Raw genomic sequence first — 1,153,433 nt, 5'->3', positions numbered from 1 at the left:
TAGTCAGGACAAAGTTTGGGTTGAAGGTCTTATGGGTGTGTTGGTGTCTCCCTCCCTCCACTGGAAGTCCCACCTAGCTACAGGAAGTGATGACTGACTTCAGGCTCCATATCCCCCCCCACCCGCCTGCTGCTGGGAGTCTCAAGTAGGGTCACCTCCATAGACTCCTGGGAGCCTCCCCTGAACCAGAGATGTTCCCTGCCCCACCAATTTCTGCTCTCTCACCCAGTCCTACCCCACCCCCTCTCCACACCTCTGGTGCCCATCCCAGTTCTCCTTCCCACCCAGATCCCTCCCTGCATCGACTTCAGATGTCAGCAGCCGATGGAAACAGACGCACAGACCACCAGCCAAGCCATGGGTGTCGCTTGGCTGGTCTTGTGCAGAAGTGGGAGGAAGGACTGAGGGAGCAGGAGGGGTCAAGGACACTACAAAAAGACCTATAAAATAAACTAACCTGGGCCCAAGAGGGCTCACAGAGACTGAACCACACCAACCAAAGATTATACATGGGCTGGACCTGTACCTCCTAACATGTATGTAGCCGATGTGCAGCTTAGTCATCATGTAGGAGTATAAACTGTCTCTGACTCGGTTGCCTGCCATTGGATCCCTTTCTCCCACCTGGGTGCCTTGTCAGGCTTCAGTGGGAGAGGATGTGCTTATTTCTGTTGTGCTGGGGTTGGTGGACACCCATGGGGGTCTCCACTTCTCTGAGAAGAAAGGGAGAGGAGAAGGTGAGAGAGGCATGGGAGGGTGGGACAGGGAGGAGAGGAGGGCAGAGGCTGTGATCAGGCTGTAAAATCTATAGCCACTCCACCATACACACAGTCAATAATAATGAATAAACATTATAAAATAGTATTCTGAAACCAAGACGATGGGCTGTTAGGTGCCTCCTGCTCACTGAGATGACATTATCGCCTTTCTCAATGGAGACATGCAGCAAACACACAAATGCACACTAATCCATGTATGCACACACATACATATTTGTATGTATAAATATACCTACATATATCATACATAAACATATGTACATGTTCTGTGTGTGTGTGTCTGTTTATAGAAATATTCAGGTGAATGCAGCCTCCTGTGGAGGACAGAGGCATCAGATCTCCTGGAGCTGAAGTTACAGAAGGCTGTAAGAAACCAGCCGGATATGGGTGTTGGGAGCCAAACTCTGGTCCTCTGGCCCTTAACTACTAAACCACCTCTTGTTCCTGTCTTCATAGATTTCCTCCTATCTGTAAATCTTCTTTAGCAATGATTTTTTGTCCACATATTTTGCCCATGTTTAATTATATTGTCTCTTTTCTAATTGTTGCTTTAGTGTTCTTTATATATTCTTGGTACAGCCTTTTAGGCTGTGTGTGGTTTACTAGTACCATTTCTTAGTCTCTGTCTTAGCTGTAATATTCCTGTTGTGAGTTTACAAGAGCAAAATTTTGAGCTGTTATTAAAAATTCCAAAATATCTTCTTTTTCTGTGGCACAGGGTCTTACTATGTTTGTAGTGCTAGCTTCCTTGGAACTCGCTACATAGACCAGACTGGATTTGGAATTGTAGCCATCCTCATGCCTCTACCTCAGGATTATAGGTTTGCGTCACACCCAAGTTGTGTGTGTGTGTGTGTGTGTGTGTGTGTGTGTGTGTGTGTGTGTATGAGTAAAGGTGATCATGGGGAGTTTGGGGGACAGTTTTGTTAGTCCTTGCCATTTACTTTGTTGAGGCAGGCTCTCTCTGTTGTTTTTTCACTGAGTTGTGTTTTCCGTGTCAACTAGCCTTCAAGCTTCTGGTCTCTACCTTCTATCTTCCATTATGAGTGTTGAGACTACAGATCTGTACCACCAAATTTGGCTTCAAGTGGCTTCAGGTCATAAGTCGTGGCTGTCCTCCAAATACTTTCATGGGCTGAGCCCTGTAACTGGCCTACTTGCTTCCCAAGACAGGGTCTTACATAGCCCAGGCTGGCCTTGCCTTTGCTATGTAGCTAAGGCTTAAACTGCAGCTTCTTCTGTGTGTCCATCCGTTGTACTGGGATTGCAGGAGTCTGCCACCATGCCTACCCCCATTAGTTCGCTGACTCTACCCTTTCTTCGGTGCCACACTCTATTAAAGAGTATCACCTTTCATTAAGTCTGGAAATCATTTTCAGTGATTATTCTGTTGCCTGGGAATGTGGCAGGGTGTGTTTTTTCCTTCCTGTCTTGCCTCTTCATATGTTTCAAGTGCTTTTGTTAAAAGCTGTACTTGCTATGACACTAAATGAGCAGAATCCCGAACGGCTTGGGGACCTGGCACTTAGTGTTCCTTTTATGCCCTCTTACCAGAACGTGAATGAATCTCCTTAATAACAGGATCGCCTTGGTGATTTCTTTTCCTGTTGCTACAGTTACCCTCAGTGCAGCACAGGTTTCAATATTCCTGTACATGGGTGTTTCTTGGGTGGTGGCTGGAATTACATGAGAGCAATACTTGCTTAAAGGTTTTGATCTCTCCCTGGAGCTGTGCTTTAAAGAGGTTTCCCAGCATGCTGGTGTGCTCATGTCTTTCTTGCCATTGCTGCTAGTTATGCAAAGGTTCCTGGCATCACAGGAGAGTGGGAGATCTGTACAGTCTCTGGTGTTCTCATTAACGCTCTGTATTAGGTATGTGTGTGGTCTTTTCCGTTCTTCAAGCTGTGGGCTCAGCACCGAATCCTGCTTTTCTTTCCAGGAAGATTCTTTTCCTTCTGCCTTGTTTTCTGCTCTCGGCTTTGATGAGTGATCACCTATAAAATAAAGCCTGCAGTTTTTGCTTGTTTCCCCTGATGGCTTAACAGTTTTGTTTTTCTAAGTAGGTATCTTATTATCCACTTGATGCTACTATTCCTCCTCCTTCCTCTAAGGCTGTATGGCTCTCGGAGCTCTCTGAGAACTCAGAGGAGTTCGCAGAAGCAGAACCTGTCAGAGGAAGCCTTGAAATGTTGTGGTCTTCAAGGATTTCTACATTGACCCACTAGCCTACCTTCTGCTGTCTTCAATATTCCACTTGGCTAAATTGTTCTTCCTGGCATCCAATTGCATGTCCTGCTGGGAGGCTTGCATTCAGATGTCCTCTGTCCCCAAGGTTGCAGTCTCTCCTTAGATTTGGGGCCATGCATTTCTTTTCTAATCTCAGGTCCCCAGTGAATTTGGCTACTCGTGTGTTTGAACTTGTATACTCCTTCTCCCTCTTCCAGTTCTGTGTCTACCATGGTGGAGGCCAAAATGCATTGAGTCAATTTTGTTATTTAAATGTTTGTGTAGAAGAGTAGATTGAAGTTAAAAAGTTATTTTTTTTTGTTGTCCATGTAGAATATGGATATATTACAAAGTATTCTTAATAGGATCGTATTATTATGTTAGTTCAAGGAAATAGCTTTTGACACACATTCCATGTGCGTCAGCAAACATTCTATAAAGTTTTTATTTATACAACCTATTCACTATTCTACCTAAGTCTTATTTGCTATGCTATCTTAAATTTTTTTTTGTATTAAGGAAAGTTTCTCAGTCAGATATGCAGAGAGATGAAGGTGTAGTGTGTGAGGCATGAGAAATTGCACAGAAAATCTCTAAAGTAAAGTACTTGGCATGTTGAGAACACATAAGTGAACCCATGTGGCTTCTATACAGCTTTAATAGGTAGCATAAAATAAGCTTGTAGAAGCTGGTTCCTAAGGCGCTGCATTGTAATAGCTGAATCTATTTGTTTTGTTTATCAAGAATCTTTTTTTTTCCCAATGAACTCCTTTTCCTACTGTTATTCCCAACTAGACCCTGTGGTTCCAAGCGGGTCTAATAGCTCCTAAACCTTCTATATCCCTCATTCAAGAGATTTGAAACTTTCATTAGGATTCAGACATTCAGGGTTGATTACAGTGGACTTTTTGTGTTCAGTGAAGTCACAAAGGTATTAATATAAAGCAAGGCTATAGAGAAATAGGTCCAGCAGAGGATCTAGGAAGAAAACACAGGCTTACATCTTGTGCTATAACAGGCATTGACAAGCAATGGCTCCTGATGGTCTGGCTTCTTCTTCAGTGTTTAGTTCTGTGAATCATTACATCCTCTTTCTCAATCAAGGCTGTTTTTATCATTTCTAAATAAGAGCCACAGCTGCTATCTAGAGTGGATAAGGTGGTCTTTGGGCTTGAGATGCTGCCTGTCCTGATTTGTGAGGGTGGATCCCCTCTGTGTAATGTTAGCACTGTAGTAGGAGCCACTGGTATCATTTACTGTAACCATACTGGGAGCCACCAGGAGTTTAAGACTCCCATTGATTATTTGCAAAAGAGATGTTTGGAAAGACTATTCTGACAGGGGAAAATAGGATGCATTGGAAGAGATGACATAGACAACTCAGACAAAGTGTGGGAGTCCAGATGGAATGGGGATGTGTGTTAGATTCAAGGACAGTTCATCTTTCTGGAAAAGCCATAGCGGGAGGAATGTCATCCCTCGGCATTTGGTCATGAGTAATGGATTGAGACTGCTCTCTTTTTCCAAGTATTTAATACAAAATAAATCTTCCGTTTCCTGGGGTTTTATGAGTCTTTCCCCCGAGGGAAATCCAGCTCATCTTTTGAGACACAAAGGCTTAAGCCATATTTCTACAAATTGTTCTAACTAAAACAAAAATGGCTTCCAATTTGACAGTTCTACTTCAGTTTTTGGGTTTTTATGATTCACAAACTTCTGACAAACAGAGGTTACAAGGGGGATGATAATATATAAAATCTGCATCATTCTCATGGAGCCACAAGTCTTTAAGAGATAGTGTGAGGTCATCTGCCCATACCTCCCCCATTGGCCTATCCATTCTAAAGCTGTCCTGCAGAATTGTGAGTTTTATTAAATAGCTGTGATGTCGTCTTCCTTCACAAACACATGCAAAGTTTCACTTGGAGTCAGCAGAGCTATCTGCAATCATAGTTTCCATTCTGAAACTGAGACTGGACAAAGGTTCTCTTCCTAGTAGAAATATTCACTCTTATAGGCATTTTAGAGCAGGCATTGGGGTAGTGAGAGCCTCCACAATGCACTACCCTCATTCCCACACCTCATGGTCAGAATCTCAGTGGCTCCTAAGAATCACGTGGGATGTGGGATGTTTGTTAAAAATCCATATGCCTGGGACTCGTACAAGCTAATTTTGGTTGCATGGATCAGAGGGAGAGGTGCTGGATTCCTATCAAACAACTTAAGGAAACAGTTCCTGTCTTTACATTCAGTCATATTAACTAAGACTCCTATTTAACTCTGGGCATCTGAAAACAAAGGTAGAAATCAAGTCACCCCTATCTGGGCGCACACATGATCCACACTTGAATATCTGACTGATCAGGGTCACTTTTTAATGCTGGGCCTGTTTTTTTTTTTTTTTTTTTTTTTTTTTTAACTCTCGCCTATTTAGGTTTCTAGAAAGCAACATCACATGAAGTTAAAAACCTGGATATCACTTGCTCATCTTCTACTTACTTGCTATTGCTCCCCCCATTGACCTTGGTACCCACGGTAAATGTCATTTATTGAGAGCTAACAAGGAGCACAGCCTTACACTTAAGATCATTACAGACATCATCTCATTAAATCCCAATGTTTCAATTATCTTACTCTTTCTGACCTCCACTACTCATTTATTTTACCACCATCATTTTATTAAATCTTAACAGCCTCAGCAGCAGACTGCTGTGATATCCAACACCATTTATTGGGATCCCTACTGCTACCCACTGCTTGGACAGGCCACAAGGTGCACCTGATCTTACACCTCCAGATAGCTGAGCACCGAGTACTACACCAAACATCACTCTGGTTTTAAGCCAAGGAAATCAGACATCACTTCGGAAGTGGAGCTACATCAGTAAGCAGGGAAGAAAAAGTGACAAATATCAGAATCAGAACCCCACAATCTCCAAGTCTGGTATGAGTCGCTTTAAGTAGAAAACTCAAACTGTTATTTGTGGGGGTGTTGGGGAGTTGTGGGTCAGATTTTTCCTCTTCAAGCAGGAGAGTATGCCACCTTGGATGGCATAGAGAAGCATTTTTCTGTAAGCTCTTACATCATAGAAAAGAAACAGGATTTGTTTACTACTAAAGGGAGAAACGAATACCACCCCAGGGCTTCCAGAAGAAATACTATTCTGTAAAAAGCCAAAGCACTGAAGATGGTACTGGGAATAACACAAAACCTAAGACTAGCTGGCTGCCACTTTGGGTGTGGCTGGCACTATATTATTTCCAAAGAATTTGTAAATAAACTCTATTGACTAAGCCACATTTTAAAAATAGGGAATGTCATAATAAAGTGTCTCAAAAAATAAAGTCTAGCACGGCCTGGCAATACAAAGAAAATAAGTAAAAGGAAATGGCTTGGAATGAGACATAGCAGTTTTTTTCCTCCTGAATAATTGTATCTTTGAGTCACTTGCTTTGGGGCTTAGGGTGCATGTCTGTGTGACAGAGAGACAAAGCCACAGAAGCTTAGTTGGACAACCTCTGTGAGTTTCTACCACTGTATTTTGTGTAGTAAACTGTTCTTATAAATCTGCTTCCTTTTCAAGAGATGAATGTATGAAGGGAAGGTAGCTGGCCGTCTCATGGGATAAATTAGAGGACATCATTGGGGGCATTCTGCGAGCTGACCATGGTTGTTACTTGGTTCCTACTTGCAATCACATCTCCATAAAAGGGAAGCAAAGCAAGAGAGGGGAGGAGAGAGGGGGTTCCAGGAAGTATCCAGAGGTGTCCTCTGCCTCCTGGGCTCCACACTCACTTAAGTCTCCTCAGAGAAGGCACATAACTTCCTGGAGCTCCGAAGTGTACCTTAGAAGTACAGTTTGGAGACTCTGTAGTAAACACGTCACCAAGCAGTATCAGCCACAACACTAAGATTCCCTCTTCCCAGGTACAGCAAAGGTTGTGAGTATTTTCAGTACAGGAAGACTCTCCAGAGACAAAACTCAGAACTAACAACATTCGGGTGAACAAGGAAGTGCATTCAGAAGACCGTTCACCAAGTGTTCAGTCACTTACCATCACTCACGCTGCCCCTTGGTAAATGTTTTAATAAGAACCATTTCAACAGGAAATAATTTAAGGACAACAGGAAGTACCATTCACAAAGCATCTCTCAGGTGTTATACTTTCTTCTCTACGTTCATCTCAATAGCTTTACACAATGGACATTGATATTGTCAGTACTTCCAGCTTAGGATAATGAGTTATAACCCAAAGAGTGTAAGTTACATGCCACCACTTAATAGCAAGTAGGAAATCCTTATTCAAAACACCTGATAATAGCCAGACCTAGTGGCACACACCTGTAGTCCTAAGGAGCTTGGGGTAGAAGAATTAAAACTCCAAGGCTAGCCTGGGCTACAAAGTGAGTTCACTACCAGCCTGGGAAACTTAGTGAGTCCATGTGTTAAAAAATAGAAAGGAAACCCAGGATATAGCTTAGTGGTGGAGGATGACATACTCTGTACTCTAGGTTCAAATTCCAGCTCCTGCCCCCCTAAATCTCTGTTGTTTTGTTCTATCACAATGGCCCCAAATCACAAGTCATTCCACATGCAAACAATGGCCATTCGGATAGAGCATTTAATGTCTTTTTGCCCTAGTGTTGACAGGAAATGAATTTTGTCAATAGATAAATTCTCTATTACATCAAACCCCCTAACCTGATTATACCCCTGAAAATTGTTCCCTTCCTAATATACCTGATCCAGTTAGAGGCACCACTAAGTACCTCTTATTTCTTCATGTCAGACCCTAAAACCCAGGACTAGCTTTGATTTTCTTCCTAAGACTTCCTGTATTCTACCCTCTTCATTCCCAAGGCAGCTGCTAAGCAGACTCTGGGGTAGGCTTTAGTCTCAGGAGCCTGAGTGAGTCCAGTTTCCTGGCTGATCTGTTTGTCTCCAGATTTGCTTCCTTCAGTCCTCCATGTACACAACTATGGGACTGATAATTTTAAAACATTCCAGTAATTATCACCGATGTGTTTTTCCAACCAGCTAAGTATATGAATCTGATTTCTCTGTATATTAAGGTCCTCCCTGGCATTACACTTCCTTGGCTTACAGTCAAAGAAGCCAGAAAACCCACTTCAATTTCAAATGGTCTTAAGACTATGGAATATATATTACAAAGGGCAGATAAGTAAGGGTAATACACACATAACCTGCACTATAGCTTGGTTTATTCTTGTTAATTATAATATATTTGCTTTTACTATTATAACCATGTCTTTTATCTTGACTGGCAAGGATCACATGTCTTTCTCCAAATTATTATGTGTATCAACATAAAATCTAATCTTCAGCTAACTGTTAATTTTCATTCTTACCACAGCTTTCTTAAGTTATTTCTGGGAAGGCACTGTATTAATTTCTTGCTGAAACAAATTATCACGGACAGTGGCTTAGACAGGAAAGTCAGGATCTTTTAAATTTTATAGTTCTAAAGATCAGAATCCTCAGGTGAACCTCAGTGGGCTGTGATGAAGATGTCGGCAAGGCCAAGGCCACTGGAGAGTTCCTGGGAGAGTATGTAGTTGCTAACCTTCTTCCTGACAGCTAGAGTCCATTTTATGTCCCCAAAGCCTAAAACATCAGCCCAAGTCCTCACGCTGCCATGTCTCTGATTCTCCTATTTCTGCCTTCCTCTTCCAGGCGTAATCACTCATGTCACTACCCTTGGAATGACTTAGAGAAGGCACACTAATTTAACAGTCTCACTCCATCTGTAATGTTATTTTGCTTTCGCCACAATGAGGCAATATGTTTGGAGTCCCAGAAACTAGGACGATGTCATCTTGGATTTGAAGTAGATACGTTTCTGCCTACTGCAGGCAAAAATCAACTAAGTTGACACATGTTTATTTAATAATTACCCAACATTTTATTGACGATCCTTTCCTCAGTGACTTTCACCTGAATTGTCTTGAATCCTCTAGTCCTTTTCTATCTATCTTAATTATATAGTATAGAATCATCTGGAGTAGTTTGTAAATGTCTCAGTCCTATTCTAAAGGTGTGAATTAAATTAATCTGAAATATATAACTTGAACAATCGATATTTTTCAAAGATACCCCTCAATGATTCTCTTATGCAACCAAGATTGAGAATCATACATCTCAACATATTGCTCTAATATATCTTTATAATATTATCTGTCACTTTAGAGAGTGGGTACACCACAATGATTAAATGGGGGGAGTCTTCTTTCTCAACTTATCCCAGTTTCTGATATGAGTGCTGGCTGGGTCTTAAATGGGGGTATGCAATCACTTGATTCTTATTTGCTCGTTGGTTAAGTTTCTGAGGGTAAGAGTGTTTAGCACCACACGTGGCTCAGGGTCTGTTTCAACAAGCATGATTTTTAAAAGTATTTCTTGGCCATTCATCCTGTCTTCAAAGGCACCTAGACATAACCAACTCTTTTATTTCTGTGGTTCTCAGAACACACTTGTTATTTGATGAATAGAACACAAGCAAAGTGTAGCCAAGCCACAAAATTGCAACCCTTCAAGCCAGATATCACATTTACTTTATTTTTAGAGTAGTTTTTCTCTTTTCTTCCCAAGTGTATCCAACATGAATGCACAATAGAATTGCTTGATACTTTAAAAAAATATCCACCTGCCACAAGGATATTCACTGAGCTGGCACACAGAGACACAGTTAGGCTCTTCAGGTAACTGCAATACACAGGAAGGCAAAAGCAGACCCAGACCAAAGAGGTACAACTGTTCACAGTTCTAACACTTCCAATGAAGCTAATGACATGCTTGAGGAAGCTTATGCATACAATGAAATAGGTGGAGAGGAAAAGAAGTGAAGGGATAGCAAGGACAAGAACAGACCAAAGACAGAGAAAAGCACAGAAAGATGGTGAGGTGTGGCTACATGTTAAGTCTTGACTGTACATTGGCATTCATGTCATATATGCATTATGCTTCTGCATCCTAACTAGGTCTCTCAGGAAGATGGCAATTGTTGAATAGAGTCTCATTCAAGAAGTGTAATTATGTGCTCTTCTCAGAGTATGTACTCAAAATATATTCCAGAACATTTGAATCAAATATTTGTTCTGTTACTATTTAGGAAGGTGACTTTAGACAAAGGCTCACGGTTATTTCTTAAACATCATTTTTTTTTCACATTATGGGTAGCCATGGATACCAATGTGGACTACAAGAAACACAGTTCAGAACAGCCCATTACTCAGCAATGTTGCACAATACCCTTCCACCTAGTGGTGAAAAGAGGCTCTTAATAGCCTAAAGGTGTCTCTCAGACTCCTAAAACCAGCATTAACAGACTTATGTCGGTAGTTCTAGTATAAAGAATCTCTCTCTCCATTGTGCAAGAATTACAAAAGGCATCATAACTTGCATCTCTTCTCCTTTCTGATTTGTGAAGTATTTTCTACCTCACTTATTACCTGATGTTTTTGTGGTATACTCCACAAGTAACAATAACTGAATCTAGGGTCTTACAATTGCCAGGCAAGTAAAACAATACTGCTGAATTCCAAGCCTTATTTTTTTTCCCTTAGAAAAATAAAATGAAACGTTTATAAAATTCACAGGTCACATATTTACCCAAAGCTTGAGTTAAGAAAATTAAGTTTAAACCCAAAGATGAAAACTAAATTGGGATGGAAGGACAGGGTAGAAGAAAGCATGAGAAAAGATAACTAATACTAACGACTATTTGAAAAAGCCACACAGAAATGTAGTAATATAAAAATTCATAAGATACGTGCATATATAAAAAAGAGGCTTAATGGAATTTCACTACATTGGGGAACAACAGTCTAATTGGACCTCCCATGCTAACAAATAAGCCTTGTAAGCTATAAAAATAACTGATCTGACAACACAGGCCCTTTGGTACAATGATGGCATTGCTGCTATGGGAGTAACCAACCACTTTTGATTGGATCATAAGTCTGTTTCATGAGATGAAAACTGTATTTGACATTGTTAATGATGCCAAAAACTTGTGACTGGTCATAGGAGAACCCAATAGCATTATTCTGCTAAATCAATATCTTATTAAAGTGTCTCTGAATGACTTATTATACTCATATATCAGACCATGTTGTTTGTTTGTTTGGTTTGGTTTGTTTGTTTGTTTTAATGATGTGACTTCTGGCAGGCTGATCAAACACAAGATCAGAATCCAATCCTAATAGGCAACACAAATTGGACTCAGTGATGAAAAGTAATCTCAAATTCAGATTTCACTTATCATATGCCACCTTGATAGAAAGTCAGGCATTTTTCCTTATAATTACTATTGATGGTTAAAATATCTAACTATCAAAACAATTCAAGATATTTTTATGTGCACTAATTATTTAATCTTAATAACTTCCCTACGACAGAGCTCAGGATTACAAGATGTTTTGTGCCCATGGAAAAGGTTATTGAGGCCAGTGCCAAGGGCCTACAGTTGGTGGATGGCAGAGCCATGATTCAGACCCAGGATTCTCTGACTCCAGAACCCATGGTTTTTCCACTGCTCTCTTCCAACCCCTCAGAGCCCGTAATTAAGCAAAATAATATGCTCTTCACAAATGAAAGTTCCCCTGCACTAAGGCTATGAGATGGCTCGCAGAAGATGACTTCCAAAGAGGAGGCATGATCCTTTTTCTGGAAACCGCATTTGGCGTGAAGACACTAGAGTCCAGACAGCTTCAATGACGCACAGCTCAAGGTCTCCCGGATGTTGTTCTTGATTCTGAAATAGCTCTAAGAACTCCTGCCGTGACATCAAGCTTGTGTCCTGCCTTAGGTAAGTCCGTTGTACCCACATACTTGCAAACGGGGGAGGGTTTGATTGCTCATGGGGCTTGGAACAGGTACGTTGTAACCTTTTCCATCCCAGTGACTATTTCCATCGGCTTCACGCTCTCAGAGCTTTCCTCAGTTCTGTAGGGCTTTGCCTTTGCTTTGCTTCCAGCTTTGAAAAGAATTCTTAACGTTTTGAAATCTTCTGAAAAATTACCTGCTGGCACTTAGAGCATCCCGGAGGGTTGCTAGAAGAACGGTATTCTGAGAGGGGATGTTTGCTTCTAGATTTTGAGTATGATCTGGCTTTTCATAACAGCCAATTTTGTGGTGGTTCTCCCTGTGGTTCTCCCTGAATGCCTCCATTTCCTAAACCACATGTTTTATTCTTCTTTTTGTTAGTCAGCAATATATAGAGCATGGCATATCACACCTGGATCATCTTACTTGAATATCTAAGGAGCTAGATGATTTCTCTAACTTTTCCTTGTTTCCAGGTTTTGTCTTTCTTGAGATTGTGTCTTTTAGTTTCTATCAAAAGGAAGAAAGACAAAGTGTCGCAAAAGAACATTGACATTAAGACTCAAAACAAAACAAAACAAAAACCTAAGCCAAAACTTAATTTCCCCTTTCTTTTTTGATAGGGACTATAGATAAATCTCATGACTGCCTCATCTTACATACAAAGTGGAGAATCCCATTAGTACTTGCTATATTTATTTGGTTGACCTATGTTGGAATCAGAGAAACTGAATGAATGGATAGTTCATAAAATGTAAAATAGGAAAACATATTAATTTATTTACTGGCATGACCAGAAGAAGCTGTTTTAGATATTGAACATTATGATAAATAACATAGAGATATCCTTTCTAAAATAGCATAGCTCTCACATCTTAACAAGAGGAGGAAGGTTATAATGTTCAAAGGCTAACAGTAATATCCAAAGTGCCATGTAAAGCTTTGAGGAGGGATACTGACTAGGTACGGTGTGTCATTCAGGTTCCAAGAAAACATTCACAGAACAAGTTCAGATTTTAGGTGCACACTAAGATATCTGGGCATGGTCCAAGGAAATAAAGAAGGGAAATCCGTCATAAAACCAAAGACCAAGGACAGACATGGAAAGCTTTTTAAGTTAATTAGAATTTTTGGCCCATAAATGCCAGGGACCAACAGTTAACTTTAGGACATAAAAAATAAAAGCATGTTTGAAGTGCTTTGAATTAGAATGGCCTTCATAGGCTCACCTATTTGAACACTTAGTCATAAATTAGTTGACCTTTTGGTAAAGCTTAAGAGGTGAGCCCTTGTTGGGGGAAGGGTGGGGTGGGCTTGAAGGCTTCAAAAGCCAGCAGACCTAGGCCCCCTCCCTGTGTGTGTGTGTGTGTGTGTGTGTGTGTGTGTGTGTGTGTGTGTGTATGTGTGTGTGTGTGTGTCTGCTGAATGTTGATTAGAATATTAAGTGCTACTGTTGCAGCACTATGCCTATCTACTTCCCTCCAGGATAATGATGGACTAAACCTCTGAAACCGTAAGCCAGCCCCCAATGACATGTGTTCTTTCATAGGTGTTGCCTTAGTCATGGTGTTTCTTCACATCTTGCAGTTGGACTTGAGAGGCAGTGGGGTAATTAACAGAATGAATTCATTAGTTAACATCACTACAGCAGTTGAGTTGAAGCCTGTCTGGACTGATAGGGTGTTCAGATGTACTGTCCCCTGTCCAAAGGAAACAGTGACTTCTTTGGAGATGGAAGACAAGTGACTGTCCCATTGACCCAGGGAATACCTAAACAGAATGTTCATTCAAAGCATCAGAGCATCTCAGCATCTCTGAAAAGAAGCTGGTGCCATAGAAGGAAATGAGCCCAGAACAGCAGTCTCATGTTTGACTCTAGAGCCAGAGAAGTTTATATAAGTTCAAGGGCACTTGACTTTCTTGTGAGGAAGACACCTCCTGACAGTAAGTCCTATAGAGAGGATAAGAGCCCTTCAAGAGGGACCCCAGAGGCACATTTGAGGCTATTATGTCTGAATGTATCCATGCTAAGCAGCAGTTGCACTTCTGAATTCAATTCCTTCTTATTATCCCTCAACTGCCTGCCATGTTATGTTTCACTCAGCTGTGCTGCAGGGAAATTAAAGTGAAGTTTGCTCATGGTGGTACAGAAAAGCAGTGTATAGTAGTTAACATTCACTGGGCATTTTCTTTCTTTTTCTTTTTCTTTTCTTTTTTAATTTTCATCACTTTCTTTTTTCCCTTTTTATTATTTATTAATATTACATCTCAATTGTTATCCTATCCCTTGTATCCTCCCATGCTTCCCTCTCTCCCACTTTCACCATATTCCCCTCCCCTATGACTGTGACTGAGGGGGGCCTCCTCCCCCTGTATATGATCATGGGGTATAAAACCTGCTATCCTTCCCCAGTGGCTGGACAGGTCAGAGAAGATAGAGCAAATATCACTGGGCATTTTCTATGTGCCACAAACTTAAATGGATTGCCTTCTTTTCCCAACAGCGTTGCAATGAGAACACACTAATAATTCTCATTTTACAGGTAAGATGGAAAGGATGGATGGTCACACCACATGGGAAGTGGGTGCATAGAGGATGGCACCGTTGGAGAGGTACTTTATGAGGATGGAGCAGCTACGTGGTTCCTTCGCTGAGTGATGGAGAAGTCAGAGCTGGAACCCACACCAGCATCATGAATGAAGGGAAAGCTCAGGGAGCCTCACAATGAAGACCAAACACTATTCAAAGTAACGAGTAGTATTAACCCACGAACTTGACCCCAAACAATGTCGCTATCTATTTCTCCAAGCTGATGTTGTCCAAGAAATATTGAAACTGCCATTATGTGGTAAACAACTACACGAAGGAGAAAACTACAAAACTACAAAGATATCACAACCTGTCTCATCATCATATTTCAACCTTGAAAATGCCTGCCAAAAAAAAAAAAAAAAAGACTATTCAACATGGTCCAAAACAAACCACACACTGATAGCATGCTGGGCTTACAGTTCTCTGACTATCTGAAGTTCTAGTATATTCTGGGCTATTTCTAGTGGGTCTTCTGGCAGTGCTCAATACTTGGACATTCAAGAAAGAAACGTGGACAATAGTTTCAGAAATTCTCTTAAAGGCAAATAATATGTCTTTCCATGGGGCATTTAAAAATGTGCTTTGGCATTCAAAGCCATTCTTCAAGGAGCTGTATGTATACAGCCAAGTAGACATATCTCCCAGTGAAGCTTGTCCACCTCAAAAATCTCTGAAGATGGCTTCACAGTTCATAAACAACCACAGGACTGGAATTTTCCTAAAGTAGGCAGAAAAAAATGTAAGGATCCTTGCCATGTGGAAAAGGAAATCCAATTCATCAGCAGGATCTGCAACAGCTGGAACCTCCTTAAAGTTCCAGGATCTCAAGCTCTGCCTACAATTTGTAAATTAGAATATCTACTGTGATTTGTGTGCTAAAAAATTAAGAAGCATAGTTTAGAATTTTTTTTTAGTCACAACATTGGCTATAGGATCCATACCACAGGGTTTAAATAAGGTTTATTCCCTATGAAAACTTAGGTTGAAATTTAACTTTGATTATGAGATATTAAGAAAGCATGACCAGATGAGAATGCAAAGAGGTGATTAGTGCTCTACTCTTATGAAAGGATTACATCTTTGATTCAACTAATAGGTTAAACAGTTCTCTGGAAAGAGGATCTGTAATGCAAACCCATTTTGTTAGGCACCTTGTGATCTCTGTCTCTTGCCATGTGAGCTCTGTCTACTACCTTAGGGATCCTGGCAGCAAGGCCTTCATCACATACAGCCCTTCACCCTTGGACATTAACTGTGAGGCCAAATAAATCTCTTTTCTTCTTACCTCACTCACTCTGTGGGCTTACTAGCAACAAAGAATGGACTGAGGATATGACATTAATTCAGGTATGGGTTTGCTTCTCTTAATCAACTGATGAATTCATTAACTAACTATTGACTTCTTAGCATAGGTTCCTGCTCTGCCAAGCTTGTTGGTGAAAATTAACAGGCAAAATAAATATAATAGTCAAGACATAATTTGCTGCAGAAAAGAGAACTGGATTGTATTTCTTTTAAAATGTATCATCATCATCATCATCATCATCATCATCATCATCATCAATAGTAGTCATAGTAGTAGTAGTAGTAGTAGTACTGCAACAACTGCTATTACTACTATTGCTACTACAATGTGTGTGTGTGTGTGTGTGTGTGTGTGTGTGTGTGTGGTTGTTTTGCCTGCATGTGTATCTGTACACCATGTATTAACACAGTTTCCATGGAGGCCCCTGGAACTGGAGTTATAGAAAGTTGTAAGCTGCCATGTTGGTGTTGGGAACTGAACCCTGGACCCTTAAGTGCTGAGCCATCTCACCAACCCCTGATGCTTATATTTCTATTGCAGGAAGAAACTGCATATAGACTCAGAATGACATTTCAGGAGAGGAAACTAGGAACTGTCCATGCTGTCCATAAAACCATTAGACCTTATTTACAACCAACAATTTCTATCTCTAGATGGATACAACTTATTTCTTCCAGCATCCTAGCACTGAACTCAGTGATATCTGGCCATCTCTGTTTAATAGAGACAGAGAAGAGAGCGGAAGCTGTATATTTGAAGTAAAGAGAGAGATTTCTTATGTGTTTATGTTTTCCCTCACCCCATATTCCCTATTCCCAACATACTCCCCACAATGCCACATTATGCTTTACCTTTCCTGGAGATATAGAAGGAGACTATACCTAGACCCAGCTGGAGTCCCCCAACTGAGGCCTACCCTCTCAGTTCTGTGACGTCAGACCCTTGCTGATGCCTTGCCCATCCAACTTAGACCCATGGTCCATATGAATAAATGAACGACCAAGATTTAGTTGATGGAAATGAGGGTAACCACACTCTTCAGTAGTGGAGTTTACAGAGAAAATCTCCACAGATCTCATGAAAAAGAAGTTGGCACTGAACAGGTTGAGATGAACAGAGTTTGGAGACCACTGGGATCCTTTGATGTCAGTGATGATGGGATTTCCAACAGTGGACCTGTGTGCTATGCAAAAGAACTTTCCTGTAGCGAGTGATCAAGGCAGTACATTCTTCTAACTCTGTCATGGAATTACTAATCTGTGGTTGACCATGAAAAGGGAGACCATGAAAAACACATTTACCGAGTTTCTATTTTGTGTCTGGCGCCTTCTCATGCTACTACTGCCACTTTAATAGAGATGAGTTTTAAAGTATGAAGGTTTAAATGACTCTTACAACTTGTGCTTTTCCTTTGCTTAAGCTGTACCGGCTTTAGATGCTGCAGTAGAAAATGAATGCCTTGTGTTAGATTATTTCTCAGGAACTCTTATTTCTAAAATCAATGGGTTTGTCTCTGCAGTATGGCTTTCTCAACCTAAAGCAAGTTGTCTGTTCCTTTGTGCATTGCTAGACACCGTTCAATATTCGCTTGCTGAATATAAGAATTGAATTTAACCACCAAGGCAGCTGTGGGGAAGCAAACAGTATAATATTTTGCTTTGGTTAAAAATATTTGCTCAGAGTTCCTGGATAAACCTTATATGTTTTTTTTCTTCATGTTAAAACCCCATGATTGGTTCCACCGTTATTAAAATTCTTCTCTCCTAATGTTCAGCTCAATTGCCCACCTCTAAGCAGCCGTATTTGGCTGACAATGAAGTAATAGCTATGAAAAGCAGAATTGGTTAATTTAGTTGGCTAGAGGGTGGAGGCAGGACATCTAAACCTCTGGTGGTTGTCTAAGGAAGGAAAAGTAGAACGGATATGAGAGGCAGCATCAATGTTTAATGTAGGCCTTGATGCGAGGATTAAAGAAAGAACAGTTGCAGAATTATTCTTCTCTAAAAGCACCGACCTTCGAAAAACCCAACCAGTGTCTTCAAAATACAATGATTACCTCTACCTTTAAACTCCACCCTGCCTCTAGCTTTTCAGATTCTTCATTGATTTTTCATAACCAGCCTGTGCTTGGCTGTTACATATCATTAAACCTGAACGTCCATGGCCTCATCTTCCTGGAAGCTCTCCTTCGGCCTGGGATAATAATGGAGGATTACTGAACCGAAATATTCATTATACTTTGCCCTGAAGAGACCTTGTAAAGAGGCAGGCCACTGTCCATCACTGTTTCAGGAAGAGACCTACCTGCTTGATGTTTAACATGTCTTCTTTCTAGTCCATGTGGCATTTTCTTTGCAAAACTGGGTGGATCACCATTATGAAACCACCATAGCAAAGTCAAACTGCTTACACCTATGGACACATACATATTATAGGGCCTGATGTTCAAAAGGTGGCTGAGAAACACATGAACCCATCTGGATTACTACAGGCTGATGGTTGTCATCTGAGAGCTATAATTTATTCCTAACAATGACCCAAAGGCCAGATGAGTTGTTCAGCAGATATTTTGTTGACTGAATCGAACAATAAATGGTTTGCTTTCAATTTCTGTTTTTCTACCTTAGTATGACTGAAAATATGTCATCAATATAATAAGGACATTAATTTCAACATGAGGAATCTGAGTCATAAGCTAGGATAAATTTCTGTCCCAGTGATTTGCTAATATTTCTGGAGGAATACTGACAAGTAATTTGTTTTTATCGACTTTGTCTCCCACTAGCCATGTGGGCTCAAGGGAGGTGACTGAGTCTGTGTGTCACCAATATGATGACTAATGTGTGGCACTAACACTACTTCATTGCTTAGTAAGTGAGTGAGTAAACAATGTTCTTGAAATTACTGCTGGGCCTTCACTGATTCCTTATTCCTTCTTGTTCACACTACTGTCTTAGTCACTGCTGGCTGCTGTAACAGTGTTCCACTGACCACATGGCTCATAAACAGCAGACATTTACTTCTCCAAGTCCTACTGTATAAAAGAACAAGACCATGGTGCCAAAAAAAGTTGAATCTGATGAGGGACCTCTCTAGGTTGCATAGCACTAACTCTCCATCCAATGGCAGAAAGAAGGGGTTCTTCATGGCATCCACTTTATGCAGCCCTAGCTTCTTCCTCATGAGCTGATTTACCCACCCAAGGCTCACTACCCCCTGTTGTCATGACATTAAACCAGTTAGGATAATAACATTTCAATTTTAAGGGGACATAAATGCTCATCCCATGACATCTATTTTGCTTCTCTGTTGTATTTCAACAGAGAATTTTTGGAAAGAATCAAGGCAAATCCTTTTACCAACTCAGAGTATACAGATGTAATCTTTAAAAAGTGTTTTAGGCTGAAATTGCAGTGCATGCAAGAACTCCACTCATCATTCAAATACAAATTTGAAAAAATCTACTTGGAAGTAATATAAGATTGGTACGATACCTTTATGTACAATGTGTCCTGTGTGCTAAGCTGTAAAGAAAGCTACAGGGAAAGGATATGAATGATCACTACACAGGTAAAGTTGAATGAGTCAGTATATGTAAAAGTTTCCATTAAAGTGTCAAAAGAGATTGGGAAAGTAGGACAGTTTTCCTTCTCTGTTGACAGAGTGCAGACGGATTATGTCATTTGAGGCAAGTCAACGCCATATTTTATTCATCTTCCCAGTGAATATGTCACTTGTACAATTTCACACTCTTTACAATTAGACTGCCATATTGAAAGCTCATATCATATTGCCTGTAAAATAATGCTTCCAAGAAACCAATAATGGCTTCAGTTGAATTAGCCTATTGGCATCAGCCAACCAGAACTGGACAAATTGTCTTGGGAAAACAAATAACACTAATACCACAAATCATCTCTACCACAGAGCAATGGAGTAAAACCTGAAGGACTTCCATTGTTTGGTTTTTATGTTTTTATTTTATTGGCTTTGATTTAATTTTTCTAAACTGACTTTGATTCATAGTGACAATTGAAAACCAATGCAATTATCAAATCTGGTAAATTACATCAAAGCACAGAAATTCTGCTCAAGAATAAATAGATTTTGCCTCTATCTTCTTTAAGAAAATCTTATTTCTAATGGAATCTAACAGGTATTTTTAAAGGAAAAAAACACATTTATCCAAGAGTATTAGTTGGTTTTTGTTTGTTTGTTTGTTTGTTTTTCAAGACAGGGTTTCTCCGTGTGTGTTTCTGGCTGGTCTGGAACTCGCTGTTCAGAATGGGCTCGCCACAAACTCATATAGATCCACCTGCCTCTGTCCCCTGAGTTCTGGGACTAAAGGCACGTACCATCCCTGCCTGGCATTGTCGGTTTTCTTATTTGAAATTGGTCCATGTTATTTCATGGATATCATGATATCACCAGAAGTGAAATTCTAAAAACAACTGCCTGCCTATTTGCAAAAACAATTGCAGTGCATTTATTGTATATTAATAGTTAAATAGCAGCTGTGTTAAATATATAGCTATAGAACAAAGAATTGTCTGGTCATGGGAAAAATATCCCTCAGCTGTTGGTATAGAACAAACTCTATATATTGTTTGACTTAAAAACACGGTACAGGACAGGAATAATTATATGTTATCACTTAGGCACTAATGTAGTCTCTAGATGGGTTTAAAATAATTTACACTTGGGAATTTTTGGAGTGGAAAAGTGTATAGAAGTGAAAACAATTATTTTTAGGCTGTTTCTCATTTGAATTTTCAAACAGGTTATGTATTACCTGCTCAAAATAATGAGTAATACTATACACTTGAGTATGTTCCTCACTTCAGTGTTCATAATTACAAACACAAATCAACACAAATGCTCTTTTTAATAGGAAAAGGTTAATTGTTAACAGCTCAAATGACAGCTTATTCTGTAGCGATGTTAAGGCAGACACACAAGCCATATAAAACCACAAATGCAGCGTCCTGTTATTCCGTCCCAAGTCATCAGGAATGGTGCAGTTGAAAGCACTATTTATTTCCTTCAGTTCCCCAAATCACAATTATCTGTTGGATCTTCTGCGCTGGGTCTAATCCCAACATCAGCTGGATCCACTTCTTATCCCAGAACTCTGCCTACTTTAGTGGAATGTACATATGATTAAAGACAGAGATGAGGATGGCCATTAAACACATACAAACAGCTCCATTGCTCTAGTAGGAGAACTGCACGTGTGGCCAGTTTTCATGTCTGCCAGGAAAACTTGCACTTTACAGTGAATTGTCTAGAGTATAGACAGCTTGTCCCTAACATTACTCAACCTTACATAAATATGCGACATACTGCAAAGTGTACAGACCACAGTAAGAATTAGGTAAACATGCGTGTGCTTAGATTATGAAGGAGTGTACAATATTTATCATAGGATTATAAGAGAATTTGTGGTTAAATTTCCTCGATTTTAAGTTTTTAAGTAAGGTGACTATTTTCTTGTATTGTTAAAATATTTAAATATGATGAAGAGACACATTCTACAATTTTCTTTTAACTATTAAACAAAGACATGGGAAGGTTTATTTTAAGGTCTTTATATCAATATTATTTGCTCATACTGTTGAGATTGGGGCATATTTTCCCCCAAACCCTTGTCCTTCATGAACTGTGTTGTCCAGTATCTTGTTGGAAAACTCCAAGCATGCAAGAATGATATATTCATGGCATTCTTGTTACTAGGTGTAAATTGGTTTTTTTCCAATTAATTTATAATGAAGTAAATTTAACAATTCTATGGAATGCAAAGTATTTCATATTCTTACAGGGTCTTAATCCTAGAACTGTTCAAGAGAATCTCTGACATCTGTTAAGGATCCAAGTCCTCTCTCTCTCTCTTCCTTTGCAAAATGCAGCAGCAGCAGTATGTACCATACAACAGATGCTGTTGATACCATCCTGTAGATGTTCAACACTGGTGCTAGGTCCAACTGATAGCACTTTTGGCTGATTGCCTGAAACTTTTATCCAGTCGAAAGAAACCTCTTTCATGATAACCAGAAGTCCTTTGGAGAATGAATAGCACACTCCTCCCTCCTCAGGTCTCACTCAGTGACTAACGAGAGAGTGGATGGGTAATTGTCATTATACTCAGTCTTCCGGTCAAACCAACAGAGGTGCATGTTCTATATGGAAACTGGTTTTCCTCAGCATGGTTAAATTCCATGTACTATCAAGAGTAATTCACTTAATAATATGTTCCGAAGAAATGTATGAAAAGGACTGACATAGACCTGCCCTTCTAACAGTTGAGATTTTAAGTATAGGGTACACTATTGCTAACTACAGGTTCAGGCTTACGTACCAGGATCCTAGCAGTAACCTGCCTTGCCCAGCTGAAACTCCATGTCCTCTATTGCATCTCTACTCACCCTGTCCTAGCTCCCAGCTTCTGGTAATCAGTGTTCTCAACCTGTGCACTGGGATCCTTTCAGAGTCAAGCTTTCATTTCACAGGGATCCCCTCAGACCATTGGAACACACATTAATATTACAATTCATAATGGTAGCACAATTTCAGTTATGAAGTAGCAGTGAAAATAGTTTTATGGTTGGGGGTCACCACAACGTGAGGAACTGTATTAAAGTGTTACAGCATTAGGAAGGTTGAGGACCACTGCACTAACCACACTTTGCTTTCAGTGTGGCTATTAAAAAACTTTGCACATACTGAATCCTATGAAATTTGTTCTTCTATCACCTTCAGATTTCACATTTCTGGGTTATCCAAACTGTTGTGTGTGGAAAGACTTCTTTCTTCTACAATGCTGTATACTGTCTCTATACATCTATGGTGGCATTTAGATTGTGTATACATCTCAGTACTTTGGATAGTATTCAATGAAAATATGAGGGCTAATATCAGGTAAGGTCCTGTGTCAATTCCTTGTATAAATGCCCCAACATAGGCTTGTTTGATTACATGCTAGTCCTACTTTTAATCTTTTGAGGATCATTCATACTATTATTGTTTCTAAGGTTGTACTGTATCTCTCAGGTGTGTGTGTGTGTGTGTGTGTGTGTGTGTGTGTGTGTGTTGGGGATGTGTCATGTAAACCAGTCTATCCTTAAACATGTTATGTGACTGAGGACGACCTAGAACTTCTGATCCTCCTTCCTTAACCTTCCAGGTTCTGGAAGTATCTGAGCTGTCCTCATCTGGTCGATGAAGTGATGAAGATCCAAGCCAGGGCTTTGCACATGCCAGGCAAGCTGTCTATCATCTAAACTACATCCCCAGTCTGCAGGGGATTTTTATGTAATTAACTTTCCTAATAAGTGCGAAGTGATATGTCATTGTGATTTTTAATTTGCATTTTTCTGATTATTAGTGGTACTGAGTGCTTTTATGGTTTGAATCTTAAGTGCTCCCTGAAGGCCATGTGTTGAAGGCTTGGCTAGCTACCAGCCTGTGGCACTGCTGCCTGCTAGGAGAAGCTCCAGGAGGTAGGGTCCAGAGGAAGATAAATCACTACTGGCATGCCTCTGAACTCTCCCTCCCTCCTATGCGCTCACTTACTCTCTCTCCCTCCCCACCCCCTCTCTGTGTCTCTCTATCTCCCTCTCTCTGTCTTTGTCTCCTCCCTCTCTATGTGTGTATCTCTCCCCTCTCTTTCTCTCTCTCCTTCACTTTCTTCTTTCTCTTCACCCCTTTTCCTTCCTTACCTTACTGCCTGTTGTGAGGTGAATAGACCTCTTCAATCTTCAGCTATACACTAGCTCACACTGCAGTTACAAGGACAAGCAACCATGGCTGGAGGACTCTGAAACAGAGACATAATAAGTCTTCTCTCCTTTCAGAGTGTTTCAGGTATTCTGAAAATCAACCAATACAATTACCCTTTCATAGGTGTTTTTTGGCCATTTTTGTCTCCTCTTTGGAGAAATATCTACTGCAGTGTTTAGACAAAATTTAATTGGATTTAAAATGTATTTTCATTTTGCTACATAGATGTAAATGTTCCTTATATATTATGTAAGATAACCATGTATCTCATACATTGTTGAAAATGCTTTTTCCATTCTTTTTCTTTTCCCAATCCCTTCCTTCCATGTACTTCTTTGCTCTATTTCAAATTCCTGGCTTTTGTCTTTAATTGCTTGTGTGTATATCTGTGTGTCTGTATATGTCTCTGTGTGTGTGTCTGTGTGTCAGTGTGTCTGTCTGTGTTTTTCATTCTAAGATTCTTCATTAAATCTCCATCATGGAAATGGAAATTTTGGGAACACAAATTAAGAATTATTATGTTGACTAATATTGATGATAAAGGGAAATATTAAATGTAGTACAGGTATCAGCAGAGGCCGGCTACTTTCACTGTTATCATATTACAAACAAAAATATATCTAAATGTCAAAAGAGTTTAGTGTAAAATAAGTATTAAAACCTGTCCCTCGTCTGGCATTTGATCATCATCTTCTCCAGTGTTTGGACTAAGGCAATGTTATTAGCAATTGGGGTCCAGTCTTTCTGCTTCCATATCCTAGTCACAATTTTAGTATTTATTGGTGCTTTGATCAAAAGTAAACTCAACCAACATTGAGGTAGAGTAAGCCCAAATAGGACTTTAAACAAAGGTCTGAGAAGTATCTAATACGACTGTTTATCTATTGCTGGCTGGCAAATACCAGGCACTAGGCAGGTTAGATGCACCTGCATCTTCTCTCTCTTGAATTCTGTGGGCCAGGAATGCAGGCACAACTTAGGCAGGCTTTATGCATCCAAGGCTCTCATGGACTACATTCCTAGACTTGACCAGTGCCTAATCTCATTCGAAGCCTTGAATGAGAAAAGATCTGCTTCCAACCCCATGGGCTTATGGTCAAATGTTGTTTGTCAAAGGCTTTCTATTGATAAGAAAGATGCCTCCATTCATTGCCACATGGAACTTTCCAGCATGGCAGTCTGGTTCACCAGTGTCTAAAAACAGAGAGCCATGGAAAGGATCTAATAAGACAGAAGCTGTGTTCTTGCATACACTAATCACTAAAGAGGCACCCCCATTTCTTTTCTTAACTTTAGTGGCTGGAAGCAAGTCACCAGACAACCCTACATTCAGTGGCAAAAGAAAATCATAGTAGACGGTGAATACCATAGGTCAAGAGTCATGAAAAGGTGAGTCAAACTACTCCACCACACAGTCAATTTTTTATTTTCAATTTGTTCACTTGACATCTTGATTGTAGCCCCCTCCTTTGTCCCCTCCTGGTCCCACGCTCCCTCCCTCATCCCCCTAGTCCTCAAAAAGATGCTAGTCCTTCCCTATCATCTGACCCGAGCCTATCAAGTCTCATCTGGACTGCCTGCATCCTCTTCCTCTGTGGCCTGACAAGAAAGCCTGGCTAAACTGCGAGCGTCATTCTCTAGTTTCTTTGATCGTCTCTCGGAAATGTAATAGGAGATTTACAACTTGAAATTAGCTTTGATTTAAACAAATATATTCAAAAAATGTAAGGCTTTAAATCCTCCTGGATAACAGCAGGACAAAAGGAAATTGGCATTATCCATGACTAGCTGAATTGCATAGCTGCATAAAATTGAGATTACATTAAATGTACACAGACCAATCTAAGTAACAGATCTTGACACACTTAATTCAACATATATGCATCAATATACTGTGTTTCATATGGTAGGGGCATAACGCCTCTTTGAAAATGAACCATATAGAATTAGATTTAAATGTGTAGATTTCAATTATCCTTGCAAGGTTCTGTTCATGCTCTTAACTTTTACCAAAGGCCGTTCTGCTGCTGCTTACAAATGTAATGAAGAATTTATTCCTGAAAAGTAGAAGTGAAATTGACTGTAAAAAGTCAGCACCCATGCTGTTATTACTCACCACTAACAGAATTTTGCTCATAAGTGGCCAAGAACTGCTTTCTTTTTAATCTGAGAGGATGTTCCAAGCCAACAAATGGAAAATAAAGCTATACTCGGTTGCAGCCATGGACCTAGGACACTAGGACTAAAACTGTGCCTCACTGGTTGTCTGACAGGGATGGCTGAGTTTATTGAAAGTAATGCCTAAAAAGTCACAGCTAAGAGAGTCACAGGCTGGGTTAGAAAGGTTATGCCTTTTGACGAGGACCACGACCCACATCTGTTACAGTGAATTACAACTGGATGTTATTCAAAAGGCAAATTCTCTTGCCAGTATAGAAGAAAAAAATAAAAGAAAGAAATAATTGAACACTGCATTATTCATTGTTCCAGGATAAATGAAAATATGATGGACTTAGAATAGAAAATGACTTTTCAGCAAAATTGAGGTTTCTATATGATCAGGTTCTCAGCTACAAAGCCTGAGCCCAAAGCAACACAAATGCATGTCACAAATGAACAAATATTTAATTCCCAAATCACTTTTCCACAGCATAAATAAGACAACTGGTTTTTTTTCCTTGTTATATCTGTCATTCTATGTACTATTAACCAAGCCATTGTGGGTATAAAATTAAACAATCCTATCTGTACATTTTGATAGGTTTCATTATACAGCATATGGCAGTGTGTTGTACTTCCTGATATGTTTCCTTTATGCTTGAGAATTTCACAATATATACAACGAAGAATGAAAATATCTACCTCTATTATAATCCATATCCCTCTATGTCCCTCCCGACACATCCCCCTTCCAAATCCATATTTTTGATAACCTAGTACGTTCGATTAGTGCTGTTCATTTGTCCGTGCATATAGGGCACCCACTGGAATATGCCAAACCTACTAGTAGCAACACTCTAAAACCTAATTCTCCTCCTCAGCAGCCACTGCCTGCAGTCTTAGGGTAGCTCTTGCTATGAAAAGACACCACGAGCACTGCAACTCTTATAAAGGAAAAGTGTTCGATTGCTTAGTCCGTTATCATCGCGAGGGCAAGCATGGTGGCATGCAGGGAGACACACGGTACTGGAGAGGCGCTGGGAGTTCTACATCTGGATCAGCAGGCAGCAGGAAGAAAAGGCGGGCCTGCTTTGAGCATCTGAGACCCAGTGACAGACTTCCTCCAACAGTGAGACGCCTATTCCAAGAAGGACATACCTCCTAATAGTTCCACTCCCAGCGGGCCTATGACGGTCATTCACCTTCACACTTCCATGCCGGACTGTAATAGCTCCTCAGTAAGGGGTAGGGCCTGGAGAGTACCTCTCTTGTGTTTGCCAGAATTTTGGCTGGCTTGATCTTACTCAGCACAGCATGTCTAGAAGACAACATTTTGTGGTGCTCCTTCCTCTTCCCCTACTCTTCTGCTCTGTTCACTTCCCCTTCCTCCATGTGTCTTTGTCCCTGGCAGGGTGGAAAAATGGCTGGTAAAGACGTTTGATTAAGGCTTAAGAACTCAGTTTCTCATTTTCCGCACTTTGCTATGATATGTGTCTCTGCATTGGTTACATTACTGTACCAGTGGGCGCACCGTACCTGGCAGAGCACTATGGAAGTTAGCCAACAAGGAGGGAATCTTCTGGCTGGTTAGAGGTTGATTTCTCTATGTCCCGCAGCCAAAGTATGTGGTACCTTCAGCAAAATACCACCTATGGTTACGCCTCTCCTGGCAAAGTGAGGAGTCATGATAGATTTTGAGTTAAGAATGTAATTATTCATGTATATAGTGTGTTTTCTACACACGTCTTTACATACAAGTATCAGTGAATCTCCCAAACCTTATCAGAGAAACTTTTTTTCAGTATATGACTGTTAATATAAGCGTACAGACACTAAGTGACAGTGGAGTGCTAAGCACCAAATCAGACAGCTACACAGCCATTTTTAGTTTTAAGAATCTAAGGGAGCCTCTACAGAGACCCACAGCCAAAGAGTAGACCCAACTTGGAGAGTTCTGTGGAAAAGTGGGAGGAAGGGTAGAGGGCACCAGAGGGCTCAAGGACACCACAAGAAAACCTACAGAGGCAACTAACTTAGGTCCAATGGGACTCACTGAGACTGAACCACCAACTAAAGACGATGTTTGGATTGTACCTAGACCCCTACACACACACACACACACACACACACACACACACACACACACACACGTCTTTGTTTTCTTTTTAATTTAAATAGCTCACTATTTGTTGCTGTATCATAAAAAAAAAAGTATGAATGATTGCCTGAGCATATCAAGCAACAAGGTACCAAGCAAGTCTTTTTTAAAATTACTATTAATTTATTTATTCACTTTTCATCCTGGTTGTAGCCCCCTCCCTCCTCTCCTCCCAGTCCCACCCTCCCACCATTTTCCCCAATCCCTCTTCCCTGATTCCTCAGAAAAAGGGAACTCCAGCCACCCACCCACCCCAGCTCATCAAGTTGTATCGGGATTGAGCCTGTCCTTTTCCCCTGTGACCTGGCAAGACAGTCCCTCCAGAGTCCATGTCAGAGACAGCCCCACTCCCCTTACTAGAGGACCCACATGAAGCCTGAGCTGCCTATCAGCTACATCTGTGTAGGAGGCCTAGGTCCAGTCCATGCATGGTCCTTGGTTGGTGCTTCAGACTCCATAGGCCCCTCTGGGTCCTGGTGAGTTGGCTCTGTTGGTCTTCTTGGGGAGCTCCTGTCACCTCCAGGTGTTTTCGTCCTTTCCCCCTCTTATTACTTTTTTTCTACTGTGATGGTCACATGATGTCTCCAGAATGTCTCAAGCTGTAGATTTGAGTTGATTGGCAATTATCCAGGATTCAGTCTAGCAGACCAGTAGCCAACTTTGCCCCATCACGGCTCAAGTCACTGACAGGCCCTCTTACTCAGGATGTTCTCTTTGGATCTTTCCAATGCTGTCCCCTCGTTCCTCCACTACAGCACACAAATTGAATGTGGAATGTGGAATTTGCCTTGGCTCACTTGAATGGCTACAGATGCAGAGCTTAGGGAGCTCCAGATGAGGCAGCTGAGTTTAAGGCAGACTCCCAGTCACCATAATCAGCCTGCAATCTCCACAAGGCTACTTGATATGCCAAAGTTTCAGTTTCTTACGTGTAAAATGGGGTTGACAGGCATACCTACCTCTGAATTATTGTAGGAACATTAGCTAGATGACATAGAAAGCACATGAGGTGCAGCTCCTGACATGTCACCTTTTATATATCAAATATGAGGATGAAAATGCCTTTCTATTTGGCTGTTCGGATTTTGTATACTTATAAATTAAAATTCAGAAGCAGAAATCCTTATTTTCTCAGTAAGATAGCATTGTGTAGCCCAGATAGGAGAGCAGGGATACCTATGGATTGGCACATCTTCAGCTCTTGTGCTTTTCCTGACAGAATCAGATGTTCTGGGTGATGATTTGTATCATGTGCCCACTTCAAAGGGTTGGTGTAAGTGAGGAGATCAGGGGAGGGTCATGATTAGCTTCATCTAGGCCAAAGAGAGACTGGAAGAAGAGAATATGATGAAGGAAGATTTGTGCGGTGCTGTGAACCTCTAAGTGACTAGACTGACACTGGAGAATGACTGTAGAATAACATTCTTAGCCAGAAGGGAAATTTTTAAATTTCAAATGCTTGTTTTCTTCTATTTCAAATCAAATTGTAGAGGGAAAAACCAGACAGAGCAACTAAAGGCGTATCCCTATTTCATCTAATAGAAGCAACAAAGAAATAATTAGCGCCCGAAAAGCCGCAGAGCTAAACAATGCTAGTGACATGAACAAAGGCAGATATCTAATTAGGTTAATCAAGGTTTCCCATAATACATAACCAGGCCAGCCATGAAGCTCTCTGTAAGATTCTTTCTACCCTCTGTCATAAATTACTCAAATGCTTACTTCAGACTTCCTACTTTTTCTATAAATAAACAGCTTTGAAAAACATTACTCATTCCTATTGGAAACATGTAAATGACAGGACAGAAGTTATTCAACTACAGAAATATTTTCCTAAGCCTGTTTTCATATATATATATTTGAATAAGACCTCATGATTTCTCTTGTTTCAGGAACAAATGGGTAACAGTAACAAAATTTAGAAAGACATTGATTGCCAGTGCACGCCATTTCAGTTTTGTTGCAAAGCTTTTATTTAAAGATAAATTTTCTTATTTTTTTTTCAAACAATGTTTTTATATCATGTTTTGCCCATCCCCTAATTCCTCACCTAGCTACTTACCCAACTTTATGTTCTCTCTCTCTTTTATACACACACACACACACACACACACACACACACACACACACACACGACAATCAAAAGAAACAAACAGAAAACCAGTAAGACAAAACATGTCAAAACAAAAATACCCACAAATAAAACATCATCTTGTTTTGTGTTAGCCAGTTACCTCTGGACATTATAAGCTAATGATTAAAAATGCATTATGAGAAAATAGTGTTAAGAGCATTAGAAAAGAACATGAAATATGATTTTTTCTTTACCATCAGGTATGAGCTGCAAATAACTTCCTGGTTGGGGATGAGAGACTGTGTGCACAGCCTCCTCTCACTGGCTGGGATTCTATCTGGATTGATCCAGTTCAGGTCTTGTGTAGGTTGCCACATCTCTGTGGGTTCATATGTGCATTAATCCTGTTGGGTCTGAAAGATATGGTGTCCTTTGAGTCATCCATCCCCTCTGCTTTTTCCACCTCTTCTTCCCCTGATCTTATTTGCAAGAGTAGAGGTAAATTCTTTTAAAAATCAAGCTCTAGTTATAGTTTTAATCAGGCCATATTATCATACTCATGTATCAAGTGTGTGGGAGGGAAGAAATAGGGAGAAAGGGAAGGAAGGAGGGAGGAGAAAGAGGAAGGGAGGCCAAGAATTCCTTTGTCTTTTCCTCTACATTTCTCTTCATAAGAGATTTCTTCTCTGTGACTATATAAAGGCCAAACCATCAAAAGTGAGGCATAAATATGAAACTTAGGCAGTACAACTGTGTTCTCCAAGTTGAATGTCACACGTACAAGCAAGTTTTAAAATGTTCACATGAAGAGAAAGAACAAGGAAGTGCAGATGGTAACCATGGAAGTCACAGGAAGTATCCTTTCCCTGCTCTTCTTTTCAAATGTAACACATTTTAAACTAAGGATGAAAAACGAGTCATGAGAAGGCATTGGTAAGACCATTAGAAGAGAACGTGAAATATGACCATTTCAAATAATAAATTAGGAACATAATTAAATAATTGACTACTCACTTCCTCAACCTTTAAGACAAGTGCCATAGTCTGGCATTTAAAATTAATAAGGAAACGAAAGAAACAGATACTGAAGAATACTTCCAAAGAAACCTTGCTTCGTTTCATCGTAATCTTAAAATGTGGATATCAGAGTAGGCAGTGAATCAGATAAGTACTCTGAAACATGACTTTAATTTATAACCAGCCAGAAGTAAATAAGCTCTGAAGGAGTATATTACAAGAAATTGAAAGCTGGAACCAATTAGAAATGTTCCTAGCTCAAGGTTACCCAAGTCCCCTAGAGGACCTATAAACCAAATGGCAACATTGTGTTCCACAATGTGTCAAATCAAAATGAAAATATAACCGGATATTGTGGAACACCTTTGGAAAAATGCTTTATGAAAACACACCTCAATGACAGGCCAAATCCAATAGTAAGCAAAATCTATTTGTATCTTTCAACAACTGCTTGACTCATATTTACAGATTGCTTCCTGGGTCCAAATACAAACCTACCACCATGAGTGTAGCGCAAGAAAGGCTTTTCTCCAGGGATAAAAGGTCCCTGCTTGTATTCGAAAAAGCAGGGGCCTTTGGGGGAGACCTGGTGGCAATCAGAGGAAGGACAGCAGGTTACCAAGAAGAGACTTGATACCCTATGAACATATACAGGGGGAGGAAATCACCCTCAGGAACAGTCATAGGGGAGGGGAATAAGGGGAAAATGGGAGAGAGGGAAGAATGAGAGGATACAAGGGATGGGATAACCATTGAGATGTAACAAGAACAAATTAATAGAGGAGAAAAAAAAAAGGCCCCTGCTTCCTTAATGTCTGATCTTACTCCATTCTTAGAGCTTCATTTACATATAATTGTTTTTGCTAGAAATAGATAGCATGAAGATACCTGTAAATATTCTATATTCATATGAGTATATGTGTGTGTGTGTGCACTGGTTTGTATACATGTTTTTGCATGATAGAAGGGATAAAATGAGGGGGGAAAGCACAATAGGATTGAAACTTAGCTTCCACGTTGCCGTTGAGATGCAACTCCGGGTCCTGGAGTAGACGCTATCCTCAATCCCTGCTTGCATGATTCTACTCAGCTTGATTTATATACCTTATACTGCTCAAGAACTCTTGCCTAGAGAAATGGCGCCACCCACAATGTGCTGGGTCTTCCTTAAGAATCAGGATAATCCTCTACAAACATGGCCATGGACCACTTAACCTGGATCGTTTCTGATTAGTAATCTCTTCCCAAGTGATTCTCCATTGTGTTGACCATTACAAGTAACCAGCACATCTGTCACCTATCACTGAACTGGGGAACCTATCTCCTAGCTGCTGTGAGCTTGGCTGCTAATAGTCCACACTTGCCTTTCTCAGAGAATTGTCTTTGGGCAACAACAGCCTGAGAATGACTAGGAGGAAAGCATTCTTCAATGAGCAGTTGATTTCCAGGCATGGAGGCCTAGACACTCCACTGAAGACGGTAAGAGCTGCAATGCTGCTCACATTCCACAACTTCCCCTGGAGATAAAACGCGGGTTAGATTGAGCCGAATTCACACTTTTGTTTAGTTTCTTCGACCCTAATCTGCTCCCTCTACATGCGTCTCTTTAAGAATTCTTCATCCTCAAATCTGGTGGGCCAAATCTTCCAATTCAGGCTGTGCTTCTAAGACTTTTGATCTCAGACGTACTTCTAAGCCCGCTGATTTCTTTTTGACATGTTTGAATTCTCTCATGAAACTATGAATAGATAAGAATAGAGTGAAAGCACCCAACCCTTCACAGTTAATATTAAGTTTAGTTCCAGATTTGATAGCAGACAACCAAAAGTAATTGGAAAGGTGAGTGAGTGTGTAAGACCATTGCCTGGCCCCCTTTTGTCACACTTCTTGTCACTCTTCTTGCTCTTGGTGGATAAATGCTTGAAGAAAGAAGAATTGCTATGGGGATTACTGTTATCCTTATCACCTAACGCCACCCTCCTCCAAGACCAATGAACCACAATTTCTTGGTTGAAGTCATAAAATCAGAAGGGGCAGTGAAGAGGCACCTCCCCACCTCAATCATGCAATGATGCTGATAATGAACCAGCAGCTCATCTTTGAAGGAAGAGTTCTTCTAACAGTCATTGGAAGCTGATGACTGTCTCACAAAACTTGATTTCCTCCCTTCTCCCTCTCTACATTTTAGCTTTCCATGACAACATTTTCCATTCCTCTCTTTCCTTCTACACCCATAGTAAATCAGCATTAGGCTGGTGAATAGCAAGCCAACTCTAGGAAATAAAGATGGGACATTTTCCTAGTTGTAGCAGTTTATCACCAGAGATTAAAACAAATGTGAGTCTCAGATCTCCATTGTATCCCTTGCAAATGATCCTATTTCTCTTCTTTAAGGAAGATCTATGCATATCAGATTCCACCAAATGAATTAACAGATTCATCTGGAGGGACAAGGACACTTACATTATTCAAAAGCATGTGATATATCTAAATTAATCTAAAAGCACAAGTTTTTTTTTTAATCTTCTTTTTTATCTCTGCATCTGCTCAGAAGTTTCAGGACTTTCATGATGTAAAGAATAAAACGATTCTCTTACTGCTCTGATTATATTTCACATTAATGAATGATCACTCTAAAGTTGGGCCAAGAATGCATAAAGACAAACAACTCTTCACAAGCATATTGTGTTTTTGGATAGAGATATCCTTTTGATGAGAAAAGGCTCATTAGGTTTCTATTACTTGAACTGTGTCAAATGAGCAAGATCCACTCTTAACAAAAGAACATCACTCAACCACTGTTTTTTTTAACAAGATTAAATATTTAAGGAGTGTTCATATTTGATCATCTCTTCTGGTATCATGCATGCATCAATTGAATCTCAATTACAAGGCTAGAAGAATCACTAATATGCCAGAGAGTTGACAATGGGCAATGGAGCAGGGAGTACAAAGAAAATTGGTGTCTAATATTAGATTTCTTTTCCATTTAATCCAAGTTGGGTAATAAGAATGTTGAATAATCTCAATATATGGCCTGCTTGTTCAGCTTGCTACAACAAAGTACTGTATCCTGCACATCTCTGATGCTTAGTGCTAACTGTCACCTTGACACAGTCTAGAACCACCTAGGAAGGGAATCTCAATCAAAATTTGTCTAGCTCAAACTGGCCTGTGGTCATATCTATGGGAAATTATATTGATTACTTTAATTGATGTGGGAAGATGCTTCCCACTGTGGCTCACTGTGCTTTGAGCAAAGGATTCTGGATCATTTAAGAGTGAAGAAAGCAACCTGAACAGTAACATGCATGCACTCAATCACTGCTCTCTGCTCCTGCCCGGGGATGTGATCGATATCACTACCTCTTTCATGTTCTTGCCACATTGAATTCCATGCAGTGGTGGACTGTTACCTGAAATTGTGAATCAGATAAACCCTTCCTCCTTTAAGTTGCATTTGTCAGGATACTTTGTCATAGCAATAGCAATCAAAACTAAGACAGCATTTTTTTTAATTTCTTAACTTTACATCCCAAATGTAACCCCCTCCCTCGTCTCCTCCCAGTCCCACCCTCCCTCTCTCATCCCTCCCCACCCTAGTCCTCAGAAATAGAGAGCCCTCCTGCCCCATCATCTGACCCCAGCCTATCACTAAGACAGCATCTTTAACAGGAAACATTTATTGCTGATGACTCTGGAGACTGGAATGTCCAACAACAAAGCTCTACCACTTGGAAAGAGATCTGTTCCTTCTCATCATATCTTCACATAACGTCCAGGAATCCAGAAAGCAGTTGCTTATCTTTTGCTTCTCTTTATCATAATGTTAATCCCATATTCTGAGACTCCCATCTCCATAACCCACATGCCCATTTCTAATTACTATTACATGCTGGGATTGGGGTTTCATCACAATTTGGTGGGAATTTCTGACATTATTTAGTCTATTACATTTCTCTCAAACTTATAAGTAGTGTTTTTTAATGTTTCTCTACACATAGCAAAATTTGTTGTTGTTGTTGTTGTTGTTTTCAGTATCACGTAAATACCAGTTCCATGGCTACTAAAATAGTGAAGTAAAATTCACCATGAGGACCATAAAATACAAATGATACCAACTTTCTACTCCAGTACTGCATCAGATTAGATACTATTTACTAAGGGTCTGGTTTTTCTAATACAAGATATAAAGGTGGTGTGTTGTTTGTTTGTTTGCTTTCTTGGTTCATTTTTTTTTTAATTTTACATTCCTTGCTGTGGTTTGTGTTCTTCAGACTTTCTGCATTGGTGAGTCACATTCCCAGCCCATTCTCAATGCAAAAAGAGTCGAGAGGTAGAATGTTTAGGAAATAACTGGGTGGTAGAATAAAGCTTCATTCAAAGGACAGAGGGTTCTTCATTACATGAGCTTAGCTTCCATTCTCCCAATCTCTTTGGCTCTCACCTTCACTTTTGAAGTTCCACCCTTGAACGATGCAGCAGGAATGCATACAACAGGTCAAGCTCTTAGACTTGATAGTCTCTAGAACAGGAAGTCAAAAATTTTTTGCTCTTAACAAACTATATCTCAGATATTCTATTCCAGCATCGCAGTAGGATCTAAGTACTTTTTACATTATATTTTTCAATTCAGAGCTCAGAGGTTATGAGCACTGTCTGTTCTTCCTGAAGTCCTGAGTTCAATTCCCAGCAACCACATAGTGGCTCATAACCATCCATAATGAGATCTAGTGCCCTTTTCTGGCAGGCTGGCACACATGCAAACAGAATACTCCATACATAATAAATAAATAAATCTTTTTTAAAAAATCTATAAATCTTTTTTTGCAATCCCATTTTTCTAATATGTTTCTCATTAACTAATAGCTAATAAAAGAGTTGTCTAAAATGGAATCTGTACCCAAGGACAAGTGCCATGTTAAATTTATATTAAATATATTTTGAAGTTAATGTTAGTAAAATATAGTCGATGTATTGAAGGTGTGCTAAAGCTTTGGAGAGAATCAACAAATAAAAGCATTTGGGCTTAAGTAAACTACCTGGCAGTCTCAATGATGCAGCAAAATGCCCCAAGCCAACCTAGTCCAATGAGGGAAGTTTAAACGTTACTGTGTGGTCCCCTGAGTACAGGGGAAAGAAAAGCTGAGTTCCACTGCCCACAGAAGTGAGTGAGGGTTGAGCCAGTGTTCTGTTTTCTGAGTCTCAGTCATAAGAAATAGTGAAAGATATGAAATGAAGATATGGAAACATACAGGGAGTTTTAAAAGTTAAAATGGAATTGGATCAACTTTCCTGTGAAAAATAATTCATAGGTGATTGGATTATTAGAACTCCTGCCTCGTCAGGCTAAGTAACTCAAGTCACTGTGGTGTCTCATGCTCGTAATTCAAGCAACTGGGAGGCAGAGGCAGGAAGACTGACATGTCTGAGGCCATTGTGTGAAACAGAGGGAAACTATTAGAAAGAATAAAGGAAGTTGTGAAGGAGGGCAGGAAGAAATGAAATCTGTCTCCTCCTCTCCTCCTCAGTATTTGGCACCTAGTAGGTACTCAGCAAAAAAGGATGAAATGAACAACCTCATAGTGGGAGTATCTACAATAAAATTTGGGGACCAAATTAAATTCTATCAATAGGATTGGAAAGGAATTACTAACAACTCACATCTTCTTCCATAGCACCTAAAATCTCTCTTTGACCTTTCTTCACCTGGAGGGGCTTCTATCAAGGCCAGAGAAAGTCATCCCACTTTCACACCAATAACTGCCCATCAGCTTTGTACTGTTTTGCAGAAAACTCTAGTACTATAGCATATTTTAGGCAGGAGCAAGATGGGAAGTTAAAGGAAGTCACTAGCCAAGTACACCGTGGTACTAAATTTGAGACCAAATTAAATTTTATCAATAGAATTTTAGGGCTTGGGGATCTACCTTCTCCTTGGGCCCTCATCCTATCAACCCTTCATGAGGAGGCTGTTTTTGGCTCCTTCCTCTGTCATGGGTAAGCAGAGAGAATGTGAACAAACAATGTGGTGTGTTGGTCAGGTTGAAACTTTCAACTTTAGTATGAAAATCTTCACACTGGAGCCACAGTTTAGTCCAAAGAATTACTAAATCTGTATGAAATAATTTTATAAAGAAAAAGTGATTACTAATGACATGACTTTCCATATTTTTTCAAAGCTGAACCACAGCAAATTGCTTCCATGTTAAACAGTAAATTCATTTTCCAGTACGCACTCAATGTCTCAGTAATCCATTTGAGATTTGGGGGACAATACAGATCTGTCTACATTTGCAAAATGAAAGACACAGTTGCAATATAAATTAAGAAAAAGCAAGCACTGCATTTCAGAAGAACATGGAAAAACCATTAAACCGGAATTCATTTTAAACAAGTCACTGCTGGACAGTGTGGGTTGAGTGAGATTACTAGTTTAGGGAATCTATCATGAAACAGATAAATTAAAACATCACCTTGGAAAATTGATACATTGAGGTGAATTCATTTATCTATTGAATGGCAAATAGAATCAATTTTAGTAAAGAGTTGGTATATCTGAGTGGAAAACTTTCCCAAGGAACACCCGTGTGAACAGCATTAAAAAGTATTCTATTAGGAATATGAAACACACATTCAGAATGTTGTAGGCAAAGGGAGTGTCTATTTTGCTCAATTGGAGAAATGTTTACCAGTTCTTTCCCTGCATTGTTCTTGCTCAACATGAAACAGCCACATTCTTTTTGCATTCAGAAGTTCAAAGCAGACAGCGAGGCTCCCTGCAGGTTTGCACACATGGCTGGTTATTTTTGGCTCCCCATGTTGGGGTAGCATCCACTCCCACAGCCTGAGAGTCATCCATCATTGCTGGCTCTAGTGCTAGGTACAAATTTCACTTGGTGATGAATGGTACTAGGTCCCCCTGCAGGATATCCCACAATCAGTGCAGAAAGCAGTGGGAGACTGCTATGGATTTTTATCCTGCCTTCATAAGCTCCAAGCAGCCTTGAAGGGCCTATTTGTTCTGGCTTCAGAACATTTGACAGCCATCCATCTCAGCATCCTGTGGGCTTCTGTCCCTGCCACAAGAGCCAGAGGGATCAACCTTACATAATAGTGTAGCCTCCTCCCAAAACTGTTTAAGTCCAAGAATCTCAGTAAATGCCTCAGTATACTAATACATATATTAAAGTTTGGGTTTCTCTGATCAACCCTGGACTGAAACACTGAGTGAGTATCAGAGTAGTATAAAAAGTGGAAACCCATTCAGAAAAAGGTTTTCTTTCATAAAAAAAAAACAAACATAAAATAATGTATTTAAAGTGACTTACATCGCAGCATAATTCCACAACAGTCAATGAAAGGCCTTATCTGTCCTATTTAAGAATTGTAGGATTGTGCTAAGGATAAGTCAATTTTCTGATTATTTCTGAGAGTTTTGTTATCTTTTTGTAGTTTTATCCATAACTTTTAAGTCACTAGTCATGCTTAAAATAAAATGTAACGGTTGAGAACCCACCGTATGTTTTTGCCTAACATTTCAATGTATTCAGTGCCATGTTGTCTGGGTGGCATCAACATTCTCAGTGTTCTTACTCCACATTTAAAGGTTTGCTTTCTATACAAGTTTTGATGCTCATTTTTCATTTCTGTCCCCATATTTTTCTTCTCAAAAAAAAAAAAATCAAGGATCAGAAAAGAATAGTGGCTAGGGATTGATTTATTAGTGACTTCACTCGTTGCTCTCACCAGATAAATGCCTTACAAAAGCAACCTAAAGAGGGAGGGGCTTATGTTGACTCACATAGCAGAACATGGGTGTGAAAGCGTGTGGTAGCCTGAGAATGCAGTGTTCTTCATACTGTATCTGGAGTCCAGAGGCAGGGGAGGTGAGTATTGAAACTCTGCTTGCTTTCTGATTTGTATTCAGTCTAAGAATCCTAGCCATAGAGCAATCTTGTCCATATGCAGGGTGGACTCTGCCACCTCAGTTAAGCCTTTCTGAAAATGCCCAGCACTTCTTTCTGCTGTGATTCTAAATCCAATGTAATTGGCAGAGGCTTTGAACACCAACCACCAGGGTTGGCAGATATGGAAGAGATAGACCTTATCACAACAGTGCTTCCTATTTGTAGGAGGCTCTCTTGGCTGCTCTATGCTTTTTATTTTACTGTAAAATTGGGGAAGTAGAGATTCAATGAAGTTAAATTCAATACCTTACCCTGAATGAGCCAAGCAGCAGCTGTCTACTGCTTCTCTAGGACAAGGCAAGTTAGCAGTCCAGAAGGCTTGGTAGCCACACTTCGAGATTTTATCCCTTATTTTGCTTCCACATTGAAAAGGAAGCCTCCTTTTATTTTGAAGAAAGTCCTGGAGGACATTCTTGACCAAGATTTTAGCAAGGCATTGTTGCCTATGTTGGCCTCCTTGTGAATTTCTCTTCTATTTTTGGTAACCAGATCTCACTATATTTATTTGATGCCACACCTTGACCTTATCCTTAAGATAAATTGAAAACCTGTCTTGTTATTCATTCGATAAGGCATTGAGAGCCCAAATGGGCCAGAGGTAATATTAAACATTAGGGTTAATGAATAATACATGGAACCTGTCCACAAGGAGGTGAGATTTCTAGTACAAGAGGTAGTCATGTAAAATAAAATTGCACCTAGGTACACTACTAATATAATTTGAGAATGTACAAGGACAGTGGGGACCAACTCTACCGGGAGAAAAAAAAAAATAAGACAAGTTCCATAAAAGCAGAACCACTGCAGTTAAGACTTGAAGGACAAGAAAAAAATTTTCAAGGTGAAAGTCTTGTAGTAGAAGTAAGGCTAATGCGCAAGAAGATGTTGAAGTGGAGCGGATTCACGGCTTGTTAACACAGCAGTGTGGCACGGTATATTGGGATACAGAGAAGGGGAGGTGAAGTGGACAATGGCAGAAAAATTCTTTAGATTTTCATCAGGAGGGCACTGGAAGTTACCATAATATTTAAGTAGAGGAAAGCATACTTCAAACGTGTCAGTTTGACATTCATGTGTGAAGCATTAATTTGGAATGAGAGTCAAAACTGACCCAGAGTGGCTCATGACTGCCCCACACTAGTCCTTCGCTGGTACTGAACTCGTACCAGTTCAGGAACCCCGAGACCCCCCACAGCATCAGGATTCCACCCCCGCCCTCCCCCCCCCCCCCCCGACCTTCATGCTTCCTTGGAGGCCTCTATCTAATGTACCCTGCATGAAATCAATGTCCTGATGTACTAAATTCTCGATTTTTACATTCTGAATCAAATCCTTGCTTGTAGTCTTTACTCTTTTGAAAAATGAGTATGTATTGTGTGAGTCAGTATTGTATGCTTTGGTTTTTTTTTTCTCTCATGAAATCTTTTTGATTTCTTAATACCAAGCATTATTCATTACGTCCATATAATTTCTCTAAGCCAAAGTTATGTTAGCTAGAGTCAGGCAAAGGTTTTTCTCCACTAATTTTGGACTCTTGGTGACTAATTAACAGTAACCTTGGCTAATTTCACTTATGTATGCATGTATACACATATATCCCTATATAGCAGGGCTTACAATTTCATACACACATATGAACCCATATATCTATGTATACATATACACATACAGTTATATGAAATTGTATATATACAAATACGAAGTTGTATATGTATAAATTATAAGCATTAAATTGTGTGTATAAAATTTCCATATGTAGAAATTTGTGTGCATACACATACGTACTCGCATACAGACAGACAGACATGCGATACTAAAGCAGTGGAAGATGTTACTTAGAATCTGAGTTGGCCTAGAGAAAGGAAGTACTCCTGCATCAGTATTCAAATGCTTCAAATGGTAGAAAGGAGTCCTTTCTAGGCCAAGGAGAGCAGTACATATATAATAGGTCGTTGTAATTCTGAATATTGTATTGGTCTTCGTATTTTTACATCTGGTGCAGTCATTAAGAACAAAAAGTAATTGGATCCAATTAAAGTTATCTTAATCCCGTATATCAGTTAACCACCAGTTCTCTACAGTTAAAGAAAATCTTTAGCTAGATGCCACCCTGTTTCTTCAAGTTAGTCCTTTAAAATGTATGAAGCTATAAATGAATACAGAGTAAAACCATAGCAACTTTAGAAACAGGAAATGTTAAGAGGTATCATACGCTAAGGAGGAGAAAAAAAAGGCAGCTCGAGCCGTACGATATGGCTCCTGAGATCTGGGCAGCTGCAACCCAAAACAAAGGTGAAAGTTTTTATCTCTTAATAATATGTACTTTTTGAGTAATAAACTTTTTATAGTATCATTCGTGTAGCTGAAAGGTGAAACCTTTTAAACATGTCAGAGTAAATAAGGTGGGGGGAAAAAATCAAAAGAATGAATCAAATACAAGGTCACAAAACTTCCAAGTACCATCCGAGCACCAGAGAGGAAGTATGGTACTTTGATGCAAAAAGTCCCAAAGTTACAATACCTAGAATTTTCATTTCAGCAATTATAGCTTCAATATGAAGACCCTTTGTCTGTTCAAGGGCGTCATCACAGGTAGAATCCTACCTGAAATCCCCTCAAGTTTCCAGTTCTCCTGGGCACTTCCTCTTTAAGGTACTAACTGTTGCTAATCAATGGCACCTCATTATAGCTTCAGTGTAAGTCTGAACAAAGGATCCATTTCCCAATGGGCTGTAAAAATTAATGAAACATGAAACAAAGTTCCACTTCATGTAATGGGAAAACCTCAGAATTTTTGTGACTCTCAGAAGTGAGTCCCTATCTTTTGCAAACAAGTCAACCAGGAAGCGGAGATGTTATATCGTAATAACTCAGATCAAAACCGTCCCTGTTTCATGGAGGCCTTAAGCTTAGAGAATTTTGAAAGCCATCTTTGAGCATAACATGAAGGTATATGCAGGATTGTCGGCTAGTTAAAGCGAGGAATTAGGAGTCTACACGCCATAGTTGGGTGGGGTAAAAGCCAACCTGAGCACGTGCGAGACAAGTCAGTGTTGTTCAGTGCACTAGTAGAAGAAAGAGAGCACCAGGCACCTATGAAACCAGAAACATGGCTTTCCGTATTATCACTTCTGACTTTGGCTGAAGGTCTACAAATTGTGTGTCATAATGCCCAGGTGGGGCAAAGATTCTCCTGGCTCAGTTGTTGTCTGGGAGGCTTACTTCCTCCTTCTACTAACCTAGGCCTCGTCCTGGAAGCTTCTAGCCTCTGTGCAATCTAACCTAGTCCTAGGATGTTTTTAGCCTCTGAGACTTATGCCTTAATGAGCTCACCCTTACTTGTTTTTTTCTGAGCTCTAATCAGGCTGGTTAAACTCAGCTGTTCTGAATCAAACTCTTCTCCCGGCTGACTTATTTAATCTGGCTTCTTCCTTGGCCTGGAATTGCGCTACTTGGCCTCAAACTGACTCAGCAATCTACACTAATCTTCCGGCTTCTCGTTTTCTGGCTTGTTCTATCTTCACCTGCAACCTACATCTCTATTACAGTGATGGTTTAAACAAACAAACAAACAAAAAAACCAAACTCCCCCTCTCTCTGAAAAACTGCTCCTTTTTTTTTTTTTTTAATTTATTTTATGTATGAGTGCTCTGCCTGCATGTACACCTACATGGCAGAAGAGGGCATCAGATCACATTATAGATGGTTGTGAGCCACTGTGTGGTTCCTGGGAATTGAACTCAGGACCTCTGGAGGAGCAGTCCGTGCCATCTCTCCAGCTCCAAAAAAGCTGCTTCTCAAGTAGCTTCCCTTTCCACTCTCTTCTCATGAGTATTGGGCATAACCTATTCTGTCAAATCTTCTCTGACTTGTCACCTTTTCTGCCACTCAATTAGACATCACTTTCAAACATGGGTGCTTCCTTAAACAAACTAACTTTACCTTTGTGTGCGATTAAAGGCATGTACTAACACTCCTGGAACTAAACTTTTCTTTACTTGCTCGATACTTGCTCTTTACCAGGCTGGCCTTGAACTCAGATCTGTTTGCCTGTCTCCTGGATTAAAGGTGTGTTGGTATTCTAGCCGGATTACACAGATGTAAAAAGTCTTGGGATACAATCTCTTGCCAGAACAGCCATGGTTTGAGTTAACATTCTTCTACACTCCCTGGGACAAATCAAGTACTTTGGATGGTGCAGCACAGTTCTGTGTTAATATTGCTAGAGGGTCAAAGACTTAAAGAGTAGCCAGGGAACAGATGCTTGCACGTAGCACGGAAAATGGAATCTATCCAGAAGTATTGAACAAAAAAAACATGACGTAGGAATTTACTCCATGCTGAACAAGACAGTGGTGGGTGGCTCAAGGCCTTAAATTGAAAGACCCCTTTTCAGTAGGAAGTGTTTCTTTTAAGCCTGATAGCAGGTGATACACATTTTTATTTTCCTGGCTCAGCATTTCTGTCTTCCTGCCACAGAAAACTAACAAAATACAAAAGTAAAAACACGATCAAACAAAATAATATTAAATTATTCCAATTCAAAAGCCATTTAAAGTTCTTCTATAAGATTGTTATGAGCACAGATTCTCATTAATGATCTATTAACTGAAAATCTAGGACATTTAGATTAGCCACGTGTTATATATTAATTTGTTCCAGAGATTGTCATTTTTGGGTGCTATTCTGATTTAGGTATTTATTCTCATACTAGATCTGCATCAAACAGGCTACACCTTTAGATGCATTTATTATGTAATGCCTTAATGTGTAAATAGCATTACTACAAGCTATCACTTTATCAAAGCCACATTTCCTAAGAAGAAGCAGTATATTGCTAATAGTTCAGGCCAGAAAGTTCCTGCAGTAGGAAGTTACTATTGATTTGCATTTCCTACCTAAGTAATTCACAATTGATTTATAATTCCTCACCCTAAACAAAGTGCTTCAGTCATTAGGAGAATTAAAATAAGACGAATTGAAGAGGGGGAATTTTGACTGACCACATAATAACAGGAATAAACGCCTACGATTTCCTTTTTCCTCTTTGCACTCTATTTGGCAGTGGTCTTTCTTTTACTTTATTACTTAAACGAGAATGTTCTCATTATTCCAGATTGGTTCTGGAAAGTCTTCCTTCCCCAGTTGGAAGAGACTCCTGGAAATAATTTACATAGTCCGTAGACTACACACTGTGAAGCTGAAGAAGGGGGAAAATAAACTTCGGAGTTTCCTAATGGATTTCAGTTTCAGCCATCTCCTGTTCTAAGCACTTGTCTGGATTGTGTCCTGCCTCCCAGCCTGTTGGGGCATGACCATGGCTGCACTCACTTACATGCAGGAAGTAAGGGCTGACATCTCCAACAGAAGTGACATTGTAACTCTAAACATCTAAAACTCCAAAGAGGGTCTTCAGCTACCACGTGGAAATGAAGGCACTGGGTCTTCTAAAGGAGTAAAAATAAAACATAGACAGTTAACCCTCACTTTCAGTTTCCTTCCCATGAATCAAATCCTCCTGCGCACATGCCTAGCGTGGTCTCCTTACAGAGAAGGCGAGGCATCCCACACAGGAGAATAAAACAGATGATGGCAGAAATCTCTTCTCTTCTACAGAGAGACACAGTAAACAAGGTGGCCAAAGAAATGTAGGGCCCCATGGGCTCCTCAGGTCACCCAGAGCTGAACTCAAATCAGTTCGGTGATTCTATTGCTATGAAGATGCAGAATAAAAGTCAAAGTAGAAAGCGGTTGGCAAGGTTTGCATGTTCTAAAATTAAACGTAGTCACCCTCCAAAGATTCCTGATCACATTTGAATATTTTGTTTACTTATTTATTTTATTTATTTATTTAAGAAATATATTTTATTAATTTATTCATATTAATTCTCAATGGCTAGCCCATCCCTTGTATCCTCCCATTCCTCCCTCCTGCTCATTTTCCCCTTACTCCCCTCCCCTATGACTGTGAATGAGGGGAACCCCTTCCCCCTATATATGCTCATTTGATAATTCACCTACTCCCACGACCACACTGCCTTGGGGATAGCCCCCTTTTAATGCAAGCCGTTTTCCTTATTTCACAACGGTATGCCATTTGTCGCCTTGAATGTATTTTTACCTCTGCTTCTTGATTCCCCCCCCCCCATTTTCATACTGATATTTTGACATGAATATAATTTAAAGTAATGTTTTAGCTCTACTCACTAAAGCAGGAAGACATCACCTGCCTTTCACCTCCTTTATCCTCTGCACATCTAGTGTCAACCTGTGTCCAGGAAGAATGACTTCCACTACCTTCTAGGTCTAACTAGCTAGCAAGAAACACCAACTGGGATCAGATAACTACATGAAATAGAGGCAAGAGTAATGTTAATTCTGTCCTCCAACTAGGTGACACTTTCTGGGGATGTTTGTATAGTAGGAGTGACTAGATGACCCTATTCTTTTTTTTTTCCTTTATTAATTTATTCTTGTTACATCTCAATGGTTATCCCATCCCTTGTATCCTCCCATTCTTCCCTCCCTCCCATTTTCCCCTTATTCCCCTCCCCTATGACTGTGACTGAGGGGGACTTCCTCCCCCTGTATATGTTCAGAGGGTATCAAGTCTCTTCTTGGTAACCTGCTGTCCTTCCTCTGAGTGCCACCAGGTCTCCCCCTCCAGGGGACATGGTCAAAGGTGAGGCACCAGAGTATGTGAGAAAGTCATATCCCACCCTCCACAATACTGTGGAGAATGTTCTGCCCATTGGCTAGATCCAGCTCACCCCAGAGTTGAGAAGTAGCCTACCTGCCTTGCCCATGTTGACCTAGTACCGGTGGTATCTTCTTGATGCTAAGACTCTCAGAAGTCAACTCTTTGAAATCTTGAACCCCAAATATGAATTAATAAAGAATCTCTTTATATTAGCCTAAATAACTCACATGTGTTTATCTCTTTTCCTAGTAGGACTGTGACTCATCAAATTGAAAAGGAAATATCATTTATTGTATTACCGTATTTGAGGAGCCACATACTTTTTACCACGGTGCCAATTCAAACTACAAAAGTGGCAGTCTTTTACGCAAACAAGTGGATTGATAGAAAGTAGTGTGACACAATGGATTTTCCTGTGGCCACTGATATTGACGTTCAAATGTTGTTTCTTCCTCATTTTGTATGTGTGAACATAAGGCAAGTTACACTTCTCAAAATCTCATTAACTTATTTGTTTGGTATCTGTGTATGTGAGTGTGTGTGTGTGTGTGTGTGTGTGTGTGTGTGTGTGTGTGTGTGTAAAACACTTGTTTACAGGTGATTAAACAGGTCAGAAAAGAACATCAGATCCCCTGGCATTGGAGCTACAGGAGTCTGTGATGTGCCTAGTGTTGGGTCTTGGAATTGAAATGTGGTCCTCGGCAAAAACAACAGTTACTCTTAGCTATGAGCTGAACAAGGAACAAGGATAACAATAGACATACTGAACTGGACAGGGGAGGGCCCATGAGGCCTCAACCCTACACAAAGAACTATAGGCAATCAAAGAATGTTGAGAGGAGGAGAAACAGTTTTCCCCAGGTAAGAGTATACCATTTAGTTACCCAATACCAAGTACTCTGCCCTGAAAACATATAAAAGAGTAACAGCATAAGTAATATAATACAGACAGGGAAGGTTGTATCTGTGTATTTAGGAATATGTATGTGTCTATGTGTATATGTATATATGTATCTGAATGTAACAGCAATTAATAAAAAAAGAGACTATGAATTCGAAAGAGAACAAGGAGGGGTATATGGGAAGATTTGAAGGAGAAGGAGGAGGAGAAAGAGAATTATACATCAATTGTATAGTTGAAGTAACGATACAATGATCTCAAAAAGCAAGCAAGTAAATAAATAAATAAATACCCAACATGTGACATCTAATTCTAGCAGCAGTGTTGAAATGATGTTCCAAAGGTTGAAACCTCAAATGAGAATTTGACACTAAGAAATTCCACAGCTGCTTTACTCAGTTTATGAACAAACACTACATTCTTGTAACTATCCAAGAATCATGACTAACATCCTGAATTACTTTTGTCTTTTGATTTATTAATTAGCTGTACATCCTCGTCATAGTCTCCTCCCTCTTCGCCTCCCAGTCATACCCTCCCACCCTCCGTTCCTCTCACCATCTCCTTCCCCTCTTCCTCAGAAAAGGGGAACCCCCTGCCCCTTGCTCATCCACCCCAGATCATCAAGACCTATCAGGACTGAGTGTGCCTGGCAAGGGAGCCCCGCCAGGGGAAGTAATTGAAAATCTGGCAAGAGAGTCCATGTCAGAGACAGCCCCCCTTGCTCCCCTTACTAAGGGTTTCATATGAATCCAGAGCTGTGAATCAGCTACATCTTAGTAGGGGCCTAGTCCACTCAAGGTCCTTGGTTGGTGCTTTAGTGTCAGTAGGCCCCTCTGTGCCCTCGTTAGGTAGCTCTGTTGGTCTTCTTGTGGAGTTCCTGTCCCCTCTAGGTCCTTTACTCCCTCCCCTGACTCTTCCACAAGGCTTTCTATGACTCATCCAATGTTTGGCTGTGAGTCTCAGCATCTGTTTAAAGGCGCTGTGGGGTGGAGCCTCTCAGAGGACAACTCTGCTTGACTTCTGTGTGCAAGGATAGCAGAATATCCTTATAATAGTGTCAAGGGTTGGTTCTCTCACGTGGGGTGGGTCTTGGCTTGGGACAGACATTGGTTGGACTTTCTTTTGCTCTCTGCTCTATCTTCTCTATATATTGTATGCATATCTAGTATGCAGGAAGAATTTTGAGTCGATTTTGTGGGTGGGTTGGTGCTCCCCACCCTCTTAGTAGAAGACGTGTCTAAGTAGAGGGTGCCCTCTTCAATCTCTTTGGTCCCTGTTACTAAGAGTCTCTGCTAGAGTCCCCCTCATATTTCCCTGGAAGCCCACAGAGACTTAAGTCTCCAGCTTGTCACAGATATGGCCCCTACCCACAGTTTCTCTTTTCTCCATAGGCCTTTTGTCCTTCTGCCCCCAGCTCATTCCAGGTCTGATCTCCACCCTTTTTTTCTCTGTTTCTCCTCTCTTACTTTGTTTCCTCTCTTCAACCGCTACCTCAAGTCTATTCTAGTTCCCATTCTGAGTGAGATTTAAGCATCTTTTATTAGTTGGTCTCAGGACTTGTGAGTTTCCCAGCTTTGGAAGTTTCCTCTCTTCAAGAGATAGTTTGGAGGTTAAAATAATGAAGAACCACATGCTAATGACGATGATGATGACAGTGATGATGGTGGTGATAGTGGTGCTTTACCAAGAATAACTCTGTGCCAGCATTGATCTTAGCATGCTCTATATGTTGAATATTTAACATTCAAGACAATGATGTACTGTATTATATTATTAATGTCCCATTTTACCGATAGGGAAATTGAGGCAACAGTTATGTAACAAATTATGGGTATATCTAAGTGAAAATTCAGCTTTAGAATCCAGATCCTAACAACCATGTACCAAGACATCATATCCTGCTAATTTATATCCTATTTTTGTATACCATAGGCATTCTGTGTTCCTGCCTTAAAATTCAAATGTCTTATTTAAAATAATAATACCAGCAAAAACATTCAAGTAAGTACTTCTCAGAGTGAATATCATTAGGCCATTTTAATTTATTATTGAATATTCTATTCAGCACAGTTAGATGCTTGCTTTTTATGTTTATTTTATTGAAATTACATTCATCAGGATTTTTTTTCTCTAAACTGTGGACTGAATATTGGACTTGCTGCTTAGTCCTTCTGTCTATACAAAATGTGATGATGTGTAACTCAAACCATAAGCCTTTTCTGTCATGGTTATTGTGATAGAGTTTAATTTACCTGAATGCAATCAGGTTGACTAAACATGAAAATAAACCCAAGGCTTTCAGTTGTCTCTCGCATCCATCTCCAAGAGATTTCCAGATATTAAAATGCTTTATGCCTGATGAATCAAGACCTGGGTAGCGATTCCTCTAAGAAGAAATTAAGGAATTAATGGGGGAGGGGTGTTAATGGGAAGCACATTGTTAACCTAATCCCAAAATATCTCTACATAAGTTGTCATCATAAATATCCCAATTTTTTTTTGTAACTGTGGCACAATTAAGCAGTGTTAGCCAAAAGATGGCTCATTTCATTCAAGTTGACTTACACACACACAAACAAAAAAACAGCTTTAAAGAAGGACACAAGGTCACTCATTTGACAACCCAAATGATACATTCTTAGTCTGAGTTACATTAAAAAGAAATATCAGGTGTGGTGTAATCTATAGGACAACTGGCTTCCAGGCTTCCAAGCCATCACAATAAGGAAAGCAGCAATCCACTAAGAAGCTGACTTAAATAAAAGGGAAAAGACAGCAGTAACTAAGAGCAACTCGTCATCCTGGACCAGCATCTCTACTGGGTGATAGCTGGCGAGCCAGTAATATAGCTACTTCTTTCTAGAACCTAAAAGAGGAATCTCAGTTTGATAACTAGACTGTGCCTAGGTAAGAAAATACGCTTAAGAAATACACACTGAAGTATTAAGTAAAAAGATATGCAATCTATACTTAAATTATTCAGAAAAAGGATTTTTTGTGTGTTTGTGTGTGTGTGGGTGTGGGTGTGTGTTTATCTTTTAAAGAAAATGAGATACGGTTTGTTTGTATTTTTTAACATAGTCATGAGATTTCTTCAGTCTGGCTCTACTTCATGATCACAATTTTTACAAGAGTATGGCTGAAAAGCCTTAGAGAAACCGAGCAAAATTGGGAGAATTGCTAAAATCTAATGTAGAAATAATGATAATGTTATAGCCAGCAATTTGGAATTTCCACAAAATCGTAGAAGTGTTGCAAAACCCTCCAATTATTTACTTGCTGATTACAGTCTTTGTATAGAATTGCATGCTGTGTGTATTATCAAGTTATGCACATTACTGTACAGAGGAATCTACTAAGTACCTTATACACTGTATTTATGGGCAATTTAGGGATTTTCCATGGTAATTCTGGCTATGAACAATTTTCAACTTATTTAAGATCTTAAATCCAGCTTTTAAATATCACTGCAGTGTACTTCTAGAAAAATCCAGGTTATTTTTGTGTTTTGTTTTAGGCTTAATTTCAAAGATCTAAATTTTGTAAAATGCAGCCTCCACTATGTTGAAGTATGTTGATTTGTTTTTAATGATCATAATTTAATGGCTGTAATAGAGCTCTCACAACTGTGGTCTCTAGGTGGAAACAGGCAAAGGCGGGACACGGTGGAGACGTGAGGGAAGAAGTGAGATTATTTCAGAGCCCACCTCAGCACCAGAAAAGACATGATTGTGTTCCTTTGTGGCAGCAACATCTCCTGGGTGGCCTTACACTTACTGGCCTCTCCTAGTTCCTTGTAACGACGTTTTCAAATTCTGCCTCTAGAAAAAGCTATTAGAATAATATACTAAGATGGAAAAGCCAGACTTGTTTCTAGCATAAATATAATCACTGAGTGGTGATTAATCTTCCTTGTCACAAGGCTGGATTGACAAATGTCTCAGGTCATGGAGGCAAGCCTCTGAAGGTGTGCCTATGATGGTCATTTTTGAAATGGAGATCTGAGAAAGTAGCCCTACCCTGAGAGTAGGCAATGTCATCCAGTAGGAGAAGTCCTGGGATAAATAAAAGAGGAAAAAAGAAGAAAGTAGATGAGCCAAGACAATGGCATTTCCCTTTATCTTTTCTCTGAACCTTACAGATATGACACAGGCCCCTTGTGATCCTCCCACCACAGCCATGAGTGGCTCCTGCCGCCTTGCCTTCTCCATCATGACCAACTGTCTGTACTTTTAAACTGTGAACCACATTAAATTCTTCCTCCTTTTAAGTGGCTTCTTGGCAGGTATTTTTCCACAACAGCAATTTTTTAAAAGCTTAAAAAAGAAAAGAAACTAATAAACTACACTGCTGAGTTGTTCCCCCCCCCCCCAAGTCCCTCAGTGGAAGGACAGCAGTAAGGCTTTTGGGTGGATGCAGACAGGGATCTTTAAACGAGCTAAAAACTGAACAATTGCTTGGTTACTTTGATTGCATCATCAGTTATCCTGGGAAGATGATACATATTCTAGTAATAATAACTTAGGTGGTAGGTTTTGGGGATGAATGGGCTTGAAGAATGTTTTAAAGCAAGCAATGAAGTATTTGAAGCCTCACTTCCCTAGCAAGGGCTGTCTGAAATAGCAGCCATGGATGCAGTGTGTGTGGGTGGTTTCTGTTCCCAGCATCCATGTTTAGGTCTAGAGATGGTAAAAGCTCCTCTTTTAAGCTCCAGAGTGCTTCACCATCTGTAGTTGGTTTTCTATAACTCTGTCTCACCCGCCTGTAGATAAACTCTTTATTAAACTCTTCAGTTATTCCATGTGACTGTGCCATCTGTTTTCTTAGTTGGAACCTAACCAAAAAAAGATATTTATGAGCTCAAAAAACACGTGTTCACTTGTACATATTTATTGTACATGTCTATTGTTAAAAAACAGCATCTTGAGAGTGTGATCCGTCATCACTGTGCATAATAAAGTCATGGAATCTGCAATAAGAGGAGAACCACACAGTGACTTTACACCTGTATTTATTTGCCATGAAATGGCTCAGTTTTAGTCTCTTGTGAGGGCCCTGGCAGAGGGTGGTGGTGCTGTGTTCTGGAAAACACAGTACAGTCGAGGCCTAGCTCTGCTCTTTAGCTCTTGGACGCTAGTTATGCAAGCTGTAGTTCTTCGGTTTCTCTAAGAATCTCCATTGCCATAATAAGAATTGGCCTAGGGACTCAAAATGGTTTTATTTTATTTATTTCTACTTGTCCCAGCTGTCAAGAACTGGAGAATTGACCATAAATCCTTGCCAAGTGCAAGGGCAGCTGGGATATGACTGGTTGTCTGTTGTGGCCATCTCTACATTTCTAGCATGACTCTAATCTTGTGCCCTCTAGCCACATCCTACTGTGAACATGTGCAAGTCTTTGTGTCTAGATGAGAGAGAGACAGAGACAGAGACAGAGAGACAGAGAGAGGCAGAGAGACAGTGTGTGTGTGTGTGTGTGTATGCTTTCATGGGCACCTGTATATATGTGAGTGTGTGCGTGTTATATGTGTATGTTGTGTGAGAATGTATATGTTGTGGATGAATGTGTGTGATTGTGTGTATATGAATGTATATATATATGTGTGTGTGCATGTATGTATGTGTATGTGTATGTGTATGTGTGTGAGTATGTATGTAATGTGTATGTGTGTATGACTGTGTGTGTGTGCCTGTGTGTGTGTGTGTGTGTGTGTGTGTGTGTGTGAGAGAGAGAGAGAGAGAGAGAGAGAGAGAGAGAGAGAGATTTCTTGGGCACCAGTGTGTTTGTGTGTGTGTGTGTGTGTGTGTGTGTGTGTGTGTGTGTGTGTATGTGTGTGTGTGTTGAACCTCCAGGTCCAGTGTTTGCTCACATTAACTCCTGTCAGGTAAACCCAGCGGGGTGATATCTGTCTCCCAAGAATTGGGTAGAAAATGAAAATTATGTCATCTGCCACACACACCCTCTATAATATACTCACAAAGAAAAGCTTAGAAGTAACTTTAGTATGAACAAAAGAAAGAAACCATTTACTTGAAGTCTAGCCTATAGCACAGTGGGAAGAGAGCTTGCCTCACATGCACAAACCTCTGGCGTATGCCTAAAGAAAGAAAGGAAGAGGAAGATGAGGAGAAACAGGAGGAGAGGGAGGAATGAAGGAAGAAAGACATAGCTAAATATTTTAAGAGAAAGCTAGCAAGAAAATAAGTAAGTGCAGTTCTAAATGATTTTTAAAAATGTTCCTCTAGACTTTTGCCTCCTTACAGAGACACCATCATCTTTTCCTATGTGTATTGTGAAAACATCCACCAAGTACTGTATTGAATTATTTTGTATGACTTAGCAGGGCTGCTTGCTCTCTGTTAAGCCTGTTTGCAAATTAAATATAGGAAAAGACACAAGGCAGACATGCAGGGGCACAATTAGAAGCCAGTCACACTGGGTTCCATCCATCACTGGCTCGCATGGCCAGGGACCATTTCAGTTTAGTTATAAGACATATATTTCAACTGAATACAAAAACCCATATAACACATATCCTGATATGTTCAGGGATGAAAGTGAATGCAAAGCCTGTGTCACACATGAGTGTTCCAGCACTTTAAAAAAAAAAAAAAAAAGACTGTTTTTCTACAGGACCTGTTGTGAATAGCCAACACAGCGACAGGAAGTTCTCAATCCTGGGGCTTCTTATCAGGCTCCACCGGAAACTGCTGAGTAACAAAGAAAGGAATGAAAGGACTGACTTCAGCGACTCCCCTGGCTTCTCACAGGGCGCGTGACAGATGCTCAGACTTCCTGCTCGGAACGCACAGTTGCTTCTTATTTAACAAATTACACACTCTGTTGTATCAGAAATAGTGACTAAAAGCCTTGGAGTCCAACTTAGACAAACCTGGCTGTGAATGCCAGCTCCTAGCCTGGAAATGAATTCATTTCATTGAAACTAGGCTATCTCAGTAAAAAAAAAAAAAAAAGAATAGTGCAAACATGTACCCAAAATTAGTAAATGAAATAATGCATGGAACACACAAAACATGTCGTCTTGTGTGTGCAGAGTTCCCAGCACTGTTTTGCCTTTTGAAATTGCTATTGTCACAGGGGCACTGGAATATGCCAGCTTTTCCATTTGATCTTATTATCTTTCTTCAGAGGAGATCAAAGTAACTGTCCCTCCAAACCCTTTGTCCTGGCATTTGGCCATATTCAACAGCTCACAAGGGATTTTCTTGTGGAATTCCCATCAGCACATTCGCTTTGATGTGTGTGACCAGCTCATCAGCTACCTCAAAGGTGTTTTCCTTACTCACTACCGTGGAGCCAGCAAACCTCCCACCTTCACAAGGGCAGCTAGAATTATGACTCTAATTTTTTTTAAACAAAGAAACTGCAGACACAATCAATGTATAATTAATACATTGTTTTTCTACATGTATCCATATAAATATTTATATTCATTACATATGTATATAAATATTTTTATAAATAAAAATTCATATATATTATCATATTATAAAAATAGATAAGTCTGGCCACCACTGATGTTCACCCTATAGTTCATGATTACAACTCTTCTAACACGTGAAAAGCAGTCAGTGTACAGTTTTGCAAAAGGTAGATCCAGGTTTAGACCAAACTTTTTGAGCTTTGACTATTTATATTTAACACCCTTCTTAAACTTCTTGACAGTTACGCAGTTATTAAAATGAACTAACATTTATCATGTAAAATGAGTTCCAAAATTCAAAACCCGTGATGGTGCTACATGAAGACAAAGTTGAAGGCAGGCGGACAAGGTCCCAAGTGACGTCTTTAAGCACCGTGACAAAGCCAGACCATTTTTCTCCTTGGCTGCAGCAACATCCCAGACAGCTAACATCTGCCTAGCTCTAGCTTCTACTGCACAGCAATCCCCAGTCTCAGACATTCTTCTCCACTTTCCTTCAGAGCACGTAGCTCAGTTGGTAGGCTTTCTGCCTAGTTTGTTCTTAGTTCTAGGTTGAGCTTCTCGCATCATAACCAGGCCAGGTGGTCCATGCCTGTAATCCCAGCCCTGAGGAGGTAGAGGAGCAGGGATTAGGACTTTGCGTCACGTTCAGCTACACAGTGAGCTCAAGGCCATCCTCTGATACATAAGACCTTATCTTGGGAAAGACATAATAATAATGTAAGCAACAATGACGACAACAACAACAACAAAAAGCTCACAGAGGATGAGAGTAGAAGAGGAGTCTCAGGAGACATCCTCTTCCCATGCTTTCTGCTTTAGCCTCTCACCAAACCTGTGTCCGGGTTAAGCTCTTCCACTGCCTACCGTTGTGTTGTGAGACAGAACACTTAGGTCGCTATTTTCTTCTCTCTGCAAAGTTAAGTTACTCGTTCGGATGCTATTTTTAGACTGCTGTTTGCCAGAAACACCAGCAAATATGTGTTCAACTGCGTTTGTCACTTTTCCTGGAAGGTGACATGTCAACACTATTCCTAAGTCAGTTCATGTCTCCAGCCTGTGCCAGGTACCATGAAACACCCACAAAAGGAAAACACTGAGTCCTTGACCATGTTGGAAATCAGAACCTTGTTTAGGTAGAGAATGCAACTCCACAAACAGTGTCAGAATCTGCAGTCCTTACACATAAACCAGAGGTCACAGTGAGTCTACCATGCCTTCTTCTGTGATAATTTCCAGTACTGCCTAGAAGTCCATTGATATCTGAGTGGGCTTTAGGTATCGCAGAATTAATCAGAAGCATCAGCCTTCACAGCCCCTTCTAGGACACGTATCTTTATGGACCTTTGCATAAAAGTACTTTTCTCGTCTTGTCAAAAAAAACAAAACAAAACAGATAGCCTGCTTATTCTTTTTCTGAGTTCTACCAGGCCTCCCCACCATGGAGGGAAGAATAAGCAGGCTACCAAGACAAGACTTGACAGCCTATAACCATTTAGTCGGGGAGCAGGTCCCCCTCGGTCACAGACATAGGGCAGGGGAATAGGGTGAAAGCAGGAGGGAGGGAGGAATGGGAGGATATAAGGGATGGGATAACAAATGAGATGTAATCTGAATAAACTAATTAAAAAACAAAACAAAACAAAAAACCTATAAAAATTAGGAATCTGCAATATTAGTACATCTAGAGCTGCTCAGCAAGGTGAGGAAATGGTGTGTTCTGGAGTTCACTGAGAGAACCTGACCCACCTCAATTTCCCCCAGACTGAGACAAAGCCTTTATTACACTGTCCTGTTCGGTAACTTCTTTGAAGCAAAGACAGTATGCCCGTTGAAAGTCTTCATTAGAATTCAAGGAAGCTGCTTAGAAGAAAGAATCCATTAACCAATTCACTCAAACCATGCGCTAATGGTATATAATCTGTTACTTTGATACCAAAGACAAAGGCTTTAAGAAAACATTAATATGAAAGGGTTGTAATGTATGGAGAACCTACAGAAAAAGAATCCAGAATCAAAGACCTACAGTTGTTCATGGACAATGAGAACATACATCTAAGGTGAACTTTTTTTCAGAGGCACCAAGGGAAGAAAATCAGAAAGCTCACAGAAATGATTCTACTGTGCCCCGCTTTTCTGGGCAAGACTTATATTCTGAAATGAGACCAGACTGGAAAGGGTCTTGGAGACTCATCTCAAGTCTTTGGCTTCAGAATGTGGAAGTGCCCTCCCTTCTCAGCAGCACTCAGCAGATCCGGTGACAGAACAGAGGTTAAAATGCTAGCTTCTCAACTTTCCACCTGACTTGTTGAGTTGTGTAAAAAAAAAAAAAAAAAAAAAGAAAAAAAGAAAAAGAAAAAAAAAGAAAAGAAAAGAAAAGTGCATGCATTATCCTTGGTTGGTGCATCAGTTTGTGCAGGCCCCCCTGGGTCCAGGTTCACCAGCCTTGATGGTCTCTTTGTGGGAGCTCCTGACTGCTCCAGGTCTGTCTATGCCTCCACTCTTCCAGAAGACTCTCAGTGCTCCATGGTGGGGGAGAAGCTCCTCCCTGCCACCTTGTCAGGGGAATAGGGCAGTGGTGGAGGGGATGGGAGGATTGGAAGCTCTGAGTGAGGGCTTTTTAATTTTAAAAGGTGTGTGGGAGTGCAGAAAGGAATGTGTTTGCTCTCAAGATTCCTTAGATAAGAATTTTCTGGATTCTATCTTTGAGACAGTTGTCTATGATGAGTGCTTGCTTAATAAAAGGCTTTTCAACAAGGATCAAATTGGAATTTAAATGCAAAGAAACTCTGACAAAGCATGTGTTAAAATTCAAAACTGGAAACATCCTGGTGGATCAGAGGTTGGTATACTGCAGAGACACATTTCCTCTTTTCTTCCCACACTCTCATCTTAAAAATAATACCAGACAGTAGGAGACATCAAAGCCAAGCCGCAGAGACAGGAGGAAGTGACTGTGGAAGCAGGAAGGCTTTCAGCAAGGTGGGTCCCTAACAAATAAGCAAGGTGACAAAGGGGACAAAGCCACCAGTGAACAGATCCGTGTCTCAAAGCAAAACAGAAGTGTGGATCCAGTCTCAGACAACATGGAAAGTTTCCCTGATAATGTTGGTTAACTCAGAAAATTATCCAATGTCAACAGCTAAAACTTTTACATATTTCTTTTCTTTTTCTTTCTTTTTTAAAAAAGCTCATGGAACACAAAGGAAAAGGAATGGCATTTGAGTCATGTAGATCTTTTTTTATTCTCACAGAAAGGAGTCATTATCAAAAAGAGAACGATGAAAGGGCAGGATACAAATTTTGTGTGTTCTATATATTTATCTACTATTCGTCTTTCAGAGAAAGTGTGTCCTTGCTTAAAGAGCTAAGTAGATGTGGGTTCTAAACAGATTTTTCTCTGTTTTGGCTCTATGACTGTGGACAAGCTATTACCTTTGCCTCTCTTGAAATAGTTGCAATAAGAAATGACTTACAGGTTAGTCTCAAGGATTAATTACAGAAACCAAACAGATGGAAAACACCCAATATGACGGCCAGCACACAGCAAGCATTCAACTAAAATATATTCCTGTTCTTTCAAGCGCCCACCCAGAAAAATCTGTTTCCTGTATACAATGTTTAGGAAGGCCCACTTCCTTAGCCTTCTAAACATAGCTTCAATAACTTCAAATTTGAATGATTCCCACCTTAAAAATCTTCTTCTGTGACTGGAGAGGTACCTCAGTAATAGGAGACTGTCTACATTGCCCAAGACCCTAACCTTTATTTCCAATACCACATTCAAAAAGGGAAAATATAAGAAATAGTACTTAGCCCTTGACAGTATCACTGAAGCATCTTTAAAATGATTTGTTTGTGATGTGTGTGCACATTTATGTGTGTGTGTTAGTGTGTGTTCATGTGTATTCCTGTGTACAGGTCGGAGAACATCTTGTGAGAGTTGCTTTCCTCTTTCTAACATATGAGTCCCAGATACTGGTCTTAGGTTTCACGTGATCAGTATTGAAACCAAATGCCTTTACCATCACAGCCGTAGCATATGACCGTTGCAACATTAAACCATATTTTAAAATGTCATTCAATTTGAAAGTGACGGGAATAGTGAGATAGAAACATGAAATTCTTACCACAAGGACACAGGCTATTGACAGCAAGAAGGTATTTGCAACAAAGTGGTTGACAGTCCTGTTTTATTTTAGATCAGCACAAAAATCTATAAGCATCAATAGAACATTGGAAACAACAGCAACCAAAAAATGAGCAAGTTACTTCTAAGATCTGTATATACAGTCACTAAGTATATAAAATGATGTTCAAGTCTGTTAGTATCAAAAGAAAAACACAGGAAGCAAAGGGGATAGTTTGCCCATCAGATGGACAAGGAGAAATGAATACATTGATAATATTGAGAGTATTAAGCTTAAGAAACAAAGGTCAGCCATTTCTTTGGAGAAGCTATGGTATTTTCTTCATGAGTTTAAATGCTTGTATTCTGTGACATGTAAATACAACTACAAAAGAGCTAGGTACACTTCTCATGATAATATATGTGTATAATGATATTTATTATAATATTATTTGAAATATTAACATCATTGAAAATTACTTAAATATGAGTATACTAGAATTCTTTAATCGGTAATGAAAAAATTAAAATGACTGAAAATTAGGAAATGTTAAAAATTCCATGAGAAAAATATCTTGAGAGTTAATTCATTTATTGGACTTATGAGTCATAAAGAATAACAATTGCTGCGATATTCTTTCTCTGGGTGGCATGCAAACTTCATTTCCTCAGTGATTTCATTCATCAATGTATGATATCCCAAATCTAAGCTTTCCAAAGATGTTGAGCAAAACAAATATTAAAGGCATATTTTTATAGCAAACAGAAATATTCCTTGAAGATACTTTTATTAAAATCATAGGAAACACATATTTAAGGCAAATCCAAGCAAGAGAAACAGGTTTTTGTTTTGTTTTGTTTTGTTTTTGTTTTTTTGGTTTTTGGTTTTTCAGTTTGTGAAAGAAAATGACCTTGTAGCAGTAAATGAGTTTGTCTTAACATACTGGAAAGCTATCTAAAAGGAATAATGTGAGTAGACACGATCCTGAAATACCTGATGCATTCATTGAAAACTAAAGCAGATTCTCAGTTACCTCTGATGAGTGAAACTTAAGGATAAGAATCTGGAGGGTGGGGTCTGACTTTCACACGAACTCTGGTGCCCCATATTTGACCATGTCCCCTGCGTGGGGAGACCTGGTGGCACTCAGAGGAAGGATAGCAGGCTGCCAAGAAGATACTTGATACCCTATGAGCACATACAGGGGGAGGAGGTCCCCCTCAGTCACAGTCATAGGGGAGGGGAGTAAGGAGCAAATGGGAGGGAGGGAGGAATGGAAGGATACAAGGGATGGGATAACAACTGAGATGTAATATGAATAAATTAATAAAATATATTTTAAAAAAGGAATCCACAAGAAGTTGTGCTATGAGAATAAACAGTCCCTCAACTTCAGAAGCTTCATGTAACTATGATTTTGCTACTCTCCTTTAGCCAGAAAAACTACATTGTTCCTCTGTGTACCTTATGGGAGCTAGGGGAGCATACAACTTTATCACAGGGGATCTGTCAATGGTGACTGTTACATCTTATTTCATACCATGGTGCTTTTCATGTAAATTATTGTAATTTTAATTTAAATATTCACAAATGGGGGCTGAACAGAGGCCTCAGTGGTTCAGAGCATCTGCTGGTCTTCCAGAGGACCAGGTTCTGGTTCTCAGTTCCCACATTGGCAGCACACTACAATCTGCAACTCCAGTTCCAGGGCATCTTATGCCCCCCGCTGGTCTCAGCTGTCACCAGGCATATTCACACAGTGCACATATACACATGTGTGGGAAACCCCCTCATACACATGAAATAACATAAAGGTTAATATGTACATTCAAAGGAGAAAAATCAGCCTCTGATTTTGCTTGGCAAGATATTTGATCATTCTCCAACCTTACTTTCGTCTTTAAAATCCTCTTCTTTAGCTCTTAGGCCCTTGGAGACTTTGAAACAGAAGAAAAACCTCCCTGGCGAAGTGTATAATTTACAGGATCACTGAGATTTCTGTTCTATCAAGAACTTAGAATTCGGGTAGTGAAGAGTCAGGGCGCTCTAATTAGAAGTCTTAAGAACACATTAATACATGTGGGAAATGCCCAACTACTTTGTTTAGTGCTGTTGTTTATACCAACTTTTACTTTTGAAAAATTATGGCTTTAAAAACCACAAATGAATCTTGTAGCTGAATAGATTTTGTAACCAATTCCTATTATATAATCCAATGGCTTAAAGGACTTTTTCAATGTTTTAACACCACAAGCGCTACATAGTTTACAGGATTTTTCCCTCCCCCTAAATGGAAACCCCGAACTCATTAAGTAATCACTCTGTGTGTTTCTTCCCTCATGCCATGGCAGCCAAGAACCTGTTTTCTGTCTCTACCAGGTGTCCTGGCCTGGATATGTCATATCAAGGAAATAATATTACATGCAGTCTCTTGTGTCTGGCTTCACAGATCATTTAACTTGAGTCTATTAAGCAGCTGTATGCTACTTTATCTGAAACGAGTTGTTTTCAGAAAAAGGACTTTCAAAACAATTTTTCCTCCATGCAAAGAATAACAATCTGCATGACATTTAAAATTGGTAAACATGTAAATAGACTTTTTTTTTGTAATAGCACAGAGCAAATGCAATGATAGATGCTTGCTTGGAGCATGTTGGGATTATGGGGAAATGTAATTATCTTAAACTCAGCTGCCTGAGAGGGATTCAATTGAGGCAATAGAGGTCTTTATAATTGTGGTTAATTCTCATCATCATCTTGAGAGAATCTACAATCACCATGGAAACAAATCTCTGGGCCTGTCTGTAAGGAAATATTTTTTAAATTAAATTAGCTGAAGTAGGAAGAGCCAGCCTAACCATGATGGCAGCATCCCATGGGCTGGGGTCCTAGGCTGAAGAAAAAGAAACAGAAGCTAAGTTACAGCATTCATCTCCCTCTGTTTCAGGCCTTTTTTTGGCCGCCTCAGGACTTCCCTGCCACAGTGCCAGTCCCCTCAACTCCTGAGAGAGAGTAAGTACTTCTTTCCCCACATCGCTTTTGTTAGCTATTTTGTCAATATGTCTGACAATGGGAAAGGAAACTGATGGAACACTGATGGATTCTGGCATCTTAATGAAGCAAAGTGGCCTTGGAAAAGAGAAAGGAAGTCCTTCGGAGATGGAAAACATACATTGAAAAGGATGCCTTGAGAGGCACTATGCAAATGGGTGCATCAACAGCCCAATATATGAATTGGAATGCACACAGAACCGCAGAATAAAAGGGACTAGACACAAGGGTGGCCCAACGGAAGAATTCAGTGAGCTGCTCTGGCATGGATGGTGTTGTCAAATCCCAACTTTTTCAAAAACTTTGGTCACAACTAAGTCGTACACATTTTAAGACTTGAGGATATTATGGCCCATAATCCTCTTTATTTGTAGTTGCCATAATCACAAGGCATTATTGTCTCCTTTAAAGCATACACATATGTAAGATGTTGCATGAAATCATAAAAAAAATGTCGCTATCCCTCACAGACAAATAGAACAAGTACATCAAGGAGATAGATTGTGAGGTGGGAATCTGTTTATTAAATGATACAATAGGTCACAGGCATGAATGAATATGGAGACGAAACATGACATTAAGCCATGGTGGCCCATGCTCTGGATTGAGTGGTTTCTTGTCTCCGGGATTTCTTCTTTCTTTGCTGACTTTAACGTGTTTCTACATCCTTCAGTGTCTGCCCTTGCTTACCCTGTGGACTGAGAGCTCCCATATTCTCAAGACCTAAGCCTGGCTATCTGCAGTGAAGAACAGCTTCTTTCAGTGATCACCTTGGAAACAGCTTAGCATCCTCGTGGAGTTCTCCAGGGAAGTGAGAGCAGCTGGTTCATTCGGGAACACATACAATCCCCATTGCTTACCAAGATCCTAGGTTACATTTAGATTTATGGAGAACATCTGAGATTGTGTCTGATGCTACAGAAAGGGGTACAGCAGCCTCCAGCTCCCAGTATCTCATCACAGACCTTAGACAAAAACCCAAATCTAGGTTTACCTCACCCCATGATATTAATCCTACTAGTGCTTTCTCTAGTAAAGTCTGGAAAAAAATCTGTATCTAGTGAAAAAAAAAAGGACAGAGAGAGAGAGAGAGAGAGAGAGAGAGAGAGAGAGAGAGAGAGATTGAGAAAGAGAGGGAGAGAGGGAAAGAGAGAGAAGTGTCATCGTCATATGTACCCACTGATGAACCTGGGTCATTTTTACTACTCTACACATGAAAACCCTGGAATAGCTATCTTTTAAAAAGAACTGATAGTTGTACACACCACAAACACAATACCCAGCTACACCTTGATGGCTTTTAAGATGAATGGATTAGAGAAAGAAATATGGACATTTTCCTGGAGAACAAAGAAATCATTGAAGTGGAAAAACAGATTTTAGGAATGTGAATTCTTACCACATTCAGGTCTTATAATAGATTTAGGTAGTTCCAGAATAATATTTTCTTTAAAAACACTCATTATATTTGCCTAGAGAGCTGAAAAAGTACTTCTCTTTGGCCAAAGAAAGCAGAAGAGGAATGTTGGGTTTCATCTGCATCCATTTCCCTATGTATATAATGTTAGATTAAAAAGCCAAACAAACATTTAAACTATCTTTCACTTGTTACAGCCTCAGAGAATACAATGTACACCAAATAACCATCTCCCAGTAGTCTGTGTCAGGAGAGGATATAAGATGAGACATCTGGATTTTATTCTGCTATCAGGAGGATGAAAGAAGAAGTCTGTGCCAGTGGTGTTCCTGTCACTCCTAGTTCCCACAGCAAGATGACCACCTGTTGGGCACTTTGACAGGTAGGAGTTTATGCTTCACACGAAGCAGCTAAGGCTGAAGCTCAGAGCAAGCAAATGCAGAACCGCTGCTCCAAACCAATGCCAAGCAAGTTTTCCATGACCATAAGGTTCCCTTTCTCATTTGTAAAAGGAAATGTATAGAGCTCTTCCTATTGGCTATAGGTTCTTCCACTATTGTTTTCAATTACTTTTATGAGAACAAGTACTTCATTAGTATATACTGGTTAAATAAGACACGTGTGTGCAATGCCTTGCACACAGACATCAAATACACGGCTTTAGTTATGACTATCATGTCTTAGTCGAATTGGTCAAGCTGAAGATCTGAATAAGCTCAGGGAATATTTTCTTTGTGTTTTTCTTGCTAGTAATCAAAAGACAGTTTTATTTATCTTTGTTTGTCTTTGTCCCTTCATATATTGTAAATACTATGACTCTCTAGAATTCCATGGTAAGCTATGAAATCATCTTGTATTATAATACCAGGAGTGACCCACATCTCAAATGTCTCTAAGCATCCTCTGCCACCATCCCTGAGCCACTAGACAGTGAAAAATGAAGGGCAGAAGAGAGAGCCGGCCTGGGTGAAACTTACAGAGATACTGTTTGTTGAGCACAAAGAAAACTTCAGAGCATTGAAAGTGTAGATGAGGCTGGACAAATTCTACAGGCTCTTGGGCTGAGGGCGGCTTCAGAGGGTGTTTCACAGCTGCCCACTGAGAGCTGAGTTCTTTCTGTATCAATGTCATTTCTCCCTCCATAACATCACACTGGTCCCTGTTGAAGACTTTCAAGGACTGGAAACTCACTCAGTCCCCAAGGATGGTGTCTCATTTGAGAAAGCATCCCATGAGGGGAAGCTGTTTTTTTATTAGAAGCCAGAGCACAGACCTTCATATCCTGTTGTCTGTGTATACTCTCCATTGCAATTTCAGCTCCTGTTCAAAACTGTGCAACCATGCCCCTGTCACCGCCCTTCCAAACACTGGAGACGAGTCATCTCACTTAATATAGTCTCCTGTTCCGTTTCCTAATTTTTACAGATGTACATTTACATGAGAGTGAGTGTGTATAAACTCCACGAAACTAGAAAGGATCCCATGTGAGGAAAAAAGAAGAGGTTTTTTTGTTTTTTGTTTTTTGTTTTTTGTTTTTTTAAGGGTGTAGGGGGAAGGGAGTAGGACTCATGTAACATCAAAGTGAAAGAGGGACTATGAAGGAGAAGAAAATCCTAAGCCCAGCAGAGAGCAGGTGCGTGGGGGAACAGGATAAGCAGAGGGTCAACCAAAACGGATGATCTATGAAAAAAAAAACCTTGAGGCAATGTAATTGGGTAAGCTGACTGAAAGCATAGGCTTTGAGCAAAATCTCTGCTGTCAACGTTAACCCATATCAAAATGTTCCCATCTACCGGTCATAGTATTGTTACTTACGGCTTTATGCTTCTCCTGTGTGGCTATCATTCTATGAACCCTGTGAACAGGCACCATGACCAATTCAATTTACAGGCAAGGAAACTGAGCCTCAGAGATGGCAGGTGATGTTCAATATCACACTACTAGTTAGGCTGCGAGGAGAGGTAACGCTAGAACTCAGAAGATAAAAACTAAAGGTTTTGTTTGGTTCTGCTCCTTGCTCATGGGAGACAGATGTCTCCCAGTTAGATAAGCAGCTTTTTTTTGCTTCTAATTTTGAGAGGTGATCTCTAGGTTTCCCAGGCTTGGTTGTGAACTCATTTCTGTAGCCCAGGTTGAACTTAGATATGCAATACTCAGTCCTCAGCTGCCTGAGTAACTGGGATTGTAGGTCTGCGCCACAGGTCCAGTTAAAAACCGGAGCGTATTGCAGTTCCTTCCGCTCTGATTCCGTGACTCTTCCTAGGGAAGCACAAAGACATGGGCAACATCTTCCCCACCCCACCCCCCTGAGGTTCATGAAAGAGCTGCACAAATATTCCCTTTTTCATTCTAAATACCATGTTCCTGTGGCTCTGATAATACTGCTCTCAATTTTACTACGAGGCTCATTTTAACTGCAGTAAAATTTTAAGTTACCTTTCTTCTTAACAGTTGCATTTAATATCGATCGTTAGCCTTCTTACTGATCAATATAAGTTTGCTTCATCCCTAAGGTATATAGTACGGATATGTGGGTGCACATATTTGGGTACAGGACTACAATAATTATTCAGTTTGACTGCCCTTTTAACCCACAAGGCAGAGATATTCAAAGCTTTACTTTACTCTGTCTTAATCGTTAGTCTTTGCCTATGTAGCTTTTCCATCCCCTAAGATAATGTATAGTCTATGAGATATGTAATGAGAAATCAAAACTACCCTCTAATCACCAATGTTTACTCAAAATTGAATAACACCTCCTAAACATGCTAGCATTGTCAAAGAGAAAGTAACTAGAGAATGCCTTGAGGAAAGACTTCAGAGAGCCCCCAAGATGGCTCCACACCTTGTCTTGTTGACGCCTCACTCACCCACTGCATGATCTTCCCCTGGGGCCAATTGTGGGATAGATGAAATAGAACGCAATAGAATATAAATCCTGAGAGAACATGTTATCTTTTTCAAGACTGATTACAAAAAGTCTCTGATTTCCATCTTGCTCCTCCCCACCCCACCCGCATCTCTCTTTTCTGTTTTCTGTCTCCTCACTTGGTTATTATAATGAAGCCAATGACCCTGGAGTTACCTTTCCTTGTGGAAGATTCATGTAGCACTGAGGTAAGATATGTTCCCGAGGCCAGTCTTTGGCCAAAACCCAGCAAAGAAGGGAAACTCTTCTCTCCAACATCCTGCTGAGAAATGAACCCTGTCAAAAGCCATGCGAGTTCACTTAGAAAGGACCTTCTCCTCCACTACGCCTTGATCTGACAAGAGCCCCTGTCACTTAAGTTCAGCCTTGTTAGACTTCAGGTGGAAGTCTAAACTATATCTTGATTCTTTGGCTCTGAGAGTCAGTGAGACACGAAATGATTAGTAAGTTCGTTAAGCAGCTTTGCTTCTGAGTCATTTCTTCTTACCCAACAATGAGTGACTAACTTTATAAGCGTTTTTATTCTTAGCAAAAAAAAAAATGAGCCTTAGAAGTGAAAAAGGGGATTTCTTTCTGCTGTGGTGATAAAGTTGTTTTGGAACAGACTAAACAATGCTTCCACAGGATCAAGAATATATTAAATGTCACTGAGCCATTAATGTTAAAGTGGTCAAATTTTATGTTTTGTTAATTTTACCTCAGTATCTTTTTAATCGAGTAGCATAATACATAAACAAAAGGTGTGTGTGTGTGTGTGTGTGTGTGTGTGTGTGTGTGTGTGTGTGTGAATAAAACAACCTTCAGGAAAGCATTCAGCCTGACAAGCATGCTATTCAATGTACTGTGTCTTTTACTTCATACAAATGAGGCAAAGTAGGAGTCTCCACCCCACCCAACACTGGTGGTTAAAGCAAGAGGGCTGAACGACTGACACAAAAGTAGCATCACTCAGTGCAGCAAAACCGAGGGGGATGAAGTAGGATGGGAGATACGAAGGCTCTCCCCATTTTTAAGTAATTCTAGAAGAATTCAATTTTGGAAACCTTTAACTGATGTGAAGACATAACTTGATTCAATAGTAACTCCTGAACACCCCCCAAGAAAGCAATGAAAATATTTTTAATATTTTTATGGGCCTCCTGAGTGGTCCTCTGACTCTTTAGCCTGCTCTTGAGACTTTTCCTCTTGTTAGCTTGCCAGGTCCAACTTCAAAGTGTGAGGTTTTGCTTCATCTTATTATATCTTATTTAGTCACGTTCGGTTGTTATCTCTCACACTTATTTTTCTAATAAAAGGAAGGGAGAGTGGATCTTGAGGAGAGAGAAGGGAAGGAGAGGAGGAACTGGGAGAAGCGCAGGAAGTGGAAGCTATAATCAGGGTATATTGTATGAGAAGTGGATCAATTTTCAATAAAAAATAGAAAATAAACCCCCAACCAACCACATGCAAAAGAGCTACTAGTTCAGAGTGTAGCTGTTTTTTGTCTATGACAAAAGCTCTTAGGAAAGAAACTGAACCCTAAGGTATTATGCCTTAAACACATGCACATGTGGGCTATACTAGTTAGAACACACAGACACAGACACTCACATACAGACACACACATACACACACACATACACACATACACACACACACACACACACACACACACACACACACACACACACACACTCGTCAGTGCCTCTAAAATGTGGACTTTCCTAAGTAATATTATGTGATTGTCTATGGTTTGGCATTCCTGGTTGGATGTTAGCCTTGGGACATAATTTTAGCCAATAAAAACTCTCAAAAATTTCACACAAATAAGTCACCAAAGTCACCTTCTTCCATAATACTTGGATGATGAATGGCTTTTGTAAAGAATACTTCTGCCAAGACTTCAGAGCTTTAAGCTGATTAGGAATAGAATAAGCAATGATCCCACAGCATCAAGAATACACTAAATATCACTGAGTTGTAAATGTTAAAGTGGCCAATTTTTATGTTTTGTGAATTTTAACCTCAATATCTTTTAAAGGAAATGATGAATAAAATAACCTTCAGGAAAGCATAAAGCCTGATGACCAAGTTACTCAATTTAATGTTTTATTTTCCCTTCCCTCATTCCAGGCAAAGACAGTGGTTTATATGGCATTCAGTAGAAACTGAAAGAAACATTTCTTCTTTTTACATTTCCGGATAGTTGGAATGTATTAGTATTCTCTCTTTGTACAGGTTCTTTCTAGTCTATCTCCACCAACCGAGAACTGATTCTAAAGACGGAGGCTTTTTGTTTTTTAGCTTCTGGTTTTGTTTTCATGGTAGACGGCATATTGTAACAAGTTAAGAGTTGATGTGTGTTTAGAGTTTTGATTTTCATTTTTCTAATAAACATAACCATACTAATTGTGGAGGCCACTGAAGAAAGAACTAACTTAAAGTAAAGGCAACTGAACTTACCTCATATTAAATTCAATTGAAAATAAAAGTACCTTCAAGTAAGATTCTCTCTCTCTCTCCTTCTCTAGCTCTCTCTCTCTCTCTCTCTCTCTCTCTCTCTCTCTCTCTCTCACACACACACACACACACACACACACACACACACACACACACACACACAAAATATGTCTCATCACAGTCTAAAATCTATTTGTTAATAAATGGTAGGCAAGGCACATTCACTTGATGAATGCTTCCCTGACAAGTCACAAGCTTGTGTCTTAGGCTGGGTGTCTATTCAGTTAGAAAGAAACTCCACTGACCCTGGTGACTAGGTATTATTTGGAGGCAATTCTGGGCATGGCATTATTAAACATAGATCTTGTGCTAGCTTTTATTTTAGGTTCTTGGAGGCAGACCCACTCTGAAGTTGCCTTCTCTGGCTGTGGAATCAATTAGCCTTTCACTATTGTGACAGAATACCCCAGGAAAGGACATGGAGGGAAGAAAGGTGTTTTGTCATCATTGTTTTTGTTTGTTTGTTTGCTTGCTTTTGTTCACAGTTTTACAGTTCCCAGTCCATGGTCAGCTGGCTCAGTTGCTGTGTCTGAGGTAAGGTTGAGTGTCATGAAGCCAAGCAGCTCACCTTATGGGAGACAGGAAGCAGATAGGGTCAGAGCCAGGAAGAGGCAGTGGAACTAAATTCATCATTCAGAAGTATGGCTGTGAGTAATCTTCATCCTTTAATAAGTCACCAACTTCCAGGAATGTCTATGTATTATGAATCCATCAAGGGACGAATTCATTCAGTACATTAGTGTGCCAAGAATCTAACTGGTTTTCTGAAGCCCACCAACCAGTATCGAAACATATGACAGGTAAACCTTTTGGGGAGCACTTTGTTTTTTTTTTTAATCAATGTAATTTTATTTTATTTTTAATTTTGTTAATTTATTCGGATTACAACTCAATTGTTATCCCATCACTTGTATCCTCCCATTCCTCCCTCCCTCCCGCTTTCACCCTATTCCCCTCTCCTACGTCTTAGATTGAAAGGGACCTCGTTTGGGGAGCACTTTGTATTCAAATCATAGCACCTTGGTTCCTCTCTAGCCTCTCCAGATAATTATCCACATCCCTACCTCTCCTCCTACACAAGATCCTTACATAATAAACCTTACTAATGGCTTAGGAAAGCAGATCAATCTTTCAGTAAGAGCCTAAACTACTTCAGGGTTATTATATGTTTAATTGTGCCCTCCCTAAGGTTCAACTGTTCAAGCCCTAGCATCCCAGAACATAACCGGCATTGGATACAGGGTCTTTACAGTGACAATCACACTGAAATGGAAACCCTGATCCTTACAAAGCTAACACTGGTACAGCTAGATGAACACAGAGAGAAGGCAGTTTTAATTGACTTAAAAGAGGGCTGTGTGCAAGCTTCAGGGAGAGGCTGGAAACAGATCCTATGGTCCCTCCAAGGAGGAACTGACCCTTTGGGTTTGGACATTTATATTAGACCTACACAAAGGTAAATCTGTGCTAGTTCAAACTGTGGTAATCTTAGCACTTCCCCCATGAAGGCAACAGAGTGTGTGGCCTCATCCAGTGAGAGAGCTCTCATTTAGAACAATAACTTCCAGATTATGATATAATTGCACATCACTCAAATTAAGCCAAATAATTAATTAGAATGCAAGGAAGAAATATTAATTTCTTTCTCAGAAAAGTCATGTTTTAAGTATGAAAAGAGGTCACTCTGGTAGAACATGAGTTATATAAAAACTTTCTGGAATTTCCTAACTGGGAATAGCTTCTAATTTTCAGAATACCATCCAATTATTACAGACTCTTAACTGCAGCCATTAGGCACTGACTGGACGGTTTTCAGAGAAGCCAGATGAAGGCCCTGGTTCCCTAGGAGGGAAGAGAGACTGCAGGCTGAGTTCAGACACCAGTGGCCAGTGACATAACCATTATACATAAAAACACACCAAGGAATGACGTTCCAAGAGTTTTCTAATCGGAAATGGCTTTGAGGTGCTAAGTGGGTGACATGAACGTGCTGGGCTCTACTGACCTTCATCTCTTCCATTTAATTTCTCCTGAGGTATATCCTTCATTAAAAAACAAAAAGACAGACAGACACAAAGACAGGAGGGAGAGAGAGAAGGGGGGAGGGATGGAGGGAGGGAGAGAGAGAGAAAGAGAGAGAGAGAAAACGAAAGAAAGAAAGAAAGAAAGAAAGAAAGAAAGAAAGAAAGAAAGAAAGAAAGAGATGTCTTTGAGGATTGGTTGGGTGTGCCTGGCTGCAGCTGGGATACAGAAAGATATAGACCCTTTGGCTGTCAACTGTGGCAAGGGACTAAAGTTCCAGGCAGCAAACCTTGAAGGAGAAGTTCAGGATAGAAGGGCAAGAGGACTCCACAAGAAGACCTACAGAATCAACTACTCTGATGCCATGGGGGCTCATAGAGACTGAACCACAGACTAAAGATTATGCATGGACAGGTCCTTGTCCCCTGCATATATGTAGCAGATGTGCAGCTTGGCTTGGTCTTCATGTGACTCCCCGAACAGCTAAAGTGGGGGCTGTCTATGACTCTAATGCCTGCCTTTGGATCCCATTCCCCTAACTGGCTGCCTTGTCTGGCCTCAGTGGGAGAGAATGGCCCCTAGCTCTGCAGCAACTTAATGTGCCAGGGTAGATTGGTACACAGGGGGAACCTCTCCTTTCTCTGAGGAGGAGAGGGGAGAACTGGGGAGGGGTGTGTATGAGGGAGACTGGGAAGAGAGGAGGAAGGTGCTGTGATCAGGATGTAAAGTGAATAAATAATTAAATGGGGGGGGGGGAAGTTAATGGTAAGGAAAGATTTGTATGTGATTTGTGAGTTTTTTAATAAGAATTCTAAACCTAGGGTAAGGAGTTGCAGGGACCCGCAAATCTGCAGCCACATCAGACCAAATGCAGAGAGTCTGTGGATACTGAACTTTAAATTGGTATGTGTGTTACTGAGCTCATAAAGTTAGGTATCTGAGGCTCCACTGGAAAGTAAGTGTGAAAATAGAACTGAATTACTGCATATCCAGTCAGCACTTAGAAAACCAGAAAATGACAAACCCAAACATGAAAAATCCTATAATCTGTATAATTCATTCATTTATTCATTCGGTCTGTCTGTCTGTAAGGAACTGTTATTTTATAGAAGGCTTTGGTAATGGATCTATAACTAAATAGCATGGCAAAGAAGAGACAATTGCTTCCTTGAGAGCTTGAGGCCAGAATCCCCAGATGTCATCTGCAGTACCTATACCACCTCCTAGAAAAGCAGCTTGCTCTTCCCAGAAGCCTCTGCCTGGGCCTCAGCTGCACGCAGACAGAAAGAGTAGGAGAACAGGAAGGAAACTAGCCTTGGCCTCCACTCCCGCCAGCCCTCCCTTATTTCTACCTCCTACTCCTGTTCTTCAAGGTCCTTTGCCCTCCTTTTGGACAAGAAATAAAGGTAGAGTGAGATAAAAATTACTAGCTCGAGGCCACAGCAATTTTCAAGCCACCACAGTTCTCACTTCCAGGGCAATTCATTTCCGTGGGCCAAGCCAATTTCCTTTCCCCTCTTCCATATGCTTCTCCCACGCAAGCACCCTACCCCACCCACACACTCACAGAAACATAAACACCACTTCTGCCTTCTCTGCTTCTCTTACTATCCTCCATTCCTTGCACCTGCTGAGTGAATGAATTTGTAAGTTGGTTCTTCAGTTTTCCCTGGACTCCGCATTGCAGGTTGGGGCAGGTGGAGAACTTCTGAGCCAGGACTGAAGACGCCTGCAGGTATGTATTAAACTCCCCTATTGGTATCACCAGAGGTGTCCTTGCATTACTGGGTCCCTTTGTGTAAGAATGTGGATTTTTAAATTTTAATTTATTCAGATTACATCTCAATTGTTATCCCCTCACTTGTATCCTCCTGTTTCTCCCTCCCTCCCTCTTTCACCCTATTCCCCTCTCCTAGGCCTGTGACAGAAGCAGACCTCCTCCCCCACTATATGGTCACAGCCTATCAAGTCTCATCCTGGTAGCCTGCTTATCCTTTCTCTGTGTGCCACCAGGCCTCCCCACCAAGAGAAAATGGTCAAATATGGGGCACCAGAGTTCATGTCAGAGTCAGTCCCCACTCTCCACACAGTTGTGGAGAATGTCCTGTTCATTGGCTAGATATGAATAGGGGTTCACTGTTTACTGCATTCATTGCTCTTGGTTGGTGCAGTAGTTTGAGCAGACCGCCCCCCCCACCCCCCGCCCAGTCCAGATCTGCCCATCATGATGTTCTTCTTGTAGGTTTCTAGCACTCTCTGGATCCTTCTATTTCCTCATTCTCCCATACTTCTCTCACCTAGAGTCCCAATAGGAAGTGCCCATCATCTATCCTAATCTCCTGGTAAGGGAAGAATTTCATGGGGGCATCCTTTTTGGGCTAGTGTCCAATTATAAGTGAGTATATACCATGTGAGTCTTTCTGGGTCTGGGTTAACTCACTCAGTATGATCATTTCTACAGTATGACCCATTTGCCCACAAATTTCAGGATTTCCTTGTTTTTAATAGCTGTACATAGTGTGAATGTACCACAGTTTCTTTATCCATTCTTTGACTGAGGGACATTTAGGTTGTTTCCATATTCTGGCTATTATGAATAAAGCTGCTATGAACATGGTTGAACATACGTCCTTGTTGTTGGGTGGAGCATCTTCTGGGTATTCTCCAAAGAATGGAATAGTTGGGTCTTGAGGTAGCCCTATTCTGAGTTTTCTGAAAAAGTGACAGATTGTTTCCAAAGTGGTTGTACAAGTTTGCACTCCCACCAGCAATGAAGGAGTGTTCCCCTTTCTCTACATCCTTGCCAGCATGTGCTGTCACTTGAGTGTTTGATCTTAGCCATTCTGATGGTGTAAGATGGAATCTCAGAGTTGTTTTGATTTGCATGTCTCTGATGACTAAAGGTCTTGAGCAAAAAGTGTGGATCTTAACCAAAGGAGTGGGTATGTGCATGGTGTAATCTGATTACCAAGAAGGCTGGAGCTCCCACATAATAAGCATACGTAAAATCATGAAGCCTTGGCCACCTTATAACCTTCATCTCTACTAAAAAGGCAGTTGGACTCTTTTTATCATTACAGTATTTTAATGTATTATGGTTTATAAACTTAATGTTATATCTGAATGGAGTAAATTCCACAGGCAAGAATGCTGGAGTACTCCAGACTCACCTTTCCTTACATGCAGGGCTGGATAACATTAGAGAGTAGAGTGGTGACCTACTCAGACACCTTGGAAAAGGCTTATTCTTTGTCTATCTTTAGTTATCCTTCCTAAACTTTAATGTACAAACTAGTTTGTAGGTATGCATGCCAAAAATCACTTGCCACATTGTTTGTAAGTAACAAAGGACTTTTAAGATGACCTCATTTATTGAGTTATAACTCGGTTTTTAATAAATGTTTGTTGCTATAATAAAATGCATGGTATTCAATATAAATATGTACTAGATGATGTGAATTCAATGTTTTCCAGTTTCTGGAGTGATATATTCTTGTTATATGAAAAGAGAGGTCTATGAAATATCATACCAGTAGATCTTTTGGCTACCACTGTGTTCATTAACATGCACAACACACACACACACACACACACACACACACACACACAGAGGTTTGCATGTCCTTTCATTTCATTGGCACTAACATTTACACCTTTGTACATAGGACTTTCCATAAAATAGTATCATATGTAATATGCACATGTGTTTTATTTCCAATGTAAGGCAAGAAAATATCTTTAATATAGATAGTTTAGGTTCATTATTAAGGATTTTAAAGTAACAGACTAGCAAGACAACAACATGCAAGTTCAGTTAATATACATTTTGTGTAGCATGAGAACCTTCTTAAGGACATCTGGAGCCAAAGAACAAGTAAACCCCCAAATATCATAAAAAGTTTGATGAAGAGTGAATAGCCTCCTGTTCAGATCTAGCTAATGGACAATTCATTCTCCACGGTTCTGGGGAGAGTAGGGACTGCCTCTGACATGAACTCTGGTGCCTCTTATTTGATTGCTTCCCTTTGGTGGCGAGGCCTGGTGGACACGCAGAGAAAGGGGAAGCAGATTATCCAGATGAGACCTGACAGGCTGTGATCATATGGCGAGGGAGGAGGTCCTCTTCTGTAAGAGGTCTGGGGGAGAGCAATATGATGGAAGAAGGAGGGAAGATGGGAATGGGCAGATATAAGTGAGGAGGTAACAATCAAGATGTGATCTGAATAATTATAATAAATAAATTTTTTTAAAAGGTTGAATAATCCATGGAGAAATTTGGTAGTGTAGTTAGGTATGATCATATAGTAATAAAAGGGAGAATTTATCAATGTCTGACTGTTCTAATTCTTTTTTATGTCTACCCTTTTAAAAATTCCCTCCCCCCCCTCTCTCTCTGTGTGTGTGTGTGTGTGTGTGCAAGCACACATTATTGTGATGCCTGTGACACTGCATGCATTAGGGATGTCAGAAGACAATGTCACATGTTTGTCCTTAAATTTCATTGTATTTGAGACATTTTGTTATTGTGTCTTTAGATTTGTTAGTCTGTGAGCAAATAGTGATTCTCTTGTCTCTTCTGCTCATCTTCTTGTGGGAGTGCTGAGAGTACAGATATTTGCTACTGGATCTTGGGTAATAGAGGTTCTGGGAATCCAAACTCAATTAACTCTGTTTTCTTGTCAAAAAAAAAAAAGTACCCACTGAATCACACCTCCAGCTCCATGTCTCTTCATTTTCAGAGAAGTATAACCCTTTCCTCCTGAACGTTTGGAGGACTGTATGAATATGGTGGGAGGAACGGCAGAAAGAGGGTACCTTACATATGAGGGTCTTATGACCTGTTCCACAGGAGGGTCAAAAAATCATTTCTAGATTTTATAACCTACAGAGATGAATGGCGAGAGACAGTTAAGTGATCTTCTTGCTTTTCTTGATTTCTTAAATGTATTTTGGAGATTTACCTGACACCCATAATCAGCAGTAATAGAACCTATCCCCTTATGACTTATAAGTAAGATACAGGGGGTTATTTCAGTTTTCTTGTATCTATTGAGACTTGCTTTTAACCAACTGTATTGTCAACTTGGGGGAAGGTTCCATAAGATACTGAGAAGAAGGTATATGCTTTTGTGTCTGGGTGAAATGGTCTTTAAATATCCACTTGATTCATAATGTCTGCTAGTTTCATTTTTTTTCTGCTCAGTTTCTGTCTGGATGACCTGTTATTGGTTAGAGTAAGGTATTAAAATCTCTCACTATTAATGTATAGTGTTCAATGTGTGATTTAAGCTTTAGTAGTATTTCTTTTACAAATGTGGATGCTACATTTAGGGCATAGATATTCTGAACTGAGCTATCATCTTGGTGGATGAGAATAAAGTGTCCTTCGCCATCTCTTTTGATTACTTTTGCTTGAAAGTCTATTTTATTATATATTAGAATGGCTACTCTAGCAGAATAGTGGATCCTGTTTTCTTAGTTAAATCAGGTAAACAAATGACAAACAACCAGTGACAGACCCTCTTTCAAAAGAAAAGATGTAAGGCAACAAAGGGCATCTGGGTTCCATGCACACAAAATGCACATACACAGGCATATGTATGCACCTCTCTGTGTTTCTGTCTCTTTGTATCTCTTGCTCTGTCTCTGTCACTATGTGTCTCTCTCTGTCTCTCTCTGTCTTTGTCTCTCTGTCTCTGTGTCTCTGTCTCTGTCTGTCTGTCTGTCTGTCTGTCTGTCTGTCTGTCTGTCTCTCTCTCTCTCTCTCTCTCTCTCTCTCTCTCTCTCTCTCTCTCTCTCACACACACACACACACACACACACACACACACACACACACACACAAGATCCTTCATGAAAAATCTAAGAACATTCTTTACACTTGTGGTTAGAATTTATATTCTTTTGTGAGAACTAATGATTTTACTTATCAAAAATATCATCTAAGACTGCTTAAGACTATGGTATGTATAGCTGTTGAATATCCATTTATATTTTTCAATAAGAACTTATTTGTATAAGTTCATCATCAAATGTCATGTCCCTGAAGGAACCCCTTCTGTTCCCACAAGTCTTGCCAAATCAAAGAGACAAAAAAGCAGTCTATGAGTAGAATGCTCAACTCCTCACCATCCTAGGGTCACCCAACTCTCTTTTATGCATCCTGGGAAGTGGAGGAAAACTCATTTTGTCTGGAATAGAATCTGTGCTTTCCACCCTGTATGGCTACTATTCATTGAAAGGCTGATCACTCAAAGACATAGCAGCTAATCTATAGCGTCACTATGTAGGTGATGTAACATTTAAACCCCCTCTCCCCATGGTACTTGGGCACAGTACAGGTTCCAGTAAACTTTACCTCCTGTACACAAATTATAGCTGTTGTCTTCGATCTCTGTGTAACCTCCTCTAGTATCTGGGTGTACCAGGAATGTGGAGGCTATATTGTTGTTTTTTATATGCTTCCTGTTAAACTTTTCTATGAACTTGTTTCTATTTTTTCTTCAAAACTTATTCCTAAGTACCTCATAGCTATGTCACGACCCTGAACAGAATATATTTCTATTATATTTCTACATACTATCAGTATAGAGGAAATCTATGGCTATATCTATATCTATATCTATATATATGTATATATATATGAGAGAGAGTTATTTTGTCATCTTTATATTCTTTTTAATGTGTCATAGTCATATTTACTTTCAGTTGTGCAGTTTTGTTTCCAGAAAAATGAAATACTTCATATCAAATTCTCCAGTCTTTTAAGCATTCGTTTTAGTTGATATGTCTCTAATATTTGGTGAAGTTCAAACAACTTGTCAACTTTTAAAATTTATAAAAGACCCTGTCTTAAAATTCCAAAACTAATACAGAAAAATTATAAAGAATACCTTGCCTGAAAGGTTCTCCATTACAACAATACAGCAAAATATTTTAATGATAGGATCACCTAATCACCATATTAGTTCATGCAAGAACAGAGGTTGAAAGACCAAGTTAGGTAAAAGCCAGCTTCGAAGGCGTTAGGTGATGAATAAGGCTTTTCCCAACAGGTTTATGAACAAAAGTCGTTTTTTTTTTTAAACTTTAAAACAGGAACTGTTGAAAGTTTCAGCTTTCAATAAAACTAAGAAGAAATAGTTTTTCTTTCTAAATAGAAAAGGAAACAGAAAGATGAGAGTCAAAATTTCAATTTGAAGCCTTCTGACACCAAAGTACAGCCACAGAATGTAGAAAGTCCACACAAGTTACTGTAGCAATTTCCCAAACACAAGCAGCATTTTTTTTTTTTTTACTTCAGTAGCAATTAGAGATGCCCTACCTTGTATCCAAGTGCATTCTGGAGAATTTAAATACCTCCAGTACACACAGCTGTTTATTCAGCATAGGTGAAATGGCTTGGCCCTTTGGCCTCAGGCAAGATGATATAGACCTTTCTGAGAGTAAGCAAACTCCCAGAATCAGCAGAAGAATTGAAGGGTTGGAGCTGATTGAGCCGTAATATGTGACCTTTGTCAGGGTCACAGATGTTGAACCAACTATAGAGACCTGTCTCTGGGTGTTAGAAGATACATAGAGGCCACCACTGATCATATCCTAGGGAAACTGAATGTCACCAGTATTTAAAACTTATATGACCTGACAGGGAAATAAACTAAAATGTAAAGTGATAAAGACAGTGTGAACCCTTGATCTGTGTTAAACATATATACATAGTTGGCCAGCAGCATCTGGTGTGGTTAGCATTATTAACCCATATATTTCTGCAACATACATATCTATTAGTTTCAAAGCTTAAAATATTTTATTTAACACATTTTACCTTCTAAGGACCATTTTATTTCCACAGCCAAACTGAGTGGAAAGGACACTGTTCCCATCTATCCTGCTCCCGTGATATGCCATTGCATTTGTTTTTTTTTTAAACCCTTCATTTTCAAAAATAATATTGATTATCTTCTTTAAATTTCATTTGGCATGCTTGTAGTTATTCTGGGTTGGGAAAGGTAACCATAGTATTTGTGACACTGGAACAGGGAGAAATGAGTTGAGATTTGACCTCAGTCCTGGCTTCATAATTGACCCATCCAGATGTCATGTTAGCCTCTCAACACAGCAATAAGTAGGTCAGCTGTGCACTATAGACTTTAGTTGAATAGATGATTCTTTTATCTATCTATTTATTTATTTATTTATTTTTTATTTTTATTTATTTTTTTTTCCAGACAGGGTTTCTCTGTGTAGCCTTGCCTTTCCTGGACTCGCTTTGTAGACCAGGCTGGCCTGGAACTCACAGCAATTCACCTGCCTCTGCCTCCTGAGTGCTGGGATTGGTTCTAAATGTGTCAATTAGTATCAAGTAAACGTAGATGGAGGTGTGTTCTGCCACAGAAGGAGTGACTAGCCAGAGCTTGTGAACTAAGTTAGCCCTGCTTATTTCTCCTGCTGGGAGCATTTCTCTCAGCTTAGAGCCCAATGAGATTAACATGCTACAAGTAGAAGTTGAGTTACCAGGCAGACCCCATGATGTCATGTCCTCCCTGGCTTTCTAGCCACTGTCAGAGTGTACTGATCATAAACCATTCTTTTGGCTCTAAAAAAAAAAAAAAAAGGAGCTCGTCTACCTTAACTTTCAATCCTCAGGACTAATTTCTTCAAACAGAGCTTTGATTTTTCACTTTATTCTGAGATTTTTTTGTTCGGCCTGATTGACAGGACGGCTTAGGCTTTAGTGATTCTCTTTGGAGCTTTAAAATCATGGATAAAGTAGTTATTGCTTGGCAAACTCCCAACAGCTGCCTCCTTACAGTTTGTAAAGGGTGGCAGCAGCTGTAGAAATGTGAAGATGGCCCAAACACCCTCTCAATCTCTATTTGTGTCTCAAATCCTCTGGATTTCTGAAGCCACTTATTCACAATCCCCAGAAGTGCCATCGAAAGTGGACTTGTGTTTTATTGTTGAGAACTTTAATGTCTGTCTCCCTCCTTTTCATATCTAGATGTATGGTCCTGCTGGTTTGATTGTGAGCAGTTAGCTGTTGGCCACCCGGGGAACCACTGGTCTGATTTCCTGGCTTCTCGGCTTCTCTAAAAGCAAAGAGAAACTTTGGTAGAGGGGGGAGGACAACTTATGAGTGACAGAAAACAGACAGGTCTGTAGCCTTGCTGCCTTTTGGACAGCAGGGGTCCATGCCCTGTTGTAGAGGCTACCAGGGAAAAATGATGCCTACTGGCCAGGAATGAACACTGAGGATGAAGGACAGCAGCAGACAGAGAATTCATTGTAGTAGTTCCCTTCATCAGCCTCCGTCAGCCTATCGAGCTCAGGTTCACCTCCTCCTCCCCTTCATACTGTAGCCAGTCTTCAACTAGAGAGCCCTGTATTCTGTTAGCAAGGCCTAGATATGCCCTGTCTGAAGACAATTTTCTCTGTTCTGATATCTTCTTCTGCGTCCCTCATAAAAGAATGAAAGTTTGCAGAGAAGACATCATTTATCTGGGGTCTGGAAACTTTCACTTCTTGGCTTGAGGCTGATGATCACTAAATAGTATTGTGGAGCAAGTGGTCCCAAAGGCCATCAGCTGCGGAGTCCTTGTTCTCACATGGGCTCAGATGCCCAATGGTCCTATGTGGAATACCAGCAATCGCACCTGACTCACTTCCGCATTAACCATGCAAATTGACATATTAATATAGCCTATAGATATAACCATAGGCCCGTTAACCTATGCCAAAGCCTGCCCAACCTCATCTAACCTATCCTTAGCACTGCCACTGTAGATACCTATAACCCTTGTTTTTGAATTCTTCAAGTAATTATTTCTATAGTCTTATATATTTATATTTATTCAAATGTATCTGAATCTTATTTTTCTTGTTGAGATAATAAGCCCCTTAAATTAAGAACAGAATTTTGCATTATGTGTAAGAAGGGACAACTACTTGTACCAATCTGGGTGAGTGGTGTCTTACCTATTACCATAGCTCATATTTTGCTTGGATCATTATGTCACCCAAGGGTAGAAAACACCTCTCATCCACCTCTTGGCTCTTTCTTCTCTCTTCTAAAGCAATGAGATATGAAATTTCAATTTTGTCTCAATCAACAGGAAATTTTTACCTAGATTTAATTTTATTTAAGAAAAGAGCACACATCCCTTATGTTCAAATGTTAAACTGAATTCTTAAAAGGAAGTGAATAAATGTTCATATCACTTATCACATGAGTTGGATAGATCACTCAGGATACCTTAGAAAACTTACAATGCTTTAAATATGGTACAGAAAAAATTCACCGTCCACCTAGCCCCCACCAGGCTCTGAACTGGCTGAAGCAGGACAGAATGAGAAAATAGCTTAGGTAAGTCTCTAAAACCCTGATGTTGATGCAAGATTTCTTGGGCTTGCATGTAGACTGACAGACTCCTTCCTGGAGAGTCCCTCAGGTGAATGGTCCACCCACTGCTACTGGTGTTTGGTCTCCCCCATCCCCACACTATCACATTTCGTAACATCTTGCTCTCAGCCTAGGCAGTGATGCTCAACACTCAAATATATAAGCCTTTCATGGCCTGTAGGGGTGGTGGAAATACAGCGTGTACTTCCTGTTCCTCCCTGAAGTCACTAAGGTCCTGAGTCATTTTTCTAGGGTGGGAAAGTATACACACAAGGTACGGTCTCCTCTTCCCCTAACCCAGTCCCAATCTTCTTGCAAAGACTTGTCAAGAAAGTACTGCTCTCCATCAGCCTGCAGCCCCCGTTAGTCTCCACCGGGGTAAGGAATAAGGCAGGAAGGCAGGCAAATAAAGAAGGTTGGATAAACTTTTCTTGAATCTTTTGAAAATGGGAGAAGGAGGGAGGAAAGTAGAGTAGGAAGAGGGTGGGAAAGAAAAGGAGAAGCTGAATGAGGGAAGCAGACAGGGGGCAATGGAGTAGGAAGGTATATCCCTGCTTCTCTGTCCTAGTCTAATGCCACATCGTGGATGATATCTTTCTGAACTTATCTATTCATTTCTTTTGTCTCTAACACTGTGCATTTGCCAAAGCAGTGGCCACCTTTTGAGAAAGGAAGAGCAGGTAAGATGGAGAAGATCTGAGTAAAGTCATGCACGCAAGTCATTGGGATGTTTTCCACTAATACCGCTTATATCAACAACTTCTTAATTTACATTCATCAAGACCTTTTCCATGTATGCCTAGTATTTAATCTATAATTTTTAGAGGTTTCTAACCTGTTGGAGATTGCCAAGTGTGCAGAAGAGTCATAGCTTAGAATACAAGAAGAACAAGCTGTTTTAGGCTGTAGAAGCATTATTAGGTTAGTCTGTCTCACTGATGATTCTTTCATTATTACAGGGCACAATATCGAAAGTCATCCAATCAGTATATACAACTTCAGTCTCGCTATTTTAACCCTGCTGAGCATTGAGGAATCTAAAAATTACTGTGCTTGGCCTTCCTGGTCATTTATGTGTCAACAAAAATATTAAATTAGCAAAAACCTGAATATTCAATTCGAATGGCTATTCTGAAATTTCTGCACTGAGCTGTCATTTCTGATGTTTAGGTTGATTGGTATTGCTGAAGCATACTGAAAATGGGCAGGAAATGGTTTTCATGTTATATGTATGTATATATTTATATACATGTATCAATTAAAGAGAATTTTCTAGAATGAAAATTGTCATATGATGTATGACATGCACTTTAGTCAAGTGCTTATGCTTCCTCCTCCTCCTCCTCCTCTTCATCTTCTTCTGCTTCTTCTTGTTTTCATAGCAAAGAAATTTTATCCAAAACAAAACACTAATAAAAAGACTGGAATGGAATGTCAGAGTGGCCAAGAACATCACAAGAAAACCCATAGAATCAACTAACTACCTTGGGCTGATAGGGACTCACAAAGACTGAACAGCTAAACAGGGTGCCTGCATGGGTGTGACCTAGGCCCTCTGCACATCTGATAGTTGTGTAGCTTGGTCTTCTGTGGGACTCATAACCGAGGAGCAGGGGCTATTGCTGACTCTGTTGCCTGCTTTTTGGACCCTTTCTTCCTTCTGGTTTGCTGCTTCCAGCCTTTAATAGGGGTACCTAGTCTTATTGTAACTTGATATGCCATAGTTTGTTGATATCCACAGATGCCAGCCCTTTTCCTAAAAGTAACTGAGGAGGAGTGGATGGAGTGGGGGACTAGGAGGAGAGGAGTGAGGGGAAACTGTAGTTAGGATATTAAAGAAATAGATAATGGAAGGTGCTGCATTGGAGCAATGGCCACATGAAGGAAGGGACTAAAGAGCTGCTTCTGAAGTTTTATCTCAGTAAAACAACAGTATAGATGTAGAAGGGGCGTGTGTAATTACTTGTACCACAGCACTAATATAACCATTTTAACTTATAGGAGATTGGTTAAATATTGTATATATAAACATAGGCTGTGTATTAAAGGAGTAGCAATCTCTTTAGTGTCTGAAAAACTGTCTCTCTCATGCTATGTATATGTGGTGGTCTGTTCTGCCATGGCATGAGCTCAGCGGTAACTATCCTATGCTAACATGGTAGAAATTGATGATCTTATGGGTCTTTCAATATGGCTTGTCCTTTGGGCTGAGACAATGTCAGTCATTGTCTGAAGGCTACTCCGGGATGTGGAGGTGGGCAGCAATTGGAGGTTGGTCTGATGTATTCTGATGCTAATTACTGCTTGCTGTCTCTGCCCCTCCTGTACCTTGCCTAAGAGCCTAACCTATTTGTCCAATAAAAGGCCATCATACCTGCGCAGGGTAAATGCGATAGGCATGACTAGGGTTCCCAGGCTTTGGGGGAGATAGAGAATCTTGGGAGAGAAAGAGACTAGAGGAGAGGAGATGAAGAAGGAAGCTGTGCCATGCTGGATTAGGTGGAGGAGAAGCATATGGCCAGTGTGGATGGAGGATTTGGCCCAGATGAAGAACAGAAGCAAGTCTTTGGGATTATGGATGGGAGGTATCTTGATAAAAATTATTAAAAGCAGATGGCATGGGGTTGGGACAGTTATCCATACCTGCCCAACTACTGGAAAGGGAAGTAGTTTAGGGGATTAATATCTGCCCTGCCCCAGGTTAACTAAGGCTATTTTAAAATATAACAGGTGGCTGCATCTTGATTGATTGCTAGCGGGTTAGAAAATACTGTCATAAAATAAGTATAGTCCTAATAATAAACATTATATAACTGGTAAATTAGCCACAACAGGCGGCACCTTCTGAGCCATTCTCACAACAGCTGAGTACGTACAATGGACCAATAACAGGAACCTCAGCAGAAACCAGGAATGTTTCCAAGTGCTTCAGAAAGTCACGAACAAGGCTATTAAAAATGATTTTATATCTAGCTACATCCTTTAAGTGCAGTACTTATCTATAATTTAAATCCAAGCTCTACCTGAATTTAAATCTTTGGCTCTGATGCTAGGAATCAATAGATAGTATCTAACGTTGATCTATAAAGCAGAAATTATTATTCAGGGAGATTAAACTAGGCCTTAAAAATAAACACTCAGGAGTAGAAAATACAAATTTCGCACAATTAAGTAGGGGTTTAAAAAAGATGAACACTGAAGGTGGACAAAGGACAATAGGAAATATCAAACTGAGGGTTTAACACACTATATTACTTTCAAGGAGAAGATTCCAGAAATAGGAAAAAAAATCTTTGGTTTCAATCTCTAAAGACCATACTTCAGTCAGAAGATAAATATTTTACTGAGCTTTTAGAACTCTTATCTGCATCTCCTACTGGCACTTTTCTGTTAAAAATATCAAATCCCTCTTTGAAATCATAATGAATCAATAGGGCTCCCAAGGAGCTGCTCAGCAGTTGGTAAAGGAAATGAACATCTGGCTTCTGGTACTAACCTTCTTACCAAATTAAAGTGAAATTAACCTTTTCCCCCACTGAAAACTTTTAGCCTAATAGGAGGAGTCCTAACAACGAGGCATCTCAGAAGGAAGATAAATCCAGATTTATTTCTTGCAGTCTTACTGTTTTCTTTCTTTCTTGATTGATTGATTGTTTTTCTACTGTTCTCGAGTCCAAGTAAATGGTTAATCTGGCTTCAGTGCTTTCAGAAACTACAGTGAATCCACAATTTCCAGCACTCCTTATTCCCTTATATAGTGCATACGTCATTTACCCAGTCATATTGAAAGCACTAGGGAACAAAGCAGCACTGTTGCCTGATGAAAGCACACTGGGAGAGCGGAAAGCCATTACACAGGTACTCAGAGATCAGTCCTGAGGCTGCATGTCCATGTGATACTGACAGCCTTAAAAGATGCCTTTCCTGCTCCATAGCCTTAGAATATCCTCAGGGCTCAATCTGAAACCCAGAACGAATGAATACCATTTTTCCTACTGACCAAAAGTATGCTGAAAGAACGGGAGTATAAACCAGGGCCCCAGAAAAAGGTACAGCCCTTTAATCCCCAACTTTGAGGATCCAGACATCAGAAGATTCTTGGTGATTGCTGGCCAAACAGTCTAGCTTCGTTGATGCGTTCAGGCCAATAAGTGATGCTGTCTCAAAGGAGGTACGCAACATTCATGAGATGACAAGTAAGGTTGTCCTTGGGCCTACACACACACACACACACACACACACACACACTACTGAAATAATAAATCATTGTGTAGAATCTTATTGCGTATAGTAGTATGTTTATTTTCCCATCATTATATATTCTCACACTTACACAGAAATCATTTGTTTTCTAGATATTAACATGTGATTTTTAAAAAGTAAATTCTGATTTTTGAACAGTTTTAGATTAATAGAAAAATTGAGGAGGAAGCACAAGGAGTTTCCCATCTACCCTGTGCCTAGTTGGCTGTTGTTTACAGCCTATATTACCCTAGTGGTACTAGATTTTATTAGAATTAATAGGTATTAAGTATTTTAGCATTAACTAGAGTTCATAGTTCACTCCTTACTTTTATCTCTTTGTGTTTATTTTCTTTACTTTTTGCTTTCTTTTTTTTTTTTTTTTTTTTTTTTCTGTTCCAAGGTTGCCACCAGGGCACAGCATTGCATTTAGTTCTAACAGCTCATTAGGCACTGAATGACAGACAGTAAGAATTCTCTGACCTGCCTTGTGTCTGGTGACCTTGAGAGTTGTAAAGAGTCCTGCTGAGGATCTCTGGGTTATGGACTGTGAACACTGGGTGCGGATGGCTATCACTGAGATAAACTTCCTTTTCATCCCATGCCACCAAGGACACATGCTGTCAAGGGGCTATTACTAATGACACTGATCTTGATCACTTGTCTGAGGTCAGGTTTATGAAAGTTCTCCCCTGTAACGTTCAACATTTTCACCCTGCCCATACTGTACTCTTTAGAAGGGAATCACTGGGAACAGACAAGATCCAATGAGGTAGAGATGCCTTTCCCCTCCCTCAAGGGTGTGAGAGATGCACGAGTTATCTAATGCTTTTTCATGCTGCAGACTTGGATATTCTCTCTATTTACTCATTAATCTACTCTCTACCCACTTATGGGATTATAGCTACTATTTTATGCTTTGGGTTATAAACCAATATGTAATCTAATATAATGCAAATGCATATTTTCACTTGAACTATTCCTGCTTTGGATACCAAAGCTTATTCCACTGGTTCTTCTGCCACTCTGATGGGTTTCTATGTACCTGGGCTGTTCATAAGCTTTTATAAGTCTGCGCAGAATGTTGAGCTCTGCTATATCTTAACCAAAGAGAGCCAACACTTTCACTCAGTGATTTGATGGGTTCTAAGTCTGAGCTGTAAAAATCACAGAAATTCCATTGATTGAGAAGCAAATAACCTCACCTTTAAAATCCCCAAAGAATTACTGTGTCCCACCCTTTTAACTCCTTATGTCTAATAGTTTTTATGCTTACATATTCTGTTTTGTGACTACTTAGGAATAGAAAATATAAACTTCTTTATAGAATTCCTCCATATTTCATTATTCTGAATGGCTTGCTACTTATCATAAGGAATAGAACATTTTTTTTTGCATTTCAGCCTGTTAACCCTTCCTATAAGGCTTTCTGCAAACCCACATAATTTTTCTCAGATCTCACCCTATGTAGGGGATTCAGTGCTGTTAGAAATTTTCCCTTTTTATAACTCTTACTCATAAATCACCTATGGTTACTTATCTCTGGGTAATATAAATCAGATTATTACACTATATCATTGCATAATTTTCCCTAAGCAAATCAATGTATTTCTTACAAACACAATCTCCCTAACCAGTTGGAATTTTACACACCAAAATGTGAGAGCATAAAAATCTATCTAGGCACGGACAAATAGTTCTGTGAAGATACTGGCTAAATTTTACATCATCAGGCCACAAGGCATAATTCTATGGGAAATACAAAACGATTTTTTTCTACTCTATCACTCTCAAGACATACGATTTTCATATTATTTCACAGAGGAGATACAGTTGCCTTGTGTCTCCTTAGAAATGACTTCATACCAAGTTAATATTTTCATTGCATCTATGCATTGCAGTTTTTTCTATCTCTTCTGAGCCCTTGACTCCTGAACCTGATTATATATCAACTTGAACAACATTCATCCATTTGAGACATGCAGTAAAGAGAAAGGCAAGAGCAGCAGGCATGTATACAGACGAGGCTTTGTATCCTCTCACAGGACCAGCCTTGGGGAACGACACAACTCAAAGTGCCAGTGCCATCAAGGTTGAGAAAAATCTAGCCTAGGATTCTATTATTCCTTCTTATTCTTGTATTTCTAATATGACATTTATTAAACAATCCCAAGTAGAGAATTTTCACCTCTCCTTTGAGTGCAGGCAGCTCTGTATTGTTATTCTCCAGTTCCAAATTCTTGGTCCTCACTAATTCAGGGATCACTGTTGGCAAGATGAAAAACTGAGCTGAGAAAGAGAAAGCATCCACCTTTAACTCCATTCCTTACAGGAAAATGAAGAAAGACCAGTTAGAATAGTTAGGTCTTGAAGTAGGCGTGCTTGAGCACACAGTGAGGAGAGGATATCAGGATGAGCACTAGAAAATCATGAGGGTGAAAAGCTTTGTCTCCATGCAACTCCTAGTGACCCCAATTTCCTTTAGCCATGATGCTTCCTGATCCTGATGTCTCAAGTCCTTAGTAGTCCCACCAGGCTCATTCCCCCTGTAAAGGCTATCCTTCAAAGGCGTACTAGTTTACTTCTGTATAATACTTAGAAGGTGCCTCTTGTGGAAAGGGATAGAAAATGAGAAGAGAACATTTCTACTAACCTTAAGCTATGTGTTTCCCACTAACAACAAAACTTGAAATCGAGACTCTCAGTCCTTTTCCATAGGTGAAGTGTCTGGAACTCAACCCAGAGCTAAGAAATTGTCGTGTCCAGCTGGCAGCACACACTAGACTAGCAAAGCTAAATTCACATTATGTCTTTCTGTCCCCAAACCATGTCCTTTCCACCTGGGAGATAGCACAGCCTCCCAGGTTACATTTTACCCTCTGTCTATTTAGTGATGCATGCATCCAGAAATTCCCTCAGGCCTCACCATTACCAGCAGTAATCTGAGACATCCATCTAGTTCATTATGACACATCCTTCAGATGAGGAGGTCCATCACTGCCCATTAATCAGAGCAAGCAGGCATGACACTCAGTCCACCTATGCAGAATGTCGTGCCAAGGAGGGCTTTAAAATATTAGGCAAGGAGACAGATATTACTAAGACCAAGTGTCGATAAATCTATTCACATTGAGGCACTGTAATCAGAAACTGAAGCTTGACTTGTTTTAATATGTCCAGCAGCATAACACATCGATTTCCTACACATCTTCTTTGACCCCGAGTCATAGGTTCCTTGACTTCATAAATTCAGTGGGTCATATGCTATAAAATCTTACCTTCTGTGGCATCAGAGGTGAGATTATCTTTCTGTGATCAAAGGGGAATACCCAGAAGGCATGCAAATCTCTAAAATATCTCCTTGATGCATTCCAAATCCATAAATGTGCTTTAAATGTCCACATTTTCAAATTCTCATATACATATACATTTTCTTCATATACTTGGGGCATGCTTTCTTTAAATTTCCCAGGTTAATTATGATTTCTGAGCTTAGAAATCTCATTCCTCTATACTACATGCTTGTACCATACTTGCACCATAATCCCTACATCTATTGCACTCCCGTGCATCCCAGCGTGAAGGATTTACTTCTTTAATACTGCCTTCAGGTAGTAGTAATTGAAAATGGAAGGTGGGCTAAGATCTCTAACCCTTTACCACAATGTCTAGAGGTCCTAGAGATGTCAGTTTCACCAAGAGGCCAGCATTGAGTGCAGAGAATAATTAGCATATTAATCATCGCATTTTGAGTTGAGTGACACAGAGGCAATGTATCTTTTCTCAAGATATATTTGGAATACCTGTAGGAATTCATAAAAGTAGGCAATCCAAGCCCTCTATGTGCCTTCTGGCAGCTATTTTCACTAGCAATTGTCACATTCTAGCCTGCAGAACCTTAAAGTTGAAAGAGACATTTAAGAAAACAACATCCTATCCATAACAGAAATTTGACTGTAATATTACTTGCTTGGAGAAAGTCATTCTACCTACATCAGGACCCTCCAGTGACAAGGTTTTGATTAACTTTTGAGGCAGCCTGCTCCAGGATTAGCAAGGATTGTGTTCACAGACCTTCTTTTTTTTTTTTTCCCCAAGTTAAACTATAGATACTATTTAGTTTCTTTGATTTAGCAAAATGACTGAACACCAATGCTTGTCAGAGGTCCTATGGCAGGTCCTAAAGGGACAGTGCCCTCTGCAATAGTCACTATCCATAACCTTTTCCAGATGGCACATCTAGTTTAGCCTTTTTCCTAAAGAGAGTCACACTGAGTGGGTAGCCTCTTGTGGAAGACAGGTTTGGCACTGGGATAACCACTCTCTCGGGTATCTGGAATGCCTCTCCGAAGTGCTTCATTAACCTGACACCCATGCTTTGAACAGAGCAGGGGATGCAATTCTGTGGTAGAGCCTTGCATGTGTGACACCCAAGGCTTAATCTCCAGTATTGGGAGAGGGGGGGAAAAAAAGGAATGAAAACAACAACAGTAACAACAACAAAGGCTTTGACTAAGACTGGAGCCACAACATAGGTGTCTGATGGTGTGGAAGATGGTGAGAAACTACCTTAGTTTTCCAAACATTTTACCACATGAAGCAGAACCTGGTGTTTACCTGCACTAGTGCTGCGGTTCTTGATGACTGTGCTGTTGGGTCACCACTGCAGGAGTAACACCACTGCTTCTGAGATAAGATGCCCTATTCGGGGTGGACAGTCCCAAGTTCCAGACTCTGGACTTATTCACAAACACACACCCTTTGCTCACATCTTCCACCTACTTCACTCCCTGCAACATTAATGCTGAAAGACTCACACTTCCTGAGTGGAGAGAAAAAAAGGAACAAAAGAGATGCATGACAAATTGTCTTATTTCCTGTGGTTGTCTGGTGTAAGGTAGATACCTAAATGGATCTGTGTTGAAATCAGATTAACACAGTTGAGTTCTAGAGCTGAGTGGCTCTTCAAAACTCTCTGTCCTCTAGAAAGCCTGGAAGGCATTTGTCAGTCATTGGACGTAGGCTGGCCTTTGGTGTGGGTGTGTCCTTGAACATGGCCATTGTCAATAGCTGGAGATGAGTCTTAGTAGCTGACAATTGAGAATTGAATTGTACATCTAAGGATAGTGAACCACAACATCCTCTACAGCTCTCATGTGACTACATAGCTACCTATCTGCCCCGTATCTATCTATTATAACTTATCTACCTCCACATAGAAAAGAGCTCTGGTCTACTTCCACAAGCCACGCATGAGTATAATCTTTCTCCATCTTCCTCTTTGTCTGTCTGCCACTCTATCCATATCTGTGTGTACATGTTTAATTCTAATGTTTCATAGCTACTTGGTGTCCTGCAACATGCCTAGGCAAGACTGCCACACCTGTAAAACATATTAAATAACATTGTTGAAATATTTAAGAATAAATATGAAGCTGGTTATGTGATGGGACATTTTTATCTCCTTAGATGCCTATATTTTTCTGTTCCCTATAGAGACTGACCCTAGAAAATTGCTTTCGTTTGTGGTATTGACTCTGCAGTCTCCATTTGTGGTTCTCAAAGTGAATTCCATGCATAGCAGTACAAGATCATATGGGAACTTGTCAGAAATGCAAATTCTCATGTACATCCCAGATCAATGAGAAACTCTGGCCGTAAGAATAAGAAATGTGTTCTTTAGTGGCCCTCTCATGTGATACTGGTTCATTTGATTGTTTCTGACTCACTCCCTTCTTTAAATCCATACAAAACAGCTGATGTTAAAGCCAGAGCTACAGACTAATTGAGTGGCATTCTGCTTATAGGCTACTATACTGTCTTTTATATTTCTTCCATGGAAGGTTACCTTTTATGGTGTGTGAATAAATATGTCTCTTTTCACAGAATTGACCTTCTCCAGGGCAAGCGTTAGGGAATTGTTATTTTTTCCTGTTACTGACACATATAGATAGTCACCAAACTTATTCCGTTAGTAAATACTTATTTAGGACCTATTATTTGCTATGAATTTTTCTAAGTGTCTCCAAGAGCTCCTATCTGTCAAGGAAAAAGACAGATAACCTTAAAGGAAGTGCAATAAAGTGATGCAGATGCCATCGGCAAACTAATATTAGTGATGATGTACTGTGAGCCTGGAAGTTTTCTAAGAGGTTTGCATGTGTTAATTCATTTAGTTCTTTCAGTTATCCCATGAGGCATGGCTCTAGGAAGGAAACAAAATCCATCCTAAGGAAGAATTGCTCATTTGGTAAGCCATCATTATTAATGATATTTCTATCTGTAAAAGACAGGACAATAGCCCCCTGTGGGTTGGGAAAGATGAAACAAAGCTAGCCAAAACCAAAAAGGATGTAAACATCTGGCCTCCTACAGGCTAAGGTTTGGCCATTGAAGTATTGATTTTTGTTTGTTTGTTTGTTTGTTTGTTTTTCATTTCATGTGAAGGGAGGGAAGACATAAACTGACAGGTTAAAGTTTTAGCTAAAAAGAGATTCTTTAAGGGTAGAATTTACGTTCTGAGACTAGGAGGTGGGAGAGTGGTCCAAGGGGCCTTTGAATCCTGATACCTAATGCTGACTTTAATGCCCTCTTGTTATGCTCCAAGTCTCTGCTAAGCATTTTATTTTTCATATGGTGGTTCAAGCAAAAAAAACAAAGAAGTTCCTTATAGAGTCTGAAAGATTAGGCAAAACAAAACAAAACAAAACAGGATTTCTGCTGTCTGAACCCAATACCCACAGAATGCATTTTGGTAAGGGGCAAGGTGGGAGAGGGTTTGCCATTCTTCATTGCTTAGTGTTGCACGCCCGCCCGTAATTCTTTTCTTAGGGAGAGACACTGGGAAAGGATTGACAAATTGATGTATTAACCTGAGTGTTTTAGTGTTGACAAGCATCGGAGTCTCAATGTGCTCATACACATTTCTAGTTTTTAGTAAGTGTGGGGCTTATGGAGGGAAAATAAGCAGTTAAATTATGATTTATGAAAGGCCCACAATAAAAAATATATGAATATACTTCTTTAAAAACAAGATTTTAATATTCATAACCCATGAGAGTGTCTCTGTGGTTCCTGTTCCCAAATTTAACTTTCAATCGATTCATGCCTTGTATTTGAATTATTTGGTGTACTTTGCATTCAGCACCACTCTTCAACGTGCCTGACCTCCTCTGAAAGGCCATATTGCAGGAAAGGGAAAAATCTATACTATTGGGCAATCTAAATGATTTTGTCATTAGCATGACATGGTTTTGTATAATGCTACATTAACTATGAGCAAGAAAAAAGATTAGGGACAAATTGGAGCTCAACGGTATTAAGTAGATTCCATTTTAGCATAAATGAAATGCACCAGGTAGCAATATCCATCACAGTACTTATATCAAAACGCTCATTCCCATGAAAGATAGGGGGCTAGAAATCTGAAGGTCATGCTGATGATCCAGCCCTTCATGTCTTTTTCCATGCCTCCTAACACTATGTTAGTTCATAGTACCTCTCATAAAAGAGACAGGGCACAGTCCCTTTCTGAGCTTGAGCTTATTCATATAGCTTATTGGGTGAACAGAATGAAGCATAGCACAGCAACCATGTGAATCCAGAGTCTGGAGCAGTGAGAAGCTTTTTTGGTTTGTTTTATTGGTCCTCTTGATGTCATTTATATCTCAGTGGTAAGAACATGGTCAGGTTATAGACAAGAGATTCCCAAGCCAGTACCACTGTAAGTAGTTGCTCTAGTCAAGTTTTTCCAAGTGAATCAAACTCCGAATGCTGGAGACTCAGGTGTGGTGTGAGAAATAAATACTAATGTTGGATACCATGACCATGTTGTGCTATTCTGTACCATTACTGCAGCCATGGTTGAGGGATACAAATAAGCATCCATTCTTCATTCGAAGATGACCTCAAATGCAAGCTTCACAGTTGTCCAATGACAATCAATTTATATCTACTTTGAAATGTTCCTCAAATAGGAAAGCTGGAAATATGGGGACCGGGGGCGGGGGTGAAGCCAGAAAAATAAATGGCTCCTTGAATTAGCTTTTATTCCTAAGATAAAAACAGTATTTGGTCGTCTTTGACACTCAGGGACTGCAGCTTGACACTTTTAATTAAAAAGACATTAAAAAATTAACTCAGAACTCTTTTCACTTTGCTCCAGGGCAGCTCATGAATGATGGCTGCTTTGCTATTGGAATGCCTAATATCTGTGTCTAGGCTCCTCTGTTCTCCCTCCTCCCAGGGAGGCTGTGAATGTCAGTGACTCTGCTGAGCAGCTGTCCTGTACGGGCTTAATTTCCTTAGCGCCGATAACATAAAACTGTTCCAGCAAAGCAAATTAGTGCATGAATCCAAAGCCCACCGTTCTGATCTTCTGCCGCATATCTGACAGAATGCATAAGGCTCAATACTGTTTCACCACCAGGAATATAAAGAAATGGATTTGAAATGGCACAGTTTTCTTTCAACCATCAAAGACAATGTATATGGGGTCCTAAGGAGGCATGCCACTCAGGTGGAGTTTCTGAGATGCAGGGGTGGGGTTGGGTCTCGGGGAGCTGGACTTCTGAGCAGTTCCTGTATAGGATGCAGCAGCTGCTGCCTCTGAGACCTCTGGGGGCTGAACTTTGTGAATGGTTGCTGTTAAGACCCTCACAACTTGAGGAGAGATGTCAATATCAAAACAGCCAAATGCAATAGAAAGAGCTGACTTCAGAAAAGACTGGGTCTCTCAATGGAGTATTTTAAATCTTGTTAATCCTTGGGCTCCTTAGTCTATTACACCTCACCCACAACTCTTGATCTGATAATGATGTTGCATAGCCACTGTTGCATAGTTAAGCTGGATGTCATTTCACTGCCTGGTCGTGAACCAATTAAGTAAACCCCCATCCCTCCCATCTTTTAATTTGGTGAAATGTTAAGTAATTGTAGTCCTTTCCCCTCCTCTAATTTATTGACCTATTATATATTTGGAAGACAAATTATCACTTCCTTAGTTTTGGTTGTTATTTGGGGGCCCAATATTTTAGTCATGAAAACATATAGAAAGGAGACCTTACAAGACATCTTGGGTGTTTAAGTGCTAGTCATTCAAGAGTATTTCACTTAGAGCACATACTTAGCTATAATTCTGTAAAGAGTTTTAAAATATTCAGATACAAGCATTGGCCTCCCTAAAGAAGCTGAAGTGTGGAAAGTTCTGATCTCATTTTGTCTGGATGGTATTACTTTCCAGTTTAATCTCTTTAGTTAGGACTTTTGAGAATTACGGAACTGAACACATTTCAAGAGACACTGAATTTTGTGGAGTCAAGGACTTTTCATAGATACATATTTTAGCAGCTGTCTCAAGCAAGTTTTCTGCTGTCTAAAAGAGATTATGTAAATTTAACACAGTCAAAAATTAGACTATTTTATACTGAAGCAATGATATAAGTAAGTCACTGGTAGAATATTTTGAAATTAATAAGAAAATAAAGACAAATGATGTGTCTATATTCTTCATACTAGAGTGTTGGGATGGAAGGAAACTGTTGAAAGGCTGGGTGCTTGGAAGGAACTTCTTAATTCTTGAACTTTTGGAAAGTAATTCATAACACGGAGCCACAGAGTCATCAGTTTTCTAATGGTATTAAACAGTTAGTGGAGGGGGCTGAAGAGTTGAGTCAGCAGTAGAGAGCACTGTTGCTCATGCAGAGGACCTGGATTCAGTTTCTAGTACCTACATGGTGGCTTATAACTATCCTTAACTCTGCATTCAGTGCCCCTCTCTCACCTCTTCAGGGACTAAGGAGGCATGCAGTGCACCTACAGACAAAACACAAGACACATAAAATAAAATTAATAAAACTAAACCATAATATTAAGATAACCAATGTAATGTGCCTGATATAATTTGGGAAGAACATAATAAGTATTCAATGCTTGATGGGAGTCCCTTGTTATCCCTTGATCAGTTTTCCTTACCATTTTCAAATAATATACCAAAGACCTTAAGCCAATTGAAATGACTTTGTGTCTTGAAGCTGTATTAAGTTCAATCATTATTTTAGAATTTTACTACACTGCATTTTATACACACACACACACACACACACACACACACAGAGAGAGAGAGAGAGAGAGAGAGAGAGAGAGAGAGAGCACTTACATCCTGGGTGAGCTGTTTACTTTGATGGTACAAAGTATCTTGTCCCATGGAATTAGAAGGCATCTCTCTCCTTCTCTTTTGGTCCTAACTACGAATCATCAATCACCTGTGCCAACAGCTGCCTGAACTAGTGATCAGCCAGACAGGATCCTTCGATGACACTGAAGCCTGAGGCTATGAAAACACACACACATGAAAAGCTTCTAGGGAAATCAACTGCAAGCACTGGATTCAAACCCAGGGCACAGTTTTACTTTTTATCTTTGAATACGAGCTCTAAGCTCCTCAAAGGTGGCAGGGTTTGTATAACTATAAACATTCCTATTATACTAATCACAAAATTGCAACTGAAGAAAAAAAATTATCTAGTTTATACATAACTCCTAACCTCGGTGAAGAGGTCAAAGAAAATGTGAGAATAAGAGAACTCATATTTTATGAGTTACTTTGATCTGCAGTCCAATTCTATAAAGTGGGACCCAAGCCCTCTTCAACTATTTCTGTCAGTCTCCAAGATTCGTTTTCTCTTATCTCTTCCAACCTCACCATTCTCATATCCAAGTGTGCTACACTCAGGGCAAATGTGAGTGTAAAACACATTCTCTTCCCTGTTTAGCTGCTTGCCCTAAGTATATTTCCATGTATTAGCATTTATGTGCTTTCGATGAAATTTAAGTTTTGAGGTTAAAGGACAGGGTCCCTTTGCAAATCATGTAACAGCAACATTGCTACCTCCTCTTTCTCTCTCCCTTTTCTCTATCCTTCCTCAAATAAGTATTAAGAAAATAAGTTTCCTTACACAGCACAGAACAGAGTAAAGCTTCTATTTAAAACCAGGTGGGGCCAGCCTTCCACTCTAAGTGCTTTCTGCAAGAAATATAGCTGTTTTTCTCTATAGTAGTTTGATGAATCAAATGATCTCCACAGTGACATGAATTACTCATGTAATAAGGGACGTGCCTGTGGTCTTACTAAGCCCATACGTAACATGGTAACACGGCAGACAAAGAGTGTCTTCATTTTCCAGGCTTCCTCAGAAGTAGATGCTGAATTATATGTATATGTAAAAGGGAGAGTGAAATTATCCATTTTTAGCTGCTGATCTAATAGTATGCAATTTCACATTCATAATATGGCTTTCTGCATAAATGATCTGAGAAGATTAATTTAATGATTTTTAGAAAGCTTTAGATAATTAAAAGCAAGGCAAAGACAAGGGATTGAGTCTCTCAACTCTAGTGCCCAGTGTGCTTTCTGCCACATATAACATTACGCCCAGTGTCCTTGCTCAAGTAAATAATAACTATGGACCTCTGATTAAAGATCAGGAAGTATGCTTCTTCTTGATGGAGGTTGACTTCAAAGTTCTAACTCATTTATTTCTATTTTTGTTCTTCCAGAAAAAAACAAAAACAAAACAAAGCCATGCTTTTCTTTTAAAATGATGCAGTGCTTGGAAACATCCCCAAGAAAATTCCTTTCTTTTCTCAAAAAATAAATTGCAAGGTCTGGCTTAGTTTGTTTGCTTCCTTGTTTTGGGCGAGGTCATTCTTCAAAAAGACGCAGTGCACATTGGCCGTACAGCCATCTGCCACTACATGCTCAAGTATTGTGGTTAAAAAAAAAAGCTGGCCACCCTTCCTTTGATATAAAAGAACCACATGGGTTGAGTCATACACTGTGGAGAGAACACAGCTAATTATGGGATGTGCTGGGTCCAGAGAAGATGTTAGCTGCTCCATAATTACAACTGCAGGCCAAGGGAAGAGAGTCATGGAAAGCCAGTTCATACAAGGGAGAGAGCGCAGCACCGCCGCATCCCGGCCCCCGAGCTACTGCAAAGTGGTCATGTTCTCACACTTTTGCCCCATGAGCTTTCATGCACAAGATCTGGTTAGTCTTGAAGAACGCCTCTGATCCTGAGCCACTTTGAAGTAAAGTGTTGTCTTAATGATGCTAGGGTTTGATATTTTGGATGTTTGGAGGAAGAGAAAGCCCTGTTTGAATCACAGAAGGTTGGACAGAGCTGTCTAGGAAGAATTGGTCAAGAGACTGAATTTCTCCTCATGGGAGGTAGGAAAGCTATTGATCATCAAGTTCATGTCACAAAAGTCCTTGTAACTTGAAATGTTTCCTCTCCCCTTCTGTTTAAAATGATATCAAGTCCTTCATTCGGTGTATTGTTATACGCAAACTATTGTATCTAGTACAGAAAAGATGATTAAACATAGTACACAGCCTATTTCATAAAGGATTACACATTCTCAAAATATCCTATAATTTTGAAGGGCCATGCTACTGTCATTGCCCTGTAGCCAACTGACAATTTTCTTATGTTTTATTTAGGTTCCAATTCAAATTCTGGTCAATGTAAATAACTTCCCATGATGAATGGACACAGATGAAAATAGCCATGTAGCTTTTACTGGTCATATCTCATGGTCCCAAGCAGTGATGCGGACAGTGACTGTGTAGTAGGACATAGAGCAACTGGCTGACCTGGAACAGAAGAGAACAAGACCATAAAAGGATATTAACACTCACTGTGAGAAAACACAGCACATGTGTGTGGCCCATTTTCTTGAAGGTGAGTGTCATGGTACCCTATCTCTATGAGAAGCAGGTTCATCTATGAGTCAGTGTTTGTAACCGAAAGTTCTAATTTAAATTGAAATTCTTCACTTCCTCAACAAAAACTTTATTGTGACATGATTTATAAACCATGTACTTACACTTTAAAAGTGTACAACTGAACAAGCTTGGTGACACACACCTTCAACACCAGCACCCAGGGGAGGAAGTAAGCCCACCTCTGGTGAACTGAGGCTAGCTTAGTCTACGTAGAATAGCAAGTTCCAGGCTAGCCAAGGCTACCTAGGGAAACCATACCTAAATAAATTTTTGAAAATTGTCTAACTAAGTGATTTTTAAAGGATATTTGGAAAGTTTTGCAACCATCACCACTATCTAATTTCAGCGCATTTCATCCCCACCCTGCAAAGTCCTTGGGATTATTAGCAACTATACCCAATTCTTCCTTTCCTCTAGCCTTTGGCAGCCACAAATTTGGTTTCTGAAGTTGTAGATTTGCCTGTTCTGCATCTCTCACAGTACATGGAGCCTTACATGACTGGCTTCTTTTGCTTAGCATGTGTTCAACATCATTTTATTGCAGCATGCATCAATATTCCATTACCATCCATGCCTGAGTACTATTTTATTGTATAGCTATACCATACTTTGTATATTTACCGCCTACAGATATTGGCATGATTTCCTCATTTCAGCCGGTTGTGACTAGCACGTCTACAAACATCCATGCACAGGCTTTTATGAAGAATGTTCGATGTAATGGCATGAAGTGATAAAGACATATAACTCAACAGAACTGGGTCAATATGTACAATAACACAAATCATGTGATCCACTAAAGATGCTTATTTTTGTATTATACATGCAAACACAGACTTACTTATAGAGACATAAAAATAACCACTAAAATTTGAACCCCCAAAGCATAAGATAATAACACTACCTTACATATATTTTATATTATTTGAAATTCTTACAAGAATCATTTATTAGTTTTACAATGAAAAACAAAAATATTAGCGTTTGAAAAATGAAATTTGTGGTTTGTTAAGGACCTCACTTCTTGCAGAAGTCCTTTCTCATCATCTTAGACCCTTGTGAGCTGACTGTAACTGAGAAAAGACAAGGTTCTTTCTACTCAAACATTGTCTACGGATACATTTCAGCACTGGCATCACCATCACAAATATCCCTTAAACTATGACTACATGCTAGCCACAGAATTCATCATGTATGTCTCCTCATTACATCTTCAGAATGTTTGTCTGAAGTACAAGTTTCCTCTGCTTTACAGAGCGAAGACAAAGGCAGGGAGACTTGCCTGATTTGCTCCCTCACTGTCATGGTGGAAAATCCAACCAGCGATTCTTTCTTCAATTCCAATTTTTTCTATTTAAACTAAAGAGAGTTTTCTGAATCAAGGCCACACCTTCCATATTTATGTGTGTGTGTGTGTGTGTCTCTAAGAGTGTATGCCCTGTGTGGTTGGGTATCTGTAGAGGTCAGAAAAGGGTTTGGATCCTCTATAGCAGGGTCCACAGATGTCTGTGAGCTGCCTGATTTGAGTGCTGGGAACTAAACTTAGGTTCTCAGAAGAAGCGCAATTGCTCCAGGCTAGAGGGCCATCCCTTCAAGCACCTGTTTTTCTTTTGTACATTGATTTATAAAGTTGGAAAACTGAATTTCATGGACTCATGAGAGAACTCCCTTCACTCTAGCCAAGGAGATACATTTATCCAGTACATGTTGTCTCAATTTAATGTCAAGCATCTATTTTTAAAGTTGAAGTGATAATAAAAACAGCTCCAAGATGGGACTTTTTTTGACATGCTGAAGGAGGTTGTCTTGTAGCTCACTGCTTGTGTTTTACTGAGCTATGAAAATAGCAAAAGCAATCGATTTTGCAAAATAAATCTCTTTTAAAAAGGAGTGTGGTGTTTATGCTTTAGGGCAGAATTGGACATTTCCAGTGGTTTGGAGAATGAACTGAACTTGTCTGTGAACTATAAGACAGTTTGCCACATAAAGTTAGATATAATATATCTGTGAGAGAATGAAATAAAATTCAATTGAGATACAATATAGAGATTTAGAAAATGGCACCTCTCAAAAAGAAGCTCACTTTACATTTTCACTATTTGTTCTTTTTGTATGTTTTTGTTTTTGCCTTTGTGGAGGCCAATTCTTTCATTATAATAGTCATGTATACCTAGATACTCATTGTGTAGCTAAAAATAGCTTCAAACTTGTAGCAATATTTCTGCCTCAGCCTCCTAAAAAACAGAATTACAAGAGTGAGCCACTAAACCTGGATCTATTAGTTTTCAAAGGATACTCAAGGGCACATTCCAGCTCAGTGTTCAAACTATTCTGACTTTGGTATCATAATTTAAAATTTTAACTATATTTATGTGTACTTTCATAATAAGATTGTTGTCAAAACTGACTATTTTATCATGATAATCTCTGTCTCTGATGCATTAAGCTGAAGAATAAATGCATACATCAGAAGGCAAATATGACCAAGAAAAGTAAGCCTGGATGTGATTTCTAATATTGCGTTTGTTAACAACTAGTGGCATGGTCTTAGAAAATTGATTTAAAATTTTAACCCTATAATTCTTCTTTGGTAAAATAGAATAATACTATTTAACTCATCAACTAAAATTTCTAACAGGCCAGGAGATATCATTGTTGGATTTTTATGGTGTGTGATACAACTAACTTCGTTTAGGGAAGTTTTTGTTTGTTTGTTTTGCTTTTTGTTTTGTTTTGTTTTTACCCTGGCCCAGTGTAGTCACACAAGACTTTCAAACCAATAGCTTTTTTCATCTGAAAGGTACATGAGGAAAACAAGTATAAAAATGTTTGACACTCCACTCCCAGCTTAAAGGTGGAAGTATTCACAAGACAGAAGTGCAAGCTGCCCAGAAACCTTGACATCAGCCCCTTGGCTCACAGCCAGCTAAGAAAAAAAGCCTCACTCCTACAACCAAACCATCTACACTGTGATAACAACTTGAGTAAATGTAGCAGTGTATTCTTCCCAAGGTCCACAAGAGCCAGGTGTGGACAGTAATCAACAACTTGGCTTTAGCCTTGAAGACACTAAGCTGAAGATGGGATCAAGCCTCCAAGACCCATAAGCTACATAAGCTACAGCTATGATAAGCATGTGTTGGTTTGAATCACAGAGCCTATATTAGCAAACATAAACACCACACAGCTGCTAATGATAAAGGAGTATACTTAAAAGCTAAGAAATAATGCAATTCAAACGTGCCATCTAAACAACAACAACAATATATAAATATATATATAGTCTAAATATAATAAAAGAATCTAAAATGATACGTAATACTTCGTTTATGATAGCTACTTCTGAACAAACAAGTGGGAATAGAAGTTAAGAAAAAAGAGAAAGTTTTCATTTCTTTATATGATTCTATACTGTCTGTTAAGTAATCAATGGACGTTAATTTTGTAGCAGAAACCCTTTAAAAGTAAAGTATAAGGTTTCTCACCTTGATAGGTCATTGTGTACCAAGGTTTGAATAACATTTATGAATGGGATTCTTCTATTTAACACTAATCTCAGATCTGTTTCTCATTTTAATAACCTCTCAGGCTTCATATCTATAAACCATACTTACTTGCATAACACAGACCAGCTACTGAAAATATACAAAATGATTGACAGCATGACTAAAGGGTGAAGAAGAGGGCAAACATACCCTGCATAAACCAACCTAGAGTAAACTCTCTACAACTCACTTGACTGAAGACATCAGGGAAAATACAAGAAAAAAAAGGGGGCCACATGTGCTCAAGGATATGGCCCCACTTTTTTGAAAAACAGACCCAAATCCTACATATTGATGACTCAGAGTGAGGCTTCTGTTTTGAACCTGAATTTATGTTTTCTTCACATGTGAGATGACAGAAATACTTTCGAAATGAAGCATAAAATATTCTCATTGGGACCTCCTCATTCTGATGGTGAAAGCCAATATTAACATCATCTTCAACTGGATAGACACTGTCAGCACTGCACACAGACTTCTTGAAATATAAGGATCTGTCAGTCGTCAAGAAAACATTTCTCCTTTGGTCAGATTCATGTACTTCCCAATGGATGACTATAATATTCTTTTCTCTACCCTTGCCAAGGTTCATGAAGTTCTAACTTTGTCAACCATCTTTATCTGCATAATTACATAGTGCAACCTGTGTTTGGAAAGCAGTTCCATTTTATAATAGTTTCCCACAAACAAAACAAAACTATCTGCTTGAACTTAACCCCTGCGCAAAAATGATTATTGTTTTCTTGTCCAGTTAATGCCAATGTTGGTTTTGGACATGATCATGATGAGAAAGATGCCTTCTCTCACACACACAGTAAGAGCATCTTAGGTTCCCAAAATGCCACCATTCCCCTTTCAAAATGAGATCATTAGTAACACACTCTGTGTCTTGGATCACTGAGAAGCTGGCATCTCCAGTTCTTATCACTATACATGTACTGCAGCCCAACACTTACAGTCATTGAAGCCTATCTTTTTCTCCTCCCCCCAAATCAAAGAACCACCTTTTCTTTTGCTTTCTGTTTGGCTAGCATCCCACAAGGGCCCCCATATTCCTCACATGATCACCTCAGATTCCTCAGATCACCTATATCAGGAAGTCAAAGGTATCCAGAAGCATAAGGAACCAGGTTACAAATGTAATCCTATACCAGCCATGCGTGTGTCCCTGAACATAAACAGGCACTAGACTCTTTATCCATAAGACAGCAATTGTAAGGTTGTTACAACATTGTCATGATCATGAAATTGACTATTATATTTGTTTGGCGCATAGACAGTACAATAAGGTTATATCTGGCTACTAGTATTATTCGCAACAACAGAGCATGTCCACATTCGCCAAGCAGATTACACATATCTATGAGGCCTGGGTAATACTTGTAGGTTTTCTCCAAGCTCTGCAAAGGAATATGACATTGAAGAAAAATCTCATTAACAGGAAGTAAACTGGAGAAACCCCAGCATAAATCTTAGCCGTTCCTGTTCCTTCCTCTTTTACTATACCTAGATAATAAAAGCATACATTTCTAAGCCACCATATGTGCACCTCCCCTCTAAAATCAGGTAGTACATATTCTTCGTCATATTCTTGTGTGTTCCTTCCTACATTGTAAACTTGAAGTAGGTACAAGATCTCCTTCCTCTTTTTATCTGTTTGGTGAATTGGCCTTGTTCTATACCTAGAAGAGAGTTAGTGCTAAATACATAAAGAATGAAGGCATGAATGGAAGCAATATTCATAAGCAAGTCAATTGCGGCATGTTCAGTTAAAAGAATATTTGCCTTGTGTTATTGGCTACCTTATTTGTGAATCCTTTGTACATATGTATAAATAATATTCTTCCCCTGGGTTATCAATGTCCTGTGCCAGGTCTTAGCTTTCCTCTACCTGTAAGATGCCCCCTACTGCTCCATATATTTGTATCATAACCCCTTTATTTCCCTCTCCTTCCCTATATCCCCCACACTTCTTCCCTGTAGCTATGAATATATTTGTTAGCCAAATATAGCCAATAAATCAATATTACTGGAACCTGAATGCAGGAAAAAGTCATTCTGCAAATAACCTGATGTGCATTCTCTATTGTGGGGCAATATCAAACTCTATCACAAGCTAAAGAAAGTTCCCAGCTCAGCCGGGCGGTGGTGGCGCACGCCTTTAATCCCAGCACTCGGGAGGCAGAGGCAGGCGGATCGCTGTAAGTTCAAGGCCAGCCTGGTCTACAAAGTTAGTCCAGGACAGCCAGGGCTACACAGAGAAACCCTGTCTTGAAAAACCAAAAAAAAAAAAAAAAAAACAAAGAAAGTTCCCAGCTCAGTCTTCCCCCTTGGACTATTAATGGTAAGTGTCTTTAGAGAAATGCCACTGTACACAGACAATGTGAATCACTGTGGCCCGTTGGGTCATTTCCTGCTATGATAATTCCATCTTCTGTCCCTGGCTCTCTCCAGGCCACCAAAGAAAGGGTAAAAATGTATACAGAAGGCATGCTGCAATGTTTGCAGAACTCTATCAGAGAAACTACAGGAAGCAGAGGGGTTACAACAGTTCCTCTCCAGGGGCCAGCCTCAGTGTTGTCCTAAATACCATCAAATGTTTGCTTTCTTGGGATTACAACATGTAACTCCTATAGAACTCCAGTGAGTGAGTAAACACAGCCAACTGCTTGTACTTTCTCTCCACTGACACTGCCTGCTAAGTGAATCATAGTAGTGGTGTGAGCAAATAAGGGGGAAACTCACCAATTCGAGAGACTTCCTAGTGTAACTGAGGAAGTAATCAGAAAAAGTGAAGCAGAAAGCCTAACGAATTGTCTTTCAGATAGTACTTCTCATGTGACCCGAATGGCTGGAGTTCCTTAGCTTGGAGTGAGTTGACTTTATTCAGAGTGTAGATGCCCAGGGATAAACTCTCACCTGAAAGAGCTGTGACCATGGACTGGTTGAAGCTAGTGAAAGTTCAGGTTCAGTCTTGTTTCTTATACCTATACAACCTGGGGCTGATTCTTTCATCATTTTAGGCTTATTTTTTATTTATTTATTTATTTATTTATTTATTTATTTATTATTTTTGTGGAATGAGGATGCTAACTCCCTCATCTGCTGTGAGGCAGGGTCATGAAACTCAGACTAGCTGATAGTGTCCCTGATCTCCTAGTTATCTTGTTTCTGGGGATTACAGGGGTGTGCTTCCATGCCTGGTTTTTATGTGGTGCTTTAGATGAGACCCTGAGCTTCATCTGTGCTAGCAAAGTACTATACCAACTCAACCACATCTCCAGCTCCAGGATGCTAATGTTTTCCATCCTAAAGAGCTATTTCTGGCATTGCTTGTGTCAAATCACCCATCTACAAGCTTGTGAGCAGGACCAAGTGCATCAGTACTACTCAGTCATTACCAATTGATGCTGCTGAGCTTTGCTGCCCTCCAAACACAGTGCCCACTTCTCTTAAGATTATCAAGGTGTCTACAATTTAAATTAGTTCCAGTGTGACTTCCTGGAGCTTCTCTTTTGATGTATAAATTACATGCCCTAAAATAACTGTGTCATCCTATTATCTTAATTCTAATTACCTCATCAAGTAATTCTGTTGGATTCATTTAGCAACATTCTATAACATGATATAGAACCTGGAGGGGGATAATAGGAGCCTAAGATATGTCAAGGGAATTATTTCTTTGTTCAGCAAATGCATGAAAGCACATACAATTGTCTTGACATTGTGGAAACATTCAGAACATGACACAAAGGTAAAATTCTAATGTTTCTATTAACGACAACAGCTTTTCCCCCCACTCACCACAGATCAGGCATTGTTAATCTTTTTACATATATTGATTCATTTTCATACACACATATACACACAGCAGCAATATGTTTATTAAATTCATTTTAGAAAGAAGGAAATAATACTTTCTTCCTGTTTTTCAGCTATACTTTTCAAGAGTCCTAATACCTATGCATGCCATGCATGGACACACAGAGGCACACACTGAGTAGCCAAATTTTTTTGAAGTTTCTATTTAATAGATTTTATTAAAATAAAATACTACAATCTTTGTGTTTAAGAAACATAGTTTTATGCTTCCAGTACAGAGCAGTAATGGCACTTATTCTACACTTGATGGAATAGCATTAAAAATAATGACACATACTAAAAAGTCATTAAACTAAGTATTCAAATGTTATTTCATTCTTTAAGATATGTAAATAATTTATAGTGTTTACTGACCACATGGCTACATGATAAATAAAGGAAGACCATAAAAGAAACTGCACATTAAAAAAAGGCAGTTGACAGCTGTTGATGTGCCACCTTTAGATTCAGGCATAGCCCATTAAAGTGGACAATGCCGAGGGGTTACATGTTGCACTCAAATTGAAGAGCAACCAGAAGTTCACCACATTCTCTTGGGCTGGGCACTCAGTCATTTGTTGCTTCCACATCTCAACTTTATACCATAGAATAAAGTCATTTGATCAATGAGATGAGACGTACAAAAATAAACATGGGAATATTATTGTAGCAAGAGTAGCCAATTCTTAAGCAAGCACACTTTCGTCATCTCTTGTCTTATCGACTTATTCCATAAGGCAAAAATATTCACAAATCAAACTCAATCACTTACATAACTAATCAAAGTAAATATTTATGGTGAAAGCAGTGCATTATAAGATGTGGGTTAAAAAAGTTAGAGGGAGTAAAGGAGTGAGAGGAGAAAGAGAGAGACAAAGAGAGAGGGGGAGGGAATGAAGAGAGAGGGACAGAAGAAGGGAGGGAGGGAGGGAGGCAGGGAAGGAGGGAGAGAGGGAGGGAGGGGGCAGGGGAGGGAGGGAAAGAAGGAGGGAGGGAGAGATCAGTAAGCAGCACAGGTATATTTAGAGAAACGTTAGACAATGCCCATCCTAGACATCAGTACCCAGAACGAGCAGAGAAATTCAGAGGACATGAGACCTTTGGCACTGCTTCCCCAGATCCACAGATGGCAGCTTTAGCCCTGCAACTGCAGCAGAGCCCACCACTCCTGTTGCCTGAACTACCCACCCACGTCATCCCTCCCTTGTTCTGAGGGCAGAGGCCGCTGCCAGAATTACATCCCAGTTGCTTCTGAAGTTTTTTTTATGGCCACAGCAAAAGGCAAGTGGGAAGATAAAACAAACTAATTCGTCCATTCTTACTCATAGGCTTCCCATCAAGGAAGGGTTTTATCTTTATTTAGAATCAATACTAAGTAAAGAAAGTATAAATATACCAATTGAGAAGCTCTTGCCGTGGAGGCCTTGGCAGCCACAGTAAATTGCCTGAGGTTTAGAGATGCCATGCATTTTCCCTACGACTTATTCTGCACCTTCCCGTGTAAACCCCAATCATTTCTGGGGACCCTTGTTATAATATCATCCAGAATCTGGTAATAAACTTTTTCTGTCTTGTAGTTTAGTCCTGGAATAGAGCTAAATCCAAAACAGACAGGTGGAATTTCCAACGTTTATTTTGACTATTTCTCCGGGAGAGATGACTATAGCTCTTTTGCTTCTGTGTTTGTTTTTGAGACAGTGTCTCACACTGTAGCTTGGCTGATGTGGAACTCACTAGGCAGTCCAAGCTGACCTCAAGTTAATAGTAGCGTTCTTGTCTCTGCCTCTCCCTGCCTAGGAGATGCATCAGAATAGTGAAATGGTTGAACATAGTGAATGGGTCTCCATGAAAGGAGTGGATTTCCTGTAGGCATTTCCCAAGAGTTAAACTGATGTCACTCAAGGAAATTACAGTTTTCTACGGAACTCTGTCTGCCACCGCAAGAAGTGTCATTGACTCTGTATAAGGCAGCTTTAATTGCTTGTTGTCAGTCACTTTAACCAGCACTGAAGCCCCAGAGAAAGCCAAACCCCATGAAAGTTCTGAGTCTTCACCTTTAAAGTGGGAGAACTGTACTAATATGTCACTTCAGGATCTTGGCTACCCTGTGAAGAGAAAGGCCATGCCCATTAGCAATGCAATCATAAAGTTCATAGGCAGCCTTAACAAAAGCTGTAGTTTCTGGTCAATGCGTCTCAATTGAGTTCGATTTGTTGAGGACAGTGGGGAAATTTTATTCTCATCAAAAGTGAAGCAAAAATAGCTTTGGGTGTGGAGTCCAGGTTCCGGTGCAATCTCCAGTGAGTTTTCTACTATATTATGTTGCCTTTATCCTTGAAAACCTGAAAAAGAAAGCATGAAATAAAAAGTATAGACTTTGGAAACGTTAAGCCATTGTTTACAGCCATTCTGCAAACTGGCTTCAGAAGGTGTTTAATATAAAAATACTTTTGGGACTCGGGTAAAGGAGGGGAGCAAAGAAATAGAGTTCTTCCTAAGAGCTTCAAAATTAGCACTAAAAAGACTGGTGAGATGTCTCAGTGGGTAAAGCCCGTGTCGTGCAAGCGTGAGAAACTGAGTTCAGATCTCCAGGGCACACATGAAGAAAGTCACCACAAGTTAGAATCTGTTGTCCTAGCCGTCTCATGGAGAAATGGGAGGCAAAGAGAGTAAAGTTTCCAGAGCTTGCAGGCCAGTTAGCCTCTGCACATGCAGCAACAAACAAGGGACCGTCTTATAGGCATTCGGTTATTGTGTAATTCAAATGCTGATTTCTGTACCCCACCTATCTGGTTGAAGTCCTTGTTCTGAGGATCTCCTCTTTCAATATTATATAAACACTGATATCCAATTGTCCCTTGGTATGCCAATAAAACAGTTGCCATCCCATAGATGAACAGGGGAGAGAATAGGGCTGGACTTCCTGCCAGCCACGGGAGGAGGTATTAAAAAAAAGAGAGATAAGGGATTCAACCACAGGAGAGGTCCTGAAAACAGCAGGAGAAAGGAGCTGGAGCAGGAAAGCTACAAAATGCAAGTATCACTGGGATGCACCCTTGGAAAAAGCCAAATTATCTTAGACGGTTAAGATTCCATCTTTACCAGGAGTTAAGACACGGTAAGCAAGTCCCCAAAAGTTCCTTCCTCACAAATATGTCTGTCCGATGTACTGGGCCAGAAAGCTGAAGATGATGCTCCAACGTTATAGAGAGCTTTGGGTGACTGTTCAGGCAGCAAATTGTCTCTGTCATTTCTTTTTTTTTCTTTTTTTTTTTTCCCAGTTTGGAAGCTGTTAACCTGCACTCAGCTAATTATTTTTATTCCTTATCAAGTCTCTGATGGGGTTGAAGACCAGATAGTTTAGTTTTACAATTAGCTTAGTTGTTTAGAGAATAAGATGTTTTTAGGTCTATATAGATGTTTTAAGTTAATAAATATGAGGTATGATAGATGTTGATTTACATTCAGAATTGTAGACTCACCAAGATAGGAAAGATGTTTTCTTCAAGGCTGCCAAATATAAACAGCCAGAATATTATGACTGTAACATTAATATAATTCCTGACTGTTTCATGGCTCTTCTTGTTATATGTAGTTTATTTTATATGTGTGTAATAATAATGTAAATGTATATATAATTTAAAAAAATATTACCTGTTACACTTATCAGAATGGCTAAGATCCATAACACAAGTGACAGCTCATGCTGGTGAGAATGTGGAATAAGGGGAACATTCCTCCACTGCTGGTGTGAGGGCAAACTTGTATAATCACTATGGAAATCACTATAGCCATTCCTCAGAAAGTTGGAAATCGATCTACTCCAAGATCCACCTATAGCACTCCTGGGCATATACCTAAATGATGCTTCATTCTCACACTAGGACATTTGCTCAATGATGTGCATTGCTGTTCTATTCATAATAGCCAGAAACTGACAACAACTTATGTGTTTCTAAACCAAAAAAAATGGATAAAGAAATGTCGTACATTCACACAATGGAGACTTACTCAGCTGCATAAAATGTGGAGGCAAACAGATGCAAGTAGGAAAAAAAAATCATCCTGAGTGAGATAACACAGACACAGAAAGATAAATATGGTATGTATTTGCTTATATACGGATATTAGCCTTTAAGTAAATCATAACCAAACTATAATTTGTAGTCCCAGAGAGGTCAGATGTAAAGGAAGGCAGTAGAGGAGACACGTGCATCTCCCTGAGAGGGGGAAATAGAATAGATTTTATGGATGAAGTGGGGATGGGTGCTGGGGAGTGGGAATGAGAAAATAATGTGGAAATGGACAAGGTAGATGGGCCTGAGGGAAGGAATTGGGGGAGAGCAAGCTAGAAATGAGGGGTACTTGAGGGTGGTGTGAAAACCTAGTCCAGTGGAAACTTTATAAAATATATGAAAGTGATTTAATGACGTCACTAAATAATGAGAGACAGAGTCCTAACTGGTCATCTTTTGTCACCAAAGAGCTTCCAGTACAGGGACTGGGTTATATCTAATTGAGTTGTTGGTCAAAGAGATCCCATGGAAATTCCCCCAAAGCCCAGAGTTGTGAAGTTTAAAGGTTGCTCTCTGTAAACAGAATATGAAGCTCAATTGTTGAGAACAATACACACAACTCATTGAACATGGAGAGGTGGAGCTGGCGCCCCCATAGAGCCTTCACTCACATCTAGTATCTTCTCTATAGGAAGACACTCTGCATGCTGCAAAAAGAGAAGCATACACATCACAAAACCTTCAATTTACAACTTGTCATACCTGCAAAAGATTCTAGGTCAATGATGGCACAAAACTTGTGGGAATAACCAACAAATGTCTGATTTGACTTAAGGCCCACTCCACTTTATGGCACCCATACCCAATACCTTTTAAGTGAATAAGAACCAGAGAGTAGATAGCCCAGAGACCTAGGGTTAAACCAAATACTACTGGTCTAAATATAATATTTATTTATTTATTCCTGATATATATAAATATATAATATATAAATATCATATTATATAGAGAGAATAATGACTGCTAATGATATTCTGCTATCTTCATAGTTTAGTGCCTTAATCAGCCATCATTAGGAAAGCTTCCTACTAGAGCAGATGGGAACAAATACAGAGACCCACAGCCAGATATCACAGAGAGAGAGAGAGAGAAAGGAGAGAGAGAGAGAGAGAGAGAGAGAGGGGGGGGGGGGGAGGGAGAGAGAGAGAGAGAGAGAGAGAGAGAGAGAGAGAGAGAGAGAGAGAGAGAGAGAGAAAGAACTTGAAACACGCAGTGTTAAATGAGATGTCTCCATCAAATCTCTCACCTCAGAGCTCAGGGAGCCCCATGGAAGAAGACTTAGAAAGAATGTAAGATCCAGAGGAGGCAGAGGATAGCAGGAGAGCAAGGTCTTCTAAAATAACTGAACAAAGCTCATATGAATCCACAGAGACTGAGCCAGTATGCACAGGGCCAACATGAGTCTTCACCAAGTCTTTTGTATACATATTATAGCTTTCAGTTTAGTATGTTTATAGGACTCCTAAAATGTTTGTCTCTGTTTGAAATTGCTAGTTCATAGACTACCTTAACAGTATTTTTAGTTCACTTTTTCTTCCCCTTTTCATTACTCAATAATATTGTGTCTTCTTCTTCTTCTTCTTCTTCTTCTTCTTCTTCTTCTTCTTCTTCTTCTTCTTCTTCTTCTTCTCCTCCTTCTTCTCCTTCTCCTCCCCTTCCTCCTCCTCCTCCGTTTTTCTCCCCCTCCTCTTACCTCCTCCTCCTCCTCCTTCTTCCTTCCCTTCCTCCTCCTTGTTCTTCCATTTCTCCTTTCCATCTTTTCACCCTCACTTGTATTCTTATATGTCTGGTCAACCACAGTGGCCTTTCAAATTCCTACTTCTCTCTATATGGGAAAGAAATGCTGGGAAAGGGTGGAGGCAGTTTACCCTTCAAGATATGCTTGTTAGATTGTGGTCATTGTAGCTAAGGAGGGTGACAAGTTCTGGTGTCACACATCTCAAGATTTGGGGAACACTGGGATAAACTTCCTTAATCTACTATAAAATTACCATAATGAAGCCTGACCACTCTCCCTTTCAACTCACATACATTCCACTAGAGTCACTGTGTTCTTCACTAAACTGCCTGCAGTTATAATGAGAGTAATACAAACCATAATACCAAGGTGGCTGTCAGGCTACTGCCCAAGATAAACGAGCTCCTTTTTTGTAGCCACAAATTATTTACTTAACAAGTACTTCCCAGAAATCAAATATATCTTAGCTATTAATTTGTAAAAATAAGAAAAAGTAGTTATTTGGCAGACATTTCTAGTGGTTCTCCAATAGGATATGCACACATAAACATCTCTCTAGCAGATACTTGTAATATTTAAGTAGTCTTCTAAAATATGTATAAAATTTATACAGAAAAAATACACAAATTACAATCTTAATGTTTGAATAATTTTTATAAAGTGAGATAGCTATATATCATAACTATGACAATAATTAGAGTGTTTTAGGCACACTGATATAGCCCCACCATCCCTGCCTCCCCTTACCACTGCCCCAAGGATAGCGTATACAGGCTTCTATCGTCATTTAGCATCCTTCTTCTAAACTCGCTTAAATAGAATTAATCTGTCTGATCCCCTGTACATGACTCTTGCTCAACATTTTATCCTTTCATCCCTGCAGCAGTGGGAGTTCAGCTGTTTTCATGGATAAAATTCAGTCTCCATCAGCTGATATCAAATCTACCATGCTTCTGAAAACTTATAAATATATATATATTTATATATATGTACACACACACGTGTATATGAAACTAGATCAGGGTTCGTTTAAGTTTTATATTGCCCTATTATTTTTTTTCTCATACAACCCAAGTCCAGCCATGAAAATGTGCATTCAGAAACTGGGGGTGTATCTCAGTTGTTAGAATCTTTGCATAGCAAGGAATAAACCCCCTGCATCAGATTACATAGTTTAGTATGTAAAGCCAGATGTGGTGATGCATGGCTATAATCCCAGAATTCAAAGGCAGATGCAGAAACTTTAGATCATCTCAGGTACACAGTAAGTTCAAGGTCAGGAGGGGATACATGAGGAATCACTTTACAAAGAGAAGAAAGGGAATGAAGGAAGAAAGGAGGTGGAAATGAGAAAGAATATGAATTTCTAATATACTCCAGGTTGTCCTCTCCTTCAGGTTGTACTCAGGAAACACCTGTAAATGCCCCCATCTCCCTGCCCCCCCACCCACCTCTGCAACCACCCACTGTCTGCAATAAGAGCAACATCAGAGTTTAAGGTATAATATATTTCCCCTTCTCTGCTATATGAGAAGGGCTACCTGCATAAACAGAATATATAGGATAATTATTCAATCTTTGGTTGGTCTTCACACTAAAGACATATTGTTTCATTTGGTGTTTTGTTTTGATTTTTGTTTCTAAAAACAGGGTCTCCCTGTGAAGCCTTGCTGGCCTCAAGCTTGTGATCTGCATCAATGTCCGAAATACAGAGATTGTAGGTGTGTACCACAAACCCCAGCAATTATTTTTGCATTAGATATGCCACAGATGGTTACACGGTCATGTACAGGAGCCATCATTTGTTCTCAAAAACTCTTTTTGTAATGAATTTTCATTAAGGCCAATGCTTGCCCCCATCAAACAAAATAGGTGGAGAGAAATGAAATTCGACCATGTGAACTGCAGTTAGGACCAATACTACCTCAAAGCCATTGGATGCTGAGATGCAACATGTATGCAATAGGTTTGGCTATAGAAAAAGGCCCAGAATGTGAAACAAAGACAGGCATGCTAAAAATGGAAGAAAAGAGGCATGCCAAGCTGAGCTGTTGCTCTCCCGAGGTCATGCCTGCCCACCCCAAAGGGGCATAAATAAAAATATCCTGGGAGTATCAAGACTGATATTTAACCCCAAGGTCAAGACTAATAACATGATATTTGTTTTACTAACTTAGGTTGCAAGTGCCTTGGGCGGACCCTGTACCTTCTTCTATATCTCACTCAGCGCCAAGAACACTGCTCGCCATCAACAAACCATAATAGAACTGAGCCTCTTCCAGAGTCCAATGAAAACACACACTGAGCTAATGGAGACATTTACAGGCAAAAGATTCCAGTTTCCTTTCGGAAAATGCCACCAACGCAGCCTAACTAATTAAGTAGCGGTAAGTGACATTGACTGGGTGGAACGGCTCACCTGGCTTTGTGTGCTCATCGGGCCCGTTCTAGTTGTTTGGGATTTCCTGTTTGTTTTTGCCCTCCTAGCAATAAGTTAAAGAGGCTATTTCTGAAAATTCAAAAGACTTTCTGTGAGACCTATACTATGAATTAAGATATATCAAGAAAAATGGGAATACAGTAATGAAGGAAAATACTACATTTATCTATTTGTTGTTAAGACGTTTCTTTCCCACCCCTACTACCTTCTGTTTGGCGAAACCTAGAAATAGAATTTTGTTCATGCAACCTCTGAATGCAATGGCAATTCCAGGAATAACATTTAGACATTTCTTGCAAATTGTGTTAGCACTTGACCCAGCTGAGACATAGTCATCGTTTCCCCAGTATTTCCAATATGGGAGCTATTCTGATGGTGTCACTGAATCCCTGTTTGTGGTTATGAAAAATAACCCAAGTGAGTAGAGCACAACATTGCCAACAGGGGACACTAAGGTCATGCAGTTTCAAAGACCATTAGGTCGCCACATGAACCAGATGGACTGAACAGAAAGAGCCCCAAGGATAAATAGTAATCACTGGAAAACTCAACAATAATTGAAGGAAGCCAAGTATGGTAGTGCATGCTCATTATCCTAGAACTTGGGAGATGAAGACGGGAGGACTAGGAGTCTAAAGTCATCACCAACTCTATAGTGAATTCCATAGGAACCTGGACTATGTGAGACTGTGTCTCAAAAAAAAGAAATGAATAAAAGAAGAATGAAGGGGATTTATGAATGACTAGAACACATATTCTCCTGTCCCTTTTGTTGTCTTTCTCTAAAATACTAGCAGAAAATGATTGCTGTGAATAACAGTCTTTGTCTACCAAATAGAAATAAACCCAAATCTTTGAAGGAGCCAAAGCAAGCCATTGGAGGCTAACATATAACACAAGGAGGTGAGAGAGAGGATGTAGACTCTGTGGACAGACAGATGAACCTAGCTGCGAATTCTAATTCCACTTCTGTTACCATCACAACTGTCAAAATCTCTCTCAGCTTCTTTTCCTCTCCTGTATAATTGAGATTACACTTAGATTTATTTAGAACTCTTTCAACTGAATGTCAAAACTTTAATCAGGATTTGCAAAAGCAGAAGCAAACAAGTGCTCAATAATAATAGAAATGTATTAACACTGTATCAGAAAACCCTGGAAGCTTCTAGCTTGAGTAAGCCAAGAATTCTGGTGCTCAATATTATCAGAACCTAATATTGCAATATTTCAGATATCTTGTAAGGTGGCTTCACTTTCAAAGATGTTTTGCCCTCAAATAGAGTTCAAGAAATCAAAGATAATGCCTGACAATCACAAGTCTACTGGGCTGCCAAAAGGCCCATTAAGAGTTTTGGAACTTAATGCACTTACTCCGGCCAGTTGTATATTGACAGCCAGAGAGGTAGGATGAGAAAGAATACCAAGCTGGATAAAGTGGATGGTTGCTGAAAAGGCAAGAGTGGGATCTGGGAGGTTGCTCAGTGCAATGAAGCAATGAGATCCTGAGTTCTCTAGAAACTGTGTTATGCCTGAAACTATAGAAGCAGAAGTGTGTGTCTGCAATCACAACACTCTTATGATGAGAGAAGAGACAGAGAAGTCCCAGATGTTCACAGGCAAGCTATCCTGGTGTCCACAGCAGCAAGCAATGAAAGACCACATCTCAAATAAAGTGAAAGGTCAGAACTGACAAGGCTATCCTCCGACCTCCATGTACACACTATAAAATGCATGTACACAAAACATTTTTTGGTTTTGTTTGCTTTTATTTGTTTTTATTTAAATGAAAGGCAAGAAGAGCCAATATTCTCTACGAAACTTGGGAATTAAAAAACACATCTCAAGGAAGACAAGTAATAAATTATGTTAATTCTTAGAGATGAATGGACCTTTGACATCTGGATGATATTTGCCTGTGTGAACCCCAGTTAGATCAAATTTGATCTCTGGCAAAATGATAGGGGGTAATTAGGAATGCTTGCATGATGATGAAGAATTTAGGATACAAGTAGGGGTTTCATGAGACAGATGTGGCTGGACAAAATGCAGAGAGAGAGAGAGAGAGAGAGAGAGAGAGAGAGAGAGAGGAGAGAGGGAGAGAAAGACAGAGAAACAGAGGGAGAGAGAGAAGAGAAGAGAAGAGAAGAGAAGAGAAGAGAAGAGAAGAGAAGGGGAGAGATAGATGGAGAGAGAGAGAGAGAGAGAGAGAGAGAGAGAGAGAGAGAGAGAGAGAGAGAGAGAGAGATCTCCAAGGGATGGGGGTTATGGAAGTTGTAAGATGACCATCTTTACCATTACAAAATGACACAGGATAAGGCAAATCTGTAAGGACTATGAGGAAGAGTTTGCACACCTTTAGCAAAGATTGTATTTACAGAATTAAGTTGTCTAACAAGTCATTGTGGAGGAAAAGTTTGTGGAGCCCTTCAAGTTCAGTTCTTTGAAAAGAAAGCTGTAGACCCTGGTGTGCTTGCTCTTAATGGGGCACTCTGTGTGCAACTGTATATTTGACAAATTAAGTTTAGAAATTTTCATTATAAGACACACTTAGCTTGCTTTACTGCAAATAATTTTTATTTGTTTAAGCATTTTAATAAAAGCCTATTCTGAGCTGATAAATAAAAAGTAGTTTTGAATGAGAAAAAGTCATTAATATATAGGGTGTGGGCCCTAACTGCAAGCAGCATGAAAGCTGTTTCCTGAATTTCAGAGAAATCTCTGTCCAACAGTAATCTTATTTTTGAGCATTTCAGAGGTAGACTTCAAATCATTTTTGAAAAGCAAGACAAAAACATAGACTCTAAATGGAGAAGGGCTTTGAAAATACACTGTGGTTGCCAATCATGAATGATCTTTGCAACTGATGCTAAGCCAAGCTTACTGTCCTTTTGGCAATGTACCTACTTCAGGCATCAAAAGTTTCTCCTTTTGACTTGGGTGAATTCAAATAAGTTGATGCCAGTCTCAGGAAACTATCTCCAGCAGGTTCTACTGGCTGCCAAATACAGTAGTCTCTCAGAACAGAAAACCCTGTCACTGCAGTCTAATAGCTCCTTATTGATAATCTTGGGGGAATTTACAGGTCTTTATGGGAATGAATTGTTTCCAAGATTTGAGGAAATGTATTCTGTATTTCAGACAGTGAACATATTATCATTTTTACATGCTTTAAATAAATAGAAGTGGTTCTTTCTGCAAGGCCCTATGAGCTGTTGCTTAAAATCTGTCATATGTTTATAGCAAAGTGAAAACAAATGGATATAATTAGCCAGTGTTTTGATAAAAGCAACACATATTAAAGCCATAATGATCAAACATGCAATTCTTCAGTACAATGACTCATGTCGTTGGTTTTCATTAGTATGAAGTTGTTTGCAATTGAGAACACATGTAGGAGTGCATATGCCCTGTGTTCAATGAAATGGTGTATACTCCATGCTTCTGCAGCCTGAGGAAAATGTTTTGTTATGTGTTAATTTTGTTTTGTTTTGTGACAGGGTCTCACAATGTACCTCTGGCTGTCCTGTCACTGTGGAGACCAGGCTGGTCTTGAACTCACAAGATCTCCTTGAATTTGCTTCCCAAATGTTTGGATTGAAGGCATGCGCCACAGTGCCTGACTAACCTTGGGAAAGAGATAGCTAGGTAAATGCGGGGCTGAGGGAGACCCTCTGTGCGCGTGACTAACAGCTATTTGTAGAAGCCTTCCCTGAAGAACTGAGAAATGTGCTACCGAAAGAAAGAGCAGAGAACATACTGAGGAGGAGGGGGGTGGCGTTGGAGTTAGATGTTGAATCAGGGACAAGATCACATAGTATCTTGTGATTCAGGGTCAAGGTCTGAGTTTTATTCTGAGAGCAATGGACATGGCCTGGGACCTCCACCTCCAGTACACACATGAATAACAAAAGCCCTGGGGATGTGTCTAAATCACCATAAAAACTTACATAGGTGATACATCCAGATTCTGGTTACTTTTATCTCCCTCCCTCCCTCTGCCCGCCCCCTCTCCTTTTTTTTTTTTTTTACCATTTTTATTATCATCATAAACCAAGCCACTAGTAACTCCTCATGGAGGACTGGGCTCATCTCCTTGCTGGCATTGCTACTTCTCCCGACATCTCAGCCTCTTCTTCCATTTTCCTCACTTCATATCTGCTTTAGCTTTTTTCCCCCCCACATGACGTCGTATATCTTCTTGGCTCAGAAGTTTCTTTCCTGCTTCCTTCACTGGAAAGGGGAGAAAGAATCTGATTTTCTTCGATTCCATATCACTTACATTTAGAAGATGGCACCCTTGATAAACTCTTTCTTCTTTACAACTCGCATTTGCTTCCTCTATTCAAAGCCCCTCGCTGGCTCACAGGACTCTGTAGGATCAGGTTTCTCATACTCTCTCTTCCCAGGCTCCCCCTTGCTCTAAGCCAGAGGCGCACTGGCCTCCCACGCCCTGGCAATAGCAGCCAATAGCACCCAAGGACTGCTTTCCTCTTTCCTCTTTCCTCTTCCAAATGCATTCTTGCTCCACACATGTGACTTTTTACTTAGCTCAAATCTACCCAAATGCCATCTCCTCATGATGGCCATTCTCTGAAAGTCCTCTTCTGCCACAAGAGTTACTTTGATTTTGCCTGAAAGGGAGGTATTTGTTTGGTTGCTTTGTTCATTTGGTGAACAGTAGAGGAAAAAACATCAGAAATTACTACTGACCTATTGTATACTTGCTTTGGATGTCACCCTAACACACAAAGTCAACTCTGTGAAGGTAAAAGTTTCTCTGATTTTGTTGTTGTTGTTGGAACATTTAATGTAAGAAGTGTTAACTTATTCTACAGTTGTTAACCAGGTACTTGAAAGGCTAAGAATCGAATGCCTCAAGTATCTCAGAAATAGAAACCCAGGATCAAGTTGTTTCTTCTTTTGCTAGAGAAACAAGGAAGATGGAATTAGCTACATTTTAGAAAACTAGAGGAGGGCCCATGATAGACAAAACTCATATTTTAAACATGAAGCTCTCAGCACTGCTGTCTCGGAGCTCAGAGAAATGACCCATGGCTTTGAAGAGACTCTGTCCATGGGATGGGGCAGGTGAGATGGTGAGTGATGCAATGGACTGTTGATGCTTGAAGAAGTGATGGACACAGAATCTAACTGTTGGTATAGGAAGAAACTACTACTGCTGGCTGGAGGAGCCTTACTTGTGCAGTATTGCTGGGAGCAGAAGGCATAAAGGAAGTCCATGATCTCCTAAAGAATGTTCCTTAAGACTTTCATTTTCTGTCCATCAACACTTAATGGCAGCCCAATGGCCAAGTCAAATTGAGCTTTGCATCAATCCAGTTCAAATACCTCAGACCTGAGTATAGAAAGTGAAGGCTAAAGCAAAGGAGCAATTGTTCAACTACTGCGTCGTGCTCAGGTAGCTTTTTACAGGAATAAGGTATTGAAATGTGGAGCTTGCTCTTAATTGTTTAAAAACTAAACACACTGTTCTAGAAAACAAAGCACAGGAAACAACAAAGTCATCCAAAGAATAGAGAGACACTTGAGACTTATCTGAGAATTAGAGTCAAGCATAACAATCAATTCCTTACACCAGCAGCAAATGGTGCTGTTTCCTGGCAGCTGAGGCAAAAATGGAAATATGCCATGTATTAAAAATTAATCCTAACAGTGCAGGAGGGCGGTGGCAGGAAGGTGTAAAGGTTTCTTTTAGAGCACAACTTTGATCTGTCTCAAGCATGTGTATTTGTCTGAAACCCCACATTAGCAGCAGGAAATGTGAAATAAACAGAGATGTGGGATTGCATGAGTTTTATCTCATAGGTGGGGGGGGAGGGGCTCTAAGACAGAGAGACACAAAAAGAGTAAAAGGAGACAGAGACAGAGAGACTGAAACAAAGAGATACACAGACAGAAGATACACACACACACACACACACACACACACACACACACACACACACACACACACACACCACAGAAGCCAGATACTATTTTTCACTTACAGAAATACTAATACATAGCTAGCTAGCAAACACCTCACTTTAAGAACTACATCCTGAGCATCTATCAGGATGAATTAAGAGCAAAGCCTATACCTAAGTGGCAGAATAAAAGCACTGTGAGCAGAGAGTGACTGGTCCCCATGAAAGACCGAGTAAATTGGCTTATTGCCTGAGGATATTCAAGATTAAATTTCTGCCAAATACTGGAATTGTTTTGTTCTGTTTTGTTTTGCTTTGCAGAAATTTCCAGCTGCGTTGTCCCTTATGAAAGTCAGATGATAGACCCACACTGCTTTATAAATTTGCTCTGAGACAAGGCAAAACGTTTATCAACATAATCAAAGACATTTTTATTTCCCTTTCTCACAGCAGGATAAGATGAATTCAATGCTTACCACACTCATACCAAGTTGGTAAAGGCTAAAAAGTTGGGTTCATGAACTTGGTCTTATTTGAAATCACCTTGAACTACACTACACTTCATGACATTAATTCAGATTACTCTAATTTTGTCAAATAGCTTGAATAAAAGTCCCAGTAATAGCTGAGGTAACTGTCTGGGTTACATGGAGGATTAGATAGATAGAAAATTGTGTATAGAATTAAAGTTGGGTAAAAGAGTGAACACGCAGTTTACACACGATACAGTTGAGAGAAAGCCTTATATTTGAGGCATATCACAGTCACAGTGCTGATGCTACTTATTGTATACAAATCTTTGCCTCTATTTAAAAAACATGATTTAGAAAGTCAATAACAAGAGACCAAGGAAAATACCACTTACCCAAGATATGACATGAACAAAATAACTGAAAATAATAAAAAATCAAAAGTTGTGCAAAATCCCTGAACAGATATCTGGAAAGAATCTTATCATATTAGATTATCACATCTGATCACATTAGAGAATTGTGCATTAAAATAGCAAGAAGATACCATTGCACATATTAACGAAGACCAAAGTTCTTACCCTAATAACCTCAAACAGTGGTGGAGCTACAGAGCAATAGTGGCTGGAAGTCAAATAGCACAAGTCATTTAGATAGAAAGTTTGACAGGATTATATAAAACTGGGGCTACCGTTACCACGCAGTGCAGCAACCATGCTCCTTAGTATTCTCTGCAAATGAACTAAAACCTTATGTTCATACAAAACCCCAATAATCAATGCTTTGGGCATTTGATTCATTATTTCCAACATTTGGAATGAGCCAAGATGCCATTCAGTAGATGAGAAGATAAGCTCTATTGCTACCACTACTACTGCTGCTGCTGCTGCTGCTGCTGCTGCTGCTGCTGCTGCTGCTACTGCTGCTGCTACTATTTCTCCTTCTTCTTCTTCTTCTTCTTCTTCTTCTTCTTCTTCTTCTTCTTCTTCTTCTTCTTCTTCTTCTTCTTCTACTGCTACTCCTACTGCTACTGCTACTACTTCTATAAGCTGTCTATCTAGACAATAGATGCATTCAGTGCTTTAAAAGAAATGAGCTACAAAACTATAAAATGACACGAAGAAGACGTGGATGCATATTATGTAAGGCAAGGATGAACGGCAATACTGTGAATTGAATCTAGAGACTCATACTTTCTAGGTACATGCTCGACCACTGACGTATGGACCAAACCTTATTTTAACAAATCAACCATTGTAGTATAGATAATGGGTAGATTTCATACACGTATTGTGTCAGAAGAACTTTGTAGTTTTGCTGGATCTTTCTATAAAGCTAAAGTTTTAATTAAGTTCACTAATTTAAAAAGTATTGATTGCTGACATTATGTAAAATCTTGTATTTTATCACTACTTGCCTTCTTCTTTTATTTACCTGAAGAGTGAAGATTACTTAAATTGGTACCTTGAAGACAAAATAGTGAGAACTTTTAAAGTAACAACCATACCACATCAGCCTTGTTCATCATTTCCTCCTGTAGACTCCACACAGCCATGATTTACTTGCTTGTTGATGATGAGAATATTTCTTGCAGGCCATTTGCAGTGTGCTTTTCCCCAGGCTTGCTTACAAGGCATGCTCACATTCCCCAGGAGATCTGGCCTTTTCTGTCTTTTATCTTTATTACAGAGTGCTCAGAAATGTTCTGAGGTCTTTTAGTCAGATCCTATTAGCCTGCATTAGATATAAGACAAACTCCAAAGCAGTCGTTGGTTTTAAAAAATAGAATGAGCTTGTTTTCATTATATTATGGATATTTTACATCCTCAAGTACTTGGAAGCTATTTGGACAAACTTGTGGTACAATAAGTCCAAATAGAACCTCATCTGAAAAAATGCACAAAAGAAAAACAAAAATAAAAGAGGAAGAAGATTGGAAGGAAGAGAAAAATGATGTGAAGAAAAATAGCAATGACTTTGTACAGGTAGTCATCAGTGTTCACTACTATCATATGTGCATCCAACTCTTATCAAAGCTGAGATAGATAGGCAAGAAGTAGAAGCATTAAACATAAATGAGTTTTTAAAAAGAATTTTGATGTAAAGGAGAGAAGACATATACAATTATCATGGAAAGATTATCAAGTCAATGTAGATTTAGGATAGTTTTCATTTAATTTTTATGATAAATGATGTCATTTTTGTTTGCCAATATAGTTAATCTTAAAAAGAGGAAGAAATAGGTATGGAAATTTGTCAGCTATAGAAGCCAACTCCTTGAGAAAATGAAATACCCAGGATCTTAAACCATGGTAAAAAGGGTTTATTTTTAGCAACTGAAGTAGGTCTGCCCTGTTACAGATGGGTAAGTCATCAGTCAAATACATATACTAAAAGACTCATTGAACTGATAGCAGGATAGCTAAGTCAAACACATCCAGTCGTGTCTGTTTTCTATCTAAAAAGCTTCATTGGTATGATCGGGGAGTCTGTAGATACAATGGAGATGTGTAAAAGGTAGGCAAATGAAAAGCATGTTTATCTCTGAAGAGAGGCTATTTTCCAGAAATAGATTATAAGGCAAATTAGTGGAATCCAGATTTTCAGCAATATTTTTACTGTTACATTATTGACATATAATGAGTAGATATTTTAGTTTGTCTGAGTTTAGAATGTTAGGATAATGGAAAAAGAATGGAGAGGAGAGCTAAATAGCATCTTTAGGCGACTGTTATAGGACTAACCTATAAATAATTTAGGTTGAGAGGAAAGAGAGGAAGAAGTGAATCTTGTCTAGGTGATACATAATGAAATAGAGTTAAATCATGGGTTTAAAGTTTGGATGAAGTGAGAGAATGCAGGTTCTGTGAACCTAATGTAAGTAAACTAAAAGAAAACGAGTAAAGGATAATCAAAGAGCAAAGTCTAAAATGTAAAATTGGAAGGGTCTGTGACTGCTTTTGGTGACGCAGTGGCTAAACCTAGAGTGTCATAAAAGATAAGGAAGGCTAAAGTTGATGAGGCATTGACAAGCCAAGATACAGTATGAACTCTCTGCTGCCTCATCTATTCACTTGTTGATGGCCTTAAACAAGGAACTTTACATTTATAATCCCCCCTCTGTCTCTGTCTCTGTCTCTCTCTGTCTCTCTCTGTCTCTCTGTCTCTCGTCTATCTGTGTTAGCCAAGGGAAGCTAATAATATAATCCAATCTATGGGACCGTCCTGAAACCTGAGTAAATCTACTTTTATATTTTCTTTTTTTATTTTTATTTAAGTAATTTTTCAGATCACATCTCAACTGTTATCCCTTCCTTTATATCTTCCCATTCCTCCTCCCTCCATCTTTCATCCTAATCCCCACCTCTCTCTTCTAGTCCACTCTCCCTCCCTTTTCCTTCCACTCTCCCTACTGCTCAGAAAAGGAAAGCACCAGCACCACCACAAACCTACCCCAGCACATTAAGTCCCATCAGGACTGAGCACATCCTCTTCCACTGAAACTAGGCAAGGCAGCCCTGTCAGGAGTTCAGTTCTGAAAGCAAGCAACAGAGTCCATGTCAGAGACAGCCCTCACTCCACTTACTAGGGAACCCACATGAAGACTAAGGTACCCATCAGCTACATATGAGTAGGGAGCCTATGTCCAGTCCATGAATGGTCCTTGGTTGGTGTTTCAATCTCTGTAAGCCCCCGTGAGCCTAGGTTAGTTGGTTCTGTTGGTCTTCTTGTGGAGTTCTTGTCCCCTCCTGGTCCTTTTAACCTTCACCTTCCTCTTCCCCAAGGCTCTGCTTAATGCTTGGCTGTGTGTCTCAGCATCTGTTTCAATCCTTTGTTGGATGGAGCCTCTCAAAAGACAGCTATGCTAGACTCCTGTCTAAAGCCTAGCAGAGTAACATTAAAAGTGTTGAGGTTTGGTTCTCTTCCATAGAGTGGGTCTCAGATTGAGCCAGGCATTGGTTGGATATTCCCTTAACCTCTGCTCCATCTTTATCCCTGCACATTGTATAGGCAGGGTAAATTTGGGGTCAAAGTTTTTGTGGGTGGGTTGGTGTTTCCCTCCCTCCACTAGAAGTCCTGTATGGCTAAGAAGTGGCCTTTTTCAGTCTCCATGACACCTGCTAGTACAAGTCTTAGCTAGAGTCACCCCCAAATCCTCCAAGGAGTCTACCCTCTCATAGGTCTCCAATTTATCTCAGAGATGGCCTCGTGCTAGGTTTCTCTTCTCCTTCCAAGTCCTCTTGTCTCTAGTGCCTGCTCTCCCCACATCTGATGGCCATTGCCTTTTCCCTCCCCACCCCCTCTCTTACCTTGCTCCCTCTCTTCATCCATTTCTGCTGTCTATTCTGTTTCCCTTTCTGAGTGAGAATTAGGCATCTTCCCTTGAGAACTTCTTGTTACTTAGCTGCTTTGGGTCTCTGAGTTGTTGTGTGGTTATCCTGTACTATATGGTTAGTATCCATTTACGAATGCAATGTGACAAGATATCCTCATGCACCTGCCATCCTCCCTTGCCTTCCTATTACCAGGTGTTTACCAGGTATGATAGTTTGAATAGGTATGCTCCCGCCCCCCCCCCATAGACTCACATATTTAAATGCTTGGCCAATAGGGAGTGGCACTATTAGGAAGTGTGGCCTTTTTTGGAAAAAAATTGTCACTGTAAGGGTAGGCTTTGAGGTCTCATATTCTCAAGCGATGCCCAGTGTGATTCACAGTCTTCTTCTGCCACCTGTGTTCAAGATGTAAAACTCCCAGCTCCTTCTCAGCCCCATGTCTGCCTGCCTGCCACCATGTTTCCTACCACGATGATAATGGACAACGCTCTGAAACTGTGAGACAGACTCAACTTAATGTTGCCATGGTCATAGTGTTTCTTCACAGCAATAAAACACTAAGACACATACACAGTATTCTCCTCTATGGTATATCTTCTTTCTTGGAAACTGTGAGGCAAAATAAAAGATTTCTCACTTCTTTGATCTTATCAGAGTATTTTATCATAGCAACATGAACATAAGACAAAATGATTCCGCATTCTCGGTGGTTAACCACTTTGCTAGGCAGGGATGACAAGAAAATAGGTGAGGTCAGGTGGTAAAGGCACAAACAATGAGGATAAGACACAGAAGTAAATAGGGAACAAGGAAGGAAGCGGTGACAGAGCCCATGGTGTGCAGTTTAAGGCCTTTGGGTTTCTGAGGGAGGAAGGAGGCGGAGGGGGGGGTGGAATCTGGAAACCAGTGGGGAGCAAGTCTTACAATGCACAGAAGCAGCTCAAGCATTTCCGACCAAAGACATCAAAACACAGCTTCCAATGCGGGTATCCAGTGCACTTGGCAGTTCCTTGGGATTCTGACCCTGTCATAGTATTTTTATCCCAAAGGGAGGAAGTTTTTGTTCAGCCTTTGTCCTCTAGCCCAGTCTTGCAAAGTCAAACTCGGTCAAGTTAAGTAAGAGGATATTAAGATTTATGGGGTTTTTTATATTCTCTCTCTCTCTCTCTCTCTCTCTCTCTCTCTCTCTCTCTCTCTCTCTCTCTCTCTCTCCTCCCTTCCTCCCTCCCTCCCTCCTTCCTTCCTTCCTTCCTTCCACGTTTCTTTTTTACTTTACTCCTGAGACCAATTCTCACATTACTGTATTACCTCAAAACAAAGGAAGAGTCTCAAATGTTCTAATATTGAGACTTTTCAGGGATGTTCTGTGATGCAAATAAATACAGTTTTTCCATGAAAGGTTTAAAATAGGCTAATTGATAGATATAAAATAAACAAATAAATTGAATTATTTTCTTAAATTCCACAAATGTAGATAATAAACTAGTCTAAACAAACCAACACAATAAATTCAGTGTGTTATCTGTCTTGGCAAGGCCCCAAATTTATATTTTTCAGCAACCTTATATGCAGTGTAGAAACAATTCAGTCTAAATGAAATAACTGAAAATTCTTCATATTTAGCATTAGAGATAGTACTTGCAATGTATTTTGATAATAAATAATGCAATCAAACTCTAATTGAGTAAAATAAATAATTCCATTCTTATCATTCTGTCATAAAAATAATTTATTGTTACTATATTTTGAATACCATTAGTAAAAATTAGTTTTTCTCTTGTTATTTAACCAATAATATAATATTCTCAGTTTGCTCTCCTAAGAAGCATGAAATAGTTAGCATTGAGTCCCTTACAGAAAACAATATGGCAACTTATATTACAGTAAATATAATTATGTAAATACTCTGAATACAACAAGTGGATTTCTGTGTTTGTCATTCAGTCACATCTTTATTCAGCATACAGACATTTCTTGATTACTGATGATATGGCAAAACTCTTTTTGATAAAGATACAAGTTGATAATGCACGATTATTGCTTTTTATGAAAAATCTAGCTAGTTATTTTACTATGATGGTAATTTTGTTTGAAATTAAGGAGAACAAAGAATTTTTGCAGAATTTTCATGTAAATATTGTCTTTCTTATTCACTCAGTTGGCAGCCATTGTTCGTTTTTGAGTTTCATTTAATTGTCTTCAAATGGTTGATATACCTACTAATGCCAATTTTCAGATAAAAAATTTGAATTCACAAATCTGTATCTCTCTCTTCAACCTTTAAATCATGTTTTATGACCACTGAAGCACATGGTCACCCTACTATAACTCTTAATTTGTTGAGATCCTGGTGCATTGCTTAGGTAAAGTCATCCAGGGCCTGTGCCTTCACCAAGCTATACTGAACTGTCTTCTACCATGGCCATGGTGTTGCTAATCTGCAGAATGAAAGCCCAAGGCACTTTACATAATTTCAGTAGCCAACATTTAGCTTTCTCTTTTTAAATTGCCTGTGACATTAATTTCTCTGCAGGATCTCAGTGTGGGTTTGGGGGGGAATTGAACAGCCAATGAACACAGAGCATTCTTATAGCATGCAATCACAGCTTATATTTAGCTTTCATAACAGAATCTTATCCAAAACCATTTCATGGTTGCCAAAACCAATCTAAAACCACTTCCTAGGCCATTGGATGACAAGTGGGTATGTTCCTTCTCCCACATGATGACGGCCACTACCTAGCAAGATGCCTGATGCCTTTATGATGAAAGGACTTGTTTGTCCAGAAATCTTACATTAAAATATTGCAAGATTCACAGCTCATATGCTTTTCTTATTGGCTGAATCTATTCTTTGGCACCTTTGATGTATTTTTGTAAGTCTCACTTCCATCTTCTCTTATCCTTGCCCAACTTTCATCCATCCTTTCTCCTCCCTGAACTTTCCCACAATCTTGTCTTTTGTTTTGTTTTGTGACTTGGTGGTTTCATCTAGGGCCATCTCGTGATCATGACTTTGAAACTTTCCAAGGGAGCATGGTGGATTCACCACTGGGTATGTTACTAAAAACAGGGACTGTGTCCCTGTAATATATCAGTAGCCAATATTTGAACAGGAAGGAATATGGCTCCATAAGCTCCTCCCCTATCCCTGGTCTGTATTGCTTATTAGAACTGCTTTTATCCACTTTCATTGTTATTACTTTGTACTGCTGGCAAAAGCCTATTGCTATCATCCTTCACACATGTGGCAACAAAACAATTCTCTCTCACTGGAATAAACAACTTGAGAATTTAATGTTTTCTATCATAATACCACAGGCCTGAAAAGGAGAGACAGAGACAGTGACAGAGAGAGACAGAGAGATACAGAGAGAGAGAGAGAGAGAGAGAGAGAGAGAGACACACACACACACACACACACACACACACACACACACACACACACATATATATATATATATATATATATATATATATATATAGAGAGAGAGAGAGAGAGAGAGAGAGAGAGAGAGAGATTGAAAATGAGAACCTGTGCGTCGTACTGAGTGTAAAAAGGAACCAAGAAACACAGAGCCAGGTTTTTGGTTGGTTGGGGTGTTTTTACATCATAAAAGGTTGTTTTTTTTAATTTCCCAAATAGCTTGCTTTCATAAGCTGTAAACATTGTTGACAAATGTGCCTAGGAAATTACAAGGATCTGGGAATTCTTACGTGGTTCTGGAATCATTGTTACGAATGTCTCCTATTCCAGCAACAGCGAGTCTGTGATTCCTGAGGCCCTAGATGGGAAATGTTTATTGTATTGCATTTAGATTACAAACACGCAAAGCAGAGATCCCATGTGCTATATCCAGGGAACATGGTACAGAGAGTTTTATATTGCTGGAACTGTACCTTAAAAGGCGGTAGTTTAAAAATCAATGGGAAAGAACGAAGCAGGAAGAGTTGCAGGAAAATCTAAGAATGCAGGGACGGCAGAGTTCATATATGAACCAGTGACCGGAAGCCAGTTAGACATTTTGTCCAGGCAGTTTCACGTCCTGCTGGACCTTGCTTCACAGTCATGATAAAACACATTTCTTTTGCCTATTTATCATTGAGTGTCTCTAAATCTGCTAGAATTATCAACACTCATTCACAATGTGCTAGAAGAGACATATATTTCATTGTAATGGGACCAATTAGATGCCATTTTTGCAAAGAATACATAAATAATAACAAACAAATAAAACTTGAATTTTGTTAAAAAAAATTTGTCTATACTCATCGCTATTAAAATAAGAGTTATCAAATCTACACATTCTAACTTTCATCATCATCCTTAAAGGCTGTCTAGATTTCTTTTGCTCCCTTGTCATCTGCTCAGATATCGACAGAAGCTATTTCCCGAAGACCCAACGTTTGTTTCTTCAGTAACTTGTTTTCAGATATGCTTCCTCCTCGCTCTCCATAACACTACTGCTCCATCTAGGCTTTTCCACTGGTCCTTTGGATTTCTGACAAGAACATAGGCGTCTTGTTCCATGACTCTACTTAAAAGACAGACTTTCTTAAATTTAACACCTGTCCTGTCATCTTCTTACATGCCACAAAACACTCCCCTACCAACACAACCCTCCAACAAAGTCCAACAGATCTCACAGACTCATAAACGTTCCATGCTCTGATGTAGAGGTCTTTCTCCCAGGGTTATAATACTGTTTCCTGCCTCGGTGCCTTTTAGTGATATCGAATGTTCTTGCCTACCAGACGTATTAAACTGTGTGCTCTGTAAGTATAGACACCATGCCCTGGTTATCGCTGAAGCCACAGCAAACAAGTGAGTGCTGGCAACCAGGAGCAGGAAACAAAAACTGGTGCCTTTCAAAGCACTTTGTCCATTCCCGATGAAAGGACTGTTTGTTAGTAGGATACAAACAGGAAAATGATGATTGTGGAGATACAGCTGATCATCGCAAAAATACTCGATGTCTCAGTTTGGGGATAGAAGAAAGGGCTAGGGTGACTTGGAGGTGGCCAGCAGAGAAAGAGAAAAGAACAAAAGAACAGCTCGCTTTATAACTTCATAAAGGGTAGGGGTCAAAAAACCCTCCTGTTGAACACAGAAGTGAGGAACACCAATTACTTTTCTCGTTAAGTGGGGCCAGACCCAAATAGCAAGCCAAAACAGATGGGCACTGCATTCCTGACAGAAAGCTAATGCTCCTGCTGCCATCAGCCTGGTTGACAAAGGAGACACGATGCAGGAGCCACCCGTCCTAAGGCTGGTACACCACAGCCAGGCATGCTTCTTGGAAAAGACCTCTGGCAATTAGAAATTCAAGCTTAGCCTCAGTTTTTCAGATGACGCCTTCTAATTTTCCTTTCCCCTCCTCTAAGCTTCTTCCAGGAAACCTGCCTTGTCCTCTGCTGTGGTTGGGAAGATCAAATGAGTCTTTTACCGAAAGAGCAGGGCTTTCCTCTCCTCCCTGTTCCTTCTCCTGTACCCACAAGTTATGGCTCATACAAGAACACAGCTGGAGCCTGACATGGGGCCACCTCCTTTCTCAGGCAGTGACCCATTGTGTGGAATGAGAGCACGTGAGGTCAAAGTTGAAAACCAGACCTCCTAGGCCTGGACCTTAACTGAGGACAGCCTGATCTCACCATGGAAACTACCATTTTCAGTAGAATTCTTTGTGACATCTTTCCCGCTTAGAAGATGTTTGGATGCTTTTGTGACATTCTTTCAGAATCATTTCTGCTAGCTAATTTGTGCCACAAAAGGAAAAAAAACCTTTATGAGAAAAACTAGATAAAAATCAGAAAGAAACAAAACAAAACACAATGCCTTGCCTTCCAGTAGGAATAAAAACTATTTGTTGAAACAGGAAAGATCAAATTCCATCTTGATAAGCAATGTTTTCTCTACTATTGAAATATGATCTGCAAACGTATCCAAAGAATCTCTTGCGTTCTTTCCATGGATGGACAACATGACTTCCCCACACAATGTTTCTGTCCCCACATTTCTATTTTGCACCTGCATGCCAGTGTGTAAACCACTACAGCACACAATTTCTCCTCCTACACATGAGTCTCTCTTATCAGCTTATGACCTTCTGGACCACAAGGATTTATCTCAATTGACAACATTAAGCCATTATTTCCTTCCAAATAAGAATTCTTCTGCCTGAGTTGCACTGAGTTCACTGTGGGCAGAGGCCATGCCCTACTCTCAACAAGACTTAGAGGCCAATAAATAAATATAGTCCCAATTTGAACCAAATACTGGTGGGTCACGTATTACCATGTCCCAAATGTTGTATTCCAGGACAAACTTGACTATTTCTGAAATTCATTGTCTTTCATTACACTGAACTTTGCAAATGAAAGGATTTCTTAGTCTCTTAAGTTTAGACCATGAAAAGGCCATGAAAATGCTGATGTCATCACCAGCAAATATGAATGGAACCAGACAAAGTGGTAGCAATGGGGTTTATGTATTTTTTCACTCAGAATATTTGCATTAAAAACATCAACAGAAGCTGGGCATAGTGGTTCATGCTTGTGGTCCCAGCACTTGGGGATGCAGGTCGAGGACAGCCTAGTCTACAAAGTGAGTGCAGGACAGCCAAGGGTACACAGTGAAACCATGTCTTGAAAAAAAAAAACTAGGCTGAGAAACACTTAAAGAAATGCTCAACATCCTTAGTCATCAGGGAAATGCAAATCAAAACAACTCTGAGATTCCATCTTACACCCATCAGAATGGCTAAGATCAAAAATTCAAGCGACACCACATGCTGGCAAGAATGTGGAGAGAGAGGAACACTCCTTCATTGCTGGTGGGAATGCAAACTAGTACAGCCACTTTGGAAATCTATCTGGTGCTATCTCAGAAAACTGGGAACAGGGCTTCCTCAAGACCCAGCTATTCCACTCCTTGGAATATACCCAGAAGATGCTCCAGCACGCGACAAGAAAATTTGCTCAACCATGTTCATAGCAGCCTTATTCATAATAGCCAGAACATGGAAACAGCCTAAGTGTCCCTCAGTAGAAGAATGGATAAAGAAACTGTGGTACATTTACACTATGGAATACTACTCAGCTATTAAAAACAAGGAATTCCCAAAATTTGTGGACAAATGGATTGAACTAGAAATGATCATAATGAGTGAGTTAACCCAGAAGCAGAAAGAGTTAAATGGTATTTACTCACTTATATCTGCATACTAGCCCAAGGGGCATGTCCTAAGAAAGTCTTCACTAACCAGGAAACTGGGACAGAGGAGAGGACATCCTATTGGGACTCTAGATGAGAGAAGCTTGGGAGAATGGCAAAGTTGAAGGATCCAGAGGATCCTAGAAACCTACAAGAAGAACATTATGATAGGCAGATTTGGGCCCAGGGGTCCCGATCAAACTATGGCACCAGCCAAGGACAATACTTCAAACCCCTACCCAGATCTAGCCAATGGACAGGACATTTTCCACAGCTGAGTGGAGAGTGGGGTATGACTTTCACACGTACTCTGGTGCCTCATATTGGACCACGTCCCCTGAATGGGGAGACCTAGTGGCACTCAGAGGAAGGATAGTAGGCTACCAAGAAGAGACTTGATACCCTATGAGCATATACAGGGGGAGGAAGTCCCCCTCAGTCACAGTCATAGGGGAGGGGAGTAAGGGGAAAATGGGAGGGAGGGAGGAATGGGAGGATACAAGGGAGGGGATAACCATTGAGAGGTAATATGAATAAATTAATAAAATAAAATTTAAAAAAATAAATAAAAAAAACAAAAAAAGAAAAACAAAGCTAAACTAAACTAAAAACAAACAAAACATCAATAGAGCTACAACCCTAGATCCTAGATCCAATGAAGAAAAGGAGGAAAGAAAGAAAGAAAGAAGGAAAGAAAGGAAGAAAGAAAGAAAAAGTTTGTGTACTCCAGGGCATGGAGAAATCATGGAGCTAAGAACCAGTTTGGAAGGAGACTTGCATATTTTGTAAATCACAAGACTTCTGGATCAAGGAAAGCTCAGTTCCCTTGAGGTTGTCACAGTGGTTTAAACCATTGATTATTCTCCTATCTAATAGTAATACCCCTGGTGCCTCCCTCTTTTGTCCCTTCCTGCTGTGCTATGGTATGCTGCTAACAATTGCTAAGTCGCTACCAGCTACCATATTTACTTGTGTATCTATTGTCTGTGGCCCCCACAGCCCTTCTGTTTCTTCACATTTCGGGAGCAACTGAGCAACCTTTGTTTAAAAGGAAAAGGGAAAGCAAAATCTGGTTTTTCGTAAATGTATATGTTCCACTTTATTTCTACACCATTTCCAACCCTTCTAGATGAGCAGGCAGGCATCTTAGCGCCTTTTGGGGTCGTTTTCAGTTCACCACAGTGACACCTGTGTTTTGTTTTTTCAGTTTTATTTCTAAGAAAACAGACAGAATGCCATCTGGTGATACCCAGTAAAGGTAGAATTTGAACCTAAGTTAGCGACAGTCCAATTTTTTCCATTTTTTTTCCTCTTTGTTTATTCACTTTACATCCTGGTCATAACCCTATCCCTCCTCTCCTCCCAGTTCCACTCTCCCTCCTTCTTCCCTCTCCTCTCCCCTATTATGCAGAAAAGAGGAGCCTCCCTTCCTCAGCTTATCAAGTTGGATCAGGACTGCGCATGCTCCCTCTTCTCCTGTGGCCTGACAAAGCAGTCTTGCCAGGGGGAAGTGATCAAAACGCTGGGAACAAAGTCCCTCTCAAAGACAGCCCCCCATCAGTAGAGGTCCCACATAAAGCCTGAGCTGCTCATTGGCTACATCTGTATAGGGGACCTAGGTCCATCCTATTCATAGTCCTTAGTTGCTGCTTCAGACTCCACAGGCGCCTCTGGGCCCTGGTTAGCTGGCTCTGTTGATCTTCTTGTGGAATGCCTGTCTCCTCCAGGCCCTTTTCTCCCTCCCCTGAATTTTCCAACAACTCCCTATGCATTGCCCAATGTTTGGCTGTGAGTCTCAGCATCTGTTTCAAAGTGTTGCTGGGTGGAGCCTTTCACAGCACAACTCTGCTAGGCCCCTGTCTGCATGCATAACAGAGCACCATTAATAGTGTCAGGGGCTGGCTCTCTTCCATGGGGTGGGACTTCAATTGGAACAGGTATTGGTTGGGTTGGTCCAATTTTTAAGTATTAATTGCTAATCTATGCCTGTGATGTCCATTTCTTTTCCTACTTCTGGCATTGTTTATCAACTTCACAGGAGTGCCTTGCCTAGCACTGTGGGGTGTTACACATAATTTATAGTGTTTTGAACCTTAGATGTGCTGTTACTCAAACTGAAAGACTTCAGCAACTTATGTAAGCTGTGGAAGCTCCTCTCTGCCTCCTCAATTCCACAGGAGCGTCTTAGTGTCCTCTTCTTGCTCTCTCATCCTTGGCATGACACCGGGTACCTTACATTTGACTCAGACTTTTTGATGCACAGTATTTCTTTCTTTCTTTTTTTTTCCTTACTCAAGTTGTTCTAATCTGGCAATGAGAAATGAAATATCTCAGAGGGAGATGCACAAATATATCATTTGACTCAATTAGGCACATACCAGACACATTAAACCTGTTGGATACTTAAAACATTTTGACTATGAATGATGATTATACAAATGCAGGATGTTAACTCATATGTTATCACTTTGTAAGTAATTCGTTAGCTGCTGGTCTAAATACAAGGAAAGCCAATATTCGGGAAGCTTCAAATTAGATATATTTCTTTTGTATGATCTCCAATTTCCCTCTATCCTGGCCATGCCTTCTCTCATTTATCTTCTTTCCTGCTCATCCATCTTCTGCCCATCGTCTGTCACTGACGTGACTTCCTAAGCATGAACTATGCCATCTTTGCTCTTTTTTTGTCCCATCACATGTTCTTTCTTTTCCTCCCATGAGTCCTGTAAGCTAGATCACCACATTCAAGATCTTTGAGATTCAATTGTTCTGTCCTATTTTCTCCCTTTCCATCTTTTTTCCTGCTGAAAGTACATTTGGCTTTTTTAGTGTTTGCCTAAATCACTCCTTGAAGAAGAATTGCACCCTAATAGATGATTGCTCTTATCTGGGGTCTTTCTATTGCCTCTTTTCTATGACTTCTATGTGATCACTTAGCTACCAATATACAGTTCCTTCTTATCCTGCTTTCTCTTTTTTTTTTTCCACTGTTCTGTTTTTAGTTGAGTTTATATTTTTAAAGGACTCTTCATTAATTATTTGATTTTTTTAGTAACAACTGTATAGGGTAGTACTCAATGGAGTTAAATTTACATCAGGCATAGATTAAAAGATGGGTTTAAATTTCCCAAATTATAGCTACGGGTCTAAGAAAAGGAGATGCAAGTCTAGGATATTAGGTGCTCCTCAGGTGGCTTTGTAGCATGGATTCAAGCCAACTGAAACCCAAGGTGGGTGAGATTTGTGTTTGGCATATAACCTTTGACTTTAAGCCTACAGATTCCATCTAAGTCCCTTGAAATCAATGGAGTGACTTGTTATTGTCCATATACTTTAGGGTTGGCATGGGTAAAGATGGGTAGAGAGGCCAATCTTATGTTGTTTTTTTTTGTTGTTGGTTTTTTTTTTTTTTTTGTGATCTGGGATAGAAATACATCTAAGCATCCTTCAAAGACATCTCTTCCAGAGTTGGGTCTGAGAGTCTCCTGTGCATCACTATTTAACAAAAACACTGCCATTTTAGCTCCATCTAAATGCACTGGTTCATCCTTACTGTTACACTTCTCTTTTTAAAAACAATTTTATTTAATTACAGTTTATTCACATTACATCCTGGTTGTTATCCCTTTGCTCTTATCTTTCTGTCCCCATCTTCCCTCTTCTGCCCTATTCCCCTCCCCTAGACCTCTGACAGGTGTGGGCTTCTTCCCCAACCCTCTGACCACAGCCTATAAGGATAGACTGCATCCCCTTTCTCTGTATTCCCACAGGACTTCTCCATCAAGGAGTAATGATCAAATCTTGGGTACCAGAGTTCATGTCAGAGGCAGTCTCCCAATCTCCCCCCACCATTCCCAACACGGAGAATGAGCTGTCCATTGGCTATATATGAACAAGGGGTCCAGGTTCTCTGCTTGCAATGTTCTTGGTTGGTGCATCAGTTTGTGCAGGCCTCCCTGGGTCCAGATCTGTCAGCCTTGATAGTCTCCTTGTGGAGCTCCTGGCACCCCCTCCCCATCCTTCCATCTCCCAACTCTTCCATACAACCTGCAGCACTTCTCTTTTAATGGTTTATTTACTCTTTTCTCTTAAACTGCCTTAGATCCTGCTAACTTTTGGGCAGGTTCAGCCACACATGACACTATGAGCAACATACTACCAAAAATCCTTGGGTCTTGAGTGCCTCGTAGAGGAGTATAAACAGAATGGAACTTCATATCTATTCTTGTTGAGCAATAAAAGTGGTTGGAGACTCTTGCCTTTGAGTTTGAGAAACACTGCACACCTTCCACTCACCTGCCATTTACTTCTTGGTTTACTTCTTGGTGCCTTAATGGGCTTACTCTCCACACAGCTCTAAAGAACCTGCTCAGAACAAAGCCCCACATGTCTTCCATAGGATCAATTTATGCAACAAAGTCTTCAAATTTCCTCCTTAGGACATTTAGTCAGTGTAAGTCTGTGGATATTTATCTCTCTTGGTGTACACAGTGATCTATTATCTGGCTTTCCTCAATATAACTCTTCTTTTTCTTGTTGCTGTCGTTTTTGTCTCAAACATGGTTTTCTTATTCTCCCTAATTGCTTTTAAGTTCTAATATTTTTCAGGGTTCTAAATCACGATCTGTCCTTTTTATGGAATACTCTATAGCCATAGGATAAAATAATATTTATAGTGTCTTAATTCATAAAGCTCAAACTCTAGACCTGAATCCTTCTTCCTTGTCCAAGTTATGCTTATAATTAATCAAAACAAAACTCTATCTCTCTCTTCTATAAATAAACGTGCTATTTCTTCATATTCTCTATATACCACAGCTACTCATCTAGTACTCACAAATTTAAAACCCCTCTCCTAAGTATTTCTTTCTTTCTACTGGCCCCATTGTGGCAGCAGTCATTGGTGGAGGTTTTATTGGGATAAGCTTACATTCCATCTGCAGGAAGACCACAGAATCATGGCTGTGATCCCCACCTCTGGCTCATAATGCTGGCAGACCACCTTACTCACCTCTATTTTCATGTGAGTATCAGTATGTTTTAGACCAAGAGATGAGTAATTATGCAATATTCCCAATCATCAGCAGGCTACCCATGAGCAGGTAGATATATGAAGAGAAAACAAATAAGCATCTTCATCAGTAATTCACCAATTCTACTTTACTGGGTTTCCCAAGCCTTTGCCAAGAAGTTCCAAAGTTACAGTTAAGGTGTGGTTAAATGGTACATAAGTGTATTACTTGCTTGCCCTGAGTTTAAACACATAAAACGTCCCAGCTGAATATGAACAAAATAAAAATCAATTCATATATACAGCAGAAACCATCAGCCCACATGCTGACTTTAAAAGAAAAAGGTCATTGTCTATAATTAATACTCGTGGATAGGATAGGACAATGTTATGTGATTTAAATATGATAGGTATTTTGCCATAGATTTTTAAGGATACCTGTTTCCTATGAACTAGCTAATGACAGAAACTTGAAGAATGTTTTCAATTCTCAAGAAGGAAAAAAAGGCTACCATCTAGCTACAAAATCACCAAGACTCATAATCACAATATCTGATTCTTTGCTTTTTTAGAATTTTTATTTATTCTTTCATATATTTCATCCTGATTGCAGTTTCTACTCCCTCCACTCCACAAGGTCTCTCCAACTCTACCTCCTCTCTCTCTCTCTCTCTCTCTCTCTCTCTCTCTCTCTCTCTCTCTGTCTCTCTCAGATCCACTCCTCTTCTGTTTCCCTTCAGAAAAGAGCAGGCTTCCCAAGGATATCAACTGAACACAGCATAACAAATTACGATAAGGCTATACACAAACGCTCATATCAGGGTTGGATGAGAAAATCCAGTAGGAGGAAAAGGGTCTCAAGAGCAGGCAAAAGAATCAGAGACAGCACCCATTTCCACTGTTAAGAGTTCCCCAACAACAACAAACTACATAACCATAACATATATACAGAGGACTTTCTTCTGACCCATAGGGGTTCATGGTTGTCACTTAAGTCTCTGCAACCTCCTATGAGTCCTGCTTAGTTAGTTCTGTAGGTGGTGTCTTCATGGTGTCTTCTACCTTTCTGGTTCATACAACCCTTTATCCCTTTTCTCTGGGGTTCCTCCAGTTCCATCTAATGTTTGGCTGTGGGTCTCTGCCTCTGCTCCCATCAGTCGCTGGATGAAATGTGGGAGGACTGTAGAGCCAACAATGAAGCCTCTCTGTTGATGCTTGTGCTGGGCACTGATCTATGAGTATAGGAGAATCTGATTCCTTTAAAAAAAAAACTCTTTTACTTTTCACATGTAGGGCATGTCTAGGGTAGCACAAAGAAAATAAAATGTGTGTTCCTTCCCACTGGGCCAGAAGAGAAGCAGAAACGAGCCCTTCAGAACATAGTTCTCTTATAAATCTCAATTCATTCTTTAATAGTCACTAGGTTCAAATACTCTTGATATCTGAAACTCTGATTGTTATTGTACCCATTCAAAAACAATAGATCTAGTCATTCTTAACTTTGTATGAAAAAAATACTGTATTTCAGATAAACATAGAATAACTTATTCATGGGCAAAAACCTGAAGTTGTGGTCTCAGACAAAATTTTTTTTCTCTTTCAATGCAGAAATTTATCAATCTGGGATCTGATTGCTGGGAGTTAAATTCAATTACTTCTCTTAAGACAGGAAAGATACTCTATCCTTTTCAAATGAAATGAAAACATGGGTTTTACTTCTGAGCTATTTTACAAAGTTGATAAAAACACAAAGCAAATCCTTGGCCGCCATCTACCCCCATTAAATCAGATAAACAGCAACAACAACCAAAAAGAAAAAAAAAAAGACAAATAGACAGACGAGGAATTTGAGTGGTCTTAAATCCATGACATAAACAAAGGTGCTAATCTACAAATTCAAGGGCACTGTTCCTAAAAGGCTAGGTGCTGTTCTCAAAGATCTTAGTAGAATCCTTGGCCTGAGGATCACCAGCGGAACTTGGCCAGTGACGTTCCCATCATTGTGATGAGCTCCTTGACATTAGTGATTTAAAGGAGGAAGAATTCAAGTTGGCTTATAGTTTCAAAGGTTTAGGTCCATGTTTGTCTGGCCCCATTACTTGGGGGAAAACATCATGATGGTAGCTAAATGTAGTAGACAAGGAAGCAGAAAGGGGCAGTCAAAAGAGTCATGGTCAAAATACCATCAAGAGCTTGAAGCCACTCTCCTACTTCTTCCCCCTCCTAAGGTTTCCACTCTTCTGACAACAGTGACAACAGATGATAAACAAGCAGTCAGAACAAGCAGGCTCTGGGCAGGTCCTACTCAAGCCACAACACTGGAGAATTCAAAGTGCTATTGTCTACGTTCTAGGGATTTATTTTATGTGCTGTGTCTTACGCTGTTAATATGATGTGCAAAAATCTAGAGAATGTCTTAAATAAAATCACAACTTTGAAATATGACAGTATTAGAAGGTTCCTTCACCTAAAGAAGCATCTTCTGTGTGAGGGCTCAACACTGTCAGACCGTGTGAACCCATATTTTTGCCCTTCTTCCTGAATATTCTACCACCAACCATGTGCCCTTTTACTTCTCTTATTACTGCTTGCCTACTTTAGTTTGTCATCTGGCTGGTTCAGGACAGCAAATATTTCTTTCTCACAGTCTTGGAAATCGCAAGGTTCAAGTTAAGTAACCAGCAGATGCTAAGTAAGTTAGCATCTGAAGAGGGCTCATATTCATTGATGATACCGTCTTGCTCTATTCTCTGTCTATGGAAGAAAAAGCAAGGTCTCTCTGGGACTTCTTTTTTTCAAATGTCTATGTATTCTTTATTTACTTATTGGAGGAACATGTGTGCAAAAGCAGGAGTTGGAGGGGGGCAGAGGACAACTTTCAGGAGTCATTTTTGCCTCCCATCCTGGTGAGGCTGGGTCTCTTCTGAGGCCTCTCTCATGAGAACATGAATCTCAATTGTAAAAGACACTATCATGAATTAATCATCTCACCCAAGTTTCACAGCTCTCTGCAAACTGGTAAAATGTATGTTTAGGAAACTGAGAGTAAGACATCAATCCATATGTTTCAAGAAGTTAGAAGAACAAATTGAATTCTAAATTTAAAAAATTAAAGGTAAATAGAATCAGAATGGCAAACACCCTTGTAAAGACAATAAAAATCCTAAATTTAGTTCTTTGAAAAGGTTGATTAAATTTCTAATCCAGTTATAGAAATTATTCAAGAAAAAAATTGATAAAACTTACAAGTAACTAAAGTTTTGATATAAAAGGACAGTTGTCACTCCCTCAGACATCCAAGACATAAAGAATGGACTATAAATAATATATAAAATAAAGCACATTTAAATTATAATTAGTTGAAACAATTTTAATGTTTCAGACATTACATTTATATCAAAATAATTTTATTTTTGTTAAAGATGTTGAAACCATGATTAAAAATATGCTCTGGTCAAACTAAAAATATCTCAAGTCTATAACAAAATGACAGCATCCAGACAGCATCATGGAACATTACAGAAAAAGCTTAAGTAAGACATTGTACTCATCTTACATGAGAACTTTACAGGAGAGGAGATTGGCCTTACACTCATCAGTGTACTTTACTCATCATTTTTGTGATGAGGCAAAAATGAACATTATAAAAAATTAAATTGGCCAATGTTACTTATTAAAGTGATATGGAAGGTGTATGGTCTATGATGAACAGCATTTCAATATTGGGTTTATTCTAGGAACGAAAGTGGAGTTTAGCAGTTTGAAATGACTATATTCTGCTATAGAATAAAGGAAAGGTGGGGTTTGACATAGGAATATGTAGGAATTGTGTCCACACAAGGTTTTTTGACCCCTGCTTTGTTCTCAGACATGTGGGCAATTGATAGCCACCATGCAAGGGATGAAAAGTACTTATCATAAATAAATTACCATTTTCAGACTTACTTTCATTACAGCTGAGCATAATTACAAGTAAATAGCAACTTGGATTCTGAAATAACTGTGGTGTGTCTACATTTCTTAGGGAGCAAGGTTTACACTTTTGGAATCATGGCAGTGTATTAAGATAGGTCTATTTTGGCTGGAGCCAACATTATTAAAAATGTAATCCTATGTCTCCCCTGCAGTAGGCTGGGTTATAAACCTCTTAATATTGGTGACCTCATCAGAAAGTAGCACCATGAAAATGAGCAATGAATTAGATAGAGCAGGCCACAGGGTAGTTGGTTCTGCCTTAGTGAGAAAGTTCTAGAGAAGCAACAGCTAATGTAGTCATTTTGCCCTATAAAAAAAAAAAAAGACAGGTTTCCATCCTCTATGCATAATATAGAGTCTAGATTGGCCTCTTTCAGTCACTGAAGATAAACCAAACCAGCAACTATGCTGGAATGCTGCTGTTCCCATTGGATGCCTTCCAAGGAGGAGAATCTTGACAGGACATAAATGCCCAGGCTTGTTATCTAATGTGGAGCATCTTGGAGACGGCCTTGCACCAATTTGACTTGATTGCCTTTGGTAGGAGCTGAGCCTACCTTGGGGTAGGATAAATAATCAGGAAAAATTTTTACATTTATCTGTAGATACAGAACACGTGTCTCTTTCTCTGTTTTCAATGCATTTGTTTCTCTGTAATTTTTGTAGCGTGAGGGGTCCTTCCTTCTGGTGAGTATAGAAGATTTCATTATTCCTAGCAGGGAATATTAAAAGAGGAAGTTCGTATCAAGAATGATGTGAAAAGCACGTGGGTATATGAGTGTGTAAGATAAGTAGAAGCTTAAAGAGGAGTTAAGCTGAACCTAGAGATTATTAGCAGGTGTAGCAGGCGTTCACGCTACAGCTTAAGCTTTGATCTCTCTGAACAGCACTCTGAGTTCGAAACACTGGCATGGTCTGACTTCGCTTGTGTAGTGCCTTTTTGCTTCTGGTAATCAGAGCCTAGGTATTGCACAAAGGTATTCAGTGGTCCTGGGAACAGCAGAGAGGAAGAAAGGAAATGTTGGACTTCATGCGAAAACTAGTTAATTGTTTCTTCTGTCCATTCTTACTCCCGCCACAGCAGCGGGACATTTGGAGACAGAACAAGATACGGAGACGATGCTTAAAGGCTACCACAATAGCAGGGAGTTTTGAGAAAGTAGCCTGACTACCACTGACGCGACAAGGACACAGCTGGGCAAAGAGTCCCCAAATTGTCCCTTCCTCACCTCACTTTCAAGACCGGATTTCCAGGTCTTCTTTGCAGTTAGTACTGTAGGTTGGATTTGTCCAATCCTACCCATGCAACTGCCATGCCTTCTTACATGCTCCACTTTCTGTCTTCTATGTGGAGCTGGATGTATTGGGGCAACTTTGAACCAGTGACATGATGTGGGGTCAAGGCAGTAAGTCTCAGAGTTTCTAATTGCTGAATCACTTGACTTCCAATCAGGAATGTCCGTACTTGACATGGTGTCACTAACCCACCGTGGTCAGTAAATGTGCCAAAGGAACAGCATCATCTACCTGCCCTGATTGATAGATGAAAAGACACTTTTTAAATTGCCTTTAGTTTTTATTTTAGTTTACATGTATGACAGAGCGTTTTGCCTGCATGTGTGCCTGTGTACCACATGGAAGACTGGTGCCCTTGGAGGCCAGAAGAGGGCATCAGATAGATTCCCGGTCACTGGGGCCACCATGTGAGTGCTGGGCATCAAACCCAAGTCCCCCAGAGAAGCAACCATTGCTCTTAACTTCTAAACCACGTCATGAGTCACTGGAGTACTGTTTTAATAATACTTTCTCAACCTGAGAAAATTATTCAATTACTTCTATGACAAGAAAAGAAAATTCAGTAATTATTTAAAGTAGACCTAATCATTTTATAGAGCTTTTGTTTAGGTTTTACATGTATTTATTTATTTTAGTGTGTGTGTGTGTGTGTGTGTGTGTGTGTGTGTGTGTGTGTGTGCTGTGCACCTGTGTGCACCGGTGTATGTGGATGCCTGAAGTCAGTACCAGGCATCTTCCTCCCTCATTTCTACATCTCATTTTTTGATACAGCCTTTTTACTGAACCTGGACCTAATTTACAGGTTTGACTAGCGGTCATCAAACCCAGGGATCCTCCTGTCTCCACATCCCCAGCACTGAGATTGCAGGTTCACAGTGCTGTGCCAGGGTTCTATATGGCTGCTGGAAACTCTACCCTATTTTTTATGGTTGCACAGCAAGAACTTTATCAATTGGCCATCTCCTCAACTCTTTTTTAGGTAATTTTTATAAACAGCGCCTTGTTTTACTTAAAAATGAAATAACTATAAATATAAGGAGACGTAATTAGTTAATTGCTATATTACATTAATGTAGTTTTTAGAGGGAGAGAAAACATACCCACACACTGATCTATTATAATAATAAATAAAGGTGTAGTTTCCATTTTGACTTCAACTTTATACACATTCCGAATATTTTGTCAAAATTAATTTTCTTCACAAATTTATGTTCAGCAAACAACATAGGATTTTATTTTGTCCATCTGTTCTGTGGTATTTTGCTGAAGAAAAAAATTTTTCGACTCTGATGTCACAAAATATCTTTTATAGTAAACAAGATGTGTACAAACTGTGGGGGAAAATGCAAACTGAAGTCCAAAACTGGTACAATTTTATTAAAAGTACATTTTGCAATAGATTCTAAAAAAAACCATATGGGTTTTTACCTCTTCATTTCTATTTTATTTTATTTTATTTCATGGGTATTAATTCTAGTCGCTTCCAAATATTTCCAGAGTAAAATAGTTCCTTGACAACACTTGTACCAGAAACCCCACCATACGTTCCTATAGCATTAGCTTGTGCTTGCAAACCACTGTGAAGATCTGGGAGAAGCTGGCCAGTGTGCTCAAGCACCCTGCTCTCACTCCTCACAGCATAAACCCGGCATCTTGGTTATTTCTCTAGGTATTTTCCTTTTCTGTGTAGCTGTCCGGCGCCTTTCACCTTACACGGTTAGTAAGCTTCGCCGCTGTGCTCAGGCGGCAATCTTTAGTTGTTTGTTTATTACAAGTTTAAGTGTTTTTCTGCTGTATCATGAACTCACTCCTGGGGGTTTGCAAGTGGTTTTCCTCCTGCTTTCCCTTGGCTGTACCCGTATACCAAAACCAAAACAAAAACAAAACATGATCAAATAATTGTAATGCAGAAAACAGAACTCACGTAGAGCTTTCTTGCCTGAACGCAGAGCTACACGGCAACCTGGGAGTGGGAGCTATGCATTGAACTGAGTGAGCTTGAGGGATTCTAAGCCAGAAACAACGTCCTCTTGCAGCGAAGCAATCGCTCTGCGTTTGGGAGTTTCCTCGGTTAATACCCACGAAGAACCCTCTCTTCACAGAATAATGGCTACGCGTGCCAACATGAAGCTCCCTCCGTTTTCTTGAAACTCAGGTGAAATCGCAGCAAAAGCACAGAGAAATAGGGTTTTGTTTTGTTTTTTTATTTAATAGTTTTAGAACAGAAAAGTAGTTTTCTCGTTGTTAATACATGAATTTCTGGGCATAGTAACAATTTAAAGGCTGATTAACTTTCATTCATTTTCATTAGGATCTTTAATTCGCTGTGGATGTTAGCACCCGCTTGCTGTCCAGGTCAGTGAGGACCGATATATTCCACCTTTTCTCAGTTCGGCTGGAAGAGCATCTACCACAAGCTCCCTGAAGTAAGTCTTGCACCCTTCACAAGCTCAGGGCGAGCATACGGCTCAAGGAGGCTGCTAACACTTTTATTTATGCTTTTATGATTTAATCAATAGTTTTATCAAAATTCTGTCACTGTGTCATTCCCCAACAATCCTAGCTTCAGTATTTCCCTGAGAAAAATAACATTTTCCTAAATCCTGTTTTTATGGCACATATAACATCTAACAAGGGATGTCGGCTGTTTCCCATAAACCAAGCCCTGTTCCCACACAGCTGCTGGTCTCAAAAGCCTAACCCAGACACAGTAGAGATAAAACTTCCCTCCCTGCTCAGATACGGAGAACACACTTCAGACCGAGAAACAAGAGCTGCCATCTTGATTTCCTTCCAGCGTTTCTCAACCTTCCTAACGCTCTGACCCTTTGCTACAGTTCCTAGTATAGTGGTGACCCTGCCCCCCCCCCCCCGCCCCTAGCCACCACTTCGTTTCTTCATAACTGTAACTTCGCTACTGTTGTGAGTCGTAATGTACATATCTGTGTTTTCCTATGGACTTAGGTGACCCGACCCGTGTAAAAGGGTCCTATGGCCTTCAAAGGGGTCGGGACCCACATGCTGAGAAACGCTGACTTAGACCCTAAGCCAACATGTCTTCAAGGAAAAGAAAATCAGAAACGTACGTAGTTGGGTTGGGAGAGTGGCCCAGCAAGATGAGCTGTGGTGGGGAGACTTGGCTGGGGGTGGGCTCTGGGTCGAAGTTGTCGCGGGGTTGGGGGGTGAGGTGGGGACACATGACGACAAGGTGAAGTAGAAGCTAAAATGCAGGTTCGACTGTGTGGTGGGAGTTGAACTCTTGTCCCATAGAATCCCTTTGGAAATATTGTTCTGAAGAAGATAGTAAAAAAAAAAATTATATATATATAACAACAACAACAACAACAAAAAACCTCTCCTGACTTGTAATTTCACTTTTAGTTTCTTCTGTTTCCAAAAACCCCACCCAGGCACTACCAGCCTCAGTTAATCTCCTGAAAATAAAATACTTTGTCAGTTGTTTCCAGCCTTGCTCTTTCGACCGTCAGGTTTGCTTGCCAGCTCCTTAACTATGATTATATTGATCCATGAATCAACGCTCAGCATAGGCCCTAGACCTTGAGCTGTTCACCTCATAGCTCATTTTGACAGATTTATTTAAGGAGGCGTTTTGTTGTGTTTCGTTTTAAGCCAGCTTTGCTGCCTTTTCCAGTTAAGAATATCTTCAGCTTCAAGGCCAAACTCATAGGCTTCTATAGTGGCCTCCTGGAATTGATCTCCATGTAAATCAGCCCTAGTGCCAAGGCAAAGCCAATCTCCTGGTGAAAGAGCCTACTGCCAAAACGCAGTGTGGTGTGACTGCCATCTGCTGGCAGGGCCCTGGCATTACAGGATGGGCTACCATACACTTTGTGGCCCACTAATACAAAACTTAAGCTTTTTTAAAAAAGAGAAATAAAGACCGGGTTTGGTCATAAGCTTTGTCCATATTCAGCACTAAAAGCCCCACGCTTTTTTTTGTGGAAAAGGTACAGAGGGTTAATAGTTAGGTTTTGGTTTGTGGCGGGTTTTCAAACTCTAAAGCCAGTGAAGAGACAGGGTTGTTGACTACTAACCTATTTTCACCACTACCAAGTTCCCTCAACAAAACCTGTCATCATAAGCCGACATGTAATACCAATGCCATGAGCTCCTGCGCTGTGAAGACCGCCAAGAGCTGAAACACTTGGCATCCTTCTTTGTCAACCATCATTCTAAATCTGTTTTCCTTAAGAGAAAAGACTGTGTTTCTTAGAACTCAAATGATAAAACATTAAGCACTGGAATTTAGAAGATGAGAGATTTTTTTTTCTTATTGTACAAGGCACTCCTCCATGCTTAATGGTAAGAAGTAAGCATCACTCTTGCATCTAGTATACTCTTGATATCAGAGCCAAGCACGTGCCCCTTCGTGACTCCTTTTCTTCCAACGTGTATATCTAGGCTTTGTGGGTCCTCGCAGTTGGCAGCCAAGCTCCCAATGACTCTACTTGATGCTTCCACTCATTTCTAAGTCTAAGAATGAGAGCTTTTATTCTTCTGAATAGCGTGCGACAGAGAGGAGTGTTCCCCCGACACACACACACACACACACACACACACACACACACACACACTATGGTAAGATGAAGCCAAACTTCTCGAAAGAGCCTTACCCATACTAGAAGCAGCGAATCCAACCCAGAGTTCCAGTTCCATGAAGAATCACCCAAGGTTTCTGCATTAAAGGACACGGGAACTAAGATCTTATGATCTTAGAAAAATCAAAAGTATGCTTCACATTTTATGAGATCAAACTTATGAAACAAATGACATCATTTCTCCCATCCCCAACATATACCCACAACCTTTGCCATCTTAATAAAGGGCCACACATCTGTTTAGCTAGTCCAGTCCTAGAGACCCAGTTCCTCCTACACACCCAAGCACTTGGCAACCCTGCCTCAAAAATGAAATCTATGCCCTGTCTGCATCTACAGACACCTCCTTAGCCCATGTGCCGTCCATCACTCCTTGTGAACAGTGGCAATGGCCAGCTAAGTGGTCCCTGGATCCATTCTTTTATCCGAGCTTTTAATTCTCAGAATTGTAAATGGAGTAGCCTTTCTAAGTTGAGATCTCTACTAATGACCTGGAGAATAAAACCAAACCTCGAGGCATGGTTTACAAGCCTTTCTATGACCTGACGTCATTTACTTATGTATCTTTGTTTATTGCTTTCAGTGTCTTCCAGCTGCTCAGCCCTTATTCACCAACACTGATAACTAGTGCCCTAGAATTCTGCTCCCATTCAGGAGTCTTTAGGTCTTATTTATCTCCTGGGTACCAGATTTCTGCCGCCAAGCTATTTCCTCCCATTCAGTTCTCAGAGAAAATAACGTCACCTCATCTTGGTGCATCTTCCTTGCTATTCTGTTGAAATCAGCCTCCTTTTTCAACTACCAAAACCAACCAACCAACCAACCAAACAACAACAACAAAACCCTACAAAACTACCATTGGACTTGCCTCATAGCAGACGTATCAGAAATTAACTTGGTACTTATTTTTTTTTAACTCTTTTTTTTTCATTCTGCCATGAGAAGGCAAAAACCAGGAGAAGAGAGACCTTCAACATCATGTTATCCATGGCTACATCAAGCCTGGTACATAATAAATATTTTAGTAGATGGTGAGTAAGTTTATCTGCTTACACACTAAGAATCACAGTACATTTTCTCTTGATCACAGTTTGTTCATATTAAAGAAATGGGGACTGGAGAGATGGCTCAGGGGTTAAGAGCACTGGCTTCTCTTCCAAAGGACCTAGGCTCAATTCCCAGCAACCACCTGGTGGCTCACAACTGTGTACCACTCTGTTTCCATGGCTTCTGACACCCCCACACAGACATACATGTAAGCAAAACACCAGTGTACATAAAATAAAAAAAAATAATGACAATAAAATTATCTTTTAAAAAGACTCCTATATTTTTAAAAAGGTTGAAGGACATCTGGGTGCTTCCAGTTTCTGGCTATAATCTGTTTCCCCTTTTGATTAGGATTTGAGCATCCTCCCTTGGATCTGCCTTGACTCTTAGCTTCTTTGGGTCTGTGAATTGTAGTATGGTTCTCTTGTGCTATACAGCTAATATCTGCTTATAAGTGAGTACACACCCTGTGTGTCTTTCTTGGTCTGGGCTAACTCACCCAGGATGATCTTTTCTAGTTCCACTCATTTGCCTGAAATTTTCCTAGTTTTGATAGCTGAGTAGTATTCCATTGTGTAAATGAGCCACATTTTCTCTATCCGTTCTTCAGTCAGTTGAGGGGCATCTAGGCTGGTTCCAGTTTCTGGCTGTTATGAGTAAAGTTGCAATGAGCACAGTTGAACAAGTGTCCTTGCTGTATGGTGGAGCATCTTTTGAGTGTATCCCTCATGTCGCTGCCTTGCCAGGACGCTGTGAAAAAGGAAGTACACAGTCCTGACGGAACTCAAAATGCTGGGGCGGGTTGCAGGGGGAACAAGGGAGAGACAGAGGTGAGGGACCTGAAAAGGAGAGGAGGGAGGGGGGGCTACAGTTGAGATGTAAAATGAATAACTAAATAAAAAAAAATCTTGATGTTAAAAAAAAAATAAAAAGCTTTGTTTAGTACTCCTCTTTCATTGGATAGCCCATAACATTCTGAGCTTGGCTACCAACAACTGAATGGTTGGCCTATGCAGTGTTAGATCCTCAGAAAGGATTTATATGAAACCAGCCAGTTAAGAATAGTGGTTGAGGAAGAACATTTGGAAAGGAGTATGAAGAAGGCCAGAAAGGCAAAGTGAGACACTAAGCAAGGCTTCAAGAAAACGGCCTGTAGGGGGAGCTCTGGAGTAGAAATTAACCACATCTTCGGAATCTGAGGCTAGGAACGAGGGTTCCATAATCATGGAGGGCTTGGAGAAGAACTACCAGTGGGGTACAAATGCTCAGACTCTGCTTGTCAGCGGGCAACTCTAATAAATCACCTCCATCTTTCCAGAGCATCCTGACGAGTTTATGTAGATCAAGGACAGTAAGCATGAGTGTAAGTGAGTGCCCTTGTAAGTTACTTCTCAGAGAGTTTATGTCCAAGAGGAATTGGGAAATAGATGGTTATTTATTATTCATTTCTTAAAGAAATATATATATATATCACATAGATATATTCAATACCACATGTATATATATGAAAATTTAAAATTAAAAAATATGAAAATTTTCATATATATATATGAAAATTTGAAAACAAAATGGAAAATTTTAAATAGTAAACACTAGGCAATTGATCCAAAAGAACACAGAAAACACACTGGTACCCAGATGACGATAATATGATGCTTGATTTCCACCTGTGAATATGTTTGTAAGTTTGCCTTTGTTGTCTCTTGGGCATTGGGCTAGTCACAGAAAAAACAGCACCACTGAGTCCTGACCCCCCCTCGTGTGGGAGGCCCAAACAGTTTTAATCTCATTGAGAATAAGGAAAACAAGTTCTGCTACCATACTAATAAATGGGTTCAGTTGTCTAAAATATTTCCCTTTCCATTGAGGAAGTCTACAAAGAGCTATGGGGATTGCTTTGTGTTTGTCAGCATGCTTTGTCAGAAAAATTTCCTATTAGAGAGAAAAAATGGAGCTTGGTTAGTGTAAAGCAGTGGTTCTTAACCTTCCTGATGCTGAAACCCTTTAACACAGTTCCTCGTGCTGTGGTGACCCCCCAACCATAAAATTACTTCCATGGCTACTTCATAACTGTAATTTTTGCTCCTGTTATGAATCATAATGTAAATACCTGTGTCTTCTGATGGCCTCGGACAACTGCTCTGAATGGGTTGTTTGACCAGCTGGAGCTAATTCTGATGTCTGATTCCGCTTCAGAGAAATGGGAGCAACATCTTCTCCGCTAGGTTTGCACCACTGCTGGTAAGACCTGATTAGGAGGCCAGGACAACCTTTGAGTAAACATGAGAGTTTGGTTGTGGGATAAACCAAGAAACAGGATCAAGCTGCAAACTGCTGGAGGTGGTTGAAGAATGCTGGCCAGTGTGTGTGGTTTTCCCCCTGCAGAGCCTGAGGTAGCTCTTTGTACACATGCACATATGCACACAGTGACCCTACCAGCTCCTTACCGAAGACAGGGTGCCTTAAGATGCGAAGGTGGTCAGTCACCCCCTGCCTAAGACCAGTGCCACAGGTATTTTTGAATACCTGCAAAACATGAAACAGTGTCTGCCATTCAGTAAAAGCCTAATAAATATTATTTGTTTTCCTCCTATTACGTAGCTACTAAAAGGGAGGATTAGAGAGACTTTTAAACATCCCCAAAGTTATAAAAAATAGAGCATTCCAAAGCTAAGATCCAGCCCACAGAGTCTTCTGAGTCTAAAGGTCACGTTCTCACCCATTTTTTTTTCTGATATTAAGTACTTTAAAGTGACCCATACAAGATGCACAAGTGATGGATCAATGACAGAGGATAGAAACACACAGACATAGGCAGAGATTGGCACAGGTAGAATTATTTTTAGTAATTGATTCACAAATTGTGGGGTCTGTAAAATCTAAAATCTATAAGTCAGAACAGCAGCCTTGGAAAATCTGGTAACGCTGACTTGCAGTGTGAGGGCTAAGGCAGTCTGGAGACAGAATTAGTTTGCCTTAGAGAGGCCTCGGACTCTTTGTTCTTAAGGTCTTTACTCTTTCTTCTTAAGGTCTTTAACGGTTCAAGTCCATCTAAATTATGAGGGTAATTTGATTCTCTCAAAGTCTACTGACTTAAGTGTTAGTCATCCTTTTCAATTGATGTTTTTCTATTGTGGTAGAAAATATACATAATAATAATTTACCGTCTAACTGACGTAAGACATAGTTCGGTGTTAAATATATTCAGATTTTTGTGCAATCAGAAATCTTTTCATCTTGAAACATCGAAGCATTAAAAATACCTTCACAACAGCATCTAGGTCCTAACTGCTTAAATCATGGCTCACAACCCCCATAGGAGATGGCAAACTGAATGTGGGGGCTTCGAAATGTGGCAATAATAAAAGGCTTCTGACTACACAGTGATGAAATACTTACTCAACAGCAATATTCAATGAGTCTGAGGTGTTTATAGCAGCCCACAGCTTCACTGAAGCTGTGATTCAAAAAAAATAATAATACAAACACCAGCAGCACACCCTAGAACACCAACAAACACCCGAATTTTCTCAGATTTGAGACTATTTTTATGTTATAAAGTGCAGTGCTTGTACTGTTTCTGCTGTAACAGAAACATATTGGTTTAGTTTTTTTTCTTAATGAGACATTTTTCCTGCCATTATTTGTTAAATTACAAGTACCAGGTTAGTGTTGCTGATATAGATGTTAGAAGCTTGATTTCTACGGTTGTTCTTGGAGTTGTTGACTTGAGTTTCATGAAGGAAGAAGACATTAAATAAATGCTGGCTTGGGATTAGGATACAATTGGCAACAATTTGTGTTATTGCCCTGCATGTACTCCAGCCATTTTGCACTATGCATTTTCATGAAATAGAGTGCTCAGCATTGACAGGTATGAAATAAAGTAAACTCTGGAAAAAATGAAACGTTTTCTATATGCTACAGTGTCTATCAGGATCTAATTTTTATATAAGAATATAAACAACCATATCTGTCTCATTAGCATACAATTTGCTTTCTTTAATAGAGTCATGTGTTTACAAAAAGTTGTTTCAAAGTAAATTTCCTTATAACGTATCACCCTTAGTGTTCAGTCTGTATGCCTATTTTACAGACCTATGTTATCTTGGGTGCAAGGAGATTGCCAAGTAGGTGAAGTTCACAAAACCTGATGTAGGTAACTATGTGACGAAACAATAGGAGACTGTAGGCCACCTAAGTAGACACACAAACAGTTAATCATCATGTGAGACAACGTTCAAAGAAGATACAAAAATGTGCCAACTGCAGTGAGTGAAATAGCTTTACTATAATTACAAAGCATGCCTAATGATGCCAGCATACTGTTCAGTTCATCCAACATTGCCATTCAGAGTTGATGGGCAAGCTGCCAAAGTGGCTTACAGTTTGACTTAACCCATTAACAAAGGAAACCATAGAAAAGTGAAGAAAGAGAAAGTAGGGTTTTAAGAGGAAAAACACAATCCCTGTACATAAGAATTGTTTATAAACTGTTGCGAAGATATCCTGTGCATCTTTAATTGCTATTCATCGATGAGGGTGAATAGGCCCTTATAGCTATCGCAGATACACAAAATCAAATTCTATCACGATCCACCACCATTCTCTTTGTTTTTAACGTAAGCGGTTAAGGTTAAATTCATGAATTTTCTTCCCGCACAATCTTTGGAGATTCCTTTTATACTCTTGTCTGTGACAGAACAAAAGAACAAATTGAATTAGGCAACACCATGCAATTAAGGGTACTGGGTGCCTCACAGTCCCTCGTTTATCTTCTGAGCGTTTGAACATTTTGAGGTTTCGTAAGCTAAAAAGCTGAAAATTGCTTATACGGGAGATTCCAAAGACATCGGAATCTACAGGCTTGGAAACCAAAGGAACAAAACTGCTTTGGAGTGCTCTACTGCCCAGCAGGGCTGACTGCTGCTTCTGATGTTCTCACACCAGTGAAATCTCTCAATCTTGGGGCTACAGAGGTGATGTTTTGCAAAGTCCTCATGAAGCTTAGGGTGTTGGTGGAAGAGAAGAAGCATGTGACACTGACAACCACATCAAGGCGTGAAATTGCCTCAGGCAACATAATAATTTGGCAGCCCTTCAAGCCAGTGTTTCTAAAATAGGTTTAAACATATGTTTGGAAATTCTACACTATGCAGAAAGAAAGGGTGCCATGGTACCAACCAAAGTTCTTTTTTTTTTTAAGGCAATTTTTATTTTTATTTATTTTTTAATATATTTTATTGATTTATTCATATTACATCTCAATTGTTATCCCATCCCTTGTATCCTCTCATTCCTCTCTCCCCCCACCCCCATTTTCCCCTTACTCCCTTCCCCTGTGACTGTGACTGAGGGGGACCTCTTCCCCCTGTATATGCTCATAGGGTATCAAGTCTCTTCTTGGTAACCTGATATCCTTCCTCTGAGTGCCACCAGGCCTCCCCATCCATGGGACATGGTCAAATATGAGGCACCAGAGTATGTGTGAAAGTCAGACTCCACTCTCCACTCAACTGTGGAGAATGTCCTGTCCATTGGGTAGATCTGGGTAGGGGTTCGAAGTTTACTGCATGTTTTGTCCTTGGCTGGTGCCATAGTTTGAGCAAGACCTACGAGCATGCATGCATCCAAAGGAAAGGCAAATGTCCTGAAATGAGCTGGACAAGATCCCTCTTCACTAAAGGAAGTACAAATTATCACCTGTTTTTCAGTTAAATATTCTGCCAAATGGCTTAACAATTGCTCCTCAATTACATTTCTTTCCTTTGTTTTTTTTTTTAGAAGAACTCTGATATATTGCATTTTTCTCCATTTAATTATCTTCCCTTGGTTGATTCATTAACCCAGAATAATCAGGGCTAGATCAAAGGAACATAAGATCTCAGAGACTTATATAATACGTGATCTATAGTCGATATTTAATCTTAAGTGATTGGGGTTTTTTAAAATATAGTGTGGGCTATGACTTTGCAGTTGAAACATTGAGTTTGGGTCTGTTGATTGGGACTGAAAGAGGCTTTGCAGTAGGAGGATATAGCTAAGAATGAACCCTTCAGGGAAAACCATGAGCCTCCCAGAGGATGGGTGAAAACTTCATAATATTCACATTGGGTCAGAGGTGCCAACTTGTTCAATGGGGGACAAATAACTTAGCCACATCCCTCTTTATCAGGCTGTTAAACTCACCCCAACACAAGGAAACCTGGGAAACCAAGACTAGAGTTGCCACAGGCCCTAAATAAAAGTGAGCCAGTGAGTGCAGAGAAAAATGCATGAATTGCACTAAAAGCACTTTCTATCCTCTACCAACCTTCTGGACAGCAAGTGATGCTGCTGATGCTTCACTTCTACCTGCCAGTCTTGTTCGTGGACCTGTTTTTGGCTCACCATGGCCCCTAGTCATACACGGAAGAGAATGCTGGGAGCGGCAATTGCAGATTAGCTAAATGGACTTGATACCAGCTTATCACGTGAATCGGTACTCTTCTTGCCTGAGCTGTCTAATGAGTTCAACTATTAGGAAAATGGGAAACTTGTGGTGTCAGGAAATAAGAGAAAAGATCTGAGAGAAGTCATCACTGAAAATGACCCGAGTCAGCCTTTTGCATTACTTACAAGTGAGAAATATGGGACCGAAACACCTGGAAACTTCCCCTGGTTGGCATAATTTCCTGGTGTCAGTAAAAGAAAGCACAGTAGATCTATCTTCTGATCCACTTTCTGTAAATATAAAAAAGGTCTATGAAACAGACGTTTACAGGCAAAGCTACCTTCGCCTGGTCAGCTCAACATTATATCTTTTTCATGATCATGATCCAAATGAGAATTCATCTGACAGCAACACACAGAATTTTTCTTCTATTTTAATTTGTGTTAAAAGTTTAGCTAACTTTAATCTAAAAATAAACTGCATAAATTTGGAATTTTCTACCAGTCCAATAACAAAGAGGTGCATTGGGGAGTATTAAGAACACAGTCAATTATGAAGTTTGTGATGCTTAATATATTTACAATCACTGTCCTTACATCATGTTCCCCAACTTATTAGATGACTTCATTTTCTTTAAAGTAGAAACCAGTATGTCTTTGGTGCATATACTAAGTACAGTGGGACAACCGTGCTTGGTTTGATAAAAGATAACATTAATATGATCATTGATCACTAGAATTACTTATAGCAACTGATTGCCAAGAATATATCACACCTTTAGAACTGCAGGTTGTGATGCCATATTTATCACAACATTGAGGGAGCTGTTAACACAAATATCAAACAGGACAGTAAGTGTGTATCTTAGTGATTGTTTTGCTTATATCCATTTATTTTCTTTCTATTGTTCAGGTTCCTCTTCAGAATGCCAGAAGAGGAAGGCAGGAGGACCAGTACTTCAAGGTCAACTTCAGCCACACAGTGAGGTCAAGGCCAGCCTGAGCCAGATGAGGTGCTGCTCCCCACTTCCCCACCAAACAAACAAAAAACAACAAACACCACTGGGGGGAAATTTAGGTCATGTGCCTCAAACAGCAGCTTGTCATCAACTGGTCTTGGCCACTGTGCCTGGCCCTTCAACAAAGGAAAAGTTACTTCTGAAGTGGTTGTGTCCTGTCATTGACACTCAGCACACTTTGCATTCATTACACAGATAAAAATCTAGTCTTATGTTTAGAATGGAGCTCATCCAGGTCCTACACATTTTTAAATCCACAGAGTTTTCAGGGTTTCTGGAGATCTCCATCCAGTGTCCTGAACGCCATTGACAAACACCAGTTGCCCTCAGCTTTGGGTCACTCATCTCTTCTCCAGGCTTTGTTACTCTTTTACACTCCCCTCTGTTCTTTCAACAATACTAAACTTTAGAGCTCCATTTAGACCCATATCAGTTTGCTAACCAAAAGGATGAAAGGGTTGTTTTGTTCTGTTGTCTGTCCATTGCATGTGAGATCTCAGCTGATTTCAATCACCAAGGTTGCTAAGGAATGGAGTACACACCATATTGAACATTGTACATTTGTGCTGTGAGCAAAAAGAGCTCCCTTGGCATCTTATAGCAGCATTTAAGTGGTTTACCTAAACATAGCCTAAAGCAGCTGAAATAGGTTTTTCTGACTCACTGGCCAGAGTGGCCATATGCATTATTCAACCACAAAAGAGCCTGGAAGTACACTTTAACCAAAAGAGAAGAAACCAGAGATACATAAGGACATCCCCTGACAGCTAAGACAGAATCCCAGTTTTTCCAAATAGCAGTGTTTTTCTATAATTTAAAAACTATAACCTGTATACTGGCTAGTCTTGAATCAACTTGACACAAGCTAGAATCGTCAGAGGGGAAGGAGCCTGCATTGAGGAAATACCTCCATGAGATCCAGCTGGAAGGCATTTTCTCAATTAGTGATCAATGGGGGAGGGCCCAGGCCTTTTGGGTGGTGCTATAAAAAAAAGCAACTGAGCAAGTCATGGGGCACAAGCCAGTAAGCAGTGTCCCTCCATGGCCTCTGCATCAGCTCCTGCCTCCAGCATCCTGCCCTGTTTGAGTTTCTGTCCTGACTTACTTTGGTGATGAGCAGCAAGGTGGAAATGTAAGCTGAATAAATGTTTTCCTCCTCAGCTTGCTTTTTGTTCCTGATGTTTCATCCCAGCAATAGAAACCCTAACTAAGACACCTTAAAAAGATTGTACCTTATTCTCTGTGAAGAAACTTTGCATTGTAGAGCACAGGACGTAGTCATTATCTGAAATGATCCCAAAATCAGGTAAGCTCATGGCGTATTGATTAAAAACCTTAGCTGTAAGTAAATTTAGCTTTAGGATAGCTTCTTCCTTTTTTCTCACTGCATTATGGATTGAAACCAGAGCTTCATACAGACTTGGCAAGCATTCTCCCACTGAGCCATATCTCCAACCCTACTTTCAGGATGGCCTTGAAATTGTTCTGTAGCCCAATATAAATTTGCAGTCTTCCTGTCTCAGCCTTCTGGGTAGCTGGAATGACACACCAGTACCACCAGGGCCATTTCGAACAGCCAACTGCCATTGTATCTGTCCTAGTTTGCTTGCTATTGTTATAATAAGTACTGTGATCCAAAAGCAACTTGTGGAAGGAAGGGCTTTATGTGGCTTACAGTTTCACATCACTGACCATCACTGAGAAAAATCAGGACAGGCACTCAGGACAGGAACTCAGAGGCAGGAGCTAAAGCACAGATAATACAGAAGACTGCTTAATGGCTTGCTTTCCATGGTTTGCTCTGTGTCCTTTCTTATAGAGCCAAGACCCACTTGACAAGTGATGGTACCATTCCGAGTGGGCTAGGCTCCCCCATATCAATAAGTGACCAAGAAAATACTTCACACACGTGCCCACGGGCCAACCACATAAAGCGGTGCCTCAATGGACATTACCTCTTGCAAAGTAAGTCTAGGTTTGTGTCAAGTTGACAAAAGCTACACCATCCCACATGTGCAATGTTTGCACCCAAACACATCACCTTATGCCGTATCCTTTTCATTTCTTCTCCTTACGATCATATGCTAACACCACAATATAAAACGCGGCCCAATGTTTAAAAATTCCATAGTCTTTAAAAAACTCTTCAACACTTAAGATTTCAGGACCTCCTTTAATATGGAAAGTCTCCTAACTAAGCTCCTATATAATCAGAAACAGGTCACATACTATCTTACTCCAAGGCAGAAGAAGCAAATCACAGTTAGAGTAAAATCAGAGGAAATAACACACAGCAGTATAAATCAAATTCCATGAGCTCAATGTCCTGAATCTGCAATTTACAATCTTCTGGGCTTGGGCAAAATCCTGGAAATTACACTCAGGGTAGACTAACATGCTCACCCCCTTCAAAGTCCTCAGCTTAGCCAAGATCAAAATGAAGACAGTTTGCAATCACAGAGCTCTGTAAGAGGCCAAGAGGGTCAGCAAATTGCCTCTTTGAAAATGTATCTAGATTTGCAAAAATGAGAATTGCCCATCCTACTTAATTTAGGTAGAAGCAAACTGTGTTTTGTTCTTGCAGCATGTTTACTGTCTAAATCTGTACTTATAGCAACCTTTAATCACAAATAAGTTAAACTTAAATAGAGTTGAAACTAAAATTTAAACTTTAGTTCATTATTTATGCTGTCCCCATTTTGGTGTGGGGGTGCACAAACATCCAGCAGCTATTCTATAGACACTGCACAAACCCAAGGTAGAAAGGTTTATCTAGCACTTCTGACTCTATCATCTTTGCTTCTGGAACTAGTTCGGTGAATGTTCACCATTTGCTAAAGTCATAATTTCAGAAAAGCACTCTGACATTCAAGATCTCAAGGAACTAGGTAGAAGTGTATGGCTATAGTAACTTAACATTCTAACTTAAGGGAGGATGTGCTTCAGCATTAGTTGCAGGTTCAAAGTCAAGGCCATCACAGCTAGAAAAGGAAAGAGCAGCATGAGGAATTCACTTCTACGCCCCCTGCCCCATACTCTATAGTTCAGGGATCTATCATTGTTACATGTTTTTTGTCAAACTATTTATTATTATTATTTATTTATTAATAATTTTCTTATTTTTTGAGATTACAATAGAATTATATCATATTACCTTCACCAATCCCTTCAAGGTATCCCTCTTTGTCTTGTTCAATTTAAGGACTCTTTAATTGTCGTTACACACATATATAGTATAAACACATGTGTACAAGCTCTTCAGTTATATTTACTTCAGTATATATAATACTACAGAGAGTCTGGACCAGTTATTATAACTAAACTATGAGAACTTACTCTTACTCTCCGTACCCAAATGTTTCTATAAAATTAGGAGCATTTTAGACCAGTCAATAAAAACAAAGAAGTGGGTTGGTTTGATCTTTGCATGAAAGATGAATTGGTGGGTACTGCTTCCCTTAACAAAATTACATCTTCAGATAGCCATTCTTCAGAATAAGGTCATTTTTACGCATTCCAGGTGTTTATGTCTAGACATGATTCACAAGGCTTTAGTTGACTTCCACTTTTTAAGCTTTCTTAACATTAAGAAAAGTTTTAGGGCCTAGATAAAACGATTCTGTAGGTAACAGAGCATCCTGTTCCTCCAGAGAACAAGAAATTGCTTCCCAGCACCCACAATAAGTAGCTCATAGCTGATTTTGGTACCTGATACTCTCTATTATCCCCTTGGGGCACACACACACACACACACACACACACACACACACACACACACACACACACACACACATACACACACACAGAATGCATGCACGCAAGTGCACAAATAAAAATAGAATCTTTTTCTTTTTTAAAGGAAAACTGAAATTGTCAGGAAATGTTTTTCTTATCAGGAGTACCAAGAAGCCTATACTTATAACTTCCTCTAATTGACACATAGTAAGAAAATTTTGTTCTGCAAATGTGTGTATTCAAGGAGAAGAATAAAATGGGCCAAAATATTGTGCTGTTCTTGAGTAGAATTGTATCACAAATAGTTAACTAGAGTCAGAAAATATGCAGTTCCTGTTCTTAAAAGAAATCGAAGATACCAAATGCTATCCTCACCTTGAAGTATTTGGATTCAGGGCTATTATAATTTAAAATAGTATGAGGATGTCTTCACTCTTATTTTCATGCAGAAAAGACTGTCTAGTTGCCAGATGCATGAGAACAAATTTGTACGGTATACATACTTAATATTCAATAAATGTTCACTATCACAAACATGTATTTACATTCTATAACAAAACACACAGTGGTTCAGAAACAATCTGACAGGCAACATATATCAACATGAGTGTTTAATTTGGTCAATGCAAACCCTAAAGTTAATTGGATACCATGCATTTGTACATTTGTTGGTTTCTTCTGCAATGTCATAATATTACCTATATATAATGTATTCTCTGTGTTGAATACACAATATACACAGTACTGTTCTCTCTCAGTACTCAATGTGCAATAAATATTAGAAAAAATTACAGCTAGAATTGATTTTGTGAAGCAGACTTCCTATACATCCAGGCAGCTTGAACAATACTGATGTGAGGACGTTCTGGAGTATTAACTGCCATAAATGCAAATATCAGGAATATATTTCACTCAGAATGAGACCTCTGCAGTGGGCCATAGGGCACCAGAAACATTTGGCAGCTCCACGGGGCTGTGAACTTACCTCGGGAAACATCTAAAAATAGCCAGGAGGCACCAGAGAAGCCCTTCCAACTCTCTCACTACCTCCCAGCAAGAAACACTATCTCCTCTGGCAATGAAGTATGCAACACGCTCCATTGCATCTTGCTATGCTCCTTTCCATCCCAATTCCAGATGAATATACATTTTCTTACATATTCTTTCTTAATTCTTTACTCACATTTCATTGACGTTTTCATTGGGAATTATTTCTGGAGTACTCAAATCTCAATTAGACTCCAGTAGGTTTTGCTATCTGTAAAGGATTTAAACAGCAAATTGTCTATGTTACTCCTTATATTATTGGGTTTCTGTTTGTTTCATCCTTGTTCCTCAATGAGTGTCAACTCATCATTGCATGCAAACTCTGCCTTATAGCCCTGTGGATATCTTAGTCAGCAATTCTTTGTCCTTTTTGAGGATTGGAGATATATCTAATCCTCCAAAAAAATTAGGGCTACACCAATGGATATGCCAACATGGATGAGGAAAAGCCCAAGAGATCTCAACCTTACACAAAGGGCTATAGGCTGAGGAATGCTGGAGACAGCCATGTAGTCTTCTCCAGTGAAGAGTACATCAATCATTTGTCCAGTGCCAAATAGTTATCGCTGAAAACATACATACAAGTAACATGGGGACTGAGCAGGTTATATTACATATAACCATATAACTTGAATATAAACATATCCTATTTACCTTATATTCATATATATGTACACAAGAAATATTAATGAAAGAAGAGGCTGTGATTTTGAAGGAAAGAATGGAGATGTGTATGGAAGAGTTTTGAGGGAGAAAAGGAAAGGGAGAAATGTTATGTTAAAATATATAAAATAAATATTTAATATTTACAATAAAATACTTAAAATATGGAACAAATAACAATATACGAACGAGACCAGGGGATTATCAAAGCTGTCTGAAGAACTTAGATTATGCCCACAGAGTGATTTATGCCCCATGATGCCTAAGTTTATTGCTCGCTGATCTCTGGCAATAATAAAGTTTCATTGGTAAAGACTGATCTTGTGTGTACAAACCCCTAAGATATCAGTCTACAGGCTCTACATAATTGAAAACAGTGGCATGTTTCCAAATCAGGGTTTAAAACAATTTTCTTCTCATCTTCAAGTACTTCTCATCAATCAAGCAAATGTCAAGAGCTGGTGGGAAGCTACATTAGGAAGTTCTCTTCCCTTAACGTACCATAGAATTCTGTGTTTGGCTCTTTGGGTTCATCGTTGGGGAAAAAAATCTGTCATTGATACATCAGGAAGCAATATTCTAATCAAGAGCAGGGGCGTCTGTTTGGCACCTCTCACCTTCTTATACTTTGGAAGCCTTTGCCAGTGACCGTTAGACTTTTTTTTTAAATGTTGCCTGTCTCAGGATCTATTTAAATGCAACTCTTCTGAACCCCATAATCACCAACTATATTTGTAAACCTTCATTTATATTCCTGTGTCTAAGCCAATGTCCCACTATTTATCTTCACTTCCATTTTAATTTTCATCTAATTAAGACTGCATGTTCACAGCCATCTTGTATTTTTGTTATATTCTTTATTTAAAGACTACTTTTGTTCCTGTTTTTCATTTCTTGGATTCAAAAGGAAATGATAGCCTTTTCTATTGACAATATTTCTCTCAGTTTCTCAGAAACAATATTGCATGAACCTATCCTTTCTGCAGGAATGTCCCTCTTTTCTTGCAAGGGTCTGATTTAACACCGACCTGGTCCAAAAGAGGACAGATGGTGAAAGGGATAGATAACAAAGGAAAAACAGAGGGCAAGCATCACTAGAAAACCATAAGACTATTTTTATTCAAATGATTTCATTTTAGCATGCTCTTCATATTTGAGAATTCTTTTTTCTCAAGTGCTAGAAGAAAGAATCCTAACAATCTGCTTTTTCCATCACTTCCCCAATGAGTACCTCAGATAATCTTCCAAGTACTATAGTTACCTGTGCACAATCATATGACCTTTTGCCCAAATATAGTATACTATAAAACTAGTAAACAGCCTTTGATGTTTAAATTAGGCAAATCTATATCATATAACAATATATTATTATAAAGGAGAATCATTAGGAAACTTTTTTTAGTCAAAAGAAGAGGCATAACAAGCCATAATGTGAATGTACAATTCACAAAAGTCAGGAAATTTTGCCAGTAAATATCAAGTAGTATGAGGAAAAATATGTCAAGGAAATAACTGAACAAAAAATATAAGCCACCATTGATTTTTGTCTGATTTAAATACTACATTGTTTAAGTTAGCATTGGGAAGCTCTGGGTCCACAGTGTGGAAGCATGCTACTCTTGTGCCTGCTGCTGTTGCTGTTTCTCTGAAATATGTTTTCTGAAAAGGAGTGGGTGATGTGTCATTCAAGGATCTGTCAGAATACAAGCCATCCAGCAACAATTCTGGAAAATCGTGCTAAGCCAGCCACCTCAGCTCGGGACTTGAATGGTATGGCTCAGGAAGGCTCTTCTAAAGAAATCAAGAAATTTTAATCTTCCAGTCACAAGAGATTCCTTATCTCCCTGCAGTACCTAAGCAGGTGATGCTCTGGGGAAAAGAGAGCTCAGTGCTTGCAGGGCAAAGTGTTTCGTGCCCTTGATGCTGTCTATGAGCTACGGACCACAGCTAAGCTCACCAGTGTGCAAGCCCTCAATGTTTCCAGAGAACAGTAATTGCTTATCCTCTCTCTCACATGATCTTAGCAGCATATTCTCAATAGAACCTTAAGTCCAGGGATCTGAGGAATTTTCTTTCTTTGGCACCTATGTCATGCGAGAGATCTTAGGAATGTTGAATAAACACCATAGTGCCTGTGTTTTCAATGCATTTTTGATGCATGGCCTCCTGGAACTTAAACCAACAAAGCACTGGTGCCCATGGCTGTAGGTTACTTACAACATCTTTATGTTGCTTACAACAGAAAACAGTAGCAAGAGCTTAGAGAGCCACCGAGAGCAGACCAGTTATGTAAACAATGATGAACTCACATAGGTAAGTTCTTATCTGAGATGCTCACCTCTCATCACTGCTGCATCAGAAACAAAGCCCTCAGCACATGAATAAGTGAAGTACATTTCAGCTCTAAACCACAGCTAATAGGAAGCAGGTATTTGTTTTATGTAGTGAGGAAATAGAAAAACCCAGTGCCATGCTCCAGCAATCTTCCCCAGCTGCAAAGATCAGAGTTCCCCCAGAGAACAGAGCGGGCAGGTAAGCAAGTGGGCACTGGTTCCACCTCCAATGGTGTAAACTGGAAATGACCCTGACTAATTAAGCACACTGAGTCTCAGGAGTTGGTTTTTGCATAACAGCTTCCCCTACCCTGGCTAATATAATGAATTGCCTATAAAAGACTGATCTTTCTGCTTATCAAAGTAGGGAAATGCACACTACATATTCTTTCAAACTTATCATTTTGGAAATGTTACTCTTTCGATGGATATTTTAAGTAAAGAAATGAACAGATGAGGCAGGTTACACATGTATACAGAGTTGAATTCCATTTACCTAAAATTATATGATTGTGCATGACATGCATGCTTGCAATGTAAGGAGAAAAGATAACTTTAAAAATAAGTGTCCGTTAGGATGCCAGCAATTGCTACCTATGCCTGTGTGCTTGAACGTTTGCTTTATTCTGTATATTTTCTGCATGTTGGTTAATTTTCATAGTGTATATGGAGAGGGAGAGAGAAACATGTAAACATACATTAATTCTAATGACCGGAACATAGTGTTAGCTGTCATTAATGTTAATTTATTGCCTATAAACAAAGGCACCTTTGTTAGTGTTCTATTGCTGGGAAGAGACTCCACGACCATACCAAGTCTCTTAAAGGAATATTTTTAACTGGGGCAGGCTTACAGGTTCAGAGGTTTAGTTCATTAGCGTCAAGGCAGGTAGCAACATGGTACACAGGCAGATGTGGTTCTGGAGAGGAGCCAAGAATTCTACATCCGGATTGGCAGGCAGCAAAATGAAAGTAAGACATTGGGCCTGCCTTGAGCATTTGCAACTTCCAAACCCACCTCCCAGTTACACCTTTCCTCCAGCAAGGCTGCAACAAGGACATAGCTTTTAATACTCTCTCTCTCTCTCTCTCTCTCTCTCTGTCTCTCTCTCTCTCCCTCCCTCAGCCTATTGGGGCCATTTTCATTCAAACCACTAAAAATGTAATATTTAAAACAAGCTCCCAGAAATGTTTAAACAAATTCAAATACATGATATACTCACTAAGTTGTAAAGATACAGAGTTATGTGGCAAATGTGAGGAGATTCCTGGATTTATCTCTTAGCTGCGGCCTGGCTTGGCGAGTTTGCCTTCTGAAGATTCAGCTGTGGTTCAGATACTCTCTAGGTTTCTAATAAGTGGATTTGAATTCATTTTTTTCTTCCATTGAGAAGCAATTTGATTTCAAGCAAACAGCTAAATGTGCTAAGCCCCACTTTTATTATTTGTAAGAATAAAGATAACACACACACACATACACAGTCACTGAAGATACTGTATTACATCATTAAATAGAATAATATATATATATATATATATATATATATATTTTACTCTGGGGCCAGATTGTTGAATTTCAGCTCTGCCAGTGACTAGCTGTATGACTCTGGGCAGGCCTTCTCACCTTCTTTATACCTCACCTTCATCACCTGAAAAAAAATCATGCGCCAACAGTGGTATCTCTTCAGGAGGCTTTCACAAAGCATGAAAAGCTAATGTTGCATTTTTAAAGCAATTCTTAGCACAGTTAAGCATTCACGAATAAATATAAGCGAATTCCATCTCAGCTGCGATTGGAAGAGGGGGCTGGCATACAATAAGGTCCCTATAAATTCCCATTACTGCTCATAAATGCAGCCTGGTGCGTGAGATGGACACTGCTGAAGGCGTATGCCTCCGTTAAGCAAAGACGAAGTGCTAAAGAGGACATCTTTATTCATTGAGGATGTCATTTAGAAAGTAGATGTCTCCAATAAATCCTTCTTGTCTCTCAAGTAACACACCGGATCCCATTACAAAGGACACCGGAGGTGACAAGATGTGTATTAGATCGGTCCCTCCTTAGCCATTCTTACAATCTCAGGCCATAATGTCACACCGAATGTGTGTAGATGTGAAGGGATGCTATCAGAAGTGCCCAGAGTAATTGTTTAAATTGTGATCCATGGACCTCCTCCTTGTATCCCCCAGGGCTCCTTCAGGGAGTTCAGCAGCCTTGGCAAGCTATAGGATCCTAAGCGGGAGAGCTAGGAGAACTTCATTTATGCTGCAGCATCTTCACACTTGGTTATCGTGCATAGCGACAGTCCCAGATATGGTGGGATGGTGCTGGATGACCTCACCAAATCCCCCAGGGTTATGCAGGCTTCATCGGGGCTGGCCACAGGAGTGCCTGAGTGAAGGACGTCTGAGACCTAAGCAAAGCTGCATGGTGGCTGCGATGAAACAAAATGTAGATGGGGTGGGTAGAAACCATCCTCTGCTACGGATCAGCAGCCATGCAAGGAGCCGTGGTTAGTTCCACACCTGTATCACACGCAGAGAGCAAGGGAAATGGTGGTGGGAGAGGACACTGCATGAATAATGGCAGGAGCAGGGCCTGGTTGCTTTGGTTTGACAAATATATAAATATGATATTAGCTAAAACCAAGCCTTCCTATAACTAGTGGAATTGTCATTTCTATAAGGCTTTTGGAGGAAATGGTTTCAGTGGTGCAAGAACAGGGTGAGACACTGATGATAGACATCAGCAAGTCCCTGGGCGCACTACCCTATATGCACTCTAGGAATAGTTCAGTTAAAAGACTTTCTTGCCAGGCATGGTGTCACACGCCTTTAATCCCAGTACTTAGGAGGCAGAGGTAGGTGGATCGCTGTGAGTTCAAAGCCAGCCTGTTCTAACAAAAAAGTTAGAGAGAGAGAGAGAGAGAGAGAGACTTTCCATACCTGGGGACCACACACACAGAGCTTTGCTAATGTCACTATGTTCTCAGACCTCTACACTGTGTCTGACCTCTACACTGAGGAAGAGAGGGAAATCCAGACAAATGGGACTGTCGGAGTAGCTGCATCACAAAGGCATTGAGTATTGTACCACTGGGCTAGCTCTGAGGCCACTGAAGGGAAAAACCGTTTCCGTCCTTCATCTCCTACGCACTAAACACTTTTTTGTACATCCTGCCTTTTCAAAATAATGAAACTATACCAGGTATATATAACAAACCTTGGAATTTTACCCTCTGATTATTTCCACCCCAGGGAGGAAATATCATGAAAGTGCTATGTGGAGTAGCAGAAATTGAGGCTCTGTAGGATTTAAAATATTCTAAGAAAAATAAAGAGCTGATGGCACAAGTCTAGAGATAGATAAGCTCTCATTAACACTTTTCTCTGAGAGTTCAGAAAGAAATGTGGAACAAAGTCACTGAAGCAAAGCCAAAAGCCACTCTCATTTTGATACAAGCAACTCCCGCTGCCTTTTTCTCTGTGCAATTTATCATGAAAGTGTGGCTTCTATTCCAGGGCAGAGGGGAAGCCGGAAGTCAATTCCATCCACCTTCTTTGATAAGAGTATCATGAGTGACTGTCAGAATTAAAACAAATCACATCCTCTACCAGGAAAATAATATTCCGCAGCATAAAGGGCATAAGGACCACTGCCATTCATGATCTAGAATTAATGAGAACTCCAGGCAGCTTACAAAGTTCTCATGTGAAGACTCAGTGGTGCATTAAGTACCTCTCTGCATGACAAAAGCAAGGTAGGAATCTCATTTCTCTAACACGTGTGTACTAGAAGAGGTCACTTTTCTGATGACTTCCTCCTCATCAGCAAACTTTTCCCATTTGTGATCTTCCTCCAGGAGCAATCAATGCAGGGTAGAGGGCTAGAATTAGGATGCTAGGGACTGGAGAGATGGCTCAGCAGTTGAGAGTGCTTGCTACTCTTCCAGAAGATGAAGTTTTGCTTCCCAACTCACAAATGGCAAATGGAGCTTACAATGGTCTCTAATTTCAGCTTCAGAGAAGGTGATGCCCTCTTCTCACCTCCCCATGTACCTGCATGTCTCATACACACACACACACACACACACACACACACACACACACACACACACACACAAATAAACAACAAAAATTTTAAAGGAACTAGATTATTTGGGGGTAATATGTCTAAGTAGGAACTTGTGTCATACATATTTCAAATAAAATTTAAGAAGCTTAAATAAAAACCAAGTCTCAGAGATAATATTTGTTGGTTATAGAAACAGAAAGACGTACTATATATTTAATATGAATTTTATGCAAAAATTTGAATTTCCATGTACCACAAAACATTGCTTTTAAAGCTAATAGGCAAATACGTGAGGCAGAAAATATTTGCTATATTTACAATAAGCAAAAGTATGTATTTATTATATGTAATTAGTTCTTAAAAATTAATAAGAATATTATCATCTCTGTTACAGAGATGGCTACATCTTTTTTAGCAGTGTCAGTCTCCTCCCTGAGATATTGTGGTGAAGGTTGGCGTGAAGAGGTCATATCGGGTGCCTGGTTACCAAGGCTGCCTCCAACTCTGGAAAAGTGGATATTGTTGTCACCAGTGACCCACTAACTGACCACTACTACATGCTCTACACGTTCCAGCATGACTTTTACAACACTGCAAGTTCCACAGCACAATTGAGGCTGAAAATGGAAAACTTGTCATCCATGGGAAAACCACTTGCATCTTCCATGAGGAAAACCCCAACATCAAATGGCGCGATTGTCAGCAATGCTTTCTACACCACCAACAGCCAAGGTCATCCATGACAACTTTGGCACTGTGGAAGGACCCATGGCCTTAGGCCATGCCATCCCTGCCACCATGAAGACTGTGGATGGCCCCTCTGCAAAGCTGTGACATGGTAGCCATGGCACTGCCCAGAACATCACCCTGCTTCGACTGGTGCTGCCAAGGCTGTGGGCGTAGTCATTCCAAAACTGAATAGGAAGTTAGCTCACTGCCATGGCCTTCTGAGTACCTGCCCCCAGTGTGGTCATCATGGATCTGACATGCTACCATGGCAAAGCTACCAAGTATAATGGCACCAAGAAGGTGATGAAGCAGATATCATAAGCCCACTAAAAGGGGTTTATGGGCCACACCAAGGACCAGGTTGTCTAACGTGACTTTAATAGTAGCATCCACTCTTCTTTGTTGCTGGAGCAGGCATTGTTTTCAATGACAACTTTGTAAATCTCATTTTATCCTACGACAATGAATACAGCTGCAGGAACAGAGTGAAGGACTTTATGGCCTACATAGCCTTCAAGAAGTAAAAAGCCCTGGACTACCCTTCCCAGCAATAACACAAGAGGAAGAGAGAGGGCCTCACCTACAGATGAGTCTAGGTCCCTACTCAATCCCCAACAATGAATATTCCCTTTATAGTTTCCATCCTAAACCCACAAAAGAAGAGACGGGCTTAGGGAGCCCTGCTTTCTTGAATACTATAAATAATGTTCAGTGCATCCCACCCACCCACCCACTCCAAAAAAATCCCAGTGAAAAAGCAGACCAAGGACATAAGTGTTCAACTCTAAAATGCAAATTTTCACTAAGTGGATAAACAAACTTTACTTTATAAAAACTTGAAATAATGATGGATAGTCTCACCAGATGACAAATTTGTTTTAAATGACGAGCTACATACAGATGGCACTTTTCAAGACCTTGGGAATGCTAGGGATCATTTTCAAATAAATTGGACAACTTCTGGCTTAACAAAAGGCTAGTTATGGTGTTGCCAAACACAAGTTCTGCCGAGTTCATGGAAAACTCAAAGCACAGACTTTGGACCCTCAACCAAACCATCCAGAAACCCCAGCACAACCAGCATGCTACTGGTGAGTACTGACTTGTGTCCTTTTGTAAAAAAAATTTAATTTATTCAGATTACATCTCAATTGTTATCCCATGCCTTGTATTCACCCGTTCCTCCCTCCTTCCCACTTTCACTCTATTCCCCTCCCCTGTGTCAGTAACCTAGGGGGACCCTCCCCCCACTATATGATCATAGGCTATTAAGTCTCCTCTTGGTAGCCTGTCTATCCTTTCTCTGAGTGCCACCAGGCCTCCCCACCAAGGGGAAGTGGTCAAATATGGGGCACCAGAGCTTGTGTCAGAGTCAGTTCCTGCTCTCCACTCAAGTGTGGAGAGTGTCCTGTCCATTGGATAGATCTGAGTAGGGGTTCGCTGTTTACTGCATGCATTGTCCATGGTTGGTACAGTAGTAGTTTGAGCAGAGCCCCTGGGCCCAGTTCCATCTGTCCTGATTTCTTCCTGTAAGTTTCTAGGACTCTTTGGATCCTTCTATTTCTCCACTCTCCCATGCTTCTCTCCTCTGACTCGAGTCCTTAACATAGCTTCTTCCTCAGTCCTTGTGCCATAGCTGAGAACAGCTCTGACCTCACCTATGCCCTGTCCTCTGGGAGGTACACTCTGACTGCCATCTCATATGTCTTCTTGGCACAAAATATGGGTCCACAAAGGTTGGTACAGCAAGCCAGGAAGGCCTGGAGCAATGCATATTTACAAACCTCTATATTCTGGGACTGTGAGATGTGATGTAATTTAAATGGCTGTGCAAACAAAGCATTCTGTCTGAAAACACCCAAGGAAGCATTTCCTTGCATTGGAAGAAAAGTCCCAGAAATAATCTGAGTACTTTATAAATTATGGAAGCCCAAATGATAAAATACTAAGTAAACAAAATTAATATTTTAAGAAGTTTTAAATAATGTGTGAAAGTAGTCAAAACATGTAAAGTAAAAAAAAAAAAGTTAAAATAATATTCTATAATTGTATCTAAAGTTATAAAAAAAAACAAACAGGAAACCCAAAATGCAACAAAATATCAACACTGGTTGCCTTTGGTACAAGAGTTTTGATGCTGTTTATTTATAAAATTATAATAGTAACTAAAATAGTATAATTAAAACTATTAGAGCAGCAGGAGAGATGGCTTATGGGTAAGAGCACTGGCTGTTCTTCCAAGGGACCTAAGCCCAGTTCCCAGAATCTACATGGCATCTCAGGAGTCATCTGTGATTCTAGTTCTAGGGTATCTGGCACCCTCTTCCTATCTACAAGCACATTAGGCCGTCATCTGGTACACAGACAGACAGACAGACAAAGCGCTCACACACACATACGATAAAAGGATCGAACTTGTCAGGAGAACAAATAAGGAAAAGTGAAGCTATCTCACACATTCTGGGATTCTGGTCTCTACCGTTGTCTCTCAGCCCAAGACTGCATTGTGTGTGTAAGCCCTTTTTACTTGGTTTCCTAGATGGGTCTACATTTATTTTTTGTCTTAGAAAATGAAGTTCACTCAGGGGCATGCTCAAAACATATTTCATGTGTTAAAACTTGATTTTTGGTACTTTTTATTTTAGGTATATGCAATTCTACTACTTCCCATTTTCCTTTTGTCCTTTTAACCTCTTCTCTGTGTCTTCCTTCCCTCCAATCTCTCTTATGTCCCCCCTTGCTCTCTCTCAAACTGATGCCCTCCATCTATTTATCATCATTGCATATATATTTATATGTGTCTATACATATACATATATACATATACATAAATAGGTACACACCACCCAATCAGTCCATTCTTCTTGGTTGTGTGTATGTGATTTCAAGGCTGGTCACTTTGCATTGGATAGCCAGATAAAAAACCCATCGCTGGAACAGACTAACTCTCCCCCTCACCATACCCAGACTCCTTTGAAGCGAATGGAAAGCATCATAGGAAACCACAACTGATCATAAGTCAGAGATCAAAGGCTCATGAGAATCCCAGCCCTAACAGATACATCTATAATGGAACTCCTTCACATAAGGCTCAGAGAACATTACCGGAGAGGGGGCAGGAAGACAGTAAGAGCCAAACGTCTGGAGAGTTTGCTATAAAACTGGGTTTTCTACAAATGACAGGGAACCTACACTAGTGACACATGAGCAATATGGTTTCCAAAATAAGACCAGAGCAATGACAGCACCAATAGACAAGCTAACGTGAAACCTCATGGAGCCCCACCTCTAGACAAAGAACCACAGACCAGTGAAACTTGATTTTTTATCATTCAAAAAGATACCAAGGATAGAGCCAACATATATGCATTGTAATCAGATGTTTTTGAGTTACTTTTTTATTACACATGCATAAAACAAACTACATACATCAGGAAGAACCATGTGAAAATCACGAGTAATATAAATGTTACATTCATAGTGATTTGGCTTTTTGTGTTTGTCATACTTAAAGTGAACATCTTTCCTGTCTTGTTGGGTCTAAATGTCTGAATGAAATTCAATATCTATCATATCTAATCTCTATTAACTTAGCTCCTTTATCTTGATCTAAAAAGATCTTATCCCCTAACCAACTAAACTTGGTTGCAAAACTAAACAATCTAATCTTCAACCCCTTAAGAGACTTGAGAAGAAATACAACTTAAATGCGTGCTAGAACAGGTAGTGCATGTTAGCAGCTTCCAAAATGAACAAAATGACTGGGACAGTTTACTGCTTGAACAGTCACCCAACACTCTCTATAATGTTGCAGCCTCATCTTCGGACTTCTAGTACAATTTCTCTGCCAGACTTATTCGCAAAGCAGGAACTATTGAGGACTTGCTTACCCTGTCTTGGCAGAGTTCGGCTGGCGACTCTGCCTGTGTCTAAGCTGCCCATTTTAGGCAGAATTCTGTTTGTGGCAGGAATGAGGACGTTTTGTCCCGTGGCTGGTTTGCCACATTTGAAGCCAACTCCATAAGGAGGTTCTTTGATGTCATCATCTTCTTTGAGGTTGGCTGGGTTTTGTCAAGAGTTAACTTGTCTTGTTTTCAAATAAACTTTAGAATAATAACACTTTTAAATGCCATATTCTGTGGGTCTCTGAGAATTTTGAGGACCTTGTTTAACTATTTTACCTCAGATATCTATAGAATCGAATCTATCTGTTAGATTTAGGATATATGTGTGTGTGTGTGTGTGTGTGTGTGTGTGTGTGTGTGTGTTTTCTTGTGCTAAAATCTGGCTTGTATTTGACACACCCATGTTTTGCATCAATATACAAAATTAAATACCAATGACCTAGAAATAAACTTCATTATGAGTAACAATTAAGGCTTAGAGTTAAGGAGCAGGGCTACTTTTAACATTAGCAAAATTTCTTTATTAAGTAAAAGTTATTTATTAAAATTATTATTTATTAAAACATTTACTAAGTATATTTTAACTGTTTCTACTCTTTTATAATTTCAGTTTTTCAAGAATATTTGACATTCTACAGTGAGACTTTTGGGGTTATGAAAATTATGCATGTTTTTATGGAGGAAAGGAAGGAGCACGTGATTCAAAGCAAATGTTGCTAGCTTCACAGCATGAGTAGGAGGGCCATCTGGAGGGCCTCCCCCCACAGGAATGTGGCTAAGTCTGCCTATAGGCACCGCCCCCCCCCCCCCCACAGGTGCTGAGGAGAACTAGGCTTGCTGCTTAGCTACCTTGTGACTTATCTTGTTTGCCATGAGCCTAGTGCCTTGTTTTCATAAATAATCAAACTAAAATGAACCATTCCCACACAAAAAAGGGAGCCCATGCCCTGATGGAGTAACTCAAAGGAGGCTTTGGAATTCTCTCTAAATTGGGGTTTTTTTCTGTGAATTTCTACAAGTAATGAGGCAACTGTTCTTCCTTGCCCCTTACTGCCATTCTCTTGTAGGGGCACAGCAAGGTAAGTGGTTAATACTTCTTTTAAAAATAAAATTCTTCCACATCTGGAGATAGACAGCTCTGAATTCAAATGCAGGCACTAAGAAGCCAGTTGTTGATATCTAAAATTATAGAGGAAACCACGTCACGGAGAGCTTGGGGAAAGGCTCTACAAGGGTAAGACATAAAGTATAGTTCATACGTGATCCTTTTCCACATGCCATCCCTTCTCTTACAGCCTCATCCTCCATCATCTGAAGAGGGAAGACAAATTGCTTTGAGTAGAATGGTGCAATCCCTCTGGGCCTTGCTGAAGGAAGGGTTTGAGGGGTTGTGGTAAGACAGGTCTCAGTTCAAGTAGTTCAATTCTACCACGCATGGGAAGAGGGTATGAAAAAAATGTATAAATCCCAGGATGAGGAAGATTGCTCTGTGGTTAAGAGCTCTTGATGCTCTTGCAGAGGTCCTGGGTTTAGTTCCAAGCACCTGTGTCCTGTGGCTCTCAACTGCTGTTAACTTCAGCTCAAGGGGATCTGATGCCGTCTTCTGGCCTTCGTGAGCACTTGCAAACATGCATACAAGTACACACAGTGACATAAAGATCTCAAAGTACAACCTCATTTTTAAACTACCCTAATGAGAAGAAAACTGTGAAGTCAATAATGCATAATAAAATTTTTTCAAAAACCACTGGTAACATTTAGGAATATCTGTAGTTTGGGTTTATAAATATCACCTTTCATATCATGCCAACCAAGATTCTCATGAACACACTTGATTCGGAACAAAAAGGAAAAAGCATAAACAAGTGCTAAGTTAGAGCAAAGCCCTAGGAGGCAAAGAGAAAGAAACTCAGGTGTGGGTTTGTATTAAACTGGATGCAGCCTATGGACGTCACTGACAGTAGCATCATATTGTTGTATTGGCTCAGGTTATCACTGTGAAGAAGCAGTTGTAACCACTAGACAAAGGAGACAAAGGGCTATACTTACAGAAAGTTTCTCTCATTGGGCTACAGGCAGACCACAATAAAACGTTCTAAAAAGATGCATGAGGACAAAGGACACTGAGCAACCCTTAAACATCCTGTGTGTGAAGCTCTGAAGGCCAAGCCTGAAAACTGAGCCACTTGGCAACCTGAATTTGACCAACTCGGTCAAGTGTGGGCTTGTGTAGGTGTCTAGGGCCAGGAATTTCTGTATTGGCCACAGCTTGTGTGAAGTTCTGAAAACTTTGGGGAGTTACAAATGGGCATGCAAATATAGATGCTCCCTTTCTATAAGCCCACTCTTATTTTCTTGGAGCTTTCATGACCCTGCACGTGTCTCTGTATCACATTACAGCATACACACAAGTAAGGAAGGTGTGTGTGTGTGTGTGTGTGTGTGTGTGTGTGTGTGTGTAAAACCCTTTACTCTTCACTTTCTCTTTACTTTCTGTTTTCTGCCTTCTAGTGCCTTGCCAAGTGAAGGCCATTTTTTTTCTCTCTGTAATCCAACACACCCCTACAAGCCCCTTAAGGCTAATATTCTTTGAAATACATTGATCTTGTCTATGCTGACTCTATGGCATTCTATTTGAACTTTTGTCTCTTGCCTGGGTTAATTGATTTCTTTCTACACTTTAAGTTCGCCTTTCCTCTTTGGCCATTTTTGCCTTAGGCATAGATTTGAAGCTTTGTGTTTCTCCAGGGAACTCTGACTGAATCATCATTGTTCTCTTCCCGGTGAATCTGCTCATATATGTTGGGTGTCTTCAATAGTATCCATGATGTCCAACACAGAACATACATAGACATAATGGAACCCTGGCCACTATTTTACCCATCTATTGTGACACATGGGACCCAGAGCTGGCATCGATGACCTCTCTTTATTTCAAGATAGCATTGATGTTCCAGCTACTTCTGTGAACACATCAGATAATGCCATTAACTTTGTCTCCATAGCTTTGAGCAAGCAAGAAAAAAGAGAGCACAAAATATAATACTCAGACACTTTAACAAAAGCATACTTCTTGGCCATAATCGCCTCTGGTTCAATTTTATAAAACTTTAAATCTACTTCTAAAACCACGCAACTGACACCATTGGGCATATGTAAAACAGAAACACTGAGGCTCACCTCTAGACCTCTTCTGTCTGTCTGAAAAGGCCTTCTAGAATTCAAACCTTCATTTTTTTTCATGCCCTAGTATGAGTGGAGTATCAACTCAATTTAAGAATCCCTTTATTAAAGGTAAGTCCACACAGGATGTTAAGTAAAACAATTGTGACTTTAGAAAGAAGCAGACATAAACTAAAAGGGCATATTTTGGTGCATTTTGTAGATGCATGATAATAAGCTATGATCAAAATACCAAAAAAGGATACCATCTTAGTCCATTTTTGTCACTATAATAGAATAATGGGATTATCTCAGAAAATAGACATTTACTTTGTTCATGGTTGTAAAGGCTGACAATTCAAGAACAAGGTATTGGCACCTGATTAGAAATTCTCACTGTATCATAATAATAAAGAGAGTACCACAAGGGCAATGTGAACCATGAGCCTCGCTCAAGTCTCTTTTCATCTTCTCATAAAACCATCAACGCCATCATTTCATCTTAAGACAGCATTATCCTATAACACATGAGGGTTAAATTTCCAATTAATGAATTATTGGAAGAAACCTTCTAATTATACCAGATATGTAAAAGTAGGCTATCAGCTGTAAGTGTGGCACGTGCCTTTAATTCCAGTATGTGGGAGGAAGAGGCAGGTAGATCTCTGAATTTGAGGTCAGACAACCTCATCTACATAGTTCCAGGACTACAAAAAGAGACCTCACCTCAAAAAAAAAAAAAAAAAAAAAAAAAGAGGCTTCAGGAAATACAAGTAATTAAGAGCAATCTTCATGAACTACTAGAGGGCAGGTAAGGTAAACTAAATCTCCTATACCACCTCTCATGATCCATATGGAGTCAGTTAAACTGTGCTCGTTATATTTTCACTAAAGAAAATTAGGTAGCTCAAGGATAATATTAAAGGCATCAGTGTGGGTAAGGAAAATGTGGGAGGTAAAAATTTACCAGACAGTGAGAGAGAGAGAGAAAGAGGCAGAATAAGAGAGAGAGAGAGAGAGAGAGAGAGAGAGAGAGAGAGAGAGAGAGAGAGACTTTAGACCATTGAAAAAAAAACTTCAGACCATTGAGAACATGATGATTTTCTGAAGAAAATCCGCCAATATTTGAGCCTGAACTGAAACCTGGCATGGGTAAGCCGAACTGTGACTATGTCTAAATTTACAATCAAACTGCTACTCAGAGGTTACACAAGGTACTTTTTAAGAGTCCTCATGGTCACATTGTGGTGGTTTGAATGAATGGTCCGCATAGACTCATGTGTTTGAATGCTTGACCCGTAGGGAGTGACACTATTAGGAGGTGTGGCATTGTTGAAGTAGGTGTGGTCTTGTTGGAGGAAGTGTGTCATTGTGGGGGCGGGCTTTGAAGTATCCTATGATCAAGCTATACCTAGTGTAGCACACAATCTCTTTCTGCTGCCCGTGGATCAAGATGTAGAACTCTCAACTCCTTCTCTAGCATCATGTCTGCTTGCACACTGTCATGCTCCCCGCCATGATGATAATTGATGAAGCCTCTGAACCTGTGAGCCAGCTCCAGTTCCATGTTTTTCTTTAAAAGAGTTGCCATGGCCATGGTGTCCCTTCACAGCAATAAAACACTAAGACAGCTATTAAGAGAAACTCAATACTGACATATTACTGCCCTACTCTTCAAACGCTAAAGTCTTTCAAAGTCTCAAATTAATAAGTCATTTAACTTCGTTGCTTGACAAATGTCTGTCTTGGATCATACAGTATAGAATATGGAAGAAATCCATAATTGATTGTTATTGATTATTGCCAACTCCAAGTCTGTCTTACTGGTTCAAAATACCTTCTCCCAGGACAAGTTGAACCTTCCAGAGAGAAGACACTCAGGCTCAGCTGAGGAAATGTTCCTTATCTTAGAATCCAGGAAGCAATTCCATCATCCTAACTACCGTAGAAATGATCTCAAGTACTGACTGCCAGTATTACATTTATTTATTTTTGAACTTTCCATCTGTTCTTCATTATGAGAAAGCAACAAGATCTCAAAATAACAAATACCCACATATGAAAATAAATTGACATATTCAAATATCAAAGTATTGCTTGTTTAGTTTTTTTTAAAATAAGAACTCGTTATATAGCCCTGGCTGACCTAGAACTTTATGTAGACCAAGCTAGCATGGTCCTCTCAGAGAAGAATTCACCTCTGCATCCCCAGTGATGGGATTGAAGGCTTATGCCACAGTGCCCAACCAATGCTGTATTTATTTTAAGGCAACATAAAACTGTCTCCTATCAAGGGTGGCTCCCTATTTCCAGTTTATAAGTTCTGGGTTTTGTAGTGAAGGTAACCTTCCTAGTTGATTAAATGTAAGCCACTATTAACAGTAACAACTGTCACTGAAAACATGAGATGTTACAGCATCCTGATCTTAAAAGTCAAGAACCTATGTGTTAGCTGGATAATCTCATCTAGTTTCAAATTAGCCAGATTAAAATAAATTAAATGCTCTTTCCTTTCCACATAGTGAGACATAAAAATGTCATAGTATGTCTCTTGAGAATGGCTGCCCTCATTTGGCTCAGGAGATGATATGGTGTCTTTAATTCTTTTATCAATATTACCAAAGCAACAGATGGAAGATCAGGCCGTTAAGGAGAGGTGAACATGTGCTGTACTTATGATACTTTTTCCCTGATGAAGTTGCTTACTGAGAATTGTTCTGCTCTTATCTGCCAGCTAAGGGTAGGGAGCCAAGAAATGACAAAGAAGAAATTAAAGGACTTTGGAAAATTCTCAATCTGTTAAAGTGACAGGGATAGAAGGCAATTTTACCTCTCTTTTCTTGCACTGTTTCCTTGCTTCAAGTTTTTCATTTATGCAGAGAGGTATCCAGAATTATTGAATGTTTTTATTCTTACTTGTGTAAATTGTGACCTGAATTTTTGGCAATATAATAAGTCAACCAATAAACATTTATTATTTGTTTTTAAATATTTTATCTAACTTGAGGGGGGTGTGAGATTGTGCCATAGCCCCAGGGTGAGGTTAGAGAGAACAACTGTTGGGAGTCTGTCCTCCCCTTCTACAATGTGAACCCCACAGGCTTAAGTCAGGCCATCAGGTTTGTCAACAGGCACTTTCACCTGCTGAGACAGCTTACTAGTTTTAGTAAGAACCCATATCTGCTACACACATAGGTCCTGCTACCCACTTGGAAGCCAGCAAGCTAGCAGGAAGATGGGCATTAAGTGACTTCTGGGGCTGGAGAGATGGGCCAGAGCTTGCTGTTCTTTCAGAGTTCAGTTCCAAGCACCCATATCCAGAGGCTCAACAGCCACCTGGAATTCTAGTCCCAGGGGATCCAAACCCTCTTCTGTCCTCCAGGGACACCAGTACACATACACATCAATTAAAATAAATGAAAAAAAATCCATCAATTATTAAATGGAAAATATGTCTGGGTCACTGATCCTGTAATCCCAGTGCTTGGGACACAGAGGGAGATGGATCGCTGTGAGTTCGAGGCCAGCCTGGTCTACAAAGGAAGTCCAGGATAGCCAAAGCTACACAAAGAGAACCTGTCTCGAAAAACCAAAAAAAGAAAAAAGGAAAGAAAAAAAAAAAAAAAAGAATGAAGCCTCATTCTACCCCCCGTCTGGTGGTGGAACAGAGATATAAATCCAAGACCTGCCACAAAACTTAAAGACCCCCTCATAATTCTGCAGGGACTTCATTGTTTTCAGTATAATCCTGGCACTGGATTAGCCCAATTAAAGCCAGAGGGCAAAGTGGCTGACGTGGACTACGCAGAGCGCAGAGCCAGCCTGAGAAAATGAGAGCCAATTGATAAGGGCGCACCTGCTTTTGCTTTTTTCTAAATCAAATTGTATTTTCTTTGAGTCTCCACCCACTAAAAAGAAATTCAGTTTCCATAAGTATCTGGCTACCAGTTCCTTCCCCAAAGGATGATAGAAGAATCTTAACCACTTGTGGCAGAAACAGTGGGACTTGAGCCTACATTTGTCTTATGCACAGTCAAACAAACAAATAAATAAATAAAATCTGCCTAAAACATCTCATATTTAGACCACTGTTTAGTCAATATGTTAACTCATCTTCCAATTACAGCTGGCAGGGACAAACTCAGCCATGCATTTCATAGACGTGATCCTCCTAAGACTGTATCAACAACCTCCTCTTCTCACCCTCAGGGGCCTCTTACCTGTGACCTTGACAATGCTCTTAGATCCATTGGTCACACTGATAATGCTACTAAATCACCCCATCTTAACACTGGCCTCCTTTTTCCACTGAGGATCCCATGGTTAATCTTTATGGACTCAATCCTTCCAGTCCATTATTATTATTATTATTATTGTTGTTGTTGTTGTTGTTATTATTATTATTATTATTATTATTATTATTATTATTATTAATTCTTCCCACCAGAAAGAATTCAGACATGTAGAGGCACAACATTATTTTTCTGTGGAAGTATGTAAACACACATCACTTCTAAGGTGTGTTCCTTCAAGTAATCCATCCTGTCACTAAATTATATCTGCTATAATGAAACAAGTAATAAAAATTGTCAGAGACAAGAGAAATTCTGCCCTGTACAAAGTAAGAAAGAATAGGCCAAAGGCAGCCTAGAGAAAAATGTGCAGAAGTCACAGTTCCTGAGCTTGGCAGGTATCTCAGCTAATTTTGCAGAACTTCCAAGTTTTCTTGGTACCTGCCTTCTCACTTCTGCTAATGATGATAAACTGTTGCCTCCGGATCCACAGCCCTCCTTTCACACTGCATATGGGCTTATTGCTTTCACCTTCCAACACCAGGCAGCAATTAAGGAAGATGAGTATGTGGTATAATGTAAAAACTCGCAGTTGTTGGTTTGATCCTGCGTGATATTCACATCTAATTAACCTGGTTCCTGGAGGAAGATCTGCTGGAAACTAAGCGTGGTAACAAAGCTATTGATAGTTTTCAAATAAAACAAGGAAAATAATATGTCCGTTTTGGCCATGCACTATTGTGGCCCATTCCATGCTTACTGTATTGGATCAATACAAAAAGAGTTGAACTAATAAAAGCACAGCTTATGGGCAGCTGGGAATCTAATAAAGGCAGTACCTTATAACCACAGAGAGCCCTGCTGCTGCCAATGATATGGCGCTGACACAGAGAAGTGGCAGGGGGGGAAAAAAGTCCCCCAACTCTTTCTTCCTACCATGCACTTATTTCCTCCTTCCTGCTGCCAATGGGCTAAACCTGAGTTGAAGATGGATCCCATTGAGAGTGGGTTATGTAGGACAGGGAATGTCCATGCACAGAGTAGACAAGAAGGAGAGTGGGTGGAGGGGAAATTTTAGGTAACCATATGCCTGTATTTCCTATTTACGAGCCACCCTAGGTCTTGTAAACCTGATAGGGAACAGAAGGGTGGCTAAAAGAGCAGAAAGCAATCATCCTCATGAGTAGACTCTACGAAAGTTGTTACAAGATACAACAACTTTCAAGGTAACTTACAGAATGGCTAGAAGACTGTGATGTGAAGATATTATAGGGAAAATGTGAAATTGACCATGAGACTCATAAAAAAAAGTATTAAAGGCACATTTTATTACAGCTTTACTCCTTTAACCAATAACAATATAGGTCTTGGATATTGGGTTAGTAGTGAATACTTTGTAATAGGATAGCAGAATACCTTTGAAAAAATATCCATAAGCACTCCTTTCAGGCTATGCAGGTGTAGTGACAGACCATTTGAATCTCTATTGGGATTGGAGACTTTAGTCCTTTAGTACCTAAGAGTAGGGGTAGCCAAGCATTCTCAGCTGTTAGCTTCCTCTAAGGATCACCTTGGCTTGGAGAGAGCTGTTGTACAAGGTCAAATATCTACTTCCAGGCTCGAAATGGCTCAAATTCACTCCCTGATTAATATGGGCTGATAAAGGGCCATCTTTATGTCATCTTTACTAATTCCCCAAAGGGCTACCCAAGGCTTCAGCTGAGACTGCAACTCAGACCTGCTGTCCTCTGCCCCGCCCTGTTTCATTTTCTTCCCTTCCCTAGGCTGATCTCAGAAATAAACACACATAGTACAAGTCCCCTCTGCTTATGTACTTCTGACTCTGCCTACCTTGGGCCTAAGCTGCTGTCCAGAGAGTGCCTAATAAATGAGCACTCATATTTCCCTACATTGTTCAGTGTACCTCCTGTTGTAAACTAACATAAAATGCTCATCTTCCTGTCAGTATTTTATCAAATTCTCTCCACCTTTCATCCCTTTCCTGAGCTTTTAGTTTTTACTACTTATATGTATTTGAGACAATTACTAGATCAAGATCTTTAAAAAACAAACAAATAAACAAAAACAGAAAAAGAACTCAAAATACCACTGTACATTGCCAACAAGTAAACCAGAGGCAAGGTCAACAGAGCAACCAAGGGCCAAGTTAAAAAAAAAAACAAAAACAATGGATAAAAGAATGAGAAACTTGTGTTTTTTACATGTACCACAGAAAACATACTTCAAACAGAAGTTTGATGTCTGGCCCCCATGGTCTCCTCTCACAGGAGACATGTTTCTGTCAGAAATTAGAGTCTTCTCTGCTGTATCACTGTATCTCTGCACTAGATGTGTCATCATAAAACGTTGTGTTCTCTGCACATCTCTACACTTCACCTCCGAAGATGTCAAAGCAGAAAAAGTCAGGAGAATGTTGACTTATGACTTAGAAAGGTCAGCCCTGCACTGTGAAAATGAAATCATACCTGAGACACCAGAATAATAGCTAACGTGTGAGATGGGAATGCGCATAGCACAGTGCTGAAAGCTTTAATAGACACTCACTCCAAAAAAATAGGGAAAGCAACTGCTGAAAACTACAAATTACAACCTAGAGCCTGGTCAGTTACTAAGTGGTTATAGATTTTAAAGAAAAGTGTAGATCAAAACTGAGCTACAGTGGTTCTGCACTGCGTTAGCTTGACTGCATTTATCAATCAGTCTGTATTCATGTGAAAGGCTGGACAATCTTACTTTGTGAGCCTTCATTCCCTTTTTGATAAGAATGACAGATCATATGCACAACTAATAAGACTCTAGCTCCAAAAGCCATTCCATACACAGTATCTCAATTAATAATCTTATAAATGTGATCTCTGGGCCCTCATCAGGCAGAATACTAACTTTCAGATTATGGGGTCTAACTGGGTTTGTCATGACATCTAGTTAGAGATTAATTTCCTCCTTTCACTTTTCTTCAGCTTCCCTTACCTAAAATATTGACTGCCACAGTGATTTCCCACAATGTCCAATCAGTACCAAGAGAAGATTTTTCATACTTCCAGGCAGGGTTTTAAAGTGCCAACATTTAAAAGCTCAACTTCTTATCAAGGCAAATGATTATAGTCATTTGTGTAATTCTTGTTGACAGTTTCTTTAACTTTGGTCTCCAAGTCATAAAAATTAATGTCTATAATTTGCTTTATGGCCCCACAGAGAGGGACAGCAAATGAAAGAGGGAAAATACCTACTCCATGCAAGAGTATGGCCAGAATTGATCTTCTGAGTAAAATTCCAGAATAAAATTAATGCGGAGAGGCAAAGAAAAGGAAATGGAAAAAGGAAAAAAAAAGCATTAAACAACTATACCAGGGGAGAAATATAAACCCCACAGAAGACAGGTCTGCTAATAAAAAGATAGAGTACTAAATTCTTATGACTCTAAACTTAGCTAAATGATTGTAGCCATTTTTCAACTCCTGTTTACCAAGTCAAATTAGAAAAATAAACTAGTGCAAGAAGAAGAATGGAGACTTTGCTAAATAAGTATTGGCAAAATGCAGGTGGAGAGTATTTAGAATAAATGTGAGCATAAACATTTCAGTGCAATGATATGCATCCTACCTCCCTAGTAAGAAAATTAACATCAATCTACTGAATTGCTTATAATTGTCTTTAAACAAAGCGCCCACGACGGCAGCTCAAGATTAGAGGAAAACAGATGTGATATCACTCTCCTAGCAGGGGAGAATGAGTGCGGCAGCTATTGTAATTCAGAAACTCTACCTTAACAATAATATAATGAAACAATACAATAAGATGAGAAATCGTTAAGTGGTTAGAAGGCAACGGAATCAAAAGCCAAAGATGAGATGGGCTTACAAAGAAAATATCACATTAGGCTGGAGTCATAGATTTTTTTTTGCCAACAAATTAGAAAATCAATGGCTGAAGGAAATGAAGTAGATGTTTCATAATTGGCCTTTGGTGAAGCTTGTGACAAAGTCTCATAAAATTTTATTTGTTAAATTGCTTTGAATTGGCTTAGAGATGAATAGAGTCACCTGGACTTAAAATTGGCTGCCTCAATGAAGAAATACACCCAAAAGGCTCCAACGAGGATAAGTATTTATGTGCTTCAAAGCTCTCTGATATCTGGTCTTCTACTTAAGCTCTTTATAAAAATGAGGATGGAGTTTCAGATTCAGGTTTTACCCATAGGCAGGCATATAAAGTCCACACACATATTTAGCCAACCACATGGTGGGACATCTATTTGAAGAACGCAGATGCGGAAGGAAATGAAGAAATAGAGTCAAGAAAATATTTTCGATAACATGAGCATGAAATACTCTGTTCCTGGTGGTGCCTGGGTAAGGAAATGGAAGCAGATTTGTGTTTGCTTTTGGTCAGCTTTGGTCTATAAAATGGTAGGTTGAAAAAAAATGGCCTGTAACTTAACCTCCTAAAGAATGAGCTTATTTCTTTTCCTCCGCACACAGTTAATCCTTCCCATCTTCTCACCTGAGAAGTCTTCCTAGTTAGTGGAAAAATGACTTCAAGAGGCTTCTTGAAAAGGTACTTATGTCAAGCGTGCTTGCACATGTCTATAATCCTAGAACCAAGAGGCTGCCAGATGCAAGATAATTGTGAGTTTCACACCGGCCTAGGCTACATGGTAAGCCTCCACCTCAGAAAACCAAAACCAAAACCGAGCAAACAAATAGTACTTTGTGCTTCCATTAAGTAAGAGCTTTCTACATTCATATAACCCAAAGGCAACCAGAGCCTGCTTATTCTTTCTTTGAGTGCTACCAGGCCTTCTCACCAAGGGGAGGGTCATCAAATATGGGGCACGAGAGTTCATGTCCAAGTTAGTCTCCACTCTCCACGTAATTGTGGTGAATGTCCTGTCCACTGGCTAGATCAGAGTAGAGGTTCAATGTTTACTACTTGTATTGTCCTTGGTTAGTGCAATAGTTTGAGCAGACCCTCCTGGGCCCTGATCCACCCATTACGATGTTCTTCTTGTAGGTTTCTAAGACCCTCTGGATCCTTCTATTTCCCTGTCTCCTATATTTCTCTTACCTAGAGTCCCCGTAGGATGTCCTCACATCTATCCCAATCTCCTTGTAAGTGGAGACTTTCATGGGACATGCAACTAGACCCATATTTTTCACCATGCACAAAACTCAGGTCCAAGTGGATTAAAGACCTCAACATAAAACCAGAGACACTAAATCACTTAGAAGAAAAAGTGGGGAAGAGCCTGGGACACATTGGCACAGGAGACAACTTCCTGAACAGAACACCAACAGCCCAGGCATTAAGGTCAACAATTAATAAATGGAACCTCATAAGGCCGAGAAGCTTCTGTAAGGCAGGAAACACTGTCAACAGAACAAAGCGACAGCCTATGGACTGGAAAAAGATCTTCACCAACCCTACATCTGACAAAGGTCTAATATCCAAAATATATAAAGAACTCAAGAAATTAAACACCACCAAACCAAATAACCCAGTTAAGAAATGGGGCTCAGAGCTAAACAGAGAATTCTCAACAGAGAAATATTAAATGGCTGAGAAACACTTAAAGAAATGCTCAACATCTTTAGTCATCAGAGAAATGCAAATCAAAATGACTCTGAGATTTCATCTTATACCCATCAGAATGGCTAAGATGAAAAATTCAAGTGATGTCACATGCTGGAGAGGATGTGGAGAAAGGGAACACTCCTTCATTGCTGGTGGGAATGAAAACTTGAACAACCACTTTGGAAATCTATCTAGTGCTTCCTCAGAAAACTGGGAATAGGGTTTCCACAAGACCCAGCTATTCCACTCCTTGGAATATACCCAGAAGATGCTGCACCACACAACAAGGACATATGCTCCACTGTGTTCATAGCAGCCTTATTCATAATAGCCAGAACTTGGAAACAGCCAAAATGTCCCTCAGTTGAAGAATTGATAAACTGTGGTACATTTACACTATGGAATACTACTCAGCTATAAACAAACAAACAAACAACAACAACAACAACAAAAACAAAACAAAAAAAAAACAAGGAAATCCCGAAATTTGTGGACAAATGGATGGAACTAGAAATGATCGTACTGGGTGACTTAACTCAGAAGCAGACTCACATGGTATATACTCACTTATAATTGGGGACTAGCCCAAAAGGCATGTTCCATAAAAGATAATTTTTTTAAAGACATGGCAGAGCCAGGTGTGGCGGCACTTGCCTAGAATCAAAGCACTTGGGGAGGCAGTGGCAGGCAGATTGGCAGATCTCTGTGAGTTTAAGACCATCGTGGTCTACAAAGCGACTCCAGGGCATCCAAAGCTCAACAGAGAAACCTTGTCCCATGGGAGAAAAAGACACAGAGGTAAGCAGGACCTGAGTCTCAAAGGATAAGCAGCAGACCTTCTGAGATATAGGAGAAACAAGGAAAACTGGTGTCTGTCTCCAATGCTCAAAGAGGGCACAAAACATAGTTTCCTGAGTTCCTAGACACACAATGTGAGAACTTGCTATGTTTGCTCACCATTGGTCCATCCAAAGCTTACTGATACAAATGAAATAAAAATGTTCAACTAGTAAAATAAGCACATGGATTTGGCAGGAATGTGTAGGTTCATATAGTGTGTGTGTGTGTGTGTGTGTGTGTGTGTGTGTGTGTGTGTGTGTCTGTGTCTCTGTGTGTGTGTGTGTTTGTTTGTGTTTGTCTCTGTGTGTGTCAGTGTGTATGTGTCTGTGTGTGTCTGTGTGTCTGTGTCTGTGTGTGTGTTTGTGTGTGTGTCTGTGTCTGTGTGTGTCTGTGTGTGTGTCTGTGTGTGTGTGTGTCTGTATGTGTCTGTGTGTATGTGTTTGATCTACTCCAGCCAGATGAGAGGTTCTCAAGAGAAACTTTCACAGAAGTTAGGACTGTTGATAAGTGCCTCTTCCAGCTCACACCCTGTGTAGCTGCTGGCTTAATAGCAGAAGTAAGCCTCCACCCATGTTACTACACGTAGAGCCTGTGAACTCTGTTTTCATGTATTTATTTGCTTATTATTCATTGGTCAGTTTGTTGTACTCTTTTTGCTTTTCAAAGAGGGCTTCTTACTAAGTTGTCTTTATTGTCTGGAGTTTGCGATGGAGACCTGACTGGCCTCTCATAGAGACCTACTTGTTTTTGCTTCCAGAGTGCTAGGATTAAAGACATGCTCCACTACACCCAGAAAGCCTGTGAGTTCCTAAGAAAGCCTATAAATTGGGTGTGGTGGCACAGGGCTTTAGTCCGAGCATTTCAGAAGCAAAGCAGGCCTGATTCCTGAATTCAAGAATAGCCTTGTTTACAGAGTGAGTTCCAAGACAGGCAGGTCTACACCAAGACAGCAACAAAAGAAAACTTTATATTTCTTGGAGTTGAAGATGGGAATGCAAAGGCCTAAGACTGACTCTTGTGGGGAAATCTGGAAAAGAGGGATTAGCTTGAAAGCTCTTTCAGAACAAAATGATAAAACAAGGCAGAAACACAAAAGTTTTGAATATCTAGAAATTGAAAGATCAAAAGCATATAATATTTATCCAAGTATCTAATAGTTATGATTGAAGTTAGCCTGGCTGCAATTTTATCAAAAGAACTCATCCCGTGGGGCTGCTAATCTACAGGAACCCAGGAGTGGTTATCTGCACAGGAGGTACTGGGTCTTATGGTTCAAACTTGAAAGATCTCTACAGGCTGCCAGCTAATGAGCTTTGGGATCTGGATTAGATCTGGAGGATTGTAATCTTGCCAATTAACTGTTTAATGGATTCCAAGTGTGGCATTATTGGGCAGCAGGGCCTTCTTGGCAGAAGTGGGTCACTGTGGGTACTCCAATATGCTGGAAAGATATGCCTTGTCTGTGGTCCCTTTCTTTTCTATTTATTTCCCAATTACTGTGCTGCTGACTCTTGTTCAGAATGTGACTCTTGCTGGGTGAACTAAAACTTTAAACCTTCCTTCCTCTCTCAAACTGTGTCAGGTGTTTTGTGACAGGCACAAGAAGTCCGATTTTTAAAATGAGATGTTTTCTACCCGGTATGTGTTAAAGGAGAGAAAACGAAGAGCAAGGAGCACAAAGGCCATCTTTTATTTGCTGTATATTTGGGGAGTCACAGAATTTCAATGGGAAGGGAGACTAAAATTTAGGCTGGGATTGGTATGAGCTTCATAATGTCTCAAGACAGGTCTTATTCAATGTCTAGGTGTTATACCAAATTTTTTAAGCAATAAGAAGTAAGCGAAATAAAGTCAGATAGACTAGAAAAAAAGAAACAAATCATTTCTATTTACTCTTGGTATAACTATCTGAGTCAAAAACCCAAGGGATTAAAAAAAATCTCTCATAAAATTATTTAGTTTAAAATTTCAACAAAGGGGTAAGATATAAGATCATATAAAGAAGTCATTCACATTAAAATATTGAAAAAAAACATTGAAAATATAGAAATAGAAACTAAAAACACAAAACCACTTACAGATGCTCCACTGAAATTTTCATATATATGTATCTAATCAAAAGCTATGTGTCCCAAAGCCTATGGATTTCTGGTTAAAGAAATTAGTGGCCTGAGTAGAGGTGCGTTCATAGTGGCTGTGTTCATAGCATGAAAGACCCAGCCTAGGATAGATGTAAGTTTTTCCTAAATTACCCTAAAGGCTGGGGATGCAGCACAGTGATAGAGTACTCACATACCATGGGCAAAGCCCTGGACAAGCCAGTTCAGCCCAAATAAGAATGTGATTCTTTGGATAGATGTGGGGAAATTGCCTTGAGATGAATAACAGTGAGATAAATAATATAAAACAGTGGAGAGAATATTTATATGTTGTGCCTTTATTTTATTTTGCATGGTTCCATAGATTTGTGTGTGTGTGTGTGTATACGTTTGTATGAGTTCAGCTATACAGGGGTGTGTGTGTGTGTGTGTGTGTGTGTGTGTGTGTGTGTGTGTGTGTGTGTGTGTGTGTGTGTGTACTTGCAACAGAAGAGCCAAGAAGAAAAAGTCCTCTATTCTGTTCTATTAGTCACTGGCTTATTACTCTTAGGGTTGCTCACTGAACCTGCAGCTCACTGAGTCAGCTAGGCTGATTGGCCAGTGAGCCCCAGGGATCCTCCTGTTGCTGTTGTACGGACTATGCAAGCACGTTACAAGCTGAAACATGCCCTGGGCTCCTTATGTAATGGTTTGAAATTTAAAAATTAGAAATGTGAAGCAGATTATAGGTCTCCATTGGTTTGGGATGCAGGGTAGGGGCAAAGGGAGTGGTTGATGTTACGGCATTGAAGGTATTTGCAGTGATGAAACTCCTTAGCATCTTAACTATGGCACTGATACCTGTCTTTGTCAGGGTTACTATTGCTGTGATGAAAAACCATGACCACAGCCACATGGGGAAGAAAGGGATTTTTTGGCTTGCACTTCTACAAAACTGTTCATCACTGAAGGAAGTCAGGACAGGAACTCAAGTAGGACAAAATCCTGGGGGCACGAGCTGATATAGAGGTCATGAAGGGGTAATGCTTATTGGCTTCCTTTCCATGGCTTGCTCAACTTACTTTCTTAGAGAACTCAGGACCACCTGCCCAGTGGTGGCCCTACCCACGATGGGCCGGGTGCTCTCACATCAGCCACTAATCTTTAAAATGTCTTACATGGCTGCCTGTAGCCTGATCTTAGGGAGGCATCATCTCTTCTGAGTGAGCCTTTGTCCTCTTCGGTGACACCAGCTTATGTTAAGTTGACATAAAACTAGCCAGCACAGTACATGAAGCTATACATGTGGTAATGTAATATACAATAAATATCCACATGAGTACACAGATACATGAACACACAACTAGAGAAATATTAAAAATAATAGTGGATTTTATTGACATCTACATTGTGATAGTAGTTTTATAAAATGTTTTTTTTTCATAGTGTTTAGGTTTGTTGGTTTTTTGTTTTGTTTTGGTTTGGTTTGGTTTTTTTTGAGTTTCTGTGTGATGCAATAAGATTGGCTCATATGTTTAAATGTTTAGTCTCCAGCTGGTAGAGCTGTTTAAGAAGGAATTGAGAAAGACTTTGAGATATGGTCTTGTTAGGAGATGTATTACTGGTGTTGGCCTTTGAGATTTCAAAAGCCCACACAAGGCACAGTCTCTCCTTGTCCTGTCTTCTTGTCTGTCTGTCTGTCTGTCTGTCTGTCTGTCTGTCTGTCTGTCTTTCCCTCTCTCTTCCTCTCTCCCCGCCTCTCTCTCTCCTTCTACAGCACCATGCCTGTCTCCATGTTTGGTATCACATGCCCCACCATGATAAAAATGGACTAGTCTTATAAAAATACAAACAGGTCCCCCAATAAATACTTTCTTTTGTCAGAGTTGCCTTGGTCATAGTGTCTCTCCAGAGCAATAGAACAGTAACTAAGACACTTTATCACTTGCATAGCTAGAAAGAGATATTTTCACAAACTTATCATTAGTCAAAATAAACCAGGCCACAGGGGAAAAAGATATGTTCAGTACTGATGCAACTTGATGAACTGGGGTGATTTGGAAGTGGGGCTCCCTTTTCCTGAGGAATATGGGAGGGGCATAGGGGAGAGGGAGGGAAGGTGGGACTGGGAATTGAGGAGTGATGAGACTATGACCAGGATGTTAAGTGAATAAATAAATTATGTTAATTTAACATTTTAAAACTGTATATTTTGTATTAAAACATACAATTAATGAATGTATTAAATTAGATCATTTGAAATAACTGTAAAATCTTCTCAAATAATTGGAAACTGATTAATAAACTTCTGAAATGGTACATGGGCCAAAGCAACAGTGAGAAATGTTTTGAACTAAATTAAAATGAAAATTTAAATTACCACAAGTTTTCAGATGCAGAGACAGCAGTTCTTCTAGTAAAATTTATAACATGAAGTATATGTAGTGTAAGGGAAAAAGGACCTAAAGTTAATAACAAAGCCTCCACACTGGAAAATAGAGAAAGAAGAAAAATGCAAGCCCAAAGCAAGCAGAATAAAAGAAACAATAAAGGGTGGCAACAGACGAAATTGAAAGCAGAAAAACAGCAGAGAGTGGCAATAAAACTGAAAATTTGACTTTGAGAGCAATAAGATTTATATACCTCTTGCTAGGTTAACTGGGGAGAAAGGAGACTATGCAGACATACCAGTATTAGGAAAAGTATCATCAGAAGATGTAAAAGGGAGAGTAAAATGTATTAGGACCAACTGCACTATACAAACTTCATAACTTGGCTGAAATGGACCAGTTCATTCAAACATATAAAGTACCAAACCTAAAATAAATAAATAAATAAATTTCATGACGGCATGTCTCCTGTCACACCTAGGGGACACTGTCTATCAATAATTGTCCTTGTCCCATGGCTCCTGAAAATACTTCCACACTTTTCCCCATAAACTTTAGGTATAGGAGTCATGTTAAAGATGTCACAGCCCACATTTTCTTAGTCTTACATTGTGACTAGTTGTGTATCTCTGTAATCATTTTCATCTATTGCAAAAAAGAAAAAAAAAAAGAAGCCTTGATGAAGGGGGAGCACCACACTTATGTGTGTGTATGAAGGTTAAATATTTAGAATATAGTAAGAAATTATATTAGTTTAGGATAATGGTATAGTTAAGCTCTCCGCTACTGCCTACGATCCCTCCAGCCATGGGTAGTTGACTAGGTTTATAGCATTATGAATAAATTTCCCCCTATTGCATGAACGTCAGTTTAATTAGACTACTGTTAATTACCCAGAAGACAACAGTGCTAATATTGCACCCCTGGGGATGGCTTGCTGGTCTAATCATTGCTGTGATTCATAGGCTTTGGATTTTCCTCTCCCTTGGTAGACTGCATATCACCTTCTTCTCCTGTAGGAGCCATGCCAGGTTGGAAGGCTTCTGGTCAGTTCCGGCTTAGATTATCCAAATCCTGTGTCCATGGTGCATGGTGTATTCAGCTATAGGGTCTTTCCTTCATAGTCTCGGAGTTAATTAAGGACAATGGTAATGGATTATGCTGTTTGGGGAGACTCTCATAATTTCTCTGACCAACAACTCAATGGAAGGTTTCCTATGCCTGGCACTAATAATAACAATAGGCATGCGAACATGGACTGGGGAAATGTCTCACATGACCTCATCCCTAGATGAAAGTTTACAGGTGCTCAATGGCTTCTGGGACAGGCAGAATGAGCTCCCACATAGGATATACAGTACTAAATATTTATTCCTGAACACATGTACCTATGAACAATACCAAATGAACATTATATATGTATGTACATATATGACAACAGTTAAAGAAGAGGCAATGAATTTGAGAAGGAGGAACATAGGAGTGTAATGTAGATAGATACGGACCTCATGTATGAAGTTCTCAAAAGGATGTTTTAATGTAAATGTAAAAAGAAATAGTGGAGCCGGGCATGGTGTCTTATGACTTTAACCTCAGGACTCAGGGGTCAGAGACAAGTGAACCTCTGAGTTCAAGAGCAGGCAGGTCTATAGAATAAGTTCCAGGACAGTCAAGGCTCCACAGAGAAGCCCTGTCCCAAGAAAAATAAAAGTCAATCAGTAAATAAATAGAAGTGGAGCTTGATGTTGCTTCTGAGAATCTGACTAAGCTCTTGGAAGAAATCTATGAATATAAAACAAAAATTGCAGTCTTCACTTTGCAGAAGTTCTGGGGACCCAGAGCAAAGGTCATCATTGGTTGGGCCATTTTGAGTTAACTTTTTGAGCTATAGGAAATCATGGAAACAGTTTGAAAGAACTACTTTTCTTCTTAGAACTATTAACAACCAATCTGCATTTAATACCATCTCATAAATCCCCAATACGCATTTCTAAGATAATTTCTGATTTTGAACAACAAACACACACACACACACATGCATGTAGAAACACACACGCACGCGCACACACACACACACGGGAGGGGCACTGAACAGACAATCTATTACACAATTGAATTAATAATTCAGAATCTTCAAAAACTAAAGCACCTGAACAAGACAACCTCACCAATGAATCCTACCAAGTACTTAACGAAGAAATGAAGATGAGTGCTAGTACTACACACCCTTTTTCAGAGAATAAAATATAGAGAACACTGAGCCACTTATTACACAAACCAATATTATATCAGTACCCCAATACAAGAATGAATACCAACCAGGATCTCTTAGTAATAAGGATGCAAAAATCTCAGACTTTATGCTGGCCACATCTTACAATTTGTCAAGAGTGATACAGGAATCAAGTATAAGTGTGTAAGCCTGTAACATTCAAAGACCAATCCTTGCATTCTACCACCACAACACACAAAACCAGACAAGCCATATGAACACATCATATGTGCAGATTAAAAAAAAATTGACAATGTCTTAAATCTCAATCAGGGAAAATGCCCTTAGCAGACCAGCAATAGAGGTGATTTTTCTCATCCTGGAAAAATCTACAAAAAGGCCTATATTTAAAAATCTACTTTCAAGTGTATATAAGCATATGTAAAATTATGTAACTATATTATAAAATTTATATATCTACAAAAAATTATAAGTTGTATCATCTCTGAGAGTGAAAATCTAGGTTTCCTCCTCTTTAGATGGTAAATGGAAGGCTGACATCTTCTCTTAATTTTCTATAAGTTACAGTCTGCGTGTTGGGTGGTATAGGCAAGAAAAAAAAATGACTAATAGTGTGCAGATTTGGGAAATAAAGTTGTCCATTTTCTTCAGAATATATGACTACTCATGTACAGAATCCCAGAGAATGGGCAAAAAAATACTTCTGAAATGACAGCATATTTAGAACCGTCACTCCACCCAAGATTAGTATAGAAAGTCACTTGTTTTTCTGTGTGTTGACAGTGAAGACATTGAACTTTCAGAGACACAAAGAATAAATAAATGCTGTTTACAAAGGTACTCAGAACAAAATTACGCAACTGTAAAATTACCACAATATACATATAGTCTTTTTTCCTTTTTTTCTCCCATTTCTTTATTCCATCACTTTACAGCCTGATCCCAGGCCCTCTCTCCTCTCTTACCAGTCCCACCTTCTCACGCCCCTCTCCAAATTGCCTCTCCTCCCTCTTCTCAGAAAAGGGGAGGATCCCAGTGGTTACCAACTCACCCTGGCACATTAAGTCTCAGCAGGACTAAGCACATTCTCTCCCAGTGAGGCCAGATAAGGCAGCCCAGCTAGGGGAAAAGGATCCAAAAGCAGGGAACAGAGTGAGAAATAAATCCTACTCCCATTGTTAGTGCACCACATGATGATCAAGCTGCACATCTGCTACATGTGTGTAGGTGGTCTAGGTCCAGCCCATGCATGCTATTTGGTTAGTGGTTCCATCTCTGTGAGCCCCCATGGGCCCAGGTTAGTTTACTCTGTAGATCTTCTTGTGGTGTCCTTGACCTCTCCTGCTCCCTCAATCCTTCTTCCCACTGAAGAACAAAACAAAACAAAAAACAAACAAACAAGCAACAACAACCTCCCTGAACTTGGCCTATTATTTGGCTGTGGGTCTATGCATCTGTTTCCATCATTTGTGGATGAAGCCTCTCAGAAGAGAGTTATGCTAGGCTGCTGTCTGCTCATACAGCAGAGTATCATTAATAGTGTCAGAGGCTGGCCCTCTCCCATGGGGCAGGTCTCAAGCTGAGCCAGTCATTGCTCTGCCATTCCCTCAATCTCTGCTCCATCTTTATTCCTACACTTCTCATCTGTAAGACAAATTTTGAGTCAAAGGTTTTATGGGTGTCTTGATGTCCCCTTCCCTCTCCTAGAAGTTTTATCTGGGTACAGGAGGTGGCCACTTCAGGATTCATATTTCTCATTACTAGGAGTCTCTGCTAGGGTTATCCTCATAGACTCCTGGGAGCCTCCATGTCCCAGAGATGCCCCCACACACACCAATTTCCTTTCTATCTTTAGGTCATTCCCCCACCCGACCTATACTCTTCCCACACCTGATCCCCCTCCCTGTTACATTCTCACCCCCCTTCTCACTCAAGTCCCTCCTTCTATCCACTTCAGATGTCTATTTTATTTCCCCTTCTGAGTGAGGTTCAAGCATCCTCCTTTGGGCCCCCATTGGCTTCTTTGGATCTATTGATTTTCACATGGCTATCCTGTTATGGCTAATATCCACTTATAAGTGAGGCTTCTTAACAACACCTCCCCCCACCACTGTGCTGCTAGAAGTCTCAGCTACGTTCACCCCCCATAGACTCCTGGGAGCCTCCCCTGTCCCAGAGATGCGCCCCCCCCCCCCCCCGCCGTTTCCATTCTCCTTCCAAACCCTCCTCCCAACATCCATTTTCAAAGTTTGAAAGATCTAAAAAATATTAAGAAATGGTTAAAGCCTCCTTTTTCTTTATCAGATTTCACCAACTTTAGTTTCTGGAACTCTTCATTGAAAAACAAAAACCATCGCCCCCTCACCAGTGCTTCTGTTTCCACATGAATGGTTACCTGCGTATATCAAGACGTCCCTGGAGTCCTGTCTGTATGCTGAAGTGTGTTGCCCTCCTATCCAGGGCTCTGTGAAAATGTCCTTTAGTGTGATGTTCCCCTCTCTTACAGCTGCTGCATATGAAAAGCCACAACCAGAGGAAAAGGTAACTTTTGTATAATCTTAGCAATTTCCTGCCTTTATTATTATAGATAAATCCTGTTTTATATCTCCTAATGTTATTTTTACCTTAACACTACTTTGATCCTCTCAAGGCCCTCTGCTTTTTATATTTTGTAAGTTCCTATTTTTAAAAATTACTTTAGTTTGTACATAAAATAATGAGTTTTATTATGATATTTTCATATGAATATACAGCGTACTTCCTATTCATCCCCCATTACTCTCCCCAGCTCTGCAGCTCTCACTGATATCCTTTCTCCACACAAGAACTTTTAACCTTTGAAATCACTTAATTTCAGTCATGCATCTTTTCAGAAGTCTTTTCTTTAGTAGTAAATGAAAAAAACTTCCATGTATGTATTCATGTAATCTGTATTTTGGTCTCTGGTCTGCCACATTGCTTTATGACTCTTTTATTGAATATAGAACTTGTTCACTGTGTGGTTTCTTTTTTTATCCCCTTCATCTTTAAGACATATAGTGAAATATGTGATACACCTTCTGACATTTACTTTAGAGTGTCAGATATAAAATGTGTGGTTTTTCAAGAATATGGATAAGATAAACATGACAAGATGCTTTTGGTTATTGAACCTGAGTATTGAGGTTGAGCATAACTTTTATTTTTATGAATGTTTTGTAAAATCTTTGTTTTAAGTGTGTGTTGCTTTTTAAATGTTTATTCTTAAAAGTGAACTTCAAAATTTCATCTGTGACATTAAGTTTGCACACTTTTACATGCTTTTACAATAAGCCAATTTATGGTTCCACGAACGTAGACCTGAAATAATTAAAATGTAAGACCATCATAAAAAGAAGTGTGCTAGTCTCTAAATCAAGTAAAGACCCTCTCTACTGCCTCAGTCTATGCATAAATTATACATAGTGGAAACGAGCATGGCTTCTTTTAAACTTACAAGGAACAATTTTGTCTTTGTGAGAGTTTTATAACTACATCTAACAGCCTATAAAAAGCCTGTCTTGAAGTGGTTCCCATGGTGACAGGATATAATATATGTGTCCATTAAATTTGGAAATTTAATGAAGTGTAATAAAAATCTACTTCAGAAAAATACACTTCTCAGCATATTTTTATTAATTAAAATATTTCATTGAGCATTTTTCATGTCTGCATGCCTGACAGCAAATAAAAGCTTTGCCACAGATTAACTGTGACTTGTGAGTTCTATCCAATATTAATTGGTACAAAATAGGAAAGGCATTTCTGCAGAGAAAATATTTTGACTGGTGGTGCAGAATGATTAATGAGTAAACAGCATCTTTTCTGAACTATGGATATAACATTTTAAATGCCATCAGCAATATAGAGTTTGACATTGTGTCTATAGGGTTAGGAACATATGACAAAGTGGATGCCTTTCATACTTAAGGAAAAAGAAAAGCATTGCTGTGGCTGTGTGACCTTTGTGCCTATGGAGAGCACCTGCTATCACTGTAGCAGTTTAAGAAGACTATAAATTCAGCTAATTGACAGAAACAAAGAAAAACATATCTTAGTACACTACTAGAGAAACAGAAATTACAAAAATAGGGAAAAAAGAAAAAAGAAAAGAAAGAGAGGAAGGAAAAAGAGGAAAGAAGAATGTATAAACAATTAACCAAACATATCTTCCTCCCTCCATCCCGTCTCTCCCCCTCCCTCCTTCCCTCCCTCTCTCTTCCCTCCCTCCTACCCTCCCTCCCTTCTCCCTACCTGCCTGCTCCCTCCCTACCAAATTTCTTCTTCCTCCCTTTCTTTATTCCCAGTGAAGGATTAAATCCCGATCCTAACATACATCAGGTAAATTTTCTAATGCTAAGCTATAACCTTAATAAACATTTGCTTTGGGTGGTTAAAATTTTAAACAGAACAAAGAAAGAATCTTGCTCTCACTATTCGGTTAGTGGTTTTCACATGAAGAACAGGATGCTCTAGTGCCTGTTCCTTGGGCTCTCTTTGCACGTACGTTCTCAGTTCAAATTATCAATATCTGGATGAACCTTACTAATAGAAATTACATAGAACATAGGAAGAGAAAAAGTTTAGTGTCCCCACCCAACCTCAAGATCTATGAAGTCAGGATGTTAATTACACTTCTACTGTTGCTGAGACAATTGCTGAAGGAAAAAAAAAAAAAGCCAAAGAGCAAAGATCAACTTCAGGTTTCAAAGGCTTCAGTTGGTTAACATAAAGAAAGGTGAGACAGAACAGAATCACACCAATGACAACCAGGAAGCAGAGAGAGAAAGACAGACAGACAGACAGACGCAGACAGAGATACAGACATAGAGAAAGAGACAGAGAGACAGAAACACACACACAGAGAGAGAGAGAGAGAGAGAGAGAGAGAGAGAGAGAGAGAGAGAGAGAGAGAGAAACACACACACAAAGAGAGAGAGAGACAGAGAGAGAGAGAGAGGGAGAGGGAGGGGGAGGGGGAGGGGGAGGGAGAGGGAGAGAGAGAGAGAGAGAGAGAGAGAGAGAGAGAGAGAGAGAGAGAGAGAGAGCGCTCCTGCCAGATCTAGTCCTTAGTTCTACAGCCTATGCTACCTACCCTGTAGAGTGAGTCTTCTCCTTTCTTTAGTCCCCTCTTCAAGTGCACTAAAAGTCACACCTAGAGTCACACTTATTGTCTCCTAGGCACCTTGAAATTCAAATTGTCAATCAAAATTCAGCATCCCCACAATGAACTGCCTCTCACCATTAAATTAACCTAAGGATTGTTTCTTTGTGCTTCCTGTGCCAGAGTAATGTGAGAACTACAGGGATCTCCATCATTCTGTTAACTTGTCCATGAAGAACCCTGACCCCTAAAACACACTGAGCTTCTTACTCCACAAAGGAGTAGGGGCTGAGCTCTGTAGTTACAAACCCTACCCCATACTCTTGTAAAAGAGGCAGACATCATGGTGTATGTCTGTAATTCTGATATTCAGGAGGATGAGGCAGAAAGACTGCACGTTTGATGTCACTATGAGACCTTGCCTCAAAACAAAACAAAACCCCTCTAATACTTGATTCTTATTATTTGGCCACATCTCAAACACCTAGTCACGTTTTCACAACTTTTGAAAATATATCAAGGTTTGCTTTCTCCCTTTTTAACATTCAAAAAATGAAAGGAAATACTTATACTCGGCCTACTGCTGAAGGCAAAGCGTGGATGTTTAACTTGCACTGCTGTTCTTTCTTCAGGTACAGAGTCCTGATAAGGAGTGTCTTGGGAAGCTGGGTGTGGTTGCAAAGACCCTTGATCCCAGCACTGGGAGGAAGAATGAGGAGGATCTTTGTGAGTTGTTCAGTCTGGTCTATATATTGAGTTCTAAGAAATCCAGGACTACAGAGAGATACCATGTCTCAACAAACAAACAAACAAACAATTAAAAATAGTAGATGGGGAAAGAGAAAGTTAGAGAAAATAGATACAGAAGATAAAAGCGGGGATTGGAAGGTCTTCAACAAGCTATGTCTTATGCTAAACAAGTTTGTTGAGAAGTATAGCATCTCATATACAGTATCCCTAAGAGGAGAACTGGGACAGTGTCAGAAGACAAAACATAACAAAGCAGTCTACAATGGGACAAAGCTAGCTGGAGGATGAATCAAAGTTACACAAGGGGAACACAGCAACCTCAAAGACATCAGAGACTGAGCACACAGTAGCCTTGTGACTAATAACTGTGGGACTCTGCGGGTTAAGGTTGAAGTCTGACTTCTCTGGATAGCCATTTGTGTTTGGTCTATGTTGGTGGACGCCCTTTTTTCAGTAGTGTTCTTACTCCACCTCATCTGGTAGTCTCAAGTCTTGCAAGAAGCCTCACATAGCCCTCAGGGAAGATTACAAGCCAGGCTCTTTCCTGATAAGGAATATGTTCAAGCACTGGGAATTCCTGAAAGTACTCCACCTTATGCTGAGTACATCCTAGCCTCCAGCAAATGACCTTTAATTGTACTGAGAAGGCAGCTCCCTTCACACATAGGATAATTAAGTACTGCTTTCTCCTTCTTGTGATAGAGCCCCATGTTACTGACTATAAATGAGGCACCCTACCACTGCGTGTAGATTAAGTATCCTGGCACCCTTAGCTCTAGCAAATTAGACACATGTACTCTCAAAATCCCTCCCACTGCCCAAGGTTTATAAATGAAGGCTGGTTGTTTTGCTGGGGGGGTGCTCAGTATCACTCACTCACATGTTTGCCATTCCTCCACCATGACAGTCTGAGACTTCATTTATTCCTGGGGGAGCAGATGCCCAATGGTTAGGAAGCAATGGTGGAACTGCCTTTGAAGTCACTGGGGCCTGCTCCACCACTACCTGCTGCTAGCTGGGTGCTTAACACCCAGGAAGCACCACTGGGCCTGCATCTCACTCCGCCTGCAGGCCAGTGAGTTTCAGACATCTGCCTGCTTCCTCTGATGTGCTTAGCACAGCAGCTCAAACAAGGAGCTGTAACACTTGGTCTCGTCACAGGTTCATGGAGCTTTCTAGTCTCCACTGCCCTTTAAGACCTGCAGTCTCATTTGAAAAAGAACTAAGCCATGACACCCTGTGGAAGACTCGTTTTCCACCTCCCACAAAGAGGCCGGGAACCTGGCCTCGTTCCCAGCCTATGAGCCTCACCCTAAAGTGCTCTAGCAGCTCCTGAGCGAGAAATGGGTCCTGTGATCTCGATGTCCACTCATTCTGATCTGGAAGCAAGCAGCGCCTGGAATGACCCACAGGACGAGGAACCCAGACCTACCCACTGGACACTGAACAACAAATAACCAAGACCCTTAGAGTGGGGGGAAAAATGAGTGGGTCCAAAACCACAGCTCAGTAAATTCTTGGGTTTTGAGAAGGAATTGTGTTCCTCCTTTATATATTAGCATCTCAGGAAAAACTTCAGTTGATAGAGCCTTCCATTGTTCTCCCCTTTTTATTTATTTTTTTAAGAACAGATAAGCTTCTAGTGCCTAAGTGTCCAAGAGCTCCCATGGTCCTTTGAGCCAACAAAGGCTTCCTAGTATTGTTAAAAGAACTGCTAGAGTAAATATTACAAGCATAAGGGATGAACGTTGCAGGATAGTAAAGGAGCTGAATAGTTATAACTTACACACACACACACACACACACACACACACACACAAATCTTTCACCAATTTGGAGGGAGAATTGAAGGCAAGAGGAGCAGTCAAGTCAATTACTAATTACTTGAGCATTAATAAATCCTAACTAACATATTCTCATGATGCCGTATTCCCTGAAAGTAATTTTTTTTTTTACTTTGTCCCTTTTCCATTCAGACTCATTATGGATTAAAGGAGTAACACAGACATAACTAGAGTCATCAAGACACTGTGCAGTTAGCTGATCTTGTATGGTTTGTACTACATTTCCTAAGTGCAACACCACAGTGTTCTAAAGCATTTACCTCACCCTCTACTTTCTTTATCTGTATGTTTTTGTGTTGTCGGAGCTACAGAGGAATTATAAACAAATTTATTGAGGAAATGGGCAGCTTGTACTTTCTGAGTAAGGGCCATTCTTGAAGGAGCTACAGATACTATAACAATCAAGATAGCAGAGATGCTAGTTAAAACAAGACAAGGAGTTTACAAAATTAGGGAGGATACAATTAATACAAGTAATCTTTAAGTGTCCCCCATGTTCTTGAATAGAGAAACTACCAGTCAGTAGCATTTATGGAGGGTTATCTTAAGTAATGAGTCCAGATACAAAGGGATTTCCATGCCATAGTTGTTAATCTTCTCCAAAAATCCCATAGGTAGTCACGTTTTTCAGGGCTGTGGCTAAGAACCAAAGGTACGTTGAACCTTACCATCTGGGGATAATATAAAAGGAGGAAGCCAATAAGGAGATCTGAGGAAGTTATCTTCATCCAGATCATGTGGATACTTCCAGGTTAAGTTGATTAGCATCTCAGGTTATCTACTCAGAGGCACAGAGTTTTTCAGAACTGTGGAAGCATGTCACACAACAGGGGATGCCATTTTAAAACCAGGGCCTGGACCTGGATTCTCTCTCTCTCTCTCTCTCTCTCTCTCTCTCTCTCTCTCTCTCTCTCTCTCTCTCTCTCTCTCACACACACACACACACACACACACACACACACACACGCACACACACACGCACACACACACACACACACACCTATATCCTATACACAGGAAAACATCTAGTTGGAGAGACAGATTGTTTCCAGTGGAGTGGTAATTACTGTGCAGTGTAGGTTTGAATTGTTTTCATTTAACTTTTAGGTGTCTGGGAGACACATGTATATACATTTGTATATAGGTATGCATGCATATGCAGAGGTCAGAGATTGACACCAGGGGTCCTCATTTTTGACATTATACCTTAGCTTTTGAGACAGCTTCTTTCACTAAACCTGGAACTTATCAACTTGAGCTAGACTGTCTGGTCACTCCATCGCTCTACCTTCCCTCTTTCCCAGTACTGAGCTTGTAGACACATGCTTCTGGGCACAGATTTTTTACATAGCCTCTGGAGATCCTAGCACAGTCTTCAAGTCTGAGCAGCAGATATTTTTACCAACTGGAAGCAGATGCAGAAAAATCACTCTGAGTTTGAGGGCAGTGTGCTCTACATAGTGAGTTCCAGAACAGCCAAATCTAGCTAGAAAGATAGCCTTAACAAAAAGTCATTCCTTTGTGATATTTACTTAATTTTTGTATTGTAATCTCTTGGGTATCTTTGATGTCAATTAACTTAGTTTACACAACTTTTATTGATGTCTTGTTAGATGTCGGCTACAGTCTAAACAGACATAGATGGATAATATTACTACAGTATGACAACAAGAGAATGCCTGAGATGTGAAATAAAGAGATAACCAGAATAGCTGTGTGTTTCTGTGGATATTCAAGTCACATCTTTATTCCTAGATAAATGACAAATAGCATGTCTGCTGCATCTCCCAGTCTCAAGGCTAATTTACCATCCCGCATCCTGACTCTCATTCAAGAGTAAACCTTTACCGTTGGCTATACTTTCACATTCTCTACCATTCCACCCACCCCACCCCCTTGTTCTGCATCTCATAGCATCCGTCTCTCCTCCCAGCCAAAGACATGCATCTAATAATGTCTTCCAGATTTTAAAACAGGGAATTCATGACTTACAAAACATACAGCGTCAAAGCAAAGGCATTGAAGTAACTGGCAGGTGATAATGTTCAAGCAAGATCTGTAGCCCCCTATGCTTCCTGTCAACTTGCTCGCTGAAGACAGATGGCCTTAATATGCATTCTATTGCATTAATAAACCCAAACCCAAAGGGAGTAGCCCAGAACAGAATTTCCAGTTGGGCTCAAACAAATATGCGTTTAGTTCAACAGCCACAGAGGTATTAAAATTATCAGTATAAGATTGTGTGACCAGTAAGAGTAAGAATAAGAACGTAGCAGCATATTTCTTGGCATAGTGTGTAGATAAACAATAGAAGCAAAATTTTTCTTTTTAAAACATAGAGGTCAAGAGAACTCTTTCACATCATAAAGCAGCAGGAGCCAACATATGGACCACAGAATGCTAACCTCAGGGGATCCGTAGGTGCTCTACAAATGAGGATACCAGTTAAAAATTCTGGAAAGTGCTAAATTAGATGTTTCTTCCGTTGTCTGAAAGACGACAAAGTGTATTAAATTTCTTGACAAAGATATGTTAATGCCTAAGTTTCCCTGGCCCCAGAGTTTCTTTGTGTAGAATATTTTGTAGGTTTTGAGGTCTATTGTCAGGGAATATATATATATATATATATACATTAGAAGAGAGTTCTAATTTTGGTGACATGGCATTCCAGAAGACCCATTCTCTATTCTGCTGTTCATTAAACCTGAGAAACTTATAAAAACCAATGACAAAGTCATACATATCGCAGGCAAGTCAAATGAGAATTCCTTGTGGCTAGGATTCAGGCATCAGCATTATTTAGAGTACTAAGGATCCATAACAGGTGACCTGATTTAAAGCCATTGTCATTGCTATCAGGTCTCACACCAATTCCTGAAACCTGGGTCTCCTTGATAGTCTTAATGAGAAACTTAGTGGCTCCATGAAAACGCACCAATCAGTCCACTGTGTTTAACATAAGATGAAGTACTTAGTCTCTAAGATTCCGTTTATCTCTGTCATATCTTACATTGCCATCATTGTAGGGCACGTGCTACTTTCCTGCTTCCGTGTAAATTAATGGACAACATTAATTTTTCCTAAGTTGTTTGAGTATGCTCTTCCAGAAAAAAAAATTTACACATAGAAAAATTCTAGTATCAAATATTGAAAAGCAAATACCCAGATAGAAAGTAAAGAATATTAACTGTGACACGTAATATTTAAGGGGAGAAATTTTATTAATATTTATATACCTAATATGTACAATCTAGAAATCTAAATAGCAGAGATGCTTTTTGCATTGCACAGTTAGACCTTGTGGATGTAGCTATGTTCCAAGTCAAAGAATAAGACTGTCTTAGAAGCACACGCTGACATTGGCCCCTTTGTCAACCAAACAGTTTTTCTGGAAACTTAATTGCCTATACTTCTCTCATGTGAAATATTTGGAAACTATGCTGTACAGAGCATCATGGCTTTCATTTAATAGTCAGAATAAAAAGCACTTTCAACTCAGGGATTTACAGGCACACAACCACCCAGTCAAAATCCTGGGACTTGTAATAGCATTGCCGAATCTTTCCAAACCAAACAACATTCCTTAATCTGCTAATGGCCAAGTTCATAATTTCAAGTGATTTGATATGTTGCAGATCATCCTGCTAAAAATCATAATAATTTAAGTGGATTAAACTAAATGTATTTGTTTAATTTACTGATGGATTCTAAGTAGAATCATTAAAGCAAAATGGTGTTTTATTATTAAAATTGGAAGTGCATGTGACAACAGTTGCTTTGTTTATTTGAATTAAAAACTAGAGCCCAACTTCAACCTGACTTTCTAAAAACAGTTATCTGATTTTAGTCACTATTTTCATTATTTGCATTGCTAATGATTGTTTTGACTAAGGAATTAGGAATACAAATGATAATGCTCTATATTTAAGCATGCCGATTTAGAACCTTTTGCCTTTAAATACAGTGTATTGGAAGAAATGAATACTGACATTACATAATTTGTAAAATTACATAATACATTACTTGTAAGTTACATTAGGCAAGAAGCTAAAATTTTAAAGACTGTCTATAATCTAACAGCTACTAGTGCCTAAACATACAAGTAAGTTTTAAAATATTTTTTTAATATCTCCACTTATTGAATTAAGTATAAGTTTTACTATAGCAACCAAACAACACTGAATGGTGAATATATAAGCAATTATCACCGATTTCAACACAGCAATTCACTGAGTTTTATTTCTGCAAAAGAAGTAAACAATACAACTTTTTTTCATATGACAAATGTGTGTCTAATTTAAATGGCATTCCTTACAAAACAGTTGGCTTCTCTAATAACAGAGCAATGCTCTCTGTCACTTCTTATACAGGTGGTCAGGCCTTATGAAACTGGCATAGAGAGACCCTAGGGGAATGGACAGGAGGAAGAGGGATCCAGGCTCTACTGACTCTGGTGATTGCTGGACAATATGAGGAGGGATCCAGGCTCTACTCACTCTGGAGGTTGCTGTCATGTACAAGAGGGCTCAGAATTTCTCTGTTCCCAGGGACTAGAAATCATGAGGGCATGGATGGCTTTTTTGAACAGCATACATATTTTGCAGTGGTCAAAATGATTTCAAGAAGGAAACATCCCCCAAATAAAATACTTTTCTTAATAAGGCCAACAAGGCTGAGTGTTGAAGAAGATACATGGATGAAGAGAGAAAACAAGATTTCTTTTAAAGTTTATTTCTACCTAGAAATTATAGTTTTTCTGAGATTAATGACAACTGATTGAGGCTCATCAGGAGCCACAGAATAGAGTTGAAACAAATCATTTGAGATATCAGAAAGTAGAGATGATCTAAAATAGAACTTGTCGGTCCAGACAGATCTCCTTAGAAAGACAAATTGCTATGACTAAAAAAAAATTCTCTATCAAAATATGTATGAGCATGATCATTTTTACCATTCCACCATGGAATCCAAAATACAAGCTTAACATGTCTAAAGTTATTTTAAAATTATGTTATAAATTGTTTTTCTTTTATGGTGTATGTTTGTTCACATATTTATGCTATTAGATTTGTTTTCATACATGGGCAGAAGAATATTTTGTCAAGTTCATACATCCACAGAATGAGGTTGGAAACTTGGATGTGATAAGTCTTTCAAATTCTCTTTGTTCTCAATTGGAATTCAATCAACTCAATTGGAATTGTAAGAGAAAAAACGTTTCTAAACACCTCATTTACCGTTCTCTGCATTTTTCCTTCGGTTTCTCTGTGAAACATAACCTGTGTAGTCTAACTAGAACACTGCCGCACTGTCCTTTAAAATACACCTTTGTTTTGGTGACTGTTGAAAACGTTATGGTATCATAGCATTATATTTTTACTGATAATTGCTTATGGGTATAGTTTCAATAACTATACTAGTTGTATATGTAGAAAAAGCACTAGGAACTAATTCTAACAGACTGAACATTTTGTCCAGCTTCAGTGTCATGGTCAAAATAAAGGCAATGACCACCACATCATATGAATTTAGGATAAAATCTTACTTACTTTATACCAACATATTAAAACCACACAATAAATTATATGGGGAAATGTCTGTAGTATTTGTTGTGCACCGACCATCCATGTGTATTATTTTAAGTGGTATGACCAAAATTTAAAGCCACTGTGGGAGGCATTAGGGAAGATCCAGAATTCAGATGTTCAAGACTATTAGAAATTTCTATAAATCACTGTGTAAGATAACTAACTTTAAAAATATGCTCTTTGATATTGCAATAAAATTACATTATTTCCCCCTTATTATTCTTCCCTCCAAAGCTTTCCATGAATTCCCCTTCCTTGCTTTCAAAATCATGGCCTCATTTTTCTTAAATGTACACACAGGCGCATGCGTGCATGCGTGCGCACACGCACACACACACACACCACACCACACCACACACCACACACACGCACATGCACACACACACACACCAGTCTGTATAACATTACTTGTATGTGTGTGTTTTCAGGGATGACAATTTGACATTAGCTCTCCAATTCTTGTACTCCTCCCTGATGAGAACAATTTCTCCCGTCCTGAGCATTTCTTAGTTGCCTGCAGTTCTCTGTGTGGGGCTGAGGCTTTTCCTCACCTATATTAGCATGTCTATTGGCGCCATCCCTCTTCAAGTTTAGGAAACCATGTTCATGAGACTTTACAGCAGTAGGTTTTGATATTCCTGGGAAGTGCAATCTCACAGCAAACTCCCCATTCCTCTGGCTCTTTCAATCATTTTGCTCCATCTCCCACAATGACTCCTGAGCCTTAGATGAAGGAGTCGTCCAATGGATTTAGCCATTGGGACCGGGCTCCAGAACTTCGCATTTTGATTAGTTGTGGTTTTCTGTAAAGGTTTCTGTTTGTTGCAAAGAGAGGTTTCCTTGACAAAGGGTGAAGACCTTGCATATCTGTGGCCATAAGGACCCATGTCTAGAGTGCAGTCAGAAATTGTGCTACTTTAGCAGAGTTGTGGTTGTAGGTTCTCCAACAAGGCACATGCCCTCCCTAACCCAGTAACTGACTGGGTTTCCAGTACTTGGCACGGCTGGCTGCCTCTTTATGGGCATACCCAGTTAGTGAGCTGTTGGCTACAGTCAGGCTCTGTGTGAGTACTGTGCTCTTAGCATCGTCGGGCCGTGCTAGTAATTCTTCCGGTTCATAGGCTTCAGAGCTGAGTAGGGTTGTTGCTTACCTCCTTCTTTTGGAAGCTTGCCTGTTCCCTCTGGTACCAGGAGAGCTTCAGGGAGAAGGCTTCCACACAAACTTCAGCTCAGGGATCCTGGGCCCTGTGTCAGAAATGCATTGTGTCTTCAGCAATAGTGACTGACCTTCCAGTCTGTGTGGGCAACAAAAGGCAGCAACAATAGTCTGGAGTGTTTTAGGAGTTCCTACGACAATTCTGAGGAACTCAAGTAAGTCTTCTCATGACTGGTATTGGGACTTTTGTTAAATGGTCTATGACTCTTGGCAGGGAGGGTGTTTGTCAACACAGAGAGGAAAATTTCATTTAAACTATATATGTCTATTTACATATCAACTTACATTTACTATAGGCATTTTAGGTATATACTTAATAATATGACTTTATGACTTTTCCAGATAATTGATGCCTTTAATATGCAAAAGTTTCAGCACGTTATTATTATGTTATTTACAAGAAAATAATTGACCTAATTTCTAAAAGTCAATTGAGAATGCAGTTTTTAAAAAATATGGCAGCAATGGTCCTCGGATATAAAAATGACACAGCCCATGACTATATAGTTCTGTCATTGTAGCTATGTATATCCTTATCGTGAAACATGCTGGATGATGACTGTCACTGCTACTTGCCACAGATCTCTTCCTCATCATGCTACCTGTCCTGTGTTGACTGGCTGGTATAAACAACTCACCATTCTACCTTCTCCTCTATTTTCTATGGAGTTTGCCAGGAGCTATCAGCGGCAGGATGTGGAAAGATAATGAGCTGAGGTCAGAAACACTCTCTCTTCTTGGAGCATCATGGCTCGGCTGCCTCTTAAGCCTGCCATTGTTAACTCTTCTGAAGTTCTCTTCTCTCCATCCTCTTAGCCTCCAAATGTTCCTAATGGAAAAGCTCTTTCTCAGACTCTTTTAGATCTAAGAATGATAACATCTTCCAGTGGTTACTAGGTCACGGGGTATCCTTCCAGTTTCTCAGCATGAGCCCAATATGCTTATACAAGTCTCTCATTAAAAATTATCCAGTTGGACAGTGCCACTTATACCCTACTACAATTAGGACTGATGAAGGGAATCAACCATATATACCTAAGGTTCTATGTGTATGTAAGATTAAATGGCCTTTCTGACAGGGCTCTGATGCCTCTACCTTTCCATGCCCAGGGGCTGAAAGTATAGTCTTGGCTCAAATAACTTGTGTTTAGCTAATCGTTGGCGCTAAACCACTAGAACCCACTGGTTGACTTACACAAAGTTTTGCTTATTTGTTTGAGACAGCAGGTTATGGAGCCCAGGCTAACTCGCAATTGGTCATACAGCTGGTGGTCTTGAAATCCTGAATTCGCTTCCTAAACACCAGAATTACAGGTGTGAGCTACCACACCCAACTGACTTCTACACGTTATGTGTTCCTGTTCTCTTCTTGACCCCGCCTTAGTGTAGTCAGTGCACCTTTACAAACAGATTCGTACAATAAGGGCAGAACCCCTGCCATCGTTTGACTGCACGCCTTTAATAGATATGCCTAGTGACAGCTTCCTCAAGGTCTGACAGTTCTTTCCAATGCAAGGACTTGTTTTCACTCGCTGAATATAGCTCTTCTTAGTCTTTTCATCCTGAAGCATCAGATACTTTGAATCTCAGGCATCTCAGTGTATTTGATGATGGAGAATAGAAACAGCTCAACTATTTCCTTTTCAGCCATTGTGACATCTCTTTTTTCTTTTCATTTATAAAAATGGATGAAACGTACAGCTCCTACCCATGTTGAGCAGTACTGTTTCCTGCATGTTCCCTATGATGTGTCTTCTCTAATATGGGGCACCAGTGGATACCTGAAGAGTCTAATGTCCGTAGACCCCTTTTTCTCAAGCTTCTGGCTTATTAATTATATATTGAGAATGATTTCACATACAAAGCTAGTTTTGGGCCCTTAGCTGGTAGCCGCCATTACCATGCAAAAGAATCCAGAAGCACATTTTGAAAGTGGCAGAAATTGGGAGGTTCGGGCATTTTGAACACACCACTGTGTGGTTGCCCATCTCATAACAGGTAAAGCAGGAGGGCTGGTCTGAATTGTACAGCTTTGTACAAGTTATACCATTTGTTTCACTCTTCTTTAAGACTCTTAGAATTTCAGAAATACGATTTGGATTTTGCTGGGGTGTCACTGAACATTAAGATCTGAAAGCGCAGGCTCTGAAACAACAGCCTCTGAGGTCCCAGGGTAAAAGGGAACTATGGTAGTAGTCATTATTTACCAAGAGGTTTGTGTAAGTGAACCCTGGAAGACAGCAATCACTTACTCTCCTACTAGCGCTGGCCTAAACAGTTTTGATTAACTATGTGCTTATGAATTTCAAATTCAAATCCTCACCCCAGACCTCATCTACAGGTCCCTTCCTCTGCCTAATGTGTCCTCTGCAACATGTCCAAGGCTGAGATGATGGCTCAAGTTCTGAACTCTTTCTTGGCTCACTAATGCTTTTGTCTATCTAACTATACTAAGGAAAGATAGATAGATAGATGATAGATAGATAGATAGATAGATAGATAGATAGATAGATAGATAATAGATAAATATACTGATAGATACATAGATGAATAAATAAAGAAAAAGAAAGAGCTTGGTTTTTCTCACATCCAATGTACTAGCAGATGCTGTCAGCTCTTTCTTCTAAAGATGGAGAGTTTGGCCACCACTTACCACCTCTGCCACTGCAGCTCACGTCTAAACATGTGCGGCCCTGCCTGGACTGGCACAGCCTTCTCTAGTTCTCCTTTTCTACATTTGCTCCCAACATAGACTATACATACAGTGTATGGGATACTCCTTTTAAAAAGTTCTTCAGATCGCATTGCTCCCACATACAAACCTCTGGAGTGCCCCCCGCCCCCGCAATGTATACAGCATTAAAAAAAAAACTTATTTTTTTTTCCATCTCCTCCCCAGGCTCCTTAGTTGTGTTTTATTAGTTTTTAAAGATAGCTCTCAGGTAACAGTTTCCACTATGGTATTTTCATCCACATTTGTCATTGCCGTTTTTTCTTATTAATTCCCCTCCACTCCTGTCAGCCTCCCATCCCCCACTTATTGGCCTTTTGTTTGCTCCCGCAAGTAGTTTCTCCTTCTAATTTCATGTCTTTCCTCCCTTAATATCTTTCTCCTCTCTTAACACACACACACACACACACACACACACACACACACACACACACACACCCCTACATTATTAGTATAATTTTTAAAACTTTAGCATTTTGTCTTGAGGTCTACTTATTTCACATAGCATAATCATTTCTGTTTCCACCAAGTTTTCTGAATAAGTCATGATTTTTTTCTTTTCATAACTAAATAAAGTCTCATTATATATCCCATGTTTTTTTTCTTCACCCATTGTATAGAGTTCATCTCTGATTTTTGCTATTTAACTTGATGTTTACAATGGGGTCTCCTTGCCCAGTCCTCTAGTCTCTATAGCCCAGCTCACAGGCATCTGTGCTCTTCCTGATGTGCATGCCCAGTAATATCTTACTATCTTCCTCCATCACTTCCTGAAGTTCTGTGCTTTGATGGAACCTTACAGAGCCATTTGCTGCTGTTTCTGTATAAAACAATATATCTCATCCACAGCCCACCGTACCCTTTTTCCTGATAGAACTGAGTGTGTGTGTATGTGTGTGTGTGTGTGTGTGTGTGTGTGTGTGTGTGTGTGCACGCAAAAGAGTGAGAGTTAGAGAGAGAGAGACAGAGAGACAGAGAGACAGAGAGACAGACAGAGGAGAAAGAGACAGACAGACAGAGAGAGAGAGACAGAGATACAGAGAGAACACCTTTATTCTCTCAGGACACAGAAGCACCTTGAGGATGAGGAATCTGCATGATCCTGATCCGTGCTTGCTATAGTGCAAGGAATGCCTTTCTACCATAGATTGATTATGTATGATGGATGCTTTAGTTCCCATCTCTCCTTTTACCGGAAGTGTTTGTACATCCTAACATATCATCTAGAACACATTGGACCTTGATCTCGGCACTCACTATATCTCAAGAATGTGAAATGTGGAATTAATCATCCATTACTCTGTTCCTTTTAATGAAAATATTCTTTCCATCACATAATGTATCCTGACTATGGTTTCCCTCCCTCTACTCCCAGCTTTTTCCTACCTCCTCTCCCATCTGGATCCACCATCTTTCTGCCTCTCATTAGAAAACAAACAGGCTTCTACAGAATAATAATGAAATGTAATAAAATAAGACAAAAACTAACACATCAGAATAGGACAAAACAAACAGAAGGAAAAGAGCTCCAGAAGAGATGCAAGAAACCTGTTTATACACTCACGAACCCTGTAAAAACACTAAACTGAAAGCTATGATATGTGTGTGTGTGACTATTGTATGTACTCTTAGGATCATCGCCAGGCTAGCCTTTATTCTGCTTCATAGGTTTCATAGCTGTGTAGTATTTCATTCAACTGATCAACATATCTGTTACTGTGTCAATACGATGCTGTTTTTATTACTATAGCTCTGTAGCACAATTTTAGGACAAGTTTGATTATAGACCAGGCTGGTCTTGAGCTCAGAAATCCACCTGCCTCTGCCTCCCAAGGGATTAAAGGCATGTGCCACCATCACCTGGCAGAAAGCTTGATTTTGTGGTAGATCAAGTCCCATCTTCCTGAGAAAACACCACCCTGATTTCCAAAGTGACTGTACAGTTTTTCCCCATGATGGATGAGTATTCTTTATATATTTTAAATATTAGCCGTCTGTTGAATATGAAGTGGGTAAAGAAGAAAAACTTTTCTCATTCTACAGTCTGCTGTTTTGCCCAATTGGTGGTGTCTTTTGCCTTATAGAGTTTCTGTCCACTTAAATTGATGTTGGCTATGTGCTTGTTGTAAACTGCTTTTATTATGTTGAGGTATGTCCCTTGTATCCCTGATCTATCTAGAACTTTTATCATGAAAGAGTGTTGGCTTTTTTTTCAAGGATATTTTGTGCATCTAATGATATGCCCACGTGTTTTTTGTCTTTCAATAAGTTTATATGGCGGATTATAATTATCAATGTACACACATTGAACCCTCCCTGAAAATCTGGGATAAAACTTATTTGATCATGGCAAATGATCTTTTTTATTTGTTCTTGGATCCCATTTGCAAGTATTTTACTTAGACTTTTACATCTATGTTCATAAAGGGAATTTGATCTGCAGTTCCCTTTCTTTGTTAGCTTCTTTAAGTGGTTTGGGAATCAGGGTAACTATAGACTCAGAAATGAATTGCACAATGCTCTTCCTGTTTCTATTTTGTGAAATAATTTGAGGGATATTGGGATTAACTCTTTGAAAGACTGGTAGAATTCTGAGATAAAACCATTTGGCCCCAGGTTTGTTTGTTTGTTCATTTGTTTATTTGTTTGTTTTGAGGGGGGCTTTTAATGGTTGCCTTCATTTCACTGGGGTAATAGTTCTGGTTTAATAGCTAATCTGATCTCCATTTAACTTTCTTTCCCACAAGTTTGAGTATGTTGTGTTTTCATTTTCAGTGAGTTCAAATTTTTAATTTGGGGGGGGGGGCTGGAGAGATGGCTAGGCTCATAACCAAAATTTAAAATTTTTATCTTAATTTCTGTTTTTTTAATTTTTAAATTTTAATTTATTATAATTTATTCATATTACATCTCGAATGTTATCCCGTCGCTTGTATCTTCCGGTTTTCACCCTCCCTCCCTCTTCCACCCTATTCCCCTCCCCTAGGCCTCTGACAGAAGAGGACCTCCTCTCCCACCATATGACCACAGCATATCAGGTCTCATCCATATAGCCTGCTTCCCCTTCCTCTGTGTGTCGCCGGACTTCTCTATGAAGGGGAAGTAATCAAATAAGAGGCACCAGAGTTTACGTCAGTGGCCGTCTCTGCTCTCCTCCTCTTGCTAATGTGGAGAATGATCTGTGCATGGCTAGATATAAACAGGGGGGCCAGTGTCTAGGTTTTACTGCATGCATTGCCCTTGGTTGGTAAAACAGTTTGTGGAACTCCCCCTGGGTCCAGCTCCCCCTGGCCTTAATGGTTTCCTTGTGAGATCTGAGCTCTCTGGATCCTTCCATTCACCCATTTTTCCATGCCACACTCAGTCCTCCATCTGGAGTCTAGCATCATGTCCCAGCATCTATCCTGATCCCCCACTGGGTGGAGTCTCTCAGAGGGCATCTATGTTGGGCTAATATCCACATATAAGTGAGTATATACCATGCATGTGTTTCTGGGTCTTGGTTACTACCTCAATGATCCTTAGTCACCAGGGAAATGCAAATCAAAACGACTCTGAGATTCCATCCTACTACACCCTTCAGAATGGCTAAGATCAAAAACACATGACAGCACATGCTGGCGAGGATGTGGAGAAGGGGGAACACTCCTCCATTACTGGTGGGAGTGCAAACTTGCACAACCACTTTGGAAATCAATTTGGCACATTCTCAGAAAATTGGGAATAGCGCTACTTAAGACCCAGCTTATACCACTCCTGGGCATATACCCAAAAAATGTTCCACCCTATAACTAGGACATTTGATCAACTATGTTCATAATAGCCAGAATATGGAAACAACCTAGATGTCCCCCAACCAAAGAATGGATAAGGAAACTGTGGTACATTTACATAGTGGAAATACTACTCAACTATTAAAACCATGGAAACCTTGAAATTTGCAGGCAAATGGATGGAACTTAATTTCTGGTTTTACCCATTTTTATTAAGTTGTGAGTTGTTTGGTCCATGTGTTTGTGAGATTTCTGTTGTTGATATTTAGCTTTAATTGTGTCAGTCAGATAGGATGCAGGATGTTATTTAAATTTTATTGTATCTGTTGAGACTTGCTTTGTGTCTAGGTGTGTGGTCAATTTTGAGGAAAATTTCATGAAGTGCTAAGAAGGTATATTCTTCTTTGTTTATGTGAAATGCTCTGTAAATATCTGTTAGGTCCATTTTGTTTAAGATGACAATTAGCTCCACCATCTCTATATTTGGTTTTTTTCTGGATGACCTGTCTTTTGGCCAGAGTGGAGTATTGAGGTCATTCTCTATCACCGTACGAGGATCAACATGTGATTTATGCTGTAATGGCACTTCTTGCATAAGCTCAGGAACCCCTTTGTGTGGTGCACAGATGTTAAGAATTACAGTATCTTCTTGGTGGATCTTTCCTTTGAGTATGTCAGTCCTTCCCTATTTTTTCTGATTAGTTTTGGTTTGAAGCCTGGTTTGCTAGATACTAAAATGGCTTCACTGGCTTTCTTTTTAGGTCTTAGAATATCTTTTTTTTCCATCTTTTGACCCTGACATGATGTCTATTTTGATATTAAAGTATGTTTCTTGGATGCAGCAGCTGTTTGTCTATGTCTTTATACTGGGGAACTGTGACCATTGATGTTGAGAGATAGCAACAAGCAGTGTTTGTTGATTCTTGTTATGTTATTTTGCTGTGGTGGGGTTTTCCTTCCCTCTTTTGACTGGCTGTTCTACTATTAATTATTCCTCTTTTTTTTTCCCTGGGTATAAATATCTTCTTTAAGTTGAAGTTGCCCTTGTACCTTCTATAGTGTTGGATTTGTAGATAGTTCCTGCTTAAATTTGCTTTTAGCATGGAATGTCTTTTTTCCATCTATTGATTGAAAGATAACTGCATACAGTAGTCTGGACTGCCATCTGTGGTCTTTTAACATTATACAACATCTGTCCAGGCCCTTCTGGCTTTTACAGTCTCCATTAAAAAGTCACATAATTTTATTAATAGACCTGACTATTGGTTACTTGGTCTTTTTTCCATGCAGCTTCTAATATTCCATTTTGTTCTGTACATTTCATTTAGTGTTTTGATTAATATGTTTCACTGTAACTTTCTTTTTGGGTCCAGTCTATTTGGTGTTCTGTATGATTATTGTACTTTGATATGCATCTCCATGTTTAGGTTAGGAAAATTTTATCCTTATGATTTTGTTGAAAGTATTTTCTGTGCCTTTGACCTAGATCTCTTCTTCTTCTATTTCTATTATACTTGTTTCATTTTGTTTGTTTGTTTTTTCCTATTATACTTAAAACTTGTCTTTTCAGTGTCCTAGGTTTTCTGGATGCTTTGTGCCTGGATTTTTAAGGTTTTAACATTTTCTTTGGCTAAGGGATTTATTTCTTCTATAGTGTCATCAGTGCCTGAGATTATCTCTTCCATCTCTTCTATTCTGTTGGTGAGCTTGCTTCCAGGTTTCCTGTAAGAGTTTCTAAAATTTCCATTTCCAGATTCCTTTTGGTTTGTATTTTCTAGACTGATTCTATTTCCATTTGCAATTCTTTAGCTATTTTCTTCATTTCAGTCCAATGTTTGTGTCACAGATTTCTTTGGGGGGACTTATTCATTTCCTCTTTAAGGACCTCTATCATATTCATAAATCCTATTTTGAAGTCCTTGTCCTGTGCTTCGGTTGTATTGCAATTCTCATGGCCTACTGAGGTAAAGTTGCTGGGCTCTAGTGGAGACACATTGTCCTGGCTGGTATTGTGTTTTCATACTTGTGTCTAGGCCTTTGAGTTTGGGGTGATTGTAATTCTAGGTGCTGATACTTATCTTTAGTATGTGGATATTTTGCTTTTTTATTTTTGTTGCCCTCTCTGGTTCTTAGGAGGACACGGTGCGTGGGTGTTGACAGATAGGAAAATCTGGGATCCTGATAGGTGTAGTCACTGGGGACTCCATGTAGAATATATTTCTAGGTATTGGCACCTGACATTTAAGAATGAGGATGGGCTAAGAGAGGGCATAATCTGAGGGTGTCTGCAGGAGGGAGAAAATCAGATTGTTTTCACCATATGCTGCTTGTCCCTGGGAAAAGGGAAAAGGTCATAAAACAGGTCATCTCCTACAGAGCTGGCGACAAGATTGAAGAGCTGGATTTGAAGGGAAGGAAGAAGAGTGAAGATGCGAAGCTTGCCTACCTGCTTTGTTGGCCTACTTGCTTTTCTGGCAGACTTGGCTGAAGGTTTCCCAGGAGGTGTCTGCTGGAATTGAGGGCTAGGATAATAGGATGACAGGAGGGAAGGGACTGTTGGAGGAGAAGATACGGGAGATCCAATGGAGAGGTCTGGAGGTGTGTGGGTGGTCTACTACAGAGTTGGGTTAAGACCAGGAAATTGGATTTGTAGGAGAAGGGTGGGAGGTGAAGATCAAAAGTTAGGCTATCTGAAGCCAACTCCATAAGGACGTTCTTTGATACTCATCATCTTCTTTGAGGCAGGGTGAGTGTTGCCAGGAGTTAACTTGTCTTGTTGCCAAAAAATCTTTAGAATAATAAAAAACATCTTTAAATGCCATATTATGTAGGTCTCTGGGGCTTTTGAAGACCTTATTTAACTATTTTACCTTATAACCTATAAAATCATATCTATCTATTAGACCTAGAATATATATTCTTGTGATAAAATTAAGCCAGTTTTTGACATGACCATGATTTGTATCAATATACAAAATTCAATACCATTTAATTAAAAAATAACCTTATTTTGAGTAAAAATTAAGGCCTTGAGATGAGGAATAGATTCAATAATCTACCTTTTGCTCTATCCTCCCTTTATATTTCTATATCCCTTTTTATTTCTCTTCAGCTCCTATCTCCTTACCTACAAAAGAAAGATAAAGGAAAAGAGAGACATGCTTGAGCTAAACCTAGTTACCTCTCTGTAAAAGACCAATAATACTTATAACCAACTCCCAATGAAAAGAAGCATCTGTAGACCAAGAGAGTAAACAGAAACCTTTCAAACCCCCTTTAGAAGAAATACGACATCATTCTCTTAAAGTTTCTTCAGGCTGAGTTAAGGTGAATAATACCTTTGAAGGCCCCCCTCAAAATATTGGGGGAAATGGTTAAATAAGCCAGGGATAGCATTTGTAGACCATTTTCCAAATGTTGCAAAATTCCAGGCTTACTAGGAGTCCTTTGTGGGACAATCTGAAATGCTGTCCTTGTTTCTGCCACAGACAGAATTCTGCCTAAAAATAGGCAGGCAGAGTTAAGAAAGTCCTCGATAGTTCCTGCCTTGCAAACATGTCTGAAAGAAATATTGGGCCAGAAGGCTGAAGATGATGCTTCCACGTTATAGAGAGTGTTGGGTGACTGTTCAGGCAGTAAACTCTCTCAGTCATTTTTTTCATGTTGGAAGCTGCTAACCTGCACTTCTGGTGCACTCAGATATTTAAGTTTTATTACTTCTCAAATCTCTGATGGGGTTGAAGACCAGACAGTTTAGTCTTTCAATTAAGCTTAGTAGGTTAGGGGTTAAGATGTTTTTAGATCAAGATAGATGTTTTAAGTTAATAGAGATGAAATATGATAGGTATTGATCTTCATTCAGAAATGTAGACCCAACAAGATAGGAAAGATGTTTAATTCAAGTTTGCCAAACACAAATAGCCAAATCACTATGAATGTAACATTTATATCATTCCTGATTGTCTCGTGGTTCTTCCTGCTGTATGTAGTTTATTTTATTCATGTGAAATAATATAAATGTATACATTAAAAAATAAACACAATAAAAACAAAACAGGCTATCTGCTTCCCTGGGAAGAGCAGTTTTCTGATTCCTAGGGAATGCCCGATGGAGGTGGGGAATGGGATAACGTGATTAGTGGGGAGAAGAAAGGTTGGAGGGGAAGATCTGTGTAATCAGCTGGAGGTGGGTGCAGGGATGGAGGTAAGGCCACAGCAGATGGCCTGCTACTGACCTGGGGATGAGACTGGGAAATTGCTTTTGGAGAAAAGGAGGGAGAGGTGAGGATCTGCAGCTAGCCGCTCTGCTTCTGTGGCTGGAGTGCTCGTTAATCATCCTTTTCAAGCTGGCATTACCCCACGGGCCATTTTATCATCCTTTATACCAGGACTGCTGGATGAAATCCAGATTTGGCAATTAGAATACTCTCCTAAGGAGCCATTTGATGTTCATAAAACTCTAAAAAAAAATACCATCTAGGGAACAAGGAAGCCGGGGCAGTGTAGAGATGCATTATCTCAGACAGCTTGAGAGGGCTTCCAAGAATAGGCTGTGGCACATAATATCATAATGACCTGTCCATTTCTCATTAGAAGGAAGCAGTGCAACCAGCAGAACAAACGATGTTGAAAGCTCTTTCATGAGCCTGTTTCCTTATATTCTCGCTGTCGGCTTGTGCAAGGAATATGAGATTCTGAAAGAGGATTTCTAATATCAAGGAAAATAATAAAAAATTATCTCATGCCTCCTAATCATAGAATTAGAAAGTGCATTCAAGAAAAAAAATGCAAGAAAGAAATCGCTGCAGAGAATACATCAAGTGAATTTAAAACAAATCTTTACTCTCTCAGACTTAATAGGCTAAAAGATTATACAAAGCATCATATCCCATTTGTTATATGTTACATAACATGGTTGATGCTAAGTAGGAACTCAGAATTCAGTAGTTATTATTTTTCTAATCTCCGTGATGGTGGCTGAGATTGTAGAGCTGATGCCACATATGTGTGAGTTAAGTCCCGGCTACTCATGAGAATAAAGCAGGCACAACCTCTTTGATCTTTCATTCGCCAGTAGAACTAACAGAGTAAATAAATAATGTGTGTAGTGTGCTGTGTAGTGCATAAGCAACAACAGATATAATGCTAATAATAGATAAAGTAGCAGGTATCACAAGAAGACAATATAAAAGGGGGATACTGATATATATGATAATTCATCCATATCTCCAGATATATATTCAATAGTCAATAGCAGATAGTTCAAAAGGTGGCTAACAAAGTGGAAGAATATTGAATCTTTTTTCATGCAATATAGAAGAATTAATTCCCTCTTTCTGCCAAATGATCTTTCCCTAGACTTCACACTAACCTTCTGCGGTTTGATAATGCTACTTTCTCCCAAGAACTCACAATATGCTTGTTAGAACTGAAGTGCCATTTCTCTCATCTTGCCTGTTGTTACCTTGAACTAGATCCCCTCCATCCTTCATCCTCTATCCCTCTGAGCCTTGTTTAGTCCTCCCATGCATCATTTTCTGGTTGCCAAACGCTTCCCTCCCTTTAAAGGAAGAGTTTGGGATACCTCACAGCCTCTGAAACGTGCACTGATGATCTTTCTCTTTGTCTCACACCCAAACTAACTCAGACTTACCCTCAGGATCACCTCCATGCAATGCTTCTGCTGTTCTCCAGAGCCAACCATGGGAAAATGATTTCTGTCCTCTGTTCCTCATCTGTGTCTCACTAAAGTGATACCACACCGTTTAGTCCCTACAGTTGTTTAACTCAGATGCACAGGCTAATGACCACCTAGGCCTCATTTGTCACTGCTCCTGTACTCACATGGCTACCTTGAAGATGTTATTGAATACCCTCCAGTCTCAGTTCCCTTATATGTAAAATGGAAAAAAAATATGAGGAGAATTCTATTAGGTCATGGAAATGAATGTTTTAGTCCATGCCCGTCATATAAGTGTTCTGTATGCACATACCTGGCTCAGAATTCAGTCATCTATTAAAAAATGTTATAAAGCATGTTATTTATAATATGTCAGACAATATTTCAGCAGTCCAGTCAAGAAAAATAAAACCCAGTTCCCACACAGATTACTGTGAAAAGCTGAGAGTTAGGTTGGTACAGAATGACAAACAGGGAAAGCATGGCACTGCGGTAGATACTATGACAGGTAGGATTGAATGAGTCAAATCCACCCATGTCTTGGAAGGTCAGAAAAGCTTCCCAGAGGCTTTGGTATTAGAGGTGATGTCTGAAAGGATAATGAGATTACATAGACAGCAGTGGGGGTGGGGGTAGCAGAGATAGTAGTGATTGTGTATATATATATATATATATATATATATATATATATATATATATATATATATATAGAGAGAGAGAGAGAGAGAGAGAGAGAGAGTTAGTGGGGTAGGACAGTCCTAGCAGAGGCTGAGCATGAAAAATTCAGTGAAGGAAATGAGCAAAGATCTAGAAACAGAAGAGGGCAATCAAACAGCCAAGAGCACTTCAGAGTATCTGGAGACAGCAAAGGCTATTACAAATATTGACTTAAGTAGTTGACTATGCAGAGATTGGTTGGATCTGTTTTCTTAATTTGGCTAAATACTTATGGTATTTTACTAGGATGTTCTACATTTCCTTGAAAATGTGTTTATACACAGTAATAAAAAAATGGTTAAAGCAAATGCTGTAGATGTCTTAAGTTCAAATCCCAGCTTTAAAACTCATTATTGGACCTCACTTATTAACCCTCCAGATTTTTCTGTTGTGAAATAGATATATTTTGAAGATGTTTATGTGGACTTAGTTAAATATTAGAGTAGTTGGCCCAATATATGTTGTTACCATAACAGTTACTCGTCCCTAACTTTTTACTACATGTATTTCTTCCTTCAAGACAAGACTATAATCTCTGTAAGATCAAGGACACCATTGTTTAAATTATTTATTTATCTATTCATCTATTTATTCACTTTACATCCTGGTTTTAGCCCTATCCCACCTCACCTCCCAGTCCCATCCTCCCTCCCTTCCCCTCCATTCTCCTCCTCTATTCCTCACAAAAGGGGAGCCTCCTTCCTATTACCCCAGCTCATCAAGTCCTACCAGGGCTGAGTGTGACCTCTTCTCCTGTGACATGGCAAGGCAGTCCCACCAGGGAGAAGTAATTGAAAATCTGACAAGAGAGTTTTTTTTTTGCCAGAGAAAGCCCTTGCTCCCCTTACTAGGGGACCCATATGATGCCAGAGTTGCCCATCATCTATATCTTTGTAGGGAGCCTTGGTCCAGTTCATGCAAGGTCCTTGGTTGATGCTTCAGTCTCAGTAGGCCCCTCTAGGCCCTGGTTAGTTGGCTCTATGGGTCTTCTTGTGACACTCCTGGAACCTCCAAGTCCTTTTCTCCTTCCTTCCTCCCCACTTTTTCTCAAGACCCTGTACTTCTCACCCAGTGTTTGGCTGTGAGTCTCAGCATCTTCTTGACGCACTGTTGGGTGAAGCCTCCCAGAGGACAACTCTGTTAGGTCCCTATCCGCAAGCATAACAGGATATCATCAATAGTGTCAGGGGTTGGCTCCCTCCAATGGTGTGAGTCTTGGGTTGGGCCAGGCATTGATTGGACATTCCCTCTATCTTTATTCCCTGCCCATTTTGTAGGCAGGGTGAATTTTGAGTCGAAGTTTTTGTGGGTGGGTTGGTGTTCCCTTCCCTCGGAGACTTGTTTAGTTAGAGGGTGTCCTCTTCAGTCTATATGGCTTCTGCTACTAGGAGTCTCCCTTGGAGTCCCTCTCAGATCTGCCTCACTCATGGGGGCATACGCTGACTTAGGTCTCCAGCTTGTCACAGAGATGCTCCTGCCCACAGTTTCTCTTTTCTCTACAGGCTTTTTATCCTCCACCCCCAGCTCTTCCCAGGTCTGATCTCCACCCTCATATCTTTCTGTGATTCCTCTCCTACTTTGTTTCCTCTCTTCAACCACTACCTCTGTCTATTCTATTTCCCCTTCTGAGTAAGATTTAAACCTCCTCCCTTGGGTCTTCCCTGTTATTTATCTTCATTGAGTCTGTGCACTGTAGTATGTTTATCCTGTACTGTATGGCTAAAACCCACTTATAAATGAGTACATACCATGTGTGGAGGATACAATGTAAACATTTTCTTCTATCTGACAGGATGTACCAATATAAAAGTTCAATGATTTTAATAAATGTGTGCCAAGAGTTGCATCAGCTAAGAAAGCTTAGAGTGGTTCACATGATTATAAATTCTGGAGACAAATATGCCCAGGCATGGGTCTATGATGCTGGTGGTGCGTTCTTGGGAAAGATACTCAATCCTGCTATTATCTTAATTTTCTTGTCCATAAATGGTGATGATCAACACAGGGACCTTTTTAGTTTATTGTGCGCATTCAATGGTTTCCCTACATGAAACATTTATATCACAGCTGGCATTTCAGAGCTAGTGCAGTTATTATTATGCTGCTTGTGTTTCTAGCCTTAGAATAGGAAATCAGGACTGAATGAGCTATGCAAGAAGTGTAAAAACAGTCAAGTACAATGTCAGATGCCTGTAGTTCCATCACTCTGGAAGGCAGAAACGGGAGGATAGCTGTGAGTTCGAGGCCAGCTTGGTCTACAAAGTGAGTCTAAGACAGCTAAAGCTACACAGAGAAACCCTGTTTTGAAAAAAAAAAAAGAAGGAGGAGGAGGAGGGAAGAAGGAGGAGGAGGAAGAGGAGGAGGAGGAGGAGGAGGAGACAGTGAAAATGCAGCCAACCTAGAGATACAGTGGCCTAGAAATGAATAATTGTCTTTTATGTATGAAATCACTTGTACTGTGCAAAATGTTTACAGTAAACATATTAAAATAACAGTACCTGGCGTAACTGGTTACGAAGCATTCTCTTGGCCTTGTATCTCACATGGTTTTACTAATTTTAAGTCAATCGCAGTCTTGAATTTTGCAGAACCCAAGTGAGAGTGTGACACGCTTTCTAGAAACAAGGAACTAAACAAAGCCTGTGTTTTACTCTCCTGACACCAAGAAACATCTACAATGACAGCTTCAAAGAGTTAGCAATTGATCATAGGTCCAATCTTAACAGGTTCAATTTGATTTGACCCATCAAAGTTAGTTGTAGAACTAAATCAAAGCCATTTAAGCAACCCTGATCTAGAGCTTTGGGGTTTATTCTTCTAAGAGTCTGTAACCTCACTATGTCTGTAGGGCTAACTGGGTAGGGGAGGAAGATACAGTATGTATACAGAATGCTAAGAACTTAAATGGAGGAATCCCTAATTCCTTAACTAAGTTTCAGGGGTAAGTTTTTCTGTGTGAATAAGATCCAAAACTGTATAAAAAGAATGTCAGATTGATATCTGGTGGCTAAGGCTGAATCACTGCAAGTAACTTCAACTGGAAAAAAAAAAAAGCATGGCTATAGTAGCTGTGACACACACAGAATACTCTGTCGTATAATAAAGAATATCTCTTTTAAAGTCATAAATTAAGATTGCCTCATTTAAAATGAATTACAATGATCATTTTCTTTGTAAAAACGGTGAAGCACTATTCTTGTACCTGTTTTCTATATAAGGCTATGTCCTTAGCCTTACCATGTCGACAGTAAAAATGAGAGGAAACACACCTTCGCTTTCCTACAATCGGTAATTATGATGTTAGCTACCAAGTTGCTTTTACAAAGTTTTAACTCAGTCAGTAATTTCACAAATGCTCATGCCTTGTTTCTCACTTTTTTCTTTTCTTTTCTTTTCTTTCTCTCTCTCTCTCTCTCTCTCTCTCTCTCTCTCTCTCTCTCTCTCTCTCTCTCTCTCTTTTTACTTCTACTGATGATCATTAGGAATTGCAGATAGCAATTATCTAGGCATGTAAACATTCCTGGGATAACCACAGGTAAAGCATATTTAATATTTTTGCAGATTACGAAAAGGGAGTTAGGTTTTTCAAAGCATCGGAAAGTACATTTTCACTAAGAAATTTGGCAATTTGAACTCATAACTCACATATATTCTAAAGGGAGTTTGTAGGTAAAATAAGTGCATTTTGGGAGTCGGGGCTTTCTGACCTGGACTCTTGATGAGAGGATGGAGTGAGCTTCAGAATGCCGCCAGTCAGGTTTCTAACGTTTAGCCTTTGCAAATTGTTTTGCAAGCTCTTGAGATTAATAGTCCGCAAGTTTGGTCCCTGTCACTCCAGATTTGGCTTCGGCTCATGGCAGGATAGTGACTTATTACTGATGTCATCTAACTAAACTTTACCTAAACTCTCTTGTTTCATTACCTCATAGTGAGTTGTGTGCAAATGCAATGCATTTACACACATGCAAAAGTACACAGACCCCCCTCACAGCAATTCTTGTATAGACACATGTATCCTCATGCATGGCACACAAATGTTTATAAAAGTAACTCTAATTAACTAAGTCTTGAAATATGTTTTAATTTCAAAGCTGAGGCTTTTTGAAAGTATTTGAAAGTTATGTTGTATCGTGTGTGTGTGTGTGTGTGTGTGTGTGTGTGTGTGTGTGTGTAGCATTTTTGCCAAACATAAAATCATAAAAATGGTATTCAGTACTTAACTAAATGAAACATAAACATAATTGTTGGTTTTGAAAGTGGGAACATTAAAGCCTAAACTGAACTCCAGCAAATGCTGAGGCTTATCTTGTTTAATTGGATTGAATTGGTTGAGCTGGTCCTTTGGGGCTATAGTGAACACCTGCTGCTTGCATGGAACTTGTGTGAGTTGCTATGATGCTGCTGTGACCAAGCACCTGGCAAACATTTTGAGAAGCAAAGGCATGTTTTGTTGCCCTGGTTTGAAGCGATATATTCCATCGTGGTATAGAATGTCTGGTGGCAGCAGATCCCCCGTGGTGGGAGCAGGCAGCTGTACTCCTCACATTCTCACATCTGCATAGAACAAGAAAAGAGAAAGGAGAATCTGCAGCTTGCCTGGCCTGTTGCTTTCTTCATTTTATTCATTCTGAGGCCCCAAACCATTCCATGATGCCACCTCCGTTCAGGGTGGATCCTCCCCGGTCTGTTGATCCTGCCCATAGACTCTCTCAGACACACCCAATGTGTGTGTCTTCAATAGTTGCTTCTTAATCCAATCAATTTGCCAAACAAAATTATCTATGACAACTGCTTGGTTTTTGTTGCTGTTGTCTTTTTTGTTTGTTTGTTTGTTTGTTTGTTTTAGCAGGAAGCAGAATTTTTGTACATGTATGTGCTCACTTCATTCCTGTTTTACCATTGCCAGAATGATTTTGTTTTATGGGAAAAAAAAAGAAATTGCTTAAGCATTCTGAACTCTGGCATCTGATTATGTGCTGTGCTTTTAAAAATATTCTGACACTCATGTAAATCAGCTAGTTATGAAATGTGACCTATCTGGTCACCCTGTTTCATGAAGTGTTTTTTCAGATGAGACTATTTTCATGGCAGAGGCTATCAACAGCAGATTAATAAAATCAGCACGGTTTGGGCATAAAAGCAGACATGTTGATCAATGGAAGAGAATCCTATGGACATATGATTGCTGACAAAGAAGCCAAAAGTATACGCTGGAGACAAGAATGTCTTCAATAAATAATCCTGGTCAAACTGAATAGCTCCATGTAAATAAAAGAAAATAGATTCATATTTATCACTATACACAAAACTGATGAAAGACCTCCATATAAGGCCAGATACCCTGAATCTAACGGAAGAGTAAGTAGGAACTACTCATGGCACAGGCAAAGACTTTTGAACAGGACCAACACAATGCACAGGCATTAAGATTAACAATCCATAAATGAGACCTCATGGAAAGGAAAAAGCATCTGCACAGAAAAAGACACCATCATTTAAACAAAACAGAACACTTCACAATGAACTAAAAACAATGAACATCCAGAAAACAAAAAAACCTCAAATTGTTAAAATAACATGGGGCACTAGGCTGGCTACTTTTATGTCAACTTGACACAAACTGGAATCATCTGAGGAGAGAACTTCAATACAGAAAATGCTTCCAGGGAGTCAGGCTATAGTAGAGAGCCTATAGAGAATTTTTTTTAAATTAGTAAATTATGTGGGAGGACACAACCCATCATGGGTGGTGCTGTGCCTGGGATGGTGGTCCTGTTCTATGAGAAAGCAGGCTGAGCAATCCATGAGAGCAAGCCAGGAAGCCACATCCCTCCATGGTGTCTGCATCAGCTCCCACCCCCAGATTCCTGCCCCATGTGAGCTCCTACCTTCACTTTTTTCTATGATGAATTGTTATAACACACACACACACACACACACACACACACATATGCACGCATGCACGCACGCACGCATGCACACATGCACACACGCACAAGCACGCACATAAAATCTATTTTCAAGTGCTCTATGAGAATAATGCTTCAACAACTTCTCCTCCCCACCCAGTTATTGTATGACTTTGTCTCATTTAAGTCTCTTTGAAACTCTGAAGTGGTCAGGTACTATTAGATCTTAACATATCAACTTTAAAAATTTAAGGAACAAAAATAATGGTGATGTCCTTTTAGCAAAAGGGCAAAAGGTCTAAGCATGAAAGCAGTGTCTTGCTATGCATGTTCATGAACTCACAAAATCAGGGAGGCAATCTGCACAAGTCTTATACAACATCAAGCTAGCCCACATCCTGGAATAGATGGAGCAGATCATCTCCTGGGCTCTGCTCGGTAGAGAGCTACTGGCCGTGGATGGTTTCTAGAGAGAATCACTCCTTTGTTCAGGACACGGTCACTGCTAGGGTTCTCAAGTTCTAGTGGATAAGCTCACATCCATGCACATAAGGACACTCACCAGACTTAGTGGGCTTTTAAAAAAAATAAAGTCATGGAGCCAGAGATTAGCTCAGTAGTTAAGATAGCTAAGCAGTTACTCTTCTAGAGGACTCAGTGTTGATGTCCTATGCCTACACAGTGGCTAACAACCAACTGTAACTCCAGTCTTAGGGGAAATGATGCCTTCTTCAGGCATTTGAAAGCAGCATATGTACATGGCACACAGACATACACACAGGAAAGACACACATAAAAATAAAAAATTAAAATATATCTATGAAGTTGGAGGGAGGACATGTTGAAGGAGACATGGGAGAACTTAGGGAACGGGTACCAGATATGGTCATATTTTGTTGTGTGTACATATGAAATTCTTTTTTGTTTGTTTGCTTTTATTATATTTCTTTTTAAACATATACATTTATGTCATTACACATAAATAAAACAAACTACATAAGCAGAATGAACCATGAAAAATCAGGAATTATATAAATGTTACATTTATAAAGGTTGGGCTATTTGTGTTTGGCAACCTTGAAGAAAACATCTTTCCTATCTTGATTAGTCTAAAATGCTGAATGTAAATCAATATTTATCATACCTCATCTCTATTAACTTAAAACATCTATCTAGACCTAAAAACATCTGAACCCTAAACAACTAAGCTTAATTGTAAGACTAAACTATCTGTTCGACCCCATCAGAGACTTGAGAAGGAATAAAATTTAATTACCAGAATGAACTGGAAGTGCAGGTTAGCAGCTTTCAAAATGAAAAAATGACAGAGAGAGTTTACTGCCTGAACAGTCACCCAGAACTCTCTAAAATGTTGGAGCATCATCTTCAGCCTTCTGGCCCAATACATCTGACAGACATGTCTGTGAGGAAGGAAATATTGAGAACTTGCTTACCCTGTCTTGGCAGAGTTTGGCCATAGACTATTCCTACATCCATGCTTGCCCATTTTTAGGCTGAATTCTGTTTGTGGCATAAATGAGTACATTTTGCCTACAGGCTTGTTTGCCACATTTGAAGCCATCTCCATAATAAATATTTAGACAGGCAGTGTTAGTGGATGCCTTTAATCCCAACACTCAGGAGGGCAGATCTCCATGAGTTAGAGGCCAGCCTGATCTACAGTTCAAGTTCCAGGACAGCCAGGGATACAGAGTGAAACCCTGTCTTGAAAAACTAAAAAGAAAGAAAAAAAAAAAGAAAAGAATAGAATAAAGATTTAAATCATCTGTGATATTTTTGTAGATGAATGGATTTTATAATAACCTGTTTATTTCATCATTGCTGTCAAGTAACTCATAATCCAAGGTGTAAACTATAACACAGAATGAGAGAAAAATAGGAGTAAAAAGAAAGAAGTAAAGTAGAAAATTAAAAGAAAAAACAGTTCACATCTCAGAAGAGCCAAAAGCACAAGACAGAAAGCATGCCATTTTATTTGAATATTTTATAGTAAATAATAGTTTTTCATATTAGTCCCTGAACTTAAGTTCTCTAAAGCAAGAGTCAATTGCCTCATTGGTGGTTGGGATGTCTTTTTTTTTTTTTTTAAACAAATACATCTGCTCTGGGGCACAGGGAGACTCTAAAGAGAAGATATCTCCCAATTGGTTACCTAATACGAAATGATTGATTATTCCTCGAATAATATACAAAGAATTAACAGCATACAAACCGAGTGGATTGTATTTATATATTTAGGACTCTGACTCTCCCTCCCTCCCTCCCTCCTTCTCTCTCTCTCTCTCTCTCTCTCTCTCTCTCTCTCTCTCTCTCTCTCTCTCTCTCTCTCTCTCTGTGTGTGTGTGTGTGTGTGTGTGTGTGTGTGTGTGTGTGTGTGTACTAACAATTTTTTACAAGGGACATGAATTTGAGAGAGAGAGAGCAAAAGAATTACAGGGAGGAATTGGGGAAAGAAGAGAGAAGAGGACAATTTACATAATTATATCATGACTTTAAAATTAGCTGAATGTTGGTAAGAGCCTTGGGGCTGCTACGTTAACTGTTCACACAGTAGATTCTCCATCAAACTAACCCTCATCATATTGTAAGGTTAATCTAGGTTTAAAGTATAATGCCTTTTTTTTTTTTTTGCCTTACCTCAGACCCAGAATGCCACAATTTATCTGTATCAGTCACCAGAAATTAGGATGGTGTGCTAGTTTGAAAGATAATGACCGCCACAGCCTTATATGCTTGAATACTTGGTTCTAAACTGATGGAACTATTTGGGAAGGATTAGAAGGTATGGTTTTGTTGGAGAAGAGTGGGCTTTGAGGTTTCAAAAGACTAGCATCATTCCCTTGTGTCTATCTCTCTTGATTTCCTTCTTGCAGATCAAGATGTCAGTTTTCTGCTGAGTCTCTGATATGCACTCAGGGGCCCCCAATTTGGTCACTCATCCTTACCTTGGGGGCACACCGAGGAAGGGGATGCAGATTATCCTGATGAGACCTAATAGGCTGTAGACAGACAGTGGGGTAGGAGGGTTCCCCCTATCAGAGGTTTCAGGGAGAGGAATAAAGCAGGAGGGGGGAGGGTAGAAAAAGGGAGATAGGAGTGAGGAGATAACAATGGGGATGTAATATGAATATATTATAATAAATAAAATATTAAAAAAGATGTGGGCTTTCAACTCTGCATGATTCCATACCTTTCCTCTATCACTATGAATTCTAACTCTCTGAAACTATGAGTGTAATTAAAAGCTCTCTCTTGTAACACTGGAGCATCATCTTCAGCCGTCTGGCCCAATATATCTGACAGACATATTTGTGAGGCAGGAACTATTGAGGACTTGCTTACTCTGTCTTGGCAGAGTTTGACTGTTGACTCTGCCTGCATCCAAGCTTGCCCATTTTTAGGCAGAATTTTGTCTGTGGCCAAAATGAGAACATTTTAATCAGTGTCTGGTTTGTCACATTAGAAGCCATCTTCATAAGCAGGTTCACTGAGCTCTTACACATAGCTAGTTAACTTCTCCATGAGAAAAGAACCATTTTCACATCATCAATCACAGCTTTACTTAGGAGGGGTTTCTGCAGGGCGGAGTGGTCATTTGTGAGTCTTTTAAACTGATATATGAGACATTTTTCAGTTCATTGTGTGAGAAAATGGGTAGAAACGAGGACATTTGCCCAGTGGCTGCTTTGCCACATTTGAAGCTATCTCCATAAGGAGGTTCTTTGATGCTCATCATCTTCTTTGAGGTAGGATGGATGTTGCCAAGAGTTAACCTATCTCATTGTCAATGAATCTTTAAAATAACAAAAACAACTTTAAATGTCATATTCTGTTTGTCTCTGAGAGTTTTGGGTGACTTTTCAGGCAGCAAACAGAGACAGAAGACTGTTTCTGTCATCTCATTTGGGAAGTTGCTAACGTGCACTTCCTGTATACTCAGGTAATCAATTTTATCCCTTCTCAAGTCTCTGATGGGATTGAAGACCAGGTAGTTTAGTTTTACAATTAAGCTTAGTTTTTTTTTTTAGGGGTTAAGATGTTTTTTAGGTCTAGATAGATATTTTAAGTTGATTATGATGAGATATGATAGATATTGATTTATATTCAGAATTTTAGATGCAGCAAGATAGGAAAGATCTTTTTTCAAGTTTGCCAAATACAAGTAGCCAAAACATTATGAATGTAAAATCTATATAATTCTTGACTGTTTCATGGTTCTTCTAACTATAGGTAGTTTATTATAAATATGTGGAATAATATAAATGTATATGTAAAAAAAACTCTCTTTTGTAAGCTGCCCTGGTCATGGTGCTTTATTACTGCAAATAAAAGTAAATTAGACAGATGGTGAATAAAGGATAATGGATAATATCCAGTCTTTAATGAGTAAATCCATCTGATTGATAAAAAATATGTAGTTTCTTCAATGACCTTTAAAGAATATAATTTACAAGACTACTTAGTGCTTGCACCTGAGATTTTTTTTTTTACACTAAATCTCCACTATGTCTTTTTTTTTCTTGCTTAATTGGATCCTTCTGTATGGCTTATGAAGCCTTACATTCTCTGTGGAAACTGTGTGCCAGCCCCACAAATGTTAGGATCAGTGATAGCATCTACATAGAAGTAGATCACTAAGAAAAGACAATTTGCTGATTGTATATAAAGATTAATTTTCAAAATGCTACAAAAGGAAAATAAAATTGATAGGTTCAAATTATTTCTTAAAGGGAATAGGAGGACTGATTTCTTTCAGAGAATGTTTAGTCACTAATAGCTGTGTGCATTTGGACAATTAACTTCTCAAATATCAGATTTTTCATCAAGGCAGTAAGAGAGTTGAGCTGTAGGGTCTGAGGAGTCCTCTGTCACTAAAGCCAGCTTCAGATTCCATTGGTTTAAGAATCCTGCTACAGACTACCACGAAGAGACTTGATACCCTATGAGCATATAAAGGGGGAGGAAGTCCCCCTCAGGCACAGGCATAGGGGAGGGGATTAAGGGGAAAATGGGAGGGAGGGAAGAATGGGAGGACACAAGGGATGGGATAGCCATTGAGATGTAACAAGTATAAATTAATAAAAAGAATAAAATAAAATAAAATTTTAAAAAAGAATCTAAAAAAAAAAAAAAAAAGAATCCTGCTACATGTTAAGCCGGGCATGGTGGCACACGCCTTTAATCCCAACACTTTGGTGGCAGAGGCAGGCAGATTGCCGTGAGTTTGAGGCCAGCCTGGTCTACTCACTTTGTAGAGTACAGGACAGCCAAGAAAACACAGAGAAACCCTGTCTCAAAAACAAAAACAAAAACAAACAAACAAAAAGAATCCTGCTATATGCTGTGGTGTTGACACAGTTAAAAAGTCATAATGCTATGGTTTAGGATTCTCTCATCCCCATTGAAATGCAGTGGGGGGACGAGGAACATAAGGAACTTGGAGCCAAGAAGGCATGTCAGCCAAAGAAAGGGGGAGGACTCAAAGAACCTACAAGTAAAGGGTCTTCCAAGTCTTCGCCCTACTCAAGAACTTTTCACAGGTTCACACAGAATGAGTTCCTAGCTCCAGCTGCACTACCAGATCTTGGTTTTTAATAATAAAGTACGCAGCACATTAATTTTTAAAAGCAGGAAATGATAGGGCAAAGACTCCATAAACAGCTGAAATGTTAATCACACAAAAGCTCCCAGAGCAATTTCACTCTGGACGCCTCATGGTTATGCATTACAATGGGAATTTTTCATCAGAGCACTGACCCTAGGACAGGCTGCTGAAGGAGGGATACCTAAGGCAGTCTGAAACTCTAAGCCGGGTCCTGTGGGGGCAGGCAACCAGGAGGAAACGTTCAAGAAGAGCCATTGCTTAGTGGATGTATGGGGCTGGGAGAATGGATCAGAATCTGTACTGAGTAGCTCTAGAAACTCAGCATATAGTACCATAATGAACTGCAATAGCATACAATCCAACCAGCCTAGCAGCATCCTTGCCTCACCAATGAGGAGAGTCTGGTTCAGAAAAAAAAAAAAAGAGGAAATTCCCATGAATTCACACAGTCATAACACTGTATTGCATTGCTGTGGCCATGTTCTTGTTATATAGCACTTTACCACTTTGAAAGAACACAGATTTATTATTTCACAGTGTCTGTGGGTCAGGAGTCTGGGTGGAAGCTCTTTAGACCTTCTGTTCAGGGTCTCACTGGGCTGAGATCCAAGTGTCAGCCAGAACTGTAAATCTTACGAGAGGTTTGCCGTTGAATTTTGCAAGCAGGATGCCTATTCGTAGGATTGATTTCCTTGTGGTTGTATTACTGAGATTTCTCAACAGCTGCCCAGTTGCCGCGCACAGAGTCTTCTCCCCATGAAGGCACAAACAGTCATTGCAATGGGTCTTTCTCAGGCACTTCACTTCACTTCACTGCAATGTTCCCCAGGCCATCTGAGTTCTTGTCTCACCTGTCTCATTTTATTTTGTGGCTACTCATATTAAGTCATGGCCACCCAAAATAATTTCCTGGTTAGCTAGCCCAGAGTCAGAGGCTAAGCACCTTATTATAATAGTAATATTCCACTGTACCTGCAGATCATACTTATGCTCAGTTTGAGAGTATGCAGTGTCAGATAGTGGGGATCATTTTTTAATTATGTTGATCATACCCAGCCAGTGAATTGCACAGACAAAGCATGACTTCAGGTTTCTTCATCTCTTAATACGAGTGCTGCCTTAATATGAGTGCACCTGGTGGAGTCAAAGCAGGACCCTACCAGCACTTCCAATCACGTCAAGTTGTCTAGAGAGATGCATGAAGTCCAAGCTTACCTGGAATTACTCAAGGAGATGTGAGGTGAAAATCTATAGTCTCTTTATTTCATTTGAATAGAATAATTCTTATAAAATAAGCATTCCTATTGTAAAGCCCAGAGCATCATGAAGAATCTGCTGGTTCAGATCCAGAGGCTCCATTTTCTTGAATAGGAGATCATCTTTAGGTTTATGCTTTATTCTGTTTATTCTTTCTGCTATACTTATAGAGTCCTTGTTCTGAGTGCCACAAGGGACACAAAGACAAGACTGTGCTCTAAAAAACTTTAGGTCTTAAGTTGTGAAAACATACAAAATAAATATGTTCTTTCAGGTATATCTCTGTAAATGGAAGACCTTGTATCTGAATAATTCAGAACTGTTACAGAATTCAACCTGATTTTTAAAAAGTTTAATACTTTTATTTTTTAAATTTATAATGTAATTACATTATTTATCCCTTCCTTTTCTTTCTCCTACCTCTCTCATGTACTACACCCCATCCCTGTCTTAAATTCATGCCACTTTGTTTTATTGTTGTGTATATTTCCACAAGTACATAAATACAACCATGTAAGTTGTATGCATATGATTTGAGGGCAGACCACTAAGTATTGATAAGCAATTAGAGGTTTCTTTCATGGGGAAGACAGTTTGTAAGTAATCTGTAAGGATAGATGAGGTTGTTGAGTAAATTGGTGGTGGTGGCATGCCAAGAGGGCTTTAGGACCAATAGGAAAATATCCTTTAAAGGATTTTGTGATGCTCTGATTCTACACTTCTTCACTTTATCTCAGCTGGCAAGTCCTACAAACAGGTACCCACTGGGAACTCACCTGCCATGCTGGCCAGGGAAGCAGGTTGGAAATATTCACTCTCCTCTAAATGTAATCTCTTAGTCTCATACACAGATTTGTAGTATACCACCTGCTGTGGCCTCTCCTTTCTCTTTGCCCCCATTTCATGGGGACTAAGGACGTCCTGGTGGCACATCCTGCCCTTCTTACTGTGGAACCCCTTAGCCCTCAATGCCTCCAGTCTATTCAATTCATAAGCGGCAGCTTCAAATACCAGGAAATACATTCTACATGGAACCCACAGTGGCTACATCTGATAGAATCTCAGAAGCATTTCCTAAAAAGGGAAACTCACAACCACCACACTTTCTTAAGAACCAGAGAAGAAAACAGAAATCAAGGAATAACACACAAGACCAAGTATCAGCAATCATCCCAAATCTAGTTGCCTAGAAACCAGTGTAAAAACACAACCAGTAACAGTCAGCACAGTATCTCTCTTTCCAGCCCAGCATCCCTGCTATGGTGAATTGAAGCACAAGGCAAGCACTTCAAAATCACCATTATGAATATGTTAGAAGTTCTTAAAGAGGATATGTAGAAATTCATTAGTGAAATCTATGAAAACACAAAGGGTGGAATGCAATGAAGAACACAGTTCAAGCCACACTAGTGGAAATGAAACCCATAAAGAAAACGAAACTACAGGAAATCAGGGAATACAAATTTTAGGAACCTGAACAAGAACCTCGGAGGCAAGCATCAGCAACAGAATACAAGAGATAGAAAGGATAATCTCAAGTACTAGAGACAAGATAAAAGAAATAGATAACTTGGTTAAAAAAAAATTAAATCTAAAGTATGAATCCAGGCACAAAAGTTCAGACACAAAACATTCAATAAATCTACACATAATAGTAATAAAAGGAGGAAAAGAAACCCAGGAAAAAGGCACAGAAAATACTTTCAACAAAATTATAGAAGATAATTTCCTTAACCTAAAGAAGAAGGTGCTTATCAAAGTACAAGAAGCATACAGAACACCAAATAGACTGAACAAGAAAAGAAATTTCCCATCTCACATAATAATCATATAGAAGAAAATAACCATGTAGAAGAAAAAAAGAATGTTAAAAGCAGAAAAGAAAATTAATGTATAAAGGAAGGCTTCTTAAAATAACATTTCAATGGAAACACTAAAATCCAGAAGGGAATAGACAGATGTTTTACACTAAGAAACCACAGATACCTGCCCACACTACCCAACATAGAAAGGAACTACATACCAATTGCCCTTATGAACATAGATGCAAAAATTCTTAGTAAATTATTTGCAAACCAAATCCAAGAACAGATAAGTAATAATAATAAAAAAAAGACCATCCACAGTGATTGTGTAGGCTTCATCATAGAGATGCAGTGATGGTTCACCATATGTAATCTGATAATTTTAATCATCATATAAATAGACTTAAAGACAATAACCACATGATTATCTAATTAGATGCAGAAAATGTCTTTGAAAAAACCCTTCATGATAGAAGTTTTCAGAGACTAGAAATATAAGTGGCATGCCTCAGCATAATAAAGACAATTTCCTGCAAGCACACAGCCAATATCAACCTAAATGGAGGGAAACTCAAAGCAATTCCACTAATATCAGGAGCAAGACAAGGTTCTCCACTCTATGGATACTCAACATAGTACATGGAGTTTTCACTAAAGGAAAAAGAGAACTTAAGGAGATCAAGGGTATACACTGAAGGATACAAAAAGAAAGGAAAGAAGAAAAAGTGTTTTTATTCATAGATTACATGACTGTGTGTATGTTACCCTAAAAATTCCACTGAAAAACACTACTACTGATGACTATTTTAAACAAAGTAACAGGATACAAAATTATCACAAAAAAATAAGTAGCATTCTTATACACAAATGACATGCAAACCAAGAAAGAAGTAGGGGAAACAACACCTTTTATATAGCCTCAATAAATATAAAATATCTTGGGATAAATTCTAATCAAGCAAATAAAAGACTTGTATGACAAAACGTTAAGACACTGGAGAAATAAATTAAAGACTATATCATAAGATAGAAAGATCTCCTGTGGAAGTGCCTTGGTAGGATTACAAATGGCCATCATACCAAAGCAATCTACAGATTCAATGTAATACCCATCAAAATTAGAACACTGTTCTTTACATATCTTGAGAGGATAATTTTTAGTTTCATAGGGAAACATAAACATCCAGAATAACTAAAACATTCCAGAATGATCTGCTGGAAATATCACCATCCCTGACCTCAAATTATACTACAGATCTACAGTAATAAAAACAACCTAATATTGGCACAAAATCAGACACTGATCAGTGGACTAGAAATGAAAGTGAAGAAATAATGATATATATATACCTGATATTTTAGAGAAGACAGAAATACATACTGAAAAAAAGACAAAACTTTCTATTAATGATACTGGTCAAATTGGATGGATATATGTAGAAGAATCAAAACTAAACCACCCTGAGCAAAACCCAACTTCAAATGGATCAAAGACCTTGACTAAACCAGTTACACTGAATCTTTTAGAAGAGAACGTGGCAGCATCTTTGAACTCATTTGGTACAAGAAAAGACTTTCTGAACAGAACACTGATAGCGCAGACATTAAGACAACAATTGATAAATGGGACCTCATGAAACTGAAAAGCTTATGTACAGGAAAGGTCACCATTATTAGAATAAAATGGCAGCCTACAGAATGGACAAATTTTTTACCAACTGCACATTCAACAGAGGACTAAATACCCAAATATATAAATACACAAAGAATGCAAAAATCTAGATATCAAGGAAACAAATAACTCAATTTAATAAATGGGGTACAAATCTAAACAGAGAATTTGAAAAGAGAGGAAACTAAAATGCCTGAAAAACACTTGAGCAATGTTCAACATTCTTTGTCATCAGGAAAATGCAAATCAAAACTACTTTGATCTTCTGTCTTACACAAGTCAGAATGTTCAAGTTCAATAAAACAAATAAGAGATCATGCTTGTGGGAATGTGGAGTAAGGGGAGACCTCACTCTTGCTGGTTAAAGTGAACACTTGTACAGCCCCTGTAAAAAAAAATAGTGTGGAAGTTACTCAGGGTGCTGGGAACAGTTCTACCTCATGATCCAGTTATACCACTCTTGGGCATATGACCTAAAGACCCTTTATCCCATCACAGAGAGACTAGCTTAATTCTATTTATCATTGCTTTAGTCATAGTACCCATAAATTAGAAACATTTTAGGCACCCATCAACAAATGAGTTGATAGAGGAAATGTAGAACATTCACACAATGGAATATGCTCTCAAAAAATAAAATCACAAAATTCCTAGGTAAATGGGTGGAGCTAGAAAAATGTTCCTGAGGGAGGTAACAGACTCAGAAAGATAAGTAGGGCATGTAGTCAATTAATGTGGATATCATTTACTAAGTCACTGCTGATCAATCTTAAATATGATAACAACAGAGGCTAGGTATAGAGTATGGGACTGTATGGGAGTAAGTTATCTCCCTAGGGAGGGGAAATAGCATAGTTTGGATGGGGTTACTGGAATGGGAAGGTGGGGAGGAAGAAAGAGGGGAAGAAGAGAGGGAAGGGAAGAGACAGCTAAAATTAACAGCCATTTGGGGGGTAGTATAAAAACCTAATACAGTACTTCCCTCTCTCTATATATATATGCATAAATTTTCTTCAAAATATTCAATATATAAGCATAAAAATTTAAGATAAATATCTTGATACATATATCTTGAATATATATCTTCACATATATTTATTCATATATATTTATTCCACATTTTATTCATCTATATGTATATGTAAACACATATATAATACATATATACATACACACATATATATATATATGAAGATTATACACACACACACACACACACACACACACACACACACACACACACGGGTGAGACAGAACCCCAACTACACCTCTCTTGTCACCAAATAATGAAGTTTCCAGTACCAGAAATGGGGTTACATGTAATCTAGTTGTTGGCCAGTGGTATCTCATGGAAACCCCAAACAACCCAAGTTATTGCCAAAGATATTGGTGGCACTCCACAAACTGATGCACAATTTCTACTGCTGAGAGGACACGTAACTCACTGAACAGTGAGACATTGAGTTGGTGCTTACCTAGATTGTCACCCCTGTGGACTAATGTTCATGGTGCTGGAAGGCATTCTGCATGCTACCAAAGGAGAGAGGTAAACATCAAACCAGTCACAAACTCTGTGATCTATAGTGCTGACTTGCCCGCAACATGTGCTAATGCAATGACTGCACAAAGCTGAGGAAGCAGCCAACTAAGATCTGACTTGACTTAGGAGCCACGCCATGAGATGGAACATATACTCAACATTGCTTGGGTGGCCAAGAACCTGAGACTAGATAGGTCGGGGAGAGACCTAGGGCAAACAAACATACTACTGTTCTGCTAAAAGGATATAGCAATATTCTGCTATGCTTGTCAAATCAGTGCCTTCCTCAGCCATCACCAGAGAAGTTTCTTCCTGCAAAAGATGGGAACAAATACAGAGACCCCCCCACAGGCAGATGGTGTGCAGAGAGTGAGACCTTGGCATGCTCAGCTCTAAATAGGATGTCTGCATCAAATCCTCTCTCTCACCAAGGATGGGGAAACTCTGTAAATAATGAGGCAGGAAAAAAAAATTCAAGAGCTGAGGGATGAAGGAAACAAGTCCTGCTAAACATAGCGTGGCAGGTGCACATGTGAACTCACAGAGACTGTGGCAAAGTGGGCAGGGCTTGCAAAGATCTGTCCCAGATGGGGTCCTAGAAGTGAGAATAAAGGTGATCACATGTTCTCATCGCTAACCCAGAAACTAGCCAACTGACAACCACTTGTAGATGAGAAATTAGTTTGATGTAAGGGAGTCTCACTGGGAAAACAAACCACTCTTCAGGGTAGCTAAATACCAAGCAGGAGACACTCAACTCAGTGGCATCTCTCTATGTTCTTATTATGCTCATAGAGATGAGTCAGGAAGGTTTTTTTTTTTTAATCTTTCAGGTCCTTTGGGTATATTTTATGGCTTCCAGATTTGTGTTGCTGTGGGATTTTTGTGTGTGCAAGCATGTGTGTCTCTATGTGTTTCTTGTCCTTTTTCTTTGGCTCTTTTTCTTCTATTTGTTTTGTCGTGTTTTTGTCTTATTTTTTATCTTCTGTTAATAATAATTTTTAGATACCTGTTTGTTTTCTAAGGAGAATGGGTAGGGTGTCCATCTGGATGGCAGAGGAGAGGTAGAGCTGGGATAAATTGAGGGAAGGGAATCCTAAACCAAACACATTGTATAAAAGAAATCTATTTTCAGTGAAATAAAAAAGTAGTTGCCCCACAGACATGCCCACAGCCTAATCTGATAGAGCTAATTCCTAAATTGAAATTCCTTCTTCCCAAATGACACCAGTTTATGTTAATTTGACAAAACTAACCAACACATCTAATAAAACAAAATATACACATAATTTGAAGTTAGATAAAATATGTACTTCAGCTAATCGTAACAATTAATGTCTCTCTAATGAATATTAAGATAAAATTCAGAATCTTGTGTACAGGGTACAAGTTGCTAGGTGATCTGACTTCTGCCTTCCCACTGATGCCTCTATTCTCTGTGCCATCTGTACTCATCACTAGTCCTTTTCAGGTAAGACTGCCCCTGCTTAGGACACTCCTCACTCACAAACTGCACTTAATGCCCAATACACCAGTCTGTTCCTAGTTGCCTAGTCCTACACACACACACACACACACACACACACACACACACACACACACACACGTGTACCCACACACATATACACACACACAGACGGGGGAGAGAGGAGGTCTCTCTGTGTTAGCTTTGGCTGTCCTGGACTTGCTTTGTAGACCAGGCTGGCCTTGAACTCACAGTGATCTGCCTGCCTCTGCCTCCTGAGTGCTGGGATTAAAGGTGTGCTTCATGTATTGGATTAGATGCTTCCTATAGAAAGTGTCCATCAGCACTACTCTATGTGTTCTCTAACACAGCAGTCATTAGGCTGTTCTCCACTTGGTTTTCTGACATGACTGGAGAAAGGTGTGGTAGACCAACTGCTGCAGGAGACCAGGACTGCTGTGATGTGAAGTTCTTTTGATAGTGCTCAAATGAAGTTAAAGACTAGGAAAATGTTTTGGGGATTCTAATTTTCTGTTGGAATCAGTGTCATAAAATGAGAACTTCTTCCTCTAATTTGGTCATGTACTTGGCCATTCTTTCAGTGTAGGGTATTTTTTGCTGTGGTCACAAATGAAGCCAAAAATTCACATTAACTTAAAACAGACTTAATTCTTGCCATAACATGTGACCATTAATAACTTAAAAAAATTGTTACATCCAGGACAAAGGCTGATGGGACATCCTTTATATTCATATCTATGGTCAACACAACAGAGAAGAGATATGACAAATCTAAACCATTGGTGTTAAATGGCATATGTGCTCTTTTCATTCACATTACCTCTTAAAAAAAAGTGAGACCACATAGCCATTCGTAGGTTCGACAGGACACAGAAACACAACCCCCTTGCAGGAAATGGCTCTTTGAGAATCGAAAGTGAACTTGCGATAAACAGAAACATAACCCATTGTGACTGAGAACTGCAGGCTGCAAGGCTTTGTTCTGGCCATTTGAACTTGCCCTTACTATGTGTCAGGAGCTAGGCTTGTGCAATACTGCTCTGTAGTCATAGAAGAGAAGACAAGTTAGAACTCTAAAGCAAAGAGAAATGAGAAAGCTTTTATTGGAAAGCCACCGGCAGGTCACCAGCTCACCACACTGCATTTCGTAAATAGGGAAACCAACTTTAGAGAATCAAACTGTTTTTTCCCAAGCAAATCTAGCATGGCATATGAAAGCTAAGGTCAGTCTCCCACATCACTGGCCTCAGAATTCAAAACAGTTTTCTACTGCAAACCTCAAGTGAACCTCACTTAATCCTTACTTGTTGATTCAGGGCTTGCCACAGCCTTTGTGCACGCCAGTACTGGAACCCAGTTTGCAGTCTTACTAAGAGAACCTCTGCCCTTGAGGTGCAATGGGACTTTCCAGAACAATTCTCCATGGTCTGCTGAGATGGGCTGCATGACTCTCAGTTTTCATTTGTTTTGAAGCTTAGCATGGACATAGTAAGAGCAGCTGTAATAAAGTTATCTATGGAGTTTTGTGTCCATGTGTATAAATTCACTGTGTGTCCTCTGACAGTGGCTTGTCATGGTGATTTATCAAAATTAGTCCATTTGGGACGCTACCAAAATCTGTTCTATTAGTTTTATCCAAACACAAATATTGTCATGAAGTTTAAAGTAACGCTCGTGTTTTTTTTTCTAAAGGAAAATAACAGCAAACCTCTCTACTCTTCAGTAAATTCTGACCCCCAGAGCCTTTCTCTCCTAACTTGTAGCATGTTCTCTGTTGCTGTTATCACTTTTTCATTCTCAGTTTGTTTTCTGCTCTCAAACTTACCATCAAATTTGACTGCATCATCTGATGACTGCTTTTATTTATTAATGGGATAAATCTCAAGGATGGCAGACAATTCAGTAGAATGCAGAGTAGCCTTAATGACTAAAGATTAGTTCATTTATATTTTTAAATATAAGTCTTTGAAAATATCATGCACTTTAAAATCCATCAGAATTGTATCACGTGCACATACTTCAACGTTCTTGATTGGCCTAGTTTGGATTCTGCCCTCTCCTCATTTGCTGACTCTAGCAAGGGCTACCAGCAGTGCTTTTGTGTAGTTTTCTTCTGCACAGATCCAAGACTAGAACTCTGATAAGTGAGTTCAGCTTCTAATGATTTGTTGCTCTCTGTTCTATACTCACTCCCACACAGCCATACATATAATACCATTTCCTTGAGGGTTTTCTAACATAAATAAGCCAAGTGATGTCAAGTCAGACAGGGGAAATTCTTCAAAAGAAAGCAACTTGGCATGCAGAATTCAGGTATGAGGGAGACTATCTAAACAAATAGACAGACTGTGTGTCTAAAAAGATGTTTCTCTACCAAGCCGGAAGTTGGGAAAGCTTGAGAACCTGATTTCCACAAATCAGAAAGAGGTATTTCTGGCAAGCATCATTGATTACTGGGCTAGGATCAAGGATCTATAATCATGCCTATAGACTTTGGGGATTTAACATGTTGCGGATCTTAGTTGGACCAATAGAGCTTGGTATGATTTCATTCTGACTGTGATATACTATGGCTCTTACTCTTTTCATTGTCATATATATGTGTGATGCTGCGTATGTGTGCACATGTACATATGTGGATGCATGTGCAATCCCAAGAATCGTCCTTGATCTCTCTTCCATCTCATCCAGTGAGACCAGGTCACCCAATTGAACACAGAGCTTCCAAATTTGGCCAGTATTGCTCATTAGCTTATTCTGAGGATCCTCTGTGGAGACTAAGGCTCTGTCTGAGCTGCTGTTACATGTGGGATAATCTACTTGCCAGGCACTTATGGGTTCTAAAGACCCAAGCTCTTCTCCTCTTGTTTGAACTGCAAAGCTTAACCACTGAACCATCTCCTCAGCACCTTTGCCTTTTTTTTTTTCTACAGAAGGATTGGGCATTTGCAAGCCTACTACTCAATACTGTGGTACTACATACAACATTGGTTACTTTTAAACACTTTCTCTACTTATAAAATAACCCACATTTACCAGACTTCCATAACTTTTTGTTATCTTACAGCACATTCTTGGATGGCATGGAAAATGCTGAGAAACTGGCTGCTTAGAAGTATTAGTTGTTTTCAGCCAGGGATACAAGGCTTTTTAAAAACTAATGTACTTTGTACAGTAATCTCATTGAAAGAGGCATTGCTTTTGGGAGGAACAAATGTATAAAAAATAATCAAAAGCAATAAAAATTTTAGCTTGCTCCTTTTCTTCCCATTTCTTTGTCAATAACACTAGCACCTAGAGGAACAAGAAAGAGTTAACATGTAAGAGCAGAAAATACTCAAGTTTAGTTGCAAAGATTTAGACATACCTTTGATATCTGCCAGATGGGCTTTTGAAGTGCAAAACAGGAACAGATCCCTAAGGGAAGGCTGACACACAAGTCCTGACCTGTGAATTAATCAGAGACACCACTGGGTATGAATAGACAGTGTCTCGGTAGGTGTGGCTGATGTAGGCTGGCTTAATGAAGGTGGTCTCTATGGCAAGAGAAAGTGATAATTTAACTGGGACCCAGACAGACAAGTGTAGAGTTCATCACTCCAGAGCATCACTTGGTGCAGGTAAGAGACAAGTTACAAATCACTCACTATGGAAACTCAGAAAGAATGAACATTTATGCTTTCCAAGACTTTCTGCCTTGGAATCTTACAGCTGATCATGTCTTTTGTAGACAGTCGTATAGACATGTTGTAGGATCAAATGAAGACTGTATAGAATCAGAATCTACATTTTGACATTGTTTCCATGTGAATCTTACAAACACTCAACTTTGAAAACTTAAACCCTAAACTCTAAGCTGCACAAAAGCAGACTTTGTGAATTTTGTTCAACATTTTATAGCTAGTGCCTCAAATAGTATCTGGCATTGCTTGTAAGGGTTCAATAAGTATGTTTTATAAATTATTAATGTACTATGATTCACATAATCAAGATAGATTTGAAAAGATGAGGATTGTTTGTATATTATTTTCTGTACTTAACGCAAGTAGCATACAAACTCAGGCACACTCACTGAAATCAGATCATCTTGTTTTCAGGCTTCTAGGGTACTTTATCATAATCTGAACTACTGGCTATGAGATGAATTCCTTATCTGGTGATTGTTAAAGCATCAGAGGTTTGCAAGATAAAAGATCTAAGATTTAGACTAAGTTATTCACAGGGCTGAGAAGATAAGAGGAGAGGGGTCTATCTACACTTCCCATTAATGTCAGGAATTCATGTCCCTCCATGGAAAATATAGAGCAAAATTCAGAAAGGAACATGCTCCCAGGAACCTGAGCCTAAAGGCAATACAGAGATGGTCGCATTAAGAAGCACAGACTACGCCGGGCGTGGTGGCGCACGCCTTTAATCCCAGCACTCGGGAGGTAGAGGCAGGCGGATCGCTGTGAGTTCGAGGCCAGCCTGGACTACAAAGCGAATCTAGGACAGCCAAGACTACACAGAGAAACCCTGTCTTGAAAAACCAAAAAAAAAAAAAAAAAAGAAGCACAGACTTCAAAAAAAATGAGTCAAGCCTTGGCATAAGCAGCATCAATCATTTTTCACTTAAGGTTTAATCATTCCAGATAGCAATCATATCATCCAAATCTTTGAAGATTTGAACACGCCATAAGCTTCCCATATTGTTGTATGTGCCTTGGTGGAGGTTCACTATAATGATTAAGACTACTTTTTCTAGCCTCGTAATATGAACTTATGTGTCCATTTTGGTTTCCTTTAAAGAAGTGTGATATTTTATTTTTCAAAATTCATTTTAAAGTTCAATGTGGAATTTCAAACATGTAGAAAGAGTGAAGAGAGTATATTGAACTCTCGGTATCCATCGTCATGGATGCTTGACGGATACTGAGTACACTTGGTACCCATCATCATCCTTACCAATGATCAATATATCCCTGCTTTTTCTATCTTTTTCCTACTCTCTGCACTATGCTGATCATTTTATTTAGCAGTTTATTCAGGCATAAAATTTAAGTTCTCCCATTATAAGAATATGTGTCAATAGTTTCTAGAAAAATGTATGTATAAATATCACAAAAATATTAAGACATTTTAAATAACACCGAGCTGTTCTTTGTCCATTGGTAGCTAATCTCTATTCCTTCTCTAAACCCAGGCAACAGATCTTCCTTGTCTTTCTTCGGAATTGCCTCTCCTGAATACATTACACGTAGAAAACTGACTAGCGCCCCATCAGTCGTTTCTGGATTTCTTCACATAACAATGTTCTTTAGTTTCCTTCAGGCTGCAGCTACTGAAGAAGTTCAATCCTCTTCATCAAGTGTATTCAGTTCTACGACAACTTGGCATTTTGTTTATGCAATCACTAGATATTGGACATTTAGATTGCTTGGTGATTTCATATTACAGTGCTGATACAGACATCTATCGATGTGTGTTTTCATTTTTCTTGGGTTAGCGCTTACATGTGGGGTTGTTATGTGCTATGCTATGAAAGCTCCCCCACCACCACCACCACCAAAAAAAAAAAAAAAAGAACCTTTTGCACTGGAATTGAATTTACATGCAACAAGTGGGAATATTAGAATTTACAGATTGAGTTGTGCAGGTTCATTAATGGAGTGAGGTTGTGACAAAAGGAAGAGTAGTTTATGAAAGGGCTGTTTACCTCATCCTCCCTCTTTCCTGCTCTCTTGCCATGTGGGACTCCATGTTCTCACCAGATTTAGGCCTTTAGTTCTCAACTTTCTAGCACCCAGGATAATATGTCAAGTAAACTTTGGTATTCATACTTCACTCAGTTTGGGGTATTCTTTGATAATAACAGATGAGGATACAGGGTCACATGGTAACCTATTAGGAAAGTGGAAACCTATTTTCTAAAATCAGTTGTAACATTTTGCATCTGTAATGTGTAAGAAGAATTCTAGCCTCTCTACATCCTCTCTAACCCTTAGTTTTGTTTCTTTTTTATTATAGTCATTCCGGTGCATATAAAGAAATAGCGTGCTTTTAACTTGCATATTGTTAATGAATAATGACATTGAGCATCTGTTGTTCATTTTTATTTGTCATCTCTAGTGAGAATAGTCTAGTTCCCTTCCCCGTTATTGAGTTGTTGGTCTGATAGTCCTGATGAAGTATCAGTGTTCTTAATGCGTTTTAGACCTGAGATATGAGATACATATGTTGTAATAGTTGTCTAAAGCTAGTCCCTTCATTTTCTTGATGCTGACTGGTAAGCCCCATCTGATCTCAGATACTTACCATGTCTGCTTAATTGTTATAGGTAGGGTGCTAGATTTCAGTTCATATGGCTATGATAAATGCTTGGAAAATCAATTTTAACTTTTCTCAAGACTTGACTTGCATCTGAAATAACAGACTGGCCCAGATGATGGGCCATTTTCTTTTGGTAAGTCTTTGGCCTCAGACTACTAAGGCCACAGGACCTAGAATATGCACAGGTGTTGTTGTTGTTGTTGTTTTGGTTCATTGTTTGTTTTATTTTGTTTTTGCAGATGAGGTGGCCTGCTAGATGAAAGCTTTTCCCAAGCACAGAGATGTGTGTGTCCAGAACACCTGCTGGGATTTTGACAGACGCTCACTGGGATCTGAGAATCCATTTTTGGAGATTTAATATCTCCCAATTCATGAACATGAAATTTCTCTCTACATTTTCAGATGTCCTTTTTATTTCTGTCACCGTAGTTTTGTAGTTTGTAGCATTACAAGTCTTGCATTTCTTTTATTAAATTTATCCTTAAATATTCTATTATTTGTGGAGTTGTTCTGAATGGAATTGTTTCCTAAATTTCATTTCCAGACCATTCATTGCTAGTTTATAAAATTACAATTGATTTTAGTGTATTGATCTTGTATCCTATGACCTCACGAATTCATTCATTATTTCCAATAGCTTTTCCTCCCTTAGGATTTTCTGCACAGAAGTGTGAGATGTCTCACTTACGTGTGCTTAGAGATTAAGATTTAGAGCATACTAATTTTAAATTAAACGAATAAAAATATATTCAAGGTCTTTCCAAGAACACGCTCATACCTCTGAGTCTCTGTTCTTTCTTCCATACACCAGAAGTTCAATAACCTTATCCCCATACATACACATAGGGTTGCATCAAGGATTAAAGAAATGTGTTGTAGATGTACAAATGCCTAATGGGAAGACTCTTCTGAGCCAGCTTGGGTATGTCATCACATGGGAGAGGGGGACAACATTTGAGTCATTTACCTAGATAACCAGACATGAAGTTCGCTGGGTTTTGAGACCTTCATAAGCACGGAAATATGAAAAAAAAAAAAAAGAACCAACAACAAATTAAAAAATAGCACACAAGCAAAACAACAGCAAAAACACCTGTGCATATTCTAGCTCATGTGGTCTACACAGTCTGAGTCCAAAGCCTCACAGGAAAAGATGGGTCACATATCTGTATAAAAAGGGCTTGGTCTATTGGGATTTTTCCCCCCACCTATGCATCTGGAAGCTGACAGGCAGTCGCAATGCCTAGCTAGCGCTCTCATCTCTCTTCAAGGGAATGGGAGGCCTTGGGACTTTGTAAAGAAAATATACATATCACATTAGCTGCTGTGCTCCCAATCAGACTTATTTCTTTCTTTATTTTATTTTCTCTCTTGCACTCACTCATTCTCTTTCTTATAACATGTTTACACTATATGGCCTGGGATATTCTGAACATCTACCTGCCTGCTTCACTCTCCGACATGCTGAGATCTATAAGCATGTGCTACCCTACCCACCTCACTTTACAGCCAGCACAGGTCCTGTTGCAGCAGGAAGTACGCTCCTCACTGATGTGGTTCTCCGTCTACTGGTGTGTAAAGCTTGCGGTTGCTGCCTCCAGGAGCACTGCGTGTAGACTCCTCGCTACTTTGAAACTAGAGTCATCTCTCGCTTCCGAGCCGCTGGAGTATGATAGCCCCACCCCCACACATGCACATCAGATTTGAAAAACATGTTGTAGAATACGGCCTATGAGGTCAAAATGCTAAGCAAGTAAAAACCAAAAATACATTGACCCACTAACTCCATGCTGTGATGTCTGAAACACGGCCTAGATGTTCATATTTGGAAGTTAAATTTAGGGTCAGTTTTCTCACTGATATTGTACTGGCAAAAGGTATTTTAAGATGTAAGAATATAGGTTCTGTTTTTTTATAGAATTCTGTAATGTCATTTTCATTTGTATGAAAAAGGCTTGGTCTACCAGGCCTTTGCCATCGCCCCCCTGCCTTTCTCTGTTTCTTTTTTCCTGAGCGTTCCTGTACAAAAAAGGGGTGGTGCTGACTATGGCTCTAATTGGTTTCTTTCTTTCCATCTCACATTCTGTGAGTCCTGCTTCCCACCCTGCCAGCTTGCTCTGGTCTGCAGACAAATCTGAGCCTGATTCCCTTTTCTCCCTAGTGACCTATATCCAATCACTCAAGTCTTATAATTCTGCCTCCTTAGTATCTTTCAAATCCATCCATTTCTCCCCATCCTACCCGACATGTCTCCTTTTTAATCACTGTCATTTCTCACCCGAAACTAATGAGCCAGCCGCCTACACAGACCCTCAGGGGAACCAGTATTGCTTTTTAGATCCCTTTCTCCACATTGTGGCAAGAATGATCTTCCTGACGGGTAAGTTATGTCATGGAACTTCCTGCTGGAACTGTAGTTGTCAGAAAAATCCTAGTCAGATTCCACACTGCTGGGCCTGGCACACCTACCCTTTGAGGTCCACCCTTCAGGGTCAGGCCCCTGGTCACCTTCCTTGCTTTCCCCTTTTCTATTGCTACTTTTATTGCCCTTTTAATGCACTGTGGCCATTCCTAACTCTTCTATGGGCCCCTTCCATTAAAGTTCCTTGTCACCTGTCACTTACACACATTGTCTCCTGTACTGGGAAGATTTTTCTTTTACTGTTCCTCCCTGCTTGCTTCATGAGCCCGGTTCCTAATTACAGCCTCATCACCTTGTCCCCTCTTCTGGAAGCCGTTTTGAGGACTCCTAATCCTAGGCTAGATTCCCCTTGCCATGCTCTCACAGCATATCATAGACTCTCCTTATTTATTTATGCTATATTTTGCTATACTTGTTACTGTGGCTCCTCTAGACCAACATTGCTCCAAGGATATGAATGCATCCTTATTCCTGTTCTATCCCAACAACAAATGCTGCATTGTCACCTTGATTTCTTCTAACATCCATTGGTTGCTAGTGACTCAATGCCATGTCCCGCACTCAGAATTGCCCTAGGTGGCCATAAAAGAGAGCTTACTCCAAGAGGGCGAGCCCCAGTTATTAAGCAACACAGAAACACAAAGGCTTGATTTCTTGGGTTTCTACTAATGCGATAAAACAACATAACAAAAGCAGCTTGGGGTTTATTTTATCTTATAGCTTGTAATCCATCATTCAGGGAATTCAAGGCAGGAAACTGGAGGCAGGAACTGATACAGAGGCCATGGAGGAGTGCTGTTTACTGGCTTGTTCCTCATGGCTTTCTCAGCCTAATTGTTTTATAGCACTCAGAACCACCAGTCTCGGGATGGCTCCACACACAATGAATTTGACCCTCTCACCTCAGTCATTGGTCAAGAATACACACCGCAGACTTGCCCACATGCCAATCTGGTGAAAGAATTTCTCAATTGCGGTTCCCTCTTGCAAAATGACTCAATCTTGGGCCAAATAGACATAAAAATAGCCAGCATGGTGCCCTTGTACATTTAGGACAACTCCAAGCTACAAGGCGTCTGGCCTGATTGGTCTGGGCCTTTTTGCAGCTGTTATACATCACAGTTCTGCCGCCACCATTTCTCAAGAACAGTACTCTGTGATACCTAATCTGTAATTTCCTATCTCCGAGTCTAAATTTCCAGAGGAATCAGCCTAAGACATTCTGAAGACATAATCTCTGGCATGCAGGAAATGCTCAGTAAATATTTGGTTTATAAACACCCAAACATATAATGGGTAAACACCCCTTCAGGCTAAATCAATGCATGAGAAACTTTCAAGGCTTGACTGCCTTCCTTCAAAGGTTCCACACATGTCCTGTTTAGAGAATGAAGGGAACCATCTTCAGAAGGAACACAGCACCTTTCTTTGTCATCTGGCTCAAATTATACAAGCTCAAAGCACTTAAGGAGCTTCACTCTACCCTGTATATTAGTGGAAAAGAAAAATTATAAATCAGTTAGAAACTATTTTATTTTCATTATAGTTTTAATTCTGTGTATTAAAATAATGTCAGAGCAAGCTGTATGCTCTTCAAAGGTGTTTTAAGGTATGTCTTTAGGATAATCTTAAAAAAAAAAAACACAGGACACATAGGGATTTGACAATGCTGTACAAACCAAAGCACCTCAACCCTCTCGTGTGACAGCATTTATGTCTTGAGATCCAAAGGAATTCACTGACTGTCCAAATACAGGACTGATTTGTTCTTCTTCATGGGCATAGACACTCAAACATAAGTACCCACAAACAAACACACATGCGTGCGCGCGCGCGCGCACGCGCACACACACACACACACACACACACACACACACACCTGAGAAATGTATGTTAGATTGTCACCAATGTTTTACATCCTATATTACAACTTCCACTTAGAAACCCTCAGTACTTTGGTGAAGGTTGTTGTTTATGTTTGTTTTGTTTTAACTACATGATATACACATAAACTGACACATTCTGCCATTATGAATCGGTAGTTTTTGTGGAGGCCAGGTGTGGACGAAAAAGAAATAATAAGACCCTAGTAAGGACTGAATCTCTGGACTTGATGTATTAAGGTACATTGCAGTGGGTAGAGAGCTGGTCACCAAATAAGAAGAATAAGGAAAGAGACAGTGATAAGAAAGCTCTTTCATGTGTATAACCCAAGAGAATTTCATGAACTGAAACCTGTGTTTTCTCTTGAAAAAAAAAAAAAAACCTAAGAGGGGATCTGGGTTACTTTTCCCTCTTGAGATGAATCATGCAGCACCTATTAGCATTCCCAAGTCTTCAGCAAATTCTACTGGTAAAGAAAACTTTTAGACTGTTGTCTGAAAAAAAAAGCCCTATCTATTGATAGATACCAATCCTCCTGGAGCCCCTTATATGGAGAATGACAGAGCCAACTGACGGGCTTATTAAAGCAATAGAGTGACATCACTGCGCAAGGCACTCTTGGAGATTTATGTGGCTGTTGGGTACAAGATGATTTAGTGGAAGCTGGCTGGAGACGTGCTAAGCCACTGCTACTATTTTTCAATTTCAGACGTTATCAAATGTAGAATGTGGACGGTGCCTGAGAGATGAGGAAAGGAAAGTCAAGAGAGCAGCTGATGAGGATGGAATGGATGAACGTGGTCACTAACTCTCACTAACTTTTCAAGTGATGAAAAGGCAAGAGAATGGAGGTGCATGTAATCATGATTTCAGAACACAGATGACCTCTGTGAGTATCTGTTTCATGCTTTTCAAGCTCCTATGGGGCTATAAAACCTTCAAACATCAAAATTTCAAGAACAATATGAATTAAAAACAAACAAACAAACAAGAAAACACTGGTACCATGTGTGTGGCCACCTAACAGTGGATAAAAGAACACAAAAAGAATCTGTGTTTCGCACTGGGAATTGTTGGTTAGGAATTTTTTTTTTTTTAGAACATTCTACATTTGCAAGAAGGTTTTGGAAGTATAGACTTCCAGTGTAGTTCCAAACACAAGTTTAGGAAGAGAAATTTCTCACAAAAATAATTCTGGTTAGTGGAAAGACCCATGATGTTAGATGTTAAAAGCTGGATCTTAGAATGGACTACTTGATATAAATTCTTAGCTCTATCAAATTCTCTATGAACTCCTTGTAAAGTTATTATATATAAAATTAAATTAGAGGACTGGTACCATTGACGTCTCATTCTGAAGATTAATAGATGTACCATATAAACTGCTTGACCCAATACAAACGTAGGGTAAGCCATAGTTAATGCGCTAAAGCTGCTGCTGCATACAAAGTACTGTGCTGGTACTTGCGGGGTGCGGGGTGGTGGCCTAGAATAAGATACATAATAAGCAATGTAATGTACTGAGCTTTTAATTTCTACTAGAAAAATCGTAGCCATGCTACCTCTTATGTCGGTGTAAAGCATGTCCATTCTTAGACACTTTAAACACAGTGCGCTCCTCGTCACTTGGGGTTGGGCTGGACTTGCACATTGCTTTTAGCAGGTAGAATTTATGGCTTCCTCTTGATCTTTCCTACTCTTCTTTCAGAGAAGGCAGCCACCATTTCATGAGGTTACCCCACAAATCCCATGGATACATCCATGTGCAAGGTTTTGAGGCTTCCTGCCAACAGCCAGCACTGACTTCAAACTATGAATGGGTCCAGCCTGGATCAGGTCCTCCTCCAGCCCATGTCAAGCCCTCAGATGAATACAGTTCTGACAGACATGCTAATTGCAACCTCACAAAAGACCCAGTGTCAGAACCACACAGCTGATTTGTTCTCTGGCTGTATGTATATATGTGTGTCAGAACCACACAGCTGATTTATTCTCTGATTGCATGGTGTGTGTGTGTGTGTGTGTATGTGTGTGTGTGTGTGTGTGTGTGTGTGTGTGTGTGTGTGTGTTCTCTATTTCTCCTCGATGAGGGCATACATTATATTCAGAGATAGATGTCAGGTCTATCCCTCAGTTGCTCCTCCATCCAGTTCTTTCAGACAGTCTCTCGCTAACCCTGGAACTTATCATGTCAGCTATACAGACTAACCTCCAAGTCTTCAAAATATGTCTGTCTTTGCCTGACCTGTGCTGCCATGCCTGGCTTGTATGTGGGGGTTGGGGATCCAAACTTCCAAATTCACCGTTGTTCCTAGCTCCCATGTGTGACTCATTGAGCCACAGAAATTATGTGAGGTGATAACTATTCACCACTTGAAGTTTTCATATTTTAGGATAGTTGGTTATATCCATAAAGATGGTTTGTCTAAAAACACCCAGTAAAAATGGGCAACTGTTCACAATGCAGGTGAGAAAGTCATAGCCAGAGGTGTTAATTACTTTGTTGCGTTTTGTTTTTGTTTTTGTTTTCTGGCTAGCCCAGAAACATAGATTTTGTGCTCAAATCTGTTTACAAGGTCCAGGGTATTTCTACTTTATTGCTGTGTCCTTAAAAGGAGTCTCTGGTAGAAGTAATAAGGCAGTTCCCATAAGGAGCTAGGGCCTTGGGCAGTCTTTGTGCTAGTGTATATTGTTTTCTTTCTTCCTGAAATGAGACCAGAAAGGAAGAAGAACCCTTAGAAAAGCTGTATGTAGATGCCAGGTGACTTTAGCAAACATGTCCCTGCATCACCTAAGTCACTTAGGGAGTATTATTTTATTAACATTAAAAACTGTGGGGCAAAAATTAGCCCACCATCTCCAAGACACCTAACATCCATAACTCTACTCCACAGAAATACTTTTCAAGTGCTGCATTTTTACTACCGGGTAGCACAGCCTGGAGAAGGTATGTGGGAGGCAATACTTACCGTTGCAGCTGCTGCTTGCCTTGTCTTGCCAGGCACATCTTGGGTGAGCTGTGGGCTGGCTTTCCAAGCTACAGTCTAAATCATAACCTCTGTCTCATTTTTCTTCTCCCCCTTTGCATTTGTGAACATTAAAATAGAGCCCTAGATCATGCCTTCAGATTTATGAAGACAGTAATCAGTCATCCATATTCGAGGAGACTTTTTGCCTACTGCTGACTGATTGAATTCTCCCCGATTTTACTTTCTGACCACTGCTGGACAGATATTTCTCACCTTGCTTCACAGAAGCCCAACTGTTTTTCCTTTCTTTTGCAACAGCATAGTATGTAGGAGGACACACCCACACCGCCCCCCCACACACAGAGAGACAGAGAGAGAGACAGAGAGAGAGAGACAGAGACAGAGACAGAGACAGAGACAGAGACAGAGACAGAGACAGACAGACAGACAGACAGAGAGAGACAGAGAGAGACAGAGAGAGAGAGAGAGAGAGAGAGAGAGAGAGAGAGAGAGAGAGAGAGAGAGAGAGAGAGAAACCACCATGGAGAGCGCAGAGTCAGGGATAAGGAGAGGGCAAAGGAAAAGACAGAGACACAGAGAGATAGAGACACAAAGAGGAAAGTTGGCAGAGGTTAATTTGCTTTGGTTACCCAATCTTCATAAATATAAGCACAGGGACGGATAGCAACAGGCACATACTTATGTGATCCATGTGCTGACGTTAGTCTTTCTCCCTTCAAAACTGAATATAGAAAACCAAGTTATATGAAAATTTAGGGAAAAAAATCATAACGCATGGCTTAGGCTGGCCTCAAAGACCCAGCTCTCCTCTCCAGCCTTCCGTGTGCCAGGGCAATAGATGTGCACCACCACACCTGGCGAATGCTGTTGAGCCTCTCCTTGTAGCCATTCCTCAGTGTTCTCTAGCATACTGGGAAGTTAGTCTTTACTAATGTAAATATAATATCATCCAGCCCCATACTGTAGTAACAATTTGAAACATTTCAAGGAAAAAAACCTGTTCGTTTCTGATTTTCACACTACACTTTTAATCTGGGAATCAGCCACACATGCTCATTCTTCTTTCTTAAATTAGTTATTCAGTTGACACTAATTTACTAGTAACTAGCTTCCTATGTCTCCTGCCTGAAATGCTGTATTTGGTTAAGATGCTGCTTTTTTTTTTCTTCTTCCTCTAAGCTCTGCCAAGTGTCATTCTTTTATAGAATTTCTGCAAGAGAGAACTATGGAGTCAGCCATTGGTTTGGACTACAGTCATTGCCACAAATGTACTAAGCATTGTATAAAGAAATTTGCCAATGTTTTCTCATTGATTTTACCTAGTGTAGCTTATTCCAGACTCACGGGTCAGCCTTGCTTGTTCGCTCATCTTATTCACATTCACAGAAAATGAAAATTCATTAGTGATGTCTTTGGGATGTAAAAACAACACTTTATTGATTTCCCTGGTAAATGAGGTGAGAGGAACCTGAATTATTAATACTTCTGACTGTACTGGTTCACCCACTACATTACTAGCACCTGCCACTTTATGAGTAATTTCCTCCCATTACACTATTCCACAGACTAAATTAGCCTCTCTCTACTCAAGTATTTCTAAGTATTCAGAACACACATGCATTCACACACACACACACACACACACACACACACACACACACACACACACACCACCATAGAGCTTACTTCTGAACCCTTTTTGAGAATGAAGTCTCATATCTAAATATAAGTCATAGTTAAATCTACATATTTGTAAAGCTGTGGTTTTGCTGTCTTCTATTGCAGATCATCTCAAACATTAGCATTAGTTAAAATCATGGACAAGACTTATTTGCATACATTATGAAGTTTCTAAAAAAAAAAAGAAGTAGATCTAATACAGGATTTAAAAGTTTGCACATACAACCAACTTCCAGTAGTCTTGTTCTGCGGTCCCAGGCCTAGCTTTTGAAGACAAATACCATGGCTTCTAAAAGATAGCAAATGAGTCTGGTCTTCTATGAGTTGAATTGTGATCCCCAAGTTGAATATCAAACTTCTAACCTCCAGAATTTGTGAATATGATCTTATTTGCAAATAGGGTTGTTGAGTTTAGGATCGACGTAGGGTCAAAGGACAGAAGCCAGCACTCTTTAAGGATGGGACATCCAGAGATGGAGAATCAGTCATGGCTAATAAGGCTATACAGCAATGAAGCTAGGACAAGGATGGACGTTGCTGAAAGCCAATGTGTTCCAGGGATTGCCAGCCTAGGAGTGCATTTTCTTTTTGCCCAGTTGCTAGCTTGCCACATTAGAAGTCATCTCCTAATGGAGGTTCTTCAATGCTCATCATGTTTTTTTTCAAATGATGTGCTGCCAAGAGCTGACATGTCTCTTGTCAGAGAGACATCCTTTAATTGATGTAAAAAAAAACTTTAAATGCCATATTCTGTAGGTCTCTGAGAGTTTTAAAGACTGTCTATCTATCTATCCATCTATCTATCTTTCTACATTTACATAGTGAATAATCACTGTCTGTCTATCTATACAAAATTTGAAAAGGAAAACAGTATTTGTTTCTAGCTATTCACTATCTGTTTAACCTAGGATGTATATTTTGTAATTGACTAGACTAGTGACTGACATGATCATGAATTTGATTGACTACTAAGTTGCATTGCCTAATTATCCTAAACAATTTGTAATAGAAGCTTTTAAAAGGACTTGAAGTAAACCTTACATTTTTAAGTGAGCTCAAAAGCTTCAATACCTTAAACAAGAGTTGAAACATATAAGCATATTTGTATAAAAAATAATCTTAAATTTGTATCAATATACAAAAATACATACTATTGTAAACAAAATAACTTTAGTTTTATATCAATATATAATAATCTACATCAATGTATCAAAAATATTTGAGAATAATTATAGTCTATAGTTATAGAGCAGATTCAATAATCTATCCTTTTCTTCTATTATTCCTATGTGATATTCCTATATTCCCCCTTTTTTATAAATCCATTTTCTCTTACCAGAGAAAGAGAGAGAGAGAGAGAGAGAGAGAGAGAGAGAGAGAGAGAGAGAGAGAGAAGAGAGAAATCCCTGAGCTTGAGTTTGCATACTTTGTTGGCTTTTACTGATCAAGACCAATAATAACTTGTAACTAACCCCTTTTAATGACAAGCATCTATCATCCAATAGAACAATCAAAACCTTCCACCCTGTCTTTTGGGAAGTGGAACATAGTACTCTTAATATCACTTTGTGTTGAGCTCGGGCAATAGCCTTTTTGGGGTGGGGTCCAAGAACATTGGGATAACGGTTAAGAAAGCTAACTATAACATTTGTTGTCCAGTGTTTAAATGCTGTGGAAATGCAGTCTTAAATGTAGTCCTGTTTGGAACAGTTTGAAAGGCTGGACCAATTGAGATAGCTGCTTTGTACTTGTCTTGAAAGCGAGTTTTGATGAAACAGCAACTGAAGCAGGCTGGGCCTAGGCCATGCAGAATTCTGGAATAAATGTGCTTCAGCACTTCAGCATCCTGGAAGGTAAGTCTTGTCAAGGCCATCTCCATTCTATTTGAATGAATGTGTTTGGTTCTTTCCTTCTGTAAATATATAAACTCTCACAAGTAACATGCAGTTCTGCAATTACATATGCATGGGATGTGCAAGATGCATGGATCAATTAAAGATAATTTCTTTTTGTTTTCTGAAGCAGGGTTTCTCTGTGTAGCCTTAGCTGTCCTGGTCTCACTTTGTAGACCAAGCTGGCCTTAAGCTTACATAGATCCTGCTTCCTCAAGTGCTAGGATTACAGGTGTGCACCACTGAGTCCAGATAATGATGACTTCTTGGTCTTTCTATGATCGGGTGAAAGACATGTTTTTTTCTAGCCTAATCTGGATTGTATACCAAACTGTAATACCAATTTTTAATCTATGCCATTTAAAAGAATGACATGTTAAGTCCTAATGATTTTTATAGCCAACAAGATTTATGGCTATGCATAGACATCGCAGCCAGTATTAGAGTTGTGCCCATAGAGGGACCAACATACATGCTATCTGCTTTGCTCTCAGTTTGTTTCTTCTTGTGTGTGGTCAAGGTCTTCAGAGTGCCTCCCTTGGTCATGTATGATTTTTATTACTTTAGGTAGAATCCAAAGCGTTTTCTTTCACGTTGACATAGACAAAGTCTCTCTTCCAAGATAACATACATTTTGACCTACAGTTTGAAGTCATTATAAGTATAGACTGATTTAATTTAGCACTCCTTCCCACTCGCCTTTTTTAAAAAATTTAAGTCTGCTTCATTTTGACTTTCCTCAAAGAGGATGCATAATATTATCATTATCACTGAACATACAACCATTTTCATGCTGGTAGTCAAAACAAAACTGTATGAGGTCCAAATATCCTCCTCTACAGTGATACTTGCTTATTACTTTTATTAACATAGGGTTATTCTGTGTAGCCCTAGCTCTGCTTCTATTTCCCAAGTGTTAGAATTAAAGATATTTGTTTGTTTATTTTGCCATCCTTTAAGTTAATATCTTATTCTGTATTTAACCTTATTTAAACTCTTTCTCATCTTTATGTGGTTTATTTTTGTAATTTTAATTATTTAATTTTGTCTTTAAGGATTTTTATTTTACCAATTTTAAACTTAATACTTTACCAGTTCAGACACTTGGGAGTTTCTCAGCTCTCGTCTCCTGCTGTCTTGAGCTTGCCATGCCCTTGTCCCTTCGCTCACAGGGAAGGGTATCGCCATCTGACCCTGGCTAAGACTGGATTGCCTTCCTGAAGTTTGCTGATGGGGGGCGGGGCCCAAGTGCCCTACTAGATCCTCCACAGATAGTGCTTTGGGAGAAAACCTCAGAGAAATTGCTGCTGCTAAGCAACTGCTGGTGTGTATACTTCCTCCTTGCATACAGGCCACTTTGCTCTGTGTCTCCTGGGCAGTTGCTGTTAGGGACCAACTAGAGGCAGCAGCAACTAGGCCAGCCAGCCCTGGCTCTGTTAAGTCAGTCCAGTCTGTTCTTCAGGGCTCCAGGCCAGAGCAGGATGTGTTTTGCCTGTGGGCATGCCCAAGATTCTCTCTTAAAGAGATGCCCAGGAGATTGCTTTTCACCCAGGAATTCTCAGTGTTTAAGCTTGGGTTCATAGAGCCCCATAATGACTGCCCTTACGTAGAAGGAGGTATTTCCTCCCTGCCCCAAGCTCCCAGAATTAATGGTTCATGAGACTCAAAATACTATTCACAAGTGCATAGACCATATAGCTAGTCTCTTCTCTGACTACCTCATAACATAAAATAACCAAAATATATTAATTTATGTTCTGCCATCTGGCTGGTCACCTGTTCTCAGGTACCCTGAATTCTTTCTCCTCACATCATTCCAGCTGAGTCTTCTGCCTGGCTCTTTCCCAGAATCCCTTCTGCCTGCAGGATGTCTCACCTTATATTTCCTTCCTTGGGTATAGGCCACAGGTTTGTCAACTGACAGGTGTTGTATTAGCACAATACACAAGGGATTCCTAATACACTTCTGTGTGTTTCTCATCATCTGGTTCAAGCGTCAAGTTCCTGGGAGGGCCTCTGTTATTGTTTGCATCTGAAATGTCTATCACAGGCTCAGCCCTTAAATGGTTGGCACATCTTGGTTCTATTTTAAAGGTTGTAGAGCCTTTAGGAGGTAAAGTCTGGCCAGCAGAAACAGATCCCTGGTGGCAGGCTGGCCTTTAAAGATTACAGTCTTTTCTGATTGTGTCCTTTTCTTTCCGCTTCCTGTCTGTTACACATGAGGGATCTCTGTTCCACAACCTTACCCTCATTCCTTCCCTGCTACGATGGACTAAACACCCTTGAAACCAGGAACCAAAACAAGCTCTTCCTTCATGAAGTTTCTATTGTCTGATGCTTTGTCACAATGATGAGAAAAATTAGCCAATCTTCTTGTCTATACTAGTAATTCATTCACTATGTTATTTTCACTGACTCATGGTTTCCGGGGTTCAGTGATTTCTGTCTTCTTATTTTGGCAATTCTGGTAAGGACAATAATTCTCAACCCTACACCCAGAATCCAGACAGCTCTAACTCTTAAGCACCATTTAAAGTGGCATCTTCTTTAAAGCTTATATTCTCAATACACAAAACGTGGTCCTTCAGTTGATTCAACAATGGCTCAACATAGGCTATTTAATGTCTCAAACTAGTGTTTTTTCCGTGTCTTACTTATCCAAAAAACAGCTAGTAGACACTCCAGTAAGAAAATATTAAAAGCTTAAATGAATTTTAGTTCTATTAAAGAAAAAATGATATTTTTTGCATTAACAAGGATTTCAGTGTTTTTAAAAGTTGACTATCACCCAAGTCATTCAAAGTTTTTAAATGAGTGAATGACTTTAATCTTTTGGAGTGGTGTTTTAAAATGCCCTAAGGTGACACTTAGGTGGCATGTGTTTGTACAGTCATGTGTTAGAACCATTGGCAGTGCCTGTCCTCTGCTTTCTTTTCCATCCATTCACACTAAGGAGAAACTCAGCTCCTGGATAATGTCATGTACATTAAGCCACCAGGAAGAGGATGGATTTCAGTTCTGTTCATATTTTCAATGGTTGGTCTTACATTATATTATAAATTTGTTTTTTCCTGGACTCTGCCTCACTGGAAAGGCGTCTTTCTATCATATCTAGAATGAATGACTTAGGTTTGGTTTGCATACACTTCTGTAGACTCAGAATCAAACTAACATCAATGGCATTTATTGCTTTCTAGGTTTTAAAATAACTGTACACAGTCACATTACCCCACAGGAGGAACTAAGCTTGCCCTTAGTAACCAGGAAAGAAGAACAAAAACAGGGCTGCACAGATGCACTCTGAAACAAAACTGACTTGAGAAAAAGTCTTCCTGGTGCTGAAGATAAAGAAAAGTCAGTGGCGACTGTGCAAGAATCAGAACTTCGGAATTACTTCCTTGGGGGCTCTTTTACAAAGATGCTTAAAAGGAGACAAGAAGAGTGGTGCTGGAACAGAAAAGTTGGGTTCTGCATGGTTTCACCACCACAGGTATATCCGAGCTCAAGAAATCCTTTAAGGTCTTCACTCACTTTGGAGATTCCCAAGACCATTTGCTTATCCCTACTAGCCACAACTGTGTCTGTATTTTTGAACGAAAAAAAACAAAAACAAAAAACAAAAACAAAAAACTGCCGAGCAGTCTAATTTTCATCAATATTTGTTAGGTTTCAGATTCTGCCATATATATGATTCCCCTTTTATTCTTTCTACTTAAAGTGTTACCATCCAGCCCCAGAGGAAGGTCATAGGTTCAGAGGTGGAAAGAACCTGAACTCTGTAAAGTGTTAGTTATAAGGCTCTATCACAGACAGCCAAGGGACTTCCTAGCCAGGAAAGTTGACAGCCTCTCGCTATAGAAGCCGGATGTCCCATGCTCTGATGTCCTCTATTGTAATCCTAACAGCCTCTTTGTGATACTGTCTTTGGGAGATTTTAAAGCCACCCCCTCCTATTAGTATTTAACCCTAAGAACAACCAAGAGGTTGTGAAGTAAGCAATCTCTCCTAGCGGGTTCCCCCACAAATGCAAATATATTTCAGGTTGTATAGGAGCAAGTTTCAACAGCATCCTGTGCAGTAGGTCTCTGGCCCAGGGGAATGGCCACAGACAGGAAAGTCTGGTTTCTTCACCTGGTAAGCTGAGGGACCAGTGGCCTTCCAAGAGAGCACAGCACCTACCTGGTTGCCCCGCCGCCGCCGCCTCCCGCCCGCCCAAAAACCACTAGGTGCCTAAGAGCTTATAAATGACAGCTGAGATCTCAATCACAAGTCCCTCCTCTCAAAGCTAAAAGAAGCCAGGCGCACGGCCGTCTGGGAGATGTAGTCCTTCTAAATGTCATCACTTTTGGGGTTCCCTCCCGAGGTCGCCAGAAGAGACGATAGTCTGACTAGTCTGGTTCCACGGAATGTATATATACAGTCCCACTGTGAGGGCGGAATCGAGCCCTACCGTACTTGTGGGAGGTTTCCTGGGGGCGGCAGGGAGAACGGACTACAACTCCCATGCAGCTTCGCGCGGAGCAGGAGCCGGCAGCTCCCTTTGCGTGACCGCAGCAGGTTGGTCCTGGAGCAGATGAGCGCAGAATATTTAGGCGAAAGCTAGAGGAGGGGGGGCGGGAGCGCGGGGCTGGAGGAGTACCTCGGCCAAGAAAATTATGCATGCGTTAGGCAAGCTCTGAGAGAATGGCTGTGGAAGGTAAGGGACGCTTGGGGCGTTTTAAGCTCCCTCTTAACCCGCGCACCCCAATCTACACACCCCTGAGTAAGCTCGGCTCCTGCGGGGCGGAGAGAAAAGAGGGTGGCGGAGAGCGGGCCCCTTTTCCCTTGTACCACTTGGCACTCACCTGAGCGCTGCAAGGCCAGGAGGCACTTGATTCGCTTGCCTCTGAGAGAAGTCTAGGTGCGCAGGACTTAAGGGTAGGAGGAAAGAGCGCTCCCAGTCTTAAAGGATGTGCTGGAAATGGATGGAAAACCGGGAAATCCAGCAGGAGGGTACAGCCCTGACTTGTTCTTTTCCCTGTCCCCTCCAGCCAGGTTCGACTGGGTGGCCACATTGTTGGGAATGTTCGCTTTGCCACCCACACGTGGGAAAGGACTCTAGTCAGGTGCATCATCCAGAAGCTTGGATCCCTCGCTGTGTGTACCCAGCAGTGGCTGCAGACATGCCCCTAGGATGGTGCTGTCTTTACACCTGTTTCTGTGTAGTCCTGCCCAGGGTTAGTGAAGTTCACAGGATCAAAGTGTAAGCCAGCCACCTAGGCTGGGAAAGTCTTTTCTTTGAAGTCTGCCTTTCCTCTTTCACTGCCTTCCGTGTAATTTTGGACTTTGAATTTGCCATTTTGATTGCACAGCCCTGTCTCTTTTTGAACTCTCGTGGCTAAGAGTTAGGTCAGGCAATTTTTGAGGGATCCGAATTGTTCGTGTCACTTTCACTTACGCACAGGCGTTTTGTTCAGGTTCGTTCCCGTGGGGAACAGGACGCATGGAGCAGAGGGTTTCTGACGCCAAATTAGAAGTCTCGTTGTACCTCCATGATGAGATGAGATGAAATGAACGTGGAAGTCTATGGGGAACCCACCTTCGCTTCCCATTACGTATGGTTCCCGAGTGCATTTAGGGTTAGAGGGGACCTGAAGCAGGAAAAGGAAGGCATGGTTGCCAGCTACAGCAGGCTGCTTGCCTAAGGGAAATGAGCTGGTTCCTTGCAGGCTACAGAGGAGAAAAGCCCACGGGGTTTCTTGCTTCTGCCTCACCTCTCTGCCGCAGGGGTCAGAAAATGAACTATCCGGACCTTTTACTTACTTCAAGTAGCAACAGTGCAGCTCACACATTCATCACCTCTACAAGATGGCCTTTGGGCTAGCTCAGGATTCTAGCTTGTCAGCCCGATGCCTCTACTATCAGCTTTTCCCAACTGTACCAACAAAACCATCCACCCCCCCAACATACATATCTCTATCCTTCTCCTAGGTAGGCAAATATGTAGGTAAGTGGGTAGATAACAGATAGATGATAGATCTATATATGATAGATTGATAGATGATAGATAGATAGATAGATAGATAGATAGATAGATAGATAGATAGATAGACGGACAGGCCAAAGAAACAGAAAGACAACATAAAGCCCATTAGTGAGCTTGAGAACAAAGCCTATCTGTCTTACACCACCCTTCCATCTTGCCCATCAGGTGACATTAATTATGATCTCTCTTTTGTGTCCTCTGAGTGAGGGACCCTCCCTCCTACTTGACAGTCCACAGTGTTCTTAAAGGTAGTTTTCTGTTCGCTCTGAGAAGCATAGAATGGAATTAGTCATACTTCTTGCCTTGGGAGGATGGCAGCAGCAAAGCCAGACCTTACAAAAGCAAGGGCTCTGAGAGTGCATGTAGACATCGAAGAGCTTATTTTATTTTCTAGTGACTTCCTTGACTGAGATGCCTGTGCAGTAAACAGGAGTCCTGAGTTTGAGTCACAATGGGACTGAAGTACACAGGGGAAGGAAGTGTTTTAAACTTTCCCTAGGGGGGGGGGGGAACTTCCTGCCTGTAGTTTTCTGCAGAGAGAGTTTTGTGGTTTTTTTTTTTAAGACTTTAAGATTTTTTTTTTTATGTAGATGAGTATCTGCATGTACACCTGCATGCCAGAAGAGGGCATCAGATCACAGTACAGATGGTTGCAAGCCACTGTGTGGTTGCTGGGAATTGAACTCAGGATCTCTGAAAGAGCAGACAGTGCTCTTAACCACTGAGCCATCTCTCCGGCAAGGAGAGCATGAAGTAGGCCCTTCCTGGTTACTTCCCTGTGGTCCTTCAAGGCTCTAGGAAGTCCTCCCAGAACTTCCAGCTCTTCTGCCTTTACAAGCTGTGGGGACCTCCTGCTCTGGTCTTCCTTATCACCCGTGCTTAAATCTGCCACACACTTTGTACACTTAATATGTCTTACTGGACTCTGTAGCACTGGGGCATAGGAACATACACCCCACTTTCCTAGGCAATAGCATAGAACTTGGCTCATAGCTGGCTCTCAAAAACGGTCTGTGGATTACACAACAAACATTCATGGAACTTTCATAACTGGCTCCATACGGGTAATGGAGGCTTTCTTTGGTGTCCAAATTCTATAGAATATTCCTCATTCTCAGCCCTGGGGTTTGAAGACACAAACACTGGTTTCATTGGCTGCTGAGAATGGCATTGTCCTCCCAGCACTCATTTGAGATTTACAACCTGCCACCGGGTGCAACTATATTAGAATGTTTGCCCTTAGACCATCAGGGTGCTAAATGTCCTATCCTACATGACCATCACATATAGGATCCAGGGTCAGGATGAAAGAATGACCAATTTACAGATGTTCACCGAGAAATAGTGAGTTGGAGAACCAGGAATTTTTATCACAGGGAGGTGAACGGAAATATAGCATATGATAACATCTGGGCTTTCGTCTGTATACCTGGAAGAAAAAAAAATGGAGTTGCTACTGTTTGATTGTTGGGAACAGTGTAGTGGAGGACAGGTTTTATAGAAGCGTGCCTAGAACACAAGTTAATTATAACTGTTACTTACACTCTCTGCCGTTCCTCTCCTTTAAAAAGAAGGCCCTACCGTTTAGCACCTGCTTTACACGCTAACGTTTTACTTATTCATGCCAGCCACGTTCTCTAATTAGGAACAAATTAGAAGGTTTTTATAATGTGTAACCCTCCTCTTAAGTAAACTTGAACTTCTAAAAATGCTAATTGCAAGCAGGGCCCTTACTCATCTTGCTGAATGTGTGCCTTCCTATTTAAAATGGAAAAAGGTGCCTTTTGTTTATGGTTTTATGGCTAGTGTCATACATACATACATACATACATACATACGTATGTATATATGTGTATATCACATTGAATTTCAGAACATCTTATTTGTTCTTAGTCTAATTGCAGCTTTTGGTCTGTTTTGGATTCTTGGGTGCCTGTCCTTTTTATAACTACCTTAGGTGTTTATATCTTGTGTTTAGCCCAGTGTGTATCCTTTGTGAATGGATGGATGGATGAATGGATGGATGGATGGATCGATGAAAGATGGCAAATATCGGGGTGCAATTATGAGTGGCTTTATTTCTGTTCTTGCCCCCCTACAGATGTGCTTTCAAAACATGGGGTCAGACACTATGCTATGGTCTGCATTGTGTTGAGATTGTCATGCTGAATATTCTTAAATGGGAAAGTAGGCCCTGTAGTCACCCATTCTCCACGTATGGAACATGGACGCAGTTCTGTTTATTGATATGATTCTGTCCATCAGAAATGAGTTGTGATATTATAGGGAGAGCGGTAAGTGTAGATCCATTAGAGCTGGTGCTATATTTGTCTCTGAATTCTATGAGCAGTTCCAGGAACTCAGGAGACAACAATTGTTTCATTGATTTCCCCAAAGCTAGAGAGGATTTTTTTCTCCTTCTCCTTACATCCTCTCTATTCCTTTATCCTTAGCATTTTTAACAAAAGTAGGAAGACCGAGCTTCTGCCCTTGGTGATTCTCCGGCAGGTCAAACAGAATAGCTCCTCTTAAATAGCAAGAAAATGGCTTTCAATTTTGAGCACTAGAAGCGCCCCTCCCATCCAGAAAAGTACTTCAAATGGAAAGCTGTGTGCTCTAAATGACATTCGTGATCTGAGTTGTTGTTCTTAGCTGATCACAATAGTTTGTTAAATGACATTTTACCAGCCATTCAGTATTCACATTCTGTAGTTTTTCTGTAATAAGAAGGAAAACACCGCTTATCACTGGGCTCTTGAAAGACTAATTAATAACTGGAAAACAGGGGGAAAAAAAAACCAGACACTTGTAGCAAAGAGAAACAGTTGTTGGATAGTGTTTGGGGAGCTAATAAATGCTGACCCTACCCATCTTAGTTCGAGAACTAAAGCCCTAGAAAGGAACAACAGTATGAGATGACAATGTCACCGTTATCACAAGACAATATGGGTCACCTTTCAGACTCTGGAACATACAGTAAATGGGCATGTTCGCACTACTCTCCCCTTGCAGAGGTACCCTCTGTCCTACTGACAGGCTGAGAGCAGAAAGAACTGATACCCACAGCTGCCAGGTATGCCCCAAAGGAAAGGAAAGGGGGCTGGGCAGCCTGTGCCTTGTGGCTTCCACAGGCATGCACATAAGATTACTATCTTTTTTTTTTTTTTCCCACTACAAGAGGATGGGGAGAGAGACCAGAAACATTCTGATGAAACTCCCTTGTTCCATGTAACGAGGAGATGACTTCCCTGCCATTGTCCTATCCCACCTGGACTTTTAAAACGACTTTTTCATTCCACCTTGTGTTGACCCCGTGTGTACTTTCTGAATGAATGGATGGATGGACGAAAGATGAGTGAGCTGATGGGTGGGATTCTGAGTTGTTGGAGTTCCAGACCAACCAACCACCAGGCTGACAAACTCCCAACGCTGTTCCCCTCTAGAAGCAGTGAGACAGTGAACACACCTCCCAGTGGGTGTCTCAATCCAAATGTTTCCAGCTCTCCCACTAGCATGCCATAAAAGATTCTTCCGCTCCTCCCCCACCCCCCTTTTTTAAATTTTTTTTTGCTTAATTTTGTTTTCTACTCCATCAGATCTGATTTACCTGCCTCACCAGCTCCTCTTGATCACTGTTTTTTTTTTTTTTTTTTTTTTTAAAGAATGGTGACTAGTTACTTACCACTGAAAATTCCTAGGGAGTGACTACTACATGAACAAGAAACGAGGCCTCAGACCCTTGAGAGGAAACTCGCTGTGGCAGCGTTTCCTGCCACTCCCATTGCTCCTGCAGCCTTCATCCAGTCTCAGACAGGGCTTGGCCTAATCCTACAGTTGCCTTGCATAGCCCAGCCCTGACTAATCCCTTTCATTTTACCCTTACTTCCTCAATAGCTTTGCTGTTCCCATATGCCAGAATGAACAAGGGCTGGAATAAAGAAAGGGAGATGGTGGAGACCTTTACCGGTAGAACCAAGTGAAGGGCTGAGTCATAGTGGCTGGTGTCGTGACTTGTCACGGAGAGGCCACTGGGAATCTGAAGCCTATGCATCTGTGCCTTTGATTCATTAGGAGAAAGAGGAGTGGTTGGGAGCTCTCGCTTGTGGTCTTTAGATAGGTTTTTTTTTTTTTTCAAATTTCTGGAAATGAACATTAGAGAGCTGTCCTTGTGCAGAAGAACTATGCCAGATATGGTGGCAGAAGTAATAAGGAAGGGACCTGAGCTTCTCTGTTCCCCTGCCACCTCCTTCCCTACCTAAAACTTGGTGAAAAGAGAGAAGCCAAATAGACTCGGTGCTGCGAGTGCTAAATAAAAATACAAGCAATCATAACGTGGGAGGTCTGAGAACAAACGGGGCATTTAGGGACAGGCTAATGGAGGAGTAGCAGCGTTGAGTGAGCCTTTCATGAGGATTTATGGGTGTGGTAATGGGTAAAGGGCATGGAACATGTATGTGTAATGTGTGCTCCCTCGTGGGGTTTTCCTAAGTGCTAGTAGTGTGGTTGTTTCACCCTGTGGACAAGAAAGTGGAAGAGAAGTCCTCTATGTCTGCTCCAGCATATTCTTTTTCCAAAGGACACTGTCATTGCTTTGCCAAACTTCGGCACTCCCTAACCCATTCGGCTCTTGCATATGGCTCTTTGGAAACCACAGACGCAAGGGAGAGAGAAGCTGCGCTCTTGTAAGTCACGCTGGTCCCTGCCTGATTTTCTGAAGTGGAATGGATCCGCGCCACCCTCTCTGAGCTGGCTCACAAGAGAAAACGTGGCTATATTTAGTCTGGTTTTGCTAAAGTGTGGGTGCAAGAAGCTGCCTGTACTGCTTGCTCTCCTCCCCGAGTGCAGAGAAGGATGGCACAGCTGCCAGTGACAGAGGTGGCCCGCCCCACTGCCTCCCACAGCCAACTTCCCAGATCTCTGAGGCCCCGGAGGAGCAGGTTGTCAAGTCGGATATCTTTTCCCCCTGTTGCGTCTCAGTTGCCTTGCTGCTGGAGAAGGCATTTGTGATGTTCTGGTAAGCACATCCCAGGTCTCAAGTGCTTTGTCACCTCTCTGTGGACTGCTGGATGAGGGTGGTCCTCAGACATCCTTGAAACTGGGGACACAATAGGCTCAGGCCTTCTCTTAGGTCCTTCCCAACCTCCCTGTCTTGTGGTTGTCGCTGTGGGGTCTAAGGCAGGAGAGGTGGTGCCCTTAAATATGTAAGTTGTGTGGCTAGACAAGCTGAACAGCTGTCCAGAGGGGCTGAGGACTCTCAGTGTGTGTGGGAATGGGGGCATAGAGCATTATCTGTGGCTCTTTTCCCCATCAAGCCACTGGGAATACCAATATACATGCCCTCATAGACAAATTAGGAATGTCGCTTTAGTGTCAAGGGCATGTCTAAGACTCAGTCTGGCAGTTGCTCGGTGACTGCTCGTTGTATGTTAAGCAAGATGCTGGAGGTGATGTTGTCTATCTCAACTTAGTTCCCTGCCACACTCAGGGATGTATCTAAACCATGTGACGTAGTATCTGGAAGAATAGTAGGTATTCAAATAGGGGGATGCCAACAAAATGTAATTGATACATTATAAAAAACATCTTCAGGTCAAAACATTGATGTGTTTATAATAAGATGAGTATTTGCAGGGAAACTAACAGATATCCATGTACTGGCTTAATCTTTTCCTGAGGAGACATGAAAGAACATTTATTTACCCCAGGAAGAGCACCAAAGATATGATTGTGCCTTAAGTGAGTTTGGTGAACCCCAAGTTTACTTGGGCTTCCTTTCAAGAGCTTGGGTAATGATTTATCTAAAGGAGCATGATCAACTTAAGGGCAGCTACACTACCAAAGGAAAACCAGAGGGGATGGGCCTAATGAATGGCTTCTGACTCTCTCCTGAGCCTTGTTAGCCCTCTCTCTATTGACAAAGGAAATGACAGTGGGTCTAATCTTGTGACAGGCATGGCAGTAATCTGAAGCTGCTCTGAATTCAATGTGGAAAAGCAAATAACTGGCTGGGGGACAGCAACCCGCAACAAAGAAGCTGTTGTTCCAGAAAGATATTCAGTAGAGTCATCTCTGACCTGAATATTCCTCTCCTAAACTTACTTAAAATCAGTGGTTTTATAAGCCTTCCTCTCTGACCGTCTCCTGCCTCCCCTCTCTCTCCTGTCCACTCAACACCAGATACATGATATAGAGGCAAAAATCAGGGAAATTTCAGATCTTTCAAAGCAGGAAAGATGTTAATGGACTCTGGAAATGACATTGGTCAACTGGTGGGATATCTGTGGCAGAATTAAAAATAAAGCAGAGTTGGGTCAGATAACTCCTTCACAGATGAAAATTTCCAACAATGTTGGCATGGTAAGTGCCCAAGAGAAATATGAGACCTTTCTAAGGCTCAAGCTACACCTTTGGGAACTAGAATATCCTAAAATATTCTGGGGGGGGGGGGAACGATCTTTTTCTAAACTAGACTATGAAAAGTCAAGTGTGAAATAAAAAATCTTGTCCTCCTGGCATAAATCTTGATGGAGAAGTTATATAACAAATAAAAATAGATTTTTTTTCTGTCCTAAGAATTAACACATATTTATAACCATAGCCAAAATGTGTTTGAAGAGGCCATAAAATAAACTTCTTACCTTCTCTTTCCAGATAAAGTATCATTCCAATTTTTTTCAGTGTTGTTTTCAACACACTAGCCTCCATTTGAAGTGTATTCGTATTCCCCATTCTCTCTTTCAGTATAGGTACAGACAGGTATTTCTTGTTTGTTTCTCATTCTGTCTCTTAAGTTTTCATGTTAATATTTTAAAGCTTTAGAAACTTGGATTATTTGTGTGCAGGTTACACATGGTGAAATCTTATAGCTCTCAGAATTTTAGAAAACACACATACTCCTGTAAGCAACAGTATAATGAAGATCTAGAACAATTGGAAGACCTTGGAAGGTTTGTTCATGCCTTTCACCTGTAGTCCTTGATCTAGATTCTGTCCCTGGGCTTTTCCTCTTCTAGAATGTCACATAGTGGTATCATATATCTTGTTGCTTTTCGAGACTGGTGCCTGAGTAATACTCTGTGGAGTGGAAAGACTGACATTTATCCAGGATTCAGGGATTGTCTCTAGTAAGCGGGGGGGGGGGGTGGGGGGGTGGGGGGGGGGTGGTTATTCGGGAACCACTGGAAACAAGTGCTTACGGCTTGTGTGATGTGGTCATTTCTCTTGAGTGGATAAGAGTCGGGGGTTTTAAGTCAAATAAACTGTGTCCTTCAAGCTGTGTCCTTTAGGAGCTAGGAAGATTGCTCAGGTGGGAATGTGCTTGCTGCACAAGTGTTAGCACTTGTGCTCAGATCTCTGCAACGCATGTAAAACCCATGTGTGGAGGCCATGTCTGAAACCTCTGGTGAAGTGTTCACAGCTGTCTGTAAGCCCAAGTCTATGGATCTGATGCTCTCCTCTGGCCTCCTCAGACATTGCTGTCACATGCACAAAATCCTACACACACACACACACACACACACACACACACACACACACACACACCACTCAATTATCAATAAAATAAAAACAAAATCCTTGCAAAAACGAAGTTTAGCTAAAAGGAAGAAACTAACTCGCTGTCTCTGAAAGGAGTGGGTGGTCATTCCTTCTGAGATGAATTAGTTCTGCCTGTAGAATGCTCAGACTCCACCTTGTGGCCCAATGGTTGGCTGTTTTTGCAGTGGATACATTTTGAGGATGGGCCCAGGCTTGTGTTTTGCAATGAGCATTGAGTCTCTCTTCAGTTGTTCACTTATGCGGTAAGACAATAGTTCATTTATCTGCAAAAGCTACGTGTTCTCAGCTAGAAAGTGGGTCTGGCAGGTAGAATTGCATCTGAATTCAGCCACAGCCCCAGGGCCATTGCTGGATTTTCTTAGTTAGGGTTACTAGTGTGATAAAACATCATAACAAAAAGCAAGATGGGGGAGAAAAGGGTTTATTTCACTCACATTTCCGTATACCAGTTGATCAGCCAAAGCACTGAGGGCAGGTACTGAATAAAGCAGGACAGGGACACAGAACCAGGGGCTGAAGCGGAGGCCATGGAGGGTGCTGCTTACCGCCTTGCTCCTCATTGCTTGCTCAGCCTGCTTTCTAATAGCACCTGGCACTGCCATTCCGAGGGTGGCCCCGCCCACATCAACCACTAATTAATAAAATGCCTCACAGGCTTGCGTACAGCCCCATCTTCTGGAGGCATTTCCTCACCTCTCTGATGATTCTACCTTTGTGTCAAGTTGACACAAAACTAGGCCTCACAACTGAGCTTTTGTCACCTTGACACACAAACACATTAATTTTCACTTAGAGCCTTTCTTTTCTTATTTATCCCCAAAATGACATGTTAATGTTAATATGACAATATAAAATATGTAACTTTAAATGTTCCACCTACACTGTAAATAACGCATTGTCCAGAGTCTGGCATACACTCGTGACCTTCTGAGCTTCTCCAAAGGCTTGGCTCACTTCTCTGGCTTCGCCTTTTAAACCCACACTGCCTTAATTTCCAGGCTCCAGCCGGCTTCACTCCACCATTGCTGATCTTCTTAGTGGTCACCACATGGTACTGATGTCTTCCAACTGCTTGGTTCTCTTGTTGCACCTGGGCTGCAGTCTCACAAATAGTATCTCCTGTCCTGCCCCCTCTCTCTTTCTCATTACTGAGAGAATTTGGATCTATAATAAAACATTTTTAAAATTGATCTACACCACCACTTCTCAGCCAAAGTGGTCTTTGTGGGAATATTTGCCCATATCCCAGGGTCACTGCAGTTTCCTCACATTGTGTTGTTTTTATTTTGGCATGTTCCATTTTGGTAATTTGGCTTTAGTTTAATCTTTTAGAAAACTTTGTGATTTATGTCGGGCAGCATAAAAATAATCTTATTAATTGTACGCCACCATATGGCTTTTTTTTTCTAAGTTTTTGGAGCAAATCACCAATAAATTGCCATGATCCTGGATCACTACACCTTTGCATCTTTGTCATATGGAGCACCATGTCTGGCCTTTTATTGCTATAGTTTTCCCACCCTGTGTGTCCAGCCTGTAATCAGTGAAAAGTGCTATTTTTCTTGGGCAATAGATGCATATATGCTTTCTATAAATTGTACCTTGTGAATGGCACCAGGTATGTGAAGGGTATAAAATCTTCTGGGGCTATTGAGTCTTTACTTCCTGGATACTAGCTGAATCAGCGATTTAAGATTCATGCTGTAGCCAAGTATTGTGGTCCTTTGATCCCAGCACCCAGGAGGCAAAGGTATGTGGATATCTGTGTGTTGGAGGCTAACTTGGTCTACATTACCAGGTTCCAGGACAGCCAGAGCTCCATAGTGAGACCTTATCTCAAAACAACAACAATAAGATTCGTGTTTTAGATGTATCCAAAAGAATGGAACCTGGGAAAAGGAGACCATGAGAGCAAACTGCCACCTTTCTTTGTATCAGAGCAAGTCTGTATGCTTGCACAGATGCATCTCACACCACCCTGCTTTGCCTCTAGAGGTCACTGTATGTTCTTGTTTTGTTGTGTAACTACTATGTGGTTGGTCCTAGTATACAAAGACAAAAAGGGAGGGGGCAGGGGTGGGGGGGAGAGAAGAAACTGTGGTAAAGATATTATGGTTTTGAACGAGAAATGTCTCTCATTGTCTCAGGCATTTGAACACTTGGTCCCCAGTTGCCAGTGCTGTTTGGTGAGCTTTAGGCGGTCCAGCCTTGCTGGTGGAAGTATGTCATTTGGGTGCGGGGAATCCTGGAGTTGGCCTGGTGTAGCTCTTGAGATGCATGTGTCATAGGTTTTTCAGGTTGGAGTCCCTGGTTCCTGGGGCACAGTGAGCCTTTTAGTTCCTGAAAGACCAATGCACTTCCCCAGTAGTGGAGTGTTGTGTGACTCTCTGTTCCTTGAAAGTCAATGAAACATACAGAAATTGCACAGGGCAGTTAGTCTTAGGCAACTACTCTTGTGTACCTCGTATAGCTCGCAGACATCATTGTATCCTGTAAACCACCATTATATTCTGCTTCTGATAACGGTATAAAAAGTCTTGATTGCTCGGAACAAATTTGTCCCAGCCTCAGTCTTGCTGAGACCCCTCCAACCCAGCCTGGTTGAGATTCACTTCTCACTGAGCCTGGTTCGGTAAGTAAGCACTGGCATTTACAATTAGCTACTCGTTTTGAGGTTAAATAGCTGCCGCTACTTCCAGTTTGTTTTTTCTGCTTCATGGTTGTAGTAACGGATGTGAGCTTTCAGCTTCTTGTTATTCCTGCTATCTCCTATGGATGCTCCTTGCCCACTTTAACGGGCCCTTCTCCTTCTAGAACTATAAGCCCAAATAAACTCTTTCTTCCCTAAGTTGCTTTGGTCATGATGTTTTATCACACCAACAGAGTAATACCTAAGGTAATAATAGAGTAAGAAAGATGGAGGGGAAGGGAGCAGGAAGCAGCAGCTGTTAGAAATGTTTCTTAGGGGAAAAAGAGCCGGGGTTTGGGATGTTTTCAACTGTAAGGAAGAGCAGATGCATGATTAATCCTAACTCTTCAGGGGCTCTCCACTGACAGTACAGTGGTGTCCAAGTTCCTCAGCTTCAGGGCCCCCCCAAAAAGGCTGTGCCCTCTTTCCAGGATTACGTCCCACTGCTAAGAAATCTTTGTGTTCATCTTCTTAGGATTACAACAGACCTTGAGTTTCTCTTGTCTGCTCATTTTCTCCTCTCCATCAAATGCTTTTCCCCATATGTTCACACATTGTCTTTCTCGCATCCTTCTCCAAACACACTGAAGGCAGGAGAATGTGTGGGCAAGAGCACTAGATGCTGATGTGAGAAGCACATGACTGCAGCATCGCAGAGGAACGAGGAGGGGAATTTTTAGGGGATGGGAAGAAGTACTCCGTGGAGTCCTCTACCAGGTCCAGCGTCAGCCTCTCATGCTGTACAAAATCAAGCAAAGAGTGTGTTATGGGACTTGCCTACCGGGCTTGGCAAGGAGCAAAGTCGAAAGCAGAAGTAAATCTGCAATCATGATAGTTCAAGATGTTGGTAGGCGTCAAGGGAGGAAACAATTATTTTCAGTGCATATGTGTGTTTCTACATGTGTGCATGTATGTGTGGAGGCCAGAGACCAGCTGCAAATCTTGTTCTTCAGGAGACATCTACCTTGTTATTGTGAGAGAATTTCTCTAATTGGCCTGGAGCTTGCCCCATAGGCTAGACTGTCTGGACAGCAAGCCCTGGGGAAGGCGTGTCTCTGCCTTCCTGGTGCTGGGTTTACAAGCACACCACCTCACATGGCTAGTTTTTAATACATGTATTCTAGGGATCAAACTGGGATTCTTTTGTTTGCATGGCCAGCACTTGACTTACTGGGGGGATAGTGTCAGTACGTGGACACTATTCCTGATGCACTTGCATGGAAATGGGAAAAAGAAACTGTGAATGTGGAAAGAGGAGATGCCTAGTTAGAGTGGGCAAGACCAGTGCCACAGGGATCATAAGAATGGCCAGAAACTGGAAGAAGAAAACAAGAGACCGTGCCTGGACTCAAAGCAAATTGAAATGGAGGTTTTTGTTTCGGTAGGAAATGCTTGAAAATATCTTCTAAGAGTGCATGAATTAACTTAACGAAGAAGTAATATTTGAAGATATAAAGAAGAGAGAAGATTAAGAGAAACAATTGTTACTTCTGGAAGGATAGATGGAAGGTGGGATCAGACAAGAAATGTTGTAGTTGGAAACTAAATTCATAGCTATTAAAAAGTTAGTCTCTGAGTGATATGATGTGCACTGTTCTAAATGTCATATATGAACTTGCTGATCTTCATATTGAAGCTGTGAGGTAGGGACCACTATCACCCTCATGTACAAAATGAAAAGAATACAGAACATTAGCTTGTTTGCCCATGGTCCCACAGTAAGCAGTGGAGCTGGTGTTGGAACTAAGAAAATGATTGTTTTCCAGGCAGTGGTGGTGCACGCCTCTAAACCCATCACTCTGGAGGCAGAAGCAGGCAGATGTCTGTGATTTCAAAAGCAGTCTGGTCTACAAAGTGAGTCCAGGACAGCCAGGGCTACATAGAGAAACCCTGCTTCCAAAAAGCAACCCCTTCCCCCCCCCAAAAAAAAAAGAAAAAGAAAGAAAATGATTATTCATTTTTCTACATAAGAATACTTTGGGGGAATACTAGACTAAGATGTAATTACCTACGCAATTTTTTCTTTTAAATTTTCTTTTATTTCTGTGGGTGTTTTGGCTACAAATATGTCTGTGCACCAGATGCATGAAGGTGCCGGAGGATGCATGGTTGGAAGCTTTCCTGTGGGTGTTGGGAATCGAGCCTGGTACTCTGGAAGAGCAGCCAGCAGCGTTAATTCTCTAGCTCCTACATACTTTAAAATATATATATATATATGAATTTTGGAGATTTCTTGTTTTTTTATTCTGCAATGACTAAGAAAAACATGAATGGGACAAGAGGGCTTTTTGTTCTAGGATCCAGGAGGAAAGGACTTCACGGTTTAGTCCCATTTTGTGTGGAGGGGTAAGCTTCCACTACTGTGCCTTAGGAGCAGCCGCGTCAGCCATCAGGACCCACTCTGATCCTACTGTCTGGTGCTGAGTTCAGGAAACAGGGATAGTGATGTAAGGAAAGCTGAAAAGAGGTTGAGAATAAACTCGCTCATGTATACAACGTTGCCGGGATAGGAAGGCAGTCTCTATTTTCTTCTCTCTCTGTGGCACCTTCCTGCACTCAGCTGTATTGAGATTGGGAATTCCAGAGCTTTCAGCCCGGTCCCTGTTTGTATGTTAGGGACGAGATTTTTCCCAACACCGCTAAGTGGCTCTTTGGCACTCGTGACACCCTGTGACTGTAGTTAGCCAGGCCAGTTTCTAAATTGAAACTCAATAGCTGGTAGCTCTGGCACCCACGTGTTTGCTGAGGCTCACCCCAAGACTGTCATTAAAATCCCACCGTCTGGCTTCACAAGGCACGGAGCTTTCCAAAGCACAGCTTCATGTTTGAGCTACGACTGACGAGCTGGCTGCTGGAGCAGAACTCAGGCTGCACGGTTCAAGGTCACATCAGTTAGTGGCAGAGCTGAGATTCAGAACTCGGAGGCCTAGTTCTTTTTAGTGTGGCTTCTGTGGAAAAGGTGCCATCGAGCCCGCTTTGGACGAGTTTGTAAGTGGGATATTAATAGTTGTCTATTGAATTTGTACTGTTATTTCAAAGGGATCTGGAATTTGTTTTAAATTAAGGACAGAGAAGCCAGAACTTGTGATAGTGGAAAGGAACCTAGTTGATGGCTCAATATGATGGCAGGTTAAACTCTCTCTCTCTTTTCTAACTTTAAATTTTTTATTTTATTTATTATTTTTGTTTGTTTGTTTGTTTATTGGGCTCCATTATCAAATCTTCTAAACTAAGTTTAGGTTAAACTTTAAAGGACTTTCCCCCTGAATATTAATATCTTCACAGTACCCATATGGGAAAAAAAAAGCACTACAAAAATGACGAATTAGAAGCTAACAGTAATAACCAGCATTGTAAGAGCTCAGCTTTTAGACACTTGTGATATCAGCAGCTACCTTGCTCTTTAGCCAGTAAGCCCTGACTGATGCCCAGTAGCAATTCTGAGCAATCATATGAAATTTATATTAATATTATTTCCATTTCCTGCATGGAAAAAAGAAGGCCCAGAGACATTAAACATTTCCTCAAGACCACAACAAGGTAGAAAATGATGGTTTACAAATTCTAGCTCCTTTGGATAACCTCAGTGTCTGCTTTGTTGCTATTAAAAATATCTGCTACCCAGACATATGTAGTATCTCATCCAAGGAAAGTTAGCACTCTTTGGGCTTTATATAAGCAACTAACTATACCTAGAGTAGCACATGCTAGTCTAGTAAATCATAACAATTGCTTAAAAAATAATAAAAATACTAATGCATTCCTTTGCATGTTTTTGAGCATACGAGGCTGATTAACCGTATACCGCTTAAGTGTAGCACTTCGTAAGGCCAGTGGAGGCGAGTCTGAAGACAGCAAGTAACACTGTGCAAATTTTGGGAGCAACCACTTTCTGTTTGCTCTGGGCTTTGAGGGGTTGGTGGTCATTGTCCACGGCTTTGAAAAACACGGTGGTCAGAACGTGTTTTCATTATATGGTACGACAGGTCTCTATGAGGCAAGGACAGCGTTCAAGCTAATTGCAGACAGGCTCTGTGACATACTTTCCAGGTGTCCTTAACCACTTTCATCACATGTGCTTACCCACAGTTACTGGGGGATTCTGTTTGTTGTTTGTTTGTTTGTTTTTCTTTGATCTATATCTATATCATCTATCTATCATGATGTTTCACCCGTATTTTCAATGTATTCTTTTTTTTTTTCTAACAAGGCCTTTTACACATCTCACTCTTCCAGGATTTCATTTTCGTCTTCTCCATCCTGTGACCCACCATAGTGTGCCACTGTTGCTTACTTCTATTTTGTGTCTCATGGAGGCTGTTAGGTCATTTTTGTTCTTCGTATTATAGAATCTTTGATTAAGTAACCGTTCAGAAACATTGCACTTTTTAAAGTTGGATTTAAACTGATCTCTTGGGTTAATACTTCTGAGTAAAGCTTTATTTATTTATTTTTTTTAGTGATAAAGCATAATACATATTTTATATACAGGTACAGACAGATATTCTCTATCTGCCAGAGACTGTGAGTTGAAGTCTCGGGGCTGGATTTCCAATTCTAGGGACATGGATTGTGCCTTTTATTCTTCCCTCGGGTTTGGATGAAGCACATCCCTTAGCCTCTTGCACCCTGCTTGCTTAGGTACTTAGGATGCGTGCTTCTGAGGTCTCGCTCATCAGAGAGAGCTTTTATTCTCCCTTTGTGCGTAACTAATAACTTGATTAAATTTTTTAAGTTGGAATTTTTCTCTCCTTACTATTTTGAAGGATCCAATTTTTTTATTTCCAGTCTTGAAAATACAAGAAATCTGAATCTGTTTTCTTTTTTTCTTTCTTTCTTTCTTTCTTTCTTTCTTTCTTTCTTTCTTTTCTTCTTCTTCTTCTTCTTCTTCTTCTTCTTCTTCTTCTTCTTCTTCTTCTTCTTCTTTTTATGAGACAGGGTTTCTCTGTGTAGCCTTGTTTGTTGTGGACTCCCTCTGTAGACCAGGCTGGCCTTGAACTCCCAGAGATCTGCCTGCCTCTGCCTCTCCGAGTGCTGGGATTATAGGCGTGTGTAACTGTGCCCAGCTTCCTTTTCGTTCTTGAACATGTACTTGTATGAAATGTATATTTTTTCTTCTTGAAATTATTAAATGTTCACCATCATCATAATGGCCAGGAATTTCATAAGATGACACAGTGGCACAAGTCAGTCTTCATCTGCTGTGTGGTGTATATTGATCTTTGAAATTGGAAACATGCCATTCACTTCTGAGCTTTTTTTCTTTTTTTAATTATTCATTTGATTTTCTTTTCGTCTTTTTTTCCCTGTCCATTCTCTGTCTCCTGGTCTTTGAAATAATACATTTGTTGTACTGATTTCTATTTTTAAAATTGTTTGATAATTTCCCCTGTATTTAACAGTTTCCTGTTTTTTTTATTTTGATTTCTACAGCATTTAATATTTAGAAAGGTGTCTTAAAAATTCAAGCCATTTTGGATTTTAAAAAATTTTTTAGTACTCTATACTATGAATATAATAGATCTCTCAATATTTCACTTGTATTATTGAGAATAATTTCATATTTTAGTTGAGCTTTATTTCTCTTCTTATGTTTATTTATTTTTTTTTTGCAAAATATCATCCCAAATTGATCATTTTAAATGTTATCTTCTAATACTTGAGGTGTTATATTTTCTATACCTCTTGGAAGAGCCCATTTTAAAAGGTGAAAGAATGGAACCTCTCTCTAGGTGTCAGTGATGTCGTTAATTTTAGTGTACTGAGCAGTTAAATTCCAGGCAAAGGATGGGGTCTTTTTGCATGATAACACATGGGTATATTTTTTTTTCCTCCAGCTGGTTACCTGGAGAAGGTCCAGCATTTGAACTCTGACACCCGGGTTCAGAGTCCATGACTTATTCCTTCCCCTTGTCTCACTTTCAGGTACTTTCATATCAAAACGTGTTCTATTGTGTTGCTTCTCTTATGGCCTAAATGCATATGTTGTGGTTTTCCTTGCTAAAGAGAATGCTTTTAAACGTGTATTTTTTCTACTAAATTTATAATTCATAATTTGTTGTTGTTGCCGTTGATGTTTTAACTGATGTTTTTTTTTTTTTTTAATACACAGAAGAACATCTGGTACCCAGTAGATGAGCTGAAACATAATTGTTGATTCGAGTCAGATCTTGTTAACAGTATCAGGCTTTCTGAACAATATATAATGGGACATAGGATAAGGCCCAAGTTTCATAATTACCTTTCTTGTGCATTTGACAAAAACGAGCATGCTGATAAGACATTCAGCCCCAAAAGTGTTTTCCTGTTCAGGGAACTTTTGGGGACAATCACGTATCTTCTTATAGTTGAGGCTAGGGAATGCGTTTTAGGGAAATCAATCGTAAGTTGACCTGGAGAAGGCATGTTAAAAAAAAAACAAAAAACTGTGCAGTACAGACATGGTGGACTTAGGATCCTTTGTGTACTTGCGCAGGAAGATTGCAGCTTTTTGGATCTTGATTCCAGCATACGATCTGCTGACTGCTCCCAGAGACCTTACCCATCTGTTCCTTTCTGATGACGAGCTCTTTTTAAAGTTAGATTGGAAGGAGTACCCGCCGAGGGCTAGCACACAGCTGCCTCCTTCCCCCTCTCCCCTCTTTCTGCTTCTACCCAACAGTTTACCACTAGATTAGAAATGGGGCTGAGAGCTTGCTGTTGCTGAACTGGCCTCTTCAGGAGAGCCAACTGTCCTACAGGGACTCAGCCATGTGTCTGGTCACGCTATGTAGAAGGTTGCCTCTTGTCATGTGATTGCCTCTTGTCATTCATTGTGACATCTGTACTTCAGCTCTTGGGGAGGCATCTATAGGCTGAGGATTCCCTGAAAAGAGCAAGAGAGAAGCCATGTTGAAAGACGATTTTCCCTACACATTTCAGATTCTGGTAGCAAGATTATCTCACGCCGGCCTTATTTGTCAGTAGATGAGTAAAGAAAAGAGGGTTGTATTTGGAAGAGGAAGGAGAGGAGAGTTTAGTGCCTGGAAATATTTAGACAAAGACAAGCCATTTAATAGTCATGGAGAAAAAAAAATAATGTATTTAGCTTTATGGCTAAATACATTGTATGTTTAGACCAGGAAATACAATTTGTATACATAAAGTTTTTAAAGTTTAATTTAATAAATCCCTGTATAGAACAAGATAATATGCAAAACTAATGAATTTTGAAAAATTATGCACCATAACAGTATTACTCTATTTTAATTTAACATTTAAAAACAATTGTCATTGCACACCTATTTTATATGTCCTTTGGAAAGAAAAAGGAAAAAACTTATCCGTGAGTGTACCTTCAGAAGACAGGCCCTATGAGGATTTGGCATATTTTATTTTAACCTTTTCTCTGGATGATTTTTGGTTTTGCATAGCAGTCGTAAGATGTTTTGATGGATTTTTAGTGCATATCTTTCCTCTTTGGTTGGAGTCGACTGTGGTTGTATTCTGATAATGCATGCCTGTGATGGGTTCTTTTCTTGTCACGAGGCTGGGAAAGCAATGCCTTAGTTCTTGGCTTGAATAAAATCTCTATGATGCTTTTAACATGAAACACTGTTGAGATTAGAAAGCACATAATCCTCAGAGGAAAGGAGGATTCACAAGCATTTAAAAAATATCGTATCTGGAAAAAAAAATAATCAGAAGCACAAAAATGGCTTGGGGGATATGTAAGACACAGATAATACTTTAAGGTTCCTCAACTGGGGAAGAATCTCTCTCTTTCTCTCAGTGGTTGTTGGACACATCGTTGATGTGTGCTAATAATTATTAAATGTGAAGTCATTGTTATATGCAAAGTGAGGATTTCCATGTCAAAAGAAGAGTCACTATACCCAGAGGCAAGAAAAAAAAACTGTACCAAAGCCGCTGCTGAACCCTGCTTGGAAATTCCATCCAGTTTTGCCCATGTCATCTAGGAAAGACCTCTCCAATCACTATCCCCAACAAAATGATGCTATTAGACCATGCAGTTGTCATGAAGTCCTTTATATCCTGACTGACTGTGACTCAATGAATTTATGATACTGGATCACAAAACCTTGTGGGAGAAAAATCCCCCATTTCCCACATCCTGTCAATTTCTACATTTAATACATTTTTTCTTCTGTTAAAGTCAGAGGTCAACAAATGAGGGCTGTATAGAGCTTTATTGTGATATACTTATGCTCATTAGTCTATGTACTGTTGCTTTGGTACCAGAAAGCCAAGTTATGCAGTTCCAATAACTGTTATGATCTACAAAAATCTGTTCTGTCTGTTCCTTCAATAGAAAAGGATTTTTAACCCAAAATTAAATGGATGGCTTGCAAACCCCTTGCCATCACAATTACTTTCTCGTTCCAGCATTGGCCTTCAATCTTTTCACATCTGGAGAATCCAAAAGCCTCTAAACTTAGCTTTTTTCTTTTTTTTTACTTCAGTTTTCTATTCAGCAGATGTGGTATCCATAGAGATAGGGTCAGTTTTTAAGTCTTGTAACACCAGACTTTTTTTTTTCCATTTCAAACCCTGCAGAGGCACCTAGCTCTGCTATTGATAAAAAATCAGGTCCTTATCCAATACAGAAGATGAGACAACTGCCATTCTGTGCCAACATTTGAAGACACTTTGGCCCCAAGAATCGAGATTTTGTATAATGTAATGACTTTGTATATGGATTCTAAGGCTCAGGAAGTATACTCAAACCTACAAGGCTCAGGTGGGAAGAAGCTAGCTGTTGGCTTTCCTTCCTTAGATTTCTTCCTTAGATCCAGGCTTTAAAAGGCTTGATCAGAGTTTCTCATTGTATCTTGTGGAATATGCAGTGCTGATGGGATTTCTTTTCTCCTAAGCTCTCTCCTTGCCTTCAAGCGGCCTTTTGTTCTGTGCTATGTGCATTCCTGGTGTTTCTTTCTTTCTTTCTTTCTTTCTTTCTTTTTTTTTTTTTTTTAGGAAGCCACCTGCCTTATTGGATTAGTGATCCACACTTAGGACCTCATTTAACATTAGTTAACTCTTTTAAGACTTCATGTCCAACATGTTTCTGATGGGTGCCAGGGCATCAGTTGGTTAGGGACCAAGTGCAGTGCCTAACATGGATCACTTGATCCTCTGATGAAAGCTAGTGTTCCTTTGCCCAGATGAATGTAGCGATATGCATTGACAGGAAAGAATATGTGATCATATGTTTGCAGGCTTTAAAATTCTCTGTTTAACAGAGATATCAACAGTAGCCTTGTAGCAGAAGTCAAATACCATAAGGAAGAAGAGATGAAGAGATGAGCACTTGAAAGAAAATGGGCACATCATTCATTCATCCACTCTTCCTTTCAATAATTGTTCACTAGTGCTGTTCAGGAGCCAAGAACGAGTTAGGGTTATAGCACTGCAAGAACCCTGCTCATACAACTCAGGGCTTTTGAAATGGGGAACAGACAGAAAACAAGCATGTATGTCATTAACTGGAGAAATTCCCCAAGGGTTGTGTAGATAACTTAAAAGGCTGAAAGAGTTAGGGCACTGTCAAGAATGCCCTGTTATGGTGCTGGTGTTGAAGAGGATGTATGAGTGACTGGAAGTCAGGTGTGCAAGTGGAAGCATAGGGTTCATTCCTGAGAAAAGGGATTTTGCAGTTTAGTTTAAGGTTGCGCAGAAGAGCCCCTTCCTCTTGGGACAGTATGCTGGTATGGTAAGACTTTGAATTTGCTGTGGTTAGCCATCCGAAGATCATTTTCTTCGAGTCAGGTGTTTTCCCGTGTGATTATCTCGGAAACTCTGAGGTCCTGTGTTCCAAGTCTACTGTCATTTCAAACATGGGTGCCTCTAAGTTCATTGACTACCTATCAGATATTGGTAAATGTTGGCTTAAGCCTTGGCTAGAGCAACCATTGCTTCTGAAGATGGAGAATTGGAGGCAACAAGCTGTATGGCAGATGAAGAAACAAAAATGTCATCAGGCATACTGGTCCCAGAAATAGTGTGGGGTCTGCTCCAGAAGGGTCTAGGGGGGCACCAGACTTCAACTGGTCAGGCTGATGTAGAGGAATTTTAATTCAGAATACAGCTGCTCTGAAAAGAGATCACACCCAAAGAGCTTCTAGGTCTGTGTGATCTGGCTGGAATACAGACACACCTCCAGTCAGGGGAGTTGATTTCATGGCTGTTCAGTTCATGGATTCCACAGGCAGTGTTACCAAGAGAGTTTTACAAAGAGAGGTTGAAGAGAGAACAACCTATACACAGAAAAAAGAAAAAGAAAGAAAGAAAGAAAGAAAGAAAGAAAGAAAGAAAGAAAGAAAGAAAAAAGCCACAGAATGAGAATGAGCCTGAAGATTAGAACAGATAGTTAGAGTTAGTTTGAGGTCAAGCAGAGCAATTCAGTGAGAAACTGAGAGAATCCAGCTTGGAGAGGGGTTTGAGCCAAGACAGCTGAGTTGCGACTGCCAGTCAGAGTTAGAGCTAGAACGGGTGGGCTTATTCAGTAGTAAGTCCCAGAGGCTGAAAACACTTTAAGCCTAAATAGATTGCATGGTAGCTAGAAGCTTCCAGGATGAAGGAGAGAAACCTGTTCCTTAGGATCTCAAGTGTGGGATCAGAACGGTCTAGTGAGAGAACAGGGGATGTTAATTCACTAGAAGAGCAACCACCTAGTGCAGGAGCGTAATTGCTACCAGATGAAAAAGATCCCGTGAACAGACTCTGGGAGGAGCTATATAAATGAGCCCAGAACTGGCGTCGGGGGCATTGAAGGCCTGGGATAAATTAGGCTGTTCATCACTGCCCTTCAAGACGCTCCTAGAGAAAACCGCTTGAAGGAAGGCTTCAGAGCTCCGGCTCCTGCTGAGGCTCTGGGGTCTGGTTACCCTCAGTCCAGTGAAAGAAATCCTGGTGAGTGAAAGCTTTCATGGGACATGCCCCTTGGGCTAGTATGCAGATATAAGTGAGTATATACCATTTAACTCTTTGTGCTTCTGGGTTAACTCACTCATTATGATCATTTCTAGTTCAATCCATTTGTCCACAAATTTTGGGAATTCCTTGTTTTTAATAGCTGAGTAGTATTCCATAGTGTAAATGTACCACAGTTTCTTTATCCATTCTTCTACTGAGGGACACTTAGGCTGTTTCCATGTTCTGGCTATTATGAATAAGGCTGCTATGAACATGGTTGAGCAAATTTTCTTGTTGTGTGCTGGAGCATCTTCTGGGTATATTCCAAGGAGTGGAATAGCTGGGTCTTGCGGAAGCCCTATTCCCAGTTTTCTGAGATAGCACCAGATAGATTTCCAAAGTGGCTGTACTAGGTTGCATTCCCACCAACAATGAAGGAGTGTTTCTCTCTCTCCACATCCTCTCCAGCATGTGGTGTCGCTTGAATTTTTTGTCTTAGCCATTCTGATGGGTGTAAGATGGAATCTCAGAGGAGGACATCCTATTGGGACTCTAGATGAGAGAAGCATGGGGCAATGGCAAAGTTGAAGGATCCAGAGGATCCTAGAAACCTACAAGAAGAAAATTATGATAGGCAGATTTGGGCCCAGGGGTCCCGCTCAAACTATGGCACCAACCCAGGACAATACAGGCCGTAAACTTCAAACCTCTACCTAGATCTAGCCAATGGACAGGACATTCTCCACAGTTGAGTGGAGAGTGGGGCCTAACTTTCACACATACTCTGGTGCCTCATATTTGACCATGTCCCTGGATGGGGAGACCTGGTGGCACTCAGAGGAAGGATAGCAGGCTACCAAGAAGAGACCTGATACCCCATGAGCATATACAGGGGGAGGAGGTCCCCCTCAGTCACAGTCATAGAGGAGGGGAGTAAGGGGAAAATGGGAGGGAGGGAGGAATGGGGAGGATACAAGGGAGGGGATAACCATTGAGATGTAATATGAATAAATTAATAAAATAAAATTAAAAAAAAAAAAAAAGAAATCCTGTGGCTCCTGACCAGAGAATTGTTCCTCGGGACTGATATCCTTCAGGTTTTGTTATTGTGTCAATTAATCCTCATTTCCTACTGTTTTGGTTAACCGGGTTATAATTGACGTAGGTTCAGTCAATAAGTTGTTAGTAAAATATTTTGGTTAAAAAAATTGAGTCTACACCAGGACTAGGCCTAAGTTAGCATACAGAAGGCAGCAAGCTTCCAAGACAACCATTAGGCGAATCAAGGATACTTTCAAGGCTGAGAAGACTAATAGAAGCTGAGTCCAAAGTCCACTGGCTTTGGGATAAAGAGGAAAATCCTACCAGGCTTTCCATTCTTCTTTTGAATGTGTCATGGTCCCTCTACTTTCATTAGTTTTGCAACGATGATTCCATCCACTTGCTGGAGCTTGTCTGCATCGATTCTGGCATGTTCTCAGACAGAATTTTCTGGGCCCTAGACTAGATAGGGTTTTCTTTTCCTTCCCAGGTTCTTCTGCCATCGTATACAAACCTAGTAGTGCTATATGCACCTTTATAAGCTATAGCTCATGAAAGCATTTCTAGTGTTGTTTTGTTTGCATGACTGCCTTCTATGCTAGATTCCTATCTGCTACAAGCACCAATCACATCAGATATACTCACTGGTATGTATATCTACATTAGCTAGGAAAATCCCTGATGCATAGAAAGTGCATTGAAAGAAAGGAACGGAAGGAACAGTAGCTTGCCAGGCGGAGAGAGAAAAGAAAAACAGAGTGGAAGGAGGCAAAAGAGAGTTACAGTCAAGAGAAGGAGTGCGGGAGATCATAGACAGACAGGGGTAAAGACAGTGAGAAAATAGAGTTTCACACACTAAGGGAAAAGTGTGGAGGTTGGTGATCAGCAAAAATGCCTCATGCCCCAGAACATTAGGGTGGCTGAAGGTTAATAGCTTTCATGGGGTCAGCCATTAAGGAGTGTTTAGTGGAGTCAACACAGGAGGAAGAGATTACAATGGATCAAGACCTAGGTGAGGTGGGCATTGGATACACTCTTGGGAGTGAAAGGGTGGAGTGCTAATCAGTCTTGGTTCTGTGTTTGGACCACTGGTTTAGAGACTATGTCTGGCACATGCCGTCTGTGAACTGGAAAGTTACTTAATTTGTCTCAGTTTGCTCATCTATAAAATGGGATCCCAGTGTGTTTACTTCATAGAATTTAAATTGTTATGTGTATTAGCTACTGCTGTGTAAAATCTTATTGAGTCTGGTTAGCTTTTTTCCCCATTATGATCTTGTGGTTATTTGGATGTTTGGCTTTTCCAAGGGAGACATGAACAAATATACAAATGTCTATATTAATCCAAATGGGACTCCATTAAGTGTCTAGAAACAAAGAATGATGCCACCAAGTCTGTTTTGGAAACCATTGAGTTTATTGTGATCACGTGAACAAGAATGGGTATTTTAGGCAGCAGCTGAACCACCAAAAAGAATAATAATAAAAGCCTACTCATTATGGGTGTCAACTCAAAAGCTACATCTCTATAGTGTTCCCTGCACAACCTATAGGCAGCCGTTGCTTACTGTTTAGGTAAGCCTGGGCAGGGCCCCTGTGAGTCTTAAGTTTCTCCTTGAACCTCTTTCCTTCCCCTAGAAGGGAATGTTTCTATTCAGCAGGAGTAGCTACATAGCCCTGGGCTAGCCTCCAGGCTTCTGGTTGGGATTAGTTTTGCTTCGTGTGCTACATTCTGAGGCCAGCATCCCTTGAGCATGGTCTTCCTTGGCCTCTCACAAGTGCCTAAGACACTTTATTTATGGTCTCGACTTTCATCCTGTTTACCTTCAGCCATTGGCCAGATTAACACCCATGGCCAGGGCCAATGTTGTTATAGAAGACCCATAAATTCCATCTACTATAGCATGAGAAGCATTTGGAGTAATGCCCATGTACATCTGTTTCCACCCTAACCCATAGTGATATACTTTAAATGACAGTGGAAGGATAAGAAGGAGCAGTTTGCTCAGGAGTGGATAGGGATGCTAAGGGACATTATCTTATGGGGCAAGAGGTGATGTTAATAGACTTAAGGGACATAGCCAGCTGACTGGTTAAAGATGCAGAGTAGAGCCAAAGATGAGGACTGCGATAGAATAAGAACAAGGACTCTTAAAAGTTGCATGTCCCTTTCATGGCTTTTCATAGCAGCAGCAGCAACAGCAGCAATATCATTAACCATGGAAGCAAATGGTTAAGTTGCTAGAGTTTTTTGGAAATGAGCTGTGTGTTCTTAACTCCCCCTCCCCATGCCTCCATTCTTAAGGAACAAGCTAAGTAGTAACAGTTGGTGTTTACAATGTTGTAATGGCCATCATATTGAAAAGTGACTGGTTGCATCTTTAGAAATAATTTACACCACCATAAAGTAAATTGCTAATCTCCTAGAGTGGATTCTTTAGACTTTTGCTGTTTGCTTTTTTTATATCAGCCAAGAAGACATAGACCAATGAGACAACTGCTAGAACATTTTAGAAACATCATCTGATTTGAAAAACTAAGTGAGAATATAAATCTTTCTTAAACACACCATCATACCCTCTGCTGTTTCCTGGTGGCTTGGTTTCTTTGGTTATCCTGTAGCTCAGTGTGCAGCTGTATGTGTCCACAGGTTGCATACTCAGAGCTCAGGAGTCCGACTGATGGGTGGGAGGGTAAGGGCTACGGGATGCATGTTAACCAGCATCCATTTGCTTCCCTGATGGACTCAGAATACAAAGGGGCACAGTTATTGATGCTCCTTAAAATGAAAGCGTGAGGTTTTGGAAGCCTAGTTTTATGTCTTGGAGAACTACCCTCCAAGTAATGCAGTTGCATGTGAGGAATTGACATCTGGAACACAGTAGGGGAGGTTTGTTATGATTTTATAGTGGAAACAGAGATCTAGCCCAGGGCCTGCTCATGTTCAGCACATGTCCTACCACCAAGCTATACCGTTCAGCTGTAAGCAATGGAATTCTAATATGCATTCTTTATCTTGAAGGGTGCTCACATTGTATCATATTGAACTTGAATATTGTCACTGTGTTTATTCATGCATATTACTGAAACAACATGAATTAAGTTTCCCCCCCCCACACACACACACTTGCAATATTTAATGACTACATAATTGTTCAGGGAGAATGGATTCCGCATTTCTTATGCTAGTGCCCAGGGCCCTACTTGCTCTAAGTAATGGCATCTATATTATTCTTCTGTCAGATTTCCATTACCCATCTCTCAAACTAGAGATAAGCCAGAACCTTGTGCATTCTAGATAAGTTTGTTGATTATTTTGTCAACTTAACATAAACTGGGGTCATTTGGGAAGAGAAAACCTCCATTGAGGAATTGATTTCATCAGATTGGCATACTTGTGGGTCATTTTCTTGATTAATGATTGACGTGGGAGACCCCAGACCATTGTGGGGAGTGCCACCTCTGGATGGGGGGGGTGCCGTTGCATGAAAAAGCAGTCTAAATAAGTCATGAGGAACAGACCAGTTAGCAGTGGTATCTGCTTCACTTTGTACCTTGTGTCTTGGCTTTTCTCAGTAATGGACCATAAATTATAAGCCACATAAACCCTTCCCTCTCAAAATTGCTTTTGATCAGTGTTTTCTCACTGTAACAAACAAGCAAACTATTACATACGTATGCCATCGTAAGCTCCCTACCCCACTCCCTCCATGATTGACTTCTTTATTTTACATCCACCCTCTTTCTTCCTGACTGTTCTGGAACTCACTGTGTAGAAGGGGCAGGCCTTGAACTATCAGACATCCACCTGCTTTTACCCCCCAATTGCTGGGAGTAAAAACATGTGCCACCATACCTGACTTTCCCGCTATAATTTCTATTAATGTACTTTAGATTCCAAGTGACCCGCTTCTCCCTGCAAATGTCCCCTCCCCAGCCTCCTTTTATACTGGCTCTTCTTTTTTGTGGCTTCCTACCGTATATACGTGGAAACCTGATTGTATCTTCAGATTAATCTGAAATACTGGTTCTTGTGTTTGTTTGTTTTTTTTTCTTAGTGTTATTGGGTTTTTTGTTTGTTATTTTTGTTTTGGGGTTTTGGTTTGGTTTAGTCTTTTGTTTTATTTTTGTTTTTTGTTTATTTGTTTGTGTTGTGGCTTAGAAATAATCGTGACACTTCTCAATTTTCCATGCTATCATCATTAGCTTTTCTGTAGTCCTTATTCCTATTGTTACCCTCTTTTTAGCTCTGCCACCCACAGTGTATCTATTGGTTGGCTTGCTTCCCACCCTCCCCCCCAGACAGCATAGCAGTACTCAGACTATTGCTCTTCCAAGGCACTTTCCAAGTGAAAACACGTAAGAGTTTCTATTGTGTTTTTATTTTTTCTTAGAAAGCTTAAAACTCATATGCATAGAAGAGACACTCAACATTTCTAGTCTGACTTCATAAAAGACCCAGTTAATCCTTAAAACATGCAGGAAAGGTGACTTGAGAATCACAGCAGGCCCCCCTGTAGCCTGCTGGTGAGTAGAAGACTCACAGAGCAGATTACTATTCATTTTGCATATGGCAATTACAGCTGCGGCCCATGTTGCTGTCCTGTCTGGATAGGGTTTGGGGGAGCTGCTGTTTCAGGAGACTTGAGCTCTACCTGAGCTGATTTATCTGTGATTTCCAATTTGTCTCTTTCCCTTCAGAGATAATCTTGGGTCTCTAAAAGCTTGTAACAAGGAAATAACTGTGATTTGTGACAGGAGCAACCAGGTTGGGGAATAGATTATTCAAAAACCTGACAGTTGTCTGAAGTAACTAAACAGGAAGTCAGTTGCATCTACAAAGCTATGTCTGAAATGTGAATGAAAGAATAATAAGGCTAGTTACAGAGCCTGTTTACTTTAAAAGGCCTGGATGTTTTATAACATCCCTTGTTAAGGCATGTTAAGAAGAGAAGCTCTCTTCTCTTATCTCTAAGGTGTAGATATGAATGTCAAAATGATTTGAAACAACTCTAAAAACATAATCTTCTAAGATCATTTCTGACCTCATTCTTTCCCTTCACGACTGTCAAAGTTAACGCTTACAGAGTGAACACATTGATTGTAAGACAGAGAAGACACTGGCGATCCTTAAGTTTGGGCAGGCCACTAGCTCCCTGCAATGATGAAGATGGTTGGTAATGTGCACCGTGCAAGTACAGCAGCCACAGGCACAAGGCACTATGGAAGGAAGGAATTGTAAATAGGGTTGAAATGAAACAGAGGCAATTGCTAACTGTTGTCATGGTTCTGGTTTCCTTTCTCCCGTTGACTAGCTCCTGGTGCCCTGGTTCTTTGGTGCTGCCTCCTCTGAATAGCCCTCTCAGCACTAAATATGGCAAGTCCTCCATACATGTAACTTATGCACTGCTTGCTTTCCCCTTCCTAAAGTACCAGGTTCTAGCATATAAAGAGTTCCTATTCTAGGCTCCCATTTAGTTTTTTAATTAATTATCTGAGTTTGATATTGGAGTCACCTTGCCAATAGAACCTATATGAGATATATGGATACTGTTTTCTCATTACTTATAACCCCATTCCTTGACTCCCAGAAATATATGTGTGTGTGTGAAACTGTTCTTTTCCCCTTCTTGCTTCTCAGCTGGATTTCACTTCGATTTTTATTTTTCACTTATGAATGCCCTTTACAAACAAATGGTAAATATCTTTATTTAAGTGTCAATAAAATTGCTAATTCCCAACGCTACCTCATCATGTGAGGAGGGTGACGGAATAAAGATAGTGTATAGACATGAATTCATGTTTGATATCAGCTGCTTCATTAATATCTTGTCTTACCAACACAATAACAATGCAATGGTAAAAAGTAAGATAATATTACAATTACTGTTGCATAGAAAACATGCTAGAACTTGTCTCTATGAGAATGCATGTATTACAAACAGTAGCAGAGTTTATATTCTACTCATTGCTGTGCTGAATAAAGGAGTTGGATAAGTGTGTCAAGTGGATAAGTGTGTCAAAGCCACTTTGTAACTCTATATTTAGAGCACATTTAGTACCTTTATTGTCTTTTATTAACATTAGAAGTCAGTCCACATGCAATAAGAAACATGTATTGAATGTTAATTTTTCAATATTCACAATATTTTATAATTTTATAGACAACAAAACCCACAACATTTTTTGTGTAATTTTATTTTTTTATTAATTTATTCTTGTTACATCTCAATGGTTATCCCATGCCTTGTATCCTCCCATTCTTCCCTCCCTCCCATTTTCCTTCCCCTTACTCCCCTCCCCTATGACTGTGCCTGAGGGAGACTTCCTCCCCCTTTATATGCTCAAACTATGGCACCAGCCAAGGGCAATATAGGCCATAAACTTCAAACCCCTACCCAGATCTAGCCAATGAATAGGACATTCTCCACAGTTGAGTGGAGAGTGGGGTATGACTTTCATACATACTCTGGTACCTCATATTTGACCATGTCCCCTGGAGGAGGAGACCTGGTGGCACTGAGATGAAGGATAGCAGGCTATCAAGAAGAGACTTGATACCCCCAACATTTTGACTCCCACAACAATGACTTTTATACTTTCTCCTTAAACAGACCTTACTTCCCCTGCTCTACTGTTTAGTCTACTCATTAAATCTTTATTTTGGTTATTATATTTCTTTACTTCTCACATTTTAATTTGCTCTTTATGTCATCCCCCTTTTAAAAAACAGCTGTTTTCTACTCCTTCACTGACACTTTCTGTTTTTCCATTTGTGTTGAGAGTAGCTTCCCACTGAGGCATTTTCAGAATGGCTGCTCAAAATACTTATCCAATACTTTCACAGCTCTGTAATCTTGAAGATGACATCTAATAATCATCCTTTTTTATTCTGTTTGAGATCCTGCTGATTCTTGGCCATAGGCAGTTTTGTTTTAATTGAAAGTGGATATTGTTATTTCATGTCATGAGACTCTGAACCTCACTTAGATTATCTGTTTTTATTAGCCTCCTTTAACCTGACTCTGGACAAGGAAAATAATGGGAACAAGGTAGCTACTACAAGGTGGCACTAGAATGTAGACTTCCCATCTTGATGTCATTTGGTACCTGAAGGTAGAGCTCTTCGTGGCAACAGGAGGCTTCTTCTTGACACTATGGGAATAAGGAAACTCAGATCTGGCCTGGTGGCAGGTCAAGTTCACCCTTAATATAACCTCTTTTTTTTTTTAAAGATTTATTTATTATGCATACAGTGCTCTTTTTACATGTACACCTGCAGACCTAAAGATGTCATCAGATCACATTATAGATGGTTGTGAGCCACCATGTGGTTATTGGGAATTGAACTCAGGACCTTTGGAAGAGCAGACAGTGCTCATAACCTCTGAGCCATCTCTCCAGCCCCCTTAATATATCCTCTTAACTGACACTTTATAGGTAAGAGCACAGCTTCGTTACCAGTTCACAGACCTGAACGTTGCCCCTTGTGCTTGCCCTCCTGTGAAAACAACCATCTTCGTATGTTGGGGTAACTTGCTTCAGCCGAGACATGGTGGAATTCACTCTCCCTAGCTTTTGCTAGGATGGATAGGAGGATGGAGAGTTACATTGTTTTCTCTCATGCCAGAGTGGAAGAGTTAAGGCTAAAAAGTTTTCATCTTCCTTGGTTCTCTCTTTCCTCGTCTTTTGGCTGCTGAGCTTTGGTTATGTCTTCTTGCCTGGGCTCCTTCAGCGCTGAGTCTTGTATTTGAGAGGGAAATACAACTCAAGGACCTCATATCCATAACATGTCTTTAGTTGGAAAGTCTTTATATGGACTGCTTTATCTCTCCTCTTCAGTCTTATGTTATCATATTTGTAGTGTTCAGAAGTTTGGGCTTTATTTTATGAGATAACTTTAACAACAACAATAGCAGCAATAGCAAAGCAGAGCAGACCACCTATGATGGAGTATCATTTCATAAGTCAATAATACATTTTAATTGAACTAATTTGGTCTTATCTGTCATCTACCTACCATCTAGTTATCTATCCATCCATCATCTATCTACTGATGGTTCACAGAATAAAATATGTTTCTGGGTCATTGTTAAAAGCACTTTGACTTGAGATGTATGTAGATCCCTTCTATTTCCACATCCCTTCTTGAATGATTTAGACACCTCAGCATCCATCTACCATTGGGTCTGTTTCACAATTGAAAATATTTAGTATGGGTGTACCTCGGGGCTAAATGTTATTTTAATATCTACCACATTTAGATTGTCTAGTCCAAATAGGCTTGGTATAATGGGTGAATATTTGATGTACTCATTACAGTTAGGTAGTCTTTAAAGAATAGCATTGCTTATAAAATATATTCAACAAAGATGAAACTGTCTCTATAGACAAACAGAACAGCCCAAGTATGTATAATGTGCTTCAGAAGGGCACTGTCATCACACAGCTGCATGTGGTATGAACATCTGGCTAGGATGAACAGTGATCTTGGCCCAGCTCCAAAAGCCACATCATTGTTGCCAGGGCTACCATTGGATACATGGGTAATATCTTAGTTAGAGTTTAATATTGCTGTGATAAAACTCCATGACCAAAACAACTTAGGAAGGTTAAGTGTTTATTTGGCTTATACTGGCACATCGTAGTCCATCAGTGAAGCAAGTCAGGATAGAAACTCAAACATGGCAGGAAACTGAAGGCAGGAGTTGATGCAAAGGAGGGGTGCTGCTTACTGGCTTGCTCATCATGGATTGCTCAGGCTGATTTCTTATAGAATGTAGGACTACCATACCATTCCTGAGACAGAACCACCTACAGTGGGCCACCCCGCCTCCCCAATCCCTCATTTAAAAATGATCTTTAGGCATGACTACAGCCTAATCTTTGAATTGAGGCTTCCTTCTCTCCAACACTCTTGCTTCTGTCAAGTTGAAATAAAATTGGCCGGCATAGGTGAGGACAATTGGTATATTTTGTGAGTCTTTATGCTATTCCTTCTCTTTTGTTTTCATTGAGGGAATATCTTCTTTTTTATTGGTCTTCGCTTTCATGGAATAAAAGCCCCACCTATTACTGGTTATTTAAATGCCCAGAGGATGAATACATCCATTGTATTGTGCTGCTGCCTTACTTCTGGTCATCTTGTTTCTTAGCACACTGTTCTAGTACAGAAAAAAAAAAAAAAAGAGTGCTTACAGATTTGAAGCTTCAGCATGTGTGTGGTAAGCCAGATTTAGCTCATTCGGGGGGGGAGGGGTAGTATTGAAAAATCATATTCTGGTTCCTCATATCCTGACCCAAGTGATTAAAATTAGAAACACTTTGAATTACCTGGAGGTGGGGAAGTATGCAATTAATTAGAATGTAGCCTGCAAAGACTGCTGTGCTGTAACTGTGGTTATAGGAATTGAGTTTTTATATCCAGCATTGTTCAGGTTACAGGTATACTCTACCGTAAAGAAGAGTCAACATTTTTGATAAGGGAAGGGTAGTGAATATTTCAGTCTTTAAGACACCGGGTCTCTGTTACAGCTACTCATTTCTGCAATTGTAACACAGAAGCAGATGAATGACATATAAATAAATGAGCATGGCTATGGCTCAGAAAAAGTTTATTTATGGGGATTCAAATTTGAATTTTGTACCACTCTCATGTGTTAAAAAAATCTCCATTTCATCTTTCCCAAAATTTTTGATTTAGTATTTTATGTATGGATAGTTTTTTTAACCTGTGTGTATACATGTATAGTACATCAGAAAAGTGTTTGGTCCTCTGGGACTGGAGTCAACAGTAAGATGTGAACCAGTGTGTGGAATGTTGGGAATTAAACTAGGGTCCTCTGCAAGAGCAGCAATTGCTCTTAGTAGCTGAGCCATCACTGTAGCTCCTACAATCATTTTAAAATCTGAATTATTCTGTGGTCACTGGCCACACAGAAGCAGGCTAGGCTAGACCTGAATGGAGCACCTTGATTTGCTTGTCCCTGTTGTGGTAGATGCCTACTGGGTAGATTCCTTTGCCCAAAGGGATACTATGATCTCCATTAATCAAACAAAGGCATCTTTGCTCCTTTGACAGAGTCATGATATATGGTAGCCTTGATATATTTTCATGTTTAACCCTCAGTATTTAGGTATCTATGAGCATATACCTGCAGATTTGTGAAAAAAAAATCCCATGAATTATCTATGAACTATTGTTGGTGAAACAACATCACAAAGAAGTACTGGTTTTGTTCTCACTTTTTCCACAGTGGATCCTGAGTCTATATCTCTGATAACTTGTTTTTGTTGTTGTTGTTGTTAACTATATTCTTCATATATTTCTTTTTCACTACTACTGTACTTGTCTAGCTTCTTATTCATAATAAGAGTAAAACCTGGACCAGAATATTTTCTTAAGGCCAGTTTTACCTTTTTATTCTCTCCTTTAATAAGAGCTAAGTATCTGTTGTTGGTTAAAACTGGGTAATACATTTTACAAGTCTTATAAAAACTGCGGAAGATTTGACTCACAGTGACATAATAAGCAGGTGATTGTTTTTCTCATGTGCTATGAAGACCAGTGGTTAGCCATTAAGAGCAAGTTTGAGTCCTTCAGAGATGTTCAAACCAACATGACTATTTGTCTCTTGACCGTCTCTCACGTTTGTAGCCCCATGGTCACAAATGTCTGTAGCCATACTAGACTTCCCTTGCACTCAAGAGAAAGAGAAGAGGGGAAAGTGTTATCACAATATGCTCTACTTTATCAGTTCCAGTGTTTTCCCCTTTCCTTAAACTCCTGCTTGTATGCTCTGTGCTAGCATCCGCCCACAGCTTCAAGGGTGGCTGGGACATTGAAGAAGACTTTGAAGCTATATCATTGGGTTGGACAAAAGGGAGAAGGACTGGAAATGTGTCTGTAGTCCAAAGAGAAAAATAAACTGTGTGATAATAGGACTGTTTCTGCTAGAAATTCTCTCCTGAGTTTCAGTCCAGAATGACTGATCCACAGTTATTACTTAAACTAGCCTTTGGAGAGTATTTGTTTTGTGTGTCTCCTATGAGAGGGGTGTGACAGAAGGCCTGTTTCTTCAGGGTCTTCCTCTCCAGCTAGAGACATGCACATGCAATTTTAATCAGGCCACCTCAACTCTAGAAGCTAAGCATGGGGATTGTAATATCTGTATATCCAAGATCATTCATTCACTTAAACAACATTTACTGGGTTCAGCTGTGTACAACTATTTGGACTTTTTTGGAACAAAAAATGAACAATAACATCTCCATTCTGCTGATGATAAGCAAACATATCAAAATAGCTCTGTAGTTTAGTCATTTTTGTGAATTGAACAGGTAGTTTGGAAGCAACCTTTAATTGCTGTTCTGAAAAAAATACACAAGTTATTCAGAAGCCAAGCCCAGTGAGTAGGATTGAATCAAAATCATTCCATTACATCTAACCTTTTCCTTAAACAATGACTGGGAAGCTATTGTTAGATTAGTTATTCAGCCAAGCACTGGGTGTGTAAAGTTCAATGCAATGTAGCCAGTTTCTCCTGGGAACTATTGGTAGTCTATGCAAGCATGTTATAAATATTTGCAATGCTTAGCACATATACACAGAGACACATTCTGATCTTTTAATAAGAAAAAATGTGAATCGTCAGCAATGTTTTGGTAAATACACTGAGAACAAGCTCAGTTAAAGCTTCCTAGTGGAAAGAAGACAACATTAATACTGTGTGAAGGGGTTATCCATGCGAATAATGTAAGAGAAGAGAATACAGTTTAGAGACCAGTCCAGCAAAGGTGGGGAAGCACACAGCATCTCAGGCAGCTGTAGTGGAGCTATTACTAAGCCATTTCACCCTGAGGTTTTATGTGGAATGTTTCTTCGATGTCTCTGTTTAAGAGGAAGATTTGTCATAATAAAATCTATAAACAAAGCTCCAGTTTTTACTTCATGGAGATGTCAGGAGTTTGGAGGATTGGGAAGTTGCATGGCTTTTTTTTTTTTTTTTTTTTTAGCAAAGTAGACTCTAAGTCAATGTAGTGATGTGGTACATACTGTGTACTTCTTAGATCTATGTATATATATACCTATATCTGTCCATCATCTATCTATAACTATACTATCTACTATATCACCTATATCCATATCTATATGTTATTATCATTCATTACATATCATCATGAGGAGACAAAATGAGCCTAGCACTTCCTTGTTTAATACTATCACGTAAGTCACATCAAAATAGTGCATTCAGGCAAGTTTTGTTCTAAGTCCTCATATGATTTTGTCTTTTTACTCCTTCTTTGTTTCCTGAGATGAGATTACAGTTTGTTGTTCAGGCTGACTATGTAGCTGAGGCCTCAAACTCATGAGAATTCTCTGCCTCAGTCTTCCAAGTGCCAACATGTCAGATGTGAGTCACAACACAGAGGTGCGTTTGTCCTTTTGTGACAGTCTTATTTCGTTTAGCATAATTTCCTCAGTGTTCACCCTTGTTATTTAATCTATCAAGAGTTTGTGTTTAAGGCTAACTTATAATTGCTTTGTATTTGCCACACTTTTTTCCAGTCCTTCTTCTATCTATGAACATTTAGAGCGTTTTACTTCTTTATTTACCAATATCACTCTTTTTGTCATTCTCCAGTATCAACCCAGAATTCACTAATTTCCCGCTCTCTGCTCACGCTACTCTATCTTCAGCAGCTTTGTCCCCTTGTTTAGGAAGCTCACCTACTACCATACGTGTCAGCCTGAGCCTCAGCTATCATCCTTTCATTTCACTGCCTCATACAGCTGTTCTCTGGAGCTCAATGCCCAAGAAGTATAGATCTGCCTGCCACATTGATGTGTCTGCCTCCACATCCCACAGCTGCAAATCCTAGGAGGAGAGATACACACCATCACTTAGTATAGTGTATATCAAATGGTCTCCACTCCCAGCTTTCAAGCACAGCATAGAATACACACTTAAGAAAAGAAGCATTCAACTGTAAAATAAATCAGAAATCTCCTCTATTTACACAATCATGCCTTAAATAAGTAAAAGAATTTTTCTCCACTAGTCAAATGTTTGGTGTTCAAAGTATGAGCTAGTCTATAAACAAAGAGGTGCAGTATAGTTTCTTGACTTCCAATACACGTAGCCTTATTCATCACACAAATATTTAAATCTTCCATAGCAATTTCCTCTTTGACTATAAACCTAGCATTGACTTAGGTTTTTGCTCTTGGAGTTGTTTGTTTAAAAATATTTCTGACGAGTTTTGCTTTGTTGTCCCTGACATTTCATGTCCCTGATATTTACAAATCAAGTGATGTTCCAGTGGTCTCTTCTAAGGTGTGACCTTCATCTCTGTTCATCATGTACATGGTGCCCCTTTTGCTTTCTCATTCCTGTCTTCATCACTACCCTTGCTTGTTTTCAATAAAGTTATTTACTCAGTTTGACGGGATGCTCATGGGCCAGCCTTGGCTCCCTTCGTGTTTCTTTGATTTTTCTCAAATAGTCCTCAGCTAAACAGGTTTCTACTTATTGAATCCATATCATAGGAAGTTTGAAGTCTTTACCTGAAGGTTTCCCAGTTATGACTTTTATTTCACTTATTATCATTGAAAATTTCAAAATGAAGAACTAAAATCAAAATGTGTGTTAGAACTTCACTGTTAAGAACCATTAGCATGGGAAACCCTCCTTACCACGCATGCGTATCTATCTAGCATAAGACTTGATACCCTATTAGCATATACAGGGGGAGGAAGTCCCCCTCAGAAACAGCCATAGGGGAAGGGAATAAGGGGAAGATGGGTGGGAGGGAAGAATGGGAGGATACAAGGGATGGAATAACCATTGAGATGTAACAAGAATAAATTAATAAAAAAAAAAGAAGAAAAAGATTCCATTTTGAAGACAACATCTTCTTTCATACGCACCTTCCTCTCAACCAGATGCCAGGTGGATTTCTGGTCGAAATTTCAGGTTCACACACAGGTAGAATAAAACTTCTTTGTAAGGGAGAGACCCACGGGAATCGATGAAGGGAGTGGAGGAGTCTGATTTGGTGGGAGGCCACAGGGTAAGAGAGGCCGAGGTGTTGGATGCTCCCAGCGGTGGTTCAGTGGTATTCCCACGCCTGAATTTAAATGCGGAAAGCAACAGGGGATCATGCTGGAAGAGAAGGATCAAAGCTGGGCATTTTTTCCCTCATTAATGTCTCATTCCATCCCTTGTGAGTCTACTATCTCCCTACCGAAGCACACCTTTTTAGAATAATCACAACTTTACTATATTTAATTGAATATTCATTTTAAGTAGGCTAGTCTTTGGAGATGAGAAGCTGACTGATTTAACAGTAATTAGTTTCATGCTCTCAGTGCTTCTCTTTCCATCCCTGTAACTCGAGCACTGTAGTTTCTTGTCCAATATTTCTTCTACCCTGAGTCTGCTGAGTAGCAGCAGTGGATGGCTGGGACAACGACCTTAGCTGGATTCTTCACTTGGCACAAGTTCACCGTGGGCACCTCAAGGGTTTAGTTCAATAATGAACATGTTATTCATGTTCAGTCAGTAAGAAAGGATTAAAGTGCAGAGGATGACTTGTGAAAAGAACTATGCCTACCTACATTCTCTCTCTTCTTCAAGGTAAACACCTGAAGCATGTAGCTCAAGGGCCTATATGTATAGGACAAAGGGATGCTACCAATAGCAACATGGAGAGATGGGGATGGGGATCAAGGTCCTTTAAAGGACTGTTGAGTTATAAACGCACCTAGCTTGGGACTTGTACTTAGAACTTTCCATTATAAAAGCTTACAAGCTTCCTTTCTATTTAATCTAGCTTGGATGTGCTCATCTCTATCTTAAATTCATGTGCATTCCAAATGATCCTTGATCTTTGCGACCTTCGGCAGACACCTGTGTGACCTTTTGTGACCATAACCCTTTTGAGCCTCATTTCCCTTAACTGAAAAATGAATATCATTATGTCTGGCCAAGTTTTTCATGAATATCATTTGAGGTTCAGAACAAAGCCTGAGGGAAGGCACATGAGCTGATACTTGCTGAGTGCTGAACTTTGTGATATGACTGCTCGTTGCTTTTAGGAAAGCTAGAGATGAGGGGAAGAGAGATCCACTAATGTCTGTATACAATGGCAGGAAATTGCATGCCTGTGGTCTTCCTTTCAACCAGATGGCTTAGATGATTGATATTTATTCCTCGAGGTGCCTTGTATTCTAGAGGAAGGTCACAGGTGCAGGGGTGAAGAAGATGGTTAGAGAAAGATGCATATAAAATAGTCATATTAAAGGCAAAACTGAAAAGCCAAGTGTGAGTTAGGTGAATAATGGAGAACATTTTACAGAGAGAAACAGGCACAGAGTCATCGAGTTGGGAAAGAACTTGGTGAAGAAAATGAAAGGAAGCCGGTGAAGGGAGCATGGTGGTCAAGGGACATTTGGTGTGGACAGAGAAGCTGACAAGATCAAGAGGACAGATAATGGTGGGACTTGTTGGACAAGATGAAGATTTCTGAATTATCTCAGTATAAAATGTGGCCACTAGAAAGTTTCATGCAAAGGAGTCTCATGACATGATATGCACACAGTTATGTGCATGTGTCTTAAAGGAAAAGATAAAACAGATGAACTAGGTTGAAAGTATGAGTGTGTGACGCCTGTCTTGGTCTGTGGTTTTGACAGTGGAGATGGGATGGGAGATACATTTGACCAGTTACTTTAGTGCCAGGTAATGGTTTTGCCAATAATAGGAGGGAATATGGGAATCCTGGGGGCAGTGGAGCCAAGCATGACTCCTCAGCTTTTGGAAAGTCAATGCGCAGATTTTTGTGGTAGGGAAAACTGAAGTTTTGCACATGTTATGACAGAGTGTTTCCTGTTCAAATGCAATGAGAATCAAGAGTACCTGTCGATAAGAAAGTGAAGCGTGGGAAGAGCATGCCTTATGTCACTTCTGTTGAGAAGTGTTCTCTCAAAATAGTCCTCCCTGTGAAATAGTCAACAGTCAGTAAGAGGAGGGGGAACCACAGCCGGAAGTGTAGAGTTGCAGAGGTGACCAGCCAACCAGGAAGAGTAAAAAGGGGGAAAGCAAAAGATGGTGGAATATGGAAGCTTGTCAGTGAATTCGTGTCCTAATAGAGATAAAAGGTGGGGGTGGTTAGAATTTGACTTTGAACCATCTGGGGTCAAAGAGTTGCTTATGAGGATGGGAATTCAAATTTGTGGTTTTGGAGCAAAAATATGCAAAATACTTTGTTATGGCACGCCCTAAAACACAAGCACACATATGCCTTGTGCACACATGCAAATATACAGATACATGTGCAACTGGTGATTTGTGAGGATTGTCTAGGGGGAATATATATGATTCTCATAAAATTCATTGCTGTTTCTTAGATACGGTTGCATACAGAGGAGGAGTTTGTAAACATTTTCGAAATGAATAAATATCCCAAAATATGTGTTCCAGATTTTATTGGTAGAGACACTCATTTTATTTTTTTCCTGAGGACACATTCCATATTTTATTTATATTTTAAGACTAACTTTAATCTCAAAATCACATATCCATACACCTATTTCCTTTTTGTTGACTTCACTTAAAACTTCTAGGCATGTTTTATTAAACAAAGACTGTAAACAAATTATCATGTCTATTACATGTAGCAAACAGGAACAGCTTTTAACAGAAATTCAGCAATACCCCCAAACAATCTTTTTATTATAAATACAGGTATCAAAACAATCCTGAACCTATTTTTGATACTAATAGTAGTCAGCACCCACACTTCAAGAGTTAACACAAATTTGTGACTATCCATTATACCCGCTACTTTAAACAATTCCAACTGCAGCTCTAAGTAGGATGGATAAGCATGCCATTCCTGTTCTTCCTTCTTGAGACAAAGGTTTCCATGGCTGACTGACACTCCTTTGCCATGCTTCTGTCTTGAAAACCTGAATTTAAATTTGAATACTTCAGGTTCATGTTTAAATGACAGTGCTTTAAAAGTAGAGAAAGAAAAAAATGTGCTGCATTTCTCTTGTTACCTGAAAACATAATAGGTGTACATATATTAAATATATTCTTAGATCTGTCTGGGTCATGTTTGCCAGCTGGAATTCTTTTACTTAATGTGTGGGTATTCTGCATGGTGATATTTAATCAAGACATTAACATAAAGAGAAGGTTGTTGATTTAAGACAAGTTTGAGATCCACTATTAGTTGTTGTACGTCTGTCCTTCTGGCAGCTGTGGAAGCTTCATATTTTCTTTGGACATCATTAGACATCTTAGCTCTTGAAGCACAGCTTTAATGCTATAGGAATTTTGCCATTTTGCTAATACTGGTATGCTCCGTGCATCCACCATTCCACTGGAATCATTGATTCCATTCATATTAATTTTTGTTACAAATCTAACTGATGGAGGAGCTTCTGGGTATTTAGATCCACATTCTACTTTTAGGCTATATATTCTGTTTTCATAGTTTGTCCTTGGTAGCCCAATAATCATGCCTGTCCACCTTGTAAGTATCATGTCTTCATCGTCTTCAAGGCCCCAGCTAACCGTACCATCACCTACTCCTTTCTGTCCTTCTTCAAGTTCTTCCAACAAGAGAAAATTACGAGGAACTTTAACTCCTGTGGAGACCGCCATCTTCTCCTGCTCCCAGACGCGGCTGCCGCACGCAGGACCGAGACACTCATTTTAGATGCTATAGAGACTCAGATGAAAAATTAGAAGCTATTAGGCAGAAGTCCCATAACTCCTCCACCTTAGTCTTTCCTTATCTTTCTTATAGCAGTGATAACTCTTAAAAATCATTAGTTCATTTGTCTGCACAGTTCTTAGAATGTTCTGCCTGTGCTATTTAAATCCATGTTCAAAGAGTCTACTGCAGGGACAGTGTATATCCATGCACAATACATATTGGTTGAATCAATGTAAGAGAGTGGGTTGAGTGGGTGAATATTTTCTGACTAGAGCGATGCAGTAGGCTGCAGAGAGTGAACAGGTTCTAGATGAAGGCAGAGTAATAAACCAGACTGTTGGGTTGAACTAGCTAAGTGGGAGGCAGCAATGAAGCTGCCTGATCTGGTGCTCCATTTGTAATGTGGGCATAAGTAATGTGCTCAAAGTAAAAGGCTTTGGAATGGAGGGGTTTTGGGTTTATGCTTCCAAGGTCAAGGTTTCCTTCAATGTCCTGTTCTTTCCTCATCTGTGTTATATCCCTAAGCCATTATGCCACCTCTCAACACACAGACACCTTGTTTTTTTCCCACTTAGGCCTGATGAAATATTTTCTGTCACAGATACTTTCTTTGTATGACTTGTTTCCTGAGCTCTGTTTATTCGTCTTTCCTAGCTCTCCACTGTGGTTTGAATCCACGGGGTATTGATCACCCTGCCCATGCTGAAGGAATTAAACTGCAAATTGAAGGTGAAGGTGTAGAATCTCAATCCATTAAAAACAAAAATTTCCAGAAGGTGTCTGACCAAAACGGAACCCCCAGGAGACTGCAGGGAGAAGCCGAGACAGCAAAGGTGAGCCATTTGACAATTAAGCACTAAGAGGCTGAGGCTGTAAACCTGCTAAGCCTTGGTTCAGCCACAGAAAAGAGCTATTAATGTTCCTGCTATTCGTTGGTGTATCTTTGGTGATAAATGACACCAGATTAGTGTTTTTATGGGACTCCTGAGTGTGTGAGTGAGATTCTTGGGCTATTTTCCTTCTGCTGGTCTGTCTTGTCAAACTTTGATATGATGGGGTTTTTTGTTTTACCTTATAATACTTTGTTTTGTTATATTTTATTATTATCTCTTACAAGCCTGTTCTTTTCTAATGAGAGACAGAAAGGGGGTAGATCTAGATGGAAGGGGAGGAGTAGAGGGAGGGGAAACTCTAATCATGATATATTGTGTGAGAAAATAATCTATTTTCAATAAAAGAAAAAATCACTGTATAGATTCATATGTAAACTCAGTAAAAGTATCCATGCCAAGGGTTGAAGACGTTCATTTTAAGTTTCTCATTAGAAACTGAGAAAATTAATCCTCATAGACATTTGTACCCTGTCTTTATGGACTCCCTACAAGAGAATTTCTATTGATGTGTGTCAGTGTGTGCAACCCTTGAAAAGCAAATATAAGAACACAAGGAAAGTTGGGAGTAGGAAGGTCACCTGGCTGTTGTACTTCTCTCCCAAATCAAGTTTCTAGATTAAAATGTGATTTTTGTTTTTGCTTTGCCTGTAGCTGTGAATAACAACCATTATTCCTCCTTCTCTGGCTAGATAATTAGAAATGGATGACATTACTCATGCGTAACTCTGGGTGTGTTGATGTAAAAATGGCTGAATGATTGGTGAGGAAGATATTGCAAGCACCTTTCACAGAATAGTTTCACACAGAGAAATAGCTCCTTAAAGGGAATTGGTGGATGTTCTGAATTTGGCTCGTGAGCAGAGCTGGTGATAAGTGAGTTTTACCATGACATATAAACTTAATCAATCTTTGGTGCTATACAGGCTTCCTGAAGATATAGGAAAAAAATCCTTAGGGTCCTATTTTACACTGAAGATAAATAGAGCTTGCCTGAGTTAAAGGATGCCTGAAATATTAAGAATCCAACTGGGAAAAAGAGAAAACTAATTCTTGATATTTGTTTTATTTTAATTCACATGTAATTAAATATTTCCAGACTACAACTCTGTTCTTCAAAAATATTTGCAGAAAACCAATTCAGATCTTATGTGGCTTGATTGCTTCTGAATTCATGTTGAATATGCGATGTTGTGTTTCTGTGGAAAAATCCTACAATTCTGTAAAGTGTCCGTCTGCCTTTTCAAAGTGATAGACCACAGTTAGAAACTGTGTTCATTGGAGTTTGTCCAAATCATCTACAATGAAACCGCGAAACAAGGAGATTCTAGGGTTTTCACATTGACTTGCTTAAGGATAAACAGCAGAAATTTCAATCGTGCATGAGCAGAACTTGCCCATCTTTTCATAGAAGGCTGGCAGGTAAAGACGGGAAGATTCGGTGCCAGTGCTGTAAAGTGATGCCTTCAGGTCCAGCGGCATCACACCGTGATGTCTGCCCCACAGGCAGTGATGACTTGTTTTACACACACACAGGCATGCTCACATTTCCCCTTCTGTTGTTTGTAGAGGGCCGGCACAACTGTGGGCCATCTTGTTTTCTCTTATGTAAGGTCTTTGATTCTCTACTAACTTGACCTACTCTCAACTTGCCCACTGAATCTCTGGCCCAAAATATGTGCATGGGAAAGACATTCGGCAGTGCAGATGGGCACAGCTTTTCTCTGGGATCGTTTGATAGTCGTTCCTAATACTTTAAGGGGGTATGATTTGCAGGCCAATGATTTTCTTTCTAGGAACTTGTCCTAAGGAAATCATAAGATATACAAAAGTGGATTCAGGATAGTGGTCACTCCAACACTGCTTATTATATAAAAACATTGAAAATAACTTATTTCCATTGGCTGCACACTGGACAAAGAAGCAATCTGTGTCCATGCAGTGGAAGAGAGCACTTTCTTGTCAGGGTGCAGAGGTGCTATACGTATCAATGTGAAAAGAGACAAGTGATAATATTTTAAATTGGGGGGGTGGTGGAGTGTTATTGCATGGTGTGTAAGGCTGTCACATATGTAAAAATGCCTTTTGAATAGGGGCATCACAATGTGGGGGGGTGTTTAGCCTCCACCTTGAGCAATAGTTCATATTGAAGTTGAGGTGATATGGAACTCTTTTCTGCCCTCGTTTTATTTGAATTGTTTAAAGATAAGCACTATTCTCATTATATGTATTTAAAATGTTCTTCTAGAACCTTTCTTATTTCTAGTTTTATCATGGTTTTTCCTGTTTGTCCATGTTCTTCCTTTTATGCTGCTAAATGTTTTTGTGTGGCTTCTAATCCTGCTAGTATGTTTGTTTGTCAAAGGAGTGAAGCTTCTAATTCTTGGTTGATAACCTTTTTGTTGTTGAAAAGGGGGAGTTTCTCGGTCTTTGCCTTCCTATGGCTTGGACAGCTTCTAATAAAATCCGAATTTAGCAATTGCCTCTACCTGGAGATCCAACCTTCTGACCAGGTAACACCTACCTGGTCATGTTAAAATTTGCCATTCTCATTGTTGGCTGTGGACCTGTTTGGCAAATCAAGTCCTTCCATGTGTATTGTCTAGGCTTTACCCAGGAAAGCCTGTGGTAGCTCCCTGCTGCACCTTCGACCTCTGCCACTTTGAGGCTTTGACATCAAATGGTCATCACTTGACCCAGATACCAAGTGGGTGTTGAGAACTTTGTGCCTTTCACTGACTAGAATTTATCATCTTTAACTTCAAACTTGGCTTTATATAAACTTTAAACACTCATTACTTTTTTAAGATTTATTTTTTAGTCTCTCTCTCTCTCTCTCTCTCTCTCTCTCTCTCTCTCTCTGTGTGTGTGTGTGTGTGTGTGTGTGTGTGTGTGTGTGTGTGTGTGTGTGTGTGTGTGTGTGTAGTAAAAGTGCCACTGGAAGGCAGAAAAAGTTGCCATATTGCCTGGATCTGGAGGTACAGGCAATTGTGACCCACTCTACATCGGCACTGAAAACTGAACTGAATTCCTCTGCAAGAAGGACTTTCAACCACTGAGCCATCTCTCCGGCTCTATCATTAAATAATCTTAACCAATGCTAAATAATGCCTATGTGAGGATTCTGACATGACCTTAATTACATTATATTTGCATTTTTCATCATTTAAAAAATTACAGCTATAGATCCTTCACTTCAGAGCTTAGGGGACCCCACAGAAAAGGAGGCAGAAGAATATAAGAGTAGAGGACATGGAGGGCACCAAGGAAACAAGGCCCTCCAAATCAACATGGGCAAGGCTCATATGAACTCACAGAGACGAGACTGCATTTGGTCCTCTTCATATATTGTAAGGCTTCCAGCTAGTGACTTTATGAGGTTCCCGAGGAAGCAAATGAGTGTATCACTGACTCCTTGGTTTGTCTTGCCCTACTCTGATATATAATAGTCTTTGATTTAATTTATCGTATGTTGTTTTTGTCCCTTAGAGTCTTGCTTGTTTTCTAATGAGAGACAAGAAGGAAGTGGATCCAACATGAGAGGGTAGATGGACAGAACTGGGAAGAGAAGCTGTAGTTACAGTATATTGCGTGAGAAAAAGAATTGTTTCAACTAAAGGGAAAAAACATATCTGTAAAGATGTAGGTGTTTATGCTTAGGGTTTACCTGATTCTGGAACAATTCATTCTTATGGGTTCTCTATCTTAGAAAGCGATGTAAAAACAACTGGTTATAATTGTTTCACCTAAACAAGTAGACAGCAGCAGTATATTGCCTCTAGCTCTTATAAAACAAAGAGAGAATAATAGAGTAACCCAATAGGTCTGAAAACTTATGATTGAGAAGTCTTCATTTTAGGCCACAGAACTGAACACAATTGAAATGTGTCTTTTTGAAAGATTCTTATCAATGGAAGTCCTTGAGATTTTCTCAAGACCCTAGGCATCGGGGCCAACAGTACATACACCACCCTAACAACTATATTTCCAAATTCAAGATCACAAAACAATGCTTTGACTTTCTAATGGAGAATACAAGTCAAGAGATAGAACAGGCCCCACATTTTCATTTCACAGGGAGGTCCAGAAGATTTTCAAAGTCACTGTTCCTCTAACTAAGAGTTTTGAAGACTATAGCTCTCTGACACAGTGAAGGCACAGCATCTTTCCTATCAGTCTTCTGTGTGATTCTAGTCATATAGCCTAGGGGTAAGTCATAGTTTCTGCAGAGTAGGTGACAGTTTCCAAGGGAACAACCCTGTGTGTGGCAGATCCCACAGACTGGATCAGAACTGAGGTCAGTTGGCCTTTTTCCCCCAAAGCACTTGGTAAAAGACTGGTAGGGAGGGTACTTCATTGATCCCACATAGAACTTAACCTGTGCTGTGAAGTATAGGCAAATTCAAGCACACTGCAGTGAGGATGGGTGGTGTCCTTAGTGTTGAGGCCGAAGCATCATGGTCCAGGTATGGCCATAGAGATACTCAGGTGTGTTCAACATTAAGTCTCAGAGTCAGGGTTTGTGTGTGGCAGGCAAGGCTGGATAAATTGGTTGGTGCCAGGAATATGCAACCTGAGTGAAGGACATACATTTATTTTCAACAGGATTGTCCAGTAAAGTAGCCACTAGGAACCTATGGCTATGGAAAATTTAAAGAATAGAATGAAGTGAAAAACAAAACAAAACAAACCTCATTTCTTTGATCAAACATCTATGGTCCAGGCTTGTGATCAGCACCTGTGTCTAGAGGCCCTGTCTTGTCTTGAGTGGGCATCAGATCATGGTCATCATATCAGAAAGTTCTTTTGTGAAAGGCTGCTCCAATATGGGGAGACCCATGGGGTTCCCTGGGTATAGGTGTGAGTTGAAAGACTCACAAAGATTGTCATTCTCTCTGAAACTTGTCCTTAGGCCGAGGCAGATGCATGTTTCAGTCAGACACAAAAAAATATCAATATAAGCAGAAGACTCTTTTGAAAGTGGCCTTTCTCAATGCTCTGATGGCTGAAACTTTGGCGTCATCAGGAGGCAAAGATAAGTAGATCTGAGTTCAAGGCCAGCCTGGTCTACAGAGTGAGTTCCAAGACAGATGAGGCTACACAGAAAAATTCTGTCTCAAAAATGAAAAACATTTTTTAAATGTCAAAAAATGATGATGAAATAGCATCAGTCCAGGGGTAGGCAGGATCCTGGCTATTACCCATCCTGGGATTCTGGTCAGTGTCATCATAAATGACATAAACAACCTTTGAGAAACTAGACAGAGTTAATTTTCTAGATATTTAATGGGAATACCACTTGGTATATCCTTTACTTCTTTAATATAAGTTTTTTGAAGTTAAGAATTTATTCCTTTCCATAATGCTAATCTAGGGGCAAGTCTTTTGCCTGTCTCTTTCATTTACAATTCTGCCTAATACTTATGTTTAGAAAGCTTGCATCTCTGTTTTACAAGTCAGAAACCTGTTCGTTTAAATAGTTCACCAAAATGTAGTTTCTATTTAAGAACTGTGGGAAGAAGGACATGAGATTTCACTCTAATAGCTCTAAACTCAGGGCTTTTGATTTCCTAAACATTAAATGAACAAATGATCTATTTATTTGGGAAGAAAAATACAGTCTGTTGCACTTAGAATCTTGCCAACTTAGGCACAAGAAGAGGTTAAAATGCTGCATGTATGCTTTACTCCTCTGAGAGAAACAGCGATCTTGATTGTTGTATTATATAAGGGAAGAAACAATGCCAGCATCTGAAACAGTGAATAATTGCCTCACTTGGCTTTGGGATACCATTATGCGAATCTTTGGCAGGAGATAGCCTTTTCTCATTAGGCTAATATTAGATTCAGTTTGTATTTCTTTGGCACGGAGTTAAAGGAGTTGGCGTGGAACTTGGTGCTGGAGGCAAGAGAAGAAGAAAGCCTGGTGCTGTGGATAAGCCACAGGCGGAGAGATGAGAATGAACCGTGGGGCAACTGGGAGCCATGTGTAACAATGAGCAGAAGTCATTAATCTGGGATCAAAACAGAAAGCTGAAAGGACTTTGACTCAGATTAAGAAGATAAAGAGTGGGCTGTACTTAACCTTGATCCTATTCCATTGTTCGGCGGTCTCTGAGAAGGTCTGTGGCAGTTTGGGAATGGACTGATGTCATTCTTGGCTACCTGTACATCTTGGCTCAAGGAACTAGAGTGCCTCCACATAAAGCTGCCAACCCAGTATAATGTCACCAATGATAGGAAAGGATCTAATGCATGGGACACATAATGAGTACATGTTTAATGAATTGTCTGAGGGTCAGAGAAAGAGTGAAAAGCAAAAGTGACTTCATGCTATGTGAGGCCCAGGCTCCAGCATTACCACTATCCTCGGGTCTTGGACAGGTCTCAGAAGAAGCCACAGTAAGCTTTCATTCAGGGTTCTGGTTATTACTAATGTGTTAATGTCTGAAATTGCCACCCTAACATGGTACATTTGAACCACTAGTCCATTATACAGTCAACAAGGAAGAACCCCTCAAGAGTATGCCCATCCTATCCACTGGCAAGGGAACTGAGAATCAGAGATTAAGTGGAGCTTCTGCGGACCTTGGGGCTTGGCAGAAGCATGGCATATCTTAAAGCACAGCTCTTCTAAATGCATGCTAACAAAGCAATATACAGCACATTCATACAGTTATTGGCTAGTGGTCCTTTTTCTGGTGGACTAAGACTACCTGGAGTGACACTTGATATTTCAAAATGAAGGAAGAGTGTGAGCATTTAAGAGACGGAGCATCCGATAGTTGGTGGTCCAGAGGGTCCAGTTGTGTTCCATCTATGAAACTGATACAGTTCAGTTAGACCTAAGAAGATAGCATATGAGTGCTGGAGACGGTTGCTGGTACTCTGCAAAAGTGTCATTCTTTTTTCTAGCCTAACATACTGGAGATCCATGCAACACCAATACTTGGAAGTACTACAAAGGCATAAAGAAATTGATTTATGTGTTTCTGATTTGCCTGTCCCTATGTGAAAGTTTAATCTTCGCAGACAAATGCCGGGGACTTTCATGACAGCATTGGGTTCCTGCTTCAGTTAGAATGAAAAGGCTCCCAGTTCCTGACAAGGGGGTGCATATGGAAAGCCTCAAGTTATCAATGGCCTGGGCCAGCCCTTCCAAATGAAGGATTAAGAAGCTGATGAGGCAGAACTAATAGGGTGGATGGGGCCATATAAGGTCGGCATTCAAGCAGAGAAAGAAAGCAGACCACACCTGTAGCAAGAGGGCTGACACCAGTGCCTGGCAGCTGGCAAACACATATCATTCCTAAGGAGATACAGTAATTTATTATCAATTCCATTCATCCTCTCTCCATATTATAATGTATCTTATTCATAACATGCACATTCTTAGTATGGCCTTCTCATTGCTTCTTGTTTTACTTTCTGTGATCTCCCACAGGGTAGTTGCCATTGAGCTATGTCTATTTGAACTCAGGTGATTTTTTTCTTTTTTAGAACAGATTTGCAAACTTTCTTGTAGTGACTCGATGTGGTAGGCATTAATATGCTATATAACTTTGAGGAGGTATCTGTTTCATGGAGATAATAAGGGTATCTTACTTTAGACATGCCTGTGTGTCTTAATGGGGCCACAGCATGTGGACAGAATAACTTATTAGAGATGCCCGGCTTATATGCTGCATGCCTAGTGGTGTCCAGAAGTGTGTGTGTGTGTGTGTGTGTGTGTGTGTAGACGAGGATGTGGAGAAATGAAAGAAGCAGTCTGTTGGCTTTGCCTTAATTTATCAGACTACAATGGTTCATAGCATATATTTTGTTTGAACATAAAGCACAAGAGGTTTATAATTGTTAAGACTAATACCATTACACTAGTCCAAGGGGCATGTCCCATGAACGTCTTCACTTACCAGGAAAATGGGACAGAGGGGAGGACATCCTCTTGGGACTCTAGGTGAGAGAAGCATGGGATAACGAGGAAATAGAAGGATCCAGAGGGTCCTAGAAACCTAAAAGAAGAACATTATGATGGGCAGATCTGGGCCCAGGGGTCCTGCTCAAACTATGGCACCAGCCAAGGACAATATGGGCAGTAAACTTCGAACCCCTACTCAAATCTAGCCAATGGGCAGAACATTCTCCACAGTTGAGTGGAGAGTGGGATATGACTTTCACATGAACTCTGGTGCCCTATATTTGGCCACGTCCCCTTGATGGGGAGGCCTGGTGGCACTCAGAGGAAGGAAAGCAGGCTACCAAGAAGAGACTTGATACCCTATGAGCATATGCAGGGGGAGGAAATCCCCCTCAGTCACAGTCATAGGGGAGGGGAGTAGGGGGAAAGCAGGAGGGAGGGAGGAATGGGAGGATACAAAGGATGGGATAACTATTGAGATGTAATATGAATAAGTTAATAAAATATATATTAAAAGAAGACTGACACCATTATAGTACATAGATATTTTAGAATTTTCCTGTCCGCATTTAGTGCCCTCTCCAATGGATGTATAGTAAGAGCTTATCATCATCACCTAATATTTTGGGAGAGGTTCTAGAAACTCCAGATCATGGTATCTTCCTAGATGCAGCAGGTCACTGTAGAAAGGCTTTTGAATTGTCTTGTCCCTAGCCCCTTCCTGGGTGTCTTATTAGTTCCTTTCTGCCATGAGGTAAACAGCCTCCTACACCACTCACTCATCCTGCCATGGCAGAGGGAAACCTCTGAAACTGTGAACTGAAATAAATCTTCCTTCTCTTAAATATGTCAGGTATTTTATCAAAGTGATGAAAAAACTATACATGGGGACAAAACATTATTATAATAAAACTTAGTCTAAAATTGGATATCATGTTCAAAGTACAAGTGGCATAGGCAGTTGTGTCATATAGAGGCGACTCAATCATCTGCAAATCGCATTTATTGCCCCCAGGACCTCTTCTGAAGTCCACTTCTAGTCATCCTTCATATCACCCACATGGTTCTTCCTCACTGTCTCTTCCCCATGGAACACATCAATAGCATCTTTTCTGGATTCCATTTCCCTCTTGCTCTCTTAGGATCCAGTCCCCATGCAGCTGTCATAAATGGGAAGATTCCACTCACTTCCTTATTGCCCTTAATGTTTTTCCAGAATGTTCCAAATAAAAATCCAAGCTTATATCATGGTTGGTAATACATTTAAAAGCTTTGGCCCTACTTGCCTCCTATGGAGCCCTGGCTGTTCCCTATTAGGTGCTCCTCTGGCAGTCTGGGCTCTCGACAGAATGCCCTCTAGTTTTCGTGAAGATGTTAAGGTAACTCTCTCTGGAGAATATCGGTACTTACCATCTCTTCTGCTGTGATGTTCTTCCTGTTGATCACTGTGCACTTTGCTCTTGGTCTAGATCTCTTTAAAAAGCCCGTGGTGAAACCCTCCTCCACGCCCACATTGGTCCTCCAGTCACTCCCTCTGGTGTCACTCATTTTGGTGACCTCCATGGAAGTTTGGCCTGAAGTCATCTTGTTTATTTTCTGTTCTCCCACAGGAATTCAGACTCCTCGCACTAACATGAATGTCTGCTAATGTGTCCAGCATGTGGTTAGGATTAGATTGTTGATAATTGAAAGATTAAGCCAGTTTTGGTGACACAGAAACCTCCCGTGTTTATCGTTTATTTTGCCTCACAGTTATTTTATTGTCTTTAGTAATCTAAGGATAAACCATGGGTCCTCTCATGGCTGACTGTGTTGGGGGAATGTATGTGTACGCTAGTGGATGTCAGCGGGGCATTGCTCACACGGCACACACGTGATATTTGCATGATGACTCTCGTACTCTTCATTTTCAAAACCATCCTGGTTGTCCCTCAGTCTAGCTAAACACTTGACTGAAGATTGTGGATAACTTTTCAGATCAGATCCTGCTATCTATCGACAACTCCAAGCGCCAGCCAATATTTCAGATGGCAGAAGGCTCCCTGCTTCAGCATAAGGATCTGTGAGTCCCCTGGTTTCACACTTCATCTCCTCAAACTAGTCAGCACTTAAAGAAACAGAGAGCACAGTCTTCTTTAAACGATGGGGATTCTGACTCAAACTGGAAAGTTAGGCCAGCAGGCATGGAGAAAGACCGGCAAGACTATTTCCAGGACAACGTGCATAGTCTGCAAGTGTTATTTTAACAGGTACATACACACACACACACACACACACACACACACACACACACACACACACACACACACACACTGTCTCAGCCAGCTGGAGCTGCTGTTACAAAGTGCTGTATCCCAGGTGGCTTTAAGAGTGGCCAATTTTTTTTTTCTCACATAATTCTCAAGCTGAGGAAGGCTGAGTTCAGTACACCAGTTAATGTGTCCCTGAGAGTGTCCCCTTGACAGACTTCTGTCTGTGTCTACACATGGCAAAGAAAGAGTGGGCTGAGGCCTCCCTTCTTAAAGCAACTCCCATCTTCTATCATAGCCTTATCAAGCTTAATTACCTTCCAGATGACCTCTGCTAAAACTATCAAATCCAGGCATAGGGCTTCAAGGCATGAATTTTCAACACACAAGCATTCAGTCCTTGACATATGCCAACTAAGTGTTTTAGCCAAATGCTAACTGTCTAAGTATTAAATCAGTGTTTGACTGAAATTGAATATGATCATAAAACGAATGTCTGACATGCAATAAAAAATCTGAAATATTAATGCTTATTTATTACAACTTAGTTAAAACTATACCAAACTGTTTTTAAATTTGGAATTATGGAACAACGATAATAGTTTGTTTGAAATGTCACCTACTAGGTTTTTATGTCATATATTCATGACACAGAAAATAAGCTCTTTCAGCTTGGGGTCAGAGGAGGAGTAGAATACACTTCCTTCAGGCCACTGTGGCACTACTTGCAACCGCCATACCATCACCCCTAGATCATTAAGCTTTTCCCCCATGAATGGCCAGCAGTAAGACTTGGAGCCTGGATTTGCCATGTCATTTGATGGCCAGGTTGCAATTTGATTGAAACATTCCCGTAAAGCGAAGCTTGGGCCTATTCTTGATGTTATGTTCTAAAAACTGCCCCTGGGTGGTTTCATTTTGTTACTGTCACTTTATTTTTCTTCTTAAGCAACGCTTTTTACAGATCTGCAGGAAAACCTGATTCTCAGTTCCCCCACCAGGATGATCTTATCAGTGTGCTGTTCGGGCTCACATCTCATCTTTCCTTTATACGTATCCTCCGGGCACTTTCTGTGTCCCTCAGACTGAGAGTCTACGACCTCCCAGCATCCTCTCAGGCCCTATGCACTGTGTCCTCTAGCAAGTCACCCCAGCCATCTGCGACTGCCCTTTTCCCTGGCCTGGCTGCTCCTGCTCTAGTCCAGGCACCTGCCCACCTCAGAGCCTTCATCCTGGCTGCACGGGTGTCCCCTGAGCTGTTCTTCTGAGAGTGAGCTCACGAGGCAGTTTTACGTAAAGGAAGGCAAACTCTTTCCCAAGGCTCTCTGTCATATTATCACCCCATACTCTTATTACTTCCTAAGAGTATATACTTTGTTATTTATTGTGCTTATTATCTTATGCCACCGTCTGCTAGACCATAAACTCAGCGTCAGAGCCCTAAGAAATACTGGAGAAGGCCCAGCTATTTGTTTGAGTGAATTCTTCCCATGACCATTATACATTCAATTTTCGTCTGGCTGGTAGAATTCTCCAATATAAAACAAACCTGGAGATTGCACTTGCTAAATTCTATCTAGAATGTTTGTATCAGAAGGAAAGATTCTATAATGCAATAATAAAGCCAGCAAACATCCTTACTCGAGTTATTGATAGTGGTAGAGTAATTGGCTATATAAATAATCTATATTAGCAAATGCTCATTAGCTGTCCACAAGTTCCAAGAAGATAGCTAAAATGGCATTTGGGTACTTAGCCTGCCAAAACCTAAAAGCTGCAGCCAAATCCTAGCAGCAGATATCTGAACAAATATCACAACCGAAGCTGTGCTTAGTCCTCTTTATCCTCACATAATTCATCTCTTTAGCTCATAAATATACAGGTCCAGTTCACTGACTTGGGTATTATATAGCTAATTTGTTTGAGGGGCAGGACTGTGATTCAGCTTTTTCTCCTATTTTACCAGACAACAATGTTGTCTAGGTGGTAGGAAATTCCTAGGGGTAGACAGTGACAGGTCAGAACTGGAACAAACAGGAAAACACCAATGTTTAAATATCCAGCAGAAAATGTTTGTAGGGGAGATGTGGTTTTAGTAATTTATTTTCAATAACTAGGAAGGAGCAGAGACTCCAGAAGCCTTGGGTGCAACCACTGTTTGTACCCAGCTGTGTCACCTGGGGCCAAGTTCTTGGCCTTCTGGTGTCTGTGTGAATTCATACAGTGGTAATAATGCTGTCTTCCTTACTGAGGTGTCTAGAATCTCTTATGCTTTCAGATCAAATGCTTAGATAGACACCTGGCAGAATCAGCAATAGGAGTTTATTATTGTTATGCTTAATGTTACAGCCATTATCCTCAGGAAACAGTTTGACAAGGTGAATTGAAAATTGCATATATAATGTGCATGCACACACTCATACTCCACATGCATTGGCAAAGAATCCAAATTGGCTGCCTCGGTTGGTTTTGTTTTCCCACATACACTTAGAGTTTAAACAGTTCTTCACCAATGGAAATCCCATAAATGTTTCATTTAAAATGTCAAGAGTTCTTACTTCTGTGGAAAAAACTTTAGTGTCTGGAAACAGGCATCCTAGGTCCATAGCAGCTGGGGTTGTACTGTAGCTGCCCCTGGTAGGTTCCGCTCATGTCTGGTCTGCCTCATTCGTTTTGATTCTTGCTGGGTTTCTATGCATTCTTTAGTTTCTGACTCTTGCTGTACAAGATACAGACACAATACAGATGGGGTAGCTGACCCTCTTTGAATTAGTGAGGATGGCTCTCAGAGCTCTAGAAGTGCTTGCATTCTTTACTCAGCAGTGCATGTGAGGTCCTGTCTCTGGGGATGTTATTGTGTACAATGCAGAAGAGACAACACCTCCATGGAGTGCATCTTCTAGTAGACCAAATGTCAAGTACGTAGTCTTACAGAAAGTCTAATATATGCTTAAAGGAAGCGGAAGTCTAGAAACTGATATAGAAAATTAAGATGGAGTAAGATGTGGGAGAGAGGCAAGGAGGGGGGAAAGAAAAGATTTCTTTTCCTGAGATGGAATATAGATATTGAAAGTAGGAAGAAGAAGCATTCCACAGACATGAATCATGTTTAGGAACAGAAAGAAAGGCATTATGGAGAGATCATGAATTTGTATTGGAGTTTGTCTTTAAATCAAGTGTGTGTGCTTGTGCATGCGCACACACACACAAACACACACACACACACACACACACACACACACACACACACACACACACACCTGAGTCAAATCCACCATAGGTTCCAAGGATGAAATGCGGCTGTCAGGCTTGCATAGCAGGTGCTTTTTTTCCCCTCTCTCTCTCTCTCCCCTGCTGAGCCATTTTTCTGATCCAGGTCTTAGTTTTAAACAGTGTACTGGAGACTCAGTGACGGGCTTCACACAGAGGGAGGGTTTACAGAAAGAAGATTCTAGCTCTTCCTCAGAGTGGATTAGAGGCTGGGAATCACCCAGACAGGGAGACAGGGCCTGGCCTACAGTAGATTTACAGGTCAAAGGTGACGGTGTCTCAGAATAGATCAATAGAAATGAAAAGAAATGAGCAAAAGCCGAGTATATTTTGGAGATAGAACTGGAAGGCTGTGGTTAGCTATAATGCATGAGATATTAATTAGTGATATGTGGAAAAGTGGTTGGAGAGTGAATCTTGGCATAGGGGGAAATCAGAATTTCATTTTAACCTTCTTAATTCTATGATTCCTGAGCAAGAAGGTGCCAAGTACACCATTTAATTTGAATCCAGATGTAAGCAGTCTTCGCCTTCAAAATGAAGATTAGATGTCACTTTGTCATGTTATGTTACTGCAGGATAAGCTATGTTAAGCTTAGGTCATGCTTATTACTGCAGTGAAAGTAAGCCTAACCATACCAATCCAAGAGGTATTGAGAAAGAATTTTATACTGATTGTAGATACATGGTACGTTACTGTCAGATAGGCACCTTGATGACCCTCAGGACCAGATGCAATTGGAGTGTGTGTGTGTGTGTGTGTGTGTGTGTGTGTGTGTGTGTGTGTGTGTGTGCACGCCTATTATAAACTTTGTAGGTGCCGTAGGATCTTCTGATGGTTTTTATCTTTGAAGCATTAGTCCTTCCACTTCGTGCAGGTCTGTTGTTACCGCTCCTTTCACTGCTGTTTTGTTATGTGTCATGGACCATGATGGGTTGACCTTCTCCGCTCCGCTTCTGTTGCAAAGGAAATAACACAGAGTAAAAGCATTTGCATAGCATTAGCTCCTCCCAGATGTCTCTTTTCAGCCTACGTTTGACCACGCCTCTGGTCATGCTACCTGCCAATCACTGCTTCATTCATTTAATTCAGTGGGGAAAATGCTCCTCTGGAGGAAAGGGAAGAAGGATGTGGGTGTTGTGTAGACAATTTGCAGCAACTGAAGCTGATGTTTACCTTAAGGCTTATCCATTTACTGTAGAGAAATTACGGTTGTGGTAAACGTTTGTATTCACCAATATCCACTTCTTCTTTGGGTCTCCCTGAATGACTAGGCGATGGCCTCTGGGAGAAAATGACTTGTTGCAGTAAGCAGCCACAAAAGCATGTGGCTGAGGGTTCTTAATCTTCCTTTAGGCCATTGGGCTGATTGCATAATTAGAGTGACAGGAGTCAAAGACCAGTACTGTCATCCCCAAATTTCTGCATGGAAGTCAGCTGTCCAGGAACTGATTTAGAGGATACTCTCTGTGTCCCAGGATCTAGGGAATGTTTCTTACTACAGCATAATCTTAGCCTAACTAGATCAATTCAATTGGAATCTGCAGAGTATTGTATACTGCCTGCTGTTACATGGTACCTTGCTGTCAGAACCTCAGGGCCAACTGCAATCCCTCACAAAGAGTGGATGCTTAGCAGATACTCCAGAGTCAGTAGCAATCACAAATTTTCTTTTTAACAGAGGAGTCTATCTGTGTTTCCCTCCCCCTATTCATTTTTTTCCCTTAAAACTGAGTTATTGAAATAAAAGTACATTTCCATTGAAAGATTTTTAAGGCTTTTCTCCTGGTACTTGGCGTTTGTTGCCGATATCCAGCCGTTGTGGGGCATGCATTTTCCCAGTGTCCTATTTGCCTCCTACTGATGCTGTGATTTCCTGTCATGTGGTGTATGTCCTCCCAGCCCACCCCATTTATCACTGATTGCTCAACACCTCTAGCAGGTTTCAATTGCTGGGCTTGAGAGTTAAAGATGAATGTTGCTAGAGTCAGTCCCCACTCTCCACACAACTGTGGGGAATGTGCTGATCATTGGCTAGATCTGAATAGGGGTTCTAAGTTGACTGCATGCATTGTCCTCGGCTGGTACAGTAGTTTGAGCATAAACTCTGGTGTCCCCTATTTGACCACTTCCCCTAGGTGGGGAGGCCTGGTGGCACTCAGAGGAATGGTAAGCAGGCTACCAGGATGAGACCTGATAGGCTGTGATCTTATGATGGGGGAGTAGGTCCTCTTCTGTCACAGGCCTAGGAGAGGGGAGTAGAATGAAAGAGGGAGGGAGGAACAGGAGGATACAAGTGAGGGGATAACAATGGAGAAATAATCAGAATACATTGCTTAAATTAAAATAAAGATGAATGTTGCTTTCTGTGATGTGTGTGTGTGTATGTGTGTATCTGTGATGTGGAGTGTGTGTGTGTATGGTATGTATGTTTGTGTTGTGTATGTGTGTGGTGATGGTGAGTGTGTATGTGTGTGTACATGATGTGTATGTATGGTGTATGTGTCTGTGTATGTATTATGGTGTGTATATGACATATGTGTGTATGGGGTGTGGTATGGTGGTTTGTGTGTATACATATGGTGGTGGAATGTAGGAAGGTGTGGTATGGTGTGGTGTGTGTCTGTGTGTGGTGTGAATGTGTAGAGTATGTGTGGTGGTAAGTGTGTATTGTGTGTATACATAGTGTGTGTACATTGTGTATATGTGTATGTAGTGTGCTGTGTGTGTTGTATGTGTGTGTCTACAAGTATGGAGTGTGGTGTAGTGGTGTGTGTATAAGGTGGTGTGTGTCTGTGTAGGTGGTGCAGTATGTGGGTCTATATGTGTGTGTGTGGTGTGGTATGTGTGTATGTCTTTGTGTGTTGTGGTTGGTGCATATGTGATGTGTGTGTATAAGGTGGTGGAGTGGAGGGAATGTGGTGTGTGTATATGTCTGTGTATGTGGTGCAGTATGTGTGCCTATATGAGTGTGTGTGGTGTGTATGTGGTGTGTATAAGGTATGTGTGTGTGTGTGTGGTTGGTGTGTATGTGGTGTGTATATATGGTATGAATGCACAGTGTGTATATGTTGGGTGTGTATGTTGTGTGTGTTTGTATATGTGTGTGATATGTGTGATGGTGGTGAGTGTATATTGTGTATGTATGGTGTATGTGTGTGTTTGTATGTAGTGTGGTGTATGTTTGGTATGTGTGTGTCTGTGAGTATGGGGTGTGGTGTGGTGGTATGTGTATATAAAGTGGTGAAGTGTATGTGTGGGTGTGGTGTAGTCATTTTGGTGTGAAGAGACTGGCCTACTTTCCCCTCATGAATGCTCATCTGGCATGCATCCTTCCTTACTGTTAATATCAGCTTCCTGGGATTTGGAGCTTCTCCTTGAATGACCTCCTTCTCCTCTTGGGCTTACTTGGCTAATATTTATTGGCAACATCTGGAGTTTAGTTATTTACAGCAGTGCTTATTACTGCATGTCTGTGAGTCACGGCAGCTTGTAGCTAGCTCTGCCATTTTGCTGCAGATGGCCCCCTTGGAGTCCCGAGTCTCACAGCCATTTCTCAGAAAGCAGGGGCTGCGCAGGATACTGAAAAATCCCAGATAATCTACGGGAAATGGATGGTTACAATTACAACAGACATTAAAAGTCATCCAATTCAAAGTCTTCTCATTTATTTATGAAAATATTCCTGGGTAAAGAAGGAAAAGGATCGCAAAAACCTGCAATTAATATGATTGCTGTTCATAGTCCACCAAACCTTCCTGGTTTAGAGGTAATACTGCCTTCACAAATCACATCTTAGGTATTTCAGCCACGGCAGAGTGCTATTAATGTGTTTGAGTTAATTACTTTAGCTTAAGGGCTTCTTGACCTTTCTCCTGGAGTTCCTTTAAGAGCTTCTCTGGGTTAGCACTCAGCAGGCTGGAGATTCCTGCTCTGGGTGTGGTTAAGATGGGCTTTGTGAGAACGGGATGGGGAGGGCCAGGCACCTCCCACTGTTGCTCAAAGTGGCTCTTAAAGTCACTCATCAATTTCTACTCACTCTTTGCAAAGCATTTGATATGTGCAACATATACTTGCTTGAAAACTATGCACCAAATTAGGAACACCCTTTACTATCACCAGATTAATATATATGTATATATATATACACACACATATATATATACACATATATACATATACATATGTGTGTGTGTGTGTGTGTGTGTGTGTGTGTATCCTTGATTTTCTTTGATCCCCATGGGACGTGTGGATTGTGAGAGTGGAAAACCAGGATGGAGTTAGAGTGAGGTCAAGACTTGTCCAGATCCCCCAAATCTCAGTCTTCAGACCAGGAGGAATAAGAAACGCTCCCTCCCTGTTCGGTGCCTGCATGCCCTGGTAGGCTTCCGACCCCCGCCCTTGCCAGTCTCAAAATGGTCAAGTAGCCTAGCACCTGGAATTCTTCTTCATGCAAATGATGCATTCCTGGCTCCTCAACCGCAGCCGACGATGTTCATCTACCTCAAGACCCCTATCCATTTCCCCAGTTTATATAGACCTTACGCCCTATCCCCCAGCACCCCCACCCACCCACCCAGTAAAGAGACTGTATTACAGAAACAGCTGCATTGGAGAAGTCTTTCTCCCCGCAGGCATTCACAGCTAGGACTGGGCTCTTGCAAACCCACCCATCCGGCTGAGCTTCATTCCCTGGGGTCCAGCATCTGTAAGCTTCAGTGCCGGGATGCTCCAAGGAGAAGAAGCAAGCCCCCCGGGGCTCAGGACACACAAAGCCCCCCCAAATCCCCCATAACCTTCTGTTATCCCCTTTCAGATCTCTACAGCCAACAAGTTCCCCCCAGTGACTCACCAGTGAAGAAAAGGACACTTACTCCTGCAGCAACCCTTAGTGTCAATAACTTCTTAGGGTGGGGTCTGGCGGGCACCTCCTCTATCGGTGATGGAATGACGAGGACCCAGTCTTCTGCAGAGATCCGGTCATAATTCCAGCATTTGAATGACCTTGCTTTCTAGACAGCAGTACTTATTACACGTGTCTCCATCTTCCAACTCTAACAGTCTTCCTGTTTCCGCTTCTGCAGTGTTCCTTGTGCCTTCATAGAAGAGAGGGAGGGGGGTATAGATGTTCCTTTTAGGGCTGGGTGTTTAGCAATCGCTAATTCTCCCCCACTTGGTCCAGAATATGAGTTTCTGTGTTGTTACCTTCTGCAAAAAGGATTCCTCTTTGACTGGGCTGAGGGTGGGCACTAATTTGTGTATATAACCGTAAATATTTAGGTAAAAGTTTGACAGCCTCTCCACTTAGGGAAACAATGACTGCCAAGGTGGTAGGGTTTTAATTGGGTTTCTAGCATTAGATGTATATTCCTCGTGGTGGAGAGGGCCTCCAGTCCAATTGCAAAGTGGTTAATGAACACAAATAGAGTCCTGCCACGAGTGTTCCAGTGGGCATATCTTGCCTGGAAGCATTGCAGCAAGCATGAGAACACAGATGCGTTTTCTCTGCCAGTAGCCTGCGCTGTGCCTTCCAGCACTGTGAACATTAACCAGCAGGTAGAGAGATTCCGGCTCACTGCTAGCGTGATTTCTTTGTGTCCTGTAAGCAAAGTGTGTGATGGCTTCATTTCTTCATATCCTGTAGCTGAGGTGTGTGGCATCTTCACACACTGTGGGAACTTAACATCTGGTTTGGGTGAGCAAGCCAAGAGCATGCATCTTTTTGTCTTTTATGGTAGATTTATTATTAATTTTTAACTGTTTTTAAGATTTACCTTTTTATTATTTAAGATTTATTTTTATTTTATGTGCATAGTGTTTTGCCTGTATTTTATCTGTGTATATACGTATCTGTGGTGGACGTATACGCAGATGAGTACCAGTCCCAGCAAAGGCCAAAAGACAGCATCAGATCCCCAGAACTGGAGTTACAGGCAGTTCAAAGTCACCCAGAGGGTGTCAGAACAAACTCCATTCCTCGGCCAAGTGTGACATACATTCTCAATGCCACCTCTCCAGACCTTACTAAGCTCATTTTTTTTTTTTGTATTTGTGGGCTGAACAAGAATTTGTTCTCATGTTCATTAGCTTTCTGAACAGTGTTTATTAATCAGGTAGTCTTCTGAACCGTAAAGTTTAAGATTCTTTTTCCTTTAATACACTAATTTCATGTTGAGAGTTACAGTTTAGCATTTAGCTTCTTTTATTGAAGAAGACAGTTTTAAGTCAATGATTAAAAGTTTTGGGCATCTATAAAAGGTTGTAATTCCTATTATAAACCAGTCCTTAGAGAACAGCATAGATACAATATAAAATACAGATGTATTAAAACAATGACAATAACAATAATAACAACAACAAAATATACTCTTACCAGATGGATCAGCCTTTGTTTGCTAATGGTATTAACAGTCTAAATTTTTATAATATCAGCGTCCAGAATTTCATCATTCATTGAACGTTGTACATTGATTTTCCTCTCACATCCTCTATCTGTGTATACTTTTTAGATAGAGATTTTGTGGGATCTGAAGCTTAGACAGGTTTAGGAGTTTGGCTACAAAATTTCAATTGGAATAATATAGGAAGTGTAGTTAGGGAAGTAAAGAAAACTGTGAATCTGAAATAGCTAGCACACATCAAAAGCATTCACAAAAATACAAAAAAAAAAAAAAAAAAGATTTGCCAAATGATTTAGGTCTCTGCATTTTAGCTGCATTTTCCCACTACACGTTGATCCTTTTTTTTATTACAACAGTAACTGTAGAATTTCTGGAATAAGAATAGAAAATTTAGGATTTTTTTTCTAGAGTATCTCACAAAAATTTCTTGGTTTTAATGCTTAGAATCATATAGTTGACTCCTCACTTATATATACTCCTGGTTATTCTAACAGTGTAGGCTTTAGCTCTAAAACAGAATACATACCTCTTCAGTTTCCTACTTTTCCTATAGAAAGGAAAAATGGTGTGCTCGTGTGTGTGTGCGTGCATATGTGTGTGTGTCTGTGTGTGTGTGTATGTCTCTGTTTGTGTGTATGTCTGTGTGTGAGTGTGTGTGATCAATGCTATACCAAACCTGTGTGCTGTGAAGTCTAAGGGTACAAGAGTCTCTTCATTTCTCAAAACTGCAAGAATTTCCCAAAGGCTAGTTCCTACTTTACCACACCCCCAAGCTTGTTTCTTCTACTCCACCGTGCCTCCACTGCCAAATAAATACTATGGTTTCAGGACAGAATGTGGCCAAATGGGTAGGATTATGGTAGAAGTATCCTTGGAAATCAGTCCTATACTGAGAGGAGTAGTTGAAACTTACCTGTATATGGAAATAAATTAAGAATATATTCATATATAGATGGCATTAATGTGATTTTTCCTCAGCTCATCTTTAGCCTGGTTCTTTAGGTATTTGTAGATATTCTAGGAATATCTGACTTAGGAAAGGGTGGCAGAGTGGAGTGAGGCTAGGGATAGTTAGCTGACAATGAAGGAATACCTTATGCTTGAAGATTTCACAAACATTACCAAAATGTTTGAATAGACGAATCCGTCGGGAGCGTTTCTGATCCTGAGAGAATGCAGCGTTCCAACACTTGCATTACATATTTCTCTCTGTTTGCCCGGTGAGTGTTTAGGAATTTTGAAAATATGTTCCTCTCTTTAAAAATTGCATGTGTGTGCCTGTGTGTTAGTATGTACGCGTGAGTTAGGTGGCTGTGGAGACCACGGGTATCAGAGACCTTGAGCCGGAGGCACAGACAGTTGTGAACCACCTGACATAAGTGCCTATGTCCTGTGGAAGATGAGAAAGCACTCTTAACCACTGGGCCTTCCCTCCAGCCCAGGCCTTAGGTTTCTGAATCTGAGCTAAATGAGATCAGTCTGTGATGCAGTTTTAGGCTCAGATTTTAAATGTACTGTGTTCGGATGATCAATATGTATTTATTTCAGATCAACAAATATCACCTCATTGATTTCAAATTCCATCAAACGAACACACTAGGTTTGCTATTCATTTACTTCAGTGTAAAATGCCTGTTTTGTATAGTGACTCTGAAAGAGTGGCATGCTGGGCATCCTATGAGAGTTTGCGAATCTACACATGCCTGTAATGACAGCAGGCACTTGCAGAGCAGCTATCATAAGCCAAGTGCCTTTTCCAGCACCTGTGCCCTATGTCGCCGCACCCGATTCCAGCAGCATTGCACAGTAGGTAGGCTGAAAACCACTCTTTCTCAAACCTCAGGAGACACTGCTTACAACAGGAAGCGTTTCCTAACAAATGCATGTCAGACCTTTCGAGGAAGCGATCCAATCTTGCAGTGCTAGAAACACAAGCAAAACTGAAACGAGGAAGTATAAATGAGGACTTGATGATGTCCTGGACTAAGAGCAGTGTCTTAGTTGGGGTTTCGTTGCTGTGAAGAGACACTATGACCAAAGCAACTCCTATACAGGCCAACATTTAGTTGGCTCTGGCTTACGATTTCAGAGGTTTTAGTCTGTTATCGTCATGCCAGGAAGCATGGCAGCATCCAGGCAGAACTGGTGTTGGACGAGCCAAGAATTCTACATCTTGATCCAAAAACAGCCAGGAGAAGACTGTCTTCCGTACTGGGCGGAGCCTGAGCACAGGAGACCTCAAAGCCCACCCCCGATAGTGACACACTTCCTCCTACAAGGCAGCATATCCTAATAGTGCCACTCCCTGTGGCCAAGCATTCAAACACATGAATCTATGGTGGCCAAACCTATTTGAACCACCATGGGTGGACACTTGGATTTAATGCCACTTGGCCCTTAGAAGTGTCCCCATAAAACCAGAACTTTTTGAAGGCATTGTTCTGTGGAAGAGAACAGATCAAAATCTCTACTCAGTAGCTCAGAAAAGAAAAGTGAGTGTGTCTTAATTTGGTTTCTAACTGTGTACAAACATGTTAGAATACCCTGAATCCAAGTGCCTACCCTCTGGCTGTGAGGTTACGATCTATATATTTTCCAAGTGGCCCAGGAGCTGCTTCATAAAGATACTGGAAATCACCAAGACTGATAATTGTTCCTGAAATGTCATGTTAAGAGTCACATTACTAAGAAGTTACTTGACATACTTGTCAGTGTACCCACTAGCCAGTTTTACACTGTAGGGAGACAAGGCCTTCCTCCTGGCCAGGCTATGTAATAAGCACATAGCATTGTTCCCCTGGGCAAGAGTGTAATGATACAGGAACAGAGCCAGGAACTGCCCTACCTCTCACCCATGCCGGCAGTCGCCAAATTGATGGTGTGTTGGTTTGAAGTGTAGACTAGATCTCTTGAATAGACTTAAATTGTGGTATTAATACTTTATTGAATGCTGGTGTGCTTGTCATCTCAGGCTTTAGCATCTGTCCACCGGTTTCATGCATTAACAAAAGGCTTTGTGTGTGGTGTCTCTGACAGCATGGGAGATGAGCCTCTTGTGTCCAGTAATACAAAGTGAGCTAGGAAAAGCTCCTACGGGCTCCATTGTGCAGGGGTGGATGAGCTGGGGGCGGAATATCGCTGTCTTATGGAAATGAGTTTAGTTTGTTTTCTCTGGCACCCACTCAGGAAGAAAGAAAAATATCAGGAGCAAACTGTGAAACTTGGGTAGGAGTGTTTTCGTTGTTTTATTAGTGGTTTAAACAAAACAAAGAATGCAAAAATCAAGCGTCAAGATAAACAACATCAGGCCCCCGAAGAAGCTTATGTGGAAACTCATTTATAATTAATTGATTTGGGGAAGGACCCTCTGTGTGTCTGGATTTGCTTTCTTCTCGCATTTGTTGTGTTAACAAATAACAGATGAATGTTAACTCTTTGGTGGTTGTTGAATCATCATTTTCCTTCATTTTCTCTCCGGATCTCTCATGGGTCATCTTTAGATGTAAACTTCTCTCCCCAAAATACGGGGAAAGCTGTGCTTTTTTTTTTTTTTTTTTTTTTTGTCATGGAAGAATAAAGGCTGTTAGTAGGGACTCTTCAGAGACGCAGCATAGTGGGATACCATAGTGTAGATCTGTCTGTCTGTGTAGAGCAATGCATGGTCATAGAGCCTGGTGAGCGTGAATGCTGTAGGACAGGCCTACTGTCTGGAAAGCCAGAGGGAGTTATCATTTTTTTTAGTCATGAAGCAAAATTCCTCCTTTAGGATACATGTATTTACATTTAGCTTTCAGCTATTTAGGTAATGTCCAGCCACCTTATGGAGTAAAAACCAAAACAAACCCTTCTTTACTGAATATGAGCATTAAAAACAAAATGAAACAAAAAGCCAACAAACCAAAATCAAAGCTCCTGCCTTTACAGTAATAACTTGACTAGTGTTTGCCCCAATAAGTGGATATCATGCCCTAGACAAGGTGAAACATTACATTACTAGTTTTCCACCTTCCTAATGCTGGAACTGTTTAATAAAGTTCCTCATGTTGTGGTAACCCGCCAAGCACAAAATTATTTAGTTGCTGCTTCATAACTGTCCCTTTACTACTGCTGTGGATCTTAATGTAAATATCTGATATGCAAGATATGCTTTGCCTGTGAAAAGGTTGGACCAGAGAGCATCGTGACCCCCAGGTTGAGTACCATGTATTGGAATCTTTGCTGTGTATGGATAAATTGGGCTTCCACCCCCTCCCCATTACAAAGCTACTTTGGCCACAGCGTAAGTTACCAGGAAGCTGAGAAGGAGAAATTTGAACCTGTTTGATTTTCTTCCAGACATTTCACTAAGTGTGTGTATCTTAAATTATTGTCCCGGTTGTCAGAGAGAAAATATAAAGAGTGGGAGCTTGTGGCTTTGCATGTTTTCCTAATGCCCTCCTCTCACCAGCTTCATCAGTAGAGAAGGATAGAGGAGCCTCCTGGGCTGCCGCATCCAGAGCTGTTGCAAAAAGCCTGCCTCTGATCATCTCTAGTGGGTTTTGCAGCTTGAATATTTTATAAATTGTGGGGTTTTTTCAAGTGAGTTACTTATATACCTCAGAACTATATGCTGGAGATTGGAGGGGGCACACAGATGAACAATGTTTGATATGACAATAGAATGTTTTGTTGTACGTTTGAAGAAATGTAATTAACACATCACACAATGGTATCCTGGCTATTGTTGCCTGGGGCAAGGAAAATATTAACATAGCTAATAATTAAAAACTGTAAGAAAAGGCAGGTTTTAGATTGATAAAGAAAGATACTAGAAATGACCCAGATGTGGCCAATGTCCTGTGATAATGTACAAGCCTCAGTGTGCTCACGTCCTCCCCTCTAAGAATCCATCAAAGACTATAGACTATAACAAGACAGCAGGATGGATGCCTGGCCGTTATATATGTGCTCAGCCTATACTGTGTGCTGAGTATAGGCACAGTATACTCAGTATACATAGTATAGTATAGTATAGTATAGTATAGTATAGTATAGTATAGAGGCACAAGAATGCTTGAGTGAAGTGGTGGGTTTGGTCTTTGGTGGCTTACAGTCTGTAGGGCACCAAAGGTATAAGTGATGAATTAGAAGCCTGCATCAGATCTGCTCTAGTTGATGATGTCTTTGGAGCCATACTTTTGGGATAACATAAAAAAGTCATCAAGCACAGAGGAGCTGGTGCCAATAGTTTCAGCTGAAAGGAAGTACCCAGGGATGATGCTGTTTTTCCTCTGTCTCTGGTTGCAGGTGGCAAGCTCGAGCTATCCTTCCATTCTGGAAATTCCTGCCATGTAACCTCATGCAGTTCTTCATTCCTTAGAGAGTCTCAAGCAAAAGTCCTACACAGCTGTAGATTTTTTTCTTCCCAATCCGCCTTTTGTCAGATGATTTTCGATGATCTTGGATAAGGAACAGCTTTGTATCTGTAAATAAGTGGCCCCGTTTGGTTTTGTGTTTGCTGGGAGCCTCCTGCAAAGCTAACCGATGTGGCCTTCTGTTGTGTTTCCTGGCGCCAAGAGCTGGCTGGGCTGGGTTCCCCACTGGGTCTGTGTAATGTGTTCCTTCTGTCCCTCCCCAAGCAGCAGATCTGCAGGGTTGACGTCATCATCCTGAATAATCAAGAGTCCCCAGAGTTACAAGCAAGCTGCCTGAATGAAGGGATTGGACGGGACTTGAGGAGGTGCAGAGGGTCTCGTCAGGGAGTTCAATCCTGTAGTTTTTATTTCTCAGCTTCAAAAAAGTTCTCTGTAGAAATGTCTTTTGGTAATTAAGAGAGATAATAAATTCACACTTGGAGTTTCTTACAGGACTAATTCGTTGTTTCTCACCCCCAGTCCTGGAAGGAGGTTGGCTCATCTGTTCACTTGACAACAGGCAGGATATGGGTTTGCTTTTACCCCAACTGGCCACATCTGGACTCCCTGGGAACTAGTGTGGATCCTGTGGAGTAAGCCACACTGCCAGGAGTGTTGGATTTGTGTTTTCTCTTAGAGAGCTGTCTTCAGAGTTCCTTTCCTTGCCAGGCCTGGGACCTACAGGAAACTCTCCCCACTGCACCCTCTGCCCTCACAGTTTGACGCTATTTATCACTGACCAGGTTTCTCCGCAGTGTCAGTCCAGAACAGTCTTCTTACTGGATTCTCTGGTGATGCCCCAACCTTCTCTCTCATGATACTTGGGGACACTTGATTTTTTAGCTCCTTTGTTGCACCAAGGGTCATGTGGAAATAGAAACCACATGTGTGGAGGGCTTACTTTTTGTCAGGCATCCTTCTTTGTATTTTGTGTATCATCTACAGGCAAGTGAACATATAGCTAAGGTTAAGTCTCTGTCTTGGAGCTCAACTGCTCATGGGAAATTGGGCAAGTGAAAGCTTTGAGGTTGTGCACAGTCTTACTAGCTGTGCAACTTGGGGTAAGTGTCCTAAGTTGCCAGAGCTAGAAGCAGAGATTCTTGTGTGCTAGGCAGCAGTTCAAAGGTGGGCATTTTTTTTTTGTATTTATGAAATTAGAACTTTTCTTACTGACACTTACATGTCACCCTTTAATTTGCAGTAAGTTTTGGTTTTTGCTTTGACTTTTGTTTTCCCATTCTGGGGAACATTGGGATACATTGAGGTATGGTATACTTCTTCTTTTCTTTCACTTCAAACAAAGAATCTGGGCTTCAGGGGACGTAGTAGACACTCTAATTCAGCAGCTCTAGCCATACCTGAGTGGGATTCGGATTTCTTGGCCTGCTTGTTTATTTAAAAGTCTACGTGTATATAACATCTGTATATGAATGCAAATATATACATGTATGCATATGCACAAATATATTTTGTTGGTTTTGTGTCTCCCCCCAGGCATAATGATCTATCTTTCTATGGCTGAAGTTGGACCATCTGCCTTTTACCACTCACCCTACATAATTCTGTGGCACTGATGAGGGCACTGATGCCTAGGGGCCACTTTGCATGTTCTCAACAAATCTAACTTCTTCCCCTCTTTTGTCCCCTTAATGCTTTCAAAATTAGCAAATAAACAGAAGATGTAGAATTGGATGGCCCAGTTGGAGGATGTGTTGAGGAAGGTGGGCCTTCTCTGAGTTGTCAGCAGACAGGAAGAAGTAAGACTTCCCAGCTTGAGTGGTTTGGGCTGTCTCTGCTTCATGCTGTTCTTCTTCCTTTGGTTCTCAGCAATAAGCATCAAATACCTTATTCTCAGTTTGAGTTGTCAAGACTTAACCTTGGGTGAACTCCCAGGCTCCTTCCTGCCCTCTCTGACTTTGAGCCATCATTTCAATGACCATGTGCCTAGAATACCCAAACTCTAGTAAGCTCTTGTCATTCCTGCTAAAGAGAAGTGTGGCTCTTACTACGGGAGCAGAAACCTTTTTATATTGTACCCCACTCTCAAACTATGGCTATTGGCCTGACAATCTGCCCTTTAGCACCTTTTCTTAGCAAAGATTGGACAGAGGACAGGATTCCCTTTTGTTTCTGCTTCCTCTGACATCATGCATCTGTGATTTCTAACTGGCCTCTTGTCAGATACATCTCTAAACCATAATGCCACTAAAATGTTACACTTAAATTTAGTAGCATATTACAAAAATGAAAGAGTACCTGTTTGGTACCTCCATCCATCATCTAGCATATAAACAATTATTAAATATGTATAGCATTTAGTGAAAATGCAGCTGGAAATGATGGCAATGAATATTGACATTTGGAGAAGTGATGGACTAGCTTGGGCCATGGAGGGCTTTGTCCAGGGAAAAGTAAAGAAAGCAAGTTGGAAGGGATGGTGAAAGACTCGGGGAAACTAGAGCTAAGTTCTTGAACACTGTTCAGTATGCAAGGGCGCTAAGTGGTTTTCTTAATAGAATTACAGAATAAAAGTGATATTCTAGGAAGGTTCACTTAGCCCCAGTGGCTTGGCAAGGGGAGAAGGAGATAGTGGCATAAAAAGTGAATGGGAAGTCTATCCTAGGAATTCATGAATACTGGCAAAAGGAATGAAAAGACAGAAACAGAAATAAAACAGTATATAGGAAGAGTCTTTATTGCTGGTCACTGTACATCGATGTCCTTGCGCTTTTCTTAGTGAACTGTAGCAGAGTGTTAGAGAAAAACTCCAGCTTAAAGTGAAGGTGGTTTTTTTGTTTGTTTGTTCGTTTGATTGCATTGCATTGCACAAAATGATGGTAGTCTTACAAAGGGAAATATCCACTTTTTGATAGTTTGAAATGATGGTGGGACATTGGCAGTGATTAGTAACGTGAAAGTCCTGCCCAATGAAGTAAGCCTGCCATCATGCAGGAGGAAAAAAAATGAATGCTGGCCTTAGTGTGAGACAGCAGGGGCCAAGAAGCAAGTCCACAGGGCCGGAGGATGGAATGGGCTTGTCAAGGGTCATAGCATCCAAAGTAGTGAGCCTCACTGTCATAGCCTCATGTATTTGCATCACCGTGGTTCATTCCAATCATCTGTAGGGCACAAAACTAGGAAGCTGTCATGAGAGGAGAGGAGGAGATGAGAGAGTAGCAGAGCACATGGAGTAGGGAATTATAGAGGGATCTGGGGGACAAAGGGGAGACTCTTGCCTCTTCTTCCTCTTTTAGGGGAGAAGGGTCCAAGCCTACATGAAGGGCGTGCATTTCTTTTATCCTTAGACTGTTTAACTTGAATTTATTTCTTCCTCACTCATATTCCCCTTCGTTTGCACCCCACTCCCGTTTCTCTTTCTTTCTTCCTCTCATATTCTCACCTCTTACGCTTCTCCTTTTCTCTGTCTTCTCTTGGCTTGCTTATACCTGCTGCATTCACTGCCGTTCGTTCCGTAGGTTAGATATAACCTTGTACACAAGATGAGGAGGAGGGCAGAAAGGAAAATGCACGCAGCCTTGGGAAGACCAGCATTGCATTTAGTTATATTATGTAAAGAAGCACTTTGCCCCTCAAAGGCAAATTGATCCTTCTATCAGAAATAAATTCAGTTTGTTAAATGGTGTTTGCAGACAGCCTATCATTACCGAAATGTGCACGGGCTTGGAATTAACTTTCACTTATATCCTGCTATAAGTAATCTCAGAGAAGCAACTGCCATCAAATTGGCTTTCCTTATTCTCTAATCCCCTGGAAGACGTGACAGGTCCTTTGTTTTCCCCTGTAATGCTGCTAAAAGATGAAACCAGTGTTCTATCCTCTCCAAGTGTCCTTAGAGTCATGTTCCTTAGAAACCAGACTTTACAATCTGTATCTGAAATTGGTTTCTCATTTTAACATTTATTTTTCATATATTTCGGTCATGTTTTCTCCTCTGTTAACTCCTCCTAAACCCTCCCCTGCCCACCCAAGTTCATGTTCTTGTTCTTTTATTCTGTCCCTCATCTCTGGTTCTCAAAAAAATTAAACCAAACCAACATAACAAAAAATAATAAGACAAGAAAAATGAAACAAACACACGCACACAAGAACATGGGGTTTATTTGTGTTGGGAAACTACTCCTGGGCATGAGGCCTGCTCTGGAATGTGGGTGATATAGTCAACGACACTTCTCCATTGGAGAAAACTGGTGTATTTCCTTTACTAGCAGGTACTGATTGCAAATAGCTTTTTCTTTAAAGGTGGCATCTTATGTATACTTGCTGCTCTCAGTGCTACAGACCCATCTTGGTTGAACCTGTGCAGACTCTGTGCATGCTGCCACAGTGTCTGTGAGTTCATATGTGCGTCAGTCCTGTTGTGTCTGGAAGTCACTGTTTCATTGCAAGTATCACCTCTGGCCCTTACAATCTCCCTGCCTACTATGCCACATAGATCACTGAGCCCTGAGGGGGGAGGAGTTTCACACATACGTCTCATTTAGGACTGAGTGCCCTATAGTCTCTCACTCTCTAAGACCGTATTCTTTCTTTACGACAATAGTCTGAGTATTTTATGTTAATGTTCTGGGGTCTGCTTAAATTCAACATAAATGCGCTGTAACTCAAACCAGGTCAATGAAGATGACAAAAAATTATTGTAATCAAGCCACTACTAATTGATCAGGGCCACAAAACAGACTCAGGAGCTGAACTAAGGCCCTGAAAGGAGGTTGTACAGCATGCTTAAAGGATAAGCCCATACAATGAGGGGAAGTAGGGTAGGCTGTAGTGTTGTCCAATCATAATTTGACAGAAAGGGTTGAGTGAGGGAGTTTTCCATCAATCAGGATAGGAGTAGGTTCCTGGGTCTGAGAACATGAACGTATTTGACCCTGCCAGCAAGATGGAGAAGTTGTCCTTGAGATGCCTGGACTTAGACAGCTGTCTCCTTTACACATTGTCCCTGAGATGTCTGCATTCAGACAACCGTTTCCTTCTTTCATGTTTGTTTGTTTAGTCACTTTTCATCCCAATTGTGTCCCCTTCCCTTTCCCTCTCCCAGTCCCAATTTCCATCTCTCTTCCCCTTTCCCCTTCTCCCCTACCCATCAGAAAAGGGGAGCCCCCTCCCAGCACAGCAAGTCACATCAGTTCTGAGTGTATTCTCTTCCGTGGTGGTGTGGCAAGGCAGGCCTGCCAGGAGGATGTGATCAAAAAGCATGCAATAGAATTCTTGTCAGAGACAGCCCCTGCTCCCCTTACTAGGGGACCCACATGAAGAATAAGCTGATCCTTCAGTAATCATAAGTAATCATAAGCCCTCCTGGGCCCAAATTAGTTGGCTCTGTTAGTCTTCTTGTGGAGCTCCTGTCCCCTCAAGGTCCTTCCATACCCCAGCCCCCCCAACTCTTCCACAAGCCTCCCTGCACTCCTCCAAGTGTTTGGTTGTGAGTCTCAGCATCTGCTTCCATCCACTGATAGGTGGGACCTCTCAGAGGACAGCTATGTTAGGCTCCCTTCTGCAAGCATAGCACAGTTTTGTTAATAGTTTCAGGCGTTGGCTCTCTCTGGTGGTGTGGATTGGTTGGACCTTCCCTCAGTCTCTGCTCTATCTTTATCCCTGCACATCTTATAGACAGGGTAAATTTTGGGTCAAAGTTTTTGTGGGTGGGTTGGTGTTCCCCTCCCTCCACTAGAGTCCTGTTTGGTTACAGGGTGGCCTCTTCAGTCTCCATGTTTCTTGCTACTAGGAGTATTAGCTAAAGTCACCCTTGTATCCTCCCAGGAGCCTACCCTGTCGTAGGTCTCCAGCTTGTCTCAGAGATGCCCCTGGTCTTGATTTCCCTTCCCTCTGCAAGCCTTCTGTCTACCTTCCCTCCCTGCATATGGTCTCCACCCTCATTTCCCTGAGCACTCCCTCTCCTATCCTGTCCTCTTTCTTCAAGCGCTTCCTCTGTCTACTCTATTTCCCCTTCTTAGTAAGATCCAAGCATATTCCCTGGGCCCTCCTTTTTTCTTAGCTTCTTTGACTCTGTGAATTGTAGTATGGTTTTCCTGTACTATATGGCTAATACTCGCTTATAAGTGAGTACATGCCATGTGTGCCTTTCTGGGTCTGGGTTACCTTACTCAGGATGATATTTTTTAGGATAACTGTTTCCTTACAACAGAAGCTGTTCAGCTATTGAGAACTTCCCAGTTCTCCTAGGGCCTGGGACATTGAATTTAGTTTCTCCCTATGATTAAATGGAATCTGAAAATGAAACGGAAGTACTTAGAATAAGTTTCTTTTGCTCATTCCCAACATTTGTTGCAAATCACTATAGGTATTTAAATGTGTTCCTAAGGTACTTAGCTTTTCATGAAGTGATTTGATTTTTAAAAAACAAATACATGAAAATGAATGGGAATTTTTAGACATGTTTTCCCTTGGAGAGCGAAAACATCCAGTCATATTTAAATATTTCCAAGTATATTTTGGGCCCTCTTGTCTTGCTATTTGAATTTCTTATCCTACTGTTGATTTTATGTATTTTTCTATCCATCTACCTATCCATCTATCTATCCATCTATCTATTTCCCATGCTGCCCATTCCTCGCTAGCCTAGTATGTCTTCCATCCTTACACAGAAGGAGAACGGGCTGCGCTTTTTAGAGAATACATGTCCACTCTCTAAGACCTCCTTTTCACCTCAACTTTCTTTGGCTTGTCCTCCTCACAAACAAATAATACCCCAAATCCCCTGGAATTAGCTCATTTATTACCCTGATTAATTAGTATGTGTACTTTGCTTGCCATTTAATGAAATGATTGTGCATTTCATCATGGGTAAATTAATATTTGTAATAAATGGAGTTTGTCCATATGGAATTTAAACTGGCTGTGTGACAAGTGCATACTATAGCAATCTAGTTCCCCAATGCCAAACCCTGCATCATTCTGCTGCCTGTTTTGTAAGTAAGGTTTTATTGGTACATAGCCATACATACTCATTTACATCTTGTTAAATTATCTTTCCACTACAATGGTAGATCTGAGTAGCCATGACAGAGATCGCTTGTCCCACAAAGCCCCAAATGGCCATTGTCTACTTTGCTTTAAAAATCTTAAATATACATTTCTCAGTGCCCGAGGATTAAAATCTCACAGACAATCTGGGCACAAAGTCCAACAGAATATCTGTGCTTGCTGGAGGAAGGAGGGACCAAAAATCCATAAACATGGATTGAAATCTCTACCCTCTATTTGCTGATGGGATGCCCTCAGACAGAGACTCAAACTCAGAGGCCTAGGCTCATAAGACAGCTGGGCTGAATAACACTGCCCTTCCTTGGACCATAAGTAACACAATACAGTCCCTGGACACACTCCTACATGGCCTTTTTCAGGCTTAGCTTCGTTCTCTCAAAAGCCATGTTCCTGTAAGTATAGGTTTATGCATTTCTGGCAGTTGAGATGAAAATAAATCTTGTTCTCTCCTGTGCATCAATTCAGCTTCCCCCAAATAACCCCAGTTCCCTCTACTCACATTACATGGCCACTCTGGGGCCCATCATGGCCCCACCATGGTCCTGTGACTTTACAGAGTGCTGTTTCCCATCAAAAGGAAATGCAACCAAATAATAACAACAACAACAATAATAATAATGTTACAAACTGTTCTCTACTTTGTTTGATCTCATCTTTTAATTATTAGCACATCTTTGCATCTTCACTTGATATAAAACTTTTCAAGGGCAAAGGTCTGAGGCATTCATGGATACATTTTATAAGGCCCACTATAATAATGGACATGTAAGGAGCAGAATGATTCCTTTATGAAGTATCTATGGTAGCAGCCATAGCTCATTATGTTTCTAGGACATATTTGTAATTCTATAACAGTATCCAAGAACCTTAAGTTCCCATCTTCCTCGATAAAGATGATTTTTTCACAAAGACAACACATAGCTGTATACACACACACACACACACACACACACACACACACACACACACACACACACACCACTCAGAGTTGTGTGCAGTTCCTGCTTGCTGGCCATATCAGGTTCTTCTACATTATGATAATGGATAAGAATGAAAATGTGGCATTCATTATTACAGATGACCTTGAATCTGGAGAGGAAAAATAATCATAAAGCACTCGCCAACTTCATCATTTTATTATAATTAAAAACTACTAATGGCAGACCTCATCACTGATCACAGTACATTGGGGACCTGTGTTATGGTGGTTGAGAATCACTACACAGGAAGAATTTGGGGTCACCTTCAGGTGATAGGAGAGTGGTATAAAATAAATGATTGTTCAGATAGCATAGGTTGAGTACCTGTGCAATAGAACTAGCATCTGTGTCAACTGAAAGGGCATCCCACAGATAGGGAATTCTTTTATTTGTGTACCTGTGTTATCTATTAAGTCTCTGATTCTAAGAAATAGAAAGAAGTCCTACTCGTAGCTTAAGCAAAAATGCAGAACTTATTTTAAGAATTTGGTAGCCTGTTACAGTCCTCAGTCAATGAACTTAGAGCCTGGCACCACATAAACATTTATTGAATAAATACGTGATGCTCAAAATAGTATCAGAATCCTAAATAATATGTAGTCTCTAGTGTTTGCCTCTTCTTCTGTGCATCCTTTTTTCCCATTTCTTCATCTTCTCCCTTGCAGTAGGTATCTATTTCTCAGTCCATGAAACAACAAACAAATACCTTTAAATCTTGAGTTTATCTGGTCTAGAGACTTGACCCTTTGTTCTCATTTGTAGATTTTTGGCGGAGAGATTATCTGATTGACCCAGGGTGAGAGACTGTCTTGTCCAGTCTGAGGAAATCACCTGTGACACAAACAAGGTGGCTGTTTCTAGAATCTGTTTCTAGAATCCTGTGGTTCTATGCTTCAAGTGTCGTAGGACCTTCCCACATAATTATGATACAGGACACCCTGTGTCCATCATTAGATAGAAGATATGAATAAATACCAAAATGATCTCTCAGTGTGTTGTATAGGATTTGCTGAGTACAGGTGGCTGAAGCTGGAGTCAGAATAGTTCAGTCTCTGGTCTTGGGAAGAAACCAACCCTGTTCTTCCTCTATGTTATTGTCTGTAAAGCTCTGGGACACACAAGAGAACTTAGAACTGTCATTTGAGACCGTGTCAATTTGAGACATCCTTATTTTTGTGATAGCAGCTAGTTGGTTCTGAATAATAATGGAATTCTATTCCTGGACTTGTGATTTCATCTGTGAGAAAACGCAGAACAGACCTTGGCAGGTGTATCTATGTGTGATTGGCAATGCCAAGGCAGCTCACACTGCTAAAGCAATGGAGCTGATTTGAGTGACATTTCTGGGCTGTTTGTACTGAGTATAATAATGATTTAATATGGAATGTATCATGCATTACTCTTGAGAGGTTAGACGTGGTGGTTCCAAAGTGTCAGCGGGTTTATAAGCTTTGCTAAACCACTTCCCACCTCAGCAATATGGAGTAAGTTCCTTCACTTTTCAGAGTTTTAACCTTGTCAGTTGCAAAATAGAGACAATGACAAGAGAGTTAGGATAAAGAGAATATAAATACCTTACTTTGTGCAATATACAGATAAATTTCATGTGGGCAACAACTTAATATACTAAAAGAAATCAATTAGTTTCTGTAGGAGTGAAGCTTTTTTTCACCTTTAAAAAATATTTATTTATTCACTTTATAGCCTGGGTGTAGCCACATCCTTCTTCCCTTCCCAATCCTACCCTTTCTCCCTCTCTCCCTTCCCCTCCCCTATCCCTCAGAATATGGGAGCCCCTTTCCCATCCACTCAAGCTCATCAAATTGCATCAGAAGGGAGCCTGTCATCTTCCCCTGTGGCCTGGAAAGGCAATCCCATCAGGGGGAAGTGATCAAAAGGCTGGCAACAGAGTCCATGTCAGACAGTCCCCTCTCCCCTTACTAGAGGACCCACATAAAGCCTGAGCTGCCCATTGGCTACATCTTTTTGTAGGGGGGCTAAGTCCAGTCCATGTGAGGCCCTTGGTTGGCACTTCAGTCTCAGAAAGCACCTCTGGGCCCTGGTTAGTTGGCTCCGTTGGTCTTCTTGTGAAGCTCCTGTCACCTCAAGGTTCTTTCTTCTTCCCACCCCACCCCACTTTGGCACAGGACTCCCTATGCTTCACCCAATGTTTGCCTGTGAGTCTCACCATCTGTTTCAAGGTGCTGCTGGGTGAAGCCTCACAGAGGACAACTCTGCAAGCATAGCTGAGTATCATTCATAGTATCAGGGGTTGGCTCTCTCCCATGGGGTGAGTGTTGGGTTGGACCAGGGATTGGTTGGACATTCCCTCTATCTCTCCTCTATTTGCTCTATCTTTATCCTTGCACATCTTGTAGGCAAGGTGAATTTTGGGTCAAAGTTTTTGTGGGTGGATTTGTGTTCCCCTCCCTCTACTGGGAGACTTGTTAGTTGGAGGGTGTCCTCTTCAGTCTCTATGGTCCCTGCTACTAGGAGTCTCTGCTAGAGTTTTCCTCATTATACTCCAAGAAGTCTTAGGTCTCCAGTGTGTCAGAGATGCCCACGGCCCACAGTTTTTTTTTTCTACAGGCCTTCTGTCCTTCTGCCCCTCTTTCCCTAGGTCTGATCTCCATCCTCCTATCTCTCTGTGCTTCCTCTCCTACCTTGTTTTCTCTCTCTCTCTCTCTCTCTCTCTCTCTCTCTCTCTCTCTCTCTCTCTCTCTCTCTCTCCTATTCTATTCTATTTCTCCTTCTGAGTAGAATTTAAGCATCCTTCCTTAGGTCTTCCTGGTTGCCTATCTTCTTTGGGTATATGCATTGTAGTATGTTATCCCTGTGCTATATGGATAAAAATACACTTAGGTGTATCTTTCCAGATCGAGGTTACCTCACTCAGGATGATATTTCTAGTTCCACCCATTTGCCTGAAAATTTCATGATGTCTTTGTTTTTAATAGTTGAGTAGTATCCTATTGTGTAAATGTACCACAGTTTCTTCATCCATTCATCAGTTTTGGGACATGTAGGTTGTTTCCAGATTCTGACTATTACAAATAAAGCTGCTACTAACATAGTTGAGCAAGTGTCCTTGTTGTATGGTGGACCGTCTTTTGCATGTGTGCTCATGAGTAGTACAGCTGGATCTTGAGGTAGTTATTCCTAATTTTCTGAGAAAGCACCAGACTGATTTCCAAAGTGGTTGTACAAGTTTGTACTACCACCAGCATTGCAGGGGTGTTCCTCTTTCTCCACATCCTCACCAGAATGTGCTGACACTTGAGATTTTGGTCTTAGCCATGCTGATAGGTGTAAGATGGGAACTCAGAGTCATTTTGACTTGCATTTCCCTGATGACTAAGAACATTGAGCATTTCTTTAAGTGCTTCTCGGCCAAGATTCCTATGTTGAGAACTCTCTGTCCATCTCTGTGCCCCATTTTTAAACAGGGTTATTTTGTTTGTTGGTGTTTAATTTCTTGAGATCTTTATATATTTTGGATATTAGCCTTTTGTTAGCTGTATGATTGGTAAAATTCTTTGAAGAAAATCTTCTTCATTGTTGTAGAGTTAAGAGTAGCTGCATGTACAAAGTCACCTGAACACTGTTAAACACAGATCACAACACTGGAAAAAGTATTTGTAATCTAAATAGCAGACATTTAATTTATTGTTATTTATTATTTATGAGTTTTTGGCAAAAATGGTTATATAGATTAATCGAATAAAGGAATAGGCAGTTCAAAAAAGAAATTTTCTTTGATGAAAAGATCAATATATTTAACTTCATTGGTAATCAAATAAACTCACTTTTAAAATAAGTTTCCTTTGCACAAGATCTGAAAAAAGTTTTAAAACATTAAAATATCTGGAACTGACATGTACTGCAAAAACAGTGGGCACTTATAGTTGCTGATAATGAAAATATTCCTGATGAAACGTTATGTTTAATTCATTTTGGCATTAGTTAATATATGTATATGATGTATATGTATATATGATGTATGCCTTTTAATCCAGTAATTCTCCATTGATTATACAGTCGTATACATATAAGAACTCTTATTTCAATTTTATTGTAGAGAAAAAATAGCAGCAGTTTTCATTAGTAGAAAAATACTTAAATTATGATATAGTCACTATAGGGAAAATTGAAATAAACTAGTGTCTATTGGTAAGGGAGTAGCTAAAAAAATTATGGTATGTCCATTCAGTAGTCTATTATGCATATTTAATTGACTTGCAATTAATTTATAAGTTAAACTATGACAAGTGTTTCAAAGTCCATTTTTAAAATAGAAAAGAACCATACAATTGAAATAAAAAATGAGATACTGTTTATAAAATGTATTTACATTTATGTACAATGTTTTAGTATTCAAAAAGATAGTATTGGTCTTTGTAGAAAAACAGATCATGAGTAAGGGATGACATTTGCCACTGCTTGCATTATTAGTAATTTTATGTGAAGCTATATCCATATGTTTCTTCTGACATATAATTTATTTCAAGTGGTATTAATGTGAGGCTAAGGTACTAAATGCACACTGCTTGGTATATAATAGTTTCTTGATATATATTAGTATTTCTTCTTATAATTCTAAACTGTAATGCATACAATTTAATAAAGTTCAGAAACATTCTATTAGTTACCACTATGTATACTGGTAAAAATTGATGTATCTCAGAAGACAGTTAAGTAATATGAGGTATGCATTTATGGAAAAATTATGATGTATATTAAATAAATAATACAAATAAAAGTAATCCTGCAACTGTATGTGTTAGACACTGCACACCTGTTGGCACTGGAGGCAGTGGTCCCTTTCAGAGCTATGCAGGCCTCTCTGCTTAACCACTTGCAAGCAGCTGTCTGACAAAGTTAGGGATGGCCAGCTAGTGGCCTCATAAAAGAACAAGTCTGGAGAAGGTTAGAATATGAATTGAATATTAGGAGTAGAACAAATCTGAATGGCAAGAGAGAATTGGTATAATATTTAGTGTTCATGTTAGGAATGTAAGAGTAAAGATTGGGAAAGCAAAAGTAATAAAGTTAATAAAAGCTTGCTCCATGGCAAATATGCAAGAATTAATGGTATTCTCTCTCAATTTGAATGCTGTCCTAGAACTGGAAGCAAGGAGGCACATTGTATTCAGTGTGTGTGTGTGTGTGTGTGTGTGTGTGTGTGTGTGTGTGCGCGCGCGCGCGCACGCTGTGGGGTAACACTGTGAGATATTAACTTTGACAAATATGGCATGTTTACATGTTGGTGAAAACGCCTTAACGGTTCAGAAGAGACTAGTCATGCCTGCTGTTACTTGAGGGACCGCATTCTGTTATTAGGTTTCTGCAGGAGAAAATGTGGACTCAGTCTACCCTAGGTAGTGAGGATGCAAGTGACAGAAAGGGGAAAGGCTCTAGGACAAATTGAGGTCATAGGGAAAGCTTCATGGTTTACTATTTGGAAAGAGGAAATGGGAAAGTGTTCTAAATGAGTGCCAAGGTCCCATGCTTTTTGGCAGGCATGTGGCAAACATGCTGCTGTCTGGTTGCTAGAATTACAGGAGGATCCAGCTTCCTTGTGCAGCAATGTATGAGGTTTGGACATATCCAGGAAATCAGCTGGCTCTGTGGGGCATCAGTTACTCTTCTGGTTGTTGTGACCAAGTACCTGACAAGAGTGACTTAAGGGGAGGAGTTATTCTGGTCACAGTTTGAGAAGACAGCCTATCATGGCAGGAAAGCATAGGAGCAAGCTGTTCCACAGCAGGGGAAATATGAGGTAACTTGTTTTATCTTAGCGGTACATGATGACAGAATGAAGTAGGAAGCAATATTAGAATATAGATTTTAATGTCTGTATCCTTGTGACCTATTTTCCCCAGTGCCAGACCTCACCTCTAAAGGTTCTGCAACTTCCAAAAGCATCTTTTTGTCAGCTGCTGAACAAGAGATCAACACATGATCCTGTTGGGAGAATTTCACACTAAACAATAGCATTCCAGTGTAGAGCCAAGGGTGGAGAATGCAATAGAAGACATCCTTTGAATGCTTTTTAGTTTATCACGTGCAGTTCCTTGACTAGTATTTATTCCCAAATGCTTTATGTGGGAAATGTTTCAAGCTCTACAGGCCAGGATTTCTCTTCCTTTGTTTGCTTTGCCTTATGCCTAAGAAGATGCATTTATATTGATTATATTAGGGCCTTCTTGGCCTTATTGCCTTTGACCTTGAAAAACATATTCAGGCTCCTGTCCCAGTGTCTTTTCTTGGCACATCACAACTGCTCCCTACCTTGTTTTCATCATCCGTGGAAACATGAGTTTTCTACTTTACCACTGCCAGTATCTTTTTGACCGTCTCTTCTAGTAATCCCATTTGATGTACCATTTCAAGCCTGCTACATCTGGACAGTAAACAGGGCTCTATCCTAGAGGTCAAAAAGAGACTATCTAGAAGTTATAACAAATACTGTAATTTAACAGTTTCTCGGGTGATTCTGGTCTGTACCCACTCTAGACAGGCTTTCCTTCTCTGCTTGTCAGAAAATGGAGTCATGTGAGAATTCTGAGTGCATGAGAAAACTCCTAGAAAACAAGACGAGAGTGACCTTGGTATCTTCAAAAGCGTGGAAGTGTTCTTGGAATGTGCTTTCATGATCTTCCCAGGTGTGGCAGATAGAAATGAGTTTACTTCACTTGTTGATGGTCATATGCCTCTATGGAAAAACATGTTTCCACGTGCAGCTTGTCCTTGTAAGTGTATACTTTGAACCATCAGAGTATCAACTGCCTACTTCTCATACTAATTCCTGAGACTTTAGTCCTCGTCATTTATTGGCTCTGATCTCCCGCCTCCCACTCCCTTTAGAGCAGAAAATATGTGATGACCCTTCTAAGGCTTATTAATACTATGAACCAGACGGCTGAGGTTAAAGAACCCTGCCATTTGCCACTGCATGGTCCTCAGAAAAATTATTTACTTGCCAACATCAGATTCTGTTAATGCAAAGGGAGTTAGCAGTTTCTCCTTCATCTTATCAAGATGCTAAAATAAGGAAACACATGTAAAGGAAAAGAATGCCAATAAGCTTCCAGGAAGTGTTAGTTATTACATAGTGACCATTTCCGTTTACTCTCTACACTAAAAGTTTGCCATCTTAGGACAAGGAGAAGTTTTTACTTATATTGAGTCTTGAGAAGTACAATGAATAAAGGAATTTCAACAAATGCAATTAGATGTTTTATAAATGTTTATAAATGCCTAAATTATTAACTTCATTGAATGACAGAAAACTGATGTGACAAAGTAGATGCAGCTTGGTACTGTTCTCTCAGCTAACGTTTGTATATACAGTCTTGTGAACATAAGAACCAAATAGCTCCTGAACATAACTGCCAAGAGATGTATTCTATGGGTACTTTAGGAACACAAATGAGATGACAGAAGCAGGACGTAGTAGTGGTGCTTGTGAGATGTCACAGACATTTCCAGCTTGTCTACCCATTGAGAAGAAGACAGAAGGCATGTTTCTGTTACAGGAAACACATGTGGTAGCCACAAAATTTGAAAATGTACAGTCTTTCTGTCTTTTTCTCTGCAATGTTCTGTGAGCTTAGAGGCAGAAGTGTTTTGTTTATGTATCCCTGGAGACTGAGTTATACAATTTTGCATTTTGTTGGGTCATGTCTCTCTCTAATCATTTCCCTCTATTGCAAAGAGAAATTTTCTTTGTGTGTGGGTGTGTGAAGACTACACATATCTCTGGGTATAATTACAAATACTTAAGTTATTTTTATGCTGGTTTAGTAAAGTGGTGGTTGTATGCTATCATCCAAAGTCCATGACTTCATTATCCCAGAGTAGTTGGCTATGTTTCTGAGCGTGATTTATCTCCTTTGACTGAGTCTTAAGTCGAATTGGAGAGTTGTTGGTTACTGGCAATATATGCATGCCACTACTGCACTATTAGGGCTGTTGTGTCATGGTGGTTGTTGATGTGGTTCATAGGCATCAGAGCTGGGTAGGATTGATAATTATCTCCCTCTTTTGGAAGCTTGCATGCCTCCTTCTGGTTCTGTAGAAGCTACTATTCAGGAAGGGGGCTTTTGGGCCAGTTCCTGCTCAGGGGCATCAGGGTCCTGTTTATGAAATGCATAATGTCCTCAGCAATTAGAGACATACCTTTTACCTTTTTGGGAAACCAAGGACAATAACAATAGTCTGTATGTTTTGGGAATCCCTTGGAATTCCCTGACCAACAAGTAGGACACTAATAGATTGACAAAGTAGACATGGGAAAACCTAGAAGGCCCTGCCTCTACACAAAACCACTATATGCAGCTAAGGAATGCTGAGAGTGAGAGAAATAGTCTTTTCCAGCGAAGAGCACACTAGCTTGTTGTCCAATACCAAATGGTCATCTCTGAAAACATACATACACATATCATTATATAGATGTGGGTTATACTTAGAACTATATATGTATGTATATATCCGTGTAATGACAATTAACGAGAAATAGGCCATGAATTTGAAAGTGAGCAAGGAGACGTATATGGGAGAGCTTGGAGGGAGTAAAAAGAAAGGAGATGTCATAATTATGTAATAACCTCAAAAATGAAAGAACAGACTGTAGAAATCACTAGATTGGGGGTAGCTGCCTGTGACAAGAGAACACAGAAGGGTCTGATGAACTTGATGATCATTATTTCCCTCAAGCTAATGTTGGTGGGTTCTACTGCGAGTCAGGTATGGACCTTGGTCCTTTCAGCAAGGATGAATGCAATTTTATGTCTGTTGTAATGGCACTTACATTTTTGCAAAAGCCTTCGTCAATAAGCAAATAGGGAAAAGTACAATGCTGTGATGATCACTGTCATGGGAAATTATTACAAAGCAAGGTGAGGGGCAGGCTGGGCAGATGAGAGCAACAGTGAGAGGTCAGGGATGACCTTACCAACAAGCTCACATTTGCTATGAAACTGGAAGGAAATGCAGGTGGGAGCCTACCTTGGGAAACCTAGGCCATCATGGGTAAACTATACAAAACCTGGGAGGCAGAGCTTGCTTGAACAGAAAGTATGGCTTCTGCAAAAAAGATGGCTGGAAGCACATCAGAGAATGGAGAAAGAGTACATTGAATAGTGTAGGGAGCCTCTGTGTACATTTTTGCCTTTTCTCTGAGAGAGCAGCATCAGGCTGTGATATAATCTGAAGCATTTTTGAAGTGTCACTCTGGCTGCTGTGTTGAGAGCAGACCATCAGGGCAAGAGGGAGGCGGAAATGCCACTTAGGAAGCTATTGTGCTCATCTAGGGGAGGGAGAGAGAGAAAGAGGCTGAACAGTAAGGACACGGTGGCAATAGAGAGGAGGATTCAGGCATTTTTATTTTGAAGGTAAGGGAAATGGTATTGGGTTGTGGATGGCTTGTGGAATGCCAGAGATAAGAAACAGTTAAGTCTCAGTGGAGGTTTTTTGATGAGAGCAATGGGAAACCCATAGGAAATATCCTAGTCAAAGGACTATAAGAAGATTAGGCTTGCTGTGTGAGGATATCAACCAGGAATTCTTTTTTCAAAGTTTTCAGGGAAAGATATTGAACAGGCAACTTGATGGATAAGCCTAATGTTCAGAGAAGTCCAACGCTGCAGATACAGATCTAGGAGGCAACAGCAAATAAATGGTTTTCAAACTGGGTGAGTTTCCTTGGGGAGCTGATGCCTACTTAACGCCGGGGCATGCTTAGAAAACAGGGGAATTAGAAGGAAACAGCAAGTACGCAGTTAAGAACAAACAGCAGAATAAGAGGGAAAGTTTGTGAGTTGGCCTTGATGCTAAAACCAGAAAGCATCCCTAGGTGTGATGGTACAAACAAATGTAAGATGAGAACAGGGCCTGAGAGCTGACCCTAGAATTCAGCAGTGTGGATCCGCATTGATGGTGGAAGCTTTGTCTGTGTAAATGGGTTACCTGTTTTGTTTGTTTGTTTTTAACTCTAATGGGTGTGGCCTCAATAAAGAACAGGCCAAGTGCATGTGGAGAACAATAGCAATAAAGGCTTTCTAAGCATCTTACCCTGAAATGGAGCAGGAGGGGGATGGAATGGAGCTGTAGGGTAGAATTGGTTAGAAGAATGAGAGACATAAAATGATAGTTATCATTGAAGAGAACTCTTGAAATTTGTGATAAGGATGCTGAAGTGTACCTCTCCACAACTGTGGGCTTCTAGTGGGTTGCAGGTAGGGGAGAACTAGGTTTTCTTTAAGGGACTGGCTACTGGGAGTTTGACTATGCTCCAGTGTGTATATGGTCAACACAAATTGGATTTGTGATACTGTTGCTCCTGCTGTTGTTGTCCTCCTCCTCCTCCTCCTCCTCCTCTTCCTCCTTCTCCTTTTTCTCCTTTTCTTCTGTTTTGGGGGAGGAGGTTACAAGAATGCCGGGCAGACCTGGAGAGAAAACAAAGTGAGCATGATTGGGGTGCATGATGTGAAATTCCCAAATAATCAATAAAAATACTATGTTGGAAAAAAATGGTGATACTCAGATGGCATGACCACATCAAGGGCAAATAGTTGAGGATGTGGGGAAAATAAGAAACACACATTTGAATTTTTGATTTTAGCCATTCTGATGGGTGTAAGATGGAATCTCAGAGTTGTTTTGATTTGCATTTCCCTGATGATTAAGGAGGTTGAGCATTTCTTTAAGTGTTTCTCAGCCCTTTGATATTCCTGTGTTGAGAATTCTCTGTTTAGTTCCAAGCCCCATTTCTCAATTGGGTTATTTGGTTTGGTGGTGTTTAATTTCTTGAGTTTAATTTATATATTTTGGATATTAGATCTTTGTCAGATGTAGGGTTGGTGAAGATCTTTTCCCAGTCTGTAGGCTGTCGCTGGAATGCAAACTAGTACAGCCACTTTGGAAATCTATCTGGTGCTATCTCAGAAAAATGGGAATAAGGCTTCCTCAAGACCCAGCTATTCCACTCCTTGGAATATATCCAGAAGATGCTCCAGCACACAACAAGAAAATTTGCTCAACCATGTTCATAGTAGCCTTATTCATAATAGCCAGATCATGGAAACAGCCTAAGTGTCCCTCAATAGAAGAATGGATAAAGAAACTGTGGCACATATACACTATGGAATACTACTCAGCTATTAAAAACAAGGAATTCCTGAAATTTGTGGATAAATGGATTGAGCTAGAAATGATCATAATGAGTGAGTTAACCCAGAAGCACAAAGAGTTAAATGGTATATACTCACTTATATCTGCATACTAGCCCAAGGTGCATGTCCCATGAAAGCCTTCACTTACCAGGAAACTGGGACAGAGGGGAGGACATCCCATTGAGACTCTAGATGAGAAAAACATGGGAGAATAGCAAAGTAGAAGGATCCAGAGGGTCCTAGAAACCTACAAGTAGAACATTATGGTAGCAGATTTGGGCCCAGGGGTCCTGCTCAAACTAAGGCACCATCCAAGGACAATACAGGTGGTAAACTTTAAACCCCTACCCAGATCTAGCCAATGGTCAGAACAGTCTCCACAATTGAGTGGAGAGTTGGATATGACTTTCTCACGTACTCTGGTGCCTCACATTTGACCATGTCCCCTGGAGGGGGATATCTGGTGGCACTCAGAGGAAGGACAGCAGGTTACCGAGAAGAGACTTGATACTCTATGAACATATACAGGGGGAGGTAATCCCCCTCAGGAACAGTCATAGGGGAGGGGAATAAGGGGAAAATGGGAGGATACAAGGGATGGGATAACCATTGAGATGTAACAAGAATAAATTAAAAAAAAAAAAAGAAAAAAATAGAAACACACATTGGGCAGATTGACTTGCAGGCATTCACAGTTTTATGAGAAGAGGCAAAAGAAATGATAGTGAAGATAACATGGGCAGCACAGCCAGTGATGTATGTGGCAGGAGGATTATAGCGATCTATCCTATAGCTGGCATAAGAGCTCCCATTCAGAAGTGCAAGTGTTGGAGTATGAATTGAAAGGATGTGAGTGACAGGTTGGGTTAGGGACAACAAGGACACCAAGAAGACTGTGAATGACTGGCCCAAGATTTCTTTTTTCTTTTTTTTAAACATGTATATATGTGTAATAATGTAAATATATAATAAACTGCCTACAGCAAGAAGAACCATGAAACAATCAGGAATTATATAAATGTTACATTCATAGTGTTTTGGCTATTTGTATTTGGCAACCTTGAAGAAAATATCTTTCCTATCTTGGTGAGTCAAAAATTCTGAATATAAATCAATATCAATAATACCTCCTTTTTATCAACATAATAGATTTCGAAGGACACTAGGTGGCCTGATTGTGTGAGCAACCAGAGGCACTGAGTAGAGAAGAGTTAAGCAGATGTGTTCATAACAGGCATGCATGTCGTCAACATTTCAGAAAGGCAACACTTAGACCAAATCAGTTTAGTTTTATTCTCTGGGCACTGGTAAGCACCCATGGTACATTTTTAGAAGGCAAACTCTGACAGCCATGACAGTGTGAGTGGAAGGAAACACTCTACACCGTTATAGTCAGTGATGGGAACCAATTCTGAACTGCCTATGTCTTAGCTTCTCTAACAGTGGTGCCTGCTTTCAAGTTTATGGGTTGCTCTAAATATGGACCTAGCTCAACTCTTGGATATTTTTGTCTAAAAATTAAATAATAATAACTTTTCTTTCCACAAGAAATTGAGAGCAGCTCCTTTCTGTTCCCCTCCTGACAGACAACAATAAAGTATGTGTTAAGTCAGCAGTCTCTGACGGCTTCTCAGAGCGTGATTTAACATTCTGTGTTCCTCAGTACACATATGTTGTGTACCTTTTCAGTTCAACATGTGTGTGTGTGTGTGTGTGTAACACTTTGTAAAGCTCTCTAAATTTGCATTTTCAACTAGAGAAATATCAAATATCAGAATGGCCCCAAGGACCAAAATAGCCAAAAACATTGTGTATCTTATTAAGCAGAGAGATCCAGACAAAATCTACCATGTGGGTGTGTGTAAAATGTCTTTACACCAGCATACTCTTTTACAGTCTTGTCTTGGGATGGCCTTAATGTGCTTATTTGCTGATGTCCTTAGGAACAACATATGCCTTCTTTTTTGTTTGTTTTTAATTTGGATAAATAGAAGAATATTGAAAATGTCTTCTTAGAATCTATTGTTCTGGGTTTGCTCACAATACTTTCGCTTCCTTAAGATAACCGATTAGGGAAGAGGTACTGACATGACTCACATTTAAGTTGGTTATGAAATCTTTAATCTTGTGTTGTCACCAGCAGATAAAAAGTTCACAGCAACTTTGTAAAAAAAAAAAAAGTCCTTTTAAATGTGAAATATTTCTTTCCCATTTCCCTTTTTATGGGCACTTCGTTAAAGGTCATGCTTGCTGATGAAGTATGATTATTTAGTATTGAACTTAACATCTATTATTCTACGTCGGCATTCATTTTTAATTTAATTTGGCACATGGATTGCTGTTACTATAAATCAAACATTGATGCGCTCCAGTCTCCCGCAGTGCTCCCGAGACTCTCTCTTCCGCTCACTACATTATCACCAGAGGCCTCCAAAGCTGGAGAACTAAGTGTGAGTGGGTTGTTGGGTGCATGTTCTCCCTTCTCTTGCTCTCCTTGGCCTCTCCTCTCGTCATCTGCCCTCCCTTATATATGTGCACAGGGAGGAAGGGAGAGAAGGGGAGACAAGGAAGGAGAGAGACACGCAGACGCACACCGACTGACTGACTCTGACCTCGATAACCAATTACCTTTGCTACGCAGTCTCTGCTACCAGACACCGTAAACGATGAGCGGTTATGGGAAAAAAACGGCTTCGTCCCCGAGGGCTCACGATTTTGAGAATATTGGCAAACCATGTGTATCATTTGTCTATTGACCTTGCTAGTTAGCCAGTACTTCCTTGGTAAAAATGCATTTTCTGTTGACAAATATGGTTACCGACTCCCTGTTAAGACTCCCTGTTTAGTAATACAATGTGAATTTGAAAGACTGGGCAAAAACATCCATTCTTCTGCCCATGGAAGGTTTGCATTGCTACTTCTGAATTGGGCTGAATTTTAGCAAAATGAGGCTATACAGGGGTACAGCATCTAATTACCTGGGAAGAAAGAAGCTTAATGAAGTCTTGGCCTTGTCACTTAACATTATTATTATTACTATTAAGGAGAATAAGGGCCTCATTGCGATCAGTGGCACGGGCCAAACAGTCTTGGATGAAGCCCGGATCTGTGTGTTAAGCATAGACAGTGGTGAAGGTCATGCATCATTCACTTCAGCCGTCGTGTGCATATCTGGTCGTATAACACTATCAGCCTCGGCATTGTCAAATATGCAGGCAGCTGGAGGATAAATATGGAAGCAGTGTGAAAGGCAAAAGCAAGAATGGGAAAATAAATGACAGAGAGCACTTATCTCTCAATAAGAGAAATGAATTCAAACGCGCCCTCCTTCAGACCAGCTCTGACAGGTCTCTAATACAAAATCCTCTTGCATCCGCGAGGGAGAGACCCTGTGCTCAGCCACCTCTGCTCAGCAAAGGGATGAGGGAAATGGACATGGCATCTGGTATTAAAGGTGCTTAGCTCAAAGGGAGGATCAAGGCAAATGTGACAGACAGTGAGTGCCGGGCAGAGATAACGGCTGCATGATGGATGTTTAGAACTGTGTGAAGGATTGGCCAGTGCACAAAATAAAGTGGAGAGGGAGAAACACTACAATTTTTAGATCAGCATGCACAGGATTGTTTGTTTGGACTAAAGGGGGGAGAATCTAGAAAGCATTCTTGCAAGCGTAAGTCTATATGGCATGAGGAAAGAAGAATTGATTCATACCCATCATATATATATATATATATATATATATATATATATATATATGCATACATAATACATATATATATTATAAATCTACACAGAGAACAACAGATCTTTAGTGCCTGAACATATAGAGATTGACGAGACTCATAGTGAATCTGTGCTACATAATAGGTTTACCCTTGTCCTAATTATTTTTTATGGATCACTACCTAGAATGGATATAAAAAAGAATGGCTTTAACCTTTCTCTCAGGCTGATTGGAGTTTTACTATCTCTTTGCTCTTCTCCTTCCTAAATCTGAGAAGAAAAAGTTTGTATAAGAAACACCAAATTGAACCACTATGACCTTTTGATATTTGGGTGTAGCCAAAAAAAAAAAAAAAAAAAAAAAGTAAGTGATTGTCTTGAGATGGTTTATTGATGAGTCTTCCAGAAGAGAAACATAAACTTGTCCTTCTGATGTTAAATGTTCTACCACTGAGCTACCCTGCCAACCAGTTGGCTTTCCTAAATCCTTTCTTCCATCACAGTTTAGTACTGTAAGCCTGGATTTTCTCAGTTGGGTTATATTCTTGGAAACATTAATCCATGCACATGCCTTGGAATAAATGCATCAACATTTTGAGTTCACTGAAAATTTGTATTTTAAGTTTTCTTTCTCCTATTCCCTTTATTCTTACTCTAAGAGTGTAGGAATAAAACTGAATTTCAGTGTGCTAAGGGGACCTCCTGTTCTGTGGTAGCAGTAATGGGCGTGTGTTGAAACACCTCACATTTCTGTAGTGTGATCCCTTTTCACTTCTGCCAGTTTAAAATGACAGTCCTGATGTGAGAATATTCAGGTGGGCGTCTAAATGATTTAAATTGACTACATTTTCTGAACAGTCAGCAGGATTTTTGAAGATAGACATTCTTATAACTATTTTTCCTTTGTTGCCAAAAACTCGAGGGATATTTCAGCTTTATGTTTCTCATAAGATAATTAAATTAGTATACCTTAACTTATACCACAAATGAGCTTAGCAGCCTTTTCTCAGCTTCAGTTGAGTCTGTAGTACCTTCCCTGGGGTATTCTCCACTGTGGGGCCACAAAAAGCTCTTTCGTATTGCTGACAATTACCTGAAATTATCAGCAATCATACAGCGGGCAATTATAACTTCTGGAAGCAGCAACATAATTACTACATTTTTTTAACAAAGAACTTAAATGTACCTAATGGCTTGAACACGAATGATGTCGCTATGCCTTATTAGTCAGCTGATCTAAAAGACACAGACTAGCTGTTACATCATGTTGTTTTGTTGCAGCCAGTAAAAGCATGTCCTAATTTTAAGTGTATGCACCACCAGGCAATCTGTGGAAGGTCCTTCCTTTCTTAAGTAACTTGTTCCCATAGGCTGCACCAAGAAGCAAATCACACTCAGGCAGAGCTATATGGAGTTGCATGTGCTGCCTAGGTTATCATTCATCAGCATCCCTCAATGAGAGACACCATCATCACCTCCCACGTTTCATTTGAAAGCAAAGGAACAGCCATTGCACCTGCATATATCATCAAAATGAGTACAACCCTGTTGCGTGTACTTTGCAATAGACATACATTTATTGTACTCTGCTGATTGGTAAAGTGGTCCCAGGGAGCGTTAAAGTTCTGTGAAGGAACATAAGGATGTCAACCAGAGCTGCACTAAATTCTGGGATCAGGCCCACTCTTATGTTTTAACCTCTTATGCTCTTCTTTAATAATGAGTGATACAATTAAAGATGCCAAGTGCTTGGCAAAATGTGTGGTGTCCAGAAGGGGTGTGGTGAATATGTATCTCATCTGCTGTAGCTCCTTTGAGTTTCTTAGAGGATAAATAGGGAGACTTAAGGCAGCGTCTGGGAAACCATGGATCAGAGAAAGGCACCTTTTCACTGAAGATCTTAAAGAAGTGGGCAGTGCTACCCTGAGGTTGAGTTTTTGTCATTCCCCCAGGGACACACTTGCATGAGGTTCTGGGTTTACTGCATGCATTGACCTTGGTTGGTAGAGTAGTTTGAGCTGACTTGCCTGGATCCAGATCAGCCAGCCTTGATGGTCTTCTTGTAGGTTTTTAAGACCTTCTGGATTCTTCTATTTCACCATTCTTCCTTACCTTTCTCACCTAGAGTCCCAATAGGAAGTCCCAGTATCTATCCCAGTCTCCAGCTAAATGAAGATTTTCAGGGGACTTCTTTGTTGGGCTAGTGTCCAATTATAAGTGAGTATATGCCATGTGTATCTTTCAGGATATGGGTTAACTCACTCAGGATGATGATTTCTAGTTCCATCCATTTGCCTGAAAATTTCAGGATTTCCTTGTTTTTAATAGCTGAATAAATGTACCATATATGAGTAAATGTACCATAGCTTCTTTATCCATTCTTCGACTGAGGGACATCTAGGTTGTTTCCAGGTTCTTGCTATTACAAATAAGGCTGATATGAACATGGTTGAACATATTTCCTTGTTTTGTTGTGGAGCATCTCTTGGATATATTCCAAGGAGTGGAATAGCTGGGTCTTGAGGTAGCCTTATTCCCAGATTTCTGAGAAAGCACCAGGTTGATTTCCGAAGTGGTTGTACAAGTTTACACTCCCACCAGCAATGAAAGAGTCTTCCCCTTTCTCCCCATCCTCGCCAGCATGTGCTGTCACTTGAGTTTTTTATTTTAGCCATTCTGATGGGTGTAAAATGGAATGTCAGAGTCATTTTGATTTGCATTTCTCTGATGACTAAGGACTTTGAACACTTCTTTAAGTGTTTTTCAGCCATTTGATATTCCTCTGCTGAGATTCTCTGTTTAGTTCTGAGCCCCATTTTTTAATTGGGTTATTTGGTTTGGTGGTGTTTAATTTCTTGAGATCTTTATATATTTTGGATATTAGACCTTTGCCAGATGTAGGATTGGTGAAGATCTTTTCCCATTCTGTAAGCTGTCACTTTGGTCTGTCAACATAAAACCAGAGACACTAAATCTGTTAGGAGAAAAAGTGAGGAAGAGCCTGGAACTCATTGGCACAGGAGACAACTTCCTGAACAGAATTCCAACAGCCCAGGCTCTAAGGTCAACAATTAATGAAGCTGAGAAACTTATGTAAGGCAGAAGACACTGTCAATAGACCAAAACTTCATCTTCTAATTTATACTGAGGATGGTGTTTCTAGGAAGCTAATTCTTACAAACAAAGATACTCAAAAGCTAAAGCAATTATCACCACATGCTGAACGTTTTATTAACCATCTACACCTCCTCACATGTGTGATATTTTATAAGACTGTCTGTATCCTCCTAACAGGCAGTAACAGTAGACTCCATACAACTCAGAAATCTTACATTCTGTAAATGCTTGTGGAAAATTTATAGAAATTCTTAAAGGTTGCCCTTATGGGACTAATATTCTCCTCTTTGGTGTTTTAGGTATTATCGGGTCACTTACTATGTACCAGGAACTATTGTTAGACATTAACAGTAAATTCACTCTCTGAATAGCCATATGGGGGATGATACAATGACTGTTTCCATCTAAGTCCAGCAGGTGTATGAGACTCCACACACTGATGTAACCACACACAGTGGATGTTGTACTCAAACTAGTTTGACTTGTACATGGATTTACTCTAGACACTCTCTCCCTTCTCTTCACCTAATTGGTTCTCCTTGTACATGAGTGCACTTTGAAACAGGAACCACTATGAATTAAAATGGTTTATTCCTCATCGGTTATTGATGGGAAAAGATACTGACCCATATTAGGGAGACAAGAATCAGCCTAAAAATGAAGACCATACACCTTCTAACTGCCTTGAAAGATGGAATTTATAAAACATAATATCTTTGCGAATACAAGTTAGATCCCAATTGATGGCGCTGAGGAGAGGGCTCAGCCAGTAGAGTCCTTACTATGCAAGCATGAAGACCTAGGTTCTGGATCCTTCCATGCACCTGTGATCCCAAGGCTGGAACAATGGAGACAGGAGGATGCCTGGAGCTTACTCCACAGTCAGTCTGGCCCATGGCTGACGTCCAGCTTTAGTGAGAGACCCAGTCTCAGATATCAGGAGGAGAGCAACTGAGGATGACATCAGTGTCAGTCTCTGATGTCCATACACACAGCATACATATGTGTATTTGCACCCAGGAACACAAATAAATAAATAGGTTTGATTTTTATTTTATTATGGAAAATGCAGGAAAATGTGCTTTTCAGCAACACAGACAAGCCTTGGGATAGATTTAAAGAGAAACAAATGGACAGGAATAGATAATTGGAGCCAAAATATTTAAAATGCAAAGTATGAGAAAGCCCCCATGTGGATAGGGAATCAGAGAAACTATAGGGAATCAAAAATTTCCTGTCTGACTTTATGTCTACCCTCTAGGGTGACAGGCTTGACACTCAATCTCTTTTGAAGAACAGCCAGAATAGGTTTGTTTTGTTGTTGTGTTGTTTTGTTCTGGTTTTTGATACAGGGTTTCTCTGTGTAGCCTTGGCTGTACTAGAACTTGCTCTGTAAACCAGGCTGGCCTCGAATTCAGAGATCCACCTCCCTCTGCCACTTAAGTGCTGGGATTAAAGGCCTGTGCTACCACTGTCAGGCTCAGAATGGGATTTTTTTTAAAAAACTAGCTTTAGAAATTAATGGGACTTGAATGATGGCCAGAGTAGATGGTCAAGATTGTGGTACTGGACCGCTTGAGTCTTAAGCTATTCAAAGCACTGTGCTAGACAGATACATCTGTGACACAGTGAGCAACTGCAGGGTCTGGTGAGGGGGAAAAGATGGTTTTGTCTACCAGAATGTGGGACGTGAGAAAGACTAGGATTAAAGAGGTACTCCTCTGTGAGAAAGGGGTCAAGTGGAGGGCCCCAAATAAATATCGCTACATCTGTATACCTGCCCATGCAATTTTTACTAACACCAGTGGAATATTTCAGACTCTGGAGCTTTCAAATTATTCTCCCTAACATCTTGTTGCTCTGTGCCCTGGTATAAGTACAAGTGACCTCCCCTGTACACAAGTGCAGGCTAATTTAATAATGCTGTCTTCCCAATGTCAATTGTTTTTCACATAAACTTATCTTAAACTTTCTTGTCAACTACTCCTTGTCCATACTGCCATTTAGTTCAAGGCTGGCATCCATTATAATGCATAATTGCCTCTATTTAATTGTCTTGCGTTGACTAAATCCATCTTTCATATTCAAAAGGGGATAAGGACTCGCGGATGCTTTGCAACCTAAACAAATTATGAGCTACTTTAAATACATTATAGACAAAAGGAGCATGAATGACCTTAGACAGCTTGTTAGCCTTCTCCTGTGGCAGTGGAGAGAACTAAAGGCCTGGGAAAGTCTCCCTTATAGATGCTGCTCACTAAGTTCTTGCTTGGAATGATATGTAATGATATGAACCAGTTAACTCCTTTTCCCTTCTTCACATCCTGCTATGAGCTTTCTCTCCAAATTGTGCTGAGGGTAAACTCAGCCTGCACGCAAAAGCAGTCTATAGACATATGACACCCTATAAGTATCCAAACTCCTCACATATCCTCAGTTTATCTTTGGCACCTCTCAGCTCACCTAAGTGAGCATCTAACTGGCAAGCTCAATGCCATTTGACTGGAGAGATTAGCTTCCAGGTCCCACTGTATACAACACGGTCTACACATCCACCAGATAGGTTGACCTGGCCTGCCTATATAGATCTAAATTTCTTGTTTAAGCAAGGTGCCCGAAGTTGATAATAGAAATTCAACTAAATTATGAGTTCTAAGTGTTTCGGGAAAGGTTTACACCTCGCTTCTCCTATAGAAATGATAGGTTAGAATGAAGTTGCCTTGATGTGTTCCTTCTGCATTAGCTATGATACCCATAATAATCTGTCTCCCCCTAAACCAGAAGGGAGTTCTCCTTTGCTATTGATATTTGCGGGCCCTCTCTAAAGCACTCCTCCTCATTTACATTACCTGCTTTGGCCCTGGAGACTGTCAAGTTTGTGACCTCCTCCAGTGGACATTGTAAAGACATGAAATCCCATCTTTACTCAAAGTGGCCCCACTGCTAACTACATCTGAATGATTTGCCTTTGAAGCCTCCCTTGCAGCCTTCTTTTTTTCTTTTAATTTCTCTCTCTACAGCAATCAAACCAAACTCTTTCTTTTTCTATCCATATATATGATCTATATTAGAATTTTCTTGCATATACACAGTATATATTAGAAATACATACACAGAGATGTATAATACGTATTGTACATATGTACATATATTAGAAAGAGTGCTTGGTTTGGTCTAGTTTTTAACAAAAGTGTGTGTGCATTGGTTTTGTTTTTATTTTTATGTTTATTATTTTTTAATTTTTTGAAAGCTCTATGTGGAGAAGCATCCTCTCTAACAGTATAGTTACTGTTTTTCAGACCATTCTGCTCTTTTTCAGATCTACAGCCTTTTATACCGACTTTGATTTTTAATATTTATCACTGTATGCAAACACCTCTTTCTTTAAGACTTTTGACTCCATCCTTTTTTACTGAATTGTTTCGATATTCTATTTCTAAAATATTATCTTCACATTCTTTGTCCTTGAAGCACCTGTATTTAGAATAAATATATTGCTTAATTTTATGGGCTCTTATAAGAGAAAAAAAATCAAGTAATAAATTTATGATTAATATAAATTGAGTATTTAATATTTATTCATCTTTGCCAAGACAGTTCACCAAGACTGGCTGTGGGAAATGAATATTGTTTTTAATCTCAGAATCATCACACTTGAGTAAAGAAGATACACACAGAGGACAAAGTACAAGAAAAAAATTGCAGTGCTTAGCAACATTTAACAACTTGCCAGGCATGGTGGTGCATGCTTCTAATCACAGCACTCGGGCAGGCAGATCTCTGTGAGTTTAAGGCTAACCTGGTCTACAGAGCAAGGTTCAAAACAGCCAGAGACACACCGCAAGACACTGTCTCCAATCAACAACATCAAACAACTTACTGTACAAATCTCAGCAGTGTATCAACTCCTTCGCACATGGATTATTTGACATGAGCAAGAGCTTTGTAGTGGGGAATTGCATATAATTGATGAGATGATTGTGAAAAGCCTCACAGAGGAGACTATAAAACATGAATGTGAAGGGCAGTTTGTACACAAAAGAGTGGAGACAAGTCTAGAGGCTCTCGCCAAACCAAGGAATCGCCCAGAGCAATGCAAGGGGGCATGCTGGAGGGACAACAGTGTGAGTGGATGATAGGAGGCAGAGAATACTGCTCTGCGTCATATCAGTGGACACATTATAGAGAATTCAACTTGCCATGCTAAGTATCTAGGCAGGAAACTATAAAGCTCCATGTTTTGTTTCTAACCATTGGCTGTGACATATTTTCCTGTGCATGGTCTGTTAAAAATTTTAGATATAACCCTGTGTAGTACAATGTGATTCATATTTGAATTTTCCAGAATTTAATCAGTTATAAGGGACATAGAAGTAACACAGAGTACTTTATTCAAGCAACAAACCATAATAGGGTAGGTATTTTGGCTCAAAGACCTGAAAACCCAGATGTCAGGCATGGCTAGATCCATAGGACTGTGAATATCATCTTCTATGTATTTTTTTTTCTTTTTGTCTGTTCTGTTGATTTGATATTTTGTTTTGTTTTGTTTTGTGTCCTTGTGTGACATTTCTGAGCTCAGAATCAAGTAGTATATGTTTACTTTCCAGATGTCCCTACCCAGGTCAAAGGAATCACATAAGTACATTAGTGATAGTTACTCCCCTAGCTGTGGATGAGACGGGGGGGGGGGGGGAGGGGAGGGGGGGGAGAGGGGAGAGAGAGGGAGAGAGAGGGGAAGAGAGGGGGAGGGAGGTGAGAGGGGGTGAGAGGGGATGAGAGAGAGAAGATACAGATATCCTGTCTTCCAATGAAAAAGGAAAGACATACATAGCTGATAGCTGAAAGGAAATACTGATTAGAATGACACACATTTCTGAGCTCAGAATCAATATTTTTCTTTAAAATATTTATTCACCCTTAGTTATTTGTAAGTAGGGGTTTAGATTCCATTGATAATTTTTAAAAATCAAAGTTAATTATCTATGTCCATCATAAAAATTTCAAGCATGTTTGCATAAAGACTCTTTGTTCTCTGTCAATTTGAGTTGAAAATTTTAATTTTGACCAACCTGATACAAACTAGATCACCTGGGAAAGGACAATATTTAATGAATTTATCCTCCTCAGATTAGCCTATGGTATGTCTGTGAAATATTTCTATTGATTGGTAACTGATGTAGAAAGGTGTTGCATACTGTAGAGGTGACACTCTGGGCAGATACTCCAGTGTTGTATAAAAAAAAGCTCTCTGAGCATGAGAGAGAGAGAGAGAGAGAGAGAGAGAGAGAGAGAGAGAGAGAGAGAGAGAGAGAGAGAGAGAGAGAGCGCCAATAAATAGCATTTATTCATGGTTTTTGCTTGTCTCTCCTTGGCTTCCCTCAATGAAGAATTATGACCTATCAGTATAGAACAAATAATCCCTTTCCTCCCCAAGTGTTTTTAGTAATGATGTTTACCACAGCAACATAAAAAGAAGCCAAGACAGAAACTGGTACTGAGTAAGGTTGTCACTTTGACAGAAAGATTTGGGGAGGATCGTGGAAATCTTTGGAAGCTTGGGCTCAAGAAGTCATAGAATGCTTGGAGCTTAGTGGACTGTTCTGTAAAACCTTGGAAGATAAGAATGCTGAGGGAAATACAGATAATGGAGGCCTGGCTACTAATGTTTCAGAGGTGAGTAGGAACCTAATTACTGGACCTGCATCCACTTGTGTGGTATTTAGATTAGTAAGCTATGGGAGTGAAACTATTATTTTACTTGGACAATGGATCCTGGTTTTGAAAAATAGCTGTGATTAATAGAAACCCAGAATCCGTGGAGTGAACATCTCCGGGAAGTATTCCCTTGAGGTCATCACACAGAAAGTGGTTCAGAAGAGCCCAAGACTGCATCTCAAGCTAGAAGCTGAACTCAAAAATGTCTAAGAGTCTCCTACAGTGTAGGACCTACATAGTGCTGGTTTTAAAGGCATGAAGGGGTCATGAAAAGTAGCTTAGCACCATGTGGTAAGGTGAAAATTACACTACACAGAGGTCCTGAGAAGCCACAGGTGATGGTGTAGCATCAGTTGTAGTGAAGACCCCAGCATTAAAAAGGCTCTTAGATAGAAGCTAAAGCTAGACCAACTGTGCCATGCAAGGCTGGGTTCCTTGAACAGAGATCAGGAGAAGCCATTGGTGAAGGTGCTCCCTCTGTTGCTGTGTAGCCCCAGCATATTGGACAGTGGCAGGTGTGAAGTAGAGACCAGCCAAATGTACAAGACAAGTTATGTGTTATGCAGATGGCTGAGTCAGAGGCGTGGGCCTGCCTAAGCCCTTCTTCTCCCAAGGGATCATAAATGAGTCCTAAATGTCTGACATTGAGATACTTGCACTGTTGCATTTTTTTTCCCTTTTACTCTATTATAATTGTTATTGTGCCCTAGTTCTTATTCCTTGAACTAAAAACATAGACATATAGGAGCCCACAGTTAGAGAAACTTTGGAATTTTCTTAAAGAGAATTTTGGACTTTTAAATCACTAGAAAATAAAAAGACTGTGGAATTTTACAGTTGGATTGTGTTTTATATTGGGATGTTAACCTGAGATCTCAGGGACAGGGAATAGTTCTGGTTTAGCAGTGATATGTCCATCTGGTTGACAAAGCACAGCCTCGCAATGCCAACCTTCGCTGTCAGCTGGACACATTTGAGAAGTGGGAATTGCAGAGTTGTCTCTAGGGCATATGCACATGTGTGGGGGACATTTTCCTGACTTCTAGTTGGGGGCCGAATCAGGCAGTTTGGCCTGGGATGTTTTAGAAACGCAGCTGATTGTGAGCCTGGAAGCAAGCTAGTAGGCAGCATTCCTTTGTAGTTTCTTTTCAGTTTCTGTCCCCAGGTTCCTGCCTTGAACTCCTGCCTTACTATCACTTGATGTTTGCTGAAGTCAACTTTTTCCTCTGTAACTTGCTTTACTCATTCATGGTCTTGATCACAGCAACAGAAACCAAAATAAAAGAGAAATAGAACCCTGATGTTTGTTTCCACAAACAAATAAATTTGATTAATGTAAACACAATGGTACATTGTTTAACCAAAATCTGTCTATATGATGTCACTAAATGATCTGTATGTCATTGGGAAGTGTATTACATGGTAGATTTTGTGTTCCGTAGTGTTAGGAAATGTTTGAATTTTTCTACTTTACTTAAGATTGTTGCATAGAAGTTTGAATGTTTGAATTTTAAGAAATAACATGATTCTCCAAACAGAACCTTAGGCTTGCTTGGGCCACACCATGATCATTGGCACAACAGAGACTCAGTAGACATTGCTTTGAATTTTATATTACTAAGTCTACCCAAGTTTTCAATCTACAAAACATTCATTCGTATGTATTCTTTTAAACACTAGGAGATGTCTAAATTTGTCAGTTGACCTGCTAGACACATCATATGGCCTAAAATAGCACAGTAAAGTTAAAAAAAATGATGAATTATCAAATCATCTACAGTTTTTACTAGTTTTTTTTTTTGTGTATGAACATTTCAATTTCAATTGAAGTCAGTTTTTCTAAATAAGAATTGATCTTTTTCTACATTCCAGGCCCATCATTCTGAAAGCTTTACAGGGGAAATAACCAAATCACATTACTTTTTATAGCTTTGAGGTTTTGTATTTACTTATTTATTCTTTGGTAATTTGGTGAGCATTTTATATTAAAATCTCCCTTTTGTTAACAGTTCAGTTTCCTTCTGCCGTTCTAGATGAGTTGTCAATGATAAGCGAAGCAATATTTGAATTCCAGTATATTCTTTGTGAAGAAAAATATAATATCCAAGACTGTCACAGTCATTTTATTTTTAAAATGACACTACCATAATAAAGTTTCACAGGAAACTTCAACTTTTCCTAGCAGTGAAATCTGTAGTGATTATGTCCATTGCTTATTTGATGAAGTGCTTTCTATATGTTGAACGTTGACAGGTATTAGCAACGTTACTTATTGCTCCAGCTCTTTTGATAGAAACACTGTGAGTAATACTAAGTAAAGTAAATGTCTCAACGGTATATACTCACTTATCTCAAAACACTAGTCCGAGGGATACGTCCCATGAAAAACTTTACATACCAAGAAAGTGGGTCAGAGGAGAGGACATCCTATTGAGACTTTAGGCGAGAGTAGCATGGAAGAATGGGGAAATAGTAGGACCCACAGGGTCCTGGAAACCTACAAGAAGAACTTTATGACAGGCAGATCTGGGTCCTGGGGTCCTCCTCAAACTAAGGCACCAGCCAAGGAGAAATAGTCAGTAAACTTCGAACCCCTACCAAGACCTAGCCGACGAACATGATATTCTCCACCGTTGAGTGGAGAGTGAGATCTGACTCTCAAACAAACTCTGGTGCCCCTTTTCTGACCACGTCCCCTGGATGGGGAGGCCTGGCGGCACTCAGAGGAAGGATAGCAAGTTACCAAGAAGAGACTAGATATTCTTAGAGCATATATAGGGGGAGGAGGTCTCCTTCAATCACAGACATAGGGGAGGGGAGAAGGGGGGAAGTGGGAGGGAGGGAAGAATGGGAGGAAACAGGGGAAGGGCTAACAATCAAGATGTAATATGAACAAATAAAAAAAAAGAGATAAAAAAATAAAAAATTTAAAAAAAATTTAAAAAATTAAGAAGCAAAAAAAAAAAAAAAGAAAGAAAGAAAGAAAAGAAAAAAGAAAAAAAAGAAGAAAAAGAAAAAAAAAGAAAATGTCTCCTTTGTCCTAACATTTTAGGAAATGATGATTACACAAGTTCCAGGCGTTGGGTACTTTGTAGAGCTGGGCTACAGTACCCCACAGTATGACCAGTAGGTGCCACTCTCCAATGGATGATGCCTTCTCAAAGGCTGTACAGCATAAACATGTGGATGGGTGTTATTTTCACTCCTGACTTGGTGTTGCAAACACCTCTGCTCAGAGGTCAAGAACAAGTGTTATAAATGAAATTATCTATCTCCTTAAATGGCCGTCATGGAGTATTATAAAAGAATTCTCCTTTCTATGTGTATAGTTCCTACCTCAAAAATGGTTATTGGGAAAGTTGGGAGAAAAAACCCTTTGTTTCTAAGTGGATAATTTGTCACAGAATTATAGGAGATGCTCATCAATAAAAGATCTTGGGAGATCTGGGAGTGCATCTCAGTGGTAGAGTGCTTGCCTGGGAATGTGTGAGTCACTGAAGCAAAAAGAATCCATATGTCCAACCAATACCTACTGTGATAGTCTTGCTTTGTGAAATTGACAAACCTCAGCTCAAGAATTGCCTCCATCAGTTTGGCCTGTTGTCATGGGGGGGTGGGGGGCGGCAGCATTTTCCTGGCTGCTAATAGATGGAGGATCACTCAGAGATGGGCAAGGATTTGAAACAAAGGTAACTGAATGTGAGCCAGGAAGCAAGCCAGTGAGAAGCATTCTTGTGTGTCCTCAGCTTCAGTTCCTGTATCCAGGTTCCTGCTTTGAATTCCTGCTCTGGCTTCCTCTGATAATGAACTGTATAGCCTGTAAGCTAAGAAGTACCCTCTTTCCTCCCCAAGTTGCTTTGGGTCATGGTGTTTAATCACAGTAAGAGAAAGCAGAGTAAAACACACTCTCAGGCAGAAATTAAGGTGGGATCGCAGGAGTCTAAAGCAGCAGAATTCTCAAGCCTCTCAGGAGATTCTTTCACAGATCAACCATCTCTATTTTTAAAATGTTCTACCAACTATAAAGCAGTTGTCTAATACATCTTTAGGAGAGCATCTCTTCAACTTTAGAAAAAAAAAAGAAGTGTGAAAAAACAAAATGCATATGTATATATGTGCTCACATGCATGCCTGTGACTACTACAGACTGCAGAGATAACCCAGCTTGACTATTGCATATCTGTGGATATATTAATTATTATTAAAGTAACTTATTGTATATTAGCTCTAGATAATGCAATGTTTCAGAGTGCAACCATGCATGAGTGCTTAGATATTCTTTTCTCTATTTTATTTTATTTTTAATTTTGAGATATGGCCTCTCTACATAGCCCTGGCTGTCCTAGAGCTAACTATGTAGACCAGATTGGCCTCTTACTAGCAGAGATTCACCTGACTCTATCTCCTGAGTGGTAGTATTAAAGGCGTGCACCATCATGCCTAGCCCTCCCATGAAGATTCATAGTCTAAGATGGATGGTAGTCAGTGGTGGATATGTAAGGCGTGAGGTTAAAGACAACATCAATGAAACTCACATTTTTAAATGTGTTGAAGCAACTAGGAGCTGTTGGTATTGTTCAATTATAAGTCAAAAGGATGAAGTCCTAGCTGGGTGGTGGTGCACGCCTGTGATCCCAGCACTCACGGAGGCAGAGGCAGGTAGATCTCTGTGAGTTTGTGGCCAGCCTGGTCTACAAAGTGAGTCCAGGGTAGCCAAGGCTTCACAGAATAACCCTGTCTTGAAAAACAAAAAACAAAAAAAAGTGCCACAGTCTGAACTGGAAACAAAAGGAGGGTAGGAAGAAGTATTGCTTAATGTTTATTTTTGAGTTTGAGATCATTTTTATAGTCATGATTTTACAGAGGCATACATTTGCACATTTAAGTAGGAGGGCAACTGCGGGGATGGCAACTGGGAAGCTACGTCACGTCTGTCCAAGTCAGGACTAGCTTTTATAAAGACAAGGAGTTCCTGTCCCATGGGAAGGAAAGCCTCAGACGGCTCTCCCCTCCCGGTGCCAACAGGGCAGTCAGTTGGTCTTCTTCATGCCTCCCCACTCTGCCTGGTCTGGCCTATGCAGCCCACTGGAACTGATCTCATGGCTGTTTTGCCCTATATTCTTGATGGTGAAGTATTAGTAAAGTTTGGATGGTTGGTCAAGTCCCTCCACACAAGGTTTTGTAACTTTCATGTAATTATTCAGCACTTAAGGGATACACACATACTGAGACATATCTCACTAGACTTATGATCTTTTCACCTTCTCATTGAAGAGCAATTCAAAATCACCTCCTGAAAGGGATGTTTTTCTTCTGTCAAAATGTTATTTAATCGTATGGGGAAAAGGCTAATATTCTTGGTATTTTTTATCATTCTTTTATCTCTCAAGTGTCAATTCACTGTCAATATTTAGAGCAGAGTTTTATTAAGAATATAAAATGCTATTACAAAGCAGATTCCATATGAAATTTGATCCATCATTTCGGTTGATATCAGACTTTCAATCATGTTGTAACATTAAAGCTCCATTTTAAATGTTGCTTTTCCCTGGATTAATGTTTAAAGTTGAAAAGTAAAATGAGTTTGGAGAAAAAGATTTTATTCATCCTTTTTATACCTCAACCTCTGACATGCTGTGTCTAACTTTCTGATTGCTCTTGGGAATTTTGTTGAAAAGAAAAAACAGTGTGTACTCACTGAGCACTTTCTGTATACCCAAAATTATTTCTGTATTTTGTAATGGTGCAAATAATAAATCCCCTTGCCTAAATAATAAAAATTAGTATAGTAAAAAGTAGGCTATGCTGGTGAGGTTGAGGCCCGAATCTAAGATGATTGCTGAGTTTCCTGCTTTATCTTCAAGATACCTCAGAAACTGGAAGTAAATCAAATCAAAAAGTCCACATTGATTATTGGTTCTGAGAATGGTACTTTACTAGTGGTATTGTAGTTTAAAATTACAAATCTTAATTGTCTGTGGGATACTGTACAAGTTGCCTGGACTTTCTAGGACTCTGTTGTTTTAGTTTACAGAAAAAGAAAAGGAGTGTCTATGAGACATTGATGGTCATGCCACACTTGGTACAAAAGTCTTTGTCGTGTGTTTTTTGATAGATGATATCTGCATGACCAATACTTTCAAGGGCTTTACAGTCTGTTTGTCAATCATGAGTATATAGTTATGTGGGGTATAATGTAATATAAGGTAGCATTCAGAAAATGCACAGACAAACTCCCAGAAGACTGAGAAGATATGTTACTTCATTTGAGCTTTGAATTAAATAAGTAATGTTTGAGTATGTCAGGTGCTTTTCTAGGGACTAATTGCACAAGCAAAGTTAGAATGGTAAAAGTCCACAGCAACCAATAAGGTGCTTAGTGTGCCTACAATGTAGAATGCATGAAATACAACCATGCAACAAAGACCAAGACAAATGAAGCTGGTTCTATTAATATTGCTTATGTAAGATCTGGAGTGACTATATTTCTTAGTTTGGATTTTTACTGTAATCCTTTGGACAGATTTATAACCACCATACCACTGACAGCTGAGAATCCTTCCCACCGAGTAATAATGGTGGATACACAGGATTTGTGGCAACATTACAGCTGAAGTTTCTGACCGGCTCTGGGCTTCTATATTATGCAGCTGGTCACATGTTCCATCATATGAAGGTAGTCGCAAACATTAGAAGTCATTTTTGAGTTGTCTAAATGAAAAAACTAACAGTTTTGAAACCAGCCAGGACTGATGGTTCTATTAGAAGTGTTCATATACGAAGCTCTCAGAAGAATGCCTCTGCCTCTAAGGCTTCTCAGCTTGTGCTAGTAAACATATCAAGTCCACATGAGACATTATATTTTAAAGGATAACCAACTGCTTTTTCTTTTACCCATGTATAGTTCAAAGGCCCAGGCTGAGAGATGGTGCACCCTTTTCTAGTTCTTCTAAACATGGTTGGTACAGCAGCAGGATCTGGTAAAATAACACAGAGTAAGTTCTAAGGTGTTGGGCAAGATGGAGACTCGCCAAGAGGATAGTGGACTCTCTACAATGGTCTTTATTCCAACTTCAGCTTCCAGAGACCATTCTAAGTCATTTCAGATGTCTTAAGTACTCTGGTTCATAAGAATAGTAACTTACTAGGATTAATGGGTAATCAATGAGTTAAAAAAAATAAAGCAAAGGCTTGACTTAGTGTGTATTTCACTAAGAGTATATAATGGATTAGGAACACTAGAAAGTTCTGGGAAAATGAGATGTCAACCTACAACCCAGAGCCTAAATTTTCCTTTGCCAGTGCTTCTGCCGGTCCAATCCTTCTGGTTTAGAGGGACCATGGCTCTGATTTCTGTACCTATCCCATTGAGATGATGGTAGTTATAGGTTCTGAATTCTGTTCATTTCTAAAACAGTAATGAAGAACTATAACTTGAATTTAAAGGCTGTTTTAGGGATAATGATATTTGATGTTAATGAATAATGTAATGGCCAATACATGAAGGAATATCTAAATCCTATTCGGAGGCCCATGGATGATTTTCCAGTAGCTGGAGGGAGATTAATTCATCCTTTTTGGCTACTGTTTCCTTTCAGATTCTGATGTGCAAAGCTCTAGTAATTGAGTTCACAAAGAACAGTCTCTGTTTCTAAGCTGGTGAACATACTAGGATTATATCTGGCTATGAGTTGTAGAAAAACTAATTAAATGGTGGCTTAAGTGCATGGCTGACTTTTCTCACATGGCTCTGAAGCCCAGAGTATGTATTGCATGCCTGGACCCCAGATGTGCAATGTCTCCAATGCCACAGGCTCCTTTTGCCTTTCTCCCCTGCTTTCCTTAGCAGCAGCTTTGCTAGTTGCAAGACTTCAACCTGACTAGGGATATTTGCATGCCAAGTCCAAACAGGTGTGACCCAAGGGACAGAGATGGTCTGTCCTTCTGAAAGCGGTTTTCCTTGGGGATGAAAACTCCTATTTTGAAACCATAACTCAATCACATGTTTAGTTTCAAAGGGTCCTCCAAAAAGAAGGGTGTTTTGTTGTTGTTCTTGTTCTTGTTGTTGTTAGTGCTGCCTTGAAAATTAGGAGTTCTATTGGTGAGAAAAGATGATTATAGAAGCTGATAGCGTCAACTTCCAAAGTTAATGATGTTTTAATAAGTTCCGAACAAGTAGACCCCAAGATTGCTCAGACTCTGCTTCTTTTCACCAAGGTTCAGTTCCAGATTCCATCATAGTGCCCCCCCCCATTCTAACTCTTGTCACATGTGGGGCCAGAAGTCTGAAATCAGTGTGTTATCTCGACTACACCCCTACCAGAGGCTCTAGGGAACCACTTACTTTTTTTTTTTTTTTTTTGCCTTTTCCAGTTCTAACTGCTGGCATCTCATCTTTCTGCCCTGTCTTCATGCTGCCTTCTCTTCTGTCTCAAATACTCTTGCAATGTCTCCTGGGAGTATACTTACCACTGAATTTAACATCCATCTCTCCATTCCAAGGTGATGTCATTATCTCAAGATCATTACATTCGCAATGAATCTGAGAATTAGTGTGTGGCCAGTTTTCATGGCTACCATTCAGTGTATCTCTGCTACACTCTGAGATATTGAGTGCCATGTCACTGTAAGCTTTTCTGAAGAAATAGAAAAGCAAAGGTCAATCTACCAGATGATCTCACAAGGTTGAAAAAGGCTACAGATTGGGTCCTTTTGGTTTGTGGTCAGAACGTCTGGTCCAGGATAAGTAGTCCAGAGTATGTCTCATTGCTGTAGATACAGTGGCTGTTGCTGAAGAGATTTATATAATCTTCCTCCCATTCAACTCTGATATTAGGATGTAGGCAAATAGTGAATATGAACTTTACTAAGTGCTGACTCAAATGAAAAAGAATACTTTTTCCATGGTGGTGTACATCACACTTTTAAACACTATGAAAGCTAGACAGTAGAGATGAAGCTTTCAGGTCATACCCAAGGGAACCATGAAGCTTTTAAAGATAACTGGCCTAAGTTTTTCTGGAGTGTGTGTGTGTGCATGTGTGTGTGTGTGTGTGTGTGTGTGTGTGTGTGTGTGTGTGTGTGTGTGTGTCTTTATGTCTGTCTTTCTGCCTGTGTCTCTGTGTATGAGTTTCTAGTGCTTTTTCTTAGTTTACTTCTTTTTGTTAGTTTGTTCATTTTGTTTGTATTTATTCTTGAAAGAGAGAGAGGGAGAGACATACAGAGCGACAGAGAAACAAAGATGTCATGGAGTTGGAAGGGAAGGGAGGCAGGAAGTCTCTGGGAGGAAATGAGGCAATGGAAACCATAATCAAAATACATTGTATGAAAATCTTTATATTCAATAAAAATTGTGGAAAAGGTAACTGTCATCGCAACACATACACACTCATGCAACAGTGTCATGGGAGTAACCAACCCTTTTTAGATGTGATTCAAACCCCGCTCCATAATGTGAAAAATTCCATACCTGTCACTGTCACCAAGTCAAGACTCTGTGACAAAGAAACAACCTGATATTCTTCTACTAAATGGACACAGTATAAAGCCAACTTCTAATGACTTTTCAGTACTCCCATATATCAATATATGTCTCCACCGTCTCCTAAGAAGCTTCTATTTGAAGTAAATGGCGATTAACATAAAAATTCACAACTGGACAGGTACAGGAAAGAGACCGAAGAGTGCTATATACAGATATAGCATAGCCCATCTCCCAAGGCACAGATGCCAATGTGGAAGAGGGGAAAACAGAGTCTAAGGCTAAAGGTGGTGGATGACTACCAGGAAGTATCTTCTTGGGGAGGCTGCACATAAGACTTCACAGTGATTGTGTTAGTATTCATGAAGCCAGACTAAATCCCAACATGGAGAGGGTAGATGGACATGGAGTTCTACTCTTAGCCATGGAGTTTTGGCCATTGTTAGATGCCAGTAGAGGGGGAAACAGTTTTCTCTAAGAGTGTAGCCCCTTGTAAAACCAGGAATGTTCCAGTGGACGGCCACATGCCAAATATTATGTGAATAGCACAAACTGATCTTAAATGGTATAAAAATGGAAGCTAGAAGCATAAAGTTGTGTGGGTAGAGAAAGAAAGTGGTTATGGGAAGAGTTGGGGAAGGGGATAAACATAATCAAAACATATTGTATAAAACTCTTTCAAAGCTAATAAAGATAAAGATTTAAATGGTAGCAGAGATGGAATTCAGCCAAGGAAAAATATGTGCCATAGGCTATTTTGGGCATAGATTCACTTAGCTTCTCCTTCAGGGTGTGGCTTTTGAGACCGTTAAATAAGGAGGTTTGCAGTCTAATCACCATCTGATATTGGCAGCTTGGAAACTTGGTCTTATTTAAAGATCCTAAAAAGTCACATAAGACAGCCAGTTTGAGGCAGGATTCATTTTTATTTTAGTTCTGGTTAGGCATTATTAGTTGCATGTTACCTTGGGCAGAAAAGAGAACACAGTTATGGAGGATTGACAAGAGAATGTGAAGATGCCCATAGTGGTAATCGTGGGGTTCTCCGTCCTGCCTCTAGGTGGCGCTTGGTCTCTGACTAATGTCCCTTACTTTTCAAAGCATTTTTTTCCTCCAGAGTTCCTCAGAAACTAAGAGAAAACATAGTCTTGAAAACAAGGGGCTGTGTCTCTGTGGGCTTTGTTTCATGATAATGAATTGAAGTTGTTTTCTTGGAAGTTTTCAATAGTTAAGTAAGAGTTGTTATGGGTGGACCATGGAAGTGTTCATGGCTGGGCCACTGTACTTGGTGGCACACACCTGTAATTTTAGCACTGAGGAGGCTCTAGGAGGAGAAATGCTCTACCTTCGTTGCCTAGATATTGAAATGCTATTTCATTGGGGCAGGGTAAAACTACAAGTAAATAATGAATGTAATACTGGCTCCTGAGAAGTGAGCACATGCCAGCATTTCAGAAAGTGTGTTAAATGAATAGACCATCCCAACATTTTCTATCCAAGAACTTTCCTCATTAAAACCTCACTCCCAGTCACAGAAGTAATCACCAAAGTATCTTAATTTCCCCTTATGAGGCAGCATTGAGAGGAGAGCCTATTTTCTAGTATGAAACCAAACTGCAGTGCATGATACATTTCCTTTGACTCTACACAGACAGCATTAATGGATTTATTTTAAATTGTTGTTTGTAAAATGAAAGCAAACTCCAAATAATTATATGAAATTGTTTTTTAATGTTTGCATAATTTTTTCATCATTAAAAGCCACCAGTCTCTTTAATATTGAGGCACAATCAACCATTGGACATAAAAAATCATTACCTTGATGCTTTTAATATCTCTGCTCTGCACATAGATGCCTAGTTATTTATAGTACTTGACACATTGGCACCTTATTATAGAAAATGCATTTTTTGGGCTTGAACTTTAATATGCAGATGGAAGGGATGCAGGAAAATCTTTATTCTGACATTTTCTGGATGCCCACCTCTGCATTGGTCTTACTACAAAGACTGAAAGTTGCTCTCTTCTTAAAATTTGACAGACCTCTGCTATTATAACCTCTTCTTTCCATTTACAAAGTTATCCCATGCATCAACTATAACTCTGTGTTGGACAAGCCTACAGAGTCTATTTACTGGGTTGATTTTAAAGACATCTTTCAGAAGCAAAGAGGTGGCCGAGATGTTCAATAGGTATCTGCTTTGAATTTAATTGTGCATTTTTTATTCACCCCAGATCTGAATGAAAATGTGCCCTTCAGTATCTTTGAGATTTGAATACCATTAGTACTTTAACTTTCCCTGGTTTTGCAACAGTAATGAGAGAGAAAACATTCTTCCTCCCATTTCTGTTTTATTGACACCTAACCTGAGACTGTAAGACAAGCTGCTTCGTAGTTGTAAATGGTTGTTTTCATCTCTGCAAGTCAGGACATTCATCAGCAAAACAATATGCAAAAATAAAACACTAACGCTAATGTGCATTTGTCTCACATTACCCACAATTATGTATTCATCAAACAGTCTCACTGGTCTCATGAAGTGACTGACTTTATAATAAAGAGATGTTATAAATGTGAGCTTATATTTATTTATATATTCAAGGTAATGAAAGATTCTTTGTGGCTGCTCTCATAAAGTCCTTATAAGATAAAGTTTTAAAGTAGTTCTCTAATAAATAAACTAATAAGATAGCTCAAGGTGATCTGCATGCCAACAGCCTAGAAGCTTGTTAGAAATGCATGAGCTTGGTACTCTTGTTCTCTGTGGTCCAGAGAATGATCTACAATAGCCATACTTTCAGTCTCAAGTGAGTTGGTTCGTTAGGTATGTAGCAAAGGAAAATATACAAGAACAAATGACAAGATGCAGATAGAGAGGAAAACACCGTCAAATCAGAAGCTTAAAACATCCATAGAGGATTGGGACAGTCTGATTGAGAAAGCAAACATATGTACCACTATCAGTTTACAACTTCCAGCAGAAGAGCTGAGAGTTGTAGGGAAGAGTGGGGGATGGAAGGTCCAGGAGGGTACAGGAGTCCATCGAGGCCTGTGGATCTGGACACAGGGATGTCTGCACAAACTGATGCACCAGCCAAGGACAATGCATGCAGAGAGCCAAACCCCATGTTCAGATGTAACCAATGGAATGCTGATTCTCCACATGGGAGGGAGGTGGGGACTGCTGCTGAACCTCTGACATGCACTCTGGTGCCCATGATTTGGTCACTGCCCTTTAGCAAGATGGCCTTGTGGGCACACAGAGGAAGAGCATGCAAGCTATCTTGATGAGACCTAATAGTCTGCCACCAGACAGTTGGAGTAAGAGCCCCTCCCCCACCATCAGAGGTCTAGGGAAGGGAAAGGCAGAAGAAGAAGAGAGGGTGGTATTGGGGAGATAAGAGGGTGTAGAAATTATTCATATTAATATGAATAAATTATAATAAATAAAATATACATAAATGAAAAAGAAAGGCAGTAAATGCTTGAGCTCTCAGTTCAAAGTCTTCCTATAATAATCTTATGGCTTTCTATTCCCACTGTAAACAAAAAGCATTTATTTACTAATTTGTTAGTGTGTAAGTGTATATGTGTTTCTGTGTATAAGTGGATGTGCTCATGCACATTCAGATGTGTGCCTTCCATGTTCATGGTGAGCAGAACAAAGTCTCATATGTCTTCCTTCTCTCTCCCTCTGCTTATTCCTTTGAGAAAGTCTCATCCCAAACCTGGGACTCAGGTTTTCTTCACCATGCTTAAAGCCAGAACACCACATTAATCAATCTCTCATGTCTCCAACCTTCCTCTGAACAGTGGCTGCAGGTACATAGTAGATGTAGCCAATGAGCTATCTCTCCAGTCCTCACTGTAGGCATTTTTATATCATGTAATAAATAATAGTAATCTCTGTTGGAAAGGATTTCTCCTGCTGGTTGTTCTCAAGGACACATTATTTTCACTCATGGATGGTTTTGCTGTTCTTTCTCCTTGTCACAGGGATAGAGGCCAGCCCATCTACCACACAAGGGTGTGGTGACACTGATACAAAAATGCTTGGGTGTAAATGGGAGTGTCGTATTTACCTCACTCTCAGGGTTGGCTTTTTAATAAGCCTAAATAGCATGTGACTATTTACAGATATTTTGTATATTACAACTGTCAGCTACTGAATCTGCACAGGCATTTTTAAGAGGCTGCCCAGGTAATCTGTATACATGTTAACTCTGAGAAACATAGGACTGGTCTTTACATATTGCAATAACATTATGAAAGGAAGCCATTATGACACATGAACACTTAAATAAATGTACTTTCCAGGTACCACTCACAAAACTAAGGCCAAGCTGGAGAGGTTCTTGGGCCACATCTAAAGAAATTATTTTAATTAGTCTGCTGAAGACGAGAAATTTGTAATTATTAAAGTTTTTAATTATGATCTATTGAGAAATTAAAATGTGCTATATTTATAGTGAACAATCATTTTGAAGTAGAATCACTGAATTAAGCTAATTAACCTATATAGTTTGATACTTGGAGTTTTGGGGGTGTGATGAGAACACTTAAGATCTACTTAAAGCCTTTCTATATTTTGGAATGCTTCTCAGTTAGTTGTGATGAATGGCTAGTTTTGTAGGAAGCGAGATCTTCGAAGAATTGGACATGAAACAGACAGCTTCAGAAACTGCAGTATAAAGACAGTGGGCCAAGGGAAGTTTCATATTGTACAAAGAATCCAGCAAGACTGGCTGCAAAATACACACTCCTCGTCAGTTGGGAGCTTTGTGAGGAGAGCCATAAGCAATGGGGAAAGGAGGCACTCAGTCCACCCTGCATCTGATTGCAGAAATTGGGTAAAACTGCAATTCTGCTCTGACTGTAGAAGCAGAAAGAATCAGGAATGGGCACCCAGAAAGGAACCCCACTCCTGTATTCTAAATTCTACCTTATCAAATGTAAAAATGATTTCTGTAGGAAGGAAGGAGAGAGGGATGGAGGGAGGGAGGGAGGGATGGAGGGAGAGAGAGAGAGAGGGAGGGAGAGAGAGAGAGAGAGAGAGAGAGAGTCCAATGACAAGCACAGTACTAAAAGGCATGGGATCTTTCTTGGGCTCAGCTCAACATCTACTCTGCTGTGCATAGCAAAGAGAAGCCAGGAAAGGCATCCAGCAAACTGTGGCAAGAGCAGTTTTCTGTGGCCGCTGGCTGCACCTCACCATCTTGTTGATTATCAGGAGAGTCCGAGGTGGAGGAGGTCAAAGCCTTTTAAGTTTTTCATTATTGAAGGAAAGGGTATTTGAAGTTCTTAGATTTCTTCTTGATAGTGAAGAAGGCTTTGGCCAAGATTCACAAATTGTGCTTTGATCCACAGTGATCATTGAGCAGATTCCAACTTTCAACTGTTTTTCTCTGGTGCTTGCAGACAATGTATTACTCCCTGAACACATGCAACTCAGATCCAGCACAACATTTTATAGATGTTCACCTGCCATCGAACCAGGGAAGCTGTAGGACCACTATTGAAAATAGGAGTGAAGCGTACTAGTGTGATTGGCATTTTGATTTGAGAGATTAAGTAACTTGGTGGGCAGGTGGCTAATCTCAGAGCTTGAAATAGACCAATTTCACTTTTCTACTTGTACGTTATAGTAGATCAGTGTGGTAGTCATCGGCTTTGGGTAACAATATTTCACCTCTTTTTCTTCTGGGCTCCTAGAGACTAAACTTTCTGGTCTCCTATTGGCTGGATGATTCTAGCTAATCAGCTGTAGGTGGCGATGATTGCATGATGGTATGCTCCAGCCTTCAGGAGGAGGCTAACTACATCCTTTCTTTGTCAGTGTTAATCACTGACCCTGTATCACAGTGCTGCTTCTCCCGGCATAAGCTCCTGCCTAACTGTAGGCCTGCATTGTGACAAACCTGATAGAGGTGATTTAAAGAAGGAAAAGATTGCTTTGGCTTATAGTTTCAGGAAACACAGTCCACCTTGTCAGGGATGCATGATGTTTGAGCTGTCATTGGCTGCCCAGTGTGTGGTTTATTCACATTGATACTGACCAGAAAGGACAAATAAGACTAGAAGTAGGGCTGGGCTGTACCATCAAACTCTGTCCCTAGCAGCCTGTATCTACTACATCCCAAAAGTTGTACAGCACACTCAAAGAGCACTATCAGCAGTAGATGGCGTGTCTAAGGACATGAGCCTGTGGTGGTCATTTCATTTAAATCACTACAGAATACGTGTTGTAGACATGTACTATGGTTTCCTGTAGGTTTCGACCTTTTCCAAACCTTCTTTATTTGAGGTTCGCTAATGCTTATAACTCCTTTCCAACCCACCTATTCTATGTAGAAGAGAAAAGAGGTTAATGGGAACAGGAGAAATAGACATTATTGGACTCAGTTCCTGGGAGCAATTCCCCTGACATAGTCAGCAGGGTTTCAGCAGACCAGCAATTCAACCAAAGTTGCTGCCAGAACCTGGAACAGCAGCCCGAACCTGGACCCTCGAAGCTTTCTCTAGAACAGTTCTATCTAGGAGCATCTTGAAGTGGAGCGATGAACATCCAAACAATACCAAGACCCAAAAAAGCCCCCGCCTCCTCTTTTGGGCTGATATATATATATATCTCCTCTCAGAGTCTGTACTAAGATGTGTTTCAGCTGGAAAAAAACCAAGCCCCCGCATGAGGTGGTTCATCTACTAGTGGACAAACATCACCTGTTCTCTCACAAGTCTGTTCCCCATCCCACACTTGGGATCAACATAAAAACATGTTTACATCACTACATATCCCACACTTGGGATCAAAACAGAAACATGGCTACATCTATTACAGTCCCCGAATAAAATTATTTCAATACTAAGTCACTAATATCTGGGGCATTGTTACTGCAGTATATTCTAGCATACACTGGTAAGTACATGGTCTTATCTGTCTAAGCACCAGAGAGAGGGTGAAAAAAATAAACCTAACAGGTCATTATGGATCAATGTTATGCACTTCACATGTTCCATGACGTAGGCTCATTGTCATTCTCATCATACACATACTCTCTTTGAGAAATGGTACTGTGTTTATCTCTCACCTTGTAATGTTAACGTATATGCCTAAGAACATTTATGCTTAATAAATAAATAAAATATATAGTTCTATTTTGAAGTGAACTCTGTGGATATATTCCTTTCTATCGTGATGTATTTTAGCAATATCATTTCGATTTCTAGTGTTTTTCATATTTTCTGTGCTTCTCTGTCTTGAGCCAAGGAGTTTTGGGCATAAACAGCAACCCTTTCTAAGGTACAAAGCTTGGGAAATGTATGAGCATGTTACTGTTAAACTGCCAGCATGGGTTTCAGAGGAGAAAGGAAGAGAAGATGCAGTGACATTATTATAAATTCAGTGCAGGAGACCCCCAGTTTGATTTGCTGGCATGCCTGGAGTCATTCACAGACCTTGAGGAGCATTGTAAAGTAATAAATGTTACAGGCATAGCATGCCTATCGAACAGATCTTAAATGTATTAGTGTATACTGTTTTTTTATTGTATATTTCATTGTGAACCCTATGTCATTCTCCTTTCTCTTTGATGTACCATACTAATGAGCCTGTCTTCGTGGAAATAGCATATTGTACTATATACAGGGTCTTTAAATGGAGACTATGTAGTCATTTAAAAGACTAAATGGATTTCAAATACTTTCCTTTAAAGCAAAGGTGCTTTGTCTCAGCTTTACTCATAATCCTGCTGGCCATGAGAAAAAGATATGTGTACATGGTGATATACCCTATCGCATATTCTCTGCCTTGTTCCAGCGCATCAGATTTTGCTTCCTCTTCTTCCGTTTAATTCATCCTGGGATTCTTTTGTTACCTCTCTGTGTGCATATAATATATAATATGTATAATGTATATATGGGTGTATGCCTGTGCATATGGAGGACAGAGGTCAGTCTCAGGTGGCTTCTTCTACTGTTTTCCATCTTATATTTTGAGACAGAGTCTCTCACCAAACTAGATTTGCTGACCAGTGACCTTCTGGAATCCTACCTCAGTGCAGGCCTGGGGGGTTGCAGATGTGAGTGCTGCGATTGGCTTTTACGTCCAGGAAATGTATCTGAATGCAGGTTCTTGTGCTTGCAGGGCAAGGATCGTGTCAACTGAGCCATCCTCTGTTTACTGTTTCCACTTTCTTTCTCTGTTTCGATATCTGGTTTCATCAAATTTTTTCATTATTAACTTTTATGTAAGTTCCACTGCAATCCCCACACTTCAGATCGCATTAGTGTTTTCTACCTGCTTTCTCACATTGACCTCAGCCGTTTTCTTTTTAAGAACTCATATACCATTATTAGATATGTTTATTATCAAAGAAGGGATATTGCAACTACACGTTCCTAAGTGTTTGTGATTGTTAGCATTCTTCTGTGTTCTTTTGGCTAGTAAGAGGAAAATCCGGAGAGGGAGGACCATCTGGTGTGAGCCCTTGAACACACATTTCACAATAAAGCCTCAGAAAATTAATATCAGGAGGAGCTAACATTTAACATCTGTATATGCCATGTCCTTCTGTGATGTTTTGCACACATTATCTCGGTTAATTTTTCCTAGATTCCCCCAAAAGGACATTATTATTGTAAAATGCCTTGTGCAGATCAAGGAACAGACCGGGAGCAGCATTAGGAAGAGGCTGCAGTTTGCCCAAGCCACCAGAACCAGGTCTCCAGTCTCTAAATCACAAACTCAACTGTAAACAGGGCAAAGAGAATAAAAGGCATTGCATAAACACCTGAGCAGAAACACCTGCATATCTTCCAAGACTATCTTCCCACCAGGGTCAGTGTCACCGAATTGCCCATTTTCACCTTGGTCATTAATACATGTTTATTTATTAGTTGACATGACCAAGTGCAAATGACACCCAGATGAATTTAAATGAAGTGCCTGTGTGTATTTGGATCTTTCTAGATGGAGAGTGGAAGAGAATATAAGGATGCCACACATCTTTTAAGGGCCTGACTTGTGCTGTTCTAAATATCCTGTGCTGTGGTTAGTGCCAAGGATCCATGTTGGCCTAGTGTGGTTGGAACAGGAATCTTTCAAGAGTCTGGTGGCTTCAGCCACACAGTGGCTCTTTCCTACCTTGATGCACTATTGCCCAAGCTCACCCTTCGTGATCTCTCATCTTCTACCAAAAACACTGATGACAAAGAGTGCTCACCGAAGACCCACTGTATGGCAGACACTCATATCGTGCTGTCTTGCACACTTTCTTGTGAGAGTCTTGTGACTCCAAAGCACACAGACTATATTGTACTTTGTTCTATGCATAGGGACACTGAGCTTAATGAAGACTTTGTAGCTAATGATAGCACAAGTGGGGCATTACAGAACTGCATAAGCCCTGCATTTGGCAGAACATTTGCCAAACACTCATCACTTATGAGGGTGAGGCCCTGCTGCACACTCGGGGCAACGGTCTGGATTTGACCTTCACAGTCATGTAGAAGAACATTTACCCAGGTATGAGAAAAATGAGTAGGTAAAACATGTTGAAGAAAGATGGCCAGCTCCTTAAAATTAAAAAATCAAAAACCTGGAGACAGAGCCAAGGCCTCTGTTGATTAAGCAGTCATTAGGCAGCTAGGATAAGTTCTCAGAACAGAGGTCACATGTGAGTATAGACTTCAGGTCCTCAGGAGATGAATGCAACAAAGAGTTATGAGTGTGTTCATGAGGACCCAGGGGCTGCCTGCATGGCTCTGGTACGTCCCCAGCTTACATTAAATACAGTACATGGTGCACGTGGTACCACTAAATGTTACTCCTCCATATTGAGACCAATTTACTGGCTTGTGATAAGTGAGCTACTGCCTCATGGTTCTGGAGGTCTGAAGCCCCAAAAGGCAATGAAAGACTAAAACTAAGGTATCGATAGCTTCCTCTAGACTCTGGAGTCTAGAGGGCCTGGGAAAGAGTCTATTTCCTTATCGTCTTCACTTTCTAAAGGACTTCTCCATTCCTCAGTGCATGGGCTCCTTCTAACATTCACAAAGCCAGCTGCATCATCTTTACAAATCTTCCCTACTCTTGCTCTCCTGACTCTCTCTTATAAAGACTCTTAGAGTCCGGCCTTCACCTTCATGATGTTTGTGAAGAGGCACACTTCCTTCTGCTGACCACGCCAGAGTCAGGGGAAGAGACTCCCCCGGGCTTTGTTTAATAGAATCATGGAGATGAACAGAAGCTAAAAGAAGCTACCAAAAGAAAAAGAAGAAAAAATATCTAGAGCAATGGTTCTCCTCTCTGGGTTGCGACCCTCTTGTGGTTGTCCATCAGATATCTTGTTTATCAGATGTTTACAGCATGATTCATAACAGTAGCAAATACTACGGTTATGAAGTAGCAACAAAATACTTTTACGGTGGGAGAGTTACCACAACACAAGGAACTGCATTAAAGGGTTGCAGCATTAGGAAGATTGAGAACCACTTCTCAAAAGATGTTTGATTGTGAGCTGATGAGGTCTTAAAAAAGGAGTACAAGTGTTGCTTTTAATTATATGTATGGCACCACTTGTTGTTTTTAGATTACCAGTATTATTACTATGCCCGGCTAGCAATCAATCAAGACACAGACACCTATTATATTTTAAAATAGCCTTAGTTAACCCGGGGCAGGGCAGACATTAATCCTCTAAACTACTTGCCGTAGTGGGGCAGGTATGGGATACTTGCCCCAATCCCATGCCATCTGTTTCTAATAACTCTATCAAGCTACCTCCCATCCATAATCCCAAATGCTTGCTAATGTTCTTCATCTGGGCCAAGTCCTCCATCCATGCCAGCCATGTGCTTCTCTTCCATCTAATCCATGGTGACCTTCTTCTTTTCCCTCTCTCCTTGGTTTCCCTTCTTCTTCTTCTTCTTCTTCTTCTTCTTCTTCTTCTTCTTCTTCTTCTTCTTCTTCTTCTTCTTCTTCTTCTTCTTCTTCTCTTGTCTTTTTCCTCTTCCCAGGATCCTCTCCCTCTCTCTCTCTAAGCCTGGGAACCTATCTCAGTTGCCCTGCCCAGGTGGGATGGCTTTTTATTAATCAAAAGGTGGGTCACAGAGACAGCAAGCAGTAATTAGCATCAAAATGCGTTAGGCCATCCCCCAACATACAAGTGGGATTAGAAAGAGGTGAGTTGAGAGGAATTAGTATATATAGCAGTTGCCAGTTAGCTGGATAAGTAAAAGAAGGAGAGAGAGAGAAGTTGAGAATGACCTCAGATTCTCATTGTCATCTGGCTAACAAATGTTCTTACTTTCTATGTAAAATAATATTTTGTAAACCTTTAAGTGTTAGCATAAATATTCTCAGCCAGTACAGCATTAACTGCTTTGACTTCTAGCAAATTATTGGTGTTGCTCCCTCCTGCTGCCTATTCACATTTTCTGTTATAGTATCTTTTCTTTCCTCTGTTGTAAGGCACCTGTATCTTCTGCACTAAATTATACTTTAGTGTGGTATTTAAAGCTGGCATATTGAGATTTTGATAAAAAAGGGTTCAGATGTATTCCTTTTGTGGTTTTTGATGCATTTAGGAAAAATAATTTTTATAAGTGCTTTGGGTAAATAAATTGCTTTTTTGTAATATAATTGTAGATTATTAACTTTCATGAAAAAGTTAGAATGCTGGACTTCATTCATGGTATATGAACTATAATTTAAACATACAAGATTATCAAGAACCCATAGAATGGTTTAATCCTTAATATGCCTCAAGTTCCCTTTTTTGGTTTATTATCATAATGTATATCTTTTTCAAGATAAGAAACTTAAGAATATATGCTAATAACACAAGGGAAGCCATTAAAAAGATATTGAAGACATGTTAGTGGTCTGTGAGTAAATATTAAAATAGCAGAAAGCCAGTGAGTCCATTGGAAATGGATGAACCAAGGTTCGTTTAACTTAATAATTCAATTACTTCTGCCCAGTTAAACAACTCCATCCTTTCTAACTTAATTTAAAATATATTTATTAAATGCTTGCTTTTAAGCATTGTTTTCACAGACTGAGAATATGCAATGTATTTATGGGACAGGCTATTTGTATTCAGAATGTATAAATGTGTCATAAAAACCAACAGAACAGACAAGCTACCCGGTGTTGTAAATGGGCAATGACTCGAATAGATACTACAAAAAGGATGTTAATGTTAAGGCCCTTGGGTTAGCCAGGCACAGGGAAAAATAAAATACTAGAATAAGCAGTACATGGATAAAGTTGTGTTTAGCATTTGAAATGGGAAATGTAAATTAGAACCACAGTGAGATGCAGCCTGACATTGAAAATGATGGAAAATATTGAAAACATCAAATAACTGAAAATACCGAGAACATCAATTATTAGTGAGGTCTGAAACAAAGTTCTCATACATCCTCAATGAGAATGAAAAAATAATACAGTTACTTTTGGAAAGCAGTTGGCAAATTTTCAGACACTCCCAGAATACCTAGAGTTAGTGTGAGGCTCCATTGTCAGATTCCTGGTACCACAAAAAAAGGGGGGGGGGAGGGGGGAAGCTAACTACACATTTGCTCAGTGACTCAGCACTTCTACCCCTGCATGTTTCCAAGTACATTCCAAGCTCATAACAACAGGGTTGACTCAGCAGACAGGGGTGAGCATAGTGAGACTAGACCCCAAAGCACATGACTGAACAGAGGATTTAGCTCATGAGTGAGGCCACTAGAGTAAAACAATGTGAAGAAAATCAAAGGGAGTACCAAAGGATAGGAAACCAACCTGAACAAAAATCACTGTAAATGATAGTGTCTGCTGCTTCAAAGAAAAGATGGGGACTTTTCTGTTGCTGTGATAAAGCACCATGACAAAGGCAACTCATAGGAGAAAGGGTTTATTCTTGTTTGCAGTTCCGGAAGGGTAAGTCCATCATGGCTGGGAAGCATGGAAGGACAAGGTGGACATGGCATGGCAATAAGAACATGAAGCTGAGAGCTCACATCTTTAAATCCAAGCACGAAGCAAAGCGAGAGAGCAGGAAGTAGGACAAGACTGTAAACAGTCAGAGCCAGTCTATAAACAGTCAGAGCCAGTCCCCAGTGACCTACTTCCTCTGGCAAGGCTCCACCTCTAAAGATTTCAAAAGATCCCTTAATAGCACCATTGGCGTTATACCACGTGCTCACATATCTGAGCCTATGGGGCACATTCTCATTGAAAGCACCTCAGCCAGTGTAAAGAAACCTTTTAGGAGAATAGAAATGTGCTATATGGATTGGATTGGTCCGTTGGGTACATGAATGAAAACGTTCCTCACTGCTCATCAAATTCCATAAAATTATATTAATGTTACTATAATAATATTTACCTAAAAGAAAAAATATACTTGGCTAAATTCTAAATGGTACCATTGAATGACAGCATTGGACTTTCTACCTTCACGGATTCTTCAGTTGACAAGGACATTTTCTAGAGAATGAGTTTAAATAATAAATTCCTGGCATGTAACCTTATGCTATGGGGGTCACAGGAGCACAAAGCCAATAGATGGTGCCTAAGGGAACTTAGCTGCTCAAGGTAAATGGCATCTGAGCGATGAAGGAGAATGACTCAGATGAAACTGAGGAAGCAGACAGTGAGAAAATTCCACTCTAATCTAAAAAGTATGAAGATATTCACGTATTCAGGGGACTCAGACAGTGTAGTAGAAGAAGGGCATGAGGAAAGGTGATAGTTACTGTTGCATAGGTGTCCACCTTAAATGAGAAGACAGCTTAAAGACAATGTGGCTCAGGGTTATAGTAGTGTCAGTCCATTGTGGGAGGAGTGGTGACAGAGAAGCTCACACATCTAGGCCAGTCAAGGTTACATGCTCCAAGGTCATGTCCCTACAGACCTTTCCCCTCCAGACCGGCTCCCCTTTTCACAGCTCCACTACCTCCTAATGGTTCATTTGAATTGAACCCATCAATATTTTAAACCATTAATTAGGTCATGAGCTTCTCTGTGCTAATCTCCTCTGGAAACCCCCTCACAGGCACACCTAGAGGTAAGCTCTGCTCATCTTCTGGGAATTTCTCAATACAATCCAGTTGATGAGCATGACTAACCATAGCAGAGGACGGGACATTGTGGGCAAGATTGAGCCTGTGAAAGTTAGGTGGAGCCTGCTAAGTGCTTTGATATTTACCCATGGGCAATACAAGATCATATTTGGTTTTTCTTTTTAAAATTACCTAACTGGGATAGCAATGCCTAACCAGGTTTGCCAATGTTATGATCATTATTCTGTTTTCAAAGTCATTAGAAAGGCATCACCAAACCAGTAAGAGTAAAGGCTTCCTGCCCTAGTCTTAGTCTTCCTTGGAAACTTGTGTCAATATGTAACTCAATTCTGTACAACAGGATATAATTGGGTGTGTTGTTTGGTAAAATATGGTCATGATCTCGAGGAAGGAGCTAATATGTTCCCATTCTTTTCTCCTTCCTGGCTTTAGAAAGCCATATGTAATTTTCATCTTTACAGATGGTGGTCACACCCTACTCACAGATTCTGTATATACCGTGGAACATATTTTATGCAGCTTTTAAAGTCCTGAGTTATGAGATGTAAGAAAGTATAATGAGTAGAGAAGGTAATTTAGGACTTTGTTATTTTTCCTAGATAAGCCTATTCACAACCAACACAGTTAGGTTTGATTTTTTTCCAGACCACCTTAGACTCACCATTACTCTTAAACTCAAAAATCCCTTTTCTTTTTTGTGGTATTTTTCCTTCTGTTTCTTTGTCATTTAAGGATGGAGATGATGTAAATGAAGCTTTCTGTCATCAACACAAATAACATTCACATGCTTGTACTTTCAATTTATGTTAATGGCTGCCTTAAGGTATAGGAAAATGACAGGCATGATCCACAATTATAAACTAATTGGCAAATATCAGAATGAAATCTCAATAAATGGGTTCCTGTTCCATCTAGTTTGCAAGAAGCAAGGTTGATTAGCATCTTAAAGAGAAGCTGTGCATGATTCCCATATCTGAGTAGCTGCAAAATGTTAAGATATGATAATGATTTGCTACATCAACAATATCAGTGTTTATATTAAAAATACCCAAATAATAAGTACTTATCCCATTTTACTTAATAAAGATCATTCCTTCTGCCAGAAAGGCTACAGAGAAGTAGTGTGCAAAACAGCATTAATCTGAGTAGTTTAGAGTGCTTCTTGCAAGCCAAGCTTCCTCTTTTTCCTTTCATCTCCCACCATGCTTTCTGGCAGGGCCTCAGTATCCTAACAATAACCAACAATGTGTGCCCTTGTTTTGTACAATTAAAACATGTTGCTTCCTTTCAATAAATTAGGCAAGATGGCAACTAACCACAGCAACACAAATAGCCATTACAGTCACTGGACTTAGAAGGATATTAGGAGTTAAACCTGTTTCAAATTATTTTAATGCCTTTATAAATGCATCATCCAAAAAAAGATTGTAATTTCTAGTCCACGTTTTTAAACACTAGAATGAATTATTGAACAAAGTTCCTCGAGGTGGTTTCTCTTGAGATCTTTACAGGGGAACGGGATCATTTATCTTAGCTTAGAGGAAACTTGGTATGAGTTTAGAGACTAAAGCTGATGCCGTTTGAAAATTCCTTTTGCTAGATTAAGCCTGCATTTAATAGTCAGTGTGGTGCCTTTTCTTCCTGTGCTAACAGTTACCTTTGACAATATTGATCTACCTTGGCCATGCCCACTTACAGATCTTTCCATTTTAATTCAGCTGCATGGTTGACTTCCCTTGGTGTTTTGGGGTAACAATGGGCTGGAGTAAATATAGCCTATTGGTGAGATTAATCAGACTGAAAGGACAGAAAATATTGTGTGGCTGATAAATTTGACAAGGGATGAGCCTATAATCTGGAACCATGTTGGGCCAGTAAGAAATAGACAGAGATATAGGTCTGGAGTGAGAAGAACTGAGATCTAATTCTATCTTATCATAGGGCTCTGAAAAGTCAGTTTCCATCCCTGAGTTTCATTTTTATCTTTCCTAGTGGAGAATTGAAAGTGCTCTTCTCAAGAGGTAATATGGGAAAGGAGATTGAAATAATAGGTTTGAGAGGCTTACCACAGCCTATAATCCTTATTAATCTACATTTTATAAAACTCTGGGAGCCACACAAATCAACCAGGTGTGGATTGTGGATTTATTTATTTATTCCTTCTTCCTTTTCTTTATTCATTCCTTTCCCCCTACTTCTCTCTCTTTCCTTCTTTGCTAAGCAACCACACTATCAGTTTCAGCCCAAGTAGATGAAACCTAGATGCTTTAAACCAATGTGAATAGAGTTCTACAGTGAAAGGATGAATCCTTGAGACACACTCAGATCAGCCTGGGTTATCTTTGGTGTACGCTCATAGGTATTCCGTAGCTCCCCTAGAAGCAGCCTGTACCCGTTTTTGCTGTGATCTCATGCTGCTAACACTAGATTATATAGGCTCCCTTGTCCAATGGCTTCTGTTTGGGAAACACTCATATTTATGCCCAAAGACTAAGAAGATGGACTGTGGATTATCGATTCTTCTACTCTACCACTATTGGGCTCAGATTTGAGAGTGGCTGCATTCTGCTACAAAGACATCAGCTCCTGCTGAGTACCGTCATCTACTTCAGCACTTTACTCTCCTTGTTCTGGAAGCTGAGAAGTGGCATCTGCTTCTCACTGATGTAGGTCCAAAGATGCTTCAATCCCCCTTGTTGGATCTACTTCACTTTTCTTTGGTTTTGTCAATGTCACTTGCTGTGCCTATTTTTAATGTCAATACTGCAATCAACCCTACATTCTATGGCTCTATGCAATGTGTTATTTTACCCTGTTATTTTATATGCAAGAAGTCTGACATGGGTTGAAATCATGTATCAGTAAGGCCACCCTCCCTCCTGGGGTATATGAAGGAAGATCTGTTTCCTCATCATTTCTACCTTCTAGAGATTGTCCAGACTTTTTGACTCATAGGCCCTTTCTCCATCTTCACAGCCACCCAAAGCAGCCTCAGTGTCCTTGTGTTAGTGTTCAGCTACTGACACAAAGTGTTTGAAATAATCAACTTAAAAACCAGAAAGGTTGCCTGCAAAGTGGGTCAAGGCTCTTGTTGTCAATCCCAGAGACTTGAATTTGATGCTGAATCTTGCAGGGTAGAAGGAGAGAACCAACTCTATCAAGTTGTCCTCTGCCCTCCACAATACTTTCCACATCATAGGCCATGATCATACACATAAAACACACACACACACACACACACACACACACACACACACACACACACACACGTACACACATACACACACTAAATAAATAAGGAAAAGGAAGGTTTACATTATTTGTTTGCTTGCTTATGGTGCTGGAGATTAAACCCAGGGCTGTGTTAACCACACACATACACCCCTAGGTTAAAAGGTTTATTGTGAATCATGAGTTGTAGAGGTTTCAGTTAAGGATCATCATGTGGCCAATTGCCATTAGACTTTTGATGAAACACTGCATCATGACAGGAAGCACATGGCAGAGGAGGGCTTTTTCCTCATGGCAAATCAGAAAATGAAAGAAAAAAAAAGACAGGCCAGGGCAGAGGTCTTAATATGTCCTTCATAATCTCATCTGTCACCACCTTATAGTCACAGGCCACTGACCAAATTTGCAACATGTGAGTCTTTGACAAATATTCAAGAAGTAAATGTATGGCAAACCTCATGTCACTTCCTCAGGATCTCCCCAGTCACACCTTTAACATAGACCTTCCCAAACAACTGATGTCAATTTGTTTATCTCAAAGTCCCACAAGAAAACCCACAAAATCAACTGATGTGATCCTATAAGGGCTCACAGAGATTGAACCACCAACCAGAGAGCATCCATGAGATAATTCTAGGCACTGCATACATATGTAACAGATGTAGAGCTTGGCCCTCATGTGAAATCTCTAGCTGCAGGAGCAGGGTCTACCTCTGACTCTGTTGTTTGCCTTAGGATCCCTTTCCCCTAATTGAACAGCCTTTCCTAGGCTCAAAGAAGAAGATGGGTACAGTCCTACTTTATATGCCAAGGGAGTTTGATACCCATGGGAAGTCTCACCTTCTCTGAGAAGAAAGGGGGTGAGGGGAGGAGAGGAGGGAGGGGAACTTCCTCCTGGGATGTAAAGTGAATGAATGAATGAATGAATGAATGAATGAATAACATAATAAAATAAAATCTCCACCAAAAAATCCAAAACTTTTACATTTACCAGTAGCTCAAACCAGCTGTAAATTTCCATAAAGATTATTAGCTTATGATATAATATTAAATTTATAAACAATAAATATCAAATTTATATGCACACATGCACATAATGTACTAGTTCTCTAGAGGACAGACCATCCGCCTAATCAATATTTTGAAAAAGGAAAAGATGAGAAGAAAAGATGAAATCTATACTGAGGACTTTCAATTTAGGAAAGATATCGGAAATAAAATAGGTTCAACTTTGTTCTGGGTCCTTTCTTTGTCCTTTCTATCTTTCTAATCATTTAACTAGCTTATTTACTTTTTTATCTTTCTGCCAACCATCTCTCCCATTTTTGCATTTAATGTTTTGTGACTTTGATATGAGGTGTTTTAATGTACTGCCCATCCCAGGGATAGGAAGACCATGTCCTATGTCCCAGAAGTGTCATAGTCTGACAAGCCAGACCATCTGGTTTACATACTAAAACTTTACATATATCTTTGATTAGTGTCATAACAAATGGACAGTTACTCCAAAAATCTCCTTAATTCTAATCATGTGCTTTGCTAACCAAGGTCACATCAAAATCAGTTAGTGTAAGAGCACAAAAAGGAGGAGGAGTCTAAGCGTAAGTCAGTGCTTGCACCTGCAGCTCATGATAGTAGAAGAGCCAAAAAAGATTTCAAACGAGGACCAGTCATACCCACAAACCTCACTGGGTAGAGTCATGTGACTAAAAACTAGATGGTACCAATGGTCATTGTTTGGATTTCTTCATCTTCATCTTCCCAAAGACAGAAGCAAATCTTCATAAATATTAAGTGAAGGAGTCAAAGACAGATGATCAAGAGATAAAGAAGTGCTAGTTCAGAGTTTGTAACCTCTCCTTCAACACGTTTCTTTGACTGTATTCTGCCTCTTTGACATTGGGGCATGTAAAAGTAGACTGCAGTGTACTGGCAGCTCTAGAAGACCAAGCAAGAATTTATTATCTGTTTGTTTTGTGATTTATACTAGTGTGTGCTAGTTGATGAGGAGACAACGTTTTTATTTTTGTTTGTTTTGCTTTTTATCTTATTCATTTTTTTTGAAGTAATACTGATGGGCAAAAAGTTGTATTTAACACATGCAACTTGATGGGCCTAGGAGTAAGTATAGACCTGTGAAACCTGTTTTCATAAAGGTAACACACACCTCTCAGTGTTTCTTCCTCTATAATTTTTTATTGTTTCTTTTGTTACTTTGAGGACAAAAACACTTAGCATAAAATTTACTCTTAGCAGCATTTTAAGTACATAGTGCGGTATTATTACCTATAGGTGTATGCTGGAGAGCACATCTCTTGAGATTCCCACTGTAATCTGGAGGAGAGTAGCATTTAAGCCATGGAACTATATCCATGACACGTGTATAATTCACTCAGAGTAGACTACTCTAGGAGTCTTTCTTGGCTAACACACTATAATCTTTCTTCAGGTACTTGCATGATTACTTTACACAACTGATGTTATTGACATGATCATAGGTTCTCTTCTCCCATAGGATCTCCCCTCCCCATGTATACCTTTCTCTTTCTTTCCCTTCCCATCCCTTCTCATCCATAAGATAGGCTAAATGTATGTCATCCTGTTATTTTTTACATTAACTAGAAGTAGTGTGGGTCAGCATCTGGCCCTTCGTGATCAGCATCTGGCACTTAGTGGGTCTCAGCATCTGGCCCTTAGTGGGTCGACATCTGGCTCTTAAACAGGCTTGTGGAACATTCCTTATTTTAGTTGTGCATCTCCTCAAGAGTGTAGGCACTTTTATAATATAAAGGCATAAGAGTTTTAGGAAGCATTAATATTGATCACCTAGATATAACTTGCAATGATCATATTTCATCTTAAAGACAGAAAATCAAAAGTTGGCTACTGACCAGTAAATAACATGTTATAATGAAATTCACTAGGTGGCAATCTTGGGCTCAATATGACAAGTGTTAAGTAATTGACAGGAATTCTTATTTGTTAAAGCAAATTGCAAATGACCACCTCTGAGGACACAAGCAGAGCAATAAATGTAGAAAATGATTTAAGAGTAGGTGCGTATAATGTCAGTCCTTCAATTTACAAATCTAAATGGTACGTTTCTTCATAAAATGTGCATGTTAATGCAGAATAGTGTCTCCTTAAAATGTCAAGTGCACTGAATTGCTAAGATGTTGCTGATGGTTTGTGCTTTAACCTCAAACACTCCCTGTTATATTGTCTTGATTGTTACAAAGAGGAGGTGTGCTTTCCCAGATGATTATTACTTTATTAAATAATTTTGGCTAATGCCCTATATGTCTTCCATGTGTCTCCAATAATTTATTCATGAGCCTCATCATATTCTGCATAAAGCTACCATGATTATATTTGCACCTGAAATTTCTTTAGATTGAAATAGATGGCAAAGATCAGATACTTGAAAAATATTTTGCTGCACTGCCCTCTAATTGCCAATTTTACTGAATGTAAAAATGTAGATTTTTTTTCTTACTTGTGGCTTCCCTGGGAATAATTTTCAAAATGCCAAATGAGAACTGCATTCAATACAGAACAGGTAGCTCCTTCTTCTACTTCTTCTGGGGGTGTAAGAGTCAGAGTGTCCTTGTTATAGAGGGAGTGAAGTGACTTCTCTGGACATCCAGAATTGCTGTTCCTTGTACAGCTTTGAAGAAAGCAAACAAAAAAATATTTATAATATTTTCTTACCTTTTATCTGGAAAGCATTCAGTAAAAGTTTCCATTGTGGTTTATAAAATAAACAAATCAGGGCAAGTTAAAATATCTTTTCTCTGAGAGGCACCTATTGTTATGGTGATGGGATTAAAATAAATGTTGCTGCATGCTTTTGGAGTTCAGGTGACTGCTTGTCCAACCAGCTACATTAAAGGATTATTTCACATATGCAATTATGTTATCCCATACCTACTGAATTTAAAATATATACCACTCATCCTCTGGGAGAATGAATGCAAATAATGAAAGTGTGCTTATTTAACAAATGATGTTGGGTACCTTTCACTGAGGCAGAATTGCCTGTGTGCAAACCCCTGCTTAGCCACTATCTGATCTTCCCTAAATCGGCAAAATGGAGATAGTTTCTAATTAACTCATTGGGCTTTTGAGCAATTAAATGAGGTGATACATGTGAAATTAGACTTGAGCCAAGCACTTCTACTTATAACTTCCAAGGCAAACTGCAGGCCCCGCTTCCCCTGTGGCACTGTCTACTTCTTTCCTTTCCAGCTACCTGTGTGATTGATCACCCAAGCCCTATGCTGTGGGCTTTTATTGTTTTTAATGGAACTCTTTGTCGTGCCTCTGCCATTTCCCGCTATTCATAGAAGCCAGTCTCGCCCACACATTTATTAAGATCACTGAGGGTAGGTATTGAGACCAGGTGCTTTCAAATTCCTCCCGTACCCAGTACCACTGCAGGACTATGCCAGTCTTTGACTTCACATCATTGGTGAAAATGGAGCCCTCCTCTACAAGGCCTGTTAGGGTTTTGCTTTTCTACATCTATGGAGAATTTTTTGCTTCCTGCATAGTGTTTATTTATCCCTAACTTTTTTTCTTCTCTTCTACCTGACTGCCCCTCTCCCTTCATTCTTTCCTGTCACTTGTGTGTGATCCAACCTCCTAGCCATCTATTCAAGCAAATACACATCTCTTACCTCCAAGCACATGCAAGAGATGGTGTTAGGTGCTACATATACTGATGGGCTGTCTACTAAAGAGACACTGTGTTTTGTAGACATTCATATGCTGTAAGCAAGACTAACCCTTGATTATTAATGGCTGTGTAAGATATTACAGGAAGAGAGCCTCCATAAGATTTGTAGTTAAGGGAGGAGATGCTGAGAAAGTCATATTTAAAGTGACACTGAAAGAAGCCATTCTGTTATCATAGGTTGGGGGAATATGATGCTAAGAAAAGTCAGGAAGGGTGGAAGGGACTGTGTAGAAGGAGACATGGCAGTCCCTCAGCACTCTGAATGAGATCAATGTCACCAAAGTGCCATTGAAGCCAAGTCTAGAAAGTATCCCTTATGCAATAGGCTGAGATTATCCTGCAAAGCCAGTGAACCTTCACATTAATGTGTACATCAGAACTGCAGTGGGAAACCATTAAAGTGTCTGAAAGGATGAAGTTTCTCATTAGTATGTATATTTTTGTTTGTTTCTGTGGCCACTCTTTGTGGGCATCCAGGTTAATGTAGGAGTCAGTGTTGTAGGCAATTCCTATTACCCCACCTAACACACTGAGAATTTTAATGCTTAACTCCTCCTGCTTGGTTCTCAAGGTCCCAGGTCCAAACAGGACACCTGATACACAATAGAAAGTATTGAGGAGTTAGTAGCTAGGTGGTTTTAAGGGTGCTGTTGGTGCAGTTCCTCGGGTTTGCTGCTCCTGTGTTACCTTCTTGGTCACTTACTGTGCCTGGCTGAGTGCTGCTGTCTCTTACTTAAACAAGTGTTATATACCTGCCCCTTCCACAAATGCCTATGATCAAAGACAGTGCTCTCCCCCAAAATGGAAAGGTGCTTGCTTCTCCTTTTCAAGAGAAGCCTTTAAACAACCTAATATTAAAAGTTGCTGGGGAAAAAAAGTTTCTGAAAGTAAATATCTAATATTGTCTCATTTTCTAAAGGTTTTCTTTTGTTATTATGGCTGTTATTATTTTTCAAGTACCCACTTATTAAATTCAAATATATCCAGAGCGTGATAAATCTGGAAATAGAGATATGCTTCTCTATTTATTGCCTTGTGTGCTCCCTTGTGTGACCACTATGGAGTTGAGACATTGATAGCATCTAGGGATGCAGCAATGAGCACAAGGGACAGAAGTTACAAAGATGATTCTCTAAGCGTGATTTCATAGGATGGGTATGATAAGAAAAGGAAATGACTGACAAGAATGCCTCATTGAGAAAGCAGTGTTGTTGAAAATACTTGAAGAAGAATGAGCTATAATGATGTCATGAAAAAGTATACCAGCTACAAACAAAAACCAGGGCAAAGGCCCCAAGGCACAATGTGCCTGGCACATTAGAGACTGGACAGGAAGACAATGAGTTAGGACATCTGATCAGAGAGACAGAAGGGGAGAGCAGGGAAATACGTTTCAGTGTGTCATCAAAACGTGGCTTTCACCATGGGGGATGCGGGGAGCTGGTGCAGGGTTTTAAAGTGAAATAATTAAAGACATATTGACTGTTAACTGTTCTTCAAATGACAGAAGAAAAACAGCCTACCAAATGCATTTATCTTGAAATTGGTGCCCCAGGTATGGAATAGGAATTTGCTGACACTAGCCTTGAGTAATGATGCCATATTTTTATTGCCTGGGCAGCTTATAATGTCAAATAATGGAGTGTCAGCTCTTCTCTAATGAGTTCCAGGAGCTCCCACCCACTGCTGGGGCAAGTCACTTAGGACCACATGAAGTAGATTAATGCAACAAAGACTGTGATGACAGAAACTGGCCCAGGTAGCCAGTTGTTAGGAAGAGACTTCGATGTAACAAAAGTGGATGGGCAGTCCAAAGGAGTGTTGCATGGTAGGGATTCTTGAACCCTACCCAGTGCTTCCATCTCCAAGTTATAATATTAGGTATGTTAGGTTCCTGTGCCTCACGGGCCCCATGTATGAAATGGCAGTGATGATGGTTATTATGAGTTGTCATTGCAGCATCTTACCATCTGCAAAGAGTTTCCTTTGTTTCAAACAAAATGTTCATCCACATCATGCTTTTCTTTGAGTTTCTACCTGGCCATTCTTTATTTTGTGGATGTGAGGTTGGCCTCCTTAGAGCCCCATTGACCTTTTCCCGATCACCTGCCTCCTCCTTTATGCCTCCATATGGCCAATGGCTCTGCAGTGGAGCCTGAAGAATGATCTAGTCCACTTTTCTGTTCCTTGATGGAAAGAGAACAACAGCTTTCCCTCAGTGGGAACACTGTTGGAGAAGAACATTTTGGCCAAGACATCATGGTCATTATCTAAGACTCAAAGGAATTACATTTCTGGTGGTAGCTGAGCTTACTGCCTTTAAAAAATAGTTTATTCAATTAATATGATGTAAAGGCATTTCTATTTAAGTCGGTGTATGGTTCCCAGAATAAGAAAGAAGGTACATCCTTTTGGAGTACAAGGCTAGCCAGGCTACATTACTGGACATATATTAACTTTTCTTAAGTTCTTTGGATCTTGAAGAATTAACAGCAGTGTAAGACTATTGGTAGAATACTGGTTTATTTTATTCTGTTCTATAATCATGCAATTACAGTCTACATTTTTGTTGACTGTTACTTCTGTTCCAGGAACTTGGAACAAATTTAAAAACAAAACTTATTTCCATATGGCCTGGTAGGTAGTATCATACCTGACTTTCAGTTTGAGCAATCTTAGGCTATGATGTCCTAGAGTTTCACATGGAGGAGCCAGTGTTCATAGCTTCCTTTACCTACTCTTCAAGTTCCTATTCATCCCACTATGCATCCTTTTTGGTAGACAGGTGATAAAATAGTACAAGTGAAAAGGCTCGCTCTGTTCCAGCCTTGTAAGTAATATGAGTGCGTCCTTGTTAGAATTTGATGTGTTTCTATAAGTGTTTCTATAAGTGTTTCCTTTACAATCAGTGATGCTGGGAGATGTTGTAGACCTTTAGGAAGTAGAGCGTATGTGAGGTCCTTAGGTCACTGGGGATGGGATATGCACTTTGAAGAAACTGTTGGGTCTATATACTTCCTAACTCTCCTTCCCCCTCCTCACACTCAAAGTTATAATGTAACTAGGTTTATTTTTACATTCTTCTCCATCATGGTCATTCAGCTGTACCCTCACTAAAGACCCCAAACAGTTGGACAGTGCAATCTTCCTCTGAACCATAAATTAAGTAAACCTTTTCTCTTTATAGGTTGATTACCCTGGGTATTTCATTGTACTGATAGAAAGCCATACCTTCCCAGAGCCAATATCATAAAATTGATTTCAGAATAAGCCTAGTTTTTATCCTCTTCTGATTTCCTTTATGATTTATGGACTTCCAATGGGTATTTATATGAAAGGCACATTTGATCCATCCACATAATGGCAAAACAACAGAAAAGGGAAGCGCCACAAGCTTGAGAGAGTTAAGTGGGAAAGATAATATTTTGAATTTGAGGTCTCTGCATTTAGCAAAGGATCTTGTATCATATGCTAACTCTGTGTAGCTGTGTCTTAGGAAATGATCAGAAGCTGCTGGCCCTTGTGAAGCATCTGTCTGGAAGTGATCACAAATACTTGTGAGCCATGGGATCCATCTTTTGTTTGTTTGTTTGTTTGTTTTTAAGACAGGGTTTCTCTGTGTAGCGTTGGCTGTCCTGGACTCCCTTTGTAGACCAGGCTGGCCTTGAACTCACAGCGATCCGCCTGCCTCTGCCTCCTGAGTGCTGGGATTAAAGGCATGCGCCACCAAGCCTGGCCCCAATAGGATCCATCTTGATGCTACAAGTCATACAGGTTACTAGAGAGACATCCTCAGCGGTGCAGGTACAAGAAGTGGTGAGCCTGGGTTGAGCCCAGGTGGCTTCAGGTTTTCTAGAAGATTTATATTTATAAAATTACCAGCAGTTGGAAAGAGGCATTGAACATTGCTCCCAAACTGGTACATGGCCACGAGAGCTAAAGGAACATATGCCATTTTGTGAAAGCTAAAGTACTAGGGAGGAGTCTTTGATGTTTGGAGATGCCAATATGTGACATAACATGTAAAGATTTCATTATTTTTGGTAGTGGTTATAAAAATATGCCTAGTATTATCACATCTCTAGAGGCACAGATTTGTTGAAATGACAGCAATGCTACTTATCTTTAGTCTCCTCTGTTGCTTCTTAGGCTCGCTGCCTTAACATACCTATTTCTTGTGTGTTCTTGTTATGCATGATAACTGTGTAATTGTTCTGAACTAGCATCTGTGAATTATAAAACAGATGAGAGTTCACAGAATTGAAGATATATCTCAGCTTTCTTGGCTAGATTATAAATGGATTCTTATTTATCACTGTAACATGGATGGTTCACCCATGAAAGTACAGAAACTACCCAGAACAAATATATCACTCCTTTATTTAAAAAATAAAAATACAAAATACAAAACAAAAAATGAGTGCTTAGCACAACCTGGAAATTATTCACCCTGTTCCTTATTTCCATATCAAAATGATAATCTCATATTTTCATGATCCAAGGTGTGAAAACTGCCTGGGACTACCCAGATTTGGAGTAAGATTCTAGAGGACATTCCTGTAGCAAACAGCTAAGACTCCATACCCCAGGGGTAACCATTTCAGTTTGGACCACTGCTAGCAAGGCCAAATTCTCATGTTGCTTTGGGGAAGGATTTAATAGTGAAACTAGACAGAGCTTTTAGGTGCCATTTGGGCTGTCAAGGGACAGATACTATATACTCTTACTTAAAAGCATGATTTCTATGAAGAAGAAGGACTGTGGGAAATTTGCAAGCATTACATTGCCTGCTGCCTAGACTTTGGCATTCAGATCTTAGCAATGCCTTACCTAAGAATGCTGACTAATTTGTTAGTCTGATAATCCCGTCTGCTTCTCATAAGAAGTGGAGAGATGAGAGTTAGGTAAAGCCCACCATTCCCTGCAGTCCCTAGGGAGCCACTTGTCCTTAACCTTGTGCGAGTTACCTACCCTGAAGCCATCTGCAAACCCAAAAGCTCTCCTGAGAAACAGTTTCCACGCTGCCAGCCTGGGACAGTCACCAGTCAGCAGCGCAGTGGAGGGAACCTCAGCCTGGTGGCCCTGGACCCTCCCAGGTCTCCCTCTGCTCAGCCAGATCTGCCCACCTGTGAATCTGAATAAGAGACCTAAATGGTGAAGACAGAGTAGACTGTAGCAAAGGATCCAGATGGGTTGGCCACATGCAGATACATCTACGTAAGAGTTCCTGGAACTGAAAGGCTTGACAGGATTCTAAGATGGCAGTGACAAGGACAGGATGCACAGTGTATGATCTGCAGGGAAGAGACCACAAATGATACCGGGAGCCAAAGACCACCTCGGGAGCTGGAGAGCACTGGGTGAGAGAGATCTGCACAGTACAGACCAGAGGCCCATGGGCGGGCCTGACGTCCAGCCATCCAGCAGCACATGGAAGGCAGACCAGTCCCATAGCCTGGCTGGAGGCTGCCTGTGAGCTGGGAACTGTGGACTTGCTTGGCAGTATGAATTCAGTAAAGGGGACTGAAATCATCCCATCAGTGAAGCGTCAAAGCTTCTGGCCAGAGGAAATCTTAGGTAAATGTGTAAATGTGTCCTCAGACCCCCTCCAACCTACCCCAGAAGCTACCTTCCAACATCAGAGACAGCAAGATGACTAAAGGACACCATAAAAATTTAAACAACAAAAATCAAAACAATATGGCATCTCCAGATCCCAGCTATCCCAAAGAAAGCAACCCAGAGAACTCAAACACAATTGAAATACAAGAAAAAGACCTCAAATCCTTAGTAATGAAGATGAAAATGGAGGAAGAGAATAAAATCTATAATCAAATGCAGGAACATGCAGCCAAACAAACAGGTGGAAGACATAAAAGAGGTCTATAGAGAGGCACTGGAAAATTTTCAGGAAAATACAAACAATCAGATGAAAGATATCAATAAAATAGTTCAAGATCTTAAGGCCTATAAAGAGGCAATGGAAGAAACTCAAGAATATACAAACAACCTGATGAAAGAAACCAATAAAACAGTTCAAGATCTGAACATGAAAATGGATGCAACGATAAAGACACAGAAGAAAATGGAAATGAAAGAGCTTAGAGAGGAAAGCAAGCAAGACAGAGGTGAGCTTTTCTAACAGAATCCAAAAAAAATGGAGGAATGAATCTAGGGACTAGAAGATACAATTGTAGATCTAGAGGCAACCATTAAAGAAAATGCTAAAACTGAAAAATTCCTGGCACAAAACATCCAAGAAATAAGGATATCATGAAGAGAAGAAACCTGAGGATAATAGGCATTGAAGAGAGAGAAGATGCCAGACTCTAAGGCCCAGAAAATATTTTCAACAAAATTATAGAAGAAAACTCCCCCAATTTAAGGAAGGAGATGCTTATAAACATACAAGAGGCCTAAAGAACACCAAATAGAATACACCAGAATAGAAAAACTTCCTGCCACATAGTAATAATAACACAAAATATACAGAACAAAGGAAAATATTAAAAGCAACAAGGGAAAAAGGCCAACTAACTTACAAAGGCAAACCTATCAGAACTACACCTGACTTCTCAGTAAAGACCATAAAAGCCAGAAGGGCCTGGACAGACGTCCTGGAAACCCCAAGAGACCATAGATGCCAGGCCAGACTACTATTCCCAGCAAAACTATCAATAACCATTGGTGGAGAAAACAAGATATTCCATGACAAAACCAAATTCAAATAGTGCCTATCCACAAATCTGGTTTTACAGAAGTTACTAGAGGGAAAACTCCACCCCAAAGAGATAAGCTACAAGCAAAACTACACAGGAAATAGATAACTACAGCATCACAGAAACACAACCGCACAAACTGTCTACAGTAAACAATATCAAAATTAAGGGACTTAACAGTCACTAGTCAACATCAATGATATCAATTATCCAATAAAGAGACACAGACTAAATGAATGGATGAATAAACAAGATCCAACATTCTTCTGCATTCAAGAAACATATCTCAGCCACAGGGTAAAAGGCTGGAAAAAATTATTCCAAGCAAATGGTCACAAAAAGCAAGCTGGTGTAGCCATTTTAATATCTAATAAAATAGACTTTCAACCAAACTTTTAATCAAAAGGGATGAGGAAGGACATTTCATACTCACCAAAGGTAAAGTCAACCAATATGACATCACAATTCTGAGCATCTATGCTCCCAATACAAGGGCACCCACATTTGTAAAACAACTATTAACCAAGCTTAACCCACACAACAATCCCCACACATTAATAGTGGGAGACTTCAATGCTCCACTTTCACTGAAGGATAGGTAAATGAAACAGAAAATAAATTGAGAAAAAATGACATTAACCAACCTCATGAATCAAGTGGATCTAACAGATAGCTATAGAACTTTTCACACAAACACAAAAGATTATACCTTCTTACCACCCCATGGAATGTTCTCAAAAATTGATCACATAGTAGGTAACAAAGCAAGCCTCAATAGATACAAGAAGATTGAAATAATACCTTGTATCCTATCAGATTGCCATGGTCTAAGGCTGGATTTCAACAACAACAGAAAAAGCAAAAAGCCTACACACACATGGAAACTAAACAACTCTTTACTTAATGACACCTGAGTCAGGGAAGAAATAAAGGAAGAAATTAAGGACTTCCTGAAATTCAATCAAAATGAAGGAACAGCATACTCAAATTTGTGGGACACATTGAAAGCAGTGCTGAGGAAAATTCATAGCACTACGTGCCTTTATAAAGAAATTGGAAACATCCCACATAAGCAACTTAATGGCACAGCTGGAAACCCTAGAAAAAAAGCAGAAGCACACAAGAGGAGTGGACATCTGGAAATAATCAAACTCAGAGCTGAAATCAATAATTTAGAAACAAAGAGAACAATTCAAAGAAGTAGCAAAACCAGGAGCTGGTTCTTTGAGAAAATCAATGAGATAGACAAACCATTAGCCAAACCAACTAAAAGGCAGAGAAACACTATCCAAATCAACAAAATCAGAAATGAAAAGAGAGACATAACAACAGATACTGAAGAAATACGAAGAATTATAAGACCCTCCTTCAAAGGCATATATGCTACAAAATTTGAAAATGTAAGGGAAATGGACAATTTTCTTGATCAATTCCACTTGCCAAAATTGAGTCAAGGACAGATAAACAAACTAAATAGTCCCATTTCTGCTACAGAAATAGAAGCAACGATTGATAGTCTCCCAACAAAAAAAAAGGCCAGGGCCAGATGTTTTCAGTGCAGAATTCTACCAGACCTTCAAAAAAGAGCTAATACTGATACTCTTCAAGCTACTCCAAAAGATAGAAATGGATGGAACATTACCAAATTCATTCTATGAGGCCACAGTCACTTTGATACCTAAACCTCACAAAGACCCAATAAAGAAAGAGAATTTCAGACCAATTTCTCTTATGAACATTTATGCAAAAATACTAAATAAAATACTTGCAAAATGAATACAAGAACATATCAATTATATCATTCACCATGACCAGGTAGGCTTCATTCCAGGCATGCAGGGATGGTTTAATATACAGAAATTCATCAATGTAATCCACCATATAAACAAACTAAAAGATATGATCATCTCCGTAGACACAGAAAAAGCATTTGATAAAATCCAACACCCATTCATGTTTAAAGTTTTAGAGCAATCGGGGATACAAGGCACTTTCCTCGACATAATAAAGGCTATATACAGCAACTCAATAGCCAAAATCAAATTAAATGGTGAGATACTCAAGGAAATTCCTCTAAAATCGGGAACAAGGCAAGGCTGCCCACTCTCTCCGTATCTCTTCAATATAGTACTCGAAGTTCTAGCCAGAGCAATAAGACAACAACAACAAAAAAAATCAAGGGTATACAAATGGGAAAGGAGGAAGTCAAATTATCCCTATTTGCAGATGATATGGTAGTGTACATAAGTGACCCTCAAAATTCTACCAGAGAACTCCTACAGCTGATAAACACCTTCAGCAAATTGGCTGGATACAAAATTAACTCAAAAAAGTCTGTAGCCTTCCTATACACAAATGACAAGCTTGCAGAGGAAGAAATTAGGAAAATCACACCCTTCACATTAGCCACAAGCAATATAAAATATTTAGGAGTTACTCTAACTAAGTAAGTAAAGGACTTGTTTGAAAAAAATTTCAAAGCTCTGAAGAAAGAGATTGGAGATGACATGAGAAGATGGAATGCTCATGGATCGGGAGAATTAACATAGTAAAAATGGCCATCTTACCAAATGCAATCTACATATGCAATGCAATCCCTATCAAAATACATACACAATTTTAAAAAGACATTGAAAGTTCAATTCTGAACATCATATGGAAAAACAAAAAAACCCAGAATAGCTAAAACAATCTTGTACAATAAAAGGTGCTCCGGAGGAATCTCCATACCTGATCTCAAACTGTACTATAAAACAATAGTAATTAAAACAGCATGGTACTGGCACAGCAACAGGCTGGTTGATCAGTGGAATCGAATCGAAGACCCAGATATGAATCCACACACATATGGTCACTTGATTTTTGACAAAGAAGCCAAATCCATTCAATGGAAAAAGGGTAGCATCTTCAACAAATGGTGCTGGTCTAACTGGAGGTCTATGTGTAAAAAAATGCAACTGGACCCATATTTGTCACCTTGTATAAAACTCAAATCCAATTGGATCATAGACCTCAACACAAAACCAGAGACACTAAGTCACTTAGAAGAAAAAGTGGGGAAGAGCCTGGAACACATTGGCACAGGAGACAACTTCCTGAACAGAACACCAACAGCCCAGGTATTAATGTCAACAATTAATAAATGGGACCTCATGAGGCTGAGAAGTTTCTGTAAGGCAGGAGACACTGTCAAGAGAACAAAGTGACAGCCTACAGACTGGGAAAAGATCTTCACCAACTCTACATCTGACAGAGGTCTAATATCCAAAATATATAAAGAACTCAAGAAATTAAACACCACCACACCAAATAACCCAATTGAGAAATGGGCCTTGGAACTAAACAGAGAATTCTCAACAGAGGAATATCAAATGGCTGAGAAACACTCAAAGAAATGTTCAACCTCCTTAGTCATCAGGGAAATACAAATCAAAACAACTCTGAGATTCCATCTTACACCCATCAAATGGCTAAGATCAAAAATTCAAGTGACACCACATGCTGGCAAGGATGTGAAGAGAGAGGAACACTCCTTCATTGCTGGTGGGAATGCAAACTAGTACAGCCACTTTGGAAATCTATCTGGTGCTATCTCAGAAAAATGGGAATAGGGCTTCCTCAAGACCCAGCTATTCCACTCCTTGGAATATACCCAGAAGATGTTCCAGCACACAACAAGAAAATTTGCTCAACCATGTTCAAAGCAGCCTTATTCATAATAGCCAGATCATGGAAACAGCCCAAGTGTCCCTCAGTAGAAGAATAGAAAAAAGAAATTATGGTACATTTACACTATGGAATACTACTCAGCTATTAAAAACAAGGAATTCCCAAAATTTGTGGACAAATGGATTGAATTAGGCATGATCATAATGAGTAAGTTAACCCAGAAGCAGAAAGAATCAAATGGCATATACTCACTTATATCTGCATACTAGCCCAAGGGGCATGTCCCATGAAAGTCTTCAATTACCTGGAAAATGGGACAGAGGGTAGGACATCCTATTGGGACTCTAGATGAGAGAAGCCTGAGAGAATGGCAAAGTAGAAGGATCCAGAGGGTCCTAGAAACCTACAAGAAGAACATTATGATAGGCAGATTTGGGCCCAGGGGTCTTGCTCAAACTATGGCACCAGCCGAGGACAATACAGGCTGTAAACTTCAAACCCCTACCCCGATCTAGCCAATGGACAGGGCATTCTCCACAGTTGAGTGGAGAGTGGAGTATGACTTTGACACCTACTCTGGTGCCTCACATTTGACCATGTCCCTGGATGGGGAGACCTGGTGGCACTCAGAGGAAGGACAGCAGGGTACCAAGAGGAGACTTGATACCCTATGAGCATATAAAGGGGGAGGAAGTCCCCCTCAGTCACAGTCATAGGGGAGGGGAGTAAGGGAAAAATGGGAGGGAGGGAGGAATGGGAGGATATAAGGGATCGGATAACCATTGAGATGTAATATGAATAAATTAATAAAAAAACTTATTAACAAGTGAAAAAAATCAAGAAATTAACACCACCAAACCCAATTAAGAAATGGGGCTCAAAACAAAACAGAATTCTCAACAGAGGAATATCAAATGGCTGTGAAACACTTAAAGAAATGCTCAACATCTTTAGTCATCAGAGAAATGCAAATCAAAACGACTCTGAGATTCCATCTTACACCCATCAAAATGGCTAAGATCAAAAACTCAAGTGACAGCACATGCTGGCAAGGATGTGGAGAAAGGGGAGCACTCCTTCATTGCTGGTGGGGGGTGCAAACTTGTACAACCACTTTGGAAATCTATCTAGTGCATTCTCAGAAAACTGAGAATAGGGTTTCCTCAAGACCCAACTATTCCACTCCTTGCAATATACCCAGAAGATGTTCCACCACACAAGGACATATGCTTAACCATGTTCATAGTGGCCTTATTCATAATAGCCAGACCTGGAAACAGCCTAAATTCCCTCAGTCTTAAGAATGGGTAAAGAAACTGTGGTACAATTATACTATGGAATACTACTCCGCTATTAAAAACAAGGAAATCCTGAAATTTGTGGATGAATGGGTGGAAATAGAAATGGTCATACAGAGTGAGTTAACCCAGAAGCAGAAAGACTCACATGGTATATACTCACTTATGATTGTTCATTATCCCAAGAGGCATGCCCCATGAAAGTCTTCACTTACCAGGAGATTGGGATAAATGTGAATACATCCTATTGAAACTCTAGGTGAGAGAAGTATGGGAGAATGGGGAAATAGAAGGATCTAGAGGGTCCTAGAAACCTACTAAAAGAAAATCTTGATGGGCAAATTGGGGCCCAGGGGTTCTGCTCAAACTAGTTTACCAGCCAAAGACCATACATGCAGTAAACATTGAACACCTACTCAGATCTAGCCAATAGACAGGACGTTCTCTACAGTTGAGCAGGGAGCAGGGACTGACTCTGACATGAACTCTGGTGCCCCATATTTGACTACTTCCCCTTGATGGGGAGGCCTGGTGGCATTCATAGAAAGGATAAACAGGCTACCAAGATGAGATTTGATAGCCTATGATCTTATAGTGGGGGTTCAGGCCCCCCCTAGGTCACAGACACATGGGAGGGGAATAGGGTGAAATTGGGAGGGAGGGAGAAAGGGGATGATAAAAGGGATGGGATAACAATTGACATGTAATCTGAGTAAATTAATTAAATAAAAAATTAAATAAAAAATGTTTAAATTAAAGAAGTAGAGAGATGTATGTGAGTTGCTAATGGATCTATAACCCCAAATTGAGATTTTTCTCAACAGTTTCTATAGCCCAATTTAACCCTGTTACTTTCCCAGTACCCAATTTTGTATGTAGTAAGCTTTATTAACATTTTTAAATAATCCATCAAATACTATTTAAGTGCCTTTGAGAAAAACACTCAAGCAATGAGCACAATGACTATAGACCTGGTGCTAAGACTAGCTGGATTCTAGTTTTAATCCTGTAGCTTGTTTTTATATAAGATAATTAATTGCTTAAATGTTCTATACCTCCACATCATCATGTGTAAAATAGGAGTAATAATAGTACTTTCCATACTTGGTTGTTTAAAAAAGTAATATGTGTAAGAGCACTTAAACATTGGTAGATAGTCAGCACTATTTCAGTGCATAATAGATGAAAGAGACAAAGATGATGATTATGACAGCAATATTAATAATCATAGTGATCATTTGGTTGTTGTCAGGTTACAAATGAAAAGTACAGCTGTACCATCAAGTGGCTAATAATCTTGGAGGGGAATATAGCCATTTCAGTGCACTGTTGGGTAAATAAATTCAGGGCTGTGACTATATAGAAGGTCTTTGAAAGCACAGGTAGGCCATATTGACAGTTTTTCAGGGCACTGCTTTCCAGGCTGGGGAAGTAGTATAAACTGTACAGTGAAGTGGAGACTTAGTTCATAATGGTGAGTTGGAGTGTAGAGTTGGGATCAAGCTTCAGTGGAAGCCCACAAAGGCTCTTACATGCCTTAGTGGCTCCTATAGACTGTCTGCATTTTATTGGGAAGTTTTAACACAGATGAACAGCAGACCTGAAGGTGGCATAAAGTCAGTGAAACAAAGACTTAAGAAAGCCATAGTTACTCCTAAGGACCTGGAGTTCTGTCATCCAAAAAAAAAAAACCACATTGGGGACTACAGGCTGTCAGAGCGCCTGAAATGACAAGACCACCAGGGGAAGAGGGGTCAGAGCTTTTGTCCTGGATTTTCTTTAAAGAATGTAGAAAACATATCTTAGGAGACAGCACACTGGACTAGGGCACTAGTAAAATAAATATATAAAAAGAGATGGTTTAGAAGTATGCCCAGGGTTTAGAAATCCAGCAAGGCATAGCAAGGGTTCCTGGGGCTAGCTAGAGAGGGAACCCAAAGGGAGGTTGCACTATGCACAGAAGGATCACAGAAAAGGCAGAAGCCAGAGAAGAGAAACTCAAGGAAAGCAAGAAACAAGATACTCTGTCCTTACCTTTTTTGCATCTCCTACTGGTAGACCTTCCTAGAAACTCACTCTCACTGGAAGGCATGGGGCAGTGAAGAAAGAGCTTAGTCTTCCTGGCTGTAGAGAGATACTAAGACCAGGTCAAATAAAGAACAGCCACCTCTGCTTTATTCATTGATAATTTTGGCATCCTCTTAGTACCACCCAACCCCATCCCCACACTAAAAGTCTGCAGTCTGCAGAAATACAGTAGTTACGAGTAACATTGGAATGTGGAATGTAGTGCTTTCTCAGGTCACCTTTCTGTTCAGAGTCGGAAGCTCCCAGGCTTCTACAGAGCCCCCTTTTGTTTTAATTATAACCAACTCTTTTCTATTAAGGCATTTTAATTAAAAAGACACAGAATAAATACAATTATTCTTCCTCCCTTTTCCCATTTACTGAGAGCCGTCTGTGTGACAAGCTTTTGAGAGTGATTGCCAATACTTACAAATAGGGATTGGTGTCCTATAGATGAGGAAGCAGAGGCAGTGGTCATCCAGACACAGCAGCCGGTGCATAAGGAAACTAGGAGCCCAAATCAGTTTTGGATTTTGTCCACATCCCACTGCTTATATGCAAAAGATGTCCTCTATGTAAATCAATTGCTCTTTTCTGTGGAAGATACTGAGGAATAGGATATAAACTATCACATTAATCACTACTATTGCCCTCATCCTCAACCCTGCCACCAATTCGAGTACCTTTTTACCACCACCACCAGTACCTTCTAGACAGTATTATCACCACTGCTACTGTCACCACCATCACCATCATCACCTCTGGGACAATCATTATCATCAGTGTTCTTACAACCAAAACAAAAAGAACAAATACTTAACTTAAGACCATAAGCAAGGTTTATGGAGACTCAATCCAAACATCTTAAGCAAGAGTTTGTTCCTGGTCAACTCCACTTTTTACTTTGTTAATGAAATGCTTCCGTTCTACCTTTGCAAAGGTATTTTTATAGGTTCTCTGATCCATTCCTCTTGGAAATGTTTTCAGTGGTGACAGATTGGTTATAACTCTGTGTTACGAAGCACTTTAATAGAGTTATTGGTTTAGACACGACTTTAATTCTGTTTTGACAGAGCTAAAATTTCTGCAGCAGGGAATATGATAAAATTGTTCCATGCTCAGGATTATCCATCGCTTCTCACCAAAACACTAGTGGTTCTGAAAAGTCCTTAAACTGCAGACTAGGTAATTGAATAATTTGTATATCAAATTAAGGCCCAAATGATGCTTTTAATAGCATAATTACTCATAATAGGAAAAAGGTCAGCATTCACTAGTAATTATCTATTCTGTATAATTTTTAAAACATGAAAAAAAAACTGCTGTGGCCTGCAGATCCAAAGGCAAAAGGCGCTGTAGAACATCACTGCTATGAGAAAAACACCCTGATTATTAAATTAGTAATTTTGTTTGAAAGACACAATGTATAATTGATAAGCTAATTTGCCTGAAGCCTTTCATTTAAATACTATATCTCAAAGCTTCTCAAATGCATATTTTCATATTTTCAAAACCAGGTATCATATGTTCCACAGTTTATTAAGCAGAGTTCTTTTTTTCAACTTTAGTATCACATAAACTTAATTCATATCTTAAAACCATGGTATCCTACAGGAGACATAATAAAGGATTCAGATCTTTTATTCCCCTGATGAAATGTCTCTTTAAGATTTAAAAAAGCAGCCCTTTGGATGCAACTAATGCTGAAGAATGCTGAAGATTAAATTCACACATTCTAATATTGTCATTCATTTCTCTAATGTGTATTATATGCCTTATCTGTGTGAGACACTATGTTAGTACTTTATGAGAGTAATAATTGTAATTATAAATAATATCGTCTACTGCATTTGGATAGTGTTTTATAATTTATCAGAGGCTATTGCCTGTCTCATCTTATTTATGTGCGGAGTTACCTTGAAATGTTGATGTTGTTCCTCTACTCAGACAAAACATAAGGAAGGCCAATGGCTAGATTAAAGCTAACCGGGTCAGAGGTTTTAGATCCTCAGTCTTGGATCTTTAAGCCCATTCTTTCTACTACAAATAAACAAAACAAAATAAAATAAAACCCAGAGGAAAGTCATAGGTTACTAAGCATTTAAATCTAGCCCAGTGCATACTTGTAGCCTAGTACCAATGTAATTTAGGTTCTTTCTTTTCCCATATTAATTTTTAGTTGAATAAGTAATACATCTCTATGACCCTATACTGAAGAGGGGGAAAATACAGTGCAAAACACAAAGTAGCTCCATACCATTAACTTTTTCAGAGTATTTACTATGTGTCTGTGAATATAAAGAGGTTTTAGCATAAACTGATGAATACTTTCTGTGGTATTTTCTGACTTGACTTTCTCATTTTTACTCTACCTTGGTGATTTATTCATTCATTCAACAAATATTTGCTATTCCCAGCACTGGGAACTCCTTTTAACTTACTAGATCTCTCTGACAGAAAGAATATATATATACACAGACCATAATTTATTAATATATCTTTCAGTCACCGGACACATTTGGCTTGTTCCCAGGGTAATTTCAATTAAATTAATGCCATAATAACAGTATTATGAATTATAGCACCTGCCTGTCTATTCAAATGTATTTAATTGTGGAGTAGCTAGATCCCTAGGTGGCAAGAGGTTAGGCAGGTGTACAGAACTGGTACTTGGTTTGTTTCAGAGTGCACAAAAAGCACTGATGTGACAGAGCAGACACAGCTTATTTATATGGATTCCATTTATAAAATGTAAGTAATAATACTTATCTCACAGAGCTCAAAAATCCTGCAAAATGAAACAGGGCCATTGAAAGGTTTCATCCTTTTCACACGGAAGGTACATCAACTGCAAAGCATAAGGCAAGCAGCCAGTTCTTGGGTGTATCTGCATAGTCTGGGTAGTTCCAACTATTATGAGGAAAACATGAAAGTCTCATCAGATATGTGGAACAGCAGAAGAATAAGATTGACTTGCCAAACTTCAGCCCAGAAATGGGCTAGATCTCTATTGTCATCAGAGAGGCTTCCTCCATCAGCTAATGGGAGGACATGCAGAGACCCGCAGCCAGATATTAAGGTGGAGCTCAGGAAATCCCAGAGAAGATGGGGCAGAAGAATTGTAAGAGTCAGAGGGGTCTGGGACACTAGCAAAACACAGGCCAGAAAGTCAACTAAGCAGAGAGAGACTGAGAAGGCAACCATTGCAGTTGCATGAGTCTACACTAGGCCCTCAGCATCCATCAGTAGGAGTGTAGCTTGGGGTTTTTGTTGGACTCCTAAGAGTGGGGGTGGTGCATCTCTGACTATTTTGCTTACTTGTGAGTCCCTTTTTCCTCCTACTGAGTTTCTTTGTCCAGCCTTGACATGAGGGTTTGTGCCTTGTCCTATTGCATCTTGTTATGCTGTGCTAGATTGATATCCCCGGGAGGCCTACTCTTTTCTGAAGGGAGATGGAGAAACTGTGGATCTGGGGAAGGAGGGGACACTAGCAGGAGGGGAAGGAAGGGATATATTGTATGTGAGAAGAATAAAGAAAAAGAGGTGGGCTAGGCCGTGTCATTCCAGGAAGAACCACAGCATGGACAAAGGCAGAGAGAGCACCCAGTTGTAGTGAGGAATTAGCAGTTCAGATTATGATGGTGCTGTAGCTCCCTGCCACAACTTAAAAGCTGGAATAGGCAGGTACATACAGGAACTCACAATAGCTGTTACTGCATGCATAAGACTACTGCAGCATCCAGCCAGCCATCATAAATCGGGGAGAGATCAGAAAGTCCCACCTCTGTCCAGGGGGCAGTGGCAGTTGATGTGACTGGGAGAAGAAGAGTCGCTTCGGGGATCTGAACCCTGAGGACTACCCATGTACCAGTAGGTGGTTCTGTAAACATACAGGCTGCACTAAATGGATTCAGTGGGTCACAAACACACACACACACACACACACACACACACACACACACACACACAAAAAAAAAACACATGCGCGCGCACACACATGCATACATATACACACATGCAAGCACAGGACACACACAAACACACACATACACATGCACACAGACACACAAACACACACGCATGCACATTCACACACACACAAACACGCACACAGAAGTGGGACACACAGGCAACAGATACAGAAAGAGGGCAAGAGGGCTCACATGATGTAGGAAAGAGAAGTTGGCGTAGGGTAAGGGAGGAATTGAACAACAGGAAATGGGAGAGTGAGTTGGATCTAAGCATGTTACATTTACATGCTAATATTGAATAAAATATTTAACTTAAAAATTTTGTTATAATTGCTGAGCTTCAAATCTCATTATCCGTTCAGAAAATAATTCCCATTGTATTGCCACTTCTACTTGGCTTTTTGTTCCTTATTTGTCTGCACAGTGACAAATCTCTATACCCATGGATAAACTCCTGAAGTCATGCATATATTTGTGTTTGGGAATTGTGTTCATGAAAATATCAGAAATTGAGCAAAAACTGGGATAACGGATGTGCTCTGCTGCCACAGGGAACCTGCTTCAAGTCCAACTTCCTTGACTTGCTCTAGGCCCAGCATCCTGCCGGATACTTCTGTATTGAGGAGAGAAGTGACCAGGAGAGTTAGATGACAAGCCTCCAGGTTAGAAAAAGAATGTTGCTCATATCCACAGGGCTCTGGGAAGGACCGTGTGACTGTTTGCATCTTCCTTTGCAAGGAGATATTTTCTGAAGGCATTTCTGAGCTCATGGAAATACCAGCCGAGTAGATGAAAGACATTTTGGCCTTTTTTTTTTAAACAGAGGATGCTGCTGCCAGGAGCAATGTGTTTTTTCTAAGCATGAGAAGACTGCTATGCAGAGGCAGTTGGCAAAAACCCAGCCCTCCTTGCTAGTTCATGTTACCTCCTGGTGAGTCAGCCAAAGACCCTGATGAGAGACTTTTTGTTCTCTGTTTGTCTATCATTCACAACTACTTCACACTGTTAGGAATCTGGACCTGGTTTGTGTGTGTGTGTACGTGTGTGTGTGTGTGTGTGTGTGTGTGTGTGTGTGTGTGTGTGTTTACACATGCACACGATATAGTTTAACTGACATCTTCATTTTCCCTCTTGACAAGCAAGAGTTTTACAGTATAATAATGAAGTCATTGAAGAAACAAGAAGTTGGGCCTTGTAGCAGGTCTTGATTTTTAGGGGTTTGTATGGTGCTATCTATTCAAATGCTAAATACTGGCCCTCAATATCAGGTTGCTCTCCAGATGAGCACATTCTCATGTCTGATGATCTTGTGTAAACTTTGATCCCCAATATTCTCTGATTGGTTGAAACAAAGAAAGGTTGGCACCTGTAGTTAGGCAGCATTAAGCTTCCGTTCCCAGGCTGGGGCTTTCTGGAGAGAGAGTGTAGACAGAAGAAGATGGAGAATGAGGTCTGGCCTGATGGAACAGAAACAGCCCAGGTAGGAACAATTATTGCATGTAACTTGGGGTATGTAGCTGGCAAATAGCAAATTAGGTTAGAGGGTTGATACCTGCCCAGTGACTGTACCTTAAAGCTGATTAATAAATTGCTAAGTCTCTGTCTTCATTATTGTGGGGGCTAGCTGGATATGGTAAGAGCCCCCAGAAAGATTCTAATAATTATTAACCACACCTGCTCTTCCACTGAATGGGTACCGTGAGCTGCAGTTTGTGTGCACATAGCTCCCCATCCTTATTCCAGTACAGTTCAAAACGCTACGGGCCACATGATGTCAAGACCTTTAGAGTCTAGAATTCAAAAATTATCTTGGTGATTTGAACATGTAGTCTAAGTAGCACTTTGAGTGAGGAATAGACTGACCCTCTCATAAATAGACTGAGAAGCACCTACTCGGCATTTTTACCTCATCCTTTATGATGCAGGAGTCAAACCGATCTTTACCAACTTGCACATTTGGCTTACAGGAGATCACAAACTAGAGCATAAAGCTGCTCTAAGACCTGATATCCTTCCATCTTTAAGGTGAGTGGCTGTACCTGCTGATACCATGTTTCACACTGAGACTTCCTTGCAGCAGATTATGGCAATGTGTGCTCCAGAGGGACCTACCATTGTCCCAGTCACACTTTTTATACACAAGTGAGAACAGTGTGTGAAATGTAAGATGACAAAGTCAGTAATGGAAAATGAAGTTAGGCATTTATAATGTAAGTAGACACTTATAAAAATAAGTAGACATTTCAGAGAATAGATACCAGTCTGAGCACTGTACATGGACGGAACCACTTACCTCATCACTAGCCCTATAGAGTAGATACAGACATTTCCACTAGACACAGAAACAATGACATTCTATGATGATCTGCTGTGGGCCATAGAGTGCAAACACAAGCTCAGGCAGTGTTATTCTGGGCATCCTTTTCTGTAGTGGGTTATGCGGTCTCAAGGAGACCCTGAGAAAGTCATATGGGCAAGGATTTATAGGCAGGAGGCAGAAAATTTTGATGCTCAGTCCATTGCTCCTGAATAGAAGATGCAAGGAAATACAACCCTGTCATTTTCTGCTCCCAACAGCTGGATTTCCTCTTTTGAGAGTTCTACTAGGAATCATTGATTCCTGAAAGCAGTCTGTGAAGCAATCCAATTAATGGAGCCACGAATTACATGTCAAGTGTTACCATCTTTATTTGCTTATGTCAAGTGGAGTCAGAGGCTTTCTGTGATCAGCAAAGCAAGTGGGAAGTGGTTGATTAATTTCCTTTTAAGTTTTGTCAAAATTTGTGGGCAGCGAATCTAATTTGCAGTTTAATTTTCCTTCTTAACACACCCTATTTTTCCCTTTGTCTGTTACCGCGAGCTAGAACCTATCGTTTGTAATTTCTCTCTTGCTGAGTGTAGGATTAGTAACATTAATTGAACTTCTTCCCTCATCTTAGTTTATTTCAAATATTTTGTAAAGGATGATACAGGTATGGGCCCGATTGGATAGATGTCGGCTATTTTATACACTATATATAAAGTCAAATTATGTTAAAGAAATTATCCTTGAAAATACAAGTACTTTGTAGTTAATATTTCTGCATGATTTGTGTGTGCCTACTATGAGCTGGAAATGAAACTTTATAAGAACAAGCAGCTACAACCTCATATCTTCTCATGTATGAAATGAATTTAACACTTTTCACACTGAAATTTCCATCTGATTATATGTAATCCTTTATTTTTAAGCCCAAGTCCAGTTTGAGCTAACCATATATTCTTGGATGTGTGGCCTTCAACGGGACTGTTTTCAACTTGCCAGCGACTATGCTTTTAAAGAAAACTGATGCTCTCTCTCTCTTATGAGGTCTCAATTGCCAATAGCTCATTTGCATCACCTCCCTTCTCCGTGCTGCAGTTTAGCACAACTTGAGCCTGCACAGGACTTGTGCATAGTTTTACAATCACTGTGAGTCCGTATATGCAGCTGTATCTAAAGGGCACTGCTTCTTTGTAGTCATGTACCACATCTGGATCTTGCGTTCTTTCCACTTCCTCTTCTGTAGTGATGCCTCAGCCTTGGGAAAGGGGGTGTGATATCGATGCCCCATTTAGAGCTGAACATTTCAGTCTCCTATTCTCTACATGTTGAATGGGTTTTGAGTTTTTGTGTTCATCATCATCTACTATAAATGTAAGCTTGTCTGATGAGGGTTGAGAGATGCATTTACTCTGTGGATATAATGCTAAGTAGTTGGGCGTTTTTACTATGTACACTTAGGAAACGTGGTGCCAGGTATGGTGCTTATCTTGTGGATAAGAGTGTAAATCCAATCAGAAAGTCGTTGGTTACTCTTACATGATGCCCATGCCATTATTGTATCAGTGGTCACGTCTCACCAGACTAGTTGTTACTGTAGATAGCACGGCTCACAGGTGAGTATGGCGAGTGATTGTTTTTCTACTCCAGGATCATAGATACTGCCTCCTAGTGCTATGAAAATTAGCCAATGAAGATGGATGGTAACCTGTATAAATCAGTCAGGATGAGTTCTATCACATGTTAATTGTAAGCATAAGGTTTCTGAGTTGCCTTGACTGGTGATCATAGGAACTAGAGCAGCCAGATACTCTGGTCTAAGGACTCCTATGGGTCTCTGGGCTCCTGGATGAGGTGTCAGTTGACCGTGTACTCTTAGACATTGCTTTTACCTGAACTGTGACTATTATAATCTTCTGAGAGTTCATCTCTAAAATCACCAAGCAAAAGGTTTATAATAATAATAATAATAATAATAATAATAATAATAATAATAATAATAATACAATGTTTGTTTTCTCATTCTGTGTGCTGAGGGACTGAGATGTGGGATCTGAGACATCTTTAACTCCTTCTCTAATCTTCGTGTGTCCCTTCAGTTACTACAAGGTGATCAATGAAGCCTCTGAGGTAGAGTGGATCAATCTTAGAAACCAGAGGTATAAGCAGTCAGCCAGTTCCCAGATCCATTTGACATTGAACTCCTTGAGCACCAGAATTTTATAAGGGATGTTTTCCAAGGACTGTCTCAGTTTCATAACTGAAGTCCCAGGTTTTGCAAACTTTTATGCCTGACATCCTTGTATGCATGCTTGTATGCCTGGCATCCTTGTATGCTTGCTTGTATGCCTGGCATCCTTGTATGCAAGCTAAGATGGTCATTCCTTACATGGCAGAAGACTGTAGTATTAAAGACTGTGTGGCATACACAATTATATATAATTATTATAAAGAAATAGAAATTAATCATTCCATTTGAGAACAAAATAAGGCAGTTAGGTGGCTTCTCCTGAGCGTAGCATCTAATAAAGGCATGAAAAATCCAGTAATTTTACCTCTACCTTGTATATGTCTGAACCTATGTGTTTTCTTGCTTGTTTAGGTAAACAGAACCTAGAAATTCTATAGGAATGCTTGGAATAACAAGGGGACACTTTAGAAATAAAACACCCATTTATTGATTCAAAGTTAGAGGTGTAACTAGCATGTAGATAGGTGGCCTTAGGTAGGTGGATCATGTTCTTTAAACCACTATAGAAAGCCGTTCTAAAAAATTAAGTAGCCCCAAAATGGTGATTTTGTGATGATGGCATTAGAGCACAGGAAATTGGGTTCCCAAGTTAGAAAACCTTGAGATGAGATGCTGTGAGTTCACTTGCACATCTGAAAGGGTACATCAAGCTAAGAGGTTGGGACCCCAGCTGTGCAAGGAAGTTCCTGTTCCTCTATCTGCCCCATAGGGGTTCTGATTTATTTGATTAAGGGAAGCTCTTAGGCATTACATGAAGAAAACAAAACACAGACAAACAAAATCATGCCTCTAGGTTTTCCTAGTACTCAGACAGCATGGTTGCAGATATGGAGGTCGCTTAGCTTTCTGGCTTGGAGAACTCTCCACTGTGTAGTATCAGGCATACTGACAGCTATTGCCTTTGCTTTAACTCTGTAAAGATAATGCTGCTTTTTAAAAAAAAATCATAATCTAGGTAAGTATAACCCCCTATTATTCCTGTTTGTAATTTCCTAATGACACCCATGTCATCCCAACAGCTGGGAGAAGTTTTCATACAGTTTCTCCTAGTGAAATAAAAAAAATCTTTGAGAGGAAAATGCCCTCCATTTATGAGTGGTTTCTTTTAGCTCGAATTTTAAATAAAAGTATAATGAACCTTGCTCCCAAAGGTTTAGGAGACAGTCCTCTGTCACGGTCTTCTAAAAAGAACTATATTTAACAAAGTATAGAAGCTGAGTAATACTGGATAGGATGGACCCGCGGATCCTGCATTGCACTCTCAGCCTCTCTCTGTGCCTTGTCTTGGCAGACGTTTGGAAAAGGGCTTTTATTCTCAGCTAAATAGCATACTATTGGTCAGAATCCAAGTGCATACGATTTCCCTAGCATAAATAGCCCTCGACATAATCTGATTCTCTCTCTGCTTTTCCCTACAGACAGCCCGAAATACTTTACTTCTGACCCCTTTTCTCGGCAGTGTGCTCTTTGGTGGTTGTGGCCCAGCCTTTCCTGGGCCAGTAGAAATACAAAGTCACCCTGTCCATGCAGTTTCTCATTTACAGGTTTTTATGAAGGTGAATGACTCAGTCATATTACGCTATTTTATACCATAACCAATTTCAGTTCGGCCAAGTTAGCTCCGTCAACGATCATAAATATAAAGCAAGTGCAATTCTTTGCAAGAGTTATTCGAGGGAACTTCTCCTGGCTCTCTTTTATTTACTTAACTTTTTCTCTTTTCCTTTTCTTTTCTTTTTCTTTCTTCCCCCCCCCCCACAGCTGTGGGGTAAAAGGAGGTATACAATTGAAGGGTAAGCTAAAAATCCTAATCCTTTTTAGCAACTCTGTTGCTCTTATGGATTTCTCCTGTAAGGGGCCCCTGAAATACTATTTCATTTTTTACTCATGAAACCTCAGACATCTTCTCACAGAGAGATTAAATGACCTCCCCAAGGACATTCATTGCTAGTCAGAGGTTGATCCAGTAATCTAATTAAGGCCCTATAATTCTAGCAGTCCTGCCAAAACCACAATTTTCCCTTCTCCTCCAGCCAAAGCCAGTAATTGAATATGATGACCTGCTTGGCCCCCGGCCCTAGAAGCCCTCTGATCCCCCAGCTGAAACCATTTGACCACACTTAAAGCTCCTACCACAGGCCAGAAGTATGGGACACTAATCATTAATCAGAGGGAATTTAAAGGACTCTCCGGGGAGAAGTCAGGTCTTGCCACTTGAGCTTCACTGGGCTTGGTCTTTGGAGAAGTGACTCAATCCCATTGTATAGCAGGGTACCCAGACTTCCTTATAGGACCACTTTCCTCGTCTCTTTCATGAGATTTTCCTCTTTCCTCTCAATTCCTACAAGGTGAGGTTGCTCTGCCTGGATATTTGTCCTGCTTTCTCAAAGTCATGTTCTTTTTTGTGAGCCAATGGCAGGCAGGGAGTCCTGCTTTCTTGTGCCCACTCACCACCTGCTCACTTTCTCACATGAGGCTGCCTGTCACCTGTACCATAACTATGATCCCTGAATAAATTCTGACCTTTATTCCAGAATCCCTCATCCGGCAATGCCCTCCCAGGCCACTGCGTGTTCCCATATGCTTAGTGCCTATACTACCTTCTGCCTGCTGGAGTACTCTCATGCCCCAGAGATCCGTCAGCACTACCCTTGTGAGTCAGTCTTGGTTCAAGATTCTAGAGATATCCTGACATATATAGAGCACCAACCTCTTTATCTTAAAAGGAGCCACCAATTGTCGAAGCCATTTGAAGCTTCCAGTTGGACTTAGAAGCTTGCCCACCTTTTGGTTATTTTTTTACAAGAGCTACCCTCTTATCCTAACATTCGAGCATATCCAGATGTTTGACATTCCAAGTGATATTTTATTTTCTCTGCTCCCATTTTTCCTTGTCCCATTTTCAAGCCATTTTGTCAAGTATGGGAATTTCCATTTATTTGTTCATTTGTTTGTTTGATTTTCTACTTTGATTTCATAGAAGATGTTTGATTCAACTCTTGATGTAGCAATGTGTGGTCAGTGGATAGATCCAAAGACATCTGTTGACTTTTTTTTTTTAAGGCAGATAGATGACACTGTGTTCCTTTCCTCTTTTGTGATCTATATTGACTAAAGTTTAAGTATGTGGTGCTGTCTATGAAACTGAGTAGTGAATCCTTGAGTTTTATTACTGTTCCCTTCAGAACTCCCAAAGTATAGTTGGCATTCAACCTGCGCCTGTCATTAGTGAGAAAGCAAAAGCCCTTGTCTTGTTCTCCAGTTTGATGTCAAAATGAAGAAGAAACCTGGACAGCCTTACCAGAATAACTTTGTCCTTCGCTTTGTGTAGGAAGAGAAGCCCGGCAAGGCTATTAGAAGTCTGGAAATAAAAAACTGATCTTGAAGAAAACACATTATTAGATGTACAAATAGTCCTGAATGACAGGTATCTGAAAATATTATAAAAGAGAGAGATTGAAAACCAAGCAGCTTTTGGAAGGACTAGATATGGGATTGAAGTAAAAGACTAATGTCCTACTATGTGCTGAAGGGAATAAAACGATGCAGATATTCTATAACTTATTTTACTCTTATGAGCAAAGTAAGGTGATTTTGAATTTTCACTATTGCAAAAGTACCATAACAATGTACTTGTCTATAGTAAATATTTTATTAAGCACATAAAACAATATTTTGTGGCTTATGTTTTATTTGCCTGCTTCTACATACCTCATCATGACTTCCCCTCATCCTCCAACCCTCTGGTCTTCTATATACCTCCAAATGATCCCTTTCAGCTTTCTTATTCTATATGTGTATATACAGCAATGTATGAATGTATATATATATACATGTATAAAATGTATTTTAAAATCTAAGTCCTACACATTATAAAGAACACATAATATTTGTCTCTTCCTGCCTATTATCCTCATTATCCTCCCTTGGCCTTTTCTCTCTTTTCTTTGGCTCTTTCCTCTACTAAACACCCCACTTACTACTTTCATATCATGTATGTTTAATGTAGATTCTGCAGTGAGGATACATGAAATGCTTGTCCCTTCGAGCTTTCTTTATTTCGTTTAATATGATGGTCTCTGATTCCACCCACTTTTCTGCAAAAGATAACATTTCATTCTTTGTGGCTGAATAAAGTTCCGTTGTGTACATGCCCCACATTTACAAATATGTTTACTTCCTTATGGACAAACATCTAAGCTGGTTCCTTGGTGGTTGTGAATATACTGAAATGTACATGGATGTGCAAGGGTTTCTGCAATGTGCTAAATTAGATTCCTTTGAACAGATGCACTGAAGGGCAAGAGCTGGCTCATATGGTCCATATCTAAGGTCTTTTGGAGCTTCCACACTGAATTCTGTAGAGGCTGAAGAACAGCACACTGTCCTGTTTGATTTCCACCAAGGTGGTTCAAAAGTGTAACCTTAACACTAGATTGTCTAAATCTGGAGGAACACCTGAGGCCAGCATTTGCATCATAAGATGTAATATGAATAAATTAATAAAATCAAATAAAAAAACAGTATTTTATCAAGACTTTTTCACACATAGAAACATCCATGCTATCTTCATGAGAGAAAAGACTTAAACAAAATGCAAACATATAGGGCTAGGGAGATGGTTCAGTAAGTAATGTTACCCAAGCATAACGACCTGAGTTCAAATCCTCAGTACCCACAAAAATGCTGGGGGCTGTGGTGGCAAGAGAGGTTCACCACTCCTGGGAGCTCATTGTCTAGCCAATATAGCAACTAGGTAAGCTCCAAATTCAGGGAGACTCTGTCTCAAAAATAAGATACATTAACTTCCCCCTTTCTGTAAGATTTTGTCTGGCTTAAACTTGTACAAGTGTTATGCATGTTGTCATAATCTCTGAAAATTCTTTGTTTTGATTGTTATTTTTCTGTTTGTTCTTGTTAGAGGGGGGTGAGAACCAACATAAAGTTTTGTGGGGAGGAGTTGGGAGAGAGTGGGAAACTGATAAAAATACATTGCAAGGCAAAGAGTAAATTAAAAAAAAAATAAGGTGCAGAATAAGTGATGAGGAATCTCGGCATTAACCTCTGGCCTCCACATGTGTCCCACGGGTAAGCACACTTGCACATGCACTTGCATACACACATGCACCACATGTGCATACACATATGCATATATGTATAAATAGAAACCCAAATATTTTCTTATATCCTGTAACTTGAGGATTGACTCACTAGCTTAATAATGTGTATAAATCTTCAAATAAAATAATAAAAATAAAAACAATTCCATGTAAGTTCTACATATTAACCCTGCCAGGTATACAGAAAGCAATTCCCCCACTCCCATTCTGCAGCTGTCTCTTCGTTGTGATTGTTGTTTTATCTTCCTCTGCAGTACAAACTTTTCAATTTTATATGCTGCCATTTGTAAATTCTTGAAATTGTTTCTCCGGGTATTGGAATACTTCTCAGAAAGCCTTTGTCTATGCCTATGTATTGAAGTGTTTTCCACTAGCGATTTCAAAGACTCGTGTCTCTCATTAAAGTTTTTTATTCACTCTTAGTTAATTTTTGTGCAGCGTGAGGAATGAGGCTCAAGGGTCATTCTTGTATGTGTGAGTATCCAGTTTTCTAAGCACCATTTGCTAGAGAAGCCGGCTTCCCTTTGGTTCATTTTATAGTTTTGACACCTTCGTAAAAACGTGGGTAGCTGTGGCTGTGTGGATCTATTTGGGCTTTTCTGTTCTATTCTGTTGGTCTCTGTGTCTGCTTTTGTGCCAGTACCATGCCGTTTTGTCACTGTGGCTCTGTAGTATAATTTGAAGTCGGGTATTGTGATTCCTCCATCATTGCTTTTTTCTGATTTTTAAGATTGCTTTGAATATTCAGGGTATTTTGTGCTTCTGTGTGAATTTTAGAATTATTTTTCTTTTCTATTTCTATTTCTTTTCTATTTCTATTTCTGTACAGATCTCCTTGGAATTTTGATGGGGTTTGCAATGAATCTAGAAATAGATGCTGATACATGTACTTTGCATATGTATATTATGTGTCTAGAAGATGGGAGACCCTGAAATGTTTCTTTAACATTTCTGTGAATTTTATTATGGAATATCTTTTCCCCTTTATTAAACATGGCTTCTTTTCTCATACATTACAATCTGATAGAATTTCTCTTTCCTTTATTCCTCCCAGTGCCTCATCACCTCCTCTTCCATACAGATACACTCTGTTTCTCTCTCATTAGAATAAAGGACTTGGGAATGGTTCCTGAAAAAAAGAAAGAAAGAAAGAAAGAAAGAAGAAAAGAAAAGAACAGGCTTCTAAGAGATAACAGCCAAACAAAACAAAATGCAATAAGTTAAAACAAAAACCATAATATTGAAATTGAACAAGACAAAGCAACAGAAAGAAAAAAGCCCCAAGAACAGGCACAAGACTCAGGCCCATTCTTCCACACATTCGTGAGTCTCATAAGAGTACTAAATTGAAAGCTATAGTACAAAAGCAGAGGACCTAGTGCAAACCAGTGTAGGCTCTCCGACTGCTGCCTCAGTCTCTATGAGTTCGTGTGACATTTGCTCAGTTGTTTTAGGGAGCCTTGTTCTCCTGTCCACTATGTTCTCTCCACCCGTTCTACCTCCTCTTCCTCTGGGTTCACTGAGCTCTGAGGAGATAGATTTGATGGAGACATCTCATTTACTCTCTCTCTCTCTCTCTCTCTCTCTCTCTCTCTCTCTCTCTCTCTCTCTCTCTTCATTATGTCTAGCTGTGGGTCTCTGTATTGGTTCTCATCTTCTACAGGGGGAAGCATCTTTGATGATGGCTGAATAAGGCACCAGTCTATGAGTATAGCAAAACTATCATTAGGAGTTGTTTATTGTTACTCTTTAGAGTAGTAGGATTGTCTTCAGTTTGTTTGTATATCTATATTATTTGAATCATAAGGCAGGAATAGAGAGAGAGAGAGAGACTTTCCATAGAACAGTATTTATTTTCTGTCTCAAGTGTGTGAATATTTATTCTATTCCTGTTGTCGTACCATATTTTATAAAAGTAAACCTTTATGTAATAAAAGAATTACTCTGTGGAAGATGCTGCACTGGGTCTCTGAATGGTATGAATGATGACTGGAACCATCAGTACTCCTCTTGAAATGCTCATGGTCCTTAGTGGGAGCAGATATTTATGCAGCTAAGAAAGCCCCGCTGAGAAACGGGCATTTAATGCATGACTCTAGGGGGAAGGCAGGACAGGAATTGAGGAAACCCTCTAATGGTAGTGATGTTTAATTTTTGTCTTGAGAAACATTCAAGAGTACAGTTCTCCAGATAAAGGAAATGGAAGTGACACTAACATATTTTGTGCAAAGGCACACAAGCAGAAAGGAGGAGGCACTCACGTGATGAAAGAAAACTTCTGGAGAAGTGATAAGTGATGAAGCTGGAGATAAATTGGGTAGCAATGGTACCGGACTTGACAATTGGACATCAAAATAGTTCTGTTTTAGCCTCATATCACCAGCACCCAGCTCAGCACAATTTTGGAGAATGCTGGAACATATTCTGTGACACTTCCCTATTGAAGGTGGGAACCACACTTTATAGCTGTTGGCTTTACCATCTTTAGATTTTCTTAATTCTTCCATTGTCCTGTTCACATCCCCATCTTTTCTCAGACCTCCAACCTCTCAGTTCTATGACTTCTCTTCTTTACATTGCTGTTCTCGTGTGCTTCTGTCCTAAAAAAAAAATAGCCTCTCTTCTCTCTACCTGGCTCCATGCCCACACTTAGTCCCGAGGAAGCAACTTGGGCATGCTTCTATGCATGGTCAACTTATCTTCTTCTTGCCTCCATCTTCACATATCTGTTAAATGCTACTTTGCTAAATTGTCTCTGCCTCCAGTGTTTTAAGACAGTTGACTTCAAGCCCTGCTTTTTCCATCTTAGTGTCCCCCAAGTAAGTACATAGTAAGCCCTGAATAAAGAGATTTGAATTAATAATGAATCTTTTATCTCTTTTATGATGATTGGTTATTTGTGTTTTTATATACCCAGTCCATCAAACAGTAACATTGCCATATGTGGTTACATAATATAGTAACTGTGTTATGGTAGTACCATCTGCATTTCATTAATTCATGAAACTGGGTGTAGCTCTACACACTTTTGATCCTAGCTCTCAAGAGGCTGAGGCAGAGGGATTATAATTTTCAGGCACGCCTGCCATTCATAGCAAATTCCTATCTTTAAATATTTTTCCTTATTTTGTAGAAAAGAAAAGATAATGGGGTGGGTCATATTTTATGGTAAGTATCTTTGAACTTAGAGCAGATTGGAAGTTGTATTTGTTATTCCTAAAAACTAAGCAAAAACTGTTTCTACTGAAAAGTAGAGGCTTTGAAACCAGTACTGTAGCACTATTTTGGGTTTTTTCCCCCCATACTGAAGTTTGTAAATATTAATTGTATATAAAAGTTTTTGTTTCATTGACTGGTTTCCCTAGACAGTAATTGTGATCACTTTGTCTGAAGTGGACCCCTCCTCACCGTGCCATTCCCCTTTATTGCAACTCTTGCCTTAGCCAGCTTTATTGTCTTAATGACCCTTACCATTGTTGACTTGTGCTCTCAAGTGCTGCCCTTGATTTCTATTGTTCCTGGTTCACCCAGTGTTTCCTGGTGTGTCATGGACACTTGATTAAATATTTTATACCTCAATAAATCCTTGGGTTAGTCTACAGAAGACAAAAAAAAAAAGCAACCTAGAACCCGTTGCCTTGGACTTAGTATTAACAACTCATATTCCAGTTTCCTTTTAAACTTTTAGAGTCACTTGGGGACAGTTATTTGGCAGATCTGAGCATCTTGGCATGTATCTGACACAAAAATCACCCAAGGTTAATAATGGCTTGTTAGTTTTAAGTGGTTCCTTCATAATTTGAATCTTGATATGCAGAGGCACTTCCCATGTGCTCGCTGCTGCCCTTTGTACCATGGTCCATTCCTTGGAAGTCATCTTGCTTAAAGTGAGGAATACGGAAACACGGAAGAGTGCCACTGAATATGTTAACCTTATCAACAAGAGTGCTTTGCAAATAGGAACTGTAAAGTTAATGTGACAGATTATAAAGTATTGTTTGACTCCCTTCTGGTGGAGCAGATTTCTTAAAGTGATATGCTAATGTTGTAGAAACTGAAGTTATAAACTGAATACAAGCACGCGGGCACAGGCACGTACCCACACAGAGAGACTTAAACTACTATTTGCTTTGAACAATGGAGCAAACAGTGCATGAAATGAAGTATAGGGCACCTTAAATCTACAGATTTTTAAACTTCTTATATGGTCACTTTTCAACAAGCCATAGTAACTTAAAACCCAGTTTGAGTGTAAGAAGAACCGTGGAATAAAATCCATTTGATGAGCACGGATACTGATTGAAAGGCAACCTAAGAGAGAGACTGCTGTCACCATGCTTGCAGTGTGAAAGATTTTTACTGCTTCATAATCAATAATCCCAAATGACTCTGAAGGGCTCTGCTGATGTATGAAAGGTACAGGAAAAATAATGCAATTGAGGACTGGAGAGTCAGTGGGAAATCGGTTTGGAATCCTTTGCAGGAGTTTTCTTTGAGGGTCAGGAAAATATCGTGTACTGGGCTCTCTCTGTTCACCATATCAAATGTTTAGCCCAGATATTTTATTATTAAGGTGGTGTGCTTTCAAGTCAAAGAGGCCAAGAAATGCAGGCGATGCCTTTGAGCCTTCAGCCTCATTTCGCATTTGCTCAGAATGCTAAATAGCTAAAGGACCAGAACATGTCCCCAGAATAGAAATAGATGATAAGGGACATGTAAAGACACAGGGCGGTGGGTTTTAATTTAACAATCTGGCTATATCAAGGAAAGAACGGAAATGGAATACAGAACCTAAGAGAGAAACTTATTTTAAAGGAAGGAACAGAAGAAGTAGAAAGGACAAAAGGGTGCAGAAAGGATTTTGGATCCATGTTTTGTAGAGAGATGTTATTTAGTCAAGTAGAAAAACTGAGTTGTGGTCTGTCTCAGGATGTCATTGTTCATTTGCATGAAGTCGGGTGCTGCCTACCAACTGGGAGAGCTTTTGTTCTTAGGGGTTTTTAAGCCTCTCGATAGGTTCCCAGATTTCACTGCCACAAATAGTATTTATGAGCAAAGTGAACGTTCCCCCATGTGATTCCAGGTTTCTATTTCTGGCCCTAAATGATCCTCCCTAGAGAAGGCAGTCAGCCCTGAAGGCCAGAGAACAAATCACACTGGTGGCAAAGGATGAGCAGTTGACCGTGCTTCCTCTTGGATAAAATGTGCATGCTGACTGGAAGCAAGGATCTGTGTGTAACTGGAGCTCTGTGGCCAGACAGAGAAGACGCTGCAATTTTTCTAATAATAAGGATCCATGATATTCCTAGGTCTCAGAAAGGACCAGGTATGGTCCAGTGTTTCATATCTTTTCACGCTATTATTTTTGAAAAAGAGTTATAAAATGAAAACCATTTTTCCTTCGATTTCCACCTGTCCTATGTAACACAATAGCAAGGATGGCAGTAACGCTACCAGGAGCAGCAGGAGCAAGAATCATGAAATAGCAATAAGAGTCAAGATTTACACTTGAACCACACGGCAAGATTTTTGTTTATGTTGCAACTAAATGCTCATCGCCAGTCTATTCAATAGATACCATATCCATCTTTCCTTTATTGGGCAGCATAGCTGTAGAGAAATGAGATTCCCTCCTTATGACAGCATAGTGAGTAAGTGAGCATGAAAGTGGGAAAACCAAGATGAAACCCTGGGTATGTGAAATCCCCCTGGTGCAGAGTCAGAATGACTTCCAGGGTCAGGCAGCCTTCCTTATTCAGACTCCTTGCAGCTTTTTCTTTTTATATGTGAATGGGGGCCGTATACAGTTAAGGAAAGGCCCACTACTGCCTATGCACTGTTCAATACCCAACACTTAAGACAACGCCAAGCATTAACCATTCCTCAGCACGCAGGGAGGGATGCGAGAGGGGAGAAAGGAGAACCATCACTATCCTCAAATTCCGATTTGCAAGGGCACAGGAAGGCACTGCAGGATGCTTCATTGCTTTGCTTTGTCTCTGTATTATATATAAATATCATTATTTTATCAAACTGGATCAAAAAAAAAACCCAAAGGACTTAAAGGACTATTGTATAGTATAACATGGAGGAAGAATCTGAATAGTGGGAGAGTTACACATTACTTATGGAATATTTACTATGCGCCTACCTGCTAGCTTCAGAGAGTACTGTTGCAAATGGGTATAGGAAACCATTATATATAAGGGCTCTAATGAAAGTACAGTGTATGAAACATATCTTGTTATGTGACCAAGGACAATTCTGACAAACACTTACACTGAGTTCTGAATGGCAAACCCAAACTATCCTTGGGGGAACAGCTGGCTTCAGCTGCCTGTCCCAAAGTCAGGATGGCTTCAGTATACTTAAACAGTCCAAGGGGAGGTAGAATTTCATGGTCTTGGGCCGTTAAGATCGAGACAAAGAGGAGGAGAGGTACAGTGGGAGAGGGCCCTCCAGAGTGCAGGATGGAGTCTGCGTTTTACTCTAAACACCGGGGCAGCCAGTGTAGGTCCTAGTGCTATTCACATACTTCCTTAGGGTTTCTCTCTTCATGTGATAGATGGATTATAAGATGGAAGGCACGGAAATTCAGAAATTAGGACAGGTTTGCTCCTTCCAGGTGAGAAATGTATGATTTGAACAAAGGGAGAGTTTAGGGCATTGACCCAGCTGATGCCTTCCACAGACACTCCACTCTCTTGCATGTGTATATGTACAGGGTTTGAGAAACACTGTGTGATGGCCTAGAGGGAAACAGGCATTAAACATGATGGCCGGTGTGCACCAAGATGTAGAAATATTGACAGAAGAACATATTTGAGAGAAATCATGAATTCTGTTTTGACCGTGTAAAGGTTGAAGCTCCTGATGGGGCTTCTAACTGAGCTAACAAACATTCAACTTACGGGTAAGTCAGAAGTATGGAGGAATAATAATAACTCTTCTCTCTCTCTCTCTCTCTCTCTCTCTCTCTCTCTCTCTCTCTCTCTCTCTTCTCTCTCTCTCTCTCTCTCTCTCTCTCTGTGTGTGTGTGTGTGTGTGTGTGTGTGTGTAAAATTAAGTCTTTTTTGACAGTATTGAAAACCAGGACTTGAAGTTATTCTTAAGAGAGTAAAAGCAGAGGGTAGAAAATTTTTTGACAAAAGCCGACACTATTCCAGGCCATAGTAGAGACAGCAAGTGAAGACGGGAGTAACCACAGATATAGACAAAAAGTATCCAGCTTCAGTCCTTGCTGTGTGGTATCAAACCTCCTTAGCATAAGGAAGGCAAATCTGATATGTGAGAAATGTATGTTTTTATTAAATGTGAATGTTCAGTATCTGGGTCATGTGCCTAAATGAATTGAAAGCAGAACCTCAAAGATATTTGTATACCCGTGACCACTGCAGTATCATTCATAAGGCAAAAGAGGAAAAGCCACCCCTATTCCATCCCTGTAACCAAATTGCTGGTTGACCTACCTACCAATGTATGCACACGAGTGTAGCCTCTACTTGGAAAGCATCTTCTGGATCCATAGATTAAACCTGCAGCTTATCTCAAAACATGAATATTTCCCAACCAGAGGGGAAAAGCCCTCCTGGTCTCTAGCTATCTGGTATCAATCCTCCATACCATATGGAAGGCAAATTGAGAAATTGTCCATAGATCTATGATTGCATAAATAACATGCAAGATGTGCAGGCAGTGGATTGTTTTTCAGCATCAAATAGGAAGGTTAAGAGCTGGAGAGATGGCTCAGCAGTTAACAATAAAGATTGCTGTTCCAGAATATGAAGCTCAGTTCCTGTCACCCACACAGAGGCTCAGAACTATAACTCCAATTCCAGAGTATGCAATGCCCTTTTCTGGCATTCTTGGGCATTGTATGTCCACAGTGCTCACATAGACATGCAAACAAAGTGTCATAAACATAAAATAAAAATCTCAGAGAAAAATAAAGAAAATTTATTCTGATACATGATACAACATCAATGAACTTTGAGGACATTATAACTGGTAAAATAGGACAGCCTTAAAAACCACTCTGGTCATATATGTATAGGAGGTACCTCCACTAGTCAAACTTACTGAAACAGGAAGTGGGATTTTCATTACAGAGGCTTGGGGAGAGGGATCAGGGTGTTTCTGTACAATGGGCATAAAAAGATGGGGTGAGTTCTAGAGATAAAATGTGATAAAATCCTCACAAAGAACATGTACTCCATACTGGTGACCTGTGACATTCATGAGATTAAAATGCTGAACTTCATGCCTTTCACATCAATTAAAAACACTTTTTAAACAACCTGGAAGGTTCTGTATTTAACAGTAGAAGTTGAAGGAAAGGGTAGCAGGTTAAACAACAGAGCATGTATTTTAAAAACAGGAAGTATGAACTATATTTTAAATATATAAAATAAAAATAGTAATGTGGATATCAAGACAGATTAATCTTTAATTCAATGGGATTTGTGAATACCTAGTGAAATCACAAAATGTTGTTTATTTTGATTTCTGTTTTAGTGGAGGATATATGTGTGCTTCATATTTTTGTTATCCATCGTGTGTGTGTATATGTGTGTGTGTGTGTGTGTGTGTGTGTGAGAGAGAGAGAGAGAGAGAGAGAGACAGACAGACAGACAGACAGACAGACAGAGAGACAGAGAGACAGAGAGACAGTGACAGAGACAGAGAGAGACAGAGACAGAGAGAGAATCAAGTTTGGTTGGTTAGGGACATGAGGAAGATCTGTGAGGAATTGGGAGAGGAGAAATGAAAGATCAAAATATATGGTATGAAAACAATTCCACAATGAAAAGGTTTAAAAAACAGAATAAAAGGGAAACCATATAGCTTTCTAGAAATTTAAATAAGCAAACTCACTGAAAGCAATGAGTGTGAAACTACCTTAGCCTTCTCATGGGACTACTTGGTGGTAGAAAAACTTGAGTAATGCTATCAGAATCGTAAGGGAGACTGTTTTTTTAACTTAGAACTATCTGTCTAGTCATTATATTAGCCAAAGTGTGAGGGTAGAGTAAAGCTTTTTTATGACATACAAGGGCTTTTTATAGTGTTTTCTGCTTATGTTCCAGTGCAAACTAAGAAAGAGAAAAAGAAGCATTCAGGCAACATCCACCATCATCCATCCATCCATCCATCCATCCATCCATCCATCCATGCATCCATTGAGCAGGCTAGGACTGCAGCCTAAACTGCAGCCAGGAGGAATTAATAAAGTAGATCTTTGAAAAATGGGGAGAAAAGACTTGATAAATAGAAACATTGATTATAGTGTTTAGAAATAATAATGTTTTTTGTTTGTTTTGTTTTTTATGCATTGTTGTTGTTGTTGGTGGTGTTTTGAAGAGCAAAAAAAAAATTCCTGTTATGGTGCTAGCCTATAATCCCAGAACTTGAGTGGTTAGAGTCAGGAAGTAAAGGTTTGAGTGGCCGGCAATGAAAAAGGAGAGATGCAGTAAAAGAGGAGGAAATTAAACTGTACAAAGAACCAAAACTTTATAAGAGTGTTTCTTCAGAATAAAAAGTAAACTAAACCATAGCATGAATTTCAGCAATAGTTGATATCTTAGTTAGGGTTTTATTGCTATGAAGAGACATCATGACCACAGCAACTTTCATTAAGGAAAACATTTCATTGAGACTGGCTGACAGTTTCAGAGACTTAAACCAGTATCATCATGGCAGGGAACACAGCAGATTGCAGGCAGACATAGGGCTGGAGGAGGAGCATCTTGATTGGCAGACAGCAGGGAGAGACTGTGACACTGGGTGTAGCTTGAGCATAGGAGACATAAAGCCCACCCCACAGTGACACACTTCTGCCAACAAGGCCACACCTACTCCAACAGAGCTCTATGTCTCAATAATGCCACTCCCTATGGGCCAAGTGGTCAAGCACATGAGTCTATGGGGGCTGGAATGTGGGAAATATATTTCCTTTTCCTGCTAGGGAAACTTCTTTAAGATTCTCAAAAGTTATGACTTTGGATTGCTAAGAATGAGGTACAAGAAAAAAAATAATGCAAACTAGGCTAATTGACTCAGCATTTGAACAGAATTTATACAGTCATAATAAAGTAAATGCTACTTATTGATTTTTAAGTTCAGATCAATCTACAGTCATAACATAGCAGAATGGATAGACTGTTATGACTGAATAAATAATGTTGTTAACCTTGATGCCATGATGGCAATACTGCAGATGGAAAAAATGTGAGACTTTAGAACAAAACAAGAAAAAAATTAAGGGAGTCTATGTTTGAAATTCATATAAATATAAGTATATATTTAAGGTTATAAAACAATAAATAGAGCTAAAATTGGAAATTAAACATAGATGAGGGAAGAAAGTATCAATTTGCTAATTGCTAATTTCTTATTATTCTTACTGAAATACTAGTAGATAACTCCTGTAGTCCCATAAACTAAAGAGATCAAAAAGAGAAACCATAAAGACTCTGGTGCTTATGTTACTGGACTTTCCATTGCTGTGAAGATATCTAAGAGAAACAGTTTAAAACAGGAAATAGGTGTTTGACTCACTTCTTTGGAGATCTTGGCCTGTTGGCCTACTCCACTGTCTCTGGGTCTTTAGCAGAACAGAAACATCATGGCGGAAGGGCATGGCTGAGTAAGGCTTCTTATCTCTTGGAGGCCAGGAAACAGAAAGTGGTAACAGGGAGAAGCCAGGAGACATGCACACAATGAGCTGATTCTTTCAGCCAAGCCCCAATTTCCAGGTTCACCACCATCCAACAGTCTGTTCATATCAGTCGATTAGTCCATTGATAAAGGCAGAACCATCTGATGCAATCACTTCCCACAAACCTCTCCCTTTGGATATTGCCTGTTTTGGGTACTATGATTTTATTGGATGATCATTTTTGGTGAATACTTCATATACAAACTATAAATGCCCTGGAAAGTGTAATTGAAGTTGAGAAAAGACATATTTTACTTGACTTATCACCATGTGTAAGTTCTTTGAAGAAAAAAAAAATAGCTGCCAAGCAAAGACATGTGCTTTGCACTTTAATCCATTCTTAAAAGTCTTTTGCACACTTTCTTTGACAGTAGGAAGATTGCAAAGTAAAGAATATGATTATAAAGACAAAGAAATTACTTAGGTTATTATTAATCCAATAAAGATATATAATTATTTGTTCAGAAGAGAATGTGGCTGTAAAGATGTGTACCTGGACATATATTCAGGAAAAACAGTTCATAAAATTAATGTACTATGCTAATGAGCAAGTCCTCAATGATCTTCTTCAATTATACACCAGCTAGTACTTGAAAATCAAGTGCAAATATACAAGAAAATGGGTTTTCTTGACTCTCCTATAATTCATCTTATATTTACTTTACCTTCCTGTTGATTATGCACTGGTAGTGAGATTTTCAAAGCTCTGCAAATCTAAGATTCTTAGGGTGTTCAGTTGGAATTAACCAGTCTCTGGGTTGATTTGGTCCTGTCTGATTTAGCTTGAGAGGCCATGACAAAGAGCCACAGACTGAGTGTCGTAAATGACAGAAGTGTATTTTCTCAGCATTCTGGAGGCTGAAAGTCTCCACTGAAGTCATTCATCATATGCCTCAATGGACCATGTGGACAGACTGTAGGGAGGAGAAGCCATGGAGCTGGAAGCTGAGGTATCCTTTCAGGAGCGTTAAGTTTAAGACTAGAATGCAAAGCTCAGACAAACATTGTGCTTCCAGATTTTGAAACTTGGTTCTCTACCCTCCAGTACAGCTCTTTGGGGTGCTTATGTTTTCTCTTTAGGACTAAGAGTAGGGTGACCCCAAGTTCTTTAAGGTTCATTATTATCCCTTTTCTGTAAAAATATTGAAAATTAGATATTTAGCTATTCTGTTACTTCAGTTTGCCTTCAATATTATATTATATTCAGAGTGAATATTTTTATTGTTCTTTTACTGGTAATACCACTGAAGCAGATAGATTCTCCCTGTCCAACTGCATAGGAAATGTGTCCTCCATTCATAAAGTAAGCAGGAAGGGACAGAGGGGGGCCCAATTAGCTTATCTCTGGCCCTGGGAATTCCAAGACAATGGTACAGCATTCTTTGTCTACATTTATCCTAATTAAATAGTCAAGGAAGCCATGTAGCACCAGCAATATTAATAACATAGTCCATATTCATTGCTTTTATTTTTCCGTTATGTCTACCAAACTAGAGTGGGACTAAGTCTTTGTGGTGTGTAATATTGTTGCACGTATTCCCAATGCATTCCTGAAGCTCCTTAGCAAGGACTTTATATATGCTGCATGACCTCCCTAAAGTCTGTTCCTCTATAAGTCATATGTGGTAGGTGCATTATAAATTGTTGTGAAGATTCAAGATGACTCTTTTAGAGTCAACAAATGTTCCTATATTTTGGGTCACTACATTGTTCCTAATACTATGTTTACAATAACCATAGAGTAGCCTTCTGCCACATTCTCAATCCCTATTTGGTCAGGCTTGACTACGCATGTTCTCACAAAGATTTCAAAAAAGAAAGGAATGTAGAAACCCTTCAAGTTTACTTAAGAACTCATCTCATATATGAACCAACTCTATGCTATGCTCATGGCTTCAGCTTGCCCACCAGGGTCAAGAGAGTGGGGAAAATTTTTACTGAAAACATAGTATTTTACCTGATCCTTTTGTAATGAAAATGTCACTGTTATCAATCCACCCTCCTGTCATTCTAAAGGCATTGTTGTGGCAATGTCCACTGATAATCATCAATGGCTCCATGCTGGTTCATATTTGTTTTCATGTGTGCTTCTGTCATGCTTTTATAGTGCTTTTCTCCACCCATCATTCACTCAAAATCTTGCTAATAGAATATGCATGCCGTGTGTGTATGCTCTGTGTGCTGTACACATCTCTTGTACCCTGTGCTCATCTGTATGGTTGGCTGGTGGGTTTTTCTGCTATATTAAGACAAAACAAACCTCTCTTGAAAAGTTGAGCAATTGAACTAATAGAAAAAGGCAGGCCTTGAAAAAACAGAACCATACAAGTTGCATGCATGCTCTAAATGCAACTTGTGTCTTCTTGATTGTCTGTTTCTTTTATGAGGTTTCATTGCTAGAGACCCTAATGCCAATGGCATGTACTTTGGAGACAGAAGATTTTACCAACCTTCCTTACACGCATCCTTTGCAACACTCTCAAGCAGTAGTTCTACACATCTGGGTATTTCAGCAGATCTTTCTTCACGAATAGCTGTTTGACATATCTGGTGGATCAGAACTGTGTCTTTGGTATGTGATTAGGGTACTTTGTAAGGACTGTCCTTGGAAATAGGGAAGGCTGGCAGAGAGTCATAGGCAGAAACCACTCAGTAACTTTTCACGAATTCCACAAGATCATACTTGGACAGTTCTCAGAATAAATAGGAATATCTGAATAAGAAGTATACCAATGCCTCTCTTCATTTGATATCTTTGTTTCATCACCTCTCCTTTTATTGTATTTTCTCACCTTTATTCCCACATCTACTTTTATCCTCTGTTAGCTAAATCCTACTCCTTCTTTAGTAGCTGTTTTTCTGTTAGTCTTTTCTTTAAGGTTCAATTTTTTTTTATTCTTCTCTCCTGCAATACATCCTAACCATACTTCCCCTCTCTCCACTCCTCCCAGACCCTTCCACAACTCTCAATCCCTCAGATCCACTTAGTGTACCCAACATTATTTTACTGTGCCCACAACTCTAGTCACCTGGCCTCCTAAGAATACCAGTGCCCACTGTACCATGCCAAATCAGGCTTGACAATATAAATGCCATGAAAGATACACTATTATATTGTTTCTGAACACACAGTATGTGTGGGTTCAGGAACTATTTAAATGCCTTGGATGAACAATTTCTAATCTTTTCACAAGCCACAGAGTAAGAATGATCTGTACTATCTTGAGGCGAGAAGCATGTTCAGAATGGTCCAGGGACCATCCCAGCATCCCAGGGATTAGTGATTGACAAAGCTGCCCTTCACTGCAGGCCTGCGTGGCTCCAAATGCCAGACTTCTTTGGTCTCATCATTATCCGTGTCAATCAAAAAAGAAAAAAAAACACAAAGGATTGAAACTCAGAACTGTGAGCTATGCTGCTAAGAACGATGGTGCTAGACAACAACATTTTTTTCCCTGCAACTTCTGCTCATTCAGTACAAGAAAAATCTAACATGAGGAAAGGATGCCTCAACCTGAGAATGTCAAGAACACAGCTGGGACGTGAACCAGTTTTCTGACACTTCGAGGATGTAGGAGCTGTGAGATATGATGACGTTCCCGACAATTCTCCCGCTTGTTCACCAGGATAATCATTGAGAGCCTTGTCCAGGAAACTGTTCTAAAGTTTCGAATTTCTCACAAAATAAGAAAGACCTTATGCAAGGCACAAGGCAACAAGAAGAGTTACGTAATAAACAATAGATAAAGTGAGCAAATTATGTAGAGTGCCGCATGTGCTAGCCACAGAGAAAAAAAGCAGTAGTGAGGTAATGTGGGCCAGAAGTATCCGAGGGAGGGATGTTGAGTTTCTAAACATGGAGACAGAGATTGTAATACTTACTGAGAAGGAGCATTTGAGCAGAGGCTTATGGAGGTAAGGAATAGGCCATGTAAGTACAAGAGCCTTCGAAGCAAAATAACTGGTCTTTGTTGGCACTCTACACAGCATAGGCGGACTATAATAGTGGGAACAAAAAGTATTAGGGGAAGCCTAACCAAAACGACATCGGTGACCTTGGGTAGGGAGATTGTGAGAAGTCTTGTATATCATTTTAAATGTTTAAAATGGTGACAAATAAAAGACAGAATTCTGTTTGTGGACTGAACACTCAGATACAGTTGGCTGGCTAGGTATGGCATGGCATATCTTCCTATTGAATTATGATAGTGTAATAAGAGAGATGGAGTTTGATATAACTGAACTTAGGTCCCTCGGATTTTTCCAGTAGATTCCATGGGAAATATAAGATGAATTTAAATCTCAGCAAAAGGAGAAAATATTAATCAAAGGAGAGTGTACTGTATCGGTTTCTATCAATGTGTTGAGAGTGACAGAGCAGTTGAGAGTGAACGAACGGGGCCTCCATCTTGGAGAAGTTCATGGAATGAATATGGGACTGGACGTGCAAAGGGTCTATTACAGATTGAAGTCTATAGTTTGAAAAAAGATTCGGCTGGAAACACAGCTTGGGGTTCATCAGCCTATATCACGGTATAAAAACAAAATCGTTAGGTTCCTAGAGAGCTCTGATGTGGCATGAAAATGAAAATCAGTGCAGCTGGTGGCAAAGAGATTTGTTTTCCTTTTGATAGAGGATACAACTCAGGAATCAGGGAGGCAGGTGATGGAAGTCCGGCATGAAGGCTGGACCAGTGCTCATTAACAATGAAAGGATAGGGGGATTCCAAGATGGCGCCGACCAATAAGCCGCGTATCTGATCTACTCCGAGAAGACCAGGGACATAAATAGAGAAACAGATTGCTGGACTTTGAGAACTGTAGGTGAGTGGGGCCCCAAAGACTGCAGTCCAAACAGGGGGCCCACCCCCCTCCCCGGGGACAAACATCCCGGAGGTGCAAAACGCACTCCCCAAACTCTAGAACGGAATCCACATGCAAACTACAGCTGCATAGAAAGCACCGACTCGCTGTTTGGGGAGGGATTTTCCGGAGACTCTAGCCAGGAGTCTCAATGAAGAGGGGAAATCTGCCCTAGGATTCCTCCTTCCACACCACCCCAAACTGCAGAGATCACCCGCCTGGGGCGAGTGGAAACGCAGGCGGAGGGTCCCAACAGGTGGAGGGACTGCAGCTCGCTGGCTATCCAGGGCCCAACCTAACACCAATCATAGTGGATTGAGCCTGCAAACAGCGGCAGTGAGAAGTCAGCTTGGAACTGCTTCCACAGACATATCAGGAGACGTGGGTCTTGCCTAGAGCGATAGCTGAGCGTCAGAGCCCGGCGGGAAGACCTGGTTCCAACCCGCGGGTTTCCTCCAGACCTCTGCACCGCGATTGTGCCTACCCAGCCAGTAACAAGGCACTGGCCCTGCACTCCCTGAACTAGAGAGCCGATCCAGGGCCCTTGGCCCGACCAAGGCAGGCACTCTCACATTATCGGGAGTCGAGACTTGGGTGGGTCGTGTTTGCAGTGTCTAATTGCTGACCCAGAGCATTAGTGGAGCATCAGAGCCCGGCGGGAAGACCTGGTTCCGACCCGCGGGTTTCCTCCAGAGCTCTGCACCGCGATTGTGCCTACCCAGCCAGTAACAAGGCACTGGCCCTGCACTCCCTGAACTAGAGAGCCGATCCGGGGCCCTTGGCCCGACCAAGGCAGGCACTCTCACATTATCGGGAGTCGAGACTTGGGTGGGTCGTGTTTGCAGTGTCTAATTGCTGACCCAGAGCATTAGTGGAGCATCAGAGCTCGGCGGGAAGATCTGGTTCCGACCCGCGGGCTTTCTCCAGAGCTCTGCACAGCTTTCCTGCTATTGTGCCTACCCACCCAGTCACAAGGCACTGGTCCTGCACTCCCTGGAATAGAGAGCTTATCAGGGGCTCTTGGCCCAAACAAGGCAGGCAATCTCACAACATCAAGAGAAAAAACGTGGGTCTTGCTTGCAGTATCTAATTGCGGACCAGGAGCGACCTTGGTCCCTCCAGGCATAGAGTTCTGGGAGAAGGTGAACACCTCTACAGGGTATAGAGACAGACCTAAAAGACAGCTACACCTCCAGAAGATCTGATTTACCTGGGATCTTGACTACAAAGCCACAGGAAGGACAGGCAGCAGAGATCAACCTACACAACCAGAACGTCTGTGTGTGGACCTTAATCTAGGTCCCAAAACTGCTGATCTGAATCACAGCAGTAAAATCCAAAGAGAAATCTACTTTGGATGACTCAGCCGGGAGCCCACGGTGCAGAGGAAAATCACCAGAAGGGAAACCAGATCAACTACCTGTTCCACGGAAATACTCCTTGATCCCCACAGGCAAGAGCACCTGACCTATAATCAGTCATCAATTAACCACTCTCAACCAGCGAAGGTCACTACAAAATATCTTCCAACATCAGAGACATCAAAATGACAAGAGGACAACGAAAGAATGCTAACAAAAACCAAAACAGTTTGGCATCTCCAGATCCCAGCATTCCCAATGAAAACAACCTGGAGAACCTAACAGCAATGGATAGTCAAGAAAAGGACCTCAAAGCCCTAGTAAAGACAATGATAAAGGAAGAATCAATTAAAATCTGTAAACAATTGCAGGAGGAGGCAAACAAGAGGGCTGAAGAGTTAAAAGAATCATATAAAGAGGCATTTGAAGAATTTCAGAAAAATATAAATAACCAGATGAAGGAAATCATTAAAACAGTCCAAGACATGAAGATAAAAATGGAAGCTATGATACAGGAACACACAGAAGAAAAACGTGATCAAGAGGCATCAAAGAAGAAAACAAAGATCTCAGAGGTGGCATTATCTAACAGATTGCAAGAGATGGAAGAACGAATATCGGGACTTGAAGATACAATCGCAGAACTGGAATCAACCATCCAGGAAAATGCTAAATCTGAAAAGCTCCTGACACAAAGCATTCATGAAATAAAAGATAACATGAAAAGACGAAACTTGAGAATAATAGGGATAGAGGAAAGAGAAGGCAACCGACTCCACAGTCCAGAAAATATCTTTAATCGAATAATAGAAGAAAATTTCCCCAATTTGAAGAAGGAGATGCATACGAGCATACAAGAGGCCTACAGAACACCAAACAGAATAGACTTGAAAAGAAAATCTTCCCGTCACATAATAATAACAACGCAAAATATACAGAACAAGGAAAAAATATTAAAAGCGGCAAGAGAAAAAGGCCGAGTAACGTATGAAGGCAAACCTATCAGAATTACTCCTGACTTCTCAGCAGAGACCATGAAAGCCAGAAGGGCCTGGACAGGGGTTCTGCAAACCCTAAGAGAACACAGATACCAGGCAAGACTACTATATCCAGCAAAATTATCAATAACCATTGATGGTGAAAACAAGATATTCCATGACAAAAACAAATTCAAACAGTACCTAGCCACAAATCCGACTTTACAGAAGTTACTAGAAGGAAAACTCTACCCCAACTGGTCTACAACCAAAACTACATAGGAAATGGGTAACTATACCATTGCAAAATCACAACCTCACAAAATCTTGACTCTTACAAATACCAAAAATGAAGGGACTTACCAATCACTGGTCATTAATATCTCTCAATGTCAATGGTCTCAATTCTCCAATAAAAAGACACAGACTAATGGAGTGGTTGCATAAACACGACCCAACATTCTTCTGCATTCAAGAAACACATCTCAACCACAAGGACAGACATTGCCTCAGAGTAAAGGGTTGGGGGAAAATATTCCAAGCAAATGGTCACAAGAAACAAGCTGGGGTAGCCATTCTAATATCTAATAAAATAGACTTTCAACCAAAATTAATCAAAAGGGATGAGGATGGACACTTCGTACTCGTCAAAGGTAAAGTCAACCAAGAAGACATCACGATTTTGAACATCTATGCTCCAAATACAAGGGCTCCCACATTTGTAAAAGAGTTATTAACAAAGCTTGCCCCACTTATTGATACCCACACATTAATAGTGGGCGACTTCAATACCCCACTTTCACTCAAGGATAGGTCTTTGATTCAAAAACTAAGCCAGGAAATAACCTCATTAACCAATGTCATGAATCAAATGGATCTAACAGATATCTACAGAACTTTCCACCCAAACGCAAAGGAGTATACCTTTTTCTCAGCACCCCATGGAACATTCTCTAAAATTGATCACATAGTTGGTCACGAAGCAAACCTCAACAGATACAAGAAGATTGAAATAATACCTTGTATCTTATCAGATCACCATGGTCTAAGGCTGGACTTCAACAACAACAGAAATAACAAAAAGCATACTAACACGTGGAAACTAAACAACTTTCTACTTAATGACACATGGGTCATGGAAGAAATAAGGGAAGAAATTAAAGACTTCCTGAAACTCAATGAAAATGATGGAACAACATATTCAAATTTGTGGGACACACTGAAAGCAGTGCTAAGAGGAAAATTCATAGCACTAAGTGCCTTTAAAAAGAAAATGGAATCATCCCACATAAACAACTTAACAACACATCTGGAAGCTCTCGAAAAAAAAGAAGCAGAAACACCCAAGAGGAGTAGACGCCTAGAAATAATCAAACTCAGGGCTGAAATCAATAAATTAGAAACAAAGAGAACAATCCAAAGAATCAACAAAACCAAGAGCTGGTTCTTTGAGAAAATTAACAAGATAGACAAACCGTTAGCCAACCTAACGAAAAGACAGAGAAACACTATCCAAATTAACAAAATCAGAAATGAAAAGGGAGACATAACAACAGATACTGAAGAATTACAAAGAATCGTAAGAACCTACTTTAAAGGCATTTATGCCACAAAATTCAAAAATTTAAGGGAAATGGACAAATTTCTCGACCGATTCCATTTGCCAAAATTGAACCAAGACCAGATAAACAAATTAAATAGCCCTATTTCGCCTATAGAAATAGAAGCAACCATTGATAGTCTTCCAACCAAAAAAAGCCCAGGGCCAGATGGCTTCAGCGCAGAATTCTACCAGTCCTTCAAAGAGGAGTTAATACCGATACTAGTCAAGCTATTCCGAAAGATAGAAATGGACGGAACATTACCAAATTCCTTCTATGAGGCCACAATTACATTGATACCTAAACCTCACAAAGACCCAACAAAAAAAGAGAATTTCAGACCAATTTCTCTTATGAACATTGATGCAAAAATACTCAACAAAATACTCGCAAAGCGATTACAACAGCATATCAAAGACATTATCCACCATGACCAGGTAGGATTCATTCCAGGCATGCAGGGATGGTTTAACATACGGAAATCCATCAATGTAATCCATCATATAAACAAACTGAAAGAGAAAAACCACATGATCATCTCTCTTGATGCAGAAAAAGCATTTGACAAAATCCAACACCCATTTATGTTTAAAGTTCTGGAGAGATCGGGAATACAAGGCACTTATCTAAACATAATAAAGGCTATTTACAGCAAACCAACAGCCAACATTAAATTAAATGGAGAGATACTCAAGGAAATCCCTCTAAAATCGGGAACCAGACAAGGCTGCCCTCTGTCCCCATATCTCTTCAATATAGTTCTTGAAGTTCTAGCCAGAGCAATAAGACATCAAAAGGAGATCATGGGGATCCAAATGGGAAAGGAAGAAGTCAAATTATCCCTATTTGCAGATGATATGATAGTGTACATAAGCGATCCCCAAAATTCCACCAGAGAACTCCTGCAGCTGATAAACACCTTCAGCAAATTGGCAGGATACAAAATAAACTCGAAAAAGTCAGTAGCCTTTCTGTATACAAATGACAAACAGGCAGAGGAAGAAATTAGGAAAACTACTCCCTTCACGATAGCCACAAACAATATAAAATATCTAGGAATAACTTTAACCAAGCAAGTGAAGGACTTATTTGAAAAAAACTTCAAACCTTTGAAGAAAGAGATTGAAAATGACATCAGAAGATGGAGGGATTTACCTTGTTCATGGATCGGGAGAATTAACATAGTAAAAATGGCCATCTTACCAAAAGCAATTTACAAATTCAATGCAATCCCTATCAAAATACCTACAAAATATTTTGAAGATATTGAAAGATTAATTCTCAAATTCATATGGAGAAATAAAAAACCCAGAATAGCAAAAACAATCCTATACAATAAAAGATCCTCCGGAGGAATCTCCATACCTGATCTCAAGCTATACTACAGAGCAACAGTAATTAAAACAGCATGGTACTGGCAAAGTAATAGGCTGGTGGATCAATGGAATCGAATTGAAGACCCGGAGATGAACCCACACACATTTGCTCACTTGATTTTTGACAAAGAAGCCAAATCTATTCAATGGAAAAATGATAGCATCTTCAACAAATGGTGCTGGTCTAACTGGATGTCTACATGTAGAAAAATGCAATTAGACCCTTATTTGTCACCATGCACAAAACTCAAGTCCAAGTGGATTAAAGACCTCAACTTAAAACCAGAGACATTAACTCAGTTAGAGGAAAAAGTGGGGAAGAGCCTGGGACACATAGGCGCAGGAAACAACTTCCTGAACAGTACACCCACAGCCCAGGCCTTAATGTCAACAATTAATAAATGGGACCTTATGAGGCTGAGAAGCTTCTGTAAGGCAGCAGACACTGTCAAGAGAACAAAGCGACAGCCTACTGACTGGGAAAAGATCTTCACCAACCCGTCATCTGACAAAGGTTTAATATCCAAAATATATAAAGAACTCAAGAAATTAAACACCACAAAACCAAACAACCCAATTGCAAAATGGGGCTTAGAACTAAACAGAGAATTCTCAACAGAGGAATATCAAATGGCTGAGAAACACTTAAAGAAATGCTCATCCTCGTTAGGCATCAGAGAAATGCAAATCAAAACGACACTGAGATTCCATCTTACACCCATCAGAATGGCTAAGATCAAAAACTCAAATGACACCACATGTTGGCGAGGATGTGGAGAGAGAGGAACACTCCTTCACTGCTGGTGGGAATGCAAACTAGTACAACCACTTTGGAAAGCTATCTGGCGTTTTCTCAGAAAAATGGGAATAGGGCTTCCTCAAGACCCAGCTATCCCACTCCTTGGAATATACCCAGAAAATGCTCGAACACACAACAGGGACATATGCTCAACCATGTTCATAGCTGCTTTATACACAATAGCCAGAACATGGAAACAGCCTAAGTGTCCCTCAGTAGAAGAATGGACTAAGAAACTATGGTACATTTACACTATGGAGTATTACTCAGCTATTAAAAACGAGGAATTCCCGAAATTTGTGGACAAATGGATTGACCTAGAAATTATCATAATGAGTGAGTTCACCCAGAAGCAAAAAGAGACAAACGGTATATACTCACTTATATCAAAACACTAGTCCAAGGGATACGTCCCATGAAAAACCTTACTTACCAAGAAAGTGGGTCAGAGGAGAGGACATCCTATTGAGACTTTAGGCGAGAGTAGCATGGAAGAATGGGGAAATAACAGGACCCACAGGGTCCTGGAAACCTACAAGAAGAACTTTATGACAGGCAGATCTGGGTCCTGGGGTCCTCCTCAAACTAAGGCACCAGCCAAGGAGAAATAGGCAGTAAACTTCGAACCCCTACCAAGACCTAGCCGACGAACACGATATTCTCCACTGTTGAGTGGAGAGTGAGATCTGATTCTCACGTGAACTCTGGTGCCCCTTTTCTGACCATGTCCCCTGGATGGGGAGGCCTGGTGGCACTCAGAAGAAGGATAGCAAGTTACCAAGAAGAGACTCAATAATCTTAGAGCATACATAGGGGGAAGGAGTCTCCCTCAATCACAGACATAGGGGAGGGGAGAAGGGGGGAAGTGGGAGGGAGGGAGGAATGGGAGGAAACAGGGGAAGGGCTAACAATCAAGATGTAATATGAATAAATTAATAAAAAAAAAAAAAAGAAAAAAAAAAAAGAAAAAAAAAAAAAAGAAAAATAAGCCCAAAATAGACCCAGGATAAAAAACAATACCTTTAATAAATTATGCTGGTTAAACTAAAAAAAAAAAAAAAAAAAAAACAATGAAAGGATAGTTTTGTAGAGATACTAATGAAAGCTGTGGGGTTTTAGGAAGAGCTTTGAATCTGTATCTGTGTTTCTCCAAACCCTGTGTAGCAAGAAAGGAGAGCAGTGAGGTGGACAGGAAGGGGAAAGTGCAGTTATTTCCTTTTTTTTTTTTTTTATCTTTTTCTATTTCTAGTTTTTTCTTTTTAAAAATAATTTAATTAATTTAGATTGCAACTCAGTTGTTATCCCATCACTTGTATCCTCCTGCTCCTCCCTCCCGCTTTCACCCTATTCCCCTCCCCTGTTATTTTCAATGAGGTTAGTGATAGGCGCTTAAAAGAAGTCACTCATGCCTACACACACAAGCACGCGAACATGCATACATGCATGAACACACACCTTAATATATTCATCATATCATATTTATGGTCTTTGAACCGCTATTTTAGATTTCCCAAACTGAACTGGATTCCTGTGTTAGATTTTTAAGCAGGAACTAACTGATGACTGAGATTCCGACAGACTTTCTCTGCATTTAAGGCTGCAGCACTAAGGAGTGAACAAGAGTGGTACTAAGTCCCCATGTGGACAAACAAGAGAAAAGTTTTCTCAAGCCATCCTTATATTCATTTTAATGTATTTTAATATCTCCACCATGATGATATCCTACAGCAGTGGTCCTCATGCTTCTATTCCTCAGCACATTGTTATATATTCTTAAAGGTTATTGAGAGTCTCGAAGAGCTTTTATTTTCTTGGCTGGTAAAATTTTAGGAGGATAACAAACAGAATGGTTAGTGGATGTTTGAGATGATGAATTGAAACCTTAAAAATTGAGTTGGGTTTCAGAAATCTGTCTACAAGATACAGCAGCTCTCGTTTGAATTCAGTTCACTTGAAGAAGACTTAAAAGTTCAGATTTCCTGTAAGTTTCAGCATAAGTCAATGATGTGACTCAGTAATAATGATCAAGATTTTGGCTTGTCAGCAGTAAACATATTTTTATAGTAAAAACCCTGAGGATTCTCCCATGTGAAGAAAAAAAAACAAGTATAAACAAGTTACAGTAGCGAATGGAGAGCAAAAGTTCTCCTGCACATTTACAAAAGTTAAAGAAGCCATATTTTCTATTTGAGATATTACGCATGTCGCTTCCCCATTGCTGCTGTTTACGAGCTGGTAGCGGAGGGCGTCATCGTGGCTGAGAAGTTTCGTTTCATTCTGGTGATGTTAAAGGCATGACTAAAGGTGAAATAACACTTGCATGCATTCCTTCACCCAAGGAGACATATGCTCTGATTTTTTTTTTTTCATGGAAATATTCTGGCAGGGAATTGTCTTCTCTTTGGGAGTCCTATAATGCAAGAGCTTCATCTCTCATAGTATAGTCAGGTCTAAACCAAGAATGGCCTTTAGCAAGTGAACTTCCTTGGCCAGGAAGATGGGTACCATGGTAAACTGCATGAGAACCTGCACTGAATCACTAAACTATTTTTCTTTTAAAAAAGTTGGGCTAGGTAGCAGCCACTTGTGATCTCAGCACTAAGAAAGAAGAGACATGTGGATCTCCCGGACTCAGTGGCAAACCATCCTAGTCTATGTGGTAAGTTCCAGGCCAGTGAATGACCAGTATCAAATACAGAATGGACAGTATGTAAGAAATAGCATCCAACATCGCCCTCTGGCCACCACATATATATGCACCTACACACCTACACACACACACACACACACACACACACACACACACACACACACGCACGCACGCACGCACGCACGTGAAATAATAGTAAAAATAAAATAAGCGAGGTTCATAAGCTGCTGGCAACTGAATATAACAGGTATAGACCTTCTTCACAATTTTCTACACACCTCTTTCCATGAGAGAGGTAAAGTGGGCATTATTTATGTTAAAAAAAATTTTAATTAGTTCAAATGTTTAGTAATTTGTGAACTAACACATTTCTTTTTTTATATATTTAGAGACTCTTTTCTGAATAAGTGAGCATTTAAAGCCTCTAAAATAGACATGGATACTTTATTGTTAATATAAATGTGTGTTTCTTCCTCCTCCTTCTCCCCTCTCCTCTTTCTTCCTCCTGTATTCCTGAGTATGATGGCACAGAGTAGTCAGCAAAAGAGGACAGGGATTAAAGAAAGGGCGGGTAATGGTTTCAGTAAGAATGGCTTCTATAGACTTATATATTCGAATCCTTGGTCACCTGTTGATGGAACTGTTTAGAAAGGATTAGGAGGCATGGTCTTGTTTGAGGAGGTGTGTCACTGGGGAAGGGTTTTAAGATTTCAAATGCCTACACTATTCCCAATGCGCACTCTCTCTCTCTCTCTCTCTTTCTCATGGTCATGCCACAAGATGTAAGCTCTGAGATACTACTCCAGCGCTGTGATACCTGCTTGCTGCATGCTTGCTACCGCCATAGTCACAAACCCACCCTTTGGAACTGTAAACCCAAAATAAACTCATTCTTCTCTAAGTTGCCTTGATCTTGGTGTCTTATCACAGAAATAGAATACTAACCAAGACAGGACATTACAAGAAAATGAAAAAGGGTAGCTCCTACCGCTTGCCAAACTGACTTATAATGAGATGCTGAAGTTATAGTTACCACTTTCTGATAGTTGTCTATGAGTCTCACTTTGTCTTGTCAATGGCTATAAAAGAGCTAAGCACTGTGATTTTTCACAGTCAGCCATTTAGGCTTCATACAAGCTGTAGAGAATTTACACAGTAATTACATACTTGCAATTAGAGTGTTCTCTTATAACTCAAAACTAAGTAAATTAAGAGAGAATTTGTATTGCAAAAAAAGATAAGGAGTAATTAGATTAAAAAATAAAATGTGTCTTTAAAGGCACTTTGCAATATGTTCTTTCCATAGTAAATTTCTCTAAAGCATTTAATTATTTCTTTGCTAAGAGAAAAGCCTCATCTTTACCTTGCAAAGCTTGAAATTTTCATAAGACTACGTTCTGGCTAAACAAATTATAAACTGCTATAAGACATAGCTGAAATTATTGTATGGCTAAATTAAAATAGGAATCGCTTGCAGAAATAATAATATTTTTGCAAACAGCCTTTCCTTCAAGGATATGCCTTGCATAAAGTCTCCCTGTAGAAGAGAAAGTAAAAGTGTCTGAAATGCATTTCCATTTTGTCGATATAAAGACCAGGTCTAGTTCAGAAAGGAAACGTCTGGAATCCTGCTTCATGTCACAGTGCACAGAGGTTAAGATAATAAACTGCCGTGGGCCTGTTTCAGGGCAGCAAAACAAACCAAAATTGTCTCTGAGGTTGTACACCGAGGAATGATGTGGTCGAACCGGACATACAGAAAGAAAACTGGGGTAAATGTTTTTTTAATGTTTGCCTTTGGGCAGGATTTTTTTCTATTAGTTTACTGTTTGTAGCAAATATGAAATGCTTTATCTCAGCTGTTTGGACTATTATTATTTTGGCTTAGGCTCCTACTGTGAAGGAAAAAGAAGGCCTGGCAGCTGTTTTAGAAATGAGAAAACGATCATCTAGTGCTGGATACATCGAGGAGTGTGAACAGTGGAAGGCACAGGGAAGAAGGCAGTGCAAGCATGAGACACCTGTGCATGTCCTGCTCTCACCTCCCAGAGAGGGCAATGTGCTGAATTCATGCATAGGGACAGACTTAGCCTGCTGTTCTAAGTCATCCAGAGAAGTAAAGTGTAAGCTCTTCAAGGGCATCAGGTTATGGTATTTACTCTCAAAACTTGATTGCTGTTGGCATGGAGCCGATGCTGCTGCTACAAGGAGCTATGACTGGGGGCCATCTTGGAGCTATGGCAGAGAAGTGGACGGAGAATGAATCTAAAAGCTAGAGCCGACTGGGGATGGTTGTCATTATGGCTCATTAATGCAACACCTTAACGAGCTAATGTGGAGCAGACTAATGACAATTTCTTAATGCAACCATGGCTAAGAATCCTCTGATAAATAGGGTCATGACTTTTAATCACAATTGGTGAGGGAGATATTAAACAGTGAATTTGAATGGTGAGAACTGAGCTGCACTCCCCAACACTTCGTTTGTCTATGGTTACACTGGGGCATATCACTTACAGTGCACAGAGTCTCAAGCCTGAGTTGACTCCTTTCAAAGTGGGCATCACCGAATTCATAATTAGTTATAATAGAATATATTTTGAAGCAAAAAGGAAGACTCTCCCGAGTATTAACCTTAGAACCATCAAGCTTATAGGTTGAAGGAAGACAGCTAAAAGCACCCGTGGCAGGCTGGTGAGGATGCCTTCTGAGTTGACTGCATGCATTTAGGTAAATCATCCTCTGAAACCCTGCTGATGGGCTCGAGTCCTCGGTTCCTTTGGAAACGAGAACGTTAAAGGATGACCTTTCGGGATAAGGAAGTTTAATGTATTGATGTATAAGCAACTTCATCCTCCTGGCTTCCCCATCCTAATTTACTGTCTTCTCTGACTGGTTTATAGGAGTCTTCAAAAATGTGATTAGCTTTACTTCAAAGGAACTTGCAGGAGTTTCAGGGTAATGATGTGTCAGCTATAAACTCATTCGGCTAATCTGAGGGGAGAATTTTAGAGTAGGGAAGAGCCAGCTGCCGAGGTGCTGACATGGGACAAAGTACATTTCTACCTTAAAGTTCTCAAACCCCAGTGCTTTTGATCATGCAAAGGAAAGAGTGTCATGCTGGGCCAAAGAAAAAGATTAAACAGCAGCATGAAAACAACAGCAGCTATAAAAACATGTGCTCCCTGGAATTCTTCAAACCCAAAGTTCTCCTCTCTCATCAGACTTGGAAAAAGAGGCCATGTGATTTCAAATAGAAGTGGGAAAATGGCTGCATTATTTCTTTTTAATTTTTTAAAATGTTATTTTATTAATTTATTCATACTACATCTCAATGGTAATCCCCTCCCGTGTATCCTCCCATTCCTCCCTCCCTCCCATTTTCCCTTTACTCTCCTCCCCTATGACTGTGACTGAGGGGGACTTCCTCCCCCTGTATATGCTCATAGGGTATCAAGTCTCTTCTTGGTAGCCTGCTATCCTTCCTCTGAGTGCCCCCAGATCTCCCCATTCAGGAGACGTGGTCAAATATGAGGCACCAGAGTACGTGTGAAAGTAAGGCCCCACTCTCCTGTGGAGAATGTCTTGTCCATTTGCAGTTCCAATGGCTGCATTCTTAGATGGGGGCTGAACGGTGGCAAACAGAAGCAGACATGTTTGATTGGGAGCCACGTGAGCTAAGATGAGTTTACCACAGGGAGGAGCAACCGGGACTGGACCGGACCGGAGCCCACTGTGAGTGAGTGAGTCATACATACCTAGGAACAGTGGCTGAATGAAATTATCTCTGTTTCCTAACTTATTCAGTTGCTCTTTTTGCCTGTATATGTCATCATCCAACTTATTACAGTGAGGACACTCAGAGGAGCACAGGAATAGAGATGCTTCTTTGTGTTCTCATTGCTAGAGGTGCACATCAAAACATCACAACGCCTAGTGATGTGTCAAGGATTCATTTGGAACACAAAAAAGCCCAGGCTTTGGCTTTATGGTGTCCCTGGTCCTCAGGCAGAAGATTCAGAGACTTGGGGCTACAATTATCGAGATATTTGTTCATTTGTTTGTTTTGTTTGTTTTATTAGTGGTTGATGGTGGATATCAAAGGAGACCTTTGTTGAGGATTGACTGGAACTCCTCCATAAGATCTCATTACATGGTCTGGATTTCCTCACAGCCTGATAGTTGAGTTCCAAGAGAGAACACTGAACTGGAAGCCAGATAGAAGCTGCATCTTTTATGACCCAGCCTTAGGAATAATGTAGCATGGATTCCACTGTACTCCATTGGTCAGGATGGTCATATGCCTTCCTGAAGTTCATTGTCTGGAAACATTAGCCCTAGTATCAGAAGAAGTCATTTCAGTCACTCTGCATAAGGTACATGCACATGTATGTGAAAATACACATAAATTACATCATTTTAAAAAAACTATAAATAAATTTGATAAGCACAAAAATTATCACATGATGCATTATTAGTTACTTTGCTATTTGCTGTGATAGAACACAAATACCATTGTCAACATATAAAAGAAAATATTTAATTTGACTATGGTTTCAGAGAGTTAGAGCCCATGATGGTGGAAGGAACAACTGAGAGTTCACATCCAGATCCATAACCACAAGACAGAGAGAGACAGAAACAGAGAGAGAGAGAGAGAGAGAGAGAGAGAGAGAGAGAGAGAGAGAGAGCACACTACCACACCTCCTCTAACAAGGCCATGCCTTTTAATCCTTCCCAAATTGTTATACCACCTGGGGACCAAGTATTCAAATGTAGGAGCTTATAGGAACCTTTCCATTTCAAAGCACCACACAGAAAAGTGAATCATAGTTATTTTGTATGTGATGACACAAGGAGTCCTTCAATTAGAAGCATATTAATAAAACATGCTACCTGAGTGTCTGCGTGTTCCCTCCCCCTCCCCCTCTTCTGGGTGAACATGACACTTCCTGTACCATCCTCCATTACTGCTTTTTTTTTTCTTAAAATTGGGACATGGGGGGATTAATTCAAAATTGTTTAAAAACAAGCTAGGTATGAATATAGAAAATACATTTTGTCTCATAATTTCTTTGCCATAAATAAATGTTAATAATAAGCAAACAAAGAACTGCTTCTTTCTGTTGAATGTTCTAAAACTGAAGCAAGCCTTTATCTGTAAAATAAAAATAAAATGTTAGCAAGTGTTTGGAAGCCATAATTCACACTCCTGCCAATTTAAAGCCCTCTTCTTGCCTTAACCTAACAGGTTGATAGAGGAATGAAAGAAAACGACGCCTCACTCTCTGTACCAACGAACATACTTTAAAGAACTATCGATATTTTAGCCCTACTCTATTGGCAAACACTGGTCCAGAATGATAATAGTAAAATTATTGACATAGGAGCTTTCAGCTAACCAAACCCAAATTCCTGGGATCCATGAGGGAGACGACAGACCCACATCTTCTTAATAAATGTATTTGCAATCCACCATTTATCAAACGCTGGGCCCTTCACACTCCGCGTTTTTTATTTTTATTTTTCATGACTTATCATCAGTTCCCCGGGAGATCCAGTGAGCAGGAAAAGGCCTTGACTAGGTGGCTTCTATATAAAGCCTAAGGATGCCCATTATCTTATTACCATTCTCTACATGGTGGCAGAATTGACTCCTTGCTTTCCCACTGTGCCATGACTAATGTTCCCAGGCTTCACAGGACCACCCTGAGTCCAGAGCCCCCAGGCACTCTAGCACTGTTTAGTATGCTGCTATCTAAGTCCTTTAACATTCAGCCCTGCAATAGTTATTCTCACGTGCTGAGTAAGTGCTATTGTAGGCACCAGGGGTATCAGGAGGCGAGATAGACACCTCCAGCTAACAGAGAACGGCACTAGGCAATGGATATTTTACCCCAAAAACTTTTAAGTATCTGATTAACAACCCTAATGTCTTGGTGCTAGAATATTTGAAAGATACTACTTTCTAAGGAGTTTTCCCAGTAGAGATAATCAGTCAAGAACAGATAAAAATTCTCAGTCTTTTGCTATTGCGTGTGTGTGTGTGTGTGTGTGTGTGTGTGTGTGTGTGTGTGTGTGTGTGCATGTGTGCGTGTGTGTGTTTCAGTACTGAGTAAGGTGGCAAGGGTAAGGGAAAATAAGAGCCATATTTATCTTCAGAGAATTCAGGCTATGGCCTTTACCAAGCACACTAGGATCCTGGACATTCGTGCCTTTCTAGGCTTGCGGCCACATTAACAGACACTCTTTCCCTTCTTTCTCCACAGTTAGCTACAGTGAAGCTGTCAAAACCAGTGGCCCTGTGGACCCAGCAGGATGTCTGCAAATGGCTGAAGAAGCACTGTCCAAATCAGTATCAGATCTACAGTGAGTCCTTCAAACAACACGACATAACTGGTAAAGTCTGCAGTGTCCAAAACTCTTCCCCTTCGCCCTCCCTCCCACCATGACAATGGCCTTTTCCAGACCTATATAGCACAACGGTACCCTCCTGTTGAAGTTTCCGGGTGTAAGTTTGGTCCAAGCAGGCGATAAACTCCAAACGGTGTGAGCCCTCATACTGGACAAATTGGGCAGTTAGTAGAGGAGAGAAGGCTGTGAATATCTAATGCAAGGGTATGAGGGTGGGCGGGGCTTGGTGAATCCTAGGGTAAGCAAGGGCAGCACATCAGTCCTAGTGAAAAGAGAAGAGGAAGTCTTTCAAATCAACTTGGTTATAGCATCAGTGGGAGGATCTTGTGAAGATGCAGAGTTTCTACATGGGAGAATCCTCTTCCCCCCCCCCTTCATTAAACCAAGTGTATTGAGTTTTCCGACTGATTAGCTACCTATGTGTAACTAATGATGTAGACGCGTCAATAGTAGAAAGGCACTTTTCCTGTCAAACTAGCCATGTCCTGTCTAACAGTCGCGAGGACCACACTGCTTTTCCCCCACCCAGAGGTTGTCTAAGTTTCTGAAGTGAAGTCATACTTCTTAATTTCACTGAGATGGACACCTTTCTCCCAAGGGTGTTAAAGCCTTCCACTGAGGGGATGACGAAGTATTTGGAAGCTGAGAAGCAGGATGCTAGGGTGTGCTGCAAAGTCACTTCTCTCAGCAGGGGATGGCATGGGTGTGAAAGTGAGTGTACCCACCTTCACACTCATCACTGCACTAGAGGGAACATAGCCAGACTTCACTTGGGCCAAGATTTCACCTGTGTTTCGACAGCTCTCCCTTCTCCCTGTCTTTCAGAGCTGGGCAGGGAAAGGCAGGACTGGGGTGCACTGCTCTATGGGAAGAGGTGCTGAGAACCCTGAGACTCCCCCCACAACCTTTCTTTTCTTCTGATAGAAAACTGAGCCCCTGGTGGAAAAAGTCATTTGCCATGGCATTACCAAGCGCCCTGAACACCAAGCGTTCCCCAAGGTCCACGCTCTCTTTTGAGAATTGGCAATTTTCTCATTCTGGTCACCCCTATTCCTTCATATTTTTTTTTTTGTTTAGAAATCTATTTTTAAATTTTTATTAATTTATTCATATTACAACTAAATTGTTATCCCATCACTTGTATCCTCTCATTTCTTCCTCCCTCCCACTTTCACCCTATTCCCCTCCCCTAAATCTATGACCATGGGGGGGGCCTCCTCCCCCACTATATGGTCATGGGCTATCAAATCTCATCTTGGTATTCTGCTTATTTTTTCTTTGAGTGCCACCAAGCCTCCCTAGCCAATGGGGACCCCTTATCCCTTAAAAGGGGATCATGTTGTGGAGAATGCACTTCTGCTGCCATTCAGTTTCCACCTGCAACTCCCCATTCACTAGATAAAATTTGGCTGGGCGTTCTTAGGGTGCCTTCAGTGGCACCCTTGAGCCCTAGAGAAACACAGAGGAAGTATGTCAGGTTGAGGGGAGTGTGTCACCAAGAGCGTCACCCTTCATGGCTGGCTTTCATCCTTCATTCAGTGAGGAAGGTTATCATGGAAACAGGGTTCTAGCCACTCAAGATTTTTTAAAATGTGTAGCCAGATAACTTTAGAATTTTGCTATTTGAGTAAATGAGTAATTATACGATAAACATGCCTAGGTGTAGCCCAAGCTGATTAACAAAGAGTGAAATTCTAACTCAAGAAGGGTTATTTTTAATATCCCCCAACTACTGCTAATGGCCCTTTTAGAATGATTCCTAGATCCCTAAGGGTAGTAAGGGCACATACTTTGAAGTGTCTAGATTTCACATTCTTGTTCTTTGACTGGAAGTCTCTGTATAAGGAAAGCCCAGTGTGGGTCTGTTGATCCGAGCCAAGAGTGATCAGTCCATTAGTAGTCATTTGCTTGATAACTGTTATCTCCATCTGATAATGGCTGCTTATTGCCCCTTAATTCCTGCGTGATGGTAGCCACAATGCCTTTTGACAATCTTCTTTGAGAGCAGCGGCATCACTAATCGTGGGAATGATGTCATGCCCTCAGACACAGATGAGCATCATAAAGTTTTACATAAGGAAGAGGAACAGTAAGCACCCTCAGAGTGAGCGGCTTCAGTGCCGAGGAAATAACCAAAGAGCTCTGCTAAGTGACCTCGAAAAAAGGAGTGAGAGTGAGATGTGTGTTGTTCACCTGTCAGGATGCTCTCTCTGGGTAGCATTTTTGGTATCCACAAAACACCTGAGGTCTTAGCAAACCACCACAGGGGCCTAAGTTCAAAGTAAAACTACTTATTCTGGCAAGCTATTCAACCTCGCTTCCTTATTTCCAAAATAAGGATAGGACTTAAAATATCAGAGAGTTGTGAAAATTAAATATTAGAGGCCAAACCTTCTACCTGCAAAACTCTGTTCTTATTCATGTCAAGTCTTAGCTGAAATCACAAAAAAAAAAAAAAAAAAAAAAACCTCCCTGACTTCATTCTAAGATCATCCTATTTCCTGGCAGGTAGAGTAAGCAGGGAATTTTTTGGGTACTTGGGGAAGAGAGAGAATGATTTCGGTTAACATTTGGTCCACCTCTTTTTGATAGTCACCTGTTGAAAGCCAGAGACTATCACTCTCTTCCCTTGTTCTCTGACCTCTGCTCCTCTCAGGGTGAATGGATAGCACCTGAATCGCCCCAAGTCCCACATGACCAGAAACTAGAATTTGAACCAGTCTGCAGTATCTGGCCACAATGATGGTGGAAGCTACGGGAGTCCCAGCACCTCTGAAGGCAGTGATGATAATAAGCAGGGAAGACAAGTGCATGGAAAATTAAGATGTGGCTAGCAACATAGCTGGGTTGGAAGGGTGCCTGCCAAGGCTACACAAAACCCTGGGTTTGGTCCCCACCACCAGATAAACCAAATGTGCTGGCACATGCTTTAAGATCTTACCATTTGGAAGGTAGAAGAAATGGGAAAATTAGAGATTCAGAGTTATCTATAACTTTCTAGTGGGTTAAAGGCTAGCCTGGGATACATGAGACCCTTCCCACAAAACAAAATAAAACAAAACAATAACAAAAAACAATTAAAACGCAATGTCATGTCAAACCTCAGTAGCCTGTGGACCCAGTAGAGTGGGCTGGGGAGATAGCAGAAGCTGTTGCAAGGAACAGGTCAAAGCCCAGAGGTGCAGCAATACCGTGTGATTTTTTGCACATTGCTCAGTGAATGCTGGTTAGCTTCACTTTGAGACACGGGAGATACTCCCAATGTCTCCCTCCTGGTTCTACTGGGAAGAATGACCACATCACAGGAAGTAACAACTAACTGTAGGGTGGTGCAGTTTTCCTATGTGCTGTCCTGATTTCTGAGAAAACAGACCACACATATAAGCAGTGCTGAATTCATCTACCTCTATTATCCTGAGCATTGGGAAAGGAGTGCCCGAAGGGGAAACAAAATAGTCTAGGCTGGTACATACCCTGTGCTAATCGGAAAGGCTATGAACAAGAGCATTTCCCTGTTTGCTGAGGGATGCTGTTCACTTGTTTTTTCTTTTTTTGTTTTTTGTTTGTTTGTTTGTTTGTTTTTGGGTTTTTTTGTTTTTGTGTTTGTGTTTGTTTTTGTGTTTCTTTTTTTTCTCTCTCTCCTTTGTTAATTTATTCTTGTTACATCTCAATGGTTATCCCATCCCTTGTATCCTCCTATTCTTCCCTCCCTCCCATTTTCCCCTTATTCCCCTCCCCTATGACTGTTCCTGAGGGGGATTACCTCCCCCTGTATATGTTCATAGGGTCTAAATAAGGATAAATAGTTTCTTGCTCACTGAGGGCGCATGTTCTCTCAATGTAGCCTATAAATGCCCCTTGATTTTGAGGCAACCAGTCCAATGACAGTAAATAAAATTAGTATATGTGAGTTGGACAGAGTGGAGGGGGCAGGTTGGGGAGAGCAGTAGATAGTTTTTTTTTTTAATGGAATGTCTATGATTTACACATCATGCACCAAAATCCCTCTCCATCCCTACCCCCAGGAAAATAAAACAAAGAGACAAATGAAAAATCATGTCACAGAAACTGTAGTGTATCATGCAATATAGCCTTTTGTCCACATATGTTTACTTTCAAATGCTCGTTGCTACGAGTCATGGATCTGGTTGGAGGACTACACTATCGTTACTGGATCCTCACTGGGGCTGCTGTCAGATATCCTGTTGTTGCTGTGTGTCAAGAAGATTCTTAATCTTTGAATTTGCAGGTCTGGCCCCTTCATGTGTTCCAGCAGGTCATGCATGGGGTAGATGTTGGGGTGAGGTTCACTCAGATCCCTGAATCAGGGCCCACTCCCTTGTCCTCAGGGCAGGGCCCACTTTCCTGCTCCTGTGTCATCATGGCAGGGCCAGCTCACCCACTCCCATGTCCTCAAGGCAGGGCTGGCTCACCCACTCCTGTGTCCTCAGGGCAGGACTGGCTCACCCTGCTCCAGGTAGATGGGTTTCTGGAGTCAAATCCTTCTAGGTGTTCACCCCAGCTTAGCTTTAAGACACAGTAGCTATGTGACATCACACAAGCTAGTCCCCATCAGTAACATAAGAATGATGTTTAACTTAAAGGGTTTTGGGGGGAAGAGTAAAGGAGATTATATGTGTGAAAGGCCAAACTTAATGCTGAGAAATAGTAGGCATTCATCCATTTAGCAAGTATTTATGGAGCACTTACCACTCAGTGGGCTTGAGATATCAGTAAATAAGGTAACTAGTGATCCATGAGTGTTAGATGTGTGTATGTGTTCTTCAAATACTGTCATACCATTTGTGTTAGCCAATGCTGGCTGTAGGGAGCTAATTGGCAACCCTGGGTTGTAGATAGCTAACAGTACACTAACCTCCTGCATTGGTCTGCACTTCTGCTTTAATTATTTATTTTAATTACCAATAGTATATTAGGTACTAATGGTCAATGTAGTCTGAATGTATTTAGTGAAAAATTCTGTGTTTTATAGAGATCAAACTCATCTAACTTTTATCGTACTATATTGTTTTGTTGGTTAGTCTTGCCAATCTCCTTTTCCCCAAGTTTATAAGCTTTATCACATCATATACACAGGAAAATGCATGATATAACTTAGGGTTCAGTATGGAAGACCTTGAAATATCATCCCTGAAGAAAAAAACAGACTTTGGTAGAACAAATTGTTTTAGCTATTTACAAGTAAATTATGTTCCACGGAGGTTTGCTTGATTCCTCGGCCTCTATGAAAAAGTGGCCTTGCATTTGCCCACTGATTTTAGCCATCCCAACCTGTAACTGTATCTGCTGTTGGGTTCTCCTTTGAACTGACCATAATACCTTACCAGTGCCTTCAGTCATGAATCAAATAAAAAATCTTAAACACATGTTGATTTTGTATGAGTGAATGATTTAAATTTTTTTTTTTTTAGACAAGGTCTCACCAAGTGGCCCTAGCTTGTCTGAAACTTGCTAAGTAGGTATGCCTGGCCTCAGTCTTATAGTGTCCCTTCTCCCTCAGTCTCTGCATTCTGGAATTATAGGAGTGTGCCATCATACCCACCTTCATTTAAACCTTCTGTTTGAAAATTACACATAACCTTGAAATATTTTTATTTATACTTTTATGATCAATTTTACCATATTAATATTTTTCTTATGCCAGTGTTTCAAGGACATTAAATTCTAACTGGATTTTCAACTCAGTTGTAAAATCTAAGAAAAGATATGCTTTAGCCCACCAGTGCTTCAAAGCATCCTACACATTTTCTATTAGTATTTCTGATAATTCTGTTGTGCTCAGAAAGAGCCCGCTGTGTTGGGACAGACATGTTTGATCAGACAAGACGTTACTTGTGTTAATTCCCTGCAGAAGCATTCATAAAAAGAAGTAAGATGGCGAGGACACTGGAGAGACAGGCATTAGGGTGTATGGACTGGAATCGTCAGATAACATTTGAAGGAAAGAAACTCACCTCTTTTGCTCTGCTTCCAAGATTTTCCCATGGCTTCCTGGAGCCTGGTTTGGAATGCTGATGAAGAGGCTCTGTTGGGACCAGGTGTAAATTCATGGGGGAACTTTTGGATTCTCTTTTATGCACAATTAAGGATCTTTTCAGGTTGGAGGGACCTGGCTGTGCCTAGTATTCCTATGGTAGCTGCTAAGTCACCTCAACTTCTCTGGCTTCAAACCCAGTCTTTGTGAGGGCTCTTTCCCCTGCCAACTTTAAAGGCTTATGTTCATGGGCAAAGTGCTAAGTCATTTCCAGAATATAAGATATTTTTAAAAGCTACCTTGGATGTATGTGCGAAGGGTTTCTGTGGGTCTATTTTATGCAATAACCATGTATGTTCTTTACATGTCTGCAGCAATCTCCTTTGAAGATGTTTCTTATTATTGTTTTCTATTGAAATGGCCTTCCACATAATAGGTGGATGCCTTTAGTCCTTTGGTGGGGGAAGGGGATAGGGAGTGAAAGGAGTTCTATCATTACCTCTCCCTCTGCTTAAGGTATTCCACCAAGGATAAACATTAACACAAAAGCTCAAAACCATTCAAAGTCCAGACAGTAAGCATCACTGGAATGCTCAGCCACAGATGGGACAGCTGCACTACACCCCCATCTCCAAGACTCAGCAACCATCACTGAGAAAGAGGCAGAAAGAACTTAAGAGTCAAAGGTTTTTCTAGCACGACAGGACTGTTTGCCCTGATAGTTCATAGCAGCTGTGGGTGTCTGCATAAGGCCCACGGGAGAAAAGGCTGCTCAACATCCTAGCCTGGAAGAGGAAAAGAAGCCACGCACCCTCACCCCTAACCAAGCTGCTATGGACCGACCGTTGTTGGCTTCCAGAGTCCGTAGAGTCAGTTTTCTTTAAGAGTGCGGCTCCTGGTAGTCATCCACCTTCCACGGGATGGCCTCAAACCCAGTAGAATATGGACAGCACAAATTGGAGTTGATGAGTTGTTGTTGCTGTTGTTGTTGTTGTTGTTGTTGTTGCAGCATTTGGGATGGTGTGGAGGTGAGGACCAGTCTGTAAGAAGTTAACAGAGGGAGTTGCAGATGAATATGATCAGTACAGTATGTAAAATTCTCAAAGAATCAATAAAACATTTTTGAAGTAGGCAAGTGATATTCATGTCCCTACAATTTGGCAGCCTACTATGGAGCAAAGAGAAACCACTTCATATTTTTCAATCCTTTTGTGTGTAGCTCTATGCATTTGCTAGCCTTTTTCTATCCAGTGCAGGTTTTTCTGAGCCCTTCCACCCCTTTATCCTTTGCAATTATCTTCTTTTATTAGGGGCAGTTCCTCATAGGTATATAGTTAACAAATGCCAGAAAAAAAGGGGAATGATAACTTGTGTAATGCACCAATGAGAATTCTCCAGTATAAGCACGCACAATGTAGACATATTTGAGTGCGCCCTCTGCATGTTTCTCATCATCAGTGCCCTTCACTTGGCTTTTATGTCCTACTTTTCTGTACTTCTGTATTTTTTGCTGCTCTGTGCTTTCAGTGGCTTCTCAAGCATTTCTTCATATCCACATAGTAAAGTACCAGACTTTAGGACATGAGTTATCTCTTATCATGTTTCAATTATAACATTTATTTTCAGCCTTAGTTCCTTTCTACAGAAAATTTAACTCTCTACTTACTCACTGGCTTAAAAAAAATTCTAAGCCTTCTTTAACCAAGGGTACTATACTTACTTTTTTTTTATTTGAAAGTTATATAGATATCTAAAGGTTAAAAAAAAAAACACTCAATGCCATCCAAAGTTTGTTGAGCCAATTTAAAAAAAAAACTTTTTTGATGAGACATAAACCCAGAAATTATGAAAACATACATCAAAATATCAACATTCTCCCTGATACATTTTAGTGACTGCCATTTGGTTCTCAGGTAAATGAATTGCTAAGATCTTTTTCCTCAAAATCAGGCATCTTATCACTGCCATTCCGTTCATGGCACAAAAAAAGATTACCTTAAGGCACATGCCAGGACAGAATGTGTTACTGGTCTAAGCACATGCAAGCTAGATGGCAGGAAAATGCCCAGAAGCATTAGTTAGGGTGTCTCTCATCATCAAAGTAGAGATGAATGTCTCTCCAGTAATCCAGGAAGGGGGCTTCCCCCTCCTTCCCACTGTCCATGGGGGATGGCCAACCAGCCTTTGTTTGAACACCTCTGGGTTGCATATTTTGTTGTTTTAAACAGCAGCCTGTTCTTATTCAGAAATTGGAATTTTACAGTAGCTCTGATCATGGTGGCTACAGAATTTGATTTCCATTGTAGCTCTTCCTGGAAGCTACAGACATGATGAACAGCACTGAAGGGTTTCAGGTGTCACATCCACTCTACTGTACTCAAACCTGCATCTCCACCTGGATGATCCGAGTGTCCTTTCTACCTAAGGTTTAGATACCATGTGCAACAGACAACCTTCCTTAGGTCTCATTTGCATTGGATACTGCATCCTGAGGCTCCCAGGATAGACTTTATGGCTAGAACTGTCCAAAAACTGTAAATATTACTACCTTCTTGCTCATATTTAACTGAATCAAACTCATGGTCTCTTTAGAGTTTCTAGGTTAGAAACCCTTTCCTAAAGAAAGCTATGGATGACTGTCTTGCTCATAAATTCTTCTTGATAATTTCCCAACCATGGCTTATCTCCCAATGTTTACTTCTGGGTGGACTGATGATCAGTAATCCCATATGCTTCTTCCCAAGTTCCTTGTCTACCTTTTCTTCAATGTTATTATCAAATATTGACTGTAGGAAACAATAGGTCTTGTTACATTTCATACATGCAAATAATAAACATTGGCCACCTTCAGCCCTCTGTTCTCCTACCCAGCTCCCCTTTCCCTCAGTTCCCTTCCTCTCCCTAGTGTTGCTCACATGTCTGTGCTTTCAGAGATGACCACTTGGAAAGACTGATTCTCCTTCGCTCAGCAGACTCTAATTACCTACAGTCCTTCATCTAAATATGGGCCCTTAGGAGATTTTCCCCACCTGCTAGCCCAGGGTCGGCTTCCGCCCTCAGGTTGTGCAGACACCATAGCTCACTGAGCCTAAGGGGGGCAAGGAACGTGGCTTACCTAGGCTGATGGGATACACAGGACCTTGGTCGGTGTTGGGTGTGAGGAGAAACAGCCTTCTCCAAGATAGTTCTCAGTCAAACAGTTCTCTTAACTGGGGGTAAATAAGGGTTATAAAAGCCTTGGGGAAGTGGGTGGAGGCTTTGGGAGTGAGTGTACATCATTGGCTGGGGCTGAGGTGCTGATAATTTACATAAAGAGGAATTCCAGGTGGTAGCTGCACATGTCCTTTTAAGAAAAATAGGTAGTTTTAACCTGAAACCTGGTCTCCAGGCTACACGACTACCTCCAGGGTGGCAGAGGTGGGGACTGCAAGGCTACGTGCAAGGGAGTAATACAGGCCCAGAACAGAGAGAGTATAGTCCCTACTCCCGCTGATCTCAAGATGAAATTTCCAGGTTTTAGACACATTTCAAGCTCACTCTTGCTTCTAGCCAGCACCCGTCCTGCCCCACCCCCCACCACTCTACCCCCCCCCCCACCCTACCCCCACCCAGTCGCAGAGCTCACCTGCCCACTTCCGTCTGTATTAGCTCTTCGACCTAAAAAGACCAACACAAGTCCTCCCTCATTTGTGGTTCTAAGTTCCAAATCTTTAGTGTCTGGAGTAACCACAGACACTAACCAGGAAAGTCGGAAGAGATGCGGTGGAGGGAGAGGAAGCTCTGGAGAGGGTGATAGCGGGTTGCAGTGCTTTGGCTGTCTGAAGATTTCTCTGAAACTTTTTACTCTCCACCCCATCCGTGTGCTTCATGAAGCGTCTCTGCTTGCAGAGGGCCTGCCTTTCCCTCCCTCTACAAACAAGCTTTTCCGGCTCTGCTTCAGCCGGATATGACGTATATCCTGTAGTTATTGGTTTCCTCGGTATTATTCATTCCCCTGTCCTCAGTCTGGCTCCCCCAGTGCTTCTTCCAGTCCACTCCAGCCTCCCACTCAGCCTTATTTGTATTCATTCCACTTATTTGTTAAATGACATTAGTTAACACACTGCCTTAAAATTTCTAGCACTTCTCATATGCCAGGTAGAGAACTGTACCCAATGGTTGCAGAATACATGTTCTCCCGAAGATTGAGAGAATTGTACAACCCAATATAGAATATGTGAGACCATAGATAAATGAAGGTAAACTTCAGAAATATATATATATATTCTCTGATTGTACTGGGATTAAATTGCAAATTATTAAAAACATATCTGTGGAGCTGGTGAGATGGCTCAGCAGTTAAGAACACTTGCTGTTCAATCAAAGGACCCGAGCTCAGTTCCCAGCACCCACACAGTGCCTTACAAGTTTCTGTAACTCCAGTTGCAGAGGATACAATGTTCTCTTCTGGTCTCTGTAGGCACCAAGCATACATAAGGTATACGTACATCCATACATGCAGGCATAACATTCACACGTGTAGAATAAAATAAATAATTTTAGGTACATAAAAATAAAACAAGTAAATATGTTTAAAGATTAGATTTTTATGACATCAAATAATTTGCAATAATTAGGAACTTAACACATACACATATAGCTATAAAGATGAAGAAGAAACCACAAGATAAACTGGAAACTATTTGAAATTTAATAGTAATAAAAACAATTTCATCAAAAACTCATTTCGTGCAGCTGTGGCAGAACTGAGAGGGAAATTATCTTAGCCATATTAGAAAAAAAAGAAGAAAGACATTTTAAAAAGTTAAATTCCCTGTCACAGACCTAGGGGAGGAGAATAGGGTGAAAGAAGGAGGGAGGGAGGAACTGGAGGATAAAAGTGAGAGGACAACAATTGAGGTGTAATCTAAATAAATTAATAAGAAATAAATATAAAAAATCAAATTCCCATCAAAGAAATTAGGGAAAAAAGGATTAAACTAATGCCAGAGCAGAAGGAAGAAATCGTACATTTAAGAGCCGAAGCTAATGAAGCAGAAAATATATACTCCGTGATAAAATTTACAAAGGTAACTAGTCCTTTGAAAATATAGCAAAATTGAAAAATGCCTAGCTAGTCTGAACAAGATAAAAGGTGATATCAAGAAAGTGGTTTATCACTAAATTTTATATACATTAGAAGATAATTTAATATGGTTATATGATGAAGTAAATGTGCTATTATTACATGATGTTATAAAATATGCTTATTCCAATACCCTCAGTAGCATATGAGAAATGTGAAAACATGCTTATGTCAATACATTTGGTAGCATAGGGGAAATGTACAAAATTCTTAAGTTAAAACTGAATAAAAAATATGTAACCACATATTCCTTAGTGAATTAAACTTATTCTTATAACCGCTCACAAAAAAAAAAAAAAAAAAGTCTAAGGCCAGAAAGTTTTTTTGTAAATCAAAGCAGTTGTTAATACTAAACATTCTCAAATCACTCTAAGAAGTAGAAGGAAAGAGAGTCTCTTCAGTTCTTAGCATAACCATTACCAAAACAAGAAAATGGTACAGGCTATATTAATATATGTAATCATGTAATCAATGTAGATCTAAAAATTCTTGACAAAATGTGAACTCAATCTTGCCTATAGAAAATATCATACATCTGTACATAGAGGACATAGTCTACTGGGAAGAGGGATTTGAAGAAAGAGTCTCAGATTTCTGAGGTTAGTGAAGTAAGGTCACGGGATCAATACTGAAGCTCTACACCTGTAGAAAGAGTAAATACACGGTTTTCCCTCTGTTTTTCCCCTCCTTCATTTCGTTTGGTTGCTGAAGACCTCACAGTGCTTCTCAATATACTTGAATTGCAATAAATGTAGATTTAAATGGATAAAATTCAACACTTATTCATGACAAAATTTCTCAGAGAATAAATAAAATCTTTATGAAAAAGAATATAACAGACCTATAGCTAGCAGGCTATCTGAATGTGACCTGCTGTGGTCATATGGTGGGAAGGAGGTTCCCTTCTGTCAGAGGCCTAAGGGAGGGGAATAGGGCAAAAGAGGGAGAGAGTGTGGGAAAGGGAAGGTACAATTGAGAGGATATCAATTGGGAAGTAATCTGAATAAATTATAATAATAAACAAATAAAAATAAAATTTACCCTGCCTACAAGATGTGCAGGGATAAAGATAGTGCAGAGATTGAGGGAATGTCCAACCTGAGACCCACCCCATGGGTGAGAACCAACCCTTCACACATTAACAATACTCTGCTATGCTTCCAGATAGGAGCCTAGCATACCTACCCTCTCAGAGGCTCCACCCAGCAGCAGATGAAACATGCTGAAACTCACAGCCAAACACTGGGTGAAGCATAGAGAGTCTTGTGGAAAAGTGGGGGTGCAGAATAGAAGGACCTGGAGGGGGGGCCAAGAGCTCCACAAGAAGACCAAAGGAACCAACTAACCAGAGCCCAGAGAGGCTTGTGAAGTCTGAAGCATCAACCAAGGACCATGAATAGACTGGACCTAGGCCCCCTACACAGATGTAGCAGATGGGCAGCTCAGGCTTTATGTGGGTCCCCTAGTAAGGGAAGCGGGGAGGGCATGGGGGGGTCTGACATGCTTACTTTTTTATCACTCTCCCCTGGTGGGGATGCCTCTCCAGGACACGGAGGAAGAGGACACAGTCCTTATGCAACTCTATGAGCTAGAGGCGGGGAGTGCTCTCCTTTTCTGAGAAATAAGGGAGGGGATATGGGGAAGAGGGAGGGAGGGTAGAACCCGGGGGAGAGGAGGGAGGGCTAGAATTGGGATGTAAAATAATAAATAAATAAATTTTTAAAGTCAAAAGGCAAAACAAAATAAATTGGTTACTTTTCTTCTCTAACTCAGAGGGGAAAAAAAAGTACAGTTGCTCTTCCTTTTTACCAAACATATACTAGAGATCATGAATGTGAAATAAAATAAGTAAAAGAATTAAAAGCACAAGGATAATAAAGGAATAAGTAAAACTGCTATTTCACCAATGATACCTTATTTAGAAATACTTAAGAGGTATCAAAACATAAATAACTGAAAGAAAAATCTTATAAGAACTAATAATTTAATTTAGTAAACATAACAAAATATAAGATTAATATATGAAAAATTAACAGAATATACAGGACTATTTGGACAACTACAAAATATTGCCAAGAAAAATTGAAAGTCTGCATAAATGGTGATATATACCGCATTTGTACATTAAATTTCTCAACATTAAAATAATGCCTATTTTCTTCAATATGATATATATCTTCAAGATTATATGTATTATTATATGTTACATAAGATATATATATGTATGGACAGTATCAAATCCATCAGGTGTTTTTAGGAGAAATAAACACAATGATTTTTTAAATGTATGTAGAAATTCAAAGAAACTGGAGTAATGAAAACACCTTAGAAATGGTTTTGAGGATTTGCCCTCTTGCTTTCAAGACTTCCTAAGACAAACTTCTTATTTTGGGCTTGTAGACCAATAGAACAGAATAGAAGTTCTTCAAGTACACTCATATGTGTGGCCAAGTGACTTTCAAAACTGCTACCAGAGAGAGAGCTGGAAAGATGGCTCAGTTAGTAAACTGGGTGCTTATTAGGCTTAAGGGCCTAAGTTTAACTCTCAGAACCCACACATACACCAGTCAAGGTGGCACATACGTGCAGTCCCAGCTCCATGGTAAAGAGACAGGAGGATCCTTGATCCTAGGGACCTGCAAGTCTAGACAAATCAATGAACAGGATTCAGTGACACATCCTGTCTGTATTAGTTACTGTTCTATTGCTGTGATAAAACACTATGGCCAAGGTAACGTATAGAAGGAAGGTTTTATTTGGGCTTAAGCTTCCAAAGGGCCCCTCACCATTACTGCAGGGAAGCAGACTGGTGTGGAGGCTGGAACAGAAGGCGAGGCACTCACACCTTTAAAAAAAATAAAATAAACATCTTTTTGGTTCTTTGTTAACCTCACACTATGTACTCCAGCTCACTCATCTCTCCCTCCCCTCATACCCACTTTCTATCCTTGCAACCTACCCCCCAATAGAGAAATACAAATTGTTATAGTTGAAGCTACAGTGTGTCACAATGTATCGCACTGTATACACTTCTGTCCACACTTCGTTGTTTCCAAACGTTCATTGCAATAACTTCTTGGTCTGGTATGAGGCCTCTGGCTTCTGCTACTCTATCGAACCCTCAATGGGACTCCTCTCAGCTATCCTGTTGTTGCCACATGTCATGGAGATCCTATAGTTTGAGATCTGTAGGACGGGCCCCTTCATGCCCTCCACCTATTTCATCAGTAGGGTAGATGTTGGAGTAGGCCAATTAAAATCTCTGGATTGGGACTGAGAGGTGCCTGAGCTGGTCAGCCCATTGGCTTTTCTGTTTTCCCCCTGCAATGAGGGCCAGCTGTACTCTGCTACCCAGGTGAAGTACAGGGCCTGCTCTCCCAAGGATTGCAGCTAGAGAGGGACATGGCCAGTTCTCCTACTCTCATAACCCAAGGGCCAGCCTTCCTGCCTGCCACATACATGAGCAGGGGAGGAAGGTATCTCTCCTTCATTCATGCCACTGCACAGCAGACAAGAGGCAAGGACAGCTCTCCTCCGCTCATGCCCTTTGTGCCAGCTCCCTTGCAACCACCACATGCAGGTCCAGCTCTACTGTGCTGCTCAGGCAAGGTGCAGAATCTGCTCTCCTGATTGCTTAGGGTCCTGGGAATGGCAAGAGGCTTTGAAACTCCGGAGACAATAGTCTAACAAGGCCATGTCCCTAACCCTGCACCAACTGTACCACCAACTATGGATGAAACATCCAAACCTCTGAGCCTAAGGGGAACATACGCATCCAAGTCACCACACTATCTCAAAACATAAAAGTAGAAAGTAAGAAGATGCCAAAGTCAACCTCTGGCCTCCATATGTATTCACATATGCACACATGCACTAACACATGGAGACACAAACACAGATGATATCAAAGTAAGACTGATTTTTATCAATAAGTGATACTATAAAAAATATAAGTAAACTTCAACCCCTGCCATGATGCCTAAATGGAAAGTCTAAATCTATAAAATTCCTAGAAGAATAATGAGAGAAAAAAAATCTTTATGTCCTTGGAGAGAGATGCAGATTCACTAGCCAGCCCTCCAAAGCATGACTTGAGGTGAAATTGACAAATTTATCAAAGGCCTTCTGTTCTTCTAAGCATTCATCAAGGCAGTGAAAAGGCCAAGTCACACACAGGAAGAAAGTATTTTTTAAAGAGTACTTACAATGCGATTCGTGAGACCTTAAAGCAGAAGGGAATACCATTTGAAGAGAGGAAGTGGACCAGGAGAGGGGACACGGGTAGGAGAGGGCATGGGGAAGAGGGGGAGGGGAGGGGAAAGAACAAAAGTGTGATAACAGATATACAGGAAAAAGTGCCCTAGTGAAACCCTTCCATTTGTGTGCTAAGTTTAAATTTTTACTTTACATGTTTCCTGTCCAGAAAAAAAAAAGTGCTTATAGACAGAACACATAGATGACATTTAAAAATTGAGAAGGCGCATGACCCAATGGCTCTGCACAAAAGATGCCTGCAGAAGTGTGACACTTAAATTGACCGTAAACAACATTCTGAGGGAAATGGAAACATTGCTACACTGAGATGTCACTTTACACCTGGTATAATGAAAAGTTCAGATACCAAGCTAGGGCCAAGGGTTGCCATAGATGTCCTCTAAGTGAACCTTTTGTGCAATTTGTGAGCACACCATAGTACCACATGGCTGGGCAGCTTAGGCTTTTTCTTTCTTTCTTTCTTTTTTTTTGGGGGGGGGGGGTTGGTTTTTTGCTTTGGTTTGATTTGGTTTTGGTTTTGGTTTTTTGAGACAGGGTTTCTCTGTGTAGCCTTGACTCTCCTGGTCTCGCTTTGTAGACCAGGCTGGCCTCAAACTCATAGCAATCTGCCTGTCTCTGCCTCCCAAGTGCTGGGATTAAAGGCGTGTGCCACCACCAGCTGGCTAGCTTTGGCTTTTAGAAAAGTAACCCCATACTTAAAATGATGCGTCAATTCCATTCTTAGATATTTATTCAAAAGAAATAAAAATAATTCCTGATAAATGTTTGAGTTCATTAATATTTGAAAGAGCTTTATTTAGAATAGCCTGGAAGTCCCACCAACACTTATGTCTATCGAGAGGAAACAAGATAAGATGTGGTGTACCCATTGTAGTGCAATTACTCAGAGAGAATAGCAACTGCAAATCAATGTGATGGTTTAAGCACACATTGCATTGAATGTGACGAGATTAACACAAAGGAAGCACATGGCATAGGATTTCTAATTGTATCAAATGCTAGGACAAAAAGATTCACCTATGGGTATAGTAGTCAGGTCAGCAGCTCCTAGAGTAGGAGGTGGATGGGAATAGACTTCAAGAAAGAGCAGTGATGCTTTTCAGAGTGGTGAAAATGTTTTCTGTCATCGTCAGAAGCTTCTGTCCACTGCTTTAAATGCATGGGACTTACTGTTTGTAAAAGTTATGTGTCCATGAAGTTGGGTTTTTAATATTTATTTTGTATTACTCTATGTGCATGATGAGACTTGCTCAACATGTATGATGTGTACCGTGTGCACGCCTAGTGCCTTTGTTGGCCAGAACAGGGCAGCAGATGCCCTGGAACTGGGGTCACTGATGATTGTGAGGCCCCATGTGGGTGCTGGAAACAAACCTGTCGTCTGCAACAGCAGCCAGTGCTCTTTTTGAGCCATCACTCCTGTTTCCTGTGAAGCTGATGTTTAAGAAGTGACATGCTTCACTAAAACCTCAACTGGCTGATTTAGGGGGAAATGACAATATTATCTTATATGCTTCCATCCAGGCTATGGTGTCACTTATAATCAAATTGGGTGGATATGGATTTTAGATTCATCTTTGTGTAATAAAGTTATTTACAGAAAGATTGAATTTGCAAATCCACTTTATGCATTTTCCCCTCTGAAAAGAATCATCTGAAGATACAAAAAACATTCTTATAAAAAAAAAAACCACCCTAATCTTGACACTTGTGGGAAGATAACTGCAGCCAAAGAACGGCTCTGCCTGTCTGTAATTCTGTCCATCTGGACATGCATCAGTGCATCCAAGACTGTGAGATAACAACGGATGAGTTGAATTGAAAAACATATTTTTCTGAAGCACACAATTGTCACTTTTATGTTTTATCTATTATTATTTTTAAATTAAAAATTACTCTCGTGTCATTTTAGAGAGCAGTTTTTGTTTAAAAAACAAAACCCAAGATTTAAAAGTGTAATAAATTTGGCTTTAAGAAAAACACACATCATTTTTATTTCTCCCATTTTCATCCTGGAGCACCACCACTAGCACACAGAAACTGCTGCTCCAAGGGGACACATTGCTTTTCCAAATGCAAGATACATTTATTAGTAGTAACACTACTTGGAAGGTTCCGGTGAAAGACGTCACCCCTTGAGCTGTTTGTTTCTTAAGAACAGAAGGAATGGATGGAGTATGGAATTGTCCTGCTTTAACATTCCTCAGGCATCTCTCATAGCAGTTGTTTCTCGGTGACAGTGTGTGCAGGCTTCTCTGCTGAGCACTGAGAGAAACTTGGGTGCCAGTGCTTTCCACTACTTAGCTCAGTACCTGTAACCCACTGTTCAGTGCAGCGGGGTAAGTAGCTCTTAAAAGCCTTGCCTGTTGTTCCTGGTAAGGAGGAAGGGCTGGTGTTCAATTAGCCACTCAAGGTATGTGGAGGAGCTAGCTGAGCAATCAACTACCATCACACACACACACACACACACACACACACACACACACACACACACACACACACACTAGCTTATTGTGAGGATTGGATGGCTAAAACATGGAAAATGCTGAGCATGGTGTGCCAGGCACATTGTAGGGATGGCAGTAAACATTACAGGGTTTTATAGTTATTCTTTGTTTAATTTTTGAGGCAATGTCTCTCTATGTATCCCTGGCTATCCTAGAACCCGCTATATAGACCACGCTGGCCTCATATTCATAGAGATCTGCTTGCCTCTGCCTCCTGAATGCAAGAATTAAAGGCATGCACCATCGTGGCTGATTCTCATGATTATCATTACTAGTCTGCATTTACTGAACTGTTAGCCATTCAGTGGGCACCCCTGTGCACCAATAGTAGCACTGATGAATATAGGTTCAATTTGTCCCATTAGTAAGAAAGAAAGCAAGGTATCACTAGTTCTGTAGTATCAGTCTCCCATACTCTCTCTGTTTGCACAGGAGTAGTCAGACTCAGGGAGCTGATTGGCAGCAGGACATACAGCATTTCAATTACTAGAATATGTCCAGAGCTAGGTCACATTGCCCAGGGAGATAGGGATAACCCTTCTTATGAAAAGAATTCAACTGTATTCTGTATTTAACTTTTCTCTTGCTGTGATAGAACACCTGACCAAAACCAACACAGGGAAGAAGGGATTCCATTAGACTTATGGCTTCAGAGAGGTAGAGTCCATTCTAGCTTGGAAGATGTGGTGGCAGGAGTAGGAAGCTGGCTGACCACATTTCATTCCCACACAAGAGGTAGAGAGCAAGAACCGTAACTGGGGGCAGGTTGTAAGCCCTCAATACTCTCCTTGGTGATGGACTTCCTCCAGAAAGGCTCCACTTCCTAAAGGTTTCAGAACCTCCACATCAGCTGGGGACCAAGTGTTCAAATGCAGAAGTCGATGGGGACATGTCCTATTCAAACCACCACAGTGACCATCCATTTTTAAAGAGCACTGTGAGGATTTGATGAAGACGGACTTTATTCACTTAGTCTTCTCACAGCACAGCCTGGTTTTCCCACCACTAGGCCAACTCTATGGTCTCCTCTCAGAAGGTCACAGGATATTAATAACACCAAGACTCTGTCCTTTTTTTTTTTTTTAATGCTGAATATTGTGTTTTCTTCCCTCTCTGAGAAATTAAGTACATTTTGCATTAAGTGCCTTCACAGTCTCCACTTGGTTTTTGGCTCATTTCCATTTGATTCTATTTTTTTTTTATACTAGCCATTGTGTTGATTACACTATGGGTTTGGGTTTTATGTGCTTTGGAGAAAGTTCTAGTGTCAGATTGAATCATCGGAAAACTCCAGTGTTGCTCTAATTTCTCTTTGAAAATTGAAATGCCACGTGCTCACCCACACAGAGCCCCAGACTGCATGGCCAGAACTTCTGTAACTAGATCTTACTTGGGTCAGAGATTTGGCATTTAGAGACAGGCAGATAATTGGACCAATGACACTTTTCCTCTGGGTGCCATCATTTGTGGCAATATTCCTTACATGGGTAATTGATGGGAGACACTGAAGCCCACATATGGGTGCTAATTATATTTAACATCCTATGGAATTGCCATAATTATATGCAACTGTCTTCAAAAGGTCCTAGCTAGCAGCATTCTAAGGACATTGTGTTTGAATATCTATGCCTCTCATTGAGATTCTCTTCAAATACCTTATTAGCTTTAGGATAATGTTACTGTTAGAATAAGCTTGACAAGCTTTCTATTTTTGATAGTTCTGAACAACTAGGGGAAGAATTGACTGTGGAAGTTTGCAATTTCACCCACTCTACTGAGTGTTTACTTGATGTGACCTTGACCAAACCTTTCTTAATCTTGCATTTTATTTTCTTGAAAATATGGTTATGGTAATAGTCTCACAAAGTTTGTATATCCTCTTCCTATAGATGATCTGTATTTGTATGAACTCTCTATAAGGTGTTTTGTGAAGCAAATCACCTTTCAAGTAGTAAAGGATGATATAAATACATTATTTGTGTGTACATGCATGCGTTTCTGTATATTTGTGCTATGGTGTGACTATGAAACATCTTCCCAAAAGGCTCACATGGTGGATTCCTGATCCACAGATGCTTGAGCTCCTGAAAGGCGATTATATTGTGAGTGCATTAACTTTTTTAATGTATTGATATATCAAAAAATTCAAGCTGAATGGGCTACTAAAAGAGGGCACCTATGTAGTACTCCCTGAAGAGCTATCCACAGTTAATGATTGTTAAGGTAAGAGAAGTCATATTCCTCAGTGGTGTAGCTATGGATACATTTCTCAATACATAATGCCTCGCCTACCAATATCATGCAAGACAGCCTAACTAAATGCAGTGAGTCTCAGAAAACAGACATGAAAGTAGGAGGAGCATACTTGTTGGAAAGAAAATTATTAGCAAGACTGAGAGATACAGGAGAGCATAACAGGGGAATAAAGAATAAATGTGTAATATGTATTAAGATACCTTAGGAAAAATATGGGGCCTAGTTGGAGGAAGCAAGCAAATGACAGTATGTCTTTAATGTGTGTGCCTTGTTTCTGGCCCTTCTCTGCCTTTTTTCTCTGCCTACTGTCCACTGTGAGGACACACTCCTCACCATATTCAACCACATACATCACAACATAGTAATGTGCCTCACCATGTATGGTCTTGGGAGCAAAGATTCCAAGTAACGATGGTCTTTGATCTGTGAAGCCATGAGGTAAAATAAAATTTCCCTTCTTTGAGTTATTTCCTCAAGCATTTTGTCACAACAATTAAAAGTGAGTATCAGTCCATGTATAATTTGTGTGTGTGTGTATATGTGTATAAAAAACATGTATTAGTCTCCAATTAACATTCTTAAACTTCTTAATCAGCTCCAGTTTCTATAGTCCACTGAATTTCTGCCTTAATCAATCCACTTTAATAATGATTATTTCTATACATGACTCTATACACCAAATAAATTTACAATAGTAAATTCCCAAGACATTCATCTAGTAACTCAATGTGTAAAGAATTCAGACAATACTCCCTTAAAGCATCATCATGTTGAAAACCGTATACTGCAAATTTACTGAGTGCTTACCTGCCAAATACCTGAGTTAACATACTGTGTATATTGTTGAATCATACGTTTACGACAGCACCGTAAGGTAGATGCTATCACTATTCCAATTTTATACTTGAGGAAATGGAAAACAGGAGAACTTGGGTAGTTCTTTTTGTATGTCTGTTTGTTTTTATGTCGTGTGTGTCTTTGGTAGCACAGTCACTATTTTAGACTCTGGTGTCCAAATCTTCATTCCATACATTGATCTGGTCTTCGTGGTGGATGACAGCACCGTCATCGTTCAAGCAGGCAATGTAAAATAGAGGGGACAACTGAAGAACTGGGAAGGAAAGTACATATTTGAAGATGTTGATTGGGAGGTCTCTTTGGGGATAACTAAATTTGTACTGGATAATATTTTGGATGAACATGACTTTCAAATATAAAATTCTGTGCACGTAATATCTCTCAGAGGATGTATGAAGAGAACATAAGAATACTTGACCTGTAGGCTAACCACTCCCTATTGCCTCTGATGCTTCCTTTTCTCACTCTTTGACCTGAAGGCATTTGGTTTTCTGAGTCCTGAGGTGAGAAGTAGAAGCAGTGAAGGCCGATCAGAGGAGCAGATGGGCAGGGACATGGCAGAAGATTTTGAGGGCGAACAGAATTTTCTCTTGGGTGTCTTTCACTACTCAGTAATGATAGGACCCAGTTAGTAATGAGTGGAGAAGGGAGCTCTATGAATAGCTGAAAAAAAAAAAACATCAATATGCTGATACTGTGGTGGCACCAGAGGCCACCACTGTTAAAGCTGAAAAGAAAGTCTTTATTGCTGGCTGGCAGCTGCATGGGGGACTTGCCCAAATCATGCAGCCCTGAGCCTTAGAGCTCTTTGTCTCTTATTTACAAAAACCATATCCTGGTTGACATACTTCAGCTATACAAAGAGGAACTACAGAAGTCAAATAGCAAGGTTAGTGCATTTAGGAATTGTTTTTTTAACTCAGGGACTTAACTGGAACTATGGACAATGTTTCTGTTCCCATTTTGATTGGCGTTGGGACCTACATGCTGAGTTTTAAGATCAGAATAGAGTGTCTAACATGGCATCAGCCATGCTCAGGTCTAGAACCTGTTACATTGCCCACTGGTTGTATGAATCAAATTGTTAGCTCCAGGGCAAGTGGATATATTGTCCCCTCAGAACTAACAATTTAACAGAACTCATTCTCTGTTTTATATAGTTATATAGGCAGATGAGATAGCAGGGTCCTAAAGTGAGGTTGAGGAGCAAAAGGGTAGCCATAGTAGAGTATTTAACCAGGGGGAAATCAAGAATAAAGATTGGTACCAATTGTCAGATTATTGATATCTCTTTTCTCTTTTCCTTAAGATTGTTTCTGATCATGGATAAACTTTCTCTAATTAGCCCTCAATGGTTGGCATAGAAGCAACATATTTCTCAAACCCCTCCCAAAAAATCTTTGTCTTATGAAGAGATGGTCCAGGCCTCTGGATTCTCAAGAGCTACATCAAGTAAGGGATCTACCTGGGCTTCCAGATGGGAAGCAAATTTTTCCAGATGGTGTTGGTCTATGTTTACTTAAGCACTGAGCTCCTTGAAGTTTTTATCCCCTACAATTAGGGCTGAAGATCTAACTGCAGTAAAGTCTGCAAATGTCTGCCCCCTCAAACAGGCAAATGAGAATGGAAATGGCTCCCTTCTGCATATGGGGAAGCCCTGAATCTAGATTTAGGTGATCCCTGCCCTCTTCTCCATCATAGATAAATATCTGTGGTGTGGCACACATGAGGATGCCAAGGAGTATGGTCTCCTCCAGTGTAAATAATTCAGAAGATCTACATTTGGTTCAGGTGCTAGTGCAAGCAAGCCTCAGAGTCTCTGGGGCCTGGACCAGAGACTACTTGGTCCAGGCACTTGACTGCCATTCCTGGAGTTAATCTACTGTGTAAGGCTACAGGCATCTGTGTAGAGGGAACTTTTTAGGAGGTATCTTAGTGACATAAGTGGACATCTTTCCTTGGAGGTTCTCCAGTCTGACCAGCCTTGGTTGGGGCCATTTACAGTTTTCAAGATTGGAAGTGGGGCTTATTGTTTGAGTAATTCCAATCCAAACATAATAAGGGAATGTGGGGGTCTAGGCATAGCCAGCAGTCCTTACCTATGTACAGTATCTACATAACTGAGAACAATTGAGGAAGTGATATACTCTTTCTAGCATACTGAACTCTGAGGGTCTGGCTTCTGCTGCTTCCTGGCCATTTACCCCGGTGGTTACCAAAGGAATTCCTGGCCAAATTAGAGTTTAGGTACTTTGCCACTTTATAGAGCTCATATTCCAATTGGGCCAGTTTAGGCTGATAGGCCCAATGACCGTAGGTGGAAAATTCTTTTGGAAAGTAAATTTGGTATCTGGGTCTAAACCAATTACATACATCCTGACTTCCAGGCTTTGCCAACAATAATCTTCTATTTCTTGTCAAGCCTTAACTTTCATAGATATGGAAATGAATTACTTAAGACCATGGGTAGGCTGTAATGATTTCCTTTCTAGACCTATGAAAGAGTCAGTGTGTCTCCAGGAGGACTTGGTTTCTTTCTAATGAGCACAATGGAGGGGCCTTACAGGGCCTAGGGTCACTTTTTGTGTGGTCAAGTAATTAGTTGACACAGCATTTGGTGAGTGGTCAATTCTGGTGCACTATCCTTAGCCCAGATTTCTGGATATTGCAGTTGCAAATTCTGCAGGTATGTCAAAGCTTGAGTGTCGTTTTTAGGTGCCAGACCTGGTTGGAGGAGTTATTCCTCCAACATGGCCAGGACACAAGAATACACATTGGGAGCTGAGTAGGATTCAATGAAAGTGAGCTGTAGCCTCCCCAAAGGATATGGTGGATGTTGTAATAAACTTCTCCCAATTAAGGGATATGGGAAGTCTTTGCATAATTAAGAAGGAATAGGTCACAGTATCTTTTCCCAAACCAACCATTTGAGAGTTCATCTAGAGAAAGGGAGCAATCTGTCCCTTTGCCCCTTGAATGGCCATCCATAGAGACAGCCATCCATCAGTGTTTTGTGCAGCTCTGTCAGGACTGAGTGGGCTGTTCCCTGCCAACAAAGAATTTAAGAGCTTTACCTCCTACTTTAATGTCACTCTAAGCTTCTGGGGACTTTAATGGAAGGGAACTCTGGCCCTGTCAATTGTCACCCATTTGAAGGTCAGGGAACCCTTCCCTCTTCTGATGTGGGCATTCATTCTTCCAGCTTTCTTTTTTCTTATGATAAACACAGTTGTCATTTTCTAGCTTTTTCCTTTGCCAGTGTCTTTGGCTACCCCTTATGGGATCTCTTTTAGTGGAATCTCCCCGGATGCTGCCACTATTACTCAGGTCAATTTCTCCTTCTGCTTTTCTACAGAGTCACAGTGATTGTAAACCTGGTGAGCAATCTCCAATAATTGGAACCTATTTCACACCCTCAAACCCTTTGAACTTCTGAAGTCTCTTTCTAATATCTAAGGCCAACTGCATAATACAAGCAGTTCTGATGTTTGATGGCTTTCTGCTATGCCTGGGTTGAGAGGGGTGAACAATCAGAAACCCTCACATAGGCTCTCCAAGCACCCTGCAGGCTATTTAGGGTGAGGGGGGAGCTCTTGTGAATCCCTTTTAAAAATTTTTAGCAACTACCTTCAATCCTCCTAAAAGGTGCTAATGAAAATTGTCCAGAACCTCCTTCCCTTTGTTGGTGTTGGGGACCCAGTCATGTCAGACAGAAGGGAAAATACAGTCTTTGGGGGAAGCGACCCTCTACCTGGTTTGAGGGCCACTTTTCTTCTCTCAATCTTGATCTTGTCCTCCTCAGCCATCAAGAAGGTAGACAGGAGCTGCTGGCAATCATCCCAGGTTGGCTGGTGGGTGTAAAAGACAATCTCAAGGAGACTAATGAGAGCCTGGGGATTTTTAGAGAGTGATAGGTTCTGCATTTTCCAATTATACAGATTACTGACTGAAAGAAAGGCAGAAACCATGAAAGGGCTACAGAGGAAACTTTTGGGTCCTAGGCCACCAGCGATGCCTCCCTTATAATGGAGAATGCAGGCTGCCTCAACCCCATTGGAATTCCTCCACTGTCGCTCAGCATGTGTACAGGAAAGAGGGGACCCAAAACAAAAGAGACTACCTCTCACCCCATCAAGTATGAACAGGGGTCACCTGGGGGCATATGAGGGGTAAAGGTCAACTTCTTCTAGTAAGGTTGAAAAAACAAGCAGATGTTTGTGTTTCTCTGGGTGACCTAGACAAACCAAGAGAATTCAGATCCCCAACAAGAAGACAGATTTTAAGCCAGGGTCTTGCACCAGAATAGAACTTCTTTGCTGCCTGTTTCATCATACTTGTGGTGACCTAGTACCTGTAAATGGGCATCTAATAGAGTTGACTGAATTAATTCAGTCTTTTTACTTGGATGGTCTTAGTACTAAGTTTAGAGCTCTCCTCATTTCAGCTAAGGACACTTTGATTAGTTCTCCTTCAGTTTCTTGACTTGTCTCCTTTTCTCAGAAACTCATCCTACACTTGGCTGTTCATAGCTTCTTGAGATTTCTCTCTACTGATGCTCTCATGTATCTTCCTGTATCATTTTGCTTGCTTGTTGTTTTTTGAGACAGGGTCCTGGATTCGCTTTGTAGACCAGGCTGGCCTCAAACTCACAGAGATCTGCCTGCCTCTGCCCCCTAAATCCTGGGATTAAAGGCATGCACCATCATGCCCAGCCTTCCCTGTGTCATTCTTAGGAAGTCGTATTTTGCATTTATAAAGAGCTCCTCCACCCATCCTTTTCAGCCTGGGCTAGGCAGAATGGCTCCCTGCAAAAAAGGGTGGCAAGAAGAAGGGTTGTTGCACCATCATCAAAGGGGTGACCCAAGAATACACCATCAACATTAACAAGTGCATCCATGGACACTCAAAGAAATTCAGAAAATTGCCATGAAGGAGATGGGGACTCCAGATGTGCACATAGATACCCAGCTCAATAAAGTTGTCTGGGCCAAAGGAATAAGGAATATTCCATTTCACATCCGATATATTTGTCCCAAAAATGTAATGAAAATGAGGATTCACCAAACAAACTCTACACATTGCCTGTTACCACATTCAAAAATCTATGGTCTATGTGGATGAGATCTAATCTACTGAATATCAAATAAAGTTACAGAACTGCCAAAAATAAAATAACATAATAAAATAAAAAAGAGCTCCTCTTTTGGATCTACACTAAGCTACAGAATGCCATCTTTAACCGTGCCTGAAGAAATGTGTTTGACAGACTCTCCAAATTTTGCAGTTCTCTGACTCCTGCGTTCCCTTTGGGCAGGTCTTCTCGGGATGTTTTGGCAGACTGTGTCAAGAACTGGGCTCAGTTCAGGAGAGATTGTCACAGTGTCACTTTGACAAGGTTTTAGAGTCAGGTGCTATTTTGTTGAGTAGAAACGAGTACCCTTCCTCTGAAAACCTTCCCTTTAGGTCAGAGGGACAGAGACATGTAACCTGCTACACCATAAGGACAATAAGCACTAATTTGCTTGTGTTTCAAAATAGAGTATAAACACAATATACCACATCCACATGTGGTAGTGCTTAATTTTAGTTTTCTGAGGTTAATGATATTAACCATGTTTTATCTCAGTGATGAAAACCTGAATTAGGGAGTTAAGAAGTGCACGTGACTAATGTATGGTTTGTCTAAACTATGCAAAGTCGCTAGTATTGACCAATTCTGACAAATGGTGACAGTTTCATTAGGCTTGACACAATAATGGGATAAGGCGTCTTATTTGAAGGACATAGGTAATATTTTCTCTGTATTATCCACATGCCAAGTACTTTGTCACACTACCTAACTCTGACATTGTAGTACATGAGTTCAGGCAGCAGCTATTTTACAGTAAAACTTTGATGTTACAAAACTAAGTGGCAGGCCAGATGCGGCAAACAGCCTACAGTTTACCAAACTTGGCTTTGACTTCATCTCTGTTTGTGAGTGATATTTGCACAAGAAATTAGAAGACACGATTTTTATGAGCTTCTACTGCTCTTTTATGCACTTTCCATATAGAAAACTTAAAATCTACATACAAAAAAAGACAATTTAAAATTCTGCCGATACCACCATTCAGAAGCAAGCACTTACACAAACATTTGACATACATCCTCTGTGCAAATATTTATTGCTGAAGAGCAGCATTATTCCTTACAAGATGGCATACGCTTCTCTTTTCCAGTTTGAAAACAACTTGTGATTGCTTTTCTATGTTGGTTATCAAGTACATGTACTTTCTTTGAATTCTTTATGGTTATTGTCTGGGCATTGTCTACTTTCCAGATGAACTGTGTCTAATCCCATTCGGTTTTCCATTCAATACCCTTAAGATTGCACCCACTCTTCCTCCGGCCACAGCCATGTCTTGGATTCTTCAGTTGTATTATGGAATGTTCTATTTCATACTTAAGTGCACACACACACACACACACACACACACACACACACACACACACACAGGCAAAGCATAGCTTCTCAAGACTGCATCTACTCTCCACATCTATAATCCTGTATCCTGTGTCAGGAGAGTGACACATCTTCCTGTAGCATTTGTTCCTCTGGGTGTTGATCAGATTTCCTCACATTTGCCACATTTGTGACCAGCCACAGTAATGACTCCAGCTGTATAGGCAAATGAGAACCTCCTTAACTCTAAAGTGAGTCCCCATCTCAGGGGACAGGGTCATTTCTTTGACTGTGCTTTACCTGTCTGCTTCCCTCTTCCCAAAGGCTCCCCCCCAAAGGAAAAGCTTGCACAGCTTTTCTTAAAGCCATTAAAATTTCAGCGTCTTTCCCCAGTAGTTGGTACACAGCCTGTAACATAAGCCACAAGGACATTAGAATTCCTTTCAGGGGAGAACAGACCCCGTGAGCAATTTTTAAAGGTCACATGTTACACAGTGTCCTTCTTCATAAATCTTTCAGTGGACGATGAGGCAGACCCAGTGTCAAGTGGAGGGGTTCCTATAGTCATTCCAGAATGATCTTAACCCCAAGCTTTCCATTTAGTAATAATTTCACAGTGATGAGCAGCTGAGCACATAGAAAAAGAGAAAGGAGGATAATAAATGTATCCCTAAAATATACACACATTAAGTCCCAGTCAAACCAACCAAGAAAATAGAGGCCGGTTAAATGATGAAATGACAGGTGACAAGTGCTCTTATATGACTTAGGGTCTTGAACAAGTTCTAAATGGTTAGCAAATGTTCTCTGAATGTCCCCAGACTCTCCAGAGTGTTGGTAACTGTAAAGAAATTGTCTGTTGAGATGTGTGTCACATTTGAAATTTACAAAGTAGCCTTTCACAGGCTACCTAACCTTAGAACACAGTTGGTAGAATGCTACTCCGAGTCTCTTTTCAGATAGTCTACAGTTCAAGCTATTAAAATAAAGAAGAGGGATAAAAAGGGGGGTGCAAAATGGAAGTAAAAAAGGAAGAAACAATAAACAATGCCAATAAAAGGAATCATACACATGGATGAAACTGTCAAGAGTTTTAAAAAGCAAGAGAAGTAAATAGAAAAAAAAAAAAAAAAGATGAATTTGACCCAGACTCCTATACCAGTAGATGGCAGCACTCAGCAATCCTGACACTTAAGGCTAATTTCCCTTTCTTTCTATTTTTTTCTTCACCCTAAGGAGGATTCTGTCATCTCTGTTTTCATTATTTTGCCTGTGTTAATTAAATACTCATTACAATAATATTTACCTATCATAGACCTGCCAACCGGGTGCTATTGATATTCAGTTTGGGGGTGAGGGGAGACGACTGTCTTAGGAGAGTCAGTGCTCAGCGGTGATGTGCTTATTTCACACATCATCACTTGAGATCATGTTATTATTTTGCAAGAGAAATTGCTACCTTTAATTATAAGAAGAGAAGACACCAAAAATTATCTGCACTTCTTTTTTGAGATAGCTAATGAAACATGAGAGACATGTGACTAAAACTATGGGACAAGCATTGTCACATGTTGGTGTCACATGTGTGCATGTGAGTGCTTGCATTTACTGGCTGATAATTGTGCCCTATTGTTTGTCTTTAGGGTGATTGGGTTTCTTTGGGAAGCTTTTGTGATTCACATTCCTCCCTTTCCCGTTTGCTGTACACATTTGAGTTGGCTGTTTTTAGAAAGTGCAGTCTGAAAGGAGTAAAAAGTAAATTGGATTTATGAGCAAGTTGGCTCTGCTCTCTGGAAGAAGTGTCGTATAAAAAAAAAATGTTTCATAAACCAATACGGGCACAGCCAGCCGTGCTATCGTCACAAGATCATAGGCCCGTTTTGAAACATTGTCATTTAAAATAATAGGTGTTTCAAGTCTACTTTAACAAGTACTAATTCAGAAGTCACCCGTGAGCTGGCCTTCTTCACAGAGAGAATACGTTGTAGATACTGGAGATATAGGGGAAGAAGGGAGAAAGGAAAGGAATAAATTGCCCGAAAGGATGGAGAACTGTGCACTTGCCGACAATCACAGGCCAGGTGTTCATGCAAAACGAGTCTCAGAGCCCTCATCTGCAGAGCAATGCAGTTGGAATAGGAAATTCTCTCAAGATGTTTAAACAGTAAGATTCTAAATCGGGCATTTAGCAGTTGAATATTAAATAAACCATTGTTAATAATAGGTTATTATGCAGGATGATACTGTGAATTGCACTACTCACACTAATTACCTAATTCTGTTTCAGCATCCACTTATATCTTACAGTGTGAGAAAATAATAACATTTCTTTCCATTGCAAATATCCAATATTTTGGCCCTTTCATTTTTAGAGGATTTTTTTTTCTCTACTCTGTCCATTTGTTTACTTACTGAATATCTCATAGCTATTTCTATTGAAGTGTAATTATTTACTGATTAACTAAATAATTTGTAATTTATTATAAATTGCTAATTTACAAATCATTCATTACCTACTAATTGTTCAATTATCTTTAAATTAGTGCTCATTAATTTACTCAATAAACATTTGCTGAGCTATTACTGGAGGGCCGGCTCCGGTAGAATGGAGACACAAAGAAGTCTAAGAAAGACACAGGGCTCGTTGTGCGAGTGTGGAGCTCTGTCCTGAAGCTGGATGTTTGCTAGTAGAGCTCTCTTGCTCACAGTTCTCTCCAACAGCCCTATTCACCATAGCTTTTTTTTTTTTTAATCCATAGCACTGGGCTGGAGAGATGGCTCAGAGGCTAAGGGCACTGACTCCTCTTCCAGAGGTCCTGAGTTCAATTTCCAGCAACCACATGGTGGCTCACAACCATCTATAATGTGATCTGATGTCCACTTCTATAATGCAGGTGTACATGCAGGCAGAGCACTGTATACATAATAAGAAATAAATAAATCTTTTTAAAATAAATAAATCCATAGCACTTTCAAAAACAAAAAAAACAAAAACCAACAACCAAAAACCCACTGGCCAAATTTTAAAACACGTCTCCAAATATGCAAATGCTCTGAAAAAAATTAAAATACAAACACATTGACTCATCAAAAGAAAATTTTAGTTTGAAATAATCAAAAAGCATTCCATAATAATGAGTCCACGAGTGCATGTAGATGTTAAGCGCTTGAGGTGGGGAAAGACGAGAGATGGGTGCAGATACTGCTGTGCTGGCAAACGAGCCTTGAGGAGTTGAGCGGAGTCGTGCTGGCTGCGAGGCTCTCCCCTGACGCTATCATTCTGGGTGTCTTCAGTAGCTCTGGCCACGTTAGCCAAGCCTTAATGAGTGAATCTGTATGCCAGAAAGTGGCTTGATTTTCACTTAAGACAATCTCTACAATCTGGAATTTTGGCAGCTGTACCATTTTAGCTCAACAAGCTCTATGTTATTTTAGAAGAAGCCAAGTCTTTGCTGTTTGACTCTGTTCATGTTTAAAGGTTTTCTTGAATCCAGCAGACTCCCAAGGGGCAGTTAGAGGCAATTGAATAGAATGGCAGTGTCACTGGGCATCCTGTACCAGCATCTCGGTGATATTCCCTGATTGTGGATAGTAGTATCTTCCAGTCAAAATTCTTTCTTTGTTCTGTTAACTTAATCAATAGTAGCAATTGATGAAGTTAGTAATCAAGCATCCAATCTTTTTTTTATCACATTTCCTGTTTTCCTTTGCATCCCACGATTAATGTCATTGTACTGGTTTAGATGAAGAAAATACATTGCAAATTGTCTCTTTGATTCCACTTCAGTAGAACCCAGTTTCCCTAACCTTCTAGAAAGAAAGAAAATCTCATTCTCCTTTTTTTTTTTTTAATGTCTATTCTTTCCTGTGATGTGGAAAATATCTTTTTTTTTTTTTAAGCCAGAGAGAATGGGGAAAGGCATGCTAGACAAATGACTTCGCAAGAGGACTGCAGTGGACGCCTTCCCTCCAGTCTCACAAGGGTCAGGCAGGTCCCAGTGGGAGCTGCCACTTCTGCACATTCAGTGAGCTCAGGAGACTTGGCTGTTTGGCATGTGTGGGCAGATTGGACAGCTCATCCTTAAAACATACTTAGGAATGGAGACTGTTTATCCTAGAATAGGCTGGAAGGCCGTAGGCTAGAAGGAAATGTAATTCTCCAAAACCCCATCAAGAGTCAGCTCTCTGTTATGCTCATCTTGAAGACAAAGCAGAATCTACAAATTCTTTTTTAGTCAAATAATTTTTTCCAATTAAGCACGACCTTTCGTCAAAAATTTTTCTTCTTGTATTTTCATAACAGAAGGCAGCTAGTTATCCTTTATAGTGTATGTGTATACACACACACACACACACACACACACACACACACACACACACACACACTCCTGAAGGTAGGGTTATCCTTAGCCTTTAAATAAGTTTATCCTCAAATTACATAAATACAAAATGAAGCACAGCCGTCCTGGCAGTGTGTATCTTTTATATCTATTTTAATTCTGGATTGGGTCACAAACTAAGCAATAAAAGATCTTAGATGGAAAGTTGTGTGGTGGTTCTTAATCTCTTTGTGAAATCGTCCTTGGAAGAAATGTTTGCGAAGGATTATTTCCCTGCTTTGTCTTAAAGACTCCTCAATCTTCCTCTGCGGGACAATAGCTGGTGAGGAGCTTGCAGTTCTCTTGAGCTCCTCAAGGGGGAGCAGTCACACCAGCTAACGGTAGGAGAGTTGGCTTTGAGTTAGCCTTCTGTCGCTATAGTGAATTACCTGATGGTAATTAGCATATACAGAGTAAAGGTTTGTTTAGATTCCGTTTTGAAGATTCTAGCACAGTATCAGGCAGACCCATTTCTCTGAACCTCTATAGGTAGACCAGATGACAATGGGGAACAGTGGGCTGTGCAACCACTCATCTCTTGCCCAGAAAGTAAAGACAGGATCAAGGCTGAGGTACCACAGTCACCTTGAGGGTACGTGACAGGGACCTCTAAGATCTTGCTCATGATCTCACCTTTGAAAACTTATAACATGTCCCAGCACCAACACTAACTTAGCTATGTGATGGAATGGTAGACCCTAGTAATAGTCTTCAAAAACAAATTTTGTGTTAGTCAGACTTGAATCTATATTGACCACCTTTTGTGCTGACTAGCCCTCTATTTTACAGGAGTGTGGTTGACCTGGCAGTGTCCATACAAGCTCCAGAAAACTGGCAGCTAAGCCTTAGGCATTTACTACTAAATGGGATGTTCTATATAGATAGAACTACTCAAACCTACCCACCATCTTACACCACTGCATAAGCAGTGCAGACTTACAGAAAACATGAAAGGAATGATGCTCCTCTTTTAATGGGCCTCAGGAGATCTTACACACACACACACACACACACACACACACACACACACACACACACACACACACCATTTACTCCAAATCTACTTTCAGTGGTAGAATTCATACTTGGCCTAACATTTTTGGATGAAAGGTCTGGTAAAGACCTACTTGAAGGTGTCTTTTTCCAAAATAGAAGCCAATTACATAATGTCCTTACCTTTCCTGTATGTGAAGTCAAGGCGGATTAATATGAAGTAGAGTGTTTGCTCAGAGTGATGATGAAAATCTATTTCTCCCATCACTCTCTTAAAAAAAAAAAAAGTAGGTAAATCAGCTATCACTAAAATGTATTTTTTTTTGAGGCTAGACATGGATTTCAAGTTGCCAACAATGACCTTAACTTCTGATCCTCCTGCCTACAGTCACCCCATGCTGGCATTATAAGTGTATGTAGTGTTTGGGATAGAACCCACGGCTTTACACACGTTAGGCAACCTTTTACAAACTAAGCTATAGTCCCAGCCTCAGCTGGGCAGGTAGCTGTTCTCACTTACCCTCCCCGTTTACCTCAGACATAATTTCCTAATGGAAAACACTGAAACAAAGGATTCATAGTCATTTCATTTTTCCCTTTAAAATTCTTGAAACTAAAGTGCACTTTTATGAGAACTACAAACTTGGGGGGGAATTATCCTTGTGTTCTGACTCAGAAAACAGTGGCAAAATTTCTGTAGAGTATAAATGTTTACAAACTCGTTATTTAAGCACATTTTAACCAAACACCTGGTATGAGTTGCAGTTTATTAATGAGTTGCAAAACCTCCCAAGTTGGGAAATACAGCTATGGGGATGATTTGCCATTTGGCAGATAGTCAAGCCTGACAGCCTTTGTTTAATATCTCTTTATCTGTAAAGACTCTGGTTCACTGGAAACATCTGAGATTTCAGGAGATTACCCCCACCCCTTGACCCTGCACCTAATTACTCATTCATGTTCTATAAAGAGTTTTATTATTCTTTCAAATGTGAAGTAACAGGGAAAAAAGATAGTAAGCCATGTTATATATATTCTGTTGTATTTACCTGTCTAATGATCCTTTCAAAGTCTGTAACTCATTTGGTGCCTGCTTCTTATATATGTTTAATACTTATTATGCATATTAACCTGGGCTGGGTGCTACCAGGCCTGGTATAAGAGGTGAGATGCTGTGTCATTCATTTGGCTAGGCTGGCTGGCCAGTGAGCTCTGGGACTCTACCTGGCTCCACCTCCCAGCCCCAGGACAATAGATACATGCTATGTTTATGTTATGTTATATTATGTTTACACAGTGCCAAGATGATATTTCTCCATATTTCCACACTACATAGAGCTCCTTTCTTCCAGCATTCAGTGGCATGCTCCTTACTTCCTGGTGACATCTCCCTCAGTTTTTTCACTGAAAGCTGCCTCGCATTTTTTTCTACCTTAAACCCTTTGGCCATGCATGCCTTCAAAAGTCAATGTCACATGTTGAGTACTGTGTTAAATGGGCACCTCACTTTTGGTAAAACGTTCTGTTAGGTATCTGTCACGACATCACAGAGAGCCTCAAAAACAAAAACAAAACAAAAAACAAAAACAAACCCAAAGACTATATCTCAGAACTTTTATAGGTAAGGCATTTTAAGAAAGCTCTGTTGGGGATTTTGAGTACTTTCTAATATTACTTGAGATCACTTGCTGATGTTGACATGGCCGATAGACTGGGAGAGAAGGCACAACATGCACTCACTCACATGCATGGCTCAGAAGATAAGGCTCAAGGGCATCGCTCACCTGCACATAGCCTCTCTTTCCTGGCTGTCTGAGTGCAATTGAGCCTCATACATAGTGGGGAGCTTCTTCCACAACACAATGAGCATCCCAAAAGTACTGAGAAAAATTCTGTCACCCAGACCTATCTAACGATCCTTTCAAAATCCAAATGGTTTTTATTGACAACAAAGTCTGTTTGGTCAAAAAAGACATGAACGCACCCAGATCCAAGGAAGGAGACATAGTCCCTACATCCCGATATAAGGAGTGTTGAAGTGTTCGTATCCATATTTTAAGATCATAAGATGGACCATTGATTTATGCCACATTCCACATCAGAAAAACCTGGATTTAAGCCTAGACTGCCCACACTTGTTTGTATTCCGACACAGCACTGCTCTCTTTCAGCCATCATTTCACAAAATCTTGCCCATGCATTCCAATTTGTTTTCTATGATACACCTCTATGAAGAGATGCGATGCCTTTGAGCACGTCTGCCTGATATACATGGCAAACATTGCATACACAAACCGGGATAAACATTTTATACACAAACAACGTCATAAATGTACTCACCATTACCTTTACTCAATAAAGACAAACAGAAAACATTGCTAGATATGCTAATTGTGACCTCACTAGCTGTACTTCAAAGGGAAAGTGTGTACCTTTACATAACATTTAGGAGCAGGAGATACAGACCAGAGGTTAATATCATTTACTGCTCTTGCAGAGGACACGGGTTCAGTTCCCAGATAGAGGTACAATACAAGCTGTAACTCTACTTCCAGGAGATTCAAAGCCCTCTTGCCTACACAGACAGGGTCTTGCACACACGTACTCACACTAGCTCCCACATATACACATAAATAAGTAAGTATTTTAAAATTATAACTTTCACATTTAACAATTATGAATATAAACACTTCAATTGGTGTTTCCTGGCATTTTTAAATTCTGGTGCCATTTTCTTATCAAAATATTACATTGTCTCTTTCACCTTAGAATGAATCTAATCAAATTATATTTTTATAAAATAAAAGGTGTCAGCATTGCTATTTTATTGATTTTCAAAATCTGTGTTAACTTTGTGTTTTCTTTTATGTGAGCCACAGTCTAGTTGGAGATAGAACAAGAAGCTACAAGCCTTTTGACAAGTGCATGTAAATTTCATGCTCTCTTGTCCTGACCAGACCCTGTGAATGTGTGCAATAGTGCTTCCTGCTCAAACCTAGGCACCTGCATGTTTCTCTGGGGGATGTTCTGTATGCTTCTCCAATTCTTAGATTTTTATTGTTTTAGGTGAAAAATGTATGTGAATATAGAATTTAATATTTTGTTAAAACCTTGTCATAAGTCAGTCACCTTAAGATCCAAGCACGGTAAAAGTAACTGGCATAAGAGACATGCAATCAATATCTATTTGATTTCTTTAAACGATGGTGAATGGGCCTTCACTATTTTCTGAGTGAACAATGAGTTTGTTCTGTCTAAAACCAAAAGAAAAGTATGGAAACCTGTCACTTGTAGGTGCTCTTCTGTTCAGCAATCTAACCAAAACATGGCAGATGATCAGTGTCTTCGTCAGTGTTCTAATGCTATGAAAATGTACCCTGACCATGGCAACTCTTATAAAGAAAAGCATTAAACTGTGGCTAGCTTACAGTTTTGCAGTTTCAGAGGCTTAGTTTGTTATCCTCATGGCATGGAGCATGGAGGCAAGCAGGCAGACATGGTAGATAAGAAGTCTATATCCAGATCAGAAGATAATAGGAAGAGAGAGAGAAAGCCACTGGACCTGGCTGGGGCCCTTGAAATGTCAAAGCCCAACCCCACTGACAAGGCCTTCACCTACTTCAAAAAGGCACATTTCCCAATGCCACGCCCTCACTATTCAAATTTATGAGTTTAGGGGCAAGCCATTCTTATTCAAACCCACCACAGAGTCTTATTTTCCCTTGAAGTGTATTTCCACCAGAAATTTAAAAAAATAATATCCCATGTAAGTGAAAATTTACACTTCTCTCCTTCCTCTACATACTTTCTGTTCATGACTTGATCTTCACACCTTAGGTTTTGCATTTCATAACTACCTCATACAAAACTTACTATTGCTTAACAATTAGCTAACTTGAGTCAGCGAAGTCAATATCTTCTTTTGTTCTTTTTTAATGAGAGAGCTAAGGTGAAATGAGTTTAAAATTTCTTCCTGAAGGCCAGGTAGCAAACCAGTAACCATGCTGGAATTAAATTAAAACTTCTGACTCTAGGCTTTACCTCTCCATTTTTCTGAGCCATCATAGCTTTTGATCTTTGATTGAAATAGTAGACTCCTTGGTGGTTTAATGAGTGGACTTTTAAATCAGCAAATAAGAAAGCATTTTAAAAATTAAGGTAGTTGACATAGCAAATTTAATAGGCCTATTTTTGTAATAAAGTTAGTATAAAATAGTTTATTGTCTGGGTGGGGTGGCACATGCCTCTAATCCCAGCACTTAGGAGGCAGAGGTGGGCAGATTGCTGTGAGTTCAAAGCCAGCCCGGTCTACAGAGTAAGTCCAGGCCAGCTCAGGCCTACATAGAGAAGCCCTGTCTTGAAACACCAAATAAAATAAAACAGTTTATTAAGATCAAAGTACTGGAGCCGGTGGGGGGGGGGGGGGCAGGGGGAGTGACTCAGTGATAGAACGCTGTCTCCCATGCACAAGGTCCAGGCTTCAACACAAATGGTTAAATTGGTAAAATTGGGACTTGGGACATGGATCAGTCAATAGACTACTTGTTGGGCAAGCATGAAAATCTGAGATCAGATGCTTAGCATCCACAGAAAAAGCCAGGCATAGCAGAGGTCACCTGTTATCCCCATGCTCAGGAAGACTCCTGAGACTTGCTGGGCAGCCAGTAACCAAATAATGAGCTCCAAGTGTAATGAAAGACCCTGTCTCAAAGAATTAAATGAAGGGCATTAAGAAAGATAAATTATATCAACTCTGACCTTCACAGCCATATGCACACATGCACACACATGTGTATAGATACATATATAAAAGTAGCAAATCATATGATTTTATCACAGGTTTTAATAAAGAATGCATAGTGTTTGCTTTAATCTAGCTTCCTCAGAAGAAAAGCAGGAGACAAGCATCTGAAGGTCTTGTGTATTTTTTCACTTTAAGACTTTTTTTTTAGCCAGGGGGAAATGCTTAGGTTTGCTTCCCTCCAGCTTGTATAACCTGGTTAAACCAATATTTCGTAGCCTCCCAGTGTCATTGAACTTTGTTGTATTGCTCTGTGGAAAATATTTTTATGACTGACCATAGAGAGAAAACAAAATGAAGTCAACAAGACTTGCCTTGTTATCTGTTTGCACATATGATTCCCATCTGTGGTTAATATTTATTTAGGGAAAATATCATCTCCACCTAGGCTTTCTGAGAGTTTTGAAATATGATGCTGAGCAGGGGCATAGTAAAGTCCATGAAATCACAAGTGGCAAGCGCCCAACATGATTTCAGACTAGCTGTGCAGACTCTCAAATGCTAGTATAAAATGCTTTATCTTTTCCTCAGTTCCTCCTCCGCTTCTCTGTCTCTCCACCCTTTTATCTCCTCATCTCTTTTCCTCACTGTCTCCTTGTTTTTACCCATTTCTTCTTTTATTTTTGTCCTCCCCTTTTTTCAATTTCTTTCTCTCCCCCCCCCTCTCTCTCTCCTGATTTAGTTAGATATAGTAAAGGTGTACAGATCTTAATGTGCAACTCGGTGTAATTTACATGCATGCATTCCCTTATGAAAAAAAAAAGGCAGACTATTTCTAGAACTGTACATATATCTCCTGTGCTTCCTCCCAATTGATTTCCCCAGAGTTAACCAACAGTCTAACCTCTGCCACCATAGATTGATTTTGTTTATTAGTCTCTTTGGGGCCTGTGTTTTTCACTCAGTATTTTCTCTGTGAAACTTGTCCATGCTGTACAGTATAGCTATGGTTTTTGTGTTCCATTGTTGAACAATATTCCATTGCATGCATATATTCTAATGTCTCCTGTGCTAAGAGTTAATTATTTCCAATAAAGCTGCTAGGAATATTCCTGTCTTTGGGTGGAAATCAGCACTTACTTTTATATTCAGAAATAAAATCGTTGGGTCTTATGTACATTTAGCTAAACAGAAAAACCAGAGGATTCAAAGATGCTAACTCTAGTTTATACTTTGGTACCAACAAAGCCCTTCTTTATCTTGCCAAAACTTGGCTTTGTCGGCACTTTTGAAGGGTAGCTATTAGGCCGAAGTTACAGAACAAGTTGCTCAGAAACTAAAGGAAGCAGGTGAATGAAAAAACTTATCTGAAAAAGTGAACAGTGTCATTACCAGGATTTTAAGGGGGACATTAGTTGAAAAACAAAAACAAAAACAACAGCAACACAGTTCTCTAGGTATATTTATTAGACCACCTACCTTACCATCATCCTGGCCACTGGATAAAGAAACATCCTCCCAGGCCTCAGCATTCCATTCTAGGAAATCAACTTGCAGCTTACGTTGGTAGTGCTTTCAGACATAGGAGTGTGTGAGCTCACCACTGTTGACATTGTTAAGTCTCAACTTTTCACATGATAACTAAGGGAAGTGGGTTAAATCTCTGGCATCTATAACTTCAGGCTAACAGGTAAGATACTTGGAAATTGGGATTGCCTCAGAAAATCTGAACTTTTTACCATATTGATTGGTCTAATGTGTAAATAATTGCCATTCCCACATAGAAAAGAAGACATGGGACCAAAGGAATATTTGAGTTTTATTTCTGAGGCCAAGAATCTTGCAAATTAGTAAAAAGACAAATCCACTGATCTAAGGCAGCCAGAGAGTAATATACATGGTAATATTAAAACTCAAGCAGCATCACCCTGTCTATATTGAAATAATAAGGGAAGAATTTTGTCATTAATAAACAGGTGGCTGAAGAGCAAGTTCATGGTTCTTCTCTGAGAACATGTGTCGTTCCAATCATCCCAGGGTCCCCAGTTTCTCATTTATCCCTTGGTGGTCTTCACTGTATTGAGACAAGATAGATTTGAGAGTCCCAATCATTACAGTTTACTCTATCATTTCATTTTGTCTCAACATTCACATTTGCTTTAAGAAATTACCTCCTTTGTGATTATTACTTTATTTAATTTTTTTTTTATAGTTGGATGGTGGCCGTTTTTTTCTAGGGTCTTCCTGAATGGCAGCTTCTACATGTAAACAGACATAAAGCATATTATGAGATCCTCATCATGATCATAATATTATCCAATAAATGCTATTCATAGCCTTTGTTTTTCATTATTTTTTAACATGTAGGAAGTTGGGATAAAACCACTGAATATAGTCTTCAAAGTTCCTACACTAAATCATGAAACAATAGAATTTAATTCTAAGGCATATTATGCCTAAATTCCTATTCTCCAGCTTTAAAAAAAAATGTCTTTATCCATGCAAAGACTATCCACCGCATTATAAAAAGTATGGAAGACACCATCCCCTATTTCCATTGAGAATTGTAGCCTGATTTGCTCAACAAATTAGGCTACCTCCTCCCCCAGCCTTCCTCTTTCCTTTTATTAGTTCAGTTGCAACAGTGACCTGGCTATAATTGGCAAAGACTCTTGAATTCTCAGGGCTGTTTTAGAAGAGAAGGCGGGCTGGTGGGGAGCTGCTGCCTTCAGTGTTACTGTGGACAGAGGTGATCAATCCTGAGCAACGTTCAGTCCCCAGTTCACAGAGCAGGTCATGGAGGTGGGCAGATGACAGGGCCATGGTTCACTTTAGAGACTGTTCGCTAGAATGTTTCCCCCCCCCCCACCTCATTATGGAATCCTGCAGTGGTCTGTGCCTTAAGTGGCTAGTAAGCACTACTAGTACAAATATCTTTTAGGAAGAAAAGCAATAAAAGGTCAACAAGACTTTACTTTGCCCAAGGTTTTCATTAGCAGAGGAGGTCATAGGGGACCATGTGAAGACCATGTTTCTGCAGAGCGCTGCTCTGATTATCTTGGCACATACCAGCCTCTGCTCTGTCCTTCATCGACACAGAGACTCTTGCCTTGATGTCCTCCCCAGCACATGCTCAACATCTGCTGCTACACGTTGCTTTTTCCTAGAAGAAAAACAGGGCCAGAGATTCCTAAGGGTTCAGTGACATTCCATAGATGAAAGGGCCAGGTTTTATACACATTGGGCCACTCCCTGGCCGTTTGACCCTTCTGGCTTGTTTGGCTGTCACCAGTGGCCTTTCAAACCTTGATCCCTGGGCACTTTGCCAGTGTGGTTATTATATATGACTGACCTATTGAGCCAGGAAATATTCCTCTACATTTCTGTCTCCTTGATGTATCAGTGTTATTTCTCCATTTGCCTTGCCTCTGTGTCTTACATATTTCTCTCTGATATTTTGATCTATGAGGACTTGCCTTTGATTAAGGGTTCTGCTCCTTAAATGTTCACTTTTAGTTTCTCTATCGGAAGATTGGAGGTACCTCAGGTGACCCAGCTTCTCTGACATATTAAATCTGAGTGTCAAATTCATGCACTTTCATTGATAGATGACCTAATAAGCCTTTTCTTCATCTAATTTCACTGGTTTTATAATACTGAAATATGTCTTTCTGTCTCCCTTCCTCCTTCATAACTTCCATATGTTGTATAGGTTTTCATAGTTAGATAGACTATTTAGAACTTCATCTTGAAACATAGGTTGTTTCACAGCAAAACACAAAAAAAGTAGAGTTGTAATATCAAAAATATAATTTGCAAAGAAGAAATGAAAGGAATGTAATCCCATCTCAAGAAAAACTTACTCAAAAGTTTGACTGAAGGATCATGGGATACATCTCTCAGTGGCCAGGACAGGTTCTGCAAATGGAATCTCAAGGTTAAGTGCGGAAGGACATCTGATAGACACATGATAATCAGTCTATGCATCCTCAGAAGGTGCGTGCTCACCACTGATCTCATGGCGTAAGTCATGTAAAAGAAGAGTTCTATAGATCTAATTTGCATGTCCTCATGTGTTTTACATGTTTTCATATTTTAGATAAAGCCTGGAACTGTCATATTCCAACCCAGAAATAACATGTGGAATCTAAAGCAGAAGAAGCCAGGAAGACCATCACCTTGCTATTAATAATAACCTGAATGAGATGTTAGAAATTAATTTTCAGCAGTTCCCAATTTGTTTCCGTAAATAGGGGAGGGTACTAGGAATATTCCCTTCAAGCAGTTACATTTTTTTTCCTTTCTGTTAGAGACAAATTCCAGCAATGGCCCGACATGCCTTGAACCAGGATGACGTGCCACTGTAAAATCTAACCCCAGACAAACAAAATTTGATGTTCCATTAGAGATTTATGATTTCAGACATAACAATTCTGTAAAGTCATTCCAAAGATGGTGCCTCCTCTTTCTTCAGTTTAGGCACATTCCAAAGCTATTCTTCACCGTAATAGTGAAGTTGTAACATTTGACATCTTTATGTAGAGGACTTAATTTAACCAATACAGTTTTCATTGAATTCAAGCTGTTGATGTTATGGTAGCAATGCATTTATCAGTTATAAGATGTTTTCTCAATCTCAGTTCTGTTTTTAGCAGCTGATCAGTATTCATTGGAACAAGCCCTTCCTTTGACAGGGCTGTCTCCTGGCTTGTGAGGGTATATGTCCTCACAACCACACCAGGGTGCAGTGTGTGTTGATTTACAGATTTTTTTTTTTTAGCCGAAAGCATGTGTTCGGCTATGCTCCATTGCTCTGCATACAAAGGAATGTATTTCCATTGTAAAAGCAAACTCATTTCAATTGTTGAGAAGATGCAGCTTCTGCAAGGGGCAGCACTAAATCTCCACACTACTTTGAGGCATATGACTTTTATTTATATCCAAAAGCCTTCTGATATTTACCAAATGAGAGAGCAACACGTTTGACTGTCTTTCTTAGTCTCTAAAGTAAGAAAAGTTTCTTACTCAAAAGTTTATTTTGGTAAAGTGGTTAAAAGAATAGCATTTGGCATTGTGTTGTCCTAAAACTGACCCAAAGCATTAATTCCTCTGCCTACAATGTTTTTGTTATTATTCTTCACTTTTATGAGCTTAATTTTTTGCATCTGAAAAACAAAGAGGAAAATAATTGTGCCCACTTATGAGAACCCAATGTGCTAATTCGTTTCAACAATTTCAGTCAAATACATTTTACATAAGTGGAAATGTATGTGTGTGTGTGTGTGCATAGTTTTATGTACATATTTATGACTTACCTAGCAGAAATACATACTGCACTGCAGTTATGTAGTACTCAAAATGTTTGATGGATGAGGCAAATTTCTAAAATCAATCAAGGATAAACACATAGAATTTTCACCAGTTTTGTCTGACTAATTACGTATTGGCAAGGCCACTCTTCAAATCCATTTTCATTCTTTGCACACACAACTACTAACCATAGTGTCGGATGACCTAGAAACATGTTAATGGTACCAGAGAACCATCTGGTCTGTCTTGAAATCACTACAGACAATTTGAAAGTTTGCTTTAGAGAACCAATTTCTGTCTTGCTACCCTAGAAGCCCTAGTCAGTGTGTGGCTTCCCTAAGAAGCAGCCTCAGAACATGGGTTTTAGTTGGTGTTCTGTTGCTGTGAAGAGACATCATAACTAAGAGATACCAAGAGATTCCAAGAAATCCAATCTTTCTTATAAAAGGAAAGATTTAACTGGGGGCTTGATTCCATTAGCATCATAGCAGGAAGTAGACAGACATGATGTTACAGCAGTGACTGAGAGCTTTGCCTCCTGAACTGTAAGCATCAAATGGAGAGGGAGAGGGGAAGGGAGGGGGGAAAGGGACAGACAAGTGTGGGGAGGGAAAGGGAGCAGAAGAAGGAGAAGGAGCGAAAGAGGGAGAGAGAGAAGGAGAGGGAGAAGGAGAAAGACTGAGCCTGTCCTAAGCTTTTGAAAACTTAAAGCCCTCCCCCAGTGAACAATCTCCTCCAACAAGGCCACACCTACTCCTTCCCTAAAGAGTCCATCCACTGGGGACTAACCATGCAAATATATGAGCTTACAGAGGCCATGTGCTCATTCAAACCACAGCAGCAGGAACCCCAGCTCCTAACACTAACACATGGTGCATTAGCTACTCTTTGTATTACTATGACAAACTAGCCAGGGACAAAATAAGTCTAAACAAAAGCAACTTAAAACTGGGTTTATTTTGATTTACAGTGTCAGGGTACATGCCATTCACTTTGGTGGGAAAAACAAAGCAGCAGGCTCCTACTGCAGCTTGTCACATTGAGGTCACAGTCAGGAAGCAAAAGGCTGTGAATTCCAATATTCAGCTTGTTTTCTCCTCCCTACACGTTCTAGAAGGTAGGTGGGCTTTCCTGCCTCAGTTAAGTTAAAATCTCTCACAGGCATATCCAGATAATTGTCTACAAAGTGGATCTAGATTCTGTTGAGTTGACAACCAATATAGAACCATCATATAGAGTATCCACAAACATCGCATCTGTGAGAAAGTTGACCTAAGCAAGATGGGGCAGAGGAAGGAGCCAGGCTGTGATTCAGACATGGAGGGGCCTCAGTCATTCCCTTGGAGAGATCTGGAGGTGGACTTATCCTTTGAAGTTTCAGGAGGTAAAGAGGTGTCAACAGATCTATTGACATAAACATTATGTGTTGCCTGTTGTGATTTTAAAATAGCCCCATGATTCCACTGTACCATCCAGCATGCCTCTAGGTCACTGCCTCCACTGTCAGTAGCTATATGTACAGAGAATGAAAATGAATTTGTATAGTAGCCTTGGCAACACACCATGAGCAAGAAGAAAAACTGTTAAAATGTCCATGCACAACTGGAACAAGGGATTAGGAAGGGCTAGTTGGTACCTTTTTTTTTTTTTTTTTTTTTTTTTTTTTTTTTTTTTTGCCCCTATCACTAGATGCAGGCTATTATTGTCAGAAAAAAAAGCACTTGACCTTGGCCAGGGTGCCTCTTCTTGGTATAAGAAACATAAAAGCATGACTGACAGGTGGGAAGACACTACGAAGGAAGCAGCTGGGAAGTTCCTCACTCCAGAAGGAAGCTCTGTGTCACAGCATGAGGTCCATGAGCAATCAGTAGAACCAATTATTGCTGGGAACTGTGGTTTGATTTGGTCTCCCTTATCTGATTTCTTCTCTCTGGTCTTTCTCCCTCTGCCTTCCCCTTATCCTCCACTTTTTCTTTAACTATTTATTCCCCATTTTCCACAGCTCTAGGGAACTATGGCTGGTGGACAATGCAGAACGCATGGATTAAATGCATAATCTGTTGATCGGCACCTATGATTATCCCCGCTAAGCCATCAATATTAATTTAACGACCATGTCTAGTACTTACAACGTTTCTTTGTTTCCTTTTTAGCCCATCTCCTTCTCTGCAACCCATCTCTCTCAATATCACCGGAATACTTTGTCCAACAGAACGTTTGCCTTTTAGAATTGCATTGAAATAGAATTGATGGTAGCCTAATGAAGGCTAGAAATAAAAAGACATGAGAAGATTCTTTTCTTTTCAAAGCCTCTCTCTGTGTGTGGGGAGAAAGTCTAGCCAGATGAGAGGGTAGGTAAGGTAGGTTTTGGAATGAGATGGCTACTCACTTGAAACCCTGCTGTCCCTTACTATCTCTGTTGTCTTGATCATATTATTTAAATCATCAGACCCCATTTTGCTCATTTTACGGACGAGGATAATGTGTGAGCCAACTCCGAAGATGGCTGCAAAGATTACATTGAAGAATGGAAAATTGCTGGCAGTAACACCCAGCTTACCCTAATTATTTGAAACATTATTATTTATGATATTTTTATTGTATTGGCAATAGTAGTGTCTGAGGTTTAAGGTTCGACGTCTATGTAGCACTTTCACCTTTGTCTATTGGGTCAAACAAAAGATATCTCACTTGAGAAAAACAGCTGTTCCCATGTGACCCAGACACAGGGAACTCTACCATACAATCCACAGATGCAGAGTTTCTGTCTTTCCAGGACCTTAAACTTGAAGACACGCTGTACTTACTCACCTTGCTAGATTGCCAGACATTCACTGAAAAGCCAGTTTCTTGAAGCATACTGCCTATATCTCATTCTTGCCGGTTTCTTTCCACGTCTCCAGTCTTGTTGGCTCATATCTCTATATTCAGCCGATACCGGTGTTCTTCAAGGTGTGAGTCATGGGTGCTCTTCTCATCTGACCCTCAGTTTCTTGTTTGTCAATTCAGACGGCAACTCTACCATGTCACCCAAACAAAATCCCCAGGCTGCCTTCTCTTTGTAGCTCCGCTCTATGTTCCCAAATACCCACTCTGCCTGTCCATTGACCATGTCACAGACAAGGGCTGCTCATGTTACACATCCCAGCTAAAGTGATTACTGTTAGCTCTTGTACCTGCTCGCTCAGTAGTTCCCATGTCAGTGAGTGGACTTCGGCTTTTTACCGTCTCCTAAACAGACCCCCATTGACAGCCCCTTGCAGTTGGTTCAGGTCTTTCATCTCTGACTGGTCACGCTGGTTCTGCTGGCATATTTTCTCCTTTCTGCTCATCTTCCAATCAGGACGAGTTCTAGCAGAAACCACCAGGATCAGTAAGCTCAGTAAAATGTGATTTTCTAGCTAGTTTTCCTCGCTTCCTGGCATTGCTTGTGTCCTCCATGGAGATTATTTGTGAGAAGCCAGAAAGAATTTCGAGTACAAATGTCATCATATCAGTCTCCTAGTCAAAACTCTATATTGACTCCCTAGTGCATTTATTTATCGTAAGGTGAACAACAAGATCCTTCATCTGCCTCCAAAACCATAAACGTTGCCTTTGACTAGCTCTCCAGCCTCACCTCAAATCCAAGGCGTACTCCCATTCCATATGCCAGTCTCACTGGATCCCTTGATTTAATCCAAAGCCTGTATTCAAGAGCATTTAATTGTGTTTCTCTCTGCCCCGCCCCCTGCAAAAAAAAAAAAAAATCACCGTAACACCTCCACAGTCTGTCTTACTCTGTGGAAGGCATATGAAAGGTGCTTCCTTCAAGTTTACATTTGCCATACCGAATTCATATTTAGGGTTCCTGCGTCCTTATGAGAGCGCTGCATTTTTTTTTTCTGTTTTGAAATGATGTCTTTATCTGAGTGGTATTGTTTTCCCTATGAGACTGCAAATACAAGCACAGGCTACACGGATTGTATTCTGGGCTTCTCCTCAGCCTCTGCCCTAATATATGACACATTCATTCTTAAATGAGTGCTTAATTAGTCAGCTCTAGCCTGCCTAACAGTGGCATCTTGTTTCTAGTCTTTGCTCTCATATGTGCTTGTCATATGGACAAATCCCTTCACTTTTCCTGGTCTGCTTTTGGGGATGCTGTTTTTTTTTTTTCCTTTTCCCACAGAGCCACTCATTTAATTAGCAAAACTTGAATGAATCCCCGTCAACTGCTGAACACTAGAGTTGCTTCATGGAGAGCTCAGGCTTAGAAGAGAACAAGGACACGTGTCTGTACGTCCTAGGGATAGTACAGTACATGCAGGGGCACAACCTATGTCAGGCATACTGTTACGGAATGTTCAGTTTGAAATAGACATGTTGAGTCAAATGCTATGGTGCGTACTTTTAAATTTATGAATGTGTATTTTATATATTTTTATCATATAAAGTACAATAGTACTTTGTATACTTTCACATCGAAACTCCAAGGCAATTGCAATCAATCCTGCTTCACAGATGTGGAAATCGTGACTCAGCAGCCTTTAGTAAATTACTCACGTTTCAGCCTGTGCAGGCGTCAGGCTTAATGCCCAGGCTCCTCTCTCCAAAATCAGGTCTCTGCTAACAAAGCAAGAAACATAATTAGACATGAAAATGAAAATACCATTTATAGTGAAATTAAAAGAAAGCAGTGCAGTACCACACTACACTATAGTCAGTGTTCTGGAACAAACTGTCGTGTGTAAGGTCCTCCAACCTCCAAGGTTCTCAAAGCAGTGTTCTAAATACCACACGATTCTCTGTGAAGACACACAAGTAAGGTACCCATTACAATTCATAAGGCACTCTCGCAGAAATTATCACAAATAAACAACAATAAAACTGAACCTAATACAAGTTGACTAAAGAAGTTAGAAAGCACAGTGAAGGTTTTTGGAATAATTTCAACTTAGATTTGGTTTTTGAAACCTGAAAACCTATTAATTTATTCTTCTAGCCATAATTAAACTTTAGCCAACTGACATTACTCTTGCATTCACAAGACCTTTCAAGTTATATTTTTCATTGAAATGCTCTGTTATGTGCAGTGAGATGTCCAAGATCAAATATAGGGATGTTTTTACTTGAACTAAAGTGGAATCCCTGCCCTGCTATTTGTAGTCTTTCTCCTCCCTCCCTCCCTCCCTCTCTCCCTCCCTCCCTCCCTCCCTCCCCCCCCCTCTCTCTCTTTCTTAATTATGTGCATCTCCAGTAACATCCTTTTCCTCTTTTAAAACAGAGAGTACGAGTCTGTCCTAGGGTGGTACCATAGATGAAATCAGTATGAATAGATGAGAAAGTGTCTGACACAGAGTTCTGTGATGCTTTGCCACCCCATCTACTCAAGTCCTATGACTCCATTCTGATGTCATCTGCCTCCTGTGTGGGCATTTTCAGAAGGAGTTTGTAAACAGCAAACATCTGAACCAGTGATTCTTCACCAGGAGCAAAACTGTCCTCTACCAGATATTTTCCAAGGATTCGGGGACATTTTGAATTGACATGGGTGGGAGGATGTTAGATGAAAAGCCAGAGATTTTGTAGAGAGCACGTGAAAATGCACAGCTCAGCCACACTTGCGGTCACAGAAGAACCCAGCCCAAAGGGTCAACAGTGCTACATGTCATGATGTCGGTTCAAGATTTTACATGCTAAAATAATAGATTTCCCCCTGTTTGGATTTGCTTCTTGGGACCAGTTTCAGGTATCCATCAGATGCCCATCATTCAGATGTCTGCCATAGTTTGGGTGTGACTTACAGAGCTCCCACATGGGGAGGACCTTTTCCATTCCTTAAGGAAGGTTCCTAGGGGATTCAACAAGACTTTGTATTCTTCTTGCTGTAGTGATTCCTTGCCAACACAACAGGATATAATATATAACAGCTTTCCAATACTCAAGTGAAGAAACAGAGCCTGTAAAGGAGAAGTGTGGCGCTAATGGCTGAATACCTGACAGCTGGGTGATCTAGCACAAGATTAGCCCTGTCCTCCAAACTCCAGGCCTCTCTCTCTTTTTGTTAGAGTTTCCCAGTAGGTCACATGGTCTTCATAATGCCTGATGCAGACTTTTGTCCCATAATTGTTCTTTACCATTGACTCGATGGTCTCCTATAAGCTCCATGAAAGCCAGAACATCTTCTCTTTCTCCTGTTGCGCATATACAAAATTAGACCAGCACTCACTCTGTTACTCCTAATGTTGATGGAATGTTGATTATGTAGAACAATAAGGAGGACTTCACCAAGAACTTGGTGGGTAAAGTTTTGACTTCAAAGTGTGAGGGCCTAAGTCCAATCCTAAGAGCCCATGTTAAAATACTAATAAAAGCTGGGCATCGCAGTGCGCACTTGTAATCGCAGCACAAGGAATGCAGACAGGCAGATCTCGGGTGCTTGCTGGATCTCTAGTCTTGCTGACTTCATGGGTTCTGTGCCAATTAGAGAACTTGTCTCCAAAAATTACAGAAAGTGTGGATATCATCTGAGGAAGATCTGAGGCTCTCCTCTGACATTGACATGCATGTGCATACATTTGAAAAACCCCTGCACACACAAACATGGACAAACAAAGTGTAAGATAGTGCAAATCTCTTCATATTAAAATAAAGTCAAAGTTAACTTACAACCAAGATTTAAACCTGATTTTGGCCGTGGGTACTATTTAAAGTCAGCTCATGTGTTGAACCCAATATGCCCTGTACCTGTTATTTTCAGTACAGAAAACTGTGTGTTTGTCAGTTTTAGCCATAACTATGAGTAGAATATCAAGGAGTAGAAGAGGAAGAAGAGAAGAGGAGAAAGAGGAGGAGGAGGGAGAGGAGAAGGAGCATATACTTGTCAATAGACATCTCACACATTTCTTGGTAATTAATTTTAAAACATGCCAAGTGTGCAAGGAATCACTCACCTGGTGACACCAGATCAACAAAGCATCTGACAACAGTGCAGATGAATGCTGACAAATAAAAGCAAATGCACCACAAGGTTCCGTTTACCCATCAAAAGCAGAAAGGCCTTGAAGGCTGTTTATTGCACCATGAACCTTCAGCTATAACCTCCATTAGGTTTGTATGAGACTTCTGTACTTTAAAATAAAAAGTGCTCTGAGGTCCAAGAAAAGTTATTACTGAGTCTTCTCAGAGACTAAAACAAAATCCCCAAAATAATGTTTCTAGGGGATTTTTTAAAATTAATTTTTGGAAGGGATTTGGTAACTATATCTGCAATTAGCAAAATAAAAATATTCAACTTTCCAAGAGGCTAAAAATAAAAGGACCATGTTTCTACTCAGTTTAAAAGGTACCATAAGTAGTTTCTCTCTGAAAGTATATTTTAGATGGAAATTAATATTATTCCAATTCCCTCCTATTAACATCATCAGCACCTGAATATAGTCAGCCACAAAAAGTGGAGTTTCTAAAACAAGCTTTCTACCTAAGACTGGTTTAAAAAAAATCAATGTGCAGTTCCCATCAGTCTGGTAAATTACTTACAGTAACCTCAGTGCAAATTTCCATTAACCCTTCTCTTCCTCCGCCCAATGAAGGACATGCAATTAGCTGTCAATCATTCTGAGTCTCAGCATGTGAAGGACCAGGCTTGGCAGTGGGCTGTGTTCTCCCGTAGAACTGAGAGGAGACATAATGGTCTTGCCTTCTTGCCAGGAAATGAGGTAACGGGTTGGCTGACCTTTGGGTCTCTGTTTGTTCTGGTATTGGGGGATTTCTTGTCACCTTAAAGAAGTCAGGGACACTGGAATCTGGGGATAGGAAGATGAATTTGATGTGTATTGTTAGGCTATTTTTAAAAATCCTACCAAACGTGGCATATCAAGGTACAACAATATTAGGCACTACTCCTCATATTAAGGCTTAAAAAGTCAGCCCAGTAGGAGGACAAGAGTCCCAAAAGCAGATTGATGTCCTTGGGAGTCCTGCTCTTTTCTGAAGGGAAAAAGAGGAGGAATGGATGGGGAGGGAGGAGATAGGGAACAAAGGAAAGGAGAGGAAACTGGTCAGAATGTAATATATGAGAGAATAAATTTAATAATAACAACAATAAACCTAAACGCCCTTACCTACTCTTGGTCACAATGAACTGTTAGTTTAGATTGGTCTGCAGATAATGCAGTGGCAATGCTCAGATCCTCCCCCACAACACACACAGTTAGTTTTGCCCCTTATGGGCAAAGCCACTAGAATTCTTTTCCAACGGAAGGAGGAGGGGCACGATGAGAGAAGGGTGATGGAGAGTCAGATGTTGAAAGTGCCATCTTGTGAGGCAAATATGGCCCATATACATGATTTGTTTGGCTCTGCTAGTATGGAAAACACGGATAAATTTTAAATGGGTAGATTTCATAAAAACTTGTGAATTTCCAGCTATTCATAATTTAAAATAGAAGCAGGAGCAACAGTTGACCCATATTCTAACTCTACTTTTGCAAAGCAAAAATGGATTACAGTTTTTCCATTTCAGGAGAAAAATCAAACTATGCAGTCCAGCTAATTTCAGTGGTTCCTTAGAGCAGTGCTCCTCACCCAATTATATTATCCTTACAATCAAACATTTGGATTTGTGACCTCTGGAGTAATTGGATAAGGAGGACAGGACCCTCTAGGCATGTGAAGCAGACAGAAGTATCTGGTCAAATTTAAGGTGAATTCCAAATACATTCTAAGGAATAATAATTAAAATGCCAATATCTTCTAATGCCGACACTGTATAAAACATCAGAGCCTTATCATTTTTACTCTCCTATAGCAGATGTCATTTCTTAAGATGGGGGTGGGGAATCAGTGACTTAGCTGACAGTTTAGCTGGCAGTGACACATAAAATAGGATCTGCCACTCACCATGCAAGCAGCTCAGCTCCTTTCCCTCGTCATATATTGACTTTTGTAACTGAGAAACTCAGGGTGTCTAACTCCAGGCAAGGCTGCATTCAGGAAATCAAATAACATTGTCTTCCTCCTCCTCCTCCTCCTCCACCGGCTCCCTCTCCTCTCACATTTCTCTTGTACTTTCTCAGCTTTGCTCACTGTTGACTTAATTCCCTAGCCAATTCTCTGCCTATGACAACAAGGACAGCCACCAGCAGCAAATCTAGTATTGCACTATACCTTGGGAGATGGTCAGAGAAGGAAAGAAAACTCTCCTCTTTGCAACCGGGACAGTTCCAGTAAGGAACTTATATTTGCTCTGTCTGGGTCACAGCCACACAACATTAATTTAACAAACATTTATTTAATGCCAGAATAGAGTCACAAATCTGACTGGGGACCTGGAAATATCAGTGAAGCCCTGTATTCATGGAGCTTGCAGTGCAGCAGGTGTGGGAAGGAAAATAGGAGAGAAAAAATAAACACACCATGCAAGAAAGTGATATTTTTTTTGAGAGCTGAAAAATACTATGGGGAAATTCTTTTTTAATCATCAAACATTTCCCCCAAAGGAGAAAGAGCAGCTCCCAAGCTATGAAAGAGAAGTTCTCTTACAGTGACAGATGGAGGGACCATATAGACAAAAGCAATGGAGATGCTCATGATCCTAGTCTTGAGTGGGACTTGACTGCACAAACAAAATTTCCCCCACCCCATATGTTCTTTTATACCAGAGGTGGAGTGAAGACTGTGCCATGACCAGACTGAGTGGCACAAAAGACCCACATGTGCCTGCCTGCCTTCCATAGTCTTCCTAAGTGCAGAGATTCTTAGAGATCCTGAATATACCTTTCTAGGTCCCAGAGCCTGTGTTTTGTTCCTTGACTTCCCTTCTCCCTCCAATTCACCTTAATGACTTCTGTCTTTTGCTCAGCATTCCCTCAAATACCATTATATGCCACCTGCATGGGAATCACGGTGAACCAGTGCCTTTTCACTGATGTGAAATGTATCTTTTGTTTGTTTGTTTGTTTGTTTTGCTTTTTTAATTAATTTATTCATATTACATCTCAATTGTTAGCCCATCCTATGTATCCTCCCATTCCTCCCTTCCTCCCACTTCCCCCCTACTCCCCTCCCCTCCCCTATGTCTGTGTCTGAGGGGGACCTCCTCCCCCTGTATATGCTCATAGGGTATCAAGTCTCTCCTTGGTGACCTATTATCTTTCCTCTGAGTGCCACCAGGCATCTCCATCCAAGAGACATGTTCAAATATGGGGCACCAGAGTTTGTGTAAAAGTCAGATCTCCTTCTCCACTCACCAGTGGAGAATGTCCTGTCCATCGGCTAGTCTGGGTAGGGGTTCGAGGTTTACTGCCTATTTTTTCCTTGGCTGTTGCCATAGTTTGCTGAGGACCCCAGGGCCCAGAGTATCTTTTATTTTTTTTTCACTGTCTTCTCAGTTCTTTGTAGAGGAACAAGTTCAATCCATGATAGGCATGTAGTCTGTGATAAGTGAATAGATGAATCTGTTGAAGAGCAGCTGTCAAAGCCCCACCCCAACCCCATCCTTTGTCACCCTCCACTGCATGATAGTGGTGTGTTCGTGGTCACCCTTTTCCTAAGCCCTCAGCGATGGTGAACATTCACCGACCCTCCAACTCACTAACCTGAGTTCCTGTTCAAGAACTAGCAGGAACGGGCTTCAGTGGATGTATTAGGTTCTTTTCTATTTTTGTGACATAGCAACTTATAAAAGAAAGAGTGTGTTTGGGGCTTATCACTCCAGAGGGGAAAGACCCCATCACCATCATGTCAGGAAAGAGTGGCAGCTGGTAGGCACGGTGGCAGAAACACCTGAGAACCCACATCTCTCATACTCCAAGCAAGAAGCAAAGAGAGCAAACTGGGGAAAGTGCGTGCATGTGAAGCCCTCCTCCAATGATGTACTTCTTCCAGCAAGGCCACACCTCTGAAAACATCCCAAGCTGTGCCACCACCTGGGGACCAAGTATTCAAATGCCAGAGCCTGGGATTGGGTAGGGGTGACATTCTCATCCAATCCACCACAAGGGGGATGTGAGGTTCACGTGCAGAATTCCAAGCAGTCAGTTAGGGGATGCTGAGCAGCGTGTCCCTCTCCCAGATCTGCAGCTTATTAATAAGGCAAGGAGCTTTTACGTGTTGCATGGCTCTTAATCAGCTGTAGATAAGCTCGGCGCTTTCACAGAATCATTAAAAAGCGAGATAATCTATGTAAAGCTCTTAGGATGGTGTTTAGCACATAAGGGATGTTTGCTATTGTTATCACAGTCACAAAAGAAGGAGCATGGGAGTCCTGTGAGTGTGACAAGGTAGCAGCCAACAAAGCACCTGGGATGCCAAATTTGCATCATGCCAGTGGTTCCAAGTTACAGAGGATGCGCATGTGTTTGGTTCCGTTGTATTGTTACTTCCTTTGGAATAGTGTACTTTTCATCCTTCATTTTGAAAACGAGGAAGCTAGCACTCAAGTAATATCTTAGTGGATATTAATCCATACCTTTTTAGCTTGTAACCCCATGCTTTTATTCTTTCTACTTTTTCTTTGTTTCTTGGGTCTAAATTTTTCCATTTGCGGTAATAGGACAACTGGCTTGGCTAAAGAATGCTGATTATATGAACCCCACACTGGTGTTCTCACTAACTAGGGCTGAAGTTGGACCCATGAACAACTGGTTAATGCATAGCACAGGCCTTTCTTAAGAGTGGATTTGAACTAACAACTCTATACACACTATTTGTTGGAGACTGACTGGGAAAACATACCTTGTAGGTCAATGCATCTCCCAGAAAAAAAAAAGTGGCTCTGAGAAATCTCAGTAGGAACAAAGCTAAGGCCACACCTGCATTTGCATGTGTACCTAGAGCATGTAAGCATTATCTTTAAAACCAGTGATGGCTTCTGGCATAGTTGTCTATGAAACTGAAGGGCACCAAGGGCCAGAATGGACTTGGAGCACAGAGGCATATCCAGACCTAAGTCTTTGCCTGAAGCCACTTTCACTGGGTCCCACTTTTCCATGTGGATGTGGAATTTTGTGTCACACCCAGAAGGATCCAAAGTTCCTTTAAGTTTTTGTTGAATGAATGAAGACCCACAAAGGCAGCAATTCCTAATGCTTGGCATTTGTCCTCATCGTCTAAGCAAAAGTCTTTGCAGATGTGACGAAAGATCTCCACATGAACCAATTATCCTAACTGTCATCATAGGAGAAATCAAGGTTTTATTACACAGAGTACAAAGTGATGCTTAACGAAGGCAAAGGTTATGGTGATGTAGCCATGACCGAAGTAACATTGGCAGAGCTAAGGTGTTGAAAACCAGATTTTGATTTTGCCCCCTGCCAGCTTCTGGAGGGCATGTGGGCCTACAGTGCCTTGGTTTTTAGCCTGGTGAAATTGGTGTTGTGATTCTGGCTTCCATTATCTCTGTGGAATAAATTTCTGTTGTGTGAAGCCTCCATATTCAAGGTAATTTGGTATGGCAGCCAGAGAAAACTACAAACTTGTTCCTTTACTTCACTTGCTCTTCCTGCCCACCACCCCTTGCTCAGCTGCACTGGTAATGTTTGTCTGTCTAAACTCAGAACCAAGCATTCATCTGCCTTCACCCTGTGGCAAGGTTGGGGACTCAGCCTTGTGATCTCTGTTCTGTTCGACATGTGTTCATGTGCACATTACCAAGCAATGTAGTTCTCACCTCCAATGATGGCCAGCTTCTCATGATCGTTTTATATGACAGTTTCCAATCAAGTCCCTTACATCAGAAAAGATATACATTTAAAGATCTGGAAATGGAAAGTCATCGGTATGTAGGTAAAGAAAATAATATTAACATTATTTAAGCAGTGCTTAAAATATGTATTTAATACGTATTTGTAAGTTCTGTTATGTGTCAGCATAGGGAACCTGACAGGGAAAACTTATACAGTATTACAATTCTCCAGAGAAACAGAACTAGTGATGGATAGATAGATAGATAGATAGATAGATAGATAGATAGATAGATAGATAGATAGATACTAGATTATAGAGAGAGAGATGATAGATTATGTGAGAGGGGTGTGTGTGTGTATACAGGTTGATAAGACAGATAAAATAAATTGGTTATTGCAGTTACAGAAATTGCCAAATTCAAAATCCGTAAAGCTAATGTCTTCACTTGAACCTAGAGACAAGAGCTGCTATACACTATAGAAAGCAGTCTGCCTTATCTATTGCATCACTTTAAGTACCAACCTCTGAGCCTTGGGTGTAGAATTTGTATTGTAGATGTATGAACTGGGCCTGAGCACCTCGTGGTTAGGCTTTCTCTGCATTTTGACCTGTTGTAGCTTTCAGTAATAGTCTTCATGTGCTGCAAAAGGAAGCAAAGTTCTTTGATGAGCTACACTTATCTGTGGTTACAAGGATAAGTGTTAAAAAAAATACAGCAAAGAATTATACTGGCTTAGGAAAGAGGCAGCAGTAAGTGTTCCTCTAGGATCAATGACTGAAGACTCAGAGATATTATGAAATTGCAGGTGGAGAGGATATAAGAGCCAAAGGACCTGAACATCTGCTACCAGAGTGTCATCTATATATGACAAGAGAGATGCACCACGGACTCTCAATGGTGTAGTTGATTAAAGAAATCCCAAATGATGCCAGTTGACATCCCAATTCTGATTGGTGAAATTTCACAAGCCTCTACCCCTAGATGAGGAGATACTGGCAATTAATGATTACTGAGTGAGGAAGAGTCAGTCTTTCCCAGGGACAAGTCTTGATCCCAAGTAGTCAGTCCTAAAACATAGACGGAAGGGCTACACTAAGGGGAATCAGCAAATTGCCTTTATTACTTATTTGTATATATACAAATATGTAACAGTAATCATTTTAAAAGGCTATGAATTTGAGAGAAAATGGGTAGGTGGGTGTGATGCACCGAAGGGGCTGGAGGGAATGGGAGGGACAATTTAAATACAGTAGGCATATATGAAGTCTTAAAATAAATATTGATATTATTTGGAAACACTCAGAATACTAATTAGACTACTCAAGTTGTCTTATGAAGCTAACCATCATGCCTGTGTTTATAGACACGGTGTGCTCAAGGGCCACACACAATAATGTCTCTGTGGACAGACTGAAGTATCAGTTGCAGCAACACTCTTGATTTTTCAGAGTTGCCACCAGAACACCACATCTAGGTTAGTGTTGTGTGAGCATCTTCACTGAGTATTCCCTGGCCCAATTCAAGGGGTCCTGTGAATATTTTTATCACTGGCTGTATCCGGTCTGGATAAACAGTAAGGAAGTTGAATCGTTGATCTACTGATGCTGACCTTGTACCTGCTCGCTCAATGCTTTGGGAGTTTGGGAAGAGTATTGAAAGGATGAAGGACATTTTAATCACCTTCTTTAGTTCTACCTAGTTCATTAGTTCTGCAGATCCCAGATGTTTGCTGGAGATAGACTAGCAGGAACGGACCATGATTTCCTGCCTCCATTACATCCTTTCCTAGAGCAATGACTCAGTTTCCTGCTAGTAAAAGGGGCCGCTAGCCATTGTGGACAAGTTTGGAAAGCTGAGTTGTGACTGAGGACCTCCTTTCCTCCATGCTGTTTCTAGGAATTACAAAGTCATAAAAATAGACCCAGGATCCTTACTGCTCCTGCCCTTCCACCTGGCTCTGTGGCATTGTCACTTCCTGTTCTGACTTTTCTCCATGTCCCAACCTCTAATCTATTCTCCACTTAAAAACCAGAAATAGCCAGCTAAGACCTGGCACCATGCCCAGGTCACCTTTGCTCAAAAGTGTTCACACTTCCCATGCAGGCCATCTCCAGCCTTCCCTGACCGTGCCGGGCCCTCTGGAGCCCTGTCCCAGCTGCCACTCAGACACTGCTTCCTACTATTGTTTTATGTTCTCCACACTGCTATAGGGGCATTTTCCATTCCTGTGACTTCCTTGACACTTCCATTCCCTTGTATTTCTCCCAAGTCCCAATGTCATCTCCACAGACACGCCCAGGACTCAAGATTACTGTTCCTCCACTCTTCATTATGACCATCATATAGAAATTGGAGAAGAAGGGAAATATAGAGCTTTCCCTTTAAGCTACTTTGAAAATAATAGTTTTATTTTTTTAGCATGGCATACCATTGCATATACACATACATGTTTATATGCCTATATTTTGATAATATATATTTTCCCTCCCCAGGTTCTACAGAACCACCCATCTACTTACTCATCAAACTTTATCTCTCTCTCTCTCTCTCTCTCTCTCTCTCTCTGTCTCTCTCTCTCTCTCTCTCTCTCTCTCTCTCTCTCTCTCTCTCTCTCTCTCTCTCTCTCCCCCCTCCCCCCCGGGTGATATGATATTCTTCCATCTTAGGGTCCTTATACTTCACTCACTTTTTACAAAGCCTCTTTGACGATGCAAGGTACCAAATGAGATTATAACATCTTTCAGGACTATTGCTTCACCTTGCTGCAGAAGGCAATGGAAGGGGCTTGGTCCTGCTTTTGTCCTCTTGTTTCTTTTTCATGGTCACCATGATCATCAGGTGGTACCAAACCTGACCTGTATCTATAAGGCTTCTTTCCTCAGATGTAAATTATACAGAATCTGTAGACCACTATCAAGAGAGAGAGAGAGAGAGAGAGAGAGAGAGAGAGAGAGAGAGAGAGAGAGAGAATGGGAGGGAGAGAGAGAATGGGAGGGAGAGAGAGAGACTCCTCCCAGAAAATGATCCAGGGTCATGTCATCCATACTCCTTCCTATCCACTGTTCCTGCCTACCCTAGCCACCTCACTTCCGGGCAGAGATTGTCTAGTATATATCATGTCACAATATACAGCTGGCTCTTTTCTGAGTAGGAAGGGTCATAAAATTGGTTCCGTAGGCCAAGCATTCCATTGGTGAGATGAAGTACTTAAGCACTCTTCTCTACATTTGCTTTGATTATCAAGATTACAAAGTTCAAAGAAGTTAGACTTGCAGTCAACATGGAGGTTAAATCCAGGCACAGTAGAGCATCAACATTTTCTTCACTTGAGAGCATAAGACAAGAGTATTTTAAGTTTGAGGTGAGTATAAGCTACTCAAAATAAACAACAACAACAACAAAACGTTCAGGATAAATCAATAATCTTTTCTGTACAATTTTCAGCCACCAGATGCTGTATATAACCTAGCATATTTTGGCAGTTGTTCTGCCTGAGGGTTAAAGGGAAGGAAAGATGAAGACTGCATGAACAGCACTGTCCTAGCTGCTCCTCTCCATCCACCTGTGTCTAGTCACAGGCCCGTTCATCAGCTACATTCATGGGCTTTCTTCTTCCTTAGACGGAAATGCCCATTAACTTCACCTTCGAGTTGTTTGGTTTCTTTGCTAAGGGGATAGAACATTTCATGTCTTTTTTCCTAAGGAAGAAAAGCTACAGTTAGTTAAGGAGCAGCTTTGATGGAGATTTAAATATGGGTATTAGGGAAGAGAGAGTAGTGTTTAGGAAAAGAACAGCACATGCCCAAGTCATGGGTGTGGACTTCCCAACAGTTTCCAAAGTCTATGTAAAATTGTACTCACAGACTTTTCATGGGCCACAGGCAGCTGCTTCTGTCTCATCCCCATGGTAGAAATGGTAACAGACCTGCAGGTGCGACAACTCAAACTGTAGAAAGAGAGTAAATGGCGCTGTGGGCATTCAACAAGATTTAACACTCCCTTGTCATAAGCCCTGGGAACGAAGGATGCTTATTTCGAAGAAGATGCATAGTAGGGCATAATTTGGGGATTTCATAGAAATAAAGGTAGAAGAAAAAACATGCAGATATCTGGGGAGGGGGGGGAATGGAGTTGAAAAGTAGCCATGCTGAGGCTCCAAGACCTAGATGTGTGGCATCAAGACACCAGGGCTCCTGGTTTTGCCCTCCTGAATTGCATCCCTCTCTGGTCTCCTCTTGTCTTTTTCTTTGTGGTCCTTTTGTCCTTAGCAAATGTTGGGGGTGAGCACAGCTGGAGCCAGAGAGCTAAACTGCATGAAAAGAGAATTTCTGCTGGAGTTCCCATAAGCATAGGCAAAGCATCTAGTTTTGCAGCTTGGGTGTCAATAAAAGGCTCCACTGGCCAGCCTGAGAACCCAGGGAAGAGCATTGTTTCCATGGAAACCTGCAATTGGTGACCTAAATATGCAAGTTAAAGTTCGCTATTTTACCTACCTCATTGTGTGAGTCTGCTGAGGATTGTCACTATTACAAAACAAAAAACAAAAAACAAACAAAACAAAAAAAACAAAACAAAACAAAAAAACACCCAGGACACTCTTTTGCCTAGGTGGGTCTTCACTGTGCAAACCATCAGTCCTGTCACCACAGACCATGGGGGTCCCCCTATGCTAAATCAGCTCCACTTACTTAGAAACATTTTTTGACGGAGGGGCTAGCCAAAACTAAGATGGAAGTCATTCTCCAGGGTATTGCTCACTTGCTTCTTTCCCTATTTCCTAAACCCCTGCAGGGCGAGCCCTGCTGAGACTCACTGACAAGAAGCTGGAGCGCATGGGGATCGCCCAGGAGAACCAGCGACAGCACATCCTTCAGCAGGTGCTCCAACTGAAGGTGCGGGAAGAAGTCAGAAACCTGCAGTTGCTCACACAAGGTACCCCGCTGCTTCCTGGTGGGTGGGTGTATAGGAAAAGGGGAAAACAGAAAAAATGCTATCACTAATGACAGAGGGGAGCCAGGAAAAGTTTGTTGTTGTTTTCTTACAGAATTTCCTTCATTAAAAGCAAAAAAAAAAAAAAAAAGAAAAAAGAAAAAGAAAGAAAGAAAGTAGGTACTTTTAAAGACTATTTCTCTCTAAAACTTTTCTTTTTTCATTGCTCACCAGAGAGAAGGATGCATAAATAAGTAATAGATGCACAAATGGAATTACTGGAGCTCACTTCAAGGTTATCACGTACAGCTGCAGAGACTGCTTACTGTACAACCCCAGAGGGTACCAGTCACATTGATCAGGGTCCAATTGCTCCCTCCAGGGCTGTGTGGTGTGCGGGCTGCGCAAGTGAGCAGTGTAGTCCTGGCTGCCCTCAGCTGACCAATAATTCTGAGAAGGTCTTGGAACTTGAGTAATTTCAAACTTAATATGGCCGGGGATGGAGATGGGGTTCTGATAACATTTTGTTTTATTTTGCTTTTCATTGGCCAACAGAGGGGGGAATGTTTGAAATGTACCTTTATTTAACAGAATTAATGCATGCATATGCTTTAGAGATTTTTGGAAACTCTATTAACTTGAAGAACAAAATGATTTAAAATATAGACTAGGGAATTTAAATTTGGACTATTATGGCTGTGTAACTCGTAATAGTGTGATAAAGAATTTGAGAGCACCTGAGATCCCTGTAACTTTGAAGTGTCAAAAATATTTAAAATGTGGAGGAATGTCTAAGTCCCACGATGTGTAACATATACTTACATATAACTTGCTAGCTATAAACATCCATCGACTGTACTTTTTCTTCTTTTGTTGCCCATCATGCATCATTTTTAATGAAAGGATGATAAAGTAAGTGTTTTTGAGTGTTGTGTAGTTTTCAATAAGCAGAATATAATAATTGTATGCATAAGGCAATTGGAGGAATCTGGGTCAGCCAAGTTTCATGTTATTGCATTTAGACTAACCCAGCAATAGTCCAGTTGCCTAGGGAAGGGGTTCTCAACCTGTGGATCGATACCATTTTGGGGGGTTGCAAATTAGATACCCTTTATCTCAGGACACATTGTAATTCATCACAGTGGCGAAAATTACAGTTATGAAGTAGCAACAAAATAATTTTATGCTTGGGGGGGCAATCACAACATGAGGAGCTGCAGGAAAGGGTCGCTGTGTTAGGAAAGCACTGTTGAGAAGCACTGTTGAGAAGCACTGACCTTGAAGAAAGGATGCAGTGCCTGAAAGATGAATGTTGAAGAAGGCTACATATAGACAAAGAGTGATGCAAAAATGATGGCAGCCGTTTGATGTGCTTCTTCAACACACTACCAGAGACGCTTGGTAGTGAGTTCTGAGGAATGGGTATAGTGAGTAATTTGAATTTGAGTGTGACAGGATGATACACATGCTGATATACCTTTAAGGATTTTTTAAAATTAGAGATAATAAGATTTATGACAAAACGTGCTATTACACTGCTACTTCTAAAATGGAAAAAGAAAAGCAAATAATTCTGCTTAAATTCCCACATAATCCATGTATTAAAAGAACATTTGCAAAGAATATATAATGTAGGAAAAGACATGAGAAATGGGTGACACCATTTGGAAAAGTTGATTTATAGCATGGCTCAATTTTTCAGTACATATTATGATGTATGTTTTTACATATGTATAATATGTAAATAAAGGGAGTGCAAATTATTATGTCCCATTTTCATTAGGGTTGCTTTTACCTCTGGCAAACATGTCTGTAGGTTATCTTACCTATGTTCAGTATACTTTTCCCTTTCTAAATCTACTATAAAGTCATTTGGTTGTTTTACTCAAAGCGTATTAACCAGCCGCTTCCACCACAGCACACTTCTTTCTACCTGTCTATGTCCTAAGTTCAACCTTTCTGGTTCTGTTGATGGCATTTTCTCCCCCTTTGAGAATCTGTACATTCTGTCATCTTTCATCCCATTCCCTTTGGAAGAAACTAGTGTTCTCTAGAGCTCATGGGTATTTTTCTCTGAATTTTTATTGCCTTTCTTATCGCTCATCCTTTATATATTAGTGTTCAGAATCACTTTATATCAAGCATCCTTTTAAAAATCCACAGTGTTATTGAAGTGATAATTTTTTCTTTTCTTTCTTTCTTTTTTTTTTTTTTTTTTTAGAAAGGGAAACAAAATTGACAGGCTGCTTTGAAGGTTGATAATAAAAGATATAAAGAGATCTAAGGAAGCTTTAAATTATTTGGGGGGGGTCTAGGTTTGTTCTAATAAGAATCAATGTTCTATCTACCCAAGGGAGCTGGACGGTTTAACATGCATATCATATGGAGGTTCACTACAAGGGTAATGTGTGATTCAATATTAAATATTTGATTCTTCAAACCCACAAATACAAAGCTACAGCAAGAACATGCTGAATAAGTACAAAGATTTTGTGATTTTTTTTTTCAGTCTCCCTTAAAAAGTCTGTGGGTCTGTGTCTCGAGGAGAGTGGTTCACACTTCTGGCTTATAGAAATGGGGCACACCGTGCCAGGACACGTAAAGTCCTTACTCTGATGAAAAGCATATTTACGTTGGTGTTGACTGTGTAATCTGTTCAAGCTGCTACCGTAAACACCACAAACGACCTAGGTTAGTGTCCTGCGCTTACTGTTCTTTTCACTGAGACAAAATTCCTGACAAAAGCAACTTATGCAAGGATAAGGTTTATTTTAGCTCACAGATTGCAGGGAGTGTTGCCCGATATGGTAGTGGAAGCATGGCAGCCCGACTATGAGGCAATTGGTCACACTGTTTCTCCACTCAGAAATAGGAATGCTGAGAGATAGATAGGAATGCTGAGAGATAGAAATGCTGGGGTGGTGGGTCCACTTTCTCCTCATTCGCTCTTGAACCCCAGCCTGCACAGTGTCTTTCCATACAAAGGTCTTCCAACCTCAGCTAATTCCTTCACAGACATACCCAGGAATTTATCTCCAATGTGATCGAAGATTCTATCAAGTTCACAGTGAATATTAACCATTAACTGTAAAAAAAAAAAAAAAAGAAGCAATAGAACTTATTTCTCATGCTTCTGAATGCTGGTAAGTCCGAGACCAAGGTACCAGGGACTCAGCCTCAGAGGCCAGTCTTACTGAGCCCTTCCCCTGTGTTGCCACATGTCAGAAGCAAGATGGAATCTGTCTGGAATCACTACCAAAGGTACTTATCCCATTCATAAAATCCTGCCCTGGTGACCTAATCCTCTATCAGAGGTCCCATCTTCTTAAACCATAGCTTAAGGAGTGCAACTTCAATATATAAGTGTGTTTGTAGGACAAAATATCTAGTCTATTAGTAGCTATGACTCTTGATCTAATTTGTGTGTGCACGCACATGCATATGGAGGCAAAGGCATTGATACATGATGTCACACTCTGCCTATTTAGTTTGTGCAACCGAGTGTAAGGCTAGCTCACTGACTTCTCTAGATTGGCTGGTCAGTGAGCTCTGAAGATCTGCCTGTCTCCACCTCCACATCCTAGTTCTAATACACACACACACACAGAGAGAGAGAGAGAGAGAGAGAGAGAGAGAGAGAGAGAGAGAGAGAGAGAGAGAGAGAGAGAGAGAGAGCTGGGCTTTCACTCCTGGCTTTTTGTGTGGATGCTAAGAATTTGGTTTGGACTTTACCCCCTGCACCATCTCAGCTCCCAAAGTACTTCATTTTTGAAGAAAAGATTTGATTGGATTTTTAATGTATTTCTATTTTGTTTTTAGAGTCTCTTTAAAATATATATAGTTTTTTTAAGACTACAGTTGGCTCCCTTTAAGGAAACAGCTAAGTAAATCATGGCACACATAGTTACTGGAGGTGTTCGAATCTGTAAATAAAGATGAAAAAAGACCCCTGGGAAGCCATGAGAAAAAAACCAACAAGATGCAAAACTATATGCATACTGTACATATGCCATAAAGGAAGAAACATTGTCTCTCTGTGTATAGTCTTTGTTTATACAGGAAATACTGAATAATGTATATGAAACTCATGTGAGTTACACCCATGAGGCAGGAAGATGGTTATAGGAAGAGGATGCATGCTTCAGATGTCGTTTTTGCGTTTGAAATATGAGTGTTTGAACTATTTTAAAGAACACATTTTAAAAAATAAACAAGAAAGAGAAAGTATAAGTTTAGCCGTAGATGTGCCTGGATTTTTTGCCCTGCTCTGAACATTTAATGCTGTTACTTCGGGGAAACTATTTAAGCGCTTGGTGCTTCCGTTTCCTGACTTCTGATTTAGAGATGAGTAGTTCTGTTCAACCAACAACAATATGGCAGGAATTTAGCCATTAGCTCTGTCACATAATTAAACCAAAAAGCCATGTTTTTAAAAATCCACATCATTTTAATACCTTTTCTGAAATAAATCCAGCTAACACACAGTTTACTTACATTTGCTTGCGTTCACTTTTCATGGGAAAAACTAAGATTTTTTTTCCCTCCTTTCTTCACTTACCACTCCTAGATGCTGACAAAAAGGCACCAAAAAATTGTAAGTCTTTTGAAAATTGCATAGTCAGTGCATAGTAAACGTCCGTTCTTACTCACTGTTCAGAAACCATGACAAATACTGTGGAAACAGGTCATCATCAGAAGCCAGGGCCATCTTATCTGAAGTCGTGGCCACCCTTCTTGCCGCTGACAATGGCCCCATGGCTCTCTGACATTTGCAAGCCACATAATCAATGTTTGCCTTTGCTTTCCTGCTATGCTTCTGATGTCTTTACGGAGATTGTCTCTTTTGAAAGAAAGCCTCTCGCCTTCTGTGTTCCATCCGTGAGTGGCCAGGATGTCAATCTGGTGGTGATACTTGATTAAACTGATAACTAAGAAGCACAGCTGGGTCGGAACACACCCAGTTTTGTTTGGAGGAGCATAGCAGGCAGCTGGAAAGTCATCATGACACTTTGCTTCTGCTTGGTCCATGAGGGATGGAGGTGGAGTTATGCTTTACGCAATGCACAGCAGTGGTGCCAAGTAATCCAAAATCTTTCAGATTTGTTCTTAGCATTTTAATAGTAGACATTGTTTCTAGAAAGCTAAACTCCCCAACAAGATATTGAGTACTGTGCTTGATATAGTTAGTGAGTTTTAACTGTTACTAAAGGCAAAGCATGCACTAGATTCACATCGGTTCTTCATATTTCCTCTGCCATGGCTCCTTCTGTTTGCTAGTCTCAACATACGTATAAGAGAGGGTGACAACAGAGAAACTAACGTGCTCAAAGGTAAGAGACCTTAACAAAACTCATATCACAGGAATGTCTGACTCCAAAGCAAGCCATTTTTACACAAGTATATAGTGTAATTCCCTTCCCAGATTTGCTTCTATTTTCATTATATATGATATATATATAATATATGTAGGCATATTATATATCTATAATGTCTGGCACCCACAAACGAGAGAAACCATGCAATATGTTCCATCTGAAATTGACTTAATTTGCTTGATGAGTGTGTCCAGTTGCATCCATTTTCATATGCAAATGACATAACTTCATTCTTTTTGGAAAGAATTTTTGGTAGTATAATTACATCCTTTCTCTCTTACCTTTCCTCCCTCCAACCTCTCTCATTCTTCTTTACATGTAAATTATCGTGCTATGCATACGTCCCATGCTTTCTTTATCCATTTTTCTATTGTTACATATCTAGGTTGGTTTTATAACTTGGCTTTTGTGACTAGCTCATCAGTAAACATCATTGTACAAGTTCTCAGTGTTGGGTTGTCTTGGAGGCATTTTAGCATAGACTGGAATCTAATATGGCTGAGTCGTGTGTAGGTCTCTGGTTAATTCCTTGGGGACTCTGGCTAGTGTCTTCCATCCTGCTGGATGAGCAGTAAGTACAGCTTCCTTTTTTGTCTGCATCCTCGCCAGCATTTATAATTTGTTTCTTGGTTATTATCATTCTGCCTGATGTGACATGGAATCCCAGTGCACTTCTTCTATTATTTATCTTTTGAGAACATATCTTCTGTACAGTATGTGTCAGTATAGATGTGAGGACGGGCACATGTCACAGCATATATTTGAGGTCAACATGACAAGTTGTAGGAGTCATTTCTTTGCTTCCAACACATGGGGCCTGGGGAGTGGATTTGGGCTATTAGGGTTAGTGACAAGTGCCTTTACCCACTGAGCCATCTCACCAATACCAATTTTGAACAATTATTTAAGATCTATTCTCTATTTTATTTATGTAAATATGTATACCTAAGTATGGGTGTATATATGTATGTATCAGTATGGCCTGTGAGTGCAGTGCCCTCAGGGGCCAGAAGAGGGCTTTGGATCATTTCCATCTGGAATTATAAGCACCTGTGAGCCACCTAAAATGGGTACTGGGAACCAAACTGAGGTCCTCTGAAGGAACAGCAAGAACTCTTAGCTACCAAGCTACCTCATCAGCCCCTGAATATACCTGCTTCTATATAATGTTGAATACTTTTGCCTTTTTAAATGGGTTTATTTTTTTAGCCTTGAATTCTACCTATTCTTTTTTTAAAAACATTTCTTTCATTTTTGAGACTATACTGTAATAACATCATTTTCCCTCCCCCTATCTCCCTCTAAACCTTTCCATTCATAGTCCCAAATATAAACCACTTACTCTGTATAATGTTACTTACATGTATGGTTTCAGGTGTAACCATTTGGTATTGGATATCCAGTTGAGAAGCTCTTCCCTGGAAAAAAATATTTCTCCTACTCTCAGCTTCCTTAGTTATCAGTAGTTCTTTGTGTGGGCTTGAGACCTTATGGGATTTCCTCAGTCCACTTTAACAAGTCTACTGTTGTTGTACTAGCTCGGTTCATGTTTAGGCAGTCAGCTTGGTAAGACTCCGTGAGTGTAGCTTCTGACATCTCCCTAGGAGACAAAAATCTCACAGCAAACTCCCTGATCCTCTGGCTCATTGAAGGTTTATTTGCATTTCTCTGATGGCTATGATGTTAGACACTTTCCTTATGTATATTGGCCATTCATACTTTATCTTTGTGAACTATCTGATCATTTCATTAGCTGGAGTATTGATTAAGTTATTTAATTTCTTGTTCTTTAGACCTTTGAGATCTTTGTGTATTTTAGTTATTAACCCTCTGTCTTGTTTCCTTTGTTGTACAAAAGCTTTTGAATTTCATGAAGTACCATTTTCCAGTTGTTGACACTCTTTGCTGAGTAACTGGAGTCTTACTCAGAAAGTGTTTGCCCGTGGTGTATCTTAAAGGGATTTTCCTACTTTTTTCACCATCAGTTTTAGTTTGGGGTCTTATGTTAAAGTTTTTGATCCATTAGGAATTTACTCTGTACAGCGTGAAAGATAACTAGTTTCATTTTTCCTTCCTTTTTCTTTTTTTATTAATTTATTCATATTACATCTCAATAGTTATCCCATCCCTTTTATCATCCCATTCTTCCCTCCCTCCTGCTTTCCCCCTACTCCCCTCCCCTATGTCTGTAACTGAAGGGGACTTCCTCCCCCTCTATATGCTCATAGGGTATCAAGTCTCTTCTTGGTAGCCTGCTATCTTTCCTCTGAGTGCCACCAGGGCTCCCCATCCAGGAGACATGGTCAAATATGGGGAGTGCATGTGAAAGTCAGAGCCCACTCTCCACTCAACTGTGGAGAACGTCCTGTCCATTGGCTAGATCTGGGTGGGGGTTCAATGTTTACTGCACATATAGTCCTTGGCTGGTGCCATAGGTTGAGCAGGACCCCTGGGCCCAGATCCGCTCATCATAATGTTCTACTTGTAGGTTTCTAGGGCCCTCTGGATCCTTCTATTTTCCCATTCTCCCATATTTCTCTCACCTAAAATCCTAGTTTCATTTTTTACATGTGGATACTCAGCTTTGCCAGCACCATTTGTTGAAGAGGCCATCTTCTCCAATCTATGTTTTGAGCTTTGTTGTCAGAAGTCTCATGGCTGTCACAGCTTGAGTTTGTTTTGAGGTGATCTCTTCAGCTGATCTGTGTACCTGTTTCTGTGTCAGTGCTATAGTGTTTTAATACTATGCTATACCTTGAAATCATATATTGTGGTACATTTGTCTTTATTCTTCTGTTCAGGTGGATTCCTTTGGTTATCTAGAGTCTTTTGTGCCTCCATATGCATTTAATTTTTTTTGTTTTTGTTTTCTATTTTTCTACTAGAATTTGGATGGGTGTTTCACTGAATCTGCAGACTGCTTTTAATAATACAGCTACTTTCACAATACTAATTCTTCTCAGTCATGCATATGAGATGTTTTTCCATCTCCTAGTATCTTCTTTCCTTGGTGTTTAAATTTTCACTACAGGGCTGCTACTTGTTCTTGATGCTGTTTATTCCCAAATATTTTTGAGGTCATTATTGATGGGGTTTTCTGATTTCTTTCTCCTCACATTTATTATTAGTTCACAGGAAGCCCGTATACTAGTTTTGCAAGTCATAACTTCGCTGAAAATGTTTATCACATTCAAGAGTGGAAATCTTTGACTTTTTCTTTCCTGATTGTGTCCCATTAGAACAGGTTTTTGCTCTATTTTTGTTTTGTTTTGTTTTGTTTATATTTATTATACTTCTCTGTCTCTACTTGATCCAATGGGGTAAAAACTTCATCTCAGAGTGGTGAGTGAATGAGATTTCATGTGAAAGTCATATTCTATAGATTATGGGATATGAATTATTCCAGAGGTTAGTAAGCAATTTTAAAGGACCAGATAGTATTCTTTATAGCCTATATACTTGTTTGTTATACCTTCCCTGCTGTGTGAAAGTAACCATGTGATACTCAACTGAATAGTGGACATAGATGTGCTCTAATAAAGCTCTATCTAGAAGATAAGTGCTGATGCTGAGAAAAAGAAAGACTAAATGTAATGGTACCTATAGAATGGGAGAGAAATTTTTTAAGTTGCATATCTGTTAAGGGTTTGCATAAAGAACTGCTGCAACTCAGAAAAAATAATAATGCTTTTTCGTTGTTTTTTGAGACAGGCTTCTCTGTGTAGCCTTGGCTGTTCTGGCTTTGCTTTGTACATCAGGCTGGCCTTGAACTCACAGTGATCCTCCTGCCTCTGCCTCCCTGAGGGCTGGGATCAAAGGCATGTGCTAATCTGGCATATAATTTTTTAATGGCCAAAGGACTTGACTAGCTTTCCAAAGATATAAAGTGAGCAAAAATCATATGAAAAACACATTTACCATAAATTCTTTTAGAAATACAAATAAAAACCACAATGAGCTATTCCTTCAAACCCATTGGAATTGTCAGAGTAAAAAGTACAAGAAAAGTTAGGAAAATAAAGAAATCAGAACCCTTACTCAACAATAAAGGGAATATAGAATTGGATAGCCATTATAGAAAAAACTATGGGCCAGTTGTGGTAGTGCATCCCTGTAATTTTAGCACTCAGGGAGACAGAGGCAGGTAGAACTCTGTGAGTTCGAGGCCAGTCCAGTGTACAAAACAAATCCAAGAGAGAGAAACCCTGTCTTGTAAAAAGGAAAGGAAAGAAAGAAGGAAGGCGGAAGGAAGGAAAAGAAAAAGAAAATACTATGGAGGTTCCTTAGATCCCCACTTTTGGGTATGGTCAAATGAAATCAGAACAGGAGCTTGTACCAATGATATTGGTATACTTGTGATCATGGCAGCACACTGACCAAGAGAGGAAAACAAACCAAATATTCACCTTCAGATGAATGGATACAGAAAGTAGAAAATATAGTGAATATTTTAAATGGAATGTCATTCAAAATATTTAGAAAGAAGGAAATCTAGATACAGGCTGAACATATAGGCAATAAATAAAATCTAGTCGCAAATCACAGAAACAGAGTAGGGCCCAAGGACTACTCTTGAATTAGTGTTCATAGGTACAGGTTTGCAATATGGAAATGTTACATATATCCACTGCAGTATAGTTTTAATGTACGCATTGATACTAAACCTTACACTTAGCAGTAGTTAAGATGGAGAGTTTAATGTTATAGGCTTTCTGTGCTGTATCTAACACAATGTCTGAGCCGTTGTCTGTTGACTTGTGCTTAAAAGTCAAGAGCATAAGCTTTTGACATCATACATTATTGTTGCTCTTCTCGAACCTTCCCTTTTGAGATATAAATGTGTAGCTCAATACCATGGGTACTATAATAATGTCCTACTCCTTTGGTATCTCTTCTCAATGACTTTCTCAGCTACAGAGGTAGAAATTGGGTGAAAATGTATCAACAATTGTTTGGGGCAAAATCAGGCAGTATAGAGTAATTAGGACAGATGACAGTAGTAAATGTCACCATCTTCAGTGTCTGTATGATAACTGCCTGTAAAATGGAGGGAGAGAGAGAGAGAGAATGAGAGAATGAGAGAATGAGAGAGAGAACATGAGCCTGTCTGGACTCATTGTACATTAGTGTTTCCCAAAAGGCTGTTTCTACTTTGTTCAAATATATATGTCCAAATTTAGTTGGGAATTACGTGGCCAGATGGACTGCTCCAGTGCTCCATCCTTTGGAAAAACAAAAATTGGAAATATTGCATTTAGATCCAAGAAGAATTTTCAGAACAGTTTGGGTATTTTAGTCCAGTCACCTCCACAGTGATGCTTCAGCAACTAAAGTAGGCCATCTGGTCCACCAACCTTTCTTAAAGAAGCATGTCTGTAGAACAGATCCTAAAACATTATCTAATCTCTTTACATATCTGACCACAGAAACTCAAAAGAGAAATAGAGAAGTCTCCATGGAGACACGGGTAGTATATAGCATGTCTGAAAAGGATACCACTTCTCCCAATTACCCCCCAAAAGTATTTTTTTTTGTCTTTGTTGTTATTAATGTATAATAACAGCAACTATGAAAGTATGCTTACAGATGTTTGCAGTTAGGTAACTACTGCAATCTTTTACATCAAGGTTTTCTTATAAATATGGGTTTCTTTTGGTTAAGTGAATATATAGAGATAAAATTATTTGTTTGTATCATAATATATATTCACCCCTAAAACAACTCAATATTCTCAAATTGGTAGAAAAATAAGATTGGACTCTGCTCATAACTGGACAATGGACACACACACACACACACACACACACACACACACACACACACACACACGTTTTTGGAGAAGTGAGCTATATCAGTGGCAGGTAATTTTAGCTGTGATACTGATGTTACAAGTCTGATGTCCTGTGTCAGCTTTCATATGTGGCTCTTCTGCCTTATAATAAGGGAACACTGAGCTTTACTTCCTCGGCACTTACCATGCTCATGTTCCTGATAGAGATCCTCTAACTTCTAGTCTTTACTCAATGGCTCCTTCTCAGGCTAGTAGTATATGCAACTTCTTGAGTGTTTATGCCTCCTGGAAATGGATCTTAGTTTTCTCAGCACACTCTCTGAAAACCTCATGCACTACGTACTTCAGTCGTTCCCAAACACCAAGCCCAAGGCCTGTCTTAGCCCTCGTTGCTCCTTCCTTCAGGTGATGGTTAATATTGATTGATTACTTTACTAGACTGAGAAGCACCTGTGAGTTGAGTAAAGCACATCTCTGGGTATGTCTGTGTGCGTTTCTAGAGATACAACATCATAAGTGCTCTGACCTAAATGAATGCACTATAAATGGACTGATCCAAATTTGACTTTTGGGAGGCCATAGAACTGTAGAACACAAGGGAAGATTGGAGGAGATGTGTCCCTAGGCAGCATGTCGTTTGGACCTGTAAGTCTCCTGGTTCCTTCTTATTATTTCTTTGTTCTGCTTCCTGGCCAGCATGAGGTGAGTTGCTCTCATATGCTATCTCTTGCATGGTAGACTGAGCCCTCCAAAAGAGTGAAACTATTTTTTTCATTAAATTATCTTCTTGAGTATTTGAATAACAGATACCCCAAAGGAACTACTAGCTCAAGGTTAATGTTTACTTTGCTTGGAGCTAAACAGATGGCTGCATTCAGTTCCCAGCACTCATGTTTGTTTTCTCATGACCACGTGTTACAACAACTCAGTGGATCTGACATCCTCTTCTGGATAATGTGGGTACCAGCATTCGCAAGCATATTCCCACCATGGATACACATAAATGCTCATACATAATATATTTAAAATACATCTGAAAAATACTTACATTACTCAGTAACCTGATGTTGAAGGCACAATGTCACTATAATATTCCCTTTTACTTAAAGATCATGTGTAATCAGTAGACAGATCCTCTGAGTTTCACTTAGGTTGTATGTTTGTAGCCTCACCTGCCACACCACCACCCCATTACTGTTTCAATTCCCTCCTTTGCATCTTCTTCTGGGACCACTGCAAAACATGCTAGTTACTCTTTGATCACTAGGATCCACACTACCCATTCGTTCCTGTTTTCATATTTAACTATACGCTCTGACTGTTATTTTCATCCTTTACCAGTAGGTGTATTTGGCCGTTAATCTAAGGCTGCATGCATCCCAGGATAGCTATGTATGTGGCCCTGTACAAAAATCATAAGCCTGTTTAGAGCATTATGAGAGTGTGTGTATGTTTGTGTGTGTGTGTGTGTGTGTGTGTGTGTGTGTGTGTTTTGTAGTCCAGTTGCACTGTTCCTGAGTGTGTACTTCATAGATGACAATATTGTATTGTAATGTCAAAAGACTGGACATAGCTACAATATTTGGTGGCTTCCTAATGCTTACAGAAGAAAATTAAAGATTCTTAGCATCCCATAGAAAGATATCTAGGTATTTCATTGATGCATTAATGTTAACTTTGGGCAAATTACTTTCTAGAGATGGTACTTTAGCTATAAAAATAAGGATAGAATCTGTTTCATAACTTTATGATGATGAGCTAATAAAATTTGGAAAAGGACATAGACTTGGCGAGTTTCCACTCCTTTTGAAAATGTTTACCTCATCTTTCAAACCCAATCATGTCCCACTCTGAATTGCTCCTTCAGTCATACTAATTATGTGTTTATTACAGAGTATCCACTTTCCCTTCTTTTCATGAGCACTGGGTCCCATAGTAGACACTAGAGATGAAAAGGAACACATGATCTCGTAATTGAAGTTAGAGGCCATTATAGAAGTATACAGATGTGTAATGGTGGCACGGAACCGGAACTTAATTACAACTAGGAACAAGGGGAATAACAAAGTCTTGCCAAAGTTATGCCACATGAACTAGCTCATGAATGAAAAAAGCATTTGGTAGGTGTACAAATTCTGCCATATGGCAAAACGGGGAACCTGTGCTATGGTTCGGAAACCAATTATAGCCCCCAAAGGATCGCATGTTGGGCTAGATCTGCAGCTGGCAGAGCTTGTCACAAAGTTCTGGGAGCCTAGGAGAGCAAGGCTAGTTGGAAGAAGTAGGTTAGCTTAGGTAAATGCTGGGGAGCCAAATGGCTGGGTATTACTTGACCCTCTGAAACGGCAGTCCAAAAGAAATCATCCCCGTTTTCTGCTTTTAAGTTGCTGTGTCAGGTTTTAAGTCCTTGAAACCAAAAAGAAACTGGTACATGCTGGAGCTCTGGGACCACAGTGGCCCTGAAGACTAGAAATAACCTCTGTGGTTGTCTGATTTTGCTCTGCATGCCCACCTTCTGGCATAGTGTAAAGGAAAAAAAAGAAGAAGAAGAAGAAGTGGATGCTCTGTGAGTTTTTCATATTTAAATTTCATTGTTACACTTCTCCCTCATTTTCTAGCTCTATTTTACTTCCCATATAATCTTTTCTCAGTCATAGATACAAATGTGAGTTTGAGTTTATAAAAAGTAAAGGTAGTTACCAAAACTACTGTAGATCATATCATCTTTCTCCCTACAGAGTATTATCTAGAATTTCTCTATTTTTTTCCTCCCACCTCTTTCCCCTCCTTCCCCTGAGTATAATTATCATCACCAACAGCAGCATTGTAATCTTCTTATATTCACCTGGTTACCAAAGCTGACGATGGCTCTTTCGTGTATAACCTGATCCCCCACATTGTTTTGCCTAGGGTTTTCAATGTCTTAGTGTTCTCCTGAGTGGCATGGTCTAGTTACTCTAAAGAAGACGTTTCCTCTCTGAGCCTTGTGATTTCTCAGCAGCTCATGGTAGGTAAAGATGTTGGGTGAACAATCTCATGGGTTTTGGTGAGATTCTCCTCCTGAGCTTGGGGTCATTGATGGCCTCCTCTGGTGTCATTTGACTGAATGCATGTTCTAATTTGTTCCAAGACAGTACATCTACAAACTGTTCCTTCCCTGAGCTTTCCCCTGACACACTTCAAAATCTTCATACCTTATTATGCAAATTCTGTAGTGAGGAATACTTATAATTTTATCAACTCTTCAAACTGTCAAAGAAATTCTCCTTAATGTGAGCTTAATACATAAAAGTCTAAACACAACCGTCTTTTAGGGATTATGAAAACCACACATCAGTTTATCAGTAGGGTTTATAATGATGATGCCTCATCCTAGTTAGCATTCACCCTATCTCATTTTTGTTCTGAGTCCATTGTGGCCAATTAATTCAAGAAGGTATTTTGTTTGAAGTAAGGCTTAATATTGACTCTTGCTTTTGATCTGTAGGATTCTTCTTAACTGAAAAAGATTTGTCTGTTCTGGTGCCCCGAGTGTTTTTCCAGACAGGGTATGGGAGAGATGTCCACATCCTGTCCCTCGTACTGGGACTCATGGTGGTGATGAGTAATGGGGATTCCCAGAGATTCCAAGTGTTCCTTTCTGGCCCCTTCTGTAGAACGCATCAACCTCAAAATGCCCCACCATTTCCTCTTTAACAGTTGCACAAGATACTGTTCTCTGGGCAGTTCAGGATGATTTTGGGATTATGTCCTTTTAAGCTTATGGATTTATATTTGAAGAATCTCAGATGACTCATGTTGCATTGAAGGTAGATACATCCTGGATTTACTACCACCGACATTGGCTTCTTTCTTCTTGGTGAATATAGAGCCTGCAGCCCTGTAATCTACCACTGTGGTGGCTAAATGCTGTAAGGGCTTTCAGAGATACAGTGGACCTCTCTGGCTATCCTGAGAATTAACAGAAAAATGTGTGTATTTAGGATTTCTATCATTTTTGGTATATATTATCAAATTCTGTGCCACCATTTTCCCCCTTTGAGCCACAATTCTCAGTATCTGGCACAATACAGTGTAGATGGCACAGCTTTTCCTTTCATCAAAGTTTCTATGTGCCATTTCCAAGACCACATATGTCTTCTAAACTGGGAATAGAGTCAGAAGTTTAAAAACCCTTAATATAAAGCCATACCCCAGTCATCAGAAAAGTCTCTTGTCATCTCTGAAACAAAGCCTTTATCTTTGTCAATATCCTTTCTCCATTCATTTACCTTTATGGTAATTATATGTTTTCATTTGGTGATTCCTTCAAAACACACTTATTGAGACTCTACTTTGTACCAAGAAACCCCTATATACATTTTAAAATTAATTCATTTATATTACATCTCAATTGTTATCCCATCCTTTGTATCCTCCTATTTCTCCCTTCCACTTTCACCCTAATCCCTTCCCCTATGGCTGTGACTGAGGGGGACCTCTTCTCCCTGTGTATGATCATAGGGTATCAAATCTCTTCTTGGTAGCCTGCTACCCTTCTCCTGAGCTCCACTGGGCCTCCCCATCAAGGGAACGTGGTCAAATATGGGGAACCATACTTCATGTGAAAGTCAGTCCTCACTCTCTACTCAACTGCAGAGAATGTCCTGTCCATTGGTGGATCTGGGTAGGGGTTCAATGTTTACTGCACATATATACTTTTTGTAAGGTGCGATAAAGGGATGAATTGGACAGTCCTTGCCATCAAAGTCAAATCAAGTTAATATGCATGTGAAGTGCTAAAGCACAAGATGAGAGTGACAGAAGTAGGAGAAAATACTGCAGAAGAATATCAGAAAGATGTGCAAGAGGAAGTAACCTCTGAACCAAGCCAGGGTTTAGAATGATCAGAGTGTGTTTGCTCTCTCTTTACTTATCAAATAAATAAGGAGTTTCTAAGGTACCTGACACTCTGGAGAAGCACATGATGCTGTCATAGTATATTTATTATAAAACTAGCTATTTACTGCTTATTACATGAGAGGCCTTTACTGGCTTAGATAGATGATACATAGATAGATAGATAGATAGATAGATAGATAGATAGATAGATAGATAGAGTTAGATGTGTATATATGTATATATACATATATATATGTGCATGTATATACTTTATAAGAAATCTTCCATCATCCCAAAAAATTATAGAAGTGAGTTAAATGAAAGCAAATGGAGTATAAATGAATAATTGAACAACCAAAGGGCTTTTTCTGGATCCAAAAGATAAGCCAACTATTTCCCAGGAATCTGATTTATGAAAAAGGAAGAGGGGTTGACCAGCATAGCTTAATCATGATAGAAGGAAACGTTGTCCCAGTTGGGAGAAAACGGCTGTTCTGAGACTGTATTAGGGCTTTTCTGAGAACTAGAACCTGAGGGTATATATAGACATATGAGAAGTTATATCCGAGGACTTGGCGGACACTGCTATGTAGGCCGAGAAGTCCCACAGCCTACCATCTGCAGACTGACGATCCAGGAGAAGTTGGTGGTGCCATTCAACACAAGGCAAACAGGCTTTGAGAAGGGGATACTACTGGGCATAAATTCCATAGTCCAAACGTCTGAGTATCAGTAGCTTCAGCGTGCAATAGTAAAGACAGTGAAAAGAACCATTTTTTCAGTTTTTTTATTAATTTATTCATATTACATCTCAGTTGTTAGCCCATCCCTTGTATCCTCCCATTCCTCCCTTCCTCCCACTTCCCCCCTACTCCCCTCCCCTATGTCTGTGTCTGAGGGGGACCTCCTCCCCCTGTATATGCTCATAGGGTATCAAGTCTCCCCTTGGTGACCTATTATCCTTCCTCTGAGTGCCCCCAGGCATCTCCATCCAAGCGACATGGTCAATTTGAGAGAAGAAGAGCCTTCTCCCCACCCCACCATGTTTTGTTTTTGTTTGCTTTATTATTATTTTCAGTCGTTTCAGTGTTGGTGGCAGTAAGGGTTGAGCCTTTCGTTCAGCCTACTGACTCAAATACTGATCTCTCTTGGAAAAACCTTCATAGACATATCCAGAAGCAACCTGCTACTACTTAGCCTTTTCAGCTGATACATAAACCTTCCCAATTGACACATTAAATAAATCATCAAAAAGTTTAATGACTTCTAAGTCCATGAAGAAAGCTACTATAAGTTAAAGGGTCAAGAGTAAATAGGAAAGGAGGTGAGCTGGCAGGAAAATGAACCCAAATCTGGAAGTTCAAAACTCAGGAAGAGCCAATGTTTTAGGGCTCAGGCTTAAAATCAAGGGGGAAAAAAACAATTCTGCAGCACGAGGCTGTCAGGCAGGGAGAGTCCTTGCTTGCTCTCAGGAAGATAAGGCTTTTAATTGGATTCAGGTTTTCAGCTGATTGGATAGGGCCCTGTCAACACTTGCTATGGCCATCTGCTTTGCAATGACTACAGGGGCAAAAAAGATTAATTTCATCTGAAACATAAATCTACAGGTCATCCAGAATCCTATTTAACCAAAAATCTGGTCCAGTCAATTTAATACAGAAAAGTAGCGATTAGACTGGGTCGGGTGACTTGTTGGCTCCAAAATGAATGCTCTGAGTAATTTCCAGCTGTGAGATGGCTCTTATTCTAATCATCTCTTTTTTAAAAAAAATCACACAAATAAATTGTTGGATTGTGATGTACTTTTGCAAATTAATACTTGGGCCTGTCCAAATAAAAGATTTTTTTCAAAATATGGTGTTTGTGAGACACATGTATTACCCCCCCCACACACATACACACACACACACCTCTGTCTCCCATTTCCTTATTTGAGGCTCCTGGGAAGGGAGATTATATGTTTTATCTGAGCTATGTACTGAATTCTGGGGTTTGGGGACGTGGAGCCATCAAATTAATTTCTAAGCTTAATGTCACAATGAAGCAACGATGCCACCTTTGCTTCTCCTCATTTCTCAACATATTCAAAGTGATCTTAATCTTGTCCTATCAATAACATGAATTTTTTGCTCGTTGACATTTTGATTGATTTGGCTGACACTAATTCAGCACAAATGAGTACACAGAGAATTCCTAGTAATGACCTCAAGGTTTTCCTGTGTCTGCTATGTAAGAGGTGATGTAGCCTTTATCCTACACATTTGAAGACTCACTCCTTCCAGGTTATCAAACACAGATAGAACCGATGCTTAGCACGGAAACGTACCAAACACTGTTGAGGGCTGTGGATGCGGAGGAGCTGATGACACATAAGCAGCATGTGACCGTGGCTTTCAGTTCATCACATTCCCATCATGCAGCGGCTGCCATGATTCATAGCTACTGTAATCTGTAGATATGTATCTTTTTATGAGTCAACGACTTTGGCTTTGTTGTGTCATCTGTGTTGCTAAAACTAAGATTGTATCACCCAAAAAAAAAAAAAAAAAAAAAAAAAAAAACAACAACAACAAAAAAACACCCAGAAGAGATAAAATAAGGGATCAAAGTTTGTTGACCTAAAAGAAAAAAAAAACTTTTTTTAACTGATCATTCCTCAAGAGTTGGAACTTTGTTTTCTTGCACAAATCCCAATGTAGTAAAACGTAAGTAAATGGTTTTTTATTATATTAGTTTTTGAAAGTTTACTGTGTGCTATCTTTTGTGTTGCCTTTTCCTTTCCTGAACTCAGTTTCTTCCCCCATCTTCCCCCCACCCCCAGGCCCCCAGGGCACTCCCCTCAGCACTGAGAGGAGCTGTGAGACACTTATTAATTAAGGAGCTGTTTCTGCTTTTTTGTCAGGGGCGATCATTTGTTTTAGAGCTGATTTTCTGCCTTAATTAAATGAAAATGTCACCCTGTCGAATGAATTCATTTATATTTATTTATCCAGTTCTCTAGGCTTGCATATCTTAGTACAGACTTGGGCTCATCCCATTTTCTCACACAATGAACTGAAAAATGTCTCATATATCAGTTTAAAAGACTCACAAGTGACCACTCCACCCTGTGGAAAGCCCTCCTCAGTAAAGCTCTAATGGACGATGTGAAAAATGTTCTTTTCTCATGGAGAACTTATCTAGGTATGGGTAAGAATATCAGTGAACCTCCTTATGGAGAGGGCTTCAAATATGGCAAACCAGCTACTGGGCAAAATGTCCTCATTTTGGCCACAGACAAAGTTCTGGCTAAAAATGGGCATGCTTACATGCAGGCAGAATCAATGGCCAAACTCTGCCAAGACAGGGTAAGCAAGTCCTCAATAGTTACTACCTCACAAACATGTCTGTCATATATGGACCAGAAGGCTGAAGACAATGCTCCAACGTTATAGATTTGGGTGACTATTCAGGCACCAAACCGTCTCTGTCATGTTCTCATTTTGGAAGCTGCTAACCTGCACTGCCGGTTTACTCAGGTAATTAATTTTATTCCTTCTCAAGTCTCTGATGGAGCTGAAGATCAGATAGTTTCGTTTTACAGTTAGTTTTAGTTACTTAGAGTTTAAGATGTTTTTACATCTAGGTAGATGTTTTAAATTGATAATGATGATGATAGATATTGATCTACATTCAGAATTTTAGACTCACCAAGATAGGAAAGATGTTCTCTTCAAGGCTGCCAAATACAAATAGCCAAAACACTAGGAATGTAACATATATAGTTCCTGATTATTTCGTGATTCTTATTGCTGTAGGTAGTTTATTGTATATATGTGTAATAATACAAATGTATATGTAAAAAAGAAAAAGAATTTTAAAAGATTCATATTGAAGGACATCTGTGCACACACATGCACTGTGTGTCCTCAAGCAACAAAGAGAGTGCCACCCATCGCTGGGATCCCTTGGGCTTGTGTACAAAAACCTATGTGCCTTTATTTGCCTTTTCAGAGTGCTGATAGCTGATGCAGGATCTAAATTCTATCCTGTTTACCATCCAATTTTGAAAGATTTATTTATGGTGTGTATTCCCTGTAATTATCATCATAATGAGTGCTTTAAGAGTTTAAAAGAGAACAAACATTTATTTATTCACTCAGTAATACATCATGTGTCTACTATAAGTCAGACAAAGTGTTAGGACTCATTAATGAACAATGTAGTCTGAGCCAGTAGAAGGTAAGAGAAGGACAAAGAATAATATGGCCAAAAGTATGATCAAAATACATATATGCATGGACCAAAATGTCCCACTGAAGTTCGCAGTTAAGATATGCTATAAAAATGCAGTCTGTGTTCATGCTCACATATGTAACATCTGGTACCTAGCAAGTAGTAAATACTTAGCAAACTGAATGAGCATATTAATGAGTTGATCTCGCAGGAGAAGTGGACAATAGGCAAGCAGTGAGTAGGTTCTTGACTGTATAGAAATTATGTCTTATGTAGTGAGGATTAGCACAGTTAAAGAAGAGTCGCCAGGGAGTGTTCTCCAAGGGAAGAACACTGATGCTAAGCTATTTTACTATGGCAAAAAGCCTGGCAGGTGGGACATGGGGCTACAGAATGTGGCCAAAGCTAGCCCGTGAGAGTCTCTTCAAACATATTAAATATAGACCATAAGTCTAAGAACTATAGACAGTGAAGAATTTTAAGTAAAGACTGACAAAAATCAAGTGTCCTTTTCAAATTGTGTGTCACGTTGGGAAAGAGGAAGCTCACAGTCCGTCTAAGAAGTTTGGTAACTTAAAACAACACAGGTGTGTTGTACAGTTCTGGAGCTCAGAATTCTGGAATGTGTTTCCCTAAGCTATGATTGAGATTTCCACGGGCTATGTTTCTTTGAGGAGGCTCAGGAGTAATCTATGCCATTGCGCCTCTAGGTAGTAGTTTTCTTCTGATATCTTCAAAGCCAAGCAGGACATGCCAAAACCCTTGTGGCTTGTGTCACAGCAGTGGTTTTCCTTTCACTCTCTTCCTACTTCCATTGATAAAGCCTGTGAGTAGACAGGGCTCACCTGAGTCAAAGGAGCCTAACTTCTCTATCCTCGGTTTCCATGGAAAATGGCAATTCTCCTTTGCCACACCATCTCACATACAAGACCTGCAAGTAGGAAGGTGATGTTTTCAAAATACTATATTCAGCCTGCCACATGGATAGGTTGATAGTAATACTTAACTCGTCTTGGGATAGTAATACAAAGCTAGGTTTTTACTCTAGCCTGTAATAATTATGAAAATGTTTTTTATTGTATTTATTTGGTTTTAATTTAGTTTGCCTAGGCTCTCAAATTAAGATTGGCTTCAGTGTGTTAAGCATAGAAGCACTGTAGAGTCCATCAATTTGCTGCTAGATTATAATCATGAGATCATGTACCCATGAGTAAGAAAACATAGGTTCACCTAAGCATACATATGCATGAGTTCATAATTATATTAACATTGTAAATAATATATAAAAATTATAATCAATTATTCATGTATTTGTAAGTGGACAAACAAATGAATAAAGGAATATAATGTTAATATTCGATTAAAAGGATCAGAACTCATGTCCTGTAATATAGACAAGTGTAGAAATTATTATACTAAAGGAGAGACTCCAGTCACAAAGACCACATGCTACAGAGTTGTATTGTGTGCACTGTCCAGCATAGGCACATACACAGAAACAGGAATTATGCTTGTGAGTGGTAGGACTTTGAAAGAGACAGAGATTAGAAAATGCAGAATTTCCTTTTCCAGTGATGGAAATGTTCTAGCATTCGGCAATGCTGATATTTGTATAACCTTGTGAATATAATAAAACCCACAGAAGTGTATACTTTAACTGCTTCAAATGATGAATTGTATTGTAATAGGAAACAGAAGAAACAGAACTGTGACTTTTTCTGAACATTTAAGTTAAAATGGGTTAGCCAGTATGGTAGACTCACAAGATACTTTCCTCCTGAGATGGAAGGCCCACAAGATACACCCCACCCAGGGTATGCCCTGTTCACTGCGCTCCCCTGGAGGTGAGGTAAGATTTAAACATATCGTGTGACTCCTGTGATAAAGCTATACTGGAAGACATATGTGGAAAGATTTAGAAGACATAATTAAGGTTCTAGTCATTTGATTTTTATTAATCAGATGAATGATCATCTAGGTGAGCCTGAATTAAACCAATCCTAAAAGAATGACTAGGTCCTCCTTTAAGTTATAGCCTGTTCCTAGCTTTTAAGACATGAGGTACAATGTTGTAAGAAGGCCACATGGCTCTAGCAGGGGCCATAAGGACCCATGGTCATACAACTACAAGGAAGTGAGTGCTGGTGACAATTTGCTGATAAGCAGATCCTTCACAGCTGAGCCTCAACTGTAACCATGACACAGCTGACACCATGAGTGCCTCTGACATGGCCTTAAATGAAGCACAGTACACACTTACATCATTGCAAGACTTCATCCCATGTACAGCGTGAGAGCATGCATGTTGTCCCGCTGCTAAGCATGTGGTGTTTTGTGACATAATATAAGAAACGAGGCAGATTGCCCCTCCTTGGAACTGACAGGTTGACTAGCTGCAAGAGACTCGGTAAAGATTGTTGAGCCTGGAGCCAATCGAGTGCCTTCTCCAGGAAAAGAGTTATTCACTCATTCTTAGACTTTCTCCTTTTGTTTTCCCTCAACACGTGCTGAAATGAAGACTTACTAGTTTGAGTTCATCAGAGAAAATGCAGTTGAAGAAATTCCATAGCACATTACAGATGTTAGATCTCAACTAGGAAAGAGGTCCCAAACCTCCAAAATGGCAATGCAAATGACAATGTTCAAAATGACAGACTGGGGCTCATCTCAGGATGGACTTTGACAGGGTCAAATGAAAAGACTGCTGGTGGATAGAGCACTCCAGAAACCTGGGAAATGAGGTTTCAGCCAGCCAGGAAGAGCCACTTCCCTTATTTCCTCTTACCTTGGCAAACAGGGCTTCTAACTCCTTATTAACACATACCTATATTAGCACCCAGGCTGTTCTGGTTAACAGAGAGAGAGAGAGAGAGAGAGAGAGAGAGAGAGAGAGAGAGAGACAGAGAGACAGAGAGAGAGAGACAGAGAGGGGGGGAGAGAGAGAGAGAGAGAGAGAGAGAGAGAGAGAGAGAGAGAGAGAGAGAGAGGAGAGAGAGAGAGAGAGGAGAGAGAGAGATCTTTATAACTGGCAAGGCTTTCTCTAACTTTCTATCAGTCCCCAGAGGTAGCCATGGCAGATCTCAACTCCCCCAAATGTCTCTGCTTGTTCTGCCTTCACCAAAGAGATAGCCATGTGGCAGTTTCATATTTCCAATAAACCATCTTTCCAGCCATGGGTTGACCTAGTTCATTGGTTTCACCGTGCCGTCACTTAAATTTGGTGTCAGTATCCAAAATTTAGCCAGGGACTTCAATTTTGATGCCTTGGTCATCTCACAACCGTAGATGTGAATCCCTTTCATATGCTCCTTTGTGGCGGCATCCCCATGGATTCAGGGACAGCTCCAAGGTCTCCATGCTCGCATCCCAGCAGACCTGCTTTTGACTCTGTATCTATTGTAGGCTTTGTGTTTTTTTTCCCTCCCACTAGAGATCTATAGACCAAAACAAATCTAAAGGACTAGAAAGTTGAATTTCTAACCACTTACAGAGTCACTCTGTAAAATATGCACATTTTAATCCTTAAATAAGTCATCGTGTGGCTTTCTTTTTGTATCCTAATAAGGGCTAAATTCATGATGGCTTGGCAGTTTCTGCTGTGAAAGGCAATGGTGCTCAGAGTCAGCTGGTCCCTTGGGTTAACCTGGCATTGGGGTCAGGAACTGCCAGAACTTTTGTTTCCCAGTCCTTTAAATATTTCCTGGTAGATGCTACATCTTGTGACAGTGAGGATAATTGAAATAATTATCACTTTTACTCCAGGAAGCCCATTCTGTTCAGGCCTTAGGCTTAGAAAGTCTTGACTTTTCCATCCTTTGATGCAACGTTGAGGGTGTTGATTCCAAGTGCATCTTGCTACCTAGGTGGAGGTGGAGAGGTGATTGTCTTCCCAGCCAAACAGAAGGACAACGGCTTTTATCAAACATTTCTGTTAGTTTTTTTTTTTTAAACTGGCATACAAAATCAACAGGATTCATTATGGTGTCTTCAGGAACCTTTTCTCCATCTTTTTAAAATTTAAATAATTTATTCAGATTACATGCCAATTGTTATCCCCTCACTTGTATCTTCCCATTCCCCCCTCTCTCCCTCTTTCACCTCTCTCCTCCCCTCCCCTAGACCTGTGAGGGAAGGGGACCTCCTCCCTCACCATATAATCACAGCCTATCAGGTCTCCCCACCAAGGACAAGTGGTTAAATAAGGGGCACCAGAGCAGAAACATTTTATTATTCCTTCTCTTCCATCCTTCCTTCTCCCTTCCTCCTCCCTGACCCCTTCCCCCACCCTCTTCCCTGCTTCCTGCTGGTCCTCTTTCTTTCCTGAGTCGCCCCCAATCTGCTTTTGTGTAGGATGTATTCCTGTTTTGTTCTTTCTTTTTTCTCTCTCTCTACCTCCCTCCTTTAATGCCTCTTCCTCACCTTATGTCCAGCATAGTCCCCATACAGAGAAAATGAAGTAATAACATTTGCAGGACAATTTGTGAAACTGGAAACTTCATACTACTTAAGGTAATCTAGACTCAGAAGGAGCATAATTTTAACCTGAAAGTTCCACCCCAATCCCTAAATGACAAGTCAAACAGTACTTAAATGGGTAGATATTTATAGACTACTTGTGTGTTGCTCAACATACCAAAGACAGCCCTGACTTGAAGCATCCTCTATCCCAACAAATACATGCACAAAAAAAAAAAAGTATATACATTCCATTTCCTCAAATTTTGTCAAAACTGTCCTTAGACCCAGGATGCTTAACCCATGAGGACAGAACAGTAACACTGACCATAGTTGCTCTCCTTCACTTCCACGTTAAGTGTGAGAACTGGAGGTTTATATCAGAGGAACTATTTCTTCCCTAAGATTGAGGGCAGCATTTATGGAGCTTAGATGTCTCTTCTAAAATAGTTCTGTTGAAGCAAATGTCAGAAAAATATCAAGTTAGACTAAAAACTGCTGAAAGGGAGATAACATGGACCAATATTATGAGGCCAAGTTGTCCCCTGTTTTGCCTCATACTGGTCTCCCCTATGCAGCACAGTTCTGTCAGCGCTGGGCTAGATAAGCCATAGCAAAGTGACTCAAAACTTGGACTTTGGCATCAAAGACCCTATCTCAGTTATTATTCCAACTCTGTTCTTTCCCATATAACTGCTGGCAAATGAAACAACCACACAAAACTAAGTTTTATCTGCCGAAAAAATGAGAACAAAAATACCTGCTCATAGAGTCTCTATGAGGATTAAAAGGGATATTTTTGCAAAGCGACTATATCTATATCTGATTAAGTGGTTGATAGCAAGTGGATCTGCCTCTAAGAACCCATTCATTCTGGAGATTACAGTGAACATAAAATACACCTTTTACAATTCTGTTCTGGTAAAGTCAAGCACTGGAATTCTGTTACATTCACAGTTGTCACAAGCTGAGGAGTTGCCCGGGTATAGTACATGATGTATAGCCTCATCACATCCAGTAAATTGCTTCAGACACAGGCCAGTTTCTTTGTCAACAAGAATCACAGTCAAAGGTGTCCCAATACCGAGTGACAACTTTTCATTGTCTGTGAGTGAAGCCAGAGACAGGCACAGGTGCTTCGGTACATACCAGTGCATCGGTCTTAGGGATAGTTTCTTTGGACCAGATTGTAGCTATGGACAGATGCCTCCCAGTAACTGGGGTAAGTTCTTTTCTGACTACATCACACAGAACTTTCTCCCATGTGTTATTCTAGACTAGGAGAATCCCTGCCACCATTATCTCCCAACTGTCCAGTCATTTTATGGTGGATCATGTTCTAATAATCTGTTGACATCTATTCATGGTTATTACCTCAGCTTAGTGTTTTTATTAAGTATGTCCCTTATGTCCAGCACTATTTGAGTCATAACGAAGTACACAGGCTCAATAATAATAATAATAATAATAATAATAATAATAATAATAATAATAATAATTGTTATTATTATCATCATCTTCATCATTATTATCGTTATTATTTCTTGATTCTATAAGTGTGATATGATTGGACAACAACACTAAAATTGATACTTAGTATTGAACTGAGCCATATGTATGTGTCCTAGCATGTCTCAGTCCAATAGGACTAACTGAATTGGTGGTACTATCCTAGATGTAGCCACCAGCTAGCTATATGTGGTGGTTGAAGATTGAACTATAGCCAGTATAATAAGGAATGGAATCTGTAATATTAGTTAACTTACATTTAGTCACATGTGAGTGAAAACAACTGAATGACACAGCACTGCCCCATCCCTCAAGAGAGAGGGATGTGGTCTTTACGATTTCAGGAATGCAGCTGGGCTTCAGTCTGAATTTAGACATGAGAAACTTTCAGACAACCCTGTGTGATGCAAAAGCTTAAACAAAAGTGGAGAGACAGGGAACCATGTAGTATGAAGAGTGTAGAGGGAGGCAGTTGGTTACCCAATGCCAAGTAGTCAGCACAGAATGTGCATACAAGTAACATTATACAGACTGAACAAATTGTACTTATGTTTTAGTGCGCTCTCTCTCTCTCTCTCTCTCTCTCTCTCTCTCTCTCTCTCTCTCTCTCTCTCTTTCTGTGTGTGTGTGTGTGTGTGTGTGTGTGTGTGTGTGTGTGTGTGTGTGTGTTTTAGGAATAACAGTTAAAGAAAAAAGCCCATGCATTTTAGAGGCAGCAGGGGCTGCATTGGAAGTATTGAGGAGAAGAAAGGAAAGGGAAAATGGTGTAATTATAATTTCAAAAATAAAAATATTATAAAAATAAAGGTAAAAATGCACAGGGAAGGAATCAAGAGAAATGAGAAACCTTGAAAAATATTAACGAAATAAATTTCTAAAATATGTATCGTTCTATTTAACAAGATTTGTGTGTTTTATCTGCATCGATCATCTCATTATTTGCGATGGGATTATGTAATACTGAACTTTTATAGTTTTGCAAATAAGTCACTCCACAGAGTTATAGCACATAGTATGCAAGCTGTTTGTTGTAGTTTTCAATAGCAATAATATGAGAATAATCTAAAGAGAATTCAGAGGTGATTATTGAGTAAATTAAAGAAATTCACCTGAGTTTCTGACTCACAGGAGAAGGAGTAACAGCAGAAAATTGAGGGACGAAAACACAGGATGTTAGGCAGAGTTTAGGAAGAATAGAAGGCACCAAGGGTGGGCCCACTGTTTAAAGAGGAGAAAATATTCTAGAAAGCCAACAGTGGCACAGGAGTGGGAAGGAGAGCGTAGCTTTTCACCTGACTCCTGCCAATGCCTATTCACTGGCCAAAGATGGTCAGAAGCTGGAGGGTAAAGACGGTCCCGGGGTTAGCGTCCCTGGCACAGAGCTGGACAGTGAAGGCAAGAATAAAAAGCGTGGCTGGCGAGATGGCCCACACCTGTAATCCCAGCACTCTGGGATCTCTGTGAGTTCGAGGCCAGCCCTGTCTACAAAGTGAGTCCAGGACAGCCAAGGCTACACAGAGAAACTCTGTCTCAAACAAAACAAAGAAAGAAAGAAAAAGGCATGAGCAAAGGGAATGAGAAGAACCTGTAGCTTTTGGGGGCGGGGCAGGGTTTTAAGAACCATGGCGGGGTCCCCTAGCAAGGACAGTAGGGGCTGTCTCTGACATAGACTCTACTGCCTGTTTTGGATCACTTTCTCCTAACTGGGCTGCCTCGTCTGTCTGGCCTCAGTGGGAAACGATGCGCTTAGTCCTGATGTGGCTCGATGTACAAGGGTGCGTTTGTACAGGCATGGTGCTCCCCTTTTCTGAGGACAATTGGAAGGGGAAACAGGGAAGAGAGCGGGAGGGTGAGGCCAGGAGGTGACGAGGGAGGGGCTGTGATTGGGATGTAAAATGAATGAATAAATTAATAAAATTAAATTAAAAATTAAAAAAAAAAGAAGCACGGAAGTAGTTTGTGCTGCTACAAAAAGGGGTTCTAGACCAGGTAGTTTAAACTACAAAAACATTTCTCATTATTCTGAAGCCGGGGAGTTCTATTATGAGCCTGGTGCCTGCAGGTTCAGGTCCTGTGAGGGTCTCTTTCCTGGTTTTTAGACGTTGCCTTCCTTCTACATCCTCACATGCATGGGACACTACTTCCTGCTAACGCACTGATCCCATCATCCGTGTTCCACTGTCGTAACCTACTTACCTGCCAAAGGCCTCACCCAAAATGCTCTCCCGTTGCAGATTAGATTCCAGTAGGCACCTAGAAAAGTTTCAGGAATAGAAACACAAAGAATGGGTGAAAAGAGAATGATTTAAATATCTGATGTTAGTGGAAGAATGACAAAGCCATGCAGTAGGATGTGGCGGAGTATTCAAAAATCAGTAAAAAGAGAGAACTGTCACTAGATGTTAAGTGAGAAGCACACTCTGTCAACAGTATCACAGGAGTATCAAAGTAGTAGCTTCAAGTGGTATATATACGGGAAAATGGGTATATTATTCTTATGGCCAGTAAAAAATATTTATAAGAAATTCACTCAAATTCTATTACTGTTTCTTTGGGTGGGAGCTCAATGGTGTTGTTTTATGAGTGTGTGCTTAGTGTGTGTTTGTATGTGTTCATGTGTGTACACATGGATGAGTAGATGGTGTATGCATATACAGGCCAGAAGTCAACACCAGGTTAAAGGGTCTCCACCTTATTTTTTTGAGACAGATTTCTCCCTGATTCTGGAATATGTCAATTCAGCTGGACTGGCTAGACAGCAAGCTCCAAGGATCTGCCTGTCTCCCCATACCCCAACCCCAGGGTTACACATGTATACCACCCTACAGCATCTTATATGGATGCTGTAGATCCAAGCTCAGGTCCTCACGGTTGCATACCAAACACTTTACTCATGGAGCCATCTATCTCCCAATGAGGATGCTTTTACTATTTTGCCTCTTCCTGTGTTTTCCAGATTTTTTTTTTAAAACAATCCAACTCCTGTGTTATTTATAACCTTTAGCAGTGTTCAAGTCATTATTCTGTCTGAGAGACTACATGGCCTAAAAGCTAAGTTTTTGTCTATCAGTCACTATACTCGGCTTCATTCTCATGGTGTGATAACTTTGCAGTGACTAGGTGCCTGATCTGCATGACTTAGTGGCACCAAAATAGGACGAGTCAATAAAAATGGTCTTCTTTTAAAATATTCCACCGACAAACTCTGAGGTCCTGGAGAATGGCCTGCTTTCCTATCGATCCTTTTATTGCTTCAATTATTTCCTCAATCATGGGTTGGTTAATTTAGATCCCCACCAACCCTTTTCTTCCATTGTCTATTATATTCAGTCTCTGTTAAATATGAATCTCCGGCGGCACTTCCATTACTAAATTGACAGTTGCCTAATGCCTTATTGGCATCTGTAGGAATGAAGCATATTTCTTAAGAACCATGTAGGCGGTAGCCATTTTTCCCCCTAAACCATCTCAGCATACCCAGTGTTTTGTGTTCTTGTAATCTTAATCTTAAAAACAGCAATCCATCTGTTTCATTGTTTTATTCTTTCCTAATAGAAGGAAATTTCCTCCTACTGTCTTACTGATCTACAGTCATCCAACCCTGATGGGCTCTTGTAAATGGAATTAACTCCAGCGATGTGATGGCTTTTCATATTAGTTATCATTTCAGTGAATCCATTCACTCTCCCCGGCTTGCTTTTTAACCTCCAGCTGCTACCCAATTATTAGCTCTTGGATGACTGCTTCAGCGCCATTACTGTAGTACTTGCTTGTCGTAGATATTAATAATAATAAGCAGTTTATAAATGTGCAGAGTGTTAAACGCACATGAGGATTATTGTTGATAAGCCTAATTGTAATCAGAGTTTTCCACTGGGTGAGTTGGGATCCTTGTGGTTGCAAAGAATAGAAATCAGCTCAAGGTGGCTTCAGCAAAGTAAAGAGGCACTGTGGGGTTGTCTCAATACATACTGAGGCTTTCAGTCATTGGACAAACTTTGAGGGTAAAGAGGCAGCTGGACCTCAGGATAAATTAGAACTGTGAACTGGAACATCAAAAGATTCTAGAGATGGCCAGGGGATGCTGTTTAGTAGTGGAGCATGTTTAACCCCTAAGAACATGAGGCACAGGTTTCATCTCAACATTGCAACTCCAGTGATCAACCATCAGACCTCTTTTTTTTTTATTGTTCCCTCTAGCTGCTTTCTTCTGACCTTTATTTATTTATTTGTTTGACACTTGTTTGTTTTTGAAGTACTGGGAATGATACCCAGCACCTCATGCATTTTTTTTTGCAATGTAGGCAAGAATGTTATGCCTTCCTTCTTCAGCCTCCATTTCTCGCCTCTCATTTCATTTCACAAAGAAGCTGATGGTTTGCATTCACTTCAGCATTTCATAGGTGTGGCTAGTCCCAGGAGAACCCTTTCCTGTGTTTTCTTGGTTTCTTAATTTTCTGTTTCCAATTATGTTCTGACCTTCCCTATGCCAATTCCAAATTCTCTGGACAAGCACACTGATCGGGCCACCACTGTCCCAGTCAACATGCAGATGGAGCCCCAGGATATGTGTTCTCAGTACTGGGTAATAGCTCTTGGACTCTTTCTCACTGTGTAGTAGTCACAACATTTGAAAGGTGTAAATTGTAGTTATTATACAGTTGATATATTGTTGACCTTAATTACATTGCAGAGACAGAAATCGACCAAACCCACCATCTTTCTTTGCATTGACTTTCTATAATTGAAGCATACAGCTTATATAAATGTGGATAGACCCATACAAATGTGAACTCTAATGACTTAGGTCCCACAAGACAAAATAAAAAGAAAAGTAAGTTGTGTGCTCTTGACGTAAGTGATTGCCATAGAGGTCATATCCCAGGACAATAATGGAATGTGATCAATTTGAACGAGGAATAACATCAAGAAAAGTGAAGCAGAGAGCAGGCTCATGAAAGCCAGGTATAAGGAAATAATAATAATAATAAGCAAGTTGAGCACCACACTTGCTATGAATCTACATCCTGTGGGCAAACACCAACCTATTCATATTTAATGAGACTGACATCCTAGAAGATCGTTTTGGAAGTAGCCAAAATAACAATTAGCCTCTCTGTCTAAGGCTTACATTGAATCCTCAAATGAAGACATACGTGTTTGTGCACATTCTGTACATTTGTCAGACACCTACTAAGGTGAAGTATGCGCTGCCACTGTGGTTATCAAACCAGTCTTTAAGTGCATCTTGGTCTTAATTAAACTCCGCGGTAGGCACTTGAATATAAGCACTTCATACTTTAAATCATTTCATTTTCACAACATACACTGTTAAGTGGGTTCTTCCATAATTCCCATTTAGTAGACAAGAAAGGGAGGATCCAAGAGTCTGAAATAAGATGGTGAAAGATAGAGGAAGAAGACTGTGACTCTAGATCTCTCCGGCCACATAACACTTGGCTTCTTGTACATGGTCTTTGAGCTGTGTCATCTTGGCTTCATAAGCCTGTCTGTTCTGCTGATTCTCTAAAGGACAGAGGAAGGAACACTCCCCCGCCACAGGTTAGCCCTGGTGTGTGCTGGAGAATGGGTAAGCTATGACAAGTCACAGCAGAGCATGGTGGATATCATGACTAAGTCAGCTGGAGACGAGGCTCTCCCATTTCCCAGTTAAGTGACCTTGGGATTTCTTTTCCTTATGCCTAGAAAGTACAGAACAAATAACCCTCCCTTACAGTGGCTCTATGGAGGGAAAATTTAATATATGCTAAAATCCTGAAACCATACTTAGAAAAAAAAGCATGGCTCTTCAACAGTAGCTCTGACTATAATGTTCTATGTATGCAAAGGAGATGAGGTGGGGATTGATTTGTCCAATGCATCTAGATGTGGAGGAAACATTGGGTACTTAAAGTAGAATCCTGAAAAAAGGCTGCTCTCTTATTCATAAAGTTGCTGAGTATGCTGCACACAATACATTCGGCTCTTTATTAGCTGTGGCAATATAGAGAATGTTCTAGATCCTGGTTCCCCAAGACAGATGGAACCTAGGAAGATGACTGTAAGGGAATGCCAAAGAATGGTTATAGCCATGAAAAATCTAGAGTTGTATCAGGAGATGGCAAGCTAAATTCTCTGCCAATTCCCAGTGAAATGCTTTATTCCAGCAACTTGTATCATGCCCTGTGCCCCAAAGGCTCTCTCCTTATTTTCACAGCCACAGCACATACTACAAAATAGACCACTGTCCTTCTCCTCCAATGTGACATTGCTCACTCTTTATGTATCTTAATGAAGGATTGTTCAGTTATCTAGAACATTCCTCAGCTGGATTTAGCCCTGAGAAGGGATAAAGCCAAAATGCCAACACATATTAAAAATCAACTCTGTCCTCATGGTAGCTTGTCGTTTTTCAATTTGGCATCTTTCCTTGTTCTTTCTTCCACCATGTAAATCTGTATGAGACTTGACTCATAGGGGGATTTTCTTGTGAGGTGCCTTTCTTCAAGCGTATGGATAAAATTGCCAGGTTTAACTGAAGGCTGTTTAGAGTCTTGCTCTGTTTACAGTCTAAAGCAGATCACTTCTGTTCTTGGCCTCAGTCCTAGATGCCCAGGAAATTAATGGTGCCTCTTGGCCTGTGACAGCCTGTTTACATCCCTGGAGTTAGTCCCCAGTTTTTACTGGCTTTGGATGTCCAATCTTCCTTAGTCCTCCTGCCAATTCTATCTGGCATTCCTCAGGGCCACTCTCCTCTAACCAACCTATCCCAGCTATAGTGGCTGAAGTCACAATGATTTGTTTTCTGTGCCTTCCCATGATTGATGCCATAGAATAACAAACACATCATGTATACTTGACTTGGGCTAAAAAAGGATTTAACTCACCGTGTGAGTGAGTGTGTGTGTGTGTGTGTGTGTGTGTGTGTGTGTGTGTGTGTGTGATATGTATACATATATACATGCATATATGTGTGTTCAAAATGTGTGTGAAGATCAGGGGAAGATGTCAAGTGTCTTCTTCAGTCACTTACTGAGGCACTATCTCTTACTTAGTCCAGAGATCACAGATTCAGCTAGTCTTATCTAGCCAGCTTACTTAGGGATGCTCTGCTTCTGCTTCTCCAATGCTGGGATTAGGCAGCCTACCACAACCACCTAGCATTTCTGTAGGTGCTAGGGATCCAATCACTACTCTCCCCAGTTGAATGGCAAGGGCCATCTCCCTAACCATCTCTATTTTCTTTTTTAAAATTACTGAGTATATTTGTAGCCAGTACTGTACATATAGTGGTGTTGTTCTTCACAGGTAGGAAAGTGGAAGCTCAGTAAAGTCAAGAAATTTGTCCACATACCTCATCCCTGGCAGAGGGGGTAAAGGAGGAATACAGCCATGCAGAGGCAGGAGCTGTTCTCTTGACCCCATGCTCTGCTGCTTTGCCCTACTTACAGGATGCCCAGACCAACCTCCTGCTTGAGTCAATGAATTGTATGAAAACCTCTTTACACACAGGGAGAGCGACATAAGTACTGGCTATTATTATTAGCGTGTTTAATGAAAGGCAAAAGCTGAGGACAGAAAAGTAATAGAAGTTCATATATCGTGTCTGGGATTTGCCAAATTGTGCTAATATCCAACAGACTGCAATAAGTATTTTTTTTTTAACTAAATGACCATGGGCAAATGGGTCAGCCAAATATTGATTGAAAACCAAGTCTTTTATGCTACTGAATTTCTCCAAGCATTTAGTATCTTATTGTATATTAAATCCCAATAAGAGGCCATAGCTTCCACGATTTTCCCACCCAGCCCCCACTGTTTTCTATGAGAATATCAAGCAGGAAAATCTAGCACTGCAGACTAAGATGCTTTCCCTAGACTCTTTTTATTGTCAAGCTGGCCCTCTCTGGCTTCTAGGAACTTAAATTTCAGAAGAGTTTGCACCACTCCCTACCCAGGTGCTCATGCTGCTAAAACAGCTCATACTCAAAAATGTCTCCCATGCTAAATGTCTGCTTTCCTTTCTAGGAGGCTGAATGTTGGTGTACCAGGTAGACAATGCCAGTGACTAGCCCCAACTGGTTACTAAGTTTCTAATGAGCATGCCTAGTAGACATTTCATGTGTGCTAGCACAAATCACTGTTGAACTCGTTCTGTTTGCCTCTACTGGCAAAGGACCATGGAAGGTTGGATTGTAGTTTATCCCAGATTCCACACCACGCATTTTTTCCATTTTATGATTTGATTTTGTTTCATTTTGTTGGCATAAGTCTTAACTATGAGTCCAAAACTTTGTAGAATCCTATGAGTCAACCTAGTAAGTCATTAAGTCTCCAGGTGTTCCTCTAGGCTCTGCCACATCCAAATAGTCCTCCTCACAGTGTCTTTCAGCATCTCATGGGCCTTTGAAGTTTTTATAGCATTTCACTGTGTGAAACAGTGATAAACTCTTCAGTCCTTCACATGAAAGCAGACGCCATCTCATACCTTTGCTCTGATTATTTTCTGAACAATGCCAGTTCATTTCCAAGTAACAATTTTCTTTCCTGCCTGTAACACATAGACTAAATACATACTGACATGCCAGAACTGACTGTAGTAATTTTATTGCCATGTAGGAATCGTGGGATGAGAAGGATAAAGATAGAATGAACAGCCTCAAGGTATAATCATTTTTACATCCTTCCATTTTTAGAGTTAATGCTTTATTCCAAATTAAAGGCATATAACTATATATACACTTTAATTATATAAAATGTATTAAAAATAATATGTTCGTAAACTGTTGAAATATCTATTCAGAAATCCTCACTAAAGAGACTATATGCCTCTTTGAATCTCATCTCTCCCTCAGTCAATAGGATTTCCCTGAGTTCACTTGATAGCATATACAGCTGTATGGGGCCTCCTGAGAACAAGTAGGCTGCCATGATGCATGAAAAGCCAAGAAGAGATGGCAATTAGTCCCAGCATGTGCTGCTCCAAGCATCTTTCCTGGTACTTCTCCTTTTCCACATTCTTCTTGGATGGCTTGTCTTCTTTTTTGAGTTGCTCTGCTGCCAAGAGTTTTATCTGCATATCCTCCACCTTTGGCAGAACACTTGACTTCCTGTGACCTAGGCTGCTTCCTTTGACTCCTTCTTGGGTATCTAGACCAGTCTACTCTGTTTTCCTTTTACCTGGTTTTAGTGCCTCTGTCGACCCACTTTCTGATAACGGATCTTGAAGCTCTTGCTTTGTCTGACACCTTGCCTATCCAACTAGTTGGGCAGATAATCCTTGGTGTATCAATATACCCAAGATCATGCTGCATCTTGCCTCCCATGTTTTTGTTTCTTCTACAACTTTATTTGTTTGCATGTTTGTTTTTGATCTCTCCATTAAAATCCAGGTTTTGTTCTAGGCTCACTGAAGCTGCTCTTCTTCATAATATCCCTGACGTCTTCCTGATCTTTGGATTACCACCAATGTCTCTGTGGTTGTGCCCGGGAATTACCACTTTAACTATACACAAAACACACAATGCATGACCTTCCACTAAACCCACTCATTGTGTTCAACAACAGAAAGAATGAGACGAAGCCTGTAGTCCCAACGAGCTTGCTACCTAGTTTGGTTGTAATACGTGATGTTGTATGATTTTTTTTTTGGTTGCATATTAGTCAGCTGATTATTTGGCTATTTGTGTCAAATTCCTGGAGGAGAAGAAAACTGCTAAATGATCAGTAGTAAGTGAAGATTAGAAAGTCACAGAAAAATCCAAAATGTGTCCCCTTTCTACAGTTCACTAGACTTAGACTCAATGTCTGTCTCTACCGTATAAGCTGGGACTAGTCACATCTCCCTCCCTTTGGTGTTAAGAAGACTGGCCCAAACAGTGCTAATAAAACACCCAACACTGCGCCATGCACAGGTGCATCGTGTCAGTAAATGGTAGCCATAGTTCTCAGCTAAGTCAGCCTTTGAAGCCAGTGTTTATGTTTCCATTTTTCCAGGAACTTTGGCCATAGGGAAATACAGGGAGATTGATCCTGGAGGGAAGATCCCAGCATTGTACTGTCAATCTTCCCTCATAATGGGGGATGACTGAACAGGATGGGAGGAGAGGAAAGAATGGAGCTGTGAGTCACAAAGTCAACTGTGCTTGTAAAGACTCGTGGGCAGGCGGGCTTCCTCTGCACAGGGACATGGGTTTCCACATCCATTTTTGGCTTTAACATTGCTGGGCAAAGATTGCCTCATTTTCCTGGCAGTCACCAGATGCAGAATAAAGTTCAGGAAGAAGGAATTTCCTTGGAATGTTCACTTTTGTGTCATCATATACATAAATGTTCCCAACTTTACAACATCCCTCCAAAGAGTTTCTTTTTTTCTTTATTTTTCTTTCTGTGTTTGTAAACAGTACATTGTCACTATCATATACCCACTACAGAATTTGTTGTTGTTGTTGTTGTTATTTATTTATTTAATCACTTTACAGCTTGATCCCAGCCACCTCCCTCCTCTTCTCCCAGCCCGACCCTCATGCCCCCTTCCCCCACTCCCCTCCTTTCCTCAGAGAAGGTGAGGCGCCTAAGGAGTACCAACCTCAAGACACAGAAGAGTTAAGCTGAGGTCGTGCAAGGCAGCCTAGCTGGAGGAAGAGACCCAAAGGCAAGCAACAGAGTCAGAGACAGCCCCATTCCCATGGTTATGGGACCCACGTGATGACCTTGCTGCACATCTGCTGTGTATGTGTAGGGAGTCTAGTCCAGCCCATGAAAACTCCCAAACAGGTTTTTATTTCTGTTTCCCAGATTGAAAAGTCAAGACCAGAAGATAGTAGGTAATTTGAACCAAGTTGCATAGCTAATCAAAAAGGATCTAAAGCCGTTGACCTTTAATAGCAAGGTACCCTTCAGTAAATCAGAGGCTAGCTCATTCAGTCTCCATTTCCCCTACCACATAAACCACTCCCGGTCAGCTCAACGGTTCTCCAGTGGAAAAGTAAATTCACAGCAGTCTTGCAGTTCCATTGCCCTAATGCTTTTCAAGCCTGGGCCATAGGTGAGTCAGTTGAAATGCTTGTCATACAATATAAAGCCTCCCAGAGTTCATGCAGGTGTACACCCACAATATTGCTCACTCTAACCCCAGTCCTGGCAACTCCTGCCAGATCCCCCCTATGGGCAGTTACACATGGTGTCCATCACCATGGCAACCAGGACAGGCCTGAGGCTGCCTAGAGACACTGCAGCACTCTTACCCTTTGGCTTCCACATTGCTATTTCCGGGCAACCCCTGCCTAAAACTGTTTTCCCTTCTCCATAACTCCATCTTCTGACCCTTTCCGTGCTTACGTTCATCAAATAGCTGCCCAGGTGGGAAGAGAGAAGGCCAGGAAGCTTCCCCACCAACACTAGAGAGTTTGGTTTTGGTCCATTTGCTGAATTCCTTCTGTCCTAAATGGCTAAAATACCACAAAAAAAAAAAACCTGTGAAACCAAGATTTAGTGGGGGAAATCAGTGCTCCGGGTGACGAATGGGTCTGTCTCTGACATAGGATGTAAGGAATTGCTCTAGCCATTGTTAAAGCTCAAGTTATCCCTCCTTATCTTGCAGAAGAGGAAACAGATCTTCACAGGAAAAAAAAAATGAGTTTATGCCCTTACTCAACTACTTCATGCAGCATCAAAAGTCGAAAGTCCATTTCTGCACTTTGCACCTTTCCATGCTGAGTGGGGGGAACTGGAGACTACCATATATGGTCTTCTCTCAATTCTGTCATAACCCAATACCAGGTTGGGAAAACAGGCAGCATCCTTACTATCTGGGCTGCTTCACTCGCTTTCTGAAAAGCCTGCTTTCATTGGCTGACTTTGTGCTATCATGATAAAATAGCTGAAGGCACTAACTTACAAAAAAAAGAAATGGACTATTAAATTAAGTTGAGAGATTCAAATCAAAGACCAGGCAACCTAGTGGCTAGTCTGTGTGATGGCAGAAGCATCACATCAGTACATGTCAAGACAACTGCTCCCATCACAAGCCAGAAAGCAGAGAAAGAGAAAATGAGCCGGGTTCCCACCATCCCTTTGGGTACACATCGCCAGTGACCAAAGGCCCACCGCCATATATCTACCTATACCTTCCCTCCCAAAAGGTCCACTCTGGGCACAAGCCTTTCACATGGATTTTTACAGAACATTTACCCAAATCATGCACTTCCTATGTGGTTGAGTATGAACACAATAGTTTGTGGACCAACCTACTTTAGAGTCATCTATCACATCAGTTCAAACTGTAGCGTTTTAAGTTCTTTCCTAGTTCTTCTCAGTCTGGATGTGATCCTGTCTCTTCAGGTTAAGAGCCACTAATATAGATTTGAGGCTTTTTATATCCATGACTTCTTATTTAGTTTATGGCCTGAGCTTTTCTTTCCACCTGGTGTTAACTCCAGTCCTTCCATCATCATCTTGTATTCCTTGGTCTCTGTCAAATTCAACAGGAAATGAAAACCACTTTATGTCTCATCAAGTTGTGATTTGGCCAGAATAGGCATGGGAGAAAGAAATTCTTCAAATAAGACATATTCTATTTCCCCTCATAGGTCATGATAGTGTTATAGATGGAGACCCCTCATTTACTGTTGGTGCAATTTCTACAACATTTTTCTTGTCAAATATGATGAAATACTCTTAAGATCTTAATTTTCAGTGAAGGGAAAAATGTTTTCAAATACACATCAGTATTTTCTTCCAGCCGCTTTGTAAGAATTTGGTTTTGTGCTTCCAGGATAAAGTGGACATTGATGGGCATGGCATTGTCTTTGCATGAGCATATCCAACCCAGAGCTGACATACATTAGTTGCCAAGATCTAAATTTAGAAGTCTCTAAGTTTTGAAATTTTAGAATGGTATATACTCACTCATACCGAGACACTAGTCCAAGGTATACATCCCCATGAAAAACTGTACCTACCAGGAAAGTGGGTCAGAGGGGAGGACACCCTATTGAGACTTTAGGTGTGAGAAGCCTGGGAGAATGAGGAAATAGAAGGATCCAGTGGGTCCTGGAAAACTACAGGTGGGTCTGGGCCCTGGGATCCTCAGCAAACTATGGCAACAGCCAAGGAAAATATAGGCAGTAAACTTCGAACCTCTACCCAGACTGGCCAATGGACAGGACATTCTCCACCGTTAAGTGGAGAAGGAGATCTGACTTTCACACAAACTCTGGTGCCCCATATTTGACCATGTCCCTTGGATAGAGACACCTGATGGCACTCAGAGGAAGGATAATAGGTCACCAAGGAGAGACTTGATACCCTATGAACATATACAGGGGGAGGAGGTCCCCCTCAGTCACAGACATAGGGGAGGGGAGTAGGGGGAAAGTGGGAAGAAGGGAGGAATGGGAGGATACATGGGATGGGCTAACAACTGAGATGTAATATGAATAAATTAATAAAAAATAATAAATAAATAAATGTCTACCCTTTGTCTTAAACATTTAAATATTTTCACATTTTCCATATTTATATGCTGCATATTAGTGTTTCCTCTAATTTTTGTGCTGACTCACTAATGAAATCTTAACGATGGCCCTCTCTTAAGTGAGATTAGTGTCATATAACAGGAATATAAAGAGTTTCTTTACACTCTTTCTACCATGCTCTACACTCAGTCTGTAGCTCCAAAGAGAGTTCCAGCAATGTTGTCACCCCAATCTTGGAATTTGAACCTCTAAAATATAAGAAAATAACATATACTGCTTAAGCCACCCAGTTTTATAGCACATTTGTTATCACATGAGCCATAGTCCAGAAATTGGTGTATCGACTCCAGTGTCTTAAATGACTACAGGACGTCAAAGATGGATGTGAGCTCTCTAGCATTGTTCCCATTGACAGGTAGTGTCTAAAAATGTTCGCCTAGAGTCTGGGAAGGCTCACTGACTGATAGGATTTGTAAGATATGATGGGTGGGATTGATGACTGGCCCAGTGTCCGTGGAGCTAATCCCACAGACAACAGAAGCGCTAAATTTCTAACTCTTTGCAACACTTGAGATGAGTCTGAGATCACAATACAGAAAGGCCCTAGAGAAAGACACCGTGTGAGAAAAGACCGACTAGTTAAGAACCACCGACCCTTCCGACATAGAAATGAAGATGCCTTCCTAGAAGTAGACCTTCAGAGAAACCATCCCCCTGGGCCCTGCACCGACATCTAACCCACAAGAGCATAAGCAGCATAAACCACTGCTTTGAGCTATAAATAGAGACTCAATAACAGCAACAAGAAGCTGTTTCAAGATTCCTCTCTTCTGAAACTTAGTTTAACTCCAGTTTTGTTTTCTTTTATATCCTAGCTCCTAATGAAATTTGTGTTCAATGTTTTATAAAAGTAGTTATGTACAGACCTTTGAACTATATAATCTTTGGGGAATTAAATATTTTAAAATGTAAATAGATGTCTACCTAGAGTTACATAGCTATCTCTCCACAGCATCTATAAATTTAACTAACTGCCAATTAAAGGTATTCATAAAAACCACTCTGTTTGCTGAACATGTATAGACTGTTTTCTTTATTACTAAACAGAACTATATAACAACTATTTGCATAATATTTACATACATTGGGTATTATAAGGAACCTCAAGATAGTTTTAAATATATGGGCAAATGTATGTAGTTTATATGCAAATATTACACCATTTTTTTTATGAGATAATTTCACATCTGTGGATTTTGGTATCTGTGAGGGATCCAGAAAAGGAATTCCCTGTGGACATTGAGAATTACCTGCATGTGATTAAAAAATTAAGTTATGAGGGCAGGAAATATAACTGAAAGCAATGTCGATTTCTACATGGAGTGCTTTATCTTTAGTGGACCACCTTGCCCAAGGTGAAGAGAGCAGGACTGGTCAGCTGTGAGAACCGGCTCCCTTATCTATGAAAGCAGGTCCTATTCATCTTTGACATGGCTCTATGGGTATGCGAGCTCAGCTTTTGTACTATGTACTCTGAGTTTCTACTTGTGTTTCCTACAGCATATCAGAAACATATTCCATGGTGATCCAGCCTGTGGGACAAATGAAATATCCAATTCTTTGTGGCACCTTGTATCTTACAGGTCTCCTCCAGCCCTCGGTAAATATTTGTTGAATAAATGAATGAACAAATGAGTACGTGTTAGTCACCACAGTTACAAAGACAAATGGGATATGATCCCTGGCCTTGAGGAGCTCACAGTCTATTGAACACAAGCAGCAAATTAAATACTGGTCATGCCTCCTGGGCACTTCATTCTTTTATTTATAAACACCATTTCATCTATGTCTACCTCCTATTCATACCAACACCCAAATGAAACCACAAGATATGAGAAAATGTACCTCGGAGGAGCCTAGAAATGGAGAGGAAGCCTCCCGCTTGTCCTGCAGAGCTAGTGTCTCTATGCTGACTGAGCGCCTGTGAAGGCTATAGGGAGGACTGCCCCACCACAGCTGCAGGAACCTGAGCCCAATTACTCAGAATCACCCTCAGGGACCCATCAGAAAAAGCCAGAGCAAAACCACTGACACATCGTTCCATCAAGCTGTGCCTGCACTGACTGCAGAAACAGCAGTGTGGCCACTGTGTGGCCACTGCTCCCCCAAGCTGCAGCTAGAGAAGGAAGAGAGGAGGTAGACACCAGGCCTTTGTTTAGTGTTTTAAAAGGAGAGGTGAGAATCTTACAATCAACCTGGATATATAATTGTGACCTGTAGAAACTAGTAGTGGTGCGGAGTGAGGTGATAGGAAATTGTTTGATAATGGGCACCCAAGCAGAGTCAGGAGCAGCGACAACTCCCTGGTAGTCTGGTAATCTACAGCTCAGCACAGTGACTTTGAGTCAAAGATGGCCACTATATAGTATATAAAGAACCACAGGAGAGGAGCTCAGATACACTCATGGTGAGGAGATGACAATGTTAATAACCCTGATTTGATCAAGACATATCACTCACATGTATTGACTCCCATAAGTATGTTAAATCCCACGAACACATTTATCAAGAGGTTTTTTTTTTTTTCAAATATTTAAGGAGATGGAAATGTTCCCTACCAGGATTTGCTTATTAGAAACTATAAACAAACGTGGAATTATCACAGGATAGTCCATAAATATGTGTAACTAAAAATAATCAATTTAATGAGAGCAATGTGTCAAAACCCCAGATTTTAATCAGCCAACTTCATCCATGTACTTCAAATAATTAGCTTTCCCCCCTCCCTTTAAAAGTATGTTTCCCTCCCCCAGAGGCTTTACAGGTCTAGCTGCTGTGTCACATACGCACCAGAAGGTGGCAGAGAGGAGACAGGCCGTGTCTACACTCAGTGTTTTGACCTGTGAACATCTGAATGATTAGTCATCTAAACTCCCTGAAAAAAAAAAAAATAAGCCTGAGACAACCACCAGTCCGGGGCTCAGACAGGCTCCCAGGGCAGGGAGCCAGCTGCAGAGATGAACTGTCTGGGGTTGTGGGGTCTGACTGGAAGAGCCCCACCCAAAACCTTAGGCTTCACACGGGAGTGAGGCATGGGGCCACAGGGGAGGCCAGAAGAGGTACAAGTCCAAGATCACCACCAGTCTAGTGCCATGAAGGCCTGGGGTAGGCCATACCCTAGTGACCCCTGCCTGGTGCCATAATGCACAAGTGGGGCACAGCACTCCTGAGACCACTCCTGAGATGACCCCAGACCCTCAGAGACCCCAGGCACACTAGGAAGAGGCAGTAAGTGGTGGAGAAATGGAAGAGAAAGAGAAACTGAAAGCTATGGGCACAATGAAGAGAGAAAAAGCTGGAAACTTGAGGGTAGTGAGGAACAGGCTGATGTGAGTAGCAGGTGATGCCACCTGTGACCATGGTAGAGTCCTAACCTGTACTCCACTAGGGGTCATGTCTAGATCTGTGGCCCTGCAGTAGCAGGAGTCTGTTAACACCGAAGGCCAGGTGGACTTCTCTGGTCTGGACTGCTGGCTGGGAACATGTTGATGTCTGAGGGCTATGTAAAACTGGCCCCACCCCTCACCTAGGCATAATGGGAGAGCTGACCCAGGGGGCATGAGAGCAGGAGAGCTGGCCCTGCCCCTAGCCAGTTGCAGTACGCCAGAGAATGGGCCCATACATTGTCCAGGATTCACAATATACCTGGACCTGGCTGCAGGAGTTGCCAGGGAGCTGGACACCGAGGGTATGAGCATGGAGAACTTGCCTGGCCCCTGGTCTCCCATGTGGTGGCATGGATGGAGGAGAAACACTCTCCTGACCCCTCGTCCCTCACCACCTATGACAGGCAGGAGACCTGGCCCTTGGGTCATAAGAGCAGGAGTGTTGTCCCTGCCCCTCACCATCTGTAGCACATGAAGAGCAGGCCCTACCCTCACTTGGGCAATGCAGTAGAGCTGGCTCTGGTGGTGAAGGGCACAGGTAAGCCGGCTCCCAAGGGCATGAGTATGGGAGAGCTGTCCCTGCCACTTGTCTGCACTGCAGTGACATAAGCGATGGCAGGCAGGAAAGCTGGCCCTCTAGTCATCAGAGCAGAAGAATTGGCCCTGTCCCTCACCTGCCGCAGCACTCAAGAGAGTGGAGAGCAGGCCTTGGACCTGGATACCACACTAGAGCTGGTTCTAGACATGGGGATTGGATTGCGAGTGAGCCAGCTCTAAATGCTGAGCATGGGGGAGCTGGCTCTGACCCTTGATGGCTGCAGTATTGGGTAAACTAGCTGCTGCAAGGCAAGAGAGCTCTCCCTGGGGCTGTGGGTGTGGAAACACTGGCAGGCTGACCAGCTCAGATGCCTCTCAAGCTCAGCTCTGCAGCTTTGAACTGGCTTACCCCAACATCTATCTACCCCATTGATGAACTGTTGGAGTGAGTGAAGGCCCAGGTCCTACAGATCCAAACCTACAGGACCTCCATGATACAGGGCAACAACAGGATGTCCAATAGGAGTCCCAGAGAAGTTTCAGTTTTGATGGTGTAGCAGAAACCCGAGGCCTTGTACCAAACAACTCATTGCAATGAACATTTGCAAGCAAGGAAGTGTGGCCAAAACAGTATACTGTGGGACAAACTGTGACACATGAAGATTTTATTTTTCCCTGTTAGAGGTAAGTTGCACAAGTGAAAGGCTGGTATGAGGGGATCGGGAGATAACTGTTATTGCAGTGCATGATGTGAAATTCACAAAAAGCCAATAAAAGGTTTTTTTTAGTATGTTTGAATTTTTTTTTTACATCTTTGCCCCCTTCCTTTATACTTGAAGACTTCTAAGTCAGACATAGAGAAAGTGATACCTTTGTTTAATCTCATAGGGGAGTAACTTCTAGGTCTTTCCTTTATTCTAACACAAGAAAGCATCCTTGTCAAAATGTTCATATGAGCCGGGTATGGTGGGGCATGCCTGTAATCCCAACACTCTGGGAGGCAGAAGCAGGTGATCTCTGTGAGTTCGAGGCCAGCCTGGTCTACAAAGCGAGTCCAGGACAGCCAGGGTTACACAAAGAAATCTGTCTTGGAACAAAAACAGCAACAGCGACAAGTTTATATGACCAACATGCAGTGTTGACTAAAATTCACTTGGAAATATTTCTCTTTTACTGTGTTAAATACCACAAGAGGGACATCTGAACATTGTTGAGCAAAGATGTTATCCCTATCTGTCAACTGGTGGGATCTGTGGCAGCTCAGAGAGGCTGAGCTCTGTGGGTAGAAGTGACTCTGATTTCAAAGGAGAATCTGCTGGACTTAACCAGGAGAACGTTTGCTGCGTTTGTTTGCCATGTCTGAGTTCCTGTGTATAGAAAATCCCTAGGGAAGAGTCAAAACAACAAAACCCACCTACATTCTCTCCCCCGTCGAAGCTTGAAAGTTTATCAGCATTATATTTTGAAAAGAAAAGAGCCTCTTTTTTTTAATACATATTTTCTTCTTTGAGGAGTACTTTCCTATTGTTCAGCACTGGAATTCAAAGGAAGCAAATTCATTATCTTAGTAATTACACTAAATTATAAAAATCAAATTTTCTTATTGAGAGCAAAAACTTATCAATGGGAACCATTATAAGTTAGAGCATTATACAGTATTGTCTTATGATTCTGGCTAAAAAGATCTACTTTGGAAAGGAAGAAAGAAAGAAAGAGAGAAAAAAAGAAAGAAAGAAAAAGAAAGAAAGAAAGAAAAAAGAAAGAAAGTGAAAAAACAGACATGCATTAAAGAAGCTGCTGTGTTGCCTCATACCCATATCACTTAACAGGCTAAAGTAGAAGGAATACAACAAAATTTGAGGCCATCCTGGGCTGGGGGGAGATCCTGCATTTAAAAAATAATAATTAAAAGGACACCATTAAACTTTCACAAAAAATATAACTTGCCTACTAATTTTTGTTCCTGTCCTTTTAAGTTTTATAATCTCTCTCTGACCCATGGGTTAACTGCTCTGGCTCTTGGCTGTTATAAATATTTTCCTGTGTCATGTGCCATCCTAGCTTATTTTAGTACACTTAAAACTCTAGAATCTCCCATGGGCCTTGATGTCTGTCTTCATGAGAGGCGCTATGTTAAGTGAATTAAAGTTGGGAGTGACTAAAAAGAGAAATACAGTTAAAAGAGATATGCCTGTTGCCAAGAAGTCTTCGTCAATCAATGCCTTGGGATACAGGGCACGTACAAGGACAGTGATGCACAGAGGCAGAGCTCTGAATGCCATGGATTACTTACTCCTGGTCCCAAGGCAGCAATTACCAGAGACCTACTTGGTTACATAGTCTTGTCCCCTAATCATCAGTGCCAAAAATTTCAAAAGGAGGTAAAATGGACAAAAATCCTTGAAGTGTAAGGCCTTCCTTCTCTTTCAATTAAGAAAAAAAAAAGATTCTATCATGATAAAATCATAGACCTAAGAAGAACTGAGAAAGGCCTCATGGCCCATGGTCCTGACTTCAAGTTAAACCAAGCATAGCCTCTCCATGGAGTAGTGATGTGCCTGTTTCTAACTCTTCAAGCAAAGGAGGCTGTTTGGGTTTCTTTGATAGCCCAGCTTGATGTTTAATTGCCTTTTCCAGAAGGGATTCTTTTGGTATGAGTTCAGAGCCAGCCAGATTTGGTTCCAGTATCTATGGTGTCATTCTGACCACGGAGCGTTTAGTAGGCTACTGATCTTGCTAAATCTTATTCAACTGCTTTGTAGCATGGGAATAAACAGCAGGCTTCTTAATGACCTGGGATTATTTTAAGGAGTAAAGAGAAGCAGAGAAGACTCTCAAAATATGTCACTTCCCTGCTCCTCTGTTTCCCCAATGCAGTCCAAGTGTTCTTCAACATTACTGTGGAGGGGGGTTGTCCAATGTCTGGTCATTTCCTGAAGTAGTAGACAGCATGGTGCAGCTGGAAAAAAAATTGGCACAGACTTCAAAGGGAAGCCAGCTTGCCATCACAAGAGCAAGATAAAAGGAGAAAATCTTTAGTATGTCACACTAGACTGTGGGAGTCAGTCGTGACTAACTATACCAGATATGATTTGACATCACTGGGGCATAGGACCAAAGAGCTTTGGGACCAATGTCCTAAGTGATGAGGGAAGATGATTCCTTTCATTTTTCATTATTGAGGAAGCAGGGAGACATGTTTTTGACAGTGACCTACAAGGAGCCCTGCATGCAGGTGGAAGGGAAGCAGAAGCCTGTTTTTGTGGGGTGCTAGCTATACCACAGAGTCTTTGCACAGCAAGTGAAGCATTTTGAGACAACAGTTGGATGCCACTGTGATGTCTGAGAAACACCTCTTGCTTGTTAGTGGCTGTGCCTTCACCACAGTGGGAAAAATTTGGACCCAAGAGTCTGCCATGAAAACTTTTTGAAAGACTTGGGGATTTGAAAAGTGTCCCATAAGCTAAAAACAATTATCCAAGGTTCTCATACTCTGCTATAAATAAGCTTAGTTATTCCTGACTATCAAAAATCTGGGATCCATCCTGCCTCTGTTATGCAACAAAGACACAAAGTACGTGCAGCCTCTGTCAAGCCCAGCACTGAGGTCGAAGGTGAAGGATGACAGGCTTGGGTCGTGTCCTCGGATTGCTCACGAGCACGCCTGACATCCAGCAACTATTTGTTGAACAAACACATAATGGAAGATACTCAAACAGAGGAGTTGTAATATGATGACATCAGTTCTGGTAGCTTCGGCTATGATTCTATCTGTGGGTGAAGTAATCAGGGTGGGCGGTGCCTTCTAGAAGATACAATGTTTGGGCTACATTCTTTTTTTGAGGTTATAATATAATTACAACATTTCTCGCTTCCCTTTTCTCCCTTCAAGCCCTCTCATATGCCATATATATGTGTGTGTGTGTGTGTACATATATATGTGAGATGTTTATAATATAAATATCCCATATATTATATATGGAGTATATTATTATCATTATCATTGTTGTTGTTATTGTTGTTGTTGTTGTTATTATTATTATTATTATTATTATTATTATTATTATTATTATTATTATTATCATTGTATATCCAACCTGCTATATAACCTGTAAACTGCTCAGTTTGTATAATATTACTTGTATATATGTTTTCAGGGCTGACTATTTGGTTTTGGATAACCAGTTGGTGTGCTCTTTCCTGTAAAAAAAAAAAAATATTTCTCCTGCTCTTAGCATTCCCTACTTGCCTGGGCTACATCTGAAAAGGTGTTTATTGATTTCTGAAGCAAGCACTTAAAATTTGAGTGCGCACACACACACACACACACACACACACACACACACACACACACGTGCACAGTTCCTGTGCTAGCCTGTTAGGTCAAGACATATAGTGTGATAGGAGGGAACACCAGTGATCAGATAGGAGGCTGGGTGAGAAGGAATCCCTAACTGTGAGTCTTTAGTTTCTCCAACTTCTGGCGATGAGTGCATTCTTTGTTATAAACCAAGCCCACACTCTCTTCAGCATTAACTCCTTTCTACTTCCCTGAAAATAGAATAGTTCTCTTGGTCCATAAAATATCATTCACCTTCTAAAAAATAATGTGCGACATGATTTCTTAGCTCGGGAATAGTCCGTGTCAACACAAGGCGTTTATGAGCATGCACTCTCTTTCAGAAGCAGCACTCTTGGGACCACAAGACATAAAGGTGTGTAGGTTTAGTGTCTTTGCTGAGGCAGGGAGTTGTGGGAATTCTTGTATGTAGATGAAAAGAAACGCAAGAGCCATGGATCCTCACTGAAGTTCAAGCAGAGAGCACGGCCAGCTTCCCATTGAGCTTTTGCCAGTGTGTCTTGTCACATCAAAATCTCGATTGTACATTGAGAGACAGCGACTCTGAAGCTCAGAAGCTCTGGGGACAAGCTGTCTCTTATGCTATCTCTCTAGGAAACAAGATATTAGCCAAGGAAGGGGGGGCTGGAGCAGAGCCTAGTCTGTTCAGGAGAGCCCTCCGACATGTGACTATCTGAGAAGTTATGCCTTTCAGGCCCCAAATTAATGCTGGAAGGCAAATACCACATACTCTCTGGCAACCAAACTCCAATGTCCCCCTTCTTGAGACACGTTTCCTCAGGAGACAGATTACTAAGCAGTCACAATATAACACATGAGGTATATAAAGACATAGAGATGATGCCAAGGGCATGACAAGAAACCCCTAGCTTCCTTTACAAGAGGCAGGATCCAAAGGTCAGGACTTGGAGCACCACAACTGAGCCTGAACAAGCAAAGGGTTACAGAGATAGTAGCAAGATGCATGAATTGACTTGTTTACTGTGGCTGGAGATTCACATTTTGATGCTGATAATTGTAAATAAAGTATAGATGAAACCACAAGGTGCTAAAACATTGGAACATTACCAATAAGTTCTTACAGCCTTACAGAGACATACCTTGTACCAGGGGACCTAATAGACCATGTGACTGTAATCCAAGCTCTTATATCCTCTGTGCATGTACTCAAACACCAAACACACACACACATACACACACACACACACACACACACACACACACACACACACATACACTCATATGTACATGCACACACCATCAAACCAAACCACTGTCTTAATTGTGCAGCCATCATGCTGAGAAAAGCAGGGAAGGACAGAAAGATGGAGACTAATTTGGTGTTGTGAATACAAAAATAAAGAGCACGTGTGCATTATGTTTTTGGCAATGAGTGGAATTAGTGGAACACATTAAATAATCACAGTGAATGTCAATATGAGCCCTGAAGCGATGTTGGTCACTTTTAGTTTTAATGAATGGTTCTGTGGTAATCTTCATTCAGAGGAATGAAGAGGAATTTCAAGTTTCTATTTTATTTTCAGTTGTACACACACAACATAACCATTATCCTAAAAATTTTAAATTATGTCTATATAAACTAAAATTGTAAAAGGTTCTTGACCCATCAGATAAATGCTAACAGATGTTACCATTACATATGTGCATGTGTGTGTGTTTGTGTGTGTGTGTGCATATATAGATTTCTACAAATATGAATATTTCTTTCTTTCTTTTTCTTGTTTTTTGTTTTGTTTTATTTGTTTGTTTGTTTCTTGTTTTTTGCAACAAGGTTTCTCTGTGTAGCCCTGGCTGTCCTAGACTCACATTATAGACAAGGCTGGCCTCAAACTTAGAGCAATCAACCAGCCTGTGCCTTCCTGACTGCTGGGATTACAGGCATGCAGCACCATTGCTGACTAAATATGGATTTTTCTAAAAGCAATGAATTGTTACTCTGTACTCTTCGTTTGTGTTTGATTTTTAATTGCTTTATTTTCTTTGTTTCTCCCCTTTTTGGGGTGCATCTGGTTTGGGCGGCATTTTCTCTGATGTCTTCCACTCTCTTTTTTGTACCCAAAGAGTGTGGCCGGTGTGATAGCTGTTTGAAGTTCCCCCACGTGGTTTATTTTTAAACAGTAACGATGTAAATTTGAAAGTATTTTTCAATCTTTGTGTCTCAAATTGTCAATATCAAGAACAAAACAGTCCACGGACTGCCCCTAGAGGTAAATAAAAACCACCATACTTCCTTTCTCTCCCTATATCCACCACCCAGTTACTGTCCATATTTTATTCTATGATATATGTATCAATAATATTTCAAGTATTGAATACGACGTAATGGGATTCCATATTTTAAGAATGTTATTTGCTGTCCTTCCTCTGAGTGCCACCAGGTCTCCCCCTCCAGGGGACATGGTCAAAGGTGAGGCACCAGAGTATGTGAGAAAGTAATATCCCACTCTCCACTCTACTGTGGAGAGTGTTAGAGACTTGATACCCTATGAACATATACAGGGGGAGGTAATCCCCCTCAGGAACAGTCATAGGGGAGGGGAATAAGGGGAAAATGGGAGGGAGGGAAGAATGGGAGGATACAAGGGATGGGATAACCATTGAGATGTAACAAGAATAAATTAATAAAGGAGAAAAAAAAGAAAAAAAAGAATGTTATTTGCATTATTTTCATAGACTGTTTCTTAAAAATACTGTCCCTCAGTTTCTACATTGTTACTTCATCTTCATTACTGTAGAAAACCAACTATAAAGCTTTTTCCTATGTAGAAAGGTCTGCCTCTTGCCTTTCTTACTACTAGCTACTTTGGGTACATAATGGTCTAGGAATCATAAAATACCTGTCTTCTCTCAAAACCACTTGTACAAACTCCATCTCAGGGATCTTCCTTTGTTTCTTTCTCCCAGACCTTGGGAAATGTCTTCTTTTTGGCTTTATCTTGCTTGCTCTGAACAGCTGTCACTTCTCACCAAGTGTATAGAACAGTTACACCTTTTCCCACTAGTTTTTATTCCAAATTTTTTCCCATGCCCATTGGCATTGCTTCTTCCTGCTGGGGTTGTGATGGCATCCCATTCCCATTTTCACATGTGCTATCCTTCCTACCTCTGCCCCCTCCATCTGTCTTTCTCTCTTTCATCATTTCCCCCTGCCTTTCCCTCCCTCTGGAGTGGTTCTCTCAAGTTATACTTATCTTGATAATTTCTAAATGAAGTTGATTTTCAGAATCCCCCAGGGAGTCTTTGTAAATACAGATTTCTCACCACACAAAGGCCCAAAGGATCAAACTCTCCTATGTTGCCCCAAACACGTGGATATTAGTGTGTCTGCACCCACTTCAAAGTTTACTGACCCCAGACTTGAGAAGTGTTGTCCCAGCTTGCTATTTTAGTACATTTAATTTGGGGTGATTTTTCCCTTTGCAGCCTGTATATGGTTTTAGACTCAGCAACGGACTTACTTACCTCTTTGTGTTCTTTTAATAAGATCCCTTTTAATCTGAAAGATTACCTCATTGCTTATCTTTCTGAATATATGCCTTTTGACCAACAACTTTCTAAATGCAGAGAAGCCACATTCTTGCCTTGTGCTAAATCCTTTTCAAATTATATTATCCTCTTCTTTGAGGTGTATATACCTCCCTTCTTTTGTGTTAAGAAAGTAGTCAATTCCATATTACAGCCTGTTGGATAACTCACACATTAGTAGTGCCCGAGGTGACTTCCTGTATTGCCAAGAACTCTTAAGTTGTGGTCTTTGTGGTTGACACTGATGTAGAAAGTTTTGCTAATTTGTAGGCTGGGGAGAATGGAATGGCTAGTGGCCAAGTTATCTGTGTCGTTCATCTGTGTAGAAAGATGGGCCTTTGCCTGAAGACCCATTTTCCCATACCTCAAGCACACTTCATCTTGCCTATCATGTATACCCAATGTAGCTGCACACAATCATCATGAAACTTGGTTCCATGAGTTAATAGAATGTACATATGTAAGGGGTGTAACTGGGAATATTTGTTCCCCTTCTTTAAGAATATCTCATTAGTGACAGTTATGTTAGATGACCATCCCTGGTAAGCTTAGTGTGGCAGACTTACAGCAGTTTGGATACTGAGACAGGAGGATTGAAAGTCTGAGACCAACCTGAGCTGCATAGCAAGATATTGTCTCAAAAAATGTAAGTGTAAGTCAGTAGCAGAGCACATGTTTAATATGCACAAAGCCTTCGATTTGTTCTCCAACAACACAATATATTCATACACATACACAGAGACAAACACACACAGAGAGAGAGAGAGAGAGAGAGAGAGAGAGAGAGAGAGAGAGATCAGCATTTTCACAGTAATTTTGCATGGTTGAACCATGTTCATTTTCTACCATGCATGAGCATTCCACATTGTTCTAGATCCCAGACTAGATTCACAGAGAAGTCAGTAACCATCTAGAACAGGAGATACATCCAACCTCCATGTCTGATCATGATTAAATGAAATGTGGTATATCTGTAATGTCATACAGATCCCATTAGCCATAACCATCAATGTGGACAAATATTAAACAGAGTGTTAAGCGGAAGGTTCATATCATGCAAGACAAGTAGTAATTGTGGTTAGCCTTATTTAGACTAGGCATGCATCCATAGGTAACTAAAATATTCTTAAGGAGGCAAATGGTGAATCAAAGTATAGTACAGTGGTTATTGCAGACACGCTGGGGAAAGGGTCAAAGAATGCTGCTCTAGGCTTTCAATGTCATTGTTAATATTTTAGTTCTACATTCAGTAGCTATATCTGTGTTTTGTTTATTGTAATTTTTAATAGTAATATTAATTTGAATAGTGATTTTTAACAATTGTACCTTTAAAGGTTTTATTTTATTCTAGTAATTGGATTATATTTGCAGCGTTATTTTAATAACTTCTCTTATTTGTGACACTTTGCAATAAATTTTTAGAAATAAACCACATGAAATTTTGTTGCCTGGTGGTGGTGGTGGTGAAGGCTTTTAGTCATAGCACTCAGGAGGCAGAAGCAGGTGGATCTCTGAAATCAAGGCCAGCCTAGTCTACAAAGTGAGTTCCAGGACAGCCAGGGCTACACAATGAAACCCTGTCCTGGAAAAAAATTGCTAAGTGCCGCCATTCACTATGCCTGCTCTACCTTCATTGTGGCCTTAGACCATGTTTCCTTGTTAGGGTGAGGGTTACATGTTTCCTCTATACACTCATGTGACTCTGGCACATAATTTGGTTTGTTTAACTAAGTAAAATAACAGAAAGGAAGAAGGAGACAATGGCCCCAGATTGTGAGCAACACACCACAGGATATTGAAAAGCATGGTCAGGATTATGGTTTTATCTTAGAGGTAAGAGTGAGTTCCTGCTGAACCTGAAAAAGAAAGGAAACATGGTCTCATTCATCATGTTGTCTGTTCCAGAAAGAGTGAAGTGAAGAGAGAGCACTGTGCTGTCTGTGTTACAAAATCTCATCGGGAGTGTTCAGTGCTTACTATTGTCTGTTACATTATATTTCTCTCTCTCTCTCTCTCTCTCTCTCTCTCTCTCTCTCTCTCTCTCTCTCTCTCTCTCTCTCTCTCTGTGTGTGTGTGTGTGTGTGTGTGTGTGTGTGTGTGTGTAATAGATATAAGAATCTGTAAATTGAGGGAAATATGTTTACATTCAGTCTACCCATTGAAGACACAAAATATACCAGACAAAGTTTAAAAGATGCCCCCTTGCATTTGTAACTCTGGGAGCTGGAGACCTGTCTTTTGTGTAGGTGTTGTTGGGATGGTTATGAGCTCCGCCAATTTCTTTAGCATATCTTGCCAGTGAGGCTAGCCTCTTCTCCTCCCAGTGAAAGGCTGAGCCTAGGAATCCTGAGGATTGCTCAGGACCCTTTGGGGGCCAGAAACGACATACTGTATGACAAATCTCCTAGAGGTCTTTATTAATTAATTATTGTCCTGGTTACTTTTATGTCAACCTGACACAATCTAGAGGTATCTGAAAGGAAGGAAGTTTAAATTAGAAAATGCCTTATGGAGGCATTTTATGGCATTTTCCTAGTCGTGATGAAGGAGTGCTCAGCCTGTTGTGAGTGGAAACATCCTGGAATCTATAACAGAGCAGACTGAGCAAGCCAGCGAGCAGTACCCTTCCATGGCCTCTGCATCAGTTCCTACCTCCTTGTTCCCACTTTGTTTGAATTGTTGTCCTGACTTCCTTCAATGATGGACAATGCTTTGGAAGTATAAGCCAAATAAACCCTTTCCTCCCCAACATGCTTTGGTCATGGTGTTTCATCACACCAATAGTGACCCCAACTAAGACATCTATAAAGGACCTGTTCAGTAGTTCTGCATGCCTATGTGGTGTGTGTGTGTGTGTGTGTGTGTGTGTGTGTGTGTGTGTGTGTGTGTGTAAGAACAATCTCAGACCTTCTTTCTTGGGTGCTGTTCGCCTTGTTTTATTTTTTTAATGATTTATTTATTCATTCACCTTACAACCAGGTCATAGCCCCTCCCTCCTTTTCTCCCATTCCCACCCTCCCTTACCCCTCCCCTTCCCCTACTTCTCAGAAAAGGGGAGCCTCACTACCCACCCACCCCACCCCAGTTCATCAGGTCACATCAGGACTAACTTCATCCTATTCCACTATTCCACTGTGTTCTGGCAAAGCAGCCCCATCATGGGGAAGTGATTAAAAAGCAGGCAGCAGAGTCCATGTCAGAGACAGCACACGCCCCCACCCACAGCTCACTTCCCTTAGTGGACCCACGTGAAACCTGAGCTACCCATCACGGGCCTAAATTCTGTCCATGCCTGGTCTTTAGTTGGTGATTCAGACTCCACAGGCCTCTCCGGGCCCTGGCTAGTTGGTTCTGTTGGTCTTCTTATGAAGCCACTGTCCTCTCTAGGTCCTTTTATCCTTCCCCCAACTTTTCCACAAGACTCCCTATGCTTTGCCCAGTGTTTGTCTGTGAGTCTCAGCATCTCTTTTGAAGCACTGCTGGGTGGAGCCTCTCAGAGGACAACTCTGCTAGGCTCTTGTCTGCAAGCATAGCAGAGTATTGTTAATAGTGTCAGGGGTTGGCTCTCTTCAATGGGGTGTGACTTGTATTGGGCCAGACATTGGTTAGACATTCTCTCGATCTCTGCTCTGTGTGTTCAATATTTATCCCTGCACGTCTTGTAGACTACTTTGTTTTATAAAGTGAAGTTTTTCACTTGGCCTGGCACTCACCATGCTGGCTGTCTGGTGAGCCCTGAGGTTCTGCCTACATCTGCCTCTCCCAAACTAGGATTTCAAGCTTGTGCCAATGCCGCTGTGCCTGACTTTTTAAACATGGGTTCTGGAGGTGAAACTCAAACTTTGCACTTGTACATGGACAAGCACTTTTCCAAATGAGCCATCTCCTAAGCCCTCATCAGCTGTTTTTGTTAATGTCAGAAAATTCATTTCAAGAGAACATTCCTTGATTTCCTGCCATCGTTTCCCACTCCCTTCCCCTGGCACTTACTGGTTGTTTTTCCATGCAGTGGAGACTGGGCACCACTATTATGCTCTAGAATAATGCTCTCCAAATTAAGGCATGGATCCATTCTAACTTACTAATTGAAGACAGAGAACGACAAGTCCAGTTTTCTGCCCTCAGTGAGTCTCCAATCTCAGCGTAGGAGACCAGAGATCATAAAACACCATGATGAATTTACTGTAGAAGGACAATAGCCTGGGTCTACAGAACAAGAGAAAAACCAAGAGCTTTTTAATTTCTTAAATTTCTAGTAATAGGAATTCTTTCTAGGGGGTTTTATAAAGTGAAAGACAATTCTCCAGAAAAAAAAATCTCCCATCGGTTTAAGATAGTGGGCAGTTCATCCGTGAATTCCCTGCCTAATTTCCTTCCTTGAGGGACTCCATCTCAGCACATCTCTGGACTAGCAGTGCATCTCCCAGGATCAGTCATGTGCATGTTTACAGGCCAGTGCACGGTCACTTTCTGGAAGGGACAAAAATAGCGATTTTCTAGTTGTTTTCATCTTTGATTTGCTTCACTGTAAATGCGACACAAAGCTGGCTGGGTTAGACCAATTATATCTAAGATTTTGTTTCCTGCTGCTAAGTGGATTGTGTAGAAGGCATCTCTCCACCCCAAAGAATGGAACATTTAACCACAATAACCACGTCCACAGTAGATGAGACATCTTGCTGTCTTTTATGGAGAGTGATTTGTAGGTCATTTTGTACCTATTTCCATAAATTATCTCAGGCAGGGAAACATGCACAGGTCCTGCAGAATTAAACTAATACTCAATTCAGACACAAAGATGCTTCTTAGCCATGGTCCCAAAGCCAGAAAGAAAGGGGAGTGATACCCACCAAATAGCTGTGTAGGTTCACATGTCTATACTTCTAAGATCATCTGTAGTAATCATCTCCAAACACATTTGAAATGGTTCTCTTTCTTTTTTCTTAGTATTTTCACCATCCTGGAAATCTAAAGCAAAATTAGTCACTTGTTACCAGGAAGCAGGAAGAGAATTTGATCTCAAATGTACTTTGTGTATAAAAATGTATCCTCTGGTCAGGACAGTGACTCAAGCCATATAACCTGAAATAACAATCTCCACAATGCACACTTCTAAAAAGCCAGAGAGTACACATCTGTAATCCCAGCATTCAGATGGTGATATGGATGACAGAAACATACAAATCACCAGAAAGTTTGCTAGCCAGCTAGCCTGGAGTACATAGCAAAGTGGCAGCAACAGGAGAGAAACTCTGTCTCAAAACAAAGTGAAAAACAAGAGCTGACACCCCCAAGTTGTTCTTTGACTTCTGTGCAAAGGCCATTACATGTGTGCACACCCCACATCACACACACACACACATACACACACACACACACACACACACACACACACACACACATTCTTCTCCATCTTCTCAATCCTGAATTTTGGGCCTCTTTAAGCACCTGGCACTTAACCATTTATACCTCAGCTGTGGTTATTTTATTCTGATATAGGTCCTCGATTTCTCTCAAGTTATTCATGAGAAAACTCATGTTGCTTTTTTCCTCTTAAAGCTTTGGAATTGGCTAGTGACCACTATAGAATTAATCCATCTTCTACCTATAGTGTGTGTGTGTGTGTGTGTGTGTGTGTGTGTGTGTGTGTGTGTGTTCATCCAGTTCAACAGTGTAACAGGGAGCTGTCATTGAGAAATTGAAGCACCAGGTGTGATTTAACAAGATCACACATTTCATTCTGTCTTTAATTTCACATCACTCTTCAACAGCTGAATCCATGCACTTCCCCTGATGGATTCAGTGGAACCATGCATTTATAGTATGCCCAACAAAGCTATGACAAAATGTTTCCAAAATAAGCCACCTTGCTGGGCTGTTGTGAGTCAAATTTGGTTTTGCTTCCAAGTTATTCGGTATTGCTCGACCAGTTTTGTTAATCCATTCATCTCTCCAGAGAGTAAGAGTCCTAGTAATTTTATATTATTGATGTTCAATCTCAACTGAAAACAGTTTAAAAAACAGGCTCAGAATTAAGGGCAGTAATTCAATTCTAGGCATGGAGGACTTGAGGAGGTGACGATCATAGGGTATAAGCGCTCAGTTCTAAGAAGATCTGGAGAGCAACTGCACGGACTGCTGGCAACAGTTAGTAATGACTATGGTATATACAGCTTGCTCTCTGTGTCCTCAAAACCTATACCCACAAATAAACCATAGAGCATGGTGATATGTACCTAGAATTTACACTGTATTTAATGCTGTAATTAATGCTGTAATTAATCTAGAGGGTATTTAAAGCCTATGAGAGTACGTTATGTATAGATTATATACTATTGATCATTTATGAGGCTAGCTATGGGACTTGAGCATTGGTAGACTGGATTATGTTTTGCTGTCCATGATGGCCTCTCAGATCCAATTCCCTGGAAATATTTAGTGATGATTGTGTTTAAAGGTTAATAAGAGAATTATATCTTAAATGTAAATGACCACATATCCCATACAGCTATGTGAAATGATGGATCTTTTAATTAGCTTGATTGTGACAAACATTTTATAGTGTGCACATATATCAAAACACCATATTATGTACCTTAAATAGGTGTAATTTCTATTTGTCAATGAGTCTGAAGGGAAAAATACTTTAAATTATTTACAGTGTTTCCTCCCACTTCCTCCCCTTGTTTCCTCTTCCACTCCCTGCATCTATAACACTCATTCCAAACATGCTCCTAGGATTTGGAATTGGAAACAGCATGAAAGAGTTTCCTTTGCAAGCAAGTGTTGGGAGTCTACATGTATCATGTTCTTAACACTATTTAAAAAATGAAAATTGGGGCTGGCCATTGTGGCTTATGACTATAATCTTAGCATTTGGGAGGCTAAGACAGTAGGATGGAGCATTTGAAGCCAACTTGATCTACATAGCAATTTCATAGTCAGCCTGGGCTACATAGGGAGACCTGGTATCAGGGGAAAAAATAGATAAGGTGAGAGACATAGAAGGAAAGGAGTGGGGAGGAGGAAAGTGACATTGAGTAAGGGTCAGTATGCCTACCATTGTCAGCAGTGGGTAACTGACACTTGCCAACTAGAATCAAGAATAAAGCATTTTGTATTGAGAAAGCAACGGTGGTCACATGGCATGCAAAGCACAGTAATGAATACCACTAGTCCATAGAACGAAAAGTAGTTGTCCCCTTGCCACGTGTGTTTTTCTTTTGCACCCCAGAAGCCAGTCACCATGAACAGTAATGAGTCGTCTGCATAGTATGGAACAGATCAATACAGTCCTCAATAAAGGCTGGATGAATGTCCATGTGCCAAGTCCCATCCCTGTTGTGGTGAGGCTTTATCTAGTCTTTATCATCATGCCTTCCACCTGCTCTATTCCCGTCATCTCACCTCCAGTGGATTCTACTAACAGCCCAGCAGGTAGAATAAACTTCAGCCCATAAACAACATGTTCTTTCCTACTTCTCTTCTGGTCCATGGCCTAGGAAGCTTGGTCCTCCCATCCCCCGATGCCTATCCCCTCATAACTCCATGACTTGACTTCAATCAAATCTCAGGTCTCAAGTTCTCTAGGTGTCCCACTTCTCTTCCTTCTTACTTCAGACTCCCTGCAGGTCCCTTGTGTTCCAACACTAGTGCATGCATGCATATATACATACATACATCTACACATACATCGTATGCATGAATATATAATTATGTATGTAACCTATACAGTGATGTGGATAAATGGATGGGGTCCTACTCATTACATTCCACACTCTACTTGAGATACCATTATCATTGGCTACATTTCTCATTTGCCTTTCCTGTAGTCTTTGGAAGAGCTAAGACAGCTGCCAAATAGAAAATGGAGACGATGTGGCATTTATAATCTTGATCAACCTAACTGTGCTTAGTATTAATACCCCATATGCATTTTCTTATGAAAATCACCTTTTCTCCATGGTATGCTTTTTCATAAGAATGGAACTCTCTGTCAAAATCAAAAAGAACCTGTTGAGAATGTTAGCTAGTTCTTTGTTAATATCACTTCTTGATAATTACCAAGGCTATGCTATCCTTACTGTCTGCAAAACAAAAGTGTGTTTAAAAAATAAAGTGAAGCAGATTTATGCATAGACCTTCATATACTTGACATAGATATGGGTAATAATGAAATCATTGGATTTATATAGTGGGGTTAAAGGTAAGTTTTCTTCTTATCAAAATGATGTTTAGCATTTTATAACCTTTCTTTGGTGGTAAAATATTAGAAAGAAAAACAAGAACATTTTGAGAAAAATACATCACAAGAATCTTGCTTAACTTGTAAGAATCCAAATGAATGAAAGATTTTTCCCCATACAAATATTTTACCAATGGCATTGTATCATGTAGATTTCTTCTGTTTGGGCTTTTTTTTTCTTCAAGATGTTCATTTTTCATTCAATAAATAAATTTAATCATGAGTGGTATGTCAGAAATTCTACTAGACATTTGCTTTCTCTGTGTTAATGAATATGGTGACAATTTTTATAGCCCCAGTTACCTCCAAGAGCTGTTTTTCATACTTAACATCTACAATTTCTCATAGTCCTGTGAAGTAGATAGAACATATATATTAGGCATTTCAACTCTAGCTCTTGCAGCAAATGTTTTCCAAAAAGTAAGTGGCTTAGTTCTTTCTCATTTAACATTCCTAGCTGGAGTACACAGTGATTTAAGGATCTAGCCTGGAAGCAGAGGACCTTGAGCAAGCAAAGAAAGGTTACAAATGTCGCTTATGCTGACATTCTGTTGGCAAGACTTTAATCGCATAAACACACCAGCCCTCAAGGGAAATTTGAAATTGTAGTCCTGTGAAAGGAAAAATAGATTTCAGTGTATAGTTAGCAGTCCCTGCCACAGCAAATATGTTTAAATTGCCATTTGTAAGATGAAAAGGCAAAGGCTTAAAAAGGTTGACTTGAATCAAATCACTTGGTTAAGTGTAAATAGTCACAACTTGGTGTCTAGCCTCTGAATGGTAGATCTGTAATTCTCCCATCAGGTTGATAACAAAATACTTACTTGGAGAAACTTTACCTGTGAGTATACTGTCTACTGTCTCTGTTGCTGTGGGCTGTTGTGCTACAGACTAGAATTTTATAATATGCCTCCCTTTGTTTCCGCCTGGAACAGGGAACATATCCTATTAGTACTTGATAAAAGGCTAAGCGCTGCCTCATGATTGAAGCATCATGTTTGGCTTTTCACCAGTTTCTGTAGCATGACTGAGAACAGACTAGTAAAATCACACTCCTATCAGACAGCCGAGGAAGTTGATGCACTGGCCACAGGCGTGAATTAACCATCTTATCTGCAGCTACTCCCTAATCTATGACTCTTTAATGAATATTAATAAAGAGCCTGACACGTGGTGGTTACAGGTCTCCAGAAGGAGCGAAGACAGATGCTATTGCAACCATTGTACTTTTCCTTGTAGACAACAGCCAACAGACAGAAGAAAGCTGTTACGAAAACTGGTAAGAGACAGAAAAATGCGAGGCTGCCTGTTTCAGAGATAGCATTCCAATGACTGAGTGGGAGGAGCTATATGAAAAACAGTGGAAAGGAGCTTCAAGACAGAACAACAACAACAAAAAACCATAGGAAGAACTGTGAACTAGGGGAAAGAATATAGCCTCTCGGGAACTGAAAATCCCATGAGGGCAAAAACACCGAATGAGTGGACGTCATCTTAGTACACCAGCCAGAATAGTCTAACTTAACCCTCACGAACACGTACAACATAGGCTAATATTATCTTCGTCATGTTTGTAGAGAATTAATTAATGTATAGAGAAGTCACACAGCTAAATGACTCCCCTGTATACAGCTAATAAACAAGACCACAGTGTAGAAATTCAAACAGGCCAGCACCATGTATACACCTACCCCGTTGCACTGTACACAATAAAGGCAAGGTAGACCCAAACCTTGCACTTGGTCCATAAATGACTCTTCTGGTCAAAACAAAAGCAAAAAAAAAAAAAATGCCTCTTTCTCAGCAAGGAGTTATTCACCTCAAATCTCTAGAACTTTCTTGTTGTGTCTGCGTTGATATGAAGCTACTATATACTCAGGTGTTAATTGCTTGTCCCCAGAGAATTTTACTGTTCCATGAGCAAATACTTCCATACCCCAAGTGATGCTGTGTAACCTTGCCTCCCAAATTATCCCTGATGAGCCAGTAAATACCTTGGTTGGACAAAAGAGAGGTAGGCAGAGATAAGGTTCTCGGGCTTAGAGGGCAGAAGGACCACGGGATAGAGAGGAAGGAAGAGAAAGGAGCAGCTTATGGGCTGGATTGAACAAGAAGCAGATGGCTGGGAAAATCTAAAGGGTTTCTGTGTCTTTTATTTCAAAAATAGTGGGTTAAATAATAACCACTGAATTAATAATCATATGAACCAATATTAAACAATAATAATCCTTTTACAACACCTTCTTTTTGAAAAGGAAGCCCTGGGTAAAATTCTGAGAAACTGAAGAATTTGAATAGAATATCTTCACTTTAATCTGCCTTTTCTGAAACTTAATTTGCTTGTCTGTTATAAATATAAATGCAAAACTTTAGGGGCCTGGGGAGATAATACAGGAGGTAAGAACACTTTTCCTGCAAGGGTGAGAACCGGAATTTGAATCCCCACCCAGCATGCAGAGAAAAAGCCTGTCCTTAACCCTAGAATTGGAGGATGGAGAGAGATGGATCCCAGGAAGTCACTGGCTGGCCAGCTTTGTGAAGTTTCCTTACATAAAACATCTTTCTACGTTTTTTGTCTTGAAGCATAACCCTCCTGTGATACTACATTCACAAATCAGTAAGTTTGACCGACTGAATACACATGCCGTTGCCACTCAGACCTATAGACCGTCTTTTGTACTCTAAAAGCTCCACTCATCATGGCTAGCAGGTACCATTTCCTCGAAGGGTAAATACGATGCTAATTTCTATAGTCAACAATAATGTCACTTGGGTTTGTATGCTTATTATAAATAGAATCTTACAGTGTATTCTACAGTATCTGAACTCATGATTGAACATTTTGTTTATGAGGTTTATTTGTGTTGACTGCAGTGTTGCTCATTCATCCCCCTAAAGTACGCATCATGTGGATGGACCAAAAATCCATTTATATCTTACTCAAATCATTAACAGTCAAACAGGCTCCCATTTGGGACAACTCTATAAAAATGCTACTTTGAATACAACTGAGCAGATCTTTGTGTGAATATATGTGTATATCTCTCCTTACAACATACTAGGAGTGGAATGAGTTGGAGGAGTTCAGATCAGCCTATTTATTTTATCCATTTGCCAGTGCTCTCATAACAAAATATTATGTATCAAGTGACTTAAATAATAAAAAAGTGTTTTCTCACAAACCTAGCATCTCTGAATCTACGATTGAAGAAGGTTCAGGAACCTATAGGGATGCTTCCTTTGGAGACTTTTCTCCTACATTTGTAGGGAACTATCCTTCTTCCCTTATGCCTCTCCCTGCTTAGTCCTCTGAGTCTGTCTCCAGATTGAAGCAATGGTAGATTAGCATTCATGCTAATGACCTTATTCTAACATGATTAGCATTTGAAAAGCCCATCTTTAAATGCAATGCTAAATGTTAGCATTAATATGTGGGTTTGAAGGAAAAAAAACACACAGGCACAATCTCAAGGGAGGTACAATAGTTTAAAACTATTTTAAAAGCTTGTATACTGTCTGATTCTATGTAGATGACATTGTTGAAATAACAAAGGTAAACAGATGGAGAACATATTAGTGCTTACAGGGTACATGGGGTGAGGAGGGAGTGATGACCTGGAAGTTAGCACAAGAGGCACTCGCACTGATAGATCTGCTCTATATGTGGACTATGCACAAGATTACATGACCACAGGTGTGATCAAAACTCCAAAGAAACACACACACACACACATGTACACACACACACACACACACACACACACACATATCCATGTGCTCACACTCACACACACATGCACGTGCTTAAAAACTGGTGGCCTCTACTGCTGTTTCCTAGTTTTAGTATATACATAATTTCCCTGTACATTTTTCTGTAAATCTTTGTGTCTGTCTGTCTGTCTGTCTGTCTGTCTGTCTGTCTGTCTCTCTCTCTCTCTCTCTCTCTCTCTCTCTCTCTCTCTCTCTTTTGCTCTTCTCCTCTTAAGAGTCACTTATTTTTATTTTATAAGTGTGAGTGGTTTGCCAGCATGTATATCAGTGCATCATGTGTATGCAGTGTTTGTGAACCAAATTCCCTACAACTGGAGTTACAGGCAGTTGTAAAGCTACCACGTGGATATTGGGAAACAAACTGGGCTCCTCTCCCAGAGCAGTAAGTGTGGCTCACTGCTGAGCCACCTGTCCATCCACAACCTTTAATCTCTTTCAAGTAAAATGATTTACTAACCTATGATCCTGTTCACGTCTCCTTTCTCCCTTCCTGTCCTTCCCACGTCATTCTTTACATATAACAATAAGGCATGCTTAAAAGCCAAGTGTGGCAGTTTGAATAAAAACGCCCCCATAGACTCACAGGAAGTGGCATTAATGGAGGTGTGGCATTGTAGGAGTAGGTGTGGCCTTGTTGGAGGAAGTGTTTTCCTAGGCACGAGGCTTTGAGGTTTCAGATGCTCAAGCCAGGCCCATTCGCTCATTCTCTCTTTCTGCTACCAGCGGATCCAGATGTAGAGCTCACAGCTACCTCTCCAGGACCATACCTGCCACCGCCTTGCTTGCCACCATGATGATAATAAACTAAACCTCTAAGCTGTTAAACAATGAAATGTTTCCTTATAAGAGTCATTGTGGCCATGGCGTCTGGTGACAGCAGTAAAACCCTAACTAAGATAGCACCTAATTTCTAAACTTCTGCAAAGAGTGAAAATCTTTATAGTTTGTTCATTCTGTCAAATCATGAAAACCAGGGTGAATGCTTCAGACTTAAGTACAATAAATGAGGTGACGGAAATTGTTCTTTTCAAAGATACATAAAGTAATTGACCCCACTTCAGACCTAACCAACTCACTACCTTCAGCCTGAAGTGACCAAGGTGCTTTTGGAAGACACTTGTTATAATACATTCTATCTAGTATCCCAAATGGTCTCAGATGAATATCCTTCTGATAGGAAATACACTTCTTGATAAGCCTTGGCTGCCTGATCAAAGAGCCACTACAAGTAGGTGCCTGCAGGAAGAGAGGCTGCTGGGCAGGCCGCACATATCTTGGAAGTGCACCAAAATCATCACCTTGGCTGCTGGAGCTGTTGTTTTGTACTTGGCCCAGTGAGGAAATGTGAGTGAAGAAAAGCCGGAGCACCTCCTTTCCACTTGTAAATTAGCAAATTGCCATCAGATTATCTAATTTTCCTCCCTGCTGCTCTCACACCTGCACACCATCAGTGCTTTGAGCTAATATGTCAATACAGGGGCGTAATTCAGTTTAAATTCTACATGGATTTCTAGTTCAGTGTGCATGTTGATGATAGAAAAAAATGCCCTCCTTATTTTCCAGAGTAGACATTAGACAAGGAGAGAATCTCAACATCTTGTTAACAATTGCATATCAGTGGCTCTTGATGGAAGGGAAAACAACAGTTTTGAGGTTCTGTATATCCATATAGAGTGAGCTTATCTGTCTTCGCATTTATTTAGGGTTGTTGTTGTTGTTGTTGTTGTTGTTGTTGTTAAAGGGAAATATGTTCTTATTTTTTCTACTGGTTCGGTATGAGTTTGGCAACTGGATGCCAGAGCTCTGACGCCAGCTCTGACTCTTGTGAAGTCATTCTTACTGATTTTTACTGAAATAGACTGTTTAATCTTGGAAACCCAGTATCCCAGTTACCCATGTTAGAAAGAAAAATTTACCCGAAAGGCTATGTAGGATATTATACAATAAAATGCAAAGGGAAGGGCCTGCTGTCATGGTCACTCTATAATGGTTTAATAAAAGCTAGAGTTGGCTGCAGAGATAGTAAGCATAGTGAAGGATAGCAATGGATTTATTTAATGAGGAGGAGGAAAGATTAACCTATGTTAAGCCGTATGTGAAGACAATATATAATTAAATGCAAATGCCTTAAGAGCTTAGAGGATCAAATTGGGATAAAATGGCCCCATAAATACCCATCAGGACATGCATGATCTAGGTGTTGACAGATGTAACGTGGAAGGGATGAAGAGTCTCTACACTATCTGTAGACAATACGGGCTAGGTCAAAGAGGGCCTCAAAACAAGGAAGACAGGAGAGATGACACCACAGCCCCAATGACTGTAGTCAGAAACTGTTCATTTTACAGGAAGGGGCAAATAAACAGCCAAAAGTTCTGACCAGTTATCTAACACGATGAAAAAAGCAACTGCTGAAGATTAAGACTCTGGCATAAAGCAGACACCTCTAAACAGTACTTTAAGTAACATAGAAACGGGGACTAGCAAGGTAGCCTGGTAGAGGAACACTTACCTAGCATGCACAGTGCCCTTGTTTCAGCTTCTTGCACTGAGGGAAAAAAAGCTAACTAAATAAAGTCCAGATATAATACAATAGAAACTTGTAAAGGAAGAGAAATTCCAGCAATGGTGGAGAAATAGCAGACTGAACATCCATTTTGAAGGCAAGTGAGATGGAGAAGGTTTCCGGATTTCAGGCAACAATATAAAAATAACTAGAGTGGTACTGAAGACAGAACTGTGAAAGGCGACAAATGATTAATAACTTACAGGTCACAGTAAAACATAAACACAAAAAATGATTGGCATGTTGTTGAAGGTAAGATTGTGGGTGTCTGGGAAAATTAACTAGAGGGGGGAAAAACATTCTGTAGCTTAAAAAATCATGATGTTGATTCTTGAAGTCAGATGGCCAGAAAGACTATTTTTCAAAAGGAAGGGAACAGAGTTCTACTGGGGTTGGGGGGGGTCACAGTAAGGTTGAGGAGCCACCTAGGAAAACTCAAAATGATCATTTCTTCTGAGATGCTTCACGTCAGCTGAGGCACTGGTATATCTGCCAAGAGAAGAAGAGCCTCAACACTTCCATCGTATTTTCAGTCACTTAGCCCTGCTTCAGAACGGAAACTCAGATGAGTCTAACCTAACTTCATGTTACACACATGCTCAAATAGAGGTCGACAAACTTCCCCTGTAAAGCGCTACAGTACACAGTCACCCTTCATAGCCAGATAGTTGGTTGCCACTGTTCAGTTGTGCTCTGTAGCATAAATGCAGGCTATGTAAACAAACGTGTTTGGCTTTTTTAATTATAGAAATATGTGCAGGGCTATATTTAGCCCATGGGCAATATACTGACCCATGCTCTAGAATAATTACAACCAACGTCATACGTTCTGTGTATCTCCTTTAACTCAGTCCATGATCTACGCGGAGTCAGAGAAGCGCAGCCTCTGCACTGGTTTTGACAGGTTGCATTGTCCATGCACAACACCACACCTCAACTGTATCTTTTCATAAAATAAGCAACCATTTGCCATCCATCTGAAACATGTCTTGAGGTAGTGGGAAATTCAGAACTTAGCTGAGGTAAAGTTACTGCACACATAATGAAAGGCAAAATATTCTGTTCCCTTTCCAAAATACCATGCTGCTTCAATTTGCAGAGTATACAATGATAGAGCATTAAAATTCTGGTGCGCTAGTCTAGTGGCAAAACTTAAGTAAAAACAGACAAACATGTTCAGTATGCTTATGTAACAATTACCTTAATGGGAGTGGAAAATAGTGCAAATTCCTAAGGGTTCTCATTATTTCAAGAATGCCTCTTTGGGCCCTCCATTTCAGTGTCCCAGGAATGTATTTCGTGGATCACAAGTCACTGTCCTCTCCTAGTAACTGGGAGACCCTCAAGGCCTTGAGCTGTTTTTGTTTCCATGAAGGCAGCTTCTCAGGGGAAGGCCTCGGCAGCTTCACAGTGTGCCCACAAGGATTCTGTTGACCACCTTGTGAAATTGATTTCAAAGATTTGAGAAAATGAACATGCCAGTAGAAACTCTACGCTGGCATGTAGCATCTTGCATATTTTAGAAACTGTTCTTTTAAGAAACTGCTTTAGATTAATTAATTTTATATGAGTCTGTTGCGTGTGTGTGTGTGTGTGTGTGTACATGCACACCACATGGATGTGTACTGCCCATAGAAGTCAGAAAAGGTGTTAGATCACCTATAACTGGAGTTACGAGTGTCTATGAGCCACCATGTGGGTGCTAGGACGTGAAGGCAAGTCCTCTGCAAGAATAAGCGTTATTTTTTGTTCTCTCTCGTGTATTCTATCGTGACCAGTTTCCCCTCCCTCCACTCATCCCAGTCCATCCCCTTTCTTTTTCCCTCTTCCATTTCCCTGTAGAAAAGAGCAGGCCTCCCAGGAATATCAACCAAGCATGGCCTAACAAGATATAATAAGACTAGGTACACACTTTTATATCAAGGCTGGTTGTGGCAATCCAGGAGGAGGAAGAGTCCCAAGAGCAGGCAAAAGAGTCAGAGAACACCCCCTCACACACTTCCACTCCCATTGTTAGGAGTACTACAAGAACTCTAAAGTATACAACCACAACATATATGCAGCGGACCTAGCTAAGACTCATGCCGCCCCACGATTGTCACTTCAGTCTCTGTGAGCCCCTATAAACCTGTCTTAGTTTATTATTCTATGGGCTGTGTTCTCATGGTCTTCAGCCTCTCGGGGTCTGACATTCCTTCCTCCCCTTCTTACTTGGAGTGCCTTGAGCTTCTCCTAATGTATGGCTGTGGGTCTTTGCAACTGTTCCCATCAGTTGCTGGATGCAGCCTCTCTGATGAAGACTGGGCTAGGTTCCTAGCTATGAGGGTAACAGTATCATTAGGTATCATTTTATTTATTTGGAGCAGGGAGTTGGACTAGGAGTGGTTGGGAACAGGAACAGAAGCAATCAGATGGGGTGGGGAGAAATGGAGGAAAAAGGAAGATACAGGGAGAGGGTACAAGGGTGGGGGGAAGCCATGTGGAAACCTAGTGCAGTAGAAACTCCCTGAAATCTATGAGAGTTAGCACAGAGAAGATTCCTAGTAATGGTGGGTATAGAGTCTAAAGCAGCCATTTCCTGTAACCAGGCAATGCTTCCAGTGGCGGCACTGGGACACCCACTCAGCCACAAAAACCTTCAACCTACAATTTGTCCTGTCTGCAACATGTGCTGAGGTTGCAACAATGGTGGCACAGACCATGTGGGACTGGCCAACCAATGAATGGTTTAGGCCCATGCAATAAGAGGGAGCCTAGGTCTGATGCTACCTGGGTGGCCTAGAACCAGAGGCTGGATAGTCTAGAAATTTAGGATAGATCCAAACTACTGGGAAAAAAAAAAGATTTTTTATTGATATTTTTGCAACAGTGTTTTTAACTGCTGGACCATCTTCCCAGCCCTGGAAATAATTCTTGAGATAACATTTTTTTCTCATCCTCAATAGTCTAATTTTAAAATCAGTAGTGATATTTCTAATGTCAATAAGACAATCTCTATTTTGCGTGTTGTCCTTCTCAAATCTCTTTCTCATAGAATTAGGTAATAACATAATAGAAAGAGGGAGGATTTTTCCATTGCATCCTCATTTTAATAACAACAGTCTTTTTTTTTCACCCCTGGGGATTGAATCTAGGAGCTCATGAATGTGAGTGAAGCACTTTGCAACAGAGCTACATCCCCCAGTGGTAGAACAAGGACTTTGAAGACTACAAGCTTGATGTCATACCTGATAATAGCTACTAGGTCATATATCAGATACTGTGAACATGATAAAATATAGACCCTTCCCTTAATAAGCTTTCTATCTGGTGGATACACCATTTCTGCAGACCAAGTGCAGGAAATGAAATCACTTGTGCTATTTTAAGCAGACAGTATTTAACATAGGAAATTAGATGATTACAAAGTTGTCAAAAGGGCTGGAGAATGTCCAAGTATGCTGCTGAAATCATAGAAAGGACAGGTGAAAAAGTCTATTTTTCTTGCTCTGTCTGGTCAAGAACACTTTCTGCCTCAATTAAGGAAAATGGAGATGCGGGAAACTACCTGCAAAATCACTGATGTTAATAGTAAACTGTCTGAGCTATGATCCTGGGATCAGGAAATCACTATTTTTGCAACTGCCTCTGTATACCCATAAAGTTCTGTTTGTTCCCCAAAGCTCTGCTTAGCAAAATCCAGAATCCCCTTATTATGAAGGTACAGCCGTCACTATGCCTTTATGCGTATCTCATAAAAACAGTATTTAACTGGATGGACCTATAACCTAGCTGCAAGGGAATCTTTAAAATGTAGTTATTTGGCTTTAACACTTCTTCAGTATAATGAGGCACACTAGAATCAACATGTAGAGAAAAAAAACAGATAAACTGATTGTAATAACTATTCTTGGTTGTCAACTTGACTACATCTGGAATTAACTAAAAATCTAATGACATCACACAAGTGAGGACATTTTTTCCTTAATTAAAGCATTTGAAGTTGGAAGACATACTTCTAATCTAGATCTTTGAGGTGGGGATATAAATTTTCAATCCAGATCTTTTGAAGTAGGAAGACCCACCTTTAATATGGACTACCCCTTTCCCTGGCAGCCTATATAAAGGACATGGAAGAAGAAAGCTTCTATCTCTTTGCTTGCTTGCTCTTACTCTTGCTAGCAAGTCCATTCCTTCACTGGAATTAGAGAATATTTGTTTAGAATGCTGGCGTATACTGAAGACTAGCTGAGACATCCAGCCTTGTGGACTGAACAATTACTGGACTCTTAGACCTTCCATTAATAGGCAGAAATAGTTGGTTTAGCTGGACCACAGCCTGTTAACCCTTCTAACAAACCCCCTTTCTATAGATACGTTCTCTACATTCTATGAGCCTGACTAATACACTGATCCTATCAATATGGGGCACTGTTGAGAGGAATAGAGTTGAGCAGAGCAATGAGAAGAATAAAGTTCAAAGCCAAGCAACCTGATCAGTCAAGGTCTTGACAAGAACCAGAAAGAACACTTACTTCAGTGGAGCGATTTGGAGAACTATGTCTTAGTCACTTTTCTCTTGCCATGACAAAGTACGATAACCAAGGCAACTTATAAAAGAAAGCATTTAACTTGCGGACCATGGTTCTGAAGAGTTAGAGTCCATGGCCATCATGGCAGAGGGCATGGTGGCAGACAGCCAGGCATGGTACGGGAGCAGTAGCTGAGAACTTACATCTTATCCATAAGCATAAAGCAGAGAAAAATCTAACTGTTCCAGAATGCCACGGGCTTTTGAAACATCAAAACCCACCCCGCAGTGACACACGTTCTCCAACAAGGCCATGCCTCCTAATCCTTCTAAAACAGTTCTACCACCTGGGGACCAAGCATCCAAATCTATGAACCTGTGCAGGCCACTCTCATTCAAACTACTACAAACTCCATGAAGAAACAACTACAGTTGCAAAATCCGAGACAGAAGAAAGATTTGCATACTACTTCATCCTACTTTGGCAGGAAAAACAATGTCAAATATCCTCTACTGCAAAAACGGAGTAGCTGCAGGAACAGGGGAAAAGACAGACATGTACAGAGAGTCAGCAAGGAAAGAAGATTTCACAGAGGCCCATCCTAGCTATCTGCAGGGAGTGGAGCAGAAGGAATAGCCTAACGTCCCTCTTACTCAGTCTCACTCCTACAATCTCCCTATACTTCACATTAATAGAACTCATCCCAACAAAAAAAAACTAGAGTCAGAGTCAGATGCCCTGGGGTGTTTTCTATATAGGTCAATGTCTAGGATTACATGGCATGATGGAAAGGGTTTGGGTTGGAACCAAAGAAATAGAGTATTTAAGGCTCACTCCTATGTCTTTCAATGTGCCTTGTAACTTAAGGCAAGTGAGATTCAGGTTGCTCACTGTTAAATAACAGTAGCAGTAGTACCAAGCTTTATTAAAAGCATAAGGTGAGACACTGAATAATGTGTGGAGTTCCCTAGGAACCTGGGAGGCATCAATTAATGTTCTCTTCTATATACTGTCCCTAGCTGATGGCAGGTCTTTCCCTTGTGGCTGTCTTATAAGTTCCCCAGAGTCAGCATCTTCCATAGAGGGCCCCACAGACCTTATGCTTGGAAGGTACCTATGGTTCTTTTCAACGGAGAGTTCTTGGCCCTGAACTCCAGTACAACTAAGTCGCATGTAGAAGTATGTGAATGCTCTTCATTTCAGGCAAGTTCTCCCAAATGATTTTCACACACGGTAAAGTGTGGGAACCACCATTCTAGAAGTCCATATTTCTAATTTATGCCTTCCAGGGTAAAGCATAGGCAAGATTTATCTGTGCTTGGACTCATTAGGTGCAGTTACAGCTCATCAGCTCCATGAGGAGGAACCATCAGGCCAGGACACTAACAGCCTGTCTTGTGATGTTAGGTCACACTGCTTCTCCATTTTACTGACTTTATTACTACCCAAGGAACAATGTTCCCAGGCTTTTAATTAAAAATTCTCTAACATCCACACTTTAATCATTTTCTAGGTTGGATATCAGCTTGAATTTTACCCCTCTTTCTTTTCAGAGAAAACTTAATTGACAACACAGACACTGTTAAAGGAGATAAATGTTGTTTTTTTTTTTTAAGCATTGTAGAGGAGAATAACTCGGTAATGTGTATAAACAAGAAAAGACCAAAAACTAGGGTATGATCTGCAGATGGAATACCCTGATTTACCTAAAGAAAAGTACATAGAGATTCATCAGTAGTTGGGGAGAAAACAGAGCTCATGATTTAGATCCTGAGTTGGTGAGGATTTGCCCTGTCTATAATAAACAGTCTCAAAATAGTAACAGCCTAGGCAAAAGAAAGTCCAACTTGATGCTCATGTAAACCTGCAGATGTAGGCAGTGTAAAGGGAGAGTGACAGTTGAAGGCCTTGGGCTTCTGCTTGGTTTGGTCCTACCCACCCGGACAAGTGGTCTTTGTTTCCATGATCCAGCATAGGACCACAAAGAACCTATAGGGCAGCTGGCTTTTGAGAAGGGGTTGGAATATTTTATTTTTATCTTTAGCTAGAACTTATTCACATGGCTATATACTGTACTACAAGATGCTGAGCTACAGCATTATCAAACAATGGCTCTATTATGTGGGGGATATGTTCTAGCAAGTGGAAGTTGTTGCACGTCTACTATGGGCTAAGACATGTTTGTGTTTTCTGTTTCCAATAGGACAGTTCCCAGTGGTGTTCCATACAAAAACACAGATTCCATTCCTAATGTTTTTCAAAGAAGAGACTTAATACAGAAAAATTTCAGCACAGTCATGAAATATTTTAATACCTAAACCTCAAAAATGATGTAACCCAGAGTTTATCAGTAGTAGTAAGCTTTTACCTTCTCTGGACCTGGGCAAAAAGGCAGAGCCTAGGAGCACCAGCTGCCTAGCAGAACTCAGATTTCAGTGGGTTTTCCAATGCAACCAGTGCCTCACATTGGCTAAAGCCATCTGAAGTTCTATGCACTATGGACCTTGGAAATTCAGTTCCACGAAGAATTGGCAAGGAAAGATAAAACATTCACCTAAAAGCAAATGGAGGGAGGAAAGTACGCCAAGGATGTGGACCTGGATAAGTTGCTATTTAAGAATCTGCTGGATGTTATCTCTAGGTAAATATGAGAAATCTAAAAAGCCAAACTGGACACTTGTCCAGAAATCAACAACTCAAATAAGATGTGTGTACTATTACTCATGATACCTATTACTCATGCCCCAAATGTCAATAAATACAAATATATAATATATGTTAGGATAGAGTGACATATTCTTCTTCCATAAAATGTAGTGAAATGAGAAGACATGAAAAAAAAAAAGAAATGTGAAGACATGTTTCAATGTCAGTAAGTGTTGAAAGTTTGTGCTAAGTGAAATAAGCTCAGCAGAGACCAGCAAATATTATTGGATCAATTGTAGTCCCAGGAAGTTCTTTGAATATGAATATTCATAATAAGACAGGAAGGTGAGCAGTGGTCAGAGGGAGCTGTGGTAGAGGAAAATGGAAAGTCATTAAACACAGAATTTCTTTTGTGTGATGATGAGAAACTTCTGGAAAACGAGAGTAGTGATGGCCCAATGTGTTGATGCACTTAATGCCACTGAATTGTACATTGTAATGGGTTAGAATAGTACATTTTAAGATGAAAATTATTTTAGAAGTTAATCATAAAATTAAAAGGGTTTCTATGCTTTTCAAATGTATGTCCTGATTGAAAAACTCTTCATGGAGAAGAGGAATGTTAGAATGGGAGTAATTGAAAGTCACTAATGGAAAAACCAATGGAATCAAAGACCAGGAAGACTTAAGAACAAAAGTAGAAACTAAGATGGATTGCAACATTTCCATATGTTGTCAGGTGGAAGAACCATTGCCTTCTGGGTAGATAAGAAAGCTCGGATGTAAAAAAGAAAAAAGAAGCTTACTGTGCAAATCTAATGGCCAAAGGACAGACCCGACTCCTGAAACTTGTCCTTTGACTTCCTCACATGCACCGTGGCACATGTGTATGCATGCACCACCACACCCACCAATAGCCAATAAAATTTAAAACTAAAAAGAAACATTTACTGCCACTTTCTAAGACCAAACTTGGTATGGCCAAAAAGTATTAAATTTAAGTTATAATAAACAGACAAAAGCAAAATCTGAAAACTGGCTGAATTTCCTGGAACCTTGATATAGGGAGTGTCTGAAGAACTAAAAATTACCTCACAGAAGAATAGGATAATGAGAAGCATACCCAGAGGAAACACAGAAGATGCTCCGAAGGGCAGAGATAACCAGGAAGAGGAATGATGTCTGGGTACCATGTTTTCAGAAGTTAGAGGGGAGTCAGGATGTGCTCAACGGTGTCAAGGACAGCCATGAATGCCACAAACATGAGCACTTGAAGATGCTCATTGGTTTTTATTTCCAACAATGGCAGAAGGTCACTGGCTGCTTAGGGCGGTGACAATGACTCTGTGGTGACAAGTGGCATTTATGCCGGAACACAATGAGCACAACTGTCTTTTCTTCATCTCCCCGTTTGCTTGCTCAACAGAAGGGGTAAGCGAACCCTATTCCCAGAACTACACTGACAACACTGATGATAGCAGCACACAAATTAAGAGGTAAACAAAAAAAAGTCATGTTAATTTCAAGCTCCATTAGAAACACAGGCAGAGGGGAAAAAACCAACATCTGCCAGACAGAAAAGGTCAAAATTAAAAGGGGAAATAACTTTTTGTTGAGATCTTAGGAAGGTCTTGCCAGCAGTGAGACCTAGGAGTATTTGATTTTTCCTTTTACTTTTTTTTCCAATAATGGAACTTTAAAACAAGCCCTCTTGTCTGTTTCTCCTCTGATCAGACATGTAAGGTTATGGAACATGATTGCATGTTTTTTTCCTAGAAAAAAAGACCGTGTATTGGAGTATAAGCATAAAACCCTATTCTCGAGCTATCTTATATTGCTTTTGTATATATACTTTTTTTTCTTTTAAAATCCAGAGTAGTGTTTATGACTTTGGCCAGATGTGCAGTCCACTCCTTTGAAGATTCTATAACATGCACAATCTCTAACATGAGAGGGGTATATAACATATCAGAGAGGCTTCGGCCCGTTTATCCCTTTGAAGACTGTTTTGTACACCCCAGATCAAGTCCAGGAAATGCACACATGTCCTTTCCTTACGTGCCTGTGTTGGTGGGGACAATACACAAATGAAAACAGATACCCCTAATGCATTCTTTGTAATGTCATGGCAGTGAGCATTCCGAGTCTTTGATGATGGATGGGTCTTCATTTGTAAATGCAAAGCCATATGTGTTAACTTAGTTTCCTTCCAGGCATTTTGTATTAGTGAGCATGCCATATGGTTTCATAGTGTTCCCTAAACCAGTTTCTTACTGTACTTTGATTTAGTAAATGCAGGAAGAAAATTTACAAAAAAAAAATTCATCATAACTTTTCAATTAGGGTCAGAGCTCTATTCTACATGAAGTGTTGGCCTTAGTGTTTTCTCTGGATTTTATGAGTCTGATATTTTCCACAGAAGTATTAAATTTGAAAAGTCCATCATTAAATCTGATCTACCTTTCTCCCCTTAACAACTAAGCAGATGTTTTTTTTTAAAAAAAAAAATTTATGTTTTAAGAACAATAGATTTTCTTTCTGAGTATGGAAATACAGGCATTGTTAAATTACATGACAGGACTGAACTCCAGGTATTAGTTATAGTACAAAATATGAAACTGTAGGAGACTCTTTTCTTGGAAGTAGAGCATGGGTTGTGGCCTGGGTTTAATTAAGTGTTGCTCATGGCACCATACTGGCTGGCACTTAATTATGTTCAGTTCATTCCTTTATTGTGCATCCTCTCTTCCTTTTCCCTAAATGCTTCATACGCTCTATTCTTGTTTGCTCCAGCTCTGTTGTGAGCTTCTTGAGGTCAACTAATGTCACACAGTAGACACTCGATAAGTCTAGAATAAATGAGCTCATGAGCAAAGAAATAAACGTTAATATTTAGAAAAGGGTGCTGTCATTCATATACTAAGACAGGACCTGAGAAATTCAGTGGAAATGAACTATCTGGTCTTCCTTGGAAGGCGTCCAAACTAATTCATGGCTTCCTTGGATAAGACATAGGTTCAAATTTTCTCTCTGGACCTCTCTTATTTTAATCAATTCCAGTGTGGTGGGGTGGACCTCCAAAACACATAATGTTATAAAATACAGTTTCTATCAAATCCTAACATTAGTGCATTTACATACTTATTTTATTCTTATCCCTGGCTTATCCTTCTTAAATTTCTGTTTCCACTGTCATCTTCCATGTGTTATTATCTTTGTCTTCTTGGTAGCAGTCTATGATAATATGATCAAAATGAGTTATTCCTGGGTAGTCTGGCCACAGAGTGTCTCTCTGAGAGTAGTGTACGGACTGGGTGCTAGTGCTGGTGTCTGCTGCAGTGGACAATACTGAAGGGCAGAACTTTGACTTACCGTTCTGTGTCTTGCACGGGTCATTCTGTTCAGGAGCCTGCATGATTTAAAAACTACCTAAAAAAACATGGCACATTCGTCATGACATGAGCCATTTTGCCAGGTCTCACATAACTCATGAATTGTTAAAACCGTATGTTAATGAAGATGTTCACCTTAAATATATGCACCCTCTCTTTGAGGTAACTTTTAATGAGTCCTGTACAAATTGCTTTCAACTTACAGGTATCCATGATTAATACTGGCCAGCCATTTACCCTGTGACCCACCTAATGGGCCTATGATGGTTAAACAGTTTTGTGTCTGTAGCTTTTAGCCTTGAAGGACCTACCTATCACCCATGAGCATTTTAATCAGATAGAAAGTGTTTCAGCCAGTCAGTGGGTCAAGAGGACTACTTCCATCATGAGGTCTTTCCGCATTCTAATTTCACGTTTTCACTGTTGACTGTTACACAGATTCAGCACTCTGAGTGGTACCCATTCTCCACACTGACACTGTGCTAATTACAACATTTCCAATGCTTCCCTTTTTCTTCAAGGTCTATGTTTGAGTTTCCAGACTTGATTCTCTGGTCAGTCTGTTTGAGCCTGCTTTTAATGTGTCATTAGCATTTCTTACTTGGTTTTGCAAATGACAAAATAACACTGTGAGACATCTGTAACCCTTTTCACCTTTAAGTAACAAACTCCTACAAATGCATAAACATGCTAAAATTCATAAACGGTGTCATGAATTTCTCATAAGCACTTTTAAATTGTATAAAGTCAGAGTATTTGAGATGTGCTAACCACAGTGCTTTGTAGAGGCTTCAAATTTACCTTGCAGTAGAGTCAGTATACAAAACCTTAGAAGCATGCAGCTTTTGAATGTGTACTTCCTACCAGTAATATATAACATTTACAATTTTAAAAGTTATGTGAAAGTGACTACCATGGTAACCCTGTGTCTGTTGGCTCTGCAGTTCTTCCATGCATTAGAAAGACCTGAGGGATTCCTTGGAACATGGATTCCTGAGCCCCTGCTGCAGTAGGTCTATGGAGGAACTTGTAAAGTTATACTTTGAGCAGGGTGGATTCTAGTATTCTTGATCTTGGACACATTAAAAGTACTATAATATAGGTCTGATGGGGTAGCACAGTGGGTAGCAGTGCTTCCTGCCAATCCTGACAACCTGAGGCTTCATGGATTGATCTACACTGCTTTTAAATTCTTTTGTACTGTTTTTAACTTTTCTTTATTCTTGAGAATTTCATACACGTGGGCAATGAAATATGATCATCTCTACCTCCTGTTTCCCTGCCCCTGGACTTCTCAACACATACACCTTCAATTTCTTTTTTGTTCATTTATTTATTCACTTTACATGCCAATCATAGCATTCTCCCTCTTCTCCTCCCAGTCCCACCTTCCCTCCATCTTTCCCCACCCCCTCCCCTATTCCTGAGAAAAGGCTCCCACCCACCCATTCATTCCAGTTCATCGTGTCTGAGCATGAGGACTGAGCAGGTCCTCTTCCCTCGTGGCCTGGCAAGGCAGTCCCACCAGGGAGGAGTGATCAAAAAGCAGGCAACTGAGTCCAAGTCAAGTTCTTGTGGGCTAGATACTTGCCATCTTCCAAGCTACTGTTTTTATTTGTCATGTCTTTCCAGACCTCTGTGCACACTATATTATATTACCAAAGTAGCCTCTAATCAAACTATCATCTGTTATGCAAAAACTGTGTCATTGCCACATGTGATATCTCCCCCCAGAAAGAACTGAATGCAAGTGATGAACATCATTGCAGAAAAGGTGGCAAAAAGAGTGTAAGAGCCAGAGGTAGTGTGTGATTATAAGGAATTAGTGTCTTGGATACCACAGCGTAGTCACTCGTATGCACTCACAGGGTTTGTGACATCATGCGCAAGACGTGTAAACCTAAAACTAATTCCAGCATGGAGAAAAGACTTGGCCATGAATGTCTATCCCTAGCTCAGGGGTGATTGGCAATTATTAACTACTGAGAAAGAGTCGGTTCTATTTAAAAGTATATTAAAAGTATAGCTGATAGGCTGAGCATGCTCCCCTAGACAGCCACACATCCAAGAATATTTGGGCCCCACAAATTGGCCTTGATGGGGAAAAGGGCGGGGGCATGAAGTTGGATAGTTAGGCATCTTAGAGTTTCTATTATTTTGATAAAATACCACGAGTGAAAGCAACATGGAGAGAAAAGGGTTTAGATCACTTGTATTTCCAAACCACAGTCTATCATTGAAGGAAGTTGGGACAGGAACTCAAACAAGCCAGGAACCTGAAGTCAGCACCTAGCTGACCATAGGAAGGTACCTAATGGCTTGCTCCTCATATTTTGTTAAGCCTGATTTCCTCTAGCACTCAGAACCACCAGTCTAGGGGTAGCACTACCCACAGTGACCATCCCACATCAATCTTCAATAGAGAAAATGCACCACAGACTTACTCACAAGCCAATCTGGTAGGAGCATTTTCTCAATGAAGGTTCCTTCTTCCAAAATTACTCTAGTTTGCTTCAAATTGACACAAAATTTATTAATCACAGAAGAAAAGCAGGGTGGATGTGGGAAAAGTTATGGGAGAGACATAAATAGGATAAAAAAAACATTGTATGAGTTTTTCAAAGAACTAATAAAGGTGAAATAGACATTTCAAAAACAGGCAGTGATGTTTCTTTAATATTCATAAGTAAAGCATGCCCTTCTCTCAGCTCTTTCACATGGTGCACCACATTAGAGCACATTAAATTAAGCCTAAAGATGACATAAAATAGACACATTAAGTCACTGTTCATGTTTCTGATCATAGGGGAAAGAGTTTAATTTTTCTAATTAATTTACTTATTTATTCACTTTACATCCCAATAGCAGCCCCTCCTTCCTCTCCTCCCAGTTCCACCTGCTCACCCTCCTCCCCCATTTCTCCCTCCCCTTCTCCTCAGAAAAGAGGAGCCCCTCATACCAGCCCATTCCCACACATCAAGTCACATCAGGACTAAATTCAATCTCTTCCACTGAAGCCACACAAGGCAGTCTAGCTAGGGGCAAGTGATCTAAAAGCAGGCAATTGCATGTATGTCAGAGATAGCCCTGCTCCAATTGCTAGGGAGCCCACATGAAGACCAAGCCGCCCATTAACTGCATGTGTGTTAGGGGCCTAGGTCCAGTCCATGCATGCTTTTTAGTTGGTGGTTCTGTCAATGTGAACCCACATGGGCCTAGGTTAGTTGACTCTATTGGTCTTCTTGTCCTGTCTAGGTCCCTTTATCCTTCCCCCAACTCTTCCATAAGATTCCCCAAGCTCTGCCTAATGTTTGGCCATGAGTATTGGCATCTGTTTCTATCTGCTGCTGGGTGAAGCCTTTCAGAAGACAGTTATGCTAGGCTTCTGTCTGCAAGCATAGCAATTAGTAATGTCAAGGGTTGGCTTTCTCCCATGGGGTGGCTCTCAAATTGGGCCAGTCATTGGTTGGCCAGTCCCTCAATCTCTGCTCCATCTTTATCCCTGCACATCTTGTAACAAAGGTAAATTTTGGGTCAAAGGTTTTGTGGATAGTTTGGTGTCCCGTCACTCAACTGGAAGCTCTGCCTCTATATTAGCAGTGGCCATTTCAGTCTCCATATCCCTCCCTGCTGAGAGTCTCAGAAAATTGGGAATAGTTCTACCTCAAGACCCAGCTGTACCACTCCTGGGCATATAATCAAAAGATGCTCTAACATACCAAAAGGACATTTGCTCAACTATGTTCATACATAGCTGCTCTATTCATAGTGGCCATTTAACTGGAAACAACCCAGATGTCCCTCAACCAAAGAATGGATAAAGAAAATGTGGTGTATTTACACAATGGGATACTACCCAGCTATCTAAAACAAAGAACTCGTGAAATTTGCAGATAAATGGATAGAACTCGAAAAGATCATCATGAGTAAGGTGACCCAGACCCAGAAAGACACACATAGCACATACTCACTGATAAGTGGATAAAAGCCATAAAATACAGGATAAACATAATCCACAAGCCACAAACCCATAGAAGCTAAGTAACAAGGCAGGACCAAGGGAGGATGGTTGAATCTCACTCAGAAGGGGAAATAAAATAGACATCAGAAGTGGCTGGAGAGGGACCTGAGTGAGAGAGGGAGTGGGGAGGGGAATGAGAGTGAGGATCAGGTGTGGGAAGAGCTGGAGTGGGAGGGAGAGAGAGGCAAAACCAACGGGGACTGGGGCTTCTCTGAGACAAGCCGAGAGCGAGAGCTGCATGGTGTAGGCTCCTGGCAGGAAATGGGGGTGACTCTAGCAAACATGTTTTTTAAGGATAATGTTTGAAGTCAGTAAATGATACAAAGTAAACTTTGTCTTTAATAGCACCCACTAGCTAAAAAATAATCTCCATCTATATTCTCTTATGTACTTGCATAAAGTGTTTGTTTATTCATTATCATTCATTAAATATATCTCTTTGCTTAATATGATGTTGTACATTTGGTTATCGCTTATTCAGACAGCACAAGTAAGTGGTGCTGCCAATTTTCTTTGTTATTACAAATACCAGTGGGATGAACATTTTATCCCTAATCTCTGTGAACACAGCTTATCATATTTCTAGGTTTGGCTCTTAATAAGCCACTTCTCTGGTAAAAGTATGTGGGGAGAAAATGAGGCAAATATTACAATAAGTAGCTAGAAATACTTATAAAAGTAGTTATACTTAAAAATCAGGCCAGTGATGAACAGACAAATTCTATTTTCTGCTGTGAATCTATATTTGACTTGTTCTATTTATGTATTCTGGTGATTTAAAATAAGTGCTATATTATAAAAATTATATGATTTCTTCCCAAGACATAATTATATTCTCCAGGAAAATAAATATGAACTTTTTAAATAATCCATATTGGACTCATTTGAATGAACAGCACTTCTCCAAATGTATGCCAGTTGCCTCTCCTATCATGAGCGTAGCTAGAACCATTCTTCTATAGAGGTCTCTGCCGACCTGATCTTTCTTCTTTTTTCTTCTTGGTCTTTCTAACTATAGGTAAAATTTTAGTTTGCACTATTTTAAGGGTGAGATTGCATTATACTTGCCTTTAATTTACTGTCCATTTATATTTCTTCTTCTTTTCCTTATAAATGAGCATCCCAAAGCTGACACATATAGCTAATGCTGTCCCTGTGTGACTAGAAGATGTGCTTATACACGTGCTATGACCATAGTATGAACACTGATCTGTAATGATCATCAAATCTTACTGACATTCTTTTGTATATTCTAAAAATAAGTTACATTGTGAAACTACAGGCATCTACATGGTAATGACCTGAGTTTTTTTTTTTTTCTGAGATTATACATCAGTAATGAAAGCAATTATCAAAAAAGCATCCCAGTTAGAGTCTGAGTCATGAAAGCCTGAAAAGAATCAATTCCTGGCTTCAGGAAGTATCACATTCATCTGAGCGCTATCATGAGGAGTTTATCAATGCATTAGCATTTCATAGCAGACATCATGTTTAATATTCCTGTGTTAATTAATAGTTGTCTACTAGTCTGTATGTTGCTATATAATATAAACATCTTCACATATATGTCTATATATCATATATATGCACACATATAGACCTATTTACATGTATGTGTGTATGTATATACATATATATATATGTATATATATATATATATGACGCTTATAATTTGGCAAAACTAGGTATAGTTTGTTACATTGGTAATCCTAACACTCAGATGGCTGACAGAGCAGAATCATAACTATGAAACTAGCCTGGACAAGTAAGTTTTCTTCTTAGGAAGGCAAAGTGCCTGATGAAGGGTTTATTTTGGCCTACAGTCCCAGAGATACACTCCATCACCGTAGGGAAGGTATGGGGACCAGAGAAGAAAGCAGCCAGCCACGTGGCATCCACAGTCAGGAAGCAGTGACAAATGCCACTGCTCAGTTTGTTTTCTTTTTTGTTTGGTTGGCAGTAAGGGTTTATCTTCCCACCTCGATGGACCTAATATAGAAAATCCTCCATAGACATACCCAGAGATCTGTCTCCAGCTTTATTCTGTAACCTGTCAAATTGACAACCAATAGAAGCCATCATACAGTCTCTTTTTAAAAAGCATCCAATGTTCATAGGATATCAAGTCTCTTCTTGGTAACCTGCTGTCCTTCCTCTGAGTGCCACCAGGTCTCCCCCTCCAGGAGACATGGTCAAAGGTGAGGCACCAGAGTATGTGAGAAAGTAATATCCCACTCTCCACTCTACTGTGGAGAGTGTTCTGTCCATTGGCTAGATCTGGGTAGTGGTTTAAGGTTTACCGCCTGTATTGTCCTTGGCTGGTGCCTTAGTTTGAGCGGGACCCCTGAGCCCAAATCTGCCTATCATAATGTTCTACTTGTAGGCTTCTAGGACCCTCTAGATCCTTCTACTTTGCCATTTTCCCATGCTTCTCTCATCTAGAGTCCCACTAGAATGTCCTCCCCTCTGTCTCAGTTTCCTGGTAAGTGAAGGCTTTGGTGGGACATGCCCCTTGGGCTAATATGCAGATATAAGTGAGTATATACCATTTGAGTCTTTCTGCTTCTGGGTTAACTCACTCATTATGATCATTTCTAGCTCAATCCATTTATCCAGGTAATCCCCCTCAGGAACAGTCATAGGGGAGGGGAATAAGGGGAAAATGGGAGGGAGGGAAGAATGGGAGGATACAAGGGATGGAATAACCATTGAGATGTAACAAGAATAAATTAATAAAGGAGAAAAAAAAGCATCCAATGGTAGACAAGAATGTTTGAAATTAGAATTGTATCCCATTTAAAGGTCTGTGTTGGTTTTATATCATATTGGATTCCAGGTATCTAAAATAGTGCCAACCACAGATTCAGTGTTTTTGTTGTTATTGTCAAGTCTGCATGAATGTGTCCTTGCTGAATACGTGGCTTATTGGAAACCTAAAGTTCCGGTCATTTCCTTGCACCCTTTCCTTCCTCCACTTAGCAGTATGTTGAATTCATTAGGAGCAAGATCTGTCTTGTATTTCAATGACTCTCCTCAGGGCCTGGTACAAACTGCGGTGTAAATACTAAGTGACATCTAGGATTGCTGTGGACCTTAGTGAGCAATCTCTCCTGTGCTAGGATTTAACATATTTTCTCACGAAGGCTTTTATCTAACAAAAAATGCTGTGGACTTAAAGTACTAAATTGAGTCCCCAGCATGTGGTACTTTCATGGATAGAATTATGTATTTTCATTACCATCGATATTTGAGGTTTGGGAGCCCTGTTTGGCCATAATTCCGTTTTCAAGTAAAGTACAATATCTGTTCATTCAGATCTTCAAAGCACCTCAGATTTGTGATGGTAAAAAATGTAATCTATATATATTGAATTGTGTATATGATGGAGTTTTTCTTAAGGAGAGAGAATGAGAGAGAGAGAGAGAGAGAGAGAGAGAGAGAGAGAGAGAGAGAGAGAGAGAGAGAGATGTTAAATGTGTAAAATACACATTCAGCAATAATTTGCAGCTCAAACAACAAAGCATTAGTTTAGAGCTTCGACCTTGTAATTCAGCTCATTAGAAGAATTCAATACTCTTTTTATTTCATATTATGTTGTAGCTAATAGATGCAGAACTCTGAGTGAATCAGTGAGCAGGAAGTTGACAAGCTCCACTCCTTCTGTATTAAACTGACTTAATTATACTGTTTCCCCAATTTTCAAGTTTGAAAAAAAATTTCTTCTCCCTAACTACCAACATTGCAAACTCAACCTGGATTCTCTCTTTTCACTTTCTTAAATCATTATACAATAAAGCTTCTGCATTCCAAATGTTGCTGACAATTCTGTTGACAGCACACAAGACAGAGTCAAATGGATCTGTCCTCTCTAACTAGATGAGTCCATAAACAGTTATTTTTAAAATCCTTTTTTTTTTTTACAAGATCAGCATTTCCAGGCCCCATCTGCTATACAGCAAGCAGATTACAGGAAAATGTACAAGTGCCACCTGTGGTCGCTGTAACCCTACATGATTTTATTTTTGTATTTTCTGATTATTTATAATACACACAAGATGATGTTTTTACTTCACATATGACCTACTCTGAATTTAATGTTTTCTTTTATTCTCCTTTTACTTTTATTGACCAGTTTGGTTCTGTTTATGCTGCTTACAGGGTGCCTTGTATAATGCGGTTTTATGCATTGTCCTGTTCTTATTAATGCCACACCAGGAAAAATTCCTTCCAGAAACAAGTCCTCCTGGCATGTGACCATTGGTAATTTCTGCTGAGCTCCACAGAGCATGAAGCAGACCCAGATCTGCCCATGAAGAACGCCAGCAAAGCGACTCTTCCACTGGTGAAGCAATTAACTTTATGTTCCATTTGCTGACGATGTTGCATGCCTAAGTTGGTCATGTTTGCAAAAGCCATGTCAATCTTTTCAGCTTGCTCAGCTCATGGGAAAGTAAGGATGTACAGCTAGGCTCTGGAGCTTTTGGGTAGAAAGAAAATGATTTACACTCAACGAACAAGAAAATGGCATTGCTGGCTATCAGTCTGGAAGGAAGGGTTTTTCTCTGGTGTGCCATGGCAGGCTCCCTGCCTGTGTCCCCAAGTGTCAGTTCATGCCTCATTGCTGACTAAGTGTCTTCCTACCTAACGTGACAGGTAGATGGGCTTGACATGACAACAATCTGTCTATGGTTGGGAAGCAAAGCTCATCCAAGTCAGTGGTCAGGCCTCGTAAGCTGACTGAGGTGTGTGCTAAATCATTATTTTAGTGTAGATTTCTTCATACTTTGGAGCTATCTCCTCAGTACCTAAGTTGTGGGTGGCAGTGGTCCAGGAGAGCAGGCTGTGCTTGAAGACTTGGCAGGGAACACATTTTCCCCACTGACGTTCCACGTCTCCCCTTTCTCTCCAGGTCCAGCCACAAGAATCTGAGTTTTCTTTTCTTTTTTCTTGTTATTTAGTTAATTTATTCAGATTGCATCTCAATTGTTATCCCCCTCACTTGCATTCTCCCATTCCTCCCTCCCTCCCTCTTTCACCCTATTCCCCTCCCCTAGGTCTGTGGCAGAAAGGGACCTCCTCCCCCACCAGTTTTCCAATAGCATTCTTGTGGAAGGAAGTGAGGTTGCTTGTAAGACTAAGCTTTTGGAACCGGGTAGATGACATCGCATGGAGACCTGAGCTGCCTGTACATTGAGAATATTTGGCACTTCACATCTTCATCTCTCTGCCAGCAGCATACACCTGGCTCCAGTTTTCACCAGGTATTTTAAAAAAAAAAAACTTTATGAGCCAGTACAGCCCTAAGTAAGTTACAGTTTTCAAGAGAACGAGTCATTGAGGAAAACTATGTTGTTAAAACCAAATGGCTTCACTGGGTTTTGTCTTTTTATTTTATGCATAATCTTTCTATCACAAGTATTGATTAATGCCTGTGCTTTGCTGAGATTAATGTGAGAAAAGCCAATGTTTTCAGGTCCACCAAAAGGTAAACATTCAGACGACATTTCTTACAGTTAACTTGAGTCACCAAGGCTGAATGCATGAAAATCCCATAGCCTTAGCACTTTGCCCATCACTTTGTCTTTCTGAGATATCTCCCTGCTATAAGCTCCAGCACCTCAGGTGTATAATGAAGCAACTCGAGGAAAATCTATAAGGTAGCTGAGCACATTCACCCAGGTTCTGGATTTGGTCCCTGTGAGTTCCTGGGACTACTGATAAATGTGCCTGGGCTTTCCCACAAGTCCCAAGTAAATGAAAGCAGGCCTGATTTGCAAAGGTTGGGCTTTTTTTTTTCTTTTTCGTTTAATGCAGTGAAGACAAATACTTAGCCCAGCTGAGTAGCACTGCTGAACTGAGGGAGGTACCATTAGGGTGAACACAGGTTTTGTTGCTGTTTTTCTGTCTCGGTCTCTCTATCTTTCTGTCTCTCTCTCCTCTCTCATTCTCTCAGTGTGTGTGTGTGTGTGTGTGTGTGTGTGTGTGTGTGTGTGTGTGTGTATGAGAGAGAGAGAGAGAGAGAGAGAGAGAGAGAGAGAGAGGGAGAGAGAGAGAATCAAACCAGGGCCTTGTACATGCAAAGCAAACACTCTACCCCTGAGCTATATCTCCAGGCCTGAACACAGCAGTTTTTGATCCCAAGAATCCAAAACATGGTTTGCTAGGTTTGTCCAAATCCCTTGATTCTGGCATGCTGTCGTTTCCACTGAGCTGTGGAAATCAGTGTCTAATGTGCCACCCTGCAGCTTTTTTCTCATCTGGATTATAGGTCCATCTTCAGGACTCAGATGAGAAGACACTCAGACACACCTGCCTTTGCCCCATGAAGCAGGGGCTTGACTGTGTCCCTTTGCTAAGTGCCTAACAAATTGTCAGCCACACATCAGTGTGGACCTGATACCAGCCAGAGCTTTTGCCTTTGTAGTTTGAAGCAAGAAAAAGATAGCGACAATTTGCACAGATCTTCAATGCTAGAAAAATGAGAGAGATTTTTTTCTTGTGGATATAAAATTGCGAAGGATGGCACTAGAGAAGCTTCAGAGAGTTAGTAACTATTTCCTCACAGGGGAACACTCAGAAGCCAGACCTATGAAACATCAGCCAGCTGCTGGAAACTCTCCTGGTTTGCTTTCATTAAAGGTACCAACAAATAAGTAAGCCAGAAGGGGAATTCTGCATTCCATCCCCCGGGGACTGTGATTAATAAGTGACGTTCCATGTCATTCTTTTTTCCACTTCCTGTTTTTCTCCCTTTAAAAAAAAAAAACCTATTCACTAAACGATGGGTACAAGCAGGATGGGAGAACCTGAGTATCTTGGGCTATTTATAAGCTGACCCCAGTAAATCTGCTATTTTTTTTTTCACATACACTCTCCAGACCTGACTTGCCTGCAGACCTGGATGGAATGCTCTTCCTCTAGATAGCCAAATTGGACAACACAATAGTAAACGTCGAACCCCTACTGTGATCTAGCCAATGGACAGCACATTCTCCACAGTTATGTGGAGAGCAGGGACTGACTCTGACATGAACTCTGATGCTCCATATTTGACCACTTCCTCTTGGTGGGGAGGCCTGGTGGCACTCAAAGAAAGAATAAGAAGGCTACCAAAATGAGGCTTGATAGCCTATGACCATAAAATTGGGGAGGAGGTCTCCCCCTCGGTCATAGGGGAGGGGAAGAGGGTGAAAGGGGGAGGAAGGAAGGAATGGGAGGATACAAGTGATAGGATAACAATTGAGTTGTCATCTGAAAAAAAATTAATAAAGATTAAAATTAAAAAAATTTTTAAAGAATAGCACTGTTGGAGAACTCAAGGGAAAAGACTCAGGATGAGGTGGGGTGTTAGCCTGAAACAGTAGTTCTCAGCCTGTGGGTCGCAGCCCTTTAGGGGTACAGCCCTTTGCAGGGTCCCATATCAGATATCCTACCTATCAGATATTTACATTATTACTTATAACAGCAGCAAAACTACAGTTATGAAGTAACAATAAAATTACTGTGGTTGGCCGTCACCACAACATGAGGAACTGTATTAAGGGGATGTAGCATTAGGAACTCTGAGAACCACTGGCCTTAAAGGGGGAGAAATAAGAGAAAAGAAAGGAGTGTATTCACAAAGTGATGCCCCTTACCTGTCATGATCTCTATAGCAAACACAGTGGGACTCTGTCACAAAAAAAAAAAAAAAAAAAAAAAAAAAAGGAAAAGATTGGTGGTGGGAACTGTACACAAACTGAAATATAAATGTTGTAAGCCCGCGTTCCAGTTATACTGCTTATTAAAATGATGAGGGTAGTGAAGCAAGGAGGAAGCCAAGGAACTGGGAAGTTGGTTTTGTTAAAATGCTCTTCTACAAGAAGATGATGAACTGAAAGATGGGTATAAGGCCACACATTTAGTAAATCAAAACTGTAAAGAACTAAAACACAAAAGTCACTGGAAAGAAGACCAAAAAAACACTTTTCTACTTACTTTGTAGTTACAGAGATCTTGAATTAAGCTATTTGCATAAGCCTAGTCTAGCTGCCTTAAGTCTTCATTGGAAATGTACTCTTCCCTCTGAACCTGACTCTTTACACTTTGCATTTGTTAAGGAGTAATGAACTTAATTTCCTCCAAGTGGAGAAGAATCACAATGAGAACATTGAATCTTTGGCAATAAGTAGTATCGCCTCTTTCAGGTACAGTAATCTGAGCATGAAGCAGATAAACATGGCATTTGAATGAACCCCTGTGGCCATGTTGCAGGTAACAGATACCTGTCAGCTTTTCTCAAGGAAAGACTTTTGAGGCAACTGGTTTGCAAACACTGTCTCTTCCACTCTTCAGTTATAGGATGGCATCACTGGCCCCAATCAAGACACCACAGTTTGTTTAAAGTCAATGGCAGAAACCTGCCCCTGAGACTTCCAGCCTACTACCCTGTTACACTCAGCACTCCTTTATCCACTTGAAGAGATTGAGTGTCATTAATTCTAAACTTTGGAGACTGTGACTACCTTTTGAAGACCATAGAAATAGTACAAAAGTGACCCATTTTCTTCTCTGAATTTCCCATTAAGTTTTCTTGAAATCAAATTGGTCTTTTTTTTTTTTTTTTTTAGCTTTAGTCTCGTGTGCAGTGCCTTTACATAAGGGATATAATTTATACTTAACTGATTCTTGACAAGCTGCTAAGCCACTGAATCTTGCTTATTTGAGTTCTTTAATGCAGAAAGTGCCCCCTCAGCCCTTCCATTTGATCATTAAAAAACCAGGAAGACTGAAGAACCTCACAAGATCTGACACCTCTCTTAAATGAATAATTTTGAAATTTTACTTCTTTCTGATTACAATTGTATTAGGAATCCAACTCTCTACTCTTAGTACCTCAAAAGAAACAGACAAGTGGCTCAAAAGTGCTATTGCAGACTTAATAAAGGGTAGCTGAAAATTATTTGAGACCACATTGTTTAAAAGTATATGCTCTCAGAAAATAGAGTTGACATCAGAAAAGTGGTGTGTGTGTGCGTGTGTGTGTGTGTGTGTGTTCAAGAATTAGAAAGTCGAACAACTTAAGTTGTCAGCCCAGATTCCATTTAGCATCCTATAGTATGTAACACACACACACACACACACACACACACACACACACACACACACACACACACAAATGACTGGCCGGTTGTGCCTACATCATACTTAGATGCTTGGACCATCTAGGCTTCAGTGAATGCAAGGAAAGTTACTGTTGCTTATCAACAATTTATGCTGCAGACACCTTTCCTATCATTCACATAATAAGGAAAACAGAAGGTCTGACTGCCGCCATGTTGGACAGCTGCTAGCAAAGACAAGACTTGCCAAGGCTACTTCAGGGGGATGTTGGCTTGATCTTGAAGGTGTCTCTCTCCCAACCTACCAATTAAGAAAAGAGCAGCACCAGTTGTGATGTATTGGATAGCTCCACAATGGATCACTCTGAAAACCCTATATTGGCAAGAGTAATTCAAGTTGCCAGGAATCCAAAGATCCCTGGGACATCCCCAGAAGTCTGAGGGGTGCGCGACTGGTTTACTCTGTTAAATGAAACTGCTGAGATGACTGTCATGAGGTGATTAATAAAGTGCATAAATCTTAACTGTGGAGAGAGAAAGAAGATGAATTGATGCATACACATATTGGAAATGCAATGAAACCAAATTGAAGCTACCAGGATTTGCTAATATATAACAGAAAAACAATAATGTGTTTATTGTTCCCCCCTGGCCTTGTTGTGTTGGTCTTATTTTAGAAATGACCAGTGAGGCATATTTTGTAGGATTTTTGTTTTTCATTTTTCTAGTATGGAAGTTCTGACAATGTAGAAAAGTAATAATGACGTCATGTAAAAGTGCATCTGGTATTTATCACGTATTATTTATTTCCTTCATGTTAGTGATGATTCTTAAAATAAAGGATTTGTTCACCTTCCCTCAAAGCCATTATTGAATGCTGTTTGTAATTGTATATGACATTTTGGTAGTTTTCAAAGTAATTAGAACCCTAGAGCAAATAAACCCTAAATGGGCTCTCATCTCTGAAGTAATTTTTTCAAACTAAATAGCTCAGCTTCTGTGATAATTATATACTAGTCATTATAAAATTAAAAATCATTTTAAGTGAATGGATGCTTTTTTATATAAAGTATTTGTTTCTTGCTAATTATTTTGAACTAATTATAGTTTATGATGGTCTTCAAGAAGTCTGAAATCATTGCCTTTGTGTCCTGGTCTCCAGTGATTGCAAGCTTCAATCTCTGAAGGAAAAAAAAAATAGGATGATGAATGGGGAAAGAGAGTCAATGGCAAACAAAATGAGAAATTTTGTGACTTTGAGAGATCAGCTATCTGGAGATTGTCACTGATGTTTTTGCACAGCCTGTGGTTGGCGACAGCATCCGAAAGCACTACTGGAGGCTGGAAAGATGGCCCTGTGATTTGTTGCATGTGTTGTTCTTTCAGAGGAACCATGTTCAGTTCCCAGCACCCACATTGGGCAACTTATAACTGCTTGTAACACCAGCACCAGGGCATCTGCAGCTCTTTTCTGGCCTCTTGGGCAACTGCAGCCATGTGCACATGCCTTCACTCAGACATACATATGTACATATAGTTAAAAATGAAAATAAATTGTAAAAGTTTCATTGTTACAAAGGCCCTGGTCTTCATTCTATCTGCACTCTAGACGCTGTAGTCTTTGGCATTGGATTTTCCTGTCTCTGAGCCTCTGGTTTTGCATTTGTAAAAAATTGATGTAAGAATACATTTCCACATTGTTTTGATTATTATAGGTAATTTTTTTTAATTCTTTAAAATACTGTTACTAGATAGTATTATCATCAATTACTATCCCATCCACTCTAATTCTTACAATAGGAAAAAAAAACCACCTAACTACCATCACAATCACCTAATGGGTCATCAAGACAATTCTCACATCTTATGACAATTCCAGCCCCTCCCCACCCTCCTCTGCCATGTGGGAATTGGTACTTATCAGGAGCACAGAATTAAATTAAGTCCCAAAAGGGGAAGTTTCCCTATTGTTGTAGGCTGACACTTGCTTAAATGTGGGTAGAAAGTATGACTGTTCAGGCCACAAGAGCCAGCAGGTTCTAAGATCCCACTTGCTCACTAAGTCATGACAGTCCACGTTCCCAGGCTCTCTCTAGGACAACTGGAAAACAAACAGGAGGTAAACTATGATCAAAGAAAACCAAACCATCATACAATAAGAAAAACCCCTGGCGAGCTGCCTCATAAAGGTCCCCTTTTCTGTCGTCTCCCCTTCCTTTAGAGCAAAGGGGTGCCACAAGTTATGTGGGTGAGTCAGCAAGGCACACCAGGTGTTCCTGTCAGGCAGCAGAGGTGATGAATACCAAGTTCAGGGTTCCCTGTAACTTCCAGCACTATCGCAGCTGCTGTCAGCAATAAACTATTTGCTTTTGCTCTCCGTAGCTCTTTGCTCTGACTTCTCATTTTTCATCTGCTGTTGGCTTAAAGAACATTCTTCTTCAGTCAGTTTCTTGGTTCTAGGTACTAAGGTTGCTGGTTGTTTACTTTTTCACTCCTTTTTAAAAATCTTTTTTGTTTATTTTAATAATGCTTTTTACTATTTAAAATTGCTTTTTAGAATATCCAACCTCTTTTGTTCTCTCTAAAATTCATGACCTCTGTTTCTTTAATTGTTCTCTCTCTCTCTCTCTCTCTCTCTCTCTCTCTCTCTCTCTCTCTCTCTCTCTCTCTGTCCATATTTCAAACACATGTTATCTAATTAATTTTTTTAAAGCAACTCAGTCTTACAGCTGATGAAACACGTGTAGGGTCTTCAAGATTGTGAGGTATTTAGTGTGACTTGCAGGGATAGGACTACGGAGGAATGAGGTTTCCTAGCTGTTTCTATGTTGAGCTAAGATTTCTGACTTCAGATGAAGTCCCATGACAGAGAAACAAAAACATTTTTCCTGTTTTTTTTTTCTTTTAAGAACTCTCTACTTGAAATCACACACAATTTTTTTAATGTGATTTTAAAAATACCCCATGAGAATAATGAGTGCTGTTTTACTGAAAGTTGGAAACTAGAGATTTACCAAAATAAATTCAACCTGTGTTTTAAACTGAACAGAAAGTTTTTAGTTTAGCCTATTTTAAAATTTTGTTTTAAGTTTTCATACTCGTATGTATTGCATGGCAAGCATAAACCTCCTCCTATTTCCCTACCCTCCCTTAAAATAACCTAAGGTGTGATTTGCACTGTAGATAGCCAATGTACACTGCAGTTAATATGTGTATTAGTAGCCTGGCTTCTCCAAAGCTCATCCCATTCTGAACAGAAACTGCCTTATTGTGCTGGTGAACCGGTGTCAATCACGAAACACAAAGCTCCTCTGCTCTAGGGTAAGCAAGTCCTCAATAGTTCCTGCATCACAAATATTTCTATTGGGCCAGAAGGCTGAAGATGATGCTCCAATGTTATAGAGTTTTTGGGTGACTGTTCAGGCGGCAAATTGTCTCTGTCACTTTTTTTTTCACTTTGGAAGCTGCTAGCCTGTACTTCCTGTATACTCAGGTAATTAATTTTATTCCTTCTCTCAAGTCTCTGATGGGGTTGAAGACCAGATAGTTTAGTTTTACAATTAAGCTCAGTTGTTTAGGGGCTAAGATGATTTTAGGTCTAGGTAGATGTTTTAAGTTGACAAAGATGAGATATAATTGGTGTTGATTTGTATTCAGAATTTTAGAATCACCAAGATAAGAAAGATGTTTTCTTCAAGGTTGCCAGATACAAAGAGCCAAAACACTATGAGTGTTTTGTGGTTCTTGTTCTGGTTCTTGTATATCATTTCATGGTTCTTCTTGATGTAATGTAGTTTATTTTATATATGTGTGATAATATAAGGATATATGTAAAAAATTAAAAATATTTTTAAAAAGAAAGAAAAAAGAAACACAAAGTTGGTGTTGTCCCTGCTTCCTGTTTTCTTTACCCAGTGCTCTTGGTGCTCAGGGCTTCCTGGTCCCGCCACCCTGGTTCCCCAGTTAATGTGGATGTGGGGGGGGTCCCCTGTCAGCTTGTGACACATTGCCTGGAGGTGACAGAAGAAAATGTTCTCATCCGATAACCTCAGGGAGTAGTAGTGTTAGTCTTTGTTTATTAGCTCCTTCTAAGATGCTAGGGAAAAATAAGGTTTCAAGGGAAGACAGAAAGGGGAATCTCTAAGAAACAGGAAACAAGCCATACTCAGAGAGGGACAGGCCCCAACAAAGACAAAGAAATGCCATGCCGAACTGTGTCTCAGGCAGAAGGAAGTGATGTAGCTTTCCAGTGTGTGCACTGGGCAGACTCAATTCATAGCCCCAGATTCATAGCCAGCTGCGGAGGGTTTCATACTCCATTTGAGTATGAAATAAGGCTCTCAGAGGACCCAGCTTTACCTGAATTAGAAGTATCAGTTCCTGCTTGCCCACCTCGGACAAGTGCTGGGCCACTCCAATGCACAGTCTCCCAGACACTTTAGAAAGGTCTGGTGTTGAAGATGAGCCCTAAAGCTTGCAAAGCCTGTGTCCATTTCTTCTACACTACACTATCAGAAGCAGGATCATCAAAAGCTTCCAAGTGGTCCATCCATGTCGGTGGGCTTTTATTACAAGGAGGGCAGTGATGTAAGTGATGGGTTATTTTAAAGAAGGCTGTTGATAGTGCACGACTCAACGAAATAGTGTTGGTTCCTTCTTGTTTTATATTTGTACCATATTATTTTATTAAATAAATATTACTGCTGAGATGTGGGCTACCTTTTTCTACTTGGCTTATCTTGTATAAATGAAAATCTCTGTAGTCTCACCAAATTTTATGTAATTACTCTCTCATGGGTATTCCATAAGTCTTGTGGAATAGCCATTGCAGCGTGTGAGAAAAATGCATTGACAAACAAGAGTAGTGAGACTCTGTGACTTTACTTAAACATGGTTAAAGCAGAGAAATCAAGTAAGAGACTCCAGGAGGAACCTGTGTGGCTAAAAGAAGGTATGGCCACACGCCACACAAATGTCTGTGCCCACTAACTGGTCATTTGTCTGGGGTCATGTAGCACCCAAAAGCTTAAGAACTTTTATCTGCTACATTTAGAAGTTTCTCCTATATCCCATTTTCTAGAAAATAATATTGCTGAGCATATACAGGCCACCCCTGGCAACTGCAGGAGAATATAATGAATTTTCTACCGTCATTTCAAGTCACTCTTGATGCTCCATTTGTGTCTAGGTAGAAAATGAGACTGTTTCGTATTCCTCAAAGAAAAACATTAGATGGGACAGGAAGATGCCAGGCGATCAGAATCACTCTCTTGTCAATCTAATTGTGCAGATGTTCGACACAGGAAATACTGAGTCTTGTCCAACTTGGTGTGAAAATGTACAGCCATATTGTGGGAATGGAAATATTGATGGTGTTTCAACTACTTCTGCCTCCACTGGGACAGACACCCAGACTGCAAGAAACAATGGTGTTGCCTGGTTATTTTAGGTGGCTTATAAAAGTACAAGGAACCTGGGTTTCTTTTTGCCATTACCAAGGGGAAAAAAAAGCAGCCATCAGGGGTGCTCATTAAACATCCAAGACGGTACTAGAAGCACATCGTGAGTCCTATTAGAAGGAAATTTGAGCAGTTTTTTTTTTTTTTTAGTGCATGTTATTGATAGGAAAGTTGTAAATCAGAGTCACCTTTGTGACAGAGCGTGATACTGTTTACGTTGGGACATTGGTGGGCATCTATAGACCAGAAACCATCTTGTCTTTTCCATCCTTACTATTTATAGAGTGCAATATACTGTAAATAGATGCTGTTTTCGAAGAAAATTCCCAGATAGCTAGAATAGAATTCTACCATCCATCCCTAAGATCAAGCCTCCTTTTTTGCTCCATACTCATGAACTCTTAACCCACACAGCGGGTCCCTTTTGCCTTTAGCGTCTTTTCTTGCTTTGTTATGCTCAGTCTCTCCAAGTTTCTGGGCACACTGTGGTGCAGGAAGCCTTCCTCCCTGAGGGTAGCGCCCTCCCCTGAAATGGACCTTCTTGTTTTCTATCCTCATCTTCAGCTTCATCTCACAGAACCGTTCAGCTTTGGTCAATGGACTTTGTCATATCTCTTCATTCAGACTCCTGTGGCTGATTAGAGAAATTCTGTGGAAATAATATTGTGATGACATAGCCTAGCAGCAGGAAGTAGAACATTTAGGCTGCCGTCTGCCCTTCAGTCAGTAGCCAATAAGTAGCGACTGAATAAAACTCTTTTGCTTTGGGCTTCTACCCCCTGTCTGCCTAATGTGGCTCAGACCTAATTATAGAGGCTCACGCCATATTCAATAATTTATGCTCCAAAAGATTCCATTAACATATCAGAACCGGATCTAAACAATGCTAGAGAGTACTATCTTGTTTTCTGCCAGGAGACAACATTTCTCTTCAAGTGCCACAAAAGGAAAACTATGTATTTTCTCCACAAGGCCTGGCTAAATGTCAAGGTAATGGGAAATTCCTCACACATCTACACTTAGACCTTGGTTTTATTTGTGATTTGTCTAGACTCGTTGGAATTTTTATTATTGTGAATTTAATCCAAAGCTGCAATTATCCAGCCCATTGTACTTAATGCCTAAATTGGGCTTAAATGAAACTTTTTAAGGAATGGGAGAAGGGGTGTGTGTGTGTGTGTGTGTGTGTGTGTGTGTGTGTGTGTGTGTGTGTGTGTGTGTTGTGTGTGTGTGATATGCCTTTGTACACAGAAGTGTGCACATAGCTCTTATATACATAAACATAAAACGACAATGCCCAAGGGACACAGTATACAAATGAAAGCAGTCTGCAGGGTAAAGTAGCTCTCCTTACCTTAAAGCCAGCACTTCTCCTGTGTTTCCAGTCTGAGCAACTGGATGGTGTCAGTTGGAGTGTCAACATCCTGCACCCTGTCCTGTTCCAGCAAGTTCTAGTAACATATGAGGTCATTCTCATTTTGGGAGGAATAGATGCACTACCAGAGTTACAGCGCTTACTGCCAAGGTTAATTGGGATTACAACTTGAACCGTTTCCTTAAACTGAAAACAAAATGTTTTATGTTTGAAAAGCAATAGAAATAAATTACATGATACCAAAAGGCAGAGTTTATACAGATATATTCCTTTCTTTGAGTCAGCATTCTTTGGGTCATTGAAGGGGAGTGGTTGGCTGCTGGTACCCAGCCTTTGCCCTATGTATCAGAGAGCCTACACCAGCATCTATAGGATAGCCCAGACAAAGGCACATTCTTTACTTGCCTTGGATCCTGTGTCCTTATAAAATGAGAAGAAAAAAGTCTTAAAGTTACTGAAACAGGGTTCAAGTTCCTCTAGGATGCTTGACCTTCAGCATGTTTGCCTTGGCCAGGCAATTCACAAACCTTGATTTCCTTATATAAACAGCCATAATAATATTAGAAAAGGGCAGTAAACGAATCTGATCAAGTGTAACCAAGCCAAATTAAGCTGCTGCCATCCAATGTTATTTGGGCCTAACTGTGTATACTCATCTCCAGATAACTTGCCTCAAACCAGGGATCAGTAATGCCTGTTTGCAGTGGTTATTTCCCCATTGCTGCTCAAAGCAGATGAAGGATACAGAACTCATCTTAACAATGGCTTTTTTGTCCTAGTTTGTGGGAAAGAAGAGACAGCTTGAAAAGACCTGTTAGTAAGAACCAATGCTTTTAATGTCGATGGATTTTTAAATGTGGATAATAAACAAATTTTAGGGAGACTAAGACAGGCATCAATTTAGAATTTATGTAAGCAGTTCAACAATCACATCAAAGCCTATTCAGCACTCTCCAGCCTGTGGCAGGGGCTAGGTCAGGACGCTTTCTCAACCCCATTCCTAAGCAAGTTTCTGAACTCTTTCTCCATGCCCCATGCCATTTATAGAGATGATTGGCATATGAATGATAAATTATTTCCTGTGTCTGGCTCATATTATCCCTTTATGACAAATGTCACCATACCTATTTCTGAAATGCCTACTGTCTATTAGAAAGGAAATATCCTTTCACCAAATATATATTTTGTGCCCTGTAAGAGTATGCACTGGGCTAGGAGATGACTCGTCAGTAGTGAGTGATGTGGACACCATGCCTGCCTGTAGGATCTGTGTCCCTCTGGGATCTTGTTGTATTGCACAAAAACCTCTTGAAGGAAGGGAAATTCCTCCCACACTGAGCACACACAATGCTAAAACTTGAAAGAATGCTGAATTCCACAGTTCCATGGACTCTCTGTTATTTCCTTCTTACTAACTCACCATTTAGTACTCCTGGTCTTGTTTCCTTATCTGTACAATGAATTCTCTATGGACAGTTTCATTTCTGGAATAAGGTAATGCCTGAGACTTGGCAGTATGTCTGCCAAACAACAATGTTGGTAGATGTTCTGCTAGAACTACTAGCTGTTTCTGAAACCTATTTTAGATACAGTCCTAATGAGTTTTAGTAATTCTCTTAGCTAGGTTTCTAAAACACAAGAACTGTGAGGAGAGGGTTTATTTCAGCTTATAGTTGAAATCTGTCATGGAGGGAAGTCAGGGGCAGGAACTGAGAGGCAGGAACTAAAACAGAAGCCATGGAGGAATGCTGCTCACTGGCTTGCTCCCAGAGGCTTGCTCAGCCTTCTTCCTTATACTACCTAGGACCACCTGCCTAAGGATGCCCCTGCTAGCAGTAAGCTGTTTCCCCATATCAATGATTAATCAATAAAATTGCCCCACAAGCTTGCCTGCAAGCCAATCTGATGGGGTAGTCTCTCCATTGGCATTCCCTCTACTCAAATGATTCTATCTGTGTCAAGTGGAGAGAAGAAAAAAAGAAAAAGGGGGGAGGGAACTAGACAGGAAGCAATGTAAAGTGTCCGTGTAAGGACTGCCACTAGGATGGTCAGTAGACTGTGATCATTAGCATAAGGTCCCTATGAACACTCCTACTAAGGTGGTAATTAGGACACGATCATTAGCATAAGATTAAAAGAAGGCCTCTTAGAGCTCCTGCTTGGGGGATGCAGAACATGGCATTCCCACCACTTGATCTAGAAGCATGGAATTACCTGCCCCTGTGCAGGTAGCTGATATAGCCTGAGGTTAGTAAGAAGAACTCCCCTTTCTAAGGAATCTTGTCCACCAAAGCTCCCCAGGCAAAGTACATATATCATAACACAACAGAAACAAGACTTGGTTGCCTGACGAGAAAATAATCTCTTGTCACCGTGTATTGTGCACTAGATTTTGTGCTCAAACTAGTTTCCTACTTGTGGACAAAGTTTGTGTTTCTTCTCTCGTCCTTTGGCTGCAGCCCGGATCATGGAAAGCTGACCTCCAGCTTTGTTTTTTAATCTCCTAAGTGCTGTGATAAATGGTCCAGAGTTGTGACCCCATCCAGGTCATTAAATAAGATCAGCAGTGCTCAGGCTGCCTTCATCGTGTTTCTATGGAGGGCTGGAATAGCAAAACGCCCTGGAGGTATCAGCAATGATAATGTCGTCCTTGATTCTGTCTAGATTTGTGTCTGTCCCAGCCCATGCACCGCACATCCAAGCAATGTGACTGATTAGATACAAGTCTGGGGCACTTGGGGAGCCTTGGCTCCTCTCCAAGTTGCTTGGCTGCTAAAGGGCACTAAGGGAATGTGTTGCCATTACTATGGCACCATAACAACTGGACTAAAAATATATTTTGACTAAGATGGGGGGGCACTGTTCTATCATTTACACAGGGCTTTGCCTCTAGAACCCCTTGTTCAGCAAAAGAAAATGTTATGGCTGTTAGTATCTAAGTCCTTAGGGCAGAATAAGGCCTTTCCCCACCCCCATCCGTTTGTTGTGTTTGCCCCTCTCATCATCACCATCAAAAGGACAAAGTGACCCAGCCCGATGTAAGTGGAAGGAAAGGCCACCTCTGAATTGTGGCAGAATCCTATAGAAGATATATAATTCTCTTCTAACTCATAAATTTGCTAATGTAAGTCATGTTTAACCATGTGCTTCCACGTGTTGTCTATACTCAATTGGTTCACACAATCAACTGTCTCATGGATAAAGCAAATCCCTCATCTCCCAAGAGCTTCTCAGAAAAGAAACACTGAAATCTCAGGTGCATTGGGAACAAAATTATGCTGGATAGAAATCAGCAACAATGCATCAAATATGCATGTCCAAATTACAGCGTTAAAATAGACTCTGTGCATGGCCCCTCTCATGCATACAAAGCACTCGCAATATTACCCCACAATGTCAAAACAGAGAACCAGTGGGTGGGTTAACTACTTCAACTCTGTATCTGACTGCTACTCTGAAAGTGCCGTTCAAATATAGGCCAGAAATAGGTGACTGAAGTTTAAAAGTGTCTCATCACTTCCCACACAGCCATGCCTTCTTTGTATTAGCCATAATGCATAATAAACACCTGTGAGAAGATGGAAGCATGTGATTGTGGCCTCACATTAAAAGACAGTGGGGCGCACCCAAGTTTGATCTGCATTTCCATCCTGCTTTAAAACACGGGCAATGAATATTTTTTTTTAAATTTTTTAAACATGGGCAGTGGTTGGGAAATTTTCCTTTCCATGTGTATTCAGTTGGCAATAAAATATCATTTGTCTGATCAGTAGAACATCTTAAAATAGCAGAAGCAACTCTGGCTGGTTGTAATTTTTTTTTACTGCAGAAAAACAGTTGTTAGGCTTTCTGCTTTCATCAGAAAAACAATTCAGGGGTGAGCATTGGAGCTCTTTGACCCCTTGGAATTCATCTTCATTTTTGCATCCGAGGCTGAGGTAGCACCAGACCCACATGTGCAGTTGGTTTCTGTTCAGTTTCAGAGGAAATGATACTTACTTGCAGTTTTTTGTTTGTTTGTTTGTTTCTTGAATGCCCAGATTTTGTAAACATACACATTTCATTTTAATAGGAGAGCTAGGACCGCCCACTGAGAGAGCACACGAATACTTTCTTCTCAGAATAGCTTTTGGAAGCAGACTTCCTGAGGACAGAGTTTCAGCTTCTTCTGCTCTCTGGTATTAGCACATCTAAGGAGACATTTTGAATGTACATGGTGGAAACAATGGGTCTCGTTATTTCTTACCTCATCCTGCCATAGTTGTTTCCTTGATCTCTGGTGACACTTCAAAATGGAAATTTTACCCGGCTTGCTTTTGCCTTTGTGATCACTGGACCCTCTTACCTCCTTTCTTCATGGCTACAAAATGTGCTGACCTCGGTGTGTTGCTTCCAATCTATAAGAGAATCAAATAAGGATCAATGAAACTAGTCCCCGTGCCAGCTGTATGGCTTGTTCTACGGGCTACCCAAATATCAGGACTCCCTTAAATCTCCTTTAGATGCTTTCAGCTGAGGACCTGGGACATGTGGAAAAGTTTTTTTAAAAAGATGCTGTTCTCTCTCCTTTGTCTGTGGTAAGTTCCATGGAGCTAGAGCATCATGTGTTAGCTTATCTCATGGCTCAACTATGAGACTTGGCATGGTAACTTTCAACATGTATAGGCGTAACTCCCAGGCCTCTTCAATAAACAGATGCATGTAGTCTGTGAGATTTACAATGTCAGCCAACATGACGAGATTTTGGAGGAAGGCTTAATTACTTTTAGGGGTTTAATGAGTTTTGAATGTGAGATATTTGGTCAAAAATTTTTTTAAAAAATGATAATTACAAGTAAAAATTGCTTTACCCTGAAACCCAAACAAAGATTTACTTTGGAAGCATTTGTTTATGTGATCACTGCTTAGGATTTCCCACAATCTGGGCTCTTTCTGGAATCCATAAATACCATGTTTACTAACAGAATGAGCACTAGCAATTAGCAAAGTTATAACCAAGGCTGGGTAAATAACGGCACTGTTTGCTATGAAAATTGCCAATGAAAGACTCACCATGATTGTTCAGACAAACTCAGAAAATACTTTCTGGAGGCTGTCTGTCTGGGAAAAGGCAGCATTATGGTAGAGAAAGGACATGGACTGTGAAATTAAATATGCAAAAGTGTGAGTCCCAATTTAGAATTTAATAAGCTCAGAATCAAGTCTCAATATGTTATCTATGAAATGGGAGTAATAATAATAATGATTTAATGGAATGTTATTAAGGGTTAAATAAAGTATGAGACCAATTTACATAGTGGGTACAAAATATGGTGTTAGGGTCAATCCCTTTTCTTTTCTTGATCCCTAAAGGATATCATCTAGGAATCACTTTCTGAAAATGTTTTCACTCAGGAGACACACAGATCCAATTTCATTTCCACACACCTCGCCTCTTACTCCAGACCTTCATAAACCTGTCAAAACAGGATAAGGAAATGATAGCATCAAAACTGGCATGATCTTCCACTTCTAGCAAGATGAATATCTAGATGGTTAGGGGGGAGCCTGCATTTGTATTTTAAATTTTTAGTTCATAGATAGGTGATAAACAGGTAAGTAGCTAAGCAGACAGGCAGACAGATAGGCAAATGATGGCTGCTACCAGATGATAGATGGCAGATATGTATTTGATGATAGTTAGATAGTTAGGTGTATGGTCGGTAGATAGATAGATTGAAGATAGATAAATATATAGAAGACAGATAGATCGAGATAAATAGACAGATCGATAGAGGTAGGTGATAGATTGATATATAGATAGATGATAGATAATAGATAGATAGATAGATAGATAGATGATAGATAGATAGATAGATAGATAGATAGATAGATAGATAGATAGATCAGTAAAAGGCAAAGGACATTCATTCTGTGGGAAATTAATGCCTTGTGCAGGACAGTAAGTTGAACCTTATATCCATCCCTTAAATTAAAAAAGGGGAGGGGGATCTAAAGATAAAAGTTTCTAGTAGTGATATCAAAAAAGTACACTTGCTTTTTCTTGGATCTTGGGTAATAAATCATCACTCGTAGTCTTTACAGTTGTAGAGAAGAAACTTAACAAGAAAGAAAAATTTTAAATTCTCAAGAAATAAGAAAGTGAAGTTCTACTTGGTAACCTGCTATCCTTCCTCTGAGTGCCACCAGGTCTCCCCCTCCAGGGGACATGGTCAAAGGTGAGGCACCAGAGTATGTGAGAAAGTAATATCCAACTCTCCACTCTACTGTGGAGAGTGTTCCGTCCATTGGCTAGATCTGGGTAGGGGTTTAAGGTTTACCGCCCGTATTGTCCTTGGCTAGTGCCTTAGTTTGAGCAGGACCCTTGAGCCCAAATCTGCCTATCATAATGTTCTACTTGTAGGTTTCTAGGACCCTCTGGATCCTTCTACTTTGCCATTCTCCCATGCTTCTTTCATCTAGAGTCCCACTAGAATGTCCTCCCCTCTGTCTCAGTTTCCTGGTAAGTGAAGGCTTTGGTGGGACATGCCCCTTGGGCTAATATGCAGATATAAGTGAGTATATACCATTTGAGTCTTTCTGCTTCTGGGTTAACTCACTCATTATGATCATTTCTAGCTCAATCAATTTATCCACAAATTTCGGGAATTCCTTGTTTTTAATAGCTGAGACTTGATACCCTATGAACATATAAAGGGGGAAGTAATCCCCCTCAGGAACAGTCATAGGGGAGGGAAAGAAGGGGAAAATGGGAGGGAGGGAAGAATGGGAGGATACAAGGGATGGGATAACCATTGAGATGTAACAAGAATAAATTAATAAAATTTTAAAAAAAAAGAAGAAAAAAAAAAAAGAAAGTGAAGTTCTAAAAGAATTGTGGGAAAGTAGAACAGATACCACAAAGTAAAGTAGAAGAAAAGCATATATATTTCAGCCAATAAAGTCAATACAACTTAACTTTCCTCTTTCACTCAAAAGGAATATGTCAAGGTAAATTAACACGTGTACATAATCAGACAAAATATACCTATGTGTTGTTTATAAAAAGAAATAAAATAGTTGAAAGTAAAAATAGGCTTCAATATTCCAGGCAAGAAAAAAATTCCATAATATAATAATGTAAGCAAAATAAAACTTAAAAGCAATAGCAATATACTATAGATAGGGAGATTTTGCAATTTCTTTAAAAGTACTATTGTTTAGGTAATTATAGTGATGTTGAATTCACATGTACTGAGTAGCATGACCTGAGATGTGAAAGGCAACTTAACACAGGTGCAGTTAGACATATGTAATTTCATATGATATAGGAAATTTTTGTATGTGGCTTTTGATATCATACATAAAGCAAGAATAATAAGCATGTTGGATAACTTAGTCTTGAAAACACAGAACACTGTTGACAGCTGGAAAAATACATTATTTTGAAGGAGACAAAAATATATGCAAATTTATCATATTCTGGAGTATGAAACACATTCAACAAATTTTGAAGAACCAAATATATCATGCACAATACAAATAAATCCATTATAAAAACAAATATATACATACAAAAAAGAAAATATTCTTAGAGTCAAAGACTCATTTTCATAAATTATCGGATTTACCTCACCATATAAGTACTATTTAGCAAAATGTGAAACATAAAACTAAAGTAATTCTTAAGAGGAAATTTATATTTTTAATGTTTAAGTTAAAAGTGTATGAACCAATCAATTGCCAGTTTTATAAAATAGCTAGCTGTGCATTAAGCCCACAAGTGATATGGGGAAATAATAAGCATTAATTTACAAATAAAACAAAAGTTGAAAAGGCAAAAAGTTGATTACCTGAAAAAAAGTAACACATTGACTAAAGAAGCGAAAAAGGTAAAATTTACAAATAGACAACATGAAAGATATAAAATGTCTATAGTTACATATAAATGAGGAGTTATCAGATTTTAAAAACAGTTGTATAAACTACTCCATGCAAATAACTTGGAAAGTTTAGATAAACGGACAATACACAAACACATATGAATCATCAGTGCTAATTTAAGAAAATATGGGAAACCCAAATGATTCCATAAACATGAAAGAAACGAAATTGCTGATCAACTAGTCCCCCATTGGGAAGTACTAAGCTGAAAGGCTGCATGTGAAAGTTCTGCCCATTACTCATGTCTAAAATATGTCAATTCTTTTAGACAAGAGAAGACAAAAGGATATTGCCAAATGAATTCGACAAGAGCAGTATCAATCTTTGACCCAAATTTTGACATAGTGTAATAAAACCAGATTGATGCTGGAGAGATAACTCACCAAATGGGGCTTGTTGTGCATCAGTGGGGACTGCAATGTGGGCCCCAGCAAGTATCTAACAAACCAAGTATCCAACAAATGCCTGTGACTCTGGCTCTGAAAGATTTGACCACACCTTTTGGCCTGAGATCCTGCCACAAATATGTGCATATACACACATAAGTAAACAAGTGTTTTTAAAAGAAAAACACATACCATTCAAATAGTTAAAGACCAATAAGTAAACAAGACATCAGCCAAAAAGAAAAATCATGGATTTAAGGTCGTCCCTGGGAACAAGTTTAGTTCATAATTAGAAAACTAATGCAATTCATTATATAACCTCATAAAAGGAAAAAAAAATCATCTCTGTAGATACCAAACAGTTATTCAATAAAACTCTACAAATATTTCTTACTTTGAAGAATCTTAAGAACTAGAAATGAAATGGAATTTTCTTAATGTAATAAGCTGTTGTCCTGGTTAGAGTCACCTGAGAAGAGAGAACTTCAACCCCAGAAATACCTCGATGGGACTGGCCTGCAGGCATGACTGTTAGAGGTTGTCTTGGTTGGTGATTGACGTAGGAGGGCCCTGCCTAATGTGGGTGGCACCATGCCTGGGCAAGGGGAGTTGGGCTGTATAACAAGCTGAGCATGAACCAGAGAGCAAGCCAGTAGACCTCACTCTTCCATGGTTCTTGCCTCCAACCTCCTGCCTCCAGGTGCTGGATAGTTTTTGTCATCTTGACACAAGCTATAGTCCTCTGAGAAGAGAGAACCTTGGTTGGAAACCTGGCCTAAGATCTGGCTGTAGGGAAACATGTAGGACATTTTGTTCATTAGTGGTTAGATAGGGGAAGGCCCTGCCCATTGTGAGTGGTGCCATCCCTAGGCTGAGGATCTTGGCTTCTATAAGACAGGAGTCTGAGCAAGCCATGAGGAAGAAGTCATTAAGCAGCACCTCTCCTGGCCTCTGCATCACCTTCTGCCTCCTGTTTCATGTCTTGTTTGAGTTCCTGTCCTGACTTTCTTCAATGATGAACACTGTGGAAGCATAAGCCAAGTAAACTTTTTCCTCCCCAAGTTGCTTTGACTGTGGTGTTTCATCACAATAGTCACTCTAACTAAAAGACTTGATATCCTCCATGGTTTCCCATAATGATGGGCTATGACTTGGAAATGAAAGTCAAATAAACCCTTCTGTCCTCTAAGTTGATTTTGGCCAGAGTTTTATTATAGCAACAGAATAAGTGTTATACACAGAAATGGAGACAGGGGAAGCATACTTAAGGAAAATTGATTAAAAACCTCTTTAAAATTAGAAACAGAAGCAGGGTCTCACTGCATCATCTCATCCAACAGGTAGAGGTTTTAATCTAGAGAAAGATGGCCTAGAGAATCATTTGTATGCCAGAATATGGGCATAAGGACGGTCATGGCACCTTTTATTTTATAGTAGAAAATTGGAAATTACCCAATTATCCCCCTTTTTAGAATTTATACATCAACTGTGATGCCTTTATAAAATGGCCTCCAATGTAACTAGAAGAATAAATTAGCTGTATTTGCATGCCCACAGGCATAAGTAGTGGTAAAGCAAAAGGTAATCACAAAGCACACGTGCATTTTATCATTGCATTTTATGAAATTTATTCAAGTTAATAAATGAAGAAGTATTCATAACTTTAAAGTATATATGTAGTTGTAAAACACTAACAGTATTCAAAATAATATTTTCATTTAAGACTATCCTTGTGAGGGTGGAGTCGTGTTCATATCCAACTCTCAATTTATTAAATTAGTAATAAAAAACTCTGCCATTCTTTATTTAAATTATTTCTTATAGTAATTATGATATGTCATAATGGCCAAAATAGAACAGTTATTGGGAATGTAAACAGAATATGCATTCTTTCTTGCTGTACTTTTCTGTCTATGATAAAAATTCTATGATAAAAATTATCATAGCTATTTGCATTTTTGCTTGTGTAACTAGTAACTGACTTTTCCTGTTTTATTTTCCTTTGAATTTTTTTGTATCTACACTGCCACTTCCAAGGGGACCATAGCGTTATGCCATGTAATACCCTTAAAGACAGGCTCACTTAATGATTTGCAAATCTCTTCCTCAAATGTAACACAAGAAATATAATACCTGTCCCATACAATGGGGAACGTTTATTAAATGAAGCATCATCCTGTAATTTGATGAACACTAACTAAACATAATCTATTGCATGTTACTGGTTGTGGAGAAAAGAAAGAGCTCACATAAAATGCTAGCACAATATTGGGCACAAAGCTGTTGTTAGTGTCATGGATCTAGGCCTTGTTTTCCTTTTCTTGTGACTTTCTAAGGGCAGCTATCTCTACCTCAGGACTATACCTGTTTCTATGACACGCAGCTCTATTTCTATGTAACAGTTTATTGAGAACAAGTTTTCTTAGATATCCATCTGTGTTGTCTACATTGCCTATCATAGTTGGTTGCAGAAGACAGAGTCCTGGATGTTTGCTGAGGTAGATTAGCCTATTTAGTTGCTTCAAGGCTGTATACTAACAACCTGTTTGACAGCATTCATCATTTGGTACCTCAGGATCCGTCCAAAGACCAACTAGTCACCTTTACTCTGAGAGTTATTAACCTCTTCATCTCTCAAGCCAACCAGCCACTTTGATCCATCATTGCAGAACTTCTCCTTAAAGTTCAGCGAAGTGACTTACACTAAAGCTATTCCTCTTTAGATCTCACAAAAGCTCCTCAAAAACTAGTTTTGTTCCTTTTCCTCATTCCCACAGTCTGACTTTCTGAATTCCAACCGGGTATTGTCAGGCCTTCTTTATCTAACAAGAAGAGATAATAACTCACCCTCTCTCCAATTGGTGTAAGCTTGAAACGTGTATGACCTCAGCTTACCCAGTAGTTATCGTCAACTGATGTAATAACCCCTTGGCATCCTCACAGTGTCAGTATTTTATCTTATCTCTTTTTTCATGTTTGTTTTTTCTCTGCTCATTTGCTATGGGTTGTGTCCTGTTATGATTCAGGATGTAGGTCACTGTTATATTCTGAGTCATAAAAGCAAGTACATAACCTAGGCCATGGTCAAAGATATGCTGAAAAGACTGCAAGAAAGAATGTTTTATAAATCCTGAATAGTACTAACAATCAGTACAGAATGTGCTTTGTGACTCCCTAACTCCCCAAAGAAAACCCCAAACAAAAGAGTGGTTTCCATCCAATGTGCTACAGAATGAAAATTTTAATCCAAATAAACATTTAGAGTTAAGATTAAAAAAACATAAACAAAAACAAAACCCAAAATGGGGCCATTCTACCCTGTGAAAATTCACAAAGCAAATATGACAAATGTCAGAGTAACCTGGAGAAAGAAAGAGAAAGTATGATACTGCGGGCACTGTTGACTATTTGAGAAACACAAAGGAAAACCACCAGGTTCGTTTTCTATGTCTCCATTCCATTTTAGATGGCTACATGGTGAGCCTGTAGGGTCTAATCCCAGGATTCTGATTATTTAGACTTGGGTTATTTTCAGGATCTGTAAACTCAGCAGAAGTTACTGCAAAGACAGAATAAAAGAACAACGTAGTCTTGCTAAAAAAATACAAATACATTTAGGGATAGGCAGTTCATAGAAGATTTTTACTCATCCTGGCTATTATTCTAAAACAAGCACCAATGATTTCACTAAAGAGTCCCCCCCCCCTTACCACTACTAAAAACAGTCTTATCCCTTTCAAACGTTTATTGACAATTTTATACAATATATTTAGATCCTGTTTCCCTCTCCCTATTCCTCCCAGACCTTCCTCACCTCCCACCTCCAACTTTATATTCTTTTTCTCTTTCTTTCAAAGACAAACAACAATAAACACACACATCAAAAAGAAAAGTGCAAAACCACAAAATGAAAATCAAAACAAACAAAAAGTCAGTAGGACCAAAAAAGGGAAGAGGGATAAAACAGAAAAATAAAACAAAAGGTCCACAAAAATACCATTGAGGTCTTTTTGTGTTGGCCAACTACTCTTGGACAAGGGACCTGTCCTAAAGTATGGTTGATATACAGTGAGACTCCATTGGAAAATGGATTTTCCCTTTGCCAGGGGTTGTCAATTACAGATAGTTTCTTGGTTAGGGGTGGGACTTCATGTCCACTTCCTTCTCTCATTCCTGGGACCCCATCTGGTTTGAACTGTGCAGGTCTTGCACATGTGCCTCAGTCTTATTGTGCCTGGAAGACACAGTTTCCTTGGAGCCATTCCCCACTTCTGCTGCTTAAGAATCTATCTATCTATCTTCTTCTTCTTCTTCTTGTTCTTGTTCTTGTTCTTGTTCTTGTTCTTGTTCTTGTTCTTGTTCTTCTTCTTCTTCTTCTTCTTCTTCTTCTTCTTCTTCCTCTTCTTCTTCTTCTTCTTCCTCTTCCTCCTCCTCCTCCTCCTCCTTCTCCTCCTCCTCCTCCTCCTTTTTTTCCTCCATAAAGATCAGCCTTGAGGAAAGAGCTTTGATGAAGACACCCCATTTAGAACTGAGTGCTCCAAAGTTGTGCATTGTCTAGTTGTGGGTCTCCGAGCCTCATCTGCTGCAAGAAGAAGCTTCTCTGGTGAATGTTGAGCGCACTGATTATGGGTATAGCAGTGTGCCCTTAGGACTCATTTTATTGCTATACTCCTTTAGCAGAATAACAATGTTAGGCCCATGGCCTGTCTAGTCTCAAGTTCTTACCACACAGGAGTATCAGGTATGGGTTCTATCTGAAAGAGGCAGCCTTAAATTCAATTTTTCTTAAAGTACCTGATGACTCTCATAATATTTGTGGCACTATTATACCAGTATATTGTATGTTTTATGTCTTATATGTTGGTGTTAGCTTTTGCGAATTCAAAATGTATACTATAATCTGAATAACCATAGAGATTAAGTACCTAGTAAGGGATCCTGAGGAGATCCTTACCTGCCTCCTCGTCCCTCACTAGGTACCTAATATCTATGGTTATTTAGATTATGCATACAATATTTGTCCCCCTGCCAGTACCCAGTTTTCTTTTTTAATCATGGCAGCTACACAGAGTATGTCTACTGACTACAGACCCATAGAATTTGAATTTGTGAGCCATAATAAACTCCCACTGCACAGACAAGAGATACTGGAATGGGGGTCTCATCCCAGCTTGCTCACACTACAGAGATGGACCCAGAATATGCTCCTGTTCATACTGACAGCTCCAATCGGTATCTATGAAGAGAGGTGCATGCGGGCATTTCTATAGTTCCTCCTGGTTGGAATAAAACAAACTAGATGAGAGGAATAGAGAAGTTTTATAAACACTACTAAAACATTCCGATCAATAAAAGAGACCAAAAACTTGATTGAATAAAACATCTTGCTTCCACCTCATTGCATCCTTGTCCATATTGATCAGCCGTAATAGAGCATGACAAAAGGTATTGATTGGCTGAGGCGATTCTCAGGTATTTGGGACTTGAAGGCAGCTATAGACTACCAAGAAGGCATTGCTCGACACAAGCCTGAAAGGAGGAGGGTTAAATGAAAAGAGGGCTGGGGCTTAAGGTATTCAGTGTCTGGATCCATCTGGTAAATGACTTGCTGGAGGCAGAATGGGCTTCATTTACTCCACCCATAAGTTACACACATAAGCATGTGTTGGTTATTGTCTTATAAAAAGCTGTTGATAAAATGGCTGCTTAAAGTATTTGCCTGGGTTTCTCTAATATTGATTTCTATTAGACTCTAAAAAACAGAAAAAGCAAATTGAACACAGAGCTCTTTTTACGTGTGTGTGTGTGTGTGTGTGTGTGTGTGTGTGTGTGTGTGTGTGTGTTTGCCAGAAGTGGCTGTAAGGTACAAAGGGAGTGGAGTTACAGGAATATGCAAGCTGTAGGATGCAGGTGCTGAGAGTCAAACTCCATCCTCTCTAACAGCAGCAGGTGCTCTTACCCTCTGAGCCACCTATCCAGAACCCAACAGAACATGTTTTGACTTGACTGGGGAGCTGTGAAATGTATCCATGGTGAATACATAAGAAGAACCCAATGATATTGGAGCCAAAATAAAGATCATTGGCAGAAAGTGTGAGCAACAGTCCACTGTCAAAATGCCCTCTCCCACGCTGTATATTCGGGATATGCTGGCTAGTTAGTTAAGCTTTATTCTGAATGTATTAGTTGATTTTCTCGTCTTCCATGACCAAAATACCTGACAAAATGCAGTTTAAGGGAAGAGGGTTTATCTGAGTCATGGTTTGTGGATACGGTCCACCAAGGCTGGAGGCAGAGCAGCAGGGAGCATGAGACCACATCACATTCAGAGTCAGGAAGCAGAAATGGATGAGTGCTGCTGTGCCAGCTCTCTTTCGCCTTTTCATTTAGTCCCATGCCCAGCTCATAGGACTGTGCAACCATGGGAAGGGTAAGTCTTCCTGGCTCGGTTAAATTTTAACTAGAAACACCCTCGAGACATGAGTCATGTGAATTACATTTCCTAGTGTAATTCTAAATCCAGTCAGGTTGACAATGAATATTATGCATCACACTAAAGAATGTAAAATTCAAGGACTCCGGGAATGGGATATACCAGACATGGCTGGGATTCAGACCCCTAGGGAATGTCAGCCATCAATGGAATGTGAGAAGCATGGAGTATCTTAAAAGAGAAAGTGACAGAAACTTTACAAAATTAAAGTGAACAAATTAAAAGTCAGGGTCATTATCTCCCAGAAAAATAGTTGTGCAGGAAAAGGACAGTGATGGTAGGACACTGCTTACACTAAGTGTTGACTTATGGAAAGATGGAAAAGGGTTGAGGGTATGACCATCTTTGTTAGGATCAGTGGGAGGAAGTGGATTTCCATAGCTGGAAGTTCAGTTTTGAAAAGTAGCCATATAAGCATATCATTCAGAGATGTGGGAGAAAATGCCAAATAGGCGATCATCAGTTCATATATTATTATATATGAAAGGTTGTAGAACCATAGTGTTAAGTTGTCGGCCTATGTGTTGGAATATATTCATAAAATCAAAGGCAAGTGTTTGTACATTGCCTAATGCAGTAAAGAGTTTCAAGCTAGTGAACAAAAGTAAATAGAAATGTGCTGAAAAGACCGACTAGTGAGACTCTGTATCGTCATCGTCATCCTACTGCAAGGAGGAACTAGGAATCTCCTTCCCATCTCTGCATCATCTCTAGCAAGTATCTTCTGTGTACTTGCTACTGAAGTGGGCCCTCATCTACAGCCAACCAGGTGAAGCACCACAGCTTATGTGTGAGGGGAGGCGGATGACATGGCTTTCTCAGAGCATCTCAGTTTTAGAGGCTTTTATTTATCTTCCACTTTTGGTTCTGGGGCTTTGGAGGCAGAAAAACTTACATCCTTAGGATCATGGCAATGTAAACTCTCGAAAACTGCATTTGTGTTTTGCAAATAGACTTACCTGGCCCTTTCTAAAAGAACAAGGTGTGTGCCTTTTATTTAAGTGGAGTGGAGGAAGATGTCAACTGCTCATATTAGTGGCTTGCGGTTTACTATGTTTTACGTTCCTAAGGACAGGGCTTTCTGATTTTTTATTTTCACTTTTTAGTTTTAAAATATATATTTTGTAGATTTATGGTGTATAACTTTTTTGTTCTTTTGTGCATTGTAGAATGGCTAAATCAAGCTAGCTCATTATTATCTTCCAACTCAATGTTTACAGTGAGAACATTTCAAGTTTCATGTCAATTTTATAAACGACTGTCACCACACAAGAGACTTCTTTGTTCTATCTAATGGAAAGTATTAGTCAAAGGCTATCGTATCATCCAACTCTGGTACCTTTCCTGGCCTCTACCATTACTTTGATACCCATAGGTTTTATAGATTTGACTTTAGATTCCAGACATGCCTGAGATCGTGCAATGTTTATCTCCCTTGGTCTAACAATTGATTTAACACAATGTCTTCAAGTTCACTGTATTTTTTTTTTCTTTTCTAATGCTAAGTAACATTCTCCTGTGTGAACATAATACACCCACTCCTTTATCTATTCACCTGCTGATGGACACCTAGGTATCTTGACTTTTGTGAAGGGAGCAATGAACATGAAAGAGCAAGTATCTTTTCAGCATCTTGATTTCATATCCTTTGGGTATGTGCCCAGAAGTGAGACTGCTTGTCATATGGCAGTTTCATTTTTAATTTTTGCAGAAAGCCCACACAATTTTCCATTATGGGTTGCATTCTCACTAGCTCTCATTTTCCCCATCCTCACTAGGAGTCTTCAGTGGGTCTATTTGTCAATAGCTATTCTCACAGGTGAGAACAGATAGCAGGTCTCCTAGTGTCTTATACTACAAGATGCCTTACAGTTTTGAATACAAACTATGGTCTAAAACATTTTTTCAACTATAAACTCCCTATTGCCATGCAAAGCTATAAGTAATATCATCAGAAAAGTTCCTGTATGTAAATTTTGCATATACTTGAATTAAAGAGTCCCTGCTGCCCATTCCTGTACCTCTTAAGTATCCTTGAGCCTTTCATTTTTAATCCTCAATTCTAAATAATGTTGAATGGAATGGCTAACTGAATAGAGAGAGAAGAATTTGACTTCCAACTGATTTAGTGGGAGAAACCAAGGATAAACATAGAATGCACTATTGTATTTTATGCTTTGGATAGTCCTCTTGGAAGAAAAACTAGTTCTGGATTTCTTTCCTCTTGACTCTGGATTCTGTCACTTTATCCACCTCTGTTCAGCCTTCAGCCATTCCTAAAGAATGTCTTTTCTGCTTGGATTCCTAAATTTCCAGCCTCACTTTGTAAAAATTACCCTTAACAGTACATCTTGCCATTGGATTAAAAAAAAGAAAGAAAGAATGCTTCATTGTGCCCAATGTGTTTACATATTCAAGGCTGCCATATGGCTTCAATGGATGTCTAGTGAAAATGTATTTAATATCTCATAAAACCTACATAAAGATGTCAAATGTCCGTAATTAAAGACGAATCCTCTTTGAGCTATTGCTTTACCAATTAGCCACCTGGAGCTGTCTGGCCAAGTTCTAATCAATTAGACAGTTGTGGATGTTTTGAAGATGTACAAGTCCTAAGGAGAGTTGGGAATACTTAGCACGCTTAGTGGTGATGATAGTGCTGGGATAACTGGATTCAGGATGTTCTCATTATGAAAATGCCTCATGCAGGGCTGTTTCACTCCCTCAGGTAATCACCATTGCAGGAAACCGAGCAACATCACTGAGCCTTGCCCTTTTAGACTATTAGAACTCACAGCGGCTATGTGAGGAGTGATCAAGTGGAGGTCACAGGAAGTTACTTTCTGCATTAATTTCTTTTCTCCATGGTCCCTTCCTTTCTACAAAGGACAGTCGTGTCTTGGCTTCAGCTTGCTACTCCGGCAGAGGCATACTAACAGGCCATGGTCTTCTCCATCAGTTCTCCAATAAAACAAGAGCCGAGGCAAATGTCCTCTTTGATGTTGACCCTGGGAGGAGACATAAGATGACGCATATGCTGAGTCACCTCGAAGACACTACAGTTCTCACTCCAGCACCTCTGCTCTGTTCTGTTTTCCCTCTGCCTTCCACCTTCTCACTTCACGCTTGTGAATGGCTACCATGTTATGCTTCATTCTACGGGTTATCCTTGTCAGCTTTAGTCCAAAACCATCTCTGGGTATCTCAGTGATTTTGTGATGGGTCACTAGGTCTTGCAGAATGTCTTCTGGTTTGTTGTTGTTGTTGTTGTTGTTTTAGCTTGCCTTTTTGGCTTTAAAACAAATACACACTCCAATACATGGTTATTTGTGTTGTTAAGGGCAGTATAAGTTCATGCTGTTTGTCAAAGATGGTCAGATGTTGGAGAATATCCTTCAATTGAACTGGGAAGGAGAGAAGGCAGAGGAGGCTGAGTCTGTGACTGTATTACACAGGCTGTATTACACGGTATAAAGGTGCTGGTAGGAATGAGGCACTGTGGGTAGCTACTCAGAAGCCATTCGCCATATGCATAGAGCGTTAACAAGAGGATCCTGTTGATTTTTGCAGGTGTTCTTTTAAAACACGGCCTAAGAGTTGGACTTGGGGCTAGCCATAATACTGAAACCTGTTTAGAAACTACAGTGTAACTGTTTCAGTGGTAGTTTCTTTGCAATCTCTCTCTGCCTTTACTGGGAAGATTCAGTTTCTACAAGTTAGCAATAATGACTTCAGTTATATTTTGGACTTCCTGTCCCACCCCCCCTCTTTCCAAGAAATACTAAAGAGACAGCTGCAAACATAAGGATTGATTCTCTGAAAGATTATTTTTCCATGGTGTTTGTGTGTGTGTATGTGTGTGTGTATGTGTCTGTGTGTCTGTGTGTATGTCTGTGTCATGTCTCTCTCTGTGTGTATGAGTTTAAGCAGTGTTTTGTTACCTACTTTCAGGAAAATGTGTGTCAGTAGAGTTTCATATTCCTCAATACCTGGTAGTAAAGACAATGGAAATGTAAAACAGAACAAAACTGATTTTTCTCAGTTCCAGCTTTGTTCCACTCCATCTGACAATCAGAATTCCACCGTACAGGTCTTATGTTCCATTTGTACATATTCGTGCATTAAAATTACAGTCTATAGGGCTGGAAAGATGGCTCCTCCATTCAGCACTTGCTGCTTTTGCAAAGGGCATAGGTTTGGTTCCCAGCACCCCACATGATAACCTATATGTGTCTGTAACTCCAACTCCAGGATATCTTAGACACTCCTCTGGCTTCCGTGAACCCCTACACATGCATGGCACACACATCCTCATGCATGCTCACGCTCAGACACAAAATAATAAAAATTAAACCTTGTGTTTAAAGAAAATTAAGATCTGCTGTACAGCTTTCTTTCCAACCACTGGGTACCAGAAGTGGGCATGGTTTTTAAATGGAGACTGTAAGTAAAAGACATTTAAAGACAACTGACTTCAAATAGGAAGAAAAATAATGAGAAACAGAATAAGAGATATCAGTGAACCGATGTAGAACCTGTGTAACCAGAGCACTTCTGACTTATTTCCTATGTCTTAAAATATCCATACAGCGAGTTTTTAATTATGAAAATATAAGTGACGAATAAAGTGAGTTTGTCACAAGAAATGACACCTCAGCCGTGTCTGATGTGCTTAAAAGTATCAAACGAGGGACATGGTCAAATATGGGGTACTGGAGTTCATGTGAAAGTCAGACCCCACTCTCCACTCAACTGTGAAGAATGGCCTGTCCATTGGCTAGATCTGGGTATGGGGAGGCCTAATGGCACTCAGAGGAAGGATAGCAGGCTACCAAGAAGAGACTTGATACCCTATGTGCATATACACGGGGAGGAGGTCCCCCACAGTCACAGACATAGGGGAGGAGAGTAAGGGGAAAATGGGAGGGAGGGAGGAATGGGAGGATACAAGGGATGGAATAACAATTGAGATGTAATATGAATAAATTAATAAAATATATATTTTTTAAAAAGTATCAAACAGCCTCCTTCAGGGATAAACAATGCAGCAACCATATGCTGTTCTCTCATGTGTAGTATGTTTTCTAGGGTTCTGTGGCCGTAACGACTCCTGGAAACATGAAGAAAGGGTGTCGTTCCACCTGCCATGAAAGCATCCCTGTGGTCTTCAGTCGTGTGAAGCTGACTTTGCCCAGGCACTTGTCTCCTTGTAAACGACTTCTTTTCCGTGTAGTCTGCGCTGCCACCTCATTTTCTTATTGTTAGCTGAAGAATTGTTCATCTCTACTTAGACTTCAGCTCTGCATCTGCTTTTGTGCTCTCCATCTGTTCTCATTGTAGTTCCTTTGTAATATATTAGGTGCCGGGTAACATTTAAAGGCACAGCCAAGTTGGCGTGGGCTCCGAGCTTTCTTTCTCTCTGAGTGGGAAAGCTGCTTAGACTTAGCACAAAACATAAATGTCGTTTCCCTGCCAAGCAGAGACCACTTTACCTTCCAAGTGTCGTTCAGTTGCTGCTCTTTCATTTTATCTCTCCTCTTTGCCTTTCTCCTTGGCATGCCCCAACCCCCACCCCATTCCCAGTAACAAGTGACATGGTCTCCCAAGGAAGCCTGAGAAAAATCAAGCATTTCTGCACCCATGAGCTGGTATATAATGGACTGAAAACTCAGGTGTTCCTCTGTTTGATAGTTCTGTCTCAGATGCTGGAGGCCAGTGGCTGCAGACCAGAAGAAAGGGAAGTGTGCCCTTGGACTGCTGAGTCAGTAATGCCTCAAAAAACAAACAAACAAAAAACTATAGTCTACAAGGTTCAGCTTTCTCCTCTGAAAAGGGACAGGACTACTGCCTCCTTCGTGGTATTGTCATGCAGACACACTTCAAAAACTGCCCAAAGTGGGACCTGTCACCTATTGCAAAAGCTTCACAAACCATCAGTAGCCCTGCAGCAACTGACAACATGGGAAAGTGCTAACTGTGGACAGTAATAGCTACCAAAAAGAAAAAAAAAAGAGTGTATTTTCTTGGTTGACAAATTAAGTTGAAACCAATTTCACATTAACAGCAGGCATTTGCCAACTTATAAAATGTAGCTACCAAGGAGGATCCAAAAGTAGGGCTCTGGGGCTGGTGTTCTTTTTATGTGTCATATTCAGTTTGATTGGAAACTCTTACTGAAATGTGATTCTTGTTGAATTCATTTTTCTCCTTTCTTGTCTAGCCAGCTGTCATTTTATGTATCTTCAGAGGTGGGAGTTTTCTGACCGGGGCTTGCATAGGACAGAAGAGTCAGGCTTTGATTCTGTTTGTGTTTGAGGTTAGTGATGAAGAATTCAAAGGAAGAACTGTTGGATGCTCTAGGGGAGAGTCCAGGCATCACCTTCTTCTGTTTGCAGGGAAGTTGAGGATGACAAAGAACAGCAATGCTAATAAGTAGCCCTGTGCCTAGTGAAGTTCACAGAGCAATTCTGGACTTCTGAGGAAACTGAAGCCTTTGATGAAAGCGTCTATTACACACACAAAAACTCAAAAACTGATTAAATTTTGATTGCAACATCTGTATTTATTCACTTTTAGCAATCCCTTACTTAGCATCTTCCTGAGCAGAGGCACTTTGTCAGACCCTGGAATGCTGCCTGGGTCAGGACTATCACGAAAGGAAAGTGAAAGTACAGTTCAATTCACAGTAATTTGAGGATACTTAAGAAAAGGGGTACATTCAGAGGAAGGGTAAACAGGATACCAGGATGAGACTTGATAGGCTGTGATCATATATATGGCGGGAGAGGAGGTCCCCTTCTGTCACAGACCTAGGGGAAGGGAATAGGGTGAAAGAGGGAGGGAGTGGGGAACGGGAAGATATAAGTGAGGGGATAACAATTGAGATGTAATCGGAATAAATTATTTAAATAAAAGTTTTTTTTTAAAGAAGAAAGAAACAGAAAGGGGCACATCGTTAATATATGAGCTGTGTTTAGGTGGTAGCCAGGAGATAATGCCCAACCTAAGGGGAAACAGCAGCATGGGCTTGGGGCCAGGATGGGCAAAATGGACAGAGAGGAAGGGTAAGCACTTCCCCATGGGGACATCAGCACATGATAATAGGTCTAATGGTGGAAGACAGACACATAAGCAAGCGGTTTTAATACACCATTTAAAAGATATGCTGTGTAGCTATGGTTAAAATGCTGATACCTATAAACTAATGTAAGGGCGGAGACAGGGGACAGAAGATGGCTCAGCAGATAGAGGGGCTTACTGCCAAGACTGTTGAGTTCAACGGCCAGGATGCACATGGTGGAAGGAGCAAACTAACCCTTCCAAATTGGCCTTTGACTTCTGCTCACAAGCTTGGTGTGCGTGTGTGCGTGAATTCCTGCCCATGTGTGCACATGCACACAAACACGAATAAATAAGTAAATAAATATAATTTTTAAAAGATATCTCAAGCCATACAGCTACTAGCTCTTGTATTATGGGTTCTTCAAAGCTGTGAACAAGTTTTCTGGATGCTGGAAAGAGATGGAGGAAATGCAATGGGGGACAGAAGCAGCAGTTAATATACAAATCATACAGTGTTTGCTTAAGCATAGTCAGTGCAGGGGCTCAGGAGATGCCTCAGTAGGTACAAGCACTTATTCTGCAATTGCGAGGAGCTGAGTACAAACTCCTAGCACTCACATAAAATCTCGGCATGGCCATGCATACCTGCACTTACATGTCAACCCAGCCAGCCTTAGACGGGGAAGATAAGCTGATCCAAAGAGAAAGCTAGTTAGCCAGCTGTCCTGGCCTAAACTAGCTTCCAGCTCAGTGAGAGAGCAGGTGTCAAGGCAACAAGGCAGAGAATGGGGGACGAAAATATGTGACATCCTCCTCTGGCCCCCAAATAGTCACAGACACCTACACACATATGTGTGTGCAAGGCACACACACACTCACAAATAAAAGAAAGGAAGAAAGGAAGAAACCATACCTGAAAACAGAGCCAAAGGGGTACAGAGCACAAGCTGGAACTTTTGTGCATCATAATTTAGTTCAATGGAGACTTTGAGCCAGAGTCACCACAACAGGCTTATAGTGTGAGGTAGTTCCAGCCCACAAGCCTCCTGGGAACATATGTTGCTTGCTCGCCACATGGACCAGCACCTAGAACGGCACGTGACACAGGCTAGGTGCTCAAAAGCTCATTGGAGCCTGTATAAACAAGTGAACAAGAGAATCAATGGCTCCTCCTAAACCTATGTCTCCATTTTAATTTACTAAAATTAAACTTGACACTGATTAAGAACTGATACTCTTCTGATACTTTCTCCTTGGCCTAAAATAAAAGAGCTTTGAAGACTTACTTTTCTCAGTGTAGAAGGATACAACAGAAGTAGATTCTTCAAACACTCAAATAACATGCCATTAAACTGGGGTTTCTCAACCTTGTCACTTTTATATTTGTGTTGTGGTATTTTCAGATACTTTGCTGCGAGTGACTCTTTTGTACACTGTAAAACCTGATATGGCATTCCTCACCTCTATGAATGACCACTACGTGTAGTGACCAAAACTATGTCAGGAGACTATGGCATTCCTGGAGGGCAAAGTGTCACCTGCATAAACATTTATTCTCACTTTCAAGCACTCTTTAGAATTTTCTTAAAACATACTTGTAACTTTCTTGGCCTGTTAAACATGAGCCTTTGGACTATTACAGTAGAAAGCCGGCTGTAACAATGAAAATACCTTAAGCCATATTCGAAAAGATGTGCTTGCATCCCTAGGCTGCTGCAGTTTTGTAGACCTGTGTCTTTGTTCCATGGTTTTGATTTTTTCCCTCCCACTCTGCCTATGTGGCTGACAGCTGTCATTTTCTTGTAAGCACTGATGTATACTAATTTTCTACTTCTAATCTGCTGAGAATTTAAAAAGCAGTTAGCCAGCTTTCACAGAATGAATCTAAAATGAGAATTCACAGTTCCCGTGTTTGGGCCTAAATGTGCAGGATCCTGGCAGGGGAACTCAACATTTTCCTTCGAGCCATGAAGAGGCCTTCTTATTCCTTACTTCTCAGTGCTGCTCATGTGCCACATCCATGTGTCATCACCACCACTGTACTTAATGCAACTTTATGACGTTAGCCACAGCATTCCTGTTTCCTCAGTTTAGAATGAAGATAGAGGTGAGATATTCAGACATGCCTGCCAATCGTGCAAAAACATTTCACAGAGTAGTTTATCATTCATTTTCTTACTACCATTCACAATATGGCTTCCATTTGGATATGGTATGGGGAATGTACCACTTACATGTCTATGAGGCTGCACAGAATCTGGATAATACAGGCGAATGATAGCATATTCGTTATTTTAAGTAAAGTTAAGTCCAAAATATAAGGACAGAGTATTCAGCATGCGGCATGGCACGGACTATATTTGTGAAAGGAAGCATATGAATGAATTACAAAAATACAGTCTACCATCCCTTTTGCTAGTGCAGGGGGAGACCTGATATAAGGAGCGGCAAGCAAAAAGATGATAAGAGCTTCAAAAATCCAGATGGGGAAAATGGTTTGTAATGAAAGCACAGGCTAATCTTTCATGTCACAGATAAAGAGAAGATGGTAATGGTCCCAAGGGAGGGGATGAAAAGACTGAACTTCAGCCCATTTCCTGATCTGCTGCAGTTCCCTTTTAAGTTTGTAGGTTGGGAATGGCCCTGAACATTTCAGCTCCTGGGACAAATTCACCTCCTTTTATTTCCTCCGTTGCCAGTGCTTGTGTTTTCCAATGGACAGAGAGAAAGGTTAAAGCTCTTGGTGTGTGCTTGACACCAGTATTTGGAACCACTAGCGTCTCTAACGGCTCTCTTGTCTCGGTTGTTAGGCTATTTCTGTTGCTACTGTAGCAAGGAATAATCCGGGGCGCCAGAATAAAGCAACCTGCAGTGGAATGCTTACCTGAATGATGTGCAAGGTTACAGGAAAGCATTTCATTTTTTAAAAAGTGGCTCTGTACATAATAAAAAGGGATCAGTGCACAATATGGTTTTGAACACTGTGAGAAGAATGCCATTTAACTTGCTGTGTATTTTCAAGGTCATGACTCCTGTTAACAGTCTCGACCGGTAACATACTTCCAGAGGGTGAAGCCGGTCAGCCCGACCCTTCAAACTGACCATTTTCCAATTGGGCATAGGAAACATGAGCCCACCTCGATAGAAGGTGCCCCTTAGGGTAAGGACCAGATTCCAAGATAACTTGTGAAGTTAATGAACACGGGGATGCTGTGATTTCTTATGGGATTAGAGTTTTTCTTATAATCATCTCAGTGACGAGTTATGATAGGGAAATAAAAAAAAATGACTGGACCAGAGTCACAAAAATAGCCATTCTTTCAAAGATAAAGAAATTCCCAAGACACCATAGCCACCTATTTGTATTTGGTAGAAAGGTCTCTGTGCATTTCTTTGAGTTCTGCAATGTTGGCATTTTAGTTAGGTCATCAGTTAATTGGGCTGGGTTAATGGTTCTTTTTACTGTGGTGACTTTTAATCACCTTTTCAGCAGAAGGTGTCTGATTAAATCAGGGACTGCTGCGGTGGGGGCGGGGGGAGGGGCAGGGGAAAGACATCACTCCTCTCCTGGTCTATCATCTTCACCCCCAACACAGCTGGAGTTATATTCAGTGGCTTTGAAGCACGCTGGGTGCTTGGCCCTATTTTGTGTGTGTCCATAACAAAAAGCAATTTTCATTGGTTCTAAACACCTCTCAGGATGATTGCATGCGATCTAGGGCAAAGCTCCAGGCCTTGGGTCAGTAGTTTTAGCATGCAGTAGAGAGGTAGGAGATAAACTGGGCTCCAGTCGTGCTCAGGATTAGTACCCTCGAAAGGAATGGTGGAAGCAGGTTAGCAAAAGTATGCGCATGACGTAGCTTAGTTTATGGGCTGAGGGTTTCCTAAAAGACAGGTTGAACAAGAGATTCTATGGTTTAAAGGACTATATATCAAATGTATCCTTAGTAGGTATGTGAAGCCACTTCTCCTGCTCACTTAATAACTACTGCCAGGTCCAGCAGTTTACATAAAAGTGACTTCCAAGAATTCTTACGAGTCTTTACATTATAAACCAATGTGCAAACATGCATTTTCATGTATGTGCAAGCCAGAGGGTGATACTGAGTGTCCTTCTCAGTCTCTCCCCCACCTTATTTTTTGAGGTTGGGTATCTCGCTAAAACTGGAGCTCACTAAGTCAGCTACTGCCTTGCCAAGGAGCTTCAGGGATCTGCGTGTCTCCACCCAGCACAAGGGGTTGTAGATCAGCACCAACGTGCTCATCCTTTCACTCAGGTCTTGGAGATCTGAACTCAGGCCTTCAGGCTTGCTCTCTGTCTGAGAAATGGAAGTGCCATCCCTCCGCCTCCTAACCTTGAGACTTGACCTATTCTTGGGCTTTATTTGGGACTGGCAGAGATAAATTTGGAAAATAGATTTTCCAGTTCTGTTTCCTCCATTCTATCCTAGATAGTGTTTCCTATATGTTTTGTAATTTAAGGCCATTTTGGGGACTAAACTGGAAACTAAATCTACCAATAGCAGTGTTTCAGTCAGGGGCTATGTTCTCACAGTATATGTGAAAAGTTCTTGGAACAACACACTTATAACTTACAGGAGGACCACAAGTATTATAGAGAAGAAGTATATAAAAACAATACAATAGGTTATGACTGGGATGTGTGTGTTTGTGTGTGTGTGTGTGTGTGTGTGTGTGTGTGTGTGTGTGTGTTTGTGTGTGTGTGTGTGTGTGTGCTTGTAATGTATCTGTTCTGTAACCACCATATGGAGCAGGAGCAGGAGCTATCTCAAAGTCAGTAAAGGGTAATTTTTAATAATCTTCTTTATTCTTCTAATGATCTGTACTTTTTGTCAGTGAGATTGGGGTGGTTTTATATTGGTGGATGGGATAAGTGCTGGAAACTGAACTCAGACCTTCATTCATCCTTTGTATTCTATTCTTCCAACCCCATAAATCATATAATTTTTTAAATCACAAGACACAAAGATAAGCACACACCTGGCACCTTGTAAAGTTGGAGTATGTAGGTCTCCTTGGATGTCCCTGACTTCTTCCTCCTATAGTGATTTTGTCACCTGGAGTACCTTCACACAACACATTTGAAAGTGACTCTCTAAACTTTTGAATCTATATATAACTTGTGCAGAATCTGGATTGCAAAGACATACCATCAACGGAGTAAGGCCACATCATGGTCACCGGGGCTGAGATGGCATTAGGACAGCATAAGACTCTGCAGTAGGAGGTCTGCACAGCAGAGAAGGAGGCAGGAAACAGAACTGCCTCAACCTCAGGCACCAATGTGGAAGAAGAATCAGGGATACTCTTTGAGCTTGAGGGGGTCCAGAGAATGGAACATGGTGAGCCAAGCAGACTAAGAAAATAATTTCCAAACCCTAGGGCGGAAAGATTGAGGCCAGCGCAGCCATGCAGTAGACGCCAGAATGTTCGAAAGACACTGAACATGGGATCTCTTCATGTAGGAAGAGAAGAACTGTCATGGCTCACATTCATCAGAAGAAATGGGGGAGGAGTAGCAAGGCCCCAGGACTGAAGAATGAGAACAATTTAAATTTAATACAGGTTATTAATTTCTGTCTCCAAAGAGCCTGGTGTGCTAAGCAAGACCACCATCTTACCCAGGAGGCATTACTTAAGGTCACTTCCTGTAAAGCTCAGTCTATATTTCCATGTGGCGTGGATCATAATCTCTGGAAGCTTCTTGTTTCCAGCAGGGAGGCTGTAACAGGGATTGAGACTATTGGGAAGATAAAGCATTGCATCAGTGCCATTTTGGTAACTGTTCTTCACCCTCCTGTCACCCCTGGCCTGAAAGACCTCAGCGTGGAAACACACTCACCACAGCCTGGTGCTTGACGTATAGGGAATTGGCCCTAGAACAATCTTTCAAAACATAAGTTTTATTCTAAAGTAAGTGGCTAATGACCCTTAGTCCCTTCACCCTTTTCTACATCTTTCATCTTCTGTCCACAACAGATGCAGCCAATTTTTCTGCAGAGATGCAATCTGCTTTACTTGCAGGAAACAACGGTTTAAGCATCAGTGCTGTTACGGGGGGCGTTGCTACCCTCATTTTCAACATCGCTAATGTCTAGAGGATCAGAGACATTTTCACAAATATAATAAAGTCTTTCAAAAAGATTGAGACATGAGCTCTGTACTTAACTTTAAAATATGGCCTGATAAATATTTATCATTAGGCTATAGTTATGATGACAATGTTACCCAACCTGCTTTTACAACCAATAAAGGCACAGGCAACTGATGTATTTTAGAATAAGCCGCTACCTGGGGCAAAGCAGATATCACCTCCTAAGCCATCCTCCATTATCTCCCTGCCTCCAGCCCATGCCATCTGCTTCTAATAATTTCTATTTAGGCTGCCTCCCAACAACAGCCCCAAAATACTAGTTAAGGTTGTTCATTTTGGTCATGTTTTTCCATGAAGAACTTCAGAGTTCCTCCTCGGGGCCCATGTGGCCCTTTTCTTATCCTTCTTCCTCCTCAGTACCTTCTATCTTTCCCAAGATCCTCTCTGTCTTCAAAAGCCCACAAGCCTTAGCCATGCCTATCCTATTTGCCTGCCCAGGTGTGTCGGCTTTTTATTGGCCAAATAGGAATAAGTTTTTGGGCAAGGTTACATAGCAATATTTGCGGTCCATTAAAAGACAGCTAGCAGAAACTGGCATCAAAATACATCAGAGCAACTTCCAACATGTGAGAACTTTATAACAAAAGGGGGATAGTTAGGAATGGCAAATCCTAGTGTTTTCTTTTTCCCCTGAACTGGACATTTTCTTCTTGCTATGTAACAAGCATTAGATAAATATCTAAATATTTTAGAATTAAGAATAAGTAAGTTTGTAACTAAGATTACAGCTCAATGGAAGAGAAATTTCTTAGCAGGACTTCCATCTCCAGCATCGTTTTAAACAAAAAACAAAAAACAGAAAGAATACATGGACTTTGATTTCACAAATATCACCTCTCTTGTTGCCTTTGAATATTTTACCCACTCATCATATTATCTTCTTTTGCCTAATGTTATTATGGCTACTTCATATATTAACTCAGGTAGCTGAATGTGACCTAAATATTAGAGAAAATGCACACTATTACAAATCTCCATCTGTATAGTAGCAACACTAGTACCATGAGCTTCTAAAAATACCTGCCACCACCACTGGCACAAAACACATATGGGTGACCTGCCATATACAAGGGAACTTTCTAGGTCCAAAGACTAAAAAAGAGGGAAAGAAAAGTTTACAGAATATCCTCATAAAACTAAAAAGCATGAGACATTTTATTGAAAATCAACTATAATATCATCCAGCATTATATAGTTTGAGAGACTAGCACAGGTAGCTATTTGTGAACTATTTGTTCACAGAAACAGTGAAAAATGTGTATTGACATTATTCCTGTGTTGGCACTGCGATAAGTGAGTTGTATAGCTCACAATGAGGAACTGTGGGCCACCTTCAAGTGGACTTCCATGAAGGGATATAATGAAAGGACACCATTTTCCGATAAGGCTTTTCACTGAAATACCAACCCTACCCAGAGCAACTTAGTTTTTCCGAACACCAAGATTAGGTACAATGGAATATGCATAATCCTGTGACTAATCCCCACACAGTGCCCCTGTCTCAGCTAAGCAGTGGTATGCCTCATGGGCTGCCCTGTTGTCTGTGCCTTGTCATCCTAAGTAGATTCTTTGTCCAGGATCAGGTATTACACCTTCATAGTAATACCTGACCCTTCTCTCCTCATTGCTCCACTCCACAGGAATTTTCACAGCAGCCAGTGTTGCAGGAAGAATAAAAGGCGAAATACAACCTTTCCCCAACAGGCCTGACTCTAACTCTTTGTAGACAGAGAAAGACTTCTTGGCCACAAGGGAGCTTGCACTGCCTAGCATATCTACTGAACATATACAGACAACCAGTCATTGGGAAGAGGGCATGATGGGACAGGGGATGAAAAGAGAAAAATGGGTGGGAACATAGCAAAAAGAAGAGGATGAAAAAAATGGAAGTGAGAAAGGGAAAGAAGAGAAAGAAAAAACAAACAAACAAGAATCTAGGACAAGGTACCTAACTCCTTACACAAATGACTGCTGGAGTGGAAAGGCACTGACAGGCAAAAGACAGTATGAAACATCCTATGCTCCTCCTGTCCCTGCTGCTAACAAACTGTGGGGCCTGGGCCAACACAGTCAGTCTTTCTAGGCCAGGGTTCATATTTGTAACAAGACAAAATCAGACCAGATCATTACGCTTACCCTTCTGGACATGAGCATCCTGGTCAGCATCCCAGCCCTCCATGGACCAGCAAAAGCCACCTCATATCACACTGAGCTGCTTCCCATTGTCTTTTTCACTTCTTCACTCATCTTACTGGGCACCTTAAGTGATTTGACTGAGCGTGACTTACAGAACACAGAAAGGATTCTGGAAGGACAAATCTCATTTTATCTAAAAACCAAGTTACCTACAAGTACATCCTGAGGGCCTGCTCTCCGTGGCACCCTGTCAGAGCCCAACTAGGAAACTTTCAGTAAGGAGAATGCAAAATAAAATATAGATATTTATAATTGAAACATCATTCCCCCCTCTGGGTATCACTTCCTTTTTCTCTTTCTTTATAATGAAAATTCAGTCAAATGAATATTTTGTTCCCCCCAAGGAAGCTCTCTCAGCTGCACATGATGCTGAACACATCAGGGGAGACTCTCTTGCAGAAAACGATGCCCGTTCAACAGCTAATGATCACCTTGCATGGGATCAGAACGTGACAAGGTCTTTGAGGTTGGCCCTCTTTCAGCTGTGAATTAGGAATTAGGTACAGAATATAGCTAAAAGCGTTTTTGCAGGGTCCTGCAAAACCAAAATGAGCACTGGATCCAATTTTATACATGTACAGGTATATCAAATAAATTTAATTTCCCCATTGAAGGTGCTTGCTTTTAATTCTGGGGCCAGTGGTGCAGAACAGTTTTGAAGATTAAATTTTCCATTCCAAGAAAGTAGTTGTGGATAGAACTTCTAAAGCACAAGCAACCAAAAAGAAAAAAAAAAAAGAAAAAAAAAAGAGCAGAAGGTTTTCAGTGCACACAGCAAAGGCGGCGGGGAGGTAAAATGGTCTAGTGAGCAGTAGACAGGCAAGAAACGTCCAGGTGCAAGATTACCTTTGGCCACCTCGTTTCAAGCCACATAATCACCTTATTTATAACCAAAGCAGGGCTAGCTTTTGTGCCCCGGTTTGCAGCTGTGGGGACCCTGCTCTGTCACCTAAGGCTACTTAGTCTGTGTTATGTGTGCTCTAAAGCTTGCCTTCCCAACTTTTAAGCACCGCTGCAATAAGGCACCTGAAGAAGGTATAATTTGTAAGATCAACCCCGAGGGCTTTGAGGAAGAATCTGAACTCATTTTCGCCACAAAGCCTTTCCAGCTCTTCTGCTACTCTCCCAAAATCCCCATCCTGTGTCTACCCACCCCCCATCGGCCCTTTGGCATGTGGCTGGGACTCCAGCTACCATAATTAATAATGTTGCATTGCAATTAAGCCCTACAACCTTATGCAAAGGGGTCTTTAACTCTCTCTCTCTCTCTCTCTCTCTCTCTCTCTCTCTCTCTCTCTCTGTGTGTGTGTGTGTGTGTGTGTGTGTGTATGTGGTGTGTGTGTCTGTCTGTCTGTCTCTCTCTCTCTCTCTGTCTCTCTCTGTGTCTCTGTCACTGTCTCTGTCTCTGTCTCTCTCTCTCTCGTGTGTGTGTGTGTGTGTGTGTGTGTGTGTGTGTGTGTGTGTGTGTCCTTTCTTTTGGTTTTTTTCCTGCATTTTAAATAGCAATCACAATATTAAAGTAGGTACAATTAAGTAAGAGTGACTTAAAATTCACCAGGCAGCACAGGGAACCATTTCTTAAACCACATAGGCCTATGAAACACACCTGGCCTTTGACTCTCTCAGACTGAACACAATGCCTTCACTGTGCTCAGAGCTTAGAGGGAACATATTATATACTGGCTAACTTGTGTCTCTCTGTTGTACACACGTATGTATGCTTATGTGTATGCATATGTATATCAAGACCTGAGGTCTCTGCCTTACTGTTTGAGACAAAGACTCTTGCTGAATCTGGAGCCTGCTGATTTAGCAAGACTACAGCTAATGAGCTCCAAAAGTCATCCCAGCTCCGCCCCCCTGCATTAGGATTACAGTCACAGGCTCTTACATGCGCCCTTGGAATCAAACTCAGGTCTTCCTACTTGTATGGCAAGCACTTTACTGACTGGGACATCTAGCCAGCACCCCCTAATTTTTCTCAATGTTTGGCTTGCCCAGCATTTGATTCTTCAAGCTTTGGGTTAGTTCTCTGTCTTCATCACACTGAACACGTTTGACTTTATCACAATTCTCCCATGTTCACACTGCATGCTCAGTACCGTTTCTGATGTTTTCTATAAAATATTCTATTCCGTTGTCACATAGCCGCCTTTCATTTTAAATGTTAGATAAGTGGGGTTCAGAGTGCTTAATTGATTTACCTAAGATAGGGAGGTGGTCTTCATTAAACCAGGATTAAAGCACAAGACAGGTCAGCACCATGCTATGCTGTTCCAGAAGCCTTTCTCATATGCCCAGAATACAATACGTAAATGATATGCTGGCTTTCCTCACTCTGCTTTGTCTTCCCACACAGACCATGCAACTTCCATATTTAGAGGCATTCCTAGTTAGACTGGTGGTCCCCCTGACCTAAACATCAGCATCTCAAACAAAGGGGAGAGATTTGCTGGCTTCTAGGCTTCTGGCTTCTAGGCTCCCTGGAGCACTACACTAGCCCCATCATAGGAATTCACAGTCACTCAAAAACCATTCCTGTTCATGGTCACCCAATTAGTCAGGAGACCAACCGTTCACTGGACCTCACTGAACACCTATCCAAGGAACATCACCATGCCTCCATCAGAAGGTCATGATATTGCTGACAAATCATTCTGAAGTTGATATTGCATCTAAAATCATCCTGCTTCCTAGAGCAAGAATCAAGAGGGCCTGCTTTCTTATAGACTATACAGAGCAACCCTGGAAATATCATTTCTCTTTTGTTAGAGAAAAACCACCTGTCCTTAGAACTACCTTTCTTGCTGTCTAAAATTCTATTTTATAAGGCATCAGAAATGACTTATGCAAATAGAAACCGCAGCTGAAGAAAGTTGTGCGCACACACACACACACACACACATATACACACACTACTTTTCACTTTATAAAATGAAATAATTGTTTGCTGAAGTAGTATTTTGACAATAGGAGCAGTTCCGTTCAGCTGATGGTCCTTGAGAGTGAACAGATTCTCATGAATAAAGAGGTACTCGTAGCTGTATTTATCTTAAACTGGATCTGTTTTAGAGAGCAGGGTATTTTAAGCAGAAGTATATGTTAACAAGTTTAAAGAATGTTCTAATAGGGACATTTTCTAGAGGGTTTTTTTTTTGTTTTTTTTTTTTTGGTCATTAACACTGTGCATACTTTAATTGGCTTCAATATGCTACTCTAACGTTTCAGAAGAGGATGTTCATCTTCCGATGTATTCCGAGATAAAGTTGTCTTCTTGCTAGTCATTTTCTCAGATGATGACCAAAATCAACAGTGGAACAGGCCAGCTGAGCAAACAGGACATGAATTTATCCATCCATTCCTTCCAGTGCCCATGGCAGACATCAGTAATCAATCTCAGAACACTGTTCTTATCAGCACCCTCTAAATAGCCAACATAAATCCATTACGTTGGCCACCAGTTTGTCCCTGAGAAGTCCTTTTGTCCCTCCATAGTGAGAGCCAATGTTCATGTTATAGTAGTTAAATACTAAAATTATAATCCCTTATATAACATAACAAAGAATTTTTTAAAATGTTCTTTGAATATAATACCACATAAACCATACATTATAAACAATAAAAAAAGAGAATTCAGGTTGAATTACTGTACTGTCAAACAACATATGATAGACTAAAATTTAAAAAAAATTAAGTTCCAAAATGACACAGTAGAAAATTCGACATCTGCCCTTGCTGATGAGTTACAATCAAAACACAGCACCATCAAAATATTGTATAAAATGAAGTTGTCTTCGGGCTGTGGGCATGAGGCTGTGCGTATGAGACATATACAAAACATAAATTAAGCCCATGTTTAGACCCAAATCTCATCCTCATGATGTCTTCTTATGTATATAAAATTCTCTAAAACCTTAAAATTAATTAAAATCTAATGTTCTTCTTCTCCCAAGGATTTCATGTAAAGACTACTCAACCTGAAGTTGTTGTAGTGTAGGAAACTGATTTGTCATTTGGAGTTAAACTTTACATTTCTACTGAATTATATTTTCATTTCTACTACTGGTGAAATGTCCCAATTGATCCATTATCAAAGAGGCTGTTCAGTTATTCTTTCTTACTATCTGTGTTTGTCAGACTTCCATCACTATGACAAACTACCTAAGATGGCCCGTTTATAAGACGAAAGGTTAATTTGCTCACAGTTCCAGGAGTCTCGGTTCAAGGTCACTTTGGCCCGTTGTCTGTAGGCTCGCGGCAAAGCAGCATATCACGGCAGGCGTGGCTGAACAACACTGTTCATGCCGTGGCAAACGAGAAGCACAAATAGAAAGAAGGGAGGGCCCAAATTAATATCCATGCCCAATGGCCGCCTAGCCCTCTCCCCAACACCTAAAGTCTCCACTACCTTTCAGTAACATCATAGCCAGACCATCCTAAAGTACATGGGTCTTTAAGGGACAGTTAAGACAGAAATTCTTCCCTGAGCTTCTATAATAGTCCCAATCATCAGTGGCCCCCTCATACTTACTGCTTCATACCCCAAATAGGCCCAGTCAACATTCCCTTTCTCGTAGGGGCAGGCAGGACCTGCTTTCCTCATTGATCATTATATGAGCACTCATCACCATTTGGTAGTGAGAGAATGAGAGGGGATAAATTCCCCCCTTTTAACTGCGCTCCCTTCCTTTAGCCGTACCTCCTTTAATCGTATCTTCCATATGTTGCCATGGGTTACCCTGGATACAGCACTTACCTAGCTGTGTATGCTTGTCACCTTTCAACTAGTGAGAGAAAGTTCAAGCTCTTCTCCAGCCATGGTGTGACTCAGCCAAGCATTGTACTTTACAGTCTAGTCGCATTAAGCCCTTCCACGTTCCCCATAAAATTATATAATTCCTGCTTTCATGCCTCCCACTCTTCCTAGAATTCTTTCACCACCTAATTCTAATGATCTGAGCCCAATTCTATTGTCAATGCCTTGGGAATCGGGGCTGGGCCTCTCTCCTGAAAGTTCCCCTCATTTATTCCTGTCTGTATTAGAGCATTTAACATGTGTTGTGGTTTGAATGTGACATGTCTCCCCTAGGTTTTTGTGTTTGAAACTTGTTCCTCAGCTAGTGGAACTATTTGAGAAGGTTGTGGAACTCCTAGGACGTGGAGCCTTGGTGGAGGAAATGTGTCACTAGAGGCAGGCCTGGGTTACGTAAACTGGTCCCACTGCTGGTTCTCTCTCTGCTCCCAGCTATCTCAAGCTCTGCCATCAGACTGTCGTTCACTGCATCCATCTGGAACTGTAAGCCAACATAAATCCTTCCCCTTAAGTTGCTTTTGCCGGGTATCTTTTTTTTTTTTAATCACAATGGAAGAAAAACTAAGATATCATGAATTACCAGAATAATATGTTTCTGTGCCTTCTTGACATTGTTTTGACTGAATATCACTGAAAATCCACATCAAATGGTAATGTATCTGTGTGTATTAATTGAAAGAATATATGCTGATTTTAAGTGCTACTGGATTCAAAGGCTCATAGATTATTGGAACTTCATTTTTCTATATTTCTTTTTATCCCGTATTCTGTGACAACTCAGATTAATCTCCTCTTGTTATAAAAGGATTGCCACTATTAATAATAAAAGTTTTGCTTTTAAATTTTATTTATTTATTCACTTTACATCCTAATTGCAGCCCCTGCCTCTCCTACCAGTCCCCACCTCCCACATCCCTTCCTCCATTCTTTCCTCTCCTTCTCAGAGAAGGGAGAGGTTCCCCCCTGGGTACCAACCTGCCATGGCACATGAAGTCACTGCAAAATTAGGTGCATCCTCTCCGACTGAGGCCAGACAAGGCAGCCCAGTTAAGAGAATGTCATCGAAAGGGGACCATCAGAGTCAGAGAGAGGGCCCCTGCTCTAGTTATTGGGTGAATGCACATCAAGACCAAATTACATATCTGCTCCATATGAGCAGGGGGCCTAGGACCAGTCCATGAGTGCTCACTGGTTGATGGTTCAGTCTCTGTGAGCTTCCATGGGCCGAGGTCAGTTGACTCTGTAGGTCTTTTTGTGGAGTCTGACCCTTCTGGATCCCTCAATTGTGCCCCACAACTCTTCCATTGGACTCCTCAAGCTCTGTCTATTATTTGGCTGTGGGTCTCTGCATCCATTTCCATCAGCTGCTGGGTGAAGCCGTTCATAAAGTTATGTTAGATGTTAGGCTCCTGTCTACAAGCATAGCAGAGTAACATTAATATGTTATCTGGGATTGGTTCCATGGGGTGGGTCTCAAGTAGGGCTAACATAGGTTTTCTCATACTAAGTTGCTCTTGTAAAAAAAAAAAATGATGCTTCTTCCTATTACTGTTTGATAAAAATCAATGACCTTCCTCTCACTGGTACAAAAGATGCCAGTGTGACAATTGATTAAGATTCCATGGTTGAAAAGTATAGATTCTTATAGGATGGTGAACAAACAAACATTGTCGAGGCTGCCAATGATATCATCTATACTCTCCTGTGAGACCTGGCTCCATGTGGTCATGTGCTCCCTGCTGTGTCCTGTGGATTTCCAGCATGCATCAGAGGATTTGATACCTGCATGGGAGCTAATCAGTATGCATGTCCTTGACTGATGGGAACTGAGCCTGCTTGGACCTATATCCTATTCACCTCTCTGCTTCAGCTCACAGATTCCACCTTGCACCTATTACTTCCCATCCCTCCGCTTATGAATAACAGGTGCCTGTTTCCCTAGAAATAGGTGACCTTTTCTCAATCAAAATCCACCATAAGCCCCACTACCCTTTCTCACCCCAATCGCAGAAATAGCTGCCTGTTTAAAGATGCTCGCTCCGAGGCTTCCCTTGCAACTGGAAGATTCTGTGATAAATGCAAAAATAGATGACCAGAAATGATAGAAACATCAAAAGAGATGGGTTTGCCAGTCAGCCCTTTTTTATTAAATAGTCCCCGAAGGCAGCTGCTATATATCTTTTGATTGTTCCTACAAAAGAAAGGATAGCAGAGAACAAAGAAACTAGACTCTGCAAAGAGGTCTGGGTCAAATTCTGGCACCACCAATTCTAAACTGTGGGCAATGTTGAGCAAGCGCTTTAGTCAGAGCTCATACCCTCCTGTGTAAGGTAGGGATAATAATACCACTACCTAAGAGTATACTAAAAGGCAAATGAGATGAGCTGTCTAGCATGGCTGGGACACTGTAAGACAAAGTAATTGTCATTCTTTCCTCTGAATGACTCTGGGAGCATTCATAATACATTCAGTGTTGTTGGTTCCTTTTCATGGGATCCAGAACTGATGGGCTCACCAAAGAAGCTCTTCTCTAAGCCATTTAGCCTCACAAAGTCTAGCTTGCAAGAATTCGACGCTTCTTAGCAATTTTTGGCATCTTCTCTAGGTTCCCCAAATGGCATGCCATACCTTGGCATGGCATGACTGTGTTTCCTGGGGAAGAAAGAGGAAAAAATGAACAACTTCCCCGTTGTCATCACTCTGGGAACCTAGAGAAAATGGATGCAAAAATGAGAGGCACTGTGTTTTCCAGTGACCTTCGGTGTTCTCAAGGTTCCTCTAACTGTGGATGTGTGCTTCCAAGCTTCCTGATATAGAAGTCAGTTTTATGTTCTGCTCCTGAAAACAATCAGCTGAACACACGTGGAAGCAAGAGAAGCGGTTTATGCACCTCACATACTTTAGACTTGTGGCAGCCATCTTCATAAATAAACGTTCACACAGTGCCATCAACAGGTTAGCCCTGCAGCCCTCCATGCCTCATGCCCATGGCTTTCTCTCCATTTCCTACTTTTCTTTTCTGCCATACTTTCCTTTGGAATTAAGAGAGAGAGAGAGAGAGAGAGAGAGAGAGAGAGAGAGAGAGAGAGAGAGAGAGAGCTTTCTTCTTAGTCTCACATTCAGGCCATTTTATCATCAAGTTTCACAATTTTGAAGTCCAACCCCTTCTTCATCAAAAATAATTGTCTGAAGGTAAGCTAGTTCTATCCTTGAGGGAATTCGAGTCTCATCTATTGGTAGTCACTAATAATATTACTTTCAAATGCAAACACAGATTGTTCTCTTACAAAAAAAATGTGTATGGGAAGAAGCATCCATGAAAAGAGCTACAGGTGTCCCAAGGTCCCAGTGATTAACAAAGCCAAAGCCAGGCTGTATTTGACACTTAGAGGAAATAGTTAGAGCTCCTCTTGGTTTCACACAGAGGGGAAACAGTTGACGGCTCGTAGCAAGGATGTCATTCAGCCGTATACCCTTTTCCAGCTTCTGTTTGGAGCCAATGAAACAAAGTCATCATCTCAATTTGTCATTTATTTCTCTATGCAGAATTTTTTTATTTATATAAATATTAAAACAAACTCTTCAGCTCTGTAAAGTCTTCAGTTCTTGGTGTTCCTGAGAAGATTAACCAGATGTGAGTCATTTCAAGTGCAAAAATGAAGGACACACAAGCTTTCCAAGTCTCCATCACAGCTGTGTGTACAAATGACAACAGCAGGAATATGGGACATATATTGTCTTCGGAACTTCAAGGCTGATTTCTTTTATACAAAAGAGATGCATTTATATTGTAGGGAATCTAGAATCTACACACAGGTAAAAAGAAGAAAGCAAGATTCATAAACTGTGAGAACACCCAGAAACAGCTACTGTTGAGATTTCATTGCAAATATCTTTCCAGTGGGTATATTCAGCTATGTATGCACTTTTGGTGGGATCACACATGGATTTCGTTTTTGTGCCACAAAAGCAACGTTGATATACAGGGTTTGGGGAGTGTTATTTGTTTTTTAAATGTCTTTTAAGGGATTCATGCAGATCTCCCTCCTTCCATACTTGGTTTCCATTACCTAACACTGTTTGCAAAAGTAACAATGGCACACATATACTATTGCTTTGAGGACGAATGGATTTCTGATATGTAAAGATAATATTGTGTTACAATCTTAAAAGCAGTTTTGTGTTTGCATGTATGTGCGTACATGCACATATGTGTATGCATGAGCATGTAGAAGCAAGAAGAAAATGACGCTGGTGACTTTCTCTACCACTCTCCACCTTTTTTTATTAAGACAGGGTCTGACAATGGATCTGGAATCCAGCTGTTGGCTAAACTGCTCTGCCAGAAAGTCCCCAGGCTCACCCTTTTCCCCACTTCTCAGCGCTTGGAATACAAGCACATATTAACATACATGGGAGCTGCGAATCCAAACTCAGGATGCCATGCTTGCACAGCCAACACTGTGCCTACTGAGCCATCTTCCTCTCCCCCTTCCATTTTAAGTTCTATTTATGTTTCCATGGGTACCACTAGATCACGGCTCCAGGTGCTGCCTAACATCCTACATCATTTTACTTAGCTACCTCCTTAGTGACATACCCTGGGTGCATCAAAGAACTGGGGGACATGCATCTGCTCTGGATCAAGGCTGGGGGGTTATTGGGTCATGGAACCCCTTTGTGTCTAATTTTGCCACATACTGGCAGGTTGCATCCCACACGGGTGAGCCATGTCAACTCCCCACACAGAGCATTCTCCCGGTCTCTAATTGTGTCCAATCTGGTTCATGTAAAGTGCTTCACGGTTGTTTACTTTGCATTTTCTGATAACTGGGTAGTTTGCGCATGGCCTAGCTTCCTTGCTAGTAGTTGAGTTTCCCATCCTAAGGCCAGACACTCTTAGCCCTTCCGTCTGACGGAGCGAGAGGGTCATTCTTGGTTTGTTTGTTTGTCACTCATCTTATTTGAAAATTTGCCCTAATAACTACTTTATGATATTTAAATTTGCCTGTATTTTGACATTCTGTTGTCTTTGTTTTAACTCTCTTTGGGGTCTTTTGTTTTAAAGATGCATATACAATCTTTTTCTTTTATGCTGTTTACACTTGTGGCACGTTATCTCATTTCTGTCGTTGCTTCATTTTGTGTGTCAGGCTAGATTATTTATTCTTCAAATTTTATGTTAAAATTAATTTTTTATATTAATTGTGGATGTTCAAACTATTATTTTCATAGTTTTTAAACCAGCTTCTCATTTGATTGCTATAACAAGTCAAAGCTGCAGATGTGATTTGTCTCATTGTTTAAAAAAAAAAAAAAAACAAATATACAAAAAGAAAAAAAAAAAAAACCCTAGATCAAATCAACATGAAATAATGACCTGCCCCACATCACACAGCCCATCAGTAGCCAATCCAAGACCAGAAATCTAGTCTTAGCACCTTACGTTCAATAGCATTCCCATGAGGCTTGTCAAGAATCCACATCATGAGCACATGGAGTGGTGTCTGCCGGCGGGGCTGTGCAGCCTGGACCACCCCACCCTGGAGGAGGGGGCGCTGCTATCCAGCCCTCATCCGCTGTGGTAAGGTCACCAGCCTGGGGGCGGGGCTTTGTTCCTGCCCCTCAGCGCACAGGATGAGGGGCAGCAAAACACCGACCTTGAGTCACTGTGTGCAAACTGTTACCAGAAAGGCTTGGCGCAACTTCTGCTCACCAAGATCTCTTTCTTTAGAGAAATAATCATGAGCTCCTTTTCTTGCGAGCACTGTGGCTGGCAGCAATCATGATCCAGGACCATGACTGTTAAGGGCCAAGGGGACATGAACAGAGAAGTGGTGAAAACAGACTCGGCCTCCGCAAGGATCCCTGAACTGGATTTTGAAATTCCAGCTTTCAACCAGAGCGGAGCTCTGACAGATCAGCAGTGCGATCTCTGGCCTGGAACAGGACCAATCCGCACGAAGGGCAATGGAAAGTGCCATAGCTGGAAGAATTGATGAGTTCATTGGCAAACTGAAGGACCTAAAGCAAACGGCTTCCCCTTTCACCCTGATCATTGACAATCCTTCAAGAAACAGCTTTGTAGAAAACCCACATGCTCCCCAGAAAGATGGCGCCTTGCTGATCATACACTACAGCCCAATGCACAGCAAGCACCAACAGAGAAATCAGGAGAGGAAGACCTTAGAAATGAAGTGCTCCGGTTCAACACAAACTGCCCAGAGTACAACGCCTCAGCTCAGACCAACAGGAAGCTTGTACAAATCCCTCACTTTAAAGAGATTCTTATCATGGCTTCCAACTGCGAGACTTGTGGGCATCAGACTAATGAGGTGACATCTGGAAGAGCGGTAAAGCCCTTGGGTACCAGGATCACCCTCCATATCACAGATCCTTCAGACATGACCAGAGACCTCCTCAAGTCTCTGTAGCATGGAACTCCCCAAGGTTGAGTTTGAACTGGGAATGGCTATCCTTGGGGGCAAGTTCACCACTCTAGGAGGGCTGTTGAAAGACATCCAAGAACTGGTAAGCAAGAACCCATTCACACTGGGTGACATCTTGAATCCTGATCAGTCGGAGAAACTGTGGGAGTTTAGCCATAAAATGGACCAGATCATCAAGGGCAAGATGAAGGCCCACTTTATCATGAATGATGCATCAGGAAACTGTTACCTGCAGAATATGAATGGCCCTGAAGATGATCCAGAGATGAAGGAAGAATGGTACAAGTGCACCTTTGACCAAAATGAGGAGTTCGGCCTCAATTACATGAAGACAGAGGGCTGTGTGGAAGGCCTGGCCCCACAGCGGTAGCAGTGGGCAGCTCACAGGCCAGCTCAGGTGCCAATAACACTGAAGGTTTATTTATGATTGTTGAAAAACAGTTAGCATCCACACCCTTGCCCATGGTGAGGAGGATATGGCTTGATCTTGAAATCTAAGCACATGAAGTGAGCAGGGGGCGATGCTGCTGCAGGCCGACTATGCTTCTTGGCTCTCTTTTGGAGGTTTTAAGTCAGTGTGAGAAGAGCCCCGGAAACACCATTTGGTCAGTCATCACCTTTTGCCTATGAGCTTTCTGCCCTCTAGTGCTGACCTCTGAACTTTGAGAAAGTGAGACACAAGTTGTAGCTCGCTTTGGATGTATGAAGTGCTAACTTCTTTTATCAGGAAAGATCACCTCAGGGACCTAGCGAGCAGAGGCGAAGGCACTTACATTAAAGTGATGGCTTTTAACCAACAACAACAACAAAAAGAATCAGGATTGTTTACTAAACGATATCCATGAAAAAAAATCATTGTCTTAAACTAGAATTTCCAAAACTTTGGCTTTACTGTCTCTCTCTCTCTCTCTCTCTCTCTCTCTCTCTCTCTCTCTCTCTCTCTCTCTCTCTCTTCAACTTCATTTGTGGCTGGGGATGCGGCAATATGTGCCTGAGAGGTTTCCATCCCTGGCTTTGCTCTAAATGTGCTGGGCACAGATAGTTTTGGGCTACCAGGGTAAGTTATCCTCTGAACCTGCCCTCAGATTCCAAAAATGAAGGTGAACCATACAACCAAGACCAGAAAGTTGGGCATAAATAATGAGTAGGGCAAAAGTTTCAATCATTCTCACATCAGAAAATGTCCTCCCAGAACAAGAGGGTGTCATGAATTTTGACCTTAGTGCAAACCGTACAGTGATGGATGTGAGAAAAATATCAAACTCTGGTGCCTAAAATCAATGAATGCCATCCTGGGAGTGCGACTAATGAGCCTGGGTCATGTGGATGCTTGTAGTTCCCCTGTGCTGTGCTCTGTGCCCCCACTGGCAACAGAAAGGGCGATGGGTGATGGGGTGGCAGAAGACTCATTCTTCAATATAATCTTACTTACCTTACAAAAAGCTATTCATGGGTATTCTGTGGTCATAGAATTTTTTTTTTAATTAGCCAAGTATTAGTTAGGGCGTTTTAATCTTGGCACGATCTTCAGCACCACAGGCAACCTCTGCATTCTCTGACTGAACATGTCTTCCTTGTATGAAGATTCCTCTTGTCTAATCCAACTGAGTAAGACCATAGTCAGTACTTTAAGAAGAATGGGTATTTCAATTGTTGGTCAGATGAGCTCAAAAGATTATAAAAACAATAATAAGTATAGCTTCTACTTGCTGCCTGCATAATGAGTGCCAAGCATTGTCCTCTAACAAGCACTGTTTCACTTATCTGGGGTGGGGAATATGTGCCATTGTTATCTCCATCTTCAATATGAGGAAATGGAGGCTTAGAGGGTGCAATGGGTTGCCGAAGGCTAGAAATCCAATACCTGGAAAAACCAGAATGCAAATCCAGAGCTGTGCAATTCCAAAAGTGAAGTGCTTTGTGCTCACAATCTTTGGACATTAGCCTTTGCTTTGTAACAAATTAAGACAAAGTATGGTCACTTAAAACCTTGTTGTGTCACTAATCAAGAAGTGGCTTATGCCTTGGGGTCTTTTGGGGAGGTATATTCAACATGTCAGTAGGGCTACATCTAGTTGAAGATTTTCCCTGAGCCAAAGATCTGCCCCACCCCCATCATTCACAGAACTGTTAGGGAGAGACCTTAATGGCCAGAGTGATCTTCCTTTCTCTAAAGTAGTTGTTCTCAAACTTCCTAATGATGAGACCCTTTAATACAGTTCCCCTCGTGTTGTGCCGACCCTAATCATTAAATTATTTTCGCTGCTTCTTCATAAGTCTAAGTTTTCTGCTGTTATGAATCTAATGTAAATACTGTTGGAGACAGAGGTTTGCCAAATGAGTTGCTACTCACAGGTTGAGAACTGCTTCTCCAGTAGCATATGGGTTATAGCCATAAATGAAACTATTCTATAGGGTTTTTGTGACAATCAACTGAGAAAAACCTATAAGATACAAGCTAAAAGATGCTACACAAATTTGAATATACTCATTGCTCTAGGAATCTGCCACCACTTTGTACAGATTATTTAAAGCTATTACCGATTCTGCAGAAGAATGCCCGAGATCACAACTGTTGACCTCTACCCTAGGAAAGCCAAGCCCTTATGCAGGTGACATGTTAACCAAGTCTTTTTATGTAGAAATGAGAAGACCTGGCTTGGCACACAGCTCCCATGAAGCTGTTCATAGGCAATGGCATGGATAAGAATCTCCACTTCTTCTTATGTTGGGTAGAAGAATAAAGGTATGGGAAGGAAATCTGAGAGCTGTTAGAAATCAGGCTCTGAACCATTTGCTATTTCAGCTTGCTGGGATACAAACCCAGGATGGGAGTTAAAAGTGATCTGATAGAAAAGGAAGCCAAATTTTAACCTAAGAACGCAGATCATAGAAGAATAGTGTCTGATGTGTCCACATTTTTAGTGAGGAAAAAAGTGTTCATTGAGAGTCTAAACTCCGGAGACAGAATTTCCTTTATAGGCAGAACATCTAGAAGAGCTCCTGGCATATAGTAGGTGCTCAGGCAACAGAAGTGTCTATGTATTCTTGTTATTATTATCATCACTCCGTTTTCTTATCATTATTCTGGGGATAAGGATGTGCAGATATCTATTCAGTATCTTTACTACTCATTCAATTGTTTCCTAAGTTCATAAGAAAGCAACCTTATGTACTACTGTATTCTCATTACTTAACCCAAAGAAGATACCCACAGATGTTTTATAAGAATTAGCATACATAATGCAGAGCTTTCTATGCACAAGCTTTCCTCAGGTGACAGTTATCACATTATAATCATCACCCCACCACCACTATTATCATTGTCATCATCAATGGCACCACCAGCATCCTCATCCCCAAGACGTAAGAGTATCCTGGTGTGATAATTCGATAGTGCTCTTAGTCTATGACCAGAAGATATAATTTCCTCTCCCACTTAGATATCTTGTTCACAGTAGGATATGCTGCTTTTTCCATGGTTACTCATAAAGTGTTGTTATGCTTTGAGGAGAAAAAAAAATGTATCCCCATAAAATTGCCATAGTCCCTCCCACTGGATTTACCCAAAGTATGCTAAGTCATACTCTCATACTTGACAGCTCTTACGGAATCCAAACTCCACTATTTACCAAAGAAGTGACCTAAAGGAAGTTACCAAATGTACCAGGACCTGTGCTGTGGACTCATTTATGAAAACAAAACAAAACAAAACAAAAACCATTACCAACCAAATAACAAAAGGTCATTGTGAAAAATGCAAGATATGCTCTTTGCCAAGTTTCTTGTATGTGCCTTTTCCATGATAGATTCCTATGTTTGGGGAAGGAATGACTCATGTATATACATGGATGATGTATTTTGTACTTTTGCATTCGTAATGCTTTCCAACACTTCACTCAGCATATGAAGAGAGACTTCCAAATACTAGGAATCTGAGTGTGGAGAATACATGTTCTAGGAGTCAGTGGGACTTCAGCCAACCCCTAAGATATACCTCTGAGTTCTGGGATCTTATTCACAAACTATGGGAAAATCATGTTTGCACAGCAATATAGGTATGCTGCCTTTAAAAATGACTAAGATGTTAGACATTATGTTATACATATGCTTGACCACAGTGGAAAAACAAAAAATCCTGGGGGCAGGGACTAGGTTACTGGCTTCCTGATACCACGAGGCTAATATTTGATGCTGAGCTGACGGTACTGACTGGAGTGGAGTATCTCATAATACATGCTAAGCAAATGTTAGGTGTGTCACCTTTGGTTGTCCCCTTTCATGGTCCTATGAGCGAAACATGACTACTGTTACTTCATTTCATAGATGAGGGGAAAGGGGCCAGCACAGTGTTTCTCAAACTGGCTTGTACAGAGTGTGTATTATTGCTGAATCCTTTTGCCTTACTGATTAGTGCCCCCCCCTCTCTCTCTGATAAATCACCAAACAAAAAGTGCAAGCAGCTGAAATTCTAGCCAAGGCCAGCTTTGGTAGATGAGTTGACATTACAATCTTTTGAAGTTTGGAAGAGTCTTGTCTTCTTCTGTTCTTTGATGTTTTATATATATATATCTTAGAACAAAGAAAGAAAAAGAGGAAGGGATGAAGGAAAACACAAAGATACAGTTACTATTTTCCTTGTTTCTTTAGTGTTGATATTTAATTATATATATAATTATTATATTTACACACTTTTAATAATGATACGAACAGGCTAGAGGGATGGCTCTGCAGTTAAAGCCATCTAGAAGAACATCTGTTCCTCTAGAGGACGCAGCAGCTACATAGCCGCTCACAACTGTCTGTAACTCTAATCCCAGAGGATCCGTGGCACCAGGCATGCATATGGTGCACATATATGAACATGCAGGCAAAATACCTATACATGGAAAATAAAATAAATATATCATATGAAATAATAGTAATAATGATAAATATTCTATTAGGTAAGGTCATCAAAACTCATAATCGTAACCCTATATGGATGGGAAAATTAGGCCTGGGTAAAGGTTTCCCAGCCTTCTGTCTTCTCCTTCCTACCCACTAAATCCTCCCACAAGGAAAGCCATAGGTGTTATTATAAAGAAACTTCAGAGGTCTCTTCTTGGCATATCCATAAACAGGGTGCCTCGAACACTACAGCTAGAGAGAAGAACAGCACATTCAAGGCACCCAGCATATGTCTATCGGTTTTTCTAGATAGTATTTAGCCTCAAGCCTGAAAAAAAAAGTTATTTCCCATTGACTCGCCCCCAGGAACTTGTCTGAATTTTACACTAGCTTGCTGCTGCTGCTGCTGATGTTGATTATGATGATGATGATGATGTCCAAGACACAAAAAACTAAAAAGTTGAGTATATATGTGTGTGTGTATATATACACATATATATATACATATAATTTTTCTCCCAACAATTTGACAATGTTGGCACAATCATTAGATACCCCTTTTCATCATATGAAGAAACATGAAGACTGAGAAGCAAGTGAAACGACCCAGAGCTTCAGGATATACCGTATTTTTTGGACTATAAGTCACACCTGACCATAAGATATACTCAGTTTTTAGAGCAGTAAAACAAGAAAAACAGTTAAAAACAGCAATTGGACCATAAAGCACACCTTATTTTTCCCTCATTGGGGGGTAGTGCATCTTATGGTCCAAAAAATATGGTAAGTTGCAGAGCAGATGTAATGGCGGGCAATCTTGTTCTTTATGAGTCACTTATGGTCAATTGTCATACAGATTGAGTGGATTCAATCATGAAACCACGTAGCCCAGTGCCTCTCCTGACCCTATGAGGGTGCTATTACCACAGTCCTCCACTTACCACTAGAGGAAAGCTGAGTGAAAGTTTCCATTGCCGTGAAAAGGTACCCAAGAAACACAACTTAGTGCGTTGGTTGTGGTGGCATACACACTGAGGAAAATGAAGCAAAGGGGTTTGGAATGTACAGCTATCCCAAAAAGCAGAAGTAAGTAAAAAGGGAAAAAAGAGTTGGAGATGGAGGGAAACTGGTTTGAGGGAAAAGCTAAAGGAGAAACAATTTCTTTTGGCTCAGTTGTCAGAAGTTTTTAGTTTATGGTCAACTGCTATCATTGCTTGTGTGTATATAGCCCATCAGAAACATCCTGATGAAAGAGCATGCCAGAAGAAAGATGCTCACTTCATGACTGCTAGGGAGAAAGAAGTAAGGTGGAAAGGAGCAGAAAACTAGGAAGAAAGGAGGAGAGAGATAGAAACAGAAAAGGATCAGAATATTTAAGAACCAGATTAACACCTCAGAGGTGCCCTTTCCAGAGATCCAATTCTTTCAACCAGATCTCACCACCTCACAGCCTAACTAGCTATGAGTTCTTCCATGATTATTCCCAATAATCCAGTCATTTTCATTGCTTTTAAGTAGCACCACCAGCATTACCTGAGGCATTGGGAGGCATTTCACAGCAGTAGACTTAGGAAAGCTAAACACTGCCAGAAAATCCAGAGCTCAGAGGTGGCAGAGTCACACACAACACTGCCCTCCTTTGTGCATCTCTATACCAGCTAAGGAAAAAAAAAAAGGAGAATGCAAACTCCTGGTTGCGTTCCAGCCTCTTCTTACCCAGCTTTCTTAGTGGGTCTACAAATTTCTGTTTTCATTGTCACTCAAATGAAGCCTAGAGGAAGGTTGCAGAGTCCCAAAGCATGCCTTTCCATCTTAAGAACCAATTCTGAGTCTGTGCTAGATGGTTCTTTTCCATCTCTACATCACACTGCTTACTGCAAGCGGGTTTCATGCATGGTGCTGTGTCAGGGTTGTTTTCAACAATCTTTCTACATGGTGATACCAAATACTTCCAGTCAGCCCAGGCAAGGTTTTCCCCATAATTGTGTCTGTAATAATCCATTATTTCATATTTACTTCATCAGTTTCAACAGTTCATGAGAACACCTATAATCTTAGATCCAGTAATCAGCTGTTGCACGGTTGCCCCATCCTAAATTTAGGCCTTATACTTGGTAATTTAGCTAGAGAATTTCAGTGGTGAGTGCCATTCTTCCACGGATAAGGAAAGTCTACTTTTGAGGTTGCGTTTAATTCTTATTATTTAGTGAATTGAACTGGGTACCGTGGAGCTTTAAAATGCAGAGTATAATTGCTTTAATGATACAAAAGCTCCATGGCTGCCGACTTCCTCGGTCTTCCCCAGGATTTGTTCATAAATGGGATGTTGATGCTCAGTGAGGCTATTCTGTGATATTTTAATGAAACAAATATTGTTGCAATATGCAATTTGAAGAAGGATCAGTGAAGGGGATGAAGGTGTCTGGTAGGGTCTATTCATAACTGCCAGCTTTCGCTAAGGCTTTACTCACTGTTTGACATTGTACCATGAGACTGTTTACATTTCACCCCATCCCTGAGAGGCTGATATAATTACAGTCCCATTCGTGGGCGTCTAAAGAAATTACTTTGTAGTATGGCATACACAGTCTTGGCTAAGAATGCCTGCCCCAGAATTACAGGTTTGACATGGTTTTGTTTTGTTTTGTTTTGTTTTGTTTTGTTTTGTTTTGTTTTTGCAGTGTCTTCTCAGCACAGTTTGGTTTGAGAGTATGTTTGTTCGTTTGTTTCGGGGATTGGAACAGAGGGAGGGAGGGAGGGAAGGAAGAAGGCAACAGAGAGATGGGAACAGCATGTTATACCTTGTGGGGAATAAAGATAATCCCAGTCGGGTTATGTAGCTAATGTTTATTTGTCTGTTTCCCAGGTAGCTCTCATGACACTAATCACCAGTCAGGAATGTCTTTGTCCCTGTGTTCCCCACCTGGTTTTCAACCAGGACCCCAACAGCTGAGAGAGAATACAGCTCTGCGAGCCCATTCCCTCTGGAGGAGGACTAACATTTAGTTACCAGATGAAAAGCTACACTTCTTTATCAAAGTGTTTAAACCCTACTGGCGTGGTGATACTTGTTTTAAAAAAAATTGATTCAGAGCAATCAAGTCTATTTTATAAGTTTATAATATACATGATATTTCTTAATGGATTTGCAGTGGCATCTTATTGACCCTAAATTTGAGTTTTATACATCTGAGACAATTGAACAGATTTCGTGTGAATGATGGTAGAAGAGACAGCGTACTTAGATAATACCTCTGATTATCAAAACACAGGATGAAATTCGAAATTGCCAGCTTATTTGGAATTTAACATTCAAACAGAGTGAACCTTCTGAAAATACTTAGGTAAGAAAAGTGGGTTAAAATCAATTCTGCTTCTAAAAATATTTTGAAATTAAAAATGGTGGTCTCCTGAGAGACTATGTATCTTTAATCTTTCCATCTGTACCAATAACTGGATTTTGTGTTTGTTTCATTGCCATCTGCACATCCAAAAAGAAAACAGAAGTGTGTATCATATCCAATAGATTTTCTATTGTTGTGTTTATTACTGCATATAATAAATATTTCCTAAGTGCTGGATCAGACTCTGTTGTGCATCAGAGAGAGCAGCAAACAGGAGATACTTGCCATCGCAGGGACATTCTAACCAGGGGGAAAAGGTATGAACACAAAACTTCATCGACGGCTCAGGAGGTGCTGAGTGGGTTAAGTGTCTGCTATATAAGCATGAATAGCTGAATTCAGATCCTGAGAACCCAATGCCAAAAGCCAGCCAGGGCAGTGCACACCTATAACCCTGGCCCTGGGGTGGGTGGAAATAAGAGAGGACCCCAGAAATCCAAAGCCAGCCAGTCTCACTCAATCTGCAAGTTCTAGATTCAGTGAGAGACCCTGTCTCAATAAAGTCAGTGTCTGAGCTTTCTGATGACAATAGGCATTGTGACACATGTGAAGTCAAGGAGGTGGGCTACCCCCTCTATGGGAGAAAATGTCATGGAAGGATTATGGAGGCAAAAGGTGTGGAAAGGCCTTTTGTGCTCTTTCAGATACGAACTTCTCACCAAAGGATAAACCAAATGGAATATTTTAAACCAAGATATTCCTTTCCTCCCTCCCCGCTGCCTGTGACTTCCCAGTTTGCTTTGGTTTCGTGGGAAACAATTCACTGTCCAAGGTCAGCAGACCTCAGTCCACCTTTTGTTTAACACTATTCCCCGAGTACAGCCAGAGCCTCTCCCCGGTGGGAAGGAAAAGCCACACCTAATGCCTCTAATATGGTATCCCATTCTTCTAGAAGCTACCTCACAACCTGTGACCTTGACAACTCCTCCCCGGCTGGCGCTTGCTCCATCCTATGGCGCTCTCTCCTCAGATACTTGCCTTGGCAAGCACTTTAGCATTTCTCAAACAATAAGAATTCCCCAGAATCTTTTTTCTTCCCCAGGGTAATAACTTCTTATATGGACTATTGACAAAGTCAGGAACATGGTATTCATGTACTAGCCTGGAAATAATCTTGATGGCCTGCGGGCACTTCCCTATATCTTCTTTCAGCCTTTAGGAGAGAAAGGAGCGTGCCATTGGATGCATTCTCCAGAAGCCAAGCTGTCACTCAGGCACAGGACTTGTTTCTCCTGGCCCACCAGAAAGCCCAGATGTGTCCTCATATTGGACGCTCCTGGTGAATGGAATCCTGAGGTCTACATTGCTTAAAACACTTCTTCAAAGCCATTCAGCCTATAAGTGGTAGATGTGGGACTTGACCCAACATATTCCCAGTTCCAAAGCCATCTTCATCTTTTTCTACTAATGGGTCCAAGAAACTCTCAACTTGCTTTGTTCCTGGAGGGGAAATAATATATGGAACTCTCCCAGTGCTTGCCATATCCAAAAGCTTTGTACTTAACTCTCCTGGTCAGTGGCTGGCATGGGGGGTGTCAGGGCTACAAATTAACATCTCAACCAAAAGAAGTTAGCTTCTAGAAATACAATTTCCAGTAGCAGATGATATTTCCAGCAGCAGTAAACTGCCTGTCTTAACACTGGGTGTCAAAACCCAATGGGCAATTTATAAAGAAGCTGAAATAAGGAACAAGACAAATACATTTTAGACTTTACGAAATTTCTCTCCATTTGGAAGGAAGAAAAATATTATTCTCTGGGAATTGAGAGAAAATAGATTCATTCTTCTCTGCTGTTGCTTGGGTCCAGCTAAGCAATAATACACAGTAAAGCCAACCACTCTGATGGGTTTCTTTGAGTTATTATTAAAGTTTGTAAATATTTCTCAGATTCCTCCTGGCAGGGTTTCGATATTGCCTGTTTAAAGTGGAATTGGGTTGATGCTCTTCATTTCTGTTAAGCCTCCCAAAGCTGGAGAACCCATAACAACAATCGCCGGCATCACGGCTTCTGTGAAGCAAAGGCTGCGCACACCACCAGAGCCCACAGCATTGTCTAGTCCTCCTATGTGGCTTAAGACTGGATCAGCCTCTTCCTCATCTGTCTTTGCTTCTCTTTGTTTCCACCTACACATATGTGTGTGTGTGTGCACATAAATACACATGCAGCCAGTCTTTGCCAAGCAGGGAAGAGGAAGGCGCTCCAAAGCAAAACATCTGTCTGTAGACAAAGATGCCCTCTTAGGTAGATACCCCGTCTAACATATGTTCACTTGTTCTAGGAACTCCTTTCTGATTGGTTAGTTTATTAAGCATTGGGATCCAGAAATATAACAAGTTTGCCTATCAAAATTTATATCTTTATTTCCACACACCTTTTTAGTAGAAATAGCTGCCTAGCCTGTCTTGGAATCCATTGCGGTTAGATGTAGCCTGGTGACTGAGCTTGCATCATTAGTATGTGAACAGCAGTGATGTGTACACTTTCAGACCTGGTTTACAGATACCTCCCATGAGACACTCCTCCACAATCTTTGCTTCTGGCTTGAATCCCTGAATGAAGGGAACATCAAGGGTTAATTTGACAGCCACTCAGTGATGTCAGAACTTCTGTTAACATAATAAGGAAATAAGGACTCTTTTCCTCTGATTATCTGGGAGATGCTGTTCATCCCAACTTTATCCCCTACTTCATCCCAGAAGAACCTGTTGCACTTCCTCCAGCACCTAGCCTCTGCCCCTGCTCATATGCTGATGGGCACACCTTTCCCCTCCCCTCTCTTACTGAACTCCAGTTAACTCTCTACAGCTTAATTTGGGTGGCATTCCTCAGCTCCACAGAGATGATTTAGATACCTGCTTTGCCTGCTACTATGAGATTTTGTTTATTTTATATTATCACAATCCTAATTGTAGTTAATTATCTCCTCAATAAACCCACAAGCTCAGAGATGCAGAAAAGGGCTGGCCTTGTCCTTACATGTTTCCGGAACAGACAGATATGTGCACATATATGCACACATGCTCCAATTCTTTTGAGTTTTATTTGTTAAATGGATAACAGCGCTGTTCAAGTTACTAGCTAACTACGTAATAACACCCTCATCCTTGTTTCATTCAACAACTCCACCAGCAGAAGTTCTGACATCACTGAGTGGCTGTCAAATTAACCCTTGATGTTCCCTCCATTCGGTCAAGCCAGAAGCAAAGATTGTGGAGGAGTGTCTCATGGGAGGTATCTGTAAACCAGGTCTGAAAGTGTACACATCACTGCTGTTCACATACTAATGATGCAAGCTCAGCCACAAGGCCACATCTAACTGCAATGGATTCCAAAACAGGCTAGGCAGCTATTTCTACTAAAAAGGTGTATGGAAATAAAGATATAAATTTTGATAGACAAGCTTGTTACATTTCTAGATCCCAATGCTTAATAAAATAACCAATCAAAAAAGAGTTGCTAGACCAAGTAAATATACTAAGGAGGAAACAATTTAGAGGGGGGGGGGAAGCTTAATATAGTGTATACCAAACAATGTACAGTAGTACCATCTCGCAGACCCTTCAAGTCAATAATAGCAAGTGGCCAGAGACGCAGGAACAATTCCACTAGTTTTAAGAATTTTTACTACTCACTTGTTGAATGGCAGGGCCTGATGCAGCACCCAATATAAAACTGGTACTCATTGATACAGGCTGAATGAATGAATGCTTAGGATAAGTAAGTCAGCATAAACATCGCTGTGTTCACATCCTGTTTAGCAGGTGATCCCCAAACTGTCCTATCAGAGGAGGAGCTCCCCTCTTCCCCTCAGAGTAGCACCTGACTCCAGACCTGTAAAAGGTCCTTTCTTCTGCAATCATTATGAGCTAGCTTTCTGCTATAATATAGATGTGGAGGAGGAGAAGCCACATATGCCCCCATCTGTGTAAATGCTGTGTGTGTGTGTGTGTGTGTGTGTGTGTGTGTGTGTGTGTGTGTCAACCGGCCTCTTATTCTGGTGCTTAGAAGGCAGAGAGGGGATCCTCAAGGCAAGTCTGGCTAGCAAAACTAGTCTATATACTATCAGAGTTCTGGGTTCTATTGGGAGGCCTGTCTCAAAATTAGGGCAAAAAAGAAACAAGGTGGAAAAATATTAAGGAGGACTTTGGATGTCAACTTATGGCCTCTACACACATGCCTTTGCACGTGCACCTATGCATATATAGACATACATTTAGAGATTAAAAGTTAAAATAATAGGGGCTAAAAACATGTTCTGTGGTTAAAGGCACTAACTGCTCTTCCAGAGAACCTAGGCACCCGTAAAGCACTTCACAGTCATCTCTAACCCCACTCTGGAGGATCTGACGCAATCTTCTGAACTTTGTGGATATCAGGCACACACATGGTGCACACACAGATGTGCAGGCAAAATGCTAATAACAAAACACTTATAAATAGAAAAAAAACAAATGAAGAAAAAATAACAAACTTATAAATCAAAACTCATCACTTCCTTGCTTAAAATCACCAATGGCCTCGGGTTGCATTTGGGATACAATGTAAATTACTTCACACTCCTATCAAGCCTAGTCATGTTGTCTCCTTCCAACTGTTTCAGATCAGCAGTTTTCCTGCTTCTCACCGTGTGTAAGCATACTCAACTTCCTTCCGTTCTGTAACATGCGTGACTTGCTTTTACCTCGCGTGCCTCTGCTCGCGACTCTGCCTAGGGTCCTTTGCCCCAGCTTGTTTTATTTTCCATTGATTCCTTCTTGCCATTCAATATTCGGTACAAATACATTTTCCTCAGTGAGTCTTCAGATCAGCGTACTTCCCGAGAAGCTCTTCACACCCAACCAGTAGTTAGGTCCCTATAGACCACCCAAGCCGTGTGTTTTCCGGAGCCATGTGTATCCTGTCCCGGCTGGCATCTGGAGTAGTTCCAAGGGCTGTGTCTCCTGGCTTGTTCAGGAATCACTAGTTGGTGGTGTGAGCCGAAGCATCTAGTGCTGAGGCAGTAAGTGTAAATAATTAGCTTTCGACTCTGAACTTCAGATGGCTGTCATCGCTGGTCATAGGAGGGCAGCTATGCATAATCTCTCATACTGGGGAAGTCTTCCCATAGGGGAACTCTGTACTTCTGTGCAGAACAAAGAAGAGGAATGAAGGAGGGCTGTTTTACTTTCTGGGCACTTTTCATCCTGAGATGCTTAGCTGAGAGTCGGAAAACAGCCTCAGTTAACTCATCAAGTTCCCCGTGTTTGTTGTGGGTTTTCAGCATTTAATCATCATATTCAACCCCAGGGGAGCAGAAATAATGCCAGTGGTGCCTGGAGAAGTGGGAAGGTTGGGTCTAAAGGTGAACTGTAAATTTGGGAAGCAGGGAGAAACTAGAAACACGAGCCCTTGATTAATAATGAGATATTTTTCATACTTAAGAGAAAGCAGAAATGAACCAGACGCAAATCTCAACATTGTATAAGTGATACATTTCCCCCAAGTCTCATTTCTCCATCATGGGGCTTTCTTTCTTTTTGGTCCTTCAGGCTGAGTTATTTCATTGTATGATGATAGTTGTGAAAACGCAGCATAGATTCATTTATAGTAAGGGTGTTTTGCATTTAAAATGTTCTCCAAGCTCTTTCACATGTTCAGTCACATCCCTATGAGTGGGAGGTAAGTGATATGGAATGTTCTTGGCTAACAAAGGATGAGTGAATGTTGGAGTGCCGTTGTGGTGTACGCAGAGTCTTGCCCCACGTGTGCCAAGCCCAGGAAGAAAGACTTGTCTCTTGACTTTTCCTCCAGTGTCTTTTATCTCAAAACGGTTGGTGATTTACACAGTACCTTTCTTCCACCTTCTAACCATTCCTCTGCAAGAAATCCATGCACAAAGTCTATTTTCCCCTAACCTATTCTCATTCTCCCCTTAGGTCGCCCTATTGTAGCTCTTGATAGCAACCAACCTTCTTGCCTGACCTAACATCTTCTCCTTCTGTGAATCCATGAAACTCTTTTCCTTTCTTGGTCTACCTATTTTTATGAGATCCTAATTATTTATCTTCACGATACTGCCTCCCACAATGATTTTTTTTTGAGAACAGAGGTTGTGTATGTCTTTGTCTTTCTATCCTTAGCTTCTCACAAAGAGAATAATGTATACTGACTAGGCCTTCTATAAATGCTGTTGGGTGGATAGATGGATAGGTGGATGGATGGATGGATGGATGGATGGATGAGTAGATGAGTGGATGGGTGGATGGATGGATGGATGGATGGATGGATGAGTGGATGAATGGATGAGTGGATGGATGGATGGATGGATGGATGGATGGATGGATGGATGTCTAGATGGATGGATGAGTGGATAAGTGGATGAATAGATAGATGAATGGATGGATGGATGGATGAATTGATGGACTAAAGGATAGCTAGAATAAGAGAACACTCCATAAATGCCAGTTGGTTTAATGTTTGGTGGATGGATGAACAGAAAAATGGACATATGAAGATGCCATTGAGATGCAGAGGGACATATTTTCATTTTATAAGAATTATATATGAGTATTATGTTTATATAATTGTCTCCCTTCTTCTCCTCCATCCATTTCTCCTGTGTCCCCCTTACTCCTCAAATTCATGGCCTCTTCCTTTTTTATAATTGTTATCTATGTATATGTTTATAAGCACAACCTCTGAAATTATTTAGTTATTCATATGTGTTTGGAGATGACCCCTTGGAAGTAAGCTAGGAGGATTCGTTCCTGGAGAAGACTGTTTCGTCTTCTCTCCATAATTACTGGTTATTCAAGCTTTCCTTCTAGGAATTAAACATTGTGAGAATTCCCCCTATCCACACTGGCATGTCAATAAAAGTGAATTTTTCCAGGTCTTGTTTAGGCAATAATATCATTAAAATCTCCTGGGCTCTGTTCCATGTCATATCTAGAACACACTGTTTTGCACCAGATGCAGATGTCCCGTCTTTCTCCTCTGGCTCTTATAACCTTTTTGCCTAATTTTTGACATGTCCCTTGGGCTTTTGGTTAGGGATTTGTGTTGTAGATATGCCAGTTGGGACTAGACCACAGCCAGTTGTTCTTTGCATTTTGACCAGTTGTGGTTTTCACTAATGGTTTCTGCTGCAAATTAATTAATTAATTAAAAGCTAGAAAGAATTTTTTAAAAGAGACAGACAGAAAGAAAAAAAGAAAAGAAAAAGAGAAAAGACAAAAGAGAAAAAAGTTCTTTCCTGAGCGATGAGCACTACACTTGCCTGTGGGTTTAAGGATAAGTATTTAGAATTCAGTTATAAATTATACTGGTTTAGTAGCAGTAGAGGGTTCTCTTCTAGAGCCTATGACTTCATTAGCCATGGATAGTGGGATAAGTCTATAGTAACAAACCTGAATTCATTCCTATTGAGTTGACCTTAAATCCAATTAAATGGCTATTGGTTTTTCCCAGGTTGTATTTGCCACTATTGGACATCTCTAGATATCTTGCCATTCTTGTTGTTTGTAGGTATTAACACTTATAGGGAGGACTTTCTTGACTCTATGGTTAAAAAAAATAGAATTTCTCTGGTACTTTTTTGTTTGGAAATTTCACTGTGATTACTTGTCCATATTCTCTCATAATTTCCGTTGTTGAAATAGATATTCACCATAAAACTTTAATATACCTAAGGATAAATAACTTGTTCGGGGCTAACACTCTGCCCGTCAGAGTAGCAATAATAACAAAGTCTCTCAATAAACCAGCTTTGTTATCATGATTCTGCAAGTTACATTTAGAATTCTTATTAGGAAACTGGCTCCTCATGTAACTTCCCAGAGAACTGAATAGGGACAGCAGAGTGCCCTATATAAATGGTTTAAGAATTAAATGGGATGATGAATATAAAACAGTTATCATAGACCAGCATGTTAGACAGCAGCTGACCCACTAATTGGTCAATGCATGTGGCTCTGTAGTCTCCCAACATCATAAACATGAATCAGTCATATACAAAGTTGAGGGGGGCTCAGCTCGGAATCTAGAGATGGGGTCTAGCAAAGTCTGAAGAAGTGATTGAAGCCATGTCAGAAACAACCCTTGCTTTGAGCCATTTCATCCCCAACCAAGTTGTTTTCCTTTTCCTAGCTTTATCCCATCCTCAGTTCTTATACAGACACCTCTGTTTTAGAATGGTCAAGATCTGCCACTGGACTTGGTCTACAGCTGTGTGTGCTTGTGTCCCTGGACTATAGGCTCCTGGAACACAGGGACTGTTCTAGCCTTCTCCTGTGGACCTGAACCCACCTGCTTTCCGGGAGGCCCTTCATAAAGTTTTGCTGAATTGAAATAAACTGCTGCAAATCACTTACCATGCTGTTGTAGAGACTTGGTTGAACTCCCAAATACTGAGTTCCAGAAAGTTCTGGCCCATTAACCCTATTCCTCTGAAAGCAGTTAGTGAACTTAATGATCTCGATGCCCCCCACCCCCAGTATGGCACAAAGCCCTCTCCCTTGCACATCACTCCTGGAGTCTCCAAAAGCACCAACAGCACAGCCTGTCCTGTAGCACCTGAATGGCTTCTCTATAAATTCAACCGAGTGGCTTTCTTGAGGTTCCAGAAAGCCCAGCCTCATATTCAGAGGCAGGAATCTCTCCCTGACGTGGTGAGATCTTGCTTTTGATATTTTTGTTCATCTAAAACAGCACCTGATACATGCATGCTCATCATTTGGTGAAGGAAGAAAGGGACAAAAGAGGGATGGAGGGATAAAGAAAGAAAAGGAAGGAAGTGTTGACTGTTTGGATTCAAGATGCACAGCATTTAATAAAAGAAGGCTAGTCTGGACTACCTTTACTATTTTATAATTAAAAAAATATCTTCTGTGAGTGGTTTTATGATCTACATAAGCAGAGGGCAAGCATCAGGAACGCAACCATGTATTTTGATCATTTCACTAAATATTGTCTCCAACCCTCTGCTCTTTCTTGAATTCTCAGTTGAGAAATAGCTGTTGTCGGTGAGCAATGGTAATGTCATTGGCTAAAGATTGATGGAAACAGATATAAACCCTGGGATGCTTTTAGTGCCAGAAATGCTGTTTGCTCAACAATCAGCAACATCAAAGAGCTTGAGCATTTCCCACAGAGCTCAGCAGTTTTGCCAGTGATGTACCAGAATTCACACTTCTGCCACAAGCACTCTGTTTCTGACATGAAATAGAAAAGACCAGACCTTTAAGTGTTGATACTCAGGAGCAGAGTGGTTGCCTCATTAGGCAAGGAGCTAGCCTCTGGAGCTTTGTTACACGCTGTAAAATTAAAAGACTTTGCTTTAAATCTCATCAGTTCCTTCTGCTTTTCTTTTCTTTTTGATCCTGGAACTAAACTTTTAGAAGCAGATGCCTGTCCTGGAGTAGTTTGGGAGATACTGCTGTTACGTCAGGCATTCCTGCTATGCTTGTAACTAACTGCATCTTTTAGCAAACCATGAGATGAGCATCATATCCAGTTTTCTTTGTGGTGGGGAAGTATTACCCTTTGTCCTCGCATCGCCCATTATTAAACATTCTTGATTTATTTTAGTCTCATAACTTGGAGTTAGAAAATGAGGCTAATAATAGCCCCTTTGAAAGTTCCACTCACTCCCTCCACCCTTCCTTTCTCAACTCATTGCCATCACTGTGTGATTTCAGGATTTGGTTGGGTTTTTTGCTTTTGTTTTGTTTTTTGTCATGAAGAGTCAGAGAAGCTACTGAGCCAGAGTGAAATCTGCCACAACTCATCCACATCATCAAGCACATCTCAAATTTACCTTACCTCCCTGTGCATCTCTTCTTACTGCAACTGCATGCAACTTCTAACAAACAAAATCACCTACTTACTATGTGCATTGTAATTTTCTTATTTAAGATTGAATCATCTCGTGAAATGAGAGCTCCTTGGACTTAAATTTTCTTTTAGTCTTTTTATTCAACAACATATTCCAAGTTCAAAGCAGAGCCTCACCGGACATGATCCCAGCACTTAAGAGGCTAAAGCCAGGAAGATCACACCACGATCAAGGGCAACCTGGACCACATAGTTGAGAGCCTGCCTGAAAATAAAAATAAGCATGAGGCTGGCACGCAGGAAGCCTTCCATGTATACTTCAGTTGTCATTGTTACAGGTTTAGCATGACACTGTCCTGTGCTCGTAGCACTGATGGGAAATCTGGGGTCAAGAGCCACATGATGATTTACAAAAGATGACACAATGAGCAAATTGGCAAGAAAAACCAGCTCTTCTTATCACAGGCCAATTCTTTGCCTAACTCCCAACTCAATCTTGCCGTACTTTTATTATGCTATAAAACGAATAACTGTTTATGAGTTCATTCCCGGGCACATTATTGCTTTTATATCACATCAAAGAGCTTGAGATGGGTAAAAGATATAGCCATATTGATCTCAGAAACTCAGCTTTTCTTCTACTCATGAAATCCTGGATTGAGGCTCATTTTGAGGATTGGGCCATTCCCTCACAGAAAAAGCTATCTCCAACAAGTTGCATATCCAATTCAGGACAACTGCAGTTACTCTTTTTTTTTTTTTTTAATTTTTTATTGGAAACTTTTAAAAATCAGTCTTCTGAGTCAAGAACCCTTTTCCGTTCCAACCCGCGACCTCATACTGAGCCTTAGAAGTAATAAAATGTCACAGTGTTGATATGGGTTTCGCTCCAGGTACTCAGTGTGTCCCAAGAAAGCACAGGTGGTACAGAAGAAGCATGGGGCAGTCAGTGTCTGTGGGAATCATGCCTGGGAGTCGGCGGGGCCTGATAGAATTTGGACACTGTCTGAAATAGACAATATCAACCTGAGAAGTGAGCAGATGTTAAAATGAAAGAGTTGGGTTTCTCTTATTGAAGAGAGTTTCCTTGACTGCTAGGAGATTAGTTTCTTTGAGCACATCAGCTACAGGATACACCTTTAAATTCTCCCACTCATGTTTTGCCATGCTTCTGAAACCGGAAATGTCACTTTTCATAGAAGACCAGGGAAGAGACGTTGTTCCAAGAAACTGCGCAGACTCTTCTCTTGGTACTACCATGGCTACTGATGAAAGGAATAGGACTTGGTTATGCTTTAGCAGTCAGAATTGATCACAGGCATTGCACCCATGCTCTTGTCTTGACTAGTGCCAGCCTGGATAGGGGGAGGCACTACAGCACAGGACACTAGCACAACAGTGACCACAACTCCTCCCAAATCTCTGTGCTACCAGCAAACACACTTTCATCGAATCATCCAGAATCAGTAGTAGCAAGACTTCTCTTCATCTCCTTGTTATGACTGGGAAAGCTGACATAAGATACATTCCTGACACCCCGGCCACATAACTGGAGAATTACAGAGTCTATGTCCAACAGCTTTCAGTTTCTTTACTCTGGCCACAGCATTGTCTGCCTCCTGCCTACAGAAATGCCCCACCAGGGTGTGGTGAGGGCTTCTCCTGTATGTATCTCACTCCAGATTGTCACCTTCCCCTCCGCTAAAAGGCCATCCCTCTTTCTTTTTTTTTTTTTTTCCTTCTTTCTTTCTTTTTTCTTTCTTTTTTTTTTTTCCCCTGACTTATTTCAAAACTTCCTTTATTCTGGTCAGCAATCCAAGACGCATCAGAGGGGGCACTTGTGCATGGTCCCTCCTCACTGCACTTCTTAAAGTTAACGCTGGGTTTCTGTGATTGACATGTCAGAACTGATGGCTCTTACCTGTTGTCTCTGGCCACTTCTTGACTTAGTTTTTTTATTTTTGCTTGTTGTAAGGTAATGCTCAGTGATTTGATGTATTCCTGAAATCATTGTTGAGCCTGGTGCCTCGTACTGGGCAAAAGAAAACTTAGACCTTGTCTTCAGTGGAGAAGTGAGCACATAATTGTTGCAACAGATATAGAAGGGTGAGAACTTACAAAGGCATGTTTCTAAGCCATGGCTACAATCACTGTGTTCCCAGCATTCTAGAATATTCCTATGCCAAGTATATACATTATTGAAAAAAAAAAACCAAAATCTTAAGCCCATTTGCCTGTTTCTTGTACATGTCCTTTCATGCCCTGACTCCAAGCACCCTATGAGGTTGCAGGTGGCTGCAACCCCATTTCTCCCCATTTCTCTCTCTCTCTCTCTCTCTCAGTTAAGTCATCCTATGACTAAGCCATATCTGACAGATATGTTTATAACTTCATTCCATTCCAGAAACAGCTCTGCCTCTTCATTCATCCACATCTTGCCTTAAGCAAACTTTTCCAGAAATGCTGTCATTCTCCTTGATATTCAAAATAGTCTTCTACTTTGTTTAAATAACCCTTCCCACTGCTTGGTTATAATTAATTACTCTGTGTTTCCCAGCATGTTTCCCACACCCCTGGTATAACAGCTCTCTTGTAGTAACGTAGTTACTTATTCAGTTTTTTTTCTTCTATCCTTAAGCTCCAAGACTGTGAACCTCCTCTAAGCACAGATCATTTTAATGAACAAAGGTTTCAGTTTATGTTGTGTTCATTACATGGTATCAAACCTCAACTAGGTAACAGGGAACATAAGCATCTTTAGATCCTTATTTCCTTTGGCCATGAGTCCTGGATTGCTCAAAGCTGCTCTTTCAGTCTAAATTTAACTTCAGGGCATTTCTCCTTCCTGTTCTTGTTCTTTTAAAAATCATAGTCAGGTGTTCCCAAGGTCTTCATATCTTGATATTGCAACATGTGTCTTATCTATAAAAAAAAAATATCTCCACCCCCTGTCTCTTAAGCCTCTGAGACGGTTGGAACAAGGACAAGTGGATTACACAGTGGGGCTTTGATCTTCATGTAGGGCAAAACTAGATGGAGTTTCTCTGCAAAAGTAGCATGGATTATAATTACTTACAATTGGTTCCACCAGTTTGCAGCAGGCACTTTAAAGATGAGTGGTAAGAGGGGGTGGAAAGATTGTAAGAGCCAGAGGTCAGAGAGGTCCAGGGTGAAACTATGTTCTGGACATGACAGGCCCACTGCTTACCCAACCAGTAACATTGCATCCTAGAAGGAGGAAAGGCTCACAAGACCCCACCCCTAACTGAGAAGCTAATGACAGTTGATGAACTGCTGGGACAGGGAGATGCACTCTTTTAATGGGTGTGGCCCTTGGTAGGTCAACCATGCTCCATTGAATGAGTACATGAGAAGCCCTGACTGGACTCAGTGGGTTTTAAAGTAAAGGAAAACAGAGCCTAAAGTTATACATGGATAGGGAATATAAAGATGTGACAAGTAGATCTGGAAGAAGTTAGAGGGAAAATAGGTAACTATAACCAAAATGCATTATGTATATATATGATATTCTCAAAATATTAAGAAAATATATATTCTAAAATGAAAAACACATAATAAGAATTGAGAATAATTGTCTGGGAAACAAGTTTCATAACAATGGTAGGGAAAAATAGTAATTAATTAAAATGAGATTCCCTAAGAGATTTCCTGAGAATATACACTTACAGGCCTGGGCAGTCCTCAGAGATGACACTAAAATGAGGCTTTCATATCCCCCAACCTAACAGCCATAGAACTTATAAAATACAGAACCACAACCAGACTGTTTATATTGATAAAAAATATTGTATAAGCAGCTTTATAAAGTCAATAATCCACCAGAATTGCTGAGAGGTCACATTGATACCCACTACCTCCATTCCTGGAGGAATGCAGTGTAAGCTGGCCGACACAGATTCACAAAGCTTTATAAAGGCCCAAAATTCCAAGGCTGATTCCTCTGTCTCAAAGCAGCCTCAACTGTGTGCCAAGATGCTAAACTAATTGTATTATTTTCAATGTATATCACAACCCTAAAACAATTCATGAGATCATTCAGATAGGCAGTAAACTCAGAGGGAAAATTTGCCTCCCTTATCCAATACTGTGTAATACATTATCCCTAACCATGGCTTTAACTGTTATGTCTTACAGTTTTTAGGGTTGAGGAAATATTCAGTTAGAAGGTAACTTTACATTATGGGGAGAGGGAAAAGCATCATGTGTCATTCCCAGGAAGTACCATGCCTATACCAGGGCTGACCAGAACCATTGCAGCTGACTTGGCAGAGTTCAGTGGAAGACATGGCTAAGCAAGGATATATATATTCATTCTCAGGGCTTCTCCACGTGTTCTTTTCCTAAGGGTAGTTATAGTTCTTGAGAGAAATGAGAGTTGCAGTTCTCGTCTATCCTGGGGCTGTAGCTTCTCAGTGACCATTCCATTATTCACTGGTCAAAGCACTTAGAAGCCAGTGTGCATTCCAAAGGAGGAGAACTAGACCCAGACTTCTGACTGAGAAGGTATCAGAGAGTTTATTGCTCTCTTTAAGTCAACCAAGGGTGCTAACAAAATTACCTTGTAGGCATGACGTAAGATTTCTACTTCAGATTAAACCCTAACACCAGCTCACGTGTGAGTCCCTTTACTAGAAAGCACGTTTTATTGTGATTGCACTATGCTGCCTACTGAGAAAGACCAAGTAGAATTAGAGGAATTTGCATCTAGATGTTAACACAAGACAAAGATGTAACAAAAAAAAGTATGCTTATGAAACAAAATGCCTGTCATAGAAAAGTATGCACACACATGCCTGCAGAGTTCAGACAAATGAGACAGTGAGAGGAGCTGATGTGGGTTCTGTAAAGTGTAAGACAACTATGGATCCCTTAACAGGGGCCTCTTAAGGGCAGCTTTACTCAGATCTGGGCTATTATTAGAGATGTGGGGGCAAGGACACCACTGCTGCTGATTTTCAGAGAAGTAGAAACCTCCCCATTCTTAGCCATTAATTTTGGCCCCGTCACTGGTTTTCTGCTCCTAAGATGAACTACCTGTACTTTAGGATTCGTGAACATAGGAATGTAGTAAATCTTGAATAGCACTGTTTAAAATGTGGGCTCACAAGAAGTCCATCTTGGTGTCCTTCGGTGGATGGATGGTTAAAATATGTGACATGCACTATGACTGCTGCTGCTGCTGCTACTACTACTATTACTACTACTACTACTACTGAGGCCTTGAAATAGCACACATAAAACTGGAAAGCAATACAGTAACTAAAATAAGCCAGGTACAAAAATATGAATGCCACACAACCTCACTTAAGTGTGGAATCTTGTATGATTCAACACATAGAATAGTGATTACCAAAGACATAGGGAAAGGAAAGGAGTGATGGTGGGAAGGTACAGTCAGTTGAGCAAGAAGAATGAGAATTGTTGAACAGTATGGTTCCATAGTTAATATTCAATTTATAGATGAGCTCTTTAGAGCAGACTTTAAAGTTTTCACCACAAAAGACACATATGTATAAAGAGATTTCTATATTAACTAACTTTGTTTAACTAGTCCACAAAGTAGATAGATAGATAGATAGATAGATAGATAGATAGATAGATAGATATAGGTAGATATCAAAGTACCATCTTGTGCTCTGTAAAGTTTATTTGCTAACTAAAAATTAAAATAATAATTACAAGTATAAGTCTGTGAACTATTCAGGACCACAATAGGGTACAAATTGAAAAAGCAAATTTGAAAAAACAAACAAACAAAAAACCCTACACCTTAAGGATATGTGTTTAGGCTCTCACAGGAACTTAATATTGAGCATGATATCGAAGCACTTGTTTTCTGAACACAGACCAATATAGAACGTACAGAAGCTAGCCATGAACGAGATGTGGCATAACTATGTGTTAGCTGTGACTAGTGAGATTAAATATAACCAAGTGGTAAAATAGAGCCCTATGGTGAGGCCCCATGGAGAACTTAGACCTCAGGCATTGGGCAATGAGGTTAAGAGTAGGAGACCAAAAGCATAGCATGCCCAAAAGTCAGAGTCAGGAAAATCCCATCAAGAATACGGTCAGTGCTTAGTTTTCAAAAAGGATTATGGGTGTGGACATGTATGTCATGATTCCAAGGGCCTCAGGGACAGCTTTGTGTACTTGAATTTACCCAGAAGAAGTGGGAGGCCATAAGAGGCTCCCAAATGCAGACAGGCCTCAGCACTAACTTCACAGACTTCTCCATGATGTCTTTGTCTTTTTGGACCTGGTTCAGGTTCCAACCTCTTTAGAAACAAATAGTGTTAAAAGAGGCCTCTCCTAAGAAATCTGACAGACCTTTTGTCCTGCTCGTATTTTATACTATTTTCTGATTTATACTATTAATTACGTGACTTTCCTTCCAAACGTTTCAATCATATGGCAGCCAATTCCCTCAGCCAGGTCTCACTCTCCCTCTGCAGCACAGTCATTTACTCGTGATGATGTGACTTTGGCATGAGCTGACGAGCAAGAGAAGGAAGGAGCTTTCCTAGGAAGGACACTGATAGGATAAAGGTGTTTGAAGCAGATGGCAGCAAACCTCTTTGGTGGCACACAAATTGATCCCAGTACTTGGGAGGTAGAGACAGAAGGATCAGGAGTTCAAAGTCAGCGTTGACCACATAGGGAATTTAGGGTCATCCTGGGCTACATGAAACACTATGTAAAGAAAAAAGGGGAGATAGGAAGAAAGTACTGATGCAAAAAAAAAGAAAGAAAGAAAGAAAGAAAGAAAGTAGGATTGTTAGAGATGAAATTAGAAGTAGCACAAGGGACTAAGAGAGGAATCTTGAGACCAGAGCCAGTAAAGGAGAAACTACATGGAGAGTTGATTTAGTGGGTGGATATTGACATATATACATTACACAATGTGTCATATCAGCACTTTAAACTCTCATACCATAGTGACACATAATTAATACTTAATCAATAAATATTGATGATAATAAGTTCCAATAGTTGAGTTTTCCAGATTATTGAAACTTACTCTTTTAACATCCCAAATAAACCTCTTAATTCTATTGTTATGCACATCACTACTCTTTACAGTATGGTAACCCTGGATTAATGCATACAAACTGTCCCTGTTTATTGCTTCTTTCTTAGTCGTCCAATCGGCTACCAGCTACTACTAGTTCACACTGTCTGTTCATCCTAGCTACTTATGTCCTGCTACCTTACCTCCCAAAGATTCTGGATGAAATTGAAAGGATCATCCTTAGAAAACAGTGACAGCTGTTTGTTACCCTTGCAATTTGCAAGCTTCTCAAAGTTTCCTCACTAACCTGCACTGTTAGATTGAGTTTTAACAGAGGTCTGCATGCTTTGGGCTTGTGAGTCACAGTTTCTGTAGCAATATTCAATTCTTCCATTGTGATTTGAAAGTAGCTGTAGTGGACCATATAGTGGGGGAGGAGGTCCCCCTCCGTCTTAGACCTAGGGTAGGGGAATATGGAAAAATCAGGAGGGAGGGAGGAACGGGAGGATACAAGTGATGGGATAACAATTGAGTTGTAATCTGAATAAATTAATTAAATTTAAAAATTAAAAATTAAAAAAAGAAAGTGGCTATAGGCAATACATAAACAAATGCATTCAGCTATGTTCCAATAAAACTTTATTTATAATGCATATGGTGGGCCAGATTTGTCCTACAGGGTTTTCCAATACCTGTCTTAGATTATTGAAATTGTCAGAACTGAACATTTGAAGTAGAGAGAATTAACTGTTACTTGGTTCCTAATAGAAATAGAAATATATTTTCCCATGTCAAGAAATAGAATTCATCTAACTTAATTGTAGTTGTTTAGATTTATTAAGGGGTCCAGATAAATTTTATCAGATAATAACTCCAGTGTGTGCTGGCCTCCTTCCTTAACCTCTTACCCAAGCACTGGTCCTGTCTGACCTCTGCTTTTCCCTTTCACCACTGTTCCACTGCACACTGTCCTGGTCTGTTACTACAAGACCTTGCCTGTCTTCAGGAAACAAGCAGTCTTATTAGCCAGCAAGTCATAGGGATGATTTATAAATTTATGAATACTGTAGCTTTAAAACAATGAAACAACTTTTGTTCACATGGAATCCTATTCTAAGTAAGCTTCAATTACTTTCCCCACTTTCCAACTTCCAGATGAAACAAAACAAGTCTGTAACACCCGTACATGTAGATCACATATTGTTTGTATGCACAGTGTATTTCTATGAGATTAAAACAATAACAACAAAAAGGTCTGTCTCTTTAGTTTCAGTTTGCACCCAAAGGTAAAAAGTTTGACCATGTCATATCTTTTAAAATATGTATTTATTTTATGTGTCTGTGTGTGCTTGGATTTATTTATGTGCACCATACAGTGCCCACAGAGGCCAGAGAGGGCATTATGCCTGATAGACTTACACCCTGTAAGATTATATCCCATAGAACCAAAGTTACAGATGGTTGGGAGATGCCCATATGGGTTCTGGAAACCAAACTTAGGTCCTCTGGAAGAGTAGCAAATACAGAGAAAACTTTCTAGGCCCCAATTCTGCCTCTGTTTGTATATTTCATGGGTTTTTTTTAAAGCTCTACTTTAAGTAGATATAAATATAGGTAATTTTTACTAGGTAGAGATAAGTATATTATAAGTAATTTATATTGACTCTAACTGATGAGTATTTTTTATTAGTGTGTGTCCTAACCTGCAGAAAGTAGTTTTTTTGTTTTGTTTTGTTGTTTGTTTCAGTTTTGGGTTTGGTGGGGGTTTTGGGGGACAGGGGGAACAGTTATTCTTCTGTGTAGCCCTGGCTGTCCTGAAACTTGCTCTGTAGATCAGGCTGGCCTTGAATCAGAGATCCACTCTGCCTCCTGAGTGCTGGGATTAAAGGCATGTGCCAGCACACCTGGCCGGAAAGCAGATTTTATTCAAAGGCCATTACATTGGTATAACGAGAAGATATTTCTGTGAGAGCCAGTTTGTTCAGTTTTGCTTTTCCTTTCATCTGTAAGGCGTCATTTTGTTAGGTTTGTTGCTGTTGTGATGCGTGGTTACTTTTACTTTTCTGTTTTAAAATTCGTTCATCCATTCTTTGATAGTTTGGGACATTTAGATAGTGGATTTTAGTCGTCTTCACCCCCTCCCACGGAAACCTTTCCGATTCATCCCAGTAATCCCTATTCATCCACTTTCATGCTTTCGCTTTCTTTTTATTGCTCTTGTTTGAAGGTTTGTTTGTCTGTTTTTGCTGTGTTACCCACTGAGTTAATCGGGGTTGCTCTCGTGAGCACGGCTGAGTGGTTATGTACTAAAGCCGAGGCTACTTTTCAGTGTCTACACCACTGAAGAATGTGACACCCTCCACCCCGGAACCGGAACTGTTAGCTGCCAGGAAGTCCCTCGCGAAAGGGGAAGACATCACAAGCCTCTCCACCATCCTTGCTTTCATGCTGGCGTGCCCAGCCAGCCTTGTGCAGATGACCATCGCGTCAGGGAGGAGAATATAGTGTCTTGTGAGCGGAAGCCGGAAATCACTGTCAGGTGTCTTCCTTAATTGACTTTTCATTCCGCACCATAGTTTTGGGGACAAGGTCCCTTACTGAACCTGAAACTCACTAGTTGGCTAGACTGGCTCACCACCAAGTTCCAACAAGCCACCTGTCTCTGACCTCTAACCGCAAAACTACACCACGATGTGAAGTTTTATATGAGTGCTGGGGCGACCAACCCACGGCACCATACTTGCACAGCAGACACGTCTTCCAAGGCCCAGCCTCTAGATACTTCAAATTCCTCACCACACACACTAAGTTCAGCCCTAGTAACTCTAACGTGCAGAGTAATTGTGCAAAGGTTTCACTTCAAGGAGAAGGGGACTTAAGTTCACTTCCAGGTCCTGCTTCTTAAGATTCTAGAACAAACCTTGCTCAAAGCAACCTTGAAAATTAGCAAGGTAGTAATTTGGGGGTTGTTGTTATCTTCTGCACAACGTACTGCACCGTATCTCAGGGGCTCCGAACATCAATTATTCTTCGGGCACAATTTTGAAAATTGGAAAAGGCTTGATAAGGATCTCTCTCTCTCTCTCTCTCTCTCTCTCTCTCTCTCTCTCCCTCTCTCTCTCTCTCTCTTTTTTAAGCTCCCTGTCTCATAACCTGGGGCTGAGGATCCACAACCCAGACTGTCTGCCCAAATGGCAGGCAGATAATCTGACTGCTCAGTGTGGGTGTCAGTTGGGACACTCGGTTTCCTCCACGCGGCCTTCTCCATGCACCTTCTGGGCTTGCAGATTGCAGAAGGCTATGTTTGAAAGAGGAGAGGGAACAATTTTCCATCCCTCCCAGAAAGTAGGTCTAGATCGGCCACATTACAATCCTGCCGTATCCTGGTGAGGGAACTCACAACAGGCTTTGCCCAGGTTCAAGAGAACCCTTTCAATGAGCAGTAGGAAGGGAAGCTATGGCATAGAATTTGTTACAAATGAGACCAGTCAGTTTTATGGTTCCTGAAATAGGAATTTTACTCCAAAAGAATAGATTAAAATCTAACATTTTAAAATCTATTTTCCAAAAGATGAGGTCTGGCCTCGGTGCCCTCATTCACTCTTCACCATGCTTTCACTCCTTATGAAATGGGAAGGGGCCTGCAATCTGTTGTATGTCCGTTGGGCACTCAAGACCCGTAATAAATACACTTTCATTTAATGTTTTCCCATGCTTTTGAGGTGCGCTTTTTCCACAATGGTAACACTTCTAAATTGTACATTTAACAGTCTAGAGAGGCTTATGACAAGTGGGGGTCATATGGCAGTCTTGCATGTAAGCATTTGGCTGTGGCTGTTCATATTTTTATCACTTCCCCCAAGTTTAATTGCTATTTAAAACAGCTTCTGAAATACTACACTATAATTTGGCATGGAAGCAAAAATGTATCTTGTAAGCCAAAAGTCATGAAGCAGCACCATCCAGGAGGCCAATTTTGACACTGAAGGTATAACCACAATTTTATATGTTTTTGCAAGGCAGCCATCTGAGCTTTGCACACTGATAGAAATACATAACAAATAAATGAAGGTGTGTCATGTCTTATCACTGAAATACATGCAGCAGGATTACCTATCACACGTGAAGCTGGTACCTGAAGGCAGAAAAAAATTGCTAGATTTTTTTTTTTATGAACGGATGACAGAAAGCATGAAGCAATAGTAGGCTTACATCGTTCCTTGTGCCAGACTATCAAAGCATCCTGTTACAGCTGAATTGGTTATGGGTGTTTCTTGATGTATCTTACTGGTACATTTTTTTAAATGCAGCTTGGGTGGTGCACTGGCTAGTATTTATGTCAACTTGATACAAACTAGAGTCATCTGAGAAGAGGAAGCCTCAACTGAGAACATGCCCTCATTCGACTGTGGTCTAGGCAAGGCTGTGGGTATTTTCTTCATTAAGTATTTAATGGGGAAGGGTCCATCCCATTGTGGTAGTGCCACCCCTCAGCTTGGGCTTGGGTTCTACATGAAAGCAGGTTGGGCAAGCCATGAGGGGTAAACCAGTAAGCACTAACCCTCCATGGCCTCTGTATCCACTCCTGCCTTCTGGTTCCTTCCATATTTGAGTTCCTGTGCTGATGTCTCTCAGTGACAAGTGAAATAATCCCTTTCTCCCTCAACCTGATTTTGATGATGGCGTTTTTGTCACTACAGTAAAAACCCTAACAAAGATAGATGGAGTGAAATATGGTGATAGATCTTACTGAGGGAAAAAAAAAAACAGGGAGATGGGAGGAGAGCCTGCAAAGCCTGGGAACTTGCGTGACATACAGAGAAGGCTGTGGATCCGGTGGCTCACAGAGATTTAGCAGCTGGACCCATCACAAAGCCAACAAAGGCGGAACCTGTTGCCTTCAGTCTCCCAGGTGATGCTTCTCAGTTGTAACCTAGACTGGCTTGGTTCTGGAAAGACATGATGCTGCTCAGTGTCATCCCCAACCCTGTATCTCCACCAAACTTTAACAACATGAATAAACTGTATTAACTCTGTCCCAGACCAAACTCTTTAAGGGCAGCTAATGAAAACTGATTATTTTTACAGATTTTTTTTTTTTTTTTTTTTTTTTTTTTTTTTTTTTTTGGAGACAGGGTTTCTCAGTGTAGCTTTGGCTGTCCTGGACTCATTTTGTAGACCAAGCTGACCTCAAACTCACAGTGATCCACCTGCCTCTGGCTCCCAAGTGCTGGGATTAAAAGCATGCACCACCTTGCCTGGCCCTACAGATTGTTTTATAAGGGCCACATTATCCAAAGTAGTCAGTCGCCGTTCTGACATGGGAATAATTTAAATGATTAAATGTGTTGCAGCCCTTGAGGGTAGAATTAGGTTTTGGGTAAGTTTCCCTAACTGGTACTTTAAGGTAGTACTTCAAACATCCTTTGGCATCTTGCAGAAGTGAGTCATGGTTTAACCCCGAGCCGCTCACTGATTGCAAAGTGTGCCAGGGGTTCCCTGTCCTTTCCCTTGCCTGGGCCAGTGCCATGTGGGGAAAGCATGGGGAGCAACAAGAGTCTGTCTCCCTCTTCTTTACTACCATGACCAAGATAGGAGAGAAGTCCCCCAAACTACCTCTGTCAAAATGGCCCTTTTTAGTGTGCCATGTTCACTCACTGAAAAGACTATACTAATTAGGGCTGGTACTCCGAGTGTACAATACATACCCCTTCTCTATGGAGTTGTTTACTTGGAAGAGATATTGGACAGAGTTCCCAATCATATCTATAAACAGTAACAAGTACTCCTCCATCCCATCACTCCTCAGGAATCTTGCCCTTCTATACTAGCATACAGGACGTTGCACAGTCGTGGATTCACTGTGTGAATGTCTCAGCACACAAGGGACTGAATGAGGCTATGAGCAGAGGCTGTTTTATATTGGTTTGTCATCTACCCAGTGCTTAGTATAGTACCTGAAATGGCAGTCAAGAGCTGACACTGAGGCAGTAAGAAGTAGTCCAGTCCCAGCCTTGTGAATCAGATGCAATAAAATCGTGAGTTCAAGCACAACCTAAGATATCTAGAAAGACTGTAGGAAGGGAGGAAGGAAGGAAGGAAGGAAGGAAAGAAAGAAAGAAAGAAAGAAAGAATAGAAGAATAGAAGAGAAAAAACATGTTGAGGTGGGCATGGAGCTCAATGCTCAGTTGCATCATGGGAGGGCAATGCTGTTTGTTCTGTCTATTCACTCAACCTCATACAGGCAGGCATTGCATTCATGCACGCATACCCACACCCAAATGCACACATATCCACAACTAAAAATAAAAATAAAATCTTTTCCTTAAAAAAGAACACAACCTTAACCATGCCTGCAGTGCTGAAAACATTTCCGTGGAAGAACTGCGGTGCATAGTACCTGGCTCCAGAACACCGCAGTCCACTCCACACGGCCTCCACCGGTTACTGGTAATGCTCCTCAGCTTCTCTGTACTTCAGCTTCCCCACTTCAAAGTGGACCAGAAAAATCATCTCAACCTCTAAGCTACGATGAGGCTTCAAACAAAGGCCTCATATAAACCCCATCGAAACAGTGCTTTTTGCATGACAGCATGCCACAAGTGTGAACTGTTATTATCCCTTCTCTCCTGTGTACCCTGATTCCCTCATCAAAACAGAGATAATAATCCTGGTCCCAGCCCATTTCCTTTGGACCCTGGCAGACTGAAATGCAATTAAATGTGTGAAAGCAATTTGGAAGTTAAACGCTGCACAGTAAGGTGGGACAAAGGGCTGCTAACTGCCGTATCCTTAGCAGAAACCTGGTCTCAAGAGCCGGGACTGCAAGGAAGTAGTTATGTTGTCTGTCTGAACTGCTGGATGCAGGTGTGTGTGTGTGTGTGTGTGTGTGTGTATGTGTGTGTGTGTGTGTGTGTGTGTCTGTGTGTGTGTCTGTGTGTGTCTGGCGAAGGTATGCCAAGGTGAAGGCCTTTGCATTTGACTGGTCCAAGATTACGTAAAGATGGGAATGAGACATCTAAGCAAGAAAGAAATAAGGTTTAAATTCTGAAGCCTTGCAAATCAGTGAAATTCCAAACCTCATACTTTTGGACATCTGGGCTCTATTACCTGAAATCGCATTAAAACTTCAGCTTCATAATTCTGCATGGAAACTGGTAAATTGCAAGATCCTGCTGATGGCCACCAGCCAGTTCAAGCAATTAATCACAAGAGTCCCCAAGTGGGTTTGTAATTCATGCCAAGTGGACTCTTTGAGGGGAAAACTGTGTACACAAAAGAAAGTGCCCGGTCCACACAGTTTCATAGCAACACACTTTGTAGCTCTGCCCACATAGAGAAATTATCTGTTATCATTAAGACACCCAAGCCTCATAACTTTTTCCTCAATGGAAATTAGTACTCAGTAGGCTAACATCTCCAGACCTCGTTAACTGTAACACAGACTGTAACCTGCTGACTCCAGTTTGGGCAAAGGAAGTCCAACCCTTTCCCCGACCTTGGCAGGTTCTCATTTGGGAAGTGAGGGCTCGGTTTAAACTGAGTGCTGGATTTGACAGGGGTGGGAAGTCATTTTTTGTTTGTTTGTTTGTTTGTTTTTCTTTTTGGCATTCTGCTGTGTCTCTACTACTTGCATCAGTCCCTTGTGTTCAAGGCCCACAGCACTGTACGTTTGGATCCTGTCTTCAGAACCCTGCCACACAAACTGCAAGCTCATAACAAAGGAGCTATTTCTCTTAAGGTTTCTTGCATGGTTTTGAAAAGTCTAAGAGGGCTGAGCAAATGAGATAATCTTCTGCACTTCAGGATGTTTATAAAGTTTTCCTTAATGACTGCTTTGTATATGCATTGATTCTGGGAACATGCAGGAGGCAGAGAGGAAGCCACAAGCCACACAGAAGAGAGCAGGAAGGAGGCAGGTGTGGACAAGAACGAATTTACAGTATGGGCCACTGCCCAGGCAGCTCCCCTAGCTGGTTCTTTCTTTTCTGAAGCCATCTTGTTCCATCTCTGTCTTGATTTTCCCTTCTACAGTGTAGTAGCCACTTAGCTATTTTATTTACATGCATTTTTGCTTACAGGAAACATGTAGACATGCAAGTATACATGAAGTAAAATTCAAGCTAGAAAGCCATTTCCACAGGCTAGAGAGATAGCTCAGAGGGTTAAGAGCACTTGCTTGTCAAATGTAAGTACCTGAGTTCAAACCCAAGCATCATCATAAAAAGCTAGGCATGGCACTACAATGCCTGTAACCTCAATGCTATAGAAAGAGAACCCAGGCAGATCTGTGAGGCTACCTGGATAGTCAGTCTAGCCAGTGAGGCCTGAGTTCAGCCAGAGGCTCACTGAACTTGAAGAAATAAGATGGAGATTAACAGAGTCGGATACTAGCCACCTTCATGGAACCTCCATGCAAGTGTACGGATGCATACATCTGCCCACACTCATCACACATACTTCACACACCACTAAAACACACACACACACACACACACACACACACACACACACACACACACACACACACCACATGCACACACTGTTCCATACACTCCTTACACTTCAGGTGCTCAGTGAACACATACAGCTAATGGCTATGGCATTAGAACAGTTAGAATACTCCAATCCTTACAAAAAGCTCAAGTAGTAGCCAGTGTTACAGTAGCTTGGGAGCCTGACTTTGCTAGATGGGGCCTGTGTGTTAGTGACACTGGTATGGTCCGTGTCCTAGTACCACTGGTGTCATTGAGCACTTGTAGAATTCCATGATGAACAAAATGCTGTCCTGCGATACATCACAGATTAAACATTAAGACGCACTTGCTGAGGCTCCCTCTGCTTTAAGAGTGTGTGCTGGTGTTCATCATTTGTTGTCACCTTTACTTGTTTTCTTGTAGCTTGCCTAGTACTGTCTGATGAAGAGACTCTTCTAGTCCCCTTGAGACTAGAGATTCAAAAAGAGAGGCACTCAGTGCACCCTGTAGAGAAGTCCTTTTCTCTTTCTCTTGATAAAGCTTCAGAAACTGGAGAATTTCTTATCATTCCTTTTCTAAAGAGGAAAATCTTAGGTAAGGATACTTTCCCATGAAAGACAACGTTGGATTGGCCAACGGGGAAGCTCTTGAGAGTAAATAAAGTTAAATGGTGCAAACAGGCAGAGGAGAATAGATAAATGGGAGGAGCGGGGAGCAAGGAGGAAAAAAGAAAGACTGAGATTCCTCATACAGTTGACAAACAGACAAGCAGGGCTCCCTTCGTGTTCTGTGATGGAGTAAGCCGTGGTCCAGAAGCAATGAGATAAACTAGCAAACAGTCCCTCAGGATGTGCCTCGGCCAGCTGTCTGATACTGTAGCAAAGGAGGGGAATTTCAGTAGCAACTGGGATTAAACTTCAAGGTATATTCCTGTGCTCACTCTCTGGTCCATCAGTGCTTGAGCCAGTGAGCTGAGCTTTTCTGTGAAAGGTGCTATGGGCATTTAGAGTTGATTGTCAAGATGTAATGACGTGAGACACTTGCTTCTGTCCACTGCAGAGGATGGACTCACTGGGGTCACCACAGACTAATTGGCTGTACAAATGCACTCCTGCTGAGAGCAGCTGGCCATATGGTCTTTTCTCCGAGAAATGCATCATTTCATATTTGTGTGGTACAGGGTGATCATCTACTGCTGTCAGCTGGTATCTCGTTTGCTATAACTGTAAAGCAGAGAGGTTTTGCTAGTTTCCAGAGAAAATCATTCCTAAAGACCTAAGGCAATAGATACCCTAAATCCTCCTAGACTTTAGCTATCAAGGTATAGGGAAATCCCTAACCCAGCTCTCAATAGAGAAGAGGGGCACTGTACCCCAACACCTTCCACTCACACCTTCAGAAGCTGCTAACTTTGCTCCGGTAACTTTCCTCATATGTTCACTTGAACACTTATTCTCTCATTCCAGAAGCATGTCAAGAACAATTTTGAGGTGCCCCACATTCTCCCCTACAGCACAGAAAGAAAAGAGTAAGTCATAGTTTTCCCTGAAAGAACTTGAAGGTCAAAACAGTTACCTGGGAGGCACTTGGACTATAAATACTACCATTCCCTGCAACTTGGTCAGAAATTCAGATCCGTGGCCCTACCTTAAAAGGAATGAATCTAATTCCTCCCATTTGGAGCTCGGAAGAGTGCCTCTAGTTCTCCGAAAGACCTCGAAACACCGTGGGTACTTGCCTACAGACAGATATATCATCAAATGAGGCTAGGACAGGGCAAGACAGATTCTATTATAGTGCCATTATATGGATGTGAAACCCCACAAGCCCTGCAGCCTCAGAGTAGTGTAGAACACTTCAGCCAGCAGCCAAAGGAATGTGTGCATACAGAAGCCTGCAGGAAGTGCAAGGCACTTGAAGGATATAGCAAAACCAGATAGCTGGGACCTTGCATAAGAAAGAGAGCTTGCACAGGTCTCAAAGCCTTTTCTGACTGCCCTCTTCTACAGCCCAACGTTGGATCGCCGCATTGCATCAGAGCCAGGATTCTTCTTATTTTGTTATATGAAAAAAAAAGCAAGGCTATAAAACCACATTTTCCCACAGCCGATACCACTTTTCTCTGTCTGTGGGACAAATAACTACTATTTAAATACTGGGGGAAAGACGTGGGTGATTTCGTGGCCTGCTGCCAAGCTGGCTTCATGAGCAATACTGTGCCTCTTGTTAAACATACAGCTCTCCAATCTTACCCCCGGACATTCTGTACCAGTGCAGAGGGAGAGATGTAGACAAAGCAAAAAAATTTGAGAAGCTCCCTGAGGTGAATCTCACACAGGCAAATCGGAAGGCCTGTGGTGCAAATGTCAGTTTTTAAACCCCGGAAGCTGGAGACGTAATTTAACCTGTGTAAATCAGTGTTTGATTTCCGGAAAGGTTTGGTTCACGTTGGTTTTTCCATCCGTAGCCAGACTTTGCAATTTAGGAGATGAGGTGATGGCTTGAGGAGTGAAGCACTTGCTGCTGAAGTGTGCGGACCAGCAGCCAGGTGAAGCCGGACACCATGTGTGCATGTCTGTAATCCCGGCGCTGCTGCCCCAACAAGATGAGGACACAGAAGAGAGAATCCCTAGGAGTTTAGGAGGGCAGGCAGGCAGGCAGGCAGGAGGGCAGGCAGGCAGGCAGGAGGGCAGGCAGGCAGGAGGGCAGGCAGGCAGGAGGGCAGGCAGGCAGGCAGGAGGGCAGGCAGGCAGGAGGGCAAGCAGGCAGGACGGCAGGCAGGCAGGCAGGAGGGCAGGCAGGCAGGACGGCAGGCAGGCAGGCAGGAGGGCAGGCAGGCAGGAGGGCAAGCAGGCAGGACGGCAGGCAGGCGGGCACGCAGGCAGGCAGGCAGGGAGGCAGGCAGGCAGGCGGGCAGGAGGGCAGGCAGGCAGGAGGGCACGCAGGAGGGCAGGCAGACAGGCAGGCAGGCAGGCAGGCAGGCAGGCAGGAGGGCAGGCAGACAGGCAGGCAGGCAGGCAGGAGGGCAGGCAGACAGGCAGGCAGGAGGGCAGGCAGACAGGCAGGCAGGAGGGCAGGCAGGAGGGCAGGCAGGAGGGCAGGCAGGAGGGCAGGCAGGCGGGCAGGCAGGAGGGCAGGCAGGCAGGCAGGAGGGCAGGCAGGCAGTGAGGCAGGCGGGCAGGCAGACAGGCAGGCAGGAGGGCAGGCAGGCAGGCAGGCAGGAGGGCAGGCAGGCAGGCAGGCAGGCTGCATTAGCCAGGCAGAAGATGCAGCCATGAGCTACAAGAAACGTGTCATGCAAGGTAGAAGGCAAAGACTTTTAATCCACTCACCACACACCACACACCATGCTGTGACTTATGTGCACTGACGCTCACAGAAACTCAGATGCACAGGCTATCTAGCCATCATCTATCATCTATCTATCTCTCTCTCTTACAAACACAATCACGTACACAGAGAGAGATAGCAAAAGAGAGAGATTTTTAAAATTAAAAAAATCATAATGTATACTTTTGTTGACATGTAGTAATTTTATATATTTATGGGAAACTCTGTGATGATCTGATGTGTACACAGACTAATCAAAGAAAGGTAGCTAGAATTAGTTAAACATACAATGATCTCCAAGGCTCATACTACTGAGTAGCGGTTCTACATGCAGTAGGAGAGTATAGGGACACAGTCAGTGCCTTCCCACCCTGCCTTGCTCGCTTCCTTGCCCTCTCGCCCAGAACTGAGGAAACAAGGTGAAATCTTGGCTTGCAAACAATACATTCTTTCCTTCTCAGTATTTTGAAATAAGGCACAGTTTCCTCAGCACCTGAATCCTTCAGAATTCCCCAGAGTCCATGAAAAGTGCAGAGTCAGGCAACAGAAACACTCTACCTCTTCCCAGATCAGGAGCTGATAGGAGAAATAGAAATTATGGGATAAGGAGATGAGAGGTGGTGACAAAAATCCTTCCAGCCTATGTATGAGTTTATTTCCTACTTAACCCTTTTGGAACAAGCAAGCACCTTAGCATGTCTTAGCCAAAGCAAGGGGTATAGCCTAGCCTAGGTTGTTTATTTCTTTATGCCTGGCTTTTTTCATCTGTAGAGTGGAGTTAGTGTCCCTACTTACTTGGTTGATGCAAAGTAGACTTTGATCTGAGTATGATGCTATGCACGTGTGACTACTTGGCTAGTGATATTTTTTTACTGTTATAGTCATGTTGTTTATACACTCTGTGTTACTCAGATATGTCCATGAAAACAGAATACAATCAAATGTATATGTATATACACATATATATACACATGTATATGCATACATACCATAGAAACAGAATATGATCACATGTCATATATGTATATACACACATATACACATCCATGTGTACACATACCTATACACACTAATATGTATGTGTACACATGTATGTATATATGTATACAAACACATATGTGAGACAGAGAGTATAGGAACAGGCTCACTTAATTATAGAAATTGAGAAGTCTTAAGACCTATAAACTTGAGGATCAAGAGTAAAGCTCTGTATCTAAAGGCAGACAACCGATGTTCTAGCAACCAACAGACAACAGAAACCATGAATTATCCTTCACTCAATCTTTTGCCTATTCAACTCTGAGGCCCACCCACATTACGGAGGGCCCTCAGCTTTTCCTACCTTGCGAGGCAATACAGTAACAGCTAACCATGTACGTGGGCACCCACTCAGTTGAGTTGACACAAAAGTTAGCCTTCACAGCATGTTGGCTTCCACTTTTCTAGGACATGTGAGAGACGTTGTGGGCTAATGTATATATGTCATCAGGTTTTTGTTACTCTTCCAGCAAGTTCTGTGCCATTCTGAGATCATCTTATTAAAGAATCTTACCTCTATCTTCGCATAGCTAGAGGGTAAAGTTGTAAAGTCAATTCCTTAATCACAGTCTCAGTGAAAAGATAAGATACCCCCTTTTGTCTTTTGGGGACAAGCAGTTGTAGAAATAGAACCAGTACCAAAAAAAAAACAAAAACAAAAACAAAAAAAAAACCCCACTATAGTATTTCCTACCAGAAGCCTGATAGCAAAGCTTGGTTTTATGGCACATAAGTCATTCTTTTCCCTCCCTTATCTTGTAACTTCTTCCATGCATACTAATTAATTAATTGAGCATACCTGTCTAAATCATCCAGTCTTGATTCTGATAATGGCATGCCTGTAAGGGTTCTAGAAGTTAGGAGTGATTTAGTTGTAAAGGTTTTTGATTGCATTGAATATAAAATCAAATAAAATGAGAAAATGATGACTAGGAGAGGCGAGTAAGGTTTGAAATTAGCCTTATTTCCTGTGCATGCAAGAGGCCCACTTAGGTTGGTTGTTATCTTGACCTATTTTGAGAGTGATATATTTGGCTCACAACCAAGAATAGAAAATAAGCAAAGACGTGTGTCTGCTAAAGCAACCCGGGCACATTTGACATTTCACACAGAAGCCTTTGTGCGGAGCTATCCTATGCATCCCTGGATGTTTAGCAGCGTCCTGACTTCGGCTCACTAGATACTAGTGGTAACCTTCGTGAGTGACAACCAGAGATGTCTTCCAGACAGTGCCAGTTGTCCCCCACAGGGCAAAACTGTACTTATTTGAGAACCATTCAGCCATGCTGTGAAATACTATCTACTGTTAAAAGATAAGTGAACTACAGTTCTGTAGGCTAAACCTCTCCTACAGCACTCCATAGCTAGGATTTGTGTTTAGTGAAAGTTCTTTTACACAACACAATTACCTGTTTCTCTACTCTGTTCCTACTGGAGTTGGAGATTTACTTTTCCTAGCATGCATCCCTTCTTACAGTCAGTAAGTAGAGGATTGTGGTGAGAACATATCTGGGTTCTATGCATTCTAGCCACAGGGCAGTGACAAACTCCTGTTCCAGCCCTCCCCTCAACAGGTTCTTACGGAGACCTCCAAGATGACACCAGAGTTCAAGCAAATGGTTGTCTATAAAGTCTTAGTTGGCGCACAGTGCCTGTACAGCAAATCCTAGACTACCTTATTGGTGGTTATTTCGGGCAACTGTGGAGGCACTAACTCACACCTGATCTAAATTACAAAAACATATCCAAGAGGCAAGTCAAGCCTACCCCACCAAAGACCTCAAGCTTAAGTTCCATGAAAAACACATTCTTTCACAAAGACGTGTCTCCTTTCTGAATGGAAAACATTTCAAGGAAAACGTCTTATTTGCTCCTTTCAGATCAGAAGATGTGGGATTATCTGACATAGATTCTTTCCTGTAAACGTGCCAAACCTTCACCCCCCCCCCCGCCCCCTTGTTGCTGGGGTGAAAGCTAAACACTTAAGTCCAAACTCTGCTCCTGAGCCCACTGCCAAGCTGGCTGTTGCCTGCCAGGCAAGCCACTTCCTGCCTTTCAAGTGATAGAACCTCCCTTTATCATGTCTGCGCTAACCCAGAGAAGAGTAAAAGCAGGATACAGCAACTGTGGCCTGGCAGGTGGGGAGAGGGCACAAAGGCCTGACATCCGGGCGTTTTTCGTTTCTCTTCCTAGTCCCTAAGCATGGAGATATTTGTATCTCTGGTTTTTCAAAGGAGCTTTGGGAACTTGTGAATAATAATAGAACAACAGAAGCTGCCACTCATCTGTTATCTCTTATTTGCTAAACATGGTACAAAGTGCCTTTCCTATGAGCCCATTACATCGTCACAGCAACCCAGTGAGGCTGAGATTGTGCTACCTACTGCAGAGATGAGGCAGCTGTTTTGAGAAAATTCATGGTTTTACATCACACAGCTCGTTAAGTGATGAGCTGTGAACATGAGCAGTGATCAGCCAGAACGCGGGCTCTTGAACACTGGGTTTGAAAGCTTCGCTGCTTGTCCCATATGCTGGACTAAATATGATTAAGTCCAAGAATGCAGACTTAATGGCTTTTGATTAAACAACCAAAAATGATCTTCATCAACATCATTTTCTTCTTAATTTCACAACTATATATTAAGCACTTATGATGTATCTGATACTGCATAGTGTTTTGCCAAGACACAAAGAAGACATGGTAGCACCCTCAAAAAATTGAAAAGGAGGATTTGAGGCATTGCTTATTGGTAGAATGCTTGCGGGGCATATAGAAGTCCCTGAGTTTAACCGGGGGTGGGGGGTGGGGGGATGGGGGTGGGAGGTGGTTGGTAATTATATTAAATAAAGTGTTTATTGAGGATTTGGTGATAGAAGTTTAAGAAACTATGTTATCATACAGGAAGGAGTTCTTTTTTTTTTCTAATTTACTTATTTTATGTACATTGGTGTTTTGGCTGCTTGTACATCTGTGTGTGAGGGTGTCAGATCTCCTGGAACAGGAGTTGTGAGCTGCCACCTGTGGGTGCTGGAAATTGAACCTGGGTCCTCTGGAAGAGCAGCCAGTGCTCTTAACTTTTGAACCATCTCTTAAGCCCCCAAGGAGGGAGGTTTTAACTCTATCTAAAAGGAGAGAAAAGTTCATAAAGAGTGTGACCCCTAGAGGGAGGAGGTCCTGAAAGATAGAGGAGATGGTATTCATGGTGTCAAAGGCATACAAAGAAGAAAGAAGTTGCAGCCTAGGCCAGAATCATTGCAGTGAAAGTGAGGAGCTACAAGGACTTCAGTACAGGGGGCTGGAGGCCAAAGCAGGTACCATATGAAAGACGGCCTGCTTCCCACCTAACAGGGCCAGAGGTGCCAATTTGCATTTGCCATATGTAGCTTTTGTTTGTTTGGTTGGCTTGGTTTGGTTTGGTTTGGTTTGGTTTGGTTTGATTTGGGTTTGTTTTTGTTTTCGAGACTAGGTCTCACGTAGTCTTGGCCAGTCCCCAAATGTACTATATAGCTAAGAATGACCTTGAACTTCTGACTTTCCTGTCTCTCCTCTCCATGAGATTATAGGTGCTTAGTACCACACTGGGTTTCTGCAGTGCTGGACAGTGAACACAGCTTCACCAATACTAGACAAGCTACCATACCAACTGAGCTACAATGCCCAGCCCCATTCATGTAGCGCACATGTAGCACACATGTGAGTGTGTGCCTCATGTTTGTGGTCTCACAGGTGTGAAGGCTAGAGGTTGGGGTTGCGTGTCTTCAATTGTGTTCTTCATTTTGTTTGTGAGACAGGGTCTCAAGGAACCTAGAGCTCTTGGATTAACTAGACTGCCTGGCCAGTGAGCTCCAGCCATCCTCCTGCCTCTGGCCTCCCAGCACTGAGATTATAGATGTACATCACACACCCAACATTTAGCCATTTGTTTTCATTTTGAAGCACGGTCTCATTACGTAGCTCTGGCTGGCCTATAATTTGCTTTATAGACTAGACTGGCCTCAAACACACAGTGACCTGCCTGTCTCCGCCTCCTGAGTGTTTCGATTACAGATATGCACCACCATGCCTGAAAAAGATCTCAGATTTTATGTAGGATTTGGGAACTCGGGTCCTTATGCTTTAAACAGCAAGGACTTTATCCACCAAGCCACCGGTCCAGCTCCCTTCATGCAGCTTTTCAAATTTTTAGGGCTGATGACAAAAATCTCTAGTGAGGAGCAGAGATGGCTCAGAGAGTTAGGGGAATGTGCCACCCATGCCTGACAGCATGCCCCATATGGCAGACAGAGGCCACCAACCACCTCAAGATACATTCTCACCCCCCTCCACATGCGTGGTGGCATGTGCATGCCCATGTAAATATATGCCCAGACACAATGAATAAGCAATCACAGTTTTAAATTTTTCTAAAAAGAGAAACTGTGGGTGGGGGTTATCTCTGTGCCAAGTTGGAGACCTAAGTCAGAATAGGCCTCCAGGAGGCTATGTGGGGCAACTATATCTGAGACTCCTAGTAGCAGGGACCATGAGAACTGAAGAGGACACCCTCTAACTAGTCAAGACTCCAAGTAGAGGGAAGTGAACATCAACCCACCTACAAAAACTTTGATCCAAACTTACCCTGCATATAATATGTGTAGAATACAGCTAGAAGAGATTGGGCAGAGATTGAGGGAATGTCCAACCAATGCCTGGCCCAACCCTGTGGGAGAGAGCCAACCCCTGACTCTGCTGCAGACAGGAGACTAGCAGAGTTATCCTCTGAGAAGCTCCACCCAGAAGCTACTTGAAACAGATGCTGAGACTCACACCCAAACATTTGTCAAAGCATACGGAGTCTAGTGGAAAAGTGGAGGGAAGGATAAAAGGACATAGAAGTGACAAGAGCTCCACAAGAAAACCAGCAAAGCCAACTAACCAGGGCCCGAGGGGCCTGTGGAGTCTAAAGTACCAACCAAGGACCATGCGTGAACTGGACCTAGGTCCCCTATATAGATGGGCATCTCAGGCTTCATGTGAGTCCTCTAGAAGGGGGAGGGGCCTGTCTCTGGCAAGGACTCTGTTGCCTGCCTTTTGATCACTCCTCCCTTGGCGGGACTGCCTTGCCAGGTCACAGAGGAAGAGGATGCATTCAGTCCTTATACGACTTGATGAGCTGAGGTGGATGGGTAGGGGGTACCCTTTTCCAAGGATTAGGAAAGGGGGCTGGGGAAGGGTGGGTGGGACTGGGAAGAGAGGAGGGAGGGTGCTGTGACCCAGATATAAAGTGAATTTTAAAAAATCTCTAGCAATGACAAAAAATGGCCATCATTAAGTATGTGCGGTAGAAAGACTAGGGTTCAAGGTTAGTTGGCTTTTTTTGTGTGTGTGTGTTGCTTTTTTTAAATTAATTTATTCATATTACATCTCAATGGTTATCCCATCCCTTATATCCTCCCATTCCTCCCTCCCTCCCATTTTCCCCTTTACTCCCCTCCCCTATGACTGTTCCTGAGGGGGATTTCCTCCCCCTATATATGCTCATAGGGTATCAAGTCTCTTCTTGGTAGCCTGCTATCCTTCCTCTGAGTACCACCAAGTCTCCCCATCCAGGGGACATGGCCAAATATGAGGCACCAGAGTACATGTAAAAGTCATACCCAGCTCTCCACTCAACTGTGGAGAATGTCCTATCCATTGGCTAGATCTGGGTAAGGGTTTGAAGTTTACAGCCTATATTGTGAGTTAACCCAGAAGCTTTATTTTTCAAGACAACATCTCTCTGTGTAACCGCTGTGGCTGTCCTGGAACTAGGTCTATAGACCAGACTGGCCTCGAACTCACAGAGATCCATCCTCCCACCTCCACCTCAGCAGTACTGGGGTAAAGGTGTGTGCCACACTCCCAGCTTAGGTTCAGATTTTAACTTAATTGAGTACATTGTTTATCCAACTTGAATAAATATTGACTTCTTGTTTCCACTGAACCTAATACAAAGTGGTGATCCATTAGAAACACCCAACATAGCCAGGCGAGGTAGGACACAGCACTGGGGAGGCAGAGGCAGGATCTCTGTGACTTCGAGGCCAGCCTGCTCTACAAAGGGAGTCCAGGACAGCCAAGGCTACACAGAGAAGCCCTGTCTTAAAAAAATAAAACAAAACACCCCACTCACTACCACAAGCATTAGTGAACAATGAAGGTTGAACTATTGTAGTAGAAGGATATAAAAGACAATACTATGCCACAATGTACTTCCCTCTTTGACCATTTCTTCTCTTCCCAAGAATCATGCTCATGATAGCCACATCCCAACAGCTTGTCAATCCCAGAAACTCTAATTTGTCTGTGGCTAATTTGTGTGTGTCTGTAAGAACACCTCATGATTCTTGCTGATACAAATTAATTTCTACTCCAGTTTTCTACCCTTCCTACCATCACCTTTCACTATGCTGAGTGAACTTGTGGGAAAATGCAGAATCCCAGGCGGGAAAGGGGATTGGGGGAGAAGATGCTAGGCACTTGTATTTTGTATTTCCAGCCCATCACACTTTTACATCACTGGGGTAGAGCACACCTATCTCTGACTACAACTTGGACCCCTATGACGTGTATAACCTTAGGCTAGTATCATTCAGGGCCTTGATTTCCTTATTGGTGCAATGGGCATGGTTTTTTTTTTCTTTCCCTAAGAAGAGTGTTGGACACTGAAGGTGAAATGGCCTTAAAGTATAATAAGTTAAGGTTAAGTCAATGAATACAAATTAGACACATCTGCCCTCCATGAGCTCTTGGAAACCGATGTAGACAACACAGCTACTTGGATGATACACCTACCTGATTGTAATTACCCCACAAAGGTATAAGTAGGGCTCAATTTTTAATTGTTACCATTCCTGTTTGGTTTTTATTTTGTTGGCTTTTTTCCCCATGGATATACATACATCTCCCAGTTCTGATTGTAACAATGGCCTCAAGAATACTGTGCTGTGTCAGTTTGCTTGAAATCTATGCTGTGCTTCGGGGTTATATGGCTTTTTTATAGGTTGACATGGATATTTTCCCCACATTAATCTCCTCCCCCCAAAAAATGGGGTGTCATCTCTGTATGGAAGTATGAAGTATTATTTTCTCAGGTAGTAGTGCTGTCTGTCAACTACCATGATACATTAGTGAATCATTGTTCAGGAGTGTGCACCTAGTGAACCTAATTTTTCTTACTGTTTTGCAAGTAATAATTTTAGTAGCATGTTTCCCATTTTCACTTATAGTTCATTTGTACATATATTATGCTGTCTATTATAGCATATCATAACTGCTTATCATGTTGCTATATAATCATCATAATTAATATTATTTTAATGGTCATGTAATCATCCATCTTATTAATGTACTATAATTTACTTAACCTAAATTTCAACAACAGAATTGTTTTGATTTTTTTTTCTGTAGTATAAATAACCAACCTCAAGTTACAGAGTTTTGCTCATAGCTTCTTGTATTTTTTATCTTTTTCCTTGGGGTACACTCCTAGGGATGAGATCACTAGATGAGGGGATATAAATTTTTAATGATTTTTAAATAAATGGATGTTATTCTTCCAGTTTACAATGCCATGAGCAACATACTAACATCCTGCTCACATTACAACCTTATCAGAATTGTGTTACTATTTGATAGTTAATACACTTACAAAAGGAGTTTTGGGTTTGCATTTTCCTCATAAATAACATGTTTTAATCAAACACTTGCTTACAAATTGTATGTCTTCTCATATGTTGTACTGGACTCAAAAACCTACGGATGCTTCTCATTCGTCAATAACTCCTGCTGCTCTCCACTGAATTTATGTATTAAATAAAACTAAAGTTGAGTTCTTTTTTAAAAAAGCATTCATGTATACTCATAATAATGAGTTATTGAGGACCTGTGTGTGGAGAAATGTAGGCAGTAGCCAGAAAAAATAATGGGAAAATTTGAAAGTTAAAATGAGGATAGAACATCTAGTCCAGAACCCTGGAAATCCAAAGCAGGAGATTTGAATGACTTTTTCTTTCTAGCTCCAATCCTCACTCGGTTTTCAATGTGCAAACTCAGGAGCTCGTAAGCTTACTGCTTCTAGTATTTCCCCCTTGATTTTATTCAAAGATGAATGAAATCATTTCTCTACACACACACACACACACACACACACACACACACACACACACATCTTGCACCATCTTGCACCATTTCTAGCCTCATAGTGGCTGGGGCCAGAGTGTGCATGCAGCTGTAGAGCATGAGATGGATTCTCACTTTGCACCCCTGTCATGGAGCCGAATGACAAGTCCAGAGATCCCGGCTTTGCCCTCTATTCCAGGCAACATTGCCTGGCTCTAGAAATGATTGCTTCCTGTGTTCATGATCGTTCATGAACACAAGTCCCCCTAATCCATCCTGAGCTGAGTAACCCTCAGCTTGCCTAGCCTTTTCGCTTTGTCCTAAGGGTCAAAGGTTAGAGTTTAAGATAATTGCTGCAAGACAGGCATGGTGCCACATGCCTTTAATCCCAGCACTCAGGAGGCAGAAGCAGGTGGATCTCTGTGAGTCTACAAATGGAGTCCAGGACAGCCAGGTCTATGCAGAGAAACCCTGTCTCAAAAAAACAAAAAAAAAAAGAAAAGAAACAAAACAAAACAAAAAAGATAATTGCTACATGTTGGTATGCCAGATTATAAAGGAAGTAGCTAACCATGCCCCCCCCCTTTTTTTCCTTCCATCTTGCAGCCTCAGTAGAGGGTTCTCCGTAAACACGTTAGCATCGCAAGCTGCTGTCCTGCCAACGGAAATGAACATGGCCTGTTCCCCAGGGAAAGACTTACTCGTGGCACTGCAGGAAGAGATCCTTGGAGCACTGACAGATTCACGGGATTAATTGAGAAAACGCCTAATGAGTTAAGATTACAGACTTTGGGAGAAAAGAGTCTTGGTTTGCTGTGGAGTTTCAAATGAGGTGCATACTATACAGTGCCAACTCAATCCAAGTGGTCATTGGCAGACCATTAGCTGGAAATTTGCTGCCAGTTTTCATCACTGTGCATAACTCAAGTTCCCCTTAGGCACCTTCTGTGCCCTCCACTAGAAGTCCTGTTTTAGCATGGTAACCACGGGATTATTTCATTAAGTGTGCAGATGGCATGATGTTTTAGAAAAAAAAAAATATATATATATATACAAGAGTTCTGCAATCTCAGTGGAAGGGTTCAAAATATTATGTTCTTGTAGGAATGTAAACATGTCTAGATTATGTTAGTAACTTTCAACGCTGAAGCACTTTATATAAGAACACCACACTGAGATAAAAAAAAATAGCACATTTGGTACATGTAGGAAAACAAATGTTTTCTCTTTTCTTTACAAATCTTGTCTTATTTCTGGCTCAGACTGTCTAAGACAAACTGTACTCCCAGTATACTCCCAGCTGTTCGTGATAGATCAGTGTAAATATGGCCACAATACTGTTAGATTTCACCTGCTGACACCTACCTGGATAACTGGATTACTTGTAGCACAACAGGAGGCAGAATCAAGCCTGGTGGCTAGACTATTTGAAGTGTCAGCTCTTTGCACCCAGGCACAACTTAACACATGACCTACTGACACTCTGTACACAATGCTTCTCTTTGGCCGATGGGTACATACTCTTGTCTTACAGAGGAGATCCTCCAAACACAATAAAGGATGGCCTTCTGTCCATCAGAGATCGTGGTGGATTGATGCCAAGGGCAACAAGATATACTTCCCTTAGTGGTACCACTTCCACACTTAGGAAAGGTTCCAAAAGTCAAGTTTAAGTCACAGTTCTGGAGAGAAGCATCGATTGTACCCCCACTGTGTGCCTAGAGAAATAAAACATTGAGCCCACACTAGGTTTCTTTCTCAGCATAGGACTTACTCTTCCCCTTTAATACCTCCTGGAATGTATATATGACTTTTTTTTTATTCTAACTACAAAGCACAGTCCTGGGAAACCTGTCCGTTCAGTGATTGCTTGCCTGAACACCAGGGAAGTGCTCATCTGTATGGATTGCCCTTTTGTGATATATTAGCATCTTTTTCTTGGAAATAGGAACTTGGCTGAATCCAAAACTGGAGCAAAGTATGTTATCACTGCTCATTAACCTAACATGAGACCAACAAGAATCAGAGACTAATATGTAAAATAGATCAAACAACTTCTGGAATGCTTCCAGCATGAGCAAGCAAGACATTTTGTGTTGTCTCCAAACATTCATTATCTGCCTCCACTTGGGGGGTCTCAGAAAGTGGAAAGATCTAAATGTCACGCACATGGGACATCTATCTACAGGATGGATTCTGTCAGGATGTGGGCTGGAGAAGGGACTCCTGATAGGAAACTCAGAGAAATAACCATTGCTATGAGATCTGGACTTTACCCAGATCACCACCAGAACCATCCAACCTACCCCAGACTATAATTCTCTATGAAGCTGGCATTGATGGTCTAAACCCAGGCTGCCCACATTCCATCTCTATGATCCATCCAATCGGCCTTAGTTCCAACTGCAGGGTTTATGTGTCCCACCATCCCTTCTTTTCAGTCACCCATCATCTGTTGAGAGCCAAGAACTGTCCTGGGTCAACTCTAGTAGATACGGCACACTCTACCTGCTTCTGTTGAATTGTTTCTTTCTCCCAAGCACTCCCCTCTTTTCCCATAGTGAAAACTGAATTCAGGCACCCGCATTCATCTCCCTCATCTTGCCACAAAAGCAAAGGAAAATGACCATGGCGGACATTAGTCAGATCCATTGCCTTAGTGAGTGGGAAGCTTCAGAGTGCATATTGAACCTTGCTAAACAGCCAGCTAAGTTGACCAGAGCTTCCCACAGCAGCTCTTAGTTGCTTTCCTTGATGCTCACCCCTGCTCTTATACTTTTATTGTTTCTGTAGACACTACTATTTGTCACTATGCTGGAAATCTCTGAAATGCCAGCTCCATAACTACTCCTAAAGACCCTGAATTGGTTCTAATGAATCCTATAAACCCTGCCAGGTGCTGAGATATTGTATCTGGGAATTAACTGGTATAGTCAACGATATTCTGAGACTCCTGCTAACACACTTGGAAAACTGGACGCACATTATAGTGCAGATGTCCACTAAATGATCATGGGTTATCGTCATTTTGGCTTTTGAAAAATAATCTGAGCAATTAAAAAGAGGTTGCCTCCTTTTTTTAAGTCAGAGGCACACTGCAACATTACTGCAAGATAATGCGTAAAGATGGAAACGGGAAAAGGCAAAATGTAAGCCCAGTTGAAACTGGTGTCTCTAAATATGCCTTAATGCCAGGCACAACCTGCTTCTTTGCATATGAGCTTGTACTGTTTTTCAAACTGTCAACCTCTGCTTGAAGTCACTGTAGGTTAGGAAACATGGTGGCACAAAAAATCTGTGCATGCACTGGCAAAACCAGAAAAATGGAGACATGATTTCATTCCTAGCCTTCAGCTTCCTTGTTGTATGGAGACCCTTTGTAAGATTGTCCCCATGGTTACTTCTTGCTGTACTGTGTGTGTTTGTGTGGGGGGTTGGGGGGGGTAAATTTTTACTTTCCAGAAATCCAGGTGTGTTTATGGTGAGTTTTGTTTAGTTAGGACAGAGATATAGGGAGCTAAGAGGTAAATTAGTTGCTATCTAAAGACTGTAAATGATTGAGGTTTAATTTTTTTTCCCTTTTGCTTAAACCTGTGCTACCCCTTTTACTAAAAGGCTGACACTCACACTTATACTGGAAAGGCACTCTTGGGGATGAACTGAAATGAATAATTATCGAGCTCTCCAGGGTGCTGAGAGGATTAGCTCTTTTCCCGATCCAGAACTGAATTTAAATATGCAGAGCAAATCATGCCAGTGGCTTGAGACTTGCCTAGGAGGGAATGGAGACCCTATCAACTTTCTTTATGGAGTGTGTCTTACCTTCAAATCCCTGCACTAACTCCTTGACATGTATCCCCAGCAATTGTGATTTCTACCTTCACAATACGGGTAAACACACACACACCAGGTTCTCTCCAGAGTCACCCTGCAGCTGCCCAAACACAGGCAGACAGTCCTCAGCACTGAGGAAAACTTGCCATTTTTAGCATTCACGGGAAAAAGGGTAGAAGAAGGATGCTCTGAATATAGACTAAGATAAGAACCTCCAACAGATCCACCCCACACACTCTTAATGCTTTCTTTATCTACAAATGTCACATAATTGAATAGCAACAATAAAAGTCTCAAGGAAGTAAAAGTTTTCAAGACACCTCTAACGGGTTTTTTTTTTAATCAAAACCTCTTCCCCACGCACTAACGGCTTCACCCTTCTCCATGTTTTCCTCCGTGTTCCTTAGAGTAATTTTCCTACTTGACAACTAGACTTAAAGCTGCCATAGGCTTCAAAATCCAATCTTTGAAAGTGACAAAAAATTCCTTTATTCTGTTTTTATTCATCGCCTCTCCCACAGCCCTCTCCACCTCACTTTTTGCTTTTGTGTGTGTGTGTGTGTGTGATTTTTTTTCTTCTCTTCACTTTCTTTTCACATAGGGCTGTAGGTACATTTCAAGAATTCTATAAAGAACTCAAACAGAAGCACATAGTCCTCATCACACACACACACACACACACACACCCTTAACTAATCATTCAGTGTTAGGGTTGACCTTGATGCAACTCAAGCAGCAGTGGGCCCCCATTTTCATCTGCAGAAAGTCATTAAAGCAATGCCAGTGGGATTAGAGAGGAGGGCAAGCCAAGAGCTGTCTCTACTTGGGCACAGCTGAGGACTCTATTTCAAAGACAAGCCAGCTTCCACCTCAATCTCCTTAGATCTGAGTCTAATCCTGGAGCCAGGGAATGGTTTTGTGAACTCTGCTCTATCATCAAACAGAATTCCTGGCAGCTACGAGGTAAAACAAGGCTGATTCAGGTATGTCCCCCTGGTGATGTCTGTTAGCTGGAATACAGAATAGGCTTCTGAAAGCTGCAGGTGAAGGAAAGAAACCACCAAGTGTTCCTCCTTCGTGACGGTGGCTGCAGGGTGAGCATCAATGCTGACACCTTCTGTCCATCACATCAGTTTCAGAGGCAACAGCGTGGATGAGGAAGTGGGAAGAAGCAAGCACTATTTCTAAACTCTAAAATGTGTAGCGTGAAATCTAGGTGACAAAGTGAAAAAGGAAAAGACCAGCAGCTGTGGACCAGGGCTGGTCCTCTGATGGCTTTGACAGAACTATGGAACCTGGACATGCAAGGTTTCATAAAGCTGATATTTCATTGGGGATTTCGGTCAACTGATAGTATTATTATTGTTGTCCAACCCTCAGAAATGTCTAGTTGTCTGAGAAAGAATTTTAGATCTGGGTCCTTCTGTCTAAACTGTGTAGTGTTTCCATTTCAGCTCTGCTGAAATGATAAGAAATCAGCTGAGCTGGGCAGTGGTAACAGATGCTTTAATCCTAGCACTCAGAGGCAGAGAGGCAGGTGGATCTCGGAGGCCAGCCTGCTCTACAGAGAAAGTTTCAGGACAGCCAGGCCTACACAGAGAAACCCTGTCTCAAAAGACCAGAGGAAAACAAGAGAAAGAAAAAGAAAAGAAAAGAAAGAAAGAAAGAGAGGAATTTTACTCAGCTTGGATATACTCATACTTAAACTAACTAACCGCCGGTTGCCTGTCAGCTTTTTCACAGCCTTTTAGAAATCAGTTATTTGGATCAAAGGAAATAAAGAATTGAATCACACAGGTTTCTGTATTAGCCTAGGCATAGCTATCAAATGCAAAACTCCAGTTTTGCTTGTTTTGAAGGAACACACAAATCTGTTTGATGGAATTGCACTTAATCACTACCATCCCTTCTATAAAAATATGTTAAAACACTTTACGCTGAAACAAAAATTCTTAGTATAATAGATCATTATTTCACCTCGGAATGTACCCACCCACAAACTGAGCATGCTTTGCTGCCATCTCCTCAGATGTGACCCCAGCTTCGAAAACACTACAAAGGCCATGAAAGGACTTTCAAACCCACTAGGTAGATTCTCTGTTCAAGCACAAGTATAAGAATAGATTTTGGAATTTCAGTGTTGCCATAGTCATTGGTTTGAAGATTTTTGAGTGAAATATACATATACACCTCATCCAATTACATTGGGAGCTGACCACAGACTCAGGAAACTTTGGGCAATTTCCATGACTGGATCCCATATAGTTAATTCAAGATAAGTGTGCGTTTCTCACATATCAACTGCAGAGGTGAAGGAAGCATGTGCCAGGTCTTCTATATATTAAAAAGGCCTCTGGTAGAGCTAGGAATGTAATTAACTTAGTGATGTTTTCATAACATGCACAAAACCCAAGCCTTACATTGGAGCGCTAGCACCACACAAAGCAAGTAGAGTGATACATGCCTATAATGCCAGCACTTAGCAGAAAGAGATGAGGGAGAATCAGGAGTTCAAGGTCTTTTTGTTGTTCTTTGTTTGTTTGTTTGTTTCTCTGTGTAGCCTTGGCTGTCCTGGACTCACTTTGTAGACCAGGCTGGCCTCGAACTCACAGAGATCTGCCTGCCTCTGCCTCCCAAGTGCTGGGATTAAAGGCGTGTGTCACCACACCCCAGCTCGGGAGTTCAAGGTCATCTTGGACTGCATAGCAATTTTGAGGCTAATCTGTACTACATGAGATTCTGTCTGGAAAAAAAGAATCAGTTAAAAAGGCCCCAGTGACTGATGGAAGAAACCTGGAAGGTCATGTTAGTCGGTCGCCGGTACCTATTTATGTTCAAATGAGTAGAGCCTCGTCTTCCACCTTGTTTGGTTGTTGATTTCCTTTTTTGCAGCAGTGCTGGGAATGGCACCCAGGGTCTGGCATGCTAGCCAAGTGTTCTACCCATGACTCACACATCTCCAGGCCATCTCTTCCACACTTCTTCCACTCCTACCTCAGATCACCAGCAACCGAAGCCTTAGCTTCTGCAAGCGTATAAACACACACCGGGGAAGGAGGACTTCTGCTTGTGTGCACTTGCCCTGGGCAATGGTGGGGCTCTGCATAGTTTATCTCTTTCCATCTTTCCTTTCCCAGCCAGAAAGCACAGTCCTACAAAGACCATGCTAGAGGAGGCTGGTGTTCCGGCTAATAAAAGAAACTCACATTACAGAAAACTGAATTAAGAGCTGGCCCTTTAATTTTGCACTGTGCATCTCAGTGATGACTAGAACAGGAGAAACCAGCCTGCTGAAAAAGCCAAGGCAGCTCACATGCTTTGAACCTAATTCTGCCGAAACTCTTTGGCCGCAGAATCACACTACTGTAGTTCTAGTTAATCCAACTATTTAATATTATTAGGCGCTAAGTTAAATAGCTTTACACGAAATTTTAGAAAAGATCAATATTGTAACAAAATTACAGATTAGCAGTAAAAAGCACCTGAGAAAAGAAACTATCGATCTGTTGTGGTTTTATATACTTAAGTTATTCTTAGGACTTTGTAGAGATTGGCACTTTGCTGATAAAGGGAAAGAACTGTTCTGAATTCAAGAATGGTAGACTAAGAGCAATTCTCCAGGGTCTCTGGGCCTGAGTGAGCCCCTCAGGGATTTTTTTCTGTCCCTCAGCAGACAGGTTTGTTTGTGGACTTGAAGGGGATAGTAGGGAATATTGTCCCATACCATATATCTAGGTGTAATTGCCATGGCAAACTCGGTCTTGGAATCTATTACTGATACCATTCCTCATTTTTGGCTTTTTCCTCAAAACTATTATTATCAAGCCTCCACTCTGGGATTGAAAGAGGAAAAGAATGATGATAAAGCAAAACATGGTGTTTTGAATGGTTGGACACACACACACACACACACACACACACACACACATATGAAGGTTTTTCTGAGATATGAGAAATGGCCTATAGAGCCTTCAATAATGGCATCCACTTACCTCTCCTCTCCTCTCCAAGTTTTCAGAGAATAGTGACGCTACTCAGAGGTCGATACAGGCGCAGACTACCAACCTTCAGATTGAACAAGGCCACAGAGCATGTGCAGTTAGCATACTGAGGGTTCCAAGAATTACATAGGCATGGTCGAATTTTTTTTTTGATCAGGAGTTATTGCATGTTAGTATATGTTCTAGGAAAGAAAGAAGAAAGAAAAACTTTGTGGTGTGAATTAAACAGAAGAGCAATGCACCCTAGAGTCTGGGAAGGGCAGAGAAGTGGTGGAGCAATTGCCAAATATATGTAAGAAATCAGGTTCAGTCTCCAGCATTACAAAAATGAAAAGATAAAATAACACCCCCCTCCCAATATAACAAAATCTGAAGGAGGAAATATGATTAAAAAAAAAAAAAAAGACTGATCCATTCTCAGACCAGCATGACAGAAAAGCGCATTTCATAACATAATAGTCTATGGAGATTTTAGGCATTACAGCTTCCTTAAGTACATAGTTAAAGCAGCAGTTTTAATTGTGCTGGTCTCCCAAGACTGGTTCATTAAATAGGAATTTCCCTTAGCCACTACCCAACTTTGTTGCGCTTTTCTCCTCTCCTTTTCTTTTGTTTGCTTGCTTGTTTTCTTCCTTCCTTCCTTTGTCCCTCTCTTTTTAACTCTAGGAAGGGTTCCAGGCCCAGACTTTGAAAGACATAACCAAGTTATGTGGCAAAAACAAGAGTGCCTTTCCCGTTGGATGCCCATGTTGTTCCTGGGCTCCACGGCACCAGATATTTAGACATCTTTCTTCTTTAAACATGAAAATTATTGTGCACCACAATTTTGAGCCACTGACTTCTGTATCTTGAGCAGCTACCAACTTGCCAATTCCCTTTGGGTCTCCTTTATATATGTTTTTTTTTAAAGAAGATTTCTTTCTATCTTGGGTTTTTGTCAAGCAGCCTGGGAGGGGGATCAGTCTTTTTAAACCGATAAGAATAAAACTGTACAGATCTCTGCCCACTTGTACCCTTGAGCATGATCTCTTCTAAGGCTTGAAAATCAGCTTTATCATTTTTGTATATTTGCCTATTTTGTATTCGGCATTATTTGATTCCTTATATGCATGGCAATGTATTAAAATGTGGGATTTCTATTACTGTGTAAAAGTGTTTTGATTCTGATTTTCAACAGATATTCTTGGCAAAAAAAAAAATTGCATTAAACTTTTCATTTCTATTTTCTTCAGCTCATCAGCTTTGCAGAAGGAAAAGAAAAGTTAACAGCATTTCACTTTCCCTGTGTTAGCTAATGATGCAATTCATGGTGGAAAATTGTCCTCAATTATGCTGTGTTTCCTGGAGAAATAATGTATATGGGATGAATCGGTGGCCTCCCATTAGCTCCCAGCACACAGAATTCCCCCAGTACTGAATCCCACCAGTGTGATCTTTCTTTCTGTTGAATGCTTGAGTATTGAGCACAGTGGGATAAAAGTCAGAATTCTTTTCATTCCCCAGACATGATAACATATCAGAGAAAGAGGGGACCAAAGATCTTGGCTCACCAATTGGATCTTGTGGCCAGAAGTCCTCAGTGCTCACGATAGCATCAACACTGGCATTTCCCAACACTCCCTGTCTGCATTTCTTTCAGGTGGTGACCAAGTATAAGAAATGTCTTTTATTGATAGATACTGACTTTTAAATAATATCTCCCTCAGATACCTGGAGTTAGAAGCCAGTGCTGTCACATATGTCTGACATAAGCCTTGCTGTGGCTCAGCAAGCATCTGCATGCCTTCCTTGCTCATTCATATATATTAAAAATACCAAATATTTTATTTGGACTTAAATAATTTCCTGAATAATAAAAAACACCAAATATAAACAAGAGATGGTTTTACCTGCTCTAAGCTAGTACTTCCAACTTCCTTGTTTCAATAAGACATTTTAATAAACATATATAGACAGCGGGATTTGAGTGACTATGGATTGTCTCAACAAGAGCTGAAGAAAAGCATCTTCTCCAGACAGGAGTAAGCTCCCCAAAACACTGCATTACAAGAAGACATCTTGCTTTCATGTGTCTTCTCTGCAACCAGTGTTTACTTTGCTTTTATTTCCCATAGCAAAGCCTCACGAAAACTTACTGAGTAGATGCAGAAATCCTCAGAACTCTGCATACGTTCTAAGTCCAAACACACACATTTCCCCAGTTCTCTATACACAGTTTGAAAATAGTTCATGTGGCAGTCTTGTTGCCTGGTAGTCTCCTCAGAAGATATTGGAACCATAACCCCCAAACAAGCATGCTCATCTTGGCATGTCTGGGATCACTCCTGACCATTATCACTTCTTGCCTCTTTTTCTTGTTTCTTCCTTTCTTCCACCTTAAATTGGCCTCTTTTTGTTTGCCTGGATTTCTCTGCTGTCCCTTCTACCTTATCTCATCTCATCTTCCTTCTCCTCTCTCTCTCTCTCTCTCTCTCTCTCTCTCTCTCTCTCTCTCTCTCTCTCTCTCTCTCTCTCTCTCTCTCTGTCTCCGTCTCCTTCCCTTCCTCCCTCCCTCCCTCTGTCCCTCCCATTTCCTTTATCCTTCTTATTTATAAATATTTTCCTCCCCACCTCTTGGTCTACCATAGCAGCTTCAGAAACATCAAAAGGTAACTGTGGACCCTGGATGCTCTGCCTTTCTTTGATAGTGGGGAAATTCTGTTGGGAGCTCAGCCTGGCAAGCTGTTCTCACCAGTGCATTGTGGGAGTAGTCAACCACTTTCCGGTGTGGCTTTTAGGCCCACTCCACATCTAGTACTGTAGATCTGTAAACTTGGTCAAAAGTCTATGGATGGGGATGCCATAGATCATGGTGGGGGAGCTCCATCTGTTGTTTTGCTTAATAGGCATCAAGTTACCTTATAAAGAGCTATGTCCGTCCTTATATATTAATGCTACTGTCAGTTTGGGTCAGAATGGCTTCTTTCTTACAGTGAGCAGCAGCAACTGCAAAGATTCATAATTCACCACAGTATTGATAAGAATTATTGTTTTATGTATTTGAACTATAGATGGAGTATGTATGGTATCCCCTCCATAACTCAGAAAACACTGCAGAAGAGGGGCTGGAAAGAATATAAGAGGTAGAGGAAGGGCTGGGGTATTGTGGAATACTGCATTCCAGGAATGACACACCCATTGCACTCTTGAACTCCCAGGCTCTGTGATCCTTTCTACAAGACCTAGACATGATAAGACCTTCCACATGCTGCCAAGGAGAGAAGTGTTTGTGAGGTCCCAACCCATCTGTGAAGATTTATAAGCAGTTTATAGTTGCCGAGAGAGGAAGAGACATTTTCTTCAGTGGTGCAGCCAGTGGCATGGTGCTCCTGCCCCTGTAAGAATCTCTTCTGCCATGCTCCTGGAATCAACCCTAATGAAACCCCTTATGCCACATATACCCCCAAAGACATGAAAGTAGAAGGAGGAATACCTGAAATGAGGAAGCATGTCAGTGGAGGGGGCAAGGAGACAAATGAGAATAAAGAAAGGTGAGTGTGATCAAAGTACATTGTACATATGCATAGAAATGACATAATTAAATCCACTACATAGAAATTATTTACTAATAAAAAGCAGAACAGAAATGTCAGGAGGGCTAAATCAAACTTTAAACTTTTGGGTTATATTCTTCCCACATCACTTTCTTTCTCTCTAATTGCATCTCACAACTCTTCTAATTTTCATTAAGCAAATCTCATTTTAATAAAGAACAAGTCAGGTGTGTTATCTGAAGAAGGGGAAAATGCTAGGCACCAAGTTCTCCCTAGACCTAAAATGGACAAATTCCCATCAATGCCTCTTTACAGATGCAACTGGAAGCCTTCTGGATCTTCCAGTTTGGAATTTCTTGTTTTCTGGATAAACATGGCAGCTATATTTTGATAAATAGAAAGAATGTGAGAAGTTCAGATGATACCATTATAATCTATTGACATAAGATTATTCAGAATCCCATAAAATGCTTCTGTGACACCTGGTAGAAGTCTACCCAACAACAGCTGTGTCTATTTCCTGTCTTCCCTTTTGAAGATCCCTTGTAGATCTCAGCTCTTTTTTCAATTAATTTCCACATTTCTGGATCCCGCCAATGTTGCTTTTTTTTTTAAGCTACCTGTTTTTGAAGAAATCAAAAATGCATTCTAGGTTCCTGTTGAATCACTTTGCCAAAAGTTGTCCCTGGTTAAGGAGGTTTGTTATGACTCTGCAGGCATTAGGATTGCTATGCTTTGTGTTTCTCAGATATCTTTTTTTTTCCCCTTACATATAAAGATGTATGCACATCGTCAAATAACTTTCCATTACCTTTTGTGAACAGTACATAAATATTGAAAAAATCAGCTTATAGAAGCTTGGATAAAGGCAACCACATGATTCTCTTTTTGTATAAGCTGTGACAATGCAAAGTCGAAGTAGATAATGAAAACCTGTATGCAGTTGTTTCACAAGGAAAGATAGTCTCATTCTCAGGAGACTCGCATACAACCTTGCCAAGAGTCTGTTTTTCTCTCTTCTTTTTCACTTTTGTTTGTAACTCAAATACTGCTACATCTCCATAACCCAGGCTTGCTGAGGATAGCCTAAAGTGGGATAAAGTGAATAGGAAAACATTACCAGATTTTCCTCGGTCATTTATCGAACTTTGAAAGTACCATGGAGCCAGGTATAGGGTGTGTGTGTATAACTCTGACACTTTGGAGCAGAAGGCAATATCATAAGTTTAAGGCCACCTTCAGAAAATCTGAAGGGTGTCTGGATGGGTATGAGTTTGGTCAAGTGTTACACAGAAAATATATCATCTATCCTTCACCCACAGACAGCTGCTTTTCTTATTTCTATTCTTCTAGGAGAGTCCTTCAAAAATCTCAGCTCTTTTCTATAAAATTTCCCCACTTTTTGATTTTCCAGTTTTATCCATTGTCCAGACTCCACCTCCCCAAAACATGCAAAGCTAGTAAACGATGAGTTTTCTTCAGCAATCAATGGAAGGGAAAGCCTATCGTAATGCATCTCTCAAAAGAGTTTTGATCAACTTTTCTTAGAAATTCGTATCCCAAAGAGAGCCAACCAGTCATTATTAATAGTAGTATCTTATGCTTGCAGATAGGAGCCTAGCATAACTGTCTTCTAAGAGGTTTCATCCAGCAGCTGATGGAAACAGCCCAAAAAATAGACCAACCTTAGGTAGTTCTGTGGAATAGTGGGAAGAAGGACCGAGGGAGCCAGAGGGGTCAAAGACCCCACAGGAAGACCACAAAGTCAACTAACCTGGGCCTGTGGGAGCTCACAGAGACTGAACCACCAACCAAAGAGCATGCTTCGACTGGGTCTAGACCTCCTACACATATGTAGCAGATGTGCAGTGTGGCCAATATGTGGGTCCCCTAACAATGGGAGTAGGTTCTGTCTCCAACTCTATTACCTGCCACTGGATCCCTTTCCCCTAGCTGGGCTGCCTTATCAGGCCCTAGTGGAAGAGGATGCTTGCTTAGTCCTGCTGCAACCTGAGGTGCCATGGGGGGGGGGCAAAGTGATATCCCTTGGGGACTTCCTCTTCTCTGAGAAGAAGAGGAGGAGGCAATAGGGTAGTACTTGGAGGAGAGGAGGGAGGGGACTGGGACCAGACTGTAAAATAAATAAATAAATAAATAAATTAATTAATTAATTAATTAATAAATACAGAAGAAAATAATCTTGTCTCACAGCTTTAGGATCAATAATTTAAAAAAAAAAAGGATCAATGATCAAAAAGTGAATAAATTGCTGTGGATGCCACTGGTAGCTCAAACTCTACTCATGGAAAGTAAGCCTAACAAGGTTTGCAAGTTTTTTAATGTGGCTTCATTTAATGAACATAGTCAGATATGAGCCAGAACTATACATGGCACTGGAGAAGGCGTTGGGTGGTTCAGATAGAGCTGACATTGGTCCTGACTACAAAGATCCTACAAAGACCAGAGTAAGTGGGTGAAGCCCAGGGAGCATGCCAGAAGGTGGAAGGTTTCCACTGTGAAAGCCTGGTTACAAGGGGGCATACTATAAAACCTACAAGATGATGCCTTCTGCATATGACATGACCACTGCCATCACAGACATACAGCAGCTGTGACCACCTGCACAAGACCTGTACAGACCCCAAACTAACAAACAAACGAATACAAGAAAGGAGGGCTCTAGCAGACTAGGTAGAGAGAAAGAGATTAACGGGAATGGGAGGGAAATAGGAAAAGTGACCAGTGAGCATCATCACAGTGTGTTGTATGCAAACACGAAGTTGTGAAAACAAAAAACTCAATGAAAAGCAAAAGAAAACAAACACAGACAAAACTCCAAACCTTATAGCCAAAGAAGAAGAAGCAGGAGAAGAAGAAGAAGAAGAAGAAGAAGAAGAAGAAGAAGAAGAAGAAGAAGAAGAAGAAGAAGAAGAAGAAGAAGAAGAAGAAGAAGAAGAAAACAGCAGCAGGAGAAGATATTCTTCCTTACGTTAAGTATCCTTTATTAAATGGCAAATGCCTCTGGTCTGATAATAATTTTAGCCTCATTTGTTGTCAGATGCCAAGGTTGGAGAGAAGTTACTGCAAGGCTGTCCACGGTCAAGTAAGTCTGAAAACATAGTCCAGGCTCTTTATGTTCTTCTCCTGGAGACTCAGTGCTGCACATTAGCATAATAAAGGCTCTGAGAAGTCTTGCAGGAAATTATCTTATATGTTTGCTCAGGGCAGCATTTTCAAAATTCACTCAGGCATCAGCTATTTTCCACCAGAGAATAGCAATTAACCTGTAGAAAATACATTTTTGGAAATGCTGGTTCTCAGCCATTCGGTGACTACAGAGCAGTGTTATCCCAGTAAAGTGAGGGACAGCCTCAGGAAAGAGGCGCAAGAAACAGGCCTCTGAGAAGAATACCCCGCTTGGAGAGTGGGAGGAAAGCAACTCGGCAATTTGCTGGAATAATAGTCATAGAGCAGCTACCTCGTGCTCATTTCTTTGACCCATCACATCCTGGTCAGGGATGGGTGAAATGTGATCAAACATTTGGAGAACTTCGAAGAAGGCTTAGACCTGTCTGGATTTTAATCTTCTTTTCTGGAAAGAGACTTGGAATAAAGAATCCTTTTCTGGAATATTAGAGACTTGGAATAAAGAATCCATGATCCTTTTTACAGCACACATTAACCCCAATTCTATCTATATGCAATCTTGTCTCTGACTTTGCTTTTAAAAAATATGTAATCCATGGGAGCTGGAGTGATGATGGCTCAGTGGTTAAGAGTACTAGATGCTCTTCCAGAGTACCTAGGTTCAGTTCCCAGCACTAACATAAAGTGGTCCATACCAATCTATTCCAGAGCATCCTACATCCTCTTCTGGACTTTACAGGCACAAGGCACATAGGTAGTACGGGAACAAATATTCAGGCAAAACATGTAGATAAAACACAATATCAAAAAGTAAATAAACTACATGGAGACAATCTAGAGCCTTCTAGCATACTGTAGTTTACTTTCTTTTTTAAGACTAAAAAATAGTCTTCATCTTATATGTTTTTTGTCTCACAAGTGTTTTTCCAATGAAAATGTGAACTTGGACCACAATTTGAGCAATCACTCAAGCACGGAGGCGCACGGTTGGTAACTTCAGCAACATGAACAGATGTTGATTTTTCATTGATAAAGCCAAAAAATCTTATAAAATTTATTTTTAGATGCAATAAAACCACAGAATAAGATGTATCTCAAACAGTTTTAAACAACAGCTGACAACCAACCTGACAGTGGGTAATCTTCCTTTGATGATAACCAATTCAACAATTAAATTAGGGGAGTTAGAAGGTGAATTCAGACTGTGCAACAAAGAAGTATCTCCAAGTCCTAGGAGATGATATTTCTAAAAGTATGTTTGTGTGTGTGAACATATATGTTCTCAAGTGATAGAAATGCTGGTGGAAGGAAGGACCAAAAAGACAGAAGATGTTTCAAAGAAACACCTAACAGACTTCCCAAAAAGTTCATGTTTTTAAGCCTGGATAAATTCCCACTCTGTTTTTTTCTGAGTATTTTTCTATTATATTACAAAATGTTGAGTAATATTATATTATGAAAATAGAATGAATTTTAAAACTCCTAAAGACAGTTTATTACATTTTGATAAATAAGAATTATTAAAATGAGAAACAGTCCTGATGAGCAATTATAAGCAAGCCTCTTAAATAAGGCTTGATTTTCTCTACCAAAGAAAATAACTGTACTCACTGAGTGTTTGCTATGGTTCAAGCATCTTATTTAATATCTACAATATTTTGTTATGCTATAATCTTTTTACAAGGAAAGAGATAGTGGAAAGGGTCTGGATTCTTAGACTGGATGATACAACTACCACAGGTATTGCTGATTTGGAAGCATACACTATCAACCATTAGACAATACACCCCCACTTACATGAGCACATAGTATACAAGAGGCAATTAATCCTTTGCATAGTGACTCTTAATCTTTTTAAATCACAAAATAGATGTATTATATTGTATTTATTTTTGTCTTTTTGAGTCAGAGTGTTGCCAGTAACACTCCAGTGGGCCTAGAACTCACTGTGTAGGCCAACTTGGTTCCAAACTTGAACCAAATTCTCCTACCTCTGCTTCCTGAGTGCTACAATTACAGGCATAAAATACTATGCCTAGATTCATTCTTGTTTTTAAGTGACCCATTAAATTGCATATACTCATGAGGCATATGTAATATGACATTTTAAACACATTTATATAACATGAAATTATCAGTTAAAACACTGGTGTATCAGCTCAAACACATCATTTCTTTAGGTTGAGATTGTCACAAATCCTCTCTAATAGTTATATTTAGACATTTAATTGTTACCAGCCTTAGTGTCAACCCCCTCTGATCTATAGCACACATAGTACATTGCATAGGAGCCGAACTTAGTGTTACCCCCACAGTGCTATAGCATATATAGTACACTGCATAAGAGCTGTGCTACTAAGGAAAATATTTATAGAACACTGTTAGAACCAACAGGTGGTCTCTTTGGGAATTTATATGCATTAATTAATTCATGTTGCTATGATAAATTGCAGGGACCAGCAGGAACTTATAGAAGAAAGAGTTTATTTTGTTTTATGGATCCAAGGGAGAGTCCCTAATAGTAGGGGAGGCATAGCCGCTGTGGGAGCAGGAAGTTGAGTGATCATATCTTCAACCACATGCAGAAAGTAGAGAACAGTCTGGAAGTGGGGTGAGGTTATGAACGCTCAAAGCCCACCCTCAGTGATGGAATCCTCTCAGCAAGGCTTTAAGACTGAAAAGTCCCATACCTTCCCAAACAACACCACAAAGTGTTCTAACACATGAAGAAGAAATGTAGACCAAAAAAAATGTGGCTTTCAGCAGAAAGAAAGGTTCTTGTCTCAGGAATGTGCACACAAGTTGGGAAGCCTATGACAACAGCAGGAAGTTGACAGGACAAGGTCCAGGTTTCATGGAGGACAATGATTGAATCTTCTCAGGGGGAAAAGAGTTAAAGAAGTTACACTCACTGGATTTTTGATCTTCTTTATGCAATTATACACTGATTGGTGGCTCTAAAGATATCCAAGGGACCAGCTCAGTCACTACAATGAAAACTTCTGGCAACAAAGTATGTTTTCCTGTTACCTTTAATATATATTTTTTTTCTCAAATGATGGTTCAATGATTCTAGTCTCTGTCTTCTTATACTAATATCATGTCTTCTCTTTGAGTTAGGACTTTGGATTTAGGGTTTTCACAGAGAGTATCAGCTATGACTTTTTGTGATATTTTTTGTGAAATTTTTAAGCACATTTTCCCCCCATCGGGTTAATTTCACCAACATTGGGGACAGGATGATTATTAGTAGGAAACCAAGCATATATCCTGTGCCTTGGGGGATATGATTTCAAGCTTGTCAATTCTTTTTTATGTTTATAGGAGTGGTTTTTATTTATGTATAACCTATTTATTTCCATAAGGTATTTGTGACATTCATAAGAAAATATACCATAAAATAGAAAGCTAAATATAAACTTGGGATCAGAGATAGAAAAGAATAATTAGAAGATGACCAGAATTAAATTGTTGGCTCTACAGTTTATCATTATCAAGGAGGAGCCAAAGATTTCCATCAGCACTGGAAATAATCAACATGTGAGCTGATGAAGGATTTACAGTGTCCATAAAAATAAACATAGCTGTACCATGAAAAAGACAATCTTTTTAAATCATGTGAATTTTTAAAAATAAAATAATAGAAAGTGTGCCTACTGTGCTTAGAGCTATGACCCCAACCTTTGCTAGGTGAGTTCAGTCTTTTCTGATGGGGATATAAAACACTGGAAAATTATTGCTTTAGGGAAAGTCAAGTTTTCCTTCCCATACAAGCCTGAGAAAGATGTCTTAATGTGTCTTTGTGGGTGGGGTTCTCAATGAAGCAGCCGAGAGCATCCCTAAAGCATATACAATAAAAGTTTCCAAATAGCTGTTTCTTATGAGGTCCCTCCAAGGCATTGAAGGGCAAAGCAACTACATGCAACCAGGTGGAGAAAAGTCTGTGGGGCCCAAAATAATATGGTCTCAGTTTATGAGCCCATCAAATCTTAAGGTTTCCTAAAGGATTGAGACCCAAGAATGAGAAAGATATTGTGTTCATGAATACAGGCCTCTAGCAATGAGTGTCAGCCATAATAGCAGTCATGTTTGGAGCCTTTGTAATGTGACAGGCACTTGAATGTATTGCTTTATTTAATCCTTGTAATAACTGCAAGGTACAGGCATTGGTCAGGACTCTTTTGTTTGCACAGGACTCAAAACTACCTTAGGCAGAAAAAAGAGAAAAGGCTTATTGGATGGTATAATAGGAAAAGTACAAAGCTAAATGGACCTTTTGGTTCTGTGTGTCAATACCCATAAATTCTATCTTCTTTTATAGGTGGGAAAGGGGGTATATCTTAGACTTAGGATTATGCAGAAAGGTGGAAAGACTTCTTTCTCACACCTTCAAACAAATTCTGGAGATGACCTGGAAAAAATTAAAAACCTACCCCAGTCAGGGTGTACATGAAGACTCGCCCCCTCTAATTGGCTTCTCTCTGCTGGAAAAGCAGGTCTGTAGATTGACGGCACAAGAATTTCTTGGAATTAGGTGGGCAAGCAAGGCAGATGAAACAATCAGGTGGGTTTTGAACTAAGCACTATTTCTACTTTGCAGATGAGAAAACTAGAGGCAGAGAATAGCAAAGGATTCAGAACAGAATAACCAAGATGTGATTATAAATTTAGCATGAGTTATAATGGGTTAGAGAATGCTATGGTCACAAAAAAAAAAATGAAACTTGAAATCATAATCATTAGCACAGAAAACATGGATTCTTGCATGTTACCCCAGGTTCCGGTTGGTGGATTCTGCTTCTCATGGGACTAGTGTGCAGCTGATATAGGAAGTTCTGACATCTGGAAAACTTGTATCACATGTCCATGAAACAGCAGGAAGAATAAGGCATGAAACATCTATAGCCATGGCCCATCAGAAAGGGTGAGTCTCATGACTCTGCTTAACTTGCAAGACATCTAGGAGGGATGGGGAAGAGGACAGGATGGGGTGTAAACACGGGCGTCAGTGCCGTGTACGTACTATATCAAACTTTTAAATCTGTGTTATTACAAATCTTTGGCTTATACCTATTGCACTTGAGTCACATTCCTCCAAAGGATTCATTTCAAGGGGATCCTGAGGCAGGAGTAGACTCTTTAACAGGTCCAGGCTACTATAAAAACTTAAGCTATGTGATTCAGCACACCCAGCAGAGACCCTGTTTCAGAGTTTCTATTGCTGCTACAAAACACCATGAGCAAAAACCAAGTTGGGGGAAAGAGGATTTATTCAACTTATACTTCCATATTGTTGCTCATTATTGAAGGAAATTGGGACAGGGATTCAAAGAGGGCAGGATTCTAGAAGCAGGAGCTAGTGGTGCAGAGACCATGGAAGAGCACTGCTTACTGGCCTACTTCACATGGCTTCTTCAGTTTGCTCTCCTATACAGTCCAGGACCAGGCCAGGAATGACACCACCTCCCATGGGCTGGGCCCTCCCTCACTGATCACTAGTTGAGAAAATGCCTTGCAGCTGAATCTCATGGAGGCAGTTCCTTAACTGAGGCTCCTTCCTCTCTGATGACTATAGCTTGTGTCAAGTTGACATACAAAACCAACCACCACATAGTCTTTGGCAGGCCTCCATAAGTGAGGCACAGCATAGACCCTTGAGATTCCGGAGGAAGTGCTTGCTGCCATCTTCAGAAATGTCTCTACCTTTAAGAGGCACTCATGGCCTGCAAAGAGGCTTATGTAAAATAAAAACTGAACATTTGGTAATGTACCACCAAGTTACTGTGCAACTTGAGCTCTTCACTATGAGTGTTCTCTGACCTACCAAACCATAATGCTTGGTTTGCCCAACAGCAATCCATTGTCAAATGAAAATTGAGCATATGTGACTAAGCCAAAAGAAGTTTTGAAAGCACAAACCAATTACATGAAGAAGTTACCCAGTTGTCTAAGGTTCTACTCTTGTTGCAGTGCCTTCTGCCACCTTCTGTCCATTCATATGACCACAAGAAGTTTGGTCTGTACTCTGTAAGGAATTGGAGCCTAGGGACTGATTTACCCATGATTCTGCACTACATGCAGGCATCACCTAGAAGTGGATAACTACAACATTATAGTTTCTCATGGGCAACTTGGAAGGACACCGTTCAAGAGAAGTCTTCACAGTGGTAGAACTTTAGGCAGTGTGCAAATTTATTCTTTTTGAATAGAATAATAATAGTCAGGTGTGAGATTATATACTGTAAGCTGTATTCATGGGCTGTAATCGCAGGCTTTGGAAGAAATGTGATCAGAACTTTGATGAGAAATAAATATGTGGAAGATGTGGCTAGATCACTCCAAGTTGGCAAAAGATATGAAAATAATATGCATCCCACGTAACTATGCAAAGGCTGACTTCTGTGGAGAAGAAATTCAATGCCAATGCAGACAGGATAATCATTTTGTGAACAGCAGTCAACCTACTCATTGACTTTCCTCCATTCATCTATGTTGCCCAACAGGCCCATGAGCATCTTAGTCATGGTGATATGGATGGAGGTTGGGCAAGGCCTCAACAACATGGACTCCTAGTTACGGAAGATGACCTGGACATGGCTATTGTTGAGTACCAAATCTGCCAGCAGCAAACAACAATTCTAAGCCCAACAAATTCAATAAAAGCTAAAATTAATTATCTTTTAAATCATAAATCTTTGTTATCTAAGCAAGATTTTACACTTTTTTCCCCTAATGAAACAACTTCATATTCAAATGAAACACAGAAATCATATCTGAAACACAGAGAACATATAAATATCTAACATTATAAAAAAGCAAAAACAGTCCTGGAGATAATTCTTTTAACCAACAACTCTAAATTAAGCAATTTGTTAAATATTTAAGTCTTATTATAAGAAACATTTAGAAAATTATCTTGCTAAAAAAAGACTTTTCATTTTATTGTATTACTTTCATTTTATTTCTTGAGGCAACAAAGACAGATTAAAGTCCTGGCCTCTGTTTCATTCTGTGTATGCCCCTTTTTGAATTCTTGGTTACTTTTGCAGGTAAGCCCATATTGTTTAAGGAAAGCTAAAAGAGCAGAGATGAGTGACTGTCTCAAGTCTTGAGTTCCTAAAATAGAAAAGCCTAGAGGATTCTTGTCCATGAGTCAGAAGTTGTACATTAAATCAGGAGTTATCACGTCTTCAGAGATACTTTTTCCCCCCAAGCAATAATGGCTTAAAACTTTTTAAATTTTAATTAAAATATAATTACATCTTTTTCTGCCTCCCCCTTCTTCCTCCTATTCTGTGAAGTTGTCCTCTAACGTGTACACACATGCCTTGGAAGATGCTAAAGTACACAAGCACACACAATAAATACATGTAATTTTGAAAGTTTAAAAAAAACATGAAACCGGGCATGGTGGCACATGCCTTTAATCCCAGCACTTGGGAGGCAGAGGCAGGCAGATTGCTGTGAGTTCAAGACCAGCATGGTCTACAAAGTGAATTCCAGGACAGCCAAGGGCACACAGAGACCCTGCCTTGAAAAACAAAAACAAAAACAAAAACAAAACAAAAAAATCAGCAGAAATGTAAAACAAGGGCATAGCAAAAGTTTAAATCACATATCAACGAAAACCTCAACCCATAGTGCAGCAAAATAACTGACCCATGGCTCAGCAAAAATAACTACCGATGACTGAGCAAAAAAGTCAAACTATGACTCGGCAAAATGTAGGGGAAATGAAGGTACATGATATTAAAGTCCCCATGAGATGACTGGGACATTGAGATAAAGCATTGGTGTGGTTAAAACCGGTTCTAGTTACCTTAATCTGTCTGCATAAAACAGCCTAAAGTCGAGAGGATCCAAGATGGCGTTGAGCAGTGTAGACTGTGTATGGAAGCTCCAGTGAACAATTCAGGGAATTGCACAGATTTCTGAGCCAGGAACACCAAGGTCCCCACACCACGGCAGCAGGAGTGCTCCACGGTTCGGAGGGACCAGGGTGCGGAGGACCTACCTGCCCCTGCACATGGGAAGAGCGTGGATTTTCTCGGATCAGAGCAGCAGTGGCAGAGATAGCAGCAGCGGCACCAGCAGCACCAGCAGTGGTGGCTGAGGTTTGCAGCTCAGAGCCTTCCGGTGGAGGCGATTGGTGTGGTGGCCAGTGGGAGTTGCTGGACTCTGGACAGGATTTGGGTCTCGTGGTGCCTTGAGACCCAACTGGACTCGGTGGACAGTTCAGCCCCAGAGTCCCCGGTTCAGCTCAGGGCCCTGTGCCATGGAGACACTGACTCAGGTCAGCAAGCAATTCTGCACGAGGCACTAGCTCAGTGCAGCCACAACTCCCCTGCTGTGATGCAGGCTGGGCCAAGCGCTCAGTTCCACCCTAGGCACCAGCTCAGCGCAGCCACAGTTCTCCTGCTGTGACGCAGGCTGGGCGGAGCACTCAGTTCCACCCTAGGCACCAGCTCAGTGCAGCCGCAGTTCTCCTGCTGTGATGCAGGCTGGGCGGAGCGCTCAATTCCACCCAAGGTGCTAGCTCAGTGCAGCCGCAGTTCTCCCGCTGTGACGCAGGCTGGGTGGAGCTCTCAGTTCCACTCTAGGCACTAGCTCAGCGCAGCCGCAGTTCTTCTACTGTGACACAGGCTGGGCGGAGCGCTCAGTTCAGCTAGCAGTTCTGCGCTAGACACTAGCTCACCTCAGCGGGAAGTTCTCGGGTGCTGATACAGGCTGAGCTCAGCACGCAGATTCAGCCCAGAGGCCCTAGCTTGACTTTCTGGGCAGTTTGGGCTTAGAGACTCTAGCTGAGCTGTGCGCACAGGCTTGGCAGCCCTAAGACTCTGGCTGGACTATCCTAGCAGTTTAGGCCGGAGTCCCGGGCTGAGCTCAGCGCACAGTGTGAGTCCAGAGTCCCTGGCTGAGCTCCGTGCACAATTCCACCCTGGAGACTCAGGTGGAGCTCGGCGAGCAGTTTGGGGCCAAAGTCTCTAACTGTGCTTGGCAGACAGATTGGGCCCAGAGACTATAGTTGAGCTTTTGGCACAGCCCAGCTCTAAGACTCTGGTTGGACACAGTGTGCAGTTTGAATCCAGAATTCCTGGCTGAGCTTTGCGGACAGTTCGGGCCCTGAGTCAATAACTGACAATAGCACGCACTTTGGGCCAAAAGCCCCTAGCTGAGCTTGCTGCTCAGTCCCAGCCCAAAAATTCTGACTGGACCCTGTGTGCATTTTGGGCCCAGAATCCCTAGCTGACCTTAGCAGACAGTTCAGGCCCTGAGAATCTAGCTGAATTCGACACTGGTTCGGGCTCAGTATCCCTGGCTGGACTTGGCAGGGAACCCAGAAGGCTGTGTATACCTTGGCCAAACCCAACGCTCATTCAGAGACCAAGAACGATTGCAGGACCCACAGCACAGGGGAGCTGAGGATTACTGGCGGTGAGAGCCCAAAACGACAGGGCTAACCTCCTGCATCCACACCAGTGAAGCATCAGAGCTTCCAGCCTACGGAAATCGTGAGAAAACAAGTGAATCTATCATCACACTCCCTCCATCCAACTCTGGAAGCTACCCAACAAAAACAAAGACGGCAGGATGTCTAAAGGACAGCGTAGAAGCATACGCAAAAACAAAACAAAACAAAACAAAACAACATGGCATCTCCAGTTTCCAGCTATCCCAAAGAAAACAATCCAGAGATCTCAAATACAAAGGAAATACAAGGAAATGACTTCAAATCTTTGGTAATGAGGATGATAATGGAGAAAAGAAATAAAATTCGTAATCAAATGCAGGAAGACGTAGCCAAACAGATGAGAGACATAAAAGAAGCACATAGAGTGGAACTGGAAAAAATTCAGGAAAATGCAAACAACCAGATGAAAGAAATAAATAAAACAGTTCAAGCGCTGAAGACCTATAAAGTGGCAATGGAAGAAACTCAGGAATATACAAAAAATCAGATGAAAGAAATCAAAAAATCAGTTCAAGATCTGAAGATAAAAATGGATTCAATGATAAACGCACAGACAGAAGAAAAACAAGAATGTGAGACCTCAGAGAAGAAGGCGAGCAACACAGAGGTGAACTTTTCTAACAGAATCCAAGAGATAGAAGAACGAATCTCGAATCTCAGGTCTAGAAGATACAATCACAGATCTTGAAGCAACCATTAAAGAAAATGCCAAATCTGGAAAACTCCTGACACAAAACATCCAAGAAATTAAGGACACCATGAAAAGAAGAAATCTGAGGATAATAGGCATTGAAGAAAAAGAAGATATCAGACTCCAAGGCCCAGAAACTATTCTCAACAAAATCATAGAAGAAAATTTCCCCAATCTAAAGAAACAGATGCCTATAAACATACAAGAGGCCTACAGAACACCAAATAGAATTGACCAGAAAAGAAAAACTGCCCGTCACATAATAATCAAAATGCAAAACATACAGAACAAAGAAAAAATATTAAAAGCTGCAAGGGAAAAGGGCCAAATAACATTTAATGGCAAACCTATCAAAATTACACCCGACTTCTCAGCAGAGACCATAAAAGCCAGAAGGGCCTGGACAGAGATCCTGCAAACCCTAAGAGACCACAGATGCCAGGCCAGACTACAAGAGCACATCAAAGATATCATTCATCATGACCAAGTAGGCTTCATTCCAGGCATGCAGGAATGGTTTAATATACAGAAATCCATCAATGTAATCCACCATATAAACAAACTGAAAATGAAAAACCACATGATCATCTCTTTAGATGCAGAGAAAGCATTTGATAAAATCCAACACCCATTCATGTTTAAAGTTTTAGAGAGATGGGGATACAAGGCACTTTCCTCAACATAATAAAGGCTATATACAGCAAGCCAATAGTCAAAATCAAAGTAAATAGTGAGATACTCAAGAAAATTCCTCTAAAATCAGGAACAAGACAAGGCTGCCCACTCTCTCCATATCTCTTCAATATAGTACTCGATGTTCTAGCCAGAGCAATAAGACAAAAAAGGAAATCAAGGGTATCCAAATGGGAAAGGAGGAACTCAAATTATCCCTATTTGCAGATGATATGATAGTGTACATAAGTGACCCTCAAAATTCCACCAGAGAACTCCTACAACTGATAAACACCTTCAGCAAATTGGGTGGATACAAAATTAACTCAAAAAAGTCTGTAGCCTTCCTATACACAAATGACAAGCTTACAGAGGAAGAAATTAGGAAATCCACACCCTTCACATTAGCCACAAGCAATATAAAATATTTAGGAGTTACTCTAACTAAGCAAGTGAAGGACTTGTTTATTAAAAAATTTCAAAACTCTGAAGAAAGAGATTGAAGATGACATGAGAAGATGGAATGATCTTCCTTGCTCATGGATCGGGAGAATTAACATAGTAAAATTGGCCATCCTACCAAAAGCAATCTACAGATTCAATGCAATCCTTATCAAAATACCTACACAATTTTTTAAAGACATTGAAAGTTCAATTCTGAACTTCATATGGAAAAACAAAAAACCCAGAATAGCTAAAACAATCTTGTACAATAAAAGGTGGTCCACAGGAATCTTCATATCTGATCTCTATACTATAAAGCAATAGTAATTAAAACAGCATGGTACTGGCACAGCAACAGGCTGGTTGATCAGTGGAATCAAATCAAAGACCCAGATATAAATCCCCACCCATATGGTCACTTGATTTTTGACAAAGAAGCCAAATCCATTCGATGGAAAAAGGATAGCATCTTCAACAAAGGGTGCTGGTCTAACTGGAGGTCGATGTGTAAAAAAATGCAACTGGACCCATATTTGTCACCTTGAACAAAACTCAAATCCAAGTGGATTAAAGACCTCAACATAAAACCAGAGACACTAAGTCACTTAGAAGAAAAAGTGGGGAAGAGCCTGGAACACATTGGCACAGGAGACAACTTCCTAAACAGGACACCAACAGCCCAGGCCTTAAGGTCAACAATTAATAAATGGGACCTCATGAGGCTGAGAAGCTTCTGTAAGGCAGGAGACACTGTCAAGAGAACAAAGTGACAGCCTACAGACTGGGAAAAGATCTTCACCAACCCTACATCTGACAAAGGTCTAATATCCAAAATATATAAAGAACTCAAGAAATTAAACACCACCAAACCAAATAACCCAATTGAGAAATGGGGCATGGAACTAAACAGAGAATTCTCAACAGAGGAATACCAAATGGCTGAGAAACACTTAAAGAAATGCTCAACCTCCTTAGTCATCAGGGAAATGCAAATCAAAACAACTCCGAGATTCCATCTTACACCCATCAGAATGGCTAAGATCAAAAATTCAAGTGACACCACATACTGGCGAGGATGTGGGGAGAGAGGAATACTCCTTCATTGCTAGTGGGAATGCAAACTAGTACAGCCACTTTGGAAATCTATCTGGTGCTATCTCAGAAAACTGGGAACAGGGCTTCCTCAAGACCCAGCTATTCCCAGAAGATGCTCCAGCACACAACAAGAAAACTTGCTCAACTATGTTCATAGCAGCCTTATTCATAATAGCCAGAACATGGAAACAGCCTAACTGTCCATCAGTAGAAGAATGGATAAAGAAACTGTGGTACATATACACTATGGAATATTATTCAGCTATTAAAAACAAGGACTTCCTGAAATTTGTGGATAAATGGATTGAGCTAGAAATGATCATAATGAGTGAGTTAACCCAGAAACAGAACGACTCAAATGGTATATACTCACTTATATCTGCATACTAGCCCAAGGGGCATGTCCCACGAAAGCCTTCACTTACCAGGAAACTGGGACAGAGGGGAGGACGTCCTAATGGGACTCTAGATGAGGGAAGCATGGGAAAATAGGAAAGTAGAAGGATCCAGAGGGTCCTAGAAACCTACAAGTAGAACATTATGATAGGCAGATTTGGGCTCAGGGGTCCCGCTCAAACTAAGGCACCAGCTAAAGACAATACAGGCGGTAAACTTTAAACCCCTACCCAAATCTAGCCAATGGACAGGACATTCTCCACAGTTGCATGGAGAGTGGGATATGACTTTCTCATGTACTCTGGTGCCTCACATTTGACCATGTCCCCTGGAGGGGGAGACCTGGTGGCACTCAGAGGAAGGACAGCAGGTTACCAAGAAGAGACTTGATACCCTATGAGCATATACAGGGGGAGGAAATCCCCCTCAGGAACAGTCATAGGGGAGGGGAATAAGGGGAAAATCGGAGAGAGGGAAGAATGAGAGGATACAAGGGATGGGATAACCATTGAAATGTAACAAGAATAAATTAATTAAAAAAAACACCACCCCCCAAAAAAACAGCCTAAAATCATCTGAGGGGAAAGCCTTAGTGGAAGAATTGCTAGATTGGGTTGGCTTCTAGGGCAAATTGTTAATGATGGAGGAGGAGCCAATACACTGTGGGAGGCACCATTCCCTAGGCAGGCAGTTCTAGGCTGTATAAGAAAGCTATCTAAAATGCATTAGAAAGCAGTTCCTCGGTGGTGTCTGCTTTAAGTGCCAGCTTGAGTTCCTGTTCTCACTTCACTTAATGATGGAAGTGACCTGTAAAACATCTGTTAACCAAAAGCAAATGTGAAGTCAGCCCATTGGAAAAAAGGATTGCCATCAGGAGGAAGGTGTGCAGCAAAGACAATTGGAACTAGAGACAGGTATGGAAGTGCGGCAAGTCGTTGCTCAGGCCACTGCTGGGCCTCTCTCACCCTGTAGCCACCTGCTAGGCTATTGCCATCACTTGGCCCCAAGCCTAGCAAAAGGCATGGACCAACTGCTGCTGCTGCTGCTGCTGCTGCTGCTGCTGCTGCTGTCATCCACCGTAGCCACAAGCTGTTCACCCTGCTGGGTCGGAGAGACCGTTGGCCTAGGGGCACTGCCCACAGACTATAAACACGATGGCTATGGGGAGGGCAGTGCAAGGCTGGCCAGTCTGGAGAGCAAGGTGATGTATAGCAACCTGGAGCTTGGGCAGGTCCTGACCCCTGACACTCTGCTCAACTGCACTATCACTCTGAGCAACATGATATCCCAGGTGAAAAATGGTTTGTTTTCTGGGTTAAGTCTTCTTAAAAGATTTCCATGACCAGCACTACCACTTGGAAGCCATGTTGATGTCGGTGATCCGTGCTGCCCCTAACAACCACAACAACCACGTTGGCCGTGATCTGAGTGGTGCCTCAAGGAAATCAGGGATGTCTGTGATGCGTGTGATGCGCGTGATGTGAGCAGGGAAGCATCTTTTGCAGATATCAATGACTGCAGATTCGTAACTGAGAATGAGAGATGTCGAAGGCTTCTGTGACAACCTCCCCACCCCCCCAAAAATAAAAAATAGTCTAGATACGAAATTATTGAAAAGAGACCTTTTAAAAATTGTGATAAAGTTGCTGAAGTGTAGCTCTTAATAGCTGATGGCTTTTGGCAGAGGCGGAAGAAGCAATCCGTTTTCTTTAAGGGTTAGCTACTGGAAGTTTGAACATGGTCTAATGAATATATGGGCAGCACAAATTGAACTTGATATGATATTTTTTCTTTTTACTTTCCTTTTCTTTTTTGGGGGGGGGCAGAGGGGTTTTGAAAGGGTAGGAGGGTGGATGTGGGAAGAATGGGAAACTATTGTGATGCAGTGTGTCACATGAAATTCCAAAACAACTAATAAAAATATTATGTTGGGGAAAAAAGAAAGGCCTGAGCTTATTTCAAATGTGGGCAGGGGAGGGAGTCTTCAAAAGAATTAACAAGGAGCTTTGATTAGTGGGAAAGAAAGAAAAGAGCCTGTCACATAGAAGAAAGCAAACAACATGAGTCTAAACTGCAGAGCCTCACAGCACACAATGGCAATGCTTACTTTGTCGCTGAGACAGAAGTCCACAGGTGCTGGTTTGAGCTGAGCCTCTGAACCCCTTAAAGCAAGTTCTTTGCTTCCTTAATCTACCAGCTTGCCCTTTGCACTTCCACCCCCATACAGACAGTCAACACTATCTTAGTAGGTGGCCTTGAAACTGTAACATCATCTTCTGACAACCCCTAACACATTGTAAGCTACATAGAAATAGAACCTTGCTTCGATCAATATTTGGATAGAAGGCCAAAAAAAAAACTGAAAAGAAAATTTGAGCATAGCAAGGAATCCTGTTGTTCACTCAGGAGGTTTCACTTTTGACTGTAAGTCAATACTAGCACTTGCCCCATACAGAAAGAAAGGCTGCTTGGAAAATATTGTTCCCATCCTATGCAACACACAGAAAGCCCACTTTCTAAGATCTGGGATGTTACAGTACATGAAATAAGAGGGATAAATACCACCAATCCCACTTGTGTGAGGTATCTAAAATAAAACCAAGCTCCCAGATGCAGTTGCTTCTGGGTAGAATGCTGTTGTCCAGATCTGAAGGGAAGGGCAATTAAGAGATGGAGTTCAATGGGCATAAACTTTCAGTTACTTAAGATTAAGATGCTCTGGGGTTGTTTTGCCACATAGTCCCAATAATTAATGTTGTATACTGAACACTGGATAGAATAGAACATCAAGGTTTTCTCCCCCTACCCCTAAAAGGGCAACAGAGAAAGGAGGACTCTTCTGGAAGTGGTAAAATGTTTATGATCTTGACTGTGGTACTGATTTCATGGATGTATGAACTTCAAATCCAACTAATTATATACATGAAACATCAGACTTTTTGTACACCAGGTATCTCTCAATAAAGTGGACCTTTCAAAAGAAACCCTTTAGTATTTCCAGTTCAACTCAAGCAATAATGGTTAGGACTCATGGTGAACTTGACACAACCTCGAATCACTTTAGGAAGAGAGTCTCGAGATTGTCTAGAGGTTGTTAGTTGTTGGGCGTGTCTGCAGGGCATAACTGGGTTGCCTTCCCTGATGTCAGAAGAACCAGCCTGAAGGTGGGTGGCACTATTTCCCAGTTTGGAGCCATGCATGGTGGACAATAGAGAACGTAAGCCAAGCACTACATACTTCTCTCTGCTTTTGACTGTGGGTGTGATGTGATGAGGTGTCACAAGTGTCTGCCAGGAAGGCTTCCCTCCAGGTGACAGTGCTAAAACAAAAACAACACAACTGTGATACAATATTAGGCTTATGCCTGATCTCAAGGGATTAGATATAGAATGGTATTAATTCTCAGAGACATATAACCAGAGATGTGTAGAGAGAGACTCAGGGAGACTCTTCTTTCTTTCTTTCTTTCTTTCTTTCTTTCTTTTTTTTTTTTTTTTTTTTTTTTTTTTTTTTTTTTTGACGGGGGAAGTAAATTGAGATAGACTCTCCTACAGTACAGCTTTGAATTTGCTACATGGGTAAATATAATTGTGATCTCTTGGTTCCCTCACATCCATCTCCCAAGCGCTAGGGCAATAGGTGTGTACCAATATGCTTGACATAATGAATGGATTTGCAATTGCGATTTGGATACCGTGGACATATTTTTGTGCAGGAAAGAGAATGGCAGAAGGAGAGATTATAGATAAATGATGAAAAGCCATCAGAATGCCATTCTCACAGTTAGAGAGGCACATGGAAACTCTGAAAAGACCTTAGGCACAGAGGGGTAAACATGGTCAAAATGCACAATATGCCTGAGAAAAATGTATCTTTGAATTCCACCATTATGTACAGTGGACACACGCATTCCTTCACAGCAACACACCTCGGAATTGTGCGCAAACGTCTCTTCCTGGAAGAGGGATTAGGGAAGAGTGAAAGTAGAAAGGGCAGGAGAGGGCATGGTGGGCAGAGAAGACACTTTTATCTTCTTGTATTTGCTGTGATGAGCAGACACTTCCTCCAACTTTTACCCTCAGCTTGGACTTAATAACTATTATTTGAGGTCAAGAGTCATGGGAGAAGTGTGAGACCTTCAAAGAAAAATGTAGTTTTGAAAGACCTCCTTTCGCCTTTTCTTGATTTAGAGAGTCGAACCCGTTTCTACTCCAACTTTGAGCTGTTAGGGAGGCACAGCCACACACATCACTGTCAAGGGTCATCACAGGCAATAAAACCAGGAAGTCCAACACAGGTACCCTGTCTCCAACCTGAAGTGGGTCATTCTATGTTATCTTTTCTCAAAGACCTCAGGTCACAAGGCATGTTGTAGTTTTCTAGCACGGATCAGTTCACTTGCAGGTGTTCCCGAGTGTAAGCTGTTCTTTTGACTTTTCATAGGCAACTAATGCCTTGCAGAGATTAAAAAAAAAAAAAAAAAGCATTTCACAGAAGTGTGGACATTGATAGAGGCTGTCCAGGAGCCAGGGGTCAGGTCTTCACTTTAACCCTGTGAGGTTAGTGTGTGTGTGTGTGTGTGTGTGTGTGTGTGTGTGTGTGTGTGTGCGGGCTTATGTGTGTTTTAGTAAAAATTGCTTTAGCTTAGTACTAGGCTGATCTTCCTTCTTTTCTTTTTCTTTTCTTTTTTCTTCTTTCTTTTTGTCTTTGTCTATGTCTCTGACTCTCTGTCTCTGTCTGTCTCTGTCTCTGTCTCTCTTACACACACACACACACACACACACACACACACACACACACGCATGCATGCATGCATGTGTGCACGCTCACAAGGTCTTTGTTAAATAGCCCTAGCTAGCCTCAAATTCACAGCACTTCCCCACCTCTAGGTGTGTGACCCATCATGCCTAGTTTTGTTTTTGAAACAATGTCTCCCAATGTGTTTCACACTTGTTTTCACCCCCACAATCCTTCTTTCCCTTTTGGAGTGCGGAGGTTATAGATACACCATCACCACTCAGCTCTAGTGCTTTCTCTCCTTAATCTATAAAATAAAAACGGGTGATATGTTTTTGTGATTGTACATGAATATTAGAGAGCTCTCCTTTATATACAATACTGATAAGTATTCCCTCTGTCTCTGTCTCTGTCTGTCTCTGTCTCTGTCTGTCTCTGTCTCTGTCTCTCTCTCTCTCTCTCTCTCTCTCTCTCTCTCTCTCTCTCTCTCTCTCTCTCACACACACACACACACACACACACACACACACACACACACACACACAGAGAGAGACACACACATTCCTCTTTCCTTGTAAACTCACTCATTCTTCACCCTTTGATCCGGAGGTGTTCCTGTTATTTTCCCCATACATCAGTTTTCTGCAGACCCCAGCTCGGTGCCTGATAACTTAACTCTGACACTATCTATCTGGTGATGGCATGAGCTTAAGGTCTCATTCTGACAAGATTGCCTCCACTACAGAGGCTAATCTCAAGTCCCAAGTTGTGGCTTGTGCTTGTTACTGATTGACTGGATATACACTGGTGGCACCCATGACCATTTTTTACAATATAGATCTTTTTTTTTTCTTTACAATGGCTTCAGATCTCACACAAACACTTATCTATCTCTACAGGTTTCTAAAAGTTTTTGTTAGCATATATTCACTATGCATAATAATGGGTTGCATTATGACATTGGCATTTCCATACACGTACATGATGTATTTTGATTATATTTGATAACCTCTCTTATTCCCTCCTACTCCAGCTGATTCCATTTCCCTTTCCAACAACCATGCCCTTCTACTTTCAGGGTTGGTTTTGGAGGGCATGCCAACATAATGAGTTTCATCCGAGTTGCTTAAAAGAACACAGGTGAGGGTTTTCTTTTAATAGGATCATTTAAAGAAATGTGCCTTCCTCTTCTAGCAACCATAAAATGGCTCTAGGTCTTTAAAGAGTGGTGGTTCCTCGTGAAGCTCCTTGGCAGTGTGCAGACAGACTCAGTCTTACATGGGTCTTGTGGAGGGAATCACAGCTGTTGTGAGTGCTGGGTGCAATGACCATGTCATGTCTGGGATACAGCATTCCATGGAAGTTCACTCTTTCCTCTAGATCTTACCTTCTTTCCATTCCTCTCCTTGATGTTTCCTGAGCTCAAGAAGGGATAGTAGAGGCACACTGTTTATGGCTGAGCATTCAATAGTCACACATTCTCAGTACTTTGACAGGTTAGAAGTCTCTGCTGTTACCACTGCCCATTGGGAGGGTGCTTTCTCTGACCAAACAGACAGTGGTACCAATCTATGGGGATAGACAAAGCTATTTCCATGGCATTTTGATGGGTAACTTTATGTCAATTTAATACAACAATAGCTGTAGCTCCTCTTGTATGGCCTATGACCTCCTGATCCACGCATTTTGAAGAGTTTTATCAAATCAGATAAGAAACCACTTCCGTGGAGCAAGCCTCAGTTCCAGTTAAAAAGCTGTTGGTTGCCCTTATAATAAACTTTCCACTAGTGCAACACTGGGCACACTATGTTTGGATTCTTGACAATATACACCTATACCAATCAATTACAATAGAAGACAATTCAGGAACATGTGGTAAGAAGAGCTACATCAGGCAAGGTATGGGAAAAGATGTAAAGAGCTGCCACACACTGTAGGATGCTCCATCCTTCACAGCCTAGTATGAGGATCTTTATGGAGGTTCAACAAGGAATAATCACTAATCAAAACAGTCTCTCTCTTGTCTTACTCATTCTAGATGGTGGGTGTAGAGTTGAAAGTTCTAAGATACTAAAATGCCTAGTGGTCAGCCTCCTGCAGAAGCCCATCAAGAGTCACTCATTAGAACAATTGTTACAATTGGAAGTGTGAGGTCAATTGTAGAACTGGGCACTTCTATAATCATTCCTAGAGATTGGGTACCCTGTGTCAAGAGCTGGAGTCAAAGACCAAATACTAAAACAAAAGATTCTCCTAGCAACCCTGCTTCTCAGATTTAGGAACTCTGTGCCATGGACAGAGCCCAAAATCTATATAGTTCATCTCTCATTATAAATCAAAATATTCTCCCGTGTGCGTGTGTGTGTGTGTGTGTGTGTGTGTGTGTGTGTGTGTTCTGTAAGATATGATTTGAAACACAGTGACACAATGCACAGAAAGTAAATGCTACCTGTTAGTGTTCCCTTTCCCAGCTTTTAACTTAGTTATGTTTACATTTTAGAAAAGAGATCCTCAATATGCACTCTGTAGCCCTAGAGTCAACTGGGTACATGCTTGCAATATGAACTCTTTTCTCAAGGCCTAATTTCTGCTGTGGGTCCCAGTGATGTTGGCTGTGGGAACATCTCCAGGTAGTTCTGAAGCATTTTCACGTTCTGTAGCCACACTTGTTAAAGACAATAAGTTATGGAGAAGGGCTTTCTGTGCATTGCAAATCTTAGTTGGTTTGTAGAGATCTGAGACATTCATCAACTTCAATGAAATCCCATCCTATACAGCCAGCAATGACTGAACATGTAGTACATGCTGTGTGACACAGTTCTTTACTACTAGTTAGTTGCTTGTTTCATGCAGAGTTTTAACCAGTGAGTTTTAATGCATTGTGTTATTCTTTGGACATTATTTTCATATTCCCTAACGAATTTTCATGCTGTTATAGGGCAAGGGCACAGGGTCTAACATAACATGTGCACACTCTGTTGTGCCTAACAGATGATTGCCACTTGTCATTTAATTGGCACTTGTTGATAGAATTGTCTTCTTTTTCACAAGAAAACAACTTCTGGACATTGTATGAATATTTTTTCCTTTCCACCTTAATGATTTGAAACATCAGAAGTGGCACAATTAAGACCAGATTACTCCAGTTCGCATCTTTTTTTCCTCACCTTCTTAAGACTATCTTTATGTTTGTCCTTGAAACCTGTCTACGTTGTGGGACATCTTTGCTTCTGGTTTGATACATAGGATGCCTTAACTTCATCGGATTTCAGTTCTGTGCAATAAACAATAGCCACTTTAGATAGAGTTTTAGCTATGAATAGCTTCCTTCCTTGTAACTTCATCTTATATTTATTGCCTAAAATGATAGATTGAAAGTCATCACCTAGCAACTGGCACGTTTTCCCTTGTGGTATGGTTACTTGTAATGATTGACTATCCTAGCACTTCATGTGCTTGTCCTGGTCTAAAATGGATATAAGGGGTCTATAAATAGAATGCCATTTTTATACTCTTCAAAATTATCAGCACAGCCTTCTGAAATAAGTTCATTTACACAGAATATTTTGTCTCTCAGCGTTATTTCTCACCTCTTCAAAAGCAGTAGCTGCTTCTTGCCTATTTAGGATTGTAGATTTACAGTAATGTTATGAGCTCTCTTATCTCCAATCCTGATCTCCTAGTGAAGACTGCTTTCTGTGACTCTGTAAAGAAAGCAACTAAAAACTATAAGGAAGAAAGAACACAAATGTTTCACACACACACACACACACACACACACACACACACACACACAAGAAATTTAATGCTTTGTACTTTAAAGGAACCTTTCATCCCCAAACCTCAAAGATCTTTATAAATAAATAAGTATGATTATCTGCATTTACAGGTTAGGAGTGATGCACAGGGCTGTTAAAGGTGCATTGTGCACTATTGCTTAACTAGGGAACAAGTTCATTAAAATTAAGTGCACATAAAATTAGTTCATTTGGTTTTTTTTACTAATTATATTACATATATACGAATAGAGGAAGAGGAGAAGAAAGGAGAGGAGAGAGCTATCTTCCCTTGGCTCCCAGAGACCAAATATATTGACAAAGGTATAAAAGCAGTAAACTCAGATTTTCCTGGCACTTTCTCCTTTACATAATTCAAGACCTGAGCTTCCTTCAAAATTCCCTGTTGGGATTTTGATGTCTCAAGGGAGCATCTCCCCTGTGCTCAACAACTGGCCATCCCTAGTGGGCCTTCTCTGCTTCACTGCACATCAACGTTCTCAAGCAGGTGTTGGAATGTAGGGCTCCCTACAGTTCTGCCAACATCCTCACAGTGTTAATCAAGCCCTCAGGTGTCTGAGGTGTGCAGTATCCAATGACCTAAGATGATGTTGGTGTGTCTTTCTACCATGTATTATCCTCTCCTAGGAGGCCTTTTAAGCACTAGCCTTTAACAAGTTGATTATCTTTTCAAAAGGAATAATTCTAGCACTTGGTGTTGTTGTTGTTGTTGTTTTGTTTTGTTTTGTTTTTGTTTTTGCTTTAGATGCATTTATTAAGGATGATAACTTCAATGTTATGGATCTTTCTGGTCATATGTATTTATTTACTTTTTTAACAGAGAGGAAAAGACATGCATACTCAGGTTGTATCTTTGTATTAAACACATATATGCATATGTATGTGCATACATATATGTATGTAACAACAGTTCATGAAAAGGAGGACATGAATTCGAATGGGCTCAAGGAAGGGATGTGAGAAAGTCTGAAGGAAGGAAAGAGAAAATGACGTAATTATATTATAATCTTAAAACTGAAAATAACTATGACTTCTTAATTCTTCCTTTGAGGTTCTTGGCTCTGGGGTGTGGCCTGATGATGTATATCTTGTTGGATTCAGAAATTAGTAACATATACATAATAGATACAGCACCAACTTTTTCACATCCGTGTGGTCTTTACCTGAGTCCTTGCACACTGTTTGTCCCCTGGTGACTTTGTTGGGATCATTTTTTTGTCAAAAATAATGTACTTAGCTTCAAAATGGCATGTTGAGGCTGTAGGTTTTGTACCCAGAGGGTTACCTTTTCATTTGTATAATGTAAATCAGTATGAAAATAGGATTTGTTTAAAGAAAATTATTTTTCAGCCATGCTTGGGACATGTATAATCCATCCATCAACCACAGCAAGGCTTTGGTTGAAATCTTGGGACCACACAGCTTTCTAAGCAGATGTGTATGGACAGTTATGGATTTTAAAAAGATAATATGAAGCCATAGTTTTAGCTGAGTTGGTAGAGAATTTGCCTAGCAGCATTAAAGACCTGGGTTCACTCCTTGGCACCAAATAAAGTCATGTGTGATGGCACATGTCTGTAATCTTAGCAGTTGAGAAGCCATGCACTATGGCTCATGCCTGTAATCTCAGGAATTGGGAAGTTATACATGATGGCTCATGTCTGTAATCTCAGCAATGGAGAAGTTGTACATGATGACTCATGTCTGTAATCTCAGCAGTTGGGAAGTCACACATATTGGCTCATGTCTGTAATCTCAGCAGTAAAGAAGTCGTGCATGGTGGCTCATGTCTGTAATCTCAGCAGTTGGGAAGTCACACATGATGGCTCATGTCTGTAATCTCAGCGGTTGAGAAGTGGCAGCCAGAGGACTGAAGTTCAAGGTCATCTATCGGATAGTTGGTTTGATGTCATCGTGGGCTACATATGGCCTCATTTCAACAGACAAATAAATAGAAACCAAATACACATTTTTAAAGTGGTAATTTATATACTTTCTGCAGCATTTTGACTATAATTGAGAAAAGAGGTAACCAAGTAACTAAGAAATATAAAACTCTTTGTTGTGGTGGGAATCAAATCCAGGGCTTTCACTCATGTCAGGCAAGAACTCTCCTACTAAGCTGCACCCTAGCCCAGAATCTCTTTCTAATATGTTACCCAGGAGACCAAAAAGCTGCCTGACAACTCCTCTGTGGGCATAATTATCTTCAAATTCTGAAGAACACTGTCTTTTCCCTTACTTGTTCAATCTTTTCATAAAATGATGATTTTAAATGAGCACACATGGGCTCTGTGGTGAAATGGATAACACACTGAATTTCTAAAAACACACATCTCAAAGAGATAGAACATTTTGTACACATCCGAGGAGTAAAATGGAGCATTCAGAGAAATTTCAGGAGTGTGGAGGACTGCACTGGGCCATGGACTTGGGTCTTAATACTTAGACTTTTATATCTGTGAGTAGGCAATGTCTTCAAGACTTATGTGCCCTCCAGAAGATAATCACTTTGCATTAGACTTTGAGATGCACAAGTGATTTATTACCTGTGTGAACAAGTTACACATTATCTCCTGGCCTCACTCTCCTTCCCTGGAAAATGGCTCTACTGGCTACACAGACCTCTCGTGGCAATTCTGTGCCACTCGGACTTAATGAGGTCTTCGTGGCTCCAGGCTTGATACACATAATCTATCATCAAATTTGCACTTATTTCAGATATATCACCTCAATGTTTCATTCAAAAATTAGTATATTTTATAAAATACAGCAAGAGCTCAAAAGCAACCTTGAGACGCCATGTTTTAAAGCTTATGTACCCACTGCTTTGTCGTTCTTTTTACAAATTTCTAAGGTGACAAACTTACCAATCAATAAAATACTTTTAGGGGATTATATAGTGTATACTACAGTAAAAGCAAACCCAATTCTTACATTTATGATTAATTGATGTTGATGTGAGTGCCAGGATTGGGGGTGTAAATGGTCACTTAAAAATATTTAGAACAACTAAATGTTCAAAATAAAACTGGACTCTCCACTTATCCTTTATTAAAAATAACTCAAATTAGTCCATAGACCAAGACCTAGAAGCTGAAAACTATGAATGTCTTAGAAGGTGACTTAAAAGTAAATCTTTATTTCTTGGAATTAGGCTTTTCTTTGTTTGGTTAGGTTTTGGTTTTGAATAATATATCAAAACACAGATGACAAAGGGGTAAAATAGACAAATTGGATTACACAAATTGGAATTACACCAAAATAATAAATTTATATGTCACAAATAGAACTGTCAAAAAAGACAAAAGAAACCAGGGACAATGAAAGAAAATATTCACATTTATCTCATAAATGACTTGGACCCAAAACATATAAATACCTTTACAAAATTAAAGACAACTGATTACATGAAAATATGGTCAAACGATACCAAGGGACCATCTCTCCAAGGAGTATATAGGTAAACAATAAATACGTGAAAGTAATTCACTATCATTAATCACACTGGAGGTACAGAGCAAAACAATATGGACATGTCGTCTCTTACCAGGGTGCCTATAAACAAAGAGTCGAAAATAGGAAGTGTTAGGGCAGATGCAGAGAGACCCCAAGTCTCACATCCTGCTTGTAGAATGTGACATGGTTCAGTCATCCAGGACAGCAGTCTGAAGGTCCTCAAGAGTGATGGATATAGCTTCCCTAAGACTCAGCAACTCTGCTCCTTAGTACTTTTTGTTCCCTGACACCTCCTGGGGAGACAGGAAAATATGTCTATAGGTTGCACAGTGTCTTTTCCACGTAGGTCAGCTGATTGGAGCCTCTTTCAGGAAGCTTGGCAGCTGATTGTTTCTTCTAGGCGCTTTGTCTGTCTACTTCCTTCCGGCTACTTGTCTCATCTTTGCTTTTTCCAGGTGGCTTGTCTGAGCCTCTTCTAGGAAGCTCAGCTTGTCTGAGAGTATCTCTCAGCAGTCATTATTTCTTATATTTTCTTGGGGGAAGAAGGGGCCTAGTGAATTTGGTCAGATTCAGGGTCTTCCTGAACACACTTTTGAGTTGTTTGTCTCTTAGTGACCTTTTCTGCAGAGCAGTGTTTAACCTCCCCTACAAACATCCAGTTGTTTCAACTACTTGTAAAAATCCTGTCTGAAAACATTCGGTTGTTTCACTGCCTGTTTCTCATCCTGTGTCTTAAAAAAAATATTTCCTCCAGGATGTAATATTTAATCCTGGAAGAAAGTAGTACACTAAATAATTGTTTATAGAAAAGGTTGCACTTGAGTGTTCACAGTAGTGTTATTTAGAATAATCAAAAGTGGAAACAACTAAACTGGCCACCAGCTGACAAAGGTATAAACAAAATGTGGTATAGGAATGAAATGAAAAATATTATTTGGTAGCAAAAGGAACGAAGTTCAAAATAAATTGCAACATAGATACATAAGTTCTTCAGAAAAGATATATAGGATATAGCTTAATTCATATGAAATGTCTCCCAAAGGTAATTCTATCAGACAGGAGTAGATCAAAGATTATTAGGCACTGTAGGAAACGGAGAGCAGGAAGCAGTGAAGCAACTGTCAGGTACAAAAAGTTTCTTCTTTTCTCCTGAAATTATTCTAAAATTTGGTTGTAGCGGTGGTTGCAAACTTTATACACATCTGTATTTCTTTTACTGAAAATAGATTCATTCAATATATTCTGGCTGTCGGTTCACCTCATTGTACCCCCTCCCAGATCCTCCCACACTCCCTTCCCGTCTGGGTCCACGCCCTTTCTATCTGTCCTTAGAAAGCAAACAGGAAATCTAAGAAAGAATAATAAAACTAGATAAAAAACTAAATAAATCAGAATATGATACACACATTTGGACACACAGGAATCCCATAGAAAACCCAAACCGGAAGCCATGATATACAGGCAGAGGACCTGTAAGATAGTGAAATTTTAAAAAGGCCCTGACTTAACATTATGAGCCTCTGATAATGCCGTTGAGTTTGTTTTCTGTTGGTCAACTGCTGCTGGTCATAAAGCCTACACGTAAGAGTAGTTTCTTTCTCGAATAGGGCTCCCTTGTAGAAAACTAATGCTTTAATTTGTGAGCGGCTATGAGTTGGAGATAGTGTCTGCGTTAGGGATGGAAGCAAGTGTCTACATCTCCTTTCAGCTCTAGGGCCCCATCTTGTGCAGACCCGCACAGGCTCTGTGCCCACTCCCACAGTCTCTGAGTTAATACGTTCAGCAGCACCGGCGTATCTAGAAGGCCTTGATTTCCTGGTGTCCTTCATCCTCTGTGGCTCTTACAGTCCACCTGCCACCCGTTCCTCAGAGGCCCCTAAGCCCTGAGAGGAGGACTTTATTTTGAAGACATTCTGTTTAGGGTCGAGTGTTCCAAGGTCTTCCACTCTCTGCATTTCACTCCGCTGTGGGTCTCTGTGTTTGTTCCCATATGCTGCAGGAGGAAGCATCCGTGACGCTGACGGATTAACACAAAGATCTCTGAGTACAGCAGAATGTCATTAAGAGTCATTTTATTGGGCAAATAGAAATAGCCAAACTACTATGAATGTAACATTTATAGAACTCATGATTGTCACATGGTTCTCCCTGCTGTATGTAGTTTGTTTTATATATGTGTAATAAAATCAATGTATTTTTAAAAAGAAAAAGGAAAAAAATAAAAAAAAGAGTCATTTCATTGCTATATTCCTTTAGTAGAACAACAGACATTGGGTTTACCCTAGGTCGCTGGACTATCTAGTCTCAGGTTCTTGGTTACCCAAGCAGCTTTGGGTTCCATTTTTTGGAGTGGGCCATGAGTCAGACCAGATAGAGGTGGTTACTCAGACGAGCTGTGTGTATTGTATCTTGTAGGTGGATCACTCTTTCAGATGGAAGGATTTTTTTTTTTTTCTGAGTTGACTTTTACCTCTTTCTCCTTTGGTGGCATAACTAGTATGCTGCCTACTAGTCTTATAAGTACTCGTCCATACGAGTAGGCCCGGCTTTACTTCTTCGTGTTCCGTGAGTTATATAGGTGTTACCCCTAAACAGGGCTTTACTCTCAGTTTGCAGATAGCCACTAATAGCCTTGGAAATAGCCTAGGTTGCATGGGAGTTCCCATAAAACCCATTTGGCAAATAACTCCATCAAGTGTAACCCATTCCTGATACTGGGATTTTCATTTGCTGACAAGAGATGACTACTTTGGGCTCTGTCTCTTGTTTGGCTACTTCATTTAGATTGGTTTCATATATGTATATATTATAGGAAACTTCTACTCTGTTAGATTTCCATATGACCCTTCAAATGGCCCTTTGTTCTAGTTGTCTCACCTCATAATTCCCAATTGTTACCACCTCACTTGTATCTTCCTGTTTCTTCCCTCCCGCTCTCTTCCACCGTATTCCCTTTCCTAGTGTGTGTGTGTGAATATGTGATTTAAACTGTAGTAGTGGTTTTTTTTTTTTGTGAACTCCAGTTTAATGAGTGTGTAGTATCCTTTTCTACCTCCTCTGATTAGTTTTTATTTGAAGTCTATTTTGTCAATATTTAAATGGCTACACCAGCTTTCTTCTTAGTTTTTTTTCCCCCCTAGGAATATCATTTTCCATCTTCTGTCCAAAGGTTATGTTATATATGTTCTTTATATTAATATGTGTCTTGGATGCAGCAGGAGAATAGATTCTGTTTTCAAATCTATCCTGTTAGTCTGTGACTTTTTATTAGAAAACCATGACCATTGATATTGAGCGTTATTACTAAGCAGTGTTTGTTGATTCCCATTACATTGTTCTTGTAGGGGGCATTTTTCTCCTTCTTTTGGTTTGCTGGGCAATATTATATATTCTTTGTGGTTTCTTTGTTGTGGTTAGCCTCGTCACACTGGAGTGCTCCTTCTGCAGGCCTGGATTTGCAAGACAATTATGCTTAAATTCAGTTTTATCATGACATGTCTTTATTTATTCAACTATTGTCATTGAAAGTTCTGCTGTCTATAGTATTCTGGCCTGAATTAATGTTTGTAGATCATCTTCCAGGCCCTTCTGGCTTTCAGAGCCTCCATTGAAATATCTGGTATTATTCTAATAAGTCTGCCTTTACATATTATTTGGACTTTTTTTGGCTTTCTTGGTTTTAGTATTCTTCCTTTGTTTTCTATGGTTAGTGTTTTAATTATTATGTGATGTAGGAAATCTTTTTCTGGTTCAGTCTATTTAGTGTTCTGTATGCTTCTTGTACCTCGGTAGGCTCCTCTTTCTTTAAGTTTGGGAACTTTTCTTCTATGATTTTGTTGAAAATACTTTCTTTGCCCTTGATCCAGACTTCCTTTCTCTACTACTATTATTCATAGATTTAATATTTTCATAGTGTCCCAGATTTCCTGGATGTTTGTACCTTGTTTTTATTTTTATTTTTTATATTTAAAACTTTCTTTGGCTAAGGTATCCATTATTTCTAGCTTGTCCTCAATGTCTTAGACTCTTTTTCCTATCTCTTAGATTTTGTTGGTGAGGCTTGCTTTGGAGTTTCCTGTACGAATTCTTAAACTTTCCATTTCTAGTTTTCTCTCAGTTAGGTTGTCTTTATTGGTTTTATTTCCACTTTCAAGTCTTGAACTATTTTTTTTTTCATTTCACTCCACTGTTTATGTTTTCATAGTCTTCTTTAAGGGATTTATTCATTTCCTATTTAAGGACCGCTAACATATTCATAAAGGCTATTGTGAAGTTCTTGTCTTGTGCTTCAGTTATGTTGCATTTCTCGGGGCCTGCTGTGGTAAGGTCGCAGGATTTTGTGGAGAAGTATTGTCCTGGTTCTTATTGATCCTGATATTAGACTGGTGTTTAGGCATCTAGATTTAAGGTGATTATAATACTAGGTGCTTATATTTGGCCTTTTCCTTATTGATGGGTGTTTTGTTCCTTACTTTCTGTTGCCCTCTCTGGTTCTTGGGGGGGGGGGGGAGTGGCTTAGCTGTGGTTTCCCTAGTAGTGAATGCTTCTGAAACCCAACCAGGTTTAGACTGTTCTGGTCAGAATGTATTTCTTGGTATTTGGCACCTGACACTTAGGAATGGAGATAAGCTAGAAGAGGGTAAGGTGCTGACTTGATTTATAGGAGGGAGGCAAGCAAAGTGTGCCACCAGGATCTGTTTGGTCCCCTAGGAATGAGGGCAGAAATGGAGAAGCCATAGCCAGCAGTTGACTAGAGAGCTTAAGTTGAGACTAAGCAATTGAATTTGTAGGAGAGGAAGGTGAACATCCAAAGATCACATACGTGCTTCCATGACCTGTCTGCTTCCTCCCTTGTCATAGCTGGCAGGTTCCCAGGGAATGCCTGAGGAAGGCGACGTCAGTGTCAGAAGGTAACGGTAGTGATGGAGGCTGTAGGAGACAATCTTTGTGATCCTCTGGAGAAGGGTTCAGAGAGGAAGGGGAGACCACAGCAGGTTGCTACAGAGATGGGATGATTCCTGGGGACTGATTTGGAGGAGAGGAGAGAAAGTGAATGTATGAAGATCACCTACCTGCCTGTAAACTTATTAAAAGTACTAAATTATGTATCTGAAATGGGCACACCAAATGGCACAGTTGTTTTAGCCCAATAACATTACTTAACAAGGCAAGAATCTGTAAGAATACCAGACCAAAATGGCCATTGTATCTTAGACTTCATAGCAAGTTTCCTTAGCATAGTTTTTTAAAGTGTAGAATATGCATTTTATCATTGCCTTGGCTTAGATGAACACTTTGTTTTATAGCAGTCAGTGTCAGCATGCCTGTTGGAGTAAATTGTAAATCATTGGAAATTTAGCACATTTACTAATAATCTTTGTCTCAATATTCATCTTCCTCAGCATCGACACTGCATTACACACCACAGACCACTTAATATCTGAAACTTTCTCATGCCATAAATTTGTGACCCCACTCAATAATTCATCTTACAATTTGCCAACCATTGCTTCCTTGTCATTTGTCCAGTTTTCTCCTCCCTTCCTCCTATACTTGCAGAAATTCCTTTCTAGGCACTTCCACTTCCTCTTTGCAGTCTGACTCATTTGCAGAAATTCAATAGCCAGTTTGTTGAAAGAGTCTCCACTATCTTTATCTGAAGCTCATATCTCTTGAGAAGTCGGCTGTTTATTCGACGTTTCCACCTCAGTATCCCATTAGGACCTCAAATTCAACATGTCTCTAAATGAATTCTTCATTATCCTTTCCTTATCTGTTTCTCCTCTCTCTTCTATAGAACCACAGCACTCATTAATCATTCCAAGTCAATACGTTGATGTCATCTGAGTCACAATTGATTTGTTTCATTCCTGCCAATACAAATACATTCTTACTAATTATGTTAATGTCTTAGGGGATGTATTTTGCATGCTACATCTAACATATACAGTTTAGTTCATTTTGAGATATGCATACATTATATACATATATGCATATATATATCATATATAAATATATGTCCATGAAATACAGAAGACAGCACACATAGGCGTAACTACTAACGCTGCCTAAGAGTCCCCTTTCCAGATGTCCTTGTCCCCTCCCTTCCCTAGTCAACTTCTGTTGCTTTCCACCATTATAGGATATTTTTTCCAGTTGTAGAAAGATATACATATTTCTTCTCCTTGATTGGCATTTGTGTTTATTCATAAAGTATGTATTTACATCTTTGGGTAAAATCTCCACGTGTTTATGAAACATATTCACAACAACTATATGTGTCATAACCAGTAAATTTCTAATTGTTTCTGAGTTTGGAGAATCTTTTACATACCCTGAATCCAAACCCTTTGGCAGACACATGATCTATAAGTATTCACTCCCAAGTTCTGACTTGGTTTTTAGTTTTTCAGTTGTTTGTTTGTTTGTTTTGTATTTGACAGTCTCTCTTAAAGAGAAGTTCATAGCCAGGTATAGTGGTGCATGCCTCTAATCCCAGCACTCCGGGAGGCAGAGGCAGGGGAATTGCTGTGAGTTCAAGGCCAACCTAGTCTACAAAGGGAATCTAGGACAGTCAAGGCTACACAGAGAAACCATGTCTCAAAAAAAACCAGTAAAGTTTATAATATAATTAATATATATTTATGTATATATGTACATATCATACTTTGAGTGTTATGTCAGAGGCCATTTTGCCTAAAGTTATAAAGATTTCCTCTTATGTATTCTCCATGAAGTTGTACCATTGTAAATTTCACATTTATACCTATGATCCATTTTAGTCAGATTTTGGGTATAGGGCTTAATTAAAATTCCTTGTCTTACATAAAAAAATCATTTGGTGTCATTTATGTAATTCTTCACTGTGTTGAAAATCAATTTATTTGTACATCTCTTCATTGTTTCTGGACTCTACTTTTTGCCATGAACCTAATTGTCTTCAATGGTTTCTATATGTTTTGATTAATGTGAATTCATAGATCATAAAATCAGATAGCATACATTTTATTTTTGAAAAAAAATCCTTTGCCTAGTACAAGTCGATTTCATTTCCACACATGTTGTGGACTGTGGCTTGTACTGTATTGAGTCTATAGCTCAACTTAGGGGGGAAAAAAGATACATTAAAGTCATCAAGGCTTCAGATCTCTGGATATATCACATCTCTGTATTTGCTAAGTCTGTTTAAATTAACTTCAGCAACAATTCCAGTGTACAAATATTATACATCTTCCCCCAAATTCATCCCAACGTAGAGGTAGTTCTACTTTATCCTACACTAGATGTTTTTATCCCTATACGTTTTATCAGTATTTGTTCTAGAATGCAGCTTCGTGAAAATTAGGTAGTGGGATTCTTGTGGGTCTTGCTACAACGTCTTATTAAGTTAGACCAAAGAACTTGATGAACCCTCGACTCTCGACCAATAATTAAATATTAACTTTCTGGATGGCCTGGCAAGCCTAGGACATTTTTCTGGTGTTACTGGCATGAACAGAAAGCTTCTTGGCCAAAGATGAGATCATAAGAGCTATTTCCTCTAATTATTTTGGGCACTTCTTTTTTCTGGCATTGGGTAGTTTCTTTAGATATATGTGATGATTAGTTCTCCACTTAATAACCTAGGGATGTCTATACAGATTCCCAGAGTCCTCTCTTTCCAAACCTCTCTGCCTGATGCTGTTTCCCACACATTCTAACCTCTTGGGACCTTGTCCTCTTCAGGCTTTCACCTGTCTTCTCACCTCAGAAACCCCCAAAAGCATCTGCGTTCCTTTTCTTATTCCAACATCTGGAAACTCACTAATCCCAGAGTGCTCTGACGGCTTACTTCATTTGTCTCCTGTCTCTCTGGGACTACTGCCATTCATTGTCTCGTATCCTCTATCTCAAAAGACTTTGTATGTAACAAAACTACAAAATATGTAATATTTTGTCCATTTTTAGTTTGCTATAAGCAGAAAGGCAAATCCAAACCCCATTCCTCCACTTTGGCTGTGATTTAAAAAGAAAAAAAAAAGAGAGAGAGAGAAAAGCACTACAAATTAATTCTCTTTATTAATTCCTTTTACCTATTCCTCTTTCAGCCTGCCTTATCTTTTCTAATATCCTCATTATAATAATACAAAAAACAACTGTGAACTAGCTCTTAACTACAAAGGCCTCACAGACTCTCAGGTCTTGTATATTCCTGAGGTATGCCTTATCATCAAAAATAGACATAGCATTCCAGAAACTACATGCATATGCTAGATTTATATTTTTACTTATAAAATAGTTCATTAATAAAGTTGAAGGTCATATAAATATTCCCAGGAACCAATTTGCTCATCTTTGTCTTCTTTGTCCCCTGGTGTCGAAGCTCCTTTCAACGTCCCTTTCCAGCCCCATTCCTTCCATTCCCTTCCCCTTTGAGGGCCCCGTTATCCAGGGGTTAATGCTTTCATGTTCATAGACTTGTATATTTACAGTGAACTGAGTTTCTTCATCTCAAGATGAAGAGCCTTAGGCCTGGAGAGATTATGTAATACATGCAGCGTCACTCTGTTTATAACTAATGAAGTTGATATTGAGGGCCCGGGACTATGCATTTACCATCTCCCTGAAGTCCTATTCAACTCAACTCACCCCAACTTCGACTGAACCAAATACGTTTCTCCTGTGACTCTAGAAAGAGGAAAAAAACACTGAGGCAAGTTGATGATTCCTCCTTTGTGAGCCTCTTCAACTTTAACAAAAGCAGTTGATTTTTATCCCGCAGTATTACAGTGAGTGTTCTTGCCCCTGTGTCTTGCTTGTTTTTCTCCTCTAGCTGGAATGACTTCCTTTCCCACATTCAGTGCACCAAAAATCACATCAAGCTTCCGAGCTGATTTGGCAAAGCATCTTGTTCATTCGGTCAGTCAGTCATGTCAGACACAGACAACAAAGAGCAGATGACCAGGGTTGGTTTGGTTTTTTTTTTTTTCCCCTCTTTCCTTCTGTCTGGAAATTCTGTCACTCCATCCAACCTTACAACAAATTAAGTTTGTGTCTTTTTCCCACAGTATTTTTCCATAATTTGTATGCAAGCTTTCCTGCTCTTTGGGTGGTAAATTTATCTTCGTATTACAGAGAATGTCTAAGCTGGTCCCTTCACACATAATAGGACTTCTGTAGCAATTATTAAATAAAATCATGCACCCAAAATCTAGACAGCATAGAAAAAGATACGGCTTGGCACATATAGTCTTGTTTGTTTTGAGTTCATTTTCACTCCTTTAAAAATACTGAGCGGCAAAGGTGCTCCAGCTGAGAACAGCAGCAGCCCACGGGCCAGGTCTGGGAGGTGAGATTGCTGTCATTCTTGGCTACATGACAAATTTGAGGCCAGCCCAAACTATGTGAGACCCAGTTTTAAAACGACAAGAAGAGAGAAAAGGAAAAGGTTTTCTTAGGTTACTACACACGGCAAACATTCAAAATAGCCAGTGTTCTGGCCTACGGAGGCTTGCTACCCAGTGTTTCTCCAACCAGCCTCTGAAATAGGAAAGGAATGTCAACTCTGACCTTCCACCCACAGAAAAACAGCATTAACATCTTAAAGCAAGTGGGTTGAAAGACATTTGGATCCAAGCAATGATATTAGACCACATTTCACACTGATATAATCTGATGTTATCTTGGACCTCAGACGTTTTGTTCTGTGTTGGCGTGAGTGATTATATGTTATTATTATTGCCGTGTGAAGTGACTCTGAATTGAAAGAGGCTGCTATCAATGGGTCTCTTTTATGGTCACTGAGCTGCCAAGCAACCCTGCTTGGGCAGGAATAATGGACACTGTGGATTCCACAGTTAATTCTATCCAACTCTGATGCCATTTTATAGTTTCCTTTGCCGTCAACTAAAATAGGATAGTAACGCTGAAGCTATTCATTTCATAAAGCTAAAACTAAATTATGTATGAATGTTATATATGATAAAATAACAGAATAAAATATAGAAAAATAATTGATGTTGGGCAGAATAGTTGGCTTTCCTTCTTTGACTGGGATACTTAATTTCACTGAGCTAGGTAGATTACCTAAAAAGTAAGAAAAGAAAAAGTGGCCTAAAGCCATAATAAAATTTCCAGGCTGCTTTTCTTTTTTTCAACTTTCTGAACATGGACACACTTGACCAGGGCACATACTATTTAATCACTAATCTTCCTGAAAACTGGACAGATGACAAATGTGTAAAGGTGTCATGAAAGAGGTAAACAAGCCTCTAGCACAATCTGCTTTCACATGCTCTGTTCTATTTACCTGATGCAGTGGCACAGCCATACCCTTAGTGTCCATGACAGATGCACCTAACATTCCCTTTCTTGTCCACCTTGGGATGCCATTGTGAGCCTCCATCCAGCACTCATACAATTTAGACCATAAGCACTGACTGAGCACCTATGCTATGCAAACCACAGTGGTAGGTTTTACAATGAATATAATATGATCTCTGGGGTTAAGGCTTTCATAGATAAATTGCACTGTGAAAGCAAAACAAAATAAAAATTTTAAGATACAGTATGACAGTTTACTGGATCACCCCAAAAAGTGAATACCTCATTCATCCACAGTATTGTCTACCCAATGATATATATCTGGTCTGTGTCTTCTGAGCATTCAATTATTATTTTAATTTAGTTGAGGTCATCTTAGCTTTGTCAAAATACAACAGAATTTTTTATTCATAACTTAATTTAAAATATGAAAAAATTAGATATTGCCTATACCTTATAATGGGTTAGATATTTTAAATAGAAATAAATACATAAATGAATATGTGCATATTCATTATACAAGTGTACACAGTATCAAAGTTTAATAACCAATATGCATATCTAACTAAAATATAATTATAGTATGAGCAGTCTTGCTAATCGTGTTACCCAAAAATGTGTCACCATTTGTAACTGAGTTCTTTATCTTCTAGTTCTGTTGGCTTTATCAGTACCTTTGCTGTCCAAAATTGGTCCCTCACTAGTGGTGTAGTTTTTGATCAGAGGCTGGACTACTATTGTAGAGAGTTGCCATTCCTTCTTTCATTAGCTCAGGGTGCAGGTTTCAAGTCTTTGTCAAGTATTTTACTATAATACCAATTCCTGTGGCTCCCAATTTGATACTGCGCGAGACTTCACAGCTTTAAGCCACAGAATGTTTACTCTCTCCTAGTGCCTTTTCTGGACTGTTGCCCGATATGGCCATCCGTTCTTTGTTTACACAAAAGTGTGATAGATAGTGTGAGGGTGTCTATAACACACCTTGACCTTTGAAAAGGAAAGCACAGCATTGGGCCCAGTGTACCACGGAAAGGTTTTTGCTTTGTGAAAGCAGTGCTCACTTCTGCCTGTGGTTTCTGTGAGCAATCAGTGCTACCTGTTTATGTGACACTGGCATTATCATCAGAATATGAACAAAGTGCCAGGGGGGACACAGAGCGGAGGATGACTAAAGCTGAGATAACAATGATGCTTGATGAAAATGATGAGAAATTCCTCTCTCTATTGTGGCTATCCTTTGACTTTTGCTTAAGCAGCTTTTGACATGGTGTAAGTTGCTTTTCCTAAAGCTTCAGTGTGGACGATGCTCTGGAGACGTGAGCAACAGAGGCAAAGAGACCAGATAGGATGCCAGCAACAATCCCAATAAAAGTCAGGGAAGATCTCAGTGGAAAGGCAGTAGAGAAAATGGGACAGAAAGACATTTTGAATGTAGATTAAAGAGATTTAAAACAAATTGGCTGAGAGAACGAAGGAAACACAGGAACCAAGGGTAAAGTTCAGACTTCTAAATTAGGCAATTGGCTAGATTATGAAGCCATTAATTCAGATTTAAAATATAGGAAGATGGGGGTTGAGAGACAGCTCCATGGGGGAAGTTCTTACTGTGCCAGCATAAGGACTTATTTCTGATCATAAGCACTTGTGCAAAAAAAAAAAAAAACTGGCTACCACGGAGTATGTCTACAACTTCAGCTCTAAAGAGGCAGAGACAGATGGATCCTGGGAGCTTTCTGGCCAGATGGTCTAGTTGAAATAACATGCCCAGCCCTAATGAGAGATCTTGTCTCAAAAAATACCATGGAATGATAGAGGAAGACACCTGATAGCAACCACATGAGCACACATGGGCATGTGCCCCCCCATACACATGCACACTATACACATGGATATAAATGCACGCGCGCGCACACACACACACACACACACACACACACACACACACACACACGTGCATTTTTCCTTTGAGAAAATAGCAAGGGAGGAAAGGGAAGAATAGGGATGCTACTCTGGCCTAGAGGAATTCTCCTATCATGGCCTGTCCTCTGGTCAACCCTCTTGTAAAGCAGAATTAAGGAGTAAGTTGAGTTCTATAGACAACAAAAGAAACCCAGCTTCCTCAAGTCAAACAAGCAAGAATCTTCTTGGAGCTAAGAAGCACCAACAATTCTAGGATAAGCCATTAGGCTGAACTACCAGTATACCTGGCATTTCTTTCCAAAGCTTCCTGAAAAGGGGGTATTAGGGGAGTCAATGATTTACTTTTCTCTATAGCTACACTCTTTGCAGTATGTCTGTGCAGAAGTTACCTTAAAGAAGAATGTACTTTTATTTCTATTGACTTTGAGTTTGACTAATGAGATATCAGTAAATGTGATTCAAGCCAGGACCTGGGATATGAATGTACAATAGCACTCACCCGTCTGCAATTCACTCGCCACTTTGCAAATTAGAACTACTTTGAGAGTCCATCTTACCCCAGTCAAAATGGCTAGGAACAACAACAGGAACAAATTGACAACAAATTCTGGCATTGGTGCAGGCAAAATGGAATACTCATTCACCGTTAGTGGAAGTGAAACATAAAAACCAGTATGGAGTTTCCTCAAAAAACTAGAAATGGATCTATCATATGATCCATTGGGCGTATTTGCAAAGGATTCCACATCATACTACAGAGATACTTGCTCATCCATGTTAATTGTTGCTCTATCCACAATAGCCAGGAAAGGGATGTTCATCGGTTGATAATGACACTGTGGTACATTTGCAAAATAAAATATCATTTTGCTGTAAGGAAACATGAAAATTTTAAATTCTTAGGTAACTGGTAGAGCAAGAAGCCATCATTCTGAGTGAGGTCACCTAAACCCAGAAAGATAAATGCCACATGTCCTCTCTCATAGGTGTATACTAGCTTTGAATCTTTAGGTGTGGGTGTTGAACGTGGAGCACTCATAGAAGTAAGGGAACTGGTAAGGGGCCATGGGATATTTAAAGGAAGGAGGGTAAAGAACAGGTGGTATGGGGGGAAAGAGAGGAAATAATGGAAAGGCAAGGGTTAAATGGGTCTGGGGAGGAGAGGACAGAGAACTAGGTATGGGGAGGAGTAAATAACACTGCAGGCCTTTGAAAAGGTCGTATTGAACCCTCCTACTGTAGAAGCTTCCTAAAATATGTACAAGCACATATAAAAATATTTTTTAAATATTATCCTATAATGGAAAGCAATGCATCTCTCAGAAACTATGCATCACCAAATGCACAGTGCCAGGTATGTGTACCTCTTTTCCAGTTGTTGGTCAATGGAGTCCCCCAAACATTACGTATCCTTACCATTTCTCTGGATCAGCCTCTAGAACCTGATGGTGATAGCCTATTGCTGAAGGCACCACAATACTTGAATCATTCCTGACTGATTTTCCTAGTGCTGGAAAGCTCTATGCACACTACGGAGCAGAAACATAATCAACAATGTAAGCCATTTGTGAGACACAGTGACATCTTGCCTGTAGTCCAAGACGGCAAAGATGACAGGAATGTTATGAAAGCAGCCAACCATTTCCTGATTGGATCTAAGGCTTGTTCCACAATGAAATCCATTCCTGATATCATTAACTAGGCCAAAACCTGTAGATAAGTAGGTCATGGAGCCCTGGTGAGAGCCTACTACTATAACTATACTAAATCAAGAGAGCAATAACTGCCCCCTACATTCTTATTTTTATATGCATGGATAAATACACCTCTCAACCCTCATCAGAGACATTTCTTCTTGCAGTAGAGAACAACACGGAGACTCTGGACATTGGAGAGAGAATAAGAGATTACAGAGTGCTCAGTGCTAACTAAGACATCTAGATCACAGACCACTCTCCGAGGCTCAAAGTGTGGGAAAGAGAGGGAAAAAAGATTTTAAGGGCCAGAGGTAGTAGAAATCTACAGCAATACAGTTTGTGCTAGACATTACAGGGTGTACACACATGAACCCGCAGTGGCTTTGGCTGAATGCACAAAACCATCTCAAGATCAAGGCAGTCACAAATCTCAGTATGTGCTTGGGTGGGGCTCATGAACTCCCACCCTTAGCTGAGGATCTACTGGCAATTGGTAGCTGCTGGGGAAAGGAAACTCAGTTTTCTTCAGGGATGAGGTTCCTGAGAGACTGTTGGTGTTCCAGCTGATGGTCCTAAACCCAAGTACATCCAAACAGCACTAAGTTGACTCACATGCATTGGGGGAGGGAAAAGTGTGGTGAGGGGTTATGGTGAACTAGAGGAAAAGGAATGGGCAGGATTTGATCAAAACACATTACAAGCATATATGAAATTCATGAATAAAAGCACATTAAAAGCTCAGATATGAAGAAGAACTTCTTACTGGACATCCATTTGTGCTTTTTAAAAACACTTCTCTCCAAGTGAATAATTATCATCTCAATGAAAAAGAAAAGGCTTTGGGGTGGGGGTAGTCTCCTATTGAACTATGGGGAAAATAAGAAAAAGGAGATTGTTTTCCTTAGGGTAAATGTTTCCTATTTACTCATATTTTACACATATTCATGAAGCTATACCACACCAGCAGGTAAAGCTTTAGGGTATGCACCAAAGTGACATGAGGAAATAATTACTTCATACTATAAAGCTATGGCATGTTTAATTATATAGTGGAGTGAGTCATACAGTAAACGGAGTGGTGACCAGCTGGGCTCCCTCACCAACTCCCTTCAGCCTGCCTAAGGTGTGGAGTCTGTTTAATCACCGGTTGCTCAGAGTGGCAGCTGTGCTTAGCAAGGTGAAAGTCAAATGCAGCCACACTTGTTATATGACCCTTCGTAGATTTTCAGCTATCATTAAAAAAAAAATCTGTTTCTGAAAATGGAGCTGTGCTGTGCTTTATTGGAGAACAGAATTCCACTAGCAGCGGTGCACTTTCCCAAGTTTTAATTACTCCTCAGTCAAGGCATTTTTGCTCTTTTAAATCTCAACTTCTTATTAGAATTCCAAATGTTAAGACTTGCGTTTAGGCTAGACGTGGAGTTGGGGGGAGGGGGTTGTCTCATTTAGTTTTCTGAGGACATTAGATCCTAACTTTAAGTCCTTGAAGACGAGTATTAAGTGAACCTCTGACCTTTCTTTCTCCAGGTAAACAACACAAACTCGTTTAAGTTCTCCCAAAGGTTATGTTTGCCAGTTCTTTGGCTGATATTCTCCGACTGCTTTCTGCTGTGTCATAGTTCTTCTAAGCTATGAGACCAAAATTCAGCACAGCCGTTATGTCTTAGTTGGTGCCAAGTAGTAACTCTTTACCCTTTGGGTCAGTCTTCGAGGAAGTGTCAACCTGACTCCTTCAGGCTGAAGTACAGGGCCATGGAGGAGGGTCTGTCTCTCCTTGGTTCTCCCCAGCCTCCTCTGGCACCCCCAGATATTTGGCATTGGTCTGAAGGCTACAAAATCTTAATCTACATTCGGCCACCTCCATGGTGCCTCCAGATTGCTAGTTATTCTTTATATTTTTACTCTTTCTGCTAACCCTATGGGGTAGATAACCCATATCTGTGCATTCAAATATAAAGATGGTCACAGCATGTATTTAGAGTGGCCGTAAGTCATTCTATAATCCTAAGCATGGCACTCTATGGCTTGTTTCCACGAAATTTACTCTAAGATAAAACTAAAAAAAAAAATGATGCAATGTCTATAAAGCATGCCCCTACGTTGAGAAACCCAACAAAAGCTATGACAACAGCAAATGCTAACATGTATCCAATCCTGACAGTGTGCTGGGCAGTGTGGTGTGTTTATTTCTTACACTGGGCTCTGTACAGGAAGACTACTAGACAAGGAACTGGTATGGAGGATTTATTAAGGTACTGACCCAAGGACAGCTCACTAAGGAAATAGAGGAAACGGAATGAGGAAAGGGTTAAATATGGAGCAAAGTGAAACTACAGGAAGACTTATATCAGAGATCGTTGAGCTTGAAGCCAGAGCTCAGTGTTCCCCAGATAGGATCACTGTCTCTGTTCCATTGTTCTGGAGATGGATGGATCTCCATGCATTATCTACCTCTGTGCGCATAGGGAAAGCATCTCCAGCAGCTTAAGGATAGTCTACTGAAAGGTATTTAGGCATATTCCCTTGGAACTACAAAAAGGCCAGATGTTTTAGTTACTGTCTATTACTGTGATAAGACATCATGACCAAGGCAACTTATAGAAGGAAGGGTCAAAAGATTAGAGTCCGTGATGACCACGGTAGGGGTGGGAAGCATGATAGCAGAAGGGCAGCCATGTTGATGAAGCAAGAGCTGAGAGCTCACATCTTGATCCACACGTATGAAACAAAGAAAGATAATTAGGAATGGCGTGGGCTTTTGAAACCTCAAAGCCCATGCCCAGTGACATACCTCTTCCAACAAGGCCACACTTCCTATTCCTTCCCAAACAGTTCCATCAACTGGGGACTAGCTATTCAAATAAACGACCCTATGAAGACTATTCTCGTTCTAATAACTACACCAAGTAGTCCGGTTAGTTTTTGTGAACTTGACCAAAACTTAGACATATCTAGGAAAAGGGAATCTTAATTGAGAAAGTGCTTTTATGTGACTAGTCTGTAGGCAAGTTTGAACGGCATTTTCTTGACTAATGATTGATGTGGAAGGACCCCACCTACTATAGGAGGGAGGTGCCATACCTGGGTAGATGGTCATGGGTGAGAGTTTATTTTCTGGAGCATGAGCACCTTAGTAGTAGTTATACCACTGCTTTTGTCAGAATTTCTATAGCCGTGATGAAACACAATAACCAAAAAGCAAGTTGCAGAGGAACGGGTTTATTTGGCTTACACTTCCAACACTGTAGTCCATCACTGAAGGAAACCAGGAAAACAAACAGGGAAGGATCCTGGAGGCAGCAGTTGATGCAGAAATCATAGATGGATGTTGCTTACTGTCTTGTTCCTTGTGGCTTGCTCAGCCTGTTTTCTTATAGCATCCAGGAGTTCTGTACGTTTCTTATATAACTCAGGAGTAACACCACCCACAGTGGGCTGGGCCTCCCACCCATCAATCACAATAGCAGATCTTATGAAGGCATTTTATTAATTGAGATTCCCTCCTTTCAGATAATTCTAGCTTGTATCGAGATGACATAAAACTAGCCACCACAGCCACTGATGAAAATGACACTATTCTCCCGGTCACCATTACCTATCATTAGTCATTCAGGAAAGAGTGGGAACTCATAGGCTCTTTTCATCCAATGATAAAACTGTGATGGTCCCAATCATGTAAGTAATCAGCACAGTTTCAGGGAATTTATCAGTGCAGTGGCTGTGTCACGTCAAGAGGACACTTTCACTCTAGTCCTCCCAACCCCTGGCTCTTATGGTCCTTCTGTCCCATCTTCCTGGTTGTTCTTACACTTTGGAAACTGGAGAATACAGCTATCCCATTTAAGGTTAAACATGTCACTTGTCCTCTGCACTCTGACCAGTTGGGAGTCTCTCCATTGATGAAAAACCTCTGCAAAACACTGCTCTGAGGAGGACTGTGAGCTGCACTAATCTATGTATATAAAGATAAATATTTAGAAGGTAGTTTGATACTTATCCATTTAGAAAAATAAAAGCAATAGGTTTTCCCATAGCACTTACGTCTTCACCAACCAGGGTGCTTAGGCAGCTATACAGTGCCAGGCATGAGTTCAGTCCTGTAGACTGGGCCTTCCATAACTCATACTTAATGTCATTTCAGAACCTACATGCCATTTGAGAATGCCAAAGTGTAGGTGAAGGGCTTACCTGATCTCCTACTGTCAATGAGTAATTGGACAAAAATTCAAACAAAGCCAGACATTCTAGTCCTGGATCCCATTCATTTTGTATAACAATTCATATTCTGTCAAAGTATGTTTATTTTTACTTACTTTAGAATAAGTAAATCTTTCCTAAAACAATGGCTCCTATGGGTAAGGAAGGGGTTTTCCTAATTGTTTGAAAATATCTCCATATACTTTCAAGGCTCCACAGAATACAGATGAGAATCCCCAATACAATGTAACTTTAATATTGCATGGTTTTGTCATAGAGAAGTCACAGGGTATGCAGAGGAGGAGCAGTTCGAGAAATAGAAGTTGACTAGAGGTGCCTTGTTTAGTGTGCCAGTGCTCTCCCACCTCAACACAACATTGACAAGATGATGAAAGGATCAACATTAGTAGATGGAAAAGTCATGAATTATACCCAGGACTTTAACCTAGACATTGTAACTAAATGTCATATTTTTAAGAAGGAGAGAATAAACAAGAATGTTAGATTAAAACAAAAATGCACAAACTGGTGTACCAACCAAGGACAATGCACGCAGCAAACCTAGACCCCTATTCAGATCTAGCCAATGGACGGCGCATTCTCCACAGTGGTGTGTAGAGCAGAGCCTGCCTCTGACATGAACTCTGGTGCCCCCTATTTGAACACTTCCCCTTGGTGGGGAAGACTAGTGGCACTCAGAGGAAGGGAAAGCAGGCTATCTGAATGAGACCTGATAGGCTGTGACCATATGGTGGGGGAGGAGGTCTCCTTCTGTCACGGGTGTAGGGGAAGGGAATAGAGTGAAAGAGGGAGGGAGGGGGAAATGGGAAACAGGATGTAATCTGAATAAATTATTTTTAAAAAGTAAAATAATAAAATCACATACATACACACATGGGTAGATTAAACATGGAAGATGGTATATAGATAATAATAAACTATAGATAGATTAATGGTAGAGCAATACACATCGATTTTATTGTACTATGTATATATGTATGTAAGAGGGAGAAATAGAAACTCTAAAAGGGAAAATTAAAGTATTGGACCTAAAAATATACATGACAGCAAGCAGATTAAACATTTGAAAAGAAAAATTATGAAACAAATATATAACTATAGAAATGAACCAAAATGGAGCACAAATAGACCAAAAATAGTTTTTAAAGGAACAGAGGATCATTAAGAATGAGACAAATAATCAAATATCTATATGTTTGGAAACCCCAAAGGAAAGGTATAGTGTTCCATTGCATATAAACCCTGTCTGCATTACCCAGAACTGCTTGATTTCCTTGCTAGGTACTGAAAAATAAAAGGCAATTCCAGGATCAACTAGAAACCAGAGGTAGGGGTGGGTACAATTATCTTATATCATCGGTAAATATGGTAACACTACCAAAAGGACTGTTAGGAGGAAGCCCGACTCATACTGCACTAAATTATATCACAGGAGACTTTCATAATGAAAAGTTCGAGACAAGAAAGGGGAAAATGAAATTCTGCAAAAAGCATACAAGCATGCTTGTGGGGGAAGAAAAAGCCACAAAAATCAACATGAGAAACGAGGCTTCGCTGAAGCTCGGGCAGAGCTGGCTATTGAGCTTGTTAGGAAACAGTCATAACTGCCTCCCCTATGAAGTCAGCCTGGAGCAGCAAGGAAACTAAAAATAGAAATGGCTTTTGCTTGGAGTTGATTTGGGCAGTTTTGTTTATTAAAGGTTGAAAACATGCAAGCTAAATGTGTTAAAGACAAAACTAGCGTCAAAGCGTTATCGACTCCTAGTGGAAGGAGGAAGTGGGGGGAGGAAGGAGGAAATTGGGAGAGAGGAGGGAGTGCTTTGCTGGATGTGTTGACCAAACAGCCTTTGGGATTTAAGCAGTTTCTCTAGATGGCTTCTTCAGTCCCTGCTGTAGCCCCCCAAGCATGGAGTAATTGCTGGTGGCTAAGCATGACTGGTTTCTATATACTCTCAGCTGAGAGTTTTCAGTTACTTGCTGTTTCTTTCTGTCATGATTTGAAAGCCAAAAGTTTACTCTTTTATAAGCCAAATAATAAATGGGTTATTATATTAGTTTAAGAATAATTAGTGGGTATTCTTCTTGGCTGCCCACTGTAAGTAGGTGGTGAGACTCTACTGCTGAAAACACCACTCATGGTGGTTACAGGGCATGGAGAAATCAATCTCAGACTGGCACGAAGCTTCCTCTCTGTTGACCACCTCCCTATTAATGGAAGGGGCTGTCCAGGTAGCTGTGGGGAAAAAGTCATCAGCGATCTCCCGTAGCAATAGACCCTGGCTACTAGGATATGCGTGTGCTCTGATATAATAATGGCACATCAATTTTGGGGCTAATCAACAGGTTTTTTTTATTGCATTTGAGGCCAGATCCAAAATGTGGAGATTCTCATCTATTACTATAATAACGAGGACCTAAAAACTGGGGAGGTCATGAACACTGTGAGGGAACATATTACTGTTGTTTTGCCAAATGGACACGCTGTCCGACTGCTTTCTAACTATGTTTATACCTACAGGATAATGCTGCTCTCAGTCTTGGTCAGAGAAGTATCTTTTTACGGTGTGCAATTGAAAGACCCGTATCTGGCCGAAGTGCTGACAATAGGCAGCAACTGTGTCATGTGAACTGAATGGGATGTGTATATTAACCCCCCCCTCTCCCCACACCCCATCTACCACCCAAAGCTCAGGGAACATGAAGGCAGAGGAAGAGGAAAGAATGTGAGAGTTGGATGATGAGGCAGTATGCTACCTTCCATACTTGAAATGGCCCTTGCACTCATGAACCCATGAGTGTGATTACTTGCATAAAACCAAGCCACTCAACTTGGCAGCATGGATGGGGGGAGACTTATAAGTATCTACTTATACATGAAGGGCTGGCTGCTGGCAGTTGGCTGTTGGAAAAACGAGTCATTTTTCTTTAGTGGTGTGGTTTCTGGTAAGTTGCCTTACTTTGGTGGGTAGCCCCATACTCATACATATGTGTACAGCACTAATTGGAGCCAATGGGAAATGAGGCATGTATATGACTAAAAAATATAGTATATGTGTATAACATTCTCAATCTTTTTTAAAAATAAATCTTCTTTAAAAATAAAAACTGTTAGGGTCAGACAACAGAGGCACATGACTTTAATTCCAGCACTCAGGAGACAAAGTCAGGGAGATCTCTGTGAGTTCAAGGCCTGACTGGCATACAAAGGGAGCTTAGAGCCAGCTAGGCCTACACAGAAACACTACATCTCAAAAACAAACAAACAAACAAACAAACAAAACAAAAGCTAACAAATAATTGTTTAAGTAATGGCTACATATTTGCCAATTCTGTTGAAATGTATAAACTTACACATCCAAGAAGCTCAATAACCCTGAGATACATGGAACATAAAATCTCTGCCCTGAGGAACATTCTACAAAATTTTGTTAAAATTCGTAATAACGACAACAGTCTTGAAGGCAGCTAGAGGAAAATGACATGTATATACAGAAAGGGGTAGGGATGAGGATAACAATAGGTTTCTTCCCAAAAATAATGCAAGTTAGAAAGCAGTGGAGAAACGTTTTTAAGAACCCATAAAAAAGAAAAAATATGTCAACCTCAAATTCTTTAAAGCACAAAAATATCTTTTAAAAATGAAGGAAAAATCTTTTTTTCAGATTTATAGAGAGCTGGAAGAATTCAACAGCAACAGACTTGCATTTTAATCAGAAGGGAAATGATACCATATGGAATTTGGAGTCTATGGAAAGGAATGAGGAGCTTCAGAATGAGTGAGTACATATTGAGATGTTTATAACATATGTGGAAGTAAAATTTTCTAGTTGTGACTATTAAAAAATGTGCTCAAACTTTATTACATATTCCCTCTTGAGGGTGGGTGGCAAAATTCCTTCAGCTGAAATTCACTGGGATAAATTATTTGGACCATCTGATAAAGTGGTGCAAGATGGACAAATAGAAACAAATCAGGGGTACAGAAAAGGGTCTCTAAATAAACACAAAAACCTGTGGCCAACTAATCCTCATAAAGGTGCAAAGGTGACTCAAATTAGAATGGTGGTTTTGGTTTTTTAAAAAACATAATGCTTGGACTATTGGTGTTTCAGCTTCAAATTTGTTAATATCAACCTATGTCTCCTGTTACATACAAAAGTAAGTTAACCTAAGATGGACTGCGAGTATAGATGTAAAACAAAAACTACAAAATTCTAGAGGAAAGCAGGGGCAAGAGCTTGGGAGATGGTTCCATTGGTAAAGCACACACAGCACAAACATGAAGACTGGAGTTCAGGGCTACATCTCCCTCATAAACATTGGATGGGCGTGGCAACATCCCTGTAGCCTCTGCCCTTGGAGGGATGTGGAGGAATGAGATTCACAAAATAAGTTTGCCAGTTAGACTAGCTGTATTTGCATGTTTTTGGTTCAAGTAAGAGACCCTGCCTCAAAATATAATGTTGAGAGCAATCAAGGAAGATTCTCAATGTCAGTCTCTGGCCTCCACAATCATGGGTGCGCACACACACACACACACACACACACACACACACACACACACACACACACACATCCACCACAACATATGCAGGCATGCACATACATATAACCACACAGAAAGAAACTATAAACAAGACTTGTTACAACTATCAACTAGACTGATTTTTCAGAGAAGGCACCTCAAGCATTAACTATAAAGGAAAAATATTATTATATTATTTCATCAAGGGTAAAACCTTTTCAAAAAAAAAAAAACCTCTTAGGACAAAATAAACTTAAGTTAAAAACTAGAAAAAATCATTTGTACATCACATATTATGTAAGATTTGTACTTATAAAATATAAAAAATGTCCAAGAACTCCCAAAATATTACCAACTATTGCCTTTGATTGTCCACTAGAGTTTTAAGGAAAGTCTCTATTTTTGAAGACACCACACACTTTACGTGCCAGGCCCAGAGGCACATAAGCTGGATGGAACTGGCCTGAAAGCTTCCTATTTGATGGATAACTTTCATGGTACCGGAAGATGTCATACAAGCTTCCAGAAGAGGAAGGGAACCAACAGTCTACCCAGCTATGATGCCTATGAGCACAACAGTGACCAACATGGCATGACAACCCCAAGGGTACAGTAATGATGTGTATAACAACAACTCTCTAGTTGTATTTAAGACCCACTAACAAGAAGGAAATCTTGTATGGTACTAGAAACATAGCCAGCTACCCAGGGCTAGTGACGCCATGATCTTGGAGGAGAACCTGCTACTCCAACTTTACTAAACCAGCATTATTCCTAACTACACTCTAAATATCTGTCCTTATACCCACAGTTAAGTGTAGTCCTCATTCCTCATCAAAGGCACATCTCTTTGCAATAGGCAGAAACCATCACAGAAAATCACGACCTATCAAAATGAAGAGTTGTGGAGTCCAGTCCCAATGGATACATCTATGAAACATTCCCACACCTAAGACTCAAGAAACATAGTAGAAGAGGGTATGGAAGGATAGGAAAGATCATAAGAGCTATAGGACCAGAGAGTTTGCTATGAGACTGTCTCGTAGTAATGTCAGCAGCTATGCCCATAAGGTCTCACCAACATGGCTGCTTAAACATGAGCTGAATAAGGACAACAATACACACACCAAAGTAGACCAGAGAAAGATGATGAGACCTCAGCCCTACACAAAGACCTACAGGCCTCCAAAGAATGCTGAGGGTGGAAGAATAGTTTTCCTCAGAGAGCACACCAATTGGCTATCCAATACCAAATGGCCAGCCCTTAAAATATACATACAGATAACATTAAACAGACTAAGCAGGTTATATTTAGGAATACTTATGTATATACATGCATGCATGTAACAGTAATTAATGAAAAAAAGACTATAAATTTTATAGAAAACAAGGAAGGTGTTTCAAAGTGGATTGCAGGAGGAAAGAAAAGTTAACTTATATAAATATATATAAAACAAGGAAGCCTTTTCAGGGGCCAGAGAAGGGAGTTGGTGGTTAAGAGCCCTTGCTGCTCCTCCAGAGGACCTGAGTTTGATTCTCAGCATTATATAAGATGCCTCACAACCACCTACAGCTCCAGATCCAAGTAATCTAAAGCCCTCTTCAGCCTCCAATGACCCTACACTAACATGGCATCCACTCATGTTGATATACACATATATACATATGTACAATAATAAAAAGTTCAACATTGGGACTGGTTAAGGTGACTCTGTGGGTAAAGGCACTTCATGCTAAAAAAAATAAATAAAAATAAAGCCTGATTCTCACAAGTTGTCTTGTGACATGCATGTTGTTACAGGTGCACACGCTTACATACACATAGTGACACACACTGTGTTAGTTACTTTTCTCCTGCTATACAAATATGCCATGACCAGGCAACTTTTAGAAGAATGAGTTTATTTATATGGATCTATGGTTCTAGAGGGAAAGGCCATAATGGTAGAAGAGACGTGGCAGCAGGAACAAGAAGCTGAGAAATGAAAACTTTAACAGATAATACAAAGCAGAGAAAGCAAACTGGAAGTAGTGTGACGTTATAAACACCCAAGAGTTCCTCTCAGTACTACCTCCAAAGAAACTGCACCTGCTAAAGATCCCAGAATATCCCAAATAGCGCTACCAACTGACAGCCGAATGGTATGTCTTAGCCTATGGGAAACATTTCTCATTTAAACTAACACATACACACACACACCAAATATAATAAATTTCTGTTTAAATGTCCAACATCAGTAGTCTTTAGATGGGTACAAATTAAAATTACAATGTAATTTCACCCCACATATACTAGAATGGCTTCAACAAAAATCTAGTAATCACTACCAGCCAAGATATGGATAAACTTGAACCTTCACAAATTATTGATGAATTCTAGTCTCTAGAAAATGGTTCAGCCATGTTGGAAATCAGTTTGATACTTTTCTTAAAAAGTTAAACAGATCTCTACCATATGATCCAGTAATACTACACATGGCTATGTACTCAAGAATAACAAAAACCTGGGCTGGAGAGATGGCTCAGCGGTTAAGAGCACTGACTGCTCTACCAGAGGTCCTGAGTTCAATTCCCAGCAACCACATGGTGGCTCACAACCATCTATAATGTGATCTGATGCCCTCTTCTGGCCTACAGGGGTACAAGCAGGCAGAGCAATGTATACATAATAAATAAATAAATAAATCTTTAAATATTATTTTTAAAAAAAGAATAACAAAAACCTAGTCCATTAAAAAAAGCCTCACATCCAAATATCCATAGGAATATTACTCACAGTTGCCAAAAAGCGGATATAATCTACATGCTCATCAGAGAGTTAAGTGGTTAAATAAAGTACTGTTCCGCAGATAAAATCAGCAGCAAATTGGTGGACATGCTGCAACATGTATACAGCTCTAAACGTTATGCTAAGGGGAACAGAACAGGTGAAAATGTTCTATAAAGGCAAATAGAAAAAGAAAGACGGTGCTGAGATTACCTAAGAGAAGCAGAAATGGGGATTAAATGTAAACAATGTGAAAGACAGAGGAGGATGGAAAATGCTTTAAAATTGGATTTGGTAATGGTTGTACTCTGTAGTCTTGCCAAAAATCACTGAATTATGCAATTTAAAAATAGGTAAATGTTATGATATATAAATTGTACTTCAACAAACTACCTTTTAGAAATGGAACATAATGTACATAGCATTTTGTATTCTACACCAATTACAAAATAATAGCATGCATATCTACTAGTATGGTCAATATCATTATAAAAATAATGTTCTAATAAATATTTAAGTCTTTTATGTATATATAGCCAAATTTTGTTTCTCTTCAGCTTAGTTTCAGTTTCTTTTTTAAGCAATGAGTTTGTTCAGTTTTATTATACATCCCCTGCATGGCCTCAGACATGTTATTTAACCTTTTATTTATTCATTTATTTGCTGTTTTTCTTGTAGGGAAAGTGTACATTACTAATTGCTCCTGCCTCTTAGGTTCAATATGGCTGTTCTGAGCTCACATAAAATTAAGGGCGCAGCACTTAGCACAGCAACAGCAAACACCAATGTGATGCTCATCATCACGACTGTCATCAATAATGATTATAAAACTAAATTTATGATTATTTCCTCAGAATAGGACCCATCAAGCAAAATCCCAGGGCTTGTTTTCTAAACACTGCTCTCTAAATTAGAAGCAAGCAGAGCACATTTTTTTATTCTTCTTCATTCCTCTTTCTGGGCACCGCTTATGTTCATTCTGGTGTCTGTGAGAATGCCATGGCTCCGTGCTTTTTAATCTCTTTCATCATAACCCACCAGTCTTGTGAGAGCTGTCTTATTGGGTGGTGAACTGAGTGGCCTTGGGTAAGAAATGTGACAAAGGGATAGTGAGTAATAGTGAATTGAGTTCTTCTGCAGTAGTAAATAGTTGCCTAATATAAAGACCAAACACACCCAGAGGCTTGGAATATGGAATCTGAGAGACCCACCGAAAGGTCGGATGGGAAATGGTTGATATGTGTTTATGTCCCTAATTACTTTGCAAAAGATGTGCTCCTACACTTACAGGATGCACATGGCTTTCTTTTTTCTTTTCTTTTCTTTTTTTTTTTTTAACTCCTATTTTCTCCTCCAGCTTCACTTCTTGTTCTATCTCCCTATGAAGAAAGAACAAACCAGTCAGTGGCCCTGCTCTTCTATAAGACTGCCATACCTTCTCTCTTACAAATCTTCATTTACCACATCTTCCCGGCTTGAGTCCCCTCCACCTAGCCCGTCTCCTTCATTTGGTTCCTTCTTATAATCCAGGCATCCTATTGAACACTGCGTCTTCCTGGACATTTCCCTGGCCCCAAGCCTGAGTCTAGTGCTCCATCCTTAAGCTCCTCCGTTGGCACCCTGTCATTGCCCTTACTGGATTTAAATTGTCTGTTTATTTGCCTCCTCCCTGATCACACTGTGTGGCAGCCATGGGGTTATGTCACTTTGATCTCCCTTCAAGAAAGACCTGGCTATTTAGCTGCAAGGAGTGCAGTTTGCTGACAGCCTCCAGCTGTTAATGCCTTCCTGATCTGCTTCAGCTCAAAAGCTGAGGCCATGATCTTTTGGGGCAGCCCAGCCAACGACTGAGCCCAACAGTGCTGACAGAGCCACAGTAGACTCTTAGTAGGAAAACTTTGGGTTGGCAGAGACTGCTATAAATCAGCACTGTCTTCTGAGGCCCTTTCCTCCTCTCTTTATTCAACCCCCCCTTTCATTTTATGGATAGCTTGTCTGCCTTGGGGTATAAGGCATCTCCTTGCCCAGTCTCGTTTCATCACCTGTTCATACTTTTCACACAAAGCTCCTGAACTCCTAACTCTATCAGGGCGCATGCCTTCCAGAAAGCCTGATGTGCACGAATAATGAGCTTTTTAACGTTCAGAGTGACACTGTCATCCCAACTGTATCTCCAGCTTCCGGGACAACACACAATATGATCTTGGTAAGGGGCTGTGGGATGAATGATAGATGAGTGGATAGATGAAGAAAATGGTGTCCAACCCTGATGTCATGATTTTAGATAACTCACAGGTGCTGCTCAGCATTCAAGAGTGCTCTGACTTGAAGGCACAAATCCACTTACAAAACATGCCACAGGAGGCAGAATTATGCATTTTCAAGTGGGTATTTCCCAATAGCTGGATTTATGCCAGACAATAAAATTTACCCTTTGAGACAATCCCACAAGGTAAGGGAGTTGAACAAAGGTTTCAGTATACGTGTATGCCTAAAATTGCAAAATAGCTATAAAATTATTATTTACTATGAAGATATCAAAATTTAAATGGGGTTGCTTGTTCCTAAAAGCCTCATCTAAATGTTGCTTTCTAAAATATCACCCAGTAGCATTAAAGACATTCAATTAAAGCCTGGCTTACTTGGGGCTTGAGTGCTGTGATCTGTACAGGGAGAAGAGTTAACAAACACCACACTTACTGTACTACCAAGTCCTTGAGGGCAAGTGTGTGAAGCATGATTCTGCATCACCATCCTGACTTAATGCTAGAATCTAGCAAGAGCTGCACCATACTAGAAGATGCATGGTGTGGAGAGCTGCGAGGTGCCGCGCCTTAACATGGCGCAGGCTTCCGCCTTCCGCCTTCCGCCATCCCGATGGTGAGCGCTCTCTAAGATAAACAAGTCCTTATATGGCAAAAGGCTGTGCAAGGGTAACAGGTGATCTGATGACGGGCAGTCCTGCTCTGACGCAGACCTATGAGGAGGCGGCGCCTGGCATGAGCTGATTGGCCCTTGAGTTGTACTTAAGCTTGGCCCTTCCCTTCTTCGGGGCCATTCCCACTGAGCTTAATCCTGAGTAAAGATCTTGAGAAGAAGTCTGGTTGTTGGTGTCTTATTTCTGCTGGACGATGCGGCACCGACAGCATGGATTTAGTGCCTCAGATGAAACAAAAGCTCCGCTCCTTCCTTACATAGTCTTCAGCATCTCAATTATCACCTGTTTTGGGTCACTTTTAAGCTAATCGCATAAGAATCTGCAGATAACATTAGGTCTAACCATTCCTTGCCTATTCCTTCTCTTTCACCTCCTTCTCTTCTCTCCCTTTCTTTTTTCTTGGCTTTGTTCCTTCTTGTCTTCTTCCCACACCCTGTATTTTTACCGATAAAACTATACATGAGTGGTTAAATTAAAATTATAGTCTTATTTTTTTTATTAAAATTAAACTTAAAGATGATGTTATTAGCCTGTCAAGTATTTACTAAATGTCTTCTCTGTTGGGCAGTATGCCCAATGCTTTGGAATCAGCAATAAGTGAAAAAGACAAGGCTCTGCCCTCTGTCACAGACTCTCATACCAGGAGCGGGAATTGTCAAAAGTAATCAACTACCAATGTTGGGTATGATGAATCACACTGTAGTCCCAGTAGTCCAGGGCCAAGGCAGAAGGATAAGGAGTTCAAGATTAGCTTGGACTGCACAGGGAGACCGTGCCTCAAAATTGCACAAATCCTAATTTTTTACAGCAATAGAAGTAAGGTATATGGTTGTCAGGAAAAAAAAAACAACAACAACACTATGGCTGGATGGGGTAATACACACTTTTAATATCCGCCCATTCAAGAGGTAAGTAGATCTTTAGAGGTTTGAGACCAGTTTGGTTCATATGGCAAATGATAGGACAGCCAGAGCTACATCATGAGACCCTGCCTCACAAATAAAACAAACACAAACAAACAAACCAAAATCACTCTGACTCCCAGAAGATAATCATATATTCATGTTAAAAACCCAGAGCCCGAGAACATAATCTTCCCTGGAAAAGATCTCTGAAAAGAAGAAATGTCCTAGACTGTCTAGATGGGTCCCACATGCCTGTATCAGCACCCTGAGAGGCACACAGAGGGGAAGAAGGGCAGCCTGATCACAGAGGCATCAGGCTCTGATGAGGCCACAGTCTCTGGATGGCCGGAAGCTGTCGGTGGGGGTGAAACAGAGAAGCATCTTTCCAAAGCCTGAGGGGAAGTTCGGCCATGTAGCCACCTTGATTTAGGACTTTTGGCCTCTAGACTGTGAAATAATACATTTCTGGATTGTTTGTTTGCTTACATGCTTGCTTCAAAACAGAAAGTTTGTGATAATTTCTATAAGCTGACACAAATCAATAAACTATAATCTATGCCAGAGGTCTGGGAAGTGACAGATTTCAGCTGAGCCCTTGTCTTCCTGCCATTGTATTCTTGAGACACTTTAGAATAGTGTCTCATTTTCCGCATTCTACATTACATGATGAGTGACACACTGTCATCTTGTGCTTCCCTGGAGTGCAGAGATTAATTCTTACTAATGTAATCTAGCCCTGTAAATCAATATGCTTAGCATACGACCTCTTCCTCACATTGGTCTGGGTATCTAGATCACAGGCTTAAGGCTGCAAATGCACCATTTGCCTTTATAGGGCGAGTCATAGAACCTTTTCAGGTCTTCCGAGTGTGATACGGCAAGAAGTGCACAGGCAGACACTTCAAGTTTAAGATTTAGGTTAGTGCTTCAGCTGCTGTTCCTCATCAGAACAGGCCAGCTCCCAGGCAGTTTCAAAGAAAGTTTCTAATCGCAATTGGTCCAGCAATTCACACGGGACTTTAATTAAACCTGAAATTTTTCACTGGGTGTGGTGGTACATGCCTGTGATCCCAGCACTCGAGAGGCAGAGGCAGGAGGATCTCTGCGAGTTTGAGGCCAGCCTGGTCTACAAAATCAGTCCAGGACAGCCAAGGCTACACAGAGAAACCCTGTCTCAAAAAACAAAACAAAATAAAACATAAAAATATAACCTGGAATTTCTCAGCATTTAGAAACTGAACCATGAATACTATTCCTAGCTTATTTAACTATTTGCTCCAATTTTATTTGGGTCCTTACAAAGGTATTACTTGTCCCAAATCAGCAAGAATAAACCTTAAGGCAATGATCCCTGTTCCCTTAAGGGGGGTCGGGTAGGTTTTTGGTTGCTTTCTTGGGCTATAGATGTTTATTGTCATTGGGAGTTGATTATAAGGTATTATTGGTCTTATTCAGAGAGAAAACAAGGTTGGACTCAGGGAGGACTCTCTTTTTCTTTATCTTTCTTTCTTAGGTTTGGAGATAGGGGTTGAAAAGAAAGAACGTGGATTATAAAAACATATAGGAAAAGAAAAAAGAAAAGATAAAAGAAATATATAGAGATGATAGTACAAAATGTAGATTGTTGAATCTATTCCTCAAATTAAGGTCATAATCATTACTCACAAAGTTATCTTTAATTCACTGGTATAGAATTTTGTTTATTGATGCAAAATAAGTTTAATTTTGATACATTGGTATAGAATTCAATATATATATATATATATATATATATATATATATATATATTTCTACTCTAATATGAAGTTTTGTACCCATACAACTCAACTATAATACAAGGTTTACTTCCAATACTTTAAAAGTGCTATTATAGGCTGCTTTGGATAATTAAGTAAGACAAGTTAATTGTTATCTGATCAAATCATGGTTATGTCAATTGCTAGTCTATTTTTATCACAAGAATATGCATCCTAGATTTAAGAGATAGATATGATTCTATAGCTAGACAGGTAAAAATAGTTAGATAAGGTTTGAAAACCTCAGAGACCTACAGAATATGGCACTTAAAGATGTTTTTATTATTTTAAAGATTCTTTGACAATAAGACAGGTTAACTCCTAGCAACACCCAACCTACCTCAAAGAAGATGATGAACATCAAAGAACCTCCTTTTGGAGATGGCTTCAAATGTGGCAAATAAGCCACTGGGGTGGGGGGGGAAGCTCTTTGTTTCTACTATAGACAGAATTCTGCCTAAATATTGGACAAGCTTGGATGCAGACAGAGTTGAAGGTCAAACTCTGTCAAGGCAGGATAAGCAAGTCCTCAATAGTTCCTGCCTTCTTGCCAGAAGGCTGAAGATGATGACCTAACATAAGAGAGTTTTGGGTGACTGTTCAGGCAGCAAACTGTCTCCGTCATTTCCCATTTTGGAAGCTGCTAATTTGTACCTCCTGTCTACTCAGATAATTAATTTTATTCCTTCTCAAGTCTCTGATGAGGATGAAGACCAGATAGTTTAGTTTTACAATTAGGCTTAGTTGTTTTGGGGTTAAGATTTTTTAGGTCTAGATAGGTGTTTTAAGTTGATAGAGATGAGATATGAGAGAATTGATTTACATCCAGAATTCTGACACACCAAGATAGTCCAGATGTTTTCTTCAAGACTGCCAAATACAAATAGCCAAAGCTCTATGAATGTTAAATGTATGTAATTCCTGATTGTTCTGTGGTTCTTCTTGCTGTATGCAGTCTATTGTGTATATGTGTAATAATATAAATGTATATTGAAAAAGAAAAATAATAAAAAAGAAAAAAAGACTTAAGTTAGCTCTTCAGACCAATTGGTCACGTGCCATTTGTTAAGTTATTGAAGATATTTACAGGACCATTTCCCCATGAGTAAAATAAAGGCTTGGGTCAGGTTTAACCTTAGACTTTTCTGGTTTCAAAACTATCCATAATTCCATAGTCAAATGAATTTGTTGCTGTGGTTGTTTTGTGTTGGTTTTGTTTGTTTATCCATTTTTTTGTTTCTTTGAAACAGAGTCTCACTGTGATAACATGCACAGTCCCTGCGTAAGTCAGGACCACATGGGGTCATAGTTCTGAGAAGGGAAATGGAGACAAGCCCATACCGCTATCCTACACTTTATCTCCAATTGATAACTGCACACAAGGGAAAATTATACTTCTTCAATAGAGCCTCACTGAGTATACAAAATATTCTTAAGGGCAAGCCCCACATCCAGCCATAGACGGCCAACACAAAATGAACTCAATGGCGTTCTCGAAGGTTCCTTGTGTCATGTGCTTTTATGGGTATTATTTTTATTTTCTTCTTCTATCCATTCTATTTTTTACTTACAGTCTTTTCAGTCTATGTTTTCTGATCTTGTGTTTTTATGGGATTCCTGAGTGTGCAAACATATGTGCCTTTGCAACTACAAATATTTATTGTGCTTTTTCCTTGGCTTTTTTTCTCCTGGTAATTTGTTTGCTTCATTCTATTGACGTTTGTTTATTTTTTGTTTTATCTTATTTTATTATTGTTTTTATTTGCCTGTTCTACTCTAATGAGACAGGGAGAGAAATGGTGTAGATTTGGGTTGGGTAGAAAGCTGTGGAGGATCTAGGAGGAGTTCGGAAAGGGGAAACTAAGTTCAGATTATATGAAAAAAATCTGTTTTCAATATTTTTAAAGGTTTACTTTATGCCAGGCGTAGTGGCACATGCCTTTAATCCCAGCACTCGAGAGGCAGAGTCAGGTGGATCGCTATGAGTTCGAGGCCAGCCTGGCCTACAAAGGGAGTCCAGGACAGCCAAGGCTACACAGAAAAACCTTGTCTTGAAACACCCCCCCCCAAAAAAAAGTTTATTTTATCTTTCATAATGTGCATGGATCTAGTTTGGATAGGGGTCACGATCGCTGCTATCTGAGAGATCAGACATATGCATCCCCCAGGAGCTGGGTTATAAGGGATTGTGACCCACCTGACAAAAGTGATGGGAATCAAACTCAAATCCTCTGCAAGAGCAATTTGCACTCTTAACTGCTGAGCCACCTCTCCAGGTTCTAGTCAAATAATTTTAACAGTTCTGGGAAAGAAATTGTTTAAACTGACTCAGGGTTCCTACAGAACTAATCCTACAGTTAGATGGATTTTTTACATGTTGCAAAATCATTCATGCAAATTGCTGTGGTATGTGACATAACTAATACTGGCAACAAGTTTTGCAATATACAGTTACCTAAAATGCTTTCTGCCCTTGTAGCCACTAGGTTATCCATTTCACACAGCCCAAGAGATTCCTAATGAATCAGAAGCAACCTTTGGGAGTTCTTTTGAATGTTATAAATTTCATGATGCCATTGTCATGGTGTGGCTTAGCTTAAACGAGTTTGTGTAAACTGAGTCATTCAATCAGAAGAGATTCACCATCACACTTCCTCAGTGAGTTTGGCAGTAAGCAGGCCCTAGCTCATACCTGTGACGTATTCATTATCATAATTCATTATTTGAACAAATCTTCAATGTGTGTTCCCAGCAGTTCAGGCCTAAGCATATCTTTTCTTCCCTCATTCTTCTTTCTCTCTCTTCCTCCAATTCCTCTGGTTATGTGATGTAGGATATTGCTCACTTATATTCAAAAAGTAGATAGTCACCCAGAGGATCACTCCATTGTCTTGTGTTATAAATTTCACAAGTGTTTTCTCACAAGGATGGCCACACCCATCCAACAGTTTACCGACACTAAGACAGCCAAGTGTTCCTGTTGCTACCCTATTGTTAGGATTAACATAAGAGTAGGGAAGGGAGAAGATACAAGTGAGGGGATAACAATCGGGATTTAATCTGAATAAATTATAATGAGAAAAACCAAGTCTTTAAGAAAATGTCTCATCAAAACATCAATAAACAAATTGAATGTGAAAGAAATACATGAATTCATTGCAGAAACAGGAGGCAAATAATCTGTTCTGTTAGACTGAAAACGAGCCATTGATCCAAACTGTCCAAATCATCACTATGTTCTGGTCCTACCACAGATGCCATCAAATATGCCATAGATGTGAAGAAAATGGCTGCATGTATGGTCAGAAGTAATAGTCAGGGGATGTTCCCACAGATAACTGGGGCTTGAAGGATTGAAAGGCATTGGATGACAGAAGGCGAGTGGTACCTTTTTAGAGAGAATGAAAAGAAAGACACAGACTAGATACTCTTTGTAGAGATGAAAGTAGGATTTGGATGTAAAATTAATGCTGAAATTGATTCTTAAAAGGTTATGTCATTTCAGTGTGTGACTTACATGCTGTGGAATAGTTGGAGTCTGAGTCTAACATTTGTTAGCTTTAGCAGTGAAAACAAGAGGTTTACAGTTCCTCTGCTCAGGGTGAATGGAAACCCTTTCCTAGTCATATGCTAAGGTTTATCAACTCCAAGTGTTAGTAATAATTTGTTTTGGTTTTTCAAGACAAGCTTTCTCTGTATAGCTTTGGCTATCCTGGAATTCGCTCTGTAGACCAGGCTGGCCTCGAACTCATAGACATCCACCTGCTTCTGCTTCCTAAACACTAGAATTAAAGGCGTGAGCCACCACCTTTCAAAGTGCCCTGGGAAGCAGCAAACCACTCCAGCCTGGGAAGCAGATAGCTTAACTGTGGACCCTCACTGTCCCCTCTTCCCCTCTAAGTCCAATCCCTCTGTCTTACCCCTAACTCCATAGCAGACCATCTTCTGTGGTGTCTCCCGCTTCTCTGTCCCCATCTCTAGTGGATCATGCAGAGCTTCTCCAAACTTCCTCATCTTTCATCCTATTTTCTTAAGCCCAGCTCCAGCAGGCATTCCCTGGGAATCCACCAGCCAAGCGTACTAGGCAAGCAACTAGGCCAGCAAAGCAGGTAGGTGGGCTTCAGATCTTTATTCCCTCCTCTCCTCAAAAGCCAACTCCCCAGTCTCATCCCAAGCTTTATAGCAAACTACCCACTGTGGCCTCTCCTTACTCTCTGCCCCCATTCTAGAGGACTAAGCAGATCCTGACAGCACACACTGCTTTCCACCCTCCTGTGGACGCCCTTAGCAGCCCCCACCTCAGCCCATCCATACTCCTAAGTGTCAGCTTCAAATACGTAGAAACATATTTTATGTGCAACCATGAGGTATCACACCTAGCACAATGTGAGATGTCCCTAGGGGCTGACACACAGCCACCAGACCCTCCTAAGAACCAGAACGGGCAATAGAAACGAAGGAACAAAAGACGCACCCAATAAACACAAGATCAGATATCAGAACCTGGAATATAGTCATTCCAAGCCAAGATGCCTAGACACTAAGCTAAAGCAAAAACAAAAAACAAAAAACAAAAAAACGACGACAACAACAACAAAAACAACAACAATGAAACATATAACAATCCAAAGCATTCAGGGCAATGTATCTCAACTAGAGCCCAGCAACTCCACCATGGAAGGCCCTGAGAATTAAAACACAGCTGAAGCACAAGATAATGACCTTAAAACAGTCTTTATGAATATTTTAGAGGTCCTTAAAAAAGGAAATAAATTCTTTAAAGAAATCTATGTAAACACAAACAATGGAAGAAAACGAATAAAGCAGTTCAAGGCCTGAAGTAGAAATAGAATTAATAAAGAAAACCCAAACAGGATAAGAGAGATGGTTTAGCAGTTAATAGAACTCTTAACTGCTTCTCTTTCAGAGAATCTGGGTTCAATTCCCCGCATGCACGTGGCAGTTTGTAACTGTCTGTAACTCCAGTTCCAGGTGAACCAACATCTCCAGACAGACAGAAATTCATGCAAAACACCAATGCACACAAAAAATTAATATGCAGAAGAAGAAAAAGAAAGAAACCCAAACTAAATGAAATCTAAAAGTAAAAACCTTAAGAACTCAAACAGGAAACTCAGAAGCAAGCTTCACTAACAGAGTACAAGAGATGGAAGAGAGAATCCAAGGCATTGAAGAAATGATAGAAGAAATGTATACGTTGGTTAAAGAAAATCTTAAATCTTAAAAAAAAAAAAAAAAAAAAAAAGCTCAAGACATCCAGGAAATCTGGGACACTATGAAAATACCAAACCTAAGAATAATAGGACTAGAAGAAAGAGAAGAACTCCAGGTCAAAGGCACAGAAAATAATCATATAACAAATTTTTCCTACTCTAAAGAAGGTGCCTATCATGATATAAGAAGCACACAGGACACCAAATAGACTGAACTAGAAAAGAAATTCCCTATATTGCATAATAATCAACTAACTATACAGACCAAAGAAAGGATAATAAATGCTGCAAGGGGAAAAGACCAAGTAACATATAAAGACAGGTCTATTAGAGTAGTAAAACCCTTATCAATGGAGACTGTAAGAGACTACCATCTTCGACTACTATACCCAGCAAAAATTTCAATCTCAGTAGACAGAGATATAAACACAAATTTAAGCAACATATATTTATAAACTCAACCCCCCATAGAAGGCACTAGATGGAAATTTCCAATCTAAAGAGATTAACCATACCAGAGAAAACACAATGAATAAATAATCCCAGACCAGCAAATGAAAGGAGGGTAAACACACACACACACACACACACACACACACCACCACCACCACCACCACCACCACCACCACCACCACCACCATCACCACCACCATCTTGAATCAACACTCCTCATAGATATCACTCCACAACAATTGTCTGAAGTCCCCCAGTAGAATCCAGACTAACAGAATGGCTGCAAAAACAACTTCCACCCTTCTGTTGAATCCTAAAAACATACTTTAATATCGAGGAATGACATCAACTAAGGGTAAAAAAAAAGATGTATAAAGATATTCCAAACAAAGGAAGCAAAGAGAAAAGCTCATTTAGCCATGCATCCATTTTAATATTGACAAAATAGACAGAAACCCAACCCAAAACTAATTAAGAGTTAGGGAAGAACAGTACACACTCATCAAGGAAAAATCCATCAGAAGAATATTGCAATTCTTAGCATCTATGCACCAAACACAAGGACACCCAAGTTCATAAAAGGAACACCACCACAGCTTAAATCAAATATTGACCTAAACACACTGATAGTGAGTGACTTCAGTAACTCACTCTCAGCAATAGACAGGTCATCCAGACAAAACTAATTGTGGTCTTGTTAGAAGAATTAGGCAGTCATCCTTCTGTTTCTCTTTTGTGGAATAATTTGAGCAGTATTGTGATTAACTCTTCTTTGAAAGTCTGGCAGAATTTTATACTAAATCCATCTGTCCCTAAACTTTTAATTACTGCTTGTATTTCACTAGAGTTTATTGCTCCTCTTATCTTGATTTAACTTTTTAAGTGATATGTATCAAAAAATTATCCAGGCTTTCCACCCTGCCCTGGGACGGGTCCATACGGCATTGTTCTTGATTCCCGTCGTCACTTAAGGGGAAGCTTATACACTATCCGGAGTCCTTCGTGATCTGCAGATGAAGGAGGAGGAGGTCCTCAAATCCCTTGCTGCAGGAACCTACTTAAGTGGCACCAACCTTGACTTTCAGATGGAGCAATATATCTACAAAAGGAAGAGTGATGGTATCTACATCATAAATCTGAAGAGGATCTGGGAGAAGCTGATGCTTGCAGCTCGGCCTATTGTTGCCATTGAGAACCGCGCTGACGTCAGCGTCATCTCCTCCAGGAGCACTGGTCAGCGAGCTGAGCTGAAGTTCTCTGCTGCCACTGGAGCAGCTCCTATTGCTGGCCGCTTCACACCTGGGACCTTGACCAACCATATCCAGGCAGCCTTCAGGGAGCCATGGCTTCTAGTGGTGACTGACCCCGGGGCTGACCATCAGCCCCTCACAGAGGCATCTTATGTCAACCAGCCCACCATTACTCTGTGCAACACGGATTCTCCTCTGCACTATGTTGACACTACCATCCAATGCAATAACAAGGGAGCTCATTCAGTGGGTCTGATGTGGTGGATGCTGGCCCGGGAATTACTCCACCTGCGTGGCACTATCTCCGGTGCGCACCCATGGGAAGTTATGTCTGATCTTTACTTCTACAGAGACCCAGAGGAGACTGAGAAGGAGGAGCAGGCTGCTGCTCCGAGACCAAGGAGGAATGCCAGAGCGAATGGACTGCGCCAGCTCCGGAGTTCACTGCTGCTCACCCAGAGATGGTCTGAGGGTGTGCAGTTGCCCTCTGTACACACCCAACAGTTCCCTACTGAGGACTGGAGTGCCCAACCAGCCACTGACGACTGGTCAGCAGCTCCCACAGTGCAGGCCACCAAGTGGCTTGGAGCCACCACTTAGTGGTCCTGAGCTGCTCTGCAGTCACCTGAGCCAAGGGAAATGGAAGGAAAATAAAATCCCTAAAAGTTGAAAAAAATTATCCAGTCTTTTTAGATTTTCCAATTTGCTATAGTACAGGTTTTTAAAATATGTTCTTATGATCCTCTGAATTTCCTCAGTGTCTGTTGTTATATTCCCCCACTTTCATCTGTGGTTTTATTAATTTGGATTTTTTTTCTTTCTCTCTCTCTCTGTCTTTTAGTTAATTTGGATTTAGTTACTTTGTGAATCTTATAATTTTTTCAAAAAACCCATTCTTTGTTTCATTGGTTTTGGTTTAGGTGTTTGCTTTGTTTGTTGTTGCTGCTGTTGTTTGTTTGGGGTGTAGTTTTATTTTATTTTCTTGGCTTTAGAAGCTTTTATAGTTGCACTGGGTTTTCGTTTGTTTTTTGAGAAAGAACTTAAAGTTGGGTGGTAAGGGAGGGGAGAGGATCTAAGAGTACTTGGAGGAGGGAAAGAATATGACCAAAATATATTTAATTTAAAATTATTTTAAATAATAAAGTAATTTTTAAAAGTCCCTACAAAGAAAGAGAACTACAGATCAATTTTCCTTGTGCACATAGATGCAAAAATTATCAAAAAAAAAACAACAAAAACAAAAAACTTGCAAACTAAATCCAAGAACACACCAAAAAGAGCATCCACAATGATGAACTAAGATTCTTTCCAGAAGTGCAGTGTAATTTGTAAATTGTTAGATGCAATCCACCATATAAACAAACTGAAAGAGAAAAGTACATAATCACTTCATTAGATGCAGAAAAGGCCTTTGACAAAATTCAACATCCATTCATGATAAAGGTCTTGGAAAGATTAGAGATACAAGGGACATACATCAACAAAACAAAAGACAATGAAAACCAAGGCCATAGCCAACATCTACTTAAATGGAGAGAAATTCAAAACATTGCCACTAAAATCAGGAACAGGATGGGTTTGTCTACTCTCACCATACATATTCAATATTGTACTTGACGTTTTAGCTAGAACAATGAGACAACTGAAGGAGACCAAGAGAATATAAGTTGGAAAAGAAGAAATCAGAGTATCTTTATTTGCAGATATGATAGTAAACATAAATCATGCTACAACTTCCACCATGATACTCAACCAGCTGATGAGCACTTCCAGTACAGTAGCTGGATATAAAATAAATTCACATAAATTGGTATCCCTCCTATACAGAAGCAACAAAGAAGAGTTAATGTATTCCTCATATTATTACAAAAATGGAAACAAAAGGAACATTGACCAATTCATTGTCCTTGATATCAAACCACACAGAGTAGTGGTTCACACCTTACCAACACTATTGACCCTGTAATTTAGTTCCTCGTGTTGTGGTGACCCCAAATATAAAATTATTTCATACCTGTATTTTTGCTACTATTATAAATTGGTATTATAAAAATATGATATACATGGGTATCTGACATGTGACCCCATGAAAGGATTGTCCAATCCTCAAAGGGATGGTGACCCACAAGATGAGAACCACTGACATAGAGACTCAACAAAGAAGAAAAATTACAGATCAATTTCCCTTATGCACATAGATTCAAAAATACTCAATAAAACACTTACAAATTGAATCTAAGAACACATAAAAAACATCATCCACCCTGACAACTGGGCTTCATTCCAGAGATGCAGGGATGGTTCAATATATGAAAATCAGTAAATGTAATCCACCATATTAAAGAACTGAAGTAAAAAAAAAATAGTCATCTCATTAGATGACTAAAGGGCCTTTCACAAAATAGAAATGAGACAAAGTTGTCCACTCTCTCCATACCTATTCAATATAGTACTTGAAGTCTTAGCTAGAGCAATGAAACAACTGAAGGAGATCAAGTGGGTACAAATTGGAAAAGAGGGAGTCAAACCATCTTTATTTGCAGGTGATATGATATTATACATAACTGACCCTAAAAATTTCACTGGGAAACTCCTACAGCTGATAAACACTTTCAGCGATATGGCTGGATTCAAGATTAACTTTAATAAATTAGTATCCCTCCTATTATATAAATGACAAAATGACTGATAAATCAGGGAAGCAATACCTTTCACAATAGCCTCAAATAATATACAATATTTTAGGGTGACTCTAACCAAGCAAGTGAAATATTTGTATGATAAAAACTTCAAGTCTTTGAAGAAAGAAATTGAAGATATCAGAAGATGGAAAGATCCCACTCTCATGGATTAGTAGGATTAACACAGTAAATATGGCCTTCGTCCCAAACACAATCTACAGATTAAATGCAATCCCCATCAAATTCTAACACAATTCTTTCAGACTTTGAAAGGACAATTATCAACTACATATGGAAAAAAAAATACCAGGATAGCTAAAACAATCCTGAACAATAAAAGAACTTCTGGAGGTATCACCATCCCAGATTTAAAGTTGTACTACAGAGCTAACTTAATAAAAATCATATGGTATTGGCATACAAATTGACATGTTGATCAACAGAATCAACTTGAAGACCCAGACATAAACCCAACAACATATGGTCACCTGATTTTTTATAAAGAAGTCAGAAAAATACACATATTCAGTAAATGATCTGGTCTAATTAGATATCTGCATGTAGAAGAATGCAAATAGATCCATATTCATCTCCCTGCACAAAACTCAAGTCCAAGTGGATCAGATACCACAACTTATAACCAGCCACACTGAACCTGATAGAAGAGAAGGTGAGAAAGAGCCTTGAGTGCCTTGAATCAGGTGTCAGCTTTCTGAACAGAACACCACCAGCATAGACACTAAGAATAACAATGAATAAATAGGACCTCATGAAATTGAAAAAATGTCCTGCACAGCAAAAGGATACTGTCATTCAGACAAAGTGACAACCTACAGAAGGGAGAAAAACTTTTTTTTTTACCAACTACAACATCTTCTAGGGGGCTAATATCCAAAAATAAATAAATAACTCAAAAAAATAGATACCAAGAAAATACATAATGCAAATTTTAAGTGGGATACAGATCTAATCAGGGGAATCTCAAATGGATAAGAACACTTAAAGAAATATTCATCTTCCTTGGGAAAAAGCAAATCAAAACTACATTAAGATTCCATCTTACATGCAGTCAGAATGGCTATAAGAATAACACAAGTGACATCTCATGCTGGGGTGGATGTGGAATATAGGGAACACTCATACATTGCTGGTGTGAGTGCAAACTCATGAAGCCAGTATGGGAATCAGTGTGGAAGTTCCCCAAGAAAATGGGAATCAATCTACCTCAAGACCCAGCCATACCACACTTGGACATGTATCCAAAAGGCACTTCCTTCTACCACAGAGTAACTTGTTTAACCTCATTCGGTGCTGCTCTGTTCATCATAACCAGAAATTAGAAACAACCTAAATGCCTATCAACAAATGAATATTGATATTGCATGTAAGAAAATGTCATATATTTACAAAATATTACTCACCATTTTTTAAATGAAATGATGAAGTAAACAGGTAAGTGTATGGAACTAAAAAAAAAAAAAAAAGTCATCCTAAGTGAAGTAACCCGAAGAAAGACAAATATGCGGAGATTAGCTGTTAAGTCAGTGATAACCAAGCTACAATTCATAGACCCATGGAGGTTAGTTATACAGTAAGGGTCTAAGGAGGACAAATATGTCTCATTAGAAAAGGCAAATAGGATAGTTATGAATGGATGTTGCAGGGGCTGAAACAGGAGGATCACATGGGAAAGGGGAATGGAATTGGGTGTGAGGGAGGAAATACAAGGAAAAAGCTGAAATTAAGGTCCAGTTGAATAGTAGCATAGAAACACAATACAGTGGACCACATGCCCAGCAGTAAATGACCAACAGAAATGAACTCAAGGGCAGTGTTCCGTGTTCCTTGTCTTATTACGTCATTCCAGGGATGTTTTTTAAACAAAAACTTTATCTTTGTTTTTGTTTTTAATTTGTTCCATTTTTCTGAACCTTAGAGTTCCTTTACTTATGTATTACGGCTTTCGGTTTGGTGTTTTTATAGGGTCTCCGAGAATGTAAATGAGTGAGTCTCTGTGCCCATCTCTGATCCTTGTGCCTTGTTTTTAGTACTTTTTCCTCTGTTTGTTTGTTTTGTCCTATTCCGATGTGTTAGTTTTTGTTTTTATTTTATTTTTATTTTATTTTATTTTATTAATGTGCTTTGGAAACCTATTTGACTTCCAATGAGAGACAGAGAGGGGGTGGAAGAGAATGGGAGGGGAAGTGAGGAGGAACCAGGAGGAGAGCGGGGAAATGATAATCAGGATATATTATGTAAGAAAAAAAATTTCTTTTCAGTAAAAGAGAAAAGAGAAAAGATTGAAAGAATCCTTAGGTAAGACCACAGGATCTATGTTGTAGATGCTATGGCTAAGAGCACATCACTTCCTGTTATGACTGACTAGAGCTGTAAAAATGTGTGCCCTTGGGAGCATGCTAGGGAGAGGTAATTTTCCACAGATTTTTGGAAATTGATTGGCTGGAAGATCCCCTGACCCTTAGAACCTTAATCTGTTCCTTTCTGTGATTTGGGTGACTAGAGATAATTGTCTAATCTTGCTTTTGCCTTTTGCTCACATGCTAATAATGGAGTATGGATATATAGTACAGATAAATGAAAAATGAAGTTTCTCTATTTAAGATCCAAGTGTTGCACTGTTGTAATCTAACACTCTGGAAGCTGAGGCAGGAGAAAAAAAAGAGTTTAAGGACGACCTGCAATATATATATATATATATTCTTTACCCAAAACCATGTACCAATGTTCTCAAGGCTAGCTCACTCTTATCTTTGTACCTTGTATGGTGGAAAGTCAAATATCAAACAATCAGGTAGCTGCAGAGTTAGACATTTGCTTCCAACTTGTGGGGGCGTTGAAATTTGATCTTGTCATCTGGTCATCTGTCAGTGATCAGACCCTGCTGTGGTATAGTGGGAATAATCATACCAAACCTGTCATCCTCATCTTCACAGGACCGTTGAGGAGACTCTACTGAGTCCCTATGCTTGTAACAGCCTTTGCAAATTAAGTTGTGAGAACATATGAAGAGCTGCTTTCACTTTTGAGTCTTCTACAAGCACATTACCGCCAACGTTACTGAATATGGACAAAAACTACTAAAATTCCATAACTTCCAGAATACCCAGGTCAGGAAAAAATAACATCATAATGACTTAAAATTTAATTCTTCAGCTTTCTATCTTCTCTTTAATTTTAAAATATTCTTGCTCTTGTGACTAGCACTCTGGAGTGTTCCATAATGTGAGGTTAATGCGTGAACACTTTGATTCTTAGTCTGCTCTCTGTCACAAGAATGGGTATACCCCCAAATCTAAGTGACTCAGCCTAATAAAACCTTCTTACTCCTGTAAATGACAGTGAAACTCACAGAATGGGTCCTCAAGACTCAGACATCCAACAACCTTTGTCTTGTGAATCAAGACAGGAATTCCAAAGCCTTTTCATAGATTAAGAAGAAGGGGAAAATCCTCACTGCTTATCTGTTCTTGCCTCGAAGTAGCACATTATTTCCACTTACAGGCTATTGGCTGGAATTAATTACACAGCACAACCAAAATGCAAAAGAAGCCAGAAAATGTAGGGGAACAATGAAATACTTGTTTAGCATCAACTTTCCTGTGATCCAGTAGCCCACTACCTCCGCAGGAGCCCTGTTCATGCTATGTTCCAGGGACTGTTCTTAGCAAAGGGAAATATAAAAATACAAAAGACACACAGACTGGTTGCTTCTGTAGAGATACTGTGAAATAGAAGACTGAGGACATGACTCAGTGGGTAAAGGCATTTGTGGCCAAGCCCAAGGCACACGGTAGAAGGAAAAGCACTGACTCCCTCAAATTGTCCTTCGACCTTCATATGTACGCAGTAACACATGTGTGAGTGCACGCATAAACACACTCATAAACACAATAAATTTAATTTTTAAAAACCTTCCAAAACTGAGGACATCCGGGTGTCATGTCCATCACCTCTTTCGCTCTGTGACCTGTCCTTTTACAGCAATTATGCCACTGTGAGGGTGTCAACATTTTGTGAAAGAATAAGCCTGTGCTTCTGCTTAAGCAGGTGAGACATGTCTCTCCCATCTCCCGTCTGTTGGCCATGAGGCTCAGAACCCCTGCAGATTCAACTGGGAGGAGATCAGGGAGAGCAAGTCTAGTACGTGGCAGCTGGACTTGTTTGAATTGGCACCATCTCCCAAAGCAGGGCTGCTGGAAAATTTTGCTTATCACCCTAGGGGACTGAGTGAGAAAAACAGGTCCCAGCTGATAGACTCCAAATGAAAGCTAATGGAAAAGTAGGTTGGAGACTTTTGTAGGTGAACAGGAAGGTAGGGGGAGGCAGGCTCTGGGTTTGAACAGCCTGTGTTATTCTCCCAGCCAGACACAATGGAAATTATGGCTTGGTTTTCATCCGGTCATGGGGGGGGGGGGGGAGGGGAGACCTGCAGTCACATTTCCTTCTTGATCGTTTTCTCATAGGGCGTTGCTTCCCTCGATCTTTGGGTTTCTCTCCACCCAAAAGAAGAGATGGTTTATGTTCACCAACATGCTATGACTAAGCTCTCTGCTCGGACTTTATCCAGCAGAAACTGCCTCTCCAACGTAGATTAGCGTGTCTTCGTTCCTGTCACTTCACTTGCTGCTAAGGATAAATGTCATCAGCATCCATCTACCTCCTCCTCCATCTCCAAGTTGATTTATAGTGCATGGGTCAGAAAGCTCTCCCTTGCTGTCACGTTGAGTGCAATACAGGAGCCCACAGTGTGATATGCTCTTATGAGACTGGCAAGGCAGCGAGGCGGGGACAGGCTTCGTCAGTGATGGTATTGGCTGATGCACATGCTTGTCAAATACAGAGCTTCTTCAGGGCCCGAGAGGCGTGTCTAAGAACTCAACGGGAGGCTGGCTGAAGCTGCAGTGGTGAAAGTGACTTCCTGAAACTTCATAAACAGAGTGCTAGCTGCAAGGGAGGCCGTGGAACCTGCTGGTGGTTTGAATTCCTACCTACTATTTGTAACTATTTATATTTCTACTCTACACCATCTTCTGCTTGAAAGACTGTTTAAGTGTGATCACGTTGCTATAACAACACCATAATAACTCCAGCAACTTATACATCACACAGAGTTTATTCTCATAGTTATGGAGGCTGAAAAGACCAAAATCAAATTACCTACAGACTGGGTGCCGGTGAGGGCTTGTGTCCTAGAAACAACACTTCCTAAGAAGTGTATTCACAGAAGGAAGGGTCTCTGTTTCCTTGCTAGGTGGCCCACTCTTATGTCTTTGTTTTCCATGAGGGAGTGATGTCTCAAAGGCCCTGCCTCCTAATGTTATCAAGTGGAGCGGAAGAATTTTAACATACGAACGTGGGGGTCACACAAACTTTAAGACTATGGCAAATGCTAGAGAGATTTCTGTTTCCTGGTCCTATAGCCTGACTTACACTTCTCCTTCTGCAGCTTCCTTCTCCCAGGCATAGAGAATGGAAACCATGATCCTCTTGCTTCACTGGGTCAGAAAGGAAAATGTGCAGTGACATTGCCTCCTTGACCATTTTCTTATGAGAAGTTGCTTCCTGTATCACTGGGGGTCTCTCCAGCCTAAAGGAAGATTACTTTAATAACTAATAAAATGTTACATGTGACAGAGCTCTCGGAGCTGACTTTGTCCTGCAGGAATTGCTCCTTCAATATATGCTATCAGGTCTATATTGCTCAAAAACACTCACTCAATAGAAAGTATGATCAAGGTGCATATTCTAAGATTCTCCATCTTTCTCTGTTTCTGTGCCACTTCCTTCCTCATTTTCTAAGACATGAATGAAATTTCCTTGCAATACTGTCTTTTCCCTGAGTCTTCCCTTTTGCACAGATGTCAATCCTACACCTTTCTTGGTTGACTTCTCCTGCTTAATATGGATCTTGAGTTTCTCCCTCTAAGCCTCACAAAAGGAAGGAAGGAAGGAGACAGACAGACAAAGAAAGAAGAGAGAGAGAGAGAGAGAGAGAGAGAGAGAGAGAGAGGCTCTCATGGTCTGCAAAGTGCCTTCTTGTGTGTTCTTCATGTTGTAGAATGGCACTGTGTTAACCTGTGGCTCTTTCAGAAAGAATATGTGTCAATGTTAATTTAAAGTGGTTCTTCTCCAAGGCAAGTCAAGGAGCAGGGCAGAAGGAAATCTCTTGCCACAGAAATAAAGGAGAATGAAGCTCTAGGAATCCACTGAGGAAATTTCCCCACTGGGGAAGATGCAGGGTCTCTTCTTGGATGACGTTTTTATCTTCCAGGTCTCTTAGACTCCTATAGGCTCCTCCTGCGATTCTTTCACACCAGTCATCAAAGTGACTGTTCCTCCTTGGATTTACACGTGTGCAGCAGGGCTGACGAGCAGATCCAGGAACGAGACTATTAGCTGTGCACACTGCCAGCATTCAGCAAAAGGAAACTTCAAAGTCATTTTCAGAAGCTAAGGGAAACTTACCTGTCTGGAAGCTGCTGGAAGAATCCAACACATATTTGACTTGCTTCCCATCTAAAGAGGAGGGGCTGGAGGCTGGGAAAGCTGCAGCTCATTGGATAGAGAGCAGCAGGGAAGAAGAATTCATTAGTCAGTGTCTAGATTTTAACTTGAAAATCTTTTTAGGAGGCAAAGTTAGATTTTTTTTTCCTTAAATTCTAGTTTCTTTCTTTTTCTTTTTCTTTTTCTTTTTCTTTTTCTTTCTTTCTTTCTTTCCTTTTTTTTTTTTTTTTTTTTTTTTTTTTTTTTTTTTTTTTGATTCATGAGAATTGAACCAACACAGCAGACTTCTAAGGAGAAGGAGAAAATGTAGGGGACAAAATAGAAACTTGGTGGCTGGAGAGGGCACAGCAGGTAAAGGCAGTTGCCTTGCAAGCCAGATAACCTGAGTTCAATCTCTGTAGCCCAAGCAAAGACGCAAAGAAAGAAGCAACACCGCATTGTTGACCTCTGACCTCTGCACCTCTGCATGTGCACTGGCAAGTGTGCCTCTCTCCATAATAAACAAATAGATAGGTAGGTAGGTAGATAGTAGATAGATATAGAGAGATATGAGTTAGATAGATAGATGATAGATAGATAGATAGATAGATAGATAGATAGATAGTAGATAAAAATGAAGAGGCTGTAGGGGCTGGTACAATGGCTGAGTGGGTAAAAGGACTTACCCCTGAGCCTGAAAAATCTGTGTTTGAACCTTAGGACCGACATCATAAAAGGGCCAAACCGACTTCACAAGTTATCTTCTGACCATTACATGAATGACAAGGTATGTATACGTGTGTGCATGTGCACGTGCGTGCGCGGGCACACACACACACACACACACACACACACACACACACACACACACACACACGATAGATGTAAAGAAAAGAAAGACCATTTCCACAATAGAAATATTGGTGTGCGTGGTCCCCCTGTAGAGACCAACTAGATAAACTCTTTTTTTTTAAGATTTATTTATTTATTTATTATGTAAACAGTACACATCAGATCTCGTTATAGATGGTTGTGAGCCACCATGCGGTTGCTGGGAATTGAACTCATGACCTCTGGAAGAGCAGTCAGTGCTCTTAACCGCTGAGCTATCTCTCCAGCCCCCTAGATAAACTCTTATAATAGTCATTGCTCAGATCTCCTATTCTTTACTGACCAATGAGTCAGTACTTTATAATCATTTTCAATTTTGCCATTGTACATTTGGTTTCACAAATGCCAGCCATTCTAGTCACTCTGTGTCATCTCTAGAGCAGCAGCAACAACAATCATGTCACCTACAAGCGTATTAGAAATGCAGAGCCCGGTGACCATTCTGGTCATGCTAAATCAGAGCTTACATTTTAACGAGAGTTTCAGTGACGTGTATGCATATTAGAAGTTAAACGCCCTAAAAGCCAGAGTCTGGAAAAAACCTAGATGTCATTGAACCAAAGAATGGATGAAGATACTGGTACATTTACACAATGGAATACTACTCAGCTATTCTATTAAAAATAAGGAAATCTTGAAATTTGCAGGCAAATGGATGGATCTAGAAATAATCACCCTGAATGAGGTAAGGCAAACCCAGGAAGACATGCACGGTATATACTCACAGGTGGGTATTAGTGCAACACAGAAGACCTCTGAGAGACTCCATCCAGTGGTGGATCCAGACGAATGCTGGGACTTGCTACTGGACCCCAATTAGAGCACTGAGAGAAGTATAGAAGAATGGGGGGATGAAAGGACCCAGATTGTTCAGGAGCCCACAAGGAGACCATCAAGGCTGGCGGATCTGGGGCCAAGGGGACCTGTACAATCTGTTGCACCAACCAAGGACAATGCATGCAGTAAACCTAAACCTCTTCTTTAGACCTAGCCAATGGAGGCACATAGAGGAAGGGGATGCAAGCTATACAAATGAGACCTGATATCCTGTGGCCATATAGAAGTCCCCTTCTGTCAGAGGTCTAAGGGATGGGAATAGTGCAGAAGAGGGAGGGAGGGTGGGAACAGGCAGATACAAGTGAGGGGATAACATTTGGGATGTAATATGAATAAATTCTAATATTTCTTTTAAAAGTTAAACCCCTCTACCCTGCAACTAGAGAGAAGGACAAGCAAAGGAGGATGACAGAAAATGAAGAAGTTTGCTCTGAGGATGCTGGTATGAAGGTGGCCATGCACTTTATTCTGAGGGAGAGTAATGAAAATTAAGCAACAAAGGACCAGTGCTTGGTGAGTTAGCATTTCTCTACCACACACAAGAAAAGCCTAGGTATCCCTAAGCTAGTGTCTGTTGAAGTGCGGTGTGCACTCTTGTCACCTGGAGAGCTTATTAAACACAGATTGCTGGACCCTCCCCCTTTAGAGGCTCTGATGTAGCAGATCTAGAATGGACCTGAATATCTTTTGTCTAACCAGTTGCTAGGTGATGTTGATGGTGTTGGTCCAATGATGACATTAAGAAAACAAAACAAAAAAAACAAAAACAAAAACTCCTCAAAGCAATAAAGATATTCACATAAAAGAATCTTGCTCCTACAAATTATTTGAGATAATTATGGTCTCAAATCCCCAATTGAATTTGTCATTGGCGACCAGACCACTTTACACTGACTTCCAGAAAGAGCCCCTCGTGGGAAAGCCCTGATGCACTTCAGGCAGCTGTATTGGGCTGAGAGCTAATTAGGAGGGAAGCTAGAATGGTCCTGCTTTCCCAGGCGTGTTATCCAGCAAATGCAGAGACAGTGGGTTGTGGAAAGAAATTATACAGATGAGACACAGAAACTGCCATTTCATCGGAGGAAGATTTTTGCCTTTTCATTATAAGAGAAAGCTAGAATTTCCCATCTTCCCTTCCACCAAAAGTAGGCAAGCATAAAACCAAATTCAATTTCTTACAATTTAGTAACCTCAGTACCAACTGATTATATTCTGCACCATGAAAAACAGCTGTTGCAACATTACAGCCCAAACAGTTTCATCGCAGCTACTAAAGGGGATAAAGTAGCCAATATTTTCATTCCCTTGTGATATTATCATGACATGATAAACAACCACAACTATAGTATTAATTACATTAATTGAAGACAAGAGAGACCGATTTAATTGCTCCAGGCTGAAGGACAATTTTTTTTACAGCCAATCATTCCATAAACTCATGTTGGAAATGGTACTTAGTCTTCTATCGGCAGCAACTCTTTGAATCAAAAAGCAACCACGGTCTTCATTTAAGGTGGACCTCAGTAGCAAACTCTTCTCACTGTTGCCATGTATCGGTAATTGACCTCTGGCATGTTGAAAGCTTTAGAAAAGGAACCATAAGGAAAGCACTTGTTATGAATGAATCCATGGTGTACTTAAGAAGGCAAGACTGACGCAGTATATTAACTACTTTATTTGACAGAGAATGCATATAAATTGCAACATTTCCATCACAGGGCTAAAAAGACAAAAATCCATTCCTTCAAAATAGTTTGCTGCCCATACACCCTATAGAAGCAGAAAGGAAAAGAGAAGCACCATTTGCTTACTGTTTTCTGCAGCGAGTGTGGTGTCTGGCTTATGTGCTCATACCTTAATAGAAGGTATTTTTGGAAGAGAAGAAAAAACATAAAAGGATAGTATAAGAAGCAGTGACAATGCCAGTTGTGTTAATAGGGAAATTATTCGACTAAAATAAGAAGCTCTGGGCTAGCTGGGCATGGTGGCTCACGCCTGTAATCCCAGCACTCAGGGGGGGCAGAGGCAGGTGGATCACTATGAGTTTTCAAGGCCAGCCTGGTGTACAAAGTGAGTCTAGGACAGCCAAGGCTAACACAGAGAGGCCTTGTCTCAGAAAACAAAACAAAACAGAACAGAACAAAAATTAAAAAAACCAACAACCACAACAACAAAAACCCAATAATTTAAGAAGCTCTGGGCTGCTAAGTATTGTGACAAGGTGTCTTGTACAGACTGTGAGTATCTTCTCTCACCCCAGAATACACAATGAAGATTTGTTTGCCTGATGTGTAGTCAGATTGTGAAATTACCCAAGCAGATAAGACAGTTTAGGAACAAGGAAATCCAGTTACCAAGCCTCTTGGAGTTAAAAATCTTCATTAGACCGAGTGGTTAGGAAGGAAGGTGAGTATGGAATGAATACCTCCAAAGGACTCAGTGCTCCAGGAGTTAGTGCCAAACAACGGTAGGATATAGTAAGAGTGGCTGTGGCCTTAAACTAGCCATTTATCATCTGGAGTCCAGGGAGCTCTGCTTAGGATGTAAGGCCCTTGCCCTAGAAGCCCTCTGTGAACAGCGCTGACAATGTCACATTAGCCAGGTTCCCCGAAGGTGGCTCACAGTAACTGTGGAACCACTGTGGAGGGTGGCTTCCCATCCAGTCAGTGCGCTGGAAGTTTGAGTTGGAATAAGAGGGACTCAGGCTGAGATTCGTGTGAAGGAACGGCAAGAACACCCTCAGACCGTACCATTGCCAGAACCAGGGTGAGCTACTGAAAGTGAAGAACACACATCGTGCCGTGAGAAAGTCTGAAGCAATTGCAAAACAGGGCAGTGAGACCGTTTCAGGCACATGTACAAAAACAGTGTTGTTCAGTATGACCTCACTGTTATGTATGAATCCATAACTATGAATGGGAAATATTGGAAGCACACATGTGCAAATATCAGTATTGGTTATCTCCCTCAGAGATATTTTGCTTATTATTGTTGTGGATCATAGATGTCTTAGCATGATAAAACTAGTGATTACTTCTCTCCCTTCATAGCACGCATAGCCCTGTTCAGTACTATGAAAGCTAGTCCTTGGGGAGGAGGCTTCCAGGTCAGACTCTGGTGAAATCCTCTAAGCTCTGTGCTCAAAGCATGTGATGCCTTCAGCAATAGGGACTCACTTTCAATCAAAGGCAACATCAACAGCCTGTATTGGTTTGAGAGTCTCTTGGACTCCCTTGACCAACAATTCAGAAAGGCTTCTCACGCTTGGTACTGGGAAAAATCAGAATTTTTATTGGTCGGTTTCACTGACAAATGCATGTCTCTAGACCACTTGTTAAGTGACAGTTCATGATAAGATCTTTGTTTAAGTAACATTTAACGTAGTTGTGCTGTTTCTATCAGAAACCAGGCCAAAAAAACAAAACAAAACAACAAAAAAGAGGGGGGAGATAAGTGTAATTTTTCTTTATTTCTACATTTTATTAATCTGTTATTAAAAGTTTGTTCCTCATAACTATACTAGCCTCCAAATTAGAAACTTTAAAAAAATATTTCCTTTCCTGTTTTCTGTCAGATACTGAAAGTCATCCCTATGGGAGGACAAAAATATCAGGAAATATGAATGCCTTCCACTAGAGTTCATTTAGTCAGAGGGCGTTCGCAAGCACTGCGGTTACGTTTATATTGCCATGAAGATGCCAAACCCAAGGCAGCATATAGAAGAAAGGGTGTGCTTGGGGCTTACATCATCACCATTGTGGTGGGAAGCATGGCAGCAGGCTATCAGGCTTGGCATGAGCTGAGAGCTTACAGCCTCGTCAGCAAGTGGGAGCTTTCTGGAACTTCAGAGCCCACCCCCAGGGACACACCTCTTCCAAAAGGCACACCTCATAATCCTCCCCAAATGGTTCCACAGACCGAGGATCAACCATTCAAGTATATGAGCCTATTGGGGGCTATTCTTGTTCTAACCACTACATCAAACAACCCATCCTGTAGTTTTCAGAGGAAGAGTCTGGGTGGTCAGGTTTTCTGTGGCCCAGTGTGTGGATGCGGCTGAATCACTCTCAAACTCCAGGCTTATTTATCAAAGGCCTTCACGCTCCTAAATAAAGGGTCAAATTGGAGATGTCTTGAGACAGTATCGTTACATGGCAAATTTCACCTGTTCTTATTTATTTTGAAACGTCTGAAATAAGGAACACTTTATTAATGCCCTGGCCATGCAGCCAGGGGAGGGGCACACAGAGAAAGCTATGCACACAGGGCTCTGACCTGCAAGCCCAAAACCTTGGGAGGCCTGGGGCAGGCTTACACGTGGCTGGGATACATGACTTGATGTTGGCTTCTTGGCCAGGGGGACACTTTGTGAGTGCAGGAACACTTATTCTAAGAAAGCTAATGACCTCTCCCTAGAGCGAGACAAACAGTATACGCTGCTAAAAGATCTTGCCTTGAAAATAAGATCCAGCCTCCAGAAACCTATCGAGAATAAAGCAAATGGCTTACAGAAATAATACAGCAATTCTCAATGCATGTCTCCCTTTACTGATTACAGGCAGTGCTGAAATAGAAATGAAACCAATTTAGTGGAAAGAACTCCATTTGCCTATTGGACGGTGTATTTCAAAGATGATTTATCAACCTGATTAATTTTCAGGTGGTTATTTGTTTCCAACCTTTTAACTTAAAATTTCCCTTTTTCTTTTCTAAACTTTCTTCCCCAAAATTCTACTTATATTATATTGTTGCATTACTAGAACTATTCACTGACTTATTCCTTTCTTGGTTCATCACATCTTCAACAAATATTTCATAATGAGGCAGGTATTCTACTAAGAAGTCACCAAGCAGTTATTATGTTATTATTCCTTCTAAGATGTCATTATTATTATTATTATTATTATTATTATTATTATTTATTTCATATGACACATAATTCCTAATACTTTTAAAAAGAGACTTATTTTTGTGTATGTGTATACTGCGTGTGTGTGTGTGTGTGTGTGTGTATGTGTGTGTGTGTGTATTTGTGAGGGTCCACATGTCAACAGTAGGTCTCAGACTTCACCTTCTAACTTGTCTGTTGCTATGCTGAGTACTCCATTGTCACTGGTCGTCAAGCTTGGGGACATTCCATCAATCCCATGTGTTGGGATTACCAACACGTGCCGCCGAGTCTATGTGATCTAAGGAACCCAAACTCAGGTCGTCAGGTTTGTGTGGTAAGCACTTTTACCTGTGGAAAGTCATCTTTTAAAAAAATAGATGCAATTTTGTCTTTTTAATTTCATCTTTTTAAATTGCTTTAGAAATGTCCAAGCATGTGCCTATTTAAAAACAATGTTAAGAAGATCCAAGCTAAGCATGATAATGCATGCCTGTAATTTTAGGATTAGGAAAGCCATGGCTGGACAATCACAAGTTTGAAGCCAGCCTGGGCTACATGGAGAGACTCTGCCTCCTAAAAAGAAAAAAAAAAAAAGTTCCTGTAATCATTTGAAAATGAAATTCGCCGGGCGTGGTGGTGCACACCTTTAATCCCAGTACTCGGGAGGCAGAGGCAGGCGGATCGCTGTGAGTTCGAGGCCAGCCTGGTCCACAAATCGATTCTAGGACAGCCAAGGCTACACAGAGAAACCCTGTCTCGAAAAACTAAAAAAAAAAAAAAGAAAGAAAGAAAGAAAGAAAATGAAATGCATGTCACAGGTTTATGTTTTAAATGCTTTGGTTTTGAATGGCTGGCTTCCAGCTCGTGGCATATTTGAGGAAATTCTATAAAATCTAGGGTTGAGGTGGAAGATGTGGTTGAAGGAACTAGATTGCTGGGGGGTGGGTCCTGGCCCCTTTATCCATCTCTTTCTGTTATTTCTCCCTACAATGAGGTGAATAGCCTCTACCACACACTCCTATAACCATGGTGCTCTTCCTTACAAAATAATCAGAGACATGGAGCCACATGGCCAAGGGCTGAACCCTCCAAAACCATGAGCCAAAACAAATCTTTCTGTAAGTGATTTCTGTTAGTTATTTTCGTCATGGTGATGAAAAGCTAACCTGCAAAGTACCGAAGTGAAGACATAATTGATACAGCCTGCTCTTTTAGTTCAGTCCACAGCTGAACAAGAGAGGAAGAAAGGTGCAGTCTTACTGCTGTTGCAATAGGCCAGCTGTCTTAAAGCATGACTTAAGATGATATATGTACTCGCTTTTATTTTAATTACTTTGCTTGAGAATATGGATTAATCCCTTTAGTCGTTCACCAAAACAAAAATTGTAAGACGCCATTTGTTGGCAGGAAGTAGGGCAGGTCTACTTCTGGGTTGGAGGACAAGAAAGAAGATGCAGGGGTAGTCTTGAAGGGAAGGAAAGTGACAGTTATTGAGCTGGCCAGCACATAGAATATTAATGAACCAGGACTTCATATATTTTAGCCTCAATTTCCTTTCTCTAATTAAGAGAGTAAATGATTCAAATAATTTTTTCAATTATTGCAAGAATTCTGAAGGTACATTTAGATCTCTAACCTGCTTTTTTTGGAAAAATAGACGCAATTTTGGTGTTATTTTTATTATTATTATTATTATTATTATTATTATTATTATTATTATTATTATTATTTTACTCTGTGTGTGTGTGTGTGTGTGTGTGTGTGTGTCTGTGTCAAAATGTGCATGTGAGGTTAGAGGGCAGTTTTGTGGAGTGAATACTCTTTTCTTTTTTCTTTTTTCTTTAAATTCAGGTCACCAGGCTTGCATTGCAAGTGCTTTTACAAACTGAGCTGGCTTTCTGATGAAAACTTTCCAATCACCATGATATTACCAATCTGGTTGGTGTCATAGACTGGGACATACAAATGCTATGTACATGCATAATATGTATGCATAGGTTACTGGAAGTCAATGTGTGGTTTAGACAGAAAGCAAAGGTCAACATGGTGATGATTTACCTACCTTATAAAAGAGATCTCTTTGAGCCGCCTCAAGCATGGCAGCCTAACCACTAGAAGCCATAAGAAGGTGATAAAAGAGCTTTTATTTTAAGGGTAATGAGGGAGAAATACATTAGATTGTGAGTGGATTCATCAGTGAGGGCCCAGGAGTGACAAAGTGCACATAGGATGTATAAGGAATTTTTTTAAAAAAAGAACTCAAATAGAGGACCAGAAGCTATAATTTTTCTTGACATAGAAACATATAATAAGGGCATATATTTAGTAACATCCTTCTCCCTGAACCTGGAGCAGCTGTTCCTATCTGATAAACATTCCTTTTTCTAGGTATGTGAGGAGTTTCTTAGGTAGCCAGTGAGATCTGGGACCAGGACTTGGATCTGTCTCCTCCCAATCTACAGCTGGGGTATAGGAGTCAGGCACAGCTATCCACTTAGCAGGCACCGAGGTTCAAGAAGGCAGAAATGGGTGGAGAGGCTTGTTTAATTTATGCAAGAGGACCAAATCTGGCTTAACTTGGTTGGGCTCTTAAGGCCCCTGTGGGGTTGGACTCTTAAGGCCCCTGTGGAGTTAAAACCTGTTCCCCTCCAATATACTCTGAAAAGCAGAAAGCAGGAAAGATAATCTCTTGAAATCATTCTTCTCTCTTCTAGAGCCTGTGATTTCTTGAGGCTAAGAATTCTTGAGGGGTTTTTTTTTTCCCTAAAGAGAAAGGTTGGTCAATCCTTAGAGGTGGGATGCACGGGAACTGGAAGAGAGGAGACAGCTGCTAGGGTACAGCCCAGATTCTAAGGATGATTGTGGATAATTCCTGATTTCCTGGGTTCGATCACTTTTTTGACAAATTTTGGCAGGAGCCTTGGGAATGCAAGTGGTGTTTGAGGACAGGTAACGTGGAGAAAGATATGTTTTATGTGATCCAGTCACGGACTGTGCTCACTGGTTTGCTAGTTCATCTATTTTTTTTCTTCCTTTATTGAATTATCACTTAACAGTACATTGATGCTTCACAGGGTGTGGTCTTTTATTGTCAGCTCCATTAACAATGCAAATTCTTGGGTCTACTACATACCTACTCTGGTATGCAACTTCTCTGACCAAGTGGATATTGGATGCTCTTCAAAGACAAGCCATAGAAGACTTAGCTATGCTCTCTCGCTTGTTGAGAAGAACTAGTACAACCTGAACAGACTTTGTCATTGATTTATCCCACCAAGAGCCAACGAGAAGCTGAAGTCTACCAACATCTGGGTGTGAGAGTGAACACAGAGATGGGTACTCACTAGGCAAGCCTTGAGCTTTCATGTCTGACATCTAGATTAGAATCTGTGGAAGATTCCGGGGGATAGAACCTCATTAAATGGTGCTGGAGTTCCTGACCCACAGAACTGTAGGGTAAGAAATGTCTGTGGTTTCAAACTCCTCATTTGGATTGACTGATTATGCACAAATGTGTAGCTAATATGGCATTGTCCAAACTGCAAGTGTGGCCCTAGTATATGGATTTTTAACATATTCTCCCAGATAAACCTCATACATAGACTGAGAAGAACTTCTGTGAACTTCTGCCTAGGTTCAAATCCCAGCTTGATTACTTCTCAGCTGTATGGTCTTGATATTTACCTCTCAGTTTTAATGTCTCCCATAAACTATTACTCATACTGGTCCATACCTTTCGGCTTGTAAAGAAGATTAACTGGGCTAATAGATCTAAAGCACTTAGCATATTGCCTGGCAACAGTAAATACAATAAATGCAGTTATGATTCATTCATTCAGCAAACTATAAGGCATAGACTAAGGGCAGATACTAGAATTGCAAAGATTCATGATGCAACCCACCTACCTTGGCCCTATTGTCTTTTGGGGGAGGTGGTTCCATAAAAGGAGAAAGGTAAGTAAGGTCGTAGACTGCTAGGATTAACTTGGCACCTACTACACACAACAGAGTGAAGTCCAGGAGATGCGGCATGTAACCTGGATGAAAGGCACTTGCAATGTTGGAAAACAATGTGTGCTTGGCTGGGTATGGTGATGCAAGCCTTTCATTTCAGCACTCAGGAAACAGAGGCAGGGGGATCTCTGTGTGTTTGAGGCCACCTTGGTCTACATAGTTAACTCTAGTCCGGACAAGGCCACATAGTGAGACTCTGGCTCAAACAGATAAACAAACAAAAGGGATATGTTCTTGATTCCACCAACATTCTACTTCAAACTTTCAGTCTTCATTGCTTCCTTTTCCTTTGGATAACAGATATGGTCACCGAAGTTTCCTCACAGCTACACAATAGTAGCTCTTTGGGTGGCATTCAGGATCTAGGTGACTAAGTCACAAGGTTGTGTCTCTTGGTTGTCTTTTTGGCTCTTAAACAGATGGCCTGGTTTATCTAGACTATAGTGTTGTTTTTCTAGATGGTTCTTCCCCTTGCAAAATTTACTCCTTCCTTCTGTTTAAAAGCCTCACGCTTCTGTTTAAATGCCTCCTGTGATAGTCTGCCTGATCACTGTGTCTTAGTAGCACCTCCATTGCTGTGCACCTTCCATTTCCTGAACAGTTCTTGCGTTTAGCACGCACTTAATTTGTTTATTTACCTGTTGGCTATCATCTCCCTGAGAAGACTTCACAGTCTCCAGGGGGTAGTAAAGGTCTCTTTGACTCACCATGTTGCATACCCAGAGAGAGAGTTGGCATTCAATAAATATTTGTTATTGAATAGATAAGTGGATGAATGAACATGTGTGTGTGTTTTTTTACAGCCACTGCAACACTCTAACATGATTTGCTAAAATGTCGATCTTAATTATGAAGGACGTTAATTCAAATTCTAGGAGACATAACTACTACAAACAGAGACTGTGAAATCAAATCTAATTGGTGAGGGATGGCAGAGAAGACGGCCAGTAGCCTGTTGGACATTCACCAAGTTACTGCTGTCTAGGTGCTGGTACTAGGTTAGATGCTTATGTGCACAAACATCTGAAGAAAGAATCATCATTCTTTTGGGGGAACACATGGGTAAACTGAGGCTTAGAATAGTTAAATAACGTGCTTATAGGCACCGCCAATATTGTGCATTTGAACTCAAATGGTAAGACTGCCAAGCACTTGTGTTCACTATTAGCCTATCCTGCCTCCAATGGCATGCAGGAGGCATCAATAAATAAATACTAAGCTTGATCTTGTCCTCTATTCTAGTCTCTCCAGACTTAACCTTGGTCCTGGCAGAGCCTTACCCAAGGGTGCCCTTCCTCCCAGCCCACTCACTGCTCCTAGGGGCTTGGCCTCTGGGTAGACACCCAGGATCTCCCTGATTCTTTTTTTTTTTTTTTTTAATATTTATTAATTTATTTATATGAGTGCTCTATTTGCATGTATGACAGAAGAGGGCACCAAATCCCATTATAGATGGCTGTGAGCCACCATGTGGTTGCTGGGAATTAAACTCAGGACCTCTGGAAGAACAGCCAGTGCTCTTAACCACTGAGCCATCTCTCCAACATGATCTCCCTGATTCTTATTGGTGTCCCCTGGACAACCTTTTATTCTGGACTATCCCCAGTCCTTTGGGACTCAGCCAACCCTTAGAGTTATTCTCTACAAGGGACCCAAAGCTGCCATAATAGGCTGGTACTCAGATAAGAGCATCCTTCAGTCTTTACCAGAGAAGCTTCAGAGATTCACAGCAGAACAATGTGTAAAGACTAAGAGACTTTGGAGCAATCGGTCCTAAACTGATGTCATTACTGAACCCCTCCTGTGAAGGCTCAGTGTTCTATGCAGGAGAGGAAGCAGAAAGATTTTAAGAGCCAGAGGTGTCGGATGACTCAAGGAAGCAGACACACAAGACTGATGCATATATGAACTCTCAAAGACTGTGACAATACACAGAAGATCTGTACAGATCAAAACCAGACAAAATCCTAGCGCTTAGGAGGAGAAATGAGCACAAAGTCCCACCCTCTAAACAAGAAGCTCTTGGCAATTTATATTTGATGGGAAAGGAGCTCTCAATTTTCTTCAATAAAGTGCTTTGCATGTTCAAATCACACTCCAGGCAGGCCCCATGCCCATGTTTTGTTGACCAACAAAATAGATTCCATGTGGTTTTAGTTTTAGTTTCGGTGTGTGTGTGTGTGTGTGTGTGTGTGTGTGTGTGTGTGTGTGTGTGTACACCTTTTGACCTTTATTCTTATTTTGGTAAATTTTTTGTCTTGCTAATTTCTTCTTTTTTAGTTTTTGTTTTTTTTTTCCTGTGTTTCTTGTGGGTTTGTTTGTTTGATTTTTTTGTTTGTTTGTTTGTTTTGTCTTTTCAGAGAGAGAGAGAGAGAGAGAGAGAAATATATGAATGGAGTTGAGAGGATAAGGAGGTGGGGAGGATCTAGGAGGAGTTGGGGGAGGGGAAGAATTTGATCAAAATATAGTACATGAACATATTGCTTAAATAATTTGTTTTAAGCAATCGGGTGCTTGAGTAGAGGTATGCGCAGTTAGCAACCAGATGACACTACACCACCAGAAAGGTTTCTTAAAGGTTCCATTATGCATGAGCGCGTAAAGTAGGCTGTGGTCAAATGGTCATTTACACATGGTAGTGGCCTTTTTAGCTACCCTGCAGTCCGATATTTTTGGTCAGATATGCAGAAGTGTGACACCCCCCCCCCCACCTCCTCTTGACAAGAGTGTTTCATTCTTTTTTAAAATATTTTATTAATTTATTCATATTACATCTCAATTGTTATCCCATCCCTTGTATCCTCCCATTCCTCCCTCCCTCCCACGTTTCCCCTACTCCTCTCCCCTATGACTGTGACTGAGGGGGACCTCCTCCCCATGTACATGCTCATAGGGTATCATGTCTCTTCTTGGTAGCCTGCTATCCTTCCTCTGAGTGGAGGGTATGTCTCATTCTAAACAACAGATTTGTTGGTGCCTTCCCAGAAACCTCTAAGGATTAGCATTCTCTTAGTCAAAACAGCCATGTAATTTAAAGCAATTGGCAGTTCCTGTAGCACTGAAAACCAAGATCAGGCAATCCAAGGAGGGTGACAGGTCAGACTAGAGCTCAGAGGATGGACAGCTCCTGAGGGAGATCATCAGAGCTCCAGCAGTGGGAGTTGGAGGGAAATCTCAAGAGCATTGGGGCCTAGCTGCCTTGTGCTTGGAACAGGCATTGAGTAAAGGTTCCCATTTGCAACAAGTCACCACAGGCCAAAAAGAACAAGAAAGGAACCAGACTTATCAGGTCTGCATTTTTCCCTCATCATGGGAAATTACACGGCCAGCAGCTCTGGTAGGCTACTGCAGGCTTAAATTCTCAGTGGGAGGGAACAATAGGGATTATGCCCTGTGAGCAATTCCCTGCCCATAGGCTTTTATTTAAAGCCAGAATGTGTATTTTTAGCCTACTTTAGTGAGATTCAAATAATCAGATTTTCACTGGCATAAGGCCTGGGTTGAAATTTACATACAAATATAGCAAAATATATTTAATTATTTGTTATCTTTATATGGTTTTTCCTTAGTTTCTGAGCTGGTCACAGGGCTATCACTTGGTCTGTGTCAAGGACATTAAAAAAAAAGATATTTGAAGAGACATGAGTAGAGGTAGAAACATGCACTGAAGGTTGACATACTGGGGTAGCTATAAAAATATGTGAATTTATAATTTGAAGAATGGTTCTGTTTGATTAGATGTCAAGCTTTTAGAATGATGGCTCACCTAGGCCAGAAGAACAGTCTCTACCCATGCATACTTGAGTGTATTTTTTACCTATTCATAAAAATGCCAAGCATTGTGAAAATGACCCGAAGATTTGCTCTGAAAAAAATTCAGGGTTTAGAGAAATACAGGCCATTCAACCAAGGAAATGTCTTTGGAACATTGAAGGTTGTTTGGCTTAACTAGGTCTGTGGGTACAACAATGGGGTCACCAACTGCAAATGATTGGAATGTTTATGAATTGTATTTAGCTCATCGAAGTAGATTTGGATGTGGTTTAAACTTATCTGGATGACACAGTAAGTACTTCAGGACTTTCCCAGGGTCTCATATCATTATGAGCACTATTAATCTTTGTACTATAGTAATACAGGCGGACTAGAGGACAAGAAAAATGTTTGATGTTTTGTTGACAGCATGGAAGACAATACTAGGTATTGGAAATTAAATTAAAAAATAAAAAGTCCTGGTAATGTTGGAAGAGAATTGCACAAGGAAAACTGCTCAAATCTAATGTGGAAAGTGATTTCATCACCTTCTACAGTTGACCTTTCAGTTTCTCATTTTCTCCCAGTGACTCCATCTATAAATGGATCAACAAATATTAATAGGAACCCTCCAAAATGTAGCCATTTCCTCTTGTGAACTCCAGCACAAGTCAGTTTTATTGTGAGCATGTCTTTACCTGACTTGTTTTTCCTTCTAGCATTAGTTCTAGGAGACTGGATGGTAGGTATATACACTTTTAAAAAGGGAATCCAACCTTGGGGGAAGCAACAGCAGCCTAGACAGGGACATAGGATAGGGCGCAGGTCTCTTCCACCAGGGGTCAGTAGAACGTCTAAGAGGCTCTTAGCAGTACAGTCAAACTCGGTGAAGGGCAACTTCTTGTTACTTAGAAAACACTTATCCACAAGACGCCGTCCTATCGCTGGAAAGAGCAGCCAGTTCCAAGTTGTCAAACACACAAAGGACACGGCTAAATATGACTTAGCCCAGCATGTCAGTTTATGGAAAAACTAGAGCTGGTAGGAGAGAGACTTCACGGGTTTCAACTGCAGTTGGGAAAAACACTAATCAGTTAGCATGACTCATTAGCAGTCATTGGCTAATTGGCCAGTGACAAGTCTGTTTGTCATAATTTCCTTATGAAAATAGGACTTGAAGTTAGCATCCTCTTCCTGCCATTGTCTGGGGGGGGGGGGCTGGGAGGGGGAAGAGTAAAGATGTTCAAAACTTTGCGTTAATTGTACAGACTTGCAGGGCTAAGGGTGTGGCTCAGTGAGGGGAATGTTAGCCTAGCGTGCAGGAAGCCCTGGCTTAGGACCCCAGCACCACATAAATTATGTATAGTGGTGTATAACTCTAATCCCAGCACTGGGGAGGTGGAGAGAGACAGGGGAATCAAAAGTTCAAGTCATATTTTGCTACCTAGCAAGTTTGGGGTGTAACCTATTTTCGACCCCATCAAAACAAACAAGTAAGAAACTTGACTCTTTTAGGCCTACCAGCTAGAACAGTGGTTCTCAACCTGTGGCTGGTGACACCTCAGGCTGCATAGAATGACCTTTTCACAGAGCTCGCCTAGGACTGTCTGCTTATCAGACATTTATGTTACAATTCATATAAGTAGCAAAGCTACAGTTATGAAGTAGTAATGAAAATAATTTTATGGCTTGGGGTTACTGCAACATGTGAAACTGTATCAAGGGGTCTCAGCACTAGGAAAGTTGAGAAGCGCTGACCTAGAAGGAATTATTAAAAACAGAAATTCGGGGAGGGAGGGGGCTGGAGAGGTGGCTCAGAGGTTAAGAACACTGACTGCTTTTTCAAAGGTCCTGAGTTCAATTCCCAGCAACCACATGGTGGCTCACCACCATCTATAAAGAGATCTGGTGCCCTCTTCCGGCATGTGGACAGAACACTGTATACATACATACATACATACATAATTAATTAATTAATTAATTAATTAAAACAATGTTTTTTTTTAAAGGTAAGTCCTAGGGTCACATTTCAGATTAACTAAAGCAGAAATTCTGGAGATGGGACTCTCACTTGTGTTTTAAGCAGCCTGCACACCCCATGATAGGCAGGTCTGTGGACAGCCCACAATGAGCAGAGCTGTCCCCTTACAGCAAGGAAAATCAGAACTTCAAGGACCTCCTGACCTGAGTCTGACACATTGCTTTGTAATACAGGACATCATTTCCTCTCCAGCCTCTGTGGTCCTGCTGCGGCGCTCAGGAGTCCCTCCTGCCAGTGCATTTGGGACTCACACAGGGCTACAGGCACATCATCCCAGCCTGTGGCATGACTGGGTCAGAGAAGCTACTCAATAAATACTTGTTTAAGGCATTTGGAATTGGGGTTGGAGAGATGGCTCACTGGTTAAGAGCACAGGCTGCTCTTCCAGAGGTCCTGAGTTCAATTCCCAGCAGCTACATGGTGGCTCACAACCATTTATAAATGTGATCTGATGCCCTCTTCTGGCATGCAGGTGTACATGCAGATAGAGCACTTACACATGTAAAATAAATTTAAAAAAATATTTTTTTAAAAACAAAGAAATTTAGAAATGAGTTTCTGGCAGCCCCTTCCTCCAGCCTGGATTCATTGTCCTCATTTGTTCCAGCCCAGAGGAATAATTCTCAGTTTGCTAGGAACCTAAAGAAGATGAAGAGATGGTGCCTGAGAAATGCTAAGCCAGAGTTAAAGCATACACTGTTCAATTCTCTTTACTTTGCTCTCACTCTATGGAAGCTGGATGGGGCTCTTCACTTCTGCATGCCTTCCTTTCCTAGAGGGTGGGGCTCCTCTCCCACTCCCTGACTTAATCTACACAGGATATCCTGGCTATTTCTGCTGCAATAATATCAGCATGTTCCATCCTGCATCCTTCAGAAACCCTGAATGCTAGGCCTGGTTCAGGTTGTTGCATAAGATCCAGTCAAGGGATGGGAAAAGCCTGCAACCCGGACTCCTGTTCCCTGCCAGGGAATGCCTCCATCCTCCAAGATGCTCCAGGATGGACCTTACTTGTTTGTCTTTTTCTTTCTTCTAACATCACTCTGGGTACCACAAACAGCCTAGCCTTTCTTGAAGCTGGAAGGGCTTACTGCTGTGGGTGCTGTCAGACTTCATCCACACGTATCACAATGTACCTCTGTCAAATAAACATTTTGTGTGACCTTATTAAAATCAACCATGAACATTGTAAATCATTCAGTCATTTATAAATTACTGTGTTTTTGTATGTGTTCATATTTTGGAGCCATCTCCATTTTCTCTAAAAGTATACTTATAGAAGCATATGTGTGTGTGATTTTATACACATTAAAATAAAATGTTTCCTCTTTTTCTCCTTCACAGGGGATAGTTCAAACACACACACACACACACACACACACACACACACACACACACACACCCCACCCTTTAACTGCTTATACTAATCAAGAGCCAGTCCAGACTTTATAAGTTATTTGGAATACATAGGTGTCAGGGTGGGTGATAGTCCATGTGCTTAGTGTGTGCCAACATGATTTACATGTGCTTGTGGCCACAGTTACTCAGGTCTTTGCTCTTACACTGGCCATGTACAGTGTGGAGCTCAAAGACCTTTCTTGTACATCTGTCTTATGATTTCATAAATTCTTGTTTGATGGAACAGCATCCCAGCGAGCTGAACATGATATATATTAGAGCTGTTCTCAAGTTTACTAGCGGGAAACTGAAATGAAGGATGTCAGGTGATCCACTCAAGGTCAGACAGTCAATACCTGGGAGTCAAAATGCGAGTCCATGTTTTCAGGGATCCTGTGTGCGATGTGTAACTCAGGTCCTTAGTTGGTCCTGCAAAGGACTCCTCCAAAAGGAAATTAATCAAGGCTTGAGCAATTAAGATACCTGAATAAGCTGGGTGTGGTGTTCCATGCCTTTAATACCAGCAATTAGGAAGCAGAGGCAGATGAATCTCTCAGCTCAAGGCCAGCCTGGCGGCCTGGTCTACAGAGTGAGTTCCAGGCTACACAGAGATACCCTGTCTCAAAATACCAAAAACCAAACCAAACCAAATCAAACCAAACAAAACAAAAAAACAAAAAAACAAAAAAAAGAAAGAAAGAAAAAAGAAAAAAATCAGCACAGTTGTATGAACAACAGCATTGACTGCTCTTTTTATTTGACCCACAGATAAAGGGATCAAATTAAATAATCAGTTGAAGAGACATTTGTTGAATAACAGGCACCTTGGTAGTGGTAGTTATTGGTGATAGAATAAACAAAGAAAAATCAAACTCCGCTCCTTTTCTTTGGTTCTAGAAGTAATAATGAATTAACAAGTGAATGTAGAGTTGTGTCAGGCCATTGTCAGTGTTGAGGAGAAAACAAAAGCAGAATGAAGAGATGGGAAAATAGAGGAGGCTTTGCTTCTCTGTTTAGTGTGGACAATAGTGAAGCGGCATTGCAGCAGAGACCGGAAGTGAAGCCCCGTTTCACGCGTGAAGTTAGACATACGGATCTCCTCATATTGACTTCCATTGCATATGTGAGAAAATAGTTACAGTCCACTGTCTTAGGTGGGCTAGGTGGTACAAGCCTAAAATCTCAGCTTCTGAGGAGGTTGAGGCAGGGGAATTTTGAATTCATGGTCTACCTTGGAAACTTATAGAGACCTTGACTCAAATGTAAAAAGTAGGAGAGGATTTGCCTATCATGTTTAATGTGGTAGGTTCCACCCTGCAGTGCTGAAAAGATCCTTTGATTAAGCAACTTCTAAATAACCACCTCCAATGACTCAACTTAATGCAATTACTATTTTGTTTTATGATGGTATAGAAGCAATACATATTACATATGCAACACAAATCAAAATTTGAATTTTGTTCTGAATTTACAAAACACGATGTGATCTTATTGCATGATGGTAAGCAGGAGTGGCAAGTTGCAGATCATGGACTCAGGGTCACAGAGGCAAGCAATGGATACTCTATAATGTTCTGTGGCTAAGCAACTTTGTTGTGCACATAAGGGGTGTCAATGCACTTTCCACTTAGGATGTTTACAACTTAAGATGGGTTTTTTTGGGGGGCTGCTATCCTACCATAATCATATGTTATATTTTGTTTTTCTCATTTTCTTTCTTTTTCCTTTTCCTTTTTTTTTTTTTTTTAAGAATGGGTCTCCTGGAGTACAGGTTGGCCATGGACTCATTATATATCAAAGGATGGCCTTGTACCACTGATCACCCACCTCCATCTTTTCAGGGTTGGGATTACAGATGTGTGGTACCATAGTTACCATGTGGAGAGGCCAATGCTTATTTAGTTTATAATTGCAAATTCATATCTTCCAACCAACATCTCTCAATTTCCACCTTAGTCCTGCCAATAACTTTCCTTTTCTGCTTTTTGTTTTGTTTTAGTTTTGGTTTTTTTTAAAACAGGGTTTCTCTGTGTAGCCTTAGCTGTTCTGGACTCTGTAGACCAGACTGGCCTAAAACTCACATCAATCTGCCTGCTTCTGTCTCCCAAGTACTGAGATTAAAGCACTGCATCACTACACTTGGCCGTTTCCTGCATTTGTGAGTTCAAAAATTTTTTAATTATTTCTTTTATTTTGTTAGATTATGATATAATTACATCATTGTCCCCCTTTTCCCTTTCCTCCCTCCAAACCCTCCCATATAACTATTTGCTCACTTTTAAACTCATGGCCTCTTTTTTTCATTAATTGTTGTGATGCATGTAATATATACACATATACTTATATACATATATATGTTTAAATTGAGTTTTTAATTTATTTTGTTTTGGGGGTACAGATAGAAAAATTTGCATGGTAGGCAAATGTTCTACCACTAACCTGCAGCCTGGGCTCAAGGTTTTGTTTTTTGTTTTTGTTGTTGTTATTATTGTTGTTTTTTGAGATAGGGTTTCTCTCTGTAGCCTTGGCTGTCCTGGACTCGATTTGTAGACCAGGCTGGCCTCGAACTCACAGCGATCCGCTTGCCTCTGCTTCTTGAGTGCTGGGATTAAAGGCGTACACCACGCCCGGCAGGCTCAAGGTTTTTTCATCCAACATATAAGTCAGATCAGTAAGTATTTACATTTCAGTGTCTGGCTGATTTCACTTTATATATTATTCTCCAAATTTATATAAATTATATAAGTTGAAATTTCTGTTCCTTGGCGGGCAGTGTTTAATGTTTTTAGGAAACCTTAGTTCTGTTTACTAAAATAGTATTAATTTACATAAGCATCAATGGAAAGTGAGTTAGTTCTCTTTTCTTTGAGTCTTTTGCAAAACTTGCTACCTCTTGTGTTCTTAACTTAGTCATTCTGGCAGGTGTGAGCAGGCATCATTTTGGGCCTTTACTTTGTATTTCCCTGATGATTAGCAATGTTGAACCCCTTTTAATATACCATTGGGGCATTTGTATGTCTTCTTTGTGAAGATGTCTATTTAAATCCTTTGCCCACTTTCATTTATTTTTGCTACTGAGTCTAATGAACTCCCTGTATATTTTAGGTATTAACCTCCTTTTGATGTATGGTTTGCACACATTTTCTCCTTCCATAGGCTACCTTTTCATGGTGTTGACTGTTGTCTTTGCTGTGCAGAGTGTTTTCTTAGATGAGTCACTTATTTTTGCTATTGTTGTCTGTCCTTATGACACCTTTCTTCAAGGTTTTGTTTTAAGTCAGATTTTAATCACGCACTCAGTAATGCATTCAATTCATTATTTGATTTCTACCTAAATCCAGGAGCTGCCCCAGGCTCTAGGGATTAAAAAGTAAGACCTAGCCTGCAGACATAGCTCAGCGCTTAAGAGCAGGCAGTGTTCTGGCAAAAGAGCCAAGTTCAGTTCTTAGCATGTCCATTGGATGGCTCACAAGTTACACCTCCAGCTCTGGGAGGGTCAGATGCCTCTAGCCTTCACAGATACTTGTATTCACACACACACACACACACACACACACACACACACACACACACACACAATCTTAAAATGCTAAGACTATGGGAGTCTAGTGGACAAGTGAGGGGAAGGATAAAAGGACCTAGAGGTGACAAGAGCGCCACAAGACTAACAGAGCCAATTAACCAGGGCCCAGAAGGACCTGTGGTGTCTGAAGTACCAACCAAGGACCATGAATAGACTGGACCTAGGCCCCCTACACAGATGTAGCAGATGGGCAGCTCAGGCTTCATATGGGTTAAGGGGAGCAGGACTGTCTGACATGGGCTCTGTTGCTTTTTCATCACTTGCCCCTGACAGGGCTGCCTTGTCAGGCCACAGAAGAAGACCTGCTCAGTCATGATGAGATTTGATGAGCTGGGATGGGCGGGTAGGGGGAGCTCCCCTTTTCTGAGGAATAGGAGAGGGAGGGTGGGACTGAGAGGAGAAGAGGGAGGGCACAACCGGAATGTAAAATAAAATTTAAAAATGCTAAGACTAGCTGGGTGTGGTGGCACATACCTGTAATCCCAGCACCTGGGAGGCAGAGGCAGGCGGATCACTGTGAGTTCGAGGCCAGTCTGGTCTACAAAGTAAGTCCAGGACAGCCAAGTCAACACAGAGAAACCCTGTCTCGAAAAACCAAAAAATTAAAAAAAGAAAAAAACCTAATAAAATAAAATAAAAGGTAAGACGAATTTCCTTTGGTTAAACACAGGGGAAAAAAAAAATTGATCAAGGCTAGAGAGATGGCTCAGCAGCTAAGAGCACTTGTTGCTTTTGTAGAAGACCTGACTTCCATATTCCATTTCCAACACCCACATGATGGCTCACACTCATTCACAACTCCAGTTCCAGGAGATCTGACATTCGTGGCTTATATGTGGTACCTATACATACACCCGAGCAAAACATCCATACGCATACAAGAAATATTAAAAGAAGTTATCAGTAGGTGAGAAGGTCTACTGAAGATATCGGGGTGGGGGTGCTGCACTGATGATGCCACTGTGGAGGTCACTGGAGATCGCAGCTGAGATTTTGGAGTGGGGAATATGGGCTAATGACAGCCATTATAGACACATCCAGTGTAGAGAAATGTATAGGTTACAAATTGAGATTCGCTGATTTAAAAAAAAAAAAAAAAGGATTATTCCAGGCGCATCAATGAGAAGCTGAGGGCAAGCTGAGACAGTTCCTCGGGTTCAAGGCACTAGTCTACAGCAGGAACATGGGCTGCAGCTATTTTCCCTCGTTTTCCATGCCATTTTTCTCCTGTAGCATAAAGCACCACAGGATGTGAATGTAACAAGGTGCTGTGACAGGAGGGAATCCGCCATAGTTACGCAAGAAAAGCAAAATTTGCTGCAAAAGTAGGGAAAGAAGAGTCCTACTCTCTATAGGGTGCAGGTGTTTGACACCCAGATGTCACAGAAATAGCTCTGCCTTGAAGACTGTTTGTAGCAACCCCATAGAGCTGGGGTCACATGTTGCTCCAATCACTACCCTTACCTGCCTGGTTCTCATCCGTTTGGAAAATGACTGAAACATTACTCTTGTCTCAGGCCTCTCTATATCATGTTGTGGGGACAAGTCAATCATGAAAAGCTACCTCATCTTTGGCAGGTCCAAAAAAAAAATTAAATTAAATTTAAAAAAGTGGGCAGAGGCTTCAGAAATGTATCACAATATCCCACTCCTTTCCCTTCCGTGCGTTATTCAAACAAATCTGAAATAACAAAGGTTGGAAACTTTCCACTCTGCCTTATTTTTATAACTGTACCACCTGTACACAGTCGGCTGGGGTTTTCATTAGCCCGGGGGAGGTAGGGGTAAATCGGCTCCCAGCTCAGTCACTCCCACAATAAACAATCACTAAACAGCTTGCTGCCCTAGGCAACTGCTTGTCCAGTGTGGTCAAGCTCTGAGCCTAGGGTGGGAAGTGTTCTAAGCCAGAATTCAGGCTTGAGGCCAGGTAATGCTCAGGAGTCCAATCCTGCATTGGCGTTTTGGAGGTTTTCTTTTGAAGACTTTTTTTTTTTTTTTAAATCAGAATCCTGCAATTAAGTCCCTAAGGACTTGGGGCAGGGGAGTCAACAGAAGGAATAACCGTGGCACATTCACTGTAAATTTGATTATTGTTTGTTTCAGAGGTTCTCTTCTACAGCTAGGGCAGGTGACATCTTAAAAACACCACCTCAAGAAGATTAACAACACCGATGGGGGCAAAATGAAATGGTTCCTTCTCAGCCATTAGGCCCCTCCCGGGCCAATGTCAGTGAATAGAACAGGTGGGAGGGATTCAGGAATGGAAGAGAGGGCACGCAGGTCAGAAGGATTCAGGTGTCTTCTCACACTCTAGTAGGGATCCAGAACAGCAACAATTCCATCGGGCTGTGACAATTCCTTATTATTATTGAGGATTCCGGTGTCTCGGTGAACAAGACAGAAAAAATGGGTGGGTTACCTAGGGGAATTAGGAAGACCACTTAAAATGTTCAAAAGAAAACACACACACACACACAAATAGGACCTCAGCAGGTCCAAGTGTTGCGGAGAGAAATCCGGACCAGCATCCGTGAAGTCCCCACCCCCTTCCCCTCGCTTCTCCATTTTCAGGCATCCTTCTCCTGGAACCGGTCCTCTCAGCCTCCTGGCGTGGAGGCGTTCCCGGCTTTTGGAGACCCCGGGCAACCGGAGCAGCAGGCTGCCCGCCGCGTCCCCACCCCTCCGCCCGCGCCTCGGGGACCCGCCAGGTCCAGGTTGCATTGGAGGCCCGGCTTGCCCGAGGCCGGCGGTGGGCGACGCCCGGCCGGGTCTGCGCTCCGCCCGCCGCTCGTGCGCTTCGGGGTCCCGGTGCCCGCGCCGCGCCGCGCCGCGCCGGCGCCTCTGCCGGCCGCCGGGGGTTATGAATGGGCGCAGCGGAAGCCCCGCCCCACCCGGACGTGACGCCCGGCCAATGGCAGCGCGGGCTGCGTGGATGGATGAGGTCAGCGCTGTCGTGTCGGGAATGGAATGTGTAAGTGTAACATTCAGAACCGGGTAACATTCGGCGACCGAACGCGGCGGTCGGCAGCGAGAGCGCGGGGCCTGCGAAGCACCGCTCGGGGCCGGCACTGCCCGCGGGGAGGACGCGCCGCCGCCGCCGCCGCCCCGCGCCGCCCTCGTGCCGCCGGCCGGGCCGCCGCGCACCCGCGGAGCCGGCCCCGTGAGCGAAGGAGTAAACACCGGCGGAGTGTGGGAGCCGCTGCAGAAGGGAATAAAGAGACATGCAGGGATTTGTGAGGTTACGGCGCCCCAGCTGCAAGATGCACTAGCCGGCTGAAGCCGGGGCGGGTTGACTTGTTGGAACCGTAGTGCTCTGCACGGGAGTGTGGATGAGTTGAAGTTGCTATCCCCGGGCTCGTTCTCCACGCCGCCGAGAGGAATCCGAGCGGCGAGGCAGTCACTTCGTCTTGCCATTGATTGGGTATCGGGAGCTTTTTCTTCCCCGCTCTCTTTCTTTTTCCTCCGTCTTGTTGCATGCAAGAAAATTACAGTCCGCTGCTCGCCCGCCCTGGGTGCGAGGTCTTCTGCCCGGCTCTCTCCCGTGCATTGTGCAGCTCAACGATGAAAGACCGAAGGGGAGAAAGTTAAAGAAATCGCCCACATGCGCTGGATCAGTCCACGGCTTGGGGAAAGGCATCCAGAGAAGGTGGGAGCGGAGAGTTTGAAGTCTTTACAGGCGGGAAGATGGCGGACTGGAGCTGAAAGTGTTGATTGGGAAACTTGGGTGATTCTTGTGTTTATTTACAATCCTCTTGACCCAGGCAGGACACATGCAGGCCAAAAAACGCTATTTCATCCTGCTCTCAGCTGGCTCTTGTCTCGCCCTTTTGTTTTATTTTGGAGGCGTGCAGTTTAGGGCATCGAGGAGCCACAGCCGGAGAGAAGAGCACAGTGGTCGCAATGGCTTGCACCAGCCCAGTCCGGATCATTTCTGGCCCCGCTTCCCGGACGCTCTGCGCCCCTTCTTTCCTTGGGATCAATTGGAAAACGAGGATTCCAGCGTGCACATTTCCCCCCGGCAGAAGCGAGACGCCAACTCGAGCATCTACAAAGGCAAGAAGTGCCGCATGGAGTCCTGCTTCGATTTCACCCTTTGCAAGAAAAACGGCTTCAAAGTCTACGTCTACCCGCAGCAGAAAGGGGAGAAAATCGCCGAAAGTTACCAAAACATTCTAGCGGCCATCGAGGGCTCCAGATTCTACACCTCGGACCCCAGCCAGGCGTGCCTCTTTGTCCTGAGTCTGGATACTTTAGACAGAGACCAGTTATCACCTCAGTATGTGCACAATTTGAGATCCAAAGTGCAGAGTCTCCACTTGTGGAACAATGGTAGGAATCATTTAATTTTTAATTTATATTCTGGCACTTGGCCTGACTACACCGAGGACGTGGGGTTTGACATCGGCCAGGCGATGCTGGCTAAAGCCAGCATCAGTACTGAAAACTTCCGACCCAACTTTGATGTTTCTATTCCCCTCTTTTCTAAGGATCATCCCAGGACAGGAGGGGAGAGGGGGTTTTTGAAATTTAACACCATCCCTCCTCTCAGGAAGTACATGCTGGTTTTCAAGGGGAAGAGGTACCTGACAGGGATAGGGTCAGACACCAGGAATGCCTTATATCACGTCCATAACGGCGAGGACGTCCTGCTCCTCACCACCTGCAAGCATGGCAAAGACTGGCAAAAGCACAAGGATTCTCGCTGTGACAGAGACAACACCGAGTACGAGAAGTAAGTAAGGGCTGCCTCCCTCGGAGGCTCGGCCCCGGGGGCCCGGATGCCTGAATCCAGGTGTGAGGGTGGGGGTGGGGGATGCGCGGTGGATGGAGACCGGAGCCCTCAGTTCTGTTGCTTCCTGTTTTGAGCCTGGACCGAGTTTGTGTTTCTTAGGCAAACTCGACAGAAGACTTTTTTTCTCCAGTCAAGTAGCTGAAGGTGTCTCCCTGCTACTCTGAAAACCGTTCAGGACCCGGATGCCCCTCAGTGCATTATGGAGCCCTGATCCAAGTTTGGAAACTGTTTCACTGAACGGTGCTAGAGAGAGTATTTGTGAGGCTGTGTGGAGACCCGGGGTGGGGGGTGGGGGGTGGGGGGCGACACTAGTCTGCTCACGTCCACAAACACTTGCCCCTACGCTTTGTTTGGTCTCCTCATGACCCTGGGTACCTGTTCTCTGCGGAGTTTGCTAGGCTTAAATTTTCGCCTTTCCCCCTAAGCTTTAGATTCTTGCTAACTGGAATATTTAAAATTTAGCTCTCCAACTTATGGCTGTCTCTTACTTCCTCCACAGCGTTGATGTTTATTAAAGGTAGAGTGTAAGTTGGTTAGGGCCTGTGGCTTTGGGTGTATTCATCATTCATTCATTCATTTGTATAAACTCTTTTTTCCTTGGAGAAACTTTAAAATCTGGGCCTCAGGCCCACTGCAGTAAAGTGCCTTTACTAATTTAGATTTCCCTTTCTTCTTTGTCTTTATCTATTTGCATATGAATTGTAGACAGTTACTCTCTGAATGGGCCTGAGTTGCCTCCTTAGCCTCTGTGGAGGGGAGAGTTTTGTTTAGTTGCTAAGTAACTGAGTTGGTTACTTTGTAGCCCCTTTCAGTCTTCCTTTTCCTTGTCTTTTAACAGTAGCTGACACACAGGATTTCAGGTCAAAGTTAGAATCCGCCGATCAGCTTTAAATCGAGGCTGACGGGTCAGTTTCCTGATCGCCGGGGTCAGTGCCCCAGACTCTCACTTGTGTCTGGCTGGGAAAGAGTTAGTGATCTCCTAGGGTGCATTTCCACTTTACGCCAGTTACAAACCAGAGCAGCCTTTCCCAGGGAAGGAAGCGGAAACCTCTCAGCTGAGTACAGGAGGAATTGGCCAGAGGTTGGCAAGATTGTGCAATTGATTCATGAAATGCAGACTGGGGGGGAATGCTTCTCGAACCCGATTGGATCGGGAAGGGGTAGGGTGGGAACGGCGCCCCGAAATGAAAGGTTTGATTGTTGCCCATGGAGCCCCCACTCAGAACCCCTGGTCTTGGTGGGCGTGATTGTCAGGGAGATTAAAGTCCTCCCAGACTTGATCATAGAGAATAAGGGAGGGACTGGGATTGGGTTTCTGAACCCCTAGGACCTTTTCCATTTCAAGCATAGGAAAAGCCGGAGGCTAGGATCAATTGGGAATCTATAACTTCCTCTTAGGCAAGGAAGTTCTGTGTGAGTACTGAGTGTTGTTATAAGGTAGTTAAAAAAAAAAAGATTTTTTTTTTCCCCACAAGATAGTCTTAAACTATGGTCAGAAATGAGCTGCTTTGTTTGCAGGACGTGTACTTTGACGTCTTCTGGGGGTGTTTGTAAGAAAGTAGTGCCTTCTAGGAATTTCTTTGACTGCTGGGTGGTAGAAGAACTTGATGAGGTGAGGCTGATATTCTCTGATCACCAAGCTTTTCAGAGAGATCACGATGTTCTTCATTCTGAAGGAGCGGAGGTTCCTCGAGGCCTTTCCCTAACTGTAGGCCTCAGTGCTATACATTTTCCGTGGAATGCGTACTTTTCATTTCTAGAGAGCAGGAATGGAGAAAGGTGTGGTAGGTTGGCTTCCTTACAACTTTGTTTTGCTAATTGAATGTAATTAATTTTTCACCCCTCAGTGGTGGTGGTGGGGGGGGGCAAGAAATCTGACACCACCCACCTCTTCTTGATTTATGTTTAAAGACCACCTGGGTCAGGGCCCCAGGGTCCTCTCTCTTTGGAAGTGTGGCAATTAGGAAGCAAGCAAGTGTGCTTTTCCTCCTGAGCAGGGTTTTCCTTGGTTTTACGTTCCCCTTTACAATCCTTCCAGCCCTAATTTTCCCTAATAGGATAGGTCAGTAATGGAGAACACACACACACTCCTGGAGTTTTAACTCCTTACCCATCTTTGGTGGTCAGGATTGTTATTTGCAAATATTGTGGGGCTTTTGCTTTCGGCTTTGGAATCCACAGGGCCGAACCAAGAACACAGGCATCCCGAAGCGGTGTGTTGCAAGACAGGCACACCTAGGCTGCACTCTGGAAGTAAGACTTAGCAACTGATGTGATCTGACACTGGGGCAGTGCAGAACTCCTCAGCCGTACTCACGCTGACCGCACCAGGCCTCTGATGAAGAAGAGATCCTGAAGGCAGGCCTGTGGAAGTGGTCTTTCTTCCATGGAATTTCTGAGTTGATTTCTCCCCAGGGCTTAGGACCTTTCCAGGGTGCTCTCGGCATCCACTCAGTAATGGCTCGTAAAGACCAGATCAATTTTCATCTACTCCTCTTCTTCGTTAGCAAGTGCCTATGAAAAGGCTTCAACTTAATTTGCTGCCACAAGCAACCGCACACAGGTTTGCTTTGGATACCAGATCTGACAATTAGATGGGAAATTGATGGCACCCGTGGTCAAGTGAGGCCAGGAGAAGAGCACAGGCGGATATTTCCGCTCCAAAAGTAGTTGCTTTCAGTGACGATGTGTGTGACGGTGTAGGTTTAAAGAGAGATGGTTGAGGATTCCTATCCCACCTGTGATGTTGTGAAAAATCACACATTGATCACCCTGGGGCGTAACAGCTATGCGGAGTAATGGGAAGATTCTTGTGCTGGACAGAAAGGTCCTGTAAACTTTGACCCAGCTTTCCAATTATAGTAAACATTCAATTTTGTTAATAGTGTACATGCTTTTTACTAGCTACTTATCTTTTCCAAATTTTTAATTATTTTGAGACAGAGTCTCTCTGTGTCTATCTGGCTGTTCTGAAACTAGCTCTATATATCAGGCTGGGCTTGAACTTGAAGATCCTTCTGCCTCTGCGTCCTGAGTGCTCGGTTTACCAGGAACACCAGCACACCCGGCTTTCAGTTACACATCGTGACAGGTGTAGGGGACACCAGCTGAACAAAGTCACTGCTGGGATTTGTTGATCTGGAGTGAGGCCTCTCAGAAGTGTGGGGCTGCATTTTCATCTTTCTGGCTTCTCGGGCATCCCTACAGGATGACAATGACTAAGAACCTCACAGTTCAGACCCCTTCGAAGGCCGTTACTAGGGAACTTCAAGTTTGACTAGCTCAAACGGAAGGAAGAGAAGGTAATGAGAGGTGACATCGTCGTCTACCTTTGACCCTTCTGAGGAAAGTGTGGCGCTTCTTTCCAGGCAGCTTTTCTAAGAATAGACAAAAGACTGTCCAGGTCTTAGCATCCTTTTCTGTTCATTAAAGCTGTACCCTTACTGGTGTTTTAGAAAACAAAACCTTTCCTTGGTGTATGGATGCATGTGTGTTGTGTGCGTATGCACACATGGAGGTGGAGGTCAGAGGACAGCTTGGAGTCAGTTCTCTTCTTTCACCAAGTGGGTTCTGGGAATCAAGTGTACATGCTCAGGCTTGGCGGCAAGTTTCCTTCCCCGGTGAGTCACTTTTGTCAGCCCCAGCCATGGACTCACTATGGGTGGGTGATCAGTCAGCGGCTAGCATTCTTTCTTCTTAGGAGTAGAAACGAAAGGATGGCAAATTTTAGGGAGAAGTCAGAACTCTGATGCGATTTAGGGGTAGTCTAGAGTGCAGACCTCTGGGTTTTTTCATGAGTCAGCACTCTTCCCATTGCTAATTGCTAACACTTTGGAAGCGCCGGGCCTCCAGGCCATCTGAAATGGTGCTGGTGGTATTTCTACAACTTGATGAAAACTTTCCAAGGGTGGCTGGCGGGCAATGAAAAAGAAAAAGTAAATGCATATACAGTTTGTCAAATAGCTTAAAGAACCAATGCTAGCCTTTAAAAGACATCCTCAGAGTCTTGCTATGAGGTTCACATTTCCCTTTTATTGTTAATTAACGTGTGTGTGTCCCTAAAGCTGCTTAGCTTAACTTATTCCCCCCCTTCCCCCTCCCCTCATGACAGGGCTTCTTGGCTACACACTCTATAGACCAGGCTGGCCTCGAAGTCACAAAAATCCACCTGCTTCTGTCTCCCCAGTGCTGGGATTACAGGTGTGTACCACTACCGCCTGGCTCATCTTCTTTCTGTTTTTTTATTTTTAAAACGTTATTAAGCCTTTCTATTTGGCCTTAAAATTTGGAGAACAGGTGGAATTGACCAAACAAGTTGAATTCAGATGCCATTGCAGAGGAAGGAAAACTGTGTTTCACACAAAAGGGTTTCTCCTCTGTTTTCTTCCATTATTCCCAACTGGGTTCTCAAGACACATGGAACAAGTTCCTGATCCAGGCCTAACCCTTGTCTGAATGTTTCCTCCTCCGAAGTGAAAGGCGGGGACTATGATTCACAGACTTCAAATGTAAAAAAAAAAAAAAAAAAAAAAAAAAGAAATCAGCACCTTTCTCCCCACAGTTGTGTGATGGCACAAAAGTGTTTCTAAAATAAACCACAGATTAGAAAGAAAATAATAGCCCAGAGCTGAGCTGTGGAGTTGACAAGTGTGTCTTCTGATAGTGATGTTACCCCCCCACCCCCCCATGCCGAGTTCCCTTCCCTCCTGGAACCTGCTTTCTGCAGAGAGAAGCTGAAAGCCTGACTCACAAGAAGTTAAGGTTGGGGGTTATTGCTATTTGGGGGGATATTTGCCTTTTGACTGAGTCCAGAGTAACAGGTCTTGATGGGTGTCTGCTACCTGACTTATGGGTCTAAAGGATTTCACTATGATTCATTAATGACAAGCTGCTAATACTTGGCCGGGTCCCTCTGAGAGGAGACCACCTTTGGTTCTCTTGACACCAGATGGGCAGCACAGGATTGATAAAAGGAGAGGCCATATCCTCAGTTGGTTAGCGTTCATCTCATAATCTGGAGGATCTAAAGTCACTGAACAGGGTTCTAGAAAACTCCACCAGCGAATTTGTGTCAGTATCATATCAAAAGTTTTGGTGGGTAGGGCCTGGCTGCACTTCTCACGGCCACCTTGCCACGTGTCTCGTTAGTGCATCACACCAGTGTGTGAAAGCTGAAGGCGGTGGTGCTGAAGCAGCTTGTCCAAGGCTTCCCTGGTTGTAAGTGGCAGAACTTGGGCTGTAGCCCAGGCGTTCTGGCTCCGGGTCCTTTGTCTGCTCGTCATGGCCGGCTGCTGCTTCCTGGCACTCCATGGTATCAGGTCAGGTGAGGTGGTCCTTGGGCTCTGCAGTTCTCAGGCATAAACACAGGAGCTCCTCTCTGATTGAATGTAAGAAATACTTGTTTTCACTTAAGCTCTCTTCTACATTGGTCAGCTTCGGACTTAGCCTTCTTCCAAACTGGAAGGATGCTTGTCACTGGAATTTACCTTTCTTATCTCATTAAAGCCTTTCAACAAGGGAACTGTGCATCCTTTCCAGACGTTGGAATGTAGGGTGCGGAGGGGAGAAAAGCAGGCATAGCACTGCAACTGTTGAACTGATGACCCTGTAACCAAGGTCTTTAGATCACAGAGCCCTTCAAAATGTTAGAGCCCTGGAGAATAAAATACACTCACTCGTTAGCTAGCAAGTTACCAGATGTTCCTCTCATTGCTCTGTGCATTTCCCAGGGTAAGAATTTAGATTGCACATGTGCTAAAAGGACCTTAGTTCTGACATTTAATCTTCCCTTCCACTGGACAGGAAGATTCATGAGCATTCCAACCTGGCCTGCACGGATTCTGCTGTTCAGTCTCCCCCTAGCCTCTTCAGAGTGACCTTTGACCCCCCCTCCCTCCCAGGATCCCCTGCACATCTGCTTTCTGTGATTATAAATGGACCTCCAGGGATGAGGACTGGAAGGATAGTTGCTCCTGGTTGGTAGTGTGACGACCCACTGGGAGGTTTTGCTTCTGGGACACAGGTCACCAAAGTAGAGCTTGGTGGTCATACTCACGGCTAGCAATCCCAGGCACGCGTAGTTTAAGTAATACTGTTTTTTGGAAGGTAACGTAAGTCGGGCTGTGGAAATGGCTCAGCTAACATTAGGACCCACATCTGGATTACTAGTACCCACGTTAAAAAGCCAGCTGTTGGTACCGTGCCCCAGGGAGTCGGAGCCGGGAAGATTCTGAGATTCTTGCTGGTCACCCTGGCTCGTGTACTTGGTGAGCTTCAGGTACAGAAAAGAAGGCAGAAAGATTGAAGAAGACACCCGATGTTGATGTTTAACCTCTGTCCTCCATACGTGCCTGCACACACCACTGCTACCTACGTGTACATACACATTAGCCCATGTGTTGTAAGCGTTGTACTCCTGGTTTTGTGGGGTCTGTAGAAGATACAGAATACAGCAAAGTGACTTTTCTTTTCTTTTCTTACCCCACTATGAGAGCTAGGCCATGTTGCAGTTTGATTTAGCCACCTAACCTATATATTTGTATTTCCTCCACCCCCCAAAACACAGGGTTTCTCTGTGTAGCCTTGTCTGTCCTGGCTTGGCTTTGTAAACCAGGCTGGCCTCCAGCCCACAGTGATCTGCCTGCCTCTGCCTCCCAAATGCTGGGATCAGAGTTGTGCGCCACCATGCCCGAGATTTGTGGTGTTTTATCTCTGCGTATCCTAACACTTTGTCCAGCTATGTGAATTATTTAGTTAATGGTAAATAAATCTTAACTTCCTTGTTTGTCCAAGCTGCCCGTGTGTTGTAGCTAGGGGTCCTGTATTGGTAAGCACAGCTCCTGGCCTGCTGCAGGCTACTCTTACCTGTTTTGGAAAGCTGAAATCAGACCGAAGTGTACTTTTGGACTTTACCTTCACATTCTTTCAGAGTGTTTTTTACTGTCCTACCAAAATTACTTTGAAAGTGGGATTTTTTTTAAAGAACACTTTTCTTTTTTAAAATTCATAGCTGCATCATAATTTACTTAGGGAGAGTAAATTTCAATAACGTGCCTCCTTCTTGACCAAGATCTCTTTTTTTCAAAAACAGCAGAGGACTTGTGTGCCCTCCCTCCACTCCTCATTCTGCTGGGGAGGTAGGTGTTTTTAAGGTGAGCTGAGCACCCGGTTAGGGAAGTAGCCATCATTAAGTGACAGCTTAGATAAACATTGTAGGTGGTAATTGGTCCTGCAGGGGGTCTTTGAAGCTCCAGGCTCTGTTCTCTTTGAAGTTTTGTTTTTGGCTCCAGCCAAAAACCTCTCTGGTGTCTTAACTGTGCTGGCAGCCATAGACTTCTCTCTCCAAACAACAATGCTTGCTTTCTGGGTATCTCAGAGTCTATTTACCCTACGTGAGGAAGATGCCTTTCCATCAGCATCTTGTGGCAGTCAGGCCTTTGCTTCTGGTTTCCCTTAGAGGGAAAGACGCCAGGGTCCATAGGAGGTTGGGTTGGGTCCTTTTCCTGTGGACAGGATAGCCAAGTAAGGAATTCTTGAATCTAAGTGCTTTGTGCTATGTCCAAGGCACAAAACAAAATGAGTCAACCAACAGTTTAATGTCCTTATTTTCAAACTTTTTATTTTTTTAATCTTTTTGATAATATAAGTCCTTTTGATATCACTGAGAGATTTGCAACAGTACACACTGGAGCTTTCCTTTGTACCTATTTGACTTACATGAAGCCTTAGAAAGCCAAGCCTGCGATTCTGAGCCCATGAATAAGTGACTCACAGGGCTTCCCAAACCAGGTTTTTAACCTCTTAGCCTCAGTTTTTGTATCTGGAAATAGAGATTAGGTTGCTGGCCTCACAGGGTCATTAAGAGGATCAAAAGAGGTAGAATGTATGTGAATGTACCTTGTAAATGCTAATATGCTCTGCTCTCCGGGGTGGCGGTGTTATTAAAACCATCTTCCTGTCACGGTCTAGTCAACTGTATAGCGGCTCAGTTAGTTTCATAACTTGGCTCTTTTTAACTGCGCCCCTGAAATAGCACTGCTCTGCTGTTCCTGGAACCGGAATTCCTAGGAAAGTGGGCTTAGATGCTCTGTGGGATGTGGAAAGTCGTGTATGGGGTCTTCAGGCTAGAGTTGGCAGATGACAGAGGCAGAGGGCGGCCTCTGGGGTAGCTCAGCATTTTTTTGATCCCATGTCCTCTGTATTCCCTGCATCGAGAATACAGGCTGTCCTTTTGGCATCTACCATTAGCAGCCGAGGGTGACATGTGGAGATCCACCTTGTAGAGATGGAACAGAGCCACTTAGCAGTCTCCTTGAGCTGGTTCAGCAGGTTCTCAGGCCATGTTAAGTCACAGGATATATTGCAGGGGGTCGTGGGACACACTGAACTGAAACTGCTCCAGTAAGTTCTCAGGATAACAGTAGACTACCTGGGCAGGGTGGTTTGTTTCTGCTCTTCGGTTTCTCCGGGACTGCCTGGCCCCATCACTTAAGTCTTTTCCTGAATGCTGATGGTCCAGGTCTGGTGGGGAGCCTAGTCTGGTTGACTTTTCTAGTGATCGTTGCTCATCTCCGTCAGGTGGTGGAGACCTGATCAGTGGAGGGATTTCCCCTGTCATCACACTGCCACTCTTAACAGGTGAACATGCCTTAGCAAAGAACAGCTTGAAGTCATTTCCTGGAACAGGGGGCTGTGGTTAGGGGAAGCTAGCTGTGGCAGGTACTGTTGAAGCAATATCCTGTTGGCTCTTCTGCGTATGAATCCAGCGGTTGGCAACAGCCTCTGACATTCATGGAGATTGTACTGAGTGCTGGTGACTAGGCTGCGTCTCTTTAATCTTTCTGAGCACTTAGCAGGAAAGTATCATTTGTTCTTCAGTTGATAAATGAAGAAACAGGCTTTATATTGACCTACATAAGAGCCCACAGACTCTAAAAATGGAAGTGTTCTGACTTCTAGGCCTGTGCTTTCAACCGTGGGACTTAGTTCTTTTGAATAGTTCTCCTTGCTAGCAAGAGGACCACACTCTCACCGGTTGTCACCCGTTTGACTGATGGGTGGAGTACCACTTGGGTTTTCACCTAGGATTGATTTCGTCAAGTTTAGAGAGAGAATTCTAACCGTTTTGGAAATCTGATTTCCCAGCTCGAGTAGATTTGGAGCAATAAATTCAAAGACAAGAGTAGGTAGGATTCTTGCAAATAGGTCTGGGAAGCTGGGACAGCTGACAAGACAAATAGAAGGAAGTAGGCCCCGGAGTTATGACATGTAGCACTCAGAAGCAAGGAAGCCTGGCAGTTTATGAATAGCTGGCCCGGTGCTCGAGAACACGTCCACACTCCGCAGCGGCGGCCTTGCCTTGGAGCGCCCAGTAGTACCTTGCCTGTCACACAGTACAGCTTTGGTAAATATTTGATAAGGGACGCTGTGATTTAGTGTTGACTCCAAGGCATCATTTGTGTATACTCTTCTTTACTAAAGTAGAATAGTGCATTTCTATAACTTGCTCAGGCGTACAGGTGATATACAAATGTTTGGGCACTCTTAAGAATAAGCTGTCCTTTTGAAACCTTGTCTACATGCCCAAGGTATGGGCTTATGCAATTGAGATGTAGAGAAAAGAGGTACCCAGGAGGGGATGATGAGACCTCTATTCTTTTTCCTACAGTTGTCCCTGGCAGGTATGTTGATATGTTGATGTACACGACACCCACACTCTTCAAGGTGAGAACTGATGGGTGGAGGGGTAGAACGGATTCCACCACATGTCCTGTGTACATTCCAGCACCCTGAGAGCTCCTGAAATCACCTGTGGTGTTGCTGTTGTAAACTATGATCACACCTCTCCCCTGCTTGAACATGCCCCAGGGCTTCTCATTGGTAGTTGATGCTGCATGGCTGCTGGTCCAGCTGTGCCTGCTTCCTCACTTTCATCCCATCCTCAAGTGAGAGCCACACCCCTCCTCCTATTTCCTTTTCCAGCAGCTTTGTGGAAGGCTGCCACCCTGTTCTTTCTCACGTCTAAAGTCACTTCCTGGACTCCAAGTCAGTACTTTCTTAGAACATCTCATAGCCACCGTAGCTTTGGAGTTCCCCTTACTTAGCTACTTGTCTTTCTCTTTCCAGTAAAGGGCACAGATGCTGAAGGCAGGAGTCGTGGATTCACTAAGGCTTTTAATTTTAATTTGATTTAGTTTGTTCCGTGTATACAAAGCATGCTTTCTTGTCTATCCTAGGCATTCACTAGATATTCAACAGTGACCTCATCCTGCCGTCTGATACTTTGCAAATGGGATCACATGTTAGAAGGTGCCAGATTCTTTGAAGAAAAGCAACTTCATGGGAAGTACTATGGCTCTCGATAGGGTTATATACTAGGATTTCCTTGGAGCTTCTGAGAACAGATCTCTGCTCCAGTTGTACAAGGCAGGGGTCAGACTCTCTAGGGCTGACATTCCAAGTTCTGAAAAGTTTAGTCAGTGTTTTTGAAGCCCAGTGAGACTAAGACTTAGAGATGCTTCTGTGGTTTGTTTGTTTGTTTGTTTTTCCAAGACAGGGTTTCTCTCTGTAGCCCTGGCTGTCCTGGACTCCCATTGTAGACCAGGCTGGCCTCGAACTTGACAGCGATCCATCTGCCTCTGCCTCTGGAGAGCTGGGATTAAAGGTGTGGCCTGTTACACCTGATGCTTCTGTGGTTTTTAAATGTGGAGGGAATAAAGTCTCCTTGAGAACATGGCTGGGGACTTTGCCACTATAGTTCTGGGAAAGCCCAGTGCGGAGGTCAGAAGCCAACCTCAGGTCTGCCTGCCTTGTTTGAGGTGGAAGTCTCTTTGCTGCTTGGTGCTGTGTACCCATGGTTAACTGGGTCTGCAGTTTGCACAGATTCTCCTGTCTCTACCCCTCTCTCACCATAGGAGCACTGGTATTAGAGACATATATTAATTACTGTGTCCCTTTTTTGGTTTTGTTTTGTGTGTGTGTTTTGGGGGTGGGGGTATCCGGAGCTATGAACTTGAGTCCTTAAGTTTGCATGACAAACACTTTGCCCACTTAGCCAGCTCCCCAGCCCTGGCTGTATCAACTATAATAAGTTACTTTTATTGAACCACCAAGACGGTTGCCACTCTTGACCATAGATTGAAAATATGAGTTCTGATAAGTCTCACTGTCTTTGAGACGGTAAAATAAGCTTTTCAGCCTCTAATGCAACTTTATTTTGTCCTTTTGCTGATTTACGTGGTTTCTCTTTTTGTTTTCAAATGAGAAATTTCTTTCAGTATTTTTTAAAAGGTACTTTCCCCTTTAAAAAACAAAAACAAAACAAAAACAGCAAAACCAGAACTGTTGTGTTGGTATAAGAATCAGTGAAGGCCTGAGAGATGGCTCACAGTTAAGAGCACTGCCTGTTTTTCCAGAGGACCCAGGTTCTATTCCCAGCTCCCACATGGCAGCTCACAACTGTCTGTAATCTTCTGTTCAGGGGATTTGACACCCTCACCCCTATGTACATAAATAAGACAAAATAATTTATTTTAAAAAATTAGTGAAACCAAATTCAAATGAACCAAGGTTCCTCAGCCCCAGCACACTGATCTAAAATATTCATGAGGACTAAATAAAAGTTATCAGGGTCTCCTTATCATTTAATTTTAATAGCCTCTAGCTCCTAAGGACTCCCTACTTTTTTCTTTTTCTTTTTCTTTTCTTTCTTTCTTTCTTTTTTTTTTTTAAATAAAAACAAACCTTTATTATAAAAAACTTAGAAGCAGATAAAAACATCACACACCAAAACTGACTAGACCAAAGTGTGTACAAATTCTAACCTTGCATACAGTTAGAAATGGAATTCAAAATGGAATCTGTGGACCTTCATGTTAAATTTGACGCTTAGGATATCAGGTGTAGTTTATTCCCTTTCCCCCACACGAAGCAGAAAGACCATGAGAGAATGAGATCTAGAAGGAAAAGCAGCCGTGTTCCTCTGTCATAACTCGTGTCCGTTACCTTAGTCAGGCCTTTCTCATCTCCTTATGTTCAGCCTCTCTTGCTCTCTTTCCCTCATGTATTCCTGTACCCATATGTTTATCTGTTTACATATGTACATGTTTTATTGGCTAGATTCTACATTTGAGAGAGAACAGATAGTTTATTTCTTCCCTTTTTAATTTCCTCCCCTGTTTAATTATAGGCCCCGCTCCCAAAGTTTGGTTGAATAAATATTTTGGCATTCTCTTTTTCCCCCCATCTAAGCTCTGTATTGGGGCTGAGCACACAGTGACATAGTGCTTAACAAAACTATCAGGCTTCTAATGAATTCATGTGGAGATTTTTTTGATTCAATTAGAAAGCAAGGGGGGTGGTGAAAGGAAGGGGTACTGATATTTCTCCTGCTGGCTTCTATTTCCTGCCTTTATAATATGCTGTGGCTCATGAGGACCCAGACTAGGTATGTTGTATGGCAGTTCTCAGGATGTCCAGCCCAGCTGATGTACTGGAGCGCAATTACTCAAATTCTTAGTAGGTCTTAAAAATTCACTCAGATTTGGTGATGATCATATGACACTTGACTAAGAATGAATTATGTTTTATGTTCGTCCAAAGGTTGTTAAGGCTATTTTCCAAAATTATGGCTAGCTGTGTGTATCTGAAGCAGTCTGAAAATCTAATCAGAAAGGAATCTGACACTAAAATGTTTTTGCTTTGCTAAGAGGCAGAGAATAATTTGTGGGCATGCGTGCGTGCGTGCGTGCGTGCGTGCGTGCGTGCGTGCGTGTGTAAACACTTTCTTATATGCTACAGGCTCCTTTAAAATTCACATCACATTAAAAAAAGCTACCTTTAAACCTCATGTTTTATGATGACTACATTAAAAAAACGGTGTAATATAGTAAACCTTTAACTGTAGAGAGTGGTCTTTTATTGATTCAAGGAGTAGAAATGTATAATTTTTTGTATTTGTATTTGTAACTGTAGAGTTACAGTACATTTTTAAAAAATAATGAGCTGTAGTTCATGTTATGATAAAATTTAACTACCTCACCTCAGTGTTTAGTACAGGTAAAGGATTCCAGTAGTATTTTGATGAATTTATTTTGTATGTTGCTGTGTCTAAGGAGAAATTTAGGTAAGGATAAAATAGGGCAAAAAAACCAGGAGGAAATGATAACCGATAAGTAAAGATAAGTGAAGAAAACAGTACCCTTGAGTTCTAGAAGAAGAGAAGGAGGAAGAGCAAGTCTAAGGAGCGATGCGAGGGTGTCATTGCTTTGGCTCTCTGATTCTTGCCCCTCTAGTGTCCTGTGAACTTGCTGCTGACTGGACTGTCACATCTGCTTGCTGTATGTATCTGCCAGCAAGTTGGAAGCACTGGTGGGGGGTGGCACCAGGGGTTCATCTCACTCTGACTATGGGGGGGGGGTCAGACATATTCCTTGAGAGAGAGATGAATGATAAACTTATAGAGGCAGCCTGCTATCGCCTGTAATCCCAGCACCCAGGAGGTGGAGGCAAGAGGGTTAGAAGTTTAGGGTCCACCTGGGCTGAAAAAGCCATACCTGGTAATCCACCCCCTGCCCCAGTGGTGTTGGTGAGAAGATTGAGAATGGGGAGGTTGGGTAGCTTGCTCAGCACGTGACTGTCATGGGAGACTCCTTCCTGGGCTTGGAGCTCAGAGGCTCATGGAGGGTATACATGTAGGTCCTGGGGGATGGCAATTGGAATTACAGTAGGAGAGCTATCAGTGTGTGAGACCTAGGAGCACTTCTCTGTGTGTCTTCACTTTTAAGATGGGGATGTAATCCTTTCCGCATCATAGGGTTGTTACTGTGAGGACCGAATGGGTAATGATACATGTTGATGCTTAGACCAGGCCCTGGTGGATAGTAAACACTCGGTAAGAAGCCAGGGTTCCTGTCAGTATTTATCTGTCTCAGTAAGACCACATTAGACTCATAATCTCAGACTTACCATTTGTGTGTGTTCATCATTCTTTTAATTTCATTTCTATCATCTGACCTGTCTGTTTACAGCTCATTACGGTTGTAGTGTGCAATATGATCCGATAGCTTGCCAGTCATGGAGAAGCTCCTGGTGGTTTTTTGGCAAGTGCTCAGAATTCCGACCACCTGTGGGAACTGTTGCCAAAATACAGGAGATTGTCATTTTCTATGAGGGGGTTCGGCCAAGAACTCCAAACATTTTGTGTCTTTAAAAAATATATCTTTTCATTTATGAAAAGTATTTGGTTTCTTACCATTTCTGTGAGGCTGATTGGTGCATAGGCCTTGTTCCTGCTTTTTGCAAAAACGTCAACGTGCAGTGGCAGATATAGCTGCGAGATCCCCGGAAATGACTTTCAGAGATAAACCTGTGTGGGACTGAGAAAGTAAAATTAATTTTTTTTCCTCTCCAGCATTTTAAGTAGCCAAGCAAGAGATCCCATCATGCAGGGGCGTTAGCAAGTCAGACCGCCATCTTGGGGATTTGCATGGCCACTAATGACCAGCGACTCTTCCTGGTGGATGGTTTAGGTCCACAGCCACAGGACCAAAACCTCTGTGCTGTTTCAGCATGTTATACACCTGTCCTTGGCGATAAACGTGTAACTGCAGCCAAGGTGAATCCGGGGAGGAAATTCTAGACTGTGTTTTGAAGATCTGGGTGCATTCAGACACACTGGAACTTCAGTCTTCTTTCTCTCCCAGGAGACGCAGCTATGATCGCGAACAGACACACTGTGAGGGTTTTCCTGGAATACTGATTTGCTACAAATCCAAATGTAGTCTGTGATTCCTACTGGAGTCCACATTATAGAGGAGTCTTTGCTGCCGTAGCCTCAACTGTGTACCTTGGAACCTTCACATGTCCAAAAGGAAACAAAACAAAACAAAGGCAACAAAACAGTAACCAAAAACCAGGTTGGAATAGCATTTCATTCTTGTTGTCAACTGGATGCCCCTGGGCTGTGTCATGTATGTCATATGCCTGGTGAGGAGTGATTGACAAGTGGTTGCCTAAGTGTGAGTTGGATAGCATCTTCTTTCACTTCCCTGCATTTTATCCTGCTTGGCAAATGACAGGGTGTGTGTTTTATATGTAATGATAATTTGAGGACCAGCATTTTGATAAGGAGCGTATAACACTAATTTCTTTTTCTTCCTTCTTCTCTTTCTCCTCTCCCTCTCTTCTTCTTCCTTCTCTTCTCTTCCTTTTCCTCTTCTTCCTCCGCCTTCTTTTTCCATCTTCTTCTCCCATCCCAGAGAATACTTGAAAGACTGATTGTTGTTGGGTGTCCCCACCCCTTCCCCACCCCCATTATGTAGCCCTGACTAGCTGACTAGCCTAGAACTCTTCTGAAAACGAGGCCGGCCTCTAGTACATAGAGATCTACCTGCCTCTGTTGTCATAAGAGCTGCGATAAAAGCTGTAAACCACCGATTCTGGCTGGGTATTCTTTTACAATGAGAAGAAAGAATCAAAAAGGATTTTTTTTTTTTAAAGCTTTCCAGTTTGGAAAGAGGTTCCCTACTTTGTGTCCAGTGGTCTCTCATGTCCCATTCTCTTTCTGTCTTCCCTTCTCTCCCTTCTTCCTTCCCTCTCTTTATTTGTATATGTTCGTGTAGAATATTTGGGGTACATGTGTGTGGGTATATGGTTATGTGGGGTGTGCACATTGATACCCATGATGCATTGGCTGGAGTAGTATTGTAGGTGTACTCTGCCATTCTCTTCCTTATTTCTTGAAGTCAGGGTGCCTCTCTGAAACCCAAGATCATTGTTTTGCCTAGGTTGGCTAGTCACCGAATTCCTGGGTCCCACTTCTCTTTGCTTCTTAGTGCTGGGGTTACATCATGTGCAGTCAGTCATCCCTGCTTTTTTTTTTTAAATGTTAATTTTTTTTAAATGTGGGTGCTGTGGATTTGAATGCAAGTCTTCTGGTGTACACAGCAAGCAATATTACCACTGAACCATCTACGCAGCCCTGTCCTATGTTGTCTACAAAATAGAAATTGCCTTTGTTCTAGTGGGATGCCTTACAGATCCAAGTAGGAGTGTGATAAAAATACCATATTGTGTTTCCAGTGCGCTCATTTAATTAGATGAGGTACAATAACTAGAATTTTTGAACTTGTCTCTAAAAGTAGAAAACACTTATTTTTGGAACTTCTAGGCCTGGGCACTTTATCAGTGTGCTCTATTCAGGACGTGGCTTAAGAGCTATCATTTGAAGCCTGTCATTTCAGGTCCCCTTGGGGGTGTGAAAATGGTGTGGTGATTTTTCAGATAGCAGAATAGGAGTCAGCAGGCTAGCGACTTGGCTTGCCCTTCCGCTCAGGGCGTTCCTCACCAATCACCACCTTCATCTAGCGAAGCTCCTATTAAGTGCTTCTCTGTCCACATGGAGCAGAGAGATGAGCATCTCAGAGCTAGGCTCCAGCACATGTGGAGGGACCTCTAAGCCCCCTCTATTCTCCCGCCCGTCACAATTTTAGGGATGCAATAATCAATAGGCTTTATGGTTTCTCCTTTTGTGATTAGGGCTCAGTGAATTCTGGATTTAGAAGACAGCTAAGGGCTCACTCATCTTTTGGACCAGGGATCTGATCTTTCTACTCTAATTATATATATTTTAAAGCTTATATCTTCCCAGACTTGTGTACCTTTAGGTGGGACGCTGGCTCATTCTTCTCTGGATTCTACAGCGTCCCTCCCAGTGTGTTAGGGTGCTTGAGAAAAGTGTAGCAGAGTTTGTGTGTGTGTGTGTGTGTTTTGATTCCAAGTGCTGGGATTAAAGGTGTGCACTACCACTGCCCAACATGCACACAAACTTTTTTAAGTTGAAAAAAACATTTAAAATATTTAGTATATGTTTTGTTTGTTTGTTTTTTGTTTTTTTGTTTTTTGTTTTTCCAATTTGCAAGGAGGCTAGACCTCCCTGGCTCCTGGTGAAAAAAAAATGTACTGGAAAGCCCTTTTTTCTCTACCGTTGCCCCAAATAGATTTTATCACCAAGTTATTTGAATATTTTATGCTGTGCTGTTAAGCTGGGCATAGCTTCTAATGTCAGCACCATGAGAGCAGGAGTGGTTTTTGTTTGTTTGTTTGTTTGTTTATTTTCTGTTTCCCCTGGTACTTATCCTATATTGAATACTGAAGAAATATTTGTTGAATGAATATCTTTGGTCATGGTGTCTTGTTACTGAAGAAAGAAAGATTTTAGAGCTGATATGTTTAACTATATATGAATGATCCAAGGAGTGGGACAAGTAAATTTAGAAGAGATTACTTTTTCTCCCATGAGAATCAAGATAATAGGAGTAAAATTAGAGATTTACCAAAATTAGATGATGACCTGTAGTTTTGAAATAACTTTAGCCTTTGTTATTTTAGCCACAAATAGAAGCCACTTCTGGCCCACAGAGTCCTGCATAGAATGTGACCTGCATTATGTTGCCTAAGGTGGGCAGTTAGTCCCTGGTCCGGTGCAGCTCACAGGGCCTCGAAATTAGCTTCTTTTGGAGTACACTGAGGGATGCTTGACCTGCCCTGTCCTGGGTTTTTTTGTTTGTTTGTTTGTTTTTAATTTTAAATGTTAGCTTGATATAAGGTAGGATTATCTGAGAAGAGGAAATTCAACTGAGGAAAAATCACCTCTGTAAAACAGGCCTCCTTTTTTTTTTTTTTTAATTCTTCCTCTCTCCTTTCAAGAACACACACACACACACACACACACACACACACACACGGTCTCAAAGTTTAAAAAAGAAGTTGAGAAGTTTGGTTGTACATTGAATTTGGTGACTGTTGTAAAGAAACCAACACACCGAGATGGCAGCACTTAAATGTGAAAAGTTTGTACTTACAGGAGGGAAAGTTCCTTGTGGTGTGTTTCCTGTGGCCTCCTTAGCAGGTGGGTATGTGTTCTTGGCGAGCACATGCTCTTGTCATGAAAGCATGTCATATGTGCATGGTCTTTGGGGTAGTTAAAGGGTGCCTTGTAATTGTGTACCAGGCTATATTCTGTGTCCTCCTGTCTAGCTCTCATTCTCTTTTGAGAGCTGTAAGATATTTTGTTGTGAAAACAGTACTTGGACGACATTGTACTTGAGGACAGTTGATGACTTCTTTATTCACCTGTGATTTTTGGAGACCAATCTGTACTTTGATGGTTTTTCTTGCTTGTTCATTTTAGCAAAATGGATTCTGGGATGTGTATTTCTGATTTAAATGACACCTATTCAGTTGCCCATATCTATTAAAGAACTCTTTTAAAGGATGAAAAACCATAGGTTGTGACTTTTTAAAATATAAGAATAAAGTAATTTTTTAAAAAAAATACCCATTTAGCCAAAAAGGCGAAGTCCACTAGCCAAATACTGTTGGTCTCATGGACGGACATAAAGAAAAGCTCTTTCCTTGAGTCAGGACTCTTGTGAGATTTGGACTTGTAGAGAGTGGCACTTGGGGTTTGGCCCCTTACACAGCTGTGAGTTAAGGGTAGGCTTTGTGGAGAGCAGGCTGCCAGACCCAGTTCCTGGCCATTTCAAGTCACTTCCTGCAGTGCTCTTAAAATGCACTTACTTCTGTCTTGGTAGCAGCAAGTACAAATCATAACTGGACAGATGATCTCAGATCTAGGACCCTCCACGAGTGGGTCCTACCATGACTGCATCAAAAGCAAGCAAGCAAACCAACCAAAAATAAAAGCAGAGAGGGAAAAGTAAAGGAAGGAATCACACTTTCTCTTTGCCTTGTCTTTTTAAAAAAATTAATTGATTTTAGCCCTCTCCCTCCTTCTTCCCCCATCCCTCCTCCCCTCTCCCCTGTTCCTCAGAAAAGGGGAGGCCTAACCCTACCCACCCACTGCAGCTCATCAAGTCGCATCAGGACCGAGCACATCTTCCTTCTTAGACCTATGGTCTGGCGAGGCAGCTCTTCCAGGGGGGACGTGGCTGAAAAGCAGGCAACAGAGTCCATGTCACAGACAGCCCCTGCTCTTCTTACTAGATGACCCACATGAAACCTGAGCTGCCCATCAGCTACATCTGTGTAGGGGGCTTAATTCCAGCCCATGTATGATCCGTGGGTGATGCTTCAGCCTCAGCAAGCCCCTCCGGGCCCTGGTTAGCTGGCTCTGTTGGTCTTCTTGTGGGGCTCCTGTCCTCTCCAGGTCCTTCTATCCATCCTCCTGCTTTTCTACAAGACTCTTTGTGCTTCACCCAATGTTTGGCTGCGAGTCTCTACATCTGACTGGGTGTAGCCTCTCAAAGGACATCTTTTTTTTTTTTTTTTGATGCTCACATGCTGCACGTTGGATTTTTGCTTCTGATTAGAACTGACAGTTGAACAGATAGGATTTACTTCTTTTGGGGCAGGAAGGAACTGCCAGATTTCAGTCTGACTTTTCTCTTTTCCTCCCCTAAGGGGGAGTCTCCTTAGGCTCCCCCATCCATCCATCCATCTTTCTTTCTTTCTTTCTTTCTTTCTTTCTTTCTTTCTTTCTTTCTTTCTCTTTCTCTCGCCCTCCCTTTGTCCTTCCTTTTTTTCCTTCTTTTTATGCGTATTTGTTTTATCAGATGACAGCCACTGTTCATCAAAAACCCTCTGTGCTGTTTGCAGATAAAGACAGAGCTATGTCATAATCCACTGTTTGTTTGTTTGTTTGTTTATGACACAGGGTCTTGCTGTGACATAGACCTGCTGGGCTGGTACTGGCTACTTATGTGAGCCTGGCCTTCAACTTCTCCCAATCCTCTTGCCTCAGTCTTCCAAGTAATGGGTCTCCGCGATGATTCCATCCGCTCTGTTCTGTCTGTCAACAGCTTTCCCCAGATGGCTAAGAAGGGACTCGCTTGATTTCGTAAAGAAGGTCTTCTGTAGGCTGTGGTTCCGTACAGCTGCCACGAAACACACTGACTTGGTATTTTCTTCTCACCTTTAGGCTTTATGTTTCCATGAATGTTGGCCCCAATTTTCCCCATACGAGTCAATGAATGACCTTGTTCAAGTGTCCCTTGCTGATTTTAGTTCCCGAGTAATAAGCTAGAGGGAATCTATTCTTGCCTTGCCAGCCTGGAGAAGAAGGGGCATTCAGCAGTTGCTGGTTGATACGTTTACTTTCTACCTGCTGGCTTTCAACAGTATTAATTTTTATGTGCTCATTGTGGATTGTGTTTAATTAAAAGCAGTTCTATTCACAGAGGCACTTGTAGATTTTTTTCCCCTGAAATGAATAAAACAAATAGGCATCTGGTATTTGTTTTGTATAACACAATCCCCATAAAATGAAGAGTAATAAAACATAATTATCTGTAAAGGCTTGTTTTATAAGCCCGAGAATGGGCTTGTTTCTATCAGGGTTTTCAATTCTACTCATGGGATAAGGACTCTCTTTGTACATTAATACACAGTAACAATAGCGGCAAATGCTTCACAATTATATTCATGAACCTGTCTTTATTAAACAAATGGGGTTTCTTTTGGTTATAGTGTACATGCTAAAAGATTGTCATTACATTTTGTCCATATAACCACATTAAGTTGGAAGAAAATTCTATTGCCTTATGTGAGTTCTATGTTCTGTTTAACTGGCAGAGTACTACTGGTGATTTATTTCTCTAAGTTCAAGTGGGGGAAAAAAAAGCCAGCTTTATGATTTGTTGTTGAGATTTCTTTAGGTCACAGACCACTCCGCAGATTCCTCCTTGTAGGAAGGTGCACATTAGACATTTACATGTGTTTCATGTGTGTATGCATGTACAATTACATGTGTATGCATGTGTAGACCATAAGGGGCTGTGGGTCTCTTATTGGCCTTGACCTTGCTAATGCTCCTAGACTGTCAGGCCAGTGAGCCACATCTACCTTGTTTCTCTCTGCCTCCCAAGCACCAGGAGATCATCTACGCATACTATGATGATGGTTTTTAGGTGGGTTCTGGGGATGGAATTCAGGTCCTCTAGCAAACCCTTTACTGACTGAGCCATTTACCCTGCCCCTTTACCTATGTTTTCATAGGGTTCCTAGACCTTTTGCCCACTGGCTCCTGACTTTTGCCAGTCTGGTAAATTATTTTGATAACTGTATTTATAGTCCGAAGCTAAGGTTTTATCTTTTAGCAGATGAGTATCAGCTTAAAGAAATTCATCCAGTGTTTTTGTGGCACTGAATTCAATTTCAGGGTTGGGCTTCTTTCTAAAAGTGGAGGAATACTGTTATCTGGGGGCAGACGCAGAACGTAGGCAGTCTTAGAATTATTAACTCAAAGGTGGATGTGCTGTCAGATTGACGGCAGGGGCTGTGTCCCCAGGGGCTTCTGTTGCTCCGACTATTTTTGTTGTCTCTTTCTGTGAGCCTTGAAGTGGTGAATTCATCCTCTGAGGTTGTGTGCCCATTGCTGCTATGAAATAAAAAGGACTGGCAGCAGAATCCTGCAGCAGTGTATTTCATGGTGACAGCTTTATGCGGTTGTGTGATGTCTCAGAGTCTTGTATATGATATCGACCCTCTTCCTTTGAATCAAACCACAAGGTGTGACTGGAGAAGGGAGGCTTCAGAAACAACTCGTTTCTGCAAAATCGAGACCCTGTGTAGTTCTGTCTACTAAAAATTTAATTGCTTATACAAAGGAAAAGTCCATCTGTCTAATATCCATGTCCTGTTTGAGTAGGAGTTCCTATATTTAGCTTTCCAGCCATTGTTTCCACTCTGGCTTTTTTTGCACAGAAGTCATGGGTACCGTTCTTTTCGTTGTGAATGCAAGCCGAACGAAGTGCACAAAAGCCCTTGGTTTTCTCCCCTTCTCCGTGTCATCTTCTGGAGAGTGAAGAGCTTAAAATAAGTGCTCGGTTCCTTATCCGAGGGGAAGCTGCATGTTCCAGGTCCTGTGCAGCCGAAGCTTTTCGTGGTTGTAGGAAATACCATTTCTGAACATGCTTGGCAACTCCAAGTGCCCAATTAAAAGGCGCTGTGGAAAGAGGAAGCCTGTGGATGTGCAATTAGCCCTTCAGCTTCAGAGCTGTTCCTTTATGTGCGGAAGGCTGTAATATGAAATCGCTGGACACAGTAGCCTGGTGCCAGGTGGCTAGAGTAGGAGGCCTTCGCCTGATGGATTGTTTCTTACTCCTAAGACAGTTGTCCTAAAGTTCCATTCCCAACTCCAGAAAAATATTGGTAATGTAAAGAAACTCTGAACGTTTTCTTTTTCCACCACAGAATTTTAAGCAATTGGTAACCATATCTAGCTGTATAAGTGGTAGTGATAAATATACATAAATGTAAGAGTCACTTAAGGCTATTTGTCTAGTTGGTCTTTCTTCCCACTTTTTATATCTTTTTTTTATTAAGAGAGCATGGTTGGGTACCAGAGTTTGCCCCACTGCCATGCTCGCCTTTACTGAAAAATGAAGCCTCGTTGAGGAAAGCCGGATGAGCTGTATATTCTCAGATTATTTATAGTGTTTATGATAGAAAAACCAAAAACATTACGCGCTTAATAGCTTTTCTTATTTACAAGTCAGATTCACCTAAGGGATATTATTATTTTATCTTGTGCATGTATCCAAAATGTTCCTTTAAAATAGATTATCAGAGAGAACAAACAGGGACACAGCATTTGTTGCTCATGAAAATGCAGAATGGAAAAAGCTTTCCTTTTGGAATGCTTTCCAATGAAACAAGTCCATTTTATTCCAGTAAAACACAGCACACACAGCTCATGTGCACGCACATGTATGTGTGCATGTGTGTGCAAACACACACACACACACACACATATACCCCTAGCTGTGATAGACATGTGTATGTGAACACATGACTCTTGTTTCCCAGTTGTAGAAGAGATCATTCCATTGAAGTTTGCAGGAAAAGAGAATGTCTAGTGTATAAACTATTTCCCCCCTGGTGATTTCTATAAAAATGGCAGTCTTCAACCACACTGTGAATGTGGTGTGTTCCCACATAACAATACACCCCAAAGTCAACCTCCCCAAAACAATAACCAAGCCCTTTAAGTGGAATAAATCAAAAGGAAATACTTTCTGATGAAGCTTTGGTTGACTCGTAAAATATTGTCCCCTTTATTTATGCTGTGGTGTGTGTCACTTTAGTAATCAGTTGGCAGGTTGCAACCTCCTTATCACCTGTTTTTTCCTCACTCGTCTCTTGCTTCAGATCCTATGGGAGACAAAGCCCTTAGGGAGGCTTAGCAGATAGTCTTGCTTATTTATTTGAGGTGCCAGGGACTCAGCTAGGTCTCAACCATGCTAGGCTAGCACTCTTCCTGTTGAGTTATGTCCCCAATATCCTTGTCTTCAGACCTTATAAAATTGACACACCCATTTCATTATTAATATGAGAATACACATTGTATTTAGTACTTTTTAAGTATTTTTTTCCTAACCCTTTATCAATTTGTGACAAAATGTGAGCAGGAAGAGTCTTGCTGACGATGCACATAATGATGAGCAATCTGTGCTCCTACCAGCCCCTTCCAGTGAGGCGTCGTGTTGGCATGTAGGTTAGATGAAGTGCTGTGGGCCCCCAGCACTTCCTATCTGTTAGAAATTAGGTCCCACGCCGTGTGTTGGGAAGAAGCTGTACTCACTGTGGTCTCTTTCCTTTGATCCTTGTAAAAGCTCCACGATGCTTGCTTGCGAGTGTTCCCATTATGCTGATCTCTGCCTGAGAGCTGAGCAGAGTGAGAGGTAGCCTCGTTCCATGGCTTCCCCAAAGCCACTCAAAGACAAAGGGGCAGCGTTAGGATGTGAGCCCAGCTTACCGTGAGCCCTAGAACCTGAACCTAGCTGGTGCTATACCCTGGGTGTTACAGGAGCTGGGCTTTCAGGGTCCTCCAGGGCAGCACTGAGAGTGGCTGCAATATAAGATGTCCAGCCAGCCTCATTACTTACTCAGTGGTTGGACGGGCTAAATGAAGATCTGTTCCCTCTAAGCCCTGGAGCCTAGATTCCAGTGGAGGAGGTCAGTGCACGCACGGGCACGCACTAATGCGAAGCGTTGCAAGCGTTACGGCCCTCCTGACTTGGCCTCTGTAGTGATTCTGCTGAGAGATCTCACACTGCATCAGAAGGAAGTATTATCTGTTTATTTAAGTGTGGACGGAATTCTGCATCTTTGTTCTGTAAGCTGACTTAGGTAGCGGGCAGAAGTGGTTTAGGTTCTTCTTATAGGAGCTCTTGACTCTTCCTGTATTAGCGTGTCTGAGGAAGCGCAGTGGTCTGTCAGTTGTCTTTGTGATGCTGGCAAATGAACCTAGTGCCTTGCACAGGCTCCACCACTGAGATATACCTCAGCATTGTTGTTTGTCTCTTCTGCTAATGAGATTAATAGGCTGACATAAGGCGTGAAAGTGGTCTGGGCTAGCAGTTTGGGTGGTGCTATCATTTCTTTGTTTTGAGGCCCTATTGACCAAAAGCTAAGTTTCCTGAGTTTCAAGCCTTTTCTACTGGGGGGTGGGGTGGGGTTTGACTTCCTGCCGGCTGGTGGTATGGCTACCAGGCTGAGAGTGGCTTTGTGGGAGCCAGTTAATCTAGCTTCAGAGGAGGACACAGACTTCATGCTACAGGGTCCACTGTGGAATTCGTTATATTCAGACTGGATCAGGGCCAGGTCAGCCTGGACAAGTGGCCCATTAAATACTTACGGTGACTCGTGGGTGATTGCCCACATAATAAGGGGGTACATTCATGATTGGTAAATGTTGCAGTGGGGACTCGGTGGAGAGTGTTAAGCAGCACACTGTTCTCTTAACTGTTCTTTAATTGGGGAGAGTACTGCTCTGTGGACTTAGACATTCGTGAATGGAATATGCACTTACTTGGTTCTTTCTGTCTTCTAGGCACATTCTCATGTCTGAATTCCTGGCTTTTTTTTCCCCCCCTGTGTCTTGTTTTGAGACAGAGTCTTGCTATGTAGCCCTGGCTGCCCTAGAGTTCCCTATGTAGGCCAGGGTGGCCTCAAACTCAGAGATGCCCACTCCTCTGCCCCTTTAGTGCTGGAATTAAAGGCATACACCATCACACCTATCACTTCTGTCTGTCTTCTACCTTCCCTCCTTCCCTCCCTCCTTTTCTCCCTCCTTTTCTCCTCTCTCCCTCCCTCCCTCCCTTCCTTCCAGTTCATCTTTTTTTGTTTGTTTGTTTTTGTTTTGTTTTGTTTTGTTTTTTTTGAGACAGGTTTTCTCTGTGTGGTCCTGGCTGTCCTGGAACTTACTTTATAGACCAGGCTGGTTTCCAACTCAGAGATTTGCCTGCCTCTGCCTCCCAAGTGTTGAGATTAAAAGCATGCACCACCACGCCCATTTTGATGTCTGAATTTCAAAATCAATTCTTAGATTCTTCAAATTCAGAGTTTGGCTAAGAGCATCATCGTATTTGGAGAAGGAAGTTGTATCCAAATTGCATGTTTAAAATAAAGGGAAAGTCCGTGTCTTCATCTCCTAAACCTACTAGGTCTTACTGTTGATCGGCCTTGTCAGTCAGCTGCCAGGGCTATGAAAACCTGTTTCGTCATAAGAACACACTCTGTCCTCCCAATGGTAGAGACTGAGAACTTGACTGGTCTCGTACTCACTAGCTACCGCCTTCACATTCCTTCAGCATAAACTTAATTTTTTTTACATCTTTGTTTTCAGTTTCAGAAGAACTTTAGAAGGAACGAGGAAAGTTAGAGCGAAAGTCAGCAACGTCAGCAAAGACTTCACTGGAGACTTGAGAAAAAGTGACTTAAAGTTAGGTTTTTAAAAATATGTTGCCAGTCTAGTTTATATAATTGTAGTTATCTTGATTTGAGTTGCTTTGTTCGTAAGTTTGGGACTCCCATTCATTCATTCATTCATTCATTCATTAATAGAATACTGCTACTTTACATTGTTCCTTCATTGACTGATAAGAGAAACTGTGAGCATCTGCTAGAGTATTTTTGTTTCTAAGGACACAGCTGTGACTTCATAATGTTTTTAATCCTGAGGAGTGTTATTGACATTGGTGTGATTGGAAAAGCATGGGTAGATCTAACTGTGAAAATAAAGTTAACATTTCCAAGCAGTAGTGTCAGAAGCCTTGCAGCTGTCATCCTAAGATGACATCCTTTCGTGATGTCTGGTTTCAGGCTATTTCTGGGTGTGTCATCAAGGTGTGACAACTGGTGTTTCCCAGGACAATGGTAGCTATCACCTAAGAATTGCACTGCATTGTTGTGCACCAGGCAAAGCTTTAGAAATAAACACATCAGGCCTTAGTTAAGACATCTACTATTTTTAATACATTTTGCTATTTTGGTTGACATGCTATCTCAGGGTGAGAAAATGCCACCTTCTTGCCTGAATGTGAGGTCATGTATTGCTGTCAGTTCTCCATAATGGACTTGGTGATGTTATGGTTTTAAAATAACTGGAAATAAGCATTTTTCATGCTCGCACTTGCCTTTGCAGAACTATTACTCTGATATTGCTGATCATACTCTCCTTTTGTCTGTTTCCCTGTTCTCCTCCCCTCAGAAATTAAATGTCATAATTTAATACACGCAAACAATGCCTGGCTGAAATCTTATAACTGTTTTTGGTTTTGTTTTGTTCTCAGATCCCCTAACAATGGTACAGGGGTAGGCAAGTGATGTAGGGGCTGGTTGAGACAGAAGAAAATGGAGCAGTTGTAATTCCCCAGAGACAGAGTAAAAGATTATGAATACATTAGTGGTAGGAGGGTGTCTGCCTAAAATATGACCCTGCAATTAAATGGAGTATTAAAAGCATGCCAGTGTCAATTCATTAAATGACAGTGGCGATTTCTTCTAAATCCCTTTCCTCTTTCTCCTTCTGGGACTTGGTTGGGATGAGAAACAGATGTGCAGAGCCCAGGAAGACTGCCAAGGGGAGGCACGGCTGTTCAGATGCCTGCTTCCTCACCTTTGCGGCTGTGTCTTTGATGACAAGGCTTATAGGAGGAAAGGAGCCCATAATACCTGTGGACATTGAGAGCAGAAAATAAAGTGTCCTAAGGACAATCAAAAACCCCATTTTTGGTAATCTTACGTTTAAAAAATTGTAAAACTGTTCTCTTTCTTTTGAAAACTAATGTAAATAAGAAAAATGAGATGGCTAAGTGCGTCAGAGTGCTTACTGTGCGAACTTGACGACTTGAGTTTTATCCCTTGAACCCACAGTAGAAGGAGAGAACTGTTCCTCAAAATTGTCCTTTCACACAGACAGACAGATAGACACACACACACACACACACACACACACACACACACACAATCAATCAATCAATCAATCAATCAAATGGCATCTTATGGCTCGCATGACCTGGTGAGAACTTGGCATGGGGAAGCATTTGAGTTTAGTAGTTGAAGAGTATTTAATGTCATCTGATCTTATGTCACTTAGCTGCTTAAGCCACTATTTCCTCATTAGTATGATGGGATTCTAGTCTCTGTTTCTTATAGTTGCTGTATGAAATACTGAGTGGAAAGCATTTAGCATTCTGTCTAGTGTAAATGCCCTCAGGTAAAAATATTCACTATGAACATACTTTTAGGAACCCTTCCCTCCCTCCGTGCATGCCACAGAAAAGTAATGTGTTTATGCTGCTGGTGAAGGGTGTGGAAGCTGGGTCTTAAAGGTGATGTAGAAGTAGAAGGAGCCAGAGTTAGAGGCTGTCATACCATCCTGCATCCCACTTTGGGTTTTTATGGAGCCTCCTCTTGAGCTTTCTATGTAGCTGGGGGTAATTCTGAACTTCTTGCCCTCACTTCTATCTCCCAAGTACTGGGATTCCAGGGTGGGCTGCCTTTGTATGCCCCTCGCCCCCTTCCGACAAGTCTCTACAAGACTATGTCTTGCTGTTTAGCTCAGTCTTTGCTTAAGCTCATGACTGTCTTGCCTCACTGCCCTTAGTTCTAGAATATTCGTGTGCCATCCTCGTGACCGAAATCCACACCTGAACAAATTCCTGATTTCCCAGGGAGGCCTTTCCTAGTTTGGGTCTGGCCTGCATTTGATAAAGAGGACTCAACATCATCTTCATCTTCATTTTCTGTATAACGTATGACACGAGACAGGGTTTGACACTGTAGTCTTTCACGACCACAAGCTATGTATTTATTCCAGGCTGGCCTTGAACCACTGAGATGTGCCTGCCTCGGCCTCCTGAGTCCTGGGAGTAAGGCATGAGCCACTGTGTCTAGTTTGAGTTATGATTCTTCAAGATTATTTAAGAGCACGTTTTCATATTCTTTATCATGTAAGTTCCTTCGGTGGCCAAAATCCCTGTAGTTTTGAAGCCATTAGCACTGGCAGAGTTTTAAAAGACCTCCCCTCGGAGGACAGTGCATGTAGCTGGGCTACAATATGGGAAGGCAAAAGAAAAGGGCAGCATACAACCTAATTCATCTGTTAGCTTCAGAACATGCTCATTAAACCCACAGCAGAGTGAGACAGATGAGAAGTGCATGACATCTCTTGCACTTCGGGGAAACTAAGGGAAGATCAAATTTCAAGATGATGCTAAGACATGTGCACTGATAACAGGCGAGTGGAGTTTATGACCCTCGGCAGCTCCGGAAGTCCAGATGATTGGAGCTGCTGGTCTTCTGTGGGCTCCTTTCTGTATTGGTTTTGTGACTCTCTTGAGTTCTGTATCAGACAGATCTGGCATTGGTGTTTCCAGTTTAGATGATAACATTCGTTGTTTTCATTGCCCGGGTAGGTAGGTCATCTACCACAAGCCCAACGTCCACCCGACTGTTCGCTTTCATCTCATTCAAGGCTCGACTGCAGCCTGCATAGATACCACCCCTCCCAACTTCCTTCCTTTGTCACATCCACCCATCTGATAAGAGCCCTGTTTCTCTGGGTTCCACATCGTCCCCTTTGCATCTTCTTCTAAGCAGTGTGATGTGGCATTATAATTGTATCATACCCGGGGCTTAGTGGCCCCACTCTTGTCACCCTGGGAGCTCTTTTAGGACAGGGACCACTTTTTTCCTTTCATCCAGTGCCTAGCAGGGTGCCTGGATGCATTAGTGAATGCTCATTGAAAGAAAGGAATGAGTCTCTTTCCAGGCAAACCTGCCTTCCTTGAGTAAGTGAAGCAGTCTGTTAAGTAAAACTATTTTTATCTGGTGCTCACTGCTGTTCATCTCTACCAAAGTTTTTCTTTTTCCTTTTCTTTCTTTTTCTTTTTTAAATTTCCATAGAAATCTTATGTTCCCTTCCCCTCTACATGTAGTGTGTCTAAGGTTTTTCTTTTAATTTTTGGAGGGGTGTGAAGTACAAGACAGACTATAATGTGGGCTAAATCCCAGGCTATTCAATTCCACTAGACTCTTTTAGCCTTCTAGAATGTTGAGAAAGTAATTAGTGGGTGAAGGGGGGTGGTGGTGGAAGAAATGGCTGGGATTCTTTGTATCCAAAAGAATGTTTCTCCTTGGTGATGAGGTAGGCATTGTCACCCTTCTGAATAAATCCCTAAGCAAAGTACAAAAACACCAGCGGCCTTGCCTTGTCTGGTGAGCTCTGTCCTCCAGATTGCAATACCTTGCATAAGTAAGTCTAGAAATGGGTTTTCTGGCTGGGTTTTGGACATGCCATAATGTTGAGTGGCAGCCTAACCTTTGAACTTTCTGTGGTTTTGACTTCAAAAGGAATTCTGTGCTTTGTGGGGGGAGAAGTCCAAGTTATTAATACTGGCTTGGGGAGGGGGGAGAGCAGCTCTCATGTGTGGTTACAGTGAAAACTGAAGCTTCTTCTGCCTTGGTGGGCGTATTTGTATGATAATTTTATTCTTAAGATGAGAAGGCCAAGTTTTCCTGAAAAATCTCAAGTTGTTATTGTTGTTGTTTTAATTCCCCTGACTTACTAATATATCTAATTTGTTTAATTTTTACCGTTGAAAAAGCATGGCTCTGAGGGATATCTTAATAACATTTTAAATAGCATATGACAACTTTCATAGCAAAAAAGAAAACACATACACACACACACACACACACACACACAAGCCAGTGAGACTTTGAATTTTACCTCATGTTTTTGAAGAGGGTATTTCGCTGGTACTAGTTTCTCAGTATGAAGGTAGGACAGCTTGAAAGTGTCTTATTTTGAACGTTGAGGTGGTTTAGGTTCAATTGCATATGTATAGTGATTGATCCCCCCTTATTATTTTTAGACTAAACAGGCCGTTGTTCAGCATTCTTCATATCTCCAACCCGATTATATGATGGATATCAATCCGGTATTACATGATGGATTTGCAGTCCAGATGGGTATAGATACTTCTTCATCTTAATTTTCACATTTTCCCCTCATTTCTACACAGCTAACTTCTGTATTTATAATATAAAACATTTCCTTCCATGATGACTTTTTGGGCTAAAATTAATTTTTTTCCAAGATAGTCTTGACATAGGAAGGATCATAAATAAAATTTAAAAAGTGAGAAACCAACTCAGATGCCTCTTTGTTGTTCAACATAACCAGTGAGCTGTAAAAGAAAAGTTAGGGCTCTCCCAAATTTTATATTCAAATATAAACATATTCAAAGTGATTTCAATGGATATAGTTTTTTATGTAATAAATAGATTATGACTAAATCATAAGTCCATACTTAAGGAATGAAATGATAAACAGAAAGAAAATATGATCAGTATTAAAATAGTTCACAAAGCTTGATGATGCTTCATAGCGTGAACAGCCAAATTATGGCATTGTCTCTGTTTTAAGAGACTACGGTGGAAATCAACATAGGTGATACCTACCCATTTTGATAGTTAATGTGAAAGTGCTATTATCAATAAAAGTATTTTTAGCTCCCTGTCCTTTTGGAAAGGTGGGTCTAGCTGGAAATACTAGGTAGAAAGTTGACTCCTTAAATTTTTTATTATGAAACTGGATGTTAATGGATTATCCTTTTAATCCCAGCACTTGGCAGGCAGAGGCAGGAGGACCTCTGAGTTTGAGGCCAGCCTGGTCTACATGGTGAGTTCCAGGATTATGTAGAAAGACTTTGTCTCAAACGAAATTGCTAAGTACCTTTGTTTATAATGCATTTCTTATCACTTGCTTGATACTTGTTCCCAGAGCCAGCCTGCTAATAATTCTGGTCTTACTGCTTTTGAGAATAGTTAGCACCTTGGTCCTCTGGAGTGCCTTGCTGTTACTCATTTCGCTGGTGGTTTCATTCCTGGTCTTTTGCTGAGACTGTGATGAAAAACACAACAGGTTTACTCTGCTTTCCAGGAGATCTCAGAAAGGGAGGGTCTGGCACCCTGTAAAAAGCCTCCTTACATTTGCTATGAATTTTATGGAGAGCTATCTATGGTGCAGTTACTGGGAGAAACAGATGGTTTGTTTTTCTCCTTTGGTTCAAATATGTATTATGTTCCTCTTTGGTGGCCTTTGGCATGGCAGTCACAGTGGACGTCTCCACTCTGGCTGCATCTTGACCACATCACCACATGGATGTGGAGACACGTGGGGTTGTGGGGAGCATGGTGAAAACCCTTACAGGCTGGAGAATCCCTGAGGCCGGAGGAAGCTCCTGGCTCCTGGTGACCCCTCCAGGCAGAGATCCTGGCATTCCTCATGTGCTACCTTTGAAAAGGTAGTTTATTGCTTCTTAGGAACTCTGGAGTAGGTAGGAGTTGTTTGTTTATATATAGTCTAAAATGCGCCCCCCCCATATTTTTGGAAGAGAACCAAACCTTTTTATTTAACTACAACAGCTTGTACTTTTCTGTGTGTTGTTTCTTTAATTGAATATTCTATCTGGAGACTGATCTCTGTTTTTAAAAAGAGGAAATTGGAACATTGCTTTCCAATTACTTAAAAGAAGAAAAAAACAACCCAAAATAAAAAGTTTGAGACCTCCTATTATTATTATCATCGCTCTGTGCTTATTTTACATTAATCTTGATTTTGTGTTATATGAAATCAAGCAAATAGTACTTTTTAATTTCAATTTGGGTGCACAGTCAGTTCTGTAATCTAAGTATGAGGTAAGTTGGATGGGGCTTACAGCAAAACTTTAGCACACAGGAAAACTAGGATGATGAATGCCAGAAGTTCAAGATCATGGTGGACTACGTAGTGTGTTAAAGGCTGGCCTGGGTTGCATAGTCAGACCCTGCCCAGAAAACCCAGCCATCGAGCCCACCCACCAACCAATCCCAAATCAAAGGAACCCAGACAGCATAAATCATTGAAGCAAAAAGGAAGGCATCTCCTCATAATACCGTCAGACATTCGTTCAGCGAGTATCTCTGGACTGATAACTGACCCTGTGTGAGCACCTGCTCTGGGCCAGGTTTTGGTGAGTGATCATGGGAGATTTAGGGAGAGGCACAAGACGATCGGCCATTGAAGACTTTATTCATGTTCGTGTTCCACAGAGTTTATCCAAAATGGGCTGTGCCTGTAGCACAGATCACTTAGCAAGCATGCTTAAGGCCGTGGGTTTATTCTGTGTGCAGCACAATAAAACACATGGCCTGTAAGATGGCTCAGAGGGGGGAACACATTTTTAATATAAGCCTGATGACTGGAGTTTGATCCTCTTGACTCATATGGTAGAAGAAGAGAGAGCCAACTATTACAGGTTGTCTTCTGACTGCCATAAGCCCTCCATGACATCTGTGTGTCACACACACACACACAATTAAATAAATAAAAATTAAGTTGGGGGGGGAAAGGCACATAAACAAACAAACTGCCATAAATGCGCACCAAGTAACACCCATACCGCAACATGGACCCATAGCCCCTTTACCTCGGATGATGGTCACACACCATACTGGACACTGTTCCGTTCTTTCTGCAGGCTGAATCCAATGGAGAGTGTCACATTAGTTTATGAAACATCAAAGGGGGAACTTTGTATTTTCTTTTCATTGTTTGTCTATTTGTCTATTTGTTTGTCTCCTTCCCATGGTGTGTGTGTGTGTGTGTGTATGCGGCAGGGTGCGCTCACATGTGCTTGTGCATGTGGAGGCCAGAGGTTGAAGTTGACTTCTGCGGGCCGCCTTATTTTTTTTGAGACGAGGTCTTTACTGAGCCTAAAACCTTCCACTTAGGTAAGAACAGCTTTCTTGTGAGCCCTGGAATCATCTACTTTGGTGCGCCTGCCCCTCCCCCCTTTAAACCCCAGCATGGGGTGTGCTACCATACCCTGCTTTTCCATGGGTGCTGGCGATCTGGTCCTCATGCTTGTACAGAAAGCACTCTACCCTTCAAGCTCTGAGTTTTATTGTTTGTTTGTTTATTTATTTATTTATTCATTCATTAATTAGACAGAGTTTCTCTATATGTCCTAGACTCACTAGACCAGGTGGGTCTGGAACTCACAGAAATCTGCCTGCTTCTGCCTCCCCAAGTGCTGGGAATTACAGGTGTGCACCACTGTGTGCCTGGTTGCATTTACTTTTTTTTTTTTTTTTTTTTTTTTTGGATTTTTCGAGACAGGGTCTCTTAATAGCCCAGTTTGGGTCTGTGGCCTTTGACGTCACAGAGCTGTGTGAAGGACTTCCTTCAAGGACCTTCTGCAGGTGCCGTGTTTATTTCAGGGTTCTGCATGTCTGCCCTGAGCTATGCTTCTGGGGGGTGTATAAATCTGAAGCGTAAGCTTGTGTTCTTGTTTTCTCCTTAAACAGTGTAAAAACACACCAGTAAAGCCCAAACCAGCAAGAAAGGTAGGACGTTTATGTTTTCAAAAGTCTAATTGTTCCCTTTTAAATAACGAGCAATTTGAGTTCCTAGTAACACCATTTAGTGTACAGGGTATTCCCTCCCTCCCCCCATGAAAAACGTTCTGTGCTGCGTGGTCCCATTGCTTCTTCTGGATGGCTGAAGGGTGGGCGGTGGAAACTCTAAAGTTGTTCCAAAGGCAGCAGCGATGGTGTGAGTTAGGAGGCCCTGGCTTTGCACCTAGCTTCCCGCGCCCTTCGCTGTGCCTCGCCTGGTCTCTGCAGCCCCCACCTGCATTCTGAAGATTTCCTTGCCTGTCACTGGGAAATCGGCCTCTGATTAGATTATTGGATCTTCATTTTCTTCATCAGCATAGTCTGTTTCAAGACCAAGTTGCAGCGAGATTCAGAACAGCAAACTCTTGTCACACAGAACCAGAACCCTGTTTTGAGGGAGTTAAAAATGCCCCTCAGGAGGGTAGGGTAATTGAAAACCCACCCTTTGCGTTGTGGTTTATTGTGGTAGGCAGGAGTGAATGACACCAGCGTCCACACTACTAAATACTTATTAGAACCCCAGCAGCCAGCCTCCCCGAGCTTAAGGTCCTCTGCAGCTACAGTTTCATCCTTTTCCAGTTGGCCCGGTGCTGTGACCCTCGGCCATTTTTTTTTCCTTCCATTTAACACAGTTGTAAAGGGATTTATGTGCTTTCCATTAGAACTCAGCAAGGCTGCCGTCATGAATATTTAATGGGCAGAACAGTTTGTTTTCTTTTGCTTTCTTTCCCAGCCTCCCAGCCCTGTGTGTGTGTGTGTGTGTGTGTGTGTGTGTGTGTGTGTGTGTCCCCATCCCCCTCCCCCTTCCTTTTTGGAGCAACGTAAATATCTTGGCCCCTCAACCCTCTGGCGAGATCCCTAAACAACGCTGGGCTTACTCCATTCTTAAAGTTCTGATGGAGTCTAGAGGGATCTTTCATCACCACCAGCCCCCCCCCCCGCCCTCCCCTCTCCCCCCCTCACCCCCTACCCCGCTCTCAACTTGTGTCCCCCTCTGCCCTCTATCCCAGGGCTCCCTGGCAGCTGGCGGGTGGGTGGGTGGGTACGTGCAGTGCTAACGGTGCTGCCCTGCGCTGGGCTTGGCCTCCCCCAGGTCCCTGCGCGCTCCTCCCGCTGTGCGCTGCCTCCAACTCATCAGCCGGTCAATTCCTTTGAACTTCACAGCAACACAAAAGCCCCTGCTAGACTTAGCTGGGGCTCCCTCGGATGCATTCCTGACACTTCATGGGTCGCTGCCTCCTTTCTCTTTGTAACAGGGAAAAGGGCGAATGTCTGCGACAGAAAATGACTTTTGAAGACACTCAAAGACTTACCGTGTCTGGAGCAACCCCTGGACTTTTGTGATAATTGTAGAGAAACGCATTTTCTCTATTGGTAGATCACCCTCCAGCCTTCTTCCCTCCTGTCTCTCATCTTAGCTTTTATTTAAGGAATTTCTCCCCCTCAGCCTCAGCCCCTCTCTGTGCCCAACCCCCATTCTGAATTTCCTTTTATTCCCCAGTGCTTTGTCTACCGCTGTGTGGGAAAAGGTGAGGCTGGGAGAGCTCAAGTGTTAACTGAGAAGGAAGGTTCCAGCTTTAGAACCCTTTTCTGCTTCTAAAGAAGTCACACCTGCCTGGGTTGGCCCACTTCAGAAGTCTTTTCAAAGATTAAACAAGGACATCCTCATGCTCAAAACAGCACTTGGCTATAGTAATTGCTTCATAAACATTAGCCACATGTCACACATTTTTATCCATTCTCCGAAGCTCTTCAGTATGATCCAGTTTCACAATCTTGTTTGTGTGTTGCATAGGAGTGTACATGTTCCTGTGTGCAGGTGCCTGTGGAACTCAGAAGTCGAAATTGGGTGTCTTCTTCAAGGGTTATTCACCTTACTATTTGAGACAGTCTTTCACTGCTTGGAGTTAGTGGATTCTGCCTAGTTGGTTGCAGGTATTCTGCCTCTGTCTTCCTCTCCAGCTTGGGGATGCCAGGAGCTTTTAAGTGGGTGCTGGGATCCAAGGCGAGGCACTCACACGGCAGGCGCTTTGCTGTGCTTTGTCCTGTTGAACCGAATCCTGTTTCTCCTTGATTCAGTTCTCATTGGCATCTGGGCCGCTTTCTCTCTTCCCTGCTCAGAAGGCTGGAAACTTAACCCCTCTGCCGTCTGGCCCTTGTGGTTCCTCAGAAGGCACTTCACTCTCCTGTCTTCTTGGTGAAACTTGGCTGCTTTAAATTGGGTACCGGACCCAGACATATGTGAAAGTCACATTTTCTTCTTGGAAGGCCAAGCATGTGTGTGTGTATATTTTTACAGGGAATGTTGCAAACATTCTGCAAGTTTAGAAAAACATATTCTGTAGGGGCCTGTGTTAATCCAACCAACCCTAGGTTCTTGTAGGGCCTGTTTACCTTCTTATAAAGATACAGTAAAGAAAACAGTACCGGCTGAAGTGAGCTGCTATTCATTTGTACAGGAAAGGCCATTGGGAGAACGGAAGGCGAGCACAGGTAACATTAGCTGAGAAACTCACCTGTGAATGCTAGAGAAAGCATCTGGTTACCTTTCCCTGAATACCTAACCCCCCTTCTCTCTCTCTCTCTCTCTCTCTCTCTCTCTCTCTCTCTCTCTCTCTCTCTCCAGTTAAATGTGCACATATGCACAAGTGTGTTAGGAGTTGAAAGTCAACCTCTGGTGTTGTTCCTAAGGAGCCTTGCTTTTTTTTTTAATTTTATTTTATTTTTGTTCTTTTGAGATGAAGAGTTTCTCTGTGTGTATCCCTGGAACTCCCTGGGTAGACCAGGCCTGCCTCTGCCCCACCCACCACCTCTGGTCTCACCTTGCTTTTTGAGACAGTGTCACTAGGACCTACTGAGCCCCAGGGATCTCCAGTGCTGGGATTCTAAGCACAGGGCGCCATACTCAGCTTTTACGTGAGTGTGGATGTTGCATGCTGTGGAGCAGATTGAGCTGCCCCTCTCTCCCACCCTTTACTAGATGCTGTGCTCACTCATCTTTGATGCCCTCCTACCTCATTGAGGTACCATCTACTTCCCTCCGAGTGACCTAAATTCGAATTAGCTAGCCGGTGTGTAAACTTAACATCACAATCCATGACATAGTCACAAGTCAACTAAAATCTCTTGGGTGGCTTCTACATGGATGGCTAACTGAGTCCGTCCTCTGTCCTGTTGAGTGGAACATTTATATTTATATTTTAAAATTCTTAATAGATACTGTCCCAAATTCTAGCTGGATGTGCTAACTGTAGGAGTCTGCCCCTGAATTATAGTACTAGCTCACTCATATACCTGCGAGCTTCTTCCCCTGCTGCATGCTCGCCTTTAATCCTAGCACTCAGGAGGCAGAGGCAGGTGGATTGCTGTTAGATCAAGGCCAGCCTGGTCTACAAAGTGAGTCCAGGACAGCCAAGGCTACACAGAAAAACCCTGTCTCAAAAAACCAAAACCAAAACTCCAAACAAAAACTTTCAAGCTTCCCCCTGACTTGATCAGCTTGCCCTTAGCCTTTCTGATGCTGTGTTGACAAAGCAGTAATAGTCAGAGCTGTTAGACTTCAGAGCTCTCAGCTTTTTAGACCTACCTGCCTTGAGCTGAGGTTGACTCATTAGCAGATCCCTTTTGAGTAAAGGTTTCCAGCAACAGTGTCTTCCTGTCTCTTTGTTATGCCAGGAAGCTGTCTGGAAAGATTTTGCTCAGGGCCTCCCTAACACCTTAGCACTCCTGTAAATAGCTGTTGAAATGATTGGGCTGGATGTGCAGAAAGAAAACGTACAGCTAACTCTATCTATAGGACAAACCAGTTTGCACGTTACTTTTGATCTCTTCCAGTTGTGTTTTCTTTAAATAAGGTTTGCACTGCACATGTTAATTGACAGTAAGTCAACAAGTACTCAGAGTCTAGTCACAGGGGTCTAGGAAGGAGGGACCTTAAGAGAAATGGCCTCTCCTTTATAGGAAGGGAGAGTCTTTTTAGGTCAGACAATAGGTAACAGTGTAACTATATAATTAATGCTAACATATGTAGAGTGGTTGTGATACGGAAACAGGGGAAGTGACTTGCACAGCTCCAGTGTCTTTGGGTTGCTATAGAGTTGCTTCACGTGGTTCTTTTTCCTACCTCTCAATAATCCATTCTGGTCACAATCATGGTGTCCGTCCGTCCCTCCCTCCCTCCCTCCCTCCTTTCTTTCTTTTTTTCTTTCTTGGATTTCTCTGTAACAGTCCTGGCTGTCCTGGACATACTTTTGTAGACCAGGCTGGCTTCAAACTCACAGAGATCCTTCTGCCTCTGCCTCCCGAGTGCTGGGATTAAAGTCACGTGCTACCATGCCCAGCTCCTTTCTGCTTTCTTCTTTTAAATATATATTTTATTAATTTATTTATATTACATCTCAATTATTAGCCCTTGTATCCTCCCATTCCTCCCTCCCTCCCATTTTCCCCTTACTCCCCTCCCCTAAGACTGTTCCTGAGGGGGACCTCCTCCCCCTGTATATGTTCATAGGGTATCAAGTCTCTTCTTGGTAACCTGCTATCCTTCCTCTGAGTGCCACCAGGCCTCCCCCTCCAGGGGACATGGTCAAATATGGGGCACCAGAGTTCATGTAAAAGTCAGACCCCACTCTCCACTCAACTGTGGAGAATGTCCTGTCTGCTTTCTTAAGGTAATGATTCTACTTAGATTTTGTCATGACCAAGTCTAGGCCAGGACTCTGGTGGTCTCAGAACTCTATAAAATCCCTACTTTGTACCTTTCAGGGGGATTTTTTTTTCCTTTACAGGTAGGGAGGTTGATTCCAGCCAAAATGATATCTGATTAATTTCTTCCTCTTTTTTGATTTTTGGCCATTCAATGAGTGTGAACAAGGTGCAACCATGTTGTATTCTTGGAAAAAGGGCTTATGTTCTCACCTGGGTGGGATTTGTTTGCTTGTTTGTTTTTCTAAGTTTTGTGTTTTCTTTTTTTCCTACATTATATATAGGTTGTTGGGCAGCTTGCTCGACCTTTCAGTTTCTAGGCAGAAGAGACTAGTTTCAAGGATTGAGATGCTGTCTATCTGTGCAATAACTGATCAGTGAATGGGCACTGTTGTGTACCAAAAATGCTTAGAATGGTGCCTCATTTCCCACCCAAAGCGACCTGTTTGAACTGCGCAGAATGGGCTCATTTCTTCCCTGGCAGGCTTGTAAAGTGTGCTATGGAGTCTGAGTCTCTCATGGACTATTTTACAGTGGGTGGATGGGCGAGAGGGGGAGAGGCTGAAGGGTGTGGTTTTTTAGTTTAGCTGTTCTTTGCCACCAGTTCTTTGTTAATTGAAATATTCCTTTTTAAGGAGCCTTACCTTCTACTTTTCTCCCCCCCCCGCCCCCGCCCCCGCCCCCACAAGACAGAGTTTTTCTGTGTAGCCTTGGCTGTCCTGGATTCACTTTGTAGACCAGGCTGGCCTTGAACTCATGAAGATCTGCCTGCCTCTGCCTCTCTGAGTGCTGGGATTACAGGCATGTGCCACCACACCTGGCTACCTTCCACTATTTTTACGACATCTTATGGTCAGCGCCCACTTTCTTTTCTTGGGAGACTGTAAACAAAGCAACTTCTTCCTGTGGTGGAGATTTTAACAGTGAAAACTCAATGCACCATTATCCTGCCTTCTAGTCCAGACAACATTAAAGGACTCTGTAACACAGTGTCAGAATAAACAAAGAACTATGTAATTTTACCATGTATTAACACAGTGTTGCATGAGAGGTGCTGTCATTAGATGGCAATCTATAAAAATGGCCCCCTAGACCAAGTGCTAGCAAAATTATTTATTCTTCAATTAGTTATTCATTTTAAAGGATACAAATACTGACAGACAGTGGGAAATGTCTACCTACCAATTTACAGAAATTGAGTGACGGAATCATTTGCAGACTAAAGTGGCTTTTTAGTGACACTATTTTTATTTATTTAAATTCTCACTTTTTGCAGCTTAACTATGTTTACAACTCCCACTTACAGGATTGAAATGAGGTGCTATTTTGTTCATAAAAGCTACTTTGATAAAAAATAAATTAATATTTATTCTGAAAGGGTCAGGATCACAAATGGAGGTTTTATAACAGCCCCGGGAGCACTCATGTTGCATCCTTAATATTTTATACAGTTTTATATTTAGGTTGTGCCTTTTCTGCAAAGTCTCTTTCTTCTTACTGGTATGTGGACCCCTTGAGTTCCTTTTCTAGTGGACATGGACAGAACCATGGCACTGGTGTCCTTGACAGTGGGTTTTAACTTAGTTATGCCGAGGGAAGGTCCCTGAAAAATCTTATTCGCATTTCCCCCCTTCTACTTAATTGTATTTGGATTACTCATGTGAGTCTGGTATGTTATTTATACAATGTAAAATACAGTGTCTCTTAACTTTTACTTAGTGGTGTTAAAATAATTTTGCGTTAGCTCTTAAGATTTATTGCTGCTGTTTATTGATCCTGAAGTTCAAAAATGGGCCCTTTTTCCAGGTGTGAAGTCTTTCTTTGGAAATCAATTTCAGGTTTTCTTAGGGATTTTCTAAATTCTTGGCTAAGGTTCAATTAATCTCACCTTCTGATATTTTGAAAAGAAAGTTAGCCTTGATTTAATTATGTGAAATAACTTTTAAAAACAATTATTTTTATTTTATTTTACCTGAATGGGTGTTTTGCTTCGCATATATGTCTGTGCATACACATGCAGGCAATACCCGAGGAAGCCAGAAGAGAATAGCTGCTGCCCCAGACCTGGAGATTCAAGTTGGGTGGCTTGGAGGAGCAGTCGGTGTTCTTAGTTGCTTGAAATACTCTTAGACCAAACATCAATTATTCTGAGGATATTGAGACATAAATTTAAGAGAGAGAAAGACTTTCTAATATTTTCATAGATACAAATTAAAATCTTTTTTCTTTGTGCATGTGTGTCCTGTATCATGCGCGCGCGCGCGCGCACACACACACACACACACACACACACACACACACACATGGGGGTGGGGGGTGGTGATTTATGATATTTTCAGGACACTGAAATTCACCAGATTACTTTGAGTACTTTAAGCATGGGCATAATTAGTTCCATCTGTTCTTGACAACAATGCCCCTTTACACACGACACTTTGACCTACAGCCCCATTTTCGTGGGTGAAGGTGGTATGTGAATCCACCTTGCAGGCATATTGTTGAAATTTTTCTGTACTATGCTGGAGTTACAGCCGCTCTTTTAAAAATGATAGTTGTATCATTGCATTATTCTTCGAGGCGGCCTTTCATCCTGTGCCTTCCGGGGATCATGTGTGTCTGGCATGCTGCAGAGTAGTAACTACCACATGAGCGCTGAAACAGTGCTTCAGGTAGCTCTGCTGTGAACGCCGCTCTGAGGTGAAGTTGGCTGGCCAACTCCAGCAGCACCCTGTCTCGTGGCCCAGCCACCTTCCAGATATTCACCCCTTCATTCCGCCTGAGGGTTGTTTATGTATGTTCCCCTCTCTCTCCCGTGGGAAAGCATTGGGAGAGGGTGTTAGTTTTGCAAGACTGTTCTTCCGCAGGAGTTCATTGAGATCACTCATGATAGGAAAAAGAGATGAAAACCAAACTAACTAACCAAACTTAGTGACTAACATGTAAGCCTACCAGTAAGGTTCTATTAGAAGACAATTTAAACTGTTGCCTTCTATCATGAAATACTGATCGAAGGAAGTTGTAGCTGAGTACAAAGAGATAATGTGGCTTGCTTCAGCACATACCCAGCATGCCCTTGATCAGAGTCTTAGAAGTTCACATCAATGACAGGCTGGCCAAGGCAGACTCTGAACTGGGGGGAAGCATAGATACCTCAGGGCAGAGGGCTTCCTCAACCCCATTCATTACTCAGACCCGCTTCCGGAAGGCAGGGGTGTTAGCTTACTAGTGTAGCTTATGCTTGGGGAAAACAAATAACAGACAGAAAAGTGTCGTGGGCTGCTGAAAATAGCCTTCTAGGAAACTTGTGAGAAACGTTTTTCTGTTGAGTATCAATATAAATATTTTCCTACTGAAGATTTTCTTTTAATTGTTTTGAGTGGTAGCTCTTTCTCAGGAATGTGAACTTAAAATTGCGTGCATGCATGCGTGCGTGTAAGACATTCTGATTCATAACAAGAGGCAGTATTTATCTACAACGTTCAGATGTTTTGAAAGTTTACAAATTCTGGTTCCCGTGTGCCTTGGATATTATTGCATAAGCCTGTTTAGCATGTGGCCTTAGGAGTAGATATGACTCTTTTTGCTTGACGTAGATGGGTATTTACACTTTCAAGTTTCTTTCAACATGTGGCTGGCCGGCCACATAGTTCAAAGAAATGTTGGGAACTTGAACTCTAAGATATTCTTGAATTCCAGTTTCAGCTCTGGACTTGTAAGTGCCGTGGTCACACAACCTTTCTGGCTGATATTGCCTGGTGCAAAATGACACCACTGTTTCCATTGAAAGATGCTGTGAAGATTGAATAGGAGGGTGTTTTTATGGCTCCAGGTGGAAAGGGAGTAGGGCCCATCTTGTGTAGTCAGAAAGAGATGGGTGCAGTTACTTTCATAGCAAATGACATGTCACTGTGGTTAAGTCTTGTCATGGCAAGTTGTCACTTAAAATCTACCCTTGCTAGCAGCATAGGCCATGTGAATAATGGGTCAACACAAATATTGTCAGGCTAAAACAACACAAGTAGCCAGTACTCTGATAGTGTCTCTGGTTTAATGTGCATTTCCTAAAAACTAACCAGCATTTAACTGGCTTTATTCTTTTGGAGATAGGATCTCTTCATAGTTGCTTTGCAATTTTAGCACTTGAAGAAGCCTAATTGCCATTATTCCAATTAGTATCGACCTGACCACCATTTTTTTTTGGTGTGGGACAGGCACCTTTGCTTTGTTGTACTTTCCTAGGCTGTGGTATGTGCAGTCCAGTCTGAAGCAAGGCTCTGTGGATGCCTTCGCTTCGGGAGTTCCTTCTGCCTACAATAGAGTAGTGGCCTTTCCTGTCCAAACTCGTTGCTCATCTGAGATGTACCGAGCTGCTTCTGCCCTGCATCTGCCTGTGCTCATTCTTGCTTGATACCAGTGAGAGGTGTGTCTGTGTTGGTTAAGAACTGCTGTGGAATGACCAGGGCCGGTAAGCCAGGCACTGTGCTGCACACGGAGAAGGTACCGTCTGGCAAACGAGCCTCCCCATCCCCCAGCAGCTTAGCTTAGCCCTTGTTCATGTAATCGTGGTACCCTAAGAGGGCGAGGGTAGAAACTGCAGGGCTTCATGAATGCCAGGCTTGTGAGTCTTGGTGGGTCATTTCTACTAAAGGCTTCTGGATGAAAGTCCTGGACAAGGCACGGGATAAACAAACCCAGAGCTGGTGGCTGAGGGAACTGCTCAGCAACGCATGCATAGGGGAGAATTACTGTGGGCAAGTTGCAAGCAATCAAAATATACAGATGATAGAGTTGTTACTTGTCTTCTTGCTGTGATGACATACCTGACAAAAGCTAGTGTTAGAAGGAAAGGGTTTTTTTTTTGTTTTGTTTTTGTTTTTGGACTGGAGTCTCTTCTTACCTCCAAGTGTGGCTTCCACTGATTTGAGTCCCTTGTCCAAAGTCATCAGATACAAAGTGTAACAATGAAGCATTTACCCCACTCACTAAATTTCATTTTCCTAATTCTTAACATATACAAACATGCTTGACTGCTTAAATAGAGGAACAGATAAACAACCCTGCTTTAGTGTTTGGTTTGAAATCTGGGTAACAAACTGCTTTCCCTACAGGAGTTTTAACTTGGTAGGTTCAATTGTTTGTGTGTGTGTGTGTGTGTGTGTGTGTGTGTGTGTGTGTGTGTGTGTACTTGAATGTTTCAGTAGAATATTGCAATTTTTACAACATGTTCCAGATCCTTAGATTCATTTGGTGAAACCTCCAAATTAAAACCTTGAATGATTTTCCCATTTAAAGCCAGAAGAGAAAGAAGAGAACTGATACACTTCTCTTCGCTCTTTGGACATAACTTTGTGAGATTATGGGTTTTTTTTGTTTTCATGTGTGGTACTACAACTTAATCATTGTTTTAAATTTGATTTGTCCCTATGCTCGTTTTGGAGCCTCTGCAATGATAGGCCCAACCTCCAGAGGACTGAGAACTGTTTTCAAAGACTCCATCTGGAGGAGCATTTCAAAGTACATCTTACTGCACAGAGCGCTAGTCTTAATGAGTGCTCAGCGTTAGCTGTATAACAGTAATAATGCAAGATGCAACAGATTAGTCTTCCAAGTAAAAACATACAGGAAAGGCTCTCTTCAATCTGGCTGGCCCTATAGGCAAGTCCAGTTGTAAATTGAAGGCTACAATTTGAAGCTAATGGTACCATGGGGTTTTTGTTGGTTTGTTTTGGTTTTTATTTTTGTTTTGTTTTGTTTTGTTTTTTAAATAAAGAGCCTTCAAGTTTATCACAGTTCAGCAACATAGAATTCCTGCAGAGAAGTAAAGCCATTCACAGTAAGGACCTCAACAAAGAAAACATCTGCATGTATTGAGAACATCAGCTAGTGCGCTGAGGCTGGTGACCCCTGGCCATGGTTGAGCCTGTCCTTGTGTGATTTCAGTAGGCACTGCAGTGAAGCTTAGGGAAATGCCCTCTGACCTTTTATGGGGGACAGGAGAGTGTGAGAAGTAGGTGCTTTTCCTGAACGTTTCAAACCTTGTTACAGTGTACACCTTCCCTACAGAAACTGCCAGATGAACTGCCGTGGAAAATGCCAGTGTATGATAACTCTGAATGATGTGTGATTGCCACAATTAGCACTATAGTTCCTAAGCAGATACACTGTTCTTTGTTTTCAAAACGAACTTGATTTTTTTTTTTTTTTAAACCACCACTGCCAGTTGATTAATCTCAGTTGCTTTTAGTCTTCTGTTTCCCAGCCCCGGCCACCAAGAACTTCAACCTGATATTTATTTGTCACCACTAGCAAGTTTTTAAAAGTAATTCAAAGTAAGAAATGAAATGAATTGTACAGAGCCCACCACCTGCCAAAGAGATTGCGTCTCATTATTCTCTCTTGCAAGTAGAGATGAAATACTCTTGTGTTCCTGCTTTTCGGATTTGCACTCTTAAACTCTGTCAGCCTAGGCATCTGCGCTATTTGAAGTCTCAGAATTTATAGTGACCTAGTCCTGGTTAGGAGGTGCCTGGCGGGAAGGAGAGGGGTGAGTTACAGAAGCACATTAGCTAGAATAAATTGTGTATTCTTCTCTTTGGCAAGCGGGCTAGTGTGTTTCCTTACAGCCTAAATGTAGAACTTTTTTCCCCTCCTCAAACAAGGATCCAATTAGGCCTGTTTCCTGTTTAAACGCTTGCTGTACCTACCTGCCCTTTTCCTGTGGGCAAAATTCCAATTGGAGGCACAGCTCTTTTGAAATGCACTCTAACCACAGGTCCTGCTCACACTTCCAGTATTACCCAGGGATGGCTAACATCTTGGGTTGTTAGCATTGCTACTGCTTTTGCTTTGAATGCCATGGCAACTCCTTCCTTTTCCACTAGCTGCTGACCTGGTGTCCCTTTACATCGACTGAGATCAAACACTCACATGTTGCGGAAGTCCTGGGCTAATAAAGTGGATGGGGCTAGCTCCGCCCCAGCTTTCTGACCTTATTCCATGGTCTTTGTGTTCGGCATAAAGCACCAGCATAGGGGAGTACGTGTTGTCTACCTCTCCCCCCTCCCTAGGCTATGGTTTCTTACCCCTTGGGTCCCTAGCTAGGCTAACCAGAGTCTGAGGTATAGTACAATCTACACAGAGTTGAGTACACAGAGTTGAGCAGGCAACACATGACCTTTTCGTCTTGTGACACACATGTCTCTCTTCTGCTCTTCTACAAGATTCCCTGAGTTCTGCCTAATGCTTGGCTGTGAGTCTAATGATCAAGCTGCTTGATGAGGCCTCTCAGAGAATGGTCAAGTTAGGTTCCTGTCTGTAAAACATAGCAGAATATCTTCAGTAGTGTCAGGGATTGGCTCTCTCATGGGGTGGGTCTCATGCTGGGCCAGGCATTGGTTGGTCATTCCCTCAGTTTCTATCTTTATCTCTTCACATCTTGTAGGTAGAGTCAATTTTGGTTCGACAGTTTTGTAGGTAGATTGGTGTTCCTTTCCCACCACTATAGGTCCTGCCTGGCTAGAAGGTGGCCTCCTCAAGTCTCACAGTGTCATCCTCCACCCTGCCACTAGGAGGCTCAGCTAAAGACATGTGTGCTTGCAGGCCAGAAGAGGGCACCAGATCTCATGATAGATGGTTGCGGACCACCGTGTGGTTGCTGGGAACTGAACTCAGGACCTTTGGAGGAAGAGCCAGTGCTCTTAACCTCTGAGCCATCTCTCCAGCCCCTTGAATTGCTTTTAAAATTATTTATTTTTATTTTACAAGTATGAATTTGCCTGTACATACATACTAAGTATTTCACTTGCGTGTAGTGCCCTTGTAGGCCAGACAACAGCTTCTGGTCTCCTGGAACTGGAGTTCGAGATAGTTGTGACACACCGTGTCAGTGCCAGGAACTGAACCTAGGTCTCAGCAGAAGCATCAAGCACTCTTAGAGCTATCTCTCTAGTCTGTACGTTGAGTTTTGAATTTCAGAACTCCCATGCAAAGCATTTATTGTTCAGCTTACTCAGCTTGTAGATGTGTAAAGTGGAAGAGACATCCTTTCTGTTAGTTTAGTTGAAGGGCGATAGAATGGAAGTGTTATATGATGTTTGTAAAGACAAACAGCTCTGATTATTCTGCCTTTCAAATCATCAAATGTTCTGTGACTGACCAACCTAACATGAAAGTGTTCTGTTTAACAAACCTCATTATAAATGATTGGCAGCTTAATCTTGAGGTGTAACTTGACTGCAGTACTTTGGAAATTATACCAGGACGTTCTTATCCTGACAGGGGTGTCTTGAGGCAGTCACATGGTATTTATATTTTTATGTTAAGTATTGACCTTTTCATGTTTGACCATTTGGGTAAGAACCTTGGGCCACTGAAACTTGTGGGTTGGGAAGTGTTTTGGGGAGTATATCAAGGGACACTGTGCCTCTTCACAGACAGGCACTTTTATTAGCACCTTTTTCTATGGGATGTATTTATTGGTTTTCTTTAACTCAAGAAACATACACTCCACCTCCATGTTGGAAATCCCTCATTTTCAGGTCTCTCTTTGATGGAATTCTACCAAAGTAATCTTCCTTCCTTTGCTTGAATGCGATTTTAATTTGCCATGGGCTTGCTTTATTGGCAATAATGAGCCAATTACCGTACCTTGCTGAATGTGTTCTGTTTGCCATGCTCAGACTGGCTAAAGTCCCTCCACAAAATACTGCCAACAAAACACACTCAGTGTTCTTTAGAACGACTCTTGTCACATGAGAAACCCAGGGCAAGGCTGAAGGCAGTAAGTTACCCCCAGCCACTCAGCCACAAGTGTGCAAGGTGTTTTTGTGTTTGTGCAGTGCTTTCCCATTTCAAGCTGGGGCACCTCGTGTGCAAATCACATTCACTTTAGAGGAACCATTTCCGGTTTTTTTTTTCTTCTTACTTTTACTTTCTCATGATATAAAGAAACAAAACGATACTAGGCAGAAACTTTGAAATAATGAAGGCAGAGCTATCTTCCTCTAACTGCTGTCCTTGGTGAAGATTAACAGCCATGCTCCAGAGGCCCCATCACGTGATTCTGACAAGAGGCAGCTGTGCTAGCTGGTGTTGCAGCTTGTTCCCCTGGCGTGTTGATGCAGCCCTTAATTGCTAAAAGTACAGACCTCTTTTTAACAGACTCTCCTTTAAGGGAGGGGCTGTGCTGCAGGGTGACCTGGAAAAAGGAAGGCTTTTAAAGCAACGTGGACTGTAAATGACCGTCACCAGCAGCGACCACTCAAATCCATGCCTCCAGCGGGGGAAACTTAAAAGCCGCAGGCAGCTCAATGTCCCTCTTCCAAAGCTGTGGGGATAGGAAGAGTGAAAGTTGGTAGCTTTGGTCTTTTTTTTTTTTTCTTTTTTCCCTTCATTTATTACTTTGAGTGTATGGATATTTTGTGTGTGTGTGTGTGTGTGTGTGTGTGTGTGTGTGTGTGTGTGTGTGTCTGGGCATTCTGTAACCGTTGCTCCAGCCCCTGCTGGGTACAGTAGGTGTAACCAGTACAGTGTGACAGTGGTGACGGTTGCCAGATAGGGAGGAGGGGGTGACGCTGGAGGGAGGGGTAGGTAGAATGAGTTATCAGAGACAGGAAATGTGGGGTTTAGGGAGTCTTCCAACTTGTAAAAGTAGGGGCAATTGGTGCTTTTAAAAAAGTACAAGGCTAGCCGGGTGAGAGGCAGAGGCAGGTGGAATTGCTGTGAGTTCAAGGCCAGCCTGGTCTACAAAGTGAGCCCAAGATAGCCAAGGCTAGCACAGACCCTATCTGGAAAAAAAAATAAACAAACAAACAAAAAGTACAACGGCTATACTCAGCCTGCAGGGATCGATTCTAGGACCCATTGTTGATACCTAGGAGTGTTATTTTACCACAGAGAATCTAAGAAAATTTGTTATTTCTTTTCAGTAAGAACATAACCTACAAGAAAAAGGCCATTTCTTTATGGATATTTGGGACTTGTTTGTACATCTTCCAAAATGTTGGAAGCTTTGTTTGATGATGATGATGATGGTGGTGGTGGTGGTAGTGGTGTGTGTGGGGGAGGGGGAGGGGGAGGGAGCCATTTATATTGCCTTTGATACTTGTGGCTATCCAACGCGGTTCACCGAGTCCGCATGTGCAGGTCCTAAGTGCAGAGCTGTAGAAGCATGCGCTTTACTGCCCCAACATCCTTTTGCCCTAAAGTGAAAGTTATTGAATATGTGGATCAGTCAGTAGGCTACACAGGGTCTGTGCATTGAGGTTTTCTCTGTGTATTATCCTACTTTTCAACCAGGTGCCAGTCAACGAAACAGAAACATGCTGAGTATTATGGGATTAAAGGATTTATTATAGAAATTGGCCCTTCCTCAAATCTGAGAAATGTGAGGGAAGCAAAGGTCCTGCAGGCAAAGTGAGAGGATTAGAGAAAGTTTCATGTGAAGCCCCAGAGTAGGGGTGGGCAGGTCAGAAGAGGAGGCTGCTGAGGGGACCACAGGGGATGGGTACAGCAAAGGATGGGAAAGTGTCGCCTCTGTGTCTGTGTAGTTCTCGGCATGGCCGACAGCTAGGTTGTTGCTGATGGACCGAGCTTCTGCTAACCAGTGGGGCCATGGGACAGAAAGGCGAGAGCAGAAGGCGAGGAAGGAGGGGCAGGCTGCGCGCCTCCAGTCCGCTTCTGCAAACCCTGCATCTTCGGGTAGAGGCGGCTCTAGTCTTACTTTCACTTTGCAAATCATAGGAGAGGAAAGTTTTCCTGGGTGAGAGTTCCCAGCTAAGCAAGTGGGCAGAGTTCAATACCACGTACTTCGCTCTGTGGCCAAGAGGAACCACACCCTTAAATCTACTCCAGGCTCTGTCTCCTGGCCCTACTAAAGGAATGTAACCACTTTTTTTTCCCCCCAACAACTGAGATTTTTGATGCTCAGACAAGCCACAGTAGGCACTTTTCTGTTTAAGATCCACCTAGGGTTTCCTCCTAGCATTTTATCTGCTGATTGTATGCACATTAAGATTAATATTTTCTTTTCCTTGTTCTGGCTTTCTTCCTGGAAAATTCGGGTCTGGTGTATTGTGAAAATGTAGAAGCTAAATGGGAGAGAGGGACTTTGGAGGTTGGATTGAGGGAAGCTGAGTTCATCTTTGTCTTGGGTTAAACCCAAGGAAGTACACAGACACACACAGGCTGACTCTCTCTCATCAATTTATCTGTGGTTATATCCAGTTATACATGTATCTGAGTGCGCATTCACTGCACTTGCGCAATCTATTTCAACACACACACACACACACACACACACACACACACACACACACACTCCCCAAAAACTTTTCAGTGGAAAATACTTTGGATATTTGACTATCCAAAATTTTAATTGGATATTCCAATGAAAAATACTCCACATCAGGTAGTTGAGTAATCTTTTGAAAGACGATCTAGTTGTAGAGATTGCCAGTCCTGAAAGGATGTCATAAGAAACTCAAGCAGCCTTCACCTCACTTTGCCCCTTTCCCACCAGTTGGTGTGCAGCTCGGCGTTTCTCTGTTCGAGGAGATGCTAGGATAAATGGGAGCTCCCGCTACCTAATTTGCTACCCCATTACCTGACCACAGTGTTGCCAGGGAGGTTAAATCTTTGCAGGGATGGGAAGGGGAAGTATATTTCTTAAGTCTGCGGTTGGAGTTGGCCTTTTTTTTTTTTTTTGCCAAAGTAGAGGCTGCTTGTAGGTGATACTTCAACTTTTTATTGAAATATTGGCTACATCTACTTCTTGACTGGTAGCTGCTGTGGCTGCTGAACAAGATAAGGTAAATTGCTTCCAAGCCATAGGCCATTAATTTGGAAGTCTGAGTGCAAGCACAGAGGCAGGGTTTGCCTCCTCGTTTCCCACAGCTGAAACTGAATACGTTATCGCCGAGTCCCAAGTCAGTGGGTACTTTTTAGTAAACTTTCCTTGTCATAAAGATGACCAGTGACTTTCCTACTTGGGCTGTATCTGTGTCTGTATTTGCAGGTCAGGGAGTTGTGTAGGATGGGGATCTTCCTATTAGGGAGTCATTCCCTGAAGCAGTTTAAGCAACAGACAGAGGTAGTCCTTTAAGTGGGTGCAGATCCATTTAAAGATTTTAAAAGAGAAGATGACATTCACTGAAACTTCATTTTGGTTTATATCTGAAATGACCCTGTAGGCATATGTTTTGCGTGAGTCCTTAGCTTGGCAAGTAGTTTTCGAGGGTATAGAGCCTTTAGGAGGAAGGGCCTGGCTGGCGGGAGGCCATGGAAGTAGGCCTTTGAAGGTTGTAGTGTTTCTGGTTCTGGAATGTTCTTTTGTATCAAGCCATCTGGAGAAACTACTACCGCACGCTCACTCCCAACACTAATCAAGGCTGCCATCACCATGATGTGTAGAAGTCAGCCTGACACCAGGAGCCCAAAGAAACCTTTTATCTCCAAAGCTTTTGTCATAGCAATAAGGCAAATAATGGAAATGGCCCCTAAGAATGCTAGTTATCCACTCCCTTGATGCTTGGCTACCCCAAGCCAAGCATCCCCTGTAGGAAGATTAGTTTTCTTAAGACAGACTCTTGCTGTATCGGTCTCACTAGCCTTAAACTCACTATGAGCCCAGTTTGGCCTCTCTAGATCTTGCTAATCACCTCCCCTTAGCCTCCTAAGTGGTGGTTTTGCCTGTGAGAAGCACCATTCCTGACTTGGAAGACTGCCCTTTCAAGGCCTTAGGAAACTGGTTGTGACCTAGGTACAGATGGAAGGAATGGGCCCTCAACATTCAAGAATCCATATAGCTCATTTTTAAATTTAGTATATGCTAATGGAGCACCTGTTAGGTATTGGGCATTTAACCATGCTGAGGATACAATGGTAAGCTGAATAGTTGCCCTATCGGAGCTTATAGAGTAGCTGCCGGAAGAGACAATAATCAAAAAAGTATTTTCAGTAAAACACACGGCTAATTATGGCAAGTGCTCTGAAGGGGAAAATGGACCATGGGAAGGACAGGAGTAAGAAAGTCTGCGTGATATGCCAGGCATTAGGGGGAGAGATGCTTGGACAAAGGGGCATCCTGCCTTTCAAGCCTTTGAAGCAATACCCGACAGCTCTCTGCATGCTCTCTTCAGAAAGGATAGCATCTCAGAGAGTGACCTTGCCTTGCCACCCAGGCCCTGTTCTTGGGAGAAAAAGTCACATCACCATGGTCGTTTGTTAAGAGGACGTAGTTTGCTTTCTCTCCGAGGTACTGTTATTGTGATGTCCTCCTGTGTTCTTAACCTCTGCCTGCCAAACCCACCAGATCCTGTATTCCTAGCCAAGGTCGGAAGCTCACAGAATTCCCCTCCAGGCTCTCTTCCTTGGGAGCACTCCTTGACAAATGGTGCCGCGATTATATCCCTGTCTAGTTAGAGCACCTGCTACCAAGAGGGCAAGCTTGCTGTCTGCCTTGAGCCAGAACGCCTAGCACTTTCCCGGACTTCCTCACAGATGGTCACTCGGGCTCAGTGACAGAGCCTGTTTCTTCCTCACTTGGGGTAATCTCTTTACTCTGCTGGCTCCCTTTCAGATTCTGCCTACACATGTGAAAGGACAAGGGGCAGAGAGCTCAGGGAACTGATGGCAGTTTGGGAGGTGGGGCTAGTGCATGTGTATACAGGGAATATTTGTTCAGGTCTTCCTGGAAACGAGTTGAGTTTCACAAGTCCATTCATTTCCTTCTCTCTGAATGAATAATCAAGTGACTCACGGTGAACCTCCAGTTAGAAGGTTGCAACATGTTCTTACTCAATCTGTCCTCCTATACCCAAGGGGAAAATCTGCATCTGATGCATTTTTTAGGCAGGACTCTTCCAGAATTGATCTGTCTGTCTGTGTGTCTGTCTCAAAGGAACCATGGCTTTGAAATGGCTTAGAAGTACCATATAAGATTTTGTTTGTTTGTTGTTTTCTACATTATCTCAAAGCAGCAGAGTCTCAGCAGTAAAATCAGAGTTGGGAAATTGATTGACACAAATAACAGACACTTCTGTTTGAAGGAATAATGAAGCTTAATCACTCTTTACAATGGGCATTAATATTAAGGTGATCATGTCTCATGTTTATGGACACGTACCACCCATTGAGATGAAATAATCATCTCTGGTTGATCTTTACAGTGGCCCTACGGATAGAAAGGCAGTTTTTGTTTTCTTACTTCTTTTTCTTTATGATAGAGAAGGTGTTCAAAATGAATTATAAATTTACGATCTGGCAAAACATTTCTTGAGATAGAAGTGAGTTTAACAGAGACTGGTCACAGGTCTATGACTGATCCTAGGAGTTTTATTAATACTTGTGAAAGCTTCACACAGTGCAAATGGCAATCAACAAGTAAATTAACAAACTATGATGACATGCCTGAATAATGGATAATTTCCAACAACAAAAAATAGCGAACTTTCATAAGTGGTAATATGATGCAAGTAAAAATTCTTTGTTGAGTGAAAGAACCCAGAGAAGAAAAGAGTAAGTCAATTATATGCTGCAATTTATATAAATGTCCAAGATGCAAACTAACCGACAATAACAAAGCCTATTTGTAATTTTTACTTTCTTTGACTTCACTTTGGTCATTGGGAAAACACAAGTGACAGCATCTATTTCAGGGCCATTAAAAGGGTTAGCAATAATATAAATATTAACTGCTTGGCTTAAATGTTGGAAAACGGATAGAAATGTGGATATAGTGGTTATGTTGTCAGTGGTATCTGGACGTGACAGAGAACGTGAGACACCTGTTCCCGGGAGCCATGGACTCTAGGGCTATCTAAACACCTTGGGCTCCAGCAAGTCAGCCTTCTCTCAAAAAATGCCCTTAAAGTAAGTTTTGAAGTATATTTAGGCATCAAGTGAAAGCGTAGAAACAAGTCTGTAGGAATTAGTTAGATCTTTTGGGAAGTGGGAGAGGAGGATGAGGAAAGAAAGCCCACACAGAGGAAATCATAATTCCTTTGATAGTTTTGGGCATAGTGTAATGATGGGAGAAAAGAACAAAGGTAGGAAGTGTCAGGCCATGAAAGCCTTCTGTTGGCTATGCCCTTTGCTGATATCTTGGTGCTTGGCTTGTAGCTGAGGGACCCACCCTGTATATTGTAGTTTGCTTAGGCTCCATCCTCTACCTATTACGTAACAGTCAGACCTTTCCCTCTCAGCTATAGACAGTCCTGGATATCAGGTGCCTGTCAAATATCCCCTTGGATAGAGAGCAGGGGACTACTGCCCTGGTGTCATTAAAGTTGAGCTAGTAGTTTCAGTGTTGGAAGCAAGAAGTGAGCAAAACTCACTGATGGTGGTAGAATTAAGTGCTTTCACTGTGCTGGTTTGGTGGCAAGTGGTGGGTTCACAGCGCTAACCTCTGAGGCCACAGACCAACCGTCTGTCTGCTAGCTCCCTGTGTGTACCACAGGGCAGTAACAGTACTTACCTTCGTTGCTGTGAGGAATAAATAAGTTGAAAGCATCAAGTGTTTGCTTGAAGAAAACAGTGATATTCTTCTCTGTTTATCCGAGAGACGGTGCGAGCAGCCTACGGGAAAGAAAAGAGAGTCTTCCGGCCTGCAAGTTATCTCCAGTTGATTTTTAAAGTGGTGATCACTTGAAAAGATCTGTTTAAAAAATTCTGTAATGATGCTAGTGAAAGATAAACGTAGGAAATGGTACTTTGTCCCTGAGCTGGTTCTCCTTCCCGGAGCCCACTGAAAGATCCTTGAATTATTATTACAGAAGAGCGAAGTCTCCTTGAGTGGAGCTGAAAATGATAGCAAGGACCATGAAGTGGCTGTTATTGATGTCAGTGGCAGGATTTGGGGAAGGAACACCCGAGACTGAGGCTGTCCCCAGGGAGATGTCCTTCCCTGTGTTCAACAAAGACCAGAGGCCAATCTCGGACTGTGGAGCTGACCACTGACCATTATGGAGCGGCCCCTGTTCCAGCAGGACTTCCAGTGACTCGGGACCTTGTCTAGCCAGAGAGCGAGCAGTTTTCCAACCCTGGCCTTCTGCTGCTTATTTTATTATAAGTTTTAGAAGCGGCCTGGAAAATGTCTTTAAAGATGTGCCAGGCTTCAACAGAGTAGACGTTCCTCCCTACTACCCCACACTGTTGAGACAGTATACCTCTGCATAGTGATGGATGCATTGGCTTATCAAGGTCAAGAGTAGCAACAGGCCCCATTGTGTCCCCAAAATTCAAATAAGGGTTCCCCAATATCTCCCAAATATCTCAGGTCCCAAATGCATAAAGAAGTATCCATTCTTGGAGCCATTATAAGGCAGATGATTTTAACACCTTTGTACCTTCACTAGGCAGATGGGCTTCTCTGTCTTAAACAGAAGGTATTTAATAACATTTGCCTCTTGTCATTAACTTGCTTTCTCACCTAATATAATGACTCTGAACTGCTTTGGAACAGCAATTTGAAGTGTTCCAAAAACAAAGCAAGAATCATTTTGCTCATGACTTCTTTTGGAAAATGAGTATTAAACAGGGTTTAAAGTTAAAAGATGTAATTTAATTTCCAAGATTTGCAGCCTATTCTGTGACCTTGCGTAGTTACCATCCTGTAAATATGATGCCAACAATAGCCCAGTTGTATTAAAAACAACGTTAAACCCTCCCAGCAATTTAGGCTCATTTGATGTTGTTTCTAAAATTGCCAGGGTTAGGGCTGGAGGAAGAAAAATCATAGAGATACAAATAACTGGAAAACAGTAAAACAGAAGCCAGGCGTGGTGGCACACACCTTCAGTCCTAGAACTCCTGAGGCAGACACAAGGGGGAATCTGTATGAGTGCACGTCTGGTTGGTCTAAATAGTAAATCCCAGACCAGACAAGGTGACATGGTGAGACCCTGTCTCAAAATGCTATCTAAACAATAGGATATAAAGTAAAAGCAAAATCTTTATCCATATCTTGTCACCTCAACCAGGTGACTTCATGTGCTGGCTAGTTTTATGTCAACTTGACACAAGCTAGAGTCATTAGTGAGGGTTAAACCTCAACTGTGAGAAAACGCCTCCATAACAGATGTCTACAGACAAGCCTGTAGGGCATTTTCTTAATTTTAATGATTGATGGGGGTGGGCCCAGCCCATTGTGGATGGTGGTGGTCCTGGATTCTATAAGAAAGTGGGGTGAACAAACCATGAGGAGCAAGCCAGGAAACAGTACTCCTCCATGGCCTCTGCATCAGCTTTTGCCTCCAGGCTCTTACTCTGTTGAGTTCCCATCCTGACTTCCTTCAGTGGAAGTGTAAGCTAAATCCTTAAACCCATTTCTCTCCTCCCCAAGTCGTTATTTATTTATTTATTTTTTGTTATGGTGATTCATCAAAGCAATATTAACCCTGACTGTGCAAGGAGGGTTTTTTTTTTGGGGGGGGGGAGACTAGGTGTATTATGAGGAGATCACACAGGTTTTCCTGAATAGTTGTTATTCTTAAGTATTGCAAGCTAATTTATAGCCACTGCATTGCTCATTTTCTTGTGTTTTGTTGTATCTCACCAACTCAAAAAACAGGGCTCTCAGTTTAAAGGAAATAAAAGAGAGTTTATTCTGGATCCAAACTTGAGTGACTGTGCCCCCAGATTTAGGTTTCTCCAGATTCCATGGTTCCAACATGGAAGTAGTTTCGTAGTTTCAGGAATAGAGAAAGGCAAAACGAGTTTAAAATACATTGGTGAGCATATAGGAGAGGCAGTTAACAAGACGGAGGACGCTTTTCTAAAGGCCTCAGATGTTACCTCAAGACATTATGGCTTTTGGATTGCTCAAACAGCTTTTGTGGTTGCTGGGAATTGAACTCAGGACCTCTGGAAGAGCATCCAGTACTCTTAACCATGGTGGCTCATAACCATCTGTAATGGGATCTGATGCCCTCTTCCCGGTGTGTGAAGACAGATTACTCGTATACATAAAATAAACAAATCTCTTTAAACAAACAAACAAACAAACAGCTTTTTTTGTTGTTGGAAATTGAGGGTCTGCTAAGTTGATGAATTTGAAAGGTTTGTTTTGGGTTTTTCTATTTTTATTTTTATTTATTTATTTTGTTGTATTGTTTTTTGTTGTTATTGGTTTTTTTTGTTTTTGTTGTTTTTGTTTTTGTTTTTTAAACCTGTTGGTCACAGGTGGTTAAGTTCCAGCACAGCCCTGGGCAAGGGATAGCTATAACTTGTGCCTCCTGGACCTGTAACATTCCAACTTCTTCATATGGTTGCTGTCCTAGGCAGTGAGTCTTTGTAGACACCCACAGCTTCTTTCCAGGAATTCTTATGGACAACTTTTACCCTTGAGTTCCAGGAAGTGGTTTATTTTGTTGTTGTCATTTTGTGCTTTTCAGATAGTGTCTCCCTAGGTAATCTTGGTGTTAGCCTGGAACTTGTTATGTAGGCCAGGCTACTTGTAGCCATCCTCCTATCTCTGCCTCCCCAACTCTGGGATTGCAGGCATGTGCTTCTGTGTCCTCCTAGGGGTGTGTGTGTGTGTGTGTGTGTGTGTGTGTGTGAGAGAGAGAGAGAGAGAGGGGGGGGGAGATATGTGTAGTTAAATACATTCTTCTGGAGTGAACAACCTGTGTGTATGTGTGTGTGTGATGTGTAGTTAAGTACATTCTTCTGGAGTGAACAACCTGTGTGTGTGTGTGTGTGTGTGTGTGTGTGAGTGAGTGAGTGAGTGAGAGAGAGAGAGAGAGAGAGAGAGAGAGAGAGAGAGAGAGAGAGAGAGAGAGAGAGAGAGATGTGTAGTTAAGTACATTCTTCTGGAGTGAACAACCTCTGATAGCATCCTCAGGAATACCATTTGTTTTCTTTGAAACAAGGATTCTGATTGACTTGAAGGTTACTAATTAAGTTAGATTGGCAGGTCAAGTGACCACGCTTGGTCTTCATGCTTGCAAAGCAAGAGCCCTCCCAACCCCACCCCACTCCCCCACCCCACCCCCACCCCACCCCACCGTAGGAAGTTATCTTAATCCTAGTTGTTTTACAGTGTTCCTGCCCTTGCTTGAAAGTTGGGGAATGGAGCTGGGCGTGGTGGTGCATGCCTTTAATCCCAGCACTTGGGAGGCCGAGGTGGATCTCTGTGAGTTGAAGGCCAGCCTGGGCTACAAAGGAGTCTAAGATAGCTAAGGCTAGGAAAGGGAAACCTTGTCTCAAAAAATGGAGAAAAAAACCAAAAAATCCAAAAGTTGGGGAATGGTGTTAGCCAATATGATTTGCATATAACCTCAGTGTACAGTGTCATGGAAAAGGCAAAGGGTCACACCTTTTAAGTCTTCAGTCATAGGTTATCCTCAAGGCTGTCACTAACTCTTTGGAAGTTCCTCATGTACGCCTGTACTTTTGCAGAAGCACACAGTACCATCCTTCTCTCTCCCAGGGCAAGGCTGTTGCTCACTTCATGATGTGGCTGCGATTTATGCAGGGACGTATAGCAGAATCATAGAGCAGCCACGTGGAGAAGGAAGCCAGAAGAGACAGTATATTTTCAGGAGCAATTTAGAGGATGATTGAGCATATTGCTGCTGTTAGTGTAGTGTTTCTAGCTGACTGGGTTTACCTGCAGCCACTGGGCAACACTGGGCTTAGGAAGACTTGTGGGAGGCACTGCATCGATTGGTTGGTAAGTTAGTCTCCCTCTGAGATGAGGAAATCAGCTTGTCGCTTACCAACATAGAGATGCTGTCATAATGTCGTGGGTGTGTTACCAGTCTCTGTGATTTCTCTCCCCAATCAGATGTTCTTCTTTAGTGAATTTTTGTTGTTGTTTTAAGCTGGCTTTATTCAGTTTTTGCTTCTCATTGGAGTAGAAGTTCTTTACAGGATAGCAACTGAATCTATAGGATGAATCAAAGAATTTAAAAAAGAGAAAATTTAGGGGTCTGGCAAGTGATTCCATGGATGAACACCCTTGCTCCTAAGCCTGGCGACTTGAGTTTGTGCCCCTGAACCTCACATATATTCTGGAAGGAGAGCACTAACTTCAGAAAGCTGCACGCACGCTCGCACGCACGCACGCACGCACGCACGCACTCACGCACGTATAGTAAGTACAATGATTAAAGAAAAGCAAGTTTGAAATTGTATGCTAATATGTGCACTGAGTCTTCTGACCTCCACCATGGGCTGTAGCATGCCCACAAGCACATACATTTGCGCGCGCGCACACACACACACACACACACACACACACACACACACACGTTTAAAGAAGATAAGTTTAGATTGTATAGAGTTTAATTAAACCATCACTTTGTGTATATATATCATGTTTTTCTGTCATTATAAATATGCTAATAGTCAGATAACTAGTGTTCTTCTGTTTTAACTGGGTGGTGTCCCAGAAAGAAGATGGTAATGCAGTGAGAGTGGCCTTCATTGTTTGTTTTTTATTGGCGTGTATTTATTGTACACACTGTTGCATTTTTTTTTTACAACATAGACCATTTCTTTCAACTGTATCATTAACCTTGATTGATGAAGTTTCAAGTGACACTAAACGATGTAGAATTTACTCCTTCTTCATTCTCCAATTTGATTCTTAGGGCTTTATCATCTCTTTAATTTCCTTCCCTCCAAATTCATCTAAATAGCATTGATGGGTGGTGAGAGGTAACTATGACTTCTTGGCAGCCATATTTTATGGTCTGAGGACTAACAATGGTGCTCACAGTTTGTAATGGTTATAAATATAGAATACTCCTTGGTATGTAAAAATTAATAGGAAATTCACATGTCCATGTCTGTCGGAATCCCATCACCTCACACTCGGCCAGGGACATGTATATCATGTCTGACAGCTGCAGTGGCAGAGTCATTGTATCAGGGCCTCCCTAGGGTGGTTTCTTTCTGGCTCTTTATAGGGAAGTTTGCCGACCCTGGTATGAAGGTACATCTTGAGAGCATGAGTGACAGGAAGCGTACACAGCCAGTGTAGGCAGCAGGGTGTCATGCCTTAGTTTCCTTAAAAGAAAAACAGATTCATGTTTTCCCATTGTTAAGGGTTTAGGCGAGGATGAATTCAGATAGTAAATACGGGCCTGCCCACAGCATGCTCCAGTCAGTGGTGGACTGGACCTTGGCCTTTGCAGCTTCTAGTACTTTAAGCGTATTTCCTTGCTTTAGGTAGCCTGTTCAAACAGGAGTCAGCGCACAACCAAGCAAACAGAAACCAAACCAAAACAACCTTTCTCAAGCCTAGCAGTTGGTTATGACATAGAAAAAAAAAATCTCTCTGTCCCTCCCCTTCCTGTCCCTCCCCTCCATTTACTCCCCCCACCTCCCTTCCCCTAATGTGTATTTAGATCCTTTCCTTCACCAAATTAGTGGCATTAAACAGTCATGGGTTTTGTGCTCAGGTGAATCTCTGTAGAATTGGTCTTGACCTTCTATGAACAAAAAGCATTCTAGGCAGTAGCTAGCTAGCTGGTGTAGGGAGGGTAAAGGGAGGCTATGTCAACTAAGAGCCTTGATGCCAGTCTTGGCAGCCCTTGGCCCCTGTCTCCGGGCTCCCCCCCCCCCCCCCCCCCCCGCCATGGTTCTTGTTAAGCTGAGGCACTGGCTAAACTGCATGCCTAGCCACTGGCCAAAAAGAAAAGGCTTCCCACATGAAGATGAAGGCTCATTGGCAGGTCTTCTGCCTCTCTACAGAAACAGCAGTTGATGACCACCCTTCTTTCTCTGATTTAAGTTATAGGTACTCTCCCCCCCCCCCCTTAATTTTTCCATTCAGGGCTGGCAGCCTCTTAGGAGCACTGTTCAAGCAGCCTGCTTCAGGGATGCAGGGTGACATTAATTGGCATTTCTTGTCTTCCTGACCCCCTCTTCCCGTCTGCTGCCTTTTTTCCCCAGATTTTATTGGCCATCTTGTGAATGGGAACTTCGCCAAGGTCTGCTTTGGGTCCTGGGGTTTTTGTGAGTCTGTTGCTTGTGAAGTCCAATGAGTTACTTTCTCCTGTTTATAGGAAAAAAAAATCTTGACTGTAGCGCCCCACCTCAGTTCCTAGTACATCTGTAGCCAAGGCTGAGGACGATGCAGGTGCCATGTGTTCCTACGGGTACATTTTTTACAAATTGATGAATGAGTGTCCACCGGCCTTTCGTTTACTTTTGTCTTGTTACTGTTAAAAGTCATCTTCTACTATTCTTCTTTAAAAATCGTATTTTCATGTGACATGGTGGTCTGCCACAGTGGCTTATAAATGATTGACGGTGTTGTGTTGCTTCCACTCCTTTGTACCTTGGGGTTTCTGCTGGGGGAGTGGGAACTGGGCTTCAGTTCTCCTTACTGGCTTCTGATGATAGTCTGGAATTATGTTATAGGTTGTGTTTGGCTGCCAGCATGGTGCTTGGGTGTGATTAATTTGTGCAGCTTGCCATTGGATAAATAATTTTCATTCCTCGGAACCTTGTTCAGAAGGGATTAGCCAAGTGAAGTGGAAAACATGCCTTTGTAGGAGGGCTTTGGCTGTTTGTGATAATCAATGAACAATCTAGTGGCTGATTTAATTCAACTTTTACAGAACTAGCTGACTCATTGGCTCTTAATGCTTCTAAACATCTTCAGCAGTGTTTTTAATCTTAGTGGAGTAGATATAGTTCGGAATTTAACATTTTCCTCAGGGATCTGGGTCTGGACATTTCAAATAAATATCTTGTGAAATGGGTTTCCAGAAGGTGGCTTTTCTGTTAGATCTTTTTTTCTGTCCTTTCTTCTTTCTTTTTTTCTTTTTTCTTTTTTTTTATTTTGGTGTGGGGAAAAAGTCCATTGAGAGGTTGGTATCAATGTAACTGTCTTGGAAATGAAGAGTTAAAGTACAATACAAACAAAACAACTAAAGCACAACACCACAAAACAAAAAACCCAGAGACTCATGATCCATGTTGGAGACCTGCTAGGCAGAGGATTCTTAGAGCCTGGGAGGTGGCTTTGGGTTTCAGCATTGCATCATTCTAGGAGTAAATAATTCACAGCTGAGCTTTTGCCTGGTGGGGTGGCAGTTGGAACACGTTCTGCCCAGGGGGCAAGAGTTTCTGCTCAGATGTTCCACTCATTTGATTTATGCACCAAGTGACGGTGAAGCAGAGAGGTCACCTTAGGAAAGCTTTCTCCTCGCCTGCTCTCTCTGCCTTGAAGCGTGTGTCCTCCAGTTCCAGGGTCTCCTTCCCTGTCCACTGACTCACCCTGTGTCTGCTCACTGTCCGGTCGGTTGTGAGCTGGAGTAGCGTGTCTCCTGACTTACAAGAAATGGAATGGTCAAGATCCTAGGTCTTGGTTTGCTTTAAAAAAAAAAAAAAGATGTTTGGAGCATTCATGGAGTAGACTCAGCCTTTGACAATTTTAGCCTAAATCTAGATGGCAGGAGAGTGAAGGCCTGACAAGATTTCACAGAGCAGAATCCAGGACACCCAAGCAAATTTGAATTTGAGATACACACATAACAGATAATGTTCTATTAGCAGGTCGTGCTTTTCTCTGACAGTCACAGGTAAGAACAGAGAGGCTTGTCTTTCTCTCTGCTCAAAGGCCCTCAGGTTAGCTCAGTCTTCAGAAACTATTGTGAATGGGAAAATCAATTGTGCAACCAGGAGAAGAGCCTGGTGATTATCAAGAACTTTTCATTTTGATTACTTTTTGGTTCTCAGCTTATGGGATAATTGCTGTCAATCATTGTCTAGATGATATGTACAGTTGATATTTACTGAATTCTATTACTTGTAGAAATACATATGTTTATATGTATGCGTGTATATATACAACATAAATGTATATACACGCGTATGTGTTTGTGTGTATGTGTATGTATGTGTGCACCCAGTGATTTAAAAAAATGAAGAGATGGGCTGTTGTGATTCCCACTCCGTAGGGGGGAAACTGAGTGAGAGCAGGTAGCTGGTTGAGGTTAAAGAAAAGGATGGAGAAGCCGGGCGTGGTGGTGCACGCCTTTAATCCCAGCACTCGGGAGGCAGAGGCAGGCGGATCGCTGTGAGTTCAAGGCCAGCCTGGTCTACAAAGTGAGTCCAGGATGGCCAAGGCTACACAGAGAAACCTTGTCTCGAAAAACCAAAAAAAAAAAAAAAAAAAAAGAAAAGGATGGAGGGGTGGGGATTTAGTTGAAGGTTTTCTGAGTCTTTGGTGGAGCCAAAGTTCTAAGATTTTTTTCCCCCAGTTGTTCCTATCTTGGCTACATATTGGAACCCACTGGACAGCGTTAAAAACACGTACGTCTGGGCACACCCCCAGAGGGGTGCACTCAGTTGGCGTGATATTGCCCTTGGCATGGGGTCAGGTTGGGATTTGAAATTTCTCCAGGCAATGCTAATATAGCGTTGGGGTTTGAGTCTGCCACTTCCCCCCTGTTTTCTTGGCACCAAATGAATGACTCTCCTTAGGAAATCTGGTCCCTCTATGTGGCCATTCCTTTAGTCTCCACCCCTCCTCCACAGAAACTCACTATTCCAAATCTGGCAGCTAATTTTTCATGGTCTTTGTTGCTTCAGAATTATTTTCAGGAAGTCCTGGTGGAATATATGTTGGGGTATAAACAAGCCACAAAGCAAGACCTCTTGGGGGTATTCTGTTGATGGATTTTCTGAGCGATCTTTTCTTTTTTCGTTCCCCCATTATACTTCCTGGAGCGGGGAATGTCCCTTTGTTCTTCATTTGACTCCAGCTGGGTGCCAGGCTCTGTATTTGAGAAGGTTTACAGATTAATAAGACTAGACCACTGCTCTCCAGGGGTTTTCAATTCTGGAGGGGAAGTATATAAATGTAATTCCAGGTTTAATTTTGTAAGAGTCACTTCAGAGGGACAGAGGCTTAAGGGCTTCCGAGTCAGCAGAGGCAGAAAGGAAATGGGAGAAAGGTGGCCCCAGTCTTGCCTTGGCTCGGTTCCTGTCCAGCACACACTCCTTAGAGTACCCAGGACTGGTCCTAAGCCAACTGCCCCAGTGGGGTCGCGATAAATTAGTGCTTCTTCGGGGCACACCAGTGACCAGGCTCGGGGCAAGGGCTTGGTCAAATGGCAGACAGCAGCATTCAATGTTCGGTGTGCTACTGGGAGCTCTTCATCAGACCCCATAGGCCAAGTGCAGCAACAGCAGGGTACTAAGCTTTTTTCTATTGGCCTTGAAGTCACAGAGTTTGTCTTAATTTGATAGTCAGTGAGGTGCTATGGAGATAGCTGAATAGACGAAACTAGACATAGGCTTGGGTAACATGACCTGTGGCTGAGCCTGGATTAGAATGGGAAGTCACACGGAGACTCTGTGCAGAAACGAAAACCAAAAGACATCCAGGCCAGGGAGAAGGGGGGTTGCCTTTGCTCGAAGACATCAGCAACGGAAAGAAAAAGGCATTTGCAGCATGTTTGGAGCATATGTGGTGATGCATACGGGGCAGGGAAGCTGAGGCTGTCAGCCTTAGTGACATTCATGCGTGAACAGCATGGAAGAGACTGATTACTGAAGGGAAGGGATGGGAGTTAGGTTCTGGGTAACGTTCTTGTCGCCAGCGTTATTAGGAGCAGTGTGGTGTCCCATCCCGTGTTATTGCACACATGCTGTGATTGTACGTTTTGGGATGATGTGGACTCTCACGATATCAAACTCCCAGTGGCTGAAGGGTTTGCTGCAGGAAAGCTTCCTACCACAGCGACCACCCCATCTGTCCTTCATGTCAGACTTGTGCGTTCTTCCTCTCTTTGTTTAGGTCTGTGCATGATTCTTGGCATAAGAAATCGATAAATCTCCTATTGTTGTTTGACCAATGGAGCAATTTCTTTATTACCAGATAGTTCTGTAAGCAATAAAATAGTCCAAATATCCTAGGCGTATTTGTTTCTAAACAGGGGCTAGACTAATTAGCCATTTAGTAATGCCAGGCTGGACTTATAATTCAGAAACAGAAGGTATAGATGACTTTCAAGGACCATCCCACTCTGAGTTTTTAAGGTCACTCACACGATTATCTGCAGTGGCAAACAGTATGCTTTGGGTATGGCGTGATAGGGCCTTTCAGAAAGTTGCTAACAACCTCATTCCATTTTGCTGGTATAGCATGGATTAGGGGGTTGGCAGGCTACCGAGAAGAGGCCACACAGTAAACATTTTGGGCTTTGCAGTAGGCTCTCTGTCCCAGCTATTCAGTTCTGCTGCCCTAACAGCAAAGCACCCGCAGACAGCGTGTAAACAAATCGACTTTGTTATGTCATCACCTAAACTTTGCTTCCACAAAGTGGGCTGGGTTCGACCCTCAGGCCCTATAGCTGTGCTGACCCAAAGCTTAGTTTTGGCGCATTGTGACTTGTCTTTTCCGGTTTTTATTTTTATCACCCGTTAAAATGGTACTAATAGGAAAACCGATTTCGCAGGGCTGTTTGGATAATGAATGGAATCACCCAGGTAGTTTGGCAAAGTGTCCGGAAAGGTTACAGAAAAGGTTAAATAAAGGGGATAAAATCTGCTTTAGTCTGTTTTACACAGGGACTCTGCTGTTTCACGGCAACGACTGAAAGGCAAGAAGAGACCAGCAAAGCAATCTTTATGAAGCCATTTTAGGATAACAGTTCTGCACAACAGACAGATGGAAATAGGTAGATACTGACTTTTAACAAACTAGAAAAAACACAGATCATGGAAAATTCCACATGGCAAATACAGGTTTGTTTGTTTTTTTTCCTAAGATTTTTTTCCCCCCTCCCTTCTTAGAGATTGTGTTTCATTCCCTTTCTGGATATGAGTTAAACTTTGACTCAGTTTCTGGCATAGGCCTGCACCTCCCATACTCCCCCATCCCAACAGTTGAAATGGAAGAAGAGCTTTTCCTAAGAAGAAGTATAGGGGAGCATTTATCGAGTGCCTGTTACCTTCTCACATTGTGGGAGGTGTTGCAGCTGTGTTGCGGGGCTGTGACAATCCTAGGGCCTGTCACAGACTTGGAGAGAAACACACGTGCATGTGACAGCTAGGCACGCATGCCAAAGCAGCATATGAATAAAAGAGGGCTCGTGCAACACACACACACATCGAAGTCAAGCTGCTAAAGGACATGAACAGAGAGTCACATAAGGTGGCATCAGTCCCCCAGAACCATTACAGAGAAAAAGTGGGAGTAGACCTTTGTGAATGAACTTCATCTCCGTCTCGTAGACGCTTCTCTAGGAAGTGACTCTGTTCATGCCACCAACGCCGGGAAGCTTGGCCCTCGGCAGGCAGGCGTCTCCTTGTTTTAAAGACAGGACACGAATCGCCATGACGGTCATCTAGAGGTAGAACTTTCTGGTGACCCTTGAAGGTTTTAAGGCACTTGACCTTGCTTCACACTTCAAAGAACTGAACTAGTGAGCGCGACTGTTCATAACGTACCTGATGCCTCCTTCATGCCTCTGCTTCTTGCCCCTGGAGTGCTTGCTAGGCTAGCCTGCTGCCAGCTGTATTCTGGGAAAAAAGATAGGGAGCAATTCCTCTCGAGGGTGGAAGTTCAGCAGATCACACTGGGTCTCATGGATTAGTCCTCCTGCGTCCAGAACTTTGGAACAGAACCCAAGAGCCAGTGCCCATTTGTTTCTGATTAATGACTGAGAGGAATAGTTGCAGTTTGCCCTAAATTGAATGTTGGCCATAAAAGCCTGATGGACAAAGGACAGGCTGGACACCCAGCAGGAAGGACTAATCCATTGCATGGGAATGGCTCTGGGTATCAAGGGGCATGAGTGAGCATGACCAAGTGTCCTCTCGCAGCTCATGCTGGCGTCAGATGTGCTGTGGGAATTGAGCCATACATTTGGTCATTGTGCGCGGATGAGTAGATACATCACAGATGTATCAGGGAAGGGCTGTCCAGCAGGAGGAAGTGCACGGCAAAGCTACATTCGAATTACAGAGTAATTAGTGCCTCATAATTTAGCTCCTTTGCTAGGGACCTCTTAGTGTTAGACAAGAGCTACCATTAGATTCTCAGAACTCCGGCTTCAAGCTCCAAAGATTGAAGATTAACTGTATGGCATTCTCCATCCTTAATGGGGACTGCAACATGGTGACTAGGATAAGCACTGGCAAAGAGTGTAGAACAGGGGCCTCATCTACAGAGCTGGCCGGTCTGCTTGGGCTAACCTCAGCTTCAGTGGGGTCACTTATCTGCATGCCTGCTTTCCGCGCTTCAGTTCTTTTAAAGAAACCCAGCACATTTTCTGTAGTTTGTGTGAACTCATAATTCCCGCTTTAGGTAATGGTAATTATTTACGGACAAACATGATTCATGTGCCAGATTTTATAAGTAGGGCATCACCTGGAATGCTTGGTGAATTCATCCCCTCCCCCCCCAATCCCCTCTCCACCCCCAGGAGACACAGTTTTTCCATTAGCCCTGACTGTCCTGGAACTCACTCTGTTGACCAGGCTGGCCTCAAACTCAGAAAACAGCCTACCTCTGCATCCCAGGGGCTGGGGTTAAACTTCAGTATTGGGATAGGTGGTATCGCTGTGTCCATCCCTATTTCTGGAACCTCCTTAGCTATTTTGTTTACTTTTCAGTCTTTTTTTTTTTGCCTAGAAAAGTGTACACTTATTAAGTGCTGGATAGTGAGTAGAAAATTAAAGTGTCACATATAGACACAGTTGTTGTGGAAGTTGGTGAGCACGGTCCTAGAGCATGCTACCCTCTGCTCTCCAGTTTCCTGGCGCTTAACTGGAAGAGGCGGTCTCTACACCTCACCATCCTGGGCACCTCCCTTTCATTCAAGTTATAAACTTCCCCACACTGATACTCCAAGACCCTCCCGAGCCCCCAATTTGTTTTAGATAAGCATTTACAACAAATTAAATAACGTAAAAAGTAGCTTTATGTTTCGTACATTTACAGCAATATGTGGTGTAATGTGCCCCCCCCCCCCCCCCCGATTCCTTCACTTGGCCATGCTGGGCTTACAGGAGTATTGGGTATCCATGCAATAACAGGACTGTAAAACTAGTAGATTGAGGGGGGGGACCTGTGGTGAGAAGCGTGAGCCTGAGTCCAGACTGTTCGTTCTTAACAGTTGGCAATTTAAGGGCTCAACTGACAGCGCTCCCATGAGCAATTGCTACTGCTCCTTAGTCCTTCCTTACTTCATTCCGATCTCAGACATTGCCTTAGACCTTGAGCCTGTGCCATGAAAAACAGAAAAGAAGACAGTCCCTTGAGGCACAGAGCTTATTTTCTGATGGCGGGGGTAAAGTGTGAGCAACAAGGCTTTAGAAGGCGGAATGCAGCTGCTCAGAGGGAGGAGATGTAGTGGTCCCTGCCGCCGTGTGGATTGCGCCTCAGAATCTGCGCAGACCGCTTGAGCTACCCTTGGGACATGCGTGGAGAACATGGCCCTCTTGAGGGAGTGAGACTTAAGCCAATGGACAAGGCCAAGATAATGGAGGAGAAAAGTCACCAATGGGACATGCTTTTGGAATAATCAAGAAGCTAGACATGGGGTTGGGGTGCAGGTCAGTGATATGTGCTTTATTAACATGGCCCCAAGGTCCTGGCTTTGGTCCCCACACTCCCTGGAAATGAGAACCCAAACAGATATGGCGACTCTCTCTTTACACCTCATCTCTTGATGTAGTTCTGAATGGATAATTTTCTGTAGTGTTTACTAGCACCTTAAATGCACCCGAGATTCCTATTTCTGGGATAACACAGTCTTTCGCACGGGAAGATGGCTGAAAGAGGGGTGAGTATGGATCTATGCTTTGAGGTCTGGTGCCTTAGGCCAGCAGGTTCTTAAATTACTCTGAAGAGTAAATTACTAAAAGGATGTTTTTCAAAAACAAAACCAAACAGAGAACCCTCCCAATAGATCAAAATCGGGTTTTTGCCCATGAGAAGGAAAGTTCAGCGATCAAAAATTTTGTGATTTTTTTTTTTTTATAATCACAAATTTCTTCAGTAAACTGCAGTTATCTATGCAGGCCTGTATGTTCCTCCCTGCTGCCCCAGCTGTGCTTTTATAGAATTTTTGACATGCGCCACACCCCGCAATGAAAATTCCAGGGGAAAAAGTCTACATGGCGTTAATGCAGCCCTGTCGCACACTCTTGTAACTGAGTGGTTTGTTGCATTACTGTGAATGTTTATTTACTTTGGAGGAACCCTCAGGCCTGCCTGGTCAGTAGTCCATCTCAACAGATCAAGGCCAAGGGGTTTCAAAGCCTTGCTTTACTTCCACGCATTATTCACGGGAATTATAACAGCTGGCTGTGTGTTCAGAGAAAATCATCCGTCAGCGTTCTCTTCACAAACTCTCATTTTTATGGTGTTTTGACTTACATTACCACTTGGTAGTCTTTTCATTGTGCATTCTGCACCCAACCACCCCACCCTCCAGACCCGACCCCACCCCCACCCCCCATATCAAAACAAAGCATAGCTTTAACTTTGGAGGGAAACAAAGAAGTGGTAAGTAAATCATCAGGGGGAATCTCTGTCCTGTCTGTATGATGTTTTGTTTGTTTGTTTGTTTGTTGTTTTTGTTTTTTGAGACAAGGTTTCTCTGTGTAGCCTTGGCTGTCCTGGAACTTGCTCTGTAAACCAGGCTGGCCTCAAACTCAGATCTGGCCGTCTCTGCCTCCTGAGTGCTGGGGTTAAAGGTGTGTGCCACCAGCATCTGGATGGTCTACAAGACTTTTTGAAGAAACATGTCTCCATTATTTGTTCATCCTCACATTTTAGTTATTTTCAAAAAATTTACCTTCTATGTATCAAAACTCATATCAAACAATAAGTTCTGGGTTTTAAAAGGGGATCCCTTCCCACCCCCCCCACCCCCCACCAGCTACCTATTGGTCTCTCAAACATTCATTTGATCTGGGTGTGTGAGGTAGTGGGATTCAGTGGCCTGTACTTCAGAGTTCAAAACCATGGCCCAGAAGATGTCAGCTGTGTTCATGTGTGTGAGAACATGTGTGGATAATTTAATATCCTAACATAAACCTGTGTGAGAGGTAGCAACTATCGTAAAGTGGGCCATTCTCCCTGGGAGGCTTTTGCTTTTTTATTTGTTTGTTTACTCACATTTAATTGCCTGGTAGTACTGGGGACTGAAGCCAGGGCCTTGTGTGTGTATGTGCCAGGCAAGTGCTCTTCCACTGAGCTAGGCTGCCAGCCCTGGAATGTTTTTGTTTGTAAGGCTTAATGAGATAAGCGTCCAGACAGATTGCAGCAGGGCAAGAGAGAGGAGTATAAAATATGTTCACTGGTCAAAGAGGGGACAGAATGTGTTCTCTTATGAATTCGTCAGATCTAACTTCTCATAATGAAGAGGTGAATGTCCCTAAAGGAGCCAGCATATCAGCCTGTTTGGTTTTTTTTTTTTTTCACCCTCTTCTCTTTTTGAACTTGGAAGAAATCCAAAATGCACAATGTTTATAGATTAAAGAAGCGTCCAATTTAATTTCAAGTAATGGTCCTTTCCGTGTGGTGGATGAAAATGCACTTCTGAAGAACTTGTTTGAATTGCTGTTTGCAAGCATGGTGACACCTGGGAAGCAGAATAGGCCTATTTCCTTAAGGTCAAGGCTAGCCTGGGCTATGTGTCAAGTTCCAGGCCAACCAGGGCTATATAGCAAGACTCTTGGCTCTCAAACCAAGGAGCCAATTTGTGTGGTATGTGTGTGTAATCCTAGCGCTTAGGAGGTTGAATCAGGAATTGCCTTGAGTTCAAGGCTACATAGTAAGTACCAGGCCTGGCATGGATACCAGGAGTGTCATGGTCTCAAACGACAACAACAAACAAAAAATTGTGTGCCGCTGGGAAACAATGACATGAGTTTTGGAGACGGATGCAAACTTGAAATGAATTCATTGAAAGTTCACCTAAAATCACTGATTTAACTTCTAGAGGGAAACTATTCTCCCTTCTATTTTCTCCTCTTTTCCAACATCTTATGTTGGAAATCCCAGTTTTAAAATGTTGAACTAGAAGAAAAGAAATTTATTAGGCCTTACAGTAATGAAATATATTTATTTATAAGTGGATTTGTGATATATTTCAGTTTAGAGAGTGCACTGCCTTCTGGAGGATTCACACCTGAGTGTTGTTTTGAGATGGAGTCTTTATATGTGGCCCAAGCTACTCTTGCTCTCTCATGCTCAACTGATCCCCTTGCTCAGTCTTTCTTCATGGTAGGGACTAGGTGTGAGTTATCCCATGCCTAGCAGCTAGAGACTGGCTTTTGAGTCTCAGCTATGGATTTGGAGAGCGGGTCTTTATCTCTGAATATCAGAATTCAAATTTGTTCGTGAGGACATTGCCTGGAAACTGTATGGTAGTTGGAATCATACCAAAGAGGAAACCACAGGCTAGACCAAACTTGATGAGGGTGGTGTAAAAACATGTCTTTCCCCATTTTCTCCTTGTTTCCGTCCCTTCCCATTCTCTCGTAATATATTGTTAGAAGCCATATTACTCTCTATTTTGTGTGTGTGTGTGTGTGTGTGTGTGTGTGTGTGTATTTCTAATTTTAAAATTTGCTTTTCAATTAAAAACTTGTCTTTTGTGACTGGCACCTATAGGTGGTCATTTCTTTTTCTGCTTTTCCAGTGGTCAGTAAATTGTTCCCCAGTGACGAGTTTAGTCTGCTGTGTGCAGACAGAAACACAAGATTGCTATGATGCTTTCTCCATTGGTTTGATTTGTTCTGTTCCCTGCCACCGTCCCACCTGCTTTTGACATCAGTCATCTGGTAGCAGTCTTGAATCTTGGGCCAGTTTGTGGAAATAGCAATGGGGACATTCCAAGATGCTGTAGGTATCAAGAGCTCTGTGACTTCAGGTGGCAGGATCAGGTTGATCTGCTGTCGCTCCATGCCTGTGTGATGGTGATGTCATTGTGTGTTTTCATCAGTGTCAGTGCGCTGTTGTTTCTGCTGTTTTCTAAAACTGTAGACTCCAATGGGCCAGCCATACTGCAGAACTCGAGAAGGCGTTATCACGTTCATCAGTTTTCTCTCCCAGAAGACATAGACTCCACACGGCTTAAGATACATCATCTTAAGAGAGCTGGAAGGAAGTGTTTGAAACGGCATACATGTTTGTGGTTCTGGTAACCAAGGAAACGGGTCCCTAGATACAAAGCCTCCTTTTAAAAAATGATGGTACTGTTCTGGGATTGTCTCAGAATCACCCTCAGCAAGATTCCAAAGGGATTTGAAGTTAAACTAGGTCATCTTCAGAAAGTGAATCAAGCGTTAGCAGAGCACATGAGCAGCAGCTTTTAAAACATGCTGTGTTTAGACTGGGAGCCCAGTGCACTGTGGGCACAGCAAGCTGCTGTCTGAATAGTCAGTGTCTCATTTGGACAGATGTGTAATAATCCCACTTGGGTTGAACTTGCCTTTGCTCTTGCTTTATTATTTGTACTACTTTAATTTTTTGTTTGTTTTCTATTCTTAATCCTTAGCTTCTCTCCACTCCTTTCGTAACAGTTATTAAAATCATAGAGTGAAATTTTACTCACCAGCTACCAATACTTTGGATATAGATTTTGCTAACAGATCTTTCATGTCCATCAATGTAGAGACTGGATTTGACTTGGATGATAATCTTGCTCAATTTTCTTTTCTTTATCTTTAAATGGTACCTCAGTGGAATCCTGTGCTTGCACCCACTAAGCACATATTCTCCCACTGAGCCACTCCTTTGGTCCATGTCAGTCAATAAAAGAGAAACCAAGTCATTGCCAATAGCTAGAGGCAAACGCCATGTATGAATCTGAGTCCTCACACAAGGGCACGAAGCCTGGAACATTGCTACCATCCCAACACACGGCGACATTTCTTTATGTTGCAGAGGGTTTCTGAGCACTTGGCAACCAGAAAGAAATCTCAGGTTCATAAATAATAAAAGATTAGGGCAGTCTTGGATATGGGCATCTCAACCTCACATGCTACGGTGGTCAAGTAGGACTTAGAAATATGTAGACAGGACAGGTCTAGGGCAGCGGAGCTTGGCATAGAGAGGCACTCAGTGAATTGCAGCTGGCATAAATATCGAAAGTTACTTAACTCTGGAAGGACTCTTGACAGGCAGATTGGTAGCAGCCTCTTTTCCTAGACTTTATTGTAATAACCTGTAAACTGAAATTGTGCTACGTTTTCCTAAGTGATACACTTTATAATTAAAGAGGTTGAAGTGGGAAGAAGTGTTCATAGAATTTCCGCTTGAGAGCAATTTTGACACCCGCTGCCTGGTTACCTATTAATTAAATTATATACCTCAGGATAAAATTTCAGTTTAGTTAGAAGTTAAGTTTTTGTTCTATGGAAGGCACTGTGAAACTTTGATGGAATTTTAAACCAGGTTATCGGAGAGTCATGAAAATTAGCATAGACCCTGAAATCAATTTGTATTATTCTACAGCAAGGCTTCCCAAAGTGTGATGTGTATCTGCATGTGAGACTCCTGGCCCTTCCTCCACAAGCGCATCCTATTCTCTAGGTCCAGGGAACCCTGAGAATTTGGATGTCTAGTAAGTTTCTGGGGAGTTCCTATAGCTGGTACTCTGGGGCTCATGTTGAGGGTCCTTGTACTGTAGAACGTCTGATTATGTCCCCAGTTTAATAGAGATATCACACCTAAGTTGGTGCCTGGGGCACCGGTTCTGCTTACCATGGATCTCTTCTTTCCCTACACTCCTGACTGGCCTCCCTCTGGCTGCAGTGCTTCCTGTTTCTCCTGAGGCACATACACCAGGAGCCTTGGCAGGAAGGACAGCCTGCTTCCTGTGGGCACAGGTTGGCATCAGAGTGATAGTAGACCTCTCCTCTCCTCTCCTCCCCTCCCCTCTTTTAGGAGGGAAAATAAAGAGTTCATACAATCGCCCACCCAGGTCCCTCTGTGGTTGTTTTATTTGAGGGAGATAGGAGGAAGGAAGTGTTTGAAGAGTCTCGGAGAAAAGCACTGTTTCAAGCTAATCATTATCAGATTGAGAGCTAAGTGCATTTGCAACATTTTCTGAGGCAATGTCCCTGGGAATTTTGTAGGTAAATACAGTCCTGACATTTTGGCAGCATTCACATTTCTGGCCACCCACATGGTATGGGGTCTAACCTGTTTCATGAAGTACAAACAGCGTGTTTCAAGAATGTGTGTGCACTTGTAATTCTCCCTGGGAGACAGCAGATACCCATGGGAAATATGTGTGTTCAGAAATCAATAGGGAAAGTGAAAGGCTGTCCGTCTCTTACTCTGTGGAGGGGGAAAAGACTGTGTGAGCCAGAGGGAATGGATGGCACCAAGGAAACCATGTCTTCCAGACACAATAGGATCAGTGCACATATGAAGGCATAAAGATAGTGACAGCACACACAGGGCCTGCGCGGGTTCATGCCAGATGCCATCCCGATGCTGAGAGGAAGAAGTGGACAGGAACGCTTGTCCCTAACCAAGGAGCTATGTCCAGTTGACATGTGCTTGCAAAGAAAAAAATGAATTTTCTCAAATGGAGTATCACTGGGTACATTAACCAGCCTTCAGGGTAGGTCCCATGCCCAGCAGTGGATGGCCAACACAGAGTGAACTAACTCAGTTGTAATTTTGTAGATCTTTTGTTTGTGCTTTTGTAGTGCTTTGTTTGTTTGTTTGTTTGTTTTGCGGGGGGGGTTACTGGTCTTTTGCTTTATTTTATGGTTTCCAATGGGTGTTTTTTATTGCATGTGTAATAGTTTATATACAAGTAAATTGATTTTCGTTCAGAAAAAAATGGGAAACACTAGCTTTCACACAACATCCACCTAAACAGAGCATATAAAATGGCATAGCATCTGGTGACTGGAGCTTGTTAGGATTCCCTGTGAGAGTTCCCTCATGCACTCATTTTCTGCAGTTATCTGGTGCTCCCCAACTGATGTGGAAGTGTATATTTATAAAGATTTTTTTTTCCACTGAGGCCAGATGTAACCGTGCCCTTTCTCTCACATGGCCCTGGGCTGCCACTAGGTTGGTAGCTCTGGGAAGAGAGCTGTTGCTTCAGGGACCCAAGCATTGGCCTCTTTGCCATCTGCCTTGTGTTGTAGATGTTCATTGCTTTCAGCGTTTCCTTTCCTAGGGGAGCCTTTAGGAATGGGGCCACAGTTTCTCCTGGTCTCCTATTGTAGCCACGTAATTGGTTATAAAGTGTTCGCTTGGAGGAGAAAACTTATCTTGGCCACCATTAGTTCCCACTGTAACTTATTTAGAATCTGCAGTGTTTCTATTAATGGAAAAGGGAGTGCGAGCATCACACAGCAGGGCTCATATTGATAATTGCATACTGTTGATAGCTGTGAACTATATGAGCTTACACTAATACAAGGTAAGAATTCCCATGACAACCCGGAGGGGAACTGAGGACCAGCTGGGAGGTCCAGCTTTTGTCACTTTGCCCCTTGCTTGGTACCATTTACCACGTGAGGCCTGATCATGGGCTGGGCATAGTTATGAACAAAACAGGAACGGTTGGAGAGCAGTGGACATTTTGGGTAGGCACAGGATGCTAGGCAATTGCTTTCTAGCCACTGGCTAAGAAAGCAGAGCTCAGTGGCAAGTGCTTATTAGAAAGCTGCAAGCAGTACCAAGCTGTGACAAGGGCTTTGCTTCTTGGATACTCACAACAGAGAGGCAGAGAATGGGAGAGATAGCTGGAGGGAGCCAGACAGACAAACTGAGAGACTAGAGTTGAGTCTGGTTCTGTCTTCACGTAGAAGACTTTAAACTTACCATTTCCATCGACGGAACCTAAGTTTCTCCCACATTTGCATGTTCCTAGAAAGTCTAGCACATTCAGTGAGATGTATTCCTAAAACGGTTTTGTACATTCAAAAGCCCTTTCTAACCCAGAGAGACCTGAGTTTGTAAGTTCTTCTCAAGACTCACACTGTACACCCCAGGTTCTGAGTACTGCTTACAGTTTCTCTCTTCAGAAATTATCACAAAGTCAGTTTGTGACCCATTTGGATCCAAGTATCTTTCTGGAAACCCAGGTCCTTGTGGCTCTGCACTGGCTTGTTACCTCAAGCCATTTGATTGCTGAGAAGCATGTTTTCTTCTGTGTTTCAAAATGAACCATATAGGGTTCATTGGAAAAGGCTCTATTCAGAAGATGTAGGTGCTGGACAGGCTCCAGACAATATCAAGAATCAGTGCCTGACTATTGTCTTTAGAAGCTAACCGCCACCGCCACTTCTTAGTTTTTCAAAACATGAAAAACAAAAACAAAAAACAAGCAGAAAAAGAACCACATGACATGTTCCTGACAGTAACAGTGTCCATGACAGAGCTGGCAAGCAAATAGCAGTCAACTTCCTGGAAATCAAATAACAGTGAATTTACTACTGATCTTCAGGGAATCTTTACCCTTGTGGCTTAGCATGGGCCCTATGCCTGAATAAGGTAATATGACGGTATTGATTACTATCTCAAGGGGATGTATCAAAAGTTTATTTTGTCTGCTAAACATCTGCAACTGAGGCAAGCCTATGATATTTGTTTTAAATCAAAGGAAAAAAAAAGATGAAGTTGAAAGAAAAGCCTAGAAGTTGTTGCATTGTTTTACCTTCATAAGTAAACAGCAGACTGTATATAAATAAGTAAAAAAAAGTAACTCAAGGCTTTTATCTAAGGGAGGTAATTAAGCCAATGCCCTGGCTGTGCTGTTTTCTCTTACATTTTTGCCTCTGCCAGTACTGAGCCTATGGACAGGGAAATAATACATTATTGGTGGGCCAGGCTAGAAATGTCTTAGAAGTAACTCTGAGGTTCCTGAGATCAAGGATCTGGACAGTGGCCTCGCCAACTGAGGACATCAGCATTTACATGCAATTACCCTGTAGTGACAGTGGTTGGTGGTGTAGCTCATTGTAACTGCAGCATCAGTGGCCTTAACCTCTGTGGCTGGTGAAAACAGAATGCCTCCCATGTCTGCACGTGTCCTCTGCATAGCCTCCTCGTCCTGACATTGATGTCCCTAGATGATTTATGGCAGTGATTGTCAGGGACTCTGGAAGCCCATCCAATTTTGGGATCCAGGTTCTCATTTCTTGTTACTTCTGGCACATTTGATGGATTCCTGCTATCAGCTGGCATGTTTCGTAATTGTCGGAACTTTGATTGAAGTGGTATTTCTGAAAAAAAAAAAAATCAAAGAGTTTAAAAAAAAAATAAATAAAGGCTCTTGCACTATATTTCCCCACCTCTGTGCCCAAAACCGCTTTGTGTGAGGCTTTACAGTCCCAGCGTTTAGCCTCTCTGTGACTTGCTGACCTGGCAAACTGGTCTCCACACCCCTCTTTTATAGTCCTGTGCCTGTGTTTGCTGGGCCCAGTCTTTTGCTTATTTGGGCCCTTTCACACCATAACCTTTCGAAAGCAGCACTTTGAGGTCTGGTACAGTGATGCACTCCTGTAATCCCAGAACTTGGGTAGTTTTTGTAGCAATTGGAGATCGTCACTACTGAGTTTGAGGCTAGCCTGGGCTCCTTGACACCTTGACTCTAAACAGCACGTAAAACTCAGAGAGCAAAGCAGCCACACTAACAGAAAAGAGTGCACCACTTGGGAGAAAGTTCTTCTTTTTGTGTCTTGATCAGTAGCACTCGGGAGAAAGTTCTTTTGTGTCTTGAGCGGCCTTTCATGGTAGATGTGGGTGGGGCGTGACTAGAAGGTATTTAGCTCTCTTATCTTAAACCTGGTGTGGTTTGTTCTGCTTCTGTTTTTACCCCACAAGCCAACATTCTCTGGCTGGAATGCCAGTTCTGTAGGCCTCCGGCTGCCTTTGCAACCTACAGGTTTGCCCCTGCACTTTGCAACTCTCCTCCTAGAGAAGCCAGGAAGTCAACCAGGAGCCAGGAATGCTTCCAGTCCCTTCACACGTGAAGGTGTGCCCCTCCCCCTCAATCCTGAATATCTTTCTCTCCCCCCTTTTCTCTCTCTGTATCGATGCCAGGGTCTCATCCAGTGCAGGTTGGCTTCCAGACTCACTATGGAGGTACATAGGATAAGTTTGAACTCTTCGTCCTGCTGCCTCCACCTCTCAAGGCTTGGGATTATAGGCATGTGCCACCATCCGTCCTTCACTTTCCTCTTTCTTCCCCTTACTCCCTCCCTCTTTTTTTCTGTTTGTTTTTTGAGAAGGTCCTAGTCTATAGTCTAGCTTAGCAAAGTACTCACTAGGTGGCCCCAGCTGGCCTCTAGCCCATGCCTTTATAGGCTCTCACACACTGAGATTACATACCTGGTTTAGAGGAATTTTCTTACAGTAGCTACCTCCTCTCTCTTCTCTATCTGCCAGGCACAGCATTAAGAGGTTTCTCCGCCCGCTTTATAACCAGCTTCTACATCTCAGTGTCTTTTCTCATATGTGAACCCTGTTAGAAGTCTTTTTTGTATTTGGAGGGCGGCAGTTCTATTTATATGTAAGTACCAGCTCACATGCATCTGTGGAAACACAGAAACACACCGACAAGAGGATGTGGTATAAACTCACAAACCTGCTTTTTTACCCTGATCTTTGAACACCTCAGCTTCCAGCATCTCCCCCTGTGCTTAGAGGAAGATGCTTCCTTATATCTCCAAGGGCCAGGCCACCTTCCAAGCTTCCTCTAGCCCTGTCCCCTCTGCCTCAGTCCTCTAGGCTCCACCAGTCCTCAGCTGCTGCGTCTTCCTCAAGCCCCTTGCCTCGGGCTGAAGTCCTGAAGGAGTTCTTGATAGCACTGATTGGTAGAGGCTGTTGTTATATTTGGGGTCGTTTGAATAATTCTGGAGTGGAGAGATGGATCTGAAAGCTCAAGCGGGCAGCTTGAAACCTGCCTTCCATACCCACAACCATCAGTGGAAGGAAAGAATGGAGCCTGAGTGTTCTTTGATTAACTGACCCCTCTGACTTCCACACATGTCCTAAAGAGATGTCAATTCTAAGACTCATTGTCCTCCCCTCCCCTCCCCTCCCCTCCCCTCCCCTCCCCTCCCCTCCCCTCCCCTCCCCTCCCCTCCCCTCCCCTCCCCTCCCCTCCCTCTTTCTCTTCCTTTGTCTTATGCATGCTGGTTAAGCGCTCACCTGAAGGATATGGCCAGCCTCCCCAGTACAGTCCTATTAGTGGACGCCTGGCAGTTTCTCTCTGTTGTTCCTAGTAGTTCCTGAGAGGACAGTAGTGCCAAGCAGCCTAGCAGCAAGGCTCTGGGACGTGTTGGCAGTTACTAAGAATAGTTTATCCTTTACCACTCTTTGCTCCTCTATTTTGTCTTAACTCTGAAGCATAAGGACTCCCTATTACCTTATTAATGAGAAAATAACATTGTTCTCCGGACAGTTTCATATGTGTGCTCTTTCCCCTGACACTTCTCACTGTGTCTGTTCAGAGGAGAGCAAGGGGCAGATATGGGATCAAGGAAGGAGACAGTAAGTGACAGCAAAGCGCACTGTAGACTTACTGTCAGCCCAAGGCAGGTTTGGTGTTCAGCATCTTTATGATCCCAGCTTCTGGAGTCAGGGAACTGCTTCTAATGCATCACAGCCCTGGAACATGAGGATGAGTAATCAGCGGGAAGAAAGGAAGGAGCGGGCCTGCTGGTCCTGGCACTGCCGCTGTTACTAAAGAACGGCCTGTTGGCTCTGCAGTCCTCAGGACCTGGAAAGTGCTGGAGCTACGTGTTCCTCAGGACTGCAGCCACTCCTTCATTTAATTTCTCTGTTATTTTCCCACCTACCCTCTTTAGCAGTAGCTTTTTTCTTTTAAATTTTATTATTAATATAATTTATCATCACCATCATCATCATCATCATCATCATCATCATCATCATCATCATCACCATCTAAGGGAGGGTCTAACTATATGGCCCAGACTGGCCTTAAACTTATCATCTTTACAGCTCACCTTTGTAGTGATGAGGTTGAGGTGTGTACCACCATGCCCAGCTTCATTGTTAATCTTCAGTGTGTTCATGTGTGTGTATCTTCTGACGTAGATGCTCCTATGGATGTGTATGTGTGGAGTCAGAAGCCAACATTGTTTTTGAAGCAGTGATTCCTTCTTCGCCTGGGCCTTGTCTCAGGGAGCCACCTGTCTGGGATTGTATGTGTACACCAACACGCCACCACATCTGGCCATCGCACATGGGTTCTGGGGAATGGAGTCAGTTCTCCGTGCTTCAGAGGGGTTCACTTTCCCACTGAGCTTTCTTCTCAGGGGTATGTAGCTTGTGCTGACAAGGAGGATTAATTTATAGGCATGGCTCTGCATCTGGATGTGGTCCTCAGTCCCTTTGCAAGGCTGGGGACTTGGTTTCTGATCCCCACATTTCCTCTGTAGCCCGGAAGTCAGTCTGCATTTCCTCCAGTCTGCTCAGGGATGTTCCGACTTTAAAGTTGCCATTTGGCTAACTAAGCTTTCTTCTAAGCGTTGCCAGGGAAGGTGTCCTTCTTGTTATCCCATTGTTGTGAGTATGGCAACACCATATTTAATTGCCAGTTATCAGAAACATTACTGATTAATAAGAATTACTGAGTTATTTATGAATAGTTCATTATCTGTATACCGGTAATGCTGTTTGAAGAGCCTGAAAATAGTTTAATATTGTTATCCCTATTCAGACCAAACTTCCTTTTTCTGTAGTTAATGGGAAAGTAGAGTGTAACTCTTTACTCATTTGTGAAACATTACACAATAGTCAGTTAATGTCTAGCAAATAATGTGACCTCACCTTGAAATTACTTGTCGTTTACCATATGGATTATGTTGTTTAGTTTTTCAGGTTGACATCAACTGGGGAGTTGTCTGATTGAAGTGGGTGGGTACAGCCCATTGTGGGAAGTGCCATTCATGGTCAGGTCCTGGCTTGCCTAAGAAAGCAGTCTGAGTAAGCCACTGAGAGCAAGCAAGCAAGCAAGCAAGCAAGCAAGCAAGCAAGCAGCATTCCTCCATGGTCTCTGCTTCAGGTCCTGCCTCCAGGTTTTTGAATGAATTCCTGCCCTGACTTCCCTCGGTGATAGACTTGGAAGTATAAGTTAAATAAACCCTTTTCTCCCCAGGTTGGTTTGGGGAGAAGCAAACTAGGACATGGGTTAAAGCTATAAACCTAACTCTTACAGCCCTCACACCTCTTTCCTGCCCTTCGTTCATTTCACTTCTGATTAACACCACATTACATATGCTTGGATGAGAAAGTATGTATCTTGTTTGCTCAGGAAATATGGATCAAAAAAATCCTTTCCTCAAAAATTGTATTATAATCTTTGTGTGTGTGAGTGTGTGAGAGAGAGAGAGAGAGAGAGAGAGAGAGAGAGAGAGAGAGAGAGAGAGAGAGAGAGAGAGAGATTGTCATTTTCTGTGACATATATTTGTTTTAAAATAGGGTACTGAAAGGTTGTGGTAAACTATTTGTTGATTATAGTGGAGGATAAACCATTCATTTTTGTGGAGTCTACATAATTATGTGTGTATACTAATTGTAATACACTGTGCCAAATCAGAGGGGATAAAATGCTTGGATGCTAAGCCTTATGTAGTAAACGTTCCTGATGGAATATTTGTCCTGTCCTTGCTTTTCCTAGGTATGTACTTCCATAACTGTTATACTATAGGCTTTCTTTTTATCACAAAAAGAATATTGGATTATTTTCTGCCTGGCTGTATTCCAGAAAATAGTAAATCAATGAAATTATAAAAATAACAAGCAATAATTATAGTCATTTTGGGCTAACTTTGGTAGTACATAGTGAAACCTCAGGGAAATGAAGAATGTATCTTTAAAAATGTATGTGTGTGTGTGTGTACACATGTGCATATACTCTGTCTCTCCTTTCTCCACATTATTCTTTCCTTTTGCTTTCTTTCTCTGATATATTCATATATATTAACTTCATAGATACCCAATAGGTTATTGCTCATAGGTAACATAATTTGTACTAAAATTAAAGCCTATGATTGCAGTTTCATTGGTGGTTGGTTTGCCAGAGATTTTATGAGTCTGGAGACTTGCTTTAAAGCCATGGATTTCAGCCAAGTTTCTAGTTGATTTGAAGTAGACAAATCTTTAAGTATGACCCCCTGCTCCGTGTGTGTGTGTGTGTGTGTGTGTGTGTGTGTGTGTGTGTGTGTGTGTCTCCGTCTGTCTGTCCCCCCCTGTGTCTCTGTCTCTTATGTTTCTCTCTTCACTAAAATAGGTTGATCTGGGCAACTGAATAACTAAGAAGATGGTATGGATTGAGGTAAAGAGCAAAAATTAGGATTTGAGGGTTAAAGAATGAGTAGTAATGTGTGGAGTGCAGTCATGAGGAAGTCAGACTTGCTTCCCAAGTCCCAGAGGCTGTAGTAAAAGGGCACCTCTCAATAGTAGAAGGACATAGCTTAAGTTTAAAGAAAAAGAAAAAGGACGTGTGTCCAGATGCTAACAAGCAAATAGGATTCATCTTCCTGAACATGTTGGCAGTGTACCAGGTCATGAGCTCAAGAGTGATCGAGGGAGAGCCTGATGTTAGAGTCTCCAGGACAGTGTAGGAGTAGCCAGACCCCTTCCTTCCCCATCCTCCCGTGCACCAGCATCCACAGAAGCGATCCTAGTGCACAGTATGTGTGATGTCTCTCTCATACAGAAAGTCTGGTGGCAGCTGGACTTCTGGTTGACCCTGAATGACAATTTTTATGTTTTTAAAATTGGTTATCTTCCAGAAGGGCCTGTTTTTATAGTGCTTATGTCTCAGTACCTGAACTTGTGCAGAACGCTTTTATTTGAGTCATAAATTTTTAATGTCAGAACCTTCCTGACAATTATTAGCTAAATGTTTAGCTCAAAAGAGAGATTAAATACATATATCTTAGAACTTAGTGACCAAATGACTTAACCTAAAGAGAATTTTCACATGTGAAGTAGTTTCCTAGGACTTTGGAGAGATACACACTTGAAGATCTAACGGTAGTAGTCACGGTAAAAATGCTTGTAATAGATGATTACTGTGGGTCACATGAACAAAATTCCATAGAATCGATCTACAGCATGCAGTTTGGATCCTTATCAATGAAAGACTTCTTTTATTTTTAAAACAAAAGTTAGCCAGGCATGGTGGCTTATCCCTTTAAGCCCAGCACTTGGGGGGCAGAGGCAGGTGGATCACTGTGACTTTGAGGCCAGCCTGGTCTACAAAGTGAGTCCAGGACAGCTAGGGCTATTACACAGAAAAACTCTGCCTTGAACCACCCCCCCCCAAACAAACAAACCAAAAAAAGCCCACCAAAACCCAAAAATTTCACAAAAGTTATTTACACAATAAGTGATTGGTAGGAAAAATTTAATGTGTATGCTTTTCACCAGCTAACTGAAATTGCAAAGCTCTGAAATGAATTCATAAACGCTGCTCTAAAGTACAAAATATACTGGAAGCTATAAAATTCACTGTGCTTTATTTTTTAAAAATACTAACCTACATTAAAAGTAAATGTAATTTAACTTCTTAATTAAAAATTAACTTACATTAAAGAAAAAAACCAACAGCTTTTCTCTAACCCTGCTTTCTGCACATGGCTCAGCAATACTATTGTATGATAACCTAACAATTTACATGTAACATTTCATTTGGGCTCTGTAGCTAGGCATAAAGTCAGAAGCAGGGTGAGTTAGCATCTGACTTTATAGCCAAAGAAGCTGTGGTCCAGAGATGAAAAAAAGACCTCATGGAAGGCCATTGACATAGCAAGGTGCGAGCTAAAGAACCCCACAGACTCACTCGTCATCCTGTTTATTTTCCTTTCGATCATGCTAGCCCACAATGTGATGCTGTTGGATCAGATACAGTCCTGAAACCACAACAGTCAGTGCTTAGTTGGGAAGAGCACAGGCTGAATTCTAACCAAAGAAGGCTATTGTGACAGCTACGATTAACTGCCCCGTCCTCCTGTCTAATTCTGGAAAGCAGATTATTTGGATAAACTATTTCTGTGTTTGATCAGATAATGTACTAAAGCATGCTTGTAAGGAGTGCTATCATCACATCTGTAATGCATTTTAGATAACATAATTAAAATAGTTCTGTTTTACTTGATGGTTTTAAGTCCAAGTCTACTTTGGACAGCCATGGAGGGAGTCGCTTGGAATGTGGCGTAAAAGTTGAAATCAGTGATAATGTAAAGAAAGCACTGGGAGGAGTTCTTTTCCAATTCCAGCAAGGTCAAAGACAGTGAAAAATCTCAAATACTGTTAGGTTAACTATTTACCTCTTATGTGACTTCAGAAGGTGAGGCTCTTACATTGCCTGGTAATTTCTGAATGAAATTCTATTAAAATGCTCTTTGGGCAGACATTTTTATAAGGATTGCCAACAAAGCCCCAAGTGTGGAAATTATATATTCTCTTCTTTCTTAAAAGACCAAATAACTTGCTTCAGAGACTACTAGAGAAGCCTTTGAAACGAGGGCTGCCTGACATTTCTGGGTGTCTTTTCACCGGTGGGCTAGTCAGAGGTCTGCAGTGTGAGAACCTAAGAGAGCCATTCCTCATGTGCCGACTTGCGTCTTGGTTATTAGCCACCGGTCGCTTGAAGGCTGTGTTGTTGGCGCTTCTGAGGTCCCCGCCAATTTCAGTTGTTAAGTTTCGGGAAGAATTGTTCAGCCTTAGCCTTAATCCAACTATAAAAGCAGGATGCAGACAGTCTTCAACAGTACATCAAGTACTTAAATAATTCTGGCACATAGACATCTTCTTCCTGTTTTACCTTATTAGAACGGGACATAATGATAGGGAGACAGACATTCCAGCACCCTCCAGCCTTTAAGGCGTGGCTGGAGGTCATTCTGCGGGGCCTTGAGCATTCCTTTTCTGGGTCCAGATGAGGAGGGCTGTATAATCACAGGACTTGGATCTTCCCTGCTGTACAATTTGTACCCATCATTTACTTGTGGTTCCTCCTAACAGTTTAATGCTGGGTTCTGCATTCTAGTGATTATTCTCCTCACAAGCATGTCTCTGTACTATATTCCGTTTTTTGTTTTGTTTTTGTTTTTTTGTAATACACATGCATACTGTCTACAGTGGTTCACAGCACTGCTCAGAGATAGATGCTCATGGCTTCAGTCTCCCTCTACATACGATGTGATTCTTTCTCTTCTATTACCACTTCTTCCTTCCGTGTCCCACTGTACTGCTCACTAAGTAAAGGAGCAGGAGTGGAAATCAAACTTAGGGAACCAAAGGTTCCAGAGACAAAAGACTAGGTTTCTAAAGCGTTCATATTTTATACTTTGTGGTTTTGTATTTGTCTCTTTAAGTTTTTTTTTAACTTGTTGGTTTGTTTTTATTTTTTATTATATTTTATTTTTAAATCCCTCCTCTGCTTCTGGAGCTACCAAAAGCACATTCATCACTTTTTACAGCTTTGTCGTGATAGGTGCAATAGCTGCTTTTTTTTTATTGAGCCATAGATTGCAGCATTGTAAAGCATACTCGTTCAGAGGAGGAATGAAGGCCATTTTTAATTGCAGTTGGGAAGCGGGGCAGTATTATTAAATTATACCTGAATCTGTATTGGAAGGAAGAGAGAGAAAACAAGATTGTGTTCTCTTTGGGATTTGGAGTTTCCCAGAGCTGGAGTGAATTCAGGGCTGCATGACAAAATCCGCAGCTCCAGTCTCTTGGGATTTTGAGTCAGAGTTTCCCCAGCCCTGTGATTAACCTCATATACCCACAACCATTACAAATCAACCAACCAAGGAGGTAGAAGTAACTGAGGTTATCCACTGGTGGGCCTCTCTGTCTCTCTGTGTGTGTGTGTGTGTGTGTGTGTGTGTCTGTCTGTCTGTCTGTCTGTCTGTCTGTCTGTCTCTGTGTGTCTCTGTCTCTTTCTCTCTCTCTGCTTTTGTATACAACTAGGAGAGTGGCACACAGAGCTCTATAATAAAAACATCTGTGTCTGTACACTTTGCTAGTTTACTAGTACTGCCATGTCAAAGTCCATGAAACCAGTGCCTGAGACCACACCAGCCTTAACAGTTAAAGAACTTCGAGGTCTAAGACCAGGTTGGCAGTCTATTTCCTTCATCCAGCTGCCAGCCTCCTCATTTGTGCTCATTTGACCTTCCTTGCTTTGCAGAACCCTTGTCCCAATCGCTGTCTTCATCTTCAAGTCAGTAGCGTATTCCAGTTCTCTCTCCTCTCCCTTTTCCTTCCCTCCCCTTCATAAACAGGCTCATCCATGTCCAGATTTTCTCCTCCTTTAAGAACATCAGTCATATGTGTTTCAGGGCCCATCCTGCTTTATCATAACCTTCTTTTAACATAAGTGGTTATATCTGCAACACTGTTCTTTCCATACAAAGTTACAGTCAAGAGGTAAGGAGGATTACGAGCTTTGACATACTGTTGAAAAGAGGACATAGTTCAACCTCAAACATACTTGTGCATTTGCCTTCTTTGGTATGTGTGTGTTACTGCAAATTGCGATAGGTTGTTGGGTAATTCTCAGAAGCATTGAAATTGGTTGGAAGGGGGGAAAACGCATTATGCACCGAACAGCACTAATTTCCTCCTTGGCATTTCAGGGAAAGACTCAGTAAACTGAAGTAACCCTGAGCCAGTGCATGGAGAATCCTGTGTGAGAGCTCATGCCGTTTGTTGCATTTTTTTTCCAAAGATTCTTTTGGCAGCTCTGGGCCCAGTCCAGATGCCTTCCACGTCAGGTGGTTTAAGCATGTGTGTGCACGATTGTGTTCAGGGTTGCGAGAAGCCAATTACAGTTGGAAACAGTTGCTTAGCCAGCAATTAGGTTCCTTGCCGTCTCGAATTACGCTGCTTTAAATTAAGATTCTGCAGATTTGAGTTGCTTTGATAATTTTGCAAAATCCATTTTGAGGCTATAACTAAAAATGTAATCTTCCAATTAGGTTTTTCTATCTGATACCTATTTTGTTCATTAGGCCGTGAGCCTCTGTTTTAATTTTTTTTTCTTTTTTCTTTTTTTGCCTAATTTATAAATCAGTGGCATCGGTGTTTGTAAGCCAGCCAGAGGAAGGGAGGGAAATCCTGTATCTTCAGCCCTAACGATTTTCCTAAGGATCAGACTCAGTTTTGTTATTATTTACTTTAACAACTGACTTTTAAATGCATCATATATATATTGTGTGTGTGTGTGTGTGTGTGTGTGTGTGTGTGTGTGTGTGTGTGTGTGTGTTTCATATAAAGCCCAAGGTTTTATGGGAGACCGAACCTCTCAAAACTGAGCTCTGTTGTTTAAATATGAACTAGTATTCTATTATTACACCAGGCCAGCTGAGACAAGCCTTTTAATTAGCCTACAAAAGAAAGGAAACTGCATAAGGAGAATGAGGTAGCTTTACTTAGGAATGTCTTGGAGGCTTAAAAACCATCTTCCACTGGCCAGATTTGGATCTGCTCAGACTAAGATCTTTATTTTGTGTTCTCGGTGATGACTTCCTTATCTTTATAAATGAACTTACCAGTTCTTGAGGGCACAAGATGCTAAGAGACATATATTCCTCCTTTGGCATGTGCTAGAAAGCTTATCAGTATCCCCCTATGCCCCAAGAATTCATCTTTATGGTTTCTGCATAGAGATTTTTTTTTAAACCAGCACAAAGAAAGAGAAAGACTGAGCCCCATTACGACCCAGAGGGCTGCCACTGCCTCTCCAAGTCACTAACTCAGTATTCTGTGATGGTGGCGAAAACTTTGGCTTGTTTCTCGCAAGCAGTGAGTACTGACGGCTTTGAGAATGCCGGTACTCTTGAGGTTGTAGGTTAATTTTTCCTGGGATGATTTTTTTGCTTCTTGTTCACTCTGCTGCGCATTGGCGTAGCTCCTGGGAGAGCTGAGCCTTCTGGTTGGCAAGGCTCAGAGCAGAAGGTGACCTTAGTGGAGCAGTTCCTCCAGCCATGGCCTGCCTTCCCATATTGCGGAAGTCCCCTTTGTGCCCTTGAAACCAGGTCTGCTTTCTAGGCCTGGAGACCTTGTCCTTACGGTGCCCCTGGATGGGCTCTGTCCCCTTTGGCTTACAAGGGTGTCACTTTCCTTGGGCTACTGAAAGCAACAAGGGGGACTCCTGGAATCATGAGGTTGGCAGGGCACTGTTCCCTTCCCTTCCCTTCCCTTTGCTCCTTCTCTTGGGATCAGGCATTCCTGGTTCTAGGCAGCTTACTCCTAACTCTTGCCTTTACCCTTTCCATTATATATTACTAAGCATCTCCCATAATTGTTGCAATTTGAGTCAGGGCAATCTAGGTAGATTAATTAATTATTTATTTGTTGATGTGCTAGGGATGGCACCCATGACTATGCATATGTCAGGCAAGCACCTTAACATTGAACCTATACCTCCAACCACAGTAATGCATATGTGTATGTACACACACAGAATATGCATACATGTGTACATAAGCATTTATATTCAACTTTTCGGAAGATTTATGCTATTGAAATAGGGAAATATTTTTTACATTATGATGCAACTGGAAATATTGGTGTCTAAGCTGTCATCATTTCCATTTTTTTTGGGTGGAGATACTACTTACTGCTAAAAGAAAACAGTTGGCTCTTGAGCATCAGTTGTGAGCAGATGTGGCATTTCTTGCTAGTGTGCTAGGCAGCTTCCTGATGCAGCAGTTGAAAGACTGTTTACTGCCTGTGCTAACATTACTTCTGGTTGCCTGTCTTAATTCATTTTAGATTAATCTGTCTTGTAGTTCGAAGCAAAATGAATTGAGTCAGTAACTTCAAGAGTTATGTAAAATCCGTATAGTGCTAAATAATTGAATGGGGTTTTATGTACGGTCTTGAAATTGGAATGTCAATTTGACACAAATGCACCAAAACAGAGTGTCAGATGAGCTGGTGGGTTCTTCACATAAAAGTTTTGAGGCTTCGCACCGTGGGGTTGCTCTAGAGTTTGCCATTCCCCTGGCCTAGCAGGGGACTCGAGGCTTGTTTATTTCTCTCAAGGGGTCTTAACTTTGGGAACGAGTCTGTGGCTCCAGGGCTCTCAAGGAAGAGAGGCTGATGTAGCAGACTTCCTGTCACAGGTGCCTGGAAGTCTTTTGGAACCCCAGCTGGTTCAAGCGCTGATGTCCTCAGATCTGAATTTGGAGGAAGACCGTGCTGGTTGTGAGATGGACAGTGTATATATTCCTGAGGGCAACCTCGAGGAGGCTATTTCCCATAAAATGCACTTATCACTACTAAGGAAATCAAAGATAATAGTTTGTTTGTTTGGTTGGTTTTTTGTTGTTGTTGTCATTTTTTTCTGAGTAGGAAAGAGGGGCCATTTTCCCCCTGCCTCCACTTTTATTTATTTACTTTCCATTAGTTTAAATCCCAGAAGGGGACAGCATCACACAGATTCTATGTCCAATGGCCTTCGTAGGAAGGTTGCTTTGGAATTTGGCAGGAACCATGCCACTCTTTCCATGGGCCCGAGTTACTTTTCTCCAGATCGCTCTGGTTTTGTTTGGTTTGCCTCCAGGAGTCACTGTGTTGTTTGTTTGTTTGTTTGTTTTACTTTACACACATAAGCACATCTCTTGCCTCAGTAGATAGAATTCAGTTTCATCCCGGCATAAGCACCTTCAATTTTAGGAAGAGCTGTGTGCTCTGTTTGGTTCAGGAGACCTTGCTTGTAGCCAGCAAAAATGGCCTTGTACCACTGCTTTCTAGACATAGTTGCCTTTTAGAAGTCCTGTTCCCAGCAGACCTTCTCACGCACCAAGATGGCTGAAAGAGGCGCCATTTTTTTTTTTAAACTGGGGAAAAATGGAATTCTTGAAATCTGTGAGAAGGCTCAATTATCCTTAGGCTTTCCAGAAAACATGTTTGACTTTTATTACCAGTACTCCCATCTCCACTTTACTGGTAGAAAGTATTTGAGGGGCAGTGAGTGAAGAAAAATAAAATTTGTTGATCACTTGCAATGAGCCTGGTCATTAGTAGCTGCTATGTGTATCATTACCTTTTTTTCATTTCACACACAGACTGGCCCTGTGGAGATGCCATTTGCAGGTAGGGGAAGTGAGAATTAGGTAGGCGAGGTAATTAATGAGGGCTTACCATGTAGTTTGTGGTATGGCCCAGATTCAAACGACAAGTTTATTTAAGATCTAAGTCCATGCATGCTCTATGTCAGGAAATAAAAAAAAAAACTTTTTTTTCTGGGAAAATTTATTTCTGGTAAAAATACTTACTGGTCAGTTAAATTTGAATTTTAAGTAATATGTTCTTAGTTCAAGTATATCCTGTGATACATTTCAGGATATTTTGCTAAAAAGTAGACCTTATTTATATTAAAGCCTTTACATGTCAGCAGGCACCCGGTTCTATAGTTTCAGTTGTCAGATCTAGCAACCTTATGTGGTCGTTAGGTCTTTATTTGCGTCCTTCTCAGTTCTGACTCCAAGTCCGTCTCTGCTTTTAAATGGCATGCTATGCTTTGTAGTGTCCTCCTTGGGGCTGGGATCAGTGGCTTATTTATGTCATCCCTTTGTGGTGAAGTAGGCAGAATGTAGCTCAGGTAGTAAAAGGCTGTCTGCAAACACATGAGTTGCTTACATCCCCTTCAGCTACAACCTGGAAGCTCTTATTTGCTTGAGTTTAGCAACAAGAGTGAGAGCTTGTCAGTTGGTTTTCTGGTGATACAAGAATCAGCCCCTGTACTCGACAACAGTTGGAGGAAATTATTTGTTTTAGTGTTTCAGCACCAGAGCCTAAAGGTGAGTTTAAAAGTAAAACGGTATCAACTCTTTTGTGTGTATGGCAAAAAGATAACTACTTTTGGGCTTGAGACATAGGGTCTCACTGTGTTGCCCAGACCAGCCCCAGACTGATGGAAATCCTCCTGCCTCCGCTTCTTCTAGCTCTTCTTGATAGTCACAGAATTGCTTTGGAAATAAATGGGTGCCTGGCATATTAAGACATTTGCAAACCTAGTTCTTATAGGCCCTGGGCGGTAGTCATTACTTTCACCTCCACTGGGAAGATACGGCAGTTTTTACATAAATAAGGACCACAGATCAATAGAAGTGATGGGCAGAGGTGTAATTCCAACCAGGCTTCTCTCTAATCCTGTTCTAATCCCTGCACTGTCCCCTATGCTGAAGACTTCGATAATGGCTACTGTTGTGAGGATGGCCGGGTAAGACGACATTGTGCGTGTGTGTGTGTGTGTGTGTGTGTGTGTGTGTGTGTGTGTGTGTGTGTGTGTGTGGTGGGGTGGGGAGGGGTGGTGGGAAGATGCCCCACTGAGCTAGAACACTCACTGGCTGGTCTTCTAGAGGACCTGGGTTCAATTCCCAGTAGCCTCATGTCTGTAGCTCCAGTTCCAGGGGATCTAACCCTCCCTTCTGACCTCCCTAAGGCATAAGACACCTAGATGTACACAAAGACGAACCACTTGTACACATAAGATCATAAAAATGCTAGAAACTTAGGAAAACAACCCAGTGGCATTGTGGAAGCTCTGTGCCTTCCATAGTCTGGAAGCCTGCAGGAGTTAGTGAGGTCCAGGGCAGAACCATTGACAGTCAGCTCTAATTTCCAGACTCCAGCTACTAATCCATTTTGTCCCCAGAATATGTGTAGTTTCCCACACAAAGGGTCATCCGAGAGGTGGCTCTTGATGTCTGTGACAAACTGGGAGCCATAGTAACACCTTCAGGAATGGAGTAGGAAGACCTGTCTTGTGTATGCTCAGGGTGCTTCATGTAGCTCTCAACAGTTTTGTTTGGGGGTTGGGGGTGGGGGGAAGGCACAGGGTCTTACTATGGAGCCCAGGCTAGCCTTGCGCTTGTGGCACTCATCTTGCCCCAGCCCCTCCTAATTCATGTTGATCACCAAATTGCTTTGGGCTTAAACCTGCCCTCTGGCCCAAGCTTACTTGAAGGCTCCTAACTTGGATGAGGGCCTGTGAGTTTTTGTTTATCAATAAAATGTCCTGAAACCCTTTAAAGACAGGAGGGAAGGGTCAGGATTGCAGTGGCTGCTGTGTGGAGAGGAAGCATGTTTGGGGCGGGAGGAGGGGACAGTGAGCCCGTGAGCGGGCTCTTGTTCTTTCTCTGAGACTCCGTCTGCCACAAGCAGCCTCCTTTCTAGAACCACTTATGAAAACAGACTGTTCCCATTTCTAAGTGATTAAAGGGGTTCCTTGGAACGGCGAGATCAAAGGCACACGTCAAGTTTGTCTCAGAGTGAATATTAACTGCATGTTGGAGAGGCATGTCAGGGGGGAGCCTGATCTTACAAAACCCAAATGAGAGCTGTAAGGAACTTGAAGGGTAGGGGCAAGGAAGGGGAGAGTGAAAGAAGTGGGCTATTTTGCGTTTAAACGCATTGGAACTGGTCCTGTCTACGTATGTGAGTAGGTAAGTTGTCTTTACTTCTGAGCCTCTTTTTCTCTTTCTTAATTTGAAATCAGGTTGACAATGCAGATCCCAGAGGGTTCTGAGAAGGAAGTGAAACCTATGTAAAATGCTAGGCATGGTGCAAGGTGAACAGTGCCTGCCTAGCATGTGAAAGGCTCTGGGTTCAATCCCCAGCACCGCTTGAAAAAGTCAGACATGGTGACCCAGGCTTACTGGATGCTTACCCATCTCTTGACATCCCAGTGCAGTCCACTGTGGTAGCAGTGTATTAGCAAGGTGGACGAGGTTCTTGCCTTACTCAGGTTTCATCCAGGACAGGGAAGAACTTCGTGCGTAAGTCATAAAAGGGAGGACATGTTGATGGCAGGTGTAATGCTGAAGAAAACTTAGGCAAGGAACACTGAGGTTGGCTGGTGGCTTCTGAGAGCCTCTTTGTACCATGAGCACAATCCCCTTTGTGGTGAAGCTGAGCTGATAAGTGTTTGCAATGCGACATACAAATTGTGTGGTTCGTGCGGTGGGTGTGCACACACACGAGTGCATGCACATTTTCTGTCTTGGCTCTCAGCTTTCCTTACCTTTCTTCTTTTCTGCACTTTCCCTTTTGTCCTCTCAGTTATCCTGTTCAAAAGGGAGTTGACTTACCCCACAGAGTGTGTCATTAATCTTGCTCCCTACCGGGGTATCACTCTAAGCCTTGGCACAGGGTGAGGCTGCTATGGAAGGAGCTTCTAGCCAAAGAAGAAACTGAAGCCTGAGACGCAGCAGAGTGAGAAGGAATGAGTTGTGAGCCAAGAGAGTCCTTAAACATTTATGGCGCTTGAGGGAGCTTGCGCCAACCTTAGCGTTGCTGTGCTGCCTAGGAGAAGGAACAGTGCCTTCTGTCCACGGTAACCTGAGCTGCCCAGCAGGTGTGACATGCCGGGCGAGCACACCTCTGAGGACCTGGATGGTCCCTGTTCTCAACAGGCAAGATGGATTACAGGAGGTCAGGGTGACACTTTGAGGTGCTATTTATGTTGGTTTTCTTGGTAAGCACTGATGGTTGGAATTCTTCCCAGCTGGCGGCCAAAGTGTTGTTCCTCACTTGTTTTGATGAGATTTAGAGAAAGCTAAAGTGGAGGTGGGAGGCACGGAATAAGCCAGAATATCAGAGAATACACTCAGATAGGCCCTGCCAAAAATTAAGTAGTGACAAATCGTGTCTTTTCCAAGGCTAGCAAAGACACCAGTGAACAAAGATTGCTATGTTACAAGTTAGCGAACAAACCCACACACTTGTAATAGGCTTCTTGCTAGAACCGGGTACCTTCTCGGCCTCGCCCTAGCTACCTGCTTGACAATCGGTGCCCCCATGTCCCATGGTCCTCCACATTAATGCCACTTGTCATTTCCTTTTCAATGCTCTAACAGGGCCACCACTTGGAATCTATTCCTGCCATAACGCTAACAGGTAATAAATAACAACCACCACTCACCCACTTGCTGAGTGTTCGCTTGACTTCAGGAACTCAGGACTTCGTACAGCACCAGCACCTCCTGTTCTGTTGGGTTCGGTTCCATTTGGTGATTCGCGGGAAAGTCTATCTCCCTTCACAGCCTTGCAGTTGTGTTCTCTCTGTTGCCTCAGCCTCTCTGGTGAGTGGGAGCACAGGCTATGGCCTGCTTGGCACGTTCATTAAGTGAACGCTGTGAGATTTGTTGGTGTCTTCATTGACAGAAAACACACTTTGAACAGAAATAAGTGAAACCCACCCAAAGCTTTTTTTTTTTTAATTAAGAAAAGGTTGCAATAACCTAGTCAGTGTGTGTGTGTGTGTGTGTGATTACAGGTTTCATTGTTGACACTGTAGGGTGCTTTACAGCCTAGGGAAAGGGGCATGGGATAGCTTTGCTTACTGTTAGCGTGGAACGAACTCCATATATACTAAGGGAAACAGATGAGCATATATGTAGAATATACTATCCCATAGCTGCACAAGGGGTTGGAGGGAAAAAAATTCTAGAAGAATGTGGCAGAGAGAGTAATAGATACACACAGGAGCATCTAGAGGAAACTTTTCTTTCTTTCTTTCTTTCTTTCTTTCTTTCTTTCTTTCTTTCTTTCTTTCTTTCTTTCTTTCTTTCTTTCTTTCCTCTCTCCATGGAAACTAAGATGAAATGTCTGCAACGCTACTATGGTGGACCACAAATGAGTAAGCTCAACCTTGTAGTGTAGACAGTGAGAGTGGGAGCTGCCACCGATGATTGTTAGTCCCGGTGCTCTCCACGTACGGTTTACTCCTAACAGCCTTTGACTGAGAGCTGCTGCTGGCGGAGGCATGCTTAGCGTGGGAGCTAGGACTCACGAGGAAGGCTGATGCAAGAAGGCTCTAGCTTTGAGATGTGTGGTCTGACTGATTCTGGAGTCCACCATACTACTGGCCTACCTTTTCGGCTTGTCGCATCTATTCAAAAGGGAGCTTAGGCCAATTAAGCTAAAACTTTGGGGGAGGGGCTCAATTTTAAATGTATTTTTTAAAAGTAGGTAAATTTGAGGGCTCAAAGATAAATTATACTTTAAGTGTCAATCTTAAAGTAGAACACTGTCACTTTTACTGGACTGTTTTGCTAAAGCGAATGCTTCTGTAATGCTGCTTTGTTTTTTATTTCCTTAAGTGGTTTGTTTAAAATGAACCGGGTGTATGAGGGGCGGGGCTTCATGTTTACGGGCATTTGTTATTCTCACAGAGGACCCAGGTTTGGTTCCCAGCACTCACATAGTGGCTCACAGCCGTCCATAACTCCTCTGTCAGGGAATCTGGCACTCTCTTCTGACCTCTGTAGGAAGCAGGCACACATATGGTGCACAGACATACATCTAGGCAAACTCATACACAAAATACATAGAGCTAATAAAAATAAATAAGTCTGGGGAGAGAGTGTGTGTGTGTGTGTGTGTGTGTGTGTGTGTGTGTGTGTGTGTGTGTGTGTGTAAGTGTAAGGATTGAACCCAGGGCTCTGTGTGTGCTGAATATTGGGTTTTGTCTTTACCCAGGAGAAGCTGTCAATTAGCTTTTCTGTCTAGACTGTCTTGGCAAGATGCCAAATTTTGGGGCAAAGTGCCATCATAACACGGCATCCTATCCTTATGTGGGCTTGCAGAAAACCCTGGAGCACCATGAAACTGTAGGCTGATTTGGTTTAAATATACATTATTTTCCCAGGGCATCTATCCTTGGGTCGGAGCCTTTAGTTTGTAGTAAGGTCTCAAAGACATTCAGGATCTGATGAGATTTCTTCAGAATGTTTAAAGGGCTCCCTGTCACCTTGGCAAGGGTCCAGAGGGTCTTTCGCAACCTCTCTGTCCTCTGTCCATGTTCTCTGTGACCGTGGTCCTTAGTTTGATTGTCAATTAGCTGCACTTTGAGTTACTCTAAGAGAGACTTCTAGATCTATCACAGTGGGGACATTTCCAGAGGAGTTTAGCTGAGGAGGGAAAATCCCATCCTGAAGATGAATGGCCCCATCCAGGGAGCTACTGTCCCACACCCTGCTTCCTCACAGGGTACAGTCTGACCAGCTGCCTCTGCAGTCCTCCCAGCCAAAACTGCTCTCAGCACGGTGCCTTTCCAGCTGGGATGCTCTGTATCTACAAACTGCAATCCAAAGCACACCCTTCCTTAAAGTGTCTTTGTCGGGTCTTATGCTCTATTATAATAAGAAAATGAATGCAATAATCATCAACTGCTTTATAAAAAAAAAATGAATCCATCACCATCTGTATCAGTTTCACACAAAAATATGGATTCTGTGTTTAGGAAGAAACATCGGAAGCTTAGGCAGCCTGTGGTTGCATTCTACCTGGAGATGCGTGTGTGTGTGTGTGTGTGTGTGTGTGTGTGTGTGTGTGTGTGTGTGTGTGTGTGTGTGTTCTTTTTCTTTTTTTTCCTTTTTTTTTTTTTTTGAGACAGGGTTTCTCTGTGTAGCCTTGGCTGTCCTGGACTCACTTTGTAGACTAGAACTCACAGAGATCCATCTGCCTCTGCTGGGATTAAAGGCGTGCGCCACCACACCCTTCCCTGGAGATACTTTTACAGAGCTAAGTGCCTTCTAGTGAGGCACTAGTTCCCTAGTTTCCCAGGCCCTTCTAATGGAGGACCCAGAATGCTATAGTCTTAAGTGTCCTTTACTGACTTGGGGAAAGAAGAAGTGGAAGTGAGTCCTACTCTGTTTTCATCCAACAGCAACTTCTACATGTGCATAGTGTTTGGCAGACAATATGGAGACTGAGAGATGAGAGGTTAGCCAAAGATGGCCATTGAAGACTGTTAGGACAATTGGAAGTTTGGACTCAGGGTTGTTTGGCTCTAGCTCTGCTTCCACTGAGCTTCAGTTGTCCCTCATTATTGTGTCACATGCCCCTCACAGTAGTGCTAGAAGAATCATTTCCATTTCACCAGTGAGCAACCCAAAGCTTAGTCCCGTTGTCCCTAAGGAGAGTGATGTGCCTGCAAAGTGATGTCTTGCCACAAGTCCTCTTTCCAGGCACTGTGTCCTTTTAGCTGTGCACAGCAACACTGGAGACGGAAGAATGCTGATGTTCTTTGCAGCCGGGACATTAATGATTCTAACACATCTGATACAAAACAGAAGCAGGAAAGGTGGTGTGTCCCCCCATTGTTGGTATTCTCTCAGGACTTGTGGGAAATTCCAAGAGTCAGTGGGACAGTGACTGGTGGGGACCTACTCCTAGCAAAATGCTAACTGGTTCTGGAAGTTTGAAGTCCTGGCCTGCAAAGAGGAGGAGTTTGTAAGGTTGTGATAACCAGTTGTTTCCCATTGCCCTGTGAAATTAGGTAACACCCCCCCCCCCAATATACCTGAAAGGACTCACTAGTTTTTAGAAGACTGTGCATCAACCGGCCATAGGAGCGTTGTCTTAGCAGTGTGCATACTACAGTGGAAGGGATGTTCTGTTGTTGCGCAGAGTTCACTGTAATGGCAACTTGATGGAGACCTATGGCAAGTCATTGCATGGGACTATGCTAAGCCTAGCAGGTAATGCTGTTTTTGGAATACATTTATAAGGCGAACAGTGAAGAGTCATAAATGTCCTATTTTCCTGGGTAGCCTACTTCCTGTTGAAGAATTACAAGTCACTCTACAGTCTTGATGTACAATCTTGGTGACATAGAACAAAAAGTGGAGGGGTAAGTGGCCCCTTATCTCAGAAGAGAGCATATATGGCAAAACATCATTTACCAGTTCTTGGGACCTTATATGATGACCCGTTTCCGCAGTTTTCTCCTGTGTGAAGTGGAGAGAGTAAAAATGGAATAGCCTCAAGAGGCTGCTGTACAGGTCACCAAATTCCATGTGCGTGATTAAACCTCCCACCTCTGAAGCAGTACGTAGCTGTTAGCTGCCGCCGCCTCTCTTGCTGTTCACATTACCCTCTTCTGAATTCCCCTGTTGTAACAAAAGGCCACCTAGAGCCTAGAAACCGGTGAGAGCCCAGACGTGGAGGCTGCAAATGGGTGTCTTGAGGAGCACGCCCTTAACTCTGATAGTCTATAGCTGTAGACAGGCCTGGATAGCCTTTCAATGACAAGCAGCATTGTTGAAGCACGCGATGGCCTGTGGCCCCAGTCAACTATTGGCTTAGAAACTTCGAGGTGTCAAAAGTCAGGTGACCTTGAAGAGAAGCATAAACTTTGGAATTTGAGCCCTTACTGCCATTCAGTCCCTCTGTGGTATCCTGCAAGTCCTTTGTTTTTTTTTGTTTTTTGTTTCTGTTTTTGTTTTTTGTTTGTTTGTTTGTTTTTTGTGAGACAGGGTTTTGCTGTGTAGCTGTGGCTATCCTGGAACTCACTCTGTAGACCAGGCTGGCCTTGAAATCAGAGATCTGCCTGTTTCTGCCTGGGATTAAAGGTGTGCTCCACCACCGCCTGGCTCTGCTTTTATTCACGGCTTTGTTCCTCCATCTTCACATTAAGTTGGGATAAAACTTCCATTTTTGACTTACATGTTGGGACCAGGTAGAGATTATGGCAGTTAAGTGCCCAGATGTTCCATTAGCTCTTGAGGTCTGAGGATTATTATGGGGAAATTTTCAGGCCCCAAATCCCACCCTAATCCTCAGTTACTTGGTGTTAACTCACTTGAGGCTCTGAGGACAGAGATTGTCCATCACCTGGAGAATGTGGGCAGTCCCTTTGTGTGCAGGCAGTGGGCTATGTGCTTGAGATTATATCAGAAGGGATTTCCTGGGTTGTGATGTGAGGGAAGCTGCAGCTGCAAAGACCGAGAACAGAGGGTACGGGTGTTGCACGGTGCTGGGGAGACCATCGGCAGACTGCACTTGGTGGATGTGTGCCCTGTGCTCTCTGCTCGCTTTGTCCCTGGGTGACTCTATGTTCTTCCTCAGACAGACATTTTTAATATTTTGGTATTCTGCTCACCCTCCTCTTTCCTCTTAAATTTGTTTATTCTTCCCATAAAACCTTATTTAGCTTTTGAATATTTACCAAGGAGATATGTCTCAAGCCTTAGAGAGGTATCTGTAAATCACACCTGCACATACATACATGCATATGAACATATACACAGACACACATGTATAGAAACTTTTTTCTATGAAATTTTTATTCTACCTTGAAACAGGAAAAAGTAGTGTGTTCTCCCGCCCCTCCCTCCATCCCTGCCCCCCCCTTCTTTTTTGAGACAGAATTTCTCTGTGTAGCCTTGGCTGTCCTAGACATAATTTGTAGACCAGGCTGGCCTGGAACTCACAGAGATCAGCCTGCCTTTGCCTCCCTGAGGCCTGGGATTACAGAAGTATCCCATCACACCTAGCTTAGTGTGTTCTTTTTAGGATTGTTGTGGGCTTATCCACGGTTTAGTGTCTGCCTCTTAAGATTTGGGAGGTTGTGTACTTTTATTCCTGAGACTTACTAGTCTAATTGCTTAAACTGTACAAATCTTTTCCAAGCTTACTTCAGACTATCTCTTAAAATACCTTACTTTTTCAATACAGTGAAATTTCAGAAAAACATTTAATCTGTCATTTGCTAAGAATTTCATCAACATATTAGAATGTGATGGTGGCAGTGTCTTTTTGTTCTTAGTGCTGAAAGTGAAAGCATAGATTAAACATGCAGTCGGGAAAATAGGCCACATTTGAAGTAGGTAAATAAGAAAATGAAGGATATTATTTAGCTATTCTGGAGGTCAATTTCCAGTGAGTTCTGTGTTTTTTTTTTTGTGTGGGATTTGTCTCCAAGGATATAATAAATAGTGGGTTGGTATATCTTATATTGAGAGATATTTAAATTGAATTAAAGCAGAGGAAATGTATATTTTGACTGGAATATGTATGTCTGATTATGGGGCATGTAGAATTTTTTGCCTATGAGAATTTAAAATGGCTGTGCTTTTTGATTGTTTCGTTTTTTGTTTTTGTTTTTGAGTTTGCAGATAACGATTTGTGAGATCTCTGAGCTTGCTTGTATTGTTGTCTGGCTTTTAAGGGAAATGTTACTTTTCTTCTCCCCTGTTTCATTCTGGAGCTTGACATAAAGAACCCTGTTAGGAACAGATATTATCCCTTGTTCTAGCTCTGTGGGATGTGACCTTTTTGGGGTTGAATGACTCTTTCAGATAGGTACATTGTGATTCATAACAGTAGCAAAACTACAGTTATGAAATGGCAACGAAAATAATTTTATTACACACACATACACACACACACACACACGTATATATTTCTAGTTTCTTTGATAAATTTTGAGGAAAAACCACTAAGACAGCAAGAAAGTTACAGTGTCTTGTTGGATTTTAGGAAACCTTTGCTTTTGAAACTGATGGGTAGGATTGCAGCCCCAGCCTGCTCCTTAGTATTGCACACTCTCTTATCTGTGTTTGTTTTTTCACACAGCTGCAACCCCGATCAGCTCCAAGTAGTGGGAGAAGAAAAAGCCCTCCAATTTCACACTCAATCTGTGAATCACTGGCTTAGAAAGCCTAAACCCAGATTAAAAAGGAACAGGCGTGCCCTCTCTGCTTTCATTAATGTTTTGCTATTCAGAAATATCATAAACTTGCTTAAACATTGCATCTTCATTTTGTTCTGTGTACTTCACAGTGTTGGTGTTTCTATCACTACAGTAGACCTTATTTATCACCTAAAAATAAACTAGTATATATCAAGAGCGGCATGTTTGTTTGCTTTTTGTAACAGGGTCTCGCTGTGTAGCCCTTGCTGGCCTGGAAATTGTGGTGTAGACCAGGCGTGCCTCGAACTCACACAGATCCACTTGTCTCTCAGAAATAATTTTACACGGTGAGATGGATGTATGAAAATTTAGAAACTTTCTGTGTGAGGTGATAATCCTGTTGCTGCATAAGGTTAATATCTCCCGTGGCCCCCCCCCCCATCTGGTAGGGGCCTCTCTGGAACTGGCTCATCGTGTGTTTTTATTATAGTTCTTTTAGGAATGAAATGTATTTTTATCCAATGAGGAAGACATGTGGGATCGTGAGATTCAGCTATTGTGTAGGGTATGGTAGACTGGGAGATTTTGCCCCGTTCTGGGTCAGATTTCCTTCTTTATGCTTCTCTCATCCTCCCCATCACGGACACATCCCTGATATACTTGGCTGACTGAAAAAGTACTGCATTCCTGGTTACTAATACTAAGGACTTGCAGGAAGATACTGGGAAACAGCGTTCAGCGTAGCTGTATTCAGATTGGCCCCTTTCCACGGACCCATAAGATCAATGATGCATGTAGTGCGGAAAGGGCAGGTTGCAGGGTCAGGCCTTATTTATTGCTTGCTAGGGCATGTTATTGACCAATAAGAAGTTAAATAGTGCCTATCTACACAGCCCAGGCATTGTCTTTTAGGTAGGAAAAGATCACTTCAGGCCACTTCCCTTTGTAGGCAGCTGTGGGAGAAGCAAAGCAAGTTGCGCAGTTCCAAGACTAGGATGCGCTCAGCCCCTACTCCCTTTGGATGAGAACTGAAGGCTCTTTGACAGGCACTGTACTGCTGAGCTTCATCCCACTGCTCTGTGACCTTCTTGCCTCAGCCTCTTCTAAGGATTATTCATCTTGAAAATTTTTGTAGATATACCCAAGCTCACGGCAGTGCTTTGTCTAAGTAACCGGTACTGACTCATGGTTCCTAACGCTAACCAGACTCCCTCCCTTCCGTCTTCTTTCCCTTTTCTTGATCCTTCATCTATCCCTTCTATACACTACTTGGTGTCTGTGCCCCCCCCCCCTTTCTCCAATTGCATTTCTTTGAAAATTTAATTTATCATTGCAAGAGGGTGAATGAGAAACTTTGGTAACATCTGGTGAAATATAAACACATTTTTCACGTGTTTAGAGGAATAAGGAACCAGATGTGTGCACGTGCGTCTCCACCTACACACCCACACCACGTCTTCCTCCTTCTCAATATATAATGAATAAACGCTAAAGCTTTGGCTTTGTGTTCTGGTTTGAAGCTTACCTCTGATACTATGTTCTGTCTATGAAAAATATTTTTTTTTCTGAAGTTTTAAAACAACATTTCTAATCTGTTTTTTTCCCTAGGTGTAAAAAGAGCCTTTTAAAAGCTATTGAAAGCAGAAGCAGAGGCAGAAGGAAGGGAAAAAAAAAATAGAAAGCCAGACTAAAGACCTCTGCAGATTAAAAGCCAATGCCCCTCTGTCAGGCACCATACTAGAACCCTTTCATAGTGGTTTCCGGAATTGAAATCTCATTGAGGATTACAATTGTGTGAGCCTCACAAAATTCAGAAATCATGTGTTTTCTAACTCTTGCCTTATAATTTTTCAAAAGCATATTAGAGGATGTAGTTTGTGGGGCATTGATCAGAATGCTACTAGAAATTCAAAATAGCATCTAAAACCAAAGCCCAGATGTCTTTCGGTTTCTATTGCTTAATCTTATTCAGTGAATCTGCAAAGATGCTAGAAAGCATGTGTCTGCATTAAGGCGTGGAAGGGGATATAGTCTTGTGTAGACCTTAGTTCTCCACGCTAGAATCAACCCCCTTTAAAATTGGAATAAAATATTGACTTGTTTATTCTTTTTTTTTAAATACCTTTTTCTTTTCTTTCTTTCTTTTTTGTTTTGTTTGTTTGTTTGTTTTTTCGAGACAGGGTCTTCCTGTGTAGCCTTGGCTGTCCTGGACTCAACTTTGTAGACCAGTCTGGCCTCAAACTCACAGCCATCCACCTGCCTCTGCCACCATACCCGGCTCGAATTGTTTGTTCTTTAGACATTATATGATTACATTTTCATTGGTTTAGTCAGTGGGAGATGTTTTGTGCAGAACTGGGTTGCTTTAGCCCTAAAGGAAGGATTTTCAAACATTCTATGAAACATTAAATTAAAACAACCATCTCTCCATGTGATGCATGGTTAAGTAGCCACTGGCTTTCTCATTCTTTATAACCTGCCTTTCTATCTGTGTGGCAGGCTCAGGGAAGAGGAAAAGTATATTACTGTGTATTCCTGACATTGGTTATTCGTGGTTTTCATTCTTTCCTTTCCCTGGAGCCTGGAACCGTAGGAAGCAAGGGCTCTGGGGCTGACATATGTTACATATGTTACAGCCCTTCTGCATGGCACGTTCTAACTCCTTTAACAGGTATGAGGAGTTTGCCTTGGGGAACATGTACCTAGGGTTCTTCACCCATACTCAGCCCTTCTGGGATTGTGTGGTGGGTCTAGGACACTGTGATATGATGATTCTGGTGACTCCCTAGACAGAAATCATCTCCCTCCCAAAGATGCAGAATTTACCCCTAGCCATGAAGGGCACCAGGGTCCTTCTCTCTAAGAAGACCCTTTGCAAAAGTGTAAACGTGCCAGTCGCCGAGGGTACTGTATGGGTGACACCACAAACATCGTTCACTGGAGAGGGGAAGGCCCCAAGAGTCCTTGGGGAGTGGAGGTGAGCACAAATGAACAGCAGCTTTGTGTTCAATCATTGGGGTTCAGAGTGGGGAATGGGAGGTGGAGATGTCCTGTGAATTCTCATTAGCTGGATAAGGGCCTAGCTTATTATCGCTTGTCCTTGAGGAGGTCAGACATGGTGATGACAGCTGCACATGCCAGGATGGCAGCATTTGACCAGCATTCTGAATGAGTGCCACTTGGCAGTGTTACGGTGAAAGGCTCGGTAACAGAAGAGAGCATGATGGGAGCTGAGGTTTGATACAATTTAGAAAAGGACACAGAAAGGTAAGACAGTTACTACTATTAGTGGTTTTATAAAGATTTTAAACTTGGGGTCCTGGGAACACACACACAGTTGTTTGTGGAGAACACAGTCTTTGCTGCAGAAGGAGCTAGAAGAGTTGAGCACCATGGATGAGCTGAATGAATACACTGTGGCTTTGGGCCCTGGCTGACTTTGCACCAGTGTGCTTGAGAACAGCATAAAGGAACACTTGCTTTTCTCACGGTTTCAGAGATTGAACATACTTGGGCTGGCTTTCGGGGGGCTATGGCAGTGCAGAAGCCGATCATAATGGAAGAGTGTAGGCAGAGCTGCTTTTTATCATGGCAGCTGGGAAGCAGAAAGACGCAAAGAAAGTGACTGGCGACAAGGTGCACACCAAGCAGTGACCTTCTTCTTCCCACTCCTAAGTATGCCACCCTGTGCATCTGTCCAGGAAATGGTCCATTGATGGATCCGAGCCTTCATGATTCAGAGGCCTCTCAGTGATTATTTGCTGTACTAGTGTGGGGCCATACTCTCAACAACTAGACAGTTTGGGTGATATTCAGATCTATAACATAACCTCGATCATTCAGGTCTGAAGACAGCATGGGGTGACATTGGGCAGGGGCTCTCCTGGTTCTAGAACGGCCAGTGTCTCTTTTGGGTAAAATTATGTGCTCCTTGTGTTAGAAAAGGTGGTAATCAGGTGAGCCTCTGATTTGCGCCCTCTGTTAGCTGTGATCCATGCTTTTTGTTTCAGGTGAAAAAGACCAGTGTGACATCCCCTGTGGTCTGACATTAGTGGCTCTCTCAAAAACTTACGTGGAAACCTACTCTTAGCATAGTAGTAGTCAATAAGAGGTAGAGCCTTCAGAAGGAGGTTCTGTCCTGAGGGCTCCATCCTCATCGATGGTATCTGGTATCTTCTAGAAGACACATAAGACGCTCGTTCCCATAGTCCTTTATGTGAGGACACAGCAAGGGAGCACTATGAATAACTCAGAACAGGCTCGAAGTCTGCTGCCTTCATCTTGGACTTCTCAGCCTCCAGGAGGGCTGAGCTGTAAATGTCTATTATTTACAAATTACCTTGTCTGCTACACTGTTGTATCAGCCTGGATGGCCTAAGATGCCATCCAAACAGACCTGGCCTTTAAAAATGCTTGACACAGAAGGGGGAAAGGGCTTTAGAATTCTGTGGCTTCTTGTGCACTGAGATTTTAATGGCACAGTAAGCTATACTTAATAACTTATATAAAAAAAAAAAGAAATGAGCTAATCTGAGCTAATGCTTTCAAACAAAGGATGAAATAGGTTGTCTCCTCCTCTGTGTTCCTACTAAATGATGCAGAGCGTATGTGGCTGCTTCGCTGGGTTAAGTTTTTATCTTCCTGTAACCAATTTCCTCCTGAGTTAATGGCATTAACCACATGCCCTTTTGTCTGTATCAACAGGTGACAAACTATGACCCATTGCCCAAGCCTGACCCTCACTGAAAAACATGACTGACTCTGATCTATACTGACAACTTTGAAGGGTTTTTTTGTTTTGTTTTATTTTTTTATCTGCCTTTTTCCACCCTAGTAAACAATTACATATTCTTTCTTAAAGTAAAGAGGGCTACCAACCTGAATGGAATGCATTTCTAGTTGCTGCTGTTGAGAGCTGAGACTCCTCTTTTTCTAGTGTGCAGTGGAGATTTGTAAAGAGCAAACACGCAGGGCTGGCCTGGCGGTGCACACCTTTAATCCTAGCAGGTGGATCTCTGTGCATTGGAGGACAGTGAGTTCTAAGCTAGCCCGCGCTACGTAGCGAGACTTCAAAAACAAAACAAGACATAAAAACCAACACAATAGGGTTATCGTGTCATACAGGGATGGCAATCAGTAAGGAGAGACAAGCAGAGGGGGATTGTCCCTTTCCCGTTAACTTGTGACTTTCACCGCTGCTGAGGCCGAACCATGAAGATCTGGACAATGGACGTCTTGGCATCTTCTCTGTCTTCCAGAGCTGGGAAAGATCATGAGAATAAAGCCGGTGCTCAGCAGGCTGGATCTTAGAAAAGAGCACTGGTGGAAAAAAATTTAGCCTTTTCTCAACAAAACAAAACAAAGGCATCAGCTCCTTGGCTCAGGGTGGGTAGAGGGCAAGGGAAAGATGGGGCTATTCAGCTGCATAACAATAAGCCATTTCAGAACTGACTGGTTCCCATTTGTCTGTGGCTCTTCTCTTCCCCTTTCCCAGTTTCCTTGAAGAAATGTAGGGAAAATGTAGTCTTGCAAAATGCTTCAGAAGTTCCAGTGTGAAGACTTGGCTTTCCCATCTGCTGTAGCGGCCTCACAGATTATTTAACAGTTTGCCCGCACGAACAGCTGTTCATTAAAGATGACGGATTCAGGATGAAGCATTAAGGTCGGGCAGAACGTAGATACCTTTGCTGTGTGCTCTTAGGGCCTTGGCTGAAGAGCTTAAAGAATGGGGCTCAGCTCATCTGAAGTAGTATTAATAGAAATTCCCATGCCGAATGGGGTGGCACATGCCTGTAATCCCAGCACTCAGGAGGTGGGAGGATCTCCGTGAGTTCAAGGCCAGCCTGGACTACAAATTGAGCCCAGGGCAAGAAAGGCTACACAGAGAAACCCAATCTTGAAAAATCAATCAAACAAACAAACACAAACAAACAAACAAACAAACAAAAACAACAATTACCAAAAAAAAAAAAAAAACCAAATGAAACAAATTAAAACAAAAGTAAAAATACATATGACTGTGACCTCTTCTCCACATCAGAATCTTTTTTGCTTGGTTGTAAAGACAAGCTCTCACCATGTAACCTTGGCTTATAATGTAGAACATGCTGGCCTTGAGCTTACAGACATCTGCCAACCTGTGCCACCCCAGTACTAGGATTAAAGGGATGTGTCACCATGCTCAGCTTTAAATTCTCAGTGTATTATATTTCCTGTCCTGCTTCTTGTGATAATGTGAAATGATACATTGCCTGAGAGATGAAATGGAGCGACACAGCATTGCGGCTTCATGTTAATATATGAGGGCTCCTTAAACACAAGCGCTGGGGTGTCTCAACAGTTGTTATGGTTCTGAGTGGTTAATATAGCATATACCGAGTAAATACGGTGGACGGCATTACTGTGCATGAGGTTTCATGTTGCTACTCAGAACAGCACAGAACATAAACACTTTGAGATGCTTATATCCGAAGATTCCCATTGATTATATTTGGGCCGTTGTCTTCTCTGGACGCCTGAAGCTTTGGATGATGGGGGTTAGCTGTATATCTTCATCGTGCAGCAGGGTAGCTGCTGCCTACACGTGACTCGAGCAGTTGGGCTATGAGCAGTGCAATTATTTAATTAACCCAGGTTCAGAGTCCGGGCAGTAGATTATGTCTTGATGAGGAATAGCAACTTTCTGGATGGACATTAGACATGTTCATGTCTGAAAACAGTCTGGCCCAGCTGTCCAGGGTAACCCAGACAAGTCAGTCACTTGTTGATTCTGCAGACTAAAGTAGGCGGGAAGGTTGCTGAGGCGGCATCTATGAGTCAATCTATAGTGGCAATGTGGAAAGAATATGTGAGGGACAAGCGGTCAAACATGTAAGCCTCTTTGGAGAGGCAAGGTAAAACTAGATTTTAGCTCTAAGCCAGAAATCTTAAGTCTTTTAGAGAGAGAGAGAGAGAGAGAGAGAGAGAGAGAGAGAGAGAGAGAGAGAGAGAGAGGTGGGTAATTTAGGCAATAAGGAGGAACACTCAGAGGAAGAAAGGCAACAAGCTAAGCTTTCGCTGGAGACTTCTCCACCAGACAAAGGTTTTTTTGTTAAGGAGAGCTGTGCAACTTCCCCGCCAGCCACATCTTTCACTTGGAGCATGCTTCCCCACCCACTCCGTGCATATTGAGAACCAGGAACATACCCAGCAGGTCGCCAATCCAGAAAAATCCATAGCTCAAGGGGATACCATTGATGAATTACAGACAAGTTGCCTGTCAGCAGGAAACATGCATTGGATTAGAGACTTCTTCTACCATGCTGGTTTTTCTAAAGAAGATCTGGCTCCAAAACAAAGATGCCTGAACACCCGGTCAGCTCTGAAAACAAATATTGATTGGCCCCCCAGCTGAGGAGCCGAGCTAGAGTGGGTTAGCTGATGATGTCAAAAAGTGCTGGGGTGTGGAAAACCACTACTGTGTTGATGGGCCAGACTGTTAGCTCCATTTATTTGTAAGATCTCAAAATGGGAGTGGAGTATTTCAAGCTGTAGAAGGGCAGAAAAGATGATGAGAATGGAGGTTGGGTAAAGATGGTCTCTCCTGTTGACCTTACTTCCTCTGGGCCCCTCCCCATCCCCCACGCATACCCCCTTTAAGAGTGCTGTGCAAAATCCACTTGATTGAAAGAATATGTCCAAATAGCTGATGCTCTGTAGCATTCAGATTCAGGATTCAGACCATTGGCTTGGTGTCCTTATTACGCTGGTTGAAAGATGCAGTGGTTGTATCTATCTGATTGCATCTAACTGTCAAAACTGGGTTAGAAATACTTTGGTCTCTGCCAGATATATGAGATACTGTAAAAGGAACAGTTTCTCGAATGAATTAGTCTCTCTAGTGCCCAAGATCTGGCTTAACCGAAACAGCTTGCTACTCTGGATGAGGCTGGGTTTGCTTAAGTCATTTTTGTGAAATGTACAAATTCAGAAGCCTAATCTAGAGTCCTTTCAATGAAAAACAAAACAAAACAAAACAAACAAACAACAAAAAAGAAGTCCCCAAATCCACCTTTGCATTTAAACCTATGATTTGTTGTATGTGGAGAGCAACACTCTCTAAGACAAGTTTCCATGATGGTGAAATAGTGTACCATTAACCTTATGTGGATATTAAATATTGAAATGTAAATAGTGCAAATGAGCTTTGAATTTTTAAACAGTTTAGGTAGCCCTTGTGGCCAGCAATACCATCCTGCTGCCCAGAGCTTGGGTCTGTCTTTAGAAGATGGTGTTAGTCAAGGTGTGGTGAGCGGTTTGTTGGTGCTGTGAGTTTTCAATGGTTATTTGGGATTCATTTCTTTCCCCTTTTCACACTCTAGAAAGGAGCAGTGGCTGCTGCTGCTACTGGCAAGTGAAGGGGAAAGACTTTGAGTTGAGAAACTGCTATAAAAAACTGTCACTTTCACTCTGTCGCTCACTCTTAAAGCGTTTGAGCTGCACATGCAGGGTTTCCACTGTGGGAACCATAACCCCAGCCCCAAGGAGCTTCCGGTTCACTGCAGTACTGAACGTTTCCTGCATGAAACTTGGCTCTGCTTTAAATATATTGTTTCCTAATTCTTCAGATGCTTAGATATCCAGATTTCTTGGGCTATACTTACTGCGCATCCTACAAGGGCAGAGGAACAGGTATCTTTGTATATCCAGTGCTAATACGGCCATTTCTTCTCTCTCAGGCTATGAGGTTGTACAAATGCCACCACTGTGCCTTCTGCCATTGATTTTTTTTTTTCTCTGAGTGGTTGAGTTTGGTAGACAACACTACCAAGTCTTTGCATCCCAAACCGTTCTTTCTTTGTTGATCCTCATAGAAATGTGAGCATGATTATAAATGTATGCTGCTTCTTCTTTTTCTTCTTCTTCTTCTTCCTCCTCCTCCTCCTCCTCCTCTTCTTTCAATTTTTTTGAGACAAGTTCTCTTTGTGTAGCCTTGGCTGTCCTGGACTTGCTTTGTAGACCAGGCTGTCCTCGAACTCGCAGCGATCCGCCTGTCTCTGCCTCCCCAGTGCTGGAAGTAAAGGCGTGCACCACCTCGCCCAGCTGAATGTATGCTTCTTTATTTCTCTGTTTAAAAAAATAACTTCAGCTAGCAGGGTACGAGTGAGCAGAATGGAGCTCTATGTTCATGTATCACTTGAGCTAGGAGAGGAAAAGAGAAAGATTAAAAAAAATGGAGAAATGTTCTCTCTCCTTTCCCTCATTCTTTTACTTTCTTCCTCTTTAAATTGTTCAACAAGTTACATATAGGAAGCATCCATCTCCCAAGAAATCAATATAGTTTGGTTTCTAAACTCTGCATGTCCTGCTCTGGATGGAAGGAAGCGGCTTTCTTTGCCACCAGCAGAAGTGAATTCATAGAGTGCTGTTGGTGAAAGGGAAATGTTGGTCTTTCTATGATGGCAGGATAGTAGGAGCAAAGTGCGTGGTTTTCTGCTCCACCATGCCACCATTGTGGGATAGGAACAGATTATAAGAAGAGACAGATAAGGGTAAACTCTCTCTCTCTCTCTCTCTCTCTCTCTCTCTCTCTCTCTCTTCCTCCCTTCCCCCCCCTCTGTGTGTGTGTGTGTGTGTGTGTGTGTGTGTGTGTGTGTGTGTGTGTGTGTGTTGCAGTCTGTTCTGCTCCTCTCACTCTGGGCTCCCAGGCCCCCCCCCCCCCCATGTGTGTGTGTGTGTCTTGCAGTCTGTTCTGCTCCTCACTCGGGGCTCCCAGCCTCATTTTCTGCAGCCCTAGCTTCATAGAACAGGAGCCATCCCCCCTCCCTGTCCATAGGTGGTTATCTGGCTGGCTTGGGCTGGTTGTCTTCTTTGGAGACAAAGGGTCTGTGACGTTAAGTAGGTGTCTGGGTAGAGTGTCAGCCTGACCCGCCTCCTCAGGGCACTAGAAGCTCAGAAAGGGCTAGGCTAATAGATGAAGCCTGAAGCCTCTTGTTTCTTAAGAAGATCCATGGGCCTTGCTAGAGTGGAGTAATGGGGTTAGGGGGAGAGATCTGGGGCCAAAGCCTTTGCATCCTATATCTATCTGTCTTTCTCTGGCTTGTTGAAAAGAGGAGGTCCAATAGAGGATTACTTGAACAAATATTTGTTCTGTCTAATTATTCACCCAGAGAAGCTTTCCTGAATGTTTAATGCAAACCTTAATATTTACAATAGCATAAGGAAGAGTTTATAATGTGCTGGGGAGGCTTCCGACTTGAAGCAGTAATTCTTCTTTGCAAGTATGTATATAAGACGGCTTTCTTCCTAAGAGACGTGAGCCATATTTACCTTAGCCACTGTTTGAGCTGAGATGAAGTTTTAAGAGGGAGGGAAACTCCAGAGAAGGGAGGTACGCCTGTAATGCAGCTGCTGACATGTTTTATAGGTGAGATGCTTGTCTTTATCAGGTATTTTGTGCCTGCCACAACTCTTTCTGGGCATGAATAACATGTGATCATGGAAGTAAGCATTCAAGATTGCTTCCTATGTTTGTGTGACAGGTGTGCCACGGGGCCCTACTCAACTGTGATCCTGGTAGTGGTGTTCTTATGTCTGTTTCTTCTTTTCTTTCAGGCCCAGCACATCCCTTTCCAAGTATCAAGATTTAATGGGTCTTTACAAAATGACTTTTAGAGGCCTTCTCTGTCCATTGGAAACGGGCATCTTGCGGAACTAAGACTGAAGTATTCTTCAGGCCCTTGAGAAGGCTGTTTACCTCTAGGTGCCTCACTTTCCCCACTTCTAAGTAGAAACCCCATCCCATGATGCACAGATGAGAAGCGGTGCTCTTGCATTGGCGTGGTGGCCCCTTGGTCATCTCACGTTGGGTAGAAAGGGCACTTGTAGGGACTTGTAGAGTAAATCTCTGAGAACAGCACCAACCAAATCACTCAGTTACTCAGGGGTCCTTTTTCTCCAAGAAGAAGAAGAGCTGGAAGAGAAGAGAAATCAGATGATATATAGTGGGGGACAAGATAATGAATACTCTGTCTACAGTGTTGGGCCTGTAGACCCCGTTTTGTTCTGCTGGCTAACTATTGTGGTGTCAGCCAGTAGCATAGACACCAGCGGCTGCCAGATGAGTAACATAAACCATACATACTTAGGTAAATGTGTGTCACCTCCACTTGCCAACAGTCTGGAATGTTGAGATATCTCATGCTAAGAAATATGCCTACCTGCCTTCCTTGCTCCCCCCCTCCCCGCCCCCTGCCCTCTTTTCTTTCTTTCCTTAGGGTCTCATTTAGACTAAGCTGGTCTCCAACATTGTATATGTAGCTAAAGATAACCTTCAACTCCTGGCCCTCCTGCCTCCACGTCCCAATGCTTGTTTGTGTTTGTTTTTGTTTGTTGTTTAGTTCCATGGGTACTTTACCTAACTGTGGAGTGGTCCCATTTCTCTGAGGTTTGTGTAAATGAAGTCAGTGGCTTCATCTCTGTAGTCTTGAAACCAAACTGCTCTTCTCTCCTTCATCGGTACTGTTTTCTCAGCTGTGAGAAAAGCTAACCTATGCTCCATTCATTTGGGTTTCCCCCTCTTTCCTTGGAGCAAATGTACTGGTATGTAGCCTCATTGGTACCATTCTAAGCAGTGTGAATAGAACATAGCCGTGCACGGCACCGGTTGCTCTTGGGCATATCTCAAGCTTGTCTTAGTTCCTCTTGAAAGTCAAGTTCTGGCTTAGGGCATTTCTTTTCTTTTCTTTTCCTTTCCTTTTAAAAAATATTTTATTAATTTATTCATATTACATCTCAATTGTTACCCCATTCCTGCCTCCCTCCCACTTTCCCCTACTTCCCTCCCTTATGACTGTGACTGAGGAGGACCTCCTCCCCCTATATGTGCTCATAGGGTATCAAGTCTCTTCTTGGTAGCCTGCTATCCTTCCTCTGAGTGCCACCATGCAGGGCATTTCTTTTGAGTGGTTGATTCCTCAGTGTTTTGCAGCTCGGAAATGGGACTTTCACTGTAGTACTTCCACAGGAAAGAAGCTGCTTGGAGTTGGTCAGTTCAAAGGGAGGACTGGGTGAGTATTTTGAGCACATCTTCATGAGGTCTAGGGCTACAGGAATGAGCTGCACAGTTAAGCAAAGTGCCTCACAAGGAGAGTAAAATATAGTAATGACAGACAGACAATAGAAACAGAAGCCCACGTAAACATGAATAAGTAAAACTGGAAGTCAGCCTGTGGAACCAGAGACAATTCAGAGCGGGCTCTTGTGTGTACTTTAGAACACATTAATGTGGCTTGGACTAGGGGGAGGTATGGGGAGCCAGGGAAAGAATTCGTTCTGTGTTTTGGAGGCTGAGTCCAGACCTGCTACGTCTTGCTCCTGCTGTGGCTCGGTGTGCTATTTTATGTCTGCTCAAAACCTTGCCTTGTTTTCTTTTCTAAATGGGAGATGCTTGTAAATCTCATAGTCATGGTTAAAACACAATAATGTTTTAGTTTTCACCTTTTATGTAAGTGAAGGAGTACCTCACTTTGCTTGGAGAGGAGAGCCTTTGGCTTTAATATAGGCCAACAGGAGCCCATGCTTACCTTTTCACTGGACTCAACAGGCAATTGACATTATCGGGCTATTTGCCCTGCCCCCTCTTCAGTCTTTGTTAGCATCACATCTCCTGGAGCTGCGCAGAAAGACGCTGGGATGCCTGCCCTGCAAGGTCTGTTGTTGACTCTTGAGCTAGCAGATGCTTATTGTACACAGATGCTGAGGGTAGAGGGTTGAAATCGCAGGTCTGATCTTCTTTCTCCCTGTGCCTGGAGGGTGGTGCTGTTTCTCTATTCTTAGAAGCTACCACCATCTTCCCTGAAGCTCTGGTTTCAGGTTATTAGAGTCGCTCTCAAAGGGAGCATCTTCTGCATCAACATCACCCGAGAAAATTCCATAAATGGCTCTGATGCTCTTGTTCTAGACCAGAGGTTCTGAACCCGTGGGTTGTGACCACTTTGACCACATGTCATCATCCCCTTCTGCATATCAGATGTTTATATTATATTATATATATATTATATTCAACACAGTGGCAAAATTACAGTTATGAAGTAGCAATAATGTGCTTGTGCTGGGGGCCACTACAATATGAGGGACCATATTAAAGGGTCTCAGCATTAGGAAGGTCAAGAACCGTTGCTCTAGACCTACCAGATTGAAATGACGAGGGCTGGACCTAGGGAACTCTTTCAGTGAGAGTCCTAATTTTATGAGCTTTGTACTCTACATTTTGAGAATTTTTTGTTTAGAAAAGGTGATTTTGCTTTTGGAATACTGCAACAGCTAATCTTTATTGAAGGTAAGTTATGTGATGACACTTGGTATTTTACATATAGAGGGAGAATTGATCTCGAAACTAACCATGTGACACATCCACAAAGATAATCTTGTTTTGCCATTGGGGATCGTAGTTGGCTGACCTACAGATTGAAGAGCCAGTCTCTTGAGTCCCAGTCCCCCCTGCCCGCCCCTCCTTTCTCCTAGTCTCTCCCACCTCCGTTGCATAATGGTATTCCATGAATGAGGCCTTGTTAAAGGGAGCGCAGTGGCTTCCTGTTGTGTAGCGGATAACATATTAGACAGCATATTTCAGCTGAGCTTTAGATTACATTGAAGTCTAGGATTCAACTCAGAGTTTGACTCTGTCCCGTGAGTGTTCAAGTGTTCACTCACTTAGCTTAGAGAAAACCCATGATGCAGCCAGGCTGTTCTTGCACCTTTGGAGCTGCCATGTACCTCTGTGTGTGGCCAGGGACCTCCTTAGTCCCTTACCTGCATTTGCAATGTCATCCTTGTGATTAGCCAGCACCTGAGTAGATAGAATGCTGCAACTCAGCCCGACACTCGCTAAAAACCTGCGTTGTGTGAAGCTGTTCAAGGAGTCAGATCTGGAGGTTTCCTCCATGTCTGGTAGTTGCTGGAAGGAGGTTTTCTTCTTAGCAATTCCAGCATGGTGTCTGAGAAAAGCTAGCTATTGAAATAGGAGCAAAGGCAAGGAGGTTTGAAGATAAAAATCAACCGCTCCCCACACAATCCTCTCTCAATATAGGTCCCTAGCACTTTACACTCCCAGGAGGGGTTTGCTAAAGAAACCTCAGTAGGATCTTCAGGTAGAGATGGTTTTCCTGGCCACAAGTGCCTTACTGAGCAATATGAAGAGGAGGTGGGTGGGATCCTCATATTTTCCCAAAACTCTCAGGTTCTGAACTTTTCAAGAAGCATTTGTTATTCCTTAAAGTGAGTGGTCCTATTTGCCTTTCTTAAAGTAGTTCTGTTTGCTGTAGTTGCACCTCTGTTGTGAACACACTGAAAACACAAAGTCTTAATTTTTACTAAAAGATAAGTTTAAAATGTAAAAGTCTTTCACATTTGACAACTCTAATTTTGGTTTGGTTGTGGAAACCTCAAGACCTATGACTAATTGTCCCATCCCCCACTGGCCAGATGTTTCCATGTCTTTTGGTATACATTTTACAAGCTCTTTATAATGAGAACCCACGAGGGTGTCAGGCAGGTTTTCAGAAACTGATCCTGTGATCCTGTACAACTTTGTTTGGAGTGTATTTACATCTCATCGTTGGACTGTTTCCTCTCTTAATTTGAAAGGCTGGTATTGAATGTAATAAGTTCTTGGGAGACGCGACCGTGCAGATCTTGTGCTGTGTCAATGAGCTTTAGTCCTGTGTTTAGCCTCAAAGTTATTCTGTATGAAAGAAGGGTAAAGAGAGGAAGTCAAAGCTGATGTAGGCATTCCCAAGAGCTTGAACTTCTCAAAAGAATGAAGTTTAGCATTTCTTGTCACGTATGTCTCCTTCTTGGAGATGTTTCATAGTTTATTAGCAGCAGCATAGAAGAAGGAATAGTACGTGGAAGAAAACACATAGGAAACTGTACTGTAGTTCAGTGCGGCAAAACAGAATCATTTGTGAATCGGTTTAAATGTCTCAGATTTGCTTAAATCATAAAATGTTAAACTAACCAAAGAAGCAGTAATTAGATTACCTTGAATTAGCAACATTTTGAATTAAACAAAGTAAATTTAATCAAGGCAGCTACCCATCCTCATCTCTTTGTACAAAGTTAGAAGAAGCAGCGCAAATGAACAGGATTTGTGTTGTTAGGTTCTCAGCCAGAGTTCTTTATTTTGTTTATTTGTGTGTGTGTGTGTGTGTGTGTGTGTGTGTGTGTGTGTGTGTGTGAGAGAGAGAGAGAGAGAGAGAGAGAGAGAGAGAGAGGGAGGGAGGGAGGGGTGGGATGGGGAGGGGAGGGAGAGGGAGAGAGTGTGTTCTACTTGTGTAGGAGCCCTCAGGAGTCAGAAGAGGCATTACCTCCCTGAATTGCAGTTAAGGACATTTATTTATTGATTGATTGATTTTATTTTTTATTTTTTTTAATTTATTTAATTTTATTTTATGTGCATTGGTGTGGGGTGTCAGGTTCCTTGGAATTGGAATTACAGACAGTTGTGAGCTGCCATGTGGGTGCTGGGAATTGAACCCGGGTCCTTCAGAAGAGCAGACAGTGCTCTTAACCACTGAGCCATCTCTCCAGCCCCATTAAGGACATTTATGAGGTACCATGTGTGATCCAGGAGCCAAACCCCAATATTCTGCAAGAGCACTACCATCTCTGTAGCTCTTAGAACTTCTTTACATTTCTTATAATCCTATTTTCCCCCCACATTGTTTCAGGAACACAGATCTTCCTACACTTACAGCAGACAGGACTTGTGGATGAGAGTGTAAAGTCCCCACTTTTGCTTATTCCAGGAGCCCTCTAGATCCCTAGTGGACCCTTTTAGGGTGTCCTAATAGTGTCGAGCTATGTCTGCACAAAGTGCTCTGCAGGCCTCCTTTAGGGACTGAGCTACAACGTGATAACAGGCAAGACCAGTGCCAGCTACAGGTTTTCTCTCTGATATCATCAGGGGAAGCAGAAGGGGGAGAGGGAAGAAGAGAGAGGGGTGGGGGAGGGCACTGAGAGAGACCTGGCTTCTGCCTGCAAGGGCTGGAAGCAGGAGGTTCTCGAAGCTTCCTGTGTGCTGCAGATTTTATTCAGAAGGCACAGGCTCCCTTCTATTATGACTTTGTTCCACAGTTTTTTTTTAATTTTTATTTTTCATTATTTTATTTTATTTTATTTTTTATGTTTAAAGTACCAGAGAGCAGTTACTGATCTGATTTATAATTCTAGGAGCACCAGAAAATCAAGCAGTGCTTTCTTTTACCTACCCACCCTGAAGATCGTTCTTTCTGGTGCTGAGCCATGCCATGATTTGTCTGGTAGCTTTTCTTATCCCAGGTCCTGGCTTTTTTTCTTCATGAGCAAATTTGAAGTGGTAGAAGTAATTAAAACCAATCTTGGTATCGTCTCTTGCTGGTTGCTCTTTTGGTTGCTGGAGAAAGCTTCTCAGTTTCCTCTCTCATGCACACCCTTGAGAGTCTGGCTCGTATCTTGTTAAGCCTCTAGTCTGTTTAGCCTCAAACTCCCAGGGTGGTCTTTTCCACATGTTACGTCTAATCATGGTCTCATCTCTTTAGAACCTGTCTTAGTGGCTTCCCCTCTGTGTGATATGGCTTTCAGGATTTCTCTGGCCTCTCTGCTGACCAAGTATTTTGCTTCAGCCACTCAGGATTTAAGGGCTTCATGATTTCTCCCAACATCCCTCCAGCAACAGTCTGGCTTCACAAGAGATACTCTAGCTGTCTTCACTCATTCTCCTGTTGCTCAAAGTCAGTCATAAATTGCATCCCCATTTATCACATTGCTAGCCAGTTTCACCACTGTGATGTATTTCCTGATGACCTTCTGCTTATTGCTTGTCTTTTCCCCTAGGTCATTTGTGGAGATTTGAATAAGAATGGCCCCCATAGGCTCTCTGTTTGAATGCTTAGTCACCATTGAGTGGAACTGTATTAAAAGATTAGAAGGATTGGGGGGTGTGGCCTTGTTGGAGTAGGTGTGGCTTTGTTTGAAGAAATGTGTTACTGAGGGTGTGCTTTGACATTTCCAAAGCCTATGCTAGGCTCAGTGCTTCTTCCAGCTGCCTGCAGATCAGGATGTAGAACTCTCAACTACTTCTCCAGCACCGTGTCTGCCTGTGTGCTGCCATGCTCCTTGCCATTATGAGGTTAGAGGCCTAACCTCTAAAGTTCAAGCTCAATTAAATACTTCTTTTATGAGAGTTAACTTGGTCATGGTGTCTCTTCACAGCAGTAGAACAGTGTCTGAGACTCTCATGGACTCTACAAAAACAGAGTGGGCACTGTTTTGACCAAGCGTGTTGTATTTCATATTACTGTTAGCTTTAGATGCAATTCTTTTCCTGCTTCTGTAATCCTTCGATGCAAACACACACATGTGTACTCATTACATGACTCTAAGCGTTTCTATTAAATGGTATTGGAATTTTTGTAATGGTCTGGTTTCTGCCAGGACCACTTGTGTATTTTGAGGGGAAAGGAAGATACTAAGTACTCATATGAGACATTAAAGTTATTACATCTGATCGGCAAGTAGATATTTGGATTCTTTCTGTTCCTCTCCCCTCCCACCCTTCCCCCCACCCCCCACCCCTCACCCTTTCTAATCACTAAGACTGATGTTAGAGACTCCTTTTAATGTATCGTGGCTGATGGTGGTAACATATGTAGAGAATAGAAAAGGACAGTCTTGTTAGTTGCCTTCAGGAAGATTATAAATCTTACTTAGGAGGAAGGAATTCTTAAGTCGAGTTATTGAGGTTTCTCAAACATTTAATTTAAGAGCAAGATAAGGGTGCTGGGAGAAAGCTAAAGTTTGTTTTTCATATGGTGAAAAATGTTAATAACTTTGAGAGTAATGGGGAAGAAGTATCAAAATTATTTAAACAATTTTACACTTATTTGGTGTGTGTGTGTGTGTGTGTGTGTGTGTGTGTGTGTGTGTGTGTGTGTGTGTGTGTCTGTCTGTCTGTCTGTCTGTCTGTCTGTCTGTCTGTCTGTCTATGCTCCTGGAGATCAGAGGACAACTTCCAGGAGTTGGGTCTCTTTCTTTTCACCATGTGGCAAAGGATTGAATTCACCTCATCAGGTTTGGTAGATTATGCCTTAATTTGCTCAGCCATTTCTTCAGCACAGTAGGTAAAATTTTAACATAGTCCCTGAGACTTCCATACTATAGTAGACCGATATATTTTCCAGTTGTCTTGTTGAAAGTACATAAGGGCTGATCTGAAAAGCTTTTGTTTTGTTTTTCAGATATAGTTTAAAGTCCTAACGATAATAACTTTGTCTTGAACAGACCTTCCCTAGTCTGATGAGCAGAAGCCTTGAGAAGGTACTAGGTGCTTCCTGCAGATAAGGATTAATAGGGCTGGAGCATCTCTTTGCTTTTAAAAAGTGAGAGAGCGGACAAGAACGGTATATGTGCCCTGATAGCAGAGAATAGCTTTCGGCTAGAGGGCAGTAGGCAAACAGAGACCTCGGGATTCTGCCACACCATGTGTGTACTGAGACGACCTAGGGCTCCAAGTGGCAACACAGTTAAAGCTGTACCTTGTGAAATTCTGAGTGGTGAAGCCAGACTGTGTCTGTGCCTGGGCTTCTGTCCTGTGAGCCAGACAGTCAGTGGGTGGTTTTTCCTGTTGTCCTTATGTGTTTATGGTAACTGATTACCCAGGTGATAAAACAAACAAACAAACAAGATTAAAAACAAAAGATGTATAAGGGAGCCCCAGCCCCACCACCTCCTACTCATCCCAACACATTAAGTTGCATCAAGACTGAGTGCATCCTCTACCAAGACGGCTTGGCAAGGAAGTGATTGAACAGCATGCAAGAAAGTCCTTGTCAGGGAGTAGGGGAAGGGGATGTGGGGAAAAAGGAGGGATGGTGGGACTGCAAGGAGAGAAGGGACTTTGCTACAATTAGGATGTAAAGTGAATGAATAAATAACTGTATAAAGGAGAACGTACAGTGTGTTGAGTGATAGCACACAGACTCAGAAAGATAAATATATGTTCTCATGTGTGGATCCTAGCCTCTAGTTGTTGGATATGTGCATTTATGTGGTGTGTGTGTGTGTGTGTGTGTGTGTGTGTGTGTGTGTGTGTGTAGAGCAGTCAGCAAACTAGAAAGGGGCCCAGGTGATGGGGTGGGGGTGGGGAGGAAAGAGGCTTTATGAGAAGAGATGTGATATGAAAGTACAAGGGGCAATGCTGAAGGTGGAAGAGCAGGGGCCAGGGCAATCGGAGGAGGACCAACCAAACCAAGTCTGTCTCATCGGAGGAGGACGAGCCAAACCAAGTCTGTCTGAAAATGCATAAGGAAACCTGTTGCTTTGCATGCCACTTTTTAAAAAATTAAAAATCAAAGATATTATAAAGTTCTTTTTTTTTTTTTTAAATCTGTTTACTTTTTGAAAGTGCAGAGAGCCAGTCAACGCACGCCAGTAGGAACCATCAGTGTTGCTTGCCTTGCTCTTTGGGGACCTAGTGAAATGAATAGATAAAAAGGTTTTGTAATTAGTAGATCAACTGTTTATAAATTAATGGGTAGCTCCAAAGTACTACAGGGGACCCAAAATAGTTTCTGCCAAGTGTTTTATCTATTCTTGGAACAGCCTCATTCAGGCATTATAATTTGCTTAGCAATTCTTTCTCCATAGACAGCACAAAGATTAGTTACAACTTTGAATACTGTAGTTTCCTTATTAGCAAAGTCGAACTTGATAACCTTAAAAAAAATGATAGCAGTAAAAAGAAAATTTAGGAACGCTGTAGACATTTTCCCTTACAGATGCATATCTTTAAGTGCATTCACACACTCAAGGCTAGGCCCCCGCCTCTGGATAGAAGACACCACATATGAGCAGTCAATAAACATGAAAATGGCCCCTTTGAAAGGAAGCTACCGGTGGATTTTGCATGGATGACAGCATAGCCACAGACAGTAGACAACAGCTTCCTGGCCAACACCACCCTGCTGAGCACTCCCTGCATGGGGCTGCCCTCCCAGCAGGAGTGTGTGTTTGTCCTGGCGCTTGAGGACTGCAGCTTGGCCTTTTTGTTTACAAGAGAGAGGACAGTGACCTCTGTCTTCCAGCTGCTGTGAAAACAGTGTTGGGAAACCAGAGTGAAGTTTCCACTTTACAACTCACTGGGGCGATGGGGGGGGGGGGGCAGTGGCGGGGCTCGGGTGGCATACCCTAATAAACCTTCCTTACTGAAAGACCATCTGGGGTAAAATGCAGACCTTTGGATTAGAACCCAGCTGACTGGAAAATGGAAAGAAACTAGTCATTCTTCAGCAAACTTGCTGGGTGGGATCTCCATATATTAAGTTTGGAAGGGGCCCGTGATGAGAAACAGCAAAGGCACAGACACGGTTTGTAATGGCTTTTCTAACAGAGGCTTTAATTGTTCATGCCGGGGAAGGAGATCCTCCTCTCTGAAGGGCTCTCCCAAAGAGAAACAGCTGCTCATTAGCCAGCCTTAGTGTGACTTAAAACCTGGAGGTCATTTGGCACTGCTGTGTGCTCATTTCTCAAGCATTGCTTGGTGGTAAGAGTCAAAGAGGAGCTCCTCTCCAGGGTTAGGGGGATGCGGGTGATGTGGATCCCTCCTGTGTCTCTGCCAGGAAGGGAGCTATATTCTCAATGGAACCTTGCCAAATAGACATCCTGATCTCTGCATTCCCAGGGCTTGCAAATACCAATTATTTTCAATTGGAAGTTAAATATATAATTGTATACTGTAACCTTATCATTAGGAATTCGCTACGTTACAGACTACACAAACAGGATACAGTGAATCAAAAAAAAAAATACCTGAGTTAGTTGGGGAGACACAGAAATCAGGCAGAGTCAGCCCTGTGAGGAGCCAGGGTAGGGTTGCTCCTGAGAGGATGGAAGACAGGATGGAAGCACACTGGGCCGGTGAAGCCAATGCAGACCAAGCGGCAGACAGGGACTTTTTGCACATGATCCATGCGATCTTTCCCCTCCTTTGCCACCCCCTGCCCCCCTCCATTCTTCATAATGTTTTTTAGGTTTCTTTTTATTATTTTATGTGCATTTGCCTGCATGTGTGTGTCTGTGCACCACATGGGTGTTTGGTGCCTGAGGAGATGGTGAGCCTCTGTGTCAGTGCTGGCAGTCAAATCCTGGTCTTTAAAAAGTGCCCTTAACCACTGAGCCTACTATTGAGCCCAGATCCACATGGTCTTCTATAAGGTTACATTAGAGTCCAGGTACAAGGGAGCAAGGGAGACACTGAGTAGTATAAAGAAGGGGGTGGGAGGGGTTGCAGTGCTCTGTTTCACGGTTTAAAGACCTTGCTTTAGTTGCTTTTTCTTCTTTCTTTCTTTTCTTGTTGTTCTTGTTCTTGCTCTCCCTCCTCCACAAGAGTAAGGGAGTGGCATTTTGTAGCCCTGGAGAGCAATGATACCTTGAAATGAAAGGTGACAGGGACAGTGACAAGTGAGGCTGGGCTATAGGGATGCTGTGGGTGAGTGCTCAGCAGAGCGGGTAGATGGCTTCTTCCTGAGAAGATCTTGGAGGAGGAACAAGGAAGGTGAAGATGGCTCCAGGTCATCTCTTCCATGTCTCTCCTTTTATGCTGTACTCTTTCTGTCAAATTAGCATCTCAAGGAAGTAGTGTTGCCTGACCAGTCTGAGGAGGAAGTGTTCTAGAAGCCCTAGGGTGCTGCTGCTGCTGATGATGATCAGGGACCCTCTCTAAGCTCCTAGAAAGGAAGCCATAGTTAAGGGTACTATGGAGGAGCTCCTCACTGCGCCTAGCCCCTGCCATCTACAAGCTTCTTGCCAGGGGCTCCAGTTCACATTCATTACTGATAATAGCTGCCAGGGCCTCTGCCTGGGGGAATACTATTAAGTCGACACATAATGGAATGGTTCAGTTCAAAAGACATCTCTTAGCTGGGCGGTGGTGGTGCACGCCTTTAATCTCAGCACTCGGGAGGGAGGCAGAGGTAGGCGGATCGTTGTGAGTTCGAGGCCAGCATGGCCTACAAAGTGAGTCCAGGATAGTCAAGACTACACAGAGAGACTCTGTCTCGAAAAACAAAAACAAAAACAAAAACAAAAGAAAGAAAGAAAAAAGAAGTAATCTCTTTTCTAACTTTGGTGTGAAGCTCTCTGTGCTGCTGCTGTCTGGTGGGTGTGTGCCTCATACACGGTTTGTGACAAAGTAGTGGGAAGATATGAAGAACCTTTTCGCTGTTGGAGGGTAGAAGGAAGGGCTACCATGTAGCAGGTTGTATTGTGGAGACTCTTGTATCGTGGAAGCAAGCATGAGGTGTGGAGCTGGCCCCCTGTCTTCTTTGGTAACTCTCTACCATTATACTCCCAAGTCTCCATGGTCTGGAGGTTGTTTTAGTGATTGACAGGATGGGCTGCTAATTGCCCGCCAGTGATTTCCCTCCACCCCAGGTTGTCACTGAAATATAACAGAAATAGGCTGTGGCTAAGTGTTTGTAGAGATCCAGTGATTCTTTTGGATTTTAACAGCTGGGCCTGTCACGTGGAATCTCGCCTATTTGGCCAATTGCTGACCTCGGGAGCTCTTCTTCTCTCATATTCTGCTTCCTTGTGTGTCATATCCTGTCCTACCTCTGTCTCGAGATTCCAGGGGGGGAAAAGATCAAGCCTAAGGTGCTCTACCAAAAGTGCAGTTTCCCACTCTCCTACTTTAGTGTTGCATGTGGATTAGTCATGGAAGTGTTTGGGTTAGCCACAAGCCAGACCTAGCCTTCCCAGTGTCTCTGGTTTCTGGCGATAATCACTAGACACAAGTCCCAGGAGGTCAGCACTAAGAGCGTGACTCATGTAGCTAAGACACAGCTGTAGGCAAACACCCCAGAGCTTCCCCACACACTCCCACCACAGCTTTGGAGAGAAACAGAACCTTCTTCCTGTCCCGGTCCCGTTGCTTGCTTTCTCCCATAGAGTGTCAAGATTGCATTTACTTATTTAATGCATGTATGCGTACACACTCTTATGCGCCCTGCAGGTTTGTGGCAGCCAGAGAACAAGTTTGAGGAGTTCTTTCCGTCCCTCTAGTGGGACATGAGGATCGAACTCAGGTTGTCAGCCTTGATGTCCAATGCCTTTACCTATTCAACATGCCACCAACTCCTCTGTTTTCCTTTTTTTTTTCTTCCTTCCTTCCTTTCTGTTCTCTTCAGGGTTGGAACTTTGGGAGCAATTTTCAGATAAGAAGTCCTTTTGCATAGTTGAACGAAGCCATTGGCTCCCTTTATGTGTTCCAGCATTTGAATTAAAATTCCAAAGGGGTGATGCACTGGCTGAAGGAGGCTGAGAGAGGCTGGGGTGTGAGGGGGAGTTATTACTGGGGTATGTGTGAGGTGTGAGTGTGATGCTATGATGCGAGAGATGGAATGCAGTTGCTTAGACATCACAAGCAGAGGGCCGACAGCCACTCGGAGTGACCCTGATCATCACTCTGTATTATTGCTTATAAACATGATGACCCTAGGTAAGAGGTGAGGTCTGTGGGAATATTTTCGTTCTACACCCTTGCACCTTCACCAGGAAAGAGACTTCTCCATGTCACAGGAAGTAGAAGGCATTGGGCTGCATTCTGAGGACTTCCCCAGACAGACCCATGTTTCAAGACAATGGCTATGGTGGCAGTTCTTTCTTGTGAAAGGAAAAGCCAGGGCAGCATGATGTTTTCCTCATTTACTCCTTGGTTGAATACCTGGATTATGTACTAGCTCTCCTAAGGAAGCTCTGCAATTTCACCGGAGGAGGAAAAACCTAATGGCTGGCTTCCCTCAGAGCCCTCAGGCTAACAGCATTTAGTGTGTGTGTGTGTGTGCACCTGACCACTGGTGTTGGGTCCTGGCTGGCTGTGGGGCTCCTTACATGAATTGCACACTGTCTCCTCTGGTGTCATCCTCTGGTGGTCAAATGATCCCCTGACCATGATCCAGGGAAGGTAGAGCTGAACTCGGCCATCAACCAGTGCTCCCTGATGGTAGTGTTAATCTGCCATTTCTGCTTCTGTGTGGCTTCCCTTCTTACACACGTGTGTGTGGTTGCTGATTTCAGCTGTTGCACTGTGCTCTCCGTAGCACCTCAACTCGTTATTAATGCTCTGACTTCATCCCGGGAATCTGGTCATTCTTTTCTCCTACTAACATTAGAACCACCACAGCAAACAAAACAAAAAAATCTGCCTGGCTGGGCTACTTGATATTCCATAGGCATTTGGAAATGTACTAGGTTGATTAAAAAAAATCTCAAGGCTGAATAGTTAATTCCACTGCTCTGGGTGTCTCAGTACAAACACTAGAACCCCGGGGTCTGGGCCATGTTCCCTCCCAGAGTCAGACCCAGGGTACCAGAGCTCCCAAATCATCTTTTTTTTTTTTTTTTTTTTGCTTCACATTTGCCTCTTTTGATCCTCTAATAGGAGCCTCCTTTTTGACCCTTAGCAGGACTCTCCTACCCCCAAAGCCCTGTGTAACTCCCACCTTTTTGCTCTTGCTGTTTTATGGTTAAGTTTCTCATTTAAGATTGAAATCTTAGCCAGGCAGTGGCGCATGCCTTTAATCCCAGCCCCTGGGAGGCAGAGGCAGGTGGATCTCTGAGTTCAAGAAACCAGCCTGGTCTACAGAGCCAGATCTAGGACAGCCAGAGCTACACAGAGAAACCCTGTCTCATCAATCAAAAACAAAAACAAACAAACAAAAGATTGACATCTTTAGGGAAATCTCTATTTCAAATTTTCTTAATGCACAAAGTTATATGAAAAGCAACTTACTAAGTTTTCCACCCCATGAACTTTGATGCACACACGTGTGTATTTAATTGCTGATGGATTCAAATGAGCACCCTTTCTAGCACCCTGTAATGCGCCTTGTGTCTCAGTCATTTCTTTTGCCTGTTGTTAGAGTTTATACAAGGGGAGCCTAGGGATGTGCATTCCTTTTTGCTCTGACCTTGTGTAATTCAGCATCATGTCTCTGAGGTCCATTCAAGAAGCAAACTCTGTGTATCTGCAGTGCATTCTCTGCCGTTGCTGAGCAGCAGTCCCTTCATGTGACCATGCTAAGCCTGCCCGCCCATTTTTCTCTCACTGAACATTCCATGTGGCTCCAGTTTGGGACCATTTATGAATGAAGCTTTTGTGCATAATCTGATACATATCTTGGAAGAGGCAAACATTTGTTTATGTTGGTTGTCCAACCACAAGTGGAGTGGCGGGTGCTAGACTGGTTGCATAAGATTTTAATGGAATATAAGAGAATTGGGTATTAAAAAATTATGATCCCCAAGAGACTTCTTAGAGTAAGTTTTTAATAGATCAAGAGATAGTTCTGCTACGGACCTGAATGCATATTACTTGGTCTAAGATATTCTATTTGTCCTTTGGATGAGTAGTTTACAAATTTGTCTTTAAAATCCCAGGCTTCTTCATTACAACACATTGCTGTTTTGTGTATTAGCCATCTTTCTCTTCTCGTATCTAGATTATTTCAGATAGTTAAAAAACACAACAAAACTATTGTGTGCTTAGAATCACCAATTTCAAAGCCTTACATTAAAAAAACAACGCCTGGTTTGACAGTAGACTACAAAAAACAAGTTTGCCAAACCATATGAACTAAAATTAAAGTGTTAGGGGCTAGCGTTTTTTTTTGGTTTTTCGAGACAGGGTTTCTCCAGGTAGCCTTGGCTGTCTGGGACTCACTTTGTAGACCATGCTTGGACTTGAACTCACAGCAATCCACCTGCCTCTGCCTCCCCAAGTGCTGGATTACAGGCCCCTGGCCCTGCGCCTGGCAGGGCTTAACTTTTCAAATGGGTTTATTTGGGTATCACACAGTTGTTAAGCTCTTCCTTTGTCTGATACCATAAGCCAAAGCTGTACTTTGAATGAAGCAGCCAGTTAGGATAGAAGAAGGAAGCAATGCATGTTTGCTATTGTCTTTAGCTAGATCTTTCGCTTCGAAGTCAGGATATCGGGACAGGGGCAATGTGGCAGCCTGGAGGTAGGGATCCGAGGACATTCAGAGAAGGCTTCCCTGAGGCAGTGCATTTGGAGGAAGAGAAAATTTAGGTATTTTGGGAGATGGAGTGTGAGAGAACCGGCTGTACTCTGGACAAAGGGACTAAATAGCATATTTAATGGAATGGAGGCCATGAAACAGCCATAGCTATGAGCTGTCGATTTAAGGGCTAAACCACCATTTATTCCATTGACAGTGTTACTGCTGTATATGTTTCTGAAATGCCTCTCACAGCTAATTTTTAAACCACACCAGAAAAAACATCACTCTTGAGAAGTTAAAGCTTTGACCCAAGTGGAAATTCCCAGCTGGAGACTAACTCGATTTGTCTTCTGAACACTTTTGCTCATTCCAGAGAAAACAGGCTGCCTTGCGAAGGTTTAAAGCCTAACACTAATGAGAGGATTCAGAAGTATGTGCATGCCTCCAAACTCAGAAGCCAATTGCAAAGCACCACTCGTGTGCAAGAGTTACCTATCTGTCACTAGAATAGGCTCCCTGAAGATTCGTCTTTCAATCCTTTCTGTCATGGTGATTTGATGTCAAAGTGGGATCACCTGATTTGGCACTAGGCAGGGGGAGAGGTGGTACAGGAGGGGAGATGCACTTTACAAAGCCCAAGTGCTCTGGGTTGGGGGGGGCAGGGGGGAGGGGGAAGGATATACTGAACTAGCCCTGGTTTTTGGTTAAACAAGCTTGTAGATTTGGGAGCAAGGGGCATGTAGGGACAATAGTGAAAAGTAGGAACTAGGCCTTGATCATTTCTGTTGTCAGCTGGTGCGAGCTAACGGAAAGGCAGATCCATGAAGCCGTGGAAAATGGGGCTGGGAGGAAGATGCTGGGGTAGGTACAGCTTGGTGAAGGCGCATGATATTAGGATGTCAGGGAGATACAGGGACTGGGGTGTGTCAGCTCCAGCTATATCGTCTTATTCTGTCCACCAGTGGAACATGTAAACAAAAGTAAAGAGAAAGCATTTTCTATGTCAATGAGATCCTAACCATCATTTCCCAATCAATGCCATTGAATTTAGTTTTTTTGTTTTTTGTTTGTTTGGTTGGTTTGGTTGTTTTTTTTAATAACTTTTGTGCATGTGCATGGGGGGAGGGTGTTGCCACAATACTACACACAGGTCAGAGAGCAACCTATGGGAGTTGGTCCTCTCCTTCCACCATGTTGTTTCTGGAGTTGTCAGGCTTGGGATCAAGGCTGAGGCATCATGCCGCGCAAACCTAGTGATTTTGAAGAATGCTTTAACACCCAGTGGTTGGAAGGAGATAGAAGCAATGGTAAACTTTTCTGGTAAATACATACTTCACCGACTGAAAGCCTGGACAGCTGAGGCTGGTTTACACTGGTCTCTTGGATCATCCCTGGTGTTGTTTTTCCAGTAGCTCATGCATGTTTTCTTTATCTTGGCTTGACCCAAATGCCAACTCTGCATGCTCTAAAATCGGTTTTTGCTCTTAACTCTCTTATAAATGTATTTTAGATTTTTAAAAGGTGTCAAGTTCCCATGTTAATTAACTTAATAACAGCTAATTTGCAAGTTGTCACCAACACCTTTGAGGATGGCAGTCCTGCAAGTTGTGAGCCATTTCATTCACTTGTTGGCACATTGCACTACAGAGTGCCACACTTGGAATCAACCAGTGCCCTCCCTCCCACCCACCGAGTCAGCCCGGCTTTTAACAGCAACCGGGTGGATTTTCTCCTATTTCCACTCTTAGTATTTTACTTTTTATTATGTATTGCCACCCGTTTCCAATGTATCTTTCATGACAATGTCTACAGTGAGTTTAGGAATAGGATCCGGAGAGGTTTCATACTTCTACGTTCAAGTACCTGATTTCTCACAAAATCAAATATTTGATTGTGGTTCAAGAATGGCCACATACGGCACCCTTGACTGAAAAACCTAAAAGGGCTTGAGCATTAGAAAAATTTGAATTTCTACTATGATACCATGAGTGGCAAATTCCATATGGTGAAACAGTTCAAGTGCAAATTATTAGGAATATTTTGTGTAATTACCATCTAGGCTATGTATAGACAGTCTGTATGAAGCATAGATAAAATTCATGTCATATCCAGTCACAAAAATATCTCCTTTGATATGTGTTTATGCATTTGTGTGCATGCATGTTGTTTACGTGTGTGTGTACGTACATGTGTGCATGTGTGTACATGCATTTATGTGCGTGTACATGTATGCATGCATGCATGTATGCGTGTGTGTGTATCCATGACCCATTCAGAATCCGAAGTTTCTAGACCCAGCCTTTTGTGTAAGGGACATGTCTGTTTCTTGGTTTCCTCAGATGCTGGTGGGATGTATTGAGATTATTAAGGCAAAGCTAACAGTAGTGTGTTCATTTGTTTGCCTGGCATGTAAAAAGGCAACTGGATTATAATGAAGTTGCTTGCTTGTGCTATCTGATCAAGAACCATTTCATTTATCATCGTCTTCTGGCAATTGGCCTTTCATGTGTCTACCACTTGTTAATTTCATGTGTGTCTAGTACTTTCGTCACACATTTGCTTTTGAGTAGAAAGCAGTAAATATTTCTCAGGACGCTTATTGCGCTGGAAGCACAGGGGCAGAGGTTACATGATAGTCCCTTTGGTGTAACATCTTCCTCTCTGCTCTCTGGGAATGCAGCAGCCCCTCCTCATAACCATATACATTTCCTTCAAGGTGCTTCATGCTATAAATGGTCCTCTTAGTTGTCCTGAATATACTGGTGTGTAGACCTGCGGCCACCAATGGGGCGTGAAGAAAGGGGCACATCTGCACAATAAGTCTGACCCTCCTGACTATAAAGCATCTACAGTTAATTGTTAATGAATTCATTCTATAGGTTTTTGTTTTGTTTTGTTTGTTTGTTTGTTTGTTTGTTTGCTTGCTTGCTTTCTGGTAAAGGTGAAGTATGCCCAACTGTGTCTAGTTCTCTACCAGCGAGGCTGTTTTGGTAGTTGTTTCTCCTCCTCTTCCTCCTCCTTCTCCTTCTTTTCTTCTTCTTCTCCAGTTGAATTATTAATAATCATGAGGTGTTTATAAAGTTTGTATTTAATCTTCATTACTGTATGAAGCTCAGAGAATAATGTCACTGGACTGTGGGTAGGCTGCTTTTACATTTCTCCTCCTAACTCACCCTTGTCCCTTCTTCAGCTCTGCGTAGGTCCCCTAACTTTTAGACCTGACTGCTTGGAATGATTGTGATCGTGGCGAATGATGCCAGTAATTAGTCCCTGTTATGTTTTATGGCTGGGCCAAAGTTTTTCGTGTAACTTCCACTTCAGGAATTTATTTGTGGGGTTAGATGGAGTCGATTTGTGGAAGGGAATTACAGATTCATTTTCTATCCAGTCTGTGTGGTGGGTAGGTAAAGTGGTCTGGTCTGCAGTGAGTGCAGGTGTCTGCCCCGGTGAAATGAAGATCATTAAGATCTTTTCTGAACAGTGGAAGGCAAGCCTGCACAGGAGAGCACCTGAAAGGCAGACTGTGGGCAGGCCCCTGCGGGTCGGTCCTGATCAGCTGCCTAGCGCTGGGCAGAACAATGTTTGTGTGGCAAATTGACCAGTAAAGGCTATTGTCACCTGCTCTGTCCCAAGAACCACAGAGAATTCTAGAAGATAATTCTCCTGCCTCTATTTTTCCAGATGGAAAAAATGAAAATGCCCGGAATTTCTATAAAAAGGAGAAGGTGCCAGAATCACTTTTTTGTTTTTGTTTTTGTTTTTTTTGTTTGTTTTTGTTTTTCTGAGACATGGTTTTTCTGTGTAGCCTTGACTGTCCTGGACTCACTTTGTAGACCAGGCTGGCCTCGAACTCCCGAGTGCTGGGATTAAAGACGTGTGCCACCACGCCCAGCTTGGAATCCTACTCTTATGGTCTGTCTATAATGCATCAGAGGTGCAGTTCAAATGCACGTTCTTGTTTTCGTTAAGTTAGGTTTTGGGTCCATGTGTATGAGGCCCAGCTTCCCTAATTCATAATATAAGCATCTGGATTACCAAGCATTCAATGGAATTCATGTTTCTCAAAGGGTGATTTGTGGAGCAGGTAACGTGGGATTGCATAATAATGCTGTCTCTGTCCACTGACGTCAGAAGTCCTGGAGTTGGTAGAAGGTTCTACTGTTCACTGAAAGTTGAGGGCCTTGCAGTGTGACCCTTTACAATGCCCCAGTACAGAAATGTTCTTGGGGTTAGGGGTAGCTGCCTCCATAGGCTGCCACAAGTCACTTCTTTCAAAGAACATCTGAGTTTCCTGTTTGTTTGTTTGTTTGTTTGTTTGTTTTTCTTTATTTACACCAAGGGTAACTGGTTTTGAGAACTTCAGTGTTAAAATTCTCCTGGTGTATTTACGATGGAATGAGCCTAGAACTGGTGGCTTTCTTTCTTCTCTACCATAGCTCATTGCCTCCAGCCTTTTAAGCACCAGCAGATCACAGCAACTTGGATCCATTTCAATCCGGCCAGTGACCCTACACTCAACATAAAAGATGAATCCTGGGGGATCAGCTATTCTGAGTCACACTCACATGAATGTTGAAAAAACTCAAAATAGTACATTTCTTCAGAGTTCTGCAGGAGGTCAACAATTCAGTAAACTGTATAGAGGGTTTCTAGCTCATACCCCCAATGCATGTGCACATGTACGTGTACACACACACACACACACACACACACACACACACACACACACACACGCAGCCCAAGTCTGTCCCAACCGAAGGGAGGGACTGGCAAACCTGTAGTTTATGCAGAGTTTTCATTATTTGGAAGTATTTTCTTCAACTGTACATTGAAGTAGCTCTGTAAATGTTAAATTGGAGTTGGAGCCTCAGAGTACGCTCTAGAATAAGATAATCTCTTACTCTGTTACTGGGGTTAATGCATTTAAAGGGAAGGCAGACATTATTTTCTTTAACTGAGGGGCTAGGGGATCATTTTTAGTCTGTAGGTCTAATTGCTTGATTCACACATTTTCACTTCGCTTAGATTCCAAGTGACTGTGTTTCTCAAGAAAGCCTTGGACCCTGCCTCAGGCCTTGGGTAATAAGTGCATCTGATTTTTTTTTGTTCCATCTTTTTTTTATTTGTAAAAGTCTTATCTTGTCCCAAAGAAAGATGAACTCCTTTGAACCTGGTTGGCTTTTCATGTTGTCCTTTTGCACATTACCAAGGAGTGAATTTAATTATAATAAATACTTTTAGACCTCAGAAATGAGGCAGCCTCTTGTTAGAAGCAGGAGAGTTGAGGCGACACAGATCCAAGTTTGAACTCCAGGCATAATTCTTACTGCTACACCAAAAAATGTGTATTTGATGGTGTATATTAAGATGTGACAATTTTACACAATACATACAGATAGTAAAATGATTATTATTACAACAAAACAAGTTAACATACTCGTCAGCCCATATAAGTATGTTTAAGAAGAGATAAAATCCTATTTGCTAAAATATCAACAACAAGATACAGTATCAAGTGCCATTTTTATGTACAGCTCTGTAGACTACTTTGTCCTATTTGTCGGGGGAGGGACTTAATATCGTTCTACTCTCTTCTTAGGCCAATAGACATTCTCTTTTCTGTCCTAAGGAGTGGCAGCATCCACGAGAAAGCAATCAGTTAATGTCAGCTGCAAGAGTTCTGTTGGCAACAGCAATAATGGTAGCTCATTACTGGAGAGGATGGTAGGCCTAGTTATCCACACTTGACTAATGGAGTTACCTACAGTCTCATAGTGTTTGACTTTTTGGCCTTGGGAAGTAACAAGCTAGGTTTAATCTTAAATTTGTTATTTCTACTAAAAATATTTGTTTCACAACTTAGGCATACTCACATAGACTGAGGTAAACTTTTAAGCATGCCATGTCAGGACCCTGTTCTGAAAGGACTTTTCTTTCTAATTTAATGACTCCTTCTTATGGCTCTTTGTCAGAGGAAAGGGAATTTGTTTTCTTGGCCACTGTCCAAAACAAAGACTAAGGCCAGGAGAGAGCAGAAACAGTGACTTTGTGAGTTGACAGGTTGGTCCTATCTGCAGTACTCCCTTCCTCAAGGGCTCAGGTGCATTCTGGGAAGGCTATCTGGATTCAAAACACTCCTTGGTAGGGTCACCTCTAAGTGCCTGCACAAAACCATAATGAGCTTTCCTTCTCGTGATTCTTCCTTTTATGATTTTCTCAGCTGGATTCTTCAAAGGATTATTTGTAAAGACCTTTATGGTGTGTTATGATTTAATCAGATGTAGCTCAAATTCCCCAAGATGTGTTAATTATCATTGCCATGCAAGCGCAGCAGAGGAAGCAAAGTGTTCTTCATTTGGGCAGGTTGAGGGTTTGTTTAAAATGTACTTAGGGCCATTAGGATCAAATCAAAATATAGTGCATGGTAATTATGCATGAAATAAAAGATTACCTGCTGTTTAAGTAGCCAGCTTCCTGATCACAATGCAACAAAATCTTCAGAGAAAATTAGTTTCCCAATAGCAGTAGAGCACCTTATTTAAGGGACACAGTGAACTACAGTAGTTTACAAAATTAAAAAAAGTAGCTTTTTATTATTAAAATTATTAGCGGATATTACCCACAGTCTTAAATAAAACTATCTACCTCATATTTATTTGATCAAATCAAGAACACTTGGTGTTCATCGAGGTAGCTGTGGAATTGGTGTTTCAGATATGATGAAACACAAGAAAAGAACAAATCCGTCATGATTGAAACGAGATACATCTGTGAGCTTTAGTATGTAAATTATGAAGAACAGCATAGCCTCTGAAGTTAAAGAAAGCCTTCACCCAGTCCCTGGGCTTGCTGGCCGAGTGAACTCTTAATCCCCTTTGACCCTCAGTTTCTTTATCAGTGAAATGGGATGTTGACTAAACAAACCTTGTTGTAGAGGGTAGATTAAATAATGCATACAGAGTACTTAGGAAAACACAACAGTGTCAAATTAATGTTAGACGGTGCCATTTTCCTGGGATAATTGCTGTCCCCAGGGATATAGCTGGAGAGGGAGGAAATTACAGCTGGGCAATATGTTAAGCTTTGGAGGTCTGAAAAGCCCTAAAAGATAAAGAGAAGAGAGAGATCTCATTCCTGGGGAGAGAATCCCTGCTTTGGAACTGGGTACTTGCATGGAGTGACCCAGGGAAGAGGATGCCGAGTGTCCTTTATGAAGGACATGTCAAAAGTCATATTTTGTGTTGCTCCTTGGCTCATTGGATTTTCTTTTTTGGAAAAATATTAAGTTATTATGAAATAGTTTTCCTCCCAGTAAGTTAAAGCATAATTGGTAAATTCTGCAAAGATTTTTCTGCCTTGGCCTCAAAGGTTGAGAAAGAAACTCTGGGTTTTCATTCCATGTGAAATTTGGATATTTTCTTCTGTTCATGGCAAGGGGTCATTTTAGTCACTACATCTGTCTGAACTACTTGTGTGTGACTAGTTAGGACATACCTGGCATTAAAAGTTAACTAGTTATAGAAAAAGCATTAATTTGGATTATTTGAAGAAAAGCCCAAGAGATTTACTGATTCCCTCTGTACTGATCCGGTTACTCAACTGGCAGTGTTCACAGCTGTTTTCTTGAACTTCATTAAAACAAAAAAAAGTCAGCCGGATGAGGGAAATAAAAGTTCTCACTCTTCTTACATTTAGCAGACCAGAAGAAGAAGGGTGAAAGAAGATTCAGTTTCAACATTTGTTTCTGAATGGCGCATTACCCATCTCAGACTATCAGCCAAATGCGTGACCCCAGAATGCTCCAGCGTCTATTGAAAAGCCTTCTGGAGAGATTTAGGGCTGTGCACTGAGGGAGGTCTCAAGCTGGCAGCCCAGATCCCATTCCAGGTTGTTAACTGACAGGAACAGTCAACCTGGCTGGTCTTTACTGTTCCGATGCTGCTGACTAATGCCCAGACAGACATTTGGTAAGACTGAAGAAGAAGAACACGTACTGGGTGCCGTGCATCCTCTTTCTCCTCAACTTCCTGAGTCTATGCTGGCTGTACATTCTTATGGTTAAGTTCTCCCCAGAAGCCCAACAGTCAATACTTCAAGTCTATCATGGAAGATATTGAGGGTAAATGGTTATGAAGTCTCTTGCTTGTGGCATTTTTCTTTGTTTAATTATTCAGCTATTGTTTATTGAATGCTAACAATGTATTTGTAGAGATGAGGAGTCTAGACAGGACTGAGGCAGAAATGTCTTGTTTGGATAAAACTCACATTTCTCCTAAACGGAGGTGGCTGGAAAGTTTTGCCTTGTTTGACTATGTTAGGAAGGAGGTGAAGTCCTCTAACAGCCTGCGTTGGTAATTTGATGGACAGCTATTCCCTTTATCCTTCCTCTCACTTCAACATCACCCCCACCAATAAATACCACGCTTAGTCACACACTTCGGAGGGAGGTTAAAGAAAAGGCAGCTAAGTATTTACTGTGTGTGGTATTCTAGAAGGCAGGGTGGTAGTTGGCCTCAGGGAGTTGTTATTCAAAACAAAACAAAGCAAAAAAAAAAAAAAACAAACTTCACAGACAAGAATTAAAAGCACTTCACTGGAATTCCACAAATTCCACAATTTTGGATCTGCTGGGAGGGTTGTCTGGACTGAAGCTTATCTTCACAGATAATGCAAATTCAAAGACCTGGGGGCGGGGGAAGGGATATCTAAACTATATAAGTAAACTATATAAGTAAATAAGAAATGATTCCCTGCCGGGCATTGTGGCTCATGCCTTGAATCCCAGACTCTGGAGGCAGAGACAGGTGGATCTTTCTGAGTTCTAGGCCAGCCTGGTCTACTAAGAGATGAGTCCAGGACAGCCAAGGCTACACAGAGAAACCCTGTCTCGAACTCCCCCACCCCCACCCCACCCCACCACCCCCCAAAAAAAAGAAAGAAGGAAAGAAAGAAAGAAGAAATGATTCCCCAAAGCAGGTTCTTTGAGAATACACAATGGTTTGTATTTAAAATTAACATTCCGAATTTCTTAGTTTGCATTAGCATAACCGTTTAGTCAAAGTTAGTGACTCTCATTGAATGAACCTGAATTCAAAGCCGTGGAGGTGGATTGAAGATGATGAGATCAGCTGTGTTTCTGATAAATAGACACACAGGCATCATATTCTTGACAGTGAAGTAGTGACCAGTGGCTGACTTTGATTTTTCCATACATTACAGAGGCATCTTAAGAAATGTCCACTTTTCTTAGCTTAGATCCTAGAAAGAAGAGTGTTTCAAGTAGGTAATGGATGTGTGTGTGTGTGCATATAACATAGATTATAGATATAGTAATATATATCATATTATATGTGTATTTTATTTTCTTATCATGCCTTTTGTTGAGCATTTCCTGCAGTGTGTTTTGAACATATCCCTCTCCTCCTACCCCACTCCTCCCAGATTCTGCTTCTCTACCCACCCAGCTTTATCTCCTCTCCTTTTCTCTGTCCATGCATTTCTCACCCTGATCTAGAGAAGCTCCGTACTTCAGTGACAAATTGACAATTGATTATCTTGCAGGGAATAATGGACATCAAAATGCTCAGCCATGAGTGGGATGTATGTATCACACCTCTTCCTTCTCCCGTTTACATCACTAGCTCATAGATGGTATTGAACGAGATATTCAGAGCTCCAGCCAAGAGTGGGAGTTGCTGTGGCCCCCACTAGCTGTGACATCCTGAGGTCTTGTGCAAAGCATCCCTGAGGGGAGTTGTGTTCAAGGTAGCTGCAGGTCAGTCAGTAATAACTTACACGTTGTCACCATCAGGTTATCTTGGATGTAGTTTTCAGAAAGATGTATTTTTAAGGTGCAAAGAGCAATACTTGGGCAAATAATTGTTCCATATATATTTGTCCTTCAGAATACAGCCCAGTCTCACTTTTTGTGCCAGCTCTTGAAATGAGTTCATACAAATTGCATGTCTCTAAATAGAAATGGACTTGAAAAGATTATGTAAAATTCTCTTAAGGTGAGCTCCTGTATGGAAACCCATAATGTCCAGTTACACCCTAATTGTCCTTTTGGTGCATGCAGAGCTCTGTCAGCCAGTTGTACTTAATTTCTTTATAAATTTCAATTACAAAGCACAGTCAAGTTATTGATTGGTGGTAAAGATATCTACTTATCCTCAGGCCTGTTTGGTTGGATGTTTTTCTCATTCTCTTGAATTCCATATGCTCTGAATTCAGGCTCTTCTTCAGAAACAGAGTTAGCTAAGTTAAGTGCCTTGATGTTTTCATTGTAGCTCACTATCCTCCTCCCAAATCCAGAGCCCTGAAGATGTTATTGCCTCTCCCCTGGTCCCTTTCTAGCTGATAGAATCACCAGGTAGTGGTGATTCTCATGCACATTCCTCCCCATTATTTGGTAAATAAAGGGTTCCTTGTAGTCTGTCCCGGCACTCACAAACTCTGCCCTTGGCTTCTCATAGCAGTCTAAAGACAAGCAGCTAATCTTACATCTTCAACGTCTTACTTGGCCCAGTGTCTGGCTTGTTCTTATCCCTTGCCCAAGATGGCCACCTTAGGCCACTGAGTCACCAGCTGCACCATGATTAAACAAGTTTAGGGTTCTAACACCTGCCGTCGCGTGTTTCCCCACTTACGTGCATGGTGAAGCAGTCCTCCCACGCAGGTTCAGGCAGCACCAGTTGACTTGGCTTCCTAAGATCTGTTCACGTATCTCTGTCTAATTTGAGGACCTGCGATGGCAGTTGGAGAACTTGGGATTGCTTTAGGGCATAAGAACTTCAGGAGTCCGTTATGTTTGGACCTCTCCCTAAATTGTGAAGAAATTAAGCTGATGATGGTAAGAACTGTTTGGGAAGCATGCGTTTAGATTTTATTTTATTCACACCAAAGGGGTAAGTTTTATTCAATTTGAACCTAAAGGTTTAATTTATTGAGTGCTTACCTTTATGTTAGCTCACATCAAAATGGCGTTTAACACTGAAGGTCTGAGCTGGTCTCCCAGAGAAAGATAGTGGCAGGTTGTGTTGAGTTCCTAGCGTGGAACTGGGACATGGCTTTTGACATCTAGGCTCCTTTGCTATGGATTCCTAGCCTCTTCCACAAGGCTTACATGCCTGATTCAGGGTGGTTTGCATATCTGTGTTGTGAAGAAGCAGCAGGCCATGTATTATATACCTGGGCTCTGGACCAAACCAGACTGAGTCCATCCAGTTCTTCCCCACCGTTCCCTATGACGTCTGTAGTCCTCATCTGCAAGCCCTGGAGGTTAATGAAACAATAAAAGATGCTGGCCAGCATCTGCTTAAGAGAGGAGACTAGGACCAGAAGGTAGTGTTGATAGCAATCTTGGGATTGCATTTCCTCTGCTTGGGTGGTTTGCCTCCTGGTGAAAGAAACAGTTTTGTTTGCGGGAGGGTGAGCGAAGTGGAGTGAGGGGTAGAAGTGAGGCTCGGGAAGAAGGCAGCTGGCCTTGGTCAGTAGGGACCTTTGTGCCAGACATGGAACGCTCAGTCTTCTACAGGAATTGCCACCTGTGCCTTGCCAGCTCTTCCTAATGAGTGCAGCTGGCACAGAAGGTAGCCCCTTTCCTAGTCATTTCCCCTTCCCTGGCTCCCTTCATAAGTGAGCAGTCTCCAGCTGCCAAGGAAGCTAATTGGAGGAGCTGTGAAGCCCTCTTTACAGTTCCACTGTGAGACTGTAGGTCAGCGGTTCTCAACCCGTGTGCCGCAACCCCCTTGGTGGCCGCTTGCCAGATATTTACATTACGGTTCATAACAGTAGGAAAATTACAGTTATGAATTAACAATGAAATAATTTTCTGGTTGGGGGTCACCACAGCATGAGGAACCGGTGTGAAAGGGTCGCAGCATTAAGAAGGTTGAGAAGCACTGCTCATCATCAAGGTGCTGCGCCTTACTTAGCTGGGGGCGGAACTAGATCACCTAGTAAAATAAAGGGCAGTAACTGGAAGGCAGTGAGCTTAAATCCACCCTGTTGCTTATTCTCTGTGGCATCAGCAAAGAGACCTGCTTGTGGAGTCAAATGGGAAGGCTATTTAGCAGACGTGGTGAGTAAAAGGCTTGTGGAGAAACTCAGCATATTGGGGCAGAAGAGGAATCGATTTAAAAATGAATAATTTAAGCCAGTAAATTACATGCTCCTGTTTGGGACAGCTGAGTAAAGGTCCCAGTTTCCCTTGAAAGGACTGAAAAGGACTGTGGGCATATAGGAAATGCTCAACAAATATTTATTGGGGTTTTTTGTTGTATGCTTTTTTAAATTTTGAGACAGGGTTTCTCTGTGTCTTGGAATTCACTCCTGTAGACCAGGCTAGCCTCAAACCCAGAGATCCGCCTGCCTCTGCCTCCTAACTGCTGGGATTAAAGTCATGCGCTGCTACTCCCAGCTGAATAAGTGTTTGTTAACTAATAACATTTAAAAAATATATATTTCTCTAATATGGCAATTAAGGGATCTGGTTCTTTGTTATTGCCACCTTAATTTGGAAAGCAAGTTAACAACCTAGCCATTATATAATGCAGATGTATAACAAGGTTGGATCACCTTAAGTCTAGGCTCAGAGAGTCGTTTTGATGACTCAGCTTTGCTTGAGCGCATGCATAACCAGAGTCAGTATTTGCTGTTACTATAGCCTTGGTGGTGTACCCCGACAGGGTGACTCTTGGGCAATTCAAGCATGAAGTGAGACGCGGGTTTGGTCTTTTTTGGGAGTTGAGTTTTTTTTAGTGGGTTTAGGATCATGTGTAGGGACTGGGATGCTATATATCTCTAGCCATCACTTTTACGTTCAAATTCTGTTTGTTAATTGTCAAATTATGATATTGCTCACAAATAGCTTCACACAGGAGGAAAGTTCTGAATGTTTCTCCTCTTAGACTCCATTTCAGCCCATCTCCAAGCCTTCAAAACTAAGGAAGTGTGCTGGTTCACAGAAAGACTCAGCAGGAGCTGCAGCCAGGTTTCTGTTTGTCCTGCCCCTTCCTTTCCAGGGCAGCAGCGGACTCCCAGCTTGAGTGGTCCTAGGAATGCCATTTTTAGCGTGAGCTGACAAATGTAGCTGCTCATGATAAGGTCCTGTCACTGTCTACTGGCATCACTTTATCTGACAGTCCTGTGTGTGTCTAAGGAAAGCCACATCAACAAAATAGAGTTAAGTAAAGTATCTTGAACTTCCCATATATACTTTCAACATTAACTGGAAATCCAGCATTTTTATATTCTTTGGGGACTGGGCAAAGAGAGGGAAAAAAAAGGCCCTTTTCAGTTTCTCTTACCCAGATCCACCATTAACTAAAAAACCAAAACACAAACATTCTTCCATTTTCTGAAAGCCGTTATGCATCATGCAAATGTCTCCAACCTTTATGCTGGCCACATAAACAGTATAGTTTTATTGTTTCATACTGGGGGGAGGGGACCTTGAGAAGGTCGCATATTGATAAGCCCTTGTCCTGAGCACAAGTGTGTGTTGACACTCTTACAGGTCCCCGTCTTGTTGGTACCCAGTCCTTTTCAGAGAAAACCAGGAGCCTATTTTCATTCCCTGCTCTAGTGGCTGCAGTGGTAGATCTCCAAGAAGTAGCATCTGCGCCTGCGGAAGGACGAACCGTTGTGCTCTGAGCATCACGAACTCTTTGCCATTCGCAGAGCCGCTGGCTGTGTGTTCCAGACCCTGACTTGTGTGGAGATGACCTGATTCAGCCTCCCTGCTTTACTTGTTGACTGGTTTCAACTTGGTCAAAAGCAATGCATCTGCTCACTTTCCTTGCTTTCAGCTAGCCCTCTCTGGAAACAGCAATTATGAGGTGATACCGAATGTCTTAAAATACACACGCAGGATTTTCTCCTTCTAATGCTTCCGTGGTTTCATTCTGTCTTTCAAGGCTCTTCCCTTTGGTGCTCTTATAACACAGTGTTGTTATTGAGGCACAAAGGCAGAGAATGTGCCATGAGCCACTTCTCCAAAGCCGTCAGATGGTTTAAGTTAAGAAGGAAATTATGAGCCTATGTTGCTACAGCCTGGGAAAAAGGAGAACAGTGTGTTTCAGACTGGCCTATTCATTTTAGCAGGGCAGACAATGCCCAGACACAGCCAGGGATTGAGGCCCCAGCACACATCCTCCTACCCAGCTGGGCACCGCCTTCGTGGAGGCAGGCATCCTGTGCCCACACGCCTGAGCTGCTTCTCCCTCCCCTTGGGATATGGTCTTGTTGGCAGGGTCACACAGTGCGTCACATTGAAAATTGTAGGATGAGAAAACAAAGGAAACATTTCCCCACTTCTTTCTGTTTTAAAACACTGTCTTGGGATCTTTTTCCTTCCTCATAGGATCATGGCTGATATTTGTCCAAAGGTAATGAGGCAGCTCCACATGTATTTTCTATTTCACTCTGCCTGCCAGGTTCATGGTGATCACCTTGGGGTGCTGCCTTTCTTTTATTTGCTGCATCTTCATCATTTATCAACACACTTAGGAATAGATAGGCTACAAGGTTGTTTTGACTTCTTATTGGTTGACGGTGGTGTTGAGGAAGTACTCTAGGCCTGAGCTGTGTCCTTTGTCCTTGCTTTATCTTTTAAATTCTCTCTCTTTTTTTTTTTTTTTTTTGGTGGATATATTAAGACCCATCGTCTGTCATGTGGAAACTAGTCTTTTTAGGGGGGGAGGCATACCTGGGGTGTATCTTTGCCTTAAGGTCACAGAGGATTCTGTGCTTAGGACAGATGTGACACCATAAGGAATATTTACCCCAGTTCTGTCACCAGCTCCTGCAACAGAGTGGCTGATGGCCTTGCTATGGGTGCTCTGAGTGACAGGGATGGATGCTAGGAGTGCCTTTTGTTCTAAACTATTTGGGCTTTGATCTCAGTTTCTGGCACACAGCTGGGCAAACCCTGTCATTTCCCGAGTAATGGGCTGATAAGAGCATCCTACCTGGCTGTCAAATCTGCTTGAGATTTGTGATGGGACCTCCTTTATCCTAAGGATAGAACTTCGGGACAGCTTCACAGTAGGAGCCAGTCACTAGAAAGACAGACGAGCATGAGGAGCCCAGCAATGAAATTGTTTTCCTGAGTTCTATCACTGGTTCTACCAAATTATTGAACTCCTTACAGGGGTGTGGGGATAGCTCTGATTGACAACTAATTGTGTCAAAAATGTGCAAGTTTAACACTTGGACTGGCATTTGGGGGCAGCCTTTGAAAACAGAGCACCCTGCACCTGTGGGCCTGCACTAACTGAATGTATAGCACCAGACATAAATTTAATCCTTTGGCAACTCATTAGTATCCAGTGAGTTGGGGAATTTTTAGTGTAGGGAAAAGTCTGCTTGGTATCAGAGTCATTGTGTGTGGAGAAAGAGCCGTTTCCCCTTATAGGCTGATGCGGCTTGCTATTGGTGGGGCATTGGTCTTAAATAATTCACAATCGCAGAGTTCGTGTAGAATAGTAATATAGTTTTGAATTATAACTCCACTAAGCACTGTTGGGGTTAAAAATAAGGCTCCAGATATAGTGCTAGCTCCAGCCTTGGCTTTATTTATTGCATGTTTTAACAGGGACATGTGTTCATCCACAGAGCAAAGAGCGAATTCATAGGGGAGCCTCGGGGTTGGTTTATTCTGTGGCTTAGTCATATCCATGGGATTCCAGACACTTTACGATCTCTACCTGCCACCTCAGCACACCAGTTTTGGTGACAAGTGTATTCTTCTCTTGGGGACAAAGACAGCCTGGCTGTAGCTATGGCATCAAAGCATAGAGTGGCTGCCTTGGGTCCAATGGTATCAATATACGTTATGTACAAGCAGTTGGTTGAGGAAACAACTAGTGTAGGATTCAAAAAGGAAAAGAATCTGTAAATCCTGAGGAGCCCTGAAAATGATGAAGGGACCTTTCTGGAACCCAAATCCTCTTGGCATCTCTGTCTAAATTGCTCATTGGAGAGTACGGTGCCATGAATGGCCCGGCCATCAGAACGATTCTCTGTGAGTCAAAGCCAGACATTTGGCTAGCCAACAGTCTCCTAATGGAGAGTAGATTGTTCTAGAAAGGAGGAAGGAAGCTAGCAGTAAGTTCTGAAGGGACAGCCAAAGTACTCAAGCACATCTGTTTCTTCAGCTATAAAATCAGAGTACTAACAGTGCTTAATACGATGGCTGCGGAAATCTAATGAATGAATGGTATAAAGACCAGGCCCCACAGTAAACATTCAGCGAATAGCAGTGCCTGTAACGATGCTCAAAGTCTTATATTTCATCAATTTTTATATTTAAATGTGAAAATAACCAGCTGGAAGAGTGATTCATAATTCACTATAAGCAAATCTAGGGCAAAGGTGGCACGCAGTGTTGAGAATCTGGGCCTGTTCATTTGGCGCCGTGAGCCATGTACACTTGAAACTTTCAGGATTGCCCTGTCCCCAGGAGTGTTCGCAGGGAGATGACAGATAGGGTGGAGTAGAGGGGACAGAGTAATTAAGAGCTCAGTTGGGGCTCTGTGGCACGGCTGTGTGTGATCTGTGAGACCCAGAGTCCTGTGAAAGACGGCTCACAGTTTCTATCCAGGTCACCTTCTGCCCCCTGGGGTTCAGTCTTCAGGCTGTATTTCTAGACCTTAGTGCAGGAAAGCAAGGTCGCCCAGCTCTGGCCACTGGACAGCGACAGCGTTATGAGGAAAGACTGAAGCAGTGTCTACAGTCTGTCTGCATACATTTGTGTGTATATTTGAGTTTTGTATAGCTGGCTGTTGATGGCCAAGCAGCCAACTAGGTGAGGGTTCAACTAAGATAACAGTCTACAAATCCCTGGAAGCCTGGAGAAACCAAAGATGGATTGTTGTTTGGGGCAGAGTGGGGAAAGTGGATGAAGAGAAGAAAGGCAGAGTAATTAAGATAATTAGCATACATATCCTTGCCAGTTTTGAAAGCTATTAAGCGTTTGATTTTTTAATGATATTATTCAGATTTTGCTAAGTATGCCTTGTAATATGTCAGTCAATGAGGAACTGTTTGATAAATGTTTGTAAAATTGATGACCCGCCTCAGTACACATGTCTGTCTTCTGCTCGAATATCATCTGAGACAGTGCAAAGCTGAAGGGAGCAGGAGGATAGAGAGGCTCTATTAGGAGTTGGAGAGAGGAGAGGGAGAGGTAGGGGCAGGGGATGGAATCCAGGCGTTCAGGCATACTGTACTTTAGCTCCCATGAGCTATAGCCTCATCCCTTTTAATTTGATCATTCATATATTGTTTTCCTTTTGAGAACAGGGTCTCCTGTATCCAAGGCGGATACTGAACTCACTATGTAGCTAGAGATGACACTGAGTCTCTGGAATGCTGGGACTGTAGGTGCATGCTGCCATGTCTGGTTTTATGCAGAGCTGGAGTGCAAACTCTGGACTTTGTGCATACTAGTCATGCACTCTGCCAACTGAGCCTGTCTCTGGTATTTATTTATTTATTTATTTATTTATTTATTTATTTATTTATTTTTGAGACAGGATCTTACCCAGTTGCCCAGGCATGCTTTGAAAGAGAGTTCTTCCTGGCACAGTACATAGAATTTTAGATCTGTATGTCCAGGCCTTGCCTTTCCTTCTAAATTATAAGGTCCTTAAAGATATAACATCCTCCTGTTTTTGACTTTTTAATATGGACCATCCTAAAGGTTATTATAAAACACTGCCTTTGCTCCTAATGTCTATTTTTACTGAGGGACCTGATTCCCAAATTGCATTATGTTTTCCATCCAGGAGCCTGGCCTTCATGTTTGGCTATTATTATCTCTGAGTTAATGTGGCCTCCCCTAAATACACAGTCAGATTGTTTAAAATTGGATGGAAATGCACACCTCGTGGGTTGGTGATGTAGTTCAAAGGTAGAGTATTTGTTCATGCTACACAAGGCACGGGGATCGATACAGCATGACCAGAACACCACGTATTTTCTTTTAAAACAGTTTCTTCTTGTGGATACATATAAAGACCCACAAAAATCATTGTCCTAAGCTTATGAGCAAGGTGCATGCCCAGCCAAATGACAGATACTGCCTGGATCAGTCAAGGTAAAACTGATCTGCACCTTTGTGCATTCATTTGAGGTCCCATCGCTGCGACATTCTAGCACACCAGTGGTGAGAGTGTTTCCATGCCTTGCTTTCTTTTCGACTCATTTCTTTCCCAGTGTGTTCCTACCCGATTCTATCAGGGCAACCTCTTGTACAGCTTCAAAAGGACAATTCAGGACCTATAAAGATGCTGCTGGCCCAAGGCAGTTTTCTTCCCGTTATTACTCCTCCGTTAGTTGTGTCCTCACATTTTGACACAGGAGAGGCTCATTGTGGCAGGAGCTTAGATAAATAGGAGTTGGACTCCAAGCCCATTTCTAGGAAAAGTGAGAACAGCAGGTGCTATCTGATGTAATTAAAGTCTGTTGAACCCTGAACAAAGTAGTCAGTGTAAATCTCTGTTAGTTCTTTACAATGAGCCAGCTCAGAATCTGTTCTATGAATTACCTGCTGATCAGAAGGTCTGTGGCCTTTGGAAGGACGTGTTGTAAAGTTTATAGCAAGCCTACTAGGGCGTTCCTTGCCAATGATTTTAGAAGGGTATTTGGAGGCTATTTAATCTCCTGTCTCTGAGCCCAGTGGTTAGAGTCTTCCCATGCCTTGCATGTCTACACATGTGCATAACTTCCTTTTCCACTTGAATTAAGCCTGGACTTTTAAAAAGAGACATTTCAAATTCTGAGTATAGTTTGTCAGATTAGCTGGTGTACAAGAATGAGTGGTTCTTCTTCCCTTTCTCTCTTTCTTTTCCCAATATCCATTTAAATAAAACATATGGTAAAGGAAAAATCTCTCCATCTTGGGTGTTTCCTGTCATAGTCTCACTTGGGCACAAAAATTGCTACATTCTAATCTCAATTCATTTTGTATTTTTCACAAATGACTCATGATCAAACCTAAATGAGTAACTTTGAAATGTTTATATATTTTCTGCCTTGATTACACATACATGTGCGTATATGTACACACTGCTAATGTAGAATTACATCAACTTTATAAATCATGTCAGCTATCTGCTTGGCCCACTATACTTTTCCTTACATTTCCAGATATTTCAAAGCCTTTATTGTGTAGTCTTATGATGGATTTATTGACTGTAAACAGACATTTGTTATTCAACCTAAATGCTATTTTACCAGCCTCAGATGCCCTTTACAGTTTATTCCTTTTCTTTCCTCTAAAGATGATCTCTAAACAAGTTGCTGCTGTTCTTAAGATAATTAAAACTAGGTGAGGGGAAATTTGTGGAATTATGTGGCTCTGCAGATTGAAAGGAAACCTTAAAATATTTGTCTTTCAAGGACAAGTTAACATCTCTCTTTAAAAAACAAACAAACAAACAACAAAATTTTTCTTTTCTTTTTCTGAACCGATAAATATTTTTTAATTTGTGAGACTTGGAGAAAAGGAGAAAGGTGGTTGGGGGCATGGGGGGTGGTGGGCAGGTACAGGGAGGCACCTTGGATGTCACAGGGCGATTTTTAGCAGGAATCAGTCTCCTCTTTCCACCTTTACATGGGTCCTGGGAACTGAACCCAAGTTGTCATGCTTGTGCAGCAGGCCCCTTTAACAACTGAGCCAACTCATCGATCCCTGGTTAAACTGTTTCTCAAATTCACTCAACAAAAAATATGAGCATCGTTAGACAACACATTTAAGATCCAGGCCTGTCTGCCCCTCTTCTGGTTCCAAGTTGGAATGGAGTTGTTTTCCACTGGGGAATAATTTGTCTCTATTAATTGAGGACAAATGTGCATGCGTGTTTTAATTACACAGTAAATTAGGAGAGTTTAAGATGCAAGAATATGTGAAAGCCAAGAATTCAAAACCAACAACTCAAAAATGTAAGTAGATAAGCAGGAAAAATATCTCAGCAGAAAGAAGCGTGCAAGCAGGTCTCAAGATAAAGAAGGGGAAAAGGCAAAGACAAATGACTGGAGTTCTGCTAGACATCCTTTCAAGTAGAAAGACCCTGATTTATGGCTGCAAGCCTTGCCGGCTGTGTGTGGCAGCAGGAAGAAGGCACAGTCACAGGATTACTCCAACAGGCCAGGCTGTGGCCAGTAGCTCCCCAAGCAGAGGGAGGAGTTCTTTTCTGTGGGAAGTCAGACTTCACAAACTCCCATAGCATGGGTTCCTCTGGGTCTGGGTTTATCGTATGTGTGAAGTTTGTACTTCGTGAAGCTTTTGTGAGGATGTTCCTTATGTTCCAGAATGTTCCTTACTCTCTAAAACACCCGTTCTCCTGGATGTACGAATTTGACGATGCTCATGGACATCTGTTGACTTTGTCCTTTGTCATTGAGACTTAACCAGACATAGCACCCCCAGAACTGCTGTTGCTCTTTTGTTTTAAGGGAAGAAAGTTCAGACTTAAGTTTTTGTTTTGTTTTGTTTGTTTGTTTCTGACTTCACTGTGGATGGCAGAATGTGTTCATTAAAATTTGGTGTCTTCTGGGCTGGAGAGATGACTCTATGCAACTGCCACTAAGCCTGGTGCCCTGAACTTGACTTCTGGGACGCACATGGTGGAAGGAGAGAACCAGTTTCCACAGACTGCCCTCTTATCTTCACATGTGCAACGTGTCACATTTGGTGACCACATGCATGTTACGTACACATGCACATACACCGCAAACACACATTTATACCATATATACACATGCCACGATAAATGGATACATAAATAAGTGCAGTTAAAAGACAGTGCTTTCTGGCATGTCAGCTTTCTGTTAAATCAGTCTTTCCTTTTCTGTGTACTTTGGTATTTTTTAAAATTTGCCCTGGACCTGTGAGTGCATATGTAAACTACCTTAAATCCCTTTTGTAAGAAATTTAGGTATAAATAAAATGCATTCCTCTTTGAGTTGTAAAAACTGGAAGACTGGTTGCAGGGGAAGGGTGCCGGTGTTCACTCAGCTGTGACTCGGGGCAGAAATGTAGCCCTTGCGTTTTGGTTCTGCTGATGGAAGCAGGGAAAAGTCCTTTTAAAATGGAGGCCAAGGAGCTGGGTAATAGGGCCTCTGGCCGACCTCCAGGGTAGAGCAAAGATAATCTCTGCCTTCCTGGTTAAATTACCTTAAACTAATTCCTCAGGTACAATTATTTACAGTCTGTTAGGAGGCTGCTTATCTTGTAACCCCCTTTAGACTTTGAGCTCCTGAGAAAAGAAGGCCAACACCCCTCTGTGTTTATAATTTGTTTTGGAGGTAATGTTTTCCCCAGAATAGGCAGAAAGGAAATTCAAGTTAATGATCAAGAAGACACAAGTTAGGCGATTTTTGGCTTTCATGCGGCTCACCATAAGTTTGTTCTCAACATTGGACTGTCATGAGTTCTGGGGAATTATTTGTGCTGAAAGTGTTTTGTTTGTTTGCTTGTTTTTGAAAGCTCCAAAACTGAGTGGTGATTCTTATATTTCTAGCACAGTTTGCTGTCCTAGCTCTTAAGGGATAAACAGTCCATCTTGAAAAGAAGCGATCTAATTAGTCTTAGCTGATCCCTAAGAGTTAAAGGTTATAGTTGGTGTGATTTTTTTTTCTTCTTTCATATAAGTATTATATTAGCAGAAATGAACGAAAAGCAAGCAAGGTGACTCTGGACGAAGGTCAAGTGTGTGAGCACTGCTGAGTCTTCAGGCCATGCTTGGAACCAGAGGCTGGCTGTCCCATTGCAACTAGGATGCAATCAGGCCACAGGCCTGGCTTTTTCATGGATGTGGATTCTGCATATTAATCTCACCATGACTGCACCTTTCCTTCCCTCCAATTTTTGGTAGAATTAATAGCATACTATGGTCCCATTTAGCAAGACAAAACAGGTCTGCATCTCAGACTTAGCACAAGCTTTGCAGTGCTTCTTGGCTCTGGTGTCTCACACGCGGAAGTCAACCCCATCAATGACTTTGACCAGCCTGGAAGTCATCCATGCTTTTCCTCCATCAAATGCTGATGAAGCAAGTGGGGAACCAGGAAGTATGCCTTTAGAGCCAGCGCTCGGTTCTTTTTCATTCTATATAAGTTTCATTTTCCCCCTAAGAGGATGGTGGGAAATCCCACAGCACTGTGCCAGGCGGCGGTCAGCATTGATGGTGAAGACTACACAGGAGAAGTTAATAATTAAAAAGCTGGTGGCCCTCCCACTCCTGAGGCAATGTCTGTCCTTTGCTGAAACAGTTCCCCAGCCAGTACCTGATCTCCATGCCAAGAGCTGGCTGTGTTTGTTGCTGACTGGTTTGTGGCTTTCTTGCTGTCCTAAGCTGCATGCTGACTCCTGTAGGCTGTTCATCTGCAGGTTGAGTCTCTACAGGCCCAGGCCTGCCTATGCCTTCCTTTTCTGCAATAGGCCTTAGGACCGGGCCCTAGGGTATCTGGGATTAAGCACCTCAAAGCATCAATTGGGTCTTTACCAAGCCTAAGTGCTTTCCTGCCTTTTTAAGTTTCTCCAGGAACAGTGACATGGAGTCAAGAAAAGGAAACAAGAAATCATTACTTGGGTTTTAATGCCAAGTAGGAAACAGTTAGCTCTTCTCACCAGTGAGTCTAAATTTTAAAATATCTTCTAGACCCCAACATATTCTTTGTAGGTTGTTTCTTCACCCTTAATGAAGAAATGTTGTACATTGACAGCTTTCAAATACTCTGCAGATGTAGAATTAAAATCTAGCATAGAACACTTTGACTAGGAAAAAGAAGGACCCTCTTAGCTAGGCATGGTGTTGCGATGGTGATACGTGCTTTTCCTTCCAGAACTTATGAGGTAGAGGCAGGCGGATGTTTGTGAGTTCAAGGTCAGCCTGGTCTACTGGTCTACACAGTATAGTAAGTTACAGGAGAGTCAGAGCTGTGTAGAGAGACCTCCTGTCTAAAAAAAAAGAAAAGAAAAAGAAAGGAAAGAAGGAAGGGAGAGAGAGGTTAGGGGATGACAGAAGAACCCTCCAATCCATTAAATGTAAACTCTTCTGCCCAGTGGTCATCAGCAAGCACGTCACCTCCAGTGTAAGCAGGGTACACTGGGGAAGTGGCTGGGGTCTCCTTTCCCGTGCAGAGATTGAGCTGCCAGACAGTGCTACGTGATAATTGGAGGAAGGAATGTAGAAAAGAGGGGTAAGAGTTTTGACATCAATGCCTGGGCTTGGATCTTGCTGTGTGATGTTAGTTCTCAGCCTCCCTCAGACTCAGTTTCCCCATTTTGTGAGGATAGTGAATTTGATCGTCTCTTTTATAGCGGCTTGGCCCACACAGGTCTCCAGTAAGTTATGGCAGAGTTAGAGTTACTTTCATTGTTGGTACAGAGAGTCAGTAGTCGTTTCTGTACTTTGAATTGAGGGAATAAGCTTACAAATAGAAGTGGTGCCAGTCATAAAAAGCTGCCTGTTCGTTTAATGTGTGCATTCTTCCTTAGTAAGCACTTCAGCTATGGTCGGAGTGTTTCCACTTTAAAAGCCGTGCAGTGGCTTTTGTCTTAAAATACACCGTGTATGTCATTTCTCAGCAGTCTTATTTGCGGAGTGCTAGTGGTGGGCAAAGCTGTTATCTAGCCATTGTTCACTTTTTCTCATTCAAGTGAGAATGTGATACCAAATCAAGGGGCGCTCGGGAATAGCAAGAAAAGAATAGAAAGCCACTCAGTTCTAGAACAGTGGCCTTACTGCCCCTTGGGAGATAGATATCCTGCTCTGGCTTTTTAAACTCAAGGGTAGATCTGAGGTACAAACACTGATAAAGAGCTAGCAGTGGTGGCAGGCGCATTTAATTCCAGCACTTGGGAGGCAGAGGCAGGTAAGAGCTCTGTGAGTTCGAGGCCAGTCTTGTCTACAGAGTGAGTCTGTGACAGCCAAGGCTATACAGAAAAACCCTGTCCCTTTTACCCATTAAAAAGAGGTGATTAGAGTTTCTCCAAATGGCTCATTGAAATGACTTGTCTATAAGCAACAGAGTAATTGCCAAGGCATAGACAGTGGGAGTAAAGACATATATCATGGTGAGACTTTAGGGGTACCCACAGGGGCCATGGCTTAGAGTACCTTGCAAGGCACATGAGACCTAGATAAGCAATTCATTGCCAGAGAAGAGCAGGATGTCACATTCAACCTTACCCAGTGACCCAAAATCAGGACATTATTGCAAGTGGCAAATTAGAAACAACAGCAAAATACTCATGATGCAACAGGCAACACTTACTAGTGGGGAAATCTCACCTGTTCCTTTGGATTATAATCTTCATGGTGATACATATACATGGAACTCTGAGCACTTGTACTTGTGTTTACAGTATCATCAGGACTTCCCAACGCTCTTCCTTCATGCAGTAATTTATTGTAGGACGTTTTCTGTTTAGGAAGGACACATACAGAAATGTATCTTTATTTGTGAGTGTATATTACCTCACTATAATGTTTGACAATTTATTGAGCGCTATTAAGTTTTGCTTATAATATGCATTATTACAATGGTTGTTATGGTTATTATACTCATAAGTCATTTATTTGTTCGCCTTTACAAAGATTTTTATAAGGTAAATTGTCAACACCCCTCCCCCCCACATCCCCCTGCAGAAGATCCTCAATTCATTTTTGGTTTTGTTGTTGTTGTTGTTGTGTTTTGTTGTTTTTATTTTTTGAGATAGGGTCTCACTGTATATCTCTGGCTGTTCTGGAACTCACTATGTAGACCAGGCTGGACTTGAACTCAGAGAGATCCTCCTGCCTCTGCCTCCTGAGTCCTGGGGTTAAAGGCATGGGCCACCACCCTCAGCTTTGATTCGCTTTCTTAACCTGCAGCATATGAGTACCTATGTAGCCACCACTGGTACAAATTGGCACTAGAGATGTAAGTAGGACCATCTTTGGAAGTTGCCTAAGAGAATGCTTTCTTAGAAAGGACTTTGCAAGCAGAAGGAGAGTGGCCAGCTTTCTGGTTGGACTGCTTCGGATGTCTACATGAACGCTACTGCGCATGCACATTTAAAGTATTTGCTGGCAGATTGGATGTGGACTGTTCTAGTACAGTGTGAATGTACACACACACACACACACACACACACACACACACATGCTGGCTGGGTTCTTTGTACAGGATTTTTAAGATTCCAAATCCAGAATCTGAAATGTTCTCATCCAAAACATTCTGAGACCGGCCATGCTACCATGGTGGAAAATTCCACTCTAGACATCAAGTAACAAGTTGCAGCCAAATTGCAGGTGCACCAATAATATTGCACAAAATTACCTTCAAATAAAATCACCTTCATGCTTGTATTTCATATGTACAAGTATGTACATGAAAGCCTATGGGAATCATGTGTTTAGACTTTGGTTTCATTCCAAATAGCACCATTATGTATACTCAGCTGTTTCAGAATCTGGGGAGAAAAACCCACAGTACAAAACACGTCTGGCCGAAAGTATTATGGATAAGACATATTTCATCTGTATTGGACATGTTTTTAGAGAGTCAAGCCCAGAAGCAGACTAATGCTTCAGAAATCCATGCTGTCAGGGGAGCTTAGGGTCACTGGCTGCTGTGTCTCGGGGCTTGGAGTGGAGACCCGCCATTTGACATTTTATCAAGGTGATTTTTATTATATAAGAATGTTTTACCATGCTTGGTGGATTAAAGCTAAGCATTTTCTTTATCAGCTACTCATACCAGCCACTGTGAAAGGCTGTAGGGATATAAAGGCACAGGTTATTCTGCCTTTGACCTGCCATATTGGGTATACCCAGCCATGGGACGACACCTGAGAGGGTTGTGCTAAATACATGCCTCCTACAGGTGATGTGATGCCTTTAGAATCTGTGGCCAAAGTGTGGAAGATACAGGGCAAATGTGGTCCTTTCTAGGCACAGGCTTAATAGGAGGGAGCTCTGAGCTAAGTTTAAAGAGATGAGATGTTTATGTGTGTGGTGTGTGTGTGTGAGTGTGTGTGTGTGTGTGTGTGTGTGTGTGTGTGTGTGAGTGTGTGTGTGTGTGTGTTTGTGTGTGTGTGTGTGTGTCTGTGTTGTGATTCTTCCATGCAGACAAAGAAGGTTGAGCATTAAGGAGGCTAAGAAAGTAGCCTGGGGTTGGGGAATTGAGTTGCTTCTTCTACAGTTCACTGTCTGAGCTTCAACTATTATGTGAAAATAGGATGATGATGTGTACTAATCTATACTACCAGAACTTGAGTGCAGCTCCATAGATAAGAGATAGAACAGAAGTAACATGTAGCCAAATGGAGGTACAAGCAGTGTGGACTGATATGAGTCAGGAAACTGCCAACTGGCATCATTTCTTGCATGTTCATAGTAAGTTACTGGTGTGAGGCTGTGGTTTCTACTGTGTGTTTTCATTGGCGGTGGGTAGGTGGGCGGGGGAGTAGTGGGGAAGACCCTTAACATGAGCACTGTGTTCTGTTCTTAAAGTATATGGAGAGCCCATTTGAAACTGTATAGAATGTATCTGAACAAGTGTCTTAGGAAGTCTACATGCAATTGAGGCGGAGGAAGGCCAGCTCATATTCATCAAAGAAATAATGGGATATATACCAGAGGAAGGAAAGTGTTTTATCAGTTTAGGGTTTAATTCTAGGAGCAAGCAGCCAGTGGTCGAATGTGTGCTCTGCATATGTGAAGCTCAAGTTCAGTCTCAGCACCCCCAGCAATAGTAACCAACAACAGGACCAACAGTCAGACTCAGGATGCTAGAGAGCCATGAGCCAAATGGCAGTTACATTATTTATCAGGTGTGAAAATTTGAGCGAATGCTTTTTTCCCCCCTTTTAACATGTTCATCTGTTAGATGGAAATAGTACATACATACCTAAGAGCGTTGTGAGCATTCCATAAGAGGATCTTCATAAAATACAACCTGATGAATGTGACTATCAACAGGCTAGTTCTTGCATGGGTAAGGAGACCTTCCTGGTGCAGGTGGCATTTGAGTGGGGCTTTGGATTTTCACCCTAGTGCTTAGAAACACATATTTTTTAAATGCACAAGATATTGCATACTTCCTCAAAGTAAATAGAAAACGGTGTGAGCTAGCTGGAATGTATTTATCAATGCTTGATAAATTTCAGTTCCTGTACTGATGGAATTGGGGCTGGAGAGATGGCTCAGCAGTGCTTGCTTCTTTTGCAGAGGACTCTTCATTGCCAGCACCCATTGCAGGCACCTCACAGTTACCTATAAGGTCAGCTCCAGGAGATCCATTTCTCTGGTCTGGCCTCTGTGGGCACTTGAACACACATTGGCATATCCTCATGCAAGCACACAGATGTACACATAAATAAAATAGCATCTTTAAAAACAGAAACCAATGGCAAGGTGTGTGCTAAAAATATCGAGCGCTAAAAAATTATTTGATTCCTAGAACTTGGACGTGTAGGTGCATGCGTTTGTGTGTCAATAGTCAGTGCATCATAAGGGATGCATTGGACAGTGGGACCAAGCATATCTTGTACCAGAATAATTTGGAGTTTAGTGAATTCATCACTGAACATGTTTAGAGCTCACTCTAAAGAAAAATTATTGCTGCTCTAGCCTGTTTTTTTAAACCTATATTATATTTTTAAAATTTTAAATTATGCGTTGTGTGTATGTGTGACCATGTACATATTTGTATGTATATTTTCTTATGAGTACAGGTGCCTGTGAAGGCCTGGAGAGCAAGTTGGATCCCGTGGAGTTGGTTGTGAACTGCCCAGTATGGATGCTGGGAACCAAATTTGGGTACTACAAGTGGTACATGATCTTTTTTTTTTTTTTTTTTAAGATTTTATTAATGTACATGAGTGCTCTATCTGCATGAACATCTGCATACTGGAGGGTACAGGTCATTGTGAGCCACTCTGTGGCTTCTGGGAATTGAACTCAGGACCTCTGCAAGAGCAGACAATGCCCTTAACCACTGAGCCATCTCTCCAGCCCCCAGTACCTGATCTTTGTCTCTGAGCTATTTCTCAGTCCCTGTGATATTTGATGGTTCCACATGAAGATGCTGTTACGGTCCAGGTTGTAGGTTTGCCCACTGGAAACAACTGTGATGCAGTGAACATTCTCTGAACTATACAGAGCATTAGCTTGGCTAATAGGACTGTATGGCTAAATTTTCTATTTTTAAAGCATCTTAATTGTTTTAAATTAAAGTAGTCCAGGTAAGTCAGGGCTACCATACTGTATAGCATAGCAGTCTAGAAACAATTTGAGATCTCATGGAGGGGACATACAGAAGTGAAACAATGAATTCTGATCTTCACTAGATGAAGGAGGGATTTTCCAAGGATTCTTCCAATTGGTTCTAAAAGTGTAGACCTATAAAACTACCTGTTTGTTTTGCTCAGTATTGTCCTAGTGGGTGTGCAGATCAACTAAGACAAAAGGAAGCCTCCCCCCAGTGTAGTGCGCTGCAAATTACTAGGTTGATATTGGAGCCCGTACTAGTTCTTTTTATGTCAACCCGACACAAGCTTAGAGTCATCAGAGAGGAGGGAACCTCAGTTGGGAAAATGCCTCTGTAAGATCGGCTGTAGGCAAGCGTGCAGGGCATTTTCTTAATTAGTGATTGATGTGGGAGGGCCTGGCTGGTTGTGCTTGGTGCCATCCCCTAGACTGGTGCTCTTGGTTTCTATAAAAAAAGAGGCTGAGCAAGCCAAGAGCAGCAAGTCAGTAAGCAGCACTCTTCTGTGCACTCAGCTTCAGTTCCTTCCTCCAGGTTCCTGCCCTGCTTGAGTTCCTGTCCTGACTTTAGTCAATGACAAACAGTGTGGAAGCATAAGCCAACTAAACCCTTTCTTCTCAGACTTGCTGTCTGAGCAGCAGTCTTATGACTGAGCCATAAGAAACACCTGCCATTACCAGGGCCTTTTTATAAACTGGAGACCCGAAGCTCATGTGTATGCATCCTCTCTTGCTCCTTCTTTGATTCTAGGGCTTTCTACATAGTGCACAAGATTTAGTTTTCTTCCTAACCTTATAATTTAAACAATGGGGAAATGCTTCAAAACGCATTGAGTACATTAAAAAAAAAAAAAAAACCTTCTAGCCTTTATTGTGTGTGGACGGCAAATGACAAGAGCCCACTTTGTGACTTGTTTTCTGGCTTCCAGCCAGCACATTTGCTTTGTGGGATGGCTGTCATCAAGCAGGCAGAGAGGAGCATCCATCGGGGATGGGCCAGTATAAAGAAACAGCCTTCATCAAGCAGCCGCATTCAGCAAGATTCCATTTGAATTGAATCAGGGCCAGGGGCAGGCATGCTGTGGAGGATCTGTGTGGAAGCTGACATTTTAATGGTTTGATTAGTTTAGGAAGAATATTTTTACGGGTTGTGTCATCAATTATATGAAGTACTAAGTGAAGTTGTTACATTATGATGAACTCCCTTCACCTACCCCTCCTGAGTACTTGTGCTGAGATTTCAGCCCAAGACCCTGTGAGTAATCTTGTGCAATCCTCTTAAAGAAACACCGTTTAATGACTAAAGTTGTTAATCATATTAAATACATGTAGGCACCCTGGAGGGGAGGAAATGCCAAACAAGCATAAATCTACAAGAGGTTTTTGAGAGAGCTAAGCAGGGTGCTTGGTTGGGGTGGGGTGCTAGATGTAGGGAGGGAGTAGGTGAGAGAGTTGTCAAGGTGACTACGAAGATGGCATTGGTGGGTCACCTAGTTGTGGGGGTGAGCGTGGCTGCTCCATGCCATACATAGAAGATGTCCAACTCACAGTAGCTTAAACTATAGGGGAAGTGAGGGGCTAGACTGTTCCATGTGGAATGTTCTGTGTTATATCTTATTTATGATCAGCAATCTTTTGGTTTCTGTAGGGTACCAAGGTTTCATCCTTTTGGTTTTCTCTAGATTACTTTTTCAGTGATACTCGATTTATAAAAATAGCAGCTGCACCCAAACTTTGCAACAAGTGAGGAGTTTTGTGCCGCATGAGATGCCATACATGGGAGAGATCACACATGGTTCATGAGTGTGTAGGACAGCTCTAGGATTTTAGAGCTATGCACTGTCTGAGGTGCTAAGAATAGGTTCAGGTCTAAAATGCCAGAAATAGAAAGGGACCTTCTGATACCCACAGTTATATATATAGGAGGAAAATGGATATGCAGGTCACTTCTTCCTGCCCATGGCCCCTTCTGCTGTCTTTACACAATCTTCAGTGGAGTTTGTGGACAAGTCAGAGCACTGCTCCATTTGAAAAAGCAAACAAACAAACAAACAAACAAACAGGGAATTGATGCGGTTTTCAAAAGACAGAGGCCTGTTGGTGTGATGGGCTCAGCTGAAAGGAAAAGCATCCCAGTGCTTTTCTCTAAGGCAGGTTACATGGCAGCACTTTCCTTCATTCAGTCCCATTCTCCGTGAGTTCCTCCCAGGGACATGGAACATAATGCTACCCTTGACACTTTCACTTTCATAGTGTACATGCTTTTAATATGTGCACTCCAGTACTGTGGCAAGTTGGCTTGTCTGTGGACCCCATTGTTTATATTGTAGAGGTCTCCACCCCACTCCAAAAAAAATAAAATAAAATAAAATAAAATAAAACTAAGATTTAGAGACATACCTATTTGTGCTAGCATTTTAAAGTTGAGATTGGATGCCACAAGAGTAGTAATCAGATACTATTTTCTGAAGAAAGTAGGTTTGGGTTTCAGGGATAGAGGGCCTTTGAGTATATATGCAGGGTGTTTGTGTTCTTGTGTGTGTGTTCGTGTGTGTGTGTGTGTGTGTGTGTGTGTGTATGTGATTGTGTTTAGTCATAGGCATGGCAGTATTGCCCCTTACCCTGCTGTGTTGTTTCCTGGGAGCTCACTGTGGGTGGAGGGTCTCTTTAGTCCTCTTGCTCATGTAGTTCTTACCATATCCAAGTGAGCATGCAAGGCTTTACTTAGAGATAAGGCAACTGAGGCAGAGTGCCAGTAAGCACTGGGTGGTGTCCAGGCCTTGTGCGGTTCAGTAACCAAGCTCCTTCCCCTTCGCCCCACTGGTCCTCTTTCGCTGCACACTGCTCACATCTTGTGATTCTCTGAGATGGAAGCAGGGTGGAGTCAGCAGCAGGGAAAGGGCTAGAGTGAACTGAGAATCCCAACCACTGTTCTCGACTTGTCTGTATCCTGTACACCATGCTCGTGGAGTGGAGGAAGGGAATTCTTCACTTAAACAAACAAACAAATAAACACACAAACAAACAAAAGATTTGCATTCCTCCCTATAACACCAAAAGCTAGGGTAGTCACCAGGCACATTGTGAGCAGTCTCTGGAATAGAACCTTCTTTGAACAACTGGTTGGCAGGCTGGGAACTTGTTGACCTGCTCAACCCCTTTGAGTATATACAGAGAGGCAAAGAAGGTCACCCAGATGAGAAGCAAAGGGGACGAGCATCGCAAGGCATTGGAGAGCCTTTGCCCAGTGGGCACTGTCCCCATTCACTAGAGCTTCGTGAGAAATCATTCCAAAGTCTAGTGAACCCGGGGGACTTTTTGTAACACCTAGGAGGCTCACTAAGTACTGTCCATGGGTTATAGAGCCAATTCCTTCCCACTCCGTCCCTCAGCTTGTGTGGATCCCACCTCAGCACCTTCACAGAGACAAGGAACAGTCTCTTCTTTCACTGGAGACCTCTGTTTCTAAGCACCATTGCGAAGGAGAGAAGCCCAGTGCTCAGTAAGCATTCACCGATAGCATGTTTCCTGTGCATGTGGGGAAGGGGCAGCAGGCAAGAATTCTGAACAGCGGTATGTGTGCCTGGAGGCTGAACAGTTGCTGGATCCTGTAACTGCATTTACAAGCTGAAACACGCATGGGCCCTTGCAGATGAAAGTAGGAATTCCTGTTGACTGTGAGGAGGAGATGGAGGTTTGGCAGGTGGAACTGTAGAACGGATTGCCAGAGTGTGGACCTAGAGGGGAGGGACCAGTTCTCTGTCTGCGTGAAATAGTGAGTGAAGTTTCATGGTGAGCAAGGGAGGAAGTCAGAGCCCTGCCAGCTCCCCACCAAACAAGAGCAGTGTGATGGAACACACCGAGAGTGCAGATGTAGAATGAGCAGAAGGAGGGGAGAGTCGTGGTTATTTTCCTATGTCCAAACCTCATGTTTTTTTCCCCTCATTATCCCATGGAACAAGTATTTATTTGATCGTTTATCAGTGTGCTAGACCTTAGACACATTGGCCAGAACAGGTAGCAAGACCAGAAGGGTCCTGGTACTCACAGGCTGACATTCCAGCAGAGAATAAACAAGTTAGCCAACACACAGATGAAAACATAACATACAGCAGAAAACTAAATTTGGTTTGTATGTGTCAGGGATCAACTTGGTTGGCTAAGACTAGAAAAGCTCTTCAGAGCGGACTTTTGAGGCAGAAAGTGAGTATAGAGTGGAAATCTTATGAAGGTCGAAGAAAAAGCATCCTCTGTTCTCGTCAGTCTAAAGACCCTGAAGTAGACAAGAGCTTGGCATATTCCAGGGTCAACACACAGGCCAGCATGCAGGGAGTTGGTAGGCAAATGAAAGCACAGTAGAAGGGTTGGGGTTCCATTCTCACTGGGTATCTTTGAGCATGTGCCCCCACCTCTCTTTGCCTTTGTTGCCAGCTCATGGCTTCACACTAGATTTTGGTTGCTTTGGGTGCAGATCCAAACCATCCTTCACTTTTTTTTTTTTTTTCATCTCCACAATGATTTTAACAAAAGTCACAAAGTGCTTCTGGGGTGGTGTCATCTTCATGTTGCAAAGCCTGAGCGAAGCTGTGGATGTCCTGACTACATTTGTATGGCATTACAATTGGTCCCTTCCAAAACAAAGCTGTAGAGTCTGGGAAATCATGGTGGGTGACATGAGGTGAGTCTTCTGTACCACACCCAAGAACCTAAGCCAGGCGCCCAGTGTCACACTGACACTGTGAGTAGATTCCCAGGGTACCCCACGAGCCTGGCATATTTCTTGAGGGTTATTTTAGCATTGGTAGCTGCAGGCTTCTCTGCTTTTGCCCTCAGCCTAGAGTAAACTAGGGTGGATGCTGTTCCAGCAGGTGTCAGGCCGTTTAAATGAGTCTAATCTTAAGGCAAAATACTTTCTCCGATTTTACCAAGTACATCAGTGAAATCTGCCAAAAGGGATTGCTCCCTGGCCAGTGCTTGGGTAAATGGAGGTCTAATTATCATGACCTTGCAGACAAGCCTCGGAAATCACTAATAACTTTCCTGTCTACCTTACTTACAGAGAGAGGGACTCTGCAATAGTTGAGTGTTAATGCAGCAAAACTCCTTCTTCTGCTCTGAAACTCAATGTGGATCTCTGAGTTTTAGTAAAATGCATTATACCAAATCACAGCATTCCAATACCAAGAAATGAGCAACAACAACAATAACAAAAAAAACAAAACCCTGGGTGCATAAAAACCGAGAATGTGATAAAAATAATAAGTGTGTTCAATAATTGTCCATGAGAGCAGTTTCTTCTTTCCGTATGCTCTTTAATTACTTAAGTTCAAGAGTCACAGCTTTGTTGACAAAGTTTATCCTTTCAGATGTTCAAAAGTCTAGGTCCCACAGGGTGGGGATGCAATGAAACTCTGGGATTCTGCCCTTAGCTCTAATGGGAGGGCTGAGGAGTGAATCCAGTGACATCTCTACCAAGGATTAGCCACGAAGGGTATGTTGGCTGATGATATGGAATGATAAAGAATGAGATATTGTAGCCTGCAATTACGTCACGTGGCTGCATCTGACACTGAGCAGCCTGTGAAATGAAGCCTATTACAGGATATAGGTGTTTAGCCTGCTTTATCTGGCTCTCTGCAAGACTGATAAAGCACGCATATCTGTATCTAGTTAATGAACAGCTCTGTGCCCTTCGTTCTCTACCTTTCCATACTTGCCATGCAATGTGCTCTCTCCGTCATTCATATATATATATCACATGCATATATTTATCAAGATCGCTTATAATTTATAAAGGTTTATGAATTCCCGATAGCTCATCCTACCTTGTGTCTATTACAGGAAATGTATCCAATTATCAGTTTCTCTGCCTGTCGAAAAGGACTCTGTCAACTTGTCATGTTGCATATATAAATTTAGAACTATATATTTTAAAACTTGATAGACACTCTGCCATCACATTCTCTCTTTCTCTCCCACATTCCTCTATCCCCAATCCATTTTTAGAAATGGTTTTGAGGCTTGGTCATATACAAATATTTAGAGATAAGTCTAGAGAACGAAGAAGGTTATGTGATCTTTGACATCTTGATTGTATGTGTAAAGTCCTATTTTTTAAATCTAAGGATGAAATAATTAATTTGCATTCAGCATTCAGTTGCCCAGATTTTCATAGCCTGGGGAGGAAATGATGGCTCTCAGGCACTATTCCCTGTCCGCGCCCGCGGCCCCTGCCCCCCCCCCCCCTGCCATTTCCCTTTCTGCCTCCTCTTTTCTCTTCAGAGTGAACATCACATCTCAAGAGAGAGTTAACTGGCTCCTCTTCTGGGAGTGACAGTGAATGGCAGATAGTCTTGCACTTCTCCATCAATGGCAAGCTTATCCATTTGGCCTCCTCTCCCACTTCAGATATTAACATACAGACAGATAGAAACCCATATCGAGACAAATGACCATATATGGTCAGATACCCCATCTTAGGCAGAGCATGTTGTCATGGCTGTGCAATCTACAGTTGATAATTTCTGGGAAGATCTTTGTTTTTGGCATACTGCTTCTATCTCCTCCCCTAGGACCAACGTGGGAACAGAAATGTGTAATGTGGCATGATCACTTACGAGAAACTGCTCATAATACCTTGAGCTTTTGAAAGACGGCACTGTTTATCATCCATTAACTGTTTCTCAGCTAGTCTGTGAGGAAGGCGAGTTGAATGACCTTTGTTGTTGATTATCGTGTGGTGCCCCTATGCCTGTCACATTATGGAGTCAAGTGTTCCTAGGATGTGACACGTCAGCTGTTTAGCTGGCCTGTGGGTGCTCTTGGCCTGGTGTCTTGGATCTCTACTAAACCTGTGTGTCCTGACCCGACTCGTAATTTCTCTTTGCTACTCTGTATCAGAGGCACAACTTGGTCAGGCCATTTCGACCGGCCAATTCATTTACTACTTACTGCATCCCCTGCACTGCTGTGCCCTGCTCCATGAACCTATGTGGTATACGCCTCTCTCATTACCCTCACTAAAGCAAGTGAAGACCAAAAAAGACTGAGATTCACTTCCAATGAGCCACCGTCTGGAGGGCTATTTGATCAATCCAGGAGTCCAGTCTTTCCACTTTCCATTGGCCTTTGCATCTTACGTTCATTTAATGGGCGTGTAACTTAAGGTCAATCCCCATTTTCATCTTTGTTAATAACGGTTGGTGTATAAGAAGATGGTTTTACCTTTCTCTAAAAATAAGAATGTTCCACTCTATAATTCATTGGGCTGAGTTTTTTCTTTTTTTTAATTATTGACCAATGTGTTAAGAGATCCTGTGGGCTCCAAACACATATGCCTACGTTCTTTTTTTTTTTTTTTTAAATGACAGGCAGCACTCAGCCTGTGGTTCTCACATGATTCAGGGTTAACCAGCTCGATGTGAGAGTTGACCCCTTTGTGGTCTAGATTCTCAGGGTCCCTTGATTGCTGTGTCCCAAATAAATGCAGATGTTATTATCTCCATTTGTAATTCCCACTTTATGTATTTCCAGAGAACTTTTTTCCTTCTGGAATCTTATAAAAACGATTTGAAAAAGCAAAACCAGGGGCAATTGAGAAAGTTTGAGGTTAAATAAACGAAAACTGAGAAATTTGAAAGTTCCTGCCTAGCGAGATATAATGTATTGTTTTATTGGCTTTTCAGTTTGTTTGTTTGCATGCTTACATTGAACCAGATCACTAATGACACAACAGACTCTGTGGTAGATGCTGATTTACCAAGATGAGGTGACAGATGACTCCTGCCCTGCTCTCTCAGGCTGATCAAACAGAACAGAAAGTCCAAAGAGCCCTGGCCTTGGCTGCAGCCTCTTTGCCAAGAACCCTGTTTATTCAGGGATAGATTTGTCACCCCAGTGTCCAGGTTTTTCACCTGCAGAATGAGGCCATTGGCCTAGATGTTTTCTAAGGACTCCGTGTATCTAAGATGCTCTGATAAGGGATGAACCTCCCATTCAGAGATTACCACAGCCTTCACAATGGGCCCATTCTGCTGGGCCGGAAGCTGCCTCTCACCTCCAGGCTATTCTGGACTGGTAACTTTCACTGTAAGCTTCCCAGTCTGTAACACGAAAGGGAACCTTTCACAAGCCAGCGAAATTTAAGACTTGCAGGTTTTAGCCTAATTGCTGGACTGACGGCATAATTTACGGCAAAATGAACTGTAGAACCGGCATTCTCCATTCAAAATCGGTAAGCATTTCAAGAATCAGCAGAGTAGTAAGCGGAGCTTAGGGCCCTTCTAGGAGTCCATAGGGTCACATGCCATGCAGCCAGCCATACCTGGGAATAAACCTGATGTACAATGGGAAGAGCTTTCATTTCTCTAAGTAAATCCAATAGCAAGTGGCTCTCCCAACAACATGTTAATGTCTGTTGCTATTGTTATTACTAACAGTGCCCATCCGCCCATTTTTCTCTATGAGAATAAAAAGTCCCGAGACTCACACTTTTGTAATCCTGCTCTCTTAGAGCTGTGTATTGAATGCAGTGGACATGGCATACGTTAGTCAGGAGAATTTTGGTTTTGTTTCCCAAGGAGATTAGTCTGCCCCCACCCCGCCCTTCAAGGAAAAGGGCCTCCTTAAAAATCCATCTTAGTGAAGCCAAAGTAACAGTTCATAAGATGTTCATGGGGACCAGGATGGACCCCTGGTAGAGGTATCTCTAAATAGCACCGGGCCGTGCAACCTAAGAAGGAAGCTCTTAAGAAAACGACTTCTTTAAAACCACTTTGGTATGACACACTCATTTTTGTTCCTGGTTGGAAGTTCAGGAAAGATAACCAGCCGCACCAGACCTAAGCAGGTCAGTGAGTGGCGACACCAGGTGTTTGTTACTCTGCGTTCATTCTGAGTGGTATTTTAAATAAATTGTTTTCTCAAATAGGGCCAGGTTATTACTGTGCTCATCCCGCCTGGCAAAGAACCTGAAGAGCGCATGTGCACGGAGTTAGAAATTGCACATGCAGTGGTTGGACTTTTGAGCATTAGTGAAACCTCTGAGGAGAGATTGATGAAATAGGTTCTGACATTTGAGTCTTTAGCTGCTAGATTTCTTCTAGAAATTTTGGCAGCTCCCTTAACCCAGAGACAGCAGTGGTGCAGTGATTTTCAATAACGTGGATGGACTCTCCAGGAAAATTTAGAAATGCATTTAAGTAGAAGGTAAATAAAGATGTTTATAGGCAAAGCCTTTTCTATAGCTGCTTTGTTGTATGTGTGTGTGTTCCAAATCCGGAGCGGAGAGCGTCTTCTCTCTTGCCTTACCTGATGCTTTTGTTCTTATGCTGTTTTCTTGGCTTCATCAATTCTTCCCCATGGTCAACTTTCTAGGAGCAGGTGATTGTTTTTATTACTAGATTTATGTATAGTTTTTGCATTTTCTCAGTGGTTTTGGTATTTAATGTGCCCCTCCCTCATGTGTTATGCGTTTAGTTCTTGGGTACCACTACCAGATTCCTGCATCCATCTGAGACTTCCTCTTTAATGATGCAACCGAAGTAACAGATTTGTTGAGAATGGAAGTAGGAAGAATGTGTACGTGTGAGAGGCAGATAGTTGCACAGACATTGAGAAGCCTGCCCTGCCTAGTGCCCTGCCTGGCACATCTGTCTGTCTTAATAGGAAGTCACCATCTGAGATGTGATTTCTGACTCACAAGGTATAAAGCAGTGGTCAATTTACATCTATTCTGGGAGAAAGTAAAGCTTCCAAAAATATTTGGAATAGAGAGGAAGGAAGGGAAGGAAAAAAGAGAAAAGAAAGTGCTACTGCTCAGTGAGGTAGGTTACTATGGCTACCATGTTTGGGACTTTACTCCAATAAGGACTTTCTGATGTTGAAGGCCTGAGCTCCTCCTCTGAGCACAGGGTTTCCAGGCCTGGTAAACAAATACTTACGTTATAGTCCCTTCCTGGCCTTTTTCAGAGCTTAGGTCTTTCTCGGCTTTGAGTAAAAAGCAACAACGGAAAACATTGGAAATAGCCCCTACAAGATATGGGGGATGAAAATAGTTTCTTGTTTTTTAGTTTCACCTCCTTCATACATATGCGCATAGCCGTGGGATCACAATGTGTGGGTTCCAGAACTGGGAAAGGTGCTACAGATTCTGAGAGGTTAAGGCACAGTTTCCCTGCAGGCCCTGTGAGAGCAAGAGAATGTTCCCCACATGCTCTGCTTCAGCACTGGAGTATGGTGCCAACTCCCCCTCTGACAACTGCTGTATTGTGGTGGTAGCGTGCACCCTCTCTGTTATACAGTAGTGCTTTTACGTGCTGAGGACTACACTGAGTGCTGTGGAAATACTGATGTAAAGGGCAGGCATTGCTCCTGTTATTCCAGACCCACCAAGACAGCTGTCATCTGGGGAAAGTCACGAACGTACTCTGGGTGAAGGGGCGAGGCATCATCTTCACGGAAGGTCTTTGAGAGCATTCCTGTTTCCAGCTTAGCCATGCCCAGGGTGACGTTGGGATACCCCTTTAACGTAGTCTTAGTTACTTAGAAGATTACATCTCTATTGGGGGACCTTTTTTTCCCCCTCTGACCATGTCTTCAAGTTAATAATTAAAACTGTTTTAGAGTTAAAATGGACAGAATAAATACTAAGATAGAGATTTTAGTGTGCCAGGAAAATGAATTGAGTGTTTGGGGTAGTCTTTAGTGACAATAAAATGGAAGTGTGTGTGCGTGCGTGTGCATATGTACATTTATACATTTATCAGGTGCCACTTGCAATATACTGTTTTGACTCACATATAACACAAAATGGATTTTGAACTGGTAAACCAAAGAGGCTCTTATTTTACCAATGCTTAAAACCTTAAGGTTAGGTCCTTATGTCTTCCCAAACAATACTGGGCCCTTGGTCCCTGCCATTTCTTTCCCCTGACAGGTGGCTGTGGTGTAGAAGGTACTGCTCTTCTCTGCCTCTTCCTTTACCTGTTTTGGCCAATAGTTGTAAGTATTTTTCTCTGAAGCTGCGCTGTAACCAAGGAGGACTTTGTGAGGTCGGTAGCATCCTCAAGGCATAGTAATTACTGGCAGCCGCTGATTGTCTTTGTGCTTTTGGAAAGATGTAGCGTAAAGGTGTAAATAGATAATTTCCTCCTAGGTTCTGTTCTGCAGAGCAATCCAAAGGGAGTCCCACTCATTTAGCATTGTTCCTGTTGGCTTTTATAGCAGCCAGACATAAAGCCCGAGAGAACGCCACTCCGGAGGGGAGCTGATGACATTCGAGGTAAATCTCTTAATTGCATGTGAACTTAAGATCTGATCATCGGGTCAGTTCCTTGTGAGTTCTAATAGTGCTAGACCGGCTCCCTAAACAGAGTGAGCATTTAATAAATAGTTCACTGGGAAGACAGTGTCAGAGAAAGGAATTTTTATTCCCAAGCCTGGAAAGGTTCAGTTGATGTTATATAAATCACAGAATTCTGTTCTACTCTGGTCCCCTCCCCTCCTTTGCCCTCCTCTCCTTTCTTCTCCTTCAGTGGAACTCCTGTATCCCTGGCTGGCCTTGGATACAGTAAGTAGCCACGTATGACCCTGATGCTTCTCCTTGTACCTCCCAAGAGCTGTGATGAGAGGCCCATCCCCCCACACCTGGTTTATGTGTTGCTGGGGATCCAACCTGAGCAGCATCCCCAGATACACTTAGTTTATTGTCTAGAAATCCTGGCTCTGATTCAGTACCTATAAAGAAAATCTCACTGAAACTTCTGTGCTTAACATGCTCCGAGATGAAGCAGTTCCCTCTAGACAGGCAGAGCTGGAGCCAGAACCCATCTCTTTGCGTTCTTCGTCTTGCAGTCCTTCTCAGTACAAATAGATGACACATATATGCCACTGGATTCCCCTGCACTTACACAATAGTGACACTGATTGACTGATGAACTCAGGAACCTGAGCCAGGATAGAGCTTGAGGGTGATTCTAAGTGCCTTGTTTCATGCAGTTCCTATGGCCTTTATTCTAGATCCTACCCAGGGCATGGGGTGAGAAAGGTCTTGCTTATATCACGGAGGGCCCCCCGGGGAGATGGCTCAGAGGATGTGCCAGTGTGAGGATTTAAAGTTCAGTCTCCAGAGCCCACGTAAAGTCACACAGTTCAGTTTATCTATAACTTCAGTGTTGCTGTGACAAGAGGAGACAGGAGAATCGTCAGCTCGCCTGGTGTATGCAGAGGAAACCAGAACAGAAGGCGAGGACGAACACCTGAGGTTGTCCTCTGAGTGCTGCACACACACCCACACTCACATACAGGGATACATATGCACTATTAAGCCTGGGAATTGTGAGAGAAAGACTAATTCCACAGTTTTTGAGCCAAATTTGAAGCAAGCTTTAGTTAAATACTGGCCATGATGGTGGACTCTGGCCGGGGCCATTCTGGGATTCCCAGGAAATGTCAAGGAGTCACATTTTACAGAGAAGGCTTATTAAAAAGGCAGTGAACCACAAGGCCACCGTAGTTCCCATCAGGTCCAATCAGGGGCAAGCATACATCCTTATGTATTTCCTGCCTACGTACCTTCTGCCCACATCCAGTCAAGCACATCCTGTGCAGATGGGTCAAACAAACATTAGACAAACAAGAGTTTATTCTCACTTTCTTAATTGAAAACAGAACCCTTAACCTGCAAGGTATATTTTTCTTGGTTTAGTCTCCCATTAACTTCAATGTGTATTGTTCTTGTTTGTGTTTTAGTCTCATAGCGCGCATGCGCACCCCCCCCCACACACACACACACGGGGTGAGCAGAGTATTGAATTAAAAAAAAAATTGTCTAGGGAATCGAGTGTTTCTTCTGCTGCTACTTTCCTTCTGCCCTTTTCCCAGTCCCTCTGATTTTTCTTTTCATCTTGCCAGTCTTGATCTTGCCAAGCGGGAGAAGGATAGTTTATTCTCTTTTACACCCTCCCTATGGCTGCATCTCTGAGATAAACTGCCCGTTGAGGCTTATTGAGCCTTCTTTTGTCTGATAAATCCGGTGAGGACGTCGCAGCAAAAGGTAGAAACTGACTCTGGCTGAATTCACCAGAAAACGACACCTTTGAAGACTACTACTTGATCTCCTGTAGAGGCGGCGCAGTGAAGGCCAGGCTGGACCTGCTATTGGAGTCTTGCTAAAGGCCCCCGGATACAATGGATGCTGGTTTGTCTACTACCAGCCCTGAATATGCCACAGCTACATGGTGAATGGAGATTCTGTTTCTGGTCTATTTCTAACTGAGCAACAGGGAGAGAGGTTGGCCTACTCTCATTCTGCACAGGGACAGAGACCGTTCCATTCTTAGGGACTCTCACTGTACCAAGTCTTTCTGTAGTAGGGAAGTGGACTGACCGTTAGGCAGCCCAGGGAAACAGATGTCCTTCCACAGACTTGCTTAGGGAAGTTACTCTAGAAACACAGTGATTTTCCTCTGGGTTCTTTTCAGTTATAACTTCTGATTACTTCTTATCGCAGGGTTAACTTCTTTTCAACTGATATTTTGTAAAGTAAGTTGCCAGACTATTTCTTACATTTGACCTTGGGAGATTGTCACCTTCACATGATGCAGTGGCCCTCCTTTTTCTTTGGGAAGGGGACTCCTGGAACTCTGGGGAGTCGAAGATAGGACTAGTAGGAAATGTGTGGGTCAAGTAGCCTCTGAACGTTCCAGGAAGACTTTGGTCTTTCCAAAACTTATCTGATCCAAAAGGGACTATGTCTTCTTATGGCAAGTCCAATTAGCGAGTGAACATTTGCACTCCTTACAGGCATTTAAGTGAAACCTTCAAAGCTACAATATTTTGTAACTGGAGTTAAAAAAAAAAAAAAAGAAAAGGGGGAGGAATGAGGGAGAGGGAGTTGGGGAGAGAGAGAGAGAGAGAGAGAGAGAGAGAGAGAGAGAGAGAGAGAGAGAATATGTACGCACTTTGAGAAGTTCAGAGCTTCCCATCATGAGTGTTTTCTAGGAATATGAAGTGTTTTTGCCTATTGAAGATATGCAAACATTAAAATCAAGGATAATTGCTGTGTCTGTGTGCTCCCATTTCTGCTTTCATCTTCTCTTGCACCCTATAGGAATGTGATCACAGGCAGAGAAATATACTTTGCATTTGTATAAATAATACCCAAGCTGCTTGGAGCAAAGGCTTGCATTGCATCCAGGGTTTAGAAATGGTGTTTTCTGCCTGAAGTCTACGTTTGGTTTAGATAAGATAAATATAGCCCTTTATTTGTGTGGACATCAGAGTTTGCTCAGCACCTTTACAGATGTTCCTCCATTTGATCTTTACTCTAATCCCCTGAAGTTGGCAGAATAGACGTTATTATTCTCATTTGGCCATTGCTTACAAGGAAGCATCCAGATTAGAGGCTTCTGGGTAATGTTCGTAATGATGTCCTCCAGTAAAATTGCTGCTGCTCTGTCAAGTATGCGAACGGGTGGCTGTTTTCTCCCTTTAGTCAACAACAGGGCTCCCCTTTATGTGCCTCTTCAGGTCTGTCTTCAGAGAGGCTCCATAAGATGTAATAAGGAGCTCTGTGAGGCGCACCAGAATCCTCTGATAAAAGGAGCGCCTGCTGGTGTTTAGTACCTGTGTCCTTGTTGCTAATGAAGCTGGGCAGAGGAGTTGCTGGTGCGGCTTTGCCTCAAGCTTTTCTTAGTCATCACTCTGAGGAAATGCATGCCCACCAGGCTGTTCCTTTGCGAGCCCATAATTGCATTTTTAAAGCAGAGAACAGACAGCAAGAATCACCTTTCTGATGGGAAATGGCTGGAGGATGGCCTGAAATGGTGTGCTTTGCTTTCCAGATCTGAAGTGCAGCCTTGTTTCAAAGTTTCTCTAGTGTATGTTGTGGTTGTGGAGTGTGGGTGGAGGGCACTTGTCCCTCAGTGTTGAGGAGGGGGTATGCTTAGTCCAGTGCAAACTCTATAGCTAGCAAGACCGAGGGCTCTGCTCTGAAGGAATCCCTGCTTTCTTTGGGAAGATGCTGTTTTTCATAGTAATAGGTCTGTTTTCTTCTCACTTTGGTCACCCCTGAGATGGTATGCCCACCACTTCCCTAGGCATTTGGAAAGAGAAATCACCAAGAGAATACACAGCGTATTGATTGTGTGAAGGTGTGGCGCAAACACTTCCCAGCACCGAGTAACAGGAAGCAGCGGTCCCTCTTCCCAGGTGATTTGGCAAACAGTTATTTTCCAAGGTGCTTTCTGTGTTAAGAGACAGTTTTGCCTATGCTTAGCACGTAATACAGGGGAAGAACACAGGGGACCAGAAACAGGAGTGCGTTATTAATTAGTGAGCCATTCTGATGTTGTTGTTTCATGGCTGATGCTGACAACAACCCCAAAACGCCGATTCCCTCCCTTCTTTTATTCCTGCTTCCCTTTCCATCCTCCTTAGGGATCAGTGTAATGTTGCTCTCAAGCCAGTCAGAGCCAGGGGCGTGGCTTACACCTGTGATCTCAGCACTTGGGGGAGAGGTGAGATAGGAGTTCTAGGGCAGCCCGTGCTTTAAAGTGAGATGCTGACAAGAAACAAACATTGCCTGCACGAAGAAGGCTCTGTGATTAAGACGCTAGCTGTGCCAGCCTGACAACTTGACTTCAATCCCTAGAAGACAATGAAAGGTGGAAAGAGAGAACCAACTTCAGAAAGCTCGATTTTAATCTCCAGAGCCCCCTTAAAAGAGGAGAAAGAGAGAACTCCATAAGGTTGTTCTCTGACCTCCATGCTGTAGGATGCATGTCCTGTCATTACCCCCCCCCACACACACACAAGTCATATGTGGGGATGGACAACCCCCTCCACATAATAAATTTTATTTTACAAAAGAAATTTAAAAATCAAAAAGGTGAGAATTCTAATTCTTCACATGTAAATATGACTGCTTTGTAAAACATTGTATTATCCAGCCCACTAAGTAATAAGTAATTGATATTATTAATTTGTATAAAGACTAATAATGTTGTTATTATTGTTGTTGTTGTTGTTGTTGTTATTATTATTATTATTATTATTATTATTATTAGTAGTAGTAGTAGTAGTAGTAGTAGTAGTAGTTTTGAGACAAGGTTTCTTTTGTCCTGGTCTCACTTTGTAGATCAGGCTGGCCTCCCACTCATAAAGATCCTTCTGCCTCTGCCTCCAGTGCTGGGATCAAAGGTGTGCGCCACCACGCCCAGCATAATTAATACTATTTGAAACTTGAATTTGGGAGAAGTTTAAATAATTAGCTTTTAAAAGCTCAAGTGTCATCTTAATTTTCACCTTGAGCAGGCTTTTGTAAAGAGATGTGTTATTTTATTTTATTTTTTCTACGAACTTGCATTCTTGGTTCTCCACAGTGGAAGGAAGAGATGGAGCCCCTCCCTCCCATGGACATTGTTTTCACACTCTGCTCTGAGCATGTGCAGCAACCCCATCATGTTGCTGATTAGCCATGTATGACTTAAATCAACATTTTGCACTTTCCCAGGATGCTGCACATTGACCTGTGGTTCCTACACTCCAGATGCTGTGAGTCTGGTTCCGGTGGTGACCACTTCTAGCTGGCAGCTCAGCTGGGTGTCTTGGCTGGCTCCCATGTAGCATCCACTCCAGTGGAGAATGTGGCTTCTTTACAACATGGCTGCTAGGTCAGATTCCTAAGGAGTGAGAACAGACAATGCCAAACCTCTTAAGAGCTCCACTCCACACAGACACAGTGCTTTTTTCTGGTCAAAGCCAGTCCCGTGGCCGGCTGAGATAGAGGGGAAGGAAGCAACATGGCAGATGTATTCTGGGAAGGAAGCTTTATTGCTGGAAGCATCTCTGGAGATCAGTGTATCAGTTTCACCTATTAAGTGTGGGCATCCTGTGAAATCCAGCTATATTGATGACTTTAAAAGGTCCCTAGAAGCAGAGTATGGTGGTGCATGCCTGTTATCCCAGCACTCAGGAAGGCCGAGGCAGGCACATGTGAGTTCGAGGTCAGCCTGGTCTACCAAAAAGAGTCCAGGACCGCAAGTGCTACACAGGGAAACCCTATCTCGGAAAACAAAACAAAAACAAGCAAACAAAATATATGGAGCTCCTTTAAGGGTTTAGGGTGAAAGCTTATTTCTGCTGAGAGAATCTTCTGTGAAATTTTATGAAGTTAAGTCCATTAGAATCCTACAAAGTAGCATCGCTGAGAAGAATGAAATACCAACTTCACAGCCTGTGCAGTGGTGCCTTTGTTACAGCATCTCATGCTCTTTAGTACTCTTCTGGGAGGCTTTAAAGTTCAGAAAGAAATTATTTAGCATATAGTAGTGCTGACTGAAAGCCGTATGTAACACCCGTAGGAAAGGCACAGGGCTGAAAAAACTGTCAGTTATTATGGCTGGGCCCTGTTACTAACCCCTAACCACCAACGTCCCCGGCCAAGCTGTGGCCACCTGTGTATTTCTGGAGTACACATGAGATAGTCAGTAAGTGTTGTCATCTAATGGCAGCGAGGGACTGAGGAGTGAATGACAGAAAGAAGGAAATGTAGGCTCTGCATGTGTAGTGCTTTCTGAGGAGTAGCGTTACTTCGTTCTGTGTGGCTATTAACAGAGTGCCACCACCTAGGCATCTGTCAGCAAGAAAACTTTATTTGGCTCATGGTTTTAGAAGCCCAAAGACCCAAGATCACCAAGCTGCACCATTTTTGTCAGGGTCATTTGTGAGAGATGGCGTCTTCTGGCAAAAGGGAGCACAAGTCGGAACGCAGAGTCTCCAATTCTCTTGGAATTGGCCGTAGTCCATTTATGAAAGTGACGCCCTAATAACCTAAGCACCTCTTCTCATCAGGCCTGGGCTCTCAGCACTGTTGCATCAGGCACATTCAGTCTTGTTTTCTTTATTTGGTGGGTACACATTCAATGCCTGTGGGGTAGAATGTCTTACTGCTTGCTTGTCCAAGTTTACCTTCATCCCCAGGCCTCTTTATGTCAGAGTTCATCCAACCAACGAGGGAAGAGACCTCAGTGTTATTTGGATGTTTTGAAAAGATGGAAACATGCTAATTATCTCAGGTCTGGCCAAATTGTCCCATGCCAATAGCTACTCCATTAGCTTAGTCAGAGGAGAGCTAGACCAGAAATTTTTGGTGAGAATTTTTTGAAATTGTAATGCCCCAGATTAACCTTTAAGCCCCACCTGCCACTTTCTGGAATGTGAGTTGAAGTTCTTGGAAAATAACAAAGCCTCATGGGAAAGTAGGGTGGCCAATGAGTTTATGTCCATGAAAGCCCCGACAACATCTCAAGGCCACTCAGCTGGGAAATTCCAGTGATTGGTCCTGGCCAAAGTCCATCTCTTGGTCAGTATTTAATTAATAAAACTTACATCAAATTTGGCCAGAATGGTGGAATTGATTTTTCTCCATCAAGTCTCAGGATTAACAAAATTATATGAACAATGTAAATATCCAAGAAGCACCAGCAGGAAGGTTTGTTTGTTTGTTTGTTTGTTTTGAGACAGGGTTTCTCTGTGTAGCCTTGGCTATCCTGGACTAGCTTTGTCCACCAGCCTGGCCTCAAACTCATAGCGATCTGCCTGCCTCTGCCTCCCAAGTGCTGGGATTTAAAGGCGTGCGCCACCACACCCAGCAACCACCACAGGTTTTCTATTCTTCTCTGGGTGTTGGGATGAAGATGAGAAAGCCTGTGTACCTCCTGTGTGGTAGGAAGTTCATGAAACTCCCTTTGTGCTTTGGTTTTCTTCTCATTGGTATGATTATGAATATTGCTGTTCTGGTAACGCTCAGAGAGAAGGAATAGATTTTGGTAGGCGCTCTTGAATTATTTGTGTTCCTTCTGATCCATTATATTTTCAAGTAGCCTTTCTTCAGTAGTAGTAGTATTAAAATTTAATCAGAATATGAGTACTCGGTTAAAGTGCTCGTCTCCAGCTTGAGTTCCCTGTCATTTTAAACTTCTTTCCACCTTGCCCTGATGTTTTGATTGCGCGTATATTATGATCTCCAAAACTCAATGGCAGAGCAAGGACAGGTCCCCATACTGAAAAGTATACATCTCTTCAAGACACAGAAGGCCCCTGTAGGCTTCTGGCTCTTGAGTAGTGAAGTAGTAAATAAAACTATCCAGTGTGTTGTGTGTGTGTGTGTGTGTGTGTGTGTGTGTGTTGTGTGTGCTCTAGCAGACATCTGCACTGGTGTCCAGAAGACTGGCAGTAGAATTACATTGACCTAAAAATGCACTCTGGATTTTAATGCTCCTCCAGCAAAGGAGAGGGGAGACGTTTGCAGCAGCACAGGATTATCAGTCTCCTCCGCACTCAGGTGCCAGTGAAACGAAGCTTCTCTATTACATGATCACAGTCAGTCACACAGGGGGATAACAGCCTTGTTAACACGGGCAGCGTCGCTGTCATCTGTGTATAAATAACACGTGTATATGGAGATACCGCATCATTCAGTCCCTACAGAGTAACATCTTCTCAATGGGAAAAAAAATGAATTGCCGAAACATAGCATTTTCTATCAAGGAAATTCACAAAATACAATGCTTTCTTGCTCCTAAAACCCTAGGAATCTAGATTTAGCACGACAACAGCATCTTTGTGTTACAGTTTGAACATTCAGCTCAAGCACACTTTTTCTCAAATAGTGACTTCATTTGTTATTCCTTTATTTTATTTTTCTAAGATATTTGGTACTTTCATATTTTTTAAGAATTAAAAAGGTTGAAAGATTCTAAGTTGCTAATCACTGGGAAATTGAAAACAGTTAGTCCATCTAAACGATAGAATTCTAGGCACAAGTTGAAAAGAGAGGGATATATTTAAATGCCTGCCTGACTGTTTAAGGTTATACAAAGAGATTCAACATATATGGAGGCACGGGGGGCCTCAAACATTATCGGTAGAATGATTTAACTCAAATGTCAGCCAAAAAAAATCACAGCTAAGCTCCTTTCCAAACTTTGGCCTTTCACGTTCTGGGGATCAAACCCAGGGTATTGCATGTGCCAAGCAGGAACTCTTTAACTAAGGAAAGTCCCCGAGCCAAAGAGTGATGAATAGCTAGTAATCAAACAGCATAAAGAAACCATGTTGTCATACTCTGAATTTCTCAGTAGAAAACCTCTTTATGTGTCCTTTAACTAATAGGAAAAATCATACATACATACATACATACATACATACATACATACATACATACATGTGTGTGTCAGGAGAAAGCACTCATTTGCATACACTTTACAGACCCCACTCCTGGAATATAAATACAATGTATGACCTGCTTCGTGTGCCCTTTGGTAGCAAGTCCAGCCCCGCTTTGATGTGGACATCACGTTGATACGGAAGAGAGCCGGCATTAAAACTTGCTGGCTAAGGTTCAAGTCATGACTTGGGCAAATTGCCTCATCTTTCCTGTCGTTGGTTCTGTTTAACCCTGGAGCCCTAAATTTCTCACTGGAAAAAAATGAAGTTGAGTTATACATTCTTCTAATATTGTTGCAATGAGTAAATGACATAATGGTTATGGGATCATTTTGTGAACTGTGATGTCCTCAGCCTCTATTATTATGGAATGTTGTTGGAGTCAATCCAAGACGTTTATCATTCCCACTGAGTGCCTCCCTCCCAGGGTGTGGAGCTAAGAGCAGCAGGCCACCAGATTCTGTCTTTGCTAAAGGTGACAAAATGTCATGAATCATGGAGTAATTAACCGAGGAAGAGGCTAGAAGCTCCCTGACAGTCTCTGGGAAAGGTGTTAGGTTAAAGAAGTTTTTGATTTTGATTTTATACTTGAGAAATAGCCACAACAAAGGAATCCTCCACAGTGTGTACAAGGAGACTCTGTTTGCCTTACGGTGTGTAAAATAATGACAGAAGTATAAGAGAGGGAACTGGGAGAGGAAGAGAGAGAGAAGTAGCCAGAGTGAGTGTAGAAAGGGAATAAGAAGACTGAATGAGATTCCTGAATAACCATCACACATCAGGGTCCTAGGACTAGAGGTAAGCTTGGGCTACAGCTTCTAGAACATTCTCTGCATTCTGTCAGGTTTGAATGTTAAGCAATCTGGGGACTCTAGGATCCTTAGTCAGATAGGATTGTTCTTTGGGGCTGCCTTCGTGGCTTTTAACAAGTGCTTTGTGTCATGTCATCAACTTTCCCACCCACTGTTGGTCTTAGTTCTGTGCTGTAGTGTAATTACCCAGAATCTATCTTGTAACTTTAACATGGGGCCCAGTGCTATTAGAAAGACAGACATCAGTTTTGTCGTATTTCCATACATTCTGGGGGAGCATTTTTCTTCCGATTGGTCTTGACCTGATTTGGGAAGACTAAATGCCCAAGCCTTCTGGCACTCTTTTTTTTATAAGTGTGGATGACTGAGGTAAGGGTCAGGGGCCAATCTAGCAAAGCAAAATCCATTCTCCCCTGCTGTCTCCCCGCCCCCCCCCCCCCCCGCCCCCGGCATTTGCATCCTGGCAGCTCTAGGGTGTTGTGTAAAGTACAAAGCAGGAGCACCCTGACCCCAACAGGTCTTCCCTAAGCTCTGACTTATCTCTCCTCTCAAGCAGACCCTTGATGCTTGTTCTCTCCAGATCCCTTTCAGCTATAAAGATACTGTCTTAAATTCAATGAGAACGTGTAGTAAATAAATCAGGGAAGAAAGGAAGAAAGTGAAAAGGGACTGTTTATGTATCCCTTCCATACATCTTCAAATATACAGTTTTGGAGATGAAATTTCAGGAATAAAACCACGCTGAGGCCATACTGATGGTGACAAAATATGCCCCCCTTAGGTTTTTTTGAGTAGCATAATAGTGTACTAGGCTGAGCCGTAGGACAAGGCATTTGTAGGCAAGGAATGCCAGTTTGGGACTTTCCACCTCTCTCCCTCCCTTTCTCCCTTGCAGTATGGTTCCTCTGTTGGCCATGAAGTGGGCCGCAACTCTTCTCCTCACACCCTGTCTTCAGTAGCCTTTGTTCCTTCATGAATTTATAGTCAGCCCTACCCTCCTTCTTTGCTCACTCTCTATCTTGTCTTTCTGCTACCTTTTTTCCTTCTTATTTTGCATTTCTTCTAAAGCATCCTAAAAATGACACCTCAGATCACTTAACCCAGTCAGTCCTCTTAGCAGTTGCTTTAGCGATTGTTTCTAGCCGTCCAAAGCCCCATGCATCTCAAACAAGTGCGATGCTATGGAGCAACGCATCAGGCCTAAGTGTGTGTGTGTGTGTGTGTGTGTGTGTGTGTGTGTGTGTTTAAAAACTAAAATAATATAATTAGGAGAAGCTGGGCGAAGTGTCACACAACTTTAATCCCAGTATTCTGGAGGTAGGCGCAGGTGGATAGTTCAAAGCTAGCCTATATAGTGAGTTTTAGGCTAGTCATGTATACAAAGTAAAAACCTGTCTCAAACAAAACAAAAAGTTATTATCAAAATCAATGGATGCTTGCTTTGTGGTAAATACCAAGCTTACTTGACTACTAGAGGAAAGTTGTTAGTGTGACATTGGAACAAAATTTGCTACTGCCAGCTCTATTTGAAGTGAATGAGGACGTGAAACTTGGTATTTTTTCCTTTATCTAGAACAGCAGAAGAAATGTTTTTTTTTCCAAAAAACAAACAAAAAATTAGAAATTAAAAATTTAGGTCACCATGTGCATTCCTCCCAAGGCCCAGAGCAGGTTCCTCATTGCCTGTTTTTGTTGTTGTTGTTTTTTGTTGTTGTTGTTGTTGCTGCTGATGCTGTTTTGCTTATTGAGGCAATCTCACTGTTCCGTTTAGCTGATCTGCAACTCAGTGTAGACTAGCTGGCCTTGAACTTATGCCGCTTCTCCTGCCTCAGCTCCAGAGTAGGTTACAGATACAAGTCACATACCTGTCCTGGCTCTTGGTTCTTGGTTCGCTGTGTGGTAGACAGGGCAGCTCTCTCGTTTGAATGACCATGATGGCTGATGTAGATTTTTGTCCCTTCTAGTACTCTGTGATAGCTAGGCTTAAGTACTCTTTGGATATGGAGCCTACACAGGCTGTTTGGACTGATGGATTTTCCTGCTTAGGTTCTCTTGTCTGGAGTCATCACTGTTTAGAGTCTCTGCTGTCATCAGGTGGTCAGTGGAGCGAGCATGCTCTCTAGCTGTCGAGAGGACACAAGAACCATCTTCCTGTGGTGAAGCAGATATGTGGCCCTCTAATCAGTGATCCTTTTGTGGTGTCCTTAGCTTATACAGGTGGGGGAACTTAATGAGGGCATTACTTAATAATTCCAAAGAATGACCGAGAGCCAGCCCCTTGGTGGTCAGTGCCACAGTCACATACAGTTAGAGTAGAAGTGGCCAGAGTTTTGCAGAGTAGTGATGCACAAAGTCCCTCAGCCAGAGAGAGGCTTGGCACCAGACACCAGCCTTGGGTGGCTTATCTCTGGTATCCAAGCTCTTGGCCTTGGTCCATCTGCTATCTGCTGTCACTGACGCCTAGCATCCTTTAGATTTAGGCCCTGCAGGCTTCTTTGTCCTGTGCCATGTCTTAGCAGTACCAAACAGCCAAGTTGTTTCTCAGCCACTCAAAGAACCCTAGTTGGCTGTATTGGTTTTCTAGTCCAGGGTCTCCTGGACACACTGCTATGATTATCCAGAAAGACTTGGTCAAAGTGGTGCCATAACACTTGCCCATTTTCACTTTTTAAGCCTTGGTGAATTTGTCTGAACAATGGGGCACGGTGACTCTTAGGCCAGGTTGTTGTGGCATTTAAACTGCATAACCTAAGAAAGAGGCAGGCCCACACATAGCTGCGTCTCGAGTTCGTTTCTTCTGCCTTTGCCTAGTGACACCTATTCCCTCCCTATTTGAGGTTCTTGCTGTCTCGGCCCTTCAGGGCACCCATCTCTAAGCTGCTCGGTTCCCAAGGGGTAGGGAAGCAGATGGGTTGTGATTCCCACAAACCTAAGCTTAAATGGGGGAATTTCTGGTCTTTATGTGCTGTGGTTGCGTGCTGTATCAGACTGACCATCTTACCTGGAGTTCTGCACAGGAAGGAGTGTTCTGCCCGGAGACAATGTGTCACCTTATCCATGAGTAGGCGGACTAGGGAACAGTGCTCTTGATGTGATTTACCTCTCCTCTGGTTCTGATTTAAGTCTTCCTTAGCAGACCATCGTGACCTTCCCTGCCTCCACTTATGTGATCTGTGTGGAGCTGTGAACTGATGACTCCTATTGAATATCTGGTTGAGACATTTTACCTTAGGCACAGGCAGCCCTTTTTAGGGACAGAAATGTTCCAAAAAAATGATAGGCCCATATCCTGGCTATCTTTACAGATTAATTTGTCAAATTATCTGCTACAGAATTGCTAGAGAGGTGGTTGGACAGCTGGTGACAGTTAATGATGGCAGATAGATGATATAATAATATAATATATTATATTATATATTATATAATAATAATAAAATAATAATAATAATAATAATAATAATTATTATTATTATTATTATTGAGATAAACTTTTTCTGTGTAGCCCTGGCTGTCTTAGAACTCACTCTGTAGACCAGGCTGGTCTGGAATTGATAGAGATCTGCCTGCCTTTGCCTCCTGAATGCTGCGATTAAAAGTGTGTGCCACTACTGCCTGGCTCTTTTAAAATTATTCAAAAATAAGACTCAGAAACAAGGTTTTTGTTTTAGTACAAACCACCAGCAGTTATATGACCGTACACTAGCCTTTCGTTGTTTTAGCGTTTGAAAATTTTATACTTAGCAAACATGACAAGGCCAGTTTAGAGAGTTCACTCCTACGTCCACCCAGCTTCCCCCACAGTCAACTTCCTGAACAGCCACAGAGTTGTCTAACCACGCACTCACAGTGTTGAGGCAGTCCACCCAGAGAAACCTCTGGCTTTGGGTTCAGTGCCCACACCCCGTATCATTCCGTTTTCTGTTTCAGTTCCTAGTTAGGGATTCCACAATCCCTTTAGTCTCCCCAGTCTTCTATCTGAAAGGGCCCTTAGCCTTTCCTTAAATCTACTTATGCTGGAAAAAAAAAATCTACGTATGCTGCTAATAATTATTCGATGCTTTGTTCAGTCCTTAGTTTTTGTATTATAGCCATTGCAACCATATCATGGCTTTTTTTTTTTAACTTTACATCCCATTAAATGAAAATTTTCAACACATGCTGTACTAAATGGCTAGAGTTCTCTGTAGTAAATTTAAGAGGAGTCAGATAGTGTGTTAAAATTCTTCCTGAAAACCTTCCAAGTTTTTCCATCACACTTGAAATTAAACCCGTTCATCTCAGGGAGCCTCCGCAGAGGCATGCCCGCAGTCTGCTCACAGCACTTACCCCAACCCATTATCAGTCTCTTGTTTTTCCTGGCCGAGCTGGCCTTTCTCCTCCTTACAGTCCAGGCCCATTCCTGACTCCTCTCTCAGCATCATTACTCTTGTTTTTCTTTCTACTGTTAAGCTTGAGATCTGCCAGAGACAAGCCAGTTCCACCTTTTGAGCCAAATTTAAAGCAAGCTTTACTAACTATAAAATACTAACCAAAAGATGGACTTTGGTCAGGATCATTCCCAGGGTTTCCCTGTTGAGACTCCTTCCCCACCCCCTATGTGTTGCAGGGGCTTATAAGAACAAACCTATGCGCAATGATACTTTCCCATGAGGCTTTGTTATTTTCCAAGAACTACAACTCCCAGCATTCCAGGAAGCTACCTGGTTCCAGGGCGGTGGGGCTTGCAGGTTAATTCTGGGAATTTTGCTACCTGTGTTACTCTTTGCCAAATCTCAAGAGGCCCCTTCGTGTTTCTGCCTATTTTGGCCTCAACTAAAATATTCCAGGGCTCTTTAAGATAGGATTTCTTTGACTATTTCTGTTAATATGGGACACTTGCATGTCCTCCATATGATTTCTTCTCTTGGTTACTTGGTTGTTGGTCTCTGTCCCCTTTAGAATGTGACTCATCATAGTACGGATCCCATCCTACTCATATTATATGCCACTGAGGTCCAGAATGGTGCCAGACACTGAAACCAAAAGATGAAGTCCAAGGTGTTTGTGATCTTGGTTGGGGAGGTCATTGGCTCCTTTGTTTGAGGATATTACAAAAAGGATGAACAGAAGCAAAAATAGGTGCAGTTTTGTTGAGTTATACTGTTTTGTAGCGATAACCCACCCCCACCCGCACACACACTTCGTTTATTTCATCTGTTGGCTGCTTACCTCTTCTCGGGCAATTGAGAAACACTCTTTTCCGGAGCCATTTATTCAAGAAAAATGTATTAGAGGTCTTCATAATGGTTGTCATCATAATAGATTTTTGTGAACACTGTCTATCCTTTTTATATTGTTTGACCTGAATAGTAGAAGGTACAGGTAATGGGGAGGGGGGAAGAGCTTTTCAAAGGCATTTAACTTAATGCCAGCTCTGTCATTAGACCATTGGTATGTCTGTTTCATGGAGAAATCTGTCCTCCTTCCCTTAAGGATATTACAATAGGGCACCTCTTTCCCAAACAGTTGGAGATGAATTAGGTTCCTTCAAGGATAGTAAAATGTCATGGTTTAAACAGTTCTCTTACTTTTGGCAGCTCTATCATTAGTCCATTGTCACAGGAGTGGCAATTGAGGGGCTGTTGAAAGGCCTTAACTAGCAGATCAAAAGCCCAGAAAGTGCTAAAAGACTCTGGAGGCTGTGGATGCCCCAGCTGGAGCCCGGACAGGGGCTTCCTTCCTGAGGCTTGCCTGGCGCTGGAGTCCCTGGACTGTTAGAGCCTGGCCCTGTATTATGTAAAGTTGGCCTGGCTTTCAGTGTTTCCATCATTTTTTTTTTCCCCAATGGAGTTTACTTAGCCTACCCATTCATCAGGATTCCCAGAGGCTGATGTAGATAACCCTGCAGGCATGCCTAGGAAAGAACAAGCCTTCCTAACCGTGGCCTCTCCTGAATTAGAGGAAGTCATTGAGAAATATGCCAAGCCAGGCCATTTGGCTACAGTGGGAGTTAGAGAACTAGCTGTTGCACTTACCGCCAATTAAAGATCACTCAAGATTACTCTTGGCATGGTTTTCTGTAGAATCCTGTTAGTCCATTTTACAGATGAGAGCTCAACACTCAAATTCAAAGACATCAGGTTGTGTTTGTGTCCCCGGGTGGGCTGCCAAAGGTTTATCCTCATTGACTTAGTGACTCCTTAAATTCTATAAAGACTTGTTTGGGTTTTTCTGTTTTCGTTTCGTTTTATGTTTGGTAATAGTTCACAGAACAGTCAGACTCTGTCCAAGCCCCTTGTTGGAGGGACTGGTGTGGACTCCCAAGGCTGCTGCTCATCTTCCACCAGCCTAGGTCTTTGTAGACTGGGAGACAGTGGCTGTTGGCACAATTTCCTGTGTCAAACTAATTCTAAGATTTTTTTTTTGTCTGATCCTATGAATTCTTAAGAGACAAACTTGTAGTAGATACAAAGTAGTCTTAATTTTCATTGATTTTCTGTATTCCCAGTTTTGAAAAATAGTTTCCTTGAATTCTCCCTAAATCTACAGTATAAGTAGCAATCCTTTCTTTAAATATGTTCCCCCTAGCACACAGTTAGGCTCATGTCTCATTAACAAATATAACTTTTGCCCAAGTTACCAGAAGCTTTAAGGTTTGTCTTAAATGAAGCAAGAAACTATTTCTTTAAAGTTTAGATCTCATTTGAGCTAATAGATTGCCCTTTGATGTTACAAAAGGGAAGTAAATACCTTCTTCCATGATGCTTTGGAGCCACCCTGATTTAGTAAATTGAAAGGTTCAAGTAGAAAAGAAAAAAAATCCAAATAAGTGAACTACTATATGGGGGGACACATGTGTTTTATAGGCTTATAAAACCTCAACTTTTAACAAGCTGATCACCAAACTTTATGAGTTGATTTCAGTAGTGAGCTCTTCCTGATCACAGATAAATTATTTCTAAAATGTGAATTTAGTCAGGAAGACCTAGAATGGATTTTTCCAAAGTTCTGAGTGTCTTGTGACAGCGAACTTCACAACATGGCATCACTTTGGCTACTAAAAACAGCAAACGGAGAGCTTATTTTTTCATTCAGAGCACCTCATTTTCCGGTATTAATAATTAATTGAGCTTGTTCAGTTTTCAAGTGTCACAGCTGAAAGTGCTGGTATGCTCCGCAGTAAGCCTGGGGTGTACAGAATGCCATTTTAAAGTAATGATGTTTCCACTGTCAAAGGAAATAAAAGATGGCTTATTCTGGAACCAAACTTGAGTGACCATAGACAAAGAACACAGATTCAGTATATCTGAAATCCCATGTCCACTCGGGTAGCAGTTTCATGAAGGTTTTACAGTGACTAAACCAAAAATGCCACAAACCAAGCCGCCTTCAATGTACAGGTAGCAGCAGCGTTAGAGCAGAGTGGGAAGTCACAGCTATAGGCCTCAGATGCTGTCTGACAGCATTATTGGGCCTTGGAAGTTAGGGTCCTGCTAATGTACTTCAAACGGGTTTACCTGATTTCTTCCAAAGATGTTAAGTTAGACAGGGGTGACCAAGGACTGGCTCTTAAGGGGACTAGAGATAGACCAAGATACATTTTCGTTAGGCTGTGGACCACAGTATTCCCAATCATCAGCATTCTAATCAGCTAATCTACCTTGGAGAAGGTGCAGCATAAGGTGTAATTCTTACCAGGAACTTTCCTTTGCGGCACCAACATCAGAAGTTTTGATATAAGTACGAGAGACACACAGTGCAAAAGGTCATCTTCCTGACACAGAGGGCTCTGCGATTTGTATCCCTCAGCCATGTGTGCAGGGATCTGGTGCTTGGTGTCTACAGCAACGCTTCTGCAGTATTCCAAAGCTCAGGAAACACAGGAGCGAGAGTGGAAAGATGAATAACGATAAGGAAAATTGCTATACTCTTAGATGGGCAAATTGCATGACTTATTAAAATGTTGACAACTAGGTTATTGTCACCTGCTGGGCCACGGTTTGGCTACAGGAATATTTACTATGCGGAAGCAGCCTTGCCTTGCCGTCAAGTCTGAAGTTAGCTTGGGATAAGGAGAGGGAGGAGAAGGGAATTCCTCGGAAAATGCTGCCTCTTCTGCAGAGAACTAGGTCTGTTTGCAGATTGACATGTGTAGTCAGATCTAGACTCTCTTCATATCTGGAGGAGAAAGAGATGGGTAAACACAAGCTCCCTCCTTCCTTGACTTTTTTGCTCACTTTCTGTGCTTGCAATTGTGATTGTCCATGTTTTGGTAAAGCTATATAGGGTGGGGTTGTGGAATAAGACCTGTGTGACATACCTTCTCTCTTCTGCTGTCTCAGGTTGCTCGTGTCCCCACTTAAGATTAGATGTAAGCCACATGCCGTTCCTTCCTAATGAGACAAGTGTTTTCCTTGTAAGATCTTTTTCACCCATTAATTTTTCAGATGCACAGAGATTATGTCATTATTTGGTTTTGACACATACCAGTTGTATATGAAGTTTAACACACAAAATATGAATATTTTATGCATCAAGGAAATTTTTCTTTACTGCACAGATTAGCAGAGTTTCTGAACACACACTCTGGGGTTATAAGGCCTCACAGAGCTATCAGATTGGAGGATGTTTATTCTTGGGAATGATTAATAGGTTGAAGCTAGTGACAATTCAGACTGATTGGTTAAGGCTTCCTGGTTTTCAGTATTAGAAGGATTCTGAGTGGTCCTGTCTTCAGTGGATATGACATCCATTACTTATGTCTGCCGTGGATACCAGTCCTGCTGTTCTCCTGTTTCAGTGCTGTCCCTTGTATACTCACTCCACCTCCATGAAACTAGTTGAGCAGAGAGAGAGAGAGAGAGCACAAACTGTCATTAGACAGCTTCTGAAACAGTGCTCCAAAAATTAGATCAAACTCAACAAGCAAATTCATAGCCCGGCATGGCGCCCCAAATCCTGGCACATGGGAAGTAGTGGTCGACAGATCAGGAGTTTAAGGTTAGTCTAGTCTAGAGACCAAGGGGCGTGGGGAAGGAGGGGAGGAGAGTAGATGAATTAAGATTAAGTATTTTTTTAAATACATACTGTATGCTACAACCTCTGAGGAAAACAAATACTCCCTGGTATGTGGAATTGTCAGGAAAGACACATGAAATATGGCACAGTGGATTGGTTTTGGGTAGGGGGTGAAGCTTCTGGAAACTATGCTCTTTTTAAAGCATGGGAGGACCATGGCCTTTTGGGAGGGGTTGGCTGTAGCTAGAAGATAAGTGACAGCCACCAAGCAGTAAAGGGCATGGGAAGGATGACACTGACACACACACACACACACACACACACACACACACACACACACACACACACACACACACACACACACACACACACACACATACCGGCACCCCTATGGCTGTATTCTTTTTGCTACAGCCTTCTAGTCATAGTCATCGCTCCCTCAGGATGGCAGAAACTGCTTATCAATCACCTTCCTTTATTCAGCAATTTATTAAGCTGCTTGCCATGTATCAGGCACTGTTTCAAGATGCCAGGTCTTGGCTGTGGTGTCTGGCCACATGTTCTGTAAGTTCTTCATGAAGCAACAACTTTATTTCACTCATTAGAGTGAATGTAGGGTAACCATAAAGTAGTGCTTATGTTCCTTTCTCCTCACTTTCTCTTTTTTTCCCCTTCCCACAGCCTTTATTTTTGTCCTTAGTTATTCTAGTATGAATAACAATTTATTTTATGTTGATGAGTGCTCTATCCGCATGTACACCTGCTCACCAGAAGAGGGCACTAGATCCTAGGGTAGATGGTTGTAAGCCACGTGTGGGTGCTGGGAATTGAACTTAGGACCTCTGGAAGAGCAAGCACAACCCTTTATCCACTGAGCCATCTCTCCTGCCCTTGCTTAGACTTCTTGACTACAGAACTTGATCCCAAGGACATCCAAAAGACACTTGGAAACAAGGGCGAGGTGTCCCCTTTTGGGAATCACGTGAGTTCCAGAGAGCCAACGTGAGGGAGATTTGGTTCCACTTCAAGCTGTGGCTTGTAGCCTGTTGGTTCTTAGACCCATCCAATCTCAGTAATAGTATAGAAATAGTATCTATTTTAGTTTTCTTCTCAGATGTACTCATTTCACACACAAGGAAACCGAAGACAAAGACTTTCTTACTCTCATGCATTTCCCCTTAAAATATAGCATAGCCACCTGCTCTTAGCACCCTTCTTTGCTCTGTGTTTGCCTGCTTAAAAATAAAACTAAATTGAACAAGAAGAGGGTAGACACCAGGTTTGTTGCTGGAGTTGCTTTTTCTTCTCTTTTCCTTTTTCCATCCTGGAAATAGAACAGAATCTAGTACTTGAAAAGTCTTGGATTCCCCTCTTGAGCTGTCTATGCAGCCAATATGGTGGACAGAGCTAGAGATCCCGAACAGACACCAGAACTAACTCAGCTTCCCCTGTGCTCTAGCTCACGAACAGATCTTTAGGGACTTCTGGTCAGCTACTGGTCCTTGTGTGGCAGATGTTATTTTATATGCTCTTGGAATTGGTACAAATGAAGAGAGCTGACTCTCAGAATTTGAATGCCTCCAACATCTGTCATTAGACTAGCATTTACAGTGTGATTGGGTAGGTGGGGTGGGGGGCATTTGGACCAGCCCCATTATTTTCAGTTTCTTCCCACACCTCTGACAACCCAGGAAACATAGACACACTGTGATCCAGCCTGTCCTAGATTCCTGATTACAATTTGATATTTTGATAAAGCCTGTCTCTCAACTTGCTGTAAGACTAATTTCTCTGGATAAACAAGAGTCTGGCCAAAAATGGTGGAACTGGGGTTCAGCTACAGGTCATTGGAAGTGGAAAATATTTTTAAATACTGTCTGACTGCTTTCAGTGAAACTATTTTGATTCATGCTTAGTTGAATTAGGGGTAAATCATCAGCTTTTTTATGAGTTAGTTCTAATTCAATGGTAATCTCACACATTGGAACCCTATAGAGTGCTCTAATGTATTAATATAATAAGCGCAGAGTTTCAAAACGGAACATTTTCTTTCCTTCAATCACTTGTTCACTGGGCAGTTGTGGTTCACCAGGGGAAGATATACTGCAAATGTCCTTCCAGTTCATGGAGCTAATGTGCTATTAAAATCAAGTCTGGCCGCCATGGTGGCACATGTCGTAATCCCAGCGCTTGGGAAGCAGAGGCAGGCTTCTGAGTTCCAGGCCAGCCTGGGATACATAGTGAGATCCTGTCTCAAAACAAGATGAGTAACAAAGAATCAAGTCATTCTGTCTTTGCTTTTCCTTTCCTTAGCATCTTGAAAAGGGCTGGAGTTTTCTGATGACAGTTTCTTATTCCCGCCTATCCTCAGTTTGAGCACTCAAATATAACCGAACATAAATAAATAGAAATAAATAAATAAATAAATACTCCCAAGTAGGTGAGTTCCCAGAGGACGACATCACATGGTCCCTTTCCTCCCTTGTGCAGCTGGGCACAGATCTAGACAGACTCAATGCTGCGTGCATATTAAGAGCTTAATAAATACAGATGGGGTGCATGAATGATTTATGACAGTGATGCCTGTTTAGCTTGGTGATAACGCAAGCAAATCCTAGGACCATGTTTCCTGTGGAATAAAAACAAACAAACAAACTTCCCTTTGTAAGTTAGAGAGTTGATGGGAAGAGCCAAGGAACACCTAAGGGGCTAAAAAAAAAAGAAATTCCTCGCATCCAGATGGCTGAGAGTCTTTGCAGCATCTCTTGCCCTGACCGACAACAGCAAAGTTTCTATTTAAGGATAAGTGGGCTAAATCAAGGGCCTGAGCTGCTCCCGGGCTATTACAGAGAGGAAAGGGGAGGAAGATTCTCACTGCCATGTTTCAGTGTCCTCTCTCCTCTTTGCACAGGCTGGTGACTGACAGCTAGGATAGGGGTCTCTTTTGTTTTCCTGGGAGGTTTTGCTTTGTTAGCCTGGCATGACATAGCGATGCTGGTGAGCAGCTGATCACACCAACACCACTGCCCAAGCGTCGCATGAGTCAGCACTCTGCTTTTGCTTACAGGAGCTCCTTGGTTCTGGCTCTCTTCCACCGTAGAGTGCATTTCTTGCAGACCAGAGTTCAAGTCTCACCTGTGCTTTTGACGAGTCTTCACTGCCTTTAGCAGGGCCGCCAAAGTCTGTGTACAGGTTCACACAGATGTATTTCCCTGATAACTTGGGGTGGGGAGCAAAAAAAAGGAAAGCATGTCAAATGCCTAAGAAATAGTGGGCACCAACACAAAGCTGCTAGTAGTTTATTGATACCAACTTTCCTTTTTCTTTCTGCCTTTCCTTACTCTGGTTCAGCTGGCCACTACATGAACAATTTGCTGGCAGGAAGGAATGCATGCACACAAGGCTTGTGAAAACGGGGACCTAGCAGATTGGGATATGGAGTTTGGGTCTCTGCTGCCCCAGAGCATGAGTTCACTTAGCTTGGTAGCTGTGTGTTGGCAAAATGCGCCAATTTTCTCCATGTTTTGATGTTGGGAGGGATTATAAGGCAAAGGAGATTGCAGCCCCGGAACTGAACATGAGGTCACCAGTATCCTGTAACAGAGAACATGTTGTTTCTTGATGTAAGTGGCAATTTTGCGTTCTGTACCTGTCTGTCCATTCTTTGTCATGTATTGGAATGAGTTTATTGAGCAACCATGCCCAGGTGATTTTCCCCAGACAGTAGTAGTACAACTAAATGTTGCTTGTATAAAAACAATGTGAAGAGCTTTCTTGTTTTAGTTGTCTGTGTGAAAGGCATCTGTGGGAGAAGCATCACCTGTCCTGCTCAGGCTGGGGACCTTCGCTCAGGCCACATGTCATGTCTGGCCACCTCTCAGCCTCCAGTCATGGCTTTCCTCTTCCTCCTGTCCCCATGGAACACAGTGTACAAATAAAACGTCAACATCCTGGCTTACCCTACTAGGCTTCATGTTCCTTGAAACCATGGCCTTTCTTGCCAGCCTAACTGGGCCCATTTTTGCTCAGGTTGAACTAAACCTCACCGTATGGTCATTTAACTCCAAGATGGATTTGGGGGTTGTTTTCTAAAACAAACAAAAATGTGTCTCTGGACGTGGAGCTTTCCATCTTCAAAATGCTACATGGAAATTGACAGTTTCTTCCTTAAATATATACTTCCCTGCCTCCTCGGCTCCAAAGTGGCATCATTTAAAAACAAAACAAAACAAAACAAAAAAACCCAGACAGTGGATAAGCTTTGGGCTTTCATTTTATCTCACTGCTTCTTCCAAACACAAACCTGGAGCAGCTTGGAGGTGCGCTCTGCAGCCTCCTCCTCCATTCTCGGTGGGAGTCATGGAGACTTGTGGAGCTGCTAACCACAAGCCACCTCCGGAATGCTCACGCTGTTCCTAGTAGGAACCCACTTGATCCTTTCCACAGTGACTCTTAGGAGCACGTGATGTTCTCTGAGCATGTTAGCAGGCTGTCACTGTTACTTTGTCACCAGGCTCATCTCAGAGCGTCTCCGGGCTCATTTTGCCTCATTATTTATACACACAGATTTCAATTCCCCCTTGCTGGGATTGGTCAAGCTTTGTGCAGGCTATTAAGTGTGGCGAGATAATCATGAACACTTTGCCATTAAAACAGCTTTTCTCTCTTGGGTTTCCTCCTGCAATCTTAAAGTGAGTGGTAAAAGATCTGTTTTTATAAGCTCTGAAAGTTGAAAACATTGTTCTTTGAAACAACTTACCTTTGAATGTTTGCACGTGTGAGCCCAATACTTAGCCCTGTCAGTTTCAAATGTGTGTGCCTGTGTTTGGACAGAGAATGTAAATTTAATCCTAGTAAGTGCCTATTCGCAAGACCATCTTCTCTCCAGTGTAAATCAGAACAGAATAAATGTATTTTTAAAAACAGGGGAAGAAATGGCCTTTTACTTAGATTGCTTTTGCACGCCCCCTTGCCCCCCCCCCCACCCTGCCATCCCCACTCCCCGTCCCCCAGATAACGGTGAAAGTTGTATTACCAATCACTTCATTTACCTCCAGGTTTAGATTTGGAAGGCAGAACAAGAAAGCATTGGGGAGGGGGGGGGCAGTTGTTCTAAATCAAAACAAATCAAGAACTGGCAAAACGGCAGTTCCCTGGCTCACTGCTGGTCTGATTGGTGTCATTTTCCCAGCCAGGGAGAGCTGTGTTCATTTGTCTTTACTTTTCTTCTGCAGATTGGGGTTAGCGGGCAATGTAAAAACTAACATATATTAAATGGCTGCAAGATAACACAGAACTGGAGCCCCCGACTGCCTTGTCGTGTACTAGGGATTTTCCCTTCACATCCGTCTGCTTGACAAGGACAGTCGGGGGTTTTTTCAGGTGGCTTCACAGACTAACAGAGGAAGTGTCTGGTGGCCCACTTCCTGTTTCGCACAGGGGTTCACACATTTGGCAAAGCTCCGGAGTGGGGAAAAAAAAGCAAGGAGGGACTTTGATTCACTTTGCCGTAGAGGTATAATTATGTAATAGTGGCATCTAAAAGCGACAGCCTTGGTGATGGAGAACTAGAGTTCCGTTCAGTGGGCTGAATTTCTGAGAGCACCATTACCCAGCATTCCTGTGGCTTTGAAGTCCCTAACTCTCTGTCTAGCCACTCAGTTTGCAAGACTGAAATGATACAAACGGTGGGTTTTCCAAAACAGTATTTGGCACAGTATACCTGGGATCTCTCAGAGAGACCCCCATCATTCCTTCATCGTCCCAACCCCCACACAGAACTCTTTCTTTGGAACCACAACTGGCCTCCGCTTGCCTCAGCTCCTGAGCAGGTGGCGTTCCAGCGGTGTGCCGCCACACCCTGCTCTGTGTCTTGCTTCTAAGATGAAGGAGATCAAACAGAGACTCTGGTGAGGCACGGAAGCCCGGGTGTGCGTTGCTAACTTGAAGCTTTGGTTCTTACGAACTGGTGGACGTTCTGCCCTTGTCCTTTCTCTCTGTAAGTCAGGAGGGCAGGGGACAGCAGGCGCTACATGAAAACCGCACATGCAACCAGATATCCTACTGCGCTCAGGAGCTAGGGCTAGAAGATCTTGAGTTCAAGACCACTCTGGGCTATATAAGTGAGATCCTATATTTAGTGGGGTGTGTGTGGGGGGGCGGGGAACACAGATGAACAAACAAGCAACTCAGGAACAACTCACAGATCCCAATAAATACAAAAGCCAAACACATGAACACACATGAAGTCAAATTAGGGAGCCCCTTCCTGGCTTTGTCTCTTAATGACTTTTCTTCTTATTTACAAAATTGAATACAAAAATACCAATAGCAACTTGGCACGTTCTTAACAATGGGCGGTGGTCAGGAGTATCTCATACGATCCCTCTGTACTATGTTCATGCACACAGAGCAAGCAAAGTGGAGGCTTGAGAAGGCCAGTGATTGGCCTTGAACACCCTCTGAGAAATGTGGATCTGGGCTTGAAACACAGGCTTGCTGTGGGTGGGGCTGTAGCCAGGAGATTGTAGAGATGGCTACAGGTGCTTGCTGAGATGGTAAGGGGCACCTAGCACAGGTTTATCACACAGACAAGCAGCAGTACAGACAACTTACCTGATGCTTCCGCCACTGATGAAGCAGTCAAGTAGAGTGGGCCTTTACTTTTCTCCCTTTTCAGTAAGATTTTCACACCCTATGTTAGGTGACCACCAGCCATGTTTGAAATCGCTTTCCCTGGGCAGGGTAGGATATATGCTCTCTCTCTCTCTCTGTTCTTCTCACTCAATGTGATTTATTATTCTTGGTTACCCCAAGCATTTGGGCAGGCTATAGATTGCAGATGAAAGACTTGTGCTTAGTTAGGGTGGACAGACCAAGTCTGCTGCAGTGCGTTCTGTTTTTAACTGTCGGCTGCTTTGGCCTTATGGAAACATGGCCATAGCCATGCGTTCTTTCCAGTTGACAAATGTGATGTGCTTTCCCGGCAGGGAAATTTTGTGGAAAGAATGAGAAGCAAGGGGGCACCTTTGGAGCACGGATGATGCTGAATAAATGGGGGGTAATCGGAAACAAGGCTTGAGGTCTGATGTGCGCAGGACCCAGGGAGCCAAGGAGGTGCCCATGGAACGACATCTTTCTCCCAGCTCGGGATGCAACCTGAAGGGCAGTGGCTGTAGAAGGGAGCTGTTCTGTTTGTCCCCGCTCTGCCTCTGGATGTAATTAAGGAGACTTTAGAGAAGGAATCTCTTTCTAAAGCCTAGCTAAGAGACTGAACTCATTGCCTCCCCAAATCCCTAAAGCCAGGTTTTGATTTTAATATTTTTCTTTTGGATTTGACTTTGCTGCTTGTGTGAAGGGGCAGCAGGTGGGGAGGAGAGAGAGGAGGGTTCCTGGGGAAGTAGAAACCTTTATGGAGACCCATTTTTAATCTCCGTGATGGCTCAGTAATGTAAGCCCTGAGAGTTGGCAAAGGAGTGAAAACTGCCGGATTAATGGCCTTGTGCCTGGTTCCCTGATACCCTTTAAAAGGCCAGCTAACCAGCTGGCTCCCTCCTCCTCCAAATGCACTCCTGCTCAGAGCCCCAGTTTCATTGTTTTCTTTTTGGCTGATTTTAATTTCTTCCCTGATTCTGAATCTTAGCACCATAGCAGGGACACACACACACACACACACACACACACACACACACACACACACAGAAAGACAGAGGCTGTCTCTTCGGTATGTCTGTCTCTGTTTCTGTTTCTGTCTCTGTCTCTCTCTGTGTCTCTGTCTCTCTTTCTGTCTCTCTCTGTCTCTCTCTCTCTCTCTCTCTCTCTCTCTCTCTCTCTCTCTTACACTCTCATGTTTATGTGTGTGAGTAGAGAGGACTTTTATACCACTATTTGGAAAAGATGCCTAGAAATGCACGTAAGAACAGGAAGATCTTATAGTACAGAGATTTAATGAATCGTAATTGGGATTTTGTTTTTCAGTGACTATTTCCTTAAATTGGAACTCTAATCTGTGTGTGTGTGCATGTGTCCATGTAGATGTGTACATATGCACATGCATACACATATATACATATGCTTTCCCAAGTTTTACCCCCAGCAATACTGCAATATAGTAGTTTCTTTGTAAGCAGAGATCAAATCCAGCGTGTTCTCAGTTCTTAAGATGTTCCAGATACAGTGTTAAGTCCATGGCCTCCTTTACGTTTTCCAGCATCGTTGCTTTTTCCGCATACCCGTTATGATTCTCAGGAAGCCATGTCATGTGTACCACAGTGGTCCAATGTGGGAGGATACAGCTGAGTGTTGGGATGTGCGTATGGGTCGCTACAGGTCTGAGTGGTCATTAAAGAAAGTTGCTTTGGATGTGAGTGGAAGTGCTAGGCAGGAAGCAAAAGCTTTTGTTTCATTCACCCCAGCAAAAGAGAGCAGGATTCGGGTTTCCAGTAGAGAGCCTTTCAAGTGGGTCAGCAGGCAAGGAAGGAGCAGCAGAGAGCCAGGCATGGAAGAATAAGACCTCTGCTTGTTGCCTGTGTTATATTCTGGTAGAGGTTGAAGTGGCAGTTCCCATTAGTTTTCTGGGTAAACATTCTCATTATTTTCTGCCGTTTGCATCATCATTGGAAGGTAATTAACGGCAGCAGTAACGTTTTCATATAACACTCAGACCTGGATGGGTCTTAATGATTTCCTTTCATTCTTGCATGAAGTTGTTCACTGTTTGATTTTCTTCTTTTCTCTTTTTCTTTTCTTTTCTTTCTTTTTTTTTTTTTTTTTTTTTTCCTCCAACATGAAGCTATTTGGTGTTCTTATTACAAGCAGATGCTATTAGCCTGCCTTGGGGAGATTGGGCCAGGCCCTGTGAAGTTGAGGGTGTTTCTAAAGTGACTCAATAAGATTGTTGCTAAAGTGAGGTAGTGTAGGCATGACACTTTCAAATCCTGTAGGATGGACAACCTGGGCTTTCAGGAGCCTGGATGAAGTTGAAACAAGGACAGAGTTTTGTCACTGGCCACTTTCTGACCCAGAAGTGCAGCAACTGTGGCAAGTGGTGGCCTGCTGCAAAGAATGGCCTGTTCCAAGCTGGGCTGAGAGATAGAAGGCACCAGGGATTGGGGGAGCCCACATGCTGGGTGCTTAGCGTCCTGCTGGACTGCGAGCATTTCAGATGGCTACTTTTGGACCCCACATAGGTCAGCCTGGATTTCTTACCTCACAGCTCAAATTCCATTTTCACCCTTCAACCCTCAGTGGGCCCCAAGGATCTTTTGTTTTTCCATGCCATTCTCCCTACAAACTTCCAGTGTGGCCTTGGCATGGAGCAGGTTTCTCCAGGTCTGTGATATTCACGTCATGGCTTTCCTGTGCTTCTTCTGTTAATGGATTAGAAAGTACTTAAGTTTTTCCTTTTTACCTCATTGTACTGATATGCCTGTGATGCTTGCTCGGTAGGGAGTTAGAAACTCACTTAGAAACCAAGATGGTAGGAAATCACAGCTATTCCTGGTTCTGAAAGAACAATAAAAGAAGGGAATGTCACTCACTCACCAGCCACTCTCACTTTCAGTACACTTCCGTACTCATGTAGAAGTACAGATCGGTATATGTGTGCCCTGGTGTGTGTGCATAGGTGTATGGATGAACACACAGACAGTACAGTCATAAGTATACCTACAAAGTGTCTGGAATGTCCAGAGATGGAGCAGGGCACACAGTTTTAGATGTAGAAAATTGTGATGGTATTTTACAACAACGTATCCAAAACCAGGTTGCTGATTCTTTCTCTCTTGACATCTGCCCTCCATGCTTTGCAGCTACCCAAGTGTTCTGTTCCGCAGAACACTTCTCATTCCAGGGAAAACAAGTCCTTCATCTTGGAAAGGTTTCTTAGAAACCTTGATGTCCTAGGTTCCTTCTCATTGTCCACATCCTCTTAGTCTGCATCCTTGGTTGATCTAGCGTTTGGACGTGTCCAAAAGTTAGCCAGTTCTAAACACCTCTGTTGGTACCTCACCCACTGCAGCTGTGATCACCTCCTGTCTGGCCATGGCAGTAACCTCCCTGTCTTCTCTGTTCCACACCCCACACATTCTCTACGGCTCTTCTGACATCAGAAGAATCCTTGCCTAAGATAAGCCGTCCTCCCTCTCCCCTCTTCTCAGTATATCAATGATGCTCCATCTCCCAATGATAGCCATATTCTTTACTGTGACCACAGTTTTAAGCCATTTCCTAATATTCCCCTTCTCCAGTCTGTCAGCTGACAAGTGTTCTCTAAGTGGTAGTCATACAGCCTAGTGTCTCCTGGTCTGAAATGGTTTAGAATATTTGCATACATTTTGCCAGTAGAGTATCTTTCATCCCAAAATAGGATATGAAGTATTTTAGACTTGAGGGCTAGGGATGCCCCACTCCAAGTAGCAGAAGTTGCTTTCCTCTATTTAAAGTTTTTTTTCCTGGTAATGATTCTCCCATCAAAAGTATCCTGTGAAATACTTAATCTTTCGTGATGTGCTTGGTGTATGCATTTCAGACCCTGTTGACAGATTCTAGAGCAATGCTTACTGGTGGCATCTATACTAGGAAAGAGGTGTAGTCTTCCTCTGGATGTCCCTGGACAAAACTTATTTCAAAGGCTTAGTAAAGATGGGGCCAACTGCAGTATCTTACCTGGATCGGCCTGCAGAGGCAATATGTTGACTATAGGAAGAACCAGGAGTCTGTATGTTCCCTTTCTAGCTCCTGTGGGCATAGAAGGGGCTTCAGGGGTGTGCGGATGATTGAGAGATGCACAGGGAATGCCTAGAGGGAAGAGGTGATGTCGGTGGCCACCTTGGCTTTTGGTTGGGCTGGTACAAAGAAGTTCTTTCTCAGCCTCACTCAGGATGGTACTTCAGCCCAAGTCTTCCTCAGTCTAGATACAGTGCTGGAGAAGAAGCTCATCAGAAATGAAGGTTACCTATGTCAGAAGTGTAAAATACTAAGTAAGTCCAGTGGCATTTAGAACCTTCTCTACTTACAGTGCTTGGTGACTCTTTTTGTACGTTCATTTAAAAAGCATATTTAAATTTGTTGCATCAGACCAATGATTTTTGATCCCACCTACTCTTGTCTTCTCAACTTTTCTCGTCAAGGGCGCTTCTAGCAAAGGAGCATAGCTTCCAGATTTGTAAACTGCTGCCTTATTATCCTATTAGTCAATTACAGCTGCTCAAGAGCAGGGTAAGTGACAGTATGGCAGATTACAGCAATTTATCTGCTGTTCTCATAGCCTTGTTCAGCACATCATCAAGCTGTTTAAATCTAACGGTGGGACGTTTAGATGTGTTTTAGAGCATTTAACATACCATCAGAATGTTTAGGATAAACCCTGGTGACCTGAGTAGATACTGCCTTCCTCCACATTGCATGGAAAGCTGGGTCGCAGTCAGGGATAGCAAGACTGCTTCCAATTAGGAGAGGCATCCTATTTTCAGGAGGGTATGAGGCTAGTCCTCATAAGGCAGTGCAGTAAGGTCAAATTTGGGACAATTACACACACACGCGCACACACGGGAAGAAGGATAATGGGATCAGCCTAATAAACTAGCAGATCAGGAAACCTTCTATAAATGCATTTTAGTTTCTGTAAGTTCAAAGTGCAGGCAATCTATAGCCCATTGAGGTTTGCTTTACTCAGGTTGATCCTTGTAGACAAAGAGGTTTCGTGTAGATAAATGCCACACCATTGCAGGCTCACTGAGAAACTTGACATTTAGAATCTGTGGGTGAAGGAGGAGCTGCAGGCGTGAGAGCAGGGGGTTGTACCAGCATCACAAGGAAAGCATCTTGGTGAAAGAAGCACTGTGCGTACAAGGGAAAATAATTGCCCTCTGTTAGTCTGTTCTTCCTGCTAAGGGCAAGAGTTACTATGGTTGTGTTTGTATTACAAATGAAAAGACAGTCTGTAAAAAGAGAAGATTTGGCTGAGTCATGGTAGTGCATACCTTTAATCCCAACACTCAGGAGGCAGAGGCAGGAGGACTTCTGTGAGTTCAAGGCCAGCCTCGTCTGCAGAGCAACCTTCAGGATAGCCAGGAGTACACAGGGAAACCTTGTGTCAAAAAAGAAAGAAAAGGGGTTGAGTGAGCAAATGGTCATGGACTCTTAGGAGACGAGATGACATGTTGGAGGACTGTTAACTCAAATTTGTTCCTACTTTCCGTATTACTGATACACTTGAGGAGCTGTTGCTACCAACTAAACAACCACAGGATGGAATTGATAACACCTGTTACTTGTGAGCAACATTGACACTTCCAGACTTGGGTCAGTTTTATTGGACTCCAGTGTGCTGTGCCAGCTGTGTGGTCAACATGGCGCCACTTTCTCTGACTTTAAGAGTGTGATACACTTAACCCCTAGCCAAAGCAAAATCGGAGTTTCTCAATCTTGTTTACATATTGGGCCTGGAAATTCCTTGTGGACATTAATTACCTATGTGTTACAGAAATTTTAGCAGCAATCCTGGCACCTACCTGCCCCTAACTGTGACAACCATAAATGTCTAGAAACTGCCAAAGATGGGAGGTGAAAATCATCCTTCTACCAGTGAATGATCCAAACTTTGCATTGTCAGTGGCTAATAACTTTTGATAGTATTCATATACAAGACTTTTGATGTATATTTGACAGACATTAGTGAGGAATAATATATAAGTCAAATAAGGCAGTGTTGGCATAATTGTTCCTTAGTTTATTTGGAAGGCATTTTTTCCCCACTTCTCAAAGTTATTTAAAATGACCTTCTAAAGGAAGTAATTGTTTTATTCATGTAAATGCTGTAATTATGTGCTAAAGTCCAGCCATAGGTTTCTCTGAGTAAGGTGGGTAATTAACTGACATGATCACTGTGAGCCTGAGGCAGAACAGTGAAACCGTTGGCTTTTCTTCTGGAGCTAGAATAGTGATGATGAAGATGATGATGATGATGATGATGATGATGTCATACCTTAGGTATATTGCTGTCCTTTTGTAGTATAAGACCACTGAGAGCATACTTTATTTGGATGCTGTTTTCTCAGGGTGGAAGGAAAGTAGACACCCATATTTTCCCAGCACTATCTGAAAAAATGCACTATACAGGGCACTTTGTGTATGGCCATGGTGTTGGGGGTTAACAGTGATTTCCAGCTTCAGAAGCTGCCATCTCTCTGTGAGGATAAAGCACCTTCTGCTGTTACATCCACCAACATCTTACTGTATTCCCCAGAGCGGGGCTCTAGGCAGACCTTTGGAGATGTGAAATCACTGGAGAAAACAGCTCCAGCTCTCGAAGGAAATTATGGTCTACTGGCTATATATGTCAATTAAAGTGCTGATACCAACACCGGTTGTAGCGCAGGGAGACTCTCAACCAAATCTGTTGGCCATATGTTTTCACTTAACTCATTCTAGGTATTTTAATTACTTAAGATGGCTCAGTGGGGTAAAAGAACTTTCCATAAACCCTTGATGACCTGAGTTTGATCTCTAGAATTTACTTGTTTCTCCTCTAATCTTCACATCTTTGTCCCCCGCCCCATTCATAACATGTACACACACACACACACACACACACACACACACACACACACACACACACACACACACTATCTCTCTCTCTCTCTCTCTCTCTCTCTCTCTCTCTCTCTCTCTCTCACAAACCACTAATTAAAAATTGTGAATTAGTTACAGTATTAATGAAGGTGATGAGTAGAAGTGTTAGAAATTTTAAAGAAGCTGTGGTTCAAGTAAAATAGGATTTTCTTTCTCACTTGCCAGAATGTATGTAGCTCCAGGCTGAGAAATAGGTTTCATGAACCCCAGGAATGTGGCCCTTTCTGTTTTATTGCTCCTCCATATTAAACAGGTGGCTTCCATTTTGAAATTAAAGGTCACTGCCCCAGCTCCAACTGCTACAGCTGCATCTCAAACCATGGAAAAAGAATAGAGATGGTCCCTTCTCTTTGTAGACAGTTCTTGGAACTTTTACCTTTTACTGTTCCTAAAGGGCTTCTCCACTACGGCTACGCATATATATTTGGATCAACCATATGAATATTATCAAGGGTGGATTTTGCTTCTGAAAATGACTGGAAGGAACATAGATGTGGGAAGGCTGAGGTCTGTACCCCAGTTGCCCTGCTTACTACATAAGGCAGCAGAAAGTGAGTACCAGATGGCAACAGCGATCACATCAGGGCCATGGGGCAGTTAGGAGAGGCAAAGGAAAAGGGTGAGTTTGCATAGACCTTGGCTGGCCATGGTGCTGTACACTTGTAGTCCTAGCATATGGGAGACAGACGGGAGGACTGGGTTTTTGGAGCTAGCCTCTGCTACAGAGGAGTTTGAGGCCATTCCCCACATGCCTCCCAAATATGTAGCTTAGATAATCAGAGAAGTAAAGAGTTCAAGGATGGTTGACACTCAAAGAAATGCTGGCTTCTGGTTTCCTTTAGGGCCACGGTTAAGGGCTATTCGCTAAAGACATGAGACCAGCATATAGTGATAACGTCTATGAAAATGACTTTACAGGTGTGTGTGTGCAATCTGCAGTTGTTTACCATGCGTGCTGCTGTAGATTTGCTGAGTTTTTGCTTTTAATGTCTTCTTGCAAATAATTATTCAGAGAAATGGCATTGTGTTTAAAAAGAGTCCTCTTACATTGTTAAACTCAGCTTCTAACGGTGGGTATCTGATCAAAAGGAGAAGTCAGCTAAGCAAACTGGGAAACTATTGAATGGGAAGAGTAAAAAAGGTAATTGGAGGTGTTCCTAGAATTGTTTTTCTTGGTATTAAGTCTTAAGCTATTTTTTGGTAGATTGAATACAGTGTGTTCTTACTTGGTGGAGGCAGGATAAAAAAGGTATCACAGTTATGTAAATATTCTGAATGAACAGACAGGCCGACCTACAGAATTATCAGTGGATATTTTAGAAAACTGAGACCTACAGCAGTGATAGTCTATGCCCTAAAGCGTAAAATCTGCAGATTTGTTTTATGTCATGAACAAAGACAAAAGCAATGCCATTTCATGAGAAGAAAGTGTTCTTTGTAAAAGTATTGTACAAGGTTGAGTAGCCAGTGACATATGTTTCCTGTGACGTGTGTTCTTACTTTATGGATGCATACATGAGGAGTAGACAGACAGGCTAAAAGCACAAAGTCACACAGATAGTGTGTCCAAAGCCGACGTTCAAACTCTGGCCAGCTGATAGAAGGTTCTAAGCTTTTCTCTTCTTTCATGTTCTAGTCTAAAGCTTTTACCCTCTACCTTCCAGCCAGCAAGTTTGAAGCCTTTGAATAATTTTTGTCCATTTCATACCACCTCAAAGCATGGAGGACATCTGCCTTCTGAAGTTGATAACCAGAAGAATTAAGAGCCTTGGTTAGATTAAGATAAATGGCAGGGAACTAGGCTTTCCCACAAGGGTTTGCCCATCAGTGGCCGGCAACTGGCTCAGGATTTGGTTTCTGTCTCAAGTTAAACTTGCCTTTAGAACTTAGCTATTTTTGTGCTTGGTGACTTTGAAATGGTCTTAGACACACTTGCAGGGTCTCACTGACTCCACATTTACTAAGTCGTGGACCTTGTCCGCTTTCATTGATGGGAAGAATGGCCACACTCACTTTTGTGCGGGACTTAGTCAGTAGCCACCAATTATTTGTGGAATAGAATTGCGTGACACGCCAGTTGTGCAGTGCCCCCACCAGGAGAGAGAGAGAGAGAGAGAGAAAAGCCAACACTGGAGTCCTGGTGAACAGCGTTCTCCATGATCTGTTCTGTGTTAGATTCAGGAAGGTTTACTTCCTGCAATGCCCAAATAATTTCATGCTGAGGCCAGCTCTCTCTCTCTCTCACATATAACTTTGGATGTAATATCGTAGCCCTTTTCTTTTGTTCTCCAAACAGTACACCAGGTATTTAACAAATGCGCTACCTCGCTCATGGTTTATCACAGCACTCTGGTCAGATCCGCCAGGAGAGCACGAAAATCACAAGAATCTCAAGAAACACCGTTCTTGAGCCTGTACACAGTCAGGAGTCCTTGTGACTGGCTTGGAAAGCAGGTCCACTGGACTTAGACTTTAAAGCACATACTGCTTTTCCTTTGTACCTCCTATCAGTGCTTGATTAGTGAACCAAAGGTCATTTTCAGGTGCAGAGACCACAGGAGTTCTGGCTTTCCCAGGAAAGCAGGAGTCTGGGAGATTTACACACCTGAATCAAAATATAAATTAAAGGGAAAACTGATAACTTCTCTTGTAGGGAAACTTCTAAAGAAAAACTTGAATATCTCCCATTTTGTGAATAGCTATCCGAAGAAACAGGCAGAGCAGGAAAGAATGGCTGCTCCTCCTAAGAGCTAGTTTTGGCCAGCATTCCTCCATCTGCCGGGAGCCAGGCTGTATACACATCCCCTCCTCCTGATGCACCTGTAGGAGGCACTGGTGTATATCCTTGTCACTGTATCTCAGAACTGACAATTCTAGACCTTATTCCTTTCTCTGTTACTTTTCATCCTAAGGGAAATAAGAAAATCTATTTTAGGGTTCCTTTCTCCTCCCTTGCCGCCACTAATGTCAATATTGCCAGAACAACCTCAGACTTTAGATATTAAGAAACATTGAGTTAATATAACAATTCCATGTTGCTGTAAAATTTACATGTGGCTCTCTAGGCAAGCTCCATCTTTTAATATTTACTTAAACTATTTGCTTTTCCATGTATATCTGGCTATTTGTAGGAATACATTGAAGAATGTGTTGATTTGTTTGCTTCCTTTTTGGGAAGATAATGTCAGCCATACTGAAAGTGTATTAGAAGGGGCCATTATATTTAGTTATTATGTATTCGGAAGAGTCAATGGCGGCTGGGCTCTGCCTTGATAACTAGTCTGCGGGCTTCAGCACTTTCTAACTGGATGTTTTCTAAACAAACAACTGTATTTAGATACCTTTTTTTTTTTTTTTTTTTTTTTTTTTTTTTTAGTTAAGTCTCTAATGTAGCACTCAGGGGGCGAAAAATCAGCAAACCTGTATTAAGCGAGAAACCACTTTTGTGTTGCGGTTTTGATCCATTTAAGCTAAACTGATTAGCACTTTTTGAAAAGCAAATCTAAATCCTTGTGCTAATCAAGGGAAATTGAGCCATGCTGTTACTCCATGTTGTTAGAGAGCCAGAGAGGGGCAGCAAGCTCTCCTTTTATTTTATTTTTTATTAATCACTCAGTGTATAGCTGGGTCCGGTGCCCACCTCCTCCCTCAGCAAACCACTCTCCACAGTGCTTGTTTAATAAAACTGCACAGCGGGTGGATATTGGCGTGCTAGTGGGCTTGAGAGAAGTTCATTTCGGTGCACCAGATGAATGGATAAGGGCTTTGGAGGGAGGGGGTCTGGTTCAAGCATGCTGTTAAGAAAAGTGTGCAGCCTGTTGCACACCCGTGATACGGCTGGAGCACAACCAGAAAGCACGGTTGTTTTGCATCATTTTCTGTGTAGACTAACCTGTGGCTGTTCATCAGGGGTGGATGGAACTCGCTGCCCACCTTGCACATTCAAGACTGATAAGTTTATTCGAGAAAAACCTCACTGCTTACCTCTGCCCTCTTCAAGGAGATGCAGACTGTAGCAACCAGGCCGACTTACCTTGTATGTGATTCCGTTCTTTACTAAGCATTGATACCTCAGAGGCTGTACCAATCCTGCCCCCTGCTCCTGCCCCCGACACCACCCTGCCTCCTACACAATTCCATTCTTCATTGGCAGTGACTGGGAAGGAGACGTTTTTGTTGTTTTCAGGACGTCTGGAATGGCGCGGCAGATGCCAGGGAATGAGGTGAGGAATAGAAAGGGAGGTATAATAATATTTAACATTATTCCTTTCATGCTTAACCAGAGTTGAGGAATTTTCAGAGCAGAGTTGTGTTGTTTCAGGGATATGTCCAGCTATTAATCCTCTACTTGCATAAACAGACACTGCGGAGAATCTTTGAAGACACACAGAGAAAGACATCTTTCCTTGCTCTTGCCCTCTCCAAGTCTCCAAATATCTCTCACGAGTGAACTGAGATAGCTAGACACTCCCAAATGGCATGGCAGAAGCAGTTTGTACCTTTCCGCTAGGAAACCTTTGAAGTTTTCTTACTGATGACAACTTCATACCATTCAGATTTGTCGGTGTACATACAAGTCTGCAGTTCACCTGCTGGTTCTGTTAGCGCAGCCTGTACTCCAAGCTGCTCTGAGGTCCCTGCAAAGACTCTTCCTACCACACCTGTCTGCACAGCCCCCTCCCTCCTGCTTAGCCCCTTTCCCCAGTGGCTGGTGCTAGCAGGCAGACATGGCCAGGACTGTTCCAGGTACCATTTGCTGGTTTGTCATAGTAGCGAAGGGTCTCCAAAGCCACAAGTATCAACAACCATTGACTTTAGCACAGAGCCTGTGTGGGCCCAGGCTTTACACCTAGCTTGTATACGTGGCCCATGAACATTCTGTGGATGAGATCATCTCAATGGCTTTTTATTGCTGTTTTCTCTGACTGAGCCGTTAGCAGAAGAAGCCAGGCGCTATCTGCTGAAAAGTGATTTCTAAAATCACTTGGAAATGATTGTAATCTTAAGAGTGGCAGCACAAAGGCCCAGGGAAGGGTTACAAAGGAAGCAGAAACTGGCCTGAATACCGTGCTGAACATATAGAGTCCTAGGACTATTTTTTAAAGATTCTGGTACTTAGAAAGCTTCTTGTACCCCTGGTGACAGAGAACATGGCTTCTACGTCTGGGCACATTAACCAGGTTAGGTTACTTCTGTGAACAATTAATATTGTCTTAGTGTTTCCATTGCTGTAATAAGACATCGTGGCCATAAACAACTTAGGGAGGAAAGGGCTTATTTCTGCTTCAAGTCTTAGCTCACACTCTATTGCTGAGGAAATCAAGGCAGGAACTCAAATGGGGCAGGAACCTGGAGGTAGAGGCTGATGCAGAGGCCATGGAGGAGTGTTGCTTGCCCCTCATGACTCCCTCATTGCTTGCTCACCCTGCTTTCTTATACTATATAGAACCTGGAGGTTGTACCATCCACAATGGGGTAGACCTTTCCTCATCAATCAATGAATGTAGCACAGGCTTGCCTGCAGGCCAGTCTGGTGGAGGCACTTCCTCAACTGAGAGTTCTTCCTTCCAGATGACCACAGTGTGAGTCAAGGTGACATAAAACTAGCTAGTGCCAATAATCCTATAGTACTCTGCCTTAATTCATATATTCTCCCCCCCCCCCCCGGTGTGTGTGTGTGTGTGTGTGTGTGTGTGTGTACGTGTGTGTGCTTGCTTGCTTGCTTTTCTTGATCCTTGGTATTGTGTAGGACTGGGCCTTCCTTGGCTCTTAAATGACAAATTATACAAAGTGTAACGTGTGAGTTCTGTTAGACATAAAGAGCCTAAATTCCGGGTTGATGCTAAGGGACTGATTGAGTGCCTGTCTGTGGAGGAATTTGATTGGCTTCTTGGAGCACCTCTCAGGTTCAGGGTCAGGAGTGTTGCCTGTTCTCCGCTAGCACCCAGTCAACCTACCTACCCTATTTTCCACTTAAACTAAACTAAACAAGAGCAAATTTAGCTCACTTTGATTTCCCTGGATACCATTTTCTTACTAAGCTGTCACCTTGAATGTGTTGTTACATGGTAAAAAGCGCTCCCACGGCTTATCACTGCTTGGCTTTTAGGGGTGTTTCTCAGCAGAATAAGGTTGGTGAAAACTCTTTCACTCAAGGTGCCCTGGGATCTCTGTGAGGAGAACATGCACGTTTTGCCATTTTGCTGTGCAGCTTGGGAGGAGCTGTAGGTGTGGGTTTTGGTCAGCTTTTCAGAGTGGCTTCAACCATGAAATCACTGCCAGCCTTTTTGCAGGGCAGAAGACATACTGGCCAGCTGACATTTTCTTTTTCTACTGCAAGATAAACAGTGACCTTGGCTTTCAGAGACTGGCTGGCTTAGCTGTGTGGAGTTCCCTGGTAGAGTCTTTGCAGCAATGGGGGTTAGTTTGTGATTGCTACCAGTCATTGCCTTACAACTTGGCTTCAGTTCTGAAACCACAGGGGTGTTTTGAACGCTGAGACTCAAGTTGCCTAACTTTTGTGCCACTATGACAGAATCAGCACCCGTGATCGTTTCCGTGAGGCAGTGATGTAATAGCCCTTAAATGAGAGTGGTAAGTGCTGGCTGGCCCTGCTTTCAAACCCGAATTCATTCATTGGCCTACTACATAGGGAGCCAGAGTATAAAGTAGGCAGAGCTCCAGAGTGCTAGATAGAGCGATGAACTGGATCCTGAGTCACAGGCTTTTTTCTTTGAAGTGCCAGATAACATTTTACACCCTGTAGGCTTTACTGTACCTAATGTAGCTATTGCACTCAGCTGGGGTTTGCACAAAAGCAGATAGAACAGCAATAAAGCGAAGCTTGCTGAAGTCCAATGAACGTTGATTTTTAAAAGCCGGTAACACATGGACCATAGGTTACCACCCCTGCATCAGACCACAGCCTGCTCTGGCTGAGTGTACATCATCATCAGCTACACTGAATCTTCACCAGGCAGTGATGTACATCATGAGAATATGTGCTTCTAAACACAACAGCTCATTCAAAACAAGAGTCACTTGGTGCAGTTGAAAGCTTAGGATCCTCGAAGAGAGAGTCATCAAAGGGCTCTGAGGTGATTGCTCGCTGGGTAACGTGCTTGCCTTGCGAGCATGAGGCCTGAGTTTACTCTCCAGGACTCACATAAAATAAAACTGGTTGTAGTGACATGTGCTCCTGCAAAGACAGAGCCAAAGTAGAGACAGGCAGAACTCTGTGGCGTACTGGCCATCAAGCCTGGCCCACTTGGTGTGTTCTAGTCCAGTGAGAGGCTTGTCTCAAAAAAAAAGTTAAGATGTCAGTAAACTCAACAGATAGGCATACCAAAAACATCAAAAAGGATGCATATATTCTGTTAATGTTTTAAAACCTGCCACTGATTCCTTGCTTACTAATTGTGGGTTGTATTTTTCTGTGCATGTAGGCTTAGCTTTTGATGGATTGACCATTCCTTTAAAGCCATAAAGGCAATATGAAAACCTGTCACTAACTAGAACAGTCTGTCCCTTCCCGTACAAGCTCCATCAATAATTTAAAGGAACAACTTATTCATGAATTCCGTCAGTTCAGCATATTAGTCACAGATCTGCCTTTGGCTAGCGTGGTGGCCATTCATTGCTGTGATGGGTTGGCATGTTGGTTTGGGGCAAATGAACCTGATGTGGTAGGCACAGATGTAGGTACAGGTTGTGACTTAGAAGGCTCATGAGATGAATGGCCGTGGGTAATATGAGTTTCCAAATATGTAGAAAATTTTAAGGAATTGTTTGATGGACATCTATAGGGCCTGTGAATCCTAAGCAGGTGGGTGGCTGTTTTCAAAGTGATAAAAAAATATCAACTCTGATCCTTTTAGGACTGTGGGTCTTTAGGAGTGACCAGAAACAAAACCAGATTCCCTTTCCCTCTCTCCCTCTCTATGCCCACCCTCCCTGCTATTCCAAAACACACAAAGATGGAATCTCAGCAGGCCAAAACTGGCCCCAGACTTACCATGTAGGTGGGACTGGCCTTGAATTACTGATTCTTCTGCCTTCCTGCTTCTTAGCACTAGGATTATGGATATCTACCACCATGTCTGGGTCCAATTTGGGGGGGGGGGCAAGAGAGAAAATCTTCTACCAATTAGTTTTCCTTTCCTTACTGGCGAAGATGCACTTTACAGTCAGCAGAATCAGCATCAGTAATGGCTGCAAGGGACTTTGGGCTGGGCTGGTATTTCCCACTTGTTGCTAAGAAACAGAGCTCTCAGGTGCCCTTTAGAACCACAGAGGCCCTTCTTTCCAGTGGTCTCATCCTGCTTAATTGCTGCATAGCAAGGCTTCCAGCCCTTTTTTGTTCCCAGGGTCTGCTTCCTCCCACTAGCCAACACCAAGTATCATACAGATCTCAGAAAGAATTTACTAGCTGTAGCATGAAACAGATTCTAGCACAATACAGCCTGCTGAGCTCTTTTGCTTGTGGAAAAGAATGATTGACGGTCGGGAGAAACTGTTTGACATCTAAGGGCCGAGGAAAAACTAGTCGCGTGGACCTTCTCTGTTTTTGTTTCCTTCTGCATCCTGTATACCTCTGTGAGGAACGACAATGTGAGCGAAGAGTTATTTCTCTTGGAAAGATTTGTTCACAATTTAATAGTGATCACAAGTCTGGAGAAATGACAGGGTTGGAAATAGTCCCTGTGCCTTCTTTTAGCTGCTGTCTAAACTCTGAAAAATGCTACAAGCTATCCATCCTCAAGTGTTTAATTTCCCACTCCCACCTCAGGATAGAATATGTTCTTACCCTGTTGACTCCCGGCTGTTTTCCTGCGCTGGCCTATACTCTGAGAGATAAAGTCAACTGCCCCACTTAGTAGGAAAGGCTTGAAGAAGCATTGAGCCCCATTAACCTTCCTGTTCCCTCTGCCATGATGAAACTAGTTATGCTCTGGAGGGAAGGTACTGTGTTAACCTGGGTCCCGTAGAGCATGCGGAATACAGCCCTCTACCTAGCGTCTACGGCTGTGAGATGGTGGCTCATTTGTTATTGCAGCTGAAGTTGGGCCAACCTGACTACCTTACCATGTGTAACACACCGCCTTAACCATAGTTCCCAATTTCTGCACTGTAATGATTGAAACTGTATAAACTTTGGTCTTGCTTCAAAATTCCCCTTCCCCTACCACGGATTGTCCACAGATTAGTATCTTAGAAAATTTACATCACAGGTGCTGGGCCATCTCTGTGCCAGTATGCTCACATCTAGAGAGTGCTTTGTGTATTTAGTGATAGGTTAGAACAGTCACCGTGGAAACGAGAATGAGCACCATCTCTAGCCCAGTGTCTAGAGCTGTAATAGAGAATCTGACTTGAAGCAGTTTAATATTTCTCTTAGCAACTTCATTGTTTCCAGGGGCTCAGTCACCAAGTAGACGTAGTGTATTGTCACCAAGGTGCCAGATATTGCTTGAAACACCAGCTCCGCCTTAGCTTGTCTGAGGTGGGGCTAGAACAGTGTTCCAGAAGGAGATTGATTGTCTTCTAGTACTGCCCCAATGGTTGAGATTTTACTGGACTTCTGTGTCCTGGTAAAGGCATCGGGTCCTGCAAGAAGCCAACATTGTTGTAACCTATGGCCTGAACTTTGCCTTTGGTGTAACCCACAAAGGGCAGCCAGCCATTTGTTTGCTCACTTCCTCTGTATTGTCATTGTCAGGCTAGCTTTACAGTCAGCATCACGATAGAATTTCCCACTGAGAAATTTCAACACAGAGAGGGTGTCTGATCTCTTTAAAATAAAATGGGTAAAAACAGGTCCTGTGGGGACAGTTTTCCTCTTCCAGCATAAACTCCTGTGGAAATGTTTGCATTTGGGTTGGGGATCTAATTTTTCCCCCCAACTCAGCTCTGCTATAGTTGTGTTACAGTGGAAACAGAGGTCAGTTTATGGATCACACCCACCCCCTGCTCCCAGGGCTCATAAACGTTGTTCACTTCCCTTCCCCTCTCTGGGGCTTTTCCTGGGTGGTGGCTCCAACTATATAACCCTCCCTACATCCAATTCGTCATGCATTGTGTGACCTTCTCTTGGGAGGCCAACAAAAACCCAGCCAGTCCAGCAACGCTGGCCTCTGGTTGTTGAAGTCATGTAGGACAGAGGTGAGCCCACAATGAGAAAGCCTTGAGGAAAAACAGCAATACAACAATAAAAGTTACAATTAAGATCTCAGATCTCCAAGACACTAGGTCATTAGGGCTGAAATAGCCAAGTCTCAGTGACATGTACTGACTGAGTCATCGTTAGTTCTGTGTCCAAACCGGGGTCTATTTTTAGACACATCGGCTCCAGCTGGCCATAGGGTTTTCTTGTTTTTCTGTTACCCTTTCTCCCACAGTCAGGGAGATCAAGTGTCTATGAATGCTCATGACAACATCTGTTTATAAGTTTGGGTGTTACTTCTTGTTCTGGCTTTAATACCTTAGAAAGACGCCTATGTGTTGCTCCGCAAGTTTTTGTGGAATGAAGGAATGACAAACAGAAAAAAGTTATTGTTTAATTTTGCATCAGCCTTTAATACTTTACGGTTAGCTTTGTATTTTATTAAGAAAAAGACTGAGAGAAAGCCCAAGTTAGGATCTTTTACAGTGAGCTGTTCTTCCAGAGGTCCTGAGTTCAATTCCCAGCAACCACATGGTGGCTCTCAACCATCTATAATGTGATGCCCTCTTCTGGTATGCAGGCATACATGTAGGCAGAACACTGTATATGTAATAAATAAATCTTTTTTTAAAAAGATCTTTTACAGTGAGATGCTACATTATGACTACCATCTCCTGCTATTATTATTGCTATTTACATGGCGGCAGGTATTTTTCAGCCAGGCTTTCTCTGTGTCGCCCAGTCTGGCCTTGAATTTAGTATGTAGGTAAGGTTAGCCTTGGAGTCCTGATCCTCTTTCTTCTTTAATGCTGGGATTATAGAATTATAGGCCATAGCCACTGTGGCTAGCTTCCTATACCTTTATTTCTGATATCAGGGAGAAAAGTCTTTAAAAGAAATAGCAAATTGGGGCTGGGAAGGTCCTCTGTATTGAAGAGCACTTGAACCATAGTGCTGTTCCCAGCACCCACACAGCAGCTCACAGCTAACTTTAACTTAAGATCAGGGCTCTGGTGTCAGTGTCCTCTTAGGGCCTCAGGCACTTGGTGCTAAGCACTCACATGCTGCAGTTGTAGACATACACCCAGGAAAGAGACTCCTACACATAAAATAAAAATAAATCTTAAAGCGCGCGCGCGCACATACACACACACACACACACACACACACACACACACACACACACACACACACACCAAAGGTTGGCACATTTTTTTTTTAAGCACCTTTCTAAGATTCTGTCACAAGTCTCTGGGCTACAGTGAAATCTGCTTTAAAATAAACACGAAGCTTCTGCAATAAACAGGTCTGTGCTGCTTCCTATTTCTGCTACAGAGTTCTCAATTTTCCTGTGCTCCTTTGCAGTCTCTCCTTCCCCTTCCATGCACTTGCCCCTCCTTGCCTGCCTCCAAACCCTATCATTCTTTAAAATTCATTTCAAGTGTCATTTCCTCTGGATACACCCTCATGAATTGGATGCTCTCTGAGTACACTTGCAGCGCATCCTATTTATCACTCTTTATTGTGGCTGTTTGATCAATGGTTACATGATTAAACTCTTAGCGCCTCTAGGCCAAGGCTTGAATATTACTCATCTCTGCATGGTGGGCATCTCGTGGAGTTTCTTGGCACCAATAGGTGCTTAGAATATTTCCTGCTTGAATTCACTTCTGTTCTTTATGTTCTAAAAACAGCTTGGTAGCCAGTTGCATCTGTTCTTACTGCAGCCGGTCTCCCTTGTTAGCTGCCTGGAAGGTTTGAAGGGAGGCTTGGTTCCCACCAGTTTCACCAGCCACCATGCCTCTCCCCCCACCCCCACCCCTATACACACAAGTCTACTACTTGCCTGGGAAGAAAGGCCAGATGAACACTTGTTCTCCTTTCAGGATGACGCTACCCCCTAAATCTAATCACCTCCCGAAGATTCTACCACACAGTGTCCCTGAGGTTAGGATTCTCAGGCATGAAAAATTTGTGAGGACACAGTCATGCCATAGCCGACTCCAGTGTTCTAAATTGCTGGGTGTGAAGGTATGCCCCAACACACTTAGGAGGCAGAGGCAGGACCATCTTAGAAAACCAAGGCTTGGAGGTTTGGCTAGGTTATAGAGGACTTGACTAGTGTGTGAGTTTAATCCCGAGTACTTACTAACTAACCAACTGGCTTTTACATTCCTTTCTGAGCCTTGAATAAAGTCTGGTGTAGTATGTAGAATTCCCCCTGGTTTTCTGAGCCCTCAACTGGACATACGTTTTCTGTTAGTTGTTTTCTCTGCCTTAGAATCTTCTCTGTGTATGTTTGACAATCTTAGTAGTAGTAGAAGAATATATATTTTAAAAAATACAGTAACAGTACAATATCACCATTTCTTTCTCTTCCATTTTACAAATAATACTGTAGTATGTATGTATATATGTATGTATATATGTATGTATGTATGTATGTATGTATTAGAATCACCAAAACAAAAAGCCAACACTTCTTTATGGTATCATAGTAAGAGCAGCTATCCAGGCTGACACAGAAGTGCTAAGCTTGGTGCTCTGTTAAATTAGGTATCACAGAGTGCATGGTGATCCTCTTTCATTCTGTAAATTAGATGATCCCTTAGCACAGTGTTAGGTCTCAGTTCTTACCTATAGCTGTGCAATAGCAATTAAGAATATCCTATGGTTTTTTTTTTATTTCTTTTTTTTTTTTTAAGCCACAAGTTCAGTAAATTACAACTTGATTGTCTGAGTAAACAGTGTAACCTGCTGTGGCCGCCTTGCTGTAGCACAGAGTTCTGCATGCAAATTAACAGCAGTTTGTAATTCCCAGCGTGGCACACTATACTTTTCCCATAACTTCAGTTTCTCTTCTCCCACCACTGGAAAACAGATTGAGACAAAAATGGATGGTCCTTTCTTTTATCCTTTCCCGCAGTCCTCTGCTTCCAAGACGTGATACTCATTGCTGCTCTAAAGGACATGATGCCAAGGAAACACCTGAGCATGCCCCTGTACTCTCACAAAGATTTTTAGCAATATGGGGACCCAATGATGATGATGGAGAAAATGCCAATTCATTTTCTCTGTGGGATACAAAATTCTATGTGGACCAGAGTATAATAAGGCATTGTTGTGTGTGAGTAAGCTGTGGCTGTGGCCCTTCAGTGGGGTCCTGCTCTTGTGTATTATGTGTGGTTCGCTGTCAGATAATTTTAACATCCAATAAAATTCTGCCTTGAATAAATTAGAATATATTTGCAAATGAGTTGGTTAATTAAATTCTAGCCGTCTCTGGGGGGCTGAGCTGAAACAGATGTATGCAAAAAGCCCCTTGCTGCGTGAGGGATGTAGATTTCTGACTGAGCTTTCTGAAGGAAGAGCCTGTCACTCCATCTTGTCATTGGTGTCAGAGTGTTCCCAGTAAATACATTCCTTCAGAGCCCAGCACAGCTGAACTTCTGCTCTACAGTCCGTTGTCAGAGGGAAATGGCCCAAAGTTGCCACCGTCACTAAGCTATGGCATGGTGAAATAAACAGTGGGCTTTTAGAGTTCCTTTGAGAGATATGCTATTATGTTTAATTATTTCAACATTATGTGTTAAGAAAACTTAGATACTGTAGAAGTAGTTGTGACTGCTTTGGTCATCTTCAATATGATGTGCTTTTTAAGTTTTCTAAATCTGTTGTAGTTGAGTTAAGAACAAAGGCCTAAAAGTACAGAATGGGCCAGGTGTGGTGGCACACACCTTTAGTCCCGGCACTTGGGAGGCAGAGGCAGACGGATGGATCACTGTGAGTTTGAGGCCAGCCTGGTCTACAGGTGAGCCCAGGACAGCGAAGGCTACACAGAAAAACCCTGTTTCAAATCAAAACAAAAAGTACAGAAGTGGTGTTTTCCTTTGAAATCAGGGGTACTCAAGCCTGGAGCCATTCGTGCTAAACAGGTATTGTGGGCCCACTGTACATTACCCCTTGCTTTATTGTTCACATTAAAATATGGCTGCTTCTTTTTTTCTAAATTTTAGATAGTAATTCATTCTCTAAAGGAAAGTTATGTTTAATATAGCTTTTACCTACATTCCAAAAGTACCAATTAGTGTCCAAAATCTACTTTCAGGAGGATGGGAGATGGTGAACACTGATAGATAGATAGATAGATAGATAGATAGATAGATAGATAGATAATAGATAGATGATAGACAGATCTACTAATATAAGCAAAGAATTGATACTTATGGATATATAGTATTTCAACCCTACTTTCTATTTTCAAATAGAAACCACTAAAATACAGCATAATCAGATGGGATTATTTTTAAATCAGGAATTCCTATGCTAATGGTTTCTATGTTTGACATTAAGATATGGATACTGTAAAATGCAGTGTTACATTGGAAATGGGCTTCGTTCCTGCCACAGCAGCCTTCACTGAGAGCCAGCCTGTACAGCCAGAAGATACTTACCAAGTTTGTTTTATTTGAATTTCCAGTCATGATTTATGATGAGAAGACAGATTTTGGGGGAATGTTTGAAAAGTTTCTGGTACTTGACTGTATTATGCATTTGAGCCCAGGACATTGCCAAGCATCTTGTTCTCATAGACTTGACCTTCCCCCAACCCTGTAGCTGACTCACCTCACATCTGGGCCTGCAGCTTGAGTTTCTAATCCCATGAAGAAACAAACTGCTGTTTATGATACAGTCAAATGCTGTTGCCTATTGGAGTTTCTGTTCCAATGATTAGTAAGTAGGTACCCTTTCTTTAACTCCTCTGCATTTGGGGCATGGAAACATACATGGGCTGGTGGCTCCAAGTCCACAGAGCAAACTGAGAGAGAAGGTCTGGGTCTGCAGGATAGCTTTGTCTATTACAGTGACTTGTGTAAGTAATATGGGCCCATGGGTGCTGGTGCAAAGTATAGCCCTCCAGGCAGAACACACAGAGCAGGGAACACAGATTTGGGTAAGAAAAAATTAAGCTGTTGGCAGCCACCTGCCTCTGAGGAGGTCCTAAAGACCACAGGATGGGTAGGAAAGAAGGATCCAGAAGGCAGCCTTTGCAGAGGGTTGGGAGACTCATGGTCTGACAGAGGGTAACAGGCTATGATTTGGACTGAACATTTATTCTGAAATATGTATTCATGTAATCTTACATGGCAGTAAGGATATGTGGACACAGGTTTGGTTCCTTCTTAGTTCTGGTGTAGAGAAGCAACTTTGAAAAGAAGAACTTTGCCAGATGAGCAGCCATATTGGTTCAAAGGATTCCTTGGTCCACATGTGAGGAACAGTGCCTGATGGCATGTACTCAGGTCACATGCTGGTGAAGGTAACCAGTCTCCCCTCAGCCTAAAGAGCAATGCATTCAAGGGAAGAAGACAGCAATTATCTGTACAGATACCTACAAGATACACAGATGGCTGCTGGTGAAGTCAGCCTGGACTCCTCCTTAAAGGTGTCCACTCCAAAGCAAGCATGCTCTTGGCTAATGCTGATTCCTGAATACCAGGTTCTGAGCCTAGAATGGAAAGGCTTGGTGCCTGGAACTGCCAGAAAGTCCAGTTAGAAGTTGAGACATAGTGATGTTGGCCATGTATTAGAGACGTCAAGTTTATTCTTTTGTAAGGGTAGGTCAATTCTGTGTGTGTGTGTGTGTGTGTGTGTGTGTGTGTGTGTGTGTGTGTGTGTAAGGTAATTTACGAATTAATTGGCTTTGGCTTTGCCGTGGGGGCTTTGAAAATCGAGAGTATCAGAGCCAGGAAGCTATCCTATTGCTGATAAAAAAGTGGCCATGGGTTGATCACTGGTGTAGTAAAAGTAAGCTTATTTACAGAAAAGCCCCAAACCTCCCAATGGGCAAGAGGGCTTTTTACTAAAGAAAGAGCATGAGGTGAGGAGAGGGCACTGTTTAGAGACAGTGGGTAGATCTTAAGAAGTTGGAGACTTGTTGAAGGATGCTGGAAGCTTATCAGGCTTTCACTCCAGAGGCTTTTTAATCCAGCTCCATTGCTGGTGGCTGCAAATCACTTTCACATGGCCATTTGCTATTTGGTGGCACGTTTGGAACGAGCTAGTTAATCCCAGTCCAATTCATAATGGGCAGGTAGCCAATTCACACAAACCACCTTGACAATCCACACTAATTGCTTTGTTTCCATGGAGCAGCTAGAAGTGGAATTGCCAACAGAGATGAACATTTCCTACTTCCTACCCCTTTCTTCCAGCTGCCCCTCTCCGTCCGTCCCTACCCCTGGCTAACCCAGCCTCAACTCTGCTCTTGCTTGTTTGCTGTGACTTTTGTATTAAATAACACATGTCCTCCTGGACTATAAATTTCCACAAGTTTTCTTTTTGAAGGAGTCAGTAGATTTGAGGTAAGGAAAAGAAAGTCAATGTTGTCATTACGGTCATTTATATTTTGGGAGTTGGTTTCATTGCTAAAGGTAGCAATTGTCTGTGGATGAAACAAAACACACTTTCTGATTTTTGTGTTTGTTTGTTTGTTTGTTTGAAAGGCTAGGGAAACAAATTCCTAGACAAACACTCATGTAGCCTGGTATTAGATTCAGAAAGAGCTACTGACCTAGAAGAGCATTCCGTCCAGCAGCTTCCGGAATCATCCCCAAGAGTGGATAATCATGTACCCTAAGCAGATGAGAGTCTGGGTTGCTGTAACTGATGAGAGCTGGCTCCTAATGAATAAGTAGACTTTTCACGTGCACAGGTAGTTGTGGAGCCGCCCTGCTGCGCTCAAACCCGAGTGATGCTCTGGGTGATGCTGAGGGACAAGTGGGATGGTTGGTGGTGACTTCTGTTAGTTAGCTGGTCAATCATACAGCAATGCGATAGAGAAGTTGTGGCCAAGAGACCTGGCTGGCGTCAGTTCTGCCTGTGTCCCTTACCAGCTGTGTCACTTTAGACTTACATTCAGCCTCCCTGGACCTGTTTATATCAGTTAGCCCCGAGGTTAAAGGTTCGTTTCGTTCAAAAGTATATTTATTAGTTACAAAAATATTTGAATGCTGCTTAGATCGTAGTGGTCTACTTTTATACATTTAGAAGTTAAATAAGGAAGAGAACGCTCCATCTAAGGATAAAAATGCAACGCCCAGTTCCTCCATTGCTGTCTTCTTGTGTCTTCTTCCTCCTCCTCCTCCTCCTCCTCCTCCTCCTCCTCCTCCTCCTCCTCCTTTTTGCAACTGTGGGAAGATTAAAGCAGTATACCTCAGTATGAGCACTGTCAACTTGAACGCGTTTCTAGGCATTCGGTGTGCACAGACACCTGGTTTTTCAGCATGATTTATGGTACTTGTACCACCTCCTCCAGATAGAAAGGCTATCTGAGCATGACAGCCTTGCTGTGAGCTATGACGTCAGAAACCTCTTATCGTAACGACACTGTCTGTAAAACATAGGAAACAATGGGTTGGGCATCTTCTTGCCACCCAAGGTCCAAGAGCAATAAAACAGAGCTTTCAGAAAGAGAAAGGCAAGAGGGAGTAGCCTTTAAGTAATCTCCTGGGCGTTGTTCTCCCTCTAGTCAGAAAGCCTGGGGAATTTTTTGCCTTCAAAGATGATCCTAGAGGTCCATTTTTACCAGTGGTTATGGTAAAGGGGGTTTGATTGGGCCTCCTGGCCTCTGTGGAAAGATCCAACAAATAGAAAGTGAAATTTACAAGGGATTCCAACAAAATCAACAACTGTTTGCATAGCTTGGCAGGCTCATCTCAAATATTCATTCTGGCCCCGAGAGCTTTGGGTCTCTGTCAAGATAATTCATCTTTTATTAAGAACAAATGCTAGAAGTATGAACTCCATAAAAGAAACCACAACTTCTACGTTTTAAATATTTTCATTACATTTTATTTGTGTATGTGTGTGTGTGTGTATGAGTTTGTGTATATGTGTGTACACGTGCTCATGAACATGACACAGCATGCATGTGGAGGTCTGAGGACAGCATGGGGCAGGGGTCAAACCTCTTCTTTTCCCACGAAGTTCCTGGGAAACTTGAAGTGGAGTCAGCAAGCTTGGCAGCAAACAGGCTTGTCCACAGACCCAGCCTGCTAACCCTGAAGTGTGGTTTCTTTAAGGGGGAAAAACAAAGCCAGGAGAAGAGGAGCACCAATGCGAGGTGAGCCGCCATGTGCTGCCCTCTGAGACATCTGCACAAGCAGAAGTCGCTGGAGAAGGTCAAGCATCCTTGGCGTTTAGACGGGAAGAAAAGTGCAAACCTGTGTTCCTTGGCCTAGAGAATTTCTGATTTTTGTGGCTTTGTAGCTGTTGTTTGGTTTTTTGAGATGGTGTCTCACACAGCCTTGGCTGGCCTGGAACTGCCTATGTAGCCCATGATGGTCTCAATTGCCTGATCCTTCCGCCTCTGCCTCCCAAGTGCTGGGAACTGTAGAGGTGCATCCATCGCTCCCGTTACCCGTTACGAGGTTCTGAGGATCAAGCCAAGGGCTCTAGGCATCTTTGGCAAACACTCCTATCAACTGAGCTACATCCCCAACCCAAGATGTGTTGTTTTAACACCTTGCTGAAATACATTTCTCCCTCTGGCTCCTCTCCCTCTGGACACAGAAGAGTGGGTATTGCAAATATGTCAGTTTGGTAAAAACTCCATGCAGCTCATTACATCCAGAAGATTCTATGAGGCAGGTGACAGGTGGACTGGCAGCAGGCATCTTTTCCACATTGTGTAAAACAGCTTTCCCTTCTGAGAGATGTGACACAGGTAGTAAGGGTGACAGTGATTGACTCTGACCAAGCTCAGGGTTCCTTGGGTGCCTGTGTGAAACACAGCTGAGCTCTGGCTTCTTACAGGACCACAGCAGCACTGCTTCTGCCAGCCTCCTCAGCCTGCCTTGATCAAGGCATACAGAGCGGGCAGGAGGAAGGAGCCAGGCTATGGGGAGTCTAGGCATGGACTTTATCTGTTTGAAGTTTCCCGGAGAAGTTTATTCCCCTCATTGGCTGCCTTTGTGCTGTCTATAGAACCCAAACTCCCGAGGAAGACTGCATCTAGCCGGAATAGCCGCACTGTTGGGATTACTCACTATACTCAATGCTAAGTCATAGATTGTCTTTCTAGAACATACTGATCCTAACTGCCATCAAAACTTGATCCACCCACCCCTCAGAAGCCTGGACGCTAACATCCTTGCATAAACACATATAGAGTAATATGGGACTCCAATGCCGCATCTGAATATGTAGACGTTACCAGGATGACTGCTGAGGTGCTCTTCTGGGCTGTACCATGTAGACTCTGAGGAACATAGGAGCAAATCCATCGTGGACCTCTCTGTGTACTTTCCTTTCCTCAGCTGCAAAAAAAGGAGGCTAGTGGAATGGTTAAAGAAGCTTCCATTGTCCTTGGCTGGTGCCTTAGTTTGAGCGGGACCCCTGGGCCCAAATCTGCCTTTCATAATGTTCTATGTATAGGTTTCTAGGACCCTCTGGATCCTTCTACTTTGCTATTCTCCCATGCTTCTCTCATCTAGAGTCCCAATAGGATGTCCTCCCCTCTGTCCCAGTTTCCTGGTAAGTAAAGGCTTTCATGAGACATACCCCTTGGGCTAGTATGCAGATAGCCAATGGACAGAACATTCTCCACAGTTGAGTGGAGAGTGGGGTATGACTTTCATATGAACTCTGGTGCCTCATATTTGACCATGTCCCCTGGAGGGGGAGACCTGGTGGCACTCAGAGGAAGGATAGCAGGTTACCAAGAAGAGACTTGATACCCTATGAGCATATACAGGGGGAGGAGGTCCCCCTCAGAAACAGTCATGGAGGAGGGTAATAAGGGGAAAATGGGAGGGAGGGAAGAATGGGAGGATTCAAGGGATGGGATAACCATTGAGATATAACGAGAATAAATTAATAAAAAATTTAAAAAAAAAAGAAGCTTCCATATACAAGAAATTTAAAAGAGCACCTGGAAAATTAAACTTATTAGTCGTGTGTGTGTGTGTGTGTGTGTGTGTGTGTGTGTGTGTGTGTGTGTGAGAGAGAGAGAGAGAGAGAGAGAGAGAGAGAGAGAGAGAGAGAGAGAGAGAGAGATTGTGCTTGCTTACGTGTTCATTCATCTCCTACTGAGGTGCATGTTAATGGGGATGGGAATCAGACACACCCATTGCCCTGCCAGACAATTGTGTTTGGCCCTACCACTTACATTCCTTTCTCTCCAGGTCCCTCCACCCGCCTGCCCCCCCCCCCCCCCCAGCCTGACTTTGTTTCCATTGTTCTTGCACGTGTGGAGAATGTTGCAACTTGCAGCCCAGCATTCCTGTGTTCCCTTTCTGGATTGTTCTTCCCTTGACCCTTGAGCCCTATTCTCTGCAGTTCTCAGACCTTGCCTCCTGCAGAGAGGGCTTCCCTGAGTACTGGTTTTCATTGGGATACCACCTCCAGCCTCTCTAGTCGCTTGGGTGGCTCTGTAGCTCCCATCCTAATTTGCAGCTCCTTGTAACCTCCATTTGCACATTGTCAGTGTGCGTGTGTACAGTCCCAGTAGATGGGATGTTGTGCAGGGCATATTCTGTTTCCCTTTGGGACTCGTGGGAGATGCAGCAGCTACTTCCAGGGGTTAGTAGGCTCAGAGCAAGTGTAATCTAACTGAAAGAGAGATGAAGCCATTTACCTATTTCATGCAGTATGTGTGATGCCTTTCTCCTTTCTGACTGGGGGACCATGATCACCCTAGCCACGCTTATCCCTATCCGCTGTTATTTACCGTGCAATTGGAATGAAGTGATCAAACACTTCTTTTAGAAAAGGGGTGTATTTCTGCATTCCTATTTGGTATCTTTTTTTTTTTTTTTTTTTTTGACGGTTTAGAGGAGGAAGCCTGGCCTTACAGCCTAGGCCAGTTCAGTGAGGACACTTGCCATATGGACGTGCCCCATCTACTGGCTGAATCTGGTGCCTACACTCAGAGTGGACTGTGAAGCCCTGTGTAGCTAGCTAGTGCTGGCTGTGTCATCTTTAAGAGTGGCTGAGGCTGTCTAAGGCTTTGGATCCCAATCTGTGGACCTGCTGATGACCAAAAAGACCAGGAATCAGAGGGTTTTTTTTTCAGGGCATATTTTCATATTCACAGTGGTGGGCAGATACTATTTAGTAAGCTTTACAAAGTTTCACATTAGCACTCAAGGATTAAAATACATAGGGAAATGTCATCATTCACTCTTTAGTTTTCCTCTGTATGTATTATGTGGACCAAAGTTACAGCATTAGGCAAATACTTTTGATACCAAGACAGATGGGGTGGGGGTGGAGGGAGGGAGAGGGGGGGCACTCCTATACCCCACCCCAACATTGGAGATGTGTGGGAACTTCCTTTATGAACTATGAGTTCTAACATGAAATTTTTAGTAAACTCATGGAATTTTCTGGCTTTTCCTTTCGCAATCTCCAAATAATGAGTTCAGTTTCCTATAAAGTTCAATAAGTACATAGAATTTGTCGCTTTACATAAATAAATATAATTCTATTAAAGTGACAGGCCGTTCCTTTTTCAGTTAGTGTTTTGTGTAGTAGCTCCATGCTGTAATATCTTGAGTAAATTATGAGTGGGCCTTCGGGGAGTAGCCCAGCGCCGTCTGCCTGCTGAGTGTATCAGCAGAGGCTTCTCCAGTACAGAGTGGGCTGTAGATTCCTGTGGTCTAAGATTCAGGTCTGCAGAATAGTTTGAGCTTGTAGAGGAAGGCCAAGCCCTTGGGAAAGAACCTCAAGGCATTTGTCTGTAGGATGGCTAATTTTATAGACCACATAAAGTGTTTTCTTACTACAGCCAAGCGTTTAGCTGTTATTGAAGGAGGAATCTCTTCCTAGCATGCCTTCTCCTGTGAGTCCTTGTTGGTGGTGGTAGTGGGGCTTTTTTGGTTTTGGGTTGTTTTGTTTTGAGACAAGGTTCCTCTGCAGTTATGGCTATCCTGGACTCACTTTGGTAGAGCAGGCTGGCCTTGAACTCACAGAGATCCTCCTGCCTCCGTCTCCCAAGTGCTGGGATTAAAGGCGTGCGCCACCACCGCCTGGCTCAGGTCTCAATTTTTATATGAATTCTGCTCATTTGAAAATGCTGGCATTGTTAGGGTCCAGCTGGAGTAAATCAAATGTACTGGAGAGCAAGGCAGTGTCCGTGGTAGTCTGATCGGTGGCCCAAGTTAGAGCCCCTGTCAAAAAATTCATCTCTGCCTTTTATCTACATCTTGTGTTTACAAAAGACACTGCTGAATTACTAGTGTGAGACTGAAAATATGTTAAAATTTGTATGTATGCATATGCAACCAAAATACATAACTCACCAATATCAAGAGAACTCAGCAGAAAAAAAAATGCACAATAGTGCCCCACAAGAGTGAAGCTACTGAGCACGCTTCATTGATGGATGTTTTCCTTCCGAGATCTTGCTTATGTTGGGGTCAAAACAGCCAAGAAGTAATGCCTGCATGTAAACCCAGGGCCTGAATTTAGCTTGGTATTTTCTGTCTTTAATTTCTGTTATTTTGGGGCCTAGAGAGATGGCTCAGTGGTTAAGAGCACTGTCTGCTCTTCCAGAGGTCCTGAGTTCAATTTCCAGCAACCACATGGTGGTTCACAACCATCTGTAATGTGATCTAATGCCCTCTTCTGGCATGCAGGTGTACATGCAGATACACAAAGTTAATAAATCAATTTTTTAAATTAAAAATTTAAAAAAGAATTTCTGTTATTTTTGTAGAGATTCATCTGACACCCACTTGGAATGTCTCCAATATCATATTCTTCAGATTTCTACATCACAATTAGTAAGAATGGCAAATAATTCTGAGGTTCTCTCCCCCCCACCCTTGTTTTATTTTGTTTGAGTCCTGTTTGAGGGAAGAGCTAGTTATGTGACCTATCTGGCCTTGAACATGTGGTCTTCCTTCCTTGGCCTCAGTGCTGGAATTACAGGCATGTGCTACTGTGACTAGTGCTCTCAATTATTTTATTATTTCCCTTAGAATAAGCACTCACTGACTTAATCTTTCTCATCATTAGTGCAGAGTCTCCAGTAGGACTTTCCAAGGGGCAGTCACGATTCTATCTGGGTTTGGTGCCTGTTCAGTCCCTGAGAGGATTTCACAGGGCAGGTGAACTGAACAACCTGCCGTGTTTCGTGGTCACTTGCTCAGGATCGATTCAGACAGCGAACATACACATGCCTAGCATCCTATCAGAGGAGCAGGGAGAAGGAGAGAGAAGGGGTCAGAATATTAACGTATTAATTGATGCAGGATGCAGCAACCACACTGCCTAGAAAGGACCACGTGCGAGTTCTGTGTTTTAAGATTCATGGTACTTTATTTGAATTACCCTTGAGCACCGTAATCTTTTGTGTGAGCAATGGTTTGAAAGAGTCCATTTATATCTATTGCTGCATGACATTAAAGCTGCCAGTGTGAAACGCCGCTGAAGTTAACATTTCAAATTGTGAGTTCAGGGGACATCTTCGTATTATTTGTAATCCTGTCTGTCTGTCTGTCTGTCTGTCTGTCTGTCTATCTATCTGACCAACCTCTCCCAGCCGCAGTCTTCAGTGGTAAAAAGGGTTTACTGCATGAATTTGTACACCCCACCCCCATCCCCAGGTCCCGACACACAGACTGTGGTACCGTGTGAAGCTGAGCACATATGTCAGTGGTCATGGCTGATATATCGCCTTCATTTCCACATGCCAACATATGAGTGTGTTTCATGCGGTTTCTGACCTCTTTCCTGGACTCTTTCCTAACCACTTTCTTCTTACTCTCTGTAGGACTTGGATGTAAAATATTGGTTCAGAATCTGTGCTCTGTGTATCTGCATTTTTATTTTTCAACTCTTTCTTCCAATTTGTTTCTAAGGGATCAGCAGCTGGTGGCTTGCACCGGTCTGACCCCACACTACCATTTCTGTTGCATCAGGGACATTCCTGGGTAGTTGCTGTAATTTCTAAGTTACTCTAAGAGGGAGGCGAATGAAAACTGCCTCGGTTCAGCAAAGCCCAATTGTGACTTTTGTTTTGGCTCTAGTCCAAACTAATTCCTTAATACCTAGAATTCCCAGGCTCACCTCTCTCCCCTTAGGGATTAGACTCAGCAGGATAGCCCAACCACTGTAGCAGAAAATATCTTCAGTTGCTTCTCCCAGCTCAGGCCTTGCAGCCATCCGTACTTCTAGATAGCCATTATTTATAGAAGGGCAGACCCAGACTCCTGGGGTCTTCCTATCAACAGTCTTGTTCCCCCAGGGCGGACATCCTGGCTGAGGCTGGCTTTGCTGTTTTTCCCAGACCGCCAGCACAGCTGATTCTTACTGCAATTAAGTCATTTCCATTATTTCATATCATGGTTTTTCCCTCACCCTAGAGATGTACAATGTTAGGGCAAAATACAGGCACTCATGCTGCTCCTGCATTTAGGGAGTTGGGGAATTTGGCTTTTAATTACTGTGAAAATATGATTATTTTGGGACAAGGCACCATCTCTGCAGAGCCTGTAGAATTCTGCGGCACCAGGAACAGGGGGTTCATGAATAAGGACTAAAATAGGTGAGTTGGCAGGTCCTGGGGGAAGAGCAAGTAGAGTGAACTGTAACCGTCCTTAGCTGTCTGTCGTTGACTCCAGTCATATGGGTAAGGTGCATTCTTGCCTCGCTTTGCTTTCCTGTCTGTAACATCGGTTCATGCCAGCTGCCCCTCAGCTGTGCCTCAGCAGGCACCTGCAATGGTATAACAGAATGCTTACCCGCCTAGACCCTCCAGTCCTTAATCACGCTCATTTAATCACACTCATCCCAGGCAGAAAGAAGCGCCAGCCTTTGTTTTGCATCACATCCCACAGATTTACCTCTAGCTCACAGTAAGCAATCCTTGGTTTCTGGAGGTGAATAGCTGTGGCCTGTGCATTTTGCCTCCGCAGATGTAGCTTGAAGCCTGCAATCCCAACCCTCAAGAGACTGAGGCAGGAGCATGACGAGTTCAAGCTCAGGCTGGGATACATATACATGTGATACATGCGTGCTTTCCTGTGTCAAGGAAGAATGGTGTGGAGTAGGGTACTTGCAATGGTTTGATGGACCACTTGGCCAAGTGGGCATAAAGTCTTTGCGGAGGGCAAGGCATGTCATGGATTGTCAGTAGATACTTGTTGTCACTAATAGCACCATTTTGACTAGTAGCAGTAGTTTCTATCGGAGTTCCATGCAGCCTTATGGCGGCTTCCCTTTCAGGCTCTGGCAGAAAGCACGGTTCATCTATCCTGTCTGCCCACATGCCTTTTGCCCCAACTGTTTCTACAAGGACCCAAACCCTGTGTCCAGAAAATGGCACTGATCGCCCTGCATCTTACCTTTTATTATCTTAACAAGGGATATTGAAACAACCTTAAACTATCTGGTAATCCATGTTGTGTAGTGCCTAGGGTTTGGGCATGCTGCGTATACAGGCATGAAATAAATTAAATAGTGCTGACAGTGTGTGTGTGCCCAGCCAGACGCCCAGATTTCTTAGACCATTTAAGCACATTTCATGTAATGGAACGTGTTATGACTTCAGCAGCTTCTGAGTAAGAGCTGGGGGAAGGGGGAAAAAATCTGAAACGTAGCACCAGCCGGGCTCCCCCCCCCCCCCCCGGGAGTTATTTCAGGCAGCATGGGCACTTCTCTGGAAATTGGGCTTCGACAAAGAACAGCCACTGTTCCTATGGAAGAATGCCAGCCCCTCCCCCCTGCCCCTCTCTCGGGGGGTGGGCGGAATTCCTTTTTTTATTTTTAGATTTTAGGTGAGAATGTGAGTCCAGATCTATTTTCAAGCTGTCGTTCATTCTCTGCTCACTTGGAGCTAGGCTTTTCATCTTAGTTCAGTTCTGGTGGCGTCTTGGGCAGGTGATTTGCCCTCTTACGACATCCCTGATTTTCATCTGGGATGTTTAAACCTAATGACTTTTTGTGGTACCTTCCAGATGGTTACTTTTTTTTAAAATTTCACGATTTCCCTTCTTTGTTGTTACAGGAAGCGCAAATGCCATGCCTTAGCATAAGATAGGAAAGTATTTATTGATCATGTTGAAAACTTCGACTTCCCATAGTCTGACTTTCTTAGTCTGAGCTTGGTCACAGCTGTGTCCAAGCATACATTCCCTTTCTTCCCTTTCTCTCTTTTCTCTTTCTCCTCTCTTTCTCTCCCTCCTTCTCCCCTTCCTTTCTTTCTCTTTTCCATTTTTTTTTTGTGTGTGGGGGGGGTGTTTAAGGGTAACTTAGCTTTATTTCTACACCTCTATAGGCATTGCTGGCTGCATGGTCATTTGATCTCAGTGGAAACTACCCGTGCCTGGACATATACCAACATTCTTGCTGTTGGCAGGTTTTTGGAAGCCTGCAGCCAGGGTCCTAAGGCCATCTGAGTCACTGTTAATGAACCAAACTGCCTGAAATGCTCCAGTGGTTGCCTCTTGGCACTTGGCAGGCAAATCTTTTTCATGTTAGTTTCAAGGTTGTCAGATATCATTATCCCCAAGTATTCAAATTTTCAAAGAAAGGAGGCAGTGTGTTTGATTTATAGAATAATTATCTAGCTTCAGCTCTAACTTGGCTTTGGCGATGGTTCTGCAAGCACTCGAAAATTAAATCCATTTTTTATGGCACTACAAGGTATTATCTCACAGCAAATGATAATTAAACACCTGTGAAATCAATTAGCCCTTTAAGCAGGGGGAAAAAAAAGTTTTCCAATTATGTTTTCACACCTCCAAAACTTTTATAACTCCAAAACCAACACTTGTGGAGAGGGGTATGGTTGAGTGGCTGTTGCTAGGCTAACTTCCATAAAGACCATCCCTAAATTTTTGCTTAGAGTTAATCCTGAGACAACTCGTGGTAGGGGCATACATAGAAAGAGGACGGAACCACTTTTGTCATCAGCTCTCCACAGCTAGGGGTCTGACACACACCTGAACCATCAGCTTCTCCACAAAGGAAGTTACTCACTTTGTGTTTTGATGCCAGATTTTACTTGGTGGTTTTATTTAAAAAACCAAGACACCTTAATGGGCATGGAGCGATGAGATGTTTGACTTGACAGCTCTTGTCGGGTCCCCCAGCTAAGAGTTCCGAACCATCTTCAGTTTTGATTCACACCTTGAAAACAGACCAATTGGCTAATAGCTGAAAGTTTAATACGCTGGAAAATCGAGGATCACAGCCCGCAGTTTAGCCTTACAGTGTCCTGTGCTTCATCACCACTGACTGGCCTTGGTAACAAAGTTAGTATTCCAGATGCTTTTGGAAAATGATCTATATGTCTGAAGCCCTAGATGGGCTTGGAATATACTCCATAACAATGTAGACCTAAAAAAAAAAAAAAAAAAGCAAAGAGAAACACAGTGCCTTTGACATCTACTTGTGAGTCAGAACAAAAGCTGTTCCAAGAAAGTTTAGTCTCATCCTTTCTGACACTCACAGGTACTTTAGTTTGCTCAGTGTTTTCCGATTCTCTGCTGCCTACATTCTCAGTACACCTTTCTAGGTTGACAAGACCAGGAGGACTCTCAGCTTTATAAATGAGAATACACTCCAGAGTCAATACGACTTGTTTAAGATGAGTCAGGGCAGCTGGACATGGTGGTGCACACCTTTAATCCCAGCACCAGGGAGACAGAGGCAGGCGGATCTTTGTAAGTTTGAGGCCAGCCTGGCTTATGAAGAGAATCCAGGACAGCCAAGGCTACACAGAGAAACCCTGTCTCAAAAATCCATTCAAAACAAAGCAAAACAAAATAAAGATGAGTTAGGGACCAAGTTCAGTTCTGCTAATATTATGACTATTAGTTCCTGTAGGCTTTACTATGTTACTCTACATAAACAAGTTAAAGGATGATTCTAAAAAAAAATTTTTTTTGGATTTTCCTGAAGACATTTTTAATGGGCACTTACTTTTAAAGCAGATGGCATTTAGAGAATCTGACAAGTCTCAACATTAACTGGAGAAGTAAGGCTAGCATTTCATAAAGCAAAGATGAAAGGGGACTTTGCAAGATCTATTGAGAATGTATGTGCTTTTTTCTTGTGAACACGGACAGCAGTTGGATGCTCTACAACCTCTGAAGAATGAGATGACAATTATGCTCTGACATTTGTTCAACAAAGACATCATGAAAGATTACTCTAGGCCGGACATGTACTCAACACTAGGGTAATCATACAGCTCTTACACAGTATATGTTATGTACGGGCAGGGAAGAACAGTGAGCCTGCCAAAAGAATTTGTGCTTGCATTCAAACAGCCTTCAATGCCAGGACAGTAAGCTAAAGCAAGGCAGTAAGTGGGAAGGCCCGCACACAGGCCAGTCTAGGAGCGCCTCTCTGAGGAGTACACACACAGATGGGCATCTTGGGAGAAATCTGGAAGAGCTTTTCAGGCTAAGAGCACAGCAAGGGTAAGAATGAGAGCAAGTATGCTGTTCTGAGAAACTGTGGCTATAGACAGTAAGCAAGAAAGGGGGGTGCTGAAGCCAGAGGTAGAGGATAGTGTCCATGGGTCCCCATACTCAATGGATACGCCCATTGTTCCTAGTAGCTGGAGGAGCCATTGGAGTAAGTTTACCCAGAGCATAACATTTAGGAGAGTTCTTTGGTTATTTGATAGAAATCATGTTTTCAAGAGATACGCTTGGGATTGGTTTGTTTTAAAGCCAACAAGAAGTTGAATGAACTCCTATTGCTCCGATCACGTTTCATGACAAGGAGGAATAGCCCTGGAAAGGTACAGGAGGAAAGGATAGGAGCACAGTCGAATGTCTGTAGAGTGGCAAATTCTACAGTAGGCACTTGGCATCTTTGCTTCCTGGGGCTCAGAATACTACCTGGCATATAGGAGCTGCTCAGTACTCATGTCTTCAACATTGTTTATTTTTTTCATAGCTGCAACAAAATACCCACGAAGAGAATTTCAAAGGGTGTTTTAAAAGAATATACTCTATATAAATATCTATTTGTTACTTGTATATGCGTGTTCATCTACTTATATGTACATGAATCATGTATGTGCAGGACCATTTGGGGTCTGAGTAGCTCTGAAGAGGTCTGATCTCCTGGAACCGAAGTTACAGACAGTTATAGGCCACCGTTTGCGTGTGCTCAGAGCACAGAGCCGACTCTCTAGCCTCAAAGAAAGAATGTTTTTTGTTGTTGTTTGTTTTTCGAGAGAGGGTTTCCTCTGTGTAGCCTTGGCTGTCCTGAACTCGCTTTGTAGACCATGCTGGCCTCGAATTTACAGCAATCCATCTGCCTCTGCCTCCCAAGTGCTGGGATTAAAGGGGTGTGCCACTCCCAGCTAAGAAAGAATTTTTTATCTTAACCTGATTCTGATACTTGAGGCTATCAGAGATTTCAGTCTACAAATTTTAGCCTCGTTGATTTGGGTTCATGGTGAAGCAGGAATACTTGGAAGACATGAATCTGCTTACATTGCAGTGAGAGACAAGAGCCAGTCAGGGTAAGCTTCAGAAACATGCCTACAGAGATCCACCTCCTCCAATATGGCTCCCTCTTCCAAAGTTTCCACTGTTTTACAAAAGTAGCACTACTACCTAGGAACAAGGGGTTGGTTTGTTTGCTTGCCTTTTTTTTTTTTTAAAGATACATTTATTTATTATGTATATAGTGTTCTGCCTGCATTACATCTGCGTGCCGGAAAAGGGCATCAGATCACATTCCAAATGGTTGTGAGCCACCATGTGGTTGCTGGGAATTGAACTCCAGCACCTCTGGAAGAGCAGATAGTGCTCTTAACCTCTAGGCCATCTCTCCAGGCCTGCTTGGTTTTAGTTTTTTGTTTTTGTTTTTGTTTTCGTTTTAATTTATTTATTTTGGGGGTTTTGTTTTTGGTTTGGTTTTTTTTTTTTTTTTTTTTTTTTTTTTTTTTTTTTTTTGGCTTTTTGTTTTTTGGTTTTGGGTTTTTTTGTTTGTTTTGTTTTGTTTTTTGTTTGGTTGGTTTTGGTGTTTTTTGTTTTTTGTTTTTGTTAAACATATGAGCCTGTTCAAGCCTTAACATCTAGTGGTGGCAGAGCACAAAGACATCCTCAGGATCATCTGGTCTACCTTTCCCCAGTTAGCTGCATCAGTTTTCTCTGTTCCACACTTCTGTTTTAGAATGATACATCTCTTTAAGAGATTCTCCAGAGGATCATGGAAAGTATAGCCAGCTGGAGGAAGGAGAGGTGTCTCATCTCCATAGACTGTCATCCCCATCCCAGCCCACTCCTAGTGTAATGTTGTGTTTCTGTCAAAGGAAATGAGAGAATCTAGACTTCTAGACCTAGCTGGTCCTAAGAGCTCAGCTATCAGACAGTGGTGGTCTGATAAATCATTATGTAACAATGGGTTTTTTTTTTAACCATAGCACAAATATTTTATGTCACAGGGTCACCCATTTGCATTTGTATGCTTACACACCCCTATACTATTGACATCTCCTTTTGTGAAACTTACATCTTACAATTTGAGTGTCCCAGATTTCTTAAGCACTGATCGTATTCATTTATGCCTTCCCAAGGTTTTGTTTGTACCGTCAGTGTCAAAGACCCGGGACTGAGTTGTTCCTAAGTCAAAAAATTGAAACCAAGCAACTGTGAAAGTGGGAGAGAAAATGGGATGGTTATCAAAACCAAGGCCATTTCACAAGGTACTTTCTAATCACTTAAGTGCAGGGATCAGACAGAAGGTTTAAGCACTGACAAAGAACACAGTGTATCAGGCAGCCTCTGTCTCCATCCATGCCTTTCCTGGCTATGAGAAAAGCCCATGAGAAATTCCAACCATTTGCCTCATCTAAGGGCCGAGGGGGTGGCCATGAAGGAAAAGAGGTCTTTTCTTAGATGACAAAGGAGTACTACTTAGAACATCAGCGTGAGCCTGTTCCTTCTCTGCATGGAAAGCCTTTGCTTTTGGACCAAGTCAGTGTTTATCATTGAAAAAGCCACCCGGAGGGTCCACAATTGTTCTTCTCAGCTCGGGCATGGAGAGAAGACGAAGAGTGTTCAGCAAAAACACTGCTGTGCATATGTTTAACGTGATCTTCAAATAATGCTATTTATCAGGCCTGGTGAAGCACAAATTTCCAATTCTCATCACTGTTCAAGGAGAAGGTAACTTTTTAACAAGTTGCCAGACCTTTAGAAATAAAGACAAGAGAAAATTGGGTTTTAGATGTACAAGAGGAAAACCAAGAAGAATAAAAGATTGGCTTTTGGGGCCAGAGATATGGCTCAGAGGTTAAGAGCATTGCCTGCTCTTCCAAAGGTCCTGAGTTCAATTCCCAGCAACCACATGGTGGTACACAACCATCTTTCATGAGATCTGGTGCCCTCCTCTGGTGGGCAGGCACACATGCAGGGAGAACATCGTCTACATAAAAAATAATCAATCTGTTAAAAAACAAAAAAGATTGGCTTTTGTTTTGTTTTGTTTTTTCCATTCTCAAAGTAAACTGAGTCCCATTGAAATTGTACAAGGTTGGTACGATCAAGAGTTGGATATATGATTATTGGCTGAAGTTGAGCTTGCCACAAATAGGAGTGACATCATTTGCTGTTCTCCCTCTTTATTCTGTAGTCCCTATGCAACATGATGTAAGCTGGTGCATACCAGCCATGGATAGGTAGGCTCTGGGCCAAGAGACAGTAGACCCTAAGCCCTGCCTTCGGCAGCCCAAGGAAAGGAGGGGTTAAACTGAGAAACTTAGAGTGAGCTATAGAGTCAAGATGGGGTCCAGGACTTGACGAGTCATTCATGGGAACTTACTCTAGGCAGCAGGAGTGGAATTTAAGCAGAAAGGTCAGGGAGCCTTAAGGGTTCACTTCTGGGTCTCTGCCATCCTCCCTCCTGTCAACAGAGGAGAAGCTGTCCTGAGAATATAGACTCTGTGCTGCGCGTCCTGTCCAAGTCTTCGTAGCCTTTAGCTCACATTCTCTGGCCCTGGTCCACTTTGCCATCTCCTGTGGCACAGCACCTAGGGAAAGGCTAATGGTAAGATAATGACCTTGGTATTCCCCTTTGCTGAGTGGCCTGCTTTATATCTCTTCTGGACCATTTATCCACCCAAGGCCATTGTTACAGCTGGTTCTTTTATTGCCGGTGTCTCCCCTTTCTCTGTGTACCCAGGTAACCCTTCATTTAGCACTGTCAGAAATGCTTCATTTCTAACTGGAGACTTTAGACTCACGTGCCTGGGAACTGCAATCCTCTAAGAATAGTTTTTGAAATCTGGCACTGAGAGTATAAAAGCGGGTGCAGCAAGACCTGTGTCCTCCTGAAAGCTTCCCAAGATTAATGTCACCCGGCACAATGTGTTACAAATCTCTGTCTTCACCTTTGCTACTTCTGTGTTACTCTTCCCTTCTAGGAAAAACTCTGAGGGACTATAGAACACACTACAAACACTGCCTTCCTTACGGACTCCACAAAGCCTTCCGCCGATGCTTCATCATCTGTGAAATGGGGACAATTAAAACATAGTTGCAGCTGCTTCCTGGTGGTTATAACAGTGAAATAAATGGAGAGCATAGATTATGTGGCACTGTGCCCTGCCCCCAGGAAAGGGTTAATAGTGAAGCTAATCATTAGTAAAATTGTTGTTGTAATGGTCATCGTATTTATTCATGTCTGTATATATTAGCCATTGAGCATCCATTTAATGAGCAGTAACCAGGATGGTGTTTTGAGACAGGGTTTCTCCATGTAGTCCTTGATGGCCTGGAACTCACAGTGGAGATCCACCCATCTCTGCCTCCATGAGTGCTGGGATCAGAGGCATGTACCACCATGATGGTTTTCTGCCCTTCTGGAAATACAAGATATACGGAATACATGCTATATCTGTTAATATATGTGAGAAGTGATTACCATGCCTTATCTTTCTTGCATAACCCAGTACCATGCCTCCATATGAACACCTGTGCACACCACTGATTTGTAATTATCCGACAACTTAAGTCTTTTTTTCACTGGACAAGGACCTTCTTATGTGGTACCTAACATGTGGAAGGCATCCTCCTGACATTTGCTGAATGGATGGAGGAGAAGGAAGAGAAGGAGGAGGGGAAGAGGGAGGAAGGGAGGGAGGGCGGGAGAGAAAGACTGCAATTGCTGCACAGATCTGCATTTTATTTTCCTCATCCCAGAGTGATCTGTGGAACTTCAGGCGTCCCAAGTATTTTCCTTGATTCTTTTCATAAGAGATGTGACTCAAACCTGTAATTACTTATAAGGATTGGGGCTGGCAAGAGCAGATCAGCTGTAGATGTTCACTCAGTTCTTAAGTAAATACTTGAGACAAACTAACACCTCGGGCAGACTGGAATTATGTGAGGCTGGAGATTAGAGGCTGGTGCTGGCTTCTTCCTGTTCCTCTGTGGCTAGCAAAAATCAGGATCATTTGGCAGATGTGCTTGGGACAGAGGCTCTCTGGAAACCCCAGGAAGACTGCAAGCCACACCAGTGGCATCCTTCCTTGTACAGCTTTTGATGAGGACGAAAGGCTTCTAACTCTACTCTGCTGCTGTGTTGCAATGTGTAGCTTCTGTTTTCATTTTTCCTTTAAAGGGTCTGCTCCACATTTGTCTCTTGGCTGTCTTTTTAATTTTATTTCTTGGCTGTCTTTGCAAATCTGTTTTCATTTTTATTTTTTTAATTGTTGCTAGTTTTTTTTTTTTTAATGTTTATTCTATTCCTTCTTATACGATTTACTATAGTAACTTGCAGTTGCTTGCTGTTCTCGGGTTATACTGTACACACGTAGTTCCACTTGCTCTTCGCTGCTTTGAAACTTACAGAAGCTAAGAGATTTGCATGGAGGGGGTTTCAACAGGAGATCCAAATTCCAAATTCTTTTCCCCATTTATTTATTTAATCTCTTTTTCAGCCTGATCCCAGCCACCTCCCTCAAATTCCAAATGCTTTAACCCAGATTCCCTCATTCACAACTGCCCATGTTTCCGATAATCTGCCGTAGCTCATCAGCTGTGGTGATTATGGCTAGCTTTTGTGGAAGTGCTTATAAGGTGCTGTGCTTTTGTTGAAATGTATCGCTTGATCAGCATGGTAGAAGGATCCCCTTTGGATGAACCAGGAAAAGTGAGCTTAGGCAAATTAACATTTCCTAAGATCATCCCGTTTGTTGATAGCAAGCCTAGAATGTGAACCCAGGTTTGGCCACTTGACTTCTGAGCTCTTAATTACCAAGTTTTTAACTAGCAGGTCTGTGCTGGTCAAAGTGTGGTGCACATCACAGTGAACTCCGGGGGGCTCTCTTCCCAGAGTTCTTGATTCAGTAGGCCTGGGGAATCCTGGGATCTGTGCAGTTCTCAGGTGATGCAGGTGATGCCAGTGGCTGGGAGAACTGTTGGTGAAATAGTGGGTACCACCCCATCCTCCTTGCCCAGTTGCACTGACTCACTACTAGCACCAAGACATCTTATGTACTAAGGAAGACTTCAAATGGCATTCAGATGGCTCACCTGAAATGAGGTATATCCAGACATTATTCAGTACAACTTGAGCAAGAAAATGATTCTAGCTATTGAGTGGTACTGGTTTCCGGGTTAAGTTCAGGTTCATGTTCGTTTTATTGGACATTTTCTCTGTAGCCCCTTAGGAAGACCTTTCTACCTCCTATGTTGTTCCCTTGGAGTGAAGCCTGTGATGCCCATCTGCAGAGGGGTACAAACCTGCTTATCAGTTAAAGCTGCAAAGTCTCTCAATGTAATTGTCAGGTCTCCATCCCACTCCACGGTTTAGTGTGTTTGTCTTTTAAGTTATGTGTGATAATAACATGTTCTACATCTCCTGACTTAATCGGGAGAATTGTTCTAGAAGACTGTCCTCCCACCTGACATACCAAGTCTGCTTGTGCGTCTCCCCCTCCTCTAAGGAACAGTAGCCACCCCTCAGTTCCCAGCCCTGCAGTTACGCACTATGCCGTATGTGTGATGTGATAACAAGTGTTAGGAAAATGGTGCGGCGCAGTGTGTATGTACTCTTTAGAGAATGCCTTTGCACTCAGCTTTAACAGCTTGATTCTTTTGTACTTTAGTAGGCTGATGCGTCTTATTTTATTTTACTTCATCTTATTTTATTCATTTTCCAATAAGTGATCTAGGAGATCTATATCCAGCCATGCCTCACCCATGCTTTGAAGGATATCTGGGTGCTTTCTACTTTTGGGGCTTTTACAGTTAAAACTGCTGTCCACATTTGTGGACAGTTTCTTTCCATGTGAAAATGAGTCTTCATTTCTCTGGGATAAATGCCCAAGTACAAGTGCTGGGTCGTATGAAAAGTCCATTTTTAGTTTGAGAAGGAACTGCCAGATTGTCCCCCATGCAGCCTCACCGTTTCTTTCTTCTGCACCATGCATGAGTTTGCGTTTTCCACATCTTATTCAGTGCACGTTCTCATCTGTCCTCTTAAATAATGCAGTGTCCTGGCAGGTAGCAAGTGGTGCCCTGTTGTGTTTTGATTTGATTTCCATTTCTCCAGTGACTAATGATAATCAGTATCTTCCTGTGGTCTTCCTGGTTCTTCATTTTCTTTGGGGAAAAAAAAATCAGCTCAAATTGCTAGCCCATGTTTACATTGGATCCTCCTATTGTTGAGTCAGAAGAGTTCTTTACATATGCCAGACCAGCAGTTCTCAACCCGTGGGTCGCAAACCCTTTGAGGGTTACATATCAGATATTTACATTACGGTTTATAACAATAGCAAAACTACAGTTCTGAGGTAGCGATGAAATAATTTTATGGTGGCGGTGGGTGGGCGTGTGTGTGTCACCACAACATGAGGAACTGTATTAAAGGGTTACAAAATTAGGAAGGTTGAGAGCCACTGCTCCAGACAAACATACCTTAGCAGATGTATAGTTTGAAAGTGTTTACTCTGCTTCTGTGGGTTTTCACTTTCTCTTCTAGGTAGGAGCTGGAGTTGGGGGTGGCTCCCAGGGTTAAGTTCCCATAGGCAGAGGGGGAAACAGGTGTAATGGTGCAGGTCATGGAACAGATGCTAGTCATCTAAGTCTGGGCAGATTTTCTCAGATAGACATCCCCCCCCCCCCCCACTCTCGCTCGCTCTCGTTTATGCCTTTGGCACTATTTCAAAAAAATTTTTGAGTCAAACTTAAAAAAATAAATTCACTAGTAAAATGTTAATATGGGGGAAGAAATCCACAGAGTCTAGAGTGATAGTGATGGTTTTCTCTGGTAATGTGAATGCCTTTAAGAGGCATTGTTGTTTTTATATTTTATTTTTGTTTTTTGAGACAGGATAGCTCTGTGTAGCTTTGGCTCTTCTGGAACTAGTTCTGTAGACCAGGCTGGCCTTGAATTTATGGAGGTCCCCAGTGCTGGGATTAAAGTCATGTGATACCACGGCCTGGCTTGAGATTTTACGTTTTATCTATCAATTGTCAGTTCATTCTTGAGTAGATAATGCAACTACCTCTGGAGAGTGTCTGTCTGAATGTGACAACATCGTGAGAAGTGTTTCCTTGAAGAAGAGATGGATAATGAACAGGTTAATTAAGTAAAGGAATATCACAGTAGACTGAGTTAAAAGATAGCAAAGCAGGATGTGCCACAGTTGAGACCAGTAACTGGTCCAATTAAAGGGCATCGTTATCTCTTCATTTGAAACACCTCAGTATTTCATCAACTCCTTAGTCGCAGAATCCAAAAGAGCTAAAGGTTCATGGGCTGAGCATGCTTAAAAGTTAGAGTGGAAAGCATCTGTCTCAGTTACCTTCTCTTGCTGTGAGACGATGCCAGAGAGGCTTGCTTCCATTTGATAAGGTTAGCCAGCCCACGGCTGTCATGGCGGCATTGAACATGGCAGCAGGCACGCAAGGCATTGAGCAGTAGCTGAGGGCTTACATCTGATCCACAAGGAGTAAGCAGAGGCAGTGGGTGGGGAAGAAGTGGGTGGGGGGCCTCGTCTGAAACTTTGGAAACCTCAAAGCCCACCCCATGTGACACACATCCTCCAACAAGGCCACACCTCCTAATTCTTCCCAAAAGACTTCTACCGACGTAGGGCCACGCATTCACATATATGGGCTTATGGCGGAACATTTTCATTTAAGCCACACTGTTGTTGTAAGTTATGTATATATGTTCTGTACATCTTTCTCTGTCTGTATGAATGTACTCATCTAACATACACTGTGTACATATGAGCAGTTATGTATTGATACATGCATACACTTAGAAAGATTATGGAAAAACCCTCCCAGTGGTAGAATAATCTTTCCTTTGTACATAAAAAAAAAAACGATGACATGAAGAATAACAAGAACGCTGAAGCTGGCTGGAGACATGAAGTCCAACTGGCTCTTTTTTTTCCAGACGAGGAAACTGATGCCTCCAAAGCACCTGTGTCAAGCTAAGTGGCTTGGGGGCTCGTCCCACATCTCATTATCTGAACGACTTCGAGCCTCACTCATGTGCCTTCAGTTGCTACATCAGCAACGACGGCCCCTGTGCAGCCATTTAGAAGTCAGCACCCCAGTGGAGCTGTCACTTGACTTCTTCCCAGGAGTTTTCCGCCCTTCTTCTCCTTTTCTATAAAGTAAATTCTGCAAGTGGAAACTTTGAAACTTGTTACAATCCAGGACACTAATAAGATTTTTACATTTTTAGCAGCCTAATGATGAGGTTGTAGGACTCCGCGCTGGTCCCTCGGGGGTTTCTATTCTGGGTATCTGTTAAACCTTGCAGTAGTCTGAAGTCTATTCGACCTTTCTATATTAAAAATAAAATAAAATCAGTTTAAGTTCCACACAGGAATTTGTGTCTGTATCTTCTGCCCCTCTTCTCTGCCCATTAGGTAAAATTCAGACACTACCAACATTTGAACTTGAAGATAACTTGTCAATTATTTTTCTGTGTTTGGTGAAAAAGAGAAAAGTCATTACCATCGTAATTTAATATTTTTATTTAGCTAAATTTGATCCTTCTTAAAAATCTTTTCCACTTTGAAGTCTATTTTGCAGCTTAATTAATGCAGCAAGGGCTTTTTATTTTGCTCTCAATGGAGATAATCTTAATCTATTCACAGTGACCTTTTCTTGTGCAAATTAGTTGTACATGCTTGTTTAAGCAAATGGTCCTTTGCATGATGTCTCCTCTTAATGACGGGTTTATAATTGAAAATTGGCTTACTCCCATATGCCTAGTTTATATGAGAATATAAAAATAGATGTGGACTTTAAAAATATGAATGTATATATCAATATCTCCTCCCTCCCCCAAAAAAAGAACAGGGAAGAATCCAGTGCCTCTAGGCTATGGTTAAATTAGACTATTAGAGTTAGAAAATGCCGGTGACATATGCTGCTGTCGGAGTCACACCTGTCTGCTCAGCTTTGGGAAGGGCTTGAAAAATGAGAGCGATTTCATCTTGGCTGTACGATTCAGAGCCCTTATAGGACATGAGACATCTCCCGCTCGCTACCCGAGTTTTCTCAGCCTCTTAATGAAGTTGAAAGTGCATGCCTAGGAATGTATTTGGTGTTAATCACTTTTACAGTGGGAGCCTCTGACAATTAAGTGCTTTTTGTTGGTCCTAGACCACTGACAATAAGAGACAGGTGACAGTCATGTTATAATTTGTCTGCAGTGCCCCTCCACCCCCACAAAACACAGCATACTGCCATAAATGGCATTTGTGTAAAAAGAATAATCCCCTCTTCTCTCTCTCTCTCTCTCTCTCTCTCTCTCTCTCTCTCTCTCTCTCTCTCCTCCCTCCCTCCCTCCCTCCCTCCCTCCCTCCCTCCCTCCCTCCCTCTCTCTCCCTCTCACCCTACGTGGAAGCTTTTTTCTACTCACCCCCATGTCCTCTGCACTCCCACCCCAGTCTTTCTGGCGTAAGTCGAAGCAGCCGTGCTTGTAGGTAGCACTTTCTGTCAGCAGTCACTGAATGTTCTTGGTTAAATGTAGAAACTCCAGTTCGAAGAGAAAACAAATGTTCGCTTGCGCTTACGATGGAGGTTTCCAAAGTCTCTTTTAATAGCATAGTGTGGGGAACAAGAACATTTTGGGTTGCTGAGTGGTGTGGCATTATGGGAGACGCAGAGGTGTCAGGGGTGCTTCTTCACTGTATGGCAGCAAACTATTTCACCAAGGCCAAAAAAAAAAAAAAAATCTGGGCAGTACACGTCTTTAACACACATAGCAGGCAGGAGTGAGTGCATCTCTCTAAGTTTGAGGCCATCCTGCTTTGCACAGCAAGATCTGGGCCAGCCATAAGGAGACCTTGCTCCCCCACCCCCAATCTGCTTTGGGGAACAGAGGCTAGGCAAGAAATTATTATGTGAATCATTAGACCTGGCCTTTTGTAAACTGTTTGTAAAAAGAGAGCCTTATCGCTTTATACAGCATAATTGTCCTTGTCTCTTTTCCCCTAAATGGAAAACTGAGAGTAGCCCTTCCGCAAGTTACTCAGGGTAAATTGATGTGCACCCCACACACAGACACACACACACACTCCTCAATCCTCAGCCATCCAGTTTTCCTCCTGGGTTTTTTGCTTGCTGATCATGCTTTTTGTTGTTGTAGATACGACTATCGGGAAATGCTGCACAATGCCACTTTCTGCCTGGTTCCTCGTGGTCGCAGGCTTGGGTCCTTCAGATTCCTGGAGGCTTTGCAGGTAAGAGGCTATGAGTGAGACTTTTCTGCATGAGGTTGACAATTGAAGCCAGACTGGCTCCCTTCTTCTCCCACTAAGCATGGCTTTTGGACCTAAACAGTTTCCCAAGAAAATCTGAAATGGCTTTGAAGAGCGAGCGTTGGCAGCAAGATTGACTCCTGCCTTTGGACATGAGGATACATATCCATGGCTCTCGCCACCATGGAGGCTGGACTCATCAGGGGTTCAGCCACAGACAGAAGGCAGGTGTGCAGATGGGCAGATCTAATTGCCAATCTAGCTCCTGAGTTTGGAGAGGAGCCTCTGCTCTCCCCCCCCCCCCACTAAAAGCCAATCCCAGGAACACCAACAATGGGGTGTTGCTGTTATTTCCCCCAAAGCAAAGGTGTTGATTGAGTCCTCATCCTGGTCTATTAGTTCTTCTAAACCCTTTAATAGTGATGCTGCTGACTTGCCCCAGTGTTCTAAAGCTCTGCGATTCAAGAGGCAGCTCGGAAACCTGTGTGGAATCTCTGCTGTTCAACCAACCCTACTGCAGAAATCCCTTCTCCTGCTGCTGCAGCCAGCCCTCTTGAATGGCATGGAGAAATGTGCTCTCTACCCCACTCAGCCTGCCTTCCTGTCCTCCCCAATAATGTGCATTTTGTCTGAGTCTGTCTACTTGAGGAGTGGTCCATAGCATCTTCACCCCGTTGTGCTAACTTTAAGTCCTGCTGCATCCTCAGACTGAACGGCTTCTCTAGCAGAACATCCCTTGGGTGCTGTGTGCTCTGAGAAGCATTCCACCACTCACTAGCCTTCTTGCTGTCAGCTTTGTGGATGTGTCAGGGAGCAAATTGCTCTCTGGTTTGGATAAAGACTTCCTTTGGCGACTACCTTTTGTCTTTAGGTAATTGATGAGCACTGAGTACTAGGTTCCAGTGCAGGCTAGAAACTGAAGTGACTGTGGCTTGCAACACGTCATACTGGAGGGAATGAGGTTTTGAGTTAGATGTTTACAGAGCAAACAAAAGTTAGATGTTACAGGAGTGAAGTCCACAACAGGCTACCTAGAAAGACTGGGCCCTATGCTCCTTCCTGTTTGGTTATGACATTGGGGTGAACCATGATGAAGTGGACCTGTGGTGCTACCGTTGACAAAACTGGATTCCAAGATGGCGGCACCCAGTATGTACCATGTCTAGAGAGCAGAGGAGCCGAGGCTGAGAAATGGACTGAAGGGGACAAAATTGGTTATATTCAAGGTTGGTTTTATGCTTAGATCTTGTTGGTGAAGCCATCTGTTGCATCAATAAAACTTCTGCAACAAGGCTGGTCATCTCCATGGATGTGAGGTCAGCCAGATCTTACGTACTAGACTAGAAATGGGGTGTTAGCATTCTAAGACAAGTCTTGAAAATTTCAAGTCTGGTTGGGATGCTCACAATTCCATGTGATGTGGTGATTCCGAACCACTTATTTTCTTTCTGGCCTGGGCAGTCCAGGACCCATGGAACATAAGCAATGCCAGTAATTGAATATATACTGATTCTTCTCCTGATTGGAATGATTCCTGCTGTCACTGTCCTCACACTCATGAACTCCTTTCTCTGCTCAGGCTGCCTGTGTCCCTGTAATGCTCAGCAATGGATGGGAGTTGCCATTCTCCGAAGTGATTAATTGGAACCAAGCTGCCGTCATTGGTGATGAGAGATTGCTATTACAGGTAAGGAAGGAGCCGTGGCCTTCGGCAGGACAGCAGATTATTGCTGCCCCCATACAAACTTGCAAAGAAGATGAATCCAAAAGGTCAGCTCCATAAAAGAAATCTTATCAGGAGAAAATTGCCTATGTCATGGTGAATATGAAGTCGTTTAATATGATATTGTTCACTTCCCAACACAAAATCTGTCCAGGGCCACAGAATGTATTCTGGGAAGCAGCCATTGCTGATAAAAGGCATGAGCTTTGCTGAGTGAGGAGAGGCGGACCCATCCCCAGCAATCTCAGCCACAGCATTTTTAGATGTAACACTTCTCAGTGTCCCTTGCTTCAATTCCTGCATCCACACTGCTTGACTCCAGAACACAAGCTCTAGACTTGGTTGCTATGCCCAGTGCTACCACTACCGCAGTGCTCCACCTGCAGGGCTGTCGCTTGCATGAGCTCCTAATAAAGAAGAGCACCTAATAAAAGTTTCAGTTGTGTGAGGGAAGGGAGTGCAACCTGCACAGACAAATGCAAGGGCAAGAAAAACCAACGGGGATTCCCAAAGCCCTTGCCATTTTGGTTGATGTTCATTGTAAACTCTAAACACACTCTCATAGCACAGTTTATTTATTTATTTTTCTTTGTTTGTTTGTTTTGTTTTTGCTCATGGCATTAGATACTTTATATTTAAACCTCCACAAGCTTTTGTAGAAAGATGACCTCTAATGTTCTTGTTTTTAAAAACAGAAAATTGAGTATCTAACTGCACTTTTGATTTTCCCTCTGTGCTCCTGGCTGGTCTGCTAGCGGGCTGGGGGAGGAAGGCAGTCATCTCCTGGAACTCACCAACAGTGCTCCCTGTGATGGAGAACACTGTGGACTAATCAAGCCTAGGTCGTGAGAGCTCTAGAACATTCCTTTTGTTTGGTTCTCAGGTCTGTGATCTTGGGACCTCTGGGACCTCAGCACAGACCTGGAGGAATGTATCCTCTGGAAACAGTGAACCTGTTCATTGGAGTTAGCCCATGCTAAATAACACACAGTTTCTGGAAAGGCTAATGCCTTAGCGTTGATTCCCTGGTATAATTCAAGAGGGATGTACTCTAAGCTGTACTAAGAAAGAAACTCTCCATGTAGAGGTAGTAGATGTCTGAGCCATTCACTCAAAATGAGGCGTGTGATGTTTTGCCACACTGCCTTTGCCTGTCCTTTTATGTTATTTTAATAATACATACTCATTAAAGGAAATTTCATATATGGAAAACATCAGTCACCATGTTCTCTGCTTATGTACAAGGCACTCTTGAATTTACTGTTGACAAGTTGGAGCTTGTGGTGGTGTAGGGGACATTCCATGACACTTAAATGTGGTTTTCCAATGTCTACCTCTTTACCAAAATACAGATATTTCATCTTTTTGAGCCACTTTTGGATTTGACTCTAAAGATTGCAGTTTTCACACCCCTGTGCCCATATTTGCTAGTATTTTTTCCTCCTCATCTGCAATCTGTTTTTACACAGCTGCTTCCATATTGAACAGTGACTGTGCTGTTGTTAACAATGGTTTTAAAGAGTTGGCACAGAGCCCAAATGTGTGCTCTGGGAAATGTTTTTTGTTGTGTTACAATTTTTCATTTCCTGTTTCAGAACAGCTCTGGTGGTTTTATTTGCATATGTTCTTGTCAGCCTGTCACTGAGAAGCATGCCGTGGCTTTCCTATCTCTATTTTGGTAGATCCTATTAGTTTTGTTACTATACATAACCTTTTATTAGGACTTCAGTGAGTTCTTTAACTTCCAAATCCTTCCGTCCAAATTGGAATTAATTTATCACCTTTCCATACCTGTCTCTGAAGACAGGCTGATTAATAACCAATAGGCAAATGCCATTAGAACCTGGACCGCCATCCCGCCAATCAACTGGAATTGTCCTCTACAGCACTTTGCAGGGCACCATCAGACACTTCCACTTCCGTCCTCCACACGAACGGACAGAACACAGTGCTGGAAGTAGTAAGGACAGATGCCTCTGTGTTAGTGGCCGAGCCCATGACACTTCTTCCCTCCCTTTAGAAGCACCATGGAGTTGACTTTCTGGAGGCCATGCAGCCATGATAGCTTCTGACATTTTCCTAATGGATTAGTTCTCGTAGCCATGATAAAAAACAACCATGGCAACCTGTATGACGTAGAGGATGCCACTGACATTTAAAAGGTCATGCTTATGAAAATTGAGGATGAGGTTTTTTTTTCTAATTTTTCTTTGGCAATCTAGGTCATTCTGTCAGTGAGTAAATAAAAATAAATTTTCTTGACTTATCAAGGATCTATGTCATGAGTGGCTCATCTCCTCTAAGGATATTTTATTTCCAGCTGACCTTGAGTCTTTCAGTGTTTCAACTTTACCTGTTGCCTCCATTTTTTTTTTTTTTCAGTATTATGGCCTTTCAAAGCATGGGTTTAGTATCCAGCTTGGGATTGACACAACAAATCAACTTTTCCTTCTGTTCTTACCATATGGCAGTCTTGACTCTAACAACCTGACTTTATCTCCTTCTCTTTTAATGAGAACTCACCTACACTATAGAGTATATACCCTCCTATATTTGAAGTAACGTTCTTAGTAATGAGATTGGCAGAGCATTTCTTATCTAGCCCAGGTTCCCCATATCTGTGTGATTTTTCATACATCAGGGAGGCAACCATGCACAAAGGTGAGCACAATAGGGCAGTTGTTAATGGCAAGGAATCCCCATAAGAGTATAGATTACACAAAGGGAACAGCCCTTGAACTGTAGGTGCAATCAGGGAACAAGCCTGAGAAACTTCACTGGAAATCCAAGGAATGCATCTCAGAGCTACAGCCCAGGGCAACTTTGTAAGCGGATAATAAACAACTGGCCCAGCTTTGCATAGAATTGATTGGTCCAGCTTCTACTAGCATCTCCCTGTGTCAGCAATGGTAACAGTAGTGGTAATGAGTCATCATAATCAGGGTTTCTATATTGCAGACACTGTACTAATCACTTAGATAGTCTTTATCCCAACCATATCATGTTATAAATCAATAATTGGAGAAAGCAACTAACTCATCCAAGGAAGCACATCTGGTAAATAGTAGAACCAGAATCCCACATTGACACCTTTAACACCTTTATTATACTATCATGCCATGATATTAAAAATAACAATATCCCGTTGATAGCTGTAGGTGGCCATGTTCAGTTGGGCTCCAATAGCTAACATAAAAACGACCCTTTTAGCCCCAAAGTATACAGCAATATGAACAAGAAGAAAGGCCTTCCTTCTGTAGAACAGCCGATGATGAAACACAGACGATGTTTTGGAGCTCCAGTGAGATTAGGGTAATGGCTGGGGCTAAGAGGAGAGCTCTCTTGTGTACAAAAGGTTCCTAGGAAGGTAGAGGAAGGATGTGTGTGTAGACATGGCTAAATCTTTCTGCGTTGAGTGGGGAGGCTTACAAACAGTCACTAAATACACACATTGATAGAAACTCCATGGTTCTTGGGGTGACACTTCTTAGAAAAAGGTTGTTTGTTTAACTTTCCCTAAGCCTTATACCTACTTCTTGGACAAAGTTGACTGACCATGTCACAGTCAAATATTTCTTGGACTGGAGGAGGCGAAGGCAGAACTTGTGGCTACAGGAGCACCCTGTGTGGCTGACCTGCAACTATGGAATCTCAGAGCTGAGCTAAGTCAGTGCACAGCTGTCAACCATTGGAATGCCATTGAGGTGGCTTTCCTAGACCTCCTGTTCGCTCTGGCTTTCCTTGGGGACATTTTTACCCAGTGGTTGGTGATTTTGGTAGTAAGCCTAGCCTTTGACTCCTGAGCCATGTCTTCAGCCCTGTTGGTGATTTTCAGTAGACTTGTTTTCTAGAAAATGAGTTCTGTGAAGAATAAAAGTGTAACCCACTGGGTTGTTTTGACCACGCACATCTCTCTGTTTTACAGTTATAATTACTATGGTGTTCCCTTTATGTTACAGATTCCTTCTACAATCAGGTCTATTCATCAGGATAAAATCCTAGCACTTAGACAGCAGACACAGTTCTTGTGGGAGGCTTATTTTTCTTCAGTTGAGAAGATTGTATTAACTACACTAGAGGTAAGTGATACCATTTGGCTCATGATCTTACATAAAAGTCTTTTTTTTTTCTCCCTCAACCTCTTTTTTGCTGCTGGATTGTGCAGTTGGTCAAATAGGACAAAACCAAATTTTCTGTCCTTGAACATGTTAGTGACTGTCCCCCACCTCACATCTGTCTTACCATTCCCAAACAAATGCCCACATTCCTGACAGATTCTCACAGCAGAAGTGACACAGAGAAAAGTTACGCTCAGAAAAAAGAGACTGGCTTTGTCTGACATAATTTCAAAGATGGCTGGGTAATGACTATCTTCCTGTCACTCAGACTCAGTGACATCCTTTGAACCCATATTTCTGGAGTGCATTTAGAAAAAAACAAAACAAAAAGATAGTGACCAAGTAAAGGAAATACGCCCTACTATCCTAAAACCTGAACAGTTGAGTGGCCACTGTAGTACATGGTATTCTAAGAGAAAGCAAACTTGATTGTAAAGACACAACAACCCGACCAACCAGCATCCCATGTTGTAAGGTTATGACAAGAGGAAAACTATCGTCATCACTGTATCCAATTGGTATAGAAAGTGTTAAACTTTATAAATAGGAACTCGGGCAGGTGAGTGGATAGATATCTTCAAGTTGCTTTACTCTGTGCGTGCGTACGTGCATGCGTGCATGCGTGCATGTGTGTTGTTAGGAATGGAACCGAGCGCCTTATTCATGCTGAGAGAGCACTCTGACACTGAGCCATATTCTCAGTCCCTTAGGTTTTTGTTTAAAGCAAGGGAAAAGCGGAGAATCATGAAAATGATTACCCACAGGAAGTGGAGCATATAGCAATGGCTTAAGGCTACACAGGGCAGAGCGAAGAGCTAGGAAAGGCCGGAGAAAACTGCACACTCGTGAGTTCCAGGCCTGTGGGAAGGGGAGTGCTCAGACAGTCTCCTGAGGTGACCCAGATGCTTACAGAATGGGGTAGGCAATTTACTATGCACTTGTACATACTTGGGGGAGTATTTCCTTTGGAAGTTAATGATCACTCTGAAAGCTAATATAATCTTGAGTACACACAGGACATCCAAGTGATACTGCGGAAACTGAAGTCCCCTGTTCCATCCACACAGCAGTGTTCTTGGTGTGGTGAGAGCCAGAGTCAGTGCTGGTCAAAGCAAGTGGGAATTTGTTGCACACCAGCCTAGCCGTGGTTCTAGGCCTTAGCCTAGATTTTCCCCTGCAAGTGCCTGGTGTAAGTCCCGAAGCTAGGTAAACAAAAGGCCTGTTTTCATTATTTTGGATTCCTCTTTGCTTTTGTTTTTTGTTTTTGTTTTTTTCTTTTACAAATAATAAGTCATTTTCTAGCCTCCCACTTCTTAGGGTGTTAGCACAACTAACTGGATTTCATCTATCTCTTGCTCAGGAAGCCCACAGATAAACAAAAGAAATTACCACAATATTGCTGGCACTTCTGTATTTTAGAAGTTTATAGTATTTAAAATATTAGCCTTTGTCTTTTGTCCTAACCATTCCCCTTCAGCTTGTCATGTTGTTCCTTCTGTTTGTATAATACGAGTCTCAATGTCCATGGCTTCTCTGCTGGCTGCGTTGAGAAAGAACATGTAGCTATACACACACGCGCGCACGCACACGCACACACACACACACACACACACACACACACACACACACACATATTTTAATGCATTCATGCTTTGTAGACCGGGCTGGCCTCGAACTCACAGCGATGAGCCTGCCTCTGCCTCCCAGAGTGCTGGGATTACCAGGTATATGCCACCACGCCCAGCTGGTTTCTTTCTTTTTATGTGTGTAGCACATTTCCTGGGGGAGGGGCATCAGTCCTTCTTGGCTGCAGTCTTCCTCCTGGCTGCCAGCGTATTGCTCAGCTCCTCCCTTGGTGTGGATGTGCGTGCCCAAACTCTTCTTGATTGAACTTGAGCACTTGCTTGTCCTTGGACACCTTGAGCAGCTCCATGGATGGCTGCTCATAGGGCTAAAAGCTGCCCATCTCCCTGATCATGTGCTGGGTGAACTTGTGCACTTGGTGAGGTGCCCATAGCACTGGCTGTGCTTTGGCTTGCTAACATTCTCTGTGACCTTGCGGCCCTTGTTGAGCCCCGCAGACATGGGGTAGTGCAGGACAATGCCTGCTGCTCTCGGATGGTGTCTGTGACAGGATCATGGTTATTTTATTTTTTTACAAGATCATTTTTTTTTTTACATCGAACTGTTTGTTTAGTTGGTTTGCTTTAAGTCATGATCTATATTAAGGTAGCCCGTTTCTCTCTCTCTCTCTCTCTTTTTTTTTTTCCTTTCTTTCTTGTGAGCGGTTTTCTAGTTTTCCCATGCTTTAGTTACTCTTTCTGCTGTATTCTGTTATGCTACGTGGTGCATCTTCAGATATGTCCTAAGCCGTTTTATCCTGGCTTGCTTCTGTTAACCTGAACACCCAGACCATGTTTTAATCTGTCTTTACCCTAATACCACCCTGTGGTAAGCCTCTGCTTATCCACCCATCTGGTGAGGTAGGGACCCTGCTGTCTGTAATTACTGCTGTGTGCACAGATGACTCGGGTGTATGCAGTGCCTTAGTCGTTATTTTGCTTATAATTTGGGCTTCTGTCTCTGCCCACTCTTTTAGCATGGTATCTCTGAAGTGAGATTTCTGAACCAAAGAGCTCAGGCGTTACTAAGGTCATCATGTATTTTCGTAAATGACTCAGTTTTAAACTTTAAAATATATACATATATATTGCTTTGTTTTTATTTGATGAAAATGACGCATGAAATGGAAGGGCATAAAGCAAAACATGAGTAAGTGGGGGAATCTACTGTCAAGATAGTAATTTTCTCGATCTACACATCAAAGTCTTAAAAGAAGATGACAAAAAATTACTCTGAGCTTTAGTTTGAAGAATAAATGCCCTAATATAACCCAAGATTGTCAAAAAAACATAAAGATCATTTATTTCCATAGTTCAATTAGCACACCTTATAAAGCTGTCACAATTAAGTAGCTTTGATCCAGCCTCTCAAGTGAGAGAAGCTGTGAGTTATGTTATTTGATTCTGAATAAGCGAAATTTGTTAATACAATATAGTGGGTATATAGCATAAAAGTCTTGTCTGCACAAGCACGAGGAGTTGATTGGACTGTCCTGCTGCTGTCGACGTAAAGACCCCAGTATCCATGTAGAAGCCACTTGTGGAGACATGGGCCTGTGAGCCCCATGCTGGTGGGGGCAGCGAGAGACAGACCCCAGGGGCTTGAGGCCTAGCCAGTCTAGCCAAAACCGCAGGCTGCAGGTGCAGTGAGCAAACACTAAGGTGGAGACAGACTGAGGAGGAATCCCTGCCCTCAACCTCTGACCTCCACACAGGTGAGCTCCTCACTCACACAGGCACACAAAGAAAGAAGATAATAAAACTGATGCCATATGATAGAGTTGGGTATAGGTGTATAACTTCTAAGTTAAAGAAGCCGTTCTGAGCATGATCTCAGGCATAAAACACTATTAAGTGGGACTATAAAAAAAAAAACATTGAAACTCCTGTGTAGCAGGAGGCACCCTAAAGAACATGCAAAATGGGGGGCAAAGGTTACAGTTAATGTGAGGCTAAGAAAAAGTTAACATTTTTGACATGTAAACTCTGATAAGTAAATTAGAAAAATATTCATGTTCCCAACTGGAATACAGTGAGATCTTGTCGAAAACAACCATATGTATATTTTTAGATTAGAACAATTGAGGTCCATCTTTTCCCCAAACTTGATGAAGTACATCTCTCCACAGACACTCTGAATTAGGGTATGAAATGAAGAATTTTCACTGTTATTAAAAGGAAAAACGTCTAATTTTGCAATCATGCGTGTACACATAAATTATACATATGCATATATGTGAGCTTTCTTACATTATGATGGTACAAAAGTAACATGCATTCGGTAAATCCATATTTTGAGTGTGTATTTTTTGTGCCATTTGCCAGGCTATCAATAGGTGTGATATGGTGTTGTAAAGCTGGGCAGTGGCTGTGAGCCCCGTCTCCCAGTCAGCCGTACTCATAGTCAGTGTGCTGTGTTGCTAAGTTACTGTGCTGGACGAATTGGGTATAGTAAATACATTTTCAATTTATTTTATTTTCAGTCCCTGATGAGTTTATCGGGATGTGACAGCGTCATAATCTTAAGAAGTAGCTGTAGAATCCTTTGTGGTATTGTATGGATATATATAATGAAGGGAAGAGATGAAAAATTTGAGTGTAGAATGGTTTAATTGCTAGTTAAATGTAATTGGAATCGTTCCTAAGGGCATGCAGTGGAGTCAGATACACATCAGCTGCTGTGAAAGAGAGGTTTGTCCTTACTCAAGGAAGTTACAGTGAAAGTAAAGTACCACTTTCCACCAACAGTGTCAATAGATGTCCAGGGGAGGCATGGCAGCAATGCCACCAAGGGTGCAGAGAGAGACTCAGATTAGAGTGGAGAACGGCTACCCCGCTCCACCCTTTCTAGAGGGGCTAAAATCTTTAGGGGAAAAAAGAAGCATAATTTTTACCTGCACTTCTTAAAAGGTAATAATCTAGTGAACAAAATTGAGAGTAGCCTAGACTGTAGTGCTGATTTTAGTTATAGCAGTGTGCATGCTCAGCCAGGCAGCTGGAAACATTTTGGCCAATTGTGATGCATCTAGGACTATTATACAGACACCGAATATACTAAGGTCATTTATTTATTGTTACAAGAAAATGTTCATACTGTTTAAAAACAAAACAAAACTATTCAAATAGTATGAACTCATCTTTTAATATTGGTTAAAATAATACAAACTTATGCACATGTAGGGGAACACATTCTTCAGAGGCAATATAAAATGCCAGCTGTGTCCCCCCCCTTTAAAGACTGATGTATTTTACTATTTATGTGTATGACTGTTTTGCCTGTATGCACATATGTGGACCACATGCACATAGTGCCCTAAGGGGCCAGGGAAGGGTCCTGGATCCCCTGGATCTGGAGTTCAGCTGACTGTGAGCTATTATGTGGGTTCTGGGAACTGAACCTGGGTCCCCCTGCAAGCTCTCTCAACGTCAAAGTCATCTTTTCATCCCCTAGCGGTCCCCTTTCTAAGCAGGGGGTTATCTGAAATTGATTTTCTCCCTCTCTTTTGTCTTCCTTAATTTGATGCAAAGAATTGATCTTGAGTAATTAGTGCTTTCTCTTGACATATCAAAATAAAATAGTCCATGTAAGAAAGAGGTTTGCGTTAAGTGACACATCTCATTTCCCACAGCAGGAGGACCAGTGTGGTAAATGGTTGCATCCACCCAGACTCTCATGAGCTGCTCGGAGAGACCCTCCTTTGCTGTGTTTTTGTGAGCCTCCGGGATTATAATTAAAACATAACACACATACAACACTGCTAATTTGCCAGGCAAAAGATCTTATCTCATTAATTATATTTCTTTTGCAGCAGGTTATTGTGTGGATCCAGTTTCTTGTCTGTTAAGTTAGTAGCGCTCCAGTTTCCTGCAAGAACAGCTGGACGTGTTACATTCATCACAACAGAATCTTATGTTGAGCTATTTTCCTCTTTGAGCCAGGAAAGGTTTTGTTCCCCTTGGGTCTAAGCCACACAATCTTTAGCAACACAGTTTTTGTTGCTTTTTCTTTTTAGACACTAAAACCGTATACTTCATTCAAATTTATGGCAGCTGTCAAATCTCTCTATTTCATCCCAAGATTGGATTGTAACAATCTGACCTCTCAGGCAAATTGCAGGAAAGATAACACTCGCTTCTCCATCTTAATTCAGAGCTTGCATTGCACTAGAATTCAGCACAAACAGAAAAGCAGAGGAGGTAAAGGAGATGGCATCCTTCTACACAAAGCAACAAAGTATATGTGCTCACGAGATGAAGTCAGAGACCACATGTCAGATGTGCTCACTTGGCCTAGCACTTTGACACAAGTCATCATCTGATTGGTTATAGCACTGCTGAGGATGAGAATGGAAGCCAACTATCTAGGCAGCAGAAACTTGGAAGCTCTTTTGCTTAATTTATCTACATTGGGGCTCTAGATTGGTAGCACGTCTTCCCTGCAGGTTATAGTGTAGGCCCTGAGAATGGGACTGCAAGTCCTTGGAGAATTACCATTAGAAACACTTCTCATTACTGTAAACAAATGCCTGACAAGAGCAGCTTAAGGGAGGGTGGGCTTATTTGGGCTCACAGTTTGAGCTGTGCTAGTCCATGATGGCAGGGAAAGCATAGGAGCTGGAGTGTGAGAAACCCGGTCATGTTTTGTGCCTGTAGTTAGGAAATAGAAAGTGGACAGGAAGTAGGACCTGGTTATCAAATCTCAAGGCCTGTCATTCTACCCTTTAAATTCACTCACAAGTATTATGTTTATTGAGAGCCCCCCTCCTCCTGTCCCCCCCCCCCCGTGTGTGTGTGTGTGTGTGTGTGTGTGTGTGTGTATGTGTGTGTGTGTGTGTGTGTGTGTTGATAAATAGCCAAGGAAGGAAATGCCCAGCCTCTAAATGCTATGTCTTTTCCCAGAGCAATACACTGAGGGTCAAGAATCCTAAGAGCTGTCTAGTGAAGTGACAGGGAGAACTGGACATCAGGAGACTGAAAATTGACGTTTCTATTTGGTGAAATGAGATCCAGACCCTTTCGAACTTTTGACATGCACATTGACATATGAGCATTTTAGAAATACATTCGGCAGCCAGCCTGGTGATGGTGGCACACACTTCTCATTCCAGCACTTGGGAGACAGAGGCAGGTTCATATCTGAGTTCAAGACCAGTCTGCTCTGCTCTATAGAGCAACTTTCAGGACAGCCAGAGCCAGACAGAGAAAACCTATTTGGGGCCGGGGGGATGGGGGAGGGGAGAGCAGATACATTTGGCAACTCATTCAAATAGCTTTAATAATTTCCATACCCCAAACCAAAGTCCTAAAGAATCGCTACTGAATATGGAAGCATTTTATTCAGAAGTATTTTTGTTTCTTTGCATGGAAAAATTACTCTAATTTGGTCAGTTCAGAGAAATAAGCCGTGAATACTATAGAGAAATTTGGTTGGTTTTTTTTTTTTTAACCTATATTGGCTGTATCTAGAAAATAAAATGTAAACATGAAATTTTCTTTTCAAAGACAAAAATCAAGTCTTAGATACAAGAATTTAGGCAGATTATGTCACATTGTAAGAGGTTATCGTAAGTAGTAACGACCCATTAGCGGCTGAGTCATGAGACAACGCCTCACTTGGCCAGTGTTAAGTTTCATATGCTCTGCAGTCACACTTGTATCTTTCTGTCAAGATCCATTTAAACAGACTATGAACTGCTTACTAGTATTTCAGGAGTGTCCCGTAACTGATGGTCATAGTTGGAAATTGTGAAAGAAAACGGCGCTGTGCCCTTAAAGCAAGAGGAGCCTGTGACTATGTGAAGCATGCCTCTCCAAGACCTCCAAGAGCTTGCTCTCCAAGAGCAAATGACAACCTACTTGTAACATCTCTGAATTTCGTGTCATTTGTGTTTGTAGCTTCAATCTCTCATGCTGTCTGTTGCCAGTTTAGTCTTGTGCCTTGATAGCCAAGTTCATTTGTGTGACCACATGCTGAAAGGCACATAAATTTAGAAAGAAAACAAAAGGAGACCTAAATGGAGTGCTATAAAAGGAAATAATAGCCTGGGTTTGCAAAGTATAAGAGATGAAAAAAATAGAATAAATGTTATACAAAGAATTGCTTGCCATATAAAAACTCTTTCCAGCTATGACACGTTGCTCATAATAGATGTCTAGATTACAGCATTGCATGCCATGGTTTTGTACTGTGGGCACTAAATACCAGCATTCTCTCTGGATTCTTAAAGTCTTAACCAACTTGCAAAGTTACCTAATCATAGAAAATTATCCATTTTGATCTGCGTGAAAGATAAAATGCAGATACCACTGAGTTGAGATTATACATTTTTCTGTTTCTTCTCTATTTCCCTTTCAGTAGGAAAACACAGGTGATACGGTTTAAAAGATACAGAGAGGTCATTTGCTTACTCTGCCACTCACTATGTGGGATGGCATGGACTAAGGTATTAATAACCTAGCAAATCTCAGAATTCCATACTTAAACTCATATTTCCATAAATCGAAACCTGCAAAATGGTGACTTGAGTCCTCAGACTTCTAAAAGTTATGTAAGGATTGATTGATTGATTGATTGATTGATTATTAGGAGCCAAACTCAGGGCTTTCTTTGTACATGTTAACACATATCCCTCAAACCCCTGGGGAAAAAAATTTTTTTTAAGTTTAAACCTTTTTTTTTTTTTTTTGGGCTGGGAATGTGATAGTCCATATCAGGTTAATTATTTGCCACATCATATCTTAATGAGTCAGTGGTTTTATTACAAGAGTCTGAAAGTCAGAGAGAAAACCCTGAAGTAGAATAATCCCATCCAGCTGTCACATGATTCAGGTTGGGAGAAGGTTTGTCTCTAAATGTGGAATTTAATGATCTGCAAGGTCCCAAAGTCCAAGGAAGCTAATGAACCAGCTTGGCAATTATTAGTCTTCATATGCCATGGTTCTTGTCCTGTTCTGTAGGATGTTTTGAGGAATTGTTAACACACTACTTTTGATGTCAAAAATACAGAAACACTTGAGCTGGCCAGTATTCAAAGTCCTGCCACTGACTTTGAAAAGGAGACTGAACAGTGACAGGCAATTTAAAACTCCCTCCTGAACTGATGGAATAAAGCCACGTGGAGAAGGTGCCTGCCTTCTCTTGTCTTCGCTTCCACCTCCACATGGGCCTCACTGACGTTGCTGTGCACCCTTGACAGGTCTTGCTGGTAACAACCGGATCTATATATAAATGCCTCACCACTAACACTGGTGAACATACACTGTACTTTGAAACTAGCAAGGAGCACTATCGTAAAATAATGCAATAACAGAATTTATGATTGAAATAGAACTTGAGAAACCTTGCCGGTCACAGTTCGTCCCTTTCTCTTACTGTCCTCCAGAGCTCATCACTGCTATGGCTTGCACACACTTTTATCCAGGGAATTGGAGGAGGAACGGGTGTAATGTGTTGTGTCTTTGTAGCGACATCATCCCCAGACTTGGATTGAGCAAGATCCTTTCTGAGTACCATCCCAGACTCAGCCTCATCACGTGCTGTTTTGCTTTCTAGATTATTCAGGACAGAATATTCAAGCACATATCACGTAACAGTTTAATATGGAACAAGCATCCTGGAGGATTGTTCGTCCTCCCACAGTATTCATCCTACCTGGGAGATTTTCCTTACTACTATGCTAATTTAGGTAAGTGTGTCCCTCTGAGGAGGTTGCCTTCAATTACCCTGACATGATCACTCTTCTCAGCAGCTCGGGTTGGAGATGGTTGTCCGAGCCCTTTCAAAGCAGTGCCTTTCAATGAACAATTTTAAATACACTGGAATATTAGACAACGAAAAAGGAAGCGTTCTTTCTCATCTGAGCAGCTATCCTGTACGTTGGGTAGACTTATTTTCATTGAGAAATGTTCCTATATTATAGATCATTTGAATATGACAGCAAATTAAGTATAAACTTAATATATATGTGTTTACATGTATACACAATCATGCATGTGTGTATATACCTCCTTGATTTTCCTTTTATAATCTGACTTCTCTAAGTGTATGTTTAAAAGACAAGAATTAAAAAGGAGAAGGAAGAAATAACTAGGAATGTGTGACAAGGGCAAACGCATCCATTCTTCCGGTGTTTGTTATGGTCGGCTCACACACCAAGCAAATGCCAGGCTAGGTGTTTGAAATAAAGATCAAGTTAGATGGAGCCTGTACTCTCATGCAGCTTTAAATTGGATCTCGGTGGGGTGATGGATGCGCACACAGGGCCGAAGCTCCACAGTGCTGATGCTCCTACCACAGATGTGTCTGTAGTGGAGCCCCAGTCACCCTCTTGTTAGTGGCATCATGGATGCGTTAGCTCAGAATTGCAGCATTTAGAAATCCTGGGGCTTCTTTCGAACTGATATGATGAAGACTCAAGTCTGTCCACTCCATATGAATGCTCTCCGAAACAACTTCACCCCTTTTAAATTGTACGTATTGAAACCCATGAGGTAAATCTTAAGGTCAGGACCTAAAGTGGCCATCAGCAATGAATAACCCTTTAATGTAAACCCAGCAGGTCGGCAGGACCATGTGGAGTTCAGTGGGTGGTCCACCGCGGGCCTGTGAGAATCCACTGACTGACAGAGGCAGCAGTCAAGAACACTTCCGTTTCTTGTAGAGCTCTGTGACTGTCACTCAGAGTTGGCTCCTTAGAAGTGTGTATAGGACACTTCTTAAACTATTCCTTGAAAGCCTAAGTGCAATGACCAGTTTCCATTGTTAAAAAAGTGCTTCCTCACCATGTGTATCATTCTTACCTGAGTGTTCAAGAGAATGAGAAACTCACTCTCTTTCTAAAGTTCCATCACAGTGCTAATTGGATGGCACAATTTTCTGTGTAAGATATTTGCATAGTTGTTTCCGATTTACTCTCTGATTCTAACTTACATCCCCACATATCAAAGTCTAACCGGGATGTTCCCACAATGCCTAGTTTATACCTAAGCTACTAATGTACCAAATTAGTGGGTCTAAACTAATGAAGTTCTGAAAGGCTCTTAACCTGTTTGTAATTTCTGAGTTCTTGTGGAAGGGCTCCTAGGGGGATGCCCTCTTGATTCTCTTTGATGGTAATGGTTGATTTGCATATTCATTGCCCTTTCCAGTGCAGAGCTCCCATTGGTCAGAAGTCAGCCTCACATACTTTTTCTCTCAGTGGTGTTCCCTCGGTGTGATTCTGCTGATGCTGGAAGCCCTGGTGAGGATGCTGGTAGCGATAACAGCTTGACACCGGAGCACTTATTGTTTGCTAAGTCCTGTGCTAAGTGCTTAGTGTGTATAAGTGTGCTTGACCCTTGGAGTAACCGCATTTTGCAGCAGAGGGAACCCAAAGGGCCAAACAGTGTTTCTAAATGCCACCGACGCTAGAAGAACTGAGAGTCGAACCTAAATGGAGGCTAGGTGTTGTCGTTGAACCTTTCCTGTGTGTGGTATTATAGGAAATACTGCTAATCACCTGAAACCCTTGGGTTAAGACTCAGATACATACAAATGCACCAGCAGAGAAGGTGTGCTTATGTAAATCCATAGTAACAAGTAGGTGACTAGAGCATGGTGCATAGACAGACAGACATTGGGTGCCTCTAAAAAGGGAAGATGACAAGCATCACCAAGAGAGGAGAAGAATGTCCGAAGAAGCTGGAGGTGGACACTGGACAGTAGTGTCCAGAGGTCTCTGGCCTGGTGAGTTGTCGCATAGCAACTTAAACTGTGTTTCCCTTCTGTCAATACATAAGAAACAAAGGACAGATGTGCCGGAGGGGACATCAACTCCAGGGTAAATCACTGTAACGTGGCGTCTTTCTTCTCAGTCTTGTTATTCAGTGCTTCATTGGGCTCTTCTCTTTGTTCCCTTTCAGGGTTAAAGCCTCCCTCCAAATTCACCGCAGTCATCCATGCTGTGACCCCCCTGGTCTCTCAGTCCCAGCCAGTGTTGAAGCTTCTCGTGGCTGCAGCCAAGTCCCAGTACTGTGCTCAGGTCAGTACACTTGTCCTCCGCAGCTTGATGAAGGGAGAGCCTCGACTCACGCCTGTCCCACAGGTGGCTTTGCGGGGCTCTTGAAGCAGCTTACCCGGTAAATCTAGTGATTGGCCAGGCCTTGGGATTCTTTGTCATCAACTTGGAGACTCTCAAAAGTGAAACCTGACCCAAGTAGAGATTGTAGAATGACCTCTGCCTTGGGGTAAAGTGTACCCCCCCCCCCACAATACTCACACAAAAGCAAATTCTCTAAACCACATTACTTCTTTTTTCTTTTTGTGTATGGATATGTAAGCATGTTTGTGTGTGCAGGTACACATGCAGGTGTGTGCACATGTGTTTAGGCCAGAGGTGAACCTAGGATACTGTTCCTTAGGCACTATATACCTTGTTTGTTTGCTTGAAACAGGGTCTCCCACTGGCCAGGAGCTAGTGGTTAGGCTATGCTGCCTAGCCAGCAAGCTCCAGGGATCTTCCTGTCTCTGCTGCCCCATCTGGCCAGCACTGGAATCACAAGCATGCACTACCATATCCCCGTGTCTTCCCCCCCACCCCCCCCTTTTCCACATGGATGGTGGGGATCTCTTAGGTCCTCCTGCTGGCTCATCAAACAATTTATCGACGGGGCCACCTCCTTAACCCCTTACTTATTTATAAACATCAAATTGAAAAAGTAATACCAAAACGGCCATGGTTAAGGTACAGAACACTTAAGTTCCAAGAACAGAAACAGGCTTGTCGGTGTCGGGAAGTGTCAGCTTTCCTTTCACAGCAACCAGGAAAGAACAGAGGATGATATCTGTGGTGACAGCGTTTCCCGAATCAGTATCGCTCCTACCGTCTTAACAGTGTTTAATTTTTTAACTTGTGATTGGTGCCAATAGGATGGTTTACAAATGAAAAAAAAAAATCAAATCATAGTTAAGTGTTCCTTTTTGAACTGACTGCCTTTATTGGAAATTATAATGTCACATAAAATCAGCAACTGTTTAGGGGAATCCAAAGCAGGAACTCATCATGCTCCTATCTCAAATTCTTTTATGTCGCCCACATTGCCTGTTGTGGTACAAGTTCACAGCAGATGTTCAGATGTTTAGTATACATTTTTATTTAACTTGATCACAGTTGCCATTGCACTCATCATGATAAGACACCCAGAAGTTAGAAAACACTTGATTAAGTTCCAGAAAACTTGAAGTTACTGCTCGTGTGTGTGTGTGTGTGTGTGTGTGTGTGTGTGTGTGTGTCACATGTGCGTGTTTTAGAGAGAGAAACAGACAGACAGAAAGACAGAGATGCATGTGTTTGCATGTAAATGAGGGTTCATGTATGTATGCAGGTTACGTGCACACGTGTGCAGCATATACACATGGAGGCCACAGAATGACACTGGGTGTCTGCCTCAATTGTTCTCCTTCATATATGTTAAGACAGAGTCTCTTCAACCCAGAGTTTGTCCACAGGATCCAGCTAGCAAGCTTGCCGCAAGTATTCTCTGCCTCCCATGGGCTAGGTTTGTAGGTGGGCATTTACACCCTGTCCTGAGCATCAACTCAGGTCCTCACGTTTGCACTGAGCTGTGTCCTCAGCCCTTGAAGAGCCTTCTTTCTCCATCTTTTCCCTAGTCTCTGAAAATATTTTGGATTCCTACTGTTCCCTTTCTTGTTGTTGAAGACTGAAGTTGTAAAGTTTGTACGGGTGTGGACTCGCTTTGAATTTTGGTTTGGTGCTTCATTTCTACAAGCAGAGCCTTTTAGAAAAGGGTTGGTGATAACAGAAATGCCCAAGACAGCCAGCACCTAATGATCCCTGTCTCTTTCAGATCATAGTTCTGTGGAATTGTGACAAGCCTCTACCAGCCAAACACCGCTGGCCCGCCACTTCTGTGCCTGTCATCGTCATTGAAGGAGAAAGCAAGGTAGGCCTGGAGGGTGCTGCTGTGAGGCCACTGTAGAAAAGTTACGTTTTCACAGGTCACTGTAGATGCTGGTCCTAGAAGGTCCCCTTTAGAGCTCCTGAGTCCCTGTTATAGCTCCTGGGCCAGGTTTATGTGTCTAGCACTGTACTTGTGTCTGAATGTCTTCAGCCTTTGACAGCCATGGAGTTTGGAATCAGGACACCCTGGGTTTTAATGCAAACTCTCTGGTACCTTTCTAACCTTACGTTCTTCGAGGCCATTTCCCCACGCGTAAAATGAAAATCATACTGCATACCTCCTAGGGTTACCGTGAGGGCTAAAAGCCCTGGCCACAGCAGTGTTTCCATAAGTGACAAGGATGAAATAAGGTGGCGGCAGCTGCTGCTGCATGTATTAAGTTTGTTTAGCTGCGTCGTGTCTCTCTGAATAGATTCTTCCTTACCTTTACCTTAAAAACAATGTTTCTCCCTATTTTGTCTTGATGCCTCCATCCCAAGACCCTCACCAGCTTGACTTCACTGGCTCATTCCTTACTTTCATTAGCTGGTCCACTCTGCTTAGAACTCAATAACCCTCTGATCATCCTGTGGCCTTCCAGGGCCTGTATTTGTTAATGTCTTCAGTTGGCATCTAGGGCCATGTGTCCGGCCCCCAGCAGCCTTCAGATCTTTTCTCCGTGCTTCCTTCTGGGGCCTCGGGTTATAATGACCTAGATGGCCATTGGGCTGGATCTTGACCAGCTCTCTCAATTCTCCACCACTCCCAACACCCCCTCCTGTCTTTCAAACCCCTTCTTGAAAAGTTCGCCCGCTAGAAACAGCCGGCGCTGTGTTCACTCCCTGACCTGCAACGCGGTGTGTTCATCCCCAATTGCGAATTAATCCCAGCTACGTAAAATGGAGACTGGAGAAGCAGTGTCATCTAGTAGACTTCTTTCGCCAATCCCATGGAGACTATGCTTACACTAGGTACAACACCCTAAGCCAGAATGGTGAAATGGCAGTTTGTTAGGTCAAGCCATGTGAAACCACCTTGGGACCCTATTAAAGTGGCAGTTCCATGTGGTTCAACGTAACACAGTGAAAACACCAGTGACCTCAAGGAGAAAAGATAAACAGTGCTTTTCATTATGTGCTCATCTCCCCCTTAAAATACCCAAATGCATGTTGGGTGCTGTGACTTGCAACACACTGGAGAATATGACCACTGCATTTAGGGCATCCATAGGTATGAGATTAGCCAACATGGATATTGGGCATGGTTGATCAGCATTTGATAAAGAAAATGTAACTGTGAGAACTGTCATAAGCGCCTGGCATGAGTTTTGCTCTTATAAACACATGTCGCTATATGCATCGTTTCACAAAAGAGACTGACACAAAAATGTGCTGCCAAAAAAGTTGCAGCCAGCTTCAGTGTCTTTTGTCCACCTCCCTGGGAGTGTAGGGTATTAGAGGGGCAGCTGCGCTCCAGTTTTAACACCTGGGGCTTGGAAGTGTTCAGATGTACACCAGCCATCTTGAGCCTTAGAGTTCTTTGGTGTTTTTCCTCCATGGATGACCATATCTCCCGTATTTCTTTGGGCTGTGTGTGTCAGGATATGTTGACAGGACTCCATGTGCCTGTCTGGGGCCATGCTAATGTCTTCACATAGCACCACAGTTTCACATTTCTGATTTACTAGCTGTATACCTTTACTCCCAGTGAGAAGACATGTCCAATAGTGATGAAGGTGATAGTGCCCTTCCTGGGATAGTACCTTAAAGAGTTGTCACATTCTCCCATCTGTTTCTCCTGGCACTTTGTTGAGTTCTACTTTGGCCACTGATTCCAGTGGGCTGTGTGGCTCATGTGCCTTGTCCTGACTCTCAGTGCCTTGGGTGGTACTTCTATAGAGGTGTTTGCATGTCAGTCTTGCTCCAGGCTCAGTAGGTTAAAGCATAGACCCACTTTGAAGATTCAGTGAAATACCGTGTATACTTAGTCTAGTGCCTGTTTAACATACACAAACATTTCATCAAATGTCAGCTTTAGTTGGAGAGGAATTGCCATGTTGTAATTCCTGTTACAGGCTCTACAGTCTGCCTTACTTTTTTATTTCGGTTTGATTTGGTTTGGTTTGGTTTGATTTTGATACAGGGTTTCCTGGTATAGCTTTGGCTGCCCTGGACTCACTTTGTAGACCAGGCTGGCCTCGAACTCACAGAGATCCACTTGCATCTGCTTCCCTGAATACTGAAATTACAGGTGTGTGCCACCACCACCTGTTCTGCCTTAACTTTTTATGATCTAAGGGGAGGGTCTTAATCTCTGCACCCTCATGCATCATCGCAGTCAGTTTATGCAGCTGAAAGGATCAAATAGTACCATGTGTGCTAGGACTTGTAGGCACACACACCATAGAATCCCTCAAAGCTTTGAGTAGCATGTATGTGAGTATTTCCATACTTTTTCTTCTCTCTGTACTAGATGAGAAACTTGGACTCTTGGCCGTTTCATTGTCATGTTTCTAAGCGCTAAAAGAGTTGGCCCCTCACATGATTAACCAGTTCTGCCAGAGAACAGGACAAACCAAATGTATGCAATGTTTACCTTATGGGTATATTTCTTCCCCTTGTGTTAGTCCATTCAAGAAAGTAACTGAACCAAGGATGCACTGGATGCTAAAGGGCTCATAAACTCTAGTTTAGAAAAAGAAAGGAAAGAAGGGAGAAAGGGAGGGAGGGAGGAAGGGAGGAGAAACGAGAGAGAGGAAGGTAGAAAGATCAAGAGAGAGAAAGACAGGCAGGCAGACAGACAGACGGACAGACTTTTCCATAAACTGTGCCCATGGAGTGAAGCAGTCCTGGGTCTTCCCTCTCCATCTCACAGGCTGCATGTCTAGCCAGGACCTCAGAACTGACATGTGCTGGTTCAGCTGCAAAGTTCTGTTTTGAATTTATAGGGCTTGTCTTCGCAGTTTTCCCCTGTAGGCTGAACACAGGAAAGGTCAGGGCATTGCTAAGCTGCCAGCTAATGGTTTCTGCGTTACTCAGTAGACATGTAAACAGCGGCAGGAGAATTGCTTCAGGCGGAGATTTCTGAGCGCCGTGTATATGGGGTTGCTGATCGCTCCGTGTTTTATTTTCTTTTGAAAGACTGAGAAAGATTGGGGCGGGGGGAGGCAACCCTGACCCAGCCGTCAGGTGTATGGGAGTAGTCTCTGCAGCCACTGGCACCACGGCTCCCTTGTTTGAGCTCTGGGGTGGCTTAGCGCAGTGCTTCCAATTCTTAAGGCTGGAAAATGCTTCTGTTGCTCACTGGCATGAGTGGGCAAGCCTGGCTTCTCCGTGTAAGCAAAGCATGGACTTCCTTGTGGCCCGTTATGAGCCTGTGACGTGCCTCCAGTGTTCTTCTGCTCTGCTACCCATCATTTGTGCCTTTGAAGTAAAACCAAGTGTGTCAGGCCTCTCAGGTCCCTACGTGCGACTCTCAAGCCTAGCTTTCAAAGGAAGGGCGGCAATGTGCTTGTCACAGTTAGCCCTTCCAGCATTTTTTAGGCTCTTCTCAAACCTGAGACTATATCCCACCTGGCTACACCATCTGGGATCAAACCGAAGGTTCGGCTCGGACGCAGTTCCTCACAGGAGGAAGCTACGCCTGTCACAGATGAGCTTTCATGCCTTCATTTGCCCCACCAACTTTCTCACCCCCATCCCACAGGTGTAGGATCACCCAAAATGTATTCCTGTACCACACAACTTCCCTATCTGTGACCCACACATGCTAATTTTAAAAATTTTAAATCAGTTGATTTTTCATCTTTAATACCTTCCACTGGCATAGCAACAAGCATGTGTGCATGCATTCTCGATGATTTTGTGTGAAAATAGATATAAAGTAAATATTGCAAATGTCTGTACATCTACAATGGTCTGGCCTCCCAGGGATGTGTACCGGGATGGAATCATATCGTTACCTCATTGGTCACCTCTGCTCTTTCCTACTCTAAGGATACTGGTTATTGGGGTAAGGGAGCTTGTGTTTATTGAGCCCTTGTCTCTACTACCCCGTTTCTGTCTCGGCCTGGCGATTCCCACCCAGTCAGAGTCTGCTTAAATCATTTTTCTCTCGAAGCCTTCGCCTGCTCTTCACGGCAGCTGTCCGTGCTTCCCTCCAGACTGGCACTTTTCATTCTGAGTGAAAGCCAGTCACCTACCCTCCATTTCTACCTACTATGCATTCCTAAAGGCAGGCCATGAATCACATTTGTTTTCCTCCTTGCTCTGACTGGTGTGGTACCTGTAGGTGCTCAATAATTTGCCGTGCGGAATAATTTTTGCTGGTGGGCGACAGCAGATGACGTGTAGTGGAGCAGTCTTCTTGATGATGTGGCTGGAGGAGTTTTCCCGGCAGTAAGAGTCTAGCATCATTTCTCCTTGTCCCTAACCTCTCACCCTGCCGTTCTTACTCCCCAGGTGATGAGCAGCCGGTTTCTTCCCTATGACAACATCATCACTGATGCTGTGCTCAGCCTTGATGAGGACACTGTGCTTTCAACTACGGAGGTAAGAATGGTGCCTCAGGGACAGGCAGGCCCTCTCCAGGCAGGTGCCTTCAGACCAGAGGTGTCAGCGCTGCTCTCATCCCGTGCCTAGGTGGAAGTTGAAAACATTTCCGAAAACTTACTGAAGAATTGGTTTTAATTAGCCCAGTACCTGTTAGCATTAGTGCCATCTCCTGGCACCCTGATGAGGAAGGACACTTTCCTCTTTGTTTTCTCTTCTAATTAGGTCCTCATTTGCATGGCTGTTCCTCTCCCTTCCTGTCTTCAATGTCTTTGCTTTTAAGCAGAACAGCTGTGAGCAGATGTGTAGGACCATAGGGACGGGTGACCTATTTAGCTTTGTTCTGGAACTCTGTGGTCCACAGCCGACCATCCATCCTTCCCCAGTTATAGTAGTGCCTGTGCCCAGTATACACACTCAGGTATGGCCCACTCCTGCCTTCTAAAAGGCTATTCATACTCATCTGAAGTGCTTGCTCTCTTCCCCCATTATACTCATGAGTTCATTCATGCACGCAGGCACAAGAGCAAGCAGTTTCATTGGAGGCAAAACAGTCTATTTTGAACGTTCAAGTGCTTGTGCCAGAAAATAAGATTGCACAAAGAAGTATGTCGAAAGGAGAAAGAAGAGGGAAGACAGATGGTAGAAAACTTTTAACTGGACGACGTATTGATCTCTGAAGCTTTAAGCCATAGATGAGATCAAAGACAGCTATATGAAAATGTGGAATATCAGGATTGCATTATCAATGGAAGCTACTTACAGGCACAGAGAATTACCTAATTAGCCTTTCCTTTTATTTATTTATTTATTTATTTATTTATTTATTTATTTATTTATTTTTAATTTATAATCATTTTCCTTTAGTTTAGAAATTGGCACTTGCCAGCTTGCACTCTCTTGAACCCCAGTCTAGGTCTGGTAGGTACACATAGGGTTTGCATAGGCTGGCTAACTCGGTGTCTGCCTTGGAGATTCCATAGCTGTTTCTGTGTTGCTAGTTTCCACCAGATGTAGCTGAACAGACGAGGCCTTCAAAGCAGCCTAAATAACCCCGGGACGAAATGTCCTGGGCCTCACCTGGTCCAGATGCTTCTGTGTAACCCGAGTTCTGTAAATACTTGTTCAACGAGTGGGTGGTGGGAGCGAGTGTTGTGCCAGTTAAAGGCTGGACATGCAGCGTCGTGTCACGTGGCTACTGGCAAGAAGATGGGCTGCTGGGCTGAAGACATGGAGTGGCAGTGAAGTGGGAGCTTTGAGACACTCCAGCCTGCAGGTTTCTGCAGCTTGCCGCATAGGAAAGCTGGTACCCACGAGCACACTCATTCAACAAGTATTGGCTGAGAGGTTTCTTTGTTCTGGTCTCTATGCTAGGTACTTGGGTTACATGCTCCCCTCTTGTATCTTTCAAAGTCCTGGCAGCAAAGAGAATTCAAGTCAGCCGACTCAAATGAAAGCACTTGCAGTTACCTAAGGAGCTGGAGGGTGGGTTGGTGGCTCCCCAGAAAGGATGGCGAGACACCCGGTAAGAGCTGAAAGCTTTCCTACTCCGTTCCAGAGAAGGACAGGCATTCTGAGCCTCTGCGAGATGGAGCCCTGCAGAGGAGGCCCTCATCCCAGAGCTGTGTTCATGGAGATGTGACTGTTGTCCGAACTGTGGTGTCACAGTGGACCTTGCCTTCTCTTTCATACCATTTTTTTTTTTTTTGGTTCTGTTTGGTTTGTTTTGGCTTGGTTTTTAATTTTGCTGGTGCCTGCCATACTGGAGGAGAGTATGGGCAGTTGGTACTATTCCTGGGTGTGCTTATCAGCATCTTGTCGGTATGATGTTGCTGGGGGCCATACAGCTTAAAGGGAAGAAGATTTATTTGGCTCAAGGTTTCAGAGCTCTCACTCCATCATGGCAGGAAGAATATGGCAGCTATGGAGCTGGGAGGGGAAAGGGTATCTGAGCTAGCTGCCTTCCCCCTCCATCCCCTTTGCTTTCACCTGAATCCCAACATACTGGATCTCACATTCCACATTCACACCAAGCATTCCTTTCCCCAAATTAATCCTTTCAGAAAACATTGTCACAGACATCCTTTCCGGGCACCTCTTTGAGTCCAATCAAGTTGCTAGTCAAGGTTAGTTATCACATCCGGATCCGATCATCTTAGGGCAAGGACAGACGGTGCCTTTCTGAAGGCAAACCCAGGATGAGTCATGCATCCCCGTGGTGGAGGAAGTAGTTGAAACCTCCATAGCATGTACCTAGAGCATCTTCCTGCAGCCTGGACTACGGCTCATCTTGCATCTTCCCTGGGGCACAAGGCAGCTGGTCTCACTCCCGTCTTGGTTTGCCCATGTCCCATGGTGGAAGAACCTTCTGCTACTATGATGCATCTTTGTACTGGAGAATTCCCTTTTAAGGGGCAGCAGTTCCAACACTCGGTGGCATGCTGAGATGAACATGTGTTGCATGTAAAGTAATTAGATGTCAACGTGGGTTGAAAATGATATGTAAATGTAAGAGGCTGGCAGGCTGGCTTGCTTTGCCTGCTGATCAGAGAAGTGGTTGATTGCCTAAAATGGTCGTGGGCAGAATTTCTCTATTCTCTTCTTTTAGGTGAGTAGATGTTGGTTCCGTTGGGTGTACACACACACACACACACACACACACACACACACACACACACACACACACACACACACCTGCTCACGGGTCTTAAGCTTGTCTAAAGGTCTCATTGAAGCATTAAGGATAGATGTTTAACAGCATCCTCTAAAGGGCATTAGACAGAGTTGGTTTATGGTTATTTACATTTATACGAGTTGCTGCAAACCCTGAAAAGAAAACAGATGTTGATTTTTAAGAGAAGGGGCCTGATGTTGACCTTTGCTTTCTTTGATGTGTAAATGACCTGAGTGAGAGCAGTGTTATCAGAAGAATCTCGCAGCTTTATCTGAATTTACTTTTGAACTCTTTTGAAATGACTTGAAAAGGTCCAGAGATAGTGAGAAATTGGTGCAACAGAAACACCCCATTGGGGTTTATACTAGTTGCCAGCGCGCATGTGTTTCTTTATCAGAGAATAATGGGAAACCCCTAAGAGTGCTGGCAGCCAGGTAGATTCTTTGACAAGACGCTGCGTAACATATTATCCCATCGATTGGCACCGTCGGTTTTGAGTAGCTGGGGTCCTGGTAGGGGGATAGGTTATCATGACCTGATCTCAGGCTCTCACAAGTGCTCTCTATCCCCTGCTGTCTTAAGTTTCCCCAGTAAGTTTTTCTTAGGCATGTTCCATCAGTCCACCACTCTTATTTCCCTCCCAGTTCCTGAGTTCCTGAAAGGTATGGTTTGGGTTGAACAAGCCATGTTAAGTCTTTTTTCTTTTTCTTTCTTTTTTTTTTTTCACCCTTTCCTTTTCTCTTGAGAGGCCAATGTTTCCAGAGAAACAAGAACCAACAACGGTTTATTATGAGGAATCAGTTTATGTGGTCATGGGGGCTGCAAAGTCTGCACTTTCCCTGTGTAAGCTGAGGGGGTCTCAGGAAAGCTGGCGTTGTAGTCCCCAGTAGGAAAATGATGGCCCGAGACTAAAATAGCCAATGGTTAAGTCCAAGCCAAAGGCAGTCAAAGTGCCTGTGCAAGCATGACCTGTGCTTCAGACCTGGAACCCCCACCCCCCACCCCCTTAGAAAGCCAGCTGTGGCGGTGCACATCTGTCATTTCAGCACTCCTAAAGCAAGAAGGGAGAGAAAGTCAGGGGAAATGAAGGTGAAGCTTGCAGACCAGCTAACGCACAGAGAGACCCTGCCTCAACAAGGTAGTGAGAGAGAACCAACACCTAAAAATTGTTCTCTGAGCTCCACACATGTGCCGCGCCACACACACCCTTCTGCCACACACATTATTTTTGAATAGTTAAGCAATGGCACAAACACTTTCTTCCTCCTCTCTGTCCAGGAGCTCAGTGGACTGAACAGTTGCCAATCACAGAAGAGGGCACTCAATACCAGTCTCATGTCGCCATGGCCTTACTGGCCCACACAGAACTCATCTTCCATCTGCCTTCCTAACTTCTGTTGTGGTCCAGTTGGCACCACATGTTAACCATTGTTCTTTGAGTTAGAAAGTCTCTGACTACAGAGTAACTGTGCCACCATTGGCCCAGTTCAGAGTGCCAGGCACCAAACCGAAGTTTCAGGTAAACATGAATGTATGGCTGTTTACAGTGTGAATGGCTTCTAAACTAAGGCTGAAGAATTTGGAAATAAAAAAAGTTAATTTAATAATTTTCCTGAGGCAAGTAGAATGGCTCAATGGGTTAAATGTGATATCCACTAAGCCTTGTAGCCGCCCAGGAGGGATTCTATACGCAGCCCTGGCTGTCCTGGAACATCCTGTAGACCAGGCTGGCCTCAAACTCAGAGATCCACCTGCCTCTGCTTCCCAAATGCTGGGATTACAGGCATTTGCCACCACCACCCGGCTTCATAAAATCCTGGGTCCTGCATGCTGGAAGCAGAGAGCTAACTGTGAAAGTTGCCTCCAGATCTCCACATGTGCACAGTGTGTCTCCTGCCCTACCCAACCCAGCCAAATTATGTACACTGTTGCATGCATGTATCTTCCTGCTCCACTCAAATAAATAAGTGTAATTAGAAAAAATATTAATGTTCTGCACCAATGTTTCCTAAAAGATATTTTATGTGGCATATTCATTTTAATTATATTATTGCTTTAATGTTTCTTTGAAAATAACAGAGTCAGCAATGAAACCTAGGATTTCTCTGAAATTTTTACTTAGCCTGAGACAAATTTATTAAAAAAAAAAAAAAAGTAGAGACTACTCAATTTAAAGAAAAATACTACCTAACTAGTGGGATGGGTGATAAGAGAATAGGAACAAAGCTTGGGGAATATCCATCTAGGATTATTCACTTCATTTTAAAAATTATTTTGATGGTGTAAATACCAATTCACACATTATAAAAATAACCAGTTTAAACTTTGCAGTTTAGTGGTTTAGTTGATCTACGGCGTGTACAGTTACTGTCACTTGTATCTTCTTCCAAAACATTTTTTATTATCCACAAAGGAATCTTTGTATCCAGTTTTTGACAACCTTTGTCTTCTGGGCCCGTGACTTGTCCATCCAGAAAATCTGATACTTGTGGAACTGTATCCTATATGGCCTTTTTAGCCTGATGGCTCTTACCTAGTACACTGTATTTGAGTTGCAGCCATGTTGTATTAGTGCTACCAGGACCTCATTCTGGCTGCCTCTTTGTTCCCCAGTCCTTTATCTCCATGGAGAGGATGTAGACTAGGGACACACTTTGCATAAAGAGAAGCACGTGATTAATATGTATTCTCAAGGCTGAGAGTGGGAAAGGCCCAGTGTAGAGGAAAACACTCTCATAGTGACAGTAGACAGTAGCCGAGAGGGACTGACCTACATGCATACGTAAGCTGTATCTTCCTTTAGGTTTCTAGAAGAGACAACTTCCTGGGGGATGTTTTCCTGTTCCTATGATTGACAGATCCATTTGGATTAATTCTTTAAAAAGGGGCAATGGTATGTTCATGTTCTTTTCCATGAAGCCTTTGAATAGATAGCATCTTAGTTAGGGTTTGTATTGCTGTGACAAAATGTCATGACCAAGAGCAAGTTGGGACAAAAAGAGTTTACTCAGTTTATACTTCCACAGCACTGTTTGTCACTGAGGAAGTCAGGACAGGAACTCAAGCAGGGCAGAAACCTGGAGGCAGGAGCTGATGCAGAGGCCATGGGGGCGGTGCTGCTTACTGACTTGCTCCCCATGGCTTGCTCAGCCTGCTTTCTTATAGAACCCAGGACCACCAGCCTGGAGTTGGCACCACTCACAGTGAGCCGGGCCCTCCCCCACTGATCACTACTAGAGAAAATGCCTTATAGCTGGATCTCATGGAGGCACTTTCTCAACTGAGGCTCCTTCCTCTCTGATGACGGTAGCTGGTGTCACATTGACACACAAACCCAGCCAGTACAGACAGTAAGCTGCTTCTCTGTGGGACAGTTCAGAATGTCCTGTCTTTACACTGCCAGAGATAGGATTCAGATCTCCTTCTTCTCATCAGTTGTCTAAATGCCTACACTTCAGTTCCTGGCTTCTCAGACTGTTAATTGTACAGGAGGTGCCCATTCCAGTAGCCTTTAAACCTGCTAATATCTACCCCGGGGCCTGTGGAACCTCACCTGGGCAGTCTTTTCAGTAACTGGCTGGTCCTCTCTTGTGAGGTTACATTGTATGGTCAAATTCCACTGTTTTCACTCATTGGCATTCGGTCACTCAGCCGTTATCTCAGTAAAGGACTCGAAATACTTGTTGGAAATGAGAATTCCTTTTGTACTACTTACCAAGAAGAGATGGGCCAGGGTTACAAAGTGAATTACAACATGTGTTTAAGGTAAATTGCTTTCAACACTACAACAGAACCTAAGAGAGGCTAGGATACACACTGGATATGAAAGGAGAGTGCCTGGGTTCAAATCTTGGCCCTGCCACTTACTAGTGTAGATAAATTACTTGGTTTTCCATGTTTCCCTTTTATGAGCTGAGGGATATAAAAGTATCTGCCCCTGCCCCCCAGGGTTATTATAACGGCCCTGTAAGCCTTCATATCATAAGTGTGATATGATTGCATACATAACATCATTTACTTTTTTTGGTTTTTAATTTTTATTTATCATTCAATCACATGGTCTAAAGGGAGCCTACAGATTTAAAAAGAGATAACTTGGTAGCTCAATATGCTAGTTTAGAGTGGGTTTATCAGTACCCAGTTTGGCATCCTTTCAGCAACAGGAAATCACTCTCCTGCCGGTTCTTTAAAATCATCTTGTATCCTGTTTTGTTTTTAGCTTGGCATCGCCCTCACTTGTTCTCAGCGACTTCACTGGGCTGCCTTTCTAGCTTTACCTAGCAAAAGGTGTCCTCAGATCTGACATGCCCAGTGTATTTTCTTTGTGATGTCTTCTCTGTGTTCCTGGTAAAAGTTGTGCTCTTTACAGAAACTTTTCCCTAAAGAAAATGATTTAATTTTAGTTACTTGGGCTTTGATATATGCTAGTTACGATGCATGCCGAATTTCAGTCCCTGGATGCACACAGGAAATCTGTTCTCGTTTACAAAACAGATGCCTCTGTGTTTCCTGTGAATCAGTGGTCACGTGTGCCTTTGGGGTTGGGGAGAAGGGAGCAACTGCGTGTTGTGTTTTAGCTTGAACAGACTAAAGGGCAAGCCTCTCTCTCTCTCTCTCTCTCTCTCTCTCTCTCTCTCTCTCTCCTTCTCTTCTCTCTCTCTCTCTCTCTCTCTCTCTCTCTCTCTCTCTCTCTCTCTCTCCTATACTAGTCTTAAGTTTCTTTTATAGAAAACATTTAAAATGTGCATAATTGCAGGGCAAAATGTCAAGCAGTCAGTTTAATTTGCTGATGAATATGGGGAATTAATGTTTCGAAACAGTCGTGGGTTTCCGCATTAGCAGGGGGAGGTAATGCTTTGTTGACACTTGTTCACAGTGTTGATTGCTTGTTTAGCTTGTACTTTGCCTTGCAGGTGGATTTTGCCTTCACCGTGTGGCAGAGCTTCCCCGAGAGGATTGTGGGGTATCCTGCACGCAGCCATTTCTGGGATAACTCTAAGGAGCGATGGGGATACACATCCAAGTGGACGAATGACTACTCCATGGTGTTGACAGGAGCTGCTATCTACCACAAGTGAGGAGTCGAGGGCTGTCATTGACATGCATCCTAGTCATGTGTAACAACTGCATTAGGCGGAACTTTAGGCCAAATCTAGTTAACAACATTAATGAAAATTAGCCAGTCTTCCTGCCTGATTTTTGGTGAGGTAGCAAATGTGTGCTATGAATCTTCTTGGCTTGATTGTATTTCTAGAAAATAAGACAGAGTAGTGTTTTCAGTTGAGCTAAGGGACAAAGATCTACGTAGAGCTAGATTGGGTAACGGAATGTTATGAGTTGGTACCCGCGTTTCCCAGTCACTGTTGTAGGTGGTTTGGGTTCACCGTTGAGTGAAATAGAAGCTCTCTGACAATGCAGGATTCATGCTGTCAGGAGCAGAGACACATGGATGCTACACGGAGATTGGGGGACCGCAACAAGACACTGATGGAGAGTCAAATATCAGGAGCGGCAGAGATGAGACAGGTTGGAGAGACAGTATATAGACGGGAAGTGAGCAGAAACTTGAAAACAAGAGGAAGTTAGCCAAGGCTGTTGTGGCATTGGTGACAGTAGCAAGAATGAACACCCAGAGCGAAACAGTGGAGAAAGATGGAAGAGAAGAGTGTGGTTGGTGACCGCGGAGAGGCGGGTGAGCAGATCCAAGAGATATGGGCACCCAGAGACAGGAGAAGCTGATGGATAAGCAATGCCTGGTCTTGAACAGAGCAGACTTCAGGCTTGTATTCCCAGTATCCACTCTGGATGCTGTGAGGAGAACAGGTAATGAGGAGGGTGAAAAAAGAGGGAGGTCGAACTGTTAGGAAACACCAGGGCATATGCAGATGAAGGGAGATTAGACTGGAGCCAGGGAGTGAACAGTGGTATAAGCAGTGACCATATTGTAGGGATGCTGACGCAGCATAGGGATGCTGACGCAGCGTAGTGACCTGCTCAGAATTTAGTGAATATATTTCCTGACTTGAGGCCCAGAAGGATAGAGTGCCATCAGCAGAGGGAGTGCTGCAAATAGAGTAACTACTTTTAAGTGCTGATTTTAGCCCTGAGCATGTCATGACACCTAAAAGGCTATGTTGAAAAGACTCATAGACCGAGATGTAAAATGGGCAGCCTTTACATTTGGTCCTTGAAACCAGCAGACTGGGCTCGAACTGCCAGATGAATGAATGTAGAGAGTTAACATCTCCGCAGTCCCACTGGATCATGAATGAAAGTCCAGAGTGTTTTCTCCTAATGAGGGCAATACACAAACTTACCTTAGACTTTTAAAATAGAGAACTGAGAGTCTTATCCTCCCCGGGTTAAGCCTGAAAGTGCCCAAGTATAAACATTTGGCTGAGTAAATCTTGATCTCAAAGCTTCGCCACCCCATGCCACCTCCACACAAATCAACCTGATTGACTCAAGTCCTCTGTCTGATTTGTAAGTAAATTCTCTTGCTCTCAGTATTAGTCACTTTTCTCATTGCACTGACAAAATATGTAACAAAAGTAACTTAACAAAGGAACTTGTTTGGGCTCACGGTTTGAGAATACAGTGCGCCATGGTGGGAAGTCACAGCAGCAGGAACACGAGGTAGCTGGTCACAGTGCATCCGCAGTTAGCAAGCTGAGAGAGACGTATGCTGGTGCTCGACCTGCTTTCCTCTTTGTATTCAATCTTTGAACCCAGCCCATGGATGGTGCTATCCATTTTTGGGACAGGTCTTCCTTGCTGTGTTCAACCTTTCTGGAAATGGTCTCACGCATACACACTCTGAGGTGTGTTACCATGGTGATTCTAAATTGCATCAAACTGACAATGAAGATGATCGTCTTTATTGTCATCACAACATTCTAGCGTTCCAGTTGCTCTTTCTAACTAACAGGCCTGATACTAAATTTTGATGGGCAAGCAATATATCTGTCCCTCTGTATCTCTGTGCCTTATTTCCTCATCTGTAAAATAAGGATAATAATATAATAGCGTCTGCCTCATGGATTTCTTATGCAGAATAGATGAGGCATTTCTTGTGAAAGACTTAAGAATATCCTTTGGCCTATAGTGATACCATGGAAGTAACGACTGTCATCATGAGTAGACTCAGTAGCATGCTCAGAGACTCCGAGAATGCTTATGTTTAAAGTCTATGTGTCATTGTGGAATGCTGCCCTGCTAAGAGACTGTCCTCTGTTATTTACAGATATTATCACTACCTGTATACCCATTACCTGCCAGCCAGCCTGAAGAATATGGTAGACCAACTGGCCAATTGTGAGGACATTCTCATGAATTTCCTGGTGTCTGCTGTGACAAAATTGCCTCCAATCAAAGTGACCCAGAAGAAGCAGTATAAGGAGACGATGATGGGCCAGGTAAGAGGATAAAGACGTGTCTTCCCACGGCCACGCAAATATGTTTTCTTCCACTTTATCCAGAAGTCTCATAAGGCGACACAAAAATAAGCCACTTCTGAAATCCCTAAAGGAAGGAGTGATTGGCACTTGGATAATTAAGAATATAAAGCTCTTAGATAACCCATAATGTGACACGACAGTGACACGTTCTTAGAGTTTATCTTACTCCCTTTGGGCTAGTATAACAAAAACAACAAATACTTAGGGCTTATATTACAAACATTTATTTCTCATACGTCTGAGACCAGGGAATTCTAAACTCGAGGTGTCAGTAGCTGTGATACCCAATGAGGAAGCACTTCTTAATTTATAGATGGCCATCTATCTGCTTGCCGTGTCCCCGCATGGTAGAAAGCTCTCTGGTGTACCCCGTTCTTGAGGATTTTACCCCCTTGAATTAATCATTCCCAGGTTCCCCATTTACAGATCATCATACTCGGGGTTAGACATCAGAATTTCCTGCGAACACGTAACCATTCAGTCCACACCAGAGTTTAAGGTCTACACAGAATTGGTGTCAGTTTACTGTAGATGCCTACGCGGAGCAAGGCCTACCCTCCTAGCACAGTCTTCTGGCAGGTGTTTTTCAGTTGTGCTGATATCATAGTGAAATATTAGAAGCCACACCATCAGTCCTCAGTTCTGGAGCCAGCATTTATAAGCTGTGGGAAGGCCAGTCACCTTCTGAAATTCCCTTGGCTCATCTTTAGAATGAAATGGTAAAATCTTTTTCATGAAATTAATAATGAATTGTTAAAGCGAGGCCACATATCTTCTTGGATCATAAATTTCCATGATGAAGATACTTCTTTCACGGAAGTATCATCCAACTTCCTCTGTTGATAGGCAGGAGAACTGGATCTAGAGATTTTAACTCACTGCCACAAGTTTTCCAGTCGGTTAGGGACAGAATGAGAGTGGAGTCCTCGTCTCTGACCCACTGCTGTTCTCCAGCACGCCAGTTCCCCGTGTCAGGCCCATCTGAAGCAGAGGTTCACTTTTACTCCTCTCTCATATAAATTGGATACAGGAGTACAAGGTTAGAATCCCAGCACTGGGGAGGTCAGAAGTCATTCTTGACTACATAGTAGGTTTGAAGTTTATCTGAGCTACAAAGTGAGACCCTTGTCTCAAACTAATAAGAAAATAAATGGATGGATGAAAGGAGGAGGGAGTACGATGAGATGACTCAGCGTGTAAGGGTAGTCAGCGGTAGGGCTGAAGACCTGAGCTCCATATGCGTTCTGTAGCAGGCACATGCTTCAATGCTAAACACACAAACACACACACACACACACAAACACAAACACACACACACACAAACACACACACACACACATGGATATCATATCTAAAAAGAAATGATAAAACGTTAAGTACAACTAATAGTTCTACCAAGGTTAAACCATGGACCAGCCACAGTGACTAAAATTTGACTCTTACCATGAGTGTAGCTGGGCATAGTGACTACTGGGAGGATGTCCCAGATGTCCTAGTCCATGAGAGTTTTAGGTCAGGCCCAGCGACAGAGCCCAAGGTAGTATATGTTTAAAAAAATAAATAAAACAAACAACACCACAAAAACCAAAAGAGGCCATGATTTTATCAGTTCACTTGCTCAGGATTTATGCAGGGTGCTAGCTGTAAGCCTAAGTTTTGCAGAGGGAACTTTAGCAAGCTCTTAAGGCAACTTAGTTGACTGGGCTTTTCTAATTCAATAAATGGAGCAAGAGAAAAACAATATTGGGAGGATTTTCAGTTAGACAGTGTCCTTCACTGTTTACTGAGCACACACAGGTTCAGACAGCATCATAAGTACTGGTAATAGAGAAACACCTGTTCTTTCTGAGCCAAGACTACTAAGAAAGTCCTGCCCTCCTTTAACCATTAAATAACAGGCAGGAGCATTTGCAATGAATTTTCCAATCATTAAGACCAAAGTACTTCAAATGCAAGCAGTGTGTGCTGCTGACTGTGTGGCCACATGTTTTGTCGCATGCTGGCTCACAGGATCACAACATCCTGTTATTAATGTTTCCTTGGAGGAGTCTTCAGACTCCGCTGAGGTTGTGTAGCCATCCAAGGAGGACTGCCAGTAACACCCTTCGTCTTATGGGTTGCTTCTGTGACCTTTTCATACATCTGTCTAGTTCTAATAAATGAGCTTCCCCAGTGATTTGCATATCTTAGAGACAAATCGAAACTGAATGTTATGTTTGTCTCCATGCACCCGGGTAGGGTAGCACTTTGGAGCCTTTCTTCCTGCCGTGCTCATTATGTTCCTAACTGCTTCTGTCTGTGGAGCAAATGGGTATTATGTTTAAGCTTACGCTCTTATTAGACTAAGAAGGGTGTCTTGTTGTTGCTTTGTTTCTGATATTTGTTGGTTGAGTTGGAGCCAATCAAGAATGAGCTGAAGTTCTTGACAGCTCTTCTGTTTGTACATGTGCACATTTGCCTGGGCTTGGGTCTCACCCTTTGGGGTGGATGGGCCAATCAGAAATGCCCACAAATTCCTATCAGCCTTACAGCAGGGTTCTCGACCCTCTTACTACAGTTCCCCATATTGTGCTGACCCCCAACCATAAAATTATTTTTGTTCCTACTTCATAACTGTAATTCTGATACTATTATGAATATCATCAATATCTGTGCTTTCCAATGGTCTTAGGTGACCCCTGGGAAAGGGTCATTCGACCCCAAGGGGTCACAACGCACAGATTGAGAACCACTGCCTTACAGGCTATCTCCTCTGATGGGAATTCAGCCGGTTGGTTATCTTAAGCCTTCGCCTTGCTCAGACTTGCAGAGGTGATGAGAACAGAGTCTGCCTTCTGCCTCTCTCTAGCTAGCCCGCCGAGAATCACTGGAACTCCCTTGAACCTGCTGTGACTGGCGAGCTTCTCCATCTGGCTGCTGTGACACTCAGATGTGCCTCATGAAAACACTTCACAAGTAGTGTTTTGTTATTCTGCTCCTCAGTGCTAACTTGACATTTGTATTTATCACGTTACTTTCAAGCCTGTTGATACTTGTGATTTTCAAGTGACTCTGAATGATTCTCGCTCTAAAATGCACTTTTTGTAAAAGTATGTTTCTCACACACACAAACACACAAGTGGTAAACAGTTGCTTATTTATCTGTGTTTATGGTGTGTCTGTGTCTGTGTGTGTGTGTGTGTCTGTGTGTCTTTGTGTGTGTATGTGTCTGTATTATCCCATAATTGAACAACTTGTCTTCATTCACAAAAGCATACTTGTAAAATAAAATATTTAGTCGTTCTCTTCAAATTTCAGTACATCACTTGGGATATTCTTTTTTAAGATTAATCTCAACATAATATTTGTATTGATTCTTTGGGAATTTCACATCATATGCCCCATCACACTCACTTCCTCGTTCTTCCATGCTGACCTCTCCCCCACCCTTGTTACCTCCCTTCCCAGCAAAACAGCAACAACAAAAAACAAATAAATAACAAAACCCCAAAGCACTAGTTTAGTTAACATACTCATTGGGGTGTGGTCGGACACTTGGTGGCCTGCCCCTTAAATAGAGGTGAGTTCTTTCCTTCCCAGCCCCCTGCTGGAAGCCATCCAGTCAGCGCCAGTCATTTATGTGGCCTAAATGTATCTGACCAGCCTTAGGCGCAATATGACTAAAAAGATAGTAGCCTTTTTTTTTTTTTACTTTGACAACTTTTTAATTTTCTCGTTGAGCAATAATACCTAGGGACATCTAATATTTAGAACAATACTCCTTAGGAATTTAGTGGCAATGAAAAGACAAGTGCTGGATTAAGGGCAGAATTTTAATATTTTAGTGTAGAGTCAGTCATGCAGACATAGACACTTTGTCATTGGCTCTGGTACCTCATGGAGTCATCTCAGTGGAGAAGTATGAACGGGAAAGCATGCTTTATGTGCTGTGCAGCAGTAGACACGAGGAAAGCATAATGCGCACGTCTTTTTAAACAAGCCATGCGATAGGAACTTGATAAAGGTGGGAAAATAAATGCATAACATGGAAATCCATAGCAGGACTTCTGACGGCCATGCCTTCCAATCAGCCATGTTAACGCGCGTGATTTAGAGGGCTGGAGAGATGGCTCGGCAGTTAAGAGTGCTGTCCTCAGATGACTGGGGGGTTCAGATGACTTAGACCCTCCTGTAACTCCAGCTCCAAGGCATCTCATGCCCTCTTCTGGCTTCCAAGGACACCAGTACACACATGTGCATATATGCATAGTCTCACATGCATTAAGTAAAAATAAATCTGTATTTAAAGAAATTTCATTTAAGGATCAAGAAAGCTATCTTCAAAGCAACGGCATCCTTGCGAATCACACATTTGGTCCCACATACAAAAAGGAAAGTCCTGCTCAGTGACCATAGTAGTTGAGAGTCCATTGGTATAGGTGTGTTACTCAGTCATATGACCAGTAGTCATCTCAGAAAACTTCGGAGGATTAGGTGTGTTTGGACATTGGGTGAAGTTGCCACACATCGGGAACACTTCTGGCAAAGGTAAGTCAGCGTGCCTGAGCCCTGCCTCCCACCGGCTCTGAAGATGGACAGGCTTGGCAGCCAGGCCCCACATCCTGCTGCTGGTCCTTACCCAATCCAGCTCCTGGCGCTGGCTCCCCACTACCTACCGTCTCTCACCGATCTTCCCTGTTTTTCTCCTTCTCCTCAGACTTCCCGAGCTTCCCGCTGGGCTGACCCTGACCACTTTGCCCAGCGACAGAGCTGCATGAATACGTTTGCCAGCTGGTTTGGCTACATGCCGCTGATCCACTCTCAGATGAGGCTCGACCCGGTCCTCTTTAAAGACCAAGTCTCCATTCTGAGGAAGAAATACAGAGACATTGAACGACTTTGAGGAATCCCACTGAGTGGGGGAGGGGAAGCAAGATGGGACCGGAGTCCGGCTGCTCTCTCATCCCAGTGCAGACCCGCTCGTCGGTGGAGCCAGACTGTGCCAAGTATCAAAAAATTAAAAAAAAAAAAAAACAAAAAACAAACAAACAAAAAAACTTAGATGAAACACGATGACAAAGAATAACAAAGGCCAATGAGAACGCGGCTAGAGTCCTGGCTCCTGGAGCTGCACCACGCTGCTCCATTCACCTCACTGGCTTCTGTGTCCCACGACTAGGTTGTGTACAGTTTAATTATGGAACATTAAATAATTATTTTTGAAATGATTGCTATGCAGGTTTAAACTTTTTTAATGATCAAAACTATTAAAAACCAGAGTTCTTTCTTTAATCAAAATTGTGTTGGTTGTGACTATTTCTAAGCTGCTGCCCCTCCTACAGACGTCATTGCCGTGGGTCCCCCCAGGGTTTCCTGCAGTGACAGACGCAGGAAACACATTTGATATAATGTCAGCAAAGAACTGGGCATACACTAAGACAAGTCCCTATTCCAATTTTATCAGTGCAAGCTGTTTGCTAGTTTAGAGGCTTGGGTCCCCCTTGGTCGCTAAAATGTTGCTGCCTGAGAGAAAGTATTGATTACAGGTAGTCAGTTCTAATTTAAAAACTTTATGTCTGAGATAATGTAAGTATGATAATCTTTTTACATGGGAACGGGTTGGGGGCGGGGATTAGTACCAAGCAAACACAAGTAGCTTTAAGAAATGTTGAAAAAGGAACCAAACAACCCCCAGCATGTTATTGATGGAAATCGTGACCCATAACTGAAATCCAGTCCTTCCTGGCGGCTGGCCCATATGCTTAACCACCGATCCACATATCTGATGGAGAAACCGTGTGCTTTAGAGGCCAAGGGGAAAAAAATGAGTGCAAATTATTTATAAAACAAGCGGTTTAATGTTTGTGAGGAACTCAAGTTGCACAGGTGTCTCCGCTGAGAAAGAAGTGATTATGTGTAAATCCACACCGTTTAACAAGAGGATGCTGTGAGGTGACTGACTGAGGGTGTGCCTTGCCATGGAACTCTCTTTCCAGTTTCGGCTAAACATTTTTTAAGCCAAATAATAATAATAATAATAATAATAATTTTAAAAGGCAATCAAATGAATCAGAAACAAATGTGAAGACTTCTTTCAGTTTTGAAACATGTAGAGAAATGTAGTTGTGCTGCTTGTTAAAACAGCACTTTCATCCCCACAAAAACTCTGTTAAGCTTATGATGATTTTGAAGCATTAAAAATACACACGTACACAAGCCCATGAAGCCTGTCCCTCAGCTCCATTATGAAACAGGGGAGCTTCTGAAATTCAATGGACTCAAATCCATCCTTTATAGACATCTGGAAGGGAAAGAAACCTACCTGATTGATAACCGTGGGGAGCTGCTGTAATCAAGGATGAATGTAGGTGTTTGCTGAGGTCTTGAGAGATGACACCATTGCCTGCCTAGCAGGGACCAGAGCCCACACATGTAGTTGCCATGTTGTGAGTGGTGCATCCGCTGTGACGTCCACTCAGGGCTTTTCTGAAGCTTTGTGACCCATAAACATCTCTAGCCACATCTCTCTCATCCAGTACGTATGGCCCAGCCTCAGCCTGCTTTCAAACATGGGACATTCCTTAAGTAGATGTGACATATCTTTACTTCTTCAAATATGATTCCGAGGTCCACATTGATTACGTTTGTGTCTATCAATAAAATGCCGTCAAGTTTCATATTATTTTAGCTGTAGTTCTCAGCATGTTAAAGAGATAACAATTAGTTCCATTGCTTATTTCCTTTAAAATGAATTTATCAGGATGGTGGTATCACTCATATCTTTCTCCTTTCCAAACGTAACATTATGTTCAACTGCCACAGGCTAATTTAAAACTTAAGTTGTCACCTTGGCTTGCAAAGCAGTGTCCCTAATTGTACTAGTCAGTCCCTTGAGTGGATTCAGGGGACTGCCTTGCCAGGTTTACCTGTCATAAAGCTCACAGGGCACATAGTCACTGTTCATGTGCACAGTAACATGTGCAGTAATTACAAATGAGGACAGGAACTGACACTTCCCATCTCCTCTAAATCTCTGCGGTTGCATTTTGTCATTCTCCCGAGTAACTCTCTCTGGGATGCCAGCTAGCGTGTTCTTTTCTCATTTGGAATACACAGCTGGGAATTGAACAATGCTAAGCAAATCAGTGAGGCCCAACAGCAAGATGTAATTTTAATTCTCTTAGGAATGAGTTGTAGATTGCATTGCAATAAGTTGACAAATCATAGCCATTGCTGTAGGATGTCAGGAGTTATCTCTCAGCCAGCTTTAATGATTAACCAAGGGTCCCTAAGTGGGCCAACATGTGTGGAGTTGGTAAGATGCCAAGGGTGAGGTATAGTACAAACCATCTAATAAATTGCATGAAGAAACTCCATAGAGGACTCAGCCACTTATGATTTTCACACATTTTTTCCAGCCCTATGCTAATACATGTGTCCTTCAAAAAAAAAAAAAAGACTATTTTAAAAGCTGTATTTATATGAAAAGATTTATATAACCATCAAAGTTTACATGTACATTATATATTAAATGTATCACTTTTGCCTGCAAAAGACAGAAAATGACCCAAAGTTGAGGCTATAGAGAAAAATCCATGCAATAATATTTATAGTCATGTCACAAAATATAGCATATCTAGGTGGGCATAGCAAGGCATATCAGCACAGTTTTCAGATATGAGGCCCCAGAAGAAAGGAAAAAATCTCATACCTGGAATCTAATGTGCATTACAGTTTCACTTGTTCTAAATGGTGCTCAAAGAAGGCTCAATCCCAGTGGAGTCCTTCGATTTCCGCTTTGAAAATGTGTTGTGCTTTTCATTACAGTAGGCTATGTTAGCCTTTATTTCGGTGGTTCTCGAGTTTCTGGTGACTTGAAGGAACATTATGCTAGTGGCCTTTCATAAAGGCTGCTGAATTTTAATTTAATCAGGGCTGAGATGAGTGATGTGAGTAGACCTGCAGACTATTAAATAAAAAAGGGGTGCTCTATTTAACAGCTAATGAAATTTTAATGAAACTTGTTTGAAAGATGGTGAGAAGGTAGAAAAGCTCGTCAGAGTAGAAGCTGAGTGAGGCTCATGTTGGACAAAACTGAGTTAAGGATGCAAGTGCAGGGACAAGCTTCCTCCACCTGGAAATACACTTTTCCTCGGGGGGTCTGAAAGTTCCAATTTTGAGGGTGTCCACTCTTGCCATGAACTCTGAGACAAAAATGCTTCTGCCTTCTAATAGTGGCTGTCATCAATATATAGCCAGTGCGTTAGGGCTACAGGCGTTTATTTCATTTACCCAATTTCTGACAACTGTGGACAAGAACCTTTAAAATGCTTCCACCAGTGACGACTGGATGTAACCAAGAAAGATCTTTTGCTGTTGCATGCATCCCGCCCTGCCCCGCCAAGTTTGATGGGAACAAAGATGGTTTGGATTAAATTCTGAGTAAATAAGCATGAATACTAAACTGCATTAAACTCACTTCACTTTAGTATTTTAAATCATGTGGAAATGAGATTATTCCTAGACTCAAAGGTTCGTTTAAAGGAGGCGAAATGGGATGAATGACCCTAAAAAGGTTTTACCCCCACCTCATTAATTCAGTAATAATTTTCTCCCAAACCACTAGACAGGAAACCTGTTGATTTTGAAGTGAGTAAGTTCTGGCTGGAAGCCATCTCTCCTCTTTGCCCTTTCCAAAAATCAGAGGATGTTGTTTGTCTTCACTTAACTGGGGCTCTGGCTGTCACTGTCCTAGAGTACCGCTGTGTTCTATATCAAGAGCATGGATAGCATTACACCAAGTGGGTCTTCTGACCCCCCTAAAAAATAGGTGGTCCCAAATGGGTCTTCTCACTACTCCCCAAAATAGGTGGGGAGGCAAGCATGAGCACTCTGAATCTTGAGAAGGCAGTCTCACCCTTGTTTAAAAATCACCTCAAGCTAGCCTTTCCATCACACTATTTTTGTAATGATTTGCCTTTCAGACCTCAGAGGTCATTTGGTTTCTGCAGTAGCATTCTGTTCTACAGGAATACGTTCCTCTCATTTTAGTTGCAATTATTACTAAAATTAGGGCCATGCAAATGACCTGATTACCATGAAATGAACTGGTATACTTATGCTGAGAAAAAAATGTATAGGATATGCCAAGGGTTAGGAAATAAAAAAGGATGGAAAACTGGAACTATTTTAGGTGACAAATTGTAACAAAAAAATAGTAAATCTTATTTTGTATACAATGTACATTTGGGACAGTTTTCTAATACATTGCCGATGTTTTTGTAGTGTCGACACAGGTCTTTTCCGGAGTGTTTTGCCCATTTGTTACAGAGTATTAATGATTTAGTGCAACTGAGTCCTAAAGTGCGTATGAGAGTGCAAGAAATTTCGAAGCCATAGATCTTGATTTACATCACTGACCTGTGTAACTTTATGTCTGGGTTTTGCCATCCAAGATAGATTGTTTTATAGAGTGTCACCAAAGACTTTTTCCTTCAGATTTATAGAAGACAAAAAAAAAATTATTAATAAATGACATGACTTTTCATCCGTGTGGTTCTCATTCCATCTTTTCTGTTGGGTACAGAAGGATTCCGGTTCCAGAAAGAACTGACGTTTTGGGAACCCTAAAGCATCCATAAGAGTTCTGGGGGAGTGAGACAGATGAAGTTCGATTGAGTACACTGGGTAGAGGTCCAACTCTCACAGCCTGGCGGCAGCCCAACACCCAAAACCAGCCGTCTTCCAGGCCAGATGCAGCTGGACTGTTGGCAGATGGCCAAAGCGAATGGTGGTGATGTGCCCAGTTCACAGCGTCCCTCCATAAGAATGCTGGGACAAAGTGGCAGGGCTGGGCCCCAGAGCATCTGGAGCCTGACAGCTGTGGCCATTACTCCTCTTGGTTTCAACTACTGCCTGGAGCTCACGAATTACTGGCTGGCAAAGCATTTATTAAGCTGGCATTTCTCAAAAGGGGTTTTTAAAATAGTTTCAGGTGTGGTGCAACTACCACTCAAGGCTACTAGAGTAAGGCTTGTCGGGGGTGATGAAGCTCTTTCTCAGACTCCTTTCTCTTTTCCTCTCATCCTCCTTTTCACCCTAATGGTATCTCCTACCCATCTCCATTACTCTTCTATACTCTGCATTTACATAATTTCATGGAAAGACATAAGTCACCAACTTAATATATTTGCAATGGAGACAAAGGCAAATTTCATTTGGAAGTATTGATTCTGTTTTTATGACACCCATCAAAGTTTGTGTTATATATTTCAATTTGTCCTGCTGTAAAAGTGTGGCAAAAGAGGGGTGTGTGTGTGTGTGTGTGTGTGTGTGTGTGTATGGATGGGTGGATGGATGGATGGATGGATGGATGGATGGATGGATGGATGGATATCAATATATGAACAACTACCACATATTAAGCACTGTGTGAAGTCAGGATGTGGCTGCAGAAGGTAAGTGTAAGGCACATGAGTGGTGGTTTAGAAACTACTGTGTCCATTCTTGAGTTCCAGACTTGCAAAATCTGGCCTCAGAATATGACTAAGGAGAGAATCATCCTTCAGTTGGAGGACAAATGAGAAGGCTAGTTGAAGGAGTTACTTTTAAATTAGGTCCCAGCCCACCTCACAGATGTTTCAGTGAGTGTCATTACTTGCAGAAATACCTTAAGCAAATCACAAATTACAGATACTGCTGCTTTACAGCCCAAGCAGTTCCACCAAGTCCACTCGGGGGAGGACAGGAAGCTATTTGTGGACACCTGAGTCATTCCACACTGGCCTCCTCCGACCTTGAGCCATTTCTCTGGTTTACAGAACTCAAGGTATTGCAAGAAATCCTGAAGCAAAATGTCAGCTCTTCTAGACCCAGCCACGCTCTAGTGGAGGTCTCATCTACAGAAGACATCTAGTGACCCTCCCCAAGCCCAGCACATTCAACACTTACTGGTTCTTAGACTCATGCATATTGGCTGTCAGCATGCTCTGGTAAAAAGCATTCTTTGGCACCCACTCTACCTAACTTAGAATCTTGACTGTCTGTAGATCTGTAGTTTCATTAGACTCACCTGAACTTTCTATGCCTCACTGTCTTCATTTTAGTATGACTGTAGACCTCATAGAGTTCTCACAAGGAGTACATGAGTTAGAAAATATAAAGCTATTTAAATACAGCATCTAGTGTAATCAGTGTGTAATTCTCGTCTATTATTAGTAATCAGTAGTTTACCCAAAGAGCTTATATTTACTATCATTCCCTTCACCTGATAAGGAAAAAAAATTTATCTTAATGTTCCAGATTTCATGACCCCAAATGAACTGTGGTCTTTCTGGCATCATGGGCACCTCTAGTTTTCCACTGGAATCATGTTTTGGTGCCTACCCACATGAATGCATCACATCATTCAGGAATGAGCCATCCATGAGCAGAAACTATGCTAAGCTGCCCTTGTGTTTTCTGGCTGAACTTCATGGAGGGCTCTGTTTTTCATTCTCAGTGGACTATGTTTGAGAAAGCTCAGGACTTAAATGCAGCTTGGGTGTTAATCCTTATTGTTTTTCCTTTCCTGGTGGCTTAAATTGTGTGAAGAAAGAAGATATAATTCTTGCCAACCTGTAAATTATTTGCCAAGTTTGAATTTCTATTCCAAATCGAACATAAATAACCCAATTTCTTTGCCCAGATCTCCTTGTAAAACTGGCCAAAATGTGTCTTTAATCAGACAGGAACTGACTGTCCTTTTAGAAGAAAAAAAAAATGTTAAGCTGAGACTAATGAAACTTTGAGACTAGTTTAACTATTCCCAGAAGATCCATATGTACATGGTATTTTTCAACACAGTTTTATAAATAAAGTACAATTTGAATACCTCCCTAATATTCTATTATGCAGTTATTCCATATATGCCATTTTAAACCCAACTCTTAACCATTTATAAAACATGCAGGTGTTTTTATAATTTCTGACCACCTGTGGTATATATTTCTAAGATGCTTAGTCAGTAAAATCAGTGGTAAATATTCTTAGAGATAAGATCTTTGTTCACATCTATGTCAATTCTTTTAGGGTAACTCATAGATATGATGTTGGCATTTCAGGTACCAATGTGTTAAAGGTTCTTGCAGTGGAGTCACTGTGTGTTTCAATCAAGCATACTGGAAGCATACCTAATAAAAAAGATATAGGATTGAGGAGATATATATATGAAGTTAAAATATTTGTTTTTGGTTGGCCATTCAATTGTTAACTGTCAGATTGAGAGGTCAATAATGATGCTGAGCCATAACTGCTAAGTATCTATAGTTTGAACTTTGCAAAAACTCTGTGTAGAAAAATATTATATAATAATTATCTTTAACTGTGAAAAATATGGAAGTTGAATTACATAGTTGCACCAAAGAACATGAATAAATCTAGCTGGTGCTCACCTGCAAGCTTTGTCCCTATTGGTTAGCTTTTATAATGCTGAAGGTGCTGTACACACTACCAAAGAAAAAACAAAATCATCAATCTCACCCAACTGTGAACACTACTATAAAAATAACCTGCCTGGTAAGATACACCCACTTGTGAAATAGTGGTGTGAATGTTATGGGAGTAATCAACCACTTAAAAAATTGTATTAAAGGAACACTTCATGAGATGAAACCGAAACTTTATGCTGCCAATGGAGCTAAGAACCTGTGGACTCTTGTTAGTGAATATTAATAATTAATATTCTGTCATGTATTTAGCAAGACCTTATTTATTAATCAATACTCTCCCCAGTGCTCATACATTGGTACTGTAATTCATTCAAAGCTGAGCACAGAGGTGAACAAAATAATGAATCTATTATCCCACTTCATTTTATCTTCTCCCACTCAGGGTCCCAGGTACTTGCGTTATTATCTTCTCTGGACTCTGTCCATCCCTCTTCTCTCTCACCTTCTCCTTTCTCCCTGATCTTGGGCCTCACAACCTCCCAACTCTACCCCCTCCTCTTCTGCCAAATCCCAAGCTACAGCATTTTTATTAACCAATTAACTTTAAAGTAGGTGGAGCAAGGTTTACAAAAAGAAGGGACCTGGATATGTGAGAATGTGCTCCTCTGAGCAGGGACCAGATCTTAGGGGCCAGTAAGTAGCATTAAAATGCATGGCACCAGACCAAAGCCCAACAGATTCTAGAGGGAAAACTACTACTATTATCCTGCTAAGTGAACATAGTTACTAAAATGACCCGTGAATTATTATGGTCATAGGTCAGTGCATAGTTCAACCCTTATCAGAGAAGTTTCTCTTTTCAGTAGATTGCAATCAACACAGAGAACAATGTGTAGAGAGAAGAGATTTCAGAATGCTCAGCCCTAATTATGATGTGTATATCACACCCCTCCATAAGGTCTCTGTGATCTATGCTGAAGAGAGAGAAGGAAGGATGTAAAAGCCAGGAGTGGTGGGTGACTTCATAGAAACAGTGTTTTCCACATATAACAGCAAAGATGCATCCACAAACTCGTGGTGATTTCGACAGCATGCACAAAACCAGCACAAACTAAACCTAGGCAAAAATCCCAGCATAGTGGAGACAAGGTTTACACAAAGTCCCACTCGCAGCTGAGAGGCTATTGGTGTTTGCTTGCTGATAAGAGAGAGAAAGTCTGTTTTCTTAAATGATATGATATTGGCCACACTCAAGAGTAGGCCCCCTGACCAGGAGTAATTGGCTGACAGAGAGAGAGAGAGAGAGAGAGAGAGAGAGAGAGAGAGAGAGAGAGAGAGAGAGAGAGAGAAGAGGTGGGGATGGGGAAGATCTGAAAGAATTTGGGGGAACGAAATGAAATAAAAAATATGTTGTGTACAATTCTTAAAGAATTAATAAAAACATAAAGATATTGACATGCGTACTGGGAACTTTTTGCATTAGAAGAAAGAAAAACGGATCTCTGTAATTACAAAACAAACAAAAGGCAGTGACATATCCTTCTCCTATAAACACTTATTGACTGATACTAGGATTTTTTATTGCACTGTATAAAAAATTTTTCTAGCTACTATAGTATGGATAAAAATGGTCCTTCCTGATAGCTTCATGTCTTTGAATACATGCAGTGTAGTTTGTGGACCTGTTCAGGAAGTACTAGAAGGTGTGGTCTTCTTGGAGGAGGTGTGTCAGCAAGCTTTGGCGCTTCAAAAGCATCCTTCCCTCCCTGGTGCACTCTGTGCCTCAGCTTCTGTGGGTGTTCCGCTGTTCTTGCTGCCACGCCTTTACTCTACCATCGCAGACTTTAGCACTCTGAAACCATAAGCCGAAAGTAAACTTTCTTTTATAAGTTGCTTTTTGTTGTGGTGTTTTATCCCAGCGATGGAAAATTATCAATTTCAGGTATCGTGTCCTTTGTATTTGGTCTTTGGGTTGAAATGGAGATTACAAATAGAGTGTTGCCTTTCATAGTTCGCCAATCTTTCTTCTGGAAGTGCCTCGAACAATTAATTTTAGTAGAAGCATTTTAAATATCAGTCTTCTTGGCAGTCAGAATCTTCTTTATTGATAACACCTTATTATTCTTTTAAAGTATCTTTCTATTGTTTCTCCTTAGGGTCTCTGTGTCATGCCTGCGCCACCGAGGTACCGAGAGGGCGAGGGGCTGTGGATTTAACTCATGCACACACACACAATAACACAGTGGGTCCTTCATGCTAAGAGAGCAGCAGCCACAGCAGCAGCCGTGGCAGCGGTGTATTATTCTCTTTCCCAGAGTTCCAAAGAGCCTTCTTATAGGCAGCCAAACAGGAATCCTCCTCCCAGGTGAAATCCCTCAAGAGGTAATCGCACACAGGAGGACAAGTCTCGAGGAAGGGAGGGGAGCATTCTCAGAGCAGTAAACACGACTAGCTAACCAAGATAAACACAGACGTGGAAGCTGCTAGAAACAGGACATGAAACAGCAAGACAGGCAGGCAGCCCGGTCGGGCCTGGTTCCTACATCTCTGGTTTGAATAAGCAGAGCCCACCTTTCATCCTGATGCCAGGAGAGCTGCCTGTCTTATCAAGCCAGTGAGATCAGTCCGAGGTCATCTGACAGCACTGTGAAGAAGCAAGTGCTACCTTTGCTTTAATATTCTGTGCACAATAACAGTTATCCAGGCTATAAGAAGCACAAGATCCAATTAGTGTATTTGGGGGAAGACTTCACAAGAAATGCATATTAAAATGAGATTCAAAGACATAAGTAAGAATGCATGTAGGAGAAACATCAAAACTGAATGTCATAATACATCAAATAGACCTAATGTATATCTGTAGAATATTGTACCTAAGCAAGAAAGATATACATAGTACTTAGCAGCCTATAGAGCCTCTAAAAAAGATCACATCTTGGGGCATAAGCCAAATTTAGAAAAACTGAAATAATTCCATGTATCCTTTTTTACTATAATGTAATAGAGCTTAAAATCAATATCAACACAAACTCATGGAAATTAAATAACTTATTCATGAATGATGCAATGGATCAAAGACAAAATCAAGAAAGAAAGAAAATTCCTGGAATTAAATGAAACCACAACACAATAATACCTCTGAGAAACATGAAAAGTAGTCCTAAGAGGGAAGCTCATAGCTCTAGACAAATGAACTATTTTTTGTTATTTTTTGTTTTTTCCTTTTTATTATTTTTCTTTTTTACATATACATTTATATTATCACACATATATACAATAAACTACCTATAGCAAGAAGAACTATGAAACAATCAGGAATTGTATAAATGCTATATTCATAGTGTTTTGGCTATTTGCATTTGGCAACCTCGAAGAAAACATCTTTCCTATCTTGGTGCATCTAAAATTCTGAATGTAAATCAATATCTATCATATCTCATCTTTATAGCTTCAGTTCTTCTAAATAGGAACATAGAACCTTGGTAAGAACTAACATGCCACACTAAGAATGAACTTGAATTCTTCTGTAGCATTGTTTCAGTTGATATATACAATTCTATAAACGTTGAACACCGAAAATCCAGAAAGTAAATGATTATGGTAAATACAACTTGGATAACATCTAAATATATTTAATTAACATAATTCACGAAATGCTATTGAGTAGTTCTCTAAAGTTGTGAAGTTTTTGTCCTATTGCTCATAAAGTTTTACATGGTAAAATAGTTGTTAGCACTCCCAGCACTCGGGAGGCAGAGGCAGGTAAATTGCTGTGAGTTCGAGGCTAGCCTAGTCTACAAAGTAAGTCCAGGACAGCCAAGACTAACACAGAGAGACCCTGTCTTGAAGAAAAAAAAAAAAACAGAAGAAAAAAAAAAAGAAGCTTTGTACAGCTGAAAATTAAGAAAAAATATACTGCTCATCTCAGAAAATGGTGGTCATATAATTTTATGTATATGATGAATAAAATAGTTTCTAGACCTTTCTTTTTAGAAAGTATTTGAATCTCTCTATGAGCCACCTTTAAATAGAATATGTACCATTATTATGTCCCTCAGATGTAGAATACTTGCTTGACATATACAAGTCTGTGAATTATTTGAACCATTCTTATCACTGATTGTGTGGGGAAATTTTATTAGTTGTCAATACACTATAATTTTTTTACGATGTGAATTCATATATTTTCCTATTAAAATATGTTCCAGGGCTAGAGATAGTTTAGTGAGTGAAGTCAGTCATAAAGCCTAACAATCAAGAGGAACTGTGTTTGATTTCTGGTACCCATATTAAAACTTTCATGTGGTTTTAATGCCAGAGTGAGAAAAAAGAAGACAGAACATTCTCCAGGATTCATTGGTCAGCCAGCCTAGTCTCCTTGGTGTGCACCATGTCCAATGTGGACTCAGATAAGCCATTGATGACTCATGAGAAATGACATTGAGATTCACCTCTGCCCTTTACACAAATGCTAACAGATATGCACATAACCACATATATATATATATGAAACATGTACATGAATACCACATACATACATATATGCATACATGCATGCATGCACGCATACATATGTGCTCACACATATTAAATCAAACTGGTATATGCTTCACTTGATACTATTGACAGTAAGATGTCCTCAGATGCACGTTCACTGATGGCATCTCGTATATACTCTGATCCTATCATAGGGTGCTAGACATCCTCTGCTCTCCATGACTCAATCTGTAATGAATCTCTTGTCTTCAAACCCAGTATGATATGGAAGACTCATACATATTCCCAAGATTGGCTGCCGGCCTGAGATAATAGCCTTGACCTCTCTAGTGGAGGTGTGTGTGTGTGTGTGTGTGTGTGTGTGTGTGTGTGTGTGTGTGCATGCATTACATTCTGAGTGCAGTTTCCCCTCCCTCTTTTACTCCCAATCTCTCCCCTGTCACCTCCCTTTTTCTCCTCCTTCTTCTCCTCCTCCATTTCTCTTCAGAAAAGGGCAGGCCTCCCATGGATATCAACCAGCGATAACATGTCAAGTTGCAGTAAGACTAGGCACTTCATCTCCTATTAAGGCTAGAGGAGGCAACCCGGTAGGAGGAAAGGGTCCAAAAGGCAGGCAACAGAGTCAAAAACAGCCCCTGCTTCCACTGTTTGGAGTCCCACAGGAAGAGTCCGAACTGGTCATCTCCTGTAACCTTATTGTAGATGTGGTTACATTGGGACACTAATCACCCCACAAAATTGTGACCTACAATTTGTCCTGTCTACAAGATGTACTAGAGTAAATATGGTGCGGAACTTGTGGGAATGGCCCAATAACTGACCTAGCATGAGACCCATGCCGTGAGATGGAGCCCAGCCCTGAACTACGTGGAAGGCCAAAACCCAAAGGCAGGTTTGCCCACAGTCCTAGGATAGAAAATTATTCCTAATTATATTCCGCTATACTCATAGGTTGGCTCATAGCACAATTGCCATCAGAGAGGCTTCACACAGCAATTACTGAAGACAGATGCAGAGACCCACATTCTCTGCATTAGGTAGAGCTTGAAGAATACTGCAGGAGATGGGCGGGAAGATTTGTCAGCAACAGAGGGGTCAAAGGCACCACAAGAAAATCCACACAATCATCTAACTTGGGCTTATAGGAGCTCACAGCAACTGAACAGCAACAAAGGACCTGGCATGGGACTGGCCTAGGCCCTATACACATATTTTACAGTTGTAACTTGGTCTAGTATTTTCTTTCTTTTTTAAAGCAATTTTTATCGTATTTCTTTTTTACATATATATTTATATTATTACACATAAATAAAATAAACTGCATAGAGCAAGAAGAACCACAAAAAGTCAAAAGTTATATAAATGTTACATTCATAGTGTTTTGACTATTTGCATCTGGCAACTTTGAAGAAAACATCTTTCCTCTTTGGGTGAGTCTAAAATTCTGAATGAAAATCAATATCTATCATATCTCATTTCTATCAACTTAAAACATCTATTGAAACCTAAAAACGTCTTAACTCCTAAACAATTATGCTTAATTGTAAAACTAAATTATCTGTTCTTCAGCCCCATCAGAGACTTGAGAAGGAATAAAATTAATTACCTGAGTAAACTGGAAGTGCCGGTTAGCAGCTTTCAAAATGAAGATATGATCGAGACAGTTTTCTGCCTGAACAATCACCCAAAACTCTCTATAACATTGGAGCATCATCTTTAGCCTTTTGGCCCAGTATATCTGACAGACATATTTGTGAGGCAGGAAGTATTGAGGACTTGCTTACCCTATCTTGGTAGAGTTTGGCCATCAACTTCACCTGCGTTTAAGCTTGCCCATTTGTAGGCAGAATTCTGTCTGTGTCAGAACTGAGGACATTTTGCTCAGTGGCTATTTTGCCACATTTGAAGCCATCTCCATAAAGAGATTCTTTGATACTCATCATCTTCTTTGAGGTAGGCTGGGTGTTGTCAGGAGTTAGCCTGTCTTCTTGTCCAAGAATCTTTAAAACAATAAAAGCATCTTCAAATGCCATATTCTCTAGGTCTCTGAAGCTTTTGAAGACCTTATCTAACTATTTTACCTTATCTATCTATAGAATCATATCTATCTGTTAAACCTAGGATGTATATTCTTGTTCTAAAACTAGACTAGTAATTGGTATGACCATGATCTGATCAACTAACAATTAGCTTGTATTACTTAATTATCCTAAACAGCCTGAAATTCCACTTTCAAGGTACCAGAAGTAAACCTTGTATTGTAAGGGCACAATATCTCATATTACAGTATAAATATGTATAATGTATGTGAAGAATATTTTTGAATTTGAATTTTATACCAATGTATCAAAATTAAACATTTGTATCAATGTACACAATTCTATACTAATGAATTAAAAATAACCTTACTTGTAACAATTAAAGCCTTAAGCTGAGGAGTAGAGTTGATAATCTACTTTTTGTCCTATCATTCCTCAATATTTCTATATCCTCCCTTCTTTCTTTTCAACCCCTATCTCCATACCTACCAAAGAAAGATAAAGGAAAAGAGAGATATTCCTGAGTCCAACCTTGTTTTCTCTCTGAATAAGACCAACAAATGTACTTATAAAAACTTAGAAACAATTGACTTAATGCAATTCAAGAATTTGGAAAAACGAGATCAAACTAAACCAAAGCTGAGTAGACATGAAGAAATAACAGACTTCATAGCAGAAATTAATGAAATAGACTCAAAGAAAGCAATGCAAAGAACCAGTGAATCTAAAACTTGTTCTTTAAAAAGATAAACACGTTAGAGCCACCCCCACATCCTTCCAGAAGGCCCTCCGTCCCCACTCACCCCAGGTCTGATCTCCACCCTCATTTCTCTTAGTGGGGGAGATGGATAGAAGAATCTGGAGGGGACAGGGGCTCCACAAGAAGACCAACAGAGCCAACTAATTGGGGCCCAAACGGACTTGCAGAGACTGAAGCACCAACCAAGGACCATGCACAGACTGGACCTAGGCCCCCTACACAGATGTAGCAGATGGGCAGCTCAGGCTTCATATGGGTCCTCTAGTAAGGGGACCAGGGACTGTCTCTGACAGGGGCTTAGTTGCTTTCACTTTGATCACTATACCTGGGCGGGGTTGACTTGACAGGCCACAGGGTAAGAGGAAATGCTTGATCCTGATGCAACTTGATGAGCTGGTGTTGGTGAATAGGGTGGGGCTCCCCTTTTCTGAGGAATAGGGGAGGAGGGACAGGCAGGAAGGAGGGAGGGAGGGGCCTACGATCAGGATATAAGGTGAATAAATAAATAAATAAACAAATAAATACATTTTTAAAAAGATGAACAAGATCAACAGACCTTTGTCCCAAATAAACACAAGAAAGAGAGGATCCAAATTAATGGAATCAGATGAATGGGAAAGATAAGATAGAATCTAAAGAAATTCAGGATATTGTAAAGGAATACTACACTCCTTTAAATTAGAAAATCTAAAAGAAGTAAATTAAATGTCTGATTCATCCGAACCACCAAAGTTAAACCACAAAGAGATGGGCTACTTAAACTGACTCATAACATATGAGGAGATCAAAATAAACCTTCTAAGCCAGGCGTGGTGGCACACACTTTCAATTCCAGTGCTTGGGGAAGGCAGAGGCCTTCTGTGAGTTCTCTGTGAGTTCGAGTCCAGCCTGGTCTACAAAGCAAGTCCAGGACATCCGAGGCTACTACCAGGACCAGGAAAGGACACAACATAGAAAGAAAAGTACAGACCAATGTCCCTGATGAACATGGATGCAAACATCCTTAATAAAACAGTGGCAAACCATATAGAGACATATCCTAAAAAGGTTAGCTATCATGACAAAAAAATTAAATAAACAGTGCTATCTCAAGAGTGGGATAATATCTATCCCATGAGTAATTGACACCCAAGAAGCAAAGAAAAAGTGTAAGAGAAGAGAGTTTATTTGAAAAGAATTTGCAAGAACCTTTCAAAAGCTGATGATAGACATTGAACCACAAACCCAGGAAATTCAATGAGCTCCAAACAGGAAAAAAAATGTATTCCAAGTTCAAAATGGCCAAGCAAGGAAAGGCGAAAGATAAAGATGCACATTGTGAAAATATTTTTTTAATGAGAGTAAAATAATTTCAGACATAATTAAATTTTCTGAGAAACTCCATCTCCAGCAGAACTGAACTAAGCAATTTACCACCACAAAAAGTGAGACCATCACTACAAACTCTCAGGTTTTTTTTTTTTCATGTCAGCGATGGAGTGTATGTGCCTGAGGTGTGCGGGACAGGGCATATGTGTCACAGCATGAGTGTGGAGGCCAAAGCAAGTCCTCTTCACTCTTCCACATTTATGTGGGTTTTTGGAGATCAAAGTTAGGGTATCAGGCTCATGTGGTAGCCATCTCATAAGCCCATATTCTCAGATATTAAAAGACTAATAATGTATTATTACATTTTATGCCAATAAATTTAGTAAGGTAAATTACAAAATTTTCTACAAAGAGAAACAGAAATTTTGAATGGTCTTATATTTCTCCTTAAAACTTGGACTTCTGACAAAGATCTTTACTTAAGAAAAACAGACATATATATTGATATAATCAGTTATATCAAATACTCAAGAATGAAATGTTAATGCCATTCAAACTCTTCCAGAAAATAGGGACAATTTTCAATATCATATACAAAGTGAATATGATAAATACAACCTCACAAAGATATAACAGGAAAATTCCAAGCTGATACTCCTTATGATATAGACACAAAAATCTCTTAAATATATTACAGTCTAATACAGCAACATATAAAGAGAATAACAGAGTTTGATCTTAACTATCACTCCCCAAACTCCAGGGCTGCACTGTTAGGTGTGGTAGAATTGTTGCCAGATGCATGCCTAACCTTATGTCATGGGAGATTTGATCTTGAAGAGGTTACAACATCCTCTTCCTCTCCCTCCCCCTCCCCCTCCCCCTCCCCCTCTCCCTCTTCCTAGAGTTCCACAAGAGCACCAAACTAACTACACAACCATAAAGTATAATGCAGAGGACCTAGCTTGGCCCCATACAGGGTCCGTGATTGTCACTTCAGGCTCTGTGAGCCCTTACTAGCTGCTTAGTTGATTCAGTGGACTATGTTCTTGGGATGTCCTTGACCCTTCCATATAGCTAGAATTTAAGGGAACATTTCACTTTATTTCTTTAATATTTAAAATTTTTTACATATACATTTAAATGTAAATTTATATGTATATATATACTTATATACATATAAAATAAACTACATACAGCAAGAAGAACCACAAAAAATCAGAGATTATATTAATATTACTTCATTGTGTTTGGCTATATGTATTAGGCAACCTTGAAGAAAACATATGTCCTATCTTGGTGCATTTAAAATTCTAAATGTAAATTAATATCTATCATATCTCATCTCTATCAACTTAAAACACCTGTCTAGACCTAAAAACATCTTAACACCTAAACAATTATGCTTAATTGTAAAACTAAACTATCTGTTTTTCAACCCCATCAGAGACTTGAGAAGGAATAAAATTAATTACCTGAGTAAACCGGAAGTGCCAGTTAGCAGCTTCCAATGTGAAAAAAAAATGGCAGTTTCCTGTCTGAACAGTCACCTACAACTCTCTATAATAGTGGAGCATCATATTCAGCCTACTGGCCCAATGTATCTGACAGACATATTTGTGAGGCAGGACTGATCTACTGAGGACGTGTATACCCAGTCTTGGCAGAGTTTGGCCATTGCCTCTCCCTTCATCCAAGCTTGCCCATTTTTAGGCAGAATTCTATCTGTGGCAGAAATGAGAACATTTTGCCCAGTTGCTGCTTTGCTACATTTGAAGCCATCTCCATAAGGAGGTTCTTTGATGTTCATTATCTTCTTTGAGATAGGCTGGGTGTTGCCAGGAGTTAGCCTGTTTTATTGTCAAAGAAGCCTTAAAAAAAATACAAACCTCTTTAAAGGCCATATTCTGTAAGGTTTTTGAAGACCTTATCTAACTATTTTACCTTATCAATCTACAGAATTATATTTATCTGTTACACCTAGGATGTAATTTCTTGTGATAAAAATAGACTAGTAATTGATATGACCATGATTTGATCAACTAACAGTTTACTTGTATAATTTACTATCCTCAACAGCGTGCAATGAATGGAAGCATTTTCTTAATTGAAGTTCCCTTAACTTAAGTTTGTGTCAAGGTGACATAGAACTAGCCAGCACAGTTGACGCCTTATTAACTTAACACATAAAAAAATCATTGTAAAATTACAACCTTCCCTTTCTTGTTCATCCTTACGAACCCACATTTATATCAACATCACAATATAAAACATTTTACAAACTTAAAAGTCTCACAGTGTTACGAATTCAAATACTTTAAAAATCCAGTCCCTTATAAGAAAATCCAAAGTCTTTTTTAAAATTGAAAGTCTCTGACTACGAGCTCCTATAAAATAAAAAATAAGTTAAATACTCTCTTATTTCGAAAGGTAAAAAGAAGACCACAGTGAGATCAAAGCAAAACCAAATTCCAACAACGTAAATAACTCAATGTCCAAAGTCGAGGTAGTGTTCACTCACAGTCCTCTGGGCTCCTCCAAAGGGCCTGAGACACTTCTCTGTCTCTACCCTCTGCAGCACACACAGCATGACTTGTAAGCTCGGGCAGGCTCCACTCCACTGCTGCTGTTCTTGATGGGCATTCCATGGTAGCAGCATCTCCAAAATATTGGGGTCCTCTGCTGCCACTGGGCTGCACCGTCACCAATAGTGTCTCCTAGAATCTCTTCATGATGCAAAGCCTCAACTTTTTTCTAGTATCTATCTGATCCTGGGACTTTCACTGCTACTCAGGCTGAACCTTCACCAATGGCCTCTTGAGCCTCTCACAGAGCCATGACTCAGCTGTCCCCCAAGACCCCTTTGCCCTCAAAATCAGTACCACCAGTGAGACTCTCACCAGCCTTGACTTGCAGCACAAGGTATAATATTGGCCACCTCTGAACACTGCTTGCATGTGTTGACTCTGAGAAAACATTTCCCAGAAGATTTCACCTCAACAATACCGGGCTCTCCTTAATCACCACTAATTTTTTTTAACTCCAGCTAACCAACATCAATTGTTGCAGTCAAGCACAGGTTTTACTCCAGGGGTTCTGTTCTCCTTTTAGTCACAGCTGATTCTTCAGCCCCAGCTAGCCAGAACCACAGAGTCTCAACTCAGGATAGCAAATAGCCCTGACAGTCTTCTGAGTGACTTTCTTTTTTCTTTCTTTCTTTCTTTGTGTGTGTGTGTGTGTCTTTTTGTTGTTGTTTTTTTCTTTTTTCTTAAAAAAATTAATTTATTATAATTTATTCCAGTTACATCCGGAACGTTATCCCCTCGGTTATATCTTTCTGTTCCACCCCTCTCCTGCCCTATCCCCCTCTCCTAGACTTCTGACAGAAGGCGACCTCCTCTACCACCATATGACCACAGCCTATCAGGTTTCATCAGTATAGACCGTCTCCCCTTCCTCTGTGTGCCACCAGGCCTCCCCACCAAGGAAGTAACCAAATCCGGGACACCATTCTGAGTGACTTTCAATCTTCCCTCTGGTACTTCTCAAGCCAGGCCTCTATCATCTACATTGCTTTCAGTAGTATAGTCGTTCAAGATCCCACATAAAACTCGCCAAGCTATGAACACTCAACGGCTTTTCTAGCCATAGTTCTGAAGTCCTTTCACAGTCCCTGCAAAAAGCAACATGATCAGGTCTGTCATAGCAATACCCCATGATGCTGGTACCAATTTCTGTCGCAGAGATACTATTGCCATGATGAGACACCATGACCACAATCATGCTGGGAAGGAAATGATATGTTCGGCTTCCACATCAAAGGTGATCAGTGTAGGCAGCCAGGACAAAAACAAAAACAGGGCAGGACCTGGAGGCAGGAGCTGAGGCAGAAGCCATGGGGGGATGTGCCTTACTAACTTGCTCCTTATGGCTTGCTCAGGCTGCTTTCTTATAGAGCCCAGAACCACCAGCCCAGGGGAGGGAGCACCCACAATGGGCTGGTCCCTGGCTGGGTCCTCCCTCCCCATTAATCACTAATTAATAAAAATCCCCAACGTGCTCCCCTGCAGCCCAGTCTTTTGGAGGCATTTTCTCAACTGAGGTTCCCTCCTCTCAGATGACTATAGCGTGTCTCAAGTTGTCATAAAAAAATTCCCAGTACAAAAGTAGAAAGTAAAAACTTTTAGTCTTCATGGAAAGTTTCTCCTCAGCCGAAGACAGTATTCAGCAACTATTCTCATGAGGTTTTATAATAGGAAAAAATGAAAGTACACAATAAAAACAAGAACAGCAATCAGCTCTAGGTTGGAGTGGAGGTGAGAAATATTGGAGTAGCAAATGAAGGAATTGCCTGAGGCACTGGGAACATTCTCTGCCTTCATTGGGAAGTATTTATACAGGCCTGTAACTGACAAAACTGAAGGAGTTGTCCACTTGGAAATGGATGTTTAGTTGTATATTATTTTTACTTTGACTTAAATTTTTTAAGCATGTATATGCGTGTGTGAATTTGTGTGCGTGAAGGCCAGAGGTCAACCTTGGGTGTCATGTTTAGGTGCTATCCACTATGGCTTTTGAAACAGTGTTTTTTTTCTGCCTGAAAGTCTGGGGATCTGCCTGTGTCCACTTGTCTAGGGTTGGAATTGTATGTGTATGCTACCATGTCTGCTCTTTTACATGTTTGGATTCGGGGATCAAACATAAGCCCCCATCCTTGCTGTTTCCTCTGTCCTGTCCTTTAACTTAAAATGTACTCAGAATATGCAAGTTCACTAGCAAGAAAACAAATACAGCTTTAAACTTAGTTAATATAAGATGCAACCATTTCTTCCCTGAGCAGTGAAGTTCTCAAATACAAGCCAATAGGACACCAGAATAGCAGCACCTAGAAAGAGAGTGGGCACACTTTTGTGAGGCATTTGGGATTTAGGAATTCCAGCTTCATATTACATAGATGATGCTAAAACAATTGATCAGTAATTTGTAGGTGGCCTCAGACTCCTTTTAGCTTCGGTCACTGAGCTGGCTCCTGGCCATAAGTACTCAAAACCACATGGACACAATGTTTGAGACATGATGCAAGTGTTTAATGGGCTCCCTGAAGATTATACATGGGCTACTGATAGCAAAGTAAGAAATGCTTCCCCGAGCCAGGCCAGGCAGAGAGAGTTAAGGAGAAATCACACGAGGCAGCCATGTTTCATATACAGTCTCTCTAAAAACTGAATTTCACTTCCATAGGAAAACTTTATCCTCCAGTTTGTATGGCATTTCTAACTGAATAAAGCATGTCAAGTCCAGTCAAGCTTTCATTAATTTATCAATTATTTGTGATTCTTAAATAAGACTGGGTTCAGTGATTCTCGCTGGAAAAAAAATGTACCCACTCATAAATCCAGATCTCCTTTATTAAGAGTATCCATGCCTCTGAACCAGTTGGCAGGAACAACTGTCTCCCTGACCATGATATTTAATTTTTTTTTTTTTTTTTTTTTTTTGTGGCCGGAGAGATGGATTAGTAGTTAAGTGCCCATGTTGTTCTTGCAAAGAATCCAGGCTAATTTCCCAGTGCCCACATGTGACTTACAACCATCTGTAACTTCTGTTCGAGGGGAGCCAACAGCCTCTTCTATCCTCTGAGGGTGCCAGGAACACACGCGATGCACATTGGAACGCGAAGGCAAAGAGCTCATTCATATAAAATAAAATAAATGTGTCTAAAATAATTTAAAAGGTTTCTGGAGATGGAAAAGGAGGTTAGGGTTCTAGGGACGTCTACAATATATATATGTATGTTTCGACACAGGGTCTTATTGTAGCTCTGATTGGCGTTGAACTCACCATGCTCCTGAAGATGACCTTGAATTTCTGATTCTCTTCCCCCCCACATCCCAAGTTCTGGGACTATAGGTATGTTACCATACCCATCTCCACAGTTTGGGTTTTTGACAGATGTGGCAAATCATCTTTATGTTGTTACTAATTGATTTTTTAAAAATGTTTCTGTGATCTCAAACCTTTGGCCTCTTTCTGCTTAGAGCGTATGTGAAGTGTACAGTCCGACCCAGTTTTCCCTGTTAATGACTGTGATGTTCCCCATTTTCTTAAGAGCGGAAGAAAACATTCCAATTTCTTAGTGAATATCATCTATATGGCCAATCTGTTTTCAAACCTTTTGAAGAAAGAATCTCTTTAAACTCAGCATATCTCAGAGCACTGCATGTTTCTTCCTTTTCACACCCTGCCTCCTTATTATAGCTGCTAGATATTGGCAGGAACAAATTTCTTCAGCTATTTTTGCATTACATTGTCTAAATACTTTATTTTTGAGGGCCCCCCTTTTCCCTTACCCATCAACTTATAGCATCTGTAAAAATAAAACATGAAACTCCTTAAAAGCAATCAATCTGCAGCACATTACCGAATCTTTAATTATAGAAACAACTGTTCTCATGCTATTTAGATGGATTACTTAGTCATTTCTGCATGAATGTCTCTATCTGCTCTCAAAATGACCACCCACGGCGAAGTCCTTCTTTTTGAATTTGGTGTGGCCACAGATCACCTTGAAGCATCACCTCAGTGTGCTTCTCAAGGTGGCCCATGGCTCTTGCCTGTTCTTAAGAGTTACCTTATTCAGTTGTGATTATCCTGCCATACTCTAAGGGCCACATTCTTATGGGAAGTAGTAGCATCGCTTGAGGATGAGAGAATATATGATGTGAATAAGGCAAAAGAGAAAGAAAATGGAAAAATATATATATATATATAAATCTCAGGTAAGGAAGTGTCACAGTTTACCCCTCTCACTTTCGGCCAATGGCGCTTACACACGAATGCCCATCATTAGCAATAAAGGAGCTTAAAATATACTAGATTTGAAACGTCCATTTATTCATTTTATTCTTTGACTTTTCATAAATGCACACAATGTTTCTTAGGCATCTCCATCTCCCACTCCCTACTTCCAGCTCCCTTCCGATTTTCCCTGACTTACCTCCCTGTCAAGTTCATGTCCCCCTCCCTTTTATAAACCACTAAGTTAAATTAGTGATACATGTCCACTGTGTGGTGTTGTCCACTGAGTCATGGGCAGCCTACCAATGGCCATGCCTACCTCAACACAAGTGACTCTTCTTCACTCAGCAGCCACTTGCCGACAGTACCTCCCCAGTTAGGGGAGGAACATTGAAAGTCCTTATCCACTACGTGCTGGGATTTTTAACTGATTGGCTCATGTGCAAGTAACCAGAGCTGCTGTGAGTTCATTGTGAAATACCTATAGAGGCCAGCGTTTCACAACTTGCTGTCTTCCAGCAAGTACATTTTTTTCCACACCCCTTTTCAAGATGTTTCCTAAGCCTTTGGGTGTGGAGCCAATACAGAGGTTCCATCTATGACTGATACTCATAGTCACTTGTTCTCAGCACTTGAACAGCTGTGAGTACCAGGCATATTTAGGAGACAATTTGACAACATGACCGCATAGGAAAAACAACAACAACAACAGCAAAAACAACAAAACCCAAACAAACTGTTTTAGACAAAACAAAACAAACAAAAAAACTCAACAAAACAACAAACAACAGGTTCTCTTTTAGGGCCTATTATTTCTCTAGCCCTGGTATTTGATCACGTTAACAGTTGTTAGCATGAAATCTCTCCTGTGGATCAGGTCACAAATACACAAAAAGGGCAGTTGGCTATCCCCATAAACAGTCTTGCTATCTTTTTAACAATATAGATACATCTTGTCTAGCAGGTGCACACTGTAGCATTCAGGAGCCATTACTTTGTGGGACCATTAATGTCTTGTCTTCCTCGGCAGCTTTGAAAGTACTTGCTAGCACTCTGAAAGCTAGCCAACAAGTGGAGAGCTTCCTGGTCAGTTCAAGATTGGCTCCTCTATGCCCTGCAGCCAACGTCTGCGGTCCCCAAAGCAGCGGTGATTTCCTAGCTGGTTATGGGAGGAAAAGCAGAGCATTGGCAGCAGCCACTTGAGAAGCCACATCCTCTAGGAGCGGCGGTATTCATCCAGTCAGGACACTTCTGCTCAAACTCTTTTTAAAGTCATATTTTAGCTTAAAATCTATAGGGTTTCATCATTTTTTTTTATATCCGTATAGATCTTCTTCCCCATCCCTGCCACATCGCCACATGAACCTTTACCTCACAGCATCCTACCCCCACTCCAGAGACTTTCATATTACGCATGTTCTACTATGCTTTTTAATTGTATGTTTTACTTGGGTTGCAAGATCGTAGGTTCCCCTGTAGTTTCTTCATGCACACTTCATTTTGGTTAAGCCTCCTTTGACCTCATTTTTCTCTAGCGGCATCATTCCACTACTTTCTTCAACTTTTCTGCCTCTATTTTCCACCTCTTTACTTTCTTTTTTTTTTTTGTAATTTCATAGTTTCTTTTTATTCCTAGTTGTAGATAACTGCTAATACAAACGGAATACATTGTTCAAATTAAAAATTTCCTCGATTTCATTCATTTTCCATCTTTTTTTCTCCTTTATTAATTTATTCTTGTTACATCTCAATGGTTATCCCATCCCTTGTATCCTCCCATTTTTCCCTCCCTCCCATTTTCCCCTTATTCCCCTCCCCTATGACTGTTCCTGAGGGGGATTTCCTCCCCCTGTATATGCTCATAGGGTATCAAGTCTCTTCTTGGTAACCTGCTGTCCTTCCTCTGAGTGCCACCAGGTCTCCCCCTCCAGGGGACATGGTCAAAGGTGAGGCACCAGAGTATGTGAGAAAGTAATATCCCACTCTCCACTCTACTGTGGAGAGTGTTCTGTTTATTTGGGCACAGGGGTCCCTCTCAAACTAAGGCACCAGCCAAGGACAATACAGGCGGTAAACCTTAAACCCCTACACCTCTTTACTTTCATTTCACCTATATTTACCTATATTTTACTATCCTCCTTCTCCCAGTTCATTATCCGCAGTCCATGAACCCTGAGCTCTTGGCCCAAACTCCCTCTATCTCCCTAGCTCAGGCACGAACAGGCAATAGGCCAGACCCTGCGCTCCAGGCCAGCACTTCCAGTTCCCCTAGCTCCTGCCACTGACAATCATTCTCCAGACCCTGAGCTCCTGCCTCTACCTCCTCTGTCTCCTAAGCTCCTTCTGAACCCTCAGGTAAGCAGTGTCGGCCCTCAGCCCCTGCCCATCCTTCTACTCGTTGAGCTATGCCCAGATGCACAGGTCTCAGCGCAGAAACAAAAACAGTATGAATATCCAAGATACGTCTCCCCCCCATACTTCATATAGATTTATAAGTCTGCATGGAAAGTGTGATTCAATAAGCCTGAAATATATTCTATCATCTGAATATGTTTAAATATGGCCAGACATTTCTGGATACACAGCCCTGTTAGAATATGGAATCATGGATGCCTTCCAGAATCTGATTGGGTTACTTTTTAAAGCAATGCCACCCCAGTTCGTCCAGGCCTCTTAATAAAATGCCTTAGACTTGTTAACTTATAAACAACATAAATTCATAGCTAAGAAATACAAGACAAATATGTCATCTGAGTCTGTGTGTAGGGGGGACCTCTTCCTTGTGAATGGTACCTTCCATGTTCCCTCACATGATACAATTGACAAGTAAGGACCCTTAAGCCTGTTTTAATTTTCATTTTATGCCATTACAATTATTCCCTCTTCCACTTTCCTTCCTCTGACCTCTTCCACGCATGCATTTTACTCTTTCTCTAATCATAGCCTCTTTTTCTTTCATTGTTGTTGTATATATGTTGCATTTCCCCCCTTTTTTCTGAATATATAAATACTACCTGCTCAGTCTGTATTATGTTACATGCATGTATGAGACCTTAGGGCTGATCTTAGAAAAACCAATTTGCAGGCTCTTCCCTGGAGAAGACTATTTCTCTGACTGTCAGAATTTTTTAAAGATTTATTTATTTAATATATATGAGTTTTCTGTCTTCATGCACACTAGAAGAGGGATTCAGATTCTATTACAGATGGTTGTGAGCCACCATGTGGTTGCTGGGAATTGAACTTAGGGCCTCTGGAAGAGCAGTCAGTGCTCTTAACTGATGAGCCATTTCTCCAGCCCTGACTGTCAGAATTTTTAAGTTGTCTGTAGTTCTACATCTAGGGTTGAGGACCTGAGAGATTTCCCCCTTCCGTGTTAGCATGTCCATTGGTTAATTATGTTCAGGTCTTGTTTAGACAGCCATGTTGCTGAGACATCATGGATGGAGCCTTTCTGTATATTTCCAGGAGACAATCTCACAGCAAACTTCTTGTTCCTCTGGCTCTTAAAGTCTTTCTACCTCTTCTCCCAGAATGATTTCTGAGCTGCTAAGTGTAAGAACTATGTTGTAGATGTATCAGTTGGGACTGGTCATTACATTAGTGTTTGTTCTCTGCATTTTGATAGTTGTGTTTTTCTATAATGCTCTCCATCTGTTGCAAAGAGAACAGAGAAAGGAAGCAAAATTAGAAGTGCTCATCTGTGATGACTGTAAATCACAACAATGACCAACAAACATTGCACGATACCCTAAGGGTGCAATAGTGGCATGTGCGCTGTGGTGGTAACCAACAGCTCTCTAATTGGACTTATGGGTCATTCAACAAGAGAAAAACCATATCTGGTGCTGAAAAGCTCACTACCCAGGGCTAATGAAGCCATAGATCTTGGGAGAGAACTATGACTTTCTACTAAACCTATTACTATTTTACTAAACCAGCATTATTTCCTAACTACATTCTAAATAGCTATCTCAAATCTGTTTTTTATATCGTTTTGTTTTTATGAAACAGGGTTTCTTTATGTAGCCTTAGCTACCCTGGACTTGCTTTGTAGACCAGGTTGGCCTTGAGCTCACAGAGATCTGCCTGCTTCTGCCTCCCCCGGTGCTAGGATTACAGGTGTGCATCTCCTCAAGTCTGTTTTTAAAAGCACTACTCCCATTCTGCAGAGAACTGTTTTCCAAGGCCATACCTCCGTAACACTATCACACTGGGGATTCAGTTTCAACATACAAAATTTCTGGAGATGTAAACATGCATACCATAGCAAATACATATAGAAAACATTATATCAAACTTTTTTTTTCTAAATAAGGAAGCCTTACAACATAACTATGCTCCTTAGAAACACTCAATAGTTCACTCAGAAGATTTAGTTCCAACATTGGTATGTATTTGTTACATCTCTCATCACCTGACCTGATACTTCTAGGTGTGCTTTCTAGTTTCCCTTCATTTCTTTTAGCCTGGGCAAAGGCTATTTCTCTTTTCTTTTCCTTCCTTCCTTTTTTTTCCTTTTCAAGACAGGGTTTATCTTTGTACCCTTAGCTGTCCTGGAACTCACTTCGTAGACCAGGCTGGCCTCGAACTCATGAAGATCCACTGGCCTCTGCCTCCTGAGTGCTGGAATTAAAGGCACAAGCCACCACTGTCCAGCCAGCTGCTTCTATTCTTTCTATTCTTTGAAATCTAATTTTTAATTTTTTTTTTTTACATTTACTGTTTTAAAGTGAACACAGCATACTTCTGTTGTCATTTCTTTCTTCCTAGCTCCTTTTGCAGGAAATGTTACCTTTACCTGTTCTATCATAGATTTGCGGGTGTTGCTCTCAGCACACTTAACATTAGGATGGAGTGTTTGATTTAGGTGCCTTTCTGACACAAGATAAGAAGAGTGAGGCCAAAAATACGTTAGTCAGTTTTACATTCTAGTGATTAGACAGTGTCTATTCTATACCTAGTACTGAATAGATGCTTGTTAATTGACGAACTTTGAGGAACTGTAAGGCCTTGGAATGTTCCATTCAGGTAGGTAGAGATGGTTAAATAATGTCCTCTACAACACAGAAGCAAAAAGTACGCATGTGCTTTCTGAGAGACCAACCTTTTGAGCCTAGAGAGACGCACAGTGTCTTGACAACCATAATAGCTAATCTATGCTTCTCTTGTTTTTTTTATTATTTATCCCCCAGCTTTAGTAAAATAGATTATAGCAAGTTTCCCTTTGTGCGTGCTGTTCTATGAGTAGTCTAAGGCAGAAGGTTAAAATGAAACTGCCTCTTCCTATCCCCTGAGTTGGTAGTAATGTTTTCTGTTTTTTGTTTTTTTGAGGGAGGGCTCCATTATAGTAAAGATTAATAATTTCACTCATCATCAATTATTCATACTTATCTATTTTAAGGTTACTTGTGAAGTACGTGTCAGCAAGGTCAAACATTTGCTACCTAACTAAAGCCTTATTCCCTTCAAGAAAAAAACACAAGTTACAGCAATCAATAAGAATGACTATAAGGTCTTTTATCACCTATCAAACTATTATTATACATCCACACAAAACCATATTCACACTCACACACACACATACATAGCACATGCACAGGAATCTATGAGTAAATGCTTTCTCACAGAGACACTAATGCTTTATGCTAGTGCAGAAGAGTTCTGATGCTTCATTGGACATAAATCTTGGCAAACCCAGCTTAGCAAGGAGCAGTTACATGTGTTGCATGAAGCTCAGGCCCATTTACCTCTTTTGTTTTTGACATTTAATTTCTTCTGTACTGCTAGGTGGGTGGTGGTTCATCCATCGATATATTTAGCAACCTGTAACAAAAATTACTATAGTCTGAAAAGAGGAAGGAATAAATATTACTTTCTCTTATTACTGGAGAGGTTTTTTTTTTCTACTTTGATAGTAGTAGGTAAATCAGAATTCTTGTTTGTTTGGTTGGTTGGTTTTGGATTTTTGAGGTAGAGCTTCTCTTTTTAGCCCTGGCTGTCCTGGAACTCACTCTGTAGACAAGGCTGGCAGCCCCTGCCTCTCAAGTTCTGGCATCAAACGCATGCATCACCCCCACCCAGTGTATATCACAAATCTTAAACCCATACAATGAATTGTGGATCGGACTATGAGATCCAAATCCACCTTCTGGATAAGTTGGGGCATGTCGTCCATCATTGGAAGAATACATGAATGTTTATGACATATTACACTCTTATACTGGATCCCTGGACTAGGATCAGCTTTATAGTACCACTCTTGTGTAAACTAAGGCTCGTGAAAAGAAATGTTAGATGGCATATTTATGTGAGAAAAGCCAAAAGAAGTACAATGTCCATATAAAAAAATAATGGAAATTCTTTTCATTATTTCATAATGAGTGTCATGGTCCTGACAGATAAGGGTATCAGAACATGAAGAATGAGGGAAAGGACAGAATGATTCTCTGTGATGAAAACATGTCACAAAAGAAGAGAGCATGACAATCAGATGCAGAATATATGATGCTGTGAGATGTGAGTCTTGGAAACCATCATTCTAGACGTTTACTTCTAAACATAGTAATGCCTCAAATCTACCATTAATAACAACTATAACAATGCATAAAATATGTTTGAAGAAACAATAACACTTTTGAGCAGGTAATGACTCTGGGGAGAAAGGAAAGTGGCCAGTAAATTGAACCAAACTCATGGGAGCAAAATCAAGCAGAATTGTTTCAGTTTCCCATACTAAGAGGACACTAGTCGTCATCTAAGAGCCAAGAAAGATATGAGCCCTGGGCTCTCAGTTGTGCCTTGTGAAGAAATGAAAGCAAGCCAAAGTAGACAAGCCCTGAAAAATCTGAAATCTCAACTTGAATCATTAATTGAGATGACATAATCTCCACCATCAAATTTCTTCCTTTTTTTATATCTATTTTTCTTTGCTTAAATATTCCATGGGTATAAGCAAGCTATAAACTTCCCCCTGAAAATCACATTTCTTTAGGGAATTTCTGAGGCCAAGGTAAAATGAACCTTGAAGTTTCTACCTAGGCTATTTCGAAAACTCTATTGACAAAAATAAAACAAAACAAATTCTATTGCCTTATAACAACAGCATATGGAGAGTGATTTTACCCTGTTTTCACCTGCCCTCACATTCAAATGTAGGTCACAAGATCTATACAATGGAGCCAACTGCCAAACATTTTTAACTGGAGAAGAACAAGGGCTCTAGACATGTGATTATTTAAAATACTCCAACCATCTTCCATTGAACCACCCCAACCATGACTCTAGATAGCATTGCATAATGACAAAGAATCCATGCTGGGCCCTACCCATAATTCTGACAGACAGTGTCATTATCTGACAATTTTAAAAAATTAACTATTTTATAGAGTGATTCTGTTAGTAAATTAAGAAGAAAATGTTTTCTTTAGCTATCCATAATATAAGTAAGTGAATCGCCTCTGGGGTAAAATACCATCTCACATGGTAGTAGTTTGGTACATATAATGCTCAGTTTCATTAGCTACATCAAAGGCCAAACAAAGAGAAAGATGAAAGATAGTAATAAACCTATAGGTGATCCACAACTGGAGCTAGCCTGTTATGAACCTTAAAATATTTTTCAGTGATACAAAAAGGTAGATGGAAATATGGAAACTTTCATGATACAATGATCCTTTTAAGATAATCAAATGAAAACTGTAATAGATTGACCACAAATGAAGACACCATTTGTAAGCTTAGAAAAAAATCTAAATCAGTAGAACAAAACAGTTTAAGAACAGAAAATAAAAGACAAAAGAGAACAAAACCACAATAAAAATAAAAACAAATATATGGGAGACAGTATATGCACCAATTGTGTGTATACCTATACTAGAAAGTAAAAGCAGGGGGAAAGTGAAGTAAAAATTGTTGAGGATTTCCTAAAACCACTTAATGATATCAAACCACATTTAAACATCTATATTAATCCCAAGAATAACAAAAAAATATACTTAAAATATACAGTCAACCCCACTGTATTCTTTGACATCGCGGCCGATGGTGAGCCTTTGGGCCCTGTCTCCTTAGAGCTGTTTGCAGACAAAGTTCCAAAGACAGCAGAAAACTTTCATGCTCTGAGCACTGGAGAGAAAAGACTTGGATATAAGGGATCCTCCTTTCACAAAATGAGTCCAGGATTCACACGCCATAATGGCACTGGCAGCAGGTCCATCTATGGGGAGAAATTTGAGGATGAGAACTTCGTCCTGATGTATACAAGTCTCTTCATCTTGTCCATGGTAATTGCTGGACCAAACACAAACAGTTCCCATTTTTTAACTGCACTGCCGAGACTGAGTGGCTGGATGGCAAGCATATGGTCTCTGGGAAGGTGAAGGAAGGCATGAGCATCGTGGAAGCCATGGAGTGCTTTGGGTCCAGGAATGTCAAGACCAGGAAGAAGATCACCATTTCCGACTGTGGACAACTCTTAATTCTTTTGACTTGTAGGCATCTTACTCACCAGACCATTCCTTCTGTGGCTCAGGAGATCAGCCCCCACCCCATCTCCCCTGTAAATCTGCTCTCACTGAAGTTCTTTGGGTTTCAAATTGTCCTCATTCCCTTCCAAGTTTAGCTGGATTGCAGAGCTATTTTCTATTATTATTACGAATAATAAGTAAATAGAAAAAAATGACAAATGTAGTGAAGACTACATTCTGTAGGCTCAATTTTCTTAGCAAATATATATTATTATAAACTTATTAACTGAGAGCACTGCACTTATAACTCAACTAACCTAAACAATAGGAAAAGAAGATTAAAGAGTACAATAATGACACCATTAGGATATCAGTTCTAAGAAATGATTCTCCTGGTGTAATCAGCAGGATTTCTTCTCCTGGAACCTGGAGCAACCAGGACCCTGAACCTCAGCTGGAGCTCGGAGCTCTGAAGTCTTCCCTTGAGCAGTTCTCTCTAGGAGTGTCTCGAAGTGGAGTGATGAACAGCCAGAACTATCCCAAGTCTCCAAAGGCTCTGTCTCTTGTTTTTGGCTCATTTTTGCACCTCCTCTCAGAATTTGTTCAAGGATGTTTTTCAGCTGGTTAATAACCAATCTCCCCCACATGGTGGTTGTACTTCTAAGGAGATAAACATCACCTGCTCTCTCACAAGTCTTTTCTCATCCCCCACTTGTGATCTAAACAAAAAACATGTTTATCTCTCCTTCAGAATTCTATGCTTTGTTGTTATTAGGTAGTCAACTGATTTTTTTTTATCTCATAATATGGAAGTGAGATAACAATGGAAATGATATTGGATTTTTGGATTTATGAAAGTAAATCATCCCAATATATCGTGCTTTACTATGAAGAAATTACCTTTCACAGGCAACCATAAGTGAAAAATAGTTCCAAACAACAAGAATTGTACAAATTCATTTTCAGTAGACCTGTGTGTAAAGAAGCAATGAAGATGTAGAAAATGAATTTTAAAATTCAATAATTAAATAGACATAATTTTATTCCCATTGGTGGAGTCTCCTCTATGTCAGTCATTGTCTTCAAATATAATTTTTGCATCAGAAACTCTATTTCTAAATTTCTGTTTCTTTTAATCAGCTATCCTTCTCGTTCTTTGAATGTGCCAGACAAGTCTCTACTTCAAAGATTTTGCATTTTCTGTTCCCCTTGCTCTCAGTGTTCTTTGTATGAGACTTCTGCACATGTAGCTTCATCACTTCAGTAAGAATAGCCCTAATGTAACTTCCGAAATGAGTTCTCTGCGTGTGTGAAAGGTCAAACGCCCCAGTGTAACACTGCTTTCTTTGATCTTTTCTCTTTAGCTATCACCATAGTCTAATGTACTACAGAATTTTCTTCTTAATCCTCCCCATCCTTCCCATTGTTGCTTTTGTTTTTTGCTTTTTTCCTTCTTGGACACAGTCTTGCTATGTGGCTCATCTTGGCCTGAAACATGCTGTTTATCTCAGACTTTCTACTCCCAATCCTCCCATCTGTCTCTTGAATGCTGACATTACTGGCATTCGCCACAATTCTCAACTTAATCTTATTATTTTTCTTGTTGAAAAAATATATGCTAAAATAAGACAGCAGGATTTTGGCTTTGTTTTGTAAATCTGGCATTATGTCCCTAGGTACTAAAGCAGTTACAGTATTTTGCTGAATAAATATTGCTCAATTAATGAATCAATTAAGTGAATTCAGTGGGAACACTATAGATTATTTTTAAAATATAGAGATGTCAGTGCGATAGCAGAAAAATGATATTTCCTGGATTTTTATAAGATAGAGAGGTAAAAAATGTTGAATTTGACTTCTAAGAAAATATATAATAAATAAAAAATAATATATAAAGGATTTCAGGACTGACATAATTGTTGGGTAGGATCTGGAAAGAAAAAGGTGGGATATGTTAGGAAGGTCGAAGAAGCCTTGTGTGGCCAGAAGTTAGAAGTAGAACCTGAGGATATCAGATAATCAGATAGTGGATAGAGACTGAGGTTCATTTTTATATGGAAAGAGGACTATTGATGTTTCTCAGCACTAAGTCATGGAGTTGGAGCTGTGTGTTTAGAATTCCAACATGCAATTGACTAGTTGGACACAAGGGAGGGAGGGGATGAACAGGCCAGTGATAAGACCATTCTAATAGTCTGAGAAAAATTAATCTGGTATAATTCAGACTGCAGCAAGTAGTATGAAAATGTAAGCACAGAGAAGAGATATAAAAGATACAGAGATGACAGTTTTGGCAGCTGGTTAGGAGTTGGGGATGAAGAAAAAGGGGAAGTTATAACAATGTAGCTTCACATTTGAGTGACTGATAGTGAAGACGTCATCAAAATTACAGGCAGATGAAGACTCTTTGTTTTGAAGGTTGAGTTGGAATTTCTGTTCTAGATTGGATTTTGCATTGCTCATGGCACACTTTATCATTTGGGGGAAAAGTTATGTGTTGACTTGAAAATACCTGCAATAGACTCTTATTTTTGAATAGTCAGTGCTTGGCTGATATCATTTGGGAGATCCTGCAAACTCTATGTGGTGGGTTCTAGCTGGAGGAAAGTCTCTGGGAGGAGATTCTTGGGCCACTGATATCTTACGCTTGACTGCTTCCTATTGCTCCCTTCACCACTCTCATCATAATATGAACATATTTGGTGTTCCACATCCTCCCTACCATGATGGCTGAAACTTCTGAAATCATGAACCCAAGTAAACTTCTCTTCTCTTAGGTTATCATGTTGTGTATTTTGGTTATAGCAACATAAAAGCAAATAATGCAAAGAGATCTACCCTTTCTCCCTCTTCCTCCTTGCAGAAGCCAACACTTCCTAGTGTATCCTGATGCATTAGTTGATGTGTTGGTGTGGGGTATATATGAGATCTGCCCAGAGCATCATTCAGAGCTGAGACTCAAAACTTGATAAATACCCAAGTATGGTTCTAATTTCTTCATTTGGTTGTGTTGGTCTTTTGCTACAAAACCTGAAAAACTGAATGATTCTCTGAGCCAAGGGATCAGGATCCATTGCCTGTAGGGCTCAAAGAAAGCAGCCTTCAGTGCCAAGGTTTCAGTAGGTTCAGACTGGAGCATCCCAGAATTACCTAACATGGCCCCCGGGGATGCTCTGTAGCTGAAAGTGTGAGTTGGCAATCATGATAGTTTCCCCCTGAGAATGCTTGCTGACTTATTGAGCTTTCATTAACTGTAATGTATCTACTTTAATGAGCAGTAAAATACTGTTTGTAATAAAGCAGTGGCTTTAGCGTTCCTGGAGTAGTCTCAATTATATTTAATATACTAAAAGATGGTATAAGAAAGAAATGATTTTCATATAGGGAGATCTCAATTGACATTAATGGCCAGTTCTTGAAAGTCATGGAAAGACCAGTATCTTTTTTTTAATTGTAGCCTCTTTTAGTTATTGATGAGGGTTTACTATTTAAAGGAAATTTAAAGTTTGGCCTTTTGAAGAAAAATTGTGGTTTAATATCACAGCCAGTCATTTGCTCAATTACTTGTTTTGCAGATTTTAAAGTTTCTTCAAATAAGATACAGTTTGGTGCCAAGAAAAGGTCTGATTCACAATCCATTTAGGATAAATTAATTAAATGAAAATAAATAAATACATAAAATTGTAAATCTCTATCAGAAAAACTGGGAGTCTTGGAGCACATTGTGGGGCTTCCAGAAAAAGCCATCCTGCACTGTGGCCTTGTAGTTATAGGAGCCTCTACATTATCTACTTACTAATAGCTATTTTTGTCATTATTGTTGTCACTTGCCTCTGAAACAGCCACAATAATATGCATACTAACTAAATTAGTACCTTAGACAGATTGCTCCACCTTGATAGCTTTAGTTTGCATATTGCATGAAAGGGGAAAATGACAAGGAATTGAAAGTTTGGGAAAACTCAAGTTGTACTATAGGATTTGGGGAATCATCAAAATTGTCTACTCCAATGACGAAATTTCCACTTTGGGCAAGACCCAGTTTGAGCATGGCTGCAAAGTTTTCACCTTTTGCAACACAGATAAGAATCAATTAATTCTGTTTTGTCATGGTTCTGGCTCCAGTGGATGTTAGACACACTCTGCTACTGGTACCTTGTTGCCTTTGTTGCAATAATCTTTCCTATAGAGAACATTATGAATTTCGAAGAATGGAGAACACCAGCAGCTGCTGAGCTTCCAGACATTAAGTTTCCAGTTAACTAGACCTACTTTTGTGCTGTCTATATGCAGAAACTTGTTTTTATCAAGACCTTTCTGCCAACTGTCAACATCTGTTACTGCTGTGTCCAATCAACTGACCTTTAGTGAATACATATTGTGTACAAGATAATATACTAGGCCTTAGGGGCTACTATATGAGTTTGCCCAGGATTTTTTAGTAAAGTATCTGGTGAGCTTAACTAGCAAAAATGTACTTTCTTACAGTTCTTTAAGTCTAGAAAGTCAAGATCAAGCTATTGGAAGACTGTTTCATGCTGAGACTTCTCTCCTGGGCTGTTCCTTGCATTTTTATAGGATCACCACTCTGTGCATGTCTATGTTCAAATTTCCTTGTCTTCAAACATGTCAGTCATATTGAATTAATTAAGGACCATTCAAAGGACCACGTTTTAAGTTAATTACCATTTCAAAATCTTTTTAAATATTGTTACATCTAAAGTACTGGACATTAAGGCTTTAACATAATGGGTTTTTGCGTAGGGGCTGCCCTTTTCGCTGTTTATTCTTTGCTTGTTTTCTTTTTTTCTTCCTTTGAGACAGGCTCTCCTACCATAGCTCAAAGTGGCCTTGAAGTCATGTTCTTGCCATAGTTTTTCAAGAGCTGCATTGCAGGGATATACTACCATGCAGGACTGTTTGCATATAGGTTTTGAGTGAACACAATTCTGAGCCACATCAGGGATGGAGAAATTCCAGTCCAGAACAGTGACATTCTCTAAATACACACTAGCTGTCAGAATTTGTTCACATGGTTTGTTTCTTGAACTCCACTTCAGTAACATGATGGGCAAATGGACAGAAGACATGAGTTGTTAGCAGTGGAGGGGCTCTTTTCCAGAGGCTCTGAGTCCTCCTTGTCCTTTGCAAGAATCACTGATCCCCTACAAATATATGCCATTACTCACAAAAACACTCCTTATTACTGTTTTTGCTGATTCTATGTAAAGTGATAAATTTAGTTTCTCTCCAAGTGGTAGGTGAAACACATTTAAAATTACAGAAGAAGAAATAGCAAACTGTCTGCAAATATATATTCAGTGGTGGGATGAAAATGATCTGTGGAGATTGTGCTCAGCTGTAGCCCCCGTTGCATTGTTGCTAGCCTTCATTAAGCATTTGTTCTATTGTTGTTCTGCATGAAATGTGATCTATATATACATATGTGTTATACACACACACACACACACACACACACACACACACACACACACACACATCCCTCATTAGTCTATAAAACAGCACCTTGAGCTGATGACTCTCATTTTCTAACTGAGAAAATTGACAGACATATGAGATACCTTGACTCATCTTGCTTGGGCTTCTGTGTTCTGGGGTCCAGTGTCTGCACTCTTAGCTACTGCTCAGCACTGCTAGGAAGGCATCCATTCTTGTCCAGGAGGCATGGAGCTGGGAATGGTAGTCACTGAAGCTTTGCTTTGCTAAACTCTAAATTACATAGCTGAAAGAGACTGATGAGATCACGAGTCCTTGATCAAGGACTATGCTAGGTGAGCTAAAAGTTAGAACTCTAATTTTACTTTTCTCCATCAAAACTTAATATTCTCTCATCTACCCTGACAAGTTCCTTTTGATTTTTCATTTATCATATAATAATAATTATGACCAGAAAACTATAGTGAATTATTTTTAGATTGCCTTTATCTCTCAAAACATTTCAGTTGCTTATATTGAAAAAACAAACAACTAAAATAAAAGGCCTTGATTAGCTAATGAAAATTTATCTTCAGCTCTTCTAGGTAAAGAGAAATATAACCATGAAACCCAAATAATGCTTTGGAAGCTACGTTTCTCATCAATATGGACTGGTTTTGGCCTGAACATATATGTGTACATTGTAGTCACCCTATAATGAGACAGCAATGTGTACACTATGAACCAAAGGGTAACAAATAACAAGCCAAGCGCCAAGAATAGGTTACTTCTTTTGGAATTGTTCACCATTGAGGTCCCATAGACTCCCAAGTAGTATAGACTATTGCCATTGCTCTTCAATACTCTGCAGTAACCCCCGGTAAAGTCCTGTAATGCCAATGACATATAGGAGTCATATAGCATGTAGAAATCAAACTAGTGCTGAGCTGGAAGTTTCTTCCCTACTGGCTAGCTTTCATAGTGATGGCAGGTGCAATGTACACTACTGATTAAAAATAGTCAGGAGTCTTACTTAGCAGTGAAACAAGGGAGCTATAATAATAGCTGGCCAGGAAAGACATGCCCACTAGTGAAATGGTAACACAAATGTTCTTAAACTAATCAATCTTTTTTTTTCTTAAAGATTTTATTTATTATGTATACAGTAGGTCAGATCACATTATAGATGGTTTTGAGCCACCATGTGGAATTGAACTCAGGACTTCTGGAAGAGTAGTCAGTGCTCTTAACCATTGAGCCATCTCTCCAGCCCCTCAACTTTTTATAGTTGGATTTAAGTCCCATTCCACAAGAGGAAACCAATGCCTAGCACCATTATCAGCCTAAGGACCTATATCTAGACAGGTACTGGCCACTAGGGAAGAGCCTTTTACTCTTATTATACTAAGTGGATACAGTATTAGTCTGACTTCTGAAGGCTTATTAGTATACCCATCGATCAATGCGCATCTCAATGCTCATCTGAGAAGCTACTACTTGCCATAGATGATGATTAGCATAGAGACCCAGACTGGCTGAGGTACATAGAATGAGACACTGCAAAATGCTCAGCCCCGAGGATAAACTATACACCTCAGCCCATCCCCCGATGATGCAGGGTCCACTGTGGAAAAAGGGGGTGAAAATGTGTAAAAGCCAGAGATGGTGGACGACTTCAGGAACAGTATCCTCTGGACACAGCAGGGCACATGAACAGATTAACTAACAGTCACTGCAGCATCGTTTACAAGCCCTGTGCAAACTGAAGCCAGACCAGAATGAGAAAGTGAGTTTGGGGTGAAGTTTCACTCCTAGCTGAGGAGCTGTGGAGAAGTGTTAGCTTCTGGGATAGGGAGGGTGCCTTTCTCTAAGAGTGTAGCTTTGGTAAGTTGACCGTGCCCTTGTGCTGATGGAGGACATAGATCCAAGAATATTTGGACACACATTGGCCTTGATGATGATGATGATGATGATGATGATGATGTGTGTGTGTGTGTGTGTGTGTGTGTGAGAGAGAGAGAGAGAGAGAGAGAGAGAGAGAGAGAGAGAGAGAGAGAGAGAGAGAGAGAGAGAGAGGGAGGGAGGGAGGAGAGAGAAAGCGCACAAATTTGGGTGAGATAAGAGAGGGTGGAGGATCTTGGAAGAGTCTGGAAAAGGGAATGAATACAATCAAAACTCTCAAACACCTAATAAAAACAAAAAACAACAGACAAGACCCAGGAAAACACATTCATGGCAAGGACACCAAGTCCCAACATAAAGGACAGACTAGTTATGCAAAACATTTATTAGTAACAAGTAACAGAGACCAGCTGGTATGTTTAATGTCTGGTTTAACACATTTTCTTCTGGACTTACTCTGCTGTGATGCTTTCTTTTGATTGAAGGATGTGACAAAATACCAGTTCATACAAATGTGTAGTAGAAAAGAAAATAGGACATTATGCTGCCTGTTTTTATGTCCACTTGACACAAGCTAGAGTATCTGAAAGGAGGGAATCTCACTTAAGAAATTGCCTCCCTAAGATTAGGCTGTAAGACATTGTCTTAAGTACTGACAGGTGAGGGAGGGCCCATCCCATTCCAGGCCTGGTGGTTCTGGGTTCTATGAAAAAGCAGGCTGAGCAACCTATGAGGAACAAACTAGTAAGCAACACCCCTCCATGGCCTCTGCATCAGCTCCTGCCTCCAGGTTTCTGCCCTGTTTGAGTTCCTATCCTGTCTTCTTTCAGTGATGAACAGTGATATGGAAGGCTAAGCCAAATAAACCCTTTCCTCCTCAGGTTGCTTTGGTCATGGTGTTTCATCCCAGCAATAGAAACCCTGAGATAGACATTAATAACCTTTTTGATCATTGACAAGGCACCAAAATCAGCAAGTAGTAAAGCAACAGAACCCTTGTTAAGGAACTTGTATTCATTTACATTGAAACCTGTTAATTTCTCTTGTACTTTGCATGCATCTCACCTATGCATGATCCTCTGTCATTACACATTGGTCATTAAAGAAATTTGGTTCAATAAGCTATGTAGATGTAACAAATGTTGAACTTAATTTATATAGAAAACATGGGATTCATTACCACCGCTGATCTCATTGAAGGAGTACTTAAACATTGCAAAGTGTCAAGCTATGGTGATAGGTGCTAAGTTCTCTAAGTTTTCCACCAAATATAAAATTTTGTTTTATTCATTTATTTTGCTCTTATGAAACAAAGAATTGCCCTTGCTAGTCTAGCACTCTTTGTGAGAACGTAACTGGCAACTGTCCTGTCTTACACTCCAGAGTGTTGAGGCTAGAGTCATGGGCCACCATGCCCAGTTTAAAATTTTATTCTCAGCAAAAGTACTGTCACTTGGTCTGGCATACCTCCCTCCACAAGCATCGACATATGTGCTCTTCATGGGGCCATCACACAGCCCATGGAGGCAGAGATTTCTGGGTATTTCCTATTTTTCTATAATAGAATAGTCCTATCATTAAAACTGTGTCTACCTAGGTTGGGATATCATAGAACCAACCATTTTCATTGCTTTATTGGTATTATATTGAAGTTAAAGTAGGCCTTTCTCTCTTTAAAAATGTACTCATAGTGCTGACTAAAATGCCTGCAATTAGTGTCTAATGCAATGGTTCTCAACCTTCCTAATGCAGTGATCCTTTATTACAGTTCCTCATGTTGTGGGGACCCCCATCCATAAAACTATTTTTGGTGCAACTTCAAAAACTATAATTTTGCTGCTGTTATGAATCATAATGTAAATATTTGATGCGCAGGATATCTGATATGTGCCCCCAGTGAAAAGTTGTTCAACCTCTGGAAGTTTGCGATGCACAGGTTGAGAACTGCTGGTCTAGTGGCATGGCCTTAATTCACGTACAGGAGTAGGTAAGTGAAGTGCCCATCATGACTTTAAATTTTTTAATCTGTTATTTGGAAATAAGTGCAAATATAACATGATTTCAAAATTAAAGTGATAGAATACCTAGAGAATCTCCATTCCACCCTAGTGTTAATACCTTGCTCCACTTGCTTTGTTTCACACCCTCTCTCCACATCCCTTATTTGTCGTTTTCCTGAATCATTTCAGGTTAAGTCTTATAAATCATGCTAATTTTCCTATAAATATTTCAGCATTTACTTCTTAAGAAGAGAGGGGGAGGCCTTTTGTTTTTGTTTTGTTGTTGTTGTTGTTGTTTGTTTTCCCTCTTCAACACTCACAATGCAGTGGTCAACTTCATCACGTTATGTAGATAGTATTTTTATTGCTTTAATCAGCTGACCCAATGAGGTCACTTTAGGTATAAGATCTCGTGTCTGGTCAAACACATCATTTAATTCTTTTGTGTGTTAAGCCTCTTTTGAGCTGGGATATGGGTATGAATTTCTGCTTTTAAATGACCCTCACATGTTTAAGTATAAATGCTATATTCTCCAGAGGGTCCTAGAAACCTACAAGTAGAACATTATGATAGACAGATCTGGGCCCAGGGGTCCTGCTCAAACTAAGGCACCAACCAAGGACAATACAGGCGGTAAACTTTAAACCCCTACCCAGATCTAACCAATGGGCAGAACATTCTCCACAGTTCAGTGGAGAGTGGGATATGACTTTCTCACGTACTCTGGTGCCTCATATTTGACCATGTCTCCTGGAGGGGGAGACCTGGTGGCATTCAGAGGAAGGATAGCAGGTTACCAAGAAGAGACTTTATACCCTATGAGCATATACAGGGGGAGGAAATACCCCTCAGGAACAGTCATAGGGGAGGGGAATAAGGGAAAAACGAGAGGGAGGGAAGAATGGGAGGATACAAGGGATGGGATAACCATTGAGATGTAACAAGAATAAATTAATAAAAAATATTTTTAAAAAGATACTCTTCATTTTGTGCTTTTCTAATGTTTTTCTGCATTACATTCAGATTGCATGTTCTAGGCTGAAACTTTCTCTAGTAGCACTTTGTGGTTACCACATTTCAAGGCACATGATACCATATGTTTATTATTAGCTATGCTAATTGTTATCATCAGCTGGGTTGTTGTCCAAGTTTTCCAGTGTATTATTATTTTATTTTTCTCTTTTAGAACAATAAGTTTTTGGTGGGATGACCATGTAACACCCCATTTCTCATCTAAATGTCTCCTTCTACTAAAATCATGTATTTATGACTTTCCTGATCCATTTTTTTTATGGTGGCTATGAAGCAATGCTAGTTTTACTCAGCATCTCTCATCACAGAACCATGAGCATCCAAATCCTTCCCTGAGCAAGAGAGCAAGAGGCCATGCTTCTCCTTCTTGGAGCTATCTATCATTTATTTCTCAACTACCAATTATTTAATGTCAATCTATATCTATCATCTACCTATCTATCACAAATGATCATTTATTTATGTATAGAAAACAGCTGTCTATCTTTTATTAGTATAAATACTTACTATTGTCAATTGGTTTTTGACATATATTGCTAATAAATTTGGGGTTAGAATTGCCAAAATTTCAGGGAGACAGGCTTCCATGCTTCCTCTTCTGCTTTGTGATATACATCCCAATCATGTTTTACCCCCTTGAGCACTTTTCTAGTATAAGTTGTTTCCAGCTCATCTTGTATTTAACTTGCCATTCTTGTGGTGGTTTGAATAAAAATGGCCCTTATAGGCTCATATATTTGAATGCTTAGTCATCAGGAATTGATATTATTTGAAAGGATTAGAAGGATTAAGAGGTGTGGTCTTGTTAGAGGAAGTTCATCATGGGAATGGATTTTGAGGTTTCAAAACCCCATGCCACATCTTTGTCACCATGCACAAAACTCAAGTTCAAGTAGATTAAAGACCTCAATATAAAACCAGAGACACTAAACCGGTTAGAAGAAAAAGTGGGGAAGAGCCTGGAACACATTGCCACAGGAGACAACTTCCTGAACAGAACACCAACAGCCCAAGCCTTAAGGTCAATAATTAATAAATGGGACCCCATGAGGCTGAGAAGCTTCTGTAAGGCAGGAGACACTATCAACAGAACACAGCCACAGCCTACAGACTGGAAAAAGATCTTCACCAACCCTACATCTGACAAAGGTCTAATATCCAAAATATATAAAGAACTTAAAAATGTAAACACCACCAAACCAAATAACCAAATTGAGAAATGGGGCTCAGAACTAAACAGAGAATTCTCAACAGAGGAATGTCGAATGGCTGGGAAACACTTAAAGAAATGCTCAACGTCTTTAGTCATCAGAGAAATGCAAATCGAAACAACTCTGAGATTCCATCTTACACCCATCAGAATGGCTAAGATCAAAAATTCAAGTGACACCACATGCTGGTGAGGACGTGGAGAAAGAGGAACACTCCTTCATTGCTGGTGGGAATGCAAACTTGTACAACCACTTTGGAAGTCTATCTAGTACTTAGAAAACTGGGCTTTCTCTAGACCCAGCTATTCCACTCCTTGGAATATACCCAGAAAATGCTCCACTACACAACAAGGACATATACTCAACCATGTTCATAGCAGCTTTATTCATAATAGCCAGAACCTGGAAACAGCCTAAATGTCCCTCAGTTGAAGAATGGACAAAGAAACTGTGGTAAATTTACACTATGGAATATTACTCAGCTATTAAAAACAAGGAAATCCCAAAAAATTTGTGCACAAATGGGTGGGACTAGAAATGATCAAAATGAGTGAGTTAACCCAGAAGCAGAAAGACTCACATGGTATATACTCACTTATAATTGGGCACTAGCCCAAAAGGCACGTCCCACAAAAGTCTTCACTTACTAAGAGATTGGGATAGATGTGAGGACATCCTACTGATACCCTAGGTAAGAGAAATATAGAAGATGGGGAAATAGAAGGACCCAGAGGGTCCTAGAAACCTATAAGAAGAACATGGTGATGGGTGGATCAGGGCCCAGAGGGGTCTGCTCAAACTATTGCACCAACCAAGGACAATACAAGTAGTAAACATTGAACCCCTACTCTGATCTACCTAATGGACAGGATATTCTCCACAGTTATGTGGAGAGTGGGGACTGACTCTGACATGAGCTCTGGTGCCCCGTATTTGACCACTTCCCCTTGGTGGGGAGGCCTGATGGTACTCAAAGAAAAAAAAAAGCAGGCTACCAAGGTGAGCCTTGGTAGCCTACGACCATATAGTGGGGAAGTCCTCCTTGGTCTTAGAGCTAGAGGAAGGGAATAGGGTAAAAGCGTGAGGGAGGGAGGAAAGGGAGGATACAAGTGATAGGATAACAATTGAGTTGTAATCTGAATAAATTAATAAAATTAAAATAAAAAACCCATGCCAAGCACAGAGTCTGTTTCTGTCTCTGTCTCTGTCTCTGTCTCTGTCTCTGTCTCTGTCTCTGTCTCTGTCTCTCTCCCCCAATGGATCAGGATGTAGCTCTTGCCTACCTCTCTAACACCATGCCTGCCATGTTTCTGACCATAATGATAGTGGACTAAGCCTCTGAAGTTTTAAGGAAGGCCCCAATTCCATGATTTCTCTTGTAAGAGTTGCCATGGTCATGGTGTCCCTTCCCTGCAACATTGTCTAAGACAATATTCTAACAGCTATTTCTTCCAGGAATATTACTTTCTTTTAGCTCCTATTCCATTTGTGTTTCCAGTATAAATTTCAAGTTAAAAGGACAGGTAACATCTTAGTGTTATTGTCACACACTAATGTTAGCTTCTTGGATTCCCTAAAAATGTCTTAGTGAGACTCCTCAAGGCTTCACGCACACCCTGAGAATGACTGCTTTGTACAAATTATGCTTTAGCTAACTGTATCATAAGGAATCTATAACTTATTTTATAGAATGTGTTCAACTAACACACATTAGTCCTAAAGTCCCCTATTCAGTTGATATGATCTTAGGGACTTAAAAATAATATTACTTCTAAGAACAACTAAGCTTTAAATTACATGCTAAATGTAGGGCCTAATATAGGGGAGAGCAGGGACTGCCTCTGACATGAACTGTTGTTCCAAGATTTGATCACTTCCTCTTGGCAGGGTGGCCCTGGAGGCACACAGAGGAAGCGAATGCAGGCTATCCTGATGAGACCGATGGTAGGGGAGGAAGGCCCCCCTCTGTCAGAGGTCTAGGGGAGGGGAATAGGGTGGAAGAGGAAGGGAAGGTGGGAACTGAAAATAAGAGTGAGGAGGTAGCAATCAGGATGTAATGTGAATAAATTATAATAAATAAAAATTAAAATAAATAAATATGCATTACTTAGGACACACAAAAAGAATAAAGGTCTAACAAAGATGTCTGTGTGAGCACAAAGATTATCTCTCTGGTTTATACATCTTCAGAGGGAAAGAGTGCATACCCAGATAATTTCATCCTCTAACAAACTATACTTAGTTGATGAGACCCTTTCATTCAAGCTATAATTGTGTAGAACTGGTAGTATCAGGAGAAAAGGAAAAGAAAGAAGGAGATAAAGTTTGCACTAAGGAAAGAGTGGCAGAATAGCCTCCAATATGGCCACGCGAGTTCTTATATCCCACAGATTTTTTTTGTTTGTTCTTTTTTTCCCCCAATGTCACAGAATAGGATTTCCATTGAAATGTGAGGTCTCTGTGGCTTTTCTTTTAATTTAGATAAGCCATGCATGTAGCAGAAATGATGCTTGGTTTTTATTTTCAAGACAAGGGTTCTCTATGTAATATCCCTGGCTATTCTGGACTTGCTTTGTAGACCAGGCTGGCCTCAAATTTATGAAGATCCACCTGCCTCTGCCTCCTGAGTGCTGGCATTAAAGGTGCAAGCCACCATGCCTGGCTCAGCAGGAATGATGGAAAAGACCTCCTAGCCAAGGTCATAAAAGTTGGTGCAGCTTGCACTAATTCCTTCAGATGTGTTGGAGCCCAGTCCTGGATTATGAGGCAGCGTCAGCTGTCTGGTGAGGACACACATACTGTGTAAGATAGATTCAGATGATAACCCTCATCTCAGACATCTGAGTGGGGAAATCTTGGAGACTCTTCCAGTCCTGGCTCCTTTCTTCCTGAAGCCACGTGAGATACTTGGAGCATAAAGCATTAGTTCAAGTTATAAGAGGTAATAGGAACAGATTGCTGTCCTGGTTCTTGTAAGCTCCTGCATTTGGAGAAGGCTTGCTTCCAGAATGACAGGTAACAGCCCCTGTGTGCAGGAAGGCCAAGGTGGAGGCAATACACGTGAGTGATCTGCAGCTAAACCCAGACAATGAAGGAAGTGAGTGGGGACATGGAAAACCAAATGCAGTCTGTGGACTTATCAAATGTTCTGTGGCGAAGTGTGATGGAAAAAGTTTCTTGTTATAATTACCCATGTTGATTATTGCTGTGCTGGAGCTGAGTCATCAAGTGAGGGTGGCACAGTCTCTGGTTTTGATGGCGTGCTCAAAGTGCTGCTTACGACAACCATGAGTGTCCAAATTCCATTCCTTTTCAGGACTTCTTTCTTCACTCCTCTACTTTCTTTTTTTATTCAGTATTTCATATCCACCCACAGCAGTTGGGTAAAAGAGGAAGGCAAACGGCTTTTGAGATTAAGTAGGCCTGGGTTTGAGTCTACTTTTTGGTTACATTTCTTTTGGAGATTATTTATTTCTCTCCACTTTACTTTTTCCATTTTTTGAACCAAAGTTAAAACTACATAGAGTTACTAGGATCATTAGTTGACATGAATAAAAACACAGAACAGGCACCCAACACCGTACACCGTATACCAGCTATGGGCTTCTCTTTGCCTGCTCTCAGCTTCTTGGCTCCTGTCCTGTACCATCCCATTTCACAGATGTTGTTTTGTTTCTATTTGTGATTGGCTCTGCCAATGCACACAGCTACCTACAAATTCCAGATGCTGAGAGAAAAGGCTTTGATTCAGGCTGAGTGAGGAGATAATATTTGCTCAAATGCGGATGGCACACTGTGTACCTGTGGGAAGCCAATGAGGTGCTGGATCGGATAGAGGCAAACATAAAAGAAAAAAAAAACTTTCTAAAAACTGGGCCTTATGGCAGGAAGGAACAGATGGGAAGAGGAGACCAAATCATGTCACACTACTGTGCTTGTAGAGCCCAAGTCAACTGAAATACCCCAACCATAGGCCTGGCCCAGGGAAAGCAGATGCCCTTAGAAAGAGGGGAAAACCCCTGGGAAAAGAGAAGCAAGGTGCTCCTGAGGAAGAGAATGATTTATTTGTAGGCTCTGCAAGGACAGCCCTAGAGGCCAACAAAGACCCCGGGGAGCAGCTGCTGTGGGGAAACCCTCTGTATCTTAGAGAATACGCTTGGGGTCTATTGACTGCTTAACTTTCCATCTTCACAGTGAGTAATTGTGCTGGTTCAACTCCTTGCCTGATGAAGCAAGGAGTGAGCACACAGAGCCAGTGGCAGTCTGGGGGTTGATCAGATATACCCCCAGAACTATGACCCTCAGCTGTAGTTACTCATAGTGAATGCTGATCCAAACGATGTGACAGCATGCCATGTGCATCCAGCCCATTCTGAAGATGAACAGGACACATGCTTGTCTATAACTATTGCAATAGCCAAATGGGGAAAGAATAAAACTTTCAGATAGAATATCCTGCTTTTTTTTTGGTTCTTTATTTCTATGAGAAGCTTTCTCTTTTTGCACTGGTTTGTATTTTCTGTCTGATCCAAGGGTTCATACAGACCATCAGACTTTTAGTGCTAAAGAGAACCTTAGGGATCATTTCATCTCTCTAGTCATTTCTTGGCTGGTAACTCTGATGCCCAGAGAGATTTCTTGAATTCTTCAAGATCACAGAGTGAAGCAGGGATGAGATCAAGGCTAGAAATTTGGTCCTTATAATAGCAAGTCTTGTTGATTCCGTAGTCTTTTCTACAACAGGTCACAGAGTTGGCCCTTGCTTTGGTCAATCATCACTTATGAAAGATGCTTATTAGATGTCTCATTTCTGCCCAAAGTGAGGTCACATTCCCATTAGTAAGTTCATAGAGATCTGAAAAACAGGCATGCCCTTTAAAAACAGATTGCAGTTCAGCAGAAAATGGTTTTCAGTACTTATATAGGTTTCCCACAGACAGTTAGTCATATCCACTGTGTGCCTGGCAGAGTGTTAACCGCCATGGCTTCAGTAATGTGCTAGAAAGAGAGATTCAGGGAATGGAGATTCAAGAAAAACATACAATAGAAAGAGACCAGACATTCACCACTGACCATCCATTTGATGCGTTTTGGATGGAAAAGGAATATGTTCTACAAAGCTGGGAAGTGGTTATTTTTGCTATGAATTAGTCAGAACTTATCATGTTATATTTGGCTCATAAAAACTGCAGAAGAATCAGGGGAAAAGGAGTTTAAAAAAAAACAACTGCCATATTCTTATGAGGACAAAAATAAAATGGGATAAGATGCTCAGATCTGAACTCAGAAATCTGAAAGGTCTTAAATCTATCTTAAATATAGGGGGTGTTGACTGTTTTCTATCTTCACAGAGGACTTTGCAAACAAAAGCAAAAAAAAAAAAAAAAATGCCGGTCAAATAAAGAAACAAAACTCAATCTGTAAGCTTAAGGAACAGTATGTGAGAACATGATCAAGGACCATTCCTCAGTCCTCAGTGTGGTCAGCCTAGGTAGAGTCTCAGGTGGAGGATGAGTCTAGAAGAGGGAGAATTTTCTCTGTGCCCACCCACTCCTTAAAGATCCTGGTCAGAACTGTTTGAAGCGAGGTTTTCTCCATTTTGCCTCTAATGCTGATAGAGATTCATGAAGTCTTGAGGACATGCAGTCCTGAGTTCCTGCTTTGTCCCTCTGAGCCTGACCAAGGGCACAGACATGTAAAAGCAGGCGCTAGCCCATCAGTGCGCAGATCTCATGAGCTCTGACTGTGAGCATCTCCAACCACGATCTGGGGATTTTGTACAAAACGTTCACTCTGTTCCCAGTAGGATCAGCACTACCTCAAACCTACCGAATGAAGATGTATAGTCAATTACAGCCTTCTGTGACTCCTATGTATATTAGAGCTTCCGAACTGCACTTCAAAATGAGATCCCAGTTACATCCATCACAACTTGGCTTCAAAGCCTGACTTTGACATATTCTGGCTCTGCCACTTAGGCTAAGTCACCTACCCCATGTAGAAACCAGTTTCTTTACCCATAAAGTGTGCCAGAATTGATCTCTTCAAGGTTCAGAAAGACCCTTCTAGGCTATTTTATTTCAAATAGAGCCTTCCTATTATAATTGCCTTGGTGCTTTATTATGCTTTCCTTCATTATAAATTCCAAGTGTATTTATTACAACTTGGAATTATTTGTGTCTGTACTGTTTGAATGTAAGTTCCATAAAGGAAAGAGCCATGCCTGTTTTGTTTATTTCAGTGTCTTGGAGACCGAAATAATGGATAGCTTAACATTTGTTGATTAACCAAACAATGCAGGAAGGGAACTAGACAATGCAAGAGAAACACAATGTCTAGGTTGTATAAAGTGCTCGATGAATGGCTACTGTTGACAAAACTGGTTGTGTCATGAGCAGGACAAAGTGCAAAACAAAAACGAGGGACAAAGGATGGGACAGAAAGGAGGATATAGTTGAAGTGCTAAGCCGAAGCAAAGATGTAGGTAGAAGCTACATTGACATCTACTACTTTATACGCTAGTTAAAAATCATAATACAAAATGGATAAAGGTACCATGCATGGGTGGGTGACACCAACCTTTAGAGCTATAGGTTATTAAATGAAAATCCCAGTGTCAGCTATGGGATACCTCCACAGGAGTTGTTGGCCAGAAAGAACATTGTCTTTAGTTGTCTACCAGAACTAGATAATAAGACTCTATTGCTGAGGATACCACATACTTTGGTTGCAGAACATATAGAAACCATGTTGAAACTGGAGGCTTCCTCTTTGAAAGCCAGTTTTCATAATGCTGGAAGTTGCTGGACTAGTAGCTAGGAGTGAAAAGCCACCCATGAGATTACCAGTTTTGGACCTTGTGTACTACAAATACCAACCTGCCAGGCAAGATGTGCCTACGGATACAACAGTGGCATGATTATTAAGGGGGTAAACAATTTTTTAAAAATTGGATTTGAAGCCCACTCCACAGGAGGTAGCACATATCTGATACTGTGGGCCTGGTCAAAGGTTTATGGCTGTGAAGGTCATAGTTACTATGAGTGAACCGACCACTTTTGTTTTGCTAAAATAGACATGTTATAGAACTGCATCCTTAATACTTTTGTTTATGCTGATAAACTAGTGCTGCCCTCAGCATCACGCAGAGAAGTTTCTCTTTGCAGCAAGTAGTGGTTAATGCAGAGATAAGGATAACTTGTTGCTGAGTGCTCAGCCTGAGTGACATAACACCCCCTCCCTATCACAGAAGAAAGGTGGAAAGAAAGTAAGGTCTCATAATGGAGTAGAAGGTTGCGATGTTGGCTATGGTGCTGATGAATTTACAGTAGTTATGGTTGCACGCATAGGGTCTGCGTAAGACCAAGACCATAAACATTTAGTCATGAGTCAAGGAGGGGCACATGGAGTCCAAAATGGTCCTCCCTCTTTGCAATTGAGAGCTTTTTGGGAAGAAGGAAGTCATTGATTTTAGTGATATAGCCACTAGTAAATTATTCGTGCTCCAGTGGACAGTGTTACACCTGTATCCAAATGGGTGGTCCAGTTAAGCCCCATAGAATACAAAGCAAAAACTAAAGCAAAACAAACAAACAAACAAACAAACAAAGTAGGGTAAGGACATGGTGGGATCAGGGGACATTTGTGGGGGTAGGAGAAGTATAAGGGAGAATAGAGTGTGGCTAGAGTGTATTATATACATGCATGTTGTACATATTTGTATTTTATCTTTATATTATGAGCAGTAGACTAAGGAAAATGAGCAACCATTGTTTTAAAAGTACAAAGAGAGAGCTAGAGAAAGATGGCATAGTATTTAAGAGCACTGGTTGCTCTTGCAGAGGGACAGAGTTTTATTCCTAGCACTCACATGGCAGTCACAACTGTGTCTAACTCCAGGGTCTTCAATGCCCTTTTCTGACCTCTGCAGGCACCAGGCCACACATGTGGTTCATAGACACACTTGCAAGCAAAATCATCATACTCATAAAAGAATGAAGTAAATAAAACATCACCATCTTAATAATAATAATAATAATAATAATAATAATAATAATAATAATAATAAATCTTTAAAAAATTATCAAGAAGTTTAAAGGCAGGAGTGGCAGGGTCCACCTATAATTCCTGCTGGGCATTTGGTGGTATCACTTCATTGAGACATTCCTTTTGCTTGTGAGACGTGATGTTATTGTCCATGCTGCACATCACAGGACTTTCCTGCAGATGGCTACCCCTTAGTCACTTGATCAGATAAAGAGGCCCGAAGACAATCTGAAATTTGAGAAATTACAAATTGGTCACTGTCAGGGTCGTCATGCCTAAAGTATTCCACAGAGCAAAATGCTGATTTACACCTGATCGGTAAGTGCAGTGTTCGCAGAATCAGCAAAAGTCCTGCAAATGTGTGGGAAACAGAATTTCAAATGAGTTTCCATAATGCACGTATCTATAATGTATGGCTTTTAATTTACTTGATAATGTAAAAATATCGTCTGAGATGAGAAACGAGGCAGACAGAGTCACTCAATTCTACTGTAACAACTTTTCTTTATGAGAGACTGAAAATAAAGGCAAGGCTCAGAATATAAAACAGTCAGGAGGAACGAAGCTGAGAACCTGCAGGACAGTTTTCCTGGCACTGGCTGCCGGATCAGCTGCATTGGGAATTGGGATTAGGAAGAGCAAAAGCCAGGTGCCTGGAGGGGTTCTACCTCTGCTGGGGTGAATGCCATCCTGAGTGGATGTTTATCATCAGGGTCCTTGGGTCCTTTAGCTGTTAAGTGGAGGGTGTCGGGGGGTGGGAATCACCTGCCTCTTGCCTGCCTTGTGTACATGAAAAGAGAAAGGGTTGGCCAATGTTATGACACAAACAAGAAAAGGGATGGCTTGGTAGGAAGAGGTCTGGGCTGAAAGTAGAAGAGCCTTGACTTTCCTTCTTGTGAACTGTCGGTTGGGCAGTTAGGCTGTAAACCTCTAACAGCTGAGCCATCTTCTAAGCCTAATCTCTCCTTTCACAGTACTTCAGAGCTCGAGCAGTAGATCTGGAGTAGATGCAGAAGCCCAGACCTGTCAGGCTTTGTTTGCATGAACTGTTCTTTTAACTTATGGAACATTTAAAAAAAAAAGCCGGGCAGTGGTGGCACCTGCCTTTAATCCCAGCACTCCAGAGGCAGAGGCAGGTGGATCTCTGTGAGATGGAGGCCAGCCTGGTCTACTGAGACACTTCCGGATACAGCCAGGGCTACACAGAGAAACTCTGTCTCAAACAAACGAAACAAAACAGCCACCACCACCACCAAAACCAAAAGGACTTCTGGAGCCTTAAGATAGAGCTGAAGCAAGTCCTGTGGCTTATGTGGTACCTGGCATACTAACGACATGGGACTTTGTTTCTTCAGTGCATCTTTCTGACTCACTGTTTTCTTCTTCCAATGAGGAGAGCTTTGTTGGGGAAACACTACCATGTTCTCCTTCAGTGTGGCATACAGTGTGTGCTAAATTCAAGTCCGGGAAGACTTACTCTCCCAACTCTTCCTCCCCTCCCCCTTGGCCCACCAGCACCTGAGTTCCCTCATTTTCTGTCTCTGTTGCTGTGGGGTAGTTTATTTTATTTTAGTTGTTTTTCAGGTCTTCCTGGGAACAACTGCTTCTCAGAGACGTACCTGGAGCAGGAGCCCTAGGTTAAGTGTGAACATTTGACACTAAAGAATCTGGTAGAAGCAAGAGAGCAACAGGTAGGTGGAAGCAACATGCAAGCTCTTGAATATGTTATTTGGCAGAACTATTGGTGCTTTGTTGATTGTGTGATTTTTGACCATGGCCCTCACTCTTTCATCATCTATAATTTTATTCTGCATGATTCTCAGCTATATACAATCTGTCATAGTGGCTGGCCAGCTTGTGATGTTCTCATCAGTCATACATGGGGTTTCCCAGCTGTGACCAGATGTTACAAGAGTGTAGCCAGCTGAGTAAACCCAGGATGCAGACTAATCCAATCCCAGTTGTTTCCCCTGGCCACAGTGAATGGGTAAAGAGGAAGCCATATGACTCAAGGCAACACCACTTTGTCCTTTTTCTGTATTTCCCCATAAAGTGGGTGGATATAATGAAAAAAAAAAAAAGAACTCTGAGTGGCTTGTGGTCCATTTTCGCTCTTGGCATCCAACTATAGAAATGAGAGACAGATGGGTAGTCAGAGGGAATACCATGTCTGTGTTCTTTTCACATCTATTCTTGCTTTTCCCAAGAATTGGATATATGAGCTGGTTAACTAACACCCCCATTTCCCTTTATCCTTGATTAGGTTGAATTCACTTTGTCTTTGTAACACCATCAAATGCAGATATGCATGTTGTTGACAAGCAGGGAGTCCTTTCTCCTGGAGATAGGGTGACAGAGGAATTACAGACGGAGATTAGAATGAAAGGCAGTGCTCTTCCAAGAGCACTGGTGAGGCAGGAAAAGAATGTGGTCATGCAATAACAGAGAATCAGGCTCCGGGGCAAGAATACTTTCAGGCTACAGAAGAATGGTAAGCATCTGGGTCCTTTAAGACAGAAAACAGGCAACCAATGGAACAGCATTCCAGAAGCAAAGACAAGAGCCCCAGTCACTCTAGTAAGTGGTATGATCTCCTTTCAGGTCATGAGAGGAGTAAGGTGATAGGGAAGAGCAGAGGTGAAGAGCAGAGCCACCTTGTGCTAGTGGGGCCACATCCTATTGCAGAAAATTCAAGAGATTAACTTGCTGCTCGGGTTGAGGTGGGGTTCTGTGATTCTGAATGGCATCTTCCACTAGAAAAACACAGGAGGGAAGAAGCTGCTAAGATGTTGCTTGGCAACATTTAATACTTGGCATTAGACATTGGGAAGGACTGGCACGTAGAATGGGTATCTGCATTGTAGTTGGAGGCTTGACATTGACTGTCATATTCCAGTCTCCTCACTTTGCAAGGGAACGTGTCAAGGATGTGTATGCGACCCAGGAGACAAGTCAGGTCCTGTGAAGAGTGAACCTGGGAAAGTAAGGAGACCCAAGGGGCTGTGTGCCTATGCCATCCTTCTTTTATCTCCTAGGTAACTGCTGTAGTGAGACGTCCCAAGGGAAAATGTTCTGATATCCAGTCCTACCACTTCTGTGGAGAAAGTCTGGCCTGGATTGTCATGGCTCTTTATTATTCTTTGGTTCCCAAGAGAGCAGACTGATGCAAGTGTTTTAAAGATCTGGCAGTCTTTAGCATCTGTCACCTTGTCTTAAAGATGCGGATACTCCTCCGCTTATTTTGGGGTCACATCCCAACAAAATCCACCTTAAGTAAAAAATATTCTAAGTTGGAGTGCACTGAAAATATCCAACTTCGTAACTTGGCAACACACGCACTGAGGAGTAAGCTGTGTACTCTCATGAGGACTGTGGTCCATGGTTGCCACCCAGCTTCATGACAACAGACCCCATCACCTTTCACAGGCTCTGAAAAAGATCAAAATAGGACCTCTACTAAATATATATTGCTCTTATATTGTCACAAACTAAAACGTTGTAGGTTGAAGCATTTTAGTTCACAGACCGTCTGTAGTCTAGGACATTCCTAGCTTCCCAACTTAGCATTATTTTTTTTTCTATTTTGGCCTTCATATGCCAGCTTGAGATGGTAGAAATAGTATAGATTCAGGGATCTTATTTGTAAATCTGTGTCTGAATTTGAATCTTGCTGCTTAATAACCTTGAATGACTTCTATAAAATTATTTTATCTCTTTAATACACCTTGTCTCTTCTGTGAGAAGAATGATGAAAGTGGCCAATTTCCTAATGAGATACCACATAAAATGTTCTTCAAATATAATATGGCATACAGTGAATGCTTTTGTACTATATTAGCCATTAGATGGCTAATAAGAGAACCCAGAACACCTTCTTCCTTCATATGTGATGAACTGTGGCTTAACGGTCTTTTTTTTAAATACCCTTCCTCCCTTCCCTCCTTCCTTCCTTCCTTTTTTCTTTCTTTCTATATTCTTGTCACAAGAATGCAATGTAATTTGTGAATATAGTTATGTAATTAACCAAGAAAATTAATTTAAAACTGCCACTATTGAGTTTATTTTTAATTAAATAATTTGGAAGTGGAGCCATTGGGCTTCATTGGTCAGTAAGCTTGGTCCTGTGCTAAATCCGACACAGTGCTAGTTGATTGAAGGATGTTAAGGGGGATTTTCTAGGATTTGTAGCTGAAACTGATTACCGATTTCTGCCGTGGACTTCGTTACAATCATGACATCACCTGTTTCCTGGATGTGACGTCTCTTGTAGACTGTGAGGTCATGGGTTACAGAAGCAAGTCATAAGCCACATGATAGGACTTACATTTTGGAATTACCAAGGTCCTGAAAAGGTGTTTGCCTATTTGAAGAGTTAGAGAAGCAGCTGCCACTAAACTCAAAGTCACAGGACAGTGGATTGCTATAAAGAGGAAGAACCAATGCGTTTTGTAGTCCTGTTCTTGGGGAACAGCAGTGCAGTATGTACGGGTAAATCTCAAGCCTCTTAAACTGACAGGTTTAAGACTGTTTCTGCACACAGGAGAACTGCCCAAAGTTAAAAAGTAAAAGGTGCCAATCAACTGGTTGCTGATGTTAAGACTTGGCTGGCGTCCTGTTGTTTCCGTTGTCCTTCCGCTACATCTGAATTTACTCTAGCCCCATCTGCAGGCTAGTGGATGCTACCCTACGCTCTGTGCTCAATCCTCCCTGCTGTTCTCAGTGCTCTTACCTAACTCAGTGGACTTCTGGGTTACTCGAAGCCCATGGATTTTGCCTGGTTGCCTTGAGCACTTGAGCCTACCTTTGGGGTCTATCTGCTGGTGCTTTTGAAGAGCCCCATCTCTGTCCAACTCTCTGAAATCATTTTTGTGTTCTCCAGGATCTGATACAGTCACCTCACTGGATGCCCTACAGTCTTTTACTCTCATATGCCAAAGATTTTCTGAGATTGTATGCTAAATCTTTCTGAGGAAGCTTTTCATTTCTATATGGTTTTAGCAATGAAGACATCGTGGGTTTTACAATCAGCAGACGTCGGTCCAAATCTCAGTATCTTCCCTTACTTGTGAAACACCATACAAGGGTGAGTTTGCTCTTTTCTTGTTGCTAAGGCCATCTTGTAAATACATTGGCTTTAGCCTGGGGAAATTTATGATCAAACTCTCCCAGGTATTGTTTAAAAAAATAATGAACAAGTCATGCTGACCATTGCTTGAAATTGATTGAAATAGAAATAATAGAAACAAAGCAAGAAGCGATAAGATGTAAGGTGAATAGCTGAACCAGCAGTAGCTGCTGAGGTTTGGATGACAAAACAGACTTAACAGTTATCATCTATTGAGAACTACTTATAATATATTTTCTCCCAATAACTAAATTAGTGTTAAAATCTTTTTTATTCCAGATGAAGAAACTGAGGCTCAACAAGGCTCATAACTTATCCAATGTGATTCAGAGAACAGAGGGTAGAGACTGAGGGTAAGTCAAGGTCTGTTTGTCCAAGTCCAAAACCTGATACCTTCCATCACACAATACACTCCACAAACAATGTAAATATCCTCCATACATTTGCATTAAATTTTACAGCTTTCTGAAGCTGAGTTTGTCCCAGGCATTTTCTACACCCTTCTGGACACAACTGGTAGCATTTTGCTCTTTTCACTTGTCCCAGTATACCCCTCTCTGCTCCCATGAAACATTTTATAGCTGGCTATGTCACAAGATCTGAAAACCTCAAGTCTATGACAACAACTAAATTTCAGTTTTAAAATATCGAATTGGTTTTAGATACAGTCATGGGAATAGTTTGGAAATCTGGGCTCCCAACCAGCAGAGTAATTTCCTTTTATTAATGGGGAAATAAGCATCCCTTATAAAGAATGTTGTTTTCCTTTCACAGACCTTGTCCTTAGAAATGCAGGACTGGATGGGTATCATGTGACCCTAAATAGACAAGTTATAGACCCAAAGTGAATTCATGGAGGTATTTACTCTACCCTGTCTTATGGCTTAGTTCCTGTTAAATGATTTCTTTCTTTTCAGAGGCACGGCTATAGGCAACTCATTAAGAATAAGCTACTCTGAGGTACCACTTGAACCTCTGAGTGAACTGGCAAAAGATATGAGGCACGGTCATAATTCATTGATCTACAAATATTTTCCTGAATACTTTGTATACCTTATGTTATTTAATTATGTCACAAGCCTATCAGGGATTTCTCATTTCCCCCATTTTTCCCCCAACACTGTAGCTTAGAGAAGTTAAATAACTGTCAGTTCCAGAAGTTACTATGTAATGGTACCCCCAACATTTTGTCATAACGACACATCATTTGAACCCAAGTTTCAAACATTGAATAATGAGTGTTAACTCTCAAAACTGGGGTTGAAATTCTTCATTGATTCAATACCTATTATATCAGATGCATAATTAGAATCTACCCAAAACTGATGAGAGTTTACAGCCAGAGTCTAAAATTGAGAGATGCCGTCCAGCCATTTGCATATAAATAGAGTATGATCATTATGAAGTATAGTCCATTACAGAATTCAGTTTAGCTTGAATTTTAACTGAAACCATAAAAAGTCAGCTAGGAAAGAGTTAGCTTTATCAATTACATTTTCATGAACCTAGTTTTGTGTTTTAGGTTTTCTAAATTGATGTACTCCAGGGGACAGGAAATACTCATTTGCTAAAATTGTGCAATTGACAATGTGGGAAATGAGATTGCAGCCTCTGAAAGTTTGGGTCTTTTTCAAGAAATGTGCTGGATACTTCAGTTATCACTTTGATTTTGGTTCAGATCTCTGCATTGCCCCAGTGCTTCGTTGTCAGCCCATGAGACAAAGTTTAAGCAGTGCTATCTCTCAGGAGTATCAGAAGCCCTTGGGATTCTGGATTCACAGCTCTGACCTTTTCTCCTTTTCTTCCTCGACAGTCATGGCTGCTGTTCACACAAGAGAGGGCTGTGGGCATTTGATTCAGATAGACATGCATCTTGCCATTGACTATATCATTACTTACCTGTGTAACTGTGGCACTTCCTCATTCTTCTTTCTATTTTATTGTTTCCTCAACTTAAAAATGAGGGGTATGAGGCATATACCTCATTAGATGAGATAGTAAATATAGGTCCCTCTGTGAAGTTCATGCTGCATAGTGAAATCCCTATGGATACAAATCATTGCAATTATTATAAAGGATTACTTCTCCATATATGTAACCTTGTAAATTCAATGAGCCATGCGATCCAGTCATAGAATAGTATGCCATATCCAAAAAGACGTAACCTAACAATTAAAACCAATTCAAGGTAATTGAAATCTCTTATTTGCAGTTCTTGGAGACTATCAAAGAGAAAGCTATTTCTAAGCCAGCTTGACCCTTTACAATGTCACCTGTCTTTTCCCTCTTTGATTTTCTTCCACCTGATGCTGCTGCAGTGTCTTCAAAAACACTTATCCCTGATAGGCAGGCTGCAAAAATGTACGATCTCTCTCCTCTCCTACTCCTGTTTCCATCGCTTTGTTATATAGGTCAACTTAGCTACTCTCCCAGCGTGTGGACATCCTTTAAGAGCAAGACTGGGACAGAGTGGAAGCTGAGCAGTTAAGGCAGGGGTATTTTTAATTGACTGGAGGAGGTGCAGGTATGGCTCTGAGCATTCATATGGACTAGGAAGTGTAATTTCATCATATAAATATAATCTCCAGATCAAGGAGCATTCTACCTTCTGAGAACATTGTACCTTCTGAACTTTCCCCGCCCCGTATCCAAAGCCCTATTTTACAAGGATTGTTGCTGTATGGAATCATGTGGATAAGGAGAGACCAACATGAAAGTCCTTGATCATGAGACATTCAGTTAAAGGGCTGCACTTGGCACGAGAGTGGCCTGGTCTGTGGCAGGAGGAAAGAAGTAGGGGGCTGCTTTGCAGAGGCTTAGCGCCAAAGTTAATAGAACTTAGTAAGTGGGGCAAATACCATGAGGAGAAGAGTGGGAGAGAGATTATTGGGAATAACAGGGGATGCTATTAACTGGACTTTTGTACTATTGCTTTTCTCAACACTGTGACCAATGCTCTGACAAGATGCAGCTAAAGAGAGGAAGGGTTTGTTTTGACTCATGATTTGATGCAGATCACCATGACGGGGATGTATCCATAACAGGTGAGAAGCCGCTATGGATGCAGGACACTGAGGCTGCTTGCTCAGTGCTAATTGAGGATCAGGCTTCAGAAAGAGGGCTGTGTAACTGAGCTTTTTGGCTATTTATTGGATTCTTTTATCATCCTCCCTACACCACCCCTATCCCTTCCAACTCACCAACACTAGGCAGGAGAGAAAGAAGGTTAGAGGAGAGAGGGGGCGTTGATATAGTTAGATTACTTCTTGCTGATTAGGGCATTGAGTGCTGTGGGGCAAATTTGATCTTTATCATCAGGCTATATCTCCATTCAGCATTCCAGCAAACAGCAATAGAGGGAGCAACAGCCTCTGCCTCTCTTGGAGCGCTCACATTTATATGCCCTTTGGACAGTCCCCAGAATTCCAAAACATAAACTGTCTTCAACTGGCAAAATCATGGCCCTGTCAAAGCACGAGAAAAATCATAGTCAGTGGCTGGGGTCAATGTGAAACAGGACTGTATCCCACACCTGGGACTGAAGCAAAAACATATTCGCATAACATTTCTGTGTTTTTAAAAACCTAGAACTCTCACTGTAGAACTGAAAGGGGCCTAGCATAGAAAGTTGAAGGCCCACCTCTTAGCAACCTACTTTTCCCAGCTACTCTCCACCTCCCAAAGATTTCACAACCTCTCAACATAGCCACCTCTTGACAACCGAGCACCCTGACCCATGAGCCTAAGGACACTCACATCCAGCACATAACAGCACTTACCACCCAGTCTCTATGGGAACAATGTTGTCTCCTTTATGCCTTCAGCTCAGAAAATTTTTTGAAAGACCGCTAGAGTCTGGCACTATTTTATGCTGGCTGCTTTGTAAAGTTAATTCTCCAAACGTTCTTAGGTCAATCATATTTTACAGAGTGACTCAGGGGTCAAAATTATTTTCCAAGTGTACAACAATTGATAAGATAGAGAGCCTGGATTTGAATACAGGACAGTCTGAGTCAAAAGTCTACGTTCTTAATATCTGTAAACTTATTTTTTTTTTAACCAGGTCAGACATGATAAAGTGAGCTCCTAAACAGTTCTGGAGACCTTACTGGTCTTCCCAGAGGCTTACTGAGAAAGTACCACAGTAGATATATTCCAATTAAGACTTATGATAGAGGGCTGGAGAGATGGCTCAGAGTTTAAGAGCACTGGCTGCTCTTCCAAAGGTCCTGAGTTCAATTCCCAGCAACCACATTGTGGCTTACAACCCATCTATAATGAGATCTGGTGCCCTCTTCTGGTGTGCATGCAGGCAAAACACTGTATATGATAAATAAATAAAATCTTTTAAAAAAGACTTATGATAGAATTATTCTACATGGATAATTTTGCTACTAGACTATATAAGCTAGTAAATGAGAAAAATCACAATGCCAGGCATGGCATGCCTCCCTTCAACTTATTGATCAGGTATTCCTTAATGATTTCCCAAACAACATAGGCTACTTCCATTGCTCTTGGCTACCCATCATATTATCTGTTAAAACCTTATAGCTGAGAACACCACACACTTTGGCTGACATGCAGACATCAACCTTAAGAGTACCGATATACTTTCTATTTGTTGGACTGCTTTCATAATACTGGAAGATGCTATTTAGGCTTTTGGGGGAACAAAACATTAGAGTCTTGCCTAGTGTTGAACCCTGAGTGTTGGAATATCCATCTACTAGGCATAATATGCCCACTGGCACAGTGGCAGGACAACTGTGAAAAGGCCGCTAATTAATTTCTGATTAGATTTCAGGCCTACTCCCAAAAGGGAATTTTATAACTGGCACTGTTATCCTAGCCAAAAGTCCATGACAAGAGAAGTCATAGATCTTAGGGTAGAATCTGCTATTGTAATTTGACTAGATGGTCACTGTGTCATGGTGTCTTCCTAATAGTGGTTTTCAACCTTCCTATGCTGTGACCGTTTAATACAGGTCCTCCTGGTTGTGGTGACCCCAGCCATAAAATTATTTTCATTGCTACTTCCTAGCTATAATTTTACTACTGTTATGAATTGTAATGTAAATATCTGATATGCAGGACATCTGATATGAGACCCCCATGAAAGGGTCCTTTGCCCTACAAAGAGGTCACAACTCGCAAGTTGAGAACCACTATTTTAAATAGTTATGTTGCTCTACAGGCTCATCAAAGAGGCTTATTTTTTTGCAAGGGGAAGAAATTAACAGTGAGACACATAACTGATCAAAATATCAAAATATCAAATATCAAAAATAAGAGGCTGAGTGCTTAGTCATGAACTTTGTATATGACATATGTATATCATAGCCCCATGCCCCCACCCACCCAGGAAGTATTATGGAAGAGGAGATTGAAAGATTTTAACAGCTGGTGTATGAGGAAGGGTGCAGTGAAATGCCTTCTTCCAAACATGATGCGGCCATTTTACTTATGATGTCATACAGCTGCTGTTACCTACACAAGATCAAACCAGCTAAAATGTTAGCAGAGATGGGCTGACAATCTTTAGGACTTACTCATTAATGAGGAGTGGATGCTGGGGGAGGGAGTCACCCCTTTTCATGGACCCTGCTAGGGTTCCCCCCTTCCAGTGGATGGCCCCACACCCATGAATTTATGGGCAACATTAACTGGATTAAGTGAGCTATAAAAAAAAAGAGGTTGAACATTGAAAGGGGCTATGTTGAGGGGATCATAGGGGAAGCTAGAGAGTGAAATGGATATATAAGAATATATTTAATTGTTTGCATCTCTGAAATTCTTAAAACAATTGAAAAGCTATGAAAGTCAATTTGAGGAGCTGAACCACAACCAACTTTCCCAACCACAGCCATAAGAAACTTCTACTGATGTTTCCCGAGTCTAGATTGTACATTTCTAATGCTATAGTTACACGATGAAGCCAAGTCTTGTGTAAAATAATTACCTATCTAGCTAATGGGTGTCCAGGGATTTTTTGAATTGTTAGACAAATCTTAACCTGCAAGGAAGGGTAGGTAGATGTGATGCTTGGTTTAGATTGTCAGCCTGATGGGGTCTAGAAGCACCCAGAAACAATGCCTGAGGAAGGTTACCTCTGAGAAGGAAAGCCCCAACCTCAGGTACCTTCCAGCAGGCAGGGCAGACACAATGGCATCCCAAGATGATTCCCTGCCTTCACTTCTTGAGTGAGTGCATATGCCTCTGCCGTTGACATCCTCCACTGATGTCAGACTTCAGACCCTGGCTCTTCAGGAATCTTCCAGGCCTTGAGCACCAGACTGGGGCCTCTGAGGCCTCTGGCCTTATTCTCAACCATTCTGTCATGTAGACACTGTTGACGACCCAGCCCTTATTGTGTGAGCCTATTAAAAAAAGTTCCCTTTTAATAAGCTAATATGTGAAATATACATGTATTTTTTTTTTCTACTGGCTCTGTTCTGCCAAGGAACCCTGCCTAACCTAATATGGGTAATTTCCAACCTCTAATGCTATCACAAAGAGAAAGCCATTTTGTTTTCTTGTGTACACATAGCTTTCAAGAGATGCACAGCAGGCAACGTGCCCTGGTTTTCTATCACTTTTCAGGCAGTCACACCCTCGAGACATGAAAAACAGCAGCCTTTAAGAGAGAAGCTTTCAGATTCAGTCCAGACCCAGGAATTCCTCCAAAGGAAAAGATGTATTGCTTTCACCTTAGGATGATATTTCCTCCTCCCTCTCTCTTAAGATGTGAGAAGAGTGGGGTGTGGCAGTGGATGGACATTTGTTATCCCAGCACTCAGGAGAATTATAGCCTAAAACCAACAACTGAAATGATGAAGAGATGAAGATTAAGCCAACTTCTGCAGCGATTTGCCAGTACAGTGTTAATTATTCTCTCTTTCTATCCTTTACTGACTGATCTTCACGGCCTAAGCGAAGTTGTCAAAGCTACCGTTCTTAAATGTTCTGCCAACTATTCCTGATCTCCATTCATTCCCAGAACATAGTTTTATTGTCCTAATAAACTGCAGTGCTATGGAATCCCGTGTCTGTTAACGCCAGCTGATTAGCTCCATAAACACTGTTCTTGTCTCATTGGTCTTCATATGTTCTGAGTTAGGATGTGTCTAGCTTCTTGTAACAAGAACAAAAGCAAAACTCAAGCTAATATAAACAATAAAGACATAGTTGGGGTTACTTAATGGCAAGCCCCAAAGCAGAAGATTGTAAAAACTCTCATGTGCTGTAGTCATTCTATGTCGGCTTCCCTACTTGGACCTTTCTCTTCTCTCTCTCTCTCTCTCTCTCTCTCTCTCTCTCTCTCTCTCTCTCTTTCAGCAGAAGTCCTGGACTTCAGATACGTACACGGCAATTTCCAGAAGGAAAGAGAAATGTCTCTTTCTAGTGTTTTCTTTAGCCTGAAACTGTCTCAGAAGCCAACCTTCTCTTCTCAACCTCAATGGCCTTTTAAGAGTCAGAAGCTGGCAAGGCAAATGAGGTCACTGTGCCTGGATTGGATCAGTCAGCTCTCTGAACTAGATGCCTGTAATATCATGGAGGAGTGTGGGAAGAAAAGACCACAACCTCTCTTTGAACCAAGAGCTCAGCATGAAAACTGGCAAACAAATAGCACAAAAAAATGTTGAGTGAACACTGTGATACCCTCCACTATAGCTCATACATCTCTTTAGAATGACTGTATTTTTAAATGTCATCATTTACTTGATGCAGTATTTAATTTTGTACTTTCTATTATTGTTATTGTTATTATTGTTGTTGTTCTTATATAATTTCTGTGTTTCAGTCTTGTCTTAATAATCAGATGTTAGCTACCTAAGGCAGGATCTATGGCACATAAAAATTAGTTGATTAAATAAATAGTCCTGGTTGGTGTCCATGCAAGTGTAGAGAGACCAGGAATGGCTGTATAGGAAATGCTATGTTCCCTGTGAGTTTTACTATCCAGTGAAGCGCACGAAGGGTGTTTTTTTTTTGATAGAAAATCAATCTTAAAGGGGCAAGAAACCCCTTTTTGTTTAATTTAACTCAACCTCTGTGGCGCTTCATTTGAATAAGCTGGAGCCTACAAGAAATCAATTACCAGATGAGACAAATGAACTAAGTGCCTTTCCCCATCTCAGGCACAGGATGCCCATGTAACAGAGATGGGTGCTTTGGTTTAGGAGGGAGAATCATCTACTTTGTTCCTTCACAGTCCACTGTCTTTTTCCTCCATGATAATCCAGGCTAGGGCAGGTCAACCCTAAATATGGGAAGCGGGGTTTGGCATAAACCTGGAGAGGACTTGCACTTGTATATTCCCAGGAAGATGAGCTACACTGGAGTTTTCTCACAGCCAATAAACGCTAATGTGTCCACAAGGCAACTGAAGAGGCAAAAAATTGTTCAGCTGGACACTATTCAGATGTCTTACTAAGAAGTCATTTTATGTTCTCAGTTCACGAAAATAGGTGCTGTTATGGATACCATTTTATTGTTGAGAAAACTAAGGTGGGATGAACCAAAACAACCTTCCTGGGGTCACTCTGTTAATAAATAGTGGCATCAGGGTTTAGATTCAGGGTGGCTATCTTCAGAGCCAGCTCTCTTGTTGCATGGTCAAGAAGGTCCCGTGTTCAAGGCTAAATACAAGAAGCAAGGCTAGATCATCTGAAAGAAGGCAGCCTGAGATGCCAAAATGCTGGAAAAATAGTTCAGGGAGCAAGAAATGAAATAAATTAGAGCAAATGAATCAGGGCTGGGGCATGAATGATGCAACATATCGGAGTATTGTTCTTTCTCTTTGAAGGCAAATGATGGGAGTTTGGTTGAGGATGCTGGTCCTAGTTAGTGGCCTAGAGTTGCTGTCTGGGGCTGGACAGTGTCTGACTTCATCTAACTTATGATCTAGCTGAGAGGAGAAGAATAATGTGTTGGAAATGGTTAATAAATTATATAGGGAGGCAGATAGCCAGGGCAAGTGAATGAGCACGGTGGGTGAGGCAGGGATCACATGACAGGTCTTTTTCTCTGCGGTCATTCTGGCTTTCAGTGAACCTGGCAAACTGAGAAATGCTTCCCCTTGAGTCACAAGTTCTGAGTGCCGGGGAATATCTGTGTCGGCGGTCTACAGAGTTATATTTATGAGTCGTACTTGGAGAAGGCCTGGAGAGCATCTCCGGCTTGCCAGGATGAAGCAAACACAGCGATCCTGCTCCAGGGCCTCCACAGCCTTGTTTGTACTGTTACCTGATGCTGCCTGTGGGATGCTGTTCTTGTGGGCCTCCTGTGAGAAGACTTGATTCCTTACTGTATTTGGCCATGACAGCGGTCTTGTGGGTGGCTTCAGTATTAAGTTTGGAACAGAGGAAGTGTTGCAACGCATGCCAAGAATTGAATTTTATTTTTACAAGCTGCTTTTTTGTGGAATTGAATCTCCGTGAACCTCCCCGGTTACAACAGGCTCACAGGTGGCAATAGGCAAAAGGAGGGGCTTGCATATCCTTCAATGACAGGTAGATATTCTAACTAGCCTCAAGAGAGAGCACTTCCTTTGGGGAGTCTTTTTAAAAATCTCATGAATGATGTATTTTGGCGTTTGTCCCCGCCACTATATTTTAGTGTCATAGTCAGCTTTGCGAGGCTGAGGTAGATTGCTTTGGTTTAGGAGGGAGAATTGTCTACTTTGTTCCTTCACAGTCCAGTGTCCTTTTCCTCCGTGATAACCCAGGCTAGGGCAGGTCAACCCTAAATATGGGAAGCGGGGCTGATGGAGCAAATCAGAAGGACCACAAGCTTTCCCTGTGTCCGTGAGGAAAGCACTTGCTCATCTTCTGCTTCAGGATCTCCTTGGTAACCTAACTCAAGATGAAAACAGTCTTCAGAAGACCTGGCAAAGGAAATAATGAATTCATTAGCCTATAGAACAATGGGGCATGTAAAGAGGTAAGAACAGAAGCCCCAGTAGCACCATTGGCTTCCATCCCCCCCTGGCTGCCCCCCCCCCACCTCACCAACTCTGGCCTGGACTTTGTCACCAGTGCCTTGATTTGGAGACGTTGGGTGCACTGAGGACTGCAAAGCCAAGGACAGAGGGTTGTCGATCTCAGGAGTTCACAGGCAAAGCTGATTCACTGTGTGTGAATAGAAATGCCACATCTGTATCCTCGACTGTGACCATGGAGTACCTGATGCAGCTCCAAAAAGGCACAAGGTCTGTGTTATCAACAAATGAGGAAATTATAAAGTGTTATCATTTCTGTGGGTGGTCTATGTAAGTGCTATTTTTAAAATCTATTTTCTTAGGTTCTTATATCTATCACCTTTCTCCACCCCAATCCCTCCCAACAACCCAATACCAGTAGGAGAGACAGAAGTTTAGTGGGGCAAAGGGGCACTGAGATCTTTTTAGACTATTTACTGCTAACTAGAGACATTGAGTTCCTTGGGGCAAGTCTAATCTTTGTCTCACCAGGATATCTCCAATTTCTTTTTATCATCTCTTTTCTCATGACCACTTGATAAACCACCACCATGCCAGCAGCAGCAGCAGCAGCAGCAGCAGCAGCAGCAGCAGCAGCAGCAGCAGCAGCAGGAACCGGCAGGAGGAACAGCCACACACCCTCTCTTAGGGCTCTGGTCTTTTTCTACCCTCTCTAAAGTCCCCAGAATTAAACAGCCTTCAGCTGGCAAAATTATGCCCTCACCAGAGCACGAATGAGGCAAATAGTCTGCTGCTGTAGACAATCTGAAGCAGCACCTTATCTCACACCTAGGATTAAATAATATAGCTGGGCTTTTAAAGGCACCAATATTCTCACTACAGGTCTACTTTGTCTTTCTTCCACTCTGGCTCCTAGAATTGGAAGTGTTTCTCCCCGTGAGACCTTAGACTTTAAAAGCTGTCTGCTTAGACACTCTTTAGAAGCATGACAAAGCAGTGTATCTATCAAATACCTGCCAGAGCAATATTTGCTCCGAGCTTCTGTCTGGTTGACTGTGTCCTCCTTTGAAGTGTGCTTTTAGTTAAGTGATTGATATATGTGATTCTGACTTCGCTTAACATTAGGTATTAACTTGTATTCCCTCTTGTGAGCTGTCAGTGGATGCTCTAAAGGCAGGAGACTAAAGCAGCTTTGGAGGGAGGGCCTCCGAGGGAAGACTGCATTTCAGTGTTTTAGATCCTGGCCAAAGTGATTGAAATAAGGAGGAGTGTAAAGTATAAGGAGAAGCCTCTCTACCTCCTCTCTTCAAGGCTTAATCTTTGAAAATTTTTTCATATTATATTAAAGTTACTTTAAATTTATCTTAAGGGTATTAAAAAACCCACAGATCATTGCATTCTGAGTCTAAACATCACATCTATCTATCTATCTATCTATCTATCTATCTATCTATCTATCTATGATCTATTTTTGGTTTTTTGAGACAGTGTTTCTCTGTGTAGCCATGGCTGTAGATCAGACTCACTTTGTAGACCAGGGTGGCCTTGAACTCACATGATCCTCCTGCTTCTGCCTCCCCAGTGCTGGGATTAAACATATGTGCCACCACACCCAGCTAAACATCATATTTATTAATGAAGTCAATGAAATTTTGATTTGATGTATATATAGAGAGTGATGAATAGATTGATAGATATGTACCTTCCATCAGAGAAAACATGAGAGTGGGAGGTTACACATGAAGTTCCCAAGACTGGTCAGAATAAAATTCCTGTTTTTTATGTTTAAGACAGAACCCACAAAATCTCCAGGAAGAAGAGATATGGGACAAGTATGACAAGTGTCAAGGTGGAAACAGATGGGGCCAAAGATGTGGCAGAAAAGCAGCGTTCAGTACAGCAATAGTGCTGCAGATAAAAGCACACCTCAGCAGGAACAGATCTTCAGTATGTGTGACTTCACAGTCACTATTGGCTCTGGAGCACGCTCTTACCCTATTCCCAACCCCCCATTATACCTGGGAAGATAAATACTAATAAAAGGTTAAAGTCAAATCTTTTATTGTGCCTTTGTACAACAGATTCAAGCATCTTTGCTAACAGGAAAGGGTACCAAGCCATGGGTCCTGTGAGAGAGCAGTTTCTCTATAGTTCTTTGGCAATTTTGGGGCCTCTCTCTTCTCTATGCTCTGTTCTAAGAATGCCCTGCACTTGACATGAGGCCAGCTAAAATAGCAAATGCCTTCTTGTGTGGCTTTAGTGTAATTTTCTGTGGACTCACTTTACTGTGCTCTAACTATGGGGCCAGAGAGGAAAGACAAGATGATCAATTAAGTGACCTTTTGGCCTAGACAGAGCCCTTCACATCATGCAGAGTTTCAGCACTGAAGATGGAGAGTGATAACAGGAGGCAGATTCTTATGCAGCCATCATATACCTTTTATGTTTTTGCTCTGCATATGTCTTGGGGTTCTTAAACCGGGAGTTTGTTGGAGGTCAAGTTTCATAGGTTGGGATTCTGTACTTTAGCCAAAGGCAAGTTTCTCCATGCTTTCTTGTCATACTATAATTTATGATCCATAGAAGGTGAAGAGGTAGAGCAAGAAATCTGGACCAGATCCGAGATGCCAGCAACTAGGAGAACCACAGAAATGAAGACATGTTCATTCATCCTCAATGATTCAAACAAAGTACCCACCAGTACCGCACAAATTGGAGTTACCAATGCCCCTCACTCAGGATCATTTTTATTAAGGCACTCATGATTGAGCATGGCTCACAGACTTCAAAATTAATGGTTATTATCAGCTAGGGGGGAGCCCCAGGGGACCATTAGAAGCAACAGGAATAGCTAAGAGAATTCTTTCTTCCTCACGAAATCCACTTCCCTCTACCTCTTTCGTCTTTACATTTTTTTTGTAATCATTATTCTTAACATTTCAGAAAACATAAATTATCTTGAAATAGATAGAGATTCTGCTACTTAAAGCTTTCTTAACTTGAAAAGCCACTACAACCATAGTGAGGAGACAATCTTAGCCTTGGTTTCTCTTCATGAGTTTTTTTTTTTTCTTCTATAATATCTTCAAGGCACCAACCCCCAATATGTGCCTAAAAGTGGATGGATGTGGGTCTAGAGGAAAGGAAATGTAAAGGCTCTGGTGCCCATACAAAGTACATTTTCAAGTGACATGTAATTTATCCTCCATCACCAAAAGCAAGTGCTTGCATATGAGAACCAACTATATCTTCTTTCCTGTTTGTGCCCAAATGCATGTATGCCAAAGAATAAGTTTGTGGCAAGACCAATAACAGGAGGATTTTTCTGTTTGTGATTTGAGTTGTTCAGTAGGGGCCAGAGATGGGAGACGAACCAGGACTGAGTATGTCTGTGCTATACAGACAACCCTGGTTGGAGGATATAGGAAAATGCATAGAATCTCTATTTTACTAGGGGATCTGCAGGCCCCAGGTTGTGGAAATGGGTCTCCAGTAAGTTTCCAAAGCAAAGCACGGTATTAATGCTGAGGTGGTAAAGGCGTAGATAGAATAGTGAGTCTCCAACTGGAATGCTGGCTGGGACATCTTGGACAAATGGTCTCTCTCCAAGTTTCATTTTCTTTTTTTGTTATATAGAGGTATTTATTCACACACACACACACACACACACACACACACACACACACACACACACACCACAGAGAGAGAGACAGACAGACAGAGACAAAGAGACAGAGAAAGACAGAGGGGGGGGGAGGGAGGGAGGGAGAGACAGACAGACAGACAGACAGACAGAGAGAGACATAGAGAGAAACAGAGATACAGAGAGAGACAGAGAGACAAAGACAGAGAGAGAGTGAGACAGAGAGACATAGAGACAGAGAAAGACAGAGAGAGAGAGAGAGAGAGAGAGAGAGAGAGAGACAGACAGACAGACAGACAGACAGACGGCAGAGGCATAGAGCGAAATAGAGACAGAGAGAAAGAGAAAGACAAGAGAGAGAGAGAGAGAGAGAGAGAGAGACAGAGAGACAGAGAGACAGAGAGACAGAGAGACAGAGAGACAGAGAGACAGAGACAGAGACAGAGACAGAGACAGACAGACAGACAGATTGACTGACTGACAGAGACAAAGAGGATTTAACTATGGTCTATGATCACCTCTCTGTGCCATGTAGCATTGGCTGATTTTGCTTGTCAGGGGAGTTTCCAAACTTCCAGCAAGATCTTGTGCCGAGTTGGCTCGCTTAGCTAAGATGGCCAACAGATTCTTATTGCCTGTTGGTGCAGTGCTCAATGAGGGCCCTGATTGCCCTGTACTTGGCTGATTCTGGGTTCT

At 41.2% G+C, this 1,153,433-nt stretch overlaps 4 protein-coding genes, 4 long non-coding RNA genes and 3 pseudogenes across 16 annotated transcripts; 6 read left to right on the top strand and 5 right to left on the bottom strand.

Annotated features, from left to right (window-relative positions):
- Positions 1-144,161: 144,161 nt before the first annotated feature.
- Positions 144,162-159,434, bottom strand: LOC311578166. 2 transcript variants are annotated; one of them, XR_014772779.1, is made up of 5 exons: positions 159,358-159,434; positions 153,607-153,711; positions 149,099-149,258; positions 145,954-146,015; positions 144,162-144,610 (listed from the first exon to the last, which is right to left on the bottom strand). It is a non-coding gene; the product is annotated as an uncharacterized lncRNA (long non-coding RNA). The 2 variants fall into 2 exon arrangements; XR_014772780.1 differs by having other exon boundaries at positions 149,099-149,236.
- Positions 159,435-259,972: 100,538 nt separating this feature from the next.
- SAMD12 (sterile alpha motif domain containing 12) lies at positions 259,973-754,869 on the top strand. 5 transcript variants are annotated; one of them, XM_084747913.1, is made up of 5 exons: positions 259,973-260,105; positions 302,017-302,195; positions 448,763-448,892; positions 509,253-509,393; positions 754,774-754,869. In XM_084747913.1, the coding sequence occupies exons 1-5, from the start codon at positions 260,093-260,095 to the stop codon at positions 754,779-754,781; spliced, it is 471 nt and encodes a 156-aa protein (XP_084604039.1). In that variant the 5' UTR covers positions 259,973-260,092; the 3' UTR covers positions 754,782-754,869. The 5 variants fall into 5 exon arrangements, with proteins under 5 accessions (XP_084604039.1, XP_084604037.1, XP_084604035.1 ...); XM_084747911.1 differs by lacking the exon at positions 754,774-754,869 and adding an exon at positions 694,303-701,369; XM_084747909.1 differs by lacking the exon at positions 754,774-754,869 and adding an exon at positions 625,961-632,097.
- Positions 300,139-301,355, bottom strand: LOC311578163 (ubiquitin-conjugating enzyme E2 variant 2-like). Its single transcript, XM_084747914.1, has one exon. The coding sequence runs from the start codon at positions 301,305-301,307 to the stop codon at positions 300,870-300,872; it is 438 nt and encodes a 145-aa protein (XP_084604040.1). The 5' UTR covers positions 301,308-301,355; the 3' UTR covers positions 300,139-300,869.
- Positions 469,499-475,070, top strand: LOC311579592 (large ribosomal subunit protein eL31-like; annotated as a pseudogene). Its single transcript has 4 exons — positions 469,499-469,503; positions 470,051-470,150; positions 470,403-470,534; positions 474,716-475,070. The product of its transcript is annotated as a large ribosomal subunit protein eL31-like (transcript).
- Positions 488,304-491,143, bottom strand: LOC311578168. The gene is made up of 3 exons (XR_014772782.1): positions 490,345-491,143; positions 489,551-489,644; positions 488,304-488,555 (listed from the first exon to the last, which is right to left on the bottom strand). It is a non-coding gene; the product is annotated as an uncharacterized lncRNA (long non-coding RNA).
- LOC311578167 lies at positions 504,691-514,508 on the bottom strand. Its single transcript, XR_014772781.1, has 3 exons — positions 514,041-514,508; positions 508,323-508,386; positions 504,691-505,100 (listed from the first exon to the last, which is right to left on the bottom strand). It is a non-coding gene; the product is annotated as an uncharacterized lncRNA (long non-coding RNA).
- On the bottom strand, positions 599,160-642,092 carry LOC311578165. Its single transcript, XR_014772778.1, has 3 exons — positions 640,509-642,092; positions 610,317-610,467; positions 599,160-600,417 (listed from the first exon to the last, which is right to left on the bottom strand). It is a non-coding gene; the product is annotated as an uncharacterized lncRNA (long non-coding RNA).
- Positions 646,814-647,987, top strand: LOC311578969 (zinc finger protein ZPR1-like; annotated as a pseudogene). The gene has a single exon. The product of its transcript is annotated as a zinc finger protein ZPR1-like (transcript).
- A 15,873-nt stretch (positions 754,870-770,742) lies between the features above and the next one.
- On the top strand, positions 770,743-771,579 carry LOC311578360 (small ribosomal subunit protein uS2-like; the record flags this gene model as incomplete). Its single annotated transcript, XM_084748201.1, has 1 exon — positions 770,743-771,579. One exon carries the CDS (start codon positions 770,743-770,745, stop codon positions 771,577-771,579), a length of 837 nt encoding a protein of 278 aa, XP_084604327.1.
- A 33,083-nt stretch (positions 771,580-804,662) lies between these two features.
- Positions 804,663-1,083,398, top strand: EXT1 (exostosin glycosyltransferase 1). The gene is made up of 11 exons (XM_084747906.1): positions 804,663-806,304; positions 1,043,929-1,044,022; positions 1,045,620-1,045,727; positions 1,049,723-1,049,842; positions 1,059,056-1,059,188; positions 1,061,404-1,061,522; positions 1,063,348-1,063,443; positions 1,067,901-1,067,990; positions 1,075,578-1,075,738; positions 1,077,908-1,078,079; positions 1,082,818-1,083,398. The coding sequence occupies exons 1-11, from the start codon at positions 805,343-805,345 to the stop codon at positions 1,083,001-1,083,003; spliced, it is 2,241 nt and encodes a 746-aa protein (XP_084604032.1). The 5' UTR covers positions 804,663-805,342; the 3' UTR covers positions 1,083,004-1,083,398.
- Positions 1,083,399-1,088,542: 5,144 nt separating this feature from the next.
- On the top strand, positions 1,088,543-1,114,553 carry LOC311578359 (peptidyl-prolyl cis-trans isomerase A-like; annotated as a pseudogene). The gene is made up of 2 exons: positions 1,088,543-1,088,557; positions 1,113,910-1,114,553. The product of its transcript is annotated as a peptidyl-prolyl cis-trans isomerase A-like (transcript).
- Positions 1,114,554-1,153,433: the final 38,880 nt, after the last annotated feature.

This window comes from Acomys minous, assembly GCF_964271855.1.
Source record: "Acomys minous genome assembly, chromosome: 12".
Taxonomy (NCBI): Eukaryota; Metazoa; Chordata; class Mammalia; order Rodentia; family Muridae; genus Acomys; species Acomys minous.
Note: the sequence above shows the minus strand (reverse complement) of the source record. Positions and strands in the feature narration are given on the sequence as shown.

Coding starts and splice junctions, on each gene's coding strand:
- SAMD12 (XM_084747909.1), top strand. Junction 302,196..448,762: donor GAGAAGCCGAGACAGCAAAG/GTGAGCCATTTG, acceptor CTTTCTCCACAG/TTAGCTACAGTGAAGCTGTC. Junction 509,394..625,960: donor CCTGCAGTTGCTCACACAAG/GTACCCCGCTGC, acceptor TATGTTTTCTAG/GGTTCTGTGGCCGTAACGAC.
- LOC311578163 (XM_084747914.1), bottom strand. CDS start 301,307: ATGGCGGTCTCCACAGGAGTTAAAGTTCCTCGTAATTTTCTCTTGTTG.
- EXT1 (XM_084747906.1), top strand. CDS start 805,343: ATGCAGGCCAAAAAACGCTATTTCATCCTGCTCTCAGCTGGCTCTTGT. Junction 1,059,189..1,061,403: donor TTACTACTATGCTAATTTAG/GTAAGTGTGTCC, acceptor GTTCCCTTTCAG/GGTTAAAGCCTCCCTCCAAA. Junction 1,078,080..1,082,817: donor AGGAGACGATGATGGGCCAG/GTAAGAGGATAA, acceptor CCTTCTCCTCAG/ACTTCCCGAGCTTCCCGCTG.